The sequence below is a fragment of the Colius striatus genome, chromosome 5 (genome assembly GCF_028858725.1).
Source record: "Colius striatus isolate bColStr4 chromosome 5, bColStr4.1.hap1, whole genome shotgun sequence".
Classification (NCBI taxonomy): domain Eukaryota; kingdom Metazoa; phylum Chordata; class Aves; order Coliiformes; family Coliidae; genus Colius; species Colius striatus.
Window position 1 is genome coordinate 33,952,656 of NC_084763.1, and position 1,060,706 is coordinate 35,013,361.

The 1,060,706-nt window shown below is 39.0% G+C and overlaps 14 protein-coding genes and 1 pseudogene across 66 annotated transcripts; 9 read left to right on the forward strand and 6 right to left on the reverse strand.

Annotated features, from left to right (window-relative positions):
* Positions 1-38,915: 38,915 nt before the first annotated feature.
* On the reverse strand, positions 38,916-42,708 carry LOC133625559 (uncharacterized). Its single transcript, XM_061997407.1, has 2 exons — positions 41,885-42,708; positions 38,916-39,067 (listed from the first exon to the last, which is right to left on the reverse strand). The coding sequence occupies exons 1-2, from the start codon at positions 42,633-42,635 to the stop codon at positions 38,916-38,918; spliced, it is 903 nt and encodes a 300-aa protein (XP_061853391.1). The 5' UTR covers positions 42,636-42,708.
* Positions 42,709-155,269: 112,561 nt separating this feature from the next.
* On the forward strand, positions 155,270-215,460 carry CALCR (calcitonin receptor). The gene is made up of 12 exons (XM_061997125.1): positions 155,270-155,317; positions 161,759-161,912; positions 164,151-164,261; positions 172,357-172,469; positions 175,320-175,411; positions 182,280-182,406; positions 198,577-198,730; positions 202,520-202,580; positions 202,683-202,749; positions 205,050-205,268; positions 209,809-209,850; positions 215,239-215,460. Exons 1-12 carry the CDS (start codon positions 155,270-155,272, stop codon positions 215,458-215,460), a joined length of 1,410 nt encoding a protein of 469 aa, XP_061853109.1.
* A 43,636-nt stretch (positions 215,461-259,096) lies between these two features.
* On the reverse strand, positions 259,097-352,058 carry VPS50 (VPS50 subunit of EARP/GARPII complex). 6 transcript variants are annotated; one of them, XM_061996335.1, is made up of 29 exons: positions 351,775-352,058; positions 349,488-349,556; positions 348,848-348,929; positions 339,133-339,255; positions 338,452-338,523; positions 334,752-334,805; positions 332,928-332,998; positions 332,672-332,789; positions 332,549-332,584; positions 328,894-328,976; positions 323,090-323,132; positions 321,327-321,425; positions 318,183-318,323; positions 313,758-313,893; positions 309,459-309,550; positions 308,611-308,705; positions 307,835-307,933; positions 304,672-304,762; positions 303,457-303,633; positions 296,516-296,634; positions 293,879-293,985; positions 287,315-287,436; positions 283,490-283,570; positions 268,853-269,001; positions 267,667-267,763; positions 267,368-267,526; positions 265,198-265,319; positions 261,842-262,031; positions 259,097-260,530 (listed from the first exon to the last, which is right to left on the reverse strand). In XM_061996335.1, exons 2-29 carry the CDS (start codon positions 349,526-349,528, stop codon positions 260,411-260,413), a joined length of 2,919 nt encoding a protein of 972 aa, XP_061852319.1. In that variant the 5' UTR covers positions 349,529-349,556; positions 351,775-352,058; the 3' UTR covers positions 259,097-260,410. The 6 variants fall into 6 exon arrangements, 5 of the variants coding, with proteins under 5 accessions (XP_061852319.1, XP_061852318.1, XP_061852321.1 ...); XM_061996334.1 differs by having other exon boundaries at positions 309,459-309,556; positions 351,775-352,057; XM_061996337.1 differs by lacking the exon at positions 334,752-334,805 and having other exon boundaries at positions 309,459-309,556; positions 351,775-352,057.
* HEPACAM2 (HEPACAM family member 2) lies at positions 351,795-375,035 on the forward strand. Of its 4 annotated transcripts, none has more exons than XM_061996340.1 (11): positions 351,795-352,074; positions 352,383-352,459; positions 358,806-359,156; positions 360,239-360,523; positions 363,717-364,013; positions 367,838-367,963; positions 368,048-368,072; positions 368,188-368,225; positions 369,535-369,608; positions 371,443-371,555; positions 372,690-375,035. In XM_061996340.1, exons 1-11 carry the CDS (start codon positions 351,806-351,808, stop codon positions 372,694-372,696), a joined length of 1,662 nt encoding a protein of 553 aa, XP_061852324.1. In that variant the 5' UTR covers positions 351,795-351,805; the 3' UTR covers positions 372,697-375,035. The 4 variants fall into 4 exon arrangements, with proteins under 4 accessions (XP_061852324.1, XP_061852323.1, XP_061852325.1 ...); XM_061996339.1 differs by having other exon boundaries at positions 374,480-375,035; XM_061996341.1 differs by lacking the exon at positions 372,690-375,035 and having other exon boundaries at positions 371,443-371,559.
* Positions 375,036-387,481: 12,446 nt separating this feature from the next.
* Positions 387,482-798,086, reverse strand: ANKIB1 (ankyrin repeat and IBR domain containing 1). Of its 4 annotated transcripts, XM_061996267.1 has the most exons (21): positions 797,303-798,086; positions 755,350-755,615; positions 741,518-741,818; positions 737,654-737,836; positions 730,643-730,760; positions 727,038-727,246; positions 724,906-724,994; positions 723,158-723,302; positions 721,403-721,569; positions 714,044-714,132; positions 713,013-713,143; positions 711,252-711,386; positions 710,595-710,681; positions 710,450-710,516; positions 709,900-710,045; positions 708,913-709,091; positions 708,396-708,447; positions 705,171-705,282; positions 703,431-703,564; positions 702,307-703,084; positions 387,482-387,491 (listed from the first exon to the last, which is right to left on the reverse strand). In XM_061996267.1, exons 2-20 carry the CDS (start codon positions 755,535-755,537, stop codon positions 702,332-702,334), a joined length of 3,285 nt encoding a protein of 1,094 aa, XP_061852251.1. In that variant the 5' UTR covers positions 755,538-755,615; positions 797,303-798,086; the 3' UTR covers positions 387,482-387,491; positions 702,307-702,331. The 4 variants fall into 4 exon arrangements, with proteins under 4 accessions (XP_061852251.1, XP_061852252.1, XP_061852250.1 ...); XM_061996268.1 differs by lacking the exon at positions 387,482-387,491 and having other exon boundaries at positions 699,922-703,084; positions 705,171-705,264; XM_061996266.1 differs by lacking the exon at positions 387,482-387,491 and having other exon boundaries at positions 699,922-703,084; positions 797,303-798,085.
* LOC104557769 (sterile alpha motif domain-containing protein 9-like) lies at positions 389,288-395,570 on the forward strand (annotated as a pseudogene).
* CDK6 (cyclin dependent kinase 6) lies at positions 478,706-620,230 on the forward strand. 2 transcript variants are annotated; one of them, XM_061996289.1, is made up of 9 exons: positions 478,706-479,011; positions 479,249-479,475; positions 482,099-482,600; positions 509,957-510,092; positions 536,319-536,486; positions 574,602-574,711; positions 595,934-595,984; positions 599,753-599,888; positions 604,400-604,861. In XM_061996289.1, exons 3-9 carry the CDS (start codon positions 482,368-482,370, stop codon positions 604,619-604,621), a joined length of 1,056 nt encoding a protein of 351 aa, XP_061852273.1. In that variant the 5' UTR covers positions 478,706-479,011; positions 479,249-479,475; positions 482,099-482,367; the 3' UTR covers positions 604,622-604,861. The 2 variants fall into 2 exon arrangements, with proteins under 2 accessions (XP_061852273.1, XP_061852274.1); XM_061996290.1 differs by lacking the exons at positions 478,706-479,011; positions 604,400-604,861 and adding an exon at positions 606,086-620,230 and having other exon boundaries at positions 479,115-479,475.
* FAM133B (family with sequence similarity 133 member B) lies at positions 623,452-638,642 on the forward strand. 3 transcript variants are annotated; one of them, XM_061997256.1, is made up of 11 exons: positions 623,452-623,655; positions 627,892-627,989; positions 628,665-628,743; positions 630,891-630,965; positions 631,134-631,166; positions 631,571-631,639; positions 632,031-632,126; positions 633,311-633,358; positions 635,030-635,125; positions 635,827-635,875; positions 637,377-637,456. In XM_061997256.1, exons 1-11 carry the CDS (start codon positions 623,632-623,634, stop codon positions 637,379-637,381), a joined length of 672 nt encoding a protein of 223 aa, XP_061853240.1. In that variant the 5' UTR covers positions 623,452-623,631; the 3' UTR covers positions 637,382-637,456. The 3 variants fall into 3 exon arrangements, with proteins under 3 accessions (XP_061853240.1, XP_061853239.1, XP_061853241.1); XM_061997255.1 differs by having other exon boundaries at positions 623,453-623,655; positions 635,827-635,871; positions 637,377-638,642; XM_061997257.1 differs by lacking the exon at positions 635,030-635,125 and having other exon boundaries at positions 623,453-623,655; positions 635,827-635,871; positions 637,377-638,642.
* CLXN (calaxin) lies at positions 637,569-656,605 on the forward strand. 12 transcript variants are annotated; one of them, XM_061997248.1, is made up of 10 exons: positions 638,721-639,429; positions 639,738-639,994; positions 640,276-640,431; positions 642,316-642,420; positions 643,956-644,107; positions 646,173-646,277; positions 646,521-646,570; positions 647,451-647,531; positions 647,904-647,997; positions 656,529-656,605. In XM_061997248.1, the coding sequence occupies exons 2-9, from the start codon at positions 639,832-639,834 to the stop codon at positions 647,983-647,985; spliced, it is 894 nt and encodes a 297-aa protein (XP_061853232.1). In that variant the 5' UTR covers positions 638,721-639,429; positions 639,738-639,831; the 3' UTR covers positions 647,986-647,997; positions 656,529-656,605. The 12 variants fall into 12 exon arrangements, with proteins under 12 accessions (XP_061853227.1, XP_061853228.1, XP_061853232.1 ...); XM_061997249.1 differs by lacking the exon at positions 656,529-656,605 and adding an exon at positions 651,383-651,445; XM_061997247.1 differs by lacking the exon at positions 656,529-656,605 and adding an exon at positions 649,580-649,633.
* Positions 654,448-682,551, forward strand: PEX1 (peroxisomal biogenesis factor 1). 3 transcript variants are annotated; one of them, XM_061997238.1, is made up of 24 exons: positions 654,448-654,664; positions 656,529-656,672; positions 658,360-658,443; positions 658,620-658,734; positions 658,823-659,595; positions 660,682-660,801; positions 662,888-663,014; positions 663,292-663,401; positions 664,707-664,807; positions 665,876-666,008; positions 666,676-666,772; positions 670,181-670,351; positions 671,426-671,580; positions 672,784-672,973; positions 673,182-673,351; positions 674,135-674,269; positions 674,829-674,893; positions 675,676-675,818; positions 675,897-676,000; positions 677,092-677,268; positions 678,745-678,975; positions 680,425-680,625; positions 681,130-681,260; positions 682,395-682,551. In XM_061997238.1, exons 1-24 carry the CDS (start codon positions 654,536-654,538, stop codon positions 682,477-682,479), a joined length of 3,891 nt encoding a protein of 1,296 aa, XP_061853222.1. In that variant the 5' UTR covers positions 654,448-654,535; the 3' UTR covers positions 682,480-682,551. The 3 variants fall into 3 exon arrangements, with proteins under 3 accessions (XP_061853222.1, XP_061853224.1, XP_061853223.1); XM_061997240.1 differs by having other exon boundaries at positions 672,784-672,970; XM_061997239.1 differs by having other exon boundaries at positions 662,888-663,011.
* On the reverse strand, positions 687,468-691,517 carry GATAD1 (GATA zinc finger domain containing 1). Its single transcript, XM_061996702.1, has 5 exons — positions 691,260-691,517; positions 690,984-691,109; positions 690,304-690,363; positions 688,419-688,602; positions 687,468-687,753 (listed from the first exon to the last, which is right to left on the reverse strand). Exons 1-5 carry the CDS (start codon positions 691,443-691,445, stop codon positions 687,563-687,565), a joined length of 747 nt encoding a protein of 248 aa, XP_061852686.1. The 5' UTR covers positions 691,446-691,517; the 3' UTR covers positions 687,468-687,562.
* On the reverse strand, positions 797,666-798,490 carry LOC133625560 (basic proline-rich protein-like). Its single transcript, XM_061997409.1, has one exon. The coding sequence runs from the start codon at positions 798,488-798,490 to the stop codon at positions 797,666-797,668; it is 825 nt and encodes a 274-aa protein (XP_061853393.1).
* On the forward strand, positions 797,827-822,997 carry KRIT1 (KRIT1 ankyrin repeat containing). Of its 17 annotated transcripts, none has more exons than XM_061996270.1 (18): positions 797,827-799,233; positions 799,329-799,374; positions 799,966-800,082; positions 800,514-800,673; positions 804,781-804,873; positions 805,745-805,874; positions 807,277-807,520; positions 807,824-807,939; positions 808,371-808,514; positions 809,441-809,597; positions 809,865-809,972; positions 811,606-811,762; positions 814,985-815,136; positions 815,784-815,950; positions 818,077-818,164; positions 819,864-820,070; positions 820,359-820,475; positions 821,293-822,997. In XM_061996270.1, exons 3-18 carry the CDS (start codon positions 799,981-799,983, stop codon positions 821,359-821,361), a joined length of 2,211 nt encoding a protein of 736 aa, XP_061852254.1. In that variant the 5' UTR covers positions 797,827-799,233; positions 799,329-799,374; positions 799,966-799,980; the 3' UTR covers positions 821,362-822,997. The 17 variants fall into 17 exon arrangements, with proteins under 17 accessions (XP_061852254.1, XP_061852259.1, XP_061852256.1 ...); XM_061996275.1 differs by having other exon boundaries at positions 797,827-799,135; XM_061996272.1 differs by having other exon boundaries at positions 797,827-798,667; positions 799,071-799,374.
* A 3,508-nt stretch (positions 822,998-826,505) lies between these two features.
* LOC104564066 (lanosterol 14-alpha demethylase) lies at positions 826,506-836,344 on the forward strand. The gene is made up of 10 exons (XM_061996512.1): positions 826,506-826,713; positions 827,447-827,545; positions 828,323-828,499; positions 830,355-830,481; positions 831,627-831,801; positions 832,007-832,126; positions 832,559-832,754; positions 833,214-833,309; positions 834,186-834,354; positions 835,217-836,344. Exons 1-10 carry the CDS (start codon positions 826,573-826,575, stop codon positions 835,393-835,395), a joined length of 1,479 nt encoding a protein of 492 aa, XP_061852496.1. The 5' UTR covers positions 826,506-826,572; the 3' UTR covers positions 835,396-836,344.
* Positions 836,345-836,655: 311 nt separating this feature from the next.
* Positions 836,656-974,540, reverse strand: AKAP9 (A-kinase anchoring protein 9). 10 transcript variants are annotated; one of them, XM_061997141.1, is made up of 51 exons: positions 974,430-974,540; positions 974,296-974,348; positions 939,678-939,932; positions 934,060-934,104; positions 927,381-927,551; positions 924,612-924,767; positions 923,552-923,740; positions 920,313-922,751; positions 919,534-919,747; positions 918,702-918,781; positions 916,444-916,582; positions 915,903-916,000; positions 909,616-909,721; positions 909,011-909,209; positions 906,395-906,491; positions 904,553-904,645; positions 902,689-903,051; positions 901,545-901,769; positions 899,897-900,037; positions 899,253-899,356; positions 898,248-898,453; positions 883,953-884,161; positions 878,178-878,340; positions 871,245-871,457; positions 869,992-870,030; positions 868,565-868,797; positions 864,706-864,825; positions 862,043-862,219; positions 861,851-861,955; positions 860,846-860,998; positions 860,409-860,588; positions 856,491-857,579; positions 855,254-855,400; positions 854,386-854,883; positions 853,902-853,965; positions 853,084-853,202; positions 851,820-852,011; positions 850,759-850,947; positions 849,964-850,120; positions 849,006-849,225; positions 847,874-848,024; positions 846,323-846,991; positions 844,441-844,643; positions 843,493-843,601; positions 842,380-842,565; positions 841,658-841,858; positions 841,034-841,266; positions 839,926-840,011; positions 839,081-839,156; positions 837,874-838,013; positions 836,656-837,236 (listed from the first exon to the last, which is right to left on the reverse strand). In XM_061997141.1, exons 2-51 carry the CDS (start codon positions 974,341-974,343, stop codon positions 837,193-837,195), a joined length of 11,733 nt encoding a protein of 3,910 aa, XP_061853125.1. In that variant the 5' UTR covers positions 974,344-974,348; positions 974,430-974,540; the 3' UTR covers positions 836,656-837,192. The 10 variants fall into 10 exon arrangements, with proteins under 10 accessions (XP_061853125.1, XP_061853127.1, XP_061853132.1 ...); XM_061997143.1 differs by having other exon boundaries at positions 856,491-857,441; positions 857,535-857,579; positions 974,296-974,536; XM_061997148.1 differs by lacking the exon at positions 860,409-860,588 and having other exon boundaries at positions 856,491-857,441; positions 857,535-857,579; positions 974,296-974,536.
* Positions 974,541-1,060,706: the final 86,166 nt, after the last annotated feature.

Below are 1,060,706 nucleotides of genomic sequence, written 5' to 3' on the forward strand. Positions count from 1 at the left end.
CTGCTACATTGTGGGGTCCTTTCCACAGGAGACAATCCTTCATGAACTTCTCAGGTGTGGTTCCTTTCCATGGGCTACAGTTCCTCATGAACTGCTCCAGCATGAGGCCTCCCACAGGGGCAGCTCCTCACACACTGCCGCAGCGTGGGTCATCCACTGGGAGAACAGCCCTTCAGGTACCGATCACTGTAGCCTGAGTCCCTCACAGGATCACAAGTCCTGACAGTGAACCTGCTCTGGTGTGGGCTTCTTTCTTCCCATGGGCTCCCAGGTCCTGCTGGGAACTTGCTCCAGGGTGAACTTCCCACGGAGTCACAGCCTCCTTCAGGCATCCACTTGTTCTGATGTGGGGTCCTCCACAGGCTGCAAGTGGATTTCTGCTTCCCAGTGGCCTCCATGGAGTGCAGGGGCACAGTTGCCTCACCATGTTCCTTACCATAGGTCACAGAGGAGTCTTTCTTCCAGGGCCTAAGCACCCTCCTTCTCCACAGACCTTAGTGTCTTCAGAGATGTTTTCACATTCTCACTCCCTATTGCTGCTGCAGTTTAGCAACTGCCCAGCACCACTTTCTTCTTCTCAAATATGTTATTCACAGAGGTGTTACCTCCATCACTAATTGGCCAGGCCTGGGTCAGCTGTGGGTCCATCTTAGAACTGACTGGCATTAGCCTTGTCAGCTACAGGGGAAGCTTCTGGCAGATCTTTGTTTAAAGAAGCCACTCTCATAGCCCCCCACTGGGGCTACCAAAACCTGGCCCAGGCAAAACCCTTGCATAAAGTATGGAAGGCCTGATCTCAGCTGATCTCCCTGTAGCTCTGTGTTTAAAATCAAAACTATTGCAGCATAATCAGAGTTCTCTAAGCCTTGAGAACACACAGACAAGGGCCAAGACAGCAGCATCTCTATGTCATGCTGCCCATGGAAAATCACTCCTGCTTTGTGGGTAAAGGACTTTGAATCTCGCAGATTTCCTGACAGTAAAAATGTCACAAATTTTAAAAGAATGTATATTTAGACAGTGAGTAAAAGCAGTCCAGGATCTGATGGGTTCACTTTCTATATATGGAACCGCTTAGGACAAAAAACTGCAGTCATTCTATCCAGCAACTAAGAAACTTCTCCTGAAAAGACACAGAGTAATCCAGTTGTCTAAAGGTTAAGGGGAAATGTGAAATATATTACTAAGAAAAGTGATTCAAACCCTTACTGGTAAGATGGTGGCTGGCAATATCATTGCAGTTAATAGAACCTAAGGATGATCTTTTTCTTTCAGAATTACTGCCTTATTTGTAAGATAAACTCTGTTTTTCCTGTTTTGCACTAATTTTCATCATGTGTCTACACACCATGAAAAGCCAAAAAAAGAGTATTTTTATTGTATAAAACAGAATATCAGTAGACAACTGAAAAAAACCCCCAACTGTGGGGGTTTTTTTTCCCTAGTGGAAAATTCATTTTTCAGTAAAAAGACCTCAGAAGGTTAGATTCTATGCATATTTTTGTCTGCAAATGGAAATATCTGTTCTTCTTTTGAGAAATAAAGAAATTAAAACTGCCTGCATTTTTGGGGGTTCTTTTTTCAGTTTTGCTGAAAATTTAATTTTATGTCAAAATGACTTTAGAGAGAAATATTTTGATCAGTAAAAATACCTATCAGGCTGTTTCACTAGTCAGGCCTTGTTCTCAGTGCCGCCTTTGCTTGAGAGCAATTTTGCAGTGCTGGGGCTGCCCCATCCCCCTCTAAATCTTGTCAACTGCCCGTCAGAGCTACAGGTGAATGCCCGAGCTTTACAGAATACCTTTGCTTTCATATCATTTACTAAGAGGGGATGGCATTTGAGAAAGGATGTTCCTAGAGATCAAATCTGAAGACAGCTGTGGATCCACGGGGCAAATTGTACCCCCAGTCTTTCCCTACATGAAGATTGCAGCTGGTTGTTCCTCAATAGTTCTCAATCATTTTTTTGGCTGAAAAGAATTGTTCATGCACCAATGGAAACCACAGAGAGTATCCATTGTTCGGCACTTCTCTCATCATTGGGCATTAGGGTGAATGAGTCCTGGAACTTGTCTTCTCCATCCTTCAGTCATTTCACTCTGTTTTGTCTTCCAGTAGACAAAGGTCAATATAATGGTTTTAAGAGCTGCTTTAGAAACATGTAAAATGATTAAACAATACATCTTAGACTAGAAAAGTGATGTACTTTGACATGAGTTAGTCGTGCCATACATGGTGATGGGAAGGTTTGCTGGTAAGGCAGGTAAGGCAGCTCACATTGCTGCATGACCACTAAACACAGAAGTGGAGATAGTTGGGTCTATTCCTTTGTCCATGTCTGACTTTTCCTAATATCTCCCTATTGACAAAGAGATATTACTACAAGATGACCAGGAGATATTAGTCATCCTGAAGTGAGAAAAACAGAAGAGGAAGCAAAAGAAAAACCCCAAAAGCACAAATAAAAAGCCAATTCAATTTTTCCCTCTCAGAAAAAGACTCCCCACAGTCATACACAGTATGAAACAAACGTCCTCAAGATTTATATTTATACATTGGCTTGAAAAATCTTTCACGTTTATGGCAATATCGTTGGAAAATGTTATGTCAAACTTTCTCAGACTTTACCTCTGAATGACAGATCTCTCTGTGTCTCTCACCATCCAGTCAGGATATTCAGGATTTCTGAGGAGGCTTGTTTATCTGAAACCCTCTGCATTTGTTACAGTTCTCAGTGCCAGACAGCAATCACTTCTGGGTAGTTTTACTTTTGAAATGATTGCTTTGGTCATGATGCAATTAATTTTCAATAAACAACCACACCAACCAATCAGACCACTGCAGTCTCTTCCACAGACTCAGCTGCATGAACGAGAAAGATTTCATTTTGTTCTTCAGTGATGGTTTATGGCTTTACAAATGTATTGCAGAATTGTTTCATGAATGTGGGACTGCACCCATAACAAAAAAAGCAAGAAATGTTTTCATAAAGACTCAATGATTTTTAAAAACTGACCTCTAAGACAAAGTGTATCAAGAACTAGCATAAAAATAGTATTTTCAAGTCCTTTTTAAGGTTACAAATGAAGGTCTACATGGAAAGTACAAAGTACAGACTGAAGTAAGGCAAACTTAAAAAAAACCCAAGCATCTATTATCATATAGTTAATAGAATATTAAAGAGCTTCTATAATTTCCTTTTTCCTTGACCTCTCTCACACTGATGCACTACCCAATTATTCATTTATCACATTGAGGTATTGAAGACAATCAGTTATGAAAAGGCTTCTTATTGATGTTCGAGTACCAGAAACTTCTTGATTCTTTTGCAAATGCCAAAAAAATAAAACCAACCCCAACTCTTTTGGGGCTATAATAAGGGGAGAAAATGTAGCATAGAAAAAGCCCAAGCAAAACCACAGTCAAATGCACCTGCATTTTAGGCATCGGTTTGGGAGTATATTCTTTGGAATATGTTGAAAAGTCAGTTGTCATCTCCCTTCTGAAAAATAACAGAATAAAATTAATCATTAAAGTTGTCAGACAATGCTAAATATTTAGAAGAATCAGAAACTTCTCAAACTCCTGCTTTTTTTGTTGATGAACTGCTATACTATGTACTTAATTAAAAAAAAAAAAAGGGCTGAGATACTTGGTGGGGAAAGGACAGAGAGACAATGGGGATTCCATCCACACTCTTACATCTCAGAGCAATAGATACTTTATAGGTTATTTATGTCAGATGGCTTCTTTACCTATTGTAAAGTTTGAAATGAAAGGAAAAAAAAAAATGTGATCCACAAAACTGGTAGTTCTGCTTGTAGGGCAGATGAGCAGTGCTGGACAGCCTAATGCACTGAATTTTGAAGTTCAGATCTGAGGTTCCCACAACAAATGATACCCAGGCCAGGCAAAAAATTCAGAATGTTGCTGACTGAAAAGCAGAACCCAAGACTATACTGAAGAATCCAGGATTCACTGAAGGACTCTATACGTATATGATTTCCTCTTGACCACCATACCTGCACTCCTTCCTCTTTGACAGCACCCACGTCCTAGTCGGATTAATGTCTCTGCCCATATACATCCTGCTGTAGGATATGAAGGATGTATTCTGAGCACTGTAACAGCACAATGGCTCAAAAAATATGCTCATATTAAAGCAAACTTATATTTTTGTTTGGTAAAAACACTGAATTAGCTTCTCCTACCATATATATTCATAATAGTTACTCAAACTTTGCATAACCATACAGTAATTTTAGAATAGGTTTATCTGCCAGCTGGCAACAGTAAGTGAATGGCTGTGCTGAATGCTTCACAAAGGGACATGAGTTAGAAGGACTGCCTTTGAAGGACTGACAGGTGCTGCTTGGCTCCTTGTTAACCCAATTGTGATAATGAATGAAAAAAGTACTCATCAAAATTTTTAAAAAAGGCAAAACCACCCATAAAACAGTGGTACTCTAAAAGGTCCATTACTAGTTTGAGTACCTATTTCTGAATAGAGTTAGGTTTTAGAACAAGATCCAGCTTCCATGCATTTTTCCAAGGTTATGAAGCCTTCCAGATATTGATTTTTCTGATGTGTATATAGAAACATATATAGGAGCCTCTGCTCCTAGACAATTTGAATTTCTAAGCTTTTCCTAAATGGGGAACAGAGAAGATACATTACCAGGGATGTAACTGTGCAGGTGTTTTTGACTTATAAATCTGTATACACAATCTAAAGCAAGTTTCTGCAGTTGGTCTTTGTAACCTACTCATCATGACATGTGCAAAGCTTAAAATGAATACTAAAAGCAGACATGCTGAGTGCTCTGCAGTGAGCAAAGCCATATTTGAGCCTGGAATAGTCTGCTCATGTTGGTACATCTTAGCTGCTGTATGGTAGAAGCAAAGACAAGCATACACGTATGTGGTGTTTTGAGAGGACAGAGGCTCCAAGGGAAGATTTGAGTACATTTCTAAAATAGATGAGAAAAGGTAGAGGAATGAAGTCTGAAAAATCCTTGTGACCTGCTCTGTAAATACACACAGCTGTGAGCTGAGCTTAATTGAGTAAGGGTCACTAGATAATGCAAGGCATTGTAATGGCATTTTCCAACTAATTTTGTCATTACATTTGCTCAGAATTCCTCTATATTTATATAATACAGAGAAGGTAAAAGAGAAGTATCAGGCACAGTGGCAAGCAATTCCTTTTGTTTGCATCACTTGTATTTTGGGGGTTTATTTTTCTCTTTCCTTTTTTCCTTTTAATTACAATGTGTAAATAATAATAATGCTTCTTTCAATTAGTAAACTGTTGCTATCTTAACCCATAAGTTTTCTCACTTTTTCCCTTCCAATTCTCTTCCCCCACCTCCTGCTGCGAGGGAAGCAAGTGAGCAGCTGTGTGGCATTTAGTTGCTGACTGGGGTTAAACAACCACATACTTTCCTGACGGATATGTTGCTGCATATTTATTACTCCTGTCTTCAACTGTTTCTGAATCTTGTGCAATTTTTCCAGTTTACTAGCTGTATAAGATGTGCTGGTGATCTATATTGCTGCAGAAGTGGTATGACAATAAATTTAGAACAGAGGATGGAGTACATATATCAAGCCATTATCAGGGGTAGTTGTATTCTCCTCTCAGTCCCACATGCCAGAATTCTGTTCCTAATTAGATTTTGTGGAATCCTAAGACAAATGAGACAGATGGAGATGTAACGGGATTCTTCTGTATTATCTTGAGTACACTTAAGACTAATTGGCAACCATGGAGTTTACTAGCTTGGAAAGTATACAACACATCTTTAAGTTTTTATGGTTTATACTTATAAATGTTCTTATCCTGTTAATGTGGGGTTGTCTTTTTTCTAAAGATATTCATATTTCATTTGAACAAAGCCCATAACTATGTAGCAGAAATTTGGCAGTCTGAAACACTGCATGAAAAAAGAACGACACAAACCTGGCTCCCTATTCAAAAGACATTAATCTTTCATTATAAGCTGTAATTCCTGCTGAGAATTCCGTGAATCCTTAAAAGGATTTTCTTATACGAAACCATCACTTTAGTTGACCTTATGGATAAAGTTCTTTTTTCAAAACCAGCAGAGGTTATGACTGATCACCAGCTCAAGTACTCTCATTTATTAAAGGACAGTGGAAAAAGTCCAAGAAGTGCTTCAACTGAAGTACCAAATTCCCTTACTATCAACAGTGTTTCACTGAAATTGTTCCTGCCTTGCCTTTATGTTTCAGAAAAACAGGTTCTGGTTTTACCTTCAGGAGGCTCAGACAGTATACAAAAAGGAACTGTAGCACATCAGGACGATATGGGGAGGAGACCAAGGTGACTTGAAGGCTCCACCTCCATCCCAGGTTACAACTGCTTAGGGCTCCTAGACCTTGAGGGCAATTTCTTCCCCTTTGTAGGGGATGCCCTGGGGCTACTGGGAACCTCTTGGTGCTCACCTATTTACAGTTCCAGGACTGTGTATCCTGACTAAACAGAGCAACACATGTAAGCATGACAGCTGCCTCTAAACCTTACAAGAAATTGTAATTATGGACTACTTTGCAACCACAATAGTTGCAAATGAAAATGAAATGAGGAAAATGAAAATCATCAACAGCATTTGTCCATTATGCACATACGGTGAATGGTATGTTAACGGTTCATTTGCAACTTCTTGGTAGTGACTTGACTTTCAGTACTAGGTCTTGGAATTTAGATTTTCTGAAGGAGTCAAACAGGTTGATTGAAGAAGAAAGTGTGAACGTCGTGGTTTTGTCCAGCCGGGGACAAAGAGCCACAAGAGTGCTCGCTCACTCCTCCCCCTCCCGGCGGAAAAGGGAGGCGAACCGCAGAAAAAAAGGAAAAACCCGCCAATAAGAAGAAAAAAAATCAGGAAAAACCAGTTATAACAGTGAATGAGAGGATATACAAAAGGAATGGTGCATGCCGAAGTTGCTCACCACCCGGGATCCGACACAACCGAACCCGACCGGCAGCCGAACCCCCGTTCCTCAGCGCCTCTCCCGACCAGCTCACTGCCTGTATGTACTGGGCATGACGTCAGGATGGTATCGAATACCGGCCTGGGTCAGCTGCCCGTGCTGTACCCCTTCCTACTGCCTCATTGAAGTTAACCCTATCCTAGCCCAAACCAGCACAGTAAAGCAAGCTGAAAACCATGCATTGACTCCACTTAACACTTGTTGTTTTATATCTGTGAATATTAGTGACAAATTCGGTGTCCAAACACATGGAAAATGAGAAAAATTATAGCATTAATCATAATATGGTGGTGTCAGTTTTCTGGATAGATTTCACTTACACATGCAATCACTTTTTTATTCAATTAATTTTTTTTTGTTAAATGAAAATTAAATTAATTTTTATTAATCTTGTGAAAAGACATTACAGTAGATCTGGGTGTAACAACAGCATTATTTCATCTCCTCACAGAGAAAAAAAAGAAAAATATGATACAAACTGACACAAAAACATAAACAGCCATAAACACAAGAATATAAGAACTCCTCCACCAGTGATACACTGAAGGTAATTTTACTCAACTTTTAGGTCTCCATCAGAGAGCAGTAGTTGTAGCTTACAAACAATATGTCCAGCCAGTGGATTAAAAGTTTCTAAGACAAAAGCAGAATGTAAGCTATTGCGTTTAGTAAAGGACCCATATAGTAGTGATTTTTTAGGACACCGAAGTATCCTGCAAAAATAAATCCCATAATCTAACAGAACATTTAAAAGGAAAGCAATTCCATCTGTTGGTTTTAAATCTGCTGTTAACATACACCTTTTAAATACTTACATTAATGAGAGCTCTCGTCAGTCTCCTCCAGGATGAACAGCCTCAGATCCCATAGCCTTTACTCATAAGGAAGATGTTCCAGGCCCCTGATCATCTTGGTGGCCCTGTGCTAGACTCTCTCCAGAAGTTCCCTGTCTCTCTTGAGCTGAGGAGTCCAGAACTGGACACAGGACTCCAGACGAGGCCTCACCAGGGCAGAGGGGGAGAAGAACCTCCCTTGACCTGCTGGACACGCTCCTCTTTATGGATCCCAGGATGCCATTGGCCTTCTTGGCCATGAGGGCACATTGCTGGCTCATGTTTAGCTTATTATCAATAAGGACTCCCAGGTCTCTCTCTGCAGAGCTGCTCTTCAGCAGTTTGACCCTCAGCCTGGTGCATGGGGTTGCTCCTTCCCAAATGTAGGACTCTGCACTTGTCCTTGTTGAACCTCATGAGTTTCCTCTCTGCCCAACTGTCAAGCCAGCCGAGATTCCGCTGAATGGCAGCACAGCCTTCTGGGGAATCAGCCAGTCCTCCCAGTTTGGTGTCATCAGTCGACTTGCTGAGGGAACCTTATGTTCCCTCATCCAGGTCGTTGTTAATGAAGATGTTGAACAAGATTGGCACCAAAACCAATCCCTGAGGAACTCCCCTGGCCACAGGCCTCCAACTCAATCCTGTGCCATTGATCACCATCCTCTGGGCTCTGTCATTCTGCTAGTTCGTGATCTACCTCACTGTCCATCCATCCAACCCATGCTGCCTGAGCTCTCCTATGAGGATGTTATGGGATATGGTGAGATGATGGCAAAAGCCTTGCTGACGTCAGGTAGATGGTATCCACCGCCCTTCCCTCATCTAGCCAGCCAGTTATACTCTCATAGAAGGCTATCAGGTTGGTCAAGCAGGACTTCCCCTTGATGAATCTATGCTGACTCCCCCTGATAACCATCTTTTCCTTTGTATGTATACAAATGACATTGAGGATGAGCTGTTTCATCACCTTTCTATGGGTGGAAGTGAGGCTGGGAAGCCTGTAGTTTCCTGGGTCCACCTTCCTGCCCTTTTTGAAGACTATCAAGGTCATGAGATTTCAAATGACATTAGGGATTAGAGATAGAGGCTAAATAGGACTCTTCCATACTCAATATCCACGTGACAACTGAGATCAGTTGCATAATGCTTCCTTAGAAATGTCAATAGATATTAAAATTGAAAGTGATTGCCTAAACCAACAAACTAACCCAACACTAAACTTTGTCTGTAATACAGGCATGACTTTACAATGCAATGATGGATGAGAAAGGCAAATGAAACAAGAATACTTAGATGTGTGTCTCATTTCTGTACTAGGTATGTTTCTCTATGGAAATAAGAGACTTTGGAACTTAATGGCTGTAATCCTCTCAAGCACGAGAATCCAAGAGAAAGATTTTTGGACTGTTGTCATAAAGAGACAATGTTGCTTAGATACATACTAGGAGGTTAGCATAGGTTTGCACTCATACAGCCTTCTTGGCTATGGATTGGTTACAAGACAGTTAAAAGCTTGGGATTTTTAAACAAAAAGATGAAATATTGTTTCATGTGTCAAAAAAACCCTAACATTATTTATTCTTCTTCAAAATTTCAATTAATCCTAGATTAATCGCTTTTATTATTCGGAATTGGAATCCTTGATTTTAGATAGATGTATTTATTTTTCAGTTGAATTGAAAAGTCTCGTCTTGCACAAAAAATTGCACTCGCTATTTTCCCTCCTTTTGAAATTTCTGTTCAAATATAAAGACAAAGATGAAGCTACAGGCTTTGCTCTTAAAAATGTTGCTCTGTCACTACCTTTTTTGATGCACAAACATTATAAAACTCTTTGATGTAGCCTTGATGAGCTCCAAATGTTCTTGGACTCATGTAAGCAAAATGGATATAGCTTCAAAGCAGAAATTCTTCAGCTCTTTTTGTCTATAACAGATGAGTACCACTTAAAAAGTAGGAAAACAGCAGAATTTGTACTTTGAAAAAGAAGTATAAGGTTTGAAGACATATTTCACTACATTTTCATTATGTGTGAAGCAGATTCTGCAATGATCTGTTTATAAATGTATACTCATCTTTTTCTGTGGTATTTGGCTGCAATTATATTTTCATATGAATTTTATTTACATTTTAAAAATACAATACATTTTTTACTGTTCCATTGAAATCCTCAACTGGGGAGCATACTTCTTTTTTTGCAGGAAGGGAAACATCCAGTAGTCTGAACATGAAAGTGCAAATCAGGATCTACAGTTATATCATCTGCTATGATTTACTCTTGACCTATTTTGTGAGTGAGTTCACACCTGCAAATACAAACATAAGGCAAATGTGTGGCTGGACTTTCAATTGGTATTAACATTCAACAAGGCTAGTGACATCTACAGACAGTGGACAACCTCAGGTAACATATTGTTGTTAAAATACATCACTCAAAATGAAGCAGTTATTATTTTAGCTTGTTTCTACAGCTGCAATGCTCCAATCAGCCATATAACTTCTGAAGCCTGAAAGATGGAGTATTCTGGCATCACAAAAAAACAGGAACAAAAAGGAGGTTCCATTTTTCTTGACAAGTTGCTTGAATTTATTTGAAGGATATTTATTTGGCAGATATCAAGACAGAACAGATTTTATATCAATGGCTGAGATGAAACAATCTACTATATGCAATGAGATGCTTAATAATGGACATTCTTCATTTAAGCCAATCAAATGAGTGGGAGGAAACTGTGGGGGCTGTACAGGAGAAAGTTCTCTCAATCTCCCATTACTTGTCTCACTAGTAACTGTTCACTATCATGAAATCATGGAACAGATTATGCCATGAATCAAACATTGCTTTGCTTCCTCTACCCACTGGCTGAAACATATTACTTAACACAAATTGTACCTGCGTTAAACTGGCATATCTCTGAACATTTTCAGTTGGCGAGTGCTTTGGTTGGGTGGATGCTTTAGAGATAGTCCCTGTCAAATAGGAAGGAGACCAAAAGTAGATGGAAATTTTCAGTGAAACTTTTTTCCTATACATTACACCAATTGGGTGAAAAGGAAACAGTATTTCTTGGGAAAAAAAAATGTGTTCAACAAAAGTTTCTACTAAAAGAAAGAGCTGAAAAATCATAGAATACTTTGAAATGGTGGGCTTCAGTCTTTCTTGATTGGAATATTATTTAATTTTCCAGTTCCCCTTTCAAAGTTGTTTGGCCAGAAAGCAGGAAAAGCCTGAGTATTTTTTTTTTTTACACTGGTACAACAGTACTTGGACATGATTGATTCAAAGTCTCATTTGTTCTCAAAGACATCTTTCTATGGAATGAAATTAAATTTGAAATGAAAATGTTTCCCTTGTAAGACAAAATAATAGAGCTGGACTGAGGTTTCTCTAGAAAGACAGTGTCCAGAGGTGCTCATTTTCCATCAGCTAGGAGGTAAAACCATGAAGGTATCATCAAGATGTCAATGTAACATCCTTGAGTGACCTATAATCAGCTCAGATATTGGTTATTTTTTTTACAAAGTGCCAGGCCACTGTCTTCTCACTTCCATGAAGTAGCCAGTGCCTCTATCTCTCTGTGTGTAGAGTTAGAGGCACCCAGAGAAAAGATTAACATGATTTTATTCTCCCAATACATGGTGTTCTTGTCTTACTATGTGAAACAAACAACCCAAGAAAGAAGGGAAAAATCTAAACTGTTCTTATGAAGCAATCACATTCAGGACAAAACAAGTAAATGCAGAGCTTCATCCTCTTGTGAACACAGCCAGTAGCTGCCATTTTCAGAAGCCCAAAGCAAAATCGTTGTGTAACACACCAACAGAAGAAAATTAGGGCAGTGAAAAATATTGTCAACAGATGAATGTCTAAAAAGAACGCCCTCACAGCAAGACAACACAGATCTCCTTGTCAACAGTCATCAAGATGATCCCTGGAGCCCAGCAGTGTGCCATTACTTCCATTAAAAGACATACAATAATATTCAGTCCTGTAAGGAACTTTCTCAAAATTGAAATGATTCACACGTTTCAGTTTCTGCTAATCACTGCTGGCATCATCCTCCATGTTGAACAAATAATACTGTAAAGAGGGACCAGCCACTGTCCTTCTAAGACTAAGACAACTCAATAGTTTTGTTTCAGGTTTAAAGAGAAGTTTTAACTTGTTTTCTGTTGGAGATAGAGGGTCAATTTCATATCATAGAAACAAATTTGACAAAAAAAAAAAGTTTGTGTATGCCCTTAGGAAGAGCTTTATGTTGTTTTTTACAATTGTCATGAACTGGAAACATATGTTTTTCATTCTTAAACATGGCGATAAATTCAGGATGCTGGAAGCTGATTAGCAATTCACCTGCTATTGCCATGGCTGTGATTTAGATGAGAAATTTTGGAGTCACTCTCAGAGCTGTATACAGTGCCCCAGAGCTGGCTGATCTTGCAAATTTTCTGGTGGCTTGTGAACAGTTGTAAAGATACTCTTAGCCTGCAGCTGCTAAAGACCAGAAGTCTGCTCAGAGCATAAATACTAAGATAAATCTTTCCTTCTTAACAGAGCAGAGGTATTCTCGGTGCTTGAAGAGGTGTTGGTAGGCTACAATCTGTATAAAAATTGATCTCTTTCTTGTCCTATTTTTAGGACAAAATATTTGGAATACTCTTAAAACATGTGCAAAAAAGCCTGAGTGTTTTTGTTTCATTCTTTCAGATGTCTGTAACATACTATGGTGTTAGAATCATAGAATGGTAGGGTCAGAAGGGACCTTTAGAGATCATCTGGTCCAATCCCCCTGCAGAAGCAGGTCCACCTAGATTAGGTTGCACAGGAACATGCCCAGGCAGGTCTTGAAAACCTCTAAGGAAGGAGACTCCACAATCTCCCCAGGCAGCCTGTGCCAGGGCTCTGTCACCCTCATAGTTTTTTCTTATATTTAAATGGAACTTTTTGTGTTCCAGCTTCACCTCATCACCCCTGGTCCTGTTGCTAGATACAATAGAAAAAAGGCATGCCCCAATCTCCTGACAAAAAACTGTTTCAGGAACTCTTCTAGGTGGATTTTGAATATCCCTAGAGAAGACTCAACAACCCATCTGGGCAGCCTGTGCCAGTGCTCAAATAATGATACTATTTGTGTCACTATTAGTGTAAAATACTGCTACTAAAATACTAATAATTATTGTTATAATAATCACCAATGTGTACTGCATCCATTGCACTAATTATGCTTATTATTAATAATGGATACTGGAGAATGATAATACTAAGGCTGAGGTAGCTGGGGCTCTTCAGCTTGGAGGAGGCTGAGGGGTGAGGTGACTTCATTAATGTTTACAAATATGTAACAGGTGAGTGTGAGGAGGATAGAGCCAGGCTCTTCTCAATGATGGCCAATGATAGGACAAGAGGTAATGGGTATAAACTGGAACACAAGAGGCTCCAAATAGACACAGGGATGAATTTCACTGCGAGGGTGACAGAGCACTGGAACAAGCTGCCCAGATGCATTGTTGAATCTTCTTCTCTGGAGACATTCAAAACACACCTGGACGAGTTCCTGTATGACCTGCTTCCAGTGGCCTGCTTTGGCATGTGGGTTGGATTAGATGATCTTTCAAAGTCCCTTCCAACCCTTAAAATTCTGTGATTCTGTAATGCAAAAGGAGAAAAAAAAGCAACAGATTAAACAACATTGAAAGTGTTCATTGCTTCTTCACTACTCCATTAATCCCAAAGCAGTTATAAAACTTACTGTTGGGATATTGACTGCAAACCAGTGCAACAGATGGTAAATAAATATAAGTGTCTTTTAAAAACCACCCACAGCAATATATTTTGCTCTTACATTTTAGGCCTTCACCTCTGTTCCTACTTATGAAGCAACACAGAGTAAATGTATATGTGAATAACTGTAATGAAAAGAAGACTCTATTATATTTAAAAGAAAGTGTGTGGGCATTGCTTAGTAAAGTAAACTCATTTGGAATTTATTTTCCAAAGCTAGATGGAATTTACATTATCTAATAGGATTAATATGAAATTTAATTATTTGCATACACAAAGTTTAGATGGAAATAAAGAATGGTCATTGAGATACTGATCTCAATGTGACTCAAAAAAGTCATACCCTTCTTACAGAAGATGTATGGCAATGGAATGTTGTTAAAAAGACTGCATAAAGAAAGAAATGGGCATTAAAGACTAACTCTTCTACCCTACACTCACTCTTCACTACCATATCCTTTCTGCAATTGTTGTGTTACTGATGTTTCTACTAAGGCCACTGTTGACAACTGGATTACCCTTCAGCTCTTCCAATAGTTTTCAACATTAATTTGTAGCATTACAAATTGGTCTAGAATCGAGGTGTAGGTGTCTTTAAAATTTTCAAGTGCTTAAGTATATAGATACGGTGTTTTTAAAAAAAAAAAACACCAAAACATCATTGTTCTATTTCAACTAAAAGTATGCTGAAATTCAAGAGCAAACAATATACTTAAATATTATTTCTTCAAAATAAACACATTTCAAAACTTCCGATGTTCAGTTTACACAATTTTAAAAAAATATGTTCTGATTTCCATTTCTAACGGAGACTTTTCACATTTCTAGGCTACATAAAGATGTTGATCCATATCATGTTGTCAGGAGTAGGCAACAAAAAAGTACCTATGGAAAAATTCACTCTCTGATTGTCATGGTTTAGGCCTGTCAGGGAGCAAAAGACCACCATTAGCCTCAAGTACCGAAGAGGCTGAGGATTGCCAAAGGGCAGGGAGAGCTTAATTGCCACTTAAGGTTCAGGACAAAACAGACCAGGCTACTCGGCTTGGGGAAGAAAACAGAAAATAATTTAATGCAACATCAAGTTAAGCATAACCTTAAAACCCCAAAATATAACCAACATAACACAGAGTAATACAACAACGAAGAGCCCCACCAGTCCTTTAAGACCACCTTCTCCCCACTCCTCCCTTCTTCCCGGGCTCAGAGCCCTGATCCCTGTGTTTTTACCACCCCGGCCCTGAACGGCTCACTGGAGCATGGAGTGGGGGTTTCAGTCAATCTATTCCCGATAGCTTCTGCCGTTTGTCCCTCCTCAGGGCAGGCGGGCTCCGCACCAGTCCTCCCTGTAAGTCCATGGGGTACCTCAAACACACGGCAGCCCTGCACGGGCTGCTCCGACGCGCCTCTCCTGTGGGTCTTTGCGGCTCACAGGCTCTCCAGCATGGCCTGCGCCATGGCTGCCTCTTCACACAGTCTTTCACCCGTCCAGGTGCACTCACACGGAGCTGCTGGTCATTCTCAGTCCTGCCATAGCCCTGCATGGGTTGCAGGGATACGGCCTGCATTCTCACCATGGCTTGCTGATGGGTCTCTGGTCTTGTGCTTCTCTTTCCTTCCTCCTTCTCTGACTGTAGGGCCCACATGACCACCTCCACCTTGTACCACTCTTACACCTCCTACCAGCACTTCAAATTCCCGTCCCTAAATAGTGATGGCAGAGGAGTCAGATTGGCCCAGCTGGGCCGGAGGTGGGTCTGAACCCGGGAGCCGGGGGAGAGTCTAAAAATTCTTATCTACTTCTTAGCGCATCTGTCTTTTTTCAAAGATATACTGATCTAGTATGCCACTTATGATGCCTATTTATGTATATTTGGATTAAAAACAGTGCAAATGCAGTGATTTATGACAAAGAAAAACCTTTAGTTGAGAAAATGATGGGCCCTGGATTCCACCAGGATGAAAAATGATGGATACAGAATTCCACTACATTTCTCTGTTTACAGTCTGAGTAAATAACCAGTAACAGCTCTTCAGATGGCTTACAGGAATACATGTGCAGGCTGAAGGAGAAAGGTATGCAGATACCCAGAAAACATGGTAGTGTGCCCTGAATGACAAAACAACAGACTAGGACAAAAGCCAGGAAGAAAGTGTCTCCAGCTGGCCATCCCAGCTGCAGAGCATGGACTGCCCTTGGAGACAACCCCTCCAGGTGTGGTGTCACAGTGGGGCAGGCAGGTCTGTGCTACTCTCACGTCACACATACTGGGTGGATGAAAAACAGCACAGCAACAGAGTGATGATGCTGTCATTGAACCGTTTAAAATCACCAATATCATGTGGAGAGCTACAAAAAGTCAACTCAAGATATTTAGTCATCTTTTCTGTCTTTTTAATGTCTAGATACATTAATAAGACAAAATCACATTGTCAGGTTTGATTGGCTGAGTGTAATTGTAGTCATGTATCCCATGCTGTCCTGCCAATCTTAGACCTTCTTTGTCCATTGCTTCAAGAACTGCTACAGGGGTTTTTTTTAAGAGATATTTCACTGCTAATGGTTTCTTTTATATTTGATTGTTGCTATTATTTTTTCTCTACACAACTTTCTTAGCAGTACTCCTAATACAGTAAGCCAGTAGCTGCACAGCAGCATTGCTGAATCTTTTAGCATCCAAAGCATCCACAATTAAAGCTCATTATTCCAGCTTACTTTACAAGATAATACACTTTTTAAAATATTATTACCAGTTAGGCACCAAAATCCTAATTAAAAACAAATTAAATGTCTTTACATGCTTAAAAGCTAAAAGAACTTTATATTGTGACTCAGCTGTCAATAATAATCTTTGATTAGCAGCACTGTGCCCTGTAACAATGCCACTCATATAGGAGAGGGAGAAGATGCAGTACATCTTGAGTATATAGAAAACAGTATCATAGTATAAAAAAAGAAAAGCTGAATACTTTTCCATTAAATGCTTTGACAATCATGAATTGATTGTAAACAAAACATCAAACATTAGGATAAAAGTCTATGGAACAAGAATCCACATCACAGTGTTGAAGACTGTACTTTTAAAAAAAATTGTTGCATAAACCAGGTGTTTTACTAACTGAAACCACAGGTGGTCCCAGTCTGAACAGTGGATCCAAGTGTGATATCTGGTCCAAAAGTTATCCATACTCTGATTATTTACAGTGGGCAGCATGAACAAAACTGAGTGAAATTTCTGCAGCTTGTAAATCCTCTGCAGATTTTGCAAATCTGCAATTTTTGTAACTGTGACCTATTTCTGTGACCATGCATCCATCTAACTGCTTAAACCAAAGTGATCAAACCTGAGGATGAATGGCTCTAACCTTGCAGCACTGTAATTATTCCTTGGGGAAACAAGATGCTATAGGAGAATGGCCTCCTACTGCTGAAGTTTTCTGTTAATGCCAGAAAAGAACTTGGTATAAATCACCACCTGGAAGACACAAAGAAGCAGCCCACTCATCCTCTCTCATCCTGCTCCTGCAGGTCTGCATTTATTTATACCAATGGATTTCACTGGCATGTGCTCTCAGCACAGCACATGCAATCCCTGGAGAAGATATTCCAGCACTGACATCAGCGCTCTGTGCAAGAAAGGCCACAATGGAGTGGAGTGAGCAGGGCACCAGGACCTCACCAGAGACTGGGAAAAGAAAGACAAAGCAACTAAAACAACACCATTCATATTGTATGCAAAGCAAGGCTTTAGTGTATAATTTTTCTGCATTCATGGCCCTTGGCGATAGAAGTTCTTCATGTCAAAATAGACAAAAAATGAAAGTAATCATTTAGACAACATGGGTAGCCGGTTACTAAGATTAAAGTGCAAAATCAGAGGCATGTGGATATGGGCATACAGATATATTGGTACATCTCTAATTCGTGAAACACCCCTTATTCATTGTACCAGAGCATCATGATCCCCTTATCGCAAACAGATATGTATCAGAGGGATGCCAAACCTAAAGAAAGTTTGAATCTGTTATGGATTATGAAGTTTGTGTGAAAGTAGAACTCAGTTACCAAGTAAATTTGATCTTACAAAATTAATATTTTATTTATTACAAAAAAAAGTAGCCTTTTGGCCAAACAAAAGTATAGGTAGCTAAAATTATCTAAAGTCTGAACCATTATTGTTTGGGTTTTACAAAAACCTACAAGGCTTTGCAAAAATCTTTGTGGAGATAAACCTAAGATTGGAGTTAACCATTTTGTTTCAGAAGAAGAGAAACGTATCTTTTATATTCCAAATTCTGAAGCCCATAGTGAAGAAAAGCATGTGTTTTTCATGTGTTTTTCTGCTATATCTGTAATTCTTTCTTTTCTTCTTTTGGTGGTTGGCAACAAAAGAATTTCTTTTTCTCCACCATGCTGACTGAGGTGACATGGTTCCTTCCTTCCTTGCCTGCAGCAGTGTCTGAACACTACAGTATATTAGCAAAACATAGGACAAGCCATCAAATATTATCTTCACAGAGTGAATCAGTGGCTATTTTACAACATATGGGCCAAGTGGAGATGACTCATACACTACCTGACATGCAAGTAGTCTAAAGTAGAGACATCATGAAATGAAACAGGCAACTTTTGTGAACTTCAGTCCTCTTTACTAAATCTAGCTTTCAGAAGGCAGCTATTACTCACCAAATGACTGTTCTCTAAATGCTTGTTCTGTTGATTAATCAGTGATTTTGACCTCCAGTGTAGTTGATAAAACATTTCAAATTCATCTTTGTAAAGTATGTTCATTAAATTAAATTGACATGCTATCATTCTCTTCTAAAGCAGGTAGAGAGCCTACTTGTGTCCCTTTTTTTTTATTCTGAAAATAATCAGATCCTCAAAGTGCCATGCAACTTTGGTAAGGACAGCAGAATGACACCTTTTCTGCTTCATTGACTACTGAGGCAGCATGTGGGTTTATAATAGAAGGTAGTGAAATGAGACATTATACTCAGTGTTCTCCAGAGGCAGCTTAAAAAGCCATCTCCTTGCACCATGGCAGCCAAATCCAATTAGACCATTCACTATCAAATGTTTGATTAAAAGAGTATATCCAACACGAACCCATCAACACATGTCAGTAAACAAGAATTCAGAAGCCTTAGAAAGAAACTTCCCTTCTCTGAATTCAGGTCTATGAAGTCAATAGATTTGTATTAATTTCAGCAGATTCAGGAAGTTACATCCAGGAGAATCACCCCTATAGCCTGAAGAACTCAACTTTTCTTCATATTCTCCTAATTGGAGAATAACTGCAGTCTTTTTGAGACAAGGAGGGCCAGGAGCTCCTTTGCATGTAGAACATATGTTTTACAATTTACAGATGTAATTTGAGCCCTGTTCTCACAAGAGGATAATTTCTTTCCTTCTGTGTATGTGTTGGCAGAGAAGATAGAGAAAGATGTTATTATTCCTGATATAAAGAGGGAAAAATTAGGTACAGTTGAAGACAAACATTTATTAATTTAAATGTCTTGTTTGAAGTAGTGGGGTCTGAATTTTCAGAGAGATTTATATTATTTAGAAATATATTTGTCTAAAATAATACAAATTGCAGAGACTCCAGCTGCAGTTGTGCTTTCTCTGTGCTTTTGTAAACCAGAGCTCCTAAACTTTCTCTGTGCTCCCAAACTCTGGTAAAAGAGAGACTGCATGTGAAACCTTTAGTTTACCTGGTCTGCCCGGGGCCACACAAGACCTCAGCAGGGATTAGAAACAGGCTCTAGTTTCTGGGGCAATGTTCACTGGATGTTCCCATCGTTACACCTCTTGCTTTAATACTTTGCCTGATCCTCTGCTCAGTGTCCGTGTTCTCAAAGAAATTAAGCATGATTCATTCAAACAGATCTTGATTCATTCCCAAACCAGCTCTGCACAAGCCAGCTTATGAGTCAAGAGTCCTGAGTTTAAAAAACACAATGACCATGCTCAATGAAATTTCTAAAATTGTCATTTTTTTCCACATTTCTCTCTACTATATTAAAAAAAAGCCTTTTCACTATAAGAAACTCCCCCTGAACCACGAATCATAATATTTATTTTATATAAAGCACTCACAGGATGTGGACATGTCATCTTTTGATTGTTTGTTGAAACCAAATGAAGAACATCCCCAGATTTCATCATATTGTTGAATATTGGTCCCAGCAGGAACTTTCTGATTCACTGTTGTTTGAGCTACTGAACCCACAGTAAGGCTTTATTATCTTCCTTGAGGACCAACCCTGGGAAGAAAAAGAGATATTCTGTGAAAAAGTTATACAGAAGTTTATTCCCAAAGAAAGACAAAATTACTGGCACTATAGAGTCATATCTTATCCCTCTACCTGCCTCTTTCCAGCTCTGGCTCTTGACCTCTCTTTATTAAGCACTTTTCCTACACTAGCTGAGCTTCGGATGCTGAGATTGATGGGTGAATGAGAGCGGAAAGGCTTCTCTTAATTCTGTATACAAATAAAATGCAACTGGTAGTGTGCTCCCATGGGGAAGATCTTGCTTAGCTTTATTTGCATATCTATTCTACTTTCAGGGAAATCTGTCTGGCAAAGTTTAGTAAGTGCCTAGTCCATACAAAATATGGGAGCAGTGATAACAAAAGGTACATCTCCATTTTTGTCTTTTCCATGTTTTAATTCTTTGCTTCAAAACAAGCAAAATAAACAAATCGCAAACCTAAAACACAATGCCAACTTCTTTTAGGTAACCAGAAAAGTACACTTTGCATCAACTTGCATCTTTAAAAACAGGCAGACAATGTTAATCAGAATTTAAATTAAAATATTCAGTCTGAGGTAGATGCCTAAAAGGAGAATTTCAGTTAAGGTCTCTAAATTCTATCAAAGTTATATAACTGAAAAAGGGACCACTTGTGAGAAATATTGAGTGGCTTTAAAATAAATCTGTATCTGGAAGTAGAAATTTTACTAATCTACTTTTTTTTAAAAAGTAATGCAAACCAAGGTTTATTAAAACTATTTGTAAATTCATGCTATATTTTTATCTTTTTAAATATGAAAAATATCTTTACAAATAAATTCAGGAGCATTTTTTTAACACTTTTAATGAAATTTCTCACTTCTCTCTCTAGATATGACTTTTTGACAAGCAGTTTGCCTAACTTTGAGAATTAAAACCCAAGCAAAAGCAGGTAGGAGAATGTTTACCTTCTCATTTCAGTAGTGGAAGTTTAAAAGTTTATTTTCAGTTCAAATCTTCAAGAATGATTATTTTGCTGGATTATGAAATTAGAAAAAAACACTCATATACACTTCTAAATGTGTCATGCCTGATCATTCCCTCAGTTTTTCACTTTCACTTAAAAATATGGAAATGAATGAATATATGTTTTGTCCATGTTCCAATGAATACTTACACATGTATATAATTACATCTTTTACTCACAAAGTATGTACATGGTTTTATCATATGACTAGGTCCTCTTAGAATATTGTTCAGGTACACAAAGTGTTTATTGTTGATTATTTATTATTGTTATCCTAAAAATAAAGACAAGTCCTAAGACATAAAATGAACACTTAGTCAGAGGCAGCATTTACTCCCAGAATATCTGATGAATTTGTGACAATTCAGTACGGCACTGATTTCATTCCTGTTAAGTCAAGAAGAAAAAGGCTGAGTCCATGATGTTATTTCACACTGAAGGAACAGCTGTTCTGGTAAAAGTTTCTGGAGCCTTACTTATAGGAGTGACTTCATGCCATTTCATTCTGCTAGAGAGAGGAAGAGGTCTAACAGAAAAATACAAATGTACTTTTATTAATAAATGAACTTTGTGCCTTTGGAATGTCTTTTGCCACAAGACAGACAAGTCATTAAAATATTTGACTGGCTGCTACTGGTCCCCTTTGGTCAAGGGCAGCAAATAATCAAAATGGTATCATGAAAACAAATCACATTAAAATCTTATCTTTCACTGAAATTCTTACCTCCTTAGCAGAAAACCACTTGAGAATTAGATTAGAATTAGATTGAGATTAGAGCTGCAACATCAGGGGTTAAAATATGTAGGGAGGCACTGGTATCCTTAACACAGTCTCTGCTGTGTTAGTGGAAGAAAGTACAAAGCCCCAAATGCATGAAAAGAGGCAATTGACCTGTTGTGTCAATGTACTCATTAGATCAGCAGTCCCTGGAAAAGATGCTTTCCCGAAGTACCAGCTTTAGCTGTTGCCTCCTGCTTCAGGGAATTCTGGCAGGATATTTCATTGTTATCAGTTAGCAATTAATTAGCAATTTCTTACAGAAAACATCTGATAAAAACAAAGATAAAATAAACCCATTCAGAATTCCCCGAAGATAAACACCTAATCAAAATGCAATTAAAGAAACACTTGCATAAGATCTTTTAAAAAAAGAAACCCAATGAAAACACTCCGTAGTTTGAAGTGATTTATACAGAGTAGAAGATGGAAGATCTTTGTCAATTGTATTGACAAATACAAAGATCTTTGAAAGGACAAAGGCAGCAATAGACTTGACACATTCACTCTTCTCAAAATTTTGTAAAAATCCTTTCAAACAACAGGCACAGCTAGGAATAGAGCTGAGTAAAAATATTTTAAGGGAAGTCTAAAAGACATCTTAATATGATGTGTTTTAATAGCTACTTGAAAGCTAAATACAAAATGCTTATTAATGTTACTTTTTAACTGTATCTCATTCATTTTCACCCCTAGGTCTTGCCTAAGCTTTAGTGGAAATTAAGTTTCTTGAGGTACAAGGAAAGTACAATACAACTGATTTCATGCCTCACTTACTTTCATACATGACTAGTAACCCATAAAATCTTGCCTTGCCAAAGAACATGTGAGGAAGAAGAAACATAAAACTTCCAGAAGAAATAGAAAGCAAAGGAGATTACCCAAAACTTCATCTGCAAGACCCTTCATTTCTGATACAGTGATAAAGTTACAGGACAAAAAATACATTTACAAGTTAAAGGGAGATGTTGGGGACAAATATTTTTTTTTTAACCATGTGTAAGTATCCATACAGGGAACTATAAGAACTGTGACCAGACCTCATAATTCTATTTTCTAAGTAAAAGTGGAAGTTTAGACAATTCCTTCTCTGTGTTGAAAGCTCCTTTTTCACTGAGAGGGGATTGAGGGAAATCTTCATTCACTTACACATTAATTTCTGCTACCCAGCTGAAGCGAGAGCTAGGAGAGCAGTTCCAGCTGTACATTCAGAACTGGAGGACTGGACTGCCACACCAGTGGCTTCAAGGTCAAACTTTGGAAAGCTTCTCAGAGGGTCTTTCTCAGAGGGTCCTTTGATCTACAAGGTGTGTACATCTTCCTGTCGGCTTTATCTGCATATATCAGTCATTGTCCTTGTATATACAGGCTACAAGTCACTGTCAATAGGAGCGTGTGTTGGTGGCCTTATGCAGAATCACCAGTTTTTTGGTGTTATGTGTGCATTGGTTCCTGCAGATTCAACAACCTCTTCCTTCCACTTGGATGAGTGGACAGTGAGGTGGATCGAGAGTTGACTGAATGACAGAGCCCAGAGGATGGTGATCAATGGCACAGAATCGAGCTGGAGGCCTGTGGCCAGTGGAGTTCCTCAGGGATCGGTTCTGGGGCCACTCTGGTTCAATATATTCATCAACGACCTGGATGAAGAGACAGAGTTGTACCCTCACCAAGTTCGCTAATGACACCAAACTGGGAGGACTGGCTGATTCCCCAGAAGGCTGTGCTGCCATTCAGCGGGATCTTGACCAGCTTGAGAATTGGGCAGAGGGGAACCTCCCGAGGTTCAACAAGGACAAGTGCAGAGTCCTGCATTTGGGAAGGAACAACTCCATGCACCAGGACAGGCTGGGGGTTGAACTGCTGAAGAGCAGCTCTGCAGAGAGAGACCTGGGAGTCTTGATTGATAATAAGCTAAACATGAGCCAGCAATGTGCCCTTATGGCCAAGAAGGCCAATGGCATCCTGGGATGCATCAAGAAGAGTGTGGCCAGCAGGGCAAGGGAGGTTCTTCTCCCCCTCTACTCTGCCCTGGTGAGGCCTCATCTGGAGTCCTGTGTCCAGTTCTGGACTCCTCAGCTCAAGAGGGACAGGGAACTTCTGCAGAGAGTCCAGCACAGGGCCACCAAGATGATCAGAGGACTGGAACGTATTTCATATGAGGAAAGGCTGCGGGAACTGGGGCTGTTTAGTCTAGAAAAGAGGAGACTGAGGGGGGATCTTATTAACATTTACAAATATCTAAAAGGTGGGTGTTAGGAGGTTGGGACAGCCCTTTTTTTCTATAGTAGCTAGCAACAGGACAAGGGGTAATTGGAAGCTGGAACACAAAATGTTCCACTTAAATATAAGAAAAAACTATTTCACTGTGAGGGTGATCGAGCCCTGGCACAGGCTGCTCAGGGAGAGTGTGGGGTCTCCTTCCTTGGAGGTCTTCAAGACCCGTCTGGACATGTTCCTATGTGACCTGATCTAGGTGACCCTGCTTCTGCAGGGGGGTTGGACTAGATGATCTCTAAAGGTCTCTTCCAACCCCTACCATTCTATGATTCTATGATATAAAAAGTAATCATATCAGAATTTAATCAATATACAGAAAAGGAGACTTCTAGGACATTCTTTTCTAGCAGTGTGTGTTTGCTGCAGATGGCTTTAGCCATCCCTAGAATTTGTTTCTCTATAAACACAACAGTATGATATCTGCTGGACTCCATGGTGCTTGAGGACAGCATGGATTGCTGCAGGTGTGCTCTCATATAGCTGGGAGCAAATCCCAGCAAAGCACTGGGAGGCAGAGGGAGCTCCTGGCAAAGACAATGACAATCACTGACAGAGCGAAGATCCGGATCCTGTCAGCCCCTAGAAGACTATGATCTCTCTTATCTGATGTATGTGTTGATGTTGCTGAAGTGCTCCTTTTGCTGAAAGATGGGTGTTCAGCAATAATGCTGGCCTGTAGCTAGAAGAGCAGGCCAAACCCAAACCAATTAGAAATCTCATGGAGCCAAGGCACCAGGCTTTATATGATGAGTCATAAGTCAGCTGCTGCTTTGAAGAATCATTTTGGACTGCTATTTAAGCCTGTGTGTTTTATCAGCTTAACCTTGTGTCATGGTTTGACATGACAGCCTTTTCTGGTAAGGGGGAAGGGGCTGCAAAGATGGCTTCTGTAAGAAGTTGCTCAAAACTCTCCCCAGCTCTGAGTCAGACCCACTGCTGGGGCTGAGCCAATTAGACGCCTCCACAATCACTTTTTAAGAAGAAGCCAGAAGAGGAGGCTTCTTCCTCCTTCTTCTTCCTTCTTCTGCCCCTTCTCCTTCTGGCTGGTGGTGGTGCAAGGAGTAGGAACAGTGAGAGAAACAACCATGAGGACTCCAAGGCCAGTGATGAAAGAGAGGAGGAGGTGTGTTGGAGCAGAGACTCCCCTGCATTCTATGGAGAGAACTGGTGAAGCTGAGATTTATTTTCATTTCTTTAAAGACTCTGCATCAGTGGTAGAGACTCATTTTGATAATGAGCCCGCACCAGGGGCAGAGACTCATGTTGCTAAAGCTGGCCCCAGACCAGGGGCAGCGATTCACTTCATTAAAGGCCCCAGTCCAGGGACAGTGACTATGGCCAGAGGAGGCCGTGTCCCATGGGGGAGACCCAACCACTTCACTGCAGACCCCGAGCCAGGGGCAGTGATTTTCTTCTTTAAAACTATGGCCGGAAGAGGCCGTGTCTTGAAGGAGGGACCCAATATCCACAGCTGTAACTGTGGGGAGGAACCCATGACAAAGCAGTTCATTAAACTTATGCCCAGAAGAGGCCTTGTCCCGAAAGAGGGACCCTGTATCTGCAGAAACTGCAACTGTGGCAAAGAATCCACATCAGAGATATTCACCAAGGACTGCATCCCGTGTGAGGGACCCTGTATTGGCAGAAGCTACAGCTGTTGGGAGTAACCGACACCAGAGAAGTTTGTTAAGGACTGTGTCCCTGGGGAGGAACCCCGTGTTGGAGCAGGGGAAGAATGCCAGGAGTTGTCCTCATCTGAGAAGACAGAAGTGGCTGAGCCCATCTGTGAGAGACTGACCACATCCCCCATTCCCTGCCCCCCTGAGCTGTTGAGGAGGGAGGAGGTAGAGATATTGGGAGCAGTGAGCTGGGCCCAGGAAGAAAGGAGGGATGGGGGAGGGAGATCTTAAAGTGCTGGTTGTAATTTTCTCTTCATCCTACTCCCTTTTTGCTTTTATTCTGTTCTGTTTCTTGCAGAATAAACTTTCCTACTTTCCTCTCTAAGTTGAGTACTGGAGTCTGTTTTGCCCAGAACCGTAATTGGCAGCGAGCTCTCCCTGCCCTTGTCTTAATCCACAAAAACCTTGCTTATCTTTTTACTCCCATTTCACTGGGGCCTCTGCCATCCTAACGAGGGTGGGGGTGAATGGGGGCGCCGAGTGAGAGACTGTTGTGGTGCTGCTGTGCTAGCTGGGCCAAACCACAACACCTTGTGTTGCTGAATTTATAATTTCTCCATTTTTGAAGGAATGGCTGTTAAAAGGCAGCACAGCTGTGAGTGCTCTGGAAGATCTAACCATGCCAATACCAAGAGGGGAGTTTCAGAATAGTAGCTTTAAACTCCTCCTGCCACAGCTGAGTGAGGAATGATCAGACTGTACATACAAAAGTCAGTATCTGTATTCCATTTGTCTAGGGAGGATAGTAATTCACTCAAGTGCATCTCTGGTAGCAAAGAGCACATCCAAGTTCACTGCTATGTCTCAAGACTGCACAGGTGGGAATGCAATCAGAAATATTAAGCAAAAGCTTCTGCATGATAGTGGCAGGCACTTGCTAGTCTCGACTTGCATTATATGATGCTGAAACCTTAAGACACACAAGTCTCAGGTTTAGATTCCACACCAGTGCCTGGCACAAGGTACAAGGCACCTGAAAAATAAATTATCATCCCAAACAGACCCCATGCAGTCAAGAAATTAACTCCCTGGAGACTTCCTAGACTAATGCTCTCCAACTGTCTAGGTCTGCTCACTTTCCATGTACCAAACTTACCCCCCGTCAGACCATCTTGCATCCCACCCCTAAGCACAGCTAATATCCAACCATCTAAGTTCCCTGTGAAACCAAGTCCATAAGGCATTGCCAGCTTGCATCTTGCACACAGCCATCAGATCAGACTCCTCTCAACCTGTAGTAATGTATTTGCTGCTAGATAGTGTGGCTGAGTAGCTAAATATATCACTTGTCTAGAGGGATAAATGGAGATTCTCTGTCTCTGAACAATTTATATTATACAAGCATCTCTCTTGTAAATTTTCTTCTTAAAGTAGCACTCTTGCTTCACTTCCCAATCATTAATTTTCAGTGCCATGTTATCTTTTTTATGTTCTTGCATTAGCCTGATGGACCTTATATTTTCTGCATTGCAGGCAAGATCGAGTGGAAAGGGACAGAGTTCCCCACTGGGGACAGCCTGCTGACCTTTACACTACCTTGCAGGGTGAAAACACTGACTCTGAACCCACATTATCCATACAGTATCTGGCTATGGTACAATGGATGGAGCAGTGGTATAATATTTATGATCAGCTCATTCAATGGGGGATGGATGCTCTGCTCCCATTCTAAGATATCAGTCTTTGTATTTTAGAGGCAATCACAGTGTTTCTTCCAAGACACTGCATTTCATCTAAATCATGCAGTGAATCTTGCCTATGCTTGTTCGTGATTGTCTGCAAAGAACAACCATGGCCCTTAAATACAGGGAGTGAAATGATGGATATATATCATAATTTGAAAAGGTCATCATATTAGTAAAATTGCACTCTATCAACAGAAGATGCCTGAAGACCAAGTGATCGTCAGTCGCTTTCTAGTAATGAGATGTACAAGTTAGCAGAGCTTTCTGATAGCAGTATCTGAACTGGGCTCTCAAATCTGTATGAGAACAATACTGAGAATAGTGACCTCCTAGATCAGTTGAGGAGCAGCGTTTCTCCTCATGTCCAGTATTTGTGCCAATATGCATAAAACTTTTCAAGGTTCAAGTTTTCACAACCACTTTGTCTGAGAGCAAGCACAGCCAATACCTATCTTACACATGAATTCTTGGCAGCAATTATATTAATTATGGTCTCTCTTGAATTTTGAAAACCCACTCCATGCAATGAGATGACATTGTGAAGAAATAAAACCCAAGCACTTTTATAAGTTACTCTGACTTAATCATCTGAGTGAATGCTTGTAGTACACTTGAAGCCTTTGAGTGTAAATGATAATTATTTTATGTTCTTAAAACATTGGTAGTAGACTGCTCTAACTACTATAAATTTGCTTTTAAGAAAGAAATTCACCAGGTGAGCAGACCTTGAATTACGTGTTTTCCTTCCAAGCTCCAGCCTTAACATCAGAAGTAGTGATCATGCTACTATTACAGCTTTGATTGTAGAGCTTAACTGCCTGCACTTGTATCACAGTTCTTTTCTCTCCTATGGGCCTCATCCTGATACAAGGTCTGTGTGAACTGATGCTTCCATCTCTACTGACTTGCTGATATCATGATGGTGGTTGAGGAGGACAGATGATCAAACTTCTTCATTTTAATTAGTATTAATAAATTGTTATTTGGATTAATATAAAAAAATTCAATACCCATCAATGAATATTAATGGACAGAATATTCATTTCTTTGAAATTTTTTCAACTAGGCCTAATAAAAAACTTTTCAGACTTCTTTTTAGCAAGAAGTATAAAAAGACAATCTGTGAGGATGTTCCTTTACAAGCAAATCCTCAAATCCTGCTCACAAAACAAATTCCCATGAAAAAGCTATGCTATGCAGTTGAATATCTGAATATCTACACACTTATACATAAGACCTATTTACTTGCTTTTTTCTAATCAAAAGGGTCTCAAAGGTTCTTAGTTTCACTGTGTTTTAGGCTGGATTTGTAAATAAAGGAAATTCTGACAGTTCTCATTCGTTACTAACTTTTCCCCATTTATAACCATGTGTGGATAAATATAAATTTTTTCTCATTATGGGAAAATCTATTTCTTTTTTTTTTCCTTTCCTTTTGCTATTACTGCAGAGAAATTATTATTTTGCAAAATTGTCTTCTTTCCCAGTTCCCACCATGAAAGTAACAAAATAAATACATATTGTACACTGCTCTCTGGGAAGTCCAGATTTGCTTTTCTTTTTATTAGGTATATATTTTAGATTTGTTATGGTTTTCATGAAAGCCAGTGCATCACTTTGCTCAACAGACTATTTCCTCTGAAGCCTTCTTTTAATCTTATCCCATGATTTCTGACTGAGGTGATTATACATATCTTCTACTACTAAGAGCTCCAGAGAAGCTCTTTGTATTGCTGTATTTTATTAGCCTGTTATAGTTATATTATGTTAGCCTCCAGGCATCTGAAATAATTAAAGAAAAAGGCTGCTTTGGAAACAGCTCTTTTGGGGTGTAGTGACTGTGGGCAGCTTGCAAAAGATGCTACTGCACTTTTCTCATGGTCTAAACAGTTACAGATACAGAGGTCACACTTTTCCTACTGTGACAAAGGCTGGCAGCATGGAAAGAAAACCTTGTAAAGGGGTCTGTGAAGGTAAAAACAGCAAGAAATGAGCTTTCGTTTATCAAAAAGAATGGGTAAAGATAAGGATAAAGAGAATTCTGAGCATGGTGATCTGTGAAACAAGCTCGTAACTTGGTGTCATAAGAAGAAATAAGAATGTAATGGGAACCATAATTGAACACTCAGTCCTTTACTCTTATGAGATATTTGAATTCTGACATCTCAATGGCATTTGAAGTCATCTTTCTGGAAGATTTCTTGCAGTAAAATCCTTGTCTGGGGGAGACATAAGTTTTGAAGGTGGAAAATGGCATTCTACACAGAAAAATTATTTACAGTAGTGTAGAATGGTTACTTACTAATTATTCTATTGGGTTTTGTTGTGATTGTGTTGGGTTGGTTTTTTTTTTCCCTAGAAAGCCATAGAGCAGAAAAACATTCCCAAGTTACAGATAGAGATACAAAAAGTAGCACTGGTAGCATTTCCAGAACTTTTATATATTGTTAAAACCTCTGACATATATTAAAAAATTTAGAACAAAAGCTGGGAAGAAAGTAATTTTGTTATTTAGTCAGAAATCTGAAATATGTTTTTATTTTCGTTACCCTTGCAGAGAATGCTCAGTGTACTTCTCACCTGAACAGAACTCAGGAAGCTGCAAATAGCTGTATATAATGGGGACTATGACATTATCAAACACTATCAGCTACAACTGATCAAAAAAGCTGACTTTGAATAAAAAAAGTAGATTAGCCCTCAGAAAGCCTGGTAATAGTATATATCAGGAAAACATGATTGACTTGATCTGAGTAAACATTATATGTTGGTTAATGAAACTATCTATTTATTGGTGTCGTGGCCCAGCTCAGATGTAGCTTCAGAGACTGGAGACCCACAAGTTACATCAGTCCTAACAATGTGTTGTTGCACAAACACCATCTTTGTATTTGCAATACATATTTTTCACTTGGAATTATCTATGATGTTAACTGCACAAAAACGTAGTTTGCACATCAGCCCATCTGTGAAGAAGTTAGGCATAAGTATTTGAAAAAAAATCCTCTATCCTATTCTTTCCAAGAAATGGATTTTATATATTTACATATATGCTGCTGAAAAGGCTGTATTTCTTACAGCTAAGGAAAGAATCTTTCTAACAGCATAACGACCAACTACTGCTACCAGCAGGCGTCAGTGTTTTTTAAGTCCCAAATGGAGTGTCCGTGGCTTGTGATTTGCATTAGTTCCCTTAGTGTAGGACACAAGAAATTGACTGGAGTCTTTCAACTACAGTTGTCATAATATTCTGTTTAATTTTCTGCCAGTTTTACAGCTAGCAACTCATTCAATGACCTTATATAAAAAAAAGCACAGACATGGATTTTCTTTGCACTCATTTAAATGGATCAGGGACTTTTCATGCTTTTCATGTATGGAGGAAAAATTTGTAATGCTTTTATGTTTCCCAGTAGTTTCCTAGAAGCTGACTATCACTTGGTCTTAACACTCTTATCAGAAACAATAAGAGATGATTGTGGGCTTCTTCAATAAATGGAAGCAATTTTTATAGTAAATCTGCGAAGTATCTTTGGTTGCCAAACCTAATAAAAGCTCAAAAGGAAAAATATCCTTATTACACATCCAGGTAAAAAATGTTTTATGAACTCTCAATCCGCTCAGTCTCAACTTGATCACTGCTAATCAAATAATTACTCAGGAATATTACTTCTTGCCTTTGAAGTGGGTATAGCGAAAGGCCAAACAATTAATACTAGGCTGAGTTTCACTTAGTTGAAAGTCATAAGAATACATAAATGTGGTTTTTTTTCAGATTTATCTTCCATGCTTTCAATCACATTCTAGACACTGGATATGAAGCTTCTGACTGTAAATGAAGCAAACAATGCAACAATCACCTATGGATTATATGGTGGCTATATAGATTATATATATGTTTATATAATACCATGTGTCAAAATACAAGGACTGGAAAACAAAAATTGAGTTTTCTTGCAACAGATCCTACAATGGGAAGCATATGTGACACTTGGAAAAGATCTTACACCTTAAAAGAAGGCATACAGTGTTCAGATGCTGAAGCTAGTAACCTTATGCACAGGTCATGGTCTTGTTCAATCTTCTTCAACTCAGATATGAAATGGATTACAAAGCACAAAGTGAGATCTACTATACTACTAAAGCTGAATTAAGCCCTTGCAATAAACTTTTCTACAGTATGTCTGGTAGCTGTAAGCAGAGGTATGAGGGCTTATCCAAACAGACCAATTCTCTCACTCCATTCAGGAAGGGAGGTTAATCTAACAAACATTGTATAAACCCATTAACTGTAAGAAAAGCATCTGACTCACAAGAAGCTTACCCAGAGAAATAAGTCGCCAAACAGATATTTACAGCTTGAAAGCAGAAGCGGTCAGACATGCTTATATGTAATCTCATTTAATTGACTTTCCATATTGACTGTAATGTGTATATACATCCCCACAACTCGCTGAAATGAAGGCTCAGATCTCATGGCTCACTTTAATGACTGTAATCAGTAAGCCACACAGAGAAGCACACAAGAGCCTAACAAACAGAATACAAAAAGATGACAATCAGCATTCGAATAATTCTTCTCACAAAAAAAAAAACCAAACCAATCTTTAGGATTGCCTTAGGGACAAACTGTAACTTTCACAGACCCAGTCCAATTACAACAGAAACCTGCAGTGAACTTGCAATTTTTCCTTCTGCTGTAGAAGTACGAGACAGAAATGCATGCTGAGATATCAAAATCATGTAACAAAATTTCATGCATGAAACACTCCTTCATTTTATGAAAAAGATATTAAAAATTATTTCCAGCCCAGTCTGTCACAAAGAACATATACCAGAACCAAAGCTGCATCATGCTAAAAATTAGAACTGCAGCAGAAAGCACCAATATAAATGACAGCATTGTATTTTGCATTGCACATACATCTTATATGATTCAAAGGTACATAATTGAGGAGTGATGTCTTTCTCTTAATTATGATACAGAATTACTGCAGAATAGAAAATTGAGACATATAAGAAATAAAGAGACCATTCAGAAAGACCACATTCCAAGACCATATATTTCCAGAATATCTTAATATTTTCATTACTTTCCCGTCTCAATCCATGAATCTCTAGATCATTTCTCTGAACACTAATGGCTATCTACTGTAATAACATCTGCCAGCACAACCTGCCACTCCTTTTTTCTTATTTTCTGTGCCTTTCCTTCACACCTGGGTAGTTATCATTGTGCTATTATTGAGACAGCTATGAGTATAAAATACATCATCTTGCTTTCACACAAGCTAAGAAGTTCAGGTCTCTCACATTTTAACAAGTTCTTTCCCCATGGCAGTTTGAATTAATTTCTGTTTTCATTAGTCATAACCAGAAGCTACATTTCTATTGTACCCATTTCCTTCTACAGGAGTTGTTTGCAAGGCCAAGGGAGGCACTTCTGACTCTGACACGGCTCTTGACTTGCAGTTTGGAGGGGCTACACAGTAAATCTTTTGTAAGGTGCCTTTATCCAATAATTTCAGTGTCTTTATATTTACTTATTATCACTCTGTTTCTTTTGACTTTGCACACCATAGTAACAGTACTGACACATATTAGCACCGACACTACATAACCTGTCATCAGAAATTTTTTAAGCTGATATTTTAAAAAAATTCATATTAGTTTGTAGACGATGCTGGATTTGCAACTTCAGAGGCTACCTGTGATTTCTCTACCTAAAACACTATAATAAGCAGCTGAATAATATAGCAGTAACACTATATTTTTGTATATCACCTGAGATATCTTAGAATCAGTTATGTATCCAGGTATCTCATTTTTTCTGCAATTACAGGATATATGTGCACATAAAAAAATCTATATAATTGTGCATGTGCAACTGTATGCCTGTTGCTTTTCAAAGAGTATCTGTAGTCTGAGAATGAAATGCTCAAGAAGTGAAATATATAGGCACCCTGTCGTTTGTTATGGAACTCAGGCAACAATTTAGAATGGTTTTGAAAGTCTAGAGGAAAATGTGAGCAAAATCCATCCTACCTGGACACTGACTAAAAAATTTCTCTTACAGATACTAAAGAATTATGCTGGAACCTGTTAACAGCAAGTACAAATGCATCCAGAATCAATGACGTTGAATCTAATTCAACATAGAGAAACATAGCTTGTATCTTGCTATACCATTTTTCTCTGTTCCCTCAATGCTAATGATCTCTTTTAAGTTGCAGTATGAGTGGAACCGCTGCTGTGTGATATCAGACTTTTCTTTGTAGCATTTTTAATAGGACATACATTGTTTCTCATAGAAACTGCCACGGCTCCTCTAAGATCTACTTGATGTCTTGCAGAGTATCTTGATTGTACAAGGGTAGTCTAAGCACATTTACAATTCTGTGGGTCTGAGATCTATGTATCTAATCATAGCCTATACTCCTTGCACTCTTGATTGGTAATGAATTTTGTTAAAGCAAAATTTGAGAAATTACACAAAACCTAGTTATTGTTTGAAGGAGAAGAGAGGCAAAATCATTGTGAATTCTTGATGAATGGAAGAGCCTGTAGGACAAGAAAGACATATGAAGAAATACTTCACCTCAACAGGAAATCATGAGGAGAAAAACAATTGTGTTGAGGCTAGAAATAAGATCAAGAAACTATAAAGGAGACTACTTGGTAAGACATCAAAGCAAAAGTTAAAATATCTGTGGTTCATTAAGAACTTAGAAGCATAATGTTCTTTGAAAGGTAAAACAAAAGCTTTGGTCAATTTACCACAGAATCTTTGGCCGGAGACACTTTACATTAGTCTGCAATATAGAGCTCTTAATACAGCTGGTCTATAGTCTCATCAGTCTCAAGTATGAGAAGGAAAAATCATGTTAAATAATAATAGCAATGCTATACATAATATCAATTTAAGGGCAGGCCATTCTATGCTAAAGAGAGGCCAAGAGACAATGAGTCTTTCTGAATACTGCAAACATTTGAGCAGGAAAAATGTTAATGTTTTATTAGGCAGAATGTGCAGCTAGATGAACTGTGATGAAAAACACCAATTTTGAAAGTATCACACAGGCTTACCATAAAATATGCTTTTTAGTTGAACAAATAGAGGAAGAGAAAAAGCAAATTAAATTACTCATCACACCACGGAAAGACCAGTAGCAAATTCATCCATATTAAACCCACCTCAAGTGTGTCTAAGACTTTTAAAATGAGCAGTGTTGTAAGTGGATTGATGGTGCAGGCAGACATCATCAATCCACTCTGCAGCTCCCCAGGTCAAACCTACCTCCCCTTCGTAGCAGGACAGAAGCTTGCTGAAGAGGACTCTGAGCTTCCAGAGAGGCTTACAACTGTAGTAGGCATCCAGAAGATCTTGGGTTGTAACACGAGAGGTGGAGGGTACAGAAGAGGTGGGCACGGGGTGGAGTGAGAGGAGGTGCTGGTGGTAGCAGATATAAGCAAATGGTGTAAACAAGGGGTTGGAATAAAGTATCATCAATGCTGAGTGTGTGGTGATCCTTGTCCCCTCAGCGGGCGGCCTGGTGGTGTTGCCGGTGGCAGCAACATATGGAGGCTCCCATTTCTTGGGTATTAGCATCAGCTTTTGGCATATGAAGGCTTCTTCCTTGGAAATACAGTTAAAACCTGAGCAAGACACACTGTGGCACTCTGCTCCAGTAACATTGTTGTGGTCCACCAGTTTGCCTGGAATTTCCCTGTGACAATGTCAGTGATCACCAAGCAGGATTTTAGATATGTGGAGATCAAATCTGAAACAAGCTACATAGAATTTTTAAGTAGTCATTTTAAAAAGAATGCATTGCAGACTAACATATTTTCTGTGTAGATCAGCCAGTGAGTCACAGCTTTTATTTTCAAATTGTTTTATTGATTTTTCCAAAGATAGATCAGAGCAATTTGACATTATGTCAAAATTGCTCCACTGTATCTTTCATGTTAAAGTAAAGCAAATACCACTGAGATATAAAATAAATTAAAAATTAATAAACCAACACATAGTTAATGAGTAAATAAACTCATGAATGAACAAAATAAAAAATTAAAATCCCCTGACCCCTGAAATAAAATACTTCCTCTTCTGCAATAAATGTTCAGGCATTTGAATATCATTAAATGAATCACTTAGGAAACTGCAAAAAGAACAAGTTGGAAGAAAAACACAGTTCAGATACAACTGTACCTCAGCAGAAGACTGCCACCCAGTCCACTTTCAGATAATGCTATCAAACACAATGACAGCTATTTGACAACATGGTAGCAATAAAATCTGCTAAGAACCAAATCACTGTTCTCACCAGTTCTGGTTTGACGGTTTTTTTAATTCCATAATTTGAGATTTGTTCCTTTATGATCAACATTACTGTTGCATTAGAGGGCAAGATTTGTCCCTTTGTTGGTTCAAGTATGTCAAGGGAATAAGCAGAGGGTAGTAGCCTTGAAAAGTTGTCTTGCTCTTTATGATTTAAACAGAGGCTTGAGAAACCAGTCTTTTTCCATTGCAGTCAATGAGGCTGTTCAGATTTACAATTCTTTGATGATATGATCCTGAAAGCCGAAAGGAAATAGTTGAGTACTGAGAAGTGGAAGAATGTAGATAAATTTTGTGGTGCCTTGCAGCAGTTTCATCCATTTCAACCAACTGATAAAATGTGACCAGATCTGCAGAAACAGAACCCGCATATGATCTTTCAATCAATGTCATAAAATTTGTGCCAAGTTAACAGGGTCAGGTGGAAGTGGGATACCTACAAAAGAGAAACATGAAAGAAGTGACAAGCTGTAATTGCATATGGCAAATGGAAGCTGAAAACATTGGATTTAAAATTAATGTAAGGTGAGAAATAAGGCAATTCAAACACATGTTTTTTTGTTGGCTTATCTACTTTTTCCTTCATCATAATGATCACATAATCATATCATCAGTATGATGGCATCATGGCACTGGGTTTTCCAACAAAGTGAAATTAATGTACTGAAATTAAATTGTACATAAACGTAAATATTTTGTACTTTTTATGAATTAAGCTAGAAAGCCTTTATTTGAAGAGTGACATCAATATTAAAGTATCGTTTAAATCTGGCATTTTACAGTTGCAAGGTAGCTTTGTGAAAGCTAATTTAATTGAAAGATAGTATCCCACAAAGTAATTCTCACTAAAAGTGAAAAAGTCATTATTCTGGTGCTCCTTCTCAAAGTGGTTATCTACTTCCTGCACTGTGCTGAGTGGAAATCCATACAAGATGCTGCAGACTAGTTTGCATACTTGGAAAAGCACATTAGAATTACAATTAATTGAATATGAGTTAGAATAATTGAACATGTGACAACAGATATACATCAGTAATATGTGTTATAAGCTAGACCTTTGGCACCTATGATTAGAGTGACAAATGGGAGTGAAGGGAGCAGTCTATAAAGGTTTGTCTCTCATATTATTGTCTTTAGAAAATGCATCACATAAAAATACAAGGGCTAAATAAAGTCTTACTAATTGTCTAGTCATTCTAAATTTTATAAACATAGTGAAAATAGCTTTCAGAAAATCTAATTTTAAAGTAAAAATTTATAATAGTTATTAAAATGCTTAAATAGACAATTCTTGTAAGGTAACTTTTGTAAACTGTATTTTATAGTAGACCAGATGATACAGTTAGAAAAAGGAGGAATGTTCATCTATGTTCAAAGAAAATCATACCTTCTATAACAAAAGCAACATGTTTTGAGCAAAGCACAAATTGTTCTGAGTTGAAGGAATTATGTTAATCAAATTCAAATTAAGACAGCTTAAGAGAGGAAAACTAGCACTTGTGGAGATTGAATAGATATGATTTATAGAAAAAGACCTCAGAATAGCAGACATAATTTGTATCTTTTATGTATTAGACTAGGCGGGAGCACAGGATGTAGTAATTTATATATAATATCTATCCAGAACTGAACTCCCAAAATTTATATCTCACACACAAATCACCTTCTGCACGATTTTATTATGGTGCATTCCATAGAAATACATAATAACAATAGTTGTCAGTTTACCAAGAGAATAAGCCTATTGAGCAAGCTTATATGACCTAACTTATTTGAAATCTGTGAAGTCAGCTTTAGTCCGAAGTGTAAACTAAGTAGGAGTCTCATCTAATGTATTAATTTTGGAGCAACGTTCACAAAATGCTTGTTGAAAAGAAATTATAGGTTCTAGTTTCACTGAGTGGTATGAATGCAAAACTGTAAATCACAATTCTCAATTCAGTTCGAGGGGGCAAAAAAAAGAATGTTTTTTCTCTCTTTATTTCTTGCTTTAATGAATTCTGAAAAAAAAAAAAATCCAAAACTTAATTATTGCATGTAGCATTTTTTCTATATAAAAGTGTGACAGATTAGATGAACTTATATTGCAAAAGCTGTTCTGCAAGTTAGGAAATTCTTTTCCAATCTGCTCTATGTATTTAAAAATACAGGTGGATGGGAAGAGTCTCCCAGTCCTTTGAGAGTGTATCCCACTGTACACATTTAATACTGCCCAGGACGAGCATTTAATGATAAATTTATTACAAAACTTTGAATACTTAATATGACAAAAATTTACAGTGCTGCTTAATCTATATAGCTGTATAAGATTTGATTCCACGCTAAGATCCAAATGGGCAGAACTCAGTGTCACTAGCTGATTTGCCTCCAGAACTCATTCTCAAAGACATTTGAAAAACTCCACAGAAGGTTGCTTAGAGTCATCACAACAAAAACAGTAATAACAACGTTAAAATTAAAGTCATCATATGTTTACTGTATTTTTACTTTACAGGATTTCTCCTTATATGTTCCTGGGCTGAACAATCAGAAATACAATACCAGTTGCTTACAGGCAGTGGTAACAATAGATTCCTACTGAATCCATGTCCTGTATCTCCTGTGTATCTCCACCTGCACACAATACCACTGAATCTTTTCTGTCCTGTCTCCTGTGGTTCCATAAGCTCCATCACATCCTCCATACCTATTGAGCTGAGTAAGTGGCAGCATAGATAGGACTAGTTTAAAGCTAGAGCTGCTAAATGGTCTGCTGTTCCTTCTTGGGGTGTATATTGGACAGAACTGAAACATCTTTTTCTTCAGTCATATGACCAATTTGGATCTTACACGTGTACTCAGTCACTGGTTTTCATCATAGTTTTGGAAATTAGCATTTTGGAATATCCTATCCATTGTCAATTTTTGTTGAAATTCACTAGTTAAATGCTATGTAAGCTGGACAAGCAGGCTAATTAAGTGAGAGTACACTCACTGAAGCCTTTGTCTCTTAGGGAATCAGGCAGAGAAGTTATACAAAACATGCTTCAGCATCTCATACTTTTCCTGTTACAATTCTTGTCCTCTGTAACTTCAGCTCACCAACAGCACAAAAGACTTGTAACAAGCTAGAAGCATCCTTTGCTGTCCATCTGACTGGCTCATGCATCAACACTTTCTACATCTTTATCCCATATACAATATTTAGACTTCAAAGTAATTTTTGGTTGCTAAGGCAAGGACAGAGGCTGAGAGATGGATAGCATTAGTTGTTAGTTACGCATTGCTGATCTTGCAAAGTACTTTAGTATTGTCCAAGTAAGGCATGTAGTAAATCCCAAAGTTGACTGAGGGACAAATTCTTAAACACTTTCTAGGATCAAGGTTCAGATGTACAGCAAAGATGGGTCTTGGCCTCTCAGGGTACTCTGTAACAGAGATAACAAAGACAAAGCATCAGCTTGAGGTAAAATTTCCAAAGAAAAAGAAAAGACAATTACATTTACAGATATGTATAAGGTGCTTTTTTTCTTAATATTCTCTTGATTATGCTAATTTTTTTATTAACCTGAGATAATAGCATATCCTGATCATAAAAAGTAAGTGACAAACAGGGTCTTATGACAGTATTGTAAAGGATGGTAGGGAAACCTATGGAAGAGGGCTCATTAGAGAATCTCGTAAGTAATGTGTGTGAAATTCAATTATAAAGAACAAACTGAAGGTGACTGAAAGCACCTAGATATAGCCAGGGCCATGAGAAGATCTCTGGCCACAAAGCTATGTGCTCTGAACATCTCCTTTAGTATCACAAGTACCAACGGGTCAGACTATGTGCCTTGTGGTACTGGTGACAGTAAGGAGTAACAAGATTCCCTTGTAGCGTATCACCACCAGATGAGTATTTACTTGCTTGACATCAGGTACAAATTCCTTTCATGCACTGAAGAGAACTATTTTTGTTAGAAGACTTTTGCTGCTAGAGTAGTTAAATCTCTGTCGATGTATGTAACCGTTTTAGTGAAAAACCACAATCTAGAAGCATGACTCTGTTCCATATTGCACAATTCTACAGATGCCTTCAGGATCCTGTCACAGCCCAAGTTCTTTTGTTTCCTTACTGAAGTCACACAAAGCTGAAATCAATAAAAATCTTTAATTTAAGCCTTTAATCTGCTGTTAAGGCTGGAGATGCAAAGAGGTGAATTGGCACACAGAGAAAAAGAGAACACATACAGCGAAGTGAGGAATGCTGAGCAGCAGCTCAAAGTCTTAAAACAGCTCTGAAAAAAGTCCATAAACCTAAACTAGTCTGTTGTCAAAAGGGCTACACAGTTCAGCAAGCTTTATGCAAAGAACACTGACTAGCAGCTTCTCAGTTAATCAGAGTGAGCTCTGTTTATCTCTACTTAATCTCTTGTAAGCAACTTATTTCACTGGAAAGTAGGTCTAAAATGCGTCAGATCATAGCTTTAAAGTATATCTATTTCCCTTTGTAAGTTGTAAGATGTATACATTTTCTAGGATATGCTAATTTTCTAGTACTGTAATAATTTTCTGGGATGCTTGATAGGAGCAAGCATTTAAAATTGAGTGTAAGGTGTCCTATGCATGATGTATTGACTTGGACAATTAGTCAAATCCATTTGGTTGGAAAAATGTCTTATACACTTACATGTATTTCAATCTGACAGGTTTGGCTCCTGCAACTCATATGAGAAATAAGATCCACTCATGTTGAATTAACTTGAGTAATACTCAAAATAATCAATGTAATCCTTAGTTTTATCCTCAGCTTGGTTGTGTGGGAGGTTGAAATATAAAACCTGCAGATATATTACATTCACACATTCCCTATGTGCTGTTCTCTGCCTCTCCATGCAGGTGCAAGCATTTCCCAGAGCAGCTATAAAGCACGTTTCTTCTGCAAAGGGGGACCAGCCCTCAGAAAAGGTACACAAGAGCCTGTATGGCCCTTACAGAGCCGCACTCATAGAAACAGAACTTAGGAGACATGAGGGAAGATATGTATCACAGTTATGTTCTCATTAAGCACCTTTTCTAGCTTTTGTGGAGTTTAATAAGTTACAACCCCCTTGTCTAAAATCTTCAGAGGTAAACACTGACCAGTTTTCCAGTCACTTCGGGTCCTGACTATAAACTAAGAGGTGAGAACTCAGTCCATAAGCCAAAACTATTTATTTATTTTCTCTCTAAAGTATAGAAATGTCACTCTGAAAAAGACATTTTTCACTGTTTGCAGAATCTACCTGCATTTTCACCAGTAAAAAGTCTAAGTTCTGTTTGCATTTAATCTTTGTATAGTTTTAAAAGTTAGGTTCAGCCTGTGTGTGTTCATGAAACAATTCTAAGAAATGAAAAATCTAGATATGTAGCAGCCTTGGAAAAGATATTTTAGTAGTTTATACAACAAGCAAAGATAAGATCTGGATTTAGACTTACCAGTCCCTCATACTTGTAGTACTGTGCCAGCAATTCATAAATTACCCCATACAAACTGTGAAATATACTCCTGTGAAAGGATGAGCTTAACCTTGAAATCTTGCATGCAGGATATTACAGTGGATAGAGCCACAGACTGGCATAATACTCAAAATGCCATGAGCCACAGAGATATGTTTGTTAGAACTCAAAAAATCAACCACTTGACTTCTGTTGGGAGCTGACAAGCTGATCCTGCCATTGTTAATACAAGCATTTCATTTGATAGTGTCCTGGTTTGAGCCAGGGTAGAGTTAATTCCCGTGAGGAATCAGGAAAGGGCACAGCTTGAACAGCTGACCCAGGCTGGCCAGCAGGTATTCGATACCATCCTAACCGTCATGCCCAGGGTACAGGTGGGGGCTGGCGCGACATTGGTGGTGCACTTCGTAGGAACTTTCGCCACATAACTCGTGTGCATTGAATTTCATCTGGGTCTGCGGGTGCATAGTCATTATAAATAATCTCCAGCACAGCTAACTCCCTCAAATATTGAATGCCTTTCTCCATGGTGGTCCACTTACTTGGGGGGCTTGTAATATCTTCCTTGAAGGGGTATCTTTCCCTCACGCCCAACAAAAGTCGCCTCCAGAGGCTGAGGGTTTGTGACGGTCTTCCCATAGCCTTATCAATGCCCCCGTCCCGGGACAAGGAGCCCAATTGCCTGGCTTCTTTGCCCTCTAAGTCCAAACTGTGGGCTCCATTTTCCCAGCATCGGAGCAGCCAGGTGATAATGTGCTCACCTGGGCGACGGCTGTAATCTTTCCGCACATCTCGCAGTTCATTCAGGGACAAGGACCGGCTGATTATCTCTGGCTCCACCTCTTCTTCCTTCTGTGATGTCCCTTGTTCATCTTCATCCTTAGTGCTGCGAACTGGTTTCTTTGTATATTTCTTTTTCTGTACAGGGGCAACTGATACTGGCACAGATTGACACTCTGATTCAACAGCAATTGTATCAGTTGTCTCAGTTTGAGTGTCCACAGTGGTAACAGCAACTGGTTCTGGCACAGCTGAATTAGGAATGGGTTCCTGCGTTCTCCAAATCTTTACAGGTAAAAAGCTCCCTGGACACCTGTCCATATTCTGTATGCCTTTCCTCACAGCTCTAAAAAAAAATTTCACAATCCAAGCCAAGGTAGAAACATGGGAAAATACTACAGACATGGTAATTAGAACATTCCAAGTATTATTGAAATGAGGGTAAATGACATAGTGAGAGCAATTACACATGTCAGCTTTTCCCATAAATTGAGTGCCATTATTAAGTTCTAAGAGAAAACGTGGAAGAGATAGAAAAGCCATAAAAGCCATGTACACATACCAGCCCAACTTAATAACCCATGACAAAATCATATCATAAGCCAATCCCATCCAGTGCAGTAGCATGAGAATTTTATACATTTTTCCACCGACGAGAAACACTATCACAGGACATACATGATGCAGATAAGAGGACATGTAATACCACCATACGAGCATATCAGCCAACATTGTGATCAGCAATCAGTTAGTGTCAGGAGTGTACACAAGGATTTTGTTTAAACCCAGTCTGTTCTATTTCAACCTCGCGGGCCCCACGTTGGGCGCCAATAAATGTCGCGGTTTTGCCCAGCCGGAGCAAAGGGGAAGAAAACCGCGACTCCTCCCCCTCCCCCTTCCGACGGAATGCGGAGGGGATCGGAGAGGGAAAGAAAAAAAAAAAGTAAAAGAGCCCGCGTAAGTTGAAATAAGAACAGTTTACTGGGAAATTGAGGAGTAACAACTATAACAAAGACAAGGGAATATTACAGAGAAAACTGGTGAGTGATACAATTGCTCACCACCCGGGACCCGACGTAAGCGACCGCTCCGTACCGGTGACCGAGAGCCCGCGCGCCCCCCCGGAAGCACTTATTCCGGGGCAAGAGCTTATTCCGGCCAGCCCCCACCTGTACCCTGGGCATGACGGTTAGGATGGTATCGAATACCTGCTGGCCAGCCTGGGTCAGCTGTTCAAGCTGTGCCCTTTCCTGATTCCTCACGGGAATTAACTCTACCCTGGCTCAAACCAGGACAGATAGAATGAACACTATTTCTGTATTGTTTAAAAAGGTATTCCAACATACATGCTGTATACAAGACTCAGGAGACCACTGAATTGATGGTATGTGCCTGTTGCTGAGGGCAAAGGAACAAATTGCATGATCACATTTTGTTGACCCTGGCTGGATGCCAGGTGCCCATCAAAGTCACTGTCACTCTCTCTGCTAAGTTGAACAGGGCAGAGAAAAAATATATCAAAAAGCTCACAGCTTGGCTGAGTCAAAGCCACCCCTTAATTGCCCTCCTCTTCTTCATGTATGCTGTCTCCTCCCACATGATTACCCAGGGCTCAATTGATTAACCTGGAGCACCTGTTTCTGATAATTGGAAGTGGTTTGCTAGCTGTATCACCTTTATGAAAGAAAATTATGGCTGGTCTAAGTCATATTCATACCCACAACAAATCACTCCAGAGTGGGACCTTCCATGGAGTGCAGACCTTCAGGATCAGACTGCCTCAGTGTGGTTCCTTCATGGGGTCACAAGTCCTGCCAGCAAATCTGCTTCAATGTGGGCTTCCCATGGGGTCAACAGCCTCCTTCAGGCATTCACCTGCTCTGGCATGAGGTCATCCCTAGGCTACAAGTGGATCTCTGCTCCACCATGGCCTCCATGAACTGCAGTGGCAGGGTACCACTATGGGCTGCATGACATGCTGCAGGCCTGGAGCACCTCCTTCCTTCCTTCTTCACTGACCTTAGTGTTGTTTCTGCAGAGCTGCTTATCACATTCTCACTCTCCACTTCCAATGCAGTTTTTGCACCTGTACAGTAACTTTCTTCCCCTTAGTAAACTGCCTAGTTTGTATCTAGCAGCATTTTTATGCCTATTATGGATAGTCTTTTGTATATATTTATTTCTTAATTTACAAATCTATATTAAAACTTTTATGTGTATATATACACATATACACCAAGGCTTTTGATGCTGTCTCCCATGACATCCTCATCAGAAATCCCAGGCAGTGTGGTTTGGATGAGTGGACAGTGAGGTGGATCGAGAGCTGGCTGAATGACAGAGCCCAGAGGGTGGGGATCAATGGCACAGAATGGAGTTGGAGGCCTGTGGCCAGTGGAGTTCCACAGGGATTGGTTCTGGAGCCACTCTGATTCAACATCTCCATTAACAACCCGGACAGAGTGTACCCTCAGCAAGTTCACTGATGACACCAAACTGGGAGGACTGGCTGATTCCCCAGAAGGCTGTGCTGCCATTCAGCCGGATCTCGACCAACTTGAGAGTTGGGCAGAGAGAAACATCATGAGGTTCAACAAGGACAAGTGCAGAGTCCTGTATCTGGGAAGGAATAACCCCATGCACCAGTACAGGCTGGGAATTGACCTGCTGGAGAGCAGCTCTGCAGAGAGACCTGGGAGTCCTGATTGATAATAAACATGAGTCAGCAATGTGTCCTTGTGGCCAAGAAGGCCAAGGGCATCCCATGATCCATTAAGAGGAGCGTGTCCAGCAGGTCAAGGGAGGTTCTTCTCCCCTCTACTCTGCCCTGGTGAGGCCTCATCTGGTGTCCTGTGTCTAGTTCTGAGCTCCTCAGCTCAAGACGGACAGGGAACTTCTGGAGACAGTCCAGCGCAGGGCCACCAAGATGATCAGGGGAATGGAACATCTTCCTTATGAGGAAAGGCTGTAGGAACTGGGGCTGTTTAGTCTAAAGAAGTGGAGACTGAGAGGGGATCTCATTAATATTTACAAACATCTAAATGGTGGGTGTCAGGAGGTTGGAGTATCTCTTTTTTATATGGTATCCAGTGATAGGACAAGGGGTAATGGGATGAAGCTGGAACACAAAAAGTTCCATTTAAACATAAGGAAAAACTATTTTACTGTGACGGTGAGGGAGCAGTGGAACAGGCTGCTCAGGGAGGATGTGGAGTCTCCTTCCTTGGAGGTCTTCAAGACCCACATGGACATGTTCCTATGCGACCTGACCTAGGTGGACCTGCTTTGGCAGGGAGGTGGACTGGATGATCTCTAAAGGTCCCATCCAACCCTGCCATTCTATGATACACTGTTTTTGACCAAATCTTTTTTCCTTTCTTTTCTGTGGGTTTTTTTTTTTTTTTTTTTTTCCTGGGATTTTTATAGCTTTGCTCAGTTAATATTTTTGATTTACTCTTTGGCATAATACTGAATACAAAAACAGATAGATTATCGTGTTTTGTATACCTTCTATAGCCTCAAATGAATAAGCTCTTTTCACTTCTTTTTACCATTGACTTGAGCTCTGTTGTGCTTTACTGTAGAATAAGATAAAAAATGGTTCCTGTATTATGTACCCGGACCAAAGCCTCTTTAATTGTTTTAAATTCATCAACCTTCTTTTGAAAATCACTTTTTCCTGTAAAGATAGCTTCTTAGCATTCACCTCTTAACAGTTCTTAGACCTTTGGAAGACCTCAGAGGGTTTCAGACTCAGTAAGCAACAATAAGTAGCAAAATCACTTACTCTCATGCAAAGCATAGCTGAGTTGCAGCAAGTTTTTATCAGTGACAGCTCTCTCCATGTTGGTCTTTAAAGTTATGAACTTTTCTAAACTATACTGGCAGACTATTTTTAAACTTTTTTTAACATGCAATGCACAAGAATTCAGGAGCTGTTTTTAAAAGAAAGAAACTAGAGAATGAGAAAATTATTCTGAGTCCTCTAAGTGCTTCTTCAGTGCCTCATTTTTAACCCATGGAGTGGTTTTGAAGAGGTCTCCAACAGCAGATACTGATACCAGTTCTGAAGATAGCGTTTTACTGCTGTGGCATAGGTTTTTAAATTTAGATTCCCAAGAATCTGCTAGGTTTGGAGAGAACTCTTGAAACAAGGAGGACAATGAAAGAAAAAGTACTTGAAGACATTTTGTAGGGCCGTAGGGGGACTGAGACCAATGCTAAAGTATCTAAATGGCTTATAAATTTGGCCCTTTAAGCTAGTGGGCAGACATGAATTTACTTAGGAGAAGAAAGGGAGCAGACAGGAAAAGGATTAAGCAGCTCAATGCATATCTTCCCATCTCCACTGCAACTGTCAAAATGTATCCATTTCACACTCAACAGGTAGAATTGTAACAGGAGAATCTGAAATGTTTTTTACTAAGTGTCCTCTTACTCAGGCAAGCATAGTTAGTTCATAGTTCACAATTACCTGTTCTCCGTTTCTGTCACAGCAGCCTCAGGGCTGTTACAGCTGAACACAATCTTTTGCCTTCTGGACTGGTGGGTTGTCCATGGTACCAAGTCTCTAATCCTACACTGGCAGTAAGTTGTCACCTCTACACAGTTACATTAACAGATATGAATGTGCTAGGGTGTTTTCCACTCAGTTTATATGGAAGAACATGACTAGATGAGCAATCAGTTCTTCTGCCAGGTCAAACCTATCTGATTACTTTCTTTGAGGAGGCTGCAAAAAATAAGAACAGAAGGAATCCTAAGAGAAGTCAGCCAGCTCACCTGTCTAATCTGTGATAGTGACTGCCAAATAGCTTCAATTTGTGATGAAAGTTTATGGTCATATATCCCATATCAGCTGGACTAGACATCTGCTGGAAGTCATTTTATCTCCTTTGTGGCCTACATATTTCACTTTACTTTGCCTGGAAAGTGGAAGAGACAAGGAAGGAGGTAATTATTACTTTGTCTTGAAATAGTCAGGGCACAGCAGGACACAGCTAAGAGGCTTAGCATTTTGACTGTATAACCAATTATTCCAGTGAGAAAGATGTGACATCTCCACAGGTAATCTATTCCTCTGCTTCACACTATTTGCCATCAGAAAATACTTCCTGATATCCATCCCTAAATTTTGGTTACTTAAAGTTAAGGCCATAACATCTTGCTTCTTACCTACAGAAAGTAAGTTACCATTATCTGCTTTCTTTTTTTATGATCTTTTAGGTCTTCTCTCAGTAGCTTTTAGAATAAGCAAATTTCATTAAATCTTCTTAACCTGTGCTTGTTTGACTGCTAATCACAATCACAACTGTTTGATCATTTATTTGTATGCAACTGTTGTTTGATGGTTGAATACAGTTCTTCAAAAAGAAGCAGCTATCTCAATAAAAGCCATAGCCATGGTCCTCCTTGCTTTCTGAGCATGACATTGTAAGGCTAAATAAACATCTAAAGAGGATAATTCCTTGCTACAGTTAGCTTCCTCAAAAGAGCTAAGCAGTCTCTTCTCATTAGAATCATAGAATCATTATGGTTAGAAAAGACCTTCAAGATCATCAAGTCCAACCACTAATCTAATACTGCCAGGACCATCACTAAACTAAACCATATCCTTCAGCACCTCAAGTACACATCTTTTGAATATTTCCAGGGATGGTATCTCCACCTAGGCAGCCCATTCCAATGCTTAATAACCCTCTCAGTGAAAAAATTCTTCCTAACGTCCAATCTACACATCCTCTGGCACTACCTAAACCCATTTCCTCATATCATTGATAAAGATGTTAAACAAAACAGGACCCAGCTCTGAGATCCAGGGAACACCACTGGGGACCATCCACCAACTAGATCTAACTCCATTCACTACAACTCTCTGGGCCCAGCCATCCAACCAGTTTTTCACCCATCTCAGAGTGTGTCCATCCAACCTATGGGTAGCCAGTTTCTCCAGGAGCACGTTGTGAGAGACAGTGTCAAAGATCTTACTAAAGTCCAGGAAAACCACATCCAAAGCCTTTCCCTCATCCACTAAGTGGGTCACCTTGCCATAGGAAGAGATTGGGTTAGTCAAGCAGGACTCGCCTTTCATAAAGGCATGCTGACTGGGCATGACCACTTGTTTGTCACGTTCCTTCAGTTTACTCTTCCACATTTTTTTCGTGTTGCCTATATCCTCAGGATCTGCTTGGTTTAAATAAGGCTGGCCATTTTTACCTGTTATACATGGGTGTTTAAAATTCCAGAGTGAGAAGAAAGTCTCCTTTCCCAGAGGCAAGTGTGTGAAGTTACTGGCTGTAGACTAGGACCTGCTGCCCTTCCTCAGGGCAGGACTGACAGCATCCCTCTGGTGCAAGAGGAAGCAGTTCAAACCAAGCAGCTCCATAGCACCTGCAGGAAGCACCTGCATACCTCTATCTCGTGCCTGAGAGGCAGCAGCTCCTGCTGAGTTCCAGAGGGTATTCTGTATGAAGCCACTTTTTCCTGCTCTGAGCGGGAAAATAGGTGTAAATCCACATCTAAAAGTGGTGGTACAGTATGCCGCCCTATTCTACTTCAGTCTGCATGTGGATCACACTAACAGTAAAGTGTATTGTGCTGATTCAGTGAGTAAATTTATCTTCTCACTATACTGATGCAAATTAGATAAAATTATTTTTTAAATCACAACACCTAAATAAAAGAACAATATGAAGTAGGCTGACTAACTGACTAACATCAAAGCAACTCCTGAATTCCATCTGCAAAAGCTGAGACAGTCAGGTACCTATCAGCACTGAGGAAGAAACAAACCTAGTAGAAGTGTTTTCCAGCTGACACTTTCTGAAATGCAACAAGAAGTACAGCAAGATCATTGTACAAATATTTGTGAAGATTCCATTCTTCTGCAGGCAAGTACTGCAAAAATAGTTCAAATTTACTCAGGTTTGCATATGCTTTGCTTGGTAATATGCTTATGGAGTCTATCAATTAAGTGTTCATTTCCAGTCACTGGATTCAAACCCATTGCAACACAAACTGTCTGCATTACCCAGTATTTTTCCCAGAAATAGCTCCTATAAGTGTAACAGCAAATCTTCCTGTATGACCCATGTTAAGGTCAGTTGATAGATTATGAAAATATTACATAGCAACAAGAAAGAATTGTATTTGTGAACCATAAACCACAAATTTAATTTTGAGGGCCAGGGCATGAGGGAAGGGCCATGCAAGGAGAGAGCACATGCTGAAAACAACTGACAGAGGTGCCAAGTGTGTTTGAATTTTCAAAAGTAAGAAACGTTGGGAGACATCTAGAGGCAAATACAGGCTGATTTAAGCATACTTTTGGTTCCTGATTTAGACGTGCTCTCCCTAGTAGTTTCCATATTAACTTTGTCCATAGCAGGATACAGAGCAGTGGTGGGTCAGGAATCTCAGATCATTTTCATGTAGCAAAACAAAGATTTAAGCCATGAACACACAGGCCTTTTTCCCTTAGTTCCTAACTTTACCAAGAGCTTCTCTTACATTGCAGACACACTGTTTCTGTCTATCTGAAGTAGCTCCAAAAGACATTGAAGAAGGGGAAGTGCATAAAAACATTTAAGAACAAAAGAATTCAAATACAATAAAAAAGAGATGCTGGAGGCATCTTACAGGAAAAAAGTATCAAGTTGAAAAAAAAAAAAAAAACACCTGTATTTTAAAACTTCACCAAAATCTACAACACAGGTGCTGAAAGTAGAATCAGTAAAGGACTTTTAGGGTCCTGGAGCAGGATTCATCCAAGATCCTTTGTTGCATGTCCGGATCAATAACTTCAGAATAGTGAGACAAAGTAGATGAGAAGATAAATAAGAAGCCACTATATTCACTCTCTTCAGTGTGAAACAGACTTTAACTGGCAAGTGAGAAAACGCAGGCAATCGGAATGATTTCTAAACCATTGCCTGTTAGGAGAGTATTTAAGAGTTTCAGGAAAATGCACTCAAATACTCAGATTCTATACCTGAGTCTTCCACTCACAGGTGTGGTACTGACTTGGCTTCCAATAGTAGAAAACGTTTTGGAGGAAGAAGCAGATCCAAGATGTCAGATTCCTTGTTTAGGTTCATATTTCTTCCTAAGAACTTTCAAATCTATATATGACATCACTTTTATTCTCTGCTCAGTCATTGAGTCATGAAGAAACTGAATTCCTAGAACATCAGGCACTGGATGGGAAAATCTACATTCTCATCCATGCTCTGAAGAATAAATATGATTTTAAAACATAGTAGTTTTTTACACAGTTTCAAAGCAGTTCCTGAATACAGGAAGCAGAATCTAGAAAGAACCTGATTTTTTTTTCAAGCAATTTGCGCTTTTTTGATGCTCTTGATGTATTCATTGTCCAGCTACAGTTTGCTGTAATTGCAGACAGAAATGCAATTAATGGTCAGACTTTGCACTATTCAGATCCTAGATGTTTCATGAAAACATGGAACTGAGTATTAGTGGACAATGTGCAAAATGATATTTAAATAGATTGCTAAGCACTACCTAGAAACTCCTTGAGAGCAGCAAGGAAAATATGTCATTCTCCAGAAGCAGAGGAAAACGTCTTTAGTAGGAATTTACACATTGCAGAAATTTGCTAGTGAGTAGTGGAAGAGATCAGTTTTATAAACAGAAACAGGATGTTCCACCAAATTCAGCAACAAATGAAGTAAAGATGAAGGGAGAGGAAAAAAAGTTGCAAGAAATTAATTTGATTGTCAAAAGTACATCCAGTGGTCTAAACTTAAAGTCGTATGGAGAACTATGGGCATTTCAAAACTTTGGCATGCATACCCATGTGTAATAGTGTAATAATATTTTACTCAAATTTGCTGTATACATACTCTACATTTTATGCTCTACTAGAGAGGCAGTAATAATCAGGAGCAGTGAGGGAGACTTACTTCTGAGTCCAGCATAATCCCCTTGGAGATCAGATGAGTCCCCAGAAGTGACAGAGCAGGCTGAGCTTTGGCAGCCTTCTGGACTGAGGCAGATAGAGAATAGGAAAGGCTGGAAACAGAGGGCTTGTAGCAGGTCTGCACAGAGGTGCTAAAGTGACACAACAAAAGAGATTTTCTCTCGGCTCAGAAAAGTCTGGGTGCAGTCTCTTGAACCTGTGAACTATGAAGAAGGACTGGAAGAAAGGACTCACCCTTGAGGACAAAACTGGCATTGACATTTATTTTCAACCTATCTGTTTAATGTCTCAACCAGCACATCCATATCTGCCCTATGGGAAGAGGAATCCTTCCCTACATATTCTACTCAAGTCTTTTGTGACCAGGACAACATGGCTGTAGAGACTGAAAGACTGGAATCATTTGGACATCCGTAATGCAAGAAGGAGGATAACAGCTTAATCCCAAGATGCTGGAAAAGCCATGAGTCTGAAACACATAAGTCTGATATAGACAGTAAATCAGGAACAACATTATATGGAACCTTACACAACTGCTGGGTAAGAAAATAACTCAGCAACACAAATGGTGGACTTTCCATTCTTAATTTTAGCATCATTGAACTACCATCTACCATGAGCACTAGTAGACAAAGAATATGGAAGGAGCATGAAAAAGGGAGACCAGAGAAAGTTTATGTCTATCCAGGATGGAGCTCACACATGTAAATGTGTCCTGTTTGGTCAGTATGTAGGAAGTGAGAATAGGTAGAATACACTTGCTTCAGATGATTTATTCAATTATTACTAACTTATAAAAATCCTCTCTTTAGCGTGGGAGAAAGAGATTTCCATTCCGTCATGGAGATTCAGTTTTATTTTAACTGAAATCTTTTCAGAACTCCCTGGAAAACTCAGCCTAAGGCATGAGAGACTATATACTCCACTAGCAAAGAAAGTTTCAACACAATTTAAAGATGGGCAAAGGAGTTGGATCTAAAAGCATTATTTGGATACAGAGTGAGCTATTAGCTCTACCTATAAACAAATGTGAAAAGCAAAATTGCACTTCTACTTGGAGAGTAGTAATACAATATCAAATTGGATAAACTCACTCCTAAAAATTTATCAGATAACTTAGCTTACAGGAAGAATGTGCTGAAAGAATGTCAGGAATTATTGTTCAGAATTTGACCCTGTTGTTCAAGAGGGAATTTAGAACTATAATATCTTTCATCAAAGCAGAGAAAAGGAGGAAGAAAGTAAGACTCAACAGAAGGGGAAAAAAGGCTATAAATAAGCAAAGGATAACACATCATAGCTAGAGATCCTACTATGAAAAACAAGAAAAAAAAATCCCAAATGGATTTTTTATGCTGAAACTGCTCTAACTCAAATAGCTTTTATACAGGCATAGAAGGTAGTAGCAGAATAGAAAGGTGTGCACTGCCACTGAAGCCAACGGGGTGCCTACAAAGAGAAACAATCAGACAGGAAACTAAGGCAAAATTTGCCATGCAATCCCTCCTTTGAACTAGTGCCATAGTAACACTTTCAGTGTGTGCAGAGAATGCCTTTGTGTTAGGTATGTTTTGAAAATGGAGAGAACTGTCTTGCATTTTGTGTGGTTTAAATAAGTCTTAGAGGAAATGATTGTGTCTAAGTAAGAAGTGAATATTCAGAACAACAGCTAAGTCAGATGGACAGGCCTAAAAAGTTAAATTCCTGGCAGCATTACACATCATCATGTCTCTTAGAAATTACAAAAAAAAAAGTGTTTTGATTTCATCCCAAAGTTATGAAGCAACAAAAAGATGACTGATTGATACAGTCTGTTCCAAGCAAACTCAGTCTTAGACTGGACATAGACTTCAGGAAAGCAGAACTGGAGAGAATACCTGTATAACCTTAGTTTGAGAGCTGACAGTAAGTTACAAGAAACATCACTGGTACAATCCTCAGTCCTATTTCTTATAGAAAACAAAACAGGAGCATTATTTAATTAAACTAAATTAATTTTCATCTTGCTTTAGCTCTAGACCAAGCTTCAAAAATATTCATTTATTTTGCAATAAATACTTCTAAAGTAATATTGTTCAGTAAAATATCTTGTAAATCTTTGAATACAGTTACAATTGGCTGGCTGAGGAACTGGGAACTGTGCTTTGCTCATATTTTAGTGACAACTTTTAGATTGGTTAGGTGGTTTGGCTTTTTTCACAAATATATACACCTGAAATATTCAATAAGTTACAAAAACTTGAAAAGAAAACAAGTCCTAGTGGACTTTGAACTAGGCAACAATACTCACAAAATAACTTAATTCCATCATCCTAGACTGTGAGGCAGGATGAGAACAAGAAGACTTCCCTCCTCTGCAATTTTCTTCTCAATGTGTTATTTTGTCCAGTTCATCATTTACTATTTGTGTTCCTCATAAATTATCAAATCAGCGGCTTCAATATCTGTTTGCTACAACTCTTCTTTCAACTACATAGCTAACTAGTTAGCTAGTGAGGCATATATGCCATTAGTCTGAATGCTTACCAGACTAACTGCTTACCAGTTAGGCAAGATATATCCAATTTTGTAAACTTAGTCATCTGTTTCCTAGAAATTGCAATACCAGTACTCCAAAGTATAATAAATTTCTGTTTAGCATTTCTGTATTCATCTCTTCATTCATGTCTACAGAGCTAAAGGAACTGCAGAAGTGATGCTCTGGAGCAAATATTCTCTGCAGGATACACTCAAATATATTTTTAGGCAACTAAATAAGTGGCCTATTTTTTAGAGGTTATCTAGCCTTGATGTCAATTAAAGTGTCACTGTCATCTTTTACTAAGGTGACTCAGTTAGATGTTTCTCATTTTGCTCCACTAGGCTGATGGCTACATCCTTCTGGCTTATTTTATATTTGAAGAACATCCTTCTTGCAATGGTTGCTGGATCAAAAGAAAACCTCCTGCCCTGAATCTTATGAACACAGAGGAAAAAAATCCTTTCCAACAGACTGTAGACATGGTTCCACTACAAAACCCTTCCCTACTAGATTTCTTTATTGTCTGGACTAAACACATTCTCAGTAAGAAAATTCACCTTAATATAATAGCCTTCGTCTGGGCAAAAAGATCTCTAGCAGCTTCATAATAGCTACAAAAACATCAAACCCAAAATCTGTAGTCCTCTCTCCTAGACATTTCTGCATCCTGAACTTTGTTCTGAAAAAACAAAACCAAATATGAAGAAATAACAAGAGTCCTTCAGCTTAGAGGTCACATTTAGCTTGTGTTCACAGTTCAATTAGTGAGATTTAACTGGACAGCAAACGAATAAATAATATTGTTAGAGAAAAGATGTAGTTGTGTACATGTGTATGTCTGAGTAGCATGGAGAGTTGTGAGAGTCTCTGTTACACTTACTGACTGAATTCTAATTATTTTTACACTCCTTTACAAAACTGCAAGTTAAGTGATAGAAATCAGGCTATGATAAATCTGAAAAGATGAATTTTGTTAAACCCCTCAGAGGTGAAGCACAAGTCAGTCAGAACATGATGGGACTGAAAACCATGACATCTTTTTATTTTTAGTATATGACAGCAAAAAGTACAAGGTTAAAGGCAAATTTAGTTTTAAAAACAGGAAGTTTTGTCAGATTTATTTTGCAAATGCAATTTCTTGGCTGAGATATTTGTTATTATGTACAAATTTCAGATTTTTCACTTAGTGGTATCTGAAAAAAACCAAACTTGAATCTTTTTCTGGATTTCTTCTACAGTCAAGATCCAGAACTCAAACAGAAGCAATGCTGTGGACCAAGACTGAAACGCATTGGGAGTCCTCTGATTGAAAATTTCAATACTCTTGCTTCTCAATACATGACAATATCTAAAACGACTGGTTTGTACGCACAAAAGTGACAGCTCCGTCATTTTCTCTGTCCCCAGCTTTGGTTTGTTTTTTCTTTTTTTCTTTTTAATCTTTTGTAATAACAGTATATTAAAAAACAACACAGAGGAGTATTTTAGACATGACTAACTGCAGAGACTTCATGATGGTAAGAACTGAGGAAAGGGTCATGCCTTCTGTATCTAGAATTGGCATAGAAAAAGGGCCACAGAAAATGAGGTTCCTCTGAGAGATTCTGTCATGTTTTAATGTCTGGAAGCTCTACAGTTAGATGCCTATCAGCACTGTGTCTCCGTATTTGTCTTAAATGGCTGAAGAAGGAGCACCCTTACAATGCTTTTACAGAAATACAAAACCAATCTAGCAACTCTGCATGTGATTTCACATATGTATCAGGAGAAAAGGAGATGCAGTTAAGGTAGACCTCAGAGCCACAGCCAGGGCTGCTATACAAAGTGAATCACTAGGTTCAGGTGAAGGTGAGCAAGATTGTTACGCTCAGGCATTTCCCTCAAAGACTTGTTTCTGTGGTTTGCAGCTTTCTCTGAGCATCTGACCCTCAGTAACTGCATTTAGTTTCTGTTAAAAGTTTGTCTGGCAAGCTTTAAATGGGTAGCTGTTACAGGAAAACCAGTGTTAAAGATAGTCAGTCAATAATATTGCTGGAATAGATGGGTACTTGTGCTTATGTTCATGTGTGAAGCAAAAAGAGTAACACTGAAAATGAGAAGGTGAAAGTTTGTTACATGAATGAACATGATAGGCTTTGGTCTTGTCTCTATACTGCTTTCCTGCTAGTTTCCTTTTCCAGGCTAGTGTTTGTCCACAATTCTTGCAATATCCAATTTCTCTGTCATCAGAACCTAAATTTAATTCCTTCGAGATGCAAACATTCCCATCCTAGTGTCTTTAATATGTGCTGTGAATTTACAGATCTGCTCATAATTATGCTCCCCATTCCTCACAGAAAAGTTAGCTATAACAGCAGTAGCTCATCATCTCATGCTAATCAAACTCTCTAGCCTAGCATGATTTATAATTATGACACTGTATGAAGTGCTGCAAATTAGTTCCTATTCCACAGATTCCTTATGGATTACAGAGTCAAGAAGCAGCAGACTACAAGGGAATACAGAGATATCTGCTCAAACAATCTGAACTTTTGCCTCTTCAAGTCAGCTGTGCTGCCACTCAATATTGAATACAGGTGGTTACTAATTTTAAATTAATTCCACCAATTTCATCTTTACTTAAAGAGCTAAAAAAAAAAATCATTAGATTTCTTCTTTACATTGTCTTTATGATAATAATACTCAACCATAAAGGCAACTGAAACATTTCGCAGCTTTCCTATACCTTATGACACTATAAGAAACTATGCTTAAGGCATCTCCTTTCGTGTTGCTTGAGAATATGCATGCATATGTAGTCATAAGACTGGTAGGCATTTTATTGATAAGAAATAATAGTGTCTTCCCCTAAAGATTATGATTCAGACCTCCATCCTGCAAACATTTCTGTACCCAAGTAACTCTATGTCAGTAATTTTTCCCACTGCTGTGGGAGAGCTTTCACACCTAATATAAGGAGATTCCTATACAACGCTTGTTTGGAGGTGCAGGACTTCATTTTAAACATGTCAAACTACATTACAGACAGATGACAATGACAATGACTAAGACCACGCTTACTGCCAAAAGGTGGGTATTAGTCAGTTATGTGCCTATTACAGCTAAATTTTCCAGGTGATATGACTTTTTGAATAATATGCTGGTCAGACTTACAGAAATAACAAAAAATTCTGTCTAGCAGAATAAAGACTTGAGCTAAAACTCACCTTTGTTCATAGAACAAGTATGAGCTTATAGCCCTTATAGTTCTACTTCAAATGTAGTTTGAGGGGATAAGTAAAGCCTGAATGATATACAGGCTCTGGAACATTCTTCCCAAATCTGAATTTTTATCTGTATAAACAGATGAGTCTGGAACATTAATAAATAAGTTCTTGCATTGCCTATAACTCCAAATAATGTGAAATTTCTCGTAGTTAAAATACATGAGTGAATCAATTAATGTTAAGGTTATGTTGATGGAACTTTACAAATACGTTTAATATTTGTTATTAACATGCTTGTGGTTGGTTTGTGGAAATCTCATAGGGCTCTTGGAAGAGTTTCCAGAGAGTACTTGTATAATCTACAATATTTTATGATTTGTATACTATATAAACACCAGAGAAGACATTTCTAACAGCTGTCGGTGCATTTAGTACTTCAAAAAAGTTCATCTTTTTGATGCTTGGCAGAGGTTCTCTAGACTCATGCAGAGCTACGCATTGCCTTAGTGAGGCCAAGGTATCAGCTTTGGAGCTGTCGTGGTTTGGCCCAGCTAGCACAACAGCACCACGACAGTCTCTCGCTCGGTGCCCCCATTCACCTCCACTCTCGTTAGGATGGCAGAGGCCCCAGAGAAGTGGGAGTAAAAAGATAAGCAAGGTTGTTGTGGGTTGAGACAAGGGCAGGGAGGGCTCACTGCCAATTATGGTTCTGGGCAAACCAGACTCTAGTACTCGACTTAGAGAGGAAAGTAGGAAAGTTTATTCTACAAGAAACAGAACAGAATAAAAGCAAAAAGGGACTAGGATGATGAGAAAATTACAACCAGCACTTTAAGATCTCCCTCCCCCATCCCTCCTTTCTTCCCGGGCCCAGCTCACTGCTTCCGATATCTCTACCTCCTCCCCCCTCCAACAGCTCAGGGGGGCAGGGAGTGGGGGATGTGGTCAGTCTCTCACAGATGGGCTCTGCCGCTCCTGTCTTCTCAGATGAGGATGACTCCTGGCATTCTTCCCCTGCTCCAACACGGGGTTCCTCCCCCGGAACACAGTCCTTAACAAACTTCTCTGGTGTGGGTTGTTCTCAGCAGCTGTGGCTTCTGCCGATACAGGGTCCCTCACACGGGACACAGTCCTTGGTGAATATCTCTGACGTGGATTCTTCACCGCAGTTGCAGTTTTTGCACTTGCAAGGTCCCTTCCTCGGGACACAGTCCTTGGTGAATATCTCTGCCGTGGATTCTTCACCGCGGTTGCAGTTTCTGCACTTGCAAGGTCCCTTCCTCGGGACAGGGCCTGCTCCGGCCATAGTGATAAATGGCCCCTCCTTCGGGACAAGGCCTCCTCCGGCCAAAATCACTGTCCCTGGCTCGGGGTCTTTAAAGAAATGAAAATAAATCTCAGCTTCACCAGTTCTCTCCACAGAATGCAGGGGAGTCTCTGCTCCAGCACACCTCCTCCCTTTCATCACTGACCTGGAGTCTGCATGGTTGTTTCTCTCACCGTTCCTACTCCTTGCACCACCACCAGCCAGAAGAAGAGAAGAAGGGGCAGAAGAAGGAAAGAAGATGGAGGAAGACACCTCCCCTTCTGGCTTCTTCTTAAAAAGTGATCGTGGAGGCGTCTAATTGGCTCAGCCCCAGAAGTGAGCCTTTTCTGAGCTGGGGAGAGTTGTGAGCAACTTCTTGCAGGAGCCATCTTTGCAGCCCCTTCCCCCATACCAGAAAAGGCTGTCATGTCAAACCATGACAGGAGCAAAGCTGGAAAATACCCGACTCTGGGGGAAATGGGTGCTCACTCCTTGGAAACGTTCATACTGCCTCAATTTTCATTATTCTGTTTGCGTTCCATTTTCTTCTTCAATACAGAGCAAGAGAAATCCACTCTGTTTCTGCTGCCAATATGTGAAACTACCAAGTGTTCTACTAAAGAAAGCATATATTGCTAATTCCTAAGTTAAAATAGTCTCTTCTATAGAAAATTGAATACAACATACATGCTAATAACTGAAATGCCTATATTTGGGAACCTATTAACTTTTCCTTGTTCTTTGAAAACATGAATATAACTAATGTTCCTCTATTTTTAATTTCCTGGTTTTGCTTTTGTGTCTTCTAATTACTGACGGAAGGGGTTTTTCTTTTAAAAAACCTTTCACTTACAGAGCCATTATATGTCTTTTCTCTCTCTCTCTGAAATATTTCAGAGATCCTCTAAGAATGTCCTGAGATGTGAACTAAAGAATCAATACTTGGATAGATTAAATAACACAAATTAAAACTAGAAATTTAAGCAAGGGGGGGAAATGTAATTACCGATGCTTTTTCCTGAAGAATCTAATTGAAATTATTGCACATTAAGCACTTCATTGAAATAAATCTATTGTGATATTAAGACAACTTGCACATCATTCTAATGAGATGTTTGATGTTGGGTAAACACATAAGTCTTGAGTTTCAGGCTTCTACAAACAAAGCTAACATAAAATTAAACACAAATCCTTAATTTTGATAAGAGGAGTCTTAATAACACGTATTAGTTCTATTACATCTTCAAAAATGCTGTTCCTGAAACCTTTTTACTTCACCCTTCTAATTTGGGAGCATTAGAGCTTCAGGTTGGAGGACAGTACATAAAGCCTATAATGGCAGCAAAAATAATGTCTACACCATAACATAATCAGAATTAACCCTTACTCAAGCACAGTACTTGTTATATTTCGAGAGGACACTCTCTTGGGTCAACATGACAGTGCAAGGCAAATGAGAAATTTGCAGTATTTTCTTCTGTGGGAAGTTACTTCACCTATTACAGAATTTCAGGTACAAGTGAGACCAATGATTGTTATTGTCTTGATATTTGCTGAGAGAAGGAAAATATGGGGAAATAAATCATTAAAGATATCTTGTATTCTGTCACCCAGTAGCTTTTTTTAAGGCCATGCTAACCTGCTAGAACTGAGTATCTAAGTGGTGCAGTATATCAGAGCCTAAGATTCTGTAATAACTCACACATCATGCCACATTATGAATACCTCTGTCTGCTCTCTGGTTTTACACCTCCCCATTTATCAAATGTGCTCACATACCTTCCTGTAACAAATTCCCTAATTTACCTGTATCTCCCATGGCAAGCACTGTTCTGTTCCCCTAATAATCCTGGTCTAAAACACTCATGTGCCTTCCACTCACTTGAACATTTTTATACGTCTGATGATGCCTTTCATGTTTGGAATGGACTTGGTCAACTGTTAGTAGCTTCATAAAGCTGTTTTGTCATTCCTCAAATCCCTAGTTCCAGAGTGTCCCTTTTTCTGACAATTAAAATAAATTATCTGGTTAGGGATGCATAGCCTGAACAGCAGATATACCCACTCCATGAATTTCCTTCTCGTAGAGCTGACATGTTTACAGGCAGCTAGGCAGGCAGGGTTAGGAAGCCTGCATTGCTGCTGAGAGTGCTGCAACTACTCTGAGTTTTCCATCAACTCACTTGTGCAAAGTCCTGAATACAAGGGTGCATGCAAAAGAATCAAATATTCCCATGGAAGCACTAAAGAGGCTGATCTAACTTGTTAAAGCTAATGGCAAGTTCCCATCCTTTTTAACTTGAACTCAATTGGGCCAATTTTATTACCATTTTTGTTTATATGTTACCTTTTATACCATTTTGTCATTGAAATTAACAATGCAGCCCTTACTCAAACGTATTATTTAAAATCTGTTTATGAAACGGTACTGCATGCCTATATAGTCTTCTGAAGACAGCTCAATGCTCCCTCTTCCAATCTAAATGTTAACAGACTCTTATTTGAAGATACTGTGCTCCAGGTAGTCCTGTGGGCTACACCATGCCACGCAGAAAAGATACACAAACTTTGACAGGAAATAGTTCATCTTCAAACAGCTTGCAATGCAGGCATCTGCAATAGATTGCAGAAATATCTCTGCCTAGTTCATGGAAAGTTTACAGGTCCAGCTAGGAACTTGCATTTTTGTTTCAAATTTTGCACCTAACTAACAAAATCAGGACAGTGCCTGTTTTATAAGCAGCATTCTTACTTGTAGTACCATTAAAGGTGGCCAAAGTATATCCAGAAAAAAAAGATGGTGTAAATAAGATAAACAACAGAAATGCACAACTTTCCATACTACATGTTTCCTCCACAACAAAATGAAATAATTGAAATCTTGGAACTAGGTTTTGCCTTTAACTCATCATGTATGCAGCAACGCTACCACCTCACAACATAAAACGGTAGCTCAGACATCTTTTTTGCGCAGAAATCTCCCCAGCACAAACAGAAATAAAACCATCAAGGTACAGTTAATAATAATTTTCCAGTGGATATTTATGGGATGAGTATTTCACTTGCATGCCAAATAGTAACTACTCATGCTTGCAGTCCCACAGGGCACAATGGAATTGCTTACAGTAGACCAAGTCAGAAAGTGTTGCTTCTGTGTGCGAGGTAATGGTTAACAAAATGGGAATTTATAAAAAAAGCCACACAAACCTTAGAAAAGCTATTTCCAGATTATGGGATGACAGATTTATATTTCAGCAGATGAACACTACTCAGTAAGAAAACAGAGCAACATAAAATCTGTTTTGAAATAAGTATAAAAACAGTCATTGAGAATGTGATGCTTTCCAATCCTAGAACGGACAGTATTAGACAGACAACACACAAAAAACCCTAAATGGATGGACTGTAGTTCAGTTGCTTTCTGTATCTCTTAAAGCAATCTGTATTTATTTGGTGACCTGCGCACCCTCTAAAACCTGAGGAAATGAAAATTTTCCAGACTATTGGCTATGAAAAAAACTTCTATATTTTTCCTCCTTCAACTTACTGCTGTAATGACAGGAAGGGGGATTCTTCTGCTTTCCCTAGGCTTCAAATTAGGGTTCTGCTTCTCAGCAGTCCCTCTTCCACAAACATCTCAATCACTTAGGATCATGATTCATCCAAGCCCAACCAAGGGCAGCTGGAGTGTTAGAGGGACATGACTGCAGCTGGTCTGGAGGATGCTGCTCCAGGCTTCAGATATAGCACAGCTAATGAAAATCTCTCTTAACTTTGTTATTCCTTCCAGAGAAAGCTGTGAACAGTGAAGGAATTGTGACATTATGAGAGCTCATAAAGGCAGCTCCAACTGATTTTCCTTGCTGTGAAAACCACTGTGGTAGTTTGAGCCTGGCTGGATGCCAGGTGCCCACCACACCGCTTTATCCCCCACCTCCCGAGAAGCAAGCCAGGGAAGGGGAGAAAATAAGATGGGAATCTCGTGGGTTGAGATAAAAGCAGTTTAATAAATAAGCAGCAAAGCCGCGCGCGCGGGAAGCAAAGCAGAAGCAGATAAGCTGTTACTCTCTACTTCCCATCAGCAGCGATGTCCGGCCACCTCCCGAGAAGCAGGGCTTCAGTACGCGTAGCGGCTGCTTTGGGAAGGCCAGAAATGAATCTCGCCTCCCCTTCCTGCTCCTCTCCCCCAGTTTATATTACTGAGCTGACGTCATATGGTATGGAATATCTCCTTGGTCAGCCTGGGTCAGCTGTCCTGGCCATAGTCCCTCCCAAGATCATGCCCACTCACAGCTATTGGTGAAGGTGGGGGAAGGAATGCTGGAGGGACAGCCCCGATGTTGTGCAAGCGGTAGTCATAATATTGATATCAACAGTAAGCACAGCACTGCAGGACCTGCTGTGGAAAATCACTACCGTCCCAGACCCACTACAGTCTCCACCCCTTATTCCATACCATTTATGTCATGCTCAGACAAACCATCTTAACAATCCATATACATTCTTATATACTCTCATTAACCAGTACCCCCACTCTTCAACAGACAAACATCATTCTTGTATTCCCTCTTGCATCTTGCATCAAACAAACAAACAACATTCTTATATCTTTCATCCTCTGTAGATGTTCACTGGAGCAGGTCATAACTTCTGTCTCATCCATCAAGATGAATATCCAGGGGAAACAGTATGTTCAGTGTTGGGCACCAGCACCGGCTTGGTTTGTCCACTTGTTCGGTTTTTCTTTCAAAGTTCATCTACAACAGATAACTCACATAACAGGTTATTTTTCCCCCAAGGTTAAGTCTCCTTGAGGTACACATCGAGTTTCCCCATCCTTTCTCATCACCCACCAAGTACAGCCAGGCCCTTGAGCAAAGACAATCCCACGAATGGGTTTGCCTTTTCCCATGGGAGGTGCAACCCATACTGCCTTCCCCAGCCATTTCCCTGGGTGCACTACGGGGACCTTATCTCCTCCCACAGTATGTAGTGGTTTTGTTTGGGCAGGACCAGGACGGTTAGTTGAACCTCTGCTATTGACCAGCCAAGTGGCTTCTGCTAAATTTTTATCCCACTGCTTCCATGCCCCATTGCCCAGTGCTCTCAACATGGTCTTTAGTAACCCATTATATCTCTCAATCTTTCCAGAGGCTTGTGGGTGATAGGGGATGTGGTATATCCACTCAATGCCATGTTTCTTTGCCCAGGAGTTTATGAGATTATTTCGAAAATGAGTTCCATTATCTGATTCAATTCTTTCTGGAGTGCCGTGTCACCACAAAACTTGCCTTTCAAGACCCAAGACAGTATTTCGGGCAGTGGCGTGGTTGACAGAGTATGTTTCCAACCAACCAGTAGTTGCTTCCACCATGGTGAGTATATACCGCTTGCCTTGATGTGTTCGTGGTAGTGGTCCAACATAGTCAATTTGCCAGGCCTCACCATACTGAAAACCCAGCCATCGGCCTCTGTTCCAGGGAGATTTGATTCGTGTGGCTCGCTTGATTGCGGCACACGTTTCACATTCATGGGTGACCTGTGTGATGGCTTCCATGGTCAAGTCCACCCCTCGATCACGAGCCCATCTATATGTTGCATCTCTTCCCAGATGTCCTGATGTTTCATGGGCCCATCGAGCTATAAATAGCTCACCTTTACGCTCCCAGTCTAGATCTACCTGAGCTAGTTCAATTTTAGCAGCTTTATCTACCTGTTGGTTATTCCATTGTTCTTCATTGGCACGGCTTTTTGGCACATGAGCATCTACATGACGTACTTTCAGAGTCATATTTTCCACCCGAGCAGCAATGTCTTGCCATAATGCAGCAGCCCAGATGGGTTTACCCTTGCGCTGCCAGTTGGTCTTCTTCCATTGCTGTAGCCATCCCCATAGAGCATTAGCCACCATCCAGGAGTCAGTGTAAAGATAGAGTACTGGCCACTTCTCTCGTTCTGCAATCTTTAGAGCTAGTTGGATAGCCTTCACTTCAGCAAACTGACTTGACTCACCTTCTCCTTCAGTGGCCTCAACAACTCGTCGTGTGGGACTCCACACAGCAGCTTTCCACTTACGATGATTTCCTACCACGCGGCAGGAACCATCAGTAAACAAAGCATAATGCCTCTCATCTTCTGACAATTCATTATATGGTGGTGCCTCTTGGGCACGAGCGACTTCCTCAGGCAATGCTCCAAAATCTCTGCCTTCTGGCCAGTCCATGATTTCTTCCAGGATTCCTGGGCGATTAGATTTCCCCAGCCGAGATCGTTGTGTAATCAACGCCATCCACTTACTCCATGTAGCGCTGGTTGCATGATGTATAGAAGGGGTTTTCCCTTTGAACATCCAGTGTAACACAGGCAGACGTGGTGCCAAGAGGAGATGAGCTTCTGTGCCAATGACTTCTGAAGCAGCTCGAAGTCCCTCATATGCTGCTAGTATTTCTTTTTCAGTTGGGGTGTAGTGGGCTTCCGATCCTCGATATCCTCGGCTCCAAAACCCTAATGGTCGACCTCGGGTTTCTCCAGATGTTTTCTGCCAGAGGCTCCAGGTGAGACCATGCTCTCCAGCAGCAGTGTAGAGGATATTCTGCACATCTGATCCTGTACGGATGGGCCCAAGGGCGACTGCACGAGCTATTTCCTGTTTAATTTGTTGAAAAGCTTGTTGTTGCTCAAGGCCCCACTCAAAACAGTTCTTCTTTCTGGTGACTCTAAAGAGAGGGCTCACAAGCTGACTATAACCTGGGATATGCATCCTCCAGAATCCCACAAGGCCCAGGAAAGCTTGTGTTTCTTTCTTATTAGTCGGTTGAGACATAGTAGCTATTTTATTCACAACATCCATAGGCACATGCCGACGCCCATCTTGCCATTTTATGCCCAAAAACTGTATCTCTTGTGCAGGTCCCTTTACTTTGTTTCTTTTTATAGCAAAACCAGCTTTCAGGAGAATCTGTATTATTCTTTTCCCTTTCTCAAACACTTCTTCTGCCTTGTTGCCCCATACAATTATGTCATCAATGTACTGTAAATGTTCAGGGGCATCACCCGTTTCCAGCACAGTTTGGATTAGACCATGGCAAATAGTAGGACTATGTTTCCACCCCTGGGGCAATCGATTCCAGGTATATTGGACACCTCTCCATGTGAAGGCAAATTGTGGCCTGCACTCTGCTGCCAATGGAATTGAGAAGAATGCATTAGCGATGTCAATCGTAGCATACCACTTGGCTGCTTTTGACTCCAGTTCATACTGGAGCTCTAACATGTCTGGTACAGCAGCACTCAGTGGTGGTGTCACTTCGTTCAGGCCACGATAGTCTACTGTTAACCTCCACCCTCCATCAGATTTTTTCACAGGCCATATGGGACTATTAAATGGAGAATGAGTTTTGCTAATTACTCCTTGAGCCTCCAGTTGATGAATCAACTCACGGATGGGAGCCAGGGAATCTCGGTTCGTGCGATATTGCCTCCGGTGCACTGTCCTGGTAGCAATTGGTACCTGTTGCTCTTGAACTTGCAGCAATCCCACAACAAAAGGGTCTTCTGAGAGGCCAGGTAAATTAGAGAGTTGTTTGATTTTCTCTGTATCTACAGTGGCTATACCAAAAGCCCATCGATACCCCTTGGGGTCTTTGAAGTACCCTCTCCTGAGGTAATCTATGCCAAGAATACAAGGGGCCTCTGGACCAGTCACAATGGGGTGTTTTTTCCATTTGTCCCCTGTTAAGCTCACTTCAGCCTCTAATACAGATAATTCTTCACATCCCCCTGTCACTCCAGAGATCCAGACAGAATCTGTGCCTCTATACCTTGATGGCATCAATGTACACTGTGCCCCTGTGTCTACTAAGGCTTTATACCTTTGTGGGTTTGATGTGCCAGGCCATCGAACCCACACAGTCCAGTAGATTCGGTCATCCCTTTCCTCCTCCTGGCTGGAGGCAGGGACCCTCTATTTCTGTTCTTCATCAGAGTATTCGCTATCTGATCCTTGCAATTGCAGACCTGAAGTCTCCTCATTGGCTTCGAAGGAAGTAGTTGCAGTTCTTCTATGTCTTGGAGATTGTTGATTGTCCTCTTTTGTTTTGGCAGCCACTCTGCTGACAGCCCTCTTGGGCGGTCCTTTTCTAACAGCTGCCTTCCCCCTTAGTTCACGTACACGCGCTTCTAGCTTAAAAGTGGGTTCACCATCCCACTTCCTCATATCCTCTCCTTGGCCACGCAAAAAGAGCCAGAGTTCATTTCGCGGTGTACTCCTGCGTCTGGGACTTCCCTTTCCCCTGGTCGGGACAGTGGATGACTGAGTTCTTGAGGCAGATCTAACAATCAGGCCATCATCCCACACTGATGAGGAGGTGCAGAGGCTCTCTTCATAGTTCTGTAACCAAGAAGATACCCTCTCCACTGTTGGTATGTCCATGTCTGGATGATACACCATTGCCAGGATATTAGAATATGTAGCTGGGGCACTCTGGATCACTTTTCTCAACATGGCCCGTGTACACTGGACATCGTCTGGATCTGTGGAGGCCTCGACATTATCCAGATCACCATAGATGACTTCCAACACAGCTAATTCCCTTAGATATTGGATCCCTTCATCAGCTCTAGTCCACTTTCCTCGGGCATTTACAAGGTCTTCCTTGAATGGGTATCTTGCCCGTACACTTGAGAGGAGTCGTTTCCAGAGACTACAAACTGAGGTTTTCTTTCCAATGCCTTTATCAATTCCCCGGTCCCTAGCAAGAGATCCTAGCTGTTGGGCTTCTCTGCCTTCCAATTGTTGACTGTCAGCCCCGTTATCCCAGCATCGGAGCAGCCAGGCACCAATCCGCTCACCTGGCTGGCGACTGTAATCTTTTCGCATATCTCTAAGTTCTGTTGAGGTGAGGGACCGAGTAGTTTCCATTTCCTTTTCGATTTCTCTCACTTCTCCTGATCTCCTTACCGAAGGACCAGTTTCTTCTTCTAGCCTTTCCTCTTCCTCCTCGTCTGCCCTTACTAATCGATGATATGGACTTGACCTCCTTATCCACTGCTTCTTTTTCACTACTGGGGCAACCACTGTGGTTGTTGTTTGGTTCCCTGACTCAACCATGGTAGTCTCAGGTATAGTTTGAATTTCCACCTCGGCCATAGTTCTCTGAGAGGGCTGGACTGCGACTGACTCAACTATGTTGGTCTCAGGTACCGTTTGAGTTTCCATTTCAATCACAGTTCTCTGAGAGGGCTGGACTGCGACTGACTCAACTATGTTGGTCTCAGGTACCGTTTGAGTTTCCATTTCAATTACAGTTCTCTGAGAGGACTGGAATGCAGCTCGGTAGGCAGAGGCTAGGCCCCAGTATAGTGCCTGAACCTGATGGGCCTCATTAGGGTAGGTAAGACACCCTTCTATCAGGTAGCGTGTCAGTAGAGCAGGGTTTTTTATCTGTTCAGATGTAAAATCCCAGATTACAGGAGGTGATAACCGTCCTAGGAATTTGCCTAAATTCATCCACATACCCTGCCACCCAGGGACTGGCCGCTTCAGGGGGCATTTTAACATGTTTCCATTGCAAATTTGTACTCTCTGATACCCAGATGACTCCAGATTCCACAAGATATATAATATACCAACCATGTTAATTAGTAATATTAAAACTCTCGTATAAGGGTGACTAAGGACCTGGGAAGTCTGTGTAACAGAATTGTCTAGATCAGTCCGAGCTGAGGAGAAAGAGGTGCTTTGCCCCATGGCCTCCACAAGATAGCTCCCACAGCACACTAAATTCATCAGTAACAGAATGAGACTTGCTATTATTATTTGGGCCATCATGTTCCCAGGCCCTTTCATCCTCTTCACAAAATTATATAGCCAGCTTAGCAAAGCTATTAAGGTTAAAGCACAGCCGAGAGTCAATGTTAGGAGCATCATGTTCCCAAACATTAGAAAGTGTAAGATAAGCTGCATAACAGCAAGGCTCCGTGACCAGCACAGGAACTTTGCTCTCATTGGTTTACTGTAATTGCAATGCAGTTAATGTAAATCTGCTATTATCTCGCCCCACGTTGGGCGCCAAAAGGGCTGTGGTAGTTTGAGCCTGGCTGGATGCCAGGTGCCCACCACACCGCTTTATCCCCCACCTCCCGAGAAGCAAGCCAGGGAAGGGGAGAAAATAAGATGGGAATCTCGTGGGTTGAGATAAAAGCAGTTTAATAAATAAGCAGCAAAGCCGCGCGCGCGGGAAGCAAAGCAGAAGCAGATAAGCTGTTACTCTCTACTTCCCATCAGCAGCGATGTCCGGCCACCTCCCGAGAAGCAGGGCTTCAGTACGCGTAGCGGTTGCTTTGGGAAGGCCAGAAATGAATCTCGCCTCCCCTTCCTGCTCCTTTCCCCCAGTTTATATTCCTGAGCTGACGTCATATGGTATGGAATATCTCCTTGGTCAGCCTGGGTCAGCTGTCCTGGCCATAGTCCCTCCCAAGATCATGCCCACTCACAGCTATTGGTGAAGGTGGGGGAAGGAATGCTGGAGGGACAGCCCTGATGCTGTGTGAGCGGTAGTCATAATATTGATATCAACAGTAAGCACAGCACTGCAGGACCTGCTGTGGAAAATCACTACCGTCCCAGACCCACTACAACCACGGTGAAAATTTAAATTTTAAAATGACATTTTTCATCAGTATGCCTTGAGTGTTTATTCTTTTAAGTTTTCCCCTGCTCTCTTTGCCTCTCCCTCACCCCTAATCAGAAAGAGGATAAAGTTCTTTGATGATACTATCTAGAGGCATCCTTTTAAATCGCTGCTGGAAAAAGTGGCAAGAGGTTCCTTTTTCTTGGAAACTGGTGCGTGCCCAGCCCAGTGCATCCTTCTCAGCATTAAGCTCGCTTACTCCTCTCTCCCTCTCTCTCTCCTCAGCACAGATCGAGCTATGTGGATGCAGGCAGAAAGGCAGTTGGCTGGGTTTACATGTGGGTTTCTCTGAGAAGGACAAGCTGTAAAATTTGAACATAGTCTGTACAAGAAAAGAGCAGGTGGAAGAAAAACACTTGGGAACCACTTCAATAGGAACTAACTTTCCATTCAGAAGTAAGCCAGATGACTTAAAAGCCGGTATCAAAGTTTCTGTTATTTGACGGCAGCAACGCCCTTTGTGCACAAAGAGGAAAGAAGAAAGCTATTCTTAGTCGGGTGCTGGTACCTTTTGAGCAAATTTGTTTGCCTCCTGACTCCATCTGCTGGGAAGACACCCTACTAACTCCTGTCCTCATTGCCACGTTTGGCAGGAGTGCAGAGATGAATCATTCTCCCAGCTTTTGCTACTTCTCTCAGTCTTTCTGTGCACCTCTAGATATTTAAATATTGGGCAGCTTTGGAGCAGTCACAGCAAAGAAGTCCTGCCCTGTAACACTTGGAATCACTTGCAGAATCACTTGACGCTGTCCCGCAAGGCGGGGGCTGTTGGTTCAGTTGCCTCAGGATGCCCATGTAGCAGAGGGCTGCGCTTCTGAGGAGACCAGAGGCGCTCAGAACAGGATCTTCCTCGGCCTTCTTCTTTTGTTTAAAACGCTTACGTGACTTCTGGAGATGAAATGGGAATTTAGATGACTTTGCCGTCCACTGAGTGCTGCAGTCCACCCCTTCGTCGTCCTCCCTGGCTCCCTGGACGGTAGGTAAACGGTTCACGCCATCTGGAAGAACAGTAGAAGACACGGGGCAGACGCGAGGCCACTGACCTGCATCCCCGGGGAGGGCAGGGGCCCCGCAGCCCGTGCTCCTCTGCCGCCCCCGCGGCCAGGGCAGCTCCCAGAGCGCCCAGGTGCCCGAGCGCCAGCGTATTATTCTCCGCGCCCCCAGCACTTCTCTCCCGAAAGGTGCCCGCAACGGGGCCGAAACGGTGGCTTAGGTCAAGAGGAACTTCTCCGAGAGGATAAGGGTAGTGGGGGCTCCGGCCGGACCGCCGGGCTGGCGCTGCGGAGACACACCCCCACGGCGGGCAGGGCCCGGCCGGCGGCGGTCTGGCGACCCCCAACCCCGCACGGGACGGACAGTCCCGAAAGAGGGCTTTCACGTGCGCACCGCGCTGCCGCCTCCACCTCCTCTGCAGAGCTGAGGGCGGAGACACGCCCCGGGCCCACGGGGCGGCCATCACGTCCCCTGCGCGCAGCGGACCCCCTCAGGAGGTGCGGCGGGAGTGGCGCCCGGCCCCCTCGCCTCTCCTCGCCTGGCCGCCCCCGCCAGTGCAGCGCAGCGCAGCGCAACGCAGCGTCGGCTCCTGCGCGGCCGCTCCGCTGGCAACAGGCGGCTGGGAGCCGCGGGGGGGGCGGCCGCGGGGGAGGCGCCGCCGCCAGGCGCTCGCCGTCCGCCCCGCACCGACGTCGGCGCGAATACCCCGCCGGCGCCCGGGGAGGAGCAGGGGCTGGGCGCGTCGCGGGAGAGGCGAGCGAGAGGAGGCAGATGCTTCCCGAGGCGCAGACCCGCCGGAGGGGCTCGGCCCTGGCCAGTGCCTGCCCGTGTGCCGGCTGAAGCGCTCGGCCTGCCTGCTCCGGGACGCGAAGACCCACCGGGCGAGTATCAGAGAACGGACACTCCGAGGAGTGAAGGACCGTCCGGGCTGCGTGGGTGCGGGCGCCGAACGGCCGCGGAGGTGGCCCGAGGTGTCAGGAGGCCGGGAGCGCTGCCACCGTAAGTGCCGGCAACTTCGCCGCCTGCCTTTCCTCCCCCGCGCCCCAGGGGGACCGGCCGCGGGGCGGGCGCGGAGAGAGCCGCGGGGGTTCCAACGAGCGACGGGGAGCAGGGCTACCCGATGCTAGGGTGGGAGCGAGGAGGGGCGCAGACCCTGACTGGCATTGCAAACCAGAAAAAAGAGGAAGAAAAGACGGAGGGGGTTGTAAGGAGCTATGAGCACAGCAGCGGCGTGTGCCCGGCACTGGCGCGCGGGAGTGACGGGGGGCTCGGCCGGGCTCGCCGGGAGCGGCCCGCTCGCCGCCGGCGCTCCGCGGGTGCCGAAGGGTGTCGCGGAGAAGAGAATCACGGAGATTCCACTGCGATCTTTGCGCTGGAGAGCAGGTCGCTGCCGGTACGGTACAGAAGACAGGTAGTAGCCGCTTTCCATCCTGTGAGTCCGGGGCATTTAGTGACACCTGAGTCACTAGCCCGTGCTTCTCAGTCATGTCTGATGTTATTTCCGTGTTATTTTTTCACCAGCTGTAACGGTTATCTACTTTCTTTCTCATTTCCCACCGCAAACACAAAATCAACACTAGTAGGTTTCAGAATATTGCCATCGTTGGTGGTAGGTTAGTGTATCAGACTATTTACTGGATGCATCCAAGTGCAATATGAATGCCTGCCAGTTTGGTCTTCAAATTGCTATATTAATTTCATCCTGTGGATTTTTTGACGAGGTTAATGCAGTTAACAATTTGTAATGAAAAGATAAAACGTCTGGTTTGCTTTAGTTACAGAATATCAATTGTAACCGAAATGATGAACGAAAAACTCATTCATAAAAACACTAAATTGATGTGTATCCCAAGACTTCTTGAGTCAGTAGTGCCAGTATCCTAACAGATGCCTTCTTGCCATGTTTTTGCATACACTGGCTACCACTTGAACTTCTTAAGGGTAACACAGCATGCACTATTGCTCTCAGGACTGTGCACTTGTGCTGTTACAATAGAGTTAAGTAGTCTGGCTAGAGTATGGAATGCATTATTCAAGACACTGCATTAAAACAAGATTCTATTTTTCTAGGTACTGAATGAAATACAGCTTTGCTGGTGCTTCTTTGCCCCTTCAGTGTTTTTAGGATAGTATACACATGGGGAACCCTTATGTTTGCTTGGTGGAAGGGTCCTTGCACTGCTGTAGGGATGCTGAAGTGCATCAGGACTGACTAGGGTAACGTTTCTCTCCAAGCAACAGCTCAAACTGCAGGTGGTATCAAGCTGAAGAGGGAATTTAATTTATCACTCGGAATCCTAAGCATAACTGTCAACTAGGTAACTTAAATGAAGATGAGAGCTAATATTTCTTTTTAATTTCTTTGGACATCCTGAGAACCTTTACCAATGTAACCTTTGCTTTTACCTCTGTGGTACTTAATGCAACTGTTATATGTTGTCTGATGTTAAATTATTGTGAATGAACTGAAACATTGCATTTCAGGACATACCAGCATGTGGTAAAGCATAGTAACTTTATACATCTTTAGTAAATGTTGACCCTTTTAAGGGTAATGGCAAAAACCCAATTAAACCCTTCAAAGACTGTACTTCACTGTAGATCTTTATTATCATTTATGGTAAGTGCTAGTCAACTTTGGTTAGCCACAAAGACTTTAATAATTAAAAAATCCTTATATATAATAAACTGTATTGTGCTTTCAAGAGGAGCAGGCAGTTCATATCTGTCTTATACTCCAGTTTTTATGGTTGGCGTAAATAGAATGGATCATAAATTAGATTACTATTTTCATATGCACCATATTTTAACAGAGATGTTCAGACTCTATGAGGAGGAATATTATCACATTAGGTTGTTTATATCAAGCAAGTTCACAAATAAAGAGCCAAATATTTGCCTTATTAAAAAAATGTCAGCAAACAATCTAACTGTGTTACAGTTTAGCTCTTTGCAGCTTGTAAGCTTTAATATGAGATGAAGCAACAGAAATGTCTTTACTAAAAACCGTGTTGAAATATTACTGAGCAATATGTTTGCAAGGATTAGCTTAATAAACGGACTGAATCCAGTTTAGCAAATTTCTTTTCCTCATGTCTATAGCAGAAAGGTTTTAAAAACTGTCTGAAAAAGTTGTGAATTTTCATTAAAGATGAAGACAACATTCTATAGTGTTTGTTGAATTGTTTTTCTTCCAAGTCTAAGGGAATAAGACTTAAAAGCTAGAGAATTAGGATTGTATGTTAATTTAAAATCTGTATTTAAGGACCTATGATAAGCTGAATGGAGAAGCTAAATTTTATAGTCCTGTTTATATAATAATATTGGTATGACCACCATAGCTGCCAGAAATTTCCACTATTTTTGTACAAGTGAAAATGGAAGAAGAAAGAGTACATGACTTAGAGTTCTTGAAAATTTTTAGATACAAAAAACGCTCTTCTATATTTATTTTTAAAATTATGCATGTAAGTACAGTTTTGGAGAAAAGGAACAACTAAATAATTGAGCTACACTTGACTGAAAGTTGTGCCAGCAAGTACTGTGAAATTCAGTTCAGAAAATGCCCATTGGTTCTACGTGTGAGTCAACTGGTAAGATCCATCTTGGTTTATTTCTGGTAGTTGAAGTTTGGGTCCTAACTGTTGCCATTGAAGTCAATATTGAAACTTGTATTAATGCTAGCAAATATCATACCCGGGCCTTTGAGGTACATGCTGAGCAACTGCTGTTTGTGTTAGGTATACAGTCAGGGCCCTGATTACAATACAAGCACACAGTAAAATTCACTCTCTTGAAAAATTTGCAAGAGAGACCAAGAGACCAAGAGAGACCAAGATCATAGAATCATAGAATGACAGGGGTTGGAAGGGACCTTTAGAGATCATCTAGTCCAGCCCTCCTGCAGAAGCAGGCCCACCTAGATCAGGTCACCCAGGAACGTGTCCAGGTGGGATCTCCAAGGAAGGAGCCTCCACACCCTCCCAGGGCAACCTGTTCCAGGGCTCCATCACTCTCACAGTGAAATAGTTTTTTCTTATGTTTAAATGGAACTTTTTGTGTTCCAGCTTCATCCCATTACCCCTTGTCCTGTTGCTAGCTACTATAGAAAAAAGTGCTGCCCCAACCTTCTGACACCCAGCATTTAGATATTTCTAAATATTTATAAGATCCCCCCTCAGTCTCCTCTAGACTAAACAGGCCCAGTTGCCACAGCCTTTCCTCATAAAAAAGATGTTCCAGTCCCTTGATCATCTTGGTGGCCCTGTGCCGGACTCTCTCCAGAAGTTCACTGCTTCTCTTGAGGTGAAGAGCCAAGATGAGGACACCAGATGAGGCCTCACCAGGGCAGAGTAGAGAGGGAAGAGAACCTCCCTTGACCTGCTGGCCACACTCTTCTTGATGCATCCCAGGATGCCGTTGGCCTTGGCTACAAAGGCACATCGCTGGCTCATGTTCAGTTTATTATCAATCAAGACTCCCAGGTCTCTCTGCAGAGCTGCTCTTCAGCAGGTCAACCCCCAGCCTGTCCTGATGCATGGGATTGTTCCTTCCCACATATAGGACTCTGTACTTGTCCTTGTTGAACCTCATGAGATTCGTCTCTGCCCTCCTCTCAATCCGGTTGAGATCCCGCTGAATGGCAGCACAGCCTTCTGAGGTATCAGACAGTCCTCTCAGTTTGGTGTCATTAGCAAACTTGCTGAGGGTACACTCTGTCCCCTCATCTGGGTTGTTAATGAAGATGTTGAACCAGAGTGGCCCCAGAACTGATCCCTGTGGAATTCCACTGGCCACAGGCCTCCAACTCGATTCTGTGCCATCGATCACCACCCTCTGGGCTCTGTCATTCAGCCAGCTCTCAATCCACCTCACTGTCCACTCATCCAAACCACACTACCTGACCTTTCTGATGAGGATGTTATGAGAGACAGTGTCAAAAGCCTTGCTGAAGTCAAGGTAGATGACATCTGCTGCTCTCCCTCATCTAGCCAGCCGGTTATGCACTCATAGAAGACTATCAATTGGTCAAACAGGATTTCCCCTTGGTGAAGCCATGCTGACTCTCCCTGATAATCACCTTTTCCCTCATACATTTAGTGATAACATTCAGGATGAGTTGTTCCATCACCTTTCCAGGGATGGAGGCGAAACTGACCGGGCTGTAGTTTCCTGGGTCGTCCTTTCTGCCCTTTTTGAAGACTTCAGTGACATTGACCTTTCTCCAGTCCTCAGGCACCTCACCTGTCCTCCATGATTGTTCAAAAATGATGGATAGCAGCTTAGCAATCACATCAGCCAGCTCCCTCAGCACTCTCGGATGCATCGCATCAGGACCCATTGAGTTATGAGCCTTAAGGTTGACCCCCAAGTCTTTAACCTCTTCCTCTTCCATCCAGGGCAAGTCCTCTTTTGTCATGGCCATCCTGTTATCCTTGTTGGACTGGGCTTCCTGGGGGCTGGCCTTGGCCGTAAAGACTGAAGCAAAGAACACTTGGTCACCAGGGCACTGTCTGTTTAGCAGTGGGCCCACATTCCCCCTCATCTTCCTTCTGCTGCTGATGTACTTGAAAAATGCCTTATTACTGTCCTTAACTTCCCTGGCTAAATTTAATTCTAGAAGGGCTCTAGTCTTTCTAGTTACACCTCTGCATGCCCTGGCAATGTTCCTGTACTCTTCCCAAGAAGCCAGCCCCTGTTTCCACCTCTCATAGGTGGCTGCTTTCTGCCTGAGTTGTCCCAGCAGATCCTTGCTCATCCATGGAGGTCTCCTACCTCCTTTTCCTCCTTTCTTGCACACTGGGACACACTGATCCTGGGCTTCGAGGAAGTGGTGCTTGAAGATTGACCAGCTCTCTTTGGCACTTCTACCTTCTAGAATCTTATCCCATGAGATGCGTCCAAGCAGGTCTTGGAAGAGGCCAAAGTTGGCTCGCCTGAAATCCAGGGTCATGGTCCTGCTTTGTGTCCTGCCTCTTCCATACAGGGTCTTGAACTCTACCATCTCATGGTCGCTGCAGCCGAGGTTGCCTCCAACCTTCACATCCTCAACCAGGCCTTCCTTATTTGTCAGCACCAGCTGTCAACCCTTCTCGTTGGTTCCTCAATCACCTGTGACAGGAAGTTGTCATCAACAATCTGTAGGAACCTCCTGGACTGTGTGTGCAGATATCTTGGTGAAGGCCATTTAGTAGGCCAATAGGTTATCTAGGTCTGAAACACGAGTACTCTATATTTAACAAGGGTACACCAATCACCTTTTAACAGATTGAATGTCAATTGATCCTTTGATAAAGATGCCCAGAAATTAATAACCGTGAGGCTGTATGTTATTTCCCTCTGATCTCATTTACTTCAGTATTAACCTCAGTGTTTATTAGCAGCAGCCTGCCAGAGAATGGCACATAATTGCATGTTGCTTGTTCTGTACAGGTTTTTTTTTATACCTCCTTCCCATTTGACATTTCTTTTAGTCACTTCCCTACTTAGGAACAGGTGGGTCTGGCTGCTGGAAGCTGCTGGTACATGACTGCAGCACAAGTGCCAGCAGCAAGAGTGGCCGTGTGGCCCAGTCCTAAGAAGCAAACGACTGGTCCTTGGATGACTGCCATGCCTATGTAACAGAGCTGCCTTGAGTACCTGAAACAACTGCTTCAGGATGAGCCTTGGGATCTTTGCATGATACTGTGTTACAGAGGTGATGTTCTGTGTGAGAATTTGCTCCAATACAAGTGCTATTGCAAGTGTTCCTGATGCAGACAAAGCCTAGATGTAAATTTCCTAAAAGGTAATTATTCTTCTGAAGCAGGAGAAGCAACTGCAAAAGATCACACAGCTAAATAGTGCTGTTAATTTTAAAACGTAATTTTGCATGTGGGTCAACAACACATATACTCTAGACATTTTGTGCTGAAGCTTTTTGTTATTTTTGTTACAGCTTTGCTTCCATGCATAGCTTTTGCTGGTGGGATTTGGCAGGTGGAAAGAACAGAGAATCTTTATGTGAGACTGTTCGATAAACTGTCCTTCATATCGTATAAAATTTGAACTGATGTGGTCTATGAAGCAGAAAGACATGCTGCATTGCTCATGTGAAGAACTAGCTAATACACGATGACAATGGCATAGGTATTGGCTATGTCTCAGTAAGGAGCACTGCTAACAATGCTGGACTTCATATTCCCCCAGAAGCTGCAGCTGGAAAGATCTATGCCTCATGCTAAAAGTTGTATTTATGGGCATCTTTTAGCTGTACCCCTATTTAATCAAGATGGTATCCACAAATGTTGGAATAGTATTGCTTCAGGTGATCTGTTGCCTTACCAGTGAGCCTGTGAGCTGGTCAGTTGGCTGTATCTTGCTTAAGGAAATGGATCCCCAGACTGATAGTTACCTTTCCATTTGACTGTCTGTGGCGTTTATTTGGACATATGAAAAAGCTTACCATTAACTGAAGGAAGAAAAGGAAGTCTTTGACCACAGTTGACAGGGAATAGCACTGGGAATAAGAGTAGACATAAAGCACATAAGAGGTATACCACCATGTATTTTTCCATGGTTCCCAAAATGCCTTCTGAATTGTATGGTAGACAGACAAACTAGTGCCAAACTAGTACTGCTTTTAGCATACTGAAGCTGCATACTGAAGTACTGCAGTCCTGAAAGGTGGGTTAGTGCATATTAGTTTGTTGGTGGGTTTTGGTGAATATTATTGACTATTACCAAGAACTAGATGAATAAACATTTGATAAATTTTGCAATATTTTTGAATCTGTTATTTCCCCTAAATTTTATTCATGGTAGCCCTAGTGGTACTTTAAAGCAGTAGAAAAGTATGATTTAAGCTTGTTGGTGTCTTTGACATGTTCACTTTAGTTTAGGTTGTCCTCCTTAGCTTGGGGTGAAGCACAGGTTAGAAAATTGCTATTACTCAAAGGCAGTGGTTTTAAATGCCTCTCCCTGGATATGCTACAAAATGATAAACTGCTGCTTTGCAATCAGAAAAAGAGAGTTATGTTCTTTTGTCTTGTCCTAGAAGTTGGACGTTTTTGCAGATAATGCCAAGTGAGTTCACAGGCATATTCAGAGGTTGCTTGAGTCATGATAAATTGTGTCTTGTCTTCAGAGTTGTCTTCTCAGAAGTAAGCTGACAATGAAAAATATTTAAAAAAATATTTTAAATGCTTCCAAAACCACAGTGTTTCTATCAGAATGATGTCAAGGTTTGATGATTGGGATTGTGCTCCGATATGCTTGTCAAAGAAAAAGAAATCAAACTTCTATTTTACTTCTTTATTAGTGACTGGAATGAGGCTCTACATTTGGCACTGTATGTCTTCAAAGGTAAACTGAATTTTCTGTGTGTGGTTTTTTTTTATGGTGAAATATTCCTTTAGTTTTCAATGCTCGCATAGCAAAAATTGCTGTAATCCAGGGCGCTGTTTAGAGCTTGACGGAAGAGTGAGAAAGATAATCAAAGACTGAATAAATTCAGAAGAGTGAATCAGCCACTTCTGTTTCTCTCAGTCTGCACTGAGACATGCTCTAACATGAGAAAGCTCATGTTACAGTAGTGTTTCAGCTGTGATGTATGCAGATGGATGACTCCATTTCTGTTAGTTTTGATTTCCCTCCAGCTGATACCAGTAACGAGTGTTAACGGCTTAGAAAATCGTAGGTTACACTGCAGTTGTATTCCATTTATACTGTTTGCATCTGAATCTTCTCTGTAGGTTGTGAGTGCCAGAGCAGTTGTCTAGAGCAAATCAAGCTGTCTTGTTATCAGTGATCTATAAAGAAGTAACGTGAACCTCATAAGTGACTTTTAAGCTTACCCCTGTTACGATTCAGTACCAAGCTGGTGATGCTCTACATTCCCTTAAGAACAGAACCTGTTTGTGTCTCACTTTCTGTTGCACAAGCTACATTCTTTTGTGCAGAGCTGTCACCAAATGATTTACTCAAAACATTCTTTCTTGATGTTTGTCTCTAGTCATGCAGTCTTAGTTACTTGTAGCCTTAGTCTGTAGCCTGAATTCTGTAGTCTTAGTTACCTGTAGCTGTGTAGCTGCTTTATTGCTAGGCTCTTCTCTTACATTGTACTTTGTTTTCATTGTTGAAACATGATGGTGTAATTTGCTGTGTGTTAGCTAATAAATAGATGATAAGCATCTTTACATGGACAAGTATGATTCCTCACAGAATAGAAATGAATACTGCCCCATAAAATTACAGATCTTTTTATGTTATGAGCCGTAATGTCTTATCCATTGGAGTACAATGAACAACAAAAGACACTTGATGATCTTTAGATTGTAATGATAGTCCCGTTCCAAACCATATTAGCAACCTGAAACACATTGTGTGTATGAGCATTTTATACTCTTAAACATGCTGTGTGCAATCTCCTTCAGCCTTAAATACTTCTGAAAGATAGGAGAGAGAGGATGCTTACACCTTCACTAGTTGGATTACGTAGATAAACTGAGGTGGAAACATTATGAAGTCTGTGAGATCCAGAAATTATGTTAAATAACAAAATGTGTGGAGGAGGAAATGTTTTGCACAAAAGGGAAAACTCAGAGGAAAGAGATGCTTTGAATGATATGTGCACCTGAGCATTTAGTCGTAGAGATGACTTTCCTGAAAATTATGTTACAAAATGCCTAATTAACTAATAGAAAGCACTGTCTTCCATTTACATATATTACACAGAATCATAGAATCTCAAGGGCTGGAAGGGACCTTGAAAGTTCATCTAGCCCAACCGTCCTGCCAGAGCAGGACCACCTAGAGTAGGTCACACAGGAACTCATCTAGGTGGGTTTTGAATGTCTTCAGGGAAGGAGACTCAACAACCCATCTGGGCAGCATGTTCCAGTGTCCCATCACCTTCACAGGGAAGAAATTCTTCCTTGTATTTCTTTATGCTCTGATAATTAATTTTGCATATGCAATGTGTGAGACAGATCCCTGATACTGATTTAGTTGAATTTACAGGTCTTTTTGAGCATTATTGAATCTTAATGATTGATATTGCAACTCTTCCAGGAACTCCATTTCTAACACAGTAAAATGGCAAACAGATTAGTGTGAGGCTGACTCAAAGAATAGTTTAGTCTGACCGGTTGAGACCACCTCTGGTAAGTCTTTGGCTTTGTGTCAGACTGTTTAAGAACATCCACTGGGAAACTGAAAGAGTAACACATAGACAGCTAATGACATGCTTCTGACTGTGCAGAGTTGTAGTGCTTGGAGTTTAGCAAATCCTTTAAGCCCTGGCCTTGAGAAAGACTCAGTGATGGGGAACAAATTGAGTGTGAGGAGTCTTCCTTTCATTTTCTGAGTGCCACTTTCCCAATACAGACTGCTCAAGGGCTTGACTCATTTAAGCCCTTGAGCTCTTTGTGTTACAGTGCAATGTTTTCCTCTGTTTAAATGTTGTCAAATACATTTTGGATTGAAGCAGGATCAAGTAATAAATAATATTCATTGTCATGTGTTCTCACAGATAAAGGAGATCCAGGATTTTCCACTCTGCTGAGTTTTTTTGTATTTTTCATTTTTATTGTGTCTCAGTACTTGATATTATATGCTTCCTAAAGCCTGAAGTAATTTCGTAGCTGAAAAGAAAACATAGATGTTTGGATTTATAAGTGTTTAAATGCTTGCTTACATTATTGGCAATCAGATCTGCAGTGTTTTTGAAGGAAAGTTTATTGCAAGAAGTGCTTAGTGTAATCAGAAGTCATCACTGGAAACACCTGTAGGTAATCACCGTAAAACTGTATCTTCTTTTTCACCTGCCATCCAAAATCACATCTGAGATCTACATGCAAACTAAGAATTCAAGCCCTCTACAGCATTTTGCTGTTGCTGTGACTATTTGAGTTGTCTGTGCAGTGATGGAAATGACACAAGTCCTTGTATTTAAACTAGTCCATGGTGAAAAATGTAGCAGCGTCCCCTTTTATAAGAGGAAAAGAAGTGGGACCTAACGGCCTATAGAGCACGGGAAATCGGTACGATTAAGTCAGTATGCATGTACTGTACATGAAAAGGGTCTTGTGGAATCATGGCTATTAACTGAAAGTCTCTTCATTCCCTTGCAAAATATTGGGTTAGTATTTTGTTAATATCAAAGCCTATAATTTCTCTACTTATGTATAAATAACCTGCAACATATAGGCAGTATATTATTCACTATAATACAGATCATCAAATATGTTACAGCCATGAGACCACATCAAAGGCTATGTTTGATACTGGGATTGTTGAAGTGATGAATTGTGGTTTTCAGCTTATATATAATTCCACATGGAGAATCACATGGGTTTGACATTGGAAGATAATTATGCCAATTACTTCTGTGTAGAATTTTATAAAATATGTTCCAGAAATAATTTAACTGTTCAAAATGTTCCTTTTTTTTTCAATCAAAATGAAACGTTAATAAACTTCAGAAATGTTTTAATGAAATTTGAGTTTTTACTGTTGTTTCAAAAATACCATTTGCAGGTGAGCAGAATTTCCATTATGTATAAAAATATTACATCTATGGTAAAACACTATTTTACTTCAAATATATGCACCACAATGAAATAAGTGTCTTCTACTCTGCCATGGGCATGGTTTGTATGGATAAGGATGCAGCAGCCTGAAGGATATATTGAAGGCGAATTCAGCCCTGTTCACAGTGCATACTTATCAAAACCCAAAAGCTGACTGAGTCATTTTTCAATCTGTTTAATTTATATGGAAAATTTTAGTGAGGTGATTTTCATGGTCTCCTAAAATCTCCTCTAAGTGCTGGATATATTGTTTAGCTTATGTTGCCAAGTTCTGGTCACTCTCTGAGAAGTTACTGTGCTACCATGTGGTGAAAAAATGGGCTTCGCAGTAGATGGTTTCTGAGTCAGGACTGAACCTTCTACCATTTGTTTAAGAACACACCCACACGTGTACCACTCTGATCTTCCTGGAGCTTTGGACTGCAATCATAATTTTGAGGTAGGACAAGCCAGTTTGTGCTGCTTTACTGAGAACAGATAGAACAAGGCTAAAGCGCAAAGGAGAAGCAGGAAGAAAGTTCTAGTCTCTTTCATGAGCCATTTTCACCGTTTGTCATGACAACAGTGGCATACTGATCTTAAGACAGTGGTGTTTGTTCTTCATGGGTTTATTGTGCTGAGTTTCAGACGGTAGGATACAGAAGCTATCTGAAAACCTAGTTATTTTAAGCAACTCTGTTTAGTTCATGGCATTCAGTGTGTTAGCAGAACTTGTGGACTGTTAGCTAGGTACCATTGTCTTTATGGTAATAGCATAAACCAAGTTCATAGACCAAGTTTGGAGAAAGTTTTACATTCCTCATGTAGAGGAAGGAAAGAAGTGTACACCTTCTGAACTTGCAGACATCTTAATTTAATACATAGGTTTGGTTGATGGAATCTTTTTTTTTTTTTCATGGACTGTAGGCAAAGAAAGAGGAAGATTCTTTGTTTCTCATATTGTTTTGTGTAGACAGATGAGCGTATTTATAGACTGCGATAAGGGAAACATTCTGAAGCTGACAAAAGAAATGTGGATGGACAGTTAGAGCTATTTAAAGCATATGATTTCAGAGAGAGGAGTTCTCTGTTCAGGGAAGAAATCTTAGGAAAGCTGAGGACCTACTGAGTTCTTCAATGTGAGTGAATCAGCTAGCTGTAGCTGATTATAAAAGACTTTTTGCAGAAGAGAGTGTGATGCTGGAAATTCGAATAGGATGAAGTAAAAACAAAATAAAAGTATGTACTTTAATGGTGGACACTTGAACATCTTAAAATACTGCTAAAATACCTAGAGCATCAGAGATACAAAGCAGATGAGAGAACACCTCAGTAATGATGATGACATGTAGATGATAAAATTGCCAATGACCGTGGAAGTATCATGCAATGAAAAATAAAAATCAGGTGTTTGTGAAGATTTGTTATTAAATACTGCAAAGCAAACTGAGGAGATCAAAGCCTTCAATGTATGCAGCTGAAGAGAATGCAGCCAGCAGCAATGTTACTTTAAAAAAGAGAGTATTTATAATGGTGATACATGCAACTTTTAAAATAAGTTAAGAAGAAATAGCCATAAAAATGAACATCAGTATTGAGGTACAATTTTGGGATTTGACTACATGAAAAAATGAACCTGTGGCACAAAACAAGGCTAGTAGGTTATGAGAACATTTATTCTATGTAGATAAAAGTTCAAGGATACAAGTAAGCATCCAGATATGTTTTTAGACACTCCCACCTAGCTAATTTTAGATGTAAAAATTAAGCTATTCATTAAATTTTATAAACACATTAAGAGCAATGAAAACTGGAAAATTATGTAGCCTGTCTGGACTGTGTAATACTATATTTTTGTTGTGTGTTTGAAGACAGAGGATGTCAACTACTTGCTGAAAAATCTAGCTATAAGTCAGTACCAGAAGTGCATACTGCACTTTGATAAGTATTTCTCCACTCTGAGCCCTTTGGCAATAAAGACATTAATTAGAAAAGTGAAAAAACCATGGGAAAGGCTACACTTGATGTCAGTAGAGAAGAAAAATGATAGGGTAGTCCATGTATGCCTAAAGATCTTTAAAGCAATGAAACAGGAACAAATCAACAGAAGAACAATCATGCAATGATACAGGAACAAAACAACCCACTCATGCTAAATGGCGTCACTTCCAAGCCCTCTTTAACAAGCGTAATCATTGTGTTAGATGCACAATTTGGTACTGGAAAATCAGATAGAACAAGGAAGGCAGCTAATTAATGCCTTCCAACAGAAGGCAACATTTCAAAAGTGCCTGCTGATAAATCATCTGCTCAAGATATATTGAAGAAGAGAGGTCTTGAAATAGCAGAAAATCTCACTCTCTTACCAGAGTGATTGCCACGAAAAACCAATAGTGTTAATCACATGATACTGGGACATTTCTAAATCTCAGTTAGATCCAAATCATTAGCTAGCAGATGAATGAGAACAGTTGAGCATTGGAACAGATTGCCCAGAGAGGCTGTGGAATTTCCATCCTTCTAGAGACTTGAAACTAGCTTAGATATGACTCTGAAGAACCAGAGCTAACTTTGAAGTTAGCTCTGATTTGAGCAGGGGAGTTACCAGGTTATCTTCAGATAAGATTCCAGCCCATTTTTTATTGTGACTTGGGGAATTACTATGGTTTGGAAAGGAGGCATCTACACATTTAAAAAAATGGAAGAAAGGAAAAAGGGCTGAGAGGGACTGAAACTCGGAGTAGGGGTAGCAAGTTACTTGCTAAATAGAAGAAATTTTGACATCTGTGTAAGAATTTGAAGGAGGAGGAGATTTTATTGTTCGGTCCAAGACTGACCCAAGACTTTTAGAAAATATGGACACAGTTTACCTTGAAATAAAATTAAATGTTCCATGGGGAAATATCTCTACAGGATGTGTTGCATGAGCTGGAAATGTTGCCTTAGTGATATACATGGCCACATTCATGAAAACAATACATTGTCAGATGTCTTTTAAACATTTTTCCTTCCATTTCTTAAATCTTACTTCTTCATTCCTCTAACATATGATATGCTGAGCTACTGCGAGCAGATAATGAGTTTTAGAAGACTTTATTTAAAGGAGAAAATGACAAACCATCAAAAGTAAATGCATTGGGTCCTCATCTGTGGAATCATATTAATACTATCTCTCACCAAACATCAGTAGTTTGGAGGTGAGTTAGTTGTAAAGGAAGCGTTTATACTGCAGTAATGAATAGTGAGGAAAAAGCCATGTAAAGAAACGAGTATATCTGTCTACCATGTGAGGTTTGATGCATACATAATAAATAAAATCTACTAAATAGCAGTGATAAAGTATTTAATCACTTTTCATTGAATGGGCACTGATCATTCTTAAAAAAGCAGTGAAGGATTCTAATTGAAAAAAAAAGGGGGAACAAGTAATAAAAAGTTTTAGAACTTAACCCCAAGAAAGGTAAATAAAGGTTACCTAAGTGGCTTCTAACTTCAGAGTTAGTTTTATGATGTTGAGAGTCTTTAGTGACCTGACTGCATTACATGACTAGTTTTATTAATGTAATTCCAAGACACTACGTGAGACAACACCACCAGTGATTTATAAACACAGGAAAAGTACCATACGTTGTTGTTTAAAAGATCTTTTGACATTGTTGAACAGAGTTTTTGCTAAATTTTTCCATGCATTAGTAAAAATGAAGGTGGAAAGTGAGAACAATGCAGAAATGAAGAGCCTTAGGGTGAAAACAAAAATTTCAGATAACTAAAGCTGATATCCTTAGGATACTACTGAGAGCTAAATTAAAGTTATCTTAATGCCATTGAGTAGTTAAAGCTCATCAGTAGTGAAAGTGACAGTATGACAGCCAGTCTATCAACTTTTACAGTTAATACTAGTCCATGAAGAACTCTCATTTTCTCTGTGGATCATTTGCATTAGCCTGAAAATAGAGATGCACCTCTGTTCTTCCTCCTTTGCTTCCTTTTAAAGTATTTTTTAAGGGTAGATCGTGCACACTGCAAAGGAAACGAAGTAGTACATGAGTGCATGAGTTAGCTCCCTCAGCTGGAAGCACTGCCATCCTGTCGGTGAGAGTGAAGTGTGTCAGGAGTGAGTTTTTGTGTGACAGGAACTGATACAAGCTGAGAGCTACTATTCAAAGTAGCTATTTCATGAAATATAGAAAACAGATATCCCGTACAATATAGGATACTGTAAAATAGCAAAGATAATTGTTTACCATACTTAAGACACCTCTAATACTACTCATGGTTTTCATATCTGCTGTAAGATATGCATAACATAAAGAGAGGAATATGGTGACATCCTGTTCAGTACACTGACTTCATCAAATTCTGCCGAATCCCAGAGGAATATGATTATTTATGACAGAATATCCAGTCAATAAAAATCCCAAGACAGGTAGACTTTTGGAGAGGGAGGAAACCACTTCAGGTATTCACACATTCTTTTGAGAGAGAGATCTAGTAGAAAACTATCTTTACCCTTTCTCCTTCTTGTTTAACTTGTACACTATTATTCCTGAGCAGTTTCCTCTTTCTTAATATTGTTTGACATTTCTACACGTTATTATCTGGAATCCCTGGCTATAGTCAAAGGATGATGGTGGAACAGGTGAGAAGGTGGCTTCTTCTGAAAAGCTGGTGACTTGGATTTTTCTTATAAATTTATTAAAGCAAGATTTCCCAAACAGTTTTCCATTATGTCCTCATCCTAAGTAAGCTTTGCTTTTTAGTCAAACATAGCAAGTACGAAGCCTTGCCCTGCAGACAGGAGGACTTCTCAAAGTACTGTACAAGCTAACTTGTGCCATGTGACTTTTCTGAAGAGGAGGAAAAAAAATCTGTCTGTCACATGTAAGTAGCAAGAATTAGCATTTTTCTGTAGCTAGGAGATACAGTCCTGAAGCTCGGTATTTATGTATGATGCAAACTCCTGTCGCTCCAAAACAAGATCTCTACCACATATGCGTACAGATCTTGTTTGCCATCCTGCTTAGGGCCAGTTTGGTTGGCTAATAATAAAAACCCCCTCTTTTGCATTTTTCTTCCCATAATTTCTGCCAACCTTCGTCAATACTCTCATTTTCAAGAATTGATAAATAGTGTATAATGGGTATTTCCATAAACAAGTCATAACAACTTAAATCACTAGCCTGAATTCATTTATTTAAATCAGTGGTTATGCAGACTGGAATCAGAACATCTGTGCTTTTATAGCTGGAAGTAGAATGGTAAAGTACAATAAAAACCCGTGACATTTTTGTGTCTAATGAGATTAGTGGGCTGATTTCAGGTGCTCCTAGCACTGAGGCTCTGTGTGGTGGCCTCAAATCCATGGAAGCTAGATATGAGCAACCCTTTCAGCTTTTCCTGGCCAGCATGCATGTGCAACAGGGATATTCCTGTTGCAGCGATGCTGCTCCAAGACATGCTGGCTCACTCTGGTGGAGACTGGGGTCAGAAGTGGTGTTACCAGACCGATGTAGCACTGAACATGAAAGGCTGCATCCTGAACCAGTATAACCCAACCCTGTAACCCACTGTACATGGCATTATTATATTAAAGCCTTAATTCATCCTTGAAAACAGTTGATTCATATGAAGTCCTCTTTGACTGTCAATGTAGTGAAGAAGAACCACAGTGATAATGAGAATAGGATCTAATGCAAAGAATTGCAGTCTGCTTGTATAATTAATGTCCCTTTGCATTAATCTGATAGTGAAAGGGAGTCTAGAGATGGTAGGTATAAATGTAATTCATGTTTTTTTCAAAGGTTTTTTATCTCTGCTTGCATAGTATAATTGGTTGCAATAGTGAGAACATGTCCCTGTTTTGTTAGTCCTCTGACTAAAAAAACTTGACAGGAACTATGTTTATATATATTTATTTTTAATCTTGGAGAGTTTATAAATTCCTGCAGTTCTGCAGATTCTTTCTGATATCTTGCACTCCACAACTGCAAGGGATGTTAGATATAGCAAAAGTACTTCCCTATTGTGCCCGACAGTTTCTACTATAAAACAATATTTTAAGTAAAAAGGAACCCAGTAGCTGAAGCGGAATGTAGTGGCAGAATGATTAAGTCAGGGCAGAGATAATCCCACAAAATCAGTAAATAGAAACTCAAAGCTGAAATCTAATTTTTAATTTTTCTACTTGACCACATATCAGGAAAAGCCTGAAGTACAGTTGGATTTTTCCCTAAAGCATATTAATTCTGTGATGTTTAGTTGTGTGTATCTCCACATCTGTATGCATATATTGTATCTTTTAATTGTTTTCAGGGGAAGACTGAACAGTGCCTGTCAGCCTAAGGGGGAAGAATAGAAAAAACTGACGGATAGATTAAGACACCTGCTCATGAAAAATGGCTGTTGCTGCTGCTAGTACAAGAGAAAAAAAAATATGCATGAAGCTGGCAGAAAAGAAAGAAACCCCTGAGCTTCTGTGAAACCCAGAACTTTAGGAGCAATCACAGAGAGAGCTTTTTTGGTTGATTGTTTTTTCCATTTAGGGAGTTTTCCCGCTAAGCAGGCTTTTTCCGAGCTCTCAGGTGGACTCTCGTACCTGTCGAGGCCTTTGCCGAGGCTGCGGAGGTGCCCGGTAGGTGGCGGCCTTTTCACAGAGCGCTCCTCTGCAGGGGGTTTGGTCTTTTCCAAAGCATTTTTCTGCAGAATTTAAATCGATTATCGCACAATCAGGAGTTATATTTCTGAGGAGTTATATTTCTGAGAGGACTTGAAGTCAAAGCTCTCAAATTGGGAACTCCCAAGCTTCATAAAAAAAATCTGTATTTAAGAATCTAAATGACAGAGAGAGAGAGGGTGTATGTTCCCCTTGTTAGTTCTGAGTGAGTTTCTGAAAGGGTTCTCAATAAGTAACAACTTCACAGTATCTACTGAAACCAGTTTTGTGCTTCCTAACTTAAGGACTCTGGTCTAACTTAAGGACTCTTTTTTTGGAATGGGATGATTAGGACCTCGTGTTTACATTTAAGCAATTGTTGACAGAGATTGTGACACTTTACTGCCTTTATTTAATTTACCTCTGTCATGTCTTGGTCATTTTTTAAGTGATTTGTTTTTTTTTTTTTTCTTCCTGAGGAATAATCCTGACAATATCTGGTAAAGTAGGTGTTATCACAAACCTCTCTTTGCTTGTATGCTTGCAGGTAGTTCTGCATATGAGTGATGCCGTTTGAACAGGCAGGTAGTTCAAGCTGTTTGTGTTTTTGGCACATGACATCAATATCAGGTACCAGCTGGACATTCAGTTAAACTTGTGCTCCATCTGAAAGTACATAGATAATTTACAAACTGACTGCAAGTGGAAAACAAATATGCTTAAAGTGTTTAGGAATATGTAGTAGATCAAGATACTGAGCAGTCAGGGTTGTCTTGAGAAAATATTTCCAGACATTTGTTCTTCAAAATGAACAGCCACCTGTTCTGCAGGTGGTCTGCCTGCAGGTTCACCTTCCTTGGAGGAGGAAAGTGCCACCAGTTAATTGTGGCTGGAAGAAACCGAAAAAAATCACAGTCACTGTCTAATAATACATGATTTGCAATAAACATACTTTGTAGCTGAGCAAGTCTCACTAGTTCTAAAGCCCTTTTTGCACAGAACAGGATTATCAGATCTGCATCAAATGGAACATAGACTGTGATTTTTTGAAGCATTTTTCTCCAACTGACTCCTCTGAAGTTTGTGAATTATCATGGAAACAAAAACACTGTACTGCCTTTTGTGTATCTGCAGTGGATCAAGCTGTATCACCAAGTCCTAGTACTGTAACATGTCTGTTATTCAGTTAATTGCATCAGATTGTCAGGTCACTCTGAGAAGCAAAAAAAGTCAGGTTAACCTCACTGACCTATTTTCATTCCTTCTGTTATTTAGGTGAAAATTTCTTCTGAATATATATTTCATCCCAAATTGTGTTAGGATGTTAGGAGACAGCTCTTTAGTATTCTCTATGCATACTTGCCTAGTGTTGTGCTTCTCATGTATAGGCTGATCAATGAGTCTATCTGCATAACTTCTCCCATCCTTGCCTACTCTGCCTGGGACAATCTGTCTTTATTGAGACAAAACTCCCCAAAAGACAAAAGTGGAAAAGATAGTTGATTATTGCTGGCAAGTATTTAAAGTGAAAACATATTTCTGGGGCTATGAAAATCCTTTTTACAGCAAGAGTATGGGGAAACTTTTCCCAGTGGAGGTGTCAAAAAACAGTACCATATTCAGCGAATTTCTCTGTGGATTACAAAGATAATCTTCTAACTAAGTGTGAATTGCAAAGTCATGTTCCTGAGTCTGCAGATAGGCCATCTTAGTTTACCTGCTGCCAACTATAACTTTCCCAGGTTGTACCAGACTGAAATTCATGATGGCTTCATACCCACCTTTCAGAGTATGAGTGGCAGTGTATGAATCACACCAGTTTATAGAACTGCTGCTGCTGTCTGGAAAAAGCTCTGAGGAGCTATGTTACTAGAATCAGAGGAAAGACCCCAATAAGCAAAGTTTCAGACTTGGATAGGCCGACAAAGTCTTCTAAAATAAACAAGATGCTGGAGGAAAATGAAAGGGCAAAATTACTTTTCCCTTCAAGCTTACAGCAGGGGTGGAGTTTCAATATTTGACATAAACAGTGAGGAGTGCAAGATAATGATGCAAAGAACACCCTGGAGCTGTACTATCTTAGATGTCATAGCGTACACTGTCACAGCAGACAGACATATTTGTCTCAGCACTTGCTCACTGATGCTCTGAGATTGCTTTTATGACTCATCTTCTTTGTTGATGTTAAAGCAATAGGTGTCTAGTAACATGGGATTGCCTGTAATCATAACTCAAGCTCTGTAGCAATTGCTTAACAAATCAGCAGCCTAGTCAGTACATTTGTCACAGGTTAATGTGCAAGCACAGAGAGCTGTGCTGACACAGGAACCCCCAGAGATGTTTCAAGTCTTTGTGGATTGGAGCTTGCACTTAAATCTAGTTGAGAGGTGTGCAGAACCAAACACTGCCAAGCAGGTACCTGAAGAGGGCCATGTAGAAAAATTTCTTTCCAATGAAAGGTACTCTTTGTTGCTGTGCTAGTAAGTGGTCTATAGGACAGACACCCAACATATTTAGGCAATATGAGGTTTGGAATGAAGAAAGGAACAGTTTTTGAAGCACACTAGTGTGTTAATAATTATGTAAAATTCTATAGGAAACTTTTATCTCCATGTATTATAACAGTCTCTTTAAACTATACTGTTGTCATTCACAGATTATTTGGAGTCTACTCTTCAGTTCTTTTCAAATACCAAACCAAAACACTGTTCTCATCCCAGTAGACTGATCAGCTAGAGAAAGATGTAGAGAATGTTGATAGAAACAGAGATAGGATAAAGAGCTATAGTTAACAGTGACCTATTCAGTAATATTACAAGTTTATTTGGAGTGCTTATTTCCTGCCAGATGTTTCAGAAAATGTGACAAGTTTAATTATATAGTTGTAGACTTAATTACAAAATTATAGCAGTCACTGAGTGAAATTAGGTACCGTAATCAGGAAGGGAAATGATTTTATAGATGAATTTTGCAAACAGAAGTGTGAGTAAAGCCAAGAGAAAAGAAAGGAGGAAAAGAGACAGTGGGATGAACCAAGTAGGCTTTTGGCATGACATCAACCAGTGTGAATAATGAAGATATGGCAGAAATCTGGTTACTGGATACTAGGAAACATGAGTTCAAGTGAAATTATCTTTTAATATTTTAATTTAATATTTTAATATTGAATGAGAAAATACAGAAGACATCCAGGAGATAGACTAGAGCAAGTGCAGGGAAAGTTCAAAGCCACAAAACTAATTTTTAAAAGAATACAGAAAAGAGTTGTAAGTCGGTGAAGTTAAGGGTGGAGTGAATAGGTATAAGTCTTTAAGATGTGTCATAGCAAAATGTATCTTTAGACAGATAAATCCTAGAAATTGAGTCTTGAAAGGGGTTGTAATAAATAGCTGCACTGGATAAAGTGGCAGAAAAAGGAACTGTGCAGGCAGGAGTGACTTTTATGGCTCTGCAATCTAGATTTTTTTTTTTTTAATTAAACTTTTTTTTTTTTTCTTTTTATCCTTTCTGCTTGATGGTATTATTTCCTTAGAAACACATCTGTATTCCATGATCTCCTAGATAGGTTCAGGCTTTGGTATTTGGTTACATGGGGTGTTACTGCTTTTGTTTCTGTTTTGTTTGTAAATGTCCCCCAGATTTGTTCTTGCTTTATATTGCTTAAAATACAAATCTTGTAAAAAAAAAACACTTCACAAGTGTAAGTAGCATCTGCTTTATAACAAATATTTGATATTTATTTTGCTTTTGAACCTAGTAACTTCAAGGTAATGGTGTGGTCTTGACTCACAAAGGAGAGCTATTGACGGTGCAGTTGCAAAGCAATGCATGGTTTGAGGAGGCAAATATTTACTTAGTTTGTTTTCACACAAACTAGCACATTTGTTTTCATAAAGTGAAGCAGTCTTGGTATGTAATAATTACTACTAGCTAGATCAAATTAGTTATGTAGTGATCTTTGTGTTAGGCATGCTTTCTGTGGTTCCTGTTTACACATCTGACTTGGTACTTGGGCGTGCCCTCACAATCTGATTGTCCTCATCAGAAATCCAACACAGTTAAACAGGTCCTTAATAACTCCCCACCATACTCTGAGTAATTCTGAGAAGGAATTAATGTTTTCATTATTGGTTTATTGATCAGGAATTAAAAAGGTCTAAGTTAACCAAAGAATTGAGCAGTTCAGAAAGCAACTTCCCATACTTTGTGCCATATTTATCTATTAATTACATTTTCTGTAACTATCTCTGCTTAACAGATTGACAACACATAGGCAAAACTCACTTGAAACCATTTAACCACAAACTGTGGTAATGAGCCAATTTATATGGAAATATTTTAATATAGTTAGTGTCGCATGCTTACCAACTCATTTGTGAAAATATTTGTCCAAATTTCATAGCTTCTCATTTATCAGGAAAGATTGAAAAACTAATAGCATAAAAACCATGTAGGTTATAATTGATTAATGAATGAGCTTGGCTTTCTGTGAGATAATTGATCTGACCGTATTTAAGAAGAAAGATTGAGTAAATCAGTGCTAGTAGGTAGCACATATTAGAGAGAGAAGTATCAACTGTAAGATCAATAATTATGTGTCTTGTGTGTTGCAATAGTTCAATGCAAATCTATTACTCCTTCTTGAAGGTGACCCTGCTGACAGTTGGTAACGTAATGCAAAATACCTTTGCCTTGAATATGATGATCTGCCTGAAAAAAACCAAACAAACACAACTCAAGAAAACCAGCTCTAAATCTATTCCTATTTGAAGCTTGCATGAATTCTCTTTATTTCTGAGGGTAAAGGTATGCATCAGAAAATTTGGAAAATCAGAGCTCTGGATAGTTGGAAGAGAAGGCTCAAAACACAAAAATGAGGGGACTCATCCAAACACATTAAGTGATAAATACACATTTTTGCACTTTTCCTTTGGGCACTTTAGCACTCCATGTTTCTTCAGCCTTTCACCTTTCTAAAAACAGAATTACCTCTGTCATTAGTGAAAGTTATGTCTAGGTTACGCCTGAGAAGGTAAAATGCTGATCTGATTTGCCACCTGATGTGTCAGGTGGTGATTTAATCATATATCAAGGGTTTATTTGTTTTAGGATTGTGATTCTAGAAAGTCAGCAAAGAATGCAAGAATGTAATAGGTGATTCGTTAGGTGGTAGTCTTTACCCAGAATCAATATGAACCAGTGATGCAGGGATGTTTGGTGGTTAGACACAGGGAGCAGTCAAGAATGAGGTTCTGCTTATTAGTCAATGGTAATTAAGGACACCTATTAGATTTTCTGTTTGTTTATTTAAGAGATTTTTGGTGGTAACTATGCTGTCTAAAAATAATTTTGAGCAAGGAAACACACAACAAAAATCTGCAAAATATTTCGTTTCTCCCCTGGCATCCAGTCAATAGAAGGCAGAAAGTTTTTGAGACTTTCTCAGAAAAGATTTTATGAAAAAGTATAGAATCCATCTCTTGTAGTCACATTGTAGCTCTATATAATGTCAGTAAAATGTGAATTGCAGCCTTCTCTGCTGTCCTAGGTCCTCGCACAGTGAGATATTTCATGTATTTGCGTGCTCCCAGTTGAAGCATGCACAAAAAGTATTTGCAAGAGTGGTCCTTAAATTATCATGTGGTACTGCTGTGAAGTGTTAAAAGACTACCCTGATGCATCTCAGAAAAAGTAGATAGAAATTAAGATGATTTGGTATTCAAAGGTGTAACTTCTAAAGTAGCTTATAACCCTTTGAAATTGTAAATGTGTCATATAAGCTGGTATTTCCTCTCATACAAACAACTGAGGAAGGAACTTCCTTAGTGTAACTGCCATAGTGCTTGCTATATTTTGTCGTATGTGTTCATAATACAGTGCTAGTTTCAATACAACAGAATTAGAATATCACTTGCCTGTTTTTATTAGAGGACATTAAAGTGTTTAACCAAAGAGAAATTGATTGCATTGAATTGCAAATTTCAAATGCGGAAAAGCAGTTGAAAATAAAATTACGATCACTAGAGGGAAGTTAATATACTCTTTACCTTTACTGTGCAGTAATACAAGCTTGAAATATGAGTGCATACTCTGTTAAAATTGGTTTATATAGTTAGCTTTGTGTACTTGGCTTTACATAATCTTTAGGTAGTTTCTTGAAAATTCTCTGGGTCTTACTGTTACCAGAATTAACCCATACATGTCTGCCAGAGGGCAGAAACACTTAATAATACCAATCTTTCCCTAATCCCTGGTTCTAGCTTACTTGCATAGGAGCTAAATTACACAAAGTTCACCAATGAACTTTACTGTATTACTATAATAAAATAAACAAGTATAAGGAGGCAATACATTTTATTTTAATCTGCTGTACTGCTTAGAAGTCTGCAAAATGCAACAGTCCCATCCCTTATGAGGAAATGACTACAACTCAGCTGTACAGAGTGCTTTACACTTTCATGATTTTGAAGGTGCTCCAGCCAACTGGAGAACCAAATCTGCTTATATGATGGAAAGACAATTAGCGGTGGACTTGATGTCAACTTTTCTCCAGGATGTGGAAAGGAAGTGTTAGTTGTTAGTCAACCTGTGTTAGAAGTTCTGTTGTGATCATTTCTAGCAGTCTGCAAGTAGTTTTAAACTTAGCTGGTAAGTTCACTGAATGGCAGAAAAACATAGACAGTGAATGTCAATATTTTAGGGGCTTGGAACTGAAGAATTTGCCACTTTCAAACTATAGCTAATGTGAGAAGTTTTCTAATTTTATGAAATAAATAAAATAATAGAAACATCAAAGAAACAGAAATTATCCCTCCTATGCAATTGTTTTATGATGCCTTGGCTTTTTGTACTTCTCAGCTTGACATTGTAAGTCGTCTACAAAGGAATCTCTTGAATGATGCAGCTAGCTTGACTGGCTAGGGATAGTTCACATGTATATTGCTGTAAAACATTACAAAAGTCATTACATGGGCTTATAACTGGTTTTGTGTTTGCTAATTTAATTGAGGCCTATAGCTCACTGTTTCTCAAACTCGGGCCACTTGTTGTCTGTGGGACTATAATGGTGATGTGTGAAACAATGGCACTTTTATTAAAAAAACTCCAATTCCTCCTACACCAGAGTCTGACATATATAAAGGAAACCAACTGGATAAAATACAGGAACATGCAAAATTTCATCTGTTTTTATTAGGAAAAATGATTGGTTTTTTTTCAAGATGACATACAAAGGTAACAAAAGTTATCATTAAGATAACTGGACACTGAAAATAGTAGACATGTTTTTTATTGTTAACAATTGTGAACAGGTTATTTTTATTGTCTTTAGAAAATAAGTGCATAATTTCTGTTACATTTTCTTCTTTCTTGTGTCTCCATGCATCACCACCGATGGATGGCCTGCAATACCTCCTGCTGCATCCATTTGGTGAGAGTGGCTCCCTCTCTGATGTGGGAGCTCTTTGCTGACAGCTAAGCACAAGGGAGTTGTTAGAATTGAAGTTACACGACATTTGGAGCCTGATTGGAGCTCTGGACATGGCAAAAGTTCCTGGAAACAATGTCTGACTTGAGAAAGTTGTTTAACATTGTACTAGTACTTTCCTATCTGATGTCCATGATGGAGTAATGGATGGCATTCTCATAGAACAAGCTGTCCTTGTCTTAAGCTACTAAGTCAGCTAAAAATACATTTGTGTACTGCTATTAGTTCTTTCCATGTGAGCAAATGAAGTGGAGTAAAACAGGATTCTGAGGAGGAACAAGACTGGTTTTTGAGATTGCGACCAGAGTAGGAAGTGGAGATTTCAGGTTTCAGAAATTAGCAAAATGAATGGCCCTTGTGGCAAGAAGGCCAAGGGCATTCTGGGATGCATGGAGAAGAGTGTGGCCAGAAGGTCAAGGGAGGTTCTGCTCCCCCTCCACTCTGCCCTGGTGAGGGCTCACCTGGAGTCCTGTGTCTACTTCTGGGCTCCCCAGCTCAAGAGGGACAGAGAACTGCTGGAGAGAGTCCAGCGCAGGAACACCAAGATGATCAGGGGATTGGAGCATCTTCCTTATAAGGAAAGACTGTGGGAACTGGGGCTGTCTGGAGAAGAGGAGACTGAGGGGGGATCTCATTAATATTTACAAAGATCTAAATGGTGGATGTCCGGAGGTTGGGGCATCACTTTTTGCTATTGTATTCAGTGATAGGACAAGGGTTAATGGAAAGAAACTGGAACACAAAAAGTTCCATTTAAATGTAAGGAAATCTATTTTACTGTGAGAGTGAGGGATCCCTGGCACAGGCTGCCCGGGGGGATTGTGGAATCTTCTTTCTTGGAGGTCTTCAGGACCCACCTGCACATGTTCCTGAGTGACCTGATCTAGGTGGACCTGCTTTGGCAGGGAGGTGGATGGGATGATCACTAAAGGTCCCTTCCAACCCCTACCCATCCTATGATTCTATGAAGTCTGCAAAGTCCTGAAAGGGAAGGAAGTTCATATTTCAGGTCACACATGGAAAGGAAAGATCTGTGCAAATTCTCTTTCTGATAAATTTTTTTGAGGGAAAAAGAAAAGACAATTTGTGGGTCATAATAGCCTGAAATCAAAAGTGCCTGTTTAATTTGTGTCCTGAAACAAGCCTTTGTTCAACCTCCAAACAGTTGTTGTGTGCCTGCACAAAGGGAAGTGTTTCCCCTGCTCTGCTTCAGTTTTGAGTTATGTTGACAACTGCCCCTTTACCACTCTGTTACTGCATGTAGTTCTTGATCATTCAGTCACTGCAACAGTAAGAGCCAGTCTAGTTCCTGATCGCGAGGGAAGTTCTGGTGTATTTCTGACATCCGTTTTGGGTATTGGGTTGTGGTTGAGCCTGAGCTGTTCACATCAAAATTTCAATTAGAAACAATATGGGCATTACTAGATCACACTGCAGTTGTCAAATGATACGCAACTGTATGAAAATGACTTTTGGAGTTCCATGTTAGTAAAACTTGTAGAAATTATAATTAGCCTCTTGAAGTCAGTCTTTCTGAAATTTCTATAAGTTTGGAGTTCCCTGCTTATGTACAAGGGGCTAAATTTTCTTATCTATCAGAAGAAACTGTCTCTTGTTATAAAGATATCCACAAATTGGTGTGGCTGTAAAGTCTTGAACTCTAGCAATCTTTTGCTGGCCAAGATTGCAAACAAGTTTGGGTCTTGCAGCAGATCATCTTGACAGGGGACTCTGGTGCAACTCTAACAGAACTGGCTTTCTTTTGATTTAGAAATTGCTTCATTTTTCAGAAACGATATGTGTGACCAGATTGCCTTCCATATGACCAAATGGTCCCTAATTTGAGTGTCTATCTGTGTTACACAGTACCTCTTTCTAGTATGTCATGCTTGTCTATATGTTATAGTAATGTATATGCCCATATGAGTAGTTCCATGCAGTATGAGTGACCTGTGCAAGCCAGAGACCTGGGAACTAATGTTTTCTCACAGTCAAAAATATTTCTCTGCAAATATTTATGTTAAATAAACTTTTAGTCGGATGCACTGGATCACCCGACCCAGCAATTGTGGACCAGGGCTTCCAAGAGCAGAGGCCCTAAGAAAGCCATACTGCCCCAGGGATCCCCATCTTTCTCTTCTAGAGCTGAGAGCTGAAAGGCTCACCAGGGCCGGTTTCCATAATCTGTATCCTGAAAGCCCTAGGCACACCTGTGGGAATTACGGGTTTGGGGCTAAGCGATGTGGTGTGGGTGTTGCTGCTGGGGCAGGAGCAGGAAGGCAGGGCTGTGGGTTGGCAGATGGGGCAGTCTGAGCAGGACACAGGGCTAGGGAGCTCTGCAGCTGCTGGGCAACAGAGTGGGTGATTAGCAAGCGTGAAAGGACCAAGAATGTTGATCTCACCCAGCAGCTGCTGGGTGCAGTGAGGTTATTTCCTGGAGGAAGTTTCATGTGCTAGGATTGTCAGAAATATTCTCTTAAGTTTTCAGTTTGTGGGAAACTGAAAAAAGATCATTTTTAGTCTGATTCAAAATAAAACCCAATAACCCTCCTTGTTTCACTCAAATATGTTTTCACAAGTCAGAGATCCTACTGTTCAGCCAGCTTCATTCAACAGACCAGAGTCTTCTGGAAGAATATGCTTTATTCATGCTTGGACTGAGATCTGATTTTGCAAACCAATCCAAGGTTGAAAATTGAAATCCAGTCCTAGACAACTTACTCATTGTGATACTGATGTTCTGGATCAGCCAGTAGTTACTACATTTGATCAGCTCTTTCATCTTCACATTTGATATTAAAGCTCATCTTAAAAGCTAATGCAGAATTGCTGACTGGAACTCATCTCAGTACTCTTCACAAAACCAAATTAACATTTGAGAGCCTGATACTATTCCCTGAATGTTTAGAATATTAAAACACAACTCACAGTCTAGATGTTAAATGTCAGTACTCAGAGTAATATCTAAACAACATGAAGCCCAAGGAAAGATGACATCTAGATAATGGAAGCCTGCTTTCATCTTGTGACAGAACAATAATGTTTCTTAGGGAGAAAATGTAGAACAAGCTTCCTCAATCTATATGACATCTAAGTAGGACCATCTTCAGAGTCTCTTAAGTGCCTTTCTGGCCAGGGTAATTGCAGAGCCATTTCTACTCAGGATTAATTTTTAAACTTCTGTCTATATTCTTGGCCTTGAACGTCCCTGGTTCAATGCCTGATGTGTTTGCCAAGAAAACAGCCATTCCCATCAGTAAGGGACCCTTTGGGATTCAACAGTGTGCCATAGATACCTAGGACAGGTTTTTTTTGTTTTTTTAGAAGATGTTGTCATCATCTGCTGAATTTACAGTATGAATCATGGTAGTTCCCTGTAGTAATTTTTGCATCCCATTCCTGAGGTCTCACCTCAGCCCTGTGTCAGAGGCAGGACAGTATTGTCGCACTTGCAAGACAAGCAGCTCTGAGCAAGTGGCATTTAACACTTAAAGTGGAGTGCACAGTAACGTTAGCATGGAGGAACCAGCCAGGAAAGTCTTGTTGCTGTCAAGAACTGGATGGTAAATAAGATTCAGTTCAGGGAATCTTCAGCTGTAGTGAGATAGCTAGGGAGTCCTAATTCATTCTGAGAGTTGGGAGATCTCAGCATAGGTAGGAAAGGTAAACTCTGGTATCCTCAGTGCTGTGCATCACTCTGTCTGTGCTCTTTGGTTACATGATTGGAGAGGGAGCTGTAATTAATGTAAGCACCACCATGTGTTCAGAATTTACTAGTGGTTTTCCTAGACCGCTGAGCACTTACTGAGCAGTGGCCTCTTATACAAGCGCCACTGGCTTCAGACAGACGATGCTACTCATTTAACATGGAAAATTGGTAAATTCTGGCTTAAAGTGGTTCTTTTGCTCCTTGATAATTTGTTTTATTTGGGGAAAAGAGCATTCTTCTACAAATAAAGAGACGAAAGATTTTTCTGTGTATGCATCACCTGCTGTAAGGTGGCAATCAATCAGCACCATCCAGAGGGATACAATTAAGGATTCTTACATATCTTCAGAGAGTAGGATGTCTCTATGCTGCTCCAAAACGAAGACAGTAACATAGAAAACCTGAATCTTTTGTGGACACACCTTTGCAGTTTTCTGATATATTCCAGAACGTTTTTAAGACTATATTCTTTATGTAATATCAGATTATTTTTATCACAGTCTAAAAGAATATATCTTTTATATATGTTACTGAGTTTGAGATTGTAATGTCATCATAAAATGATTACTTTAGCAGGGGTTGCACTGCCAGGTACTACTTCATAATATATGAGTGTTTCCATAGAAATTAACAGTAGTAACTGTATTTTTCTAAAAACAATGTAGAAATACTTGGCTGCATAATGAACACCAGGTATAATGTTTATTCTTCATAGAAGCTTCTAGAAGATGCTTAATTTTAGACAAAATATTAACAGTTCAGGAAATTAGTCTTTTCCAGTCTCACTTCAGCTCAATAGGAGGATAACTGTGTTGCTTATTTTTGTTTCCAATGTCACTATTTAACTAATTATTTTTTTGTGGAGAATTAGCAGATTTTCCAACTTTTCCTAAAACTTCTTGAGACACCTTTATGAAATGTCAGTGCAAACCTATTTATCTCCCTGCAGAATCCTATAAAAACTGAAATCTCTTGAAGCTTTGAAACTCAAACCAAATTTGTGTTCAATCATCAGGGGTCATTCTTAGTCTACTGAACCTCATTTCTCACAGGATTAAGGCTACATGGCAGATTCAACATCCCTTGATGGCAATGGAGAAAAGTCCATTCAAATCTTTACATAGCAACCTAATGACATCAGAAGATGACAGGTGCTATAATTCGTGTGCAGATTTAATAGAACAGCTGGTTCAAAAATAAAGATGTACTAATATTTGACAAACTGCCTCCTACAGTTGTTCTCAAATTGGAGTTTTATAAAAGTGCAACCAGTTTTGTTTAGGAGCTTTTTTGTCAAAAATACTTACTAAATGTCTTCAAAAACCAATATGGTATTATCTCAGCAGAATAATTCTAAAACATGTTCATTTCTTAGACACTTGCTTCGTGACTAAAAAGTCTGTACAAAGAGGATCTTGAAAGGCCAACGCCTTTCTTTAAAAAAAAAAAAGTCACAAAATATTTAATTGGAAGTGCAAAACTGACATTTTAAAAATTATATGGTTGGTAAAAATAGCATTTATGTATTTTCTCTAGAAAAAGCAAGTAGTTTTATTTAATAGTGTGAAGCAATCAATTAAGAAAACACCAAAACACTGTATTGACATGACTTTAAATCCTTTCCTAGAGCATCAGGGGCAGCAGTTTCTGAATAGTAATTGTGAGAGCCCACTGAGAAATCATGAGGGAAAGATTAAGAGGAACAGGTATTATGGCAACAACTGAATTACATCTACATAGGCTATCCATAGTTGTTTTGATAGAGAAGACTTTGGAGCATACTGCTCATGTACTTCCAACTGTAATTTCCTGCGTTTATTTTGCTACTAAAATGCTGTACTCATGGAGAGATATAACACTCTTGGGATGACTCCATGTGCACATTACTCGGAAATTGTGCTGTAGTTCTTAGCAAGGTGTAGTTTTAGGATTATAGCTTGGGAGGGTTTGGAATTGTAGTCCTAAGAGTGGCTCAAAAGCTAGCACTAGTTATATCTTCTAAATGTTAAGGCAGATCTTTCAGTGCTTATTGAGGAAAATTGCACATTGGTTTCAATGGGAATTTAGCGTCATCAGTAAGCTCTGCAAAGTCAGGGCCCTTGATGTGAGTGCCACTTCACAAATCAATTATAATTAATTCATCAAAAAAAAATTATGTAATTTTGATTCAGTTTAGAACACCCAGTCTTGGCTCAAATCATTAGTTACCTAATCATGAAGGAAATTAAGATATTGGTAGAATTAATCATGTGTGACTCAGCAGTCCAAAAGACCTTCTGGTAGCAGATCAAGTTAAAACTTTCCATTGACGCAATATGCTAAACAAGTATGACTGGGGATTTTGTTTGATTGTTTGTGCATAAGCTGTTGTGAAGGAAGTCTAATGTAACATTATAGGTAACACAGTTCTGATAAAGAATGCGATTATCTGAGGCAAACAAATCGTACTTAAGATTAAAATCTTTCTTGGAGCCATGTTGACAACTGAAACGAGAACAGAAGTACCTGTCGTAGCAGTGCCATTGTAAAAGTGACAGAGAATCTGCCTCTGCTTTGCAAATGAACTATGTTTGTTTGAAAAAAACAAAAATAAGATAATATTTAATATGGGAGCTATATCAATCCAGTAGTGGGGACCAGTCATACTGCTTTGGGACTTGTCGTATTACTTTGGGACTATAAAGCAGCTGTACTCAGATGGGAACCTGTTAGACTGCTTGTCCTTAAAAGACTTTATCCCCTTTTTAGAGAAAGCAGACAAAAGCAGTAGTTTATGGTCCTATTTGTAAAGATGATAAGAAGTCAAACACATACGAACTTGTATCTACTTTTTTTTTCTCTTTACAACAACTCTCTATGAGCTTTCAGAAAATCAGAATCAACCTGTTTATAAACCACATCATAGTTTTTTAAATAAAATATCTTCCCTCTTCTAATTTTTTAGGCAACAGGGCAAAATGCAGTGCTGCTGAATTTTCATTGCATTACTGCAGAATCTCTGTTTGCAGCCTAAATTTAGTGTCATTCCGTAAGTTCAACTGTAAGCACGAAAATTAAATATTTGATGGACAATGGGGCTGAACAAGCTTTGGAATGGTAGTTTCTGTATGTTTTTGTCTATTCCTGTTTCAAATATGCTGGCATTCTACCGCACTGGGAGAAATTTTTCTATCTAATAAATTGCATTTCTTTTGAATGAATTCAGCAGGTAGTGCTTCAATTACATTTTGATATTCACATCTCACTGAAGAGCATAGGATTTTTTCTTTATTTTATGCTGATGCTGACTTGGATAGTTTTCTGTAAAAGAGAAGCAAGAGTGTGACTTCATGCCTAAACCCCATGTTTACTGCATAGTAGTTTGTATATTCAAACATAATGAGAAAGAGATGTGGCTTGAATTTGTAAGTGCTAAAACTGCTGTGCTCATGGATTCTCTTTTCTTTGACTACTCGTGGAATGACAGCACCATAGTTACAATTCCGTTGAATACGCATAATTAATTTTACAGGACAAGTAAGATAACAAAGCCTTCCTATGAGTGTATGCTTTATTAATTAATTACATTTGCTTCAACTAGTTGGCTTTAGTTTCTTTTGTATTGTTAACAGCAGAACCTCAGAAAGTGTTTGTGCAACAGGAGTGCCATGGATTTCTGTATATCCATTATTAATGTGATTTCATGGTATTTATGATATTTTCCTTTTCAAAATAATGTGTGGATATAGCAAACAGTGTGCCAAGAAGAGTCTAATTGTTCAGAATTTCTCTCTGTGCTCAGAAAGTTAGCTAGACACTTCAACAAAGATGTTTAGAAATTGCGTTCAATATACCCTCTGCACAATATCTGAATTATTAGTCGTGTCTTATATTTTATCAATGAAGTCTCAGTTCAGATCTTTATACTAATGAATTGCTTGCTTTGCCATCAGAAACAGCTTAACTCTGAGACTGAATCAACCTTCCTCACAGGACACATCAACAGCTGCTGTCTGTACATGCAAATAGCAGGGACATGAGACAAACACTTTCAGTAGAACTTTTAATCCAAAAATTCTGTTCCTGGAAAACAGGTTGTATGGTATAATATTATTTTCAGTATTACTGTATTCAGAGATAATATTCACAGGAATCTCAGATCTTGTGCTGTCTTCTCAAGTGAAAAATAGATTGCCTTGGTGGAAGACCTGATCATTGTATCACAGGGGAACAGGACACGTTCCTTCTTCTATCATGCCTTACAGGATATTTGGCAAATGAGAAGTCAATAACCAAATATAGTTCTCGTTCTGGGGAGATGTTATTTTTCCAGCATGACCTGCCGTCTCCCACTGCTGAGGGAAACAGGAACTTAAATTGTTTCGTGCTTCCCTTTTTATTTTCTGCATGTTTGATTCTGGGATGGTACTTTTCATTGTACCTTTCTTTCTTTCATTTTAATGTAATGCACTTTAGGAAAACAAACCAACACTTTTGAAATACTAAAACACTACAAATTTTAAGGATGTAACTGACTGAATGGCATATATAGGTGTAAATGAAGTCTTGAGCCAATAGTCAAGGAATCAGCAATCCAACTTTCCACCATACCTGAGAAATGTTAGTCAGATAAAGTGTACTTCAGACATCTGTGGTAGCTTTCATAGGCAGAATTTGGTGCCTGTCCAGGGCTATGGGCTTTGTCACACAGAATCACACAGAATCTCAAGGGCTGGAAGGGACCTCGAGAGATCATCTAGTCCAATCCCACTGCCCAAGCAGGACCACCTAGGGTCACACAGTAACTCATCCAGGTGGATTTTGAATGTCCCCAGAGAAGGAGACTCAACAACATATCTGGGCAGCCTGTTCCAGTGTCTCGTCACCCTCACAGTGAAGAAATTCTTCCTTGTATTCCTTTCGAATCTCCTATGTTCCAGTTTATAGCCATTGCCCCTTGTCCTGTCATTGGACATCACTGAGAAGAGCTTGGCTCCATCCTCCTGACACCTTGTCCTTTACATATTTGTAAACATTAATGAGGTCACCCCTCAGTCTCCTCAAGCTAAAAAGCCCCAGCTCCCTCAGCCTTTCATCATAATGGAGATGTTGTGGCCCTGCACTGAACTCTCTTAAGCAGCTCCCTGTCCTTCTTGAACAGAGGGGCCCAGAACTGGACACAATATTCCAGATGTGGTCTCACAAGGGCAGAGTAGAGGGGGAGGGGAACCTCTCTTGATCTACTAACCACAGCCCTTCTAATACACCCCAGGATGCCATTGGCCTTCTTGGCCACGAGGCCACATTGCTGGCTCACGGTCATCCTGCTGTCCACAAGTGCCCCAGGTCCCTTTCCCCTACACTACTCTCTAAGAGTTCATTCCCCAGACTATACTGGTACATGGAGTTATTCTTTCCCAGATGCAAGACTCTACACTTGCCCTTGTTGAATTCCATTAGATTTCTCTCTGCCCAACCCTCCAGCCTGTTCAGGTATCATTGAATGGCAGCACAGCCTTCTGGTGTGTCAGCCACTCCCCCCAGTGTAGGATAATCAGAAAACTTGCTGACAGTGCCCTCTGTTCCCTCATCAAGGTCATTAATGAATATATTGAACAGTACCAGTCCCAGGACCAACCCCTGAGGGACTCCACTAGATCCAGGCCTCCAGCTAGACCCTGCCCCATTGGTTACCACTTTCTACCTTCTTCGCTTCAACCAGTTAACAATCCACCTCATGACCTGATTATCCAGCCCACACTTTCTGAGTTTTGCTGTGAGGATGCTGTGGGAGATGTTGTCAAATGCTTTACTGAAATCGGGATAAATCACATTCACTGCACTACCGCTATCTATCCGCCTGGTTACATCTTCATAAAAGGCCATCAGGTCAGTCAAACATGACTGCCCCTTGGTAAAATCTTGTTGATTGCTTCTAACAACCCTCTTGTCCTTTAAATGCCTGGAGACAGCATCCAGTATAAGTCTTTCCATCAGCCTTCCAAGGATGGAGGTGAGGCTGACCAGTCTGTAGTTACCCAGCTCCTCCTTCTTGCCTTTTTGAAGACAGGAGTGACGTTTGCTCTCCTCCAGCCCTCAGGTACCTCTCCTGTTCTCCACGACTTACTGAAGATGATGGAGAGTGGTTTAGCAATGGCTTCCACCAGCTCCCTCAGCACCCATGGGTGTATCCCGTCGGGGCACATATATTATGTACATCCAGATTGCTCAACTGATCTTTAACCCAGTCCTCATCACCAAACAAAACTCCTTCTTTAACCTGACGTCTTCTGGAGTCTGGGGCTCCTGAGGACATTCTCCAGCATTATAGACTAAGGCAAAGAAAGCATTCAGTAATTCTGCCTCCTCTGTATCCTCTGTCACCAGGGTACTGACCTCATTCAACAGTGGGCCTACATTGCCTCTAGAATTAGTTTTATCTTCCACAATTGGTGAAATCAACAAGAGTTTAGTTTTTGGGGGTTCATTGGTTCCATTATTTTCACAAAAACACTGGCTGGTCCAGTTTCCTTCTAGGAGTAATCTGAAAGCTAATGAAGTCAACTAAATGATTCCTGCTGACATCAGGCTTCAAATCAGATTTGAACAGTTCCAGAATGAAGCCAAATAACAATTTTCACTTACGTCAGGAAACTGCTTACAAAGTATAAAAACTCATTTGACAATAGTTAAAATAGTTATTCAGCTAAGCACTTGTGTTTTAGTGAACTTCTGTAGTTGATGAGTTGGAAGGACATATTCTAATACTACATCAAATACAGATTGAAAGTTAGCTATTTGATTTAAAAGGTTAATTAAAATTTCCAGGAGTCATAAAGTAATCATGGACTCTTAAAATGGAAACAATTAATTTGTCCATGATGACTGTAATAAAAAGTAGAGAAGTTACCCCCAAAATCTGCACGTGTGGAAAAATAGATTGATTCTCTGCCACAACTTGTTTTTAGAAAGATATATAATGAAATCTGAATTCATCTAATAACTTGTGTTACATTCCAATACATGCTGTGGGCTTTCTTTTGTGAGCGAATATTATTTCTGTAAGTAATGATTCCAAAGACTGAGCCATCTGGCAGCAACTGGCTACTTTTTACTATTCACTACTTTTGTTGCCTTACTGTGGTAGCTAAATTATAATTAGGGACCCACCAACATTATGTTCAATTTTAGAGATCAAGTTCGGAACATGTTTTTCTGACAAATCTCCCAATACTGTCTGTGGGAATGTTATTTGTGTCAGGGTTAAGACCCATATTTGACTGTTAATTTCATGCCACTGTTACACAACCTCATAATAGGGAAGCTCATAAAATAAAGATGCACTTAGCTCTGTGACTAAACTCTGAAATGCCTGTGAAAATTGTTTCTTCTTTTTTATAATTACAGATGACATTTCAGTACTATCGGCCAGCTCTCACTTTCCTTCATTCACACACACTTTATTTCTTCCTAATATTGTCACAAAAAATTGATTTGATCACTTCCCAAAACATTTATATAAAAGGTCTTCTGTAATTTATAGCTGATCCTGACAGCATTACTGAAACTAAGCAACTGATGTATATCCATATAACGTTGTTGACTGTCATTCCAGTTTATGTTTGCAGAGGATACAAGTGTAGATCTGTTTTCTTTTCTTTCTCTCTAAACAAACAGATAAGGATAGTCTCTTTTTAATGCATTATGAAGAACAGTAGTTACAGCTGTTTTCCCTATTAGCTACGTTTTGCAGCTATAGAAATTATTCCTTCTTCTGAAAAGCCTCCATTTTTTATCTTTGCTTCTGACATACAAAACATCTGTCCCTCCATTTCCTACATCAGCTGCAGCAAGGAATCTTTTAGTTGTTGTACTACTCTCTATGTACAATTTTGTACAACAGAAGTAAATCAGTATATCAAAACAATTGGTGCCTAATGCTTTTTGGATCTTCATCATGCACATTTTGGGATTTTACTCCAGCTTAGGGTCCTTGACCAAAACTGACCCTTCTGCTCCTACACTTGGTCTTAAGGTCTCATGGCATGAGGAGAACAGCAGATGGAGAGTTGCTTTTAAGCAGAAGGAGGCTCCTAGAGGAAGGATATGCACCACAGAATCTGAGACCTCATAAACAGAACTACAGAAGCACTACTCGCCCTTTGCACTGGTCATAGTAGTTTTCATTGCATGAGATGTTGAGGGAAGGGGTAGAAAGAGGTGCAGGGGAAATTTGTCACTTTACCACAGCTCCTACATAATTTGTATACCATATAAACCAAAAACTTCTCTTTTACTGTCATTGGTCAGGCAGGGGATGCTCCACATGGTTACATTGATACTATCCTCATATCATCAGACTATAAAGCACCATGTTGAAGGAAAGGAAGATGCCATGAAGCACAAGCCTTTATATGGGACTTTGCAGGGTTGTATTATGCCATGCAGCTGGACAGTCACTGGCACATAGTTAAGCACTTATAATGTCTGGGACAAGGAGGAGAGCTTCTTGATGTAGCTGGCTGTAGCACAGAGGAGTTCACCCACAGCTCATAACCGTAGACTATTTTGAAAGGCAGAACAGCCTTTGTAACATACATCACCTCTTCTGAATCATAATGCAAATGCCAGAAACTTTATGTAATTCCAATTCCACTATAATATTCTCCACAGAAGAACAGTATAAAACTCAGATAGCACTCTGAAACACTGACATGGAGGTTTGCTGAGGCAAAAACACTAGAAGCAAGCCAGGGAGATACTCTTGTTTATGCTTTTGTAGTGATCTGTGGGATCTGTGGATAGGATCCCAGAGTGGCACTGGGGAGGTGTGCTCACAGCTATGTCATCTTCTATTGCAGAGCACACAAGTCCAGTTAGGCAACATAATCAATGATAGTTCTCACCAGGACACTCCTGCTGTGCTGCCCCCAAAGAGTGGTTGTTGTTCTTGCTCTTCAAGACTGATTTTTGTCCTTTCAAATTTAAGGTTATTCATCACATCAGCCCTCTTCATGCACCAGTCATCATACAACCTTCTGAGACTGCCAGTGCTTAGCCTGCTACTGGAGAAGCTACCATCCCTTTCATGGCATGGGATAATTTGAACCTGGCTGGATCTTCTGGAATTTTGCACCTTAGCTTTGCAAAAGAAATAAAGAGGAATAGAGAAAGATGAAAAAAACTCAACTTTGTCCACAAAAGAATCAGAAAGGACAGAAACTGATGTAGGGAAGTTAAATAAGGATTCCAAGCTAGGACTAGAGAAGGTGGAGGAGGCAGGGGTGCTAGAGATTCAAAGAGGCAGGGGCTGACTGTTGATGATAAATATGGCAACATACACACAGCATTTGGTTCATTTTATAGCACCTGAAGACCTCAGGTTGTGGCAGAAACACTTGGTGGTTTAAGAGCGTTTTGTTGTTCATGCATGTGGGGCATGCGACTGTGACAGTGCAGGCCAGTGTTTGGACTAGATCATCTTCAGGGGCAGGCATGCCCTTCATTTGTGCTTAGAACACAAATTCTGTTATAGTTTTCTTCCTAAAGGAGAAAACCAAGCATCTCCACCAACAACACTGACATGCACTAAGTGGAAATGTTCAATGGATTTGTTTCAAAGCTGTTTTACTGCTCTAAACTGAAATAGTAATGAGATTTGGCTAGTGAGTCCCTAAACTGCCTTTTTGTGCTGTTAGTGTGGATCTCTGCTCTTCTTTCCTTCCCCCTTCCCTTTTTTTTTCCCCCAGTTCTGCACAGTCTTTAAATGTCTTATCGTTTTCCCAACTATTTTTATACTTTCCCAGTATCTTTGACTACTCTTCTTGACACATTAGCTCTTCCTTCCCTTTGCCATCCATCTTCTATTTCTTCCTTTTTCTAATCCTCATCTTCTTGAACAAATCCATTTTGGATATTTTAATTATTTTTTATTTCTTCCTCAGTGCCTGTCTCTTGTTCCTCATGGTGTGTTCAGCCATGCTCTTCAGGTACTCTTCTTTGCCAAACCTCCTTTCCTGCTGTCTTCAGATCTTGCCTGAATTCGATTATGATTTCCAGCTGCATCTCAGGGACTCGGACTTTTTTTTCCAGTGGATTCTCTCAGGCAACACTTCATACAAAAATAGCTCCCATCTAGTACCCACTTGATGGTAAAGTACATCCTGCAGCTTCTGCATTCAACCAGCTGCAATTATTTGGTCTCATCTGCTACTAACTTTGCTGACATTATCTTTTCTTCCACGTCTCTATCTTGTAAAGAAAAGAACAAATGTCAAGCACATCTCTTTACTGCCCTCTGTTTAAGGGATGCCTGTATTCAACATTTACTTGTTTTTTTAAAATGTTTTATTTATGACAGCCTGACTCTCTCATTTAGATCTGACAATTACCTGCTTGCTTATTGTTTTCAAATAGTGTGATTCTGCTTTGCAAATTAGATCCACCACATGTGCCCTGCAATCTGCAGCTGAAAAATCCATGAGGATAGTTATTTTTTTTGCCACAGACAAGTCCAATGCAGACTCACCTGTTGACACATTTGCATTTGATATTTTTATTTGACATGTGTGGTTGTAATACTGGTGGAATGAGCTGCCTCATTGCAAAATTATGGAAAAGCTATTTTGTGTGTCTGGATCTGCTTCTTTTCTCATAGGTAAACAAGTAACATCAGAGTTAAGAGAATGATAACTCTGGACACAGTGCTGTTCATATGGCTAACAATTAGTGTTTTCATGTTGAATTCATTAACAAAAAAGTTAAAAAAAAATATTTCCTAGATGTCATGGTATCTGTCAAATTTACATTGGGAGAAGACTTGATTTTTCATTCCCCAGATGCTGAGTTTTACAGGACATGAATTGTCTACATAAATACATCTGCTAAAGTTAGCAGGTTTACTATCTTAAGAATATGTCACAATTCCTAAGAACACATTCTTAAGTTTATCAGTCTGATAAATTGGGTTAGTACCTTAAAACTCATGTTTTGTGATGTAGGAATACAGCTCATTTTCTTCAGGAAAATGAGAAAATTAAGTTTTCTCTTTGGAGACTTCCTTAGTTATAACATGGGTGTGATGATATTCACCCTTTAATAATGCATATAATTTATTTCTAGATGACTATGACGGCTGAGATATCCAAACTGACAATTCATACTACATCAACTTAATTAGCACTTCCAATCCTTTTTGTGAAAATAAACAGTTCATCTGAGTCTTGAAACAATAAGGTAACTCTAATTCAAATTGCATGACTCAAAAGAAACCAGAAGAATGTTGAATTATTTCAATCAGGCCTGAAAAACTGTATTGTAAAACTTTAGCTTTAAAGCAATCAAGAATCAAAGAACCACAGGATCACAACTTAGTTGAGGTTGGAGAGGATCCAATCAGAAGGTCTCCAGTCCAACATCTTACTTAAAGTAGGGTCAGCTAGAAGATCAAACCAGGTTGCTTGGGGCTTTCTTCATCTGAGTCTTGAAAATCTGAAAGAATTGTGTAACCTCTCTGTAACCTGCTCCAATGTTTGACTGTCTTCATGGTGAAAAGATTTTTCTTATATCCTGTCAGAAACTAACTTGTTTCAATTCGTATTCATAGTCTCTTGCCCTCCTACCATCTTGGTGGCTCTCTGCAGAATGCACTTCAGTTCATTAGCACTTGAAACCGTCTGCAGTATTGCATATGTGATCTAATGAGAGCCAAGTAGAGAGTAATAGTGTTAATCACTTCCCTGAGTCTTCTACCTGTGCTTAGTACAGCCCAGGATACTGTTGTCAGTCTTGACTGCCAGAGCACCCTGCTGGCTGGTGTTCAGCTTGCTGTCTGTCAAGACTCCCCGATACAGGACTTTGCATATATCAAATTTCATAATGTTTCTGTGGACCTCTTCTTGCAGCTTGTTTAGGTCTCTCTGAATGACAGAGTGAGACTGTTCCTCCCAACTTGGTATCATCTGCAATTTTGATAGGAGTGCACTCCATTGCCTCTGCCAGGTCATTGATAGAGATGTTGAACAGGACAGATCTTGGTACAGAGATATGCAGTAGTGTACTTGTTACAGGTATCCGTGTGGTGACCTAGGTAAGTGATTCATTAAAAGCTGAGATCTGACCCTGAACATTCAAGCAGTGTCTTGCACATCTAACTGCCCTCTAATCCAGGCTATAAAGTTCTAACTTGAGTATCAGAAAAAGTGTGGAAAACCTTGGAAGTGAAAAGTTACACTTTTAACATTGTGAGAAGAACAGTTACCCTTCTTGTCACCCTGCCTTACAACCAAGTTCAGTCAGAACACTGAATGTGAGAGTGTGCAGGCAGACACTGTGTCCCACTAGGGATCTACTCTTGGGATACTTTCTTTAGATCTAAATAAATCTAAATTGCATAAAACATTATTGTTAAAAAAAAAGCACACAGAACATTAAGACAGCAGGACAGCAGTTTGTCTTTCTGTATTTCACTGTTCTTAAGCGGTTTTGGTGAAATAATTGCTATTAAATGCTACAGCTTCTGTTTTTGTGGACACAACTGGTTCTTTAACAGTGCTGAAATTAATGATTTTTAAGCTTAAAGCTGTGATACCCTTTAAAACTCTGCAGCTACTGTGCAGCATCATAACTGGACTTCCTCCCGCCTGCATGCCCCTCACCTTTTAAAAAATTCATTATTAAGTACCTTATGTCAGGAGGAACAATATTTTTCTTTCTTTAAATTAATAGCAGAATGAAAAACCATTTTGTTGATTTCCTCCATATTCTTGTGTTAGACATTTCTTAATGCCTCATTACTGAAAATATTTTAATATTAAATAAAGTCTGTTGGTGTATGCTAGCTCATTGCAAACATAGCATTATTCACCTGGTTTATTTTAGACAGAAAATTATTTATCATTTATTTTAGAACTGCATAAGACTTTATGGTTTAATCATTGTCAGTCCATTCGAGCCCTTTGCTTGTTCATTCATCTTCATGTTTGTTGGGATTTCAGCATGAGGTTGGGATTGAAGAGCTTTCAACCCTTAGGAGCTGACACAAAATCTCTGAATATCATGACACATTTGTCTCATTGGAATTTTTTTAAATTATTTCAGATACTTTAAAGAGGCAATTCTGTACATCAGGAGTAAAACTGTGACGTGTATGTACTAGATTGTCTTAAATAGCATTAGTTAATTGCATTCAATTTAGTGATTTTGAGAGGTGGAGACTTGATGTTCTGTTAGACTTTTTATGTCATTTGTAAGCTGTTACTGCTGCTAAGAACAATCTCACAGTCTGTTATATTCATCTGTCATTCATCAAAGGACAACAAAGATAAACAAAGGATGATGACAGGGCTGTGCATTCAGCCATCACAAAGCTGCTCTGCTACAGCTATCATTACAATATGGGATAGGAAGAAATTGCACACCACCACTTGTAGGCTAAATACTTGCTCCTGACAATCTCCCCCAATACGTGAGATGGAGCTGACTATGATACCTAAATCCATGAGCCCCGATGGGATGCACCCATGGGTGCTGAGGGAGCTGGTGGAAGTCATTGCTAAACCACTCTCCATCATCTTCAGTAACTCATGGAGAACAGAAGTACCTGAGGCCTGGAGGAGAGCAAATGTCACCCCTGTCTTCAAAAAGGCAAGAAGGAGGAGCCGGGTAACTACAGACTGGTCAGCCTCACCTCCATCCTTGGAAGGCTGATGAAAAGACTTATACTGGATGCTGTCTCCAGGCATTTAAAGGACAAGAGGGTCATTCAAGTCCACTACTCAGATGTCTGAACTAGCCACCTGTTGTAAAGAAGTATAAGTGGTTGTAAGTCTTCATTTTGGAGAAGAGGAAGCTGTGGGAATATGCTCATGGTTTAAAAAATCGTAAAGGTGGTTAATAAGATGAATGCAGGCCAAACTATTATTCACCAAGACTGGAAGTAGGGAGCAGTAGCTTAAAATAGTTAAAAGCATGTAATGAACTAGCAGAAGTCCACTGTTACCACAGGAGGCCATGGAGAGCAGAAAGTATTGGCAGGTCTTTAAAAAGAGATTGGAAAAATTATAGCAGATTGATAGATGGTTTAGGGAATAGACGGGAATGAGGAGATTGGCCCCAAACTTCCTTGCTCCAATAAGTGTAGGCACTGGATGGAAGGAGAAAGAAATGAGGAACAGACTGCAGGGCTGAGCCAGTGTACCATCTTTGTGACCACATAGGATTTATTGTGATCTAATGTTTACTTCTAGTGTGACTTTACTTGTAGATTTTTGCCTAGGTCATGAAGATTCTTCCTTCATGACATCGGTGAGTAATGAACTTTCCTATGCATCTGCAAACCAATATCTCTTATGTGATCTGTCAGGTTTACTTTTCACATACTAAGTCATTACCTCTTTCACGCACAAATACACTTGTGTTCCTATTACTGGAGAATAGTAAAACTGTTTTACATAAAGGCACCAGGATATCTGTTTGAGTGCTTTCTAAATGTACAGCTTTCTAAATGTGCCACTGTATCTTCCTTGTGGAATGCTAAACAGGTTGCCTCTCATCCTATGACTGGTAGATAACAGAAAAGTAACCTCTTCTGTGTATTTTTAAATGCTGATGAATCTTTTTTTTCCCTAGATCTAGGCATGTAATTATTTCATCATGTCTCACGAGACAGCTTTCTAAAACTCATATTTTATCTTGCTCTCCTCTGAACATTAATTTGTCTCCATCTTTAATAAAAACCCATGCCCAAAAGGGGACATCATACTCCATGCATAACCTCACACACTGGTAAGGACAGAGTTTGTAATGAAAAAAATACCAGGGTCTGGAGAAAACCCTGCAACATTGATATGTCTTTGTTGACAGGAAGCTTTATACCATATCATTGAATCTTATTTTTCAGCTATAGCTGCATGCATCTTACAGTACTGTCACCTAGACTATGTTTCTTAGCTTTCTTTGTGAGACTGTTGTGGGGAACTCTGCTCAAAAAGCTATACTCAAGTCAAAAACCTGTGTCACACCAACAGCAGTCTCAACTACTTAGATTAACTGGCATGAAATTAGACTGACTTGCTACAATTTCTTCTTGACATCCTCACATGGATTGTTTGTCACTGTTTTATTTGCTAAGTGGTTATAAATTGTTTGTTCACTATCACGCTGCAGTATCATTTTGGATATATATGGGTTGTCCATCATCTTCATGGTCATCATCCCTGCCCCTGTATCCCTCTGGGAGATCAGCCTCCCCAGGCTCACAGTCTCTTCACTTTTGAGGCTCTTCTAGCCACCACTGTGCTAATAGTCTAATGACAGTCTCATCTGGTGGGCATTATCCATTAGTCAGGCTCTCTCTCTACTTTTAAATAATACTGGTATATTTCACTAATACACCAACCACTTCTTAATATTGGTGAAAAAAATCACTTCATTCTGTTTCTTGGACCATCTCACATCCTTAGGACTAACACTTGGTGAGTAACCACTTTGCTCTTCTCTTACAAACGCACTTTTTCTGTGATTTTTTTTTATTGATCTGAGCAGTGATGAGGCTGTTGAGACTGCTGGCCACACCAGAGATCTTTCTCTTACTCCATGATCCTTCTGTGTTGAACTTTTTCTCTTGTCATATGCATAAGTTTACTGACATGGACATATTTTCCTTTTTATGTTTTCAATCTGCTAAACACATGCATTACTGATCTGTGACAAGTTCTGTTGGATATTGCAATAGTTCAAATAACAATAACAGAGTAGGAGCTGAGAAATCAGTTTACAAGGTAGAAACAAAAATATAAAGTATATTGTCTCATAGTTTCATAGTAAATGAAAGAATAAAACACACATAAAATGTAAATTAAAAACAGAAGATGTTGTTTAATTATGTCACTGTTTGCTGAAAATACACTGCTAATCATAGTACCTTTCTCTTTCTTGAAAATATATAGTTTGAGTTCTTTCACAATTCTTCAGGATTCCAACACCTTGTTGATCTAGGTAAATGAGACTGTTCTCCTACCATATGATTATAGATCTATAAATCAGTTAAATCAGTCAGAATATGATATTTCAAAGTTTCAATGTAGTTTAAAATAATCAGCTCCTAGCAGTATTAAAATATCTCACTAAAATACACTAATTTAATAATATTTCGGCGGGAGGGGGAGTTTTCTTACAATTTCTCCCTCTTCTGGCATTTCTCTTTAATATCATTCCCTCTCTGTACTATAGCTTTTAAGACTGACTGTGACAGTCAATATAGTAAACATCATTCCTAGAATCCATCAGTCACTATAGACATTTTTTTCTATGTTTTTGCGGCAGACCTCACTGCTAGAAACACAAACTTTTCCATTTTTTGCTAAATGTTATAGATGTCATAAAATTATTGTGCTCCACCATTCTAAGTAAAATAGTTTTTCTTGGCCAGAAAAAGGGAAAATAAATGACAGTTCTGTATCTTTTAAATACCATATTAATATGGTATGCTTCCAACACAGCTGTGTCTTCTCTAACCCTCATTCAGCTATAGAATGAAGTTTCAATTGCTTACTATTGTGAGTTACTCTAAATTCATTTATTTTGAGTTACAAGCACAGCACACAATTCAAACTATTGTGGTAGATTGAACAGTTTCTGATCTGCTTTGAAACAGTGTTTTGCCCTTTGTTGATGTCCTTTTTACTGTTTTTCAAAACTAGTATTTTGATAAAAAGTAAAACTGCTCATTTATTACCCAAGATTTTTTTAAATTTCCTGTATAAGTTCCTTTAATGATTTTAAAACTTAAAATAAAACTGTTATGGTTTAGTTTAAATAAGTTTATTATTCATGTGATTCTGAGAAACAGTTGCATTAAATGTCTTTGTAGGACTGTCTTAAATGTTTTTGGTGAAGCATTTCTCTGGTAAGAAAATTTTACTTCACTGAGATCAAAGTATTCATAGAAATACATTCTCTTGATAGGCTTAATTGGGAATTACCAAACATGCCTAATGTTTCAGTCACTCTCATTCTATAAATTTGTGTGGGTGTGTGGACAACAGCTAATTTGGATTGGCCAATCCACAACAAATTCCTTGATTACTCTTTATGAAGTATGACCTTTCTCATTTTGTGAAGAGTTATTTGTGTAACTAAAAAATACTCATCTGGAAATATCCTTGAATGCCTGAATTGCTACCCATCTCAGAGATTTACATTTCTAGAACAAATACATTCTAGTACTTTTTGCTTTGCTTGTTAGATTTTTATCTGAGAAAAAGATTTGGTTTTGGGTTTTTTATTCCCCCTGGGAATAGAGAAGCATGGATTAGACTTTTAAAATTGCTATGTGTAGAGCAGCTACAAATAGCATGCAAATTTGTTTCAGAAAGTGGCATTGTTGACAACCAATTTGAATGCACTGTCATGGCAGTACTAAGAAGGCTTCTTTCAATCTCCACAACAAATTAAAGAGGAAAAAAACAGTACCTGTGACTCAGTAGTGAGGAGAATTTTTCAAAATTGCTTAAGACTGTTATTGAGTTTAGGTCAGTGCTTTAGTCAGGACTTCCATTTTCAATCAAATGTGTTTCTGAGTGCTACATAAGTGATTTAGTCAGCTGCCTCCGTTTGTTGTCCCAAGACTGATTCATTCCAAATCAGAAGTATTTTTTTTTAAGTCTTGATCTCAATTTTAGTTCTTTGCATGGAAAGACTTTGGGATTTTCACTTCTGTTTCTCCAGGGGTGCCTGCCTGAAAATGGCACTTCTCATTCCTTGTTTGTGCTCCATGGAATGCACCAAGAATGGCTGAAACAGTCATTCACCAGAGTGACTACCAGAAACAGCTGTGAAAATTAACAGCTCTGGATAAGTACGTATTCTTTTTGTACCACACTCCTCTTCCTGACTGCAGGTTTCCTGGTGAAATGCTAGTCTAGTCTGATGCTGCATTTATGTTGTCTTTCCAGCAGAGATGTTGAAATACAGGATTTGTGAAAATTCAATGGCATGTGCTGAAGTGCAAGCCAAGCTTCTGAAGATGAGGCATTTGGTAAAAAAAAAGACTGCAAATGTGGAAAGAGTTTCTGCTGTAACAGGTCAGAGGTAATCACATCACAGAATGGCAGGGATTGGAAGGGACCTCTAAAGATCATCTAGTCCAGCCCTTCAGTAATGGAAACTGAGCTGTGCATCTGTCTCAGTGAACCATTCTTTTCAATCTTTCTTCTCAGACAATCAGAAATTATGAAACTGTTAGGAAATGAGAGCAACATCCCCAGGCCATCTGAAAAGAGCATCAGGCACAGGATTCAAAGGTTCATCCAGGCTCTTTGTATTCACTATTATAAAGAAATAAGATCTGGGGTCCAGTTTGTAGAATAGTTCAACTAGACAGTGTTATCTAGTATTCTTTCTCCATTCCCTGAGATACAGGCCAGTAATTTCAATTTTTTTTATCTGTGTTATGTACAACCATTTGTGATTTTATCCTGAATGTCGGCACATAAAGAAACAGCTTATGTAGTTCACATAAAAATATTTGATATTCAGCTGAGAATGGAAAAAAAAAATCTTTACAACAGCTCTAACCCATTGCTGGAGAATGATGAAAGCTTCTTTTTCTGGTTTTGATTTGTTTTGTTTTGTTTTTGGGGAGGAGCATGAGTTATCATCATAATATTTAACGAGGTGGTGAAGTAAAACTACCACTTTAAAACAAAAGGTCCAAGTCTTACATTCACACATTTCTTTCAGCTCAAACTGTATGAGCAATGACAGATCGCCCATTGCCAGAGGTATTATGCAGCCATGTGTGCCACAGCTGACCCTATCCCACAGGGACATTTCTCCCTTCCCACCAGGGTAAACTGGCATCCATGGACGTGCCAATGTTGCAAGTGTAGCATGTCAATGGAGCATGCTGAGGAAGTCATTAGGCTAAAAAATGCTAGGACCAGGCAGTGGAGTACTTATCTATACTCCTTCTAGTTATCATCATGAAAATTACAGCTTTTTTCCTTGAGAATTTAGTCATCCTTCCTATTTTCTAGGTGACAAGTAGAATCTATTAAATCCATTTTCCTCACCTTTGTCTCTTCTTCCATGTGGATTTTCACTAATATAGATGGGTATAAATATTTCATAGAATCATAGAATAGTAGGGTTGGAAGGGACCTTTACAGGTCATCTAGTCCAACTCCCTTGCCAGAACAGGTCCACCTAGATCAGGTCACAGAGAAACGTGTCCAGGCAGGTCTTGAAAAACTCCAGAGAAGGAAACTCCACAATCCCCCTGGGCAGCCTGTGCCAGGGCTCCCTCACCCTCACAATAAAATAGTTTTTCATTTTATTTAAATGGAACTTTTTTGTTCCAGCTTCTTTCCATTACCTCTTGTCCTGTCACTGGATACCACAGAAAAAAAGGATGCCTCTGGCTCCTGACATCCACCATTTAGGTCTTTGTAAATATTAATGAGATTTCCCCTTCAATCTCCTGTTAGCCAGACTAAACAGCCCCAGTTCCTGCAGCCTTTCCTCATATGAGAGATGCTCCAGTCACCTGATCTTCTCGGTGGCTTTTGGCTGGACTCCAGAAGTTCCCTGTCCCTCTTGAGCTGAGGAGCCCAGAACTGGACACAGGACTCAAGATGTGGCCAGTGGAGTTCCACAGGGATCAGTTCTGGGGCCAGTCTTGTTCAACATCTTCATCAATGACCTGGATGAGGGGACAGAGTGTACCCTCTGCAAGTTCCCTGGTGACATCAAACTGGGAGGACTGGCTGATTCCCCAGAAGGCCGTGCTGCCATTCAGCAGATCTTGACAGGCTTGAGAGTTGGGCAGAGAGGAACCTCATGAGGTTCAATAAGGGCAAGTGCAGAGTCCTGCCCCCCAGGGAGGAACAACCCTATGCATCAGGACAGGCTGGGGATTGACCTGCTGGAGAGCAGCTCTGCAGAGAGAAATCTGAGAGTCCTGGTTGGTAATAAACTAACCATGAGCCAGCAATGTGCCCTCATGGCTAAGAAGGCCAATGACATCCTGGGATGCATCAAGAAGAGTGTGTCCAGCAGGTCAAGGGAGGTTCTGCTCCCTCTCTACTCTGCCCTGGTGAGGCCTCATCTGGAGTCCTGTGTCCAGTTGTGGGCTCCTCAGCTCAAGCGGGACAGGAAATTTCTGGAGAGTCCAGCGCAGGGCCACCAAGATGATCAGGGGACTGGAGCATCTTCCTTATGAGGAAGGGCTGTGGGAACTGGGGCTGTTTAGTCCAGAGAAGAGGAGACTGAGGGGGATCTCATTAATATTTACAAAGATCTAAATGGTGGATGTCAGGAGGTTGGGGCATCCTTTTTTTTTTCTTTTTGTGGTATCTAGCAAAAGGACAAGGGGTAATGGGATGAAGCTGAAACACAAAAAGATCAATTTAAACAGAAGAAAAACTATTTTACTGTGAGGGTGAGAGAGCACTGACATAGGCTGCCCAGGGAGGATGTGGAATCTCCTGATCTGGAGAGGTCTTTGAAAACCTCCTGGTCATCTTCCTCTGTGGTCTGATCTAGGTGGACTTGCTTTGGCTGGGGGATTGAACTAGATGATCTGTAAAGGCCCGTTCCAAACCCTACCATTTTGTGGCTCTATGATTCTATGAATACTGTTCCTAGTTCAATGTCTGTCTCATTAACCAGCTCTCTGTCAAATCTTTAGGAAACAACTAAGTTAAATACTGTATAGAAGGCAAAAATATTGCCTTTAGTAGGCAGATAAAAAGAATAAATTGGAAAATAAGTGGGTTATTTTCTTGGAAGGAGGAGAACTAGATAATACTGTGTAATTGAATTGCTCTACAAAGTGAAACCCAGATCTTAACTCTTCATGCTACAAAAAGTCTGGATTGAGAGCTATGCTTGGATCCTGTGCCTAGAGCTTTTTTTTTTTTTTAAATTTTATCACAATTTGAAAATGCAGATACTTATTTTGAGCATCACATTCTCAATTTTTATTAATGCTCCTGCCTTGAACTGCAAAGCCTCAACAGGAATTTAGGACTCTATGAGAGACAGTACAGAAATCTGATTCATTATTAGCCTCTTGAGTTGACACTTTTTTAAAAAGTTGGTTTAGATTAAACAAGTATGAACAATATACACTTCTCCTAGTTAAGTGATGTGTAACTATGAGACTTATCATGCATGCAGAAAGCAGCTGAACAGAACCTGAGTGCTGCTGTATATGGATGTGAAATATTTCCTATTTCTAAATTAAGCCATCTGTCATTTCCTCTACTTATATATTAATTGGTGCTCTCATGCTGTATATTCAAGGAAAGCTCTCCAGAGTAAATGTGATAAGAACTTAAAGTACATAGCAGACAATGCTGAGTTGAGAAATATAGAATGATGGCCTAATTGATGGCCAATGGTCCTATTAAATTCTGCTCCTGTTGATTTCAGATTAGGAAAGCATGAAAATGTAGGCCTACATCTATCTCTTTTACATTACCTCTGGCTTTACTGATTCATGCTTAGATTTACATATTCATTTCTATCTTTTTCTGAATAGAGTTTCCAATAAAGGGATTGGAGTTGTGATACCAGAATCCATAATCCCAATTCTTTCCTATATGTTAGGCCGATTTTTGAAAGACTTAATCCTAGAGTAAAGGATATCTGCGTGCAGGTTTCTCTGTAGCCAGTGGACTGAATTAGCAAGATTAAGAAGAAAAGTTGAGCTCCTCTTTTGTCTGTGAGGGTAGTTTGGCTGCTGGAACATGCAAAGGACTTTATAGATTCTCTTTTACGTTAATCAATGTTTAGTCAACAAGGGGCCATATCTCTACTAATGACCACTGCCATACTGTGAAGGCTTTTCTTCTTCCCTAAACTAATACTCCATCTGTGGCTGAGCTGCTTTGAATCAGTTATGCATGGGTAGGTGCGAGGCTCAAATGCAGTACTCTTACTGAGCATGAAACCTGAGGCCTGCTGCCACTAATTTCAGACTTTCATTGACTTCACTGGGTATTGCAAAGAGCATACATGGAAAAAAACCTAAGCTCTGGGACTTGAGGACAGTCTGTCATTTTGCAGTCTTCATAGTTTCTTGTTCTGATAAATAAAGGTGTGGGGATTGATGAAGTATGGTTTCTTCTGCTCTACTCAGAAGGAGGTTTGGTGAGGCTATATCTACACTAGTGATTTCATTTGAAGAATCAGGCAGTTTCAAAGCAACTCCTTCCCCCTCACTGCTTGTGCCCTGTTGTTCTGTCTGGTTTGGTTCTGAGATGTAGCCTACCCATTACCCTCTACAGGGGCTGAGGTGGAGATGGTCAGCCTGTTCAGAGCCCAACTTCATCTGCAAATGAGCTAGCTATGGCAGAAATGATTGACCCTACCCTGCCCAAACTGAATCCTTGAAAGCCTGGGAGCCATCTAGCAATGGCCACAAACAGAAAGATGCTATGTAGTCTTTCAGACACTTCAGAACAGACAGACTTGCATTTCTCTCCTCTGAATGTCCTCCTGATGAAGACTAGGGCCAGAGGATCTGTACTTTCCCTTTTCTTTACTTGAGCAGGTTGTCTCCATCTTGCTGCAAGCCCTCAAGAGGTTATGCAACAGGAGGCCATGCTTCACAGCTAAGGATGCACTATGAGAAAAGATAAGAGGCAGGGAGGACATGGAAGCTCTGGTTGAAAGACACCCAAACATGACTGGCAGCAATCCTTAGTCTACTTTGATTCACGCTGGTGGAGCTTTAGAAGCAGCAGGATCTTCAGAGGTGGCAGCTTTCTGTGGATGGCCTTTTGGCCTTGGTGTTGGCACAGCAGGGAGAGGTTTCAGAAAGAAGCTTGTTCCAGTGCTGAGAGGAGCTGCAGCAAGCTTTGGTTGCAGCCCTGTGGGTCCACACCAAGCCCTTACCTGTCCTCACAGGTCAATGTGGGAGGACAGCAGAGGACAGACAGTGGCTTTGGGTCCTCTGTTCCTTGCTGCAAACCTTCAGGCTCTTTTAGTTAGGCCACAGAGGGAAGATTGTTTTGATATTAGTCTCCAGTATGTCCTGTTTGTACTGTTTGGCTACATTACTTTCTCCAGTCCTTTCCCCTGGACTTCTCCCTAGTTCTCTTCCCCTTAAAATTTTTATATCTATAACACTCACTTCTTACAATTTGTAAGTTATGTCAATGTTCCTGCAATGTTCCTTTCCCCTTCCATCCAACTTCTCCATTTTAATGAACTTTTCTTATTGGCTTCAGCAGGTTTGCAGTGAACATCTGCAGTTGGGAAGAGAGCATCTTTGCTTCCAGAAGCTGCAGACTTTCAGCTCCAATTGTGCTAGAAAGTCTCTGTTCTCAGCCTCTGGCAACTCCTCCTCCTGTGGTCTCTGCAGAACCTATTCAGTCTCTGGTGCAGACTCTCTGATGCCATACAGTCTGCTCAGCTGCCTCAGCTCCTTCCTCTGGCAGCTCAGCAGCTCAGGTAAGGCTTATCTCCCACTGTTGAGACCACCACTACTCCAGCCTCAGGATCAGGAAGACTCTGAGCTCTCCTTGTAGATGGAGATGTGGATGAGTGCATCTGCTCTGAGTAGTCGAATCCTGCTGTAGAACTCTGAATTGCCAGAGGTGTCCCTTCTGCTGCTTCCAGCTCTTTAAATGGTACACTTCATAGCTTCAGTAATATGTGCATAACTTATGAAAACAGGGTTTCTAGAGAGTGCTATGTCTTCTTATTATTTTTTGGATTTGTTTATAGTAAATACCTCTCTCATTCCTAAATTATGTCATACTTAGTACTAAAATTACATACTAAGTGGTAGAATAATGTATTTTTACAACATTCAAAAGTAACATGGTATGAAACTTACAAGATTTTGATATAAATATACTGAGCTGCAATATATTGCAGTGATTCAGTTATTTCATTGTGCTTATTGCAATAGGACTGAACTCAGGCTGTGATGGGCTTAAGGCAAAGATGGAGGTTATACCAGTGTATGGTGAAAGATAGTCTTGTAGCTAATTTGACCTGTGAAGAGGAAGACATATTTCACCACTGTGCTAGACTTTACAAGTGTGAACTGAGACCGATCAATGTAAAATACCATTGACTTCAGTGGACCAAGTTAGAAGGACTATTTATGGAAAATGGACTTAGGCATTTTTAGCATGAGCAGACAGATACATAGCTCCTATTTCACCTATTTGTACCCATTCTGAGGGCTCTCATCCATCTCTTTTTTACTTTGAACCTCACCTTAATCTGCTACTGAGACACCTCTTCCTTTTTGCAGGCATATTTGAGTGCTAGAAAAAAGACCTTAAGAGGCAGGATGTTTCCAAAATAGAAACTTTAGTGAGGAACTCAGAGGCACAGATCAATAGCTGCTGAAAATTCAGCTTACAGCCATATTTTGTTAATATTATTCCTCTGCAGATTCTCAAAAAGTTCTCAGAAGTATCAAAAGGGGGATAATGTACTAACCTAATGTCATTTAGTTCTTTTACCTCATTCCCATCTGCTCCAATGCTCTTCTTGGGAGTAGGCTAAGTGATACTATCCTGGACTTGTTTTGAAATCAACCACAAAAAAAAGGGGTTGCAGGTCTGGCACCAGGAAATGTTTGTAATGCTGTTAGTGATTACTTTTTATGAGATTGTTCCCTGAAACAGGTGACTCAGACTTTGCATTGACTGTAGGTCAGGGACAAGACAAGAATTCTAATTTCTTATGAAGTCATCTGAATTCAATGTAAGAAGATTCTGTCTGGCAGGGCAATAGACATACAGACACTCCCACACTCAGGTGCTGGTCTTCCAGAGGTCAACAAGTCCCTTTAACTGTCTTCACCCAGCCCATAAGGGAGGGCTTCTTATCTCTCTAAATCATCTTACCTTTCTCTGAGGTTTTGGAGAGAGATACTCTTTCAGTGTTGGATGCAGCAAATGTGTATCAGCTAGCTAAACTTATTTTAATACTGTGTCTTGGTATGAAACACTCTGTGAAGGCTATGATTTCTTTTTGAAAGTTACATCTGCCAGACTTTCCTCAAATAAGGGCAAATTCTGGAAATACCCCGAAGCAACTTTGGCAGTTTTGTAGCTTGAAGGAATCTTGTACATGTCTAAAGAGATAAAAGTTTTAACTAAATATTTAATTCAATTCCATATAGCCTGTCCATCCTTCAAGTCTCCTGAGGCAGCATAGTAAATACAAAGGCATTGTAGATAACAGTTTCAAGCAACTGAGAAATGGGTCCACTCTGTATAATACTAAACAATGCAAATGACCAGAACTGAAGATTAGTGTTAAATTGTGTAGTTGCAAGCATCTGGTGGGCTGTGAGCTGTGGTTGTTTCACCAAGCCTTTTTCTCCCTTCATTGTCATTTGTCTTACTGAGTCCTGTGCGTTAATTTTCACTCTCATGGAAAAGATGCCATACTAGTTTGCACTGAAGTTACCATGGTGGGTCTGTGTCTCTAATTTTGAGGCCCAGTGTCTTTACAGTAGTGAAAATTCATAGTTGAGTAGTACTTGTATCCCACTTTCATTGCTTTCCTTCCTGAAGCAGAAGCAGTCGTGAACTAAATGGCTTCATCATTTGAACAGATAACAAATTGGCAATTTAACAGAATTATAAGCTATTTCCAGAAATAAAGCAATTCATTTAATTTATACTCTGATCATTTTTCATGTCTAAGAGTACATTGGGCTGGTGAAATCAGAAAGTGATGCTGGGATGTGGAGTCTGTCTTTGGCGATAGGTTGACTTTCAATTTGTTCTGTTTTCAAATATTCAGAGGTTCTCTGGGGTTTACTAGTTCATATTCTTATTGTGCATCCCTCTGAGTGTACGATAAGAGCGTTGGGGAAGCAAACTGAGCCTTAGAAGCAGCTAAATATTTGAATACCTCTTTTCCTTCAACTATCTACCTTATCCTGATGGACTCTTTCCCAGGGAGGAAGTGCCCCACGGCCCCTGGAAAAGCCTAGGAAAAGCCCAGGAGCAAGGATGAGGGTTGCAGGCAGTCCTGCTGATCATTGGCTAGCAAAGTGAGGCAAAAAGCAGTTTGACTGGAGAAGAGATAATACAAAATGACCTTCCCACATAATTGAATAAAAATATTTCACTAGTTGCCTTCATTCCTCTGGCATGTACTTCTAGGAATTAAACAAGTCCTCTGTTTTCCAAAACATGGAAACATGCACATGGACACATCATGCACAAGTCCAGTGTTTTCCTAATTGCATTATTAGTAAGTAGGGGCGCAAGCAGTACGGGGGTTGATGTCTGTGTCATCATGTGGTTTATGCACAAAAATAAAACAGTTTTTCAGGCTTTTTCTTTTTTTGATTTTACGTTCTGTAGGATTGCTAGTGCTCATCAGCCTCACATGATAAGTCAAACAACAGACTAAACACACAAAAAAACAACACAAAAGTACTACATTGATATTCTTAGAGGTAATCTGGACATCAATTCTCAAAAGCCTGTGCTTCTTTGGGACACTTTTTTCTCATGTTTTCCATTTTTAGGTCTTGCTTATGGATTTGATTATTGAAATTGGCTCCAAAATGCTAGCAGGGATTAGCTGCATATTTGAATGGCTTTATTCAATGAAGTTCTATTTCTTTATTTTAAAATTGATTTTCTTTAGTGCTTCCAACCAATTGGAGAGAGTCTGTTGTCACTAATGATTTAATCAGAGTACTGTATTACAAATGTCATATTTAATTAGCAAAGCAGCATTAGTATTGATATCAGGTAAACTGTTAGAGTAGTTAATTATATTTATAAATCTACTTCTGGTTATAAAATACTAGGAAGTCAGTAATCAGTATGATAGTGCAGCAATCTACATTGTGTAACTGTTCTTATAAAAGATGTAACTTGGTTAAATGATAATTTAAATTAATTCATGGTTTCAAGCTCTCAGATGGCATAGATTAGTGAGGAGCTGCAGGAGTTGCACCAACAGAAAATTTTGCTGATAATATGTGGAGGATGAAAAGAATTCTATATTGAAAATATTGTGAAAAGAGAAGTTAAAACATGCTTCTTTTAAATTAAGTTTATCAATAATAATAATTAAAAATTACTATATCATAGTGTCAAAGATTCAAACTAAACAGTGTTATTAACCACAGTTCAGAAATATTTGATAGTTGTATTAGGAAATGCATTAAATGTGGTAAATTAAAAAGAAAGAACACTTGCCATTTCTTTTGACCAAATTAAAGCCAACCAGTTCTTTCACAAAGAAAAAAAGGAAGTCCAAGTTGTGATAAATGCCCCCTGCAGGACTATTCTACTTCACTAGCAGTATCTCTTTCAGAGAAACATAAATTAGTTCTGATAAATTATTTTTTGTCTAGGAACTACATGAGGAATCAATGAGGTGAGTCAGAAAACACAGTTTAAATATTGTAAAATTAGTAAGAATGAAATTGTTTTTTCAATATAGGTCCTGTTTAACCACTCAGATGAATTTTAAAAAATACATATAGGACTTTAAGACTAACATCAAGATTTTTTTTTTCTACTGTGCAGAACATTAGACTTCTGAAAGTATTTCAGTTCTTCTGTAGCCAAGAAAAAGTCACCATTCTAAATACTATCTCTAAAAGGGGAACTTAGTCCATGTATTGTGTTAGAAAAATCATCAGAGATTTTTCTGTTTCTGGCTTGTTCTGAATTATGATAATCGTGCTCGGCAGCATTCTGGTTTTCTCTTTTAGTATCTCAAGGCTTTTTCAGGTAAAATAGGCAAGTTACATTTATCAGCAAGGAAAAACGTAAAAAAAAACCCATAACAAAAAGACCACTCTCACTAACTTTTGCAATCTCCATTACTATTCATGTTTGTAATATTACATAGATATAAAAGTGCTTGCAGATTTGAGGGCTAAAAATAGTCTTGCCTAAATTCTATTCAGCCTTTACAGCTTTGCCTCAGTACTGACTAAAGACTTTGGTTCTTGTCATACAATCTTCTTTGTCAGAATGCCAAGTAATATTACAAATAACTACTTGCAAATAATCAGAATGTGAAAGCTGAAATAGGACTTTGTTATAACATTTGTCCTCTTAAAAGGAAAGGCTGAGCATATTCCTATAGAAGTGATATGATTAGAGATTTTACTTTACAGGCTCTCAGTTCAGGCACAGATTAGTCTATGATTTCAAGGACTCAGAATAGATATAGTGTTAATGAAAAAAAAGACATATTGGAATTATCAACAAGAAATTCATTATGCCATATTTTTATATTTCTTGGGACTTATAATTGTTGAATCAAACCATAATTAAAATGAACCAACTTGTATTTCTGATTTCTCATTTTTCCAGGTTAGAGAACAAAGACCTGATGTCAGGTGTTCTTGATCTAAGCACTCTGCTGATGTAAGTTCAAGACAGCCTGGTCTTGCAACATCTTGAGCAGAGGCTTCAGGCTTCATACCACAGCTCAGTCCCACGTGCAAGTGGATATAAGGTATAAGAGTTTTCTGTTACAGTTTGTTCAACCAGGAAGAGCTGCTATTTAGTATCATAATGTATGTTCCCTTGTTTGCTTCAAAATAAATATACCCAAAGCTAGACTCAACCAGTGGCTCCTAGGAGAACGCTTGAGTGACTCATGAAAAGCAGTGACTGATTCCAGGACGGATGTTGATGTTCTCTGGAGTACAACTGTCATTTAACAGTTTGCCTTTCACTCATCATAGCATGCTGACATAAAGTATATTTCTGAAAGAAAAAGATTGGAATTGAAGAGAAAACTAAAGGTGAAAGAAGGTTAGAAGTGGCTTGATATCTCTTGATATAGTAGTTCAGCTTTATGCAAGCAAGAAAATAATTGCTTTATCTTATTGGGCTCCTGTAATTCTCCTGAGATAGAGACACTTAGAGATGAAACTGTATTGCTGAATTTGTATGCTAAGGGATTCTAATCTAGTGTTTCACCTAATTAAATTCTATCAGGATAAAAGAAAAGCACTGCTCCCTAGAGATAAGGTGGGTGCATATTTCTAATATCCATGCACTGCTGACTCTAAGACAAGGCTTGAAGTAATTGGGTAGAAATTCTAATAAAACTATCTTCTCTCCGGATATTCAAGAGGCCTTTCCTATCTCTATGATCAAATAAATGACAGAAATTTCACTATCCCAATCTCAGTGATTAAGAAAGACTTATAGGAATTAGATAATTCTTTGAAATTAACTCAGTAACCTGTCCACAAATATTCTCCAGATGACAAAAATTCAAATGAACAGGAAAGGCATTAATTGTAAGCTGAGTTTTGGGTAGTCCTCAAGAGGTATTTTAAGAGATTTACAGCTGATCCCTGAAAGGTCCTTGTGTTGTCCTGTGTCATGCATGGCTATCTGTGAGTCTGTGGGGAAAACTGGGAATGCAGAACCACATTTTACTAATACTGAGATGAGTTATGTGTCTTGGAAGGAAGTGTCAAGTATTGGAGCCTACTTCTGTGATGAGAGAAGAACTAACATTGATGATGACTCCAGAGTCATGGTCTTGAATGCTCCTCTGCTAGCAGGGGCTCACACCAGCTGTCTTGTAAAATCTTGCTCTTTTAAGCCTTGCACTGGCACAGTGCGTTCATCCACAGATGACTTCAGAAAACAGGCAACTCTCCCACTGAGATTATGAGTAATATCTGGATAAAGATGTCATCCTTGTAATTATACTGAAATTAGAGCAACTCAAAACTCTGTGCATGTTCGGCAGCAAGGACAAGCATCAGTTGTATAATATACAGACTCAGAATGTGAGATTTTCCCTACATTTGTGGTGGTTTGTGGCACATTGCTTATCTTTATATTTGTGTGACTCAAATTTTATAGGTACCTAAAGTAGAAATAGTGTGCCACCAAACAATACATATATGTGGGAAACAATATATTGCCACTATAGTTTAATTATGGTGCTATTTTACCACAAGTTAGCAGCAGTCTTTACCTCTACTCTTGATCTGATCTGACAGAATGAAAGGAGCTGTTCATAAATCATTCATATATTTACAGGTATATCTCATAAGTGTACTTGAAAAAATGTGCTATACTCAATGCCATGCACTTGTCCCTGTCAACCATAAGATGAAAGCAAAGCTGAAGATTGCTTGTATTTTTATGTCAACTATTTTCCCAGCCATTGTGACATGTTTTGTTTTACTGTCTTACATCTTCTTCATCTGCCACAAATAGAGCTTGTTTTCGTAAGAAGAGAGCATCCAGAAAAGGTTGCCTACTTGTGCTGGCTGACAGAAGTATGAATTTGTTGGCCACAGTTTATTGTAGAACACAAACAGGGACCAATTGAATCTCAAGTAAAAATATCAGTATTAAAAAGTGATTTATGTCTTAGAATTTTATAATTTGATGTTTTGGTTTCCAAATTTCATGAAATAGAAACAGAAATAGCTTGCTTATTTTTCATGTTTCATGACTAAGAGAGGTGAAGTTAGAAAAAAACAGGAGGCAATGCCAATTCCAGGTGTTTTCACCTGGTCTATTTAATTTCAGCGTTATTGTTCTGCTTTTCCAAGGATCCATTTTGACAAAGCGCCACCTGTCTAAGAAAGGAACAACAGTAAGAAAGGTTCATAAGAGAAGGTGAGTTTTTGTTTGTTTTTTAAGAGAATGTTATCTGTTAAGCTTTGCTTTTCAGTCCAGACACAGGCATGTTTCTAGTATTCAAGTGCTACATTTCAGAAATAGAATCACATATGAATCCTATACTTCCATAACTGGAGCTCTGTAATAAACTGTTATCTCAAAAATTGCTAGGAGATCTTTTCAAACTGTAGCTACTCTACTAAAAGAGTGTCGTGAGAAGGATGTAAGTAGACAAGAACCAAACAGCAGTACTGGACTCCTTCTTGCTGGCAGTTCTGTCTTGCATACACTGAAAGTTTCGTGCATAATGTTACTCTTTTGTTGAACCTCAGCTTCCATGCTTGAAAAAAATAATGTAGCAAGTTTTGCAGCATTTTCTGTAATGTTTGTTGAGATTGGTGAACTAAAACGTGAACTATACCTAGACAAGAGGGACTAAATTTTCTTGCTGGAGTTACAGTGCATACATTGGCCTCATGTCCACACAGCAGCTTCTGCATGCTCCGGGAAGGCTAGTGCCATAGGGAACCTGCTGGAACTCTTTCAGCTGCCATTTTGACCCTAGGATTGACTGGAGAGACCCTAAATCCAGACAGATGGTTCCAGAAGTCCCCTGTAAATGGAGATTTCTAAGTTGTTCCCCATATCGATGCAATATCCAACTGTATTTGTCCCATAGGAATGCAAAGGTGCTTTGAACTGGTCTTTGATCCTGTTCATTTTCACCACTGTGCACATTTTTATCTTCCTGAGAAACTTCATACCATCATTGCCACCATGCCCTGCTTTTTAATGTTGCATATCCCTCTGTCCACTAATGCATTGTATCTGAAAATAGATATTTTTGTGAGAAAGAGTAAAGTCTGTTAAAAAGCATACAATATGTAATTGCAATGCAATGATTTTATCACCATTAAATGGCAAAGAATAATTAGAAACATTTCCAAGTCATGTATTTATTTGTATTTGTTTGAATTATCTATAAAATACTGAAATAACAGACTTTATTAGTGAGAAATGTGGATTGCTGTTTGTTTATTAGAGCCTCCTTCCTGCAACACTCCTAAAAATGTAATTGTAAAGGAAGATTTTTCCACTGGAAACATAATAGGCCAGGTGAAAGGAATGAGTAAAAGCTCAGTTCAAAACAGCTCAAAAGGATATTGTGCATACATGAGAATTTAAATTTGTTGTAGTCTGAGTCAGACATAAGTGATTATAAGCCATTCTGTTATTTCCAATGTTGATTGGATTATTTGTATTGAAAGATTTTTTCTGCCTCAATTTTGAGTGGAAAATGAAAATTTGATAAAATAAAAAGAAATAATTAAATATTTTTTTTATATAGAAAAGTTTATCAGGTTCAGAACAGTCTATTTACAAACAGAAAAGGGCAGAAAGACTATATGCCTTTACTGAGACTTGAATGTGGGAGATTGTAAGAGTCTAATCTGAGTCAGACAGGACAGAATGGAAATAACTTACCTTAGTTGAGCATGAACTAAACACACAGGTATTAGCCACTCATAGCTAATCCTCATTGCTGAAGTTCTCACTGTACATGTTATGAAATAGTGATCTAACCAACTGAGAGAGACTGATTTTCATGATTGTAGGAAGAAGTGATGGAGCACTGTAGCATAGCAAAGCCCAATGTGATCCCTCAAGTGAGGGAAAGGTAGTTTTATTTTCAAACACAGTCAGTTTTACGCTTTCACACTGATGTATCACATGTTTACAAGCTGTATGCGGTACCTGAGTCATCTGTATAGCATTCAGACACCACATTGTACACAGTGTGGTAGTTTAACCCTGGATAGATGCCAGATGCCTACCAAAAGCCATTCTATTGCTCCTCCTAAACCGGACACAGGAGAGAGAAATATAGTGAATGCTTCGTGAGTTAAGGACAGGGAGATCACTCAGCAAATAGCATCATGGGCAAAACAGATTCAGTTTGGGGAGAACTGGTTGATTTACCAGAAGGCTGTGCTGTCATTCAGTGAGATCTTGACTGGCTTGAGAGTTGGGCAGAGAGGAAGCTCATGAGGTTCAACAAGGACAAGTCCTGCCCCTGTTCCTGGGGAGGAACAACCCCATGCACCAGGACAGACTGGGGATTGACCTGCTGGAGAGCAGCTCTGCAGAGAGAGACCTGGGAATTCCAGTTGACAACAAATTAAACATGAGCCAGCAATGTTCCCTCATGGCCAAGAGGACCAGTGGCATTCTGGGGTGCATCAAAAAGAGTGTGTCCAGCAGGTCTGGCATGGGGTCCTCCCTCAGCTGTGAATGAAATTTTGCTCCACTGTGGCTTCCATGGACTGTGGCTTCCAGGGCCTGCTTCACTGCACCACAGGCTGCAGGGAAATCTTGGCTCCAGGCCTGGAGCACCTCTTCCCCTCTTTCTTCACTGACTTTGGTGTCTACAGGATTGTTGATTTCACATCCTCACTTCCTTCTTCTGCTGCAGTTTTGCTCCTCCCCAGTAACTTATCCCCTTTCTCCAATATGTTAATCATAGAGGTGTTACTTCCATTGTCCTTGATCAGCAGTGGGTCCATCTTAGGGCTGACTGTCATAGGCCCTATCAGATACAGGGGAACCTTCTACCAGATTTTCATAGAAACCACCCTCTTTGCCATCAAAACCTAGCTACATCAACCCCCCTGCAAAAGATTGTCCTGTCCAAGCTTTCTTGCAGTTGTTTGGAGGTCAAGGAATGGAAACTATTGAATGGTCCTCTGTTGTCCTGGGTGCTTCTTAGCTTGGAAATCTTTGCCAATATTTAATTGACCTGTCTGTACCTTTTAGAAGTTGCCAGTGACTGTGATTTTTCATCTTTATCCCATCTCACTTCTGTGAATCATCAGGATTTATATGTTGCTTTTTGTCTGCTTATATGGATCTTTTATGGTTCCTACTATGTTCACTGTCTTCCCACCATCATCTCTAAATGTGCTCTTTGCTTTAGACTGCTTGTAGACTGCTTTTGTTTTAGAATGTCCCTTCTTTCAGTCTGACATTTACTGCTTTGTTGCTGGGTGCCCTGAGAAGATGCACAAAAATGAGCTGGTGACCTACTAATATACACACCAGCAGCACATGCCATTCTCATAACCCTTCTCCTAGGAGTTGTTCCTTCCAGTGCTTCAAAACCCAGATATTCCCAATTATTCCCAATTCATGTGATCTTAACATTTCTATGACACATGATCCTTTTGTTCAGCATGAAAGGCTGTGCTGCTGTGCAGAACATTGGGCTGTAACCAGGCTGCTCACACTCAACTTAGCTATCAGCTGCGGCATTCAACTTCATGAGAATGATAAGTGATTCAAATTAAGAGAAAGAAAAAAATCGTCAGATGCCTTGCCTCCAGTTACCTGTCTTAAGGATTTCCACTTTTTTATTTGAGTAGTGTTATCACAGCCCAGGGAGTAATCAATTTTGGGTAACAGATAGTGGGAATTAAATAACACTGGAATGATGTGCTAAACTGTTTTTTGTTGCCCTAACAGGGAAATTATATACAGCCTCACATGACTGTATCTCTAACTAGACAGCTGACAGAGGGTTTTTGCACTCTTCTTTTTGACTATGTTTTTGACTTGGATGAACTCTCGATTGATGACATGAGGATTATTTGATTGCAAATGCTGGTTTAGAGTGTACTAGAACACCTTGAATTATCAAGCAAGGGCAATGCTTGCAGTGCTTCTTCCTCGGTAGATGCTCTTCTGCCTTTTCATCAAAATCATGAGATGGTTATCATGTGATATATGGACAAATTAATAGATTAAGTATTGTGGGATGCATCAAGAAGAGTGTGTCCAACAGGTCGAGGGAGGTTCTCCTCCCCCTCTACTCTTCCCTGGTGAGGCGTCATCTGGAGTCCTGTGTCTAGTTCTGGGCTCCCCAGCTCAAGAGGGACAGGGAACATTTGGAGAGAGTCCAGTGCAGAGCCATCAAGATGATCAGGGGACTGGAGCATCTTTCATACGAGGAAAGGCTATGGGAACTGGGGCTGTTTAGTCTAGAGAACAGGAGACTGCAGGGGGAATCTCATAAAAATTTACAAAGATCTAAGTGGTGGATATCAGGAAGCTGGGGCATCGCTTTTTGCTATTGTATCTAGCAAGGGGTAACGGGATGATGCTGAAACACAAAAAGTTCCATTTAAACATAAGGAAAAACTATTTTACTGTTCAGATGAGGGAGCCCTGGCACAGGCTGCCCAGGGAAGTTGTGGCATCTCCTTGTCTGGAGGTTTTCAAAACCTGCCTGGACACATTCCTGTGTTACCTGATCTAGGTGGAACTGTTTTGGCAGGGGGGTTGGACTAGATGATCTTTACAGGTCTCTTCCAACGCCTACTATTCTATGATTCTATGTAGAAATAACCATTTAAGAGAGGTAATTTGTATCACTCTAAAATAAACAGTTATAACAGAATGTGAGTTAATTATGTCCCACAGGTGACTGTTTGTCTCAACTGAATATGAAAGGAAAGGTGGTTGTATAGCTCAGATATAGCCATCTCCATGGGAACTGGCTTACCTAGAGGAGGTAGTGTTTCTAATATACCCTTTTTTAAAATACCATTAATGTGAAAGGACCAGATTTTGCAAGTATCATTCAGAGAGTTGCATTTAATATTCTTGAGTCTATCTCTTACCTTCAAGCACCACTTTGAGAGTGTCTTTGCAGAGAGAATGGAAGGAAAGATGGCCAGAGGGATAGAACATGTTCTTAAAAATAAAATATTCTCAAGAGATCAGGCATATTAGCATAATCATTTGAGCATACTTGGTGTGTGCTCTAAATGTTAAAGTGCTCAGAAGTGTTACATACTGGAAAATAACACCTAGAAAAAAAGAAGCATCATTTCTTTTTTGTATGGTAGTCTACTTTTCCTCAGAGAGAAATGGACACTTTCCCACCAGAGCTTTTGGTAAAGTGTAAAGCAGCAACTTCTTTTATTAGTACTGTAATTTGTATCACTAGTGATGTTAGGCCTGTTCTTGGAAGGAGTTTTGTTGAAGGAAATTGTGCTCCTTCTAATATCTATTTTCTCTGGATGTGTCAGGAGTATCATAACAAAAGAAATACTGGGCAGATCTCACTACTTTTGTTCATACTGAGCTGATTGTTATCCCTTGAATGGTGATGTTGAAATCAACATTTCTGCCTGGGAAATAAAAGGCTCTTTAGTATGAGTCACAGTTCAGAATGAGCATCAGGTTCATTACGTTGATTAATCATCTTTGTTGGGCATTAGATGAAACCTGCAAACTTATCTCTAGACAAGGATACCATCACAATTGTCTCACAATAGGCGAACCTTTGGGATGCAACAGTGATTGAGAGTTATCATATGTGCCAGACTTTTTTGTTTGCCTTTGAGAAGGAATCTGTTGCAACCCTGCATATGAGTATTTTTTTCCCCCATCTTGATTAAGACACTGTTGCTGGTCCACTGAAATGCTAAAGCCAAGTCTTAAAGTTCTGTGTTGATCTCCTTTAAGAAGGAAAGGTTTTGGATGTATCTCTTCTGCTTGTGTCTGGCAATAATGTTCCAGCACCACCAGTCTTACAAAAGGTAGATGTGTAGGATTTCAGAAACAGCATTAAAAATGAAAGTAAATGAAAATACATTTAGAAGAGCAGGGAATGCAAAATCTTCCCAACATCTTAGACTGTCATATTTACGCCAAAATAAATTGCTTCCGCAGTGGTTTCCCTACTGCTGAGATAATGGAGCCTGCTGTGACAGCCAACTTCTCCCAATAATTTGCATTTCATTGCTGTCATACATTGCTAGGTTATTCCTTGCTGTTATACATTGCTATGTTATTGCATTTGCGCAGATTTCTGCGGGCTATGAAACCAATGCATTGACTTCCTGGGCCAATTACATCTCTGTCTCCTGTGCAACGTAGCAATAAGGGATAGGTAATGTAAAGTAACCATTATTTTATGAGTCATAAATTCCTACACATTTAGCATAAAAAGAATGCATAATCTAGCTATGATACAGTAACTAAAATGATGAATGAGCATGGTTTACATTTTTATTCTGGAAAAAAAACCAAGCCCCTTAAGCCATTTCCTTTTCTTGGCCAGGAAAGTCCTCCAGTGTACAATGAACAGATTACAACATGCTTAACATTTCTTGGGGAATACAGAAATTAGACTTTGAAACAGCAGCCTCCATTTAGGGGTTCATTTCAGAGTTTGAAATTAAAGCCCAAGGAAGGTTTTTGATGACTGCTCATCGTATTTTCATCAATCTGGACATTCATATTCTTAGGTACAGTTAGAGTTTAATTAAGGGGTGAAGCACTCTAGATTCTGTGCATAAGTCTAGCTTTTTTTCTCTTGAGATTAAAAAGTGGATCTCTGTATGCAGTGATAGTACTGCCATGTATTAACTCCCACTTACCTATGATAAAGGACAAGGATCTGTCCCATTATATTTAAAATTCTTCATATCCTGTGTCTCCAAGGCAAAAAAATCTCCGTGTCATTGCAGGACTGGTGCTTTATTAAAGGTTGTAACATTGATTTGTTTAAAAAAGCTTTCGCATTGAACTTCAATACCTCCTGTATAGTGCAGTTTGGTTGGAGAGATACACTGGCAGGAAGCAGACTAAATCATGCTAGTATATTTCATAAAACTACTGGTTTGTACAGCTTGTATGTACAGAAAATATAGTTATCCAGTTTATAACTGTATAACTACATTTGTAAACAAACTGATCTTGAGGGCTCTGAGAGGTTAATTAGAAAGAAATAGCATAAATTTGTTTAGAGACTTGGCTAGAAACGAGCGCTTTGAGGAACTGTTTTGAGCTGTCTTTGATCACCTGCCAGAAGGAAATCCCTTCTGTCTTGCTCTGGGTCCTCTCTGTGTGAAGGGCTCTCCATTCTACCACAGCTGGAGTGTTGCCATTCCACATGGTGAGCAACCCAGAGTGGCCTCACTGTTTGCATTCACTTCCATGGCACAAGCTGTGCACCTTTGCTCTCTTTGTACTGCACTGTTCTGGGAGTACTTGGTATGGTAGGAAACACTGATCAGCTATACAGGCATGAATTTACACATACCCAGATGCACAGTCTTGAGATGATGTCCCTAGTCTTCTCCATCTCATGATGCAGGAAGAAAGCAGATCAGAAGACAGGTTTTCTAGGTGAGGGAAAGAAGTTAGTTAGTCCCTAAAAGAACTGGATTACCATCTTGTCATTGAAGCTCCTCATGATGTGCATCCCGTTCTCCTGTAAAGGAAAATAGATTATTTGAACTGTTGCCAGCAGTAGGAATGACTGCACATTAAAAACAGAGTCATTTTCATGTAGTCCACCCAAAGGATTCAAAACAATTTGTAGTCAAGATTAGCAATTCAGAATTTGCTGCATTAGCTCAGATCCATGTTTCCATGAGTCTGCAGGCTCATCTGCAGCTTTTACTAGCAACAGACATTTCAGAGAAAGCGATGGTTGCCATCCTTCAGGAAAACAGTTGAATGTGGACCAGAAACAACTAGAGAAACTTGCACTGAATGTGTTCATTTTGTGTACAAAAGGGCAGGAGTGTTGCTAATGTTTATGCCTTGCCCTGTGACTCATACCACAACTTCTGTAAACTGGATCCTTTCCTCTCCAGTCAGTCTCAAACCAGTTGCTTTTCACAGCCTTTGTATGTGTCTATTCCAGGCTCATCAAGCAAAAACAAGATTTTAAAAAGTATGAGCAGAAAACATCAAACGAGACCAGAAAATTCACCAGTCATCTAACTAAAGCCCATCACATCATCTGAGTAGCACAACAGGAAGACATTTAATACACCTCCGAGTAGTTGCCCTGTTACCTGCAAGCACATCTGTGAATGTACATCAATATATCTGTTGGTTCCTAATTGCATACAAAGTGCTATTTAAAAGTATGGGTAGTTGTATGTGTACCATTGTGAACATCTAGTAGTTTGCAGATAGGAGTATAACCATTTTGACTGTAAAGCAATTAAAAAATTGGTCTAAAACACAGAAAGGAATCTGTATACAAAATGCAAACAGTTAATAGAGAAAGCAATATTTTATTTCTTGGTAACTAAGGCTCCTCTGATGGCACTGCCTGGATGTACATGTATGAACCTCCCTGTCCTCTCTTGTTAACTTCTGAATCTGTTTGTCCATTGTTCACAAACTGGACATGTCTCAAGAGTCAGTAGATTTCCTTACAAGAAGATGGATGTGTAGATGGTGGAAACCCTGTATGAATGTCTTATGAGCATCTTGACTGAAAAGTGCCAGAGTGAGTTCCTTCATAGATTAGAGACAATCTACATAGGGCATAATAAATGTCTCTGCATCCAAAGTGTCTGTGTTCACACTTTGAGATCATGAAGTCCTTAAGAAATAAAACTTTCTTAATTTTGTCTCTTCAAAAACATATTGTTTGCAGTTTTCTTCTAGGTATACTCTCAACGGGTAGAATAAGGATTGTTTCCTATGAAATTTGGCTAAATTAGCTTAATAAAAATTTGCACGTCGACTGCACTACAAAACCCCTCCCACTACATTTAACTGTTAAAAAATTTGCTTTTGTTCCACTTGGAGAAAACAAAGTGAACCTTCTGCGTCTTTCACTTAGGTTATGTTTATTTGAGTATCACAAAAGGGTAGGGATTGGAAGAGACCTATGATCATCCAGCTCCCCACTAAAGCTAGGTCAGATATCATCTGCCTTGACTTCAGCAAGGCTTTTGACAATGTCTGCCATTATATCATCATCAGAAAACTCAGGAAGTGTGGCTTGAATGAGTAGATGGTGGATCGAGAGCTGTCTGAATGAGAGTGATGAACAATGGCGCAGAATCGAGTTGGAGGCCCGTGGCCAGTGGAGTTCCACAGGGATCAGTTCTGGGTCCAGTCTTGTTCAACATCTTCATTAACAATCTGAATGAGGGGACAGAGTGTACCCTCAGCAAGTTCGCTGATGACACCAAACTGGGAGGACTGGCTGATTCCCCAGAAGGCTGTGCTGCCATTCAGCGGGATCTCGACCAGCTTGAGAGTTGGGCAGAGATGAACCTCATGAGGTTCAATAAGGACAAGTCCTGCCCCCCAGGGAGGAACAACCCCATGCACCAGGACAGACTGGGGATTGACCTGCTGAAGAGCAGCTCTGCAGAGAGAAACCTGAGAGTCCTGGTTGGTAATAAACTAACCATGAGCCAGCAATGTGCCCTCATGGCTAAGGCCGCCAATGGCATCCTGGGATGCATCAAGAAGAGTGTGTCCAGCAGGTCAAGGGAGGTTCTTCTCCCCCTCTACTCTACCCTAGAGAGTCCTATGTCAAGCTCTGGGCTACCCAGCTCAAGAGGGAGAGGAAACTTCTGGAGAGAGTCCAATGCAGAGCCACCAAGATGATCAGGGGACTGGAGCATCTTCCCTATTTAGAAAGGCTGTGGGAACTGGGACTGTTTGGTCTAGAAAAGAGGAGACTGAGGGGGGATCTTATTAATATTTACAGATCTGTAAATGGTGGATGTCAGGAGGTTGGGGCATCCCTTTTTTCTTTTGTATCCAGTGACAGGACAAGGGGTAATATTAAGAAGCTGGAACACAAAAAGTTCCATTTAAACATAAGGAGAAACTATTTTACTATGAGGGTGAGGGAGCCCTGGCACAGACTGCCCAGGGAGAGTGTGAAGTCCCCTTCTCTGGAGGTCTTCAAAACCTACCTGGACACATTCCTGTGCTATAACTTTTTTTCTGTCAGTTGTGTTCTTAATGTATTTTATAATGAAATAAATGACTTCTAAAGAGTATGCTGAAATATTTTTCCAAGAATGGATATAAACTAGATTTTACAAGAATTTCTTACATTTCATAAAACATAACAGTGCTGTTTGTATCAGTTTACTTAAGTAAAAACCTTATCTAATTATAATTTCTTTAGTTTTTAAGTTTATTGTTAAAAGTCCCAACTCTTTGTATCCTGTCCTCTATTTTTCCCATTCTGAACAAGTGTCTTTGTAAATGTACATAAAATTAATCTGAAAAATGCCACCTTTTCCATCACTATTCTTTCCTCAATCAAATGCTCTAGCTAGCATTGTGCCCCAGTATCACTCCTTTCCTGAAGTAGCCTATTGCTTTCCTTGTGTAGAGAGAATTGAGAAAGCTTTAAAGCTGTTGAAATATGAAGGTAACACATGATTCAGACCCTCAGTCTGAACCCTGCAAATTCCTCTTTTCTTTCCTTGTGGCTCTGTATAATGAAAGAGATACTATTCTTGGTTTTGTGTAAAAAAATTGTTATCACCACTCCACAGAGTACAGAAAGCTTACATAAAACAAATGAAAAACAGTTTGACTGGTAATTCTATGTAGTGCTAGACAAGGACATTTGCTCTGCTTGAAGAGACATGAGGTTATCCCATATAGATCAGCCACGAGTACGAAAATAGTACACCCAGCTAGACTCTTGATTCCCACTTCATAGCTTTTGTGTCTCTAACTGAATGAAGGATGTTAGGATATACAGATTTTATGTGACACAGACAATAAGAAAGGTAGCAAAACAATGCAGAGTAATGTGAAACGGAAAAGGAATTTCGCAGATCACATTATGATTGCTGGTTTTGCTGTTTACATTCCTTATTGTACCTGTTTGTGATGCCAGCCTGGCATACTTCTGGAGTAGCCTATTTTTAAAACTTTTTAAAGAAGAGATTCATGTGGCTTGATACTTGGGAAATACAGAATGGTATGTTCTTTGTTGTAAAACATCTGTCACATAGGTGGAACAAGTCAGCACCTGTAACTGCAAAAAACACATCATGTATTTGTGGCACACATATTTCTGCAGGAATGCATTTTTCATAATAATTACACAAGCTTCTTGATGTATTTTCATGCATCCCAAAGCTAATATTTCTCTCTAGGAGTCCCTAAATAGTCGTATAATTATGCTAATTCCAATTATCTAAGTCCTCAAATGACTTTAGTGATCAGAACCTCTAGGCAAGCTAAAGGGCAACATATATATTTGTTTATCTGACCATTATTGCCAGGCTGTTTTTTTTAAAGTGCAATTGTTTTTAGTATAAATTAAAATATGAAAAGAATCCTTTGTTTTCAAGGGATAGCGAGAATTTTACATAGTTTCACTAAAAAGAAGCCTGAGGGCAGAAACGACATTCTGTATGTATGAATTTCTAAAGCAATTCTTAAAACTTAGATTAAATTTACTTCATCTACCCATACAGTGTGTTTAATGTTATTATCTGATGGAACTATATCAATAAAGAATTGCAATAATTAGCACAGTACTATGTCATTCTCATTTTAGATTTTTTTCCAATCTCAAGGCTTCTTGGGAAGTTCTTCCATTGTTTTTTACTAACTTACCTTGGAGTAAGGTGCAACATCCTGTTCAAGTCATAGATAATAAAGTGAGAAAAAGGCTTAATTTGTATCCTGGAAAGCAAAAAGAAGCAGCTAATCTTCTGGGTTGGCATTAGAAATCGTAACTGTTATTTTTGGTATTAGACTGTCACAATCCACAGGGATTTTCATCCTGTCTGTTCAGAATTAAAACAGTTACTTCCATGTCTGACAGCAAACTTTAGGCCTGCTGCAAATGACTTATGAAACAAAATTTTATGAAGCAGCCCAATATAGACTCAGCTGACTGCGAGAAACTTGCATCTCTGGAGACAGTTTATCCCATGACTCTTTTGGCTTTGGAGTCTCTTTTGGGCTTTATTGGAATTCCAGCTTGTGCAGTCCATGGAAGGAGTTTTGAGGGAGAAAACAAACTTCTGGCAGAGTGCAGTGGTAACAAGTCTGTGCAGCAATTTTGTTGAAGTCAGTAAGACTTAAAACAGGGTAGTTAGCTTTCTCCCAAGCCCTCGTTATTATATTTGATTGAAGCAAGGCATGGTTGTTTGTATGAGCAGTATTGTGTGCCCCAGCTCAGAACTTTAGTTATCAGGGATGATGTTTTAGTAAGAAATCCATGATGAGTAGAAATGTTGGTCTTTTTGTCAGTTTTGCTTATTGTGGGGCCTGCCCTTCTCTTTGCAGCAACATTCTTTTTCTCTCTCTGCCCCAAACTGCTTTTGATCTAAATCAATATCCAATCTTGACTTTGTTTGAATGACACTATTGGCCAGTGAGAACCTGTTGTGTGCATTACTGACAGTATCACTAATCTTGCAGTGGTTGATAACTCCTTTTCAAACAGAAGGATGCAGACTTGCTGCCCGAAAGATCATAGTCCTGCTCGCAGTTCAAACAATGAGTCCTACCAATAAGCATTTTTCTCAAAGGAGCTGTCACTGCAACTATTTGCAAAGGGACTCTGTATTTAATATAGATATAGTCCTGCAGAGTTCTGCTAAGAAGGATCTCTGTATTACTGAGTATCCAGCATATGTCCAAATGATATCATCACTCCATTTACTTTGAAAAGAAAAGCTGAAATGCAAATTCATCCTAACAAGAGGTATAATTATAGCACTACAGATAGATCAGAGATTTTCAACACATCCAAACATAAGTTTCCTAGAAAAATTTCAAGGTTCCTTAATGGGCAGAGAGGTTTCTAAGTCCCTTTTGTTGATCTGCCAGTAACTGCTTAACTGTCTCACTGGAGCAGATAAATTTGATGGCTTCCTTATCAATAGGTATAGAAAGAAATTAAAATAAGATGCATTTTTTGAAAGATATGATCAGCAGATGCTTTAAGTAACTATATTCATAACAGAAAGGAAAAGACTGATCAAACATACGTCTTAAAATAGATAAGGTAAATAGACTACTACTACTAATAATAATAATCTACTACTAACCCATTTCTAATTACTGTGTTTAATAGCCTATTATGTTACTAAGATATCAAAATACAATGAGATTGCTGATAGGAAAATAATACCTTTAGTATTCATTATTTGTCTAGAAATAATATAAAAGTCATGTCTTGTAACCATAGGCACTGTAGGACTTCAGGAATGTGCTACAAGGTAGCACCCGTTCATATGCAACCTGATCACCAGTCTCATGCCTTTAATATTGTTAATTTCAGAAGAATTACCCTAAATGGAGAGGGAAATATATAAAGGTCAGATAAAACTAGTAGCATGTAGCTGAAGCGTTCTGTTTGGATCAACAGAAATATTTAAATGAGTCTATTCATGAAATATATTGCTTACATTGTCTCTGATCAAGTGTATAATGCAGGACTACTTGATCACATCTAGACTAATTTTGTGCAATCATAACTATTAATCTGATAGTCACTCAAAATTACTATTCCATAAGGTATAAAAGCTGTACTTAGTGAAATCAAAGGGAAATGTGTTTCTCTGATTTCAAAGGGATCAAATTCATTATGGACCTACATCTAAGTGTTCACACAGTAATTTTCGTCAAGTCCTAGGGCCAGATTATATTGCAATGCCTAGCAATTCAGCCTGTTTGCAGCTGAACTAAGCCAAGTGTTTGTCTTCCTCTGTACTTAAGAGAAAAGAAAAATTAAAAATAGTATGATTACTTAGTTTCAAAAGACATGTGAAAAATTCCTACTGAATATTTACTATCATCTATTTCATTTTCTTTGCTTCCTGTCTTTTATTTTAATCAACAGCATTTGATCACATAGAAACATTTTCTAGTCTTTCAACTAGGAGGTATAAGTCACTGCTTACTTGGTATATATGGTGTTTGTAGCTAAATGATAGTCTAAATTATATTAACTGGAAAAGGACATGTAAAACCAGTTAATTTTTCAATGAAATAAAACAGTTAATTTTTTCTACGATACCTGTTTCAAGACTAATACTCTCTTCATACTCAAGAGATTGAAATATGATTGCATAGCATCAATGTTCAGAGCTTTGGCACTATTCTAATGTACTTGAGGCTTTCACTAGGAGCACTTTTGAAAGGATAGAATCATTGATTCCACCACCTTGCATTCTATAGTAAGACAAAACACGGAGGATTTATTTTATGTGCAACAGAGTGCCTTTAATTAAATGTCCTGCAGAATAGTACCGAAGCTCTAATACCCTGGTACATAGACAAGTGACCACTGTGAACTCACTTTGTTCCCTTAACGGGGAAAGAATTTTAGTAGGGAAGCGTACCATCCAGTAATAGCAGTGGACAGCACATAACAAACGTATCCATTTCACCTTACTTCACCAAGGTAGAAATTGACTGGGCATTTTTGGTGGGAATTGATAAAATTTAAGGAAATTACTGTCATCTCTCCTCCTTCTGCAAAAAGTTACACAATTGCTAATCAAATATAAGAGGCCTTGCTATCTGCCTGAAGTCTTCTTGGCGTTTTTCTAGTGAGTTCATCAAAGTTCCCAGATGGAGGTAGTACATCCCATTCAGCATTCCTGTTAAACACAGAGTCCATCAAACACACCTGTACTTAGCTTCTTGCATGGTCAACAGCACAGTCTCTAGTGAATAAGCTCACTGCATCATCTAAATGAACTGTTGGACACCAGAGCCTCATTTCAGAAAATCAGTTAAACAGCATTTGAAGATAACCATCTTTTGGTACAGCACTGCCAATGGCAACTCTAGCTAATGGATAGATCTTGAATCCTGCTGTTTTCTGGGCATAGGTCAGATCACACAAGAAGATTTGATTTTGTACTGTTATTTTAACTCAAATGTCCAATAAGCAATTTAGTCTAGTAGAATTACTCAGTATAAGTGAAAGGTTGAACAAGAATTCTGTTTAAAAACATCAAGGAAGAACTGTTGTTACATATAGGAGCAGTATGTTTTTTCAGAGAGTCTCCTATGACTGCAAGTTTAGTAACAGCAGATACGGTTATCATGGTTAAAACACTCCAAAACAACAAAATCCATCAATTTTCCCAACTGTCTTTGAGCACTCCCCATATTATCAGAGAATGATAGAATCATAGAATAGCAGAGATTGAAAGGGACCTTTAGAGATCATCTAGTCCAACCCCCCTGCAGAAGCAGGTTCACCTAGATCAGGTTGCATAGGAACATGTCCAGGCAGGTCTTGAAGACCTCCAAGGAAGGAGACTCTGAGCAGCCTGTTCCACTGCTCTGTCACTCTCACAGTGAAATATGTTTAAGTGGAACTTTTTGTGTTGCAACTTCATCCCCTTGTCCTGTTGCTAGCTACCATAGAAAAAAAGGATGTCCCAACCTCCTGATATCCACCATTTAGATATTTGTAAATGTTAATAATGATGATGACACTAGAGTAAAACTGGAGCTTCAGGCATTCAGGACTGGCCAGGAACTACCAAAACTGAAAGGCTGTTATTTTGTACCAGTTGTGGTAAATTAAAAACCACATAAAAGTATTCAGGAACATGCGCTATTCCTGTGTCCAGCAGTTGTACTGTCTATATTGCAATCTGTAATTGAATGTTGATGGCAATACTGCAGGTGTCTGAATGCAGCCAGGTGAGAGGGGCATTTCTGAAGGAGACATGCCTGAAGTAGACTGCCGAAGAAGGATATGTGGACTTAGTCATTCATTGCATAGCAGCTGTTAGGACTGTACAATGCAAATGCATTTAATCCTTTTTATAGTGTCTTTTTGCAGATCTCACTTTCCAAAGTAGGATTTGGGAATTTGCTCATTTCCTTGGGATTTTTTTTGCTGTTGGTGTTTTTTCCATTTCTTTTTAACTGTTTTCAAAAGGATTGTGGGATTCCTCATAGATGGCAACTGAACCTGGATTACTGACTCCATTCATTAAGAGAAGTAAAGTTGAATGATATAAGTATGATGTGATCCCTGGAGTAGCAATGGATAGCCAGAACTCAATAAGGTTAGCCTAATTCTATAGCAAAAGGCTGGGAATTTTGCAAACTTAATGCAAGCTAGATATGCTGTAAACTTGACATAAATTCCACATGAGTGTTTTCCCAAATTGATATGGAAAGCAATTAGGACAATATTCACTGACAGGAAATTAAATTAATGTTGCACCAGATTTTCCATTGTCGTATGTTGTGGAGCTCTGTACTGTTAGTATAGGACTGCATTATGAATATATTTAGAGAAGATGGGAATAGTATCTTCTGAAAAAAAATGCAGATACAAAATGAGATAAAGGATAATGTGAAACTGCTAAACATAGGAAAGGAAACTGTGACTGCAGGGTCTGGAAGACAAGATTTTAGTACATACAGCCATAGAAAAGCAAGTTCTGCTACTCATGACATTGCTGGGAGCTCTACACTGAAGTAGGGATGGTCAAGATGTTTACCACAGCAGAAACATCAGCTTATTGAGCAAGACTTATCTAGATAAAGGGGTTTTTTTTAGACCTTTCCATTCCTACTAGCCATTCACAATCAGAACTGTGCAAACATACAAATTTATTTTCCAGTGCCAGTCCTGCTCCTGAGCTCATTTGTAAAAATTTCCAACAATTAAATATGAAGGCTATTTTTCTCTCAATAAAGAAAAAACATCCACATGCTGTTTGCAGTCCACAAATAAAATATGTGGCTTTTACATTGCATTTTTGTTTGTGTATATGCAATGTATGAGCTATATGATATGCAAAACTAGATCTTACTCCAAGAAACCAGAGTTGGGCCTCTCACTACCTTGCTGAAGGCAGAGATCTAAGTACAGTGCAGAAGATTCAAAATGCAGCCATAATTAGAAATATTTAGATTGTTTGAAAAAGTATTCTTTAGGTGCTTTTACATTGTGATTCCTGGAAAATATACTTCATAGAAAGGTCAAGTGCTTCACCAGGATGAGTACTTGGCAAGCTTTAGACAAAAGCTACAAGTTGCTTATAAGCAAATAAAAGCCTGAACTTTTTGCATTACCAGAAGGCCAAATCAACACCAGAAGAAGGGCAAAAAGCCTCAAAACCCAATTTCTACCGATCACATAAGAGCTAGGCTGTGGTTATATTCCCTACATCTTGAGATTTTATAGAGCTCTGCAGAGGCTTAGACACACAGAGGCGTGCACGCATGCTTGGATTCTGTGAGCCAGTCAGGATGTCAAGCAAGGTCAGACCTAGTTGCTCTTGAATAGCCTATGCTGTCTTCTTTCCAAAGCCATTAAAAATCTTTTCGGAATTTCAGCACTTGTCCAAATAGGCGCCCCTTTTGTCCTCACTCTGCTATATAAAGTACTTTCCATATGAAGCCACTTTGGCAATATAATTTATGGAAGACACCATCTATATTTTTTCCACATGAAGCTTTTGATCATGGATGGAAATTTGAAGTTTATAACAGGACAGAGAGGATAAAGTTTCAGGTCTTTTAATTCATTGCCAGTGAAATAAATACTAAAGCTGGCAACCTATGGTGGAACAGGAAAAGTCTCACTGAGAATTACAGATGACTTCCAAGTTTTTATTTTGAATGGTCATACAAATAGGCTGCTATATTGGATGTGTTTCTTTCCCTGGTTAATTTTATCCTTTATGGTCCAGATTATCCTTTGTCTCTGCAGTTGGATTTGCTAGGAGGATTTGAGGCAGCCTGAAGCTTAGCTGTTACATATTTCCGAGTTTCAGCTCTGAAAGCTAAACTGAAAAACAGCCTCATGGCACCTGCATGGGTCTGGGCTGTGCTCAGAAAAGCAAAATTGATTCTGTCTTTTCAGCTGACTCAAAATTTGGGGGCTTGTCCTCATTAGTGACTTCAGCTGTCATTTTGGGGTGAATGGAGCCAGAAATTCCATTCAGCAGCCCCAAGAAAATAAAACCCTACTAAAGAAAGGCTTTAGCTAGTGTATATCAAAATTTTACCAACAGCAAACCTTGACATAAGGAAGCATTTAGAGTTACTTTTGGCAGCCTTAAGAAATACATTATGTTATAAGTGATTGTAAATGGGCTTTGACTGACTTGCTGGAGAATTTCAGTGTCCCCAGGGTCTTTTAGTCCTAACAGAGGAAGAGGTCACTAGAGCTGCTATTTGCATGGCATGGAGGCTGGCAGCTGATTTTCCTGAAAAGTCAAAGCTAATACTGGTAGCAGGTAATGCCAGACCTTTCAGTTCACAAGGCACATACCCATGTTTCAGCCATGATCTAATTTAGCTGTCTCCTGGCTTTGTTTTCTTGCACATATCTTGTGTCTCACCTAGACCTGGCTACTCCTCTGAGACACCTGGATGAGCCCTGGTCTCCAGACTGCAAGGCCTTCACAAAGGCTCATTTACCCCTTTAATCTGACCTAAGCACATGTATGCCCACTACAAACCTCACCTGTGTAGTCACTATATCTCTTCATATATGTTAGTTTGAAAGACTTACATGAATTTTAGTTCCGGTCGCTAATAGCTACTTCTTGGTAAAATACCAGTTCATAGTAATTTCCTATATGTAAATTGCCCTATTGAGCTTCTGCAATGAATGTGTAATGCTATAGTGAGCAATGTGTGAAACTGAATAACTGAAACGAAATTTGGACTGTTACATTCAATATAACACTTTGTAGTAGTGGTGCCAGGGAGAACATGATATCAAAGCACTACAGCTGTGATAAGTAACTAGTCTGTAATGACTGATGGACATAGTCTTCTTTTTACTGGCTTATCTGTGCTTCTTTATATCTACATCATTCATTATATCATCCACTCTTCATCATTACATCAGTTGTACAAATAGTCTAAAATGCAATGACAACTTCAGGTCACTTTTTAGGATAGGTATGATAACAGAAATGTCAGTATTGCAGCAGGTAGAGTAGTTTAAAGAGCATAGGTGAAGCAAGATTTACCAGCAGAGGTAATAACTCTCTGTGTAGACCACTGGTGTATCTGTAAAAGTTAACTGAGAACTCAGGCACACAAAGCTGCTTCAGAGACTGTCACAAGAGGGTTTGCAGGTCACAAAGTGTGTCTCTCTCTGTATTAGGGCATTTAAAATACCCTGTTAGATACACCACTTCCTGATCAATGGTGACATATTCTGACTATTTATTATTAGCAGAGCTGCTATAGAATTAGAACCAGATGCAAGAAAAAAAGTGTTAGTGTTTCAACACAGACTCTTTTTGTCAGGGCAGAAATGAAACCTATATCCAGCTGTAGCCTGGGTGATTCTGCTGCCAAAAGAACAAAATGCTTTAAATGTCTGTCATATGTGGTTGATTTATTACAGTCCACTTGCAGCATTTTTTTACACTTTACATGATTTATATAAAAACACTGACATAATAAGAAAGTATAATATTTTTCTTGTTTTTTTGCCCAGGCCGTAAAATATTCACTTGCCTCAAACAATCTATAGGAATGTATGGTTATTAAAAAAGGACCAGCAGGAGACTGCTTGGGGAAGGATTGAATGGAAAACTGAGAGAAGATTGTCCACAAATAAATATTTTGTAACTATTTTTTTCTTTTCAGTATATGCTGCAGCCAAAAGAAACATTTTCACAAAAATCTCGATATTTGGAATCAGAAAAGTATTGATCCAAAAAAGTATTGATCGAAGAGGGAAGAATGTCACATATGAGTTTGCATTCGTCCACTTACATTAAGATTCTTCCAATGTGATCCAGAAAGAATTTGGGAATTGGAAAAAGAAATATCATTACATTCAACCTGTGCCCTGCAGTTTTTCTTACTTCTCCTTAACTCTTCATATGTGCTTCCAAAGTTCATCCAGCCCTGCTTTGTTACTATATTCTTCTTCCACTGAACTCAAATACTTGTTAGAATATTTGTAAATGCATTAACGGGCATGTACTGTACATAAGACCTAGGCAGAAGACATAAGACTGTCAGAATGCTCATACAGGTAAAATCATAAGGCAACCATGGAGAAAGTGTCTTTTTCTATAACTCACATATTTGACTGAAGCTGTGTAATGTATTTCAGTGTATTTTGCAATATTGGTTTAGCTCTACCCCTCCTGGTTCTCATTGTAAATTATAGCAATATAAGTGTTAGCCACAAATACTATTTAGCAGATGATGACTGTGAAAACTTTTTTCTCTGGAAAAAAGAGTTATAGATACAAATGCATTACAAATATATACTTTAATTTAGTAGGCTATTGAAAAGATTATAATCTGACATAAATGTATGCAACTCCTTTGAATTTTTTGCTCCATAGCAGTGCAGCATTCATCCCAAGCTTCTGGATATGTTCAAGCTGCAGTGTCACCAAGATTAGATAATTTCATAACTTGCTCATTTTACAAGCACTGCTGCAAATCCCTACAAGAAGTGCATGCACTTTCAAAAACACTTTTCACAGTTGTTCCTAGAAGACTAAAATTATACTGTGCTACTGTGTGAGATGCTAAACCACAGCTTCACAGTGTAGTGAAATGTCAAGGAAGTATTCTGCTTTGAGGAATGTTTAGTGATGAACTTGGCATTCCTGCAGTGTGGTTGCTTTCATCTATTGCATGGTAGACTACTAGCCAAAACTTCATTTAATCCTGTTATTCAGGCGCTCTTAGAGTAGTGGGAATGCTCTGCTATAGATTTTGCTCTTCTGCTTTATTACACAGCTTTCTCTTTATTCTACAGCTTGAAAATATTTGACTTTAACATGATAACATTTAGTGACATTTAATAAATTTTTAAAATATTGTTTATCTTGTTATCCATTGCTGAGAGCAGAGCTAGTAAAATTTTGAGTGATACTTCAGAAATGTGAGCTTTATATTTAACATTAGCATTACAAATCTGATTGTAAAAACGAACAAAAATAGAGCCTTCAGCATCAGATATGAACAATATGATATGCCAAGTATATCCTGGGCTGCATAAAAATAAGTGTGGCCAGCAGGTCAAGGGAGATGATTTGGCCTTGCTGCTGTTGTGAGACCTGACTGGAATACTGCATCCAACTCTTTGGTCCACAGTAAAAGAAAGACATAAGCCAGTTATATTGCATCCAGAAGAGGGCACAACAATGATGAAAGGGCTGGAATGCCTCTGCTGTGAAAAAAAAGGCTGAGAGAGCTGGGGTTGTTCAGCCTGGAGAAAGCTCTGGGGAGACCTTATTGAGGCCTTTCAAGACTCAAAGACAGCTTATAAAAAAGATGGAGACAGACTTTTTTATCAGGCCCTGTAGCAACAGGACAAGGAGTAATTGAAACAGGATAGATCTAGATTGAATATAAGGAAGATTTTTTTTATAAGGAGGGAGGTGAGAGCCTGAAACAAGTTGACCATAAGCTGTGGAGGCTCCATCATTAGAAGTGTTCAAGGTCAGATTGGATGGGACCAACCTGATCTAGTGAAGGATGCCCCTCATCCATAGCACAGAAGTTGCACTACATGATTTTTAAGGTCCTTTCCAACCCAAAACACTGTATTATACTTTGAAGGATGCTGAGAGTCTGACTTCTGTGAACAACAATTTTTGTTACAGTGAGACTATTTCAAGAGTGGATTCTTTGAATAGTGATTGCAGAGGATGAACTCATTTTCCAGATTCAGTGTGATCTCTGTACTGCACTATGGCTCGAGAATGTGTGTAATTGCCTGTGTTGTTGCTTCTTTCACTGGAAAATCACCAAAGTAAATTTTCTTTTAATTTCAATTCCACAACAGTTTAAACTGATCTATATCAAGGAAGATATGCTGTTGTTACTTACTTTCTCCTCTGAACTAAGTATTTCTACCCCCTTCCTTCTGCCACTGCTTGTATCACCAGAGTCTGCATTAAGTTCAGAGAGTTGCAGAGGCAGAAATACTTCTCATTCATGCATTGCAGGGCTCAGTTTCTGCTGGGATAGCTGTCTGGGCCACATTTTCACAACATGAACATAAGGGAAAGCTGGAAACTTGTGACTGAGGCACAGTACACTGAAAAGCAATAGGCGTCTTAGTTATTGCAGCAGTAAATGCTTGTTTTTTTAATTCTACAATATTATTTATTTTTAAAAAAACCAAAAAACCAAAAAAACAACAGAGGTGATTCTTCCTGGGATAATTTCATGTCCAGCTTAAACGAGGCACACATTCCTAAGTTTACAAAATAGGGACATATCCATTGTTCAGTTAGGTGCTGGTGTTCAGTAAGCTACCTCAGCTCCCCTCCTAGGAAACCCTTGGAAATCTCCCAAGGGCCCTTCATGCCAGGTGCCCCTGGCAGGTGGAAGGAATGAGCTCCTCTAACTTCTTTAATCCTTTACTGTCTTGTTTCATAAAAAGGTTTAACCTTTTCTGAAAACCTTCTGGATAATTTAGCTTGCTTTGATATGAAGGGTGGGCACTTTTCAAAACTTTATGATTGCTTTAAATGTAAACATGGACAAGTTTGTAGCTACTATTTTTTTCCAGTATATTAGAAATGATTTGGTTAAAGGGAAGCTGAAGGTAAAACAACCTCTTCTACTTGACTGGTTTTCCATGGGAAAATGAAGCATCAAACACTGCAGCTCCCATGTAATCAAAATGAATTGATAAAGTAAATTTATTTATACATTTGATCTGTGTAGCTCCGAAATGGCCTATTTGCCATGGCTAATAGTTTCTATTTGTTAACATAGCACATAATCAGCATTACAAGATGCAGTTCACAGTCTACACCAGACAAGTTAATGGAAATTAATGGTGATTTGCTTGAGTTGTCATCACACAATGGAACATTTGGCTCCCTGATAGGGGAGTAAGGGAATTTTCTAAGGTTCTGGGGGTGATACATCAACTAAGAAGAGATAGTTTTGTGTCACATCTCTGTACTTAGCCAGAACCCACACAAATCCTGTCGTGGCTTAATCTCATCTGTCAGCTGAGCCCCACACAACTGCTTGTCCCACTCCTCCTGCCCCACAATGGGATAGGGGAGAGAATAAAAAAAAAGTGAGAAAACTCACGGGGTTGAGACAAAGATAGTTTAATAGGTAAAGTAAAAGGTGCATATGCAAGCAAGATGAGACAAGGAATTAACTTACTGCTTCATATGGGCAGACAGGTGTTCAGCCATCTGCAGGAAGGCCAGGCTCCATGACACATAAGACTTGAAAAGACAACACACATAGCTCTGCACATCACCCCCATCCCCTTCTGTCTTCTTCCTCCAGCTTTATATGCCAAGCATGACAGCATATGGTATAAGATATCCCTTTGGTAAGTTGAGGGCAGCTTCCCTGACTGTGTCCCCTCACAGCTTCTTGTGCGCAGTTGCTGCTGGAGTGGCGAGAAGCAGGAAAGGCCTTGATGCTGTGAAAGCACTGCTTAGCAGTAACAAAAACATATCTGCATTATCAACACTGTTTTCAGCACAGATCCAGAACTTCACCCTGTACTGTCTACTGTGAAGAAAATTAACTCTGTCCCAGACAAAACCAGTACAGCCATTAAAACAATTTAATAGAGTTATAGAATCATAGAATGATGGGGGTTGGAAGGGACCTTTACAGATCATCTAGTCCAATCCCCCTACAGAAGCAGGTCCATCTATAAAAGGTCACACAGGAACATATCCAGGCATTCTTGAAGACCTCCAGAGAAGGAAACTCCACCCCTCCCTGGGCAGTCTGTGCCAGGGCTCCCTCACCCTCACAGTAAAATAAAAGGATAAGTAGCATAGAAACAGGAATCAGGACAGCACCCAAAACCTGCTTGAGAACTTCAGCAAATAAAAAAAAATGGAGGATCATTATAAACCATATTAAATCTCCATAATACTAATTTTTATATGAGCTCCAGTGATACCAAGAACTATTAGTACATTATCTATAATTCCTGTTTATTGTAATAAGCATAATCTCATGAAAACCTCATGCATACCTTGGCACATCTTCACTGAAGACCCATCTAAAATATCTATGCATAAAACAGCTTGAGAGATTAGAATTTATTGTTCCTCCATCTGTAATGATAAACATGTGTTCTATTTTAAAAGTGTGAAGCTGAAAAACAATTTCCTGACTTGCTTCATAGTGTGACTCTAGAGGTTGTGGAGGTAGCACAAGTCAGGTGGTAGTGAGCAGACAGAAAGCAGCTAGAAGGAGCACCTTTTGTGGGTACTGTCATGAAAGGTGATGAGTGGTTGGGTCATAGTATGAGGATGTACTAGGGATCAGGATCATTTCTGATTTCTCCTTTCCTTGTGTTAATGGTAGGATGGCTCCAGTGCAACTATGTTCTCTATGAGGCTGCTCTGGGCTTGTCTAGCCTCCTTTCAGCTGTATGCAAGCTGTCCTCGGGCAGCTGTGTCTGTGTACAAAAAGGATAGTTCTAATACGAAAATCCAGGGCATTTAAGTGCACTGCTTGTCATGTCACACCTGAACTTGGATCACATGGGGGCAGAGCCATAAAAATGCTGGTCTGTTCCTCCATCCAGAGGCTGACACAGGCTGGGGGTCAAACTGCTGGAGAGCAGCTCTACAGAGACCTGGGAGTCCTGATTGGTAATAAACTAAACATGAGCCAGCAATGAGCCCTCGTGGCCAAGAAGGCCAATGGCATGCTGGGATCCATCAGGAAAAGTGTAGCCAGCAGGTCAAAGGAGGTTCTTCTCCTTCTGTACTCTGCCCCGGTGAGGCCTCATCTGGAGTCCTGTGTCCAGTTCTGGGCTCCTCAGCTCAAGAGGGACAGAGAACTTCTGGAGAGAGTCCAGCACAGGGCCACCAAGGTGATCAGGGGACTGGAACATCTTTCATATGAGGAAAGGCTGCAGGAATTGGGGCTGTTTAGTCTAGAAAAGAGAAGACTCAGTGGGGATCTTATTAACATTTAAAAATATCTAAAAGGTGGGTGTCAGGAAGGCTGGGACATCCCTTTTTTTAACTGTATCTAGCAACAGGACAAGGGATAATGTTAAGAAGCTGGAACACAAAAAGTTCCATTTAAATATAAGTAACTCTGTGTGTCTTTTTTCCCATTACATTTCTGGGTTTCAAATATATATAGGGTGTTCACAAGATTGTTTGCCCAGGTAGAAAACACCCCACTCTTAGTTTTTAAGCCGTCTTAAAAATAAAGTTGGGTCAGTACCTACTGTCTTACTGTGACTGAAGGTTGTCTATGGGCATGTTGCTCAGGCCATGCACCACTAGCGGTCCATGAGACATCAGAAGACACCGTGTCTTGACAAGAGCCACGTTTCTCCCTCTAATGCAGAAGTTCCACTTTTATAAAACTAAAAATGACGTGGTAATGCAAAGGACTTTGTGTACTTGAACTGTCTCAGCAATATGATGATACCTGGTGGCCCCTGGATATTTTTCCCAGAAAGGCCAGCTGATTGTTAACTTAGGGAAAAACAAAAGAAAACTAAAAAGCTACTGATCAATTCCCTCAAAGCCTGTGGAGCAGTGTCCGTGCTCTGCCTATCCAGTACTTTATGTGGCTGAAGCAGTCATTCTTGACAGCCTGAGGGCTAGACTGCCACCTCTCTATCCAGAGCCCAGCCAAACTAGCTGGATTAGGGAGTATGTAATCTCACATTGGTGTTCCCATTTTCTCTCTCTTTGCCTTTCCACATGTGCTTATTCACCTAGCTAGAGGTTACCCAGTCTCTGACTTTCTCTAGGCCCATAAGGATGAGCCTAGTATAAGCCTTTTGAGCTCCCATTACACTTCTCTGAAAACCAGATCTTTCACACACACACACTTGAAGTCTTATACAAAGACATGGAATTTATCTTAAAAAATAAAATCTAATACTCCTTTTGGTTTTGTTGTTTAATTCCCAGAAGGGTCAGCTACGAAATGTCTGTCCAGGAAGACTCCACAATGAAAAAAACAACCCACAGTTCCTTCTTACTGATCATTCTTCTAATTGTAAGTATAAGAAAACAAAACTGCTCATGCCACCTACCAAATTTAAACTTGTGGTGATGCTCAGAATAATGTGGTCTGAGTTGTATTTGCTGTACTGAACAGGGGGAGGAATGAGTTCCCTTCATGGTAAATTTCAAAATAACCTTAATAAATTTTCTCAATAAGATATCTCATGAAAATTTGAACTTGAAACCATAGTATCTTGGTGAGACAGAACTGCAAGTTTGAAGAAGATAAAGCATGTGATTTTTCATTTCTGTGTTTTACAGGCTACAACGTATCAATGCGATGCAAACTTGTGTGTTTGAGAACTTCTTCAGTGTTGCTATGTGAGACTTAGACTGACTTAAGTGTGGTTTTTCACTGTTTATAGTTACTCTGCTATTAGGAAAGCAACTGAAATGGAAAATAACAGTATGAAGTTTAGTTATTCTGTTCAAGTGCTACTTTCAACTGTTTATTATCAATATTATAGTTATTTCAATGTATGCAATGTGTCTGAGTAACTGTTGTTCTAAGTGTGTAGTAAATTAATTTTTACCTGACTGAATACCTCTAACTGGTGTTAAACCACAATAGCCTCTTTATTTAAGTTGAAAGCTTTCTCTGATCTCTACTTGTGAAACCTCAAATTATTAGCCATTATCATAAAATTGTAGACATTATAGGTAGTAAGAAATGAAAACACTGCCCAGATCCACAATCACAAAACAGTCATAATATGTCTGAATGATGCTACTGGGAACAAACACCATTCCATCTCGGTGTGGTATGAGTAACTTGTATGCTGCCTTATTCTCTAACTGCTTATCTTTATGTTCCTGAGGAAAGCTTTGATTTTATTTCTTGTATTTTGTTGGTTAGCTTGTCTTGCCTCTCTGCTTCTTATCTTCTCTTCCAACACATGAATGTGAAATTTATATGTGTCTCCTTATCAACTCATGTCCTTTCTGGCTAGAATTCAGAGAAACAGAAGACACACTGGGGAACAGTAGAGACTGCTCTCCTTGATTTATTTGTTGGATCGTGTCCCTCCTCTTGTTTCAGAAGAGTATAACTTGCCCTCAGTGCTGTTTGCCACTTAAATTTATACGGATAAAAAGAAGGGAAGACAAGTAGAAAACACTAAGAGAATGATGAAGAGACGCAAAAATTAAATGAGATCATGGATAAAACAGGAGAATAGCAAACACCTCACTTTAGTAAAATACTGAATTCATAGTAAAGGATTAGGACCCTCAAGCAAAGAAGAGCTGGAGAGCAGGATAAAGAACAAAGGAGAGTTAATACATTTCTACTATCTTGGACTCAAAAGAATTTGTCCAGAGATAGTTAATTATTTGAGGAATCATCCTTACGCCTAGCAGAAGTCATCTGCCTTGGGGTATGTTGGAGTATTCTGGTATTTGTGACCTTTCCCATCTGTTCCACATATATCTGCAAGTAGCAATGCATAGGCTAGGAACTGACTCATGGTCAGAGATCTGTCTAACAAAATGAGAGACCAGCTTTCTTCTGGGTTTGAATACCAGCTGATCTGCGTAGCCTACCAGAGGCCTTGGCAAAAAAAGAGTGATTCTTCCTTTAATAATGCCAACCGAAGGAACAGTTCCAGGTTATTTTCCTTCCCCAATCAAGTGCCAGGACAGTAAATATTCTGATAACTAAAATTGACAACAGCATTTCTGAGTGTCTGAGGTTCTCAGACCTAGAGCATGGATTTGTAAGTCAATTCTGAAGGACTGGGCCAATCCTTGTCCTATTGTCTGCAAATCTTTTCAGTCTCTCACCCATGATAGCATGTGAGCAACATTAGTTCTGTGCTCGTTCCTGCAGTACTCTAGGGCTAGGATTTCTTTAAGAAATTCTGCAGTGAGATCTGCGTCGACTTCCTTTCAGATATCTTTGCACTGGATGGCTCTTCAACTTCTGGCCTAACAGATTTCCTTACAATTTTCACTCTTCCACTCTCTGTATTCCTTCATTCCCTACTGCAGTGGTCACACACTTTATTCCTGTTGCTCTCTAGCTTTTGGTAATTGTTGAGAGCCACAGAATGTTACTGGGATTTGTTTCCTCAAGTACATGAGTTCTTGTGTGCTGGAGCAATTAGTTCATCTCCGTGAACATTTCTTTCTGCAAGAAAGATGGAGCATCAGCACGGTGTGCCCAGGGGCATCAAACTGTAGAGAATGAGAAGGAAACAAGCTTATCTCTCTTTCCTGTGTGAGCAATCAATTTTGCAGGACATTGAGAAAAGAGTTCTATTCTCCACACAACTTTGTCAAGTAAGAATTGTCATCTAGTGCCTGCAAATGGTAGTTTGTTCTTATCCTTGTAAATGAGGATTGATGGAGTAGTTTTTCTGATGTATTCCAATTTTGTTGTCCTGAGCCAACCACAAAGTGAACAGTAAGGATAAAATGGATGCTGCAGATGAAAACCACACTATAATTCAATTAGGTCTATTAGATCAAGATTCTATTTTAAAATAAATTCATTTTGAGTTAAAACCAAACTGTACAAGTTCATTAAGTCTGAATCTGTCAAATTGTTACGAAGCCTCAGTCACTAAGCTATACACAGTCTGGTACATTCTGTCAGGTTCTGACAGGCTTGTGAATAATTCCCATTCACAAAACACAGAAGATTAATGATGTGCAAGCCTGAATGTAATTTTTGGTAACTGCACAAACTGATGTGTTTTGAACACAGTTGTGGTAGGTTCAAGTCTCCAGAAGCCAATTAGTAAAACATATGCCACTATGATGAGAGCACTGCTCATGATGTACCCATTAGAACCTCACAGCAGGGTGGTGCTGCTCTCTAAAATTCCTGTCTGTGTATACTGTAAGCATAAGATTTTTCCTGCTTAGAGAGCGGTTCTTCCAGAATCTGCTCCAGAGCAGGTCTCATGCTTTGTTGAGTCGGAAGAGCTGCTGGAGATCTTCTTTGGCATACTTTCTCAGAGCCTTTCTTGCTATCTGGCACCACTGGGAGACCAGGGGCTTCCTAGAACATTTGTGATGGGTAAGAAATTATTGCAGTTTACTTAGTATCATGCACTAATGACCTTCCTATGGTATCACAGTTGTTTTCATATCTATCCTAACACTAGCAGCTGTGAAAAGTAGTTAAAACATAATTAAAGAGTGAGAAGGGCTCTGCAACCAGTCTAAATCATGCTGAGCTCTCACTGAAAGATCTGATGTATTGAAGGACAGGAATTTAGTGACCCACAAACTGGTAACTGCACATAGCAGTTTTAAAAAAATTCTACCAAATGAATGTTTGAGCTATTAAAATCAATAATAAACAGAGCATCCAGAATTTGAAATTTGAAGTGGTGCCCAGCTAGGATATGGAGTCTCCTTCTCTGGAGGTTTTCAAAACCCATCTGGACGTGTTCCTATGTGACTTGATGTAGGTGAACCTGCTTCTGCAGGGGGATTGGACTTGATGATTTCTAAAGGTCCCTTCCAACCTCTACCATTCTATGACTGTATGAGTCTATGAAATATATTTTGACTGAGCTAAACAATAAATGTTTCAAAATTACTGTATTTAGTGGAAAGAGGGGAAAAAATAAAGCAAGGAAAGATATAAATATGTTTTCCTAAATGTCATGTATAGTCAACAGTTAGTATACTTCAACCTTTCTGATGGTGGAAGAAAAATATTTGGGAATACTTGTTTATCATGTCCAATATTTTGGGGGAAAAAAAGAGAAGAAATTTTATGCTTGCATTATCTGGATTCTCTCTTGCAGAAATGGGCATGGTCTTGCATGAGTTAATAACAGGTGTCTATCTTACAGAAACTGGGGCACTCTTCTTTCATTTTTATATAGTTTAATAGTAAAGCCAAATTGTTTTCTCCAGATTCCTTTATAAATTCTAGATATAAAGTGAACTTCAGCATTCCCAGCAGCCTGATTTTTTGCTTTGTAATAATAACTCATTTTGTTATAGTAGTCATTTGTCACGTGGTGGCTTGGTGGTCGTATGTATGACGTCATTTACTTGGACTTTTAGGAGTGACATCATATGTACGGCTGCTAAACTGCTGCATGGGACATCAATTAAATTCTTTTCTTCTGAAGAAATCATACCAATCATTTTCAGGCTGTGAAAACACCTTGATGATCAAACTGTGAATTATTTCTTTTTCTTTAATAAAGAATATTTACAAATGAATGAAGCATTCCTTTACTGTATTAACATCATTTGTGTTTCCATCTGAAGTAACTGATGGATGAATGGGAAGGATTTTTAACGTGTAGTAATGGATTCTGGACATTCAGAATTTCTTCAGTACTATATATAGTAACCAGTTGAAAATTATTTAATATTGTCTTTTTTATGGTGAAAATATGTGTTTGATAATTTAATTCCTAAAATATCTGGATATAATCATTACAATGTAGTAGCAGAGGTCACTCCTAATCATTAATTCCATGACAGCACACACAGACAGACACAGAGAGACTCATGGGACATTCCCAGCCTCTCCTATTAGCATGATACACACTAAGCTTTCCCCTCATGTAGCCTAGACCAAGCTTATACTACTTTTGATAAAATAATAATGACTTAGAAATTTCTTTATGTCCCCTTTGCCCTTTCCTGACTCCTACAGTAAGAAATACAGGAATATGGGAAAGATGTTCTGAAGCACTGAACAATTTCAGCAATGTCTATCAATGTAGCCAATTGTTTCATGTCTGCATTGTGCTTTATTCTGTACAAATAAAGCAAATGAAATTGCAACTGTATTTATGGCCAGGAACACCACTCTTTCTGATCTGTTTGAAAGTATTTTGATTTTTTTGGTCAAAAGGATGTGAAGAACAGATCATCCTTTTCCTTAGAAGAAGGTAAACACAGAATAAAAGCATTGTTTCAGGGCAAGGAAAATTGGTGAAGTTTTCCAAGCATAATCAGATGGTTATGCTTTCAAAACATGGTTGTCCTGCCAAACTGGTCCAGAGTAACAAAAGAATCAGTGAGAACAGAGGTGATGCTGTCGAATTACCCCTGCCTTTCTTTGATGTTACCATTATTCCTCTCTTGAATGCAAACTGCTTGGAAATTATGTTTTAGTGAAAACAAGAATGGAAAAATCTCCAAACCCAAAACCCCATGGACTACCCATGAACCACTTCAAAGAAGTACTGTGGCTATATATGGACATGAAGAGCTAAGACAGACCTGAGGGTTTCTGAAGAAACTCATCCGCACTTTCTAACACTACATGCTGGATTTACGATATTGCTTGGATGATTTTTAAATGGTTCTCATGATCTCCAGCTACTCCCTCTGATACTTTCATAAATGAGTGATCTGTAGTGTTTGATTTTGCTTCTGTATTTCCTGTTTTGGCATTCTAAATTATTAGTTTTTCACTTCTATGGCCAGATGAAATGATCCAAATGGCTTCACTGTCCAAGTATATATTTATGTGTGTATATACAGATAGAGAACATTTATATTAAATTGTTTCTGACAGAAGATACCTTCCTTCTTATTCTTCCATTTTTATTACAAGGACCTCTTTAAGTGCAATGAGATAAACTGTCTTCACTGCCCTCCGGTCTTCAGATAGTAGCTGCATACAGTTGAAAATAAAAATGTTTATATCAAAAGAGACTAGATTAAAGTAAGAAAAAAATTGATTAGGTCTAAGAAATTAAAAATTCAACTGAGATGGATTGGCAGAGAAGTATCAGGATAAAGTAATGGCTTTTTTTTCAACTCAGTCAAACATAGTGTGGTTTTGCTGTGTATTTTACTAAGGTGTTTTATTTGTGCAAATGGGGAAAAAAAAGTAATGTATTAATGAGATTCTTGTGGTGTGCAAGAAAAAAAGCAAAGTAGAAATGTTAGAAGTAAGCTGATATTTGAACTTTCAAATCTGTCATGTTTTCTGTTTGAGCAGCTACAAATGCTTGCTTAAAGATCTATGTAATTGTATTCACTACTAAAAATATCAAGTTTATTTGCTTATCAGAATCCTAAGTTTTAAAGCAGGCTGCAAGTGACTTTGTTTGTGATTGGTTTAGTATTGTTTTTTGTGTGGGGAAAAATAGATGGTCATACAAGAAAAGTACCACAGTAGCATTGCTTTAGCTTGGGGAAGCACTGGAACTAATCCTTTCCTATCACCTGCACGCAGAGAAGTTTCTTTTTATAGGATTAATGCAGAACAGAATTAACGAAAGCTCATTTTCACTCTGGTTCACAGACTTGCTTAATGTCCTGAGTTTATAGTCAGGTAAACCTATAAAAAGTTCAGCATTTACTTCGCAAGCAGTATAAGGCCTATCATAATGGTAAACTCATGTGCAAAATAAAGGTCTTTGAAGCATATATAATAGAGAATTCTGATCTTTTATCCTCCTGGTTTATTCACATGATCTAACAGTTTTTCCTTTCTGTACAGAGAATGGTTCCAAGTCTTTCTTCTACTGTAAATTACACTGATCCTACATTAGAGCCTGTAGTAACCGAAAATTCAGTGATACGACAGAAGATAATAGATTCGCAATTCAAATGCTATGAAAGGATGAACAGAGCTCCTCCATATAAGAAAAAAGGTAAAAAAGTTTTTTAAAAAAACTTTTGGTCTATCATCACACTTGTTTATATCCCTATAAACAGATTCTTCTGCATACTAACCTTTGGGGTGCAGTTAGCAGTAGTCAAATTCACATTAACTTAATATCTTCTTAAGTGCTAAGAAAGAAAAAAACCTGGAAGGAGCCCAGAGGATGAACAATTAACTCTTTTCCCCCTTGCAGGCAGTAACCCTGTCATCTATGTCTCTAGCTCACAGCTTTGCTTCTGGAATATTTCTTGCTCTTGCTTAGGAATGGCATTCTCCAGAATATTTCAGCAAGCTCACACAAAAATCTGATCGTGAACAATGATCTCGTAAATATAAATGTAATTCTCTTTGCTTCACTCACTGTTTCATTTTTCTGTCATTCTTGTAATGACTGATAGCTGTGTCCCAACACAGGTGTACCAAGTATTCCATATTCATCAGTGACACTACAAAAAGAGGTTTATAAAGCACTGAGGACACATCTTTACTGAATAGAAAGCACATATTAAGATTTAAAAAAGGGGAAATGACAAGTGATAGTTGTTCTACAGTGACAGTATAAATGAAGCAGCATTTCTGGTTGGGATTGAGCATTCTGGTCACTGTTTCTCACAGAAAATATGGAACAAGTTATGAGCAGGCTATGGAAAAAAATATTGGACACATTATGCGGGTTTATGCAAGTAAAGAACAAAGATACTGAAGGCAGAGTTTAAAGAGAAAATACATTTTAAAATTGTGATTAAAAAATCCAGCCTAATAGATCAGGTGGAGATAATGACGGATTTTTTTGTAATACAAGAAGACAGATATTTCTACAGTTCTTTACCAGAGATATTTTACTGGGTTCTGTAAGACTCAAGGAATAATTAGATCTTAAAATTCTCAGATCTTGATGTAGAAATGGTTTGCAATGAATATAGAGATTCCTATTCCTTCAAACAGGTTTTCATTCAGGCCAATAATGGGAAAAACCCACAAGTACTTGAACAGGGTTATGGGTTAGAAAACATCTTTTATTTCTAGGCTCAAGGTGGAAATATTTTACTCTCTGCTACTGGGGACTCTTACATTCACAGCACTTAATTCAATTATAGACCACAATAAAGATAATGGATGACAAAGGAATGATGCCAACACTACTGTAGTTGTATTTTCAACTGAATTTTACAGCCTTCCAAAATTTATGCTTCATTAAGGGCTGGAATGGAACAAGATTCTCTTCACTAAAAACTTGAAATGGAGGATGAGATGAGATGGGAAATTCCTTTAATGCAAATGAGAACTGTAGGGATGTCTTCAGAGAGGAAAAGCCCAACATGTGAGCTGGAGGAGTATATTTGATATGCATTTTCAGCACAAACAGTAGTGGAGTCTAATACTGATGTTCCCAGGAAAGCTCAGTGTGTGGTACAACTTTACAGAGCCAGACAGGATATGTCTAATATTTCCCTGGTATCTCTGCAGTCCCTGATATAGCCTACATGGTCATAGCAGCAATTTTGAAACTCTTTGGACCAAAGCAAAAAAGGCAATATCTTCTCACTATATTTCCTTTTGATCTGACTGTCATGATGATAAATACCCTTTCCCCAACACAAAATCATTTTAAATGGAAAATAAATAAATACTATAGGGTTGGTTTTTTTAATGTACTTGAATAAATCCCCAATGAGACAGGACAGGATCACAGCATAACTACCAAGACAACATCAACAGGCAGAGTTTGCCTGTTACAGATTAGCCTCCCACCTTCTCCACTCAGTCTGGAGTTACATCACTGAGCTCTAGTGTTGAGCAATGCAACAGCCTTACAGGGAATTGGCTCTGCAAATGTGCTTTTAGCTGAGATGTCTTTGCAAGCCCTTCCTACCTTTACATTTTAAAAACTTTATTTTCTGCTGAGCAGCAGAATATGAAATGAAAAGTAGATGTCTATAAGGTCTTTGGGTATCACTCATGTACATGCTTACAGCTAAGGATGGAAGGACAATCAAAAAGAGGAATCTGTAGGATCAGAGCCTACCTTTCAAGTTCAGTTTAAAATGAACAGGTTAACGAAAACAAGTACCTTGTGGCACCTGAATGCCACTGAAAGTGTAGCAATAACAAGGGCTTTTATTGCAAACCCAAAACATTGTTGTCTGCAGACGATGATATTCCTGGGAGGCTAGAGCAAAGCAGGTTCAGGAGTGTGTTAACTACTGGATTCCTCTTAAATGTCCAGGTCTGTTCTGCAATCGAACGTGGGATGGCTGGTTGTGCTGGGATGACACGCCTGCTGGAAGAGTCACTGCTCAGAATTGCCCAGATTATTTTCCAGACTTTGATCCAACTGGTACAGTATTTCTTTTATCATCTCATCTTTTGAAAGAAGTCTTCAGAACATTCCTGCCATTGAGTGGGAGCATGTTTCCAGTGGTATTTTTGCAGCATTGTGAAATCTCAAAGATTTTGGCTGAAGTTAAAATATTTGAAGCTTTTGCATTGTCTGATTTATATATTTTGATTTGTAAAATATTTTATATGTACTTATGTTTACATAAACACAACCCATAGATTTATGGAACCTAGTTTATGAAAATATGAACTACTTGTTTATAATCCAAACAATTTTCATCACTTAATTCTGCATTTTTAGAATGAAGAGAAAATGCATATGTGCATGAAGTATGTATTACCATATTCTTTGTTTAATTTTTATTGGAAAATATCATCTTGTGAAAGAAAATAAGTGAAAATAATGTTCTTTCAGTCTCTCAAGTTCCAATTGTTCATTCAATCCTTCATACAAATACTAGCAGCCATACAATGAGAAGTAATTTGAGAACATATAAAAGTACGAATGAAAGGAAAAATGAAGGACAGAAATGTCTCTAGAATTGAGGAAATATTAGACACAGGTATAACTCCACAAAGACTGTTGTTTGAAGATATAGTTCTGTGTTCCACCCTCAGGACATGTTGCTTATAGGCAGTGCTTGATGCCACAGTGTGCTAAATCCAGCATAGACACCATGTACCAGTCGCAATTTAACACCATGAAACTAAATATTTGTGGATGAGGGTATGTATATCTAAAAATTTTCCACAAGGTTAAACCAAAACGCATATGTTCAACTGAAAGTAAGGAAATTGTTACATAGATATGAGTTAATTACTCAGTGCTATTAGCTAAAACCAGTGGTTTTCTTGAGCTTGTTACCTGTTTAGAAACAGAGGAGTTTCCAGGTTGGATCAGACTCGGCATGCATTTTGCTGTATCCCATTTGTAGTAACATCCAGACAGATCAATATTTCTATTCTTTATAAATCAAGTCATCCACGATTAGAGAATTCACCTTACAGGATGGAAATTTCGAATATCAGCCCCAGTTTGAGGGGATTCAAACCTGTATCCCAACTTTGATGAAGGAACCTCACTTGTTCCCAGAGGAAGAAGGCATTGGACGGGAGGGATTAAAGGATTTGTGAGATTGTATGGCAGTGTGTCCATCTCTTGTAGGAATACTCTGAGACTTACCCTACAAATCTTTACAGCAGTTTACATCCCTGAGACATGCAGTGGGCACAAGTCTTCTCTTCTGTGACTTTTTTTTTTTTTCTTTCTGACACACTTAGTCTTGACCTCTTTTCAGTACAGTGTCATAGTTTTCAAGGAGTCTTGCAGCAGGGCCATGATGGAGAAACAGGCTGATTAGTTTGTCTGGCAGAAACAGGCTGTCAGTTTCTCTGACAGGAGAAACTGTCAACTGGAAGCATGTTTTTGACCTCCATTTCCCTCTCTGTGGACAATTACTTCAACTATTTGGGCTATCTGCACAAAAGATGCCAGCAAAGCACTTTAAAAGAATTGGCCAAAGTTGGTTCAGTTCCCAGACAGAAGCTTGGTCCCAAGCTTCCCAGCTTTTCCACTTGCCTGCTTATCTCCGATGACTTGTTCTGAACTAATCACACCTCTACAACAGCACTCTTCCAAGTAACACTAGAAGCCATCTATGGAACAGCACCTCAGTCCACTTGTTAATGCTTATTAATGTCAAGGTCTGTGGCTTGTATAGCTGAGTGCAAATCACTCCCTAACGTACAGATGTGTGCCACAGAATCCAGCCCACAATGTGTGCGTATGACAGTTACTCTTTCTGTCACACTTTAAAACTTGCAGATTTGGGAATTGTGCAGTATTCTTGTTTAGGAGAAGCCTCCTCTGTTCCTGCTGTTGTCTCTGCTGTCCTGTTTAGGAACAATATTTGTGGTCTTCTGGATCCAGTATTTTCACCTAGCATCTCTCTCCTCCTTTTCAGCACTTCTGTCAGCCTTTTTGCCTGCATCCTGGTCAGTCAGCACTGTTTCCCTGGCCTGGCAGCAGCTCAACATGTCCTAGTTTAGCTAGAGCTGCTTTCCTAAAGTAGTTGAGTTTCCCAGCATGTATTACAACTGCAGCATCAAAACAGTGGGTAGCCAGCCTTTGCTTTGCAGGTGACTGATTGGGACACTGGGACTTAATAAAATAGGGGGACAAGAAATCATGAGGGTGACTAGATGTTTTTCAGCTGCTAATGGAAGTGGTTGCAACTTACAAGTGGCCAAAAGCCCAAGTTTGTCTGTCCTGAGAAGTCTGACAGGTTTTGTTTCAGAAGTCATTAGTTCCTGTGGTAACTTATATCTATTAAACAAAATACAGCTAGATTTTCTGCTGAGAAACAGAAAATTCATCCTGAAGAACAATGATTTTACAAGATGAAAACTGCAGCGCCTGTTGGATTTCCTTCCCATTAAATCTCTGTGATTTCAAGCCACCTCAGTATGTATTTTTGGCATACAGTATCTTCAGGGACTTCCAAAACAAGGATTTCATGCTGTGTTTCTTTGGGCTGCACTGAGATGTGCAGAACCACTGTGTATCAGCTTGCTGATGGCTAAGATACTGTTTGACGCCATGTCCTGGAATAAAATGATGAACTTAGATCAGTTCTTACTACATGGGACTCTGCGTTCTGAAAGAAGAAAGGACCACTCTGATAATCTGTTCTGTTTGTTATCTAAGGCTTCCCACACTTCTTCCCCCACCTGAGGAAGCTCTATCCTGTGAAAGGAAATTAGTGTCTTAAAGCCAACAACAAACAGAAACCCTCTTTACAAGCTGTGACAAATGTGTCCTTTTCAATAAACAACCGTTGCCTCTTGTAGCATTCTCATTCTCCAATGACTGTCATACTCAATGTGATAATGCATGAAAACAAATCAACTTGTCTGGAAAACATACTGAGACCTACTGCTTTAACACCAGTGACAGTAGGACATTCATTATCTCATCCACTCCTGTCTATCAAGCTCTGAACACTGGTTTATACTCACCTATACAGGCAACATGCACAGTTTTACAGAATCACAGAGTCATGGAATCTCAAGGCTTGTAAGGGACCTCGAAACATCATTTAGTCCAACCCCCCTGCCAGAGAAGGGCCACCTAGAGTAGGTCACACAGGAACTTCTCCAGGTGGGTTTTGAATGTCCCCAGAGAAGGAGACTCAACAACCCATCTGGGCAGCCTGTTCCAGTGCTTTGTCACCCTCACAGTGAAGAAATTCTTCTGGAACCTCTTACCTTCCAGCTTGTTTTATATATCTATTTTATCCAGGTTAATCTTTAGTGTAATCCCTCTGAAATAGTTCCAAGTCACATTGAAATTGCTAGGAATCAAATTTTATAGGAATGTAATATGTAACTCTATTGTAGATGTAATATGTAAATCTATTGTAGATGTAATAGCCTTCCAACAAGACAGATTTGCAAGGGGGAGCAGGAAGAACAGACAACTGCCCTGTGCTGTACACAGCCTGTTGGGTTTGTGGCAGGAAAGTGTTTATTACTCACCTCACTCACCCTGCACAGTGTGTTTGGTCAGGATTAATTTGGTGCAGTCACATAGAGTGGAGTTGAACATGCGAGTTGCACTGTGGCAGCCATACCTTTTTCTTTCACTTTGTCTCCCTTTCCATTTTGGAACAGAGCATTGGTTAAAAGCAGCAGCTGCCCCAGCAGGGAGCAAGCCCAGCCCAACTTTGTGATCCCAGGTTGCATTTAGCAAAACACTCAGAACTTCACTTTGTTGGGTTTCTGTCCTTGATGCCATTTTGTAAGCCTGTTACTTCTGCAGCTCCAAGAGCAAAGTTTCTAGAAGTTCAATTTGGAAACAGAACCATATGTATCCATAAGCAATCACCTCAGATGATGATGATGAATGGTGATGCTTTCTCTCATGATTGAGGACATGGAAGTACAGCTTTGCCTTCCTTCTCTAACATTGAGCAGAATGGGCGAGGTCTCCTTACTCCGGAGCGGAGGAGGCAGAGGGATTGAGGTATTTGTGTTCTCTGCAGCTCTCTTCTTTTACCATGCTGCCTTATCTTTCTTACCAAATATCTTTAGAGAAGTAAGGATAAATGCTTCATTCAGAAGGAAGTGGAACAGGTTGAATAGCAGACCCTATTAGATTTACCAGCTCCAATGCCTATGACCACAAGGGACTGGATTTGAGGGACACAGGCACACACTTTTCATAGCTGGCAAAATGCACAGTGTTCAACTGAGTATGTTGCCAAGTGGACAAGAGCAGTCATCGCAGATGAGAAATCATGGCCTTCTGTTAACCAGAGAGAAGAAGCCTTCTGGGTCACAGCAGTGACCCAAAAGCTGTAGCTAGAGCTACCTCCACCCCCAAGGTGCCTGTCAGGCAGGGAGGTCACTTCCTCAGGCATACCCTAATTCAAGCACCTTCCCAACAGTGGTTTCCCTCCTGTGTAGCCCACACTGGGCCGCAGCAGGATGATGTACCTGCACTCACTGCAGGCAAGACACAGCCTCCTTGGTGGACAGGAGCCTCAGGGACATGCAGTACCCCCCTTAGCACTGTAGGGAGGACTATGCCTTGGAAATCCCTTTTCTTGCTGCCACAAATGCAAATTTCCTGACTGCCTGAAAAAGATAGCTCTATATTTCTGCTGGTCCTATTTCTTTCTCTCTTAAATTGATACTATTCAGACAGTGATAAACAAACCAAACCTTAACTCTTTGTGCAGACATTTCTTTTCCTTCTACCCTCCTGTATGCTTGTCCTGCTTCTTAGCAAGCTTAACAGGTGTTTTAAAAATCAATTCTTATCTCCTCAGTGTGCAATATGACTTTATACAGATTTTAGTTCATCTGACTGAGGCATTCTGATGATAGTGATAACTCTTAAATTATTAGGACATTGGAATTGAAATTTTCTAGGATTTACATTGTATTACATTGGGTAGTTTTTTTCATTTTTGAAAGTTTACTTCTAGAATACTTTACTGAGGATATAAGTAAATCAGATGTGCTACATCAGCTATTCCCTCATCTCCAAAACTAAGTACTACACAGATCTATCCAAACAATGGTAAAGAATCCAATGTACTGAGCATGCACTGCAACAGAGAAAAACTTGTTTCTACTTCCAACTTGTAACGCAGCAATAAATTAAAAAATTATGTTGACTCTTTTAACATCTGCTCGCTATAGATTAGATCTAACTGTAAAAAAACTGATGGACAGAGGTATCATGTTTGTTCAAGAGTTATTAGGTTATTTGTTACATATAAATTACTGAGTTGTTTTAATGAAAATATTATATATAAAAGCACTATTGGTAGCACAAGTAATACCACATGCAAACATATTACTACTGGTTAGTCTTTTTAGACTTTTCACTATTCCCGTGAAACTGCCCTCATGAACAAAATTTCTTTTATCCAGTATTCCCAGACAATTCTTGAAGTGTCTGTCTTTCTAAGCTAACTGCTGAGAGCCTGCACAACTGTCTATGAATTGCATAACTTTCAGGTTAACTTTCAGGGGAGATGAAACTCATGTAATATCACTGCTTCTCTACTTTGAATAACTCAATGCCCAAGTGGTGCCCAATGCAAACTGGTAGAGTCCAAACAGTCTACAAAAAATAGTGTTTACATACATTATATATTTCTTCACAGTTTACTAGATTCTTCTTGTTAGCATGAAAACCAACACGTGTCCAGGTTCATAATCCCACACCTGCTACTGGGCTGGGCCATGGTATAATTACTTGCAGTAGAACAGTGGTTTGGTTACAGACTTGCAGCTTTGTTTCTGCATAAAATCATAGATTTGGAAGACACCTTTCAGCAGCTTGAGTCACTGGGACAGACAATAGGGTGGTTTATCCCCCAGTCTCATATTCTGACAAAGAAATCCGTGGCTCATGGCCACTTCCAAATTAGGATCACTTGTGTCTGTCTGGCTTCGAGGAAAAGTATGAGGCAACAGGTTTGTCTCTAAGGCCATATTAAACTTTGACAGAGTGCCCACTTAGGCACTGAAGTATAGAGATAATACATGATATTACAATTATACTCTATAGCATATTAACAAATAAGCCATGTACTTTGCAGAGTGCATGGAACAGTAGGTACAATGTTTGTACACTGTGTTCTATTGTAGCATGACCATTAATCTTCTATCTCTATGGCAGAAAACTTTTTCCAGCATTAGATACTGTCTGGCAATGAGTACAATGGGAACATTGCTACACAGGCAGTCTGAGATTATCTCCAAGCTGCAGTGATAGAAAGATGAAATAACATGTACTGTTCCTCTTGATGTTGTTGATGTATGTATTGATTTTCAACAAGTACCCCAGAACAATGATTTGAAACTCACAGTCATTTCAAAAATATACTGTGTCCTGGAGAGTTGTTCTTTTTTTTTTTTCTTCCTTTCCTTTTTGTTTTTTTGTTTGGTTTTTTTTTCAATGACGCTATATAAAGTGTATTTCTAGTCAGAGGAAATACCTATAAAATCTATACAATTCTTAACAGGTCCATACAATCCTTACCTTGCCAACACGATTGATTGCTTTCCTTAGGGTACATGGAGGCAATATGAATTTTCTGAATTAACAGAATCATTAATCACCAGAGCTGATTAGGAAAAATAAATGCAAGTGTTGAACATAAAAAAAAGATGTGTATGTTCAAATGACAGCTGACTCTATAAAAGTGTATTGACCAGAAATGCTGATTATGTATAGGGCAAATAAAACTACAAAGCTCAAATAGACAAAGGGAAGTCAAGATAGTCCTTTTAGACTGTGTAAGAGGTCAGGCTTGAAATATTGTGATTTTCGTAAATATAAATTCACATAAGTTCCTGATCTTATTCTGCCTCTGTTACTCAGGCAAACTTTTCAGTGACTCCCATTTAGCTAATGCTTGAGGCAAGGCCAATGAGACTAGTTCAAAAATTTACAGGTGATTAGGAGTGACTGTCTGTGCCTCAGCATCCAGGGTTTCCTGGGCAGAAATGAGAGTGTGGCCAGGAGGACAGAGGCACAGTACACATCTGTGGCAGCAGGCGTCCTTCAGAGCTGTGTAGTGCTGAAGCCCAACCATCTTCCTGCCACAGTAAAAGGATGTGTGTAGAGGAGCACGAGGCTTCTGGACAGAGTTTTTGGAAAGGGTGCCAGAGCCACCTGCAGTGCAGGAGCCAGCACCAGATACACATATGGAGAAGCAAAACACATATCACATTATTTAAACAGAGAACACTGCAGCCATTTTAAATTAAACTGGACATTTCGGATGTGTGCCAAAACGTTTGTGAGGCTGTTTCTCCCAGAGCCTGCTTGTTTTGCAGCTTCATAGAAGAGTGAGTAGTGTGCTCTTGCTCACCCCTGGCAGGTCTTAGCTGGTACAGAGGCTGAAGAGGAGTCTTCCACCCCTCTGTATGCATGCAGGACTGGCATTGGGGCTGTCACCATCTCCAAAACCCAGGCTCTGGTTTATACAGTAATTGATGCTCTTTCTCTACACAGTATTTTTAGCTAATTATTTCCATTGACACCTGAAACTCCACTAGCATCTGTGTATGGATAAGCGATGTCTTAGTGAGTGTCAGGTTTGAAAACAGAAAGTTAGATTTGCATGCTAGCCGGTGGGCACGTGCATTTTTAAACATCAATATTTCAGGTTGGGATGAGAACTAACAATATGCAAACACCACAATGTTTACCTACCTGTGCCACCTCCATCAGGTTCAGCATCAAGGCCTAACATTACTTTCTCTTCCATAAAGAGCTTTCAACAACTTCTTTAAATGAATTTAAATAATTGCTTCTGAATGAAGGCTGAGTATATAGGCATTACTACATATATTGAAGACAAAAGGAGATAAACAAGATGTATACCACCAGATAAACTCTTGAGAAAAAAACAAAACAAAACAGACATGTACATTAATTGCAGAAGCTGAAAATCCTTTGGATTTTGATACAAGGTCTTTTATTTCCAAACATATATATTCTTTTTAATGTGTTTTAAAATCTGTAATATGGATATGCTAAGATAAATATTATTGCAATTTGTCATCAGAGAGGGCTTCAAAATACTGTGATGAAACTGGAAACTGGTTCCGCCATCCTGAAAGCAACCGAACTTGGTCCAACTATACCCTATGCAACTCTTTCACCTCTGAAAAATTGAAGGTATGTACAGTTAAAAAGGCAGCAGTTGTTTGGGAATGATTTGGGACTGGGCAGTAAGACACATATGTGTGAGGTCAAAGTAGTCCTCATCTTCTAGCTTTATTTGTTGCACAAGAATTTAATACCATTGGCCTCATGATTTTAGCTTATTAAAATTATTTGATGAATGCTCAAGTCTAAATACAGGTTTGCTACCAAGTGGATAATTTAGTAGCAATTAATGCAACTGGTTTTGCACTAATTTTGAAATAATTTTTTAATTTCCTATTATTTTCCCTAATTGTCCAACAGTTATAAAATGATACTTCAAATTTTCAAGTTTTCTTTCTGTAATATGTATCTACCAAGCTGTTGATGTCTCCTCTTCAGAGCTAGAAATATTAATGTATGCTAAAATTCTTTTGTCTAAGCAAAGAATATCGCCCTGCACTGACTTCCTTTGAAGTGACTACTACAAGCCTGAATGCATTTAGCAGTTTGACTGAATTCGTTGAGACTATTTACAGTAAAGAATTAAGTATTTGAATCAATATTTCCAAAATCAGGTTGCTAAGCGGAAAGAGAACTAAAGCACCACCATAGAAACACCAAAGGAAACAAGGAGAGAGAAATCTGAGAAAAGTTTAAAAAAACAAAAAGTTAAGTACACTCATGAAAATAAACATATTTCTCAAATGTGAGTGGAGCTCCAGGAAAATCTGATTACAGATTTGAGGCAGAATAATTTGTGACTATATGTGGAACTGGGGAAGGAAAAGAGTCAAAAAGTGATTTGATTTGAGGTTTGTGTTGGAGATTTTTTTTTAATGCATTCAAAAAGCAGTATGTCATTCTATTTAGTAATGATCCAGCCCAAAAGGCCTTGGAAAAGTCTACTGGATTAGGGAATTCTATAAATTTTTGCAGCTTGAGGAACCATCATGGTAAAATAGGGCTCACCTATGTGACAGAGAATATTAGTAAAAATCTGAGCTCACAGAGGTATTAAATGGAAGCACGATAAAAATACAATTTTTTCCAGATGTTGGCCCATATAAGGAGGTAAAAAATGTACTTGAGTTACCTATTATCCATGCCTTCCAGAAGAACAATTTTGAACATCATTCAAGCAAAATGCAGATAGAGCACAAAGGAAAATTATACGTGCATCAAGATTCTTCTGAAACAAAAAATAATGGAAAATACATAAAGAAACTGTCTTTACAGAAATGCCAAGTTAAATTATGACCTTTGATCCGGGTCTTCAAAAACAGCAGTATGCTTCATTTGTAGAGTGTTTTCATGTACTTGTGTATAATATAATTAACTGAGTAAGAGGTATTTCTATTAGAGAATTCTCTTTCCCCACTTCAAGAATGCTTTGTGAAGGAAACCTAGGAGACATAGGGTATCTATTATGCACAGATTTCCATAACTTGGTGATAATTACACGTAGATCATGTCAGGTCTGTATGGTCAGGATAGTATAAGTGTGACTTTGGTTTAAATTTGAATCAGGCCACTACCGCTTAAGTTAATGAAAGCAGAAGCTGATTCCAAAGTTGTAGAATGACTGAAGAACAAACTAGGTAAGAAGATGCATGCACACCTTTGATAAGAGGACCGGCTTTGTTTTCTGAGTTTTATTTATATTCATTTTCAAATGAAAGTACATGGAAACACCAAAAAACAGGTGTGCCAAAACTTAAGGCTACAGAGAACAGTTCATCTAATCAGTGAAAAGAGGAAAATTGCTTATGTATAACAAAGGAAAAATGAATGCAGTGGAGCTGATAAGAAAATAAACCCAGCAGAGCAACTAGGGCCTGCTGTCTAGTCAATTTCAGGGTAGGTTGGTACTGTATTAGTGCTATCAGAAAAGAGGGCAATAATGAAGTCTGGCATGCCATTTAACCACCTGCAGTCTTCTGACATCTGGATGATGCTTAAGAGCTTGGCTGAAACCAAAGTATGACATTTAAATGCTGCAACATTCTGCATCCCAGGTGCTATCCTGTGATTTTGGTTCACTGTTGGCATACAAAATATGGATAAGCCTATCTTAAATTCCATTGACATTAATCAAAATGGAAGCTCAATTGTCTATTGATGCATTCCGGCTTCACAGCACTGTATGATCATCTTGTTGTGCAATACCAAGGTTCACACCAGTACAAACCAAAATTTGTTTCACAGTTTGCTGCTCTAGTGTCATAGGAGTTTAGGATAATTTTCTTCTTGTTTGATGCTTTCATGACTCTGTAGGTCTTAATCACAAACCCCTTCTGACTTCTCTCCAAAGAGGAAAATCTCAATATTTGTACTCATTTGTCAAAACACTTTTTTCTGTATTAAAGTTTGTATGGTGTCTTCTTATCCTCTCAGTTACCTGAGACACTCCTGGAGCCCCTCACTCCAGAAGGACTTGGGTTCTGGAAGAACCTAAGTATCACCTGAAAATGTAAAGATTTCTCTGCATCAGGTCACTGATGAATACGCTGAACAAATAGCCAGCCTCAACACCAGTCCTGAGGGCACCTAACCACTGACTCATCTCCAAAAGTGACCATTAAGCTTTTGCTCCCTGTTGTTTAAGCTGCTTTCAAACCACAAAAGCTTTTGACTAATCTTGTGGCAATCTATTCTTGCAGGTCACTTCAGCACAGCAGGAACAGGTCAACTCATGTAACAAACACCTTTAGACCATGATTTTAATAGACTGCTGATATTAAAAGTGTACAGAAAAAAAATCTTTGAAATAAAATAAATAAAATATGGGAGATTGATTTTGTAGATTTTTCCCCAATGACAAAAAAATCCTGAGTGTCTGCAAATTGTTTATGTTTGCCTTTTCTCTTTGTTAAATTGCAGATGGCGTTCATACTTTATTATATGGCAATCGTTGGCCATGCTTTGTCTATAACATCCCTGTTGATTTCCTTGGCAATTTTCTTCTATTTCAAGTAAGTGTTTCTTATAGGCACTCTCATCTTTCCCTGAACAGGAATATCTTCATGTGATGCTGATGGACTAAGCTATTGACTTGAGTAGGTGTTTGCAGGACTCAGCACTAAGAATTAGTCTGACACTGGTGTGTAGTCTGTTATCATCATTAAAAGGAAAAAAAGTTATGTACTGTATCAGAACTTTAAAGAAGTTATTATTAAATTCAGTAACTAGTAACTCTTAACTAGAGTGTTTAAATCTTGTCCTTCAGTGAACCTATCTGCATATTAGATATTTTGTTATCTGCAGTTAAGGAGCAGAGAAAGCTCAACTTTACCATCACACATGTAGTCACAGGTTCAGTTGGAATTAGTAGTGAAGGACTGTCTAGGAACTGCCTTTGTTTTTCAGCTTGAGCAAATGGTAAACAACAGAAGATATCAAAGGCACTGAGCAAAATAATGAACAATGGAAAAGATCCTGAGCTATTGTACATCCAGAGCTAAGATGATTCATACAAGCTATATTTTTCTAGCCCATAAGCAATCTTTTTAAGGTATTTCTTTTTTGCAATTTTACTATGAACTGAAAACTTCCCAAACTCAGAAGTCATGGTTGTCGTGTCTACTCAAATGATACATTGATAAAACAGAATGATACATCCAGTATAATGACCCAAATGGGATGATATCTTCCTAATTTCAACATACATGCATCTGTTACATGTAATCAGATAGCCAGGCCAGCAATTCATAACTGGAGATAGAGAGATACTCACCACCAATGAAGTTTATCTGGAGATAACTGCAAGGTAATCTAAGTTGCATAAAGTTTTCCAAGGATACAAAGTAGTATTCCCCACACTGCACATTGGGAAAGAAAGTAAGAATGGTATAACAATTACAACTGCTTTGAATAATATCCGCAGTTTTAGCCTGATGGGCTTTTATTGCCAAAAAACTTACTTCTTTCACAAATACAGCAAAACCCCAAACTCTTCAAAGAACGCAGTATTCTTTGAGCAAGGAAAAGGGAACAAAAAAAACCACTTTTTCTTCACAAGCTTCTTCACAAAGTTTAAGAATAGTTGCACAAGAGTGGCAACCTGTAGTAATTAAAGATCCAACATTGATGTCATTGTAAGAGTATATTCTTTCAAGTTTTTAATTTAGCCTGCAATAAGTTATTACAAGCTAAAATTATGCTAAAATACAAATAGGACTGTGTGAGAATTTAAGTAAGCTTCTTTCTACATGAGTGTCAACACATTTGAGCCCTTGATGAGTACTCAAACTCCAATTTTTTGTTTCTTTATCATTAGCCTCATAGAAAGATTAATTGTATTCTTTTGTGTATGCATCAATTTATTTCAGCAGCTCAAAGACATATTAGCAATTTGGAAACACAGAATACTTCTAGGAATTAATTCTCTTTCCAGCAGACAGATAAAGAGCATGATTTGTATACACAGGTCAGAATTTATCATTTGTTTTTATCTCATGCCAAATTATCAATATATTATGCCTTATTTACAAAAAGACACCTATTTATTCTTTGTAGGGCCTTAATTTTCCAAAGCAGGTTTTCACACTGAAATTTACAAATCTGAAAAGAAAAAAATGGCCACGGTTCCTTTATGTTACAGCCTTAAACAATTGTCTGTAAATGTTCAGCCATTCCTTTCTGTCAAGTGTAGGGCCAGGGAATTATGTACACTCTGCATTTTTTGTCATGATCACTTATTTCTAAACATCTACTATGACTCTTAGTACAGAGTTTTTGTCTAAACTAACCCGCACTGGTTAAGTATCTTGAAACTGGTAGATTGAACTTTCTGTAGCATAAGTTAAAAACTATGCAATGTGATAAACTTTACATGTTGGTTTGTGAGTTATCATCATCTTCATTATCCAGGTTTCTGAGGTGTACTTTTTTGGGCCATAAATATGCATATGAAGTTATGTAGAAACCATCAACACATACCAAACAAAAAATTCTGACACATGCATAAGAATTGCATAAATCTGGGGATAAAATAACCTCAAGTTGAAACCTCACCTCTATTAGAGGCTCTAAAAATCTGCAGTGAAAGATGCACCACAAAACCCAGATACACTGTGCCAGTGCATACATCAGTTCTAGCCTCCTAGTCCCTATATTCACAGAATCACAGAATGATAGGTGTTGGAAGGGACCTCTAGAGATCTAGTCCAACCCTCCTGCTAAAGCAGGTCCACCTAGATCAGGTCACAGAGGAACATGTCCAGGTGGGTCTTGAAGACCTCCAAGGAAGGAGACTCCACACCCTCCCTGGGGCTCCCTCACCCTCACAATGAAATAGTTTTACCTTATATTTAAATGCAACTTTTTGTGTTCCAGCTTTATCCCATTTCCCCTTGTCCTGTCACTTGATACAACAACAAAAAAAGATGTCCCAACCTCCTGACATTCACCATTTAGATATTTGTAAATATTAATAAGATCCCCCCTCAGTCTCCACTTCTTCAGACAGCCCCAGTTCCCACAGCCTTTCATTATAAGATGCTCCAGTCCCCAATTACCTTAGCCTGTTTCTGGTCACAATTTTGATCTGCAAGTACTACATATGTATGGATATGTTCAGTTTGTGTGCCTTCCAATAGTAATTTCCTAGGTAACATTATGCAAAGCTTCTCCCTTGTTACTTTATCTGGTACTGGTCCCTGGAAGGATACACTATGGATGAGGGTATCCATATAGGCTGAAAAAAGGATGTATTTAGTAAACTGAGATGCCAGAAGAATCTGATATAAATCTTGGGGCTATGTAATCAAGTTCTGTGTCTCAAATCTCAGGCATGAAGGGCAGTACAAAAACAAGCCCCCAAGATCACCACCACTGAGGGTGAGTCTAGGAAACATAGGAAAATCAAATAGTTGGACTTTGCAAGGTTACACACTCATAACAGGTGGATCCAAAATACAGGTTGTGAATTGTGCTTATTTCCAGAGAGACAGTTTGATGGGTGACTGTGATAATATACAGTAACCAGATACAGAGATAGCTAGAAACTGTTAATGAATTGATAATTCCCTTCCATTTAAGTAAAGATCACAAAAACAGAGCCTCAGAAGTGCTTTGAGAATATTGGGAAGAGCATAATTTAGTCTGATTTGGAACACTATGCCCAGGTTTCAGGGTTCTTTGGGATAGTAAACACAGGATCTGGTTAAATTTGACCCAAAATGGACCAGAAAGGCAGCAAGTGAGACAGAATCAGGCTGTCTGACTCAGTCTTGGCTCTGAGTCATGGACAACGCATCAACCTGACTGGTCCCAGGCCATGCTGAAAGACTCCTCTTTGTAGCAACCTTATAGACACTAACACACCCCCTCCTCTCTTTCCTCCTCCACTTCTCCTGATATTCTGTGACTAATCTATGACATAAAAGTTACAGGAAGAAGCAGAAAAGGGAATTAAAAGAAAGCACTGCAAAATGGGAGGACAAAGAGGAACCAAAACTGCAATCATAAGAAAATGAGAATAAAGTTCTATGTGTTCATGTTACTTTCTTTTTTCTGTCATTTCGCTGTGACAGCAATAGTTTAATTGACCTTCAATAGAAGGCAGGCTGTCAATCAGATAGCAAGAGATAGTTTTGGGACTGTGTAACAGACTGTGCAGCAACAAACAGCTTGTAGAGGTTGCTGTTTTCCACATATAAGTCTTCCCCAGCAGAGATTTATTTTTCAGTTTTGGGTATCAAGATTCCTAATGATCTGGCATCGCAGATGTTGCAGTACTTTCAGAAGGGAATAGTGAATCAGTAGTGACAAGCATCACTAACTCATAACGGTAGACAGTATTCCTAAAATAGAGTGTCTAACAGTTACATGCATCATCACATTACTTCAATATTTTTATCATTGCAAACTGAGACCTCATTACTTTATATAATAAAACACAAAGGAAAAAAAAAGAATTCCAAATCACTTTCAATTTCATTATTAAAACAAAGATGTTTGTATGAAGATAGATGGGGAGGGAGTACAATAAGTCTAGATTTGCCAGAAAAATAGATGGTAGACACCTGCAGTCTACTTGTTATCAAGGCTATGAAAGGATGTTAAAGAAGAATAACGGTGTAAGGATAATTTCTGGAAGTTGGGACTTTTCCCAGGAATAAGGGAGAGCCTGGTAGAAAGCATAAAAATAATTTGAAAACTTAACAAATGCATAGGAAATTGGTTAAAAATTTGATATTCTTGGTATTCATGAATAAGAAGAAATGACAGATTCATAGCATAGATCTATGAAGGAAATTATACTAAAAACTACTTGGAATTCAAAATATCCTAGATATAATAGAAAGGTGGAGATAGGAACTCAAAAGTAAGTGTGGCTCTATGAGTAGATACAAGACCCTATCTCTATCAGAAGAAAAGTAAGAGACACATAGGATAAAACACAGGCAACCACAAGAAACAGGAGACTCTGAGATACTCCTGGTAGAGGCATATTGACAGAAAAAAATCCCTCATGTTTTAAATACAGCTAACTGGGTTAGTGGTGTCTTCTTACATACTGATTAATGTAGCAGAGTAGGGAGCATACAGAAAGATGAGTGTGGGGTGCCTTCAAAACTACTGCAAAAGGATGATTAGGAAATCAAGAAGGCCAGGAAGAGAGATAAGAGAGGTCAGAGAAGGAGAAGATTACAGATTCTTATCAAAAACAGCACAGAGAATGGATCAAGTAAATGTTTTGTTTTTTCTAAAACATTGTTCTGTGTGTGGAGCGAGTCAGGCAGGTGCTGATGCCATTTTGATGGCATGCACTGAAGGTCAAATTAAAAAGTGAGCGTGTGGAAATACACAATGATCTAGATGGGTCTTTAGTGTGAAAGCTGGGGTCAGAAAAAGAGATGGGGAATACTGAGAGAAAGGAGGAGAGTAAAATTAAGAGACGAAGACACACAGGGAAAGGAGCTTGGACAGCAGACTAAGGCAACAAGCAGTGAAGGACAATCCAATTTTTATAGAGTAAGAGTGGCAAAAGTCAAGCAGAGCAGTGAGGAAGGATAGGAATGGGAGCAGAGACACATGTACACATGTAATGGCAGAGATTATCACAAAAGTCTGTGTCTATACCATATAGAGAGGCATCTGGAGAGACAAGAGTCTGCATTTCTGTGGCCAGGAGCTGAAGAGACTGCTCTAAGTAATTGCCAAATTTTTATTCTTTATGAACAGGATTGGAATCACATGAGTCCTGTTTCCAGAACTGTAAGAGAAAGAGAGGGTGATGGGCATGTGATACTGTCCCAAGAAAACTTGATCAGTAGTATAGGCAAAATTTGGTGATGAAGAATGTGGAGAAAGGAAGACTCAGGACTGGATAAATACCACCAGAGCTTAGGAGTGGAGAAGGAATGTTAGATTAGGCTTGTGATGGGAGCCAATACAGGTGGAATAAGCACAAGAGCACACCAACCCTTAAGATTCTGTGATAGCAAAAAATAACTCCAAAGAATTAACTGTTTTGCCTAATGTCCTACAGCAGATCAAACTGAAAGTGCACTTATCCCTGTATCTGGTTCTCAACAGTTGCTGAAGCTAAAGGGAAAATATAAAATCAGAACCAAAGATGATGTCTTGGTAAATGAGATAAATAAAAGTGATAAGCGTTGCAGGATGTTGACCATAACCAGAAAGATGATCTAAAGGAAAAAAATCCATCCAATGATGTAAGGAGAACGAAGAATAAGTGACAGGTGACCAAGAAGGAAAAAAAAGAAAATAAATAAACAAACAAACAAGCAAAATAAGGAGAAAATTACTCAATTGGCTAGATTAGCTCTTTGTTTTTAACAAAGGAGCATTCTGTGTTTGCCTCCACGTGCAGTGTCAGAAGGTCACAACCTGTACTTCATTCCAGTTTGCAGGACACTCCTAGTGCCAAGGAGTAAACTTACCTCAGCTAGATAGTGATACTTGCTCTTCTTACCTGTTTTCTACCTACCAGTTTTGCCTGCTTGCTTTCAGTAGTCACTGAACACGGACATCACAGAATTATCTAACAACTCTATGATTGCCTTTCTACAATCACCTCCTGCCAGCCTTGGGCTGTGCTCTGGGGCGTGGAGCACTCTTGGGGGACCTTATTTTCTGCATCAGAGGTAGCTGAGGAAGAGCCATGAGGATTTGAGCAGGAATTAGAAAGGAGAGATGGTTCAGGTCTGAAATAGCAGCCATGAGTTGATTTCACAAGAATTCCGAAGAATTATCTTGTGAAATTCTGCTATCCAAAATAACATAAATCCTACCCTCCTTAAAATCAGTCATTCAGAAAAGATTGCTGCTCATTCTGAGGAAAAAAACCTCTTCTGGTTTGGGATCTCGGCCGGAGTTAGAAACATGTAGGATACCAACCCAAATCCCCCTGTAATTCAAGGAGATTCCTACCCAAAGTTCCCATCCTGTCCCACCATTAATTCCTAAAGTAGCAAGTAATTTTCATCTGAGTAGTTGAGAAATTGAGTCTCTGGGGAACAGTTACTTGTAAAGCATTATTCCTGATGTTTATTACTTGTATCATGTGCATCTAATAATTCTCAGGATTTTGCTTCACCATTTAATATCTTGGTTACCATGAAATAAAGAAAGGCATCAAGAGCTGAGAATGTAGTTGGACGACTCTTTACAACACGGTCTAAAAAGCATGTGGTGTTAAACAGGTGTAAAAACAAAACTAAAAATTTGTCAGAGGTTATGGCTGCAAAGGCATGTATTTTCCAAATATGCCTTGCCAAAAGGCATTCTTGAGAAACTGTTGCCAGAAAGAGCTTGTTAAAGTGACATCAGAAGAAAAATACTAATTTATGACATGTGCTAAATATTTTTCAGGAGCCTCAGCTGTCAAAGGATAACACTGCATAAGAATTTATTTTTTTCTTACGTGCTGAATTCCATGTTTACAATTGCCCACCTCATTGCTGTTGTTCCTAACCCGGGCCTTGTAAAAAGGGATCCCGTAAGTACTGCATGATTCCTCTCCATCTTAACATCCAAGTAAAATTAGTATGGCCATGTCAAAAGCAGACATTCCCATACACCAGTTAATGACAGCCATCCAGTAAAACACGTACAAATGGTACAGATTCTTAGAATTTCACTCAACCTTGCTCAGGTCTTTTACTGAACAATAAAAATCTTTGAATCAGGTTCAGCAAGCCCATCCATACAAACATATGTCAGAGTCTCACTGCTCTTAGCCCTAACTACTTAACATTTCCCAACAAATCCCCAAATGCCCTTGGCAGCCACATGTCATTTCTCACGTGCACATACAGTGGGGAGGTGGTAAATCAAAGCAATAGCTTACTTTGCGGCTCTTAGATAGTGATGCAAATTGGGCCAGCCCCCCAGTACATAAATAGGTTTGACAGATCTCAGTCACCCAGCTCTGATCTTGCTAACACTACTTGCATCGGACTTGCCACTTTTGCAGCAGCCTTGACTGAATCTCTCAACTTATGTCACAACATTGATCAGCTTCTCTCCTAATAAGATTGTTCAGTTACCATTTATCTGCTTTTAATTTGGCAAAAGCAGTTGAACATTGTCACCTTATATTATCATGTGTGTTTCTCAAATGTGTGCTGGTTAAGTAAGCTAATTAACGCAGGAAAGATACAGATTAAAGAAAACATAACCAGTCCCAGAGACCATCTGGTAACTGAAAAAAATAGAAGAGCAGAAGGATAATTAAAAAATCATACATTTTGTTACTTCTTACTTCATAGCGTCATATATATGCATCCTATGCAAGAGATGCAATGAAAATACTCTTGATATTTGAAGATAAAAAGATATCAGGCACCTAAACTGAATTAAAATAATTATCTCAAGGTTAAGAATGATACTTTCTGAGAGCAGAAATAAATGATCTGAAATGCAGTGCTTTAAAATAAAAGTTGAGGCTGTGGTGAGGACTCTTATGCTTCAAGATTTCTTTAACAAACTTTATCTAGTGCCTTTGGGCTGGATCTTTATTTGGAATGAAATCTTGACCTCAGTGAAGTCAATGACAAAGCACTTAGAGGCTTCAGTGGAGCCCTGTTGCCACAGGACAGGTACCAGAATGCAGAGAGTATAGAAATGACAGAAGTGGTTACCTTTGGAGGCTTGGAGTCCCAGAGCAGTGTGGAGATATACAATCAGCTTTCAGGTCTCCAGCCAGAATATGAAGAGGATCCTTCCTGCTGAATACAGTCACAGAAATCACACAAGCAGCATCCTTCAAGTGATATTACTGAATACAGCTGTGGTAACAAACCTCATTAGCAGAAGCTCATTAGCTAAGCACATGCTTTGATGAATGAAACCCTTATTTGCACTTTCTTCTTCTAAAGCAAATCTGCATTTCTTTGGCTCAGCGGTGAACTGCTGTCTAACAAGGCGAAGTTTAAAACTTGGGGCCAGAAGACCTGAAACCTCTGATTTTTGTTCAGCAGTCAAATACAGGATGAGGGTATACTACTGCTTGATCTTGCCTTATATTCTAGATTTCTTAAAGAAATCGGGAAAAAAGGAGTTGAAGAGACCTGTTGAAAGTCTCTCCACATTACTAGAAAGTGTATTCTGATATTTTAGTGACATAATGAATTTATAAATGCATGTCTAGGAAAAAAAAATGAATGGCAAGAGGCAGTTTTTTAAACATGTGATGAAATTACATATAGTCACCATATGAGTGTATGAAGACTTAAAGGATTTATGTTAAAAATTTGCTTATTGCATAAGTAAGATTCCTATAATAGTTTTTTTTTAATGCCTGTTGACATCCCTAATGCACTCTCTGTTTTATCAAGTCCATTTTAAGCTGACTACTTCTGACTTCCTATAGTTTGCTGCATTTATCCACTTTCTACCTGTGCATCTTCTGAGATTGACAGGCTCATGTATGTGTGGCTCCTACCTCTGATATACACAGAAATACTGAAGTATGTAGAATGAATTCCAAACAGTCACAAATACTCTGTATTTAATGTCCATATACAGAGATGAAGTTGCTGGTATTCATTCAGAAAAATAATAAATTTGTTTCTACCCCTATAACTCCTGCTTTTTTATTTTTCTGTCTAAATTTTCACAATAGATTTTAAGTATGCAATGCCATGGGTAAAGACATATTTATGAGCCTATCAACAAATCCATATTATTTTGGGAAAAAAAAAAAATAAAAAAAGAAGATTCTGTTAAATAACAAAGAGAAAAGACAGGAGAAGCAAGAGAAGAAATTAATCCCTACCGCCAAGACATTCACATTCTCCCTGTGATCCAGACAGAAAAGATGTGAGACAATCCAAAGCATAATTTACATGAGGAAAGTCTGTATTGCATCCTTACTCACATGTAGTTTGCTGCACAGTTAAACCCTTCAATGATCATTCTGTTCATATAAAATGGTAAGTCAAGTCACTTTTTGGATATATCTTAATTTGCTTTTTTATCTCATTTTTTTTCCCTCTCTGGTTATATAATTTTTCTTTCTATCTCTCTCTCTTTCTCTTTGATTTATCTGGATCTGAAATGATGGAAGAGAAAGATGTGAGCCCAGATGGCCATACAAGAAGCAAAGAAGCAATGAAAAAGGTTCAGGGACACTTGAACAAGAATAAACAGGACACACGTATGAATGCTTGTTTACATACACTGAAAAATGTTACATGAGTTGATTGATTGCATGTTGTATCAAAAATAGCAACTGTATTAATTACAGTATTACTGGAACAGATTTTATAGGAAACATTGTCTTCTATCACATTCTTAAATGAGACTGACTCACAGAAGAAGGGTACCCGTAAACAGCACATTGTGTTCTGCATTAAAACCCCTGGAAATATAAATAAATCCCTTGTTGCCTAATCTATTAATATATTCTTGCACATCAGATTTGTGGTTTTCACTTTTTTGTATTTCATGACAGTAGTGATTTTTATGCTCAGTACTGATGGGTGTAAAGGAAGATACAGCTACTGATTGGAAAGAGAGCTCTGCTAATGAGAAACTGAATAACTGATGGGCTCTATGGGAACCAACAGAAATATATTTGTAGATGGGACTAGGTTTTGTCAAAAATCAATAATGGCTCAGTAATTAGAACTTCTTCCAGAAAAGCTTTAAGAGATCTTAGTGTATTTTCATTGCTTTCCTGTTCTAGTGGAGGTATCTGTTCTTTTGCCAGGCTCTTCTGTAACATCTTCACCTTTCGTGTAGTAGTTTCACCATTGCTTCTGGTATTGTGTGGTGTGAACAGTTTGATTGCAATTGCAGTTTACACAGTCTATAGCAAGAGCCAATACACTTTGATAGCTCTTGGGAGCCCTGTGTGGGCCTTCATGTTTGATTGTGGTATATTAGAGAGTAAAGACGTAGCATTTGTTCAGGCATGCTCTAATCTTACTGTCAAGTCTGCCACTCAGCTTATTTATGCCTTAATGTATGAATAATCTGGGTACAGCAGCAAAGCTGGTAAAGGAAAACCCAAATAAATCTGTGTTTTATTACAAGCACCATGATTTCATTTTCTCAGCAAGGTCAGGTTGGGCATGGGCTGGGCTGGGTCTGGCACAGTCCATTCCACTAGCTTACTTACTTAGTACTAACTTACTTAGCTTTTGGACATGGGATGTGATAGGCTAAAGCCTATCTTTCTGTAGATATGGATATACTTAAAAATCCTGGGCTATTTTACCACTCTAGCTGATGGTGCAGCACACATTCTATGTCTGTGACAGGAGCACATAGTCCCTTCTTCCCAAGCATTTTACTAAATGTCACAGAATCATAGCATCGCAGAAGGGTAGAGTTGGAAGGGACCTTTAGAGATCATGTAGTCCAAACCCCTTGCATAAGCAGATCCACCTAGATCAAGTCACACGGGAACATGTCCAGGTGGGTCTTGAAGACCTCCAAGGAAGGATACTCCACACCCTCCCTGGGCAGCCTGTGCCAGGGCTCCCTCACCCTCACAGTAAAATAGTGGGGTTTTTTTATGTTTAAATGGAACTTTTTGTGTTCCAGCTTCATCCCATTACCCCTTGTCCTGTCGCTAGATACAGTAGAAAAAAGGGATGCCCCAACCTCCTGACATCCACCATTTAGATATTTGTCAATATTAATAAGATCCCCCTCAGTCTCCTCTTATCCAGACCAAACAGCTCCAGTTCCCACAGTTATACTTCCTCAAAAGGAAGATGTTCCAGTCCCCTGATGATCTTTATGGCCCTGTGCTGGACTCTCTCCAGCAGTTCTCTGTCCCTGTTGCACTGGGGAATCCAGAACTGGACACAAGACTCCAGATGAGGCCTCACCAGGCCAAGTTAGAGGTGGAGTAGAACCTCCATCAACCTGCTGGATACACTCTTCTTGATGCATCCCAAGATACCATTGGCCTTCTTGGCCATGAGGGCACATTGCTGGCTCATGGTTAGTTTGTTTGTCAACCAGGACTCAACCAGCTGCAGAGCTACTCTTCAGTAGGTCAGCCCCCAGCCCGTACTGGTGCATGAAGTTATTCCTCCCCAGGTACAGGACTCTGCACTTGTCCTTGTTGAACCTCATGAGGTTCCTCTCTGCCCAGCTCTCAAGCCTGTTGAGATCCTGCTGAATGGCAGCACAGCCTTCTGGGGAATCAACCAGTCCTCCCAGTTTGGTGTCATCAGCCAACTTGCTGAGGGTACACTCTGTCCCCTCATCCAGGTTGTTGATGAAGATGTTGAACAAGACTGGCCCCAGAACCAATCCCAGTGGAACTGCACTGGCCACAGGCCTCCAACTCGATTCTGTGCCATTGATCACCACCCTCTGGCTATGAATTTGCTATGAATTGCATGAGTTGGGATGACAAAGGGCACTTGATTTATCTGTATTGCCTGAAACACATGCCTTGTCAGGAGGCAAGCTTTCAGGAGAAGTCACTAAGCTGTTTCATACTTTGCATTAATTCTTAAGGAGACCAAGATAAAGTGAGGAAGAGGTCACAAAAGTTGTTATCGGCTACCATTACAGTCTTTAAGGAAAGGCTATGGTGGTAGTAGTATTAAAAAACTTGTATCCTCATAGACACTAGAACACTATAAGTAATCTTACCATTGACAAATTCAAGTGAAAACTGTGACTGAGTGTATCAGGTTTTCCCCCCCTGCCACAGTAAAACAGTAGAAATAAAAAGCTGAGCTGTCTGGGCAGATAAGCAATGTATAAAAGGTAGTTACTGTGAGTTATGGGCTTACAATCCTGATGACTTCCTCTGTTCTCAAAGGAAAAGAGGTGGAATGAGAGCCAAGAAAACAAAGGAGATTCACAGCATTTTACCTAATAATTGTTACCTTCTCATCTCTTGTTGCTTTCAGTTCCTTCTGATGTAGCCTGGCGGAGCCTCAGACTTTTTAAAAGATTTTTTTTCAAATGAGAGGCTAATAGCTGATACCAGTGAAGATAAATGGCAAAACTACTGCCCTGACTTGTGTTTGCCTCAGTAGTTCCAGCAGTCCCTGTGGAAGCAGGAAAGATGGGACTACACAATGAGAGGGGAGCTTTGATCCTCTGAGTTGTTTCATGCTCAGGGTAGAGCTTCAGGAGGCACGATTTTTCTTAAATTAATTTGATTCTTTATTAATGTAACTATTTCCAGAGATTTCCTACCACTCTTAAAGCATCTCCAAAGTCTTTCGTTCTTCAGTCCTGTTTCCAGTAGATTACTTACAGGAGCCTCTCCAGCCAGTTTAAACCCAAAAGGATGACTCAAAGCAGTTCTAGTGTATCTTTTAGATCCAAAAGTAATCAAAGACTAAACTTGTAATAGACAATTACTGTCCAATGCCTAGTGGTTATGTCTCCTGGGTCTTCTGGTGTGTCTTCTATGGTAGGAAAAGGTCAGTGTGAAAGTACGATGACAGTGAAAGCTGTCATCATCTTATCTAGAAGCTCTTTACTTAAGGAAGGGTCCAACTGGCTATTTAAAACATTGTCCTTCTGCTGTCTCAAATACAGGAATTAGACTGTATGAGACTGGGCTCAGTGAGTATTTTTGAATTTACAAATTGTGCAAATTTTGTGAATTCACAGGTTATATTTCTGCATTGACTTCAGTAGGACAAACTAGCTCAGCAAAGTTGGCCTGGAGAGGCTAAAATATGTTATTTCCTTGGTGTAAGTCAAAGAGGGCCAAAGTCAGTCTCCAGTTCCAGCCATGCCAAGCTCTGTTGAAGTCAAAGGTTCTCCAACAGTTTTGCAACTTATCACACCATGTGCAGTGTTGAAATTCTGGCATTATTTTTTCATCTCCAAATCAAAACAGGGAGCAAGAGTGCCTGTTGTGGGCAAGTGAAATAAACCTTTTAATGCACCATTTACAAGTGAAGGTCTGAGGCTGTGCTTTAGACTTTGTGAGTGCCCCAAGGTAATTTTTGACATCTACAAGTTAATATGTAAATCTCATTAATTTTTGTTTCTCTGCACAGATTCATGAGGAAAAGCTCATATTTCCCAGCCCTTCCATTTCCCCCGTGACAGCTCCCTGGTTCCTAGCATTCACCAGTAAAGCAAAGAAGAGTGGGTGTTTGATTGGCACAAATTCTTTCCTGACATAGCAAATGCTACCAGGACAGAAGAGTCACAAGCTATCTTTTGAAACAAGAACTAACATCCTTCTAAGATCCATTTTAACTTCTTTTTTTTTTTTTTTGTAACCACAGAAAGTTGCCACTGGTAATAGGGAAACCAATGGAAAGAGGGAGAATGGATAGACTTGGCTCTAATTTTTCGGTTTACAAAGATGTGCTGGTTAAAGAGCATTTCTGAGGTTTATATCTGATATGGTTGAACCTGAGGTGTGAGCAAATACAGTCCCTGATGTGCATGCATCTACAGGAGGATCACCTCAGGAGGTCTCAGAATTACAGAATCACAGAACCATGGAATCACAGAACCGTAGGAGTTGAAAGGGACCTCTAAAGATCTAATCCAAAACCCCTAATAAAGTAGATCCATCTAGAGATGGGCACCTAGATGACAGTCCTGCTCTGTGTGCCTATGCCCTCATCCAGAAAATAGAACTGACACACACAGGGAACAGATTCTCCTGCTGCCATTGCAATTCTCTAGTATGAGTAGAATTGGATTTCTCAGGGCCTAATTTTTTGCTTCATAACAGCATTTACTGTTATGAAGTCTTTCCCCTGGCATGAGGTTCAAGGCCAGTCTTTCCCCTGGCATGAGGTTCAATGGAATTAATGCAGACTAAAGGACGTTGTGAATTCAGAACCAGCCATAAGATTTAGCACAAATTTTCAAGTTGGAATAATATCTGCATTAATTTTAAGGCAGATCTGTCAGGGTCTAAGTGGAATGAAATAGAGCAGTAATTCCCATCATTTTTCTCAAGGTCTTTCTTTCTTGTTTATATTCTCAAAACTCTCAGAGTAATGGGGGAAACAAAGCACCATGTAATCCTGGTGGTGTCAGGTTTGCTGATCTGATGTGGTACACCATGCCCAGAATATGAAGTATGGATGATTACAGCATTTATAAATTACACTTCTGTGAAGAATATTTGTGGTTTATGTGGAACAACTGAATCTGGGCTGCAGAGTCAGTCAGGCACCGTCTCTGTGAAAGATCTGAGCTTTCTCAACGGGAAGGCATCATCAAATTAACAGCTGCCATCAATAGTGGAAAAAAGACATTTAAGAGTCTAAGAATACATATTTATTTTGAGATACATTTCCTCATCTTAGTTTCCTCAGAAATTATTCTGTCTACATTTAAGTTGCTTGCTCTTCTTTTAAAGTTGTATCTATTAGTATACTCAGATTTCTCAAAACTGTTGCAGCATCATGAAGGGAAGAAGGACTATAGCTCTCATGTAGCCGAATCCCAAGGTATTTCATGTCAAAATAACCCAGACTGTATCGGATCCTGTGGCTGGCATTTCAGCAGTGTGATCCCTACACACCTCTTTTTTTATGAGGCAGAGTGCTGTTTTCTCCAGAAATGTGATTTTGGGGACTTCATACCCCAAAATGCCTGAAGGCATCAGATCCTAGGGCTTGTTCTAAGATTTTTGGGCTGAATCATTTATTCTCAGGTGAGAAAGACCTGTACTCTCAGACACAGTAAGGATGAAAGCAGAATGCCCAGCACACAGGACAAAGTGTAGATTTAAATGTTTCTATGAAAAGTTTGATTTAACTTGTCATTCTACCTAGTGTTTGTTTACCCTCATCATCTCTGGACCCTGAAGCACTACCGTTGTATCAGTGGGAAATGAGAATTCCAAGGATGGCTGTTTTCAAAATCTACAAAACCTCAGCATTCCTGGTCTTACTATCATTGACTGCAATTCTCATTTGTCATAAAAAAACACACTAGCTGTATGTGTAAAATGAGTGAATCCATTCCAGATTTGCTAAAAATCATGATATGCCTCCAGAGCTGCTACTCAAGAAATATATGCTTATTTTACCCTCCAAACTGAGCTGTAGCAGTCCCTGAAGAGCTGTTAGTCTTCCACAGTATGCAGTTGTGCTTGACTTGATTTCTGATGCTAATTCAATTTTCCATGATTTACTGATGCTTTTTGTCGTTTTTCTCTTTGGTTTACCTCAAGAGATGGGAAAAGTTTGTAATTAGAAAGTGAATATGTAATTACAAAGTGAATATGTCCTAAAAATGTAGGGTGAGACCTCAATGACCATAAATTTGTATCAATTGCACTGTCTCGGATGTATCTGAGAGACTGAAAGATCAATAGATGATATATCACTAGCCTCTAAAAGCACTGGCATGGAAAAATGTCAAGTAGTGGCTTCTTAAATGTCAGATCAACAAGTGTAAATGCTAACAATTGCCTTTTTGGTGAATTCTGTGCTACTCCGTACAGACGTGACATCCTCTAATGAATTCCTGTTCCTATGCTCTCTACACAAGGCTTCCCACATGAATGGTGCATTTAAGCAGCTTAAGTTTTGCTATTTCTCTGAGAATATAAAGCAATTAGGTTTAGAAACTTGACTGTTGTAGAAACAGCTGTTATTTCAAGATAATTAAAATTAAACTTGAGGTTCCTGTCCAAATTGTCCTTATTGTGTGCCTTTAAAAGGGACTACCTAAAATATAAGAAATTTGAGTCCAAATTGTTCAGAAAGTAGATTTTTCAAAATCCTCCCAGAGACTGACATTTTTGAAAGGAGTTCCCCTCAAAGGACAGTATCATAATGTTCCCATGCCACGGCTGTTTTCCTCACCGGGATTTGTCTGATTAAATGGCAGTGCTGCCACTGCCTGCAGCTGTGTCTGCTGGACATTTTGCCTTCCTCTAATGCAAGTGGCTAAAACAGGTCAGGTGAATTAAGTGTGGAATGCTCATTCCTCTTCAGAGACTATTTCAGTCTACACATCTATACGGTAAAGACAGAAATCCAGGTTGGGTGAGATGAATGCCATCCATGCTATTTCATTGCCTTTTGCTGACTACTGTGCAGACCTGTATGAATGCCCATTTTTAGTCATAACCCAGCCACCCTGCTCCTCTTAAAGCTGTTTAAGACCAAACAGAAGTAGACTGAAACAGAAGAGAAATGAATGAAAGGGCATCAAGCATCTTTACAGATAACAACCAAGCACATGTGGTAAGAGTATTGGAGAAGAAATAGGGATGACTTTGAGCAGGAATTAAAAGCAAGAGGCTTGGACTTGTTGGCAGAATGAGCTATCAACTAATAAGAGGTCAATTATTTGAATGATTAAGCTCCTTCCCTCACTATTTCATCGCAAATAGCTTACCCAATTTACTCTGAATTTTCTAGTGTCCCCTTGGCCCAACATCTTCCAAAGGGTTTGGTGCTATCTCTGGCAGCAGATCACTCCAGGAAAAGCACTGGAGCAGTCTAAGTGCATCTAGAAAATGAAAACACTCATAGGGATTTAAGGTCAGGTATGTCTTGCATTTGGGTGCCTATTTTGTAAATACATAGAGCTAAGCTAGTTGCCCCACTCTCTATTTGTACAAAAAGATAGACAAAGGCACATTAAGGGCACTGTCTTATTTTAGCTATCTCCTTTAGGATGAAGTGGGTTTTGCTGTAATCTCCATCTATTGGCTAATGAGTCCTTTGATTACAGGAGAGACAGCTTATGTGTCTGTATAGTCTCACAAATCCCAGTTGTATAATTAGAAAATCCCTGGAGTGTTTGATTGAATCATGGAGTGTTATCCATGTCATCAAAGCTGTATGTGTACCTAGTCCCTAGGAAATGTCTTTGCAGGTCTAGGTTTTACACATCAAACATAGACATAAATACAGTCAGATATTGGATATACTCCATGGAGGCTTAAACTAGCCTGGCTCAGGGTGTGACAACATGCCCAGAGCTCAGGTATGGCTACAAAATCATCCAAGGCACTGCATGAATAACCTCTGCCCTGCTTAGTCACCCTCTTTTACCTGATGACTATTGCTCAAATGTGACAGTGGAAGAGGAGTGCTTGGAATAACTGAAACTCTACCCCTTTTTATTGGGGATTACCTCCCACCACAGGGAGAACGTGGCTGCAGATCTTGTGAGTGCACTGACTCCCTTTCCAGTCCAAACGAGCAGTAGTAGTTCCTGTACTGTTTTTTTAGGCTACCCTTCCTATCCCAGTTTTCTCCTTACTGGGGCTCCTTTCTGATGGCATCTCTGCCCTCCAGTATTAGTCAGACTTATATTTATGATGCCTTCTTAAAAAAATGCCTCCCTTTGGCAACTACAGCTCAGAAACCAAGGTAGTGAACCCCATGAGGTATAGTGAGGCTAGATGTTGCTCTACCTGGCAGCCCAGGTGTTGTTGATGGCAACAAGGCCCACAGGCCTGGAGCCGGTGGCTGCCCTGCTGGCAGTGCTGGAATGGGCCACAGGCACTCCCAGAGAGCTTGGCCCAGAACACAGCACTGAAAATGTTCAAAGGGAGCAGTTGCTACGGCAGCCAGGACTCCATTGTGTGTGGATGTAGCTGCATTAAATCCTGTCCAGAATGCCTAATCCTGGGTTGGCTGTTTCACTACAGTGTAGATGTGGACACTGATGCTGTTAAAGATAACCCTCATTGTTTAATTTCATATTTTGCTTTCTTGTAACACAAAACCTAAGATCCCTATGAGCAACTGTGTACATTTTGTTCTATAAATAGTTAAAAAGTATATTAAAACATTAATCTTAGCCTGAGCCCCTGTGTGCCAGGTTTCTGACTGGAACACAATTTAATGGATGACTCATTGTAGATATATTGTATAATGGTATGACATTCTGATAGCTAGTGATTTACAGCTACAATACTTAGCACTCTCTTTCTTTGGAAAGTCCTTTTATTGCTTATTTGTGTAACATATGGATACTTGGAATTTAAAAATATTTTCATAGAATAGCATTCTAATAGCCAGAAAAACCCAAACAAACATGTAAGGCAGATCTATAATCAAACTTCAGGCTACTCCTTCAAAATGCTAAGCTGAGAATGTTTGAGAATATATTGTATTGCCTTCAAACCAAATTTTAACAAATCATGTCTGGCCCCCAGGGCAAGCAGTACAATCCTGGAGGGTCCTTTGCTGCCTTGCACTGGGGACGTTCACAGAAGTGAAGAGGAATCAGACTAATAAGGTCAAATATGTTTATTTCCCATTAAATAAAGTGCACTACTGTAGTGATGGCCCATATAGCTGCTCTGTTTTAAAATCAGTAACCTTGGTTGGCCTATTCCTAACAATTTATTTGAATTGTTAGTTGGGGCATTTCAGTAGATAGTGAGCTTTTGAAAAGAAAGGTTTTGTTATGCAAACGAAGAGGCTATCACACCCTGTCTTTCCTTAGGAGTTGGCAAGGACTGGGGAAAAATACAGATCTCCTGACCTGACAGCCTGAGTCCCTTCACCCAAGAAAGCATGGTGGCAATGAGGACACACAGGAATCTGTACAGATTTCCTATGCCAAAATTAGGTCTTTGACTGAATTAGTAGGAAAATCTGCTCAAAAACAATTAGCAGTTTATTTCACACATGTTTCATTATTACTATTGAACATAGTGCTCTGGGTTTTATGTAGTCTAAGTGGTTTGGTTTAATTTGCCATAATGGGTAGTGGTGGTAATTAATGCTACAGCTTTCTGTCTATAAGTTATTAACCAATAACCAACAAGGGCCTTAACAGAGAAATTACAAGCACACATAATGAGAGGCTGCTGGATTGGCCAAGGAGAGTGGCATGCCAATTATGTTACTATGTAATTGCAGGGTCTTGCATACGCAGATGGACCTTTGGGAGTCCTTTGACAGGGCTGGAATATTAATAGTGTTTCTATTATTCAAGTATATCCTGAAAAAAAATCAAAGACACTAGTTCTAGTTCCTTCTTGTAAAAGGAGAAAAGATTATTTCTTCACAGTGAAATGGTTCCAACATCCTTTTGAAGTGCTTTTATTGCATATTGCAGCTGGGGTGTTCACAAGTGTACACAAGTGACAGCAAGATTTGAAAGAGAGTAGGAAGGAAAATTAGCAATGAAGGATACTTCTTCTCAGGTGCTGCCCTGCGGATCTGTAAAGAACTTTCCTCAGCTTTTGTGTTCATCCATGCAGTGAGAACGAGTAGCAGGCAGCAGTTTCCTTGTTCAGGAGTCAAGTTTTTTTGCCAGACTGGATTCTGCCAAAAAAGGGGCATGCTTGGCTATCCTCCCAGAGCTACCAAGGAGGTGCTTTATTTGGTGGTTACCTGGCTTTGGGGACTTTCTTGATAATGCTATCACTTTCCCATGCTACTTAGGCACCAGCCTATGCAGTGCAATACTGTTTCCAGGCTCTTGAAAAGACAAGCATTTATTTATCCCTTTTTCTAGGAGACAAGCATACCAGCCTGAGCAACAGTTACTGAGCCACATTATAAAGTATCAGATATTTCCTCTCAACCTGCTCTGCTGATGAATTAAAACTAACTAGCTTCAGTCACTTACACACTCACAGACTGTGAGCTCGTGATGTTTCACTCTCCTTCATAGTGCAAAGGTGCTGTGATAATCCTTTGAGTCCTGGATTTGACTATGCTGCATATAGTACAAGACAGACACAAAAAGACCAGTCTCTGCCTCAAAGAACTTGCAACAAAACATATTTGACTTCATAAGAAGACAAAACCCCTTATCCCAAAGTTAACAGTCAGTTATCAAGCATGGGAGTGGTCAAAGAATTGCTTCTGTATCATCTTGAATTTTCCGTTTACTTGTGTCTGCAAGAACAAACACTTAAAACTTACTAGTTCTACAATTTTCCCAGCTAAGACTAATGTATACTGAGACATTGGTTACATTTGTCATGTTTTATTTTTACTGTGCATGAATCCAGTACTCATCAGTAACAGATTCTTCTCTTTTACCTGCTCTGACCTAAAAAAACCCTTTCTTTTTATTGTAGGAAAATATTTCCACTGCATCACTTAGCCACAAATGAAATGTGCTGCATTTGCTAGTTCATCCGAAGTAAAGACTGGTTTTTGCTATAGTTTGATTAATATGAATTTAACATAATTCATATCAATGCATTGTTGTGCTTCAACTCTTTATGCTAGCTTTTTCAGATTCATTCTCAATTTAATGTGGTAGGGATCTAAGTAGTAATCACACTCATTCTTCATGCTTTGTCAATGGTATTGATACTTCTTTAATATACTACACAGGAAGTAACTAAATTCCTCAAAACAGCTGTCTGCATGGACAGTACTCTGAAAGACAGGTATATGATTTTATTTGTAAAGCTAGAAGTGATAGTTCACATGGAGGGTACAGGAAAGAAAAAAAATGTTGAGGAATGAAGTAAGCAGTATATGAAGTTTAGCTATATAGTTCTCAGGCAGTGTGCTTTCCATATGTTCATTTATTTGAGCTGCAAATACAAGTTCTAGCAAAGACTGACAGTTCAAATACAAGATATGCTCAGTAAGTCTCTGCTCAAACTGTCAGTGAACAGTGCAAACAGCTGATAAAGATAAGTAAGGATACCCCATAGTCATCTTCTTTTCAGTTCAGTAATAAGAAATGGTGACAGTACTAATTTAAAATGACATGTTTGCGAATGTACCGTGGATTTTGTTGCAGAACTTACTGGCCACACTCTGTTGCGCTCCAGCTGCTGGGCTGCAGCACAAGACCATTCCCAGAGCCTGATGGCTAGATGGAAAGCTAAGAAAACTTTGGCACTGGAAGGAGCAGGACCAGCCTACCTGCAACATCCAGGCAGCCCAAGTCACTCTTGCTGGAACGGTTGGGGAAACAATGACTCAAGCTCTCAGATCCATCCCCTGACCTGCAGCTCCTCTCAGGAAATCCCCACAGCAGAGCATGAACTCAAACCTCCCAGCTCAAACCTATGATGTGGTAGATTTTATCAAAATTGTCTGGAAAACTACTGTGATGACTCAGAAAACTCGCAGACTTTTTAGATGCCACAGTAGCTGGCTGAGGTCAGTGAGGATGCCTTTATAAAGCACCTGTCAGTCAAGAGAGCCCTTGCAGGGACAGGTGATCAATAAGGGGAGGAGGAAGAAAGGCCAACTGACAGCTAGGAGGCTGCACTGAGCATGAATGAGGGACAAGGCAAGAAACATATTGACCCAGACCTGTGGAAAACAGTCCAAGGATGATTCAAGACCTTAATGAGCATATTTGCCAACAGGAAAAAAAACCAAAACCAAACCCTTTTTCAAACCACTATACAACTTTCTTCAGGCATGCTTTGTAAGAACTGTTCATCTTTAGTGTGGAAAAAAAAGAGATATGACTGTCTGCTCTATGCTGTGTGTTGAGCAGAAAAAATAAATGACCAAAAAGTCAGTCCTTCAAGATAATCCAGTCAGAATCCTATATTCTGACCTATCAGTAACCCTGTATTTTCATGAGCACCAAACTGCATGGCAAATATTGAACCAGAACTAAATATATGTGTTCGGCGGTTGCTTTGGGAATGCTTTTCAGCAACAAAAGGTGACTAACAATCTTTCTGGTCCAGAGGGATAGTCCAGATGGATGCAAAACATGCAGTGCTCTACCTTTTGAACTGCCAAAATGTCTATTTAAACTGGACAGTTGTAAACTGTCAGCTTGGAAAACATCTGCAGAAGTTAAGGGGGAGGAATATTTTCCTATGGCCAGAGATGATGACTGTCACTTTCCCATCACTTGCTATGACCTCAGATTTCTAAAGATGACATGGTGCTTCGCCATGAGCGGTGAGTTTCTACCAGCACAGCTACACCCTCCTACTCTTCCTGGCTCTCCTGGGTTCTAGTAGCATGGAAGCCCATCTGGAGGACCTCATTGCCCTCTCTGAGGAGATGGATGGACATGAGAACCTCTCAGAAGAGTAACAGCATTGTGCTGAACGAGCTGGCTTTCTGGTAGTGGACACAGCATGCTTCCCTCCACCATCTGCCCACCGCTTCCTAGTTCTTCAAAGCCCTAGTATCTTCTTGAGCTCTATGTCTGCAACCTTATCTGAACCACAGGCCTATCTGAAACACTTTTCCAGCCGCATTTAACTCCAAGTGTCACTTTTTTATTTGGACAAAATAAAATAAAGCTATCTTCTCATAAAGAGGCAAAGCCAGTATTCCTGGTACCTTAGAAAAAAATCTCCACTGTCAACAGTACTTGCCATTCCTAATGGAATGATTTCCATGCTGGGTGCAGGTTGAAGAGTAAATGACTCTGGCTTAGATGAGTTGAACAAATCTTAGAAACATTTAATCAAAAGTAAAAGAAATTACCCAAACTGAATCTCTAAGTTGCTGTCTTATTCACAGCCTTTCTTGTACTTCTAGAACAGGTTGCTTGTTTCAGTTCTAAAAACTAAATCAGATTGCTGACTTTTGAAGGGAATTTTTTGAAGTGCTTTTTTCATTTTTTTTTCTGTTTTGTGAGGGCTGTTTGTTCCACTTGTCTCATTTATAAAAATTTAATGTCTCTGACACTGATAGGTGCTGAACGAACACAGCAAGAGCTGGGCACTTTTGTTCCGCTTTCGTTTTTTATAGCCTAGCAGTAGTATTTGTCTTTGCCTGCTTAAACACAAAATGTTGGTCAAGTGTGTTACGTAATCTCATTTGTCTAACAGGTAAGCTGCAAAATCCTGCAATTCTTTCATCAGTACATGTTGGGCTGCAACTACTTCTGGATGCTCTGTGAAGGCATTTATCTTCATACATTGATCGTGGTGGCAGTGTTTGCTGAAGAGCAGCGTTTGCACTGGTATTACCTCTTGGGCTGGGGTATGTATGTTATAATTTGTAGCAATTGAGTTCTTGCGTCCTAAATTTTAGGACATTTATTTGAATGGGCCTGGAGACTTACAAAAATTAACAGGAGTCAATATCCATTATTTGTTGTATCTTAAGACTTGTGGAAAGAAATTCTTAAGTTGTGTTAAGCAAAGCTTTGGGAGACAAATACTTTTCTATCCAAACTTCTCCTTTCTGAACAGAAATAGTCTATTTTTTCATCACTTTATATGCAAAAACATTAATCTGTGACACTGCATATAAAAGTATATTTTTTATGAAATGAAAAAGAGAATCTTGTAGAAGAGTATCTATGTCTCTCAAAATGAAAAAACATAACATGCAGAAATAGGAACCAGAATTTCTCTGGAAGTGAAAGCGGCATCAGATGTATTTTAGCAGATGTTTTAAAGGAGAAAATTCGATTTTACCTACACAGGTATAGATAATGGCTCTGTTGTCAGAGCTGATTTGTCCAACAACAGTGATCTCTAAAGCATTTCAGAGAAACATACAGGTGTCAATAAGCAAATCTCTATTATCTTCTGAGAGAGGTTACAAACCTGTACACCATGGATGCAAATTGTATGTAGTCATGTGCATATTGCACAAGAAACCATCACTAGGTCTCATCCTTTTTCTCCAAATATGCAGATCTCTTCTGTTTTCACTAAGGGATTGTCATAGTTTAGGCCTATACAGGAACTAGTAGCAACAGCAGATATTTATTTTTTGGACTGTCTGGTCCAATAAAAGATCTTATAAATACAACCAATATATTACTGTGGAATGCAGTCTCTTTCATATTTACTGCTGTAAATTCAATCCACATCAATGTTCACAAATAATTGGTATCAGGAGCTTTTTCTGGCTTTGGGAAATCTGGCTTCATTCCAATTTGGGCAAGCCTCATATCCTGAAACCACTGGTGCAGGTAAGTAGTAAATGGATTTTTATCCATCTTCCCATTGCACTTAAGGGTGTTCACTTGAATTCATCTCTTGCAATCCCAGACTGAAGCAGATAGAATTTACTCTAAAATTTTCATCCTCTTTGGAGATGTTATATTTGTTCAACATTATTTCAATTACAGCGGGAAAATAAAAAATAGCTCTACTACTTAAAAAAAGAAAAACTAGGAGTTGATTAGACCACAGGAAAATGTTCCACTTCTGAATGTTCTGAAGAACTTTAAAACCCTGACTTCAACCACAGTTAAGCATCCAATATCAGATCCAAGATCAGAATAGGCAGTAACAGCAAAGTGATATAAAACTTAGTGCTTTCTGGTTACCTACATTAGAAAATCACCATGATTTTCTAATTTACATGAATTTTAGTGTCAGATAACAGTTTTTAGGGATTGAAGAACTCTTTTTTTCTCTCCTTTATATATATTTTTTTTAATGACAATGCCATCATGTACTGTTGCTTATGTGAATGATATCTTTTCTGAGAAGAGAGGGACCTGCCATGATTTGGAATTAATAATATGTGGAACATTATCAGCTCTTGAATGAAGACAACCTTCCTGAAGAACCCTAAATTGAGTCAAGGTTTCTAGACCTTGTCAATCCAAATAGCAGAGCCTTCTTGTAGCAAGAAAGTTTTTAGAGTTCAGAATATGTGAATATATAAAGTCTGGTAGGGCTCTGCTTTTGAAAAGACAGCCCTGTGTGAAAAACGATTTAAAATGCTTCTTTCCACAGAAAGCTTTTTCCATTTTCACATCTTCCCATTATGCAAGACGAAAATGGTCATAAACATTTTTTTCGGGTGCCATTCAATTCAAGCACTGCAATTTAATGCAACTGGGACAGATAGTCTGCAGGGAAAGCTTATGAGCTGGGTGTAATATTGCTGAGAATGACACTAGTATATTGCGAGATTATTCAGTGAAGTTATCTGACAAGATACTCATCAGTATCTACAAAAAAATAAATAAGGTGGTGACTGTAGGAATAGGACAATGATGTCTTGAGAAGGAAATGGATACAACTCTGGACTATGAAGTCTGCAGCCTTTTTCAGGAAACTAGATGAATACTTCCACGAATAAATAAATAGCCATTAGCAGCTCCTAACTGAGTTAGAAACCATTAGTAGCAAAATGATCTAATGTCTGGCCACCCCTTAAGTTTGCATAAATCAGTGTCATTCTACTGATTCCAGAAGCAATAGTCAAGCAGTTTAAACGTCCAGCTAATCCAGCTGTGTTATTCAATGGAGACAGATAAATTTCTCCAAAGTGCAATGCAGAGCAACCAGAGTGGGTTGTGCTCTGAACTAAAACTCAAAAGATGAAGTTACTTTTTATCCATTGTTATAACTATTCCTTATACAAGAAGATCCATACCAGAGATTTCAGATGAATAATTTTTGCTATTATAGAAAGATCCCTTAAAAATTGCACTTCAGTCTGTCTGTCAACAAAATTGACCCAGACTTGCTCCGTTTCCAAATCAAAAGGATTTCCTCAAGCTGTCAGTTATGTCAGCTTACCCCGGGGCTGGATGCTCCTTTCTTTCTGATCTGAGGTTTTTCTTGCTTTTATATGCATCATCACCCAAAAAAAGGCATTCTGCAGCCAGATGCCAAATAAAAAATTTTGAACAATATTTAAAGGAGAAGGCAATCCATTTTGTTCTCTCACAGCTGCATTGTCCTCCCAAGGTAAACTACAGTAAAAACATTTTTTGGCAGTAGAGTCAGTAGCTGTTGCTTAAAGATACATGTCCTATTTACACACTTTTTTGACTTTATTCTGCCTTCAGCATTGGCTGACCTGTGTTCTGAGGTAAGACTTCCCTGGAATTTGGCTAAGGGTTCTCCATCTCTTCTAAAAGTGCTTATGAAATCACTAACATCTGAAGAAACAAGAAGCCATGCTCTTTCTTCTGTGACTAGTCACGGTACCAGCAGGATACTTTCACACATTTTTATTCATAATTATAGAACATCCAAAGGGTAGAAGAAAAGTCCATGATTTATAGGGAACAAACAGCAGTAGCACTAGAAGTCTCCACAAAGCTCTCTGCACAGGACAGACAAGGCAACAGATTGTCTCTCCACATACCAGCTGTCTGTATGGGCCAGGCTGTACAAACTGAGGTCAATATTATGGTGCAGACTCCTCAATTCTGGATTTCTGACCTGTTGGAGAGGGACACAACATAACAAGCAAACTATAGAGAGTGGACAGGACTGGACCAGATTGTCACTCTTACTGTAGGGCTGAAAATAAAAAATCCCCACTTCCACAAAAAGCCTCCTGTCTCCAAACATTTTTCCTTGTCATAGACTCCAAAAGAACAATTCTCCACTGTTGTTTATTGCTCCATAATCTGGCATGCGAATTGATACGCCTCTCTCTTGCTCAACAGTGAATTATATGGTTTTAACAAGTGTTCCTGGTTTCCCAGAGGGAATACTCAGCTGGAACCAAATGATCCCAGCATCTTTCCCACACTGCTTGCTCACACCCTTCCCTGCACAAGGCACAGTAGCACAGGGGAGCCTGGCAGCAGGTTTGTGATGCCCCAGGAGAGCACAGCCCATCAGCTTTGCTTCTCCTTTTGGCCTGCATTCAACATTATTCTATTTTGCATCTTACCACTGAGATCATGCTCAGGCTCTGAGTGTGGTGGGATTACAGTTCTTTCCTGAGAGCTGTGATTTCACCTACATGTGTTTTGTGGACAAAAGACTTCTTAGAATGTGTGACAAGTAAAGTTCAAGCTGTAAATGTAGCAAGACTGATCTATAACTTTAATAATTTCAGGGTTCCCTTTAGTGCCAGCATCTATTCACGCTGTCGCACGAGCCAGATACTTCAATGACAAGTGAGTAGCATGTTTGTTTTTGAAGGAACTTAGCATTATGTAAGTGTGGAATGTATTTTATTTGAATGAATAATAAATTTTAATGGTATATTTTCTCTCCAGCTGCTGGATGAGTGTTGACACACACTTGCTCTATATTGTGCATGGACCTGTAATGGCAGCTTTGTTGGTAAGAATATTATTTGCTATCAACAGTTTAATAATGTTTTAGAAATGCTGCTAACCTTTACAGAACAGAAGTTTTTGTACTTTAAGTATTTTGATCAAAACTCAAAAGTAGCCGGAGGTTTTCTCCACTCAGTGTTACAAGGACAGGTTCTCAGTACTTTTCAGAAACAAATCCTATAAAGGAACTTCCCAGTGAAGAATCAGGTTTTGAGGCAAACAGAATCACTAACTGCTTTTGAGAATCGGGGCCATCACCCTCTCCCAGTGTTATTTATGACAAACAAATATACTGCATTGATATTACATCAATGAGGCGTTAAGCTATGCCTTAGCTGGGATGAGTTTTACTGGTCACTAAACTCATATAGTCCAAAGGTAGGGAGCTACACTAGGCCAGCGAAGGGCTTGGGTGGGCTATCTGAGTAGGAGGACAAGATTCCAAGTGCACCTCAGCAATATATATAGCATCTTTTATGCCAGTGTTGCTGTTTGGTTCAGTAACTTGACCTTTCCAATGCCCCAAGATCACTTCAGTGTAACCCAAGATGCACTTTCAGCTTTTGAACGGCCTCTTGCTTGCAAACATCTGCATGGATATATCTGCAGTAATTACCTTGGAGATGAAACAATAAGATGATGATTACTGGGAACACCTTTAATAAAGAAACAACTTTCCACTTAATAGCTGAAAAACCTGAAAACCTTTCTACACTTTCTTGAGAAGCAGTCTTGCACATTAGCAATATGAAGAAGCCCATTACTCCCTACCTTACAGGTAGTCTGCTGTTCCCATAGAATCATATCTGTTGTGGATTTGCTGGTTCAGTCTTGACTACTTCTGCTGTAATGCCAGCTAATGTCTAGGAGAGGCCATTCAATCACGATGCTCCAGGTCTGTACATCTCAGCCAGAAGTAATTAAGGAGTAAATGTTATTTCATAGAAAAATAGTAATCTTTAAGTGTTTTCAAAATAAAGTATTATTATTTCCAAATTGTACTTATGCCATTTCCAGGTCTATTCTTCCTGTGAAGATGTGAATCTCTGTGAATGGCTTACATGTTTTGCTACAAAAATCTCATAGTGACAGACAGAACAGTTGAGGACATTTACCTTTGTACATTTCTTTTTCACTTTTCACAGTTACTTCTGGAAGTTCTAAAAGTGAAGGTTAAGAAGAATGAGTGAAATCGCAGTAGGATGGAGAATAAGGTTTAGATTTAATGACAAATTGGATCTCAGATGTAATCTATTATTCCTTTTTTTGCCAGTAAAGCTCAAATGTAAAATAGTTGAAAGGTCTCTTTCGGTAGTTAAGAAGTGATGAATTGCTTTACCAAAACTTACTGATTCGTGTTTTAATGTTCTGAAAGATCCGACTGAAATTTCTCATAAAAATTCTCAATGGAATTTGGGCTGTTAAAATATCTACATAAATTTTGCAACTTTTTTTTTTTTAATTATATGAAAAAAAAGTCTATTGAATTTCTGAATTATAGATGCCTCTTATTACTGTAACAGAATGCAAGAGACTGATCTGAGTACACTGAAAAGAGATGGTTTATGATACTGGCATGTCCACAGGGCACCCACTGGGCTCATCATCAGCCTGGATCTGCCCACCTTGCTCTTTTGCAGACTCTCAGCACATCCCCTAAGGAGCTGTCTGGGAAACCAAGGTCAAGAGCAGGTTTTGTATTCTAAGCACCCACAGCTGGAAGCATGTTCCTCAGAGAAGTTATATGCCCTGCAAGGTCCCATATACCCAGGGACATGTTGGGGATTTTCTCACTTGGTTGCAGATATCTCCAGTGCAAATTGAAATGAGACACCTGGATGACCTTCAGAGTCAGAAAAGAGACATGGTTACTCCTAGGGGACAAATTGTTCACCTTGTTTAAACTTTAGACATAAAAATGAGGTTAATTGCTCTCTGTAAATACTGAATTTGCCCACATCAATGTCAAAACAGCCAGTGCTTCCTAGAACTGCCTTGCCCGCCTGCAATGTCCACACAGGCTTCCTAAGGGACACATTTAGAGCATCTTCATATCTCTTTTCAGAAGACATTCAAGGTACTTTCCAAGGTATGTGTCCCAAGGAGCTGCCCATTGTGAGCTATGATAGAGCTAGAAAGTTATATTTTACTCCCATTTATGTGCTCTGTATTCTGTGTGTCCTACTCTAGGAGGTCCTGCTCTGGGAGGGGGATTGGACTAGATGATCTTTCAAGGTCGCTTTTCCCTTGAGATTCTGTGATTCTGTGAATGTCTTTTTAATTTGAATGGCTTTGCTTTTGCAGGTCAATTTTTTCTTTTTGCTTAATATTGTCCGAGTTTTGGTGACAAAGCTAAGAGATACTCACCGTGCTGAGTCCAACATGTATATGAAAGCTGTCAGAGCCACTTTAATCCTGGTGCCCTTACTAGGAATTCAATTTGTTATTATTCCATGGAGACCAGAAAACCGACTTGCTGGAGAAATATATGATTACATCATGCATATTTTAATGCACTACCAGGTATGTTATGTAGGAGCAATTTCAGACTAAGTGAGGTGCTTGCCATTAAGTTAATTTAGCCAAAAATACTGTTGCCAGTTGTTTTGATCTGAAAGTGAGCAAGATCATGGTTTTGCAATTAATTTCCAATCATTTTCACATTATTGGATTATCTGCCTTTGTATGAGTAGCACCACTGCACAAATAACAAGAAGATAGGGAGAAACAGTGGAAAATTATGCAAAAAAATGATCAGATGTCATAATTTCTAAGCTAAGGAGAGAAAAATGAGTTCACGGAGGCCTTTTATGTTCCAAAATGATTCCTACTGAGGTGCTCAAATTGACTGAAACTGTTGCGGTGATGTTAATATTAAACTTAGCTGTATATGCAAACGTGTACAGAAGGAGTGACAGCACACAGAAGACTGAGACAATGAAGCTTCATTTAGCAGTTAAAATTCCATTATTAAGTAATTTAAATTAAAATATAAACCCAACATTTTAATTTCATAAATACTTTGAAAATACAGCATAATTCAGTAAGTCGGGTTTGTATTCTTTTAAACATAAAAGTAAACCTAAATTACTTTAAATGCTTGGTTATATGGTTTATTGACTAATATATCGAGTCCTATATTGACCAAAAGACGTAGATTTCTAATGCATTTGTGCATAGTGGTCAACAATGGATGAGCACAATAACACACTTCTTTCCATTCGTACAGTAGCTAAATGCAGAAATTATTTCGGTGTTGTAGTAAGAAAACAGTTTAAAAAAAAATCTGTGGTGCTTTTTCCTTAAATTAAGTGATAAATAATGCCACCAAAATCTATTCATCCTGTCCTTTTAGCTTATATTAAGGTTGTTGTCACTTCTTCTCAAGGGCAATAAAGGAATATCTCCAACTAAGTTTTCCAATGGCTTATAGTTTTAGCAAGTTGGTTATAGTTTTAGCAAGTTAGGATAAGATAGAGTGTTCCAATAATCATTTTACTCTTAAAACATCTTTCAAATCCTGTGAATTTGTCAAAGAATTACAAAAGGAATGCTAAATATCTGAATTAACAGTCTTAGTTGTGATCATTATACAAGAGAAAGTCACCAAACCAAGGTTAAAATGGAACAAGAAACAAAACCAAAGTATCATGAAACTGTTGTACCAATGGATGGGATTAGATAAGGGAGGGATGCAATGGGTTTGTCTTTGTCCCGGTCTTAAGGAATAAATGTCTCTCCATAGCTTGTTTACTCTGATCACTCCCTGTTAATATATTTTGTTCCATGGGGATGATGCTGAGGACATCAGTGTGGGCACGTGGTGTGATTGTCCCACTGTGCTCAGCACTGGTGAGGCCACAGCTCAAATGCTGTGTTCAGTTCTGGGCCCTTCCCTATAAGAAGGACACTGAGGTGTTGGAGAGTGTTCAGAGCTGAGCGACGAAGCTGGTAAAGGGTCTAGAGAACAAGTCTTATAAGGAGTGTTTGAGGGAGCTGGGGATGTTTAGCCTAGAGAAGAGGAGGCTGAGAGGAGATCTGATCACTCTCTACAACTACCTGAAGGGTAGCTGTAGTGAGGTGGGGATCAATCTCGCCATTAATGAGTGGTAGGACATGAGGACATGGGTTCAGGTTGTGCCAGGGGAAGTTTAGACTGGAGATGAGGAAGAACTTTTTTTGCTGAAAGGACTGTTAGACACTGTCCCAGGCTGCCCAGGGAGGTGGTGGAGTCACCATCCCTAGAGATATATAAAAGATGTATAGATGAGGTGCTGAGGGATATGGTTTAGTTTAGTGATGGGCCTGGCAGTGTGAGTTGAGTGGTTGGACTTGATGGTTTTAAAGGTCTTTTCCAACCATAATGATTCTGTGATTCTTTACATTCCTAAGATATCATTCAGCTGAAAGCTACATTCATCTGTTTTTGACATGGTTCTAGAAATAAAGAATTTCAGAACCATTAAAGGCTTTAATCTCAAAATAATTGCATTCTTTGCCTCTATCTTCAATACCACAGCACACATTATCCTGCTGGAAGCAGACAATATATCTCAGGTCAGTTTAACAACTCCACACAGCGGCAGAGAGATATAATTGACCCAGAGATCTAATACTCAACAATTGCACCCTGAGCAAAAAACAGCAGGAGTCAGAGACAATATGGAAGACTTATGTCTATCTGTGGACCATACATGAAATCATTGACCTATATCCAGTCTGTCATGTTTTCAAATAGGTTCACTGTAGAATTATCTCAAGCCCTCCTGGATCCAAAGAGACAAAACTGGTGTCTGCTACTGATATCTTTGTAGCTTTTCAGCTGAAGATAAAAACAGTACTCTGAAATACAGGCAAAACTTTATGTATAGAATGGAAGAAATAGAAAGAAATAAAAACAGAACTGTGAATGTCTGGGCTGCTGGTGGTGGAAGAAGAGCAATGACACATATGTAGGGAAGGCTAGAGAAAATATTTTCCTCATATATGTATACAGTATGCATGGTCTTGAAATAGCAAGCAGCTTCAGCTCTCAGCTCACTTCAGGCCAGGACAACTGAAAGAGAAATGAGTTATCATCACAGCTTCCTTTTTAGCTTTACTGTCAGAAATTGTCTGGAGAAAACACTAGTTAAGAGAACTACACACTCTAACAGAAGTAGGGAAACTGCAGAGTATAACAGAGAATTCAAATACCATAGAGGAATTAAAACTGAAAATGGCTTACCTTCAATAGTTTAGGTTCAATTTATGCCTTTAGATGAACTGCAGTTCCCAAAACCCCCTAGACACTCTTTCTGAAGAGCAGACTTTTCTCTGCTTCTTTCTCTCCTGCTGTATTTCATATCTGTAGTTCCTCATTTGGACTGTCCATAGAGTGTCCCCACTCCCAGAGAAGATCAAGATCCATCTCATTTGCGATCTTGGCTCACTGCTATTAAAAACATACTTTAGCAAAATAGTGGGACCCCTGCTGCAACCATGTACCATGCACTTCAACAGCAGATGTTTTGCAAGGCTATGAAAATCAATGTATTGCACACAGTGAAGGAGAAAATCAATAGAGGCTGCCAAGAAGTGAAGTATTTGCTCCTCTTGCATAAATTTTCATTTTAGGAATCTGTGGTCTGATAAAGTCCTGCTTTAGAGGTGTAGGGTTTTGATTGGCTTTATAGTGTTTCACAAACCAGAGCTTATAGAGAAAAATATGGAAAAACTACCATATATTGTATATTTTATGCTGAGATTTAAGTTGTTTGAGAATACTCACAGTTTTTGTAAAACATTAAGAGAAATTTTATTTTTTTACTATGTCTGCTCTTCCTTCTCCTTGCTTTTCTATGTTTGTATTTGAAGTCATGTCAAATTACCAATTCTGCAGTAGAGAAAATGTATTGGAGTAAAATAATTGCCAAAACTGAGGTGCTCAGCACGTCTCCAGACTAGCCTGTGTATCTCTAATATATAGGAAATTTGTTAAAACAGTTGTTACTTACCCTATACTCAGAGTCCAAGACATTTTACAAAGCATTAGCTACAATTTAACTAGTAATCAGTTAAACGAGGGTTTATAAAAAAGATACAGCTATAAAAGCACTTCAAAGCAACCCTTGGGATCACAAACTATTGTACTGCAGTTTTTTCCCTCAATTTCACAAACTGACATAGCTTTAGTTTATGATAACTGCTTTGTGTAATTTAAAATCAAGGCGTTTGGCTCCCAGTGATGCTATGTAATGCTATTTTAGTAAGAACAAATGCAGTCAGGCATCGATCAGTGTAACTACATGATTTTGAATGGCAGGCTCTATCTGAAAGTATTTTCTCTCTTACTAATTTCACCCTTTCTCACTTAATGTTCCTGCCTTGGCTCTGTTCATTCTTATAGCAGTAATGAAATATTATCTGAATAACTGTAGTAATAATTAAATTAATTTTAAGCCATTTAGGATCAAGCTATGATCTGTGATCTCTTTCTAACACCTACTTTCTAACACCCCTGTTGTGAAGTTTTTTTCCTTTTTCTGACAACTTATATATCTTTTCACATCCTTTGTGAAGACTCATATACAAGTTCACTTATCCTGCCATACAGTTCAATTTAAAGCCTTCCTGGGGCAACTGAATTCTCCTTGGATGACACTTTTAGTTGCATAACTGCACTCTGACATGGCAACGTGGAAGGCATAATTCTTCTGCCATCTCTTCAGTAAAGTCAGTGCAGTGTGATACTCCAGTGTAAGCAAAATATCTGTCTACTTTATATACCACTTAATTTTCCTTCTCTAGGCCTCTTGTATAAAAATAACTTCATGGCCAAGAAGAGATAATGTATCAGTTGCTGGTAATATAGAAGAAAATGGTAAAACAAGTTGAAAAGACAAAAATCAATGTAATAATGTAACTGTGAAACAGGGAAAGGTTAAGTGAAGTGTCTGTGATACAGAGGAGGTGGACTAATGGTTTTGTCTAGTATCAATCAAGTCCAAATTTCCAAACAATGACCAAAAAAAAAAAGGATATTTTCTAATCTTTAAACTCATTTCTATTGTCTTTCTCTTAGGGCTTACTTGTGGCAACTATATTCTGTTTCTTCAATGGTGAGGTAAGTGTGTGAAATACAGCAAATGAACAGAATTTGAAAAATAGTCACTGTGTTGTTCATTAATGGCGAAATGAAGCATGTCATGCTACAAACTTTGAACCCACACAAAGTCACTTTCTACTCTCTATATACAAACAACACTGCATTTTTGGAAGATCTGTGTGTAGCATGACATGAATATCTCTGAGCAGATGAATCATATGTGTTCTCATTCCAAAGTAGATGGCACCAAATGAGGTACAGGCATGAGACCCTCACCTTGCCATCTGCGATTTTGAGACAGAAGTCTAAGTAAAGGAGAATAATGCTTTATTTCCCCTCCTGCCCAGAATAGCAGGAAAGACCAGAATGCCCAGAAAGCAATAAGAGTCTTCAGGGGTCTGTCCTGGAGAGCCATGCACCGTGTTCAGCACTGCAGCTGTGGCAGATACAGTCCCTGGTAACTGTCAGAACAGAGGAGCTTGGAGATGTGCACTTTGAGGATTAGCGCTGATCTTTTTAAGGTCAATGTTTCTCAAGTAGCAACTGAGAAATATAACCCTTGAGGTAAACATATCTCCCATTCTCTTACAGGCGGATCAATATTTTATATAATTACAGCTGGGTTTAGGTCCATTTCATTACTTTTGTGGTTTGGTTGGTTATTTTTATAAAAAAAAAAGAGCAAGTTAAAATATGTTAAGAACCATTTAAATTCTTACAGTAAGCCATTTTCCAAAGATGGTTAGCAGAAAAAAATCTTTTTCAATATATCGGGAGCATTCAGCTGTAGTGAAGTAAAATGCCTCATATCTGAGCAAAGCTAGGAAGTCCTTTAAAAAGTTAATTTTCAATCCAGAGCAGATAAATTAGATACAGAGCAAACTTTGCGATGCTAACACTATGTCAACCTACAGAGATATTTGTGCTCCTGTTTATCCCTGTAGAAAGTAGTGGAGGTTTTGATAGCAACTTGAAGCAGCTATGTAATTGATAAGGTACTACTAGCTGCTTTCATAACTTTCAGGATGTCAGAGAGTGTTAAATTCTACCAGCACTTGTTGGTATCACTATACATTTGCTTCTGGCTGGCTCCCTGCATAAACGTACAGAGAAATGCAACAGTAGAAAAGATTAGAGGCCTCCTGCCATAATCCTGTAGCATGGTTTCTCAGGAGACATAAAAGACAATGGCAAAACATGAACAGCTAATGGCACTGTAACCTAAGATGACATGATATCTCTAAAGGTAACACTACAGTAATACATGGTTTTATGGGTTCAGTTAAACAAAGTTGGAGAGTTGTATAACTCTCTTTTCCTATCACATTTCTGTCCCTTGCAGGCTCCTACCACTTTTCTTCTTCTTACTTTCTGGCAATATCCATGACCCAGAAACACAGCTGCTGATTCTCCCTAATAGCAAGAACCTGGTGTGTGGAAATAAGAGATAAGCCAGCCAATGTTTGATATATGCTTTCTCCATAGGAATAATTGCATAGTTATGTACAGGCAGCGCTTCAACGTGTTCTCAGTTGACTACAAACAATGCGTTACCCCAAAATCCTGATCTCGAACGTTGTCTTCTTTATTCTCCCCGGTATCACCTTCTAATTTTTTAGATTACATTTTGCAAAACAAACTTGCTTAATGTTTCATATCTTTAGTGTAAAAGGTCAATTACTCTGTAATTCTCCACTTTAAATGAGAACATATGGATTTGTGCTTAGATTAAAGGCTGTAGCAGTACTAAAAATGAGAAAAGGCAGCAAGAAAATGCACTGAAAAATACTAAGTAACTTAAAGGTATCTGTTTCTTAAATATATTTCAGCAGATAGCCCTGATTCCAATGTACTTTTGATAATGCTACAATGTCAGAAAAGCATATCCACCTTTGCGGCTCCAGCAGTACAATTTTTGAGTACTACAAGCATACTGCAAGCATATCTGGAGCAACTGCTTACCAGCATCATGGTGGATCATATGTATAATTTAATACAAAATTAGATTTCAGGGCATGAATGAGTTTACATGTCATATGAACTAACCTATAGTATGCAAAGCAGAAAGCTAAAAGCCACATTCTAGGAATGCAAATGAATCTTAATTTATAAATGTGTGTTTATTTTATAAATTTATTTTATTTATTTTATAAATACACAGCTCTTTTTTTTGTTAATTAAGTACTGTATTACATCTAATTTAGAATTCAGAATACATATATTTGTATACACCATATTAATACATGATATTCAGATGTCCAACCTCAGAGGCACACTGCTCTTTGTGGACTTCTGCTTTGACTGAGCTGCTGTTAGGAAGTGGCAATAGCACTCAGTCATTCCTTACATGGACTGAAGATGCATGGTCTAGACCTAAATCCTGAATACAGCAATAGTCACCAGACCCCTAAATGCCTCTGAAAGGCTTTTTGATACATCTAGAAGCCCACAGTAAAATGATCTCTTCCTTGTGAAAGGGTCTTATCTGCATGTGCACTTTTGTCACTGGATTTGTTAGCAACCCATCACTGAGGGGATAGATCTAGAAAGGGTGATACTCCAAAGTAGATAAAAATGAATCTGATATTGAAATGTGGCCTCCAGTTTTGTAATCTATTGCTCCTATAAGTAATCATATGGATGGATTAACTACCTCTAGGTAGCTCCAGATTGCATGAAGGGTGACTTCTTGGTGGAGTGGCGGATCAAAAATTTTCATCAGTATCAGGAAGTGAAAACAAACAGCTATGGAGATTCAGGTTGCCCAGATATCTAATAAATAAAATTTCCCATACAAAAATATCAAGAGGATTTCTCAGCATCCCTGCCATTGACCATGTTAGACAGTCTGAAAGTTTGAGGCAGATAACAACAGTTTAAACCATGGATGTAATGGTGAAAAGTACTCAAGAACCAACCAAACTCAGGCTCTTCACTTCTTTAGGCTTCACTTTCTTCCATCTACTATCACAGCAGAAAGCATGGCAGGTATCACTCTTCCCTTTCCAGTCTCCAGGAGCCTTCCTGGTCTTTAATATGTTGTGGCTGTGCATGTGATTTTCAGTAATGCTGCTTACACATTGAAAATCCATGCAGGAACAGTTTTAGTTGGCACTGAATTATGATCGTCTGAGATTCTTGGAACCATCGCAGAAATCTAGATTAATATATTATTTTACTCAAGTGCAGCAGCTCATCCTACCCATTATCCATTTGTGGACAGATTCTCCTACAGGCCAGCAGTTCAGCAGGGAATAAAAACACAGCTGCTTTGACCTCGTGCTCTCACTGCTTCGTTGGGCCTTTTAAACCTGACTAATGGCACTTCTAATCGCGGATTGAACTGGAAGGGATGCGCCTGTTCTCTCCCCAACCATACACGCAATTTAAGCGTCACTCCCCTCTGAGAAGAACATAAGATATATACTACAAGCTCCTCATGGCAGGCTTTGTAAGATTTGGTGACATTTTTTTTCCCTCTTCAGTTAACCATGTTGTCATCTGCAGACCGATGGTTGTCCTGGTGGCCTGTCAGACTTCAGTTCAATGGAGAGTCATTTGAGAGCTCAGCAGGAGCTCATCACCTTCCCAGCAGCTCCTCTCCCAATACAAGAGAGACTGAAGCCTTGGAGTGTATGGAGGGGGCAGGGGAAGGGGGCTAGAAGAGGAGCAGGAGGACTGTAAGAACATATTCTTGCCACCTTCACTAGAGATGCTGAAATTAATCTGAATGGATGGACTGCTGTGTAATGCAAACACATTCAATACTCAGGGGCAGAGGTAGTGACTGAAGGTCTGCAAAGGCCACAGACACTAATAGAAAAAAAGAGCTAATATTGGAACCGGGGCATAGATGCAGTTTTCAACTAGTTCTAAAGGACTAGTCAAGTAAACATTTGTTTACTCAAAAAACTAGTCATACCAAAGTCAGTGCAACTTGCATGAGTAAGGGTTTATAGCATCAACCCTCATACCATGGCTTGCATTTTGGATTAAAAATAAAAATCCAAAGCAATTGAAATATCTATTCTTGGCATGCTGCATAATCCTGCTGTACACTTGGTAAGTGTATAGCAATTCCTTTTGATGTTTTGTCCTTACGTGACATGAAACAGTTTTCTTGCAGGCAGCTGTGGGTGGTGAGTATTTTACTATATACATATTAATAGAATGATTAGAATTGTGAAGACTTGGGTCATATTAAAATCATTCAGATTCATCTATATGAATAAAAGATATTGTTCTGCATAGATCCTGGAGAGTGATTTCAGACTACTCCCTGAGCAAAAATGGCACACATCATTCACCTCATCAGGAGCACAAAAACTCTGGGACACTCCTGTTGTCACAGTGTCTCACCTGTAGCTGCCTTCCTCTGGAGTAGTGGTCATTTACAGCAGATTATTATGGCAAACTGTTCCTACTCTCATGTTTTGCTGGAATCACTGATCTAAAGGATCAGAACTGGGGTTTGTCCACTCTCTGCTTGTGTCTCAATGCTTTCTTCAGGAAGGAGCTAGTGAGTGCCAGCACATCTGGATGTGCAGCTGGGGACAAGTTTCTTATTCCCTGGCAGGACTCAATAGCTTAAGTCATAACTCAGCACCATATATACCATCACTCAATGTAAATATTGAATAAAATATTTTATTCCTAGAAGGTGAGTGTCCAAAAGCTGAAATTCTCTGCTACCCCCAGGGCTATTACCAATGCTACTTTTTTGTCAGTATAGAACCTGTTCTTAAATTACCAAAACAAAATCGCTGTTTAGCTGTACTAATCCTCCAACTCTTTCTGCAAAATTAACCTTGACAAGCTCTTGAAACATACTTAAACTTTGCCATTCACAAGCAGCTTTACTCAAGGTTAAGTGTCTTCAGGGATCACAACGCATTAGCCGTTCCAGAGGCAAGGATCCTTCTTTTTCCCTTTTCTAACATAGCATCCTGCTGTATTCCAATCTATTAATCTCTTCCACATTTACCTCTTATGGGAATAGATAGCCCATACCCTCTCTTCATAAGCAGCAGAAACTGCAGAAATTCTAATTGCTGCCATAGGTTAGGAAGGGAGGGAGTTAAGACTAAGAGCTGAGCAACTGCTTCTTCTTCTGGAGTTTGGAGCAGATGGGAGGAGAGAGGTAGACTGAACCTGATGGAATTAGTTCTGGAGTTTTTTCTTTTTCTTCTTTTCCCTTTTTCTTCTTTACCTTTTTTCTCCTTTCTCTTCTTTTTTTCTCTTTCCCTGTTTCATTTTCTCTTTTTTTTTTTTCTTGCCCTTGCCCTTGCCCTTGCCCTTGCCCTTCCTTTGCTGTTGCCCTTGCCCTTTTTCTGCAGCACATTTTAAAATGTCTACACTTAAGGGGCTTAGGTTATGCTTCACCCTAGCTATGTGTTTCTTTAACAGGTACAGGGAGCTTTGAAGAGGCAATGGACACAGTACAAAACCCAGTGGGGCCAAAGGCGCCGAGAGCACTATTCCACGAGATCTACCTCCTACACTGCAACATCAATCACAGAGGTCCCTGTTTACTTGTACCATCATGATTCCAACAATGAACAGTTAAATGGAAGATGTGGAGAGGACTCTGAACTCGTTGCATTAAAAGCTGGAGACACATCTGCCTAGCTCAGCACCAGCCATTGCAAACACATCATTTCACATTCTGCTTGTGGACGAAGTGAGGAGAAGGGTGGAACTGTGGAAATCCAAGCCACTGTGTGAGAGGGCAAGATGAGGTGAAAGAACACATCATATTCAAACTTTGGAAGCAGTCATATAGAAGTCTGATGCAGACCTGGAAATAACATTTCTTCCTGGGTGCTGCAGCAGGGAGTGAACATGGACCTGCCCACCAGGCTGTGTAATCCCCACATCTCCTGATACTGGCACTGTGACGTGACCATCCAACGGTAGTAACAGTGCTAAGTAGCCCATAGCAAATAGGAAAGAAAGAAACAGTATGTTGCAACTGGAAACTTTCAGCACTTTTTGCTTTCAGTACTTTAACACTAGGTTTTGAACTATCAATTTTCACAAGATCCAACTGGCTTGGAGCCTTTACCTTCGCCCCTTTAATGAGCTTGATGCTTCTTAAAAGATTTTGCACATTGCAAGATGAATCGGACAACAAATAAATAAGTCACTCCAAAGGATAGCCCAAATATTACCATCCCAAAAGAATATCCCACCATATTACCACCCCATTAGCAGGTGCATAAACAGAATGAAGGTGCATACCAAGATCACAACACCCTCTGACAGACTAGTTCTTCACACAAGTCTTGAGGGCATCTCAGAATAGGTTTTGTTTAATGATACTGGCAACTTGAGAATATTTATTTATAGGAAAAATTGTCACCTCAGTACTCTGCCCAGAAACTCGTTATTAAGGCACAATTCCTTCACTCTGAATAAACTATGAATTTTCTTTGGAAAATATTATTTTCTTTTATAGTCATTCTGCGATTAATGCTAGATGCATGATTGTCTCTGTTACAAATTTATGATCATAGTAGTAAAAGATCCCAGGTAAGAAATCAGAAATTAATGTTATCAGATGCTTCAGCTCCAGCCCATGCTGGAAGACAGGAGGCAGCTGCAAGTACCAATGGTGACATGTACTCATATCAAATGTCTAAATACATTCCTGACCTAGAAGTTGTGCATATACTGCCCTATGTGGCAGATAACCGAGGAGAAACAGAATGCCATCCTTTATAGTACAGTTGCATTCATGTGAGACGTTGGCTGCTGGTGTAAAATTTCTTCCTTTCTTTCACTTGCTTGCTGCAGTTCCATCCACATGATTTTTCTCCTTATCACTGCATAAGGTACTTAAAATATAGTGGCTTAGAATAGTTTTAAATATAGGTCTTGTTGGATAGTACAGGAGAAGAGAAAAACTGATATAAGGCACTTGTGCTAAATGTCAGTTCTTTCTGAGGTAACTTTGGAGGTTACAGACAGAGGCCTCATTTCTGCACATGTGTTGAGAACAGACTGCAGGGCAGTCTGTGTGCCATAATCTAAAATGCACTTTAGAGAGTCCCATAGAAAGAGGTTATAAGCTAGTCCTGCCATAAGCTTCGATAATCTATTTCAGATTCTATTGAAATTAACAGACAAATTCATGTTGACTTATATGAGCAGTGAACAACAATCTTCAGTGTTCAGGAGTCACTTATGCAATACAGTTCTGTGTACACCTTGAAAACAGGAGACAATTTCATCCTTAGTGATATGAAACCATTTTTAAATATTACATTCAGCCAGGCTTAGTTTTCCCTTCACTGACACAGCTAGACCCTGAGCCTTATCCCTCATTTGCAAATTTTAGCTGGCCACTGTACATGTCTACCTACACAACTCACCATCTCACTGGAAAAGTCCTTTCCAGGAATGAGCTCATGAGGGATAAGCATAAAATCAACTCTATGAGAGGGAATCAAATTCTCAGTATTCATAGGTGAGGCAATGCCTTGCAGGGAAGGGATTTGCTCTGTTTGTGTCATCAGTACATCCACACAACCACTGTGCACCACCAAAGCTCCCTTCCCAGTGTGAGGAATGAGCTGCCAGCACTGCCACCATAGAACAAGAGAGAGGACCTGGGAAACAAGAACTAACCGTCCTCATGGATAATCCAGTGGAACATTTCCAAGAAAATACAAATGTGTTGTTTTTTAAAGCCACATACCTATTTTTCAGACTTCAAGGAAAGCAAAGACATTTATTTTTTTCAGACAACAGTATTTTGCCTACTGCTATTTCTACTTTTACTAATGAATAATGGGAAGTCACTAAAGACGATAAAGTGTCTCTGCTATAAATACTGTATCTGAACAGCTTTGGGGCACACTGCACTTCCCAGAAGTACTCCAGAGGGCATTCCTAGTTTCTAAAAACTAGGTCGTAAAAGAAGTGTGCGTAATGTAGAGAGTTTAATAACGAACTTATTGATTTTAGTAATGTACATGTTTAAAACACATAAGTGCAAGTTGTTTCATAGTTTATTATGTCCATGTGGATGTACAAAATGGAAATGCTTTTGCCATTATAGTGGTCAGTTTTTTTCTTCGCTAATGGTATTTTCTTGCTCTGTTCAGTAGAATGCTTTGAAAAGCCAAATTCAGGATCTGTGGTTTAGAATCTCAGTTTGAGCTTCAGATTGTGGAAACATTGTACTTACATCAGTCTTTATGGCATCTTTGGTTTCAGTGGAGGGATGATGATTTACAGACAATAAAAATTTAGCCTAACATACGTACTGAGTTTAGGGTTGACATCACCCTTGGGATTTGCAGGAAAGGCTGTGCTTTAGCGATACTTGCTGAGTAATTTCTAATAAAAGTATTTCCAATGTAAAATGCTATTTTTCTTCATCTCAAGATAGTTTAAAATGTTATTATTGCATACATAAGGTAAAATTCACTTCTCTGCCTTATAGATAATACCATACACTAGTGACTAATATTGAGAATGCTGAGACAACCTCAATAATTACAATCATCTTGGTAGTAGTGTATTTTGTCTTTAATACATTTTGCAGGAACATCAGAAATACATAATTCATGTATAAAAAAGTAGGAAAGAGTTGACACTTGAATCAGTGGATTCAAGGTATATTTTAATAGGAAACCAACCTTACATTAATCACCCATGCAGTATCTGCTTCCTGTCAAACACCACACTCAAGACATGAAAATGCAGTGAACATTTGCTCTGTCAGAAAAGATTGTGTTGTTACTTTGAGCAACTAAATCTGTCAGGAAGATGCTGATTGTTTTTCCTTACTAGGTACAGAAATGCAGCACACATATAAAGATTTGTTGTGGCATGAGATATCAAAAGTAAGACTTGATTTTTTTATTTGGTTTACTTAATAAATATGTTTTAGCTGAAATAAAGAAACAACAAATGTAGAACAGATAATTTTCTCTATATTAAAATTCTTAGCAATAATGTTACCTTAATTAAACATCTGTCAAAATGCTTGTATGTTTATAATGGAGAGAAATAATTTTGTTTTGAGGTAAAACCAACAATTCAAATGTGGTGAGTATCATGTCTTCTTTTCGCAAGTCTTCCTCCATAATTTGCCAAACAAAATAAATAAACCAAATTAATGAACAAAATCTGAGCTATTTTGTAAAGATGCAAATCCTAAACACTAACAATGTGAAGATATCTGCATTTCAGTGCTTGTCATTTTAAAAGTCAAATGTGTCTTCATGAAGACAAATATGCGTAGGTATTTGATTACTCCTCAAAAATATGAGTGTTTGTACCCTAAAAGTAATTTCCATTGAAACAGTAGTTAGTCTTAAGACAGTGAGTGTCTGCAGTCTGTGATCATACCCTCTCTGCCCAACCATGTGCAATTTGTGCTAGCCACATGGGAAAAAAAACCCTAAATAAGCAACAAAACAAAAAGAGTCTTTACAGCCAGTGGTAGCAGTAAACTGCAGGAGGAAGAACGTGATCACCTCCTTAGTCAAATATTTAGTGAATCTTAAGTCTCTGGCAAGCCCTGAGATTTAGGATGGTGCCAGAGTTATGCTGCATTGACACTTGTAGTTCTCTGGCAGCTGTAGTAATTAAGGTACCTGGAAGGTTTTCATGATCTGCAGATGTTTCTGTGCAGGTACAGAATTTTGCACGTACTTCCAGGTGAATCACTAATCTATATTTAATCACTCCTTTACTGAGTACTCAGAGCATGATCTATAAAATAAATTTCTCAGCATCTGAACTAGAGATTAGTATGGTCCTCCCAGCCTAAGAAAAGATACCTGTTTCAATCAGTAAAATTAAGTGGTGAGAAGGTTATCACTACTGAGCCTGTCATATTGCTGCAGAAAAAGAAAGCATCATGACAAGATGACTAACCAGGGTGTTGTATGTGAGTCTAACAAAACAGAAATCTGCACAGACGGCATTAAGGATGATTTAGGCCTTGTTCATCTGCCTTGGCAGAGGGACCATTTAGATGATCTGTCAAACACCTGTCAAGACTTACTTTCTGTGATTTTCTGTCAGCAGAGATAGACACTGTGTTTTACTGGGGCAGGAAGTTATCTAAGTCTCATGAAATGCCATTTGAGATTTTCTTTAGAATCCAGTTTCAAGATCTTAGAAGCCTATCTTTAAATGGAAAAAAAAATCAACTATTTTCAGTCAATTTTTAAAGGACATCAGATGTCTGAACTGATTTTAATAATCTGATTCTTTTTCTCTCACTGCAAGCAAGTGCAACTTTGAGCACTGACTACAGAAGGTTACTTTATGTAATGGGAGATGTGCAGAAGTGCAACTTGATGCAGCCTCTATTCTATAGTGCTGGTAACGTCAATTTGCATGAATATGGTCAAATGGATATAGCTCCTTCCTTCATCTCTCCCATATTTCTTTCTACCCCGGTATTGCCATCACAAGTGTCTGCTCTCCAGTCTGTATATCCTATGCATTTTAAGAAGGAATGTTTCTTCTTTACAGTTTGCACCTTCTGTTGAATTGCTGTCAATCCAAGGTTTACTCACTACAAGTCATGCTAGAAAGCATGCATTTTAATCCAAACGATGTCCTAGATTTCAGGTGCTTGGTCCACATTGGGTTTTTGTTAAGGATTATAAGGACTCTCTTCAGGTAGTGAACCATAGTCTTCCCCAAAATGCAAAAAGCATGTAACAAATGGGAGAGACTCTGGGGCAGAGCGGTTATGTAGCCTCTCTTCACTACCTTAATGCCTTCTGGGGACCCCACATGCAGAGGAAACCAGGGTCACCCATTTGCCCACTCCCATATTAAATGAGTACATGATAGGAATTACTGGGACAAAGGATGCTGGCTACGCTGCAGGATACACTCTAGGGCAGCCACCTGTAATGAGTATTGTTCTACAAATGGTCAGAGCTCATGTTCTGTTTGCTGCAGGTTATGTAGGCAGGCTTACTAATTTCAGACTCACAACAAATGAACAAGAAATAGTTGAAGAAAGGGGTTTTCTTATTGAATTGTACTGTACTAAAGGCTTTTTTATTTTATCAACCCTTTGTCTTTTAGTTACTTCCCAATACTTACAGCCCTCATGCCCACAATTGGCTCTCCAGCAATTGAAGGGAGGTACTGCTCTGGCGGAGGCTATAGCTTTGAACTGTCAGTGATTCAGAACCTCCACAAGAATTATAGTGTGAGTATGCCCAAGACATAATGTAGATTTCATTTTCAAAAGGAGAGAGTGCAAGGATTGCTCATTTATTTCTCTGCTGTAAAAATATCTTCCTGATGAGACACTCCTTGGGAAATCAGAATTAGTAAGGATTGGAAGGACAACAGATCACTCCAATTACTCCAGGTGTGCCGTCACCTACACATGTACTCCCACATGCACGATGAACAGTTTGTCACAACTTGACAAATTTGAGAAAATGCCAAAAAAGTACCAGAGCCTGTTTTTCATTTCTATCTATAGACCATGTAGAAGTAACTTATCAATTTTTCTTATATATCAGGAAATCATGAACAAAGATGTCTGCTTTTCAACTGTTTCTATTACATTACATAGGGACTAACACTCTTGATTGCAGAATGTGGTATGTTACCAATAATGCACTTCAGCAAAAGAAATCGATTCAGAACAAAGAAATATAATAAATATATTTTATGTTTAGCATATATAGTCTTTGTAAATTAGCAGTAGGCCTTTAAGAAATACAATATATACAATAAAATCTGGACATATTTTAAATTATTGTCTCTGTAGATACAAAGTAGGTATTTTCTTTTCTTTAAAAATATTTATCTTGAAAAAAATATTACTATGTGTTTATTACAGGAAAGTTTTATCATCAACTTTTATTAGATTGTGCTTGGTTCATAAAATTGAAAAGGCTAGGAAATGTAGCAAGATTTCCCATGTTGACTTTAAATCTGAAGGACAGTCTGTAAGCCACAAATTCCTTGTTTATGTCTGATGTGAATGAAAACACAGTTCTAATTAATTATGTCTTTGTTACTATATAAGCCAGGAGACTCATTGTCCATTGTAGTGGGTCTGGGATGGTAGTGATTTTCCACAGCAGCTCCTGCAGTGCTGTGCTTACTGTTGATATCAATATTATGACTACCGCTTGCACAGCATCAGGGCTGTCCCTCCAGCATTCCTTCCCCCACCTTCACCAATAGCTGTGGGTGGGCATGATCTTGGGAGGGACTATGGCCAGGACAGCTGACCCAGGCTGACCAAGGAGATATTCCATACCATATGACGTCAGCTCAGTAATATAAACTGGGGGAGAGGAGCAGGAAGGGGAGGCGAGATTCATTTCTGGCCTTCCCAAAGCAGCCGCTACGCGTACTGCAGCCCTGCTTCTCGGGAGGTGGCCGGACATCGCTGCTGATGGGAAGTAGAGAGTAACAGCTTTATCTGCTTTTGCTTTGCTTCCCGCGCGCGCGGCTTTGCTGCTTATTTATTAAACTGCTTTTATCTCAACCCACGAGACTCCCATCTTATTTTTCTCCCCTTCCCTGGCTTGCTGAGGAGGTGGGGGATGGAGGTGTGGTGGGCACCTGGCATCCAGCCAGGCTCAAACTACCACATCCATTTTACCATTTACTGCATAATGTGGGTTTATACTATAAAAACATCTGATTTTCTACACCAAGAGGTGTACATTTCTGATTGTAAATCAATTGTTCTGTTGCATTGTGTGCTTTGTATAAGCTGAACCTTGCTGTAAATGATTCACCATGTGTAGAAAACTTACTTTCAAAGAAATACTGACTGAAGATGTGAGTGAAATCTCGACCTTATTGAAATCAAAAGCACTGGCTGCTCAGCTTCTGTGGAAACCAAGATTTCACCCTTTATAGTTCCCATTTCATCAACTTGAAGGGCTGTGGATGGTTCAGAGAGAGGATGCTTGGTATTGTCCCTACAATAACCACATCTCTCCCAGGGGCTGCAAATGTGGGAGCTGCTGTTGTCTTTTCAGTTCATTCCCCAAAGAAGCGGGGAAATTGCTCAGAGAGCAGTGTTGAAGCAATGCAGAAGCTAAACCTTGCTCTGACATTTCCTGTTACAGCAGACACAGAAAGACGGAGTCCAGGGAGGGAGGGATTCACAAATCCTGGTCTTCTGTAGTCTTCGGATCAGGTGATGCCTGGCACAGTCCATGCTGAACTGTGTGCCAGTCAGTTACCCTTTCTTGGTTTATTTTATGTGTTGCACAAGAGTGTTTTATGTGAAACTTCTTCGGTGTAGAACTTAGCATTCACAAAATTTTGTCTTTGAGAGAGGCTTCTATTTTTGCAATTAAAGAAAAGTCGGATTCATTTTAAAACCATTGGAATGTCTTCTTCTCTTAAGGCAATCAGATATAAATGAATATCAAACAATGGTGTTATTGTTAAAGTGTTAGATAACTCTCACTCTGTCAGATATTTCTTCAATTCTCTGACAAGCACTGCTATGATCTAGTAACACAGTAGCGAAGTCACAGAAATATCTATTAAAATCAAGGGGAAAAAAAAACTGTTTAAGACACTGGACTGTACAAACTCAACAGATTTACATTTGGGTCATGTCCTAGCCACAGGCTTACTGTGTGGTCCCAAGTCAATGATTAAAGCAAAGCACTAGCCTCAATGGATCCATTGAAACTACCACTGACAGATTTAGACTCCTGTACTCAAAATTCAGAATTTTCCTCTAAATATATTTTCCACTAAATATATTTTCATCAGTAAAAACTCCCAACCTGTCAGACAATTTTATTCTACACATATTCTGTCTCTATATCCTGATCAAAGTTCCCACAAAATGCCATGAGGAGAAACTGCCACTTCCTCCCTCCAAACCACCTATTCCTGAGTGCTATTCCGCTCCCTGACAGGAGTTTTGTACCAAAATCTTATTTTTTGAAGTGGTGCTCAGCAATAAGCTAATGATTTTTTTCACTCTTGGTAGTGAATTTTTCAAAATATTTAAAATATTCTGAAGTATCACAATGAAAAAAATTTAGTAGTGTTTTCTGTTAAACCCTCTCTTAAGGAACTCTCTAACATGCTGTACTGTAGAGTCTACCTACACACATATGTTTAGACATTTAATACATTGTACATTTAATAACACAAAATACCTACATAGACTCTACACCTGTATACACCTGTGTACACCTATAATCATCTCACTGCAGTACAAGTGATGCAATTTCAAGAAGTTCTGGGTAGGGAAAAGATTCAGCTTCTTCACTTCATGAAGCACTCCAGCAACTAGTTTGCTAAAAGGCAACTATGAGGTCAAGTTGGGGTTGGTGTGCAGAAATGTCTGTCTAAACTACACATTTTTTTTAGATGTTTCACGTAATTGCCAGAGTGAACCCTTCTCCATCAATTAGGTCCATCTATATGTAGGTTAAATAAAAACCACCAATGAGCAAACCACATGCATTTGATATTCATTTTCTCTGCTTCTGCTGTAAAACTGCCTCTTTCTAGGCAACACCACCAACAATCACTGTGGGTACTACTAGTAACACTCAGCAAGAAAGTTAAAATCTGCTTTGTGTCACAATGACCCAATGAACACATCTCTGTTGGCAAGAGCAAAATAGACATAGGCAAGGCACTCCTAAACTGTGTGTGAATGTCCACAGTCCTCAGACAGACAAATCCCGAAAGCCCTTTCCCAGATTGGTTCTCCAACGTTCAAAAATACCACAATTCAGCAGAATTTGTTTTGGCAGAGGTGTTTTGCAATCTGCTGAGAGAGAGCTGCTTCTGAAGCAGTGAAATTGAGCTGCAGAAGTTAGCTAGCATAGGAAGATATTGCAAGAAAAAAATATGTCCCGGCGCAGAACAATTTCTTTTATTAAGAAATATTTCACATTACATGAAGCATCACCAGTGAGCAGTATACACAAATAACATTAGGCATTAGACATGCATGGGACACAATTATGGTTAAATGCATCCCAAGAATACTCTCATTCAGCCAAAGGTCAAAACTTTTCAGTGACACTTCCCGAATACAAGTGCTATTCCGCTCAGTGAGTTATAAATCTACTCTGGAGAGCCTGGAGCATTGATACCCAACAAGTTCCTTGGACTAGCAGATGCAGGTGAGAGATAAATGGATTTTTGGCACCAGATATGTCTTTCTCACGTTTAATGAAGCCTATCTGCAAAGAAAAAGAGGAAAAACTTCTTTTTAATTTTCCTTGTAGAAACAGCAAGTGTTGTAGGCTTCTATAAGCAGTTCTACATTATCTGTCTTAGAAAGTCTTTCCTCATCTAGGGGAGAGATGGCCCCAGAGGGTTCTGAGTGTCTGTCTTGGGAAGTATTTTAAGGATTTTAGATAAATCATCTCAGAAATTATAGAGATAGACCTAATTGTTGTCTTTGATAAAATTGTGTTAACAAATAATCGCCTGTGAACAAAGTCAACAAGAAGCTTAAATTCTCCTTTATCTATTTCCAATGGGAGAACTCCTGTCCAAGCCTCAAACACTTGCTTGACTTTTAGATGGTCACTTTTTCTTTCTCCTAGTAGCAAAACATTCATATTTCCCATCAAAATAGACTTCATTCCTATCAGTATTTTTCCACGGTGTTGCTCATTTGAAATGCAAAGTAATTGCATGTGTTCATGCAGATGATTTCTTTATTTCCAAGTTGAAAACTACTTTGCTTCACATCAAATTTTGTATGTTTTTCAAATATCTGTACTCTTATTCATCCTGGGTAATATCTCACGTTTTGACAATGGTATGTGACACAGCATGAAAGAGGTTATCAATGTTATGTCCAAGTAATAATCTCCAAAATAAGACTCTGATCCTTAACAGTGTAACAGCAAGGCAGAGAATAGTTCTGAAAATCTAAGCTCAAAATATTGTCCCAAATAATCTGTCATAGCAGTATGGATTTGTAATAGATCCATACTTCTATTGTGACTACAGTTCTTGCCCAGTTCTCCCGAATAGCCACTTTATTTCTCATCAAAGCCCAAACTCTTCCCTGTCATGAACAACTTGGAAAATTCCTACTGCTTCATTTTGGAAAGCCTCCGTCCTTTTGCCTTTCTGAGGCTTCTTTAACCGGAGACATTCTTCTTATGATTAAAAGGACTGTTTTGTCCTTTGCTGGCAAGAGCTACTGCCGTAAAAGTCCTGGTTAATCTCCATAAGCTTTCTTTGGGGTTTGGAATCCATCTCTACCATTGGTGTGTTAGCTGTGAGTGATCCAGAATAGACAAGGATCAAGAGCAATTTACTGCACATTTCTAGTTTCTTAAAATCAGACTGTGCTGGATGAAAGATCTTGGAAAATATTTGTGAAATCAACAGAGTTTTACTGTTTTTATTGTACTTAAAAAAAAGACAGCTCCTTGGATTCCTTGGTCAACATATCTGTTTGAGCAAACAGAAAAGCCTCATTTCAATGTGGTTGAATTGGAAGCATATGAAATATTAAATCCTGATTTCCAAGATGGAAACTGTAATAAGTAAAATACAAGGTTACAATTGGTAAAAAGAAGAAATTCAGATTAAAGAGAAGTCATGGTGGACTATCGTAGTAGAATATAGGATTTGTAGTTGCATTTTTGCATGGAGCTCAAAATGCAAAAATTATATTAGAATCACACTTTGGACATCTTTTCTTACAGCATAATTTTTCCTTTCTTCATCTCTATCTTTCAGTAAACTTTCATTGTTTTCCTAGTTCTCTGCTACAACTGTCTGTCAAAATATTGTTTGAAAGTGTCAAAATTTCCTGAAACTGCACATGAGCAGGGTTACCATAAGGTTGGGGTTCTTATTAGCTTCTTTTTTTCCTTGACATTGAAAGAAGGCATTGATAGTGGAGAAACTATGTCTTCCTGTTGGCTTGGTACTGGTTTCAGGCTCTCTCAGTCCTAAGAGGAGGTTTGGGTGAGGGAGTTGTGTTGTTATTTTTCACTGGTATTGATCACAGAATCACAGAATCACAGAATGGTAGAGGTTGGAAGGGACCTCTCTAGTCCAACTCCCCTGCTGAAGTAGGTTCACCTCAATAAAGTCACACAGGAATGTGTCCAGGTGGGTTTTAAAAACCTCCAGGGAAGAAAATTATTCTGATCCTGTATGACTACAGGGAAAAATGAAAAAGGCAAACTAGTTTTCTTACAGTCTGAACAATGCAGATTAGAATGAACATGACAGCTATGAGGAGTTTTCTCTGCCACTGGTTAGTACTGCAGATCTGAGTGACATGATCAGATCTTCTCCCTGGAGATGGTGTCTGAAACTCTATTACAAACATTTCTAGCTTTTCTAGCTCTAAAATATGTGCTGTGGTGCAGTGGACTGTATGTTATAATAATATTCTCTTTCTTAGGCATGGCAAGGACTTGGGGAGCACCAGCACCACCTTAATATATGATAGCTCATGCAGAAGACATAAGCAATCTGCCTAAAACAGAGAAAAACTCACAGAGCTAGTCAGATATAGGCAGATTTGGAAGTTCATAATTTTTCTGACAATCTGACTAGAATTGGACATATAGGAGTTAACACTTGTGAATTTATTTACCTTTAAAAGCATTTGGGCTTCAAATGGAGCCTATTTTCTGGTCAAAGAGTCAAGCTTGGGAGCTGTCCACATATAATTTGGTTTCCTGAAAATGGGGTTGAAAACGCTTGGTTGATCTGTTTTTATTTTGTTTGAACTAGAAATGTCACTAAAAAAAACCAGAAAACACTTCTGTGCATCCAGACTTCTTTACCAGAGTTCATGTTGCCTCTCAACTTAACTTCTTTGTTTCTGGCCTTTCTACTGATAGTCAGTAGTAATAGAAATTATGAAGTTTGCTGTACTCACAAACATGAGGATCACAGCATCCTTAACTGCTCATAGCTATCCTTCAATCTCTGATGAAGCTATGATTGAGACAATCATGGTGCCTGTTATTATTATTTCTTATTCAAGCATTTTCATTGCCAAAAGATCCTACACAACGGCTAGGAGTGCTGTTACCTGGATGCAGCATGGCAAAGCCAACAGGAGAATCTGCTCCGTGAAGAGTTCAGGAGGCTGCCCACAGAGACCGTTTTCGCTCACCACATCAGCAGTTCTGGAATTACACAGGACATGTGAGTGAAGGGCTGATGCCTGGGCATAAAGCATGTCATACTTTGAGGAAAGAACACCAGAAATTCAGTCTGCAAAACACAGAGGCAATCAAGTCCAAAAATCAATTTTCTTAGAAATGCATTTATTTTTACATGTAGATATGCATGTGACTCAATACTTGGACAAAATTCATTGAGGCTCCGTGTATGCTATTCACTACATGCACCCAAATCGTAATGGACATCGGAGATCTGTAATGTTTGGAGCAGGCAATGCAACCAGGAGGGAACTTAGGTCGCTATGCAGTCAAATAACTTCTAAATGAACAAAGGGGTTTGGGTGGAATGAAATTATATTTTGATGTAATTAACCTCTTTTTGACTGAAAATTAGTATCTTAGGCGAATTTTTATTTGGTTTTGGTTTTTTGAGGCTGTTCTTCCCCTGCAGTGGAAAGGAGGAGAGCCTTGCTCTCAGACACTCTCCATCCCACTCTTCAGTTCAGGGTTTTTCCACTTGATACGATCTGTTTTATGAAAATGCCAGAAGAGATTAGCACTTCATTAACAAATTCCACTTCTTTAAGGATCTTTTTTCCTAAGATCTCTCAACTTCCTAATCAATTCCTCTGTCATTTTTTTTCACAATGCCTCAGTCAGGGGAAGATAGTCTTTAATGACTTAAATGGTGTCATATTTCTGTCCTTGTGCTCTATGTATATTGGCTATTCAATTCTGATGTGTGTTAATCTATTCCACCTTCCTCTTAGGCCAGACTTCTTATCTAGGAAGAACAGCATTTTTTACTAATCCGACCAATGTCAATTTATGAAAATACCTGAAGTGTTTCCTTTCTTCTATTTTTCTGTTCAACAGCCATTTCTGGATGCCCAGGCTGATCTGTAGTATTTTTTTATCTGTAAATAAATAAATAAATACATATTAAATAAATTGTACCCTCCAAAAACATTCACATTTTCCCCCTTCATCTAGCTCAGCCATTTGATAGATTTGGTTGAGGACTAGATGATCTTTCAAGGTCCCTTCCAACTCTTTAGATTCTGTGATCCTGTGACTGTGCAGTGAGGAGATAGTGCAAAGTGGGTAAGGAGAGGATAAAGGAAGAATCTGGCACTGGCTTTACTTCCAGAGAAAATGTAACATGAATCCACTTCTCATGGTTCATTTCCTGTGTTCTGAAGGTTGAAATGTTGAACATCCCTCTTCAGTTATGGTTATAGTCTGGAAGACTAAAACACACTTCAGACCAGTAGAGCCGAGGGGAATGGCAGATGGCAGAAGATGAGCATGGAGAAAAATGCAGGGTGAATTGAAACCTCTGCTTATACTGAGGTCTTTTGTTTGGTGTTTAATATTCCAATCCTCAAGATCAGCTTTTGAAGATATTTTATAACCTAGTCATAAAGGTCCCAGAAAGAAAGGAGGTTTCACAAGCTTGTAACACTGAAAAGCCTTATAGCAAAGAGGAAGGGAACACCCTTTACATGGCCATTTGGAAGTTACTGTTAGAAATATAGCAGTAAGGTCTTGGAAACACATTTTTCTCCCTGAAAACAAAATATGAGCTTCCTGTCTTTTCTCAAAGCCCCTTTTTTTTTTTTTTTTCCCCATCCTAGTGAAGACTCCTAATACACTTATTCTTGATTTTCCACTAACACAACAACTAGACACTGTCTAGGTAGATTTCTAACATAAATATTCTTCACTTTAATGCAGAGGCCCTTAGTCTCCAGAATTTTATGTAAACTTCATGAAAACTTCAACAATTGTTCTACTTTCAAATTGTTTGGTTTATGTCTTCAGATTCTACCAAACCATTAAGACTACCAGTCTCTGCAAAATAGGACTCAGAAATGAAAATCTACTGGTCTCTCTAACTGCAGACAAAAGACTGAGATTTGGTCTGATAGATTGACCCTCTTAATTACCCACTTCAATAATTTGCTGTCTGCAGTTTCCTACTGTCTCCATTTTCAGGAGTTTCAGTATTAAATTCTAGGCAGACTCAAAACCCACTGAGGTTAGCTGAAACATTTCCTTGTAACAAACATATTATAAATTCACTGAAGATTCAAAATGGACTGATAGGATCAAAAGTAGTTCAGTCTGCAAGCACTGAATCCAAGGAGGCTTGCTGGAAGGGCTCTAACAATTATTACTATTTCATGTTACCTACCTCTCCTGACAGATGTTGCTGTCCCCACAGCTGATACAGCAACGTATCATATCCTTCTTTTGGTCCATGTTAAATCAAATCATCAATTTCACATCTCAGGGTAAGCTGCAAGAAATTTTACCATCTCTGGTTTAAGGACAGTACTCTTCTGGCCCCAAATGGATTATCAGCATTTTAAGTGTTACTGAGAATAAAGGAATATCTATGAATTTTCTGTCAAATGAGGCTAAAGGAAACTGGAGTTATGTATAACTGAGTCATTTTGCTAGATGGAACAATAACATCAAGCAAAATAAGTAATTTCAGAAACAATAGTCACCATACTGCTTCCCTTGGTATATGGTAAAGAGAAAATCTTAATCAACATATTTTCAATGAATTTGCTAAACTTGAAAACTCTAAATCCAAGGCCAGAAGGCTAATACAATAATTATTTTGATTATATGCCCTGAATCTCTACAATTGCAATGGGAAAAAACCCCTCATCATTTCATTAAAATAAACAGTAGCAGCTGCTTTTATTCAGAAATCTTGTAAAGAAATCAAATAAATAGAATTTTATCTGTGGTTATAAAAACACAATATCTACCACAAAAATGTGCTTACCAGGAAAATAAGCAACAAAGGAAAATTCTTGTATGATTGCCTTCTGTAAATAAAGAAAAAATACTGGTGTAGGCATTATAAAGGAAAGAACAGGATATTATGGCCTTTTTCCAGAAGTTATTAGTGGGTTTGGATTACTGCTATTACAACTTGCAGACTTGGATTTACCTTAATGTAGTTAATACTTTTTGTAAGTCAAATCCTCAACAGTGTCTAGGTTGGCTAGATCTCCTCTGAAGGGTATCTCAAGGAAGTAACAAGTTATGAAAAAATATTATATTGATATACTATATATTAATATCATGGCCAAGAAGGCCAATGGCATCCTGGGGTGTGTTAGAAATGGTGTGGTGAGTAGGTCAAGAGAGGTTCTCCTCTCCCTCTGACCTCATGAGATCACATGTGGAATATTGTGTCCAGTTCTGAGCCCCTCAGTTCAAGAAGGACGGGAAGATACTGGAAAGAGTGCAGCACAGGGCCACAAAGATGATTAAGAGAGTGGAGCATCTTCCTTATGATGAAAGGCCGAGGGAGGTGGGGCTCTTCAGCTTGGAGGAGTCTGAGGGGTGACTTCATTAATGTTTACAAATATGTAAAGGGTGGGTGTCAGGGTGACGAAGTCAGGCTCTTCTCAGTGATATCCAATGACAGGACAAGGGGCAACAGGTACAAGCTGGAACATAAGAGTTTCCAAAGAAACCTAAGGAAAAATTTCTTCACTATGAGAGTGATGGAGCACTGGAACAGCCTGCCTGGATGTGGGGGCATTCTAAACCCACCCGCATGACTTCCTGTGTGACCTACCCTAGGAGGTCCTGCTCTGGCTGGGGGAATGGACTACATGATCTCTGGACTCTCTCTAGAGGGACAGAGAACTTCTGGAGAGAGTCCAGCACAGGGCCACAAAGATTATCAGGGGACAGGCTGCAGGAACTGAGACTGTTTAGAGAAGAGGAGACTTAGGGGGGATCTTATTAATATTTATAAGTATATAAATAGTGGGTGTCAGGAGGTTGGGGCATCCCTTTTTTCCATTGTATCTAGCAACAGGACAAGGGGTAATGGGATGAAGCTGGAATACAAAAAGTTCCACTTAAATATAAGAAAAAACTATTTCACTGTGAGGGTGACGGAGCCCTGGCACAGGCTGCCCAGAGGGGTTGTGGAGTCTCCTTCCTTGGAGGTCTTCAAGACTCACCTGGACATGTTCCTGTGTGATCTGATCTAGGTGGACCTGCCTCTGCATGGGGGTTGGACTAGATGATCTCTACAGGTCCCTTCCAACCCCTCCCATTCTATGATTCTATGATCTCTAAAGGTTCTTTCCAATCCTTATGCTTTGCATATGAGGCAAACATATCCATGAGCAAGTTATGTGCTGCTTCTGAGCAGGTGGGAATAGGTACAGGCACTTCTGTATGGTTGATGTACACTGGAAGGCTTTGTTACCTTATGTAAGGCTTCGTTTGCTATCAGGGAAAAGTACTGGTTCTACAAATGAGATCAGGAGAAAAAAATCTGTATTACAGTTTTTGTGTGGAAATAAAAACACACATAAAAATGAAAGTCTTTTCTTTAATGGGCGTGGCCTCAAAGCAACGAGTCAGCAGAACAGGAAGCAGATGTGTTGTAAAACAATGTGGGATGAATTGCTCATAGAAAAGAAATCCACTTCAAACACATGAAGAGAATTATTGTGTCCAAGCTGCCTTCCCTTTGCTCATATCCACCTAGGTTTTTGGATATTAATTTCCATTCCTGGACTCCTGTTCCCAATGAGCTGACCAATGACACAGTAAGTGCATATTCTGTGTGCTGGAGATGATTAGATTAGAACCCAAGCTTTGCAACTGTACTGCAATGTGTTGAGTACAGTCAGGGCAAAAAAAAAAAAGGAGCTTGGATAGCAACATAGGACAGAACAAGATAAGGGGTAATGGGATGAAGTTGGAACATAAAGCATTTAAAAGTAAGAAAACATTTATTTTTTTAAACATAAGAAAAAACTGTTTCACTGTGAGTGTGAGACACCCCTGGCACAAGTTGCCCCAGGAGGGTGTGGAGTCTCCTTCTCTGAAGGTCTTCAAATCTCACCTGGTCGTCTTCCTGTGCAACCTGATCTGGGTGGACCTGCTTCTGCAAAGGGGGTTGGACTAGACAATCTCCAAAGGTCCATTCCAATCCTACCATTCTATGACTCTATGAACACTGCACCTGAGAGAAGTCACATCCCACTAAAGCCAAGCAGAGTAAGCAAATTCCCAACTCATTCAGATGTTTCTTAGAGCAGGGAGGGTGGCCAGACTAATGTACACTGCCTGACATAGTACAGCATTGATGACTGGTAGGAGCTGATTGAGAGCTGGGTGCCCAGCTGGAAACATATCCCATCAGGGACATGGCAAAGCAGCTCACATGCAATGCTGCATAACCCGCCAAAACTGCTTTCTGGTAACAAAGGGGACTCAAATAATTTTCTTGTGATTTAACAACAAGACAGTTCAACTTTGAATGACAGCAGTTGTTCCCATCCCCACTGACCGATACAGTGGTGGATAGTGTCAGCAAGTTCCTGTGGCAAGGGCAGGGACCTCCAAAATTCAATGGGACAGATAGGAAGATGCAGGAAAAGCAAGGTAAATTATCTTTGCTCAGACTCAGAGCCCTGACTCTTGTGGTAGAGCTGCACTGTGCAACATATGCACCTAAAAGTGGTAACCTCCAGCTCTTGGCTCCGGCTTCACCAGGGTCTACAGCAACTTCTTGAGACATATAGGCCTGGTACCATCTTCCTCAGCATTGGTATCTCCTGCTTTGGAAATGAGGCTGACAGAAGAGAACTGCTCTTTTATTACGTAGGCTGCAAAGCTATCCAGAGCAAGGAGTCTCTGTTTGGGAGTTAGTGAGTTTTAGAAGCCCATTGGGGCACCTCAGCAAGGGTGCTTAAATCAAAGATTTCAAGAAGTAAATAATAAAAGTAAAAGGCTTTCTAAGCTCACAAAACAATTCTTTCAATCACATCCTGCTACTTAAATAAAATACAGCTTTATTTAAGGTGAGAAGCATATACCATCTGTCTGACTGCAAATCAGAGACATCTGTGAGGTGTAACAAACCCACTGGATCCCAGCGTTTTTTCTTGAAATCTCCAGAGATTTCTTGGATACATCTCAGACAAATATCTCCTCATAAACCTGACAGGGTTTTTTGAGCTAGCCACAGAGAGGGTGTTTAATGCACCAGAGTGCGTAGGAAGCCAGATGGATGAGATGATCAAATGATTAGTACAGGTTTCTGTCGCAAACATGACAAGAACATCCACATGTGGATACTGCTGCAGAGTATACACTACCCCATCTTCAGCAAAACAGATTTAAATCTGCTTTTATAATCATCTGACTTTATCAAAGAGAAGTAGCACCTCTGCATCAGTAAAAAAATATTCTGAGGCTATTTAACAGTACTTCAAGAGCTCAGTTATTCTTAAGAAAATCTTTAGCAATTTTAATTAATGGAGTGAGAAGAAATACTATCAATTTTGTCTCTCAGAAATTTACTCAAATGTCTATGTTACTCAATCAGTGAAGAACAGTACTTCAAACAGTGGTACAAAGGCCTGGTGTGTTCACCAGCTCTGATCAAGACTGATGGCTCTAACAACATACAGCACAGTGGACAGCTTCCGGCTTCCCAAGCTGTTAAGCCACGTGAAGGCTGTTCCCTTGGTGCAGGGAGACTGTAAGGAAAATGACAGAGCTACTATCTTTAAGCAAAATAATTCTTATACAGATAGCTGGTGAAAAAGACACCAATAACCACAATTCCTCCTTTGAACAACCACTCCATTCAGTTCTTCGTTCAGTATGCCAGAAGTCACAGGTTTGAAAATTGATCTGGTCATTGAAAATAGGTGCTCTCTTAAAAGTAATTGAAATAAAATATTTTTGTTCAGTTAAACACTGTAGTAGAATTAATATTTTTTTTTCTGTTTAAAGTTTAACTGAGCACTTTTCGAAGTGTTTTAATCAAGGGAGGCCTTAATTATTATTTTTCAAAATCCAGTGGTTGTACTGTAAAGTGTACTAATTTTTCCTGCCTAGAGGCAAATGAAAGAAACTGATGCTGCTCATGTCCTAAAATCTTTACTTAGTCCAAGGAGAAACTAAGTTCTCTCTGGCTTCAGCAGTGACATTAATGTGAGAACATTCATTACAAGGCTTTTAGGATTTGACCTGTTGTAGTCTTCTGTGGCCTTTGGACATGAGCTGCAGTCCCTATGGTTCACAAAAAATGTTCCCTAAAGATAATAGAAAAAAGATTTAATAAACAGGCAGAGGAAAGATCTCTGTAGCTTTCCAAAGATTCCTCTGTGAAATCTTGAGGGACTCTGCTAAATATATGGAGCATTTTTATAATTATTTTTATCCTGTTAATCTTTTTTTCATCATCATATTGTCACAAGATATTTGGTGAAATGACAGACAATTTTACTCCATCTATCTGATATCTGCAGAGCAAAAATGCTAGATAGCAATAAGAAAACATAAATCATATAACTATCTTCCAGAACTGCTTACTCTAGCAATTATTTTTGCTATAAAAACAGGTTGAAATTTGATGTAAAAAACGATATTTACTAATTTCATTTTCTTACCATATTTTGAAAGTCTCAGAAGGAATAATTCATTTTAAAATGTAGAGGGAAAGAAATCTCAGGTGGTTCTAATTTATTAGAAGAAATTTGTCACTGTTCCCTACGTCTCAGGGCCAACTAATGCATTTTCCAATTTTACATTTGATCTACCTTCCTCTCACTGATTCCATCACTTAAACATCCTAAAGGTGATAATTACTTGCTTAGATCTCTTTCCTCTTGAAGGCTGCCATCCAACAGGAGACTCAGTTTAGGCTGGACTTCTCTAAGGCAGCAGGCTCGCTCCTCTGCATGCACAAGGACAGTGGAAAGTAAGAAGCTGCCTATGCTATTTCCTAACTATCAGGGCTGATAGAGGATACCCTTTCCACACAGCCTCAGCTATGAAAATAATTTTTGTGCCATTATTCACAATAAACTTTACCTGACTCAGCAGCAGCCCTGCTCATGAAGGCAGCAAGAGTTTGGGACTGAGGTGTGACTCATCTGGTCATTCAAGTGCTGCATCCTCCTTGCCCACAGCCAGGACTGCTCTGGCATTTATTTGGCCACCTACCTCTGGGCTTTAAGCAGCACATCCCAGGACACAGGTTCACAGGTTACTGAGTATGTAACTGTAAGCCCTGGGAAATGTACTGTCAGAAATAAATTGTACCAGCTGTGCGGTGTGCAAAAGTGGCTGTCTCACAGTAATTATGGCCTTACATGCTGTCACATGAATAGACACTTTATCAGTATTTTATTTGAATTACACTGCTGGCTTGAAACTTCCCCAAAAACCAGTCCCTGCCTTCACCAATATGCAATCCAGGAAAATCCCTCATGGTAGAAAAGTGACAACCAGGGCTTATCACTCTTCCCAGTTGGTAAGCATATGTTATAGTAAGCACATGTTACTTTTAAACTGGGCATGCAAACATGGGATGCTATGTTTGGCATCATACACATTGTACTCCGCTAAAAATAACAATGTCATGTAATTGTATGTGAAAGATTGGCACATGAAAACAGCAGTCATCGAAGATAACAATAATTTACAGATACTGGTAGATTAAAAACCTCATTGCTAAAGTAATTTTATAGAAAGATCTGTATTCTCTGTAAAACCTCCTGTTTGCTAAAAGCCTCAAACTGGAGTCTAGAAAAAGAAAGCAAGTCTTTTGTTCATTGGACAACTCAGATCTAGAACTAAATTAGATGGCCTGGTATACCCTAGCTGACTGCCACTCCTCCAGAAAGGTATGGATTTTCTGTAGATTTTGTGTCCCAGTCAGGTATCTCAAACACTTTGGGCCTTTGGTGTCATACATATATTCCTCTGAAGAGACATCTGATTCATGATCTGATTCTTTTCAGTCATATATCTTTCATTTCTTCTCTAATGTGCAGTTTCTATTTTATGATACTGATTGACCTCAGCCTTCTACTGCACTGTGTGACACAAAGCACCTCCATTTTGTCCCTATACCCCGTGCTTGTGGTGAAGGGATTATAGGGCAAAATTTTGTTCATAGTGTAGAAATGGGCTTAAAGCAGTGTCTGCTTACAAAAAATGCTTGCACAAGGTGCTCAAGCATGAGACTGATGGTCAGAAATGGTGACTAGGCAGTAGCAAAGTACTGTATATGAAGAGTGAACTTAGTCAACAAGGCTCACAATGTTCCTAGGAACTTGTCATCTCCCAGAAACATCTCAGGGTGTTAGTTATCCCATCAAAGCACATATCGAATCTATGTATCATACAGTCATCGTCCCATAAATATTCCCAAATTATATTTGTCCTCTCTTCTGTGCTGTCCACTTGCTACTGAATTAAGCCAAACACCTAAGGTCTTGCATATTTTTCTCTCTCACTTTCTTTAGTAGATGCTTTTATTTTAACTGTGGGTCCATTTATTTACAAGATGTTATTGTTTCTGTGTTAGCCTGCTGTGTATGTGTTGTGAGAAGTCAGTGTTCTCAAAACTGTAGAGAGACAAACACAGACTGCAGGCGAGTTCAAGAAACCAGAGAGATAGTGCTGGTCACCATGACAGTCTTCGCACATTAGGAACCTCATAGTTCATATGTTTTTAAAAGGAAAAGGCAAAGGAAAGATTTTTAAGGAGTGAATTACAGAAGAGCAGTGGGGTCAGCAGGAGGGTGTTATTGGTAAGTCATTTTTCACCAGACATGAGGCACAGAATAGGGGAAAACACAAAGATGATAACTTTGAAATTGTTCAATAGGAGGATGACAGTAGGTATTGTGGGCAGAGTATAGTCTATGGTGAACTTCCTGTGCTCAAAGTGAACATAGGCAATTCAGATTTTACATTATAGAGGACTCAGGAGCAGCAAAGGACGGAGAGAGAAGTTGCCTACTCACTGCAGACCTTCCATGCTGCAGATGCCAGAGATATTGCCCAGGAGAGCTATGTGGGTCTCGTTTTGCATGTATTGGGATACCGACTCACATAGCTATGCTGACTGAAGTCTGCAATGAGGACACAGCTTACAGAGCAGACAAGGCAGGCAGTTTCCTAGACAACTCTGTTGAAAATTTCAGATTTCATGAAAGAACTACAGCTGATCTTTCAGTACAGGTTAGCATGGTTACAGACTGTACTGGCAGCTCAATTGTATGCTGCAGGTTGTGATAAGTATTCTTTTGGACATATCTACATGCACTAGTTTTTACACAAGGTTGGTATCCAGTGTTGAAATGCTTTTGTGCCAGAGAAACATAGCAGTAATCTCTAGAAACACTACAAAACTGGAGTGAATCCAGCACTGTGGTGGGTAAGGTGGCGAGCCACGAGCTGACACAGTGCCTGAGAGCCAGCAGTCTTTGCCAGCTTTCATACCTCAGTGATTTATGTAGAAGTTTTCTGAAAGTATTTTTCCCCAAAATTTAGTCATAAGGTACCCTTGAGGTTTGAAAAGCATTCAAAACTCTTGGAAAAGGCACTTCCTTGCTTCTGATATTTTCACTTAGAGTAGCTAAATACTTACCTATCAGACTTTTTAATCTAATACACAAAGGGGAGTTTTATGTGAGTTGTGTATAATTGCTAGTTCTTAATGCTACTAGTAAGCTTACTTTAACATGTAGCATCCTGGATATTCTTTAACCTCCTCGTATGACTTAATAATGTCTTATCAATTCTGCTTTCATCAGTTTAAAACAATAAAATATACAAGTGAATTTGAACTAGAAACTATTCCATTTTTAAGCTAGCAGCAATCCAGACTGTCCCTTACCAGACTTAGTTTTCAACATGCAGTCTTGTAAATTGAGAGAACAACATCTTAAAATGTCAAGATTGCAAGTATTAGACCGTCCTATGAAGTTAAAAGTCTGGGAAGAAATTTTTGCTTGACTGGCAAGATAGAAAAGAGAAGTGCTCTACACTTTCCTTGAGATGGAGTTTCTAATCCACTGATGGACTCCTTGGTGCATGCTAGAAAATATCATCCTTACAAAATTGCTTTGGTGGTAGCTACAGAGAGCGAAAGAAGCAGAGAGATTGATTGGGCTTTTATCGGAATGGAGAAGCCTCTAAAAGGCTGTACAGGAAAGTAACATTGGCTACTAGGCAGTGGTTAGCATGATCTTGCTGCCCATTTGGGATCTCTTCTGAGGGCAGACTTTATATGAGCAGGCTGGCTGTCCTGAAGTTGAGCCTGGCTTTGGTTTTTGCAAGCAATACCTTAAAGACCCAAGCTTTCTCATTGAAATTGAGAGAATAAGAACCAATTCCCTCTTCTGAGAAAGTCGTATAGTATGGAAATGCTTACGTTTCAAAGGGCAACACTAAAAAAATCTCTGATGGATATATTTAAGGTATTGAGAAACAGAAAAGCCAAATTAGGATTTCTGTTCTTGACTGAAGATGCAAGAGCATTGAAAGGTGGCATATTAAAACCCATTTAAAAGAATTCACGTTTAATTAACAAAAACTTTGGGACTCCTTGCCATATTGAGGTCATAAATCAGCAACAAAGAAAATGATTGTCCATTTACAGACATAATAAAATATCAGAGTTTTGGTAGCTAATGTTAAGTAATTTGCAAAGAAAAACTACATCTGTTAACATTCCATTACATTCACACGTGCAAACTTCCTCTGTGTGGGCATGTGGCACTCACTTGTCACAGAAATAAAGTGTGAATTGTACAATATCAGTGCATGTGAATATCTTTCATCATGCATCAGGAAAACAATGCCTGTATTTCTATTTCATTTCACGCACTGTGACATTTTTCTTCATTTGGGGGCATTTTTCCTTTTAACAGCTCCTAGACATGGAAAATAGCTTTCTCTGGAAGTGTCCCAGAAAATGGCAGACACACCTTTGGTTAGTTTACTCAGGAATCTCATTCATTTTCTGTGTCCTTCTCAGCTTCACGATGAGAAAGATTTGAGTCTGATAGTGCTCTCAAGGAGTTTTTTACAGTCATTTGACTCAAAATTTGGCTGCATGGCCAAGGTGTTTCTTCCAGCTGTCACTGGTTCATGTTCCATAACCATAGCACAACACAATCTTCAAAGACACAGACACATAAATCTGCAAACACAAACAAATCTCTGTGCAGCTTCCATCCCAAGGAAAGTCTCAGCTCCAATAGCATAAGTCCTTACATTTCCAATTTTATTAATCAGTTGCTAATGGCTTCAGATCTGAGCCAAAATAATTTAAATCCACAGATTATGGCCCTACAATGACAGTAATAGTGTTTGGAACAGTAGTGCTGCAATATTGCCAACCCTTTGCAAAAGCATGCCAGAGTAGGGCAGATGAAACCTGTGGATCCGTATAAGACTAAGTTTATAGTGAATGTACAAAATTAAGTCTCGTATAAGTTATGATTTTTATGCAGTTTCTTCCTTCCATTTTTATTAACATTTATAGCAGCTATGAATATTATGACTCATAAAAATTGTCTATTTGTATTGCAGTAGGTTTGAAAATTAGTACTTTTCATTCAATGACAGAAGTATTTCTATTTACACTATGAATCAGTATCTGCAAAACCATGTGTAATGTAGTGTTCAAAGTAAACATGTAATTCTTTAAATGACACTATATTAGATTTTTTCAGGCACAATAAAATGTTAAATAAGTGAGGAACACATTAATATTATCACTATGAGTAAGAAAACAAAGCATCAGTTTTAAGATATGCTACAGTTCATTGAGTTTCCCTTTAGGCACCTAAGTTCAAAATGCAGAACCCAAAAACCCATCTGGTCCTGAAGACACATCATGACTGCCTGCTACATTTTTGGCCTTAAACAGTTTTAAAAGCTTTGATTTTTTTCAAGTAGTTATATGTACAGTAGCCCGGTATCTAGTACAGCAAACTTTCCCTACACTTCAGGGCTGTGAATTACACAGAGCTGAAGGACTTCTAAAAGGTAAAGGACATGGTTGTGATCTTATATCCTCATTGTCCATCTAGCTTTGGATAATTTCTTCCAATTGAAATGACAAGATTTTTGTGTTTCAGTTTGAAATCAAACCTCTGCCACCAGTTTCTGTGTCACTGACATGAGTAGGGTTTCTGATTCTGATTTTAGCAGGGATGGAAGCAAGCCAAGAACTCTGGACTCAAAGCCCATCAAAGCCAAAGAAAAAACTCCTGCTGAGTTATTCAAGCTTTGTATCTGATCTTTATTTATTCAGCTGCACTAATTCCTGAACATGGGTTTTAGGCTGTGTATGACTGTTTTGGACAACTTCACTTTTATTTTTACTGAGTCTACAGTTAGTATTTAAGGACTAGATGTTTTTTACTGTTATTCGGATTGTTCTGTGTGATGTCATTTATCTTTGATTTTATGTTAAAGGTAACTAAAATCTCTTTGTTTGGTCTGTAATACGACCAACACTATTTGACCAAAGCTGAGTGAAAACCATTCAACCTGGTATTAGAGACATCAAAAAATCAGCATTCTAAAATCTCTTTGAAGATAAAGAGATGCAATGCACCACACAGCAAACCAAACTGTAGTTAGATGATAGGAGGTTCATTATTGAAATTATGAACCGAGTTGCCACAGACAAGTAGCGCATGTTTACAGAAGAAACCTCATTTCTCTTGTTGGCTGATAAAATAAATGAGGAGAAGTTTTAAGGCAGCTTCAACTTTCCTATGTGAAATTAAGTTTTTAACAGTGTCCACAAATGACAGACTGTGAATGACAGTGAGCAACAGAAGGGGAAGGATGCACTGGATATGCAGGATGAGATGAAAAATGGCCATGCTGAAATTGTCTCTCTAACTCCTAGCTAAAATGAAAAAGGTTACATTTCTATATCAGAAATGATCTTTGAAAGTTATCAAAATGTGGTATGTGAGTACATTTATGTAAGCACTTTAATGGAAGCTATTATTAGAGGACCCTGATGCTACTTGCTCTCATTGTGTCTTCATAGGATCTATCTACACCCAATTGTTACTGGTGATGTCTTCATCCAGGTCTTTCCCTGTGTACTACCTCTGACCACTAGTGCATTAGGAGCCCTGCTTGACAGCCAGGTGCCAGCAGCACCACATGCACCTTCTAGTCCTTGGTTTGAAGCCAGCTGAACGGAAACTTGACCTGACCAGGGAGCTGATATCTGTTCTGCAGGGGTAGTTTTTGATAAATGACTGTATGCAATGCATATTTATATTTGAGTCTTTTAATACATTCAGTACACTCTTGCACTTGTCCTTCATGAATGGGAAACACCAGGAGAGATCCACAGCAATAAGAAGCAGAGAACTGGACAGGTTAGCCTCAGGGTTTACCATCATTTTTCCAGGACATTACTCTCCTACCTGGCCTAGCCCTGTGGAGCTCTGATGCACCTCAGCTGGAGAAGCTCCACTGCCCAGCAGTGCCTAAGATCTGGGCTGCTGCCTCTGCCCTTGCTCGGTTTTGCCTCCTGATTCATGCTAGTTAACTGGTTTAGTTGTGTTTAATATAGCAGTACTTTATGTTGACAACATATTTTTCAGTGAAGCGGTCTGAAGACCAGTCATTAGATAACATTTTCTCACTTAAACCATACCTTCATCAAACTGGCTAAACAAACACCTAAAGTTAATTGCTTGAATAGTCCCTTTTCTTTCACTACAAAGTCAAAATATTTGAGACACACACTTCAGTGCGTTGCAGTTAAGTGCAACTGAATTTCAAAAGTCCTGCTTCTCTGATAGTTGACATCAGAGAGATACCTTTTTACATTGAACATTTATTTCATAGAATGGAAACAGAAGGGAAAAGTACTCCTATAATTATACAATGAGGGATAGTATGATATGAAACATTCAAATTTTATACAAATGTATATGCTCAGAGCACTTGTACAGAGCATCAGAAACCAGTTTGGAACTACCTTATATTTTTTAATTTTTGTCTTACAAGGAACCATATTTTTATTTGAGAAATAAGTAGTATGAAGCTATGTTGATTTTAATATAAGGAAGCCTTAAACATCACAAATTGGCTTCTTTTGGTTTATTTTGTGTGATGCCTTTGCTACACCTGGGGTCCCAGGGTTGGTTTCTCCCTTCAGGGCTCCACGGGAAGTTCCAATTTGAAATTCAACAAAAGTTACATCATAGCAGAAAAACAAAACATCCTATGGTCTGCCTACTCTCAACTTGTCTGTTCTCAGTGAACATACAGAATACATCTAAACATCTTATCAGGGAAAAAGAATCAAAAGGTTAAACATCAACAGATTTTCTCCCTGTCTGATTTCCCAGGAACGACAAGGAATCAACCAAGATGTGAAACCTGAGATATTTCAAGACATCTTTCTTCACCCAGCCCTAGTTACTTGACAATTCAGAGATCCTTCTTTATTAGAACTTGAAGTCACTGTGAGAAGACCGGCCTAAATCAAAAGTATTGCTATTTCTCTCAGCACTGGGGACAATGCACATGTGTGGAGCACACTATTCATCTAAACCTTGATGAAAGCTTGCAAATAGGAAAGACAATTTTTATGGTAGATTTTGAATGTAAAAGGCAAAATCAAAAGTATCTGGAATTTATGTGCCTGGAACTGATTGATTTTCTCTGTTGAAAGAGACTGCTTGTCGTGTCTGAAGTGTGAGTACAGAGATGGTGGCACAGAGACTCCAGAGCATGCCATTCTTACCCATTTGGCAACCAATTATCTTTCAATACATCATGCATAATTAAAAAAACTTGAGCATCAATAAAAACTAGTCAGTCTATTTATTGTGGTCTGTCTGAAGGTCATAGTTGGATCCATCTAAGAATCTCAACATATCTTCCAACAAAGCCAAGGTCCTACAGTAAAACTGAACAACCAAGTCTAGATATTGGCCTGAAATTGCGTAACCTGAAGCTCTTTGCATGGAGTTGATTTTAGCTGTTTAGCTATGACAACAACTGCCTAACATTTGGTACCTCTTGGCTAAGCTTGTTTTGGTTGAGTCATAGTTTAATGAGTGGCTATGTCATGTGGATGGAAAAACATATGAACTTCCTGGAATGAAATCGGTGTGGAACACGGCAGATGGACAATACTGGAAGTCACAGATTTTAAAACAAATCATGTTAATCAAGTCAGCAGTCCTTAAAGGAGTGAAAGATTTCATTGCTCTGGCAAAACTAGTTCTAGCAGAAACAAAAAGAAGAGAAAAAACGAATAACTAGGAAACAGTGAACAGAGCACAGAAACAAATTTTGCTATGAATAAAACTCAAATAAAATTAAACCAAGTGAATCCCAAGACATTGGGGTAAGAAAACTTGCCACTGCATTTCTCCTGGCAAAGAGGAGAGAGTCTGGACATCCTTCTCTTAACCAGTGAAAGCTGCAGGTGCTGGCAGCTCCTCCTAATACCTCCACAGGCACATAAACTGAGACTGTCAGCCTGGCACCTGGAGGAGCATTGCAAATTAGGAAGAGGATTTTCTTTCATAACATTTTTAACACTATTATCTAGAAGTTCCAGTATTAATTTGAATTAAATATATGGAATATTAATATATAGCATTGTAACTAGACTAATAATCTCTCACTGTTATTATACTCTAAAAAATTTTCATTAAACCAACAATAAATTCTTGTTTTCACGTATAAAGTTGTATTCTCCCTATTAATAACAGTCATAAAAAGAATTTGAATGTAAGAGTAAAGTCCTTCTAAATACTTCCCTCCTGGCCACTCAGATGATTTCCCATCCATATTAATTACATGGTATCTCTAATTAAAATTTACTCTGTTAATAGATCAGATCAATTTTGTATCATCTCAGGTTCTCAGATGTCTCTGTATTGCAGAGACTGATTCATCATGTCGTGTAGCAAGTGTCTCAGGAAAAAAAACAAAGATGTCCATTGGCAGTCACAGGGCAAGTGGAGCTTTTCATGCATTGGAATAAAACTCAGAGTTAAGTCATTATGCATACAGACCCTGAGTGCAAAAGGCAAATTCATCTTTTTCTTGATGAAGAAAGCAATGGACAACAAGGCAGAAAGAGAAGCAGAGCAGGAGTATGCAAATAGATTCCAGAAAAAAGGCATAGGATAAACCAAAATAGAGAAGGAAGCTTGAGAGCAGCTTAAAGAATTGCTCTGGATATCACATTTTGAACAGCACAACTGCCTCATGCCTGAGTTATATATTCTCCTACGTTCTTTATAGATAAACATAAGCCTGTCAACAATTACCAAGCAACTGGAAACTAAATAATATTAATTAATACTAATAAAAATGAAAAAAAACTACTATAAAAGTTAGGAGTTCGAATTATAAACAGGAAGTACAGAAATACAGACAAATACATTGTGGTTTGAGTTTAAGTATTTTTTATAAAAAATATTCCAAAGTATTGACAGACTACTTCTGTTCAGATCTGTTTTAACAGTATTGGACAGAGACACTGTGCTAAACCTCCTAATGTAAGTTTGGAATTACACAAGCTATTCCTGCAAGTAGAATTCCTTCCTGTGTCAAGTAGAAAGACATTACAGGTTCTAAGAAAGATATGTTTCTGAGAAATAACATTGTAAGCCCCCAAATCAAATGGTAAATCCATTCCACATGTTATCTGAATTAATATAAATCAATTTAGGAACAACTCCACATTCTTGGACATTCAGAAGTTTCTGAGAATGTGTGTACAAAGATGATAGGTATGAGCCAGTCCTCTTTCACAATCATGGAAGAGTCATTGAAGGTTAATGTAGTTTAATTCACAGGGAGTAATTCTGATTTATATAGACTTGCAAGGGATCCTGTGCTTCAGATATACATAAGTCAATGTGTATATACCAGAAATCTTACGTACGCCAAGACCAGCATCTGCAAGAAGCTTGGGATCTCCAGCTGACACTTGGTGTAGTCTCTTTATAAGCAGAAAAAAGACTGGCAACTTGCTAGATTGCTGGCCTGGTAACGGCCTTCTGCATGACACTTGCCTCCCTTGGTCCTCTATCAGCATGCGCACCGCAGCCAGATGCCTCCATGCAACTTGTGGTCTAAAGTGGGAGACAAAAGCAAGAGACTATTTGGAGACAGAAACGAAAATGAAGCAGGTATTGCATCGAGCTGCAATATTCTTGCTAAAAAATACCGTGTCTGCTCATGTTGAATGTAACCTGGGAGGCAGATGAGAGACATCTGGGAAATTTATATCCTCATATCTCCTCTGCAGTTTCACTGTCATATTTAAACAAGTCAGTATCCCTATCTGGTTTGAAAGAAAGCACCATTGATTCTTTTTTAGTTCCGCCCCCCCCCCCTCCTTTGTTCAAACATTTAATCACTTTAACTCCTGTCTATCTAGATATAACGTGTTTTTATTCCCATAACAATTTTGGTGAAATGAAATGTTATTTCCTTGATGATTCATTCTACTAAATTGCGTGCAGGTAAAACTGTAGAACTATGCCGTGGATTCTGTCTCTTTTGAAGGCAGGTGGTCTTTGAGTTTTCATTTTTCCATTTTTGGTATGCTTAATTTTTTAAAAAATATGGGCATTTTAAATAGTTGATAAGAAAGTGAATAAAATCAGTTAGCATGACATTATTATTATCCTTTCACAAGTAGATTTCCTTCTAGGCTGGCCTTTATGTCATTAGTGTGTACATTTGGCTGTCCTCAGGAGGTGCACCGTGCAGCTCCTCTTCGTGTAAGTCACGTATGTACAGAACCAAGGTGGGCAGATGGGAAGATACTGGATGAGTGTCCTAAAGGCATTAAGATAGAGCTCCTGCCTAACTGAACAATTGTGTAGTTTCCCATAATACTCAGAAATCCCTACATATCAAAACTACTGTTAACAGATCAACCTCATGAAGTCCCCCTAGAGCAAACTTAGCCATGGCCAAATCTTTCAGGTATTCCCCACTATGTCATAAAATCTGGTTACACCAGAAAAAGGAGGTGCTAACAATGGATCCTTCTTCCACTCAGCACTATTAATTCCTGGAAGATTTAACTCAGAGATGGCCAGTGAGCTGATTGTTATAGATGTAGACCCCATTAAATTAAAAAACCTGAGAAGAGTTAAATATTGTATAACAAATAGAATATACAGGTCAAGTGTCCAAGAAGCACCTAAGAAGCTAACTGCAGAGGATCTCTTGGCATAATATAAAACCCAATTAATATCGTATTACTTTAAACCTTCAATTAAAATCAAAAACATCTCAAACCTCTGAAAGCAAAAATAAAATATAAGATTTAAAAATATGGAAAATACCTTTTAAATAATTTAAATTAAAATAAATTCATTAAACTAAAGAAACAAAACCAGGAAATAGATCCTGAACTCTTGCTCCTTCTTCTCCCCAAAAACGAAAATAGACTCACATTCTCAACCAAGATAAGAGCTAATTTACTCCCTCAGTAAAACATCTCAGTGGGGAGAGCAGAGGATGGAGACTAAAACTAAAGCCATAGAAATGTCTTCAACAGCTCAAAGGCCAAGAATAATGGCAATCTGAGCCTATCAAGGCATTAGTGCATTTAGAAAAGATATTTTGAAGGACAAAGATCCAAGCAAGTCTGAGGTTTTTTTCTCCCCCAGGCCATTAAACAAGATAAAGAAAATTAAAAAAGACATAATATCGATAGTGTTCTTATCTACACAGGAATGCAGATAAGCCAGGCACTTCATTATTATGCAGCGCTGGGAGATAGCTCCTCCATAGGTGCTTCGTTGTTAGTCACCATTTTTTTCAGGGTTTTTATACAGCTCAAACGAAAGAATCACATTTGCCAACACAAGCATGCATAAAATATCCATCTATCAATTTAGCCCCTTGATTGGTTCCCAACAAACAGAAACTTTCCAAAATCACAGTGATTGGTCAAAGAAAGATATCCGTCCCTTGTTTTAGTAACAACTAAGGTAACAGCCAAGCTAACCTAACAAATACATTCACCAGGGTCCTGCAGCCAAGGTAACAGGTCTCCATCAGGTGTGGTATGTAACTCATGCAGTTTGATCCTTATGTGATTCAAGTGAATACTTAATCAATAGGTGTTTGAGTTATTTGCAAGTGCTTAGCTAATTGATTGAACTATTACTACGTGATTAACAGGTGCTTGACTACTTATTGTGATGATAAGTTGTTAACTAAAATAATTGTGTATCTGCAACAATAGTGTATTCAAAATCAATGACCTGAGGTTAACTGACTAACTCAGTTTGCAACACCTTAACACTGGCTCTGAATATATGTAGCTTAGGAGCACTACAAGGATGTGGTGAGGTCCCTACAAGTTAGGGAGAAAAATTAGAAAGGTCAAGGCTCAACTTGAACTTAAACTGGCCACTACTGTAAAAGACAATAAGAAAAGCTTCTACAAAAACTAAATATGAGCCAGCAATGTGCCCTCGTGGCCAAGAAGGCCAATGGCATCCTGGGATGCATCAAGAAGAGTGTGGCCAGCAGGTCAAGGGAGGTTCTGCTCCCCCTCCACTCTGCCCTGGTGAGGCCTCATCTGGAGTCCTGTGTCCAGTTCTGGGCTCCTCAGCTCAAGAGGGATAGAGAAGTGCTGGAGAGTCCAGCACAGGGCTACCAAGATGATCAGGGGACTGGAACATCTTTCATATGAGGAAAGGCCGCAGGAACTGGGGCTATTTAGTCTGGAGAAGAGGAGACTGAGGGCAGATCTTACTAACATTTATAAATATCTAAACGGTGGATGTCAGGAGGTTGGGACATCCCTCTTTTCTATAGTAGATAGTAACAGGCCAAGGGGTAATGGGATGAAGCTGGAACACAAAAAGTTCCAGTTAAACATAAGAAAAAACTATTTCACTGTTCAGGTGAGGGAGCCCTGGCACAGGCTGCCCAGAGGGGTTGTGGAGTCTCCTTCCTTGGAGGTCTTCAAGACCCACCTGGACATGTTCCTATGTGACCTGATCTAGGAGACCCTGCTTCTGCAGGGGGATTGGACTAGATGATCTGTAAAGGTCCCTTCCAACCCCTACCATTTTATGATTCTATGAAATATATTAGGAACAAAAGGAGGGCTAAAGGGAATCTTCATCCTTGAATGGATGAAGGGGGAAACATAGTGAGCAAGGATGAAGATAAGGCTGAGGTACTTAATGCCTTCTTTGCCTCAGTCTTCAGTAGTAAAATCAGCTCTTCTCAGGCACTCGTCTGCCTGAGTCAGAAGACAGGGATGGGGCATAGAATGAGGCTCCCTTAGTCCAAGGGGAAATGGTGTGCAACCTGCTGCTCCACCTCGACACACTCAAGTCAATAGGGCTGGATAGAATATTGCTTGAGGGTGCTGAGGGAGCTGGCAGAAGTGCTTGCTGAGCCACTCTCCATCATCTACCAGCAGCCCAGTGGACTGCAGGATGGCTAAAGTGACCTTTATCTACAAGAAAGACCAAGGGTTCAGGCCCAGCCAACATGGCTTTAGGAAGGGCAGGTCCTGCCTGACCAATCTGATCTCTTTCTTTGATAAGATGACCCACTTAGTGGATGAGGGAAAGGCTGTGGATGTGATCTTCCTGGACTTTAGTAAGGCCTTTGACACTGTCTCCCACAGCATCCTCCTGGAGAAACTGGCTACTCGTGGCTTGAATGGACCCACACTGCAGTGGGTGGAAAACTGTCTGGATGGCCGAGCCCAGAGAGTTGTAGTGAATGGAGTTAAATCCAGTTGGCAGCTGGTCACCAGTGGTGTTCCCCAGGGCTCAAGAGATGGAGCCTGTTCTGTTTAACATCTTCATCAATGACCTGGATGAAGGCATTGAGTGTACCCTCAGTAAATTTGCTGATGATAGCAAGCTTGGTGGATGCGCAGACCTGCTTGAGGGCAGGAAGGCTCTTCAGAGGGACTTGGACAGGCTGAGGTCAATGACATGAGGGTCAACAAGGCCAAGTATTGGGTCCTGCACTTGAGCCACAACAACCCCACATAATGCTACAGGCTTGGGGCAGAGTGGCTGGAAAGCTGTTCTGCAGAAAAGGACCTGCAGGTGTTAATCAACAACTGACTGAACATGAGCCAGCAGTGTGCCCAGGTGGCCAAGAAGGCCGATGGCATCGTGGCCTCTATCAGAAATAATGTGGTCAGCAGGATCAAGGAAGAGATTGTCCCTGCTGATGAGGCAGCATCTCAAATGCTGTGTTCAGTTCTGGGCCCCTGACTAGAAGAAGGACATTTAGGTGCTGGATACAGAGTTGGGTGATGAAGCTGGTAAAAGGTCTAGAGAACAAGTCTCATGAGAAATGTCTGAAGGAGCTGGGGATGTTTAGCCTAGAGAAGAGGAGGCTGAGAGGAGATTTAATCGTTCTTTACGAGTACCTGAAGAGTAGTTGTAGTGAGGTGGGGGGTCAATCTCTCCAGTAATGAATGAAAGGACACGAGGAAATGGGTTCAAGTTGCACCAAGGGAGGTTTAGATTGGAGATACGGAAGAACTTTTGCACTGAGAAGGTTGGAACGGGCTGCCCAGGGAAGTGGTGGAGTCACTATCCCTAGAAATATTCAAAAGACACATAGACAAAATGCTGAGGGATATGGTTTAGTTTAGTGATGGGCCTGGCAATGTGAGGTGAGTGGTTGGACTTGATGATCTTAAAGGTCTTCTCCAACCATAACAATTCTATGATTCTAATGGGAATTCAGTTACTGCATCTACTATTTCAAGGCATATTTTGATAGAAGTTTGGAAGTCAGTATTTTGCTCGGAGCGTCTTTCCTCCAAATCCTTCCTGGCAAAGTCATTTTTTAACTCGTTGCCTTTGTTTGGGCTAGACTCTGACACCTTCCCACTCCTTCTGTGATCTGTTGGTGTTTTGGAAAAACAGTTCTGGACTGTCACTGCTTCCATCCTTTTTATTGCAGCCATGACAGTCTCATCTGTATTTTAAAATTTGTTCCTTCACATCTTCAAAGTCAATTTGGAGAAACTGAAAGTTTCAGTCATAGTCTGTTCTAATCCAAACAGCACAGTGACACTGAAGCTGTGTCATATCACAGCAGATGATTAATGTCACAAGAAAGCTTTTTAAGAAAAATTGTTGACCTTGTTTGCAGGAAACATGGATCCTCACCATTTCCTCTGGACTCCTCCTTGTTTGTGGATCATAGCAACCCTTACAATCTTCCAAGTTGTCTGACTGGCTTTAGCTCTTGCCAGCACTGTCCATTTCTATATTGGACTAAATGTCCCAATGTTCAAAAAAATGTCCCATTTCCAGACTTGTTAAACCTTGCTCAAGTTTCTTCCTTGATTCCTCCAGTTAAGGGTACAAGATCAAATTATGAGAGGACACTGGAAATGGCCTGATTGCTGCTGGTTGCAAAGGCAATGACACCTACCCATCCCACCTCTCCTCTTGTACACAGAATCATTTTGGATCTTTATGTTTAATAGGGAAAATACTGACTATGGTGCTGTAGTAAACATTGAGAGATACATTTACAAAGACAGTGGGATGTATACAGGTACAATCTAATTACCATTTCCATCAAGTTAAGATTCAGGGTGGGTGGTTGAGTCAGAATTATCTGACACAATGCATCAAAAAACCAATCTGTCTTTTGTCCATGAGTATAGTCTAGGAAGCAAAATAAGAGTAATTTGTCAAAGTAGTACCTTTTATTTTCAAGTTATCTTGGTCTTAGACATTGCAGTGGGAATAATGAAATCTTAAATCCTCTTCTGGAGGCAATTCATCCTTTTTGTAGTACCTATACACTTTCTCTCCATTACATCTAATTATCTGGACTAGCATAATTTTCACAAAACTAGGCATTCTAAACAACAGACAATGTCCATACACCCATTTTGCAAAATAACTTTTCACTGATATCTAGGCAGATACATAATGCACAGTGAAGAATGACTGCTTATATAAACACAGTGTTTTCTGCCCCTTCCAGAAGAAACTATTCAATGTAGTCTTCATTTCCACTTATATGGGTTTGAATATGAAATAATGATTTGAGATAAATACCAAAACCTAGATATTAGTCTGATTTAACAGAGTAGAGAAGAGGAACCAGAAGGGCTATTTTTCACTCTCCAAGGCAGGCAAGCAAGAGGTCCCTTTGCTGAGTTGGTCTCATTCCCTCCATATATTGGGGTAGATCATGGGAGATCCTACCAAACACACAATTTTCCCTTTCCCTGGTCCTTCACTGCACCAGTCCCAAGCCTCATCTCCATAAAACCATTAAGTCAATATAAAAAGTTTTCCATTTTGTAGTAGGATTTTTACCACTTGTTCCCTAATTCTTTGGCCTCCTTCAGCCCAGGAACATGTTGGAAATATTGTCCCTGGAAGGTGGTGATCCTGTTTGGCCCATGGCCCAGTTACTCTGTCAGTCCATGTCCTAGACCCTGCTGGTACTCTTGGGCAGCCTTGCTCTAAGGCTGGTGTAGTAGTGCTTCTGTAGACAGATCCTGAGTTCCCACACATGCTGAAGAGCAAATCCCTGTGGCCTCCTTCGAGCATTTAATTTGAACCAAGATTAGGTGAATCACATTTGACTAATTTGCTACTTGCATCTCCTCATTTGTCACTAGCATAGAGAGAGCTTGGAAGCACTTCAAAGTGATGGCCTAATTTAATCTGTGCTAATACAAAAGCTAGGCAGCAAAAACTGGCTGATGATACCATTAGAAGGGATGTCCTCCCAGGACACTGTGGCAGAGACCTTGTGACTCTGGGAGAACCTCTGAGCAGTCTCTCAGTCTGCTCCCCTGCTTCGAGAGTGGGAAAGGAAGCAAAACAAACCAGAAAGTGCCTTTCTCTTGGTAACCGTGTCTCCTCTCATCACGATCCTCTGGGTCCTTGCCACAAAGCCCTGCTTTTTTTGCTCAGTGCCCTGCAATCCCACGCTGGCCAGCTGAGCCGTCCACTCCCAACCCCCTCCTTGGAAGCCCACCACTGGCACATCAGTGGCACAATGGAGAAGGTCACAAAGATCCCACAGGCTCATCACCTTGGCAGTCACGGAGCTGGACTCTGCTTTCCACTCCAGAGGCTGATGTCTGCACCCTCATTGACATCTGTGCTAAATCTGAGTGTCTCAGCAGAAGGTGCCCACACCAGGCAGCACAGGTTCGGAGGTTTGTTTCTTCATAGTTGTGCAGTAAATGGGGAGAGAAGCTGCTCCACTGGGTGATCTACGTCAGGCTCCCAAGTTGCCTCAGAAAGGGAGGCAAGAGGGGGAGCTGAAGCCTGCTTTCTCCATGCTGTGATTGTATACAGACCAACAGAGATGAGCCAAACATGGCACTACACCCAGATTCAAGCTCTACGGAGGCAACAGAAACAATTTATTTCTATATTTTTTACTGAAAGCTCAGCAGAGTGATGATGTGATCTGTGCCTGGAGCACCCAAATGCTGTTGCAATGCTCATGTAAGTCAGAAGTAACATCAATACAGAGGCTGTTACTGACCATTAACATTGTGGTTTTGTTTCTGTAGTGTGCTCTATAATACAAAAGAAAGAAAATGTCAAAAATTAACCTGTCAGTTTTGCATAAAAGCAGCTAATGCTTTAACCTCCGCTCTACTCCCTAGTTTCAAAGTAAAGCAAGGTGAACACATTAATAAAATATTTGAATCCCAGTCTTGTGTATTTTTTTAAATTAAAAAAAAAAAAATCAGTTTCTGAAAAAAGATGTCTGTAAACAAAGCAAGTATGAACAGCAGCTCATTTTCAGGAAAGCATGTGAAGGTACAGTGTAGAAGAGTTCAGCCTCCACTGACTTCATGAAACAGTGAGAGCAGAAAGATTCATCGTGAAGTACCAGATAAAATTGTAATTTTCAGATTGTGATCCATGCACATACTGACCTCCAGAAGACTTCAGTTAATCAAGATTTTTTTTCTCATTCTTACAAAGACTAGGCTTCAAAATGTCCCACACACATATCACTGTCCAGTTCCCATCCTTACTGATCATTCATCAGCAGTTAATAAATGTGTTTTAATTATTCATATAATTCACTTATTTCAAATGCAGAAAGTTGAAATTTAATACAGAAATTAGTCTCAACCTAAAGGCACAAGATGAAAGCATGTAAGTTTGTGGGAACTCATCATCCCAGAATCTTAAACAGAGCCTATCAGTTTAGAGTCTGAGCAGTCACCAAGGCAATGAGAGCTAGTGCCTAAAAAAAAAAAAAAGTCTAGAGATACTATATCATCTTTTCCCATTATTGAATAGATGGATTTGAAAAAGTATGGTTAGGCATTGGAGAGAAATCTTTATCTGAATACTGTATTTATAACAGTCACAAATTTGGGCTTGACAAAAAAAAAAAAGTTATTTTAAAAGAAAACAAAGGCTCATGAGAGGTTTTTTTCCTAGATTCTGTGAGAAAACAAGATCTGAAGACTTACCTGTACCGTTCTTGCCCCTCCCGGTCTAGTTCCCTTGTGTATTGATTCTGACATTTAGATTATAACTCATTGCCTTAAGAAAAATAACATGCTTAAAAGAAGATTAAGGCTATCCCTAGAGTTTCCTGTGCTTCCTTTCACAAGCTATGATGTTCTGTTGGCAGAAGAGTAAATGTTTCATTCATAAAGCCAGAAGATACTTATGACTGGTCTAAGATGCCCCACATGCAGCCTGTTTCCTCTATGGCAGCCCTGTCCCCTCACCCAGGAACACTTTTGCCAGCGGTGCTGCTGTGGCCTCCTCCAGGCAAATTTATCCCCAAGTCAGTCTCCTTTGTAAAGGCTTCCTGTCTGAGTCCAGGTGTCTGAATGTGAAAGGAGGAAAAGATGAGCTCCAGCAAGATGTGAATGTGAAAGGGGGGGAACTGGTGCAATGAAAACCTGTTCTGTAGAAGGGGAGGATAAAAGGCTTGAATCATAAAGAAAAATGTCTTGATTAGCTCCCAAAATATATTTTCCTTTTACCTGTATACCATGTTGGCCATCACAATAAAGAGAACTTATTTGCAAGTGTCTAGCCTCCTTACAGCTTGTGTCTCTTTGGAAGTCTGTCAATGGATGCATGTTTGTATGTATTTTTAATATCCTCTCACACTTTCATTTTTAAAAAAAGGTAAGATTTCCTTTAATTTTGTCCATCATCTTCCCTGTCTTACCTATTTTACTCTTATTTCTGGCAGTAGCAAATTATTGCAATGCATAGGTGCATCACCCAAAGTCCTGCATCTGACCACAGAGATTTTGAGCAATAGAAAGCATCATTAAAACATCACAAAAATTAAGCAGGCCTCAGTATACAGGCTCGCTACATTCTGAGAAGTGCCATGTTGAAGAGCAGAGACACCAGCACAATGCTGGGGAGAAGGAAGGGCTAACAGTATTACAGTTATAAGGCATTATTATTCACGACAACTATTTTGGCCAATTGAAATGCAGCACATTATAAACTGCTTGTGAATGCTCAGCTCGTTGGAGCACTTGGCTGCTTAAATATTCTAACTGCTCTGGAGGAGACAGATGTTGGCAGCTCAGGGCCAGGAAACAGCCCCTGGTCAAACATATTTACATTGATGACATTTTCCTACATTTAAAGAAATAAATGGCCCTGAAAACTTAAAAGTGCTTAGCACTGTGCTAATAACTGCATCGGGCGATGATAATTCCCATATTTACCGAGGTTTCAAATTCAAAAAACCAGCAAGCTATCCCAGAGTGAGTTGTGTGTTCACCATGCTGACATATCGCTGCCTTGCAGACAGATCCTGTCCATTCTCCACCCCACAAGCTTTGTGCATTTGCAGCAGGTATCCCCCTGGGCAGCCAGAACAGCAAGCATACCAATCCACAACCTCCACTTAAGAGCAAGAGTGTCATGCTCCACCAACACTGCCTGACCTGATGCTTACTGTGTGCAGGGCTGGGTTGCAGCTCCTCTTGGACTTCTGCACAATGCTCCTACACAGCCCAGGTTAGTGGCAGACAAAGTCAGCAGCAGTGGGAGCAAGATGGCAACTCAGATGTACTCAAAGCTCTGAATTAAGACCAAGGCTATGACCCTGACCTCAATGGACACCAGTTACTCACCCAAGGAAGCGCCTCTGCACCATCTACCCAGGCTTCAGCAGCAGCTGTTAATGTAGGTGATAGCAGAGGCATCAATAATGTGTTGTTCACTGTTAAATGTTGCCATTATTGTTTATGCTCCCCATGTTGAATTACACTGCACACAAAGCTCTGTGTGCATGTATATATTTAGACTAGAATATAATTTCAAATGGAATAACTTTATGGTGCATATTTTACATGACATTCCTGTATCTCTCAGAAATTAAGCTGTGGCTGCTGTCTTTCCCATACAAGAATCTTTTTATTTTAAGGCTAAGATGGCATTTCTATTTTATTCTTTCCCAAAAAGCAATGAATGGGTAGAATTATTTATGAACAGTAGTACTTATGAATAAAAATTATTAGAGATACAGGTCAGGAAATATAAATCTTTGAACACTGGATTTACTTGTCAAAAAGATCTTAAAAAATACGTGCAGTCATTTTGCACATCCAATCATTTATCAATTTTGTGCTTAGTGAAGAGACATTTCACTGCATCTCTTCTCTTAGATCTTCAGTTTGCTTATGTATCTTGTTTTTCAGAGTCACACGTTTAGATAGTTGTTCACCGGTTTTAAGTCTGACTACATTAAAACCTGTGCAAGACAATCTACAAACGTAACACAGATCTATACTGAAAGTTGTTTTTCTTTCACTTATGTATCTAGATCAAAAATCATAGGCCAATTCAGCTGAGCTGACAGGTACTAGGAGGACATTGTTTAACTGGACTGAGAAGTAGATTTGAGTTTAGCTCACACACAACTTTTAGTTTAGCTTATACATGCAAATTCTCTAGGACTTGACAGACTACTCCATCAAATGAAAACTGAACAATGGATCCACCATACCAAAAAATAACCCCAAAAAACCCAAAGATTATTCATCTCCTCATTAGTTTCTCAGGCATGTACTTCATCATATGGCAGGTTATTGATTTCATGCCTATTTAAAAAAAAAAACCAAAAAACAAACCACAGATTTGTGAAGTCTTTAGCATAGTCTAACGCTGCTGTTCCACATGACACTTTGTGATCTCCTAGAAGAGCAGATCTTAAAATTTAAGTCCTCACTATGAGGAAAACCAGCTCTGGTGCTGTGAAAACAACACACTCTCACATATCCTTAAATAGCCAGCAAGCATAGAAACTTTGCTGTTTGTATATTGAGCTATTTCCATACTTGCACAATAATCCTAGTGTCTGGTGCAACGTTTAGTCTTTAAGCTAAGCTGTTTCAAGGAGTGGTTATAAATAAAATAGATATCACCGCCCACACCCAATAATTGCATTTTTTTTGTCTGTCTCTGCATCATTTATAATACAGTAGGTGACAGCTGACATTTGGCCTTTTGAGGATTTTAGTAAAAGACAGACTGTTTATCAATTTAATCACCATGACGGGTTTTCTTGTGTATGTGTTTTGGAGGGTAAGGGGGAATATTGTCAACACTTCTAAGTACCTAAATTGTGGATGTCAGAAGGATGAAGCAACACTTTTTTCTGTAGTGTCCAGCAACAGGACAAGGGATAACGGACATATGCTGGAACACAAAAAGTTCCATTTAAACACAAGGAAACACCCTGTGAGGGTGAGGGAGTCCTGGCAAAGGCTGCCCGGGGTGGGGGGAAGGAGAGTCTCCTTCTCTGGAGGTTTTCAAAACCCACCTGGACACATTCCTGTGTGACTTGATCTAGGTGGACCTGCTTGAGCAGGGGTGTTTGACTGGATGATCTCTAGAGGTCCCTTCCAATCCCTACCATTCATGATTCTATGAAAGTTTGAGTTAAGAAAGTACAGCCTGCAACACAGAAATTTCATACACATTAATCATCATTTTGTGTTTTCCCAAGTCAAGAGAAGAATCCACATCCAGAGCTTTGCATTTGGTATCGCAAGGTATGCCTTTGTCATTCACATCTGTGAAAATTAAGAGAATGCAGCCTTTCACAGCTTTGAGACAGTAACTCATCATTTGGCCTTTGTTCTCCCCTAAGGAGGTAGGGACAAAAGAAGGAAGGGTGTTCTTTCAGTGGCATTCACAAAGTATAACCTACATGCCTAGTTCTTTATTAGGCTAAAGAAGGACTAACAGATGCATTGTCCACCTCTGCAGGGCTGGTCATTCTCCATGGAGACTGGAGGAAATAATCTACCATTAGAATATTCTAAAGCACTTTTCTAAAACATAAAGGACATTTAAGCATTCTTTATTGCAGAAAAAGCTTCTTACTCCACAGGAGAATAAAGATGTGTAGATATGCTCAAAACCGGTGGCTCATAAAGACCTCTTACACCAGAGGATGGAAACTACCAAAGAGACCCTTATCAATTTAATAACCTGGCTTCACTGGTCACTCAGTACTAAGTAACACAGGGTATCCTGAGTTGGGAGCAACCTGCGAGGATCATCAAGTCCAACTCCTGACTCCGCACAGGGCAATCTGAAAGTTAAATGATGTGTCTAAGAGCATATGAAGGCCATTAAGCTATGTGTCTTCTCTTTTAGCATCAATCCTGGGCAGCAAGGAGAGTTTCCACTGGAAAATATAATAATTTCTGAGGCACATATACATGAAGATCAAACAGCTGTTGCACAGGTTTAACATTGCATCTTATGCATTCTTTTATTTGTGGCGTTACTTAAAAATAACAAGGCAAACTTCAGATACCCTACAAAAGAATTACTCCTGGCTAGGATTCCTGCAGTTGTTCATCTCCTTCCTTGACTCTACATTCCTATCAGTGTTTATACCCCTGCCTTTATGGTAAGTAATCAAATTACATCAACCTAAATAGTTCAACAGAAATGAACCATCTTTTCAGCTCACCAAAGCTCTGAAAAAGACATTTAAATTTCTTATTTCATCCAAGAGAAGAAAATTGAAACAGATTTTACACTAATCATCTCTGACATGTTTCTATTGCTTCCGAGAGCTCTTGCTCAGGACCTGACTTCAGGGCAGATACACTGACGCAAAACTTCACACTTTCAAAATGAACTTTGCTTTTCTTTTTCTGAACCACCTTTTTAATGAAAGTGATTCAGCTTCATCATATACACTGACATGCTGCTAAACAAGTTTTGAATGGAACTCAGAATGACAGCATAGTCAATAAAGAATGGAGTTAAGTTTTGGTTTAAATTTTATTTCCTTTAAAATACAGATGAACAAGGAAGCCGAAAACTACACAGTAAATGTTTAAATGCTATCATTCCCCTGAAACTGTATACAAGCTTTCACAATGATGCTCACTACACTTCTGAAGAGAAAATTAAGCTACATGAAAGAGCCGTTAATGATTCCTTGGGGCAATTTTCTGTTACTAGGTACTGCTACAGGTCACCAAGTCCTGACTCTCCTATGTGTGAATTAAAAGTACAACGGCAAGTAGAAAACCAAACCTGAAAATTTACCACGTTGTATCCATTAGTGGAGTGGAAACTATTTTACCTATTAGCTCAATGCCAGCACACTTCCTTTTACAAATCTGAGAGCACTGCAAAAAGTTCATTATGCAATAATAATTTTCTTCAAAAATGTAAAACTCTACCTATGAAAACCACAGGCAAATGTGGAAATTTTAGTGGAGTTGATGATGCTCTGAGAAATCGACTTCTAGGACAAATACAGAGTCAAGCAATTTTGTTTTGTACCAGATCACTCAGGGTGACTACAGTAGAGCAGCAAATAGTAAGATTAATTTAATATCAATCTAAAACTTAAGCCAATACCCCATTATTCCTATTTCCTGACATTAATGTTTCAAAGACTAGCAGAGGGATAAAAGGGAAGTGATCTGAAAGGAACAGTACTAATTTCTATTGCAAATGACATTTTGCATTTTTGAATTAGGAAAATAAAGTCCCACCAAGAAATCATATTAGTGTACAATATTTATTATCTTCTATTAATCTGAAGTCAATAATATTGATACGATTGAAATAGACATTTTTGAATACATACAAAGATGAGAGGCTTTAACATGAGGATATTTAGTTGATCTGCGCTCTTAATACACATGCAAGAACATCCATTAAATATGGTACATGTCTTTTCATTTTACACTGGTCCATAATAAAGCTCAGTTTCTGAGGGTGGAAAGAAATCAAGTAGCCCTTTTATTAAAAAAGAGCATCAAGTATATATTAAGCCAATGTGTTTCTAATTTTGATTCTACTTACAGTATACAGTTTTGCAAAATATACACACCTAACCAATGATACACAAACAGTAGCCCTTTACTAAGGGCAAGTAACCAAAAAAAAAAAAAAAAAGAGGAAGAAATACAACAGAAAAGAATTCTACAGATTAGAAGAGTTGTATTTTAGAACATTATGCAACTTCAGAGGGTCTCCAATGCTGGTAACAAAGGTCATGAACAATGCTCTTTAAGAGAATCTCGTCACTAGTCCATGAGAGGTGTGCTTGCGTGCCTCACATGAATAGAAAGATGGGGTCAAAAGGAAAAAAGATTTGTCCAGTTATCTTTTAGGCCTGTCTGTGTCATCAATAGCAGCTAGCAGCTTCTGTCTTGCCTTTTTGTTGATGTGGGAGCCCAGACAAACATTCACCAGATTGGTCAACTGCTTAGTGGAATATTCCTGGTAAATAAACAGAGACCATGTTATAGTAGAATAAAAGGAAGGACAAAGAGAAAACTAGAAAACACAGACATACACACTGTGGACTTCTCAACTGATAGAAGTAGTCAGTAGACAAAAGAAATTAAAGACGGTAGTTAAGTCGGGTCTGGAAAGTTTTTATAGTTGAGACAGGAAATAACTGCATTTTGCTACATGGAAGATTATAATGGATAATGAATACAACTTTAGCAGTGTTGGACTAAATTCACAGAAAGTAATACATACGTATATAAATCAATTTTTAAAGTATTTTCAATTATTTGGGAGGTGTGGCAGGAAATGAAAGCTTAATTCATTTGCATTTATAACACAAAATTATTTTTATAAACACACTGTGTTAGAAGTTGATGTTAAAATATCTTCTGAATTCTCATTTCCCATAAGCTTCTACATATCTTTGTTTACAGTGTCTCTAAACAATGTTCATTTGAGTACATGATAAAAGCGGAAAAAATGATAAAAATGTTAAGACATGAATTCTTTGCACCTGTCAAAACACCACATTTGTGGTACTACCTTAATATCTAACACTATCCAAGATAGAGCATCCACAAATAGGTTTAAACAAGAGCTTTTCTATGTAGGTTACCAAACAACATCTCACAATCTCTCTTGTGTCTCCAGGTAAAACAAGAAACATGACATTAAATGTCTATTTTTTTTTCATTCATTTCTAGTGGGATTTAAAGTAATCCCAAAATACAGGTTTCAAAGTGATCCATTTTAAAAGACTTTTCACTTCAACAATGGGCAGCTCCAATAGCATGTGATTATTACTTACACAGTCCTGTTATAATTATGCTATCATGAAAGCATGCCAAATGCTTTCAAAACTCAAGTAACTGCTGATCTCAGAGAGTAATGTTGATCTTGATTCAATATTAAATGAAGGAAGAAAAAGCAATTACTCCTCTCTACTGTGCTTTACAACTTAGTTCAAGCAACCTACTCCTAAAGACAAAGTAAAACTTAATTGATGGATTTCAAACTATACTTCTTGATGATCAAGTTGTGCACTTTGGCATATTCTGAATGCCACAAACACATTTCTGACTTCACTTTACTCTAGTTCTTCATACTTCATATGATAACAGACATAATGAACATATATGTTCATAAAGTTATCTATATTAAAATCTGTATTGGAAGCAGTATAAATATAATAAATATATGCATATATTCATTTTTGAAACACAGAAACACTGATCATTCTATCATCATGGTGAATTTTGCCAACAGACAGTAAAAGAATACAGATTTAAATCTTACCCTATGCTCTTTTATCCAGCCTTCCATATCATTTTCTGTTAGGTAGTATGCTTTAATGTAGGTCTCAACAAATTCTTTATCTGGTATAGGTCTAATGTCTGTTAACTTTTCTAATTTCATTAAGAATTGTTGAAAGTCCAGTTGCATCAAGGCACGTCCTTCATTGCTGCACTTCTTTACATTGGCATAACTTTGCATTGGAAAAGAGAAACACAGTGGAAAGTAAAGCTTAGAGGAAAATAAAAATCTTATTTATCAAAGTTGTTTAACTTAGTCCTTTGAACCTTGAGGAGGAATGTGATTACATTAAGTTAGAAGCAGACAAGAACTCTCAGGATGTCTGATGCAGAGTTTTATTTGTACTAGCGTAATATGTTGTAGCCTCACTCAGACAACAGAACCTGATCATATCTAGTGATAATTAAAAAAAACCCGTCCCCACCAAAAGCAACTAAAAATCCTACATTGAACGACTCACTAAAAGCAAATTAAATCAATGCTGATCAGGATGCTACCCAGTGCTGTTAGTCAAGTGATCATGATCACTGAAGTATGAAAGATAATATGGCAGCTTTTGGAATGGTCACCAGGAGCTTGCTGAACCAATAGTGACGGTATCAGAGAAAGGCACAAAGGTTTTCAAAAACACCCACAGCAACCAGAGGGTAAAGGGTGGCAGCACTGGCTCAGCTCTGTGAGAGCTTAGTGTTTCAAAATTGGTGACAGGTTTGAGCTCAGACAAGGAGGTTGTAGATGAGCTTAGGGCAGAGCAATACGAGGAAGGATTACAGTCGGGGTGATAGACAACAAGTGGAAGAAAATGATCTTTGCGGTTTTTCAAATGGATATGAAATTGCACTTGTCAAGATCAAAGGAAATGACACACAATGCCCTGAAGTGTGACAATTTCATCTGCATACTGGGCACAGTGTCTTGACAGACTTAATGCAGCCCCCCCACAGGTTGCTGCCACACATAACAATCCTGTCCCACTGATTCCACTCTTTCCTTGTGTCAAATCGAAAGCAAACTCAGTCTTCAACTGTTTCATGAAGTTGATTCTAATTACTATACAGTCTGTAGATTACTAGGTCTGACGCAAAGAAGGCAGCTGAAACATGTAGCTAGAAACTGAATACATAGCAAGATTAGGTTAAAAATAAGAAGAAATTGCACCTTTACATTTAGTATGCGGAAAGAATTTGCGGAATGCAGAGGAAAAAAAAGAGAGAACAAAGTCAGAAGCTCTCTGGAGCTCCGTAGAGGACTGGAAAATGATTCTCAATAGGACATACTGAAGCACTTTAAGAAACCAGCTGGAAAACAGGAGAGAATGTAGAATTAGGAGATAGGACAGGGCAAAATTTAGAAGAAGAATATGTTTGAATACTGGAGATGATTCTTTCCTCAGCAAAGAGTTTGATACAAGAAATTTCAGTTGACCATCTGTCTGGAAGAGAAATATCTCCTTCAGAACTTTCAATTCCATGTCTTCATGGAATTCAGAGACAAAAGATGTTATCAAGGTATTCCAAGAGTCAATCATTCAGAATCCCTTCCTTTCCTGCACCTAGTTGCAAAAGAAACTACAAGAAATATAAGGAAAAAAGGAATGAGAAATTGCATGCAGATTTTTGAGAGGATATTATAATGAGCACTCCTTACACTCTAAGGAAAGGCACAGGACAAATCACATCAGCAAAGTATCCCGATTCCACTCTGACCAGTCAGTGAAACGCTTAGGTGAAAGTAAAGGCCAAAGTTACATGCTAAGTCACAAGGGTGAAGCAGACATGCAGTGTGGAGCAAGACAAGAGTGAAGATCTTCAGAGCTAAAAAAGGTGGTTCATGAAGCCAAAAAAGACGATTAAGATTGTGAAGTAAGAAAAAGAAATGAGTCCAAAACATGCACAAAGGCTGATGTAGAGAAGGTCAATAGTGACCAATGGTGTTATCCACTTGAAAGGAAAGGGGGTTGGGGGGCTGGGAAAGAAAGATGCTTTTCCTCCATTTTTTTTTAATTTGACGCATGGTAAGTGGAAAATAAAATTTCAAACAAAGGATTTGTTGTGTAGGTTATTTGTCATATGAAGGAACTGAAAAGCTAGAGGGACATCATGACTCAATTTAGTTTCTCTGAAGATTAAATTAATTTCTCAAAAGACTACAAAAGGATGATAGCATGAAAAGAAAAACCGTGATATTAAAAATGACAGCTTGACGGAAGCAATGGAAGCTGATGATCCTCAATAGACTGTTGATGTTTGGAGAAGAAGGATGTTGTTGAGGTCCTAATTAGAGTAGACAGCAGGAGAGTGGGATGGGAAGAAGTAAAATAGGTAGTAGGGACTGCATAGGGTAAAGATAGCCAAGAAAGAAGTATCGAAACATGTAGAAGGAATGGAAGACAGCACATATTCAATAACACAAAAGGAGCTGGGATGAAAGTCCAGACACAAGTAGCAAGGGGATAAGAACACAAATAAAATGTAGCGGATAAAAACTACAATACTCAGGCTATAATAATGACTCTGAAAAGACTGAGGGAGAAATGAGTAAGGTGTAGCAGTTTCTGACTAAAGTGCTTGAAGCCTCTATTGACCAAACCGAGACAATCCTCTGCTTCTGATAAATGTGGAAATATCCTGCTTTATGGCTACTCTGTAGCTAGCAACAGGACAAGGGGTAATGGGATGAAGCTGGAACACAAAAAGTTCCACTTGTATATATAAGAAAAAACTATTTTACTGTGAGATTGAGGGAGCAGTGGAACAGGCTGCCCAGAGGGGTTGTGGAGTCTCCTTCCTTAGAGGTCTTCAAGACCCATCTGGATATGTTCCTATGCCACCTGATCTAGGTGAACCTGCTTGTGCAGGGGGGTTGGACTAAATGATCTCTAAAGGTCCCTTCCAACCCCTACCATTCTATGATTCTATGATTCTAAGAGACCTGCTAGGATTGACAACTCCATCTTTCTTCCTGGCAAAGACAAATGGCATCATGACAGAGATGCTGACAATTACACTTCAACTTTCTTCTTTGCTGTGTCAGGAAATGATAATTTTCAGATAGAAGTTTCTTTGAAAGAGAACTATATTGTTTCACACTCTTCAATAAAACACTCAGTGTCATTCTTCAGTCACATCTAGGTACAAGACTACCTTCTTTGGTCTTAATGCTCTGCCAGACTCTGAAACAACTGCTAAGGACTATGTTAAGTCTTGATATTTTTTAGGCTGCCAAAAAGCACAAGAACTTACCAATGCACTTCCAAACTAGAACTTTTAACTCCATAAAACAGACGTTATCCTTATAGATATATTTACCCAAAAGCAAGACTTTCATGAACTACTTACCCTTCCACAAGAGTTCTATTGGCCAAGCGTATGCAGTGCTCCCAAAGGATGTTGGAGACTGGTAGTGGAATACGGACTCGCTTTGATACCTCATTCAGTTTTCTGTTAAATTCTTCAAATTCCTGGTGAAACATGAAAGATCATTATTCCTTTAACATGAAAAGGATCATACTCTAGCAACAACAAAACCAAAAGAATTAGAAATGCATATGAAAGAGATTACTGAAAAATACCAACAAAGCAAAGGGGTTTAATAGGCACAGACTACAGAGACATGCTTAATATGTAAAGTAGAAAGCAGACCACTTTCTAGTACGTCATTTATAACATTAACTCAGTATAGAAATACTGCTTTGCTCCCCATAGGTGTAGTTCTCTGTGAAACTGACATCTCTGAAAATTAACCAAGCAGCTAATCCTTCAAATGCCATTTTCATTGCTTCACTCCCTAAACTCATTCTAAACTTTTTTTAGCCAGTATACAGTCACTGAGGAAAATCCAGCGATGATCTCTTTATCCCTTGAAATATCCACTCTATCAGCTTTCAAAGAGAAGCTCAGAAATAATGTAACCACTTTACTTTGAATTCTTCAACCTTTTGCATTAGATAGTTCCTCAGTGCTTTAAAAGGACCTGGGAGCACCCACTGAAGAGTCCAAATCTAACAGTTTAGGGGAGCATACTGCAACACTAGGTAACAATTCATGTTGAGGGAAGGCACCTGTTGAAATACCTGCTTGAAATATCAATGGCCTGGATGGATTTGAGCAGTTACTATGAGAGACAAACTTGGCAAAATTGAACGTAATTACTGCTACAATGATTTTATGACTTATATAAAGTTAAATAAATGTGCTGCCAGTGACTAATGCCTCTACAATTTTTTAAAAAGTGTTAAATTACCTAAATATAAAGCAGATTGATAATGAAATGCTCTGTGTAACTAGTAAAAGCAGTTTGTACTGCAGTCTATTAAGGGCATACTTGTCCAACAAAGTGCCTCATTCCCAGGTTGCTAATCTAGGTGGCTTTTTCCTTTTTCTTTTTTTTACCCTCATTTTTTCTTCCCCACCAAAAATTTGACCAGTGAAGAAAATCAGAAAGGTATCTCAGTAACCAACTTTAACCTACTATCTGACCAAATAACTGGTGTTTAACACAAATTTTCTGAAAAAGGAATTTGGCAAGAGAAAGCAAGGTACAACAGTGTCATTCTTTAACTGGCAGAAAACTAGCTGTTCTGAAGACGAAGATGCCTAGCACTTTATGTTAATGAATTTCCTGAACAATTCTCTTTCCTTATTTTATCTGCTTCCATACATACTATGACTAACTACAGAATTTTGCATTATGTGTGCATATAGCTAAAAGTAGTTGGTTATTACATTAAACATTGTGCTTATATCCGACACTCATGGATTCCCAGGGTACACAGGAAATCACTAATTGCTTAGCAATAATCTGAAAAGCTTCCCTAGCAGCTATTATTAGCTATATATTGTAGCGGTCAAAAAGGTTTTAAATGGTATTAGCCTCGATTCTCCCGAAGCAAACTCATCAGCAGTTGCACACCCACAAAAGGAAAAAGTTCTACTGCAGAGATCAAATGTTTTAAGTACAAACTGATTTCAAAAGCCATGGCAGCATAAAGAAGGGCATTTCAAAAGACTCTGTCAAGTTCAGTGCAATGATATATCCTCTGATTCTCTGTTCTTTGCATTGTTTTTTTTTTCCAGTGGAGAACAGCTACAAAGTACAAAGATGTAATCAAAACTATTATTCAATACAGATGCATAACATTTTCTGTATAATATAATTCACATACCTTTAAAATAAAAGCTTCAGTTTCTCTGTAAGAATTAGTATAATTCTACTACTGACAGAACTTTCCTCTAAAGACCTTTAGAAACATCATTTAATCATATAAAAGGCTGAGAGAGGGATACTCCCAAGAACAGGTCTGGGTGTGATAAGACACAGCAATTGCATAACCACTTCTATTGAATGCAGTTCCAATAAAAACTCTGGACAGACCTCCTTATAGTATCTTGCCATTTGTCAGAATGTTGTATTGCTCTGCCCATGCTACTTTAAACAGTTTCTATGAAGTATTACATTAATTTAAAGTTTACATAAATTCTAGCACACTGTTTTGCAGGAAGTATTCACCTTTAAAAGAGCATCCACATATATATTGTGTTGTGACATGATTTCCTTCACATCCCATTTCACATTAGCCATGAGAAGCAGCATTTGTTCATAATCGATAGCTTTGGCAGCAACAACCCAATAAACTGGTTTACGCAGTTCACTGGCAGTTGACACTGTCTGAAACAGAATATAAATAAAAATTCAATTCAGTAAATTTCTGGCTATTGAGAGTAATATAGAACTATGGTGCACAAATATGTGCAATGTAACATCTAAGTTCGAAATCTTTCGTTTAAAAATCAGCTGTGAATTCTGACCTGAGAATAGAACTGCTGAAGAAAAGGCTTCTTGGCAGCTGGCATCACTGCATCAAGATGAGGCTGGAGAAACTCAAACTGCTCAGCCAGAAATACCCTTTGAAAGTAAAGAAAATTCACGGTGAACTGAATGCAACGTAGCATGTCTCTGTACAACTTTAAATCTACAGTTGACGTATTTGGCAGTAATAATACATAATTTTGGGAAATTTAGTCTTGAGGATCACTGTATCAATTTCATTCCAGCACATCAACAAATATTCTCAGTTCCCACAATTTAAAAATATGATTGGAAACAAAAAAATGCTTGAATAAAGAAAATAAGGCTTGAGTGTCAACAATTCATGCTTTTGTTTTACTCAGGATATACTGCAGAAGTTTGATCTGAAGCCTAGCAAAGTCAATGGACAAAGCATCCCATTATTTTCCATACTTAAAGGCAGTCAACATTAGTATCAATAAATCCCTGTCAGAACTCCAAAATAACATTCCTAATTACTTATATACTAGTGAATCTTTAAAAGACAATACCATAACAAATTCTTCCTTGGGGTAATAACAAAGAAATACATTTCTAGCTAAATGAATGAACATAAACCAAAATGATCTTATGTGAAAATACATTTTTAAAATGAACTTTAAATCTTTAAGTGTCAGGAAGACAAAAAATTCCTACCCGACTCTTACTATTACTCTGAGTAAATCAAACACACCTTCTAAGTTTTGCATTACTTCCTCATTATAATGTCTTCTTAACAGGTATACTTAAAGGCAATGCAAAGAACATTGCAATCCAAGTCAAACCAATATGAACTGAGCCATTTTCAATCTCCAGTCATCACCCTTTGAGTACTTAATATAACATTTAAATAAACCATATAAATTAAACACTCTCATTAGCCTCTTTAAAATTAAACTTCTCTCTTATTAGATTTAGCCTTCATTGTCACAAATTACCGGACGAGTGGCAGTAAATTTTCATTGCTTGTGCTTGCAGGTGGCTAGATCAAATGGTTAGGCCTCACTACCTTTGATTAAGAAATTATCCCTGTTGATCGTATTTAAAATCACATTGACAGATAGGAATTTCTGACCTCTCAACAAGGTTTTGGCTTGTAATCCCAATCTGTTAAACAATCCATAGCTTCCAGTGACTACAAAATGCAGTGTACTATAAATAACCTACAAGGATTCCGTGGCCACCACTCTCTCTGCCAAACCATATAGTGAATTGCCAGATGTCAAAACTACAAGATGACTGAGATGTGGGCTTGGCACCTTCTCCTTTCTCTCTTCAGCAGCTGTGAGAGCTCCTGTAGGGTCAGCAGAGATCTCCTAAAACAAAAAAATTAAACAACTGAAAAAACACTAAACCAACAAGAATGGCTCCAGCTAAGCACTTTCAAATGACAGATGAGACAAAAATATGTTTCTAATTCTAGAGGTGTCATTTAAATCAAGCCTGAAAAAAAAGACAACAATATAGCTTTCTATTTGAACAGTGTGATGTTAAAATAGGTGAAAAAAAAAGTCACATTGTGTAAATCAATATCTTTCTCGGGAAATAAAAAACTAAACATATAACATATGCAGAGGACAACTTCTTACTACTCCTTAATGCCCATACAGGCTTTAGCCTAACAGCCTACTGTGAGACTGACTTCTCAGAAAAGAAACCCCCCTGAAATGAGAAACCCCCCAAAACCCAAACAAATAAAAATAAACCAGGAACAAAAAAAAAGTGGGGGGGGGGGAGGAGGAAGAGGAGAAACTAGACAAAAAGGGAGGAAATCAGAAATAAAAGGCAAAACTCCACCTCTGCATTTGAGGAATGTAAGTACAACTTAGAGCTAGAGAAGAATCACAGAAAGAAGAAATTCCCAGAGCTATCACATTGGTCTAAGGAGGTATATGAATGGGCACCCTCTGAAGTCCATTTGCTAAAACAATATTAGTACATGAAAACATAAACATAATTCTGGCTTTAGATTAATAACTCATATCATGCTTATTGCTTACATACAGACTATAAAAATATGAGCAATGCTATACAGCAAAGGTGATACAGAACCCATAACAGATAAAGAAGTTAGACATGATATGGCACTGATTTGTAAGAGCCTCCTATGAACCTGGGGATAGAAACTCTGGCCAGACAAGTGATACAACAAACCAGCTTGTTTGTATGGAATGAAAATAAATTTGGGTAATAAGACAATGGCAAGGTAGTGCTAAAAAGAATTTCTTAAAAAGCAAAATCAACTTCACAACATGCTCGCTGTAACGCAACATATGAACACACACCAACATGACTGCCCTCATGAGACTGCATCTGGAATACTGTGTTCAGTTCTGGGCCCCTCAGTTCAAGAAGGAGAAGGAGCTGCTGAAGAGAGTTCAGCGCAAGGCCACAAAGATGATTAAGGGAGTGGAGCATCTCCCTTTATGAAAGGCTGAGGGAGTTGAAGGAGACTGAGGGGTGACTTCATTAATGTTTACAAGTATGTGAAAGGCAGGTGTCAGGAGGATGGAGCCAGGCTGTTCTCATTCATTTCCAATGATAGGATAAGTGGCAATGGGTATAAGCTGGAACATAAGAGCTTTCAGAACAATACAAGGAAGAATTTCTTCACTGTGAGGGTAATGGAGCACTGTCACAGGGTGCCCAGAGGGGTTGTGGAGTCTCCATCTCTGGAGACATTTAAAACCCACCTGGATGAGTTCCTGTGTGACCAACTCTAGCTGGTCCAGCTCTGGCAGGGGGATTGGATTAGATGATCTTTTGAGATCCCTTCCAACCCTTAAGATTCTGTGACAACAATATTTAAACATGACATTTACGGCTGGACTGAAAGCATGAATTAGTGCAATTCTCAGCTTACTGTAAAAGGACAAAAGATTAAGTCAAAGAACAAAGATGATGCCACAAACATGATAATAAATAAAGCAGCTTTGCAGTTTGTAGATATTTTTTTTTTCCAACTGAGATTATAAATCGAAATGAGAGGAAATTGTAGTGAAGTAATTAAAATGTCAGGAGCAGGAGGAAGAAAAATAGATTCAAACTGACCATAACAATCACAAGAGTTTCTTCTAGGCTTCACAGCAGAGAACAACTGTGAGAAGTCATATGAAGCAGATTAATTGTTATTTTTATGTTTTTCAGATAGTTTTGCCTAAAAAGAAATGGAAAGCAGTGAGCATGGGAACCACCAATGGACTTAAGTGGTGGCTATTCTAAATATCATGATTGACACAAGGAAAAATATGAATTGTAGATAATGCACAGATTAAGTGAAAGGGGGAAAAAACACAGGGAGGTTATTCTGGTAGCAAAACACCTAATAGACCCATTGTGGTAATACTGCAGCAATTAATGGCAGGGCAGGCAAAAACTGATTATGTCAAAATGTGTAAGGACTTCGGGAGAATTCAAGTGGTGTAGAATAAACAGAGAGATCAAAACTTTGCTGCTATAGACAAAGCAGCCCCATAAGGACCTTTAGAGATCATCTAGTCCAACCCCCCTGCAGAAGCAAGTTCACCTAGATCCTATGTGACCTGATCTAGGTGAACCTGCTTCTGCAGGGAGGTTGGACTAGATGATCTCTAAAGGTCCCTTCCAACAACTACCATTCTATGATTCTACAATAATGTGTTTACTGCTTGGATGAAAGCCAAGTCAAAAGTGACATTAAGAATATGAGACAACTGGGAAGATAATAGTGTCCAAGCTGTTAAAAATGGTTTGAGGTTTGAAGGAACAAAATGATCACAAGTTCCACTTTAACTATCTTGGATTTTATTTGACAGCTGCCTCTTGTGATGTGGCAGCCCAAGGCAACAGGGAGGTGGATTTGCTAAATCAGAAAGTCTCTTTCAGTTTTGCATCTCCCAAAGATGTCAAACACATATAAAATAGGCTACAGCAGACGGAACAAAGCACAGATTGGGAAAGTGGAGTTCTCACTATGAAGAGTGAGGAAAGTATCTTCAGACTTCTAAAAAGAAAATATATAATAGGTTACAGAAGTAGCAGGTGGATAAAGAAGGATCCTCACAGAAATTCTGACATTAAAACCAAAGACTGCTGACTGAGCAATATCACCAACACATTATATTTAGTGCTAAAACATCTCACTGAAATAAGCAATGTGTAGAAGATAAACTTCTAAAAGAAGCTTATAGTAAATGCTACCAGACAGAGTTGCATCAAGCATGGGAATTATTGTGAAGACTAACCATATCAGTACGGTATTTGAAAAATTAATTTTCTCTGCTCTCATCTGTGTTCAAATTCAGACAGATAAATTTGCAATTAAACTGGCCAGACATTTCACTATACTATGAAGTTTGTATTCTGCTAAGTCTATCAAAACCGACAAGGAAGCCAAAAGTTCTGCATATTTGCTAGAACTCATGTAACCTCTTCAGGAAGCTCTGAAGCTATCTGCCTAGCATATCCACAAGTACATTGTACATTCACAAGTACATTGCACACAGGCAATAACATCTAATCATCTAGGTGTAAGGGTCTGTTCTCTAAAAACGTTAACTGAGCCAAAGATTAACTATCAAAATCCACTCTGTAGCTGCCTTCTCTTTTTCTTTTTCACTTCATGTTATTCTAAAAAAAAAAAGAAAACCATCAAAAAACCCACACCTCATCCAGAAAAGAAGCTCTCAAATGTTTACACATGGTAAAAAAACCCAAGCCCACAGCCCACCGAGCAATTCTCTGCTCTTAGGAGAGACAGTGAGCCACAGAACTAGGGGAAGAGTATGAGTGGTAAAAATTTAAGCATTTTTGTTTCTTTCAAAGACTAACTACAAATCATGTAAAAAACAAATATTATAAAGACTTACTTTTGCTAGTCTCTTTAGTATTGAGACACATTGTAAATACCTTTTTTTCTACCTGCCTGCTTCCCATGAAGGTAACTATCTCATGAACCTTTTAAATGCTGGAATCATGTTACACCTGAAGATACTAAAAGTACACGAGACAATTGGCTACCAGAGAGTCAAACTCTGGTTCAAATATACTGGCCAAACACAGTATGGGTATTTCATTCTTACTTTTCTAGAAAGAAAGCATTGCAAAAGCATATTGACAGCAAAAAGGAAGCCCAAGAAAAGAAAAAAGGACTTCAGTGATGTGTTTTTTCGTTGAGCCTTCATTAACAGAAATGATCAAATGACTGAAAGCAGTAATAAAACATTCAGGCTGGAACAGAGTAAAAAGCATGAACTATTTAAAGAAATCAGATGTTTTGCAATGGGCTGGACTTGTTAAAGTTAACCCAGTAATTTAAGAAAACCTGCAAGACAACTTCTGTTGTCAGAGATTCCCTTTCAGTACACATGGAGAACAAGAAAAGCCCTGAAAAAACTGAAAGTGGTCAAAAAGATGCCAGTCTCAGAAGGAGGGGAGTAGAAGTCAGGAAATTAAATAGCAGCCAGTCTAATTTCAAGAAATATCCAGTTACATTGACAGCATATTGCAGTCGCCAACCTCAAGAGTGCAGAGAGCAATACCAAAGCAGAAGAAACTTACTTAGCTCTGCGACAAGAGTAGCAGGTCTTGCTGATAGAGCAGAACTGTGATACATCTAAAACATATTAGGGCTTACAGAACATACAATCATAGAATCCCTGTAAGTAAGCAAACTTGCAGAAATACAGATTTGATAAAACCATTTCAAAGTCCACAGGGAACTGATGCAAACTACAAGATACTTTTATCATTCCTTGCCAAACAGCAAAAAATCCCATGGTATTTAAAAAAAAAAAGTCATCAAAAGCACCAAACTTACCTGAACAATAACTGGCATACATAAGAAGTAATCATTTATAAAAGCTCTTTTGCTATAAAGGACTGAAAATATCAGGATAAGGAAGCGTTAAAGCCAGTTTATGACTCTACCTGTTTAAGGGTTGCTAGTATAAGCTATAGTGTGTACTCTGCAAAGATCTTTATCCTATATCTATCTTTGACCTAAATTTCATCTGGAACACATTTTTACAATTGAAAAGCAGGTATTATGTCTTGGTTTCAGCTAGTATAGTGTTGTGTTTTGGGTTTACTATGAGAATAACATTGATAACACACTGATTTGTTAGTTTTTGCATTGTAAGTGAAGGACTTCTCAGTTTCCCACGTTCTGCCAGTGAGGAGGTGCACAAGGAGCTGAGAGGAAGCATGGTTAGGACAGCTGACTTGAATTAGCTAAAGGGCTATTCTGTACTATAGGATGTCATACCCACAAACTCCCCTGACAAACTGAGGGGAGGAGTTGGCCAGGAACAGGGGGTCACTGCTCAGGGACTGGCTGGGCACCAATCAGCAGGGCGGTGAGCAACTGCATTGCGCATCAGTTATCTATCATTGGTTTTATTTCTCTCCCTTTTTTAATCTTCCTTTTAATTACAATTATTCTTGTTGTTGCTGATGTTATTATTATTGTTATCATATGTTATTTTATTTCAATTATTAGACTGTTCTTATCACATCTCAAGTTCTACATTTTTTCCAATTCTTATCCCCACTTCACCAGGTTGGAGGAGGAGTTAGAAAGCAGCTGTGTGGTGCTTAGTCGCTGGCTGGGGTAAAACCATAACATATTAGTAATAACAGGTATTAAATAAGAGTGAGTGTGATAATGTTTGATTAATTGTTAGATATTTTACTGTAGCATTTACTTACTCCCATAGAGAAATTATTTAATGAATAGGAAGAAAAAAATAAATAAATTTGTGTAAAGAACAAGTCTCTCCTTAAATGCCTTCCTCCAAAAAATGTTGTAATTATGTTCAATGGTTTGGCTGAATCCAATGGCAAACCTCTGCTAAGCCTTCCATTTTAGTGGGAAGAAGAGACTATGAAGTAATTAAGTAAATTAGAAGTATAAACTACCTAAGCTAATTATCTAAGTCAAAAGTTTGACATTTAAATTGCAAGAGAGACTTTTTAAGGTGTCTGATCTCATTGTGAGCTCAAAAACATGTAGTTATTTCAGTTATCCAACAGAACCTCTGACCAAAATGACTGATTAGCTGCCATTTATGGTGCAGATAGTTGACAATTATAATCATCCACTTTAAGTTTAAATAAAAAACAAAAAAACAATAAATTCCATAATTTGTTTCCAGAACAGAAAGTTCTGCAGATCACACCAATAACTTTTAAAACTGAGCTTCTCCAGACGTAATATGTAACACTGGAATGGTTTTGATATAATACAGATGTACAATAGGAAAAATTTTAGTTTTGATTCTTCTATGAGCAAATGCAAATTCTCCTGAAAAAATCCTGACCTTAAAGGAGAAGGTAGTGTTTGCAAGACTTGGAAAAAATAAGATTATTTGAAAAGGTTCTGGCAGTCAAACAGTCTACAGCAGCTTTGACATACCAACTGCGCTACCAAGAATTTGATGCACACCAATGGAGACGAAAAGCATACTGACCCCAGATGTTTACTTATGACAGGATAGCTCTATCACCTCTGTTTATGAAACTGCAATTAATAGCTTCTGTAATATCATGAGAATAAAGTAGAAGATAAACACTGTTCAAAGAAAGCACAACCCCTTATTGTATTCAAAGGCTATCTGAAAATAGTCCAACTAACTTCAAGTAGTTGCTTAATATACAATAACTTTTAACTAGAAACATACCAAAAGTAGTAAGTCAGTTTTTTTCCCTCCCCCTTACACTTAAACATATCTAGCATTTTCTGTAACCTGATGCTGAAAATGATCAGTAAAGCGAAACAAAACAGCACACTGCCTTTCTAAATATGATGTAAATGTGTTGAGGTTTAAAAATGGTACTTTTCAATATTCCTACTACACTTTAAGTTGAAAGATTAGTATTTTCATGCTGAGGTGCACCAAGGTGACTTAGCCCCTAAGAAACTAAATGGAATGTAAACAATATAAGCTACTACAATGACCATGACACAAGATATGTTGAAGAGAGCAGATCATTAAAAACTAAACAATAAATCATCTTGAGAAACCAAGCTATTAATTTTCCATTCATTTACAGTCCTTTGCTGGCAAGTGATACCTTTACAGCATTAGGAAGTTCCATGCAAGGGATCCTTAAACTTGCTAAGACTTACATTTCACACACATCCCACTGGTCCCAAGGCTTAGTTGATTAGCATTGCCCTGCAGTAGGCATGAGGTTTCTGATTGAAAGTGTGGATCCTGCTCTTTGTCAGAAGCACATCACGAATCTCAGCTGGGTCAGTCTCATTGACTTCAGTAACAGACTTCAATAAAATTTGCACAGAAGCTTCTAGGATATTTGCATTTCATTTGTTTCTTACTGTTCCAAGTCAAAAGGTAGACTTCTTACATAAAAAAAATTCCAGAAGCTAGCAAATTTATTTTACTATCTTGTTTAGCCTAATAAAACAAGGAAAGCTTCTATCAGAAATCATTGTCTGCTGACAGACAACTGAGAAAATAAATCGTTAACTATGCTTCAAAAAATAAATAACAAATGGTCCTCCTCAGAAAAGCACACCAGAGACTTCCACACCCTTGAGAACTCCAACTGCTATCTAACAAAAACGTGCAAGCCAAGCAGGTCTGGTCACACACATTCATAATGCAGCATTTTTCTTATTCAAAGAAAGATTTTCAGGAGGGGCTGCTGCCAAAATGTCTTGGAAAACAGGCATGAAGGAAAAAAAAAAATGTTCCTCCCATTATTCCTTATTTATACAGCTAAAAACTACATTTTCCATCCATCCACCATCAATCTCCCAGGTGCTCGGCAGTGACTCTGCAGACATCTGCACTTCTCCAGGACTAGGAATCAGCCCAAGTTTTGGGTGCCCAGCAAGAAGAATCTAAAGTGACTGAGATGGCTCAGTGACTGCCCAAAGAGAGACAAAGCAATTGCCAAAACCGAGAAATAAAATATTCAAAGAAACAAGCAAGAAAAGTTCAGTAAAGCGTTCCAGTCTACTTGGGTAATAAAGTCAAACAAAAAAAAGTTGTATTAAGAGCTCTAAATGAATAATGTCAGGAAGCAAAATAGCTTCAGAAGTCCTACTGTATTTTCAAAGTGCTTGTCATGTCATCACTTTCTTTTGTATGCACAGAGTTCTCTTCCCTCGACAAGCAATTTACACAACACCTTTAACATTTGTATATGTTACATCTTTTCAAAGAGAGGGAGAAAAAACCCACACAGTTTATTTTCTTTTTCTTCAGGCTTCTTTTTCTTGGAAGGAGCAGGAGACCAAGTAAGGATTGTAAGAGTTGCAGAAATTACCTTTGGTCAGACAAAACTTCACCAAGAATTACAGCTCACAGCTACCATTTCAGCAAGGATCTTACCTATGTCTTTTAGAAGCAGCAGCATGTGCTAGGCATTGCCATGTCAAACAACAAATTCCACAGACTATACTCTCCAGAGCTTGCCACTGGTATGCCAAATCAGGATGTATATATCCCCACTAAGTAATGCAAGACTGTGCTGTGACAAAATTTTAAGTAAAACTGAATTGTTTATTTCCAGAACTGATACTAGTGTAACTAACTGTAACATTCCACAGCATCAAAGGGCCAAAGCCAAAGTAGGCTGGAAAGTCATGCATGAAGAAAAAGATTGTTCCTTCCATTATTCCTTATTTCTACAGCTGAGAACTCTACATTTTCCATCTCTGCACCATCAATCTCTAACCTGCTGTCTCTGTCAAAAGACATATACTTTATGGATGAAAAGCCCAAGAGCTAAAGACAGAATCTAAAAAACATTAATCAACACTTCTTTATACCAGTAACTCCTTCCATCTACTCTGCTATACATTGCATTGCGATGCTTATACACTTCACCACAGTGATTTACTTCCTACTGCTGTCCAACACAGAAACAAACTCCATTCTAAATCTCAGTTTTTACTGAGCAAGCCAGTTTGCCATGAAATATTTACGATTAGTCCATGGCTATTTATCACAAAAATCCCATTTTTGGAAGCAGCAGTATCACTCAAGGCAGCTATTTGCATACATGGGACATTCACAAACACCATCTAGGTAATGGCAGTACCATGACTAAGTTACATTTGGTGAAGATAAGGAAGCTGCTTAGAGACAGATAAAGCAAGGACTGAAAAATTTCCCTTCTGAATCATGAAGTATCCTAGGTCACAGAAATCTGGTCACGCAACAATTTCACATAACTTACTATAGGAAAGAAAATGAAGCCAGTTTCATTAACCACTAGGCCCCTTTAATTTATTTTTAACTAAATCTATTTCATTTATATATCAAAAGAAATTTTAGACCAAAGCCATAGCTGGGCAAAACCTCATTATTGGTATACAGTTTTAACTAGGAAGCATATTTAAAGCAGTAACATCTTCAGAACATGCTTGTTCAGTCATGTAAAGAGTTAAGTCCCTTCATCACTGTGATCACAAAGTCACTTCATCATTGTCATTCTGATTACATCATACTAAATATCAAAATCAAAAAGACACTAAAATTACAAACGTATTTTTTGTACCATAAATACAAGGAGTGGTGACGTTTAGTGGTTATTGTTTAGGGGGTTTTGTTCACTATAATGTTTACTATTACACCAGTGTAGGTGCAGCATATGGACAGTGAACAATATTTATCACAGCTGATGTGTTGCAATATTACCCTATGGTGAAGTTAACATGACTGAATACATATTCTATCTCAGTTATTTCCTATACACAGTCTACAACAATCTAAACTGCATGGAGACTTGCTGCAGCTTATTAAGTACAGTTGGCTTTGCTATGAAGTATTAGATTGAAAAGTAATTCAGCTATAGTTTAAGTACTGCTTAGAGAGGACATGGACCCCCCAGAAGAAGCAGGATGTATGTGATGTTTAAAGGAGGGATAAAGGGAAGTGGAGAGGAAGCGCTTCAAATGGCTACAACATTTTCACTCAGTAGCTGTGAGAAAGTCAACCCTCTCAGTGGTCCAACTGAGAACCAGAACAGTACTTCTCTCTAAAGTATGGTAAATATACCATAAGTACAGCATATATTAAAAGACCACACACTTCTTTCATTGTAATAATAGGAAAGTATAAACTTAGAATTAAGGAGCTCCATAAGGTCCTACTAGGAATACCTTTAATTGACCTCCACACTCTTCATAGAGAAGATGCTACAAAGATATGAGAAAGAACGTTAAAGTAGCTGGGCTTTACTTTGCTAGGAGTGCAATCCCCTTTCCACTTTGCTTTTCCTTCACAAAAGAAGATTAAAATTCAGCTTAATAATAAAAGTAGTATCTTAAAAGATATCTGATGAAATTTAGACAGCACTAATTCAGTTCCAAATAGGAACTACAGAAGACCTAAAAAAAAGCTGGAGGAGATCACCTCTAAACTCTCCAACTATTCTACGTAGGCCTTAATCCACTACCTAGGAGACTAAAGAGCCTTGACAAAGATTATACAGCTCAACCGCCACATGCACTGACAGATTAGAGGAACTACTCTGATCTATATGTGACTCTGGTACAGCCTCAGTCACAGATTCAGAACTATCAGACTCAGACTATCTTTATCAAAATAAAACACTGAAAGATGCTGGCATTGGGAACCAAAATGCAACAGAAATTATAGTCCTTAATAAAGTTACCAAGCATAGAAGACAATGCAAAGAAAGAAAATTCCCAATACACCATGAGACTGAACCTCACAACGCAAACATTAATATTTTCAGAATACAATTTACAGTAATCTAAGTGAAGAGAATTTTAAGAGTGGTCCAGAAAAGTCCATACAATCATGAAAAACACCTATTTTGTGACACCGTAAAATCATGAATTTCATAAACTCTTAATATTAAGCAAACAATAAAAACAATCAGAAGACTTTTTCTTCTTCATGAATCAAAAAGTAAAAACTTTCCATTTATAGCATAAGTCCAGCATAAGTTCACAAGATATTAATAAGCTCCAAGGAATGCCTTCAAGCTAACCATAGCTAGCAAAATTTCCTTCCTCCTTTCAAATTAATTAAAAATTAATTCCATAACCTGTCATTTTTCCATAACCTTTAATTAATTTGTCTGCAACATCTTTCTATAATTAATTTTTCTTTCTGAACACGCTGCCTTTCAGATGAATATCAATATGACTAGCCTTTCTGCTTTATAGAGGCCTAGAGTGACTAGTTATCTTATGCTCCCTCTACTGACTCTATAAGAAATGTCCCCTTCTCTCAAAGAAACGTTTACGATAACAACTTAAGGAATTAAAAAGGCATGAAGTACAATTCTGTAGAGTGTAAGTTCCCTGTGAAAGTCAGAGTAGAGTACTTGTCTTCTGCTTCTTTCTAAGGCCTTAGTGAATAAAACTTTCCTGTAGCATCTGTGGAATTAATTACTATACAAGCCATTTATGATAGTCAGGAAATTTCTTCATAATGTTTCAAGGGGTTTAAGTTTAGGTGGAAAAAACCCTACAAAATTCCATTTTTGTGTAGTTCTAAGTAGTTTTTCTTTATAAGCTCTGCTGCACAGTTGAATCCACAAAATCTGCCTGAAGTCTCCCATTTAACTCTTTGCAATCTGATGTGAAGGACAGTAATCTACTACCAGTGTATACAAGCACCATATTTAATTTTCACATTTTGCAAACTACTCATTAGTGGACAATGGGCTATAATTTATAAAAGGAAGTTACCCAAAATATAGAAATCACTTAACAAAGGATTTGCATACTACTTCTACTATTTTGTAAGGTAAATGATGGCTTAGTGTTTTGCTATTCTTTTACTGAAGAAAAACTAGTCATCTACTGAATTGTTTTGGTTTGGTGTGTTTGTTTTTTTTAATAAAACATATAATCTTCCTTATAAGGAAAGGCTGCAGCAACTGGGGTTGCTTAGCGTAGAGAAGAGGAGACTGTGGTGGAGGTCTCATTAATGTTTACAAATATCTAAATGGTGGATGTCAGGAAGCTGAGGCCTTTTTCTTTTGTAATGGAAAGAAACTGGAACACAAAAAAGTTCCATTTAAACATCGAGGAACCAACGAGGAGGGGTGTGCTGCTGGACCTGATCCCTGGTTGGGGATGTGAAGGTTGGAGGCAACCTCGGCTGCAGTGACCATGAGATGGTAGAGTTCAAGATCCTGTGTGGGTGGAAGAGGCAGGACACAAAGCAGGACCATGACCCTGGATTTCAGGCGGATCGATTTTGGCTTCTTCAAAGATCTATTTGGATGGATCTCATAGGATATGATTCTAGAAGACAGAAGTGCCCATGAGAGCTGCTCGATCTTCAAGCACCACTTCATCCAAACCCAGGATCAGTGTGTCCCAATGCGCAAGAAAGGAAGAAAAGGAGGTAGGAGGCCTCCATGGATGAGCAACGATCTGTTGGGACAACTCAGGCAAAATGCAGCCATCTATGAGAGGTGGAAACAGGGGCTGGCTTCTTGGGAAGAGTATAGGAACTGGCCAGGGCATGCAGGGGTGCAACTAGGAAGGCTAGACCCCTTCTAGAATTACATTTAGCCAGGGAAGTTAAGGACAGCAATAAGGCATTTCTCAAGTACATCAGCAGCAGAAGGATGGCGAGGGAGAATGTGGGCCCACTGCTAAACACTGATGGTGTCCTGGTGTCTGAGGATGCAGAGGAGGTCAAAGTACTGAATGCCTTCTTTGCTTCAGTCTTTATGGCCAAGGCTGACCCTTGGGAAAGTCAAGTCCGGCAAAGATAAAAGGATGGCCTGAGGACATCAAGACAACAGGACTTGCCCTGGGTGGAAGAGGTTAAAGACTTGTTGGCCAACCTTAAGGCTCATAACTCAATGGGTCCTGATGGGATGCATTCGAGAGTGCTGAGGGAGCTGGCTGATATGATTGCTAAGTCTCTCTCCATCATTTTTGAACAATCATGGAGGACAGGTGAGGTGCCTGAGGACTGGAGAAAGGCCAATGTCATGCCAGTCTTCAAAAAGGGCAAGAAGGATGACCCAGGAAACTACAGGCCGGTCAGCCTCACCTCCATCCCTGGAAAGGTGTTGGAACAGGTCATCCTGAATGTTATCACTGAACATACGAAGGAAAAGATGGTTATCAGAGGGAGTCAACATGGATTCACCAAGGGGAAATCCTGTTTGACCAACCTGATAGCCTTCTATGACTGCATAACCAGCTGGCTAGATGAAGGGAGAGCACTGGATGTCATCTACCTTGACTTCAGCAAGGCTTTTGACACTGTGTCCCATAACATCCTCATCAGAAAGCTCAGGCAGAGTGGCTTGAATGAGTGGGCAGTGAGGTGGATCGAGAGCTGGCTGAATGACAGAGCCCAGAGGGTGGTGATCAATGGCACAGAATCAAGCTGGAGGCCCATGGCCTGTGGAGTTCCACAGGGACCGGTTCTGGGTCCAGTCTCATTCAACATCTTCATCAACGACCTGGATGAGGGGACAGAGTGTACCCTCAGCAAGTTTGCTGATGACACCAAAATGGGTGTACTGGCTGATTCCCCAGAAGGCTGTGCTGCCATTCAGTGAGATCGCAACCGGCTTGAGAGTTGGGCAGAGAGGAACCTCCTGAGGTTCAACAAGGACAAGTGCAGAGTCCTGCATCTGGGAAGAAACAACCCCATGCACTGCTGAAGAGCAGCTCTGCAGAGAGAAACCTGGGAGTCCTGATTGATAATAAACTAAACATGAGGCAGCAATGTGCCCTCGTGGCCAAGAAGGCCAATGGCATCGTGGGATGCATCAAGAAGAGTGTGGCCAGCAGGTCAAGGGAGGTTCTTCTCCCTCTCTACTCTGCCCTGGTGAGGCCTCATCTGGAGTACTGTGTCCAGTTCTGGGCTCCTCAGCTCAAGAGGGACAGGGAAGTGCTGGAGAGAGTCCAGTGCAGGGCCACCAAGATGATCAGGGGACTGGAACATCTTTCATATGAGGAAAGGCTGCGGGAACTGGGGCTGTTTAGTCTGGAGGAGATTTAGGGGTGATCTTATTAACATTTACAAACATCTAAAGGGTTGGCGTCAGGAGTTTGGGACATCCCTTTTTGCTATTGTAGCTAGCAAGAGGACAAAGGGTAATAGGATGAAGCTGGAACACGAAAAGTTCCACGTAAATGTAAGTAAAAAGCTATTTTACTGTGAGGGTGAGGGAGCAGTGGAATAGGCTGCCCAGAGGGGTTGTAGAGTCTCCTTCCTTGGAAGTCTTCAAGACTCGCCTGAACATGTTCCTATGCAACCTGATCTAGGTGAATCTGCTTCTGCAGGGTGGTTGGACTAGATGATTTCTAAAGGTCCCTTCTAACCCTACCATTCTATGATTCGATGATATGGAAAAACTATTTCAATGTGAGGGTGAGAGAGCCCTGGCACAGGCTGCCCAGGGAGGTTGTGGAGTGTCCTTCTCTACAGGCTTTCAAAACCTGCCTGGACGTGTTCCTGTGTGACCCGATCCAGGTGAACCTGCTTTGGCAGGGAGGCATGGACTAGATGATCTCTAAAGGTCCCTTCCAATCCCTACCATTCTGTGATTCTGTGTTTGTGATATAATTTAATAAGGATAATACCAGAATATCTCTATTACATGAGTTATAATATAAGATTTAAAATACGTATTTTTGTTGCTAAACTTAGCAAAAGCTGTTAAACTAGTTTTATATTTGAAAAATGATTTAATACAAAAATGATACCTACCTCAAGATATTCCATGAAACTAAGTCTTTGACATTACAGACACTGTATATGAAGAGAGTTAAAAATCCGAAAGCCATGATGAAATACAATTCTCAAATTGTCTACACCTTTATTCCATTGAGGTACTTACCAGATCAATCAGACTCTCTTGGATTCTGTTCAGTGTGGTGCGTAATCTGCTGCTACTGAGGCCTAGTCCTGTTGATTCAAACTGAAAGAAATATATTCTATTTATACCGGGGAAGGAAAACTCATTGGTATAAATTTTACAGTGATGCTGCAAAATTTTACTTTGTAAACACTAGCTACGATTTACTTACATTAATGTTTTTAGTCCTTAATCGCAATCATACCAAATTAAAAGAAAATCAAACCAGGTCACAGCACTCAACACTGTATTAGTGTGAAGAATGGCCTAAATAACTTCCATGAAAATGACAGTTTACTATTTATATCAATAAACAAGCAGTACCCTTTTTTGTTATCATACTGTATTACTGTATGGGTGATAAGCCCAGAACAGTGCGCCATGGTGCCCTCACTGAGACCTGCATGCACACTATACCCAAGTTAAATGGTCTTGACTTCTTTCTCAAGTCATACAATTTCTTGTAATTCCTTATTAAATATTTAACTTGCATATGTAAATTTATATCCATTGATCTTTACAAAAGCCATTATTACTTAATGCTTATAAAGATCTACCTGATAAAAGTGCCATCTTCATGTTCATGACTCAAAAGTATTATGGGGGCAGATGTTCATCTGGGATAAATCAATATAGCTACACCAATTTCATGGTAAATGAAACAAATTACACCACCTGAGGGTCTGATTTGACATGCTTAATTAATATAGCTATTTATCTTCTACTTATAATTTTAAAAAACCAAGAACAAATTAAGATAGCTAAGAGACACACATTCACATCAAGAAACTAAGTATTTCAATACAGTTCTGGTATGTGATTCACATGAAAATGTAATCTACTGAACAATATTTAGAGTGCTGTTGTACATGGTATCATCAGACTTCCTTTCAGTGCACTCAATCAGGGAAGGAAGCACTCAAGCTGATGTCATTCCATCCACTCCTTTTAAATATAAAAAGGTATAATTTAGGTCCTGATTTACTGTGGGTAGTGTTTCTAAGAAAGCAAATGTCTTCAAATGTCCATCTGTCTGAACCAATATGTAATGAAAATTTGTATCTTAGCTGAATTCCCACTGCAAGCACATTCTGCTGAAATTTAGAACCTGATCTAGGAGACAGAAATCACTATTGTAGAGTCCACGTGGGACAAAAAGAAGTATTCATGCCTTTGTAAGTAAGCCTTTTTACAAAAAAAAAAAAAAAATTGGATGTCACATTTTTACTGTAAAAGTATCAGTTCTGAACAGCCTTTGATTTTGCAGGTATATGGGTGAAAAAAAAAAGTAACTTTTTTCCCTTTAAGAAACACTTCCTTAATTCTCTTTTTTTACCTCCATAACCTCATATAGTAGTTTCAAGACATAGCCATATAAAGACTGCAAATTCAAGATCGGCTATTCATCCTGTTAAACTACGAACAAAAGGAAAAAAAATACCCTGCTTAACGAGGAAAAAGATCACTATTTACAAGTATTTTCAGCTGTTAAATTTCTTTTTAAGAAATTTGCACCTCCACCATCATAGTCTGCCACTGATTCTCTTTCTGCCTTCCAATTACTAATGTTCAATAGCTATCAGGAACTTTCACTTATTCTATAGTGATATATTTTTTCCTAAAAATGGCATTTTCACATTTGAAACATATCTACATTAAAAAAAAAAAAAGATTAAAAAGTAGCTTAATTTTCCATAAAACATCACATATCAAGAGTCAGGCAATCAGTTATAGCCTGAAGTTAGAATTGTGCATCCAAGCGGGGAGGGGCGGGGGGTGCAAAAATGGCAGGAAAAGCAATAAAAAAAGCAACCAACCAGCCCAAAAAATATTGTTGCTCAGCGTTTTTTCCATAAGGATAGAATCTCATGACTTCACAAAGAATATGTCACTCATCAGTGTAACTGCTTTGCTTCATGGAAGTTTTTGCTGTTTCTCTACGCAACATGGCAGATTCTAGTCTTAGCAGCTCATCAATTTGCAGAATTTAAGTAAGCAGAGCATTACACGATTCACAGAACAATTTTACTCATCATCAGTTCTACATAACTTCTTACAGCTAAACTAATTCTTTTCCATAATAACATCCATTAGTTTCTAATTTGTCATATCTAGTAAAAAAAACCCAACAAACTCAAGTTATTAAAATAATTACAGTACATACTGAATATGGAAAATTCATTTAAAATTCATGTTAGGTTGCTCCATAATTTGATATAAAGATGAAAGGCAGTCTTAACTTGCTTCCCACAAATTAAAAAGGTTTTGAAATTAGTAATTCTGGTCAAAATAGTGTGCAACTTTTGGCAGCAAAGAAACCCAAAAACCGATTATATACAATAATCATTCTAAAGAGGTGTGGAAAGATCAACAACTTAGCATTGTGACTGGACATGGAACTCAACATATATATTTTAAATCCTTGGTTTTCAGTGAACTGGCAATGAACTTTCTTTACGTGTGTACTAACTCACAACATTAGCACAAGTTCACAAGGAATTTCAACCACTTAAAGAATCTCTATGACCAGCACACTTTTAAGGATCTCATTTGATGCTATTTTGTTTACGAAAAATAAAACACTTTTAGTGATCTAAATCACATATCGCCACCTATTTCTCCTTTTAAAAGTTTATAAACACTGTGAGAATGAGGACGTTGAAGCAGCATTACAAGAGGGCTTATTGCATTCATAGGTCCTTTTTAAGCATTGTTTCCCATGAAAAATCATCTGTCAAAATAAAAGTTAGGGATGCTACAAAAACATCACAATTTTACTACCCATCTGCTATGATGTTTACCTGCCTAGCACTGTGCTGTTCTCTGTTAGAATTAGGGAGTGAGGAACTCGATATAAGCTTTAAAAAGACAAGACAGGAGGTGCAAAAAATAAAAATAAACGCAACACAATACGAATACCAGAGCAGTCGACTAATGAAAATTAATTATATGAACAAAAACCAAAACAAAACCAAAAAGACCCACCCATCTTCTGAACACAAATTGCAAATACATTTGTCCTGCCAAAGATAGCAACTCAAAACCATTTAGAACCATATGTTGAGTCTAAAAATCCATTACAATCTGCCAATAGATGATGATGAATTTGGAACCTCACAGTATTATTACTTTTGGAGTAATTTTCTCCAAGAAAAGAAAAAAATTGTTTTTACACACAGCATTTCATAAATGTTTTAAGATAATTCTGTTAAAAGTTGATCTATGTTATGTACAAACATGGTCAACAAGCATTTATTTCAACTACAAGATCACTCAAATCCTTGTTTGCATTAATGCTTCTAGTTTGACAGAAGAATAGTAAGATCTGAAAAAAATGCATTCCAGACTTCTTAAACCCGAGTTACTACTTAACTTTCACAGGCCCTTTCTCCTCTTTCTTCTGCTATTCTTAAAGTTAGAGAAATATATACAGGAAAGTGAAATAATTTCATACTCTCTAGGCTCCAAATCACCCCTTCTTCTTCCCATTGTTCCCCACTTTCTGCCACTACTTTTAGGTATTTTAGGTTGTCTTTCCTCCTTATCAAACTACTGCTTGAAAAACAGTACAGAACCTATCCAAAAACATAACAGGATTCATATTCCAGTGATAATGATGCTTGCAGTGCTTATCCTCCTTATTACTGATCTACTCAGTCTTTTCATACTCCTGCATTCAAATCCATTCCTTGTCACTAATTTTCATGGGGATTACATATTAGGTAGCATTTTAAGCAAAGAGATCTCTTCTGTATTCTCATTCTATGTGTGCAGTGATACGTGGAAATAAATAATGTTTCTACCTACCGTGTCATTTCGGCCAAAAAACGTATAAACTGCATACAAATAGTAATCGAAGAGCTGGGACATGAAGTGGATCACATCAAATGCAATTGGTTTCAGAATATTCATCATCTGCATGTATTTCCCTTTAAAAATTAAATACAGAAGATCAGTTTCCTCCGTACAAATTCTACAAAGCATGTTGCGTTTGACAAATTCAAAACCAGCTTTACAAAGTTTATTATTTAGCCTTGAATACTGATTAAGAACAACTCAGTAGCATTGCAGAGACTGAGAGGTTTAAAAATAAAGCAAAATATGATGCCTAAAACACAACAAGTGGCTTTAAACTTCTCCAAGTTGATGATAATTCATATCAAAATATCTTGAACCATTCTTGGCCTTCTGGTCTCAAATTCAAAATATAAAACTTTCTAGATCCTCTAGTAGTCTAATAATCCCTAAAATAGTCTCTGGCAAATGGTATAGAGAGGCATTGAAAATTGTATGAATTAATGTGAGTTTACAGATGCCCATACAATTAAAAAAGCACAGTATAAAAATGGTATACCAACTCTAGGAATAATGTATTACACATTGGCAACATAGCATTTCCTGCTGTCCTTCCTTTTATCCTAAGGTAACAAACTCAAATAGTTTTAAAATACATGTTTGAAATGTTTCTAGAGGGACTGACTGACAGGAAAGGAGGATGCCAGGACCCTGGCACATCTAGGGAGAAGAATAATTCCATCTCTTCCTTCCTGTTCTCCACTGCTTTGCATTTGACTTGGGAAATAAAAATTTAAGAAACAAAAAAATCCATCTCAAACAACAACTTAGGACTTTCATCTATACGTTAGCAGAGTTAAACTGAACACAGGATGTGGACTCAGAGGATTTTTTTTCCTTACATGTCTAGTTCACACAGTCTAGTTTTCAATAATTTTGTTTTCCAGAATGAAGAATTGCTTTTTTCATAGAATCATAAAACAGGCATATTTAATGAAAACCCTGATACTGCTGCTGGCTAGTAGCAAAAATGACATACCGTTTGCCCTATTAGTGTCTTAAAACCAAAGAATATTTAATAAGCTTTGGATCATTATAATAACGGACAACAATTTTTGAACCAAAACATAAATGGGGTCCGCCCAGCACATAGGATATAGCAGATCATTTAACAAATTGTCCAGACATGTTTTGAGGTGTCAAGTTGGAAAAAGTTACATGAGGGTGCTAACATAATTTATTTTTCCTGTAGTCAACAACATGATTTTTCAAGGTAATTTCACGCCCAGCAAAGTAATTTACCAATTGATACAGAAAATGTTGTTATAAGCAAAGAAACTGAGCAACTAAGAGACAAAATTAGCTTGTGGTTTCATTCATGCAGTTTTTAAAAATTTTTTGAAGAAATTTCTTGTGTAGTTAGTAAAGATAACAGTAATTTGACAAATACATGATATAGCATTATGCTAGGAATCAAGTAATAACCTCCCATTGTTACTTTCCAAGTTTGTATCTAGTTTAGATTCCCTGCTTGATCACTACACATCTGTACACCAGTTTGCTAACACACACAAGCATACATGTGGTTATTCCTGAAGATTTTACATAGGTTGCAACACTTACATTTGGTAGTTTAGCCCAATTGTTAGTTCTGTGTTGAATTAATGTTTTGACCCACTGCATTATAATAAACTGACAGGCAACTTAAAATTCCTACTTGTCTTCCAAAAAGGGAAATCAAATTCAGGCAATTCCAAACAGCCCAATGTGAATATTTTCAGATGTTTGGGAAACAATAGTACCTTAATCAAAGCACCTTGTTACCTTCCTGTGCGTTATCTGAATATTTTATATTGGCACAGGTTAATTTTTTTTCCCACTTACTCTGTGGTAAGTACATTTTTAAACTCATCTGCAACCTTTACACGATATAATGGTGATGTGTCACATACTAGACAGATTTACAAATATCTCTGCAGCTGGCATGAACAGTTTAGATAATCTCTTAAGTATCTTATGCTTCTCCACTGTACACAGCCCAAGAATTGTCCTCAAAAATCTTCTGGTGCCAAGAACATTTCTCTCTTACTACATCACTCAGCATCTTGAGAAAGTAAGTGTTCCAAAATCCTCTCTTTAACAGGATGTCAACTTTTAAATTCTATGCATTGTTAACTAGTTGCACTAAAGTTCCTGTTTTGGGTGAAAAAGGGGTATATGAGAACATTTCCAAATAGCACTAAAAGCCCAAATTCACATTGTTTTGGAAACTTTCAGAAATACTTCAAACCACTTATAGTTTCAGAAATCAAAGTAGCTTGACTTTCTAGAGGCTCTCCATTAGTGGCTAAAACTGATGAATATTTGCCAGGTTTCTTTTGAAGCATTATCTCCAGCGCTTCTTTTGCACTTGAAGACAGTAATTAAAAAGTACTCTCTATCAGCCTGATCTATATAAATCTGATCATCAAAACAAAAAGGTATGTAATTACACATCCTCCTGAATAGTATATATTTAAGTTTTAGTATATCTATGGTCATTAGTAAAATAATTTCTTAGAGTGACTCACAATTCCATACATGCAGCTTCCTATGACATACATTAGGAGCTAAAACAACACTTTGAAGGAAAATGTGAAAAGCCCATGGCAATTGTATCATTTGGAAAAACTGTATAATTTAGGGTTTTTTTAACTCCCATGAGGTTCTATGCTATGTGATTAATCACTTCAGCTACAAGATTTCTGCTGAGATTTGTCATCACCATTATTATTTTTTTTAAGTTAATGGGTTTTAAAGCAAGCAAAATCTAAGAGTTTCTTCTCAAAAAAAATCACAACAAAAGCAAAAGAGATCCAAAAAGACACTAAAATCCCCTAACTTAAGAAATTCTCATTAAACTATTTCTTAAGTCAGAAAGCTATTTTAATAAGAAATCATCCAGTCAATATGTACAACGGCTTAATCATTAAATATTCTTGTTGATGTATAGGACTTAGGTAAAAATATTCCATACAAATTTAACACAAGATCATTATTCCTTTAGATTTTAAGTCAACAAGTAATGGCTTAATAGATTAATTTATAAGGTTGATTTTCCTAACTGATGTGGTTTACTAACTTGAGGAAAAACCAGATAAATAGAACTTGAAATTCAAATGAAATAATGGCAGCTCTCACTTCAGTTAAACATAACAAGACATTTTTGCAGTTTATAAACACTAAGCTACACTTTGATTTATCTAGTCTTCATACAAACCATACAAGCACACAGAAATAGTTTAAAATGGGTTATGAGCACTGTTATTCAGTGAGTTTTACTACTTGCATAACATTTGTAAAAAGTGAGTCAATGCTTTCTGTTACTTGATTGGGCAATTTAAATTCATATCTTCATCTCACTCCAGATTTTGCTTTTTAAACATAGTTTCCTTTATTATGTGTTTTTAACTAAGATCAGGGACCTGATCTAGATCTATCAAAAGTCACATTGGTGCAATGTACAAGAGGCAGAAATATGAATGACAAAATAGCAGAGACAAAAACCGCTTAAACACTCATATTACTAGGAGAAGTTGCAAACAAACTAGAAGGAAAGAATGACTAGAAGAGGAGAAAAGTAATTCAAGAAGTTACATTAAGAGTTAGAAGTATCAAAAGACTTTTCAAAAGTAAATTTTCCAAAGATGGTAAAAATCAAGAGTTTTCCAACTACAGAAGACTAACAAAAGCAAACCAAACTGGAGGAACATGGTCAGACAGAAATTGTAGAGATGGTGGTCCAAAAGCAAGAATGAATACTTCGCCTTGGTTTTCACTTGGGACAATGATCCTGATAGTGAGAGAAATGAGAAGGGGAACAGGGTGACTAACAGAACTGAACTGGTCACTTTCAGTCACATTGAGAGTGTGCTGAAAAAGACTATAAAACAGTCTAGCTACAGAAGCAAAGGAATCAGGACATAATAAAAAATGGTCATGAAATCACCAGTCTGGTAGTCACTGCAATAACCTGTGTGTGCAATAAGCAGTCAAAGCACGGGATGTACTGCAATTGAAAAACAGTAAATAAAATCATATTCAAGAAGGAAAATAGTCATCAAAGCAACTATTGATCCACTGCTTTAATTTGTAGGATGCAGGACTTTAAGTTTTGAAGAAAGTATGGAAATGACAGAAGATGGAGGTAAAATTAAGATTTAGTCAAAGTACTAATTTAACAATAAGTGAAGCTGGAGTTTTTTAAATGACTAAGGGTGCCATAAAAGAGAAGACAGAATAGAGTGTGTTGAAAAGAGAAGTATCTGGAAAAGCTACTAGTAGAGTTCCCAGCAACTGGCCTCTTCTTAATATTTTCAATAACGACTCTGGCACAAAAATAAGAGTGTGTTAATGGAAAACAAAAAAGAAACATCGTAAACCAGAAAAGGATTGACATAATATACAGGAGGAACTGGAGATCCTTGATGACTACTGTAATAAAAATTGGATGAAAGTCCGTATGAAAAAAAATGTGAAGCCATGCATTTGGGGATCAATTAATGAAAAACATGCATCCTTCTACTAAAAACTAGCAGCTCATCTCTTGGAAAAAAAAGGGGAAAGTGAAGAACCTGCTGGCTGTACAAGCTCATTAGAGGTGGACTGAATGCCAGTACAAAGTATTGCACATGATTTTGTTAAGAGTGTAACCAGAGCAGAAAAATAACTGTTATGAAACTTGGGTCCATAAGCTTCTGGGAGATAAATAGAGAGGATATGAAAAGGCTTGGCACATTTAGTTTAACAAATCAAAGATTGAGAAGAAATAGGATTGCTTTCTGTAAAAACAGCAGGGAAGTAAGCATCAACAAACAAGATGATCTGTTAAACATAAAATCTTATTTTGGCGTAAGATCAAGTGAAAGTGGATAAAGTAGGTGGATAATGCTTTTTATTGGTTTTTTAACCATGAAGTTGATAAAGCCTCTGGAGTAGAATTCCTATTAGACAGAGTGGTGGGAAGATAGCAGCAGTATTCTTAAGCTGGAGGTCAAAACAAAAATATTTACAGGCAGTACTAAATGTCATGTCTTCCTGTAGCAGGGACTGCAGGAGGTCCCTTTCCAATTCCCTGGTCCAAATAATGCCACCTACCATAGCAGAAATATTAACTATAATTCCAGAAGGGGTAAAAAGAATATACGACAGTTTCATAAATAATGTTTGAGGTCATGGTCAGAATCCACAAATATAAAGCTTCATTATGTAAAACTGGAAAATTAGAACTACAGCTCCACATATTCATACACTGTGTTAGGGCAGGAGCACAGAGGCAGAGGCAAGGGGAAGACAGAATTGTTTCCATCACAGTGCCATGTGTGATTTCTAGATTTGATCCTAGCTTTTCTTAAAGCAAAACCTTATTCTAGAAGGTAGTAAATAAATCTCTCTAATCTAATCCACAGATCAATACCAGAAAGTTATGACAGAAACATCTCAATTAATATTTCAGGTCTATATTGTAGATGCTCAAAGAGGAAAAAAAAAAACCTGCAAAGAATATTTAAAAATTATTTTCTGATTTATATGCTTCCCTCTAAGAAAGAAAAAGGTCCAGGCGTTGGAATAGTCTCTTTTTAAAAGTGGTTTACTCTGAAGTACCACAATCATTTGCAAGCACATATTGAAGACAGACTTCACTGATATATATACAGAACTCGTGTCTTCTGCCTATCCTGATAAATGTAGGTAGTTCATTTTCTTTATAAAGAGGGGGAAGTAAAGTTGGTAGCAGAAAATTGCTATTGTACAGTTATTTAGATATTCAAGTGGAAGTCATAATCACAAAAAAATCAATCCCATTACTGCTAGAATTGGAGAAGAGTGTTTTCGTTGAAAATTTTTGGCTAGCAAGGACCTCCAGAGGTCACATAGTGCAACTTCCTACTCAGAGCAGCTCTAAGGATGTGAGGTTGCTCAGGAGCTTGTACAGCCATTTGCCAGTCATCTGCAAAGACAGAGATTCCCTACACTCCTCAGGGATTTCTAGGATGCATTCCAATTTGTGAAATTACCAGTATGGGAGGGCACTTTTGTTCTAGTTGTTAACCATGTAGTAAAAATAACTGTTCTGGGTGTAGGGATCCAAGTAATGAGAGAGGGAAAAAAAAAAATCAAACCACTCTTCAAGTTCTTACTCTTGTAGCTATACTACTTGAAAATGAAACATTTCACCCACCAAAGCACATTAGCAAATAAAACATTAATCTATTTCCTTTCTCTCTCCACTGTTTTTATGCATTCCATATTGTAAACAAATAATCAACCACTACTGGTTAAAATCAACATATGCATGTAGATTAATTTTCCAAGTAAAAGAACTTACAAGATACAATGGACTTTGCCTATTTAATTAGTAAATGTTTTTCTTTTATTGCTTTATTTCTATTTTATTAGCATTTTCATAAAGTAGAAATGGAACCCAACTAGGTGTATTTTTAAAAGCCTTAAAATTCATTTAACATATTGGATGTACTCCATAGATTTGTATTAAAATAAAAAGCAGATATAAAAAAGCACAATTGTTCTACGTACCAACAAGCCTTATTACATTCAACGTAGTGTTTGTTAGGATAGGTGCATTCACTTTATAGAGGTTATAATCCGATCTCTTTTTGCTCTTCAAAGTTTCTCGAGAAACACTTTAAAGAAAACAAAATACACTAAATGTGACTGCCTACTACAATTCAAGAACAAATAAAATTTAGTAGAAAAGAAATCCTTCCTCCCTCTCCTCCTTCACATGACAGTGTGTCTCCCAGTGCAGTATTTTATTTATGCTGAAGTAAAACTAACTTAAAATTCTAACACTTAAAGGAACATGCCTCATCTAATTTACATTAAATTGCGCTAGAAAAAGAACTTTCTGTCTTGTGGTCCAAGGCTTGAGTTCTGTCTGGCCTTAGCAATCATTTTAACCATTAACCGAAGTTCATAGTTTGTCAAGCAAAGAAAATGAAAACAACAAAATGGCAGCAGAGAAGTAAACTATAGCTGAAAATTACTATCTGGAAATGGAAACAATTTTGAGGAACATGAAACTAAAGAGACATAAAATATTTCATGAATTGTAGTCCTGAAAGAAGTGGGGAGTTGCGCTCAAAGTTCCTTATGCATCCCTCAAGATATTCTGTGATTCTGTAAGACAAAGCTTCTGCCAGTTGCCATACCTCAAAACAATATTCTTCAAAAAATTCAACGTTTCAATTTCACAGCACAAAGCTATGGATAGTGACTGTAGTTTGTTCCAGTTAAGTAATTTTATCAATATCTCCATCACTTCTTCAAAATTAATTACTTTACATCATGTATCTTATGAAACTGTGCTACCAATAGTTTATCCTAAAGAGTTATTTTCCAAAAAAATCACATTATTCTGTTTTTACCCAAGCAATGGCTTGAAATCCTCTACATATAAATAATGTTACTCTTAATAAACAAAGAGCAATTATTCATAAAGTCTTAATGGACATGTAAGTAGTACTTAATTTGTATTTCAGATCCTTTTAAAGGTTATAGAGTTGGCTTTTGCTTATATGAATATGTATAAAAATGTATGTATATTATATAAATATATCTTTATATAAAATATTTATATTTATACACACACACATGATATATATATATAACGATGTGTATGTATATTCTGAAGAGACAGAATTTTAAATTCCAAATCACTGCCTTCAAGCTACAGAATGAACTTATTTTTTAATCTGAAAAAATTTACTGTTGTTGTATAAAAGCAGAAGTCCAAGCCTCAAGCCATTTGTCTACAAAATCATGTTTTCGATACAACAGAAATTATCTGTACGCACAATAGTAGTTGTAGCAAGAACCTTCACTTAACATCTAATGCTTGCTAATCTGCTTTGCACTACCTGGTTCAGAGAGCCTTTATCCTCCTACAAAATCTTCCTTTCCAAAGTTTCTTTCTGCAATAATGGTTAGCAGTTTAATGAATCTCCCCATTCCAGAGATCTATGTGCTGAGCCTTTCTTACTACGCAGGTGTAGCGGTTTTGCCTGGGCCAGGTTTTTTGGTAGTTGGGGGAGCTACAGGGGTGGCTTCTTTAAACAAAGAACTGCCAGAGGCTTCCCCTGTAGCTGATAGGGCTAGGGTTAGGATGGACCCTGCAGCTGACCCAGACCTGGCCAATTAGTGATGGAGGTAACATTTCTGTGAATAATGTATTAGAGAAGAAGTTGTTGCGCAGTTACTAAACAGCAGCAGCAACAGGGAGTGAGAATATGAAAACATCTCTGCACACACCAAGGTCAGTGGAAAAGGAGGGGGAGGAGAGTGCTTAGACCCTGGAAGAAAGACTCCCCTGTGACCTGTGCTGATTGTGGAGGACCCCACACTGGAGCAGATGGATGCCTGAAGGAGGCTGTGACTCTGTGGGAAGCTCACCCTGGAGCAAGTTCCTGGCAGGACCTGGGAGTCCGTGGGAAGAGAGTAGCCCACGTCAGAGCAGGTTTGCTGTCAGGACTTGTGATCCTGTGAGGGACCCAGGCTGGAGCAATCTGTCCCTGAAGGACTGTTCTCCCGGTGGATGACCCACGCTGGGGCAGTGTGTGAGGAGCTGCCCCCATGGGAGGCCCCATGCCAGAGACAGTTTGTGAAGCACTGTCTCCCATCAGGAGGGACCCCACAGTGTGGCAGTGGTTAAGTGTGATGAGGCCTCCCCCTGAGAAGGACCAGCAGCAAAGTCCATCTGTAACAAACTGACCGCAACCCCTACCCCCCATCTCCCTGCATCGCTGGGGGGAAAGGAAGGAGAGTCCTGGGGAGAGGGAGGGGTAGGGGGAGGTATTTTAAGATTTAGTTTTATTTTTCATCTCCCTGTTCTTATTGTTCTGTTAATCAAACCTTTTTCTCCCCAAGTTGTGTCTGCTTTGCCCATGACGCTAATTGTTGAGCAATCCCTCCAACCTTATGTCGACTCAAAAACTGTTCATTATATTTCTCTTTCCTGTCTAGCTTGGGTGGGGGAGTGTCATTATGACTTGGTGGACACCAGGCTAAACCACCATAGTGGGTAGCATACAGATTATTTGCTTATTATTCCCTTGTCATAGAGTATAAATTAGACAGAATATTAAACAGAAACTGACTAGAATACTGAGATGAAAAGCATGTAAATGAGACCGAGGATTGACACAGTCTACTTACCTCTTCACAGGAGCATCTCCTGTCTGCTCATCCACATAATCTCTTTTCAACTCTTCAGGAACATCACTGTCACTATCATACTCTTGATATGCACTTTTTTCTTGTTCATCTGATTCATACTGTTAAAAGAGTTAGGGGTTTTTAGAAAAGAATAATAAACTGACTGCCATTATTTTCCTTATAATATTGTCACTCATTTAAGATACCATTTTAGTCACTTCTTCGCTTTTACGTCCTCCAGGATACAAATAACTGCTGGTTGAAAGGCTGCTCATAATGTTCATTACAAATGCAGCAGTCAAATTATGCAAAGGCATTTGTAAATTCACTTCTAAACAAACTTCTATTCTTAGATGTTGACTAACAGCAAATATTTACATTACTCTGTTTCTTCCAACTATTGTGGGTTTTTAACCTGTGTCAAGTAGACACATATTTGAACTTTTACTACTTGTTTTACAACCTGGAAAAAAAGTAATAAAACCTCAAGAAATATTCATATGATTGAAATAAAACTGACACCACAAAACCTTTAATTATTAATGCAAGAAGGACTAAACTATTGTTTCACCAAAACAGTTATTGATATTGTACCTATTTATTAAAAAAAAAAATCAACTTGAAGTTGTTTATAAAACTGCTTTTAGTACACTCCAAAAGACATTTCCACTACAGTCTTACTAGAGAATCTAACCTGTTGAGACCAATGTGATTTTGACTAAGCATAACCACTTCAGGAAACAATAATCAGTCAAAGGCTATGAAAAGATAAGTATTTCTCACAGCTACTATTACCATGTAATTTTTTTTCTCAGTACTTTTCTTCAACTGGATGCTATTCTATCTACATCAACAGCAAGAACAGTAACTTTGCATGTATTTGTATGCTTTATACAAACTTTGCACTGCACGTAGAACAGACAAAAAACTGCAGAGCCAGCGAAGAACAAGATTTTGCAACCCAAAATTATACACCTTTCCACACAGAGAAAAATAAAACCTACAACAAAAGACAAAACCACAGTTTCTTATCCGAAGAAACATCCTAATAATATAAATTAACTGTATCAGTGGAATAAATCAGTGGGGCCTAGAATAAAAGTATTTTCTTGGTTTTCCACCCTGCTTTCTCAGAAAACTTGATAAAGTATTTGTGTGTGCTGGTTCTTGCTCTTCGTTTGAAACATACATTATGCTTTCTCTACTTAAAGGCATAAGAACCTTCTTTGATAAAATTTTCATATACCTTTTGGTTCATTTGGCACAATTGCCACAATATATTCCAGAGTAACCCTATGAAAAATATTAATGTGTAGATAAATTAACCATTGATAACTTGCTTTTGGTTTCTTATAGTGAGGAGTTTTAATGTTAATTGCATCTTTTGAAAAATTAGAACATAGTGATTACAGCTGCTGCCTCCAAACTCTCAGCTGCATTCTTTAACTGTTCCACTCTGTTCTATTGTTGAACTGCATTTCAGAGACAGCAAGAAAGTTATTTTCCATTCAAAGATGGAAGTTTTGTGCCCAACAAGTGATGTCTGAAAAAAATTGAGCAACACAGGCTACAGCAAATATAATATCACATAGGATTTCCATGGTAGGCGTATTATTATTGCTAGAGTATGAGTTATGTGGAGAAATACTATTCAAAAATACAGATAATAAATGCTTTTGATAATTATGAAGCCACAAAGACATAGTAAAAGTGCATAATTAGGATTTAAAAAAAAAACCACCTGAAATTTGCCTCTTTTTTCACTCTAACAGCAACATTTAATGCCAATCTTTTTCAAATGTTCTAGGCTGCTTTTTAGTTTAGTATAGGTGCTTTAGATACTTCATAAATAATGACCTTTTTTTCACAAGATTAATTTCTTAACCCAAAATAAGATTAATGGAAAACAAATACTTGGTGTTTTGTGGTGTAAGCCTTTTTCCTGCACACTACACAGCTATCACATTAAGCATATCCATCAGGTTCCAGAATGCACTTGCACTTGAAGACAGATCATAATACCTTTTTTTGTAACTCTTCCTTAACTTATACACTGTTCCGAAGCTACTTTATCTAAGCAGTCAATAATGACACCTATGACAAAGTCTAATTCCAAGATCCTTAAGAAATGGTGGGATTTTAAAGGATACAACTGTTCTCCAGAGGGGAAAACCAAGGTAGATACACTAATGTAATGCCAGTCCTTCAATCATGCAAAATACACTAGGACATACATTATTATCAGTCATACTCAGCAATTCCCAGCCTCCAGCTGTAGAGGCTTTTAAAGCCTAGTACTACGAAAGTAGTGCATTATAAAAGCAAGATGCCCACAGTACAAATAAATTCAAAGCAAAACCAGCTCAGATAGAATAAATAATTCACTATGAGACACAGACTAAAAATAAATGTTCTGATCATAAGTATTCACAGGTATAATTTCTGCCTCACAAACATTTCAAAGGAAAGTTATAATGAAAGCAGCTCAGTTTATTAAAAAAAATCAGCTGTCTTCAGGTTTGATTATGGACAAAGTGAGTCATAGTTTAACTAACTTGGCTGGAACATTAACATGGAGAATTACCTCCACTAACTATGCATTAATAAATGACATGTCAATTCAATTAAAATCCCATTATAATACAATGACAAATTGACTGCAAGTTGTTAACTATGGATCATATTGAACCTGACAACTGACATTAACTGTCTTAACATCATAAATTATGAGAATTTTGAAAAGAAAATGTTTTACATGGAAGAACATTTTACTAAGTCTCCTCAACCTAATTCCATTAATGAGCTGGAAAATTTAGTTAATGAGATTAAAATATCTGCATTTTAAACTAAGGAGTAAAAGTAACTCACAACCATTAAATAGTGACTTTAATTTGAAGATCTTTGTAAATTAATTTTTTATATAGATATAAATATTTTAATATATATTAAATCCATTGAATATGCACATTCTGCAGTAAAATTTTGAAGTACAGAAAAGCATTCCTATATTGTCTTATAGCAATAATCAGTTTACAAGTGTTTAGGCAATTGTACCAAACAAACCCATAGGACAATGGCAAGATTCAATGCTGAAGAGTATTACAAGACCATAAATTAACTGTATCGCAACAAAGATATTTTAGAGAGCTATAAGAAAGGGACGCAAAGCTTCTCACTGAAGTTCAAGATAGAGAGCTGAGGTGATTGGATCCAGAAGCCCATTTTCAGTTATTCAGGACTGCACATCTAAGCAGTTAAAAGGACTTCAAAATTCTCAAAAGAAATTCTGACATCTCTTACCTACAGATCCTATGATCTGTCCTACAGATTATGAAAAAGTAAATCAATCGCTTATGTCCCCGTCATGCCATTTTTTTAAATATCTGGAAATAGGTTTGCGTTTCTCTCTGTAAACAAAATTTTGTAACCTCGATCTGAAATAATTTCAATTCTGATTGCTAAAACATACCTCCACCTTAACTGGTTACTCAAGAAACCAAAACATAAAACCTTTGCTGAAATTTTATCCTAAGTTACCTAAGCAAGATATTTCTGATTTTATGTAAAGGACAATCAAATAGGTGTCACTTTTTTTTTTTTTAAATTGAGTTCTTTCTTTGTGTCAGCACTTTGGAACAGCCAGTAATGGAGAGAGGAGATAAATATGAAAAAGGAAACTAGGATGGTCACCTGGATAGTATACTTACTTGGTTGCTCTAACACTAGCTAGGTCAGATGTACTGTACAAGCACTGACAAGTTAATTAACCAATCCTGTGTTTCAGTTCTCTATGTAAATGTGCAAAATACTTTCCCAAATCACAAAGATTTTGTAAAGGATTTTACCCTTCCAGTGACTGAGTTCACAGCCAAATACACTGATGGAAACAAATAAGTACCTTTTAGCACTCTTGAATGCTAACAATGCACTCTAGTAAATCCAAATAATTGTACTGAATGTCTTTCAATATTAAAAGTGATTAGTTCCTGTTTTCCAATGCATTAAACTCAAGTTATCATATGGAATAAACCTGCATTGCCAGAAACATGTTAAACAAAGGAAATATTCACCATAATTGATTTCCACGAGAAGGGAAGAAAAATCAAAAGCATGATCCTCCATAATAAATTTTAAATTACATTGAGTAAACTGAAACTTAATTTTACAGTTTAGGCTTTTAAAAAAAAATTTAGTTCTATACACTATTCCTAAATTCTCAAATACCACTATATTTAAGTTTAAATCCCCTTATTTTATGAGTGACTGTAAATCTAACCTATATTTCATAAGAAAAATGCACAATAAATCACATCATTGGTATGTCACTTCTTCCTCACTGTCCTCTGGTGTCAAAGGAAAGTCCAAATTCCTTATAGTTCTTCACTTCGGTACAAAATAAGATTTTATCAATTTAAAATATATTGAGGTTTCATTAACAATGAACACTACATTAGCACACAGCTTTGAAAAGGAGGATAGTGCAGCCAGGCTTAAAAGTCTCTGACAACGTGTAAGCCTCCCGAATGGGACTTTTTTCAAAATTAAAGACAGGTAAACTACAACATGGATTTTACTACAAAAGACACATCTGCCACTACTAATTCACAGGATCACAACTCCCTCTAGCCTGTTTCAGCAAAACCACAGCCAGTCACTGCTGAACCACTAAGGCAGTCACTCTCAGCACCACCAGAGAAGGCAAACAGCATCCTGACAGTGATTTACTAGAACATCATCTCCACCGTGGTGCTTGCACTGATAGCAGCACCTACGTGAAAAGCATGAGGCAATCCTTTGCTAAATTGACTAATGCTTATTGCCTTAAGTAGCTTCAGATCTGCATGGGATTGAATCTCACACACTTGCAAAATACAGATGGCAGCAAACAACACCAATATGAAAATAATAACCTTTTCATATAGAGACTTTTTCCAATGGCTAGAGACAAATTCAGAATATGTTATTTTTACTCAGGATGACTCGATGGTAGAATTCATTAACTCCTGGTGGCAATATGGCATCAAAGATAACAACTTCCTGAAAATTATATTGCTCTGTTACAATAAAAAGGTAGTTCTGGGGTGGGAGTGGCTTCTTTGCATTTTTATCAGAGAATTCTGGAACAAATAGATTAAAACTACCTCACACATTTACATTTTGTAAGTCATTCTGGTTACAAAATGTCCCAGAAAGATTTGCAGTGCCAATTATCTTCATGAGCTCACAGTGTCTGTGCTAACCACTATCAGCAGGGGGATAATGTGAGCCACCACTAGTCTCACAGAATATGACAACTCCTTTGTAATTATCACTGCATGCAGAGTTTGTACTTGAAACACTATATTCGTACAGAAAGCCAAAGCTTCTTTTGGTTGTATTACTTCTCTGAATTTTTTGTTCTTGAGATGTCACCCAATATTAGGAGGTCCAGTTAATATCATCTTTGGAAAATAATTTCACAGATTCCTCATTATTCTACGTGCAAATGGTTGCAAAAAATATCCTGCAATATTTAAGGTATTTCTGCACTCACAGTGCAGATCAAGATGACTTTATATATTTGTTTCAGTCAAAACTTCAGAAGAATGCTGTCTTGGGACAAAAAAAAAAAAAACAGTAAACAAGTTGTATATTCTTTTTTCTTCAGAAAAAAAAAATCTTAAAGTAGAACTATACACAAAAATATATCAAAGTCTTAAATTAGCTCTTCAGTAGAGGGAGCTTCTATTCTGAAACCTCAAAAGTACTATTGGTATCAACATTCATACTTATTTCACTAAGGATCATTTCAGCATTTCTACCAAATGGCTGCCTAGATTCCCCAAAAGCTTTGTTTCAGAGCAGGTTTCTGTGACGTACCATGGAATTCTCCAGTTTTCAGCATGCCCTGCAATGCATTCACCCTTTGCTTAACATGCCTATTCGGAGTCTTAAGTTTAACAGTGATAACTACACAACTCTTCTCAGTTTACTGATAGGAAAAGGCAGGGCATATGTTCTGTTGTATTACTTGACAGGAGATGAGATATCACCATCCTTTAAGCGTAATATAACAATATTTTATGTCAATCAACCATATTTTCAAATTACACAGTAAGAAAGGGACTGCAGCATCATGCTCAGGTCTGCGAGATACATATCAACCTGCCTTGCAAGTGAAGTTCCACAGGGAAAGCAAGAAAGACAAAGCTGAAAGCCATTAGTGTGATAGTCGGATTAACTAACCTTAAATAAAAAACCTAACCCAATCTTATTTCCAAAAAACAAGAACCCAAGAAAACATTATTCATCAGCAGGAAAAACAAGAGCAAAAGTTTTAACAAAAATATGCTGAAGTAGGATTTAAAAGAACAGTACAAAGTTTACATTAAAACATATTCAACTACTGCTAGATTTTGACAGAATTCTGACAAAATACACAATGTTATTTTTTAGTTTTACAGCAGATCCCACTATAAAGAGAGTGTCCTGAGCATTTAAAGTACAATGAAAAAGTGTCTAATGAACATCAGACAATCCATGGCAAATCATGTAAGTGCAAAGAAATACAACAGAAGGAGTAGGCCACAATTATTATCTCCTAAGGAGCTAGAAAGCCAGTCCTAAAATTACAACATTACTTCCACAAAGAAAGCTGACTTAAACTCCCGGAAAAATACTAATTTATGTGGAACGTGTCTTGCTAGCCTCTAGGAATTTGACTCCAGTGGGAAAAAAATGGATCCACTGGAAAACAAACTGAACTTTAAACAGGATGCCTGGCTTTCTGGCATTGCAAAGCAATCTACCTAATTAAAGGAGTAAGGTGGTTTGAGATTTTACATAGTACTGCAGTTAACTTGTACAAAGATATTTTGCTATCATTGATACACAAAATAAATCACCATTTACTGAGAGTAAGATTTTGTTTTCTTTTTTTTTTTTCCTGAAATACTTCATACCCCATTGGAAGCTAACACGTCTTCTGTCTCATCATCTTTGCTGTCAGCTTGAATTTCAAATGGGTTTCCTCCGTTACAATACTGCTCAAATAACGTCACTGCTGTTGAAATTGCTGAAGCAGGCTGCTTACTAGGTGACACAGATGGGGAACGTGACTGCTCCATGAACTTAAATTCCTATGAAAAGAAATAAAACACACTTTTAATCACCAACAACACAGTTTCAGTATTACTACTGCCTCTAGTTCCATAAAACCAGAGCATAACAACAAACTTATGGACAATTAACCTGATACGAAAACTTTTAGGCAAAGTCTGCTGCTTATTTAAACATGCTTTTCACATTGGCTCAAGTTAAATTTGAAATTGGCAATTTTATACTGCTCATCTTTCTAATTTTTGGCTATGGTATGCAATATCTCTACTGTATTTGTTGTTTAAAACTAGGTGAAAGCGAAGTGGTTTTTTATTTCAAAGAAATTAGGAGATAATGCATGACTTAAATTCTATCCAAAACTGTAGTTCTCTTAAAACAATTTACTGAGCAACTTACTAAGAGCAATTCCTTTTTCCTTAAGATTTTTTAAAAGCTCTTTTCAAAATGTATTATTTTTCAAACACATTGTTCATGAAGTTTCTGATGACTGGGTGAGGGTAAATATATGGACTGCGTAGGGCACAGGTTTGATTTTAAATATTCTTTTCCAAAAGCTTTGACTTATCTCAGCTGAAATATCATTTTTATCTATCAAATTCCAGATATTGATCAAAATAGAGCAAAATGCACATTTTCAATTACCTAAAGGTTTAAAGTTTAAAATGTGTGCAGCTAAAAGGACTACAATGTTAAATTTCTGTTTGTTTAAATCAATCAGTAACTTTCTGCCACTTTCTGCTATTCCAATCTGTTGAACAGTATGGATGGATTTATAACAGTGAGCACTTACGTGACTAACTCTTAGACACTCATATTTTAGCATCTTATTCTCAGATAAATAATTTATTCAACCCATGAGTTTTCTCATTTTTACTCTCTGAACTGTCTCACCAAGCACGGTGCTTAGCTGCTGCCTGGGATTAAAACAAGACAGGGATTTTAGCAGCCAGTAAAAATCTTTGCACAGTAACTCATAGATCTTACTACTTCTCAGAATACTTAAGACTCTTAGTTTCTACAGTATTACTTCATTTGTATGTGTTATTCATAGAACATACATGAAGCTGCAGAATATTAAAGCTTGACTTAACAGGACAAAGTTCCCAGGTCTCATTCTCCAAAAACATTCTTAATTCTTCAAGTCGGGTTCTGAAATACAACAAATAAATACTCTTAATTGGCAGCAAGAGTAAGTCAGGAAGTACATATTTCATTTATGCAGTGAAAAACACCTTCAAAACTATATTAAATGTCAACCTTGAAAACAGTTATTTAAGTCGTTCTTTCAATTGACAAACCATCTAAAAGTCACAGCTACTAATACAGTGTATGTTTTACAGCACCTCTGGAGAAATTTTAGAGAATATCAGTCTCCAAAATTTGGAAACTTTTTGTCAAGATCATTAGAAAATAATATGGAGGAACACCTATGATTATGTAGTAATGCTGCACCTTTTCTTTTTCCTGTATGTACACTGTAGAAAGCAGTAAAATATATACATACACTCTATTCTATTAGCAGTACAACAGCTTCTGTCCACCCACAGAAGATAGATACTTCTTTAAAACTCATCATAGCCAACATGCAGCAAAAGTAAGTGGAAAGAACTAAAGTTCTAAAGATATTTCAATTTTTCTGAGAGCAAAAAAGTTAAATGGCTATTAATCTCCAATGAGTAACAGAGAGAGCAGTGAGTGACTACTGAGGTCACATTGCTGTATCTTTTCTTCTTAATATAAGGCATACTCTTTTGCTTAACAACAAGCAGTTGGAAAATTATGCGCTGGATTTTTAATTAGGCAGTAAAATATTCTAGAAATAACACAATATCAATAGCAAACTACACTCACCACTACAATTAAAATCTTCTCGCCTCAATGAGATGAAAAATGAGTTGAACTATGCCTTGGTTTGCTGTGTCTAAATTCAACAGTTAAATGTTGAATTACTATTTTTGAGGCACTGAGTATCCATAGCATGCAGATCTCACAGTAAAGCTGACACAAACAACTGACAGAGATGTGAAAATCAGTGTTACATGTTAAAATTCTTTGAGAGGAAGACTAAGTAGAAAGTCATAGAAAACCAAATATTTAAACAGCACCAGTTGCTGTATCATTTCAAAGATGAAAACAAGGCACTAAGAAATGCTTCAACAAATGCTTTTCATTTTCACCAGCATAAGAGTCTAGAAAGTAGCCCATGTGGTAGGCCTGATGCATTCGTCTGAAAAGCCTTGGTGATCAGACAGCTTTTTAATAATGTACTGTAAATTCCATTCCAAAAATGCCTTACCCATGTTCTCTGTCAAAAGGCTATTCTAAATTTCAAAATAATTAACTTTCAACCATGTGCTTCATGTATGCTCTAGTATTATGCTGCTCTTCTACACTTTTTAAATGACATGATTAGTTCCTTTGATTGCTTTCCTATGTTGTCAGTACCCTAAAACACCAAACATTTCAGTAAGTCACATATGTCAAGCTACACAATCAAAGAACTGATCACTCCTGGAGTCTATCAGCTTTATGTAGTTTTCAGATACTAATGAATCCTTAAAAGCACTATCCTTCTATTTTTTCCCTTGCAATTAAATACATAAGGGGAATGAAAGACATATTAACTTGATTGGAAAAGGCAAGATGCTTAAAGCTTTTATATAAATCAACCTGAGGGATATGGATGTGAGAAAGTAATTTTTATATTTTTCCTTCTGAGGATGAAAACATATACCCACGCAGCACAAAAATGTGTAAAATAAATGAAAAGGTTCACATAATTTGAGTCTTAGTAACAAGTATTTTCTCTTTTTTTCACAAAAATTACATGAAATATTAGCTTAACAAAAGTAACAAATTGTTTCCAAAAATTTTTATTTCAATAAATGTTTATTTTAACGTTTACTCAAAGATAATTCAGAAAATTTGTCTCTCATTCCCTGAGATGTTAAATAAGTCATTTAAATGTAAGCAAAACCAAAATGTTCAAAACAATATTAACTTAACCAAGTAAGGTACTATGTGGAAAGTCAGCATAATGACGGATGATTAGGCAGATCAGAACAGTCCTTCTGAACCTAGAGCTGCAAGCTCAGTTTCTAAATCAGTTCATGGTCCAGAAATGCTTTCAAGAAATAACGACAGGTGGCAAGGCATCTAATTCAACTCATTTACTGACAAGACACAATCTACATTTGATTAAGGCTCAAGCTTTTTCAGATAGTTGGAATTGAGGTCCTAATCAAGTGTTCAGAAAGAAATTCTAGCCACAGACTACCAAAACTACAAGAAATCCCAAACCACATTCTTGTCTTCTGAATTTAGACACACAGCCTCATGTCCCCCTGTCCTAATTTTCACACTTTATGAATTTAAGGCAGAAATTTTCAGACCACATTGGTTTGGATTTATTGGTTGTATGACAGCTTTCGTACAATACAAGAATGGAAAAGTAAGAGTTTATTAGAATAAGGAATGCTGTATTTCTTCTCATAACTTCCTACCTATCTACACTCAGAAAGAAGATAAATGTTAGATAACTAGAATGTAAGAGTTGTCAAGCTTCCAAATCAAAACACTTGGAAATCAAGACAACTGAAGCAAGCCAATAAACCAGTCTTGAAGCTGTCATAGCCGTAAATCACATCTGAGGCTGGCATGTGACAGCGCATATGACTGGCCTCAGACATGATAGTAGAGTTGATTGAAGTGTAATTAGATATTGTCACTGAAAAAAACCCACTATAAAAACATGACTCAAAGGATAGATTCACTGCTAAACATGTCATTTGATATAAGACAAAATTGCGTGTTGAAAAAAAACATTTCATAGCTACACATCATTAACTCTCTTTATGTAATGTTACAGAAGTAAAAATTGTGCCAGGAAGTATGGACTTCAGAGGCATTCACCCTCAGAACCCTAGAAGACAGCTTAAGAGGGAAGCTGAAAAACTATTGAAATTTTACATATAAAGTTTTTCATCTTCATCTGGCTTGCCTGCGGCAGAAAGAGCTTTCCACAATAATAGAAAAACCAAAGGCTTCTGCACCCTCTCACCATCTCCAGGGTTCAGAGCTCTATTCTCATAATGAAACATATTACACTATCAATCTCAATGAAGGAACATTATGCAATGGAATGACTTTGGGAAACATTTAAAGGTAAATATTTTTTAAAAAAGCCATTAGATTAATTCACTGCACATACAGTAGTCTCACCTGTGGTATGATTTGAAATAGTTAACACTTTGTTTTCTGATAGATTCTTGTAAAACTTCAGACTTACTGCCACAAAACTCTTCTCCAACTTGCATTAGCCTATAACAACAAAATGAAATTTAGAAGTATTTATTAATACTGATGTTACAACTTGAATTACCAGCTTCAATCATTACCATGAGCATACACGTATCTCTATAAAATCAGAGCACCAATATTAACTTGCAAACATTTCACTCATTCCACAAAAGTTGATGTTCTCATTTCCCTCCAAATCATATCAGAATGTCCCATACACATAGATACAAAGAGTCATAAGCAAAATAAAGGTCTTCGTGAGATCCCATTGCAAAGAGCAAGCTGTAAAGCCCACATTTTGAATCTACCATTTTGTTGGATATAATGGATGGATATAATACCGTGCAGGTTACCAGTATCACAGTATTTTACTACTCTTGACCAAGAGTGCCTTTAAAAGTTTTAAAAATATCAAAACTGTCAGATCCGCACATCTAAAATCTTAAAGGTGGACAATACTGAAATCACACCACACTTAAGCACCAATTGAGCCGCAAAGCAATTCATTCTACCTCTCCCAAACACATAAAGAATTGTAAACTCACTTCTCACACACAAACTCACATATAATACTGATTCAAACTATCAGTAGATATAAACAAAGCTCATAGCAGAATATAAATATCAGCCTTATTTAACTGTGCTGTCTTCAGAGTTCAAGTCTGTACACATGTGCTCTTATGATGACATAAGTATACCTGCTGATAACATCAAGTACAAATATGAAGTCATCATATTTGAAGTTAGACAAATCTGTTCCCAGAAGGTATGTTTTCACTTTCAGTTGAACATCCTACAAAACACAAACACAGTTTTGTATATTTAATACACTAATGACAAAAAGATGAAAGCTCAGATGCATTTTTTTATTAGTTATCAGTTAATTAGTTTTACTAGTTTATTAGCTCATTAGCTATTTTTTGTTTACACTTACGACTTCTGAGATTTAGAGTACAACTACCTTTTTTTGTAGAATGAATGGTATCTCACTGACTTTTTATAATAATATTATACTTAGTTTTGCTAACACTCTATAACACAAGGTCAATGCTAGATGTTTTATAGTCACTGCAAAAATGGATTCAGTGACTGCAAAATCTAGATTCAGTCACATAGAAGGCTTCATCACATGTTTGTGTCTCACTATACTTCAAACTTATCTAGCAGACAGACCAGGAATACAGGTTCACAAGACTTATGTTTCTCCATATAGAAACATAAAAGTTACATATATAAACATAAAAGCAGTATGACTGTTCTAACAGAGAAAAGCTCATGAGAAGAAAAGAGATTGGATGGAATTAGGCTGAAACTCACGTTACTATGTTTTGGTATTTTGACTGAGTTTGTAAGCATAGTGACCAAATAGTAACTGAGTCACTGAAATTTCATTTCCATGGTTTTGAAACATTTAGCTCAAAACAAACCATGTAAAAAAATATCCCTGGAGAGACTTCCTTAAGAAGATCAGTATAAATGCAACTGTAATTAGTAACAGGCAGCAGAGAGATAAATATTTAGGTTAAAAAAACCCACAAAAACATACCTGCCATATTCGTGAAAGCCCATGTTCCAATTTCTTTTTTACATAGTTGCGGTCAAAACTGTTCTCTTCACTTCCAATCACATTGCTGCCATCTGAAACTGAAAGGTACTGTACATATTTCCAAAAGCCTTGGAATGTATCCTAGTTTTCTACTACTCATAATGAAGCTTCTATCTTAACTATATTATGTATTATGCAGACTCCAGGAGAACTTCATTGATCTAAACTTTTGAAGGGAAATGAATTAAACCATATAAATATTATATGCTAATGCAGGGCTTCCAATTGTCCTTACCTAAATATTGAATACATATTAAAAAAATACGAGAGTAACAAATATTGATATTTCAAATAGAAAAGATGAAATTGAATGCTGAAATGAGCACTGTTTATCCTCTACAACAAGATTCTCTAAGGTACTATAGCTTCATAGACAAGAACAATGAATTTAAAAATTTCAGAAGCAGGATTTTTAACTTTCTAACTCAGTATAAATTCTGGATGCAACTCTGAGGAAAAATAAGAAAACTCTTTCTACGAACAATACAAACAACACAGAACAATTTTCTTTTTTACCATCTCATACTAATCTATGCTTATGCCTGAAACAAAGGCAGGAGAAAAAAATATTCTAGCCTCAGCAAGGAATTGGGAAGAGATCCAAGGCCACAGACTAAACTGCCCAGAGAATTACATGCAGCCTCCACTGAGGCAGAGAGCATTAAGGCTATGAGCATATTCAGCTGTTAAACTGTGTGATGCTGCCAGATGACTCAGGTGCAGCTCTAGCTGCTTTTCTTTCATTAGCTGATCTTATCAATGCTGGGACAGGATTTTTTTGAAGTCATTCAAACCTAGCAAAATAAAAAATGCCACTTGCATACTGAGTTTCTGTCACATGAGAGTTCCTTAGACAGTAACGTGCTACCAGGACCACAGTGAAAGCTAAGACTGACTGACCTTTGCAATTTTTCATAACTAGGCTTCTTAGCTTTCTTCCAGAAAGCCTCCTGGCTTAATTTCACTTTCCTTAGAGAGAGAAACATTTTTTCTTGTCTAATTTTGCTGTCTACTAAAAAAAAGAGTCCAGAATCATAAAGAACCTATATCTGCCCTCCATTTGTCAACAACAAAAGCGCTCTAAATCAAGCCCTGCCCTGAATCCAGACCATGTAATCCAGATTAATATCATGTAAATACCATGAGCACTTTAGTAATGAGTCCAGTAAGGAGACTGGATGTCAGACTTCAATCAGCCTTTCAGATGTGTGCAGGACAGACCTCTGCATCACTGTCTGGACTACTGGTTATTTAAGAGTAGAAAGGAGAGAGTCATCCACTGATCAGGAATGGTTATGATTGCTCTCAGATACTGATAACTCTATTAAACCAAAATACAAAAGAGCACAGCAGAGTTTGACCATGTCCTGACCATATTTTCTTCAGATCATTTAGTGTTAACTGTCAAGTGAGCAGTTTTCTTCTGCAATAATCACTAATCCTGAATAGCTCTTACCAGTGCCTCATTACTCCCAGTTCTACATTAGACTTACATAGTAAAGCACAATATGCGTCTTCCTTGTTCCCATCAATCCTCTGTTTTCTTCTTTGAACTTTTTTAGAGTGTTTCCCAAAATAATAAATATTTGCATTTCCCATATATATAAATCTTATAAATATATATATAATATATACAAAATATTACCTACTATATGAATGCTTATATAACATACAAGTACAATAAAAAACGCATAGAATAATAATATCTGTTATATCGTGTAGAAGCATAGATAAGCTTATATAATGCACAAGCATAATAGGAACAACAAAAACATTAAATCATCGACACCTGTAGCTCCATTTAAACTAAGTAAATATAGGGACTATGGGTATCGAGAAGGATGTTGGCCTTGCTTAATTTCTTTCCAGTGGAGCTATTAGGTATATATGGACATATTATTAAATTATAATCTTTATGAAACACTGAAGGAGTGTCATCCGCAAGATAGATATGACAGTGATCATATGAACATTACAAAGAATTTTCTCTATCTACTGTTGAAGGGCACTCAAATTAAAATTTTCCTTATGAAAGAAAAAAAAATATTAGCCACTGAATACTTAAATTATAATTTAGTAACTCTATCTAAATATGCTTCTCTTCTCTTGAAAACAGTAATTCTGACAAATGCATTTTCAAATGTGATTTATCATGGAAGATAAAATATAAACAGAAAGAATAACCCAACTAGATAAATACTAAGTGTATTTATTCTTTCTCTGACTATATAAGTAAACAAAACCAGCTGTCTTAGTCATAGCACACTCTTTAGAAGTGTCTGCAACCTTCTCCCCTTCTGTACTTTTGCAGAGTGAAGCCAAGCCTAAATGAGTCATAATCTTTGACCTATTCTTATGATTAAGACTACTGTCCTTGTTCTCAAGAACTGCCATGTTTTGACAGACAGAATCAATGGATGCTACTCTTCAATAAAAATCCATGCAATACTCTCTCTGGCAATTTCCCAGTACTCCTGGGTTTACAGCCAGTCATGCTGAGGTCTTGCTTCCTGTCTTTTAATAAACTGCACTGCAGCTAACTTCACACATGCAAACATATGAATTTAGGATAATTTCCTTGAAAAGCAAGGATTGGACAAGGATCTACAAGCATTTACACTTTTTGCTTTCAAGAATTTTGAACAAGTAGCAGAATAAATTTCCCATAATCTCCCATAAAATATAAGAATCCAGAAGTTATTCTACTGATGACTGATTTAAATACAGTTATTTTTCAGGTTTCTCATTATTTCTTCAATATTTGTAAAGGCAGCCTTCAGTCATAAGCAAAGGTCTTTGTTTAATCCTCACTAAGCAGGGGGTAGAAATCAATCAAATCACTGTCCTCTAGCTTCATTCTTTGAACACCAAGCAGATCATGCACCGAATTTATGCAGTATTATAAATGTAACCTTTTGAAAATTAAAATCGTTAAAATTAAATTTACATCTTACATAATTTCCTTCTTGCTTTTCATTGAATCTATTAGAGTTACTACCAATTTCTACCATTAGTATTACATTTGTGAAGTCGGGAGTTTGAATGCTATAGTGATAATCTTACTGCTCAGTTCCAGTTCTTCTGTTCAATTAGGGTCTCAAGAATACAAGTGAATTACACCAACATCACATCAACGTAAATACTATGGTACATGCAAACCCATCTGAACCAGATAGTGCCTCACACAAACCAGTGAGGCTTTGAAGCTCATCTTGCTTTGAGCAGGGAAGACAAAATGACCTGCACAGGTCCCTTTAAAAATAAGTCTTTCTTTTATTCTGTACTATGAACACAAACAATAGTTTGACTATGACCAATATGAGATATATGCAAATCAGGCAAGGAGAAATAACTTTAGCAGCAATCTTACAGTCCTTGTCATTTGACAGAAGCATCCTTTTCAGTAAGAAAATAGTAAATTTATTTATTCAAATAAGTTTGATACTGTAAATTTTACACTCTGCCCTCTGCCAAATACAAATGCTTTGGGTTAGTCAGAAATAAAGTCAGTCTTCAGGCATTTTATATTAATTTAAAATATATCCAGAAAAACGTACTTGGGAGGACTTAGATTGGCAATAGATTAAGGTTTTGTGCTTCTGATCTAAGTGGAATAACAATAAAAGAAAATAAAAATTACACTTCTAGATGAAATGTTTGCCTTTTCCTGCAAGGGTATCAAGGAAATTGTGACTATATCCTATCATGCATTCACTAGTACAGATTACACAGAACATTCAGAAAATTGGATTCTCTGAAAATCACAATTACAGATTCACAACAGATTCATTAGCTATTGTTTAGAGTCACAGAATCATTACAGTTGGAGACGACCATTAAGATCCAGTCCAACCAATATCCTAATCTACTAAGCTTAATTTGCAGTAGAAATTTCAATATTCAGTAAGAAGTCTGAAATTTCACACTGGTCCTATATTAAAGGGAAAAATCCTCAGATTTTGCAGTAAACTACCACAGCTGACTTCCCAATCAACAATAAGCACTGTTTAAAATAAAACTCTTTATATCTGTAACAATAGTACATACATATATTCCTTTAAAAATGAACCTTATACTAAAAACTACAAAAATTTAGTGAGTATTTACTGCACACTATAAGCAATAATGCTGAAGGCACTAAGTCAAGATCACAAAGGTACCAAAACACAATTAACTACTTGATAACAAGAAAAGTTATTTCCAAATATCAGAAGTTTTTTTTGCAGAATAGTTTCTTACCAGAAGACACAGCTGCTGCCTCATCTTGGTCATGATTCTCATGCCACTGCATCGTACAGTAGTAACTGAGCATGACTTCCCATAGGGCTTTGCAGAGATCAGCAAGGCATGGAATGTAGCTGTCTGATGTAATATGCTAAAGAAAACCAAAGTAATATTGTGAAATTTCATAATTAAGTTAATTTTTGGCAGAGGCCAAACAAACCATACAAAAACCTCCGTATTTATACAGCTAAAGTATACGGGTTTCCTTTTAAAAGTAAGAGCTAATGGACACCCGATTTTAAACCACAAATTAAATGCTGTCTAAAAGTGCAAAGTTCCTTTGTTAGCACCATTTTTCTTTTTAGCTTCAATTGGCCAATATATTAACCACCTTTGGTATTTATGGAACAGCAAGGTAGACACAGCAAAACGATACAGTTTAATGGTCAAAGAGAACATAGTCAGCCCTGTGACATGTAGACACTGTGTCAGTTAAATGATATAGATATTTAGATTTCAGTAGTACAGAGAAGTCATCCAGGCTGGTGGCCCATTGGATTGAATGCTGTACAAAGAAGCAGTTTAAAAACAAATAGATGGCAGTTGTCAGAGGGATAGATATGCAACAGAAACAATCGAGATTGTTAAGTAAAGGGACAAATTTGAGAAGAGGTCTTGACAGATAAAGACTAAAATGCATTGCTTATCTGAGTGGCAATGGTAAGTGACCCTTGTCTCGCTGTGATGAAGCACTGTCTCACATCTTAAAAACAAGGACAAAGTCCAGTTGTACAAATGTTATTTCAATTACAATATTACTTAAAAGTTCTCTGAGAAGTCTGGAAATTAGCACTTCAAATTGACAACTCTTGTAGAAAACAGTTCTTAGTTTTTCATTGCTACTTCAGCGTCCACAGTTGGTAAAAGCTAACTAGCCTTGCATACCACCCAGGTACTGCCTGTTCTATCAAGATGATATCCAAGATGATATAAAAGCTTCGGCATTACAAGTACAACAAAACTCTTTAAAAAAGTAACAGATTCTGCAACAGTGATGTCAACATAACCAGAAAAATAATTAACTATGGATTCTATAGAGAGCAAATCCTTAACCAAATCAATCAATTCCTTCTGAACTGCACTCTCATCCACCAGCATAACTGGCTTTCTAAATGCTGAGTTCCTTCTTGAGTCATAAGACTTGAATATTACTTTTGTTGAAGAATAAACATTAGACCGGACAGATCTCTTTGCAAATGCAGACACATTACTTACATTCCTCTTATTTTTCAGCTTTTAGATAAATAAAAACAATAAACTTAATGTCTTTATTTTCTATTTAATAATTTTCCTTCTTTCTAAGTTTAAATAATGCTCTTGGCAGTAGCACATACCACTCAAGCCATAGTCTCACACATTTTCTTGTAATTAAGGACTCACAAAAACTGTTCTTCAGCATTAATAGACGTCACTAGCAAAAGTATCTGTGGGCCTCATATCAACTACTATGTGTTTTCAGTTTACTTAGGGGTTTTAAGTGAATTATCATTCTGGTTCTGCTCCTTATCAAAGCAGAGCTGCCTCAAGGATTAGGCATCCTGGACACATGAACAAAAAAAAGAAAAGTTCAGGTTCCTGGTACATAAAAAAGTAACAACTGAGAACACCTTTTTCTTTATCAAATACTCTTTAACTGGTGAGTTGATATACATTAAGTGATTGTATTATTGAGTCACTTTAATCTCACATACTACAGACCTTTACTAACAACCGAACAAAACAGCGTAATAAGTTTATCATTTAAACAATAAGTTGTCCTTTTCAGCAACTTTCTGTGCCAACTCTTGAGGCAGCATTACTCTTACTCTATTTCAGGGCTTTTACTAGCTATAGAATCTAAACTTTGGTTGTGCAGATCATTATACTTGAAGATATATTGTCTTCCAGAAGGCTGGGACGATCCATTAAGACTAAGGAAATAAACAACTGAATTTCTTTGAACTTATGCTAGAATAGATAAAATTGAAACTTGAAAATTAAGCAGATGAACTCTCTCATGCTTCAACAGTATTCAAAACAGGAAGGATTTAAGAGTTAGAGCATAGCAAATCTATAGGAAAAGAAACGTTTAACAAGGAAACAGTGACTCAGAGTGCACAGGCACATAACTTACATAAATGACTAAGAATTAAATTAAATTCAAAAACATTCATTTAAAGAACCCCATATTATTATAAAATGCAGTTTATCTAACTTCTAGAAAAGAAATAAACAAGAAAAAACAACAAAACAAAGATAAAAACCACTACAGTCCCCCACTACGCAATGTAAAATGGAAATGAGATAAATGAGTTCATTTAGAAAGATTTCTAGGAGTATACATCAGGAAATATGCCCAGAAAGGAAGACTTTTATATGACTTCCATTGTTTAATTAAAGTACTCCATAACCACTTATATATTAAGGGCATCCTGTCTTAACAGTGTAGACAGATTGAAGAGGGTTCTCATTGGAGTAAACACAAAAAAGGCCCGTATTTTAGTCTTGAAATAATTTATTACCTGACAACAAGTGATGAAAATGTGTTGGTACTCTGTCTGGAATTGCTATGATAATCCACCTTATTCAGAACTCTGATTTCACAAATCCACTGGAAATGGCATCAACCAAAACTGAACAGCATGATTTGTAACAAAGAACAACACTTCCCATCTGGAGCCTGTCCCTAAATACCTAATTGCTACCAAGACAGTAATGGATTGCATTTCAAGGAAATTCCATCAATACTCATAGTGCATTTTAGCCTCAAAAATTCGAGTACCTTCCTTTATAAAGATTGCCAGATACCAGCTATTGCAGGCTTACATATCTAAAAAAAGCATTTCATGGGGTTTTGCAGAAGAAAAATCAAGCAGAAATAATAAGGTAATAGTTTTGTAACCATAGAGTTAAAGCCACACTCTTTCCATGTATTACAAATATTCAGATACTTCAGTGATCTGTAAGACTCTTCTGTGCTGAGTAAAGTACAGAGTAAAGGTCAACAGCAGCACACCATCCATATTTCAGATGTCAGGATGAGCTCAGCAGTACTACTTGTACTACACAAATGGACCTTAGCAAAGAATGAAAAATAAACAGAATTATAAAGCAAAAAACTTCAGAAGTGCATTAGAAACTAAGAAATGAACACAAAAACGCCCTCTGAAGACTTAAGGCAGGAATACGAAAGGGCTGCAATCCAGAGATCAAGGTTTGCTGGCTGCCTTCAACTAGAATTCATCTCAGTGAAGTGCACGTATCACCTATCAGGAATCTTATTCATTCTGTTCATTAATACTTATGTCAATTCCTTCCAATAAATTAACTTCTCATAATCCTCTTTTTGTCCATACAAAGGCTCTTAGATGCTGTAGGCCCTTTAGGTCAAAAGTGCAATCTCTAAAATGAAATGATTTTCAGTGAAGATATGATAAAGCTATGCATTCTCCAGAGAAGTGAATGAACAGAAAATGGATAAGAATATGAACTTTCATCTCCTTGTGAATGTACTTTGACTTAATAAATTGATGCTAATAGGGTCGGTCCTTGAGTTGATGAAGTATGATGAGGGCTTAGCCTGTGACTGCAACAAATGTCCTAAAAAACATCCAAGATAGAAACATCATTTCTAATCTAAAAACAATGTTAAAATCACCTGAAATATCTCAAACTCTCCTCACTACTGAAGTTTAATAACATTTCTCAGGGTGTAACAGGAAAAAATCATAAGTGAAAGGATTAAGCAGTAAAAATACTACTTAAAATACAGTAATCCATTCTAACAACATTTTAAAAAAATAAACAAAATATACATATACAAGAAATTGCATCTAAAATCTATACTAGAGGAAAACACGTGGTTATTCTCAGTCTATGATCTGCCCATTATTAGTCTTTTGCTTCTCAATGTTACAGCTGTCCCTCACTTTGACACCAAAAGTGCAATGTCACTGATACAAAGCCAGGAGTAATGGGAAGATTCTAATCAAATTAGTATCTTTATTGAACCCTTACTGAAATGCAGTATTGTAGAAATTGTGAATAATGCCTAAATACAGTGAAATAAAGTTCAAATATGATAGTCATTTTAGTAATCAGTACATTATACTGAAAACATGAGAGTTTCGAAATGTTGGACTCCTGTTTGTTTCCTACCTCTTACTACTTTCCATTTGTTTAGATGGTGTGTATGCTAACTCTGAAGTGCAATGACTTAGTGCAATCAAAATCAGCATTCAGTTGTGAATAACCAGCTCTCAATTAGCCCATGAGTTGTATTAAGAAACTATAGTGACTGCAGAGTTATTTTGATAACTAAGTCTCTACTTACATAAGGTACACTCATACCAGTGGAAAAATTCAGATTAAAAAAAATATACATATGCAAGAACTACATACTGTACAGAGGTCTTTGTATTGTAACTTCTGAAATTTGGTGTCTGTGTTTCCTGCACACAGTTCCACATATCCAAGGACTACTTGAAACACAGTGTTGTGAATGGCTTGAGTGAAGTGCATATGTAACTGGTCCATTGCTGTCTGAAAGAAAAAGAGTAACTTAAATAGTAAAATTCAATTTGACATATATCATCATCTTTTAATGTAAGTCTTTTTCAGTACTGAACACAGGAGATTTGTAAGCATGGCCTTCAGGCTTTGTCAGAAAAATATCCAACATAGGACTCAGCAATATTACAATATGGTAATGTAAAAGAGTTCAAATATTACCAGTAAAAGCAGTTTCCTCTGTCATCCTCCCTCTTTAACTCACTAGTTGCTTTGACAAATCCACTGTTAAACATTATATATACATGTACACATAAAATTGATCAGAGAATTTACTACATCATTCATTTAATTCTACCAGTCATTGATGAATGTGTCAAAAAAGATGAGATTAATGTAGTTTTTCCCTCACTGGAAGCACTTCTAACTAAAATAAATATATTTATTTCATTATTAATAAAACTAAGAGCACAACTGAAAAGTCTTCAATCCATTCAATTGCCAAACCAAATTCTGCCTTGAAAACATAAAGTAGGATTATTACATCATATGAATACATTTCTTACAAAAATCCTCTTTTCAGTAAAAAATGACATCTGTTTAACAAAGTTTACTTTTTCCAGAAAAATATGTACTAAACACTAATTACTATATAAGTTTTACCATAATCATGTCAGAATTTCAGGTCAGCCTGGTTCCCAAGTTAACCTATTGATCCCTGTTAATAAACTACATAACAGTAGTCCATTTCAGAAACTGGATTTTCTCATTATTTCAAGATATGCTAATAATCATTACATATACAGTATATAAGAATTTATTTCATAATTATTATACATCAGAAGTTCAGATCCTGAAGATTTGAAAATGTTCAGTTTTGCTACTTTTGACATTCTTAGCTTCTTACAAGAGTTAAAAACTCAATGACCCCCATAAGAAATGAAAAAGCACTTCTGCTTCAACCCTATAGCAATTAAACCATCCCCTGCAGCTAGTCCCAAATTGAATTAGTCTAAGACAACAGCACACCAAGTGAAAACATTAAAAGTACTGAAGACAGTGAAGGTTCTTGTCATCTTGTTTAACAAACAGGGGTCAAAATCAGAGCTATTTCAATAATCATGTAACTAAACTTTTTTCATGACAAGTTTAAAATACATACTTCAATAGCAAGATTTTTTTTTTTTTAAAAAGTCAAAACCAAGTCACTGTCCTGAGAACAGAGCACGCAAAACTATGCAGTAACAACACTTTTGTTTTGTTTAGAAACTTTGTTATTCCTCAACAAAGTCTGCCCTTCTCAACATATCTTGCACTAGACTTCCGAGCAGCAAATGCATTATATCTACTTTTGTTCAGTAAACAAAGAAAACGCGTACAATGCACTAACAAAAGAAAAGCTTAATTAAATATCTTCCCCAATTTTAAGTTGCAGTCTCTTGGCAGTTCAATAATTCTGCACAGTTAAAACATGGGAAGAGAAATCCATTTCTATCCTATTGCGGAGCTACACTGTTACCACAGTCAAGCCATGGAAAAAGAACCCAATTTTGCTAGACAGGTTCTAAATAGAAAGAAACAAAAGTTTTAAAACAAACCCAAAAAGAGATTCAAATATCAGATATGCTTATTAATATTGGGAAACAACACTCAAAAAACCCAAGCATAACGAAGAACAAATAGAATTTTTTTCCTATCTTCATCAGGGTACACGAACTTTAGCATAATTTTTAGCAACTAAAACATTCTGGAACAATCTCTTCTCTAAGTAGAACATCACTGGCACCACTATGTTAAGTCACATTATGTTATGTGCACTGACAGGGACAAAAGATACCTCCAGAACTTCCTCATCTCCTTATCTCCTTCACTTCACAGGAGTTTGGTACTAGCTCCTACACTCTGCATCTGCTTCAGAAGGAAACAAGTTCACCACCTTGCCAGAGAAACCATCCTAACTCTCAAGGCAGTGCATGAAGAGAAATGAACTACATCCTATTGAAGAATTTAGATCTACGCCTGTTTGCATAGGTTTGACATGCATGTGTCATATTTTGTTGTCAAAAAAACTTCTCACATTTTCACTCCTGTTGCATTTGAGTACAATATAAAACAGGAATGCACACATACAAGGTGTAAGTTGTGCACAACAGTAACATGGATCTAGCTATAAAAGTAGTACTCACATGCCGAAATACAATTGATAATATAACAGCTTTACAAAAAGAGATGAAATATGGAACTGTTACAGCTACTTCACAGCCAAAAAGATAGGTTACAGTAATATATTATTTACTTTTAGCAAGTACTGTTAAATTACTTGAGCACTGTAAAAATCTTTGTATAATCAGCAAGACTCATCAGCCTTAGTGTACGGGTTTTGACTGGAGTAGGGTTGATTTCCTCCACAGTAGCTAGTATGGGGCTATATTTTGGATTTGTGCTGAAAATAGTGTTGATAACATGTTTTTTTTTGTTACTGCTGAGCAGTGCTTACACAGAGTTGAGGTCTTTTCTACTCCTCATCCCACCCCATCAGTGAAGGGTCGAGGGTGCACAAGAAGCTGGGAGGGGATACCGCTGTCCCTAACTGACTCAAGGGATATCCGAGACCCTATGATGTCATGCTCAGCATATAAATCTGAGGAAGAAGGACGGAAGAATGTTTGGAATGATTATGTTTGTTTTCCCAAGTAACCATTACATGTGACAGAGCCCTGATTTCCTGGAGATGGCTGAACACAAGCCTGTCCAAGGGAAGTGGTGAATTAATTCCTTGTTTTGCTTTGCTTGCATGTACAGCTTTTGTTTTACTCATTTAACTGTCTGTATCTCCACCCACAATTTTCCTCACTTTTACTGTTACGATTCTCTCCTCCATCCCAGCTGGGGGAGACTGGGTGAGCAGTAATGTAGTGCTTATTTGACAACTGAAGTTAAACTGTCACAGCTAGTATAAACTTCCATCACAGTACTCAAAGCTTCAAGCAGTTATATCATTTTTCTTTGTGACTTACTCAGAACATGAGTACTAACCTGTGTTTTTCCAAGCAGTCTGTAAGCCTGCTGAACCTTTGTATAATGACTGATATCAAAGTTCTTGCATATTTTAGAGAGTGCTACATCCAGTTGTTCCTATACAAATGACGGGAAAAAAAGTTTTAAATACCACAGAAAAACAGGCCAAATAATGCACTACTTAAACAATAGCAAGTGAGGAAAAGATGGTTTAAAAGTCTAACAATTATGCTTACAAAATAGCCAAAAGTGTACATTACCAGACTATTCTGAGTTGCTTAAATGTTACTTCTTATAACCTAAAGTACTTCAGTCTAACTTTTCTGTCAGTCAAACAAGTCACAACATTTCCAAGAACAAGCACAGTAATAAGTACACTACTTTGTTAAAATCTAATTCAAAGTGATGTTTACTTTGAAAAGGTCTAGCATGCCAATATGGGAGAATTGGGATTTCTAATTTTGTCTACCCCACTTCTAAGAAAAATCCAAACTCAGGGAAAAAAAAGAAAGTGCTCCACAGGTGCTTCAGCTCAAGCAATTGGATTATAGAGTTCTTAACTTTGACTGCCATCTATTAAATAGAATTAACATTATCTGTCTTAAAATTTTATTGTGAAATAGGTCATTTATGGAGTACTACACCAGCACAACAGTCAGTATCAAAGAAGAAAAACAACACACACACACACATCAGCACAATTACTAGTTCTGCCATGAAGGCCATGTCTGAGCATACTGAACAGCCTTGCAATAAATGAAGTTCATCTATTAAGTGCACTGAAGGAAATAAGATCTAAAATAGGATCATATTCTTAACAACTAATAAAGCTTCTAAGAATTTGATTATGAAGCTTAAAACATAATTCTCAGTTCGATACTGTTAATATATTCAGAGATACCCAGTCTAACAAGGTAAGAAAAGAAAACACAAATCAATAACATGATAAAATACATAGCTAGAAGATATTTTCTCTCCATGCTAGTCACTGAAGCTACTTCAATTATTATTTTTTGATCTTGCTATGCAGTCTTACTCTTGCAAATAGAAACCAGAGAACATGGTGGTTTAGTCTCCATGTACTTTTACTTTCACCACTAAAAAATTTTCATTAATTACTTCATTAGCCACAAAATATTTATTAATTTTAATCCTACTTAATTCTAACTTTTTTTTTGCCACCACTTTCCAGCAAGACATCATTTTATACTTATTTGCTTTTGCAATAATATCTACCAACCTAAAACTGCTCTGTCTTAATTGCATGTTTCCCAGCTATTCGAGTCTTACTTCCTATGGCTTAGCACTACCTTATCCACAGTTTCTAGTTTGCTGACCTCTAAAATTTCTGGTGAAATTGACCTCTTGTGTAGCTTATCCAAACACATTGACATGCTGATAATTTACTTTTCACAAATATCTGCAAGTAGTCTAAAGAATTCACCACAGTTCATGGACTGTAAAACATCATACATCTTCATCATACAGGGAGTATAATGTTGCTCTGGTACTCCAAATGTTACATGCATATTTTATTTGTCTGCTTTACTACTTAAAGCACAATTAACGACCAGGCTCATAAGTTTGACAATATATTACAGAGCTTTTAGGTTGAATGCAGCACAAAAGTCTACATGAATAGCAATGCCAATACCATTCCAAAGGCAGTATCTGAAAGAAACGTGCGTGTTCTGTAATGGGTAATAACATGATATTAGAAAGCTTTAGTACCTAGAGGTTAAATACCAACATATACTAAACATCGAAATATTAATTCTTACCTCTATTTGTTCCAACGTGTCTTGCAGTTTTGAATTCAACTCACTATTAAGGAAAAAAAAATGTTTTAAGTAAAACTACTGACCATACAAACACTTCACACCAAGTTTCTTGTTTCCAAAATACAAACTTGCCTGTTACTGGTCCACAATATAGTAATTTACCATAAATCATTAGCCTGTTGTTACTGTATCAGAAAAGCAGCACCATATTTGTTATTACTAAAAAAAAAACCACTTAATGCAGATATTTTCAGTATTCCTAACACTTCAAATTAATGTGTTGCAGTAGCACATTATTTTAGGTTTACAATGCAACAGACCTAAAAGGGTCCAGACAAGACCTCATCCTGCTAGGATTTAGCCATGCATACAAATACATGCATATCTCCCAAGAAACTCATGCTCTAAATGTTTTGATTTAGCACTGTGGTCCATAGCAGAACACATCCAGAAAGGTCAAGGCTGTCAAGTCTTTGCAAACTATGTTATAGTAACTTCTATTTGTTGCTCATGATCTCCTCACAGAAACACTATAAGGAAAATAAAGTGTGAATAACAACTCTCAGAAAACCTTTTTAAGACTATAACTTCTTTTCTCTTGAGACAAGTTTGGTATAGAAAGATCAACAAAAATAGTTACTGTAAGATAAACTATTTAGAACAAAGAAAAGCACAACTGCTCCTTTCCAACAATCAGCTTTAAAAAAATCAGAACACCAGATATAACTACTATGGTTTTGTTTGGAAGGGTTGAACAAGCAAGAAATAGGTAGGATATTCTCTTCAAGAATGGAAAGCACAGAATTCTCATGGGATAATCACCATACCTGATTATAGACAACTTCTGTGTTCTGAATCTTTTTCCAAGGGCTTTATACTAACTACCAAAAGACTGATTCTAGCTTCCCTACCTAGTTTCTCCCTTAAATACCATGCCCATCATTCCTTCTTTCTTGGTTCTGTTAGATAATCTGGATACAACAGGCACCAAGGTTTAAATAGAAAAAATTGCATCAGAAAGAGCCAGCATTAAACACTAAACTGAGTCCCAATATTTCCTTGTTGTTTCTCCACATGGAACAAACCTTTAAACAGAAAAGCCTCTACAACAATTGCATGTTGCTACAATTCCTGATGGAGTTTAAGTATTTCCTGTGACTCCAGTTCTTTTAGCTTGCAAGATGATGCTAGACTGTGCGAGAAGTCTCTCCTTCTTTCCATCTTTAAAACTAGGTACACCATAGATCATCACCCCCTGTATATAAACATATAGTTGGCTGACATGTTGAAATTAAGTGATTTAAAATATAGAAGCTGCTGACATTAGTAAAAACTGATGCAATGCACAGGTAGACTGCACAGCCAAATTAAGCAATTATACCACTGTTAAGTCCTATGAAAATTCACATAGCCTCTAATGGTAGCAGGTACCACGTAAATACAAGTTTGTGAATCCTTTCAAAGAAATGTCACACACGCTGCTATTAATCTAGCTTTTTTTTTACCTTTTTTCATTAAAAACACACATGGATTTTTCACCTCAGTCGGGTAAGTCACATAGTCACACACACAAAGAACTTGCTTATCTTATATTAAGGGACAAAAAATTTCCTGGGCTCCAGAAACCATTTCTTGATTATTGCAGGTCATCATATTTGAGTAATTCCATCTATATCATAGCATAGATTCTCACAAAAACTAGTTCCTTGTTTCCACTGTTATGCCAGGCAAGTCTCAGCGTGCCATCACCTGATGACATGGAAGACTTTGGCAGCTCTAGTACCTGAGCTTTCACGTCACAATTTCCAGCAAATGCCCCAAGATCAGGGCCATTCCAGAACAGCATATATTTCTTTTCTTTTAGGCAAGAAAGATGAGGATGGTTTCAAAAGGTCTTGTTCCACATGAAATACAACCAAGGCAAAACTGCCACATGCTTCTTACTCCTACCTTTTAGTGCAACTCCCGTTCCAGCACTGTCTACCCATTCAACTGAGGGCTCAAGCCTCAATATTAAAAACACACAGTCATAGTTTTTTTCAACCAAACTATGATATATGGAGGTATTTGCAATAATTATAGCCTACGTTTATTCTGACTAATACAGGAAAAGAAGGAGTGATCACAAAATTTCACAAGAAAGGTAACTTTGATTGAGTATTGAAGTGAAAGCATAAAAATGCAGTGTCCAGCTAAATCTGTATGTATTTTCTAAGTCAGAATTATAACGGTAGTACTTTGCCATATGGCTACGTGATTATTATGAAAGCCTATTTACTATAATTGAGAATTTAATTGAAGTCACTTATTTCATTAATAAAAAATGTATTAGAGGTCTTTTTGGTTTTTTTGCATCCCCATCCATACAAATTTCAATCAGTGCATTTTTAGCAGGTATATTACTACGATGTAACATTTCAACCCAAATGCAATAGACAGAGTCATCCTGTTATCTGACAAAAAATTTTCCTACAGACTTTTCAACGGAGTCTCCTCGTACCAGAACTGATCAACAAGCAGAAGGCAAAAGATTGATTTATAAACAAAACCAAATTACATAATATAAGCATCTTCCTAGGAAGAAGACAACAAACAGAGAACAAATAGACATCCAGACTATTATTTCAAAGGAGGATGAGCAGCTACTCTTAAAACCAAAGAATTTTTACCAGGGAAGCTGAAGTGCTTGCCTCTTCAGATTATGTATGCACTAAAATTTAAAAACAACACATTTCATGGAAAGGTTTGAATTCCCTGCTGTTTAAGAGATACACCAAATTCCTACCACCATTGAGTAAGAAAAATGTGAAGAATGACTGTAGAAAGGCACTCATTCTTGTCATATGGACAGTATACAAACAGGAAGATTCAGAGGTGATGCCTCAAAAAAGCACGTTATAAATGCTAGTGTATGTCTGTTTACTTGCCTAGCTGTTCTTTAATGTAAACCTAAACAGAAATGCAAGAGATCTATGTATTCATTTAGCCCAATTCCTGATAGAGATATATTATTCTCCATAACAGACATTCTCTCAGATTTCTGCAAGTAAAACAATGCAGACACTGAAATGCATGCACTGGAGTTGAGATTTACAGCTAAAATGTCATTTTGCTCTCACACTGCAAGCAAAAACAAACTCAAAAAACTCTCTCAGAATACCGAAGCAGTGCTTACTCTTCCTGTCATGATCCTTTTCTTCAAGACTTCCCTTTGAGTGTAACAACAAAGTAAATCCTCACAGCTATTTGTCATGCATCTTCTCAGTATGCTATCAGATTTAAAGTGGTATGACTTTAACAGTAAAATATTCCAAATGGCAAAAACATTAACTGTTACTTTAAGTTCCAAATTTTGCTACACTGGACATACTTTTATTTCAGCTTTAAAGTTTAAACTATTCAACATTAAACAGAAACTTTCGTAAGATGTACACAAAACAGAATTTGAGTCAAGGAAACTATGTAATTTAACCTAAATGTTTAAAGAGCAAGGATTTAAAGATGAGCACTGTAAGATTCTAAGGAATCAAGCTGCTTTTTCAAGCCTAATACTTGTTGCTAATTTCTCCAAAAGAAAAAAACAGAGGAGACATACAGAACAAATCAGATGAATGTTTGGAGCTACATAATATCTGAAAGAGACCTTTAAGATTGAGTCCAGCCTTTGTCCCAGCCCTATCAACCACTAGACCATTTCCCTAAATACAACATCCACCCCTCTCTTAAACACCTCCAGGGACAGTGACTCCACCACCTCCCTGGGCAGCCCATTCCAACGTCTGACAACCCTTTCAGTAAAGAAATTCCTCCCAATATCCAACCTGAACCTCCCCTGGCACAACTTGAGGTCGTTTCCTCTTGTTCTATTGCTTGTTACTAGGGAGAACAGAACGACACCCGCTGTACTACAGCTTCCTTTCAGTTAGCTGTAGACAGTGATAAAGTCTCCCCTGAGCCTTCTTTTCTCCAGCCTAAACAGCCCCAGATCCCTCAGCCATTCCTAATACAATACATGCTCCAAATCCTTTACTAGCTTGGTAGTCTGCCACTGGATGCTCTCCAACACCTCAGTGTCCTTCTTGTAGAGAAGGGCCCAAAACTAGACACAGTATTCGAGGTGCAGCCTCATCAAAGCCAAGTATAGGGGAATGATCACCTCCCTGCTCCTGCAGACAACACTGTTCCTGACACAGGACAGGATGCCCTTGGCCTTCTTGGCCACCTGGGCACACTGCTGGCTCATGTTCAGATGCTGTCAATCAACACTCTCAGGTGTCTCTGCCTGGCAGCTTTCCAACCACTCCTCTCCAAGCCTGTAGTTGTTGTGGGTTGTTGTGGCCTAAGTGCAGGACCCAGCACCTGGCCTTATTGAAACTTAAGGCATTGGCCTTGGCCCAGCCATCCAGTCTATTTAGCTCTCTCTGTAAAGCTTCCCTACACTCAAGCAGATCGACACGTTAACCCAGTTTGGTGTCATCTGCAGGCTTACTAAGGGTGCACTCTATCTCCTCATCTAGATCATTGATAAAGATGTTAAACAGGAGTCGCACCAGTACTGGGCCCTGGGGAACACTACTCATGACTGGCCACCAACTGGATTTAACTCCATTGACTCTTGGACTCAACCATCTAACCAGCTTTTCACCCAGGAAAGTGTATGCCCATCCAAGTCAGAAAAAGCCAATTTCCCTAAGAGAACACTGCAGGAAACAGTGTCAAATGCCTTATTAAAGTCAAGGTAGACAACATCCACAGCCTTTCCTTCATCCAACAAGTGGGTCACCCTGTTATAGAAGGAGATCAGGTTTGTTAAACAGGACTTGCCCTTCATAAACCCATGCTGATCGGGCCTGATCACCTGGTTGTCCTGCATGTGCTGCATAACAGAACTCAGGATGATCTGCTCCATCAGGTTCCTAAGCACTGAAGTCAAACTGACAGGCCTGTAATTTCCTGGATTTCCTTCTTATTTCTTTCTTCCATCCCTTCTTATATGTGGGTGTTATATTGGCTATTGGTTATATATATATCTCCAATCAAATGAGACCTGTCCAGTTAGCCAGGCCTACTGATAAATGATGGACAGTGGTTTGGTAAGCACTGCTGCCAGTTCCCTCAGCACTCTAGGATGTACTCCATCAGGCCCCATTTATTTGTGTACATCAATGTGGAGCAGAAGGCCACTGACCATCTCCTCCCGAATTGTACAGGGGACATTTTGCTCCCATTTTGCTCCTCTCCCCTGTCTCTTGGCTTGTGGGGCTGACTTTCCACAGTGGAAATGCTACTATTACTAAAGACTAAGGCAAAGGCATTAAGTACCTCAGCCTTATCCTCATGTTTTAATACTACTTTCTGGATCTAATAAGGGATGAAGGCTCTCCCTGGTCTTTTATTGTTAATATATTGTTTTATTGTTAATATATTTATAGAAACTTTATTACCCTTTACCTCTAAAGCCAGTTTGACTTCTAGCTGGGCTTTTGGCCTTCTAATTAACTCTCTACATAACCTAACAATGGCTTAATGGAAACTTTACCTGCCAACATGATGCAACAGATACTAACCAATGACATAGTCCAAACATTATAGTGTTGTGACTATGAAGACTACTGGTTAGTAGTGGAGAAGGGAAACTACTGACAATGTTTATAGTTTTATAAATGCCTCAATTTTACTTTTTATGATCAGAAAACGAAATTTCAATCAAAGTTCCTTTAGAGAGTGAGAATTAATGATCACTGTTTTACACCACTTACAAATAAAATTGTAGAGAGGCTGAAATCTGCACAATGTCACCTTACCTTATACAACTGTAGTGTTTGAAAGTGCTGGCAGCTTTCTGGCATTCCAAGCACAGCTGAATAGCACCTGGATAGTCCTCTTCCTTAGGATAAAATAGAATGGAAACTTAATTCGGCTTTTGAAGCCAGCACTGTAACACCCATTTTTCCTTACGTATAAACATTAAAACCAATATATTTTGTCTCTTACGTGTATACAATAAAGTTAAAGGAATCGAGTGGGAGTCTGTTGCAGAACCTAATGTGCAAGCAGTTTATAATTAGACAGTATTATCAATATCTGAAAACAATGTATATTACATTACCTTATGCAAACAACTTGCTGTTTTGTTTCCTTATGCATTCATGAAAAACAATGAACATCTTCCCAGATAACCTTCAAGCCTTTGTTAATACAATATGATCCATTCATGAGCAAGGAAAGAAGTAAGTTCAGGCACTAGCAGGCTGTCATCACAGTTTACAAAACGTAAAGAGAAACAAGGGAGACACTCCCAACATTATACCAAATTAAACAGTATTTAATTTTACATATTCTATAGCTATTCAGAAATTAAAGAGAACTGGCTCACACAAGGCCCCAGGACAAAAAGAACATGCTTTAGAAAAAAATATGGAAATACTTTTTAATTTTTAAGAAGAATATCCAATAGGTGGACAGATCAATCAGGAAGCACGTGAAAAAGCCAGGACAAAACAAAAACAAAACCATACACACAAAAATGTAAAATCCCAGAATCTTGACAACAGAGCATAGTCAGTGACTTGGGTATAATTATTATTTTTGTATTCTATCAGAGATGAGGCCAGAAAGGCTCTCAGAGGAAAGAAAAAACTCATTAGAGGTAAGAGCTTTCCTTTTCTGTCCTAATTATATCTGTTATATTATGTTCTTCAGAAATCTCAAATGCAAAGCTGTTTCTGAAATTTCAGTGTCATTGACTGAAGAGTAAAAATGCAAGGGAAATTTATATTTAGATATTATACTAAAGGAGTTTCTCAAATGAAATTTGTTTTAACAGCAGCATTCTAATGCAGATCAAGTTTAGCTAAAAACACAAAAATCCTACATACGTTATCCATTAGATGAAAACAGAGCAGTACATTGGTCTAAAATGATTGCTGTATTTACAGCTCTTTGTGCCTTTCTCCATCAGAAACCTGGTACTTTTTCCATTAAGTCTAACAGTGTACAAATCAGAAAGCCTGCTTGCATAACATGTACTACTAACGTATCCAAATGCAGCTCACTCCTGTAAGTTATTATAGCTTCATATCTGGTTGATTTTTAATTGAGAATCCTATGTAAATGTTCCTCTGTGAAAGGCTACTAACAGCTCTCATGCGTATTCCAAGCTACTAAGTTCTTCCTGGAATAAAGACAATAAATTGGTCAATATCTGGGATAACTTCCCAGGAGCAGACACTGAGCTGAGCTCTAAAACTGCACTTACACAGAAAGGGCAGTTCTAGCCCTTAACATTTGAAAATCACTGGCAAATTATGATAATTAGACATTAAGATCTGTGTATGAATACAATACCTACATCACAGAATCTTAAGGGTTGGAAGGGACCTCAAAAGATCATCTAGTCTAAACCCCTGTCACAGCAGGACCACCTAGAGTAGGTCACACAGGAACACGTCCAGGTGGGTTGTGAACATGCCCAGAGAAGAAGACTCAACAACCCATCTGGGCAGCCTGTTCCAGTGCTCTGTCACTCTCACAGGTAAGAAATTCTTCCTTGTATTTCTTTGGAATCTCTTATGTTCCAGCTTATACCCATTGCCCCTTGTTCTGTCATTGGACATCATGGAGAACAGCCTGGCTCCATCCTCCTGACACCCACCCTTTACAAACTTGTAAACATTAATGAGCTCATCCCCTCAGTCTCCTCCAAACTAAAGAGCCCCAGCTCCCTCAGCCTTTCATCATAAGGGAGATGTTCCACTCCCTTAATCATCTTTGTGGCCCTGCACTGAACTCTCTCCAGCAGCTCCCCGTCCTTCTTGAACTGGGGGGCCCAGAACTGGACACAATTTTCCAGATGTGGTCTCACAAGGGCAGAGTAGAGGGGGAGGAGAATTTCTCTCGACCTACTGCCCACAGCCCATATAATACACCCAGGGTGCCACTGGCCTTCTTGGCCACGAGGGCTCATTGCTAGCTCATGCTCATCCTGCTGTCTGCCAAGACTCCCAAGGTCCTTTTCCCCTACACTACTCTAACAGTTCATTCTCCAACTTGTACTGGTACATGGGGTTCTTCATTCCCAGATGCAAGACTCTACACTTGCCCTTGTTGAATGTTGCTAAGATTTCTCCCTGCCCAGCCCTCCAGCCTGTCCAGGTCTTGTTGGATGGAAGCACAGCCTTCTCTTGTGTCAGTCACTCCCCCCAGTTTAGGATCATCAGCAAACTTGCTGACAGTGCCCCCCTGTTCCCTCATCAAGATCATTAATGAATATATTGAACAGTACTGGTCACAGCATCAACTCCTGAAGGACTCCACTAGAGACAGGCCTCCAACTAGATCTTGCCCCATTGATCACAACTCTCTGCCTTCTTCCCTTCAACCAGTTAACAATCCACCTCACTACCTGATCATCCAGCCCACACCTTCTCAGTTTTGCTGCAAGGATGCTGTGGGAGACGATATCAAATGCTTTACATCTTTGTCTCAAGACAACTCAAGAGATTGAAGAGATGATTTCCTGTGCAGGTTTCCTGCACAGGGTTTACTTTGCAGAAGGCAATTTCTATGCAGGCTGTAAATTAATACATTCTTGCTTAGTAAAGAATAAATGTGGTTCTTGAGACAAGGTGTATTACTCAAGATGGAAATAAACTGAAAGAATCTGAAGAATCACAACTATTACGACTCGGTTAACAAATTTAGTTAACTAAGGATTATCCTAATGAAGTTCCATTCAGTATTAGCTGTAAATATCTGCCAAACTAGCAAGTTAAAATTGTTACATTACATGACTAAAATATAGTTGTCAATTAAATTCTGAAGCTGTCTTTCATACAATTAAGACAAGACCTTAGTTTTGATCTTTGCAATATCTACCGGATTTTTAGGCAGGATATATACTGCATTGGTAGAATTTTCAGTGTCACAGCCTCCATGCTCCAAAGTTTTCTACAGTTGACTATTAAAAAGCCAACCCAATGAGTAAGGAGAGAAGCTACTACACTTATAAATAAAATACTAAGTAGAAGACCGATACATAAACTTGTACAATAACATTCCAGAACTACTTCATACAGATCCAGAATATCAATAAACAGATACATCTCACCTTTTTTTTAGTTCCATTTAGCAAGCTAAGGCCAGGAATTTTACTGAGGGTTAGGGAAGGGAGTGAAGACTCCACAGCACTGTTACTAAACTAATTCAATCTTCAGTGCCTAGATCTAAATGGAGGGCTAAGTCTTTGACAGAAAACACTCCTTTCCTGGCACAGGGCCTATTTAATTAAATGTAAAGTATTTCTCACAATTTTTTTAAAAGGGATCAATATATATATATTCACCGCACTCACATCCCCACAGTCTGTCTGCAAAAGGAAGGAAAAAGGTCAAAAATAAGATGACTGACAAAAGCGTCCTTAGAATATCTTCAAATTACAATAGTCTGGCAGGGACTTACCTCCAACATCTCGCTCAAACGCACGTCAGTTCTTTGCTAAAAATAAAAAAAACACCAACAGTGATAACTACACAGAAATGAAAAAAAAATATTTGCCTTTGAATAAAAACCAACTGTATTTACCAGTGTTTTAATCGTTCTCAGAGACTTTAGCAGTCCAATAAGCAGTTGTCGTTTCCTTTGATTTGCAAGAAGCCCCAAACTAGTTTGCGTGAAGCCTTCCTTTGCTATATTCAGGTGTCTGCAAAAGTTAAAAATGAACATAAAATTTGATAATATGTAAAATAAAACTTACTGTTAATAAATTCTAACATGTCCATCAAAATATATGCTAGATTGACTTTTTCCTTCTTTAAAACTCTGACATTATTTAAGATACCTTCTTCCATTTGTGCAAATAACAGCTGCTAACTGAAGGCCAGTCTGCAACGATGTAACACGTTCAAGTTCCTACAGAAAGACAACAGGTTGAATAAATATACAAGCTAAAGTCATGCTACACACCAGCAAAGACTCCTGATTAAGTTTTCTTGAGATGATATGACTTCGTAGAGCTACATTATATATTATTTGTTTCCTCGTTCTTTAGTTGCTAAGCACTGAAATGTAACATTAATATAAAACATCTTTTAAAATACAATTATCTTTTCAAGAAAGATAATTGAAATCCATTCTTATTGCAGTGGGATCCTCTACATTTATATACCATACATTTAGGTCAAGAATCTCTCATTAATGCACCACAGTAGAATGATCACAGCTTCAGGGACAGAAATACTGGGTTTAATATGCATTAATATGCAGAGAACAGCAAAAAACTATGCTTCACACGGCGTTTTCTTGTTTAGAAGTATTTGCATTCCACCAATTTATTAGATGTCACTTCATAATTGATGTTAATTGTATTCTGTCGAATTTCAGCTGAAAACTGATCTGGAGCCGCCGTTACAAAGTACCCGCTACACATTCGGGACATTCACTTCATGAGTCAGTGGGAAGGTGAGTCCTATAATGCCCACCAAAAATCTCTGATAAGTATACTGAAAATAACTCTGTGTCCACAAGTACACTGACAGATTATTGACTTGATCTGGCAAATGTGCATTTGAAAACTGTTTTACAGGCACAATGGATTTTTAAATATCCTTTTGAAACTACCATGAGTTAACATCCAGCAGGCACAAGCCATAGCCTGCAACAATGGCATATCAGCTGAGAAGCAGAAGGCAAGGAAGGGAGGCATCTAATAATCTAACAGGAAGAAAGTTCATGAGATGACCAGAGAAAGGAGAGGGGAAAAACAAACAAAAAAACCAACCAACCAAACAAAAAACCCTCCACTACCAAACACAGCCATCATTTCCTCCCACACCCTTTCCAGCTTCTTGATGAAAATGAGAGTTGCTATAACATGACAATGGTTATCCAAGCTGGTGTACACACATAGAACTATTCACCACAGGATAATCCTCAAACTACTTTGATAACAGTACCAAGTTTTTATTTTGCAGAATTCTCACTGTCATTTCCTGAAAAGACCAGATAAAATCAGGCAGAGCTGACCACATGTATAGGGACACTTCTAGTAATAAATGAGTAGGGAAAAAACCCACTTCTCTAGAAAATCAATACGACAGTTGTGCCAACTACATTTTGGGAACAAGTAGAGAAGTTGTGCCAATACTTCTCTGCAAGCAGATAAAGCAGATTTGCTTTGTTTTGCTCTTCAAGATCTTCAACACACTGAGGTCTATTTCCAGCTCAGTCTTCTTCAAGATGCTTTCTTCTCATGACTGTTTGAGATTAGTGGTAGGTTTTTGGTTAAGTGCTCCTAAGAACGGTCATTGTTTTTTTTTCTTACAGAAAAAACATTCTGAAATCATTCCTAAACATAGGCACTAAAGAAATTCCTTTTTAAGTCCGTTAAAGTTATTAGTCAAGCCTGTAAATTAATGTTTTCAGAAAGCCTTCTTAAAATGGTCATATGCAGAAGCTTTCATCATCCTAAAGGCCTCCAGTTCAATACATCCTTAGTTCTTTTCACTCTACAGGTAGGGGTGTAGCATACATAGACAGCTAGTTCCAACCAGGCACTAGCATCTCTGCTAACAAATTACTAGATTTAACGCCCAATGAAACAAGTGCAGTATTACAACAGCACAAAACGGAGTGGCTTACTCTTAAAAAATGTACCTTGTCTTACCTGAACATATGCAGGCTGTTTTTCAAGAATCAAGTCTGCAACTTTCTTAGATACCTTGAAAAGAAGAATATTGTGTGTGATACACACCAATCTCAATTAAGCAGGCCATGCCTTTACTGAAGTTCTACCACTTTGCAATTCATCATTTAGTTTTGTAGTTTTCAAATGTATAAATAATCCTGCCAGAGCACTAAAAAATACTATCAACTTGCCTTAGAGGCAAGATAAGAAAAACGTTTACAGTTCCATCTAGAAATTAACAGGCATTTTAAGATTAATCCTTTACCTCTCTGCTTGCCAAAGAACATTTAAGAACAGAAAACAGAAATAATATGCGACACTGCAAGTGTGTACATTCTGCTTACGGTATTGCTAGAGCACAAATTTAAGTTAATCACCTACCACAGAGATGTAAGAAAGCCATATGGACTCCTACATTTCAGATTGATATTGTATCAAATAAAATCCTTCTCAAAATGAATATTCAGGCTGTGCACATTTTACCCTTTCTTTAGCACACAGAACACGCATATCTTAAAATTTTGTCCGTTGTTTTGAACATTAAGTGGAATGGAATACTATTGAGACCTGCTGTCTGCACTGAATTTAAATAGGCCATTGTTACCCTTACCAGTCCCTTGTGCACAAAGACACAAGCTTAAAAAAAAAATTCAAGACTAAATGCCAAATAAATGCAAGTTTGAGAATAGCGTGGTTTGGTTTGCTTTTCAGCAGGGACTAAGGTATTTAAGAAGAAACTGTTTCAAACATGAAAGATAAATTATTGCTATTGCTCTATATTCCTCTTGGGAAATAATGCTTCCAGAAATGAAAACAAAGCAAAACTGGCTATGACAGTCAGTCAAAACACAATGTGCTACTGTGAAAGAGAGACAAGGAGATTTTGATGTATTTGACTGCTTAGTCAGAGATACCATGAAGCCAGGATGTTAAATCTGCATTCATGTGACATAGCTATAGTGACTTCACCAGATCAGTGCCCACCCTCTGGGACAAAGCCTACAGGATCTTGGGGCTCTAAAGTTGGGGTTTTTTTCACTGCACAGTCTGTATGCTGTGAAATTTTCATCTTGCTTTTCCAACCTGTTCTTCCCACCAGCCCTGTACCTGTAAAAACTTTAGGACAGTAATATACCTGCTAGTCATGCCCTGTCCTAGAGCAAACATTAAGTGTTTGATTCTTCATTCTTAAAGAGATACATCGTACACATGAATGAAAGATGCATTTCATTTTCAGTTTTTACATTGCTTCTTTCCTGACTAATAACAAACTCAACACTGTCAAACATCTGCCACAGCCATATGTTTTTTGTCTTCTTTCCCTGAACACTACTTGTCTGAGATTCCAGGCTATTCTCTTTCCTTTCTTTGGGATGAGCAATATTATCTTAAGTGGCTTCCATTCGTTTCCAAATTGTCTCACCCCTTTTGGCATCTTCCACATAATTGTGTTTATTCTTAACTTTTGAATCCAGAATTGTAGTTACTAACAATGACTGTGACTATATACAAACAACAGTGTTTTTGAGGACAGGAAACAACTTCCTCCAAAACACTTATCTCTTTCCTAATCCCATCAGAAAAAAAATATTTTACAGCCCTCCAAGAAAGAAAAAAGATACAGCTGAGAATATCAGTCTACTAATTAAACTGAAGTCAAACAGATGTACAACTAAAATGCCTCAAATTATCTGTACCAAGAAAACTGGATAAACTAAAGCTGCCATGACACACATATTAAAGAAGTCTTGAGTGACTTGGAATTCATCCAATAGAATAAGAAACCCTAATGGGAAAACTACTGAAAAAATGGAGTCTGGTGACCCTGAAAACAAAGGCATGACCAAGTTCAGCAGTTCAAAAGCAGATGGTAACAGTCAATGAGAAGTGGAAGATGAGAGCTCTGTTACATATAATTCACACTTACTTGAGTACTTAGTGTTACAGAAATTTAGAAGGTAGAATTATCTCTAAACCACTACTGTAAATTCCTATGCCAGCAACAGGTGCAGGCCCTTAAGGGAAAAAGGCGATATTTAGTCTTTTCAAAAGCAGAGGTACTGTGTGATCTGTCAACAGATTTCTTGAATCCCCTATCTAATAATCTAGTCACAATCACTATTAAAATATTTTTAGTACTAAACTAACAACGTACAACACTCTGCAGTACTGTTTTCCATAAAGGACACTGATATCCTTTAAGACAGACGGCAATCTAAATAACATATCACAAGACAAATGGACAATAATTGAGACAGAAGAAAACATACAACAGTTCCTCACACTCCACCTGGAAATAAGACACATATATACAGCATACAAGAAATTTTAACTTGGCACACACCCAGGGAAAAAACAAACAAATAATTCCTTCCAAAAGCAGAATCACATTTAGACTAGATTAAGACATAAGACTTAAGAAAGGCCCAATCCTAACTGAGGGTGGGGCTGAGGAAGAACTGGACACGTTTCTTGTCAATACATGTTTAAGTTTTGAGAGTTTTTGTTTGTTTGCTAAAAGAAAGACACATCTGGTCTATATTTACTGGAAACTTCATGCTCAGTTCTCACCTCTATTACTGCTGCACACACTTTCCAGTTCCCATATTTCAGCTGCAGCCATGTGCAGAAACTACTCCCCTAGCTGTAGCCAGTTGCAATCACACAGGCAGAATAGCCAAAATACTGATAATGGCTATCAGAATTATCCAATATGCCTCGATGAAGCTGTCTCTCAGTCTTGTGTGTTTCCTTGCAAAACTAGGTCACCACCAGATGTCTCACTACACTTTAAAAAACCAAAAACGACTCCCCACTTTCAGCCTCCTTCCTTATTCCTCTTTGTGAGAAACACAGCATATTCATTTGCTCAAATTCTTACTAATACTTTACAAAATTTCATAGGTTTATTCTGAGAAAAGTAGTCTGAAACTTATTCTCTTTGTTTTGTTAGTGATCCAATATTCGCCTTCTGTACATTTCACTCATTGAAAGATATGAATTAGAATTATTACTGTTATTTTACTTGCAGATACTTTCCAAATGCCACAGTTAATACATTTGTTTCCTGTACTAGATAGTATTCATCTTTAAAAGAACAGTAAATCAATAATTAACGTATGAATAGAAAATTAAAAAGCACAAAATGTAACAAGTACCATTCAGAAGCTGCAACTTCAATTTCTCCCCCAAAATTATAGTCATTACTCAGTGTTACATTACGTTTGTTGTATCATGTAATAACTACATACCGGTATTCACTGGAAAATCTTGTGGATTATTTACAAATTGGAGAATGAAAATGAAAGAGAAAATAGCGCCTTTGAGAAAAGACCTGAAATCCCTCAAACAAAGGAGATGGTACTGCACTATTCAGCATTGTGTTGAATGTTAGTTTTCTTGCAATACACGGGAAAAGCTGAACATTCAGAAAATCCAGTTTTTAAAGAAATAGTGTATTTTTTGTTGTCACAATACTTTACACCAAAATTTACCTTGATAATTTAATACCATTATATGATATACTGATACGATTTTCCACTATAAAAGCACACAATATTAAAAGAAAAAATGCCTCATATCTAATATGTTTAAGAAATAAAAACTTTTTCAGTTACAGTCCTGGCTAGGCTTTAAGACTATACAACGAATTGCTAAGGGAACAGAGGAAACTACTTACAGCAGCTTGCTGTTGTTTTAATTTGTCTCTGTACTGTTCCAGTTCTTGAAGACTAAGTACTGGAGGAAGCCTCTGTATATAAACAACAGATTAAATTCAGTGAGAAATTAAAGGATAGTAAATATACATGTAGTATTAACTAACCCATCAACTCCATTAAAGAAACATTCTTATTGCTTTTGCAATCTAATTTGCAGAATGAATCCATTATTTCAAATGCTGGACAGCGAAATTAATCATTAAGATAAAACATGTATTGTCATGATTACATTATATAGTATCATAATTACCTCAAAGTTACCTTAAAGTCATATATGTATGGACACAATCTCCTCAATCACTGGAATAATTATGTCTAGGTCAGTTTGGGAAAAAACAACCTAACTTCAAAATATAGAACAGATTTTTTTTTATCCTCCAACTATTTGGGCTTTTTCACTGTAGTTTAAAGTATGAAGCACCTTTAAGCATAACTGATATCAATTCTACCATGTTAAAAGAAGAAACTCTATACTAATACCATACACTCAAATTTCACACAACCAGAAAATAAGGCAGGAAGATATACTTTTATATTAAGCCAAGATAAACAGAGCAGAATAATAGCTCACTGAAACAAGCAGACTTTTGGGCCTCACTTTTTATTATATTACTGTGTTTTCTTTTAAGAAGACAGCTCACCTCTAACTCATACTTCACAATATCAAAAGAATCACTGGAAAAATAGACTTCTTCAATGCTGTTAATTATTTCTTGCTGAGCTTGAGGATCAGTTGGTTCTTCATGTAGTTCTCTGAGCTCCTCCTTCACAAAACACAAAAGTATTTCCATTATATAATATCACATCCTAACAATAAATATGTTTTACCAAAACAAATATTTTTCAGAAGCCATCTACAACATTCTATGGCCTGTTCTTCCCATTACAAACAGAAAAATATTTAAGACTTTTCAGAAAACATAGTTTTCAATGTTCAGTGTTGCAGATCACATAAACACCTCTTCAATATATTTATGGCACAAATGCATGTTGAATTCACAGTATTTTTCTCCTCAAGTTTAGAAATTTTTGTAGTAAATTAAAAATAAATTGGCAGGCTAATTTTCCAGAAGTGAAAACCCCCTAAAAAACTTAACAAATTAAACCTGATTTTTTTTAAACCAGAATAACCATCTTTGCAAACATATAGCTTTTCAGTTCAGTCCTCACAAATCACTGTAATAAAAGTCATGCAATTAAGCACTTGCATTTTTTACAGGAAAAACCAGAACAGATCTGCCTCCTTTGCACAAAATTAACAGATTTCAGATTTTTCTGCAACTAGCAGGATGGTCTAAGCAGAGATGAGCTGTCAGCCTTCTGAAGAAGTGAGGATTTCCCTCCTTTCTGTCAACGATTTCTTCTGGAAAGTCTTCTCAAAAACCCAGCTGCTTCCACGGGTAGCAACAAAGCAAGGACTGTACCTGAGCCTCCTCTTGCCCTTCTATATTGGACATTTCAACTAATACTATCTCTCTCCTGAAGGCTGTTCCTACCAAAGGAATGAAAATCTCTTACCAGAGACTCAAAATGGCACAGTGCCAGGATATTCTTTCACCAAAAATCAAGATAAAATAGATCAAAATGCTTGATATTGGAATATCATGCTGGTGAAGCAATCCAGGAGGCTGAAGTGTCCCGCAAAGACCCCAAGCCTCACAACAATGCAGAGTTATTACAGTGTGACAAGGTGCTGGTATTTTCATCACCAAGAGCTCAAGGGCTCATTTCAGCAGCTAGAGGCACCACATTTTAGATTTAGTGACTAAACAATCACTAACTTGCTTATTTTATACATTAGTTGAAGTAAGGTCAACACAGACACATTATAAGGCAAAATGGTACCTTAAATACAAAGCAAGGTACTGTTACTCCATGCAATTAGAGGCAAACAAGGAGTGATGAGTTTGGAAGAGTATCAGGAGAGGAGGAGCCACTGCTCTTTCAAAATATCCCTCGCAGAAAAAAGAAAAAAATATGAAGGAGGCCAAAAGCAATATCTGATACAGAGACAGTCGAATTTCAACCGGATTTCGTGTCCCCGAGCGGCACGAACCCTTCGGTCCCAGGAGCCAGCACAATCTAGGCCACAGGAGAGCACTGGCCGCCAGGCGGTGCTCTGGCGCCACCCGCTGGACCGCAGGCGAAGCTGCAGCTAGAGGTCGACTTCCAGCCGAGATGAGCCAGAGCGTAACCCGGAAGGAAAGCGTTCGAGCAGTCACCGTCCCTTTCTGCCGGAAGGCCCCAAGTGCCTCCACTGTCCGCAAAGGGACCGTCTGCAAACGGCAGATTGAGCCACTGCCGCTGGCCATACCCGGCGGCGGCCGGCTGCTGTGCAACGCGAGGGAGCAACCTGCCCCACATCGCACGGTGAGCGCAGCAACCTCCCAACCACGCACGCATCCGGCTGGCACAGGTGCACCAGTGAGAGAAACGGTGAAATAACACTCACAATTACAATATAACAACAATAAATTACAATAACAAAGCAAAACGATGCTATCCTTTAGACAGACTCTTAAGAATAGGTTTTGAGCAGAGTCCTACTCTTGGTGAGTGCACGTCCCAAACTCTGCAAGCCACAGCTGCGCCGTGCTACAAGGCAAAGGCTGGGTTAGTCAATTACAGACTCGACAAGTTTGCAGCAAACCGGTAAGAGCCTGCGGCACCACACTGGCGTGGAAGAGACGGCAGAACCCCATCAGTCCCTTCAGCTCCATCCACACAATTCTGCTGGCAGTGACACCTCTCCACCTCACGTTTGAGCTTGAGATGAGAAGCAGAGGAGAATAGGGCTGTTTATGAGGGATAAGAAGGAAAAGATTCTTGAAAAATAGCCCCCTTAGAGTCTCCTTCAACTGTCTAATCTATGTTTTTAAAGTTTTCATCACATGAGGGCGCATGGATTGGCAGATGACGCACACATTCAGATTCAATGGCATACTGGTCTAACCATATTACATTCCTTCAAAACAAGCAAATTATTTCTCACTGAACTTTCTAAGAAATGGCACCTTTATGCTGTACATCCCTCTATAAATTAGCTTAACATCTTACAGTACATTGAGCTTTAGCTATACAAAACTAAAATTAAAAATTACCCAAGACAGAGCCAGTTTAATTTGTTCACCGAATCACTGTAAATTAAATTATCTAGTTCATCATCTGATGCCTATGAGTTCCTGCACAAAAGGATTTAGGGTCAAGTGATAATAAATGGTAAGGATTGGTTTTAAAATTAGCATTTCAATAAAGCCTAATCAACAACCTTTTTGTAATTTGTTTTGTACAAAACAGTTTTCACCACAAAAATAAAGCTGATGTTGATGTGGCTAGGAAAATTACTAAGAACCGTTTCTTCCTGTCTCAGATCATTCATCTCTGGGGCTCCTGACAAAACAATATCTAGGAAAATATTTAAGGGACATGGTCTTGCTCATTCTTTCTAGAAAAGCAGTGAGAACAATTTTTCAGGATAAACTTAAGTTCTCATATAAATTACACTATCTGCCACCAGATTTTATGAAATGAGAAACTATAGTTTCCAGTTCATCATACCCCACTAAATTCAAATAACTAACATGCTCAAGGCAAATCTATCCACTCACCACTCAAGGAAGCAAATGTCTTTGGCTAAAGTTATTTGCTGATATTTGATTTTTGTCATACTTTCAGTTCGAGATACAAATATATTTTACTAGATATACATGAAGCCCATAGTTTCAGAGGCCTCAGGGAAGGCCAGGTTTAGCACTGTGGAGCTCATACTCACACATTTTGCAGAGATAGAGAGAGACTCTGTATTAAATAATTTAAGGCACTTTTCCACCTCAAAACTTGTAACTATTGCCACTTAGATATCTGCTTTTTTTAAAAAGTCGAAATTTACTGATATTTTTTTTACCATGAGGATGAGGGAGCACTGGCACTGGCTGCCCAGGGAGGATCCTCCTCTGGAGGTTTTCAAAACCCACCTGGACCTGTTCCTGTGTGACCTGATCTAGGTGGACCTGCTTTGGCAGGAGGGTTAGACTAGATGGTCCCTTCCAAACCCTACCATTCCATTCTATGAAGTATATACAACTCAGGCAGAAAGCAGCCATCTATGAGAGGTGGAAACAGAGGCTGGCTTCTTGGGAAGGGTACAGGAACATTGCCAGGGCATGCAGGGGTGCAACTAGGAAGGCTAGAGCCCTTCTAGAATTAAATTTAGCCAGGGAAGTTAAGGACAGCAATAAGGCATTTCTCAAGTACATCATCAGCAGAAAAATGGCAAGGAAGAATGTGGGCCCGCTGCTAAACACTGTGGGTGCCCTGGTGACCAAGGATGCAGAAAAGGCCGAAGTACTGAATGCCTTCTTTGCTTCAGTCTTTACGGCCAAGGTTGACGCTTGGGAAGCCCAGTCTGGCAAGGATAACAGGATGGCCAGGACAGCAGAGGACTTGCCCTGGGTGGAAGACGAAGAGGTTAAAGATTTGTTGGCCAAGCTTAAGGGCATCAATGGGTCCTGATGGTATACATCCTAGAGTGCTGAGGGAGCTGGCTGATGTGATTGCTAAGCCTCTCTCCATCATTTTTGAACAATCATGGAGGACAGGTGAGATGCCTGAGGACTGGAGAAAGGTCAATGTCATGCCAGTCTTCGAAAAGGGCAAGAAGAATGACCCAGGAAACTACAGGCCAGTCAGCCTCACCTCCATCCCTGGAAAAGTGATGGAACGACTCATCCTGAATGTTATCACTGAACATATGAAGGAAAAGATGGTTATCAGGGGGAGTCAACATGGATTCACCAAGGGGAAATCCTATTTGACCAACCTGATAGCCTTCTATGAGTGCATAACCAGCTGGCTAGATGAGGGGAGAGCAGCAGATGTCATCTACCTGGACTTCAGCAAGGCTTTTGGCCCTGTCTCCCATAACATCCTCATCAGAAAGCTCAGGCAGTGTGGCTTGGATGAGTGGACAGTAAGGTGGATCAAGACCTGGTTGAATGACAGAGCCTAGAAGGTGGTGATCAATGGCACAGAATCGAGTTGGAGGCCTGTGCCCAGTGCAGTTCCACAGCGATCAGTTCTGGGGCCAGTCTTGTTCAACATCTTCATCAACGACCTGGATGAGGGGACAGAGTGTATCCTCAGCAAGTTGGCTGATGACACCAAACTGGGAGTACTGGCTGATTCCCCAGAAGGCTGTGCTGCCATTCAGCGGGATCTGGACCGGCTTGAGAGTTGAGCAGAGAGGAACCTCATGAGGTTCAACAAAGAGAAGTGCAGAGTCTTGCATCTGGGAAGGAACAACCCCATGCACCAGTACAGGCTGGGGATTGACCTGCTGGAGAGAGCTCAGAGAAGAGAGAGACCTGGGAGTGCTGACTGATAATAAACTAAACATGAGCCAACAATGTGCCCTCATGGCCAAGAAGGCCAATGGCATCCTGGGATGCATCAAGAAGAGTGTGTCCAGCAGGTCAAGGGAGGTTCTTCTCCCCCTCTACTCTGCCCTGGTGAGGCCTCATCTGGAGTGCTATGTCCAGTTCTGGGCTCCCCAGCTCCAGAGTGATAGGGAACTTCTGAATAGTCCAGTGCAGGGCCACCAAGATGATCAGGTGACGGGAACATCTCCTGTGAGGAAAGGCTGCAGGCCCTGGGGCTGTTTAGCCTGGAGAAGAGACTGGGGGAGGGAACGTTACCAACACAAATACTTGTGCCAGTGTTGAGAGGAGTGTGAGTCTTTTTTTCTGTAGTACCCAGTTACAGGACATGGATTAACAGGCACACACTGGAACACAGGAAGTTCCACTTAAACATCAGGAGAAACTACTGTAAAGGTTCAGCCCTGGCATAGGCTGCCCGGAGAGGGTGTAGGGTGTCCTTCTCTGGAGGTTTTCAAAACTGACCTGGACCCGTTCCTGTGTGAACCTGATCTAGGTTGACCTGCTTTGGCAGGGGAGTTGGACTAGATTATCTCTACAAGTTCCTTCCAACCCCTCACATTCTGTGATTCTGTATTCATTTCAGTCCACCTGCCCAGGCTAAAACACACATTCATCAGCATGAAGTCTCCAAGCAATAAGGGGCTAATGCAACCATCAGAGATGCTACTTCATGGGCTACTCATTTTTCTGAAGTTTTGTTCAGTGAAAGACTTCACTTCTTACACAAAACTTGCACCATTTGTAGTACCAAATGTGCAAAAAATTTTTTTAGCCACTACTTTGGATCATATTCTCAAGGAAAGACATTTAGCCTGTCAAACATACTTCTTTTCAGGTTATAATTAGTGCGACCCTAAGCAGTGATAAAGTTTCTGGAGAAAGAAATAAAAAAGGAAAAAAATAAGGGTACCCCCTCATCTGTCTAACAGCTTTGTGTACTTGAAGAAGTCATTGCTAAATAAAAGAGCGTGTGTCCACACACTTCTCACATCATGCTGCCTTCCTGTTCTATGGAAATACAAGTCTAGGAACCAGGGGTAATTCCTTGAAATACATTTGAGAAGAGATATTTCATTACAGAGTCATCTGAAATGCAGTTCAGCAAGTTTAGGATGACTTACCCAGCTGTTTCGCAGGTGTGTCGCACTCCCACTTGCCTTGTATTCTACACTGCCTGAAACAGCAAAACTAATATTGCTCTGTTGAATGAAGCATTACTGGTAAAGAGTTGATGCAAACACCTTCTGCATGCCAGTTACTATCAACCAAAGGCTTGGAAAGTGAAGACACTGAAAAAGTTAACTGGTTCTACTTCAGAGAAATAGAGTTTCTAATCTAATTAGAAGCTGAAAGTCAGCAAGTCTATGAACCTCCATACAGAGTGCTAGAGGCCAGGTCTGTGTTGTACTCATTTGGACACAGCCTCTCTCTCTTTATAATGAGTTAAAAACATACGAATAAATACACTGTCAATTTATATCCCTCCATTCTGAACTTGGATAACACCTATGTTAAAAGCTAATCCTAAAAGTCAGAATGAAGGCCCTGCTCAACAGATTCAATTAGCAGGTACACTGCAACATTCTACCACCAAGAAATAAATAACAAATTAATATATTTTTATATATATACACTTATATTTATATATTATACATGTCTCAATGTGTGTATAACTGTCTATAAACTCAACTCAAAATCTCCCTGTTTCTCTTCTCTCAGCTAACCCACAGCTAGGGAAGCCAGTTCCATAGGGAAGTTTGTGACCTTCCCTTATCTTTCACGCTAAATACCCAGAACCTTCTTTTGATCTTTCCTTTTTCAGTTTGTATACAGAATAGTCATTATAAAGCCCTTGCTCTACCAAAACAAACATTATGCTGTGAAAACAAGGCAGCCTGATCATAGAACTGATATTATTCAAACCACCACTTAACACACTCCTGTAAAGCACTCACTACTGTTGGGGAAATAGAAACCTATATAGATTAAGAAAGCCACTCTTCTATAGCTATAGAACAAGCATTAAAATTTTTTTTCAATGTTGTTTACCACCAGAAGCCAAGAAGTCAACAAATATTTGTATATTGCATATGAGCTAATTATCATAGAGATAAACATAACCTAATTCAAAGCCAACTCATTAAGCCCAGGCACCTGAACTCAAGAGTACAGAATACCTATCTCATCCTTTTGTGACAAAATCTACTAAACAAAACTGCAATCAGCTCGTGAAACAGCAAAGCTGACAGCAACAGAATGGTTCAAAAGAATTACAGTTCCCCAGAGCCATCAGGGCACACAGATGAAGTAAGGCTTCTCAATCAAAAAAGACATTAAATCCCGCTGCAGACAACTTTCTCTTAAATCTCGACAGCAAGGCCAGATTTCTAGATCTATAGACTATATCATAGACTTAAACTATTATACACTTCTTTCTCTGTGTGACAGAGTTGGTAATATAAGTCTGTATTACAAAAGAAAGTAAAGAAAGTTAGCTGGTGATTTGCCTTCATGATGGAAGAAAACTGAAATTTTTCAAGACAGCTACAAGAACATACTGCAGTACTGGTTAATGTGATTACATGCACTAGGAAGCATTCCGTAAAATATTCAGATACCAAATCACTTCACTGTTTTTTGGGGTTTTTTTTAAATGAGGAGCACAGTCATCACTTTAACATTCTTGCCAATAAGCCACTAGTCGGAACATCAACAACTTTCAGATATCAAGACTCAAATGAATTTTGCTGCTTTTCTCCTCAGGAGATGCAACATTAATATATTCTTCTTCCTGTGCTCCTGTTTCCCATTTGACCTTCAAACTACTATGACAGCCCCCTCATTTCAAAAACAAGGTTCTGTCCCTAGAGTTAGGGACATGGCACATGGCTTGTGCTCTTTTCCAGTAATTCATGCTGGTTCTGCAGCCTTTCATTTGGTATGCCTGTCGACAGCTTTAACTCAGCTTTCAAAACTTGTAGTAAAACTTGCCTGAAGTAAATCTATTTTGAATGAGGGTGATGATGAAAGTGCAGCATCATAGCCATACTATCATCAAAACAGTATTTGCCTGGTGAGCTTGAGACTTTCACTATTCAAGATATTAAAAAAAAATGCCACTTATTAAAAAGTGTCAGCAGAAAGCAACATAAGTTTTTCAAATACCAGTCTGGAACAGGCTGAAGTTATGCTTTTACTCCTTGCCTTGAGAAATCTCCACTTTTTCTTTAGTCTTTACTTTTGCATTCAAAAGTGAATTCCTTTATCAAACTTGATTATTATTATAAATATATTTAAAATATATTTTTAAAAATGTATATTGTTATACTATAATTACTGAGGGGAATTAGCTGATATCCAGCAAAGCTACTAGATCCTGTATCTACAATGTGCTTCTGACATGTGACATCAGTACGTTGCCATGGCATGAAATATAGCTTCAGTTCAAATCTCCAGTAGCCACTGCAGGTCTGTCAGTGCTGCTAGCACTACTTGGAAGCGTGGCAGAGAGAATGCAAGAGTATCTGAAAAGACACACCAGATCTTTCTATGTGAGATGGTCACAATTTGTCATCCTTAGGCACAGTCCAAGTAACACAAAAATGTTACTATTTCTTGACTGTATTTGGCTTTGCCAATAATAGCAACATTTACAATCATAGTAATCTCCCCCAGTCTTTGTTCCCCTTGGTCTTCAACTTGGGATCTTTCAGGTAATTACATTTCTTAAAAGTTACTGGAGTTTGGAAATGCTTTCAACAGCATTAGCAATATGTAGGAAATAGTAAACTTTAGGACTTTGATGGCTTGGCATTTGATGAAGTAGAAATATATAAATCATGCTACAAGTCAAATATGATATCACAGCCTGTGCTCAGGAAAATAAAATTCTGATTTGGTTTGTAGACTTTAAATACATAAATTGTATTTTTAGTTCTTACCTGTATCTTCTATTTAAAAAGACACATGTTGTCTTACTGATTTTCCATGTTCAAAAAGAACCATTATGTGCCATATGTAGACATAATAACAGGAAACTTTGAAATAGTTGGTCCAGGATGACAGAAGAAAACCTCTAATCATGCAACAAATACTAATATCCAAAAGTTCAATGACTTTCAGCTTCTGTGCAGTACTGAAATTTCCTTGATGGTTCTCATACCACATAGACACTACCTCTCCCTATGCATCTCAAAAATCTCCAGCTTTCAAGAAAGTATCTGAAAGTATGCTCACAGTGACAGCAGACATATTACACTACCTCATCCAATGTCTTATGATTTGAAAAGTAAAATGCTACAATAAAGGTTTTTGCAAAGTTAAGGAGGCATGACAATATAAATCCTTCCTCCAGAAGAAAAGGGTTGGAAGTAAAGTTATAGTGACAAACAGCTTGGGATCATATCCAGGAGTTTAACTGAAACTACTAGACCACAAGAATCTTGAGTAAAATTACTGCGTTTTGATCAGTTTATCACATAGTCATGCAACTGTAAAAGACTTTCACTCAGTATAGCTTGTTGAGACGGAAAGGCTTAATGTAAGTCACTCAAAACTTTCAAATTCTTTTGAGAACTACTCACTTAAAACATTCTGGAAGAAAAAAAAAAGTCTTATTCTGTGGCATAAAAGAGAATAATTATTTTTTCAGCTTTAAAAAACATCAGGTAATACAAGTTACAATGGTGATGTAATCCTGTCCTTTTAGGCACAGAATTCACAACTACAATGAGCTATTGTTTGCAGAACACTACCAGATAATGTTTTTACATTATAAATGTTTGACATAAATGTATGAAAAAATTACAAATTATTGACAAGGTTTTTTTTTTCCAATGTTAATGATACAAGGCATAGGCTTACCAGATACATAACATCTAACAAAGAATGGAAATCCAGCTAAGATTTCTACTTTTACCTGGATAGCCAACTCAGCAAAAAAGACAGTTTGAAACTGGATGCTCAGAGAGTGACAGGAATCTGCAATTTTGAAAACGAAGCTGTGGAGACGAGATATAATACATAGTATCATGTACCAATTTAGAGATTGTTACTTGATTTTTAACACTCATTTGCTGGTCTGCCTCAGCACAAGCAACATACTACACAGTACTTAGACAAAAAAAGGGGGCATTGTTTTGTTTTTTTAAAACTATTGTAAAATGAGGCATCCAAATTCAAGTCAGCAACTAAATATTTCATTGGTTAAGGGCAAAATCCAAATTAGGAGGCACTTTTCTTTTTCCTTCTTTTTTTTTTACTTCACTCCAACAGAAAATCTAGATATTAAGTTCAGCATCCACCGACAACTCAAAAGTTCCAAGAAAGAAATTTTAATGCAAGTTCATTCCAAGTTGGTCAACGGTTTTGTCTCACAGCTTTTAGTTCTTTCATAAAATTATTTTAGAAGACTTTGAGCACAAAATAAAACTGTCAAAAAGAACAGCAAACCTGGTTTTAAAAAAAACACAAGAAACAACACACGTCAAAGTGTCATCTAACTATAAAATGAAAAACTTCAAATGAAGTAGGTGGGAGTGGAGGACTGTATGCCTTACCTTGGTAGGAATCCGAAAGCTCTCAATAGGACTGAGGTCATGAACACTCTCCTGAGTACTTTTTAGACCCTTTAAAAGAATTTTAGTAGTCAGTTAAGATTGACTGTTTTATGCATCTTTCAATCAAATAGCACAAGTCTTACCTGATGGTGAATGATTACCTACGAGTCCTTTAACAAATTACATTGACTTGAGTCTGCAAGGTTAAGACCTTATTCTATAAACATTTAAGCAAGTCCATTGGTGTATAAATTATGCTTCCCAAACATCCAACTTTATTGTGCCATATGTACCTTTTCAGTACAGTCCACAAACACTCTCTTCCTATAGTTCACTTATATCCTCCTCTAACTTCCAGATGTTATTTTAAATCTTAAAATGTACATGTGTCTAAAAGAACATAACATTCTTAATTCCACTAACTTCATGGTTTAATGGCATCAAATAACTGAATTCATGTTAAGTGCCACCTACTCTGTAGCAAAATTCCATTATTTTTGCCTGCTATTAGGACTGGTTTTCTTTAAGTATAACTAAACTGAAAAAGACTCGTAATCCACATTAATTGTTTTCTGCAATTATTACTCTTTTAAACATATAAGCACATAAATAGAATGCTCTAGTAGACTGCAGTTTTGTATAGGAAGCATCAATTAACCAGCTGAGCATGTGCTTGCTGAATATTCAACATTTGTACGAAGAAATTCCACCAAACTGCTTTATGAAGAAATACCACATTTTCTGCCAGCTCCTTAGGTAGAGGTGAAACATTCAAGTTTCAGATATGGTCCCAACTCCAGCTTCCCTTGAGACTTAGGGGTGTTCACGTGAGCCGTGAGTTGCAGGCAGACTTCCCTCCTACTCTTGCAGTTGACACTGACAGTACTGTTTCTAATTCCCTCTCAGGCCTTGGGTACCTATACTTTCTTTCAAATGAAAAGACCTATGCAACTACTGTGTGAATTTGTGATGAGAAAAGTTTGTATTTATATTTTGAAACTGACAAAGTGTTTTACTAGTTCATCGCTTTGTGGTAACTCCTACATTTTACAATTGTTTTGTCCTCCTAGGACACAAAACCTCTTCACTTTGGTTTTGATTCTCAGATTTCCTTGTGCATCATTTCAAAACGTCCTTCCCGTACACTTACCACCAACAAAGGCAATGCATCTCTATACATCAGAAATTCAAGCTAGTAAACAATCAAAGCAACTGCTACAGCTTCTCGTACTTCACAGGAAATCTTCCACGTATCCTCTCAAAAATCTGCAGTACTAGCAGCTTATCTTCATAAACAGTACAAAGTTCCACTTATCAAATGTTAAATAGAACTTAGTCCTTCCCAAAGGCAGAAAGCTGAATAAGTCGCATAATTTTCAGACCATAAGATTTCCATATCGGACAGGTTTCCCACTGCTGCACTTAGCCAACATGAAAACTGTTTAACCCTGTACTGAAGGCAAACAGAATGTTATTTTTAAATTTAGCTTCCATGCTGTCTCCCACATAAGCATCATAATTCTGAGGACATAGTTTAGAAAAAAAAAACCCCAAAGTTCAGTCTCCAACTTTCCTATCATTTTTTATAACTATCAGACACTACAGTATCTGATGTGGGTGGAGACTCAAGTGATTTTTTAAGTTCTCGATTTTAGACATATAAGCAAACAGGCTTCATTTTAGAGGTATTTTGTATACGTGAACAATTTGAATGGTCTTCTAATACACTCTGTTAAAAAGACTTGCAACCACAGAAACACCGGTCCAAGCATAGACTAGATCTACATTTCCTATAGACAACTGATACAAAGAAGTTGGGTATCAGAAACACATTAAGTACTCTAGCACACATACAGTATCTGCCCACCCAAACACTTCCCCTTCTCTTCCTTTCGATCAAAAGCGTTTGCTGTCAGACAAAGCCTTATTACTGTACCAAGGCCCAGTCCTCCAAAATTATAGGTGAAAAAAGGGAAACTGACAGAGAACAGTCATGTCACCTTTAACCACCAATTTGTCTGTTATGGCACAAGCTACGTGCTGGCATCTGAGGGTGCGTCCATTTCTTGATTTACAGAGGAAAAAAGAAAAAAAGAAAGGAAAGCTGGCTGCGTGCGTATCGAGAGCTGCGGGACACCCAGACTACCCTCTCCCTCCCCACAAGCTGGGCTGAGGGTGATGCCTGCTCCCCGGAGGCCCATCAGGGTGCTCGGGCGCGGCCGCGGACGCCTGCTCCCGGCCCGGAGCCCCTCGGGACCCCGCCGCCCTCCCGACCCGAGCCGCTCACCTGTCGGGTCATCAGCGACTTGATCTTCTGCATGATGGTGCCGGTGCCGGTGCCGGTGCCGCCACTGCCGCCGCCGCCGCCACCGCCCCGAAAGCGCTCAGCAGCCCCATACGGCCACGGGCGCCGGCAGGCACGGCGAAGCCATGTTGGACGCCACCTGACAGAGCCCGCCCGGCTGCTCTCTGGGAGCAGTAGTCCTGGACCGACGGCGCCCGACTACAACCCCCGGCAGCAGGGCCGGGAGGGCGGGTACCCGACCCGGAAAGGAGAGAGGCCTGGGTGGCGGCTCCTTCCGCCGCGGTGAGCCGAATAGGTGTTGACATGCCTGGAGCGGCTGCAGGGGGCGGGCTGCAGGGGCGGCAGGGTCGGTGGTATCGGGAGGAGGCACGGGGCGGGCTCGCGCCTGTTCCTGGGCCCAGGGAAGCCGGGAGCCACCGCCGCATGGCGGCGGCAGGCGCCACCATCCGGCGAGGCGGGTGAGGCCGGTGAGGCCCGGGACGCCGGCGGCACGGCACCAGTACCCTGCTGGAGCAGTGGAGAGAGCTCCTGGCTTGGCAGACAGCTGTTAGAAAGCATTACTTACACTCTGCCTTGCGTTTGTACTCTAGGTCGCTTCAAGTGGTGGCCCAGCAGGCCAAGGCCTTCTCTGGGATCTGGAGGATGTTGGGAGTGTCTGAACACCGAGGTTCGCTTCTTTTGAAAGCAGTTATCTGAGAAAACTAAATGAGGCGGCTCTGTTTAAGCAGACAGACTAGCTAGACTATGTATTTAGAGTGTGTCTTTTTTCTCTTCAGATTGAGTCTTAAGTACAAGGGCATTGGGCTTGTTCATGGATGATGCAGCATATTAATTACATCAAGAGTATAACCAAATGCTGAAAAAAAGAGACACATTTGAAAAATTGAACTTTGCTAATCTGTTCTTTTTTAAAAATATTTCTTTACCCACATAGGGCATTTGGAACACACAGACTATCCCATTGTAAGAGCTTGCATTAATTTCTGTGAGAAATAAATTGGAACCTGTGAATATCTTACTACATCTACCAATTAAATAATAATTTCTAACTCAGGTTTTATAAAAGGTTGCTGTCATAGATTAGTGATTTAGGTGTTAGATCACTTAACACCATTAAAGGTATTAGCAAAAGTGATTTTAATGTGAATTTGTAAAAGGTCACTGAGAGTTCAGTGTCAAGGTTCACTCTGGTAATTACTACAGGCAAGTCAATATCTGAGGAAAAATCATGTTGTTAAAAAATTATTTCTGAAATTGGAAATAAAGGATTAAAAGGAGACTGTAATGTCATAAGGTTTGCAATGGACCCCTTTGCTTTTTACACTCCTCAGAGAGGAGTCTCAGACTTGTTCATGGGGTTTATGTCTAATGGAGTTAATACAGAGGGTATTAACTGATACCCTGGTACACTGATCAGTTAATGATCACAGTGATTAAACAATATAATCAACGCAACGAAATGATAATAAGGTTTGCACAAAACTTACAACAAAGCTTCTAAATCTAATCACACACAGAGATGTATTCACACAGGTATAGAGGTTAACTCAAGTTTATCTACTTTTGGCCATTTGTAAAATCCAATGACCTTTACTTCCCAAATCCTTCACTGTGAATCTGAATCTGCACAAAACCCAATTGTAGTGATTTACTGACTGTTTTCCATCATCAGCATCTGTCAGCAGACAACAATCCATCAATATTATGTTAGAAATTGTCAAGATCTCTTACCCTGAGAGGTGTCCCAACTGATGGGGAGAATTGGGCCTGTAATTCTTTTTTAGCTACAATGCTTATCAGGTAACTCCTAGAGAATGGGCTGTGAGCCAGGCAGGTAGAGTTGGTGGTACACTTTACAGATAACAGGAGTTCAGGTGCAATTAGGGAGTATCTAATCATTCTAACTCCCTGAACTTGCAACTGGACTGTAGAGTATGAGATCTTCTGACACCCTGCACCAATAGCTGAGATAACAGTGTGTCGGGGTATCTCTAATCACCACACAGATGATTAAGACAAGAATCCGATGTTGGCTGACTCCAATGTAGCAGCGTGGCCTAGGGAGAGGGGTCTGCAGCACTGCAGTTGCAATTTGATCTACAGTTAACTGGATGGAGCAGGTTATAAACAGCAGCATTCTGAAGGGGCAGGACTCTGGACCCAGGAAGCCTTTGGGAATATGCAAAATACCCTCAACACCTACTGGCTTATGTCAGGTGGTGATACTATTTCTGATGGGGCCACTGTACTTAACATTTTGTTAACCTGAAGTAACGCTCATGTTTCTTACATTTGGTAGTATTGTACTGCTGAGAATTCTGAAAGGATCTAGATATTTTCACCTCCCTTAGGTAAAAACTGAATGTCCAGCCATTCTATTGGGGACTTAGCAGCCTACAGGTCTCTTGCAGTGAGGAGACAATTCCTTGCTATCAGTCTGCCTTTGCATGAGGCAGCATACAGTCTAGACTAATATTTGTTAATTCATAATAGTCTGGATAAGTGCTGTATAATGAAAACTTAGTGTACTGTTTTTCTATGGGTACGCCATCCCTGTTGATGAAAATATTTGCAGTTGCAAACTATTACGCACACGAAACTGTGGAGGTTGCACGGTTTTACTGCTGATTAGATTTGTATAGTGAGACAGCCCTGGACAAGGTCCAAATCATACATCAATATTAATATTAGTTAAACCAATATCAATTAATGAAGAATAAACAGTAATCAGCTGCTAACTCAACTGTAGCAAACTATCCACTCTAGCCAAAGGATTCTTCATTACAAGTTGCTTGATAAACACTTCACATTGCATGTTATTCAGAGAAAGGGAACAAAATCATCACCAAGTTATGCTTATGTTAAGAAAAAAATATAGAAAAGTTACGGGCTTGAAAGTGGCAGAAAAAAATTAAGGAAGGCTCTTGTTCTCAATATTTTTAATAACAGAAAAGAAGAATCTATTGCGGGAAACGATCTGAAATATCTTCTGAATACTACTTTGAAATAAGCAGTATTTCTAGCAGCATCTAGCAGCACAGTATTTTCTATGAAATTGACTGAAGGATGTTGATGCCTCTATAACATGTACGTTGGGCACGTTGACTTATTTTTATAAATTGAACTGTACTTTGTATTCTGTGCTTCATTTATTGCATTCTGTGTCATATTTGCCGTGACTGCTAGGGATGATAAAGTCAGAGGAAACGAAGATGGGTGCTCATCTAACAGGTGCTCCACTCCCTTTGTTCTTTGTATACACATATTCAAATCACATAAGGCAAAGGACAGGATAGGGCCTGTTAACTCATTGCTGATTTCCCTGGCAAATAAACCAGCAGCTGCAGGTCCAAGCCTTGCCTTAGTGCTGAGAAGTGGGATTTGTGTGGGACAAGATGCTTTCATGGAGCCCTTTAGCCAACTTATTTTGGGACTTACAGTGCAAAATATATTTTCTCCTTGTAGGTAAGAAACAATATGAGTTGTATTTGATTGGATTGGTTTTTAATTGTTTTCATACTTCTGAATTTAAAGATGTTTCTATTGTCAAAAGTTTTATGTTATTAGGTAGCCTAAAAGCTTTTAATCAGGTAGTGTTGCCTTGTTTTATGAGTGAAAACTTATGAGAAACATTTACCAACTGACAAAAATTACACTATATGCAACCAGCATTGATTACATGTGTTGTCACATTTTATTAAGTAATATATACATAGTGTGTTCTCTTTAACCAGTAAGGCTGGATGGATTTTGAACCAAAGTTTATAAAGAAGCTGTTATACATGCCTTTAAAAATGCATCCTGTTGAAACAGTGCTGATACTTATTTTCCCATTCATTGTGATGCCTTACAGTTAATGGGGGAAAATTCTACATAGTATTTAAATGTATTTGGTATTAAAACTAAATCAGGTTTCCATCAACTGAAGAATGTCTTCCCATTAATAGTATGTTTGTTTGTTATCTGAGTGCAATTTTAGTAGGTATACATCAGTTATCCATGCTATTGATAAAAAATAGATGTTCTATGCACTTTGTCAGGAATATCCTGTGATCAAAAGTTAGAGAAACCTTTTAAAAACTCTTGTAGTTCACTTTTTCTGAATTTAATTGTTTTTGTAAGTATCAACAGAGGGAATATATACTGTCATGAATGTAGTGCATCCTCTACTCATTCATGTGTAAGGACAATTATTCTTTTATCTTTGTGAACTTTGTGAACTTCAGATATCTTCATCTAGTTTTCTTGATTTTAAGCTAAATACTTTGCCAAGAGTTTTGGCTACTTAACAATTGCGGTTTTATATTAAGTTTATCATAATTCATCTTTAAAAATGAAAACACTTCTATAATAAAATACAGTGAATATTCAGTTTATCTATATTACAACTTTGTTCAATGTTTTTAATTAAAATCCTACAAGAGACACTGGTGTGCAAGGAGAGTGCTCTGTTTGCCAGAAAATCATAGACCCTTGCAGGTACAGGAAATGTGCACCTTGGACTTTATATCACAATGAGAATCCAGGGACATGACACAAAGCCCAGCAAAGACATTGACCTCAGAAGCAAGAATTAGGTCAAATATCAAAACTCAGTGGAACTTGTTCTCAGGAAAAAAATCCCCAAGTGGGGAAAGTTCCTGCTGGGATGACAGTGGGGTGTAGGAATTGCAGATTTCCTGGTCCATTATATCTCTTTTTTTCCATAAATAAGCATATTTACAACAAGATAAAAACTATTACCACTAATCTAAGTTCAGGGTTTTTGAAGAGCAGGAGAGTTAAATGAATACTCTGGTGAAAAACTCTTGAGAATCTAAACTCACTTTGAAAAGGAGATGTGCATGTTAAATTCAAGGAATGATTAAACCTTGCTAAGCAGATTTCAGTTTATCCCATAAACTCAAAAATGATGTCATAGTTTTTTATTTAAACTAAAACTGCAGCTCTTGTTTTATGTCAACAAGAATTCTGTTGTGCTTGCTAATACTGGTGATAGCAAAGTGAGGTGGAAGCAAAGCACAGATCACTGAGCCCCAAATAGAGGTCATTTTGGTGCAGCTCACTTGCCTTAGCATTATTATACAAAAACTGTTTTTCAGAATTTCATCATCTTGGAAAATCATTATGTATTATATTTAGAAAACTATAGAGATGGGCTTAAATTATATGGAAATTGTGCCTGATGAGAATGAAGTAAGAGTTTGGCACATTGGTTTGATTTCACTATTTACATTAATTCAAGAATTAGTCTTAACATTCTTCAGTTTAAACTAAAAATCAAAATTGGTGAAATTAGTCTAGTATTCCAGACTGGAAAAGATTTGATCTCTGTTAAAGCCAGAAGTCTCCCAGCACTCTTCCTGTAAAACCCTAACCTTCTACAGAGCACCATTGCCTAATGACAGCTTTTCTGAGCCTTAGCCTGCCTGGCCCCGGCCCTGCCAGCCACAGAGGGGCTCTCACGTGCTGGTAGCACTCCATGAAGTCACCCCAGCAGAGCAACAAAGCCTGCACTCACCAAAGCCACTCCTGAACAGACTCCAGGGGAAAACAGGGATTCTTCCCTGACCACCTCTGGTCTTTGATAAAAGGGTTTGCTTAACTGGAGATTAATTTCCAAGTTGTTACAGTGAAACACTTTCCCCATGAATCATAGCTTCCTCTGCCTCTTTTTCCAGGTAGAGGATACCTGTATTTCAACAGAAGAGTTAGTTTATTGTTAGACATATTGGGAAACATGTCAGGAGGACAATCTATAGCAGGAAAGGAATAGACGGTGCATGGGGAAAGCGTTGCATGTTGCCCCAGGCAATGTGTTCTCTCTCGTTTCCAGTGGTAGATTGGTTACTTAAATCATTTTTTGTACCTTTTAGTACTAAGAAGTGGCTGCTTTTCTTTTCCTAGGATTTTGGCTTAGCACTTCCACTGTACTTTTTCAGAAATATTGAGCACTCAAAGCTGAGTGCTTACACTTGCAACTGGAGTCAATAGGAATTGCATTTTGAATGTACTAAAATTTGTGTGTATTTTGAAAACTCCAGTCTTCAATATTTCAAATGGATCATCCAAAATGAGTGACTGTTTTTACTGTTAGTTTTCTGTGTGCAGAAATTCCTCATCTGTAAAGTCTTATCAATTATAAAGGTGTTGTGAAATAATTCATTAATGTCAACACTTCACACCATTGGTGCACTTGTGAGTGCTGTGGAAATGGATCACTCAGTCCAAGAGTAAAAATTTATTCACGTTCTATAAATCTATCTAAAACTGTCACAATGAAAACTAAACACATAAAGACTGATGATTAACTCAGAAATGGCCTTTTTTGCCCGTTTAATGGAGTGAGGATTCTCAGAGAAAAGGATTAGTCATGCAGCTGGATATTTTACTTTTGTGCATATCAACAGAAAACCTTAATTCAATTCTTTCCTAAAATTAGTATACTTTTGCAAGCTCAGTAATATTTCTTGGTTTTAGTCTTACATGTGCAATGCAGACAGCAATAAAAACCATCTATCATTTGCATCAGACGAATTCATGGAGGTGCTGTTTGTTAGATTTTTAGTCATTCTCAGTATAACTGGCAAAATAATTATAACATATTTCTCCCTAGCTAAACCCAGAAAAAAAGACCTTTAAAATTTAGTTAGCAATCTGAGACTATTAGACAGTATAAACTCTAGAAATTGGAAATATTTTAAAGGGAAAATATTTTTAACATCAAAATAAATGCAAACCTTTGACCTCATGTCAGACAATAAGAGATCCTCTGCTCAGAAATTGCAAATATCCTTAATTTGGTTTTTCATGTATTTTAAAGCTGGCACTCCATACACAGATCCAATGTCACCAAGATCAATGAGAATTGGCCTCATTTTTACTTAAAATCTTACTAAAGTCATACACAAAAAAGTGTAATCTTTAACTTTGAGGATTTTGTTTCTCTGTGAGAACTCAGTATTTGCATTTGTGTTTTGTGTTTATTCGTTTGTTTTTTCATTTTCATGCAGGTATTTGTTCTGCCTTAAAGTTGACAGTACCATCTCATACCATCCATGGCATTGAGGGGCAGCCACTACATCTTACTGTTGACTACAATTTCAACACTACAGCTTCTGAAATCCAGATAATTTGGCTTTTTGAAAAGCCTCAAAGTATTCCAAAATACCTGCTTGGGTCTGTAAATCAAACAGTAGTTCCAGACCTGGAATATCAGCACAAGTTTACCCTTATACCACCAAATGCATCTTTGATCATCAACCCATTGCAAATCAGTGATGAAGGCAATTACATTGTAAAAGTCAATATCCGTGGAAAGGGCACAATAACTGGCAGTCAAAAGATTCAAGTAGCTGTTGATGGTAAGTTAATAAAATATAGTATCTTCATTTTTAAAATAAAATTGCAATAGTTCTGAAGTACTAATTCTTAGCATCCTGTTACAATAGTGTATCATTTAAGCCAGTCATACATGAACAAATACTAACAATTATGTTGTTTGCTGCTGCCAGGAGTCTTACAGTACGTCATCTTAAAACAAAATTAATATATTGACTAATGTTTCTGGATCATAAGTTAAAAAATAAAGAAGTGTAGAAAACAATAATTAATATTAAATTACAAAAACTTCTAAGAAATCAGGTTTCATAAAGCTCTGCTGTGCTATTAGTCATGAGGATGCATTAGCTTTCAAAAAGTCTTTCTCCCTGAACAACTTTACCTTTACCGTCTGTAACAAAGAGGAGTCATTGACTTTTGCCAGTGACCTTATGTAAAAGCAGCCAAGATCTTAATTTCTAAAATATTGAAGTTCCCTCTTTGTACTCTGCTCCTTGTTGTGGTGATATAAAAAAGGGAAATAGAAAAGAATGATCTAAAAGAATGCTAAGAGGCTAGTGTAATTTATGGATTATATGGAGGGAGACCTGTAACTGTTGGGCTTGAAATAATTACATGAATGACATATTGAAGTTACAAAGTTGTAGCTGTCATTTAACTGCCACACTCCTTCCAGTTTGCAGCTATCCTCATGACCGGATCAACAGTATTGCAGTGGTGTCCAGTGCCAGCAAAGCTATAGGCAGCCATTCTGAGAAAGCTGCATACTGTGGGCTGTGTTATGCTTTGCACTCTTTCCATTTCTGTATCCACAGCGGTCTGCTTACAAGGCAGGAGCTGGGGGCCATGGTATATCTGACTGCAGCCTTTGTTGTATTACCAGTAATGTAAACAGTAAAGTCTTTAAATATTTGAACAATTCTCACAGTCACTAGCTGACAATATGGCCTTCTCTTTTTTTAACCTTTAACCACATTTAATAAACAAAATTTGAAATCTAGATACTTTCCAGAGAGGATAATGACTGCTACTTGTATCATCTTGGCAGTGAAGACTGTAGTATAGTGGCTCATCACTTTTATAACGCTTCGTATCTCTTTTACAGTTCCCGTCACAAAGCCAATTGTACATACTGAGCCATCTTCAGGGGTAGTGGAATATGTAGGGAATATTACGTTAAAATGTACTGTAGAAGAAGGTACAAGGGTGGTTTACCAGTGGATGAAAAATGGGAAGCCTCTCCATGCTAGCCCTAATTACACCTTTTCATCAAAGAATGCAACAGTCCTAATTGTTCCTGTTGTAAAAGAAGACATTGGGAACTACAGCTGTCTTGTATCTAACCCTGTCAGTGCAATGGAAAGTGAGATAATTGCACCAACCATATATTGTGAGTATATGAAATATTCATAATTACCTTTGTATAATTTGTCTGAAAAGAGTGCCTCTACTATGGAAACAGGCAGAAAATAGTTGAGTCAATACCATATGTGAATTTGCATTCAAATGAGCTTGTTCTTGACAACTCTTACAAGTTACAACAATGTAATTAAAAGTTATTCAGCATTATGTGATTGTGAAGGTGAATCTGAACTGTAGAATTGAAATAGGAACTTCAAGTATTCCACAATACAGACATCTTCAGATCTGGAGGAGATGTGACCCAAAGGAAAAAAAATAATCAGATGGGTATACAGGAAAATACTGTTAAAAATGGAGACAGCAAACAACTAAGTACTAGAAGTACCAGTGGTTTTATTGGGTTTCCTCAAGATCATTTCAAGACATTGTTAGATGGGAGCTAATTAATCAGAACTGAATGTTTGTTCATAATTTAAAATTTGAAAAAAAATATTAAAACACTGCAATGCTAAAAGCCTGCAATACTTGCACTACTGTCCAAACCCAAGTTAGTGATCAGAGTTGTGGTCTAACTTCCTGAACTATATAAAGTTCACATAATTTATGCCAGCCTCTGCCTGCAGAGATAGTTTGTCTCCCTGCTCCCAGTTGTCAATAACAATCCAGAACAGGCCCCAGGATCTCAATGTACCATATGTCACTGCTGCAGGGGAGGCACTGAAGGTGATAAAAAAAAGATTACTCACAGCAAATACCTGCCATCTGCTTGGAAACTGTAATAGTTTCATGGTGATGGGAGCAATTGGAAATATTCCCACAGAGCAGTATATTGTTGCTCAGAACAGATGATTTATTATTTTACAAGTTATTTAGTTAACTGGCTTTACTGAGACAAGAGGCAGATTTCTGTTGAGAATGATACTGAGAAGTAGAGCTGAGGGATCCATGAAGCTGTCACTGGGTTTCTTTACTGAGAATCAAAAATGCTTTTTTTTTTCCCCACTTCTCATTAATATTTTTCTGTGTCTCCATTAGCTAGGCACTCCATAATGCACCCCAGTACATGGCTATTGCAGTAGTGTGATCCAGAAACGTTATTCAAGACTTTAGGAAGCTGCTGTCATGAATGGCTGCATCAGAAACTGTTTCACTGTGCTGACAGAGTTGAATTTAACAAAGTGAGATTTCCTTCCTTGGGACTTCCCAAAGCCAGAATATATTTAGTCCTAGAGAGGAAATGGTTAATTATCTGCTTTTCAGAATAATCCATGAAGTTGTGTATATTCCTCAGCTACCCAGTGTTTAGGCATATTGATGATGTACATGATGCCCAGGAGAGGCAAAAGATTGATCCATGTGAATCAGAAGCACTACTTGATGCTTAGATTGACTTCAAGGAATGCTACTTTTCAGACCTTGCCAAGATTTTACTATTTGTTAAGAACAACTTTCTTTTTATTTTTACAAACATACTTCCCCAGCCAGTGTGTGTCAGTGTTTTTATAAGGGGTTCTTTCAATTTGCATTTTCCATACAAAGTGTCATTATGTTGTTCACTATCTGTCTACGCTGCACTGTTATGATACCAATAGAAAAGCAGAATTCAGTTCTGTTTTTTTCCAGACTGTGGCAAATCTGCCACTGTAGTGTGGGACACAAAGACCAGTCAGCTAATCTTATCATTGATCTCAGTTTACATATGTTAAAGGTTATATTTTCAGTGAAAATAAAAGCTAATTCTTCTAAGAAAAAAATAATTGGACAGGAGGAACAGCCAAATTGCTCTGAAAAGTAAAAAAGTGTGTTCCTACCCACAAATAGTATGTGAGGAGTGCTACTTTCATTTATCAAAAAGTGGAGGGGGAGGTCTCCCTTGACCTGCTGGCCACATTCTTCTTGATGCATCCCAGGATGCCATTGGCCTTCTTGACCACAAGGGCACATTGCTGGCTCATGTTTAGTTTATTATCAGTCAGCACTCCCAGGTCTCTCTGCAGAGCTGCTCTCCAGCAGTTCAACCCCCAGCCAGTACTGGTGCATGGGCATGTTCCTTCCCAGATGCAAGGACACTTGTCCTTGTTGAACCTCATGAGGTTCATCTCTGCCCAACTCTCAAGCCAGTCCAGATCCCACTGAATGGCAGCACAGCCTTCTGGGGAATCAGCCAGTCCTCCCAGTTTGGTGTCATCAGCCAACTTGCTGAGGGTACACTCTGTCCCCTCATCCAGGTCATTGATGAAGATGTTGAACAAGACTGGCCCCAGAACCGATCCCCGTGGAATTCCACTGGCCACAGGCCTCCAACTCGATTCTGTGCCATTGATCACCACCCTCTGGGCTCTGTCATTCAGCCAGCTCTTGATCCACCTCACTGTGCACTCATCCAAGCCACACTGCCTGAGCTTTCTATTGAGGATGTTATATGAGACAGTGTCAAAAGCCTTGCTGAAGTCCAGGTAGATGACATCCACTGCTCTCCCCTCATCTAGCCAGCTGGTTATGCACTCATAGAAGGCTCAAACAGGATTTCCTCGTAGTGAATCCGTGTTGACTTCCCCTGATAACCATCTTTTTCCTTCACATGTTTAGTGACAACATTCAGGATGAGTTGTTCCATCACCTACCTGGCCTGTAGTTTCCTGGTTCATCCTTCCTGCCCTTTAAAAAACAAAAAAAAAAAGGAAGTAAATACCTGTAATAGATGAGGCTAAAATTTATTTTCCTGAAGTTATCTAAGGCACACCCTAATCTATATTATACCTGTAGGACAGTTCCTCAAATAATTATATTGCAAAGTATTACAGTGTATGTTTGTGTATTTCAAGGCTAATTTGTTCCCTTTTAAATGTGCAGAAAATTTACTTAGGCCAGTAAGTTTGGCATTTAAGTAAAAAGGGTCAAATATGCCCCTGAAGAAGACTTGGTCTTTAACTTCACAACTTTTTCAACTCCTCACTTTTTGCTCTTTTTATAACACTAAACAATGCGCGGACCTGTCCTTTTTCCCTAAACAGTGATTAGATTACTGTTAAGGGGATGTAGTCTGAGATAAACCTCATACAGTTCAAGTTATTGAACTGAAAGACTTTTAATTGAAATTATTGAATCCAATGCCAGCCATTCTAAAAATTCTAAGTTTAGAGATATACTTCTGTTAGAAGTTTAATTACATACTTTGATTTTGGTTTTTTCCACTGTATTTTCTTTGTTTTTCACTGCAGATGGACCTTATGGACTTAGAGTTAAATCAGATAAAGGTCTGAATGTAGGAGCGGTGTTTACTGTTGACATGGGAGAAGTTATACTGTTCAACTGCTCAGCAGATTCAAATCCACCAAATACCTATTCCTGGATCCAAAGGGCTGACAATGCCACACATGTAATCAAATATGGACCCAATCTGGAAGTTGTATCTGATAAAATGGCCCAGAAAACGATAGATTACATGTGCTGTGCTTTCAACAACGTGACTGGGAAACGAGATGAAACTCACTTCACAGTCATTGTTACTTCTGTAGGTAAGCATAAACATCTGAGCAGAATGCCAACCCCAGAAAAGGGCAATAATTCTTAGAGAGAATCAGAAGTGAGCTCTTGCTAAAAACATGATAAAGGGGATTTTGGCAATTTAGCAGGATCCGGGTTTTACTTGCACCGTGACATGGCTTGGGACAAGACCCAATAAGATGCTGAAGTTTTGTGGGAGTTTGACACTAATATATGTTTGGCCATTTGGAACTTTATCCTTCGAGTAGAAAAACTTCCTTGGTAGACAAACTTCACCATGACCAAGTAATATGTCAGAATTATATGTCTCTTATTCTGTTTCTTACTCTTTGCCTTTTAAATGTTGAAGATGAATGGAGAGAATGTGCATAAATCTGCTGAATGCTGATGTGGGCCTTTCCTCTGAGGGGCTAGTTTTGTCCAAGGCTCACCATTCTACAGCTTTCTGGAGCTATCAGCCCTGAGTCCACTGGGTGAACTGACACATGGGTTCATTTTAAACACACAGCACTGGCTAATATAACCAGGCACAGAGTCACAGCAATGTAGGTCTTTAATGTTTTCCAGTATGGTTAGGTATTATAAAAACCTTAGTTTAATATATTATAATAATGCAAGCTGTGATGATGGTTTTATTATAATCTACTTGTAAAAATTATTTCACTGTCATGTTTATGAATCTAAGGATTGACTGATAGTTTCTATTGAATGCACATCTTTATTTCTTATACATTATAACATTGGTTCCAAAGTTCCAGATTGCATTAAACAGCAACAAAGCAGTTTTTCAGAAAATCTCCAGAAGTATACAGCAAAGAAGTCTAATATCTCTTATTAATACAGATCAATACAAGTATTTTCAGATAAGGAATATATGCTATCCATGTTCAACAAGATAAAATAGATTGCCTTTTAGAAAATTTAACAAAGCAGTTTCAGTCATGCAGCTCAAAGAGCTCAGCCATTTGTTAGTCAGGTAAACACAGAGTTCAGATGTCCATTGTTCAGGCTGACTTACAGATTCATTGCAAATCTATGGCTGGAAGGAAGATGGGCTGCAATTTTACAATAAGTATACTATGCTTTAAACACTGTGGTTAGTGGTGAAAGAAAATTTAATCAGATCTGTGTGTCAGTGGAAACAAACAAGTTTTCTCCAGGAAGCTCATGTAAACTATTATATATATGTAAATATTCATCAATAAGTGTGAAAAACTTCAGCCAAAAAGAAGGGAAGACTCCACAGTTTCATGTTTAGTTTCACTTTAAAATATACAAAATTAAAAAATCCAGACACCGAGCCTACATTTTGCAATGCAGCACTCTAAGAGGTGAGAACTCATGAGGCTAAACATCAGAAATCCTGCTCAGGCTAAATTCTGTTTGCTGATTAAGCATACTAAGCAAAGATTATTATTCCATATCCCTTTTTCCTGTCCCTCTAATATTAGATACAGAGCCTGAACCGTGCTTTTCAAAATACTGGAAACTCCATTTTCAGCACTGGCAGGAGCTTTGGTATTTGAGAGGACCTCACATAACTTCCCCACTCAAGGGACTGAAACTCACCTATACAGCACTGTAAACACCTGCCAAATTCACACTAAAAATCATCAAGAAAACAATTATATCAATCATTGCATTAGACTACTAGCCAGTTTTAGCCAAGACTAGTTAGATTTTAAAATAAAGAAGTTTCTCGTTCTGTATGCATGTCATTGCTCAGTTCTTAACTTGGGTCAATTTCAGTGTGTTAACGTGCATGTAAAGAGCACATGGTTGTTTTCTGCATCAGCATGCCTGTGGAAGTAAGGTTTATTGAGTCTGAATTTGAAAATATTCATTTAAAGAACATTTTTAAGCATTCAGCAGATTTCTCAGCATTTGAGTTTAGGAGTTTTTTTCTGAGGAATGCAGTACATTGAAGGAGTGTGAAAGAGATTTGGAGAAATAGCAGATTTATTTTCCCGTATCTTCGGGATGCGTCTTGTTTGAAATCCACATATTTATCTTTGTGATAAGCATTGTGCATACAGCCAGCATAATGCAAGCGAATTACATGGAGGTGTAAAAACTTGTAAGCAATGCTAGCTCTCTTCATAGGTGTTCATTGAAGTGTTGGAAACATATCCAGCTAAATAATAAACATTTTAATTGTATTAATAAAGCTGGCACTGACAAACATGCAGCATTGACTTACCTGTATGGACCTGCATTATTCAAAGCAGAAGGAGGAAATAAATGGTGCACAAGCAACTATGTCTGGAATTTCCTAACTTTCACATTCTTGTCCTTGGAAATGCTATGCAAATGTTTTCAGAGTGGTTTTGTGTATGTAATTATATACATACTTTATTTGTGTTTTATCAGTAAATCCTGCTGAAAAACTGCTGCTAACACATATGTCAGCAGGAGATCTGAGCAAAGGAAAGATTAGACATGAATACAAGCAAACATAGTTTATTGGCTTCTGATGGGATTTGATAAACAACCAGAATGTCTGTGATTTGAAAATCTTTAGAAAAAACATGGTAGTTCAGTTAACCCCTCCTACTATACAGCCTCTACAGCTTTGAAGATTTCCTTCCTATGTAGCACAATCTGCACACCTATTTGCCTCCTAATTTCTTGGTAGTTCAATGTCTCTATGGCTAAAATTAGAATATTCATTTACTTTTTGTGATGCTGTAATTTGTGTATTATGTTTACTGACCTTCATTTGGCTCTAAGTACTAGATTGTTCTGGACTCGTTTCTGATAAGTTGTCGTAATCTCCTATTGGGTTACAATTAATTTGACAGAAGTTAAACCCCTTTGCTTTCCAATCAACCTCAGATAATTCTGGGTGGCGGAGGGCAGCTGGGCTTAACTCCTGAGTGATGTTCAATTAAACAGGTTATTGCAACCAGGTTTTGTGGATTCTTGGGAAAAGAATTAAGGCTTAAAACAAAGTCAAGTGCTAAGTCCCTTTATTTAACCCACAACAAAAAGTGATTTAAAGAAAGAAAAAAGGAAAGAAGGAAGGAAGGAAGGAAGGAAGGAAGGAAGAAAGAAAAAGAAAGAAAGAAAGAAAGAAAGAAAGAAAGAAAGAAAGAAAGAAAGAAAGAAAGAAAGAAAGAAAGAAAGAAAGAAAGAAAGAAAGAGAAAAAGAAAGAAAGAAAGAAAGAAAGAAAGAAAGAAAGAAAGAAAGAAAGAAAGAAAGAAAGAAAGAAAGAGACAGTTATGATAGTCAGCACTGTGGGTCTACAGCATCCCATCAGTCCGCTTGCCTTCTATAACATTGTTTCATTGCACAATCAATAAGTTCCTGGAACTGCTTTGCATATGCACACCTCCCACTTGGTGGTATGGTCCATACCCAGTACAGTCTCTGGACAATCCTTGAAATTTCTGGAGGATTTGAGTTCCCCTCCTGTCTCATTTACTCTCTTCAGTCAATCCTGGGCCCATGTGCATGCGTAGAGGTTATATATTCCGAGACAGCAGGATGTGCATTCTGAGACAACAGGATGTATATATGCCTCTGACAGGTAGAACTCCCTTGGTTGCCATAGCCATGTGGTTTCAGTGGTTAACTATTCTGCCAGCAATGTTGAGGCATATTTCTAGACTCTTAAATATGCATATCTTTGCTTTCCAGTTCAGGAGATTTGTGGAGAAAGAAAAACATTCCCAACGTGATTGTCCAAAAGAACCTAACTTTTCTATTAATTTTGCATCTCTATGCAGGTTTGCTAGCTTTAGATAAATTTTAAAAGATGCATTTCTTCAGTGTCATAATAGCACATTGTACAGAACATGAGACTAAATACATTACTCATCTTCTTTGTCGCAGGATTGGAAAAGCTGGCCCAGAAAGGAAAATCTTTGCCATCTCTTGCAGTAATAACAGGAATTTCCTTATTTTTGATCCTAGCTATGGCCTTTTCATTCATATGGAAAAGATGTCAGCCACATAAAGGTATGTGAAAGTCAAGCACAGTCCAGCACTTCTTTTGGACCATGAGAGCAAAAGAATGATTTCTGTTTTCTTTCTTCTTTTCAGTGATACAACAGAAGCTGCAGAGCAGGTACAAAAAGAAATCATTCTTAGGTCCTTTCCATTAAGAAAATTACATTTTATCATATCAGTTTTCTTTCTCTGGCTTCTGAGATCAAACTGAAAAACATGTTTATGTTTTCTAGGCCAGAAGCTGATTACAGAACAGCACAGACATTTTCAGGTAATGCTAATGAAAGAAATATGACCATAAGGTCAAAATCCAAATCTTAAAAAAATTATCATCTCCACATGCAAAAAGAAAGAAGGAAAGGAAGGGAAGTGTGGTTTTAACTTGGGTTGTACGCCTACCTCTATGTTAGCATGCCTAAGGTAAAACCAAAATGATAACAGGTCAGCATGGGTTTAGCTCATGCCTGCAGTTCACAGCAGTATGTACCTGTTGCCTTGAATTATAGCTGTTAATCCCAGTTAAAATCACCTGAATTCTGCTGTTCTCAGCAATATAGACTAGATTGATATTAGCACATAATAGTATTGAGATGTGCTGTTCCACCATGAGGGGATCACATTTCTAAATGTTCATGGCACCAAACAGTATCAAAGTCGTGAAATCTTAATGACATTAGAGTATATCTATTTTAGCCCTACCATATTCTGTACTACCTTTCTCTGCATCATCAGAACCCAGTGTGCTTTTGTCACTGCCTCTTTTTCCTTCACGATCCTTCCCACATTATCCTGCGCAGGTGAGACTGAAGACTGGATGTCCTTTGGAAGGGCAGTGCTTTTGTTCCCTACCTTTTGCTTTCTTCCAAAAAAAGGCCATCAGAGCTGCTACATACAAGAGGATAGGGAACTATATAAAGCTCAGGAAGGTGACAAAGTCACTTCAGCAAGGTGGGTTCTTCACCACAGCAAGTGGTATCAGAGGAGAGAATCTCAGCACTGTCTTTAGTGCTGCAGCATTTGCTGTGAAATGATGACCAAGATACAACCAAGAGTCTCGGCTCTCCTGGACAATAGGAGGACTGAGAAAGAGACTTGCACCCCAACTAGAGGTTGGATCTGAAGACCCAGATAAAATCCATCAATTGGTTCAATAATGTGTCACCTATTAGTGTCATGTTCCCGATTTATTCTCAGCATTATAAAAATCCTGCCTCAGTACCATGTAGATCTGCTGAGGTTATGGGCTGGGCTTCTTTTCTGTGGGAAAAGAAAGTAAATTGGTCATCTCAGCCTTCCATTAAAGACTCCCGATGGCACTACCAAAACTGTTATTGATGTTATCAAGAGACTCCTCGCTTGGTCGGTGATGTTGGAGATGGCCAAACACTGTGCAGACCAGCTCTGCAGATGTCATGCACTCCACACTATCTTAGAAGCTTGCAGGGAAGCAGTTTAAAGAAGATCAAACAGCCAATATTCATATGTTTTAAAAATTAGGCCAAATTACTTTGCTAGACATTCTTTTTCACATTCATATTACATCTTCATACCTTTTTCATATTTGTTTGTTCTAACTATAGGACATGAAAGTGCTTTGGATGATTTTGGGATATATGAATTTGTCGCCATTCCTGATCTTGCCAGTGGTCCTAGAGTATGTGATTTTACATCATAACCTTCATAAATATCTTTCCTATTTCTTAAGATGTACTACATATCTGTACTAGAATCCTTCTGTCAGTTTGCCTCTGTTGCTTTTTGTAGATGTCTGTGTGACACCATATTCATGACTATTGTTTGCCTGATACTTTCTTTGCTATGTTATTAGTTCAGTACTTGTATCAATATGGTGCAATAATGAACTAATCAAGTTCTAAAGACATCAATCTTGTGTCAGATACCCTATATTAAAAGAATATTAGTAGTGTTGGGTAGATGATCCGCACTAAACCACTTGTGTCACCCAAGCAAATGGACTATTAAGACGCCATTTTCTCCCTTGGCCCTAATACTGTTGCTCACGCAACATACAACTTTGGCAGTGCAGAAAAGCCCCAGCAAGGTATTTAAAGTTTTCATTGTAAAAACATTCAAATTATATCTCAGCTACCTTTCACAAAAATTATTTTGTTAGCTTCGTGTGTTGCAGAAGTGGACTTAAGCACAGAACTTTTGCTAGCAGAAAAAGTCCTGCTACATGTGCTGCTTTTCTGCATTGTGGCTTTACTGACATTTCCGTATAGCAATTGGAAATCATTCTGATATGGTGTTAAAGGACAAAGAAAAAATGAGAACTAGGGTCACAAAAGTTAGAGACACCTGACCGAAACTGTAAAGAAGTAGAAGCAGCACTTTCTTCTTGTAGGAAAAATTTCTGGCAATACCATCTTCTACCTCCATAAGCATCGCTTATGGTCAGGTAAGGGAGAGCTCTTAAAACACAATCACACCTGGTCACATCCACAGTCACACCTGTTACTATGATTAGTTCTCTTAATATATACTAACAAAAGCAGTCATAGATTAATAAACCCTTTTCTCTGCTGAGGTTAGAACATTGAAATAGACATTTCTAGGGCTGGACTGCTATTGTAAAGGTTAGTGGGAAGGAGGGGCTTTTATAGCAGCAGCAAAAAAGCTTTTAGAAAAAAAAAGGAGCCAAAGTGTATCTGTGAAAGTTTGTGACCATGGGAAGCTTAAGTATAGAGATCATGCCCTAAGCCATCACAGCCTTAAGCACGCTGTGATATCCCGTAGGCTGATCCTATCACAAAGTCACAATCTTGCAGAATTAGGCCCTTAGTAGAGCAGGAGTGAGAGAGTGGTAACAAAGACAACAGAATGGACGTACAAGCACTGAAATCTAATTTCCAGTAAAATTTTAAGGAACAGGAGAAACTCCACTGTTTTTTGTTCAGTTACTCAGATTTATGACATTAAAGTCAGCATTTGATCCACTTGTTCATTTTAGTTAACAGAAAAAGAGAAAAATGACAAAGTGGAGATAATGACTGAGAATTCCTTACCAATAGGTGTTGTGTTGACATAAAAGTAGATTTGATACATAACATTTGAACAATTTCATTATTACTTCATTTATGGAAATCCCTTGCAGTTCCCTCTCTTTGGCATGCTAGTGGGAGTTTTATGCAGAATTATTTCCTTGAATATTTTGTCCTTATTTACTATCTATTCTCCTGCTTCTCTATTAAATGTTCCCTGTTTGACATGTGGTATAGTTATATAAAATGCTTGCTATTTTAAATACAAGAGCTGCATCATAAATCTTCTAAGATCCTAGTTGAATTTAAACTACTCAAAAACTTACTCAAAAGCAAATGTAAACTAATCAAGATGAACTATTAAATCCACATGCAAACTATTGATAGGGAAAAATTAAAAAAATGAGAAGTTACATTATCTGTTTCATTTCTGTTGAATCCTTTTCCACTTGTACTTACAGTAGGAATATTCTCTATTACTTTTAGGTTTCAAGTCAGTCTGCTTCAGGCTCTGACTTTGTCAGAGGCCAGGATATACTTAGTACCATTTACGAAGTTATTCATCATATTCCTGAGCAGATGCAGCAAGACCATCAGCAGTAAGTTATAGCCTATGTGAGCTCATTTAGTAGCTCAAAGACAAATGCTTTTGCATCCAGAACAGTTTACATTTTGGTAGCTGGTGTTTGATTCCATCAAGAGAGGTAAGGACGGAAAACAGATGTAAGCTACATCAGTTCCTATACTGTTTCCCATCCAATGCCTCACTTTTCCTCAAGAGTCAATTCTGTTGTTTCATCATGACAGTTTTGTGTAAGTGTGAAAAGCAAAAGCTAAGATCTTCAAACACAATTTCAAATTAAAATTCCCAATTTTTTTAAGAGAGTGGCTATAGTTGCAAGGCACTGAAACATCAGCATTTCCCACAGAGCAGGTTACATCTCCAATCAAAACAGTTTTATCAGCAGCAAGGCTTCCGTACCTGCCAGCCATGTGCCAAGTATAGTTTGAGTGGCTGCATTGTTACAATGTTGAAACTACTTAGCTGATCAATAACCAATGACTGTCAAAATAATCACAGAACCATTAATGGACAATGCTTAGTTACCTGAGTAAGCAATGTCTTAATTTGTATCTTAACTGATGATTTAGAGCAAAAGAATGTTTGTTCTGCAGTACCCTGGCTGAGGGAACTTGACAGAAGCAGTTTTGCTGAGTTAAATACCAGAGTGACCATAGCAAGTTGTGCTTGTGCAGTTTTGTTAAAATCACCTACTTCATAGCACTTCTTGGTATAAGCAGTGTGAATACAGTTTCTGAAATTCACTAATGACATTTTTTTTTCTGCTTGGAGTTACTCACTTTGGACTTTATTATGATTTTTTTAAACCGAATGTGAAAAATCACATTCATAAAGTACATATTTTCTTATTCTTCCTCCTATATGTGTTCATTCTCAACATTCTCACTGCTACATGATCCTTATAAAACAGGAATAAATTCAAAGTAAAGGTAACGTGAACATTGTGACAGTTCAGATTTCAACTCAAACTTCACAAAATATTTTCTGTAGTTGTAAAGGACTCATTTGCATAAACCCAATTTGTTGCTCTTTCGTTTGTCATTATTTAGAACAACAAACATAGGAATAAAGTTTTTACTAATAAATTCTGCTAAACACGCTAATGAGTAAACTGCTCAGATTAGAAAGACCACATTCATTAATTTTCCAGTTCCTGACCTGCCAGGAAGAAGCACTTTGAGTGATAAATAAAGACAACTAAGTCAATACTGGTACTTGCAGCAGGATGCTTTGGCACTCAGTATGAGGAAAAAAAACCTTGCCACAGAACAGGGTATAGAGCTCGGAAAGGAACTGCAAACCCCTGTAGTGCAAAATAATGATTGCATATGGATGGATACCACAGACTTGGTGTGCAGCCATCTGAACAGTAATAGACAATGTTCATGGAAAAAATGACACAAAATTTGCCTGCACTCTGGCTAAGGTAGGAATTTCTCTTTGTACAAAACAAAAGAATGGATATTGTGGGAGCCAAACGGGTTTGTTAGTAAAGTGATCGTTTTACTCTTATTTCCAGTAGTCCTGACTGGAACTGCTGTTATTTCATGAATTTATTACAATTAATGTGGAAAGAAAAATGAGTGAAAACCACTGTTTAATTCTCAGATTTATAGTCTGGGAATCTTTCAAATCCTCTCTTGAATCTAACTTCAAGAGTATTAGCTGATGTACTCTCTCTTGCTCTTAGAAACCTCAGTGAGAATACCAGCAGATTCACAGGGTACCTTATGTCTAATACCCTGGGAGCAGTTTTTTTCTTCCACTTTCCCGTATTCTTACATCAGCCTTTTTATCCATTCATCCACACATATGTCTCTAACATTCTAAATAATTACAAGATTTTAGATGTGCCCCACTCTTAAATACTGATGGAAACTAATTAAACTCCTAAACTCTCCTGAGTTTGGACTAAGGGACTTAAAATGTAACTGCAAAAAATGCTGCGATGATAGCTGACTTTGCACTTCTACTTTTGCATGGTGGTATTCGTCACTGTTCACAAGAGTCTTGCAGATTTGCCTTCCCTGCTCCTCCAAAGAATCAAAGGGAAAACATGAAATCAGTTTTTGAGGAAGCTTCTGCTTCATCTCAGCGACCTTAAAGGTCTTTTCCAACTGTAACAATTCTATGAACTCTGGGCTCCAAGGTCACAGGGTGCTGTATGACTGTCATATGCTGAACTATTTTAAGCCATTTGTGGGGGGAATGTTTTAAAGACCTTCGCACATTTTTTAAACTAAATATAAATGTTGTGAAAAACTGGACAACAGGCTCTTCCACATATGAAAGAAATCCAAAAATGGCTGCAAAACTAATGAGCAAGAAGTTCAGCCAGCTTTTATATGCAAGCACTGACAACTCGCAACTGTTCTGTGAGCAGAAACTATTTGTAACTTAGGTTTCATTTTCACTTGAAGACAAATTCACACCATCTCCCTTCCGTCTCATACACAGAGATTCTCTTTGATCAAATGTCATCCATTTCACAAATTTCTACTCTGTCAGCCACTGGAGAGTGATGAAGGTGGGATCTCTTGCCAGCCCTTTCAGCATGGGGTTTGTATTGCAGAGTGCACTGACTCAGCCTACTGTTACTGCTACTGTGTAGCAGGTGCTCTGGTGCATTTCTGTTGATAATGTTTGAGCAACGTGAAATATCTGTACTGAAAAAGCAACATAGCAGGGTGCTATATTAGCCATTATATTATTTATGGCTTAAATCTGTCTGATCTTTTGAAAACTCAAAATCTTGCCCATACTAGAAAATCAGGCAAATATCAGTGTGTTACAAATCTCCTCTGGAGCTATCATGCAGCCTGAAGAAATATTTTACTTTGGTGTTTAGAACTACTGGTTTATTTATGTTTGCAGTATTTTTAAAAGAAAAGAAAGGCGGCATTGTGAACAACTGTTACATATAAATATATTCTTTCGTAGATGTATATGAAGACACAGGAACAGGAAATCAAAGCATGTGAAAAAACAAAAGTGACTTGGTTTTCTTTATTATACATTGAAAGGAAAAGCAAACACCTCCAAGAATGGTAAAAGCTTATGCCAACTTTTCTTGAAATAGCGATTTCTATTCACGCTGACAGTCCCTTTCCTTCAGGTGCTCCAAATTACCCATTTCTGAACATTGGTTTTGCTTTATTTAATTAATAATTTGCTGAAAAATATGAATTTGGCTTTATTCATTACATTTTTTTCCCCTTGTTTGTGAGTACAAAAGACAAAGGCACAGCCTAAAAAAATCACTGTATAAAACATGGGTTTTTTTACAATAATGGATGGGAGTCACGGAGGAATCAGGCCGAAGAAGCTCCCACACTTATTTCAGTAAAAAATGGGGGAAAAAAAGTGCTTGGGATTTTTTCATTGGGGTTGACTTTTATAAAAAGAATCTCCATATTGGCATGAAAAGCAAGAAATGCAATATGTCGGATTGAAAAAAACATTTGAAGCTTCAAATAAAGTCTTTCTTGTAACTCGTTTAATGCAACATTGTCTTTTAATTTACTAATATAGACACTGATCTGTCAGGCACTTAACAGTTAAAAAATGACATATGTATATTATTCAAAATAACAAGTTCTCATTAAATTCTGTTTCCTTTGCATCTTAGCTGATTTTCTATTCGCTGCTGAGGAGCCTATTTCTCATTGACAAGAAGAGCGAGTAGTAGTTGAGTAATTTCTACAAGCTGCAGAATTTTCATGCTATTTATATATTACAGTTACAATTCTCCAGTACAAATGAAACCAATTTTACTCTGTTTAAACAGATATTGTGCAACAAGTCTCTTCACAACTAAAGGAATCCTCTTCCAGAAGCTTCTGTGCACAGGTGTCGGGAACCTGTGGGAAACTTCAGTATTATTTCCACAGGGTCAGCTATTAGATGATGTCAGTTAGCTGCAGCTAGGGGGAAAAAAAGGAATTCTGAATTGAATTAGAATAATCTACAGGAAAAAAGAAGAATACTTCAGTAACAGTTAATTGTGTGGAAATCATTAGGGTGAATAATGAGAAAGCATCCAGTATGCCCACCCTTTATAACAGCCTGTATGGGATTATGTAAAGCACTCTGTATTATAAAAAGTAATTTGCACATATTTAAAATACCCACCGAACTGTGTTTACTAAACATTCTTCTCACGTCCTTCTTTTAAAGAAGAGTTAAAAAAACATGATTTTCAGTGAGCATTCTCATGATACTGAAAAAAGGGAAAAAGGACAATGCCACCGTTGTGTATGAGGTAAACAGGCCTTCACAGAGGCAGTTGGTATTGGCCGGATTTCAAAGAAGTACCAAAGATAACATAGTCACCAGATTTACTCCATAAGGAATAATCTTCTGACATGAAGGTGTCAAGCAGAGGCTTTAAGTAAAAACATTTGGGCAGAACTCTGAAGAACTGAAGTTGTCCTGAAGGACTGAGATGCCCAGGGCCATCCCCACAAAGTCCTCCATCTTTCATTCAAAGCTGACAAATTGGGACAGCCCTTTGAGATGTGCAAAGTCTGATTTTTCACCCTCTTTCCTCCTTTTCTTGCTGGGGTGGATATATTAATTGCTCCAAAATGAGCGATTTTACTAATTACTGAAGTGCTCAACACCATTTCATCTTCACAAGAATCACAGAATCTTAAGGGTTGGAAGGGACCTCTAAAGATCATCCAGTCCAACCCCCCTGCCAGAGCAGGACCACCTAGAGTAGGTCACATAGGAACTCATCCAGGCAGGTTTTGAATCTCTTGATGTCCCTGCAGGACCATGGGCCAAAAAATGCAGATGAAATTACAGAAATAATTCTATCCACCTCTGGAGGCTCTGTATTTACAAATTCCAGTAGTATACATTGTTCTAAGTATCTAAAAGAATCAGTTCAATATCAGTTCTGTTCTTTGTACTTTTGATCTCACTGTGGGCACATTTTGCCCATGCTTAAGTGCAAAGGCTCCTGTAACATTTTGCTCAGAATCTGTGCTCATGCCTTGATAATGGATCAGCAAGCCATTTCAAATTAAGCCATCTGTCAATAACGTGAGACAGCATTAGCAATATGACGAAAGACCACCCTAACAGTCTTTTAAACTTATGCAAAATACCTGTACAATATTTTAAGAAAATAATATTGTTTATGCAGCACATAAAGTGTAACAGTTCTGTGGGTTCATATATGCCTACGCATTTTCACTGGAAATTACATATATCGTTAGCTTTATCAAGAAGGAAGAAAAAGATGCCTGTTGCTCTGGGGAAGGTCAAGTACAATGTCCACTGGAGACCCTCTCCCTTCCCTTGTCATGCAGCAGCACAGGAAGAGCCCACCCAGCCCCACTGCACCCCAGCCCCACTGCTACCCTGGGTCTTCATCTGCATCTACCTACAACTTGTCTGTAAAGACATGAAAGCATACGCAGGCCATGACAGCCATGTTCCTACTCCTCAGTTACAGCCAAAATATGCTAACAAAGCCTCAACTGTTAGGAAAATATATTGTGCTATATGAAGAAGCACATTGTTTGGCTTAATTCTTTTAGCTATGGTGGCAGACCCAGCTCTGCAAATAGAAATATGTTATTGCAAGGGACAGAGAGCAAACACAGACAAGTTGCTTTCTCCTTACGTTATGTTATTCTCTTCTATTTTTGTTTCTCTGCATTTTGTGTGTTACTGGCTGCTAAAGAAAAAACAGTAGTGGTTTACATTCCTATTCAAACTGTGTTCGTTGTTTACTATTCTTACAAAATTTACAGTGTGCATTCAGATACTTTCATTGGAGAAATTCTTTTCATGGAGGCATACAAGCAATAAACTATGAGGGAAAAAAGGGCTCTGAATTGTCACAGAATTTTAATGGATGAAAAAGAAAACCTTTTCATATTGACTCTATGATTCTATGATATTGGAATTTTACCCTTTTCTCACTGGAACTACCCCATTCAAACGAGAGTGATAATCTTTTATTGATGGATGTAAGATCCATTTCAAACCTTACCCAAAGCACTGGAGAGTTCATCCATTAAACGAGAAGATGTATACATCAGGCTGTTCAAATGCGAGATGGAGATAATGAAAATGTAGCATATTCAAAATATTAAATACAGGGGTGAAAATTTTAGAAAAAGTCTTGTAACGTTTTATTATCGTTCTCTCCTGTGGAGGCTTTTGCTGTTTTGTTTTTTCCCCAATGATGTGAAGAATGGCTTGCTTTGATGAAGTTATTGTAAACCCACTGGACACAGTCCTTGGTGATCTGCTATAGATGATTCTGGTTATGAAAATTCACAACTGGCCCATGCCAACTGAAGACAGAGGCTAGGATGCAAAGTCTAGAATTACAAGAGGTATTCTTTTATTCATGAGCATGAGGTGTCACATTCAAATTCAGGCACTTGAATGTGGATTTACAAGTATTTCAAGCTTTCAGATGCAACACAATTTGACTAATTGATATCTAACAAAAACACACTACCATTCACTAATCATAGTAAAACTTCCCAAAGCAATTATATTTTTATTGTGTTGTCATCCACCTGCTTCTCTGTTGATCAGATGGTCCTGGAATCCATCTTGCTATAGTCACTTATCTATGATGACAAACAATGGGAGGGTTTCAAAGACATGTTAGAGGAGCTAGGGTGATGGCATTATCTTGGTTGTCCAGGGGTATCTTTTATCCTTCACGTACAGCTTTTAGGATTCCAAGAAGCAAAGTCCTTATCTCGGAGGCTCAGCTGTCATCCTCCTTATGATGAGACGAGGTCCTTTAGTTTGCTTGTTTAAGCATGGCTATTCAGTATACAACATACACTATAGATATTTTTAAAAGAAATTTTGTACAATTTTATACTATAAAGATTAATTGGTATAATAATTGAGGAATGAGATTTTCCTAACAACTTGTTTTGAGCAGGAGTTGGACTAGATCATCTGCAGAGGTGCTTTCCAGCCTCAGCCATGCTGTGATTGTGTGAGCACAGAGAGGGAGGGAGATGATTAGTGGGTAGTTTTAAGCAAAAACAACAGTAGCAGATATAACGCAAGGAGTTCACATTAATGTAAAGAGAATGTATGCTTTCATTAACCTTGAAACGTGTGGCCAGAGAAGCTAGATAGGAAGCCAAAATACAAGCAAAGTACTGTGCACATACTTCCATGCTTTACTTGTAGAAGTATGAACCATGAAAAGGAAAGAGCTCATTGTTATAAAATCTCAGGTTAAAAACTTTTTAGTTTAAGTAGCTTAATTCTTTTTTATTTCTTTTTGCCTTAAATAAAATACAATCACATCTTTTCTATGGGATTTCTTCAGTGTTAGAATGACTCCTTTGGAAATTTCACCTCACTGCCATCAATGCATCTGTATCATGCATCTTTCTGAGAGGTAGAGGGCAATGACTTCCCACAGGAGATGGTAAGAGTTTCTGGGTGACAGTGCGTGGGACAGGGAGAAGGAGAAAGGGGAATCGAGCATGTCCCAGATGACTTATACATTTGAAGAGAGGCTGATTCTTTAATCCTGCCTCCTATAATAAGCTTCCTGATTTATAACACCTACTCTCTAGGTAGCTAAATGACAGTCAACTGCAAGAAAGGGTTTTTTTAATTGTTTTAGAATGCCCTCAAACAGCAATTCGTGCTGTACTTTTGACTATATTTTCCACTTACACATGAAAAACTGCAGAATGCTTTTCATACACACCTCTTAAAAACATTAAAGTGCAAGACCCAATCTTTATCATTGGCTGACAATTTAAAAGCCATGTCAGTCTGTTTAGAAATGTTCAATAAATAGGCATTATAAAAACTCTTGAGTGTATGAAATTAGCCCAACTTGTGCAGAGCAATAGCCCTGCTCCCTTGCTACCTTTCTGTGGAAGCCATAAGGCTTTTCTGGAACTGCAGCAGAAGTTTCCAAACACATCACAGACATATATAAAGGGATTCACGTTGTACACTATGATGCAGCCTTGAATGGAAAGTCACAGTTGTGCTTGTCATTAAAATAATGAGGAAAAAAGCAAAGGATCGTTTCTTGATTAGAATCTGTGGTGTACATAAACAATAGACAAGGAGTGTAAAAGGCAAATAAAATAAAAAGATTAGACAAAATAAAAGATTAGACATCTAAGGAGTCTGTTCAAGTATAAATTTGCATCACAGTTCAGTTAAACATGCAATGCAAATACCAGCATGTTGGAAATCCTGCTCCACCTAAAAAGATAATATGTACGTATCTGTTTGGGCTATGTGCTGCATTCCAGGGCAAAGTACAAAACTGCTGGTCACGGTGGGTCTAAGAACTCAGATTCAATCCAATACAGAACTATTAGGGCAAGGCTTCTGATATAGAGCACCACTATACAATAACACATTCTGACCAAAAATGGACACATGGTCTTATTTAGAAAAGCACTGTCAACACAGTAATAACACAAATTTTCATCAAGGTACATTGTTCATATTTCCTGTCGTTCTAAAACACAGCTTCTCTATAACTTAATAGCAAATGAATATGGTTGTTTTCTAGGTCAAAACAAAAGCATACTGGGAGAAACAAAATTGTGTTGGCATCATTCATGTGTTTTCCTGAGCTACATTTCCCTGATATTACTTTGCTGATTTTTTATATTTATCAAATAATATTCAACTCAAAAGCTGCTTTTAAGCACTTTCCAAGTTCTTTAAACCTGTCATACTTGCTCCCAAATACACGTTGTATTTAAAAATGCAGAATATTCCATTACATCCAAATATTCCAGATCACTATTCTAAACAACAGGCTAAGACAGTTAGAAAACAGAATTCCATTAGAAATTCCTTTTAAGTGTTCCTGAAAGATACAGCTAAATGAGGAAAACATTTGAGAAGCAACATAAATGAGGAAAAAAGTTTAGAAAAGCCTGAAAAGATGTTTTATCTTGGTGGGAAAAGATATCAAGAAAGATGAAATAAGTCTTCTAGTATGTAGAAAAAGTTCTAACAAAAGAAGCTGTAATCACTTTTTCTCTATTAAGGCAAGGAAAAGGAAACGCCTACTTAATATATATAGGAGGGCAACAGAACTGGTGAAATGGTTGAAAGAAATGTTCTCTGAGGAACAGATAAGGACTTTGGGCTTATCTAGCTTGGAGAAAAAGAGGCTGAGTAGTGACCTACAGTGTTCTGAGGAAGGCAAGCAGAGAGAGAGGTGCAGATCTCTTCTCCCTGGTATCCAGTGGCAGGACACACTGGAATGGTTCAAAGCTGTACCGGGTGGTGCTTGTCCACTGGACATTCAGAAGCATTTCTTTTTCAAGAGAGTGGTCAAACACTGGAACAGGCTTCCTAGTGAGATGGTAAATGCCCTAAGCATGTCAATGTTTAAGAGGCATTTGGACAATGACTTTAATAACATGCTTTAATAGTCAGCTATGATTTAGTCAAGCAGTTGGGCTAGATGATTCTTGTAGGTCCCTTTAACTGAAATAGTTTGTTCTATTGTAGCTCAAATAGCTGAGAAGTGTGCACTCTAGACACCTGGTTGCCCAACTTCTTCCAATATTCTGACTCCCCAAGCTCCTTGGACACAGGTGTTCAGTGCTGACCACATAGCTCAGGGGTGCCCTGAGTAGCATGCCTTGGGGTTTAGCCCCTCAAGGATCCTTGCTGTCTGTCTGCACTGCTACCAGCACGTGAACTGGCTAATTCATCTATATTGCACAATCTGCAGGCATTACATCATGTATCTTCACAGAAATACTACTGAACTTGAGAACTCATCTCCGTCTGCCTACCAGCATAGAAAGGGTCATAGAGTGATGACTGTAGAGTATGTGTATTTGGGAAACTAGAGAGGAAAAAAAAAAAGAGTATTCAGAATCACAAGGACATCATCTACTTAGGAGTGCCACCACAAGGAACATGAATAAGGGCTGTGATGTGTAGTTTCACTACAAAAGACATGAACAAAGAGGAAAAATGTGAGAATGCAAAAGAAGCTGTGTGTTTCCTAGAGAGGCAGGTAACCAGGAAACAACAGTGGTATAGACCACAATCCCAAGCCTTTTAAGCAGGCAGTTACCTTGCACAAGATAACAGCAAAGAACATGGCAAGTTAGGAGTAATCACCTGTTAAAGCCTCACCATACTTTGACTGACATTGCAGAACACAAAAGAATACGCATAACAATTTTAGCTGTTGCTTGCATGGATTTTGGCAGCCTGTAAATGCACATGTCCATACATATACTTGTGGTTTTACAGCATCTTCCACTCCTTCCACTGGTATGGTCTGGCCCATGCTAGCAGAGAGCTCAAGCAAGCTCCCAGATAGCTCACCAGATCTGATCTGTCCATAGATTAAGTTGACATATAATGGAGTGCTTCAGTTCCTTGGACCAGATTACCACACAATCTTATAGTGCAAGAGAAGAGGCCAGAAAAGGGGGAAGAATTATACCAATCCAACCACAAGCTGCTGGGCAATGTCATGTTAAGAGCTATCTGTTCAATGTTGATGCAGGGAATGAAAGTTTGTCACGTTAGCCCATGCAACACATTTCATGAAACCACAGTGCCATGCTATACAATTGGGAAATAGCCAGGAGTTTAAGAAGACAAAACTAACAACCACAGAGTGGCTCAACAGATAACTGGGCTGCAATAATCAAAGGAGTACAGCTGCTCTCTACATGAGCACTAAGAGTATGTAAATACACGCTTATGCCTGAGATTCCCTCAGTCTGTGAGCTCATCAAAGCATACTAGCATACCACTGAGCAAAGCTGGTGTGAGTCCCAATCTGAATGTCAGTTCTGCTGGCTGATAAACCAAGAATTAAGAAGAAATAATCCATGCCATCTTGCCTACTGCTTCTAAATGCGTAGCAGGTCTTGCCATCTCTGGTCTGGTTGCTGGTTGCAGGCATTACAGTGCTTGCAAGACTCATTGTCAGAGGAAATGATCATTTGCCATTCACTCTACTTTCCCTATTCATGAAATGCATGTGTGTCTTCCCATGGGCCAGTGGCGGAAGGCAGAAAAATACAATGAGAATACAATGCAGTGATCACTGTATATGTATTTGTGAGTGTTTCTGACAGGCATTTGTCTTTTTTTTTTCTTTAAAGAGAAGATTCGGGAAGCACAGCTCTAGAAGGAAGTGACATGCAGGACGTTTTGAGGAAGAACTGAAGGGAGGATGATAGAGAAATTATGAGAGATGGTCAGACATCAGCATCATAAAAATACATGCCTATGTGACTAATAAGTCTTTTTAAAGAAAAATTGAGAGGCTATTGCCAGAGTAGACACAGAAGTTACTAACCTCTGAAAGAAAAAGTTCTGAAGGCCTCTGTGTTACCTCCACAGCTGAAAAAATGAGCAGATGCTGGAACAAATAGCTATCAGTATGTGTCAGTAGGACAGTAAGAAACAACAACATAGGAAATGGATGTCATGGATGAGTAATTTAAGTCTTAGATCGCTTAAAGAAAAAACAAATTTGGCACAAGTGATTTTAATGTAAATTTGTGAAAGGTGACAAAATAGAGTTCAATGCCAAAGTTCACTCTACTACTTACTGCAGGGGAGAAAATATATGAGTAGAAATCATGTTGGGGTTGTTATAAAGTGATTTGTGAAATTGGAAACAAAAAATTAAAAGGAGACTCTCCTCTTATGTCACAAGGTTCATAACAGATCCCTTTTGCTGCTGGATCCAGACCTAGTCTCAGACTTGGTCAATTGGGATTATATCTAATTAAATTAATACAGAAGGTAAAGAGAATCTTTTAACAATAGTTAATATTATAACATTTAATAGTTAATATTACAACAGTTTTGCAAGATTCTGAATCACAAACACACACATAGATATAGAGGTTAGCCTATGTTTCTCTCCTTTTGGCCAATTGTAAAATCAAATAACTTTTATATCTCAAATCCTTAATCATAGAATCATAGAATGGTAGAGTTGGAAGGGACCTTTAGAGATCATCTAGTCCAACTCCCCTGCAGAAGCAGGTTCACCTAGATCACGTCACATAGGAACATGTCCAGGTGGGTCTTTAAGACCTCCAAGGAAGGAGACTCCACAACCCCTCTGGGCAGCCTGTGCCAGCGCTCCATCACCCTCACAGTGAAATAGTTTTTTCTTATATTTAAGTGGAACTTCTTGTGTTCCAGCTTCATCCCATTACCCCTTGTCCTGTTGCTAGCTACTATAGAAAAAAGGGCTGTCCCAACATCCTGACACCTACCAATTAGATATTTGTAAATGTTAATAAGATCTCCCCTCAGTCTCCTGTTCTCTAGACTAAACAGCCCCAGTTCCTGCAGCCTTTCCTCATATGAAAGATGTTCCAGTCCGATGATCATCTTGGTGGTCCTGTGCTGGACTCTCTCCAGCACTTCCCTGTCCCTCTTGAGCTGAGGAGCCCAGAACTGGACACAGTACAGTGTCCACAGATGAGGCCTCACTGGGGCAGAGTAGAGAGGGAGAAGAACCTCCCTTGACCTGCTGGCCACACTCTTCTTGATGCATCCCAGGATGCTGTTGGCTGCCTTGGCCACGAGGGCACATTGCTGGCTCATGTTTAGTTTATTATCAGTCAGCACTCCCAGGTCTCTCTGCAGAGCTGCTCTCCAGCAGTTCAACCCCCAGCCAGTACTGGTGCATGGGCATGTTCCTTCCCAGATGCAAGGACACTTGTCCTTGTTGAACCTCATGAGGTTCGTCTCTGCCCAACTCTCAAGCCAGTCCAGATCCCACTGAATGGCAGCACAGCCTTCTGGGGAATCAGCCAGTCCTCCCAGTTTGTGTCATCAGCCAACTTGCTGACGGTACACTTCGTCCCCTCATCCAGGTCATTGACGAAGATGTTGAACAAGACTGGCCCCAGAACCGGTCCCTGTGGAACTCCACTGGCCACAGGCCTCCAACTCGACTCTGTGCCATTGATCACCACCCTCTGGGCTCTGTCATTCAGCCAGCTCTTGATCCACCTCACTGTGCACTCATCCAAGCCACACTGCTTGAGCTTTCTGATGAGGATGTTATGGGAGACAGTGCCAAAAGCCTTGCTGAAGTCAAGGTTGATGACATCCACTGCTCTCCCCTCATCTAGCCAGCTGGTTATGCACTCATAGAAGGATATCAGGTTGGTCAAACAGGATTTCCCCTTGGTGAAGCCATGTTGACTCCCCCTGATAACCGTCTTTTTCCTTCACATGTTCAGTGATAACATTCAGGATGAGTTGTTCCATCACTTTTCCAGGGATGGAGATGAGGCTGACCAGCCTGTAGTTTCCTGGGTCCTCCTTCCTGCCCTTTTTGAAGACTGGAGTGACATTGGCCTTTCCTCAGTCCTCAGGCAGCTCATCTTAACCTTGAATCTGAATCTGCACAAAAAACAAATGTCGTGAGTTACTCGGTGTTTTCCATCAGTGTCTGTCAGCAGACAATGATCAGCTCTTCATCAGCATTATATTAGTTGAATGTTGGAAGTTGTGAAGATCTCTTGCCCTGAGAGGTGTCTCAACTCAAGGGGAGAATCAAGGCCACAGCCTGCCAGAGAGCTCAAAGGGCCTCATTTTGGGACTGCTATTTATAGGGTCACAAGATGATTGACTTTGGTCAGTAATTCTTCCTTTTTGCCACAATGCTTGTCAGGTAACTCATATCTCCCAGAATGGGCTGTGAGACAGATGGTTAGAGTTAGTGCTACACTTTCCACATAATAGGAGTTCAGATACAATTATGGGATACAATCTGAACTAGATTCAATAGTTCTTACTCCCTGTACTTGCAACTAGACAGTAGAGCACAAGATTCTCTTGGCTCACTGTAATGGTTTTGCTTGGGCCAGGTTTTTTGGTAGTTGGGGGAGCTACAGGGGTGTCTTCCTTAAACAATGAACTTCCAGAAGCTTCCCTTGTAGCTGGCTAGGGCCAATCAGTTCTAAGATGGACCCTGTACCTGAGTCAGGCTTGGCCAATTAGTGATGAAGGTAACGTCTTTGTCACTAATGTATTTGAGAAGCAGAAGAAGTTGCTGGGCAATTGCTAAACTACAGCAGCAACAGGGAGTGAGAATGTGAAAACATCTCCACAGACACCAAGGTCAGTGGAGGAAGAGTGGAGGAGGGTGCCTAGGCACTGGAAGAAAGATTTCTCTGTGATTTGTGGTGAGGACCATGGAGAGGCAGCTGTGCCCCTGTCATCCATGGAGGATCCCATGCCAGAGCAGGTGGATGCCTGAAGGAGGCTGTGACTCCGTGGGAAGCCCACACTGGAGCAAGTTTCCTGGCAGGACCTGGGAGCCTTGGGGAGAGAGGAGCCCATGCCAGAGCAAGTTTGCTGTCAGGACTTGTGATCCTGTGAGGGACTCACACTGGAGCAGTCAGTACCTGAAGGACTGTTCTCCCGGTGGGTGACCCACGTTGGGGCAGGGTGTGAGGAGCTGCCCCTGTGGGAGGCCACATGCTGGAGCAATTTGTAATGAACTGTAGCCTATGGGAAGGATCCACATTGGAGAAGTTCGTGAGGGACTGTCTCCCATGGGGAGGGACCCGACAGTGTAGCAGTGGGAAGTGTGAGGAGACCTCTCCCTGAGAAGAAGCAGCTGTAAAGTCCATCTGTGATGAACTAACTGCAACCCCCATCCCCCATTCCCCATCTCCTGGGCTGCTGGGAGGGAAGGAAAGAGAGTCGTGGGAAGAGAGAGGGGTGGGGGGAGATGTTTTAAGATTTGGTTTTATTTCTAATAGTTTATTAATAAATCAAGCCTTTTTGTCCCCAAGTTGAGTCTATTTTGCTCGTGACACTAATTGCTGAGTGATCTCCTTGTCCTTATCTCAACACAAAAACCTCTCATTATATTTCTCTCTCCCCTCTCCAGTTTAGGAAGGTGAGTGCTATTATGACTTAGTGGGCACCTGACACCCAGCCAGAGCTAAACTATCACACTCACTGCACTTATACCTGAGATGACTGTCAGAGTGTCTCTAATCCCCACACTGATGATTAAGACAAGAACCTTATGTTTGTTGACCCCAACATAGCAACATGGCCTAGAGAGATTGGTCCGCACCACTGCAATAGACAAGTAATAACTTAGGGAACAGAGTAAAGAAAGGAGATGGATTAAAAAAGGAAGAAGAAGAAATAAGTTTTGTAAAAGATCACAAAGTGGGTTTTTTTCACTAATGCGAAGAGCTTGAGGAGCTGGCTGGCTGAAGTCAAGTGCACGTACACAATGTAGTAGTAAAAAGAACTATTAATATAACAGAAATATAGCAAGGTAATAATCATGGAATATAGATGTCAAAATATAAATAATGATTTGTCAAATATAAAGATATTAAAAGAAACGGGAAGAATCAAAATAACTCTGCAAGCTCTTATAACCGAAATCTTGAGAACTGCTGTCAATTGGATCTACAGATCACACGAGTGACTTCTTATTTTACTAGTACCCTGCAAATACCCCAGTGACCTCACACAGTTGTTCTCTGAACAAATATCACCCTGAAGGATTGTGGTGGATTGACCGTGTCTGGCTGCCAGATGTCCACCAACAACCCTCTCACTCTCCCTCTTCAGTAGGAAAAGACAAGAAAATAAGATGCTAAAGCTCCTGACTCAAGAAAAAGACAGGGAGATGGCTTACAAGTTATAGGTATGGGCAAACCAGAATAATGGTGGCACAAGTGGCACAGAAGGATGATGAATGGCTGACTGTGGTCAGTTTATCACAGTTGTTCAGTCCATAGTTATACATCTCTGCTGCTCCTTCCTCTACCACTTCTCCCCTGTCCCAGCTTGAGTCTTTCCCACAGGCAGCAGTCCTTCATGAACTGCTCCAGTGTTGGTCCTTACACCTAATACAAGGATTTTCAACCTCTTCATCTCTAGGATTGGACACAGTGCTAGTGTGAGCACTCTTGCTGCCACCATTCTAAACAAATGTGTTTCAATTGTAGTCGTTATCTTCCTCAGATGCCTACTGCTTATCATAGCCATTGCCTACTGCTTATCATAGCCATTGAAGACAGTAAAAGGCAAAGGATGAAAAAAGAGGGTAACAGCAACAGTCAGTGAGTAGGGTATTGTAAGATCTGCATCAGTACTGTGAAACATTGGAAGTAGAAGCAGTCAATACCAGAGTATTACAACATAAAGCTTGTCCACTGGGTGCTGGAAGATGGTACAGTGCAATACAAGCACATTGTCTAAGGGAAAACATTTCTGGAGTAAACTATCCACAGAACCTAAGCTTCACGTCAGCTGTTCACTAAGCTTACACCTAAGCTTCACTTCAGTCATTTCCTCCAAAGGAGACCAGGAACATTAACTGTCCTGGTTTAGCAAGGAGCAGCTTTTTCTTGCTAACAGGGGGAGTGGGTTGCAGTGAAGACCTGGTAAAGAGTTCTCAGACTCTCCCCCGGCTCCTGGGTTCACACCCACCTCTGGGTCAATTGGCTGGGCCAATCTGGCGCCTCTGCCATCACTATTTAGGGACGGGAATTTTGAAGTGCTGGCAGGAGGTGTAAGAGTGATACAAGATGGAGGCGACCACGCGGACCCCACAGTCAGAGAAGGAGGAAGGAAGGAGCAGCACTAGACCAGAGACCCCTTTGCAAGCCGTAGTGAGTGCAGCTGCACCCCTGCAACCCTATGGAGACCCACGGCAGGACTGAGAGTTACCAGCAGCTCCGTGTGAGTGAGCCCGGACGGGCGAGGGACTGTGTGGGGAGACGGCCATGGCCCAGGCCGTGCTGGAGAGCCTGCACGCCGCAGAGCAGCCCCACACGAGAGGCAGAGAGGAGCTGCAGCCTCTGGAATAAGTGCGTGTCGGAGCAGCCCGTGCAGGGCTGCCATGCGTGTGAGTTACCCCACAGACTTGCAGGGAGGACGGGTGTGGAGCCCACCTGCCCTGAGGAGGGATAAACGGCAGAAGCCATCAGGAATAGACTGACTGAAACACTCACTCCCTGCCCCCCTGAACTGTTCAGGGGGAGAGGAGGTAAAAACCCCGGGATCAGGGCTCTGAGCCCAGGAAGAGGGGAGATGTGTCGAGAAGATGTTCTTAAAGGGCTGGTCAGACTCTTCATTGTTGTACTATTCTGTGTTGTTTTATTTCGATTATGTTTTGGGGTTTTAAGGTTATGTTTTAGATGATGTTGCATTACATTATTTTCTGTTTTCTTCCCCAAACCAAGTAGCCTGGTCTGTTTTGTCCTGAACCTTAAGTGGCAATTAAGCTCTGCCTGCCCTTTGGCAATTCTCAGCCTCTTTGGTACTTGAGGCTAATCGTGGTCTTTTGTTCCCTGATGGACCTAAACCACCACGACAATAACATAACTGCAGTATGGGAAATGAAGCAACCAATTTTAGGAGCAGATAAGTAAGCCTGATTATTCAAAAGCACCTATATTGAAGAATATTCACATGTCAAAAGCGTCCTTTCATTATTTATCTTTCCTCACACTCATTCCAGTAAAGTTCTGCAGGTTTAAGTGCATATGTCAAATTAATTGCATTTTATTAAGTAAGTATTGCTCAGACAGTGTTTCCTAATTTCTCAAGGTTCTCAATAGCAGCTTAAGACAGTGCTGTATAAGTGTTTTAATAAAGGCATCCTAGAACAGAATTCTTGCATTAATTTCCTAAGAGAACAACGATTTTCCAAACAGGAAGTTCAGAAGAGAGAGACCAGAAGCAACCTTGGTAAGAGAGAAAGCGAAAGGGAAAGAGAGCAGTAGAACCTCCCAAATACCCTGAATCTATTTCCTCCTATTTCTCTGCAACACTTAGCTTCTGACTCACCTAGTCTGTAGCATTTAGATCCTGTGTTGGAAGGGCAAACTAGAAGCATGCAAGGAAAAGGTAACCAATAGTAAATATTCTCTAGCAGGCACTATCATTTCTCTCCTCTAGAGGTGGGCATTTGCCACTGTGAAAATCTCATTATATGTCTATCAATGCTCTTTCGTTCCTACTATTTCTTACCCCAGACTACTGTTAGAAATTTATAAAGTAATTTTAGGTGTTTTTTTCCTATACTTTAGAAGAGGACTTCAGATGAATTTTATCTGTGGGTTTCCTGCTTGGACAAAATACAATAATTGAAGAACTGTAAAAATAAGCCTGCAGAACAGAACAGTTACCGTAAGTACATGCACGTTTATTTTGTGGTTGGAATATTTTATGGAGACTTGATGGCTTAGTCTGATACCGTTTGGTTTTTGTAGACATTAAATGTGTAAATATGTATAATTTACTAAAATAAACTCTTCCAAATCTATTAAATGTCTTCACATGGAAAGTGGTTGTTATGCGATTACAGTGAAATAACTCCAAGGAATATGTCCTCAAATAAATTATTCTGCAGAAATAATAGTATAGAGTTGTTCTGGGTTGGAAAAAACAGTAACATGAAACATAGAAATGTTGCATCAAGGCTAGGAAATGAAAGTATCCCTTTCAGGACATTTGTGTCAATAGGATGCTCCCAAACCCTGAAACATGGACTAATTGTTTTAAGTACAGAAATATGTTAGCTTTTATATTAAGACTAAATTATACCTCTCTTAGTAAGTGTAAGTTTAGTGGGAATTAAAATCGTACTTTTACATTGCTGGGTTGAGCACTGTCCCTGAGCAGATATACTTTAGTTTCAGTTTCCTTTCTCAGCTTTTAGGTACCCTGGGTGGAGTTACTGGAGAATACAATAACTTCAGTCACAGAATAAAAATATTGAGCATCTTTCCCCCTGCACTCTCCAATTTTTACAATATATGTTTACCATAGCAGCATTTAAAAGAACTAGAAACTAGTTTTTCTATGAGCAAAAAAAAGAGAGTCTCTCCAGAGAAATGGCAACTGCAGGCTTTCATAGACTGCAGCCCCGCCTTTTTCTCTGTTCTCACAGTTCAGGAGTTAAATTAACAGGCAACTTGGTTAGCAGTAAGACAGCTGTTTTCCACACTAGCTGTAAGAATTCTTTATTATCACTTCTCATTAAAGCTTATAATTTAAGAAATAAATGAACAGATTGAGGGGAGCATGTCACTACGGTAGCTTAGATAACTAAATATTCTTTCAGAAAACAAAATTCCACCTAAAAAAATGTAAAAGTCATTTTGTCTCAGGAGCATTCAGCTACAAATAAGAGACTATGCATGAAGGTCTATTGCCTCTAATACAACAACTGTGACTGGATGCAATTCCATTTCAGAGGAATGAATGTAATTCTCTCAAAGGAAGTGAGAGGAAAAAGTAAAATTAGACACTGTTAAGAGGAATTATTTCATTTTATTGTGTTTCTATTTTTTAAAAGTTTTTTTTTTTTTAAAGATGACTACATTTACTAAGACCAAGTGGACTGTAAGATGCTCTTCTTAGTGCCACTAATCTCCACAAATGCTGCTGAACTACTTGTTTTTGATTAATTTGAGAATCCTCAGTGAATGCGAAAGGTACTGAAAAGGTAATATGGGAAAAATTTTCCCATGAAAAAATTTTCCCATGAGAAGCCACCATCTTATCAACATATTGAATGGTGGACAAAAGAGGAAGTCAAAGAATGGGTAACCAGAGTTGCTGAAGCTGACCAGGAATACGCAGAAATCCTGCTTAAACAAGGTGTGACTGGTTTTATTTTGAAACAGATGACTGAAACAGATTTTTTGGAAATGGGCTTACTTCATGGGCCTGCTCTTCAAATAATGCACTTGCTGAAGGAGTATGACATTCTAGTTAAAGGTTCAAACCAGACTGTGCAAGAAGGCACTGCAGAGAGTCTTGATGGAAAAGATGACAGTGAAATTGCAAAGAAAGACAAAAAAGCAATGTCAGATGACAAAGAGAATGTATCAGAGGAGTCACCATCAAGCACTCAGCACCCAACTGGAAAGATGTGTATGCCATAACCCTTTGACAACTTCAGAGATGTAATTAAATACATACAGTACAATATTCTTAAAATCCCTGAAACAGGGCCACTCAATCTCATTGATCCAGTACATGAATTCAAATTACTTACCAACACAGAGAATGTACAGGAAGAGGATATCATGATGAAATTTAGCAATGAAGTCTTCAGGTTTGCTGCAGCCTGCATGAGCTCCCTCACAAATGGCACTATTCATTTTGGAGTACGTGACAATCCACATGGGAAAATTGAAGGAATAAAAGTTACCAAGAAAGAAGCATATATTGACCATTTTAATAAATTCATCAAAAAGTACTTTAATGAGCAATATATCAACATTGCAAAACATTGCATTAGACAACCTAGATTTGTGGAAGTATAGTTATAAAATGGAACTCAATCATATATGTTTGTCATTGAAATAAATGTGGTTTCCAAACATTGCATCTGTGGTACAAAATATTTTTGTACCAACACATACAAATATAAGAATAAGAGTTGGAAAAAAACTGTCTACATCCAGGATGGAGCTAGTTCCACAAATATTCATAATACAGAAGAATTTTAACTTTTAAAAATACCTTGACATCTTTAGCAGATTCTTGTGAAAGTGCAGAGGAAGAACAGAATTTAAAACGAAGAAATTAATGCATGGACTAAGTTACTCTACTCACGGGTAACAGGGACTCACTAGATAGTTCTTTCTATGACTACTACATTTTAGTTACAAACAAATGCCATCCAAGTCAAACTTTGGACTTAGATGTTTTACAGGAAATAAAATGATTTGCTGTACTTGATTTTGATTCTGAATCAGAAACGGATGGTGTGCTCAAGACTTACCAAAAAAATCAAAATGCCAAACTTCACTTCCCTGATGATTATGAAAACAAGGTGGATTCAGTTTCTGAACAAGCTGAAAAGCTGAAACTGCATCAGGAGACCAACTGGATTTTCAGCAATGGTGGATCAGACTCCAAAGGAAATCATGAGCTACCATTAGATCCCACATCATAGCAAAGAGATAGAGCTGCTGGTGTCAGAAAAATGATTTCATTTCTTTCATACAAAGATGTAAAGCAAAGTGGAAAGCTTCTAATATTGTTTCTTTTGCTTTCTACAGTAGAAGACCCAGCAGATCCCCTTATTGAGACTTTCATGACATTTTACCAAGAATTAAAGGGTCTAGAATACATGGTCTGCATTTGCATTGGTGCAGGTACATACCAGCAATGGAAAGATCTTCTACATGCTAGAGACATTAGTGAGGTGGCACTTTCAAACAAATGTGTTTCTAATTTAAGCCTGGAAATGGTAAATTACACCATCTTAAAAACAAAATCAATGACACAGTCTTCTAAAAGATTTCTGCCCTCTTTTGGTCTTTCTATGGTTCTACTAAAGAAGGAAGAAGACTCCATGGCAGCATTGGAAATACTTTGTGAAAATGAATGCAAAGACACAGGAATAGAGAAGGATAAAGAAAAATTTGAAATTTTCCTGAAAGAGCGGGAAGATGATTTTTATCGAGGTGGTAAAGTATCATGGTGGAATTTCTCTTTTTCTTCTGAAAAATATACTTCAGATTTTATCAGAAGAGACAGTTGTGAAAAGCTTGAATGTCTGATTATGTTGTCATCTAACAATGCTGATGAATCACCTGTAAAAATTATCAACCTTTACCAGCCAGGCTGCAGTGGGACAACATTAGCTATGCAATATCCTTTGGGATCTGCAGAAGCAATTCAGATGTGCTGTTCTGAAAAACAAACCAGGTGATTTTGGAACACAAATTACAACTTTACTCACCTGTGGAGCAAACAAAGACAAGGGCTATTTACCAGTGTTACTTCTTGTGGATGATTTTGAAGAGCAAGAAAATGTCTGTGTTCTGCAGACAGAAATTCAAGAGGCTATAGTAGAAAAACGCATTCAGTATACAACTCCTTTAGTGATCATTCTAAACTGTATGGGATCTCAGAATCCTGATGAAAGTTCAAGAATCAATATCTTGAACAGCACTTCTTTAAAACATATGCTTTCTGAAAAAGATCAAAGGGCCTTTGATCATAAACTAGAATATATTGAAAAGATGCATCCTAATCTTGACAATTTCTATTCATTTATGATTATGAAGAAAAACTTTGATCCACAGTACATAGAAAAAGTGGTAAAAAATACTTTGCAAAACTTGAGTACTGTCTCTAAACCGGCACAACTTGTTTGCTATCTAGCACTGTTAAACTCATATGTAAGAACATCTACAATTTCATTATCAGTATGTGAAGAATTCTTAGGAATTCATTCTCAAAAGATCGGCTGCAGTAAAGATAAATTGACAGAAAACATAGGAATCTGTTCCAATATTCTAATATATGATCAGGTACAGGAATACATAAGATACAAAGGTCTTCATATCATTCACCCATTGATAGCATCTCACTGCCTAAAAGAATTGAAACTAATTGAAACTATTTGCCTAAAAGTGAAATTACAATTATGCTATTAACTGTCTGAAAGAGGTCTGCAGGACAGCTCTTTCATCATCCCCCTAGTCCTCTTTGCTTTTTGTGTCAGGCAAGGAGCTAGATAAAAGTAACTAACATCTCAACAAGTTAATAGAAACAAATTGACAAAAAGAAAAAGAATAAAGCAGCAAACCATTCTGCTTTAGTGCAGCTCTTCTTCTAGTGTAAATATGCACAAGGAGTTGTATTACATAATCATCAGTGCTTTTTAACTCCAGACAAAATATATTTTTCTTGGAAAAAATGTATACTTCTTTTTAGCCTGTATCCACTTTGTTTCTAATAGTATACTTTTATTTCAGAAACAGTGCTATAGTATCAATTTTTATGGTAATTCATTTTTAGTTCTAGTTAGTCCTTAGGGTATCACTGTACAATTTATCAAGTATTTAAACTTCCAAATAAAGATTTACAGCAAATAATTTGCCATGTCTTCATTGCAATTGAAGACTCCAGTATTCATGTCCTAAGAAGTTCAAGCATTCTTCTGTGCTCAGACTCAGCTGAGCTGTACAGGGTGGTACATAGGGCACAGCTCGCAGGCTGTGGCTGTGGGTCACTGCTGGCTGTTTTGTGGTGTGAGGTCATGAATTGCCCTGGCCTCATCCAGCACCAGCACGAACACCCAGTCACCCACCAAGCCTCTGCCATTCAGGGGAGCCCATGCTGTGATAGGTAGGAGAAACAATGGAGGAGATGCTGTTAGAGACCTGAACATTGGTTGGGGCATGTGTGGAGACACACTTCTGGGAAGGGGTGACCCACACCTGCACTGGGATGTCCCTGAAGGACTGCAGCCCAAGGGTGACCCAGGCCAGGGCAGAGGAAACAAGAACAAAGAGGCAGCAGAGAAGCAGAAGAAAAAAGTAGGAAGCAAGGAGTGGCAGAAATAAATCACTACACACTGAGATCAACCTTCTTTGCTGCAGGCCCATCACCTTGGCAGGGTGACTGAGGACTGGGCAGACATGAAAACAAGAGGAGCTGCACCTAGGGGTGGGGAAGGAAAGGCGTTTGAAGTTGAAAGAAGAAAGGCATTTCTTTAAGTGTTCACTTAGTCATTTGAATTCTTGGTTTCTCAACACTCCAATTAGAAATTGAATGTTTATGTTAATTGGCAATAAATTAAGTTAAACTCCCCAAGTTGGGACACTTTTGCCTGCAACACGTTTAGATTTACTAACCCTTGGGATGTGGCAGCATATTACATGCTAGACATTCCTCTACATGCCTGCATTTACAGAAATACAGATTTTTTTTATTTGCATATATCAGACTGTTATAAAATTGTATTTTTTTAGCAGTAGCTCATTAATGAATACAAATATTTGTTAACATCATTAATTGTACAGTGTGGAAGTGTATTTGATGATATATACAACATGCAAAAAGGCTGACAAAATTGCTTTATACAAGTATTTCCTTCCCCTGTTACTTTGTAAGACCATTTTTTTTCACAGCTCATAACTTTGTTAATCCTTGTATTTTGAAAACTAAACTCTACCATGACAAATATCTTGCTCAGATGTATTTCATGTTCACTAGAGCCAATTGGCTCAGCATCTCCCATATAAAAAATATGTTGTATTGCCCATATTAAACACCTCTACCAACTTTTTACAGCACTACCAGCTTTTTCCAGCACATTCAGGAGTTCTTTGGAGTCATGTTTAAAAAAGAGTTTACTCTGTTGGGACAAAAAACGTAGATGTGAGGAAAATGTGTGCACAAGCTGCAAGGCCTGAAAAAGGGGCTGTTCATACATGGCACATCAAATCTAGGTTTTAACAAAAGAATCCATACATACATGACAGCTCCAGAAGTTGCAGGTCTGGGCTGTGATGGGTCAAATCAAAGCTAAAAGCTGAGCTCTGCACTGTCAATGCTGAGTCTAGAAACCTGGAGGACACAACCTGACACAATCTGGTTGTACAGGAGGTAACGCCAGGTCTGCAAGAAGGTGTAGAGTCAGGGAGATCCAAGAAGTTGTTTGACTTTCACAAACCATTGTGATACTCTCTCAGTAGCTTCCTTTGGTGTGCTGAGGGAGCAGCCAGGGTCCCTACTCTGCCCTTTTGCAGACATTTGTTGACTGTGAATTTCTGTGTAGGAATAGGAGCTCGGGGATCTTTTCCTGGAAGAGTACAAGGTCTGCAAAAATCAGTTTAGGGGGTGGAAAGAGTATTGAGGATCCTTCTTGGTGTAAAATCAGAGCTAGAAGTACAGACCATGGAGGGGGCTTCACAACCAGTAATAGAAAGGAAAATTTCTAGGAAGGGATGGAAAAGAAGATCAGCTGCTGACATGTAGACTAGCAATCATACTAGCTGATTGAACCACAGAAAAGGTGTGCACAAGGGCATGTAAAGTCCCTCAGCTCTGTGTCTGAAGGTGATTGTACTTCCTACAGGAATACTTTCTGGACTAAAGACTCTCAAGATGTGCTTCCAGAGTAGAGACTGTAGGACTTATGAAGTAAGACAGAATACGTAGAAATTCTCTAGAAAAGAGAACAAGGAGGAAGACATGCTGTCTTCTAATAGATAAAAGGCTGCTGCAAAGAAACATATAAAAAAAGGTAATAAATTGTTCTTCAGGTCCAAGGCTGACATGAAGTGTGAGTAAAAATGTGCTATAAAAATATTTAAGCTATACCTCAGGAAAAAGCCAACCAACCAAAAAAAAAAACCCAAAAAACAGTATCAGTAAAAGTGATGTACTGGGATAGACTGAATATTCCTAGGGAAAGCATCCACAGGAAACATGTCCTGGATGATCCAACATCAGAGGAGATTCCCATCACCTCTTAGACACAGCAGTGGAAATTATTTTGGTGTTTCTGTCTTCTCTGCAGTTCTTCAAACTCCTGATGATGCCACAGTCCATCGCTAGATATTCAAAGAAAAAAAATAAGTAGCTTTATTATCACACTCCCCTCCTTTGCCCGAGCAAAGAATATATCTATCAACATGAAAGATTTTCCTCTTCTCATGATATGTAATGTATAAGCAAGTCAATGCCAAAATATGTGGCAAGACCATGTCTTCTCTTTCAAAGTCATTGTGATTACAGACTGTAACAGTCATGTCATCAGTACCTCTTTAACTTCAGCTATCTGCTTTGAGATTTGAGCATCTCTCTGTATATGATATGAGCAAAAAATATGATTATTTTCATTATATTTCTCTATAATGATTATCTACTCAATAGGGAAAAAAATCCTCTTTTCATAAATTTGAAGTGGGTAGCAGCATGCACCACACGTGTTGTCCAGCAACTGTTAGCCTGTCATTTAGTCTACATACAACATAAAGTAAGCAATTTTATGCCAATATTTCAGTCTGTAAAATGGAACATGTATGTATGTATTCATAGTAAAGCTGTAAGAGATCAGTGTTAAAATTTAACGTGCACCTGCTATCTAGTCCTGCTCCTGCCTCTGACAGATGGAAGAACTATATCACTCACACATCACTCTTTTTTTTTTCAAACCTACACAGCATGTCCCAAGGCTTTCTACAGAGCAAATATGCTTCCATTTATTACTAGGTTGCTGCTGTTTTTCTTTACACATGTGCATGATACTTAAAAGACTCGGGGCTGAACTATGCTAAAATACCTGTGGAATAGGAAAATAAGGGAGAAAGAGTTTTATCACAAATGAGAGCTGGAGTTCTTTTACAGGGACAATGAGGCAGGCAATGATGCAGTCTTGCGTGGCAGAAGCAACCGAGATGATTCACATGAAAAGGCAGCGACAGTGGAAGGCTGGGGAGAGCCCAGCACTGGCCAGTTGATCTCGACCAGCAGCCGTCACAAACTTAGCCCATAAGACTGCTGGACAAGACATAGATCTGGGGGTCTTGATATGGGCAACGACCCGTGTTTCCACAACAAACAAACAAACAAACAAACACAACAACAAAGGGCAGAGGTTATTTAATTCTTATCCGCAGAATAGAAAAGGGGAAAAGAAATCAGCGGGCGCGAAACAGCAGGCGGGCAAGAACCGCGGGGGAGTGGGGTCAGCAGGTGGAGCCGTTGCCTCGCAGCCGAGGCGCCTCGGCCCGAGCTGCGCTGCAGAGGCTCGGCGCAGGCCGCTGTGCCGCTCGGCCGCGGCCACGGGTGGGCCGCCGCGCGGCCGGAAGCCAAGCGGCAGGCGCTGCTACCGCCGCCGGCGCCAGCAGGGCGAGAGAGGAGAGGCGCTTTGGTTGCCATAGCAAGAGACCTTTCGTCCTGTGTGCGAGGGACAGGGAAAACAGCATCTATGTGTGGCGGGGGGCCACCTCAGGGGAAGGCCCACAGCTGTGTGGAAATTGCTCCAGGAACTGCACAGGAGAAACCACCGGAAAAAATCCATCCACAGTGGGATGGGGCCTTCCCTTTTGTGAACACCTCACTGTCATGTTGTGAACTGATGGGAAAGTGACTGCCAGCCATGTCATGAGGGGACTTAGTATGGACCTGCTTGAGCGTGTCATCCGTGCCAGTGCAGTGGCAGCCTTCTCCGTTGCTGCCACCATTTTGGCAGATGCTGAGCAGAAGGACAGGAGATGGATGAGGTGGCAGTGAGTGACCTGAGCTTTGTCTAGCCTCAAAACACCCAACCTGGGATGCTGCACACAGGACCAATTTAGGCAACAGTGTGGCAAGAGTTAAAGACAGGAGTAGCTGGGCTGGGCTGGAGGGACTTACACTTGTGCAAGGGGGCTGAAGAAAGCCGGCACCATGGGGAGTTTCTCACTTTGGACTGATCCCAGCTAGAAGCACAACCTGCCAACCAGTGAGGAGAGCACTGGCTGTGGCAAATCCATATTGCTTCAATTTGAGCACTTGCTGCAGAAAGCTTTCTCTGGTTTCCCTTTGCCTATTGGAACCACAAACCTTCGGTTTATGTAACCTGTCACAAGACAACTTTTGACTTCCTCCTTGTAGGCACTTGCTTGTTCCTGGCTATTGCTTAAAAGCTCAGAATGAAAACCATGCTCTTTCCTGCTCAGCAGCTGCCTTCCCTGAGAGAAGATTAGCACTCCACCACTTCTTGCTGAAACAAACTGTAGCACCAGCTTCAGTGCAGCTATGGCTGCACTGGGAGTAGTCTAGCTTCACAGAGGCTGAGAGACTGAAAGAGAAAGTTGCAATAGCAAATAATATAGATATTAATTAATAATTACAATAATGAGAAGGAGAGAGAATAAGGAAAGAAAGAAGATGTATTGTGCTAGCTTCCCACTTTCTTCACCTGTATTTATACCTTGTAAGTCAGGGAAGTGACAAAGGAGCACAAAGTGACTGTTTCAGTTCAAGCAGTCAAGATGGATCCAGTTTATGCATATGATATGTGTGCTCCAATGGAACAAAATGTAGGAAGAGCCACAAAGAAAATACCTCAGACATGCTCAATGCTATTAATATAATGTTGCATAAGTTACCACCTCATGGTAGACTGACCAGTCGACTGCATAGCAGAGGAACATAAGAAACAACAACTGAGATCCTTGGTAAAAATCTTATTGTGGTCACTACGTAGGAGATTTCAAGATAACAATGATCAGTGTGGCCACAGGGATCATTTGGGAGTTGTATGTTGGTACATGGATGTGTTCTCCCAAAACGACAAGTAGAAGGCAAAGATAGAGCAGGAATGAGAGTCTTGTTAAAAGGAGAAACAAATGACATTTTAAAGTCCTGCCTAGTTAAACTGTTTGTTACAAGTCTTGCAAGTAGGATTTCTACAGAAGAACAAGAAAATACAACTAATCTTTATGGTTCAATTTTTTCAGCCTGCAGTTGTCATGAAAAAGCAAATTAAAAAAAAAAAAAGAAGAAAAAAAAAAAGAAAAGCATCAAAATGAGCTTAATAGAAAAGAGAAATTCTCATTCTTGAGAACAAGATGAAATGTCAAGGACTTAGAGTCTATAGCATGCTGATAAGACCCACCAATGTGTGAACTTTCCCTCCCAGAGCCATCCATCTCTATTATACACTGCCTGGAGATGGTTCTGTCAACTTTGCGTCTGCATCAGTAACTCATTCTGTTCAGCCATCTGCTCCACAGACATCAGACTGTTAAGAAGTCCCAGTACAGCCTAGTCTAGTCCAGTAACACAGAAACAGAAAAGAAAAGATCTCATTAACATTTGAATTCACAGGCTGTCCTGTGATACACATATGATATTTTTTTGTATTTACATGAACATCGTAATTTGGTGAGTAAATTCTTATCTGCAGCAAAGGGACTAAAGTCAAATGCTTAATATGCAACAGCTATGTTCAGAAGCAAAATACTCTTGAGTTACACTAGGATTTAAGATACTTATTTCTCCCTTTGGATTCTTTAACTGAATTACAAAAACATTCCTATTTACTGGGACAACTGTTACATCTTGCCATTTTAACTGCTGAAGAGTTCACCATTAATTTATAGTCTGAATGAGACAGACATTTAAAAGCCAAAATCTCAGAAGAAAATTATGAGAGTAAATTGTTTACACATTTCTGGTTTCTTGTTTTGTTTTTATTTACTCAAGTCCATATATGACAGAAACTTAGAATTTTTTATTTCAAATAACCACATTAACTCTCTCAATGAATATGTCCCAAGAACTTGTAAAGTTATATCTTCCTAATTCAGTGGGGTTTGATTTTTTTTTCTAGGTTTTTTGGCACTGTGGAGCTATGATAATTAAAGGCCAGAGAGCTGGATTCCATTCTGGCCTGTAAATCTTGAACAAAACTGGTGCTGAAGTTTCAATAACAAAATCATTATTGTGAATGATTACTGAGCCAGAGAAAACCATTGATTGACATTCAGTTTCTTAACTGAATTTGCAGATGCTGCGAAGTGAGATTTGGTGGGAGGTCTGTGAGAAGCATTGAGACAGGATCTTACCCTCACATTTTTAGAGAGCTGTCCTTCAGAGAAACACTGCACTCTAGCATTGCTTTTGGGTTTGGGGAGACAGGGACTGCAGAATTGTGCAGGAGCAGCATGCACGAGCCACTTTGATAGGAAAATTAATGCTGCACTTAAAACAATAATCCCTTTGGCTAATTAACATGTGAACTGATTAGTAAATTAGCCTGTATGAAGTTTTTGCTACCATAGATCAAGTATTTTCAGTACCTAAGGACACTTTTTTACTATCATTATTTACAGGTAACATCCCAGAAGGGAGACAAAGATTCTGCTTATACATTGACCCTGAATACTCTCAACACAGTATTAAATGTAATTATCTGTTGTGACATACTCTCCAGGAGAGAGAGATGGATAAGCCTGATGCAGTTTGTGACTGTGTAGCATGCAACTCACTAGATATCCTATACTGTGAGTCATGTTTTCAGTTCTATTATATTCTAAAGGTTTAATACAACCTTTCTGTTTTCACATGATTCTCTGAGCTGCTCACACATTAACAGTGCACAAAGCCTGTCTTTGGAGATGAAACTTGCTTAGCCTTGCTACGTATCTCTTTCATTTCACCTCTATCTTTGTTTTGTCTCCCCACACTGTCTCTACACCAAACTTGTGTCCCTCAACAGAGCTGTGGTCTCTAAGGAAACTCATGCATTAATTAAGGAATAGTATAATGGGTACAGTTTTGTCTTGTTAACCAGTGCCCCAAGGAGCATCATTTCACTTATATAAGTATTTTACTCTTCCCCCTCACTAGCAAATATCAGAATATTTCTGTTAACTGTCATATGGGTATGTTCAAAACAACACTTATGAGGTAAAATTTTGTTTTTTGAAATAGCAAGCAAATTGGCGCATGAATGTAATTTCTGCAGTAACTTGGCACTGTCTTCTCTGGTTACTGGTTGCTGGCCTCATCCTCAAAATGTTCTAGTATTGAAGCCAACACCCATGGCCACACACTGGGTGTACTTGGCAGCTGCAGGGCCCAGATGCCAACCACTGGAATGCATTTTATGTACCAGTGTCTCTGCCTGTGGCTTGGCTTCTTGGCCAGCCTTTAGCAAAGTCTATTCTCTAGACTCGTCTGGCTCCAGTGCTTGCTGCTCTTGCAGCTGTGGAACTGAAACAAAATCAGTTTGCAGATGAGCTCTCTCTGTTCCAGGAACTGCTTGCCTGCAGCAGCTCCTAGCAACATACATAGACTGAGTCCTCCTAGTGTGTGAGAAAGAGATGCTCCACTGCCTGTATTCATTGTGGAGGACAGAGTACGGGGATTGACAGGGGTCTGAAGGGGCAGAATGTCCTGGTAAACCTGACAGCTGCCACTGAAAGGTGCTTCTTGATGGCAGAGATGGAAACCACTGTACACTGAATTACCAAGAGAGAGAAACCTGAAAGACACTCCAGTTTCTCAGTCAAGTGTCTACTTGAAGTTCCTTTTAGCTGAGGCCCATGAAAAGTACTATATTGTCTCAGTGCCAGGTATTTCACTTATATAGACTTGTATCATCTCTTCAACAATTAGTGTGGTGCTCTAGGCAAGGATTTATCTCTACTACTACACAAGACTTAAAAGACAAAAAAAAAAGAAAATCCACCTGGCAGCTTTTTATAATGTGTTATTTACTGACTAGATTTTTTGTAATAAACTACTTATTAATGGTTTATATTTTATAGGGCTTTCTTTAGCATCCCACTGTGGTTTGTCTTCTACAGTACCCTCCAGACTTCTACATTTGTCTGGAAAGCTGGCAGCTCACTAAAGACATGACAAGCAGATCACTGGAGGTGTTTTACTCCACATCCACAATACAGGAATTGACATAGCTGCAGTTACATACATCTAGGTCCACTAGAGAAAGATATCTAGCTTCTATTAAGAATCTACAGTAAGAAAATATTGATGTCTCAGATACTGAAACACTCAGCAAGCTGAAGCTGCATTGCAACCATTGACTGAAATAATAGAATCAGAGAATGGTAGGGGTTGGAAGGGACCTTTAGAGATCATCTAGTCCAATCCCCATGCAGAGGCAGGTAAACCTAGATCAGGTCACATAGGAACATGTCCAGGTGGGTCTTGAAGACCTCCAAGGAAGGAGACTCCACAACCCCTCTGGGCAGCCTGTGCCAGGGCTCCCTCACCCTGAAATAGTTTTTTCTTATATTTAACTGGAACTTTTTGTATTCCAGCTTCACCCCATTACCCCTTGTCCTGTTGCTAGTTACTATAGAAAAAAGGGATGTCCCAACCTCCTGACACCCACCCTTTAGATATTTGTAAATATTAATAAGATCTCCCCTCCGTCTCCTCTTTTACTAGACTAAACAGCCCCAGTTCCTGCAGCCTTTCTTCATATGAAAGATGTTCTATTCCCCTGATCATCTTGGTGGCCCTGCACTGGACTCTCTCCAGCACTTCCCTGTCCCTCTTGAGCCGAGGAGCCCAGAACTGGACACAGGGCTCCAGATGAGGCCTCACCAAGGCAGAGTAGAGGGGGAGCAGAACCTCCCTTGACCTGCTGGACACATTCTTCTTGATGCATCCCAGGATGCCATTGGCCTTCTTGGCCATGAGGGCACATTGCTGGCTCATGTTAGTTTATTATCAGTCAGCACTCCCAGGTCTCTCTCTGCAGAGCTGTTCTCCAGCAGTTCAACCCTCCAGCCTGTACTGGTGCATGGGGTTGTTTCTTCCCAGATGCAGGACTCTGCACTTGTCCTTGTTGAACCTCATGAGGTTCCTCTCTGCCCAACTCTCAAGCCGGTCCAGATCCCGCTGAATGGCAGCACAGCCTTCTGGGGAATCAGCCAGTCCTCCCAGTTTGGTGTCATCAGCCAACTTGCTGAAGGTACACTCTGTCCCCTCATCCAGGTCGTTGATGAAGATGTTGAACAAGACTGGCCCCAGAACTGATCCCTGTGGAACTCCACTGGCCACAGGCCTCCAGCTCGACTCTGTGCCATTGATCACCATCCTCTGGGCTCTGTCATTCAACCAGGTCTCGATCCACCTCACTGTCCACTCATCCAAGCCACACTGCCTGAGCTTTCTGATGAGGATGTTATGGGAGACAGTGTCAAAAGCCATGCTGAAGACAAGGTAGATGACATCCACTGCTCTCCCCTCATCTAGTCACTCATAGAAGGCTATTATGTTAGTCAAACAGGATTTCCCCTTGGTGAATCCATGTTGACTCCCCGTGATAACCATCTTTTCCTTCATATGTTCAGTGATAACATTCAGGATGAGTTGTTCCATCACCTTTCCAGGGATGGAAGTGAGGGTGAGTAGCCTGTATTTTCCTGGGTCGTCCTTCCTGTCCTTTTTGAAGACTGGTGTGACATTGGCCTTTCTCCAGTCCTCAGGCACTTCGCCTGTCCTCCATGATTGTTCAAAAATGATAGAGGCTTAGCAATCACATCAGCCAGCTCCCTCAGCACTCTAGGATGCATCCCATCAGGACTCATTGACTTATGAGCCTTACACTTGACCAACAAGTCTTTAACCTCTTTGTCTTCCGCCCAGGGCAAGTCCTCTACTGTCCTGTTATCCTTGCCAGACTGGGATTCCCAAGCATCGACCTTGGCCATAAAGACTGAAGCAAAGAAGGCACTTCGGCCTTCTCTGCATCCTCAGACAACAGGGCACCCTCAGTGTTTAGCAGCTGGCCCTTATTCCCCCTTGCCATCCTTCTGCTGCTGATGTACTTGAGAAATGCCTTATTACTGTCCTTAACATCCCTGGCTAAATTTAATTCTAGAAGGGCTCTAGCCTTCCTAGTTGCACCCCTGCATGCCCTGGCAATGTTCCTATACTCTTCCCAAGAAGCCAGCCCCTGTTTCCACCTCTCATAGATGGCTGCTTTCCACCTGAGTTCACCCAGCAGCTCTTTGCTCATCCTTGGAGGCCTCCTACCTCCTTTTCCTCCTTTCTTGCCCATTGGGACACACTGATCCTGGGCTTGGAGGAAGTGGTGCTTGAAGATTGACCAGCTCTCATGGGCACTTCTGTCTTCTAGAATCATATCCCATGAGATCTGTCCAAGTAGATCTTTGAAGAGGCCAAAGTTGGCTCACCTGAAATCCAGGGTCACGGTCCCGCTTTGTGTTCTGCCCCTTCCACACAGGATCTTGAACTCTACCATCTCATGGTCACTGCAGCCGAGGTTGCCTCCAACCTTCACATCCCCAACCAGGCCCTCCTTATTCATCAGTACCAGGTCCAGCAGCACACCCCTCCTTGTTGGTTCTTCGATCACCTGTGACAGGAAGTTGTTCTCAGCAATTTGTAGGAACCTCCTGGACTGTGTGTTCTTGGCTGTGTGGCTATCCCAGTGAATATCAGGGTGGTTAAAGTGGACCAGGGGTTGTGATTGTGAGGCAGCTCTCAGCTGTTCGTAGAAGGCCTCATCCACATCCTCCTCCTGATCAGGTGGCCTGTAGCAAACTCCTACAACAATATCACCTGCCTTGCCCTGCCCATTAATTTTTACCCATAAGCACTCTACCCGCTCCTCATCCCCACCCAGGCACAGTTTGGTACACATTAATTGCTCCCTCACATAGAGAGCAACTCCACCTCCATGCCTGGTTAGTCTGTCCTTCCCAAACAATACATAACCCTCCATGGCTGTGCTCCAGTCATGACAGCTGTCCCACCACATCTCTGTGACCGCAATGAGGTTGTAGCCCCGCATCCACACCCACATCTCCAGTTCCAACTGCTTATTCCCCAGGCTGCGTGCATTGGTGTAGAGGCAGCGCAGGGGCTTACTCAGACACACAGGTTTCCCTGGACAGATGCAGGAGGTTCCTTCCTGGTTTGGCTCTTTCTCAGGGTGGTCAGCCTTCCGTATCTCAGCCCAGTGTGCAGATGAAGGGCACTTATTATTGCATTCCCTGTCCTGCCCTGTTTCCCAGCTAGAGGGGACAGCTTGTTCTGTTTTGCTTCCCCCTCCACCCCCCAAGTCCCTTAGTTTAAAGATCTCTTTATTAAATTTGCTAGTCTACTCCCAAATACTTTTAAATGTGTGCACTACAGGGATTAATTTTACATCTCTTGCTTATACTTACTTTCATTATGGTTGGAAAATACCTTTAAGATCATCAAGTCCAACCACTAGCCCAACTGCCAAGACCATCGCTAAACGAAACCATATCCCTCAGCACCTCATCTATGTGTCTTTTGAATATCTCTAGGGATATCTCCACCTCCCTGGGCAGCCCATTCCAACACTTAATAATCCTCTCAGTGAAAATATTCTTCCTAATCTCCAATCTAGATCTCCCTTGTTGCAACTTGAACCCATTTCCTTGTGTCCTATCATTCATTCCTGGAAAGAAGAGATCGGCCTCCACCTCAGTAAAACCCTCTTTCAGCTAGTTGTAGAGAGTCAGCCTACTCTTCTTTAGGCTAAACACCCCCAGCTCCCTCAGCCACTCCTCATAACACTCATTCTCTAGACCCTTCACGAGTTTCATTTCCTGAAAGTGCAAAACAAGGGTAGATTAGTGCATGCAAGGGTAAATTCATTGAAGGGTAATCTCTTGAATTCCCAGGTTGTATTTAAGAACAGCTGTAACCTGAGAAGGTTAACCATCTCATCTTCTTGGGCAATGTATACACACACAGGAATTTAAAAAGTGTATAAGATGTTATCACATGCTGATATGGTAGGTGTCCTTTGGCGGGGGGGCAGAGAGAAGAATGTAATTTATGCTAAATAATATTGTGTAAATGTATAACCCAAAATTATGGAAGCAACTGTTTTCTGTCTTAGCACTGATACAGCTATGTCACGTAACTCTTGCTCTCTTCAGCACTGTCATTCCTGATAGCATTGATGCCTCTGAGAACACAATTATCTGCTGGTGTTGTAAGTAATGTTTGTGCAGATTGCACTTTTTTCAATGAGGCATTTTTTTAGTAATAACATTAGTATATAAAATTCTACAATATGATGATATTTGATTAGGACTCTCTAAGATATTATTCTAAGTGAGAGTTCTTCTCCTGGAGTAAAAAAATATAAATTCTTATGATTTGGTACAAGAAGAGAGAAAAGATGTAGAAAAATGGCAAGAGGCCTGTAAAAAACTCCAGGGGAAGACAACAAAATGTAGAAATAAGACAACATATAGAATTCAGGGTAGGTAAGTCAAGGAAATCGAACTACTTGTGCATTTTGACATGGTGAAACACCTATGTATTATTGTAAACTGGAAAAATGTGTCCCATTTCTAGCAGTCATTGAAAAGCAAGCAAGAAATGATGTCACTGTAAGAAAATATTGAGAAAAAAACTGTAAACATTTTAATGCCATATTGAAATAGTTTTACCTCTCTAACTTGAATGTTAAGATCCCATGAGCTCAAAAGCAATATGGCAAATATAACTTTACTTTTACTCTCTCATTAATTTTTACAAGGGCAGAGAAAGATTTCAACACAAACGCAGACTGAAAATTTTGAGGCAGTTTAGTTTAGAGTGAAGGGATATTAGAAGAGATGGTGAAGTTTAGAAAATAATAGTATAGAAACCACTTAGGCATCTGTATTTTGCTTATTAAACATCCAAGAGTATATCCACTGAAACTAGTAATAAGGAAAGAACATTTGTAAGTGACATTTTCTACATAATTAATGTGTGAAGCATGACGTTGGAAAACCCACTAAGACAGAAAGCTTTGCATTATTTTTTATAAAACTATTCAGACATTTTTTTGTCATATCTAATAGATGTTTTCTATGAATTAAAGCAAGAAAAAATCTGACAGATGAAATCTTTAAGTTTGTGAGAACCACATAAACTAGTGATGGGATACATTCATCTGAAAGGCTTGTTACCACACAGTTCTCAATGGTGACTGTTTCCTTTCTGCAGAATTTTATGTTCACTGCATTTGAGTATATGGCCATCATTCCAAGCCTGTTTATCAGGGTTTACATTACATGTTCTCCATTCGTTTAAATGCCTGAAAAGGGAAAATGTAGGTCTATATGAATATAAGCTTCTTTTCACCAGACAAAAGAAAAATCAATGTAAAGATACTCAATGAGGGCATTAAGTTTGCTTGTAACCTGTGCCAACTGCTTACCCAATCATTTATCTTTCACAGGAAGGATAAAATAACAAAAAAATCCAAGAAAACACTAAACAGTCTCAAGGAACTTTGTTGAATGACCTCTCAGAGACAGAAGAGTCAAACTTTTCCGTATATAAGTTTGTGGTTCGTCAACCTCAGGTTCCTTCTCACTTTGATATTTCAGCTATTCTTTGAGCTCAGTTGCATCTTGACATGCATAGAGGCAGTTGACACGTGGGTCCAGTATTTTGAGCAGCAGGTGGGGAATGAAATGGAGAAGTTATAGAGGTGTTACGGATGTTACAGAGAAAGGATAGGATTAAATAACAGGCATGTTCTCTTGGCTTTAAATAATAAGAGAGCTCATCTCATAACCAGGTCTACTTATATTTTACACATAAAGCTCTGAGGAACTGATATTCATGTTTCAGTGAGTGGCACCCTGACATGCTATGAGTGAGCTGGAAAACAGTTTATTTGCTGATGAGAGCCACTGTTGTGTTCACTGTGACATTTTCTGACTAGAATATAAAATGGAGGTCTAGACTTCTATAGCACTCAACAATACAGTGGTCCTCCCAGTTTAAAAGGCCTGATCTGGTAAATCTACTGATCTGCTTCCCTAGTAAACTCTGCAGCTATCCATTAGAGGTTGCATATAATACAATGTAGATGTCTATGTTCATAGATACTGTATATGTGTTGTACCGACATATACAGTCTTATACTAGATAAAGGTTGATACTGTGTATATATAGAGAATGATCTTCATAGATGTGTGCATAATATCTTGTTGCTATTATTAAATAAGGACAAAACCTATTCTTTAAGTTGTGTAATGAAGGGATGGTAGTACATGGCAAATATTAAATCTGTTGGACTTCCAGCAAAGTCAATTGCAGCAAGACAACTTGCATCCATCTCCTGTTTCTCAGGGGCAGCAACAAGAGGGAGAGTAAATCTTCTAACAAGTCTCAATGCACAAAGATTTTGTTACTATTCTTCCTGCCTCATCCACAGTCATTTTTCTCCACACTACTTAGAGAAATCGTTACTTTTCCCATGGCATTGTCACTTCACCCAGTCCAGCTCTGAACCTATATTGATTTTGCATCTTCACTAACATTCTCACCCTGGAACTTTCTGCTGAGTATGCATGTGTATGGATGTGTCTGCACATGTGCAACTGTGAGAAATGCTCCTTTATATTTATTACATTATTAAACTTTTGATATAAAATGACTGTTAAAAGGAAAGGGCTTTGTCTAAGAGAAGTCTTTTAGAGCCCAGTAGAGCTTTTAAAGCTCATAGAAATATATGGTCTGCCTGTATTTTTGTTCGTTCATGGAATAATATTGCAAAGCAATTGGTGTTTGTATTTACTGGAGTTCACATCTCAGAAAGCAGTTAAAAACAGAATGTGAAGAAAACTGATGTGCTACCAGAGAGAAGAATATGGAGAAGTTAAATAGTTAATTTTTAGTAGGCACAAATTACATTTCCATCAAGTGCAAGCAGTCAGCTGTTATTGTAGGTCACTAAGATACAATGAATTATTTTCTGCAGTTCGTGGAAAACATTAGGCAGCTGTAATAAAGTCAATGGTATTTCCTTCCTTACTGAAACATTACTTCAACAAAACCTCCTGTTTTCTAAAAACACCATTTCATGCTTGATTAAATTTCATTGATTTCTTCTTTTTATGTTTCTTTTATTGATTGTTGCAGATAGAGAAAACATTGAGGGAAAAATATCAGAAGTGGCTTCTCATGTTCAGATGGATGACGATTTATCTAAACTAAAAAGGCTATAAATGGAAGGGAGCAGGGAGCACTTCAGTGACCTTTATATAACAGACATTCAGTCCAGGAGACATATCACAACATAAATGTCTTTTTAAGACATTAAAACTCAGCTTAAACAAAAGCTAGAGTTTTTCATACCGTGCTTCATCACATTTCTTTTTCCTTATGTATTTCTCTATAGTTATCTATAGCGACAAGCAAAGTTACTGTTTTCAGTTTATCTTTTTTTATAAACATTGAATTAAATCCTATGTAAAGTATCTTTAATAAATCCCTTTAGGTCAGACAGTAACACATTTTTTATTCTTGTTTTCTTTTAAGATCTGATGAGCATGAAGAATTTTAGGGTTTCTGAAAATTCTGAGTGAATCAATTAAGAGATGGTAAATTTTCTTTCAGGACACTAGTCAGTGGTAAATCTCTCAGAACACTGCAAAATGAAGAAAACTAGACCTTTACATATTCAAAAACTGATTAGCCAGATGGTTGTGGATTATCGGGGAAATGCTTTTACTTTCTACAGGGAAACAGCAGCCTCGGTGTTTTAAAAATATGCACAATCCTATGGATTGGCTCACAAAGAGTAGCAGCTGAACCTCAAGTTAGGTACCACACTTTAGTAATAATCAAACTAACGTTACAACAGAGGAATGAGAAAAATGCAGGAATTAGAAAGGGTTAGAGGGACATGTTTGGATTGAAGGTTGCAGCATTTTCACTAACTGGACAGTGATACAGCTCGGATAAAATCTACAAAGACTTTTGTAAATGCTGCATTAACAATTAGCGTGCTGACTTTTTTTTAAACATTGTTAACACTGTATTTATGAAATGGAATTTGTTTCCCCTCCTCCCTTTCAAACTACTTTAGTTCTTTCAAATATAAGTCTAACTGAGTATAAGTTTGGAAATGCCAGATCTTGAAAATTCAGGTACAATATCCTTGATTGTGGAGAGCTAGTTATGTTTTCTGAAGGTTTATAAAGCTAAGATTGCTGGAGTTGATATATGGTGGCCCCATCATTAGAGAGGGTATTAATATCTCTTTCTAGATAAATGTGTCATGTTTGTACCTAGCCTAGAACCTGGCTTTTTGGCACCTATTTGCACCATCACATCATGGTGGCTTTCAGGAGAAGGCTTCCTCAGGAGCAAGGAGTTAATGTTTTAAGGAGTTAATTCACTTGGCATTATACTTATCTCTGGTTTATAATGTGTGACTATTAATGTTCTATCATCTGCAAACTAATGGGATGAGTCAACTGGTGAAAACTGTAGAATCCTGAGAAATCCACTGCCTCATTCTGTTGTCTCAGAGACTTTCCAGGTTGCTGCTAACCTGAACCTGTGGATTTGTAATTGATAGATAAGGAACACAGCTTCTAGTGCAATCAGTAAAAGTTACATGCTTAGTCAGATATAGCATTTTTTAAACTCTTGCTACAAATCTAAAAGAGACTCTTAAGTATTTTTCAATATCAGCCCTCAGCTTCTTACCTCACTCTGGTGAAGCAAGTCCTTCTAATTTTGCATCGCAACTTTTATTCATCTCAGTTGTTTTGTCTATTGTCACATCTCTGAAGAAGAGCTTCTCTCTCATAGTGTATCTACACGGCATACACTGTCTTTCCTGGCTACTGAACTCTATCATATTCACAGTCAGATCTCCATTTGGCAATCTGTTAGCATCAGGAATGATGGGTAGAGCCATGATTGTTCACATTCAAAAAACCTCTAAATGGTATAGCTGAAGAGAAGGACTGTCATGGTCTGAAGGGGAACAGAGTGAAGTGAAGAGGGTGACTTACTCAAGACAGCAAAACAGTGGTTGATAGTTACTCCATATAAAAAAATTAAGTGTACAATACTGAGAGCTGGGAAAAAGTCCTGGAAGGTGGAGGGCAATGCAACTTTCTTTTGGAGACTTTTGTTTTCTGACAAGCTCTTTCATTAAAATTCTACTATATCTTTTAGGTCAGGATTGGTTCATTTAGAGGTTAAAAAAATGTGAATTGTGCAGTGAGTTCTAAACTAGACATGCATCAGGAGCAGTAGTGAGTTAAGGGGAAATGAGTGTATACATCTAGTAGTAAAGCAACCAACTCAATTAAATTGTCTCATTTTTAGGTTGGAGAACTAAAAGGAGGAGACTTCATTTCAATATGGAGGTCTACATAGACCAACACATACTGAGCTGTGCTATTAAGGCATGCCTGAAGAGATACAACAATCTAGGCACACTTGACAAAGCTGTGCCTTACTTGATGCATTAGCAATACAAAAGGCTGCTTATCTTTAACCAAACATTTCCAGAATATAGACAAGGGGTTACTACCTATAACTCTTTTGTTGGGATAGGCCAACATGGGAGATATTTTCCTTTTATTATTGTCTTCCACTTGCATTCTAAAAAAACTTTTTTTTTTCTTCCAAATTCTGTTGCAGGACTCTGTGTAGCATTATAATGTTGACCACAGCAATGCAATTCACATGGGTGCCATCATCCTTCTTGTCCTGTTCAATACTCCAAGTAAATGTATCCAAGGATGTATGCATCACACTAGGAACTCATGTGAAAGTTTGTCTCCAGCATGACCTTTAACATCCAACATTTTCTGCTTAAATAGAAGCAACTTTGCAGATGCATGAATGAGATAAAACACAAGGAGAGCTATTGACAGCTAAATTTTCCATGTGAATTCCATAAAAATTCCATAAATCTTTTCCGTATAAAATTTTACTTGCCATTCCCCAGTAAGAAGGTGGTCTTGTCATTCCATCTTCTTCCAGATATATGTTCCTCTGTTTAGCTGTATTAAAATATGTCTTTCTGGGATGGGATCAGTTTATTCACCAAAAGGCTGTGCTACCATTCAGCAGGGTCTTGACCACCTTGAGAGTTGGGCAGAGAGGAACCTCATGAGGTTCAACAAGCACAAGTGCAGAGTCCTACATCTGGGAAGAAACAACCCATGCACCAGTACAGACTGGGGATTGACCTGCTGGAGAGCAGCTCTGCAGAGAGATACCTGAGAGTCCTGGTTGATAATAAACTAACCATGAGCCAGCAATGTGCCCTCGTGGCCAAGGTCAATGGCATCCTGGGATGCATCAAGAAGAAGACTGTGGCCAGCAGGCCAAGGGAGGTTCTTCTCCCCCTCTACTCTGCCTTGGTGAGACCTCATCTGGAGTACTGTGTCCAGTTCTGGGCTCCTCAGCTCAAGAGGGACAGAGAACTTGAGAAAGTCCAGTGCGGGGCCACCAAGATGATCAGGGGAATGGAACATCTGTCATATGAAGAAAGGCTGCAGGAACTGGGTCTGTTTAGTCTAGAAAAGAGGAGACTGAGGGAGAATCTTATTAATATTTACAAATATCTAAATTGTGGATGTCAGGAGGTTGAGACATCCCTTTTTTCTATTGTATCTAGCAATAAGACAAGGGGTGATGGGATGAAGCTGGAACACAACAAGTTCCATTTAAATATTAAAAAAACCCCTATTTCACTGTGAGGGTGACAGAGCCCTGGCACAGGCTGCCCAGGGAGGTTCTGGAGTCTCCTTCCTTGGAGGTCTTCAAGATCTGCCTGGATACACTCCTATGTGACCTGAATTAAGTAGATCTGCTTCTGCAGGGGGGTTGGACCACATGATCTCTAAAAGTCCCTTCCAACCCCTACCATTCTATGATTCTATAATAATATTACTTAATCCAATTCCTCTGCATTATTCCAGCAACCACTTCTTCACCTGCTAGCTTTAGCACAAGTGGTTTCATATTTACTCCCAGATCATTTACAGATCTGCTGTATAACATGAGGGATCATAATTCCAGGGAAAAAAAAATGGTTCTGTTCTGCCTGTTGCTTTTTAAAACTCTTATTAAACTTGTTCATAAGCTGGTTAAACGCATGGTGCACTGAATAGTAGCAATGCCCAGCAGGAAGTCAAGTAAGACATAAACATCCTATGAATTACAATGTTTCACTTGTCCTGTTTTATATACCAAGCAAACTTTGGATTCTGTTTTAAAATGGCAACAGTTTAGTTTTAAAGCCTCCATTTAAAGAACATAGAGCTTTACTGAAAAACCTGATTCCCTATATCCTATTATTCTAGCTGGACCTGATGTCACTGCAACATAATTACTCAGGATTTCCTTTATGCTGTTTTTAATATTGGATCAATGCTAGCTCATTTCTACTCTTCTAGACTTTCTCCACTATTCCAGGACTTTTTAAAAACAGCATTGGCCTAAGAGACACCTTTTCAACCAACTCTTTAAGGGACTTCTGTATGCTAGTTTTAGAGCCTTCTGGCTTTAAAATGTTCATTTCTAGTACATGTTGTTTAACATCTCCGTAGTTGTTAATAGGCAGCTAACTACTCCATCATCAATGCATGAGAAATGGGTAATCTTGCATCTTTCCAGGTACGGGACAGAAACATCTTTTATTTCTGTATTATTAACAATGCATATCAATAATTTTGTTTGTCTTTTAGGACTGAATTGTTGGGTTAACCTGCTCAAAGTGTTCTGATTTTTTTGAAAACTCCATGTTGCTGCTTATTATTTAATGTAGAGTTTATTTTTGTATATTTACATAAGTGCATATGTGATGTAACTTAGCTCTCCAAACTGAGAACTATAGAGGGCATTCATTCCTCTAGTAGCTATCTATAGTGATTTACATAATTTGCTCCCATGCAAAATGCTCCATCATTGTTCGCTCATATGAGTCAGCCAGAAATGTTTTTTTCTTCAGCTGCTGCCTACAGGGAGACTAACATTACTACAGTGCAATTTTAATAATGGATAAGCAGTGGTAGCTCTACCTGCACAAAACACCTTTTAAATGTTTTTTATGTAGACCTTAATCACACAAAATCACCGTATACCTCAACAGGTAAAAGAAATTTTTCAGGACTTTACCCACAAAAATCAACAGGCAGAATGGAGACCTCAGTTTTTCACATCATTCATAATGGGAAGGTTGGATTTTAAATTCAAGTTTCAGTTGTTTAGATAACTTGTTCTCCCATGGCTTCCTAGTGATTAGTGAATAGGGATAGGCCTCCTAAAAGAAGTCAAAACATGTATTTCAGTCAGGGTCCTGCTATGATGAGCTTCTAAATCTTTTCCTCCCATCTAGTTCTTGCCAGATCTGTAGTGAGCAGAAGTCTGAGTACTGGCTTTGATGATGTCATCCTTGACCTGTAGGTTGGTCAGTCACAGCTCCACTCAGTCACATCAGTGCAGGCCTGGTACTCCTGAGCTGGAAGTGGAGTGTCCTCTGGAAAACTCCATGAAGAAAGAAAGTGACAAATATTAAGGCTGATATTTGTGGTCAATACTCCTGGCAGTTTGTTATCAGCATTTTGTTAGAATCCATACACACACATGAACACATTCACACGATGTGCAGTCAACCCTTCAGATATCAGAAGTCCTGTCAGCCAGGATAAATGTATTCAGTAAATCTAAGCAGAAGGTAATCATCATCCAAAAGCAATAAGGACCTAGGAACCTCTGGAGTGCCAGTCTTTATTATTTGAGAATCACTTGTTCCAGGAACAGGGTGTTGACTCTTCAGCAAAAAGATGAGGTATTTTTCATTCCCAAGGAAATAAGGTTAAAAGTATGCCCGGTTAAGAAGCAGGTTGAGTATTTTTAATAATCCTAAACTGAGAACTTTACTGTGGCAATCTTTGAGAGGCATGTAACAGCCCAGGTGTGTAAATGTTTGTCAGGCTGCACTAGGAGGACCCATTTATGCCTGAAAATAAGCTAATGTGGATTTGCATGTTCTTTGACAGTTCCATCTTTTGTGCAAACTTTTATTCCAATCACTTTTCCATCTTTAGAGAATTTTCTTACTGGACTTGCAATACAGAGGGAAAATAATCTCAGATGCCTGCAGGTAGAGCAAGTACTTCAGTATAACAAACCGTACTGATCTCATTAATCCTAAGTGGATTCAGGTTAAAAAAGGGAACTGTTAACAAAGAGCATAAGAAAAAGTATATATCACATCAATATTTTTGGGTCTTAAAACTAAGAATCAGTCATGCCTCTTGGCTGACAGGCTGAGTTCTTAATCTTGAATATAGGCCCCAGTTGACGGTTTAACCTTTGGATACTCTCCATTTGAAAGGCAGATTTACACTGTCATTACATGAGACCTCCACAAACACAGGGAGCTCCTTTTTTTTCAGTATTTGCACTGTGATCTTATAGTCACTTACACACATAGTGACTATATAATTTATGGCTGTAGGAAATATTGGATCATTTGATACAATTTTACAATTGACACTTGGAGGAAGCAAGGTCATTCTTTTCACATGAAGACAAACTTAAATTAGTTTAACTTTAAAGTGGTCTTGTAATTCCTTTCTGATTGAGTGTCTCAGTCTTTGTCATGTTTCATCAGTTAATATGTAAAGATGATCCCTTTCTACCATCAAATGGGATGTCTGTCAAAAGGCAAATAACTTACATGCAAAAGGCTTATCAAGTCATGTTCACAAGATTTTTGCCTTTCAGTTTATTTTTGTATGATGAATAACAAATCCCAGACAGACTTGATTAACTCAATGTCAAAATCATGTTTTGAGTGGTTCATTTTCGTTCTGTGTCAGTGTGATTGCCCTGAAAACAGTATGCATTAAAAGAATGCATGCTTCTGGATGAAGCATACATCCAAACACTGTTGGGATAAAATGTGCCATAGCATAGTGTTAAGAGAATGGAATTTCTAAGGATCTAGTGAACAATCACTTTGGGATCCTAGGTTTGTACAATCAGAAAGCCTTTTTCCAGATATCATTCTAGTATCTGGATCCTAAATGAGTCATAGTCACCACCATATACTCTGTCCCCTCATCCAGGTGGTTGATGAAGACATTGAACAAGACTGGCCCCAGAAGTTCCCCTGTGGAACTCCACTGGCCACAGGCCTCCAACTTGACTCTGTGCCATTGATCACCATCCTCTGGGTTCTGTCATTCAGCCAGTTCTTGATCCACCTCACTGTTTCATTATGTCCACCTCTCCATCATATTTCTAAATCTGTGATTTTTTTGATCAATATACTATATTTAAAATTTTTGCTTAGTTGTGAATTTCTCTTGGGAGCATATAATGATACAATAGGGTTTTGCTCAAAAAAGGATAATAAGTAGATTATTTCAATGTAGTATATATATATGCTTTTAGATGCACTTTTTGATATGTACTTTGTACATTTTTTCATATAGTGAACTTAATACTTTCAGAGCAAGAAGATTCTATATCTGCTTTTACCTCACTAGATAAATTGCCTTCATGAAGCCCTTTCTGCTCCAGTAGAATTCGAATTGTATCACTTTAGTTTATGTCGCTGGATTTGCATTTAGGATCCAGTGAGAGTTGCATATACACAGTGAGAGCACAGCTAAGTTTTAAATATATTTTGGATCTAAAGCCAAGTCTAAATTATGCCAAATAATTTCCATCTCATTCCTTTCTCCCCTGTTACCTTTATTCAATAACTCCCTCCCTGTTTTCTGACTCAGTATTTCTGAAGCTGGGTTTTTTTCTTCTTTTATTGTCATATCTTCATTCTCCTCTTAGTGATTTTCTTTCTTGTCACTTTTTCTTTCCCTTCTCTGCTATTAAGGGTTTTTTTCAATTGGAGGATCAAAATATATTACTAGAAAAAATTTATCTTTGTTCAAGTCATAGCAGGAGCACTACTATAAATAAGACAGATTTTCAGCTCAGTTACAGGCTGTGTAGCAACTTACGCTCACCCTATATTTCTGGCATAATATTCTTCCTTTCACAGAGATTATTCAGTGACAAAGTTACAGTGTTGTTTTGAATACATATATCTAAGAGATCCAAAGTGATGTGGCCAGGAGTCCTTACAAAACAACAATTGGAAAAAGATAGTGTAAATGTGTAGTGTTAGCTACTATCCTGTTCTACATTGACAGTACTGCTGAAGCCCTTTTACCAGGATATGCCAGAAGAACAGAAGTAGAAAGGTAGATCCTCTGTTGCCAAGCTAAACTTTGTTTCTTGTGTGCTTAAAGTCTTGGAATCCTTTCTCTGCAGTAATCCTCGGTAAGGCTTACTCAAAGTGAAGTGAAAATCATACACCAATTTCAGTTTGCATGTGACTGCAGCAACATATATTTTTTTTTTCATCTGCTATATGACTTCTACATAAATCTCATCAACACTACTATAAGTGATAAGCATAAGCTGTGTGGCATGTGGATGGACTCATAACACAGATATATCTTATATTCTTAGACCACATGCGTTGTAATGACTTTCATTTGATTCAGTTGTATAAATTGTCAGTCTGAATCATAGAATCACAAAATCATTAAGGTTGGAACTTCAGTTGCCTCTCAATCAACACCCCCAGGCTGTTTTCTGCCAGGCAGCTTTCTAGCCACTCTTCTCCAAGCCTGTAGTGTTGCATGAGATGGTTTGAGTCTTGCCACAGTACTGCGCATTACTAAAAGAATAAATGCCTGTACCGCATGAAACAGGGCACTGAACAAGCTAATTACTAGACCATGGTGAAATCAGAGGGAAAAATACATTATTCCAGATATATATATATATCCCAGCTGAGATGTCTAAGTTTGGAAGACATTGTGTATCTCAGCAATGAAACAGAAAGCCATCTTTCTGGTCCACTGTAGCATAGGGACTTAACAGTTTATTTCAGTTTGCAACCTTTTTCTTCGTGGAACTTTGCCAGTTCCTTTAAATTTCTATCTTACATTGTTGGAAGAGTGTAGTATACAGTACTTATAAGGTTAGAGATTCACCGTCAAATACAATACACTTCAGAATTTCCATCTCTTTTAAAGATTTTAAACCCTGTGTGCCACCTTCTCTTTTGCTGCATTTTCAAGCAGTTCCACCTAGACAGTCAAAGTTAAGGTAAAAGTTTTCTGTGGCATATAAATGGAAAAATTCTAGATTTATGACATCTTATATGTGTATACAATTCACTACTACTGCAATTAGTAGATAACATGCATATAGGTTGTATTTTGGTGTAGTTTCCCGTTACAGGTGCAATGCCAGCACTTCTGTCAGAGTAGCAGTGCACCATTTGTTTGTTCATTAACAGTGTACATGAACCAAGATTAAAACAAGGAATCAATAGAATGGAAGCAGTAAAAGGAGACAGGTATATGGGGGGCAGACTGTAACTAGATTATACAAGGGTAGAGAAAATAGTGTCTTAGACTGGAATATAGCACTGAGCTGTCAGACATCTCAGTTCTCACTAGGATAGCAAGCCTTGTACCCTGCTTACCAACTCAGACCTCCTCATGAGGTCTGAATATGTTTTTTGTCTTCTTTCTCAAAATAAATTTACTATTTCTATTTAATACTAACTTATTCTCTCACAATTCAGGAACACCTCTGTTAGTGACTCATAATAAAAGTACTGGAGTCTTGTGAGGAGGAGATGTAAGTCACAGCTATTCTACTAAAACAAACACATTTGGGATTGGTCTCTATTCTGATGCACATTTAAGGTACAAGGATAAATGTGTATCATTTAAGCAAAAGGAGCTAACTATGTGTTCATGCATCTTATTTATCCTTCATCCAGTGCAGGACAGACACCTCTGAACTGTCTAGTGTGAACATGCATTATTGCAATGATTGACAGTGCACACTAAATTCCTTTGCCAAGCATTGGTTGGGGAATTGCTGACTAGCACAAACCAAAACCATGCCAATGTATCAATTAAACAGCATGGAAGACTGTGGGTCCTGACCCTACTTTGATTACTAATACAGACAGAGCTACAAGTACCAAGAACAAACTCTATGGAAATAGGATGAAGAAGCAGTTTCTGAAGAGAGAACTTTTGAGGGCTATCAAGCACTGAAGCAGGTTACCCAGGGAGGCTCTGAAGTCTTCATCCTTGGAAGTTACACAAAACTTAACACACACCACTCAACCTAGTCAAACTTGTATATTGTACTGCTCAATCAGAGACTGCTAAGAACAAAGTGTTCTCTTTGGACAGGTCTTTTACTCCTAAGGATTCATCAGTCCGTAAGGTCAGGAGGGCAGACACACTATGACTGATGGGCATCTTGGATATTGCAGCATGTTTCTGAAAGACACATGGTTATGCTACAGATATAAAAATGCACTTCATTGTAAACATTCTAATTATAACCTTTGCCTTTCATTAAAGCTTTTTTTAGCCTGTTTTCATGGGACAAATATTGGTAACCTGGCTCTCCCAATACACTTTCTCCAGCTCCGTTAACATTTTGGCTAGAGTTTTTCTGGGGGGTTTTGCTTATTTGTTTTTTAAAAGCCTCAGGAATAGTCATTTTTCCCTCTCTATTTCTAAAGCTCTAAACCAGAGCCAGGATTTGGGAGGACTACATCACAGAAACACAGAAAAATTTAGGTTGGAAGAGACATCTGAATCTCACCTAGTAGATTTATATGCCCTGTAACCCTCAAGCTCACAGATCAGATTGCTTGGGCTTGTCCAGTTGAGTTTTGAATATCTTGAAGGATGGAGATTCCACAGTCTCTCTGGGCAGCTCTCTGGTTCCAGTATTTGACCACTCCCATCTTATCCCAGGTGTAGCCTGAGACTATGACACTTTGAACAAACTATGCAAGCTACCTCCCTTCTGTTCTGTACTAAGGCATGCTGCATGGATTCTCACACTTTTTGGTCTTGTGTCTGTAAAGAGAAACTGATACCTAAGTTGTTCTCACTCAGCTTTGCTAACCCACCAGCTGCCATCATATATAGGGTGTTGACAAATAACCCAGAGCCACAGAATTTACCAAAACCTGTGCTTGCATACAGTCAGTGTCAAACAATAAAAGCTTCCTCCCAACTCACCTGTGCCTTCCAGCTTATTCCTACAGAAACCAGTTAAACATTCAGATCCTCACACTGGACATTATTGTATGTAAACATAAACAACAGCTTAAATTGAAGCCCTACAATGGTGAGTTACCACAGCTTGTAGTTCTGTAGACTGGATTAAAAGATTTTCATTTTGTCTTTGCAGAATCATTTAAGCAACAATATATAAAGGGTTTTTGTGCACAGTTTTGCACAATTGTCTACACTGTATTTTATCTGTGTATAGGAAATATTAGATTTTTAGAAGATACAATCTAAAATTGAGAACTTATGCAGAGATCATGGTTTTCTTACTCTGATGAGAGAACAGTTTATACCATCTGGTAGAAAATATATGCTAATCAAAGTATCTTACGTTAATTCTGATAAGTGATTCTTTTAAAAGACTGACTATGTTCTTTCACCATGGCAATTTAAAAGCTTCCTCAGAAATATTTATCATCCTTCCAATCTGAATCTCCAGAATGACTGCTGAAAACAGACTTGGCATTGCCTACCAAGTCTGTAGTATCTGAACTATTTTGCCTTTTTGTGTTGCACTGTCACTCCACATGGTACATCAGAGATGCCAGCCTTTGTTTTCCATTTACCTGTCCCTCTCAAATCTGTTTTCCATGCTTTCCTTCCTGGTGTTTCCTATATGTAATCGTTATAAGCTTTGCTCCTCAGCTGAGTCACAGGATCTCTTTTTTTCTACACTTTAATGGTTGAAAATAGCAAAAGGAAGGGACCGCTTAGAAGCTTCTTTGCTTTTAGTTTTAGAAAAACATTCTCAAAGCTGATACTGTCAAGATGTATTCAGCTGCTATATGGCAAATTCACTTGTACTATTCTTTTTCTCCTTCAATCTACCCAGACAGTACAGTATCTATGAAAACAAAGGATGATCTGTTTTAGTAAATAGCTTTGACAAATAGAGAAATACTCAATTGTAATAACTCTGCAAAATGCAAGCCCAGTCATCTATAGGGAAGTCATCGAAAGAATAGTAATTCAAAGTCTTCAGTTCCAAATGTGGTTTTACAGACTTCCTGTATAATCATTTGTTCTGGAAGAGCCCTGAGCACCACACAGTTTCTGATCTTTACTTGAAATCAAAGTGACAAATTTATCTCTGGCCAAATGTTGTGAACAGAGTTAGGCCAAATACAGATCTGATTCTGTAGTCCTAGCCTGCCTGGAACAAAAGTTATACACCGTAATAATTTCTGTTGAAGGTCTTGGATTTGTCTTAGATATGTTCAAAAGCATCAAGAGGTAGCTATTTCTCTGAAATAACCAATGATTGAAGTCACTAGTAATATTTCTTCATTCCAAAAATAGATACAGTGGAAGGATTTTGTGGATTTCACGGCAATTAGTTCTGTTGATTTCTATAAATGACGTGACTTTAAAAGTCATTACACTATCATATTAAATTTATATTAAACACTATTATACTAAAATTTCTAACATACATGTATTACTAGCTTACATACTCCCTATGTTATTTGTTGCAATTTGTAGCAGGAAATTTGGTTATTTTTGCATATGAACAATCTGAAAATGTACATATATTCTATCTTTGTCCATACTCCTTAAGAGTTTTCATTTGCTGTCATAGAATCAGTATTTTGTCTACAAAGTATAATGCTAGTTTTACATACTTGATTTTTTAACACAAAAATGAATTATAATGTTAAAAAATAAAAAGGATCTTCAACTTACATTGTGCTTTAGGAAAAATGGTGACAACTATGGCTGCAACCAGTTCTCTCCAACAATATAAATTATAGTTTGATTTGACAATGCAAAAGGAAGTTGATAAAATTGCCTCTAAAAATCCCATGCCATAACAATTACCAGTTGAATTTAAGGAATCATCCACAGGACCACAGTGAATCACATTTCCCTAAAGTTCTGTGGACAACATTCTTGTCATAACCAAATAAATGAAAATGCTCCCTATTTTATTCTCATGTAAATATTGATCTGAAAATGAATGTGTCTTTTCTGGCTGCTGTGTAGTTGTACCTGTTAATATTGTGTTGGGATTGGTTTTTTTGTTCTTTACATTCATTCACAAGAACTTTGTTTTTCGATATACAATCAGAAGCAGATTTTCAGATAAAACTGTCAAGAGTTGCATTTGAATTTTTCAGGGAGGATTACATGGTTTCAAATACAGAGTGAATCACATGAGTTTCCCCTATGCTAACCAGTTTCTTAAAAGTGTAGCATTTCAATTTGTTTTTGAACAAGCATTCAGAAGTCTGTTAATACAAGAATTCCCCAAAACAGCATTTACAGACGAAACTCAGCACAAATACAGCATCATATTTAGAAGCCATTAGGTTTAACAGTACTTTGAGCCTGGTACTCTAATACAGGTTTCTACATATGTTGCGTGGGAGTTTGCACCTTTTCCAGACCATTTTTAAGCAGCACTGTTCTACAGTATGGTAAACTGAATTTGTAGCACGTAGTCAAACAGTGAGCTGAGCCACTGAAGCCTTGATACAATCTTGTGTCACATTTTTTACTTAAATTATAAGCATGATTACAGAGGATGAAGAAGTGTGTGAATAAAACCTGATCACACATACCAGTATTTTAAACAATCACTCACAGACCAACCTCTGAAACATTAAGCAGGTTCCTTCTACTTCTGTGGATAATCATGTGATCTGTGTTCACAGTCACCATTGACAAAAGCCACTACCTTGTACAGAGTACTGTGTGTCTTTAGCTTTTTAATGCTGTGCAATTGGATTCAAACCCAAATTATTTTAAAAAAAACAAACACTCAGCTTTGCATAACCTCATACCACTTCCTTCATACAGAAAATCACATTGGTCCTTTATGAATCACCATCACCTTAGATAGGGATGAACCTTTTTCAACCAGAGAACTGACTTCTGGCACTGGAAACCACAGAATAATTGATAAAAGCAGTAAATTGTCATCCACAATGTGGAGCAGACACAAGGTGGGATGATACATGCCTTTCTCCACTGAGCTCCACTGATGTGTATAGACAAAAGACAGACGTTCAGCTCCAGATGCCAGAGGGCAATGTGGACACATCAGCATCCCTGTCTGCCTAAACTGCCTAATTCTACCTAGTGTTACTTGTTCCAGTAACTAGCTTGTCTCTCCTCTCAATTCCTCACCACATCTTCTTTCCCCATCATTTGTGATGAATCTCAGCTATCAGCCCCATACTTGCTCAGCTGATCCGAGTTTTTCAGTATGCTTCTAACACTCCTGACCTCCCACCCCAGTCTTACAATTTCCTTCATAGACTACTCCCACAACCCATGTGCCTTGTTTCTCCTCCATGCTCACTTCATCCAAGGTGTTTCCTGAACTGTATGGGCAGAACATTAGAAGGGTGCTTATCTTGGTGCCTAAGTACAGCAGTGAAAACTTGACTTTAGCTATGATCTAGTTAGCATCCAGGAAGAGAGTGTGAAGATCATTATCATAGGCATGATTGCATCATGATCAAGTGACACAGATTATTTCAAGACTTTAATAGGCAAAATCAAGGCTGTTAAAATTCCTATAGAGTGGCCTAATTTGAAAAGATTTTTTTCTGGAGTCTAAAAAGTCAAATCTCTCACACATTCTTGGTGCAAACTTTAGCACTTGGGCTTGTTCACAAAAGCACCTTTAAGAATTTTTAACCGAAAGATAATGTACTGGTTGTGTTCTATTTCTTGTAAATGTCTAAAATGTTTCTGCTGCAACATAGACTAACTACCCTAAGACAGAAGACATTGATAATTTAATTCCAGAAATCATATTTTAATAAACTATACACCACTACTAGTAGTATTAGAAAGTGTCATAATACTTCAACTAGATCACATGTTCTTGTTATAGAATTGGTAAAAATTAAAATACTACCTCAGAAACATGACTTTTCCACTGCAATTTGTTGGTTATAGAGATGACTTCTCATTTTCAATAGTTTTTAACTCAGCCTATATTATATTGAAGGTGAACTGCAAAATTAAGTAAGCGCCTAATAAAGTATTGAAGTTTATGATTCTGGCCATATCTAAGACTTTTACTGCTGTACCTAAAGCTAGGTGTAGCACATACCATTCAGGTCTGTAGCAGATATATAATAGTCATTAATCATTTTTTAGACTTTATAATCCCTTTATGAATGTTCTCTTTTATTCAATTTGTGAACACACTGAAGACTGAATAATGAGAAAGTTTACATTGCCTTTCTGTCATGGGTTATGTTTGAAGAATTGGATGTGACATGCAATTTTTAAGATCTTTTAGCAGAATTTTGAGGTTGTTTTCTCCACATCTTTTCCCTACTCCCTACTTTTATCTTCTGCTTTTCTGTGTCCATTTCACTTCTCTTCCTTTTCATTCTTGTCTCCACATCCCCATCCTACTCAATTCTAAATATAGACAGACAGAAGGACAGTAACAGAAAACATTTACATTAATAAACAACTCGGGGTTTGTTCAAATCGGTAACTTTTGAGCCATTCTCTACAAGTTGATCTTGAAGAATTTTAGACATTCTCTCTGAGACAGGAGCTGTTATTCAATTGGGTTTCAATATAAACTATGGGACAATTGCTTTTTTTTACACTAGTTAAAAATAGGACTTTGTTGTGTTCCCTGGAGACAGGCAGCCGTTTGGAACTGAAGGGACGCCATCACCGCCCCATTTACATTTGCTTCAACTGCTCTGCTCCCTTCATAGACCTATGTCCACTTGCATCACTGTCTCAAAACTGTCTTAGACCAGATCAAGTAAAGCAAATTCAGCCAGAAATGGCAGGCTAACTGCCACCTGCTAGTTTCTTAGCAGAAAACTCAGAATGAGTCCCTGTTTCCCTGTAGAAGAAAAGTCAAATTCTATTCTTCAACCTATATATTCTGAGTAACTCAAAGGAGTTGTATTTAGGATTTGCACCAGGATGGCCAAGGTCAGAACTGGGATTTTGCTGCCATCTTTATAGTAGTTATGAACCTAGAATTGCATACAATTTCTGGTGGGAAGATCACTTTCTCTCCAAAACCAGTTCCTTCTGCAATGACCAGCTCAGCTGCAGAGGGAGTTCTGCCAGATTATTTTCACAGATTTTATTTGTGTGACACAGAGGAATTGCATAGTTGTGCAGTTGAGCCTGTGGTTTAAAATTAGTAATAAAGATGTAACAGGACACAAGTCATCTACCACTGAGACAGAGACTGGAGACAAAAGAAACACTGAGTGATAACATTTAAATAAAACCACAAAACATCGAGATGGCACCTTTCTACTCTCCCACAGAGTCTGAAGCCTCAAACACTTCTGAGTCTGATTCTTTGGTTTTATTTTGATAGCAGGGAAAGGGAAAGAATACAAGTTCATAGATACATTTTCATTTCTATTGAATTGCACATTTTTTTATGATTTTGGACCACAAAGCCCAAATGGATGTATATTGCCACCATATGCAGTCCTAGTTACTGGATTCTTAAAATATGGAGAGGAAAATTAAGTGGTTATTGTTGGAGTCCTTGCAGTACGATGTGTAATGAGATGATGACATACAGTGCTACATATTTTCACAGTTATGACATAAATTATGGAGAACAAACTCACCACAGAGTTATTAAAACAGCAATTTTTGCTGATATACTGTGGTTCAGACAGAAAACACAGGTGCTTTGTATTTAAGTATTTTTCTTAAAATACTGTTTCAAGGTTACATTGACCATCTCTTCCTCTCTCTCCAGAATTTAAACAGTAGAAGTCCCATATGTTGAGAAATATCTGAAGCATTATCTATAAAATCATCTGGTTGGACTCAATGATCTTAAAGGTTTTTTCCAACCGAAAGAATTCTATGATTAAATCTTCTGTTATTTTCTCTTTGAAAAACTAAAACTAGGAAAAACTACAATGTTCAAACAACTAATATCTGTTACATTTCTGTCCAACTGTTTAGAAGATATACAGTGTAATTTAATATTTTTTAATAATTCAAGTCCTTTTGATGTCATGTGATTTCCTCCAGTCTGACTCACAAACTTTTGAAATGGGTTGATATTCATTTGTATAAGTACCCTTATCAGTGTTCTGGCCACTGTAATTCCAGATTATGACACCTTGAGTTATGGCAGAGACAAACTCTGAATTCAGTGCTTATTCAGATCAACAAGTTCAACCAGTTTCCTAAAAAAATGTTCTGCATACAGAAAATCTTCAGAATTTCTAGTTATTTTATGGTTTAGATTTTTTTAAATGCCAATTTTTTTTTCATTAGCATTAAATCATCCTTAAATGGAAGAGCTGGGTTAGGTTGATCCATTTTAGGAATTTGGTTATCTCATCCAGCTATGTCATCCTGCATCATATATTAGTAGAATATTCAGGGAATTAAGTTATTTTGTTTTTAACAGAGAGGACCATGTCTCCTGGTGTATTCCTAGATAAGGAGCAATGGGCCAAGTCCTCTGATAGTGTAAATCAGCATTGATCAGGATCTATTCTATGTCTCTGATCTGTACTACAGACTACCTTATCATTATCAATCATGCCAAGTATCAGAAGAACAAAGACAGGGAGGTGATTATCTAGGTGGTCCACCTAGATCAGGTCACACAGGAATATGTTCAGGTTGATTTTGAAAATCTGCAGAGAATGAGACTCCACAATCTCCCTGGATAGCCTGTGCCAGGACTCCATCAACCTCACAGTGAAATAGCTTTTCCTTGTGTTTAAATGGAACTTTGTGTTCCAACTTCTTTCCAGTACCCCGTGCCCTATCACCAGATACAACAGAAAAAAATGATGCACAAACCTCCTGACATCCACCATTTAGATTTTTTAAAATATTAATGAGATCCCCCCTCAGTGTCCTCCAGACTAAATAGCCCCAGTGCCTGCAGCCTTTCCTCATAAGGAAGATGTTCCATTCCCCTGATCATCTTGGTGGCCCTACACTGGACTCTTTCCAGCACTTCTCTGTCCCTCTTGAGCTGGGGATCCCAGAACTGGACATAGGACACAGATGAGGTCTCACCAGGGCAGAGTAGAGGGGGAGGAGAACATCCCTTGACCTGCTGTTCACATTTGATACATCCCAGGATGCCATTGGTCTTCTTGGCCATGAGGGCACATTGCTGACTCATGTTTAGTTTATTGTCAACCAGCACTCCTGGGTCTCTCTCTGCAGAGCTGCTCTCCAGCAGGTCAACCCTCCAGCCAGTACTGGTGCATGGGGTTGTTCCTTCCCAGATGCAGGACTCTGCACTTGTCCTTCTTGAACCTCATGAGATTCCTCTCTGTCCAACTCTCAAGCCAGTGAAGATCCCGCTGAATGGCAGCACAGCCTTCTGGGGAATCAACCAGTCCTCCCAATTTGGTGTCATCAGTGAACTTGCTGAGGGTACCCTCTATCCCCTCATCCAGGTCATTGATGAAGGTGTTGAACAAGACTGGTTCCAGAACTGATCACCATCCTCTGGGTTCTGTCATTCAGCTACCTCTCAATCCTCCTCACTGTCAACACATCCAAAACACACTGCCTGAGCTTTCTGATGAGGATGTTAGGGGAGATACTGTCAAAAGCCTTGCTGAAGTCAAGGCAAATGACATCCGCTGCTCTCTCATCCAGTCAGCCAGTTATGCCCTTGGACAAGGCAATCAGGTTGGTCAAACTGGATTTCCTCCTGGTGAATCCATATTGACTCCCCCGATAACCATCTTTTCCTTCATATGTTTATTAACAACATTCAAGATGAGCTGTTCCACCACCTTTGCAGGAATGAAGGTGAGGCTGATTGGTCTGTAGTTTTCTGAGTCCTCTTTCTTGCCCTTTTTGCAGACTGGAATGACACTGGCCTTTCTCCAGTCCTCAGGTACCTTACCATCCTCTATGAATGTTCGAAAAGGATGGAGAGCAGCTTAGCAGCCACATCAGCCAGCTCCCTTACTCTCAGATGCATCCCATCGGTTTTCACTGACTTATGAGTGTTGACCTTGCCCATCAAGTCTTCCACCCAGGACAAGTCCTTTGTTGTCCAGTCCATTCTACTATCCTGAGCTTCTTGAGGGCCAGCCTTGGCTTTAAAGACTGAAGCAAAGAAAGCATTCAGTAGTTCATCATTCTCTGCATCCTCTGTTACCAGGGCATCCTCTGTGTTCAGCAGCAGGCTCACATTCTCCCTAATCTTTCTTTTGTTGCTGATGTACCTGAAATAAACCCTTCTTATTTTTACTTTACTTTCCTGACCAGGTTTAGTTCTAGAAGGGCTCTGGCCTTCCTGGTTGCACCCCTGTATGCTCTGGCAATGTTCTTGTACTCTTGCCAAGAACCCAGGCCCTTTCTCCACCTCTTGTAGTTGGCTGCTTTCTCCCTGAGTTGTCCTAGCACATCTTTCTTCATCCATGGAAGCCTCCTGCCTCCTTTTCCTGGTTTTCTACTTGTGGGGACACACTGATCCTGGGCTTGGAGGAAGTGGCGCATGAAGATTGACCAGCTCTCTTGGGCATTTCTACCATCTAGGATCCTATTCCTTGAGATTCCTCAAAGCAAGTCTTTGAAGAGACCAAAGTCAGCTTGCCTCAAATCCAGGGTCACAATCCTACTTGGTGCCCTGCTTCTTCCACACAGGATCTTGAACTCCAGCATCTCATGGTCACTGCAGCCAAGGTTGCCTCCAACTTTCATGTCCCCAACCAGCCCCTCCTTCTTTGCTAGCACAAGGTCCAGCAGCACACTCATCCTTGTTGGCTCCTCAATCACTTGTGACAGGAAGTAGTCATCAATATTCTGTAGGAACCTCCTGGACTGTGAGTGCTTGGCTGAGTGGCTTTGCCAGAAAATACCAGAGAGGTTGAAGTCCCTCATGAGGACCAGCAATTGTGACTGTTAGGCAGCTCTCAGCTAATCGTAGAAGACCTCCTCCTTATCAGGTGGCCTGTAACAAACTCCCACAACAGCATCACCTAACTTACCTTGCCCCTTAACTTTCACCCAGAGACATTCAACCAGCCCTTAATCACTATCCAGGCAGAACCCTGCTCTCTAATTGCTCTCTCACATAGAGAGCAACTCCACCTCCTTACCTTGTTAGCCTGTCTTTCCTAAGCAATACATAGACCACCATGACTGTGCTCCAGTTATGTGAGCTGTCCCATCACATCTCAGTAACTCCAATGAGGTTATAGCTCCGCATCCGTACCCACATCTCCAACTTCTCCTGCTTATTCCCCACGCTGCATGCATTTGTGTACAGGCAATACAGGGGCTTATTCGAACACACAGTTTACCTGGGTGGATGCAGAAGGATCATCCCTGGTTTGACACTCCCTCAGGGTGGTCAACCTTTTGTATTTCACCTTGAGGTGGTGCTGAGAAGGGATCATCATTTCATTTCCTGCCCTGCCCTGTTTCCTTGTTAGATGGAATGGCTTATTCTTTGCTATTTCTCCCTTCACCCCCTAAGTCCTTTAATTTAAAGCCCTCTTGATCAAGTTGGCCAGCCTATTCCCAAATATTCCAGTGCCCTTGTGAGAGAGATGAATTCCATCCTGCCCTATCAAATTAGCCACCAAAGAAGGTTCCATATCTAAACGGTGGATGTCAGGAGGTTGGGGCATTCCTTTTTACTATTGTAGCTAGCAACAGGACAAGGGGTAATGGGATGAAGCTGGAACACAAAAAGTTCCATTTAAACACAAGAAAAAACTCACTGTGAGGATGACAGAGCCCTGGCACAGGCTGCCCAGGGAGGATGTGGCATCTCCTTCCTTGGATGTTTTCAAGACTCATCTGGACATGTTCCTGTGTGACCTGATCTAGGTGGACCTGCTTCTTCAGGGGAGTTAGAGTAGATGATCTCTAAAGGTCCCTTTCAACCCTACCATTCTATGATTCTATGATTGTGATAAAAACCGAAACCTTCCTGCCACCATCAACTGCTTAGCCAGGAGCTAACTTGTGTAATTTTTGCATTAGCAACCTCCCCTTTTCCCCTGGTGGACAGGATGGATGAGAAAATAACTTGTGCCTCCACTATCCTTCACCTGTTCCCCCAGGATTTTATAATCTTTCTTGATTCTGGCAATGTCACGCCTCTTCATATCATTCATCCCCACATGGAAGAGGAGTAGGGGATAGTAGCCCGTGTCCCTGACAAGACGTGGCACTCTCTCAGGCAAGTCTTGGCTCCCAGCAGGCAGCACATCTCTCATGACTCCTTGTGCAATTGACAGATGAGTCTCTCAGTGTCTCTTACCAGGGAGTCACTCACAACAAGCACCCGTCACTTCTTTATACGATGCCCACTGCCTGTTGCTGGTGGAGCAGCTGTTGGTGAATTGATCAGTGAGTTTTCCCCTTCTGGACCTTGCTTGTGTGTGTCCACTGTCATTAATGCCTCATATTTATTTTGATTAGCACACTGGAAGGAGGGCTATGAAAAGGAGCCCTACTTTTTTTTTTTTTTTTTTTTGTTACCAGGGTCCAAAGCATCTCAGTTTCAATGGAGGCTGGTACCTGGTTGTGGACCCATCTATCAATGTCCACATCCACTCGTCTAATACTACACAGACTACTAATGGCTTCCTGCAGCTCTTTCACCTGATGTGACAAAAGGTCCAAAACTAGGAGACCAGCTACAGACATTTGACTTGAAAAGTTTTATGCTTTTGCTTTATGTTTCTTTAACAAATATGAAGTTATCTTAGGAAAAAAAAAAAAAAAACAACCACTTTCAGTAACACTAATCCAGAACTGATAAAACAAAGCAGAAATTCAGAAGCAGTTTTTTAAAGCTAAAACATCAGACAACTTATGTAGTAGCAAGACCTAAAGACCTCATAGCCACATCTACGATTAACTCATTTACAACTGTCAAGGCACTCAAGCTACTGATGTGAAAAATGTGTTTGCTCTACTTGGAAAAGCTGAAATAACCATGAGAGAAGTCTTTCGCTCCTATGTCTCTGTCTAGGATACCTCAGCTTTGGCAATTGTTGTGGAATGAATCAAAGTCTATTTACCTACCTGTGCTGAGGAAACAGTTATGAGGAGTTAAAGAAAAAACAAAGAGGTTAAAAGAAATCCTGAAGGAAAGGGAAGAGCTAACTACAGTCTCATGGGATTTTTTTAGCTTGTCCCTGAATCTGTCACCTCAGATTGTATAGTTTAGGAACCTGATCAGAGTAAACTGTCACTTCCCTCCTACTGACATGTTGGTGTCCTTTGCCTAGAAAGGAGAGCCTGATGCCTGTCTAATGCCTTATCCCAATACAGACTTTGTGCATAATTATATCATGCACCCAAACTGAAGAACACAAAAGTGCTTTAAGAGCCTCTGCTGTACATAGCCATTATACTAATTTAGCTGTGGAGAAACAGCTGTTTAATTGGAAACAAGGATTTTGTTTTTTTCTTAATGCCCTAGAGTATGCCATTTAGGCAAATTTTCTTAAATATTACCCAAATTAAAAATTCATCCAAACTAGTTTTCAGGCATGATTGTTCCCACATGCTTGAGACATCCTACTGAGCAGAAGGAATTTCCTTCTCAATGTTGTCACTCCTCTCCAGGGAGTCAAATGTGGCTTTAAAGTCTCTCTTAAAATAGACACGTCACTTTAGATAGATAAAATCAGGTAAATAAAACCTACTTATCACAATGAGACACAGATCAGTGAATCCTGTAGAAAGATTCATGAATAATAAAGTCAGCAGGACTGTTTAAGTTTAGCCACCTGGTATAAATTTTCCTGATTAATTTTAAAGTCAAAGCTGTTCAACACCTTGCAGAAATACTACTTTTTTTACACTTCAATTATATATTAAAATGTAAGTACATGTGGTGAAGAAAGATCAGGTCATAAAGACTTATGAGAAGAAGTGCTGGAGCCCAGCTGTTAGAAACTCCTGCTGAGCTAACCATTTTCTATAATCACACATCTATCAGTATCCTGACTGTAATTACACATGTCTATCAATGGTACCATCCATCTGAATGTAGACTCCAAAGAACTCAGATTTTCTCCTGAAAAATGTGATGTTTCCTCTGTTTTCCTCTTCTCCTCTTTTTCCCCTCCCCATGTACCTTAATGTCCCTTGGTTAGTTCTGCTCTTTTTATTATGTGGAGTGGTTACACTGACATCATACAAATGGAGAATCTGTATTTACTCTGAGGGAAGGAGAGTCTTTTGAAAATGTCAAGACAGCATTGGTAAGGAAACATTTTCATGGACCAAATTGGACTTGTCTTCTGCTTAGAAATAAGCCATTATGAAAGCAATCCTCTATATACTCAATGTCAGATTTTAAACAATTCTCTAGGATTCTGTTACATTTTACTATCGTTTTATGGGCTTTCAGATTCATCTAAGCAGAAATGTGAAGGTACTAACTTAGTGCAACATAAAGGTGACCAAGGATGTACAGTTGTCAATAATTCCTGTAATGTATACCATTCCAGTGCTGACATGGGGCTATGCCTTATATGATTAGCATTAAGGGAAAGCATGGAAAGAAAACAAATAAAATCCAACATATGCTGATTTATTGTTACTTCAAATATACATTGTTTGGAGACAGGATCTTCTGGAGCCTGTTTCTTTTCCACCTTGTTATCTCTTCCTTGATAGCAGGAGCATGACTCTCCAGTGTACCATTAATACAGCTGCCCAGGGGCACAGAAAAGAGCTGAGCTTGCATCATCCACCATATTTTCTCATCCTCTTGTCCAGCAGTAATGAAGTGAGCTCAGGACTGAGTTTCAGATCTTCTGTAAGACTCCTGTTGGCTTATCCAATATCTAACTCTTTCAAAGAAAGTTAAATAAACCCCATTTCCTAATGATTTTTATTGGATTCCTGCTGTAAAATCCCATTTCTGTGCCCATCACTTGGATCAGTGGCATCTTTCAAGACAGACAAAAAAGTTGGTCTTTCTCTGATCCAGATTGACCCCATCACTAGCTTCATCTCTCTTCTTTTAATGGTCTCCAGTAGCCCATGCATAAAATGGCTAGAAACATTATCCCCTTTTCAAGGAATAACTTCAGCTTGTATTCTTCCTTCCCTTTAGGGTCCCCTAACACTTTTAGGACACACTTCAACCCCTCTAAAAGATATGCTGAAAATGCCAAAATTTGAGAAACAAGAGTAAAAAATGGAAGAAAAATCTCAACATGTTAACATCTGGTTTATGTTAGAAGAATATCTAGCAGTGAAGCATAAGAAGCCAAATGAAAACTACAATGGTAGAGTATTTTGTTTAGAATTTAAAAAAATGGAGAAAGTACAGATCAAGGCTTTAAAGTATGGTAGTATGCTGAAAAAAGAATTCTGTTAAAAGATTATGTAGTATTCATTTACTCTTAAAACTGTACAACTCTACAGTCCTCCTTAGAAGATATGGGATACATGTTTATGTTGTGTACAACTGAAAACATTCCTGTTCTCCTACTCATTTATCCTAGGGAGAGAAATAGGAGAGAATATATCACTCAATTCTTTACCTGGAACTCATCTTCAGCAATTTGAATAGTGAGATGCACTTGCTTGCTCCAAGTGACTTCTACATTTACCCTACTGATATGTTAAGAAGCCTTTTAGAGCTAGGCACTGAAAATTCAGTTTGTAGATTGAAAATTTCTTAGCCTTATGTAGGAGATACACTATATCCTCCAAAACTGAATAACAATTTTCTTTTTTCATGATGAAGCTACAAAACCCATCCCTGATATTGGTTCAAAAAAGAGAAGGAAAGATTTGTAAAATCACTTTGTATGAATAACAGCATGGCTGTAGCTGGACGTTTTGGTTCCTGGAGTACACTTTCACCCTCTCAGTCTTTTCTCCTCTGATAGGATCTGAGAATTGCAACGTAATATTACAGAAAATGAGAAATGAGTAAAATCTCAGCTCTAAAAGGATTATTTTTGTTTTCTTTTTTTGGGGGGGAAAGACGATGGGTCATATCCTGAAGATCCTATATATTAAACCTCTTAGACAGTGGGATTGTCTGGTTGATTATTGGTTTACATAAAGAAAATATTGTTTTGTTTGTGCACGTGATCATGAATTACCAAATGACAACCTTGCTGTCACTCACCAGAGAACAGGACATAGTAATAACCCTATTTATGAATTGTCATTAATGACTGTCCAACACTTCATCTGTCAAATTACCAAACTGATCACCTTGATCCTAAATTACTGGTTTAGGTTTGAGTGAATAAAAGTTTTTAAATCAGAAGGATGGCAAATGAAATGCTCTTGTTTGAGTACATTTGTTTGGGTGTATAGGATTCATCACTTCTACATTTAGCCACCTCTAAGTGTCTAGTCTAAGCTCTTCAACAGTTTCTCTACGGTCAGTGGAGGGAAAGAAGACCCCTCACATAGTTGTGTAAGGTGGTTTGTTGAATTACCTTCTGGAGTTCCCATTCTTTTGTATTGACTGTAGCTGGACTCTAGATGCCTGACTACAGCTAGGCACAACTCTGAAATGGCTGAAGTTAAGCATGACAAATTTAATCAATGTCTGCATAAGAGTTCAAACTCATTACTGCTGCTCAGTGAGAGAAGGCTCATCTCATGATCTGCAGTTTTATCTTGTGATGATAAGCCATTTTGACTCCACTCCTCCTAACCAGAAAAAAAAAAAACAGATAAAACCCTCAAAAGTGCCTGCATAGCAGTTTGAATAAAGAGATATTAGGAATGTAAAAGGCTCTGCACAAATACTCCTTGCAGTATTTACTCAGCTCTGCTAATGTCTATGTATACATAAACTAACTACATGAGTCAGTAAACTTTTTCCATATTATGTTGTTAAAATACCTAAAGTCTGAAAGGCTGGGTTATCTCAGAGGAGTAAAACCAGGTGAATTTCCATGCCTTTTTTGGGGGGTTTTGACACAGAGAGGATTGCCAGCAAAAGTGTGGTAGTTGTGGTTTTTGTGATGTGGACATGTAGACTGACACTTTGCCGCTCTATGCTCATTAGATAGCAATAGTTTTCTGTGAGTGTTGCCCTGTTCTACACACAAATCTGTTATCTGGGCCATGAAGTCTTCATAGTCCTTAATTGATGCCTGAAGTGATGCCATCTTGTAGTCCATGGTCACTCATCACCGAAAAATGTTGATCTGGGCACAGAATGGATGTTAAGTAAAAGAAACTGAATGAAAAAGAAATTGAAAAACTGCATGTGGTTATTTGCAAAAGTCTGTATTTTAATTTAATTGCATTACTATTGCTTTGCTATTGAATTAAATTGTTAATCCTTGTCTAGCCAGACATCTGTATTTTTATCAAATATGGATGGAAAATGAAAACTATTAAAAAGAGACTATGATAAATTTAATTTTCAGGTTTTTTTGTAAAAAAGTACATTGTAGTTCAATTCATGTTGGTGGAGAAACTATTGTTTTCAAAAAGAGTGGAGAAGGATTACCAAGGCTTAAAAAACAGGATTTTTTTTTTTATATTTTCCTATAACAGTTTGTTTTTCTGAATCTTGATGGTCCCAGACCTACTTTGCCCTCATTCCTTGCCCTCTCTATCCATCGAAAAATGTCAAAGGTTTTAAAGGAGTTGATTCAAATTATATTCAAACAGCCAGGTGGAGAAAAATAAGCCGTTCTAAAGTGCTCTGTGAACTATGCTCTTCTTGGAGCAGCTGATTTAATATCTGCAGCTACTGCTAACAGAAAACTGGTCTCCTTTGTAACTTCATTTTATGGTATGTCAAGCCTCAACTGCAAATTTATTTATTTTTTTTTAAATAATCAAGTGCAATCTGATATGTCTCAACAGCAACACTTTATTGCCACTCTATCAGCTAGAGTTCCTTTGAAGGGATGCTGGTGAACAAGAAAATTTGCCAGATCAAAATGGTTTTGATTGCACACTTATTTAATCAAGTTCTAATCAATGCATGTAATTGTATTGCCAGTGATACATTATTAAAGAAAATATTTTGTTGCTATGCAGTTCTTGCCTTACTGATAGCTCTTTTCTATCTTAGGTTAGCAATAAGCAATACAAGCCAATCTTACTCACATAGATCATAGAATCATAGAATCGTGGAATGGTAGGGTTGGAAGGGACCTTTAGAGATCCTCTAGTCCAACCCCCCTGCAGAAGCAGGTTCACCTAGATCAGGTCACATAGGAACATGTCCAGGCAGGTCTTGAAGACCTCCAAGGAAAGAGACTCCACAACCCCTCTGGGCAGCCTGTTCCACTGCTCCGTCACCGTCACAGTGAAATAGTTTTTTCTTATGTTTAAATGGAACTTTTTGTGTTCCAGCTTCATCCCATTACCCTTTGTCCTATTGCTAGCTTCTATAGAAAAAAGGGATCTCCTCTTCTCCAAACTAAACAGCCCCGGTTCCCACAGCCTTTCCTTGTATGAAAGATGTTCCATTCCCCCTGGTGGCCCTGCGCTGGACTCTCTCCAGCACTTCCCTGTCCCTCTTGAGCTGAGGAGCCCAGAACTGGACACAGTACTCCAGATGAGGCCTCACCAGGGTAGAGTAGAGAGGGAGAAGAACCATCCTTGACCTGCTGGCCACACTCTTCTTGATGCATCCCAGGATGCCATAAAGACTATAGCAAAGAAGGCATTCAGTACTTCGGCCTTCTCTGCATCCTCAGATATCAGGGCAACCTCAGTGTTTAGCAGCGGGCCCACATTCCCCCGTGCTATCCTTCTGCTGCTGATGTACTTGAAAAATGCCTTATAACTGTCCTTAACATCCCTGGCTAAATTTAATTCTAGAAGGGCTCTAGCCTTCCTAGTTGCACCCCTGCATGCCCTGGCAATGTGCCTGTACCCTTCCCAAGAAGCAGGGCCCTGTTTCCACCTCTCATAGGTGGCTGCTTTCTGCCTGAGTTGACCCAGCAACTCTTTGCTCATCCATGGAGGCCTCCTACCTTCTTTTCCTCCTTTCTTGTGCATTGGGACACACTGATCCTGGGCTTGGAGGAAGTGGTGCTTGAAGATTGACCAGCTCTCATGGGCACTTCTGTCTTCTAGAATCATATCCCATGAGATCCATCCAAGTAGATCTTTGAAGAGGCCAAAGTTGGCTCACCTGAAATCCAGGGTCACGATCCTGCTTTGTGTCCTGCCCCTTCCACACAGGATCTTGAACTCTACCATCTCATGGTCACTGCAGCCGAGGTTGCCTCCAACCTTCACATCCCCAACCAGGCCCTCCTTATTCATCAGTACCAGGTCCAGCAGCACACCCCTCCTTGTTGGTTCCTCAATCATCTGCGACAGGAAGTTGTTGTCAACAATCTGTAGGAACCTCCTGGACTGTCTGTTCTTGGCTGTGTGGCTTTCCCAGTGAATATCAGGGTGGTTGAAGTCTCCCATGAGGACCAGGGACTGTGATCGTGAGGCAGCTCTCAGTTGTTTGTAGAAGGCCTCATCCACATCCTCCTCCTGATCAGGTGGCCTGTAGCAAACTCCTACAACAATATCACCTGCCTTGCTCTGCCCATTAATTTTTACCCATAAGCACTCTACCCGCTCCTCATCCCCACCCAGGCACAGTTTGGTACACATTAATTGCTCCCTCACATAGAGAGCAACTCCACCTCCATGCCTGGTCAGTCTGTCCTTCCTGAACAATACATAACCCTCCATGGCTGTGCTCCAGTCATGGCAGCTGTCCCACCACATCTCTGTGACTGCAGTGAGGTTGTAGCCCCGTATACGCACCTACATCCTCAGTTCCTCCTGTTTATTCCCCAGGCTGGGTGCATTGGTGTAGAGGCAGCGCAGGGGCTTACTCAGACACACAGGTTTCCCTGGATGGGTGCAGGAGGTTCCTTCCTGGTTTGGCTCTTTCTCAGGGTGGTCAGCCTTCCGTATCTCAGCCCAGTGTGCAGATGAAGGGCACTTATCATTGCATTCCCTGTCCTGCCCTGTTTCCCAGCTAGGGGGGACAGCTTGTTCTGTTTTGCTTCCCCCTCCACCCCCCAAGTCCCTTAGTTTAAAGATCTCTTTATTAAATTTGCTAGTCTACTCCCAAATAATCCAGTGCTTTTACAGGAGAGATGAATCCCATCCTGTCCTATCAAGCTATAGTCCCCAAGGAAGGATCCATTGTCAAAGTACCCAAAGCTTTCTGCTGGCACCAGCCTCTCAGCCAGGAGTTCACTTGGCTGATTTTTCCATTACAAACTCCTCCTTTATCTCTAGTGAACAGGATAGAGGAGAAAATAACCTGAGCCCCTCTATCTTTTACCTGCTCCCCCAAGGATTTAAAATCCATCTGGATCTTGGAGATGTCATGCCTCATGATATCATTCATACCTACATGGAACACAAGTAAGGGGTAGTAGCCTGATACCTGACGAGCTGTGACACTCTCTCGGCCATATCTCTGATCTTGGCTTCAAGCAGCCAGCACACCACTCTTGACTCCCTACCTGCTCCACAGAAGGGTCTCTCAGTGCTCCTTAGCAGAGAGTCACCCACAACAAGCACCTGTCACCTGTTCCTATGATGTCCATTACCTACTGCCGGTGGAGCAGCTGATGAGTTGTTTAGTGAGTGCCTCATATTTATTTGTAGTGGGCACTCTGGAAGGAGGGCTTTGAAGACAAGCCTTTGTCTTTCTTTTTTTTGTAACCAGGGTCCAACAACAGGACCCAGGATCAACAAGTTTAAAAACGTAAGTTGTCTATTTTCTTTATTAAATATAGTAAATCTACTCTACAGAGACATCTTCCTTGCCTTTATGTATTTCTTGTTGATAACCTTTTCCAAGACATGTCTCTCAGCGTCATCATACTGTATTGCCAGTAGGGCTTTTGCAGAAGGTTCCAGGCAGCAACAGACATTGTGTTTTCACTTCCTGTTATGATTTGATTGTCCAGAGTGTCTATTTTAAAAATGACAAGGGTAAAAGTGTGCTTGTTTCTCTAAAATTTGGAACTATAGGGATATTTGAAAGAAAAATCCAATTACCCTGAGCACAGTCAGAAATCCCCCAAGTACAGTTCAAGCAGTCTCATCTCCAGCATAGTTATCCAGGCAACTTCTCTGCATTTCCAAGTCACATTTCCCAACACTGCAGAGAAGGGAAAAGGAGTCCATCACAATACAAATTAAATACGTATTTTTCATTACTCTTGTCACTGGAAATTGCCAACAATAACCAAGGGATTTACAGAGAAGAAAATCAGGTCCTTGTCCAGAGCAACCAGTAGTCAGGAGTAGTTGTTAGTATATGCTGGAGATAGGCAAACAAGGTAAATTAATATTTAATTGTTAAATAAGGAGAATTAAATGGCATTACTCATTAATTCTGCAGTCTTTAGCTTCACTTTATCTAGGTTAATTTTGTCTCAAAAGTCTTCCTTGAGAATATTCAGACTGGTGCGGGGAAGACACCTGCTATGGCTACATTTTCAGGAGGGTTAAGCATGGAGAGTTACTGGTACTTCATGGCTTTATAGAAGGATGTTTGAAGACAAAAATGACAAAGATGGATTAAAGAATAGTTTTAAGACAGACATCTGGGAAAAAAAATGACTTATGGCAAGTGAAAAAAATATCTGACTGCAGGAAGTTAAAAAAATCTGAACTTAACAAAGTGCTAGTGTTGATTGTCCTGAGAACTGTGAAATTCCTGTTGTTGAATGAAATGGCAGGTTGGACAGCATCTGATAATGATGAGACAAGCCTATCTGATACTGCTTTGAGGAATTAATCTTTTTACAATTATTTAATAAATATTTTCACAATAATGAAGGAGTCTTGATGTGAGACTGCTTTTAGTCTGGATCCATTTCAGTCTTGTCTTTGTAATGGAGGAAGTCAGAGAAAGTATCTGTTGTATTTAATGTAAAAATATTTCCTATTCTGCAGCTGTCAAGGTTTGATTTTAAGAGTTTATATATGAATACATAATTTTTGAGTTTCACAAATGCACACAATCCAAGAGGATGCCATTCTTAAGCAAAAACCTCTACTGTGTTCGAACATTTGCTTATATCTACTTTTGAATCTGCTATGACCTACCTTCATATTAGTTTGGAAGAGGCACAAATTAGAAAGTAGGCAGAATATTTGTCTGACATTTCTCTGGTTATATTTTGGTTTTGCACTACCTAGAGAATGTCATTCACATCATGAGTGTCTAGAACTCTGTTCAGTGTTGGGAAAATGGGAAGAGTTGGTTCATTGATTCACTCTCAAAATTCTTTCTGGACATTCAGTTGTGTGTGATCATTGCTGTCCAAAATCTGTGTGTGATTTCAGCTCATTGATTCTGAATGGTGCTCATTGCTGAATTTTGAAGCTGTACAAAGACGACAGAGTAGGCTGTCAATTCTTATTATGATTCATGTCATTCTAACTGATTAATTCAGTGAAACATGGCATAATTACACTAGGCTAGACATATGTCAGCAAAACGTTTGTGAAAAACATGGGACAGTCACAGCTTTACCCTATCTGGGTGGGGGGAGGGTGTTTTTGAAGGGAACTGTGGGGACTTTCCTACCTTCATTAGTTTCCTGGTCCTCTTTTCTCAAAATATAAGAAATGAAGATTCATCACTCTCTCCAGAGTGACGAATTTAATGAAAAATAATAATTTCTTGGGAAGTGATTATGACCCTGTACTTGGCATTGGTGAGGCCACACCTCAAATACTATGTTCAGTTTTGGGTCCCTCATTACAAGAAAGACACTGAGGCTCTGGAGCATGTCCAGAGACAAGCATTGAAGCTGGTGGAGGGTTTGGAGAACGAGTCTTATGAGGAGTGGCTGAGGGAACTGGGGTTGAGAAAAACAGGCCCAAAGAAAACCTTATCACTATCTAAAATCTCCTTAGGATGTACTGAGTTGGAGATCAGTCTCTTCCAAACAAGTTATAAGACAACAGTAAATGGTCTCAGGTTCCACTAGGGGAAATTTAGACTGAAAAAAATCTCCTCATTGAGGGAGTTGTTAAATGCTGGAACAGGTTGCTCAGGGATGTGGTAAAGCCATCATCCTGGAGATGTTTAAAAGACAAAAGTACAAAGGAAGAATTTCTTCACTGTAAGGGTGACAGAGCCCTGGCACAGGGCTGCACAGATGGGTTGTTGAGTTTCCTTCTCTGGAGATGTCCAAAAGCCACCTAGATGAGTTTCTGTGTGATCTACTCTAAGTGATCCTGCTTTGGCAGGAGCTTGGACTAGATGATATTTCAAGGTCCCTTACACTTGAGATTATATAAATACATATAGATGAGGTGCTTAGGGACATGATTTAGCAGTGGATTTGGCAGTAGTGGACTTGGCAGATCTTAAAAGTCTTTTCCAACCAAAATGATTCTATGATTCTATATAGCAAATTTGCTTTTAGCTGTCTTTACCATCTTCAAGGCAGGTACAGGGACTCCTTCTCTTAAAGCTGACATTGAACAGCGAGGAATGCAAAAAGGCCTAAACAGCTTGCTAGACTAATTTTACACATTTGTCTTTCCTTCCTGTCCATAGCTCACACAGGGAAGATGTCAAAGGTGACAGCTACTGGAATTTCACAATTAAATGTTTGTAACATAGACCATCTCTTTCATTTCTAATTTAGAAAATTATCACTTTGTTCCAAATTTCAAGATTCAAAAGATAATGCTGTGGGTGAAGAATATTACTGAGTATTTCTATTTTTTAATTTTTTTTTTACAGGGCAAGGGAAAATAGTTATTTTTTAACTCATAGGTTTTATTATGAGCTGGGTCTTGTTGGCCTCTGCCTATGGTGGACATCCATCACAACTAAACCCAAAGGCTGAGCATTTGTCTCCTGAGAGAAAAGATGAATAAACTGAACGCTTTACTGATAAGATATATGAGATCATTAACAGTTACTCTGAATCATTCTTCTACTCCCCTTAGATATACTTTTTAATATATTTTAAAAAGATTGGTACATTAACACTAATGGTAACCAAAAAGAAAAATAAAGATAATGGAGAAACCTGTGACTATATCAGAAAAAATGGTATGTATTTGAAGTAACATAAAAGGCAGAATGCGAAAGTAGGCTTTAGTCAAGTAACACCATGAAATCTCATACATTTTTTATTTTAGATAGAATCAATAAGAAAAGTGGGTAGATCTTTTGTTCATTGTCTTCACTGATTGAATCACGTTCAAAATAATGAACTACCTGGTATATAGAAAAAAATGTTATAAATGTATCCATTGGCTACAAAATTAGAATGAGAATTTAGAATATGAATTCCTTTAAAAATCTCAGTTAAAACTTCTTGTCATGATATTTATAAAGGCATAAAACTTGGAGCTGGAAAGTCATTAGCTTTCCATTCTGCTTGAAGATTGAAATACCTGTTCAGTTTGTGGCACCAAAAGTCTTTCAGTACTTGTTATGACCAGCATCTCACATGGCCTAGGCTGAAACAGATATATCCATTACATCTTGTCATTGTCTCTTTATGAAATATGCACAGTAATATATGAAGGAGAACAGAGAAAGGTGAGAGAAAAGTCTATCATAAAGAGTGTAGTAAAAACGCTTCTTCACCTTAGGCTATGGTATCAAACAGAGCTTTAAATGTAAAAGAATCTCATGGTCTAATGATGTCATGCACTCCATGTGCTTGAGCAATTGTGGAAGAAAAGTTCTCTGACTTCTAGAGGCAGCAAGAACTTCAACAGTTTCCAGTCACGAGATTGATAGAAAAGGCTTCAGTCTAGGCCTTTCATTTCCTACATAAGAAATGCAATGGCACTTGCAGGTTAAGAGATAGAGGGCTGAGCTGCATCTCTTCCAGCAGGCATTCAACCAATATGAGAAGGGCTGTGCAGAATGAGAGAGACGGATACCAATTAAAAGGTCACCTCTACATGAGCCAGGTGGATGAACATTTTTGTAAGATATTGGGCCCGTAGTCAAACAATCAAACTTTCAACACATAACTAAAACATCTGAACTACAAGGGTAATTAATTTTGTTTCTTATGTCTGCAGGCAGTTTTGTTTATCTAAGGCCTAAATTGCCCTCTGGAGATTTCTAGATTTTTCTGGAACAGTAAGTTTAATCTGATCTCTTAGCTTAAGTCTAAGGTTGCATGTGAAAAGTGCAGTCCAGAACTCACAGGCGTTACTTTTATCCATGCAAAATAATCCAGATACTGGCAGTTCATGTGTTGTTTTACTCTATATTAAAAGCCATAAAATCATTTGTTCTCCTTTTCCTCTCCCTTTGTTTCTTTCCTTTTAAACTTAGTTTTGAAATGTGACTTTTTCTTAAAAAAAAAAACAAAAAAAACTCACACAGTACTTGCTTTGTTAAGTAAGAACTTTAAAACATTTGACAGCTATTTGTCCTGTGTACATCACAAACAGCAAACAAACTATGTTGTTTAGTAGTTTACATATTCAGGGCACTTAGAGTATGAAACACTGTAATGAATCCTAACAATTCATCCCTACCTTTCTGGTACGTAAGCTAAAGCCATGCTTTATTTCTTTGGAAGTTTTGTTTTAGCAGGTGTATGTTCCTTATGTGAGCAAAGAACATTTTACCAATCATTTTTATGATTGCTTCTTTGAAGGTAGCTTCCTGGAGATAGATCGAATTGCAAAATACTATTCACAGGGTACTAAAAATTGAAGTTACTGATAGAAGAATGATGTGATAAGAAGACAAAATATTCTTTTATTGTTATTTTTTTATTTCTTCATTTTCCTGGGGTCTCCTGAACTCCTGCATTCTTTTATTCTTCCTTACATCTCAGGATCATAATTCTGAGACAGAATTGATACTTTTTTCAAAGATAATCTTATTTAAGCAAAAAACTACCTCTGGGTAGCATTTTCAAAACTACATTAGTCCCTTTGGAGCTTAAAAGGAAGGATGTCAAAGGCAAAAGAGACACATGGGATACAATTCCAAATAACTTTTAGTGGTTGACAGGTACCTAACTAGTATTTGTGCCTTTAAAAAAAATGCATTAGTCCCATTTTTAATAGTGCAAGGGACAAAGGTAAAGGTCTCTCGGGACATAATGTTTGTATATTCACCTACACAGCATTCCTTGTTAATGAATGTATTTTCAGTTTAAACATCCTAAGAGACTCTAGGTGAACTTGTAGTATAGCTACTCAGAATCTAGAAGTTTCAAACTAAACTCTGCTTTCAAAAATTTAATCTCTGATTTAGGAAATTACTAAACTAAATTCAATTTTGGAGTTTAACAAAATTTTAAACTTACAAAAATAAATGTGGATTCTACACCTTGGCCTTCAGAATCATTTATGTTTTAACATTTAATTTCAGGGAGAGCTTGTAGGCTCCAAGTTTGATCAGATTTCAAAATATGCTAATACTGTACAATTAGCTTTGTGAAGGAAAAACAATGCAGAGTTTAAACTCTAGTCTGTTAAGTTGTTAGAGTTTAAAGCCTAGCGGTTGAACATCAAAGATAAAAAAAAAATTCCACATTTTCAAATATATATCTTAAATAATTTGAAACCTTACAATATCTAGAAAGAAACTCTTGCGCTTCCGATAGAGGTTCTGAGCACCTAGAAAACCCCCACAAAAAAAAAGTTTCATTGCATGGCAGTGAATGTAATAAAGGACAAAAGGGCTTGATTGATGAGGGAAATTTTTTTAATAAATAGAGCAGGAAGGATGAACTTCATGTAAACCAAAATGGAATCATACTACTAACACTAAAAATAGAAAAGGTCAAATGGAAATTTTTTAAGTTTAAATGAAAGCTGGCAGGTGAGGAAGATTTTGGAATGTTGCATCCTCTAGGTATGAAGTTATAAACTCCTATATCCTTGAGTAAAAGATAGAAGTTGATACAACTGAAGAAGGAAACAGTGAGCAACAGGTTGAAGCAAAGTCTTGTTTAAGCAGAGCCTGTAAAAACAGACAAGCAGGCTGACAAGAAACTTACAGAAATTTCAACATGTATGCTACCAGTCTAAAAATAGATGCATGATGATACTAGATGATAAATGAAGATATTAAAATAGCAGGTGGTAGACAGAAATTGATGAAAGAAACATAACAGTGAAATATTAAGGGGGTAATACAGGGACTGTCCCACCAGTCACTCAGCTCAGAGAGCAACAGTGGTTGTGACAGGAAGCCAACTGGACAAAAAGTATGGTAGTAACTGGAGAGTTCTTCTACATCCATTTAGAGTTCTAAATCACAGAATCTCAAAGGCTGGAAGGGACCTCAAAATATCATGTAGTCCAATCCCCTTGCAAGGGCAGTACCACCTAGAGTACAGAGTACCACCAAACAGGAACTCATCCAGGTAGGTTTTGAATGTCTCCAGAGACAGAGACTCCACAACCCATCTGGACAACTTGTGCCAGGGTTCTATCACCCTCACGGTGAAGATGTTTTCCCTTATATTTCTTTGGAACCTCTTATGTTCCAGCTTGTACCTGTTGCCCGTTGTCCCATCACTGGACATCACTGAGAACAGTCTGGCTCCATCCTCCTGATACCCACCCTTTACATATTTGTAAACATTAATGAGGTCACCACTCAGTGTCCTCTTCTCCAAGCTAAAGAGCCACAGCTCCCTCAGCCTTTCATTGTAAGGGAGATGCTCCACTCCCTAAATCATCTTGGTGGCCCTGCACTGAACTCTCTCCAGCAGCTCCCTGTCACTCTTGAACTGCGGGTCTCAGAGCTGGACACAATATTCCAGATGTGGTCTCATGAGGACAGAGGGAGAGGAGAACCTCTCTCGGCCTACTGCCCACACCCCTTCTTATACACCCCAGGATGCCATTGGCCTTCTTGGCCATGAGGGCACACTGCCAGTTCATGGTCATCCTGCTGTCCACCAAGATCCCCATGTCCCTTTCCCCTACATTACTCACTAAGAGGTCATTCCCCAGCCTGTACTGGTACATGGGGTTATTTTTTTTGGAAATCCAAGACTCTATACTTGTCCTTGCTGAATTTCATTAGATTTCTCTCTGTCCAACTCTCCAGCTTGTCCAGGTCTTGTTAAATGGCAGCACAGCTTTCTTGTGCGTCAGCCAGGCCCCCAGTAAATATCTTGAAAGGTTACAGTGCAGAGACTGTCTTGTTGCCCTCTTAGACCAACAAGTTAGCAACTCATAAGAGAAAAATCAACTCTTGTTGTAGTCCTAGGCAGTACAAGGGAGATCGATGAAGGAGGGAAAACATTTTTTAATTCAAGATCTTTGTTATAGCAAGAGTCAAAGTATGCTACTCTCTTCAGTAATATTTCATGTCAGACTGAGAGAACTTTTAAAAGACTGTAATTTAAAAGTGTAAAGTGTTTGCATGTAGCGCAGAGATTGCTATTACAGTCTCAAAGTGAATGAATAATATCAATCCAAAGAGATTTTTAAATAGTCAAGCAAAAAAGTCCAACCAACCCTCCCCTCAAAAAAAACAGTAAAGAATGTTAGAAATTTAAAGAGAACAAATGGCCCTTCAAAAAGTAGAAGTTGTGTTCAGGTGAGGAAAATCTTAGAATATATAAGGTTCAGCAAGTGGTTTAGGCCCATCAGGGAACAAAAGACCATGATTAGCCTCAAGTACCAAAGACCTGAGAATTGCCAAGGGCAGGGAGGGTTTAATTGCCGCTTGTGGTCCAGGACAAAACAGACCAGGCTTAGAGAAGAAAACAGAAAATCGTTTAATCCACCACCAACCAAAGTATAACCATAAAACCCCAAAACACAACAAACACAAAACAACACAGAGTGGTACAATGATGAAGAGTACAATCAGCCCTTTAAGACCACCTTCTCCCCAACCCTCCTCTCTTCCCGGGCTCAGAGCCCTGACCCCGGTGTCTTTATCTCCTCCCTGAACAGCTCAGGGGAGGCAGGGAATGCGGTTTCAAATGGCTTCTGCCATTTGCCTCTCCTCAGGGCAGGTGGGCTCCACCCCAGTTCTCCTTGCAACTCCATGGGGTATCTCACACACCGGGGAGCTCTGCTCTTCCAATGTCCCTTCACCCCAAAGGCTGCAGCTCCTTTCTGCCCGTCATGTAAGTCTGCTCTGAGGCCCTCAGGCTCTCCAGCATGGCCAGTGCCACGGCCGCCTCCTCATGCAGTCTCTAGCCCGCCTGAGCACACTCACCTGGAGCTGCTGGTGGCTCTCAGTCCTGCCATTGTCCTCCATGGGTTGCAGGGGCACAGCTGAGTTCTCACCACAGATTGTAGAGGAGTCTCTGGTCTGGTGCTCCTCCTTCCCTGACTGCGGGGTCCGCACAGCCACCTTCATCTCAGATGCCCCTAAAGCACTTCAAATTCCCATCCTTAAATAGTACTGGCAGAGGCGACACATTGGCCCAGCCGGGCCAGAGGTGGGTCTGAATGCAAGAGCCGAAGGAGAGTCTGAGAGCCCCTTACCAGGTCTTCACTGGAACCCCCTCCCCCGGTTACCAAGCAAAAGCTGCTCCTTGCTAAACCATGACAGCAAGTTAACTCTAAAGCCATAATAAAATAGGCTAATAACATTTTTTTTCAAATATATCAGAAGCAGGAAGTCTGTCAGACTCTGCCAAATAGGTGATCACAATTTAAAGATGCACATGAGAAAGATGTAACCATGACAAAGTTGCTAAATAACTTGTTGTATTGATATTCATCACAAGGAGCCTTAGGGACAATCCACTCAGCCCTTATTCAGAAGTGAACAGCTTGAAGCACTGTGTCAAATTGACATGTCAGCAGAAGAGATTTCAAACAAATCTATTCAATAAATACAAAGAAATCACCAGAACAAGATGTTCTAAAGGAATTCAAATTTGAAGTTGCTGAACTATGAGATGTGCTATTTAGCTGCGTCATCACGTAAGTTCAACCAATAGCAAACTAAATTAAAGCGAGACACTATACTTAAATTTGTAAAGAGGTTTTAGTAAAGGATTGAACAGCTGTTCCTTCTGTACCCCCCAAAAATATATAAAAATATTAAAATAAAAGATATTAGAAGAGGCTTTAACACACCTTTTGCAGAAAATATCACACTTCAGGCCTTGGAATATTTTTTAAGGACTCCATTTTAGAAGAGCACTGATGATTTATTCATCTTCAGTGGATTTCCAAAAAGTTTTTGTTCTGTTCCTCAACAGAAGTTATTATAAATGCCATTGTGGGACTGTCACTCTATGAGTAAAAATGTATTTTTCCATGAGGGGACAATTGTACACTAAAAATGGCATTGAAAAGAGAGATCTTCAGCCCATTTTAGTTAGTTTCCTGAAGACAACAATACCTAAGATTGCTCAAAAAAAACATGAGTTGGAGAAAAAAACCAAAAAGAAGGTGGAGAAACTTTATATTACTATATTATCATTTTGAGACCATTTTTTACCATTCTGAGAAGCCTTTTATAAACATTTGTGAAAGAACTAGCAGAGGCACAGGGATAAAACATTAGTAATCAGAGGAAGAGAAAGAATTTTGTACATGGAGAGACTGCATAGGTTAGGACTTTTAATTCAGAGGGTAGTGAAGGGAGAGGATGGCTAGAAACAATAACTTGCTCATTTACACCTAGTTGAAGAATATGGAATCACCAGATAAAATTACGAGACTGCAGACTTAAAATAAACAAGAATATATAGCATACAATTTCATCAGAGAACTCATCATCCAAGGACACTTGAAGTACTAGAAGCCTAAAAGACTTCAAAAACATTTACAGAAAATCTATGGTGAAAAGATATCATGTGTCTCAGGAATCCCCCAAAGTAGAGATTCCCAAAAACAGTACTGCCATGAACAGTACCTTCCCATATTCACCCATTGTTCTATCATTTTCCACAGTCATTTGCCTTTAGTCATGATTTTAATAAGACCATTGATTAACTCAATGTCCTTATGTTTTTTCTGAGGGATCTCAGTATACCAGAGCTGATATATACCTCAGCTTTCTCACTAGTGACATTCAATGCAGCCTATAAATCAAAAGTAGGCTTATACATTCTATTGGTGTAAGACAAAAAAAAATATATCCAAAGTTACTGGCTGCATTTTTATAAAGGAAATTCATGCTTCCACTGTAAGTTTGTCTTATAAATTTTTTGGAGCAACATTTGTTTTCTGTTGCTTTCTGCTTCTTTCCTGTAGGGAGCCTAATCCTGAGAAATGGGAAAGCATCAACAGAATCCCTCAAGGCTCAGAGGAGAGGTGTCTCTGCACCTCCTGCTACCAAATAGCTGTGTAGTTATGACTACAGATCTCCAGGACATAGATCATAACTGTCTGTCTTCCTGTGCAGTGGTCTTACTGCTTGGTGACTCCAGATATTGCTACAGATGCAAAAATATGTAGAGATAAATCTAAAATCAGACACCCTTGAGCATTAGAATTTGTAAATCTAACATTAGCTTTTCTTTTCTTCTTTTAACCAATCTAATCTACTTCCAAGGGTGTATATTACTCTCTTACTTTTGGCCTTCTATTGTTAGCTGACCTCTCCCTAATTAAGAGAACTTATTGGAGGGCCGGCATCTTATGACTTCTAAGACATGCACATCCAGAAAGTCATGTGTATTTTCTGCTTGATCTGACCTTAGAATGAGAAGAAAAGGATTTAAAATAAGCAAATGACTCTCCTAAGAGAGGAGAAAATCCAGCTGCTGGATATTGCACATAGCAACAGCAAAGGAGAAGTGTATTCCCCCTCACCTTCGTTCTGGGCCCCTGAGTGAACGCTAAGGGTGGTCCCCAGGGAGCTTGAATGGACATCATAGTCCACCCAACACGAGCTCACTGTCTCTCCCACAGGATTGGCTGCAGACACACAGCAACAGTAACGTGATGTTTAGTGAATAATGTTATGTTATATGATGGTGATTTTTATGACTGTGTCAAGAAATATCGAAGAGAAACGGTTCAAATAATTTAATTAAAGCATGAAGCACTGAGAACAACTGAAATTACAGGACATCAGGTTTCCTATCAGCACTTCTGCCAACATATGTTAGAAAGAATTTCCAGCTACCTCTGTACAAAGAAAAATTTAAATATAAACACAGTAATTTTGATTTAAATATGTCTTCTTTCATTGACTTAAGTTGATGAAGTGATATTAAATCTACAAGGCAAAATATCTTTTTTACTAGAAGATTTTGCCAGTCTGGGTAAATCCATATTTGAGTGTGGATCCAGCCTGAATCTTTTCTGTCAAACAGGCCTTTGGTACTGTACTTTTAATCAATTCTTCCAGAAAAGATAGGCACAAAAAACCCTCCCTCATTAGATGCACCTGCTTCAATGAATGATAGCTTTGTTCCATGTTTTTTATCTCTACTCTTACCTTTACTTCAACAATGAAATCGTTCTTGCTGAATAAAGTAATTCTTGAATTGATTGTCTATTTACAGTACATAAAACCACTTAGAGAATTACCTACTGATTGTCCCAAGCACATACTTCAATACTTCTCTAAATACAACAGGCAAAGACAGAATATAGCTTTCATTTGAAATAAGACATCCATTGTTTCAGACTGTTTCAAACTATATTTCTTCTCCAGCAACAATGTACTTTTGTGCCAACTCCTAAATAACCATAAGTTTCTTTTTTTATAAACTTTAATGAATACTTGGCCAAGACACTGTAACTGTTGGCTTCTGCCTTTGAACAGAAATGGAAAAAAGCATTCACTGAGTAAAATGGAAAAACGATCACAGGAAGCCTAATGTTGCGTTTTGCACTTAATGTGAAGGAAGCATTGTTTTTGTGGTGTTGCAGTTTTCAGTGGTTTTAATCTTAAAGTGGCTGATCAATTTAAGGTAAGTGGCAGGCATTTGGCCTAGTTCCCAGGCTCTGCTTTCCTCCAAGAAAGGATTCAGCCAGACACACAGACAAGGGGCATCATCGGTGGCTCTCACATTCCAAGCATTTTAGCACAGATTAAGTTGGAATGGTTTTACTGTTTACTGAAGTCTCCTAGGTGTTGCATTTTATTCCCCTCTGGCTGTGGTTATCCAGGTTGAGCTTTTCCGGTCAGGACCTCCATAAGAAAAATGATTTGTAGACCCTTGAAGGGAAATACACAACACAGGTCAAGACATCTTATTAAAATGCAATTTCAGCAGCTTATTTCAAAATGGAGGTCGCCAGACAACAGGTAATTTAGCAGTGGACATTTTTCCTAAAGCTTGCAGCAAAGCAAGAGCTGTTTTACATGCATTCCAGAGGAAAAAGCGAAGATAATCTTCTTAACAAGGACAAAACCTCAGCGCTTTGTGTGTCTGGAAATAACCAGCAGATAATTAAATGTTATTGTTAGCTTTTTCTTTTTTCTTTTAGGTGCAAAATGTATAGATTTCATCATCTAATAACAAATTCAAATTTGTCTTTATTATGTCATTGTGAGAACTTTATAGGTCCTTATAAGAGCTTGTGTCTTCAAATAGTAACTATTTATTAATATAAGTTATGTAGTCATCTCTCTTGCAGACACTCGGTGCCAAATTTTTGGGGATATTAGGGTGACAAATTAGCTCAGGCTTTCCTGAAATTGCGTATGTAGTTTTCTGGGAGAGTTCACACTATTCATTCTTAGGAGTTATCAAATGTGGGACTGTTCACAGTATCAGGTTCAGAGGTATGAGTTTGTGGATATGACAGCTGTTGGCTGTTTTCTTACTGATAGTTTCATAGTTTTTTTCCTCTTCTCTTTTTTTCAGTTGTTTATGCCTTTAAAAAATAAATTTCTCACCAGATTGAAATGCCCAGAATTTTCTGCTCAAACATGAACTGGTGGTTTTGGAAATGTAAGCAGAATCAGAGCATGAAAAAAAAATGCAAGGGGTACATTTTTTTTTTTTTTACCGGTGAAGACATTTCTCAGATACATACTCTAGCCAGTCTATTAACAGTTTCCCTTGAGAACGTCTGTCATTCCACAGCTTGGGTTTTAATGACCCCTAATAACACATTTGAAGATATTCTGTTCCTCAAACTGTATATTGAAGAATTATGTGCCAGATACACACATGAGCATGCATATGTATGACAGTGATTTGGCTGAACTGAACTGACCCTGCTGAGTGCCTCTGGAGTCTCAGCCTCACAGAAACATTCTGAGAGGTATCAACACATTGCAGCCAGGTGCCAGAGCCTTTCTGGAAAGCATCATTACATAGTCAATGCCTTTTTTCCTCAGTCTTCAAAATGCAAAGAGTAAATTCAATGGGAAAAAAAGATGCTTGTTTAATCAAGAAAGTTGAATTACAAAGGGATAAACTTGTAGTTTTTAGCAAAGAGATGATTAAGTGGTTATGATGCAGTGAGAGAGGCTCAGATAGCTGTCAAGAGCAGAGTAGTGCTTAGGATAAGAGCGAGCTATATGCAATCCACATACACCAAGAGGCAGAGAAGGAGTTAACTGCAGCCCCTAGGAGGGGCAGGAAGCCGACCAGCTGTATGCAATTGCAGCTGCTGCTATAAAAAGGCTTTGCATTAGAGGATAGGGAGTCTCACTAGAAGGGAAGGAAATTCTTTTTGTGAACTTAGTTCAGTTTTGAAGGAAAGTATGTGAATTCCTGATGCTTGGGGAAACTGGGAAGCTATTGCACGTATCTCATAGGTAGAGCTGACTTGTCTGGTCAACGGCAGTTGCTTGCTGTCAGGGTTGTCTAGGTAATGTGCATCTTAACCTATGTTCCTGCTTACTAGTAAATTGTTGAGTACTCTAAAAGATAGCACTGTATCTCGTACTGATTTTTTCCTGTCTACTACTGTGCAGGAGCCCAGTACTGATCTTTTTGCGTGGGGAGGTTGTTTTCTCATCCAACTGGTCTCATGAGGCCAGTGAAAGAGAGCAAGGTCTAGTAGGTCAGCAAGGCATGTAAGCTGCTGACTTAGCTACATTTGTAGCAATGCTATCCCAGAGCAAGGCTACTTGCCATAGAGGGTTCAGCTGTAAAAAGGAAGTATCTTCCTGATAATCCTTGAGGAAATGACTTAACACTTAAGGGGAAGACAGTGGAGGAAGAAGGTTGCTTTATATAGCTCAATAAATACGCTCAAGCATATGAGATGTTTTTTAAAGGGGGTTTTGACTTCACATTGATTTATTACGTATGTTGCTTTCCTCTTCCTTCTTCCAGCATTTGTATAAATTCCTTTCTGAGAGAGAATCTCAGCTGAATGTGTCATAGTATAGCAAATAGATTCATTTCTTTACTCCAATAAAAGATATTAACATGCTATTGGAAGCTATAGGTGAGGTTCTTCTATCTATATTTTGAAGGTGAAGGCATAAATGCAGATCAGAAAGAACAAATAGAGGTAAACAAAAATAACTTCTAACTGTGCCACAGTTTAGTTGCTGGAAGACTGCAGGTATAGCACATGCCACACAAACCCCTTAGCCATTTTTGGATACTAGCTTTCCCCTGCTGGCTTTGTAGGCCAGTTGACTCTTACTTGCCTTTAACTGCTTTGTGGAAAACAGAGTGAGTTCTATTAACCAAGATTGCACTCCCTGGGAGTGGTTTGTTGCTTGCCAAGCTTATAGCGGCAAAGTGTGGCAAGATTAGGTTTGTCCTAGTGGATTACTTGAGACTTCTGTGAGATGGAAGGGAAAAAGTAGCAGAAAGGGAGTAGGACAAATAAGACCTAAATAGGAATTGTGCTGCAGAGTGCAAAAGAAACAGTGAGTCTGATTCTCATTTGTATACGAGACCCTCACTGATACCAGTAGTGAACAGTATGTGAGTTCAGTACAAATCAGCTTTCCCAGAGAGAGATAAATGAGTCTTAGCTCTCTTCCACCACATATCAGCAGATAACTGTACCTCTAGTGTCACATGAAATGGCCGTGGCTGAACCTGGTTGTATCAAGGCACAGTAATGGTAAAACCAGCTCCAGCCTTATGGTGTGTAGGAGAAGGCCCAGTTTCACAGGTAGTATGAACCACATGATATGTGGTATAATGGCCACTGTTTAAGGAGATAGAAGGCAACAGCTGATAGTTTGGATTCCGTCCTTCTAGCCTAGATCTTCAGGTAGGGCCTGTTCAAAAGATGCTTTTGAAGAAGGCTTCTCTATTTGCTCAGGGTTTGTCTACACAGAGCTCTGCTATGCCTAAATGACTCTCTGATAACTCTTAAATAATATAAAGATATAATTAAGATGTCATGGATAGGAAAACATTGCTAATCAGTGAAACTACTACACATTCTACATGAATATTCTTTATCTACCCCACACAAAGTAAAATGCCATATATTTTCATAATTTTAGTGAGTTCAGTTGTTAGTTAATTATGGATATTAAAAGAGTTATTCTGGTTAAACTTATCCCTGTCCAAATGGTAAGTGAGGAAACCCGTTCACATTAGTATTTAACTGTGGACATACTTAAGAACCTCTGCGTAGTATTCTTGTATTATAGAATAATTGCAGTTAAATGAGGTAGGAGGGGAGGCCTAAATCTCTTTAAAAGGTTTATTTATGTTGGGGGGGTATTTTACTTAATGTTTGAATTTATAGGCTTGATGAATGATATCAGCAAAACAAACATTAGGTCACACAGATGTCTTAATGATTCGGTTGACAGAATAGCAGCCAAAAGAGCTTCATTTAATCCCCACTTTGGTCACTTATTATTATTTATTTCTTACAAGAACATCATGATTAAAGAGGTTAGTCATCATTTGGTTTATACAATTCAATCACACATTTGAAGAGAGCCAAAAATGTGATTGTTGATTGCTAATAACTGAGCTAATCTCCAAAGCTTTTGGCATGACAGGCAGTATTCTTTAGACTTCAGCTGAAATTTTTAACAGGGAAATCCTATGAAAGTTCTGATTCTTCTAAGAACTTGGTAGGAGCAATGCTCTGCCAATATCTTGATTGCAATTATTAAATCAGAAGGTCACATCTTTATCAAGCTGCTGTATTTTTTTCAAATTAATGTGTGCCATCCCTCTCAAAGGTAAATTGGAGTATAATATACTGTTCGAAATCTATACCTATATACTTGTTTAATAACCTAAACCAACATTTTAATAATTGCATTCACTTTCACAAAGTCTCTGTGATTGGTCACAATAATTACAACCACATATAAACTACATTTTGGAGCATAGGTGCCTCTTACAGGCAATTTTCCATGAAGTTTGTTTTAAGGCTATGAAGCCTAATGTTTCTCATTCTCCAGGTCACAAAGCAGACTCTAATAGGAATCTATAAAATGTATGAATAAGATTGCTTTTAGAAATATATGTTGACTTTGAGTATATATATGTTGATGTTGATACGTTGATGTCTCAGTATATAATGGTTAACTTTAAAAAAAAAAAGTCTTATTAGAAGGAGCTTTGAGTGAATAGCAGGAAGTTCTTCAAATGTTCAAATGCTTGAAAGTAAATCAAACAGATCAGGATATTTGATAATTAACTTTACTAAAAACTGTAGCTATACCACACATCAACATTTCAAAACAAAGTTTAGAAGCAGAACTTAAGATCCATGCACTTAGCCAATTCATTCAGTGGAGAATTTCCAAGTAAATTTTCAATCAATTTAAAAAAGACAAAGAATTTCCCTAGAGTATTCATAAAATTTTCTGTATGTGTCATCTCTGTTTGTAGGTCCTGTATTCCCTTATAAGCCCATGTCACTTAATAGACTGTGACGATGGTAAGGAAAGTAAAAAGATGGATGTGCCCCCTTTTTTGTGAAACAAAATCCCTGTGCCCCCTTCAGTCCTTAAAATCTGTAATTAAGATGTGTTCACCTGTAACTAAGATTTCTGCCCAGTTTTTGCATTAATGGAAAAGCAGAACAGTCAGAATAAAAGACAGTGGTCCCAATCAGAGCTTGGGTAAAAATAAGCCTGTTGAAACCCTATTTTCACAAGATGTCATAGGGTTAATCTTCAAGGTATCTACTGCTTATTCAAAAGATACAAGCATGTCTTCTTTTGTATTGTCCCAGTATTAACCAAAAAAAATAGAGAACTTCCTACTGAAATATCTGTCCTTCAGCACTCTAGCTTGCAGTCTTGTATTCCAGTGTTATCCTGGCCTAGCTGTTGACCTATAACATATCAACAGGTATAAATTAACCAAATTGAGAAGTCAGGTAAAATACTTTATATGAATATCAGAGCAGAAAATTCTAGAACAGTACTATTGCATAGACTAATAATCTGAGTATGTTTCATCCTGGCAGATATTCTGGAGCAACCTAAACAATTTAGGTGCTATTACTCACTGGGGTGGATAAGAATGAGAAACCTTCAGGCATTGTTGTGAAAAAGCTGAGGTTTTAACAGCATAAACAATATGCTCTTCAGAGTAGAGGTCATATGTAGCATCTTAAAAGCTGCTGCATTACTGGTATTGTACTAGTATACATGTTTAAAAAAACTGTCTTTTTTTTTTAAAAAGACTACCCAGCCTCCTCATAGTCCTACAGAAACTGCAAAGTGCAAGTAAATAGAATATAACCTGACAGGATTTAAGGAGGTTATAATATTGTAGCTAAAAACAACCTAGGAGATGTAATTTGTGCGGAATTCAGAAAGTTTTGATAATAAATTAACAAGAAAGTCAAATAACCATGGATCATTGGCCAAAAGGCTTGTCTAGATTTAAAAAAAAATATTAAATAATAAAGTCAAAGTAATAATGAACAGCTATTCTTTAAAGTGTGTCGTGGTTTGGCCCAGTTAGTACAGCAGCACCATGACAGTCTCTTGCTCAGTGCCCCCATTCACCCCCACCCTTGTTAGGATGGCAGAGGCCACAGAGAAATGGGAGTAAAAAGATAAGCAAGGTTGTTGTGGATTAAGACAAGGGCAGGGAGGGCTCACTGCCAGTTACGGTTCTGGGCAAAACAGACTTCAGTACTCGACTTGGAGAGCAAAGTAGGAAAGTTTATTCTACAAGAAACAGAACGGAATAAAAGCAAAAAGGGAGTAGGATGAAGAGGAAATTACACACAGCACTTTAAGATCTCCCTCCTCTATCCCTCCTTTCTTCCTGGGCCCAGCTCACTGCTCTCGATATCTCTACCTCCTTCCCCCTCAATGGCTTAGGGGGGCAGGGAATGGGGGATGTGGTCGGTCTCACACAGATGGGCTCTGCCGCTTCTGTCTTCTCAGATGAGGACGACTCCTGGCATTCTTCCTTTGCTCCAACATGGGGTTGCTCCCAACAGCTGCAGTTTCTGCCGATACAGGGTCCCTCACACGGGACGCAGTCCTTGGTGAATATCTCTGGCGTGGATCCTTTGTCGTGGTTGCAGTTTCTGCAGTTATAGGGTCCCTCTCTCAGGACAAGGCCTCTTCTGGGCATAAGTTTAATGAGCTGCTTTGTCTTGGGTTCCTCCCCACAGTTACAGCTGTGGATATTGGGTCCCTTCCTCGGGACACAGCCTGCTCCTGCCATAGTGATAAAGGGTCCCTCCTTCAGGACACGGCCTCTTCCGGCCATAGTTTTAAAGAAGAAAATCACTGTCCCTGGCTTGGGGTCTGCAGTGAAGTGGTTGGGTCCCCCCCATGGGACACAGCCTCCTCCAGCCATAGTCACTGTCCCTGGCTCAGGCCTTTAATGAAGTGAATCACTGCCCCTGTTCTGGGGCCAGCTTTAGCAAAATGAGTCTCTGCCCCTGATATGGGCTCATTATCAAAATGAGTCTCTACTGCTGATGCAGGGTCTTTAAAGAAATGAAAATAAATCTCAGCTTCACCAGTTCTCTCCATAGAATGCAGGGGAGTCTCTGCTCCAGCACACCTCCTTCTCTGCTTTGTCACTGACCTTGGAGTCCACGTGGCTGTTTCTCTCACTGTTCCCACTCCTTGCACGACCACCAGCCAGAAGAATAAGAAGGGACAGAAGAAGGAAGAAGATGGAGGAAGAAACCTCCTCTTCTGGCTTCTTCTTAAAAAGTGATTGTGGAGGTATCTAATTGGCTCAGCCCCAGAAGTGGGTCTGGCTCAGAGCTGGGAGAGTTGTGAGCAACTTCTTACAGGAGCTATCTTTACAGCCCCTTCCCCCTTACCAGAAAAGGCTGTCATGTCAAACCATGACAAAGTGATAAAAAGTAGTAGTAAGATACCAGTTGCTACCATGGATGATGGTGTTATTTGATACACTTAGAACTCATGCCATGAGAAAGTAAGTTTTCATTTGAAAAGGTGTTGTATCCAGTTAGACACCAGCTGGAGGAATAGGAAATATAATTGGCTATTTTGAAAGCCTACTGGCTTTCAAAAGGATTTGATAAGACCTGAAAAAATAAATAATCTGGTATTTCTGAACTACTTTTTTCATTATAACAAGATAAAAATGGATAAGTAAGAGGGGGAGTGGAAATTCCAGCTTCAATTTCCCGTTGAATTCTTGTACTGTGGCTGAAGATGATTGAATATCAGACATGAAAACTATTTTTGGCTAAACATAGGAAAACTCAGACTTAAATATCTTTTGTATGCTGACAAACTCTGGTTCTTTGCAATGGAAGACTACTTCTTGTTGGCAACTAATGTTAACAATGTCATTTGGTTATATAGGGTTATTAAATGCAATACTGTCTTATCTCTTGAAACAAAACTTGCCCATTGTCCAAGTCACAGAACAAAAACTAGCAAAGATACACTCAGTTTTGGGGAAGTGTCCTTTGTGTATCAGGGTACTCTTATAGTCCTCTAGTACAGAGTGAAAATATGGATAACAATAATCCTAGAGAAAACAAAAAGTTGAAAGACACCAGACTGAAATACTAAGAATTCTCAGGGATTCCACAGAAGCTCACAGATCTGTGCAACAGAAAAAAAAAAAAAAAGGCACAGAATTTCTGACAAAAAAAAATATTTCCTTCTTCAGTATGCAGTCAGACTGGAAGCCAGCGATACAGGAGCTAGTTGCAAGACTGCTGCAGTTGGATTTTGAAAGTGGATTTGTAGCTATCTAAGTCAATTCTGTGATAAGAGCATGTGAATTTTCTACCTAGTTTTTGACAATAACAAGCAATGCCTAGATTGGAAGATGTTTAGAGTACTCAATTTAGTGATATCTTGCAACTCAGATACTTTTCTGCTGTTGATCCTGCTCTGGAGGCCAGATCACCAATGTGAATTTTTTCAACAGCTATTCTTAGGGGTCCCCAGACTGGACTTACTGTAAGTCTGAGCTGAGTCATGGGGATAGTCAGCTTAAAGTTCAGTTCTCAGAGCAACACCTAAGAGAAGGCAATGTTTTTACAGAGTATGGAGGTGGTAGAGGAAGATCTAATAATCATTAAACACTATAGTGTCTTCTTAACTTGCTATCATCTGCTTCAATGTTCAGTCTTCTAAAATCATCATTATATGTTTTTCCTCCTTTTCCTTCTTTCAGTTGTCTAATCTGAAATGTTCTTCCAGGTGCTAACTGTTGTCCTCATTCCCATGGCAAAACACATTTCCTCTTTTCAGCTTCTAAACCTTTCATCTGTGCCTATGACGCACAAATCCGGTACCCTTTTTCATCACTTACCTCCCTATTTCCCCACAGAATGAACCCGGCTGTTGAATATAGTTTTACTGAGTTATCCTGGAAGTGTCTCCGGCAACAGCAATGGTCTGTGGGCTGCATCGCAGCTTTAGGACAGAGAGGAAAGTAATCATGATGGTCTCAATTTAAACAACAAAGTGCAGTAAAACGTAGCACTGGTATTTTTTAGCAAGGTGATCATTAAGTGATAGGAGCTCTGTCCCTTACACAAACCACAGCAGCTTTATATGTAGCAGCATCTCCCTTCACTAGATGTGCCAGCACACATTTTTTAGCAGCAGCAAACCTCACGATGGTACTTGGCCATCCAAAGGAATGGGAATCCCTTTGCAGGTTCTACAGTCTCAGGTTATCAAGCCTTCAACATGATAGTACAGTGAGATTTCATTCACCACAGTGAGAAAATATCCAAAATGAATGGTCTCTTGGACATCTATGAAAATGATAGCAGAAGGATAAGGATCTATTTATCATGTTCTCTCTTGAGTGTTCCAGGTACTGACAGGAAGTCTAAGAGGTTGGCCAAGTGCGTATTCAGCATTAGCAGATCCCAAGGAACTCTGGCACATTGCCAAAACCAAGCTGTGCAATCTGAAAGACAGAAAAGGTCATGAATAAATTGTCTCATTTTAAACAGATCTATGTAGTTCTCACAAAAACCATTTTCTTAACTCCAAGACTGTACTGCTGCCAAATTTCAAAGCTTATTTGAAAATGATAGAGATATGGGAACTTTTCAAATAAAACTAATGATATTTTAATGTGGTTGAAAGCATCTTAGAGATAAGGGGAACTCATACTGCCCATGTTGTAGTTAACTGTTTAAAAAATTACATAGCAGAGATCCCTAATAGCAATCTATTATTACAGCAATTCCAATAAGGACAGAAGTTCTCCAGAAGGTTAGAAAGATGAGTTCAAAACTATGAGGCCAAAACAAATGAACATTCATCAGCCAAATTAATCCCTCAGTATAATTGTTGTTCTTAAGTTTGATAAAACCAGGAATTAATCTAGTACCTGATTCTGGCAGTTTTTTGTTGAACAAATTCTGACTTGATTTTCAGAGGTACCCCCAGCTTCTGCCAACTCCTATGGAAGAGGTAATCACCTAACAATCATAAAAACCTGGCCAGTGATAAACTGTAAATTTTCCATGGTATGATGCCTTCTAAGGCATTTTTTTGAATCCTTTAATATTTGTCAAATCTGGAAATAACTTTTAGAGGAAAAAACTGCAGGCTTGATCATTTCTCTGCTTTTTAAGTGTAAGAAGAGACCAGAAAATCAAAATGGTAGATTATTACTTAAATCTTTAGTTCTCTTTCTGTACACATATCAAGATACCATATCCAAAACCTCATTTTTTCCCTCAAGTAGTTGCTTGTTTTCTTTTTTTCATGGTCAGAGAAAAAAATATATTGCCATGCCTTGAGCCAAATATGCACTCTGCAGCAAATGTGTGGCTCTGTACCATTCTCTTGTTGATACAACTAGGTCTTTAGCTGTGATTATGTTTATCAATGAAAATACATTTATTTTTTTAATTCAAGGACCAGATTTACATCTTCTAGGCTTCAAGATAGTTTGTTGTGGTCTACAAAAAAACACTGTGAAAAAAACCCATATTTAAGCTACATAAATATTTCAGTCCTGGTACAACTGTTACTGATAAATGTGTCGTAGAAGTTGCAGAGCAATATTGGTTTATTCATTTACTGGATATAATACACTACAACTAAAGCATTCATCATCTAACATACAGTATATTGTACATTTACTAATAACTAGCATCGTACTTTTATGCTTTGAATTGTTCTTGCCACTATACCTTAAAAATGTTAAACTTTTCTTGGGATACCAATACAATTCCTCCCTTGGGCAAGAATGGAGTTTCTCCTGTTTCCCCAGTATTTCCTCTTTTTTCCTTTGTCCACTGAGATTATCATTCCTTTAAAAGAAATTAATATGATTCCAGAAACAGTGCTCATTACAAAACTACTTGTCCAGAGCCAGAAGAGGGAGCCTAGAGAGCAAAACATTGTTATTATTTGTTTGCCACCAACTTCAAGACTAGGTTTAGGGGTTTTTGTTGTATTGATTTGTGGGTTTTTAATAATTGTTCCACAATGGATCTGCTTAGAGGCCTAGAAATGGGGATAACAAGAACTGAGTGCTCCTCAAGTTTCAGTTATGCAAAATACCGTGAAAGAGTAGAATGCATTGACCTTTGATCATGAGATTTGGAGAAAACAAACAGATGCCACAGTACAAAGCTCAGAGTTTTGTTGTGGATCTCAACTACTCCACTCATCATACTCCCACCTTCTTTTGTAGATGTTGGCAGAGAATAAAAACCATTTATACTTATGATCTTCATTTTGCCCAGTCTCACCTCCAACTCTATTATGTATGGGTTTTTTTCCTCACCTTCGTTGTCCTTCCCTTACTTTAGCTACTTAAATAAATGAGGTCCTTTCTAGTGCTATGTTTGCTCAGCTGTCCCTGTCCTGTTTTATATTGGTCACACGGATCACTCTTGTAACACTCGCAGTTCTCCTGTGGTCCCCAACCACAAAAAGAAATTCCCTCAGCTCTGCTGGATTCCACCAGAGAATAACACACCCTGAAGTTGTATTGTGGCTCTAGAGCCGCAGACTCAGTATTATTTTGTGTGGTGAGAACCAATTTTTCCTCTTAAGAAACAAGAATCTCTAGACTAGACATGAAGTTCCCTAAAATCAGGTTTCCCCGTGCCTCAAAACCACTAGATCATCAATATCAATCATGCATGAAGAAGAAGTAGAAGAAAAGAAGCAGCTGATTAAATCCATCCTGAATACTCAATTCACAGAAATGAGGTATAATGTTGTAAGTTCTAGCAGGAATTAAGAACAAAGTCCTTTTTTTTCACTCATTTCTTTTCATGAACAAATGCTAGCAGTTGCTTGGAGATATTGTGAAGCTTCCATCCTTGGAGATGTTTAGAATCCATCTGGACATGGTCCTGGCTGACTAGCTCTTGGTGACCCTGCTTGAGCAGGACAGTTGGAATGGATTACTGCCAAAGGTACTTCCAACCTCAACCACTCTGTGATCCTGTGGGTATAAGAACTACTTTGGTTTGTAGACATAATTTAAATTTAATTGAAACTGAAAGTTAATTACTCTTTTTTTCAACTTATATTGGCTTATGGTTTTTACTATCTTGAAAAACATATTCAACCTTCCCTTGCTTTTTGTTGAGTTTTAGTTTCTCTGCTTCTTACTTTCCTTAGATATCAGATCTCAAAATGCTTCAAGAACAATCCTCTGGTGGTATTTCTGACCCAACATAGAACATCTAGAAATCTCTCTTCTTTTTCATTTTTTTTTTTTTGTTCCACATTGAAGGAGGATTTCTAGATCATAGAGAGTGAGAAGGAATCTGGCCCAACTACATCACAAGACTCACCTGAAAAGTAGCTTCTTTCCCAAGCTGATCACAGAACGATACCAACTTCAATAGTAATTCAGATGCTCAAAGAAACTGACCTCATGATTTAATACAATTTTTTTTGTTTCCCAAGGTCTGTTTTAATTTGCTAACAATACTTTGCATATCATCAAATCTTGCAAGACTCTCTCTCATCACCATTTCCCTGTAAATTTAACTGAAAAAAGCCTGATTGAAGGAAAGCCTGATTTCTACACCACTGACAAAAGTCTTGAACTGTGGGGCCTTGTTTAAATGCTCTAGTCAGTTAGATAAAGCCTGTTTCAATCAAAAATATCTACAAGAAAACAAATGATGTTAAATCTAATTGACACAGATTATTGTAATTCACACTTTTAATGGAAATAGGTATAAATCAAAGGAGATTTCCTTCTTATATGAAATGGAGCCAACTTTTGAGTTGTACTTGTTCCAACTCTTACTGCAGTCCATGGATCTGCCTAAAATGTACTTAGTACAGATTTTTGCCCATAGAGCTCTAGTATCCATCTACCTTTCTCGGCTTGCTTTGAGGAAAAATATTTTTTCCTGTTTCTAACATTAATCTCCCATCCCTGAATAAAACAAACTCAAAACGAATGGAGTGTTCTGGCATCCATTTCAAAAGGTAGTTTAGGGGAGCTAAAAACTAAAAGCAAGCCTTTGATAAGAAACAAACCATGCTGATTTAAAAGAATGTTTAATATAATAGTATATTTCCTGTAATTCATAATCCCTACTTCCTTGAGTCTCAAGTATTCCTTTACTTTTATAATTCTTCTTCTCCCTTCTGGGGTTCATGAAAGAAGATACTTTGTATCATTATTTCTCTTTAATTAAAATCAGAAACAGCTCTGAAAGGGCAAGGGAACAGAACACTATGGAAGGATTTGGATATGAGATCTCAGAGGCTACACTGAATAATCTCATTTTAGGCATCTAAAAAAACTATTTGTTTTTTAGAGTTACGATCATGCTTTTTTTTCTCCAAGTCCTGTACTGTCAGCTCTGAAAGATCTTCAGACTGAAGTAACTAGTAACATTTTGTTTGCATTGAGATAATATCTCCTTAATTTTTTGATCTTTGAATATTTCCAGTGGTCTAACTTACCCTTCAAGTTCCTAAGCACAGTCTTATTATTGATATTTCAGGTACCAGGGGTTTAGCTTCCAGCATCTGATGATAACCTTATCCAAAGCTGATCCTTCAAAGCTAAACTGCACAGGCTGGTTTCCTGTTTTAAGTCCTATAGTTTACCTTACCCCCCAAAAATGGACTTTTCCATTTTCACCAAACTCTGACCCAATTTGGAGGGCATTCATGGTATTTTTTTATTAGGTGCAATTCCATTTAGGAAAGGTATATTCCACCACACCAAAGAGGATATTCATCTTGCCTACACTGGATGATCTAAAACATAGGTGTTGAGTTTAGAAAGAGGTAGGTAGCATGAGTCATCTTGCCCTAAAATAGTAAAGAGCTGTAGTAAGAATAATTCTCTGGAAGTGCCTGTTCTAGTAACTAAAGGAAAGGAAGGAAACTAAATAGTTTGTTTAGAGTAGCTGCCTAAAATTTAGATAGCTACAATTCAGGAAGTTTAACATCTCCATAGTATCTGAGTGTTGCACGTTTTTCAGAACAGCTATATAAGTGTACAATTCCTATCAGACAATAATCTGCAACTATGGCAATAATTTTTTGAAAGCACTTCTGCCTAATGAAAATGATCTTTGTTAGCGAGGCAAGGAATGACCAACTCGTGCGTGGAGCTGGCACATTTGTGGAACCATGGCAAACTCCTTATTACTGGGATAGAATACATTTTAGAGATCTATTCTTACTCCTTCACATGTCAAAATGCTTATGTATTTCTGAATATTTTTTTTACTATTGCATTTTCAATTGAAGACCTTAAAACACAGATGGGAAAACTGAGTTTTAAGAAAGTTTACATTTTCCCTCCATTTCAGTTATATTATGCACCCCCGAAGTCTGTTTCAATTAATTAGGATTGACATATATTTCTGAGGCAACGAGAAAGGTCTGTCCTTTGACTTCAGTCAACTTCAACAAATCTGTCAACCTCATGGGAGCTTGGCTACTCAGATCCACTTTTTTCGCCTGTTTACCCATGAATTCTGTTTTCACAGTTACAGGCTTTTAAATACTACGATGCAGATCTCCAGTGGTATTGGTTCCAACTGGAAGACAGGTAGTACTTTGATCAACTTCTATATTCCAAATGCCTGAACTGGTATGGATATGCTGCAAGACTTTTTTTGGGGTTCTTTTGCTGCCAAGTAAAATGCCAAATTCACAGTAGCCTTGTTAATTAGCTTTAAAATTATATTTTTACTGATTTGTTACAATGGGTAAACTTATCAACAACTCACATAAGCTCCATCTTTTTCAAGAAAAGAAAATGTATTTTCTATTCTACTAAAGGAATCAGCAACCAAATAAAAATCAGTTTCCAAATATCCGAAGTCCAGTGCACAGGAAGATAAAGGCATTTCATATAAATATTTTTTATGATCTTTTAATATCATGATGGACATTCAGAATAATGACTTTGTAGGTTTTTTTTAAGTTTGTACACTGGTTATTGTCCTGCAGCAAAATGCAATTGTGTGCAGCACTGAAAGCTTACTTTACTGAGTTAAATTTCTTCTTGTGTAGCTGATAAGCAATAACCACAGTTACTGGTTTCATTCCTATGGGGTTTTTTGTGCTGAATCATTAAGAGTTGATACGACATTACTGAGCGGTGAATCTGTTGCAGTACTCTTAAATTTCCATCATTTTTATTTGTTTGGATTTTTTGCATTGAAAAAATAATTGATGGATAATAAGTGAAATTAATCCGTAGTCTTTACCCTCAGATCTCTTTCTTTTGGCCCATTATGGAGATATAAAACGTGACTTTGGAATCAGGAGTCTCAAGTTGAATATCTAAATAATAGACCTGTTTCTTTAACTTCTTTAGAGTTCTAGAGAGCCTCTGAGTTCCTAGCAGCTTCCCTGCAAGCTCATGCAAGCTGCTGGATGGAATTTTGAAAACCAGGCATCCCACTTGCATGTTTTTATCCCTCGAACCTTAAGTATGTTTTTAGAGAGACCATCCCATAAGAAAAAAGCTACCACTTTCGATGAATCCCCAGCCAGCTCCTTCTTCCCTTATTATGGTGGTTTATATTAAAAAAAAAAAAAAAATCATAACAATAATGCACACAGCTTATTAATTACCTTTTGATTCAATCTTAAATGGTACTGAACCTCTTTTGGTAGGCCAAGAGCCTTGCACTTTCTTTACCTCCAGTGAATGGGTGTTCAGTTCCTCCTTGCAGTCTGAGACTCCTCTGAACACAATTTTGTGGCAGATTGAACCCAAACACTTCAAGAATTATTCTTTTTACTCTGGTTTGTCATTGGTGGGACCTTTATAAAGTGAATCTTTGGCAACACAAGTACTCCTTTCATTTTCTCTCCATCACTCAAAGCAGCTTTCTGATACTTAGGGATACTTTGTGTCTGGAGGATAAGAACATACTCCATGCCTTGGAAAGCATAAATCTGTGCCAGAGTACTGTTAAAACAGCATCAAGAGATCACAAAGACAGTAACAGAGGAGGGCATGGCTATATCAATAAATACTTTTATTCAACAAGCCTAGTATACAGCAAAATGTCAAAATGGTGAGGGATGAGGAGAGGAAGGGGGTAGCAAAATGTCTGTGACCTCACTGCCTGCTCTGCCTATGCCAGAAGATGGAGAAAACTATTGGCAAGAAGGAGGTGCAATGGCACTGCTGGTAGCAGTGCTGGGCAAGCTGAGCTCCAACACAGTCTCCAGTGCCTCTGTCTCTCCCTCCCCTTCCCTCCTGCGGTGGCAACTGGATCCAGCTCAGCTCTGCATTGTCCTATCCTAGCTCATCCCTCAGCCCTGCCACTCCCTTTCGTGGGGCAGGAAGAGCCTGCACACAGATCAAGGTGGCAAAATTCAGTCTTTCTTCCATTGTCTCTGCCTTGCATTAGGCTTTTTGCCTCCATTTTCCTATCCATAAATGTAATGTGGTATCTTTACTGGCTTTGCAGTTCACATTGTCTATATAGAATACATTGAGGCTAGGTATGAATGATCTTTGTCTGGCTCTCAAAACTCACTACATCTCTACCTAAATCACCAAACCTAATAGTTTTCAGTCTGTCTCTCTTTTTTTTTTTTTTTTTTTTTTTTTAATTAAGAACATTAAAGGGGAACATTCATCTTCTACTTCTTTCTCAACAGAAGTATGGCTGAGAGAAGAGGTCAGGGTTGCATTCTTTGGTGATGCAAAGCATGGTAAGAAAAACTTTTGTCATGTGATTTCAGTGTCTTGCACTGGTTTTCCTAAGACTGAAGCTGGTAGAAGGAACCTTGAGAGAAGCAAAATTTCCTTATCATGGTGCCATGTGACCTTTTTTTTCTTGTTTAAGCTCATTTTCCAGAGAAGAGGCAGTCCTATGCAATGTGCATTGTTTTTTAGCTGCCACAAGCTCACGAAATAAAGAAGTGAAAATTGCAATAAGATTCTTATCTCGCAATAAAATCCTTTGGATAATTAGTCTCTGATAAATAGTCATTTGTGTATGGGAAAGTACTCTAACTACACAATAAATATAAGAATATCTTTCGTTTTTAGCAGCAACAATCTGGTTTTCTCCGAATGGCAGGTACTACAGCAAATCTGTTACTCTGAACCTTTAAGAGCTTTCAAGAACTGTAAATGTATGCTTGGAAAGAAACCAGTCTAGCTTCTGACTTCAGATAGACTTGTGAGAAGCCTCTTTGTATATTTTTACAATTACTGTTCAATGGCTTTTGTACTATATCACTGTTGGACATTTCTGGAAATTACTGTATCCCCAAGTGCAGAAACCTGAATTACTGAATTTGGTAATTGTACATTTGGACATCAAAATTCCTTGCAAGTTACATTTTGATGCATTAGTCTTTCCTGGAATTGAGCCATATATAAGAATAAACTGAAACACTCAGTCATAGAATCAGTACAGAGATGTTGACTTCAGAACTGTGCCAAAGGGTAGATCTGGTCGATGCTTCAGTTGTGAAATAAAAACAGATCAGGGATGTTTAGTCAGTGAAGTAGACAGACTTAGAAAGATTTTAATAAGAGCTGCTCTCACACCAATAATGGACAGGCTGGATAAAGCAGGCTGTGTATACTTATCTCCTTTATTGGCTTCTACTCTTGCTTCTGGTTTGGTTTCTCCGTAAGTACCTAGCAAATATGTGCAGTAACCTTTGACATGGTAAAGCTTTTAGGGAAAAAAATTGAAAAAGCTCTATTATTTGGATGTTAGAAATCTCAGAAATATGTCTAAACCAATCTGGTGAGGAACTGGATTCTGTCTCTCTGTCCTGGCAGGAAAGTGCTGCAGGTCCTGCCCAGCCCAGAAATCTGGATTTACATTCTACAGAAAGTGGGGCATAGATAATAGCAAGGAGGAGGAAAAAGAAGTTGTACACACCCTGATCTTGCCCTGACATGGAGTACTCCAGCACTCCCAGGTCTCACAGCTTAGAAAAAGACATAGAATTTGGTGCAATGTTATTCATAACTTTGTCATTTATTTAAATCTGATTTCAATATCTTTATATTATCACAAAATATGCAATTATACAGTTTAACCCTCAGGTAATTGTTTTGTCTTTTAATGTCATTTCTTTTTAATACCTAGTGAGGTTTTTGTCAGCAATGTTATATCTTATTCAGAGTAAAATATTTGAGCTGTGTGTGTACATGCATGTGTGTCTATGTACACCCACGCTTGAAAGGTGGTGCAATCTCCCAATAAAATTTGGGATATTCTTAGATGAGAAGAGATAAATAATGTTTTTACTTCACTGTCATAAATAATGACAGTGCTGCTTTGTGTATGACCCTTCAAATTCTTCACTCTGTGAAACAGGAATAAGGGAGTCATTAGTAATGTCTGAGCTGGTACACACACTTATTTGCTTGCTCAGCTTTATGTACTAATAGCAGAGGCAAGGCTAGGAACTTGAACTTCAGGATTTTAATTCCTAGTTCTAGACATCACACAATTTCTTTTATCTTGAAAAAATAATACTAGAGCAGGGATGCAATAGTACTATGCTTAAACTTTGCTCCTAGCCATACATTATTAACTGCTGTCAGAGACTGCATTAGAGAGATCTTTGTTCTGACCCAGTGTAGCAGTTCATTTTGTTTTGTTTTGTTTTTAAATTAACTCTTGCCATTATATGGTACCTGAAATCCCATGTTTACCTCCTCTGCTTGGTATAGGGATGAGAAATGTGACACGCTGATAACAATGTTGTCTTTTGATAACTACTGAACATTTCTTGCACTAGGTATGAAAACAAGAAATCAAGAGTTTCTAAAACAATTTAGGGAGAGGCTGCATACTCTGTTGAAGAAGACCAGGCTGCATACTCAGAACTGACCATCCTGTAATAGCGATCATACAAGTAGGGTAAATTGACAGGCATCCATTGTATATAATCTTCTGTATAATTATATTTGATAGAAGCTTTCTGGTATGTGTGGATAATAAATAGCTCATGTATTTATGAAACCAGAATGTTTCTAAAATGAGTTAGTGCATGCTTAACATTAGTTTTCCCAAATATTTTTCATACTGTAGTATTACATTACAGTTACTAAACAGATTCAACTGTATTGCAGCCTTAAGAGATGCATTATTTCTGTAGACAAGCAAGGGCATTTATGCAAGTAACATTGATTGATTCTAATAGAAGTTATGCATGTAAACCCATGTGCAATGAGATCACATTATTCTCTACAGAATATTGGCAGACATCTTTATCCTGAAAACACACCTGCCTACTATTTGCAAAGTCTAATTTTCCTTTAAAACAGTGGACAGCAACATTTTATATCCACTGCTATCTACATGGCTTCAACATACACTGCATTTTGTGACTGCTATAGAAATAGTAGGGTCTACATAAATGTGCAATGTAATACATCAGTAACAGTGACAATTTGGATTCAATAGCACCATATCTCTAAGCCTATGTCATGGGCAGCATTAAATAGTTGTTTACCAGAAGCTATCAGTCCCTACTCTATGGCACTAGGGTGAGATGAGGAATCCACAACAGCCTCCATAGCAATTTAAAAGGCAACTATTCCTTCAACATTACATAGACATAACTTCATAGAGATACGAATAGTTTATCTAGCTTTGCAGTCAATGTAGTATGTATTAAATGTATAAATGTATATTTATATATATAAATATATATATGTTTTCATGTTATAGCATTTCTAATTTAAAGTACATGGATGTTGTGATACGGAAGTATATTGACATTACTTACCAACATTTGCAGCACTGTGCTTGTCATTTATGGCAGTTCACATATAAGCAGCTGTCATTTGGCACTGGATGCCAAACACAGGTAAATTATACTGGATGGCATAATTTGGTTTTGTTCCTACTAATTTTTGTCGCTTTTAACATTTTGCCTTCTTATCTCAGCTTTCTAATCTAATTGATTGTGTAAGGCAGATCAAATTTTCCCCTTTCCAAATCATTGCTATGCATGTACCAGCTAACTGAGAAGAAACAAAAGTGAGTGCACTGATGTGAGACTGCAGGCAGCATGATCGGTATTAAATATTTGCTACTAAATGTCAGGAAGCAGCTACAGGGTTTCCATGTTCCCAGTGCTTTTCCAGAATATATAAAAATGGCTTTCTTATCCAAAATGTTACGCATTCCATGGCAGCTGTTGTTGGTGCTCATATATTATTACTGTCTTTTACCCAGTAACAGTGCATAATCAGAAATGCATAGAGCTAGGCAGGAGATAATCTCAGAACAACCAAGTCCATCCCACTTCTCTGGAGCAGAATTAGATCATTCCCAAAGATGTTTGTCACTTGTGGTTGCCTGACCCTATGCTAGAATTCTTCTACTTAACTGTATACTTATCTTTAGAAAGTGGTTTTTAATGCCAAACCTAGGTCTGTGCTATAAATTAAGCCAATTGTTTCTTGATACAGATCAGTAAACAGCACAGTTCTGATAGAACTGTATAAATCATTCAATGATACAACATAATTATTTCTACATAACAAAGCACAGCTCCCTATTCCAGCTGCTGAATGGCAGACATTTCTCATCCCCTGGATCACCTGACTGATACACTAGGGTTCTTTGATGCTTTAGGGCAACAGTTTCTTCCCAGCTCCCAGCAGCTTTATACAATTTATTTTTTCTACAGTCAAATGATACATAATTTCAACTTCATTTTCATTAAGTGTGTTTTTACTCACTGACACCGGAGATTGTATGTGGTCCTATTTCTGCTTGATTTATTGGCTAAATGTTCATTAATTTACAATGATATCATACTTTAAGCATGTTTCTATCTCATACATCATCTTTTCTAGCACACTATGACAAATGTTACTGCATTTTTCATTAAGCAGGAACAAATAGGCCATTTCTCTCCAAAAAGTAACTATACAGATGGCGTACTGGGGTTCTGGGTGATTTTCAGATCAAATTTGCTTAATTCCCAAGTGCAGCTGAAAAAAAGGCTCACTGGCCACCCACCAGATAAATGTTGTGTGAGCTCTGGGATAAGCTAAGTTCTTTCTGCATGACAGAAGGAAATGGCCAACTGAGACATGTTTAAGAACTTGGTCCATGCATTATCTACTTTCAAAGTCTGCTCCCTTTCTGTGAAATGCTAACAGAAGAAAAATTTATAAAATCTTGTATTAGTCACTGTTACAAACAGATAAGACTATATTTACTTGGGGCCAGATCAGCTGAGTACAGTCTTATTTTCTGTTGCCAATTTTCTTGATCATAGCTCCACTCATAGCCACAGTTTGTCTACCACTGTGATAGATTATATGATCAGAGCTCCAGAAATGTCATCTCTCATCAGTTCAGGTGTTTTCCTGAAGATAAATCCCCAGAAAAAATGGGGATCATTTTTTATCATTTAAAAATCATATTAATTTAGACTGAAGATGCAAGTTAACAAAAAAAACCCACCGATAATATCATCATCAAAGCAAACTATTTTCCAAAAGATTTATGAAAGTCATACAGTGAGTCTTTTTTAAGACTTGAATGACACAAAAACTTGAGGATTATGGTGCATAAATCAATCAGGGTTTTCTTTGAAGTTTCCATGGACAAAATCAGTTTTCACAGCTAAAGACCTGTCTCTGCTTCCCTCCTAAACTGAGTGGAAAACAGAGATTAAGAATTCTACAAAAAGCATGAAGACAATAAAAAGATTCTACCATGTACTCAGGGAGGCTGGGAGGAGATATAATCACTCTCTACAACTACCTGAAGGAGAGTTTTAGTGAGATAGCGGTCAATCTCTTCTCTCTAGAAATGCATGATAGGACATGAGGAAATGGATTCAAGTTGCCAGGGGAGGTTTAGATTGGACACTGGGAAGAACTTTTTCACCAGGAAGGTTGTTAAGCATTAGAACAGGCTGCCCAGGGAGGTGAAGTCACCATAGAGATATTCAGTAGTGATGGGCCTGGCAGTGTTAGATCAGTGGTTGGACTTGATCTTAAAGGTCTTTTCCAACCGTAATGATTCTGTGATTCTGTGAAGATATATGCATAGTTGTAAATACATCTGATGTAGATGTAAAAGACACTAAAACAAGCCAAAAAAATGGAAAGGAAGAGGTAAGAATTTTATGCATGCCAAATATTAATATAAACAAGTGTAGACCATAATGCCAATGAGCAATGACTGCAAATTAGATAAAACACTTGGACAAAAATAAAACACAGGTCCCTTCCCTACTGTGCCACTCAACTGTCAGAGTGACTGATATTTCTTCCTCTATGAGCCACGTTCACAAAAAAATTAATCTTGAGGTCAAGATAGACACCCTTGGCTCAGCACTCTGAGCTGAAAGGATGAGTGTCAGCAAGAGACCATAGATGGGAGATGGTATTGCCTCTTTGGGAGTCCAACCTTGTGCTGCATGCCGCAGGATCCCAGGATGAACTGGCAGTGCCCAACTTAGCAGAGCCTGCTGTCTTGTTTCCCTGCTCTCACTCCTTTTAGTGATTTGGGTTACCTAGCAGCTTCCACAGTGGCACTGCCTGGCTGCCAGTCCCATGGCATAAAATGTGCCTCTGAGCCCCCATTGTCTTGAACACCTTTTGCAGTGTGCATGCCACAGTTTGTCTACCCCTGTGATAGATTATATGATCAGAGCTCCAGAAATGTCCATTTTCTTGCTCTGCTTTTTCCCTACTGATCTGCAGCATGACTTTTCAGCAGATATTTCCCCTTCTCTGTCCTGGGATTTCCCTGGCTCAGACTGCAAGCAATTTGGTGCAGGCTGCCTTTCAGTACGAGGCTGCATAGTATGGAATGCAAGAGGGGACCCAGTACCTAGCTAAAGTTTTGAGTGAAAGATGCAAATACAAATAGCTGTTTTCTTGATGGTAGGTGTACCTGGATCTTCCATTGCACAATAATCCCCAAAAGTCAGCTTTCTGAGGAAAGCTAATGGGATTCTCTAGCTCTTGCCTTAAGAGCTGGATACAAAAATATAGCTGGTGGATTTAATCAGATGCATTCCTCGTAATATTCCGAGATTATTGGAGCAACAGGCTTCTAATAGTTGCAGGCATGCTTTTCATATGGCATGTTTCTTGGCCACTCACTGAGACTGGTAGTTACTAAAGCATACATAAACAAATATAGGGAAATATATGTATGCTTAACATACTTGTATACTTACAAGTATGCTATGGTTCCTCTTACAAACAATAGCCCCACAGTATAGTTTATTACCATAATAACAGAAAGATACAATTTGTAGAACATAAAACTTTCTGCCATAAACAAAGGCTATGACTGAAAGAAAAATAAACTAAACATACTATAATTGGCTTAAGTACCTCAATCACTGCCAATTATGCTATGGCTGCATACATTTTACATGGATTAGTGTTTTCTCTCACTTGAATTAGTTAAAACACTATATTAATGTTAATAATTTTTCTGTAAATATGATTTGGACATTTTTGTGGTTTTGTTCAACATATGGAAAGTACTTTAATAGTTCAGATTGGAATTTATTCTCAATTTTCACTTATATCATGTTTCTCATTATGTCTATGTTTCATTAAAAGTAGCTTCAAAATATGTAGTATGTCTTTATATTCCATTTTAACACACACATAATGATAGGTGAAAAGAATAATTTTCAAGGTTCGGTATGAGACATAATGTCTGAAATATCTTTTCAGGAATAATTTTCTGTGCAGTACAAATGTTAATTCCTTCACTTACAAGACCTCTTTTGGCTTGCTAAAGAGAACTTCTAAAAAGCCCTAATTTATGTTACTGTTTCAAAACAAATTCTGGCTACTGCAAGTTGTAGATATTCATATTCACAATACTTGACTCACGTCTCACTATTACAACAATAGCTCATCTCTTATCAGTTCAGGTGTTTTCCTGAAGATAATTCCCCAGAAAAAAAAAAAAAAAAGGTTAAAAATCATATTAACTGAGACTGAAGATGCAAGTTAACAAACAAAACCCACCGATAATATCATCATCAAAGCAAACTATTTTGCAAAAGATTTATGAAAGTCTGTACTTTGAAAAAGAACTTTCTTGCTGTTCTGTAGAATATTTATTGTAAGATCAAACTGTGAATTCCCAGTAGAACCTCAGCTATTCCTGAAACACATATAAAACACACAGAGCAAAACAATGACCTGTGTCTCAACCTTTCTGAAAGTCTTAGTCTATTCATTACACTTCTTGGTATTGCCCACCACTATTACCTTATTTTAATCAACTACATCATACTCATTCTAGTAATTGCTTGTTATCCATTTCCACAGAACTGACTTAATACATTGTTTCCAGCAAAAATTACAGACCTCATTTTATGAAAATTATTTATATATAGCATCTAACATAATTTATTTTTTGTTTTAATGGAGTTTGATTGCAATTAAATTCCAATTCAAATAATGCATTATCACTTTCCTTTTTAAATGCATTGCAGTATAATTTGTTTCTTTTTTCACTGTGTTTTTTTTTTTAAATGTTAGAATTAAAAATACTGGAATTGAAAAATATTGAATTTTTTTTTCAGAAAGAAAAAGTTGAAGAAATTTTCTCTCCTTTCAACAGAATTTCCTGAATTTTTATTTTTCCAGAACAAAAATACTTAAGAATTAAGTCAGTTTAGAGTTAGCGACAAAAGGTATTCATAATTAACTTCATAACAATATTTACTAAGCTTCTTATAATTTCTACCAATAGCTGTAAATTTATAAAAAGTAATGTTATGACATTAGGGATTTAATAATTTCTCCTGAGTGAAACCTCCATTGTTGATTAAAAAAACATGTTTACTTACATAGTCTAAATAAGAAATATTAAAAATAGAATTTTACTTTCATGAAAACAAAAGATGAAATGTTTTAAAGGTTATTATAAAAAAAACCCCTGAACTTTAAGTGTGTTTTTTTGCAATTTTGAACTATTCTAAAATGTGTATTATTTGAAACTTCTTGGATTTGAACTTTAAAAGAAATGTAACAGAATTTATATTTTCAAAGAATTCTGACAATTCAGGTAAGGAATTTCAGCCTCTACAACAAATTATTTGTAGTATCATCCATTTTAGATCATGTTTCTATTTAATTAGGTTTGGAAATTGCTTCCTGTAATCACTTAACTTTTATATAAAAAAAATTGACAAAATCAGTTTAAGTCATTTTAAAGATTCGTACAGTTTCTTTGAACTTTGTACTTTGGGAGACAAAGTAGTTTGACTACCTGACCTTCAGGTGGAGAGAAAGAAAAAAATAGTCACATCATTAATTTTTGTAAAGTCCCTGAAAAAAAAAAAAATCTGAGGATCATACAAAGCCACGTTAACTGTGGGGCACTTTTACCGTTTAAATTCATTCAGTTTGATGGCAATCTCTACTGACATCACCATGCAGAAAGACAGAAAAAACACTTCTAAAAGGCAGAACATTACATATAACCTCCCCTCCCCCCCCCCCCCCAAAAAAAATACTGGGGGAATACTGGATTAAAGGGTTTGTTTGTTTGTCAGGAGAATGATAAATTAGAACCTTGGAGCAGTGAGGTGAATGTCAGTGAACTGCAGAAATCTCCCTGCACCCCTCCATTCCTCCTTGGGAACAGAGCAGTTAACTAACTGGAGTTTAGAGATACAGGGTTCTTCGCGGGGGTGGGGGGGAAGGGGGGGGGCGGGGGGGAGGACGGGGTCAGTAGTCGAGACTTCACTCCTCCAAAAGTGAAGTCTTTTGCATGTAAAGGGTAACAGTTAATGCCCCTGGACCCCGAGATGGGTTTTCTGTAACAAACTTGTTACAGTTGCCTAAATATTAGGGGGAGAGGGGAGATGGGCAGAGGGAGGGTGAGAGAGGGGGAGAGAAAGAAAGAAAGAAAGAAAGAAAGAAAGAAAGAAAGAAAGAAAGAAAGAAAGAAAGAAAGAAAGAAAGAAAGAAAGAAAGAAAGAAATTTTAAAAACCCATACTTAATACAAAAAAGATAAATGTGTGGTAGTGTATGTACTTATGAACCTTGTAATGTGATGTGATTTTTCATGTTTTGGGGGTTTTGTTTTAACTTTTGAATCTTTAACACTTTGACATTTAGATATGGGGTCTGTCATTCACTTTGGCAAAATGCACTTTTTTCTGATAAATAATGGAACTTCAGAAGTTGTTGAGGAATTTCTGCAATTTAAACTAAAATACGAGCAAGTTCCTGCAAAGTATACATCTCTTGTAAACACTCACATGTCACTAGCCTTTTTCTTGAAGGTGTGAGTGGTAACAACTCCCTCTTTTCTCCAGGGGAAATTGGAGGGAAATCTCAGCCCGGTTCCCCTCACCAGCCCCCCCAAGTGTTGTTTCTGAACCTTTCAGAAATAGGAAAGGCATGTGGAATCACTGGGATCAGTTTTCAAATAAGGAAAACAAATTTTCTTTAAGCTACAGGATTTGATATATGCTTGGTAGCATTGTGAGTCCAGATAGAGCAAATATATTATATGCTTCCCTTTGATATGAATCATTGTAGCTTGTACAGTATTTTTTTTTCTTAGTAATTCTAGATCAGTGTATGAAGTTAAGACCTTTACACACACTTTGAGTTATAAACTCACTTAGTCAAATTATGCTTCCTGTATTGCAAGAGGGGATTTGGGTCCGCTCCTTCCTAGCTAAACCACCATAAAATGTTTCTCTGGGCTGGTCCATAATCATCCTTGAGGTCCAGAAAAGCATGGACTGGAGGGTGCCAGCTGGAAGAACTGGGAATTAGGCACAATGTATGTTTTACCCCACGATGATTGAGTAGATCAGTGAATTTTGTGAATTTTTTTTTCTTTTTTTCTGCAGTGAATTTCAGTGTTTGTAGGAATCGGCTCCATACAAAGTGTTCTCCCACAAGCTGCCTACGTGCCCCGCTCCTCCACAGGCCCTGTGCTCATGCCCCATGCCCTGGGCAGCTCCTGCTGCCATCCTGGCGGGGCATAGACTTCGCTGAGGACAGAGGAGTGGTTCTTGAGAAACGAAATTTCTTGATGCTTCCCGAAAGCATTCATGGGCGCTTACTTCCTGCCGGAGCTATTCGCTCTCTGTGAATGATGGAAAGTAGCACAAAAAAAAAAAGAAAAAAAAAGAAAAAAAGAAACGAGAGAAGAATCCGCGTTTTGTGGGTTTTTTTTTTTTTTAAAGAGGTTATTTCCCAGGAAGGGCAAAAAAATCCTCCAACCAACCCCAAAACCCCCAAAGGGTTATTTCCCAGCGCCTCACACACTGAGCCCTAGGAATGAGTCAGACTTCTCAGTGCTGCCGCAGCCGGCTGAGCCCCCGTCCGCGCAGCGCCGAGCACGGTGGCGGGGCCGGGGCCGGGGCCGGGCCGGGCCCTACCGGGACCTCCCGGGGCGCCTCGCCCCGGACTGTGCCTGGCCTCTGCGCTCGTGGAGACCCTTGCGGTATGCGGCTGCCTTTGGCAGAGGCACATGAAGGATTTCATTGAGTGTGAAGACAGAGAGCAGAGACAGAAAGCAGAAGGAGGCGGCTGCAGCCTTTGTAGTCGCGGAGGAATGCGGAAATGTTGAAGCTTTATGTCAAACTTTTTTGAAACGGGGTCAAGTCACATTCAGCCAGCGTGGGAAAGCAAGGGGAAAAAAAAAGTTGAGTAGAGGGGAAAAAAAAAAAAAAGGCAGCAAGCTGCTGCTGCTCCCAGGCTGAACAGAGGCCGAGGGAGCGAGCGAGGAGCGGCAGCGCGGTGCAGCAGCGGCGGCGCCGAGGGCCGGTGCCCGAGCCCCGCACCGGCGGGCTGCTGCCGGCGGGGCTGTGGCTGCGGCGCCGCAGCTCCCTGGGGGCCGCCGGTTGCAATTTAATTTCGTGTATTCATTTTTCCTGGGCAGGGTGAAGGCGGGAGGAGCGGGCTGGGGGACGAGTGCGAGCTGCCTTCTTCGCCAAGGTGCAGCCCGGCGGCGGCGGCGGCAGCAGCAGGATGCGAGCCAAGGGCGGCAGAGTCGCGGAGCAGCTACCTGTGTGGCCCGGATGGCCGCTGCCGGGACCTGCCGGAGACATCGCCATGTGAAGGGGCAGACCCCGGGCCGGCTCTCCACCCCGCCTCGCTCAATGGGAGGTTTGTTTTAGGGAGGACTCACCCCCTCCCTCTCCAGCCCCCCCAACCCCCCACCCCCGGGGCTGTGGATTATTTGGGGATCTGGTGGCGGTGGAGGCGGGCGCTGCGCACACCAGGTAACGCGGGGCGCCCATGTGCTCCGCGCACCGGCCCAACGGCGTGGCCCACACGCCGCCCCTCGCCCGGCCCGGGGAGCCCACGCCGGGCACCCCGCCGCGGACGCGTCCTTTCGGCAGCCAAGGCAGGGGGCAGCTCGCCCCGCGGTGCCGCCGCACTCCCCTCGGGGTCGATGTGGGGGCGACCCCCGCGTCGGGGGCCGCGGGGGAGGGGGCTGCCCACTCGGAGAGACGCCGGGGCGGGGGGGGGGGGGGGAGGTTCTCATCGTCCTGCCGGGCAGCCGAGTCTGGACGTCTCTCCTCGCCTCCGTCCCCTGAGAGGAAGCGAGGACACGCGCTTCCCCACATGTCCCCGCCACCAGCTGCCGCGTGTGGGGCGCCCGCAGAGGGCAGATGGGATGGGAGGTGGGGTGGGGAGGGAAGCAGGAGGGCCAGGGGGTACCTCCGGTATCCCGCCGTGCCCGGGGAGGGCGAGCGGTAACTTTCCACGGGGCGCAGCGGCCGCGTCGAGGCAGGCCCGCCGCCCCCGCGGCCACGCACACGCGCGCCGCCGCTGCCCGCCGCCCGGGGGCGCCCTCCGCAGCGCCACGGGCGCGGTGAGGGACGCTACATGAGCGGCACCGGCGGTCGCGGCCGAGGAGCAGAGGGGCAGGTGCGCCCCCCCGCGAGGCGCCCCGCGGTACAAGGCGGTGCGGTGGTAGCTCTGGCAGTCAATGGGTCAGGGTGGTGCCTCAGCTTGCAGTCAGAGAGTAATAGTGAGGGACAGGTTTCCTTCAGATTGCTCTTCAGCTGAAGTGAGATGTAAAATCTTCATGAATGTGCAAAATATCTCTGGCTTTATGCGTGGGTTCAAGTTAGGGGATCTCCGAGTGAGCTATCTGAGGTTCTTTAATCCTAGCACGGTAAAAATACAGTGTAGGAGGTGATTACAGCCCTGGAAGTCACAATGTCTTTACATTAAAAAAAGGTGAGAGGGAAGGGAGGGAATTGATGTGGAGCTTTGTGAGGGGAGAGGATTTGGTCACAGTCCTGCAGAAAGTGTGGATGGTAATGGATTCAGCAGAGGCTTCTCCTCTCCAGTCTTACGCACTGCATGGCAGAGCGTGCTGTTCTGAAGACGGTCTTTCCGCATGCTGCTCTGCAAGGAACTGCCAATCACACATCCAGCGGTAGCAATATCCACAGCCCAAATTTTTGCATATTAATAAGTTTGCTAAAGTTTACATTTCTGAATCTACTTCAGCACACAATGCTTGGTAACGTGTTATTAACATGGTTTAAATATGTACATATTCTGCCTACCCAGAGGCACTTTAAAGCAGGAACTTGTCTCTTGTGATTTTTTCCTGCAAGGCTTAGCACAGGGGAGAGCAGATCAAGGCTGAAACCTCCAAATGCTATTTACAAATAAGTAACAGTAATTAATTATGGGACGTATTTCCAAGATTCCACCATGTGCATGAGTCCTGCACTCCTGGACATAACTGCCTCTCACCTATGCATAGCTAGGTCTTCCCTCCCCATCACCCAGGTCTCCTAGAGCCATCATATTCAGCCGAGTGCTTAGTAAAATCCCACAGCACAAAGCTGCTCTGTAGCTGTGTATTGTAGGCTTCTGTGAAGACCATGATAACTTTGTAGTGTTGTAACATATATATGGGCCAGCCCTGTGGTTCATGTCTTCCTCTGCACCGCATTTTTTTTTTTTTTAATTAATCTGATTGATAATAAACTTAACATGAGCCAGCAATGTGCCCTCGTGGCCAAGAAGGCCAATGGCTTCCTGGGATGCATCAAGAAGAGTGTGGCCAGCAGATCAAGGGAGATTCTCCTCCCCCTCCACTCTGCCCTGGTGAGGCCTCATCTGGAGTTCTGTGTCCAGTTCTGGGCTCCTCAGCTCAAGAGGGACAGAGAACTTCTGGAGAGAGTTCAGTGCAGGGCCAACGAAATTATCAGGGGAATGGCACATCTTTCATATGAGGAAAGGCTGTGGAAACTGGGGCTGTTTAGTCTAGAAAAGAGGAGATTGAGGGGAGATCTTACTAACATTTACAAATATCTAATTGGTGGGTGTCAGCAGGTTGGGGCATCTTTTTTTTCTATAGTAGCTAGCAACAGAACAAGGGGTAATGGGATGAAGCTGGAACACAAGAAATTCCATTTAAATATAAGAAAAAACTATTCCATTGTTCAGGTGATGGAGCGCTGGCACAGGCTGCCCAGAGGGGTTGTGGAGTCTCCTTCCTTGGAGATCTTCAAGACCCGCCTGGACATGTTCCTATGCAACCTGATCTAGGTGGACCTGCTTCTGCAGGGGGGGGTTGGACTAGATGGTCTCTAGAGGTCACTTCCAACCCCTAACATTCTATGATTCTATGATTCTATGATTCTATTTTTCCTTTGTATGTAGCTATCTACTATATTAGCTTAATTTTCTTGCATTTTTGAACAATGCAAAATAACAAAGTAAACTAAACTCACTTTTTTTTGCTTGGTTTGTCTTCCAGATATAGTTGACTTTACACAGACAATGCTCCCAAAGACTGTATGATAATTCCTGGTGGCCTAAAGACAAGGCACATTGGTGTCCATTCAGAAGAGGAACGAGAACAGGAGGGACAGGAGGGCAAGAGCTTCTTACTGCCCCCCTGGCAGAAATACCAAGTGCCTGGCCTATCTGCAACACAAATAAAATACTAGTTTTCAGAAAGCAAGTGAGACCGAGAGCCACCTCAAAGCACACTAGGAGCACAGGCGGAAGAGGAACAGCGCCAGCATGGATAAGGATAGCACAAACCTGGCTGACCAGCAGTATGAATGTGTGGCTGAGATTGGGGAAGGAGCCTACGGGAAGGTGTTCAAAGCCCGAGACTTGAAGAACGGAGGTCGCTTTGTTGCACTGAAGCGGGTGCGGGTGCAGACCAGCGAGGAGGGGATGCCACTGTCCACCATCCGAGAGGTAGCAGTTTTGAGGCACCTGGAGACATTCGAGCACCCCAATGTGGTCAGGTGAGGAAGTGGGACAGGCATCCCAATTAGCAGGGTCCTGGTTTTAGTACATGAATTGGGCAAGCAAATGTTTGGGTACATAGATGAACTGGACACTAGTTCAGGTTTGTGGATGAAATGAGCACTAAACTGTACATGAAGTGTGGTTTGAGGTTTCAGCAGGCCCTGATGCTGCCTGCCAGACCTCACCTTATCCCTGTCCATTGCCTCCCACAGACACAAACACTCATCTCCAGAGGCATAGATGCGTGACTTAAGTGTTTGAGTGGATGGGCAAGGAGCCATTTATACGCTATTTCCTCAGGCATAAGAGAAAATGAAAAAAAACCCAACATCTCCTTGATTTTGTCTCAAGTATTGGTTCTGCCAATATCAATTTTTCTGATCATTAGCATCTCTATTCATTATTGAAACAAGAAAGATTCTGAGTGTGGTACCAGAATGTGCATTCCACCATTTTAGATGCTCCTATAGAAAGTCATAAATTATTGTGTTAACAAGAAGTAACGGCTTAGGAATTCAAGCTTTGTCTCTAACTGTAAGATGGCCTTATAGTTAAATACTGTTTGGCTAGTACTAGGTGATTGTGCTACCAAGAGTACAAAAGTACAAACATTAGACCTTGCTTGCAAAATGCTGGCAATGGCAGCAGGATGTCCTTTCTGTCATGTCAGTAGCATAAACCCTGGATAAATAACACACATTCTTGAACAAATCCTCACAAAGGTAAGGCTGCTCCTACTGTAAGCTTCTACATTTTTCTGTAGCTGGAAACCTCCTGAGCACAGCATTTAATAATATGATGAACTTTAAGAAGTAAGCTTCACTTTTCAGATACCTAGGTGCATGATGATTTGAAACTGGTCTGCATCTCGCTCATGATGCTGTATGAACAAGTATATTTCCTGTTATTTGCATGATTAAAGCCAATGGCACCCTGGGATGCATCAAGAAGAGTGTGGCCAGCAGGTCAAGGGAGGTTCTCCTCCCCCTCCACTCTGCCCTGGTGAGGTCCCGTCTGGAGTCCTGTGTCCAGTTCTGGGCTTCCCAGCTCAAAAAGGCCAGAGAACTTCTGGAGAGAGTCCAATGCAGGGCCACCAAGATGGTCAGGGGACTGGAATGTCTTTCATATGAGGAAAGGCTGTGGGAACTGGGGCTGTTTAGTCTAGAGAAGAGAAGACTGAGTGGGAATCTTATTAACATTTACAAATATTAATGAGGAGGTTGAGGCATCCCTTTTTTCTGTTGTATCTAGCAACAGAACAAGGGGTAATGGGACGAAGCTGGAACAGAAAAAGTTCCATTTAAATATAGGAAAAAACTATTTTACTGTTCAGGCGAGGGAGCAGAGGAACAGGCTGCCCAGAGGGGTTGTGGAGTCTCCTTCCTTGGAGGTCTTCAGGACCTACCTGGACATCTTCTTATGTGACCTGATCTAGGTGGACCTGCTTCTGCAGGGGGGTTAGACTAGATGAACTCTAAAGGTCCTTTCCAACCTCTACCATTCTATGATTCTATGATTGCATAGCAAAAGATATTATTTCCTAGAGAAAGAGATACTCTGAAGTTAGAGGTAACCTTCAAAATGGCTTTTAGCTGTGGTCTTCCTGTTTTAGGGTCTGAGCTGAAGGAGTTTATAATAAGTGCAAGACAAAAGGTGAGACAAGGAATAATATTTGAAATGCAAAAGTGAATGGCTAGGAAGAAATTAATTTTTGTTCATCTCAAGGCAGTGTTATATAACAGTCTCATTTCTGCCTAAACTGAATAAGCAAAACCTGAAGTATCCTGAAATACTGATAGTGGAATGCACATGGTCAATTTCAATGCAATGAGCAATGGGATACAGACTACAACTCACACTTTTCCATTGCTAATCAAGCAAAACCACAATTTGATTAATAACCACTATTTTAACTGGTACCTAGTAATGCTGAAGGCCTAGTCAATATATTTCAAAAGTGGGAGCATCTTTCTGTGGGCAACATCACTGAAGTAAGTGGCTTGGTTTACAGGCAAATGCATGAAAATGTATTCCTTAGCAGTAGAGAGATAATTAAGGGTTCTTGATATGTTTGAAATCCAGCCCAATAATTTATTAGAGTAAATGAGGACTTAGTTGTCCAGGTTTAGATAGTTACATATTTGAAAATTTTAAACCTTGTTTGGGGACAATTAAACATAACAATACTTATGAAATTTTCTGCCTTTGAAATCTTTCCACATGAGGTAAAAGTGGGTTTTTTTAATATAAAATAGAACTTTCTAATCCTGAATTCATCAAAATCATGAAAATAAGATTCTTGTTTTTCAAAGAACCATTTGATGAACTGACTGGGCAGCTGCAGACTTGTTTTGTTTGGGTTTTAAGTGCAGTACAATCTCAACATAATTTTGCATAAATACATTGAAGCTTAAAATATTTTTACAAGTTTGAATGAAAATTCATTCTCTAAGTGGTAAGCATTTCAAGCAGCAATATGGGAATGTTGTTTCAATGTAAAAATCTCTGAAAGCCTCTTCCTGGTCCTCATGGTGCTGTTGTGAAGCCTATAGCTTTTGCATTTCAGACACAAGGGATTGGTCTGTGGTGTATCAGGATGTCTGGGGCCTCAGCTTCCCCTAGGAAGGAGAATATAAGAAAAAATGTCAAACTTTAGCTCTTTTGTAGAGCAGTTGAAGGTACAAGTAACACTTTGGAGTGACTGAAATATCCTTATAATGAAAGGTCATTTGAAAATATTTATATACCCCAATTCCATTACAAAATATTGTAGAAGAGTTTGTAATTTATTGAAATTAAAGATCTATTTTTGTATTATGTAAATATACTCAGAAAAATAAATACTGTAAAAGAAAATCTAAAATTTTAAGCAGCTGACCTAGCTGTACTTAATTATTGAACATATTATGCTTACAAAAATGTTCAGTGTTTTGGCTTGCATTCTGGAAACTGGTCTCATGGCCAGGCTACTAAATAAAAATAATGTCAAATGCACTGTCTACATGCTGGATTAAAATACATTATTTTCAGAGCTCTGGGATAACAACACAAATATTTGAAATCAAATTGTGTTTTTTTAGTTCGAGGAGAGATCTGACATTTTTTCTGAATATTGCAGGCAACTAGCCTGAGAGAAATAACTGAGAACTGAAAACGCTATATTAAATCTGTTACCTCTGAGTAACAAAACATGTGATCCATGAGTCGCTCAATGCAAACTGACAGTCATCCTGTGAGTCAAAATTTAGACATACTTCAAACAGATGAGCCGCAGACACCCTATCCTCAGCTGTGTTACTCTGGCATCAGCTCATGGCAACAGCAGAAATCACAGGCCACAGGAACTGGTATCAGATGTCATGCTGAACTCAAGTGGTAGGTCTGGACATCTCCAGAGAGGAGCTCCAGTAAGGAGCATAACAGTCCAGGGATTCTCTGTGTCCATGAAGTGGAGAGAAATATGAAGAACAGTCTGGTAAGGAAAAGACCCAGAACTTGCTAGGCAGAAGTAGAGTTCCATGGCTTTGTTGGCCACAGAGCCAGGATGCAGGACCATCATTGCTCCTGCAACCCAGGTTTTTCATAGTGGTTGTAGGTTCCCTTCCTCCAAAATCCTGAGAAACACTTAGGACGAAAACTGATTTTCAGTATTTGGCCTTGGGGATGGAAGAGAATTTTCTCCATAAAGTAGAAATGTCCAAATAGCATACAATGATCTTAAACAAAGTATCTATCATATTTTTCCATGCTACTGCTCTCTAATTATGAGATCCTTGTTTTGTGTTCCTTCTCTCTATAATTTCCACATTTGTGAAATGAAGAAATTAATTTTTTCACAGCACAGTTGCTTTTACAATGATAAGTAATGAAGTTAGATAAGACTTTGCTGCAGAGTAAAGCAAAACAAGGTGCAGGATAAGAAATAAAAGGAAGTCTAATCTTCATTGGAAAAGTAATGGCAGTGGAAGTCTCTGGATTATTGATTCTAATAGAAATAAGGCCTGGAGGACTAATCTAAAATTTTGTAGGAGGAGGACTGTCAGAAATAGGATACAGAAAGGAATGGGGAAAATACAGTTAAAAAAGGTGATTGCTCTGTGCTTAAAATCCAGTCCTGTTCACATTTGCCCTTGTGTAGAGATCCTGTCCATCAGGGTACCTTACTCTATTCTATTTATCGTCACAAAACAATGTAAAAAATAGAATCTTCGAGAGTAAATCTTACTGTGAATTGCTCTAAAATGAGATAGTTGTGGGCTTTGAAATGTCCTTTGTAACTAGTAGGATTATTAAAGTACTCCTCTAGCTAATCTTTCAGGAAATAAGATGTAATGTTTTACTTTGCTATATGCAGTAGTTAAATCTGGCAAAATTTGGTCCAGCACTTATGTATCTTAGTACTGTTCTGTTTTGGAAAAATTAAATATATGTAGGCAAAGGACAGACTTTGCTAAGAGTAAATGACATATTAGAATCAGGAAATACCTGTGGGTGAAATTAGGAGTATTCCTTGCTGCAATATATCTGTAAAAACTCTTCTTGTGATTATAATGCTAAATTCAGCAGTATATTGTGTTCATTTTATCTCTCTCCTGCTGGTAATCAGATGAATAATTTTTCCCTAATGTTAATGATCCTTCAAATTGTGAATTTTCTCTCTGGGAAGGTGATATATGAGAGAGAATACTGTAATTCCTGCCATGCTCATTTTCTAATATGTATGAATTTAACAGTTTTAATAAGCAAATAGAGCAAACCTGAAGAGCTGTGTATTTTTGTTTCCTGGCTCATAGTTGTTTGATAAACACAACATTTTTAGTATTTTCTATTTTAAAATAACTAAAATTATATTGAATATAATCTATGTAATCAAATCTGGGTTATTTTTTCAAAGGTGTCAGAAATCCTTCCATTCAAGGTCATTGTTCCCATAGAATAAGGAATTAAAAGTCTTAGTTCTCTCTTTCCTGCTAACTTGCAAAGGAGGTGTCCCAACTAATTGGCTTAGGTTCCATAGAATGATCTACCTGGCCAGAAGTGGATTTGTTCCTCAGTGTTTTTGGTATATGGATCAGTGTGTGGGGAAACCCTGTATTGCTGAGTATTGCACAATTGTGTCATAGTCAAGGTTTTATATCCTTTGAAATATAAATGACACTATAAGCTGCACTCTGTGGTGCAGCGATACTGTCATATCACTTTTTCCCTGCTTTTGCAGTCCAGTGGTCCATGCGGTTTTCTCTTGGTTTGCATCTGAGTACTTGGTGGAGCCCATCAACTGATTCCTTTGGCAAGACAACCTGAGTCGGGGTGAAAGAGGCTGGGCACATGTGACTCCCCTATCCCACGTGCCCTGACATTAAAGGCCAGCACTTGATTGCTCAAAGGTCCCAGAAGTGTCTAACAGCTCAGTGCTTAAAACTATGTTATACATAGAAGGTATCTTTTTATAAGTGTCTTAAAATTCCCTGTCTAACCTGATACAGAGAGCATTTGGAAAGTATCTCTAGCAGCTGATCGATAGTTAGCCTAACCTTTTGCAAGGCAATTCAAACTTCTAGTTGTTTTTCATTATTCTGTTAAAATGAAGTTATATGGGAACATAGAGAGGGAAAATAATTTTAAAATGCAGTTACTAATTTTGTTTCTCTTTCTGGTCTGTGGTGACACTGATATTGGCTACTGACTTCATTATTGTACTGCTAATAAGTTTAAAGGATGGTCATCTCAAAATCATCAAGATGTTCCATCCTGTTATGTGAAACGTTTCTATATTAGGGAGTGTTTGTCTCCAGTGAATTCTACTTCCTTTCTTACTTCCTTTTTCTGCCAAGCTAATGTTAAACTTCTAGTAGATGACATCATTCATATAGGTCAGGAGTGTTCTATATTGTGCAATACATTTTTTTTTTGTGTAGCACCACTCATGTGGCATCTGTCAGGGCACTGGAGAGAAAGAAATTTCTACCTCTGCATCACTAGGTACAGGGATTGACTTACATACAAAAAGTAAAATAAGATGCAGAGATAGAGTGAAACAGAAAAAAATGAACTTGAAACTTGTCAAAGGTAAAGGAATTAATGTGACAGATGAGTCTCAGCTGAGGTAGAAAAGGTGGATGAGTAATGGGAAGGAAAAGCTGAATGAGCTTCAGAGGCAGTTTTAGTCTAACACAAACAGGATGGTCTTCGAGGCAGATGTGAAGATGGGAAATGTCTTGGCAGGAGAGAGTAATTTCCAGGCTGGAGAGCAGTCGTGGTCAGAACGGAAAGGAGAGGGTCTCTGCACTAACTGTCCACTTTGAGGAGAGACACTGCAGAGGTCTTGGGGTAGGAAGGGACTGCCTGCCTGAAATTATGGCTTATCTACTCGCAAGAAGGCAAATGGGAATGATGTAGTTGACACCGAATAGGGTTTGGCAGTAGGTAGGAGTCAAAGAAGTTTGTTAAATTGGCAGAGGACATTGTGAAGTGACTGCATATGAATGCTGGCCTGTTGTCATCAGTCCTCAGCGTAAGCATGTACACAGAAAATAAGTTATATTCTTCCTGTCCGATTGAATTGTTTATTAGTAATGGATGTGGTGGTTTAGTTTGAATACATGATCTGCCAGAAACAGGACAAGATAAGAGTGTATCAGGAGGAAAGGGTTGAATACAGAATAGTTTTCTGAGCCTTAGGAAATACAGTTTCTGAATTGAGTACAGGCTGTCTTCAAAAAGTGTTTTATCTTATTCTGAATCTAAGTTTTTTACAAAATGCATGATTTCAGTCTTTGTGGAAGGAAGTGTTAGTCATTTCAGATTATGTCCAGTACTCTCTTCCTTCTTTAAATCTGTGAATGGTTGTGTCTATACTGTTCTTGGAGAGATCTAATCTTGCTGGATCCTGCCCAGAATGGAAAACCAACTTACCACAAGCATTGCTGATGACAGCCTGTGACTGCCAGACAAAGCATCAGAATTACCTGGGTGAATGGAGCAGGATCCAGGATTCAAAACTGAGCCTTGAAAAAGACACGAGTGTGGACAATACACTCCAACAAACCGGGGCTAGGGTAGATTGATTCAGACACCTACCTCATGTGCTTCATGGCACCTACCTCTGTTCTGAAGTGCAGAACAGAGCAGGGAGAAGGAAAGGGCTCGCTTTGCAAGTGTTTGAATGAGAGTCAGCTGGAGGCTATGACTTAGCAAAGCACTGTCACCCAGGTACAGTCAGCAGGGTTTAAGTCATTGTGTGAAGTTTAGCACAGATGTAAGTGCATTATCAAATAGAAATAGGCATGGAAATAAGTATGCACTGAATTTTAAAATGCTTTTCTGAATAGAGTTCAGGGACAACATACATAAGAATATGAATCACAGATACTTATTCATATATTACATTAACTGAAGCCTTTCGAGAGAATTTTTCTACTAAAAGTTAAATCATGCAGAATAAATAATAAAACTATCCTGATATAGCAGGGATGTGAGTTTAACAACAACGGTTCTTTGTAGTAATTCTTAATTGGCTTAGATTAGTTCTGAAGTTTTAATATTATTTTATAAAGTTTCATCATACTAATTAAAATAAAAGTTACTGTTCATTCCAAAACTTTACAACTGTATGTAGGTCATTACCCTTTGTTGGAAATCCAGATGGTTCCCAGTTTTGCTGAACAAGTTGATTCTTAATGACCTAGCAAGTTATCAAAAGACAAGTGTGCCCATATACATATCTAACTAAACTGTGGTTTTTTTTGTTCAAAAGAGAGGAAATTTCTCATACTGTATAAATTCTTCATATATTTTTTATATTCTGAAAAATATTTTAAATTATACTTGCATGATTATTTAACAACTATACCTTTAAACTTTAAAGCATTTGCATTTAATAAACAAACACTTTAGAATTTTCCAAGGAGTGTTTTTTTCCATCATGTACTTTGACATTTTAGAAAGCTTTTAAACAGATTATCATCAAGGATTAAAAATGCAGTTCTTGATTTTAGAACCATTTCAAAATACCTCATTGCATTCAAATTATCAATTATTGATTTTTGTATTTATTTACCCTTAGCCTTTGAAATTTGTCTCATCTGTAGAAAATGTTAACATGAGAATATTCTACTTAATCCTTTTAAAATCAGGTCTTAAAATTCTAACAACATAGTTGTGTTTTCTTTAGGCAGAACAAAGAATTTTTGGTATGAGTAATAAGAAACTCTTCCTTTTGATACCTTAGATATCTTTTTAAGGTTTTAGAAGATAAGTCTCTAGCCTAAGAATAATTTCTTCTACATAATTTTAGTTCCAGGTGATGATTTCAGTTACCTGAATACATGGTATGCTGGAATGTGCCAATTTGCTGATATTGGTAGAGTTGTCCTGGGGTAGATTTCCTAAGATATACCTGGAAAACAGTTTATAAACTTAGCAAAAAGTTCCATGTTGTTTTAAAAGCATTCACGCTAACACCAACTGGTTATCACTTTGAGTTAGCATTAATAAGTGACCTTTTCTTAGTAAAAGAAAATTAAAAATAACTGTGCTATGAATTAATCTTTGCAGATATTTCCCATATTTAATGACTGAAAACTCAGTTATAGAGCAGATAATCAGAGTTCAAATTAAACCTATTGGGTTTGGATTTTTGCAACATCAGTCAGTGCACAATGTTATGTGTTTTGATAGAAACACAGAAGGGAAGTGAGAAACAGAATGGAAAAGCTTATATGATTTTTTCTTCTCCCTTTTATGTGAAGCTTTAGCTAGTCTTTTAGTATCTATTTGAAGTGCGGCCACTATGACAAATAACTGAAGGTGGCTGTTGCTGTTTAACAATGTCAGAGAATTCCCTTCTCTGCAACATCAATTAATTATAAACTGGAAATTTCAGTACTTTGCTCTCTGTTTCTTAAGTTAGCATATTTTGAAGAGCTTTCTGAAAATGTAATTCCTAGCTGTACTGGTGCTTTTATTTCTCTTCTTCTGTGGAACCAGAGCTCTGCTGTAAGGATAGAATTCTATCACATTTGTTTTGGGTTTTTTTTTTCACATTTGATGTGGTATTTTGCATACAGCTGCAGAGTAGACAGTTACCTTTGAAAAGAACATTTGGCTGGTTTAATTTAATTAGGGCAAACCACCTCAATCATTTCTGAACTAAGACCGTTTTCATTTTAACTTGGCAGTAGGAGTTGGGAATGTACTGACTGTGCTTAGAAGTTTAGGAGAGGACTCATTTAGATACACAGCTACCACCAAAGTGAGACAATCTTTAAGGACTTTGCCCACTCTGCTCCTTCTTCATAAAAAGGGAGATCTGGGAGGCTGTTGAATGTCACATTTCACTTTCACTCATTATGTCAAGGAACTGGACTCCCTATGAGCGTTTCTACAAAAAAAAAAGAAACCTTTAATGCATAAAAATACATAATTATACATTTTAAAAAACCCCCCGACATATTAAAAACAAAAATATAGGCTGTGAAAGTATTTTACATACAACAAATTTAACCATCTGTAGCAATGGTTTTTTAAATAAAGTTCTAATCAAATCCAACATAGAAATATGGTGGGTTTATCATAGATATATTGTATCAATGTTAAAATTGTATCAATTTGTCAAGACATAGTAAGGTTCCTCCCTGTGAGGAAAGGCTGTGCAAACTGGGGCTGTTTAGTCTAGAGAAGAGGAGACTGCAGGGAGTTTTCATTAATATTTACAAATATCTAAATGGTGGATGTCAGGACGTTGAGGCATCCTTTTTTTCTGTTGTATCCAATGACAGGGCAAGGACTAATGGAAAGAAGCTGGAACACAAAAAGTTCTGTTTAAACATAACAAAAATCTATTTTACTATGAGGGTGAGGGAACCCTGCACAGGCTGCCCAGGGAGAATGTGGAGTCTCCTTCTCTGGAGTTTTTCAAAACCCACCTGAATGTGTTCCTGTGTGACCTGGTCTAGGTGAACCTTCTTGAGCAGGATGTCTGGAATAGAAGAAGTCTAAAGATCCCTTCCAACCCCTACCATTCTATGATTCCTCCATTCTGTCATTCTCCTAGCTTTTCCTTTCTACCCTTTTCTTCATCATATAAATATATTTTGATGGGGTTTTATGTTGCATGTTAACAATGAAATTAGATTCTTCAGATTTATGGTATTATGTATTAGATGTGAGTTTTGTTTTTCAGTCACCCTCACTGGTGATGAAATAATTTTCATAGAAAAACTCTTGTGGCTGTCTAGAATATCAGTGTGTCTCATAATAAATGACAGCCCTTCAATAAATTATAGCCAAATGGTATGCTCCAGAAAAGATAGTTTTGATCTTTAAGTACTCTGACTTTACAATAGTGGATCATCATATATACAATACTTAAACCAGGAGATTATAGTGGAAGGAAGATTTTCTGATTTTTCTGGAAACTAGTATGTGCAGTTAACTCTTTATCTGTGTGAGCAGCCTAACACTCACTTACAGAGAAATTGCATTCACATCTTCCAGCTAATCCATGAATGCAGGTAAAAGTAAGGCTTGAATTTCCCTGATGGAGTTAAAATCCATAAGAGCTACGTTGATTCAAATAGCTCTGGTTGTTCAAATAATAAATTCCGTATATTAAGTTGAAAGAAAATGCTTCAGACAGGCAGATTGTGCATAGGTGTCTCATTAAGTATGCACCTGTGAGAGTTTACCATTCAGATTTTAGATGCTGCAACTATTGAGTTCACCAAACTGGGATATAAAAATAGTTCTTTCATTAGGAGGTTTGTTGCTGATATGGACTCAGAGTTTCTGTTGACCTGTTTCACCCTAATTGCATTTCCTTTTAGCACCACATATAATTCCTCTCTATCTTAGTATGTACCCTCTGAAATGTCTGTTTCTATGTTGTCACCTAAGCAATTTCTACAATGCTGAGCTTACACCCAAACTCCAGGTTACATCATGGACACAGTCATTTCGGTGCTATGTACATCTCCTTTAGTCAAGAGAAAATGCTTCTATGGCTACTATTAGAGACTTTCTGATTGCTGTACAACATGGAAAGTTTATATGTAACTTGTTATTCACTAACACAGCAATAGAGCCTTTATTATTGATTTCCAGGTTTGTCCTGGATAGTGGAGGTTAATGAACTATCTTATTTTTCTGTACTAGGAAGAAGGTTATGAAGTGAATCTCATTTTTCTGATTTTGTCTATTAAAATTAATTGCATTTGTGATCTTTGCAACAGATATTGAGCAGCATCTGTGCTTTTAATTAATGTGTTGTTTCTCCTTAGATAACCTTCTAGATTGTTAATGGAGATAGGCCTACCCACTAGTCTTTGTGGTTTCCTGGAAGACTTCTCTAATCAATTTGTTGTCTTAATGTTCATCTCTGCTTTTTCTGAAATGGTGAACAACAAGTTTTGATCAAATCAATAATGCCTATATCCAGACAGCTTTGAATCAATGACTATAGTCTGAAAATCAGAATTAAATGTCTCATTAAACTTAAAAGGTTTGGTATTCTTGGAAGGGCCCAGACAAGTTAGTACTTAGGCAGAAGTGCGCACCTGTATCTCTTCATTGCACAGAATCCCATTCATCAAATTGCCTTTATGTTTCTAACTTCATCTTTTAGAGATGTCAGTTATTTCAAAAGCAAATCTTTATACAGTAATAAAAGAACACAAACAAATACGCATCTGGAACTCAAGACCATGGCAGTCTAACAGCAACAATAGTTGAAAGTTGCACCCATTTGACTAAAAAGGAAAGGTATTTGTAGCTATAGATAAACCCAGATAGATGAATGACACCGATGAGAGAGTCTTTTTAGAAGACATTTTAAGTACATTGGAATGTCCCAAATGAATAGGATATTGTGACATCTGTAAGAAAATACATTTCAAAGACTGCTTGGTTTCCAGTAACTCAGTGTTGGAAGTGGACAAGGCAAAACTTACAGACAGAGTCAATTAAACACCTGTTAATGGAATACAATGGAGAGAGATCCTTCTCTACATAGCCTGAAGTAACTTGCAGTAGCTGGTTTAAGAAATTCTTACAGTCAAAACACACTGTCATCATGACCACAATAATTGAGTCTGATATTTTTGGGAAAAGGATGATTCCCAAACTTGGTATAGTAAAAACAGACTTTAGAAAAGAAGGTAATCTAAAATTCAATAGTCAAGAGGAAGGGTATGAAAATGCTTAGGTTTGACATGGTGGGCACTTAAATAGAGATTTGTAGCAGCATATTTTGTCACTTGGATCAAACACCTTTCCCTGGTGTGATGCTCTTTCCAGTCACTGGAAGTATTGACTGCTGCTTTGGATCTATAGCATCTTCCTGGGTAAAGCAGGACAGTTTAAACATATTGGTTCTTCAGACTCTCTGGAGGGGTGGCAACGTCAAAGGGAGACACCAAACTTCATCTGTCTCTTCTATGTCTCTACTCTGGTATAACACGACAGAGAGAAAGTACTCATAGCCATGCATAAAAAGGTAAAACATGAACATAATTGTGAGCAGACATCTAACTTTAACCATCTGAAAAAAAAAGTATACTCCATCCTAGTCATTTAGAGTCTCCCCATAGTAACTGCAGAGAGAGGATGCGCTTCCTGAGAAGAATTAATGCTACTCACTCTAAGTGCTGACCTTGGAACAGAATGAATTGCCCTCTGGCAACGCCTGCCTCTCTCTTGTTGACTGCAGAGAGAGCCCAGGGGGCCAATGGAGAGCGGACACCCAACTGTAACCTGCTATAGCTAAATGAGGTTAATGTCAGTCCGTATGGTTGAGGTTTGGAGGTGGAAAATGGAAACACTAGTAGGAAGTTTGCATGGCAAGTAAAAGAGGTTTAAAAAGCAAATTATATGTTATTTAGGGGTGTAGGAACAAAAATCTAGTATTGAAATCAGAGGGCACTGGAACTATGAGATATTAAAGGAGATGACTAAGAAAGTAGTGTTACAGGGGAATTTGTTTTTTCTACCAAATTCTATAGCATATGGATTGTTGCCAAGGTTTTGTACAAAACAGATCTTTATCAGTTGATGTACTTTTCCTAATTGCAGAGTGTGGGCTTCTGTGAAATGTACCAACTTCAGACAATCTGCTCCTAGTTTGCACTTAACATTAAAGTACCCAAGGGGAACAGGATGTAGCTGGAATGCACGCACATTGTCTGTTTACCCTCTACCAAATTTTAAGCTCCAACAGAAGTCATTCTGGTCAAAACTTGTTGATCTTTTACAAGAGGAAGAGTAACTGAAGATGTATGTTGGAAATGGCCAGTCATTCAGCCTGCACTGGTTAAGGCACCTTGCAAAGCTTTCTCAGATGTATTTTGTCTTGCATATTTTTCTCATTTCCCTTCACTGCCACACCAGTCTCATACTGGATTTGCTTCTAAGTGAGCTAATTATGTCATTACCAATAAAATTCTGATGCTACACGTAGCTTCATTGCCTCAAATTACTTTTGAACAAATGAAGTAATTGTGCAATTGCAAGTAGCTGGAAAATTCTAGTGTCTTAACTTATATACCACTCTGAATTATCCAAGACCTGAGTGTTTGGAAAGCAATGGTACTATACTTTTATGTCTTGGATTTTTTTTTTTAAAGGTCTTTTTTTTATATAATCTCAAGATGTATCACCTACGCTGCTCGATGATAGCCTGCAAAATTAAAACCAATTAATGCTAACAGATTGTGCTCCATCTTCTTTAATGTTGAGTGTCTGTTGGAGCTAGTTCCGTTATAGCTTCATTTACGAAGCTTAAAACAAGGTTTTTTAATCATGGAGCCACTAAAACATTGTAGTTGTATTAAAGCAAATATGATGCTCTATTAAGTCGCTTGGATATATATATTGCATAGGTGTGAGTATATGTGGAAAAGAAAAAGATCAAAAATTCAAAATTTGACTGCATTTACACTAGGAAGCTCAGAATTACTATTTTGTAACATGAATGATGACTGTGAGACATGTAGGACTGCAGTTAGTTTGACTGAGTCTGTGCCTTAAAAATGTCTGAACAGTTTTCATTTTTTTAAAGTTAAAAGGAAAAAATTCAAAGGCAATGAGTGCAAGCCAGAAAAAAAACATCCCAAAGGCTAATTGTTTTTTAAAAGTTGCATGACAAATGAAAATTGGAACTTGGAACTGAAATGCCATCTCACTTTTAAGTATAATAAAGTAGTAAATTTTATTAAATGTATTCTGGAAAGAGTAAATGAAAATTATAAAGCCTGATGTTAATGGCAAAGAGCCCAAGCAATATCCAAAAGAGTAAACATCTAATGGCTTAACCGAACTGGGGCACAGTCCACTGCAGCAGGCAATTGAACAGGGGATGTCAATATTTAAAAGCAGCAGAATTAATTTTTGAAACAGATGGCTTTTTTTCCTGCTGTATGCAGAACAAATATATATATATATATTTAAGGCTTTAGGAAGTATTTAATGATGGGATTATGTGTCTCCTTTTAATATTGGCCCTTTTTAAATGTTTTCAAATCTTGTAACATTTAAGGTCGCTGTGATCTTTCTTCTTTCATGGATGAAATTTCAGTCTTTAAATTGCATTATCCACTCAGTTCCAGAGCTCATTCATCCCAGAACTTCATCAGCTTTTAAATGGAGGCTCTTCTTAAAAAACAATGTTTAGTTCTTGAAATAAATTAACCCAAATTTCCTGAATGAAAGTGATTACCGTAACATTTCTGATATATTGATCACTGTCATTTTCACAAGCCTGACGAAATGTTCCTGTATTTCAGAAAGTCTAAATCCATGTCTCTTCTCTGCCTGCTGGAGTGAAATCACATGGACTGTACTTGCACTTAGATCAATACTCATATCATAGGGACTTATGTACGTAGGCATTAATGAAAATGGAGACTACTGTCTCTTCCTGGATTTAGGAAAAAAAAAGGTAAAAAAAAAAAAAAAGCTCTACTGAGTATGTTTCTTCCAAATTGACTTGAGACAGTTATTTCTCAGTCAAATATTTTCATAATCCAGATATAAATTCTTATTTCAGGATTTAGAGATGCCAGCTGTGATCTTTGAAAACCAAGACAGGCCCGCATGAGAAATAGGTAAGGGAAATCACCAGAAAGTTTGGCATTTTCTTCACAGAAAGTCATTTCAATTCTGTGATAACTCAGCAGCTGAATGGACCTTTATAAAATGTATGAACTAAGTCACTTCTAAGTGGAGACAGCTGGAGTCTATTTAATGTCCTGTGTAAAATGGTAGAGGTCAACTTCCTGGAATAATTTAGGAGTTTTCTTTCACAAATAATAACCTACTGCTGCAAGGGACCTGGGGTGATGGTGAGCTCTCAAGATAAAACACTTGGTAAAGCTACAGCTAGAGTTCTCACTCTAGCTCTGCATTTGGTGTGGCCTGTTGTATCTGTACATCCCCAGAAATGTCTGTTGAATAGGCAACTAGTTTCATTTTTTTTCCTCCAATCATATATTCTTGTGATTTAGGCATCAAGAAGTGGCACTTTGGGCAACAAGCAATTCAAAAATACACCAACGACCCTAAATACTCAGGTGTTTTTGTTATTTAGGACCTTGGTTCCTAAATCACTTAGCTTATCCTGACAGTTTTGTGATGTCTTTTTTTTCTTGCAATTAATGCAGACATCTTTAATGTCTTAAGATTGTACCTTTTCTTAATATGTTCCCTGTATCTATTCTCTGGAGCTCTTCAAACCTGGACATGTTCAGGTGTGACCTGATCTAGGTGGACCTGCTTTGGCAGGGGAGTTGGTCTCTATGATTCTGTGATCTTATTTTATTTTCTAGCTCCTACCGTTCCATTGTGTGTTGGCCGTAGGGGTGAAAAATATATATTTGCCTTTACAGGCCAGTGCCACTGATAAGTGTTCACACATACACAGAGAAGTTACACGATATAGCAATTGATACAGTTGGTAGCCTAGTGACACCCTAATTAAAAGCCTGTGGTGCAGTAAGCATGAAAATTCATTCTAAAATTGTACATAAATAATAATGCCTAGTATGATTACATACATTACACAATGTGAACATTTGACTTTTCCTTGGCTATGTATTTAAATAGAACATCAACTGAAGCTCTACAGAAAATCTAAGAGTGAAATTGTTTCTGTTAGATGAAAAAAGATGGAATTTGGAAAAAAAACCCAAAATAGTAGTGTGTCACTGCAGTAGGCAAGCTGATCATAGACTGGAAAGGATTTTGTAGATTGTGCTGATTCTGTGGGCACTCTATGGTATGTAGTTTTGCCTCTTTAGTCAACTGTCCAAAGACTCAAGACCATCAGCTGTGGTGGAAGTTTCTGTACTGTTTCTCTGAACAGGGGTAAATAGGATTATTGTAGGGTTTGGGCAGGGTTTAGAGAAAATAATGAGAAGCAACTCCTTCAGGCCTTGATATCTTTTAATTTATTCTTGAAATAATAATAATTACATTAACAAGAAAATTCATACATGGCTTAGAAAGAATTAGAACAATTTCCATCTCACCCAATATTTTTCTGAAGTGAGAAAGAGCAGATAGCTTGGTGTAGGAGGACAGGCCTAAAGTCATAATTCCTGGTAAATTAAAGCTGGACAGTTTTAATACCAACTTTGCTCCATGATCTTAAATAGTGTGTGTCCACTGCTTTGTAAGTCCATGCAGCATTTGCATGCAGATGTAAGCCAGTCCTGCTTCATTCCCTGGCAGATGCCTACTTGCTCTGCTGGTGCTTTGAGCCAGCTGGAAGCCATGTAGCCATGTTAGTGCTGCGGAGCCTCAGCCATTATGCTCTGCTGTCCTCAGATCTTCCTCAGCATAGCCTGAGCTGATGCTGCCTGCCTGAAAATCACAGACCACACTCTCCTTTCCTTGCAGAACCTGGGGAGATGTACTTTGTTTGAATTCGCCTAGATGTAAAGATGTTTTAGTGCTTCAAGAACTAGACCTCATTTTGCAAGATTTATTATAGTTTGCTCATTTATTTCAGAGATATGAAAGATGATGTTGCAAAACAACTAAAATACAACTTTGTTGTGCATTTACAACTGACATACACAACCATTCACAAAATGCTGAATTTATTTCAAAACTATCTGTGCATTAAAATGTAAACCCTCATCTCATACTGCTAAAAGATGCTCCAAAAGAAATAGTTGCCTTTGCCCCAAAGTAATAAAACAGTCAAATAAAATTTATTGCCAGCTCAAAATGCTACTAACACTTCATTTTCATTGCCAAACTCTTCAAATAATCTTTAATTTGTTTTCTTTTACATATGTGTGCAAGACCTTAAAGGAAATACTTAAAGAGCTGTACAACCTGTAGAATACTTTGTTCAGTGTGCATTAATCTTTAAATGACTGGTTCATAGTGCTATGTAAACTGGCTGGAAAAGGAAGAAACAGGGATTAGGCATCTGTCTGAAGAACTGGAGGATGAAAGCACCTGAGAATCTTACAGAAATAGGTATTTTTGTTTTCATTGCATGTGCTACGAATTAATTTCAAACTTTTAAAAAGGACAGGTCAGTAGAAGACATGACAGCCAGGGAGCTTGTATGGCCATGTGTGAATATGAATGGGAAAAAGAGCAGCCATGAAGTCCGCATTTTTATAAACATGTAAGATCTAATGTCTTCTGATGAAATGTGTAAGGAATTTGCATGCTAATGGAAATGAGGATCCCTTTTTATGTACCAAGTGTTTAAAAGCAATTGCCCCCTGGCTAAATTTATTAAGCCAGAAAAATCTTGTAAATTTCTACTGAAGATTTATTAGTCTCATTTGTTTCTGTTCTGTACAACATGAATATTAAACTTAATCCTGCAAGTTTGTCACAGGTGAAACTCCTTTTAAAATTAAAGGAAATTCTGGACCAAGGCCAAAGCCACTTAAATACATACAGTGACTTCATGAGGCTTAGGTAAAGGCTCTTGGATGGAGAGCTTTTTAAGATTGATCCTGCTCTGTGGGGATTGAGTGAATATGGGAGAGGCGGTTTACTGTCTTTTTTTTTTCCCATTTAATTTCTCTCTCATTTTGTTTTAAGTTCTTCATGAGAAGAAATATTTTAAAATATCTTTAAATATCAACTGAACATAATCTGGAATCATGTCTCCTAAATTCAGTTAAGCTCAAGCATCTTGCCTAAATTAGTCATCTAGGCATCTTCCATAGCAAGCAGGGAGAGACAGTATTCCCCCAGCCCCAAGTGATTTAATTAACCTATTTCTTTTCCATGAAGACCACCAACCCCCAAGCAGCTCCATTATATCAATTATGTCTCTTCCATGGTAGCTGAGAGGAGAAATCAGTGCTCCATGAGCTATGCTAGGTTGTTAGATAGAGGGATGGCGTTTGCTATGTCTGATGATAGGTAGACATTCAGTGCAGTTGTTAATTTTCTTTCAAGCCTTCTGTATGTGCTGAATTTAAATGTTGCCTGAACTTTGTATTCCCTGACTTTTGATGCTTTATTTTTTTTCATAAATACCCACTCATTGTTATATGAAGTTACATATTACTCTCTGCCACTCAGTTTTTCTTCTAGAATGCAACTTATAAAGAGGAGTGCAACGTTTCTGTGCATAAATCTGGCCACCACTTGACCAGATTTTGTTTGTTTTTCTTAGCCATGTGAGCAATTGCCTTTGTCTTTTGATTTTTGGAAATCACCTGAGTACCATTTACATTTGGGCACACTGGATGTGACTTGTAGCGCATTCAGTAGTGATGACAGGACATAGTACAGTGCCACTGAGAGGTTGGTTGAATTTACTCTGCTTCCTTCCTGATTTTACTGAAGTGAATGAAGGAATTCCCTTTGCCTGAAGTTAATGGTGTCCCTGGCATCGTGGCATGCAGGCTTCTTGGGAATATATCTGGCATCAGAGCCTGATCAAAGTTATTACCCATGTCAAGTGTTGCCAAAGAGCACTGGGAACTGCATCTCTATTTTTATGTCTTTTAATCTCACACAGGACAAACATGTGTGGAAATCAACACACAAAATGTAAGACACATTCTGGATTTTTTCTTGGTCTATTGCTGAATGTGTCAACTGCATTTGCCACCTAACCACCATGCTTGCATTGGAAATGGTTGGCTGTATCTGGTCCGTTTTCAGGAAATTTTAAACAGTTTTAGTGAATCCATAAACATGTTCTTTCAACAGATTTACACATTTTTTTAAAAGTTATTTTCATACTGTTTAAATATCTGGTGTCAAATTGCGGTTTCCAGTTATAAGATAACAAGAACTTTTCACGCCCATTGCCGTTTTCTAGTCCCCCAAGTAAAGACTGGGAAAGCAACAGTTTTGTTAATTTCAGAATTTAAAGAAAAAGAAATATTGTTATTAACTCTTTGGAATAAATCATGAAGGTCATTTTCAGACATGTATGGCCATATTCAAAAACTGACTTGAGTCCTAAAGGTATTTAAAAAGTTAGGAAAGAGAGACTGGCACAGATAAAAACACCGAGATTCACAAGGGAAGTTCACATGCATAGCTCCAAGTTCTAGAGTTCTCAGTGCATGGTTAAGAGAAGACAGACCAGGAGCCACAAACACCAGCTAGCATAGTAGTTACAGGTTTAAACAGTGCACAGAGATTTACATTGCTCTGTCCAGGTAATGGCTGAGTATAAGGACAACAAAAATGACCTTTTTTTGTTGTTTGGTGTTTCATTCCATGTACACGGACAATGATTTTTTTTTTTTCTCCCTCTGCTTTTATTTCTGAAAGATCCCAGGCATATAATGTATAATGTATATTTCCTTAAAAGTCACAGGTAATTTACATGATGGAAGTTGAGCGAAGCATAATTTCTTTGGTAGTTCAGGGCTAGTGTATTGTGCAAGATCAAGATCTATGACAGGGGTTTTTTTCTGCACACTGGTACTCTAATTCCAAAATTGCAGTGTTGTACTGACAGATCTAAAACCATTTCATAAACTACTGCACAAAGCTTGTGTTATGACAACTGTCCATGCTTCAATAGCAGTAAACAAACATTCTACAAGAAGTTTGCACCTGATTTCCCCGTGGTGCTTTTTTCATTCAGCTACCAATGTTTATCTTTGCTATAATGTCATCTAGAGAGCCAAAAACTTTGTAGTTGAGCAATGATACATAATAATAAACCCAAATAGAAACAAATGTGCAGGAGAGTGAACCATGTAATGCTTTATAGTGTTTTACTCCCATATATACTAATTACTTTCTGTTTAATACATTAATATACAGCATGTTACATTACAAAAGCCCACAGATTCTCCTAGTAATTCCTTGAATGCCTTAGAACAACAAAATTCAGAGAACTAAAAATAATCTGGGTTTCAAACTAACGGAGTCTGAAACAATCAGTTTGACTGTGAGCTACACAGAAATAAAGACTGTATTTTGTTGTGGCCCATCTTGCACTAAGTACAGCTGGAAATCCAGAATAACTTCTGTGCTCCTTTCATTTGAATTAAACAAAATCAATATTCAGACATAAGTTTTATTTACATGTTGAGCAGTTTAGGGAGCATAAAAAGGAATTCATTTTTCCCTGAGGAAGGTATTCTACAGAAAATCTAAATCACTTAATAAAAGATGCCTGTGCTCTGCCAGTGACTTGGAGCATCTTTAATTTATATTCTGAACTAGAAGCTTGCCGGAAGCTCTCAGTACTTTGTAACGGCAGCGTACATGACTCTGAAAGGCCATTCCCCTTGTTTGCTCGGGGATCACATGAAAGCACTATGAATAAGTCAGACAGCTATTGCTGATCCTAAACAATCTGTCAGCAACTGTCTTCATAACAGGCCAGGTTATTTTTCTGATTTGGAGGTGACTTGGCCTGTCCCATGCAGAGAGAATCTGACTGTCTGTTCCACACAGCAGTGCACAGGAGTGAGTGTGCACCAGCAGGCTGATATTTTTCCTCAGGAATGGCAATTTCTCGTTGTGTGGCCAGTTTGAATTTAAAATCAATTTCAATGAGATGAAGCAGTTAATGGACTGGTAAGGAGTTAAGTATTTCAAAAGCTGGTTTACTGTAAGAGAAGTCCTGAAAGTGAAGTTCTGCAAGGCAGAATATTGTTTGAATTACTGAGCCTTACCAGATCCATTTCTGGTCCTTACCTATTAGAAACAATCTCCTTTTGCAAAGAAGGTGAATGAGAAATGGGAGTGTGAGGGCTAAAAAGGACAACATCCTACTGTAAACAGAGAGAGGTGCAGAGAACTTCCTGTCAGGCATATTTTTCCTTGAATTAAAACTCTTGTAGTGTCTTTAACATCTTCTAGTGACTTGGGTGGCAGAGTGACTAAAGGTACTTGGCCTCTCTATCTTTTTGGCGCAAATCTTGGCTTCTGTTGAAAATGAGAATTTGGTGATCTCATTGGAGCAGACATTTATCTGCATCACAAAACCATTCAGTCTGGCACGAGGGCTTGTCATTGCTTGAGTGGGGCCCAGGTAGGTTGGGGCTGCAGTCGGTACTGAATGTTGAAAGCTTACCCAGTCAGCCCACACTATTGGACTTTAGCTAGTGCCATTTACTTCACTTTCAAGAGCATCTATTTCTCTCTGTCACCATCTCTCATCCTCACACACACTTAAAGAACAAAAACCTCCTTTATACAGACAAGCATTTTAAATAATTTTCCAAGTCAGAAATGGAGAGGGACTGGAAAAAATTACAGCACAAAGCTTGTCTTGCAGATGAATGATTGCCTTGTTATCCTAATATCCCTCTTCCTTCTCTTAAACGTCACTGATGATATAAGCAAGAATATTGTCTGGGCTCCTCTGAAGTAGGTCTCCAGGACAGCGCTTTCTTCTGCCTTGCTTTCATCATGCAGTTACTTCTTCGCAGTAGCTCTTTCTGCTCTGTGCACAGCCAATAATGAATGGATCACTACAACGTTGAAAACATGTGTCTGCATAAGATCTGCCTGTTCCAGATAAATCTGATTTTTTTATTTGATATATGTTCTGCTCTTTTCTGCAATTTGCCTAAAAGAGTTGTCTTCTGAAGATAAGAAGATTCCTCCTACACTTTTCTGGAAGGGTAACAAAAATGTTCACAATCTTCAAGAAGCCAGTAGAAATGTAGAGAATGAGGATTTGAGACATGAAGTTGCCATCAGCAGTATAGAGATACGAGGTTTATTTTAATTAATTGGGTTTGGCTCAAGGCCAAACTAGGTGGGCTAATTTACCATGCTGCAGTCAGTGATGTGCTGTCACACTATGCATTTTCAGTACCGAGATGGGTCGATTGAGCATGTCTAAGTGTCTACGCATTATGTTGAACTCTGCCATGGAGACATATTCTAAGTACTGATGCACGTTGGTGCAGCTGCAGCTGGCATGACAAGCACATCAGGAAGCACCTCAAGACCCCATATGTTTTTGAAAATGGAACTTGGGTCTTACATTGCTACATGGTTTTACAAATGTTAATCCAGAAAAAATACATTTAAAATATAGGATATATTTAATTTAGTGGACCATTCACCAGCACATGCCATTTTTTCATCTAAAAGTTCTTCACTAAAGTTCATTTGAGCAAGAAAAATCTGTGTCTGAAATAGGAGCTTTCAGAGGTATGGAGGAGTAGATGATTGCTGCTTAAGATGAGACAAAGTAACATGTCCTGACCAAAGGGAAGGAGCTGTCATATGCTTGAGAGTGTGAAGCTTTGTTTCCTGTTTTCGTGTGTAAGACACGTTCCTGTAACGCACATGTTCCACTCCACTTGCCCAGCTATTGTCATCTTCATCTGAAATATGACCCCTTTGTTACAATACGTTGGGTGTATGGGATTCCAAACAGGAACTGGTTTCTGTTAGCAAAATCTTTTTCCTCTTCAAAAGCAAGAAAGTAGAAGGTAGCTAATACTAAAAGTATGGGAGAAACAATTTTTTCAAGGAGTGTATACTTTAGGAAGTTGAGGTGAATGAAAGTCTTGCTGTTGAGTGGCTTTCAGAGAACAGAAGAGTCTAAGGCTGCTGTTGAAATTCATGCTCAAGGATGCCTGACTGTCATTTTCTTGAAATTTTCTGCCCTTGAAAATTATGGACTCACAGCATTAATGTGATCCAAATGTAGTGGAACACATTTTCAGCCTCCTCTCCACATATTTGTTCATGAACGTCAGTCATGACCTGTGAGCCTTGATATCCCAGTCTTGTGGTGTTTGCATAAACATTGTCAATTATACATAAATTCTCTACTGGTTTTCTGTGATGTGGATAAATACCTTTTGGAATTAGGTTGAAACCGCCAAACTTTTCCTATCTGAGTCTTTGTCCAGACTTAAAAAACTTTAAAACTGTAGCATATTACTATGCCACTACTTACCATACCACAATCTTCTTAAACTTTTCTCCTATTTCTAAATCAATAGCTCCAGATTTCTTTCTGTGTCATGCCTAAGGAATTATTCCTAGCAAGACACCATTCCCAAGAAAATCAAAGTAAACTAAATAAACAAAATAAACTTTATTGGAAAAATTTAGAGGGCAAGGATTGTCTTTTTGTTCAGTGTTGTGAGTGACCAGTAAATAAATGTCCATGTCAGATTAGTCCTACAGCAAATACAAATACTAATCAGCATTTAGATGCATTGGCAGTAAGTACCCAATTCTTTGGTCTTCCTTTTGACTATGATCTGGCTAATTTTCCAGTTTCTCATCTATTTGAAACTAGCCAAGAGAACTGATGTCCTACAGTTTTTCAGGTCTTACAGTTAGATCTGGTTTTTGATGTCTCTTATGGGTTACTTGGGGTGATGGGTTTGATCTCCATTGCTGTTAGTTTGCTCAGGAAGAAAAATGTTTATTCCACCTGAAAGTAGGGAACTTTATAAACAGCTCTCAGAGCATCTCAAAAACAAGTCCAGTAACATTTAAGGTCTTTCTAGAAGTAGTTACCAAACTAGTACTAGTCAGTGGATGCAATGGTTTTCAAAGGAGTTGGCATACCTGTGTCTTTTCTTATACAAGCATTAAGCATCAACTGTAAATTGTAAAATAAAAATGAACTGAGGTTGTGTTTGTCAGATTACGTGTTATAATAAGCTGTGGAGATATCAACATGCATCATCTAGTTTTCTGTCTTCAAAAAGATACAATATTTTTGCAGGAAGGCAAGTATTCTGCTCGGTTGTAGTAAGATCTGCTAGGCACTAGACACAAAATAAAACAGACTCTCCGCAAATGTCTATTCAAGAATGTTCCAGTTCAGTTCAACACATCAGGCAGTTTATGATTCCCAGCCAAACATCTTGTTAAATACTTGCAGGATTTCCCATAGCGGATCTTACTTTAATCAAGTAATTCAAATATTTCTTTTGTAAGTACAATGGAAGGGCAGGGCTTGTGTTTACAAAGTATTCAGTATGGAGATCCTGTATTAATTGGGGTACATTTACTTCACTTAGGACAGCATCCACATAGTAACGTTAAATAAAAGGCCTTTTTCTGTTGCCTGTTCCAGAGAGCCAATCACATGCAAAAATTAACCTGTCATGTACAGAAAATCATGAGGAAATGGCTTGAGAGTTCTGCACTGTAGACAGCAGAGGTGTTCCTAGCTAAAGAAGACAAGTTCATGGACAATTTTCTCATAGTGGAAGTAAAATAACATAATTTATGAAAAGTTGATTTATCCATATGGAAATTACTAAACAAAGAGGCTGCATCTTTCATAGTCTATTTCTAGAATGATTAGCATGTGTGATGACAGATATTGCCTGTTTGTAATATCACAGATTCATGTTAACTGTGCTTTAAATTATTATCTTTCTAAGGCAGCAGCTGTATTTTCTGTGAGTAAACACAGTGTGCTTCCACCCAGCCTGGTTCAGGATCTGGAGTTTTTATTAACAGTAAAGCATTTAGAGTTTCACATAAAGGATTTATTAAGAAAAAAGAGAATATTATTACTCAGTGATAATATTATTACTCAGTAAAAGGGGGCTAGAATTGCAGCCCTTTGAGTTCTTTATTTTACTCTGGCAGAAAATGTCAGAATCAAAATAAGCCACACACAGAAGAATTAAAGAGAGAATCATCATTTCCTCCCACGGTGAGTTGGAAATTACATACTGTTTCTATATTCTATACAGTGACATTGTTTTTCCTTTCTTTGAATTAAAATTCTGCTATAGTTGAAAAGATAATCTTACCAGTGTATTAAATATCTGTCAAAAAAAAAGTGTTTTAGAACATTTTAAAGTAAATGCAAGTCAACACAAAGGAATCATACAGTTGGAAATATTTTCCAGCGTTTATGTTCAGATGTTCAGACCTGTCTGGCTCCTCTCTATTTGCATGTGTTGGGGTTATAGGCAGTCTGGCTACATTCCACATTGATTTATATAAATATATTGCAGATTATTAACCTCCAGCCAAATACCAGCAAATTTCACATTTCAAGAAGGTTTGTCACTTTTCACAAAACTGATTTACAGTATACAGGACATATATTTTCCATGTACACCGCATTAAGGGAATCATAAAGAGAACCACATTTGTGTTTATGACAAAGGAGCTGAGACATTTGCTGTTACTGTCACTATGTTACCATAATAATTTAATTAATATTTGTTCCTATGATGACTACAGATTAAGTACGGAGTAGTCTTCTAGTAGAAGGGTGACAGCCTCTCCATATTCTGGAACTCCAGTTTGCAAATTGTTACTCACTGAAAACATGGTGTCTAATAAACAACGTTTGAGTCACTGACCAGATTATGTAGGAAGCACTGTTAAAATGGGACCAGGGCTTTAACATGTTAAATCTGTATTATCTCAAAGTGAAACATACTGCTCTCTTAAACCTGGATTAATGTCTTCACAGGTAGTCTGCCAATCCCTATATTCCCTTCTCTTACATCTATTTTGAGACGTAAGAAATAAAAATTCAATACTAAGTGTTTTCTTAATCTGTTTGTCAGATGTCATATTTGAAAAGCAGTGACCCTCAAGTCTTTGTATGTGATCTGCTATCTACAGATCTGCATAGAAAATCTTTAGTCCTAGGACAAAGAACAAAAATATTACTTAATATTGTCATCAGAGATCCTGCACTTTGCACAAAGTAAGGAAGCAGTTATTCTAAATAGGAGGATGAAAGAGACTTGTAATAAAATATGCCCTATAACTGCTATGATGTTGACAAAAAGAAGCACTAGTGTCAACATTACTTTGGTTTATTATTGAAGATGGGTTCCTCAGTTTAACTGTACAGGCTTTTTTCTCAATAACTGTATTCATACATTTTAAAAATCTACTTCATCAATAGTTGCAATTGTTTTTCTATCTCCTTTCAGAGAGAAAGTCTACCTGATCTGTACAATTTAAAACTAAATTACTAAACACAGTAGCAAAGTACATGAGTAGGGAACAAGTGTCCTTCCATCCACAAGATGTTTTCCCATTGTGATTTTGTATAAGTGGAACTTGAGGAAGGATAGTGAAAGTCACTGGTATAAGTATAGTTGTAAAGCATAGAAGGATGGGCAGAAAAAACTATAAAACAGTAATTAAAGTTTGTAGGTAGATGAACTGGAGAAGATTAAAGAAATCCTAATTAAAAAGAGAAAACAATAGAAAAAAGAGTAATCAGGGATGTGATATTATAAAGAGCTTTCCAAATTAGTTCGAATTCAAAGTTATGCAACAAGGTGAAATGTTAAAGAAATTTCATTAAAAGAATGACACAAAGTGATGAAGGAAAAAAAGCTTTCTTAGTAGTGGCATCTTGTGCACAAAGCTTTCTTTCAGATTGTATCCTGACCCTGAAGGTATTAGTTGTGCCCAGGAACTTGCAAGAATAATCAGTAAAAAAGCTCTGTTTCTGCCAAAGGAGATTTCATTATAAAGCCGTGTAGTGGGTCACGTGGGATTTATGTGGAAAGAAACCGAAGGTACATGCAAGCCCTCTGACAATTTTTTTCAAAAAATGTTCTTTGTAATTTCTTTTAGAGAATTACTTTAAGTGCTGCAGCATAGAATGTGGTTAAATATCAAGTTATTTTCTGTATTAATTAACTCTAGTTGCTTTTAAAAAAAATATTTTCTTTTCATGCAATTTCATTACTATGACTAGCTGATGAATTCTTAATACTTAATCCTATTTCAGAAACCACACAGGAAAGAGAGATATTATATTATTGATGTATCAGTAGTTATCTAATGAATCAAGAGCTCAAAGAGTACTCTACCTTTGGAAAGCTCTTTTTTCTATTGCAATAAGAAATTCAGTTAGACATGGATGAGCTGCAAGGTATGAATGGTTCCTGTATGCTTACCCCCTCTTTTCTTTTTCTTCTCTCAGACTGTTTGATGTGTGCACCGTGTCACGAACAGACAGAGAGACCAAGTTAACATTAGTGTTTGAACACGTGGATCAAGACTTGACTACTTACTTGGATAAAGTTCCAGAGCCTGGAGTGCCTACTGAAACTATAAAGGTATTTAGGAAGAAAGATTTTTTAATATTATTTCAGAAAATAATTAGATAGGAAACACAAAGGTGTAAATCACAAAGACAAACTATGTTTTGATTCCATAGGATTTTGTCATATCAAAATTGAGTAATGTCCAACTTGGGGCATGATTTGCTGCACAAAGATCTGTATTCACTAACAGATATGATCTCTGTGGAAACGTTGCACTTGCTATTTTTTCTGTTTAGGTGGTTTTTTTGTCATTTAGATTTATAAATCCCCTGAATTTCTAGTGTTTTACCAAATGTAAGATTTCGAATCATTAAGAATGACCTTTGTTTGCAGCCATAGGCAGATGATTCCATTATTGTTTAGTTCAAGATGACTTGAGCCTTCTCTGGTAGAGTGATGATTATTGTTAGAATGGATAAAATAAATCTTGCGCTATCTCCTTCCCTTTGCCTTTTGTTTCTCCAAGAGACTCCTTTTGTTTCATGTCTCTCTTGCCAGAAAGGTTTCTATATGATCCAAGAATAAGAAAAGTTTGCTGCGGACCTGTGGTGAGCCCTGCAGAGGATGGGTTCAAGGAAGGAGTTAGCCATGGCCACTTGCTGTAGAAGCTGGGAGGGCTCTCAGTAACTGAAAGGATGAAGTTTTCCCATCATGTTATCTCATATTCTGCATCTATAAGGGAGAACATCTTACCAGGACAGAACATGCTTGCTTCCTTTGTTCTAAAGTACATATACCAACTTCTCTCCTAAGAATTTCACAAAGAAGTTCTACATTAAGGAACATAGCTTGAAATGCTCAACAAAATGTTTACCCCTGAGAAAAGAAGCAGAGGGGTTGATGTTCCTACATTTGGACTGTGTCTATTTAACATTTCTTTTGATTTTTCTTTTTTCATGAGGAAAAATAACTTACACTTTCAGAGATGGATTATCTTGCATTTTATATGTACTTTCTGAAAGTGTATTGTGTCATCTTAGTCTGGCAAAAATCCTGAGGGAGGAAAATAAAACATGAAAGCTCTCTGAAATTTAGTTGTTTTAATTTTTTTTTTTTGGTAACATCTTCAAACTTAAGAGTTGCCTCATCTTCCATATAAAATTGGACATAAAACTGATAAGGATCTTGTCACTTGTATCAAAGTCACAAATGTATAACATCAGTCAGTTCCAGAAACCATGTTTTTTAAGTGACCTTAGTGGATAAAATAGTTTTTTTTAAAAAATAGATGCAGCTTTAATTTATTTCTGACAGAATACTAGAATGTACCTCTTGCATTTGAAGGACTTTTATGGTAATGCTTTTAGGGTTCTACTTCCTCTTAGGGTTTTGAAGCTACCTAAGGGAACTGTACTTCAATGGAATTGGCATTGTGAAAGTAAAAGACAAGGTGACTGACATGTTACCTAACTAATATATTGAAATGGATGAGAAGTCAATTACCAAGCTTATGAAATCTCATTTTGAAATATCTTTTGAGCTGTGTTTCATTTAAAACAAATAGAAGAGGTGAGCACTGGACTAAACCATTCAAAATTTTCTACGAGCTTGTTCTAAATTTGCACTTGTAGACTGTAAACATATATATGAACATACATTTCATGGAGGTTATATACTAGTGAAGGAAATTGCTGAGTTTACTTTTGAAAAACACTATATGTGGTTTACTAGTTCAGCTCAGTGGTATATCTGATAATTTGGCACAATAAAAGAGAAAAATTTAGCCACACAGAACAAGGAGGAATAATTCTGATCTTTGATGTACAGTACAAGTTCCACTGCAGCTAGGGAAATTAGTGTAAAACTCAGCTTGTAGGTCTTTTTGAATGCTTTTTGCTTGGTCATTGCTGTTGATTTCAACATTTGCACAACAGCTGATACATTATTTCTTGAATTCTCCGTGTCACGGGGGAAAAAGTTGCACCCTGTTGCTTCACTGTTTATGTGAAAGCACTCTGTTTATGGAGGTACTTTTGCTGATAGTCAGGGCTGGTCACATAAGGAAGAGTCTCAAGGCTTATTCGTAATGCATTTCGATACTTTTCTAATGATACGGTCTTTATGGACATTGGTGGTAGAAACTGAAGCAAAGAATAGATCTTCTGTCTGCAGGGAAATATTGCCATTTTGAAGCAACTGAGCATTCAGCCCAGAGCACATACATCATTAAATGGCTAACCTGACTTTTTATAGTTTGGCTTTTGAGGTTAATATGGATTTGTATTTCATTTATTTCCAGAATTGTAGTCAACTTGCGTAGAATATTTCCCCTCACCAACAGCACAGTACAAAATAACTGCCAGTATTGTAAGATCATCTATTAAAGTTCTGTATGTGTTAGAAACACAGAGGTGCCAAATGAGCTGAGTAAACACTGTATATCTTGAAGTTGAAAGGTCTAATATACCTCTTTGGCACCATGGTATAAACTCAACAGTTGTTAGTGGAACTTGAATGACATAAAATTGTTGTAAGAGAAGTACAAGATCCAAAAGATCTTCTCTGTGTGAGCAGCTACCATCATTATGTACCATTGGAGGAGGGAGACTCAGCTCTTGCTGTTTTGGGGTATGCTGGGGTTTTTAGTTACCAAATGTCAAGGAGTATAAGTGATGTTGGTACCACTAAGAATTTCCTTTATATGTAGCAGATAGTTGTCAGATAGTTCAGAGAAGCTAATGGTATTGATCGCTTAAACACAACTAAAGCTTGGCTTAATGATGCTCAGCAAAGCCTTTCTAATGGATAAAGCCCTGCATCAGGAGTCACCTCAGAAGCTATTTTAGGAACATATCCTCAGGTGCCCATAAAATGATGGGAGAGAGGCAGCTTCCTGTGAGGATAGGGAAAATACCCTGAGTAGACAGACACACTCTCTTCCCCTCTCTGTCACCAGACGTATGAATGCTGTAGTTCATTTCTGTGGCTATAGCTCTGGCTAGTGAGTTCTAGGTTATTCTGGACAGAGCTATTTTAAGTCTTTTCTGTTGAAGCACTTCCATATTTTTTTTAATGGAGTATACTTGGGGCTAGAGGGATGGAGAACATGACTGCAAATACTCATGGACATGACATTCACCTTTGAAAGAGAACCATGTTCAAGCTCTAATCTAATTAATATGTCTTTGTAACTACTGGATTATAGTCCTTCTCACTCTTTCTGGCTTCACCTGTCAGACCTGATTAATGTATGTTCCATATGGGATGAATCAGGATCAGCAATGACAACCTCTTCCTTCTTTCCTCTCTACTCATCATCTCCTCCCTTCTTTTATTCTTTTTCTTTAAGGCAGTTTATGTGGAAATGTAAGGTGTGAGTTCAGTTTCCTTAGGACACAGATGTTAGTCATACATACACAGGTCTTTGGTAATGTTAATGGAGTTAGCAGTTGAGCCTGTGAGAGACTTTGCTCATTAGGAACTTTTGTTAGTTGACATAAGGGTGGTGGAAATGGGAATACCACATCTTTGCAACAGAAAATTTTTTTAAAACTAATAACAGGACACTGAAGCATTTTGATGTGTTAGCTTTTGGGACTGAAGCATGTTTAGGCTGGGTGGTCACATCTTGACATGATGCTCATGAGACTGACATGGTTTTTTGATCCTAAAGTATTTGGACATGGATATAGTTATTACCTTTTTAATATGGTAATAATGTGCATGCAAACATCTTGATATTTATTGATTGAAGCTATTGAAATCTATATAATAACATTTAGCTTCAAATTAATATATGCTTGTGATGGCTTGGTATATATAGCTCTAAATTAAGTGGTTTAGGAATAGCTCTTTGGAGCTTCTCCCAGTTATCTTTTTCTGCTGGGCTAAGGAGTCAGTAAAAATGAGAGGGGATAACAAACTGTTACCAAGGTTCTTTAATTTTAGTAATGAACAAAGTCAGCTTTACCAGGTAATGTCATTCTGGGTAAACTTGTGGCTTCTTGCAATAGTATTCTTATAACTGATCAGAACTTAGCCTACCCAAGCTACATGTGCTAACTGGGCTGTCTGTTTCAACCTAACAGTCAACAGGGGGGAACAGAACAAAGGGCTCCAGTATAGCAGGTACATGTGTTATCTATCACTGGATGTTAGAAGAGCTGGAAATGTCCTTCTACCCATGTCTGCTATCTGTGACTCTTTATGGTATTCTGCCCAGCCTGGAAGAGGGCAGCCAAGTCAAAGAGAGAACAGCTTTTAAGAACAGCGTTTAACACCTTTTCTCTGGTGTTTCCTGATTCCTCACCCAGGTGAAAGGCTTCTGTGGATGTTATTTTGTATCTCCTTTGCATAGGGAACCTAGATCTAAATCTGATTCAGGAATCCAGTTTTTGATATTTAGATACCTGAAATTTAGAAAGTACAGCAGTAAACATAATTTTGTTTTGTGGATTTATCTAACAGTAGTCCATAAATCAAAATCTAAAACATTACCCTTAGTCCTAGAATAAAAGTTACTGTTGCATCCCTGTGCATTTCCTGTAACATGCATTACCAGGCAGACCAGTCACACCTTGCAAGACTCTTAGAAAATTAATATGAAGATGTTGCTTCTCAGAAAGCAAACCAGTGTTCAGTGTTGTGAGTCATCAGCCATCATCTGCCACGGCTGCACCTACTCAGTCGATCACATATGAGATGTGGAGCAGATGTCACACAATCATGTAATTCTGAAAACAACACAAGATATTCCAGGAAAACAGATTTACTAGTACTGAGAGTCTTCAGGCTGTGGCCATATTTAACAACATCAAAATTAAATGTCACTAAAAAAGAACATACTCAAATTAATAAGAAAGATACTAAGACAAGAGCTGTTACTAACATTTTCCTGTCAATACTTTCGTGGTAAAGAAAGAATAATGGATCAGATCCCTAACTGATACTGAGGGGTATAAATCCATTAACTTCAGTGAAATTATGCCTATTTACAGCTGCTAAGGGTCTTATTCTTTGTGAAGTATTTTGCAATAAATGTTGTTCTGAATCCGTATTGTGAGTTAAAGAAAAGTTGCCACTATAAATAAATGAAAAGCAAAAGGACTAAAATGACACATTATTGTGGAAGAAACCTTTTTTCTCTGTTATTCTTCTGCCAGAAGTTGGATTGATACATGAAAACGTAGCAGGAGAGTGAGCAGGTGCCCTGCACAAGTGGCAGCTCTGTTGCAGGTGCTGTCATTTCCTTTCCATATTGTGCTGCATGTAGAGACACAGTCACACCTCCTTTGGTGTGGTGGCACAGGTAGTAACATACAATCTGGTCAGGGGGCTAGGAGAAGTCATGATTCAAATGAAGGGACTGCTAAATACAGAATGGTACAAAATACAATGTGGATCTGTACAGTAACTTATTTAGCCTGGACCTTTTTACAGTCAGTGTACAACCACTGATTTTAATTATGGTGATGTTAAATTATCTACAAAACCCCACCATTTACAAATTGCAAACATTTTAAAACTGATGATAATGTACAGTTGTTTTTTTGCAGTGCAATAGCCCAGGACTGCCCAGACCTCAACTGCTTGCAAACTGAAAGCTTATAAAAATGTGAGGCACTCCAATAATTTAAAATGACACTGTCCTTCACATTTTTCCAGTAGTTCCGGTTTGGAAAGCAGTTAAACAATATTGTAGTGTGAAAGCAACCTGCTTGAAATAATAATTTTAGTCTTTCAAAACAATGACATTGAATTAGAAATGTCACCATGAAAAGATGTCTATCAAGGACTCTAAATAGACTTCTCAATCTACTTTTTTTTATGGCATTACAGTCCAGCAGGGCCTTAAGGGACACATCTTTTTTGAAGTCAGAAGGAAGCTGTTGTTTCCTATTAATGGAGGGCCAGAAATCATATTTATTTGGAAAGTCAAAGGTATTTAAGAAACTAAAGTGATTCTGAATTGTGGGCAGGGACGAAGGTTGTGTCTTTGGCATAAAAGAATTTGTGATCAAGTCATTGCAAAATTGCACTATTACAAACACGAAGTGAAATGTTGCTATCAGCTCATGTAATTTCTGTTAATTCTGCAGAGCGTGATGTGATGTTTAAAAAAGCTTATGGATCCTACTGCTTGGGATTCCCTTGAGACATTCTCAGATTATTTCTGAGTTTCTGGTATTAGAACATCAATATGGTAGCAATTGCTACGTGAAATGCTTTGATGACACTGAGAGAAAGGTAGCACATTGTAAGAGGAATGCCTAAGCAGGTGCAAAAGTGGGACTAGACTGTCAGGCAGCACATTGAAGATAGCGTGCCCTACTGTTCTGCAGCAAGCAGTTCCTTGGATTGGGTAGTATTTTCAAGTTGCTTTCCTTTGCCTTCTGGTGGTGGAGTACAGTCGCAACTTTCTCTGCAAGGAAATCTTGCCTCAATGATCAGCAGAATTATCGCTCATGGTTTCAGAGTCTTTGTCTTCATCAAAGATACCATAGTTAAAGCAATTAAGAGATAGCTATTGCAGCTCACGTAGAGCAGTGAAGAACAATAGACTTGAATGTTTGGATTTGCCCTTTTTCTAAATTTTGCTTACAAACCATATGTTATTTTTAATAAGTGATTTGAAGGGTGGACTGTGGCAGATGTGAGATAGAGAAGAGACATTCAAAGAGCCATTCTTGATTTTTATGGGGGCAGATTGGAATCACTTTCTTAATAGTGATTTCAGCACTGGTAGGAAATCAGGCACCTGTACCTCTGCATACCCACAGAGCTATACTTCACCTCAAACCAAGCACACACAGATGGGGAAGAGGAGAGAGAATGACATAAATTGGACAATATAGATGTTTGGGAAACCTGGCCAACATGCTTTTTCTTGTTGAACTCCAGATTCTAAGGGCTGAGCTCAGCTGATCTGGAATAAGAAACACTGCAGCAGGATTCCTTTCACATCTCAGCCAACCCAAGTCATTGCAGCTCAAATTGTCTACACTAGAATATTCACCAAGTGCCCATATTTATTCATAACAAATATACATCTGTAATATGCCACAGACAATTAATAGCTAATAGAAGATAAAATAGTAATTAATTTTTTAAAAATTGTTTTTTTCTGTTCCACCCCAAGAGAAATTTATTACTCTTGCACTCCTTTTATGCCAGTGGATAGGCAGGTTATTGCACCGCACACTGAAAGTTATTTTGAAGCATGTACTTTAGTGGCACACTGATTTAATTAAGATATTTTATCTTTGTTTCTTTTTCTCTGTAACAGATGTGTTTAGCTTATGTCAGAGAACAAAGTCCCATGCAAATGGATAGGGACAGAATTTTTTTGTGTTGCATGTTTTCATGTGTAGAACTTAAAAATGGCTTTAAGAATTTTAACATTATTTTTCTCTATATATAAGCACATAAACACATATATGTCATTGCTGAAGAAGTCCTCTAACAAATTTGCATAAAACATGTTGCTATTTGAGCAAATGGGAGAAAAGGAAGGGGAAACTGAGTGATCATCACTCTTACGTCTATGAAGCTCATGATCTCAACATAGATGTGGGCTGGAAGAGGCCAGAACTGGCAACTCAGGTGCTTAGAGTCAAAAGTAGAAGAATACAGAAGGAACTCTTCTGTTCTTTCCCTTGCACCGGAACTTTTCTCTCCAACCCTTTTCTTTCCATTTTGCTTATCCCCTCCTAACAGACTCTACTCCCATAAAAAAGTAATGTTATGGAACTGTCCCACTGTTTCTCCACCTGGGGTCTGTCTTGTCCATTTTATTTGTGGGCTTTTAAGGGAAGAGGCTGCAAAACAACCTTTGATTGCATAGTGCCCACCGTAATAGGCCCTCTTTTTGGTTAGCCTCTACACAGTACCTTGTTAAACGAGAGCCATGATAATCAGATCCTACAACAGCATTATTTGTCTAAAACAGTGCTTCTCCTCTGCTCTGTTGTTTCCTTATCATAGCCTCTTCACACATTTACACAACTGCTTCCTTCATAATATGAGTGCTCTGTAATCAGTGTATGGTTCATGTTACAGGTTTCTCAGATTTCAAAGTGAAATAAAATGAGCTTTCTTCCATTTCAAGAATATCCTCCTTTTTTCAGAAGTCCAAAGAAAGACACACTATTAGTAAGTTCACAAGCAGCTGCCAGAAGACAGAAAATTTAGAATGGAAACACAAGTGAAATAACAGAAATACTGTTTGTTGTTTGCTCTTGGTGTGACAACAAGGGGAAATATTTAGAAATTATTAATTTATTTGTAGTTCTAATAAAGAAGACATGGTTTTGTAATATTTGTCAATGTCAGTACTCTAGAGCACAACTATGGGTCAAATCCTTCTGTAGTGTAACTTCCTGCTTTTTACAGTTGTTCCAGGGGTGACTGTGGTGCAATGCTTTTAGCATCAGTTAGCAGGCAGGCTTTCATTTGTTTTCAAGCAAAGTCTGAACAGATTGCAATTAAGAGCAAATTGCAAGGGCTCAAGCTCCTAGATCAAATCTGTCTTTAAAGTTTAGGTTGGAAACCTTATCCAAAGACTCATAAACATCCGTATTTTAGGCTCTTCTTACTTGTCTGTTACTGTTACAGCAATACAGTACTTCCACTTATGCCAGTATACCTAAAACATTTGAAGTCATGCTGGAATATACCTGAACCTTCTGGTTCAACTTCTGACCTAAAAGGAGAAACCTCAAAGGGAGTAAAGGCTCTGTTCCAATTTTAGAAGAAATGAGGTTGAAAGACTGTGAATTAGAGGAACAGAGGAAAATCAGTTGTTATCCTGTACTACTCACCTGATAAATTCCAAGGTTAGAGCAAAAAATTGAAACTGTTGTTTCCATAGTCTCAGATTAGTCATAAACATGCATTTTGCTTGTGTTTAAATGCTTTGTCAGAGTGAGGAAGTAGTCTTCCCTCAAAACTTATGCATAAGCAACGTCTGTGCCTTTGGAACCAGACTCCTGACTATTCACAGAAGTATGTCATAGTTGGTCATCACAGTAAACTGACTCAGTAAAGAAAGAGGGCTAGTTGGTCATCACAGTAAACTGACTCAGTAAAGGAAGAGGGCTCTGGAGGATCACAGTTTTGTTTATTTCCTTTTTCATTAATATCGTAACTTTTCTGTCCACAAAATTTATCCCATTTGCCTTTGAAAATCATTACCTTTAAGAATACCCAAGAAGAAGCTGCTTTTTTATCATTGTGACCAACTCATTAGAAGCCAGTACTTTATAGATTTATTAGTGTTGAACAGTGTCTTACAACATAAAGAGTCCATTGAAATTAGTGGCTTAATCACAAAGAAGGTTACTGCTCAACAGTTTTCACAATTGCTAAATATGTGACTTTTCAAACAGCATCATAAAAATGCTAACTATTTCTAAAATGTCTCACTTCTTTGGTCTATGCAATAGGAAGCATTGCACTATAACTTTAAAATGTCAAAAATAATCAAGAAGATATGTTGGCCATCTCTTAAGAGCATTTAATTTCCAAGCCAATAAATTCAGCTGCTGAAATTTTTGTCCTTTGTTTCAGGATGTGACAGTTCTGTTGCATAACTACAATTCAGGAATCTCAGAAGGCTCCAAAATGTTACGATATTCGGTGGATGCAAACTCAGAATCATTTCTTGTTTAGCTTTACAGCAGGGAACAGGCACTGGAATGGCAGCATGTGCCTTTTTTTAACATCTAGTTTGTGATTCATTCTGAAATATTCTTTCATTTGGAATTAATTTCAGATATTCCTGTTCTGACAAGCAGAATAAATATTTTAGCAAGGACTTTTTAGAGAGAAATTTTGACAGTAACATACTCCTCCCTTAGTGTTACAAAGGAAATACATACTATCCAAACCTAGAGCTGGCATTTTAATGGAAATAGTTCCAAAAGAATACGCAGGATGTTACAAATGTAAAATGTATTTAATGAAAGAGTATACAGATGTCTTTCATGTATTTTAAATAAAAATATCTCATTTGAGACTTGAGAAAGCCAACAGCAATCTCTGAGCCATATGCTTGTTATTACAATAGTATGTTTTGTATAACTGTCATTCAGTGAGAAACAGTACAGACCAAAAAGGAAAGACATATAAAAACATGAAGTTAAGGGAGGAGGGACCATCTTACAAAGCATTTTTATTGAGTTTTTGCCTTGATTAGAATATATCCCTTTCTGGCTTTTTGTTTGCTCGATTCCTGCTGATGTCTACAGGCTTATTGAAGACATAGGAAGAGGAGAATAGAGACCAAGCTGCATGGGTACAGTGAACCAAAACTGCAAAGAGATGCATACTTGACAGAGAGTTTAAAATAAAAATAAACCACAGTTTCTTTGCTTGGTTTCTGGAGCAGAAAGTCGCAAAACAAGCAGAAAACTTTTGGTTCTCAATGAAATGGTTAGTTACCTCAACTGCTCTGAGTGTTTCAGACGTTAACCTTCATTTCAATGAAAAAAATTTGGACCCAATTCGACTTAGGTCTATGTCTGTGAAACTGGGACCTTGGAAAATACTTCAAAAGTAGCTTTAGTCTTATGTTTGTATTTTATTCTTTTGCAAATGTGGTGGAGGTAACCTTGATTTGCTATTTAGTGGAGTCACACTTTATTGTGACAGAAAACTAAGAACAGTCCTTCAGTGAAAATAACAAAGACCTACCCCATGGTGATTGATGAGCACATTGTACATGTGAAATGAGCTGGAAAGTCATCATCTTGTCTTTTTCTTTGCCACAGGAAAAGCATAACAGAGAGATTTCTTTTCTTCTGGTCCTGATAACAAATCTAACGAAGCATAAGGAGAGGTTACACAGCATGGAAATGTGTTACAGCCAGCTGCTCCCTAGCTTGCAAAGCTGCAGTAAATAATACAGTTGCTATTTAATAAACAAAAGGAAACAGAAGTCCTTTGATAGTGATCCCTAGCCTCTCTCATTTGCCCTTCTGAAGATACTGTTTGTTTCTATTTAATTGTCATTTTGGAATGACATATAGATTGATATTGTATTATATGATTTGTAATGTTTTCTTTGTTAATAGGAAAAGCAAGAGACTTGTCTTTCTAGGGCCTGATTCAGCAAAGCATAGATGTATGTCCTCCAGGTTGTCTGGATCATATCTACTTTTACTCTCATAGGTTTTCCATTAATGATTACAAGATATGTAATTTTCTTTTCCAAATTGGCTTAGGTAATCAATAGCATACTTTTTTGTTTGTCACAAGTTATTCTTTTGTGAAGCAATGATGCATTTGTCACAAGCTACATTTGTCACAAGTGTCTTTTGTGACACTTTCAAAAGGTACTTCATGGAAGTAGTTTGTTCCATTGATTGGCTCTTTTTACAAGTGAACTTCTAACATGCCATTGGCTTGTTCTTAGAGTTTGTTTTGTTTAGCATTTGGGAAGTGGGGGAATGGAGAGAATATTGTACCTATGAAACATTGGAGAAAACCTTCTCCCATCCAAAGAAAACTATGGACCCTCATGTTGCACCTTTCTCCCAATGCCCAAGCCTCACCCTCATCTCCAAAGCAGCACTGATTATTGTGCTAACATTAAGAAATAAGTAGGCTTATTGCTCATTGTGTCACTACAAGTTAAGGATGTCTCCATTTTTAAGAACCAGTCAAGTGTTCAAAAGAAAATGAGAAGTTTACAGTAATGTAAATCAGTGTAATTTTGCTTAGAGCTGGAAGGGCTCTGTTCCCTGGCACTTCAGAGAGACTTGGCAGATATATGGGACCATATTACCACTGTAGCCACAGAAAACATCTTAGGCACATCACTACGGTTTGTTATACTGAAATACAGAGATGAACTGCTGAGGCATGCTAATAGCTAGCACCTTCTGCTAATCTGCCTTGCTTGGTAATCAACTGGTCTGTGAGAGACAGCAATCAAAAGAGATGGAGTATGACCACAGAGCCTGAGAGGGAGTGTGGTGAGAGGAAATGGCTGAGTGGGATGGAGTGCAGTAAAGGTGTTAAGAGAAGGTCAGAACTGTGGATGGAGCAGGAAAGAGTAATGAGGCTCATGAACGGAGGAAAGAAAGAAGTAAAGGAAGAGGTAGGAGATCAGAAAAGAAAGAAGAAAATCATAAACCACATAAGTGGAAGGGAATGAGCAGCTGTTCCCCTAGTTTGATGCTATGGGGAAACTTATGCTTTTGATGAAAACAAAAGACTTTGTGCACCTGCCTGACTGTTCTCAGAAAATCTCTTCTGTATGCCTTGACTATAGGATAAATTGCTCACCCTGTTCCTCTTGTAAAGATGTTGATTCAAGAACTATTGTTTTTTTAATTCAGCGTAATTGAATTACAGATTAATTACTGCTGTAAATATGGAAAACAGGTCAACGTCCTGGATGCCTCCAAGAAACATTTATCTTGTTCTCTACTTTTGAGTTAGGTGTACTAAGACATCAATAAGATTCTTATCCTGCAGACTACTTTTGACAGTTCATACAGTGTTACAACAGCATTGCAAAGCTATATGTACAATTCTTGGATTTGGGCTCTTGGCTGGACTTGTTCCAGTAGGCCACTGTCTCTTCTCAGCTCTTTCTTGAAGCCCAATTCTACACATAACTTCTATCCAGGAAATCTTTCCTTTTCTGTATATCCTTGGTTTTCCTGAAGGTCATTACACTTTTATAACTGAAAGCAAATTCTAAATCTTTGGAGTACTTAACAAACATTAACCAGTTAGTCTTTGCAACACTCATGAAATAGTTAACCATTATCTCTGAATTTATAATATGGAGCAAGAGAGGTAGCAAAGTTAAATGAACCTCTATGACTAGAGATCAGGTAGTAAGTGACCCCAACATTGAGCCATTGTGCAGCACTGAAGAGCATCACAATACTTCTGTATATATGTCCATTACAAGAAAAAATAAATATTAAAAAGTGACTTTTAAAAAGTACACAAGTGAGTTTTATTTATTACATGTTCCCTGGAGAGTTTAGGAAGGCATTGTCTTCCTATTTTCTCTGTGTTCACATCTTTACTAAAAACTGTTACCTATTTAATAAAAGTGTCTAACTAGGGAATAGCTGTATTTCAATATCTGATGTCATGCTGACACCTTTGTCTCAGAATAGGTTGACTGTATCTCTCTGAAGGTCCTGTTGCTTCTGATGAGTGTGGGAGGACGACAGAAATATTAAAAGGTGATGGGAACAGTTCAGGTCTTTGAAAATTGGTGAATAGAGTTACAGTGACTTATTAGGCTTTGGTTGTGCCTAATAAGAGGCCATCTTCTTCAGCATGCAAGTGACATTCATGATTATGCTGAATTCCTAAACATTTTTATGATGGAAGCAATCAAAACTAGTCCTGAAGTTCAAATTCTACAGTAATCCCAATTTCTAACTCACAAAAGGGACTGCTATCCTGTCAGCCTCATTTACAGTGCCTTAAGATCTTATGTATCTGTGTATGTCACAAAATATATTTCCTTCCGTATCTCAGGAAATGGAGCAGATCTGTGTTACAATAAGTTTAAACAAGATTTGTATTAAGGAAAAATTGCCGGACTGATCTTATAACTTTGAAACAGATGGAGGAATTAGGTGCCCAAGTCCTATCGAATGAAAAGAATATTTGAGTTTCTAATCTGTAAGATCCTATTGACTGCTTTTTCTCACTTTTAAAAAAAACCATAACTTATTTTCTTGTTGCCATGCAGTGGTTTCATAAAAAACCTCATTCAGTTTTAGTTGATACTGTTCAAAAAAACAACTGAGAGAGAAATTAAAGGACTAGACTTCTTGAGCCTTTTGTCTCTAGCCAAGGATTTGACGGTTTTCAAAAACATCTTGGCTGATCTGTTCAGAGCTGCCTTGGATTTAGAAGATCTAGTCATTCACATCCCCTGGGATACTTCTCAAGTCTCATCCTTTGTTGTTAGGTATCAGTATATAATCAAATCTCAGATTTCTTGGTGGCATAGTGCAGACAAGTCCAATGAGAATTTTCACAGAAATGTCAAGGAGTTGATAGATCATTAGGAAGAGTAGTCTGTGATAAATCTGTTATATATTTACATAATCTGAATGCTCCTCTGGACCAGAATCCATGTGGTCTAAGCTGTTCGCACATGATTTTGAGTATGTTGTTAGTCTTTGTTATGAGGTTAGCCCATCTTCTGCTCAAGTAATGGGATGAAGCTGGACCACAAAAAGTTCCACTTAAGTAAAAGAAAAAACTATTTCACTGTGAGGGTGACGTAGCAGTGGAACAGGCTGCCCAGGGAGGGTGTAGAGTCTCCTTACTTGAAGGTCTTTAAGACCCGCCTGGACATGTTCCTATGTGACCTGATCTAGGTTGACCTGCTTCTGCAGGGGGATTGGACTAGATGATCTCTAAAGGTCCCTTCCAACCCCTACCCTTCTATGATTCTATGATTCTATGACAATGTCAGGCAGCCATCTTCCAGGGCCTTCCACATTATCTCAAATGTTAGCTGGAGGTAGCAGTTCCCAGAAGATAAATTTGCAGATTTACTCATCTGGGAGACATTACCTCTGAAGTCTTAAGCTGTTCGTAAAGATTTTTTTTTTTTTTTTAATATATGTGCACAGCATTGTTTCAGCTTTCTAATCACTGACCAGCTGGCTTGTTAGTGAATAGAGCTGTGGGCCCCTTGCCACGTTTCATGTGAGGTCTTGGCTGGGTGGCCAAGCAGGCAGCCTGCAGTCAGTGTCAAAGCAATTCAAGAGGTATTGGCACAGCAGTGTCCCCATTAATTTCTGCTTGTCACATGCTGTCATGCAAGTTACACCAGAGAGGAAATGACCGTTAAAAAAAAAACTATGCTTGTGGCACTTGGTCCCCTCCAGACATTTTCCCCAAGGTTAAACAAGTGGATACAATTAGCTGCTATCCACAGACAGCTGCAGGCAAGGAGAAGCTGAGATCTGGGCCACACAGCAATGTGTCTTTCCTATTAGCAAGAAGTGTCAGCTATCAACATATGCTTTATTTTAACCCTTTGTGGAGTCAGAGTAAATGAAAAATTGCTCTTACAGCCAGCAGAGTCATGAAGGTGCTAGTAAATAGCTGTAGTGCTGATTGAGCAGTGCTCTCTAGGAAAGGGGTTTTATTTGTTGGTACCATTCCTCATAAGGACTGTTGTCAGCAGCGCTGGAGGAGAATCAGGTTGTCATTGGTTGATAACTTACTGTAGCTTGTGGATTCTGTCAGTTAGGGAGACCATGATTTCTGTGAACTTCTTTTCAGAAGCATACTGAAGTAGTTAAGGAGAGTCACTTCAAGCTTTGTGTGTTTCCCGGGTGGACCTAATTTCTCTGATTACATGAGGAGAGCTTCTACAAGGACTGCCACAAGTGCTGATATGCTTAGGATGCCCCAAAATACAGCTTAGGAGTGCAGAAGCAAAGTCTGTGAAAAGCAAATGGCAATGAAGTCCCAATGATGAGAGAAAAAAAATATACTATTAGAAGCAATCAAGAACCTTTTAAAAAAAAACCTGAAAGCACCAAGCTCTTCTGAGAAGTGACAGAGATAGAGGAGTATACCCAGGGCTCCAGAATAGATTGACTTAGTCAAACGAAAGTCTGGCCTTTACCTCAGAAAGAAGGGGCTCACAGCATCAGTCAAAGAATCAATAGCCTTTTTTGGGAAGCATGCCCATTAAAGAAGCCAGAATTAGATGAAAAGTATACTCCAGAATTTAAACTGCAGCTCTACCCCAGCCACCTAGCTTGACCTAGTGTGACGCTTAGATACTATATTTTGACGCGTGTCAGTTCCCAGACATGTGCCAGAAGGGGCTTCAGAGCCAATGCATACAAATCACAGATGCTATTTCAAGTAATTTGTATGGGGCTTACCAACCGGGTGAGCCAGGGAAGAGTTTGGGGGATTGCTTGGTTCATTTTAGTCCTCATGTCTTTTTCAGCTGGTATAAGGAATGAAAAACAGAGAGGGTAAAAACTGTCAGACTAGGATGTGCTGTGAGAGACTACTGTCTCCAATGCAGTTTTATGAAAAGCTTGTAATAAAAGAAGTACTCCAGAAGGTATTTGGGGACGTACAAAATTATGATGAAATCATCCAAAGATATAGGGAAAAAATCCATTTGTTTTCTTATCTATAACTTCTGTTACGAGCTTTCCCTTGTATTGGTTTTTCTACTAGACACAAAGTGGAAAATGATTGTTAATCACAAAATTACATTTTACCTGCTGTTAAAATGTCATAGCCAGGACAGGTCTTGGTAACAGTGCCACATTTGCCAATTTCTGTCAAATTGTTAAAACAAAATTCCCCTGTGTTCTCATTTAATTTGCATATATCTTCTCTTAAAAATACCAGTAGCCAGATAGAAAATATTATGTTTCCTTTGCATGTCTACTAATTCTATTTTGTTAGGAATTTTTGGTACACTGAATCACTGAAAGTAGGACAATAATTATATAGGTTTCATTTCACTCATACAAATTCTTCTCATCAAAGATGAAAAATAACACCTTATCTGTATTGCTAACTGACTTGACAGGTATTGAACTATAAAAAGAGAAATTGATATGGAAAGATAGACACTTAAATTAGGAATGATCTCAAAATAAAATGCATCCACATATGTGCCTATACATGGTATGTACGTGTGTATCCCATAGATGTTAAGTACATAGTTCATATACCAAATTTGGTCACAACTCCTGACATCAGTATGAAAATCTGGGAGTATTAAGTTATTGGTAAAACAGTTGTGTACTAAGACTGAAACTTTTAAAGACCTCTAAAATATTGGTCTTAGTCTCTGTTCTAAGGAGAGCAGACAGGTTACTCACAACAGTTCCTTGAACACAATCAGATGCATATCTGTTTGTTTAAGTCTAATCTTAATTATGTCATCTTTGCTTCTGATGAGCATTGGTATTTGGAGCATATTTGAAGCACCCCAAATATACTTGGTCAGGATCTCCTGCAGCAATACAAATCCAGTTTTTCCCTTCTAACTCAGAAGGGTCAGTTGGTGAGTTCAAGCCAAAGGACTGGCATGTTAAACCTGCTGTGGTGGCTGTGAATTGAATTCAGTCTGTAAACAGGAGCATGACAATAAAAGGAAAATAGTGCCTCAGTATATTGAAAGCTATTAAATGCATAAAATTAAATCATAAACATATGGCAATGCAATAGCATTGTTAAACCTCATTGAAACTTTTTCAGAGACTACCAGGGATCAGTTAAAATTTTGCATTTTTCCTGAATCTTGTGCACAGTTGTATTTTTGCTGAAGACTGATGTATAATGTGCATGGTATATAGGCAAGGTCCATGTATAATAGTGACATTTGAAAGTTTTACCAGATTGATTGTTAACTGATTGACTGCTGCCTTTCAAGTTGCCTTCCAATAGCAACCAAAATAGTCTCCAAAATGGTGTTTTAGAGACTCCAGTCCTTCAGGTATTGTATCTTTTAAGTTGTTATATAAACAACTCTATCCATTAAAAAACAAAACAGAGAAACAAACAAACAAAAAACCTCACCTCCAACCCATCTATACTTATTTAAGTGTTAATACTTTTTCAGTGGACTAGTACAGATAACATTGCCTTCAATGGAATTATTCAAAACATTAAAATACATGTATGCATATCTGTGTGAGTGTGCATGTTTGTAGGGTTCTTCACTCTAAGAACTGAATAGTAGAGAATCACTTGTCTGAGCTGTGCTTCCTTTCATATAAAAGTAGTTTAAAATAGATTAGAAACTATCAGAGTATTTTTAAAATATCCATTAATCTACTCTGAGTGTGTTAACATATCCTTGATATGATTAAAATAATTTTAAATTCAGAAATAATTAGGAAAATATTTTACTTCATATTTTAAAATTTGTACAACTGTTAATTAATTTTCAACAAATTGTTTACCTTTATGGTAGCAGCATACAAAGCACCAACGACTATTAGACCAATTTCTTTCATGAGCTTGGCAGATATTAGTTTCCTTCTGCTAATAATATACTAATTGAATTTTACTGTATTTTACTCTCGGCACAGCAGTTTATTCTATGAACAGAAAATTAACATTTAATCCTGTATGGCAAGGTTGATTTGTTGTTTTCTTACCAAAACAGTGAACATATTTTAATTGAACGTGCTGTGAAGTTCACATTGTCTTGGTATTCTCTAGTTAATTGACAAGACAATCACAGAAGTCTCTTCTGAGGGACGCTTACCCTGTGAATATTTTCACAGAGAGCAATAGAACTACTCTGAGATAAACTGTTACCCAATGTAAGGAAAGAGCTCTATGACCCAGGAGTATATTAGGTTGGATCATGGATGATTCCTGAGAGGCTACAGTAAAGGCACTAGAGATAAAGGAGGAGTCTGCAATAGAAAAGTCAGCCAAGTGAACTCCTGGCTGACAGGCTGGTGCCGGCAGGAAGGTTTTGGGTTCTATGACAACAGATCCTTCCTTGGGGACTATAGCTTAATAGGACAGGATGGGATTCATCTCTCCCGTAAGGGCACTGGAATATTTGGGAGTAGGCTAGCAAACTTAATAAAGAGATCTTTAAACTAAGAGACTTCGGGGGTGGGAGGAGAAGCATGCAGAGGTGCAACTAGGAAGGCTAGAGCCCTTCAAGAATTAAATTTAGCTAGGGATGTTAAGGACAGTAATAAGGCATTTTTCAAGTACATCAGCAGCAGAAGGAAGACAAGGGGGAATGTGGGCCTGCTACTAAATACAGAGGGTGCCCTGGTGACCGAGGATGCAGAGAAGGCAGAAGTACTGAATGCCTTCTTTACTTCAGTCTTTACAGCCAAGGCCGGCCCTTGGGAAGCCCAGTCCGGCAAGGATAACAGGATGGCCAGGACAGCAGAGGCCTTGCCCTGGGTGGAAGAGGAAGAGGTTAAAGACTTGTTGGCCAAGCTTAAGGCTCATAAGTCAATGAGTCCTCATGGGATGCATCTGAGAGTGCTGAGGGAACTGGCTGATGTGATTGCTAAGCCTCTCTCCATCATTTTTGAACAATCATGGAGGACAGGTGAGGTGCCCGAGGATTGGAGAAAGGCCAATGTCACACCCAGTCAAAAAGGGCAGGAAGGATGACCTAGGAAACTACAGGCCAGTCAGCATCACCTCCATCCCTGGAAAGGGGATGGAATAACTCATCCTGAATGTTGTCACTAAACATATGAAGGAAAAGATGGTTATCAGGGGGAGTCAACATGGATTCACCAAGGGGAAATTCTGTTTCACTAACCTGATATCCTTGTATGAGTGCATGACCGGCCGGCTAGATGAGGAGAGAGCAGCAGATGTCATCTACCTTGACTTCAGCAAGGCTTTTGACACTGTCTCCAATGACATCCTCATCAAAAAGCTCAGGCAGTGTGGCTTGGATGAGTGGACAGTGAGGTAGATCAAGAGCTGGCTGAAAAACAGAGTCCAGAGGGTGGTGATCAATGGTTCAGAATCAAGTTGGAGGCCTGTGGCCAGTGGAGTTCCACAGGGATCGGTTCTGGGGCCAGTCTTGTTCAACATCTTCATCAACGACCTGGATGAGGGGCCAGAGTGTACCCTCAGCAAGTTGGCTGATGACACCAAACTGGGAGGACTGGCTGATTCCCCAGAAGGCTGTGCTGCCATTCAGCGGGATGGCAACTGGCTTGAGAGGTGGGCAGAGAGGAACCTCATGAGGTTCAACAAGGACAAGTGCAGAGTCCTGCATCTGAGGAGGAACAATCCCAAGCACCAGTACAGGCTGGGGACTGACTTGCTGAAGAGCAGCTCTGCAGAGAGAAACCTGGGAGTCCTGGTTGACAATAAACTAAACTTGAGCCAGCAATGTGCCCTGATGGCCAAGAAGGCCAACAGCATCCTGGGATGCATCAAGAAGAGTGTGGCCAGCAGGTCAAGAGAGCCTTTGCTCCCCCTCTACTCTGCTCTGGTGGGGCCTCATCTGGAGTCCTGTGTCCAGTTCTAGGTTCCTCAGCTCAAGAAGGACAGAGAACCTCTTGAGAGAGTCCAGCACAGGGCCACCAAGATGATCAGGGGACTGGAACATATTTCATATGAGGAAAGGCTGTGGGAACTGGGGCTGTTTAGTCTAGAAAAGAGAAGGCTGAGGGGGGATCTTATTAATACTTAAAAATGGTGAGTGTCAGGATATTGGGGCATCCCTTTTTTCTATTGTATCTAGCAAGAGGATAATTGGTAATGGGATGAAGCTAGAATATAAAAAGTTCCATTTAAATGTAAGGAAAAACTATTTCACTGTGAGGGTGAGGGAGCAGTGGAACAGGCTGCCCGGGGAGGTTGTGGAATCTCCTTCCTTGGAGGTCTTCAAAACCTACCTGGACATGTTCCTATGTGACCTAATCTAGGTTGACCTGCTTCTGCAGGGGAGTTGGACTAGATGATCTTTAAAGGTCCCTTCCAAACCCCATCATTCTATGATTCTATGTCTTTTGCTATTCACATATCTGTACTGTGTAATTCCTCAGGAATGCCATTGTTTTTTTGGAATTAATTAATGTTGACTGTTTGTTACGAAGTTATAACCATAGAAATGCTGTAATTATTCTGCTTCAAAAATAGTCCTCAGGGAATATGAAAGCTCTTTAAACTTTCATTCCAGCATGTTTAAAAAACACCCTTTATAATGAAAGCAACTTGATGATTGGACTCCTGTAGGATATGGAGGAAGCCCCATCCTACTTCTTTTCTGCTCACAGAAGGTCCTTCTGTTTTATCAAACTGGCTTGAGTGAGTGGCTGTCTAAAACTCCTTCCCTTTGTTTACATATGCAGTTCTCTTATGCAAACACTTCTATAGGATGAGTATCCTAACACCTACCATCCAAAATAGGGACATTCCATTCTGCTTAGCAAAAGGAGAAAAAAAAGAGTTACACCTAGACAGAAACTCTGGATGAAGGATGCACGTTACTGTGCAGGTGTGTGAGATTCTCCAGGCAGCTAAATAAATACATAAATAGATAAATATATAAACAGTCTATGCATTAGTCCAGATTTAGAGTCTGCTGTAGTTGACAAGGACTGACAAGCATGTATACTGTGTTGCTTTTATTTGGTGATACGACTGAGTGTTTTTTGTGGGATTCCATAGACCGACTTTCTCTGATATTAGAACTCCTATCACCATGACCAAGGGCAATCTGATTAAAGGTTTTTCTTTCTTCATATAGTAGTCAACAGAGGAAAAATGAGCTTCACATAATGAGCAGCCACTCATTTGTGTATGTTACCTCTGAGTGCATGTGTTCTTTGAAGACATACTGTTCTTGATGGTTTCCTTCAGTTTGCACTGTGACCTCCTTTACATAGACAAAATCTATCCTCTATACATTTACCACAGTTTCCCAGCCCTGCAGCCAAACTCCTACCCAGCCACTCACTCACTCCTCCGACTCAGCAGGATGGCTACAGAAACAAGGAACAAGAAAGCTCATAGACTGAGATAAGACAGGGAGATTGCTTACCAGTTACCATCACAGGCAATTTTCCCACCGTAGGGAAAATTAAGTTAGTTTAATGCCAGCTGAGATAGATATTTAATTGCTAATTTAGGTAGCAGGGAATGTAAAAAGAGCATCTTCCCCTGCCCTTTTCTAAGACTCCACATCACTTCTGACTCTCACCACCCAGTGTAGCACAAGGGCATGGGATATGAGGGATTGTAGTCAGTCCATAGCAGCTTTATTTTGCTGTTACTTCCTCCTCACACTTCCTGCATGCTCCAGCATTGGTCCTCTCCACAGTCTCCAGTTCCATCAGGGATATCCTGCAGGTCCTCGGTGGGCTGCAGCATGGATATTTGCCCACCACTGAGTATCTATCTCCTCTTCCTCCTCTCAACTTGGTGTTCTCTGTGCTGTTTCTTGCTCCTTTATTTCTCCCATTTTCCTCCAGCCTTTTCTGCCTTTTCTTAAATACATTTCCGTCGAGGCACCGCCATCTCAGCCGATGGGCCCAGCTGTGCTCTGCGATGGGTCCTATTGGAGCCAGCTGGACCCCCAGCTGGATCTGTGTCTGTCAGGGAGCAGTCTCTGATCTCCCATGACAGGGGCCCCTGCAGCCCCAGACACCAGCTCCTACACACTGACACTCCATACTTTCTGTTGCCTTTAGATAGATACTGTGATTATTTGGTTGCTAGCTGTGCCATTCTCTTTTGGATTAGGCAGGTAGAGTACTCCAGAGAATCTGATTGGTCTTAAACAAATAAGTCACTGCAGGCAACTGGCAGATATTTTAGCTGGAAGCCCAGATGGTAGGTGACTTAAAGGATCAGAGTGGTATTTGGAAAGCCAATGTCTTGGAAGGGATTGAGGCCTAGACTCATGAGGTACAAAGAAATAGGACAAAGAAAAGACAAAATTCTGTAGGAAATTAAGGCTTATGATGCCCTTAAGTTGGGAAAGCTGAGCAGTGAAGCTCACCTTTGGCAGAGGCAGTGAGTGCAGCTGCTCAGCCTGACCCAAGACTATCCCCATCCTCACTGATGCCAGAAGCAAAATATGCAGAACATATTTCTGTGTATTATTGAGACATGATATAAAATGGTATTACTTAAAAAGTTCATCATGATTTGTTCCTGACATTCAGTGGTGACAAATTCAGTAAATATCACACTGAACAATGCCATCACCAATACCATATGTGGTAGAACAGGCAAAAGATGCATTTCCATAACAAATTTCACTCCCAACTGTTTCCATTATGAGACTTGTACAAAATTAAATCTAAGGAAAATGTATTTGTTTGTTTCATCATGAAATAGCTGAGTTTTCAGCTGAGTTATATATAAATATTTTAGATTTGTACATAGACCGCATTGCAAATATAGCCTGTAAATCAAAAACATTGTAAAGCTATGATTATCTTAAAGCAATCCTAGCGGAATAATGTACGTATCTTCAATGTGGGCAAACAACCAAAGTAGGTTTTGTTATATTAAATACATGGCAGAAATCTCTAATCTAACAAGGCACTATTCTGTGTCTATGCTTGTAAACATACAAAACACCCAAAGAACATCTGATAGACATCAGTAGAGGTTTAATCATAATTTGCTAGAGCTTGTTCCTTGAATCTGCTGACACATTAATTTTCTTGTTTATTGAATAGAATTGATAATTTTTCAATTATTTTTTAAAATCTGATTTTAACTGTAATTCCAAAGAATGATGTGCATAACTACCATACCCAACTCCGGGAAAAACCGAAACTGAACCAACTAATCCTCGAGGCACATCAAGACTCTCTTGCAGTTATTTCTAGATCTTAGTAATGAAGATAATACCAGATAATCATCACTAATAAAAATGTATGCATTTTTGTTAGATGAGTGGAATTATCCTGGTTTAACTAGCTAGTGATCTGGCTTGTGCATGCCAGTTTATCCAGTTTGCTGGCAAAGGTTAGTATCTTCTGATATTAGTTACCGTACCAAGGAACACACAGAGCCCAAACTGAGTCTGGTGTTTCTTGCAAGTGGCCAACTAAAAGTACAAAGTAATTTTCCAAACACGAGGTTTTTGACCAGGCTTATGTACAGCACAAAATTTATCATTTGCTGTGGATAAAAGAAGTAATTTAGAAGCCCTCTCTTTTGTTTACTTTTATATTGAAAATCTATCTGTGGAAAGGAATATCAAATTCTGAGCTGCACAATTTAGTAATGAATCACAAATAGCAAACACTCTTTTTTACATCCAAGTGCCCTTCTTTACACATACAGATCTTTGGGCTGTTCTTCTAAGATAAATTTGATCTGAAATCTCTTCATTTTAATAAGGGGCAGAAAAAGAGCCTAATCAATAGTCCAAAAAGAATACTAGAGAATAGCCGATATGGACTAACTGAATTTCCTCAAAGACAAAATTTGGCAATTTTTTTCCATATTTTTCCTTCTTCTTTGTAATACTTTTTAAATTTATACTTTCCTAGTTCTGTGGTACACCTCATTTTTGTGTGTGAAGAGAATTTCAGTAAGTAATCTTTTGAGTCCTATGGGGGCAGAAAAGACATACCAGTTTCCATTTTTAAATGTTTTCTTTTTTCACTTGTGCCTGGAAGAAGAGTTAGAAACTGAAGACAAATACTTGCAACTTGCAGCGAGCAGAGCAGAATTACATTTGCTGAGCTTAAGAAAGTAAAAACAAAACCAGCATCATTTGTAGGAAAAAAGAAAGCATTCTTGACAGATTTGGTAACTTCAGGAATGAGTTTACATACTTGACAAATGAGTAGGATGCAGAAATGTCACCAGAAAAGGACTTGCTATGGTCTACTGACTAATCCTTAAGTTCTTTAAATGATTTTATTATTTTATCTGCTGTGATGTCTACCTAGAATAAAAAAAAAAAAAAAAAAGTGCATTCTTAAGATAACCACACTCTTAAATGATCTTGGTGTGTTCTTTGCATCTGCAAGACTGATCCAAAGATTGTTGGGATATGATTTCAGTTACAATATAGTGGACAGATGTGACGTATTAATTCTACTGAAGACTGAACCCTGCAGAGCTCTAGTCCCAGTTTTTCCACGTATTTCTGAACTGCAAAGGGCAATTATGTAAATACAAGAGAATTCAAAATACTTTGTATATTTTTTTAGAGGTGTAAACCCTGTTACAGTAGTCAAAATTAGCAGATCACAAATTTTCCCAGGGAAGCAAAGGGAATAAATAGCATCAGCTAACAGGGAATGAAGTTCTCAGTGTACCACTATCCTTCAGAGGTGATAATAACTAAATACTGTCACAGCATCCATAGTCCCGTGATAATATCTCCATCATCAGCATCTTCAAATATAAAGTGATTACTCTATGATCAGCACACTGTTACTACTGTTTGGCAGACATATACTATACAGAGTAATAGCCATGTTTCATTGGAGATCAGCTTAGCGCTTCCATCCTTAATAGCTATACGTTTTGTGATACTTTCTGTAGAGAGTATCAGATAACATTACATGTAAATAATAATTTTTTTATTAAATTATATAGCAATGTCTATAAAGTATATCTTAAAAACACGTTCAGCTGAAGTAACAGTTAAGTTGAATGTTTTGAGCTATTTTTAAACCCATTTTCAGATATCATTCCTTTAAATAATATGCCTTGAATATTTACTTGAAATATGCCCAAGTTCATAGAGAAGAACCAAAGCAAACAACTTCAATCTGTCCTTCTCTTTTCTCATGTTTCATGCCATTGCCTCTCCAAGGTCGTTTTGGTTGCTGATTACAGAATTGGTGGACACCCTACTATATGACCTGTGGAAAGGGCACATGTCATCATCAAACATAGAGCTACATTTTCTCGAACTCAAGTCTAGTGTCTACAGAAAACAAACTTTTTCTTTAGCCCTTTTGTTTCTTACTTGCCACAACATCTTTTAACTGTCTGATTTTGAAGTACAATTTTCAAGTTGACAATATCCTTCTAAACTGGAATTCAGGGGGTTCTAGTGTTTAATTTTTAGTCAGTTGGTTCATTCTTTCCATGTTGCTAAGATTAATGTGAAAACATGAGTACAGATGAAGTAGTTTCTTCAGCTGTGGAAATACCATAGAAGATTGTATCACTATAACAAAACAGAAAGCAGAATGAGAACTGTTAGTCATGATTGTTACATTGATTTAGTGCTAAACTTTGGCCTAAAGACTAGTTTCTGTCCTATTCAGTAAATTCTATATAACAGGTTTTGCTAAGTAAACTTTTTCCCTTCATAATCGTAACATGAAGTCCTGGTGAATTTGTCATTAAAACAACTTTTATGGTTGAAACAGATCCTTGTGCCTGTTGAAGTGACTGATAAACTTTCACTTCACCAGGGCAGGACAAAGCATAAACGTGTGAGATACCAAGTGGTGTGTGGTTTAAAGTTAAGAACAAAAAGCTGTTACATATTTTTCTTGCTTGAACAGCATTGCTTTGAAGTTGTTCTGGGATTTAGAGATACGCTTTTGCTATTTTTTTTGAAGTATGTTGACCAGTCTTTTTACTTCTATCAATCAATCTCAAATAATTCAAGTAGAAACAATGCATTAACTCGATAAGGACACCTGTTCAAGTCAGCTAGTTCTAGAAACATCCTGTCCATTTTATACTAGTAACTGTCTTTATTCCTTGGACATATTTAAGTCAGTATTTAGTAAATCAGTTTTGCAGATTATGATGGGGAGTTTACTTGTTTACCACCTTCTCTTGATAATTGCTTCCTTTCAATGTCTTCTTTATATTTAGGATATGATGCTTCAGCTGTTTCGGGGACTGGATTTTCTGCATTCACATCGTGTGGTGCATCGGGACCTGAAACCTCAAAATATCCTTGTAACCAGCAACGGGCAGATAAAGTTAGCTGACTTTGGCCTTGCGCGAATCTACAGTTTTCAGATGGCTCTTACTTCAGTGGTAAGTTTCTGGAGGTTTTTATTTTTCCTTTAATGCAGAGAATGTGTTTTACTCTCTATGTTCCTAGCTTTTTATCCCATACTATAAGATTACTTCTAAAAACATCTGTGCAATTGAAGTTATTTGTGTTTCCAAAAACAATTGCTCTTCAGCCAGGACTGAAGTTGTTCTGGTTACTTCTTACAAGTAATCAATTACTGATTACTGATTCTAAGATAAACTATGACTGATTACTGCTAGTTTTCTGAAACTCCATCAGTCTAGCTTCTGTTCTGATGCTGATTTCTCTTGTACATTAAGCCAGACAAAAGGGTGAAAGTTTCTGAAATACGTATTTTAAGATAAAACTCTTGCTGATCCCCAGGTGTCTTGCCTAAAAAAATACACAGATACTTGTGAAAACACCTCTCTGTCATGCCTCTGATTTTCCATATCTAGAGGCAGCTCAAGTGGACCTGGCAGCCAGAGTCATAGCTAATTCCTAATCCAAAGCCTAATCCAAAGCTGAAAGAATCTCTCTGCTGAGGATTGATCATGTTGTAACTCAAAACAGAGCTTTGAAGAAAAAAAAAAAAAATGGAAAGATTGTCCCTGAATTACTGTAATTTTTCATTTCCCAGTTATCAGTCAGTAACAGCTTCAATCAATATTTCTATTAATCTATAAAATTCTTTAAGATAAAATTGCAGAGTGTTGTAAAGCTTCCATCAGAGAGGTTCTTCATAAAGAAAAGAAAAGGAAAAAATATCTACAGAACTAAGAAGGAGTTTGTCCATGAACATGTAGCATACATAGGAGGGAAGGTCAAAATACTCAGAAATAGAGTGCATCTACTGAGATACCAAGACCTGCTTGTAAACAAACATTGCCAGAATTGCTATGTGGAGGATGTATATAGTTGCATGCTAGAAATCATGTTTCAAAACCCACTAGCTAGTACCCTTAGGATAGCTGTGAATAAGAGCTGTTCAGACTAAGATTGTGCACATGAAGGTTTGTACTGTGTTGACACAAACATTCAATTGTCATTGCAGCTACTTTAAAGAGTATTAAAATAATTGAATTATTTGGTGGCCAGTGACAAAGTGTATGGGCATAGATGTGAAAAATGGCTTTCACACCTAGAACTTAGTGTGTCATTCTTTTCTTGTTTAAAACATCAGCTATGACTATGGCTTTTTAATTTATTGATTTTAAAGCACTTAGTGCTTAACACCTTCAAAATCAACTTTTGTCTGGATATGTAGAAACCTAGAGGGGACTGCTGCTTACAATGTCATAATGTGGTATGCTTTTAAATGTCAGTCTTCATTGCTCCTACAGACTTGAGTGCTGGTTAGAAACTTTTACTAAATGTATATTAGCCATGTATAGGCTATCATTTTCTGTTTTCTTAATGTAATTTTACCTTGCTACATTGGCATGTGAATTCTTCTCCTTTTCCTCCATTAAAATTCATTACAGGAAACAAAAGTTTTTAAAAAAACCCATCTTTCTGGTTTTTAAACACAAAGATATTGACTTTACTGTTACCAAAATAGTCTAAATTGTAGTTCTTCACCAGATAGTGAGTAAAATTTCATTGACTTCAGCAAGACTAGCTTTATTTTGAAATGTTTTTAGGAAAAAAAAAGAAAGTTACATTGTAAAAAACAGATATCAATTAATAAAAGTCCTAGCTTGCAAGGATTAGCTTCAGTTATACTGAAAAGTGATAGTGCAGACAGACAGTCCAGTGATAAAAGGCACATTGCATGTGCTATCATGGTAATCAATATACAGGCTTGCAGCATTTCCTTCAGAAAAGAAGCTTACTGCAAGATAAACTGAAAGAATCATCTTTTGAAATGTCAGATCATTCCCAAGATACATCCCCCATTCATTGCTTACAAAGAAACTCTTCAGATGGGACAAAAGAAGTTTGCCATGAATGTAATCCAGTAAAAACTGATCCAAAAAAAGTATTCTGTGTGCGGCAAATGGTAACTTCAAAGCAATTTCTCTCTGATAGCCAGTTATTTCCACAATGCTAAAGAATCTTTCTGGCAGATCAGTAGTCCAAGCATATTGCTGTCATTTAAAGAAACCCTCTTAATATTTCTGTCAGTGAATTAATAAAAGATTCAAACTAATGTTACTCAGGCTCTGGGGCAGCAGAGTGGAGATAACTACTCCCAGCTATGGTCAGACTGAGAACTGATATAGTTCTGAAATAGCAGCACTAGAAGGAATGAGGTCAGAGAATGGTATCTCAAATGGTGGGTAATAGGGCAAGCTTTTGGTTTCATACAAAGTCAGACTCTTTTTCAAGTGTTGGTCCTGGCTCTTGGGGAAATTTTTGAATAAGCTTTGTGATAAGAGAGAAGCTCCATAGGACAGAGGAGGTGGAGTGATATGGTTTTGTAATTTTAGAATTTGATAGCAAAACCTAATGAATTCACTTTTTTTTCTCTTGTGCAGATAAATGGGCCCTCAGTACTAACTTGCTCTGAGCAAAAGACCAAATTGATTGTCTGGAAAATCTAAAAATTATAGTATGAAAAAGAAATAAGCCATCTGTAAGTGCTTTAAAGAAGGGAAATGAAGCTGAATCATGGCACATGAGAATGCTGTGTGATAAGTGCACACAGTTGTGATCACAGTATCTAGGTGGAGCTGAGACTGTCCAGATTTTCAAATGTGACCTGTGTCAGGATCTGAGTGAAACTGGCAAAGTGTTAGTGTTTGTAACACACTCAATACTTTCTTTGAAAGCATGAATGCTTTACCTTAGATGGCAGCACTGCTGGTAGAGTTTTTTTCCCATGAAATGCAAACAAAAATGGTTTATATCTTTCCTTTAAAAAAACCCACTTATTTTTGGATTTACTGAACATCAGAAGGAAAAACACATCACTTTGCTGATGCTCTAAGTTGTTGAGTGCTAAACTCAGCTGAACTGATGATCAAAAAGAGAAGATACAAAAAATTCTGCAATTACTGTCAAGTGAGTAATTTTAGATTACGCTAGCATTTTATTTGAGTGTTTCTTCAGGATAAAAATTTTCCATCCATTTCTGGCAGTCACTTCTACACAAATGGTTTACATGTCACATCATGCAGGAACTTGGATTATATTTTGTTGGTATAGTAGCAAGAGAGCATAAAATAATTTTCACTAGCTGGGCTTACTTTGTAAAAATAAATATATAAAGTAGTTACAGCAACAAAAACACTAACCAAAAAAAAAAAAAAGGGGGGAAAAATGCTCTTCCAGGAAGGAACAAGTGCTTTCCTGTTTTCTGACCATTGTTGCATTGTAATTTTCTAATAAATGCCACCTCTTAGTAATTAATGTGAATGGAAAATCTCATCTGAGCTAATATGATAGTTGAGAACACAGTCAAAGAACTTTCTTTTGCTTTGCCTTGTTTTTGGAGTGCTTTCCCCTTTCTTTTTATGGCCACCTCCTCTTGATATTATGCTTCCCAAAATGGACATATTTATTTCTATGCAATACACCCTGTAGAGTCCACTCCTTTATTGGATATGTTCCAGCAGACCTGGAGGCTGTGACAGCTTAGCTTTTACCTGAGTTGCGTGGGGTATCCCTAAATGAACCTGATTCAGCAATCTATTTAAAGATTGCAGTTAACATCAAATATAGGAACAGACCTACGGAAATTAATCAAGCACCTTCCTCTAGTGAATTAAAGTAAAATTATGGGCTGTGTTAAATAGTTCCCTAATGGAACCAGTACCGTGACTCTAGATTTTCTCTTATACATAATTTGATAAGAGCATAAATCTTCCTCCCTCTGTTTTGATGTACACTGAGCGTTCACTGTTGTAAGACAGCACATCACTGTAGATCTGAGCCCTGATCTCCAGTTCTTTCTTCATGGTGCATTCCTCTAGTCCACGCAATGTCGTTGAAAATGAAAATGAGTTAAAGATAGACATCCAAAGGATCAAAATATGTGTTGTTGAGCTTGTCAGTGCTGCTGCTGAAAGGTTGTGACTATTTAGGAATGCTGTATGATTAAATTGGTTGGCTTATTTAAGGCAAGTCTGTCTTCCCTACTAACACAGAGTTCTGCATAAAAAATCCAAGTATCTGGCTTTGTGAAGAAATGAGTGAATTTCTTGGTGTTTTAACATCTAAATAGCTGAAGGAATATTCATTGCATTCTCACAAACATCCTACAAGAAAGTTACTTCCATCAAGTAAAATGAGCCATTTATCTCCCAAACCATCTTAAGAACAAAAATCATTATCAGCACATTGACAGTAAAGTCTGCTGCTGACTAAAAACATTTTCACATATGTTTACTTTGACTTCACTCAGACCAGACATTGACTAAGAAGGCTCAGATTTATATGAAATTAGCAATGAAAAAACAGATTGCTCAATGTCACAGTATTATTAAAGGGCAGTACAGGAGTAAACATGGACAAAGTGAGGAAATTCAAAGTTTCTTTTATTCATCTGCATTAGGATCAAATAAGATCATTTTCAAAGCTGTTAATTTTTTTGCCATGGTAAGGAATTTAAAACTTTTTAAGACTTGTCTAGAGGAGCAGTGCTAGCTGCTCTTGTAGAAAGGCAGAAGGTTGTTATTTTTAGAAACATTCTAGAGATAATATTCTAGAGGTGCCATTTCACAGCATAAGTAGATATAACATTTCAACTACTGCTGAAATAAGATGTTTCTGCTTTTAGTCACATACTCCTATCATGTGTTGGCCTTAGTAGTCACACCCATGCAGTCCAACTGAGAATGAGACCCATAAGAAGTACTTATTCATTTTCAGGTGGATTGGCAGTTGCAAATCACTGCACAGCCCCATGGGTGAAAGCACTGATAAAACAAGAGAGGGTGAGCAGAAAATGGAGTCATCCACTCTGTAGACACAACAGTCTTAGGTTTGTTGGAGTCAGTTATGAAATCACGTGTGAAGTCTTGAGCTGAGGACTCAAATAACTACACTAGCTCAAAGGTGGAAATATCTTTCAAAACTTCACAACTCATGCTGACTTAAGCTGTTTTGAAGATGTTAGATCAAGCAGTTGCTGGTTCATTTAAGGCTCTTGCTGTATCCTACTTTAGGAAAACTTCTACAGGTATCTGTGTTGGTGTTTGAAGTATTTTTTACCCCCTCAGTGCCAAGGCCTGAGTTCAGGCTCTGAGCTGTTTCTTCACAGCTGATGCCACAACTCACTCTTGAGACCTGTCAGGAATGCAGGGAATGCAACCCAATGCTCTGACACAGACCTAGGTGCATCATGAACCATACAAGCCTATCTTTTAATCTTTGAAAGAAAGTAATTTATTTCACAGTAAACAAGCAAATTTCCTACACATGAGAATATTTGCTGTGCCAGAAAACTCCTTTTCAGAGCTGCAAACATTAGAATATATATCATGTGATGACAGAGTTTGTCCACACCAAGCTGAGCATGTTTTGCAGCCCTGCAGCTTTGGCAGTGCAATCTTGCAGAATAGGTTGACCTTGAGCTGGTGGAAAAAGGGGAAAAAAGGTACAACTTTGAGCACAGTTCATATCAGAACAATAGAAGTTTCTACGAGGCTGTGCCAAAGGTAGACCTTGTGCACTATAAAAGGATAATGTCCAATGGAGGATGCTTAGGAAGGAGAGCAAGAACCAGCTTTCATCAGTTAGAAAATTAGCAATTTCCAGTGCTGGAGATTGTATCTGGATCATTATCTATAACAATTACTGAAGTACGCATCTACCATAAATTATTCTATTTACTTTTTGAACCATTTATACTTTGGGCTACAGTTAACTACAGGACTGTAAGAAAAAATCCTCATTTTGTTTTATGTCTTGACACCTGATAATTTTGTTTATATTCCTGTAGTTGTGCTTTGTAAGGCATTCCCTTTTCACCTCTGGGTGAAATTTGGTATTATTTTGCAACAGTACAATTCCATTGGTGCAAGAAAAATGTACTCAGTGTAAATAGGCCTCCAAATGTTGAAAGGAAGTTAAAATTAAATGTTTGATTTTCTTTTCTCTTTCACTTCAGAAGATACAGTAGATTTGTTAGTAATGGTGCAGTACTGACTTAACAGTTTTTGTACAAATGCCTGGTAAATGAACTTCAGGAAGCAGAAGAAATGAGTTTATAACGAGCAGGCATCAGGGCAAGGGGGTATAAAAGGGAGAAAGAAAGGCAGAAAATTACTACTGTGTATTTTCTCTATACTATAAAAGAGCATCCTGCTATTGTGTGACCAAACTTCTATCTTCTGTTTTCAGATATAAAAATATGTCGTGCATTTCCCCCACCCAGTGATTTACATTTTCTTTGTACTATTTTTCTGTTGATTTAAGCAGCTTTGTTTTTACATCTACTACCAGAGATAATTGAGTGGGTTGGATTGTAAAAACAATTTGATTGTTTCACAAAGTCTCTCCCTGTATATTTACAAAACTGTTCCCACAGAATTTCAAACCTACTGAAACACTAAAATAACAGCCTCTGGTTATGTTCTTATCAGAGCACAGAGGGTAAGCAAGCATGGGCCTGTTTGGTACTCGAATGTGAGACAGCCAAAGGAAGAGGAATAGAGATAATAGCATACTCTCCTTAGAGCTCATGCCACCCCAAAGTGAAGGCAGGTGTCTGTACACTGCTGACAGAAATGCTTTTAGGGCTTAATATGTAATAAAAATGAGTTGCTGATGTGTTTTTGCAATGGATTTCTGTACAGCAGTCAAAGTCTTGCTGTAGAAGATATTTCTAACTGAAATTTCTCTTGTACAGGTACATTCACAAAAGTTTCTCTTAGCATAACAGTATTTAGTTCTTATATAGTGTTGCTGGTGAGGCATTCTACAGCTCAAAAGCAAAAGAGATGTGAAATCATCCAGTCCTGTTGTGGATCAGGCAGGATTGTTCTCTCTTATGTCATGTCTAATGTTTTGCTCATGTTAACTTTAAATGTGCCAACAAATAGGGATTCTATTGTTTCCCATGGAAGACCGTTCCAAAACCTCTATATAAATCAGAAAGTTTTCTTGGTGTCTAGCCTTCAATTTCCCATTCTTAATTTAACCGAATGGTAGCAGATAGCCAAGGCCTTGTAAATGTCTCCTTGCATTAAAGAAATCAGTTACATATTGCAATATATTACAAAATGCAAAAAGATAATTATTTTGATAAACAGTAGAAATACAATAGTCCTACATTATCCAGATTTCAGTAAATCATAAGGCATCACTGAAGTAACTAGATTTCTCTAGACTTCACATCTTCAAGAAATAACTGGATAAATCCAGAGGAAAGTATGTTATGTTAAAAGAATTATTGAGCTACAAAGGGAATTCCTCAGTTTTGGAGATCTTACAAATAGCTTGGTAACAAGCTGCAGAGATCCCAGGCAGGCTGAGTCACTGCTTAGATACATAAACAGAGCAAATGGAAATTTAGACTGTAACATGTAGGATATTTTATTAGAAATGAAAAAATACTGATGCAACAACACAAATTAGTTGATCAAACCTCATGTAGAACGCTGCTGCCAGCGATTTGCTTTTTCTGAGGCTGAGAGATGATTTTGATCATGTATAGGCATGGCAAAGGCTGGATAAGGGAAAGGGGGACATAATTTTCTGCAAGGCAAGAAGAATCTGAGTTAATTTAAGAGAATTAATCATGAGAGTTAGATACAAATGATACCTAAAAATATCACCAAGGATAGAAAGGGAGAGTACAACTTCAAATGTCAATAGTGTTATGAGAACTAATTAGTTTAAGCTGGGCTTAAATAGTTTGAGACAGAAAGTTAGAAAACAAATAGTGAGATTCTGAAATGGCCTACAATAGGACCAGCGCAAGCAGGAAATATAAGCGATTTTAAGAGAGAACTTGATGAACGTGTGTAATTCAGTTGGCAAATACTGATGACTGAAGCAGTCCATTCCAGTTCCATATTTCTGTATTTGCCCCTTCAAGATTCCGTGTGCATTTTATAGTCAACTTTATCAGAGATGCACTTCATGAGCTTGACCCTCAATGAAAACAGCTTTCAGGAGGTCAGATGGATTGGCGTAAATGTCAGAGCAAAATCATTTTCTGAAGAAGGAACTAGTGGGCTTTATTAAGATGAGATGAAGCAAATAGTGCAGATGATATCATAAACCAAAGGAGGCTACAGTTTCAATAGAGGCCAGCATGAGAGCACAAAGAATTAGAATGAGATATGAAACAGAGAGACACTCCACTAAAGAAGCAAAAAGGCAACCTGGAGGTTTCATCCCAAATAGGGATGAAAATATGAAGGCAAAAACAGAGTCCTTGTTGGGACAGCAAGTTGAAAAAGTCCAGATGGAGAGCAAAGTTTGGTTGCAATGCTTCCCATCTGGAAATGGGATGATGTGGCAACTCACATCTGTGAACGACAATCAACCTGACTGCTGAAAACCTGATCAGAAGACTTTCCGTGAAACAGAGGATGCCAGAAAATCTTGGATAAACTTGAAACTAGCTTACAGAAATAACTTGCAACTAGGACTTGAGCTGAAAAATAGCACATGAAAGTGAGTAGAAATATAGGCTACTGTGGAAGTATAGTGAACATCTGGATGTAAAAATTAACCTGTCAGGACACTGTCTGTTTATAATTTTTTTAACATAGTTTGCATCCTGCAAGCTAACTCCCAGCTCAAATAATAGAAATGCTTACTGAAAATCTTATTTTATATGAATAATGAAGAAAAGGAGCAGGATGGAGCAGTGCTGGTAGCCTTTCTAGGTAGCCCAGCTCTCAGGATGCTTCAGAATTTATACTCAGGCTCAGCTGTTCAGATATACTATAAGGTCAGGATATATAAGGTCAAGCCATCAATCTGAGTGGACTGGGATACCACAAAATGCTAAAGAGAGAAAGAAGAGGGGGACACTTGGGGACATTTGTATTCTTAGAACACATGGGTACCATAGAGTCTGACAAGACACATTAGCAGTGATTTGGTTTTGCAGTCAAGGTAAAGCAAAGGCACTTTGAGGATCTGTAAGATTACTCACAGAAAATTAGGGGTTTTTTTTGTTTGTTGAAAGGAATAAGAAGATGATACAGCTACCACAGAATCTGCTTGTCTGGAACGAAGAGAACAGTTCTATGTTTAAAAGACAATGGAAAAGGATATTCTGGTCTGACAAATTGCAGTCATGGATAAGTAGAAAAAATGCTATATTTAATTTATAAATCAAGAAAAAATTACATCAGTACCAAGATTAAGAAATAATTCTGTTAAATAAAAGTGTCATGAAAGGACCCTGCAGAATGCTCTTCAAAAATACAAAACCATCCAGGACATATGAATATATACCAAAACCTCTCAATACAGTTCTTGAAATTTCTTTAGATTCAGTTCCAGAAATCTTCAAGCCTTTGGGGTACAAGGGGTGGGTTGGGTTTTTGTTTAGGTCAGACAGATGAATAGCAGTTGTCAAAACTGGTCCATTAAAATGTGTAACTGACTCCACAAAATGTGCAGAAAGATAACATAATTGGTTACATGTTTAAAAAAACTTAAATGGGAGATTTGGAAATAAAACTTCTAATTATTCTGAAGTGCACACAGAAGTTTGTTGCAAAGCTGGGAAGACTGAATTTGAAAATGGAGTCTGTGGACTTTTAAATGTATATCAGAGCAGCTCAAGTAGTGAATAAACTACTGTTTGCTTTGGATTTTGCCGTCTCTGTGATGAATGCAAGCCAAAGATGTTCTTCAGATGCAATCAATGAAAATACTTTTTAAACTTGTGATCAACAGGGAAGAACTGGTTGTGGGCAATTGAATTGCAGTCAGCAAATTGTTCTGCTCTGTATAGTAATGACATAGGCATTTTATAGTAGCTTTCTAGTAAAGAAGAAAAAAGGAATGATTGCATACTATTTAGAAAACTCAGTATGTTTTTGCTATTAAAGTTCAGATTGTTTTGAAACAGGATCAGAGTTTTGATTATTTGCTGAACCTGAGTGACAGAGCAGATGACGAAAAGAAAAATATAAAACCAACTAGCATTACCAAACATGAACAATGAATCAAGAAAGCACAGATAAGGAAAAAACTCAGATGCAAATATGGAGGGAAAGTGACCACCTTCAAGTTCATGCTGATTGTGGTTTGAGGACGTGGCAGATTTAGAAGAGAAATAACAAGAGCAGAGATTTTCTGCTTAGGAGGAAGGAGATTTTTTTTTAATCGGCAAAGATGTAAGTTGTACTGTGTGGGCCTCATGCAAGGTTGTAACCATGGAAACCTGCCATTGTAAACAGCTAGTTTGTTGTTGAAGTAATAGGTAGACAGATGCGCCTTCAACTGGTTCTTGAGCTATACTCTTAACTATGATTCAGAAGAAAATGTCAGCACCGTATTTTGTATAACTATGCACATCAAGAGTTAATACTTCTAAAATAATTATTGTTTATTACAATGAATAAATAGTACCTTTTATGCTGTAGTATTAGTTTTTTGCCTTGACTGTCAGCAGTAGATAATATTAAGCAGGCCCAAAGGATGAGGAAAAGTATACTAACTATGCAAAAACTTTGGAGCAAGAGAAAACTCAGAGCAAGAGGTCTTTGACTGGAACAAGTTGAGTAGCTAGTGGAAAAGGCAGTCCACAGTATTTCATTCTATTCTGTGCAGATTCATCTTCTGTACCTAAGGTAAATTACCTGATTTTGTAAGAAACATTTTTAAACAGCCTTATTTCTAGTACAAATACTCTGAAATTACATATAATCTGTTCTGTAGAACTGGAGAAAGAATGCCTAGTGGATGGTGAGTCACTTCCAAAAGAGGTCTTTCACCTTGTATAAACAGTCTATGAATGGGGGAGTTTCCACTGAAAAGAAACTTGCAGATATACAGAACTGTCAGGTCCACATCCACCCACCTGTATGGAACATTGTATTGCAATTACAAAAAGTTTATTTATGCATTGACCAACAGTATAAAAGGATTTTAGGTGAAAAGCTGTATAAGTGAGCAAAAGAGTAAGACTTTTTAATTTTCAGTGTTGGGAATAGTTCTTACAAGTTCTCTCTTTGCCAATCCTTTTTCAGCCCCCTTTTTAGCTTATACTAGGCATAAATTCTAGAGATTACAGTTCCATATCAATATTGATGGAGAAACACCATCAACTTAGATGATGATCTCAGTAGTATGGACAGAACCTATGCTGCTCAACAAAAAGAAAGCTATATCCTCCTGCTTGATTTGTTCAGGGACACAGGATTTTCTACAATTTTTTTAATGAAACAAGATAAATACATGACTTCCATTGTCACTTCATGGCTGAATGACAGAGCCCAGAGGATGGTGATCAATGGCAAAGAATCGAGTTGGAGGCCTGTGGCCAGTGGAGTTCCACAGGGATCGGTTCTGGGGCCAGTCTTGTTCAGCATCTTCATCAACGACCTGGATGAGGGGACAGAGTGTACCCTCAGTAAGTTCCCTGATGACACCAAACTGGCAGGACAGGCTGATTCCCCAGAAGGCTGTGCTGCCATTCAGTGGGATCTTGACCGGCTTGAGAGTTGGGCAGAGAGGAACCTCGTGAGGTTCAACAAGGACAAGTGCAGAGTCCTGCGTCTGAGGAGGAACGATCCCAAGAACCAGGACAAGCTGGGGATTGACTTACTGGAGAGCAACTCTGCAGAGAGAAACCTGGGAGTCCTGGTTGACAATAAACTAAACTTGAGCCAGCAATGTGCCCTGATGGCCAAGAAGGCCAACAGCATCCTGGGATGCATCAAGAAGAGTGTGGCCAGCAGGTCAAGAGAGGCTCTGCTCCCCCTCTACTCTGCCCTGGTGAGGCCTTATCTGGAGTCCTGTGTCCAGTTCAAGAGGGACAGGGAAGTGCTGGAGAGAGTCCAGCACAGAGCCACCAAGATGATCAGAGGAGTGGAACGTCTTTCATATGAGGAAAGGCTGCGGGAACTGGGGCTGTTTAGTCTAGAAAAGAGGAGACCGAGGGGAGATCTTATTAATATTTACAAATATGTAAATGGTGGATGTCAGGAGGTTGGGACATCACTTTTTTCTGTTGTATCTGGTGACAGGACAAGGGATAATGGAAAGATACTGGAACACAAAAAGTTCCATTTAAACGTAAGAAAAAATTATTTTACTGTTAGGGTGATGGAGCCCTGGCACAGGCTGCCCAGGGAGGCTGTGGAAGTCTCCTTCTGTGGAGGTCTTCAAAACCTGCCTGGACACATTCCTGTGTGACCTGATCTGCAGGGGAGTTGGACTAGATGATCTCTAAGGGTCTCTTACTATTCCTACCATTCTGTGATTCTATGATTCATAACTTCTTGTCCCTTGTCACCTAGCCTCTAAAAATTAATGTATTGATTCCCCTATTTTGATTAGTTTTTCAGGCAGAAGACACTATAATAGAGCCTGAGGATGAGCCTGATGAAATCCTTTGAAAAACACAGGATTTCTTTTCTTCTATATATGCCTTGTCACATATACAGCAGAAAGAGTTTGGGTGTTAGGAAATGCAAAGCCTAAGTCTGTGAGAATCTAACTACCTCTAAACTTAAGGTATGAGCTTGAAAATGAAAACTATCAATTAAAACTGCCAATATGTAATGTCAGTTGAGCCTTTTAGAGGAGTATGAATGTCCCTTAGTATAACTTATGGCAATAGTTAAATAATATTTTTTAGTCTACTTGGAATATCAATAACATTGAGAGAAATGCAAACCCAAGTGTTAGTTTGTACTAGCACCATTTCTACTTATTGGCTTCATGGAACAAACTATCGTTTACCTCGCTCTGCCATAAAGCATGGAACTTCTTAGGTGATGATGAACAAAACTTTTAGCTTTTTTACAGGGTTCACCACTTACTATTGAAAACAAGTAATTTTTTCCATGAAATACTATAACCATTCATGGAAACCCAGTTGTTACTGGGTTTTTTAAAGTGCTTCGTATCGAACAGCATGACAGTTTTTCAAGTGCAAGAGAGGATAGAGTGTGCACAGAGTCACGTTGAAAGTTTTAAAATTCCGATGAAAAAACAGATGGGAAAACCTTTGTGTATTTGTTAATTGGGGGCAGAGGAGAGGGTGTACTCTTTCAGGGGTTCTGTTGGAATCAAGTATAATCAAATGTAATCAAACATTCCCGACTGTCTTGTATTTTTAAACAGCTTCAATGAGAGTACTCAAGTAAATTTCTTCTAACAGTCACTGAGAGCAATATATATTTCTTACGTTCATTAGAAGCACTGCAGTTTTGTCCACCTCACCCTTTATTAATGAGATCACCCCTCAGTCTTCTCCAAGCTAAAGAATCTGCTAAGGGAGATGCTCCACTCCCTTAATCATCTTTGTGGCCCTGTGCTGAACTCTCTCCAGCCGCTCCCTATCCTCTTGGACTGAGGGGCCCAGAACTGAACACAATATTCCAGATGTGATCTCACGAGGGCAGAGTATTGATCCTTTCATAGAATATGTTTCCATCACCAGTACTGTAATTTCAATGACAGTACATCTCAGAGAAAGATTTAGTCAGGTCTTTAACCCTGCTTCATTTGGATGTATATTTTTCATATGATTCTTACCTGTTCTGTTTCATATTGCACTTGCAAGGATAGAATCAATCAAGACATTCTTAAAATGCAGATGATGATTGATGGATTATTTTTTAATTTTGGTATACAATTTAGTATGCTGGGTTGATCTGTGTCCCATGCTAATTAAGTAAAAATATATCTCAAAACATGCTCAGTCAGTATAACATCTTAAAAAAAAGTCATAGGTAATTATCTTCTTAATGTAATAGTATTTTCCTTAATTTTGTTTATATGTTTATATTCTGACTCCATAAAATGAAAACCAGCTTGGAAGCATAGGTTAAAAATTGGAAGTCTTTAATGGTTTACATTTTCTTATGCCTATTGCAGTAGATCATAATAGCCACGTACTTCAGCTGGTATGAATCAGAATGGCTTCATCAAACTAAGCCAATTTATAAGGTGAATAAAAGAGTCTGTCTACAGTGAATATTTTTCATTTGGTTTATTTTTATTTTATATTTTGTAGTGAATTGTCTTTTTGTTTCTCTTTCTCTGCCTGATGCTGCTCGGACACTCTCTCTTTGAAATGAATGAGACTATTTAGGTTAATAAAGACACAGCTGACATTGTGTAGATTCTGTGCTACTAAGATTGATTTAGTAAATTTTACATTAAAGACATACTGCACCTTATGTAATTTAAACACGAGATGAATTAAATAGGGAGGGACCTGCATGCAGTATCAGTTCTTGTGGGAAAATATGCTTCAGTGACTTACTGGCACTGTTTTTGGAATGTGACATTTAAAAGTACCTTTTTACAGTGGGAAAGAATTTGGTCAAGAATAAACAGTCTGACCTTGTTAAGTGGACCAAAGTCTGTGTATAACCTAGCTCCAAAAAACTAGTTTTCACCAGTCTGTGGAAAAAAAAAATCCATTTATAAAAAAATGCAACTAGATTTTCTAGAGAAAAATTTATGTGGGTAAGATAGGGTGAAAAAAAAATGTTATTCAACTATGAACTTCTCTGGTTTGTGGGAAGCTGGCTATGAGCTTCAAATGTGGTTCAAAATGTAGTTTCAGAGGACATTAAAAGTAGACAATATCATGCACTGTAGCTGGGTTAATTCAAGTCGTACATGTGATAAATAAATAATTTTCAACAGAAATCAAGGCTGTTTGTGTTACCATCAATATATGAAAATATTAAAACCATGAGTTTATAGTAAAACAGAATTTGTAGTGTGAGCTAAGTTTTAAACATGAAGCTTGGTATCTCCAGACACAGTCACTTGACTAGCAAGGATTCGTTGCTATAAAGAAAGTAGAAAAATGTGGAGCAAGAAAATTACTCCAGTTGGATTTTAGCTTCAAATTTTGCATATACTGAACCAGTGTACTTTTATTGAATCTCCGTGGTACAAAGTCCTAGCTTCAATACAGTCAATGAAAAACATCCCTTTAACTTCACTGTGGCCAGGATCTTATTCCAGGTTTTCACATTTGAAAAATACAGACACCTTCTATGAACAAATATTCAAGATGCTTTGGAGGAGTGGAGTATACAGGAAACAGCAATGACCTTCAGAAATTATATTGATACAAGTGCCTATCCAGGTCACAGGCTGTGGCCATAGAATTCTTACAGGTATAACCTCTTTTTTTTCACTCCGAGTGTTAAGAAAACAGTGCTAAAATAATACATTATAATTCTCAAGGCCTTCTAGGTTACCTATTTTTTAATGCAAAGGTAAAGAAAAAACATTACAATGAAGCATAGAATCATAGATACATAGAATGGTAAAGGTTGGAAGGGAAGTCTAGAGATCATCAAGTCCAACCACCCTGCAGAAGCAGGTCAACGTAGATCAGGTCACATAGGAACATGTCCAGGCGGGTCTTGAGACCTCCAAGGAAGGAGACTCCACAACCCCTCTGGGAAGCCTGTTCCTCTGCTCCCTCGCCTGAACAGTAAAATAGTTTTTTCTTATATTTAAATGGAACTTTTTGTGTTCCAGCTTCATCCCATTACCCCTTGTTCTGTTGCTAGATAAAATAGAAAAAAAGGTACGTTCCAACCTCCTGACATCCACTATTTACATATTTGTAAATATTAATAAGATCCCCCCTCAATCTCCTCTTTTCTAGACTAAACAGCCCCAGTTCCCACAGCCTTTCCTCATATGAAAGACGTTCCGCTCCTCTGATCATCTTGGTGGCCCTGTGCTGGACTCTCTCCAGCACTTCCCTGTCCTTCTTGAGCTGAGGAGCCCAGAACTGGACACAGTACTCCAGATGAGGCCTCACCAGGGCAGAGTAGAGGGGGAAAAGAATCTCCCTTAACCTGCTGGCTGTACCCTTCTTCATGCTCCAGTGCTTCAAGAATATCAAGTAACATTGAGAGATGTTGCTGAAAAATACTTTAAGTGCATCATTTAAAACTACATTAATCAGCTGAAAACCACTAATTGAACAATCATTGCTGCATAAAAATGAAGATGTATCCATAACTACAGTTATCAGCAAAACTACTGAATTTCCATGTTATAAAATTAAATTTGAGGTGAGTAGTAATAGATGAAACTACTTAAAAAGCAGCATTAGTTTTAAAAGTGAATGGAAGAAAAAAAAAAGTTTTCATCAGTTGAATTCAGATTAAATATTAGAAACTGTGTACATTAGGTTTTGGCAAGTTTGGATAAAGAATCTGTAGTAAGCCAGAAAAGAAGAAAGCATCTCTCAAAGTAAACACTATTTTCAGATTTTTATAGTCAATGTAAACATCTTCTGAACTTACCCTGAGTTTCCTGAATTCTGTGTTGCTCTACTTTGTGTTTACATCAGCTATATATTTACCCTGCAGAGATTTCTTGAGGCCCTAAAGGGGATGGAGTTCCTACCCCTCTGTGAGAAGACTCTGCATGTTTTCTATCTATAGTCACATTTGAGAGACTGACTACTGCACTGCTCCAGTATTGAACTGAAAATGAGAGTTGTATGCTGCCAACTCTGAATGTATGCAAATTTTGCCTCTTCTGTAGTCTTAGACATTACCACTAACTCATAGAAAAGCAAGGACAAGAAACTACAACTGTTCTTAGAATTTACAAGTAATGATACTTTTTTCCCAAAACTTTGGTTTATTTTATTCTTTTTTTTACTTTACGTACATGTTCTCATTTCCCTTTGAGTGATATTTTTAATCCAAATCTGCCTGATAATTCCAGCCTTCACCTTTTTAAAGAAACTTTATAACCAAGAATGGATTCACCAGGAAAGGATTAAGAAGCTCTTGTTTACCCTTCTCTACATCACTAGTGTGCAGGATAGGGTGTAAATACCGTGATTTCTGAGAACTGCTATGCTTGCACAGAACTTGCTTTTCCTGCAGTTGATATACAACAAGTGTTATCTGACTCTCACACAATTAGCAAGTAAAATGCATAAATCTTTCCAAAACTCCTAGATTCATAGTGAACCATTTGTGGAAAGTGGACACTAGTTCTTATTTATATTTGTAGTGTGTGCGGTGTCACTCTTCCTCCCGTGTACTCCACAAGTCAGTTTTTTTTATTATTTTACATACCCAAAGGCACATACAATCAACATTATGCAAAATTCCCAAAGCTTTTTAAGTCTTATTAAAAATCAAAGTACTTTTTTTCTTTTATTTTTTTCTTCTATACCTTCAGTAACATCACAAGCAGTGGTAGTAGACTACACTACACAGGTATCTACTATGAAAAAATCAAAGGCATTTTGTACTGCATTGCAAACAACAACAGAAGGTGAAGTGGCTTTCTGTTCACTTGCTGCTTTCTATGAAATTGGAGTCATTTAAGATTTTAATACAGTTGATATCCTAGTCAAGTCATCATGATAGAGCAGCTTTCACCATGTACCTCAAGATGTTCACATTAGATTTGCATTAGATTAATAGCGTGATTAACTCCATAGCAGCTGCAGTTTATCTCAGAAATCTGAAAAGACAGCATGAGTATTCAACAGCTAATCATCTATGTTGGATCTAACATTTTCTTCTGATGATCCCCTACAAGTCCTTTAGACTCTGGAACCCATCCAAAGGTGCAAGCACATACCTCTCAATAATTCCCAGTGATATGCATGCTAAAATGGAGAAGAGAAACCCTTTAATCCTAATTGAACATTCATTTCAAGACTGAAATGTCCTGCTCTGAACACTTCTTTGGTTATTTCCAAGAATTAATCTGTCAGTATAAACACCTTGTCCAAGTGAGGAGCTCCACAGAACTCTTCCTGCATGCTTCCACTACAATCTTCAGGAAACCTACCACTGCATGGCATATGTATATATGGCATTGTGACAGTTTTCACACTGATAAGGATTCCATGTTTGGTCAGTGGGACTGAGGATAATGGACTGTAAAAGAAGTAAAGTTATAGGACTGTCCTGTCAGGCTAAGCTCATTCAGAGAAACTATGAGTTTATGTTCTGACATCAGGAAATAATTTGTCCATAGTTAATCCTTTGCTGTCATAATTCCCTCAGCAGAAAGGATTCTTTTTGGGATACCCTCATCATAGAACAAAACATCATTGTGTTAAGATCTGTACAAATTTGAATGAAGATCTAGTTTTCTTTCATGGCCTTTTTGAAGACACTTTATCATAATATATATTTACAGCCAAGTATTACATTTGTCCACTATGATAAATTCCTAATTAATCCATTCATTTTTCCTATTGGTCAACATAATTATTTTGACCAAGGGTTTTAACTATATCTTATATTCTTCAGAGGAGAGAAGATTTCTTTATATTTCTTTTCATCCTCAGAGTTTTATCCTCTCAGGATCGTTATTTAAATTGATGTAAATGAAATTACTGAAATTAGTATTCAGGCTTATTTGGTCAAGAAGTGAAAATGAGGAAGAAGTTTGGAATTGTAGCAGAAGCTTGAGTTCTGTTACATCTCCAATGACTTGTCATAATTATAGTGTAATTTTTTTTTAATTGCCATGTTCTGGCTAGAGTACAACTCATCCTACCTCTTTCTTTGAGTTCTGCTTCACAGAGTTCCTAACATACTTGTTTCCCACAAATATTGTATATTTGATGGCACATCCCTATCACTCTGTGTAGAATACATAGAGGAAGATAGGAGAACAGAGGGCAAAAATAAAATGAAGAGACATAAAAAGAACAAGACAGTCATTACATTGACAGTGAAAATGAGGCCATACTTAATACAATGACAAGGATTTTTTTGGTGCGTTCTGTTTGGTTGAGGCTTTTTAATTTCTTGTTACTTTAGGGCAAGGAGTGTTTGAATTCACTTTTATTTCCAGATGCTACTTTGCCTTCTGGGCAGAAGATACTACATTTTATATGCAAGCAATTTAATTTGCCACATAGCTGTAATTCTTTCCTAGTCAATATGTGAAATATTATACCCTGAATTTGTAATTAATATGACAGATTACATACTTTTTATCCTATTCTCTACTAAAGGTGCTTCAAAGACAGAATCTTCCAATTCAATTAAGTGCTATATTAAAGCTAAATAAAAGACATTCCAGAAACTTTTTAGTCTTGCCCTCATCTAAAACATCCTGACTTGTTACATTATCTTTGCACTACTTTCCATTCCTATGATGGGTTGATGCATGAACTAATCAAAATCACTAACATCTCTGTTGATCACTTGTAGACTTAACATGGCCGTATACCCATTTAATAAAATAAAAACAAGGGAAGTTCAGTAACATTTTATCAGTTGCCATAGAAACTATCATGTCTTATACAGGATACTTGACTACTTTTAGACCCCCAAGTGGCTTTCTGTGAGTTCTTAATATGCTCTTCACCTATTGAAACAGCAGTCAAAGTCAGGCCTCAAGAATTTAAATACTGCAGCTTGAAGACAAGCAATTTCTAGCTTAGCTTCATCTACTTGAATTACAACCTACTACAATTGGATTCCTTTCAGTGGTCTGCCACAGCTAAGAGGTAAACTATCCACATGGAAAACAGGCCTGCAGTTCATTGGGCTGAAGTTAACTCATATGGTGGGACCCTACAGCACCAGATACTTTCCTAACAATCAAATGCAGTTTCTGAGTTGTGGGGAGCAAACTTTCATATCATGTTAGTCAGTTCAGCATTGGTCTAACCTCAGCTGAAAAAATGGCACCGTTTTCTAGGAAAGCAGAACTGACAAAACACTACCTATATACCTAAGCCTGCACAGCCAAAATCCCAGCTGACACAGTATTTTGAGTCATATGCTGACCTTAGTATGAAAGGAAACTTCACTTCAATGTCTATTGTGTTTTCAAATATAGAAGAATGGCTTTGTGTTCAATGGATTACTCCTCTGATTAAGACGAGGAAGCAGATGCTGCAAGGGTGTATAGAAGGAAAGAATTTTCCCAATTTATTGTAATTCAGAATCTATTACACATACCAAAGCAATTAATACATAAAGTAAAACCCCACAAATGTATTAGGACCCTGAGAATTTCCCAATACAAAGAGATACTGGTACCTATGTATAATGAAACTCTTGGCACCTTCCATATCCCCACAAAAGCAAATAGAAAAGGTGGGGGAGGGAGGAGAATCATGAAGGGAAGTCTTTTTATTTTCATCTTTTCATGTGTAGGTTTATAATCAAAAGGGAAAGTAAATTAATTACATGAATATTAAAAGGTTACTCTTCTAACATTTGGTCACAAGTTGTCTAATGAAAAGGAATGCAGGCTGGAGGGCTGCCATGCCTTTGCTTCTTTCTGCGGAGGGCCACAGACTGAAGCAGTGATTGTGCGTGACAGATTCTGGGAACAATGAGCCTGTGCACAGATCATCCAGATGGAGCATGCTTTTCTAAATTACACCAACAACAGGGTGGCCCACAGGCAAACAAAATAGTTAAACAATACATAATAAAGTTTTTATTTGGTATTTCCTGTGAGCCTCTGCCAGTTGCCAGAGAGTGTACTGCATTTTTCTTTTGCTGTATTAATTGTTGACCACAACTGGCAAACACCCAAAGTAGCAGGGACAGATAAGGGGGGGGGAGGGGGAAATGGCATCTGGACACTAAAGCCTCAAGTGTACTGGGAAAAAAAAGCACTAAAAATTACAGCATATATCTGGAATTTTCCAACTAACGATGTGCGGATGTGGTAGCACTAGGGAAAAAGAGCCAAACTGAGCCTGCTTTGTTCACTAAGAGAGGCCCCCCTGTAACATTCCTTTTAGCTGTGCATATTTTGGCTTCAGTTGTGCAGTTTTAACTATATGCTGTGTATGGAGAAGTTCAGTTGTTGCTGCCTGAACCTAATGATTTTATTACAAGAAATAAAATCATGTCAATGCATATGTATATTTCTTCTTGTGAGATGTTTAAACAGAGGCTGTGTTTTAAATGTTAAATTTAAAAGTGTTAAATTTTCAGAAGGAAGAGGGAGAAAATTTGGTTAAGTACAATCCATCACAGCAACAGCTGCAAAGAGGAGACCCTCAGTAGCCGTGAATGCTGCCTTTTAAACTCATCAATGAAATCAGTTCTTAAAGTTATCTGGTTTAGGGAAAAGCCCACAATAAATGGGCCCATGCTTGGATAAAAGCATGAGGCTGCATAAACATGCTAGTTTGATAATGGTTTTCTGTTTTCTTTATCTTTATATGCAGTTAAGGTATTGGTGTCTTTTCATGGAAATTTTATACTCCTTGCTATACACAATATAGGAAATGATTTTGCCAGTACTAGTATACAGCAAAGAAAAGAAGAATCATGGACAAGTTGCTATTGTTTTTTCTTCTACAGGCAAAATAACCATGCAGATATTAGGCAGCCTCTGGAAAGAACATGAAAGTTGATATGAAGATTATCAATATTGATAGGGAAGAGAAGCAACTGCACTAGGCAATGACAGAATTTGCAGCTACAGTGGGTCTGTAGTTCACCTGATGAAGAAATTATTGTTATGAGATTAAATTGTCATATATTTCTGCGGCATTTTCGGATGTGCTTGGACCACCTTCCAGTGACCAGTATCCCTTGTTGCCATAGGTTTATTTTTACTTCCTGACTCACATGCTCTTTCTGACATTAAGTACTTTGAATTTTTTTTTTTCTTTGGTTGTGTTTTTGGTTTTAGGGTTGACTTTTTTGTGATTTGATTTAGCTGCAAAATATTACATTGTTTCTTTGTACATGTACAGTTTTCTTCTGTAAGAAAAGTATATAAAAATGTAATTTATTCACTCGGCATTATATTCCTATGCACTCTGGTTGTCTGCAGGACTGAACCTCTGGATCAGCCACATAGACTTCCTCAACCTGAGCTGGCAGAATATCTGGCTGTAGTGGATGGTTGTCATAAGTTGCTGATTAGAAGAGACAGGATGCATTGCCAGCAGATTTCCCAGATTCCCATTGATTTTCCAACACACAACTAATGCTATCATTCTCTCAAACCTGTATGCCTCTCCTCCAGCCCAATCTCCTCACTCTACAAAATTTAGCTCCCACCCCAAATCCTCTTACAAAGTCTGCCCTTCAACTGGGCTCCAGCTCACCTAACTTCTCAGTCTTCACTGCTTGCAGCCTCAGGCCTTCCACAGCAGTCCCAGTCTCCTTTAAAAGTTTTTGTCTGATTCCAGTCTCACATACTTCACTGATCATTTTTCCTTCTTCCTTCCATAGTTCTTAGTCCTCTTTCTCAGTCAGTGTCAAACTCTCCACACACATTCCCACCCCACATTGTTCTTTAACCAGACAAGGGGACATCTTAAACTCTTCTCTTAATCCAGCTTTCATACACTTTTCCTAGTGTGTCCAGCTTTTTTCATCTCTGTGGCTGAGTCTGATAGGTTCCTCTTCAAACATAAGATAGACAATTTATAGAGTAACAGCCTTTCTGCACTCAATCAAAAGCTTGAGATGCCATGGTGTCTTGCTGAGCCCTCTGGAGCTGGCCTGAAGCATACTTGTTGAAAACAAAACCTTCCAAAAGTGATTATACACAAGTATAAATTGTTACTGAGCATGTGCTGGTTTTCAGATTTATGACATGACCAAATTTGGATCCAAGTTTTACAAGGACAGCGAGAGGCACTACCTTGACATAGAGCCCAAGTTCCATTGCCGAAACATGAGTGCACCAGAGCGTCTCAAAATGAAGGTCACTTGCATTTAAGATGGACATATCATGTATTTTTCCCTAGCCTTCCTCACAGAAACCTCTGAATAGCTTCAACTGAAATATTCCAATAGTACTGGGCATGGCAAATGTTACTGTAATCAGTGAAATTTTGGTGAAGCTAAAAACTGCTGAAAACAGGGTCTTATACAGATAAGTTCAGTAACAGGCCCTGCTAGAAGCTTGACTGTATTATATGTATGCTGCTTCTGATGGTTGTATCCTACTAGAAGGAATCTGCAGTGTTCTGGGTAAGTCTTAAAGGACTCTTTCTGTAACTCTCAGTAAAGGCCCAAGGTGCAAAATCACTCAGTTTTTACTAATGTACATGCTGTTTTCCAAGCATATATCCCTTCTTCATAACCCTATAACCAAGAAGTGTGTGCTCTGCCTCGTGTGGATATTTATTTTTATTCACTTTCACAGAATGGTCAAGGTTGGAAGGCACATGTAGAGATTGTTCAGTCCCACTCCCCTGCAAGTTCACCTCGATCAGGTCACACAGGAATGTGTCCAGGCAGGTTTTGAAAACCTCCAGAGAAAGTCCACAACCTTTCTGGGCAGCCTGTGCCAGGGCTCCCTCGTCCTCATAGGAAAGAAGTTTCTCCTCATGTTCAAGTGGAACTTCCTGTGTTCCGTCATGTGCCTCTTACCCCTTGTCCTCTCACTGGACACTACAGAAAAGATTTGCCTCATCCTCTTGACACCCGCCCTTTAGGTATTTATTAAATATTAAATACTTTAGGTATTTGTTAGTGTTGATAAGGTCTCCTCTCAGGCTTCTCTTCTCCAGGCTAAACAGCCCCAGATCTCACAGCCTTTTCTTGTGAAAGAGATGTTGCAGTCCCTTAGTAGTCTTGGTAGCCCTAGAAACCCTTTAAAGACCCTCTACACAATTCCAGTCCCTAATAGCATCTATAAATGTAATTTATTCAACATGAAGGATGGCAGTTGTAAGCAAGCTGTCAAAGTGGTGTAAAAATGGAGATGGAAAAAGGTAGATGAAGAAAAGGGTCATGAAGAAAATAGAGACAAGTATGACTGGCTTACAGGGCATGAGACTCCTTAAGTCTCATTGAAGTCAGCAAAGTTCAAGAGCAGGTCTATGCTTAGCAATACAAATATACGGATACCAAAATTCTTTCCAAATGTAACTTTTGCCTTTTTTTCTCATGAAAATTAAAGATCGTATATTTGCCACCTAATGAGCTGCTGTTCATCATAAAATATATAAAACTTCACTGGATGTGAGATTTATTAGACTAGACTTCATTTCCTGTAAGTACACTGGTTCCTTCTCCAGTCAAGGACAAGACAAGTCCTTGAAACTTTGAAAAATAATCTGATTTATAGATCACTTATTATGGGGATGATAAGTAATCTGCTTTGTACTTGCCTGAGATGTAATTGCTTAAAGTTACATTTGTGCATCACATGTGAGCTACAACATGTGACATTCTTGCGTACAGCATTTCCCCATCACCGGTCATTTATTCTAGGTTCTAGAGACAGGGACAGCAGGATGATTAAGGGAGGTCATCTGCAGTATTCTGTTTTTTCAGCCTGAAGATTACACCCCAGAATTGTTTTAAGAAATACCATGAGTCTCCACATATTTGATTTCAAGGCATGTTGCCAGACTAACATTTCAAATATTCAGAAGAAGCCCTAGTGGCCTCTTTTACTATTGCTGGTAACACCTTTACTGTAACTGAAAAGTTTTCAAATCCATTCTGGTTTTTTCATTAGTTGTACTATTCACTTCTGTTTTCCTTTAGCTGTATTTTGCTAATAGTCTTGATCCTACTTCATTTCAAACAAGTTTCATTTTCAGATTTTCTTGCAGCAGCCCTAAACAAAACAAAATGTATCTGGTATTTAAAGATGCTTTGTAAATAAAAAAGCTTAAGAAGGAGTAATTTAGACCAATGTTTTGTAAAAGCTGCATATTACAGAAACTAATTTGGTCTAAATTCCGCCTGAGAGTATCCTTCTGAAAGCAATCATACTGTTGTCTTTTGAAAACAGTTTATAATCCCACAATCGTTAATGATTTTAAACAGCAGTAACATAACCTCATGATATTAACAGAAAAGAAAAATATTGTAAACCAAATATTTTATTTGTTTGCTGTTGTAAAAAATACCTTTTCCATCTATTCATTAGATGGAACTGTATATTCTCCAGAAAATATACATTATTTCTAACTTATTGTTCAAAAAACTACTTTTGAAAATACTAACAATTAAAAGTAAAGATAGATCTAAATATAAATTATTCCACTGTCTGAAGACAGCTTCCTCTAACCACCTGGAGCTTCCACTGAAGTCAGTAAGAGTTACATTCATATTTGGATTTAGGTTGGAGTTTTTGTAAGATGTCCAGTTGGGTTTCTTATCACGTCCTGCTAAACATTAGGCTTTTTACAAGTGACATTTTTACCCCAGAATAACAGATAAAGTCATATCGGCTTGTTGTGTATCTTCTCTACTTTTAGGTTTAGACCCTTAGACTATGCAGCAACTTTAAGGACTATTATTCTGTGTCAATCCCAGAACTGTTAGTGCTTGGCCTTGGTTTCTCTGCAGAAGCTTCTGGCACTGCTTCTCTCTTCACTTCTCCTCAGTATCCATAGAGCCATGCACTGAAGAATTTCCTGACTATAGAAGGATGTCATTTACAGGGCTTTCTCTGAAAGTTCATGAAGAGGAATAGCAACATGCTGTTTGTCTGTGGCTGTTAATACTGTGAAAGTTTTCTGGATGTAGCAGTCTCTCTTATTCATGGCACGGACAAGCATCATGATGATGATGGGAAAACACATATAGACTACAAAACCGATTATTCCAAGGTCAGCTGGTATTAAAGGTGATGTTATCGCAAAAGCTCTTGGCTCCCCCTCTGAGATCATTAGAACATTTACTCTAGCTCTTTAATATTAGTTCTTATTTTATTTATTCTCCCTGTCCAAGGATGGATTACATACTGCATGCGATCCATCCTTGTACTTATTTTGTATGTCCATTTTTACAAGGTCTCCCACCAAACATGTAGGAGCCAAACAGAGCAGCAATAGGGATGAGACACAGGAAGAGACCAGAATGTTTAATTTTTCATTCTTGGACAGGAAAGGGCAAAACATTTTAAAGCAGATCTCCATTGCACACCGGGTGCTCCTTTGTGGTGTATCTCCTTTGCACCAATGGCAGTTCAGTCTGTCTTCAATTTTAAGTATCATTCCTCTCCTGATGAGACCCCAGGAGAAAGTAACAGCAAGCAATACTGCTACTGAATGGCCAGAGTGAGATAAAACACATCTCTGTAAATTGGATGTTTCCTTTGCTCCTGGCAATTCAGTATGCTCAGTGTTTCACAATCTCAAACTGATATCTGTTAGCTGAAGCTGAGAACATCCACTTTGTAACATACCAAACACAGCTAAATCCAATTTTGGGCTATTAAAAATACATCTCAGTGCCACGGTTCCAAGAGCAGGTGCGGAATATATATATTAATCCACACTCCCTTAACTACTGATGGAAATCAGAGTCTGTCAAACAGATACTTGGAAGTGGATTTGGACTCAAAGTGCTTCCTCTCTAAGACCTCTGTTCACACTATGTGCAAGGGGTTAACAAGAGAGCTACTTTCAAGACAGAGGCAGAAGGTCACTGTAGGCAACAGCAAAGACTCCTACAGCCTGCCATGTAGAGCCTTTCACCCATCATTTCCCACCCAGGGGATTGTAAACATTGTCTGGAAGCCACGTAGTCCTAGAGAACTTCTCTTTACTTTCAGTGTATACATTTATACCTCTTAATGGAAACTGAAGCATAGCAAGTTATTCCTGCATATCAAGAAGGAGAGATGGAGCTTCTGTTCAAGTTGAAGAGATGAGGGACAGAACCATTACTCACACTGGAATTTGAAAACATAGAGATATACTTGTTTAGTTGTTCTTTGCATATAATGTAGCTGCTGTTCTCAGACAAATTTTCTCAGCTCCCAGGAATGTGTAGAATGCTGTCACTTAATCAGAATCCAGAAGAGCTCTTTTATCTGCCAATTGTTAGTAACTAGCAATGTTGTTCTTATCTCCTCCTCTAGCCTGGTGCAGTGCCCTCAGACATGAGAACTTGTAACATGAAAGCACTCATTACCTTGAACATCCCTATTTGTGTTGTCTTGAGCTGTTATCTCTTTAGCTTAAATAAGATGCTTTGTATCTATTTTGAGAGAGATGAGTCACCTGTAGAAGTCTGATCTACATAATTTTCAAAAATAGAACATATTATATTGTTATAAGTCTATAACCACTCTGGAGTGGTCTTCAGTGATCTAGACTACCAGATCTTTTTCGTCCAACTAATACAATATGTTATCTGTAATTAATTACTCTTGAAATCTGGCTTCTTGAAAATAATACAAATTAATCATACAAGCTTTACAGTTAAAATTGGGAAATAGAGCCTAGCAAGGTCTAGTGTTGGATCAGCTGTAACATTTTGGTTTTCTGATAAATCTTCAGATACTTAATACCAGTTTAGAAAATCTTGTATCATTTATAAGTGGAAGAAATTTTCTTTCAGATTTTTTAGAAATCTTGGGATTCACTTGTACTGTGAATGCAAAGTTTTTGCTAGTAAGTAATGTATCAGTTTGGAAGGGAGGCAAAATTGCTTCTTTCTCAATAGAATAGAGCAAAGTGCTATCTTCTAGAGTTTTTATGAGTAGCACCCATTGGAGTCACAAAGAAGAAATACAATCTGCCTAGATCCAAAGTAGAATCTAGCCTGGTTAGTGTAATTAATGTCTGCTCTTATTTTTATCCAGTGATGGTCTAATGAAAAATGCATACACATTCCGGAGAGCAGTATCCAGAAAGTCTCCCCTTCCAGCTGATTGTTCTTAAGCACTCAGCTACTTTCAGACAGTCTTGCCCATGACTCATATACTCCTGGCAGAACAGTGACTTGGCTTCAGCAAAGACAAGGAAACTGCTGTCACCCAAAAAACCTCGAGCCTAGTGGCCAAAACATTTGCTTGTTTGTAGGAGGTGCCCATTAAATCCCCTTCAGACTGAATTTCCACTTTGAGATTAACATAATAACATTTGTACAAGATGTTAGTGAGAATGCAAACACATATTGTTTCCACCACCACTCTTAGTTACAGACTTCACTAGGTAGGACACCATATGGGCTTCTGTTTAGAACCTCCAGGTATCTAGGGTATCTTGTAGGCCTAAACATGCACCACACACAGTATAGCTCCAGCTGAAACACAGATGTTTTTTTCTCCAGCACAGACCTTTCTAATGTGTGTGACTATCTATGTGTAAGAGCCACAGACACTTTCAGGCTGAGAAGAGGAATTTGATGAGTATAGATGCCTACAAAGCCCATAGCATTGGAAAGACAATGGATTGTGTGTGGCTTTTTATTGGTCTTATTCTCACAAAGCTACTTAAATGTGAGATGCAGACACTCTGAAGACTCCCCTTAGTCTTTTTGTCCTTACTATCTAGTCCTTGGTTTTGCCATGAAATTATGTTTTTACAGCAGGCCCTCGTCCTTTTAATACTTTAAAACTCAACTAATTTCTAATGATCAGTGTTACGTGTAAGTATGTAGAAAAAACATACAACTATCCATATATTGCATCTATACACAGAAAGTTCATTTTTTTCTGGAAACCTCTTTTCTCATTTCTTTTTAGAAAGAAAGATGTTTCATGAGAGTTTTGTTTCTCAAATGTAAAAGTTTCATCTCTATAGTATCATTTATATTTTTACTTGCCTCAGTTTAAAGACATACATTTATTTAAAGCCATAGTAAAGTCTACTGCATTCAATTTTGAATATAGAACAGATTTGCAGCATTTAGAGTTGCCCAGATTCTTTATGCCATAAGTGTAGTCCAGCTCCATGTCAGCCATCATGGTGATAATAGGATTGATGTCTGCACCTTGTGAAGTAGCGAGGCAACTACATTCCTAGAGGAGCTTCTTGCTGCAGAGAAGTTGCCTTGTTTGCAACCCTAGGTTCCCTTTGAGTTTTTCTGTAATATAGGAGGTTTAACTGTAAGCTCTTGCATCACATGAACATCAGTGACAGATGATGCCCCACAAGCTATTTTATATACCATACCAGGCTATCGATGAAATGGATACTTTAGCTTCAGGTCCCTACTCAAACCACTAGGTGCATGAGTTTCTACTTCCAACAAGGACATCAAAGTTCCAATCTGCTCTGGGGGAAGTGTATCAGGTGCTGTGGGAACTCCCACCATACTATGCTAGGCGGCTGGGGAAACGTTACAGCTCTAAGTGCTAATGGTAGAGGAGTACTTCTAGAAGCTGATAGGACATAGAAGTGAAGAGTGCCCAAAGTTAAAAGAATTTTTAACAGCTAAAGGTGTAATGTAATAAAAAGATGAAAACCAGACAAATATCTTCATTTTAGGTGTGCCAGAGTCTACTCTTGTCCAAATTGGACTTTCAGTATAAAAGACATTTGGAGAAATATTTCTAGATCAATTGGGACTAAACTTATTTTACCTTCACTACACATTGTGCGTAAAGATCAGATAGGCTCTCACTCAGCAGGTAACCTGCTCATGCACACATGTCCTCTGTTCAGCCTGCCATATGCAAACAAAATACACCTCTCTTACTTATATGCCCTGATTGCTATTTGTGTCCTTACTTTCCCGTTCAGCTCTGGCCATTAACTTAAAGCACATTAGTTCAGAAGTTTCTTTCTTAATTGAATGAAAACATATCTTGTAGAAGCTGTTTGCACCATGTTCAAAAGAATTTTGTTCATAGTAGTCTATAACAATTGAGAATCCTCACAGAATTCTGTGTTAAACTCTGATCCAGTGGTTACATTTGCCTCAAAGTGGGACAGGCTATTTCTTTTGAGAATGATTCATTTGTTTGGGTCAATTTTGATGGTCGTATTTCATTAAAAGCTTTTTAGTCCCACGTTCTTTCTCATCCAGAAGCAGCTGTAGAGACCATGGTAAAGCTTCTCACCTAGAGAATTGGTAATATTTAATTCATTCTTTAGGGTGGTGTTTTTCTTGTGTATCATTTCCTTTTGTTAAAGATAGTTTGAAACGGAAGTGTGCCGACATTCCATGGGAGAGAGGCCTGTGGGGACCTTCATTGTGCTTTTGTTGTTGTTGTTGTTCAGAACTGAAGTCTAACATAGCACCCTAGGAAATGGCAAGACTTTTTTCTATTAACCAGAATCTGGTTTCTAGTAGCAATGGAGAGCTGGTCTTCATTATAAAGCCAAACCATAATTGGTAAGGCTCGGATTCTCTGGTCTGATGAACTTTGGAAGAGACCAGGCAATCACAAGGACAGCTTCTGGGAATCTCATCATGGAGCCAACCATGGTTTGATCCTTGTCAAAAGTTAGAGCTACATGTTCTCCTTCTCCCAGGGACTGGGCAATAAGTGGTGTGAGAGACTGTAGAAGAGCTGGATGCTACCCAGTGGGAATATGTACAGTACAAGATGAGTTGGTTTTGTGTCTACCTAAAGACATTGAACAAAGCAGCTGGAGCAAGGCCTAGATCTGGTACTAGAAATTAGGACTGTTCCCTCAGCTAGTTAATGTCGACAGGTGACTGAGCAAGTGGAAACATGCCAAATTGCTGCAGCCAGATCCAGAACAAGACCTGTATTCCAGGACACAATCACAGACTGCTACCCTTTTAATCTTTTTTCCTTTGGTATGGTGGAAGGAATTCTCTTCTTTCTTCTAGTAGATATTTGACTTGATCAGCGTAAGAAGACAATGGTGTTTCTTTGTTTCTGCCTTTGTGGGTTTTTATAGCTCTGGGAGAGTTTATTAGACCTTACTGTTTCAGTTAACGATTTTTGATTATTGAGTCTTGAGGCACGACTGAAGAATGACTACTTTTTTAGAAAACTTGTTACTCTGAGTAATCAAATATTTCTATATATAAAGACATCAGCACAAGCCTCATTGCGTGCAAAGTTGACCACTTCTCTAAAGAGCTGACCTGTCCCATATTCCTTAGAAGACTGCTCTGCAGCTCAGGAAATAGAGCATCATGGTTTTGATTATAATACACAACAAGCTGTGGCAAGCTTTTCTTTGATTTTTGTGGGCTTTGGATCAGGTATGGCAGCACTGCTGGTATCATTTTTGCTTCTTTCTTTTTGTATAAAGAAAAAACACATTTCAAGTGAAATTTCAGGTACTCTCTAATAAATGTTCCCTCTGTGATGTCAGTAGAGAATTCTATGAAATATCCTGCTTAATGGAAATATATTTCTATGTATATATTTCTTTGTATATATTTTGGGGTAAGTTCTGAATTACCACAAATGTTTGAAAATATTACCTCATCTTAAGAGTCAATTTTCCTGTCTAGTAACCGTTGCATGCAGCTGCTTAGTGCACGGAGATTTTTGAGGTAAAGCCACTCAATGTAAGCAAAGTGTCTTCCAGTAGTGTTTATATACACACACGATGTGTAGACACGCACATGCACACACACACGCACACACATATGCTGCTACTGACAACGGATGTACCTAGAAATAATCTTCATCAGTACCACCACACTGAGTTGTGTGGTTCTTCTTAGAAATTAAAAAAAAGCTAAATTCTGAATAGTTTTGTGTGTATAAACCATCAAAGTAATGAATGGTTTCTTTATTTGTGAAGTTATCTTACAGTGGATGCTAAATCTTGCATTCGTCAAAGCAAAAATATTTTACCATCAAAAGGAGGAGATCAAATTCTAAAATAACAACTTGATAGTGGGTGGTTCATGTGATCAGGATTTGTGTCTTCTATAAATAGATAATTTTTTGCTTGGTAATTTAACTAGTGAGATAATAACAACAGTCCTTCCACTTTTCACAAAGCAGTTAATCAAGTTTGTGTCTAAAGTGGAGACAAATGTGAATCAAAAGATAAAATTACTGTTACCATGTGCACTTCATGAGACCATAGCTCTTTAAAGAATGTCATTTTTATAAATATTAAAACTTTGTTGAGAGATAAAGCACTTTCTAAAAGCCACCACGGTAGTTTGGTACACTTTTACTTTGAAGTATTTCAATGTTTTTATAAATAGACAAATCATAATCATCTTTCTGTAAGAAAGAAACATTCTCTACAGACATACCTATCTCTGCAATGGAGCTGAAGACAGTTACATAATAGTGGAAGAACCCCTACTCAAAAAGGAGTTTAAACAAATATAATAATTCAGGCTGATATTATCCCTGGAAACTAAAGCACATTGTGTAATGTAGTGTTCATTACCGGCTCTATCACAATTAAAAATAATAACAGGTTGTCAGAGATTGAGTAAAGAGAGTCTTAGACTTGCTTTATAAATGTAGAATGCTCAGCATCTGATTTAAGGGTACTGATGGGAAAATACAGTAAGCCAGTTCCCAGCAAGTGAAGCAGATAAACTCCTCTTCTAAACCAAGGATGAAAAATATGCTGAAGTCATTGCACAGGAATCAAAAGCCAATGCCAGCATCATCTTTTGAACAGGTAGATTTTGGAAGGGCTCTCCTGGTGCTGGAGGATTCCTGGTGCTTCAAGGTACAGCAGGATTCAATGATGTGGCTGAAGGTCTGCACGCGCAATGCAAGCAGAGCCACCTTGGGCTGCCCGGGGAGGCTCAGCGCAGCGTACAGGGCAAGTGTTAGAGCCCATGATCCTGCAGAAATGCTATTACCTTGTCACTTAGTGTTGCCTGCCCTCTGAATTGCCACTTCTACCCTGCTCAACTCTGATTGTCAGTCACTATTCCAAATTACAGGTGATTAAATATTATTAGAGAATTTATTTCATTTTCTAAGCCATTTTTAATATTACATTGAGGTAATTTTAAATACTATTACACTATCAAACCAGTGAGTCATTTATGCATATTCATTTAAGAAATTACATTTCTTCCTTTCACACGGTGTCAATGCAGTGTTTCTAGCACGCCAGAGGAAAGTGTATGAGGGAGAGAGAGTCTCTCTGCAGTGGAGATTAAAGTAAGGCTTCAATCAATACACCAGCCCAGATTTTTAGCCATCTGTAAATCTCTCCAACTAGTCTGTGGCAAATGTATCAGGCTTAGTCATTGAGCTGAGAAGAAACTTTCTACAAATTGAAGACAATTCTGCAAGTTATTTTAGAGTTCCAGACCTGAAGAAGCAGCCATGCAGTAGCAGCTGGAAGTTGGAAAGATTCCACTTTAAATCCTCTTGAACAGTTTGAGGCTGGGAGATGATGAAGCAACATTAAAAAGCTATATTTTACATACTGCACCATATGTTATATAGCTATATTCCTTCATTTTTACTGAAAAAAGTCAAAAATAAAATGAAAAAGAGGCAAACAGATGCCCCAAAGATAATGTGAAAGCCCTGTTAGTGAGAACTGAACAAAATAACTGTTTAAAAACTGTGTTAGGGAATTTTTTTTTAAAAAAAGTTTACAAAAACCTCATCTTTCATGAAGTTGAAATGCTGTAAGCAACAAAAAGAGCCAATGTCTATTTGCTAATTAACAAAACAACATCAAAAGGAGTATAGTAGAAATCACAATCACAAATGTAAAATATTTGAAAAAATAATTTTATATGGATTCAAGGATACTTTCTATGAATTTAGACATTGTGCTTTTGTGGCATGATTTCTATGAAAGTTAGTATTTTTGAAAGTTTTATAGGCCTTTTCAAAGTACCCTCATAACTAATTAGAGTAGAATTGATCTCATCCAGTTTCTAAAAGGAAGATGTCTGCATATAGGACAATCAGGTAGATTCTTCTCATAGATGGTACACAATTGCAGCATATGTTCATCTGACCTGTACAACACCCACACAATAAAATGAGACCAGTTGCTAAGTGAGATGAAGAGTGGACTATGCCTCCCCATCACCCTCTTGGAGTCCACTCTGGATAAGCAGAGATGAGGAAAGCATAGCAAAACACCTTCTCTCTGCAGTGAAAGGGAGACCCAGGGCCACAGCGTGACTCACTGACTAGTAGATTAAAGAGTGCCAGGAAAGATCTGTGGGTACTGGAGCTCAATGGTCTATACTGTTAAGTTATTAGAATAGTTCCTGGCATGGTTTTGGGTTATTGCAACCAGTCTTTCCCCAGACATTTCCTAGGCACAGTTAAGCATGGACCAAAGACCATTCCCAATAAGCAGTTTGCATGCAGTCACCTTTTTGGGGAATTTAATACTAGGGACATAGGCCACTCTGTGTCTGTTGGTCTCAGTGCCAAAGGAACATTTCCTGTCCCATTTAATTTCCTAGCACAGACATAGCTTCTGTGTTACAGTCTGATCTCTGCTACTGATATTGTTCTTATCTGATACTATCCCTTCTTATCTGAGCAGTGGAAACATAAAATGTGCACTGGAAAAGGTGCTGAGTTACTCCTTGAGGTACGTACTTCTCCCATTGTATGAATTATTCTCAATCTTTTTGTATGTAGCTTAATCTATGAAATACAAATGTCATGGGATACCTTCAGGACAGGCAGAGTGGGCTGAGTAAAGGGACTAAAGGAGCTAATTTGGCCCAGGAACATTTGGAGGGTAATTGTAAGAAGAAGGGACAGGGTATGAAATTTGGGAGAGTTTGAGGGTTCAAGGTAGCAGAGTGGGAAAGTGAAGGAAAGCAGAGCATATGGGATACATCAGATCAGGAAGCTGTGTCTATCTGGTCATTTACAGATGAGCAGCAGGGGGTCATGTTTGGTGATGTTGTCAGGGGGTCACTGGCAAGTGGCAGAAGGGCAGAGGTAGATGTGGCAGAGGAGCCAGAAGATCAGGACACATCTGGGAGGAACCTGGTTGAAGGAAGAGAGGAACTAAACAGACCAGGCAGGATTAGAAGAAGTGAGGAGGAGGCAAAAGAGACAAGTTTATTAGATGAGAGGACTAAAGTGCAACATAGTCACTAAAGCCTACAACCTTTAAAGTATTTAGGGGTCTTGTGTTGAATTTAGGATCTTTGTTGGCAGGTGGGCACAAACTCCTTTTCCTACAGAGAAATCACCACTTAATGTGTGTGTCTAATTTTTGGGAGTGGAAGAATTTAAGTGAAATGTACTGATACACAGGTGCTTACTTTTTTTCATCCTAGAAATGAGACTTTAGCAAGCAGCTCTTTATCAAGGGCTCTATCTCTCAAGGAGAGCCTGTGTCACTGGTGGGGTGGCTTACCTAAGCAAAGCATTTTTTCATTCTGAGTCATAACCATGCTAAAGAGGAAGTGATGATCTAGTTGTTCAGCCTCACCATATCCTGTGTTCAGAATAATTTTCATTTCTATTTATCTGCAAATGTTAATGAAATGTCCACAAATATTTTCTTGGTTTCCATGGTAAGAGAAATAATGTGAAACTGTCAAAACCACTGCATCACCTGCATCATCCTGTGCTTTTCAGAACACCCTGACCACGAGAGGAGACATATGTGGCATTACTTGTGCAAACTGATGTTTAGTACATTTTAATTGCTTTCAAGTTTACATTTTGAAACACAGACTTTCATATTGCAAACCATAAAGGTTACTTGGTCACCTTTATAACAGTAGTGACAGAATGTCTCAAAATAGCTCAACACAGATTGCTGCTGACTATAAAGCAATCAGACATTTGCTGGAATTTAACTGTAAGACCTTGGGAATAATTTTCTCTTAAAATAACTAAGTTTACTCAGAAGTGAAATCTCCCAGACCCCTGTGTATGCATGCATGGAGCATAGCAGAGTACAAATGTTTGGGGAACTGTGACAGTAAGTAGTCACGTGGGAGAAGCTAACATGCTGCACACTTCTGCAGCCTTCTGAAACAGCACTGTTCCCTCCGAGCAAGCACCCAGCAACTGGCCACAAGCTGCCATGCTCCACTCAGGAAAGAAGCACCTGTCCTGTGCTACATTTCTCTGGAAAAGGAACATACATAGTCAGAAGTATTCAAAATGTCTTACAACCATGTGTTGCATTCCCCAGTCCTTTGCCTTTGAGAGTGCAGGGGCTGAAATAGAAAGTCTGGTGGGACTGAGGAAAATAAAGTACCCTCTCACTCTGAGTGAGAGGAGCCATGCAGGTCTCAAACCAGGAATCACAAGCTTTGATGGTATTCCCATAGATCGGATATCACACAGCTCTTTCTCCTGACACTGCACCAATAACGGTTGAATTTTTTCTGTCTCATTTCTCAAAGCAAAATTTCTTCAATAAGCTTTTCCACAAACATTCAAAGAGAATAAAAATGTGGTTCAGTTTGAGAAGTATATCTGCATCAGGAAAAACATGTATGTGTTTTAGGAGGTATTCTGTCTGACTCAGATAAGGCAGCTTCAGTAAATATCCGTGACCTCCAGTTACCTTTGTCTTTTTTCCCTGTAGTGAATCTCTGAGTAAACTTTTCTAGTCTTTATAGAGAGAAATAGTTTGGAAAAGTATCACTGGTATGATACCAAATCAGGAACAGGACAAATGGAGTTAAATAATGCCCAGCGTCCACACAGAAATGTTTCTGTGGACAGGTAACTGGAAGTTTAGCTTGCCAGTGCAGTACTTTGCACTGTGTTATTGAGCTGTTTCAAAGCCAAATTTTATGAATAGAGATCAAAGTGTTTAAAGAAGACTGTTAGCAAATATGACCACTTGTGCAAATATCCATGAACCTCCTTTCAATAGCTGTTCAGTAGTTCCAAAGGTTGTCAGGGCATGTAATGATTGTAATAAGTGCTGTATTTGTTTTTGTTTCAGCTGTCTTTGACTAACAGATTCATCTGATTACTTCCATTGTTATTTTTGCTTAGAAGACAATTATGTTGTTATCATTAAAAAAACAACTCTTCTTAGACAATTCTTTGTACTGGTCTTGAAATTCAGAACTCACTATCACAGTTAACATGATTTTTAAATTTATTTTTATTTTTATCTTTGTTCTTGTTTCTTTTCACTGTTTTTGCTGTTTTGTGCTCCTCCTGAATGTTGCATCTCTCACCTTGGTGTTTGTTAGAGAAACAAACCAATAACTGTTGAGACCTTTCCTACCCTCAGATTAATAGTCAAAGGTTTAAATTAAAGCACACAATAAGAAAATATCAGTATTTAGCTGATCAACCTGTGTTGTTATGGCTGGATTATAACTCTGTTCAGGAGCAGGATACTCCCATAGCTTTGAGATTATGTTCTAGCAACATAATAGCTCATGCAAGACTCTGACAAAGCACCTTGTGTTCTTGTGTAAATATATTGAAGATCCAGTCAGCCTCATCTTTATTTGGTCTACTTGTGGGAAACAAAAGGGTAAATATAAACTATCCCATCTCTGTTGTGGGTCCAATATGCAGGACTCATCAAAGCACGTCAGTGGAGCAGCACCAGTAAAATTCCCACTGGGTCTTTACAACATCCCTGGGAGAGAGTGCACCATGTGCAACATTACAAACATGAGAAACATTAATGCTCGTCTAACCAGCATCAGACTGTCACACAACTATAAAGGTCAGGAATCTGCCAAGTAGCCCTATGCTGTGTTGCTTAGTTGTAAAACTGACAGTTTAAGGTATCACTGTGTATGAGGAAACCACAGTGGACAGCACTGAATGTCTTTGGTAAGGGTTAGCTTTATGCAGCATTTTACTTAATCTGAATCTGTTAGAAAATATGTTATAATTTCTTCAGTTTCTTTAGAGAGAACTTAAAGAAGGCCAGGCATGTTTACCCAGGTTGGCCCATACATTTAAGATAATCCCTTTTTTTTTTTTTACAAAAAATAATATGTAAACTATGAAGGACTTAGGACAGACATGGGCTACAGGTTATCATTTGTCCTATGGATAAACCCACACCCTAGTTTGTTTCCAATTTGGCTCTGGTGACTATATCTAAGGATTCCACAAAATTTGTTTAAGAAAGGGAGACCTTGTTCAATAGGCTAATGTTTGTTCTACAGAGAATCTCTGTAGAGCAGAATCTACAGAGAATCTCCACTGGAAAGTGTTTGGGCTCTGTAAATTGCAAAAGCTTCAAAGAGTTGTTCTGGTAGAGTGCTATCACACCAATGCTGTACTCTGATAATGTATTTTTGTTGTACCCTGAACTGCACTTCTTGACAAGAAGTGGACTCTCTTCCTAACTCATCATCACTGCAACTATCCATACTGAGGTTTTCCATATAGGACCCTTTTCTATGCACTGGCCAAATGAATTTGCACTAGTCTGTGAGATTTTACAATTTGGATTAACATAAAGGGAGCTATATCCACAACACAAGCTTGTAATTCTGTAGCTAAACATGTTCTCTGTTATGTTCATTTTTGTTTTACAGGTTGTTACTTTGTGGTATCGAGCTCCTGAAGTCTTGCTTCAGTCAAGCTATGCAACACCAGTTGATCTTTGGAGTGTTGGCTGCATATTTGCAGAAATGTTCCGTCGAAAGTAAGAAACACAGTTTTATTTTCTTCATGATTTTCATTTGAAATTGGAAAAACTATGCAGTAATGTCTGGTACAATGCACTGTACATTTAAATGCAAAAAGCTGGATAGAATGTTTGATTGGCAGCACAAAATATAAATACCCATTGAGAAGTCATACTTGTTGCTGTCCTGGAGTCATTCTTTTTTTTATTAGAGTCTGCCTTAGCTCTTGGTAAAGCCTGTATGAGCAAATGTTATATTCCTGTAACACCTGAATCCAAATGCAGAGAAGAGATGATCAATTTGAGTAAGGCTGGATTCTGGAAAGAATTTACCCCAAGGAAGGCAGGGCACGGTGATCATTGCGTAGCATTTTGTAACACTGTGAAATCAAAGAACATACATAAAGAAAATGTGAAAGAAAATTGTACACTGGGTGGCCTAAAAACCAAAATCAGTATAATTTACAAGGAGAATCCATACTGCAAGAGCCTTGAGAAACAAATATTAAATTTATGCAATGTGAAGTTCAAAATACTAATTGAAATCTTGCAAAATAACTTTGGGATTCTACTGCTCATTGATGTTAGTATAGGGAAAAATCATTTTTCTTGGGCTTCTTGCCTGCTAGAATGGCCTGAGTAGAATTATTATACTCCACCCTCTGTCTCTGACTCAGAAATTAGGTCAGAAAATGAGAGGAAAAAGTATTTTACGAGTATCAATTAAACCTTTAATTGCAAACTTGTAAAGATTTAGTCTTATCCCATAACTGCCAGGTTCATAATTGCGTTAAGCTGTTGATATTTTATGTTGATTTAAATAGTGTAGGTCAACAACTGCATTTTCACATTTGCAATAAGAGTGATACAGGACAAACAACTGAACACATAACTTTATTACATGCTCTTTTTTTCTCATTTAATTTGCAGTAATTTGATCAATAAGAAATATTACCATATGTAAACACCACTAACTTAGTTTTATTTTTCCTTTTATGATGTATGAGCCTCAGTGACTCTCCAAATCCAACACAGTAAATTGAATTAGGGATGGTTAAGTTTTCTACTTGTTTACAAATGCAACTATTACATTAATATTACAAAATCAGATTTTTGGTTTTTGTGGTTTTTTTTTTTTATGGAAACAAGATATGATTTGAAGCAGAGTTTGATACAACCTATTCTTGCCTTCTTATTCTTGCCAAATGCAGGGTCAGTCTGACATTCTCAGTCCTAAATTTGGGAGATTATAAAAAACTGTAGAGGTCAGGAATCTGCCAAGTCTGTATGTACTGTGTTGTTTCATTGGAAACAACATGACTTTCACATACTTCAGTATACAAACATGATTTGGAAGACTCATTGCCATAAAGCTACAAAGAACAGCACTGAATGCTAGCTCCACAAACTGTTGTACTGGGTTAATGTTGCAATACTCTCTGCATGATATATGGTGTCTTTCTGATTCTCCTGATGAATTGCAAAAGAAAATCCATATTACTGTGACCTTGGTAGCAATAAACTGTAAAATGTTGTAAACTCCATGAGTTATTTACAAAAAAGTAATAAATGCAACAGCTATTTCTGTTAGTATTGGTAAATGAAATGGTAGTGCCCTTGGGTAATCACCAATCTGCATTTCCACTGATGTTGATGGATAAGGGTACAAGAACACAGCTAAAACTCAGAAGTGGTTATTGGTTTGACCTTAAGACAATGTTTTATTTTTACTATCTTAGTGGGTACTTATTTCCTTCTTTCCCTACTCTCTTTTGCTTTCTCTTTGAAAGACTTTAATGCTCTGTAATCTTTAAAAAAAAATGTATTGAAAGTCCTCTAGGATTTTTCATATCATGGAGACTTCACTGGAGTGAGCTTCAAAAAAAAATACTACACAGCATAACAAAACATATCAGAGTCCTGTTTATGCCAAGAAAATATTTGACAGTTTGATTTTGCCAGAATATAGTTTTGTAGGCCATGTAGACAAGTACAGGAGAGATGTGAGCTCTGTATGAATAGTCTGGTCCTTATGTTACAGGTTGCTGTGTTTTATTCACAGCCCAGTGAAGCTGAGGAAATCATACATTTGAAAGAGTTATGACTGCATGTGCAATCTTCACAAACATTACAGGTACCATTTCAAACACAAAACTTGAGAGGTATTCCTCTCCCAAAAACTTTTTTCTTGTCCCCCCAAAAAAGCAAAACATTATTAACTCAGTGCCCCAAGTTTCACCCAGTTCAATTTCCCAGTTGAGAGGGAAATTAATTCCATGCTCATGGGCTTCTTACTGAGTCTCTTCATGCACCAACTCCATGGTGTTTTAATCATCCTGCTGTTGTTAAGATCATTAGTCCCAGAATCATAAGCCACAAAATTGGCACAAATAGCATGAAGTTATTATTATTAATTTTTAAATATTAAATCATGTTTTTAGCAATTGTTTCATTTTTCAGCTTACTGTGCAAGCTCCTAATATGAGACATTTATTGCATTACCAACCATGCTTGGAAATTGTAGCAGTAGATAAGAGACGTGCAACTCTACGAAAATACCTGTGATGGGACAAGTTTCCTGGTGGGCACATACAATGAGCATAGAGAAACAAGCTAATAGCATATAAATCCATATAAGGGAAACATTATAGCATCCTTCCAGTGCCTAAAGGGACCTACAAGAAAGCCAGAGAGGGATTTTTTACAAAGGCATGTAGTGGTAGGACATAGAGTAATGTCTGTAAACTGAAAGAGGGTACAATTTAAATTAGATATGAGGAGGAAGTTCCCTGTGAGGTTGATGAGGCACTGGAACAGGTTGCCTAAGAAACTCTGGATGCCCCATCCTTAGAAGTGTTCAAGACCGGGTTAGATGGGGCTGTAAGCAACCTGGTTGGTGTCGCTGCAAGGTGTCTCTGCCACAGCAGGGCATTGGAACAAACAGTCCAAAGATCCCTTCCAACCCAAACCATTCTATAATTCCATGTTTCTAAGTATTCTTTCAATGGTATAAATTTATCCAATTAGAAGAGTTACATCATTGTGTGTAGAAAAGTCATGAATCCAGGACTCTTTTACTTTAGGTAATGTATACACATGTGTAAAATCAAAGCTTAGAGCCTCATCTGGTGATCAGGCTGTGATACAAGCACTGGATTTAGCATCTACAGGCTGCTTTTAATCATAAAATATTTAACAGGTTTATAAAAATGTGCAATACACATATTTACTCTTAGATACAATGTTTTACAGTATAGAGTCATTGTAAAGCATCTTTCACACTAAAATATAGTAAATCTTTACTCCCCTTTCCAAACAAGTCATAAATTATTAGTAGAGTTTTAAATGCAGCCATCAGATCCATTGCATGTACTTTTTCTGTGTCAACTCCAGAACCAACTGATAGGGTAGGTTTGTGGATGGAGACAGGGCACCCATCTGCCCTTGGATTTTACCTCTGCTTGTGAGAGACGGAAGAACAGCTTGGCAGCTGAAGTTTCAGTTAATGCTTTGTGAGATTAATATGCTGAAGTGGTTGCAGAAGAAAATAGGCAAGTGTAACAGAAACACCTGTTTTCAAGCTGTCTCCAAAACCTGAAGATGGATAGGAAAGTTTAAACTTCTATCACTGAGTGAAAAGAACAACTTCTTTAAGATGGATCATAAAGTAAAGTCTCAGCTTCACTGAAGTCATTGTTGAAGTTAACCCTGATTTCAAAGGGGCTTTGTAACCTCTCTAGAAATAATTCAGGGTAACAGAGCGGCACAGAAGGGCAGAGATAATCTCTGTTAATGTGCATAGTACAGCACTTATTTGGTGTGATCTCTGTAAAAGATAGCATGGCAAACTGACAAGGAAGAGAGTGTATTTCATAGTGTTGTCCCAGCTTCCATTCCTTGCACTTCCATTGGAGATCCCGTACAAGCTTTCAGTTGTCTTATCTGTGAAATAAACCTTGACAGGTAACTCCTCAGGACTGTAAGACTTTCATTCAAGATAAGAGTTGCAATGTATTTGGGAAATATGAAGAACTGTCTGCTGGAATTCAATGTCTCTCTTCTGGTCTTCATGACACTGAGTAGTACAAACAAAGGAGTGTGTTCAAGCTAAATTTGCAAGAATTTAAGCCGCTTTATTAACATGATTGTTTTAATCTGTCTGCTAAAATATCACATGCACACACAAAAAGGTAACTTCAAATGAAATGTCAGTTACTGTATGCATGTCCTTATCCAGAGAAGGAGGTACATACCCTGTTTGTTACCATTAGGCAACAAAGTGATAACTCATAACAGAGCCCGCAGGCTCTCTGGTGCTTTGAAAGGGACAAGCAGCTTTTATCTCAGAAGAGATCTGCAGTCCAGTTCATCCTTGAGCCTGTTGTTCTAACTAGCATCAGTTTCATCATGCTCTCATTTGGTCTAAATTAGCTGTTTCTATAGGTGCTAATTTCTCACAGATATAGTCTTCTAAGGTTGAAAAGATTAGGTATACATCTGGCAGTGTATGTTCAACAGCAGAACTACAGGTTTTCAACTGCCTAAGCATGTTCTTCATCTGGAGAATGAAGTAGAGACAACACTGAGTTTTTGGGGAAAGTGGTTCACAGAAATTCTCTTATTGCAGAGAATGACTTGGCAATTTGAAATCCCTGGCATATCCTGGGTTAGTCATTCCTTGTAATGAGTTGCTTTGCTGTTGAATGTTCTTGAGGAATAGCCAATGAAGCTGTACATTTGAAAATTCATACCTGACAGAAGGATTTGTATGTCCAAAGTTACTCTTACTTCAAATTAAGCAACAGTACGCCATCACTTAAAAATGTATTCTGTTAGTGTTGCTCAATTATCCAAAGCATTGAGGGAGCAGAAACATTTTTTTAAAGCCTATGATCAAAAGTAAAATATCATATACTGGAATATTAGCAGCAAAATGCTACACAACTTAATAAGGAGCTTTTTTTTCTAAGTACAATACTTATTCTTGCCATAGCCCAGTGCATTAGTGCAGGCAAAGATGTAATTGAAGATACTTCAGTTTCAACAAGACCAGAGGAGAGAGACCACGTATTAATATAATATGCCATAAATGAAAGTCTCTGAAATTGAAATCAATGGATAAACTTAGCATGTTTTAGGTAGCATAGGAAATCATAGAGAAATCACCAGGATTTCTGTAGAGAAAGATTATATTCCTTGTCTTTTAAAAATTATCTTAATTAAGAGTTGTTTTTTACACTGTTACGAATTGTCACCAAACCAGGTTTTATAATTCTTTCTATGTGTGTGGATATTACAGATGAAAGTCATCCTGAACACAGGAGGAATAAAAAAAAATGTTGACAGATAGTAATGAAGACTTGTTTTGTTTTTCCTTTCTGTGCATACAAGAATAGTACCATGAATAGAATCTGAAAAGAGATTCTAACGACAATAAAGAGACTCTAAAATATGAATACTGCCAAGTAAGGAATTGTGAGACATATTTCTATCACATGACTTTACCTCATTTTAGATGCATTTTAGTTATTTTTCAGTTACTTTGCTTCAGTGATCATTTAGTCCTCATTGTTTTAACTGGGCATTGTAGCTATGAAGCAATAGGAATATTTTGCTTTGCCTGCTATATCCTATATTTCTCCATACAGTAAATTTTCTACCTTTTTTTCATCTCTTAGCTTGAACTTCCTTTTTTGTGCTCTGTTTTCTTATTTTCAACACGTTTCTGAAATGCCTTTCAGAAGCAGAGAGAGGAGAGAACTGTAATGTATTTTCAAAATCTTCTTTATGTTGGAAAGCAGAAAGAGAGGGAGGAATCTGTGCAAAGGGGGCAGGGAATAAAAAAGATGTATAATTTACATATGTTGGGAGGGAAGGTATAATAAAATGAAGACAGCAGAGACATCTAGGCAAAAAGTGACTGAGTAATTACAGCCATGAAGGCTGCTTGTAAGTTGAGTTTCCTATGTAAACTGGCAAACATCTTTAATGTTAAGAAAAAAACTGTTCTCTTTATCATGTAGCAATTTTAAACACAGACTTTGCAATCATATTATCTGGTGTTTTACAGTGAGCCTTAAACCCTACATATCTAGTGGACCAAGAGCTCAACAGTATAATCATTCACTTGTCTATGTTTATAGTTAGATTTGGGTAAGAGAAAAATTAGAACAACAACTTTTTTTTTCCCCCTTCTCCTTTTTGTCTTTATTTTAACAAGCAATGGTAGATGTTGCAGCTTAAAACTGTAAAAGCCACACATCTTGATTTGCAGCCTTTGAACTAAGGTACTGTACAGTTCTGGTCTGAGTTTGTTTTTGCCATTTTTGGAAATTATCTTGTTTTCTTAAAAGAATGATTTAAGTTCTGAGTGCCATAAAAGTTCACCACAGTCAGACCGACTGTACTGGGAGAAGGTTTGTTCCTTGGAAAGATCTTGTCAGCATTCAAAATTCTATGCTTTGCACTTTTCCTCCTTTATTCTTCTGCCATTCATGTGCATGTGGGTGTGTGGGAGGCTGATGGTTTTTCCAAACCAGACCTAATAAAGTAGGATTTTTTCTTCCTCCCCAGATAAGTGAACAGCCTATTACAAAAAAAAAAGTCAAGTATTTTTTAAGCTAAATAGACTCAAGCCACAATTTAGCTTACTGACCTTAGTGATCTGATAGAACAACAGTGACATTTTGCTTCAAAGAACTAATAAAGGAAGACAGAAGACTGCACTTGTTCATGTTATTCCAGTTTTTTGATAAGCAGGATTGTTTTCTATTTAATCTGACCTCCAAGGAAGAGCTCCCATTGGCTTTGGGCAGACAATAAAAGCATATTAGTTGAGAGAAAGGCAAACAGTCACAATAATACTAATAATTATCAAGTACAAAATAGATGTAAGTGTCCAAGACAGCAGCAACTCATTAGAAGTAAAATATCTTGTTGGATTTTAGCTTACATTTCATACAAGCCTTTTCTAGCTGATATCTTTCTAAGTGTCTACAGTTGGGCTGATTGATAGCCATTAGTCAGACCCAGTAACTGTATTGGTCTGTGGTTGGAGATGAGTGGTAAGTGAGTGCCAGACCATTCACTTGTGGTTTTCCTTCTAGTTTCCAGCTGTGCCAGACTTTGTCAGAGGAATAGATCTGTTGGTAAGGGAAACCGTTGATAAACCGTAGAAACCAAAAACTGTCACTACCCGTGACAAAAAAAAAACAGAAGGGAACCTTTAGGCAGGAGTAAGAACCCCCACAGAAATGATGTTAGCTGACCAAGTTTAATGTGACTGTTAAGTTCAGATGTGTGGCCACATCAGGACAGGCAGTGGCCAAGGAACTGGGACCGTGTGGCTCTGGGCTGGCAGCCAGTGGCCACACACAGCTCAGGCCCAGTGGGAGTTCTTCTCCTGAAGAAAGCTCCTTTCCTGGAAAGCTTTCCATAGCTTCTTCATGTGCAGGTGGCACAGTACTAGTCTGAAATTCTCCTAAACACATCATACTTGAGAAAAATATACATTCTTTAAAGGGGTTATACTGCAGTTCATGACAATCTGAATCAGTAGAGGTCATAAGAAAAGACCTTGTGGCTAGGACAGCATGTCAGTCATGCTGTAGATGTTTATAAATCCTTGATATTAACATTATAGCATATGTAATGGATATTTGGAAATGCAACTGGCAGCAGATGTGCCTGGGTCCCTCAGGATCAGCTGTGCTTGGCATAGCTGCTGGCCAGTCAAAGTGAAGGTGGACTACCTTTTTGTCTTCTGAAGTATCTGAAAGACAAGTTCATTCCTAGGATAAGCCAGAGCAGCCTAAGGGCTGATTTGATGATATTCCCTTCCCATCTGCAAATGGCTTTCAGTGGTCACCCCACAAGCCAAGGAACAGGAGAGAAGAACGATGTTACCAGTGCCCCTTCCTCTCCAGTCCAGAGAAGGATAGCCAGCTGTATGCTGTCCAAAGACTTTCCTTTTAAAAGAATCTCCTGGCTGTTTAACACAATTTCCCTCTTCAGGAACTTGGCTGAGAGAGACTTTGCTTTTTGCCTGGAGTTTGACTGGGGGAAGCTCTGTGTACTTTTGTTTGACTCGTAATTGAACTAAACATTGTTTTTATTTACTTTTCTCTTTCATAACAAAATGGCTACAAAAAGGTATTTAAACTCCAAGTGAGTATATGGGATCTTTTCCTGGACACTTTTCCTGGACACTCCAGAGAGAGGGGAGAAAGACTAAATTTTAACTCATTCATATTGCTGAGCTCCCAAATGTGAGAAGCTCCAAACTTCCAAATTAAGTGTCTAGTCAGAAATTTTGATCAAATCTGTCTTGCATTTGTGTCTTTTCAACAACTATGGACAAGCACTTCTCCATACGTAGGTGCTCACCAATGCTATTAGATGTTCTTTGCATCTAAAAAAAAATCATAAGTCTGCATGAGAGAAGTGGAAAGTGCACCTAAAGGAACAGACAACAGCACAAGTTTAAAAACAGCTAAGGACAGCAGAGCAAAACATAACACCTTTCTGAAATATTGTACAATTAGTTGTGACAGGAGACCTCAAAATGTCAAAGACACAGCAGAAGTTTGATATTTAGATTTCTGGAAAACCATTTCTCCAAGGGAACTGCAGTGTCCACGGGCAGCTCCCCACTGCCTTTGTGGAAAAGCTTACCTACACTGCAGTGTTTAGACCGCTGGAGAGAACTTGCTAGCTGGTCTGGTGGTTTGTGCTTTGGCTGTAGTTGTAGAGGTCAGAGATCTAGATAGAGTCATAATCTAGGGAGGCAGGGAGGTGGCCACCACCTCTCCCACTTGCTGCCAGAGTGCAGCGCACATGATACATATAGCTGGAGCCGCCTTTGCCATCAATCCTCAGAGTCTTGGTGTTGGCTGTGTACTAAAAAATACAGCAGAGACGCATCAGGATACGGCTCACACTAGTCTTCTTCCTTTGAAACTACAGTTCACTTTGTGGTGTGTATACAAAAGTTGTTGCCTTGATTCTAATTTTTGTTTTCACAACACCTGTGGCACTGTCATTGCATTCCCTTGTGTGCTCTGCTTGACCTGCTGACATGCTAATGCTGTACAAATGAGTGTGTATGAGACACAGCCACGGTGGTACGCTGACTCTGCTAGAGACAGAGACAGGATTTGACAAGTCAAGAGCTCTTGATGTCAGCATGTGACAAGCTTGACTGCCCTCTTAAGCTGTCGGCGTGCTTCTTTTTGCAGTCTTTTTGGAAATGGCAGTCTGGCTATGCATGGTCAAACCATATGACTTCTTCCAGAAACTCATACATAATGTGCTCTCCTTTCCTTGTGTAGATGCACTGAACACATAGCATCCAGAAGCAACTTTAAGATGATCTCTGAAGCAATACTTCTTTTACTTAAATATTCTCCTTATTTGTAACTAACACATCCAGGTTTGTCAGTAACAAGTGCCTTTGGAATATAGACATTTGTCAAATAAGAATTTCTTCCAAGAGATTACATCATTTCCACTCATTTACTCTTCTGAGCTGAAGTAAATTGACATGAAGATTCAGTTACCATTGATTTTAACTGACTCAGGTACCAGAATCAGATACCTAAAGATAAATTACTCAATCAGCTATATCATCCAGAATTTGACCAACTATGGTGGATTATCAGATCATTTTTAATTAGATTAAGTCCATGAAACTGGTTTTATTGTTATGTCAGTACACCATACACACTGTTACAATTGAACAATTTTTTAAGTACTTTTCATGTACAAATAATTGGAGTGCAAGCTTTCACCGTCTAATGAAGTATATACACAGCAAGAGATTTTTCAGTAACATTCCTATCTGTTTGGCAATGCTGAATCATACTTTACTGCTGTAAGAATGAAGATCCTCAGTTACAACTAGGTCTCATCAGACCATTAGCAATGGAAGAGTGTCTGTACAAAGCCAGAACTGTATCCTAATTTGGTATCCTACACACTGAGGCACAGAAAGGGTCTTGCTTGCTTACTTCTCTCCTGCCTTGGAATCAGTTTTCCTGTTCCAGATAGTAATTTCAAAAGGAGAGGTAGGTGTTACTCATCTCCTAGATCTTTTAAGAGTTTGATGTTGAGGGCTCTTTTCTTGAAAATGAGAGCAGATTTTAAAGGGAAGCCGAGCTTTTTGGTAAACTTTCTGGTTTTGGCAAACAACTTCAGCCACAACTGTAAGAAATGCAAGGCATAAAATGGCTTATCATGGAAGAATGCTTTTACCTGGTTATGCAGTTACTCAAGAAGAGGATTCTGGGGTTTTTGCTCTGAGAAAATCAGATTTTTTTTTTTTTTTTTTTTTTTTTCAAAATCATCGAATGGTAGGGGTTGGAAGGGACCTTTAGAGATCATCTAGTCCAACTCCCCTGCAGAAGCAGGTCCACCTAGATCAGGTCAGGTCACATTCAGAAATGACAGCCGACTCTGTCTGGATCTTGAGGAACTCCTTGCAGTGGACATGAAGGTGGTGAACAACCTGGTTATGTGCGGACTGAAAAGTCCCAAGATGTGGTGTGTCTCAGGGAGCTATAAGTGCTCAGTACTTCAGAGACTGAGAATGGATGTTTCATTCATTCTGTAAAAACAGAGTTGTATGTTATTCACATTAAAATAATGACAAAAGCCAATAGAGTTATACCACAGACAACACAGAAGCAGGGATGTGTCTCGGTAACAGAAAAGCAGAGATAGCTGTATAAAAGTTGTCACAAAATTATTTTAGGAAACTTTCAAAGACATAAATCTACAGCATAAAGTGTGTTAACACTACAGTTGCAGAGGGCAGGGGTGGCATCCAAGCAGTGTCATCACCTGGAAGTTCTTTTTTGTTTTCTCTCTTTAATATAAAAAATTAACTTACTTTTTTTTTGGTCAGGATTCAAGTGAGAAAAGAAAAATCATGTGAAATCACTAATAGCAGAACAGGATAAGTAACCAGAGAGCCCTCAACAAGGGGACTTAGACTACTTTGCACTGTCATGAGCCAGTGAATGTAAATCTTGCAGCTTGTCCAGCCTGAGTAAGAGTGTATTGCATGGAACAAAGTATCGCTCAGGGCAAAGTTGTAACTAGCGTTTGAAGACTATATCAGTTTTCCTTGCATGGTAGCTACACACTCTTTCTACCTTAAATGCTTATCTCCTTTTTTTTTTTTTTTTTCCTGTAGGTGTTTATTAGATCACTGTAAGCCAGCACAGCTGCTAAAAATTAAAGTATTTTCTTCACACCATCGTTCTAATCCTCTTTCATGTCTTTTGACACTCAGGCTCAGCAGCTGAAGAAAAAGTTTGATGTTGAAATTTCACCTCTGCTCATATAACAGTTTACTTTTTCATACTTAAATGTTATCGCTCTCTTTCTTGTCTGAAGGGTTGTAATCCCCTTTTGGACATTTTTTTTCAGACCAGGAGTGTTTTATTGCAGCTGAAGGTGATGAGACACATTGAGATGCAGGGGGTGGCAGTTCTTCTGAAGTTTCAGGTTTATCTGAAAGTTTAGAGAGGCTTAATACAACAGGTGCCATTAACACCTAATATGGGGGCAACAGAAGTGATTGAAACATACACTCAGTACCACAAAGGAGCAACTTAAGCCCAGTTGGAGAAAAAACCTAAGGATTTTCTCTTTTTCTCTCTCCTTCTCTTGGATTTTAATCTGTACTGAGAATTTAATGTTCTAGATTGAGTAGAATACTTTGAACTCTCTGTTTCCCTTCAAATATGGAAATTTGACATCTCTTGGAGCGCTCTAAGTCTCAGAGGGTGCCCATGTTACATCATTATCATTCTGTCACTGTACTCCTTCAAATGATGGAAAAGGTTTTGTCTTTCAGATTTTTTTACAATGCTTTTATAATTGGATATTTGCCTTTTTGCTTTACTGTTTCCACCTCTACAATTTAAAAAAAAGAAAAAAAGAAAGAAAAGAAAAAGAAAAAAGAAAAAAGAAAGGAGTTATACTAGTAATTAGTCAAATAGATGTACTGCTTTATGTATAATTCATAATGATGGAACTAAAGCACCATTTTTAATACTGTCCTTTTTCATAACTTTATGTTATATATTTTGAGTATAAGCTCTTTTATCTGGTCTGTGACACTCACTGCTTAGCATTGTTGAGAAATAAAATCCTAGAAAACCTGGAAACATATACTTGGATGTTAATTTGCTAAGCATCTTTGGGCAGATCAAATAAACCAATATGTGTAGTATATGTATTCCTTTTAGATTAATTTGCATCTCCCTTGATACAGAAGAGTCAGGAATAGGTAAGAGTTAGTTTTCTTACGGTAATAATTATGTGTGTATAGACTTTCAACTGATACAAGAATGACAACACTGTTAGGCATTTGGTTAAAAAGAGTTTATTCCAAGAAAAATCAACCTAATGGCACAAAGTCTTTCATTTAAAGCTTTACTGGGGAAGTAATCTGATTAAAAATATATTCAGTTTGTGAAACTTGAATTAGATTTGAATTAGAGGGCCTCAGACTTGAAAATTTATTAGTATCTCTTTGATTAAAACTAGTTCCAGTGTTGGAGTTTCTCTCACAGCAAAGTCCATTTTAAAAAGGTTTTTTAGACTATTAAATATAGTAAATGTCAATGGATAAGCTTTCTCAGAGTCCTCTTGGCACAGCAAGAAGAGTTGTTAAACTATAAAAAATTAATTCTCTATCTCTGAAAACTGATTTGAATGGATTTTCACAATGAAATTTCATACAGAGTGAAGGAAGAGGTACTTCATGTAGAAGATTGCTTTACTTTCATTTACATAATTGATAAAGACTAGGAACAGACTTAAACTATTGCTTACCTTGAAAGAAGGTCTTTTGCTGTGATATAGATGCTTTAAAACCACTTATTTAAAATGCAGCATTAAAAAGCACCTTTCACACTGACTAAAATGTGTCCCTTTTGGAGTGCTGTCTGCTAGATTTTTAAGCGAGAAATAAATAGTGAGTTAAAAGGAGTGGTGAATAACACCTCTGGCATGCTCTGGAAGGAGAAATTAGATCTTTTCAAGGAACATATAGGCAAATTTGTTCATGGGCACCAACACCTGGAAGTGAGGATTTTCCTGAGCCCTGCACAGACATACACACATTGTCTGGCACAGTGTCCTGCACACTGATTTAAACCTTTGCTTATGTGAGTGAACTGGAGAGGAAGGAGCCCTCTTGGCTGCTATCCATCCCCATAAGGACAGCCTTTATCTATAGTTCAGTTACTACCTTCAAACCCTAAAACTAAGTTCCACAAGAAGAGCAAAGAAGCATGGCATTTTTAGAGAGTGCAAGTTTAGAAAAGGAATATGAAACAGTTTCATGAGAGAGAAAGGAATATAAAAAACTAAGTGATCAGGGCAAAGGCGTGACCGTATTATATTTGTCATACCAGTGTTTTTTTTCAGGATGCTATAGAAATGAGAAGCCTGCAGTTTATTTACATCATTAAACTTCAAACTGATGACTGATAAGATAGATTTAATTTAACTGTATGTAGTGATAGGGTCGGTGTTTAACACAGAAATGGTCAAATAATATTGCTGATAGACCTGTCAGTACAAACAAGAGGAACGTTTCTTTTTCCACTCCAAGCAGAGACCATACTTTTTTTTTTTCCCTTTGCCTTTTATCAAGGTCAGTTTTGTGTGTATTTCCCAAACACGCTTCAAATGCTGGGACAGTTTTGAAAATGCCACTGTTATATCATGCTCCGTGAGTTGAGATTATGGCTTTTAAAGCCCTGGTGAAATAAACCTACTAATATTCTTGAGAAGCAAATGTCCACAGATAAAAGAACTGTGATGTGCATGCCGAGAGAATGTGTGAAGGACATTCAACCTATCAAGGTTCTTCCATTTCAAAAAGTAATGTTAAACAATAAATGCTGAAACAATCCTTCCCAGGAACAGATGAGATCTGCCCATGTTACAGTATATTCTAGTCAAAGATAATATCTGCACTTAACCTTACTTTTGAGGGTTTATGTACATATATGTGTATCCTTTCTTTCAAGCACTGTTTTTGGGGTATTTTTAATAAATGTTTGTGAAACCAAATCTCCAGTCTTAATCCTGGAGTCATTGATGTCCGTGAAGAAGCTCCCTTTTATGTAAGTGGTGAGAGACTGAGGCCCATGATTCTCACCAAGGCCAGCTGGGACCTTGAAACACGATGCTTACATGAAAGTTGTCAAACAAATGTTTAGCACCCAGAAAAAGATCTTCCTTTGCCCAGTTCCTAAGGGAGCTTTGAAGATGCGTATGTTTTCTCTCATTTATGCTTTTTCTCTCGCTTTTTTCTGTATCTTTAACCAATGATTGAAGCTACACAGTGGGCTGACCCTACTTTGGTCATAAAGCTGTACACCTCTGGTCTTCCTTTTACTACCCTTTCCCTTTCACTTATGCATGCAAAGGGACCGTGCATACCCGTCTGCAAATTTCTTGTAGTTGGTCCACTTTACAACTCAGTTTCTTCCCAAGCTGACAAGCTCTATGTTAAAAAACCCTCAGAAAGTCCAATATCTTCATGTAATAAAACCATCTGTAGCAAAGCAGTGCAAACTTTTCATTATGAAAACCCATACCAGATAACAGTCACCTGGTGAGCAATCTTAATCCCAAGTGGATTGCCAAAAAGATGCCTAATCTTTTTAGTATGTTGTCTCTCACTGTTAATATTGTTTACTATTTTAGCTTTTACTTCCTTCCACAGGAGGCTTGCAGCTTCCAGCCACATTTCTAGCAGCTTTGGACTTGTATATGAACAATGCCCTGGAAGCTCACTGTAGCAGCTGGGTCTTGCCCTTGTTGGCTTGTATCTACGCACAGCTCTGAAAGCACCTTGCTTTCTCAGTTCAGGTGGAAATCTTGTATGTTTCTTAGGAAATAGACTTATGTGTATCTGGGGATCAGAATAGTATCTTTAGTTTTAGAATTCAGTTACCTCATTTTAAAAAGCAGTGGGGAGGAAATCAACAGTATTCCAGTACACCACTGGAAGTTTGCAATTTTATCTACTTCTGTCTACTGGGTGACATGAGAAACTCCAAGAAAATAATTACTGCAATTCTTTGATGTGTTGGATCTGGTTCTAATAATAGTTTAATACAGACATAGCTCAAATGGTCTCAGAGATGTCATTTGTGATTGTGGTACTATCCTACTTGAAGAATAATAGTAAAATATTTGGGCTGTTAAAAGCTAAAATGAGAAACTCAAGATAGCTGATCTGTTTTCTTTCAGACTTTAGATGAAGAGCATTTCCTCAGTTGTAATGTTTATCTATGTCGTCTCTTTTCTGATATGTAAGAGAATATACGTTTCTTCAAAGTTTTGAGCAATTTGTGATCAAGTATAATAAGCTCTATGTGAAGTAACTTCTTCTTATGTCTGTGTCTGGCATCCACCCACACAAAGATATTATTAAAGGGAGAGGGAGAAGTAAAAAAAAAGTTGTACATTTAAAATGAGAACTCTGAATTGCACAACAGCTGAGGTGAGTTACTTGTGACTGGAAGCGGATAACTGTCCAGAGTATGTAATGCTGTCAGCTGTGGCCCGTTTCCAGTGTAAAGTTTTACACTGTAGTATATTCATTTATCTATCAGAAGAGCCAGTGATCTTCATCCTTAAACAGTAACACTTTTTTTTCCCCTTTATCTTGCCTTAATTTCTCTTTTTGTGCTGTCAGTGCAGACATATAGGGCATCTGTCAAAGAGAAACAGTGGTGGGAACAAGAGTGAGGAATCAGTTCAGAAATAATCCCTCTGAATAAAGATTTCCGTAGGACAGTCCAGATCATGTTATTTCTAGTCATCTCATAATTCTAGTTTTATGTCTTATTTGTTTTTAATTCTAAAAATGAAAGTATTTTCTTTGTAACAACTAACTAAGAATCTGACAGAATTATTTTGCAGCAATTCACATTTTGTAATATGAAAAGAAAAAAACCTCCACAGCATTTAAATACGTCTCTGAGTCACAGACTATGTAGCTTGGCAGACTTCCCATGGCACGATGCAGGATTCCTTGGCATATGTTTCTTGGCTTTAGCTTTTTTAGTTTCTTCACCATCACCTTGTTGCTCTTATACATGCAGACACAAAACCTCCTAGACTTAACTATTATTACCTTACCATCTTCTAAAATTCCTTATACCACTTCTGTGAACTGCAACTATCTTATTTTCCCTTTACATTTTTCTCTCCACTATGTCAAATATCATGAACTTTCAACACCTCATCCATCTTGTCTAATGCCTTCAAAGCAGCAGCTACCTGTTCTGAAATTGCTGCTCTTCTTCCTAACACTTCTCCTTGCTATCTCTTCAGCCAGACTGTCTAAGCCTTACTGGTCCATAAAGCACATTGTACCTTTCCTGCCCTTGGTGCTTTTTTTGTTTTAAGGAGCTCTTGTATGACTTCACTGAGCATATATGGATTGTCAATATAGAGACTTTTCACTGAGAATACTGAATGTATTCAAGTCAGTAATCAAGAGATGATCCTTATTGCTTTTCTGTCATAACAAGGAAGGAAATGGAGTTCCCAACTGCTGTCACCACACTGAGTAAATGGATTAGCAGAAAAAATCTGCATGGTTATTTTGAAAATTATTTCTTACATACCTGGAAAGATACAAGGCTTGTCTAGTCTTTGAGGCACTTGTGTGGGCCACTGAAGACTTGTCATGATAACTCTGCAATGTGTTTTGGTTAGAATTTCTTGACTGTTTTTTCACTTTCAATGCAGTTTTTCTTCACATGACCTTTCTTCCATGTATCCCATTTTACCTGTAGTTTAAAAACTCAATGCCGCAAATTGAAAGATAGTTTCCAACCAGAATATCACTAATTGGTTCAAGATGTCAGCCACTATCAAGAAACCTGCAGGAATCTTTTCCTATGCTTCAATACCTGTGGGTTTATTAGACTATTTTTTCCTTACTTCTGCACTGCTATGTAGATTTGAGCAGTGCTTATCAATATCTTTAATTCTGATCTCTATGAAAATTCTGACTTTCTTATGAAAAGTTACAGACCCACTTTTTATTTGTAGACCGAAGGCTGAAAGTAAAGTCCAGAAGTAATGTGGCCAGTTTACAGGTGGATGTCATTGCATTGCCACTGTATATAATACTTTTAGAATTGCGTTAGCATGTCCATGTCGTTACATCAGAGAAAACTTAGGAAATGTTTATATCTCAATTGTACTGAGCACAGATATGAAACATAGTACCTATAAAATACTCAGCCTTTCAGACAACAATGTCAAATTCAGATAGAGTATTTGTTGAAGGTGAAATATAGCATGAAACAATAGCATGAGCAGAGTATATTCTTTTGGACAGGAGAAAGAGCCTAAGTTGGTGAATGGTGAAATCCGATTTGTTTGGCTACATATAAACATGAGGGCTTTTTGGTTAGAACATTAGTGGTGCAAGTTCTTGTGAACTATAAGCAAATGGTAACTTTTTCAAGATTTGGGAGGTTTTACATTACAACGTTATGTTGTGATATGTATTTTTGTTTCTATATTATTGCACAATCACAGAAGGGTTGAGGTTGGAAAGGAGGTCTGGAGATCATCTAATCCAACCTCCCTCTACTGAAGCAGGGCCACCTAGAACTGGTTGCCCAGAGCCATGTCCAGATGTCTTTACAGTATCTCAGGTGGGAGGCTTTACAACCTCCAGTGCTGGTGCTCAGTCACCCTCACAGTAAAAAAAAAGGTTTCCTTATCTTCAGAGGGAGCTTCCTGTGCTTCTGTTTGTGCCCATTACATCTTGTCCTATCACTGGGTACCACTGAAAAGAGCCTGACTCCATCATGTTTGCATCTTCCCTTCAGAGATATATAGATATAGATACAGATATAGGTATAGATATAGACATAGATTAGATATAGAACACATCCCCCTGAGCCTTCTCTTCTCCAGGCTAAACAGTCCCAGTTCTCTCAGACTTTCCTCATAGGTCAGAAACTCTGGTCCCTTAACCACCTTTATGGCCCTTTACTGGTCTCTCTAATGTATCTGTGTTTCTCTTGTGCTGGGAACTCAGAACTGGACCCAGAACTCCAGATGTGGCCTCACCAGTGCTGAGGGCTCACCAGTCTTTTCCTCCGTTGGTATATCTCTCCTTCCTGAGACACATGTACACACAAATTTTAGGAGTTTTTGAAGTCAAAGAACAGACTCACCTCTTCTGCCACAGGAGAAAAACCCTTTCCCAAGGAAAAGAAATAGAAATTCTACAAAAACAGGCACTCAGAGTTTAACCAGTTTAACACAGATTATCATCACAGAGAGAACCTATCCCCAAGTATGGTCTTCTGGATTGTGCTTGCATAAATAAACCTAAGGGAGTTGGTGAGTGAGTCAAGTGAAAGAGACCAAGAACAAAGGTAAAATTTTACATTTCTACAACTGCTGAGTATGTTCCCAGTTCAGTGGTACTGGGAGAGCTGTTGTCCACCTTTAAGAATGGAATTTAAGTTTTTATGCATACTGCACTTGCAGTGCTGGCAAGTCATTATTAAAGAATAACAAGTGCCAAAATGTGAGATGAGATCTACATACAGCTGCTGATTAAGTGGATCTACTTCCCCAATCATACGTTTAATATTCCAATTGAACCTCCAGCCAAAACTCATGAGGAAAATTTCATTACATTAGTGGTGCCTAACCTGGAGTTGGCGTTCTGTTATAGTCATGATGGTGGGGTGGATATGAGGGTGAAAGACAAACTAATAATACTTCATTATGATGAAATATCAAAGTGTGTTGGAAGGTCACCTTGTGTTGTATAATTATATATTCAAAAGAATTTAAATCCTTGCTTCAGCCTTTAGTTGATCTGAGGCAGCAGCAATGATGGGGAAAAGTTACCTTAAAAATCCCAAGAATCATACATGTTTTGGCATGACACTGCCTAAGGTGATTTGCAAACAAGGCTGACTTTGCCAAGCTTTCACATTAACACAAGGTTCAGCATACATTTTAAAACATTAAATCAGCTTTCCATTTGCATGTTTAAGATTATTTGATTGTGTAGATTTTGTTAGTTTAAAAGGCCCCAATATTCTAAAGTTGGAGCCAAAATTAAGTATTCAAAGTAACTGTATGTTAATAATTTTAAGCAGCCATTAAAAAAATGTTGTCTTTGAAAGATATGGAGTATGTCTGTGACCACAAACAGTGCTAGGATTGTAGCTAGTAACCATTTTGAAAATCAGACTCAAAACTTAGAGCTGAAGTTAGATTCTCCTGTCTGAGTGGAATTAAGCTTTGTGTTTTTTTTGTAGAAGCTAGTACTAATGAATATCTTAAAACACACCAAAAAATGCAGAAACATCTGAGTCTTTTCAAAGAGGCTGGAGTTAGTAAATATCATGTGTATCTGGGAAGCAGTGCATGCCATTATTTAGAATTTATTTAGAATCAAAATAAATAAACCCTTTTATGGACAAGTAACAGGCTACTGCATTTTATTTCATCAGTTTCAATCTGATGTTGTACAGTTTAAAATCTGACTTGATTAAATTGTTTTCTCAGTGTCTCTGAACAAATCAGTTCACAGTATAAGTTGATACAACTGGAGCTGAATGGCATGAAACACAAAGGAGACAAAATGCAAGTTTAATTCATCAAAGATGATAAGCATGTCTTTCAGCTATTGCACTGCTCTTTTTCTTAGTGACACAGATTTCTGCAGTGATTATTGTGTCCAATTGAGAAATGTCACAGTGCTCTGGGTCAACTTATTGTACTTGGTGTGGACCTGCAAGATAGGCAGTGATATGGAGCTCTGTTGTCTGTTCAGGAGTGTCAAGGTATAAAGGGATGTTTTTCAGAATTAACTCTTGATTAGTAAAAGAAGATCCAGATCCTGCACCTGCTCCTGCATATGGGCAATGAGAGGGGAAGGACTATAACTGGGTACTGTAACTGGTAGCTCAGTATAGATGGGAAAGGTCTTCTAAGAAGAGCAGCAGTGAAGTGATGTCTTTGGCTGTCACTGCTGTTAAGGCCTATATAAGATAGACAAAAATGGCAGAGAGGCAGGATGCAGACACTTCTTTGTAACAAAGGCTACCAGTGAAAACATAACAAGGCACATTGTTTGTCAAGGCATCAGGTCTCAGTTGAACAGTTTTGGAAATTGTAAGCATAAGTTTATAGCATGCAATGTACCTCCAGAAAAAAGGGATAGCCTGGCTCTCTGTTGACCCAAGGTAGTATCTTAGCACGCAGTCTGAATTTCATTTCTTGGAGAAATATACCATTTGTTGAACCAAAATGATATGCAACATCTAAGGCCTGATCTTCACAGATGCCTTCATTCATGGCTGGATCCTTAATCAATTGACAGTAATCTGGAATGTCTTGGGAGTTTAAACATAAAATTGTGCTGTTGATCATGCCTTACTAAATTCAGTAGAAAGATGGCAATGCCACCCACATGAATCTGAATGTCATATTTTACTTAGCTACTATAGTGTGATAGTATTTAACAAATGATGGTGAGAGAAAATTTTAAATTGCACTTTGAAAAAATATGAACCACTCTCTGAAAGTATTTTAGTTGCTGTTTTTTTCTGAAAGCCTTTCGACATTCATCCTATTAATTTGTTTCTTTCCTAAACATATCTTTATTTATGCAGCAGAAGTACTCCTCTCCCTCAAGGTAAATTATGTACCATTTCACATCTCATTCTTTACAGACCTTCATAAATCCAACGTCATTTGTTTGACCCTTTAAACCTAGGAGCACATTTCCAAGATACAATAAATTTCATTTTTAATTCATACCCATAGTAATTTATCTCTAATTTTATATGATTTAATGAATTGCATGAACAGCTATTTAAATATGTCCTTTATGGTGAAAACTGTTTTGTTACTGATACAATTCATAAGATAGTATCAATCAGGAGAAAGGAAGTGATTTCATTGATATTAAAGGATGCAATTAAATTTTCAATAGTAGTATATTCAAAAATATGTCTCATCTGTCCTGGCCTTTATCAATTTTAGTAGAAACTTGAAAGGTACACTCACAGACTGGATAAAACCTGGAGTCAGAAGAAATGAGGTCTCAAAAAACTAACATTTTCACCCTATGTTGGCACTTGCCAATGACAAATATAAATTCACATTAATTAAAGCAAATCACAACCTAAAAATATGTCTTTATTCTTTCAGACCACTCTTCCGTGGAAATTCAGATGTTGATCAGCTGGGAAAAATCTTTGAGTAAGTAATAAGTGGTAGCATTATGTCTATATATGTTTAACATTGAAACACTGTGAGATTTCTTTGCCATGTTTTTATGCAATAATGTGACTAGAACAAAGTACTCCTAGAACATATTTCCTATTGCTACCGTATGCAACATGATATTTCCGTGTATTCTGTGTCAGAGTGGAAGGAGGAAGCAACATGGAATATAGTTCTGCAGAACTAACAACCACTATCAGGAAGTTATGAAAGGCTTCTGTTTCAGGCTTTTTAAATCTCTTAAACATATTTTGCATGGATATTCCTAAACAGCTGGATCCAATAGATTCTTTTCAAGTAAACAAATGCAGAGGTTTTGTTTTTCAGTAATTTCTTTCTGTCTTTCAGAAAACATTAGAAAACTTTAAAATTGTTATGAAACTGAAATCTCTAAGATTACTAACAGCTTATTTAGCTTTTAAAATACACTGTGTAGCCTGTTAAAATGATTGACAGTCCGTATTTTGGTCAGGATGTGAGAACAGAAGGAATTTTAACATGTGGTTTGTCAGAGACAAGCTAATGGGCTTTATTTTAAAACCATTTTACAGTTCTAGTAGGTTGTATTTCATCTACAGATGTATCAAATACATTGAGGATGTGGGAAGGCTCTAAACTCTCTGAGACAGACTAATTCTCTTCAAAAAATGTTCTTAGTTAAAAACCAAACATTCAAGTTATTGATATTACTGATATGCTAATTAAGTAGGATTATATCACTTTTTTTATCAAAGCTTTTCAAGGCAAGCAATGTTTCCAAGGTTTATAAGAACCATGCAAATTTAAGATCTGATGTACATATCATGTATTTATGAAATCAAAGCCACATAGGGCTCATCTCACTCCAGAGAATGAATGTCTGCCTCTGTCTTCCCTTTGTATGGAGGGGCTGCAGGTATCCAGGGATCTGGATGAAATAAGAAATGAGAGAGAGACAGAGAGAGAGACTGAAGTCTGAAAGATGCTTGAAGATGTCCCAAAGAGAAGATAGTAAAATTTCCTAGCAGAAGAGCTTAAACAGAGCAAATAATTTCTCTGTTTAACCATTTTTTCCAGTTCTCAAATCATAACAGACCTGTTTCTAAGCATTTTCATTATTTAATATGAGGCTCCTGAATTGCAGGTCTTGATTTCACACAGTTCACTTCCCTTTCCTGCATATCATACCAGTGTATGTGACTCATTTGCGTGGTTAATTTGTCATGCGCTGAATAGCTCTTCCTGCCCAATCCAGAAAAATCAGTCCTTGAAGTTTACTTTTTCTTTTTCTGTCAAAGCTATTCCTTTAGCCCTACAATATTCTGCTTTATTAAATGAAGACAATTTTGATACATACAACCTATTTTATATGAAGACAGATACAGTTATGATTTTTTAAAGGATTTTGATTCATTTGTGATATTTAAGGGGAAAAATAAAAATTAACTGGGCTAAGACTAAATGCATAGTTGCTAATATCAGCCTCCAATGGAGATCTTTCCATCTATAAGGGCCAAGATTACCTGTGCAGAAAATAATTCATCAAGAAGAGAAAATGCCATGCTAATTTTAGAAGAAATTCCTTATTACATATCTACTTAAAGAGAAAGTTTGGGGTTGCTTTTTTTGTGAAGTTCTTAAATAGTTCAAAATTTTCTTTCTTGGCTTCTGGGAGGGCGTTGCAATAATATGCTAAATAGTGTTTATTTTGTGTTTTCACAGCTGGAGAACTCCCTACAGCTAGGCATAGCTCTTCTTGTAGGAGGATTGTTTCTTTCTACAGTAGTGACTCATTCGGCAGACTAATTTGGACAGAAAATAATTTTGGTATTTTTATGCAATCTGAACTGATGCATTCTTTCAGATAATGGGGCTGTGGTCTACGTTTGCTTTACATGTGCGTTCTGATTTGCGTCAGGTAAAATTCCACGGCATTTGAGGGTAAATCCCTCAGACATGACCCAAAACAATTTCCTGCTTTTCCAGGACACCATCAGTGTGTGTGTTTATAGACTTCAGGCTAAATGCTGTAATGGTTTGAGTAGACTTGGCTCCCATTGTGATCAATGGGAGTGGAAAGTTCTTGATGTTTCTCAGGAGTTGAAACTCACCCGAGATATTCCCAAATCTATCCACTGAAATGGTAGTGATACCAGACCACAGTGAGAGCATCTACTCAGGCATTCATTATTAAGAGCTTTGAGTACTATGTGAGTGTGTAACTAAAATTGTCTCTCCTTTCCACTCTTGATTTTCTCCACTCTACCTGTCTGACAGGCTGCATTTTTGTTTCTTTTTGTTAGCCTTTGACTGTGCTTATTCACCCCTGTTCATGCTCTCTCATGCAAACAATAAAATAAATGGGAGGAAACACATTTGAAATGCAAGTTAAACTCCATTGTTATTTAAAATATTTAACTCCCTCATCTTCCTCCAGTGCCATTTGTACTATTTTTAATATGGGTCCAGAATCTGAACAGCTAATCACATGGCTTTAATCACCATGGCCAAGGGAGTTCTCCCATATCTCCACCATGCCTGTGGTGATAAAAGTAAAATTCAATTTTTCATACAGATTTAACTTCTCATTTCCCAAGAGCTGTGATATCTTCTGATGCAGTAAAATTCAATTATCCTGAGATTTTACTTACTTTGCCCTTCTAGTCATGCTGTTGTTTTGAGGACATTAATTTTCAGAGGTATATTAGGTAAGCCAAATTACAATCTAAAATTTACACAGATATATGTGCAGTAATTCCACTAAGTTCTCTGAAGTAACCCATGATTTACATCCAAGTGTTTGGCCCATGGCCTCCCTCAAGCCTTCCGGCCAGCATCAGTAGGAAGAAAGGTCAATGCTGCTCCCTAGTGGCGTAGGGCTTAGTGTAGTCCCAGGTATTCAGTAGTGGTTTCTCACGTTCCTCCTCCTCTTACCTTCTCTCAGCGTTTTCATTAAAAATCTTGAACTCATAGGCTGTAAAAATTTATTTTCTCTGAAATCTGACAAGTAAAATGTGATCTTTTCCAGAATTTCCACCAGAAGCATTTCAATGCCACAAGTATTAGCATCAGACTAAAAGAGGAAATCTATGAAATATGATACATTGGAGTTTTACCTACTATTTCATTTATTTTACTCTTAAACTTTATGATAATTATTTAAGGAATATTTTCTAGAATATTCTATTAAGGGTAAAAAACTCTAAAATATAATTGAAAGTAAAGACATAAAGACACTCAAGTCCTATGCCACTTCTGAACTAAGGCTTTAAAATGCGTATTGTGAGGCAAATAAAATGTTTCAATTTGGGCAACAATTACTGCACATAGCTTTGAAGCATTATGAAACATCTGTTTTATTGCCTTACCCTCATCTTGACCCAGACTCTTCTCTTAGTCCCTATTGTGACTTGCGTGCAATTCCCCTTTGAAACTTACTGCTTTTAATCATCATGCAGTGACATATGTTGCACTATCCAGTGAGGAGCTGAGCAACTTTCTTCTGAAGCACTCAACCCTTTTTCAAAAAAAAAAAAAAAAAAAGACTCAGAAAAATGAGAATAATGCCAGAAAACTGCTGGCCACAGAATGAGTTCTACCAACTACACTGAAGACCTACAGTCATCAGCCTCTATTCACAGAGATCAGTGCACTACTGTAAATTAATTTCACTTAAGAGAAAAGACTTCAAAAGTAAACTGCCAGTCAGTATAATCAATGTCTGCATAAATATTCAGACCTAATGTTATGTTTCTCCTTTCACAGTGTAATTGGACTCCCAGAAGAAGAGGACTGGCCTCATGATGTTGCCCTTCCAAGAAATGCTTTCAGTTCCAGACCTGCAGAACCTATTGAAAAATTTGTACCAGATATTGATGAACTAGGCAAAGATTTGCTTCTTGTGAGTTTCTATTTGTTATTCTCCAAGCCATATGACTGAGGGTTGTCCCTGTTCATACAACATGCCAAGGAACATTTATGGAGTTATTAAAGAAAAGCTCAAAAACAGGTAGACAAATCCATGTAAACCTGTGAAACATCAACACAAAGACACGACCTTTGACTCAAGAGGTGTCAGAGATTAGAGTTAGAGACTCTCTAGAGATTAGAGTTAGAGACTCTCTGAGTTAGACACAAGAAGCTTTATCAAGGAAGTACCTGATCAACTTTTCTTTAGGTGTTATGCATAAATCCTCATTACTGACCACTATTGTGCCACTGATTAAGCCATTTTCATCGTATAAGCCTGCCATGACTACAAAACCTGACATATACCTTCATGGTATAATGGATACAGTATAAAGCAGAAATTAGGGTGTAGAGGCAGATTACATCTGCATACCCTCTGTTGAATGCTGAAAACTTGAGATTTGGAATTCTCAGACTGTTGCCTCTTACAAGTGGCAGGACCAAACATAAGCAAGCAAATTATTCTGGTAAAACTGGTAACACTGGATTTAGTTAAGTTATTTCCATCATTTTTACAGATATATGATAAACCCCAGCTCTGAAGTTCAATCTTGAAATGGAATATAGGGAATGGCCTTATAGAATCATAGAGTGGTAGGGATTGGAAGGGACCTTTAGAGATCATCCAGTGCAAGTCCCCTGCAAAAGCAGGTCAACCTAGATCAGGTCACATAGGAACATGTCCAGGTGCATCTTGAAGACCTCCAAGGAAGGAGATTTCACAACCCCTCTGGGCAGCCTGTTCCATTGCTCTGTTATCCTCACTGTAAAACAGCTTTTTCTTATACTGTAGTTGAACTTTTTTTATTCCAGCTTCATCCCATTACCCCTTGTCCTAGTGTTAGATACAAAAGAAAAAAGGGATGTCTCAACCTTCTGACACCCACCTTTTAGATATTTATAAATGTTAATAAGATCTCTCCCTAGTCGTCTCTTTTCTAGACTAAACAGCCCCAGTTCCTGCAGCCTTTGCTCGTATGAAAGACGTTCCAGTCCCCTGATCACCTTGGTGGCCCTGCACTGGACTGTCTCCAGAAGTTCTCTGTCCCTCTTTAGCTGAGGAGCCCAGACCTGGACACAATACTCCAGATGAGGCCTCACCAGGGCAGAGTAGAGGGGGAGAAGAACCTCCCTTGACCTGCTGACCACACTCTTCTTGATGCATCCCAGGATGCCATTGGCCTTCTTGGTCATGAGGGCACATTGCTGGCTCATATTTAGTTTATTATCAGTCAGGACTCCCAGGTCTCTCTCTGCAGAGCTGCTCTCCAGCAGTTCAACCCCCAGCCTGTACTGGTGCATGGGGTTGTTTCTTCCCAGATGCAGAACTCTGCACTTGTCCTTGTTGAACCTCATGAGGTTCATCTCTGCCCAACTCTCAAGCCGGTCCAGATCCCGCTGAATGGCAGCACAGCCTTCTGGGGAATCAGCCAGTCCTCCCAGTTTGGTGTCATCAATGAACTTGCTGAGGGTACACTCTGTCCCCTCATCCAGGTCGTTGATGAAGATGTTGAACAAGACTGGCCCCAGAACCAATCCCTGAAGAACTCCACTGGCCACAGGCCTCCAACTCGATTCTGTGCCATTGATCACCATCCTCTGGGCTCTGTTTTTCAGCCAGCTCTTGATCTACCTCACTGTCCACTCATCCAAGCCACACTGCCTGAGCTTTCTGATGAGGATGTTATGCCAGACAATGTCAAAAGCCTTGCTGAAGTCAAGGTAGATGACATCCACTGCTCTCCCCTCATCTAGCCAGCCAGTTATACACTCATAGAAGGCTATTAGAATGGTCAAACAGGATTTCCCCGTGGTGAATCCATGTTGACTCCCCCTGATAATCGTCTTTTCCCCCATATGTTTAGTGATGACATTTAGGATGACCTGTTCCATCACCTTTCTAGAGATGGAGGTGAGACTGTGTGTGACATTGGCCTTTCTCCAGTCCTCAGGCACCTTGCCTGTCCTCCATGATTGTTCAAAAATGATGGAGAGAGACTTAGCAATCACATCAGCCAGTTCCCTCAGCACTCTCGGATGCATTCCTTCAGGACCCATTGACTTATGAGCCTTAAGCTTGGCCAACAAGTCTTTAACATCTTCTTCCACCCAGAGCAAGTCCTCTGCTGTCCTGGCCATCCTGTTATCCTTACTGGACTGGCTTTGGTTGTAAAGACTGAAGTAAAGAAGGCATTCAGTAGTTTGGCCTTCTCTGCATCCTCGGTCTTCAGGGCACCCTCTGTATTTAGTTGCAGGCCCACATTCCCCCTCATCTTCCTTCTGCTGCTGATGTACTTGAAAAATGCCTTATAACTGTCCTTAACTTCCCTGGCTAAATTTAATTCTAGAAGGGCTCTAGTCTTTCTAGTTGCACCCCTGCATGCCCTGGCAATGTTCCTTCCCAAGAAGCCAGCCCCTGTTTCCACCTCTCATAGATGGCTGCTTTCTGCCTGAGTTGTCCCATCAGATCGTTGCTTATCCATGGAGGCCTCCTACCTCCTTGTCCTCCTTTCTTGCGCACTGGGACACACTGATCCTGGGCTTGGAGGAAGTGGTGCTTGAAGACTGACCAGCTCTCATGGGCACTTCTGTCTTCTAGAATCATATCCCATGAGATCTGTCCAAGTAGGTCTTTGAAGAGGCCAAATCAGCTCGCCTGAAATCCAGGGTCCTGCTCTGTGTCCTGCCTCTTCCATACAGGATCATGAACTCTACCATCTCATGGTCACTGCAGCCGAGGTTGCCACCAACCTTCACATTCCTAACCAGACCCTCCTTATTTTGTCAGCACACCCCTCCTCGTTGGTTCCTCGATCACCTGTGACAGGAAGTTGTCATCAACAATCTGTAAGAATCTCCTGGACTGCGTGTGCTTGGCTGTGTGGCTTTCCCAGCAAATATCAGGGTGGTTGAAGTCCCCCATGAGGACCAGGGATTGTGATCATGACGCTTCATCCACTTCCTCCTCCTGATCAGGTGGCCTGTAGCAAACTCCCTGCCCATTAATTTTTAGCCATAAGCACACAATCTTCCCCTCATCCCCACCCAGGCACAGTTCATTATTTGTTCCCTCATTCCACCTGCACACCTTGTCAGCCTGTCCTTCCTAAACAATACATAGCCCTCCATGGCTGTGCTCCACACCACATCTCTGTGACTGCAGTGAGGTCGTAGCCCCACATCTGCATCCACATCTCCAGTTCCTCCTGCTTATTCCCCAGGCTGCGTACATTGGTGTAGAGCACAGGGGCTTACACAAACACGCAGATTTCCCTGGACGGATGCAGGAGGATCCTCCCCGATTTGACTCTCCCTCTGGGTGGTCAGCCTTCTGCATCTCAGCACAGTGTGCGGATGAAGGGCACTGTCGTGATTTGGCCCAGCAGCACCACGACAGTCTCTCACTCGGTGCCCCCATTCACCCCCACCCTCGTTAGGATGGCAGAGGCCCCAGCAAAATGGGAGTAAAAAGATAAGCAAGGTTGTTGTGGATTAAGACAAGGGCAGGGAGGGCTCGCTGCCAGTTACGGTTCTGGGCAAAACTGACTCCAGTACTTGACTTGGAGAGGAAAGTAGGAAAGTTTATTCTACAAGAAACAGAACAGAATAAAAGCAAAAAGGGAGTAGGATGATGAGAAAATTACAACCAGCACTTTAAGATCTCCCTCCCACATCCCTCCTTTCTTCCTGAGCCCAGCTCACTGCTCCCGATATCTCTAACTCCTCCCTCCTCAATGGCTCAGTGGGGCAGGGAATGGGGAATGTGGTCAGTCTCTCACAGATGGGCTCTGCCACTTCTGTCTTCTCAGATGAGGACAGCTCCTGGCATTCTCCCCTGCTCCAACACGGGGTTCCTCCCCCGGGACACAGTCCTTAATGAACTTCTCTGATGTGGGTTGTTCCCAACAGCTGCGGCTTCTGCCGATACAGGGTCCCTCACACGGAATGCAGTCCTTGGTGAATATCTCTGGCGTGGATTCTTTGTCATGGTTGCAGTTTCTGCAGATACAGGGTCCCTCTCTCTGGACAAGATGTCTTCTGGGCATAAGTTAAATGAGCTGCTTTGTCATGGGTTCCTCCCCACAGTTACAGCTGTGGATATTGGGTCCCTTCCTTGGGACACGGCCTGCTCTGGTCATAGTGATAAAGGGTCCCTCCTTCAAGACATGGCCTCTTCCAGCCATAGTTTTGAAGAAGAAAATCACTGCTCCTGGCTCAGAGTCTGTAGCGAAGTGAGTGGGTCTCTCCCACAGGACACGGCCTCCTCCAGCCATAGTCACTGCCCCTGGCTCAGGCCTTTAATGAAGTGAATCACTGCCCCCGTTCTGGGGCCAGCTTTAGCAAAATGAGTCTCTGCCCGTGATACAGGGTCATTATCAAAATGAGTCTCTACCACTGATGTGGGGTCTTTAAAGAAATGAAAATAAATCTCAGCTTCACCAGTTCTCTCCACAGAATGCAGGGGAGTCTCTGCTCCAGCACACCTCCTCCTCTCTTTCATCACTGACCTTGGAGTCCACATGGTTGTTTCTCTCACTGTTCCTACTCCTTGCACCACCACCAGAAGAAGAAGAAAGGAGAGAAGAAGGAAGAAACAGGAAGAAGAAGAAGGAAGAAGCTTCCTGTTCCAGCTTCTTCTTAAAAAGTGATCGTGGAGGCATCTAATTGGTTCTGCCCCAGAAGTGGGTCTGGCTCAGAGCTGGGGAGAATTACGAACAACTTCTTACAGGAGCCATCTTTACAGCCCCTTCCCCCTTACCAGAAAAGGCTGGCATGTCAAACCATGACAGGCACTTATGATTGCATTCCCTATCCTGCCATTTCCCAGCTAGAGAGGACAGCTTGTTCTATTTTGCTTCTCCTCCCACCCTTACTTTAAAGACCTCTTTTTTAAGTTTGCTAGCCTACTCCCAAATATTGCTTATCTCAGTTTGCGTCTTGCCATGCTTCTTGAAATCTAGCTAAATTTATTCTTTGGAAGCTTTTAAAAGGTGTTTTTTCTCATGGGCTCAGTAGAGTGGGTTCAGTGCAATGCTTGAAAGACTTGCTACATTCCTTCATGAACCACCATCTTTGGCCGATATCTGTACACAGCAGATCCTCCTCCACTGTCCTTATGACTGCAGCTCCTAGCTTTAGTAAGCTGTGCTACATGTAGACACTTGAAATGGCAGGGGAGAAAAGCATCTGTTGTGCTTGCTGGCAGCCCGGAAATGAAAGTTAGACATGGGACAAGAATTAGTTTCTGGGAACAATAAGGGATAAAATATGTCAGAGAGCTCAATGAGTGTGAGGCATGATAGGAGAGAAGACAAACAATATCAATGCCTAGAAAGTGAAGTGGGAAGAAAAGCTGTTCCTGATATACAAAGAGATGAGAACTAGAAGCCACAGATGAAAGAGAACAGAGCTCGAAGTCACTGAATTAAATTTCAGAAGTTAAATGATACAAGTTTGGCTACAATAAAAGAATGTAGGATTGGGAGTAGGAAGTGGTTAGACAAGGATAGTAGGAAGAATACCATTTGAAGGTAAATACAGGAAAAGTGAAGAGCAAGGTGTCAAACACGAGAGATTTCAGTGCTGGCTGGACAAAGGCTGGGAGGAGGATCTGGAAAAAAGCAAGCAAAGTAGAACAAGGAAGAAGAGGGAGAAACTGAACATAAAACATTAGCATATGAAGGCCATAAGGTCAAAGACCCAACACTTATAGAAATGCTGAGCCTAGGAGTGAACTATACCTTATGATGCTGTCCATGTTTGTAGAACCACAAAAGAGTAGTGCATTGAACTCTGAGGGGACTCAAAAGTTGGTCATTAATAGTTGCTCCCTGCAGTCTTTGAGACAATTGCTCTGCATATGTGAATTTAAGAAAACCTGAATTCTGACATTTCCTAAACTATCAATACTTGAGTTTTCTAAAATGTTTTCTATTAGCTTTATGGATGCCATATTCATACTGTGATCCCATTGCTTGTTTCAATATCACCTTACCATGCAGCACCTACTGAGATCCTGTTGTGTCTCATACTGATCATAAATAGGTGGCATGCATTAATGTACGTATGCAATGTTAGCACTGTTAACTGTACATTGTAGCTAAAACCAACTTCTTTTCACACTTACAGAAATGCTTAGCATTCAATCCAGCCAAGAGAATATCTGCCTATATTGCCCTCTCTCATCCATATTTCCATGACCTGGAGAAATGCAAGGAGAATCTGGACTCTCACATGCCACCCAGCCAAAACTCCAGTGAGGTGAATGCATCATAATGCTGACTGAAGATGAACCATAAGTGAACAAGATGTGTAGCTGACAAGGCCACTATCCCACGAATCACATAGCTTCTTCTAGCAATCATTATTTGGAGGTTTTATGCACTTACCTTTTTTTCTGGGATTGTGATGTGCTTATCCAAGGAAATCAATCTAGTTTACTTTCATCAGAGCAACATAAGGGCCAGGGCTTTGACTTGCTCCCATTGCAGCTTTATGTTTGTTTTGTTTTGGTTTTGTTTTGTTTATCTACCTGGGAAAACTCCAGACAAAGAGAAGCTGCTGACTGGCTTTGCTGCCATTTTATCCCTTAATATTGAATGCTGCCATTGTGGAGTAGGATGATCAAGCCACTGCCAAAACATGATGCAATCTCTTTCTCTCTAGCTCCTGAAGTATGATTTGGTACTTGTAAAATTATTATGTGATCTTTTACAGTGATATTTAGAGAATGGTATTGAAATATCAGATCACTGCAACCTGCAGTTAACTGATACGTACATTGATACATCTATTCATTCATAGCATATATGCAGATGCTTCCACACTTGAAAACTTGGATGAATTATTTGATCATTTCATAAAAATAACAGTGATGATGGTGTTCATAATAAATGTCTCAACTTTCAGTTTTTTTCATACACAAACAAGTTACTGTCTAGCTACATTTGTGTGCATGGCACAAAAAGCAAGTGTTATAAAAAAACTTCTAGAGTCCTGTTCTTAAAGACTTTTTCAGTTTCCAAATGCTTGGTTTGTGTTGAAAGCCAGACACATTCTAGCCCATCATCTAACCTATCATTCCCTCTTGCAAGCAGCTGCTAGCACATTTTCTTTATCTCATTCCAAATTTTCTGATATATAGCTCAAAGACATGAGCAGAGCCAATGAAAATCAGTATGTTTTCACCTTCAACCTGTTGTGAGTATCGGCCTCATGGAAAATATAAAAATTATTTCCAGTTCAGAAGCAGAGAATTCTGTACTCATAATAAGTATAGATACATATTTGTGTTGAATTGTATGCTGTATACTGCACTGCCTTACCTGCAACAGCCCTCCATGCATCACAAGTGCATAAAAATTGCTGTCTCAAAATCTCTCAGATGTTGTTTATCAAGCAGACTTGTTTTCTATGCAGAAATGCATGAGCTTCTCTCCTAAACCACCATGTGGGTTACTCGCACATGTGTCCTTGCTAGGGTTAATGTGCTGTTATTGAATGTCAAAATAACTAAGCAATTCACATGCTTTAATAGCACAGTTATTTTAAATAGTACATTAAATTTTTATATTTAGTATTTTTACCTTAACTGAAATATATTTTCCATATTTTAAAAAGAAGCTTTTATTTTTTTAATAGTGTACTGGGGGGAAAAAAAGAAGAAAAGAAAAAAAAAAAAAAAGAAATATTTTAAATCCATGGAAGCTGTTCCCTAGCATGACTTTAGTGCATTTGCCTGGATATGACTGGGGTGAAAATATTGGTCCAACGAGTTAGCTCTTACCATAAAACCATAAATATACACTATTTCAGTATAATGGTGATAAGTGAGGCAGCTAGCTTTGCTGATTCATGTGATAATCCCTTAGGTTTCTCTCTTCCGCATCTCTATTTCATCTTGTCTAGCTAGCAAGCCAGCAACATTGTATCCTCATTCACAGCATCTTGGCAGAAGCAGGACATTAGTAGTGAGTTGAGCAACATAATTTTTCCCAGCAGTGGCACAGGAACTTGCAGCCCTCTCCCTGGCAGGTTTCTCCATCAACCAACTGTTGGGTGAACTTCAGTGTTTCAGGTATGTTTCTGGTATCTGCATTGTCTGGGATGTGGTGCATTGCTAGGATAATGAGCAGATCTTATCTATCTCTTGAATAATGCTTCTTGTTACTGATAGATGCATAAGTATGCAACATATGTTTAAGTTAGGTCTGGTTGAAATAAACCAGATTTTAAAAGGACCACTTGCATGCATGCAAGCAGTGGCCTGTACTTTTCTTCGTGCCCGGAATGATGCCTATGCAAAACCTACCAGCATAAACAGGCAAGTTGCAAATTAGGCCTGGCAAGAGCATGCATGAAGCATCTGAACACAGAGATGATACAGATACATAAGACTAGAATTTTGGAAGCTCTACGAGCAGCAAGCTGAAGTCCATGGAGCAGTCACAGTAACTACCCCTCTAATCCTGACCTTTTCTCTATCGTTCTCTGTTCCTACATCCATGGAGAACTGCAAACTCACTGCACTGGTGTTGTCCCAGCTCTCTTCCTCTATGGGTCAATGGTCCTGAGAGTGAATAGTTTTTAACATTCATAGAAAAGAATGGGCCAGAGTCAAATTTTTGCTGTTTTTTAACACTAGATGGAACAACAAACAGAGGCAAGATTTGGTTTTATCTTGTGACAGTTTTATCTTGTGACAGTAATAAATAGAAAAATTTTCAACACAGTTCATCATTTTTTAAAACATTCCACATTTTGCCTAGCACCGAGATATCATACATACTTTATTGGGGCATTCAGCTGGTGTGGCTTTCCAGCATCTGTCACAGAACTCTCCCTGAGCTGTCCAACAACTAACATAAGGTGAAAATATAGGGGAGATAATATTTTCAAATTAGGCTTAAAAATCTCACATAGAGAAGTACACCTGTTCCATGAAAGAAAAGTTTGTATTAAGCATAGTGAGGCAAAGGTTAGATAAAAGAGAACATGATTGCTGAATGTAGATATGTTTTTAGGGCAAGACTTCTCTTAGTCTTTAAGCCAAAGGTTAGTATTGGCCCAAAAACTAATGAGAATATGGAAATTAACTACTGGAGCAGCATTCCCCAATTAGTAGTATCAGAAGAAAAGCTCAGAGAGCAGCAGAGAAAAGCAGGGGCTGGCTTGCAGAATCAGAAGCAGAGCTTCTGCAACATGGTCCCGTATGTTGTCTAATATAGGATCAGGTTATAAAAGGGGATATTCAGGAGAACAGCTTGAAAAAGGCTGCATTAATGGTCATGTTCTGAAACATCCTTCAAGAGAGAATGTCAGGAACAAAAAAAGCAGTCTTAAGTTCTATCTTGACCATTAGGGAAAAGATTTATCTAATAGTGTCCTTGTGGTAGCAAGGGCTTAGATTCAATGGACCGATGACTTCTCAAATAACCTTCTTTTCAAATGGAAGAAATTTCATAGGCTTACTCTTATTCCACTCTTCCCTGCCAAAATGTGATACTTCACTTAAAATAGTAAACTGAGGAAGCCTGTTCTCTGGCTGGGCAAAGTGCTGGCACTGGCTAAAGTCATGCCAGGAATTATGGTATAGACAACTATGGAACTGTGCTTGAGTCCATGCCCTTGCTCTTTTTACATTACTGCTATAGCTCTATTATTTTAATACCTTTACTCATTACTGACATATGTATAGAATGTAGGAATTGTGTATATGAAAAAGAAGGTGCTCCTTGGCACATGTTCCAGACTGTGATGAATACTCTTTGTACCTTTAAATAAGACTTCAGAGTGCAATTCTTCACAGCAGTAGCTACACCTGTATGTGTTCTGCAGGAGTGGTTCAACATCAGCTAAAAATCATTGAATTTCAAAAGATATATTAAAATAAATATATTAAAAATAGCTCTTAGAGCACCCATAATTAGTTACTGTGCTCTTCTCAGAAGAGAATAGTGTTTTCTAAGTAATGGAAGGAGCAATTTCTATCTCCCACCAACTTATTTTTTATCACTACTACATAAGTCTGCAGGAAAAACAGACCTAATAGTCCAGGAAAAAAAGTCACCAAAGCCAGATAGTGCAGTGCTAATTGCTGAACCATAGTAATCCATCTGCAACAGTCCTTTTCTCCCTTCACATTGTCTCCATGCTCACTCCAGCTCTCCAGTTTTTCTCCTTCATCTCCCTTCTGAAAACAGGTTTCAGTGATGCTCATAGGTGCTCTTTCCAACAAAATTCTTCCAAATTTTCAATAGATACATGTTGTCAGTGTCCGCTACATCCCTGTTACCAAGTGTTGCTTCTTGTAGTCCAGCAGCCCAGAACCAGTGGTTAGAAAAGAACCTCTTTGTGTACCTCATCGCTTACATTTAGTCTTGCATACACCTGTGTTGATTTCTGTGTGACAAGTAAAATTAAAAAAAATAGTGTTTGTGCATATTTCTGTGTAAGCTGTGCTCATCCTTCAGGGGTTTTCAGTCTGTTAGTCCACAATGGTAAATTATAGAGTACTTTTCTCTGTTGGTTCTGTTCCAAAACACAGCAAAAAATGAGGAAGTCATGTTTGCAAAATATTGAAGTTCAATGCTATGTGTACAGAGCCTTTTACATGAAAGGAATCAGTAAGTTGCAGCATTTGAGCATCTTCTGTATGGGGGATAGTATCCAGCATCATAACTCTTATGTGATTTTTACTCCTGATGGTTGTTTTGGTGAAAAATAAGCAAATATTGTGCCTTGCTACTTTTCACAGGTTCACTCACTGTCTTTGACAAGCAGGTTTTATTATAGATATAATTCTGTCTGCTGTTAGAAACTAGGCCAACTTTAATATGGAAAATAAAAAGAAAACATGCTGTTTTGGTCTTTTAGCCAACAAACTTTGAGCACTTATCTGACCCACAACTGAAAACACATAAGCTGTCAAATATGGATATGAATGATAAACCACAGAATTTGGTTTAAAAGGTCACATAAATTAATTACATTTCATAATATAAAAGATAGTTTATTCTAAGGACTCTTGTTTCATAGAACCACTTTGTTAGTATTTTCATATACAATAGCTTCAGGAATAGATGGATTTTTATACACAATGTGAATTAGAAGATGCTAGGCTATTAGAGTGATTTTGTTGTGTTATGCTTGAAGCTTGAATTGATCACAAGCTTAGGAACCTAGCATTTATTCTATTGCTACAAAACTGCTTCTAAATCATAGAATGGTAGAGGTTGGAAGGGACCTTTAGAGATCACCTAGTCCAACCCCCCTGCAGAAGCAGGGTCACCTAGATCAGGTCGCATAGGAACATCTCCAGGCAGGTCTTGAAGACCGCCAAGAAAGGAGACTCCACAACCCCTCTGGGCAGCCTGTTCCACTGCTCCATCACTCTCACAGTGAAATAGTTTTTTCTTATATTTAATAGCAAGATCTTTTTTATAATAATAGGATTTCACACTTCTCATAATGTGTAAATGATTTTATTGAAATTAGTATATTAGAAAAAAAGTTTTTCCAAACTTCAACTGTGCAGGAAAATTTAAGAAATATATTTTTACTTTCACGGAGAATAATAGCATGTTACATACTGAAATCTTCAGTAACTGACTGTTAATAAACTATCACTTTTACTTCTTTTTGATTACTAAGTATTAGAGTATACAAATTGCTTTCCACAAAGAAAAAAATCAGAAACAATCTCTAGAAAAGTAAGTGGAATTTTCTGTATTTAAACTTCCAAGTTTTCATTTTTATATCCACTTTTTTTGTACAGTTCAGACATACTAAAACACAACTACCGTTTTAACAGTCTAAATGGCTATACAACTCAAATACAAGTTTTATTTATTAGCTATTTAATTTATTATATCTCTTTGCACTGCAAGTTATTAGATGATAGCTGTAATACGATTCCAGTTTCTGGACCAGAACCTGTAGCCATCAAATCCCAATAATTTATGTAAAATAATAAGGAGCTTTCTCCTTAAAAGCCATTAAAAGAAGAAAGATGTGGACATATGAACTGACAAATATACTTTTGCCAAGTGTTATTTCTTCCCTTTAGTTTGAAGCTTAGTAGTATTGTATATCCATATGCAATATATACACAATATAAGAACCATAAAAAACACTTAGGAGTAGTGTGTACAGATGCTACTGAAAAATTGCTTATTGGGTTCTTGTAGAAGCCAGTTAGCAGTCATTCTTTTAGCTGAAACACGCAAAATTTTGAAACATATATTGTTCCACTAAAAAAAAAATCCTGAAAATTATTGAGTCTGGGTTTAATTTTAATTAATTTAATTAATTGTATATGTTTTTAATATTGCTGTAATTTTAATAGGCAACAGGCACCCAAACACCCTGACTGAATTCAATAGAGACTTGTTCTCAAAATGGATTCTACAGGGCCAAATAGATAACATCAGTTCTTCACGTGTTCAGTGGAGGCTGAACTTTGCCAGCACCATGCAGCCTTTTGATTTCTGGGGAGAAAAGCACAAGGTTGCTGTGGGTAAAGTTAGAGGAAAGTTTTCTTTGTCTTAAATAAAGTCACTTGAGAGCTTCAGCAATATTCAGATTCCCAGACTTCATTGAAAGACTGTGCAAAATAGCTGTGAGATCAACCAAAACTCTCTAACCACATGGCATTTTTTCCTTCAGATTAAATGTTTTATCTGTGTTAGAATATATTGGTGGGCTTCATCCTGCCCAATGTCAATGAGACTTTTGCATGGCTACAGAATGTAAGAGGAGATTCTGCTATGGATGTATTGATAGTGGGTGATTGTAGTAGAGTACATTTTTTTGTTTGTTTTCCAAAAAAGAAATTATATTGCCTTCTTTACAAAAAGTAAACAACAACAAAAAACAAAAACAAAACCCACACTCAGATAAACAAAAGAGACAACTGATAAAGATTAAAAAGGAGGTTGTAAGGAGCTATTGGGAAAATATTGTTGGGATAAGGGAAAAGGAATGTATTTATAATATGAAAAATGTAAATACAAAAATGTGTAGTAAATATGCATTTAAACGGATACTTTTTCACTGACCTTGCAAAGCTGATAAGGTTTTATGGAAGAAAAAAGTCCAAGTACAAACTTATTCTAACTATCATTTTAATGTTCATTTGCACTGAAGCAACCTATACTATTTGGCAGCAAGGAGAAGGAAAAACAGCCAATTTTTCTTGTAATTTACTTTGGTGATGCCTATATGGATATGCTGTAAAGCTTTCAACCTCCCTTTCCATTTTTGTGCAAGCTAAATTTGCATCCGCTCTATTTAGCTTTCTGTACCTTAAATCTATCCATAGGACAGAAAAAAAAAGGATTTTCTAGCATTACATGTATACTTGCTTATGTTAAACCCAGACAAAAAGCATTGTGTCTGCCTCTGAATGGAAAATTCATTTTCACAGACTGCCAGCTTCCTTTGTGCACTTACTCCTAAGGAGTTTGTAATTAACATTCTAAAATATGTAGCCCTTCCTCTTATTCTGTATTTCATACCTGTATCATGTTATGCAAATCTTCAGCCTTTCTTTAAAAAAAAAAAAAAAACCTACAAACATTTCTTGAATGTTAGGATAAATTTGGAGTAGCTAGATGATGGAGGAAAATGGTGAAGTGCTGTAAAGATAGGAAAAATGAGCAGAGTTTAGGGAAATTTTGACAAGTGAATTTGAATCTGTGGAAAAGTTACAAAGAAGTGTAGGGGGGAGACAATTTTTTCCACCTTTTTCTCCTGTCATTCATTTTCATAAGCATAAGATGATAAAGCAAGACTCTTGCATGATATTTTAGTTCCAGATACTTATTGCCAACTCACGTGTTCCAGTGCAGTTTTTCAATGTAGCAACAGCTCTGGCTTTTAAATCAGATTTTGCAGAAGCTAGAGGTATTTCTATATAGGTACAAAAATGAGACAGCTTGAGGGCAGATTAAGCTGGCAACACAGACACTGACTGTAGTTCAGCTGCAGACATGAAGAATGTACAGCTCTAATGCAGGAGAATTACTAACAGTGTCTATTAGTGTGCACTATTTTTGTTCATTGTCAGCTGGCCCCTGCTGCAAACTGAAAATCCTCTGGCAATCCAAAATGATATGTTTTTAAGGACTAAGATTTTGATAAGATTATCCCCATGCAAGTTTGCTGGGTCAGTCCAGGTGGTTCACCGTCATACAGGAGCAAGTCAGAGCCTAGCAAGTCTGTCCAGATGCCCAGTGTAAGTAATACTGAAAAACCATCTACCATGGAAAGGAAAAAAAAGTCTTTTCATAGGATATATAGCAGGGATGGAGCTTTCTGAGCTGCTGTGTCAACCTGAGAGCTAACATTAACTATTGTCATGCTACCTCCAAAAATACAGAGTATAAGACCTGTGTAGGATTTGATTGTGTTTAGTCCTTGTGTGTGGTTGGCTGGGTAAGTGTTAGAACAGAGCAGCTTATCTTGGCCCTTCCGTTAAGTGCTTGGCAGAGAGACAAATGTCATTGTTCCAGGGATGGGAAACCTCTAATTCTACACAGTAGTTCTCTGACATCTGTCAAATACATATAGTGATAGATCACCCAGCCACTCAAGCTGTACTTTCTTTATCCCAGATCATCCTACTGTGACATTGTGAAAGAAGCCCTGGGGAATCTGCTCAACAGTCTTTCAATACCCTGCTTCCTCTTACTGCAGAGACAATTACCTATTTCCCTATTGATACTTCCATAGCCACTTAAGAACTGTGAGCTAAGTTACTGCCTGGTGATTCTGCTGCCCCCTAGTCTTCAAGCAAACAAGGATTCGTACTATAGTTTTTCCTTGCTTCACATTAGGAACTGGGAAATACGACAGTAAAATGTGGCCAAACGTGTAGTACTTTCACACTCTTTGGTTGAAGAGGTGCGCTAGAATACAGTAGATTGAACACAATGTGTTTGATCAGCCAAAACCAATTTTTTATTCTGAAGGCTATTTATTAAGTGTAGAAGATCCCTAGATGACTGCTTACAGGAGCAGCCAATGATGATTCTGTTACACAGAAGTTTTTAACAGATACAAACAAGACTAGCAATGTCAGCCTCATACTGCTTACCCCCCGCTTCCCCAAGGTCATTTCCTTCTAGCATGAGGCAGAGCAATACAGTTCTTCCTTATATGAAGGTTTCTAACTCTCAAGATATCTTGGGTGCATGTAGGCAATCAAGCTCATTCCTTTTTTTGCTATGGCACTTTTGAGTACAGAGCCCTGCCACAAGTACTAGCCACAGACAGACCTTTACATCAAATGCATCCTTCTGAGGAAAAGTCTTTCCAGGATCAGTATGTTTGCTGTTTCTATGACAGCTGACTTTTTGGCATTTTAAATAGCAGTGCTGTAATAACTCCCCTAAGAAACCTCTCTCACTATATAAAGAGGGTAACTGAGAATGCTGGATGTGCTGTAGGAAATGACAAAGTGTTTTGTTCCAGATAGATAATGATATATCTCAATCATCCTTCACTGGTGACAGAAAAAAAAGGGGGGAGGGGGAAGGGGAGTGTCAAAATATAGCTTAAGTCTGCACAGTGCTAGTTACGTAAATGGTGCTTCTCAATTTTTTTCCAGCAAGACCCGAAATCCATTACAATTTCTTCCAGAGACTTAATTTTGGAGTCCCTTGTCCAAAGGTGGCTGTAATCATGAGTTGCAACTACAACAAGAAGTACATTAGAAATTGGATTCTGCCAAGAGATTTGTGGATGTGAGGCTGTGCAAGGTGGCTTATGTAAGCTCCGTGGGCATGTGCTTGTCTGAAAGTATTGATTGTCATGCACATTTTGAGCTTGAGTTACATAACATGATAGAAAGACTGCAGTGTCATGAGATTAGAGGTTGAAGTGACTGCAAAGATTGATCCATCTTTTCCTTTTTATCTCCAAATGTCTGTCAACCCAGTGGTTTTCCAGCTTTGTTTTCTTTGAGTTTGTTTTTTTTTTCATCTCCACCACCACCATTCTCATTCCTATTGTGCATAGTATGTTGAATAGAAAAGTATTACTCTAGTTTATCAGCTTCAAAACAGAGCAGGTCTGTGCCATGCTGTTTGCTCTCTGGTGGTCAGGATTAAGAGAACTGTTTTTCTCTTAGATTCCAACAAATAGAATTCAATATCCATGACAGCTTCCTTGCATTCAACACTGTTAAAAAACCTTGCTGTCATTTCCTGCAGTGTTCAAAACCTCTTTTCCTGGAGGCTGAACTGCTCTCCTATACCCACTTACAGTGACAGCAATGTGGGCAAAAGAAGTTTACAGTATGACAGTGCTTTTTGGTAAGAAATTATTCTGGTTAAAACGCACTCTGACAGTCTCAAGGACTCTTAGTCTGGCACTTTTCACATGCAAGGCAGTCAATTCTGTTACAGTGAGAAATACATTTTAAAATACTTAAGGTAGATAAAACATAGATAGATAAAAGATGCCATTTATTTTTCTGATAGAATCTGTTTTCTACACAAAACTGTATGATTTGGGCACTGAAACCAAGCCCAGTCCTTCTTTCCTTTCAGACTTTAATTTCTTTGTAAATTCTTTCAGGCATTTTGATACATTAATCAAAATTTATGGTCCATTTCATTCAAATACATTTAAGTGCTCTATATCTGCATTGAATTTCATATGAGGTTTATTTTTAATGTAATACTTACCTGCATTACTTTGAACAGCTTTACATGTGTAATGTCTTTGAATGCTCTAGTTAAAGAAAAATTACACCCTCAAAATGATGTCTTAGAAGAATGTACTTTGGAAATGATGTTTATATTAACTCCCAAAATCATCGCAGGGTGCTGTATTGTCTGTCTTCTTTTGGTGTAACAGTGTGCATTTGTATTTCCTCACTAGCTTAATACTCATCAGTCTGAAGCCCAAGTATGTAAACACATAAATACTGTACCTCACCTGAGCACTCCACAGAGCTGAGAGGGGTTAGTCGTGTGAGTATAGTGGCCCACAAAAAAGTATTTGGAGAAAAAGACAGTAATTGACTCTAGCTGTGAGGACACGTGGTTAATAACAGCAGTGAGACACTAGTAAATGGAGTCAGCGTTTATTGAAGATGTGGACATATTTATCCATATGCTATTTGACATTAACCTAAATTATTGCTATTATAATTCAGTGTATTATTTCTTATGAAAACACATTAGTCTGTGAAAGGGCAGCTGCCAAAAAACGCGTTGTCTTGCTGCTTTGTTGTTTATTTGCATTTAGTATACAATTTGGTGGTTGAAGTGAAGCTAGTTTCATAGAGAGGCAAAAAGCTAGATCAATCAAAATATTGAGTAAGCTTCATACTGTACGTTGAGTCTTGCAACTAGAGTAGTATATGTGTTGAGATGTATTTTTATGCTTTAGTGTATTTTTGGTTTACTATGTAAAGGAAAATGTGGATTACTTTGAAGTGCTATTATAGAGCTAATTTTACACATAGTGGGGGAATGATGTCTGAAAAATTAAAATTAGGAAACATTGCGTAGGCTGCCTTTGACTTTATTTTGTTTGTAGGAAGCCCAGCAGATATTTGTCAATTCCAGATGCTGAAGCCGGGGGCCAAGTTTGTGTGGCATCTTGTAACTGAAGAAAGCTTTTTGCAGTGACACTGTTGCCCATGTAGACTTCAAGTAACAAAAGCACAAAGGCACCAAATCTAGGGTGTTTTTTATTTGTGCATGGACAATTGCATGAAATACGATTGGGGTTTCAAAGTAGTTGAAACCTGGTATGGTGAAAGTTAACTCTATCCCAGCCAAAACCAGGACAGTATTTAGCATAATTTACTCTTGTTGTAACTCTACTGACTGCAGTTAAATTGAGCCAAGAATTTGACCTTGTAAGTCTATAAATTTCAGTGTCAGGCAGCCCAGGTCCATATAAAGATACTTAAACTTAGTAAATCAGCAAGAATACTATATAAATGGTAGTGTGTGATAAAAACCTTAACTCTAGTAACATTTCTCTCAGAATTTCTACTCATTAAAGTTCAGATGTGCACTTAGTGACATTGGAATATGTGGAGAAAAGCATGATACAGAAATGTATCAGAAATAAGAGTAAGTTCCAGACACTCCATGTGTGCCTACCTTACACATTACAAATCCCACTGAAGTGAACAGAAGATATGGATAAAGTTAAACCTGTTTTTCTCTCTCAGGATACTGGTTTCAGAATCTGCAAGATAAGTTGTGTTCTTAAAAGGCATTATTAAAACTTGTGTTTTCAGGTTTACAGAGTACTATGAATAGTGAGAACAGCTTCTGAGACACATCCAGAGTAATTTTTTTAATTTATGTTACATCAGATCAACATCCATTAACAAATCCAAGTCTGTCTTGGTACCTGTACTTCTCAGTATGATATTACAAAATAATAACATGACAAACATTCAGAAAGTTAAATGGCCTCTAATGCTGTTTGCCTTTTTCTCTTTCTTTTTTCCTTTACCATTTGCTCTGGATGTGTCTAGGGTTTCGTAATTCAAGGGAAACATGCAAAGTAGTTTTTAACATTTTTTTCTTCATTTACCTTGGGACATACACTCAGTTAATGAAAATCAGCCTAGTCCTGTTGGCTTCTACAGCATTGCATCAGCTTATATCATCAACACAGCTGACACATCAAGTGTTAGCATTTTGAGTCACTTTACCTACATATACAGCAGGATTTTATTTTGCCGGGTGGAAGCTACCCAGGGTGCCACCTAGCCTACTGCTACTGCCTTTTCACAGGACATGGTTTCACTGTATCACTTCATACTTGAAATTCCTGACGTTCTTCTAATCAGGGTACAAACATGAAAAGGTGCATGTGTTACTGTTTCTTTTCCAGGTGCATAGTTTGTTTTTTTTTAATTCTGTGTGCTTAATAGTTACTATCCAGTGTTCTTTACATTCTTTACATTCAGCATTAAAATCACCTATGTATGAAACGCTGTATGACCTAGAGGTACAGAAAAACATCACCATGATTTCTCGAATCATTATGCAAATGTACTGGTTTACCTTTTAGTCATCACGATGACATTGAGGGGCTACAGCAGGCAAACTGTGGTATGTAAAAGTAATACAACTTTGCTGTATATTAAACCTTGCAGCCCCTCTCCTCTTCTTGCACAGCTGCTGATTACCATATATGCATTGGGAGAAACAATCTTTCTGCTATACAGAATGGCAGGGAAATAACGCATACCCTTTGGAACCTCCAGAGCTCCCTCTGCAAGCTTCCAAACAAAGCCTTTGATCTGGCGGTATGCCTGCTCCAAGTCCCAGATTTCACTCTACAGGGCTTTCGCCCTCAGCTGGGGCTACTTAACAGTGACTGCCTTGAAAATCACCGGAGCATGCACCTTAACATATAACATATTCTTTGGCTTTTCTGAGTTTGTAAAGATGGCTGACTGCAAAAATAATCATGTCTCAATACAGTGAAATTAGATTAAGACACACATAAGGTTATTGATATTGTATTATATCAGAATTACAGTCCTTTGGAGCTGAACGTTTTGCTGCTGGCAGTGCAAGAAAAGCAAAGTTGTGTATTTATTGTTGGGTGCTGGGGGCTCAGTATGAAAATCAATATAATAAAAATGTTCATGGTATCAAGTTCTTGTTAGTTGTTCCCAAATTATTGGAAAGTAAAAAGAAAAAAAACTTAAAACTGCTTTCCTGAAGTTTATTTCAGGAATAAATAAAATTATTCAAATGCAGTAAGTATTGTATATTAAATGCAGAAAATTAGTGGCTTTATTTTCTAGTTTTTATGTTTGCAAGTATTTTTGTTTCTCAATACTCTAGTATTCTAGAAAACCCGCAAACACACAGCTGGGCATGGAAACGTAAGCACTTGCACACCCTTTCAAGCACTTCACCATATATCTTTAGTTTTACAAAAATCTAACTTCATTTATCCTGATTTCTCATTTTTTAACAACTTTATTCCTTACCTAATTCCATTTAAAAAAAAAAAACAAAAAAGGAATTTGAGTGATCACTTTTTCTTTCAAAGGCATAACATTGTTGCAAATGCTATGAACCCTATAGGGTTTGGCACTAGTTTGACTTTACTGAAATGTCCTGTGTTTCAATTTAGGCAAATTGTATTTAATTCCACTATAATGGCTCTTGGTTGTTCATGAAACACAATATTTGCCTCAAATGTTTCTTGATCCAACTGTTATTTGTGTATTCCTAAGGATTCTGTTACTTTAATCTTTCATCTTTTAAAAAGCTGAGCACACTTTCTTGACTGACTGTTTTTCTTTGATTGACTGTCAATATAACTAGTCACATTTCTGGGTACACAGAAATAGTAAAAGTGCATGTTTTGAGTCAAACAGAAACCAGAGTGAAACTCTAATACCAAATGCATATTTTCTGTCTTCACCAGTAAGTGAAGTGAAAAATCTTCATTGAAACAGCTCAAATAAAATATCACCTTATTGTCAAGATTGTTAACAAAGAGCAGAATACAAGCAGTTTCTACTAAGGAGGCCTCCAGTGAGCCACCAGGCATATGAATCCAGAAACTATTATCTCAGGCAGTCAAACAGATGTCAGGTTCTAAATGAAGGCTCTAGAGAAATGACTGCAAATCTAACCAGACCCCACAGATAAAACTTTGTGCTGTCCCTAGAAACTATAAGGAACTATGAAAGTCCTTTACACAACATATATGGTGCAATGCAGTACTAAATAAAAACAGCAGCTACGTTTATATTATGTGACATTCCAAGTTAGTCTTTAATGTTACAAGCAGTGGTCTAGTGAGGGACAGGCACAAAATGAACTGCCAAAGGGCTTATGGCTGAGCGGAACAGCCAGTGTCACAAATAACCCTATTAGCCTTAGCTGATGCATTGAGAAAAAGGGGAAAAAATAATGGAAACATTTAACAGATTAAATAAGATACCATAAAGGTCTAGGCACAATCCAGTGTTTTATCTCTGACAGTGCTCAGGGTGAGTTACCACAGAAGGAAATCCAACCGTCTGTGGACAATTATGGAATACATTCTTCAGACAGGAATTTTCTCCCTAGCCCTCATCTGTGAGAACATGACTTACCCCCTGCATGAAGTTACTCAAGGCCAATTATGGAAGAGAAAAAAAAAATTAATCCATTAAGCAAAATATTATGGTTCTTGTAGAAATAAGTACAAATGTTATTCATTATTCACATAATCTTCTTTGCCTCAAAATTATCGAACAACACTAGATGTCACATGTTTATTAGCACCATAGAAACAAATGTTCATTTTAAAGTATTTAAATGTGCTTTATCTAGCATTTGCCTTGCCACAGAAAGCACGATCTGCAGTATCTGTATCATTCCTCATTTACATCCATCAGTTATGTTGTTTTTTTTTTTCCTGCTTTGATAAACAAGATCATCTTTCGGTCTTCTGCCACACACAAGTCTTTTCTCTAAGTATTTTCATCCATTTTTAGAAGTCTAATTTTAGCTGGCTGAATTATCTGGCCAGACTCCCAAGCCTCCTTTGCAGCCAGAGAAGAAAAGCTAATGGAAGTCCAATTAAAGCATGAAGAGCCTAGCAGAGGTCTCCCTCCTTCCTCCTGCCTGCACAGGGAGGGAGGGACCCTGCACCCCTAAGCATCCCTCAATGGAAAGTCTTCATATTCCCAGGCACCAGCCACCAGCCCAAAGTCTCATGGTGCAAAGCCTTGTCTGAGTAAATGCCCTGATTCAAATCTGGTCAAAGCATTTCTGAAGAGCAGTTCTGTTTAAGCAGATACACCTGTAAGTATCGCGCCCCCCCCCCCCCCCCCCCACTGCTGCTGCAGCCGAGCTGAAGCACACTGAGACCTACAGGTCCTACCACACTGTGTCGGTGTAGGGGGAGGCATGGACAGACATAATCATGTTCCTGGGGGACGCTTCAGTTCCGCCAAGAACTGCACCAGCCCTGGCTCAGCCCACATCAGGACAGTCTGCACAGGTGCAGCATGGTGGCATCTAACACCTAAAACTGGATTGTGTGGGTGTACTTCAAAACGGCCCAAATCTCAAAACATCTGCAAGGCAAGGACATCACCATGCCTCACAAAAGGGGGATTGTGATACATTTATCTTATTTTGTATACAAATGCAGTTTGTTTCTTCTGTCTTCAGTTACTTTTCCAGCATCACAGGTAGTGAGAACCTCTGCCTGATGTGTTTCCAAAGTAGCCATCCTTAATATGGAACATACCGACTATTTTCTGAGGAATTGGATCCCTTCCCTTACTGGCAGTTTGCAATACTAAATTTGATTTGCAATTGAGCAAATTCTACTTGCAATTCTAGTGTAGTTATATTCTTAATTTTCTTCTAGTTCCTCACAACCTTGTTTTTAAGAAGTAATTTGGTATCACAAATTCCCACAGGCTCACCAATTTTTCCAGCTACTCCCAAATACAATGGATACAGCAATGGTTTTTCAGAAACATAGCTCATTTTTGCTTTGTATGATTAACATATTAACATGGGATTACTTTTGTTTATTTTTACAAAGCTATAACTAACGTGCAGTAATTTTTAATGGTAATATTTTAAGGAAAGGACATTTGAAATCCTGAGTTAGTAGATCCTGATAACTGCAGGGCTTTTGCTAGCATTTCCATTAATCTAATGAAACATTAACCTTGTCAATGTTCTTTATTTGGCAGTCCAGGTAGCTAACGAGGGATAAAGATGCGGTGGTTTGTGGGGGTTTTTCTTCCAAAAAAGAGCCCCATTTCATGGAGCTCTATGCCAGAACAGGCTGCTATCTCATACCTTAGTCTTTGCAGCTACTGAAGGGACACAGAAAAACTGCATTTCCACCTATAACTGACCACTACACAGATCAAGAGGAGCAAAAAAAATAAACAACCCCATAATGAAATTTTGTCCTCTCCTGGCATATCCTTTCCAGATGGGCGCCCCAGGCCCTACGCCCCAAGACACAAGCCCACGTTCACATTTAATTTCTCAAATTACTCGCACTGCCCCAGCTGCCCCTCTGGCAGGCCGGCGCAGTGCCCCCTCCCTCCGGCAGCCCGGCACTGCGGCTGACGGGCCCCTCACGATGACGCTTGCCCTGCAGGGGGCGGGGCCAGGCCGCCACCAGCTCCCCGCAGTGGCCACTACAAAACCGCCTCCCCGCACTAAAGCTGCCCCGCTATCAACCCCTCTTCCCGCACTTTAACTGCCGATCGCTCCCTCTGCTGTGCCTTCCAGCGCCGGCGCCACTTCCTCTCCGGAGGGGGTTGGCCAGGGCAGGCCTGGGGCGGAGGGGGGTGGAGCTGGGGCGGAGGGGGGTGGAGCTGGGGCGGAGGGGGGTGGAGCTGGGGCGGAGGGGGGTGGAGCTGGGGCGGAGGGGGGTGGAGCTGGGGCGGAGGGGGGTGGAGCTGGGGCGGAGCGCTCGTGCGGGGCACTGAGGGCCGCCAGCGGCGCTGGGCCGCTCCGGTCGTGGCGTTGCCGCGGCCCCGGCAGGCGGCGCTGCGGGTGCGCCGCCATCGCAGCTCCGCGCAGCTCGGTGGCCGTCGGGGCCGAGCAGGGCCGAGGCGCCTGCGGCGCGAGTTCGCGGGCGCGGGGAGAGGGCCCTGGACTGGGCCGAGGTGACGGCGGGCGGCGGCGCAGAGGCTCAGCGGCGCCATGGGGAAGCGGGACAACCGAGTGGTGAGTACCGCGGGTGAGCGCGGCAGGGAGGCAGCGGTAGAAGCCAGGCCGGCGCGGCGGCCGCCGCTGGGATCCACCACGGCGGGACCTCGACGCGGGCCCCAGCCGGAAGGCAGTGGGGAGCTGGGCGCTGCCTCGGGCTGGGCCTCTCGCCGCGCTTTAGCCGCCGCGGGTGGTACAAGACCGCGTCCGCCCAGCGGCGGGGGGAGGGAGGGGCCCCGCGCTGTGCCGGGTGGGACGTGTCCGAGGCCCGGCTGGTTACGCGGCGTCGATACTAGGAAGCCGGCCTCAGCGCCCCGCGTTGCCAGAAAACAAAGGCGGGCCAGGCCCTGCCCTGCTCTGTTGGCTCGCCCGCGGGCGCGGGGCTTGGGCTGCTGGTGCCCCGCGTGGGCTGCCCCGTGGCGTGGGCGAGCGCGTGCCCGCCGCTCCCAGCAGAAGCCCCGGTTGTCGTGTCAAACCCCGCAGCAGTCGTGACTGACGCCGGCTTTGTGTTCTGCTGGGTGAAGATGATTAAGATGCTGGCCTGGTCCTTACAAAAATAACATGTTCCTATGGTTGCAGCATTCGCTGAAGAAGCTCTGATCGTCATTAAGCCCTCTTTCCTTAAACTTCGCGTTCAGCTCTGCCTGAGCGATCTGATATTTAGCATTACACAGCTCTCTGTTGACCCTGGGAGCCAGCGATCAGGGGGCCAAAAATGTGCTGCTACACACCTGGTGGCAGAGCCTAATTTTACACTGACACGGTCATCCTTTCTCGTATTTTTCTTTAAACTTTTTCATACCAGTTAGACATTCACCTCATGTTTCATTTAGACATTGCAAATTTACAATTAATTAATTATATTATTAAAAACAAATCATAACACTCCGTTTCCCTTTGTAGTACATGTTATGAATTTGTACTTTAATCTATTCAGGAAAATGTCTTTGCTTAGTTTGGTAGAATAATATGTAATAGATATAGTATGGACATACACAAATGAATAGCTAAGTGTCTTTTGTAACTTATTGAGGCATCAAAATAGTGGAGTCTACTGGGAAGGAGTTGATAGTGTTAGTCTGCAAGACACAGCTTATATTCAAAATATGTTTCCCTCTTGTAACTTTTTTGGGTGTATTTGGGTGGCTGTTTATTCTTAGTTTTCTTGTAGGAGGACAGTAGGGATGTACATATCAATGCCAGGAAGTCTTTATATTCCTATATAAGGTTCATTATGCCAAGGTGGCCACTACTACAGAGAAGTTACAGGACCCTTTGCTTTTTTTCTGTGATTGTATAGCTTTCCACCTGTTGACTCTTTTTCATGTCCTTTCTTAAATGTCTTAATAGTCTTAACTTTGCCTGTTTGGAGATGGAAAATAAGGGTTTTTTTTCCCAAACAGGATACTTGCAAGGCAGTAACAGTTTATGTTGCTTGACCAAGGAATCCTAGCTGGCTGAAGGTGCCTTATGCTTTTCATGAGTATGGAAGCTCTACAACAAATGTCTTTTAATAACTGCCTAAGCAAAATGACAAAAGAAGAAAATTAATGCAGACAAGCACTTCCTTTATTGGGAGTGTGCTGCGGTGCTCTCTCTGTCTAGTGACATGCAGTTTGGCAAAACAGTGTAAATAGTTTAAATAAATGTTTATTGTTGAAGTACTTCTTCATAAACAAACCTGTCTGAAATTATAAGAGCACATTTTAAGTCCTGAGTTTGCTAACTGTGGAATACAGAGCAGTATTCAGTCATTAAGTACTTGCAGCTGGAAAGTTAAAGAAAGCCACCAAACGGAGGAAGATTGCTGGATAGTTAGCTGGGTTCAGTTTGAGGAAGTAGAAAAACAACATTCAACAGTTGTAGCCTCTTCTGCAGGTAGAGAGTTTTATTAGGGAGTAGTGGGGCATTCATTTCAGGTTAGCTCAAGTAAGAAATTAGCTCATTTAAAAGCAGCAAGAAGTCTTGTGTTTAGGAATAATAATCATGTAAGAAGCTAGAACTTTCAGGTACAAATTCTTGAATGGTAACCAAAAAGAGTTGACTCACTTTGCTCACTGGAGTAAGCCAACTCATGGATTATATTTCAGTTGTCTTCTCTAGTGGATCTAGTACACTGAAATTACCTTTATTTAATGAGAATGGTGTTCAAATTTTGTTTTCTTGCATTGCTAAAGAAGCTTCTTTTCCCCTCAAAACTGAATTCAACTACAATATTTTTACTCATTTATAGATTTGCAATACAATCAGATGCTACAGTTATTAATATGAATGTGTATCTTTAAGTGCTGTAACTACTTATGTACATATATCTACCTGGATAAAAAAGAAGGTGCTAAACTGTGATTAAACTAGTTTAAATTTGCATAGGTCAGCATTTACTTGCTGGTTTTGTGTAAATTCAAGCAACAAAGCAAAGTCCCAAGAAATGGCAAGCAAATGTAACCCTTAGAGTTGCAAAGTCAACTTCAGTCAAAAAATAGTCCATTTTAAAGTCCTCAGATCACTTCAGTATGGCCCACCTGGTGGTCCATGAGGCTGTAGGGGGGATGCTTTCATGTGGCCTGCTGCCCCTTCCCAGGTGGAGGCTCCCAGGGTCTCTCTTCCAGGACTAAATTTAGCCTCAAGAGCTAAAGGCCACCAAATTGCTTGGAGTCCAGTCCAGAAATGCAGCATTGCCTTGGCTGCTGCTGCAGTGGGAGTAACTGGAGAGGAGGCAGCAACTGCTGCCTTTGACAGCTTTCACAAATGGTCCTTTTCTGTGCATGGTAGTTCCTGCACGCTTACTTTATGGCCTGATAAAAAGCAGTTTTGGACACACATATGGTGAAATCTTTACTTTAAATCTACCTAATATTATAGTCTTTAAAAAAAAAAAAACAAAACCCAACCAACCAAACAGAAAAAAACCCCACAAACAACCTCTCACATTGTACAACCAAAGCTAGTCATTGCTTTGACTATTTTTTTTTCTGCTCCTCTCCAATCTGAACAGTAAGAGTATCATGTGTTTTATGTTTTGCAAAAGTAAATTGTGAAGCATTGAGATGGTGTAGTGATAAAAGCCCGTGAGGTTGAGGGATATGTTGCCTCCCTTTTGTGTGAGCAAAATATTACTGTCATTTGCTAGATTATTTTCAATTAATTGTTGAGATGGATTATGACTTCTAAGTTTTAAAATCCTCTTTTGCAACATCTTACATATTTAGAGTGAATATGGGAGTGCATTAATTTGAAAGATGGAATACCTCATAACATTGGGGCTTTGGAGGGTTGTATTTTTTTCCTACTTAAAATAGCCATAAGTCACAGAATTTTCATACATGCATAATTGTAGCAGAGCAGCACTGCTTGCTTAGCTTTTTGTTAACAGCAAGAAACTTTCTGCAGAATTTGTTGAATCTACTGCCATCAATTTTGAGCAGAACTATAAGGCTATAAGATAGGCTGTTCCAGGCAGTAAGAGCTGAAATTTAATTACATTTTGTCCTAGTTTAGGCTAGGATAGGGTTAACTTCAATGAGGCAGTAGGAAGGGGTACAGCATGGGCAGATGACTCAGGCCAGCCAACAACTATTTGATACCGCACTTACATCATGCCCAGTACATATAGACAGAGAGCTGGTCCGGAGGGGTGCTGCAGATCCACGGCTTTGGCTGCTGGTCGGGAGTGGTTGTGTCAGGTAGCGAGTGGTGAGCAACTGCAGCACACACCATTCCTTTTGTATATCCCCTCATTCACTGTTATAACTGGTTTTTTCCTGAACTTGTTTCTTCTTATTGTTTTTCTATTAAACTGTTCTTATTTCAACCTATGCAGGTTTTCCCTTTTTCTCTGGTTCCCCTCCCCATTCTGTCAGGAAGGGGAGGAGTGAGCGAGCATCCTCTTGGCTCTTTGTCCCTGACTGGACAAAACCACGACACATTTTCTATATCTCAAGGAAGAATATTTCAGCAGTCACGATACTGTACTCAGTTTGTGAAATCATTGCTCAGAGAGAGGAATTATTGTAAGGAACGTGATCTCTTTGTGGACAAGTTATTTCTACTGCAGTATAACTCAAATTAAAAGCACTTACTTGAGTCTTTCTGCCAAACTAACTTGATTTAGTTAAATATTTTGTATTTTTAGAAATTTCAGAATTATTTTTCAGTGAGTGAGGAAAAGTTTCTGTGAGGAACAAAATGAACAGATTTTGGTATCCTAGAACAGCTGAGGGGTTTTATATTTCTTCTTCTTGTTTCATATTCAAGGCTTACATGAATCCCATAGCTATGGCAAGAGCACGAGGTCCTGCCCAAAATTCCGGACCAACAATACAAGACTACTTAAACAGGCCAAGACCAACGTGGTAAGTGGCAATACTTGTCTGAAATTTTGAGTACAAGATTTGTTCTCTCTTACTAAGATGACGGTATTACCTACCTCCTCCCCAGAATACCGACTAATACATTTTGAACGGTTCTTTGCCTGTGGCCAAGATGTCCTTTTCTAAATATGTCTTCAATCTCCTCTTTTTTTAAAAAAAATAGTATTGCATTTCATAAAACATATTTCTCACTTGTCTATAGTTTGGCAGCAGTTTCTCAAAAGAGGAAAACGTTGGTCATTCTACTTCTGTCACAAATCCTAATACCTAAAGCCTGCAGATAAATTTCCTTTTTAAACACAGTAATCTCTAGAAAAACCTTGTGCTGGTATATCCTTAGAATATAGTTTACTTAACAAAATCACCACTTTGAGGTACTATCAGCTTACTTTTACATTCATTCTGTTTTGCCTCCTGTCATAAGACATTAGGGAACAATTTGCTTAATTGTAAAGTTAGCTTTAGGTCTTTCAGAGGGATTTAGCTGCCATACTTAGTTTACTCAGGTTAGGTTGCCGTATGCTTATGATCTAAGGTGCTTTTATTCTCTGTTGGAAGTTCACACATAACTAAACTTCAAAAAAACCCTACAAAACATTAGACACTGAGGAAGGTATTTTTAATGGTAAAAATTGACCTATCATCCTTTTAATGCAGGGAGGAAGTGAAAGAGCAACTAGAAAAGAAAAAGAAAGGATCAAGGGCTTTGGCTGAGTTTGAAGAAAAGATGAACGAGGTAGGTGATGATATTAGTATGTTAATAATTGATCCTTCTTATCTTACCTACTACTTTCTGTGCTATCATTAACAGCATCAAGTATATTTCAGGCCTCTCAGGCTCTTAATGGGTAAAAGTTTTGTTTCATTTGTATCAGATGTTAAGGTTACCTCTTCACCAGTGAAGAGCTACTCTAAATTCAGAGAAAGTTTGTCTTCAAAGTTTTGAAAATTGCTGCTGAATAAAACTTGAACTTTTCATCAATTTAAATACAGTTATATATATCTTTATACTAGTAAAGTAAGCTCATTTATTTCCCAGTATGATAAACTACAGTCTGTTGCTTGAAGTCAAACAATCCAAATATACTGGAAAGAGGTGTCTTACTGAAAACCAACATCTGTGGCAAGGAATGTACATGTAATATTAACACGGGAGAAGGCATAAAGAATGACCTTCAATATACAAATAGGACAATAAAGCACTTATTTCATCCTAAGCTGATTACATTCTCCACCATAAATGCAGCTTTTCTGATGCTTGTGTTCAGTACCTACTAGAGGTCAGCATGGTGCAAGAGATTTTCGTGTATAACTCCTGCTATATACATAGGAAGAAATTGATATACAATGAGTTTAAGTGTTCCTTCTCAGGTTTTAGTATCTTGGGATGAATCTTCAAGCAGTAGTCTTCATCACTGTGTGTGAGTTTCTGGTTGAAGGAGATTATGTTCTCTCTCTGTTACTAAAAGGGCACAATACCTCTAATCTTGGCTATACCTTTTTGCCTAAGAAGTTATTTCACTTTTTGGAGGATCATGGGGTGCTGTTCTGAGAGGATCAATTGCTCTATACTCTGAATTTTAACTTGCTGAGTTTAGTTTAGCATTTTATCATATTCTCTTCCTGCTTTTATCTTTGCTTTATTGTGAAGTAATTGAAACTGGGATGGATAGAAGACAGCAGCCTTTTAGTATGGCAGAAAGGTAGGAAGGGATGCAGGGAATCATGAAATGGACATGAGTTCTTCCTAAAGCCCCTGAGAAAAAAATCTCATGATGGCTAAAAAGACTGCAAGTCTCTGAATAATGAGGTGCCATCTCCTATTTTACTGTCAGATGTGCTTTGTTGTTTAAAACATGACACTAGCACAGTCTTAAAATAAAAAGAACACCTGCCTAATAAAGCCCAGGCTGTTGTTAGAGCCCCCTCAGGTAGCTCTGGGTAGCTTGTCCGTCACAGCCAACCTGCCATGTCTCTTAGCAGGGCTTTGCAGCTAATTCACAGTGTGCTGACTTGGGAATGTGTCTATCACACTGAATTGCACAGGTATAATCTTATTTAATTCCTGATATTTCTATCCCTTCAGCATAATACATGGAGTATCATTGCTTTGCCAATACAATATCAACACAGTTTCAGTGTGAGGAAAGGGAAGATCAGAATGAAAATAAAGAATGAAGCACATGATGTGTCTGACACAGGAAGCAGAACAGGGCAGATTGAAGCTAGCAGCCTTCCAGTCTGATGGAGACAGATTGGATGCTTCAGAGCTCTTGGAAGGGGAGATTTTAGGTAGACCTAGAGAGCTTGTGAAAGATTGAAAAGGAGGAATGAGAGGAGACTCATTCCAAGCACATGCAGTGTGCTTGGCCTAAAAAAAAAAAAAAAGTGTTTCTATGAAGATGTGTAATAATTTAATATTCTTATCATTGTTGACACAGACATTAGAGACACATATACATTGAAGAAAGGATGGGAGAATTTGAAATTTTGCTTCAGGTGATTCTAAAACTGAATCAAATGACCTTTTTTTCTAGTAAGGTACTCTGGATTTCCACAGTGCTCTAGCCAGAGTGCTGTGATACAAAACCAAAAAATACTGTAACTCATGACCTTCAAAATCAATGAAAATGACAATGTTTTAAAACAAAATATCTTGAACATTACTCTATGAACTAACATGATGTTTTGATTAATATTAATCATCTTTAAAATCAAATGTATTATAGCCTTGGTTAATGTTATTTGTTGTTTATTTTCTGTGGGTTTTGTGAATACTGTATAGTATCACATAGAGGACAAGATTTCAAGAAAGGTCTCTGAAAAAAGAGAGTTTGGAAGTGATGCTCACATCACTGTTTGTGTTGGTGGGGTTTTTTTCAGACTTGGAGGAAAGAACTGGAAAAACACAGGGAGAAATTACTGGGTGGAAATGAGAGTTCCTCGAAAAAGAAAGAGGTATGTTTTGTTTTCAGTTTCATACATTCTTTGTTTGGAACTGGATTTATCATCATGCTGCCAATACAGAATGTCATAAATACATTTTAAAAGCCAGCATCAAAATACCTAAATGCACAACAAAAGAACATAATGCCAAAGTAACATTTGTTTTATTTTATTTTTAAGAAAAAGAGAAAGGAAAAGAAGAAATCTAATAGGGTGAGCAAAATTTTCAGTTTTCTGAGCTTTTTTGTTTTGAGATTGTTTTATAAGACATCTAACTTCTCTTGGAAATAGTGAGCGTTAACTGTAATTTTTAATTTAGTTGTTAAATTGATTTTTATTTCAGAGAGGTGTCATTCTATACAAGGAGAATTTTACTTCTGCTTAAAGAGATGAAAAGAGCATTAAAATGCATTACTAAGTTTTAAAATGTTAGAAGTTACTTTTTACCATTGTATTTAACAAAATCTATGTCAGATTAACTTCTTGGAAGTAAAGTTTCATTGATAATATTTTGCAAGTTAAGAGACTTTAAAGGAAGTGTTTGGATGGACTTTTGACAATTTGCCAGACTCAATGCTGCATCTCACAAGCTTCACTTTTTGTTGTGTTTGGTCAAGTTGTCTTCATCCTCTTCTTCTTCATCAAGCTCTGATTCTTCCAGCAGTTCATCTGATTCAGAAGGTGAGGTAAGAACTATCTTCTTTGACTCAAACATATTTTCTTCATGAGGCTTATTTAACACTGATTTTTGGTAATGTATTTTAGAATATTGAGGGCCTGATTTGCATATAACTGTTTAGCATATGTATCAAATGTATAAAAAATAAAGTTGTGAATCTTACATGTATATCTGTTCAAGAATTTCTTTATAAACACTATAAATTCTGACTGGCTGTCTTGTAAAGTGAATCCACTTCTGTCTTAATATTGAATTGCATGCTCTTTCAACAGAATCCCCCCATGTAGGAATTTGATGTTCTCTATTCTTTACGTTTAAAGTAAGTCTTTAGTGAGAATAAATTCAGGGTTGTGTGTTTTGTTTTGGATTTTTTTTTCCCCTACAATATTTGTGGATAGGATAAAAAGCAAGGAAAGAAAAGAAGGAAAAAGAAGTATCGCTGCTCCCGGAAATCTTCAACAAGTTCCAGTTCTGAATCTGAGACAGACAGCAAGGTGAATATGCAGATGTGTTACCCTTGGCAGTTTTCTTGATACTGGTTGTAAAGACCTAAACATTTCTGACTTTCACATATCAGTTTTGGTTTTTTTTCTTCCAAATTTAAAGCTGTGAGTTCTTATTGTAGCTGAACTCTACTTGGATCTTCTGGATGCAACCAGGAATCTATCACCACTGGCCATAATACCTGGCAGAAATAATTTGATCCTTATAAAATGAACATGCTTTATTCCAACGATTTGTAGCTATTTTTCTGATTTCAAACATATGCAGCTTTTGTGCTGCTCAAATATCTGGTTTTAATATTGTATAACACAAAAATATTCCAGGAAGTTCTGGAAATTGTGCCATTGAATTGAACAGCATCTATGAAAATACAGATATTCCATGGTATCAATGGCCAGAGTATTGCCTTTTTTAAATATTCATGGACTGAGTAGTTTCCTGTTGGAGAACTGAGTCCTTCCCAAAGTGCATATGAAGTTAAGAGTGTCTTTGTCTTTTTCTGAAAATAGGGCAATGTACACATCCAGGCTTACTGAATGAATGAAAAGTTGGAGAAGATAGGAAGGAGTTTTTTCTGTGATATTAGCAATTTTCTGTGTAACCATGGATAGTAACTGTACTTCTTGTCTAAATATTAACAATACGGAGAGTTGTTAAGGTTCTGTGTATAGTCTTTATCACAGGCTTTCATTAGGATACCTAATTCATTGTGGTGAATCACTTTTTGTATGGACCTATGAATTTGTGCTAAGGGCAACTTTAAAACTTAGGATACCTAAAGGGGCACAGAGATATGTTTATTACTGAAATTGGAAGGCAGAAAACTCTGAATATATGAGCGCTGAGTCAGGCATGAACAGAAAATAAAGACTCCAGGCTGTTCTATGTTAGACAGGTGTTAAATGTGACTACAACAGCAATAGCTGGTATCCTTTCCAGGGCTTGCGCTGCAGGTTACCTGGTTCCATACAGACTTTTTCACATTGTTGGTTCAGGAAATTAGCAGCTGGGTCAAAATTATGGCTTCTTCATATTTTTCCTATTAACTGCAATGTAGAAAGAAGAACTTCTGAAGAATAACCTTCAATAGAAAGATTGGATCAGACTACTTTTGGGATTTCTACCTTTTTCCTGAAATAATTTTGTCATGGCTTATTTTTTCCTTTCTATTTAGGACAGCGCGAAAAAGAAAAGGTCAAAGGAAGAACATGAAAAAGAAAAGGTATTTTTACTCTTGAAATAGTTATAACTGTGTTTTACATATGTAATAGAGCATGCTCCTCCCCCTTTCCTTTTTTTTTATTATTATTCACATGGTGAATGCAATTTACACTTTTAGAAGTTTTCTGTCCAAAACTGCAGTCAGAAAGTATTCAGAACCCACAATATGAGGTGGACTTTCAGTTGAGTTCAGCTTCTGTTTTAGTTATAGTTGCTATTAGAAACTACTGAATCTGTTTTTGTTATTAAGGTAAACTTCAAAGATATATAATTTGCTACAGTAGATCACCTGCATTCTAATATTTTGGGATTTATCTTGAGCAGTCACACTGAGCTAAAAATATGTGATGGTATTTGAGTTGCATGCCTTGTACGATACTGGCTTGATGCTGTGAATTAAGCAGAGACATCAAGCAGAGAATATATCTATCTAAATGTAGATAATTATAGATACTGTACTTACGGCTGCTTTGAAAAATTCCAGAGAAATATACATCAGCTTAAGAAAAGTTAACTTATTCTGTCTTTTCTCTGAGCATAAAAACTCTCTATCCTTCCCACCACTTCACCATTTTATACACACACCTAAGGACTTTCTTCCACTATATTTAACAAAAATAATCTTGTTGACTTGAATTTTAGTTATTTTTACACTATGTGTAAACAAACAATGCTTTCAGAATACACCGTGGTCTTTCCAACTACCTTTCTTAGCACTCCAGTTACCTTTGTAGCAGATCAGCCTCTCCTACTCCAGTCAGCAGTATTGACTTTGATGTACAAATTCTGTATGACATAAGGCAAATGTGTCCTCCCATTTCCATGTCACAGTGTCCATTTCTCAGCAGTTCCTTTTAAGCTTCTCTTCAAAGACCAAGTATCTACCATAGCCCCTTATTCTTGGTTAATCTGTAATGCTGCTTTGACACATCTTCTGAAAGTGAAGACATTTGAGGACTAGAGGTCTTCCCCATCTTAAACTGCCCTGTCTCTTAAATGGGCTGTGTTTGTGTGTACTTTTTCCATGGGTATATTTGGGAAAAGCTTGAAGTACCTATAAATAGACTAAACAGCATGACTGAGATGTGTGATTCTACTGTGCTAAAAGGGATGGGGTGGGGAAGTAGCTCATCAGAGCAATCTCATGCAGCATCAGAATTTTAAAAGTTAATTTAAGAAAATACTGTCCATACAAATTGTTGAAATGCAGCTGTCAGGAACAGCTTATCCTGGTTGGATAAAATTAGGGAGCTTTTTCTTTTAATTTCATCAACAAATAAAGAGTTTGAAGGGGCAGTGTTTGTATACACATGTTGAGACATCTTCATTTACTCAGTAGTGTTTAAGTGGTGAAACACTTCATTTTCAAATTCTTACTCCTACACATGTTATTATTTGAAATAAGTGACTGTAGTATTACTCAACTCACTTTTAGAAGGCTGCTGTCTCTTGGTAACAAGAGAAAGGAAAATACAGTAAAATATTATTTCCACTAAAATATTTTTTAAAGTTGTTAGAGTATTTTTTTTTATGATGAATGATTAGTTTCATGTCAACAATATTTTAAAATATTTCACAACTTAAATATAGTATTTCAATCTAAGTTTTATGCAGAAGTTTTAATAAAATTTGAAAAGACTGACTTTATTCACAAATATATTACTTTGTGTAGGAAGGCAAAAATCACCACAGGAAAAGGAAGAAAACTGATCGTGGTGATGGACCTTTATCATCAGAATCTTTATCAGAATCAGATCAGACAGAGGAGGTCAGTGGGAAACATCAATTTCAGATGTTACAGTGCTTTTAGCTAACTGATTCACATGGGTGGATGAACAAAGTAGCTTAGATTTAATACAGTGTTTAAAGTGTTCTACTCTGTACAGTTGAATTTAAGAGTACAACACATTCTAAGTTGTTTGTAATTTTCTCTTAATAAAAACATTTAATACCACTCCTATCACCTACAAGTAATTTTTAATTCATTTTCTTGAAAATTTTCAACTTTTTATGGATATTTTAGAGCTCAATGAAATGAGGCAACATTTTTGGTGTGGTGTCCGTCACAAAACTGGCCTCTGATGTTCAAATAGATTTTTTGGCTACCTTTTCCAGGGAGTTACTACATCCAAAATCTTTTCTCACCTTTATGTATAGCGGCTTTGCAGATTTGTATTCTTGTAGGATTACATTTGAGAAGGTTCCAGTGTGTTTTTTAATTAAGATTTTTTGCTACATTATTGGCCCAGTAACTTTACCTTTTTATCTCTGCTCTTTCTTGTTCTGCTATTAAAAGCAGAGTGTGTTCCCAAATTCAATGGTTAAGGAATAAACAATGTTTCTTCATGAGTTGTTTTTCAGTGTGTTCTACCACTATTGTGCCATCATGTATTTATATACAACAAAAGCTCAAACTTTTACTTTTACTTAAAAAAAAAAATCCAGCTTCTCTACTATTTGGTTTTTTAGGTGCAAGCAAAAAAGAAGAAAAGCAATGAAGAAAAAGAGAAAACAGCAAGTATCTTTCTTACTCATACTGTAGTTTTAGGATATAAATACTCCGTAGTTACCTAATTTCCAGTTTCACATTTTTCAGTAATACAAGTGTTTTCTAGGAAAAGTCTACTGTCAGATGAATCTAAATTAACAATTTCTCTATTTACATTCTAAAGTTTCTTTTTCAATTGTTGAATTAAATGGAAGAATTTGTCACTGTTTTACTTATATAGATATTTAATATTCAAGATTTATGTAAATTTAACACTTACTGCAATGTATATTTTACTCTGTATCAACCTACTAGAATTACTGCTATCTGTATAGGTTCAGGTAGCACAGCAGTTTGCCACACAGATATCAATGCTGTTCTTTTGTTAGTGCTGAGTATTCTTTGGTAAGCCTCCTCTACCAGACCAGGAAAAGGGCCTTAGGACATAATTGCTGCAACATCTACTCTACTCTAACTCTTCCCCCAACTAAATAAAAAGCTGTCAACAACCTCTTACTTCTCTCAGTTTTGTAGATTTGTTTCCATTGGGAAAATTGAGAGGAAGGTTCAGCACCGATTTATACAGAACTCAAACTAGTAACAGGCACCTGAGGCTTCTCACTTAGAAATATAGTGATTCTGAGATCCTAAATGCCCACTCCAGATGTCTCTATGACTTTCTGGCTGCACTGCCAGCAGTGGTGCTCCTAAGTGGATGTCTCAGTTGTCTAGATAAGTTGGGCTGAAGGGAAGGTTTACATTAGTCACCTAAAATAGAAACATCAGTGATACTCAATACATATTTTCCATGGAACTTGTTTGCTTATTTGTCATCAAATAAGCTGTTTGCCATCAAATTTCTTGTGACTGTGGGGTTTTTTTCTTAGAATAATTTTCTAAGAAATATGTATAAATCAAAGCTTTTATACCAGGGTTGTTTTGTTTACATAACGTCCCACCTAATCAAGATTTCTAGGTGAAATTTTGCTTACAAAAAGCCCCCAAGATTGTATCTCTCAGCTTCTGTATTGCAATGATTAGGATAATAATCTCAGCACTGAATTTAGTAGGGTTAATTAAATATATTAATATTTACAATTGAGATCATAATTGTTTGGGTTTTTTTAAAATGAGGTGCAAATGCTGGAGATTGTAGCCAAGTGTAGTTCAACTATTTCCTGTTCCACAGTAACAAGCAAATGTCTCTGCTTATCAGGCTTGTCAGAGCACTTTCTTACTAATTTCTCAGAAATCTATAAAGCACCAGAAATCAATGATTAGAAGATTAGGAAATGTAATAATGACAATGATGAGGTGTGAAATAGCCAGACCCCATGATTGAGATAAATTGACAACTGCTCATAATAGTCCAAGTTACTGGGTAAAATAAGAATTTTCTCTTTGTGATTTCACAATAGGCTTTTGTAGAAATCTCTTGTGAAATCTGTTTGTAAATCTCTTTCCATTATCAGAATTTAATAGATGGGGGTTTTATTACACACTAATGTCTATTTGATTCTACTTTTTTTAGGATAAAGTAAAAAAGAGAAAGAAGCACAAGAAACGTGGTAAAAAGAAGAAAAAGAAGATTGCTGGTTCAAATTCGGATTCAGAATAATGTTCAAAAAAATACGACTATCAACAGAAGTGCAATGACTAAAGGAAACTTAAACTGTGAAATGACAGCAAACTTTACCAAACTGCATGAGTTTTCCTGTGTTTTCGAAATATTCCTAATCTTTCAATAGCCAGCCAGATGCAACTGTGCTGGGAAAGACCATTGTTATTGCCTGCTGCTTAATACATGAGGTACAACTTTTTTAAAATTCCATTAAGCAGTTAGATGTTTGACACAATATGAAATTATAGTCCAGCTGAGGTGTAAAATATTGGAAAATAAGACTTAAACTTTTTAGCTAGTAAAAGTAGTCTTTTAAAGCATTAGTAATAGTCTTTATTTGTAAATCAGAACAAATAAAAATCCCAAGTTCGTACTATAGGTTAATATTATACATAAACTTTTACAAGCTGGTCTCTGCTAATGGCATTTACAAAATGGGAAATTAATGATAACATTTTAAATGCTGCCTTTGTAGAAATATTTGCCCATTACCGTCCTCATACTTATGAGAAAGGGAATGCTACTGTTTTGGCTAACCAAGTAGGGTGCCTTTGCCTTTGATTCTTGCAAATCTCTGCTATTTTTAAGCCATGCAGCATCTCTAAATCTAGGGAGTCCAGAACTATTGTCAGCAAATGTTTTCTGAATGAACAGTTCTGGGCTTCTAAGCATGTGCTTCTGCATTAAGCAAGAGCAGCAACATTTTGCAGTATAACTGACATTGAAAACCTGAAGACTTTACCTCTGCTTCTGTGAAATAGCGATATATCTTTGCTAGTAAATATGTGTATTTTGTTTAATGTAACTTTAGTTTCGTTGGACACTTCTTCCAAACACTGGTAGCTTTCTTTGCATCATCTTTAGAATCATTTTGCATGATTTGTAATATTTTTAAATTCATGAAACACAGGTAATCGTTTGTTGTAACCAGCTGTATGACTTACGTTCCACATGCAGTTTCATGTATGTATTTGGTTATTCCTGTAGTTCATTGCTGTGTTTAAGTGCACACTTGCTGAAGATATTTAGCATGTAAAAAGCAGGGTTTTAATACCTTAACAGCTTCATATTGAAGCTGATTTTACTCAAGCAAGTTCAGTGGCAGACCTGTTATGTGATGTGTCTTGTTAGATGAAAAGCTGCTGCCAGAATCTCATTAAAGATGCTGTTTAAACAGTTTGTATTTATATTTTTGTACTTGAGGGTTACAGAATGTTGACCTAAATCATAAAGCTGTTTTACTTTAAGCTAGTTGCTTTGGAAATTGAAAAAAGCTTTTATAAATTAAATGTGCACACCAGAAAACATAAGCAACTGTTTGATATCACTTTTTAAGTGACATTCTCCTGTCTTCCACTGAAGTACATATTGCAACTGCCCATCCATCCTGAGTGGTCAACTATAGATCATATGCAGGAGTCACCCTTTATGTCATTGCATGGGTGCTAATTTAGAATATACCTCTATAGCATACAGATGTATCAAATACGGTATTGCCAAGAATTTCATGACCTTTAAGGACTTTGATGATTAGGCTACCAACCATAATTAAAAACTGGAGGAGAAGGATGATTTTGTATAGCCATGCTACAGAGACTTCCATTTAAGTCCTGGGGAAAATAAAACCATGGAGTTACAGCGGTGTCCCTCTAAACCGTAGTAAGAATATTTTCATCAACTATTTTCTGTCTTTGGGTTTGATGTTACTGTTTCTAGACATTGTTTTGTTAGGTTGAAATAAAGGCAAGATTCGGTGTGCGGTAGGAGTTTGGTTTGGGGCTTGTCTACAGTTGTTGGGGTTGTTTTAAGTTGTGGTGTTGCAGTTTTGGTAAAAGAACTTGAATTGAACCACAGCATAAAATTATCTGTCCTGTCTGATACCTTATTTGACTTCTACATGACTACCTGCAACACAAAGAAATAGAAGTGGAAGAGAGTCCTGTTCTTTCAAATGCATAAGCCAGTACGTGACTTCAATTGTCTGATTATAACTGGTTGTTCTGGTTCGCTGTGGGCTTCAGATGCTGCTGTCAGGCTTGGCAGTGGTGTGGCTGCTGAAGGGGCTGACTCACGGCAAAGCTGCTTCAATACTGACCGTGAAACGTTTCTGTTTCCAGTACATTAACAAATCCTTGTGTGTCATCTTGCTTTTTCCCGAAGAGCAAAGCCTGTTCACACCCCTTAGGCTCTCCCAGTTTGTACATGCTGAGCCCCTGAGAAGGAGATGAGATAGCAGATAATATTAACAGTATTGTATGTAATAATTTTTAGTTATTCTTTTGCAGAAGTATTTTTAGAAGTTTGAAATCAAGCCCCCTTTTTTCTGCACCTGCTGTTTTATTAACGTACGATGAGCACTGTGTAGATGTGGCCCTGCGGCAGGGCGCCGCCGGCAGGCTTCACGGCAGGCCGCCCCGCCCGCGTTGCCCGGGCAGCAGCGGGGAGCAGAGCGGCGCGGCGTGCAGCCGCCATGAGCAGGAAGAGGCTGCAGCAACTGGTGGACTCTCTGGGCCGCTCCCCCAAACACTGTGAGTCGGGGCCGGGCAGCTGGGAGCTCAGGGTTGGGGCTGGGGGTGAGCGGGCTCGGCCCAGCTGCCTCAGCGGGGCCTGGGAGGAGCCGCCTGCTCAGCCCGCCCTGGCTCTGGCTCTAGCTCTGCTCACCGCCCACCCCCGGCGGTGATGGGGTCAAGGCGGAGGGTTGTGGGGTGGATGATAACATCCGAGGTGTCCCCGGAGCTGCCCAGTGCCTGCTATATAGTTGTGCTAACTGAAGTTTAAAAATATGTTCCCTTGTGTTTGTACGGGACAGTTAATGAAGGCGAGGTAGAATGTCTGATCAAGCTCTTCGACACGCTGGTTGCCGGCTCCAGCAGCCACTTTGCTGCAGCAGGCTTGGACCGTAACATGTTCAGAGACATCCTGCACCGCACTTTTGGCATGACAGACGACATGATCATGGACAGAGGTGAGGCCAATAGGTCTGAAAAAGATAAAAGATTTTAGGTTTACGTTGTTGATCCAGTGAACATGCCTAGACAAAATAGTTCCATCTCATCCCTGCAAGGACAGCAGAGGAACAGTTAAGGGCAGGAGCTGCTGATTGAAAGATTTGTTTTTTCTTTATACCGAATTGTTTTCCCTTAGTTCAGGATAGGTTACAGTCCTGTATGAGAGAGATCAGCCAGAGGCAGAGGTAGTGCTATCCTGTGGTTGTTTCTATCCCCATCACTGTAGTGTCATGACAGAAGAGGGCAGCGTGAGGTCACTTTCTTCCTGCAAGAGCTGCAGTCGCTACTGCTGGTGATAAGCTCGGTCTCAGGCTTAGAGGTCCCCGAATAGCATTCTTTTAGAGTAGGTGACTTCAGAATAGAGGTGCTATGAACAGCACTGAAGGGACTAGGGAGACAATACAGACAGATGAGTAACGAGCCAAATAACCCCTTGAAAAAATACTGATTGCATGGGTTTATAACATGAAGGCCATGTTTGCTGTTGCTGTCGTAAGAAACAAATGAGTTTTCATGCAAAAGAGTCAGGTCAGACTCTGCAGTGAAGCACTTTTATTAAGCGTTCTTGCAAGAGTGGATGTCCTAGCTAGCAGGCACACCTGATAGATACAGTATTTGGCTTTTTATTCCCTATCCTGACCACAAGGTCCCTCCCTTGTTTCCCCATTGATTAGGTACTCCAAGATTTACAACTTCCTGAAGCACCTACAATCCCATCAGAGGATGTCTGGTTCCTGTTCACCATCTTATCTTGTCACCCATACCCCCACAGTCTTATCTAAAATTTAAAACTCATCAGACATCTGGTTAGAAATACAAAGAAAGAGATATCAGTGGAAATTCTTTGTCTCAATCCTCTTAGCTTCATCCTGCAAAAGCAACATTACCATTTCCTACACTGTGAAAGTCGCACGAGTGATCTCTTAATGAACAGGTGTCTAGATGCGGAAATGGTATTAGGCTGCCATCCTTTTCAGTCTCAGCCTGCCAAGAAGCACCCCTTGATCCAAGTTTCTCCCATTCTCTAGCAGGAGAGGTATTTTAAGTACCATGAAATTTTTAAAAAGTGTTGCCATTTGATGCAGCCAGTCAAGCGTGCCTCAGAGGATGTTACATGGATACATTCTTAAAACTTATTTTAACAGTCACATATAAAGGGGTTCATTTTAGTTTGCAAAAGCATACTTATTGTTTTCCAATTCCAAAATGTTCTCTGTGTGTAGAAGTGTTCCTATAGCAAACTTATTAACATTCTAAAATATGAAATAGAGTAGAAGTTAGTTGATGCTTTGAATTATATCTTGGATTTGAAGTACTATATTACAGACCATATAAATAGTGAAGCTGCAAGATTTAGTTTCTTATTTCAGGGAAAGGAGAAGAAAAAATATTTTGAAACAGGAAAGTCAGGAGTTTATTTTTCTTTCTGAATTTAAAATACTTATGTATTGTTTCTAGGATTACTTTCTCCAAGATCTTCTGAGACAAAACCTGTAAAAGTCTGTATGCGAATATACCTTAGTGTAAGGGATATAGGTTTATTTGGTTTACATCTGCCTGGAAGTATACTTCCTGTAGTTGTTTAAGTCAGGAAAGCAACTGATCAAACAAAATGTCTTATACCAGCAGGATTTTGGAGTGGCAGGTCAGTAAATTGAGGGTCAAAATTCCCTTCATTGTTAATTCTTAGAAGGACTCAAAAAGGATAATCATACCTTAATGAAAGCAGAAAAACATCTTAAGGAAAAAAATACAGATTTATACTTTCACCGAATTGTATAAAATATTCCTTTATGTTTCTCTATTGTATCAATTTAAAATGTGTCTAATACACTTCCCAGTGTTCCGCACTTTTGATAGAGACAACGATAGCTGCATCAGTGTGGTGGAATGGGTAGAAGGCTTATCAATATTTCTTCGGGGGACACTGGAAGAAAGGATTAAATGTAAGATGTATGCTAGTATTCAGTAGTAATCATTGAATTAATGACCATTAAATTATATATTACTTTTGTTGTAATTTAGTAGTTACTTTTAAAGAGTTTGATAATTGAAGAGGGTTTTTTTCCTATGTAGTTTAATGCAATTAAACAGTTCTGAAATGGCTTCTCTGAGACAGAGGATTTTCCATGTAAACTGCTGTTGTCATAGCTGCCACCTTATTTTGTTGCTTACAAAAACTAGCAATATGAACTGAAACTTGTTATACAGTATACAGTTTTGACAATATATATGGGTTTTTATTCACACACAAAATTAGAAAGAAGCAGATTTAGCTCAAGTGTGATTTTGGCTAAATAACAGAATCTCAAGCCAACCAAGGCCTGTGACAACATTGATTTACAGGCATAATGAGGACACAGCAGCAGTTGCATTAATTCCAGCAGTTCTTCAGCTTGGAAGCAGAGATGGAAAAACTGAGTCTATCTGTATGATCATGAGAACCTCAACAGTAACGATGGAGAAAGACAGAGGAGAAAAAATAGCAGAACTCTAGAATTTTAAGAATCAGGAAAAAAAATATAGAGCATGTGACAAAGTATAATAGAATAAGGAGAATGACAGCATGTTGTTGCCATAGTTTCCAGGCTGCATCATCAGCCATCCCAGATATACTATATAAGCTCACCTTGAAAGTGGCCTGGCATGTCACAGCACTAGAATATGTGCCCAGGATGCGATTCAGTATGCCAATACAACTACAAGCAGTACAATCCACAGCCCTGCTGTAAGCACTATAGAATATACTATTGCCTAGTGATAAACAGCATTGTCTGTCATAAATGTGTGCTAGTACAGTACTTAACTGTAGGCATAATCTGTCAAGGCAAAAGAAACCCTTCTTCATGTTCCAAAACTGAAGAGTTTTGTTTGTTTAAGTTTTGTGAAGGAGAGAAAAGCTTTCTATAGTCACAGATTTCTGACTCCAGGAAGGTGAAAATAATTAGAAGAGGAACTAGGCAGATACTCAGAGTACTCTGTTCCAGGGATTTTCCCTCTGCATTAAAGGATGCTTTAATTGTAGTCCCCACGCTACTACGGGTCATTCTTAATTTTCCTTTCCCTTTCTAATCCAGCTTCTGAAATAAGGACAATGTGTTTTGTAGTTGCAAAGCCCTTCCAATATAGACAGCTGGTCCCTGCCATGATAAATTGGTCTCCTAAACCAGAACCTTGCTTATATTCTAAACAGACAATTTTAGAGAAGTTAGGATCTGTAAATTAATGTCCTTTCTGTGAATGGAGGATTATTTCTTTGAGCAGAAATAGATTTTAACTGTGAAGGGTAAATAGGCAGTAATTGACTAGTATTAGTGTATCAAAATGTGGTACGTGTATTTCATATATAAATATTATATAAGATAAACGGGGCTTAAGAGATATACTGTTCAACGTACAATTCACATTTTCTGTCTGTATGTAAGGGTTTGGTGTGTGATACAGTTTCTCTGAGCACTAAAATGATTTATCTTTCAAAAAGACTGTTTTGAGGTTTACGACCTGAATGGTGACGGATACATTTCAAGAGAGGAAATGTTTCAAATGCTGAAAAACAGCCTTCTCAAGCAACCATCAGAAGAAGATCCTGATGAGGGAATTAAGGACCTGGTGGACATAGCAATGAAGAAAATGGCAAGTACTTACTCAATGTGATACTTGAGTGCCTTTCAAACATTCATTAACTGAACCTTACAACATTCTTGTGAGGTAACAAAACACAATGTCTGATTTACAGTGGGATTCTGAGCCACCATGTTAGTTACATACTTGAGATAAACTAGTCTCCTAAGGCAAGACTGAAATATGTTCCGGCTCTAATGAGTTCTAGTCCAGTATCCTCACGTGAAACTGTTTATTATGTAAATGGGTTACAAATTTTGTGTATAAACTAGCATATGCATGTGTACCTACACATGTGCACACATGTGCATGATGAGTCAAAACAAAAGCCTAGTGAAAAGTTGAGAATTTAAAAGTGTAAGCTCCATTTATTCCAGGGTTAGGCATCTGCAGTAGCTTTCCTATTAAGTGTATTTGTGGTTTATTAATTGATTGTGAAATGTCTTTCTTTATCCAATTTATATATCCTGTTAGAATAGTAACCTAGAATAGGTTATTAATGTAAAACTTGTCTTACCATGATTAATCCAGGATATCCAGATTAGCTAGGGACTGTGTTTCCACATTTTCTTCAAGAAATGCAATCTCTCCTCTTATGGTGGCATTCAAAAAAATCTCACCTAAAATCAGGTCTTGAATCCCAACTCCTTTTATTTCACCTTATTTTTTCTATTTTTTAAACCCACTCCTTTTGCCCATCCTCACCTGAGGACTATTAATCCTTGATAGTGCTGAGCCTCGTTGCATGCAGAAAGCAAACTATGACTCAGCAGTTTGTTCATCTCTGGTGCACCTACATGCACAGCTTTCCTGCAGCTTGCATCCAAAATGAACACCTTCATGTTCTGGGCAGTTGTTCAGTGGGCTATGCCCAACCAAGCAGAAGTACTGTGCTTTAGACATAATGAATCTTCATCTATGTAAGAACATCATGTACATAATCTTGTTTCAGTTTTTCTACAAGAACTTAATAAAGCTCTGATACATGTTTGAAGAACGTCCAGATCTGATTTGGCTGTTGGGCAGCTGTCTGAGTAGGATACTGCTGCCCATCTCAAATAACTAAACAACTGTTAGCTATCCAAAATGCATTTGTGGAGTATATCACTCTGAGGGATTGCCCATAGGTACCATGGCACTGTGATACCATTTTTACATTTAGAAGTATTTGCAGTGAACATGTTTGTGGCCTGCTCTCCCTTGTGCTGAGGAGTGTAAAAGGCAAAGGGTACCCAGCCACTCCTGTTTCTTGTAAGCATCCAGGGACAGGTTTCACTCTTCAGGAATCTCTGTCTACATAGCTCCTTGCCTCTGACTATTAAAACCTGTGTTCCCTGCATTTTACCAGCCGTGATGGTTCCATAGCTCAGTCTTCAGAAATTGTGATTTGGTCCCATGCTTTAAAGGCTAGTCTTATTCACTCATCAGTCTTCACTTAAAGCCTTGATTTGTATATGGTTAATGAAGTACTTAGCTCACCACAGTGTTTGCTGGTGTTTTTAAGCTGTCACGTCAGTGGAAACAGGTTTATAAATTGCAGCAATACTAAACCCACAAACGTGCTTTTGCCACCTCCAGAGGAATGTTCTGCTGAGATTCTGGAGTGCAAAAGCAGTGGACTGGTACCAGCGTACTGCACCGTGTCCTGCAGGCGGCTGTACATGTGACACGACAGGGCGTAAGGGTGCCTCCTATAGAACACAAGAGTGAAGCATTTCCAGCCTCATAAACAGGATGTAGGTGCACTCATGATGTAAATACATCTACAAGATATATCCTAACATTTGCTCCTACTTTCCACTCTTGGTGCTTGAGGTTTTGTCAGTGCAATTCTCAGCTCAGCCCCTTCCCATGTTCAAGTTCGGCCTTCCCTGGAAGTCTGTCAGCAAAGCTGTCTGAGATAGTTTGGCTTGCTCCACCTTGGATGCTGTAGATAGGAGCAAAAGCTCTGTCCCAAAGAAAACAATTTTTGCATACAAACTAAAAATAGAATCCATGTCAGTAAAACACCTGTTAAACAAAAATGCAATTACTACAAGTACTGCTCCTTTGCTGAAGAGCTGCCTTCCTTCTGTAGGACTACGATCATGATGGCAGGCTTTCTTTTGTGGACTTCAAAAAAGCAGTGAGAGACGAAAATCTTCTCTTAGAAGCCTTTGGACCATGTTTGCCAGACATTAAGGTGCATCAACCTTGAGTTTCAAAAAATGTGCTATACTTTCTGTTCTGTGTTTCTTGATACAGTCAAACACTGGTACCAGGGATATACAAACATACTATTAGTCAGGGTTTGCCTGTCCTTGGGCAGCAATATAATGAAAGCTTCTCTGCGAGCACCCTTTCAGGCTAAGAAAATGAGACCATCCTCTTGAACTGCTTATCCAGAACCTCTCCAGGAATACAACTTCTGTTTTTCCTTTTTCAGTGCTGCTGGCACCACTGCCATCACCTCACAACCTCTTTTGGGAGAGGCTGGTAATTTTCTTAAAATAACACTTTCTGAGTGTGGCACTGCTGGTTTTTAATTACATCTAATTGGGCTTTATTTATGACCAATACATCTAATAAACTTAAGAATTAAGTTTAACTGTAGGGAGTGCTGCTGTTCTGTATTTTTTTTCGTATCCAGCACTCTTTATGCTATTTGAGCCGTGTGTCATTTTTAAATATTGAAAGTTGTGCCTTCATAGAGATGGAAAACCAAAATTGTGAAATACATGCAGTGATTTGTAGAAATAGAAAAATTGTGTGAGCCTGCTGCCAACACAGCAAGTTTTCATTTTCTGCCAAGACTCCTCCAGGAAGGCTGGCAAAAGATGTTCGAGTGTTTGGGAAAACCCAGGCAACCTACTCTGTTCTTTACACCAGCAAAGAAGTTTTCAAAAGTTACTGAACAAAACTGCATTCACTAATCAATTAAAACCAAACCAAAACAAAACAAACACAAAAAAACTTGTTTTCTGTCAATGCTGGTGACAGGGTTAGGTACCCAACTCGGGCTAATCATGACAAGAGGTGGAAAACTGACCTTGTTTCTTGCTTACTGTATTTGTGCCCTCTGTCTCCTACCCAACTGTTGCCCATTTACTACGGCTCTAGTGCCCCATTATAACTCTACCTACATGTCCTCTCAAGCCTCAAAAGCAATAAACAGATTTTGGCTATCAGCCTTACATGAAGAAACCTCACAATGTACTAGATTTTCCAGTGGGGTTATTTAGGGAATTTTAATTGTACCCTTTCATAGAAATACTCATTGGTACTGTCAACTACTTAGATAGACATTTCAGTTGTTAGCATCTTTTGTGATTAAATTGAAATCCTTTGGTTGATTTAACTTTTTTTTTTTTTTAAGCAGAGCAGTATGGCCTTTGAACAGAAAATTTTCCCCGAAACTAATAAACCGTAACTCAGTGTGGAATATCGTTGTAAGACGGTTTGTCTTCATCACTCTTCATGGCATAGGAAAAACAGAAACAACTCGAAACTATTACTATGTTTTGGTATTCCTTTACTGTAAGAGCTAATGAATAAATAGAATCTGATTCTGTTACTGTGCCTCAGTGCACTTCTTCAGTGAGTTATGACATGAGTTATGTAGGAGTTACACAGAAAGACTATGACAGCAAGACAGGATACTGGTTTTTTCATTCCAATAAGCAAACTGATATAATTTTTAACAGGGAATTTATTGGAAATACAGTATAAAACAGTTTTATTTTTTTACATTAAAAAAAATTAAACAACAATCCTTTAAAAAAGGAACATGCTGCCAGCAGTATCTATATTCTTCTTCTCTGCTTTACAGGTGGTTTGGCTGTGCTATTCTCTGGCTTTTCCACAAGTCTTCTTGGAACAGAATCTGCTACCTAAATTGGGGAAAAAAGTAATTTTAGTAAACGGTAACCACTCCTTTTTTATGCTAGTTTTGGAGTTAAGGCCATGTCTCCAACAGTTGAGCATTGTGAGGGATGTATTACTATAATCACGCTTGTACTAATTTTTTCTGCAGAAAAACGAAAAGAAAAAGCTAACAGCAAAGGCAGCATTAAACACAAGAGAGGTCAAACTTAAAACCCAGTCCCATTTTTTGCATTTTAACCACACAAATTGATTTCAGATACTTAGTGATGGAGCTTAAGAGAGATACTCGTATCTCAACATATCTCTTCCTACCAGAGGTGTTTTCAAAGTAAGGTTTAATATGCTTTTAAAACTCAGATATTCCAAGAAGAAGAAGGAATAGAGAGGAAAAATGTGTGGTTTAGCATGAATTTTAGAAATTAGTGTTTAACATAAGGGGTGCTTTTTTACCAATATGTCTGGAGATAAGCTCTTTCAAATCAGCCTAGTTAGTCAGAGTCAAGGGAGCTTTTCCCTATCTTCTATTAAATGGAGAGTTCTATCAGGAGTGTTTGACTTGCTGACTAGTTAATATTCTCCATAAAAGGTTATAAAGCTTAAGACATGCTTCTTGGCATAGAATTTGTGGTTCTGTACATCTTTTAATGCCATAAGAAGTGATAGAGCAAAATTACATTGAACTCTGATTTTAGTACTTTTCACGCCTTTTCCGTCAGAAACCAAATACTGTACTGGAGTCAGCAGGACTACCTCCTTACATGGGACAATAAGGCAGTTCACTAAAAATCATTTAGGACCATACAGTGATATTTACACTTTCTGAAACGTAGCAAAAGAGGCATGGAGTAGAATGGCTTGCAATATTCAGCATTACAATAAGAAATAAGTAGTAAGAATGCCAGCTTTTAGTGGCAAATAAACTGATAATACTGAATAAGGCTGCGGGAACTGGGGCTGTTTAGTCTAGAAAAGAGGAGACGGAGGGGAGATCTTATTAACATTTACAAATATCTAAATGGTGGGTGTCAGCAGGTTGGGACATCCCTTTATTCTGTTGTAGCTAGCAACAGGACAAGGGGTAGCGGGATTAAGCTGGAACACAAAAACTTCCATTTAATTATAAGAAAAGCTATTTTACTGTGAGGATGACGGAGCAGTGGAACAGGCTGCCCAGAAGGGTTATGGAGTCTCCTTCCTTGGAGGTCTTCAAGACCTGGAAGACCTGGAGGTCTTCTGCCTGGACATGTTCCTATGCGACCTGATCTAGGTGAACCTGCTTCTGCAGGGGAGTTGGACTAGATGACCTCTAAAGGTCCCTTCCAACCCCTACCATTCTATGATAATAAGTGTTGAATTAAGTTATTTTAAGGTCTCTGTTTTTATGGGTAACAAGCACATTGTATATACTTTTGAAAATGAAAACATCAGAACTTTCAGAACCCATACCTCTTTCAGTTTACTTCGAATTAATGCAGCTGAAGTATTCAAGGAGTCATCATCCATATCCACTTTAGGTATTTCCGGTAGCTGTGGACCAATAATGACTTCAGTATTGTCTGCACTTGTTCCAAGGAAGGAAAACTTGTTACCTTCTTCTCTCTTCCTCTTACGCTCTTGCAGGCGAGTTGTCCGAGGCACAAACCGTTCCAGGCCATTACCCACCGGCACCAGTCCCTGCTGCTGTGCCAGGGGCATTGGCAGTGTGTGTGCCCCTGGCTGTGTGCTTAGAGTTAGACATGTGCTTGAACCAAAGCACTCTGAAGTCTGGCCACAATTGTTCTTATACTGGGGAAGCACCAGCAGGCTCTGGTTATGATTCCCAGAGGGATACCATTCATTGTGGGATACGCCATGAAAACTTGCAAAGCAGGATGGATCCCAGTTACTGCCTGCAGACGGCCCTGACTCACTCCACAGACAGTCACGCACAGAGCTTGAGACCAGCTTCTTAGGCCTCCCTTCTTTCTTTAACACAAAGCAATCTTTAAAACAACAACAACAAAAGAGTGGCTTCACTATTTCATCTCATATTAGTTCTAACACATAAGAAAAAAAACTTTAATGCAATTACAGAAGCAAATTTTCAAGTGGCACCTTTCAAATTAAATTTTTCCTGCCTAATCCCCATGCGGGCGGGTTTGTGAGAAATGCCCAAGCAAAAGTATTTTCTTGTATTCTCAAAACTTCTCAAAATATTTCTCACGTTGAAAGATTTTTACCTCTAGTCACAATTTCAAGGACAGTCTGTCTTGCAACATTGAAAAAACCCAGGTATTTTTATGTTAAAAAATCCATCATTTTCATCCTTTTAAAGATGTTCATGCAAAGAATAATGCTGTCAAAGTACATAAGTACAAGAAAGGAGAAGCCTGTGCTCAGCAACTTGCTTATTTCTCAGCTTGCCCTGCCTTTGGTAATGACTGTGAACTCTACAGTACAGCAGACTGCAAACCCAGAGCACTCCTCCATTTTTAGCATTCCTCCAGTGCTGACAGGTAGACTGGAAAAAATAGTGTTGAAGGTTCTGGTATAGTCACTTTCCTTGCAAAACTGTCCCTTTGGGCATGCCAGAATAAGCTGGAACAAGGGTGAAAAGATGGTTCCATACGTCCTGTCAGTGCTTGAAATATAACATTTTGAAAAGAAAACAGAGAAGAAAACACTAACCCAAACCAAAAAGTTGCTTTGAAAAAGATACAGCCTCCTAAATATTGAAAAATGTCTCCAATCTGCTGCAAACATATTTAAAATGCACTTTAAAAACAGCCAGATACAAAGCATTTTCTTTAACAGGCACTTTAACTAAAACCCCATCCACCCCTGAAGTGAAACGTTAAGATTCTACCAGAAGTGTAATTACAAACCTCTTTGATTTGTTGCTTTTGCTATGTATTTTCTTCTGTCCTGCAATTTCTCCCGAGTTTCTTGGACTGTTTCAAATTCTGGAGCATAGCACACATGCAGCAAACTACCAAAGAAACTTTGTTCATCCATTTTTTTCTTGGCCACCCTGAAGGGAATTGACAAAATGGGGGGTTTTACTTCAACTCTTTAGAGGAAATAAAGAAGGTGTAAAAAGATTATGATGGCAAGAGGCAGATATTGCCCTGTCCGATACCTTGCACACTGCAGTTTTTGGAATTTTATAAGGTAAACTTCAGTAAATTGCTCTGCTGGATACTCATCAAGAGCATGATACTCTTCAATGGCACCATATAATGCAAATTGTTCAACTAATTCCTTCATAACACCTATAGCAGGAACTCCTTGTATTAGCAAATAACAAGATTCCAAGTTGACAGTATAAACCTGAAAAAAAAAAAAAGAGAATGGAATATTCTAAAATGTTCATATTTTCTGTCATTCTTCAAATCCTCTTGGGATGCTGAAAATGCATCTGTATTCTATTTTGGTCTCCTGCAGGAGCAGTAAGTGTACAGTTATCTGAGGCCTCTTCATCCCCAAGCAGGAGCCAAACTCAAGCTTCTTACTCAAAGCAGAACACAAATTAGAGTTGACTCTTTTCCACCAGATCAGAGTACCACCCTTTGCTGAGTAAAGTGGTTAAGTCCCTGGCCAATTTCCTTGCAAGACTGACTATTAACTAGTTAATGAGCCACTGTCAAAATAAAGAAAAAAAAAAAACACTGAAAAGCCTGTCTTGTTCATAGGCAGAGAGACTGTGCAGGTAAAAGGGAGGAGAAAAAGAAAGTACCACAATTCCTTGGGTGTTGCCACTACCAACAACATCACCAGGCCGCCCGCACGGATCACTCAGCCCACCCCCGCTGAGGGGACAAGGTCACTGCTTACTCAGTATGGATGATGCTTTATTCCAACTAATTGTTAACACCGTGCGCTTTTATCTGCGAACACAAGCACCTCCTTTCTCTCCACCCTGTGCCCGCCTCTTCTGTACGCTCCACCTCTCGCGTTACAACCCGATATCTTCCAGATGCCTACAACACTTGGGGCAGTTGGCATCTGTGGCGAAGCAATCTCCTCACTGATTAAACAGCATGTGTTTTTAAGCAAATAGATACAAATAAGATGCCGAGAGAAACAAGGTTCCCCCATCAGGTTAAAACAAAACCAACCACTCTTTTCTGCTTTGTGTAACACCTATCATATAACATGGACTCTAAGGAAGGTTTTGCGACAGCTCAGTATATACAACAGGCAGTTAAACTATAAGATCGAAAGAAATTCAACTGAACTTTGTTAAAAGAAAACAACAGATTTAGCCTGCCCAAACTACATATATTTCTTAAAAAATAGCAAATGCAAGACAAAGAGGGAACCACTCATGAAACTTGCTTTCAAACTGCCATCGTCAAAAAGTCTCTGCAAATAAGTCACAAAGTGTTCTGTGACAGCAGCTTACTCCTACCTACCCTCTTTCTCAAGTCACAGAATCATAGAGTAATTTTGGCTGCAAAAGACATTTAAGATCAAATCCAACCACTAACCTAACACTACCCAGCCCATCCCTAAACTAAACCATATCCCTCAGCACCTCATCTATGAATCTTTTGAATATCTCTAGGGATGGTGACTCCACCACCTCCATGGGCAGCCCATTCCAATGCTTAATAACCCTCTTGGTGAAAAAATTCCTCCTAATGCCCAATCTAAACCTCCCCTGTGTGGTAGTTTGAGCCTGGCTGGATGCCAGGTGCCCACCACACCGCTTTATCCCCCACCTCCTCAGCAAGCCAGGGAAGGGGAGAAAATAAGATGGGAGTCTCGTGGGTTGAGATAAAAGCAGTTTAATAAATAAGCAGCAAAGCTGCGCGCACGGGAAGCGAAGCAAAAGCAGATAAAGCTGTTACTCTCTACTTCCCATCAGCAGCGATGTCCGGCCACCTCCTGAGAAGCAGGGCTGCAGTACGCGTAGCGGCTGCTTTGGGAAGGCCAGAAATGAATCTCGCCTCCCCTTCCTGCTCCTCTCCCCCAGTTTATATTACTGAGCTGACGTCATATGGTATGGAATATCTCCTCGGTCAGCCTGGGTCAGCTGTCCTGGCCATAGTCCCTCCCAAGATCATGCCCACCCACAGCTATTGGTGAAGGTGGGGGAAGGAATGCTGGAGGGACAGCCCTGATGCTGTGCAAGCGGTAGTCATAATATTGATATCAACAGTAAGCACAGCACTGCAGGAGCTGCTGTGGAAAATCACTACCATCCCAGACCCACTACACCCTGGCACAACCTGAGGCCATTTCCTCTTGTCCTGTTATTCATTACTGGACAGAAGAGACCAAACCCCACCTTACTTCAATTCTCTTTCAGGTCATTGTAGAGAGGGGTCATATCTCCTATCAGCCTCCTCTTCTCTAGGCTAAACATCCACAGCTCCCTCAGCCGCTCTTCCTAAGACCTGTTCTCCAGACCTTTCACCAGCTTCATTGCCCATCTCTGGACATGCTCCAGCACCTCAATATCTTTTTTTTTTTTGTGATAGGCCCCAAACTGAACACGGTATTTGAGGTGTAGTGGCCTCACCAGCACTGAGTACAGGGGCATAATCCCTACCCTGGAACTGCTGGCCACACTGTATCTGATACAGCCAGGATGCCATTAGACTTCTTGGCAACCTGAGCGCACTGTTGTCAGTCCCAGTCCAAACCAGCCCTAGAAGGTGCCGTTAGAACACCCCGCACACTTAGCGCGCACGTAGGTTTTTGCTGCTCCAATGAGAAGCTGGAGCTACAAAGCAGGCGGGGCACACACTGCACAGTCTTCCATTCATCTCCCCAGGAGCTGTCTGGCACCAGAGCAGAGGTACAAAAGCAGCCTCCTGCACGCGACCCCGCTGCGCTCGGCAGCACCATGTGCCCGCCCGCTAACGGCAGCGCTCAGCTCCGCGGGTCGGGCTTTACCACACAGAGCTCAACTGCTTCCACTATAGCCGTTCCTAATAAACAACCACCACCCACAGGCGCATATCCGATGCGCCTCAGAGTGAAGACAAACCGAAAAACACGGGACAAGCGCTGTTAACAGAGACTTGGCGGCGACACCGCCGCAGCTGCCTCGGGGCCCGCGTCCGCTCTGAGGCGAGCCCCGAGCGCCGCGTGCGCAGCCAGCTGCAGTCGCCCCCAGCGGCGCCCCCCGGCCCCACCTTCACGGCGCGGGGCCGCCGCCCCTCACGGTACTTGGCGCGCGACTCGCAGACACCCAGCTGCGCGTGGTGCTTGCAGGCATCGCCCAGCCCTCCGCTACTGCTGGCAGACGCCATCTTGCCGTCATCCACCGCGCCCCGCCTAGGCAGCGCTAGCTGCTCACCGAGAGAACAGCCAATCAGAAAACAGGCGGAACTTTCATTGGGTGCCACTTGAGGCGGAAATCGACAGTGTCGGTAACACAGACGGAAAGCGCCGAAGCTCCTGATAGAGAAGCCAATCAGAGATAGGGAATAGGGTATATGCCGCGCCCGCATTGGCCGGCAGTGGGTCGTACTATTGTCTCAGGGGAGGTAGGGGGAATTGCGGAAAGGCCTAGTCCGCCCGTCTCCGAGGAGGCAGCAGCCTGGTGGGACGGAGCGGGCGCGCAGCGCCGCCGATCTCGCCGGCATGTGGGGCAGCGGCAATCCCGGTGGAGGGGGTGTTGGAGCCGCTGCTGTGACGGTCGTCCTGAGCGGAACGCGGGACTGCTTCCTGCACTTGCCTCCCGTGCTGGCCTCTAACCTACGCCTGCAGCAGGTACCGGGTCAGCTCTACTCGGGGCCTAGGCGGAGGAACGCCTCAGTCGGAGAGAGTTATGAGAAAGCGCCGTCTTCCTCTCCCCAGCATCCCGTTGCTATGGTGATACGAAGAGCCCTCCCCCCTTCTTTCACGCTTTGCGCCTCCCCCGCCGCCCGCAGCCACGGTATCACTATGGTGACAGAGCGCTCGAGCCTCCCGCTGCAGTTAGGAGACACCCCCCGCCGCACCGGAGGCGCAGCTGATTCGTGGCCATAGCAACGGGGAGCCCCGCTCCTTGACCCTGTGGCAGGGCCGTGGCGGCCCCGCGTCCCCGGCGCCTCAAAGCGGGACTTGAGCGGCCCCTGGCGGGGCCGAGCTCCCAGCCCCCACCGAACTGCCGCGTCTTGCATCCAGCATTCTTATCAGTTTTCACAGTAACCGCTATTAACCGAATAATTAGTGGAAAATAATCATTCAAGTGGGAAGAAAGGTAGTAAATCCAAGCAGAACCATCGTTCCTGGTGTACATAAACGTTTCACTATATATTCCTGTATAGAATGGGACTCCTGCTGTGCAGAGTCCCATTAAGTAATTGGATCAGTTGCTTGAAGCATGTCTTAGATTTTAAGTAACATTTCACACATGAAAACATGAGCAAAGCCTGCGTAAGATCTTCAGCTGGCAGGTGAGGATCTACCAGTAGAACAGACACTGAAAAATGGCAGGAATGAGGAGGCAAAGGGGAGGAGACCAGAGCAGGTGTGGGGAAATGGCAGCCACAGGCCTGGCAAAGCCCGCTCAGCCAGGCCGGCCTCACCCAGCGTGTGCAACCTGCTCGTTTCCGCAGGCAGATCATTTCACAAGAAACTTGTAAAAGCCTGTTTGTTTTTCTTTAACGTAGTAGAAAATAATTGATGTTGCAAGAAATCTAGTATAAACATTACCTTCATTTCAGCTATAGTTTCTGGATGTTTTAGAAATTTGCTGGCTAGAGAGAGGAAAAAGGAGTGCAACTGCTTAGAAGTCTTATAGCATCAATCTGTACATAGTTGGTTATGGTGGGCTCCTGCTTCTACTTAGCAAGATCCACAAAATGAAAATACACTCTTGATAGAAATATCACATAAAATGCAATCTCTCAAATAAAAATGTTAAAAAGGGGATAAATTATTGTGTTAAAACATTACAATGAATAAACCATAACCTCAAATGGAATAAAAAAATGAAATCTAATTGCAGAAGATATTACGTACAGAATTCAATGTTATGTGAAGATTAAGACACTCAGGGAGAACCCTTATGTGAATATAGGGAAGAGCTGTAAATATTACATTTGGTAAAAGGCTCTTGGAACCATTATGGAGATTATCAGAAAGTGTTTTCAGAGTTTACCAAAAAGTCTTTGGTTTTTTCCTCATCTGGAAGATAGAAATGTGTAGTTATACGTTTCTGTCAATATTTATTTGATAGGCTATAATAAAGATAAAGGGAAGAGGAATTATTTTCCTTGCTTGAAAATAGTCTGTAATAAAGTTAAAAGCTCTTTAACAATTAAAACAAACAGATACTTCTATGTTGAGAGTTGTGCAAATAGGTAATGTGGAGAAGAATTCTAAAGAAAGTCTTTGTTCAGAAGTTGGCCAGTCTGACAATTAAAAAAACCTTCTATTGTTGCTAATAGAGACACCCTTCACTAACATGCAGATACTAATTAAATTAAATTTAATTAATTAATTTAATATTAATTAAATTAGAGCTTATAAAATACAGATAATATATTTCATTCCTTTGATCCTTCTAATCAAATACAGTTTAGATTGACTAGTAGTCATCTTATTATTAAGCTTGTTTGATGTTAATTTATTTCTTTTAAACTCATAGGGCCAAGCTGTGAAAATATCCTATGGTCGTCAGCCTGTGTTTTTGAGCTGGATAGAAATCAGGCATCGAGGTCACCAGAGTGAAAATATTGCAGAGATTAACAGACAGTTAGCAGAGAAACTTGGCATTGCAGCTGGAGAACAGGTTTGAAATTATTTTCTTTTTCTTATTTAAATAAAGAGTATATTGCAAGATACTCAAAAAGGTAATAATTTACAAGTTAGCTGTGACCACCTTGTTTCATGTATTTAGACAGTTGTTTCATTTACATCTGCTTATAAGTTAACCATTGTGAAATGTCTCAAATATGAAAAGCCTTGCTTATAAAATCATTAACAATTGTGTAAGTGTTGATAGCCTTGTGAGTAATTCTTTACAGGACTGGTGACACTATCTGCAGTGCCACTAATTTTAAGAAAATATACTTTTAAGCAGTTGAACAATTTGGGAATTATGAGAATATTTTGCTTGGAGGTCCTGCAATTTTGAAGCAATTACTGACTTACTGCATATTTCTTCTTGCTTGTCTTACCTAGAGTTTAAATTTTCAGCCCTTTTTCCCCCCCTTCACTGTATGTCTCATGTGTTCTCTGTCTTTGAACATGTATTTATATTAGCCTCTTACCTTTGGACAGTGTGTTAAACTTCTTGAAAATGATTCTTTCATTCAACAGAAGTTGAAGACTTGCCCTAGAGACAGGTAGAGCTTTCTGACATGGGACTATTAAAATCTCATCATGCAAGGAGGTTTTTTTTGTTATATTAATAGGTAGAGATTGAAATGAACAGAAATAGAAAAGGATTTCTCCACTCAGTGTTATTGTGTAGTCTATTTATATACACCTGTTCTCTCATATGGAAAATTTTATTCAGAGTAATAGAAGACTTCAAAGAATGTGGCTCAAAGCAGTGTATTATCTCACCTTGTTCACTGTTTTAGTATATTCTCTCTAGAAATGATTTATCTGTTTGCAGAACTTCATGATTTACTAATTCATTGGCAAGGCAACTACATTTTGTAGTTCTAGAAATCAATAGCCTTCAGGAGAAAAACATTTAACAAGGAAACCTAAGAAAACCTCACTCAGCTGTTGCCTGGAAATAATCATATGTACAATTGAATGGATACATGAGTAATTAAGTGGTTTTACCATAGTATTAAATGTTCATTGTTTTACCATTGGATTTACCATTGGATTCAGGAATTGCAGTTTTACTGTGCTTCATAATAACATGCTCTTCTATTTACCATCTTGGGGAAAAGACATTCTTCTCAACTTTTGTTTCAAACTGAGAATGTAGAGGAATTTAAAATCTATTACTTTTTAAAAAGCTGACCTGAAATAAATCTGTCAGAGAAGATTTATCTCAAGAAATATTAGATGACATTTATTTAAAAATATATGACATGATATTGTTTGAAAGTTTTTACTTTCTCTCAAATGCAACCTTTGTTACTTTTTTTTTTTTTAATATGTTTTATGCTTTCTGAAAAGCAGTGTGAAACATTCATAAAGGAGCTGGTTTTGCTTTGTAGTGTACTTTTTCCTCATTTTTTTCAGTTTTTTTTTGCCTTATCCAAATTTGTGCACAACTCAATGAATTTTTCATCATTCTAAGTTCCAGAATATTTAGAAATAAAAATTAAAAAATGCAAAAATGTTGAAGATCCATCTTCTGCTTATGACTTACCTGGTATCATTAAAAAGATGTATGATCAAGTGGTGAAAAGATATAATGAAGGAGATGTCAGTCTTTTAGTTGAACTAGAGATGGAGCTTTTGTATTTAGAAATCAGTTAAATATTTTGAAATGGTTTTACTTTTACCAGGTATTTCTTGAACCCTGTTCCCATGTCTCCTCCTGTCAGCAAGTAGAAGTGGAACCACTCTCAGCAGATGACTGGGAAATTCTGGTAAGAAAACCCTTTCTGTGGTTCATGTCCTTTTCTTACCAATGACAGAGGTTCTGACAGAAGCATTTTTTCCATGGTACTCCATTCTTTTTATCCCTGAGGATATAATTAATGTGGAGTTGAATTGTATTTTCTCTTTGAAATGGTGTATTAGAAAGAGATATTTGTTTCCCCAGGAGCTGCACGCTTTCTCTCTTGAAAAACACCTTCTGGACCAGATTCGAATAGTATTTCCAAAAGCTATCTTTCCTGTGTGGATTGAGCAGCACACTCACATTTACATCAAAGTTGGTAAGTAAGGGTGAGCACTCTTGTGGCACCTCAGTAAGCTGTTTTGCAAGAGTGGATGCATTCATTGATCTGCTTTGTTCATACTCAGGTGCACTTACACCAGCAACCTCCTATGGGAGATTAGAACCATGCACAGAGCTTCTGATATGTCCCAAAACACGTGAGCCTGAGGAAAATATCACCAGCATGCCTTCCACAGAAAGTGACACCTTGCTCAAAAATTTTGTGAAAAATAACATGGAGCAAGAAGAAACAGTAAAGGATCCTTTTGCCAAACAACCTTACTTAAAGCCAGGAGTCCTTGAACAGAGTAAGACTGATGCAAATGTGACATTTGGCTCAAGCATTGTCCCAAATGTGTGGAATTTCATAGGGAGCATTTTCTCTCATACATCTGAGCAAAAAGAGAAGACTTTGTGTGGTAAAGATGAAATGAGCACTTTGAAAGACAAGCTGATGAATTTCATTTGCATGGATTCCGTTTTTAGAGTATGTCAGGCCCAGCCTCCTAGCGTACAGAATGCATCTGCCACTCATGCATTTCTGAAATGCAATGCTATTCATATTTTCCCGTGGAATTTAGAATTTATTGATTTGGATCCAATTCCTGTAGTATCTTATGGACGAATTAATGAACTGCTTTCCCCAAGACAGCATCACCAAGAAGCAAAGCAAAACCTGCCATTTGAAAAGCAAAAGCATTTGACTGGCCTGCAAGACAAGAATCATTCAAATTCTCATAGCAGTTTAACATCCAGTGAGGGATCTGTTGTTCAGATGGTTTGGAATGGATTTGAAGACCTGAAGAGTGTCATCGAGTGTGGCCACAGTGGGGAAGCCCTACATATTGGAAGAGTTTGGGTCAGTTTGAGCACACTATCTTTTGGGCTTTTTATTGGATGATATTTTTTCTCTTGGATAATTGTGGAATTGGCTAATACACATGCAGTTTGAGGATACAGAGTTTGTGTTAAGCTCTCTAGTAGAGTATACTAGAATGAAATAATATTTATTAGCGCTTGGCTTTGCTAAGCAGTCTCATTCTGGACTACATTACTTACCATCATCCTCCAAGATAAGATGTACAGTGCACCCTGGGTTTCTGCACCCTTAGCATTTTTTTTCACCAAATGGGGAAGATTCTGCAGTGTTTCTGAAGGGAATGCATGCTTTCTTCAAAATCTGTTTGGTAGCCATTGTATTCATGAGAACATGAAAGTATCCACTTACATACATTCAGTACTGCCTAATGAGATTCTTTAATCAGTTAGCACTTTGAGGTGTGCTTTGGACTCTAGTTGTCATCAAACTGTAAAATAATGGGATCATGTATTCTAGTGATACACGGTGTTTGTGAGTCCTTCTCTATGCTGTTTAAAACACATCTTAAAAGAAAAAAAAATAAATAACTAGCTTTTTTATCTTTTAAACTATTTTTTTTTTAGATACTATTTTGCAGTAGTATCTATTGCATAGCTATCTGTCAGTGGAACAAGTCTTAGTGTGCAAACACTGACATTTCAGCTTGTGATAGAACTACAGCCTGCTTGTATTCTTTCTTTCCTGGAAGCACATATAGAATCAATAAAAATAAATAAAATACACTCCAAATCACCATTGGGCTAATTTAACATAATACAAGTTTCATCATTTACTTCTCTTTCTTTGAGTTTTATATAAAGAAGTTATTAGGTGGTCAGCTGCAGTGAACTCTTTCACAAACAGGATAAAAAGCAATTAAGAGTGTAGAGAGAACAACATTCAGGTACCACCATCAGCTTTATGGTTTCTTTCTTAATTCTCTTGGTGATTACAACAAATAAACAGATCAATGATCAATTATTCTATTAGTGATGAAAAACATGATGATGTATTATTTATGCAATGTTAAAACTGTTTTGTTTTCTGATACTTTGTTTTTCTTTGCTTTTATTTTAAATGTTTCAGATTCCAGATGGTCTGAGAAAAAAACTGCATATAGAAATACATTCAACAGTCCGAATTAAGTCAGTTGAATCTATTCCTAAAATTCCTGTATCTCTTATACTGCAACCCAAACAGAACTTAGTGAGTTGATATTCTTGGTCACCTATTTGTTTGTATGTTGGAAAACTTGTTATGTTGCTAGTGGAGTGTGTGTGGGTGGTACATTTCTTTGTTTTGATTTGTTAGGTGATAGTTTGGAAGTTCTCTGCTATATATGACCTAATTTCAAAGGATTTTTTTTTAATATGTAATTCCTTGTTTTTTTCTTTTTACTCTAAAGTTTAAATTAAGAAGATGCCATGACCCACTTGGACAATGATTGTCTAGTAATACTATTTTATATTTTGATCAATGATACTGTAAACATCAAGCCATTAAATTTTGGTTTGCACTTGGTAAATATTTCAAATGGTTTGGCATGCTATGTGTAACAATTTTTCATTTAAAGGAACTGGTAGGGGTCACAGAGGGTGGATGAAATAGAACTTAGAATTTTGACTCCACGTTTCAGGAAGCATCTTTTAAATCATCAGGTCTTCTGATATTCTCAACTTGTGAACATTTTTTATGTTCTTCATATTGCAAGGGATGTTGATGTAAAGGAGAAATGGCATTGATAGGGAAAAGATACAAACGTAAACCATTGCTGTCAAAATACTGACAGTAATCAATGACAATTTTGCATCAGAGCCTCATCTGCAGTACATTAATATGTGTTTGAACCTAACAAATTTTGGGTGTCTGAATTTCAGCCTATGAAAAAAAACCACCCACGCCCCCCCCCCCCCCCCCCCCCCCAAAAAAAAAGAATCAGAACTAAAGAGGAAATATTTATTTTAAGTCTTCTGGGAGAAGACATGCTTATACTCCTCAATCATTGCAGTTCCCAGTGGATTTCCTAGAACAATTGCAGTAAAATTATTAGAATTTTTAATGTGCTATTTAATTTTTTTACTTTCTTTTCATTTTTCTTCTCCTCTAAAGATTTAATTTTCTAGAGTTATATCATTGAGTCATGTACAAGAAAATATTCTTGTACATGAGACATACTCTGTCTTCTGAGTGAGCATCTGTGACATGAGAACATGCTTAGTAACAGTCCTCACAGTCTGTCAAATGTAGCTCTGGGATGTATCTCTTCATAATATACTGTATGCTGTTTCGGTGTGACACTGGGCTGATTGTTTCCTAGCTACCTCTCCAGCACAGCACTTCCTGTCATAGCAGGGCTTGTGGAGGTTTGTTCTTTATCCTCAATGCTCTAACCTTCTTTTTACTTGCAGAGGAATGGTTGAACTGCATTATTTTTTTGTATTGGAGTTAAAGGAAATATTCTGATAGTAATCTGCTCAATTCATAACAAGTAGCTATGTGTGCTTTTCCATGTTTTAAATACAGATTTTGCCTGTTTTTCTTTTCCAATTCAATTGAAGATTTCTTTAATTCTTGGGGAAAATGCAGAAAGCAGAAAGAAATACAACAATAACTTGCATTTTCCTTTCTGAACACTGCTTCCATGATCTTGGTTGATTCCCCATTTTCTAGACAGGAGTTATACTTCTCTGATTAGGAACTCTGCCAAGAGATAGATGACCTAGACTCTATTTATTTTCCTGTTCCATTTATCTAGGTGGTCTGGGATAAATCTTTTGATCTCTTTGCCTACCTGTTGGAAGTTTGTTGTTGATGCCTCTGACTTGGATGAGCCCAGCATTTCTTTAATGGGAAACAGTATACAGGCAATAGAGGGGTATAGTGAACAGGTAGAGTATAGTATAGTGTACAGGTCAGTATGAGTGATACCTTGGCTCTCCGTTTTCAAACCCAGGAACTGAGTAGTGTTGTTGGATCTGGCAATACAAATGAGTAAAACAAGAATAAAAGCTTTTCCTTGCCCTAACATCAGTGTTCCAAAGATAAAATATTTTAGAGGTGGTAGAAGATTCAGCTGTTGCTGTAGCAAGGGCTAGAGAGGTACTTTCCATGGAGCAGCTGATAGAAATGTTGTTTGTTGGCAAAATACTATTTTCTAAAGAAATAACACTCATGTCTTCTTCCACCTCTCTGCTACCATAAGAGAAACAAATGCGTCATGAATACAAAGAAACCAATTTTACTTATTAACACATCGGTTTGCTGTATTTCCCTCTTTCTTTTTCCTATTTAGCATAAAGATATACATGAGGATGATGTTAAATCTGCTTTCAGTTCTTGGCTGCAGGATTCCACTACTGATGATCACCCATGGATAATGACAAGCACAGACTGTATACATCTATCTGTTAAAGAAGGTGGTAAGGATAATATTGTCCTGTGCTGTAGCTGTCTTAACTATACATTATGGAATTTACTTAAGAAATTTAATTTCTGTATACATCGTTTAACATAACACATACCTCTTTACACTGAAACTGTAAGCATGAATTATGCTTTAATAATGATTAACCTTTTTTATTCTTTCAGTTTGGATTATATGATAGTAATTCAAAATACATTAGTCTGTTTCATCTTGTGAGGAATAAAAGTTGAATTTATTTGCAATTTTAATAGTTATTCCTTGGGTTTTTACAGGAATGGAAGAGTTTCTCCTTAATGTAGTACATCCTACACACATTGAAGAAAATAAGTCTGAGAATATTTTTATACTGAGTCCCAGTTTGCTGCAAAAGACTAATATACAAGTAAATATCACATAGTATCAGGTATCAAGTAATTTAAATTGTTATATTTTGTTAAAATATATTACATTTTAGATATAACATATTTTGTTTTCCCTTTTAAAATAAATTCTATCAGTCTAGTCATTAAATAATATCTATATTCATGTTATTTTATAGTCTGAAACATTGTTGAGATTTCAGGCATGGCACCCTTGTCACTGAATTTCATAGCCAAACTTTCAGAAAAAATCCATTAGAGCAGAGGAAAGCCAATACTGTCCAAGTTTGGACATACTGTCCTTACACTTAGTTTTTCTCTCCCTTAATATCTAAACCACTGCAGAATCACTTCACAGTGTATCTGGCAAGAACAGTTAACTTGTTCTAACAAAGATGAGTCATACTCCTCACTCATATCCACCAAGCACACGTAGACTTCTCTTTTATATAGTCTCTGTGCTTTCTGTTTCTTCAGTCTGTTTTCTCAGGAGAGCAAATATTTCTATTGAATATTAGGATTACCATTTCCATTAATAATTCTGGTTGGACCAGTGCCTCTTACTCCAGGGTTATGGTTATAGGAGTGGGATAACATTTTTTTCATTTCTAAACTGATACAGTTAAATTTTAGCAGAAAATTAGACTACTGTCTTTTGTCTGTTTAGAACAGATTTTTTTTCTGCAAAGTTTAAGAATTCCTGTTAAAAAAAAAATAGTAAAACAATGGCTTTACTTCTACTGGTAGTAGAGAAGTAGAAGAAGGCTTCTACAAATTGTGCTAGTGACTCATACTAAGATGAAAGGGCAAAGTGCATTTTTTTCTAGCAGTGGCAGCATCTCCTTACCAGCCTGTTCTTCTCTGCGAGTCTCTCTGACAACCCTGTTTGCCTGGCCAGCTTTTCATACTAGCTCTCTGGTGAACTAGACTGAAAAATTCATGGAGGTGACAAAAGCCACATGTTTTGTGTTGTTACTGGACACTCAGCTCAGACTCCTGATCTAATTCACTATCTTGCCTCACGAGTGCTCATGCCAGCACAGCAAGGGAGGGCATGGGAGAACGAACAAGTAGTTACAAGTAGGGAAAGAAGTGATGGGCTGCATAGTACGGTATAAACAGTGCTTGGACTAACACTGTAAATACTGGATTGTGTTTTGGAAATAGTTGTGCCTTTGCCATTTTACCAGTGCATCTTTCTTTCAGGCACAATAAGCTTTAGCAAAGCGTTCATGTGACATTTTCTTTACACAATTCCAAAAATGGCTAGTGACTGCTAAACCCTTCTTCTGCAGTTGTAGTTCATGTAACTTTTTCTTTTGTTGTAGGTTCTTTTACATCCTCTAACTAGACCAGCTGACATTGACAACCAGCCGCCTGGGTGTGATTCAGACAGGAGTCTTCCTTACCACAAACTAAACGATTTAGGGTGAGACATTTTCATAGTAGAAAACATGGTAGGGAATAGGAATAGGAATTAAAAAACCCTCTGCATCTTTTGGTTGGTATCAGATTCAGACCTTATCCTAGTATGTGCAGATGGTTAATTTTGTCCTCTGAATAGTGTTACTGAAGCAAAAAACAAGGGTGCTGTGTAGTAAACTTGAAGTAGGGATGGGCAGAAGGGACATGAGAGACTTGAGTATTGTAGTAGTGTGCTATCAGTGTAGTGAAGGGCAACTGAGAGTATTACTGAGGCAGTGTGAAAAGCAGCTATAGCATCTTATTGAAAAGAGAATGGGAACTGATATGAGAATAGTGTGAGAGGGATGCATTGTGGAAGGGTAGGGATGTTAGAAAACAGGAGTCATTTGTTCATTCCAGTTCTCATGAAACATCAGTTTTGTTTAAAGTTGAAATACAAAACTCGTAGCCTTGCTGTTTCTGGACATGAAAGGAGCACTATTTTGTTGAAAGTCATAAAGATTTACAACCAGTGAAGGCTAAGGGTGACTTCAAATGAACTATGCTTTATTTCTAAGAAGGCTGAGACATTTTGTGACCCAGGCATAGTCCAGGCCATACCAATTAATCACATTCCTTAGTAGATTCAAATAGATGAAGATGCAAATAGATGCTCAAATAGATAAAGCTCCAAAAGATGGTTAGCTCTTGTCTTCCAAGGGCTACCTCATGTGTTGTGGTTTTACCCAGATGGGAAAAGATAAAAAAAAACCCCACAACTCCTCTCCCTCCTGGCAGAACAGTTTGGGCTAGGATAGAGTTAACCTGACATTCATGCCAGGATGGTGTACAATGAGTAGATAACCTGTCCATTGTGGGGATGTTCTGCAGTGTTTTTCTGTATCCCCTGTGTCCTCACTATGAAATTACAATGCTGTCCCTTCAGATTGAATTGTTTTTAGCTTTTTCTTGAAAAGGTGAACTATGTCACAGTGCATCAGCGTCAAAACTTGGCTGCACTGCAAGCTGTTACTGTTTACATTGCTTGTACTGATGCTATCGAAGCCCATTTCATGTCTTCTTTGCTTCACAGAGGAGTGGACAAATTGGGAACATCTTCCTTTGAACACATAAGCCACAGTCTTCTGGGACGTCCTTTATCTCAAAAGCTGGCTGCTATTGCTGTGGGACTGCAAAGTGGAGGGGTGCTTCTCACAGGAGGAAAGGTAGTTGCAAAGCTGTTTTGTTAGTTTTCTTTGATACCATGTGGATTCCAAAGAATTAAAGAACAAGCTGAAAAAAGACCAGTTAACTGAACAGAGTTAATTCAGTAAAACATCAGATATATGTATACATATTATATGCATACTTCATCATATTTCTTGTATATGTCTACTGTCTATAATGTAAGATTTAAAGATTGCTACCATGCAATTTCAGTTTTTTCCCTTAGTGGATTAATTTACTTTGTGTTTATAGTATAACAAACACTTCTTGTCTCTGAAATAGTTTAATGAAAATAAGAAAATATTATTTTCCTGTGTGTTCTAACAGAAAATGACAGTTATTTTCTTGTGGCCTCTTGTGGTAATCCATTCAACACCGTATTCCACTGAGACTAACAGATGTCTCAACACTGAAGTCAGTGGAATCAGAACACTACCTGTAGTGGATCTACCTCTTCGGAATTTGTTTATACTTCTTTCAGTCTAGGGCTTTGAACCTTACCAAGTGATACAAAGTCAGAATACATATATAATTTTGATGAGGGATAAAACCATTCTGTGTATAGCTTTCCCAGCTTGCTAACTGGTGTATACTGTGCCAAAAACTCCACAGCAACAGAAGCAGCCAGTTCTATCAATTTACATTATCACACATTTATTTTTGTAGGGAAGTGGAAAGTCAACATTAGCAAAGGCCATCTGCAAAGAAGCATTTAATAGACTGGATGCTCATGTAGAAGTAATTGATTGTAAAGCTTTAAGAGGTATGATAATTTTGTTTAATCTCAAACATTTGCCATATTATGTCACAACTATGTAGTTATTATATTCATAGAATCGTAGAATGGTAGGGATTAGAAGGGACCTTTAGAGATCATCCAGTCCAACCCCCCTGCAGAAGCAGGTCCACCTAGATCAGGTCGCATAGGAACATGTCCAGGCGGATCTTGAAGACCTCCAAGGAAGGAGACTCCACAACCCCTCTGGGCAGCCTGTTCCACTGCTCTGTCACCCTCACAGTGAAATAGCTTTTTCTTATATTTAAATGGAACTTTTTGTGTTCCAACTTCATCCCATTACCCCTTGTCCTGTTACTAGCTACTATGTAAAAAAGGGATGTCCCAGCCTCCTGACATCCACCATTTAGATATTTGTAAATGTTAATAAGATCACCCCTCAGTCTCCTCTTTTCTAGACTAAACAGCCCCAATTCCCGCACCTTTTCCTCATATGAAAGATGTTCCATTCCCCTGATCATCTTGGTGGCCCTGTGCTGGACTATCTCCAGAAGTTCCCTGTCCCACTTGAGCTGAGGAGCCCAGAACTGGACACAGTACTTCAGATGAGGCCTCACCAGGGCAGACTAGAACCTCCTTTGACCTGCTGGCCACACTCTTCTTGATGCATCCCAGGATGCTGTTGGCCTTCTTGGCCACGAGGGCACATTGCTGGCTCATGTTTAGTTTATTATCAATCAGGACTCCCAGGTCTCTCTCTGCAGAGCTGCTCTTCAGTAGTTCGATCCCCAGCCTGTACTGGTGCATGGGATTTTTCTTTCCCAGATGCCGGACTCTGCACTTGTCTTTGTTGAACCTCATGAGATTCCTCTCTGCCCTCCTCTCAAGCCAGTTGACATCCTGGTGAATGGCAGCACAGCCTTCTGGGGAATCAGCCAGTTCTCCCAGTTTGGTGTCATCAGTGAACTTGCTGAGGGTACACTCTGTCCCCTCATCCAGGTTGCTGACGAAGATATTGAACAAGACTGGCCCCAGAACCGACCCCTGTGGAACTCCACTGACCACAGGCCTCCAACTCAATTCTGTGCCATTGATCACCACCCTCTGGGCTCTGTCATTCAGCCAGCTCTTGATCCACCTCACTGCGCACTCATCCAAGCCACACTGCTTGAGCTTTCTGGTGAGGATGTTATGTGAGACAGTGTCAAAAGCCTTGCTGAAGTCAAGGTTGATGACATCCACTGCTCTCCCCTCATCTAGCCAGCTGGTTATGCACTCATAGAAGGCTATCAGGTTGGTCAAACAGGATTTCCCCTTGGTGAAGCCATGTTGACTCCCCCTGATAACCATCTTTTCCTTCATATGTGTCCTCGTTTAGGCCTATCAGGGAACAAAAGACCACGATTAGCCTCAAGTACCAAAGAGGCTGAGAATTGCCAAAGGGCAGGGAGAGCTTAATTGCCGCTTAAGGTTCAGGACAAAACAAACCAGGCTACTCGGCTTGGGGAAGAAAACAGAAAATAATTTAATGCAGCATCAACTAAAACATAACCATAACACCCCAAAACATAACCAAAATAAAACAACACAGAGTAATACAACAATGAAGAGTCTGACTAGCGTTTTTTAAGAACACCTTCTTGCCACACCTCCCCTTCCCCCGGGCTCAGAGCCCTGATCCCGGTGTTTTTACCTCCTGCCCCCGTGAACGATTCGAGAGGGCAGGCAGTGGGGGTTTCAGTTAGTCTGTTCCCGATAGCTTCTGCCGTTTGTTCCTCCTCAGGACAGGTGGACTCCGCACCCATCCTCCCTGCAAGTCCATGGGATAACTCACACACACAGCAGCCCTGCACAGGCTGCTCCAATGAACATTTATTCCAAAGGCTGCAGCTCCTCTCTGCCTCTCGTGTGGGGCTGCTCTGCGGCGTGCAGGCTCTCCAGCACGGCCTGGGCCATGGCCGTCTCCCCACACAGTCCCTCGCCCGTCCGGGCTCACTCACACGGAGCTGCTGGTAACTCTCGGTCCTGCTGTGGGTCTCCATAGGGTTGCAGGGGCACAGCTGCATTCTCGCTACGGCTTGCAGAGGAGTCTCTGGTCTATTGCTTCTCCTTCCTTCTTCTCTGGCTGAAGGGTCCACGTGGTCGCCTCTACCTTGTATCACTCATAGATAGACCTCCTGCCAGCACTTTAAATTCTCGTCCCCTAAATAGTGATGGCAGAGGCGCCAGATTGGCCCAGCTGGGCTGGAGGTGGGTGTGAACCCAGGAGCCAGGGGAGAGTCCACAAACTCCTTACCAGGTCTTCACTGCAACCCGCTCCCCCTGTTACCAAGCAAAAGCTGCTCCTTGCTAAACCAGAACAGTATGTTTAGTAATGACATTCAGCATGATTGTTAATATTCAGTCTGAATAATTTTTCTGGTGTTACTCTGCTTATGTAAGGATACTGATGCCCCACAATGAGCATTTTTAACAGTCTCATGACGATACAGCAGCCATAAGCTTATTTCACATCTTTACTGGTTTCTTTCCCACGTACTGCCACCAAATTCAAACCAAGCTTGCCATGCTTATTTTTAATTGCTACAAAACAGGAACAAGTTGCAAGTTGAACTGTGTGTTTTTCAGCTGTGTTAGCTGGAGTAAGTGTTACAACAGCAAAGTGTTAAAGAATACTTGTATTACTCAGTGAAAGGATGACACAAGCACAGAAGAAGGAACAAACAACCAACTGAAACCTGATTTATGATGGCATGTTTACTAACCCAGTGTATGTTGGCAGTAGTCATCTAACTCTACTGATTATAGATGAGGAAGAGATGAATCCTTAGGTTTTGTGAGTTCAAACTAAGTATTTTGTGCGAAAGATTGAAGTGGGCCAAAAAAGTCTTTTTAAAATCTTTCACCTACTGTTTTTCTTAAATAGTCTTGGTGTTACAGAGACGGAGAATACTGTTACAGAGCCTTTATATTGCATAGCTATACTCTTTTTGCTAGAGTCCCTACTAAGCTTCTTGCTCCAGAGAAAAAGACTGATAAAGAACTAGTTCTTTATCTGATAAAGAACTAGTTCTTTATCTAGGTCCCTCCTTCTGAAAAATTCTTGCAATTGTGGTCTCTTTAGTAGCTAATTTAGAGTGCTGCTGATACTGCTCTGTTTAGAACTGTTAAGAAACTAGATCTGCAGGCTTCAGTAGCGGTTAGTGAAAGATTATTCGTTTAATTTTAGGACAAGAGGATGCTTCTAGTACTTTTTTGGTAGAAGATGTGGACTCTTTTCTGAGTGTTGACTCTAGCTTAATCTTGATACCTGGATTTATAGGAGTAAACTTAAGCTACACAAATCAAAACCTTTGTATCACATGAGCAAGATGAAGTCAGTATGATTTTTTTTTCCTGGTATGTTTTATCATTAAAATTAAATCTCTGTTTTAGGAAAAAGATTAGTAAACATAAGGAAAACTGTGGAAGAAGCGATTTTAGAGGCAGCATGGAGACAACCATCCATTCTTTTTATGGATGATCTTGATCACATTGTTGGTGCACCTTCTACACCAGAGCATGAGAGCAGCCCTGAAATCATTCAGAGCAATAGACTGGCTTATGGTAATACTGTGTGAAATGTGTCTGGGTAAAAATACAATGCAACTGAGAATATTCAGATGGTTATTGATAAGATCAATACTATAATTGACATATAATTCAAATTGGTCCTTTTTTCCATAATGATGATAATTTCCATAATTCTTATTTGTAATTACAGAGGTGTATATACTTGATACTTACTGATGTTTAGAACCAACTTCTCTTAGCTGACTACTTCCTTATCATCCTACTTGGTATACTTTGTAGAATCTTTATTTTACAATGTAACAATCCACAGATGTTTAAAATAAGATTATCAATTGCAGTTTGACATCCTGTATACGGTTCCTTTTTATTCCCTAATACTTACTCAGCGATAAGTTGCAAAATGAAATTAAATTTTGATTATCAATATTAATATCTTTATTTTTTTAGATGTATTCAACTCTCTTCATGTAAAATTCATAACTTCCCTTTCTTAGCTCAGTTTGAAGGAGCTAGCATCATTTTTTATTAAATTATTTTTTAAATTCATAAAATCTTACTGTCATTTCTTTTTAAAACGTGCACCTAAGTTACTTGCACAGTTGTTTGTGCTTCTCACTACTTATTTACTGGTGTAATGCATGCAACAGAGATTTAGAGTTTGTAAATGTTATTCTTTGAAGATCTACATTGAATCCTTAATTTCTTTGGCTTTCATATATTACTTTTTTGCTAGATTGCTTATTGGCTTAGCATCTGTTCTCTCACAACTTTCATGGTTTTGTTTGCATGAATGGAATAATATTTCTATAACAGTGATCACAGCATGCACAAAAAAATCGGGTTTAATATCCTGTGGCAGACAACATCAGTGATGTTACAAATTTAGCTTCTAAAGAGCACTTCTGATGGTATTTTTTTGGTGAAATGTACTGTCCTAGAAAAAAAATAACTATGCATCTTTCAGTTTTTAGAGAGCCTGTAAACACAGTCATAAAACATATATAATAAGACATTATTTTTTGTGTGCCCTAATGCTGCTCTCCAATACAGTAGAAATGTCTTTTATGAAATGCATAATCTTTTGTTATTTTCAAATTCTGTGTTTAGTTTTGAAAGATCTGATAAAAGAAGTTATTTCCATGGGGAGTTTGATTGCATTAATTGCCACAAGTGAGTCTGAATATTCCCTACATCCCGCTCTGGTTTCAGCTCAAGGAACTCACATATTTCAGTGCTTCAAATGTATTCAATCTCCAGATCAGGTAAATTCAGGTAAAATGTTTAATCTTTTGTGTGCCTTCCTTGCAGCCTCAAATACAGTACTTGGGAACAGCTGCAAAAATAGTAGGTTACACCCAAAGAAGAGAAAAAAATCTGGAAATCTTATAAATTCTTTCATGATACTTAAATACCTCAGAATTTCTTACAACTGTCCTTATAAAGTTTTAAAAGAAATTCAGTGAACATTCCCTGTTGGTCTTAGTCTCTTTTTCTTCGGTGGTGTGGGAAGGATGTATTCAGAGGACATTTTAGTTCAACATAAAACAAGTTGGATTGTCTCACTTGGGTGAGATAGGTATGTCTCCTTGTACCTGTAAGGAGATTCTAGAGGAGCAGCTTTGAAAAAGCATGTAAGTCACTACAGTTAGAGGAATGAGATTAAACTTCAGTGTGCTTTTTCACTGCTCAGAGGAATAAGTATGTCCCTAGTAGATGTATTTTTCAAACATTTTTAAAACTAAATGTTAATTTTATGGAAAGTTTACTGTATTAATTATATCCCTCTACTTTGAATACATGTCATTTTGGAAAGTAAAAAGGGGTAGAGGGAAGAGTAAGCAGTGTATTTTAATTGAAGGAGAAAGCCTTAATGACATGACACAGACACAGCAAATTATTTGTTGTTGTCATTTGTTTGACACAAGTTGTTCCTGCAATTAAAAGCCCCCAGGGAGGGAATTCTGCGTTAGACACAGTGTGTGGCTTTCTCCCATTTCCTACATATTGGCTTTTATAATTTTCAATACCAATACATGAATAAGGATAAGACATCACTGGAGAAGTCAGGATCTCAAAGGATACTAAATTACCTGATGCATTTTTATCTAATGCAATGTATTTCATCTCAAATATATTCTACTCATAACAGCAAAATGAAAGATGTTCCATGTCCTTTGAAATGAAAAAAAAGGGTGAAAAACTGTAGAGTCTGGGGGTGGACAATTGTTTCATTGTTGTTGTTGAATTTAAGGTAGTTGTGGCAAGGTAAACATTTAAAGTTATAAAACTTGTGAATTTATTGAAATTCACTTAAAGAACTAACTTTTGTTTATCTTCATCTGTGCTCACATTGTTTGAAGATTTGTTGACATGTAAATATTTAAGAAAATTCTAGTACGTATTTACTTTTTGAATTTTTACAGTCCTTGTAAATAGCAAACTCAGTATAAAATCCTGTTTTTCAGAAGCAAAGGTGTGAAATGCTGTGTTCTATAATAAAGCAGAAACTGAATTCTGATACAAAGATGTTCCGTGATCTTGACCTCCAGTGTATTGCAAAGGAAACAGAAGGTTTTGTTGCTAGAGACTTCACGCTACTGGTTGATCGTGCCATTCATGCTTGTATTTCCAACCAGAATGCATTGCAAAATGGTGGTATGTTGACAATGGAATCTCATGTTTCATAATCTTACTTTTGTTATCGCGAACCTGTCGAGTAATATAGAAATAAAATGCCAGTTTTGATGGGTTATGTTCAAAATGTATTTAATTGTTATATATTTTGAGGAATATATTACTGGCAGATTGTCTGGATTTTCTTTGCTTAGGATCTATTTTTTTTCTTTTTTTTTTTTTTTTTTAGAAGAATTTAACCTGTCAACTATGGACTTTCAGAAGGCTCTAAAAGACTTTACTCCATTAGCTCTGAGAAATTTCAACCTACATAAACCTAAAGACATTGGCTGGGACATGATTGGTGGCTTAAAAGATGTGAAGCAAATGCTTATGGATACCATCATGTTACCTGCCAAGGTACCCAGTTCTTTTAAATTAGCTGCTTGAATTTTGTACTTGAATTTTGTAGGGGAAGAATGATGTTTAAGGTATGACATGGTATTTGACAGGAGATGTCAGGTATACTATTAAGGTACTTTTGTAGCTTCCCAGTCATCAACTGTCTTCAGTTACTGGAAAACTTTCTCCTTCCCTCTTCCAAACACAAAAGACTTTTCTACAGATCAAAAGTTTCTCTAGTATATCGCAATACTCCTGACGTTGTCTTTGCTACACTGTCTGTTGCAGGGCTTGTGGTTAAGTTCTGTAAAGATAACATTTCTACCTGTCTTCCTACAGTGCTTCCTACTAGAGGAGTACTCTCTTTTGGATGAATGCAAATCCATCAATTCCCTTTTATTTTACTTTGGCCTTCCTACCTACTGAAGTTTGCAGTTTTCTGTAACAGACAGAAACTTTTACTGTGTATTTACATAATTTGACCATATCCATTAGTGATTAACATAGGAATTTAGCAGTACCAATATGGACATTATAAAGCTCTAGTGCATCCTTATTCTGTCCTCTTCCCTCTTGGCAGAAAATGCCACTTGTTTGTATTTTAAGTACCTATGAAGCCTAGGAACCCACATCAGCCCCAGGAAACTAACAACAGTCCAGATGAGCTCTTGGATAAAAATGTGGATAAAAGAAAATAGACACATTCTGCTTAGAAAAAAATCAACACTAGTCAGTGATGTTACAGTACACTGTAGAATAATTGCACGTTTTAGAACATATCTTTTTGAAACTCTTTTCCAGTATCCAGAATTATTTGCAAACCTGCCCATACAACAGAGGTCAGGACTCTTGCTGTATGGAGCACCTGGAACAGGAAAAACACTATTAGCAGGAGGAGCTGCTCGAGAGAGTGGAATGAATTTCATCAGCATTAAGGTAGCAAGATTTTGAACATTAATTGATTATTTTATTAACTGAATTAAATAGCTTAATATAATGCTTGTCAGGGCAAAATACCAAAGTAAAAAACTCACATTTAAAATTTGGTATGTTTCTGAATATCTCATCATCTGGCTTCTAGAACGTCACCATTTTATTACTGAGGGATTTTTGTTTGGTTGGGTTTTTTTTTTATAATTATTAATTAGGCAGAAGTATAAAATGTAATTATATGTTCTTAATTTCCCACTTTTTTATAAAAAGATCCTGGGTTTTGCTTCCACTGGACAATGAAGTAAAGCAATGCATTTTAAAATACAATGTAAGCTGTTGCCTTGTGATGCTATAAGACATAGGTCTGTTATAGTAGAAAAATGGAAATTACTACTTTAAGTTGTAATTTTGGCTTATCTATACCCCTTGGCTCTTCTGTTCAGAGCTGCCACTCTCTGGGTTATAAGAAAATTGACACTAGTATGTAAATTCTATGTCGATGTTGAATTATACATTAAAACTAAGAAACATATAATGAATATTCTTTTCTAATTTTTTTTAGGGACCGGAGCTGCTCAGCAAATACATTGGAGCAAGTGAGCAAGCAGTACGAGATATCTTTAACAGGTTAGCTTTGTAAAGTTTTGTGATGTTATCAGTGACTTTTATTGATTGAAGCTCCAAGAAATAATTGTCTTGTCCTAGGAGAAACGTGACATTAGATCTCAAAATCATCTGAAATAATTAGTTGTACTGAACCTGATGTTCAGATATTGGCAAGTTCACCTTGACTGTCATTTTTTAAACACTGAGCATTTCAGCTCAGATCAGGAGGGCATTTTTGAAGCTGAACTCCCAATCCTCATCACAGAACTGTCTTGGAAAACATGTGATGAATTCCTTTCAGATGATTCCATGAGACAGTCAAGTGTGCTCCAATTAGTAATGAATGAATACTCAGTTCATAGGATCATTCTAGACTTGGTACTGAGGTCCTTGGTGCCTGTTGTTTTGTTTTCACAAATCTACCCTTATTTACTTTCAGTGATCACTAATATAAATGTATCCTACATAGCCTTTGCTTTTTGTATGATTTGCAGTGTAGTCAATTTTGTTAGATGTACATAAGCCAAGACATGATCTGCAGTGATTAGATTTTAGAGCTTTCATGTATGTTAACACGATGGTTGAGTACTTCAGAAATTATAAAGTGAGTACAAGGTAGGTCCTAAAAATGAGCAGTGATTTCATTGCAGTCTGAAGTTCTGCAGAACACAGATTTTCTGTTTTCTCATTAAAGATAGCTGTTCTCTGAAGCAAAAAGCAATTATCTTTAATATTTCTAAGCAGTTTTACATGTGTCACAAACTTAAACAAAGTTTAAGTATTGCCTTTTTTTGTCCTTTTAGAGCTCAGGCAGCTAAGCCTTGTGTTGTTTTCTTTGATGAGTTTGATTCTCTTGCTCCTCGCCGAGGTCATGACAACACAGGAGTTACTGACCGAGTGGTTAACCAACTATTGACTCAGTTAGATGGTGTGGAAGGCTTACAAGGTAATAATTCATATGTGTGCTCTTTTTTTATGCAAAAGCTTAGCAAATGCTAATGATATTTTTCTGCACTTTCCTAAGGGGTTTATGTGTTGGCTGCTACTAGCCGCCCAGATTTGATTGACCCTGCTTTGTTAAGGCCAGGTCGACTGGATAAGTGTCTGTACTGTCCACCTCCTGATCAGGTAAGGAAACAAAATGTTTTATATGAGAGGCAAGGGAAAAAAAATCAAGCTAATGAGCTTTATTCTCCTTATATTTAGTGTCATTTCAAACCTGAACAAATTGGACTTGATTTCCCAGCTCCAATAATACAGCGATATAAATTCACCAATTTTATGTGTTTGCATAAAACTGGGGAAAGATAAGGTTGTTTACCACAATCTTCAGGATCAAATCATGTTCCTGTGGATATAGCTAATTTTAAAAATATTTATTTTAAGAATGAAACTCGTCTGTAGAAAGAACTTTGATGCAGGATAGTGTTTACCGTGGTCTGCCTCTTTCTCTGAGTTATGAATCTAGCGAGTCTACCATTTGCTTGATGAATCATAGCCATTCCTAGCCCCTCTCTTGAGTTATCTGAAATTTTCAGAGCAGTTTTAGTCCAAATTGAGTTGATTCTACTCTTATTTATCCACATTTAATTTGAAATATTCAAGCTCTTTAGAAGTCAAATGTGTCACTAGTTAGGAGAGGAATGATTCTTACTGATTTCAGTAGGGTTTGGATTGGGCCTTTGAAGCTGTACAGGGTGTGTCTTTGAGTCTTCATTTTATGAGAAAAAAACAGTGCTCTTCATTTTATTATTAGTTGGCACATTTAAGAAATATCACGTTATTTCTATCACTTTTGTAATACTTCTGGTTTAGAATATAAACTTCCAGGTGAACAGAAGTTTTTCATTTTGTCATGCTTCTCTTTGCAAAAGCACATACAAGTAGCAGAGTTCACCTACAGGTTTTTATATCTTTAATATATAAAAATCCTTGATGTTAACTGGATATTTAGAGAAATCTATTTCTCTGTATACTGTGTTTGGTACAGTTTCTCTTAGACCCTTCAAGATAATGTAACAAAATGTGTGCCTATATTTTACCAACTGATTGCAGTATGGCCAAGGTATACTATTATTAGGGTACTATCTGCTTTGGAAAAGATTCTTCCACCCTCAGATAGGAAGTTGCTTGTGACAGGGGCAAAGCACTATGTAGCCATCAGGACAAGGCAAATAACAGATTACTTTACTGACTTTAATTTTTCCTCCTTTTTACAGAGTTCACGCTACGACATCTTAAAAGCCCTCAGTCATTCCCTGCCCTTGGCAAACGATGTGGACTTCCAGGAGCTGTCAGCAAAAACAGAACGGTTCACAGGGGCTGACCTAAAGGCTTTATTGTACAATGCCCAGTTAGAGGCAATCCATACTAATTTAGGTTCAGGTTTAACACAGGTAAATAAAACTGATAGAAGTCCTGCTCTTTTCATTGTGGTGTTCATATATTTTAAAGAGTTAATTTTATGGTTTTTAGCAAAACTATGTTTAATAAGATTTAGTTTTCCTGTATTTGTATACAGAAGATTAAAATTTTAGTATGTTTGCAGAAAAAAATGAAGAATAACCTAACATATTAGTTCAACTACTTCTTAAAGACACTTTTTTTCATTTTATGAAAGTGTTTAATGTTAAATAGATCTACGTAAGCCAAATCTGTTTACCACTGTTATGATGAATGATTGACAGATCAATAGGAAGAATCACACTCAGAGTTTCTTAGGAGCAGATAGCAAATCTTCCATGGAGGAAGCATTGAACTACTGAGTTTTGTGGAGCTGTTTCAACAGATTGTGATTTGAGGTCAGGAGACAAGTGGGGAGAAGATGGTGATACCCTGGTTCTGGCTCATTTTCCAGGCACCAGCTAATACTTGCACTTCCAAGGTACAGGATCCCACCCATAGTTTATACCTGACTGACAGATCCTTTCCTCTTTTAGCCTCAATTCAGCCATCTCTCCTCATATTTTAATGCCTGTTTTCTGGTTGTAGCTGGTAAGGGGTAGGCTTGGCTTTTCCTGTTTTTTTGACCCTGGAGGTCAGAGGGTTGGGTCAGGGTGCAAAAGCAGACAGACCTTTTGGGTTCTTTTTTTGTCCAAGCTGTTACCAAGAGATGGGGCTCTGAGAATGCAACTCTTAGGAGGAATCTCCAGCCTACGTTCTTCATCTGTAGCATTAGTAAGCACTTGTAAGGAGACCTAATGGGTATCTGTCATTGGAGGAGGCCATAGTCTAAGGCAGTGGTCTCCAGTGTGGTGTGCACCCACCCCAGGTGATGCACAGGACAGTCCACTGAGGTGCAGGAAGAAAATGTTAGAACTTCAATAGTATGCATGTGTAAATTACAAATAAATATGCATATATTTGGTGGAATGTGCTCAGAATTTTTTTACTGTACAATCAAAAAGTCTTGCAGACCAGTCTAAAGCAACAACTGTGCACACCAGCACTTAAAAGATGTTGAGTGCGACTAAAGATGAGTACAGCAATTGGGGACTGTAAAAGTAGATTCACCACAGTCTCCTTGAGCACCTTACACAAGGTACTACATCGCCTGGAGGGAATAGTTGAGACACAAGTGTTACAGTGCTACAACAGAAAATGTACATAAAATTTCGCAACTGTTAAATGTACATAAGGTTACTGAGTGAGGGAGACAGTTCAAAGCAAACAAAGAAAACCTCTAAAATTATCTTCTCAATTTTTTTCCTTGGATAAAGACAGAAAGTTGTGCTTACTTTCTTTGCAAAATATTTGGAAGTGTGAATCAAATGGAAATGGATACTTTCATTTGCACCGTATATGAAATTTAACAATGCATTTCAGATTGCAGTTATGAGTTAACACTTCTAATGTTCTGTTCTTTGTCACAGGATTTTGGTTCTAGTTCTGATAGTGACTTCAGTCTCTCTTCCATGGTTTTTCTAAACCACAGCAGTGGCTCAGACGATTCAGCAACAGATGGAGAAGTGGGGCTAGAGCATTCTCTTATTTCTTTAGACATGTCTGACTTGCTTCCTGAAGATCCAAGGTCCAACATGTATCGTCTTTATTTTGGAAGTTCTTATGAATCAGAGCTGGGGAATGGAACTCCTTCAGAACTGGTAAATTACACAACATTATGAATTTTCTAAATATTCTAAAAATAGTTGTAAAGCAAAAAAAAAATCTGAATTAGGCAAATGGCATGGTTTTATAAATGCAGTTATGTCTGCTTTGTCTATCAAAGTGTCTTAATTTTATATCCTGTGGTCCACAGCAGGAAAGAAGATAGATAGAAGGATGTTATTTGACAGAATACAATAAGGACTTCTCTGCAACCTTAAAGGACTTCAAAATCAAAATCCCAAAATACTGCTTAATAGAGTATAACCAGGAAAACTGCATTCATACTAGATCTTACTATCTAGGCTAATGGCTTGTTGCCCTCAAGGTTTATTACTTAAACAGTTTTTTTATTTTTTTGGTGGTTTGGGTTTTTTACAACTCAACTTTATTACTAAACAATCCAACTTTTGAGAATCAAGCTATAATCTTAAGAATCAACAAACATTTTTCAGTTACCAGTAGAGTGTGCATTAATGGAATAATCTGACCATGAAACTGTGTAAACAACAGAAGTAAACCTTAGCTTCCATCATTACTCCTGAGAAGCAGAACTTCTGTTGTTGTAGTATCACTTTGCACACATTCTCTGGCTAGCAGACAGGGATGTGCTCTTGGCTACCCAGCACCTGCATGGTGACCAGCTTGCTAGTTCCTCTGGCTTGACTGCCAGGTAAGCAAAACAGGTTATGCTGCCTCTGAGCTCCTTATGATGGATTTCAGAATTTGCATGTAATCCATGGGACATTGATTTTCAAGATCTGCTGCAGAACTGTTATTACAAGTAGTTATCAAAGTTGTTAGACTGTGGTTTTCAAAACTGTCTTGCATTGATTCTTAAAGCCAAAAATAACTTGGCATTGGAGAACTGATTAGTGACTGTTAAAGTGCCTTTGTCTGTTTTGTCCTGCATTATAGATGGTAGTGTTCAATTGATGTATCTTTAGAGACTTCAATTCTCTTCTGTCTGCAAAAGGTCTTCAGCAAGGCTATAAGGATTTTGATCTCTTAAAATTGTGGAAATTCAAAGTTGCATATTTTGTGAAGTGCACAGAGAATTTGGAGGTGATGACTATTTAAATGAGTCATTCCAAAGCTAACTACATAAAACTTGCCCAGATTTCAGAGCCACTGATTTTCATGCATAAATAAAACAATAGGCTTAGTAGACCTTTGTTCCGTTTGAGATAGGCCATTGCAAAAATATTTAGATTTTTTCCAATCGTGAAACACTTTATTTTAAAATTTATACTTTTCCTCACACACCTTGGCAAATGAACCTGTATCTTTCTGTTCAAAAAGTTATGTATGTGATATATTTTTAAGAGAAAATAGGCTTTCTGCCAGTGGGGGCAAGCTTATACTGAATTACAGGTTAAATCTTCATGGTGAAGTTACTTTTTTGGATGCATAATGAGTAAATGTATTTCTCCTTGTGGTTAATTTAGAGCTCTTTGTGCTTGTCTGGACCAAACTCCATCAGCCATGATTTTACCGGCATGACTCAGAGAGATGCAGCATCATCACAACCTTCAATGCTTAGAACAGCTTCTCAAGAAGACTCCCTGGAAAATAACCAGGAGCAGCAAACAGAGCACCTGAGAACAGAAATCAGTGCTATCAAAGCCAATTACAGAAACAAGAGTGGAGTATGACATTTTTTTCAGTTATTTAGTCTTAACACTCTTCTATTTTCCCACACTTGTTGGCGGCCCAGGGAGGATGTGGAGTCTCCTTCTCTGGAGGTCTTCAAAACCCACCTGGACACGTTCCTGTGTGACCTGATCTAGGTGGACCTGGAGGGGGATTGGACTAGATGATCTCTAAAACTCCCCTCAAACCCCTACCATCCCGTGATTCTGTGATTATTTCAGTAAATAATTTCCACAACAATATTAAATAAAATGTAACAAAAATAGCAAGGATGAAGGATACCTGGTTGGAGGAGAAATAAGCCAGATATTAACATTCATCTAACTAAATAGTTATCTTGTGTTATTAATATTGGAGGAAGTTGAGGGAGTTGTAATTGTATTTATAAGATATTTGTCTGTACATGTAAGGAGGAAGTTCCAGAGTTACTGATACTCATGGAGCTATGTACTTGTCTCTCTGGTAGTTTTTTATTGTTTGTTCATCGCTCTGTTTTCAAGGAGGACAGCACCCCTAATCACTCAGTGCTTGCCAAGAACACTTTAATTATTACCCAGTCCCATCTGATGACTGCACTTGAAGGTACAAGACCATCCATTAGCCAAGATGACTGGAAGAATTTTATGGAACTGTAAGTTGGGGTTTTTTTTAAATCTTTGTTCAGTGGAGATTTAGTTTTTTCACATTTTTTTATTCATCGGAAACACAATAGTGTGGGGAATGGCAGAGTTTAATACCTCCTGACTGCAATTTTTTTCAGAAATATTAGATTACATACAAAATGTTTTACCAATGCATTGTCTTTTATTGTTTTCACTAATGTAGGATCCAGAAATTCTAATGACAGACCAGAAAACCCTTTTACTATGTTCATAGCTACACCAGGACAAAGAGGCACCGATACTCTGAGCTACGTCCTTCCTGCTCCCACTGAGCAGTAGGCCCTTGTGTTTTCAAATTGCTGGGTTTTGACTCTCTGTAGTTGAATTTGTAGCTGCTGTGTTCGGGAAAAGACAATCTGCAGAAAAAGAGAATGTGTCTCCTTAGACTTGTAAAAGACTGGAGTGAAAAAGCTGGAAACTGGCATCAGGTTGTTCTGTGATCTCACCATCAGGTTCTGACATGAGGATACTTAGGAGTTGCCTTCCTCAGCTGATACATAGATAAACAGGTCTTACAGCAGAGGAAAGAGAGAAGGAAGGGACAGGAAAGGAGGAGAATGGGAGATGCTCTCCCAGAGTCTGCACTACCCTGTCTACTTCTGTTTCTTGTCCCACCTTCCAGCCACAAAAAGTAACAAATAGAAGGGAAAGGGAAGGGGAAGGGGAAGGGGAAGGGGAAAGGGAAGGGGGAAGGGAAAGGGAAAGGGAAAGGGAAGGGAAGGAAAGGAAAGGGAAGGAAAGGAAAGGAAAGGAAAGGAAAGGAAAGGAAAGGAAAGGAAAGGAAAGGAAAGGAAAGGAAAGGAAAGGAAAGGAAAGGAAAGGAAAGGAAAGGAAAGGAAAGGAAAGGAAAGGAAAGGAAAGGAAAGGAAAGGAAAGGAAAGGAAAGGAAAGGAAAGGAAGCAGGGCACAGAGCTCTGAGTGGGATTTGTGGATGAAAACTATTCCAGGTCCCAGGTCTGAGGAGACATGTGCTCTTTATTTCACTAAAAATATATATAAACATCTATAGTTCTGTGTGGCATCAATGTGTATCTGAAAAGGCATATGCTTATGCAAACAAAGGCATTTAATAAAAATTTGCTAATATTATTTTCTGTTTCCAGGTATGATAATTTTCAGAATTCCAGGAAGAGGAAAGGACAAGTTGGCTCAACCTTCAGACCAGGACAAAAAATTACTCTAGCTTAGTAACTTGTATTTGCTTGTAATTGCTAAACTGTAACTGGATTCAAAATGTGATTAAATCAGATAATTTGTATTCATATGGATTTATTAATGCAGCAGTTGAACATAAGTTTCTTTTAAACTTACATGCTGTAAAATTATGTCACATTTTATTTTGGAGAAAATTGTCTTCCTTTAGATATTAAATTTTTGAGAGCTCACTGGTTACGTTCTGTCTAGTTGTTTGTCACATAAAATGTAAAATTTTGCATTTTATCAGTATAATTGCCAAAACCTAACAAAGATTTCCTATCCCAGATTATTTTCCTACAACAAATAGATTCTGTTTAAATAAACTGTAATAACTAATAGTGAAAATGTTTTTTAAAAATTCTACAAAGCCATTCTCTGGTGGCCTTTGGAGAGGTGTTAGAGAAGGGTGGAAAGTCACTGATTGTGTTGTCTTGGATTAAGGGCAACATTTAAAACAAAATAATTGAGTTACATAGAAAAGAATAATCTTAGTTTCAAATTATTTTATTTATAAATTTTATTTTACAAAAACTAGTAGCAATTGTTATTTTCATTGGAAGGGAATGTTTCACAGAATCTTAAGGATTGGAGATCATCTAGTCCAACTCCCCTGCCAGAGCAGGACCACCTAGAGTAGGTCACATAGGAACTCATCCAGGTGGGTTTTCAATGTCTCCAGAGAAGGAGACTCAGCAACAAACCTGGGCAGCCTGTTCCAGTGCCACATCACCCTCACAGTGAGTAAGTCTTTCCTTATATTTCTTCACTGTCTTTTTTCTTTTTTTTTTTAAATATTGGTTGGTGTTTTTTATTCTGTAGGTGACTGATGAAGAAAGTCACCCTTTCCAGTTAACAGTTGCAATCCAAAGCTGTGTTGCAGAGAAAAAAACAGGTATCAATAGCATTGATTTCCTATTTTATGTTTTCCTAGTTGTTTCATAAGCAGCCTTGAAGCACTTGTTCAGTTTCATCTGTGCAGATTTAGTCTTGTGGCTGACGTAGGTCTAACTCTAGCAACGGGAGTTGAATTGATTTTTATAATCTGGCACTGTAACAAAATGCAGAGAAACTCCCAGACTATTTTACAAGAAATAGAGCTTAAAACTTGTGTTTTAAAACTATATTTTTTTCTCTGAAGACTAATGGAATCCAGAGTGTTGTAAAAAAGTTCTGACCCTCAAAAAAGAGAATATGCTACTGTAACTACCCACTCAGTTAATGAAAGAAACATGTCTAATGTGATTTTGAAAAGGGTTCTTCTGAGTTCCAGCTAACAAGGAATTACTAGGAAACAAAACATTACAAACATTCATTTTCACGGAATTTAGGGAACTTCATTAGTTCAAAACACTTACCATGTTTGGTGATTTTATTGTGGTCAGGATTGCTAAACTCAGGATATTACTGCTTGCCACACATAATGTGGGGTTTTTTCACATTCCTCTCTTTGAAGCTGTGTTTCTACCCTGTTGAAAGTTTGTGTGTCCGCAAAATAGTGCTCACTGGTATTTCTCACTAAAATATTTCTTCTTGTCTTGATATTCACGATCCACTACATGTAAAATGATAAACACACTTAACTATTTGCACTCATCCTTGAAAAGAAAGGACAGGCTGGGTAGTAAAATTGTAGCAAGGATGCAGTGGTGATGGCAGTGATGCTTTCAAGCCTTATAGGGGAGATACTTCTTAGATGGACAGTGAGGTTTCACAGTAGATGGAGCACACAGTTACAGGAAAGGGCACTTCTAGGGGTCTGTTACATGTCAGGTCACATATAAAAGGTGGGTACGTGGATACATGCAAATGTGTGCATAGCTTTTGTTACAGCTATGGGGTAAAAGGTGGTTATCAGGGGGAGTCAACATGGATTCACCAAGGGAAAATTCTGTCTGACCAACCTGATAACCTTCTATGAGTGCATAACCAGCTGGCTAGATGAGGGGAGAGGAGCGGATGTCATCTACCTTGAATTCAGCAAGGCTTTTGACACTTGTCTCCTATAACATCCTCATCAGAAAGCTCAGGCAATGTGGCTTGGATGAGTAGACAGTGAGGTGGATCAAGAGCTGGCTGAATGACAGAGCCCGGAGGGTGGTGATCAATGGCACAGAATCGAGTTGGAGGCCTGTGGTCAGTGGAGTTCCACAGAGGTTGGTTCTGGGGCCAGTCTTGTTCAATATCTTCAACGACCTGGATGAGAGGACAGAGTTGTACCCTCTGCAAGTTCCCTGTTGACATCAAACTAGGAGGACTGGTTGATTAACCAGAAGGCTGTGCTGCCATTCATCAGGACATCAACTGGTTTGAGAGGTGGACAGAGAGGAATCTCATGAGGTTTATAAAGGACAAGTGCAGAGTCCTGCATCTCGGAAGGAACAACCCCATGCACCAGGACAGGCTGGGGGTCAAACTACTGAAGAGCAGCTCTGCAGAGAGAGACCTGGGAGTCCTGATTGCTGGCTCATGTTTAGTTTATTATCAATGTGCCCTCATGGCCAAGGCCAATGGCATCCTGGGATGCATCAAGAAGAGTGTGGCCAGCAGGTCAAGGGAGGTTCTTCTCCCCCTCTCCTCTGCCCTGGTGAGGCCTCATCTGGAGTCCTGTGTCCAGTTCTGGGCTCCTCACTTCAGGCAGGACAGAGAACTTCTGGAGAGAGTCCAGCACAGGGCCACCAAGATGATCAGGGAACCGGAAAATCTTTCATTTGAGGAAAGGCTGCAGGAACTGGGGCTGTTTAGTCTTGAGGAGACTGAGGGGGGATCTTATTACCAAGCACAAATATCTAAATGGTGGGTGTCAGGAGGCTGGAACATCCCTTTTTTGTATTGTAGCTAGCAACAGGACAAGGGGTAATGGGATGAAGCTGGAACACAAAAAGTTCCATTTAAATGTAAGAAAAAACTATTTCACTGTTCAGGTGAGGGAGCAGTGGCACAGGCTGCCCAGAGGGGTTGTGGAGTCTCCTTCCTTGGAGGTCTTCAAGACCTGCCTGGACACATTCCTATGTGACCTGATCTAGGTGAATCTGCTTCTGCAGGGGGGTTGGACTAGATGATCTCTACAGGTCCCTTCCAACGCTACATTCTATGATTCTATGAAGCCTGCCATCAGTCCCTTCCCTCAGCAGGACCTGCTGTTTGACACAGGAAGTTGCAGAGATCTGTGTATCAGTACACCAGTCTGTGAAACAAACTTCAAACCATAAACCATACAGTGATATTTCTCTAAATTGTCCCTTTATAGTACAATGTGACAAATCAGGCAAATGGCAAGCAAGTACTTTACATTGGGTGTAGATTGTAGAAACTCAGAGAAGCAAAACTGAATGTAATCCTTGTAGTCTACAAGGACTGGACAAGGAAGGCAGCTGAGCATAAAGTCAGCCCACAGAAAAACCAAAGCTCCATGAGCTACACTGAGGCAGCACAAGCAGCTAAATTTAGTGATCCCAAGTGAAAACCTTGTGGACTGCAGAGGAAGAAGGGAAAACATTTGAGTGGAGGGATTCACTCTGATTACTATAAAGATCTTTATGCATTGCTATTTTTACCTTATTATGGTTGCTAATGTAATAAACAAAAAAGAAGTGAAGGGAGAGGAAGGAGTGGTGGCACTTTGGGATTAATTACCACCACACACAGAACATCAGAGTGTCTCGTATGGAGCAACCAAAGTTATTTAACTCTGTAGTAGCAGTATATTGCTAATTTCTGAGCATTTTGAACTACTGACAGTATCCCTTAAATTTAGCACCTACTCCCTTAAGACTGATTGTCCTTCCTTGTATTTGAAGAGGGCAAAACCACAGGCTGCAGACTGAAACAAATCTTATTCCTGCTGACACGAGTCCAACTGTATGAAAAGTTGTCAATGCCTAAGACTTTCAAAATTTCACCTTAAAGCTTTTTATTAACTTAAAACATAATCCAAGTGCAACTTTAGTAGACTTTCATGTAATAAACTGAAGTTGATCTGGGGCTTCTGAGTGCTATGGTCATGTAGACTAGGGAAAAAAATAAATCTGAAAAAATCTGCAGATGTACATTTAAGGCCACTTACAGCTTTTATCCTTCATCGGCTGCAGCAGGAACCACTAAACCCAGGGAAATCAGGCCATACAAGCACATCTTCACAGTGTTTGGAGATGACTGGCTTGTAAAATGTTTAATGCAGAAAACTTAACATTGGTATTTTAGTATGTGGCATTTTTCCTGTTCTCTTTAAATACTGTCATTGGAAACACTGAGACTGTTAATATAGAAAATTTGTGTTTATTTCCCTTAGCAAATGTTTCCTCCTTTGAATTGCTTGAGGATTTCTTTTCTTGCTGTCACTGCTGAACACAACTCTACATCAATTTTAAGAGACCAAGCTGATACACACACAACGTAACAATGTGAAACAAAGATGTCTTTGCTGCCAGAAGGATGCCAAGATGGCAAAGCATCTGGGAAAATCCCTTACCTATGCAAAGTTGAGCAGGAAGCTACATAGACAGGCTGATGGTTTAGATTCCCAGGAATGAAATTCTCTTAAAAGGTGACAGTTAAATAGAGTACTGCGTTGCAGATGGCAGATCTTAAGTTTGAAGAAGAGGTCACTCCTCTCCAACTGCCTCACTGACCAACTTTAGTGTCTATTTGAAGCTAGCCTTAAGTGATTTAAGAAGTAAATAAAAACCCCAGTCACAGTTAACTAAGTTAAACAGGTACTAAAAGGGCTGGATGATTAAGAGTATGTCTTTTGGGTCCTTTTCTGGAAAGTAAGTTAGGGAATATGAACACTAAAGACAACTTTCAGAAGTCAATTAGTCAACTCATCAGAGTTGAAGATGACAGGAAATTTGTGGTTTTACCCCAAAATGAGCAATAATATCTGAAGAACAGAGAATGACACATCAAATGGAAGGAAAACTTCCACCTCAAAGATCTGACATAATTTCAAATAAAGAAACACCATAATCCACCAAGGAAAATGAACATCGTATCATTTTTTGAAACTTCTTGTGTGTGGTCCACAGACCTGAGGATACACTCAAAATAACTCATCCAAAGTGCATCTTTAAAAAAATCACAAATTATTGGTAACAGTTTCTTTGATGGAGATTGCAGGAGTAGGTCCCACATGAGTCCATATGTAGCCCTTCTCTGGTCTTGTAGGCACAGTAGGGAAGGGAGATGATCGAGATTTGAAATATTCTGAAGGTGCATGACAAATAAATTCTAAGTATTCCATCTTCCTTGGGAGATCTTCTTCTGGTCCTAGGGAAAAAAAATTTAAAAATATTCAAATAAAAAATTTAAAGGCATAAAACTGGAGTACGCTGGGATTAAAAGTAGCTTCAAATACTGGGCAAGAAACCTCTACCTTTATTGTTGCTGGGCTGATCTTTTGTTTTCTTCTCTATTTGAAGCATTCAGTTACTTGAATGAAGTACTTTAGGTGATGCATTTTAAATAAATACTATTTGTGGCCTGCCTGTCAAAAGCCCTTATTGTCATCAGCAGCAGAACACTTTCTCTGCCACTGCTTGCATGCTATATACTTTAAGTAGCCAAGACAAAGATCAGCTAATTCAGGTCACTTTAAAAGAAACAGCTGGGATTGGTATATCAGGTTTGGACTCTTGTAAATTCTCCTCTGTCTATGGAGTAATAATTGGATCCTAAAGTTGTGAGTCTATAACTGTGCCTGTGAGCACAAGCACTCAGATGATCCCACTCACTGCAGCAGTGCTAATCATATTATATACATAAGAGAAATAAAAAAGGCTATTGAAGGAAATGAGATGCTTACAGGATTGCAGTCTAAAATGTGGAAATTATGTAAAAAATGATGACCTACTAAAAAACTCAGTTTAAAAACTATGACTCTGCATTACTGCAAGCACATTTATATAGTTGTAGAAAAAGAAGGCTTAGATTACCTATGATATAAGATGCTGGATCAAAACAGTCTTTGGGGCTGGCTTGGGTGGGAATCAGCCAGGTTAGTGCGGCACTCTTCTCACAGTACTGGTCCTGAATAAACCCACGGATCTGAGCATAGTATGTTTTTCCATCCTGCTCATCAACCACTGAAACAACATCTCCAATTTGATAGTACATACCCTAGAAAACAAACGATAACGAAATCAACAATCTGATTTTAGAAGCTCTGTGTTTCTGATTTATGAGTATCTTAACAGTTGGTATCTTAAATTGTCTCAAACTGCCCCAGCCTCAAGACAGCCTTGATTCAGCCATGGGTGAAAGCAAGGTGGCACAAGACAGAGTGCTGTCTCACCTAAGCAGCCATCAGCACTGCGTGTGCACTGCCACCCCATGTTTAGGAGCCCAAGTTCAGTCCTGGGATAGCTTTTGAGACTAGACTGGCAATTCTCCAGAGTCTCTGACTGCCAAACGTCTCAGAAGCAAGCTGGCCTCATCTGTCTTCAAAGACACAGCTCTTTCAGCAGCTCCACACCCGTTCTCTATGCCTCCTCTCTGCAGCATGGTCTCATTCTAACTTCCAGAAAAATCAACTGTAGTAATGTGCAGTAACATGTCCCGAGGTACAGCAGCTTTCTGTATATGAAGATATTCATCCATCTGTGTGCAAGGGGGTTTTAAAACATGGATCCATCCCCTGCTGCTGCCAAGGCCCGAACACTTTCCATGGTGCTCTGCAATGTGCATGAGGCTGCACAGCAAAGGAGCTCCCTCCATGCCATAACAGCCACACATGGCAACATGCAGTTGTGCCTGCACTATCAAGATCAGAGTTTGTCAAGCATCATCCAGGAAGGTTTTGTTTTAAAGACTTCAGAAACTCCCAAACAATTCCCTTCTCAACAGCAAAGTAAAGCATCAAAATTTTGCATAAAAAACTAATTCTTAGGAATTTCTGGGAAAAAGCAAAAGCACACAAAAAAACACATCAGTTCCCTTTGGGGGGTTGGACTAGATGATGGGGGTTGGACTAGATGATCTCTAAAAGTCCTTTCCAACCTCTACCATTCTATGATTTTCTTTCTTTAACATTCATATGGTTGTTTCCTTCCAAACTACTCAACAACAGAGGTTCATCTGGGATGTGACAGGAAGCATCAGGTCCCTACAGAGCATTACAGAAGCTCAGTCTACTTTTCCTCTGGCTCTGCAGTCTTCCAGTAGCTATCCCAACCTTTTCTTTGGGGGGGGGGGGGGGGGGGGAGGGGGCAGGGAAGACATTTCAAATGGTTGGTTTGTACTACCAGGAAAAAAACCTCAACAAATTACAGAACTTCAAAACAGTAGCACCCTGATATGCTCTTAAAAATATTCTCAGGCATGAATCTGAGAAGGTTAGCTTCTCCTTTCATTGCCATAGTCAACAGATCCCAGGCTGCTGGAGCCTCTTGGCACCCAGCTCTGAAAACAAGAGAACAAGAGCCAGTTTAGCTGTTATGGCAGTGCAACCCATGCCCTCTACAAGCAATATGCTCTGTGCCTAAGGCAAAATATCACACAAAATTAAGTAATCAGCAATGGCCACTTTTGCTTGGCCTCTGCATGGTGAAATCTAAAAGCTGAAACATTGCAAAAATTACTAAGGCAACTAGATATATCTTTTTCTTGTAATTAAAAAAACAAGAGAAAATGACAACTAGATAAACTACCTTATGAAGCTTTTAACAGCAGTGCCGTGCATCAGAGAAAAATCCTACACAACTGGTAGGTAAGAAGGAACTGCTTCTCTGAATACATCCCTAGTATTATTACTGTCTGTGGTAATGAGACTGGAAAAAGAAACAGCAACACCTTATTTGCAAAAGCTTGCACAAACCATACCTTGTAAAAGATTGATTCTGCTGTAATTATAGTGGACACAGACTCAGGAGCCTTGATAGGCTAAGGAAAGACAGAAAAGAAAAATCAAAAGTGTTAAAACAAACCATGCAATATAATTCCAAGGCTTTTTTTCCCTTTCTTTTTAGAGAAATATTCATACACATTCATACACGAAGAACTTTAAACGCAAGAAACTGAATGCAAACATTTCAAACATTTGTACTGCAAAACCGGAACCAACGCAGTCAGCACTTTCGTTCTCCGGACCTTATGTGGACAAGCGAGTACTAAACGCATGTGACTGCCTTCTACTGATACAAACCCCTTTCCCTCAGAAACGGGCACGAAGGACTGGACGCTGGGCAGAGCGGTGAAGCCCCTCGCCCACGCCAGGAAAAGGCCGACCCTAGCTCTGGCGGGTGGCACGACCACTTTCAAGCCGGGCTGGGGGCTAGCTTTGCAGCAGGAGCAGCTCCGCGCCGGAGCCCTAGGCGCCAGCAAAGTGCTGCTGGCCGGGCCATACCGGGCCCGTGCACCTGCCAGGTCCGAGCCGGGCTCAGGCCTGAGGCTGCGCGGGGCCGCGGTGCCCGGCGCTCCCCATCGCCGCCGTGCCCGGCGCTCCCCATCGCCGCCGTGCCCGGCGCTCCCCATCGCCGCCGCAATGCCACGCGCCGCCTTACGTTTTTTAACTTGAAGATATGCCTCCTGCCCTTGCCCTTCGTGGAAACCTTCTTTTCCGCCGCGGGCGCCGACTTGTACTTGGTGTTCCTGAGCCGCGCCGACCGGCGGTGGATCTCCTGCTTGCTCTGCGGGGGGATACTCACGAATGAACGGCGCTAAGGTCGCTGCCCGGGCGGGAGCTGCGCGGCCCGCCGCAGCCCGGCCCTCCCCGCCGAGAGCCGCCCGGGCGCGGCGCCGCCGAGCGGAGCGGAGGGGCGCGGGCCCGCCGGGCTCACCTGCTTTCCGCCGCCGCCGTTGCTGTGCTGTGTGGCGGCCGAGGTGGTGGCGAAGGCGGCGGGCCCGGGCGGGGCAGAGCGGGCCGTGCAGTTGTTACACAGAATCTCCCCCTGGCCGCCCTTCTTCCACATGGAGGAGGAGGTGCTGCGGCACACGCTACAGGTGGGCTTCAGCCCCAGCGGCATCCTGCGGCCGGCGGCGGGGCCCGCGGCCCTCGGCAGCCAGGCGCGACGGGCAGAGCGCGGCGCCGGCCCCTTCCCCCGGGCGGCGGATGTAGCGGCGCCGGGGCGGCGGCAGGAGCAGCGGCAGGAGCGGGGCGGCGGGCTCTGCCCTCTGCTGGCTGAGGGCCGCGCTCTGCCGCGCCGGCACTCCGCGGCTGCGGCGGGCGGGCGGGGGGCTGCAGGCCAGGCGCCGCGGCTGCCGGTGGGGCTGCTTGGGCGTGCTCAGGGGCCTGTGGGGCAGAGCGAAGCGCCGTGGGCCCTCCTGGCAGCGTGTCTCTGCAATGGCAGCCAGCGAGCGCTGCCTCTCGGTGCCCCAGGAGAAAGGTGCCCTGTACCAGGCAGGGCACATACGCCTCAGCGAACACCGTGGCGGGGGCAGGGTCCTGCCAGTCTCGGCGAGAGCCAGAGGCCGTGAAGGGGGAGACCCAAAGGGTGCAGCAAAGCACAGGGGCAAAGTACAGGGGCTGTACAGCTGGCGTACCTCCGACTCGCCAGAAATCAGAAGGCAAGAGATGGGCTCAAGTAGTTGTCCAGATTCAGGAGAACGGTAACTGTGGATCTCACTCTCAACGTACACCAGCTTCGATCTTATCAAGCCAACTGCTTGTCTCTCTTGGACCCTTGGTTACGGATCAAGTAATAGTTTAAAAGGCGAGGGACTGAACATAAGGATTTGTGAAGCTTCGACAGCTAAATGCAGGAACTATGGACCTAACAGTTGTTCCTCACTCTTATGCCACCCCCATAGCTTCAAAACATCCCTGCTCAATGTGTAACTGTTTCTCTTGTCCAATGTTAAGAAAGAAATGCCCACTCATGAGCATTTGCAGCTGCTTAGTTTCCATATCCGGCCATCATCCATAGGCTTCACTTAAAGCTTTGGGACAAATTGATTTACTTTTGTCTTGTTCTCAGTGGACACAAGAATTAATAATTTTCTTTTTAAATAACTTTTTTATGGAGAGAAAATGATTCTGCTAAAGTAAAATGATGAATTTATATAAAATAGAGGCTATCTCAATAGTATTATGGTAACAATTACATAATAGACATAAATTGCAGGGATCCATTTACAGGTGCGCTCATGCAGTATGCAGTGACTGGAGGGTTTGCCTGGGTTGGTACTGATTCCTGGGCAGCTACACCTAACCTCTTGCTCCCCTGTCTTTCACACCACCCTTGACTTCCTCTCTCAGGTGCCGAATTTATTTCCTTACTTTGATTTAAATCCTATTTTACCTTCATCTGTTTTCAAGCTGTTCATAGTCCTGGTCTGATTTTTTTTTCTTCTGCTTTTTGAAGCCATCCCTTGTAGTTCATTATCTTGCAGATCAGTGATGTCCCAGAGACCTTTAAACCCTTCCCACTACTATTTATGCAGCTTCTGCTTGCTTTCCTTCCCAGACTCCCTCAGAATTCCTCCACTGCTGGAGCCCCCTCCATGCTGTCATGTTGGCATAGCATCATTGGCATGTGTAGAAGTGGGGTAGAAAGAGTGATGGTGTCCACTTCTGCCTGGTAAGTACCCAATGCTTTGTGAAGGTTTTTATTTTGTGAATTTGCTAGAAACAGTGTTAATGGAGAACAAGTATAGTTGGAAATAGTTGGGTTTTTTTAAACTTCAGTTTTACTGTAACCTTTTACCATCTTGCCCGCTCATAGCTTCTTCCATTTTGGTCTTATCAGAAGAATCCAGCAGAGTCTTTTCCTCTTGCCACAAATGTAGGATGCATCTGTTTTACACATATCTGTATATTGTAATTAAATATTGTACTGTATATTTTTCTGATATTTTACTCATTGGGGTTTCCATTCTTCTGCTTTTTAACAATAACTTGAATTAAAAAAAATGCTTAAGCTTTATGAAGCCTAATTTGTCTCTGATAATTCAAGCTAATTCAGTGGGTTTTAGCCAACTGTATGTATGTGACATTGGCAGAAGAGAATTTGAATTCAGTATCTCTTGACTAGTCAAAGCGTGTCTTCATTAATGACTGTCATTTCAATGGAACCTCAGTAAATGACACATTGAGATTATGGTGCACTTGGAATGATTGTGCTGTTGACCTTGTGGAAGGCCATTAGAGTGAACACTATGGAGAGGCAGGGATGGCTACCAAGGCTTTTTGATCACTGCCTGCCTCACCTGAAAGGTAGTGGGAAGGGCACTGATTAGGGCACATTGACAAAAATTGGAAACAGTCTGGCTTTTATTTTAGTTAAGCCCAATGAAATTAGCATGGGTTAACTTTTTGTTTTACTCGCTACTTAACTCTTTGTGTAGGCAATAGCTGAAATACTCTGATCTTGGTAGCTACAGGTAGCAGGGGATGGGAGTTCAAGACTTCTTAAAAGTGCCTCTCTCTGGAGTATCCCAAGTTTGACATTGTTCATCCTAAATTTTGAGCATCCTCTACATTATCCTGGTTCTCCTTAATATAATTGGACTCTCTTTGAAGCAGAATTGGGTTTAAAGGCATCTATTAGACCGTGCCCTGACTGAAATCAGAAATGCCCGATTTAGCTGAGGGATTTTGCACAGTGTAAGCTCAGCTAAAGCTGGGGAGTAATCTGTTTTCATCTGATTAATTCATGTTTCTACTTTATGTTGTTATTGCCTCAATAAAATAAAGGGGTACTCTTGGCTGAGCTCATTGGAGTCATTGGAACACATCCATGCTCTGAGGGATTTCAAATGTAGATAAACAGCACAGAGAAATGGAGAAACCAAAACATTGGCTCCACATGGGGAGCAGGAGTGTGAACGTTGGTAACACACTGGCTGCCAGTGCAGAATTGTTTCTCTTGGGAGCTTTTGGGGAGGGTGTTGGTTAGTATTGAAAGTGATGCACATCCACATACACTCTGTGCATCTCCTGCTTAAGCAGTTGTGCAGTGGATTTAACTGAATTGCTTTCCTCTTGACTTCCTACTGATAACTTACAGACTGCTGGCTCACATCTGAAGAATCCTTTATGCTGAATTTCTGTGTGTCACTGTTCTACTGTCATCTGCAGAGTATGCACTTGGAGGGCTTCTCTGGAAATATTTGTGCTGTAAATGCATGTAATTAGGTATGAATCTGACTGACTGGTGCACTTTGCCTTTCCACGTGGTCCTGTGCTAAGGTACTGTACTTACTAGGTCTCTTGAAAGACAAGCAGGTTTTATTCTTTTAATTCCCATAGTTAAAAATTATGCTACTCTTGAAACACATTGCAGAACTACTACTTGAATAAGTAGCATCTATCTATCTTTGCAACTTCTGGGACTTAATTACTCATTTAAGTGTGTGATTAGAGCCAAGAACTAACCTCAGATTTTGTGATGTTTTTGGTTTTTGGCCCTGTAGGATGTGGCTAGGTAAAGCAATGGCAGAGATAATATCATGACCACAAGTACTCTGTTCTTTCAAGTTGTGTTAAAGCTGTCTCTCAAGCTACTCTACCTGTCCTGTAAAAGTGCTGTGCAAAGACAGTAAAAACATATCATTTCACAGAGGTTAGTATTTCTGCACCATCAAATCAGGCTGTCAGGACTCATTTTTGTAACAGCTGAGAGCTTTTCACTATTGTGACTTTTGCAAATGGAGATCCTGTAGTACAGGCTTTCTGCTTAACAGGTTATCTTTGCAGGTTGCTGCTTCATTTGACAGTTCTGAAGGATCTTGGAGCATGGAGCACTTTTGATGTACGTTTTTGCTCAGGATTTGAATTAGTGGTTCCAACTAAACTTCAGGCCACTAAAAATGCTTCAGACTTGGTTTTTGTCCTTTACAATGCAGGTGGAATGATGTGATCCTTGGGTGCAGCCTCACTTGTGACTTTGGGATTATCTCTTTCTGTACTAGTGACAAAAGTAGTTACTGCTCTTAACTGTGACTATGGAAATTTGTTTTCTTTATGTACGTTTTTTGTTAAAGAATGTTTTCCCGACTCCATTATAAACCAGTATGACAGTTACAAGTCAACACTGATTCCTGAAGGTACAACATGCACATTCCCACCATGTATGTAATTGTTAATCACATAGACTTTAATTAGTGAAAATATATAAAGGAAATCTGCCAGTTGTATAAGATTTGGTACTCGGTGCAAACCAACCCCAGTTATTTACCATTGCCATTTACCATTACCATTACTGTTTTACACTTAAATTTCAAAAACATGACAGATACATATCTTTTTTCAGTCAGCTGCCTGTTATGTGGGATTGTCTTTACATATTTTTTTTCCAATGAGCTTTTCCTCTAAGGTAGGCACTTTCCCCCTGCCCCTTCTGATGCAGCCTCTGCTGCATTTTTTAGTGCAGTGCTCAAGTTCTTCTGTGGCTGTAGTTCTATATTTTGCATGGGGAGTCCCTGTTTCTGAGGAACTGTTTACAGGCTCCTGAAAGATGGCAGGCTCACAGTGTAATTTTGTGTGTTTTTGCCTGCTCTTACACTAGTCAAAGGACCTGCCACAGTAGGCAAGAAACTGAGCCTGGGTTTCATTCATTATCTCCAGCAGGACTCCACGCTGGTACCTGAATGCTCTTGGTTGGCACCTGTGTCCTTGGCATTCTTTGTGCCACCCCACAATGACAAGTACAACTGAGTACATGAGACAACTGTGAGTATCTCTCATTTTCTATGAAGCTTTGCAGCACATTGCCCTATCTGTTGGATTCTGCAACCAGATCAAACTTGCCACAGTTTAGTCTGTGAGTTTTTCCTACAGTCCCTAGTTTATTCTTTGTCTGTCTCTGTTGGTGAACTTCAAACTTTCTCAAATGTAATGTAGAACTACATTCATCCTCATTTGAATTCACTGAAGTTTTCTTCAAAGATGAAACTGAACTGCTATGCTGTGTTGACACAGCAAAAGCCTCATACTTGAGCAATATTTGAAGGGCTGACAAGCTAGAAAATAGCATTGTAATAGGAAATCGTAAGATGATATATTTTCTGTATATAACAAATTGCAATTGTGTTTCAGTGCAAAGATTTCCAGTGTGAGGCGACAGAACAGAGTAGGATGATGAAAAATAGTTTGTCTTTTGGTGTTTTAACAGTAGCTACAAATAGGCTATGGACTATCTGGAACCACAGTCTTTTGCTTAGTATTGTGACAGTCTATTAAAAGTGCACGTCTGGTGTTACCTCACCCATTTACCTAATTTAAGTAATATTTTTGAGAAGATGTATGTGGTAGCAGAAAGTGCAAAAATCTATCAATACTGGATGTGTATCAAGGGGATTTGGGCAGAGAGGAATCTCATGAAGTTCAACAAGGACAAGTGCAGAGTCCTGCATCTGGGGAGGAACAACCCCATGCACCAGTACAGGCTGGGGATTGACCTGCTGGAGAGCAGCTCTGCAGAGAGAGACCTGGGAGTCCTGGTTGATAATAAACTAAACATGAGCCAGCAACGTGCCCTCGTGGCTAAGAAAGCCAATGGCATCCTGGGATGCATCAAGTGTGGCCAGCAGGTTGAGGGAGGCTCTGCCCTGGTGAGGCCTCATCTGGAGTCCTGTGTCCAGTTCTGGGCTCCTCAGTTCAAGAGGGACACAGAACTTCTGGAGAGAGTCCAGCACAGGGCCACCAAGATCATCAGGGGACTGAAGCATCTTCCTTATGAGGAAAAGCTGCGGGAACTGGGGCTGTTTAGTCTAGAGAAGAGGAGATTGAGGGGGGATCTTATTAACATTTACAAATATCTAAATGGTGGCTGTCAGGAGGCTGGGGCATCCCTTTTTTCTATTGTATCTAGCAAGTTCCATTTAAACATAAGAAAAAGCTATTTTACTGTTCAGGTGAGGGAGCCCTGGCACAGGCTGCCTGGGGAGGGTGTGGAGTCTCCTTCCTTGAAGGTCTTAAAGATCTGCCTGTACGCATTCCTGTGTGACCTGATGTAGGTGGGACCTGCTTCTGCAGCAGGGCTGAACTAGATGATCTCTAAAGGTCCCTTCCAACTCTACCATTCTATTATTCTATGATTTTACTTCACCTAAATTTTTTATACATCTCCTGTATAATGAATAAACATTATATACACCATAAAGATCTACATTCCAGTGTTTCTTCCTGCACCATGTATATTTTGTTCACATTGTACAAATAAAATAAATGTGTCTTTTTACTTAGACCATCAAAGAGTCCACCAATTTCTTGTGCCTTCCAGGTTAGAGTTAATAATCTCAAATCATGGAGAATGGAGTAGATAAATTACAGCCAAGCAGAATTTGGTCTGCTGTGCTCAATAGCACTGTCTGTATATGCTCCAAAAACCAGAACTGGACTTTCAAGTGTATGGCTGCTGCTGAATTATATGTAAAGCCACCGTGATTAGATGGAGGGGTGCCTGAACAGAAAATAAAAGAGACCAATTTCAAAATGATAGTTATTTAAAAAAACCCCAAACGTGGAATTAAGAGTTTCTGCTATAACATGTATAAATTCCAGTATTTTTTGCAATTGCATTATCGAATCTTGTCTGTGCAGTTAATATGTTGTTGTTTATTTGCATCCTTAAAGATGATGGCGTTGGCTTACATGGACTGTCATGCTAAAAAATGTAGGCAGCAAGACTGAATGGCATTTGTAGAGTAAAAATGCTAGTGTCTTAGTAAGACCTTTTCTTTCAAATAGGTTAATAGATAAAATTGCTCTGATGATTAGAGCAGAAGGTGCAGTGGCCAAATTAGAATTGACAAATAATTAGCATAGTTATATTCACTGTTGCTCACAGAAAAATGCCTGGGCTCATATATGGATAAATATTCCTTAAAACCACTTATGTAAAGGTAAATCATTCTTATGTAGTGAAGAAGTAAAGATAAAATTCCCCATATTTTTTCCAGTATCTTGTGGCAGATAAGATACACTTGGATGAAAATATCACTGTAATCTGAATCCCGTAGACTATGTATTTGCAGTATTGAACACTTATATGGATTATTAAATGTTTTCTTGTTTTCTTGCTTCTACTCAATTTATCTTGGATATGCATGAAAATGACCTAAAGAGAAAAAAAAATATATGCAAAACACCTTCTCAAGTTTATACTGCACTACTGAAAGGATTTCTGTAAAGATCAAGACCTGCATAATTTTAAAATAACACCATTCTGTTAACAATTAGTGTTGACATTTTACTGCTGAGATGTAACCTGAAGGATCTATGAAGAGTTGAGGAAAAAAGGGCTTTGCAGTTAAGATAGGAAACATTTTTTCTTGACTACATTATTCTATTTTTATTAATTTTTCATGAACTACTTAAATTGCTTTAATCTTGTTATATATATCGACAACAGTATGAATTATATACTTGCTCACTTTTTTAAGTGGAATGAAAACAAATCATTGCAGAAAGTCAAGCCCTCATTAATTTCTTTGCCCTCATACAGACACTGACAGCAAACACAACTTTATGCAGTATTTACAGGGGATCCATCTCCTCCTTTTGATGTGTATCTTGTGTTTTACTCTTCAGTTAGAAGGCTGAGATGATAAAAATGTCACTTAGTTTTGCATCATCACTGGCTTCTCTCAAGTTTCCTTATCTGGCTGAAGAGCAACAGTGTGTTGTCAAATTCAAGGTAGATTGTGCAGAGCATTTTTAGCAAATAAACTAGCCATCGTTACATTCAGGTTTGGCTTCCATTCTTAGCAACCTCTGTCAGTATTAATGGTGGGGTGCCTTGTCTGCGCTGGCAGAAAGGACAGGAAAGGGAAGGTAATGGTGAAATTGGCCTTGATAAACAGATCTCTGAAATTAGGCCCTGGAGGTGTGTTGTTGTGACTGTAAATGCCTCAAAAAGTATGTTTTAAATTTGTCTATCTACTAGTGTGTTCTAGCTTCCATAAAAAACAAAAATCTCTCTTTTGATACTCACAATCTCAGTACTTGGTAATTGCAGCATATGCAGTGACAACACAGCAGCAGGTGATGGAAAGTGCCTTGTAGTGACTCATCCAACATCTACATTAGATTTTAGAAGCCCTTCAGCATCTTGGCCTGCTTGTTGGAGGCAGCTAAATAAATTACTGTGGCAAAGAACAGAATAGTTTAGCCTGTTAATGTAACAGAGGCAGCCTGGCATTTTCAAGTAACAACTGTGACTGGATATTAAGTGGCACTTAAGTATCTCTAATTAACAGTATCTTTCTCAAAGCCCAGTGCCTTCACTCTCTTTTGCACCATTATTTCTAATGAGAAGGCATTAGGCTTTAAAAAAGCGTGTGTGATATACTGCTGTATGGAGCAGTTAGGGCAAAATTGTCTATTTTAGATTTTGTTTACAAGCTTAATTAATATAGGTACCTTACATTTACAAATCAACACATTCAACTTCCTACAATACCCAGCTAATCTGGTTCAGGACTGAACACAGTCTAAAAATGTCAGCAGTCTTAAGAATCAGCCACAGCAAGTCTAAGATGTAATGACACAGAACAGAATTAATTTAAGTAATAAATGTTTAATCAAAGAATTTTACATATTATTAACAGCATTCATTTGGCCAAACATCTACATGGTTGTAGTATCCTACTTATATATAAAGTGGGAATGTATCAAGTATAGACTATGAAAGTGCAAATAACAATTCAAGGTTAGAGTAATTTTTTTACATTATAAAATTAACAGGTTTACAAAATAGTCTTGCCAAACTTTATTTTTGAATTGTAAAGTCAATGAGTATGGTGTTAAAATAAGTACCAAGAAAATACAAATTTAATAGGCTAATTTCATGCTCATAAAAGTAACACGGAAACAATGGATATACTGCACAACCTAACCAAATTACAAAAAACCAGAACCCACAAACTTCACTATCTTCACAGAGAGCACTCTTACATATCTTACTGTAACTTTGCAAAACATCTTGATGCAATACACAATCTTTTTCTGAAAATCTTTCCATTCAGAAGTTACAATTCAAGGAAGCTATGTGAGTTTAATAGCTTTCAGACCCATTCATGATGATAGTTCACAAAGGACTCTTTTAGTTGAAGGATTTTATACTGTAGAATAATTTGAAATACATATTTTTCAAAGAGGATTATTTCAGGAGCACAGTGGCTGGAGGAAAAGTTGGAAAATGAGATTATTCTATTCCAAGGTTTTTATGAGGTAAGGGTAAAATATTCTTATTTAGTTTTTTACTAACATCAACCTTGTGACTGGTTCAAAAGCTGGATTTGCATGAATTATTTACCAAAACACTCACTTGAACTCATAGTAATCAATACATAAACTTTGCTATCATGACACTTGCCTATACACACTCAGTAGTAATAAACTTTTATATCAACAAACCTCTGGTAAGAGTTAAGCAAAACTTAAAATGGAGTGTGTGTAATTTCCTCTGGTATGACAAGTTTTGATTATAAGTAATAAAAACAGTATTTGAACAACTTATTCTAGTTGTAATTACATACTGTACCATTGTATCTCACTAACTGTAGATTGATGCTTTTAAGCAAATCTAAAACCAGTTTTGTTTTGTTTTGTTTTTTTCCACGGTACAACAACTAGGCATAGGGGGTTTTGTGGGGTGGGGGTTCCTTGGTAGTTTTTTTTTATTATTTTTTTTTTACACTAAACAGTAATCACACAGCAAATGAATATTGTGCAATTGAACAAATACCTAGCAGTGTTTTGTTTATGCAAAAACACTGACCAAACATTTAGTTATTTACTGTAAAGGCAAGGCCATGGGTGGTTTTATGGAGGTCTTTGCAATAAATAGCATAGTTACTCCAGAACAGACACTGCATTTGAATTACTTGTTTAACTGTGGCAACTCTCCAGTTGGGTTAGGCAAAGGCACCGTTAACATGTTGAGCAGAACGTGTTATCTGAACTTTAATTGTGAGACTTGCTAATATGAAAATTCCATACTCCCATATTTTTATAAAATGTTATAGTTAAAAGTAATTGCACCATTAGTGCATAGAATGCTTTGTAGAATTATGAAAACAAAGAACAATGATTGCACTTCCATTAAAGTGTCTCTTAAAATACAGCATAGCTGTTGCTAACTCACTGTATTTTAATATTTAAAGTAACTGTTTAACAGCAGCATTAGGTTTTATTAACTTAAGATATAGGCTACATTTAATTAAATGCAGTCACCATGGCAACACATGCCAGCTAAATTTTGAGAAGCAACGCTACCCAGTGGTTTCTCTCACTGCTAAGAATTGTGGGATTAGTTTGAGATAGAGTAACACTGCATCGTTTCGTTAGGCTACTGTCAGCTAACTATTCACAGTTTGGCACATTTGGACTGTAAATAGACATGAAAAAATCTTTGATTTTAATGGGAAAGAACATCCCCTAAAACTTGTTCCTGGAGCAGTACTAAAGAGAAGCATTAAATACCTTTGTTCACACTGCTAACAAAATTGAAAAATGAGTAAGGAAAAGTTATGGAAAACATAAATGAAAATGAATTGTTAAATGTTATTTTGGTGAAAGAATGAGTTCTAGAAAACGGAATAAGCTATTTCTTAGGAAAACCAACCAAAATAATCAGTGTAAGCCTTTAGTCTGTACTTTCAAGTTAAAAGGATCATCAACCTAAGGCTAAACAGATGCTGCATTTTATTAGGAATGTGGAATACAACCTACTTAGTCCTTTTTCTTGAGAGCAAAAAGGCAAGTGCTACCTAATTAAATGCAGAGGATATTCCTTGAAAGGTTCACATTATTATAAAGAACTACAATTCAAGAGAACTTCTAAATTACTGTTGTTACATCAGTGGTTACAACTGAGCTGTAATTATGTGGATCCAAGCCTCCATAATGCTTACTCCACATACTGTACCATCTGTTGCCACCATTTACTCCAGATTTAGTTTTTATTCATACCAGATGCACATGTTCAATCCATTCACGCGAGGTCTGAGTAGTCTGACTTGAAGTATCTCCGGAAGCATCTAGGGTGCTTGTTACCTCCCTGTTATTATCATCACCTTGTGACACTGTTTCACCAGGAATAATGTCTTCTTCAGAAGTGCTTTCCTCTGTTTGGGTTCCTCTGCCTTCGTTTTTGAGTGCATCCTCAAACAGTGCATGCTCTTCCTGAGGCCCCAGCCCTGTGTCTAAGAGATTTGGTTGCCCTCCTGGCCCATCTTCAGTTCTAGGTTGCTGTGAATCCTCATCTGTTTGTGTACTTGTTGAAGGGATCAGAGCAATGCTCTGTGGGTTCATGTCATGAAACCAGGCCATAATATTTCCAAGTAGATTTTCACTGGTATTGGGATCTTGACTGCTGGAATCAGCATCACTAGATGTTGAATATAATCCACTTCGTGTATCGCTGCAGGGGTGCGAATGGAGTCGATCAGCTGAAAAGGGATCACTGCCTGCACCTAGTCTCATCAGACTGTCACCAAGTTCTAACAGCTCAGAGCTGCTCAAAGCGCCTCTTGGATTATCTATACTTATGGGAGCAGAGTCTAGTCTTGTAGGCAAAGAGGTACCAATTGCTCCTAAAGATGCCTCATTATTTAGAAAGTCTCTATTTTCTTCATCTATGGCCAAGCCAGATTCTTGTAATGATAACTGAATAGCTAGCAGGATGTTTGGGTCATCTTCATCCAAAGAACTCAGAGCCTGTGGAATACATAAGGTTGCTTTCAGAATAAAGCTTTCATCTTGTTTCATATTCTGGATGAAAAGTAGTTAGGGCTCATCTGAAATTCATTAATTATCCCTACGTGTCATTTATCAGGATCATTTTTTACTGACACAGCTGACAAAAGAATTTCAAAAGTGACTAGTGTTATGTTAGTGATTATTTAGCAATTCTTACCGGTGTGAATGTGCAATTTGTTGCCCTAGATGCTCCCTTTCTTACTTAAGTATTAAAAAAATTTGCAGAGAGACAAAATGACATAGAAAGCAGAGCAGAGAACGGCAAGCAAAGCAGAGAGAATGGAAAAGAGATTAGGGGAGATACCTGAAGAGAATCCTGGTTTTCAGAGCGACTGACAGGGGTATAGTCATGAAGCGAAGAGCTGTGTAGAATACCCAAAGAAGCTGAACTCACCATGGAGGTGCCATGTCTTCTACTACTGCCACCTTCCGGAGTGTCTGTTTGGACAATGAAACAAAAGCGGTTGAAAAACCAGTGAGGAAGCCTTCTCCACTATTATTTACTGACAAAATCTCTTTCCTTTTTTTGGATTCCAACTGTGTAATTTAACTCCTTTATTCCTTCTGAATTAAATAACCTGAAACACTCCTTCCACACCAACGCTTACATAGTGGCAAAACACCAGTCCCATTGCTTTCAGTGACCACCTGTCTTGCTTGGGCTTTTCTGCTCTCAGTATCTTTTTTCTTCCCTTTTGAAAGGACTGGGAATGCCATCAGGAGCACGAACCCCTTGGCCAGATGGGCAAAGTGCTTCTAAGGCACATCCATTATTTATGGAAAGTCCTCAGAAATACTGCATATGAACACAATACAGGATGCATTTACAAGCAGATTACAGCTGTTTGCTCATATCTCTGCTCAGATCAACTACTCAGTTGTAATGTTAACATGACATTAATTTTTACCATAACACTGAAGCACAATTAAGAGTAGAGTTGTTAGTGTATATCTCAGCAACCACTGACATCACAGTTTTCTTAAAACAGCCAACAAAAAAACAGAAATAAAATGCCATTTCCATAAAAATTGATATGTAATAAAAGTTAATGTAACTCTTTTGACCTTGAAAAAAACAATTTTTCTCTTCAAAACTCAAAACTAGATAAGGTGAGACAAACTAATTCTCTCTTGTGTGCTGTAAAACTATGCACTGCTCATCACTACAATAACCAAGTGTTCAGTCAAATTCTAGACCTCAAACTAACAATATGATTTTGCATTTTACTTGTAATAGGAAAGAACCAAAGCTTACTGTTTGTAAAATACAGAATGCAGTTGTTTATTTCTCCTCAGTAAGGGATTTCTCCTTTTGTTTTTAAAGGACAACCTACGTGTAGGACTTAAGTTCATGAGGTGCAGCGACATGAGTTTGTGCAGTGCGGCTTAAAGACCGAGCACACAACTGGCACCTCTGAAGAAACAGTGTCACAATATGATTTGTATTCAAGCTATTTTTGTACCTTTGCAAAAGCTCCTGGCAGAACAGAGACAGCCCAGACAGCCAAGTTACAATGACCTTAAAGGACTGAGCTACCAGCCATAGCACCATTTAGCATGCTGGAAGTCATAGCCCATGCCAGCTTGTTCCCTGGTTATCTTTGCCAAGACAGGAGTTTCTCAGCAGGGTTTGGAATACAGCCTTATGACTACCTTCCAGCAGGTCTGAAGCAGGGGAACCCTCTTCTACAGTCTTGATGCACAACCAGTAATTTTAATTGGCATAAAAGAGCTAGTATATAGCTGAGATTGTCATAAGAAGTATCTGCCCTTGAAAATTTCTTCAGAAGAACAAACCTGCTCTAAATAGCTGAGGAGTTGGTAGTGGGAAGATGAACACATTTCTCTTTATAAAGACGAGTAACCACAATGAAGTCAGCAACACTTCTAAGATCACACACAAAATGCAAATATTTGTGTTGTATTCTGAAAAACACAGCAATGTACTTGAAACTTCTTTAAAGCGTATGCAAACAAGATCAACTACTAGCAATTTCTGAAGCAGGAAGAGAGAGAAAAAAACCAGCCTCAGGCAGGAACATACCTAACGTACTCTCACTGGGGTCATCGGGATCTGGAGTATTACTCAGCAGACTGTGCATGTCTCCACGTCGACGCTGTCTGTGCCTCCTCCGATACTGAAATTCAGCATATTCCTGCATAAACCAAAGGTTACAAAAAACAGGGCAGCATGCAGTAATATTTTTTGATGTAACAAGCACCACATTTTTACAAAAAAAGTGTGATTTTATACGTTTATTATAAAATCACCCGTTTTCAGAAAAATGAATTGCAAGTTATATCATGCAAAGCTTCACATAAATAATAAGAAAATAAAATTCCAAGGTAATCCTAAAGCTGTAAAATAACAAATTAGCAAAGAAAAGTACTTGACATACTTCCAAGATTTTAATACTTGCAATCTCCCTTTTTAAAGAATTCCAAGTGCACAGTTTTTGTTTACCAGCTTTGATGCCAGAGTTTATATACACACTCAGAGGCACTTTTTAATAAGTATATACCTAGTGATTTTAGAACATAAAAATAAAAAATCAAATTAGACAGATTATATCAGAGTCCCTGTTGCCAGCAACTGCCAGTAGAAAATAACCTTTGGAAAACTCCAGAAAGCTGGCAGACACACACTGGGACTTGTTATGCTTTTCCCAGCCTCCAGGGAAATTGCTATGGCTCAGGAACTTTTTTAAGCTATAGCTGATACTCTTCTACTGAAGAGTCTTTGATGCATTTTTATTCCATGAATTAGAAATCTCAATTTTTGCCTGGCTTGAGCTACTAACGAACCATACTCCGCAGCCTGTCATTTCTCATATTGTGTGTATTTACCAAAGACGGTTTATTCAACATTTATGGAAAAGACTTAATTTTTAACCACATCAGGCTAACATTCTCATGGGTTAATTACCTTAATACTTGGAAATAAATGTTTTGGTTTCCATACCTTTCCTAATCTTATGAGAATCATTTTATGCTTGAAGGCAAACTTCCAGATGACTTTTTTGGTTAGTGCAGCTGACACTCAACCTGACTCTGTATGTAAGATTTTTGTTCATTTCAGTTATTCATTTACACAAGCCAATTAAAATAGACATGCAGGTACTAGCTCTTCAAAAGAGAATACTGCTATTTATTTCCCTGAGACCCAAATTGGGAAATATATAATCCAAAGGCTTCATTGGCCAAATGAATTGGGAAAGAAAACATTACCATTAGCTTTCCTTTCTTACATTAATGCTTCATCCTACAATGTCTACATTTAAAGTATCTAAAACCTAAATGAAGAAGTCTTCATTCTCTTATACAATGACTTTATTAATTTTGATGGCATTATGATGGTATGTTGTCTTTCCATGAACTGGCTCAGAACAATTTCTTGTTCATAATGACAACTGCAAGTCAAAAAGAATAGTCACAAAATCATCAGTGTGGACAGATCTATGTAAGAAGATCTATGAAAAATGTAAGAACATAAAAATAGCTCTACTGGACCAGACTAAAGGTCCCTTTAGCACAATATTCTGTCTTTAACAGTGGTTAGTAGCATATGCTTGTCAGCCTATGGAACAGCATAAAAAACAGGGCAAACATGAAGTGATTCTTCTCTGAAATACTCTTCCAGCTCCTAGGGAGCTCCAGGATTTCCTAAATGGAAAGTGGTGCATTAAACAACAAAAATTTGAAACTTGATAAGGAACAGTGGGATTGAATTAGAGCACTATGAATCAGACAAGGATAATGGGAAGTGATGACTGAACATTAAGATTTATTAATCATATCAGATCTTATCTCTCATATGTTTGCCTTTTAACCCTTAGAAAGATATATTAATAACTTCTGATAAAACTTTCCTCCCAATTACTCGGAACAATTTTATCCACATGAGCAAGCAAACTTTTATTTGTTTTGGATAGGAACATCATGGTTTCACCCAATGGTCTACAACAAGCAGCATTCCTTGTTAAAACCTGTAAAATTTTGCTCTCTCTAAAACTCTGGTCATTCTACTACTTGTTTGTAAAAGTACAGGTCTCTGCAAAAAATGTTGTAGTGAAATTCGCTAAAATAAAGCTGACAGCTATTCATTCTACAAAATTCCTTTAGCACAGGTGGTTGCAAGTATCCTTGCAAGCTACATAGCAAAGACACCAACGTGCATCATATAGTGTCACATTTAGGCAAATCATAAAAACTCATAAGCAACCATCTAAGCACAACTGCAATGGCACCTACTGTTCAACAGCTTATCAGCCTATTTCTGATCAGCTTTTTCTCATAACCAGTTCCACTGATTATACAGTAACACTACAATGAGCTTGATGTTATGAAATGTGGAGTTATTTCAAAAGAAAGGACTAATGGAACTAAACAGGAGAAGCAAGCTGATCTTTTCAGAGAAGCAAGCTGTCTTCTCACCAGCATGATGCTCATCAACAGCAATAGCAAAGGAAATATATAGAAGAAGTATATGGACTTTTCCAGCATGCTTTAAAGTGACTTGCTAAGAAAGACAACAGCACCAAGGAAACGCTGAAATGAAGTTTCCTTCCTAACTACATGCTTTGATCTCATGTTCTCAAAATATAAAGGAAATGAAAAATATTAAAACATTAAACAAGATGAGAAAGGAAAGCTCTATAGGAAACTTCTCATATTTTGGTGTGGAGTCTCAAAAACTATTCCTATATACAGCTAGAGGAATATTCATTTAAAAAAATGATAATTTTAATTCTTGGTTAAGTAGTAGACATTAACCTCATTAAAGTATGCCATTTCCATCCTATTCAAATAATTAAGGTTAACAAATTTAGGTGTGTGCCTGTATGTTTTTGCTGGATTGTGACAGAAGGATGGAAATTTCTTAGTCTTTTTAACAAATTCTGCTGAACTGATGCTGTGTTCAAAAATAACCCACACAATTTCATTTATTTATTAAAGTTCTCCAGCACATAGACTCTATTTTATATACAATTCAAAAACTGGTTATGTACTTTGAAAATTATGAATACAACATAGCTTGTCTAATGCCACCTTAAATAACTATACCAATGTTAGAGACATTGTTTAGACTCATTGCATAATTTGCTACAAATATATTTCCTTCTATTGTGAAATAAATAAAATGATAAGCTTAAACAAACTTGAAATACTCTGCATCAAAATAAGGAAGTACTTCATGCAGATTTTGATCATACCTGTGTTTCTAGAATACGTAGAACTAAGTTAAAAAAATTAAAAAGAAATAGTTTACCTCAGGGGATGCAAATCCTAAATATTCCCAATCCCATGTTCCACCAGCAAAACTATAAAATGAAGAGATATACCATAAAGTTTAGAAGTAGAACAGCAATCTCCAGAGCATCAAAGTCTATCATCATCCGAAAGTGAGTGCATTGGTGACTTTCTAAACTGAAAGCCTTCTGCATCAATTCTTAACTCAAAATTCATTTAGAAAGTCATACAATTAAATTGTTGACTATTCCAGAACTGCCTGGCATTTTTAGCAAACACTTACAGATTTTTTTAAGTGTGCTGGTATTTAGTGACACTCTTGAAGGAAAAAAGTGAAACAGGGAAGCAATTTAGGTTGGAACATACTGAGCAGTGATTCTCAAATACATTTTTCCTCAGTGAAGAGCTGTGATTTACAACCACCATGCTTGTCAGCACCACTTTAACTCACTGACAAATAATGACAGTGGATTTGCTCACTTTGGCAGCTACCAAATGAACTTTATAAGATTGCACAGCATTTTGGCTGGGAGTACCTGCGCCTGGGTGCTTCTGGTGAGTCTGCAGGAGCAACACCACGGGCCACAGAGGCCAGAAACTCTTGCCGCTTCTGCTGCACCAGACAAGCTGCACGGATGATTTTATGGCGAGGAGTCCGAAGGTAAGGCCTGTTCACTTTCTGTGCAAGGTCTTCAGAGACCATTTCTAGGTCCGTCTGTTGTAGTTAATAAATATAGTAGAAAATAGTTTTACAATGAAATGCTAATCAGGCAGAGTTGTACACCATAGATACTGAGCACAATGACACACACTTCCCTGAAAGTACGATATGAAATACCAAAATACCCCAAAATATCTGCCCTCTAGCCAATCCTTTTACCCACCTGCATGCTGTCCTCCAGCTTGGAGCAGGGCTTCCCTGCACTCACATATTCAACATCTGCGGGGGCCTAAACAAAAGGAGTGGAGCGGACCCTGCCACTGATGCCACTGCCACCCAGGTACTCCTCCAGTTTTGCCCCCACCCACTTGTCAGACACATTAGTAGCAAAAGACAGGAAAGAAGAACTAGAGAAGGAGTTGAACACCAATGCTAAAATGTTACCCAGAAAGCAGATTAGCACTACACAATACAATTGCTCACCACCCACTGACCAATGCCCCAGCAGTGATCAGCCCCTCCTGGTCAGCTCCCCCAGTTATTCACTGGCCATGACATCCTCTTATATGGAATAGCCCTTTGGCTAGTTGGGGTCACCTGTCCTGGCCATGCTCCCTCCCAGCTTCTTGTACACCCCTAGCCTGACAGGGCAGGGTGAGAAGCGGAAAAGACCTTAAGGCTTGGCAAGCACTGCTCAGCAACAACCGAAACACCCCTGTGTTATCAACATTCTTTTCAGTGTAAACAAAAGTATAGCCTTGTACTAGTTACTAGGAAGAAAATTAACACTATGTCAGCTCAAGCCATACTGATAACTAATATTACCAAAAAGTTAGAAAAGCAAAATATATGCCTGTATTACCTGCATAAGTTCAAATATTTCTTTCTTTGTGCTTTTAGGCTCCAAAAAGAATCCATATGGATAAGAACACTTCAGAATGCGTCGAGTTTTTAGAAGCTCTTGCACTGCATCTTCAATGAATGTGGTATCAGGACAGCCTCCCTCAGCTGTAAGATGAAACAAGCATTGTGAAAATATTTTCCTGCTGATGTCAGCATTTCCTTTAGCATATGACATTTTCTCCAAAATGAAATTTATGTGCATGTCAGTTAAATATTTTTGCAAATAAAGAGCAGCAGGTTCTCAATGACTACACAGTGTTCTTACTAAAAGAAGTAAGCACAGAATATTAACTTCTCCCTTACTAATGCTACTTTCTCCTCAAGTCTTTGGAATAGGTAAGATTTCCAGTACATTTAGTGTTTATCCACTGCTTATGGATTTGAGCACTGGAGGGACCACATCATGCAGCAGAATGATGCGTGCTGTATCACAAAAAACAACAAAAACGCTTTATACATAACAGAGTTGATTTCTAATCAAATTCGTAGATCATACAGCAAATACTTACTTCCACTGAGAGCTCTACTCAACTGCTCCATCTTTTCTTTGGCTGTTTTTAGAAGGCGTTGCTCTAACTAGGAAAAGAAAATTAATAAAATAATTACTTTTCTGTTAATGAAACAGAAAATCAGTAAAAATGGCCTGACTCATACCTGGTAGCTAAGTTCATGGTTCTTAAATCTTGTGTAATAGTGCATAAACCTATCCAGCTCTTGAAATCTTCTATGCTTCTTTTCAGCCTGGAAAATAATGGGGAAACAAAAGAAACCCAGATAAATTGTGTGATTTAATTTAGCCATCACCATTATATGTAATTACATAACTGATTGTTTCTATTCCCACTATATATATAAAGTATTGTACACAATGCTGATGAGCACCAGGTAAGTAAAGAGTCAAAGGTCATTTTTGAAATTCACAAGTCTGCAAATACCACAAGTGAACTGATAAGGAGTTGATGCTCTGTCTGTGCTACATGCTATTTAAGCAGACTTTCCAAATGCCAAAATTAAGGCATGTCTTCTGTAGTGCCCAAGTAATAATAGTATCAGCATTTCCATTTCACAAACAGAAACCATGGTACAGACGAGTAAATGGACCAGAGTAAAGTCACTAGTCCTTGTTACCAAAGACAAAAATGGAACCAAATCTTGTGTTTCTATCCATTAATAAACAATGTTTTCTTTCTGTCTCTGATATATTTAGGGCTGCATTTTTCTGTTTAGAACTTGGGTTTGGAAGAATTTGGATTAAACTTATCCTTAAAGAGAAAACTGCAGTCTTATTTTTCAGACACACACATTCGTTACCTCTACTGTCATCTCCTTGGATTGTTCCTCTACATGTTGAATAACCTCATAGCGAGTGCATCTGTAGTAGCCTCCAGTGGAAGAGCTGTGCTTCTTCCATTCTTCTAAGCATATCCAGCAAAAGTCATATTTGCACTTCAGGAAAAAAAGGAATAAGGAGGGAAAACAAAAAGTTGATAAATTGTAGACTTGCAGTTATGCATCACTATTCTTTCACAAGCAGCTGAATTAACATCATTCTGAGTACGCTTATGGTCAAAAAAATTGTTGAGGCCTACTGCAGAAGACCTAGGTTTTCAAACCACATCAGTCATGATTTTTGTTTGTTGGATCACAAGACTGTTCAATCTACAAGTTAGGATTTAAGCGGAAGAAATAAATCAAATGACAAACACAGCTGATCAGGCCTGATTTTTTGTTCCTGGTTTAAAAAATAGATAGTCCAATTTTTTAAGCGACACTGAACCAAGCAGAAACAACTGCTGAGCAGCTAACTGTCGAGTAGGTATTTCAGCCTCTCACTTGGTGGCAGTATGAATTTAGTTGCTGCACCTAAAGTCACAGACCTTTACTTCAATGGAGGAAGAGACGTGAGGTATGAGCCCTGCAATGGGCTTGAGCCTAGGCTTAGGGGAGGCTGATGCTGTTTGCAGAGATTTTTCCATCACAAAAGGAATCTGAACGTTTCAAGGACACTTTGAGCTATGAGGTATAGCATCAAAAAAAGACAAGAGAACTGTGGTTGTCAGCCAGTGCCTCAGAGTGATACTGAATAAATCTACATTCAACAGTGTTTAATGGTCAAAGTCTTTTCCAGCCTGAAGTCATACTTCTGTTCGACTGAGATGAGCTCAGTGGCAAAAACTGCAGCACATGTATGTTTTAGTTTTTAGTGCTATGGAATTTATGAACTCTTCTAAAAGTAATAAAAAAAAAATCCCCAAACAGCAAATTTGGCATAAACCATAGTGGAGGAGAAAAATATAATTGCTTTCTAAATATCTTAGGCTTTTCATTGGAGGCCAAGTATGTCAAGTGTGTGCTCCTTTCTTATTTTTAATGATGCTCCTCAAAGAGGTATTAGCTGTAGTTATATAAGATATTTTTTACATGAAGAAACAGTATTCTAAATATTCTGGTTTTAACTAATTTGAGAGAAAAAGCATTCTCAAATGATACTATTTTTACTGTTTTGGTAGTATAATGCAAACTCATGACTAATTTTTTGGCTGCTGTCCAACCAATAAATTTCTTTTGTAATTACTCTTTGCTGTATTTTCATTCCTACTAATTAATTCCTGCTTACAGCTTTCCATTTAAACTCTTTTGTTTTGTTGCTATGTTAAAGAAATTATGCAAAAGAAAATGTAGTAAGGTAAACCTTCATTAGAGTTTATCACTGCTTAAAATGTTTCCTCTTCTGTCAACTAAAACTGTTCTTTCTCTTCTACAGTATTAATGATGACTAAACTTTCATTCTTTTTCTGTTTCGTTAAGTTTCACACTACATTGAAAAGAATTCTTAGGTGTTTATGAAATGTCAATCATTACAGTGTTCACCTACCAGCCAAACATTTTGCACTAAATATTAAACATTTTTTAAATACATGTAACCCGCCGTCTAATTCTTGCAACAGGTTCCATTAGATCTCAGGTATGACATTTCAGAGGTTTTGGACATCTGTGCTACTAAAATGTATACATGACATATGCAACCTGAATTATGGTTTCATAGCAAATTACACGAAGAGTCTTTTCTACCTTTGCACATTGCATGTGGTTGCAGCCCTCATTCTTCTGAATTGGAGATTTGCAGTTGGCGCATGGTTTGGAATTCGTTAGTAACCACAGGCAGTTGGCAGCATCTTCATATGCCTCACTCACTCCCACCACTTTTTGAGAGTGACAGGAGGATATGGAGCATGCAAAAACAGAGAAGTTGAAATTGTGTAATCTCTAGTAAAAATCAGATTAGGGAAGATACATGTTTACCTGTTTCTTGACAGAATATCATAATTCTTCACTATCTATACTTCTCATATATATTACTATACACTTTTTCTAATTTATACATATTAAACATACTCTTATTATATTATTTCTGTGTTTCCACACATATAGATCTGTACTAATTTTACATATATTCACATATTAACAAATACACATATGATAAAAATCGGCATAGTTTGAAGAAGTACGGTGTATTTTTTAGGTTCTTTCAGCAAACGTTATTTATCAGAACTTAAGGAAAAACTTCTTTATTGTTAAGAGTGAGGGAGCCCTGGCACAGGCTGCCCAGGGAGGGTGTGGAGTCTCCTTCTCTGGAGGTTTTCTAAACCCACCTGGACACATTCCTGTGCCACCTGACCAAGATGGATCTGCTTTAGCAGTACACAAACAATCCATAGAACACAACTCAAAGAGAAGTGCAGACTGCACTAAAAGATTTCAAATTTGCCAGGATAAATAAAGTTACATTCAGGAATACATCAATTAATAAAACAAAGCAGTAAGAGGAAGGGAAAAGATTTTTGTATGCCCTGTCAGAAGCATATGCAGATTTATGGGGAGGAATGGTTTACAAAGAAGTCTCCCATAGTGCTGCTTAATACGCAGTGAAAGTATGAAGCAGCTCTTCATTCAATGGTTTAATTTTCTTCCTTTTTACCCCACTTTTCAACCAATGCAGAATTTTCACTAAATGCAATTAAAAAAATCCCTCTAAACCAAAACATAACAGGAACAACATAAAACAAACATCCCACTCCCACCCCTGCCCCCACAGCTCTTACATTCTTCTGGTTTCATTTCAGATATTTTCTGTAGCCAGTCCTTCCAGGTCTGGCAGTCACAAGGTTCATGTGCTTCACCAAGACATTCCCTGAAAATGAAGGTGTATATACAACTACTTATCATTTACAGATTTAAAGTTAAAACTGGTTAAAGCTAAAAAGCATGGAAACTTATCAAGACGCACTCAGACTTAACTGTCAGAAGATAAAAAGCCATCCAATTACCATTATTTTCATATACTCTTAGACTACTTGCTCACAAGCATTAATAAAGAATTTAACTAAGACAAGAAATAAAAGAGCTTTAAAAATTGTGATCTGAAACCAATCTGCTGTTTTGTAGTTTGTTTGAGTTACTCCTGGGTACTGTTTTATTGCCATACAAAGTGCAGTATACACAAAGTGTATACTTTCGGTGATAAAAGTCAACCAGAATAAAGAGATTAAAAACTAGCTAGCTTGCTACAGCTGAAATGCATTTTATGTATATTTACTTGCATCTATTCAGTTGTAAAAATTAATCTTTAACTAGATTTAAGCTTTTAATCTAGAAAAAGATCTAAGCCCTTCAACAGCAGCATTAAGTATTTATGGATTATTATTATTTCCACCAGAGGCTCTTAAATGGGGGCTTTAACTTAGTTACATGGACACAGTGGAGAAATGAGTCCCTTGAGCTTCCCTTGAAATTACTACTAGTTTTAAAGGATGGCAATCACTACTACACAGTGGCAGATACACGGCTTCCAGATGGTGCTTTGGTGTAAATGTCTTAATACAGGCTCTGGATTTGTACTGACTCCTTTTTTTACTGGAATGGTGGCAAATAGCCTCAGACATCTACCACATCGAACAAAACAATTCAAGCTGAGTGTATTTCAGATGGGCACAACCTGCATCTGCTGCAGATCCAATGGTGAACTGCTTCTCTCAGTGCAGATTCAGAAGCTACAACTTTTGACTACTTTTGTCCACATCTCAAGTAGGAATAAAGAAAAAGTTAGAGCAATAGGTTTCAGCACTTTCCCTACCACCTAGTCTGCTATCAAACAAGCTTAAATTCACTATGCAAAAACCTCTGATTTGGAGATACTTGAGATCTGTAGCTGGGAAAAGTTGTACTGGGATGACAACTAGTCTGTAATAAGGCAATCTCAACCCTGGTTGAAAACTGATACATTTCACTTCTGTGGGACAGTAGTACACTTTTATCACTGACTTGAAGACAGTCAAGACCTCTCACACAGTATTTGCTCACAGAAAGGATTGAAACCAGCAACAAATAACTTTAACAAGCTCAGTTTAAAGTTAAAAGCTGATCAATCAGGTCTCTTACTGGAGCATATCACTCATAAAATATTTTATGAATCAAAGTTGAATTTTGGATGGACTCCTTGACAGCATTGAATGAATGAAAGAAATTAATGCCAAACAGCTGTGACAATTAACAGCATTAGCCTCCCCAAACCATCTTCCTCAATATTTGGCAGGATGACTTGTTTGAAGGTGTAGTACATACTTAACAAAATTGTAGCAAGTTTCAAGAAGTTAAAATGGAAGGGCTAAAAGCATCATCCAGGAAGAATGCAGTTCTAGATTCTTTCCCTTCATGATTTATATGAGATAATGAATTCTGAATTAAAACAACAAACACTTTTGCAACTTATAATTAGCTTCCAAAGTGCACCTGAAGAGCTGTCTCTCCCAGAGAAGGAGACTCTGCCCCTACTCTCCATCTAGAATGAAAAAAGTGAGGACTGATGGCACAAAGTTAAGTGTGCACTGCCTGCTATGACTATTTCCCAGAAGTGTCTGCTCACTACAATTTCCTGTGCTTCTGAAACAGCACAAAGGAGTTCTAATATGCTGAATGTATCTGATAATACACAGATGTAGGATTTATGCAGAGTTTTCATTTGTACTGCATTTAAATATCTCAGAACACTTTTTCTTGAAAGGGAATAGAATTTTGTATATGTCACAACACCTCACATTTTGTGGAAGGTGCTGTAAGTAGTGGGTAATGAAAAATGAGTAAATGCTAAGGAACTCTGTATTTAAGAGGAACATTCCTACCTCCACATTGGGAAAAAATAATTTGCTTAATAGATTCACAGAATTTTCTTGCTTTTATGAACAGGAAAGGTTTAGATCCAAAAAATGCAAGTTATTATCTAGGGGCTGACTGGACTTTTCTAATATGGAAATTCCAAAGAGTCTCTTACTAAATGCAGTATCAATTGCTATTACAATGCCTAAGCTGTAGATTATCTGGGTAAAACTTGCAGAACTGACATGAAGTATGGAGCTGTGGGTTGTGTTGAACTTTAAAGATATAAAGCAAACTCTTTTTAAGCAAACACTAATGATGAAAACTCTCTGAACTGACAATAGACGTTCTTTTTCCCCAGAGAAATTCATTCATGCACAGGGTTTTGTAAGACTAATATGTCCGTGTTCACGGTTCTGATTCTGTGTGTGTTTCCACAAGTAGAAAATCAGGAAAAGGGGAGCAAGAGGCCTGCATGGTTAAAAAAATAACTACTCAATCTATTCAAGGAGAGAGATATATGTAGAGTGGAAAAAGGGCCTGGTTGCTTGGAAAGCATATAGGAATTCTATGATTCTATGAATATCTCCAGAGTATGCAGGGACAAAACCAGGAAGGGCAAAGCCGTTTTGGAATTAAAACTGGCAAGGGAAAGTAAAGGAAAACAAGAAAGGCTTTTGCAAATACATCAGCAACAAAAGGAAGATTAGGGAGAATGTGAACCTGCTAATGAACAAGGAGGGTGCCCTGGTGACAGAGGATGCAGAAAAGGCTGAACTATTGAATGCCTTCTTTGCTTCAGTTTTCACCACTAAGATTGGCCCTCGGGAAGCCCAGTCCCTGGAGGAGAGTAGAATAGTCTGGAGAATGGAAGACTTAGCATTGGTGGACAAGGATGAGGTAAGAGACCTGTAGGGCAAGCTTAACACCCATAAATCTATGGAACCTGATGGGATGCATCCGAGAGTGCCGAGGGAACAAGCTGATGTAGTTGCTAAGCTGCTCTTCATCATTTTTTATTAATCATGGAGGACAGGAGAGGTGCCTGAGGATTGGAGAAAGGCCAATGTCACTCCAGTCTTCAAAAAGTGTGTCATGGTTTGACATGACAGCCATTTTTGGCACAGGGAAAGGGGCTGTGAAGATGGCTCCTGTAAAAAGTTGTTCTAAACTCTCCCCAGCTCTGAGCCAGACCCACTTCTGGGGCTGAGCCAATTAGATGCCTCAATGATCACTTTTTAAGAAGAAGGTGGAAGAGGAGGTTTCTTCCTGTTTCTTCTTTCTCCTGTCCCTTTCTTCTTTTCCGACTGGTGGTGGTGCAAGGAGTGGGAAGAGAGAGAGAAACAACCATGTGGACTCTAAAGTCAAAGAGAAGAGGAGGTGTGCTGGAGCAGAGACTCCCCTGCATTCTACAGAGAGGACTGGTGAAGCTGAGATTTATTTCCATTTCTTTAAAGACCTCACATCGGTGGTAGAGATTAATTTTGATAATGACCCCACATCAGGGGCAGAGACTCATTTTGCTACAAACTTCAAGCCAGGGTCAGAGATTCACTTCATTAAAGGCCCTGAGCCAGGGCCAGTAATTTTCTTCATTAAAACTATGGCCAGAAGAGGCCATGTCCCGAGGGAGGGACCCTTTATCACTATGGCCAGAGAAGGCCCTGTACTGTGGAAGGGACCCAATATTCACAAAAGCTGTAACTGTGGGGAGGAACCCACAACAAAGCAGCTCATTAAACCAGAAGAGGCCGTGTCCAGAGGGAGGGACCCTGTATCTGCACATCATGGTTTAGCAAGGAGCAGTTTTTGCTTGGTAACAGGATGAACAGGTTGCAGTGAAGATGTGGTAAAGAGTTCTTGGACTCTCCCATGGCTCTTGGGTTCAGACCCACCCCCAGCCCAGCTGGGCCAATCTGGCATCTCTGCCACCGCTATTTAGAGAAGGGAATTTGAAGTGCTTGGGAAGGTGTAAGAGCGGTACAAGATGGAGGCGACCACGCAGACCCCAAAGTCAGAGAAGGAGGAAGGAAGGAGGAGCATCAGACCAGAGACCACTCTGCAAGCCGTGGTAAGAATGCAGGCTGTGCCCCTGCAACCTATGGAGGGCAGTGACAGGACTGAGAGCTACCAGCAGCTCCGGGTGAGTGCACCCAGACAGGCAGGAGACTGTGTGGGGAGGTGGCCATGGCACAGGCCGTGCTGAAGAGTCTGCGCACCGCAGAGCAGACCCGCACGAGAGGCAAAGAGGAGCTGCAGCCTTTGGGATGAATGCACATCGGAGCAGCCCGTGCAGGGCTGCCGTGTGTGTGAGGTACCCCATGGAGGTGCATGGAGGACTGATGCGGAGCCTGCATGCCCCGAGGAGAGACAAATAGCAGAAGCTATCAGGAACAGACTGACTGAAACCCCCATTCCCTGTCCTCCTGAGTGGTTCAAAGGAGGAGGAGGTAAAGACACTGGGATCAGGGCTCTGAGCCCAGGAAGAGGGGTGGGGAAAAGATGGTCTTAAAGGGCTGGTTGGACTCTTCATCGTTTTACCACTCTGTGTTGTTTTATTTTGGTTATGTCTGGGGGTTTTATGCTTACGTTGATGTTTCATTAAATTATTTTCTGTTTTCTTCCCCAAACCAAGTAGCCTGGTCTGTTTTGTCCTAGACCTTAAGCGGCAATTAAGCCCTCCCTGCCCTTTGGCAATCGTCAAGTCTATGGTACTTGAGGCTAATCGTGGTCTTTTGTCCCCTGGTGGGCCTAAACCAGGACACTGCAGCAACTGTAACCATGGGGAAGAATCCACGTCAGAGATATTCACCAAGGACTGCGTCCCGTGTGAAGGACCCTGAATCGGCAGAAGCCACAGCTGCTGGGAAAAACCCACACCAGAGAAGTTCATTAAAGACTGTGTCCAGGTGAGGGACCCCATATTGGAGCAGGGGAAGAATGCCAGGAGTCATCCTCACCTGAGAAGAGAGAAGCAGCAGAGCCCATCTGTGAGAGACTGACCACATCCCCCATTCCCTGCCTCCATTGAGCCGTTGAGGGGGGAGGAGGTAGAGATATCGGAAACAGTGAGCTGGGCCCAGGAAGAAAGGAGGGATGGGGGAAGGAGATCTTAAAGTGCTGGTTGTAATTTTCTCATCATTCTATTCCCTTTCTGCTTTTATTCCGTTCTGTTTCTTGTAGAACAAACTTTCCTACTTTCCTCTCTAAGTCGAGTCTTTTTGCCCGGAACTGTAACTGGCAGCAAGCCCTCCCTGACCTTGTCTTAATATACAACAACCTTGCTTTTCTTTTTACTTCCATGTCGCTGGGGCTTCTGCCATCCTACTGAGGGTGAGGGTGAATGGGTGGCACTGACCGAGAGACTGTTGTGGTGCTTCTGTGCTAGCTGGGCCAAACCATAAAAAAGGGCAAAAAGGACAACCTGGAAAACTACAGGTTGGTCAGCCTCACCTCCATTCCTGGAAAAGGGATGGAACAACTCATCCTGAATGTCCTTTCAAACGACATGAAGGAAAAGATGGTTATCAGATGGGGCAACACTTTTTTCAGTAGTGTCCAGTGAGAGGATTAGGGGTAACAGACAAAAGTTGAAACATAAAAAGTTCCACTGAAATGGAAAAGCTTCTTTACTCTTCAGGTGAGGGAGCCCTGGCACAGGCTGCCTGGGGAGGTTGTGGAGTCTCCTTCTCTGGAGGTTTTCAAAACCTGCCTGGACATGTTCCTCTGTGACCTGATCTAGGTGAACCTGCTTGAGTAGGGGAGTTGGACTAGATGATCTTTAGAGGTTCCTTCCAACCTCTACCTTCTGTGATTCTGTGATTTACGGTACTGCAGAATAAGTTGATTGCTAGTAGCACTTTCTTTACATTGCTGAAACTCTTCCTTCAATTACGCAGGGATGAAAAAAATGCCATAGAAATTTTGCTGCTAAAATGAGATCTTTTTCAAGACCTTAACTATATTTACTTGTGCAAATGGTATCTCAATGAGTTACCATAAAAGAACATTCAGAAATATTTTCAGGAAACATAAAAATGACATTTCTCATAAAAATTAAGCACTCAGGACATTCTAGGGAGCTAGTGCACTCAGCCCATGTAAAGGAAGCAAAAGCTGCCAGTGTTTGAATGACAAGGTTAATATTACAGTGAAGTGGTCTCAAGCTGTCCTCCAAATTAATGGAAAAAAAGATTCTCTATTTGTAATCAGAAGAAAGGATGAGAGCATGGTATCTTGTGGAATAGCACTAAGGTTTGTTATATGTTCAGTGGTAAAAACCATTTTCTGGTCTGTTTCCACAGGATTTATTTCTTTCTGAGTTCTCTATCCATTCTGAACAACCTCTTTCCAAGAAGTGTTGTTTTCTGGCTTTCCTACGTGTTTCACTATGTCTGCTTTCCTCTTGTTCCTTCTTCTTTAGAAATAACTAAAAGTGGAAGCATCTTTCATTAAGAGTCTTATGACTTTTGGAATCCAGCACGTTATTCAGGATCTCTTGTTCTTGGATCGTGGGTTCAAATGAAAAATTAAAAGGATTACTCAGCTCATCTGAATGTCTATGCTTTGGTTGACTAATTTTACAACAGTGAAAAGCACGTCTCATTACAATAGTCATAAACTCTCAGCCTGATAACCTCAAGAAACTAGGATAGGGCCTTGTTCTGCAATACAGAAAAATATCCCACCACTGTTTTTTATTTGTTGATGGTACTTTTGACCTTTCCTTCGAAGTGCTGAAGACAAGCAATCTGAGGGATGCTTCTAAAATATTTTATGGCTTTTTACTCCTTCTGGAGCTTGCATTCATCTTTAGGACTTAACAGAAGATAATATAAAGAAAAATTGCTGAAGTGTAACAACAATTGGAGTGATTCTGCAAACAAAATAGCAATGTATGAAGCAGAAGGTACCTCAGAATCCTGTTTAAATTCCAGTTTCCTTGATGTGATTCTACCATAATTCATGAAGTGCTGAAAATTGCTAACTTTCTGTGTTACAATTCAGAATGTGCCATCCCTCTACATTCCTGCGTCTCTGCCGTCCCTTAAGAACAGAATGTCACAACATTCCATACTGCTGTTTTGCATCTAATATAGACAGTAATGAGTAAGGCAGTATTATCTTTGCTGTGTCTCCAAGTACTGAAAGATTTGTGCACACTTGGTTACTTAGTGCACGGATACAGGACAGTACAGTCACATACCTTCTTGTATAAATGCTTGGATCTAAGTGGGAGTTTTAAACTAATGCCTGCAGTACCAGTGACTATGAGTTTAAATACCTGTACGTAAGATTCTAGTACTAACCAGCAGAAAAGATGTCCTTTTCCACAGTCTACAGCAGGGGCTTTTAGCATAGGGAAGCTAAGTGTATCTGATCCAGCTGAAGTCGATCCTTGTCTTGTTAGCCTTACTGCTCTTTCACAGCCTGGTATAGGACACCATTTAATAGCAGGGTTATTTTCAACAAAGGCCTGGAAAGAAAAAAAGGAAAACAATTTACCACATAAGATCAGATTTGAACATTGACAGAAAAAAAAATCTGTATTAATAATCTACCTTTGAAGGAACAATGCCAAAATGAATAAGGCCAGTCTTGTAGCTACTTTAACAGGCTTTTAAAAAATTATAAAAAAAGAGGTAATTTAATCTTGCCCTTAAATGTTGGAGGTTTTTTAAATAACAACAGTACTCCACACTTATGCTAAGGTGCAAATGACTTATATTCCATACAAAATGCAAGTGTGTGCAAGTCATGTCCTTTGTATATGGCTTACTGTAAACTTCTACTATATATGCACTGGCAATAAACTCATTAATAGAACAGACTCTTGTAGTTGTAAAGATCTATAATCTTATTGATTAAACAAAAAATCCTACAATATATTTCACCCACAATAAACTTGAAATCAGAACTAGACTAACTCAGGAATTTACCTCCAATCTTTTCCTGTTAATGTAGCAGGTCTTCTTTTGTTAAATTTATATCTAATAAATGAGAAGGAAAAGGAAATTTCGCTTCAAGCCTATGCTTGATCACCAGCCACTCGAAATATGAAGATGTAAAAGATTAATCAGACTTGGAAATTTAATTTGCATCCTACTCTGTAATCATGTACTTACCATACAGAGAAAGTATTGTAAATGAAAAAATATTTCTCTACTTTCTTTTGCCCTGTCACCACTGATAAAGTAACAAATTATCTCAAAGACTAGTTCTTTACTACACTATAATAAAAGAGGTGAAGACAAGGGGTAATAGGATGAAACTGGAACACAAAAAATTCCATTCAAACATAAGAAAAAACTATTTCACTGTGAGGGTGATGGAGCAGTGGAACAGGCTGCCCAGGGAGGTTGTGGAGTCTCCATCCTTGGAGGTCTTCAAGACCCGCCTGGACACATTCCTATGCGACCTGATCTAGGTAGACCTGCAGATTGGACTAGATGATCTCTAAAGGTGCATTCCAACCCCTACCATTGTATTATTCTGTGATTTTATGAGTTGCAATGATGAAAACAAACAATCAAATAGGAAAATCAAATCCAGGTTTTCCTACTTCTCTTCCTATATATAGCAATCATATCATTCACTGAATGGAAAAAAAAATTAAGTAATGCACTTGTACTACTAAATTTTACAATGGAAACAGGTACTATCTGTGATTGTAAAAGGCCTGTTGGTAATAAAAAGAATCCAAAAACTCTGAAAAATTTAAGACTGCCAATACAAACAAGCCTGGCTGATTAAAAGCTTCCTGTAACCTGTTACGAACATTAGTTTAATCAACAAACCTTATTATTACTGCATTAGATTACACATTATGGAAGTATTGTACTTCTGCTTAAGGAATAAATACAATGGTCTTTCTTTTTTCTCAGTGGTATAGCAAACTGATATTATGGCATATATTACAGCCAATAATTCAGTGTACATATTAATTTATTAATTTTCATTTGGAAAATTACAGATTGTATTGCAGCATTTCACTTGGAAGCTGGAAGTTATTTTTTATAAAATGAAATATATTTCAAAAGTATAAGAATAGTTTGATAATTTACCTTAATGTCAAACTGAAGATATCTTTTGTCCATCTCCTTGGAAACCACACTTTCTATGATGTCTACAGGCACAAGCTGGAAACAATCATATGCTGGGCAAAAAATGTTGTGAGCTTCACCTTCCTGAATTTTCAGATTCAAAAATCTGTCAGAATTTTGTCAGTCAGTATTTGTGAAAAAAAAAGAGTAAAAATTAAAAGGCTGCTGAATACTTTATACCTCACAGATTTCACATTAATCAATTTTTAATCAAAGAATAGAAAGTATTACTCTCTGCTCAAAAGGGATACAGATTTGATGAACAGCATAATTACAGAAGAATAAAAGAATACTATTGTGGTTCAAAAGTGAGCACCACCACTTACGCTTAGCCCCATGTTTGTGGTTTTCATCCTTGCCATTTATCAGAGACAGCTATGCAATGTTTAATTAAACTGAGTTTTGCTTCTAACTTGAATCAGAAATGGATCACATACATGTAATTAATCTAGGAAATAATTAATTTGATATGCAATTAATTTTTACAGCTGTGCTAGACAAAATAGGTTTGCTCTTGGAAACAAGTTTTTAAATCATGACCTTTATAGTCCCCAAGCCCCAGAATGCAAGAGCTCAGAAATCCATTGAAAGCTGGACTTTAACTAACAGTGTGCAAGGTTGCTTAGTTTAGAAGCTGTAACATATTTATTAATGACATCAAAGATGATCATCGTCTGATCTAACTTGAGTGATCTAAGGGACAAGCAGCTACTCTTTGTTAGTTACTTGGGATCCTTTAATAGTTAAGGTAGGAAGACTTGGCAATTCATTCTGTCCTAGATTCATAACTTCATGTGTCTTAGGAAGATACATCCCACTCTAGATGTGCCACTGCAAACACTTGCTTGACCTTGACCCTGACCCGTGGCTCTGAGTGCATGCTCAAAACGCAGTGCTCATAGCCTGGCATCTAAATTAGAAGCACCATGTCAAGCCAGTGATGTCTTGGTAACTTCTACATCGCTGAATAACAATTTGCAAGACAACAGAAGCATGATCATTAATTTTCTTGCCACTGAAAAGAACTTCCTTCTAAAAGTTCATATGGATGAAAAAGTGCTTTTCATCAACATAGGAGTACTGGGTTCATATAAATTGGGTTGATCTGCAGTAGGACTAGCTGTGCTGATATAACACCGTCACACAACACTATAGTGGCACAGTTCAAGTAGTATGGAGATGAATATAAAGACACTAAATTATTTATACTAGCATGACTATTCTGATTTTAAAAAAATGATGTAGTAACAAGAGCATTACACTAACAAAACGTGAAGCTAAATCTACTTCTCAGTTATTAATCCTCAACATTAGAAAGCGTTTTAATTGTTTTTCTGTCTGGAAATGGAAATGCCTGAGTTTAATGTGCTATATTAAGAGATGGAATTAAGCATGTGATTAATTTAGAAAGTGTAAACCCCAATGCCACCAACACCATACACACACTGAGGAAATCAAAAGTAGGCACATCTACACACAGGCTTGAATTTGCTTAAGAGTTCTGCTGAATCACGACCAAAACAAACAGCATATAAGCCTAAAACAGATGATGGCCACTTTGACAATAGGAATATTTGATATGGTCAAATCAGCAACAGTTTGAAACCCAAACAGTACTTAAACATTAGCTGTTTATGGTCTCTGTCCTTTCTTCTTCAAAATGGCAAGTATGATAGTTTCTCAAACAACAGAAAAGTACATATACTCACGCTTCCCAACATGCTCTGCAGAAGTCATGTCCACAAGGCATATCCACTGGGTCTTCAAAAACCGAAATATTACACATACAAATGTCACACTGTAGATGGAAAAAATACTTCTGATTAAGAAATAGCTTAAAAGCCTTCTTATTGTTAGCAGGACACGGTCCATTGGAAAATCTCAGCACGAATTTAAAGAAGTGCTCAGAAGAGAAAAAAATCAATCAAAAAAAAATTAAACTATAGAAATAGAAACGGGAAAGATTAGGTGTATCTGTTCCTCTCTTTCCCTATCCAAACTGAACATTTGGGGGTGCCTTCTGTCACATCTGCTAGCTCAGTAAGTGCTTCATCCTGCAGAGTGCTGGCACCTTGGAGTTAAAAGTTCTAGGAACAAAAAGGACCTGAATTTTTCATCAGCCTCACAGGCAGCCAGAAATCAAGTTTGGAAATGACAGAAGCTACAGAAAATGTTTGCCACCTCAAAAAGTGGGTCCAAATCAAGGCAGAGAAATTTGGTTGTATAACAGCTATTTTAAGTAATAATCTACATAAACATAAAAAAAATACTTTGAGGCATTTGATCAAAATAAAGACTAAGCTAAGCTACAAATATTCCAACAGAAGATACCACTGCTGAATATTACACAACTAGGTATGATATAAAAAATAACACTGAATATTGAGACCTTTACTCTGAAAATATTTAAAGCTAAGGGATGAAACTACTCATTGTTTGTGGTTAGGCATGAAACTAAATATTCACGTTCTTCAGGAGCACAAACAGATTGGAACAAAAATTTCATGAAAATTTACTTCAACTTCCAGTACATTAAATATTATACACACGTAGAACATTTTCCAAAAGTTAGCGTATGTCACTTTTTAAAAGCACTTGTTTTCTATTTTGTTGAAAATGTAACTTAAAAATAAAGAATTTAATGAAGCAAAGTTCAAAACCCGACATGCAGAATGTTTACTGGAACAGTTTTAATTATAAGACAGGATGGAAATACAAAATCTGAAAAGTAGTTTTAAAGTTTGAGGTTTTATTTTTTCTATTACTTTCAGTATTCATTTTCCTGCCAAAATGAGACTTTAGAAAATAAGTATTATTTCATTAAAAAAATTTTGAAAATATGATTTTGATAACTCTTGATAAGATTTTAAAATTAACAGGAATACTAAATGTATAACTCTGAATTTGGATTTAGACACACTAGATGTAGAATGGCAATTGCTATCCAAACCTGCACGCCTGGCTTATTGACTATCAATGAAAAACAAAACCACAATGTAAAACTGAAGACAAGTATCTTTCATTATGCCTTTTAGTTAGGAAATATGGTCTGACAAAATTCAACTGCTAATAATAAATAAATGTATGATAACATTATTCCTTCTATATAGCTTCATTTTCAGCATTTTACAATTAAAGAAATAAAAGATCTATATGCAGGAATGCAAAATCATAATTTTAATATGAGATCTAGGGATGATCTAAACGCAAGAGTGCATATAATATTCTAGAAAAATGCCTAGGTCATGGAGCAAAAGTTTTATAATGCTGCAGCTGCGGATTATTATAAAGAGAACTCTGTCTTCCAAAAGAACCACAGTGATTTTAATGAAAGGAGCTTTCATATTGCAAATTCGCAATAGCCTTGTAAAATGCTTGAAGCAGCCCACACATAGAAAAAGTAATTATAAGCTTACAGTACACCAGTGGACTGCCATTTCAAAATGCAAACAAAGAAAATTTTGTTTTCTAAAGAAAAAAATTTTCAAAAGGCAGGGTTCACAGCACTGAGCAGATTCAGGGAAATGGATACAATGGAAGTGAACATCTTGGTAAGTATGAGAAGAGAAGCTCAAAAGAGCTGGCTAAAATGCTACTTTCTGCATGACAGCCAAGGTGAAAACAGACTGCTTTATATTATCCAGGTGCTTAATCATGTTACTATATTGAATATTTAAGGTGTCAACTCTGTTCACCACTTTTGGAAAGAGAAATGCTTTATGCCTTTACAAATGCATTTTCACAATGAGATGACAGCGGATCTCTCCTGTCCCCATAGGTGTGCTATCTTTAGAAAGAAGCTCTTTTGCCCTGCTAGTTTCCGGTCTATTTATAAACTTACCACTGCTGTCTCAAGGTCTCCTGGTGAGGGGCTGATTTCATCAGGGGAAGTTACAGAGGAGCGAGTAGTGCGTGGAGTTCGTGGGGAAGGGAGCGTATCCCAAGCGTTGTACCCACTTGGAGGGGGAGTTGGCATCTGAACCCCTGACCGCTGGCAGCAGTTCTCCGGATTAGACATCCATGCTTCAAGTAACTTCTCCCTGTCCCAGTCTTTAATAAATATATAGATACACGAAATGATGCAGCTGACAATGCTTATAATACCTTTTGTAATTGCCCTCTCAAAAGAATATATAAACCCTAAGCTAGAAAATTTAGAAATAAATAAATATGACAGAATGTAAGTGAATGGAACTTTAAACATAAACTTTATAGAACACACAGGTAATACATAATGCAATGTAATTATGTTGATAATTGCATTGCAAGCTGCTTCTTTCCTTGTAATATCAGTCTTAAATAAACTTGTTTTTTATTATTTGTTTATGGGAGTTGTAGTAGCTAGGAAACTCAATCAGAGACCAGAACTGCAGTGACTTGCAAAGACATATCAAAATGTAACAGCCTTCACACCACAGAATTTTCAGCATTTTCCCTTTCTATGGAAAATGGAATTGTTCAGTATGGATTCACCTTTATCTATAGTGGGATTTTTTAAGAGGAAGCCAAGTGCTACAAAAAAAGGAAGAAGATACAACTGAATTAAAAACAGATTTGCAACCTAATGGGTTAGCAATTTTTATATAAGCATGTAAGAGTGATGAAATAAAAGAAAAAATCCACCTGACAGTGAAAAAAGGTCATATATTCTTACATCTTTATCCTACAATTGCTACCAAATGCTTTGCTTTTATTCATAACTAACAATGCTCATTTATACATACAAAAAACCTAGTTAAACTAAATAAAATATTTCTTAATAACTGTTTGAAACGTTTTCTGTTTCTGATTCCCAAGAGTAATACTACTAAAGATCTCTTAAAAACAGTGATTTTTTTTTCCTATTAAAAATACTTAAAAGTTCTAATTCTAATGATTCTATGATTCTATGAAATTCCTACAGGGATTTGAATCTAAACTGATCAACACTATGCATAGATCAGCTGAACTAGAATCTCAGAAGAGAAATTTCCCAATTTTTCCTATCACTTTAAACAAATACTTCGAAGTGTTAGGGTTTGTTGTTTTTTTAATGTTAGGGAGTCCCACTGGAAACTTATTATTGACCAAAATATCTGTGTTGTTTTTGTTGAATTTTATGTTTTATAAGAAAAAGATAAATAGTATTTCCATCCTGTATTAACGCTGGGAAAAAAAAAAAGACGTGTTCTAAGCACAGAACTTAGTCAATATTGTACTTGTCAAATAAAGACTGCTATCATATTAAAATCTGTTCCCCCCTAATATTAAAAAAAGTCTTTGAGCTGGAGAATGTCTACTGATGAGGTGTTTACTTACCTAAGATAAACATATAATACGTTAATTTACTTTGTTTAAAGACTTCAGAATACATCAAAAATTATAAATTTTATTAACATTTTTCAAATTACTCTGAGCTTTCAGAGGGGAGCTGACTGATGCTAAGAAACAGATAAAATTTGCTAAAAGTTTTCTTGAGGTCCTCTTTTGTTTGTACTCTATCTTAAAAATTACCTAGGATTAAGACATAGTACTAAAATGGATTCCACTGTGTTCTAATTACAAGTTTCATTAAAATATGACATAGTTATATTTGATGAATTGCATTTCTTTTATCCTGAAGTCAACCTCTGTGTAATGAATTAGAAGATAATCAGACAAATGTTGAAAAAACACTTGTAGGAAAACTACAGTTATTTATTTCCATGACTACCATAATAACACTTTTAACTTGACTACAACTCAACATATGTCTGTCTCTTAATTAAAAATAAAAAGAAGAAAAGTATGCTTTTAACTCTTACATCCTGTGTCAGTAAATTGATACAGCTGTACAAGAAAGCAAAGTTTGTTGGATTAAATATTACATTCAAAACTATTCAAAACAGTACATAAGAATTACCTTTCCAAGATTCTAAAATATGTTTTTCATACATGATGTTTTAATGAAGATTTCACATTATTCTTTTATAAAATTTAAGACTAAATGCAAAAACGTTACAGTTTGTCATTTCACAGTTCCCAAATGACTAAGCTTTTGTAAATAGTTCAGTTATTCCCATTACAAGGATGAACCAATTCTACATCTTCATTTCAAAGAAAATAAATTGTTTGACTTCTTTCCAGTGTATGACTATAGCTACAGGCAAAACAGTTGACTTTCTCATGACTTGCAAATTGTCTGTGCTTCTTTCTTTGCACTGGCCTATTGCATTAAGTTACTTCTACATCACTTAGGCAACATCAGTAGAATGACCTTTCCAACACAGACTGATTCAAAATATCTGCACAGGTTACAGAATCTGCCTACCCACTTATTCAAATATTTAGTAATATTTAACCTAATGGGTGTATTCTGAGAATCAGAGATAGCATTCAAATATTGTATATACTAGAAATACATTATAAGAACTGAAGAAATAATCAACATTAAAAAAATATACGCAAAGACTGTGCCTTTGCATCAGACCAGTACAAGTTCATGATTAATTAATTCTATGTTAAATGAAATACAAATACCAACTACTGAAAAAATGTAAAAGAGATGAGTTTCAGGTAACATCCCTCTTCATGAAAGTCTGTCAAATGTCGTCTGTTTAACAGAATGTTTTCCTTTTTCGCTTTTCCCTCCTTTTATTTTCAGAAGGAGTCCAGAAAAATAACAGGTTATGAAAGCTTAATCCAGCAATATGATGATGATCATGCAAACCATTAACTGCCTGAGTAGTTCCTCTGACATACAGTAACAATCCAGGTGCTTCAGTAAGCATAAGTTTTGAATCACTCAATCAAAGCCTAAAGCTTCCAGTGAGTTTCAGAGATATTTTGTCTGGAGCAAACACAGAGAATTCAGTATATCCCCATTCTTACAACCCCAGTTTAAATTATACAAGAAGATCACAGATTGATTTCAGTGAAATTAGTTACAGATACACACATGGAAAAGGATACCCTGCATTCAAAGATTAGCTATAAAAATCCTTCAAAGGATGTACGTTCATATGCCTCAAACCCCAAGACAACTTCCAGTCATTTATTACAATGGCCAGACTGCTTTTATTACAACAACAACAAAATGGTTGTGTTTTATACAGAAATATATAGTGGCAGAGAACCAATGGTCTGACAAAAATAGGTACAATGCATTTGACTTTTCTGACATATAAAACCATGGAAGTTCTACCTCCGTGTCTCTCACTAAAATAGAAAAACTCTGCTTCTCCACACTGCTTAAAACATCTTCCATTAAAATTTCTAGTTTTAATCCCTTTCCTATCAGCTTCCCTGTCTGCCTCAAAAGTTTTTGACACACTGCAGCTGTACTTCTTTCTGAAGCACTATGTGAACTGTTTCCCGGTATTTGATTAACCATTACGTTTCTTCAGTCGGAAACAAAAAACAAAATGTACAACTGCAATTTTTATTTTGCTGAAAACACTTTCTTTAGTTTTTAAGGTTTTGGATTACCGTGTGCCCGAAGTAGAGCTTCTGCAGTAAAGAGTGGGGCTTGGAGCATGTCAGCGGATTCCACAATTAGCATATCCTTAAGCCTTCGCAGGTCCTGAAGTCTTAGCCCTTCATATGGCTTTGAGAAGAAAAAGACAATTTATGTCTAGTAGTATTTTCTAGTTACTGTCTAATGCCGTACTAAAATGAAAACATTCAAAGCATTGTTACTGTTCATCATCTCAACTATGAGGTAATAGGTGACAAAATTTATCCACTGTGCAGATCAATGACCAGGCAAAGATACATGGAAACACTGTTGTTTTGCAATATTTATAGTACAAACTTTGTACATTTCTAAACCTAAAAGACAGTATATCTCTAGAGTTTTCAGTTACAGTTGGAGGCCAAGTTCAACTAGTTTAACATTGACTCTATCTCTCAAAAAAAGCTACAATTTAACAGTATCCACCTGAATTTTTTGAATTGACTAAACCTTAGATATTGTGGAATGAGTATGAGATGCATGACAAGATTTAAACTAAGGATTTCAGGGGAGAGCAAAAGGAAAGCTTAACATATAGTGCATATAGATTCTCTGACACTAACTTTATACACGGGTTGAGATCTATTGACTTTGAGTTGATCTGGAGTAGGATGTGAAAAGAATCAGGTATGGGTCTTGAGGTAATATTCACCCTCACAGAAGTGGAGAAGACAGTCATGAACAGGACAGATGAGACATGATCTAGGTGAACCTGCTTCTGCAGGGGGGTTGGATCTCTAAAGGTCCCTTCCAATCCCTATGATTCTATGATTCTATGTAGTTGTAGGTTCATAGAAATACAGAATGGTTGAGGCTAGAAGAGACCCATAGATGTCCCTTGGTCCAACTCTCTTTCTCAAGCAGGATCACCTACAGCCAGCTGCCTAGGACCATGTCCAGACAGCTTTTGATATCTCCAAGGCTGGCCATCCATTGTATGTGACGATGTCAATACTCTTTTTGAGAAACAATGGCCAACTGATACATAGATGGAGTAGATCATCCAGCTGCCTCCTTGGTCTGGAGTTCCACTCCCTTATTAAAGTGTTAAAAAGAGTTCAAATTCGAAAAAGATAATAACTTTAGGATTCTGAATTAGGTCCAGTCAAGATATTAGAGATGCATATACATGTTTTGCGGACTTCTTTTTAAGAAAAGAAGAACATGACAGCAAATAATAAATTTATCGGTGTTGAACAGGGAATATACCTGTAGAAAAACAAATGGGAGTATATGCACAGAGCATGGATACAGTGAGAGTACGTAAAAAAAATTATTCTAACATGCACTGGTTTTATCTATATCAAGGATAGCTAACAAAAGATTTAAAGTATTTGACATAAAATTGATATGTGCTCAAGACTAACTAGGAACCTGGCCACCAAGTAGTTATGGCCTTCACCAATTTGAAGAAGAAAGGAAACAGAGTGGCAGTGATAAAAGATAACCACAGTTAAGACTATGCATCGTTTATTATTTATTACTTACATTTTGATTTTAGGTATGTTAAAAGATTTTTATTACAGCTGATGATGCTCAGAGACCTCTTTTAATACTCATTTATGGAGGAGCTCTTTATTGACATAGGCTGTGAAAAAGACATTGTTCAATATTGGCATAATTTATGGTGATTTTGGAAGATGCTATTTGAGTTATTATTTTAATGTATTGGTGAGCTTATCACTCCAGATTGGTGATCAATGGCACAGAATTGAGTTGGAGGCCTGTGGCCAGTGGAGTTCCACAGGGATCAGTTCTGGGGCCAGTCTTGTTCAACATCTTCATCAATGACCTGGATGAGGGGACAGAGTGTACCCTCAGCAAGTTCCCTGATCACAACAAACTGGGAGGACTGGCTGATTCCCCAGAAGGCTGTGCTGCCATTCAGCGGGATCTTAACTAGCTTGAGAATTGGGCAGAGAGGAACCTCATGACGTTCAACAAGGACAAGTGCAGAGTTCTGCATCTGGGAAGGAACAACCCCATGCACCAGTACAGGCTGGGGCTCGAACTGCTGGAGAGCAGCTCTGCAGAGAGAGACCTGGGAGTCCTGATTGATAATAAACCAAACATGAGTCAGCAATGTGCCCTTATGGCCAAGAAGGCCAATGGCATCTGGGCATGCATCAAGGACAGTGTGGCCAGCAGGTCAAGGGAGGTTCTTCTCCCCCTCTACTCTGCCCCGGTGGGGCCTCATCTGGAGTCCTGTGTCCAGTTCTGGCCTCAGCTCAAGAGCGACAGAGAGAATTTCTGGAAAGAGTCCAGTGCAGGGCCACCAAAATGATCAGGGGAATGGAGCATCTTTCATACAAGGAAAGACTGTGTGAATTGGGGCTGTTTAGTCTAGAAAAGAGGAGACTGAGGGGGGACCTTATTAACATTTATAAATACCTAAAGGGTGGATGTCAGGAGGCTGGGACATCCCTTTTTTCTATTGTATCTAGCAACAAGAAAAGGGGTAATGGGATGAAGCCGGAACACAAAAAGTTCCATTTAAATATAAGAAAAACTATTTCACTGTGAGGGTGACAGAGCAGTGGAAGAGGCTGCCCAGAGGGGCTGTGGGGTCTCCTTCCTTGGAGGTCTTCAAGACCTGCCTCAACATATTCCTATGCGACCTGATCTAGGTGAATCTGCTTCTGCGGGGGGGGTTGAACTAGATGATCTTTAAAGGTCCCTTCCAACCCTACCATTCTATAATTTCAACACTTTTGTATGCTCAAAAAGCTCTTCTTTTTAATTATATTCTTCTCAATTTTTTACCACTAATATTTAGATATCATAAATTATATAACTGTTTTTCTCCTAAAAGTACTTTTTAGATGTAAGCTGATAATTTTAACAGTTCATTTCAAACCATTATTATTTTCTTCACTTAAATAGACCTAAAATCAACATGGGCAGAGTAATTCTTTGCTACAGTGATGATTATATAATTAAATTATGCCAAATATACATCACATAAATATCCTTCTCTATAGGTAGATGGAGTTCTATAGTTAAGAACTTATATATCTAAAAAATTATTTATACTGCATTTAAACTCTTTTAAGTACAGTCACTACATGTACATATCTTAACTATCTGTAAAGATCTATGTATACATCTTAACTACCTGTAGTCCCTTTCTCTCCTTCTAAAGCATACTCTATCAGTAAAGTACATATTAATCATTTTAGATAATTCTTAGTTAACTTAATGTTTATATATTCTTTTGAGGGTGCTATTTCACAATGTATTTCCCTGAGTCTGAATGAGGGCCAAAGCTGTTCTGGGTTATCTGCTGGAAAGTACTGTGCATTCCTAGGTAATTATTATGTAAGTTTAGAATGTTGCATAATGTAGTAGAAAGGAAGGTGTCGGTTATCTTCCAGGGATAGCACCAGGAGAAATATAGTCCTCTACTAGAATAAAGAGTAAATGAAAAAACTACATAAAAGGAGTTTAAAAAAATCAGTTACAGTCGTATTATTTAGTGTAACATAAATTAGACTTAAAAGACAAATATAAAATTAGATGGTCTATAACAGATTTTTTTTTGAGATTGTTGATCAACAAAATAATAGAAAATAATGAAGACAAACAAGGTAATCCAAAATATTCTCCTGGATTCTCTTCTAATATCCTTTCCACTTCCCACATGTAGATGGATCTTCTTTTGCTACAACTAACTAGTGTTGAGAGTCACATTTTGTAAGCCATTCTTAAAATATGTAGTGTTTCCATTTTATATGGGGAAATATAGATTATGTGGGTGTTGATATATTGTTTTCCTTCTAAATGGTATTTTGTGGAAATGCAACAATCGTGTTCATGTTTCAAAAGTATTAGGGCCTATTTGCTATATAATCTTTAACTGTAGTCTCTAATTTGATCACTAAATATGTTTGAGGCATACTAAAGCCAAAGTAAAACAGAAATATTGCTTTAAATATATGCTTCAGGGAGCACTGCAGTAAAATGAGACTTTAAAAGGCTGTGTAACTGTAATGGATTTTATTCAGAAACCCTTGTGGAAGGAGTAAACTCAACTGCTGGAAGATGGATAGCTCTTTGCTGTTGGGCTCTCAAACTGGAAATGTGGGTGTGCTCAGCGATCTGTATTTCTTGGTCGTTTGAGAGCCATTGTAATCAAGGAAAAGTATGTGCAAGTTATTTTTTTCACTATTATAAGCATTTCCATTCTAAACATGAGCACTGACATAATTCCTTGGTAATATTTCTGTCTGAACACAACACAAACTGGTTCTCAACTTCAGAAACCAAGCTTTGTTATGACTCTGAATAAACACACTTAATTCAATGATACTGCACTACAAAAACCTTTTGCTCTGTATGTAAAAGGGGATTATTTTCTGCTGTAAACATGGCAGGTCTGGAACAGGAGTTATTGGGTACTATTGTTCCAGATACTACTCTGTGTGTCATAAACATTGGAGTTAAGCCCATTTGGCTACTTCAACTTGGAAGAAATCCCTATTCGTTGTTCCCAAATGTTTCATCTTTTCATTTAACCTTCAATCAAGAGATGAAATGAATTTAGAAATGTATTCCTTGGTGTTCCAAAGTTTTAAATTTTTTTTTTTTGGTGTGTTTTGCAAAGATGTTAAAGGGCAATCTAAATACTTGTTAAACTATTATTTTGTACACTTGCTTCCCTCGGTGTTTAATCTTTTTTTAAAATGAAATTAAGAACAGAGTAGAGGACAATCACTGAGAGGCAATTTTGGTGAAGGATCTGGGGAAAGCTTTAGGATCACTTCTTATGCCCCATTAAGATAACAGCTAGAGGAATGAGCATAGCCAGTGGTAAGGGCAGCTTTCAGTGCCTATCCAAACATTTGTCTGCAGACCTGGAGGATGTAGTTGTTTGTATTACAGTTCAGTGCTAGTCCTTCTAAAGCTGAGTTTGGTTTTTTTTTTTTTCATCTGGGCTCTTAGCCCACTCTGAGGGCTAAGACTGAAAACCAAACTTCCTCTGACTACATGTTCTTGGCGTCTCTCTTGTCCTAGCACTCGTGCTGTAACAGTTATACAAGAAGTTTGAGAACCTATCCCACTGAACAGTTACAATAAGGCTGGGGGGGAGGGAGCAGGAAGGAAGCACATGAAGACAGAATTCTCTATGTGAAGCCCCAAGACTACCAATCAGTGTACCAAATTCCAGGCTGATGTTTTTTGGTTTATGACTCTCTAAAACATGTTGGAAAGCTGCCCTGGTATATAACAGATGGATCTAGGTCTGCAGGCCTGCCCACATTTCAGTTCTCATGCTCCACAACTTTGGTCAAAACAAGTCAAATGAGGAACAGAACTGTATCTTTTAACAGCCTCAGTGAAGTGACCCTGAATTAACATACTACATTTAACTTGAGTCCTTTTTAAGTATCAGCTCTTTAAGTCGATTTTGCTCTGAGCATCTGCCTTAAACAGTCACAAGACATTATTTTCTCTTGCCAAAAAGCCTGTTCAAATGATTCGTGATTTGTTTCATCTCTATTTGCAAATTCACTATTTTCTTAGCTGTGCTGGGGCATATGCCAGCAAGCCAATGTTATAAATAAAATGATGAAAATTATTTCCACTCTTTAAAACTTTTTTCTCCAGTTCAGCAAAATTACTGCTATCATCCATTTGGCAGCAAAATCATCCAAATAGTTCTACTTGTAGAATCAAAGGAGTGGTAGACTGCAGTTGTGGTAGGAAACTGCTGCACTCTTTTAAAGTGGTTTTGCCAACAGAGAAAACATAATTTCAAACTACATTCTTACAACAATTTGAGTGTCTCTATATGGGAATATTGAGAGAAAGTAAAATGAGTTAATTACATTTGCTATCTCAATGTACAATTCAAGTATATCAAACCTCATCTTGAAATATCTTATCTTAGTAAAAGAAATAGAAGTGAGCTTGTTTATATTTAAATTTATTCGAGAAAATTAGTGAGAAATTAACTAAACAGTACAAAGATTGTTACTTACTTTCCAATAAAAGTGACCACGAATTTTTCAGGGAAACAATTCATGTGATCTAAGCCTACTCATACCTAAATTTGAATTAATTTTAAGTGTCATTAGGTCATAAGTGGGCTAAGCTAGTAAAAGCAAGGCCATGCTACTTTTTAAATGAGTAACCATATGAAAATCTATTGTCCTTTAATTTACACAGAATTATTTCAAAATATTTACTGAATCATATCATTTATCTATGTATTCTTATTTAGTATGCCAGCTAATTAAAATGTGATCATGTAATCTGCTCAGAATCCTTTTGGTCAAATTATCTTTATCAAATTCCAGTCTTCTCTAAGGCATACCAGAATTCAAGCAAATTTGTGTCAGTGAATTGTCTTTTTCAAGCCAATTTAAAATAAATTATAAAATATAAAAAAATGCTAAAAGTACTAAAATGACCACCTCTTATTACCTGTTTTTCATACAAGTTCTGGTATGCAGTAGCTTCAGGCGTCATGTTATAAAACAAGAAAGTAAGTGTACTGCTTTGCAATCCTGCACTATTCAGCTATTCTTTGGTGATACTCAACCCAGTCTCAGTTTAGGAAGATCTACCAGGACATTTTTCTTATTCCATCCCATAGATTTTCTCCTTTTCAGACTTTCTCTTGCCCTTATTTTTAGTCTGAAAGGCAACTTAAGAAATAAAAATATGTAAAAAAATGTTACATGTAGAGAAATAATTTCCTAGCTTACTGGCCTCATCGTATTTCCTTCAGCCACACAGCCTGTAACACTGTCAAGACAGTCCATGTAATCAAATTTACAAATAAAACTTTCCTTTAGTTTCCACAGTATATTTGTTATGTTCTTTCAGCTTAACTTGAAAGCTACAAAGAGTTGTGTTAAATGGTTTGCAAACACACAATACAAAGTACAGAACCTACTGAAATACTTTGCAGAATTGTTTCACAATGTAACTATTACAAATAGAAAAGTGTAAAATATCTCAAATTTAAAGTATCCTCTGACCTCTTTTTTGTCTAAAGCAGCATATTCAGCTTCAATGCTTTCAGCTTCAGGATCATGTGAAAATACCATTCGAGATTCCAGGTTTAGAGCCAGCTCTTTGTGGTGCTGTTTCTCTGCACAGTCACATGGGGTATCTTTATTTTCATTTTCTGCAAACAAATCTCCACCATGTTTTACCAGAAGCTGGAAAGTGAAATGGAAAAGTAAAAAGTTATTAATTGCCAACTCTGAAGAAAAGAAGTGTCAGTTAAGAAGAGAACAGCAACAAAATCAACATGGAAAATGGAATGAAGTATAACAGCAATGGTCTTTGGGAAACAAAGATTCCTTATTGTTTTTAAATAAATACCACTTAATTTCATACAGAATTGTACCCACCACAATTCCATGAAATCACAAAATCTCACAAATACGTTACAAGGCAATTCTGTACGATATGTCTCTGTTAGGTTTTAAACACTACAGTTCCGCTCTACTGATATGGTCAGAGCTCCATAGAAAATGAAGGCTCTGAGGTTCCCAAACACCTGGCAAGATGAAGCTAGAAACACTTTGAAATAGTTTTTCTTACATTGGTATAATTTCACTACTTTTCCCAGCATCAGAACACTGGTGGTGACAGAAAAAGGGAAATGGGTAGGAGGGAAGGTGGGATATCAATTCACAGGGAGCACATACTACTACCAGTAGCTCTATTTTATTTTTGAGGACATTACAAAAGTGAAAGGAACTAATTCTAGTACGGTCTAGTATTGTGCCACTTCACCAACCTTGTCTCTTGTCACTAACCACCTAGAAATGCAATCTCTAGCTAATAAACACTAATTGTGCTGCTCTTCTTACTTTGCCAACCTTGTCTTCAGCTATAAACTGATCTGATATAAATAAGGGCCATAATGCCACAGATTTTCAAGGCCCAGGGTGAACCATCTTGCTGATTTATTATGACATCCTCATAATATAACTATGATGGCTGTAACAACACTATCCTGTATTTTTAACCAGGATATTTCAACACTCAGTTTCTAATTTTTATACTTCAAACAAAACCCCAAAATGAAACGATTGCCCAAAAATTATCTGTTCTCCACATATACCTTTTAGATTATGGTCAGTCACTTCCTACTTTTCTCTTCAGCAGATTTTATTTCCTTTACCTTTCACTAAATCAATTGTGTAAGCACACAAATAAAGAATTATTCGTTCTAGTTGACAGGAAGAGCAAGGCAATACCTGCATGTCATGCAGTTTCCATCTATGTAACTAGCTGGATCTGAGCATAATTCTGCTAGCAAAGACTGCCTGGTAAAAATCATTAAGTGTGTAAATAATTTCTAGGGACATGCTGAAGACAAACATCTAGCATGGAGCTTGCAGAGCTGTAACAACACAGGGCAGACAAGAGAGCAGGTACAAGGGTAAGATTCAAGCTGTGGTACTGAAGCATCTTAACTCTAGCAGCCTCTTAACTCCTCTCAGTACTAAGTAGGAGACCAGAGAGACAGAGGTTTAAGTTATAGCACAGAAAATGGCATAAGGAAGCAGTGTTTCCATTCATCAGAAGTTCAGAAAACTAGGAAAGATGACCTTGATACTAACAGAATAAAAGAAGCTTTGGCTATTGGAAATAAAGAAGATGAATCAGTTCACAACAGTGCAAAGCTAAGGCTCGGAAAGTGAAATAACAAATTTAAAATGATAATTTTAAGACAATATCTAGAATACAATCAATGTAATAAAGTAATAACACAGAACATATTATGTAAGAATCATAGAGTTTTCACTATTGGGAGGGTGACGTTGTTTACCTTTTTTTAAAAAATAAACCTCCAAACTCACAATAAATAAACTAACTCTATCAACAAATACCAGAGAAGCCCAGTGGAATACAATTCTGGACTTAAACAAAAAAAACTGTGGTGACTACCTGAACAAAACTACAAAATTAGAAGTGACATGCTGACCAAGAACAAAAATGCTGCAGGGGCAGAAACAACAAAAATAAAAGGAACTTCAGTCATTTTGTTTTCCAAGCATATTAAAAAAATGCTATGTTAATACATGACGCTTAAACTTCAGACTACATAAGAGACTGAAAAATAGGCAAAGTAGCAATTCCTGAATTTTTCCACAGTAGTCTACAAGACCTAGTTCAAAATCTTGCTATTGAAGAACTACTCAATATAACAATACCCAAAATGCACTTAGATCCACCATTCATGCAGAAGCAGAAAAAAGACAAAGAAATCACTGCTTATTTCCAAAAAGTGGTACTAAATAAAAGTTTGGGGAAAAATCCTAGAAACAGCAGATGAATCTGTGATGGTAGAACAACAGGACTGAATTGTACACGAAATAAGAAACTGAAGTTGTCTTCAGATAACAAATATGTAAAGAATAAAGTCTGGAAAGGGTAAATGGAAAATCACAATAAAGGTGGCTCTGAATATTTTTTTGAGAAGTATGCCAAGCATGCAAGAACTTTGAATAAATAATTTTAAACCATCACACTGTAAATCTGTCAATGTGTTTGTAAAGTCAGTTGCTGGACAAAGTGCAAAACAATCTCAAAAAATATAAAGCAGAAATTATACAAATTGTTGAAGTCCAGTTTTTCTGTGGCTATACCACATATGCTTTATGAAGGAGACAAAAGACAGTCAGTCTCTTTCAAATTGAAGTCTCAGCACAAGAGGTTCTTGAACAACCGATAAACCAAATACTAAAATAAATGCCCAGCACCAAATGGTACTTACTCATGAGTCCTAATGGAACTCAAATATGAAACATCTGAACTATTTATTAGAACATGCAATTCACTGCTTAAATCTGTCACAGTACAAGATTAGAAGCTGGTAAAATTAACACCAATGCTAAAAATAGCTCCAGAGAAAATCAGGAAAGTACAGGGAAAGTATCAGCTTTTACTGCAGAGAGAGGTCATCACTGAAGTCCCACAGATGCTGTGACTTGATCGTTAAAGATATGCAGAAAGCAAGTGAATACCATAAGCTTTGTTGGTGATACTAAGTTAATAAGTGATGGGTAGTCTTAATAAACGTGAAGACATACAGAAGAAATATAACCTAAACTTTACATATAAATGTTGAACTCTGAATTAATTGTTGCCATTCAAATAAATCTTGACGTTATAATAGACAGACTTATGTTGGATGTCTGTTCTTGTGTTCTTTAAATTAAATTACCAGACCAATTAAATGCTAGCCCTCATTACTTGGTATAGTTTAAAAATAAATTTGATGGGACATCTTCAAAGACATTATGACTCATTACTACTCACTGCTTCAACAAACATCAAAGTAATTTTCAATTTGTAAAAAGTTAGTTATATTTAAGTATGTTAGCACAGATGTATGGCATTCTTCAAAAAAGCTGAGCACTGTAAATTAAAGACATCAAATCTGTTCTTGAAACATGGACAGTCTTTCCCAGTCTCAGCTACACAGCAGAATAAAGCAAGCTCTAACTTTCTCTCAGGCAGTTATTTCACTTCTCTTTACACATATTGGTATGCCTATGCCTACTTTTAAAGCTTTTTCTCCAGTGTTACAGTCTTGTAATGATTTCCAATATTTATAAGTCTATAAGAGTCTTCTTTGTGCTGAGGAGTTTATGTCATTAAGTTAATGTATATGTAATCCAGTTTTTATATTGTTCTCTACAGATGGTGTACACTGTGGGCTACTAATCTTAGTATTTTTTCCAATTAATGAAAAATAGTATTATAAATTTAGTTCAATATACTAAATAAGATTTTTTTTCCTTGAAACAGCTTTGGGAAACACTGTGCATGGCATTTATTAATAGCAGTATATAGATTTGTTATTATATACAAGCCTTTACCTCGACACAGGTTTTCATCCCTGAGGCAGCAGCATAGTGCAAAGGTGTATTCTTTTTGTTATCAACAGCATCAATGGCTGCTCGTTCATATTGTCCTTCATCCAGCTTTGCTCCTTTCCACTTCAGGATCATTTGCAGACAATCTGCTCTTCTGCAGTCGTCTTCTGAGGGTCGTGTCAGGCGAGGATGAAGAGCTCCTTCTGATATCATGATCTGAGGTCCCATACACAGTAAGTGCATAGATGTCTCATTGTGCACGTTTCGTTTATTTGGGTTACCATCTCTAACAAAAAGGAAAGTTCTGCAGAAGGATGAGGAAAGAGAAGAAAAAAATAATTAGCACATATTTCCACTCATTTCATTGAAGTGGTAAGGGTCTATTATGACAGTTCTCTTCTTGCCAAGATTATGATAGGCCATGTTAGTGATAAACATTCGACAGCTCTCTTCCATTTCTCTTGGGAGTTAAGAGCCAAGATTTGGATGAATTGCTGAAATATTAGTAAGTACTGTTTATAATTACTTTGTCAGGATGTGACAAATTTTAGTTGGCAGAGTTTATTCTACAGTTCTGTTTTGTATTGCAATAAATGTTTTTAAGTCATAAGACTGATCCTTCTCCTTTCCTGTATCTTTAGTCAGATGTCAATGCAGTACTTCATACTTTTTGAAAATATATTATATACTTTTCCTGCCAGCACTGCATACATTGAGGAAAGATTATATTTGCTTTCTCATTCTAGAATATACAGAAGTGCAAAATAATATAAATCGTCACCTATGCAGATTACAGAAGCTGACAAGAACGTGCCTTCTCTTGAATGCTTTAGAGGCAGATCACAGTGGACAATAAGGTATACTGGCCAAAAAGATCAGTTTAGAAATGAAAGGGAAACAACAGATTGATCCCTGGAATCACAACACTGATTCCTGACAACTCCTGAGACAATGCAGCTCTCTGCTGCTTCTTGCCAGCAAGGAATTATAGAAGTATTAATCCATTGCGGAAATTGAAGAACTGAGACATATCATACAAGCCTTGTGAATCCAAACTTGCTTTAGCCTTTTGAGGTATACTAAAATAAAATCTTTTTTTCTTAAGGGAGAGTGAATGGTAGGAAATGGCAAAGAAAGACCATCTCTTGGTTGGACTTGGGTCAAAGAGACAGTAACAGTGAAAGAACTCCATGCAAAGGTAGGAAGGACAGCTCCCAGAGAGATAATACCATGCGCAGAAGCTTGGTGCATATGTTCAGGAAGTCACTGCAGAAACACTTGCACTGTTCCCACAAGCCCTCTCATATGTAAGGTTAGCAGGAGTCATCGTTTATCTCCTCTCCGGGCTGTTCCCTGACTCCAAACAGTTTGGAAGTATGAAAAAACTTATCCTGGAATTCCTATTGAGTCAATATAGGGGACCAACTTCCACCCCCCTTGTCGTCACCTCTAAGACTAATTAAAAACAGTTTCTGCCACTTCCAGCTTAAAACAGGCAGCTCAGCCACCTGAAGGCAGGCACTGGCTAAATACAAAATCACAGAATATTGCTCCTGGTAAAGAGCAGAAAGCAAAAGAACTTGGCAACCAGATTAACAAATGAAAATGTTATTTACTTCAGTTACTGCCTCATGTTATGGTTACAAGTCTAAATGCCACCTCCCCTTTCTGTTGTCCCTGAATGTCCACCAGGCACTACATAGTATACCTTTCTCTCAAGAGTTCTCCCATATCTGGTTCAGGATAAATAATAATCCCGAAGCTATTTCATTAATAAAAAGGAAGATACTATACACAGTGAGTGTGGAATTTCCTTTTCAGAAATTATTGAAAACAAGTTGGACAAGTATTTCAGTAAAAAAAAAAACTAGGTAGAGCTGATCTGCTCCCGCGATAGAAGGATGTCTTGATGACAGCCGTTTGGTCAGCCAGATTTCTGTCCTTTCTTCACTCTGAAATTCAATTTCTTCCCTCTGAGTTAAAAATGAGACTTTTTACTAAAATATTGTTCTTTCAAATAAATGTTAACAGAGGAAAAGACAGAAACAAAATAGTCTCTGCTGTGGTGCCTTATTTTGGCAGCATATATGTTCTTGGAGACATCTCTCTTTCATTCTATGACAGCTGACATGATAGATGCATTTTTTAGGAAATATGAATAATCCATACTTTAAAAATGTTGTCAAAAAAGTGATAGCATATTCTATTTGCCTGGTTTTTTTTAGTTTTCAGAGGAAAGGGATTTAACAACACAGGTAAAATGCTTCACAACCAATTACATGAAATAATACTAGCCAGTATCAAACAGTATACAAAATGAATTTGTTTGTTTGAACTAGCTTTACATAGTATAAAATGAGAGACAAAGAAAAGAGGGGAAGGAGGTCAGCAAAGAAGAGAGACAAGCAGGCAGGGAGGGGGAAATGAATTCTACAGAGGCAATTAGATATGAGGTTTTGCAGGTAACCTCTGCAAAATCTGGATATAAAAAATACCAGGCTAAGTCTGAGTTTTCTTGGTCTCTGTGAGATATGACTTTGGAGGCTCACTAAAATCTGAGTTTCTCTGCTCTTGCAATAAAATCTGGTTTATAGTATACCAGTACCTTTTATTCTGTTAATTCCCTTTCACAATTTCATTTATTACACATTTACTTCAAGTTAAGAGCACTCCCAGCTTAGCCTTCAATGTATTTGCAAACTGTAGTATGAATAGAAAAATGTGAAGTTGTTGATTTTTAAATTCAGAGTCCTTAAGTCAAACATAAATAAAGTCGTTTTTAAAAATCTTATTATTCATTCCTCCTCTTTCCCATGGCATTCACTTTCCATATGCCTCCAAATTTTCCATTCCAAAACTTTCACATCTTCCATAAGAAAAAAACCCCAGAGATCACAGCACTGGGAAGAAAAAAACAGTGGCTGTAAAAGACTTAATGTGTAGCTCCTTTTTTCCATAGTTTTTAAAAATAGGTAAGACTGATGCTCATCAGTAGGTCTGGTTATTTTTATCTGATATAACACAAAGTTGGTAAAAGTAGCAAACATCTGTTACCCTTGACTTTGCTGTGGAATGAGAAGAAAGAATGATAAAGGAGACAGATCTCTTCTGCAATCACCACAGTGGGCTGCGGTCCAGAAGGACACACAACTGAGGAAGTGCTAAAGGCTCCAAATGGCACAAAGACATAGCACCAAGCTCACTGTAGAGAGCTAATGAACAATTCAGTATTGCAAAGAAGGTGGACTTTGTCTTCCACAACTCTGTTTCAAAGTTTGCACTTACACTGCATAACATGTGGGATACCTGTACTGATTAGACCTGCGTATTTTGAATGTCAGAACAGTCCTTTGTTAATCACATTCTTTCTTTCCACTTGGAGTTGCTTTATAGTCAACATACTGATTCCTGCTATTTTTCTAATTCAAAGCGAAACATTACTTTAAAATTCAGTGAAGAACTATCTGGTTTCTATATGACATTGACCCAGGACTTTGAGTTTTTCAATTCCAAGAGGACCTTCTTTGTCTCCTTCCAAACCAGATGAAGTTTCTCTAGCAACGTCAGCTATTTTATCACTATCTTCTAGGCTTGATAATGTTATTATGTACATTTTTATTTTCAATATTTAGCTCTTTATTGTGTGGAATTCCAAGCTGTGGTATTTCAAAGCATGTGATTCACTCCTGCATCAGGTTACAGTGCATCTGACCTCAGAATAGCACAATGTTTTTGTGGTGATCTGTGAAAGCCATATATTAGACATCTTTTCTTAAAAAACAGTATATTACATGCAAAAAAAAATATTCCTACCCTCTGCAAGGTTACCTGAACGGTATTAATTAAACACACTATCCTGCCTCTATTTAACTCCATCCCTTTTTAAAAAAACTTTAATATTATTTTTCCCAATAACTCTGCCAAAATTCTCTTTAATAACCCCAATCTATGAGGATTTCATCCCTATATGACTGCTGTTATCTATTAGTTTTCCATTACTAAGATTTATGAAGGTTTCCAAAAGGACCTTTGTAGAAGGCACTAAAGCTGAGTCAGTACAAGTGCTCTCCCATAGCTTGAGGTAGACTTTTCACCTTATCCTTCACAGTTACCGATGAGATGGTCTTTGTCTAGGCTGAAGCTCTGTGCATAAAAGTAGAATTTGAAGTCTGTCAAATCCCTTTTTAAAGTCAAAATTTATTTCTAAAGGGTTAAACAATAAACACTAGCTTTAGCAGTATCTAATTATTACTATAAACTTTTTCCAATATAAAATCAAGCTCTTGGGGACAAAACCCCTCAAACTCTTGTTTCAAGAAGTTATATATACCCTAACCAGAGAAATGCTTGTGTCCTGCCTGCTTGCAGACTCTTTGTTCTTAAACAGAGAGAAAGGCAATTTCCTGAGTTAACTAAATGACAAAAAGCTCTAGAATAGGTTCAAACTTTTAAAAATGTCATTGCATCATTTTATTATTGCTTCATAGCATAAAGAAAATCCCTACTCAAATAAGTCTACCAGCAAGGTAGATTTTCAACCCCTGCAGCAAGAAATAGCAGCAGATATTTTTTCCAAGAGAGAAATCCAAAAATTTGCCCTGGAAAGCCTAATCTCAACATTTGCCCTTCTGTCAAACTTTTCTGCTGAAAAAATTTATTTTCTGCTTCAGTGCAGGTGGAGTGCAGGGGGTGTTTAGGCACATCCGCTGCTGAGGCAACCATGTGTCACAGGTGCCCTCAATTTCACGACCTGCAGCGTCAGATGAAAGAGCTGCAGAAACCATTAGGAGACTGTGTAGTATTAGAGGGGCAGAGGTGGAGATGGACAGAGGCTTTCACAATCAGGTACTCCACCAGCAACAGGTAATGGGCACCATGGAAAGAAGCAACCAGTGCTTGTTGTGGGGTGTTCTCATTGCTGAGAGACACTGAGACATCCACCTGTAGATCAGATAAGGTCTCACAAGAGGTATGCTGCCTGCCAGGAGCCCAGGTCTGTGATGTAGCTGAGAGAGTGTCATGGCTAACTACTCCTCTTCCATGTGGGTATGAATGTTGTAATGAGACACAGTATCTCCAGAAAAAAAAAGAATTTTAAGACCTTGGGGGAGCAAGTGAAGGGTAGGGGGGCACAGCTTATTTTCTCTTCCATTCTATCCACCAGAAGTAAAGGGGAAGTCACCAATGCAAAAATCAGTCAAGTTAACTCTGGTTAAGAGATTGGTGCCGGTGGGAAGGTTTTGGTTTTTACGACAACGGATCCTTCTTTGGGGACTATAACTTGATAGGACAGGATGGGATTCATCTCTCTCATAAGGGCACTGGAATATTTGGGAATAGACTAGTCAACTGATCAAGAGGGCTTTAAACTAAACGACTTGGGGGATGAGGGGGAGAAGTAACATAGAATAAGCCATCCTCTTTAGCAGGGAAAGAGGGCAGGACAGGGAATGCCATAATAAATGCCCCTCATCCTCACACCGTGTTGAGATACAGAAGACTGATCGCCCTGAGGGAGAGCCAAACCAGGGATGATCCTTCTGCATCCATCCAGGGAAACCTATGTGTTAGAGTAAGCCCCTGCGCTGCCTCTACACCAATGCACGCAGCCTGGGGAATAAGCAGGAGGAACTGGATATGTGCGTGCGGATGCAGGGCTACGACCTCATTGCGGTCACAGAGATGTGGTGGGACAGCTCCCATGACTGGAGCACAGCCATGGAGGGCTATGGATTGTTCAGAAAGGACAGGCCAACAAGGCGTGGAGGTGGAGTTGCTCCCCAAGTGAGAGAGCAATTAATGTGCATTGATTGAGCTCTGCCTGGGTGGGGATGAGGACCAGGTAAAGTGCTTATAGGTGAAAATTAAGGGGCGGGGTAAGGTAGGTGATACTGTTGTAGGAGTTTGCTACAGGCCACCTGATCAGGAAGAGGAAGTGGATGAGGCCTTCTACAAACAGTTGAGAGCTGCCTCACAGTCACAATCCCTGGTCCTCATGGGGAACTTCAGCCTCCCTGATATTTGCTGTTGAAGCCATTCAGCCAAGCACATGCAGTCCAGGAGGTTCCTAATGATTGTTGACAACAACTTCCGGTCACAGATGATTGAGGAACTAACGAGGAGGGGTGTGCTGCTGGAGCTGGTGCTGACAAATAGGGGGGGTCTGGTTGGGGATGTGAAAGTTGGAGGCAACCTCGGCTGCAGTGACCGTGAGATAGTAGAGTTCAAGATCCTGTGTGGAAGAGGCAGGACACAAAGCAGGACCATGACCCTGGATCTCAGGTGAGCTGACTTTGGCCTCTTCCAAGACCTGCTTGGACAGATCTCACGTGGTAAGATCCTAGATGGCAGAAGTGCCCAAGAGAGCTGGTCAATCTTCAAGCACCACTTCCTCCAAGCCCAGGCGGGTTGGACTAGGTTATCTCCAAATGTCCTTTCCAACCCCTAATATTCTGTGATTCTATGATTCTATTAAAATTGTCTAAATGTCTCTAAATATGTTAAACACTTCTGTAAGAACCATATGCAAATTTTCAAGGACAATTTTGTAGCATTTCTAAAAAATGCTGTTGGGTTTGGGGGAAAATTTGGTTTGATTACTTGTTCTCCTTGCCTGTCACTCAACCTTTGTGTCTAATAAATGGGTATGTGACAAAATGGGAGCTGTGAAAGGCAACCAGTACCTCACTCTGGACACATAAATGGTCTTCCAAGTGCCACAGTATTTTTTCTCACCTTAATCTCTTCCAAAAGTCAAAGAATGAGCTCTTGTGTGTAAGGGGACGTCAACACTGTCTTCATTCTCTCCTAAACTGGCTCTAAAAAGCCTTACAATCTTTTTCACTCTATTGCTGCCATTTCATACATGTTTTCCCCAAATGACTTGTTTCCAGATGGCTATTAAAGTGTTTAAAGATTGCCAGCTCAACCCATGACTTCAAGTTCAGAGAAGATTAACGGTATCCAAAAAAAGGGTAAATTAGTCTATTTCACATCTATAAATTCATTATTCAACATGTATCCATTTTTACTGTTTTTGGTAAAAAAAAGTAAGACTTTCACAGAGCAGTGCTATAGACCCCTGCAATTTGCCTCACAACTTCAGAGGTAAAAATGTTAAATTTTGCCCAGAAATGTACTGATAGAGTGAAAATATACACTTAAATAGAAGAAAAAACTATTTTACTGTGAGGGTGATGGAGCAGTGGAACAGGCTCCCCAGAGGGGTTCTGGAGTCTTCTTCATTGGAGGTCTTCAAGACCTGCCTGGACATGTTCCTGTGTGACCTGATCTAGGTGAACCTGCTTCTGCAAGGGGGGATGGACTAGATGATCTCTAAAGGTCCCTTCCAACCCTACCATTCTATGATTCTATGAATAGCACTTAACCACAAGGCAGCTAGACTTTAATCTAGTTACAGTTTCCAGATTTTGCTTCAAGCTCTTTGCAGAATTCAAATTTGAGGTGACAAAAGCATTAAAAAAAGTGCTGAGAAGACTAACAAAAAGAAAGGGCTGTAACACACCTACTACTATCTGTATTTGCAGAAAAGCAGCTAGAGACTGACAAGGCTGTGAACTTGAATAATAAACTACTGTCACATTCTCTCGCTCCATTAACAGATTAACACTAACACAAACATTTCTTCAGGTTTTAATAAAATCTTTCATGTCTGGAACTTGGAAGTCACCATATTTACAGTCTCTTTCCCTCTTTAAACAAATGCTACAGATATATATATATATATGCATACACATGTACTTACGTATAGAAAAATAAAACCGATATAAAAACTAGTATAAAATAAAATTATAAATGTAGTTCTGACTGATGGAGATTTAAGAAAATCTGAATTTGCTCAAAGACAGTGAAACTTTCAGATTTTTGTATGTAAAGCACTTACGTAAAATATATAAATTACACAGCAAATTGCACTATGGCTTCAAGCAAGACAAGTAAGGTCCTAGAAAAAGGTGAGTTGCAGCAACAAGGTAAACTAACCTGCACTGGGTTGGTCCCTTTCACAACATTCCTTCTGGTCCTTTGGTTAGGTAGCAAGTCTGTGTAAGACTACCTTTCTATTACAAAAAAGTTATACTGCCAAATCCAGTGCAGACATAAACCTAAAGCTCTTAGCTTTCTGAGCATTAAGAGAAGTACTGGGTAAGCCATGAGCTACAGCAATATATGAAGAGGCAAGCCCTGTTACCCAGTAATTTAAACCTCACATACAATGAATTGATACATACAATTATTGAATCATTCCACTTTCAACACACTAGGTAAATACTGATGCATTAAACCGTGAATAATCATGATCATTGCATTAACTCAAAGTTTTCATTAACTCATTTTTTTCTCTTGAATGTATTACAAGAAAACAGCTGCAGTGTACAGCTGTATAGAAGTCTGAGCTGGTTTAAATAATGTTGTGAAGAGTATTATTATTTACCTGATGTTGAAAGCCACATCTAGTGAAGTAATTATTGATATTTTTATTCATTATATAATGCTAGAAAAGTCTTTATTAGTACTCACAGTTTCTTCTCTGTTCCATTAAGATTCCTGAGCTTCTCTTAAAGCCCAGGAATCTCCTGCATGCAGTAGAAATCTAAGCAGGAAACGGTGACTAACTCTTTTCCAAGATAAAGAATCTGCTAACAGATTATTAACCATTTATCAAAGAAAAAACACAAACTATCACATCCTGACTTTTTGTAAGCCTTAAATTAAATTAACCCCTTGCCTAAGAACTGTTACTAGCACTACCAGAATTCCCACTAACACTTGTAATAACCTGCTATATTAAAGAGCAAGGTTATACCAGTAGTGATTTGGACTGACAGCAAAGGAAGCATCTGAAAGGCTGTCAATGACACCGTCTCCACTGCTGATAGAAGTCTGTGAGGAGCCAATTTTTCCTTCCAAAATTTGGTTTTCACAGACATTTCAAGATCTCTTACGTCAAGTACTCCACTCTGGCCTCCAATTCCACATTTTTTCCTCAACAGAGATGCCCCTCATTTATTCCCATTCATATGACTCCTACCAAGTATAGTACATCTGGCAAAATGGGTTAAATTAATTTCCTACATACTCAAACAATTTCTGCTGTTTTTCAGAGAAAAACAACAATTTGAGAATCAGTTCTTGACTATGGCACATATGAATCATGTCTTTTACTTGGAGCAACCTAAGGGTCAAATAGAAATCTTTGACTCTGCCAACCTATGCTTTTCTGAGCTTATTTCACTTATGGACTTAATGTAATGTTCAGTACAAAAATACTGCCTACAATGCAAGCACTGTCTTCATTCTCTCCTAAACTGGCTCTAAAAAGCCTTACAATCTTTTTCACTGTATTGCTGCCATTTCATACATGTTTTCCTCAAATGACTTGTTTCCAGATGGCTATGAAAGTGTTTAAAGATATGTCAGCACCTGGGTCTGAGTTCCAGTTCTGGACAGACTCTCATTAATGTAGTAGCCCATCACCTAAAGACATCTAAGAAAGGTCTGACACAAATATGCATCAATAAAAAAACTTGCTATTCTCTCTAGTAAAAAGATGCAAAAAAAGTTGAAAAGTTTCTCTGGTTTTGTATCAGCTATGATTAAGTATGACCTTCTGTAGATAAGACAGTAATGTTTGGCTCAGTACAAAACAAAAAAACAAAAGGGACAATATGGAGGATTGGCAAAGGGATACAATTGAACTCTGGAGGACAGATCCAAAGATAATGTAAAGTAAAAGTGAAGAAGACAAAACTTATGTTCACAAACTTTATGTTCAAGTGGAACATCCTGTGTTCCAGCTTCGCCTATTACCCCATGTCCTGTCAGTGGCACTCCAGATAAAAAGACTCACCCCATTCTCTCGACAACACTTGCCCCGTAAGCAGCTCTAAGTGTTGGTAAGGTCCTCTTTCAGTCTTCTCAAGGCTAAACAGCCTCAGGTCTCGCAAACTTTCCTCATAAGAGAGATGTTCCAGTCCCTCCATCATCTTGGTAGCCCTCCACTGGACTCTCTCCAGAAGTTCTCTATTACTCTTGAACTGGGGAGCCCAGAACTGGACATGGTACTTATTTCTTTACTTCCAAAATGGATTTCAAGGTATATATTTTCTCTTTGTACTTTTCTGTTTTTAATAAAAGGCCTCAGACTGTTACGGGTTGGCAAAGATGGTAGTCCATGGAAGGCAGGGCTGCTGTGGCTCGATGTCCCCAGGGCCAGCCAGCAGAAGGACTGGGCTGCATTCCCAATAGATGCACACATAGGCATACATATGCAATACATATATACATGGTGGTCCACACAGGTACATATGAACAGAAACACTTATCACTTGCATGACCACAAACCACCGCTGGCCTCGCTCTGTTCCCCTCTCTAGACAAGAAGGATGAAGGTCTGCTAGTAGGAAAAATATGCATATAAAAAAAGTTGATTTATTCAGTAACTGGCCTTGGATGCCTTTTATGCCTGGGTGACCTTCCCATTACATTGCACATACATGTACTGAAGGTCCCCAGTAACTAGCTTTAGACACTACTAGTACCTGGCCCCTTGATCCTCTCAACCCTAGTTGCCTCAAACAGACCTTCTTGCTGACCTTACTTAAGGTTTATTCAAAACATGACTCCCAGGCCACTTCTATCCTACTTACTGGCTATTGCAGCTTGACAGTCACTAACCATTACATACTGATATATGTATTGACATGCATGCACTCTGCTCTCTCTAGCTGTTGGCACTGCGACCCTTTGTGTCATCCCTACTTCAGTTGCTGGTACTTAGACCTCCATACACAAACACACACAGAGCGGAGTCTTGTCACTGGGGAAAATAATTAGAAATACAGTTTAAGAGAAGATAGTTTAAGAGAAGATTGTGGTGATTGGATATGGCCAGAGAAACATTGTGGTTTGAGAACAGAAAACAGCTGAGCACTATGTAATAACTTCTGGCAACTTCAAGCAGTGCTTGGAAAATTTTTGTTTGTGCTAATTGGCTGTGACTAGCAATTTTTGGTTTTATTAAATGCTCTGACTGATCTGTTAGGTAAACACTGTTTAGGGCTGCAGACCAAACCAAAGTTATTTATTAATGAAATGTCTATTTTCCATTTTTTATTTCAATATTTCTAATATACCAAAGATTTCTATGATAACCATGAAAAATTATCATAGAAATAATCCTAGAATTTTAACACATTCTTGCTGAATCTTCTGAAGAAAAAAGAAATTAACAGCAAATTTTTAAATTTTCACAGCTTGGTTATAAACAAAAACCCAGTTTCTGGGCTGTAAATGCTGGATGAAAGGTGCAACAGAGGGATGACTCTCAGATAACTGCTGTAAAACAAGTGTGCAGTACAAAATAATTGATAAAGTTTCATAGGCCTAAGTATCTGCCAGTAGACTTCATGCTGGATTATTCAGTTTGTCTAGGTCAGGAGTTTTGCTTCATGACCCTTTCAATTCTTATCAAGATTTTTGTTTTCTTCACTTCTGAGATCATTGTACCAGGATGTCCCCAACCCCCTCTCATTGCAAACTTGGTGCCTGTGCTTTCACCATGTCTTTGGACAGTCACCACCAGCCACACATCCGGTAACAGGGAGTTTGCTCCTTTGCCTCAGTATTTGGTAATCCTAAACATCCCATAATATCCTTCCTCTCAATGTATTCTGTAATGCAAAAAGTGTACTGACAACTGCACTGCGCGACTCTTATTTTGAGAAAATTTCACATAATAAACTGTAATACATATGTCAGTACATACCCACCTACAATAATATAAATATCAGCCTATAAAGAAAAATTCAAAGGTATAGTATACATATAGCATATACACAAGTAACATCTAGAGTTTGAGTTACAACTTACAGATTCCCAAATATCTGAAATGTTTAATGAAGAGATAAATATAAAACACTACAGTATTATGGACATCTCATAATTGCTAATTTATCTCAAAACCAGATTAAAATGTATTTATTTTTAGCTACTGCACCTCATCAATAAATTGACACGTCTACTTTAATAGTAAACTTATTGAATATCGGCCATATGCAGACTTTCTTTATCAAAAGGAAGAGGCTTAACTGGAAGTAACTTGTGCCATTTCTACTGTCAACTTTGCAAAAAGACACGTTGTAAGTCTAGTTTTTATTCACTCTTACCAATATGTTCAGATAAAAAGGATGCACTTTTGTGCAGCATGTCTTAAAGAAGAGTTCTGAACAAATCTCTTAAAAAGCCGGCAAAAAAAAGTAAACAGTAAAACAACCTCAGCAAATTACTCCTAGCAACAGCAACTATTCTAACAGTCCGGGTTTTCAGAAAGACTGTAGCAGCTTCACTATGCATACTGGCAAAAAATATACCGCAAACCTTGGACTCAGAAAAAAGAATTATTTGTTTGCAATATGTGCAAAATAAATCTCAGTTGTCCTATGAGACATAGATGCATTTTGTCAGTAGCAAAATGTCATTTCTAAATTATCTTTTTTAAAAAACAAAGTAATTACTTGAGATCTCAACATAATGGTACAATATGAATTGATTAATGGATTGCTCAGAAGTCAGTAATTACAACTCCATTTCCTTTCACATGTGCAAAGAATTTAATGTGTCATTATTCCAATGAGGCTACATTTTCTTAGAAGAAATTTTCTTGAGAGAAATAACTTGAAAATTTCAGAGAAAAAAATACACATAAAATGTAAATACACGCTGGATGCTATTTTAAATTAAGTTTAGGGTTTTTTCCCCTATGATTCTAGAATCAGAAATGGGGAGAAGTTGGGGAATGTTAAAAAACAAAAAAAAGATTCAGCGATGAAATGAAAATATTAGTTAAGAACAGAACATAGAATACATGGGAGAGAAGAGAAAAATATTTAGCAAAAATCAAGATGAGAAGTTACAAAGTATAAAAAACTGTGATATAAATCTAAAACACTGAGGAAGAATTTATGGTGGGAGGCAGACAGCTAGTAAAGCTACACCATATGAGGGAGAAAACAAACCCTGTGAATATCACAGGCTCATCAGTAGATACACACACAGAGATTAGGAGAATATTAACAAGAACATAGTTCAGTATATATTCCCATTCTGTTTCCTGACATAAGGAAGAGGACATTTATAAAATTCTCTCTTAACTTACTACCTACTGAAGAAGGGGTTTGGCAATGTCTGTTCAGTACTAGCTTCATGAAATACTAGACCAGAAACAGCTTGTACCTGCAATTAAAGATGTTACTCTTGAATTGATTTGAGAGCACTGACAAAAATACAGAAGAATGGAAGTAGGTAACATTAAGGATTGCCATACATATTGACTGTGGCAATAATAAGCTTACTCATTATGGAGACACTAATGTTCACTGTTATTATCCAAAATGTAAAATAAAAGCTGCTTGAATATCACAAGAATAAACCTACATTGTGTCATCTGGGTGTAGATACAATCAATATGGTATCCATTAGGTACAGCTTGACAAATTATTTTAAACTGGCAAAATTCATCAATGGTGGAACCTGTCACTATTTTCAGAAACATGGTCTAGGAGTATTCAGTAAGCAAACTAAAACTGTCCAAGACTAATTTTACAAGGAAGAAACAAAGATACTAAAAACAGAATTAAGCCCCATTATACCAGTCTGTGATTACAGACTACTTTGCATGTTTTCTATCACTACTTGCTCATGTTACAAATCCTGTGTCTGCAGCACACACACACATACGATATTTATAACCTGGCTGACACTCCTGCATTTCTCAGGTCAGTATTTCAAACCCCAGCAAAACTTTAAATCATACCTACCCCAGTATACGGTTCATTCCATGCCTAGCAGCATAATGAAGTGGAGTATTGTGCTGGTACGTTTCTCCGTAAGACGTATTTGGATCAAGAGTTTCTTTTAGTTGAGGGTTGCTCTCATAGATTTGGCAGGCCAAGTTTTCATCTCCGTTTATAAGAGCTTTGCGGAATTTGGTGGTTGTATTTCCCATGTTGCTATCCTAGCTATCAATGGCACTTTTTCCTTTCCCCTTCATCCACTTGTATGATTCTGTAACATGCTTCACAGCCTACAAAGAACAAACAATATTTCAGTTACTCTATAAAATTCTTTTTCCTAGATGAATTAACTCAGAGCTACAGCATCATAAGCACGCATGTGAAGAAGTACATAGGGCCTGTAAACTCTTATTCATGAATTGCTGACATCCTTCTAGGTAAATACACAGAAATTCCCAATTCTTTACAGATTATTTACCTGATAAATTGTGTCATCTCCTTGTGCAAATATCTTCATTACTCTTTGATCATACAGAAAAGAAAAAAAATGGCCAATATCCACCTGTCTTAGCATACAGGGATGAACATTAATTTCCATGAATTAGAAATTAGAAGTGATTTCAAAACACAATAGAATCAAACTAAAATTCTTAACCAAGGAGGCAAAATTCTTCAAAAGCACTCCAGAAAGCAGACATCAGTTTAACTTCTACTTAAAGAAGATAATGTAAAAATATTCTTGAAGCACTTGTGCTTGTGTAGGTGGGTGTAAACAGCACCTGTCTGTCCTAGCAAGACAAATGCACATGAACAATGGAATTACCATGGCCACATCTTAACAGTTCTACTAAGCAGACTCTTTTAAACACCCATTTTTAAAATGACACTTAAGAGATCAACAATGAATAGTTCCATACAATACCAGGTATTATAGTGGCACAAACCAACTCTACCTTACATGTACTTAAAAGCACTTTCTAGCTGCTATGCTCCCCAGCCTCTCACCTTTATCTGATGGAGGGAACCAGAACGAGTTGCATGAGCAAGCATCTCCACTTGTGAGATCAGACACGAGAAGCTTATCAGGTCATGCAGCTGGGAAGAGCACATGTTGGTTTATGTCACCAGGACAGACAGGGGACTCAGCACGAGGCTGCAGCTGGTAGCACAGTGAACCTTCTAGGAGGTCTCTTCTGTGCATGTGTCATCCCATCCAGATGGCTCCACGCCAGACCTTTCATCTCACAAAGCATACACTGGTATACAAATATGCCAGGCACAACGGGTTGGGAAACTGAGACTGTATGTTGGGCACATATATTCAGGAAGGGCAAGCACTCCTTCATGCCCAGTACCTTCTTGGGACTTGTTGGGTCCCATGAACAGAGGACCACAATCAACTACTTGTTCACTCCTCCCCCTCCCAAGGGGAAGAAGAGTAGAAAAGTACTGAGGGCCTTTGGAATCCCCTAAGGACTGGGAGGGCTCACTTGCCACTTATGCTCCCAGACAAAGCAAACAAGACTATTCAAACTGGGGAAGAAAACAAAAATTAATTTAATCCACCACCAACCAAAACCAGAAAACAAGAGAGTGGCATGATGATGAAGAGCACAACTAGGCCTTTAAGACCACCTGTCCTCCACTGCTCCCCTCTTCCTGGGCTCAAGATCCCAATTCCGATGTCTGCCTCCTTTGTACCTCCTTCCTCCCTGAACAACTCAGGGAGGCAGGAAATGAGGATTTGAGTCAGTCCTGTCCTGATGACTCCTGCCACTTGTCTCCTCTCTCGGCAGACTCCTCACAGGCTGGGCTGTCCTGCACAGGTCACTCTGACGTACGATCATCCCGAGGGTTGCAGCTCCTATCCGCCTCCTGTGTGGTCCCTGCAGGCTCTCCAGCATAGCCTGTGCCGTGGCCGCCTCCTCACACAGTCTCCTGCCTGTCCAGGCACACAAACCCAGAGCTGCTGGTGGCTCTCAGTCCTGTCATTGCCCTCCATAGGTTGCAGGGAAGTCTCTAATCTGGTGTTCCTCCATCCTTCCTTCTTCTCAGACTGTGGGGTCCACATGGTCACCTCCATCATGTACCACTCCTACACCTCCTCTTTCGCTGCAGATTTCCCGTCTTAAATAGTGATGGCAGAGGTGTAAGGTGGACCACCTCAGAGCCGGGAGATATTCTGAGAACTCCTTATGTGCGCAGCACTGCAGTTCCCTTCCTGTTACCAAGCAAAAAAGCGGCTCCACACAAACATATGATGTGGGACTATCTCAGAACTTCTATTGCTACATTGGCTTCCCAGTGCAGTTACTAGTGCCCAGACAGCCTTATAGACAGAGGAAATAGAAGAATCCAAGGGGTTTAGAGGTGCAGAATTTCCAAGGGAATCAAGATATGGATACAATTCATGTGAAAATGAATGGTGGGGTTTTTTTTTCTTAGAATGTTAGGAATTGGAAGGGCCCTTTAGAGATCATCTAGTCCAACTCCCCTGCAGAAGCAAGTCCACTTAGATCAGGTCGTATAGGAATGTGTCCAGGCAGGTTTTGAAGACCTCCAAGGAAGGAGACTCCACACCCTCCCTCTGGGCAGCCTGTTCCACTGCTCCCTCACCTGAACAGTAAAATAGTTTTTTTCTTATGTTTAAACGGAACTTTTTCTGTTCCAGCTTCATCCCATTACCCCTTGTCCTGTTACTAGCTACAATAGAAAAAAAGGGATGCCCCAGCCTCCTGACATCCACCATTTAGATACTTAGAAATATTAATAAGATCTCCCCTCAGTCCCCTCTTCTCTAGACTGAACAGCTCCAGTTTCCGCAGACTTTCCTCATAAGGAAGATGTTCCAATTCCCTGATCGTCTTGTTGGCCCTGTGCAGGACTCTCTGCAGAAGTTCTCTGTCCCTCTTGAGCTGAGGAGCCCAGAACTGGACATACAATTCCAGATGAGGCCTCACCAGGGCAGAGTAGAGGGGGAGAAGAACCTCCCTCAACCTGATGGCCAAACTCTTCTTGATGCATTCCAGGATGCCATTTGCCTTCTTGGCCATGAGGGCACATTGCTGGCTCATGTTTAGTTTATTATCAATCAGGACTCCCAGGTCTCTCTCTACAGAGTTGCTCCCCAGTAGGTAAATCCCCAGCCTGTACTGGTGCATGTGGTTGTTCCTTCACAGATGCAGGACACTTGTACTTGTTGAACCTCATGAGGTTCCTCTCTGCCCACCTCTCAAGCCAGCTGAGATCCCAAAGAATGAATGCACAGCCTTCTGGGGAATCAGCCAGTTCTCCCAGTTTGGTGTCATTAGGGAACTTGCTAAGGGTACAATCTGTCCCCTCATCCAGGTTGTTGATGAAGATATTGAACAAGACAGGCCCCAGAACCAATCCCTGTGGAACTCCACTGGCCACAACTCAATTCTGTGCCATTGATCACCACCCTCTGGGTTCTGTCATTCAGCCAGTTCTCAATCCACCTCACTGTCCACTCATCCAAGCCACACTGCCTGAGCTTTCTGATGAGGATGTTATGGGAGACAGTGTCAAAAGCCTTGCTGAAGGTAGATGACATCTGCTGCTCTCCCCTCATCTAGCCAGCTGGTTATGCACTCATAGAAGGCTATCAGGTTGGTCAAACAGGATTTCCCATCAGGAATCAGGCATCTCACCTGTCCTCCATGAATGTTCGAAAATGATGGAGAGCGACTTAGCAATCACATCAGCCAGTTCACTCAGCACTCTCAGATGCATACCATCAGGATCCATTGACTTATGAGCCTTAAACTTGGCCAACAAATCTTTTTACCTCTTCCTCTTCCACCCAGGGCAGGTCCCCTGTTGTAGGACTATCCTACTATCCTTGCTGGACTGGGCTTCCTGAGGGTTGGCCTTAGCTATAAAGACTGAAGCAAAGAAAGCATTCAGTAGTTCAGCGTTCTCTGCATCCTCTGTCATCACTCTTCCCAGGAAGTCAGGCCCTGTTTCTGCCTCTCATAGATGGCTGCTTTCTTCCTGAGTTGTCCCAGGAGATCCTTGCTCATCCATGGAGGCCTCCTGCCTTCTTTTCCTGCTTTCCTACACACTGATCATGGGCTTGGAGGAAGTGGTGCTTGAAGACTGACCAGCTCTCTTGGGCACTTCTACCATCTAGGATCTTACCACGTGAGATCTGTCCAAGCAGGTCTTGGCAGAGGCCAAAGTCAACTCACCCGAGATCCAGGGTCATGGTCCTGCTTTGTGTCCTGCCTCTTCCACACAGGATCTTGAACTCATTCATCTCATGGTCACTGCAGCCGAGGTTGCCTCCAACTTTCACATCCCCAACCAGACGCCCCCTATTTGTCAGCACCAGCTCCAGCAGCACACCCCTCCTCGTTAGTTCCTCAATCATCTGTGACCGGAAGTTGTTGTCATTAGGAACCTCCTGGACTGCATGTGCTTGGCTGTGTGGCTTTGCCAGCAAATATCAGGGAGGCTGAAGTTCCCCATGAGGACCAGGGATTGTGACTGTGAGGCAGCTCTCAACTGTAGAAGGCCTCATCCACTTCCTCTTCCTGATCAGGTGGCCTGTAGCAAACTCCTACAACAGTATCACCTACCTTACCCCGCCCCTTAATTTTCACCTATAAGCACTTTACCTGGTCCTCATCCCCACCCAGGCAGAGCTCAATCAATGCACATTAATTGCTCTCTCACTTGGGGAGCAACTCCACCTCCACGCCTTGTTGGCCTGTCCTTTCTGAACAATCCATAGCCCTCCATGGCTGTGCTCCAGTCATGGGAGCTGTCCCACCACGTCTCTGTGACCGCAATGAGGTCGTAGCCCTGCATCCGCACCCACATCTCCAGTTCCTCCTGCTTATTCCCCAGGCTGCGTGCATTGGTGTAGAGGCAGCGCAGGGGCTTACTCAAACACATAGGTTTCCCTGGATGGATGCAGAAGGATCATCCCTGGTTTGGCTCTCCCTCAGGGCGATCAGTCTTCTGTATCTCAACACGGTGTGAGGATGAGGGGCATTTATCATGGCATTCCCTGTCCTGCCCTCTTTCCCTGCTAAAGAGGATGACTTGTTCTATGTTACTTCTCCCCCTCATCCCCCAAGTCGTTTAGTTTAAAGCCCTCTTGATCAGTTGACTAGTCTATTCCCAAATATTCCAGTGCCCTTATGAGAGAGATGAATCCCATCCTGTCCTATCAAGTTATAGTCCCCAAAGAAGGATCCGTTGTCGTAAAAACCAAAACCTTCCCACCGGCACCAATCTCTTAACCAGGAGTTAACTTGACTGATTTTTGCATTGGTGACTTCCCCTTTACTTCTGGTGGATAGAATGGAAGAGAAAATAAGCTGTGCCCCCCTACCCTTCACTTGCTCCCCCAAGGTCTTAAAATTCTTTTTTTTTCTGGAGATACTGTGTCTCATTACAACATTCATACCCACATGGAAGAGGAGTAGTTAGCCATGACACTCTCTCAGCTACATCACAGACCTGGGCTCCTGGCAGGCAGCACACCTCTTGTGAAACCTTATCTGATCCACAGGTGGATGTCTCAGTGTCTCTCAGCAATGAGACACCCCACAACAAGCACTGGTTGCTTCTTTCCATGGTGCCCATTACCTGTTGCTGGTGGAGTACCTGATTGTGAAAGCCTCTGTCCATCTCCACCTCTGCCCCTCTAATACTACACAGTCTCCTAATGGTTTCTGCAGCTCTTTCATCTGACGCTGCAGGTCGTGAAATTGAGGGCACCTGTGACACATGGTTGCCTCAGCAGCGGATGTGCCTAAACACCCCCTGCACTCCACCTGCACTGAAGCAGAAAATAAATTTTTTCAGCAGAAAAGTTTGACAGAAGGGCAAATGTTGAGATTAGGCTTTCCAGGGCAAATTTTTGGATTTCTCTCTTGGAAAAAATATCTGCTGCTATTTCTTGCTGCAGGGGTTGAAAATCTACCTTGCTGGTAGACTTATTTGAGTAGGGATTTTCTTTATGCTATGAAGCAATAATAAAATGATGCAATGACATTTTTAAAAGTTTGAACCTATTCTAGAGCTTTTTGTCATTTAGTTAACTCAGGAAATTGCCTTTCTCTCTGTTTAAGAACAAAGAGTCTGCAAGCAGGCAGGACATAAGCATTTCTCTGGTTAGGGTATATATAACTTCTTGAAACAAGAGTTTGAGGGGTTTTGTCCCCAAGAGCTTGATTTTATATTGGAAAAAGTTTATAGTAATAATTAGATACTGCTAAAGCTAGTGTTTATTGTTTAACCCTTTAGAAATAAATTTTGACTTTAAAAAGGGATTTGACAGACTTCAAATTCTACTTTTATGCACAGAGCTTCAGCCTAGACAAAGACCATCTCATCGGTAACTGTGAAGGATAAGGTGAAAAGTCTACCTCAAGCTATGGGAGAGCACTTGTACTGACTCAGCTTTAGTGCCTTCTACAAAGGTCCTTTTGGAAACCTTCATAAATCTTAGTAATGGAAAACTAACAGATAACAGCATACAGTAAACAGGATGGAAGAGAAAATAACCTTAGTCCCCTTACCTTTCACTTGCTCCCCCAAGGTTTTAAAATCCTTAGTGATTCTGAAGATATCAGGGAATCGGGGGAAGAGCTGCAATGAGATATTTTTGTTTCCCTTGCTTTCAGCTAGTATTGTGAAGTTTTATGTCACTTTGCATTCCAGTTTTATTGTAGCTTTGCTCAGATTCCATCCTGCACAAGACCCTATCAGCAGAAGTCTTGCACAGTCTTATCTCTGCAGTTCCTCAGAGTGGTAGGGAAATGACCACTTTCTTTCTAACTTCACCAGTGTTGTCATGGCTGTGTGAGAAGGTGAGCAGTAGCCTTGGTGGCCTCCATTTTCATCCTCTTTTTCTGCACCACCTTGGTGAGGCAATACTCTCCATTTTGGAGTTGTTATGTCCTACTTTTTCAAGTTATTGTGTGAGATAACAATGACACTGCCAAATCAGCTGACTTGACATACAAAATCTGTTGTCCTTGTTCTCGTTTGTGACCGGTTACCTAACAAGCAACTGAGGCAGCAAAGTGTCTCATAATAATAATGAAATAAGTACTCATCTTGAAAAAAAAGCACACCTTTCATATATTTAGTTATATACACAAATTAAAGCCCAGATTCTTCAATCACTCTAAAGATTCTGCAGTATTTTCTGTCTTTCTGTCATCTCTACATACTGAGCAGATACAATGTTTATATTCAAGAAAGCCACTGCACATTCACATTACCATGTGGCAGCTCTACTGCTGTAGACTAATATATTTACAAATGTATAAACAGCTGCATTATTCTAAATATTGGATAGTTTCATGTTTGATGAAAGACTGTACAAAACCAAGAAAAATTATACTCTACAAACCAACCAGCAGCAAATATCACATTCAACAGCTGGGATCTCAAAAATAACTTGAAAGAATGATCTTCAGTAAAGTTTGTTAGCGAAGTTAGTTTATGGTATCATATTATCTGTCAATCCTTTTGCACCACAACCAGTTCTTAAGACTGTAAACTACATTAGAAAAGAACAAGTGTCAAGCTTCTAGAATCTTCATGAAAATCGATAACGAAGATCTACCTCATGCTCATAACATGAAGAAAAGCACAAAACATTCTTCCATCATTTGAAATTAGAAGGCAGCAACACTAACTGACATACACTTATTTCTGGAAATTAGCACACTGATAGCTTACATCAGCTGCAGATTATTCTGCCTCTTGCCCCAAATGGGAAGATTAAACAAATCTAGGAAGGGGATCAAAGAGGGTGTTCTGAGTATAAGGAGATAAGATGGTGCTCTCAGGCACTATGAGAGGAAACCGGGAGGGTAGTACTGTTGAGATGTTGAAGACGAGAATCTGAATGGATTTAGCCAGGGATCTGGAAATGCATTGAAGAACCAAGGGTCTGTGTAGAGTGGGCTCTACATAACTAAAAAGCTCAAGCTATTGTAGTGCAGAAAAAGAAAAAAATGCAGATTTCATTACTTCTATTGCACATTGAACAAACTTCAGAAAGATGATAGAATGGGGATAGTCCATAAAAGTCCTTCAGGTGAAGGCAAACAGCCTACATTTGATGTGGTTAACAAGAATCCAGTCTCTGGAAGAATTGCAATGAGAGAAGGGACAGGGTTAAAATTAACCCAAACAGACCATTGCCAACCTAAAATATATGATATGATAAACTCTATTAAAGCCTTTCATCTTCATACAGTATCCACAAACTCGTTCATCTTTAATACTACAACATGCATTAGATTTTATGCTTTGGAAATTCAGTGGGCCACTCACTGTAAACTTCTTTTCTGAATTAGCCATTAAACATGCCAGCAGATACAGAAAAAACAAGGCAGAAGCTGCCTCTGTACACTGGCTATAACAGTTGGCTCCCAGCATGCTTGAAGTCCAGAAGAAAGGAAGATGACAGTCGCTGCCTCTCTTAAGCTGCTGTGGCTCATGAGCACTCTTCTGTAAAATATACAAGATCTGTCCGTTTGCAATCTTCAGTTCATCTTTAAGCTAACAGACCAACTACATCTGCCACCAAGGAAGCCTCTACTTCAACTGAAGGAGAAAAAGGACAAAACACAAGCTGATGTAACCAAATGCTGGATCTGAAAATGGATGAAAGGTGCACAGTCTGACATCTTATGGTTTTTTTCCATTAAGAGCTTCCAACCTGTTACATGTTCTCTGAAGACTGTAACCTAACATGGCCAATGCTGCAACCAGGCAGAGATTTAGAGAAAGAAAGGTTGGTTTGCTCTTTCAAACTACTGTTTCATAATTTTGAAGGTGAAGGGAATGTAATTTATTTTCTACAGTTCACAGAAATCTGCAGAGCTCCGGTGAGCTGAATACAGGGGCTGTCAAAGCAGTTTCAGTTGCTCCCAGGCTTGCATAGCTAGTGTACAGTGTCAATGTCACCAGCTTTGCTTTGCTGTTTGTATAAATCCAGCATTCAAAATCCTTAGGCTATTTTTTAAAGTGCCACATGAAAAAAAGATCACAGTGGAATAAAAATGACAATATGAAAATGTTAACTTTCAAGTATGTTATCTTAATAATATGTGAATTTTCAAGTTCAGTGATAACAGAGGGCTATAGCCTTTTTCATAACCTTGTAACACTTCTCATAACCTCAAACATCATTACACTGAAGAATACAGGAAAATCTAAATACAATGTTTGCTAATTATACCTCATATTATTTCATAATTCCAAACATCAGCAATCTTATTCAAAATTAGAAATTGTATTTACTACATTACTATTGCCAAATAAAAGTTCCACCTTAAAATTCCAAATGATTTAATTTGCTGCAGCTTAGTTACTGATACAAGAGAGATTCTTCTAAATGATCTTCTCAGTTAAACAGCTGGTCTCTAAATGCCGAGTTTCTAAAATATTTACTGTAGAGTCTGTTCTGGATTATAAATCATAATTTACTGCAGAAGGGAAGCACGAATAACTTCATGGTCTAGGAGAAAGCCTAGTAATCTGGTATACTTAGGAGTGTCATATCATGATGTTAAGTCATTTTAATCCCCGTTACTGGGACAGACTAACAGAAATGAAGCATGTCAAAAGTTATGTTCAAGAACTCTTAGGATATCAAGCTCTCTCCCAAATACAGCAGAAAAAGCCCTGGTTACTGCTTCTCTTCTTCCCTTGCCCACTTTATCCTCCACAAAGTAAAGAGCATTGCAGTGCCCAAAATCCCCTCACTTTACCATGAGAACAAAAGTAAAAATTAAATATTCAAATATGTACACCTACTTTATATATGGCTGGCAGAGATGTGTATAATTAAGTTGGAGCAGAAAAAGTTAGGCTAAAGCTAATTTTTACATGTTTGCAGTAAAGACTTCAGATTTGCCAAATTTTAATTAATGGGCAAAAATTGCTCTTGATGGATACCTGCATCTGAAGGAACATTTCTGTAAAGCTTTAAGCAACAAATGTATTAGCAAAGCTGGAGAATCAAGTTATGGAAAAGTAGAGGTGGAGGAGCTTGTTTGGCTTTGATGTTTGTTTTGTTTTTTGGGTGGGTTTTTTTTGGCTTTTTAAACACTGAAATATTATAAGAAATATTCTGTGCCCAGAGTTATGACATTATTAACAGGAAATGATGAAAACACCTTTGCCACTTTAAACCTCGGTAAATGGGGCTCAACATTATCAAATTCAATGTTACAGTCTTTTTATGCTGGGTATGTACCCACAAGTAGAAGGCTTAAAGTTATCACTCATCTCAGAAATTTAAGACTTTTGCTTACTGACTCAGACAAAAGACTTTCATCCAGGTGGAGTATTTTTTTTCAGACACACTTTCACAACTCAAATTTATGGAGAAAAAAGGATTTTATGTGTACCTTTAATTTTCTTTGCATTGACACACTTACAGGGATGCAACAGGGGCAGCGGCAGCAGAAACTGGAAGCAGTTATTACTTTAAGGAAAAAATTCTGCACAGATGCAGCTGAAGTAACGGCTGATATTGTCAACAATACCTGGATTCATCATATAAATGTAATGTGGTAAATCAAGTGTGGGGCAGATACATACCCACATGGCAAGAAAGACAAGATACTGGACATACAACTCAAAGATCTACTGTGGTGGTTAGATGAAGACAACATCCCTGCAGATAGGGAAAAAAACCCCATCCAGTAGCACAAGCCAAAAGAAGCATCTGTTTTGGTGCATCCTTTTTTTTTAATTCTTAGAGAGCAACAATATAGTAAGTTATTTTATAATTATGCACAGGGGGTTGGACTAGATGATCTCTAAAGGTCCCTTCCAACCGTATCGTTCTATGATTCTATGATCCAATAGTCTTACCCAAAATTGCAGGTAATTTCATATTTACTCCAGGCACGAAAATTATTTTTAAAATAGCAACAAAACCCTCAAAGTTCTCTGAAGTCCAGATAACACTTTGGAGTTGTTCCCAATACATCCGCCCAAGGCCTTAATAAGCTGATTTAATTTGCTGTAGCTTAGTTACTGATATAAGAGAGATTCTTCTAAATGATCTTCTCAGACTCCAGTTGTAAAATACTACAGAACTCTTGGGTTTAGCTCTTCATTCCTCAGGTTATGTAGACTAACGAAATGTAAAATGACATAAAACATCAGTACTGAGGGTAATACTGACACTGCTACTCTTAAGACCTCCTCTATCTAGATCAGAAGGTGAAGCAGCATGAAAATAAATGTTTTACGTTTTATTAGATTAAGTCAAGCTACAGACAAGACATACTTGATAGTTCTGGTATTTTAATCTCAGTACAGTTTGTTTTAGCATTAAAAGCTCACTATAGACTGTTCCATTGACTACAGTAACTCAATACGTTTTTGGTACAGTGAATAAAATACTATTAGTTCAATAAATGTCTAAAAGTGAGTTCTCAACCACTGGTTAATGCTGCAGCACCACTTTTTCATCAAGCAAAAGTGAAAAAATATCACAGTCCCTATATAAAAAAAGTATCAGCATCTGATGACTGGTCATAAGCTAAAGAAAATGAACCAGAGACAAATAATGCTTTTAAACAGTGCTAAGGCCCTCACGTTGCCAGCACAAGAACCCTGTTCAGGTAGCGTAATGCTTCTCTGATGGGTTTCTCCTTACACTCACATACACGTGACACCTCACGTATCAGCTAGGATGCGATCTTCTTTGCAAAAAAGACTCAAACACATTTTGTTTTCTTGTTAAGATAAGCAACAATTCATCTCAGTTCAGTTAAAGACAAATGTGTGTCCCCTCCAAAATCGGTTTCGATAAACAAAAAGTACACAGCAAAATCACCTCCAAGAGTTACAAGGCAATATTTTACAGAATCATGGACAGATGGGATAAACAGACTGACACCGTATTGAGCAAAAAATGTGCAGGAATTTGTGTGTTAGTCAGATTGATTTGCTTAAGAAAAAACTAGAGTTAAAACAACCAGTACTGGAGAGCACTGCTAGGACATGAAGCAGGAATGAAGGCAGCAACACAAACAGCTACATAAAACAACTCTGGGGAGCTTGACTGACCAATTTAAATAGGGTGCAATATGCCTTGGCCCTGGCCTTCACTCAGTCCAGCATGTATGTTTTTAATTATGTTTGCTCAGCTTAACACAATTTAAAAAACACATTAACATTCAAGTAAACAGGTCTGAAACTGCACTGGAGCCTAAAAATCGACCTTCTTGACAGCCTCTGGTAGACTCTGGCCAGCCAAAAGCTTTAAGGTTAACTTAACTTTCAGTGCCATTAAACTGATGCAATAGAAACCAAAACTTTTTGTCTGTCATGTCATATCCACAGAAAACTATGACAAAGAGGATGACAATACAGAGCTGCTGGCAAGCACATTCCTTCATGATAAAATCCAAAAATCCCATATACATTTAGAAAATGTAGCATGTTCCTGAGGCAGAAGTCTCTCAGTTTGAGGAAGCTTTTACCTAGGAAAGAGCATCAGTTGGTAGAGTCGTGTCATTGGATGGTTTAAATGTGCAAGAGGCCTACACAGTTAAAAAGTTAGATATGTTAATATAAATGTTAAAAAGTAAGGATAACTAGTATACAACATCAGACAACTGCAGAGTGTACAGAGCAAGCACATTCTACCCCTTTCTAAAAGCATACAGTTGCATTTAGAAAATATGAATAACTGAAATCTGTGCATTTAAATCAAAAAACTATTGGTTTTATAAACAGTAATGTATTTTCAACAAAGTAAAAATACAAAGATAAGCAAACAAGTAAATCTAGATTTTTTCAATGTAATATCTTCCAAAATACGCTGTATTTCAAATCATTAGAGGAAAGCAAAAGCTACAGTGTCCTACCCCTGACTCACAACTCATAATTACACTATTGAGAGGACCAGTGCTCTACCTGTAGACTGCTCATAGTCCACAGGTTGCAAATTTTGAAAAAACTAAGCAACGCTTACTGTAATTTCTCTATTTTTATCCAAAGAACTGAAAGCAGTGAAAAGAATATTACACACCATTTCAAGAAATATGCAATACGTGCAGAATTCTCTACTTAACTATGCTTTGAAGAGTGAGAGAATACACCTCTAATTGGTGCATTGTATTTCTCAAATATCCATGGGATGAAACTTTGTAAAATATACTCTGCTTACATTAAAGAAGTATCTGCTATTCAAGTGGGAGGTGAGGAATGCATATTCAATTGTTGAAGAAAGATGAAAAAAAAAGTTCACAAAGAAAAACACACATACTTTTATTGTTTCCTGGAAGCATTCTTACATGCTGGTATTGTTCTCTGTAAAGCAAAAAGACAACGTGACCCCACTGATCTTTCAAAGGGATCTTGTTTTTTTTCAGATGAATGAGCAAATCAATTTCCTTTTAACAAAGAGGTAATTTAACTGGTCAGCACTCCTTCAAAGCAATTCATTTATTTAAGGTCTAAACATAGACTATGGAATATCATTGTGTGTCTAAAATGAGATTAATTCCCACAGTACAATATTTTTCCTACAAAATATTTCATAAGTGTTGCACAACATTTTTGAGAAAAAAAAAGTTAGGATTTCTAGTCCAAGAGGTACACATCCTGCTTGTCACTGTGCTAAGTTTCCAGAATCTCAAGTTATCCTTGCTAGGACTGAGTCATTCAGGCAATGCAGTGACAAGGATCTTCACTTGCACCTTATGTATGCCAGAAAATTAGCAGAACTGCATCTGCTGCAATTATAAAATATTTAAAATACTCACTGGTAAAATTCTGACTCTGGCAAGGAAATGGTAAAAGATATATTGAATCTAACATAATATTAATTTACACAAACACGTAAATGTTTGCCAGAACATCTTGCTGAAATATTGTTTCATTTTTCCCACTGCTTACAATCTGTTTAATCATTTAAATAAAGGCTGTGAATAACACAATTTAATTATAGTATGCCACTTACAATTTATATTTATAAAGATTATTTTTTACTCTAGTGTAAATACAATGAAACACAATCTTGTTGTACGGTAATAATTTTTGGTTTCAAGATAAATATCAAGCCAAAGAAAACGGGAGAGAATAAAGCTTATTTTAAAAAATAAAAACAATCTGAGCTTAAATCATAGAATGGTTTGGGTCAGAAGGGATCTTTAAAAATCCATCATGTCCAGTCCTTCTACCAATGGCAGGGACATCTTTCAGTTGATCAAGTTGCTCAAAGCCTCTTCCAACCTGACCTTGAACACCTTCAATGGAGTATCCACAGCTTCTCTGGGCAACTTGTTCTAGTTTCATCACTCTCATCATGAAAAATTCTTCCTTATGTTTAGTCCAAATCTAGCCTCCTTCAGTTTAAAACTGTTGGCTCTTGTCTCTGGTAAAAAGCCCATGTCTTTCTTGTAAACCTCCCTTTAACTATTGAAACACTGCAGCAAGGTCTCCCCTGAGCCTTCTCTACTTCAGAAGCGACAACCCTTGGTCTGTCATCACAGGAGAGGTGTTGGAGCCTTCTGACCATTTTCATGGACTGATTCAAACAAGTCTAAGTCTTTCTTATGCTGAGGGCCTGTTCTGGTTTAGCAAGGAGCAGCTTTTGGCTTAGTAACAGGGGGAGCAGGTTGCAGTGAAGACCCGGTAAAGAGTTTGCGGACTCTCCCCCGGCTCCTGGGTTCAGACCCACCTCCGGCTCGGCTGGGCCAATCTGGCGCCTCTGCGATCACTATTTAGGGGACGGGAATTCGGAATGCGAGGCAGGAGGTGTAAGAGTGATACAAGATGGAGGCGACCACGTGGACCCTTCAGCCAGAGAAGGAGGAAGGAAGGAGAAGCAGTAGACCAGAGACTCCTCTGCAAGCCGTGGCGAGAATGCAAGCTGTGCCCCTGCAACCCTATGGAGATCCATGGCAGGACTGAGAGTTACCAGCAGCTCCGTGTGAGTGAGCCCGGACGGGCGAGGGACTGTGTGGGGAGACGACCATGGCCCAGGCCGTGTTGGAGAGCCTGCACGTTATGTTGCAGAGCAGCCCCACACGAGAGGCAGAGAGGATGCAGCCTTTGGAATAAGTGCAGGTCTGCCATGCATGTGAGTTACTCCATGGACTTGCAGGGAGGACTGGTGTGGAGTTCACCCGTCCTGAGGAGGGACAAACGGCAGAAGCTATTGGGAACAGACTAACTGAAACCCCCACTGCCTGTCCCCCGAACTGTTCAGGGGGGGACAGGGTAAAACCACCGGGGTCAGGGCTCTGAGCCGGGAAGAGGGGAGGTGTGGCAAGAAGGTGTTCTTAAAAAGGCTGGTTGGACTCTGCATTGATGTATTACTCTGTGTCGTTTCATTTTGGTTATGTTTTGGGTTTTGGGGGTATGTTTTAGTTGATGTTGCATTAAATTATTTTTTTCTGTTTTCTTCCCCAAGCCGAGTAGTCTGGTCTGTTTTGTCCTGAACCTTAAGCGGCAATTAAGCTCTCCCTGCCCTTGGGCAATTCTCAGCCTCTTCGGTACTCGAGGCTAATCATGGTCTTTGTTCCCTGATGGGCCTAAACCATGACAGGGCCCCATAACTAAATGCATACTGCAAGTGAGGTCCCACCAGAGAGGAGAAGAGCAGAGGAGATTCCTGAATTCCTTCATCCTGCTGGCCAAACATTTCTCCTGTGTTCTGCTATCAGTTCTCCTAATAACATAATCAACATGGCTAGTGACTCACATGAATACAATAGGAATGACTGACGTTCTTTGTAGAACACTATTACTGACCCTTCCTATCATAGAATCAGTTTGGTTAGAAAAGACCTTTAAGATCGAGTCAAACCACGAACCTAACTTTGACAAGTCTATCACTAAACCATGTCCCTCAAAGAATCACAGAATTGTTTTGGTTGGAAAAGATCTTAAGACAAAGAACAGAGAAAAGAGAGACACAAGTTACCAGAGTCCCTTATTTTGCAAAATTTTATGAAACAGAATGGAGTATACAGGCTTAATGCTACAAAGATTTTTAAAAACCGGTCTAAAAAAAGTGTTCTATTTAACCCAAGTAATAAAATCTTTATAAGTTAAATGAGAAGATCTTCAGCTGTTTACTTGAAGCTTCCACTAGAAGTGATTGCAAAGACACTGGGACCATAAAATAGCTTGCAGTGCTTGATGGTTTGTGGAACTTTCTCTGTGATCACATCCAGGGGTCATGCTGAAGCAAGACAGAGAAGACAGTAACAGCAGTTATGCCATTTCTCCTGTGCTCCCACTATTCCTGCTGGCAACTAGATGTGGTGGAAAAAAAGTAGCAGGAGTAACAAGTCCATCTGGACTGCCAGGAGTAAGAAATCTGCAGGAAACAAGGGAAAACAGTTTGCAGTAGTCAGTGGGTGGAAATTGAAAACAGAAAGGAGAAAGGACACTACAAAACCTTCATCATTCATGAGTTATTATCATGCAAGCTAAATAAGGCAAAACTAGTAAAGGGTTCAAATAAGCTAAAGGATATTTAATAAAAAGCCTGTACAAATAGGTGAATTGTTGTCCTGAACAAACATTCATTATTCTGGCATTTTTTATTTTTAAGAAATCAGTAACACTGTGTAAGTCTCTTTTAATGATTTGTCCTTACTACCTTTCCTGACATCCAAGCTTAAGAAAAACATATGTTACAACATGCTTTAAAATTAGGGTTTATATTAAAAATCTGAGCCATAATTAAAGAAAGCAGATGTTCTATGATAGAAATTAAACAACTTTTAAATTTCACTTTTTCTGAGTTCTTTTCCATAGCTAATATTGCTGAGAAGTTTGAGAGCATCCTGCTTGTCACTGTGCAGGGAGTTTTCTGCTCAGTCCTGACTGGCATATACTTCAATTCACATGCTCAGAGAATACTAGTGAACACAGATTTGGGTTTGGTTTTTTTTTTCCCAATCATTCCTTTAAAAGGCCTTTCAGGTTTGTCTGTTTACAGTCTTTCTTAAACAGTAGAACTTTGATACAAAACCCATTCTTTATATTCTTAACCACAACATTCAGGTGATCAGACTCTTCCATCTTATGTCTCCTGGAACATTTCACTATTGCATCCCGTTTCAATTTCTTACTACGCCTGAAAACAAAAAACTCTATGTCTATGCAGAAATGTGGCTTAACAATAAATGCGCATCTGTGCTCCAACAAATCCAAAGGCATTTGATTAAGGCTAACCAGTCTGCAGAAGTTTTTCATTTTAAATTATTGCAATACTTTTGCAGAAAATCAGGAATGGTTTTGTTTTATTGGTTTAGCACACAGGCTACATCATATGACACTTTACTAACCAGACTACATAATCAAATTATGCTTCCTTCAGACAAAGTATTTTTAAAATGTTCTTTATCCCCAACACAGTAATTTAAAAGCAACTTCCATGAGTTTCGATTAAACAACACCACGACATCTATTTCTACATCATCCTACAGTTATGTTAAAAGCTAAGAAAAGGCAGACAAGAAGGCTGTTCAATGGTATCTGGGGCAAGACACAATCTCAGACAAACCTGCCAATCAGAATCTATTATATCAAATAAATGTTTGACCTACGTATACGGCTACCTGATACAGAAAAAGATAAAAATGAAGTGCAATAGTTTCTGGATGAAAACTACTGCCCCAATTCATGAAAGAATCCACGATTTTTCAAAGAAGAAAGAGAGCGAGCTGTTAGGTTCTGAGAAATAAAGGACCCTTCATGGCTCTTGTCCCTGTGTTGCCAAGATAGAGATTTAAATAATCAGAAAGGATCAAGATGGTGCTGAACTTACAGTAAAATGTAGGATGTCTTCTCCAGGGCAAATCTGTGTCTGTAACACCAGAATGAGTTTAAAAGACATTAAGACCTGTAGCAGTTGCATTTCTCAGTTTTATTTACTCTCTGCATGCTACAGAGAAACTATTTTCCTGGATTGAAAGCTCAGAGATCAAAACAATCCACTATCTCTCCTGATAGCAGTCAGTCCTATATATTACAGAAAGAGCCATAAAAACTTATTATACAATGAATAATCTGCTAAGGGAAAAAACATATTTCATCCAGCAACAAAGTGATTGACAGCAACCAAGTGATTGACCTTGTCCTGAAATCAGAATTCATCATTCATATTTACTCATGAGCATTCTTATTGGTTGCATTCAGAGTTCAACACTCCAAAAATTGTAGCAGAGTCTTGAAGCCAATGTGTTCTTAAGATATTAGGTTCTGTTGATATTCAATTTGGAATCTTGAAAAATTACCTGGCTTTTACAGCCATCTAAGAAAGTAAAAACTTTATTGAGCTTTTTTTTAGCTACATTATTAAGCTTAAAAAAGAGGAATTACAAAAATATTAGACAAGACTTTAAGAAAATATAAAAGCAAACACACAGAGTATTTTCAGCTTTGTAGATTTAAAAGTGTTACAGTATAAACTAAAAATGACTATAGGTCTGACAAAGACTAGTAAGAGTCCTTTGCTGTTTCACATGTCATTTCAGAAAGGAAGAAAGTGTCAAAACTCAAAAATAAAGGCAAACTTTGCTTAGGAATAAACATTCAAAAATCTAAAGAGGAGAAAAACTAATTTATTTGTACCTTGAAAGAATTCTATACCTAACAGCATTCTATTTCAAGAAATCGGCTTAAAGTAAGCTGATTTTCATCACATATACTTAAACATTATTAATGATAACTAGATTGCTTCTTCAATGCTAGCAACCTCATTTTCCCCTTATACTGCTTATATGCATATATTTTATTGATTAATACACTTTATTGTGTGCTTTCAAGAAACATCACTATATCTGGTTTGCAGCAAAATTACCATTGGTTTTAGACTTCACAAATATGAAATCAAACAGATGATATACAGCTAGTTCTTTTTTAAGTTTGCTGTTACCATTACATCCATTTTTCTTTCCGATTTAAACGTATACATGTCACTATTGATACTTATTCAGCCACAGTGTGGGCCACAGCCTTAACCAGTGACAGTTCTTGAGACATCATAAGACACTGGAGGAGTTGCTTTGCAGTCCCTGGTGTTCCAAGAGAGATAGAAACTGATAATGGCTCGGGATACATAGCCAGTAAAACACGTAAGTTTCTAAACTTATAGGGTGTTAAACATACTATTGGAATCCCAGGAAATTCCACTGGTCAAGCCATTATTGAACGTACACATCAAACCTTAAAAGGCCTGCTAGAAAAACAAAAAAAGGGGGAAGAGGGGGTAAGCCCTCAAGATAGACTAATGAAAGCCCTTTATACAATGAATCATCTCAGAATTGTGGCAAACCGGAATGAACCACCAGCATTAACACACTTTGCCCAAATGAGTCGGGATTTGGATTTTACTGACAAACCTAAAGTTTGGTATAAGAATCCCACTACTGGAGAGTGGCAAGGACCTGCAGATCTGTTAACGTGGGGAAGAGGCTATGCTTGTGTCATTACAGATCAAGGTCCCCAATGGATTCTGGCAAAATGGATCAAGCCACATCAACAGAAAGGACTTAACTGTAAGACCAATGGAAAAAACAATCTTGAGGCAAGAACCAAGTGATCCACCCTCAATCCATCACTGTATTAAAATGTAAACCCTCGCAACTGTGGCACCACGTACGCTGCTGTAAATTCCTCCAGCTATCTGTATTGCATTAAAAGAATGGAAGAACTTAACAAGATGATCAATGGGAACCTGAAAGCAAAAATGGTGTATTTTCTATGGATGAAGAGATACTTCCATCTTACAGATAATGCTCACAGATCAGCATGCTAAAGGATCTGAAGAAAAGTCCAGAACTACATCAGGAAAAAGAAATATCAGTGGAGCTACCAAGAACTCATCCCTTCCTGCTAGTGTGTGTCCCTCCTAGCAACACATATCAGATTATGTTTATTTTGAGTTTATGGATTTCTGTATTGTATTGTTCAGCAATGTAGCTGTTATTGACCTTTTGTTGTAAACTCATGGCCATGGGTAAAAAAGTTTGTTTTCTTCATGTACCTTTAATTTTGAGATGTGTTGCTAAAGGCTGGCTGGTCCAAAAAAGAAAAAGGGGAGAATTGTAGGTACAAAAGTAGCTTGGACCAGTCAGCTTGAATAAAGATGGTAGGGATAAGTTAATGCAGCTGGCAAGCTACTTCAGAAACAGGTGCTGCAAGTTAATCAATTGGGCCCTGGGTGATCTCATGAGCAGAAGCAGCATATAAGGAGGTAGCAAGCAAAGGAAGGGTGGCTTCGAGTCAACTCTGGTGGTTGTACGACACTGCCTCTATATGTCTCTGCATGTGCATTGCTTAGACTCTCTACGTCTTCGAGTGAATATTGCCTGCACTACTACAACAACTTACTCTCTCAATTCCACCTCTGATTTTAGAGATTTTTATCATATCACCTTTTACAGGTGATTGCCCTTCTGTCATACTAATCCTTCGCTCTTTTACAGATTCTTTGCAACTTGTAGCATCCTTTCTGCTTTTCATGATCTATTTCCAATGTCACTTACACCTTTATGAGTTAAGAGACAAGCAGCTGCGTACAACATGCAAAATGCCTGGAAAATACTTGGCTTAGCCTAGATGATCTTTCGAAGTCCCTTCCAATCCTTAAGATTCTGTGATTTACATAGCAGTAGCACAGTCTCCTTCAACATTTAATTTACTTTTGAATTGCTACTAAGAATTACACTGATTTTTTTTTTTCCAGAGTTTTTTATTATAAGCTCAAGAACTTGTTCCTTAGTGGTAATAATTAAAAGAATAACATTCTGTATAAATTTAGGACCTTCTTTTTCCCCTATGTGGATCTTTCACTTTAGCCAGATTGAGTCTCATAGGCTATTTACCACTGTGTATCAAAATTCTTTTGCAGTTGACATCATGTTTGTAGTACTGTCTAGAGACTATCATTCCACTACTTACCATCTTTTCTGGATCACTTATCCTAACATTAAACAGAAGAACTGATCAGAAGCACTGATCTATCTGGGGCTCTATCAGTAACCTTCAACAACTCTCTAGTCCTACCCATTTCTTGTCTTTTAACCAGCAACCTCTGCATGCAACAAACCACTCCCAAATAATACAATTTGGGAAAACCCAAAATTATTTGGACTTTTTCATACTTCTAAGCAAGGGATCATGTGAAATGCCCTTTGAAAATTCAAGCAGAAAGTATCAAATGCATTTCCCCTGCTAACTTCTTCAAAGAATTTCTATAAGTTTGGGAGACAAGACTTTCCTTTATGATGCTATGTTGACTGTTCCTCAGCACATCACATTATCCACATCTGCGAATTTAGTCCATAATTACATATTTTCTACTAATATTCTAAAAACAGGCATTAGTCTTACACAACCTGTCTAGTGGTTGAGAGGGCTAGGACAAAGGCTGGACTCGATCTTAAAGGTCTCCTTCAGCTGAAACGATTCTGTGATACTAACTACTGTTCCACAAGCCTGTCTTTAATTTTTTTAAAAACTGCATCATGTTAACTCACCTCCAGTAATCTGGCATCAAGTTAATTCTTAGGAGAGGGGTTAAACATGACAAAACACAGTTTGTTGGGGTTTTTTTCAGTTTTAATTACTAAAAAGTATACCATTGAAAACTGTATTTGCACTGAGAAAAATAACCTGACACAGCCTTTCTACAAGATTCAGTCCAGATTGACAGTTCTGGCATCATACCTACAAAATTAGACCCTGGCTCTCATCACCAAGGAAATACATCTCACTTTGGCCAATGACACTTGACAGAGTGATGGTGTCTATGCTAATCTCCTTTTACCTTGCTTGATTCAGCCAGAATGCAGGAAATCTGTAAAGTATATCTAGATTTTTTTTACATTAAGTTGGAGAAGTGATATTCTGTCTTAAAAGAACACTGAATTATTTTAGACTTCCCTTCCCATTTTCTCATGAAAGACCTCTGTCACTGAGATGCTGAATTACCAAGGAAAGCTTGCAGCCAGATGCTACAAAAGAGAGAGGAAAACATAAGCAGTCTTACTTGTTTTTTCTCCTTTCTTGTAAGGCTCATGGCATCACATACGCAGATCTTGCTTTCCCTTACTTCTCTTTACTTCACAGTAACAAAAAGTAAAAGGAAGTTTACAGAAAAAAATTTACCCTCTCCCAATTTCCCTGTTCTCATACTCTCCCGTAGTCTGTAAAGCTTCCAAGTCTTTTCTTTTTCCCTTCATACTTGCTGAGGAAGAAGGAGGCACCTCCTCATAGAAAAACACCCAAAGCATACCTGAAAAATTTCACTGGACTTCCCAATATGGAGAAAATTCCTTTGTCCAGCAACAGATTTAAGCATTCATCACTAATTATAGAGTCTAATACAGCAGTCAGGAAATACTTTACTTTTTATGCTTTAAATCATAACACTGTAGTTTAAAAAAGGGAACTGTTATAAAAAGATTTAGATTATAGTTTGACAGTTATGCTGGACCACTGTAGGACCGGATCATCTGAGGTGCTACATTTAAGTCTGCTTAATATCAGATTGTTAACAGCCATACAATAATGTTTCTCTTCCACCCACCCCTAGCGAAAGCCTTTGGCTTGCTATCCAGTAGCCAAGATCAACTCATGGCTTGTTCACTTCTCACATCTTTGTGTATTGCCCAGGTTTTTCCAGGATCTCTTTGGTTTTTTGATGGAAAGTTGCTACCCCGCCTCTTTTTACAGCCAGTTATTGTGCCAACAAGCATGTGTTCTTAAAAGCAGCATTTAGTAGATTTACATACCCTTTGTTTCTAGCACTGCTTGCTCACAAGCCCATCTAGTATCAAAATATATAACGTGGAGTTAACACAGTCTGGGCTCTGACACTGCTCCTTCCATGTCTGTTCCATACAGCTCCCAGGGTCATAAAAAAGGAATGACAGACTGTGCTGCAAACATAACTAGCTCACCAGTGGATCTTGTATTTCTGGTTAGGTAAGGTGGCTTTTAGGACCTCTGTGTCACTTGGTGCTACATTAGATAGAGAGGTCCTGCAGAACAGAAAGATCCAGGTCGTCCTCCTGACTTGGGAGGTGTCAGTGACATGGCACAGGAGGCTCTTAGCCAGGGCTATTTCTGAGTCCTGCTCTCAAAGTCAGAGAGGACATCTGCACATGGGCTTTCCCTGCTGTGGTGGTACTGCCGTGACAAGGACATGCATTCCCTTCCTGCTATCTCCCTATCTAGGTATGTCTCCTCACATCAGAGAAGACTTTAACTTCAATGACTACTAAACCTGTCTGCAAAGCGGTAACAGCAGACATCCAGGTAAAGAGAGCACGTGGCCATCTGAGACTAAGCAATCCAGCCTGCTTACATAAAAGAACAGTTTTGTCACCGTTGGTCAAGTAAACATGTTTCTCCTTCAGCTTGACAAACCCATTCATGTTCTCTTAAGCAGCTTGATCCAATACTAGGAAAAGTTTAATTACCAGTCCAGTATTTTCTAGGTACTGGTAAACTTGTCTTTGTCTGCCTTTGTCACTGTCCAGTAAGTTTATTAGAAGTTTTTTATTGCCAACTTCATTGCACACATCTGTGGTACATGAGATATAAGCTCAGGGAACCAGCTGTATTAGTTTCAGCATCTTGAAGACTTGTGATGCTCGGGAATCCCTTGCTGACCACTTTATGAAACAGTTGCTTCAGTGTCAATGTAACACAGGCACTTACTTAGTTCTAGTTCTTCCTGCTTGTAAAATAAAAGGCATCACAAGAGAACATCCTTCCCTCACCAAAAAAACCAACCAACCCAAATGCATTTCTTTTTACCCGTACACTTCTTGTTCTTGTCTTGGATTATTCTTTTCTCCAAGGTCCAGTTCCCTGCTATCGTTGCCCAGATCAGTGTGTGCTCTCTAACATCTACCAAACTTCCTTGAAAGCTTTAGAAATTATAAAATTCATTTCTATAGTTATTATGAACATGCACTTGAAAAGCAGGAAATCTGTCTCCCTTATCTTTTTATGACACAAACGTTGTTTGAGAAGCTTAGACTGTAGTTTCTAAAGTAGTTTTAATTGACACCAGAGCAGACCCTTTCTGTTTCAGCCTCACCCCTTCTTCTCATCCATACTCACTCAATTCACAGAATCATAGAATGGCAGGGTTGGAAGGGACCTTTAGAGATCATCTAGTCCAAATATCCTGCAAAAGCAGGTCCACCTAGATAAGGTCACACAGGAACATGTCCAGGTGGGTCGTGAAGACCTCCAAGGAAGGAGACTCGACAACCCCTCTGGGCAGCCTGTGCCAGGGCTCCCTCACCTGAACAGTGAAATAGTTTTTTCTTATATTTAAATTGAACTTTTTGTGTTCCAGCTTCATCCCATTATCCCTTATCCTGCTGCTAAATACAAAGGAAAATGGGATGCCCCAACCTCCTGACATTCACTATTTAGATATTTGTAAATATTAATAAGATCTCCCCTGAGTCTTCCCTTTTCTAGACTAGACAGACCCAGTTCCTGCAGCCTTTCCTTGTATGAAAGATGTTCCAGTCCCCTGATCATCTTAGTGGCCCTGTGCAGGACTCTCTCCAGAAGTTCTCTGTCCCTCTTGAGCTGAGGAGCCCAGAACTGGACACAGGACTCCAGATGAGGTCTCACCAGGGCAGAGTAGAGAGGGGGAGAAGAAGCTCCCTTGACCTGATGGCCACACTCTTCTTGATGCATTCCAGGATGCCATTGGCCTTCTTGGCCACGAGGGCACATTGCTGGCTCATGTTTAGTTTATTATCAACCAGGACTCTCAACTCTCTACAGAGCTGCTCCCCAGTAGGTAAACTGCCAGCCTGTACTGGTGCATGTGGTTGTTCCTTCACAGATGCAGGACACTTGTTCTAGTTGAACCTCACGAGGTTCCTCTCTGCCCAACTCTCAAGCCACTCAAGATCCTGTTGAATGGTAGCACAGTCTTCTGGGGAATCAGCCAGTCCTCCAAGTTTGGTGTCATAAGTGAACTTGCTGAGGGTACACTCTGTCCACTCATCCAGGTTGTTGATGAAGATGTCGAACAAGACTGGCCCCAGAACCGATCCCTGTGGAACTCCACTGGCCACAGGCCTCCAACTCCATTCTGTGCTATTGATCACCACCCTCTGGGCTCTGTCATTCAGCCAAGTCTCAATCCACCTCACTGTCCACTCATCCAAGCCACAATGCATTGACTTATGAGCCTTAAGCTTGGCCAACAAGTCTTTAACCTCTTCCTCTTCCACCCAGGGCAAGTCCTCTGCTGTCCTGGCCATCCTATTGTCTTTGCTGGACTGGGCTTCCTGAGGGCCAGCCTTGGCCATAAATACTGAAGCAAAGAAGGCATGCAGTACTTTGGCCTTCTCTGCATCCTCTGTCACCAGGGCACCATGTGTGTTCAGCAGCAGGCCCACATTGCCCCATATCTTCCTTTTACTGACAGTGTACCTGAAAAATCCCTTCTCGTTTTCCTCAACTTTCCTGGCTAGATTTAATTCTAGAATCATAGAAAGGCTTTAGCCTTCCTAGTTGTACCTTTACATGCTCTGACAAGGTTCCTATACTGTTCCCAAGAAGTCAGGCCCTGTTTCCGCCTCTCATAGATGGTTGCTTTCTGGCTGGGTTGTCCCAGCAGATCCATGCTCATCCTGCCTCCTTTTCCTGCTTTCCTACATGTGGGGACACACTGAGCCTGGGCTTGGAGGAAGTGGTGCTTGAAGATTGACCAACTCTCATGGGCGCTTCTGTCTTCTAGGATCATAGCCCATGAGATCTGTCCAAGTAGATCTTTGAAGAGGCCAAAGCTGGCTCGTCTGAAAAGCAGGGTCATGGTCCTGCTTTGTGTCCTGCCTCTTCCACACAGGATCTTGAACTCTATTATCTCATGGTCGCTGCAGCCGAGGTTGCCTCCAACCTTCACATCCCCAACCAGACCCTTCTTATTTGTCAGTACTAGGTCCAGCAGCACATTCCTCCTCATTGGTTCCTTGATCACCTGCAACAGGAAGTTGTTGTCAAGTTTGTCCCTTATGGGCACGTGCCCTTGTGACTGCCCGGAGAAGCAGAATACCTATTAACTCATATCAGCCTCCTCTTTTGGGTTTTCTTCCTGGATATTGATGTTTCAAATGGTCAGAGCAAGGCAGCAGTGCTAGGAAGGCAGGATAAAGAGTGGAAATACTTTCAAAACAGCGTTTGTTCAAACCAAAATGCAGACAGAAGCAGAAACACCAGCAGTGGGCCAACTGTGCAAAGCCCACAGTTGTTTGTGTGCTGGAGGTAAGGCAAGAGTACACCAGCACCACTATGTTACTGAAAGTCAAAACAGTTTTCAGGAAATTTCTCTTGTAGCCCAGCATTGTTTTATCAGCTATGACTCTGGCAGGGGCAGTGCATACAGAAGTGGATGGTGGATGTTTCATGGACCAATGGATATAGCTGGATAGAGTAGGAGACTGCAGCTATTGAGTGGGCAACACAACAACAAAGGCAGCACAGGCTGCTGTAAACTGCACCCAAGCTTGCAAGTACCAACACCAAGCTGTGTACAAAGGAACATTCAACTATCAGGATGCAAACTCCAAGCGAGTAACTGATAGAGCAACTTCATCCTAGCCCTTTTCAAAAACGTCAGCAGAACTGGTACCTGGGTCCAGTTTTAATTTCATTATGCAAAAAAAAACCCCATACCCAGATTATCATTAATAGTGGCAGCAGATGCTACTCCAGTGCCTGATGCAAGCAAGATCTAGATGGAAAGACAACTAAAATCACAATCCAATAGACAGTGAAAGCATACAGGTGAACATGCATTTACCAGAGCTAAAACACATTCAAGGTCTTCTATCCTGGCAGCAAAAATCAGGAGCTGGGCTGATAAGAGTTAGAGGTAGAGTTGAAGAAGAAGTTAGAGAAGTTGAAGTTAGAGGTAGAGTTGAAAGGTGTTTGGTTTAGCTGCAAGAGGCCCAGCAGGCCTCTGGTGAAAATAAACTCTACTAACCTCAGCACAAAGCTTTTTGAACACAGACTTGAAGGGGCAGGGGAAAGTGAGAAATATGTCTAATATAGTCCCTATCCACATGCACTTTTGGAAAGTGTGACGTTAAACAAATCCTCCTTTCCTTCCCTCCTATATTGCATATCCTCCATATTTCGTACTAGACTTAAAACTTGCTGAGGAACAATCCATGGATCAGATTTGTAATTGCTAGTGTATACATAGAAACAACAATATTTTATCAACAGAACTGATGTATTCACTAGAGGATTGTCTTCTGTAAATTTCAACAGGCACAAACAGCTTTAAAAATCTAACCTAGTGTCATCCTCTGTACTTGTATAACATCCTGCATATCAAGAACCAGCTCTAATTACATTAATCTATTCCCTAGAAGACTCAGAAGTGGAAAAAATGCAACAGACAAGAAGTGAGAGAAATGGAATAGTATTTCTATTACAGTGAAAGTAAGAATCATCTCTGAGGCATGCAGCTAAGAGCTTAAAGAACAGCCATGGCTAAAAACATACAATAGCAATAAATGAAATAAATACAAAAGACTCTCTTTTCCTCCTTTCAAATAATGGTTTGTAGGAAAACATCATATGGCAGCAGAAGGGCGTGAGGCTGGAATATTCCAGGAAGCGGGGATGCTGGAACCACCTACTCCAAAAGGCAAATAATCAATCTATTCAATAGCTTGCTCATTTTCACGATGTAGTCAAGTGCCTGCATAACATGGAAATTTTATTTCCTTAATCGATTAGAACAGCAAACTCTATTTTAAAAAAACCCCAAACTTTGCATTTTACAGACTCATCCCCTATAATCCATTTTAAAAACAGAATACTGCTCTCAGGTCTTCAATTCTACATGGACAAATTTTGAAGTCACTTCCACTTTTAAGAATGTAACACGTTTAAATAGAAAAAGAAATGATTCTTTATCAGAAGGCACATAAGATACAAGAAGGCCACAAGACACAATTAGATACAATTACTGCGTAAGAATGTTTCTTGTGTGCCCTTGGTTACAGCTGTTTAGATACAGCAGCTGGGTGTGCAGTTTGGAAAGGACAACAGGAATCATCAAACAGAAGTACAGTAAATGGACCCAGGCACTACTGAGGAAAAATAAAGCATACAATAGCTAAAGCAAGGCATGACTAGGCTAGACTGCCTGGCTTTAGGAATGTGAAAGGATCTTTCATAGTAAGCAATGGATAGACTGGTTCAGGAATATTTTTTTGTTCAAAGTGCATACTGAAGTTTTAAGTTTCTTAAACAACAAGTTTTTTTAACAACTCAAATTATCACTATGCAGTCTGCTTTGATCTGCATATCATTATAACTTTGAAGGAGTTAAAAAAGCTGCTGAAACACCCAGAAAATACTCTCTGGTTTTGCTAGAAATTGTATTATTAATATAGAAGTTATTCCCAGGAAACATATGGTTGTAGGGTTTAGAACTTCTTCTCTTGTACTAATGAGTAGACACTAAAATTAAGAATCTTTGTATATCTGTAAAATAATGAAAAACATAGTTATTGCTAATTCCTCATGGCTACTCTGATACTACGGTCCACAAAACTGAAGTTACTTTAGTATACTTCTAAGACATGTGACTAATTTAGGAGAAACCTGACTACTTCTCTTAGAAAACCATACAAATAGCTAAAACAGAAACATGAGAGGGAAAAAAAGAAAAAAAATAACCAATCACTTTTTTAAAGATTGATTTTAAAACTCCAGGTATCCATATTGATTCCACACTCATTGTATACAGAATAGGAATACATGCAGGAAAAAATGAACAGGAAATTCTGAATTGGGCTCAGAGAAATTGAACTTAAAAGGTATTTCTATGAAACAAAGATCACATCAAAAGGCACTTTACATCACCTTTACAGTAAAATTATGTAACTGTTTTATTCAGGATTGCTTATTTTACATTGTAAAACCATCCAGGGTAACACAGACTAAAACCTCCAAGTTATAAGTTTTGTTATTAAACATTACAATGAATAGAACATACTGCCTAATTCCCATTCTAGATGAGTTTCACTTTCTGTTCCTTTATTAAGCAAATAAGAATAAACCTCAGGCAGCTTGCTTATGAGAAAGTCTGGGTTTCTGAATTTGAAAAAAAACCCCAAAACCCAAAAACAAATAAACAACTTTAACAAAGAAATAAAACCAGAACAAGCCTATACTCCAATTAAAGTTGTGCATCCTTTTGGACAATGAAATAAATGTATAAGGAAACAGGCTACTTTGTCGTAGCACTATTTTTTTAACATATTACAGAAAAAAATCCCTGTCATCATTTAAAAATACAAAACTCCGGAAAAAGGACATCTCATTCAGGATTATTCAATGTCATTACAGATAGATGTGATAATTCAAAGCACTCTTTCAACCCCTACCATTCTATGATTCTACTTTAGGCTATGCACCTCCATATACAAGCTTTCAGAGAACACAAGTAACTGGAGCTCTTTCAGAAAGAATAAAGGCTTTACCTTAGAATTGTATATAACTTACAATGCTGCATAGGCCCAGATTGTTTGATGTCATAATTTTGTAGTAGAACTATTTCTACAGAATAAATGTATCAGATCATTGCTGAAGAACCACATGTTCTGCCATCATGAAATCTGCTATATAGATGTGTCTCAAGACCTGAGCTTTAAACCATCAAAATTTTTCCTACTGTATGGGTACAGAGATAATTTCAACTATTTAGTGAATGTAGATGAAAGTGTACCAGATATTAAGTTTCTGCAAATGTTAAAACATACAACCCGCAACATTAGCAGAGCTAGAACTTCAGTCTTCATAGTTAGGTAGCTACAGGCTTTTGCAGTTTCTTCAAGATACTGATGAAATTCACCATTTTGATAGGCTAACAATACATTTTCTAGGTTCTACTCCGTTACATTTCAAAGTGTTGATCCACAGTCTTTCAACGTAATAAGAGAGTTAACTGGAGATTAATACATCTGTTTGTTCCGCAGCTGCTTAAAGATCTAGAACATAGTAGAGCCATCTGAATTTTTAAAAAAATGCTAAAAAATTGCAACAGCATTTACAAGATACTGATTAGTCCTGATGTGCATCCACCCTTGCATATATTACTCTTATATCTTACATAGAAGCTAATGAAAATATAAAGAAAAATACAAAACTGCGTACCAATACCAGTACAGTAACAATCAAATTCTTAGAATATAGAAGTCATTGGTAAATTACAACAGCTCTATGATAAATTTTAATATAACCAATATTTAATATCATGGCAGTGCAAAAACAGAGACAAGTACATTTTATAGATTTTCAGCTATTTCTCCAAAGGCCATTTCATAACAGAAAACATTTCAATTATTATTATCATAATTATCAGTGCTTCACCTGTGCCTCCTAAAAAAATACACTCTTGCTTTTTAATATTGTCAGTTTTTGAGTTTCCACACAATGAGTTTAATAGAAATACAGAATTTTTAACTTTGCCTTCAAAATTCCTATTACAAATCCATTTGGAATAAAAGGTGGGGGGAACTGCTACTCCAATTAACATCTGTGAAAGTTCCTTGAAGAGAGATCTTAAGTGGATTGTAAACACAGACAAACTAATTAATACAACAAATAAAATTTTCGCCACTAAGTTATTTCATTTGTCATAGTTTACAACCAGGACCAAAATCAGTAGCAGGCAAACAGGACATGATATTCCTACAGTCACTTAAAGTACTTGCTATAAGAACAAGCATAATCTTTTTTTAAAGCAGAATTATATTTATAAGTTAAAAAAATAAAATTATTTTCTATGCTAAATTACAAGAAGAGTGATGATCAGGTGAAATACTTGGGACAGAATATCAGTTTCCAACTTATGTGTATATTTAACTGCAATTGAATAGAGTATCTAAAACAGTCAAGATACACACCACTAGTTTACACATAATTGCACATTATGTGTATTTTCCCACAAATAGCTTTTAAACTTCCAAAGCAGTATCCTTTCTCAAATCATCTTTCATTAAAAACGGAGAGAAGAATCACCAGCTCCTACAGCACATTTTTCCAAAGTCAGTGTTTTAACCATTTAAGACAATTACAACATAATTAAACTGCATAAGAATTTGATTAACCACAATCATCCCTTTCTTACTTTTCAAAAATGTTCTCTCACATTACCCCTAGCTGGCATCATCTATTAGACTCCAGGTTAAACCAAGTCAAAACAAAAGCATGTTTTCCACTCTATAAGATTTAATGCTACATGGTCTACGTTAAATTTTAATACAGGTTGATATTCACATAAAAACCTTGATCACTTGATTTAATTTTTCCCTAGTTTATCTTACTTCTTGACGGTCCTTTGCTTCACAGCTGATGCCAAACTATGTGTCTGTTTTTATGATTTCATCTGCCAAGAACTGTTTAGAATTTCTACTTGCATGGAAGTGACAAATCATTGATGGTGGTAAAAAAACCTCACAAAACCGACACCATAGCACATTTAAAAAGGTGTCACCCATCCAATTAACTTCATGAGACAGAGGTACCAGGTAAGTATAATGTAGCATGCCAGTCACTATCACAGCACATGATGCCGAAGACAATCCTGACTCCACAAATAAAAGTGTTCTATAAGAGCAGATCAAAGCTACAAACCATTCACGTTGTCAAAAGAAGAAACAAATCCTTGCTTCAAGAGTGTTTCACAGTGAAACACAAAACAAAAATCAGAAAAATATGGGGAAAAGGATAGAAAGATGAAAAGCACGGAAAATAAGAACAAATATTCCGAAGTTAGAACACCACATAAATAGAGAAAACACCAACACAACACTAAGAACAGCTACTACAAGATACGGCAGAGACATTGTATAGAAATAACATCGACCTCAATAGTAGTAGTCATCATGGTTCAAGGATATAAACAAAACTCTTATTGACTTTTGTTAACTTGCATAAGTGGAAAAGGACTTAAATGTATCAAATTTAAAGATACTACACAAAAAACAAAAAGTCTGCCTCCACGAAGTTTATTTTAGTACCTTAAGTTGATCCAGAATTTGAAACCAAGCAAATGACCTTTTCTTTAATAAGCATTTATTATCTTCTTATCTCTGATAATGACTCCTGAAGAAAAAAAAAACCACCAAAACCAAACAGATTAAATGTAAGAACTTTCTCCACATTACAGAAAAATGGCTCAAAATTGCAAATATTTTGTAAAATTACATGCAGAGTGCACAAGCGGTGATTTACTTTCTGGCTTAATACAGAGAATAACCTATAACAATTGGTCTCTTTGACAGCACAACAACTCTCTTTTAGTTCTTTTGGTTTTCAAAGCCTACTGTGCAGTCACTAGAAGTAAAAGTTCCTAAACTGACTTGTATACAGTCTTGCAGATGGTCCAGAAATCAATCCTTTCTAATCTTTCACTCTAAACTCTCCTTTGTTTCAGAATGCTAAAGTGAGAGAGGGCTATGCCTATGCCTTACATACTGTCAACTGCAAATACAAACTGAATAGCTCAGATCATTCCAGCAAACCTAAGAATTCACTCAAAATATCACAATGACCTGGAAATGCCTAGACTGTGTTTTTGACCACAGCCCTTATTATAAAGCAAGAACTAAGTAGTTCATAGTAGTTTAAAAACATGCCTTTAAAATGAATATACACCATTTGGCTACCACATGATAGTCCTTATTCCATGGAACTTGGTGACTGCAGTATTTCCAAAACTGTTTTTGGTTTATTCACTCATAAGCTTCTAGGATGCTATTTTCTCAATAAAAAAGTATGTCAAAACTAAGTAACTGGTTTTTGTTACTGTTATTTTTGTTGGATAGAAAATCTGAATGCAACAAAGGGATATGGAGAAGTAGCAGCCAAAAACATAAGATTCTACTTCCCAGAATGCTATATAGCATAGCCAACTACACTACAAGAGTTAGAATCACAGAATCATTTAGGTTGGAAAAGACCTTTAAGATCATCTAGTTCAACCATTAACTTAACACTGCCAAGTCCACCACAAAACCATGTCCTCGGAACATCAGCAATACGTCTTCTAAATACCTCCAGGAATGGTGACTCTACCACTACCCTGAGCAACCTGTGCCAACACTTACTAATTCCTTTGGCGAAGAAATTTTTCCTAATATCAAATCTAAACCTCCACTACTGCAATTTAAGGTTGTTTCCTTCTGTACTGTCACTTGTTGCTTGGGACAAGAGACTGACACTCACTTCACTGCAAGCTCCTTTCAGGTAGTTGGTAGAGAGCAAAAAGGCCTTCCCTCTGCCTCCTCTTCTTCAGGCTAAACAAATCCAGTTTCCTAAGCCATTCCTCATAAGGCTTGGGCTCTAGACTCTTTGCCACCTATCATAGAATGGTAGAGGTTGGAAGGGACCTTTAGAGATAATCTAGTCCAATCCCCCTGCCAAAGAAGGTCCACCTAGATCAGGTCACACAGGAATGTGTCCAGGAGGGTACTGAAGACCTCCAAGGAAGGAGACTCCATAACCTCCCTGGGCAGCCTGTGCCAGGACTCCACCACCCTCACAGTGAAATAGTTTTTACTTATGTTTAAATGGAACATTTTGTGTTCCAGCTTCATCCCATTACCCCTTGTCCTGTTGCTAGATGCAATACAACAGAGAAAAGGGATGTCCCAACCTCCTGACAGCCACCATTTAGATATTTATAAATATTAATGAGATTCCCCTTCAGTCTCCTCTAAACAGCCCCAGTTCCTGCAGCCTTTTCACGTAAGAAAGATAATGTTTCCCATCTTTGGACACTCTTCAGCACCTCAATGTCTTCCCTGTAGCAAAGGGCCCAGAACTGAACACAGTATTTGAGATGCGGCCTCACCAGTGCAGAGTACAGGGGGACAATCACTTCCCCGGTCCTGCTAGTCACACTATTTCTGATACAGGCCAGGATGTCATTGGCCTTCTTGGCCAACTGGGCACATTGCTGGCTCACATTCAGATGGCTGTTGACCAAAATCCTCAAGTCTTTTTCTTCCAGGCAGCTTTCCAGCCACTCTTCCAAAGCCTGTAGCATTGCATGGGATTGTTGTGACCCAAGTGCAGCACCTGGCACTTGGTCTTGTTGAACCTTATGCAATTGGTCTTGTGCCACTCATTGAGCCATCCTACCCTCAAGATCAATGCTCCTGCCCAACTTGGTGTTATATGCAAATTTACAGAGGGCAACATTGATAACGATGTTAAACAAAACAGGCTCCAGCACTGAGCCCTGGGGAACACCACTGGTAACTGGCTGCCAACTGGATTTAATTCCATTCACCACCACTGGCCATCCAGACAGTTTTTTACCCAACAAAGAGTATGCTGGTCCAAGTCACAGGAAGACAGTTTCTGCAAAAGAATGCTGTAGAAAATGGTGTCAAAGGTCTTACTAGAGTCCAGGTAGAACATATCCAGTCTTTCTCTTATCCACTAAGTGGGTCACCTTGTCACAGAAGATCAGGTTAGTCAAGCAGGACTTGCCTTTCATAGACCCATGCTGACTGGGCCAGATCACTTGGTTGTCTTGTATATACCATGTGATGGCACTGAAGATAATCTTCTCCATAACCTTCCCCAGTACCAAGGACAGTCAGACAGGCCTGAAGTTCCTCACATCCTTCTACTGGATCTTCTTGTGGATGGGTGACACATTTGCTACCCTCCAGTCAACTAAGACCTCCTCAGTTAGCCATGACTGCTGACAAATGACTGAAAGTGACTGGGTGAGTACTTCCACCAGCTCCCTCTTCCCCCAGATCCTTGGGTGGATCCCATCTGCCCCAACAGACTTATGTATGTGCCTAAGTGGTATAGCAGGCCACTAACCATTTCCCTTGGGATTATGGGAGCTTCATCATGGTCTCCATCTTCCAGCTCAGGGGGCTGGGTACTCAGAGAACAACTGGTTTTACTATTAAAGACTGAAGCAAAGAAGGCATTAAGCACCTCAGCCTTTTCTTCATCTTTTTCACTATGTTTCCCTTTGCATCCAATAAGGGATAGCGATTCTCCTTAGGCTCCCTTCTGTTGCTAATATATTTAAACAGCTTTTAATTGTCTTTTATGGCAGTAGTCAGATTAAGTTATAACTGAGCTTTGGTCCTTCTAATTTTCTCGCTGCATCACCTCACAACATCCTTGTAGCCTTCCTGAGCTGCCTGCCCCATCACAGGTCATAGGCTCTCCTTTTTTCTTGAGTTCCAGACAAAGCTTTCTGTTCAGCCAGGCCGGTATTCTTCCCCGCTGCCTTGTCTTCTGGCACATGGTGATGGCCTGCACCTTTAAGATTTTCTTCTAGAACTGAACAAAGTCCAACCTTACTGTCCCTTCAGGACTGACTCCCAAGGGACTTTGTCAACCAGACTCCTAAACAGGCCAAAGTCTACCCTCTGGAAACTCAAGGTGGCAGTTCTGCTGACCCACTCCTTACTTTGCCAAGGAATCAAATCAACTGTTTCATGGTCACTATGCTCTAGACAGCCCCCAACCACCATATCACCCACAAGTCCTGCCCAGTTCACAAACACCAGGTCTGTCAGGGCACTTTCCACACATTCCAGGAACCTCCTGAACTGTTTCTTCTCTGCTGTATTGAATTTCCAACAGACACTTGTTAAATTGAAGTCCCCCATGAAAACAAGGACTAACAGTTGTGAAACTTCCTCACAGCTGCTTATAGAATGTTTCATCTGCCTCTTCATCCTGGTTGGGCAGTCTTTAACAGGCTCCCACCACAGTATCTACCCTGTTGGTCTTCCCCCTGATTCTTACCGATGAACACTCAACCCTCTCATGACCATTATTCAGCTCTAGACAATCAACACACTTCCTAACATACAGGGTTACCCCACCTCCTCTCCTTCCTTGTCTGTTCCTTCTGAAGAGTTTATAGTCACTCATTACAGCACTCCAATTGTGTGACTCATCCCACCATGTTTCCGTGATTGCAACTGTATTATAGTTTTCATGCTGTGCAGTGGCTTCCAGCTCTTCCTGTTTGTTGCCTACCTGTGTGCACTGGTGTAGATGCACTTCAGTTGGGCTATTGATCCTGTCACTTTTTTAGGAAGAGAAGCCCTAGTTCATCCGTAACCATCCGGTGCTTCCGTGGCTTTTGATCCATCAATAACCTTTGCATCTTTGCCGTCACGTGGATCTCCATCCCAACTCCACTGAGATGGCAAACTGAAGGACCTTGCTAGCACACTGTCCCTCAAATGCTGGCATGTTGCTGCTTCCAAGCTTATCTCTAGCAAGACTATTTTTTTCCCCTTCTCCCTTCAAATTTAAAGCTCTTTCAATGAGCCCTGCTAACTCCTGTGCAAAGATTCTGTCTCTTTGAGACAGATGCACCTGATCTGTTTCCATTCAGCCTGGTGTTGTATACACCAACCCATGATCAAAAAACACTAAATTCTGCTGGTGACACCAGGCTCAGATGCAGGTATTGATCTGCTAGCTCTTCCCATTTCTTCTGTAATCATTCTCTGCAATTGAGGGATAGAGGAGAGCACTACTACTCCTGAACCCTTAACCAGTCATCCCAAAGCCTTGAAGTCTCTCTTGATTGCCCTCAGACTTCTTGTTGCAAATTCATCACTGTCTACCTGAAAAATTGGTAATGGACAATAATCTGATGGCCACACCATGGTATGAAGCTTTCTCTTCACATCTTTAACCTGGGAAGACAGCACACTTCCCTAAGAAGCAGGCCTGGTCTGCACATCAGGCCTTCTGTTCCCTTCAGAAGGAAGCCTCCTATGACAATGATTGCATTTTATCACTATGGGAACAGTTTTGACACAGGGCACAGGCCAACTTAACCTTGGCCACAACCCAAAGCTATCTGAACCATTGCCTCTGTTTCTGTTCAGTTTCACTTGCAGAGCCTCATACTTATTATGCAGGGGCACCTGGGAAGGTGGGGCAGTGACAGAGAAGACATGAGTGCTGCTCCGGGCAGGAATGTGTCACCATTGCCCCCTAGCCCTTAAGACACTTTGTTCAAGCAAGGCAGAGAGAGGATAGAGAACTCTACATAGGTGTTCTGTAAGTTCTTCAAGTACATCAAAATGGTAAGCACAAGTCACTGGGAAACTCCTTTAAACAGGGAAAATTCTCAAGATATTTAATAACATTTTCTCTAACGTAAAAGCCTGCACATAATAATTACTTTTTTTGTAATTAATCATATATTGCCTCAGTTGCTATGCTGTAATATTCTAACTACATTAACTTATTGTCAAACAATGTTACTATACTGCAGGCTGTGTGCAAGCCTTGATTCTTAGACGAAAACTTACTTTTGGATAATCAATTTTGGCTCCTTGTTTTCCTTGTCAATACAGAACTGAACAAGAAAAATTACAAGAGGAACTCTACATACAACATTATCATGCAGCTGCTGCGTAAAGTCATCTGAGTCAGGAAGGATTCCTGGCATTCAGCAGAGAGGCCCTTCCACTTCCCTGCAGTAATCCATTTATGACCTGTTACCATATTTTTACTGCAATTACCCTTCAACAGTCAGGCTTCAGAATTTATGTGCCTTAAAATGTAAAATAAAAGCAAAATCACTAAATTAAAATACCACTTCATCAATTCCAACAAAATCCCTTAAAGAAAATTCAAGGATACTAGCAGTACTACAAAATAGATTTAGGTCAAAACAAAGTGTTCAGCCTCTCTGAAAACACTGTGATTCTCTTATTTGGAAAACAGAAGAGTGAGGGATACACATAAATGTGAATCTGAAATCCCATAATGGTTTGGGTTGCAAGGGACCTTACAAGGACCCTAGTTCCAATTCCCCTGCCATGGGCAGGGACACCTTTCACTAGATGTTAATCAATATACTGAGATGTTTGCAACTTCTGAAAATTACTTTTAATTACTAAAAATGAAAATACAGGAAGAGGATCAGACATATAACAAGGACTCCCTCAGAGCACCTCTGCAAGCCACTAAGAGAAAATCCTGTCTGAATTCATACAGACAGTTATTTATTTTTATTTTCACAGTACAATTAACAAAGCAACAGAAAGTCATGACTGTACCTGTAAAGCATGAAGAGTAAAGAAAATTCAGAAAAGACAACAAAAAAAATTACTAGTATCTACCTTTCTCCAAAGTCATTTTTGGACTAATCAACTGAAGATATTTCACTATTATTACATCTATTTGTATAGCAGTCTGCTTCTTTTTTTTTTTTTTTTGAGATAAGACAGATAAATAGATACACACATATAAAAAACCATAAATTAAGACAATCTGCAATATAAGCCAAAATATTCTACTGACACTAAGGAAAACCTCATATTCCTCAGAAGAAAGAAAAAAAAAAAACCACAAAATCACAGAATGGTTTGTGTTGGAAGGAACCTTTAAAGGTCTATCAATCCTCCTGCCATGGGCTGGGACATCTGATCAGGTTGCTCAAGAGCCCCATCCAACCTGACCTTGAATACTTCTAATTATGAAGCATCCACAACTTCTTTGTACAACATTTTGCAGTGTTTCACCACATCCATCATAAAAAAAATGTCTTCTTTATGCCCAATCCAAATCTATCCTCTTTTCAGTTTAAAACCATTGCTTCTTGTACTATCACAACAGGCCTTGGTAAAATCTCTTATTCTGTCTTTCATGTAGTCTTCTAAGAGAGCTTACAACAAGGTCTCCCTAAAGCCTTCTCTTCTCCAAGCTGAAAAATATCAACTCTCAGCCTGTCTTCACAGGAGAAATGCTCCAGCCCTCTGATCATCCTTGTAACTTCCTGTGGACTCATTTTAACAGGTCTGTGACTTTCTTATGCTGGGGGCCCTGGAGCTGGACATGGTGCTGCAGGTAAGGTCTCACAAGAGCAGAGCAGATGAAGAGAATTGCCTCTCTCAACATGCTTGCCATGCTGTTTTTGGTTGGCTTTCTGAGCTGCAAGAGCACATTTCTGGTTTGTGTCCAATTCTTTGTTCACTATTGTCCTCAAGTCCTTCTCCATGGAGCTGCTCTCAATCCATTCACTCCTCAGTCTGTATTGTCATTGGAGATTACCCCAGCACAACTGGAAGACCTTGAACTTGCACTTGGCCTTCCATAATGTCCAATAAAATCTATTTTCACTGATTCCACTTTAAATCTGGAAGGCGTTTAGCAGTTCTGAAGAAAACTATCAGTTTTAAAGCATTAGGTAGACTTCTCCAGCTTGAACTTTTAAGGTAATATAAACTTGTCTGAACTACCTTTTGCCCCTAAAATTGACACATGTGATTTCAACAAGGCTCCATGGAAAAGCATATGGCTCATATTTTCTGAAGAGAGAGGGAAAGCAGTAAAAGCAGAGTCTGATGATGATGGTGTTGAAAACACAACACTTTCTCTGTCATTTTGAACATTTCAGAATTTCCACAGGTTGTTCTTCAAGCAAAATAGATCTCTCTCTGCTATCATTACCAATTATGCAAACATAGTAGTCACCTTACCAAAGGCAACAAAACTTCAGTGATAACTCCAGAGCAACTTCAAGTTTTCAGATTCCAAGGTGAAGTTAACTAATGAGTCAAGTAATTACATGACATCTAAGCAGCAAAGCTAAAACAAAGAATCCAAATGAAACAGTAAACAACAAAAAACCTTCAGCACATACACAAAACAACAAAAAATCTAACAATCAAACAACCTAAAAAAACCCCCATCCCACTGAAAAAAACCCCAAACAGCACACAAACCCTGCTAGCATACTAGTTAACAATTAATAAACAAAGTTGTATTACTGAAACAGAAAGCAATGTAGTTCTGATCAGTCTCAGCAAAAGTCTCACAGAGCAGTGGATGAGAAACTGCTTAGGATAGATTAAATGAGCCAGAGTGTTAACAAGGTCTTACACAGTGAACAAAGACATGACGACATTTTCTAAACCCATTTTTTATAGTTGTTCCATTGAACAAAAATTGACAGTTGTACAAGCCATTCCCCTTCAAATTTATATGTTTAGTTCCCTTTAATTTTTTTGTAGTGAGGGTACCTGATAGGAACATATAAGAAACAGGGATATGTAAACTTACATTTAATATCTAACTATGTCTAGGAAAGTCCACTTTTTTTTCAATAAGTCTGATCACATGCTTACACATTTACACATCTAGTCCTATCTACCTGTGTACAACACAAGTTGAAATTAGAAGGACTGCATGAAACTTACTTGCTTTTTTTTTGTCTTTTGGCTACTGATACTACTACTAACAACAGTGGCACTGTTGGGTTTTTGTTTTTTTTTTTAAATTAACTTTCATTCATGATATCGTGCTGATAGGCATACATATATATATGAAGACAGGGCACCACCAACATTGTTTAGCTTTTTTTTGTATTATTAATTGAATAAAAATCAAGAAATCTACTATGTATTTTATTCTTTTGTTCAAGGGCTATATGTCTTGATTATAAGACCACAAAGTACTGAAATTGAAATGTCTGCAGAAGCCTCTTCTGTAACTTGGTTTCCTAGTTGTAAGGACAGCAATTTACTCTTTCTACATCCAGGAAAAGAAAAAAGCTGGTACAAATTCTACCACTTCTGTAGACACTTCAACTATATATGCCACATGTTCTCAGAAGTTGAAAAATGCTGTTGCTTTCCACATGACTAAGCTTCCCCACTCCCTCGATGATGAGTATTCTTCCCTTGTAGTCAAGAGAGATTAAAGAGAAATTAATCCACCATGCTTCATATTGAAAATTAAAGAGATGAAAGTCAGACAAAAACATCCGTAAGTGAAAGAAAGACGCAGCTGGTTCTAAGGGTTAACCTCTACAGCTAATAATTCTCTCAAAAGTGTTCTCTCTCTTTAGGAAATGTGTGTAAATTACAGTACTGATCTTATGTCTAGAACTAAAACTCCATTTCTTAAACCAGTAAGCACAGAAATGCACTCAAAAAAAGAAAATGCAATCAACAATGTTTAGTAATGATGGACAGGTCTGTGCGAACAATTGAAGTTGTGCTATTAGTGTTTTACACTGCAGAAGTTTAATGAACATGTTTTTGTGAATCCACATTGCCTCTGTATACTATTCAAACCATAAATAAAAGGAAGACCGGGCAGTTATGAATTATCAAAGTGGCTCTTAATTGCTAAAAGTCGGCCAATTAAAAAAAAAACAAAAACGAAATCCAAAACACGTTAGACCGTGAGCGTCCAATTTCATTCAACACGGCGTTACGCAGCCTAGCAGCGAGGTTACGCTGCCACAGTTCACCCAGCAACACATGCCCCCACTCCGGTCACCGATACTTTTCCCTTTTGCCTTCAAGGCAGAGCTTCCAAGCTAAGAATGAGGCAGGTATGAGCTGAACAGCGAGAGCTGGCCGAAGCCTGGCCATTAGGTAGCTCCAAACTTTCCGACGGTCCCGGCCGCGGGAGACCCGCCGTCCCGGGGCCGCTGCTAACGAGCTTCCCTCCAGTCAGTTTCCGCCACCGCGGGGCGCGACGCCGGGGGACAGCCTGGGCCGCAGACGGCCTCCATCTCCCCTCTACACACCAGCACATCGACCTACCTCCTCCTGCCATTACTCTTCCCCGCAGCCCCTTGCCCACCTCGGCCCCGCGCTGCCGGGTTGCCGTCCCCACATCGTCATCGGCCAGCCTCGGTAACTGGCGCTTTGTTTACCGCTGCACGTTGGCGCTATCCTCTCTTCCTGTCTCCTCCGCTCCGCTCCCCTCCCCTCGCCTACTGACAAGCGCCGAGACGCCCCACCCGAGATGCGACGGGCTGCCGACGCCCAAATGGACAAAGTCTCCCTTCTGCGTGCGCGGCCCGGCTCGCCTCGCCTTCTCGCTGCCCCGCGGACCCCGCCCCGAGCCTTCCCAAGCGGCACCGGGATCGCCGCCAGCGCCGAGGGACACTCACCGGCTCCTCACAGGGGCTTTCCCCAGCCCTTCCCGGCGCCTCCGCGCCCGCCACCCACCGCCTCCATTTGTTCAGCGGCCGCTCCTCTTTCTCTTTCTCCCTTGCTCCGGACACGGCAACCTCAGGAGTGCCCCTTCGACCGGGACTCCGACCCTCGGGCAGCCGGGGCCGTCACTCGCCAGCTGAAGCGGTCCGCCCGGTGGGCGGCGAGGCTCCCTCCGCGCAGGCTGGGCGTTGCGGCTACCGCCGTCTCGCTGCCTCTTTGTTCGGCGGCGGCTCCTTGAAAATGCGTGCTGACAACTGCCGGCAGCACTACCCGGGCGGCTGCTTCGCCTTAGCGCCTCCCTGCCTGCTAGCAGCACCTTACGCTCCCGACCTGGCCTGCAGCTTGGTCTCTCTTCCTCTTTCCTCGCCCGCGGTCAACAACCGGCGACCCGGAAACTCATCGGCAGCCCAGGCCGGCGGGTCTCTGACGGGAAGCGGATCAGCCGAGCCGGGAGGAGGGAGGGGGCGGGAACGGGGCGGAGCGGGATGCGGCTCGGGCTCGGGCTCGGGGCCTAGGCTGTGGACGCGACGGGGCGACGGCTGGCACCACCGAGGAAGGCAAGGGAGGGAGTGATCGGGGCAGGGGTGCCGCCCCTCGCCCCAGCGAGGCGGGCCTGAGGAGCCGTAACCGCTTCGCGGGCCTTGCGGCATGAGCGCTTCGCCGAGGGCCCGGTGCCCGGATGCCTCCAGGGCGCGGCTGGGAAAGTTCAAGGGGCGTTTCCCGGCCGAGAGGCGCGGAGCGGCGGGGTGGCTGCTGCTGGAGCGGGGCAGTAGTGGCGGCACGGGGTCGCTTCCTGCCCGTTGTGCTCCTCTGTCGGCGGCCAGCTTTCCCCGTGGCGGCTGACCTGCCGTACCGATCCGAGGCAGCGGTGCGGGGGAGGCCGAGGCGGCCGATGTGGCTCCTTGTGGGGCCTGTGCTCGGTGAGGCGAGCTGGGCGGCTGCCCGACGTGGGGCGGCGTGGCTGTGTGTTCCGTAGGGCCCCGGGAGCTCCTCTCTGCGTCGTCTCGGCGGGTCACGGGCTTCTGGGGCTGCTGAAGGGCGGTGGTATGGGAGGCGGAGAGGGTCGGTGGCACAGGGAGCAGCGCGGCTGAGGCATGTTCTGTAGACCTGTATCCACTGGGACGGGAACGCGCTGCTGGCATCTGGATTTGGTCAAGATCAGGTGGTGCCTTCTGAGGCTGGTAAACTTTATTGACACATCCTTGCAACTCTTCTTCATCATCTGGTTTTATTTTCTGGAGTCACGTCGTGGTTCTCGGCGCTGCCTGTTTCACAGACATCCTGACCTCACACTGCATTTAGTGCAGAGCACTGGCAGAGTATGTTTGCCCACTGCTTGCTCACCTGCTCATCACTTGCTATCCAGGTGTCCCAGCCCCATCTGTGCAAGTTTCCTCTACACAAGTGTGTGACCCAATCACAGTAAATCCCCATATGTGTATGAAAACCTAAGGAGCATGCCTTTCCCAGCTGCCCATAAGGGATTGTTGTTTCTCGGTCCTTTCAAAACTCTCAGTAGTCTGAAGTGTGAGCTCTCATAAATCAGCACATGACTTATTTGATGTTTCTAAATGCTACTGTAATGTAAATCAATAGCTATTTCTAGATAGATATTAATGATAAATTACCACCATTTAATTGTCACACTAATGTATTTACTTTAACTGAAGGTAAGAATGTACAGACTGTTATTTCTGTTGGGCTTTTTTAATATGTTTTCAGGTAGTCTAATCCCAGCAAAAATATTGGACGTGGGAATCTGAAGACCTGTGCTTCTCTTAGAAGAGGTGAAGAAGCTAGAAACAGTAATGTTAAAAGTCTTCATGGAGGGATTAATCTGCATATGTGTACTAATAATATGGAATGAAAGCGGGTTAATTTGCAGGTGAAGAAAGTGATAAGGTGGAAGGGCCTAATGGCCCCCTCAAATCTCATATGTGAAGTGATTCAGCCTTAGGAGGTTTTCCCTATTGTTTTCAGGAAAATATGGTGACCACAGGAGTTGCCACTTGGATTAAACAGAAGAGTAAGGAACGTTTTAAATCTAAAAACCTTTTGTTCACTTTTTCCAAAAACTGAAGATGTATTCCTTTCAGAAGGTCTGTGTTCAATTTAGTTGTGCACCAATTTGCAACCCTGCTGAAGAAAAAATAAGTAAATTTATCCATATTATAGTTTATTTTTCTCAGCTTTGTCACTTAGGCTGTGGGAGTAAGTGGGGGTGGGATATCGAAGATCTTCTTGACATCCCTGTGCAACTCTCACAGCATATTTTATAAATTACAGTGCATGTCACTTAAGAATGGTTTTTGTTTTCAGTTTCTTATATTTTTCAGAGTCATAAATTTCTTTGGCCTTTTTGATGGTTTGCAAAATGGGGAAGATAGTTAAGAAGTGGAAAAAACACATTATTTTTATTTAGAAGTGAATTAGAGAGTCAAGACTATTTGTATTAAATCAAGTGATGTTGGATTTTACGCTTTCATGAAAGGGAAACAAAATTGTATCAGTCATTGTTATTTCTCCAGTTAAAGAACCATAAATGAATTATGTGAAGAATCAGTGGCTATAATTACGTCATCCCAAAGTTTAGCATTAAACATTTCATTGTTTCTAGTGATAAGATCAAGAGATGGGGAACCCAGAAAACATTGGAGATGTGTATGTTGCTGTGATTCGTCCAAAAAATACTGCTAGCCTGAATTCTCGGGAATATCGAGCTAAATCCTATGAGGTAAAACTACTTACTTTTTTTTTTTTTAAAGAGTAAATATATAATAATATAACAGAATGGAAAATCTGACAATAAGATTGTTTAAATAATGTCTATATATGTCATCTACGTAGTGTGCATTGCCCCATCCTTATGGTATTTGAATGCTTTACAGTTTTGTAATGAGGCATTTCACCTCATTTAAGGTCTTTTACCCTGTGGGCTGCTCAGTACAAGGATGCAACTTTGTCCTTGGCTCTTTAACCTTACTCTTAGGGAAGTCATTCAGACTTCACCATCCTGCTTCTTCACATTCAATATTTCCTGAATTTTGTTTCTGCAGTTTAATAACTGCAGAAAATTGTGGTACAATGACTTTTTTTTTTTTTAAAGAAGTTCTGCTCTTGTTTCAGTTGTACTTAAACTCCTTTGGTTTCACTATTGTTTGAAAGATTTTGTTGCTTGAAGTTCCCATTGAAGGCCAAAAGAAGAAAAGAAAGAAAGTTTTGCTGGAAACTAAACTGCAGGGAGGCACGGAGATCACCCAGAGCATCTTGGATTATGTATTAGAAACTACCAAACCAATTTCACCAGCCAATCAGGGTATTAAAGGTAAAAACATCTTAATCTGATTTATTGTTTATAGCTCTGTAAAAATATTTCTTAATTAAATGGGCATGGAATGGTTGTGCAAAATCATGAAATGAGTTTAAGAAAAGAAAGTATGTTTTGAGGTTCATCAAAAAACCCAACCCAACCATACAGTTAAAACCTTTAATTTACCTTTGTTTCCATTTACCTTCCAACTCTATAAAATGCTTACTAAATTTTTTTATTAAGTGAAACTTCGCCATCTGTACTACTTTACCTCAAGTTGAGATTTATAGCTAAACTTCTGGTAATCAGATTGAAGTGCCTTTTTTATCCTTAATTTCAGCTAAAACTTCACTTGAAGTAGTGAATTGATTGCTTCTAAGGTCTGTTCTAAAGCCAGCATTGGTCAGTTTGAACATATGTGAAAATATTTCTGACACAACTGTATCACTTACAGATACATTTTTATTAGTAGATTTTATTTTTCATTGTTGTTACATAGCTAGTCTGGCAGAGAACCTCACGCTTGTGCTGACAAAAATTGGTTTGGGCAGTATATTTCATTTCCAGATTGACATGAACTACACTGACTAAAGCAATTTTTTCTTTTTTTTGGTATGTACCTCATCTCTGCTTTGTAAGTAAGGTTATACTGGATAGGTTGTCAGTGCAGACAAGACAATGCAGTGCTAACAATTTAGAAAAGGAATAGCTGGTACCATAGTAAAATGAAGCAGATGGCAATAACCGGAGTTGGAAGGACTTAACAAAGTTATTTGAGCAACAAACATGAAATAACAACAGCATTCAGGAATGCCTGGTAAAAGCAAAAACTCTGTTTCTTACACACTTTAGAGAGTTTTAAATTGACGCACACAGAGGGCCCAAGCGTTAATATGCACAGCTTGGTGTGACTGCTGATAAAATATGCATCTGAGGTCATAGAATCATAGAATGGTAGGGTTAGAAGGGACCTTTAGAGATCATCTAGTCCAAACCCCTGCAGAAGCAGGTTTACCTAGACCAGGTCGCATAGGAACATGTCCAGCTGGGTCTTGAAGACCTCCAAGGAAAGAGCTACCGCAACCCCTCTGGGCAGCCTGTTCCACTGCTCCGTCACCCTCACAGTAAAATAGTTTATTCTTATGTTTAAGTGGAACTTTTGGTGTTGCAGCTTAATCCCAATACCCCTTGTCCTGTTACTAGCTACAATAGAAAAAAAGGATGCCCCAACCTCCTGACACTCACCATTTAGATATTTATAAATGTTAATAAGATCTCCCCTCAGTCTCCTCTTCTCTAGACTAAACAGCCCCAATTCCCATAGTCTTTCTTCGTATGAAAGATGTTCCATGCCCCTGATCGTTTTGGTGGTCCTGCACTGGACTGTCTCCAGAATTCTCTGTGCCTCTTGAGCTGAGGAGCCCAGAACTGGACACAGTACTCCAGATGAGGCCTCACCAGGGCAGAGTAGAGAGGGAGAAGAACCTCCCTTGACCTGCTGGCCACGCTCTTCTTGATGCATCCCAGGATACCATTGGCCTTCTTGGCCACAAGGGCACATTGCTAGCTCATGTTTAGCTTATTTAGGTCAGAAAATCCAACAAAATGCTAAATTCTGTAAGAGTGAACAGAGGATTGGGCCAGATGGGATCCACTCGAGGATGGAGCTGACAGGAGTGCTGAGCCACACTGCGTCATCTACCAGTAGTCCTGGCTCATTGGGAAGGTCACAGAGGACTGGAGGATAGCTAAAGTGACCTCTATCTACAAGAAGAGCCTGAAGGAGGATCCTAGGAACTACAAGCCTACCAACCTGACCTCAGTAACTGAGAAGATTATGGAGCAGATTATCCTGAGCACCATCCTGAGAAACATACAGCATAACCAAGGGTTCAGGCCCAGCCAACATGGCTTTATGAAAGACAGGTCCTGTCTGACCAATCTGATCTCTCTTTATGACAAGATGATCCACTTAACGTATGAGGGAAGTGCTGTGGATGTGTTTTTTTCATGGCTTGGATGGACCCACTCAGCAGTGGATGGAGAACTGTCAAGATGGCCAGGCCCAGAGAGTTGTAGCGAATGGAGTTAAATCCAGTTGGCAAGCAGTCACTAGTGGTGTTCCCCAGGGCTCTGTGCTGGGGTCTGTTTTGTTTAACATCTAACATGGCCTGGATGAGGAGACTGAGTGCACCCTCAGTAAGTTTACTGATGACACTAAGCATGGTGGGTGCATAGACCTGCTTGAGGGCAGGAATACTCTTCAGAAGAGGGACCTGGACAGACTGGATCAATGGGCCGAGGCCAGTCACGAGGCTTAACAAGGCCAAGTGCTGGATCCTGCACTTGGGCCACAACAACCCCATGCAATACTACAGGCTTGGGGCAGAGTGGCTGGAAAGCTGTCCTGCAGAAAAGGACCTAGGGGGGTGTCAACAACCAGACGAATATGAGCCAACAGTGTGCCCAGGTGGCCAAGAAGGCCAATGGCATCCTGGCCTGTGTCAGTAGTGTGACCAGCAGGGCCAATTGTTCCCCTGTATTTGGCACTGGTGAGGCTGCACCTCAAATACTATGTTCAGTTTTGGACCTCTCACTTCAGGAAGGTCACTGAGGTGCTGAAGTGTCCAGAGATGGGCAGCAAAGCTGGTTAAGGGTCTAGAGAACAAGTCTTATGAGGAATGCCTGAGGGAGCTGGGGTTGTATAGCCTAGAGAAGACTGACAGAAGATACAATCACTCTCTACAACTACCTGGATGGGAGTCGTAGTGAGATGGGGATCGATCTCTCTCATGATAGGACATGAGGAAATGGCCTCAGGTTGCACCAGGGGAGGTTTAGATTGGACATTAGGAAGAACTTTCTTACCAAGAGGGTTATTAAGCATTAGAACAGTGCCGCGAAGTTTTCGGCTCTTGGCCTGAAAAACCCAGGCTCGAAGTCTGAAAACCAGGCTCAAAGCCGAAAACCAGGCTCAAAGCCTGAAACCAGGCTCGAAGCCTGAAAAATGAACCAGGCTCGAAGTCTGCAAACCAGGCTCGAAGCCTGAAACCAGGCTCAAAGCCTGAAAAACCAGCTCCAAGCCTACTTCATGCGGCGATCAACCCAGGGTCCGATTCTCAGCTGGGTGGGAAGAAATCAGTCCTACTCAATGTGAGTGATAGCAGAAATCTTCCTTATTGAGAGCAGGCTCTAACTTATATACACAGCAGCTTCAAAGCTAGCTTAGCAACAGCAGCTAATGGATTACATTCTCATGTTCATCCTACTTGCGGTTTCTGCGATAAGCAAGCTCCCTCACATTTTCCCATCTTGTTTTTCTCCAAAGTTGTTTTCCACCTTGAGCTGTTAGCTCGTTAGCTGAAAACAGTCCGACCTTGAAGGAGCAGAAAGTGGCCTGCTGCCTGCGCTGACTACATGACAGCAACTGCTTTAACCATGGCTCTGACTGGTCTTGATTGTGCATTAAATTCATTTAACTAGAACTCAGATTGCCTTGCCCCATCAGGCCTAACATTATACCCCGGGTTCCATGTCCATGCTCCTTCATTTTTTCTCCACAGAACAGGCTGCCCATGGAGGTGGTGGAGTCACCATCACTAGAGATATTCAAAAGTCTCATAGAAGAGATGCTGAGGAATATGGTTTAGCGATGGGCCTGGCAGTATTAGGTTAGTGGTTGGACTTGATAAACTTAAAGGTCTTTTCCAACTGTAGCAATTCTGTGATAACATGGAAGAGACTGCCATAGCACTACATGAAAAAAAATCATTCACCATAACATGGAATATGGCATGCAGCAATGCTTCCCCATTTAAAAAATAATCTTGTTTGATTTAAAGTTACGTGGTTTGGTGGGTAAATGCTATGAAAAATCAGGGGTATAGAAAAGTTGCTATGAAAAAAAGGTGATACAGTCATGGTGAACACATGTTTATGTTCTTTGTTTTGTCATATATATTTAGATTTTCTTAGCTTGCTTTAGATTATAGCTCATAATAGTGATTTGAGTTTTTTTCCCTAGAAATTAAAAAATTGATTCTGATAAGCTTTCAGATAACCAACTCTAAATTGGTTTGGTTTTAATTAATTATTTTGTGGGGTTTTTTTATTTTATGCTAGGAAAGCGTGTAGTATTAATGAAGAAGTTTCCTCTTGATGGAGAGAAGGCAGGCCAGGAGGCATCACTTTACATTGTTCCAACTGTTGTGAAAGGTAACATTGAGCGTGATTTCTGAAGTTGCACCCATTTTAGCAGAAGTTCCGTTGAGTTTATTAAGAATTTTTATGAATATATTGTATGGATTTTTTTTGTATTTAGACATCAAAAATCACATAAAAGTGGAAACCTTTCTCTGAATACTTTATAACTTGAAAAAGTTACTTAAAAAGCTTGGGTTTAATGTATTGCCTTTGTTTCTGTAAAGGTAAGCTACATTTGCTTACTTGATAATATTCTGAAACATATGCATTAACTTGTATAGAGTTTACTGAGCGCAAGTGTAAGAGAGACATCCTATTCAGTTCTGTGTTCTTTACTCAGAGAATATTGCTTATTGAAGTCTCTAAACAGTTTTGTTTGAATAACAAATGGTTAGTCAAGTCTTTAGAAAGCAAAGCAAATTGCTTGTCAGGACAGTATTTTTCTAAAAGCCTGAAGTAAATGTCTGTGTGCCTTGGGAGTAAACTCCTTCATATTTGCCTTACTGATAGGCCTTAAGGCTAAAACCAGACAAATACATACTGTTGCAGAGTTACCAATAACAGTAAATAGCTCATCTTGTCCCAAATCCTCTTCTTTCTTTTCTAGCAATGTTATATATTTAGTGTTAATTCCTCAGATAAAGCTGATCACACTGATGGAATAGTAACTGAACATTTTAAGGTTTTTAAGGCTACCGTACTGAGTTGTGAAGTTTTCTGCAAGGATCAAATTTCTATCAATTATCATGTGGAAAAAATTAAGTTACTGTATTCTGAAGTTAGAGGTACTGTCTGTTAGGAACATATAATTACAAAAGATGCATGAGGGAAAATAAGGTGGTTCTTCTCATCGACGTGTCATCAGAGTTTTTTTCTTTTTTAGATAACACAAAATATGCATACAGTCCTGGATGCCCTGTGTTCTACTGTTTACAAGACATCATGAGAGTCTGCAGTGAATCCAGTACCCATTTTGCTACGCTTACTGCAAGAATGTTAATTGCCTTGGATAAGTAAGAAATGCCATCAGTAAAAATATGTTGAATTAGAAGTAGAACAAGATAATTTGTAGATGGAGCATATATAGTAGCACATAGTTTTTGTAGCGTTCTTGTGATTAAGAAGGAAATCATTGTGATACTGTGTTATTTTCTTCATGTTTATCAGGAACTGAAACCTTAACTACAAATTTCTAAATCTTTCTAAAAATCTTTTTGCAAACTCAAGAATAATGTGCTTATCTAAATCAAGTGGCTTTTTGGAAGTTCTTTCTCACAGTGAAGGGTTTGTAAAATCATACAAAATACTAACATTCTAGAGACAACATAATAGTCATCATTAAGAGTATTTTCTGGAGTGTACTGAAGATACCATAATGGTAGAAAATTGACAAGATTTGCATTTAAATTAAACCTCCTTTTAGAAAGGGAGTGTGTCTTCCCCAACCATTCAGATTTATTTGCAGTAGGGAATTAACTTTAATAAGAGAGAGTCCAGTGCAGGACCACCAAGATGATCAGGAGACTGGAGGATCTTCCTTATGAGGAAAGGCTGCAGGAACTGGGGCTGTTTAGTCTTGAGAAGGTGAGACTGAGGGGGGGATCTCATTAATATTTACAAGTATATAAATAGTGGGTGTCAGGAGGTTAGGGCAACTCTTTTTTTTGATGGTGTAATGGGATGAAGGTGAAACGCAACGAGTTCCATTTAAACATAAGAATAAGCTATTTTACTGTGAGGGTGAGGGCACACTGGCACAGACTGTCCAGGGAGGTTGTGCAGTCTCCTTTCTTGGAAGTCTTGGAAGACCCACCTGAACGAGTTCTTGCGTGACCTGATCTAGGTGGACTTGCTTTGGCAGGGGAGTTGGACTAGATGATCTCTAAAGGTCCCTTCAAACCCCTACCATTCTATGATTCTATGAAAGCTGATTACTTGTTTAGCTAGATACATAGTAGTTTGAAAATTGAATATGAGAGCGGTTTTTTAGTCTTTTTTTATATATGCTTTAAAAAGAAGTACTGGATATACTTATAGATGGACTTATTTGTGTTAATAAAGTTAGCTGAAACTCTTATCTGACACAAATTATAAGTTACAGCCCTAAAAGTTATAATATAGTTAAGTCTTTTTGCTATATCCAATGTTGCTCTTACCTTAGGTCATCGTTTGAGTTCACATTCACAGGAAATGTGTTTGAACAAATACATTTGCATAATTATGTTTAGTTTAAAAAAAATCACATTTGGGGATTACTTTAATTCTATAAAACTGTCTGTGCATGTTAGAGTTAAAATTATTTTTTTAAAAAATTATTATATGTGCAGTCCTTAATGAAACAAAATAATGGACAGGCATGACCAGAATAGTCCTTTTCTACCTGAAAATCAATTGCCTGTCCATTTTCTCCTGCAGGTGGCTGGATGAGCGGCATACCCAGTCTCACTCCATCCCAGCTTTATTCAGACCATCTCCTCTCGAGAGAATTAAAACAAATGTAATAAATCCTGCCTATGCTATAGAACCTGGTCAGACAGAGAGCTCGTTACATATGGGTTATACTGCCCTGGAAATAAAGAGTAAAATGCTCGCATTGGAGAAAGCAGATATGTGTATCTATAATCCTTTGTTTGGATCTGACCTTCAGTATACCAATAGGGTAAGAATTATATTTTCATGTATTCGTGAAACATACATACATTTTCTCAGATGTTCATTTATTTGAACATTTAACATTTAATCATTTATTTGAGTGTGTGCCTTATGTTTGATGTAATCAGATCTCTTTATTGCACACTTACTGATATTTTTTTTTTTCACATTTCAACGTAATTCTTTCTTAATTGTAAAATGTTTCTATAGTAAGTTTGGTTTCAAGAAAATACCTGGCCTGGAATGAGGGATTATTTAGCCCAATCTCTATAAGATGTTTTTCAGTTGTGTTTAAATTGTGTCTTCACAGGTTGACAAAGTGGTAATAAATCCATACTTTGGCCTCGGAGCCCCAGACTATTCAAAGATTCAGATTCCTAAAAGAGAAAAGTGGCAACGTAGCATGAGCAGTGTCACAGAGGACAAGTATTGTTACATTCCTTTTTCATTAACAGAAAATTGTGCTTTATGATATTACAGTAGTACTTGGTAGACTTGGTCAGAATGAGATTCCTATTACTTCAGGTCTTTACTGCATAAATACATATTTTTTTAAAAAAATCTATTTGAAATCTTTGCTGAAACACCAATGTTAGGACAGATCAGGAAAGGTTTAAATTATAAATATTCGGGAAACGTTTCTTAGCATAATGAATACAGCTGTGGCTTGGCTACTTCATGACATAAAATGCCACCTGTCTGGATACTGACACACGTTAGCTACATGAGCTTCACTGTTATTCTTCGTGTAGATCTACTGTTAGCGCTATGTTGACAATTTTTAAAAAGCCCATGATCTCAACTATTGAAATATTTTTTAACTGTATTTGCCTCCTGTTTTCCGTTTCAATTCATAGGGAACACCAATGGGTAGATGATTTCCCTCTTCACCGCAGTGCTTGCGAGGGCGACTCTGATTTATTAAGCCACCTTCTGGATAAAAATTTTTCAGTTAATCAGTTAGACAGTGACCACTGGGCACCTATCCATTATGCATGCTGGTGAGTTGGATGGATGTAGTTTTGCCAGTCAAGCACATTCTTGCTATCACAGTTCTTTAACACTAATCATGTAATTTATCATGTAGACTCAAAAATGAGAAATCAAAGAACTGTCCTGAAGCATCTGTTCTAATTTCTGTTGGAGACACCGGGTCTATTTTAGTGTGGTAACTTTTACAGTCTTTGTTGGGCAAAGGCCATAAGCTGTTTACAGCACAGCAATAGCTGAGCTGAGTACATTCTGGTGATGGCCAAGCTTTGAGTGGAAAGCTGGAGTATCTTGATATAAATTGACATAAAGTCAATTTGTCTGACTGTGATGATTTAATCTGCAAGTGCTTTAGAGTTTTACTCATTTGTAAAAATGCTTTTGTTTTATCTTTATGCAGGTTAGTCTTCTGTATTTTTACTAGTGTCTGATGATATGAATAACATGAAAATCAAACTTGGTTATAAAAAAACTCAACTTATCTTGATTTTTAGTGTTCATCAGAAAGTTTTTACAAACAGTATATACAAGATTTACCAGTTATCAGTGTGAGGCTTAAGAAGCCTCAGGATCCATCTGGATGACAATCAGAAGCTTTACTCTGATTCTTACAGGGGTTTTTTTTTTACTTTTTTTTCAGGCAAGGCTGAACTCTGTTTTGCCCTGACTGAATTTCTACTAAGTACTCAAATGTACCTAGTTTAAAGCAGGGTTTGGTTTGTCTATAGCGAGTCCAATAAATGGTTACCAGACCAATGATTACCAAAGAAGTGCAGAACTGATAATAATTTCTGCAAGCTTTATCTATTGTCTTTAGTGGAATTTTAAAGCTAAAAACTCTTGAGCATGGAGATACACTTTCATATTTAGAACTCTCTGAAGTAAAATGTTTTATTTTATGTTTGCTGAGCCTCTTCTGCTTTAAACCTGTTTGCAGGTATGGAAAAGTTGAAGCCACTCGAATGCTTTTGGAGAAAGGGAAATGCAATCCAAACCTTTTGAATGGCCAGCTTAGCTCTCCTCTTCATTTTGCTGCTGGAGGTGGACATGCTGAAATAGTACAAATTCTACTAAATCACCCAGAAATTGACAGGGTAAGATCTGTTTGTGTATAAAAATAGCAAATTTACCAACTGTATGTGAAATATTTTGTGTCCAGATCACAATGTGTAAACACAATTATCCTGTTTAGAGATTATAAAAAATGGCTAAATATTTTTCATTACCTCTGCTTTTTCAATTGTATATCAATTAATTAAAATCCTTGATCCTAGAGTTCAAACATTTATCTCAAAAATGTGTAAATGTTTACCTATCCAATGAAAACAATGTATGGTCAGTGTTTGTGTTTACATTTGTAGCACATCACTGATCAACAAGGAAGATCTCCACTGAATGTCTGTGAAGAGAACAAGCAAAATGAGTGGGAAGAAACTGCAAAGCTGCTGAAAGAAGCAGTAAATAAACCTGTATGAATTTATTTTCTAAATAGATTAAAGTCTAATTTACACAAAAATTTGTAGAAGAGCTAGGCTCACAGCTGTTATTGGAAATATACAGTGTAGTGTAAATAGTGGCAAACTGACAGTTTGTCTCTTTGAATGTTTCTGCCTATGTTTATTGCTCAAGAAGTACATGTAAGACTTTAAACATGATGTTTTGATTTATTTGTAGGAGTATCACATCAGCTACTGATTCTATGCCTACTTTTGATCATACAACGGTCAATTTTCTTTTTGCATATATACAATGATAAACAGGAGCATTCAGCTGACTAAATGTAGGCTTCTACAACTTAGGCTTTACATTTAGTTAGTGTAGGCTTCTTTGGCAGTTGGTGAAGATATAGACAGGATAGTAAACAAAATTCACAATGCAATTCCTCTCATCCTGAAAGAGATTTAAAATTAGCCAAATGATCTAAACCCACTTGCATCTAAAGTCAAAGAAAAGAAACAACTTGTATTTCTGTAGGTAGGTGGGAGTAAACCTGTCAGTTTTTCAATTTTGAAAAAAAAAAGAATTAAATTTTGACATTATTTTAATTTCACTCTATATGAATAAATTTTTCAAAATAATTAATGAAGGAATTGACCTTTGTTTTAGGAATCTTACTATGTAGTTGATTGAATGGCAGATGTGTGTCTAATGGCTCTAAGAGACTAATGCACACATTTGAAGTGGATTTCACAGTATAATAGGTGATACTATGTTGTCACTTGTTACTATTGAGTTAATACATTATTTTAAAAAAAGAAAAAAATTACCAAATAGGAGTGACAGTGACTGCTGCGGCAGAAATAGACTGATGTTTTCAGTTCCAGTCTCATTTTCAGTAAGTTTCATTTTCCAAAGCATTCATCTTTTTTTTCCAGAAGGTGTTAGGAACTCAGTTCTTGACAACTAAGTAGATTTGAAGAAGGGAAATAAGTTCCTGCAACTTTTTTTATTCAAGCAGCTGAAAGGTTTAACCTGATAGAAAGATGAAAACAAGAAGTTTCCTTGATTTATGGCTTATGTGTATTGCTATAAGCACCTCATTTACGTTTAAGTACATCTGTCTGGAGGGGTACTCTGGGCTCACATGCAATTCAGTGAAAGCTATGGGAGTTCCAAAGGGCAAAAAAGATTTGTTATTAGTAATATAAGTGCTAAAAGATTTTGATATGATTGTATTCTTATTGTATTAGGATCTGTGTGAAGCATGTTGCTTCCCTCTGAAAAATTAGTATTTTCAGTGTAGGCTAATGAGGGGAATAGTTCATAATCTGTCAGTAATAGGGAGGTGGATATTTAGGGATATGTATAGGCAGTTGAGCCCAAATCCCTCAGAGAACTTTAAAATGCCTACTTGGTTTGAGTTCAACAGAAATGAAATCCTCAAAATATTAGTAAGACCTTTCTTGGAGTTATTGTAGTAAAAAGCACAATGTAAGAACTGCTGTGAACCAAGCCGTTTTGATAAATAGTAAATATGCAGGAGCTGTGCTGTGTTCTTTTTCTCAACAGTATGGATGTTGCTGAATTACAGTAAAATTGCTTTTCTCTTCAGCACCAACAGAAAGGATTTCAACAAGTTCTTTGTTTGATGTTTTTATGTAGTATGAAAAGGCCCGAATTTATCGTATGGATGGGTCATATCGCTCAGTTGAGTTGAAACATGGAAACAATACTACTGTACAGCAAATAATGGAAGGAATGCGTTTGTCTCAAGAAACTCAGCAGTACTTCACGATCTGGATCTGTTCTGAGAACCTTAGTAAGTAACAAGAATGATTGTTATGCTTTACTTCAGAAAAAAATATTAGGAAAATGGGAAACATGCTCTCTGATAGATTTGTATTAACGACTTTTCTATCAACTTTGAAAAGCCGTTCTTTAGGAGTTCATATGTATCTAGACTGTCTGTTAATGCACTTTGCCTTTGTGGGAGACTTTAAGCCTTGTAGGTCTCCATCTTTTGCATAGGGAGTGAAAAGAATTTCTCAATTTCCTCTGCTTAAGCTTTCCTTCAGTAGATCAACAACCAGCCTTTAGAGCCTGATGGCTCTAAACTGCTTTCTGAACTATAGAGAGCTGCTCTATTTTATCCATAATTTTTGTTCCTCTGAGTAGGTCTGACCCTGTATCACTGTGGCATCTGTAATGTATTTCATCTAGGAAGATGAGGCTAGTCCCTAATTTTAATGGTATTTTTCTTTACCAAGTATGTGAAATTGGATGCATATAGTTGTTTTTACCAGTATTTAATCTCTTTAAGACTAGTAATTGAAGCTGATTAATGTTTTTTCATTAGATCCTTTAATCATATGAAATTTCTTGTGTTTTGCACCAAAGTAGTTTTTGATAAACAAGTTTTCAGATATATTTGGTGGGAGGGAATTGTGATGCAAAACACAATTACTACATTTGCTATATTTTTTGGTATTTCTGATCTAAATAAAAATTATATTGTAGTTTGAGATATGTGTCAAAAGATAAGTAGAACCACAAAAGACTCAATGGTTGTGGTTGTGTTTTTTCACAAAATATGGGAAACAGTACTGCTGCAATAAGATAGATATGGGACATGTTCTAGTGGATTTACAAAGCATAATTCAAGTCTAGTAGGTTACATTGACACAGAAGCCTGGCATTTTAAATTTTGTTTACCGTTGTTAGTTGTCCCCCACAGTAGCATTTTTACTTTTTTTATCTGTAAATATAACAGAACATCTTTTCTTCATTTTTTAAAATCTTTTTCTCCCAGTGTCATGCCATTTGCCTTTTTACTTCACTGTATGCCACGTGACTACTTTAGCCCTCGGTTAAACATAGATGTTAATGGCTGGAAGAAAAAGAAATCTTTGAGTGTTGAAGTCTTGCTACTTGTATCTTTTCTAAATGTGGATGTCATGCTTTACTCAAGTCATTGAAGTATTACCCTTGCATTTGTGGGGAGGAGATCACTGGTACATTGTTTCGAAGGAATTCTCTAGATATTAAGCCTAAGTTTGAATATCAGCAGCTTTTGATCTGTGGCTTCAAACAACTTCTTATAAAATGTATTACTTGCAGTTTGTGTGCAACAGTTACAGACTGTAGCTTTTTTGTTAAGTAGGACAGATAATGTTTTTTTGTGTTTGAATTTAAGGCAGGTAAGATGGGGTGGATAGATTATTCTTGATGAAAAGATGTTGTACCATAACATGTCCTTTGAAATTGTTCATATAATGTGACATATCACAAGGTAAAAGCCTGAGCAGTGTGAATGAGGCAAATACAGCCTTCTAATTCTTCAGTGCTAGAAAACATCTAAATAGTAATCACAAGGACAGGCAAGGTAAGTGGATGATGGTAATGGAAAGTATGGACTCTAGTGCATAGTAGGACTGTAATTGGAAGCTGCGTATGAATTTCTCTGCTGTACACAATATCATGGTTTGACGTAAAGCTGTTTCTGGTAAGGGGGAAGGGACTGTAAAGATGGCTCCTGTAAGAAGCTGCTCAAAACTCTCCCCAGCTTTGAGCCAGACTCACTTCTGGGACTGATTCTAATCAGTCCCCTTCTTGGACAATTAGATGCCTCCACGATCACTTTTTAAGAAGAAGCTAGAAGAGGAGGGTTCTTCCTATTCCTTCCTTCTTCTGTCCTTTCTTTTCTGGCTGCTGGCGGTGCAAGGAGTTGGAAGAGAGAGAGAAGCAACCATGCAGAATCTGAGGTCAGTGAGGGAAGAGAGGAAGAGGTGTGCTGGAGCAGAGACTCCCCAGCATCATGCAGAAAGGTCTGGTGAAGCAGTGATTTGTTTGTATTTTATTAAAGATCCTGCATCAGGGGCAGCAATTCATTTTGCTAAAGACCCCACATCAGGGGCAATGATTCTCTTCATTAAAGACCCCATGCCAGGAGCAGTGACTATGGCTAGAGGAGGCTGTGTCCCGTGTGAGGGACCCCATATTCACAGAAGTTGTAACTGTGGAGAAGAACCCACACCAGAGAAGTTTATTAAGGATTGTGTCCTCCTCTGAGAAGACAGAAGCGGCAGAGACCATCTGAGAGACTGACCACATCTCCCATTCCCTACCCCGAGGGGGGAGGAGGTAGAGATATTGGGAGCAGTGAGCTGAGCCCGGGAAGAGAGGAGGGATGGGGGAGGGAGATCTTAAAGTGCTGGTTGTAATTTTCTCATCATCCTATTCTCTTTTTATTTTTTTTTTTCTGATCTATTTCTCGTAGGTAGTAGAATAAACTTTCCTGCTTTCCTCTCTCAGTCAAGTACTGGGGTCTGTTTTGCCTGGAACTGTAATTGGCAGTGAGCCCTCCCTGCCCTTGTCTCAATCCACAATATCCTTGGTTATCTTTTTTTCCTCCCATTTCACTAGGGCCTTCGCTGTCATAACGAGGGTAGGGGTGGATAGGGGGCACTGAGAAAGAGACTGTCGTCGTGCTTCATTGCTGGCTGGGCAAAACCGTGACAACAATGAAATATTGAATGACTGTATACTGTTAAGAATCAAGACATTGCAGATTAAAAAGAAATAATGTTCTGAAAAGTTATGGTTTATGTATATACAGAAATGGAAAATACGTTTGCAAGATAAGCTGTGTCTGTGTTTTTCTGTCAGAGTGAAGATTATTGGACTTTATATTTCTCCCCTTATAACTGAGACAACAGTCTCTAGTGTTTTATATTTTGGTTTTTAAGATCTGTCTTGATATTCCATTACATTAAATACTTCACTCTTGAGAATAAAAAAGGTTCATCACTAGTGCATTTTGTGAATTGATGCTGAAAGTTTTGTCAATAGATCCATATTTTGAAAACCTCTTATAGATAGTAGTTTAGAAAACATAGGGAAAAAGTGTTTCTTAATGAGTCCCCAGTTTCAGATACTCTGGTGCAGTATGTAATCATATATTTATATATATGTGTGTGTGTGCATGTGCTGGATTATTCTCTTTGTTTTTTAAAAAAAGACTGGTTTTTTGGGTTTTTTTCAGGCCTCCAACTAAAGCCATATCACAAGCCTTTGCAGCATATTCGAGATTGGCCTGAAATTTTCACTGAACTGACAAACTTGGATCCTCAAAGGGAAACTTCACAGCTTTTCCTGAGAAGAGATGTGAGACTTCCACTGGAAATAGAAAAAAAGGTCTGCACTTGGAAGTGATGGCATGAAATCATGGTCAGAGTCAGGACAATCTGACTACCAACACTCAGTGTGTTTAGCAACTGTAGTAATTTCCAAGCGTATTTAAACTGGACTTCTCCTTTTCTGTAACAGTCTGAGTTGTCAGATTCTTCCCTCTCTCCCATCTTCCCACTCTCTCTTCTTTCTCTTTTTCCACCTTCATAGCTGTTTCGTTTGTCATGTCTATCTAACTCAGTGTCTGTCTGTCATACATCTGAAAACAACCTGCCCAATTTTCTTTCTCTTCCTTGTGCTGTGATTTATTTCAAATACTTAATTGGTCAATTTCAATGGGATTATTCAAGCATATTGTTCAAAATGGATTCATGGCGGTGGCAACCCACAGATGTCAGGATTTCTATGAACCTTTTGATTTTGCTCAGTGTGATAGTCACTTTTAATTTGTAACTGTGTTAGATCAGTGAAGTGTTGAATTAAGTCAATGAAAATATGTAATTTTTTTCTGTTTCAAAGCATTACTAAAATGTATGCTTCAGTCAAGATCACAACTTTGTTTTCCATCTCTGAAAGGGTGAGAAATTGTATTTGTAGTCTTTAAGCTCATTTTCTTTTACAAAGAAATCATGTTATTTAAATCTTACTAACAGATTGAGGATCCATTGGCTATTCTTATCCTTTTTGATGAAGCCAGATATAATTTACTGAAAGGTTTCTATACATCACCTGATGCCAAGCTGATCACTCTGGCAAGTCTGCTTCTACAAATAGTCTATGGAAGTTATGAGAGCAAGAAACATAAACAGGGGTTTCTAAAGTAAGTATATGTATTTAAAACTTTAAAATATGGGTTTAAATTAAGTATTTTTATATAGTACTTATCATGCAACTCTCAGATTTTTAGGTACAATATAATTATTTTTCTCCATCATTAATTTGTAGTTCAGAGTAATCACATAACCCTTGTAGCATTACCAGAAGCTGAACATAGGGTCTGAAAAATATAGTAGTCTTAATTATTGCAGTCCCAGGCAGAGGGATGAAGGTTCTGTATTCTCTAAGTCTTGGATACAATAATGCCAAAATGTGTAACAATATTTAATTGAATTAAGGTTTTTGACAGGACAAGACTTTGGACAATACTGAGGAAACCTCAGTATTGTGTATATGTCTAGTGAGATCGGCTTCTGGGATTGGTTTTTGAAGAGGACAGACCATCAGAGAATCTTAAGGGTTGGAAGGGACCTTGAAAGATCATCTATTCCATGCAGGAATATTATTTCTGTTCTCTCATTTGTATGTGAACTGCTATACTAAATTGGTCAGAAACATAGCACCAGTAAGGCTCTGCCAGGTGATGCTTTTCTCTCCCCTTCTCTCAGTTTGTCAGCACAACAGTTTCTGGGATATGGCTTTTTCTTCCCATGTACATTTCTATAACACTATGTGAGCACATCAGGATTCCAGTGTGCACCTCCACCTACTGTCATGTCCACTTCAGTTCATTCATGTAAGAGCGGCTGTGCTGTCCTAGAATGCAACTATGCTTCTCATCTCCTCTCATTCGCAGCATCAGCTGAGCTGTCTTGGTTTGCTTAATTTTTTTGGTTGTATTCTCCAACCTCAGTAAATCAGTGTGCGCTGTCTGCTCCAGTTACTGTGATGGAAGTGTGGGCTGCCTGTAAGGGCTGGCTGTATTGACTGCACTTGTTCATTCCTTTCTCTTCCTTCTGTTAGTTGTAGACACTGCACCATTACAGAGTGAGCTAGGTAAGTGAGATCTGGAAACCTTTTGGATGGGCTGTTGAGAAGGGTCACCTCCTAGGCCCATCTTGTCCTGCAATTACACATTGGGTAGATGAAGCATAAGGAGAACTGGGTTTGTGTGGACTGCCCACCCACTGGAGAGTGCAGGTACATGCAACCAGGGTTAGTATGAAACTACTGCCTCCTGAATCCCAGCAGCTGCAGGGCCATGACCCTTCCCACAGAGGCAAGTCAGCAGTACGCTTCTGAGGTGGTCCTGCTCAATGGAAGAGTTTGACTTTATAGACAGAACCACTTGAAGAGATAGTTTGAGCCAGATAAAAAACCTCGTGGGCATAAAGGCATGCTTTCCATCCATACTCAAATGAAGATGTTGGAAAATACCTCAAATTGTTCTTTTTCAGACAGATGAAGATTTATATTCTAATTTTTTTTGTAGTTGACATAAATGTTTAAGACTGTTCATTTCAAAAATATATCCAGGCTACTGTTTGTATGAGAGGATCCGTGACCTTAAAGATGTGATGCATCATCCTGTGCTGGGTTTTTGCTTGGTAGATCATATGTGCAGTTACTAACAAATGTAGTGTAAGAATTACTGAATAGGTTGCATCACTAGGTTTTAGGCTGCCTCAATTGTGCATAAAAACAAACTAGCAAAGACTTCCTGTTAATGTTGGCTTTTTTATGTGCTTTAGGGTTTTTCGTAAAAGGTACTTAATATAAATATCTTCACTTCCATGTCACGTAATATATAACTTTAATGTGGAAAGTAATTGGGCCAAGTGCTTGGTAGTACTGAACACAGCACTGAAGGGGAGAGTATCTGTAACCTGTCATCTTTTCAGAGTATGTGATATTCTGGTGTAAATGGCTGTTTGTATATAATTTTTACTTCCAGACTGGATTTCACCAAACTGATCTGTAATCAAAAAAGCTGTGTCTATGATGTGGGATGCAAAGTGTGTAACACAAAGCTGCATCTTCATTAACTGAGAATTGTCTTAGGAAGCTTTAGCTTGCATTTCAGAAAAGCTTCTCACCTGATGAGGCAAGAGAGTAGGAGCTGATTGTCTAGCTCCGTATGTGATTTGAAGGTACAGCTTGGCAGACATTGTTTTCTCCATATTTTGTTTAGTGATGCAAATTTTTTTTTCTGCTTTATTTTTCTCTTAGTGAAGAAAACCTTAAATCTATAGTACCAGTTACTAAACTAAAAAGTAAAGCTCCTCATTGGACAAACAGGATACTTCATGAATACAAGGTGAGATAAAGAATCAAGTAGTAGAAGATCCTGTCTTAAAGACTTTTTTTGACTCTTGAGTTGTCTGTTAATGAACGAAAATGCTGGAATATAAAACTAGAAATATGTACTGAATTTTTGGGATGGGTTGTGGCACTGCTCTTTTCTTGCACAGTTGTAGTTGCTCTGTTTGTTAGAAGTAAATGTAATTGGCATCTGTTCATTTATCTTCAGTGTTAACTGTGTATTGGGGATACTGCCATTTCAGGCATATATGTTAAAAAAAAATCTACTTTGACTTGTATTTTCACATCTGCTTCTAGTGATAGATTCATAAATTCCATTTTACCAGTGTAACTTCTTGTGTTAGGGTTGTGTTAGTGCTGCTTATGAGCTGTGTGAACACACACCAACTCCTTTGACTAGGGCGGTTAATTGAGCAAAACTTTTAAGTGTGAACTTGGTCTGTTTCTGTAAGAGACATGTAACTGAGGGCTGTGGATTCCAAACAGGGGCAGAGGCTCCTGTATCTGTGAACTTCATAAAAAACAATGGAAAAAGTGAGATGTGTCAGAGGGAGATCTGTACTGGCTGATATGCGTGTCTAAAGGTAGCTGCCAGGAAACACTGCTGAAGGACCCAGGGAATGTTTACAGTCCTTGTCCCTCTTTTGAGATGAGGTTACTCACTCCAAAACTTTCTTTTGGTGCCCACAATGTTTTTTTTTCTCAGAGACCTGTTCTTTCTAATGCTAATGAAGAAGGGAATGGTGGTGGTCTTTGGAAGACTATGGTATGGCAGAGGGCACAGCAGAGTAGTCTCGGCTAGTTCCTGTATCATAATATTTAGGAATAAGCACAGCTTTCTTGATTTCTGCACTTAGGCCATTATTTTGGGGTGTGAGGTATGAGGGAAGGAGAAAGGAGCTGCAATCTTTTGTTCTGAAGATATTAATACTTTTTTTAATGTTGTGTAGCATTTGGATAAGCTGTAGTACAGGGTACAGATCTAAAGAGGTTGGTCTCATGCACCACGCCTGCAGTCATAGCCCCCTAACTGCTGAAGGCTTGTGTTCTCTCTTGTGCCTGTGCCTTCTAATCTCCTGTGTGGCCCAGACAAGTTTTTTTTTGTTTCTTAAGGTACTTTACATCAGTCTATTCTGAGGCAGAAGCAATCTAACAATCCTTTGTTGTGACAGTTTCACTCTGACGAAGAAAAAGGAAGAAACAGAAGCCTGTCTCATTTTGGATGAAGGCTCCTCTAACAAAAAGAAATCTGCACCTCTGTTTTACTTAGCAAAGAAAAAAAAATCCTTTGTTTTGGGAGGGGGGTAGTACTTGCTCATTTTGCCATGCCTCACAGAATTGGACACCTTAAAGGAAGAATGCTAGTTTCAAGAATTGTGATGCATTTAGTATCAGGTAGGTACATAGCTGCTTATCCCTGCTGAGTCTGACATACTCCAAGAGAGGCAAAATTGTGGGGCCCTACAGAGGTTAAGTATCTGTGGCTCAGGTTTCTGAGGCTTGCACAGGTATCTGCTTTCTGCCTCAGTCTCTTCTGGCATGTGGCTCTAGAGTTTAATCTAGATATAGGAAGATGTTGGAAAGCACTTTGGGAATGCTCATTTAGTGAGAATGACACTAAATAGTAGATTTTCTTCAAATAACCACAACTATTTGGGAAGATTTATTGATTGCCATTGTTCCTTTATTTCTAGAACCTCAGCACCAGTGAAGGCATCAGTAAAGAGATGCATCATCTTCAGCGCATGTTTTTGCAGAACTGTTGGGAAATCCCTACTTACGGGGCAGCATTTTTCACAGGACAGATATTCACCAAAGCAAGTTCCAGTAGCCATAAAGTCATCAAAGTGTATGTAGGAGTAAATGTAAAAGGGCTGCACCTCCTCAACATGGAAACAAAGGTCAGATTGAGTGAACTGCCAGTGATGTTAACTGTTAAGCTTAATTCTGTTCTCTTACATTTCTTGCGCTAGTAATAATTTCATATCCCAATTAAGATTGGCTGTGATGATTTACAAAATTTTAAGATCTTTATGAAACACTACTAATAGAAAGCCTTGTATTTTTCCACTTTACTACTTTATAAGCTACAGCTAAATTGTGGAACACACTGTTCTAAGTCAGAATCCCAAATAAGTGAATGGCTCAGTTGCTAAGTATGAGTGACAGTCTCCTCCATTGCATTGTAGGCTTTACTCCTCAGCCTAAAGTATGGTTGCTTTATGTGGCAGCTGGGAGATGGAGATGCATGTTTTCAAATCCACAGTCTGGAAAACAAAATGAGCTTTATTGTGCACACCAAACAGGTAAGCATTTTAATTTTCCATACTTTATGTTCCATTATTTTTTTTTTTTCTAAACTAGATATATGGTTCTTCTCTCTTGAGATTGAGGCAGTATGAAAGAAGACCAAGCCAAGCCTGCAATGATCTTAAAACTTTCTTTTTAACATTTCTGAATGTTTGCTGATTTTCCTATGCTGATTTTTCCATGTAAAGCCTTTGGGGTTCAAAATATATAAAATGTATCTTTATTCATTAGGGTAAACTTTTTTTTTTTTTAATTTGAAACCGTTTTTTGCATAGGTCCAATCCCTCAGACTCTAAGGATAATTTTAAATTTGCTGAGATTCACAGAATTAGAGCTGTTCACTTTGCTATCAAAGCTAGTGGGGTTTGAGATGGGATCAAGCTGTGTGAAGACACTGTTACAAAGCAACTTCCCTGTGGTTGATACCAGCAACCTCTGATAGTGCTTGTGGATAGATTGTTGATGGAAAATGCTTGTTTTACCTGTAGTCTGCACCAGTGGTAATATACCATGTTAACATGTTGAAACAAAATAAGAGCTTTGAGCATCTTGCTTACTTTGACTCTAGTTGCTTTTGATTCCTATATTAAGGAGGCTATAGGGAAAGTGACTGAATACTTTGAAAAACACTTTCTGATAGCTAAGAAAAATCTAGGGTTTGTTTTCCTTATTTCTCATATGATGCAACCCCCTAACTTATTGTTTTTAATCTTTTTAATAATTTGTCATATACTTGATGGCATCATAGTTTTGAAATGCTGATAGAATGTAATTGTATGCCTTTGTATACAATTTTTGTATGCCTTTGTATAGGCAGGTCTCGTTGTGAAACTTCTGATGAAATTAAATGGACAGTTGATGCCAAGTGAAAGAAATGAATGATGGAAACGAACAATAGTTATAAAACAACATCTGATGGCCAAGCAAAAACCAACTTATTTCTTATGGTAACGGAAGACTTCCACATACATGAACTTTACACAGTAGAAAAGTCAATTTGTACAGTTTTTTAACTTTGTACAGAAGCTGCATGGTTTATTTTTTTAAAAAAGTATACATATCTATTATTTTTATAAATATTTTTGTGTCTCATATATAAGCTATTGTAGGGCTTGAGCTTAACCAATAAAGCTAATGAAATGTAAATGGTTTACCAAGTCAGAAGAGCATGAGTCAAGTAAGGCTTTTCTTCCCAGAGATGATGGGACTCCCAGTGCCATTAAACAGGTCTCAGTTAACCAGTTTACCTTTTGTGTTGTTCTGTGGAACATCAAGGAGTTGTGTATGTTACAGTATTTTGTAGACATGCTTTATTTTTAGGATACTCTTGATAAGTATGCTTAAAAGACTAGTTAGACCTTTGAGCAACTACTTTTGATAAACTCATGGTTTTTTATGTGGTTTCTGACAAAAATTATAGCTGTCTTTATTTTTACTTTTTAACTTTCTCATACTTTGTATTCATATTTATTCTAAAATATTGCATGAGGGTGTCAAAGGGAAACACTTTATATCATTCAGAAGCCATATTAAATGTTTAACATGCTTGGTTTTTTAAAAAAATAGGATTTTTATTTTGCTGTGCAATACAAAATATGTGTATGGGGGAGAGGGAGATACAGATTTACAAATGAATCTTACTCAGAGGATTTCAGAAAGTTTAATAAATCTTACCCTGGGTTGCAACACATATGTAGTGATGAACATTGATGTAGGAGGTACTAAGTTATTTATGTTAAACTAATTTTCCAACTGATTACTTCAGTTTCTTGAAGCTACAAGCAGTACAGGATGCAGAAATGAAGATTTACATTGTAAGGAAGTCAGATACAGTTTGTAAGCATTCTACCTGCTTTTTGCAGTCAGGATTGGGTCTCAACAACTTGGGACCTAAGTATAAGGTGAGATCTTCTGCAACCTGAGATGTATCCTTGTACATTAAAATAGTATCCATAAAACAAATCTTTCAAAGTTCTAGTTGTATTTCAGGGTTTCAAGTGCACTTGACTATTTCTTCCATGTAAACTGCATGCTGAAACAGTGTGCAATATTTTGTAAAGAAGGTTTTTTAAAAAAAATTAAAATTAGCACTTGCCTCTAAGTTTTCAAATAAAAGTTAAAGAGAATGTTAGGAACTGTGCTGTTGTGTATTAACTTCACTCATACCTTACTACTAGTAAGTGCAGTTTAAGAAAGTAGTAAGCAGTTTAAAGTGAACAGGAGACTTATATTTTGTAATCTTCTTAGCAAGCTATACTTTTCTACTTAAACTTCACTGGCATAAATAACAATCTTCGTGGATTGTTGTATTTTATTTAAGGTAAATAATGCAAAAGTCAGATCCTTTATAGTGCATCCTTGCTATCACTTGGCACTGCTATGAGAAATACACTTCTCTACATAGCACTGTGCTAGAAAACTAGAGGGAAAGTGTTGAAACGTGTGTCAGTTGCGTATTTAACAATAGTCTTAATATGCCTTATTGCTCTATAGTTCTTTATGCTAAATTCTTATTTATTACTATCTAATAAATCATTTGCAACAAATCATGTTTATTGTTTTTATTATTGCAGACAGCATGAAAGTGCCACCAAATGTCTTACCAGGCAGGTGTTATTTCCAAAGAACACTATTTTGTTACAGGCTCATCTTTGGAAGGCACGTAGTAGGATCATTGGAGGATCATAGGAAGAGTCCCAGGGTGGCTACACATTAAGGTAGTGCACCTTGGAAACCACTCAGGAACTCATCAGGAAAACTGGAAACTGTTAGTCGTGGCAAATCAAAAGATTTGCAGCATCTAGAGTTAAACAAACTGTCTTCATTTTCTGCACCTCACGCAACCTTACAAAGGTAGTTTACTTGTACATAAATGAGAATGAAATGAACAATGTTCCAGCAGCTGTGATCAGGTGCTGCTGTTGCACCATCACTTTGACTCATTTCCTGAAAAACTGTGGTCTTCAAAATATTTGGCAACACTCAACATTTTAAATAAAGAATATTCCTCTACAGATTAGCAGTCTGAAAGTGACCAAAGACCTAAATGTATCATACAACTACTTTGCATCTTTTCCTTCTGAAAGATGTCATCTTTCTTCACTTCAGACACTGACGATTTGTCAAATGAATGGCTTGAACGTAAGAGAACATTTATTTTAGGTCAGAAAAACTCATGTTGCACAGATTGTTGTGCTGCAAACTTATAACTAATAGACTTCCTCCTATCAGCTGTTAAAGCTCTTGTGTTTCAATACACTCAGAGTAGACAAAGAGCGGAAAAATAGCTTCTAAAGAGATGAATACATGCATGTATTTAGCTCTTTCTAATACCAGAAATGGGCAAAAATCTATTACGATACACTTTTAATTAGAAACACTAGACATGAACCTCACTTTATGTAGTGTTCTTGAGCTATATCTTGAGGTGATATTTTGATAATCAGATTTATCTGAAGTAGACCATCTATTTTTCATTTTTCTAGTACTGTTAGGAATGTAGATATTTTCCATCCCAATGGATAATTAGCTTCCACTAGAATCAGGTAAGAAGCTTTTATTGTTGGAATGAAATTATGAAATGTTATTTTGCCTGCAGGAAAGTGACCTTTCAAACTTTTTGCAGAAGGAGTTGTATCTAAGTAAATTAAATGGTTTATTTCTGTATCAGTTAACTAAAATTCCAGAGGAGCTATCTAAACTAGTTTGCTTCAGAGAACTGGACATATCTCACAACACATTGGATGAAATTCCAGACAGCACTGGGGAACTGCAGTATTTGGGATGTTTAATTGCAAATAATAATGATATTGGCCAGCCTCCCAAATATGTTGCATCACTTGGAAATCTACAGCAGCTTCCCCTGAGTAGTGACTATCAGGCATTCAGTCGATTAGTAAAATGTAAGCATTAGACTAAGCCCCCAAAGACTACATCATGAGGTTAGAGAGAGAATGAAGCACACAACCGAGGAAGTCAGCTCCATGCTATGAGCTGCCATGACTTCTAACCAAGCATCCTCTCTAAAAGTTACTGGGTTTGATACAGCTGTTGTAAGGGGACCCATCTGTGAAATCTTGTTAAGTGGCACAATTTTTGCAAGGATGATCATCAGGCAAATAAGAGGCCTGACATGCACAAAGCATCAATTCCTGCTGGAGCAGCTGCTGGGTGCAGTCCTGCCCTTTACAGGGCTTCCCTGCTGTGAAGAATAGGTGGCTGTGTGCTCATCCTGGGCAATCTGGCTGCTCTAATACAGCCTAGTGCCTGTCGCCTGGCAGGGATTGCCACAGGAGTCCCAGGAATCTCTGGTGTGGATTATCCAGGATGGGTTAGCTTTCATAGGTTATCATGGATAGGTCAGCCCGCATGGGATTTTGGGCTGGCATGGGTTATCCTGGGTGGATTACCTGGTGTGGGTTATCCGAGGCGGGTCCTCTAGTGTAGGTTATGTAGGTTATCTTCACACATGATCCTCCCCACTTGTATTCACATGTTTCTCCACATGGATGTTCTACATCCATACTCCATGAGTTAATACCCACACACGTTTCTCCCCATGAGACCATACCCATGCACATTTATCTCCACACAAGCTCAAATCCATTTGTACACATCCAGACATGAGTTTATCCCATGCATTGTTTGTCCACACAACTTATCCCCAGCTGAGTTCACGTCCACTCATGGTTTTCCCATGTGAGTTTATACCCATGTGCATCCACACCCACATACATTCACCTCAACACCAGTTGAACATGCACATAGTCTTTCAATGTGAGTTCATACCCCTTCAAGTTTCTCTCCATGCAAGTTCACACCCACATGTCCCCCTACATGGGTATGGACTCCTGTGGGACAACCACATATGGAATAAACACCCAGAATTGTTGAGGTTGGAAAAGTCCTTTAAGATCATTGAATCTAAGCTTTAATCCACCACAGTTATGTCCCTCAGCCCCACATCTACGTCGCTTTTGAATGTCTCCATGTCCCACAGCTGCTGCTCCTAAGACTTGTTCTCCAAACCCTTCACCAGCTTTGTTTCCCTTCTTTGGACACCCTCCTAAGACAAAACATCTTTGGGCCCCAAGCAAAGGGACAAAAACTGAACACAGTACTTTTGGGTGTGACCTCACTAGTACAGAGTACAGGGGGACACTCACTTCCCTGGTCCTGCTGGCCACACTATTTCTGACACAAGCCAGGATGCCATTGGCCTCCTTGGCCACGTGGGCACACGTGACTCGTGTGCAGGTGGCCACTGACCAACATCTTCTGCCGGGTAGCTTTCTAGCCACTCTTCCCCAAGCCTGTGTGGGTATGAACTTATGTAGGGCACACACATAATCCCCGCACAGGCTCATACCCGGGTCTGTTGCCCCCCACGTGAGTTCAACACCGGCTCGTCTGCCCACGTGTGATTCTCCCCATGCATGTTTAAGCCCAAGCACACTGCTGGACCCGGAGTTGGCTGCGCTGGCCCTACTGCGCTTGCTGAGCGGTGCCTCAGTGGAAGGCGGCATAGGCCACCGAGTTGCTCAGCGACGGGATCGCGCTGGACGTCGAGCACCGCCAGCAGCACTGCTTGTCGCGCTTAAGACCAGACCGAAGAGCCTCGAAATCTGGAGCACCGGAGCAGCTTCGGGCGCAGCCGCTCCGGCGGCCAGCCCCTCAGGGCCGGGAAGAGTCCGCAGGGGGAAAGCGCAGCGGGAGGAGGCTGACGGGGTCCGCCGCGCCCTTAGAAGCCGACCTATGGCTGCTGCGGCGCGGAATGATGCCGCCCCGTCCCGACCCGCCCGGGTGCGCACAGCCCCAGCCGGCCGACCGGCCGCCAACCACCGCCCACGGAGTGGCGGCCCGCCCTCCGCCCAGCCAATGACGGCCCTCAGACTACCGGCAGACGCCGTCACCCCGCGGAGCGCGGCCGCCAGTTGGCTCAGGCACCGGGAGTCGTCACATGGGCAGAGATCAGCCCAGCGGGGGAGGCGGGGCGGCCACTGGCCTCTCCCCGCCCCGCCCCACGGCGCGCCGAGGCCACAGTCCACAGCGCGCAGTCCGCGGCCCGGTGGATGGTGGCGGGTGCTGAGCCTAATGGAGGGTGGCGGGTCCCCACTGGAGCTCGTGGCCGTCGGCAACCCCCTCTCCCTGGTGCTGGCCGCTTCCGCCTTCGCACTGAGCCTCGGCTTCTTGTTCCAGCTGGGCTACCGGCGACACGGCGGCTCCGGACAAGGGGTACGCGGTGAGGGACGCGCCGTGCCTCAAACCGCCTGCCGTCGTGCCGAGGAGCGGCCACGGACTGGGCCAGGAGACCTGGCGGCCTCCACCACCCTTCCGAGGAGGGATGGTCGCCCTGGGAGGAGCGCAGGATAGAGGGAGAGGGCTGGAGGGGGGCGAACGGATGGGAGAGCAGCGGTGCGCGCCGTGGGGAGCGCGGAGAAATGAGCGTCAGTGCCCAGGTGTGGAGGAGCCGGCGCTGGCGAGCCGGGAGCCTTCCCGGGCGGTTGCTAAGGGAACCTGACACTGGGCTGGCCCTGCGTACCGCATGATGCCGTGATGCCTGGGCTTTGTAGAGGCAAAAGCCAAACCCGGTGCCATCTGAGCAGCGCTGCTGAATAGGCAGCTTGTCGCTAGCTAGTTGCTAAACTGAGGTTGTTGTTTTTGGGGGATTGTTCTAACAAATCGGAAGCACTAGTTTGTTTCTGACTGCTTTCTTTTCATTTGCGTTATGCTTTGCTTTCAGAGCCAGGTTAGCAAAAATCCTAATTGTACTCAGGTTGTTTTAGCCTATGCTGCTCTCAAATGTTTCTCTTTATGTAAAAATTATTCAGCTATCCGAATGTGGCCTTTTCGCAAAATAATTTAAACAAAACCTGTATAAAGCCTCATCTGTGTTTAGTTTTTGTATAAATAGACATGATTTTATTGTTTTCTGAAGAAAATTCACTATTTGGTCCTTATTCCTCAGAAATATCCCCCTTATATTTCATCAAGCATCCCATTCCTTGGTCATGCTATTGCGTTTGGAAAAAGTCCCATTGAGTTTTTGGAAAATGCTTATGACAAGGTATGTTTTCCCACATGCTTGGCTGAATGTATGCTGAAATGATTTTTTGTATGTCTATTAAGTTCTCTATTTGGAACCTGAACTGATTTTAAGCATACTCATTTTTATTATCTTGAATATGGAATGGAGTGGGCAGAGTAGACTCTAGTTTCTCATAATCTGTGAGAAGTCTGGAGTGTAGCTGACTGCCTCTGTAGGCATTGTTAAAGGGGCTGGTGTATAAATCCTGGGTAGGTTTTATACTGTAACAGCCCAAAATAAATGGGCTAAGGCAGTAGAACCTTAATGAAATAAGACTTAATGGTCTGTTTCACATTGTCTGAAACATAAGCTTAAACATTATCTTGGTTAGAGAAAGCCACATTTAGGAGATGACAATCTGTTGGAGTTGACTGTTAAACTTTAAAATCTTATTTGCTTATAATTATCTATGCATAACTCCAAATCCAGATTTTTTTTGAGAGTTTGTAGATTACGGGAGACTGTGCTGTAATCTCCGTGCTAGTATTGTTAGCGTATTTGATTGTTTATTTACATTTTAAAATCCAAATGGTTCTAAAATGTGTAAGATAATATGTATTTGTTGTAGTGTTTGATATTACTAGTAAGTGTCTTGAGAACAGAATTTAAATGTCGTTTGAAATACTTATATCTTTACTCAGTCTCTAAGCACTTCATAGGAGAGTGACTTATTGAAGCCTGTACATAAGGAGATACAGATTTAGTGATTCATGGTGTGCTTATTTATAATAAACTGCCATTCTTTTTGTCTCATAGTATGGGCCTGTGTTCAGTTTCACTATGATTGGCAAGACATTCACATACTTACTGGGTAGTGATGCTGCTGCTCTACTCTTCAATAGTAAAAATGAAGATTTGAATGCAGAGGATGTGTACTCTAGATTAACTACACCAGTTTTTGGCAAGGGAGTTGCTTACGATGTCCCTAATGTGGTATGTATTTTAAATATGAGTAGAAAAGTAGCATGATTTAAATTCTGAGGAGGCAGCCCTGAGCTTTTGGCTCTGTAGGGTGAGTTTGTGTGTTGATACACAGTTCTGACGAGTTGCAGGTAAATTGTCTCAGTTGGAGAATTGAGACTGCATGTGTTTAGGTTTGTTTATTTGCCACCTGACCATTCTTCCATCTGGAAACCATTCAGTACCACCATAGAGGGAAAAAACCTGAGTCTTTTTCCTTCCCTTATAGCTTGCCACTGATGGCAGTTTACTTGTTCCTTACAAGTAACTTAAGCCCTTCTAAGAGAGCTTTAAGAGAGATAGTTTTTCATTTATGTTATGCCAAACATAGATATAGAAGTATTAATTTGACAGTTTGCATCCCAAAATTTGTCTTGCTTGGACAAAAATCAGTCTATGTTTGCAGAGTTCAGTCTGCAGGGCTGTGGAAGCACAGTGGCTGTGTCAGGAGGCGTGGTTTCAGCCCTTCCGTGTATGTTGGCATTGACAGCTTGTCATACAGCAGAGCAGTCTGGTGGCAGAAACGGCATTGTGGTCTACTTTATTTTTGGATTTTTTGTTTTGGCTTAATTTTATTTGTATAGATGACAGTCATTTGACCAGTCATTTGAACAGTAATAGCTTCTGTGGCCACCAAGATGTTTCCTAATTAGCATGCCTCTTCATTCTCCCCTGCCAAAGGGATTGCAGTGATGATTGTCTCCTTAATTATGTGACTTGTGGACAGTAAACACCACTCACTTTTCCTCCACACTGGCATTTTGCAGTGACCCACAAAGTATGTGTGGTGTTCTTACTCCTTGTATACAGCTGACTACCAACAGCTTGACCCTTCGTAAATGAGAACTTCGTTGTCTCCTGCTTTGTCAGGAAGTGTTAAATTGTGGATAGACAGTCTCACAAAGTTTGGGATGAGGGTTGTTTGAGTGGTGATTCTTTTTGTACTTGATGGATTTGCGTCCTCTCAACCCTTTGTGAATGAAATGAGCATGACTGTAGCCTGTAGTAGAAGATCTCGTGTCCTGTAAGACCTACACAAACGGGGCTGTTCTAACAGACTAGTACATTGCTCATGGTATAGTGCAGATCTGTAAGACAGATGCCCTAATTCATAATTAGGACTTAAAAATTCATTGAATATTTTTTCTGAGTAGACGTGCTGTCAGTCCATTGAATAGTTCTCGTCTAATAACAGGCTTTTTAGCAGTAGGTTTGTTAGCTATGAGTCTATGCAAATAAGGGACAGGGGAGAAGGATGTAAAGCTCACCATTTTCCTAGGAAGCAGTTTGCTTCCTGGGCAGTGAGATCAGAGGGCCCTGTGAAAGCAAGGTGTATCTCTAGACCAGAGGTAAGGTATTACTGCATGAGAGAGGACAGATGCTCTCAGGGAGAGAAAGCAAGGGGACCACCTAACAGGGAACACAGACTGAGTCCAGACTTTTGCAAGAACAGATCTGATTATGTAGTGAAAGTGTGTTACATATTTCAGTCTCAAGTGCATCTTGTAGCTTCAGGGATAAAGTTTAACAATATTAAAATATTTGCTGGTTTGGTTCCATAAAAGAGAGCTGTAACTCAGGTGAGCTAGTATTTTACTTGGATATTCATAAACTTTCTGCTTGAAAAGCAAATAAGTTTAAAATGGAACATTATCTATTATTTAAATTTGGGTATTTTTAATTTTTGGGTAAATTTAAATTCTGTTGTATCCTACAATCATATCTTATTTTTACTTCTGTATATTCTTACAATGCAAATTATACTAACTTAACTGCATTCATATGATGATCTTTGTACTGATTGCTTTTTCTGTCTTGCTTCCTCTAGGTATTTTTAGAACAGAAGAAGATGCTCAAAACTGGGCTAAATATTGCCCAGTTCAAACAGCATGTATCTGTGATTGAAGAAGAAACAAAAGAGTACTTCAAAGCATGGGGAGAGAGTGGGGAAAAAAGTAAGATCTGGATGTGTTTCTCCTCAGATTTCCTGGGAAGGAATTGAGGCCAATGCAGTACTACTTTTTTTTTTTTTTTAATATACATTATTACTTTTCCTGCAGCATTAAAGAAATGATAAATGACAGAGGTAAAACTGTATGGCACATCAGAAGAAATGTGCAAAATACAAATTTTGTTTAATTGAATTCAAAGCTATTGGGGAATAAAGCTGCTCAGAAAATCACTAACAAGAGTGAAGGACCAGATTTTGCTTGTTCAGCTAATAGGAGGGTATGTGTGGCCTGGCAGAACAGTGCTTGTCTTGCATGATATGAGATGTAACCATCTTAGTCCCTTCAAAAGATACTGCTGAGACTTCCCAGAGCCAGTGTGAGCTCAGGGGTCTTCTGCACTGAAGAGCTGCATCCCTGAAGCCAGTGTAGTTCAGTTTGTGATCAAAGGGGAACTCCTCTTTGATTTCCCACCCATCTCTCCCAACTCACCCGTGAGAATTGTTAACTCACCTGTTACTATTGTTGTAAGCCCACAGTGCCATAACAATGTCAGAATAATTGTTTAAATGTATATCCATAATATATAAACACATAATATTCACATTTTTATATTGTATTACATATTCTATATTTCTATCTATATCTTATTTCATAATTTAAATACTATATGTCATCTATGACAGTTAAAGATAAAATTATATATAATATTAAATGTATAAATATAATTATTTTAAAATAACTCAGAAGCAAAACTTGCTGGTTTCCCATGGATTTGGGTGTCAAGGTTAAGTTTTTGTGTAACTTCTTTGTGTTTATTAATGCTTTGGCTTGTGCTGCATGGCTTACTTTGGAAGCATTACTAGCTCATCTTGAAAAATTTATGGGAAAAAATACACTAGAAAAGAGTATTTGAAATCAGTGGTCCAATTAAGGGATTGTGTGAAGAGACACCTGGTAAACACACACAAGTTTAAAAGTAGACATTTCTTTCCCCTAGTAAAATGGTCTAAAGCTCTATTTAAAAGTATTAATCCATGTCTGGTTGCTTATTTTTCTCTTCTACGAAGTACAAATAAAGACTAACCTGTAAAACAGAACCTCTCTCCTGAAATGCATCATCAGTTACATCTTTGAAATCTTTCTTTCAGACCTGTTTGAAGCCCTTTCAGAACTCATCATTTTGACAGCAAGTCATTGCCTACATGGGAAGGAAATAAGGAGCTTGCTGGATGAGAAGGTGGCTCAGCTTTATGCAGACTTGGATGGAGGTTTTACCCATGCTGCCTGGCTTTTGCCGGGTTGGCTACCTCTGCCTAGCTTCAGGTACCAGAAATCACAGATGAAGCAACTTAAGTGTCATGTTAATATTCATCTAAATGTCTTGGTTGGTTGGATTCTTCTCCCAACTCCTCTGCTCTGCCCACCCCCCCCAATTTATTCTTTATAAGCTAATCTAGACATCCTGATAAGTCCTCATAGCAGTTTGTGTTACTTTGCAAATTGCTAATGGAAGTATTTTGAATCTCAGACGTCGAGATCGAGCACACAGAGAAATAAAGAATATTTTCTACAAGGTGATCCAGAAACGTCGAAAATCTGAGGAAAAGGAGGATGACATGCTCCAAACTCTACTTGATGCTTCATACAAGTAAGCCAAGGGTTTGAAGACTTGTCATTTATAAGTGTTTTACTTTAGCTTTGAGCTCCTCAGTTAAAACTATCAACCCAAAAAAAGATAACTATTTCCTCACATTCTGAACTGGTTTTGTTGCCTGCAATTGGTCCTAGCTGTATCCTTAAAGCAGCCTAAAAACTGTTATAAGAAGGTTGTTATTCAGATGTCTGATATTTTCATTAGGGGTCACAAGATTGCTTCCTTTCTCTTTGCTAGCTGGTTGTTAATCATTTTCTTTAAGGCTCTTAAAGTGTTTCTCCCTCTGTTCTCCCTTCTCCTTGACTTTTCATTCTGGTGCTCCATTTAGGTTAGGCAATGACAAAGGAAAATGAGATGCAATTGAAAATGGTACTGTAACTGGGAAGCTGGTCAAATGAAGTTCTAACATAAGACTCCTCATGGTAGGGACGGCCGGCGGCTGACAGATGATGAGATCGCGGGGATGCTCATTGGGCTGCTGCTGGCGGGGCAACACACCTCCTCTACCACCAGCGCCTGGCTCGGCTTCTTCATGGCCAGAGACAAAGCCCTGCAGGACCAGTGCTATGCAGAGCAAAAGGCAGTTTGTGGGGACGACTTGCCACCGTTAACTTACGATCAGGTTTGGACATTATATTCTTCACAGGGGAAGGAAAAAAGCAATTACCATCCATGTAAAATTTCAGCTTCCTACTGCTGTGTTCATTAAGAAAATTACAATTCCTACAAGGTCGAATTTAAGAAAATACGCTTCTGTGTAGGGGGTAGATCCTCCTGTTTCTGCTGAGGAAAGGGATGCTGTGTGACCTTGTTTTTTAATTGGCATCAGAAAACACTCATGAGACAGCTTATTAAGAAACTAGTTGTATTTGATTGCACTGGCCAGAGTGCCAGTGTTTCCTTCTTAATTGAATGGAATAAAAAAGAAAAAAAGAAAGCATCAGGATAGCTAATGAAGTGCATGTAAATATGAGCTGCTTACTCTTTGGATTTTTTAACTTGTTTTTAAAATGATATGAAATACCATTATGTTTGTGTTGAATAAACTTGGTTATATTTTGATATATCACTCTGTTTTCAGATCAAGGATCTCAATTTGCTGGATCGCTGCCTAAAAGAAACTTTAAGGCTTAGACCTCCTATAATGACCATGATGAGAATGGCCAGAACTCCCCAGGTGAGTGCACTAGTTGGACCAAACTTCAGTGCAGTAGAACAGGGCTGGAAAAGGCCAGGTGGGGGCTGCCCTGGCTGATGAAAGGGAAGACACAAGTGAGCAGTGTCTGCTGGCAGGGATGAAAGTTGGTGGCAGCCTGGGTTGTATGGAGGCAGTATTGACCGGGGAAAACAATTATTACGTTGAACGCGGTAGCTGTTACCTTCATATGGATTATTTCTGCCTGCTTTTGGACCTCTTCAGCCCCCAGCAATCAAGCTGTTGATGAAGTAAAGCAGGCGGAGGACTGCCAAGGTGGTTGGAGCACTTGTGCTGTGAGGAGAGGCTGAGGGTTTGTTCAGCTCCAGGTGAACCTAGCAGTAGCTATCTGCAATCTTGTTCAGCACAACTGACCTTTTCTTTTAGCTGTAAGTTTCCTTGGAGCTGAGATTGGTGCTACCATTTAAAGCTAGGTTTTGTTTGCCAGGTACTGGCTCATGCTTACTACAAGACAAATTAGGTAAAACTGAAAGAAAACTTGCTCTTTGTACAAATAAGATAGAAAGTCAAGTAAGTCAAATAATTTCTTAGACTAATGTTCCTCCATGGACAAATATTTTCAAGAAATTAAAAAAAAAAACCTTACGTTTTTTTAAAACTTTTTTTAAAAAAAACAGTCTTTTCTGGCCAGCCTTGTTAAAGCACCTGAAAGGTTCCTGCAACTACTTCAGCTTTTACAATTAAAACATTAAAGTAATAGGCTGCATTAATTGTCAATGAGCTTAGCCAAAATCTTGTCTGAAATTGAAGCCTCATGGTGCAGCCCTTCAGTTCACACTGGAAAAAGAAAAATGAAGAATTTTTGTGATGTGTGGAGTCTTGTCTCTTCTCTTGTAGACTGTCGCTGGATACAATATTCCCCCTGGCCATCAGGTCTGTGTCTCTCCCACTGTTAATCACAGACTGAGGAACTCCTGGAAGGATGCTCTGGACTTCCAGCCTGACCGGTATCTCCAGGATAACCTGGCAGCGGGAGAGAAGTTTGCGTACATTCCCTTTGGTGCTGGTAAGTGGGAACATACCTGGGGGAGCTCGCAGGGCCTCACACACAGCCCCTCCCCATGCTTGCACACCTGAGGATGTCCTTTTTTTTCCTTTCTGTTGCTGCCTGAAGTTTTCTTACAGCAAAAGTGCTATTAAAAGAGTGCAGTAATTTTGTGTTAGTAACGTAAGGAGCTGTTTCTCCCCCTGCACTTGGGGAGGAACAACCCCATGCACCAGTATAGGCTGGCAGTTGACCTGCTAGAGAGCAGCTCTTTGGAGAGAGACCTGAGAGTTCTGGTCGACAGCAAACTAAACATCAGCCAGCAAAGTGCCCAATGGCATCCTGGATGTGTTAAGAAGAGCAGGTCCAGCAGCTCGAGGGAGGTTCTCTTCCCCCTCTGCACTGATGCAGACTCATCTTGAGTACCGTGGCCAGTTTGAGCCCATCAGTTTAAGGACAGGGGGCTTCTGGAGAGGGTTGACCAGGGGACTGGAGCATCTCTCTTATGAGGAAAGGCTGTGGGACCTGGGGCTGTTTAGCCTGGAGAAGAAATGCCTTGGAGAGGGGAATCTCATTAATGCAAGTATTTGAAAGGTGTATGTCAAGAGGATGGGGTGATGCTTTTTTTCTGTAGCGACAGGACAAGGGGTAATGGACATAAGCTGGAACACAAAAAGCTACACTTAAAAAAAATCTTCTTTACTGTAAGAGTGAGGGAGCCCTGGCACAGGCTGCCCAGGGAGGGTGTGGAGTCTCCTCTGGAGATTTGCAAAACCTGCCTGGATGTGTTCCTGTGTGACCTGATCTAGGTGGACGTGCTTTAGCACGTTAATTTGAATAATTACCAAATTATTCTAAAGGCTTTTTCTGGCTTTCCCTCTAGGCCGTCATCGCTGCATTGGAGAGAACTTTGCTTATGTTCAGATTAAGACGATTTGGTCTACTTTGCTTCGTTTGTATGAATTTGATCTCATCAATGACTATTTTCCAACTATAAATTATACAACAATGATACACACACCTAATAACCCTGTTATCAGATACAAGAGGAGGTCACTGTAGATTCTGGAACTAAAACCTCATGTAAGATGTGTGAACTAAGACTTGAATAACGTTATGAGAAAATGAATGGAAACTGTTGCACCTAGTGTTAGGAAAGCACCAATCATCTACCACATGGGAAATTTTTTCATCTATTTTGTTTGTTTGCCGCCACCATTTAATGCTGCTGTGTGCAACTGCAATTCTCATTGCATTTTTAAAGAAAACCTATCTTTTCTACTGGTGTAACACTTAAGGTGCATGCCAACTCTTCAAGGTGAAGAAATAAATTATTTCTAGAACTTGTTGCTTTTGAAAACTATTTGAAGATTACTTTTCCCTGGATAGCAAGGGGACTGTGTGCTTTACCTCTGTATGAAATTACAGTACTGACAGGGAACAGGCATGGAGGGGGGCAATGTACATGGTGATGCCCAACCCTTGGTGTTTGTGGTTCTCTTCCATGTGAGCTAGGTCTGAGCTGGACTGATTCTTGGAAGTGTCCACATAACTAAAAATGTTACTGTACAGCTGAGTCCAGCTACACACTCTTCAGAGAAGTCTTTTTCTGAGAAGAAACTATTTAAATGTCTAAGTTGAAGCAGCAGTAAAAGGCCTAGGTTCACAAGGCAACACATAATTTTCTAAAGTGTTCTGAAACTTTTCTCTGAAAGCTTGTTGTAACTGTGCAAGTAATAATATAATACAATGTTAATTCTGTAAATAACATGTTTGTGTATAAAATGGTCACCAGTGCAGTAAATAACTGAATATTATGTCCTCTTGTACTGACTCACGTAGGATTGTTAAATGATGTTTGGTTCCCGAGTGATGTAATGAGCTCTGGCTCAATGGAACTTTGGATTAAATTTATAAACAACCCTCTTGTAGAAGTTTTCTGTGCTAAACTCTGGCACTTCTGAAAAGCTTATCTAAGGAAATTTGTAATAAACTTTCTTTCTTGCACGTATGAAGCTTCCGCTGCTTCTTCCGTGCTCACTGGAGCAAGGGCTCTACCTCACCTTTCCTTTTCTCAACTCAGGTGTAACTGTTGCAGAACTGTGTGTATCAGTCACATGAAGAGAGGGAGCGCAGGCTGTTCCCTTCCAGCAGGGTTAGATGGGACCAAAGGCTTCAGAAGCCAGGTGTCTGGACCTCTGCTCTGCTCAGCAGCAGCAGTTTAGAATTTGTAAAAAGTAAAGCTGCAGCCACCCCGAACAGGCAGAGCAGGGCTAGGAGCAACATTTCCCATGTGAGTAAGGGAGGGGCTCTCCAACACAGTTAAAAGCATGATGTCATCTTTATTTCAGTACTTTTGACAAAATACCCATAAAATTCAAAACTTCTACCATTACAAAAATAGGTCTCTACAGGTGATATTCTGTCTGCACAGCCAGTAGCAAATACTACGAGTCATGTAACCTCAGTAGCCTTGCCAGAAAAAGTGCAAGTAAACTTCACTGAATGGAGCTCAATTTCATTAATACACAAGTTTCATCTTCACACTCTTTTGATAAATACACACTTCATAAGTTAATCATTTAAATTAGCATTCCACAAATATACATGTAATTTAATGGCAGGGGGAGGTTGTTATTGAGGGCTGCTTGGGGTTTGAGGGGGGTTTTTTGCACGAACACAGACTGCCTATATACATAACTTGCAGTCTACATGGGTGTGCCAGAGTGGAACTGTGTGCAGGCACCTGGTGGGGTTCAGATTGGTCCCACAATATAGACATTATGCAGAAGCACAGAAGGAGCAAGAAGGCAATCCGTTCACATCACTGCCAGTGATGATGGTGGTGGAAAAGGAGTACTATCTTCTCATACCCACATGTAACTGAGTGTAGGAAGTTGAACCTGTGAGAGTGAGAAAGACTCATCAAGATTACTTTGAATGACATAAGGAGTTACCAATTACATGTTATTTAGATGGGACAGAGTGAAAGATTTTTCATGGGAAAACTTTTAGGAACAAAACATCCTCAAAATGATGGATTTTATGCTAAGACTTTAACTCAGTAACTGAAAAAATCAAGTTTATAAGTTATGACCCATTGATCTGCCAGTGCTCTTGTGTTCCTTTTGTGCTGACAAAAAACTACCATCATCTATGGGACAAAAAGGCTGTAAGTTCTGTGATCAAAGTGGTAGGAGAAGAATTTGCCATTCTACTCCCACTCAATCTTTTTGGGTACATTTTTCTCCATCTATCTTAAAACCTTGTCAAGATGCCAACTGAATTCTTGCTGCACATTCATTAAAGATTGGGAAAAGTTAAAGTGTTAAGCACACACTCATGTGTCTCCCTTCAAGGAATTTAACAATTTCCTTTTTTAACAAGCCTTTTGCCACGGGTCAGAATAACCTCTTGTTTAAGGCTGAAAATGCCTACAGAGATGTTTGTTACACATCTCAGGGAACCAGCATGCACTTTCTGACTTGGAGCTCTGCCTCGTGCTCACTGGGAGTCACAGGTGGACTGCCTGAGCCGTACCTGACTGCACACTGCCGAGTCGCTTCTGCAGGGCCTCCAGCCGGTTGATGTAATCTGTTAAAGCTCTTTCGGGATCATAGTTCTGCAGCTGAGAAGAGGTGAACGGGGCTGGGTTTAAGTCAGTGTGCATGCCGTGGAACCTACAGGCAGAATAACACGCATGTTTTCAAAAAGCAGATTTTCAAGGGAAACAGAAGTACGAGCAGACACAGCAAATGGCTCTAACTAGGCATACTTTCCTGACCCTCCCTTAACTTAGCCCATGATAGCCAGCTTGTTATACCCTTTTATAACCTCCCTTCTCTATTGAGAACCTTGCGTGAACAAGGACACATCCATCTTTACAGGATTCTGTCTCCGTTACTCTCTCTAAGTCAAAAGTGGCTAAAATAAACATTTTTTCCATGTAAACCATTATGGTTGCTAGAAACTAAGATTATGAATGTTGAGGTGGTTTATGTAAAAATAAAAACCCAAAATAGCTAGAATCTGATATGCAGTAAGGATCTGAGCTCACATCTCCATATAAACTCAAAGGCTGATGGTGTTCATAAAAACATTGCCTTTGATGAAAAACACTTGGTTTCACTGATACCTCTGTTATCACAAATTAGTGCAGGCAACCAAAAGCATTTAAACAAGAACAAGCAGCAGAGCTACTAAGCAGCTTCTACTAGGTGGAAGCTTGCCCACGAGGCCACGACAATTCCTCGGAGGCTGCAGTAGCTAGAGGCCTCTCCTCAGCCGTAGGTCCTAGCTCGCCTTTTCCCTGCCCTCATGTTTTCCTTCTTTTGGCTGAGGGTACCTGAGGTGGTCCCTCTCTGCTACGTACTCCGCTGTCAACCAGGAAGGTGGACAGGTTTGCTCACTCACAAAGCCTAGACTCTACTACACGTGTAGGTAATCATAGCTCCATCCACCAGTTAGTTCCAAGAACACAACAAAACTCAAACTGCAGATGTCTGCAAGCTTTGGCCTTCAATCAGGTGATAAGTAAATGCACACTGAAGACCTGAGCTGTAATTTTGTTACGTGCCCTTACAAAAAAATGTTAAAAAACATCTTGCAGCATCAAAAATTACAAACCTTAGCAGTAACACTGATGCATTCATTTAGCTAAACAGTGTTCTGACAGGGAATAATCACATAAAATAAAATGCACTTTTGTTGAAAATTTACAGGAGATCTAGAAGACTCCATGTCTGACCTGGATCTATAAGAATGCCTTTGTTCTCCATAAAGATCCACACCACCAGAGAATGAATCAGGCCGTAATTCATTACCTAGAAATATAAAAAGCAATGTCTTGGGGGGGGGAAAAAAGGTAATACCTTTTGCATTTTACTGGGAATCCCAAATGGGAGTTTTCTGTTTGCTTATCACAAAACCAGTGTTTAACAAATGTAGACTACTTTCAGTTTCAGAGAAAACCGGAGATTAAATGCTGGCCTCAGGAATGTTAATAAGAAAATTCTCGTAGACTGAGCAGGACAGAGTTTCAGTGCAGACATAAACAGCCAGGAGTTAATAAAGAAGCTTCTGATGCTCCTTAGGTTCCTACCAAGAAGGAGATTTCCCAAACTTTAAGATACAACAAAAGAATGCCAGGTTTTTGTTTGGACAAAAAGAACTGGTCAATAGGATCTGTCATCCCTGTGGGGTCCTGCAGTGGGTATGAATCTTCTGTCCATCCCTGTTCCTCAGCATCTCCTCTCAGAGCTGTGGGTGCAGATATCTTATGAGAAACTCAGTGACTTAGATAAAACTGTTTTTACAACATAATCCATAACAAAAGATGCCTTAATTTTAAAAATCCCACACACAATGGAGCAAAACAAGATTGAAGAGAAACCAAACTGATAAGCATCTGTGCTGAGCATGGAAACTCTTAGAGAACATGAGAAATAGGTCAAGTCAAGCAAATATACCAAAAGGACGTGGAAACAGCACCCCATTCATTCCACATGAGGAAAACACAAATTAAAATCCATCTCTGTTAATGGTGTGACTTGTGAATACTGTTTTTTCAGCTATCACTGGACCCCAATTTACCTGTGCTCTGGCTAGAGACATCCCTATTGACATTTAATATACCAGAACCCGTAACTCTGTGCCATCGACGGACCAGGAACTTCATTCTGCATTTAAAAAAAAAACAAAACCAAAACACTTCAGGACAAATTAAATAGTCTGCTAAAAATAATCTGCTTGTCATATTCTAGCAGGCATAAGAATGTATTGACCACCAAGCAAAATTCATGTATAGGCATCTAAAACCTAAGATCAACAACCCCTACCATTCTATGATTCTAAGTAGAAAAAAATCCTTATACACATCCCTAAGCAAAAATATGTTTTGTTCAAATCTGTTTTCAGCTTCACCTCTGCCATTCCAGTGATTCCAAAGGTGCTGCATAAGCTCAAGGGAACAGCAAATTGCTCAAGCTCCTAAGCAACAAGGCATCAGAATTTGAACATCATACTAAATACTTTTACCATACATCATACTTTTGTCCTGTTGCATCCCCAAAACTGCAACCACAGAGCACTTTGATTAAAAGCCTCACTTACAGCGAGTACTTGAATAATTCATTGAATTTATGCTACACACAAGGCTCAGATGAAAAACAGGCAAAAGTGCTTGGGGATTCAGACCTTTGTGAAGAAGGTTTGTTAGCAATATGTCAGTACTAGGCAGTAATTACCTTCACTTCTTCCTCATTTATTCCTACTCATCCTCAGCCTGAGACCTTTTGAATTCAAAGGACTACTTGGATAAAATTAGTTCACAAATCTGTATTATGCTTATGTGTAAGAATTTAACCTTTAAAGGAAAGTAAATTGCAGAAAATACCTTTGTAAATAAATGCAGTACCATAGAATTACTAATAATTATTTTTTCCTAACATTGTGACTTTATCTGTTACACTTCATTTTTGATTACCAAACAAAAAGCCCTTTTCAACAACAAGCAGATTGTTTACTCCTATTAGAGATTTCACCTATGCTTTACCCAACTTGTCACCCTACACAGCACTTGATGACTTCCACAAATGTGTATTCTACACAGGATGGCACATGACAAGTTTTAGAGAGCTAGAAAAGTATATATTAGACTGCACAGTTTTATCTGAATGAAATACAACATCCTCTGGTTTACCTTGAAATTGCGATAGACACCCTGACTGCAGAGCGAAATCTCGTAAAGCCCTTTGAATGCCATGTGATGACTTTGAGGTCTATGTAGGACGACTGCCCACCCATTTGTGCAATGAGGGCCAGTGTGGCTTCTTCACACTCCTGGAATCCACCTAGTAACAGCAGCAAATATTTTTTCTGATATATGAGAGCTTTCCGAAAGCTCTCTGCTCGTAGGTATTTGCCATATATTCTCTACAACAAGAAAGAATAAAAAGGCCTCATAAGCTCCAAGAATGATTACAGTACTGAGACTTTTGACATCATTACTCCTATAGCATTTCTGTGATTATTCCTTTCTCGCAACCATAGAGAAGACTGCACTACTGCTCACACTTGTGCAATATAGCTTCATAATTTGAAGACTACCTAATCAATGAGAAATGGAACACACACAAAAAGACAAAATAAAGTGTTCACATATCATTCTTGGGGAGAAAAACTAAGAGTCAGGTTTGTGAGGACAAAAAATTTAAAATTGAACTAATATCTGTTTACTTATAATAAGCAGAGTGAACACAATGAAAAATAATCCCAAATGAAAAGCACAGCTGCAGCTAGTATGTAGACAACAAAGTCTTCCTACCCGTAAAACAGCATTTTCAGAATTGGATCCCAGTTCTCTGAGGAAAGTTTCACTCCTTAGCTCTGCTCTCAGCTTCAAGAGCTCTGCTTCGGCTTGTTTCAAAGATTTCTGCAGTGACAGCTTTTCTCTGTTCCAGTTTTCCCTCCCAGAGGCAACAAGGGTATCAATATTAACTCCAACATCCAATGAGTGTCTAGAGGGCTGAAGACAAAAGAAACTTAATTTGAATCACACACTTTGGAAAAGCTTGAGCTGTGTCATTAGTTATTGGTTAGGTGGAGAGCTCATAAAATAAACGAGAAAAACTACCCACTGATTGGACTTGAGGCCACTTTTACATCCTAACACCTCAGAAGCACTGACTTTAGGAGATTGATCAATGTCCTTGGAAAATATAGCTTCTCCAAAAAAACCACTCCTCGCTGGATCACAATTTTGAAGCTATCTGCGTCTATTTTCTACTCATTGCAGTGATGAGATACAGATCAAAAAGAGAAACATATGGAATTTAAAGGAAAAGAGCAGTTAACAAAAAGACATTGGGTAAAATCACACAGAGTGAGTCAAGATATGTTAACTACAGGACAAGAATAATTTAAACCTATTTACTCTGAAGAGGGAAGCCAAAGCAGACAGATTGATCACTCTCACTTAGGTAACTAGGACAAAGAATACTGCTTTTACACTGGTATATCATCAAATCAGCACCATTAAAGACATACGTAGTCTCCAGAAGGTTGTTTGTGCTGGTATCTTCTCAGTTCTTCCTCCAGTTTCATAACAGCATTCCTCAAATTATTCTTCTCTTCACTCAGTCTGCTGACAAAGCCCGTCAGCTCAGCGTTCTGTCTCAGCAGCCTCTCAGTCAGTGAACTCGATGGAGTCCCTGGTGGTAGCACTAGTTTCAGCTACAAGGAAGAAAGAAAACCAAACACAGCTGTATGAGATCCAAGTTGCCAAGTTTGCTTACTGCAAAAAACTTTTGTTTTAACAATAACTTTGTAATTACTTACACAAATAAAAACCATGTTTATGTAAACTACAGATTAATGTGACTTTCTCTTCTACACTTGTCTTGTACAGCACAGCAGAATATTTTCACACAAGCTCAACTGTACCAGCTATAGCAATTCACAAAAGTTTTCTACTACTGTCCTGGTTTCGGCTGGGACTAAGTTAATTTTCCTCCTAGTGGCTGGTACAGGGCTGTGTTTTGGATTTAGCTTGAGAATAACATTGACAACATATTCATGTTTAGATTTATCTAACTTAGGAGAGAAAAGCCTCAAAGCTTTTTTTCAAGTCATATTGAAAACACTTGCTTAAAATGCAGGTAAGGATCTGGCCAAGCTCAGTTAAATTCTTTGCAACAGTTTCGTTTCATTTCATTTCATTTAATTTAATTTCATTTCATTTCATTTTTTACACAGGTACTCAATCTTCAATTGCCTTGCCTTTGGTAAATACATGGCAGCTTAAGTACAGGCACTGTATCAACACAATACAGTAAATATTAAATGTTGATTTTAATATCAGGAAGTCTGGAGCCAAGTTTCCTCAGTTACAGAAATACTACTGAAAGGAAAATTTCTTTTCTTAAAAAAGAAGCCACGAGATTCAAAAAATTGTGATTAAACTGGAAAAGTTTTAAAGTTGAAAATTCACTTTAAGGTAATTACAATTGAAAAAAATAAAAGGAAAGGAGTTTTTACACTTTTCCAGTTCCAAATCAAAATACTTAGTGCAGCAGATTTTCCTGTATAAGGTACAGACCTGGATAAGTACACACAGATCATTCAGACTCTCCCACCAAAGTTACAATACCACACTCTTACCTCTTCCAGACCAGACAATCCAGGTAGTTTTTGTAGCTCTGAAATAACTTCTTCAATGGCATTTTGTATTGCAATGAAGTCTTGATCATCTGCCTTTTCAAACTGCAATCTGAAACAGAAATGGGAGTTTGAACAGTGGGTACAGTCTCACACTATGGCCTGATTTGGCTTCACATCCACCTGTATACACAGTGACTTCAGCAGTTACTGAGGACATGGCAACATCTTCAGGATTGCTCAGGGACTCTATGTGAAATTGGCTTAATTTTTAAAGGAATTTGCATATAACAGTTTTCACTAATTTTGAGAAGCACATTCAAAAACATGGTTCTGCTTCCCAAAAATTTGTTGAATCTCTGTGAGCAGAGCCTTAGGGTATTTTCAACATGTAAGACATTCTGCCTTGTCCAAATGTTTCAGAATGAATACTTAAATCAATGGCACTGCAAAATAAAACATATTCCAGCTTCCCATGGACCTAGTGCTATGCCTTTTTTTTTCTTTTTTCTTAAGGAGATAGTAATCTGAGGAATTAAGAATTGAGATCAGTTTCATTTGAAGATAAGTTTGTTTGGTTTTTTTTTTCCTGCAGGAAGTAAAGAGGGTGATCCATAGCAATACTTCCTATATTCATCTCCTTATATGCTAATTATTTCATTATTATGTTGCTTTAAAATGGTCTACCTATACCATACCCAAATAAACCTTAACAATTTTGCTGTAACTTATAAAGGACTTTACATCTTAAACATGTAAGATTTAGAGCAGCACTTGTTATTCCGTGATCCTGTCTTATATCAGTCTATCTCAAGTAATGACATACACTATAGAATTAGAACAACCACAAAAATCTGTTAGGCTTTCAGCCTGCAAATTATGATTCAAAACCCTGTATATTAGCTTGCTGGTTGCTATTAACAAAACGAAGTAGATGAACACTAGTCCAACCTGCTAGCAGCTTTCTGAGCCAACAGCTTCAGCTTTGGAAATACATTTTGCAGCTTTTGTCTGACATTCTCCAGAATTTCAGTAGTGGCAGAGAGATCTCCTCCCGTCAGCTTGGAGTAGGTTGATTCATTTGTCTCAGCTCCTTCCATTTTTTGCTGGAGAACCCAATTTCTTGTTCTATCATTGGGTGTATCCCAGGTGGTCTGTACATAAAGATGTATTTTTACATATATATGTTTACAGAATGCATTTGGTTCAGTGTTTTAAAATGATAACATGATTCTGAAACAGCCAGAAACTCAAGAACAAACAATTCTGACACAAAAAGGACTACAAATGTGACTTGTGTCATACAAACTGTGACTATGTTACCACTGTACTGTATCACTAAGCTACTATTTGTGAATGGTATAGCATGATGCCTTTCGACTAAGATATAGCAATCACTCAGCTACAGTGTGAATCCATTCAACCAACTTAGCCATCAGGAAGCCACTGAGTTCTTTCTGTCAGCAACTCCTTTACCAGTCGTGCATAGAATTTGGACAACTGTGACCATGTATTTTGCTGACCAATTCATAGTCAGAGGAAAAGCCAACTACAGTCATGGAGGTCAGTCACCTGCCACAGGCAGCCACACTACTGATGCTGTCACAACTGAAGCAATGCACTGAATATGTGCTCCTCACCCTCACTTACACCTCCCATCCCATCCCCCTGACTTTGGGTGTGGAAGAACTGCTTTCCGAAGGAAATCTGAGCCTACAGCTGTGCTTCAGATATTTAACCATGGCATGGAAAAAGTGGCAGGAGATGCTTGAAACTCCAGGTAGATCCTGGAAAGCAGAGCATTCCATCTGCTGCCAAGGAGGGGGAAAAGCCCAACAGTCACTGCCTATCTGATCCAAGAAAGACTCTTGAACACAGTGCTGACAGTTACCTCTGAGCAGAAGAACAAGGTGCACAAACTGAGTGTGGCAAGAAGGCTGATGCCATCACAGTTATCAACACACTCAGCACCCTGCCTCTAGCTGTGGGTAGCTTCCAATACATCACAAGATTAAAGCCAGTAGCCAAATCAGATTATCAGAAAAATTTCCTTCCTGGCTTCAGAGACAAACAGTGGCCAAAAAGTGTGGTGTGATGGTGGGATGGGCAAAAATATGGCCACTAGGGAAGCAAGTCTCCTGTCAACCGCCTCTGGGACCATCCATTGGTCACTCAAACCAGCAGCTTACACAAGAAGTTTCTAAGGAGTTTCAAAAATAATGTTAAAATAATTTTAAAACTTTACAAACTTTTTATGAGAGATAAAAATTTAAAGGCAATGGTGGTTCCAACTTTCATTCATCTAAAAATTAGGCTAAATTTTAAAATTAATTTTTTACTTTGATTTCTTCCATATTATTTGCTAACATATACACATACTCATGCATATGATTGTTCAGTTACTTACTCATTTCATTACTGAAGTTTTTAGGAGATCACTTTTAATTGTTTCAAAGACCACTTCTAATTTATGAACTAAAGATTAAAAGCACTGACCTGAAGCATTCCTGAGCAGGAATAGCTCATTACTGTGACTGGGTGCAGGCAATATTCTTCTCCTATACTGAGACACGAAGTGTGTCTTCACAGATGCATTTCTCTTACTGACACTCCTCCTTTCACACTTGTACAGTTTTATTCTCAGAGGCTGCGTGTGATTTCTTTTAGGTAGCAAAACTGGAATGCTTTCCCTTTCCCCGGCACCCATACTTTGCAACCTGCAGGCTACTTCATAGACTGAGAAAAGGCACAGTGACACACTATGCTAATTGAACAAAGAATTAAAAGCTAAATTGCACAGTTCAGTCTTACATATTTCTCAGTCCTATCGTACCTCATTTGGGTTGTGGCTTGGTGTCCGTTCGGCTTCGTTTCTTCCTTCATTCTCCTGCTCTTTTTTTTGTAGCTCTTGGATTATTTTCTCTAACTTCTTTGTTTCATTCCCTAATTTATGAACTTCTTGTTTCTTTTCTCCAAGTTGCCACTGAAGGTCTTCTACTTTAGACTCCAGTTCATGGAGTTTCTTCTGTGCTATTATGTTAGCATCTTGTTCTGCCTGTAATGCTTTCCTCTGGATCTGCCTTTCTTTTTCCATTTGCTGTTTCACTTGCACAGATTCCAGTTTATACTTCTCCATCTCACTTATTAACTCCACTACACGGTCATGCTTTTCATCCATTTGTTTCTGTAGCTCTTTAAGTAATTCCTCAGACGGATTAGGTGTTCCAGCTTGCCACTTATCTTCAGCACTTTGAAGCTGAGCACATAGCTCCTTTTCCCTTTCTAGGGCACTGCTTATTTCAAGAGCTCGAACCTTCTCTGATTCAAGAAGCACCTGCAACTCAGAATTACGGCCTCGTTCACGTGACAGCTGGCCAGCACTGAGTGCTTCTTGGGATTCAATTTTCTGTTGCAGATCAGTTGACAGCTGTTTCTCTTGCTCCAAAAGTGCAGTTAACTGTAAGTTCTTTTGTTTTTGATCTTCAAGTGAAAATTTTAAATCCTTCCACAAGAAAAAAGAAGGAAAGAATCGGTCAAAGCCATTCGTGTATATTTTCCATTCTGCAAATTGCAACTATGCTACGTCTACACATGCTGCTTTTAACAAGTTTTGCTATTCACAATGAACAGGACAATACTCTGAATTCTACAGTTATATCTGTTATTAAAATATTACAGGTGTTTTTATTCTAAAATCAGATCATCTCATTAAAGAATATTTGTAACACATACTTCTCAATGAGATACAGCCATAGTTCTGAAATTGAAGATTTTACTTTATAGAACTCTGAAAGTGATTTTGCAAGTTCAGATTTCAAGATGTAAATAAATCTATGCTGTTAAAGCAATTGCGTTTTTGCCTTAATACTTGTACTAGGAAACCTGCTTGCTCCCGTGCTACATCAGATACTGCGGAATTACCAAGGAAGCTACTAATGCAAGTAATTAATTTCTCTAGTTTGGTTTACGTGACATGAAACTGATGACTTTTAAAATTGAGACAAACAATATATCTCCTTAGATAATATTCTTAAAGACTGTATTTTATGAGTTAGGTTGTGGGGCCAGGTATGGCCATATTAGCAGGGTCCTATCCCCTTGAATATCTGAGGGCTGTTATGCAAAGTCGAATCTTTTCATCTTAGCTCTGAAAAGCACAATTGTAAATTTCCTATTGATTTAAATGGAATTTGCATTAGGCTTTTTTTGTTCTTTGCCACAATGCTTGTCTACATCTTCATTCAGCTGTAGATGATGTAATATTGCTGTTGAAGACAGAACATACAGCACAGATTGAACAAAAATGTAAGATGAGATGAAATGTTAACTAAAAGAATATTTTTGTGCTCCTTGATGTTCCAGGCCATTTGGGATTAGAGAATACCTCAAATTCTTCTCTTTCTCTCTCCTCACTGCGTTCCATCTTAGCTTTTTCCTTTTCCAAAGCCCACTGTAGCTCTCTTGATTTCTTCTGTTCGCTGGCCATTGTATCCTTGAGAATATCTAGCTCAGCTGCTTTTTCTTTTACTTCAGTCCTGAAAAAGAAATGGTCAGCCTTAGGATGTAATCCTACAATGGTACATCAGTTACTTGATATTTGTGTGTTGAAAGCGCTGTTTGTGTAATAGAGCAACATTAAAAAAACAAGCCTAACTCAAAACTAAAAAAAAAGAAGCTGCATAGCTCAAAAATGATATCTTGGTATCTTGTTAACTTGGTATCTCCCATTAATTGGTGTCTTGAAGGCAGCTAGTGTTCAACTTAAACTAGTCACTGGCCAAAATCTGAAAGAATGCAGGGGAAATGCATCTTATAACTATGTGTCTCAAAGGAAATAAAAATCTATCTTGCAGAAAACCCCCAAACCTCTATAGGCTGAATTTTCATTTTTTTACAAATCAATTTTGCATCGATTTGTGAAAGACTCTTGCTCCTGGATAGTTGGTAAAGGTCAATCTATAAACTAATACCAATTTCATCTCTGTTTTAGGTTGTTTACCTCTTGGCTCAACATTTAAGATATTGCATATGGGCACATCCAATTGGTAAAGGTCTAAATAACAATGCCTTTCTTGAGTGTCAAATATTTGGCCATTATCTCTGCTGTTGACCATGCCAAAGCAAGTCTTAGAAGCTATGGAGCTTCATAAAGTACTTGCAAAGTCATCTTAACTCTGACATTTTTCACTCCATGCTCAGTTTCAGAAGCAGAAAAACCTTTAATATGGCATACTTATTAGCATGTAAACTGTAGTCTCATGTGTCAAGAATTTAAAAGAAACTTGATATTAATAAAACATTAAATAAAATTATTAATCATATCTCAATCTACAGAATTACTTTTTTTTCCAAATGGAACAGAAGTCTATTTTTTGTCAGATATATTTTACAGAAAAACTGAGAAGCATTTGCACTGCATGAGATCAACTTCCTTAAAAAATCAGTATTATGATTTGAGACAACACAGAAAAGATCATCTTCACTGTCAACACGAAGTACGGCACTGAAAACCACACCTGATGGTTTCTAGGTCCTTGAAGTGCTTGTGCTGTGCTTTAAGGGTTGCTTCAAGCTCTAGTTTGGCTTGTGCAAGTTCATTCTTCAGCTCAGCACCCATCATTCTCTCTGAATTCAGCTGTACTTGAAGCTCAGCTGCTCTGTCCTTCATATTCCGGAGCTCCACTTTCATCTCCAGTATCTGTGATTGCTTCTGCTGCATACTGTACTCCAGCATTTCTAATGAGAGTACCATTAATATGGAAATTACTTAGTAAACAAACAACAATATCTATTAAAGTAAAATTTTCCCTAGCACACAGAATGGCTACAAGGCTACCACTAAGAGTGATATTTTAAAACAATACACTTTTTCAATGGCAGAGTGAAAGCAAAACCACACCTTTTATACTGGAATATCTCTTATACCTTGCAATGTATTGCTTCAATTCTTCACCTTCTTTAAAAGTCTCTATGTGCAACCATATCAGTACATATCATAACATCTTATGCAACATAGCCAGTTAGGTATTTATGTACACTTGTGACCAAATTTTTTGTGACACAACACTGAAGGCAAGCATTTACTTAATTTTCAAGTATAACTGTTCTTTGAGCTTTTTGTTGCTCATTCTAATCGCTTCTTAATTTAGTCGTTATAACTGACTATCCAACATGAGATCATTTCAAAACTGTTGAACCTAAACACTCAAGTGCATACATGGAAACTAATCTTAAAATACAAGCCTGATTTTTATAGCAATTGAAAAAACTTTGTATCACTTTCAATTCGATACAAGTTATAAGAACAGGGACGGTATCTTATTTTTTGACAAATTAATCCAATAATATTGAAAAAAGATTAAAAGCATGCAAGGTCGGAACATGAGTATCAAAAAATCAGACAGCAAAGAAAGTCAATATTTTTTCACTCACAACATTATGAGCACTATCTATTTGGAAATAGACATATATTACCACAGAAGTCATCTTGGCTTTTTGGATCAATCTGTTGTTCTCTCTTTGGATTACTTTTCTTACTGTTCATCTGAGCATGAAGAACTTGAATCTCCATTAACAAACTTCTTCTGTCTGCATGTTGAAGACAGTTCATTGCTGCTCCTTGGTTAGTAGCCTATTAGTATTAGAAACATTTGGAAGTAAAACTCCAGATTTTATTAGAATATCTATGGTGTGGATACTACATTTACTTACATGTTCATAGCGCATACATACTCACATTTTCAATTATGTCACAATTAATACTATAATATTGGGAAGAACTGTTTTTTTCTTTTTAATTTCTCTACTAGGAATCAAAATTACAGAATCAAAAGAGCTACCAGTCTCATGGTAAATTGTATTTTTCTTCACTAATCCTTCCATGTTCCAGAAGAGAAAAATGACCTCTCTTTGTCCCATAGACATATCACTTCTTACAGCTTGACTCGTATATACAAGCTATCTTTTCTCCTAGACAGTGTAACGCAATTCTATTCAACTTAATGAAATCAAGCTTAGGGCAAAGGTGTTTAATTCGAACTGATCTATGAAGGCTGTATTTTTTCTGTAGATTGTGCCCCCAAAAATCTCTTTCCTGAACTACATCTTTTTCTTTTTAGACACCTCCTTCTTCCTACAAGTCTTAGTTTGTTTGCACCCTTAGACTATCAAAACTACTAATAATACCTATATTTTTAATTGCATTTATACATTCAAAATTAAAATCTAATGTAGACAAATACATTTTGACTAAAGTATGTTTTATATTACCTGCTCCTGTAGTCTGTGCTCTACCTGATTCATCAGTATCACTGCATCTTGTGTGCCCAGTTCTGCAAGTTCAGTTTGAAATGCAGCAAGAAGAACATTTTGTTCTCTCACAAAGAGTTGTTGAATAGCATGCAGAAGTTCTCCTCGCCAGTCTGGGACACTTTCAGGAGATTCGGTACTTGCACAGATCTACAGGGGCATAAAAATAATTTAAACAGCAGAATTCAAAGATTACATCAAGAACAGTTATTATCATTTGACATAAACTGTGTGTTTTCAGTGGAATATTGAACTTTTCTTACTCAATAGCTACATAACATTGATTCACACAAACAGATGTATTTATTGTATGTTATGATTTCTTTTGCACGCATAAATGCTAAACATTTATCTGTGTTTTACACAGATGGAAGCAATTTTGGTTTTTTGTAACTGAAAACAGTGTAGTTGTTATTTATGTTAGTCTCACACTATCTTTTTAATTTTTATGATGTACATGTTTCCTCCTAGGTGCTCTCAGAGCTATGTGGTAGTGTACAGATACTGTGTAGGAAGAAGATTTAATTTTATAATGATATAAAGCTAATGCCCCCACGTTACATGCAGAAGTAACAGGAACTACCTATATATATCCGAAAGTTTAACTGGGGTAATTCGACTGCCAAGTCCTAGTAAGTTTTAAAGTATTACTGATCTGTAATGTGTTATATTTTAAACAATTTCCCCCCTCTTTTCTCTTTTCAAAAGCATACAAGTTCTACTACACCAATAAAAAACAATATTTAAACATCTACTTTAACTGCTACTGGAAACATGCTTTCAAGATAAAATGATTTTTAAAACGTTGATCTATACAGTCAAAAGCTATCTTGCACAGAAGAACAAATGCAAGCTGTAATTTCAGATATATTTTATTACTAAAAAGTGAAACATGCAGTTTTACTGCATATTTTTTAAAAAATCTTTTGCCCTGTAGCAGTATATTTAGAACTTTTAAACCTGAATTGTGAATGTGACTTACAAGGTTTTATTTAGATAGAGTCTTATGATATTATTTATACCTCAGCTCCTCTATGAAGTTGCAGTTTTGCAATTAGGTCTTTCAAAGATGAAATGACACTTAGAAAAGCTTTCCTTTCCTCATGCCAAGATTCTGGCTCTTGTTTGAGTGGTGGCATCTCTCTTTCACCATATGGAAATTCAGTGAGAGACAGCACCTGTATGCCTTCGTGATGGACTGCTCTCAGCAAACCCTACGGTAAAAAAAAAAAAATCAGTAATGCTAACAACAACAGTAATAACCTAATTAAATACATATTGGAGTACTAGCACTTCTAAAGTGATTAGCACAAGTAATCTATTTATGCTTCCTCATACCAAAGACAGAAGTGTCACCTAATTTTTTTATATCTCCCTAATAATAGAACTTATGAAATAGATGTATTTTTTATCAGTTTCAAATGGAAATTCCCAAAGTTAATCTGCCAAATCAATAGTCAAATTTTAAAACGTTAACTGACATTTTAAAAACAAAGTCCTGAGATGCTTCCAGGTGAGCTTTGCAATTCACTTTTTGAAATGACTATTTGTGGAGGAAAATGAGGGAGCATGGACATGGATCCCGGGGTATAATGCTAGGCCCGTTGGGGCAAGGCAGCCTGGGCTCTAGTTATATGGATTTGGTGCACAATCAAGACCAGAGTCAGAGACATGGTTGAAGTAGTTGCTGTCACGTAGACAGCAGGTCGCTTTCTGTTCCCTCAAGGTCAGACTGTTCTTGGCTAAAGGTGGTAAACAACTTTGAGGAAAAACAAGATGTGAAAATATGAGGGAGCTTGCTTATCGCAGAAACCGTAAATAGGATGAACATGAAAATGTAATCTATTAGCTGCTGTTGCTGAGCTAGCTTGAAGCCTGCTTTCAATAAAATGAAGATTTCTGCTATCACTCGCACTGAGTAGGACTGGATTTCTTCCCACCCAGCTGAGAATCGGACCCTAGGCTGAGAGCTGCATCAAGTAGGCTTAGAGCTGTTTTTTTAGGCTTCGAGCTGGTTTTTTGGGCTTCGAGCTGGTTGATAGGCTTCGAGCTGGATTTTTAGGCCAAGAGCTGAACTTCGCGGCAACTATTAAGCTAATATTTAATCTAGTTTAACAGGCAAAAATGCACATAATTTAACAGAAGTATTTTTAAATGTATTAGTAAATAGCCAACACTTTAAAACTTAGCTAAATGTCTCTCTTTTCACTAATCAAGCAGCAACTAGTCTGAGCTTTTTGTGGTATTACACTTGTTCTGTAATAAAAATTATCAGTTCTGTTTTACCTTAATTTTTTTTGGAAGTAAATCTGTTGAATTTTCACCTTCATCTGTTCCTTCAGATATCGTGTCAGTTCCCTGGGTCTGAGCAAGATACATTCCTTGACTCCAGTCTGAACTGGAATCTAAAATAAAAGGAGAGATAAACATGAAAGGCAGATGGCTGTGAAACTTTGAAGAACAGGCATCAAAAAAGTATTTTCGTCTGTTGTTATAACAGGCAGTAGCATGTCACCAGAGTTGATTCAGAGCCTGGAGATGACTTGTTTTATAGTTTCTGTTTTTCAGTTTCAAAGCAGCAACAGCAAAACAAAACTGAAAACTCCCCAAACTTAAAAATTCTAGTTTAGTTCTAAAAGAGAAAAAATTAATTGCACAAACACTTCTGCCAAATGATGTCCTCCTGTAATATGCTCAGCTTTTGCCTACAAAAAGAATCACATTAATTATCTTTCTCTTGGAAAATTCTCAGTAACTATGATCATCTCCCACTACTAGGGAGTTGTAGCTTTAAATTCTACCAAGAGGTGATGAAGCTACACTGAAGAGATAACATAATATCTAAGTGGAATATAGGAAGTCCAGTGGGAAGAAAAAAAATTATCTGATGCCTCAACTACACCTATCTTCACTCCATTTTCCTCCTCTAGCAAATTAATAGACATGGCACCCTTAGCAACTTTAGGGAATGCAACAGGGCTTTTGGGTTCTGCTTCAATCTGCTTCAATCTTTCTTAGAACACAAACTTTTTAATGGTAGAAGTATTTTAAAAGCAGCTTTAATTTGTAACACAGTTTGAAATCTGTAAAACCAAGTTTCTTACCACTAGAACCTCGATCTCTAGCGTGATACAGTGGAGAACGTACTAATCCAGAAACTGGGATTCCCTATATTTTGAAAAGAAAACAATAAAATCTTTAATAATCTCACATCAACTCACAATGAGGGACCTAATTCTAACGAGCAGGAAATTATACGAGTTCAGTTTCCCCTGTAATCAAAATAATAAAAATGGAGACAAGAAATATGGCATTCAACAGTGACCTACACTTGTCCCAACTTCTCAGAGAGGAACAGGTCTGAGGCAGTAGCACAATGAAGCACCTAACAGTTAAGCACACTCCTGAACTTAAATTGCTGAGGAATGAGTTCACAATCTCTCCCTAGGCTGTGGAAACAGAACACTTAAAGCTTTATACTGCAAATGTTCTGGTTCATGCTCAACCGAATTTAAATGGGAATTTCTGTGTCAGAAGCAAAAGCACAAACCGAAGTTGTTGAATTAATATAAAATATAGGATACATACCTCTTTAGCTTGTAGAGTTTCTATGACTTCCTTTAAAGTATTACATTCTTCAGTCAATACTTGCACTGCAACAGACTTCTCTCTCTTTAATGCTTCAGATTCAGAGATGTGCCTTGTCTCCATATCCATGATTTCAGCAGCATGGAGTTCTTGCATTTGGTCAATTTTTTCAGTAAATTCTCTCATGATCTCTGCAATATCTTCTGAAGAACATGCATTTTGCAAATCAATTTGGACCTCTGCATTTTTAACAAGTACTGGTGAAATTTGGATACAGCTGTTGATTGTCTTGTCTGTTTGAGATGATGAGCTTTTTCTAATTAGAGTAGACTCACTGGTTGACAAATCACACATTATTTCTGCATCCTTTTTGCTTTCATTGTTTGTTATTTCTCTGTTCTTTCTCACGTAACTTGCAAGCTTCTTTTCTGCTTGAACTAGGTTCTCTTTGACTTTGCACAGGTCTTCCTGAAGACATATCAGACTCGCTTCTTTTACCTGCACATATGGAGAATCTGAATTGCAGTCCTTCCAAATAATTAAAAAAAAAATCTAAACACAAGCAACCTTTTATACCATCAGAGCTTGTTTTAGCCCTACTTTAAAGCAGTTATGACATGTGGTAACACATCATCTCCTAAAAAATACAGTTCTATATTCACTGTTGCATCACAGTGGACTGTAAAACTACATACTTTGCTAATAAGTGAAGATTTGGTCTCCAGCATCAGCTTTACTCCACTGACAGTGGGTAGATCACTGACAGTGATTGGGTAATTTTAGTGTAAGATTAAAAAAAACTTATTCGCACATTAAGTCCTGTATAATCATTTGCTTTAAATAAAGTATGGAACAATCTGATTCTTACTGCTAGTTCTTGCTGTAGTTTTTCTGCCTTTGCTCTGTAAATGCTCAGTTCTTCCTTAGCAGCAGCTGTCTCTTCTTTAACTTCTTGTAGTTCAAGTTCATTAATAAGCACATTTTCTTTTTGACTTTCCATGATTTGTGCTTCTACCTACATGGCAACACAAGAAATGGAAAATGGTGAAGCATCTTAAGAAGAATCAAGTATTAACGGCACTAGTCACTTTCATGTCAACTTACAAAAGCCACAAATGAAAACACTAGATGGGAAAACAAATGTATGTTATTTAGATTAGTATAGCCTTAAAAAAAAAAAAGAAAAAAGAAAAAAAAGAAAAAAAGACTGAAAGACCTTTTTCCTAGATTAATTCCAACAATCTGGATAAGCATGGGAGGAAAGACAGTTGTCTTTGTAAGCAGAAATTGGCTAAACAATGTAGAAAGAACAAGTAGAAAGGTCAACAGATAGTAGGAAATTGTCTGATGTCTGACATGAAATCTGATAATTTTATTATATTTATTACTATAAGACATTTATTGATTCACTCTTCATTTGGATGAAAGATCTTAGAACCTTTTCTGGCCCAGCACGGAGTTCCATGATACCTCAGAGCTTCAGAGCGTCACCAATTAAGCCTGTTTGGGCTATCAAGCATAGTCAGCTTTGACTAAACATTTTGAATTTAGAGGCAACATAAACAGGGGACGATAGAAATCAAGATAAATATAAAAACTACTGACAAGAAATATCTCTGAAATCAAGACAGGAAAGAAAAAAAAAAATTAAAATAAAAAAAAATAAAATAAACACCCACCCATGCCCAACAAACTGTCCCTACAAATTGTTATCATTTGTTTACCATTCTGAACCTTCCCTTAGATAACTTTTATAATTTTAACTTTTATCTCTCTACCTCCTTGCCATGTAAGAGTGTAATTCACTCCATTCTAAGTAAATTCAAAGTAGGAATAGGAAAGTATATGTCCAAAATTCAAAATCATCCTACATTCAGGAAAAGGCAAAGTGTATTAAATGCAAAATGGAAACAGATAGCGGGATTCACCTAAAATAATATACTTCTCTTCTTTGTACCTCCAGGAATAATAGAGACATGAAGGTCTACCCCACAGAGCAGAATATTCCTAACATAGTCTCATTAAGAAATATTTAATTCATTATAGTTTACATAAAATAAGAGATGGTAGTGAAAACAAGACAAAAAACCCTCACATTGAATTACCTGATTCGTCTGCATTTCTTCTTGCCTTATGTATTCCTGAATCTCTTTTTTATGTTTTTCTTGAACCTCTTCCAGTAATTGCTGAAGTTCTAAGAGTCTCCCTTCTTTCTCTTTAGCTTCCTTTTTTGCAACTTTTACATTTTCTTTTTCTAGCTCCAAATTGTGATTTACCATTATCAGTTGGTCCTTCACCTCACTAAGCCTCTGTGTTAAGAGTGATAATTTTGTTTCCATCTCATTTTCAGCTCTGTCACTCAAATCCTCTGTTGGGGCATTCTTGCTTGCTTCCTCTACACATTTTGAAGTTTCCTGAATTTCCTGCATGAACTTCCTTTGCTCTTGAACAGCATTTAGCTGAACCTGACTCACAAGAGCAGCAGCAACTTTTTCCATTACTGTTTTTTCCATTTCTAATATCCTCTTTGTAAGTCTTTCCCTTTCGGCTTTGCTTTTCTCTCTCAGGTCTTTTATTTCACTGCATGATCTACACAGTTCTGAATCTTTTTCTTTAATGCTTGCCTGAAGTTGCTGCAGTTGTAGCTCCATCTTGCTAATGGTGATTCTTGTATTATCATCTGAAAACCTAAGCTGGGATTGATCTAGCAACTCTATCTTCTCACTTAAGCCTTCTTCCACTTTTCCAGATTTCCCAGTGCACCTATATTCTCTTTTTTCCCCATCACCTTTCATCAGTTCAGACTTATATTTCTCTGTTATTCTTTCATGCTCTTTTTTTAACATACTTATTTCTTGCTTTAGCTCCTTCATTTTTAACTTAGTTTCTTCAAGCTCATTTTTTGTTCGAGATGCCTCTACATTTATGTTTTCCACTTGCTTCTCCAAAGCCTCCTTTTCTGCCAGAACTGTTTCCAGAGTGTGTTTCAGACTGTCAGCATCTTCTTGAAAAGCAGCAATGTCTGCAGGTACTTTTTGTTCAATATTTGCCAGTTCCTGCTGAAGCACATCAATTACATCATTCAACTGCTCTACTTCCTCATAATTTTTTTTCTTCATACGTTCTTGATCACTTTTCAGAAACTCTACCTGAGCTTCCAGCTCCCGTATATGCTCATTTTGCTCTTCATTAACCTGGAAAAAAACCAAACACAAAAAGAACTTCATAATGTGTAACTATTACATTCTCAGATATTTTTTTCTCCTGAACTCCACAGTAACAATTTAATCAAATATTGGAACATCAATTGGAACAAAAGAAAGTATGTCCACAGTGACTGTAAAGTTTTATGACAATCAGGACATCTTCACACAGGACTGACAAAGTAGTCTGTGACCTTAATGAACTGCAAAATAGGTGTGAAAGCATCAAATGAAGTGAAATATCTGCAATAGATATATGAAAAACTGAAGTTTAAGTGTTCACAATACTTTGTGTTTGTCTGTTTATATGTGTGTGCATACACATATACAGGAGTGCTAAAAAATGCACAGAGTACCCATAGACCCAGAACACAATTATTTCTTTTTACTACAGTTTAAAAGAAAGTAAAGAGACAAAGTTATGAGTATTTCTTTTAGAATGTATATGAGTATCCAAACAAAATTAAAAGAGAGACTGGTAACTACAAGAAGAGAATGGTAATAATACTTTCCTAGGTTAGTTCTAAAGACACTTTAAATTACAAGCTGTGTGAAGTGCTCAAAATTCCAAGAGATTAATAAAATTATATAACCGTGCAAATATAAGAGTGATGATCTTATGATGCAGAAAAAAGAAGTAATTTTATATACGCTTTTAAGAAGAAATAGATGAGTAGACACAAAAAGCCTAATGACTGATTTTGATGAACATTAAATTTAATAAATAAAAAAAGTCTTAGCAAAAAGAATAAGACAAGTTATCAGATTCCGGTAGAATAAACTTTATAAAATTAATTCTCTACTTGTTGAATCACAGTGGGAGCAAATTCTTATTTCAGTGTAGAAGAATGACAATTTTTTGCAAAGACAAACTCAAGACAGACAGGATTATAAATAGTAAGTGTAAGAAACAAAGTGGATATATTTTCTTTAGGGGATGCCTGGGGATCTGAAACAGTGTCTCTACACTTAAAATGTAAAAGGCAGAACAAAATTTGTCAAAATATTCAGAAAGAGGTATAAGAAAATAAAATCAGTTATAGTACCTAAAATTGGTAATAATTTCTGAAAAGACCTTTTAGAAATATGAAGAAAAAAATATGGATAAGAAAGATGAGCAAATTCATTACTAAAACAATGATACTTTTTCCTTTGTCTCTCATTACTCCATTAGGTATAGTTAGTTGAACAGAATAATAAGACAATTTTCTAGTAAGTTTAACATGTATAAACATGACCATATAAATTACAGTGGCTGATATGCCAATCAAGAGCTTATTTATAAAAATCCACAGAGACCACAGCAAGCTCAGAAACACTAAATGAAATGTGAACAAGTAATTGGTTTTCAAATAAAAAAAAGGAAAAAAGAAGAGTGATACAGTGATGCTGTTGATTGCTATTAAGTCACCGTAACAGTTTCTGTTGTTCATAACATAATGGAATAAAGGACCACAGAAGAAATTCAGCAATTAGAAGAAAAAGCACTTAGTGGGATGAAGATGTCTAAGGGATTAGGAAAGGGATTAACCTAAGAACAATCTATTCATATTTAATACTGGTCTCAATCAAGTAGAGTAATTATTTAATGTCCCAAAAAATATAGCTGAGTTAAAAGGATGAAATAAAGAAAATGAGACCTCATCTAAAAGAAGAAGAACCAATTACTAAAGTGGTTTATATCTGAATCCTAAGCGTTTTTCTTAAGGTAAGAAAGGTAGCCATATTACTGTGGTCACTGTATAAAGCAGAACCATTCTGAATTTCTACAGTATGACCTTTCCTAAATCCAATTCATAGTTTTGTTATTATTAACCGAGGGTCCTTCTAATTAAATTTTGCACACAAAAATTCAGTGAAATTAACCATCTGAGTCAGAATTCTACTTTCATGGATTAATATGCCCTAACAGAACATTAGCCTAAATGTTCAATCAGCTACTAAGAGGTAACAGAACTTCTGTTCTTACATTACTCAATAACACGTACGTTGGGGTTAAAGGTTATGACCAACAAATTTTCACATTTAAAATGGTCAGAATGCAAAATTCATGCACAGAAAAAATTCAATTTTCTTTCTACAAAAAATGTGAGACTGAAGACCTGGTTCTGCTGTCACCTACATCAATGCAAAATAAGTAGTATTTCTGATGAAATCAAATGCATTATATTTGTATAAAATGGTAGTCAAATGATGACACTCAATATCATTAATTGAAAGGGAACAAAAAGCTACAGATGTTAAATCTTAGTAAATAAAGAGGAATCTGCTTCTTTCTTTCTTGCTCTCCATTTCTAACAAAATACAGCATTTTGTTTGCACATCTACCATGCCTCAAATTGGATTAAAGGCATTGCCAACATCTTAGTATAATGAGAAAGTGTTTACACAAACTCATGGAGCACAAAAGTTAAACTACGAAAAATCCTATAAAATGCAACAGCAGGTGTCACTGAAATACAATACTGAAAGTAAGTTGTTGGAGGAAGATGACCGAACAAATGTTTAGATTGAATTCAGCTACCTGTACACTATTAAATGTTTGGAAGTATTAGAAGAACAAGGAATGAAGAACTTAAAACCAAACCAAAAATTAGTCAGAATAATAAACAGAAAAGCAAGCAAAAAGTATCCTTCATAAAAAAAAAAAAAACCCTAAACAAAACAGATTAGAGTTGAAGCATTGCCTGAAACTGAACCATTTACATTTTTAAATTAAGGCAGCAATAGAAGATAACGCAATTAGTGGAGTGACAGAGCGTTTTTGTTCAGCTAGCAACACAAAGAAGGACTCTGAAAAAAGATTTCAAAAGTATGTACTTTGTTGTCAGTTGTGACTTCAAGTTGCTGTTGCAGTTTTGCAATTTGTTCATGAAGATGATCTATTTCCTGCTCCTTTTCTTGCATGATATGAGTGAGTCTCTCAGCCACTAAATGATGGTCCTTTATGGTGGCATCTTCAGATTTCTGGATAGCTAGTCCCAGTATTTCCATTTCATCCTACCAAAAAAACCCCGACCCAAAACCATGTTACAGTTGTATACAGTGTGCATAATCTTGTGTGAGTTTTTAAGGTGTAAGAATTAAAATAAACAAATTACATGGAATGAGAAGTAATTATACAAGGTTTTTAGCATTTTGCAAGTGGAACTGAATGCTTGAGAAAGAATTTGGCATCTTAACATTTTGCAAGAATTTGAAAATATTTCTAGGGAGAAAGGAGAATAAAGCTCTAGGCTTCTCTGTTACATAATTACCTTAAATAACTTGTTCTCTTGTTCAAGTTCCTGCAAGTGTGTAGTGGACTCCTTTCGCTGAATCTCTAGTTGCATGTGTAGTTGCTGAACTTCCTCATTTTTATTTTCTAGCTCCTCTCGAAACTGCTCCAGCTGTTCCTCAAGGTTTGTGACCTATGTTTTCAAAAGAAAGGGAGGAAAATAAGTAGACAGCCATATTAAAAATGAAATGCTAGAATTTTCAAGTGTACTGTCTACACTAAACTAGTTTGGTATACATGAATGAAAGAATCTGTCCTCCGTGACATTATGAGTCCTTAAAACTGATTGGAATTTAAAAATTAATTAAAAATCAACTGCAATCACTGTAATGGAAAAGGTCATGTTCGTTAATCAAATCATGAAAGAATAGTTGTGCAAGGAACCCTTTAAAGTCATTGTAAAAGTCTTGTAAAACTTTAACCATAAACTTCAACCATAAACTTCCTACAATGTGCACAGGTGCAGTTGGCTAAGATGCTTATAGGAGGTACAATAGGTTGCACATGAGCTGATAAGAGCCAAGAGAAGAGTTCATGAGTGGGCCACTAGACTACTGACTTCATCCCAGCGACCACCCTACGACCATCAGGAGGCAGGAGAAGACCCTCTAGTAACAAGACGGGCAGAGTCTCCTGGCCGCCCAGGGCTGTTTTGCTTATTTGCCACTTGCTTAATAAATTTGATCTATGAGTCACTTAAATTGGCTAGTGAACTTTATAACAGCAATTTATAACAATCACTATGAAATTTTTCTTAATTGGGATGAATTTTGATTCCAGAAACACTCTCGTAAGTCATAAATATTAACATAGACAATAACAACAGTTAACATGGTTTGCAAGAGAATTTCAAAGGGATTTGGACTGCTATCTCTTTGGTATGTTAAAAAAAATTCACCACTATAGTTCACTAAACTCAACAGAAAGCAAAACCTGACAAATGAAAATATCATTGGAAACACAGAGCATTTCACAGATATTTTACCTCCTTTTCCTTTCTGTCCACAGCTTCTCGTTCAGCTTGCAGTTGCACTTCAAGAGGTAATTCCCCCTTGACTATGATGGTGCCAAACTGTTTCCTCTCCTCCACCTTTAAACAAATAGAAGAGATACACTGTTTTGTTCTCAAGAAAATAAGAAACTAGTAAATATATATAAATTTTAGACCAAGCAATACCTTTTGCAAGTTGTCTGCACTGATGATTAAGGCTTGTTCCAGCTCTCTTACCCTGCATTCTAGTTTCTCAATTTCTTCATTTCGTTCTTGTATATCTCTCTGAAGTTGCTCCTTAGAGAGCAAAAGCTCACTGCATTTGTCTGTTTTTTCTTTTAGATGATTTGTTAACTGTTCAACCTGTTGAAAATATGGCAAGAAGATGAATATATTGTACTAGACTAGAAGGGTTTGCTAGCAGTAGCAACAGCACTCATTTTTAACAGAGAAAAAATATCCCTGTTTTTTTTCTCGTAATAAAACTCTTACTCTTTAGGTGAAACAAAATGTAAAGTTAGGATACTGTAGTGCTACATTCAACAGATATAAACCAGCATTTTTTTAAGAAGTCATATGTTTTGTGCTGCCCGCTAGAATTGACCTTGTCTTCCTGAAGACTTCAGACTCTACAGTGAGGTAAAAGCAAGTAGCATGGTATCCCTATGCAACACACTAAGAAGATACCTTTAAAATCTACAGGTGGAATATCTTGACCCTAAGGTCAAGATGCTATTTACATTTCTGAGGAATATCGCAGTCCTAAAACTCTGTGATAAAATTACTCAAAGAGTGACACACAGACATATCCTAAAACTCACTGGGTCTTTAACATTGAAATGAATTGCTACACTTTAATCTTGAGGAACAGCAAGTTTTGTTTTCTTGCTGGATTTGTTAAGTGGGGCCAAACAGATGTGATGGATGACACAATTTCACTTTCTACAGGGGAAAATGCATCCAAATAAAGCATTTTGAATTTCAGTTGTTCAGATGTTTGCAGCTCAGAAACAAGATAGTAAAAGAGTAATTGGAGTAGCAGAGGTAGGAATCAACCCTCTTCTAGTAGTATTTCAGAAACAATCAAAGTTATGGATAAGAAAGCTCTGTAACAAAACCATGTTATTAGGCCTGATGTTAAGAACTGAGTTAAACTAAGCAATTAAGCGAGAGACATAGAAAGTAATGTTTGTCCCACTCAGGAAACTGATTTCAGTATTTACAATCAGGAAGTTACGATGTAGCCAAAAGGTAGAAGCCTCAAAGCATTTCAATAGATAGAAGAGGATCAGAACATAAAGCTGATAGGATGGTATTATTGACGTTATCCATCCATGAGTAGCATCAACGCCTGAAGTTACCACAGAAAAGTCCTGAGAGAGAAATGCAAAAAGAAAAATCAAGTCTAGAGCAGACTCTTTATGACAGCCCTCCCTGGAATCAATTGACAGAGCAAGCTGAAACATCGGTAAAAAAAAAAATAAGTTATCAACAGAAAATGTTCATGGTGTTCATGAAAAGCAGAGGAGCATTTCAAATACTGTGCAACTATGAAAAAATTCAACATCACCCAGCTCTAAAACAGCCGCTAAAATTTTAAACAGCTCTAAAATTTTAGCCAGGAATTCACATACTACTCATGCCCCAATTTTTAAACATACACATAACAAAAATATTTCAAAAATAACATCTCAAATACCAGAAAATTAATTGTGCTAAAAAGTGTTCCTCATCTGTGGAACATGTCCACAAGAGAGGATTGTGCACACACTTTGCAACAGAATGAAATATTGCAAAATTGTCCTGCACGTGTTGGTTAACACATAACCAGCTAATTCCAGAAGATTCATTGTTTAGAGCCTGATGACAGCCATACCACGCAGTATTGACTGAATACTTTGCAGGATTTCTTGCAAGCCTTTGTATTAAAACATAACTCCCTTCATGAAATACACCTCTAAATCTGAGAATTATAAGTAGATAAATATTTTGACAACTTACATGTCACATACAGCATCATGTCCTATTATTGCCTATGTTCCTTGACTATACAACATAGAATACTAAATATTGCTAATACTTAAGAATTGAATTACAGCAACTGAACTACCTCAGTGCAACCTAATAAATATTTTAATGCTGAAAAGCAAGCAAGAAAATCATGCAAAAATATAAGCTTTTCTCAAAAAGCAGGACACGAAATCCCACTCCAATAAAATGGACTTTAATTTACTAACAGGTCATCAAACAAATAATGCAAAAACTTTACAATATATAGCATTTGCCCTGCTGTCACTTTTCTTGATTTTGATGAGTCTAAGAGTTATCTGTGACTGCCTTGAGCTGCTGTTCTAGGGTCATTAATTTTGTGTCACTGGAGACAGACTCTCACGGAGAAGGTTCGAGTGTACACAAAGAGTGCTACCATATCTCAGGTGTTAAACCTGGGTAACTCAATTCCTTCACCTGTGTACCTGTGCTATAAACATGATGCCACAAAACAACACAAGAACACGTGAAATTGCTAAAAAAAGTCCTGAATGTTTCCACAGGCTTTTGGAAAAAGGAGATCTTTTAAAATCAAGTTATATGAAAGAGACTTTGTGAAAATTTTGAAGTCCCGTTATGTCTACTACTAAAAACTACCAAACAAGCAGTCTGAGAAAACTCCCAAAACACAAATCTCACCACTTTCCCCCCTCACCTTACCCTTCATATACAGGGATTTACTTTCTTGGCTGGTAAATGGATACAAGTTAGGTACACCATAAAATAGCTTCATCACAATATCTTAACAGCTGTTAAGTTGTCACTTATATTCACTGAGTGCAAGTAATAATATGTGTTACCTCTCTGGTTTGATGTTCATTGGCAGGCTGACTCCTTTGTGGAACCTTAAGCTGTTGTTCAAGCTTCTGTATCTCTTGCTGGAATATGTCCCTCTCGTGCTCTCGGTCAATTGCTTGCTCCTGAAAGTTAAGAAATTATGTGGTACACCATTTGATTTAAAACCTGTCTAAGTATTTTACTACTACTTATTTCCATTAATGTGAGGCTGGTAAGTGTATGCCAGTTTTCTCAACGTAGCAGAAACTCTTGCAACTACCATTAACAAAAACTTTTTGGGCAACAAATTTCACATTTTTAATTCAAAAATTAGGAAGGCCAAACTACATCCAATATTATTCCATCAGAGTTAGTTTTGTTTCTTCTGTTCCAGCTAAACCACAAAAATGGTTACAAGTCAGTATTTTATATTTTTTTTCCCTAACATTTGTCTTTGATATATGTCACACAAACAGAAATTAAGAATTGAAGTCTGTATTATAATTGATGTAATGGTTTGACATGACAGCCTTTTCTGGTAAGGGGGAAGGGGCTGTAAAGACGGCTCCTGTAAGAAGTTGTTCGCAACTCTCCCCAGCTGTGACCCAATTCTGGGGCTGAGTCAATTAGACCCCTCCACAATCACTTTTTAAGAAGAAGCCGGAAGAGGAGGGTTCTTCCTCTTGTTTTTTTGGGTTTTTTCTCTTCTGCCCTTCTTCTTCTAGCTGGTGGTGGTGCAAGGAGTAGGAACAGTGAGAGAAACAACCATGTGGACTCCAAGGTCAGTGATGAAAGAGAGAAGGAGGTGTGCTGGAGCAGAGACTCCCCTGCATTCTATGGAGAGAACTGGTGAAGCTGAGATTTATTTTCATATCTTTAAAGAACCCCCATCAGTGGTAGAGACTCATTTTGATAATGACCCCGTATCACGGGCAGAGATTCATGTTGCTAAAGCTGGCCCTGGACCAGGGGCAGCAATTCACTTTATTAAAGGCCCTGAGCCAGGGACAGTGACTATAGCTGAAGGAGGCTGTGTCCCGTGGGAGGGACTCAATCACTTCACTGCAGACCCCAAGCCAGGGGCAGTGATTTTCTTCTTTAGAACTATAACTGGAGCAGGCTGTGTCCCAAGGGAGGGACCCTTTATTACTATGGCCAGAGCAGGCCATATACCGAGGAAGGGACCCAATATCCACAGCTGTAACTGTGGGAAGGAACCCACGACAAAACAGCTCATTAAACTTATGCCCAGAAGAGGCCTTGTCTCGAGAGAGGGACCCTGTAACTGCAGAAACTGCAACCGTGGCAAAGAATCCACACCTGAGATATTCACCATGGACCCTGAGGGACCCTGTATCAGCAGAAGTTGTATCTGTTGGGAGCAACCCACACCAGAGAAGTTCGTTAAGGACTGTGTCCCAGGGGAGGAACTCCATGTTGGAGCAGGGGAAGAATGCCAGGAGTCATCCTCATTTGAGAAGACAGAAGTGGCAGAGCCCATCTGTGAGAGACTGACCACATCCTCCATTCCCTTCCCCCCCTGAGCCATTGAGGAGGGAGGAGGTAGAGGTAATGGGAGCAGTGAGCTGGGCCCAGGAAGAAGGGAGGGATGGGGGAGGGAGATCTTAAAAATGCTGGTTGTAATTTTCTCGTCATCCTACCCTCTTTCTGATTTCTTCTGTTCTGTTTCTTGTAGAATAAACGTTCCTACTTTCCTCTCTAAGTCAAGTACTGGAGTCTGTTTTGCCTGGAACTGTAATTGGAGTTCCCTGCCCTTGTCTTAATCCACAACAATCTTGCTTATCTTTTTACTCCCATTTTGCTGGGGCCTCCACCATCCTAATGAGAGTGGGGGTGAATGGGGGCACTGATTGAGAGACTGTCATGGTGCTGCTGTGCTAGCTGGGCCAAACCACGACAACTGGTGATGAGCCAACAGCAATAAAAAAGAAAATTACAAAATTATAAATTGTAATGCCACTTTGTAAAACCAGACTGACCTAATCAGATGTATTAAAATTAACTAGCGGAAGTACCTGATACAAAGAAGAATACACTTCTGTTTATCAACAAAATATTTCACAAAAAATCAGGAAACCAGAATAAAACCTCAATCTTTACAAGTTACAGATTTTATAAACTGACCTGCTGTTTCAAGGAAACAGCAGAATTGTAATGCTGCTATTATAAACAGCTAATCTCAACAGTTCGTGACTGTCCTATTGATAAACCCAAATCATAATGTATTTATGTCTATGGGACTTGTAATAGTAATTTTCACTTCTGAACTTTGTCCTACTATGACACACTAGTTTCAGTGAGAAAAAAATCTTGTAACTGTAGAAAATGAATAATCCATTTGTGCTAAGTAGTATTTGGAAAGATCTTTCCTTTAATACAGCTTAGTAATAGATTATACAGAGAAGGTACCATGAAGTCTTAAATTTATTGTGTCAAAAATTATTCCACCCTACTTCTGTCAGCTAGAGACTTAATTGAGAAGGCAAGAATTAATAAGTCTTCTCCCAACAACATCATAGAACACTTCATAGGAATAAAATAGGCAAAAAGGTGGCAAGGAAGATAGTGTTTGTTGAAATTGGAGTAGAGGCAAAAATTTGCAGAGACAGTCTGAGGTAGATAGTTGGGTATAGGCAGCTGCTACGGTTAGTGTGGAAAAATATACATATAACATAACTGTCTGTAAGGTGTAGCTTAATATCTGGAGGTAGATTCTTGGATACTCTGAAGGAAGACTATAAAAGAAACAAGATAAATTATGCTTTCAATTTTCAAGTGCAAATAAAGCTGACTAGGTAATTCATAGAATCATTTGGGTTGCAAGGGACCTTAAAATTCATGTTGTCCAACGTTCCTGCAATAAGCAGGGACATCTTCAACTAGATCAGGTTGCTCAGAGCCCCATCCGATCTGGCCTTAAATATTTCCAGGGATAAGGTGCCTACCACCTATCTGGGAAACAACTTCCAGTACCTCACCATCCTCATGTTAAAAAATGTCTTCCCCTATATCTTATTTAAATTTTTTCTCTTTTAGTTTAAAACCATTACCTCTTGTCCTATCACGAGAAGCCTTGCTCAAAAGTTTGTCACCATTTTATAAGGCGCCTTACAGTACTGAAAGGCCACAATAAGGTCTCCCTGGAGTCTTCTCCAGGCTGAACAATCCCAACTGTCTCAGTCTTTTCTCACAGGAGAGGTGTTCCAGCCCTCTGACCATTTTTGTGGCCCTCCTTTGGACCCACTCCAACAGCTCCATGTCTGTCATGCTGAGGACCCAAGAGCTGGATGCAGTAGTGCAGGTGAGGTTTCATCAGAGTGGAGGAGAGGGAGCGAATCACCTCCCTCAACCTGAGGGTAACATTGCTTTTGATGCAGCCCAGGATATGGTTGTTTTTCTGGGCTGCAAGCATATACTGTCAGTTCATGTCCGATTATTCATCCACCAGTACTCTCAAGCCCTTCTCTGCAGGGCTGCTCTCAATCACTTCATCCCCAGCCTGCATTGATACTAGAGGTTGCCCCAACTCCAGTGCAGGACCTTGAACAGACTTCATAGACTAATTCTACTAAACTTAACTGAAAAATACAGAAATTCAGCAAATTATTCAAAATGCAGGTCACAAAAATAGAATTTTAAATGCTTCCACTTAGAAATAAAGAACAGTCCCAAGTAAGCCTCTCAAATGAATTTTCAACTTTTAAAATGTTAGTTAAATCCTTGGGATGAAACCTACAACACTACTACCATTGCGTGTTCATGTTTGCTTAAAATCTGAAAAAACCCCCCATTTCTCGCTGAATTAAACCTCATTACAGGTGCTCACCTATCTTCATTAAACTAGCCTTTTACCATACTTACATCTAGAAATTTTCTTGTTTTCTCAAGTTGCTTCTCCAAAGCCTGGTTTTGTTGCCTTAAGTCCATTAGTTCAGCATTTTTCTCTTGCTCTAGCTCTATCAAATGATTGACTTGTTCCTCCAAGTCTATTTCCAAGACTTTAACTTGCTTCTGAAGGTCACCATACTCTTTTTCGGCTTGACGTTGTACTTCAATTTTTTCTTTCATTAGCTTTTCTGTTTCCTCCAGTAATTCTGGTTATAATAAAAGCACCACACACTACTTTTAAATATGAATAGTTAGTAATGTTATGAAGTAAAACCACACCCCAAAGTATCCATGCTGCACTCTGCAGAACGATGTGAACTGGTTTGGGTTTTTACTATTTTTCTTTTTTAGAAAATAGATTCACTTCTGAGAAATAATCAAGATAACCATTTAAAAAAAATTATATTAAAATTACTATCCTTAAGTTAGTCTTCAGAAGACTGTTAGTGATGTTGCATCAGCTTACTTCCCTGTTTAAGTTTCATATAAAATAAAAGATCTTTGTATAATTGAAAATAAATTGTATGGGTTCAAACTACAGCTAGAGTCAGCACAGAGGTTAGCAATAAACTACTGAAAACACAACCCTCTTCTCATCCCCAGTGCTGGAAAAAAAAAAAAAAATCTATCCACTCCTAAGTCTTCATCATTTAATGTGACACATTTGAAGAAAACACTGAAGAGATCACTGAAAACAGTGAAAACACTGGTGAGGTTGCTGGGCAGAGAGGAAAATTACTGACCTGTAAATGAAGCTTTGTAAAAACAATGAGTCCATGGTTGGATGCCCAATTTTGAGTCCTCATGAAAGAGTGGCAAGAATATATAGTAAAGTCCCAAACCACTCTAATAAGACTTAAAGCCAGAGCCCCTTGAAGTACATATTAACTAACCACATTAATTCCTTGAGGTAAAATCCATTTAGAGAATCTTTAAAACATGATTGATCTTTAGACAGAAATAGAAAAATTTACTTTACTATAAGAGAAAGACCCTTTAGGCACCATCATCTTACATCATATTTAACCAATTCTAATTTCTAGGTAACCATTGTATATCAATGTAATACAGTGTGTAGTTATCATAGTGAATGACTCAAGTGTATTTGGAAATAAAAATTTTCAAAAGGGCTACAAAAATGTTCCTCCAATACCATCTAAGTATCTATAATTCATAGGTGAATAAGATGATGGTTATTCATGAATTTGCTTATTATGTTTAGAAATTATAAGAAATGCTGTTAGCAAAATGTAAAACTGAGTATGAAATACAACATCAAAGCTACTGGCCAGTAGCAATTACAAGTAATGTCAGTAAGCCAAAAGCCCGACAATCCTGATTAATAATGTCAGTACGTGTAAGTCTTCCACCCAGATTGGCCATGCAACATACAAACACACCTGCTTGGGAAGCTGCATCGACTGCAGCATCTACTAGGCCTAAGAGAATAGAGAGAGAGAGAGAAAAAAAAAAAAAGGAAGCAAAGAAATTCACATGCCAGCTATAGTTTTCTTGTGGTGCAACAATGTAAGAGAAAATGAAGCCAAAGATAGATATGGCACTTAATGACAAAGTTGTTGAGATAACTTAGGGTATATGGTAAGTTATTCTGGTATGCATGATAGAAGTATCTCCAGATTATTTATAGAATTTTTTTATCCTTACAGTTGTTATACATGAAAATAACTTAAAAATGTTTAGAAACCTAAATCTTATAACAAATAACTAAAGTGGAGTCATAGGCTAGGATCTCCTTTACTATAAATTAGGAAACAACAGGTTGTTCTTAAAACATTGTTGCACAAAGTGGATATGCAGGAAACTGCAAATACACACCAAGATGTGTAATTCATAAAAACAGCAACACTTTAAATAATGATTTTATTTAATTTGTAAAAGTTTATGGCAATTTCAGTCTGCTAATTACAACATAAGCATTGCAATCCTTGAAAGTTACGTACTTCTTAAAACAACACTGTTCTGTTTTCTTCCCCTCTCAAACATAAGATATTAATTTATTAGTTTAAGGAAGAATGAAATTTACTTCATGAAGGTGAATGTCTTTTTGAGTAAGCAGTTAGTTAGATTACATTCACATGGTATTTATCTGGAATTTTCACCATTAGTGCTGAAAGTTTTCATTACTAGTAGATAACAGGCTTTCCTTATCATAGCACTTTTGTGCCATTCTTCCTCAAAAGAGGAATTTGTTAGAAAAGTCCATCTTCTGCATCTAAAATAAATATGACCATTATGTGTAGTTCAATCATGTTCTGGTAGGTATGATTGCTAGTTCCTCTAAAACTCTGGAAAAGTATTTAGACCATTTTTTAAAATCTCATGGTTACAAACTTCAGGATATTCCATCTCAAATGACACTATAAATAATGCAGATTTTCAGAGGTATCAAGCTTTTGCTGGTTTAAAGAACAATAATTGTGATCATTCAACACTTCTGAAAAATCCTTTTGTGAAATATTAAGAAAAGTTATCACGCTAACATTAGGCATCAAGTATGAAAATACCACATTTTATCCTATCACATTTTTATTAATGATTACAAAGTGGTAGGGGCAATGTTTTGCCAAGTTTACTTATTATTTTATTTGAAAGTATAAGAAAATCTCATAGAAAGACCGTGAGGAATACATACGTTGCTCTACTGGCCCTGCATCTGCTCTCATAGCATCCTTCTGTCTGGAGAGTAACTCCTTCTCTTCCTGGATCTGCTGCTGCTCAGCCTCTAACTCCTGCAATTTGTTACCTGTACACAGTAGCTCTTGCTCAAGATGGTCAATTACATCTATTTTTTCCTGAAGCTGTTTTTCCAGAAATGCCTTTTCATCTGCATAACCATCAATGAGGCCTGTAGAACATAACAGACAATACAGAACAACTTGAATTTTTTGCATGGTGAAGTTGCTATAGTATTCTCACATGAATGAATGTGCATGTTAGATACACAGCACCTGACAATTTCTACTCCTGTCCTTGCCATTCTTCCATGATGAACAAACTACAGAAATGATAGCACAGGACCAAATACAGCTCTTCATTTTTTTTTCTTCAATGCAAGACCTCTGGAGCCAGTGAAATCCAAAGCCAGGAAAGTGTGTAACAAGTACAGGTAAAATAATAAGCTTCCAATAAATTCAGTTGCCATATGTTATTTTAGTTGCCTCTAGACTATTGTCTGACCTCAAACCACAGTTTCTGTAGGATCATGGGTCTCCTGTAGGTCAGATATAATACAGATGTCTCCAATATCCTAAGGCACCAAAACTGGCCATAGGTGTCCATATTTAATGTCTGAATCATTCCCAAAAGTCCTGTAAAAGCTGACATTTAAGAGACAATTTATTATCCTTACTATCAATACACAATTTAAGAAATAGTACAGAACAATTAATAATCTTTTTTAAAAGGGAACTTGTGACACTATCTTAACAATATGTCTAGTATGCTTTTAAAAATTGCTTCATAGTGAAGTAGTTTAGGAATCTGAGAGGGAGATCTATTTCTTTAGCATTATGAATGATTTTATGGCTGTAAAAACCAGCATAATCTTAAAACAAAGTGAGCACAAAGCTAAAAGATCTAGGAAAACAATGCATTTCCTTGAGAGCTGTAGAGACTGAAAAGAGATCCTGTAACATTATTGGCTTCAGGAGATTCACATAAGTCTTTTCAGAAACATCTGTCCACAGAACACAAAAGATATTTTTATTAAATGACATAAGGTACTAAATACTGTTACTTCAGTCTTCAAAACAGGCAAGGAGAACCTGATAAAGTGCAGGCTGATCAGCCTCACCTCCATCCCTGGAAAGGTAATGGAACAACTTATTCTGGATGTCATCTTAAAACACAAGAAGGAAAAGATGGTTATCAGGCGAACTCAACATGGATTCAAGGGATAACCAGCTGGCTAGATGAGAGGAGAGCAACGGATGTCATCTACCTTGACTTCAGTAAGGCTTTTGACATTGTATCCCATTACATCCTAATTGAAAAGCTCAGGAAGTGTGGGTTGGGTGAGTGGATGGTGAGGTGGACTGAGAACTGGCTGAATGACAGACCCCAAAGGGTGGTGATCAATGGAGCCAAGTCAGGTTGGAGGCCTGTGACCAGTGGAGTTCCCCAGGGGTCAGTTCTGGGGCCAGATTTATTCAACACCTTCATCAACAACCTGGATGAGGGGAGCAAGTCGGCTGATGACATCAAATTGGGAGGACTGGCTGACTCACCAGAAGGCTGTGTTGCCATTCAGTGGGATCTCGACTGGCTTGAGAGTTGGGCAGAGAGGAAGCTCATGAGGTTCAACCAGAACAAGTGCAGAGTCCTGCATCTGGGAAGGAACAACCCCATGCACCAGAACAGGCTGAGACTGACCTGCTGGAGAGCAGCTCTGTGGAGAGAGTCCTGGTTGATAATAAACTGAGCATGAGCCAGCAATGTGCCCTCGTGGCCAAGAAGGCGAACGGCATTCTGGGATGCATCAAGAAGAGTGTGGCCAGAAGGACAAAGGAAGTTTTCCTCTCTTTACTCTGCCCTGGTGAGGCTTCATCTGGAGTCCTGTGTCCAGCTCTGGGCCCCCAGATCAAGAAGGACAGGGAGAGAGACTAGCGCCATCAAGACTATCAGGGGATTGGAGCATCTTCCTTATGAGGAAAGGCTGTGGAAGTTGGGGTTGTTCAGCTTGGAGAAGAGGAGACTGAGGGAGGACCTCATTAATACAAGTATTTGAAAGGTTTATGTCAAGAGCATGGGACAATGCTTTGTTCTTTAGTTGCCCAGTAACAGGACAAGGGTTAATGAATGAAAGCTGGAACACAAAAAGTTCCACTGAAACTTAACAAAAAACTACTATGTGGGTGATGGAGCCCTGGCATGACCTGGCCTGGGAGGTTGTGGAATCTACTTCTCTGGAGGTTTTCAAACCCATCTGGACAGGTTTTTCCTGTGTGACCTGATCTATGCAGATCTGCCTCAGCAGGGGGGTGGACTAGATGATATTTAGTCGTTCCTTCCAACCCCTGCCATTCTGTGCATCTGTTAAATAGGTATTCCATATTTCCATGGTAATGTGTGTTCTGTCATGTCAGATATCGATGGCTCCAAAAGACAGATGGGATATCAGACATAAGACATCCAAACTTCTTCAGTTGGACACACATGCCTATCTCACCACTTTCTTCTTTGTAAACCCACAGCATCTGTATTACTTTTTTTATCTCAAACTATATGCAATCTGAAAGTACTTTATAAATCTATAGCCTTGAGTCAGTATTAAAATGTATTTTACCCTGTTTTGAGAATAAGGGAAAACTGAAGATGTCTCAGTTTGGTATTGACGTAGATAAAGGAAAATCTCTATGAACACTTAGTTTCATATATCAGAGGAAATTAAGTAACAGTGTTTTTTGCATATACAATCCGAGAAACCCAGGACTGGGCCTCATGCATATTAATAATGCACTGCTACCCAGTCTTTTTTTCCAAACTTGGATTCACAGAGAACATACCACATAGAGGCACTGGCTATTGAAACAAAAAATACTGAACTCCAAACATCATTAACAGCACTTCAAAAATTTGAGACAATAAAAATTCTAGTAGTTATTCCCACCATATCAGAATCTGTTCACAATGAGTACTTAACAGATTGAAAGTGGAGAGGGCATTTGCAGGTTAAATACAGTGTACATCCCCCACTGAAATAGTATGAACAATAAGGAAGTCACCTGCTAAGATCACATGCTGTGTTATTTATTTCTGCCTGTTTTTTTTTTAGAGATGTGATAAAAGTTGTTAGTATTCAGTGAACAAATTGGCATAAGCAACTAAAACACTAGAGGTCTGAATATGCCTCAGCCACAGCAGTTTTTGTGATAAGAAGGAATGATAAAAAATTACCCATTTCAAGAGAAGACAAAGTACCATCAGATGTATAATGAACTATGACATTATTCTGCATACTTAGATACAGAATTTGATAAAAAAATGTGGTTTGACTATGTCAGAATATGCTCACAACTCAATTCAATGAGCAGAAGAAATGAAATAAAACTAGTTCTGCAGCATTTTTGTTCATTACATTGACACGAAATAATAAAGGTGCCTGTCATTTGGAAGTGTAATAATTTCAGAAGTTCACAGAAAAAATAACGAAAAAACATTTAACTCAAGAGTTATAAATCATTAAAATAATACGAGGAACAAATTAGCTGAATTCCTGCAAAAGACTGAACTGAATCAAATCTCTACTCAAGATAGAAATCTGCACCTAACTGAAAAGCTCTATCTATCAAGGGCTAAAACTGATATAAAATTCTGTCTCAAATTCCAGAACCTTTCACTAAGTAAATCAACACAGTCATTATGTTTTCATTTCATAAGCTTCCAAGGCTTTTTTTCCCAAAAAAAGGTTACCAGATAAAATCTACAAAGTGCTTCATAGCTCTCACTAGATTTTTGTGTTTAATATGCTTTCTTTGATAGCAAAAAATACATAATTGACTCACGTGTTATATTTTCAAAACAGGCTCTGATGGAGTATTTCATTTAAGTACATTTTACAGGTAAATTTTGCCTTTGATTATATAGACAATATATATAGACAATATTATTGGCATCAATTGGCATCTAGTAAGGGTTAACAAATGCTTTGCTACTATTAATTTATTTGCACAAGCAAATTTTATAGCAGAAGTATATTGCTTAAGAAAAAAAACCTATTTAATTCTAGATTCATAGCTTGTCTGGTGGTAATAGGATTAAAATAATAATAAAAATATGAAAATAAAAACCTCAAAACGTCATGAGGTTCAACAAGGACAAGTGCAGAGTCCTGCATCTGGGGAGGAACAATCTCATGCACTAGTACAGGCTGGGGATTGACCTGCTGGAGAGCAGCTCTACAGAGAGAGACCTGGGAATTCTGGTTGATAATAAACTGAGCATGAGCCAGCAATGTGCCCTCATGGCCAAGAAGGCCAATGGCATCCTGGGATGCATCAAGAAGAGTGTGGCCAGCAGGTCAAGGGAGGTTCTGCTCCCCATCTGCTCTGCCCTGGTGATGCCTCATCTGGAGTCCTGTGTCCAGTTCTGGGCTCCCCAGCTCCAGAGGGACAGAGAACTTCTGGAGACAGTCCAGCGCAGGGCCACCAAGATGATCAAGGGACTGGAGCATCTTCCTTATGAGGAAAGGCTGTGGGAACTGGGGCTTTAGTCTAGAGAAGACTGAGGGACATCTCATTAATAAGTATCTAAATAGTGGATGTCAGGAGGTTAGAACATCCCTATTTTCTATGGTGCCTAGCAACATGACAAGGGGTAATGGGATGAAGTTGGAACACAAAAAGTTCCATTTACACATAAGAAAAAACTATTTTACTGTTCAGGTGAGGGAGCCCTGGCACAGGCTGCCCAGGGAGGTTGTAGATTCTCCTTCCTTGAAGGTCTTGAAGACCTGCCTGGACATGTTCCTGTGTGACTTGATCTATGTGGACCTGCTTCTTCAGGGAGGTTGGACTAGATGATCTCTAAAAGACACTTCCAAACCCTCCTATTCCATGATTCTATGTTACTATGAAAAAATGGATAATAAGGTCTTACTCTGTGGAATGTCATCTTCAAATACAATTTTAAATGGAGTTTTTGCAATAAAGTCTCCCCCAAATGGAAATGCATTTATGAAATGTCAATGAAAAGGCAAGCTCGTAGTTCTTAGTGGAGAATCTGGATATGTCAAAAAATACAGACCCACAAAGCAAATGCTACAGAGGCAAGTTCACAATAAAAACTTTTTTTTGATAAATAAAATTATTCTCTAGTATTCGTTTTTAATTCTACTTGTAGGATTAAACCTATGCAGACAGCTCTGATATCATGACAGCTTCCTACCTTTAAATAAAACTTAACATCTTTTGTTTTTGTTTTAGTCTATTTTACTTTATTACCGAAGATTTGTGAACAAGAACTTTATTTAGACAAAAATATCCTTCAAGGAAAGCAGCAACAGACACAAAAGCTGCCTACATTCTGAAATTCATCAATACTAAACAATTTTGTAAATCCATCTGTGCAAGAATACAAATTCTTAGGTCATCTATGTTTTGGTTGAACATTTCATCTTTTTTGTATGTTAACATATGTTCATGTAGTGGGTCTGGGATGGTAGTGATTTTCCACAGCAGCTCCTGCAGTGCTGTGCTTACTGTTGATATCAATATTATGACTACCGCTCGCACAGCATCAGGGCTGTCCTTCCAGCATTCCTTCCCCCACCTTCACCAATAGCTGTGGGTGGGCATGATCTTGGGAGGGACTATGGCCAGGACAGCTGACCCAGGCTGACCAAGGAGATACTCCATACCATATGACGTCTGCTCAGGAATATAAACTGGGGGAGAGGACCGGGAAGGGGAGGCGAGATTCATTTCTGGCCTTCCCAAAGCAACCGCTACGCGTACTGAAGCCCTGCTTCTCGGGAGGTGGCCGGACATCGCTGCTGATCGGAAGTAGAGAGTAACAGCTTTTTCTGCTTTTGCTTTGCTTCCCGTGCGTGCGGCTTTGCTGTTTCTTTATTAAACTGCTTTTATCTCAACCCACGAGACTCCCATCTTATTTTCTCCCCTTCCCTGGCTTGCTGAGTAGGTGGGGGATAAAGCGGTGTGGTGGGCACCTGGCATCCAGCCAGGCTCAAACTACCACAGTTCAATACAAAATATTTTTCCACTCTTCATATGAAAAAAAAAGTAACAATGCCTCTTTCATATTTTAATCTATTGCCCCTGAAATAAATTTTCCTCCTTTCTAGTTTTGTTAAAGCTATTGAAATGCTGCAGCCAGTACAGGTGTTGACAACACACAATATTTATGCTGGTGAACTGACAGGCTGACAACTGTCCCTCAAATCACATTTTAGACACATGACTTAGAAACCTGCACTTCTTTTCAGGTTTTGTGTGTCCCAGTTATTAAAAGTATGTAAACTGATACTGGATTATCTGTCTACGTAAGAAAAGGAGGAAGGCTGGCAGGGTAGTGTTCTCCAGGAATAACGTTTCTATGAAACTTTACTCTGTGCCCCTACTTTGACATAGAGAAACCTGCTGAGCTTCAGAAATAACAACAACAACAAAATCTTCCTGCTTACTACTACAGAGATTCTACCTGAAAAGCAGGTGGTTTTGCATCTTTTCCAGATTATTACAAACAGACCATGGTAGAAATGCTGAGTGGAAGCAAAACATTCAGCTATCAAAACAATAAAGCTACTTAAAAGAACAAATTAAGTCTGTCACTTTAAAACATATTTTCTTGATGTCAGAAAAGATTATCAGATTTTCCCTGTTGTAACAATCTACAATTTTAAGACAATGAGTGAGACAAATTTGGGAAGCAGAATCACAGCGTTGCTGATGTTGACAGGGAATTCCAGAGGCCATCTTGTCCATAACGATCCAGAAGGCTTATAAAATTTTAAAATTAGCAAAGAAATTGATCTAATTTTCCATTTCTTTACCCAATTAATGAGTAAGTAACGCCAAAGTTCAACACCTCATAAAAAAAAACTACTCACTTTCAGCTTTACTAAGCTCCAATGCCAACTGCTCTCTGGCTTTGGTTTCTTCATTAAGACGTTCCTGTAATTCTTCCTGATACTTGATAAATTCTGAAGCCTCCTGTTGCTTTTTGAAGGACTCTCGCATGAGTTCTGTTTGAGTAATTTTTGCATGTTCAAGCTACCACAGGAAAAAAAATTACACAAGTTAGAAAACCCAAAGTTTTTCTGTTAAATACCAGAATATAATAAGCAGGATAAAGAGGAATATAATTCCTATTTAATTAATAGTTGCTTTACAGTATGATGGGAAGTTTCACATAGTTTCACTGGACATTCAATAAGGTATTTACTGAACACACACTGGCAGACTACAATAGGAAGACTGACTCAGTACAAAAGTCTAAGCAAATAGGTTTTGCTAGTATAGTAAACTCAATGAGCCACCTGTCTAAATCCGTGTCTTGGTTCCGGTAATTCCCATTTATTAGTATATGCTAGATTCACCTTTATTTACATATGAGTTTTGTACCAAATATAAGTAAGCTATAGTCCACCATATATTTAGAATGGCTAAAAAAACATTGCATAGAACTGGCATAAGTTTTGATATCAACTGGCACAAGCGATGCTTCATTTCTCCTTCTCCTTAAGATGTATAAATGAGAACACCAGGAATATGTGAATGTTGAATATATCACACTTTCCAACTAACAAAGCAGTGAAGCAATTTTTCTTCCAACTGCGTCCACCTAACATAACTATTAAGGATTTTTTTTATTCTTCTCTGCTTATCTAATGGGTTAATATTTAATGTATACTATCACAGATGTAATACAATCTCACTACGTCACTATCCTAAACTACCAGAAAACCAGGACTAAAATGCATCAAACTGTATGCTAACTGTCTAGTTTAAACATACCCAAAGTGATAATTTAAAAAAGATTAAAAATTAGAGTTACAAAAGCAAAACAGTAGACAAGGAACGCTTGTTAGAAGCTCTGATTATACAAAACATTCATCTACAACAACAGCAAACCAGAGTCAATTACCAAGAAGATCTCAATTGTTAACATTTATAGTCTGTATCTGCCTCTGTGAGGGACACAAATACAAATCATCAGATTTGAACCATACACGAGTTCTTTGTGTGGCTTGTATTCAAAGACAACTTATTTTAAACAAGAACAATGTCAGAAAATGAAATGTGTATTTCCTGATAATATCTTTTTTTCCCCCTTTCCTTTTTATTATTAGAGATATAGGCTCGTATTTGTAAGTTAGTAACATCTATGGCTTTGCTACCGTTTTAAACATATTCTTTCTCTTGATTTCTTCAAAAAGAAAAGCTTTCTTACCATGTCTAGCAAAGTTAATTAATATAATAAACTTGATTTAAAATCTCAGAAAAATAGGTTAGGAACATTTCATGGAACATTGCTAAAAAAATAATCCACTTAAAAAAATACACTTGAACAAGAATATCTGAATGATCAATGCATCTCTTATACAATACACTGAATTTTAATTACTTTTTTTCCTGCAGCATTCCTTTTTAGATGGATATCATTAATGTGTATTATTTATTCTGTAAAAAAAAAAAAAGGTATAAATGTTGCAGCTGAATACCTGCTCTGGTTTGGAATATTTAAAAATCACAGAGCATCCTTAGATTTTGAAGTGTTTAATGAAAGACTCATCTTAGATACCAAGGGTCTACTAAACGACAGGTTTACTTGTACCACAAAAATGGCTTACTCAAATGCACCAAATACTCCAACTAAATCTCAGGATGAAAATTATTCTCCATCTCTTTTCAATAATAGTAACTCAAGGAAGTATTAAAAATATCCCAGGATAAAACAAAAAAAGAAGCATAAATGACATGATTTTTCAAGAACAACAATTTCTTCATGTGATCACTTGTTGAAGCCATTACCAAGCTTGTGCTAATATTACTAGTCAGTGCATGAATGCTCTAAAACAACAATCCGAACTGACTGCAGACTCCTGCTTCAAATTATTCAGTGAGAAAAATGCAATGTAACAAGTAACACTGAAAGGCTTCAAAAAGAGAACTCATATCTCATATTTCTGTCATTCAATAACATTCAATGACACACTATTTTTGCATCTGCTAAATTTATAAATGAATTAAGTGAATTGTATTAAATTAAAGCCTTTTCAATGCCCATTAAAAACCGTTTAGGAAAAAAGTCTGTCAGATAAGTTTATAGCATTTTTCACTGCATTCTCTTCTATTTCAGACGGTTTAAAATATAATTTCTTTTAAAAAATATATACTTACTGAATAGGGAGGTGTAGGCAAGGAGATTTTAGAGATAACTTTTAAAATCTGTCCATTTTTTTTGTGTCTGAAGTGAAAAATTGAAGTATTTACAACTACAGAATTATTCTCATCCAAGTGTTCAGTGAAAGGAAAAGGATACGGTAAAGGCACACGAGATTCAACCTCATATGTGTCATCTTCTTGGCTTTCAGTCTGCAAACCACTAAACAGACTAGATGCCCAGTAGGTGCGGTAAGAATCCATTCCAAAAAATATCGCTGTTGCTGGTTTCTCAACTGTCATATGGGTATTTTTTTACACTAGTTAGGCTGTTTTAGAAATTCCTAACAGTACATTTAACAGTTTGTAGACATATATCAGCACCATCGGTGACAAACCTACTCAGAATCAGCAGGAAGCTTCAGATCACATTCTCAAGCAGAGTTAATTCAGGAGTAGATTACTCCAAAATAGAGAGAAGTGCAAGAAAACTTCACATGTTCACTCCTAAAAATTCTTCTTAGAGAATTTTGGTATGAAAAAGCAACTGAAATCTTCCAGTAGAAGCTGGCAGGTGATTTCCAAAGCAAGGAAGCATATTTTTGTTTTACTGCACAAGTATGCTGCAGCAAACAAGTAAGGCAGTAGAACAGAAATTAAAAATTATTTTCCATCTCCACTACAGCAAATGAAAGAAAAATATAGATGTGTCACTATTTGCCTTCGTTCTTGCCTCTTGGAGTTAATTCAACAGGAGGAACTTTCTCAAACTTGGTTAGTTTGAAGGCTTCCTGTTAAATACCTCACAACTGAAAGAGCTCAGGGGAGTGGCCTGATTTGTTTACCTATATATACGACCAGCAAGTGGAATTTGAATTTATACACCCACTATATACCTTGCCTGAAAAGACCAAAACTGCCCTTCAGGTCTGAAAGCTTGTGCTCAGACAGGTCTCAAATAATTACTTTGATCATTTTGCCAGGTTTCTGTCATCCTTTTAAGTTTATTTGAAAAGATGGGGAAGGTTTAGGCTGGATATGAGAAGGAACTTCTTTACTGAAAGGGTTGTCAGGCACTGGAACAGCCTGCCCAGGGAGGTGGTGGAGTCAATGTCTCTTGAGGTGTTTAAGAGCCGGTTGAATGTTGCACTTAGGGAAATGGTCTAGTGGTTAATAGGGCTAGAACAAAGGCTGGTCTCGATGACCTTAAAGATCTCTTCCAGCTGAAACAATTCTATGATTCTATGTCTGTATGCACAATACAACTGATTAAGAGGAAAGATTAAAATCTTTTCTGCCTACAATTAGTTTTAGATTGTAAAATACTGCAGAGTAGAAAAAAATCCAGTTTCTGAATACATAAAATATTTGTGCAGTCACCTACCAAACCTTGGTATATACAGGAACTCTATACAATCCAGTAAGAACACAGCAAACATTGCAAAGGAGAAAAGCTTGAACACCTGCACAGTATCTCTATAGAACAGCTAGAAAAAGATGTCATTATTTATACTTAATACTGTGGGAAAATGTGTAAATAGATTAACATTTTATGAACTTCAAAAACCTGAAAACAACAGATATGATCATCAGGGATGAATCTGAATTTGTATAATGCATATCAATGAAAGAATGTGTGTGCATGTGTTTCAGACAAAACATAAATCTATTGCTGGTATTTGCAAAGTCTCAGCTACAAAAGTATCAAGGGAAATGAAACTTTCTCATCCATCGCTACTAAATAAAAATAAACCACTTAGAATACAATGAATACTTGTACTGGCATAATGAAAAGTAAATACTTACAGCAAAAAGTTATAAATGTAAAATAATTCAGAAGCATATATAAAGCTACTCTATTTAAAGATCAGCAGTGGAATGTTCAGGAAAAAGAAGAACTAAGGGGAATAATTGACAATACTTTTATAATTGCAGCAATGAATTCTTAATTACTGTAAAAGTTTGTTTTCTCTGTCTATATCACGTGTTCTTATCATATTAAAAAAATATATATATATTTTAAGACCTCCATATATTGTAGTATCTGTATATTCTTTTCATTATGAAATACTATGCCTTAAGATGAAAAAAGACCTCAAAAGCCCAACATCTCTTTCTTATTTGAGCATGAGTTCATTTAAAGAGAGTTGCTGCAGAACAAGTTTGCAAATAAATGCAATGCAGAAACTCACTTGCAGATCTACCAGACTACTTGCTTTAGTAAGCCGGGGGGGGGGGGGGGGAGGGGGGGGGGGGGGGTTGAATTTGTATTTAAATTACTTTTAACTTTATTTAGTCATAAAGTAGTCTGTTGGGTTTTTTTTCTTTTAAAAATAAGAAAAGATAGTATCAACTTCATATTCAACGTGTTTTTCAAAAGCAACAAATACTTAAGGGCATAAAAGTTGTAAAGTATAAGACAGATGAATGTTCATATTACTTTTACTGTCACAGTTTTTTTTTCTCCATTTCCAGTAGACATGATTTACACATTTTACACCTAGAGACAAGAACATTAAATAATATTGTTACTAGGTTAACTAATAGATCAGTCTGTAGCATAAAACACACTGTACCCTTTGCATTGTAGTCTCAAAACTGATTAAAGTGCTGACTCTAAAGACTGAGTTCTTCAAGATAGCTTAAAAAGTTACAGTGAAGCTGAGTTTTATGTAAATCTCAATGTGAAGGTATCAAAGTAATGTAAAAGTAAAGCACATGTGATTTGAACTGCCTGAGCTAGGTATATAGCTATCATTTCAATTAACAGGGAAGTAGTCCAGAGAGCAACTAACATCCCACCATGTAAAAGTACCCCAACAGCAAACAAAAAAGGAGTACCATACACTGCCTCATTTTTGATGGGTATTCATGAATCACATACCTCACAAACAATGGAGAGCTGGAGTGCGGACTCCAGCTTAACTGGAGTGCTTAACAGGTCATGTTTAAATCATAGTTGGAAGAGACAGCAGGAGAACTCCACCTTTACTGGTCAGTTGATGGACTAAAATGTTATCGAGAGAACTGGGCACAGTTCCCCTTAACTCTCCCCTGCTGAGGGGCAGCTCAATGTGCCCTGATACCTCCTGTCTCATCTCTGGATTGCAGTAGAATGCAGATGGCCCATGTGAGCAATGAAAGAGTGCCCTTCATTGATAACCTTGCCTGAATTCAGGCTTCATCTCTAGTCCAATGAAGATTTCTAAAATGAATTTAAATTCATCAGTAAAATCATGCTGGAGCAGACTTTTTTGAGTACAGACACCTGAAGTATTGTTTCAGCTACAGTTACAGCTGTAGCCTAGAGCTTTTAGGGTTATAAAAGACACATTCATGAGAAAAAGAGGAGAGGAGAGGAGAGGAGAGGAGAGGAGAGGAGAGGAGAGGAGAGGAGAGGAGAGGAGAGGAGAGGAGAGGAGAGGAGAGGAGAGGAGAGGAGAGAAAATTCAAAATGCTTAGAGAAGAGAAGGGACAAAATTCAAAATGCTTCATCCTACCTGATTTGAAGTTTCATTGATAGCTTCCAGAAGCTTTTCAACAGCGGCTTGTAGTCGAGAACTGACATTCAGAACGAGTTCCTCATTCTCAGGATCTATTTCCACTCCACTTTCTGCAAGATGTTGGCTTAGTAGTCCTTCATCCACGGCTCCTGACCATATGTTAATACCATCATCTCCCACACTACCATGATATGAGGAACAGGACTCTGGAAAAACAAGAGTTACCTTTTCACACAGGCTCTTAGCACTAAAAACATGAAAAAACTGTACATGTATATGATTAAAAATTATAAAATGATTAAAATATTTGTATTGGTCACAAAAGAGAGAAAGGTAAATAGCACATACTAAAATTTATATACACAAGATACACAATGTCTTAGCTAAAAACAAGCAGAAGGGAAAGAGAAAAGGAGATACTAACAGAATATTTTAGACATTTTTTCAGTATAGTTTTGGGCTGAGGCTCACCTTCAAACTTTTTAATTGCACAATTGTCTTTAAAATGCAATCAAGTTAAAAAAACACCCAGACTGTCAGTCCCTGTTTCATCAATATCTAGCTATGTTAGTGTGCATTAACTCAGAACTGTTCAACCTAGCAATTCAAAAGTATAGACTCAAGTGCATAAAGGCAGCAACACCCAAGTAATTCAGACAACTTATCAGGAAAAACAGACTACAATACAGAACATGAACATTCAGCATTATTATCAGCAAACTGAAAATTGATTAAAACTGGTACCCAAATAAAGCAAGTATAGTGCTGCAGCTCTCTCTGTGCATAGGCCACCTGGGACCTGCCTATTTCTCAATCTTCCCAAGTCTGATTCAGTTTAAAGGCATTGTCCATAAGACACAAAGTTTGCTTATGGTATTAACTGACAGTTATTCATCCAGAAAACAGCAAATTTGCCTTATTTAGAACTCAGGCATACACTTAAGCAAGACAAGTGAAAGCAAACTTGTGAGCTGTGTTAAAAATCACATGAAATAACAGTATGAAATAACAATACAGTAGTACATCACAATGGTAGATGATTGTTGATATCACTTTTTAAAAATGTTAAATGTTAAAAAGTGTTGTGTCATTAGGCTGTTAGATTTGAAATGCAGAAATAAATGCTTTTGTAGATTTTTTTTTAAATGACTTTGCTTTAATAAAGTAATACTTTGGAAATGTATTTAAAAGAAAAAACTGTTTCGGTATTTTGTTGGGTTTTTTTAGAACAATTAGATGTTTCTTCTGCTTAAGTTTTTCTCAAAAAACACCTTCTTAAGAATAGTCAATGTCTGTTTAGCAATACAGTTGAAATACTGCATTATCTTTGAGTTTAAGTTTGTGGTTTCTCTGAGAATTGTGACTGCTGAACTGGAACAGTTCATTTTCTGACAGCACACTGAATATTTGCAATGGGTTTGGATGGCATAAAAGCTTTCCCATAGCTTCCCCCTAATGTTCTACCCCCTGCAGTGTAAGGAAGACTTACAAAATGAACAATTTAACATTTTTTATTCAATAGCATTTTGATTTTCACCACCCAAATTTTAGTTGGCTCCAAGTGTCCCAAAATATCAACAGTGATGCAGCAGCTTTATCCTAAGAGTAGAAAGGATCTTCATTTAGGATGGACATCCAGCAGCACGAGTATTTCCAAATGCTATGCCAAAGTATTGGTTAAAGACTGAGTTGAAGGAAAACGTATTCCCTACTGTGCCACCAACACACTTACTGCAGCACCTGATGCTCTTTGAGGGCCACCCATCTTAAGTACTGATCAGGTAAGACCCTGCTTAGCTTCAGAGATCTCACAAAATAAAAGACCACAGTACAGTAGCACAGCTATAAACAAGATAAAACGATATATTACTTGATGAAGTAAAGTTATCTATGTAATGTTCCTGCTTTCATTCTCAAGCTAAACCCATAACTCATGTCCCATAACGCTTATATTTGAGTATACTGTTTGCTTGAGAGCTACAGTTGAACTGTGGAATCATGAGTGTATGTTGTCAAATACAAAAAAAAATATTATATGAAGCAACTGCAGAAATGTGAAGTCTGTTGCAACATCAGCTGAACTTCTGGCTGACTGGAAAATTCTAGAGAAAAAATTTAAAACATTGATGTCTTCTCAGAATATAATCTTTTAAAAGTCAGGTCTGAAGTATGTTTCTTAAATTAGTTGCATCACTAATACTATAACTTCTTGACAATGTCCAAAACAGTACAATTTGGCCTACAAGAACTAATGACAAAACCTGTGAGAATTCTGTTTATAATGTGTGGTTCACAACTCAAATTAAAAAATCAATGGCAAAGGATAAATGTAGATGCCCATACTATAACATCTATGGAGTGGCACTTAAGAGTGGAAGTTCACATTAGATGTCTTCCCAACTGCAAAGTGAAAATCTCACTAGCTTTTCCACCTGAAAATGGTCTCAATACACAGCATTGTAGTACAGCCTCTTTCCAGAAGATTTTCAGTAGTGGCATCAAGAAACAGAAATGTTGTCAAGTCTTATTACCCACCCCTGGCAGCTGAATGCCTAACCCTATTTTACTAATGATGATATATAATTATGATAAATCTCTCACCCCAAAATAACTAAAATAAAATTCTCAGCAACAGTTCATATTTTTTCCTTACAGTTCAGCATGTCTGATGTTATAGCCCAACGAATCCTAAGAAAAGTGTTTAATTGCACAGTGCTTACTCAGAAGATTCAGATACATAATTGTTTGAGCTGCCACAAACTGACATTTATGAAGCAATACATATTTTACATCATGTTGAGGTAGTATCTCAGTTTACTCCTTGAATTCCACTGAGGAATGAAGGTTAAGGGTTACATGTTGAAAACAAAACACATCAGTTTTATGGCACTGTAGTGGGTCTGGGACGGTAGTGATTTTCCACAGCAGCTCCTGCAGTGCTGTGCTTACTATTGATATCAATATTATGACTACCGCTTGCACAACATCGGGGCTGTCCCTCCAGCATTCCTTCCCCCACCTTCACCAATAGCTGTGAGTGGGCATGATCTTGGGAGGGACTGTGGCCAGGACAGCTGACCCAGGCTGACCAAGGAGATATTCCATACCATATGACGTCAGCTCACGAATATAAACTGGGGGAAAGGAGCAGGAAGGGGAGGCGAGATTCATTTCTGGCCTTCCCAAAGCAACCGCTACGCGTACTGAAGCCCTGCTTCTCGGGAGGTGGCCGGACATCGCTGCTGATGGGAAGTAGAGAGTAACAGCTTTATCTGCTTCTGCTTTGCTTCCCGCGCGCGCGGCTTTGCTGCTTATTTATTAAACTGCTTTTATCTCAACCCACGAGATTCCCATCTTATTTTCTCCCCTTCCCTGGCTTGCTTCTCGGGAGGTGGGGGGTAAAGCGGTGTGGTGGGCACCTGGCATCCAGCCAGGCTCAAACTACCACAGCCCTTTTGGCGCCCAACGTGGGGCGAGATAATAGCAGATTTACATTAACTGCATTGCAATTACAGTAAACCAATGAGAGCAAAGTTCCTGTGCTGGTCACGGAGCCTTGCTGTTATGCAGCTTATCTTACACTTTCTAATGTTTGGGAACATGATGCTCCTAACATTGACTCTCGGCTGTGCTTTAACCTTAATAGCTTTGCTAAGCTGGCTATATAATTTTGTGAAGAGGATGAAAGGGCCTGGGAACATGATGGCCCAAATAATAATAGCAAGTCTCATTCTGTTACTGATGAATTTAGTGTGCTGTGGGAGCTATCTTGTGGAGGCCATGGGGCAAAGCACCTCTTTCTCCTCAGCTCGGACTGATCTAGACAATTCTGTTACACAGACTTCCCAGGTCCTTAGTCACCCTTATACGAGAGTTTTAATATTACTAATTAACATGGTTGGTATATTATATATCTTGTGGAATCTGGAGTCATCTGGGTATCAGAGAGTACAAATTTGCGATGGAAACATGTTAAAATGCCCCCTGAAGCGGCCAGTCCCTGGGTGGCAGGGTATGTGGATGAATTTAGGCAAATTCCTAGGACGGTTATCACCTCCTGTAATCTGGGATTTTACATCTGAACAGATAAAAAAACCCTGCTTTACTGACACGCTACCTGATAGAAGGGTGTCTTACCTACCCTAATGAGGCCCATCAGGTTCAGGCACTATACTGGGGCCTAGCCTCTGCCTACCGAGCTGCATTCCAGTCCTCTCAGAGAACTGTAATTGAAATGGAAACTCAAACGGTACCTGAGACCAACATAGTTGAGTCAGTCGCAGTCCAGCCCTCTCAGAGAACTATGGCCGAGGTGGAAATTCAAACTATACCTGAGACCAACATAGTTGAGTCAGTCGCAGTCCAGCCCTCTCAGAGAACTATGGCCGAGGTGGAAATTCAAACTATACCTGAGACTACCATGGTTGAGTCAGGGAACCAAACAACAACCACAGTGGTTGCCCCAGTAGTGAAAAAGAAGCAGTGGATAAGGAGGTCAAGTCCATATCATCGATTAGTAAGGGCAGACGAGGAGGAAGAGGAAAGGCTAGAAGAAGAAACTGGTCCTTCGGTAAGGAGATCAGGAGAAGTGAGAGAAATCGAAAAGGAAATGGAAACTACTCGGTCCCTCACCTCAACAGAACTTAGAGATATGCGAAAAGATTACAGTCGCCAGCCAGGTGAGCGGATTGGTGCCTGGCTGCTCCGATGCTGGGATAACGGGGCTGACAGTCAACAATTGGAAGGCAGAGAAGCCCAACAGCTAGGATCTCTTGCTAGGGACCGGGGAATTGATAAAGGCATTGGAAAGAAAACCTCAGTTTGTAGTCTCTGGAAACGACTCCTCTCAAGTGTACGGGCAAGATACCCATTCAAGGAAGACCTTGTAAATACCCGAGGAAAGTGGACTAGAGCTGATGAAGGGATCCAATATCTAAGGGAATTAGCTGTGTTGGAAGTCATCTATGGTGATCTGGATAATGTTGAGGCCTCCACAGATCCAGACGATGTCCAGTGTACACGGGCCATGTTGAGAAAAGTGATCCAGAGTGCCCCAGCTACATATTCTAATATCCTGGCAATGGTGTATCATCCAGACATGGACATACCAACAGTGGAGAGGGTATCTTCTTGGTTACAGAACTATGAAGAGAGCCTCTGCACCTCCTCATCAGTGTGGGATGATGGCCTGATTGTTAGATCTGCCTCAAGAACTCAGTCATCCACTGTCCCGACCAGGGGAAAGGGAAGTCCCAGACGCAGGAGTACACCGCGAAATGAACTCTGGCTCTTTTTGCGTGGCCAAGGAGAGGATATGAGGAAGTGGGATGGTGAACCCACTTTTAAGCTAGAAGCGCGTGTACGTGAACTAAGGGGGAAGGCAGCTGTTAGAAAAGGACCGCCCAAGAGGGCTGTCAGCAGAGTGGCTGCCAAAACAAAAGAGGACAATCAACAATCTCCAAGACATAGAAGAACTGCAACTACTTCCTTCGAAGCCAATGAGGAGACTTCAGGTCTGCAATTGCAAGGATCAGATAGCGAATACTCTGATGAAGAACAGAAATAGAGGGTCCCTGCCTCCAGCCAGGAGGAGGAAAGGGATGACCGAATCTACTGGACTGTGTGGGTTCGATGGCCTGGCACATCAAACCCACAAAGGTATAAAGCCTTAGTAGACACAGGGGCACAGTGTACATTGATGCCATCAAGGTATAGAGGCACAGATTCTGTCTGGATCTCTGGAGTGACAGGGGGATGTGAAGAATTATCTGTATTAGAGGCTGAAGTGAGCTTAACAGGGGACAAATGGAAAAAACACCCCATTGTGACTGGTCCAGAGGCCCCTTGTATTCTTGGCATAGATTACCTCAGGAGAGGGTACTTCAAAGACCCCAAGGGGTATCGATGGGCTTTTGGTATAGCCACTGTAGATACAGAGAAAATCAAACAACTCTCTAATTTACCTGGCCTCTCAGAAGACCCTTTTGTTGTGGGATTGCTGCAAGTTCAAGAGCAACAGGTACCAATTGCTACCAGGACAGTGCACCGGAGGCAATATCGCACGAACCGAGATTCCCTGGCTCCCATCCGTGAGTTGATTCATCAACTGGAGGCTCAAGGAGTAATTAGCAAAACTCATTCTCCATTTAATAGTCCCATATGGCCTGTGAAAAAATCTGATGGAGGGTGGAGGTTAACAGTAGACTATCGTGGCCTGAACGAAGTGACACCACCACTGAGTGCTGCTGTACCAGACATGTTAGAGCTCCAGTATGAACTGGAGTCAAAAGCAGCCAAGTGGTATGCTACGATTGACATCGCTAATGCATTCTTCTCAATTCCATTGGCAGCAGAGTGCAGGCCACAATTTGCCTTCACATGGAGAGGTGTCCAATATACCTGGAATCGATTGCCCCAGGGGTGGAAACATAGTCCTACTATTTGCCATGGTCTAATCCAAACTGTGCTGGAAACGGGTGATGCCCCTGAACATTTACAGTACATTGATGACATAATTGTATGGGGCAACAAGGCAGAAGAAGTGTTTGAGAAAGGGAAAAGAATAATACAGATTCTCCTGAAAGCTGGTTTTGCTATAAAAAGAAACAAAGTAAAGGGACCTGCACAAGAGATACAGTTTTTGGGCATAAAATGGCAAGATGGGCGTCGGCATGTGCCTATGGATGTTGTGAATAAAATAGCTACTATGTCTCAACCGACTAATAAGAAAGAAACACAAGCTTTCCTGGGCCTTGTGGGATTCTGGAGGATGCATATCCCAGGTTATAGTCAGCTTGTGAGCCCTCTCTTTAGAGTCACCAGAAAGAAGAACTGTTTTGAGTGGGGCCTTGAGCAACAACAAGCTTTTCAACAAATTAAACAGGAAATAGCTCGTGCAGTCGCCCTTGGGCCCATCCGTACAGGACCAGATGTGCAGAATATCCTCTACACTGCCGCTGGAGAGCATGGTCTCACCTGGAGCCTCTGGCAGAAAACATCTGGAGAAACCCGAGGTCGACCATTAGGGTTTTGGAGCCGAGGATATCGAGGATCGGAAGCCCACTACACCCCAACTGAAAAAGAAATACTAGCAGCATATGAGGGACTTCGAGCTGCTTCAGAAGTCATTGGCACAGAAGCTCATCTCCTCTTGGCACCACGTCTGCCTGTGTTACACTGGATGTTCAAAGGGAAAACCCCTTCTATACATCATGCAACCAGCGCTACATGGAGTAAGTGGATGGCGTTGATTACACAACGATCTCGGCTGGGGAAATCTAATCGCCCAGGAATCCTGGAAGAAATCATGGACTGGCCAGAAGGCAGAGATTTTGGAGCATTGCCTGAGGAAGTAGCTCGCGCCCAAGAGGCACCACCATATAATGAATTGTCAGAAGATGAGAGGCATTATGCTTTGTTTACTGATGGATCCTGCCGCGTGGTAGGAAATCATCGTAAGTGGAAAGCTGCTGTGTGGAGTCCCACACGACGAGTTGTTGAGGCCACTGAAGGAGAAGGTGAGTCAAGTCAGTTTGCTGAAGTGAAGGCTATCCAACTAGCTCTAAAGATTGCAGAACGAGAGAAGTGGCCAGTACTCTATCTTTACACTGACTCCTGGATGGTGGCTAATGCTCTATGGGGATGGCTACAGCAATGGAAGAAGACCAACTGGCAGCGCAAGGGTAAACCCATCTGGGCTGCTGCATTATGGCAAGACATTGCTGCTCGGGTGGAAAATATGACTCTGAAAGTACGTCATGTAGATGCTCATGTGCCAAAAAGCCGTGCCAATGAAGAACAATGGAATAACCAACAGGTAGATAAAGCTGCTAAAATTGAACTAGCTCAGGTAGATCTAGACTGGGAGCGTAAAGGTGAGCTATTTATAGCTCGATGGGCCCATGAAACATCAGGACATCTGGGAAGAGATGCAACATATAGATGGGCTCGTGATCGAGGGGTGGACTTGACCATGGAAGCCATCACACAGGTCACCCATGAATGTGAAACATGTGCCGCAATCAAGCGAGCCACACGAATCAAGTCTCCCTGGAACAGAGGCCGATGGCTGGGTTTTCAGTATGGTGAGGCCTGGCAAATTGACTATGTTGGACCACTACCACGAACACATCAAGGCAAGCGGTATATACTCACCATGGTGGAAGCAACTACTGGTTGGTTGGAAACATACCCTGTAAACCATGCCACTGCCCAAAATACTGTCTTGGGTCTTGAAAGGCAAGTTTTGTGGCGACACGGCACTCCAGAAAGAATTGAATCAGATAATGGAACTCATTTTCGAAATAATCTCATAAACTCCTGGGCAAAGAAACATGGCATTGAGTGGATATACCACATCCCCTATCACCCACAAGCCTCTGGAAAGATTGAGAGATATAATGGGTTACTAAAGACCATGTTGAGAGCACTGGGCAATGGGGCATGGAAGCAGTGGGATAAAAATTTAGCAGAAGCCACTTGGCTGGTCAATAGCAGAGGTTCAACTAACCGTCCTGGTCCTGCCCAAACAAAACCACTACATACTGTGGGAGGAGATAAGGTCCCCGTAGTGCACCCAGGGAAATGGCTGGGGAAGGCAGTATGGGTTGCACCTCCCATGGGAAAAGGCAAACCCATTCGTGGGATTGTCTTTGCTCAAGGGCCTGGCTGTACTTGGTGGGTGATGAGAAAGGATGGGGAAACACGATGTGTACCTCAAGGAGACTTAACCCTGGGGGAAAAATAACCTGTTATGTGAGTTATCTGTTGTAGATGAACTTTGCAAGAAAAACCGAACAAGTGGACAAACCAAGCCGGTGCTGGTGCCCAACACTGAACATACTGTTTCCCCTGGCCTGGATATTCATCTTGATGGATGAGACAGAAGTTATGACCTGCTCCAGTGAACATCTACAGAGGATGAAAGATATAAGAATGTTGTTTGTTTGTTTGATGCAAGATGCAAGAGGGAATACAAGAATGATGTTTGTCTGTTGAAGAGTGGGGGTACTGGTTAATGAGAGTATATAAGAATGTATATGGATTGTTAAGATGGTTTGTCTGAGCATGACATAAATGGTATGGAATAAGGGGTGGAGACTGTAGTGGGTCTGGGACGGTAGTGATTTTCCACAGCAGCTCCTGCAGTGCTGTGCTTACTATTGATATCAATATTATGACTACCGCTTGCACAACATCGGGGCTGTCCCTCCAGCATTCCTTCCCCCACCTTCACCAATAGCTGTGAGTGGGCATGATCTTGGGAGGGACTGTGGCCAGGACAGCTGACCCAGGCTGACCAAGGAGATATTCCATACCATATGACGTCAGCTCAGGAATATAAACTGGGGGAAAGGAGCAGGAAGGGGAGGCGAGATTCATTTCTGGCCTTCCCAAAGCAACCGCTACGCGTACTGAAGCCCTGCTTCTCGGGAGGTGGCCGGACATCGCTGCTGATGGGAAGTAGAGAGTAACAGCTTTATCTGCTTCTGCTTTGCTTCCCGCGCGCGCGGCTTTGCTGCTTATTTATTAAACTGCTTTTATCTCAACCCACGAGATTCCCATCTTATTTTCTCCCCTTCCCTGGCTTGCTTCTCGGGAGGTGGGGGGTAAAGCGGTGTGGTGGGCACCTGGCATCCAGCCAGGCTCAAACTACCACAGGCAGTTCAGAATATAAAGCTATTTACTACCTTATTCCTGGCACATTGTTCGGAAACAAGGAGCTCATGAAGACATTAAGACAATGTTCAAGGAATACCATAACCACAGAGGCTTCTCCAGAGCAACCTGCATTACTGCAGTCCCAAGGTACAATATCTGAGGGAGAAGAACACCAAAGCCTAGTGGCTCTGTCACCCTGATTCCTGGCCCAAATCTCCAGATGTAATTGACTCACTGCATTCCTTTGTATAAGTGTTTTTCACTTCCAGTGATATGTTTTATGACTGAAATTTGAACTTTACTTGCTCTGCTAGAAATAAAACTGTGTCAGCCAGTAACCTAGCCAAGGTCCCAGAGAAACTTCTATACATTCTAGACATCAGGTTGTGGTTATAAGTAGCAACATTAATGATTCAGTTTTTTAAAATGCTGAAACTCAACAAAAACAGTAATCTGAATTTTCCTTGTCAATAAATATTGGGTTATCTTCAGAAGGCCAAAAAGAATTCACTTGATTAAACATGTTTTTTCTATTTCACTATCAGATTTTTATTGGTAAAAAGTTTTCTAAGCAACTAAAAAGGAAGATCTGTTTGATGGGGTATTGAAAAATACAATAACACACGCAGGTTAAAATATAATAGTGTCTACCTATTTCTTACTTCCAGAAAACAATAGGGAACATTTTTAAAAAGTTTATGTCCTCTCAGACAATTCAGTAAAAGTATAGGAAATGAATAAAAACAGTCTTGTTGAAAACACTAATAGAATTTGTCATCTAATTCCATTTGAAGGGGGATCGAATACTTTAGCTGATGAAACAGTACAACTGCTATTCTGGCTGACTGACTCTAGTGGAAGAACTCTGTACACAAGAATGCTGCTGTGCCATTTTGAATAGTTTAAAAAAGAGAACTGAATACAGCCTCAGAGATACATTACAAAGTATATGTATTACAAAGTATTCACCTATTATAGTCACCATACGCTTGAGTTTTCTTTAATCCTCACTCTTTTCTTTCATTTAATCTCCTTTCATAATTATTTCTCATTGTAAGGAAATATGCAAAAAAGAATATTGGCATAAACAATTGGTATGTGAACAGCTGTATAATAAAGGAAGCATTGCAGTACCTTACAAATTGCTTTGTTAACTAAAGAGTGAATCCTCACATGGCCTCTTCAAAATATACTAACAGTAAATGTAAGAGTTAAAACAGTCAGCCTTCACTTCTAGTAGAGTAGAACAGAGTTCTCTTCTACTTAAGAGAGCACTCTTTCACCAGAAGACATCACAAGAAATTAACAACACATTCGAATTAAAGGTCCTGCTGTGCTTTTAGAAGGTAGCATTACAAAAGTTAGACATGTCTATATTATACTCATATAAAAAATAAAATAAAGCTACGCTTTTAACTGTGTTTTCTACATATATGTGATGTGGTAATCCATATTAAGAATTGTTAAAGACAATAATTAGTGACAGATCCAAGGATACACATTACTGGGCAGGTGCAGGCAAAAAGTGAATGCAGGTATTATGCATTGCACAGATGAAAGTGGTGAAGGGCAACGGCCAAGTATTAGTGCTTTGTACATATAGTTAAGTATTTATTGTCTGAGAAAAAGGGAGCAATATTCTCAGCAAATGCAAATGAGGGAGAAAAGGAACAGTATGTGTTCGGAGAAAAGGCACAACTATGATCTAGGCTCAGCAAATGAACTAGGTAATACCACAATATGTGTAACTGTGACAGTCTGTGATCATTGTCTTCATAACCAGAACACACTTTTACTTCTTTGTGCAACATTTGTTGTGAAAACTAGGAAGGCTAGGCCCTTCTAGAATTAAATTTAGCCAAGGAAGTTAAGGACAGTAATAAGGCATTTTTCAAGTACATCAGCAGCAGAAGGAAGACAAAGGGGAATGTGGGCCCGCTGCTAAATGCTGAGGGTGCCCTGGTGTCTGAGGATGCAAAGAAGACCGAAGTACTGAATGCCTTCTTTGCTTCAGTCTTTATGGCCAAGGCTGACCCTCAGGAAGCCCAGTCTGGCAAGGATAACAGGATGGCCAGGACAGCAGAGGACTTACCCTGGGTGGAAGACGAAGAGGTTAAAGACTTGTTGGCCAAGCTTAAGGCTCATAAGTCAATGGGTCCTGATGGGATGCATCCTAGAGTGCTGAGGGAGATGGTTCATGTGATTGCTAAGCCTCTCTCTATCATTTTTGAACAATCATGGAGGACAGGTGAAGTGCCTGAGGACTGGAGAAAGGCCAATGTCATGCCAGTCTTCAAAAAGGGCAAGAATGATGACCCAGGAAACTACAGGCCGGTCAGCCTCACCTCCATCCCTGGAAATGTGATGGAATAACTCATCCTGAATGTTATCACTGAACATATGAAGGAAAAGATGGTTATCAGGGGGAGTCAACATGGCTTCACCAAGGGGAAATCCTGTTTGACCAACCTGATATCCTTCTATGAGTGCATAACCAGCTGGCTAGATGAGGGGAGAGCAGTGGATGTCATCTACCTTGACTTCAGCAAGGCTTTTGACACTGTCTCCCAGAACATCCTCATCAGAAAGCTCAGGAAGTGTGGCTTGGATGACTAAATGGGGAGGTGGATCAAGAACTTGCTGAATGACAGAGCCCAGAGGGGGGTGATCAATGGCACAGAGTTGAGTTGGAAGCCTGTGGCCAGTGGAATTCCACAGGGATCGGTTCTGGGGCCAGTCTTGTTCAATATCTTCATCAATTACCTGGATGAGGGGACAGAGTGTACCCTCAGCAAGTTGGCTGATGACATCAAATTGAGAGGACTGGCTGATTCCCCAGAAGGCTGTGGGATCTCGACTGGCTTGAGAGTTGGGCAGAGAGGAACCTCATGAGGTTCAACAAGGACAAATGCAGAGTCCTGCACCTGGGAAGGAACAACCCCATGCACCACTACAGGCTGGGGGTCGAACTGCTGAGGAGCAGCTCTGCTGAGAGAGACCTGGGAGTCCTGGTTGACAATAAGCTAATTATTAGCCAGCAATGTCCCCTTGTGGCCAAGAAGGCCAATGGCATCCTGGGATGCATCAAGAAGAGTGTGGCCAGCAGGTCAAGGGAGGTTCTTCTCCCTCTCTACTCTGCCCTGATAAGGCCTCATCTGGAGTCCTGTGTCCAGTTCTGGGCTCCTCAGCTCAATAGGAACAGAGAACTTCTGGAGAGAGTCCAGCTCAATAGGAACAGAGAACTTCTGGAGAGAGTCCAGCACAGGGCCACCAAGGTGATCAGGGGTATGGAATATCTTTCATAGGAGGAAAGGCTGCAGGAACTGGGGCTGTTTAGTCTCGAGAATAGGAGATTTAGGGGTGATCTTATTAACATTTATAAATATCTAAAGAGTGGGTGTCAGGAGGTTGGGACATCCCTTTTTTCTATTGTATCATGCAACAGGACAAGGGGTAATGGGATGAAGCTGGAACACAAAAAGTTCCATTTAAACATAAGAAAAAACTATTTTACTGTTCAGGTGAGGGAGCACTGGAACAGGCTGCCCAGAGAGGTTGTGGAGTCTCCTTCCTTGGAGGTCTCCAAGACCTGCCTGGACATGTTCCTATGAAACCTGATCTAGGTGACCCTGCTTCTGCAGGGGGGTTGGACTAGATGACCTCAAGGGTCCCTTCAAACCCCTACTATTCTAGGATTCTATGATTATTACTCTGTAATGGATTCTTTCTTAACAATGATTTGGCTTCCCATTCTTTTTCTCGTTCACAGTAGTTAAAATGACAGCTACATCAAGATATTTAACATGTTTTAGGCCGAACTGATCTGTTGCATGTTGCCTCCCTCTAAGACCCAGGATGACTGGCTTCTGTACCATAGGTATCCAAACAGCAATTCAAGAGAGCACTTATTCTTGCTCAAAAGAGAAATGATGGACACTATCCTAGTACAATCACGGGAAATTAAACACAGCCTGAGAGTATTATTAAGACACTGGTAAGCAATTAACTACAAGTTTGAAATGCTCCTTTAGGCTTGTGCTAACTAGCACTCCTCCAAACAGCTGATGTTACCCATCACTGCTTGGCAGTTAGAAAGTTCCTGGAACTGTTTCCAAAAGGCTGTTTGTAAGTAACCACCCTCTTTAGAAGACTAAGAAAGTCCATAAGCACGTATACATAAGCATATAGACTGTCTCATTTCAGTTGATCAGAGTGACCAGCAACATCCCTAGATACAATAAGTGCAGTAGTAGAGGTACAGTTTTTTGCACCAGTTCCCATTCCCCACATGTACAGAGGAAGGTGTAAACTTGGTGCAAAATGTCATGGAATCATGTTTCATTCTCCTTCTCTTTGTCTCCCTCAACAGGAATGTATTTATTTTTGTATTGATCATTTTCCCATTCTGTTGCAGGCTTTACAACAGGACGCCAAATATGAATCATAACTGGTTTGGGGCATGACCTTAAGTGTCGTCTCTTAAGGAGAGATGCCACATGCATTCAAATGGCAAATAGTTTTTTAAAAAATAGTTTCTTTTTAATTAAAAAAATCAGTATTAAGGTTATTTAAATATATAACAAGTAGCATTTGCATACTTTAATTATGAAACAGAAAACCATACAAGAGTACCTTTCTCATATCCCACATGGATACAGGGCTTTACCGACTCTTCTGTCTCTGTGTCCCATCCAGATGATTTAGAAAGCTGGTCTTTCCCAGACCGATCCAGTAACCCAAGAACGTGGCAACCAATTGTCTCCTCCATGGCCACAGTTGTCTTCACAACTTCTAAAAGAATCTTCACTAGTTTCTCATTAGCTTTCTGAAAACCATGCCTGCATGACAGAAAGTAATCAGTCTTTTGATTTTCCCCTGCTTTCAAAGTAGGTTTTATCCCTTATACACCCTTGCAACCAGAAAAGATCTGCAGTTGAAACAGCAAGATTAAAATTTCTTTTTTAAGACTAAAACCGACATAATATACAGAATTATTAAAATTACATTTATGTTATCAATCAGTTCTTTTTACAAAATAAGTAAAAAGTAAAACTATTGATCAATATTTGTATTTGTATCTTGGTATTTTATCTAGTTAATCTTTTAAAACAGAAGTCTACATTTGCCTAGTATGCATCATAAATTTACTCTTTTCTCAAAATGACTATCAAAAAGACTGTTCAACTATACAGATGAAGTTATAGAACAGTAAAATAAACAATTAATATACACATACAATGTATATACAATAGGCATGCAAATACATATATATAAATGATGCATATGATTCCATATGTAATATAAAAGAGAATATATGCATATATATGTAATATGAAATAGACATAGATGTAATATATGTATTATAGTATATATAAATATATGGACAATATAGGTAATGTATGTCATATATATGTAATATGAAAGACAGAGTAAAATAGGTTATGATTTATCTCATCCTCTATGCTATTACAGAGTTAGGCTTTATAAAAATAAGATCATTTAAAGTGTGTAAAATATAAAGATGATAATCTAGAATAAATAATGTCATTATCATCAGGATAAAATTCATTAATATTAACAAGAAGAACATAATTATGAACTTTAAAAAAATTATGTTTTCTTAACAGTTCTAAGCACCTTTCTTTAGAAAGAAAAGCTGAAGATGTTTCATCAGGCTTTCTTCCTCCATCTTCACCCTCAAAGATCTGCACTCTCACATCACTTTGGTTATAATTTTCATTCTGAGTAAGTTTTTTGCAGAGGGAGAGAAGAGAAAAAGGACAAAAACCCAGTCATTCCAGAATCAACACATTCATCTTATAAGCAAGGAATTAGGAAATTAAAAACCTAAATTAGTTGTTTTGTTAATAAATCTTCAATACCAAAATACAAATCAAGAACTATTCTTCCTACAAGGAAAAATTAGCTAAAACATAAATAACTACAGAACAGGAAATCCAAGCCAAGGCTTATCAGAAAGAACTTTGTTACACTGATTAAACAGTTGTTCTGCTTTCTGTTGGTGTTGCTATAGCAATATGAAAACACAAGTTAATCTGAGCAAACAGCTATAGTAGGAATCTCCAGCTGATAAACTAGCTTCTGCACACTTGAACTAAAAAATGTCTACCAGTAACACCTCTTGATTCTTAATCCTGCTCTGTTCAAGCAATATCCAGTCTATTTTAGGAAAATATATTACATAAAAAGACTACCAGTGCAAAGGAATCTTACTGGTTTTACATGCCACAGCTGACAAGAAACTCAAAGACCCTATTTACCTCCGTTTGTGTGCTGTTGTTTTGTAGCTCACAAAATGCTCGCTCTTTTCTGGGTACAGAATGTTGTTTTAATGATTCCAGTTCTTCCAAAAGCATCCTCTCTCTCTCTGCAACCAGGCTATCATTCTCCATTGAGACATGCTAAGAAAGAAGCATTATAAACATACATAATTTTTAAAGCTTTTGAGTACTAGTGAGTCCTGTCACCTGTAATTTTTCACGTATTTTGCACAATGAAATCTCAGTACACTTCTTTAAATGGTTTCAAAGACACTAAAAGCTTTCTAGAATGGCATACAGATAAGAAATACTTTTTATATCTTAAATCTTATTTGAGATTTTCATACTATTTTTATGCTCTTTATAAAACGCAGCGGTTGCAATGCATACTGGAAGGTAAATTTCTAAATATTATCTGCTCTAGTACATGTTTTGCACAAGAAAAAAGATGGAAATAAGTTCTTTTTATAAAGATCCTACACACAATCTCTTTTAGAAGAGCTAGAAGTGTCCACGGCTTAAAGGTAATGCATATATTCCTCCATGGTTCCTATGGATAAGCCATCCCTGGCATAGAAAAAAAACAAGGGAGAAAAGCCAGCAGCATAGGGTCTACTTGATATTTATCATCAATTTCAGGAATTTGCAACCCCCGACAAAAGATGAAGTTAAAAACTGACAAAGAGGTAAAAGGAGAAACGAGGTTCCTATTGAAATGAAAGTTTATCAGAACAAATGATAGAAAGACACCTACAAAGCAGCTAAGAGAAACAGACACCTGACACTGCTGGAAAGGACACACTACATACAAGTGATTTGCTCTCTACATTCCCCAGCTCCTTGAGTTCAAGCTTAAACAGAACAGAACCAGGTTTGGATAAGGTCTGAAGAAACTTAAAGCTCCACTCCACAGTGAAATAAAATAATTTCAGAATTCACTGGTTACTATGTCTGTGTACATTTCTGTAATATTGCATTGTTGAAATTAAATCAGACCAAGACAAATTCTTCAGGATTCTGTTTACTTTGTTTTTCAAGGGAAGGAATCCTTGAAGACTAGTCTATAAGTGACATTATTTTTGAAGATTTCATCATTAGGATAAGTTAATGAGTTTCATTAGCATATCTACTATAGGGTTTGAATAGATGCAGCATAACAGCAAGTTAAGCTTAAAAAGGCAAAGAAATTGTGGTATTTCCCACCAAATGTTGTTTCATTCTAATACTAAGGACTTCATCTCACATGACTGAAAAAACAAAAAAAAAAGCCTAAACCTGTTGTTGCAGGAAGCCACTAATATTGTTCACGTTTGGACCTTAAGTGAGGATGAAGAGAAATGAAAAATTCTACAGTCTTTCTAGCCATGTCTGGTGGCTTCATTGATGTAAATGGATGCTAGCCTACACACTGCACAGGGCCACAGATCTGCAAGGTGCAATGACTTCCAAAGCAACTGCACCCACTCATTGACTCCCCTGGTTGCTATACAGAACTGCAGGTTTTTTCCAAGTTTATAGAAGTCTAAAATGATCTATCACTAATGGAGCTTTCTTTATAGAAATATGTCTTTCATACATATATGCATTTATAGACATATTTTTATATCTACACATAAATAGATATGTATTGAGTCTAATCCCATATTACCTCAGCTAATTGCACTTTAAGACTCTCAAGCTCTGCTAAGAGTTGCTCTTGATTTTCTTTTTGACGTTCCATTTGCTGCATGTGCCCTTGTCTCAATATTTCTGTTGCCTGCTGATGTTCTTGATACTGTCGTACCAGTTCCTGTCGCATGTCTTCCAAACGTTCCTCACATAACAACAGCTGACTGGATGTTTCCGTGTCTGATGCTGTCATTTCACTGTAGTGCTGAAATATTGCAACTAATTTAGCACTTTAAGTTCAATGACAGTTTCTAGTAAATATTTATTTACATTTTAACAAATGATTTCACAGATTAAATTAGCTATGAAGAAAGCGCTACCTTGTTGCCTTGGCAAGTTCATTTAAATAACTGTGAACAGTGTTAGCTCTTATGTTTTTTACCTGGTGGGGATCTTAAGAGAAAATGCAGTGGCAGACACATACGTGTGTCGATGTTTGTATGTACAGTAAGAGAAGTTTGAGAGAACAGTATCATACAGAACAGGAATACTACAGTTTATTCACTGTCAAGATAATACAAGATCAGAATATTTAACTGTTATACAAACGTGAAAGTGTAATTTTTACCTTAACTAGTGCCAAATTTAATTAAAAACCTAAGCTTTAGATGAAATTGTGGATTCAAAATTTATGACTGCTTTTTACCATATTTATTCCACACTTCTCCCTCCACACCATCTTTGTGAAATTATAAATACATATTTTACATATTACTTATATATTTTTTGTGTTATGCTGATATCATTTATCACAAGGAACGCAAACTTTTTAAACACTATTTTAAACTTTTTTTTATAAACACTTGAATATAACCTAGCTTCCAGAAAAATTTTATGCAATCTATTGCCTGCAATACAGTTCTATCCATGAAATGGAATAATGTATTTTCATGCAACTAGTTACATTCCTTTTCTCACAGCATAGTATAATGCTATGATAGTCAAGAAGCACACGGAAAATAAGGATAGGTAATTTAGGTTTAAATTTTTCACCCCTTTGAAAGGGAAAATTAAATATTTAAATTGCATTTTCAATTTCGTTTCTTCGTCATTTTTTCATTGAAAAGATTATTCAGACACAGCATTACACACTGACTTTTTTTTCTTTTTTTCTTTATACTCACTGGTGTTTCTTCCACCATAAGCCCTTTGACATGGGAAAAAAGTTCTTCAGAAATCGCTGATTCATGTATGCTCTGTTGTAATGTACCACTAGGCTTGATATCAGAATGAGTCCATTTTCCATCTGAGTTGACCTCACCAGACTCTTCCCTGAGTTCCTTGCAAAGTGACTGCAGTTCTTCATGCTTACTGCCTTTTTCTGTTGTTTTTCTAATAGGGACATCTTCTTCACTAGATTGCTTTTTAATTTCAAAATGCATCCCCTGTTGATGTACAATCTGTATTTGTGCTGCTTCTTCCTTCTGCCTAGCAATTCTTGACAATTCAGTCTGTTTGGCAAATGCTACACTCATTGACACAATTACCTAAATAAATAAATAAATAAATAAATCTGTATTAGTTTACACCTAGTACTAGATGTTTCACAGCATCTACTATTGCTGAAGAAGTCTCTTTGCTGAAAATCAATAATATAAAAAGTGCTAAAAGTTCTGAAGATTTTTTTTTTCAGATGAATACAGAAAAGGTAAAAGAACACAAGCATCTGTCAATCTTATCAACAGCCACATCTTAAAATATAGATATGATGAATTTAAGGTAGTTTAATAAAGTATTATACTATTTTAAATTAAAATCTATTATTTAGCACAGAATTATCTATATCTTTTAAAAAAAATATTTTATAGGATGACATTGAGAAGTCCTGGCATATTGACTTGGGTGCAGCTGTGCTAAGCTTCCAAGATTCCTCTGTCTCCATGTTTCACTGACATGCAATTTAACCTATATAAAGGCAGCAGTGTCATGTTCATGACACTCACTTAGCACAGAACTTTTTACTTGAGCAGAAGGAAATTCCTACTGGCATAAAAGTAGCTGCAGTTTCAGTTACAGCAAGCTGATAACTTTTACATTGCTAAGTAGTTTCTTCTAATACAAATAAACTCCTCTTCCAATCATGTGAGATGTTCTTTTCTAGATTTAGAATATGACTGTTCATAGCATAAACTACAGAAAGTGTGAAAAAAATAGCACTGTAACAATGGAAGTGCTACACTTGAAAAAAACAATCATGTACTTTCCCATATAGAAGTATTTTCTTGGAAGCAGAAGAGAGAAATGGAACTTTAACTCCAGAAACATGGATTACTTAACTTAAAGTCATCACCTGGTACTGGCTATAATAGTCTTTGTAACTCTGACTGCAAACCTTTGAGAAATATTTTTTCAAATTGTTTCAAATTTTTAATTTCTGTTAAGTTGATTTTTTTATGTCATGTTATAATTAAACCAGAGATAATTTTTCATTCTGAAAACAGTAACATTTTTTTTGGACATCAAAAATGAAGTAAATCCACAAACTCTACATAGAAATTCTTAATTTTACCTTTCATGTTTTAGATAATGTCACTAGATCCAAATGAAAATTCTGCATTTTACACACTATATTAAAACGCACAATAAAGTACAATCAGAAAACAGTACAAAACTGTTAACTGGAAAAATCTTTTGAACTGACCAAAATCTACTCTCTAAGCTTCTGGATTTTCTAAATAAATTCTAGTCTTAGGTACAAGTACATGCACCTATTTTTTTCATAATTTTAAAGCAAAATATTGCCACTCTTTATGTGAACAGAACTCATGAATTAAAAACAGGACAGACAACCAAAAAAATCTCAAGTGTTTCACAGAATTATTTTCATTTAAGACTTCCCCATTCAGAATCTGAGTGAAGTAATTCTTGGTAAATAAATCAAATAAGAATTAGCATACCATATTGCAACTGTCTGAATTGTAAAAAAAAAAAAGGAAAATTAAAGTATTTTTTAAAATCTATTTTAAAATAACAAAATAAAAAGAATACCTTTGCTATTTCTTCTTCTAGTCTTTCTTGGTACTGTTTTTCTAGCAACTGAACAACATCCAGATCATTCTGCATTTGAATTTCACTAGCAAGCTGCAAGAGAACCACGAAAACTAAGATAATGTATTTGTGCTTATATTTAATTAATTAAAAAAAATTTTTTTCCTCCATTCAATTATCTTCATTTCATGCAAATTACATAATTGTGAACAATATAAAAGAACTGGCTAAAACACTTTGTCTTTTTTCTGATTCAGAATTAATTTAAAAAGCTGAGTTTGCAACAACTCTGCTTTTAGCATTATTGGAATTGTCAAATGCAGAGAAAACAGGTAAGAAAGTACAGTACAAGACAGCATCACCAATTTTCAAAATGAAGAATTTTTGAGCCAGGTTTCCAGCACTTCTAGCGGAGGAATGTATGGGATCTTTTCCATTTGCATTTGATTTCTAAGATCTTCGTGACTATTTTTTTCAAAATTTCTCCTGAAGTGTTAAGTCTATACTTCAAAAAATTTTATTGTTCATAAATTTCGGAAATATTTTCCAACAAAATTTGTACTTTTTTCTAACATGCTAGTAGTATAGCACAGTTTGCTAAGACAATAATTACTTTCATACGATAAAATATTAGTCCAATCTCATCTTTGAAAGCAAAGCATCTAAATGATCATAGAATCACAGAATAGTGGGGGTTGTAAGGGACCTCTAATGATCATCTAGTCCACCTCCCTGCATACACCAGGTCACACAGAAATGTGTCCAGGTGGTTTTGAAAACCTCCAGAGAAGTACATTCCACAACCTCCCTGGGCAGCCTGTGCCAGGGCTCTTATAGTGAAGAAGTTTTTCCTTAAAGTTTCCTTAAAGTTAATTGGAACTTTTTGTGTTCCAGCTTTTGGCCATTAACCCTAGTCCTATCACTGGACACTAAAGAAAAAAAGCGTTGGCCCGCCTCCTTGACATAAACCTTTCAAACACTCATATTAATGACGTCCCCCCTCAGTCTCCTCCAAGCTGAAAAGCCTCAGATCCTGCAGCCTTTCCTCATAAGGAAGATGTTCCAGTTCCCTGATCATCTCGGTGGCCCTGCGCTGGACTCTCTCCAGAAGTTCCTTGTCCCTCTTGAGATGGAGAGCCTGGAACTAGACATAGGACTCCAGATGAAGCCTCATCAGGGCAGAGTAAAGGCGGAGGAGAACTTCCTTTGACCTGCTGGCCACACGCTTATTGATGTATCCCAGGATGCCATTGGCCTTCCTGGCCATGAGGGCTCATTGCTGGCTCATGTTCAGTTTAACATCAACCAGGACTTCCAGGTCTCTCTCAGCAGTGCTGCTCCCCAGCAGGTCAAATCCCAGTCTGTCCTGGTGCATGGCATTGTTCCTCCACAGATACAGGACTCTGCACTTCATAGAATGGTAGGGGTTGGAAAGGACCTTTAGAGATCATCTAGTCCAACCTCCTTGCCAAAGCAGGTCCACCTAGATCAGGTCGTACAGGAATGCGTCCTGGCGGGTCTTGAAGACCTCCAAGGAAGGAAACTCCACACCATCCCTGGGCAGCCTGTGCCAGGGCTCCATCACCCTCATAGTAAAATACTTTCTTATGTTCAAATGGAACTTGTTGTGTGTGTTCCAGCTTCATCCCATTACCACTTGTCCTGTTGCCAGATGCAATAGAAAAAAGGGATGTTCCAACCTCCTGACATTCACCACTTAGATACTTATTAATGAGATGAGAATGTAATGTAATTATTATGTATAATGTACATTGTAATATAATATATAATGTAATTATATTGATCATATGTATATTAGCTGTCAACTGAGTTACATGATACCTTCAGTGTTTCATCTGTTCTTTGTTGATGAAGACTTTCAGTGCACTTCACTTTTCTGAAGACTTCTTTCAGCTTTCTTTCTGAATCAGTGGATACACTAAAAAGGTAGGAGAGGCAAAGGAGGGAAATGAAAAATGTCAGTACACATAGTTCTTCCTCTAATCAAATATGCATTGTATGTATTTACATACACACTATATGTATTCAATTATCAAGAACTGCAACTATTTTCTTCAGAATACACCTTTTTTTATGCCATTAGTTTAATACACTTGAATTTGTAATTCATCTGCCTTCCAAATGCTAGCTTTTCCTCTCAGTGTTATAAATCTTACCAGATTTACCAGGGACCTCACAAACAACTTTGAAAGTTATGTTATAATATTTTGACCTCAGTAGCTATACACAGTAAGATGAATAATGAGAAGTGAAGAGATAATAGTAAGAAGCAGTCCAACCCAAACATCTTGTTTCAGAGAAAAAAGATTAAAAAAAAAAAAAAAAAAAAAAAAAAAAAAAAATCTTTTTTTACATCTAGACAAACACATCCCCCAAAAATTCCCAAGCTTGGCCAGAGCTATACTCCTACCTAGATCTTAGTTTAAAAGATGCAGCAACAAACCAGGTACAGAGATTGACCGTGTAACAGGGAGATAAGAACATGTAACGAATCATTCAACAGGTTACCAACTACATCATTAAAAGACACTCCTCTTCAGGCCACAGACATCATGAGACAGACCTCTGCACAATGTTACTAGAAACCAATTTATTCACTGATCTAGGAACTTTTCCTGTAAAACTCTAATTTAATTTTATTGTTTAAAATCTGAACTTCAATTATGAAAGCTAAGAGAATGCAGTTCCTCGTGGGAAATCTTTAGTGTTAGCTTATAAATACTGATAATTGCTATTAATCATATGTACATTTTATTTATTTATAATAACTTATTCATAGCTAATTATTACTATTTAATATTATATATTTATTTATTATTAAACATATGTAAAATTAGTTTTTAATATTTTAGATGAATAGCTATCATGGATGAAAACAGTTTACTAACTATGCATTAAAAATAATTTAGAAATCATATATGAATATTTATAACTTGTCCCTATCAACATACATACAAAAGTATCACAAAATTATTTTGAAAATGCTCACATCTTTTATTTCTTAGTAACTCTTTAATTCTTTTTGAAAAAATCATACAGTCCCTTAAAATTGAACTCAGGCTAATAAATGTGTACTGATTCTCTTAGTGGAAAACAATTATATAAATCATGTAATACAAATGATATTTATATATAAAAATATGACATAAAACTACAGTCTCACTCTTATAGATGCATAAACATTTGAGGAACTAGGATCTCTTATTCACCTCAAAACAAAGATATACATAAGAAAAAAGAGAGGTTATTTTGTTACTTTCAAGACTAGAAACATATTTTAAGGCACGAAAAGTAAACTGCTTAAAAGTTACAAAAAACACATTGCTGAGAAAATGCTATGATCAAACAGAAAGAGAAAGTCAGCTGTTTGGGTTCTGATGGGTCATGGTTGAAAGAAAATACTTTAATCTTAATTTGTCTAAAGTTCTATGGATTTAACCTACCACAGTTCTTTTGCTTTTTAAGACACTACCCAATCTACCTAATTTGATCTAATAAATAGATCAAATATTTAACAATTTATAGAAACATCTAGACAATTTTCTCCCCTTAGTGGCATTTTCTATTGCCACTGTGTCTATTTCCTTTTTCAGTTCGGCGCTGGCCTGACTAACAAACTCCCACAGTTCTCTCTCACAGAAGGGAGATTCAGATAAAAGAAAAATGTAAAAAACCTGCATCGTTTTTAGTATAGTAAATGAAACAAAAGGAATAAGAGAGTCAAAAATAGAACAGGACACCAGAGATGACACTGAATATAGCACAATGGAAAAACACCCACAACTCCTCAAATACATTCAAGGAGACAGTGGAAAAACTAGGGAATAGAAGGATGCTCCACAGTTGTCAGGATCTCCCCAGGACACTTCCACCTCTTTCAGGTTTGAGTGGCCACAGCAGTCAGGGGCAGGAGAAACCTGATTATGGCTTGTGACTTGGTGAAAGTCAGAACGTGTTAACGGACCTCAACTCTGACACAAAGTTCCTTGCTACATATAATTCTAGAAAATCATCAATTTCATGCAATTGTGTCTACACAGGTGTCTTTAGATGTAAAGTACTGGAGTTCTGAGGGTTAACCCATTGTTAACTAGTTTGTTAACCCATTGTTAGCTTAGTTTGATAGTTTGGAAGTTTTGAAATTAATGGTAAAAAGCTCATATATAGGAAATGACATTTCAATTATTCCCATTACCAAGTCTTTCTCTAATAACTATAAAAATGCAATAAATTCTAAATGCTGTGATACTGTTTGCAATGTTTATATCATTTTTTCATGATAAACTTTAACAAATCTTGAAGGAACAAAAAAACTTCAGAGTAATGTGTTTATAAAGAATTTCTCAAATTTTGAACACATATCTTTACATGAATGGTTACCTGAAACGCTTTTTGTACGTCTTCGAAAGTTACTGACATTAAAGAACTGATTAATACCTTTTGGGGTCAGAAGATATCCCAGCACTCTGAAGCTTATCCTGCAGATGGACAATCTCTGTAGTGTACCTCTCTTCACTTTCTTCCAGCTGCTGTTGGAAGTAGAAACGGAGGTGTTCCATTTCTCGTGCATGCTGTTCTTCAAGTTGTATTTTAAGGTTTCCCATCTCCTTTGAACAATACTCTTGAATCTTGGGATCTGCATGTAGATTATTTGAAGCAGGAAAGAAAAAAAATACCTTAACTCCTTCCTAAGTTATTAGCAGTGATAGACTGAATAACTACTGTAGGTAAAAATTTCATCTGATATCATATTAAATAATTTTCCGTAACAAATAACTTAATCATACATTTTGTAAAACTGTATTTGGTATGAGTAATGGAACTTTAACTGTGGAAAACTGAAAAAGACTACACCAAACTTTCATAGAACATAATTCCAAAATATTCTTAGAGATTTAAGAAAATTGGTATCATACTGTAAAAATCTCATATATGTTTCAAGCTGTAGTAAGCTAGAAAGCAGCTAAAATTTATAGCAAATCTCTCTCTCTCTCTCTCGCTCTAAATATACATCCATTAAAAACAGTATATGCATCTTTTACCCATTAGATCCAGTGAAGGGGTCTGCAGACACCCCCTTCTTGTCTCCAGATGGCTAGGTTCTTCTTTTTTCCTCTTTTCTGAAGAAGATAGCCATGGTTCCTTGACCTAAAAAATAATCGTGTAAATACAAGTGAGAACAGTTTGTCCACTAATAACACAAAAATATTAACTATAATTATAAACATATAAGAAAGGTTGGTGGCCAATGCATGAGTGTAACCAGTATAACTATGTGTTTCATTTTACAGCCTGAATGATCAAATATATACTTATAGCTAGTTGATAAGCATGTACAGCGCCCAGTGTAAATCTCAAGCTCCTCTCTCTGGATATAAACTGCTAAGTCAGAATTCCTCTGGCTCCAGGAGTCCTATATTTCCTCTCCAAGACGATTCTGTGAATCCTGTGTTCATTTTGGGTCCCTCACTACAACAAGGACACAGAGGTGCTGGAACGTGTCCAAAAAAGGGCAGAGAATCTGGTGAAGGGCCTGGAGAACAAGTCTTATGAAGAGCATTTGAGGGAGCTGGGGTTATTTAGCCTGGAGAAAAGAATAATCAGGGAAGACCTTTTGACTCTCTACAATTACCTTAAAGGAGCTTGTACCGAGACGGATGTTGGTCTCTTCTCCTAAGTAACAAGTGACAAGAAAAGACAAAATGGCCTTGAGTTGCACCAGGGGAGATTTGGATTTAGGCTGACTGGGGAAGTGCTGGAGTCACCATTCTGAAAGGTATTTGAAAAATGCAGATGTGGTGCTACGGACATGGTTTAAGTGGTGGATGGGGTAACGTTAAGTTAATAGTTGAACTTTCTGATCTTAAAGATATTGTCCTCCTGAAGCCCAATCTTCATCAATACATGTGACCTGTAACTGCTTCTAGATACAGAACCATAGAAGCATAGAATGGTAGGGGCTGGAAGGGACCTTTAGAGATTATCTAGTCAAACTCCCCTGCAGAAGTAGGTCCACCTAGATCAAGTCGTACAGGAACACATCCAGTCAGGTCTTGAAGACCTCCAAGGAAGGAGACTCCACAACCTCCCTGGGCAGCCTGTGCCAGGGCTCCCTCACCTGAACAGTGAAATAGTTTTTTCTTATGTTTAAATGGAATTTCTTGTGTTCCAGCTTCATCCCATTACCCCTTGTCCTGTTGCTAGCTACAATAGAAAAAAAGAAATTTCCCAACCACCTGACATCCACCATTTATATTCTTATAAATATTAATGAGATCCCCCCTCAGTCTCCTCCAAGCTGAACAGCCCAAGATCCTGCACTTTTCTCATAAGGAAGATGCTCCAGTCCCCTGATAATCTTGGTGGTCCTGTTCTAGACTCTCTCCAGAAGTTCTCTGAGTTCCCTCTTGAGATGAGGAGCCCAGAACTGGACACAGTGCTCCAGATGAGGCCTCACCAGGGCAGAGTAAAGAGGGAGGAGAACTTCCTTTGACCTGCTGGCCACACTCTTCTTGATGCATCCCAGGATGCCATTGGCCTTCTTGGCCACGAGGGCACATTGCTGGCTTATGGTTAGTTTATTGTCAACCAGGACTCCCAGGTCTCTATCAGCAGCGCTGCTCCCCAGCAGGTCAATCCCCTGCCTGTAGTGGTGCGTGGGGTTGTTCCTTCCCAGATGCAGGACTCTGCATTCGTCCTTGTTGAACCTCAGGAGGTTCCTCTCTGCCCAACTCTCAAGCCAGTCGGGATCCTGCTGAATGGCAGCACAGCCTTCCAGTGAATCAGCCAGTCCTCCCAGTTTGGTGACATCAGCCAACCTGCTGTCCCCTCATCCAGGTCGTTGATGAAGATGTTGAACACTAGCCCCAGAACCGATCCCTGTGGAACTCCACTGGCCATAGGCCTCCAATTCCATTCTCTGCCATTGATCACCACCCTCTGGGCTCTGGTCTCTGTCATTCAGCGAGTTCTTGATCCACCTCCCCATTTACTCATCCAAGCCACACTTCCTGAGCTTTCTGATGAGGATGTTTTGGGAGACAGTTTCAAAAGCCTTGTTGAAGCGAAGGTATATGACATCCGCTGCTCTCCCCTCAGACCATCCTACTATCCTTGCTGGACTAGGCTTCTTGAGAGCCGGCCTTGGCTGTAGAGACTGAAGCACAGAAAGCATTCGGTAGTTTAGCCTTCTCTGCATCCTCTGTCACCCAGGCACCCTCTATGTTCAGCAGGAGGCCCACATTGCTCCTAATCTTCCTTTTTTGCTGCTGATGTATCTGAAAAAAACCTTCTTATTTTCCTTGACTTTCCTGACTAGATTTAATTCTAGAAGGGCTTTAGCTTTCCTTGTTGCACCCCTGCATGCTCTGACAAAGTTCCTATACTCTTCCCAAGAAGTCAGACCCTGTTTCCACCTCTCATAGATGGCTGCTTTCTGCCTGAGTTGTCCCAGCAGATCCTTGCTCTTCCATGGAGGCTTCCTGCCTCCTTTTCCTGCTTTCCTACATGTGGGGACACACTGGTCCTGGACCTGGAGCAAGTGGTACTTGAAGATCAATCAGCTCTCTTGGGCACTTCTGCCATCTAGGATCTTATCCCGTGAGATTCCTCCAAGCAGGTCTTAGAAGAGGCCGAAGTTGGCTCACCTGAAATCCAAGGTCACAGTCCTGCTTTGTGTCCTGCCTCTTCCACACAGGATTTTGAACTCTGTCATCTCACAGTCACTGCAGTCGAGATTGCCTCCAACCTTCACATCCCCAACCAGCCCCTCCCTGTTTGTCAGCACCAGCTCCAGCAGCACATCCCTCCTCTTTCGCTCCTCAATCACCTGTGACAGGAAGTTGTCAGCATTATGTAGTAACCTCCTGGACTATGTGCGCTTGGCTGTGTGGCTTTGCCAGCAATTATCAGAGAGGTTGAAGTCCCTCATGAGGACCAGGGACTGAGATTGTGAGGCAGCTCTCAACTGTCCATAGAAGGCCTCATCCACTTCCTCCTCCTGATCAGGTGGCCTTTAGCAAACTCCTACAACAGTATCATCCACCTTACAGTCCTGGTTTAGGCCCACCAGGGAACAAAAGATCATAATTAGCTTCAGGTACCAAAGACCTGAGAATTGCCAAAGGGCAGGGAGAGCTTAATTGCTGCTTATGGCCCAGGACAAAACAGACCAGGCTACTCGGCTTGGGGAGGAAAACAGAAAATAAGTTAATTCAACACCAACTAAAGCATAACCATAAAACCCTAAACATAACAAACACAAAACAACACAGAATGGTACAATGATGAAGAGTAAAACCAGCCCTTCTCCTCACCCCTCCCCTCTTCCCAGGCTCAGAGCCCCGATTCCGATTCTCTTCCCTCCCGAACAGCTCAGGGGGGCAGGAAATGGGGGTTTCAGTCAGTCTATTCCTGATAGCTTCTGCCATTTTCCTCTCCTCAGGGCAGATGGGCTATGCACCTGTCCTCCCTGCACCTCTGCGGAGTACCTCACACACATGGCAGCTCTGCACGGGCAGTTCCAATGTCTGTTCATCCCAAAGGCTGCAGCTCCTCTCTGCCTCTTATGTGGATCTGCTCTGCGGCGCACAGGCTCTCCAGCATGGCCTACACCATGGCCGTCTCCTCACACAGTCTCTCGCCCATCCAGGCGCACTCACCCGGAGCTGCTGGTGGCTCTCAGTCCTGTCATTGCCCTCCATGGGTTGCAGGGGCACAGCTGTGTTCTCACCATGGCTTGCAGAGGGGTCTCTGGTGCTCCTTCTTCCTTCCTCCATCTCTGACTGTGGGGTCCGCATGGTCACCATCTTGTACCACTCTTACACCTCCTCCAAAGCACTTTAAATTCCTGTCCCTAAATAGTGATTGCAGAGGTGCCATATTGGCCTAGCTGGGCCGGAGGTGGGTCTGAAATCAAGAGCCAGGGGAGAGTCCGAGAACTTTTTACCTGGTTTTCACTGTAACCCCCTCCCCCTGTTACCAAGAAAAAGTTGCTCCTTGCTAAACCATGACACTTATCCTGCCCTATAAGCACTCAACCTGCCCCTCATCCCCATCCAGGCAGAGCTCAATGCACTCCAATTGCTCTCTCGCATGGAGAGCAACTTCACCTCCTTGCCTTGTTATCCTGTCCTTCCTGAACAATACACAGCCCTCCATAGCTGTACTCAAGCCATGGGAGCTGTCCCACCATGTCTCTGTGACCACAATGAGGTCGTAGTCCTGTATCTGCACCCACATCTCCAGCTCCTCCTGCTTATTCCCCAGGCTGGTCATGTTGGTGTAGAGGGAACAGAGTGGCTTATTTGAACACGCAGGTTTCCCTGAACGGATGCAGGAGGATCATCCCTGGTTTACCTCTTCCTCACGGTGGTCAGCCTTCTGCATCTCAACATGGTGTGTGAATGAGGGGCACTTATCATCACATTCCCTGTCCTGCCCTCTTTCCCTGCTAGACAGGATAGCTTTATGTTATTTCTCCCCCCACCCCCTAAGTCCTTTAGTTTAAAGCCCTCTTGATCAAGTTGGCTAGCCAAGTTGGCTAGCCCAAATATTCCAGTGTCCTATGAAGTTATAGTCCCCAAAGAAGGATCCATTGTAATAAAAACTGAAACCTTCCCGCCGGCACCAGCCTCTCAGCATGGAGTTAACTTGTCCAATTTTTGCATTGGTGACTTCCCCTTTACTTCTGGTGGACAGGATGGAAGAGAAAATAACCTGAGCTCCCCTACTTTTTACTTGCTCCCCCAAGGTTATAAAATCCTTTTTAATTCTGGAGATAGTGTTTCATTACATCACTCATCCCCATAGGGAACAGGAGTAAGGGATAATAGCCCGTGTCCGTGATAAGCCGTGGCGCACTCTCAGCCACATCGCTGACCTTGGCTCCTGGCACACAGCACACCTCTCGTGACTCCTTATCTGATTGACAGATGGGTCTCTGAGTGCCTCTTAGCAATGAGTCACCCACATCGAGCACACATTGCTTCTTTTTACAGTGCCCATTACCTGTTGCCAGTGGAACAGCTGATGGTGAATTGTTTGCTGGGATTTCTCCTTCTGGAGTTTGTTCAAAGTCCCCCGTCACCAGTGCCTCATGCTTATTTGTAGTTGACACTCTGGAAGGAGGGTTATGAAGAGGAGCTCTACTTTTTTTCTTTTTTTGTTACCAGGGTCCAAGGCATGTCAGATTCACTGGAGGCTTGTACCTGATTGTGGAAGCCTCTGTCCATCTCCACCTCCACCCCTCTAATACTACACAGTCTACTAATGGTTTCCTGCAGCTCTTTCACCTGACGCTGCAGGTCTTGAACTTGAGGGCACCTATGACACATGGTTACCTCAGCAGTGGATGTACCTAAACATCCTAAACACCCCCTGCACTCCACCTGTACTGAAGCATCCTTGCTGACCGGCTCTGTCTGGGTAGAGGCATCAATCTTCACCAGGGTATTGTCCACCTGAGCCTTGGCTTTAGCCCTCAGGCAAGTGCTCACCATCTTGTTAGCTTGAGGCAGGAGCATTTCTCTGACTTGCGGCTCTCTGTATGGGCTGTGAGATTGTTCCCTGGCCATCCTCCCTGCTCGCCTGCTCTCTGTTAGTGTACTCCATTTAGTACATGGAAGTATCTAACTACAAATTTACTGATAAAATTGGTCTCTAGGAATCCCAGGATGAACTGGAAAGCAGCTTTGCAGAAAAGGACTCAGAGACCTTGGTGAGCATCAAGTTAAACAGGAAGCAGCAATGTGCCATTATGATACAAGTCCAACTTCCTCTTTGGCTGCATTAAGGAGAGTGTTTGCCATCAGGTAGTGAGGTGATTCCTCTTTTCTACTCAGCACTGCTGAGTGAGATACATATGGAGTGCTGGGTCCAGTACTGAATTCCCAGTGTATGAGAGATATAATAGCATGAGTCCAGCTGATCGTCACAAAGTGAACTGGTGGGCTTAGAGCATTTTTCTTACAAGAAGAGGCTGAGAGAACTGGAAAGAAGATTGCCTATTAGGCTTGTGGAGTCTCCATCCTTGGAGTTACTAAAAATTTGGCTGGACATCTAGAGGAGGACAACCTCCTCTAGATCATCCTGCTTTGTGCAAAGTGTTGCATTAGACAAACTCCAGACAAGCCTTCTAACCTCAGTTATTCCATGATTCTGTGACATGGGTAGCAGCTTTCTGCATTTTATCAAATTATCACCTTCCCTTTCCTACTCAACCAGGACACACAAACACAATTTCAAACACATTTTCACTCAATTTAGAAGGAATTAATGCAGCAGAGAGAATTTAAATACTCATATACTCATATGCTGGAAAAAAGTTTACCTCTTTATAATCCCTCATCAGCTGTGTTTTAAGTGCTTTCAGCCTGCTGTATTCTTCCATGATCTTGCGTAGAAGTGCATCCACAGGTTCTTGCACAGCTAAATTACATAGATAACCAGAGAGTTTAAAAAATCAAACATTTACCATAAATTTTAATACAGTGAATTGTTCTCCACTGAATAATTATCTCATAAACACTATATGTTATCAAAATAAGGAAGGTCCCTTCCAAATTTTGGAGGCGTTTTTATTTAGCATTGATATATATGGGGGAGAATTTGGTAGAGGTGTTGATTTTATTCTACAAAAGGAGAACAGAAAAACAAAACACTTTTTTCATCAATTTCCAAAATAACGAAAACATCACAAGAAAATACTCATAATAAAAACAAAAAGTGGTTCCGAATAGAGAGGAAATCTCTAAAGCAGCTATTTAGGCATATTAACTAGCACCTGAACAACTAACGGCATGATTGCCAGTGTAAAATAGTTGAAATCAGTTGGTTCTTTTTTAATCAGCATAATAGTACAATCTTGTTACCTTGAGCCTGACCTCTGGGTGTTGGTAATTTGACACTCAGTTTTTCTTTCATAGCAGCAGGTCTATAGAAAATATCCTGTTCCCTATCACCAACTTCTACAGCAGCTGAAGAATGTTCATTCTGACTGTCACACAAAACCTGCACAATAAATAAAACAACGAAAAGAAAGCAAAGATTTTTTTTTAAATTTATCAACTACAAATCACAAAGAAAGTACAAAAATGATGGTAGGAAAGTAGTACTTTGTGAGTTTTATTTTCTGTGGAAATTATGGCACATGTGTTCTGTTGAGTCATAAGAATCTAGACAATTTTAAAAAACCCTGATAAAAGAAACAAGCATGGAAGTCTTTTTCAGCTAAAATGAAAATACATATGTGTGGTAGTTTGAGCCTGACTGGATGCCAGGTGCCCACCACACCGCTTTATCCCCCACCTCCTCAGCAAGCCAGGGAAGGGGAGAAAATAAGATGGGAGTCTCGTGGGTTGAGATAAAAACAGTTTAATAAAGAAGCAGCAAAGCCGCGCGCGCGGGAAGCAAAGCAAAAGCAGATAAAGCTGTTACTCTCTACTTCCCATCAGCAGCGATGTCCGGCCACCTCCCGAGAAGCAGGGCTGCAGTACGTGTAGCGGTTGCTTTGGGAAGGCCAGAAATGAATCTCGCCTCCCCTTCCTGCTCCTCTCCCCCAGTTTATATTCCTGAGCTGACATCATATGGTATGGAATATCTCCTTGGTCAGCCTGGGTCAGCTGTCCTGGCCATAGTCCCTCCCAAGATCATGCCCACCCACAGCTATTGGTGAAGGTGGGGGAAGGAATGCTGGAGGGACAGCCCTGATGTTGTGCAAGCGGTAGTCATAATATTGATATCAACAGTAAGCACAGCACTGCAGGAGCTGCTGTGGAAAATCACTACCGTCCCAGACCCACTACAATATGTTTTGGAATTATTATTTATTTTGGAACTGCAAAGAGAAAGGTCTCCTTTTTTAATGCTGACAGAACATTTACACTGTAAATGTTTCATTCTTGTAAGCATATTTTATAAGTTTATAATTGGAAGAAGGATTCCCTATGGCAGAAATCTGTATGTCTTAAGAACAAGAAGAATTGTAGTCTCTAAAATAGTGAATAAATATGATACAAGAGGGTGGCGTAAGAAAACTCAAAGAAATCATAAACAGAACAGTTGCCCTATTTACAATGACTAGTCAAAACAGAAGACTTATCCATATATATTCAGAAGGTAAATGATACTTGAAATGGTCTGCTCAGAGCACACAGTAGGATTCTTTATTTTAAACATTTTGATTCAACAGACACCAATTCAACTTACAAAAGTTAAATAATAATTTATCCAAAAACTCAATATGGAATCACACTGATCAGCAGAGTTCTTCCCATCTGTGAAACAACTAATGCGAAAAGACTCTCATTCAGCTGCTGCTTTCTCTGAGCTATTATGGAGTCTCTATGGAGTTGCCTATCCACTTTCCCAAAAAGATGTTAAAAAAACAGACAAGAAGGAAACAAACCAAACCACCAAACCCAACCACTTGAAGTATTTAAGATTGGAAAACCATGGCTTATAATAAAGAATGAAAGTAGATTAATCTTTCCTTAAATAAGTTTAATAAGTAATCTGACTGCTGGTCAGAAAGTACTGTAAGGGCCAACGATTTGTACCCTACAAAAAAATATGGCAAAAGAATATTATTAGTGGCTGATACGAGAACATATACTGAAAATAAGCTTCAATTTTTTACCATAATATTTAGTTACTGAAAGCAATCTAGATAGCAATTTTTAAAAATTCTTACACGTTTTTAAGTCTTTGAAAGTGATGCTGCAGCTAATAGACAAATTAGCATCTTAGTGCAGACATGAGAGTGATGGCCTGTGTCAATATATAGTGAATATATATGTCAATATATATCCAAAGACATAAAGAAAGGAAAAAAAAAACCCAACTTCTGAACTAGTAGTTTTAAGACAAACATTAGACAGAAGATTAAAACTAGGTATGAGACAGAACTGTCTGGGGAAGGATATAAAACAGTTTAGAAAAAAATTACAAAATCCCTTGCTAGGCTACTTTGGAAGATCAGGTTTTGCATCAAATCTCAAAATAAAGACTGGTAAGAGAAAAGTTGTAAAGAAAAAATAAAAATTATGTCGAAAAATATGATACTCACTGTACATTGATTTTTTGCTTTCAAAATTTCCACTTAAAGAAAAGGCTTTTTATTACATCTTACCTGAGCAAGCCGAGAACATTCCTCAGTTACAGCTTCTTTCAGCTTTTCTATAAGTCTTTGGGTAGATTTGACTTCATCATCTACAAATACAAATTATTCACATTATTTTTATACCTGAAATGCACAACAACTTTTCAAAAGCCTAATTTTCTGCCTCGGTGAGGTGGCCTCTTCAGCTCTTAAAAAGGCATAGTTGTCCCCCTCTTTCTTATTCAATCGCAGAGAAAGGTTCAATTATGATGGTAGAACTGCACGTTCAAGAAAAGCAATTGATAAGAAATGGCTTTGTGTGTTAGTGACCTCTAGAAAGATCAAACTTTGCAGAAACATACTGTAGTGCCAAGAACTTATGCCAAAAATGACAGAAAAAGTAGGTGTAGAAAGCCAGCACAATAACGTAAATGCTCAATGAGGCAAAAAATAGTAGTAAAGAAGTAGTAGCATAATACGGGTAGGGAGTCAATGTAGGAATTCAAAGAACAGAGAATGAAACAATCCCAAAAATATTTTGCTGAAGCATTTGCTTATTATTTCAGTAAGGAATACTACCTTATAGGTGACTCTATTGTATAGTTCTTTACAATTAATTGAGTTGTAATACTTTCTATTCCTTCCTTTTTAACATGTTATTATTACATTTTTCTTTTTTTTTAAGTATCCTGAATAACAGACTACTTGTAAAGCGTAAACAATTTGGTACAAAAACACTTCAAAATGATCTATAAACACAATTTATTGGACTGCTATATCTACAAAGTCTTGTGCTTGTTTTCTTTTAAAGACACTGTCTTCCATATCAAGAGCTTCACTCTCCTGATTTTGGTCAAGTTACCTGATTGTTGAATTTTCAAATTCTGGAGCTCCAGTTGATGCATTCTTTGAAGATCGTTCATCTGTTGCAGATGACTGCGCACAAGCTCCTCTTTAAGACTGGAAAGTGCACTCTCTTTTTCAGCTTTCAAGTACTCATGAACCTGGTCTACATGAGCTGAATAAACCAGGGATAGGCAAATGCGCTGTGCTTCCATCTGTAGCTGTAAATCATTCTTTGAATAAAAAGACCCATTTTACAAAGAGTGAGAAAAAAGAAAACAAAAAATCCTGTCTTTGTGAATTTCTGAAATTTATGTATTGAATGAAATACTGCATATATGATATGCAGTGGATAAATTTAAATATATAGAGTTTGGAAAACTGAATTGTAACAAAAGAGTATGACATTTCATTAATTTAAAATAAAAATAAAAGTAAAAATCAACAAAACTCAATATACTTCAATACCTATTTTGGGGCAATAAAAACTCAACAAATTTTTATGACAATGAAGTGACAGCTGTATCACTACCAACAGAGTAGCTTAAGAAAAGGTCACTTCAAATATAAGAAAAAAGGACTGCATTATTAACAGAGCATAGAAACATCAATTTCCAAAGCTTGTGGTTCTAATTTACACTTTTGGGGATGTTATTGCTAAAGCAAAACCACCATTAGAATATGACAATAATAAGCTACTCAAAGTTCAAGTTTAAGAAGCTTTTAGGCACTTCTGTGTACAAGTTCCTACAAATTTTCATTGGTAAATTATTTTCTTTACTGCTTTATGCAACATACCTGTTCTGATTTTAAGGTGTCCACTTGCTGTTGAAGATTATTATCTTCAGTCTGTGTAATGGCTATTAAGGATGTTTCATCTGTTAGCCCATCTGTCATTCCATGCAGATGTTCTACAAGAGACTGCTGTTCTGGTTTCAACATCTGCTGAACTTCCTCACTTTTAGTTACTTCATGATTGGTATCCTTCCCTGAACTTAGATTTCCTCTTACATTTATTCCTTCATCATTATTCCTTGGACTAGGAGGTTTATTTTTACTTTCAGAAGACGAAGCAGCAGTCTTCAGAGCTTTTCCTCTACAGTATTTTGTCTTAGGGTCATTACTACCACTATTTCTTTTCTGATCGTGGCTAATCATGACTTCTAGTTCTTTACATTTTGCTTGAATTTGTTCTTTCTCATTTTTTAAGGAGTTAACTTTTTCATTTAAATGACAAATTTCACTATGCTTTGACTTCAACTGTTCAGAGAGACTGGAAAGTCTCAGGGATAATTCCAATTTCTCACGTTGGCTAACCTCAAGCTTTTCCATAAGTTCTGTCACATCTTTCTCAACAGCTTCTTCAGCGTCAAATATGTCTGCCCTGGACACTTTGATTTCTTTACTCTCTTCAAAATCAGAAGTTTTAGTTTGAAATAAAACTTGTCTATTGGTTTGTAAGTGGTAAAGTTTTTCATTCAAAGCTTTGAATTTGCTTTTATATTCAGCTTCCTGCTTATTCTTGTTCTCTTCTAATTCAGTTTTTGCCTTCAGAAGATTTGATAACTCGTTCTGCAGCTCTTTATAATTAGCTTCAAGTTTTGTCTCGGTATATGAAAAGGCACTCTTCTGCCTTTCAGCATCTTCTTTGAGTTGTCCATTTTGGTTTTTAAGTTGCTCATTTTCAGTAATCAGCTTTTCTATTCTTTTTTGCAAGTCCAGATTTTCTGACTTAGAACTGACACTGTTGTTAAAAATTACATTTTCTTCAGAGCTTACCAACATACTTTTTAATTTCTCTTCCAGAGTTTTGTTTTCTCCCTTAAGAAGGCTATTTTGTGTTTCAAGTTCTGAACATTTCTTTTGAAGGTGTTCTTCTCTCTCCCTCATTTTTTCCTGCATTAACTCAGTTTTGAGCTGCAGCTCTTGAATTTCCTGTTCAAGAGTACCTTTTTCTTTTTGCCTAAGCACTTCAATCTCACTCTGCAGCTCATGTATTTGAAGTGTCATTTCTTCAGATTTAGAATTTACAATAGACTGCTGTAAATCTTTTAGGTTTGAAATCTCTAATATCAACTGATTTTGATTTGCAATTAAGTTGTTTTTCTCATATTGCATAGCTTCTATCTTTTGACTCATTTCACTTTGTATATCATCTAACTGCTGTTTATGCTGCATATTCAAGTTATCTTTGAGGCTTTCCATGTTCACCATGTGCTCTTTTTGTAAGTCTTCTTTAAGTCTGGAAAGTTCTTCTTCATGACTAAACAAAAGCTTTGTTGTCAATCTCTCTAATTCTGCTTCTTGAGATTCTGCCATCCTGTCCAAAACAGCATCCTTCTCCCTTTCTAGCATTTCAAGTTTTATTTTGTAATTTGTGACTTCTGCCTCATGCTTTAATTCCAATTCCTTCCTAAAGTCAGAGGCAGAAGCCAGCTGAGTTTTTAAATCTTCAATCACAAACTGGTATTTCTCAGCTTCATTTAATTTACATTCCATATCCACTATAGTTTGTTTGGCTCTTTGAACCTGCTCTCTTGAAAAATTCAGTTCCTGCAAGAGACTTTCAATTTTAGATTGTTGAAGAGACTTCTCTGCTTCAATGACTTCCATCTGTTGTGTCAATTCTTGCTTTATTTTTTCCCTTTCATTATCAGCATCTTGCAATTTCATATTCAATTCATTAATTTTTATATTCATTAAATGCACTTGATCTTTATTAACATTCTCATTCAAACATAGACATGAAGTTTTCTCCAGTTCTAGTTTTTGTTGTAAAAGGCACTGTTCTATTTCTATTGCATGTTGCTTAACTAATTCTTGCTTCATTTGTACAATCTGCTGGCCATACATTTCATCTAATTCAGCCTGAAGCTGTGCCAGTCTCCTTTGTGTTTCTAATTCCATTCTTTGTACAATGTCAGCTTCAGACTGGCTGTCTTTATAACATTGTTTCTGCAGTTCTTCCACAGTTCCCATTAATTGTTTTATTTCATCAGAACATTGTCTTTCTTTTTGTTTGTAGGTGGTAAGTTCAACTCTCATATTACTTATCTCATGGTTCTTTAGTGAAATCTGTTCCTTCAATTCCTCACACAGTTTACTGACATCTGATAATTTTTCTTTAAGCTGAAAAGAATTTTTTTCTTCTTCTCCAAGTTTTGCTTCCAGCTCTTCAACTAATGCTTCTTTTTCTTGTAGTTTACCCAAATGTTCTCCCTCATTTTTCTGTTTTTCCTTTAAAAAATAAACAAAACCATGTCCTTATTTTTAGTTTGTTATCTGAACATAGAAGAACATTTATAGATTTAGCTATTTAAATGGGAAACGTTTTTTTTCAGGAGGCTAGTGATTGTTTATAAAAAACTGAATACAAATTATTTATTGACTTCATTTGGAGATTTTCTGTAACTTTGCAATAAGTGACAATCCCTTTCCCTGCCCAGGGGGCAGGGTGTGTGAGGAATTTTATTTTTTTAAGTACTTTTAAGGTGTTCTCCATGAAGGTTGTTAAAACAATGTACATGAAGTAAACAATTAATTATTTCCTTAAGAAAAGATTGTTCAAATAGGTTATTTTTTCCCTAACAAAACAGATGATCTCTAAAGGTCCCTTCCAATCCCTATCATTCTATGATTCTATGTAATTTCATGAAAGTATGCTAATATACAGTATAATTTCATTTTTTGTGGTAGATATTTCTGCAATTTTTAAAAACATAAAAACATAATATTGATAATAAAATTTCAGATCTAAATTAGACATGTTATATGTTATTTAATACTCTTAAATATAATTCTTAATATCTTAATATCATATTACATTATACTACATTATATATATAAAATATAGTATATATATTTTTTATATATAAATACTTAAATAATACTTAAATAGTCTTAAAATCTCTGTATGCATTACATCCAGCATACTCATAATCTGTGCTTTGGGCCTTATATTTCAAAGGAACTACAAAATCCATAAAACAAACAGAAACAAGATATTAGAAAATATATCTTTCTAGTAAGAAACATACCATTTCATACGTTGTGACTTTGTCTTGAAGATGCACTTCAAATTCTTCAATCTTTTTTTGATAAATCTTCAGCAGACTTTCTTGTTCTTCCAGCTGTTGCTGATGTGACAGTATCTGTTGCTTGGCTTGTAATAAATCTGCAGCTGTGCAACTATGGCTGGTGTTCCTTAGGGCTTCACTTGCCTGTAACTTGATGTAAGAAAAATAAAACATAAAATACATCAAGTTTTTCACAACAGCTTGAACTACCGAAAGAGCCATCTTTACTTTATTCTTCCACACTACAAGCACAAAGGCAATAAAAAATTTTATAAATTCTTTTAGGAGAAACTGAAATATCCTTATTCTTTTGGGATGTCCGACCAATTAGAATATATTTCATATTAAATAGTTTTAGGGTGAGGTAGCATAGGACAGCAATGTCTAAGTAGTAAAATGCATTAGCTGTAATTACTGTCCCCAAAATCAGTTTTTTAATTATAAAAACTTAGGTTTCAGGATGCACTTGAAGCTCAAAAAAGCTATATAAAGTGCAAAAGCTTTATAAAGCACAAAATACTCAATATTCAAGTGCAACATTGTAAATGGTAGTCAGGAAGATTAACAGTGACCATGGCAACTCAATCACCAGTGCTCTTTAGACCAAATGATTCTCTGAAACTTAACTTCCTTGTTTAAATTACATTCTAGTAACATCATAAGAGATAGGTTTTATTGAAAAAGATAGGAAACGGTTGCCTGCCAAAGTTTATGACTGATTGTTTTGATTTCAAAACGAACACATTGGATTTCTGCCCAAAGTATTTTTCCCTAAGGTAAGTGTCACATCAGAAGCTATTACCATATACTAGCAAAGAAAATACACTAACCTTTATTATTTTTAAAGTGAATTAGTACATTAAAACAGTTATGGGTAAAGTGACTGCTGACCTACAGTGAAATCAGTTCTTCAAAAATGCACAAAAACCCCCAATGAGCACTTCTGCAGGAAGAAGCCATTAATGTCCAAAATGATACAAATTTTCAAACCCACATAAACATTGATATTTATGTAACTCACATGCTGAAACTGAATTTTCAGTTTTTGACTTTGTTCAGTAAGCTCTAAGAACTCCCTCATAGTTTCATCCTTTTCCTTCCGTGCCTGCTGTAGGTTTGTAGTGAGCTGAGTAATAATGTCATCTCTTTTTTTGATAGCAGCTTCAAATTCTTGCAGCTACAAAAGATAAAATTTAAACTATTAGTGCACATCATAGTCACAGAAAAAAAACCAGTTTATTCTAGTTGTCATCCCTATCTAGTTAAGTCATGTAGAATGCATCATCCCTAACCTCTCCAATTAAAAGATGGCACACAGACCTAGTAGAGCATTTATATTTTCACAAACTATACTTGAAAGTTCGGAAACAGATTTTTCCCCTCATTTAACAATATATGAACCTTTAAGAATGTTAATTACTTAAATATATAAACTGCTTTTAAATTAAAAAGCATGGCCACATAAACAAACAATTATAAAGGAAGTCAGAATATCTACTCACAGCTTTTCAGCATTTTTGTACAGCTATTGACATCCACAGACTTTTCCCATAGTAAATATATGCTCTACATCTCTCACTGAAAGTGCAATAACTGATACAGTTTATTTAATGGATGAATCTTTTGTAATGTGTGATGATGAAGAAGTTATAAAAGTACAGAAAAAAATCCCTTACAAATGTTTTATTTTTTTGTAGGACTATACTCAGGCAGTCAGAAATTCTACAGTATTAATTAGGAGCATTTTCAGGTGCAATAATATAAATAGATATGTTACTTTAAAGTAATTTTCTCAATTCGAACTCATTTAAGGCTAGTTGAAGTTTCACCTCTACCTATTGCAAATTTCTGAAACCATCAGCCACCTTCTGTAACTGCTTTATTTACAATGCTCCCTAATAGAAGTTTCTCCAGGTTATAAGTATATAAATGGTGGGTGCCAGGAGGTTGGGGCATCCCTTTTTTCTATTGTATGAAGCTGGAACACAAAAAGTTCCATTTAAACATAAGAAAAAAACCCTTTTACTGTGAGGGTGAGGGAGCCCTGGCATAGGCTGCCCAGGGAGGGTGTGGAGTCTCCTTCTCTGGAGGTTTTCAAAACCTGGCTGGATGCATTCCTATGCGACCTGATTTAAGTGGGCCTGCTTTGGCAAGGGGGTTGGACTAGATGATCTCTAAAGGTCCCTTCCAATCCCTACCATTCTATGATATGCTGAGTCTTGACTTTAAAATTATAATGGTTTCAGATAAAGCTTACTGATTTAGAGGATAGAGGCATCATATAGCGGGATATAAAACCAGAAGTTCCTTAACTATTAAGCCAAACTATGCAACGAATTTGAGGAAATTCCTTAAAAGTTCTCAGCATACTGCAGTGAACTCCTACTTGAAAAGCCTAGTGGTCCTAGTGGAAATAATAGATGATCATTCTAATAAAGAAAATTAGGAACAGATTGGACTCTTAAGTGTGACACACCTTTTCTTCTGCATCTGTTCAATGAAAATGAATAAACAAATTTTTCTGTTCCAATATACACCTTGTTATAAGATAATTTTAACCTTTTTAATTTCAGTCTTTAACAAACAAGCACATCTAAAACATAAACCATATCTTCCATGCTCTCTTTTTAGAATTCTTTTGTTTCTTCTGAAAAATAAACCATATGCATTTCTCAACTGAGATGTTAGGCACTGTATCATACAAAAATACATTGCAACTACTCAAATATTATAGTACCACAGTCTGTTTTGTTTTAATAGTTACCACAGCTATTTAGAAAACATAAATATTTCACTTTCATCTTTTTCAGGAAAAACTAACACTAGTCACAACTGTGAGAAACTAAAAATTATGCTTATGTTCTTTATTACGTGTAATTATGTAATTATGTGTAATTATCACAAACAGATAAGATGACACAGTAATTACAAACTAGTTTGACTTAAATGCAACACGAGATATTCCCCAACATACAAAGAAATGATAAATCACCTCTACAGCAACCATTGAACGATCACTCTAGTACAGTGGAAAATGTGACATCCATTTCAGGGATAAAATACAAACAAAAGTAGAAAATTTATAATTGTGCAATAATAATGGAGATGAAAATTACTGAATATTAGAACAATTTCGGTATTCTATAGTACTTTGCAAAAAATATAAACCCACAATGATGCGTCCTCATTTCAAATTAAACGAAGGATAAGACAAAGCATGACAAAGCACTGTCATCTGTGCATTGCACCACTACCCTAAACTGGAAGAATATCTATTTGATTTTCTTTACTTTAAAGTCTAACTTTAAATTCCAATGGTACTTCTGAAGTAAGAAATACTTACTGTAATCCTAAGTTATTAGTTGTTTATTAAAACAATTCTGACATAGTTGTACTGTGAAGTCTGACATACAAATACATCTTTGGTTCAAGGATCAAGTCAGTTATATTATGCCTTAGGAAGTAAAGCCTGAGGTTATTTTTATTCTGGAGGAACAGAGAGGTATTACAGAAATTTCTTATTGTCTTTCCATTCCCGATTTGAAGAAGATCACTGTCAAGAAGACTGGAATTTTAGTCAAAAAATACAGAAAAAAAGAACATACAATGGAAATACTGTTCAAAGAAACAGAGTGCATAGTATGTGACTGAAAGAAATTATGTGTAATTCTATACCACACACCGACCTCATTCTGAACAGCTGCCCTTAAGTGTGAACTCTTTCAGGTGATGCTCTACATTTTTGCATGTAACCGAGTAGCAAGTAGACAGCAACATAAGGTAATTATACCTGTTGCAATCCTTCTGTACCATATGCTGCCCTCATTTCTTCTAGCTCTCTGTTTAGCTCTTCAATCTCTTGCTGTTTCCCAACCAATTCATTCTCCATCACCTCAAGCTGCATATGAGAGTGCTGCATTCCATGCTCAGAACAAATCTCTCCAACTCCCAATTCTTCATCCTAAATCAATCCAAGTTCCTTAAGATGCCATTTTTTAACACTTTATCACAGTAAGTAAACTCAAATATCAAACTCTGTACCAAACGCCACCTTATTACATTAACACACAATACAGCATCTTATTGCCATGGTAACCTCCTTTGTTAGTATAATTCACACCTCAAAAGCACTGATACAAAGCATTTCTACAAGTTCTGCTTTAAAATATTAGCCTTAATAGAAGTAGTAAATAGGTTTATTTTTCAAGTTTAACAATGTGCTACATTAATATATAACAAACAACGCAGATGCAGAGTACAGCACGCAAAATAAAGTATTAGACAGCAACATAGCTTTTGTTCAAAATAAATTGTTTGAGGTTTTTAGTATTCACCATTATTATTACGATACAATTTACAATACTGTACCCTGATTTAAGTCTACAGGTATATTTGTTCTTGTCACAAAACTGCAACCATTTACCTGTATAAAAACAATTTCTAAATACATTATTATCTAAAATAAAAAGCCTAATTCCTCTTTTCCATTCAGTTGAATCTTATGTGGCCATTCCTGAAGACCCACATGAATTTTTACATTACAAAAATTTATTTCATTTCAAATACAAAATAGCTTTACGTATAGTAAACTGCATCAAAGTAAGCATCAGTAATAGGCAAAACACCCAAAATTTCAAAAACAGATACCACTGTCTAAAACCAAAAATCCTATTACAAATTTAAACATTTAGAGAAAACAAGGGCATTCAGGTTTAAAGGTCAATGCCAAGCTTTACACCTTAAATTATTAAAATGCAATACTATTGCATTTTAAAGCATATATTTAATATTTGTGTATATAACTATACATAGTTATGCTTTCTACAATATATGTATACATCTCAAGATTTACTAGTACTAAAAGTCACCAATGTCTCAATAGTGGATGAAAGGCAGTATCATAGACTCACCCTCAATTTGAATAAATATCTTAAAAATTTAAAAGAGCAGGTATTGTACATTTAACATAAGTCATTTGAAAAAAAAAAACCTCTCCTCTTTTACTCACCTAACACAGCAACCCCTTTCAGCTTCTATGAGATTTTTTGTTCTACAGACTATGCAAACCAATAATAACAAATCTCAAAAAGGCATGCACAAGCCAAAGTACCAGTTACAGGTTTAAAACAATCCAAATGAAAGGAATATGCTGTGTACTTGTGAGTAACCATAAAACAGATAGGCTTTTAAAACAGCAGACCAATGTTTTAAAACAAGAAAGGAAGTACAGCCGTGTTTCCTCTTAGAGCTGTTTATAACATCAGAGCCTAAAAGAAAAATAATGGTACAAGAGATGGAAAGGCATCATAGCATTTCAGACCCAAACACTATGTTTATAGTAAAAAAAGAAGCTATGCTGCTCAGACATCTGCCATAGTCTATGTCAGGGCTTATTTACAAAGGACTATCATGCCTAAGCAAATCAATAAGTTACCTGACATGGAAGTACACTGCTATAAATCAGATCAATATAGTCATTGAGTATTAAGAGAATGCATAAACCTGCATTAGACAAATTGAAAGTTCCTTTTCAATTCCTGACTTCCTCAGCAAAAAGAAACACACCACAGAGAGATTACTACCTTATTTTAGAAAGAGTGAAGAAAATGGCAGCAAACAGCAGCCAAGGCAAACATAGAGGCACTGCACATCATTTCTGTATTTCCAGATGTTCACTCTTCATTCAGACATACAAGTGTCTAAAAAAGCTCCTGGCACCAATGTCTTTACTCAGACTTTGGTGCATGTCTCTGATTAACAACTCTATTAGTTTACTATTAACTCTATCAAAAAATACTTATTTTCCTCTTTTTTTACCTCACATTTTATTTAGCCTTGATTGATAAAGATGTAGTGTATATTCTTGCAATCTACCAAAGACAACACGTTTCTCTTCTGGTGAATCATTTCTGCGTGCACTATTTAGAGATGTTTTGTAACAAGAGCTACTAGGAAAGACATAAAGACTTATCTCATTGGACGTTCCAGACTCCTTCAAAGCTGAAATTTCTACAAAAGACCTTTTACTTATAAAAGGGATTTTGCTACACACACTGAAAACAATTGCCTGGAATTTTGGAAATCCTGCCTCATTTCACAGGAGTCTAGCTCTTAGAAGTGAACGACAGTAACATGGTAGTCCATGCTGTTTCTCATATGACACCTTCTCCTTTCAAACGCCTTATGCCTTCCAGTAAAGCCTAAGTTGCCTCATGAGCAACCTGTCAACTTCCAGCATGACAGAAATTCTGCTGTTTCAGACAGTAGTATCTGTTTTTAAAATTTTGGGTGTTTTGCCTATTACTGATGCTTACTTTCATGCAATTTACTATACGTCAGATTGGGGCCGAGATACTGGCTTCATAATATTTAAATTTAAAATTAATTTTTCACTCATCTGCAATATATGAAGACTGTAGTCCAGATACCAATCTCAGTATTAACAGACATCTACACAAGGCTTACTGGATTTCTGTATTTTGCCTCATGGACTCAGTGGTTTACCCATATAGATCTTCTGCAAGTCCATAAATACTATTGATGTAGATTCTTATAATTTATTATTTCAAAGCTTTGCTCTTCCCCTTTAACACTGAAATGTCTTTATGCCTCAATGTCTTATTATGTCCTTAGTCACATGTCTTGGTAAACAATTAAACATTTAAAGAAACAAACAGTTAAAGAAATAATCAAACCATGTGGCATTTTAAGATAAGAGAAGTAAAGAGTAAAAAGAGCTCAGAATACAAGTGCAAAAAGAAATAAACACAAAGCAAGAAAAGACAAAGTTTTGCAGCATATTAGCTATCCAGAAGTAACTGTTTTGTTGAACAAAAGACATGAAACAAGTGAACGTTATGGATGTCCCTTCATGGATGTTCTGTCTGATTTTAATTCCTTGCTTGTAGTGTCAAAATAATTCACAAAAAGAGTATTCAATAACATAAAGCACAATGTAATTTATACTTTGTCAGAAAATACATATATTGAAATAAATGAAAGGAATTCTCTTCCAGAGAAATACAAGGAAAACCAGCTTCCACCATTGAATTAAGGTAGCAATTCATAACAATTGCCACCAGAGGTCAGGATTAAATTTATGAAATCACCGTACTTTTAATGTTACCTGGAAGACCTGAAATTTTACCTCAGAAATAGCAGTAATTATATATCACATGTAACAACTTATACCATTAATGACAGTACTACTTTCCTTCTACAAATAGCAAATTCATGCTCAGTATAAATCAATATATACTGTTCACACTGGAAAACATAGAAAATATCTTAATGCATGAAAACAATATAACCTACTACAGATTGGCAAGCAGATATCTGAAAAAGTGCTTTGATTTGGTAACAGAAAAACACAGAATAATCTAGAATAGATTAACAACATTACCTCACGTTTTCTTTTTGTCCTCCCCTTTCTTTTACATTTTGGATACCTGATTCCTTCACAATATTTAGATCTCCAATACTGCTTGCCAATGTTTTTAGCCTCTGATCAATATTTTTAGTTATGACACAATTGACTACTCAAAACTTAGCTAAAATTAGCAACTTGCACAATTTGTGAAAATGAATTTCAGTTGTGCAGTTTTTTATACTCTGTAAATGAAAACTGTTTTCAGTTTATGAAGAAAATAGTTTAAATCATTCAATATAACTACGGTTAATAACTTCTGAAGGAAAACAATTGACGAGTTTTAAAAATATCACAGCTTAATACATTTTTCTATATATTAAAAGCACAAAACTCTTAATGTAGTGGTTAAGGCTGAGGAATAGAATTTCATCACCATTTCCAAAAAAACCCAAATGTCGTAGACTTCATGTTAACCACCTTTTCAGAGGTACACTTTGCAAATTGGGAGGAGTTGATATAAGGAAAAAAAAAAATCAGGTGGAACAGTCTTTCAGCTATACCATAAAATTGAAGCATAGGAGAAATATATGGGAGCAACCTTACCTTACACAGTTACAAAAGAACCCCCAAAATACTGTTGGAAAAAGGCTAACTTGAATTCAACTGATGCTGATCAGAAAACACTAAAAATCAGACCATACTCAGAATTATCATGAGGCATTATGCCAAATCTTTTCTATCTCCTTGTGCAAATATGTGTTTTCTTGAGCTTTTGTAATCAGTCACCAACACCGCTTCCTCCCTCAGAAGTAATCAACATTTCTTAATTATGTTTCATTACATATGTAATATCTCTCACTTGTAAAAAATACATGAACATCAATGTCTCCGTCAACTCACTCTTCACATGCCACACATTCCACCTAATAGCAATCACATACCATGGTGATGCATATTCTAAATAGGTGCAGTAAGGTCACAGCAGTTGTTTAAAAGTCTAATTGTAATGCTTCCAACAGCAAGCTATGCACACACTGCTCTATCATCTTACCATATATAATAAAGTCAACTCAGATTCTTTTTGTTCTTTGCTACTTCAGTCTCTTAGACAAAACAAACCATATTTTATCTATTAAAGCTAACAATCTTGAAACTGTTTTCTTTTTCCCAGGTGGAATTTGCTTCAACCAGTTGCACCTATCTTCCATAAAAATATTATATCCAAAAAATATTGTATCCAAAAAACATGCCAAAGAACAATCACAATTGAGCAGAACAAGGTCCATAAGGTTCAGTATTCTGTATTTTAAAGTAGTCAATAATGAATGCAAAGGAATATTTTCTCTGTACTCTCGACTTCTCCCAACGCACCAGAAGAAAGTAAGGGTGGTTATAAAGAAGGACAGGAGGGAGAAGTGGGAGAGAGTCAAGCTAGAGAAGAGAAGGACAGGAAAAGACTTCAATCAAAAAGGTCTAGACCAAATCCCTGGAGGATACTGTAACTATGATTTGATGAGAGGCTGGAAAGAAAAAGCTACTGTTTTCATCTAGGCCAAGTTGAGCTGAACATTAGGAGGACCCCAATGCAAAAAATGAGAATAAAGGAAAAGTTTTCAAGGGAGACTGAGAAAAAAAAAAAAAAAAAAAAAAAACACTAAAAGAAGAAGAAAAAAAAAAAAAGGATGAATTTGGGAAGGCTGGGAAAGAAACTGGGCTTTGGAATGACTGAGGAAGGAAAAAGGAGAACAGAAACAGGCTAAAAACCCTGTAACACTGAGCTAAGGAAACAGAGAAAGGGGATAGGCAAGGAAAGGTGAAAAGATTGACAGAAGCTATTACAAGAAAGGGAAGAATTTAAAAAAATCTTGGGGACAGAAACCACACAGAATTTGTCAAGAGAATAAGCAGAGAAGAAGCAAGTGAAGACAGAGCTTGTAACTTCAGAAAGAAAAGCGTTTCCAGTTTTCAGGGCATGTCTCCATTGCACACTGTGGTAACGATTTTTTTTTTTTTTTGTATTATGCAGTGCAACAGGTTGGGGACATATTGTCTGGTGTCTATACTCCCTCAGGCTTCACATTAAGCAGTTATGATACTACTGTGGAACAAATAGTTATTCTAAGACAGTAACCTTCTCTTACAAAAGGCCAAATTGAGACAGTAAAAAAGCATTATACACAAAATATACTGCAGTGATGGAGACTCATCTGATTACTTCATCCTGTTTTACTTGTTGCCAAACTTAAGCATCTGGGTTGTTTTTGCAGAAGCATTTAGTACAGAGATCTGTGAAACAAAACTCAGATTGTCACCACAAAGTGACTGAGACAATATTTACTGTACTCAAATATGCCACAGCTATTTCTTGCAAGCACGTTCTTGACTCACATTTATGCATGAGGTAGTTTGCAGTTTTAAAAACATAACAAACTGCTTTATTTCGCACAACCAAAGTTCCATATATGCTACTACCCTCCCATGTGACAGAAGTAAGTAGCAGATGCCAAAGGTGACTGACCCCAAACAGAAGGTAAGCCCTCCCTCCACTTGCTTCCCCACCAGCAGGATGAAAGAGAGAATCAGAAGGGCAAAAGCAAAAAAAAAAAAAAAATCATGGGTTGAGATAAAGACAGCTTAATAAGTGAAAGAAAACAAAACAAACTCCCCAAACAAGCAGTGCAAAAGCAATCACTCCCCAGCTCCCACCAGCAGTCTAACAACCAGTCAGTCACAGAACAACAGCTGCTTTGGAACTCATTAGGACATTATCACCTTATTAAATAGTTTTCCACAGAAAATTTCCAGAAATTATGCACAGCCTCAACTCTAATGGCAACATTCAGCATTAATACATCCACAACATTGTTACAACAGTTTCTGTGTTTCCTGCATTATTGATTACAGTAGCCATCCTATTATGCAGTTGACCTAACTAGTGGTAATTAATCATACCACTAATGACATGCAACAGCTTTGTCTATAACATCATTGTTTTCTCTTTCCTCCCTTTTCTTTTTGAAAAACAATGCACAGCATTGCAGTAATCATGTAAAAGAAAAAGGGGAAAGAAAAGTTAGGAAAAGCGTTACTTCAGTCTTACCTCAGAACTGTAATCTTCCACTGGGTTGAAAATTTCACTTTCCAGCTAAAATAAAATATTAAAATATTTACAATTATGGCAATCTAAAAATATTAAACAAGACATTTTCTATCTGATTCTGGGAATATATTAAGATATATACACAGAATCATAGAATGGTAGGGATTGGAACATATTTATAGCAAGGTCACCTTCACCACCGTAAAATCCCAGGTTTAAAAAAGGAAAAATTACTTTGCTGTTCAACTATGACATGGAAACATTACAATTACAAGATAAAGTATTCCAATTAAAATACAACCTACAGGTACAAAATAGTATTTTGGAAATGTAACTTATAAGTTTTGGGGTTTGCAGTGTTTTGTTTTTTAAAGTAATGAGAAGTACCAAGAAAAGGACATTTGTCTGATAGAGCCATTTTACCTAATTAGGAATTTGTTGGCTTAAGGATGTAACCATATATCTAACGGCATTTTCAGAAGTGCAAGTCTTTTGATATTGACTAGAATTTTGAAACAAACACTAATCCTTCAGCTACCATGGAAAGTGAGGAAAGGTAAAAGGGGTCAGGAAGAACAAGGACAACCACTCAAATCTTGTTATCTAGTGAATTAGAGCAATTAAGGGAACAAAGCCTTCATAAACCGGCCTTGGAAGATGTTTGAATTAAATACAGAGTATCATAATGAACTACAATACAATGTATCAGGTTTGAGAATAAAGATATTGGTAGGAAAAGATGCAAAGTATTCAAACTATTAATAGAAGGTGCACCATTGGGAAATAAGTACTCTTTTGAACATGAAAATCATAATTTTTAATTAAAACTACTTTAGCAACAATGAAGTGTATATAACAGCATTTCTTCAAAATTCACTTAACACATTACTCAAGCTTACATTATATCAGTCTCCATTTTACACTGAATTCTGTCAGGCTTATTTTTAAAGGAACGCAGCCAATTTTGCATTAGTAGACATAAGTATAATTTTGAATTGATAAGTGTATTTTGTTTTGTTTCTTAAAAAGGAAATCTGCCACTCAGATCTAGAAGAACTGTGCAGTTTTTATAATTCAAACATCTTTGATTCCACATATTTTGAATCCAATATGTATTTCCACAATCTAATTAGCCTTAAAAATCAGTATTATTTTATGTACAGAGTGCATAAAACTAATGGAAAATATGTGGAAACTAAAATTTTTGAAATGAAAAAAGTCCTTCTTATAAACAAGCCACAAACTGAAACACAAAGCAAAATTATGTTATAAAACTATAACAGAAGTATTTTTGCAGTTGAATACACAATTAGTACTTAACAATAGTTAAATTGTATATAAGTATGTGCTTTATTCATATTATATATATTTATATGTGTATATATATATATACACACAAACTTAGACATATGTCCTTGGTCTAGGATAAAGTCCTCTGGAAGGAATAAAATCATGGAAAACCACATTGCTACTTATTATCTAATATAGATAACAAATGTATGGCTATATCATCTTATAATTTTCCATGGTTTGTTCCAATTCAGAAGACTTCACAAGAATACCTATAGAATATACCTATAGAAGCTCAGAAGCATTCCTATAAATTTACATATTAAATCAGATCTAATGACTCTTGAAGTTCTTTATATAGGGCATGAAATAGACACTTCTCCAATGTGCAAAAACAAGGACAAGTAATCTGACTCCTTATATAGTTTAACTTGTAATGCTTTTGAATTATATAAACAGCCCCTTTTTAATAAGAAAGACGATACAGGAACATCTAGATCCTTGGATAAACATAAGTCTAGCATATAATTATATAAAAAGACAAAGAACTTGTAGATTGAATGCTAGGCTAGAGGGTGAAAATATGAATTCTCAAAGGAAGGTGGTTATTGAAAATAATTCTCTAATTCTACTCAGTGTCTCCTTCTTACTCTGTTTCTGCTCCTTGTCTGTCAAATCTCAGGCACTAGCAACTGGAGTAAGTTATAGAAATGAAACAATGATCGTGGACCTATAAATTCCATCACATACTTGAGTAAATCGTTAAAGTACTCTAAAACTGTTACCAAATGGATTTGTCCTGTGGAAAACAACAGACAAGTTACTAATCCAACCTTAGTCAATTAGCATGTATTCTTCATCATAGAACTTTGATCTTTTCTTTTCTAAGAAGCTTTATATAATAGCTTTTACTATCCAGGTGACTCAAGGACATTTTTACTATGCAACAGGTTAATTTCTTTTGCTTTCCTGGCATTAGCACATTCTCGCAAAGCAGCCTGCTCCAGTCCATCATTTTGAGACTTCTCAGAGGAGGTGATCTCAGCAATTATTTACCCTGGAAGTCCTTTTGCTTTCTTTCATTTTTAATTGCAGGAAGTCACAAAAACGTGCAATTCTAAAAACCGAGTTCCATTGATCAAATTTCTTTCCTGGACTGAGTCTTCTATATTATTTTTACATCTACATGGAAGAAAATACTACAGATGTCGTGACAAAAAGATATCAGGGTGCAATGGAATAAAGACAAAAACCAAAGCCAACTAGATGACCTTTCAAGGTCCCTTCCAATCCTTAAGACTCTATGATTCCCCGTGAGATAAAAAGAAAAAGCATTTAACATGAAACAAGCTAAGAATCAGTTACTTTAACCAAGAAATACTATCACTTCTCTAACAAATTTGTAAATAAACTGTTTCTCTCACAGCGGATGGAAGACCTTATGGAGGTTACAAATAAGTTCAGATAGAAGGTAAAATGGAAAGGATAAAATTACAACTCTTCCAGAGTTCTTTCAACTAGTTTCTGTAACTTGGGGTATTACAGGGGCATGAACGAACCCACCTTGGGGGTGGGGAAGCAAAGGGGTGACTGCAAAAAATAACTTTGAGTTCTCTAAATAAACTTTTGTCCTCTCTGAAAAAGAACTGTAACTTGGAATAGTGAATAAGCTCTCAAAGGAGTACCTCTATTACCTTTCTGTTATTCATATTGAGTAAGAGATGTCACTGCTATTTCTATTTGGACTTGCTATTTCCACTAGGGACTCAAAAAAAAAAAAAATCACACTAGAAAAACCACGGGGAGATAAACTTCTATCCACAAAGCTACAAAAAAAAAAAAGCCCAGTAAGGACTTTTACATAGACAGCCAGTATAGTTATATGTTCTGAGTTTATTTTGTAATACAGAAAGAACAATTGTAAACGTGAATTTATCAAAAAAAAAGATGAGATAATTAAGTGGAATTAAAATTTAGCTAGAAAATAATCCTGCATAATGTCTCCAGTAATCTTGCCTTTCTCTTCTGACACAGTAGCCTATAAAGATTTAATGTTGGGTGAAAAAGCAAACAGCTCAAAGATTATTGTAATTCTCCACTGCAGAGATTACCCTGAAACTGCCTACTACATTGACTGCCATTTCAAGTAAGCATGATGTAATCCAATCACTGTGATAAAGACTCTCTGTCCCAATCATTGCACTTAGAAGACTAAAAACAGTAACTTCTGAGATTCATTGAAACTATTTTGGATTTTTTCCTCTTCTGTTAATACTGCACAGATAGAGACTTTGGTACCCTTCTTTCAACTCGAAAATGTAAATTACTAATTTAACATGAATGAACAGGCAGTAGGCAACATATAACAAAGAAAAATGCTCTCCCAGTTCGGAACAGCTTTTTTTGGCAGAAGTTAAAACTGTTTTAGAAGTCACTAAGACATGAGTAATTCAGAAGAATCAAATTACAAATAAACATCATCATGCTTACTCTCTTAAAGTTACTATTCAAAAACAAACAAAAAAGAAAGCAACAAACAAAAAACTCCTATGCATCTCTATATTTATTTACTGAAACATAAGTTGCTTTAGCAATAAGTCAGATCTCAGAAAAATCATATCTAATCTTAAGAATATATCTATGTGTGCTATCTTTAGCAACTACACAATAGATTTTTTTCCATTTTTAAAATCATCTGTGTCTTGTATTGCCTTGGCCTTCAGAAGCCAACATAGGCTACTAGGACCAATCTGATCTAATTAGACCTGCTTTGAGCACAGGATTGGACTAGATGAACTCTGAGGTCCCTTTCAACCTAAATTATTCTGATTCTGTACTTAACTTGTTTTTTCCAATTGTAGTAGAGATATTTATCCTGACTGAGAGCAAGCACATCAGCAGAGTCCATCTGTAACATACAATCACAGTGTACTTAAAATATATATTTGGTTAAGAATTTTTTTTTATACAGTTACCGTATTTATGGAGACTACAGTACTGTAAAAACAACAGTTTATGTGATTCCTTCAAAACAGCTCTCTACCCTAGCAGTGCTTTCTCCTTAGCTATAGATAACCTGCTGCATTTCATAAAGTACACCTTTCTCTTTTCCTAGAAGGCAAAAAAGTCTCATATTCAACTATGAAAACAGTAATTCTGGTATTAAATACTCTTAAAACAATTTATTACCTGCTCCTTGAAAAGCCATGAGTTGAACAGACAACTTTATTGAGTTACAACAGTTTTGAAGTCCTAACATGAGCCTTCCAAGTGTGAAAAGCTACATAGTAAGGGCATACTCTTCAAAGTATTTAGTAGACTGATACACGGTAGGTTTGAAATTCTAAAACAAATGGATCGATTACTGAAGAAGTTTTTTTTTTCCACATATATTAAATCATACAGTCTGTCTGCACCTCCATCAGTGTAACTTTTTTATTTTCTTTGCAATACAAAACATGCTTGAAAAGGCTCCTTTCTCCATTACTTCTAAGCTGCTGGAAATGAGATAATGGAACCAGAATAGCTACAAAGGGTCCATCCTGGCAAAGGACTGACAAGTCAAAGTGCAGGACATTAATCTATATTACATCTCTCAGAAAGACTGTATTTGCTTGCACAGAGCTGAGAAATTGCATTGAGCTGCTTGTTCAGGATGCCACTCATCCTTTTAGAGGCAGTGCTTTCAAGAATGGAACAAGTTATTCTGTAAATAATTCAGCATCTCTTGTCCCTCATACCTGGAATGACATATATGTTATATGAATCCATGTCTGCTCAGAACTGAACTAGACTGCCATGGGGCATCTTACAGCCTTCTCAGAGCATGTACTTTCAGCCACTAGCAATCAGGATTATATTTCATTAAGTAGTAAAAGTAGAGTATCTATTTATCTGTCTCTAAGTAGTGTTCTCTAAATTCATTTCTCCTTATTAACCAGAAAGATTCAAATTACATTATGGATAGACGTTTAGTTTTGCATTGTACAATAGCCACAGCTCCAGTAACCAAAAATCCACTGTAATTTATAAACTTTTAATAAAACAAAATGTATAAAATGAAGCAATAAAAGAAAACCAATTTTTGCCCATTTAGGGATTAGAACAGTACAAACAAACTTTACATAATCTACAGTGTACTGACAAATACAGAAAACACAATGTCAGCAAGCAGGCAGAAAGCACTTTCTCTGGAATTATTAAGGACAGAGAAGGAAACAAGTAAATAACATCCCAAATCTCCTATAATTCCTTTATTCCCACTCTCAAAATTAAAGGACTATTTCATTGCCTTCAAAGTAACTGGTTATAGCCTGAGACAAACTTACCTCAATAGTGCAAGTCTGACTGTGTTTGATAATTTCTCCACTATGCAAAGTCCTGGTAATAGCGAAGTCAGCAGTAGCAGCTGCTCCCCATTGGCTGCTGCACATGGATGTTTCATCACCTTGAGATCGACCAGTATCAACCCCATCTTGTATTGACTCTTCATCTTTGACGTTTGCCATTTTCTTCTTATTTTTCTGCTTCTTTGATCCATTCTGACTGTCAGTTTGTGCCTTCCGCTGCCTAAATTGGGCAAGCTGTATAGAAAACAAAACCTTGTTAAAGGTGAAAAGTTTTCCTCTTCATCACTAATGACATCCTCTAGAAAGGCTTACCAGCTGTTCTGCATTAAGATTCAAACCAGTCACTACTGAAAATAAGCTAGAAGTTAATGCTGCATATTTGAGGCACATTCAGATTATTCTTCCATTTATGTAGTTTGTTTTAAAAGTGTTCTTAAATGATGTTAATGAATTCCTTTTCAGCTTCATACTAACAAGGTACTATTCCACAGATTGATGTCTAGAAATCAAAACATTCAAAGGTAAAGGTACAAATGTCATTATAAAGGACAAATGTCATAAGATAACCTCTGACCTCATTTTTCAATTCTATAGTATTTGATATCTCAAAATTAATTTACATAAATGTACTTTTAATTTTTATATCAGAAATAGGAAAAAGAAAACCACTCTTCCACAAAGCATCACATAAAATTTTATTAAATTTTATGCTAGAACTCAAACAGCAGATCAAGTTTCTGAAGATATCATCAAGAAACAGCAACACATGTAATGAGGAAATACTCTAAAAGCAAACAGCAAGCAAATGACAAGATACACTACCTTGTAGCAAAACATGCTGATGAACAAAAAGCCGCAGGTGAGCCAGGCACACAGTTGAAAAACCAATTACTATGTAAACTATTCAAATACTGTAAGACACTGCCTTTTGAAGAGCTTATCACTTTTAATCACTAAGTAGTGATTAAATCTAATCTAATCTCCTAATTAGTTTAATGTTAGGTTTTTTTTCTATTTGTTAAAAAAGCAACTTTCATTATTTCATCAACATTTTTAAAGCTTACAAACGCCACAAATTCTGAACAGCAAAGGAAAGCACAGTCTCCTCCTGATTTCAAAGTTTAAGGGGCAAAAAAAGGAAAGCATAGACATAGCTTCGCAAAAAAAAGCAATCCTCTTGGAAATAGACATGCCCACTTTATAATGATTTAAGAAACTGTATTATGGAACTCATATTTACTGTCTGAATTATTTCTACCAGTATCAAATGTACAATTAAATTCTATGTTTGTAATAAATGAAGTTTTAAGCTAAACTCTGAGAATGAAACTATGTCTCTTTTACTGCATCACAGCCCAAAATAAAATTGTACAGTGTTTATTTTCAGATTTCCAGAAGTGCCATTTATAAAAGCATCTCAGCTTTCCATTAGTCTGAAAAATGAGAAGTGATTGGATGTTAGTACTAAATTCTGTGGATGCGCAAGACATATTCCCTCATTAACAGAAAAACATCTATTGAAAGTCACAAGGCAAAAAATAGAGCAGCATGCAAATAAGTAATGGGTCTACTTTTCAAAACCACTTCCCACAGTAAAAGCATAATTGAACAGAAGAACTTAAGATATTTAGAAGATATATTTATTTATCCAGGTCTAATTCTAACTTCTTTCTACTTATGAATCCCAATACAATATACTAACACACTACACATCACAAACTGCAACAAAGTTACAGACTCCTGGCACAACATTACTTTTGCTTTTAAATTCCAGTATCCTCCTGCTTGCAAAAAGTCAGAAAAGCAGAGGAGAATCAACTGCTTTTAGGAACTAAATACTCCGTGTCAATTATGATAATGTACTGTTATAATTGCAACAGCAGCATTATTTATTTTCTCAGCTATCTTCAGCACATTCTGAACCTTCACAATTGTTATGGCAATCTAGTTTGCTGGGATACATTGTCCATTGATTAATTTCAAATATGGTCTGACTGAACTATTTGTAGATAAGAAGTGCATGTAACATAAAATCAGCCCCAACAGAATACAAAACTTAATCTCCTCTGAAACATTTAAAAAATACATATCTGAACAAAATCTGCAACTTTTAATCACTGCCCACGTATCAGCACAAGAAAATACCAAAAGCAATCCATGAAAATTCAAAAAGTTACATTTGTAAAGCATTAATAGCTATATTTTAATTTCACATGCATAAATTAGTTTTCAAACCAGAAACACATTAAGCTCCATTTAAAATTGCATGATACCTCACGATTGCTTATTACTCCTTAATATTCTCAGACAGCATATTACATCTGGATAGTCTCATTTTCAGAGGTGCTACAGTTAATGGGGATTGAAATGGCTCAAGGGCTGTGAAGGTGGCTGTTAGGAAACAAGATAAACCATATCTATTGTACTTATTTTTTAAAAATCAACTTCTAATTGCTAAGACAGTAAGTTTATAGGTAGCACATCCTGTACAAGCATAATTGTACAGCTGTAATTCACATACCTGTACACGCACATTATTAGCTTCAAAATGTAACTTATTAACATCAAATTCTTACATCTCAAAGTCACTACTGCAAAGGCATCCCTTACAGAAAGAGCAGGTCTGTTCATCTCTCACAGTTTCTCTTAAGTACAAAATCTCTAATTCTTTAACTCCTATTGAAAGAAGCAGCATAGCAGGATGAGTTGTGTACTTACAGACCAAAAATAAAAAGGAACCTCAGAGAAGCTGCTACAGGTAAGTAATTATTTTTTTTCATTTCTACAGCTGAAGGATAAAAGGAGGTCTACATTATGGTCTTGCATTTCTCAACTACTATCATTTCAAAACTTGATCCAGATACTGCTTAAACTTCAGAAGTGTCAGAAGTTCTAACAGTCTGGTATCCGGTGAGAGATTACTCAGTCAATGTAAGACGACAAAGACTTCTGAACCTTCTTGTCAGAGTAGTGGTTAATGGCTCAAAGTCAAATTGCCAGTCCAATAATATTTATTATCTTTGTAGAAAATCTGGATGATGAAATTGAATGCACCTTAACCAAGTTCACGGATGACATCAGACTGGAGGAAAGCCAGATAACACCAGGAGGATGAAGCACCATACAGAGAGAACTCAACATGCCAACATGCTGGAAGACTAAGCCAACAATAACTTCATGAGATTTAACAAAGATTAACATGAAGTCCTGCACCTGGATGGAACTATCTGCTGCTGTGTAGATGTCATGGTTTGACATGACAGCCTTTTCTGGTAAGGGGGAAGGGGCTGTAAAGATGGCTCCTGTAAGAAGTTGCTCACAACTCTCACCAGCTCTGAGCCAGACCCACTTCTGGGGCTGAGCCAATTAGACGCCTCCATGATCACTTTTTAAGAAGAAGCGGAAGAGGAGGTTTCTTCCTCCATCTTCTTCCTTCTTCTCTGTCCCTTCTTTTTCTTCTAGCTGGTGGTGGTTCAAGGAGTAGGAACAGCGAGAGAAACGACCATGCGGACTCCAAGGTCAGTGATGAAAGAGAGGAGGAGGTGTGCTGGAGCAGAGACTCCCCTGCATTCTATGGAGAGAACTGGTGAAGCTGAGATTTATTTTCATTTCTTTAAAGACCCCATATCAGCGGTAAAAACTCATTTTGATAATGAGTCTCTGGGGCAGAGACTCATGTTGCTAAAGCTGGCCCTGGACCAGGGGCAGCAATTCACTTCATTAAAGGCCCCAAGCCAGGGACAGTGACTATGGCCGGAGGAGGCTGTGTCCCGAAGGAGGGGCCCTTTATCACTACGGCCGGAGCAGGCCGTGTCCCGCAAAAGGGACCCAATATCCACAGCTGTAACTGTGGGGAGGAATCCATGACAAAGCAGCTCATTAAACTTATGGCCAGAAGAGGCCTTGTCCAGAGAGAGGGACCCTGTATCTGCAGAAACTGCAACCATGGCAAAGAATCCACACCTGAGACATTCACCAAGTACTGTGTCCCATGTGAGGGACACTGTATCGGCAGAAGCCACAGCTGTTGGGAGCAATCCACACCAGAGAAGTTTAAGTGTGTCCCGGGGGAGGAATCCCATGTTGGAGCAGGGGAAGAATGCCAGGAGTTATCCTCATCTGAGAAGACAGAAGCGGCAGAGCCCATCTGTGAGAGACTGACCACATTCCCCACTCCCTGAGCTGTTGAGGGAGGAGGAGGTAGAGATATCGGGAGCAGTGAGCTGGGCCCGAGAAGAAAGCAGGGATGGGGGAGGGAGATCTTAAAGTGCTGGTTGTAATTTTCTCATCATCCTACTCCCTTTTTGCTTTTATTCTGTTCTGTTTCTTGTAGAATTGTAGTAGGCGTCCAGAAGATCTCGGGTTGTAACGCAAGAGGTGGAGGGTACAGAAGAGGTGGGCACGGGGTGGAGTGAGAGGAGATGCTGGTGTTAGCAGATAAAGGCACATGGTGTAAACAAGGGGTTGGAATAAAGTATCATCCATACTGAGTGTGTGGTGATCCTTGTCCCCTCAGTGCGGGTGGCCTGGTGATGTTGGCGGTAGTGGCAACATATGGTGACCCTGACGTGATCGGTGGAACGCAGGATGTCCGCAGCCATTGCACAGATGGAACAAGTGATTAAGGTACTCAAGGCAGTGGCGCCTGAGGTAGGCGAGCGAATTAGTCGCACATCCACAGTTGGGTGCATCCAGTGGTTGCAGAGGTAGGGTGTGGTGTGCGCACCCACAGAGGTGTTAGATATGCAGATTTGGACGGCGGTGGAGGAGGAGATGTTACAGGTTGGCTTAGAGGGGACTAAGGAGATAGGTCAGTATCTTAAAGCGTGGGGAGATGTTAAGAGGACTCTGACTAAGGTAGCAGAGGAGAGACAGCTTTGGCTGTCGGCGCAGGAAGCTTTCTGGGAGAAGGGGTGGAGAGCGCAGACAGAGGAGAGAGTTTGTAGTGATCAGGAGGCTCAAACGTGGAGTGTAGAGGTAGAGAATCTGGGAGTGCAGACGGATCCATCACTGTGTGAGGACGCGGAATGTGATGGGCTTGACAGTAAGGAGGAGGATGAGGAGAGTGGCCCCCACGAGAGAGCTGCTTCCCAGTCAAACCCAGCCAGGTTACCCCTGGGACAAGTTGCAGCGGATGCAGGCGGGGAATGCCGAGCGGGTGGAGTCGAGCGAGAGTACAGTGCAAGAGGATCACGGGAGAGTGGGGAAGCCCGACCCCATGTTAGACTGGGTACCATTGGGCATGCGAGGGGAAACAAAGAAAAAGAAAACGCAGGAGAGAGTAATACCAACTGCACCGCCAGGAGCAGTGCTGGGAGTGGCGCCGGGAGCAATGCCGAGGACAATGCCCACGACGCCAGGAATGAGAAAGGAGAAAAGTCAGCCGCGTTATTGGCCACCGAAGATGATGCCTGGAGGAGTGGTAGAAATGAGAGCTGGAGGACGGGGGGTGGTGCGGATACGGGGGGGGTGGTGGGGATATGTGGGACCAAAAAAAAAGGGAGTGAAGAAAGTTTATACAAAGTGGTTTGTATTTTAGACTTGATTAGTGATGTAAGTAGTATTAGACATGCAACCTTGCAAAATAGAACTGCTATAGATTTTCCTTTTAGCACAAGTGTAATAATTTTGTTTGTCAGCTGTGGGGTTTTTTTCAGTGTATAAAAAGAAGCTTACCAGGCATGGGTTGCTCAAAAATAAAAAGGGGGAGTTGTGGAGGAATTTCTGTCTGAAAGAGGCCATGGCCTGGAAACAGTGAACAACCCATGCTTTGAGAACTAATATGCGGATTGTCCTTGAGCTGCTCTCAACTGTGAGAAAAGGAGAAGAAAGAATGCCTACATGATAACAAGCTCCAGCAAGGAGGAGGCTGAAGCAGTATGTGAAACCCCAAGGCTTATCACAGAAAATGCAGCTGGCTTTTAGAGAAAGGACCAATTAGAAGTAGTATAAACATGCTAGTTTTGCTGCTGATTCTAAAAGTCTGATGCTTGTTAGTGAAAAAAAATAAAGGTGCAAAAACTGTTTTGTTGTGAGGGTGATGGAGCAGTGGAGCAGGACGCCCAAAGAGGGATTGTGAAGCCTGTTCCCTTGGAGGTCATCGGGACCTGCCTGGATGTGTGGCCTGGTCTGGGTGAACCTACTTCTACTGAGGGAGGGTTGGACTGGATGATCTCTGGGAGTCCTTTCCAATCCCTAACATTCTAACATTCTAATATTCTATGATTCAGTGACCGATGGGAACAGATATGAATGGACTCCCCTAGAAACAAAGGTTGTGAAGGAGCTGCATGGGACTGTAAAGACACACGTTTACAGATGCCTCATCAAAGATCAACACAGCAGCACTGGTATGGAAACAGGGAGACAGATGGGAGCTACCCCCATGCATTGAGCCACAGCATGCCACGTGGTCAGGCACTGGCTACAATGTATAGCCATCCTAGGACATCCTGCACAAATCAAAACTGTCAATGGGACTTGTTACACCTCCCACGTGACACAAGAATGAACCTGGCAGATTAAATTGCTGCACGGTATCCCTCACAACAGCCAGGGACAGGTGATCGTTGAATGTGCTCATGCTACCCTACAAGTACAGCTCAACTGTCTTAGGGAGGGGGAGAGCATAGGACATAGAATTACCCCTGATAGGCAACATGTTAATACCAGCAGTCAAATTACAGCACATCCACACTGGGGAGTGGGAATCAGGGTGGAAGCTCAGATGCTCGAGCCAAGGGTACGCTTGTGTAGAAAAGGAGGGAACCTGGTAGTGGGTCCTGGCAAAACGAATACGACGAAAAATATGAGTCTAACAGTCTACTCTCTTTTGCAGGTTGACGTGTTCTTTGGAGTGATGCAGATCCAGTTGGGGTCACTCAACTATCAGCGAGATTGGGTAGTGAAGTTGAACACGACCAGCATCTGTTCATATCTTCCCACAATTGGCTCAGCTAGCATGCATACTGGGCAGACACATTATGTATCAGCCTGTGCCACAGGACACTGGAGTCATTGAGCATAGGGACGAGGAGATGTAGTAGGCATCCGGAAGATCTCGGGTTGTAACGCGAGAGGTGGAGGGTACAGAAGAGGTGGGCACGAGGTGGAGTGAGAGGAGATGCTGGTGTTAGCAGATAAAGGCACATGGTGTAAACAAGGGGTTGGAATAAAGTATCATCTATGCTGAGTGTGTGGTGATCCTTGTCCCCTCAGTGGGGGTGGGCTGAGTGATCTGTGCGGGCAGCTTGGTGGTGTTGCCAGTAGCGGCAACATAGAATAAACTCTCCTACTTTCCTCTCTAAGTCAAGTACTGGAGTCTGTTTTGCCCAGAACCGTAATTGGCAGCGAGCCCTCCCTGCCCTTGTCTTAATCTACAACAATCTTGCTTATCTTTTTACTCCAATTTTGCTGGGGCCTCTGCCATCCTAACGAGGGTGGGGGTGAATGGGGGCAGCCAGTGAGAGACTGTCGTGGTGCTGCTGTGCTAGCTGGGCTGAACCAGGACACTCATTCAGTAAATTATGCATCTGTTGATTGGAAGAAAAAAACCTCAAGCTCCATTTGCCTCAACAGATAAGTAGATTGAAACTTGCAGAGAACATTTATCTACAGTTTGGATTTTCAACTTTGTGACAAAATAGGTTGAACATATTTTCAGGTTGCTTGCTCAGTTGTTTTCTTTCTTTAGGTTTTTATCTCAAGATTTGGAAAGAGTTGTAATACTCTCCTAATCATTGATTAACAGACTAGAATAATAGAATAGAATCAATGGAGTTCACTAGAAAGATGTCTATTGACAATTTTTAATTCATCTCGCTGTCAGTTATCCTTTTTTTAGTACACATATCAGCAAAATGTAGACTGCACTGGAAAGTTGCTCACACCCAGGAGTTAGTGCTTTGACAACACAGTCCTCCATGCTTAGAGCTTTTGAGAATATGACAAAAAGTGATGAAGTGTCACATTCTTCTCTAATATGGTTAGAAGTTAGCCTGTTCAACACTTCTTTAGTGGGCACTGTCAAGTTTTTACAAAACTTGGTGACCTAACAACAAATGAGTTTTAAACAGCCTAGGCAGGGCTTTACTGCCTAAATCTCAGTGTTGCTCTCTCCCAGGCTCTCTTTCTTATCCCTTTGATGCCCTCTTATCTGCTGCAGTGGAACATTAAACCATTACTGTGTACTGGAGTCATAAAACCAGGTCACAGCTGAGAGAGAGAGATTACAGTAGGCATTTTTTCAGTTATCCAGGAGAAGGTAGAGTAGATAATCCCAGCAGATCTCCAGCTTGTGAACAATATCAAAGTTTAAAATTCAGGTTGGCCTTTTTGGTTTGTCCCTATTGACTTGCAGGACATCCAAGTCAAGACTTTGTGGGATCTATCTGTGATTTATAAGTGGCCAAACAAATCCCACTCCAGTGCCCTGCTTTTTGTCCTTTGTGTGCTGTCGCAAGCCTTTGTAGCCATAAATGCTTATCTGTGGACCAGGGGAGTAGTGACCTGTCATTGCTTGGGCAAGTGAATCTTAAATTATTCCTTCACCTTTTAAGAAAAGTTATCAGTTTGTCTTAGTCTAAATATTTTGGTTTCACTTTCACTCTCAGTAATCATTCTGAAATTACACCTTATCATTCAGTGATGAGGAATAGGAACATAACTGGAAGAGCCTGAATCTTTCTATCACAGGACTTTTTATTATCTTTTGTGAGTTTCATGATACACCAAAGTGTTGTCTTAATGATTGCAGCCAAAGTCTGATTCTGTGATATATTGTAGTTATGCATTTTACCACAACATGTTTGTTCTGGTTTAGCAAGGAGCAGCTTTTGGCTTAGTAACAGGGGGAGCGGGTTGCAGTGAAGACCCGGTAAAGAGTTTGTGGACCCTCCCCCGGCTCCTGGGTTCACACCCACCTCCGGCCCAGCTGGGCCAATCTGGCGCCTCTGCGATCACTATTTAGGGGACGGGAATTTGAAATGCGAGGCAGGAGGTGTAAGAGGGATACAAGATGGAGGCGACCACGAGGACCCTTCAGCCAGAGGAGGAAGGAAGGAGGAGCAGTAGACCGGAGACCCTTCTGCAGGCCGTGGCGAGAATGCAAGCTGTGCCGCTGAAACCTGTGGAGATCCGTGGCAGGACTGAGAGCCACCAGCAGCTCCATGTGAGTGAGCCCGGACGGGCGAGGGACTGTGTGGGGAGACGGCCATGGCCCAGGCCGTGTTGGAGAGCCTGCACGCCGCAGAGCAGCCCCACACGAGAGGCAGAGAGGAGCTGCAGCCTCTGGAATGGGTGCACGTCGGAGCAGCCCGTGCAGGGCTGCCATGCGTGTGAGTTACCCCACGGACTCGCAGGGAGGACTGGTGTGGAGTTCACCCGTCCTGAGGAGGGACAGACGGCAGAAACTATTGGGAGCAGACTGACTGAGACCTCCACTGCCTGCCCCCCTGAATCGTTCAGGGGGGGGCAAGGTAAAAACCTCGGGATCAGGGCTCTGAGCCCGGGAAGAGGGGAGGTGTGGCGGGAAGGTGTTCTTAAAAAGGCTGGTTGGACTTTCCATTGATGTATTACTCTGTGTTGTTTCGTTTTGGTTATGTTTTGGGTTTTTTGTGGGTATGTTTTAGTTGATGTTGCATTAAATTATTTTTTGTTTTCTTCCCCAGACCAGTAGCCTGGTCTGTTTTGTCCTGAACCTTAAGCGGCAATTAAGCCCTCCCTGCCCTCGAGCAATCCTCAGCCTCTTCGGTACTTGAGGCTAATCGTGGCCTTTGTTCCCTGATGGGCCTAAACCAAGACAATGTTATACAATGAGATGCAGATTAGAGTAGACTCTTTAGCATCTGCCCAACACACAAAACAAATAAATACTCCTTTCTCAGACAAATCTGTCTCTTTTATGTTGGTGGTAAGTCCCAAGCAACACCTGACAAACAATACTATTTCACTTTTGAATAACCTCCGTGTGCTTAGTTGCAGATACTGCTCCTGAGGAGACTTTCAGTCTGCTAGGCTGAAAGTTTAAGATATGCTTTCTGCTGTTAAATGCAATATATACACTGAAGCACTGAAGCTAGGAGTAGATTGTTAGGCTCATGAGGCCTTTTTCCACTGTATTGTGAGACCAGATTCTCAAATAACAAATGGTATTTGCTATCAAAATCTGGTTTACAAAACAGGATTGTGTAGGGTCTTTTCAGTCATGCAGGAACTTTTATATCTTAGTTGTTTGCTGATAGGCACTGAGCATCATTTCAAAGAGGTTTCTCATGCTTCTTGCTGGTGAGCATGCTGCTTGCTCACAGTTAGCTTGCTGTCTAATAGAACTTTCTGGTCCTCCTCACCAGAGCTTCACACCAGGCTGGTCAGTTCCCAGCTGTTACTGCTGTATATTGTCGTGGTATGGCCCAGCTAGCACAGCAGCACCACAACAGTTTCTCGCTGGCTGCCCCCATTCACCCCCACCCTTGTTAGGATGGAGGAGGCCCCAGCAAAATGGGAGTAAAGAGATAAGCAAGATTGTTGTGGATTAAGACAAGGGTAGGGAGGGCTTGCTGCGAGTTACATTTCTGGGCAAAACAGACTCCAGTACTCGACTTAGAGAGGAAAGTAGGAGAGTTTATTCTACAAGAAACAGAACAGAATAAAAGCAAAAAGGGATTAGGATGATGAGAAAATTACAACCAGCACTTTAAGATCTCCCTCCCCCATTCCTTCTTTCTTCCTGGGCCCAGCTCACTGCTCCCGATATCTCTACCTCCTCCCCCCACAATGGCTCAGGGAGTGGGGGATGTGGTCAGTCTCTCACAGATGGGCTCTGCCGCTTCTGTCTTCTCAGATGAGGACAACTCCTGGCATTCTTCCCCTGCTCCAACACGGGGTTCCTCCTCCAGGACGCACTTAATGAACTTCTCTGGTGTGGGTTGCTCCCAACAGCTGTGGCTTCTGCCGATACAGAGTCCCCCACATGTGATGCAGTCCTTGGTGAATATCTCTGGCGTGGATTCTTCACCCCAGTTGCAGTTTCTGCAGATACAGGGTCCCTCTCTCGGGACAAGGCCTCTTCTGGGCATAAGTTTGAGTTGCTTTGTTGTGGGTTCCTCCCCAGAGTTACAGCTGTGGATATGATATTGGGTCCCTTTTGCGGGACACGGCCTCTTCCGGTCATAGTTTTAAAGAAGAAAATCACTGCCCCTGGCTTGGGGTCTGCAGTGAAGTCAGTGGGTCCCTCCCACGGGACACAGCCTCCTCTGGCCATAGTCACTGTCCCTGGCTCAGGACCTTTAATGAAGGCTTGGGGCCTTTAATGAAGTGAACCACTGCCCTTGGTCCGGGGCCAGCTTTAGCAACATGAGTCTCTGCCCCAGAGACTCATTATCAAAACGAGTTTTTACCGCTGATATGGGGTCTTTAAAGAAATGAAAATAAATCTCAGCTTCACCAGTTCTCTCCATAGAATGCAGGGGAGTCTCTGCTCCAACACACCTCCTCCTCTCTTTCATCACTGACCTTGGAGTCCGCATGGTCGTTTCTCTCGCTGTTCCTACTCCTTGAACCACCACCAGCTAGAAGAAAAAGAAGGGGCAGAGAAGAAGGAAGAAGACAGAGGAAGAAACCTCCTCTTCCGCTTCTTCTTAAAAAGTGATCATGGAGGTGTCTAATTGGCTCAGCCCCAGAAGTGGGTCTGGCTCAGAGCTGGTGAGAGCTGTGAGCAACTTCTTACAGAAGCCATCTTTACAGCCCCTTCCCCCTTACCAGAAAAGGCTGTCATGTCAAACCATGACAATGGGAAACATTAGGCTAACTGAACAAGAAAATCACTCAGGAATGATGCATCTCCAAGCTACTTTTTTTTTTAATATGTTGCACACATAGTCAGATTTTCCTAGGGTTAGGACCTTGGAGTGTCTCCCCCTAACAGAGACTTAAGTGTGTCATGAGTATTAGAGGATTCCAATACGGTTATGAAAATTTCCAAATAAATGCTACACTCTTTCCCTAAATACAAGTTTAAATGTCTTTCAGATTCAGATACATACATTCTTTTGCAGCACTCTGAAGAAAACCAGTGATGGTTACAATTTACAGTTACATTTGAAGTATCATAGAAGAAAACTCAGGACAGTAAGAACAGCACACACGGCAATTATCTTCATCTCTTTAGCAGCAGTCTGTATCAGGTTAGAGAGTACTGTTGTCAGTGCTAATAACCAAGGGTATTGAACTTGAATGAACCCCTCCAGATGGCACTGTGAGCTGAAAAGCCTCAGAATTAGTGTGGTTCTGATCTGGTCTGTTCTTCCATGTCCCAAGAATTTAAATAGGAATAGACCCAGGAACAGCTAAGTTAATTACAGCTGGATTATTTTCTGGACAATGAATGGAAATTAAGTGCATGAAAATACTCTCAAGTCAGTCTACAACAACAGACAGAAGTACACCAAGCACATTTCAACGCTGGGAAAGCAATGCCTCAAACTACTAAAAAAATTGCCCATCTGGTGTCTTGATGAACCTGCTTTCACATACCTACTTTTAACTTTATCCTTCTCATTGAATGCTATATAACTGCCTCTGCTGATCCAGAGGGGTGAAAGACACCTCTGACCCACACTGGTACTGTTTCCTCAAAATGAAGAGGAAATAAGTGGATTGGGTCGTGCCGTCAGTTTTCAACAATGAGAGCACAATAAAGAGCTTGTTGCATGCTGCTCTGTTAAAAAAAAAAAAGCACAGATCATCCAAGCTTGAAGCCTGAAACATTAGGAAGTACTTGTCACACCTAAGCCATGGCAGATGATGTAAAACAGAGCCTCTTTCACCCTGCATTGAAGGAGATGACCAGTCAGGTGCTATCTCAAAGGGCATGGTTTACTCTTTGCTTCTGCCCAGAGTATCAAAGGATTAGTAATAATAGGAAGGAAAGAGGTATGCACTGACACAAATGCACTTCTTCCACTAGGTTTATGTGTAACATCAACTTTAATTTAAAAATGGATCCTGAAACTTTATTTAACTAAGCCAAAAAAAAAAAAAAAAAAGAATGCTACAGACACAAGATCAGTCTTCAATGTCCTAAAATCTTCTGAAACAATTTTCCAAGGGCAGGTGGGGAAGGAGGAGCAATTATCACAACGTTAACTGCCCTGGGTTCACATAGGATAGAGCTAATTTCCACAAGAAGCTGGGAGGGAACATAGCCAAGACAGCTGACCCTAATTAGCCAAGTAGATATTCAACATATATGATGTCATGCCAAGCATACAACTGGGAGAGCTGGCCAGCAGGATAAGGGATTGAAGCTTGGGAATGGGCAGAGTGTCAGGTTCTAGCTGGTGAGCAATCACACTGTGCATCAGCTGCTTTATATATTCTTTTATTGGTATTATTGTTTTTTTTTCTCATTGTGTTGTCCTATTAAACTGTCCCTATCTCAGTCCACAAAGTTTTACTTTCCAATTCTCCTTCCCATAGAACATGGTGGTGTTGAGGGGAGTGAGTGCTATTGCTGGTTGGTTTTATACCATGACATTCATGAATGGATTAACTAACCCAGAAAATCTTTCAGCCCCTTGCAAGGACAAATGTTCCCTCCTCTCCTCCTTTAGCCTTTCTTAAATCAACCAGCTTGCCAAAGCCAGGAAATTCCAGGCCACAGCTAAAATTTGTTCAAAAAATTTAAACAAAGGAGACACAAATGTTTCAGTCACATTTGATCCTATTTAATTTGCTAAACCGAGTTTTTAACACATCATATGATTTTCTTCAACTTTTTGAATTTGAAAACTTCACTGCTTTGTCATGCTGTTCCTTACATCCCATGAAATGGTTTTGAAAATTTGTACATAGCAAATGTGTTTGTATATTAATTCATGGTTGAATTAATACAGATGCTTGAAAATTAATCCTAATATGAAGCTTTGGATACTCTGAAAGCATTAGTACAGGTACAGTACTGTTTATTGCAATGCATATGAACTTGCTATCTCACAGCCCTTTAGAAATAAAAATATCAATATTTATCCTCAGGCACTATACATGCCAACATGTTTATGTTTACAAGCAAATCCACTAGACTTCGGCAATTTAATAATATGTACTAACCGCTAGTAAGTTACACCCCAGCTGGACGCACTTCTCTGGGGTATATTTGGTATTTTTATGGGCAGGACATACAGCGGAGGCATGGCTTGTTTATTCACGGCTGTACGGCCGATTGAGGTAATCCAGGGGTTCCTGGAGCATGAGGAGTGGAGGAAAAGCCGGGAGAGCTGCCAGGACCAGGCAGCTCTCGCGAGGGGGAGGTCTTGCCGGGAGGCGGAGCCGCAGCAACCGCGGGGGATTTAATCGTCCCCCAGGGAGCGACACCCAGGTGTAGCGCGGCAGTTTGCGCGGCCTGCAAACAGGAAGTGACGAGGCGCCCAGGTGTGGTGCAGCAGTTCGCGCAGGCAGGGCGAACAGGGAGGATGGGCATGGAACAACCCCGCGGCCCGCTTAGAGAAACAGAAGTCAGAGAAGTGCCCCAGCTTGAACCTAGCAAAATGGTGAGCACTTGCCAGAGGACTAAAGCCAAGGCTCAGGTGGACAAAACCCTAGTGAAGGTCAATGCATCCGCCTAGACAGAGCCGGTTAGTAGAGAAGCTTCAGTCCAGGTGGAGTGCAGGGACAGTTTAGGCTGCTTAGGAACCTAAGCTTCTGAGGCAACAAGGTGTCATAGGTGCCCTCAAGTTCAGGAACTGCAGGGCCTGGTGAAAGAGCTGCAGGAAACCATTAGTAGGCTCTGTAGAATTAGAGGGGCAGAGGTGGAGAAAGACACAGGCTTCTGCATTCAGGTGCAAGCCTCCAGTGAAACTAACAAGCCATGCACTCTGGTTACAAAAAAAAAGGACAAAGGCTTGTCTTCAAAGCCCTCCTTCTGGAATTTCTACTACAAATAAATAGGAGGCACTGGGGACAAGGGTCTTTGACAAGCAAGTTCCAAAAGAGGAAAACCCATCAAACAACACACCAAACAACACATCAGCTGCTCCACCTGCAATAAGTAATGGACACAGTAAGAAGAGACAATGGGTGCTTGTTGTGGGTGACTCACTGCTAAGGGGCACTGATAGCCTGAGCAACCTGATAGTCTTCTATGAGTGCATAACCAGCTGGCTAGATGAGGGGAGAGCAGTGGATGTCATCTACCTTGACTTCAGAAAGGCTTTTGACACCCTCTCCCATAACATCCTCATTAGAAAGCTCAGGCAGTGTGGCTTGGATGAGTGGACAGTGAGGTGGATTGAGAGCTGGCTGGATGACAGAGCACAGAGGGTAGTGATCAATGGCACAGAATGGAGTTGGAGGCCTGTGGCCAGTGGAGTTCCTCATGGATTGGTTCTGGGGCCACTGTGGTTCAGTATGTTCATCAATGACCTGGATGAGGGGACAGAGTGTACCCTCAGCAAGTTGGCTGATGACACCAAACTGGGAGGACTGGCTGATTCACTGGAAGGCTGTGCTGCCATTCAGCGGGATCTTGACCAGCTTGAGAGTTGGGCAGAGAGGAACCTCATGAGGTTCAACAAAGACAAGTGCAGAGTCCTGCACCTGGGAAGGAACAACCTCATTCACCACTACAGGCTGGGGGTCGAACTGCTGGGGAGCAGCACTGCTGAGAGAGACCTGGGAGTCTTGATTGATAATAAGCTAAACATGAGCCAGCAATGAGCCCTCGTGGCCAAGAAGGCCAATGGCATCCTGGGATGCATCAAGAAGAGTGTGGCCAACAGATCAAGGAAGGTTCTTCTTCCTCTCTACTCTGCCCTGGTGAGGCCTCACCTGGAGTCCTGTGTCCAGTTCTAGGCTCCTCAGCTCAATAGGGACAGAGAACTTCTGGAGACAGTCCAGCGCAGGGCCACCAAGATGATCAGGAGACTGGAACATCTTTCATATAAGGAAAGGCTGTGGGAACTGGGGCTGTTTAGTCTAGAGAACCGGAGACTGAGGGGAGATCTTATTAACATTTACAAATACCTAAGGGGTGGCTGTCAGGAGATTGGGACATTCTTTTTTCTATAGTAGCTAGCTAGCAACGAAGCAAGGGGTAATGGGATGAGGCTGGAACACAAAAAGTTCCACTCAAACACAAGAAAAAACTATTTTACTGTGGTGGTGATGGAGCAGTGGAACAGGCTGCCCAGAGCGGTTGTGGAGTCTCCTTCCTTGGAGGTCTTCAAGACCTGCCTGGACATATTCCTATGTGACCTGATCTAGGTGGACCTGCTTCTGTAGGGGGGTTCGACTAGATGATCTCTAAAGGTCCCTTCCAACCCTACCATTCTCCTACCTCCAAGGAAGGAGACTCCACAACCCCTCTCCCAGGTCTCTCTCTGCTCATCAGGCTTGTGAAACAAGTTGTCTTGTGGAAGTAAAAGGCAGATACTGCCCCCTTGAAGAGAAGGCAATCACGATATAGCCCCCGTGCTAATTAAGCATTAAAATTATATACTGGTCTTCAATTTTATACCCACTTTTTCTCTATATATTGTGTTTGATCCAACAAATTTATAATGCTAGGCTTTACATTTACTACAGTTGATTTATGTAAACCCAGTGCAGTCAAGTGAATTACAGTAAGGATCATTCTTACCAACAGTACAACCCTTCATGAAGTGTTCAAAAGGAATTCTTTGAACAAAACACACAGATAAATACCATATTCCACAAGAAAGAGAAATAAAGAAAGACATAATGGACAGTCATAGCTAACAAGCTTCATCAGGGTTTCCAAAGAAAATCTGTTTTTATGGCACAGTACTAATTCAGTGACCAAATACAGGCATTAAAACAGTAATTTATTCAGAAGTTGAAATTTTGGAAACCAGCAGGCATCAGACACATGTCAGTAAGTATGTTGCTGTCTGTACCATAAAAAAAAAATCTACTAACAATCTGAGCATTGCTTGGGTAGTGACTTCACTTTTTTTCCTCCTAAAGCAACTGGTTTAGCACCTGTTCTTTAAGAAGCATATCATTGTATCAGCTATTTCACTATATAGAGTTAAATCAGCAGCTGAAGACATTTAATTAATCCCTTGGAGTTCTTTCATGATAACAATTTATTTTCAGAAAACAACTGTAATACAGCAGGAGTAAAGCACTAAGTATGTTTATTCCACCATATTTAGGTCTTTAAAAAAGCCAAAAGAAAGGTCTTCTGGAATAGAAATAGCCTAAAAGCAACAAAACCATGTCATTAAATACTACATGGAACCAAAAAGTTAATAAATTTCTGTCTCTTTACAGAGACAGAAAATTCTCTTTACATGATGCCCTTAATTCTCTACAAAATAACCCCAGAAAAACATTCTTAAGGTATTCCTGAGGCAGCAAAAAGTGAGTTTACCTTTAGACTTTGGAGTCAGGAAAAACTCCAATCTGAATTTATGTAATAATATAGGGAAAGAACAAAGTTTATTTCCAGTAAAAAATTATTTTCATGTCTAGTACTTAGTAATTTTTCTCCTCAATGACCACCTTTCTGCCTAATAACCATACATAATTGCAATTAATCCCCGAGAGAGATGGTTTCATTTAAAAAAGCTGGACTGATGTTTTCAATTTACAGGAGTCCTAAATTCTCCTCCAGAGAGAAACAGAACTCCAGAGAGAAACAGTACACTGACTTTACATAAATCAGCTAAATACACTACTACAAAACAGCTCCTATAGAGCATCTTCAGCATTCTAAGCAAAATAAGAAATGTTATACAGCACACTCAGCTTCCTGGAATGGACAGAACATGCCTGATCCCTCAGACAGCAGTCCACACAGTTTCTCTAAAATCATTTAAACTTCTGGTTAAAACAGTTTCAAGTACCATTGAAACAACCAATTCTGAGCTTGTGATAGAATATTCCTCTTTATCATCAAGAGAAAAGCCTGACAATGTAAAATCTGAATAATTTCTTCAAGAAAAACTATTGAAAGTTGCTACAACCACAAAATCATATTGATTAAATGAAGTTACCTGAGAACAAACCTTCCAATTATTCAAAAGCTGGGCACAAAATCCTTTCATATTACTTACAAAATGCTAAAATAGTTCAAAAAATCCCATGCTATAACTTAGGAATTAAAATAAAAATATGGAGCAGTTAACACCTGATATTTAGACAATGCAATTAAAAATATCACATAAATGTTTTCTCTAACTCAGAAACATACACACATGATAATATATGGCCATCTGTGCTTGCCAATTAGAAGCCAACTATAAAAATAAAAAAGTATGCAAAAGCAACAGTTGTCAGTATCTCCACACAGTGCTTGTCAATCAAATTACTGGCAATGTGTAATTTCATATTTGTAACTCAGATGCTTTCTTCTGCTTATCGTCTTATGTGTTTAAAAGTTATGGTTGATATTTTACATTTTTATAAAGATTGCTCTTTTAGCATTAACATTAAACTATAAAAACAGAAAATACAAAGCTTCAAGAGGGAAAGTAATGATTCCTATGTTTCTAATAATAGGATTCTAAATACAAATTACTTGCACAAGATTTGATTTGAAGTATTACCAGACTTACATTCTGGTTTATGTAGGAAACAGCTATAAGCTGAACACTATTATACTTACATTTTCAACTGGGGGAAAATCATTAAATTTACTTTCTCCAGTTTTATAGCATTCTGTACATTTATTTGGATGGGTTCCTAATAGAATACTTGAAATCTAATTTCCCAACAGAGATATATCTACATGGACATTATAGACCAAATTAAAAAAAAGTGTTCTTCTCCACCCTCAGTACATAAAGAAAATACCCAAACCAGACCATTTTGGAAAGCATGGAAAGACTTGACCACATCAGCCCACAATTACCTGGGATAGCAGCTGTTGTGCCACCAGATAATATAATTCTGTACTTCAAGTTATTCTTATCTTTTTTTAAGTAAAGCAAATATTACATACCCAGCTGATCACATCAGAATAGCACTCTAGCTCAATTTAAACAATTCATGAAAAAAAAAAATCCAAAATTGCAGGTAGAAATGAATTTTGCCCTCAAGTAGAGTAATGCAGGCATTATGGCACAATCTTTTTACTTTTTTTTCCTGTAGGGTTGGCCTTAATCAACTGTACCGAGATACTGTTATCTATAGAATTACTTTCTCATTCATGGTAAATTTGAAGCTTTGTAGAAAACAAGACAGGGTGCTGCAGGAATATAAATGACAATGTTATGTCGAAGAAAGGAGAACACTGCATGCAAAAAACCCGTGACTTTGCTATCTCTATCGATCTCCCTGCCAGTCATCAAATAGATAATACAACTTTTATGATGTTTCTCAGTTGTCTGTTTTTCAGTTAATAGTTGCATATCCTGAAAGAGGAGGAGGACCTCCAACCAACAGTACTGACCACTACTGAAATGCAGAATCCCTTCACAGAACCACACATAATCTCAAGGGTTGAAAGGGACTTTAGAAGATGACCTACTCCAATCCTCCTGCCTGAGTAGAACCACCTAGAGTAAGTCTCACAGCAACATGTCCAGGTGGGTTTTGAACATCCCCAGAGAAGGAGACTCAACAACCCATCTGGGCAGCCTGTTCCAGTGCTCCGTCACTCTCACAGTGAAATTCTTCCTTGTATTTCTTCAGAACTTATATTCCAGCTTGTGTGCCTGTTGCCCCTTGTCCTATCATTAGACATCATTGAGAACAGCCTGGCTCCATCCTCCTGACACCTGCCCCTTACATACTTGAAAACACTAATGATGTCATCCCTCATTCTCCTCCAAGCTGAAGAGCCCCAGCTCCCTCAGCCTTTCATCATAAGGGAGATGATCCACTCCCTTTATCATCTTGGTGGCCCTGAACTGAACTCTCTCCAGCAGCTCCCTGTCCTTCTTGAACTGAGGGGCCCAGAACTGGACACAATATTCCAGATACGGTCTCATGAGGGCAGAGTAGAGGGGGAAGAGAAACTCTCTCAACCTACTAACCACAGCGCTTCTAATACACCCCAGGATGCCATAGGCCTTCCTGGCCATGAGGGCACATTGCTGGCTCATGGTCATCCTGCTGCCTACCAGGACCCTCAGGTCCCTTTCATTCCCCAGCCTGTACTGATACATTGGGTTATTCTTTCCCAGATGTAAGACTCTACACTTGCCCTTGTTGAATTTCATTAGATTTCTCCCTGCCCAATCCTCCAGCCTGTCCAGGTCTTGTTGAATGGCAGCACAGCCTTCTGGTGTGTCAGCCACTCCTCCTCGTTTAGGATCATCAGCAAACCTGCTGACAGTGTCCTCTGTTCCCTCATCAAGGTCATTAATGAATATATATTGAACAGTACCAGTCCCAGCACCCACCTCTGAGGGACTCCACTAGATACAGGCCTCCAACTAGACCCTGCCCCACCGATCACCACTCTCTGCCTTCTTGCCTCCAACCAGTTAACAACCCACCTCACTATTTGATCATGCAGCCCACAGCTTTCCTGGCTTCCAGTTAAGATTGCAAAATATCACTTTTTTCTTAATTACTGGACAATCCTGTAGAATTGTCCTGGTTTGGGCTAGGATATAATTTCACATATGCACTATGTATTCTCATTGATAGTGTTCATTGCCTTTGGAAAAGGGATGAAAGCATTCATTCTGATATACTGGTTGTTACCGGCTTATGGTATGGTTGTATGACTGGGTATGGAGCTAGGCCAGTACTTGTACATGACTTGGTTGTCATTTCTGCAACTTGGACATTTCTTCTCAGAAGGTAGTGACAATAATGACACTCAATTCATGGGAAAAATGGAGGGATGTAGTTTTCTCCATTTTTTTCCATCCTCCCTTACTCATTCAGGTTAACGGCAATAGCTTTTGACAATTCAGAATACACTTGGGATGTTCCAGTCATTCTGGTTTTATTGTTCTGTCCTCTAGGTAAGGTGCTTTTCTTGGGTAGGGTTGCAAAATTTGTTTTTCAGACTGTTATGAGGTTGGGCAGCTATGGAGGGATTGACATACAGAAGAATATGAACAGGTATTGAAAGAGTTTTTTTACTTGTACAGATTAGTAATGTCACCATAGCAACCATTGTGGCTATTCAAACCGAGGCAACTGACACTGTTGTTGCCCTATCTCCAATAGCAGACACTGATTCTGAATCAGAGGATCAACCTGTGCCAGTGTCAGTTGCTCCTGTCCAGAAAAACAAATACACAAAAAAATCAGTTCACCTTGTGAGGGATGGAGATGAACCAGCATCATCACGGGAGTGGGAGGAAGAGTCAGAGCCAGAGATAATCACCCGGTCCTTGTCCCTGAATGAACTGCGAGAAGTGCGAAAGGATTACAGCTGCCACCCAAGTGAGCACTTTGTCGCCTGGCTGCTTCAATGCTGGGAGAATGGGGCTCACAGCTTGGACTTGGAGGGCAGGGAAGCCAGGCAGCTGGGCTCTCTGCCCAGGGATAGCGGCATTGACAAGGCAATTGGAAGAAAGACAGAAGTCCTTGGCCTCTGTAGAAGACTTTTGTCTGGTGTGAGGGAAAGATACCCCTTCAAAGAAGATATTGTATGCCACCCAGGCAAGTGGACCACAATGGACAAAGGTATCCAGTACCTGAGGGAGTTAGCTGTGCGGGAAATTATTTATAATGAGCAGTCACCAACAGACCCAGATGAGGTCCAGTGCACACAATCTTTCTGCAAAGTGCTAATACAAATTCATTGGCAGTCATCTCCTGGAAAGAAGGCGAGGGGAAAACTGGGGGAAATGGGTGTTCAACTTTGGCAATATGAAGAAAGTCTGTCTTCCTCCCTACAGGCTGTTGTTTCAGCTGTAGATAAAATGTCACAAGAGTTCCACCAATTCAAAGAAGATATGTCTCGCCCTCCACCTGCCCAAGTCCCTACTTCAGCTATTAGTACACGTCCCTCTGTTCAAGAGCGGGAATACAGAGGGCATACACCATGAGGTGCTTTGTGGTCTTACCTGCAGGACCAGGGAGAGAACATGAACAAGTGGCATAGGCAACCTACTTTGGTCTTCAGGGGACGGGTATGGGAGTTACAGGGAAAAACAGTTAGAAGAAGCAATTTCTTCTGGAAAGACGCTGCTCCAGTTTCCAGTGTGCAGCTCCCTAAACAGAACAGAAGGGTTGATCTCTATTCTGATCCCCTCGAGGGGACTTCTAGCTCTTTTCTACAAAAAGTATGCAATGACTGCCATGGCCAGTACTAGGGAGGCCCTGCCTCCAGCCAGGTGGAGGAGAGGGACAACTGAGTTTATTGGACAGTGTGGATCCGATGGCCTGGCACATCAAACCCACAAGAGTACAAGGCTTCAGTGGACACTGGAGCACAATGCACTCTGATGCCATCAAGCTGTAAAGGGACAGAATCCTTTTGTATTTCTGGAGTGACAGGGGGATCTCAACAGCTAACCTTGTTAGAAGCTGAAGTGATTTTAACTGGGTGATTTTAACAAACACCCCATTGTAACAGGCCCAGAAGCCCCATGTATCCTGGGCATAGATTACCTCAAGAGAGGGTATTTTAAGGATCCCAAAGGGTACCAAAGGGCCCTTGGTGTGGATGAAGTGGAGACAGGAAATTGAACAATTGTCCAGCCTCTCAGAGGGCCCTTCTGTTGTGGGCTTGCTGATGGTCGAAGAACAACAGGTGCCAATTGCGACCACAACGGTGCACCGGCGGCAATATCGCACCAGCAGAGATTCAGTGATTCCCATTCATAAGTTGATTCGCCAACTGGAGAGCCAAGGGGTGATCAGCAAAACCCACTCACCCTTTAACAGTCCCATATGGCTACTGCGAAAGTCTGGTGGAGAGTGGAGACTGACAGTGGACTATTGTGGCCTGAAGTCACGCCGCCGCTGAGCACAGCTGTGCCAGACATGGCGGAACGCCAATATGAACTGGAGTCCAAGGCAGCCAAATGGTATGCCACCATTGATATTGCCAATGCATTCTTCTCAATTCCTTTGGCAGTAGAGTGCACGTCCCAGTTCTCTTTCACTTGGAGAGAGGTTCAGTATACCCAGAATCAACTGGTGGAAACATAGCCCCACCATCTGCCATGGACTAATCCAGGCCACACTGGAGGAGGGCGAGGCCCCAGAACACCTGCAATACATTGATGACACTGTTGTGTGGGCAAATCAGCAGAGGAAGTTCTTGAGAAAGGGAAGAAGATAATTCAAATTATTCTGAAGGCTGGTTTTGCCATTAAACAAAGTAAGGTCAGAGGGCCTGCGAAGGAGATCCAGTTTTTAGGAATAAAATGGCAGGATGGATGTCACCATATCCCAGTAGATGTGAGCAACAAAATTGCAGTCATGTCTCCACCAACTAGCAAAAACGAAACACAAGCTTTCCTAGGTGTTGTGGGTTTTTGGAGAATGCACATTGCAAATTACAGTATGATTGTGAGCCCTCTCTACCATGTGACACGGAAGAAAAGTGATTCTGAATAGGGTCCTGAACAGCAACAAAGTTTTGAACAAATTAAACAGGGGACTGTTCATGTGATGGCGCTTGGGCCAGTTCGAACAGGACCAGATGTTAAAAATGTGCTCTACACCACAGCTGGGGAGAATGGCCCTACTTGGAGTCTTTGGCAGAGAGCACCTCGGGAGACTCAAGGCCGACCCCTTGGGTTCTGGAGTTAGGGATATAGAGGATCCAAGGCCCAATACACTCCAACTGAGAAGGAGATACTGGCAGCATATGAAGGGGTTCAAGCTGCGTCAGAAGTGATTGGCACAGAAATGCAACTTCTCCTAGCACCCCGACTGCCAGTGCTGGGCTGGATGTTCAAAGGGAGGGCCTCCTCCACACATCATGCAACCAATGCTACATGGAAGTAAGTGGATCGCACTGATCACTCAACGAGCTCGTGTACGAAGTTCTAGCCGCCCTGGAATTCTGGAATTGATCACGAACTGGCCAGAGTGTGAAGACAGTGAAATATCACCAGAAAAGGAGGTGATATGTGCTGAAGAGGCCCCATCATATGAGGAACTTTCAGAAGACAAGAAGTAGTATGTCCTGTTCACCGATGGGTCCTGGTGTCTTGTGGGGAAGCATCGGAGGTGGAAGGCAGCTGTGTGGAGCCCCCTACGCAGAATTTCAGAAGCTGCAGAAGTAAAGGGTGAATCGAGCCAGTCTGCAGAGGTAAAAGCCATCCAGTTGGCTTTAGACATTGCTGAATGAGAAAACTGGCCGAGGCTTTATCTCTACACTGAGTTGTGGATGGCAGCAAATGCTGTGTGGGGGTGGTTACAACAACGGAGGCAAAACAACGGAGAGGCCTGGCAGATTGATTACATCACACTGCCACAGACTCACCAAGGCAAACGCCACATGCTCACAATGGTGGAGGTGATCACTGGCTGGTTGGAAACATATCGTATGCCTTGTACCATCCAGGGCCTTGAAAAAATCCTCTGGTGACATGGCACTCCAGAAAGAATTGAATCAGACAATGGGACACACTTCAGGAACAACCTCATAGATGCCTGGGCCAAAGAGCATGGCATTGAATGGGTTTATCACATCCCCTATCATGCACCAGCCTTGGGAAAAATTGAACGATATAATGGACTATCGAAGACCACATTGAGAGCAGTGGGGGGTGGGACATTCAAATACTGGAATATAAATTTAAAAAGGCTACCTGGCTAGTCAACTCCAGAGGATCTGTGAACAGAGCTGGCCCTGTCCAATTGGAACTTTTGCATACTGTAGAAAGGGATAAAGTCCCTGTAGTGCACGTAAAAGATCTGTTAGGGAAAGCAGTCTGGGTGAGTCCTACCTTGGATAAAGGCAAACCCATTCGTGGGATTGTTTTTGCTCAGGGACCTGGGTACACTTGGTGGGTAATATGCAAGGACGCGGAAATTCAGTGTGTACCTCAAGGAAATTTGATTTTGGGTGAGAATAGCCCATGAATCCCATGAATTGAATTGTATTATGTTAGTTGTTAAATAACTTTGCTGTTTTATGTCACCATTACCATAGTTGCTCTATGCCATATCACTGACACTACAGTAAGAACCACACAGATCACTGAAGGATGGACCTGGACGAGCAAGATACAAAATGGTGGAATGTAAATTGGCATCCACTGACATCCTCAAGATCAGTGCCTTCAACTTACAGACAAGACACACCGGATAGACCAGCTGCAAACTCCTGATACTGCATGCAATGACCTATCTCACACACACACCCCATCTACCCTGCTGCAAAAGATTTATCATGAAAGAGACCTGAAGTTATGGACTAAATGGACTCAACGGGAACATTAGGGGGATGCCTATAAACTGAGGGAATTATATACTTCTCTGTGTGTGCCCATATTTGTTTGGTTGGTTTTTTTTCAGGGAGAGGAAGTGTGGTGTTTAAATGTTGTTTATTGTGAAACTAGGCATGATGTAGATGGTATAGAATAAGGGGTAAAATGTCCTGGTTTGGGCTAGGATAGGGTTAACTTTGATGAGGAAGTAGGAAGGGGTACAGCATGGGCAGCTGTCCCATGCTGGCCAACAGGTATATGTACTGGGCATGATGTCAGGATGAATACCTGTTGGTATTCAATCCATGTCTTCTTCCATCAAAATTTATCTATGTCAGAGGTATATAAAGATCAAAAAAAAAAAAAAAGAGGAAAAAAAACCTTTAAAAGGTAGAGAGAATATATAAAAGACTGGAATAAAGGACAGTAAGATCTGAATAGTTTTGCTCATAGTGTATTTCTCACTAATTAAGAAGCCTGAAAGAACTGGGTGGGTGCTGGTCTCTTCTCCCAAGTTACAAGCAGCAGGACAAGAGGAAACTGCCTCAAGTTGTGCCAGGGGCAGTTTACACTGAATATTACGAAAAAATTCTTCACCAGAAGTTTTATCAAACATTAGAACAGGCTTTCCATGGGAGTGGTGGAGTCACCAACCCTTGGGATATTTAAAAGATATGTAGATGAGGTGCTGAGGGATATGATTTAGGGTTGGATGTGACTGGGTTAATGGTTGGACTTGATCTTAAAGGCCCTTTCCAACCTAAATGATTTTATGAATCCATGATCCTAAAAAGGCACGATTAGAATGAACAGACTATATCTAAATAAGACTTTATTAATAACCAATGCAGAATTATTAGTTTTTTCAAGTTGATGAATGCCATCGAATCAATACAGAATTTGAGAAGTTCCATTTTTGACAACGAGATGATCAGCTTTACAGATACAGATCAACAGTTAAATTCCATTCAAACTAAGTAGGAACTTACAGATGCTCCTTGTTAATAAATGTGATGTGATGTGATGTGATTGTGATGTGATGTGATGTGATGTGATGTGATGTGATGTGATGTGATGTGATGTGATGTGATGTGATGTGATGTGATGTGATGTGATGTCTTCCACTCAGTTGTCAAAGGCAGTCTTTTCCCAAAGGTTAACATTGAGATTTTCAAAGTAGTCTGGAGAACCAAGATACACTTTTAAGCAAGTAATCTTAGGCATATGGATACCTTGAGCTCCAACTCTGCATAGAAACTGAATAAAACTTTTAATTTGATTTTAAAAAATATTTGTGGTTTTGATTTTTAAATAAATCATAAAATACTTTAAATCAAGTGGTGTTCCATTATTTTCTCACCTTGTTTATATTACTTTTATATGAATTCATACCATGTGGCATGTCTGGCACTGAACAAACAGTGAGAATAACGCCCTTAGATTCAGTAGGTTTGTGAAAGATAGCTTTGTGAGGAGCACAGTAGACATAAGGAAAGAACCAACCACATGAATTTCACACTCAGTTTGCAAGACTTGATAAGTTTGTATTATTTTGACAGGTTTCTTTTTTTTTACATGGTGCTGAATCATGAGATAAGAGCAAGCTCACAAAAACACTGACATTGATCACAAGATTCTAGATTTATCTGAGGCCTTTACTTTCTTGCCTTTAAAAAAAAAAAAAAAGAAAGAAAAATGGAATTCCTTGAACATATTCAAAATAATGATGAAAATCTAGAAAACACATTCCCTTTTATTAGGATTTCATCTATTTTTTTTAAAACACAGTAAACTCTTCTAGCTAGTACAATGTGCTACTAAATGTACCAAGACAAGGTTCTCTCATCATTGTTATGGAGCATTATCTGTAATAGTAAGACATTTCTGTTATATACCTCTTACACTGAGAATATATATTTTCAATTGTGACATTAATGTAAAATGAGCTACCTCAATTAGACAATATAGATGAATTTAGAAACATTTAGATATTTTCCCCCGATTCCATGGTTGAGCACAGGAGGTTTCTTCACAGAGAAATAAGACCTTAAGGACAAAAAAAATTTCAGAAAACAAAACCAGGATTAAGGGATAACTACTTCTGTTAAGTCACAGCCTAGCAGTGAAGTCAGATTTGAGTAAGTTCTTATGCAATTTAGCCTGCTTATTCTCTGTAACACCTACTTTACGAATATTTGCAAAAAAACACATTCAGTCCCATATACTCCACCTCCTTCAGCTCCACCAATCTTCTTTGCTCTACAGCTCAGGATCATAGTTTTAGAGATATGCTGTAATTTTGCCATGGCAGTACAGTTTTCATCAAATATATTCTTTCCCCTGGAAATATCACCAAATTGGTATATATTATCTTTAAAATTATTATCGCCAATTGGGGTAAGTCTTAAAATTTTTTTGTGCTTTGAGAGTTAGAAGCTTGGTCCAAAAGCCCGTCTCTTCTTTGTTTTGTGATGATGCTAAAACTTAAGGTTATTACAACTGTGAATTCATCACTCCCTCACTTACCTAAGCTTAGTGTTTGGTTTCCAGAGCCTCCCATTCTCTTGCTCAGCTAACAACTACCGAATGTGTTCTGTCTGGAAACCTGTTGGGGCTCCTTTTCAGAAGAGGCAGGAAGCAGGATTGATTCCATACTTCCAATAAACAGAGAATTCTAAGAAATTTTAATGTTTTTATTAATTCTTCTATCTTTTCTCCACTGGTTGTTGGAAATGTGGTTTATAATATAAAATGTTGGCTTCCCAAGAAATCATGTAAAAATGCAAATGAAGGTTTCTTTCAACAAAGAGGAACACTAGTACTATAAAAAAAAACCCAAACAGCATGCCAACACTTTGCAGTCAACATACAATTCCCTCATGATCATAAATTTCACAATCTACATATTTTGTTTCAGTATAGCTGTCAAAAGACTGCAGTTCAATGAAACACATCTGATAATTGCAGTACGTCTATCAACATGTCTTTGCAAATTCAAAATGTCACGTTAGTTGGTACCAGTAACAAAATTATTTTGAAACAAATTTGTATCAATACATTGAAATATCTAGCTATGTGGGCAAATATTTAAGATAGAGCCTTCAGCTCCTGAATTAGGATTCCCAAGTTATTAGTACACAATTTCATATTGCAATATAAGTTAAGACAAAAAGTTGGACCTACTTCAACAGCCTCTTTTATTTTGTCTTCATTTTCACCAGATGTTTCACTATTCCAAACACCAAGATGCTACAGTAACTACATATTAATCTGCAGTTAATATCTCTGTACATCAATATTTAAAAGCACCTACTTATTTGATTATTTCCTGGGGGTAAAAATACAGGATTCTCCAGTAACATCTACAATATTCCAAAAGGTCCAATCTATGTTCCTTGGAAAATCAACTATACTTTATTGAAAGTACTTGAGAAAGAATTTGTGGTGGTGACCATACTTATTTCCAAATCAGTACAAACAAGCTTTATTAGATAGTGCTGTAACTGAGGGAAACAAATGTCACAATTATCTCTGTTTTGCTATTGCAACACCCATACTAACAAAATAAGTAGTTGGAAAGCAGATCACAGAAATGAGGGAGAGACTACTGCTAAAATGAAGAAAGTCTTGAATGCAGGCAAAGAACCACTTTGTGCTTTCTTTTCTGAAACTCCTTCTCTTTATAAGCACAGCAGCAAGAAAATATTTTAAACTACAGTTTTACAATGCAATTTCTTGCAATTTCTTGTTAGTGCTACTAACAAACACTGTGCTGCTTTATTTCTCTATCTCTGTGAAATTCACTGGCCATCTTGGAGTAATGGCAAATGATGTCTAAACTGGCCAGAGAAAAAAGTTTATTTTGAAGTTACATTTCTCTGCATCCTCAGAAGAAAGCAGGTGTTAGTTTAAGCTCATTCACTACAGTAAGAGAGCTACTTCAGAGCTCTGAACCAAAGGGAATATTGCCACTAACATTCAAAGCAAATACTCTAGCCCAATCAAAAGCAAGAACACGTCTCTGAAATGAGGGAAACGGAGATCAAAATCAGGAAATAGAAGAAAAATGCTGAAGACACTTAGAAAGAAGGGTTCTAGTAGTTCCAACTGAAAAAAAAAAAAAAAGTTGAAATTCCAGATTACAGTTCAGGTACTATTTTTTTTTTTTACAAAGACCTAATAAAGTCCATATGAAATTTGAACACAATAGGGGGAAAAAAAAAAACTTCCAAAGAAAATTAAACACTGAGAAAACTGTAAAGTGCAGACAGTTCCATTATGCTCAAGAAAACAAATAAGTTGCACTAAAATCTCAACACTTAAGATAGTCATCCCATTTCTTCTGCTATTAGAAATAATACATATCTAGAAAATGGTTTCACAGATTACCTTTCCATTTGATCTTTCATCCAAGCTTATGTAGCACCTCAGTAGCAATAAAACACATAGATAAATTATATACATTTGAGATGTAAATATATATCTTTTTATATTATAAAATGCAGATATATTAAATGTTTTGAACAAAATAAAAGCATACACAGGGAGGCAAACACCTCACTTTTTGTTTCTCTCCCATCTCTACTAAATTTCTGCCCTATCTGCTTTTATTCGGAATTTTAAAACTACACATTTTATCTCCAGGATAATGGTCAGTCCTTGTATCTGTGATTTCCTCTACAAGACAAAAACCAGTTCTTAAGCTTGCTCACGTTCAGAATCAAAATACACAGAGACAACTCTCCATGCTGCCTACTATTTGAATTTAGAATTGACAGAGATGCAAATGAGAGAGAGTGGACCAAAGTCTGTAAAAGGCGAAGAGGAAACAAAAAAATCCCTACAAATTCAGGAGGACTTGGGAGAAGAGACAGCTGATGAATGCAAAAAGAGGAATGTCCAGTAATTCAGTACAAGTTTGAAAGGGCTCTCCCAAGTAGATGGTCTTAAAGCCCATTTCTTCATTATAGTATTCCCCTACACTTCCACTGCACTTTCCTGCTTTATTATAAATGAAGAGATTAGACAGTTTCCATTCACATCTGTTGAGTCAAAGCTCACCCACACCTTTCCAGGAGACTCTTAAGAGTTAGTCTAAACTCCCATTCAATTGCTTCCTTTCTCATCCAACAATACCCATACAGCATCTTCAGATACAGACACAGCCCAGCATCATTCTCACTCTGTGATCTTTTAGTCTATAAAGCTGCTCCTCTCCATACTTTACAGCTTCTTATTTTAACAGAAAAGCAGAGTAAGAAAATACAGACTGAAAAGGAAATTCTTGTTTCCAGAATTCTGTTTAATTATTTTTGTTCAAGTTATTTAAGGCAAATAAAGGATAAACAAAATGAACTGTCTATATCTGAAAGCAAAAGAAGACATTAGTAGGCCAGCTCTTTAATGAAATGTAAGGTTTAAATGTATTTACTTTGTCTTCTATGATGAAAAACTCTAACCACTGAAGTATTGCATTCCCCTTCCTTCCCCCTAAATTACAGGGAATTCAAAATGACTGTGTTTTACAAACACTGTATGTTCAATTCTTCTGGGGGTTTTAAATTAGAGCTTAAATCACTGTGGCACATAATTATTCTGTGCTTCACTTGAGTCTTTTTTTTTTAAATCAAAGATTAACAGCTTTCCTTGAGGAATCCAAAACATCTCAGTCCAAATAGGCCAGAGGTGTCTCCTTAAAAGACTAAGACATAAGAGTGCAAACAGCATTCTCAGACTCTAAGACAATACTATTTTAATAATACATGTAATTTTTATTTTCAACCACCTGAAATATTTCTTTCTACTATTCAATTTGTGACGATAACTTGTAAAAATACTTATGCTACCTGTCATACTTGTCCACTGAGTGCCATTAGAGTTTCTCAAACCAGCTTCACTGTTCCATCTGCTCGCTGATTCTCTTGTATAGATCAAAAGCAGTCAACACTGCTTATTCTGGATTCAAGTGTTTAACCGAACCAGTTCCCTAATTTCTTCAACAAGAACAGGACTTCTTTGAACATCTCACAAGAATATATTACAAATACACATACGGAGCATACCTTTTCCTCAATACAAATTTAAACAGAAACAATGCACATATTTAAATACTTCACAAATAAAATCTCAGTCCTGTAAAACGAAACATTCTATAAAATGTGCCATTGATAGTTTTATATTTCTTAATTTAAAGATAAAGAAATTGCTTGGCTGGGAAGAAGGTAGTTCTGCGAAAGCACAGACACCACTTGAATTGGTACGGGAGACAGGATATTTATAGAGGCTGCAATAATATCTAGCACATTTCCCTTGTGGCAAAGGAAAATTAATGACTACAGGTCTGGAAAAACGAGCATGTAATTTACTGGGTCAAACTTCCTGCTTCCCTTGCCTACAGAGAGAGCAGCCACATGTGGTGCAACTGCTTCATGATAAAGAACTGGTGTAGTCCCCAAAAGTCAGCAGGTAAACATGAAAATAAAAGCTTCTATCAAGAGCTTTTTATTCAGTTTTTCAAACTATGTCCTTGCAAAGGCTGTGTTTTCACATCAAGACTCATTCTGCCAGGTTTGAGCACACTTAGCACCTTTAAATCAAGGTAACACTTACGATGCAGCCTTTCCAGCAATAATAGAGGACTCAAACTGCCATTGCAGAAAAGCCATTTGTAATACACTTCTCTGCAAAAGATCTATGTGAGAAGACAGTGTCTTAAGAAGATATCAAGAACAAAGGAAAACAAAGTTGTGTCACAGATAAACTCACACAAACTCAATCTCCACAACTTGTCTACTCGACATGATAAGCACCAAATGATTGCTTTACAGAAAGTTCATATTGCTTGAAATGCAGGTTACGATTTAGCAGTACCTAGCTACCTACTTTTAAAACAAAACCAAACAAACAAGAATCTAACACCCAATTTCAAATAATAACTCCACTGTTTGCAATGTACCAGGCACCTCTATGGCACCTGCTAGATATACTAGAGTCTTTCATTGTTCTTCCAATTGCCAACATCCATCTTCCAGTTTATGTAACATCTTATTTATACTTAAAATTTTTAATTCCAGACAGATGCATCAAGGTATCTGCAGTACAGCTATACCTATGCTTTTAGCACACTGCCAACACATACTTTTACACATTTTTCCAGCTATTTTATTTGAACAATATTCAGTGGTTAGGCTCAAAAGTTTTTTTGAATACTTGTTGCTGTGACTTGCAGAAAACAGTCATTGGAGCCAAACAATTTTAGAAGGCATACATACTGACATACTGTGAATGTGTTTTTAACTTTGAAAAAGTGAAAAGCAGCTGCAGGAGCAACTCCTGCTTCCATTCTCTGCTAACATAATTTCTTCTTTTCTGATTTTATCAGTGATATTTGTCACTGGAAGACTGTGACCTAGTCCTCACACTACAACACATTTAATTACATCATTCACATGTAAAAACATGGGATAAATGGTACACTGAACACGAATGAAAAATTTGAAAAAGTAAATTTGCTTTTACAGTCCCTTCCCATGTAAATCACATAGAGCTCTAAAGCACTATGACTTAAACCACAAGGGATGTTTAAAAGCATTAGAATACAAAAGTGTTCAGGCAAATACTTACAGGAACATCATCAGGTTTTAGACAGAAAGGACTAGAAGAAGACTGACAGTTATGATAACACTCCTAAAATGCAAAATAAAGTGTATACATGTCTTTTCTCGAAGTAAGAAGGAAGCGATTGAATTCTTGCTAGAGTCCTGTTTTTTCAGTAATTGTCAGTAATTTTCTGTTTTAAACTCAGGCCATCATGGAGAGAAAAACTAAGTAAACTCTCTTGATAAAATCTTTGTTGTAGTTTATAATACCATCAAATTTAGTTTAACTATTTTCTTTACAAACTACTTCAAAATGTTCTGCAGATTGGTGCTGCCAGTACCTGATCTGTCCCACTGCCTTTTAATAGCACTGCATAATGTGTAAACACCACTCTTGCTCCAAGTGTTTAAGAACAGGTTTTCCTATATAAACATACAGTTCTATGTAGGAGAGTTTCCCAATGTGTATTTCCAAGGCTCTTTCAAAAGAAACAGAAACATGCTAAGTCATAAGGTTTTTGTCTAATGGCAACATAACTATTCAGTCCTCTCTAGAAGAACTACATTCTCTTTCCCATACACCACATAAACAAGAGTAGTGTTTTGTAGTTTCATCTTTAGCTTATCTTCTTGTTGCCTGTTCTGTTAGCTCCTTAACATGAACAACTGACTCAAACTTCTATGCTTACCATTTAGCAATAACTGGTGAAAGGATGATACCTCATACCAAAACACTAACTTTATCTTATTTTTCCCACGAATGCCATTAATTATCTTATCGCATGCACTACAATAAAGCTTCCTTTGAAGTAAAGCAGGTCCTTTTAGAGTGTAGTAACTCCGCTCTGCTGCCCAGACGAAGAAGTGCTTTGCAGCCAGCAAGTATCGAGTCATGCTGAAAGAGTGAAATGCGATTAACAGCCCGTAAAGCCGCCGGGCACCGCCTGCGCCGCCTGACAGCCCGCGGGGAGTGGGCGGAGGCGACCAGGGCTGCGTCCCGAGGGCTGCGGGCAGACAGGAGTGCGGGCACCGAGGGCTGCGGGCAGGCAGGAGTGCGGGCACCGAGGGCTGCGGGCAGGCAGGAGTGCGGGCACCGAGGGCTGAGGGCAGGCGGCGAACACGGTCGGGTCTCACGCGTGACTCACCTACTACCCGGCATTTCCAGACAACTGGCAACCGCTCCACATCCCTGGAGGCATCCTTAATCCTTTGCCTCCTAAGGCTCCCACACTGGGGAACAGCTGTCTGGTCCATAAACTTCCTTAAAGGTTTACTGGGAGTTTCCCAGGCTTACAAGGCAAACGCGATTCGCGCTTTGGGTGTGAAAAGGTAAGGAAGTTCTCTTTCTTGGCCTCGCCGCGGGTTCCGCCTGGGCTCACGCCCACTCCTATGATGAGCACCTGTGGCGTCAGTGGAGCGGGGCCCATTGTCACTGGCACACCGGCACCCATCCCGGGCCGAGGGACGGCGCCCGGCCCCGCGGACAGCGCCATGCGCGCAGGGAGTGCCGCACGGAGCACCTACTCCGCCCGCGGCTTTGTTCACGGCGGGGCCTAGAGCCCAGTACACACATTCCCCATCCCGCCCTCCCCACCGCGCTCCGCCGCCACCTGGCTCGGCCCTGCCGCTGTCCTTCCCCGGCCCCACCACTCTGCCGGCGGCCATGCCTCCGCTGCCACCTACCTTGGCTTTCCCAGCCTCCAGCTTCTTCAGCCGCTCTTCGTCCTCCATTGCGTCTGTGCGGAAGAGCAGAGCGTTATTGGCAGTGGGAGGAACCCAGTCCGCCCTCTCCCCTCAGTTGGGTCGCACACGCTCACTGTGCTGTGCTGTCCCGTCCCGCTTCACAATGACGACAGCTGCCGTGGCGGGGCACCCGGCGCCGCCATCTTCCCCTCCACGTAAACACGCGGCCGGGGAAAGTGACGTTGGGGCTGCCCGCTCCTCCTCTTGCCATGAGCCCCTCCTCCCGCCCCGGGCCTCGGCCGTGGCGGCAGGTCCCACGGGCACCCAGCCCTTCCCCCAGCCCCGGTGCAGCGGGCTGTGCCCCTCTGTGCCTGCGGGGAGCAGCTTCCCGCGGCGAGAGCCGAGCCACCGCCGCAACCACGGCCTCACCACCGCGGATGGGAGCTGGAGGCACCGGCCGACACACCCCTCCCCGCTCCTGCACGGAGGCTGGGGGCTTTCTCTTCTCACAAAAGAACGGCATCGGCGAGACGCCTGTTATTTACTATTGCTTTGATACAAAGGGCTGAACAGACAATACCCGACTTCTGGAAGAGCGCTGCCTTCTGCTGTCTCGCAAATGCAGCCCCCCTCTGGCTACAGCGCTAATTTTGACAGTTTCGATATTCTAAGTGTTTTCTTGATGTTGCGTGCGGCTCGCTGGATTGCAAGCTCCCTGCAGCATGGATCAAAAGCTTGGGAAGGCACGAACAAGCTTTCTGAGCCTGTGTCGCAAATTATGTACGGATGACAACAAAGGACATGCAGCCCCTTCCTCCGTTTAAATTACATAGTATGCGCTCATCATGCCAGAGGAGTTGAAACAGATGTCTTAAAATCACAATGGGAAACGTGGCACGTGGCAATTAAATGCTAGTACAATTTGTATGCCTCAGCATTCAATGCAAAGAAACATTCTGGGATTACTTGATACTGTTTGCTAAGTATGTGCCTTGAAAGACTAGTTTGTAGCAATTTTGTACTGGAAAAGAAAGGATACTATAGTAGCCTTCCAGTACCTAAAAGGGGCCTTTGGTACAGCTGGAAAGGGAGTTTTTACAATGACATGTAGTGATAGGACAAGGAGTAGTGGCTCCAAAGTGAAAGAGGGTAAATTCAGGTTAGATGTAAGGAAGAAGTTTATCCCTGTTTGGGTGGTGATGCACTGGAAAAAGTTGCACAGAGAAGCTGTGGATGTCCCATCCCCAGACTTGTTCTAGGCCAGGTTAGATGGGGCTTTGAGCAACCTGATCTAGTGGAACATGTCCCTGCCCGTGGCACGTGAGTTGGAACTAAATGATCTTCAAGGTCCCTTCTAAGTCTAACTGGTCTATGATTATGTGTTCATGATGGGCAGTTACCTCTGAAGTTGGTTCTTTCTAACACTCATTGAATTAATGTAAGTTAAACATGTCTAAACTGCTTTCAACAGTAGCACAAATGAATTGAGACAGATAAACAAGAAAAAAAAATACAGATGAGATATTTTCCAAAATAGAGGTTGCTGGTGTTTTGACCCAGACTTATTTTTGTATACAAATCTATTGCCTATTGTAAATGTTTACTAAAAAATGCACTGAACCATTTTTTAACATTAGGCTTAATTTTTAACTATGCTTGTCTGTAAACAAGGACAAAGGTGTCTTCACCTGCAGCATTTTCTCTAACAGTGAAACTCCTCCTTCTTCCTACCCCTTCTGTTTCCTTTATTTACTGTTCAGTGAAGATATGCCTGGTGAATCTCTTTGTGGCGCTTTAGTAGACTGCAAAGGCAAAAGATTGCGTATGATAAAGTTACAAAGTTCTAGTTAGGAAATTCAAGTTCTGTCATAGCTGACTGCTGCTGGTGAATCAGGTATGTAAATAAGATGCAAAAATAAAGAAAATATCACAGGCCTAAACTGATGATAAAACTTCTTAGAACAATTAAGGAGCTCAGATACTATATGTTCTCAGGTATCGTAATTATCAACAATGCTGCTTAATGATGAGACTATCCAAGTTTATTTCCTTCAACAAAATCACATATTGGAATGAAAGACTCCTACATGAATCACATCAGATTCCCTCAATGAGCTTGTAAAAACAAAATATTATGACTGATGCTTTTTTTTGGCACTAGTACAATGACCATGCTAGTTTATGTTTCTTAAGAGAGCTACCAATGTGATTAATTGTAAATGTCTGTATTTTGTCAACATGACGTAGTAAAGGAGTAGTCCTCCTGCTAATAGATACGCAACTTCTGATATGTATGTCCAGCAGTTGTGCTGTGACACTAAATTTGCTATACAAAATCTACCTTGACACACTGTCAAAAGGGTTTACTGCTGAACTACTATGTAAATATTTCTGGGTGCACTGCAAGTATGGACAGACCTAATCCTCCTGGCCTGTGCCTCAGGAGCAGGGCATGTGGTATGGCCACCTTCCCACTGAGCTGCTCTCCCTCCTTTACCCACAAAACCACTGTGTATCAGGGCCTGGTTGGCCAACATAGCTGTAACTCTGGAGGTTTTACAGCAGATATGATTGTTTACCTACTGAAACCGATGTGACATTTTCCTTATTTGCACTTTCGTGGAGGCAGGACCAAGCACTGGTTCTGTCTGGACTGTGTTCCTGTCTCTTGCTCCCTCGGTGGCTGCAGGTTTTGCTGTCACCAACTCCGAACATACTCTTTAAAGAAATTGTTTTCTACCTGCTGCTATAAACCCAGCAGTTTAAAAACTAAGTTAGGTACAAGAGGTTTGTAGCGCACTCCTTCCTTCTTGTGAAAATCGAGATCATGCTGTACCCAGGCTGGGTAACAGCTGAGCCCACAATTCAGGAATATTTTATCTAATGCTGACATCTCCTGGCAAATGGCTCAATTACAAATGAGATGGTGAGGAAAGCTGCCAGCAGCGGCTCCCGCCCGCAGCAGCCCGTGGGGGAGGGCAGGGTCCCCAGGCGGCTTGTCGCCCCGGGGGTAGCGGACAGATGCATTTCATTTAAATAGAGGCTGTAAAGAGCAAGAGGAAAACTCAGTCCCAGGATTTATGGTCACTGCCTGTGGCTCGTAATTGGCAAGTTGAAAATAGGTCCTGGGTGGACATTGATACAAGCTCACGTAAATGAGCGGGTTGTTTCTGCAGGACAGTTTAACCTTGCAAAGTGATTCCAAATGGGGACCATCTTCTGTGCTAACACAAGGAAAAAGAAGAAACTGGAGAATTCTTTATTGTTGCCTCTGGAATGAGGATGGCAGGGAGTGTCTTCCCACCGGAAGCCACAGCACCTTGTGGAGGTGTTACAAAAATTCTCTTCCCTAACCATTGCATCAATAAGTCTTTATAGTACGAAATTTTTTTATATATATATATATATATATATATATAATTAATATATATATATTAGTTTATGTTATGTACTATAATGAAATTTTACTGGACACCAAAGTATTGTTTATACTTAAGTAACACTAAAGGACAGTCTGACCCTGGAAATAAGGATTTTGCTTCTTGGAAGCTTAGAACTGTCCATGAAAGATAAAGGGCACTACTGGACAACTAAGATAAGACCAGCATCCTAGTCCCCCGACAGGTCTTTGAAACTGTCCCAGCATTTTCTAGCATTGTAGAGAAATCATTATAGCAAGGCTGAGTCCAGCAACAGCTACAAAGAATGCTGAAAAAATTGAGTTGCTTTGCAGAGTTTTACTATGATTAGTAATCAACAGTGGGGATGTTAGTGATTAGTCAAATTGTGTTATACTTGAATGTTTGAAGGATACAAAATGTGTAAAACCAGATTTGGAGTGCCCCAGTTTGACTGGGACACCTCATGCGAATGAATAAATGTTTACCTCTGTAATTCTATACACCGTGTCCTAGCATTTCTCTTCAGTTAATGTGGACCAGTTGTGATTTTGAGACACGACTGAACAGGACTCTAACTTGTCTGATGTGCGCCTTTGTGTCTGAGGGGTGCTGGAAATGAGTGATCATCCAGGGCCAATCTGTATCATTTTACCCTGCATTTGGAGTATAGCTCAGTGCAAACAAAGTAAAGAACTTACCAAACCACCGGCACTAGTAAAGCTAAAGCCTGGGGAGCTTGCCTTAGGGGAAGAGAAAGGCAGCTAGTTGTTTGGGACACTGTTTTCACTGGTCCCAAAGAAAGGACCTTCAGTGCAGTATGAAAAAGGAATTCCTGGAGCTGTTCTTTATGTTGCAGAATGCTGTGCTCCTGAGGAATGTTTGCAACACATATATTTGCTGGTTAACAAACCCAAAAGCCTGCATCACTAAAGAGTAATCTCAAAGGAGGAAGAGGGAAAGAGTAACAAGAGTGCATTGGGTGTGCACTCCACAAATCCTTGCTGGATACTCCACTGCAGGTTAGCATGTCCTCACACTACTTGTGGTGGCTATATGTGAATATCTGTGATGTGTTGATTTGGTTAATGGAGTGACCATCCTTGCATTTTTTTGCTAAAGAGTATAAAAATATTTCTTTAAACACGTGAGAGAGTGTACAGGGAACAATAAAAAAATACAGCTATAAAAACAGAAAAAAAAATGTTTAAAGCCATATTTACTGTGCTTTCAAACACATAGATATCTTGTTAGGGAATTAGGTGAACCATCTTTTTTGAGAAGAACTTGCGATTCAGGGTAGTTTTGAAGAGAACTTAAGGTGCTGGTTTGTGTGATGTGTCCACGGTCTCTTCCATCTATTAACTTTAATAAGCAGTAGCATTATTTTTATCTTAATCCTGTTACTATTTTGTAGAGTTTGGCAGTTCAAAAGGACGGAAGGAATGAGGTATTGAATGTATCTTAAAAGGACTGGCTTCTCTAGTGGCAAATGTTTCTCTTTTTTTGGTTAACCCGGAGAATATTTAAATCTTTCTTATCTCCAAGCTGTTGCAGAGTTAAGAGATTGTAGCCATATGAGGCTCTCAAGAGAAAATTCACGAAGGCCTAATTTTAAAACATTTTTGCTGCCAAAATTTGAACAAGGAAATGTTATAAAAAATAAAATAGTCTATGAAAAGCGTTTTAGAATTGAAGGCCCAAACCCGTTCCTAGCATACCAAAGAGATAGATTCTTATCTTAAGATGTAAACCTGCACTGAACTTTAACTGTTGTATACTCCTTAGTCCGGGCTGGACTGCTCCAGAAAATTCGGTAGTGGATATACCGTGGTCTGATAAAGAAATAGGTCTAAGAAATAGACTGTGTGCTTATTGTGAAATCATACACAAAAATATTTACTTAACACAGGTTAGAACACAATGCAAAGCTGGTGTATACATTTTCACATTTAAACCAGAAGGTAGCATTGTACCATGTCTTTTGCAGGTAAACATTTTTTTCCCCCTTTAATAAAACTGGGAGTTTACCTGCAAGTTTACCTGCAAAAGACATGATACAATGCTACCTTCTGGTTCAAATGTGTAAACATTTATACCAGCTTTGCATTGAACATTTTTATGTGTTCTAACATGTGTTCCAGTAGATTATTTTGTGTATGATTTCACAATAAGCACACAGTCTATTTCTTAGACCTGTTTCTTTGCCCCAACCAACATATATTTACATCCATTGCATTTAGATAATTTTGTAAAATCAATTTGCCAATAATCTCCTGGCTCTATTCCACTTTTTTTTTTGTGCCCATCTGTTCCCTCTTTTGTACTGTGGGATTATCCTTTAAGCAAATTTCACGTTTTACTGTTATTGACTTAGCCATTTTAAACATTCATACTGATGCTATACTTTTCTTTAGAAAAGTATACTTTTCTTTAGTATGGCTTGTGCACCTCAGTGGCATTCTGATGCTTTGTTTGCAAAATTGCTTTCATGATTAAGGGAGGCAACACTACCTGATCTGTAATTGTAGTCTACCATCCTTCTGAATTTTTCCTTGTATTAGTAACTTTGTCAATTTTTCATCTTCCCCTGAATATTTTGGTGGATCCTTAGGAAGCGTTACCATCAACTATTTTTGAGTTTCCTGTCTGATGTGCTTTACAGTTCATGATTGCTACTTGAACGAGTTTTTGCACTGCTGATAATAGTTGCAAAATTTTCTTTTGATGTTCAGTGTTTGTTGCCTGGGAAGACAGTAGTCCTCTTTCTTTCCCCAGGGCACTGTGGACATGGATTTCTCCAAAAGCATTTTTTTGAATCAGTCCATATATTAACTAATTTTCCTTTATTTAATTTCAAAGCAATCAGTTCTGCCTTCGGCGCAGAAGTTGTACTTGGTAATACATTTGCTTTTATTGCCATGTTTTTGATTGTTACCACACATCCTGTGTGGTGAGTTCCATTCAAAACAAAGTTGCTACCGTCTGTGAACAGTTTCCATTCAGGATTCTCAAGAGGATCATCCTTCCGGTCCTTTCTGCTGGAATATGTATATTTGGTGGTCATGATACAATTGTGTTCTAGTTGTAATTCCCATGAATTGCTCAGAAACACTGTAGGATTTAGAAGGTTAGTTGTTTTTAAAACCAAATCTGTGGATGTACTCACCTCTGGGCTTCTGTATGGACAAAATAGGAGTATTACTCAGATCCACATTCCTCTAAGATTTATCTTGTTTTGACTCAACTTTCACAGATTGGGATAATGCTTGATTTTTTGGTTTTTTGGGTTTTCTTTTTTTTTGTTGTTTTTTTTTTTTTTTTAAATATAATTTTCCTATGCTGTGAGGATTGCTGCCCAATCCACCTCTGTCTTTGATTCAGGTAATTTTTTTAAACAATTCTGCACCTTCAAAAACAATTTGTGCATTTAATTTAGATAAAAGATTTCTTCCCATTAAGGGCATCAGACATTCTGAAACGTATAAAAATTCATATGTTATAATTTTGTTTCCAAATTTCAGATCCAGGGGTTGCAAAAATGGCCAGTTCTTTTCCTGTGGCTCCAACAAGATTTGGTTTGGTTTCTATTTCCATTTCTATTTCTATTTCTATTTCTATTTCTATTTCTATTTCTATTTCTATTTCTATTTCTATTTCTATATTTCTATTTCTAATTCTAATTCTATTTCTAATTCTATTCTATTTTGGTTTCTATTGCTCCTCTACATGTATTTAAAACTAAATACATTGCTCTCGTGTTTATATTGGGTTCTATTCTCTGGTTTTTCTTTCTCACTTTATCTGGGTCCTCCCTATAGCAGTCAGTTGATTTTATTTTTTTTCTCAGAGAATTAAATTGGAAAGTGAGAAAAGCACTTTCATGTATACTGGTTCATTCTGCCCAGCCCCTCGCATTAATGGGGCAATTATATGCTGTTTGACTTTAGATTTTAAGGGCGTCCTTAAGGTGGTTATTAAATGAGTAAGGCATTGAGTTCTCTTGGACACCGATGAGGAGGATTCTGTGTCAGAGTCCTCATTTTCGACATTACTGTTATCTGGGCAGGGCTGGGAGCCATCCCTTGAACCAGCACCCTGGGATGTATCCTTGTCAGGTTGCTGGGTTCCTGTTCAGGTTTGTGTTGGGGAGCGGGTAAGTGAGAGAGGGTGTATATATATAGGAACAGAAGGAATTGTTGGGGCATTCGGGACTATGTCTGACCCCTATCATGTCACCCTCTCCCTTAAGGGCCAAATGTTTGACACATTTTGACTGCACTACATGCAGAGCAACGTTTTTTCCTAATAAACACCTGCACCAGGTATCTTGTGATGATGACGTATATAAAACCAAATGTTCCTATGCGACCTTATCTAGGTGACCCTGCTTCTGCAGGGAGGTTGGACTAGATGATCTCTAAATGTCCCTTCCAACCCCTACCATTCTATGATTCTATGATTCTATGAACCACTTGTTTCATAGTTTGCCAAAAATCACTGCTAAAGCTCATGTTGCTAAGACAGAGGAGTCAGACCATGAAGGGCCACCTGGCAAATACTATGAAGAATATGACGAAAGATCACTTTTTTGCAACTCTTGCAGTTTTTTCAATTTAAAGGAGTACTTACTTAATCGTTAGGTGATTAAACCATTTGTAAGTGCTTAGCTAGTTAATTAAATTACCAGTAAGTAACCAAAAAGTGCTTAGCTAGTTAGTGTGTTGTTAGGTTATGGACTAAAAAAAATCTTGTATCTGCAACATGGCTATGATTGATTTCACAAATTTCAGCAGCAGCAGCTTTCATATGGGAGCTATCTCCAGAGGCTTGCATTTTGGCTACTAGTATCCTGTTGAAAATACAGGTTGCTGCTGTTAAAAGACATGCCACTGTATCTGGGAGCTACAAGAAAGCGCACAGGCAGACCTTGCTACACTGTTAAATAGGTTGACCTGTAGCCTATCAGCCAGCACTGTGCTTTCTTGCTTCCAGCATTTCTCTGGAAGCTATCTCCAGATGAGCATTATGGCATATTGGATCCTGTTGGAAACAGAGGCATCTGTAACTGCATCTGTGAGCTGCAAGAAAGCACACAGGCAGATCTTGCCTAAACTGGTATGTTGGTCCCCAGGTAGTCTATCAGACAGCACTGTGTGAACTTCCTAGCAGCTTTCATTTGGGAGCTATCTTCAATCCTGTGCATTTTGCCTGCTAATCTCCTGTTGAGAATAATGACTGTTGCTGTAAAAATTTATGCCATTGTATCTGTGAGCTACAAGAAAGCGCAAAGATAGACTTTTCCTACACTGGTAGGAATGCCCTAGGGGAGCTTATCAGCTTACCTACCAGTGTAGGCATGATCTGCCTAAGTGCTTTCTGGTACTTCCCAGATGCAGTGACTTATCTCAGAGCAGCAGCATACTGTGTTTTCAGTAGGAGGCTAGCAGGCAAAATGTACGGTTCTTCAGATAGGTACCACAGGAAAGCTGCTAGGAGGGTAGCATAATGCTGGCTGAAAGGCTACACTTGGACCTACATAGCAGTGTAGTTATGGTATGCCACCGGGCTTTTATATAACTCCCTGGTGCAGTGGCATATCTCTGAGCAGCAGCAATCTGTATTTTCAATAGCAGCTGAGCAGGCAAACTGCATGAGATTGGACATCGCTCGCACAGGAAAACTGCTAGGAAAGTAGCACAGTGCTAGCTGATAGGCTATGCCATGACCTACCTACCAGTGCAGACAAGGCCTGCATGTGCACTTTCCTGTAGCTCCCAGATACAGTAGAATCCCTCTGAGCAGCAGAGGCCTGTATTTTCAGTAGGATGAAACAGGAAAAATGCTACGCCACTAGGAGATAGGAAAGTAGCACAGTGCTGGCTGATAGGCTATCTGGGGATCTACCTACTAGTGTAAGCCTGTGCTCTTGTAGCTCCCAGATGCAGTGGCATGTGTCTGAGCAGCAGTAATCTGTATTTTCAGTAGGAGTTGAGCATGCAAAATGCAAGCCTCTGAAGATAGCTTGTACAGAAATGTTGCTGAGAAGTTAGCACAGTGCTGGCTGATAGGCTACTGGGGAACTACTTAAAAGTGTCAGGAAGGAATGGCTATGCGCTTTCTTATAGCTCTGAGATTTCAGAGCTCCGATATTTGCGGTTGCACCTGTGTCACGTCTGTGAGCACCAGCCTGTATTTTTTCCATAGTTTTCTAGCAGGCAAAATGCCCCCTTAAGATTCTAGCTCCTAGAGGATATTCAGGTCTATGGTGCCGTCTACTGTCCGAATACGGACATCTTCATTTGTCTGCATTTGAGCAACTCTGAAAACCGTTTGTTTTCCAGTGGAGCCCATGAGAGTAGCTGAAATCCACCTGCATAGCTCCCACTTTAGACCAGGTCTGCCTGTTGCACTTTCTTTTGAGGTCCACGAAACAGTGCCATGTCGTTTAAGAGCAGTAGCTTGTATTTTGAACAGCTGTCAAGAAGGCTGCTGTTCTGTGCTGCCTTCCTAACAGCTTTCTTCTGACAGCTTTCCCTAGCGCCGTGCCTTTCGCGTGCTCGGTTCCTGTTGAAAATACAGGCTGCTGCTGCTCAGAGATATGGCACTGCATCTCGGAGCATAGGCGGAGCTTGCCTACACTGGTATGTAGGTCCTCGGGCAGCCTATCAGCCAGAGTGTGCCCTCTTCCCAGCAGCTTTCCTGTGGTAGCTTTCTCCAGAGCTGTGCAGATTGCCAGCTCAGCTCCTTTGGAAAACACAGGCTCCTGTTGTTAAAACATATGGCACATGATCTGGAAAGCACAGAGAAGTGCTCATATAGATATTGCCAGCCAGCACTGTGGTACTTTCTCAGCAGCTTGCCTTTAGGAGCTCTCTCCAGAAGCGTGTCCCTGTTCATCTCATACTGAAAATACAGGCTGCCTTTAAAAGCCATGCCCCTGTATCTGGGAGTTAGAAGAAAGTGCACAGGGAGACCATGCCTCCACCAGTAGGTAGATCCCTGTGGAGCATATCAGCCAGCGCTTATTCCAGGTGCTCTCTGCAGGCAGGCCAGTGCTGCTTCCTGTAGCTTATTCATTTACATACACGGATGTGATCATTGTGATTGGAGTTACAGAGAGAGGCTGACCTCTTGGCCTTTGCTATGCCATGAATGGGAATGTTGCAACATGTATTTTCCTTGCAGTAAAATGTGTTAAAGTGTTTGCCTGAACCATTGATACCTAAGAAATTATTATTACTATTTCCATTTTATTGTATCAGAGTGACTGCTACTTCCCAATGGAGAGCAGATGCAACCTATATCTGTCCTAAGCAACTTTTAAGTAAAAGGCTCCAATCCTATGCTGTTTTCTGTGATGTGTGTAGTCTGTACTTGCTTTAGGTTTTCACTCAGATTTAGCTTTACAGTTTATCAACCTTTGCCAGGGTGCTGATAGTCTCTTTAAAGTTAGTACAGCTTCTAGAGAAATTTGGAGAGCTTGGATATATGTAAAACTTCTGAACTACCGTTATAGTTTACATCAGAAAGTTTACTCTTAGTTTTAGAATCATTCATAATTGCTCCAAAATACATACTGCCATATTTTTTCATCATCTACTTTGCCACTTCTTTCTCTATAGTCTTTGCATTTTTAATTGCTTCACTGCTGCTCATTACGATTTCCCTTTCTGTCCTTACCAAAGTTCAGAATTTTCAGTCTTCTCCTCTTTTTAAAGGTGAAGATATTCTTTAACCAAACATCAATACCTGTTTGTAATGCTTCTCTTACACTTTTTTTTTTTTTTAAGTATGACCTATTGCTGGTGTGGAAAAGTCTTGCAGGTTTTATTCCCTTGAGTTAATTGTATCCAGTTATTGAGTTAGTATCAGTGGCATTGACTGAAAAGAATTATTCATGTAAAATGTCTATGTGATCAGAATTTCAGTCACCAGGACCAAGAGATAGTGAAGTCTACATATGAAAGACACTTTCCTTTCACAAAACATTTCCAAACCCAAAGTAGTAGATGATAATTTTCTGTTGTTGGCCTATATTAATTTCTGGTGTAATCTCTTAAAATGTTGTAGAATTTCGAGGCTTAACTTGAAATTTCTGCTTTACGGAGCTATGAATTGCAGTGGTCTGGTTTAAGTGTCTATGGAAACATTAATTGCTCAAGATTAAATGTACATTGTTATGTTTAAGGAAGTCACACAGTTCTCTTTTTTTTGTAACTACTTTTTTTGGTAATTATTTACCTTAAACATCCAAACAGAAAGGGCATATCATGCAATATATATGGAAATACTTAAATTGCCACAGCAATTAATGATTTAGTGCAGATTATTTGAAAGATATTTTTCATATTTTGCATTTTAAACACTGCTGTGTTGTCTGAAAATTCTGGTACCTGTCCACAAACAGCTACAGGGTAGCCCATGTCAGAAACACTGGAAACTAACAGCAATCTGGAATAAAAAACTCCAATTTTCAGTTTATGATGTGTGATTTCTGTGCATTATGCGTTATGTTATTGTGTAAAGTTATGTTATTGTGTTAAGCTTATAGGGTTCAGTGAATTTGGCACCTCATTAAACAAGACATAGTATAAGCACACAATGAGACACAATCTTTTCTGAAAATGTTACTTCCAATCTGCAAGACAAGAGTGGAAGACAAGTGTGGAAAAATGAAGCCTATGAAGATCATGATGAACATCAATGTTTGAGTTTCTAAACTCTTATTTGATCTCTTGTTATTTGGATCCCACTGCTATAGTTATGAGGTTAAATCTAAGCATTGGGAACAAAAAGCTTAATTTTTCTGTAATAATAAAAATCAATAACATGTAGAGACCATAATTGAAAAGAAATTAGGCAAAATTTGGAACTTTCTGTAAAAAAATGACAGATTTTTTCCACTTTAACCCAACCATAAGCATTCCTTGTGCATTACACACAATGTTGATGCCAGCTATGTGGAAAGCAGGAGGAAACTTATATATGGGAAGCTGCAAAAATTTCCCCAATTGCTCTGCCTTGGGCCTGGCATTGTCCTTTTTCTCTGAGTTCAGCAGTATACTGAAGGATTCAGCCATAAGTACATAATCATCCCCAGGATGCCTAAAAAAAAAATGGTCAATGCTCTCACCTCATTAAAACACTATCCATTGCAAGGAGTAGTGCAGTAAAAGCAGTGTCACGTTACTTTAACAGGAGCATTTTACATTTATAGAGTGTGAAATCTTCATTAAAACTCTTCATGGAAAATCAGTTGAATAAATATCCAGTAATTGCTACTGCTGTAGTTTTGTAACACAATAATTCTCTCCATTGATCAGCTTTATTCTCACATAATAGAAAGAGCTCAGACTCTTGTTCAGGAATTTGCTACCTGTTGTAATGGTGCAAGTAATACACAAAGATGTAGAGAACAGAGGAAATGCACACACATATGCACAGTAACGCACACAGTAATCAGCAAGGTTGACTCAAAGCCACCCCTTGCTTGTCTTCTTCCTTATGTGCAGGGATTCTTCTTCATTATGTGAGATGGGAGTATGATGTGCATCAACTCCAAATTTATTATCACATAGTCATCACTTATATACTTTTTCCAAATGCTGTATACGTGCTACAGTTCATGACAGTTAATACCAAGGATCACGTGCTATGCATAAGGCCTCAAAGATTCGTTTTTGTAACAACTTAGATACCAACCTCATTGTGTTAAAACACCATCCTTATTGTACTTAAAACATCAACCTTATTGTGCTTAGAATATCATCCCATCTATTTGGCCTTCAGTTAGTTTTCTCTCACACACTGTGGTTATGTTTACCTTACATTTTGCTTAACTTCATATTACTTTTATTTACATATATTACAATTTGTTAGTCACATACATGCGATCACACAATGTTTAATTTAATGCTCTATTCTATTCTATCTTCTAACAATGCTTAGTTTAATGCTCTATCCTGTCTTCTTGCTTTAACCTTGTCTCTGTTTCAGTCTGTAGTTTCAGTTTCCTCCTTGCTCAAACTTGCTGTCACATAGGCATTCTTTTTTTTTTTTTCTTTTTCTGCTGCTGAAGATGATTCAAAGATGAACTGCTAACTTCCTCTATCTTTGTTCATTACAGCCCCAACACTTATGTATGCTGTCTCCTCCCACGTGATTATGCAGGGCTCGATTGATTAACCTGCAGGGCCTGTTTCTGATAATTGGAAGTGATTTGCCAGCTGTATCACATTTATTAAACAAAATTCTGGCTGGTCCAAGTCACATTGGCACCCACACTACCCATCAGGGGCAAGTCTGAAGCTGTAGAAATATGTTGCACTAACTGTGGGCTGGATCATACAAGTATATTTGTGAATTTTCCCTGTGCTATTCCTCTGGGACAGTGGCAGTTGCCTCTCCCTGTACACTCCTCCCATTTTCTCCATCCATGTGGTACATGCATAAAGAAAATGGGATTCTGAAATGAGCTGATGAATCAAAAGTGGAAATACCACCAACTTTACTTATCATGCTCAAGTCCCCTTGGGATTTGTACTAGTTTAGGCCCATCAGGGAACAAAAGACCATGATTAGCCTCAGGTGTCAAAGACCTGAGAATTGCCAAAGGACAGGGAAGGCTTAATTGCCACTTATGGTCCTGGACAAAACAGACAAGGCTAGTCTGGTTGGATGGGGAAGAAAACATAACATAATTTAATCCCAACAACAACTAAAACATAACCATAAAACCCCAAAACATAACAAACACAAAACAACACAGAGTGGTACAATGATGAAGAGTACAAGCAGTCCTTTAAGCCCACCATCTCCCCACCCCTCCCGTCTTCCGGGACTCAAAGCCCTGATCCCGGTGTCTTTATCTCCTCTGCCCCTCCCCCCCCCCCCCCCCCCCCCCCCCCGAACGGCTTAGAGGGGCAGGGAATGGGGTTTTTATCTCTCCACAGGGCAGGCGGGCTCTACACCAGTTCTCCCTGCTCCTCCGCGGGGTACTTCACACACCTGGCAGCTCTGCATGGGCAGTTCCAACGTTCGTTCATCCCAAAGGCTGCAGCTCCTCTCTGCCTCTCACGTGAGTCTGCCATAGCCGACTCTTCACGCAGTCTCTTGCCTGTCCGGGCGCACTCACACAGAGCTGCTGGTGGCTCTCAGTCCTGTCATTGCCTTCCATGGGTTGCAGGGGTACAGCCTGCGTTCTCACCATGCCTTTCAGAGGGGTCTCTGGTCTGGTGCTCCTCCTTCCTTCCTCCTTCTCTGACTGTGGAGTCCATGTGGTCACCTTCCATATTGTGCCACTCTTACACCTCCTCCCAAGAACTTCAAATTCCAGTCCCTAAATAGTGACCGCAGACGCCCAGCCAGGCCAGCGTGAGTCTGAACCCAAGAGCTAATGGAAAGTCCAGAAACTCTTTACTGGGTCTTCACTGCAACCTGCTCCCCGTTACCAAGCAAAAGCAGCTCCTTGCTAAACCATGACAGGATTCTCCCTTTGCTTGTCTCTGTAAAGAGGATTTCTCTGTAGGACATCACAGTGTGCTATTGGACTACACAGCCTGGGATAAGATGCTGAACACACAAGGAACGTGTGTTCCTTATAAATGAACCTGTGGAATGGAAAAGTTCATGTTCGTTAAATCATGAAAGAACAGTTGTGCAAGGAACTGTTTAAAGTCATTGTAAAAGTCTTGTAAAACTTTAACCATAAAGTCTCTACAATGTGCACAGGTGCAGTTGGCTGAGGTGCTTATAGCAGGTACAATAGGTTGCACATGAGCTGATAAGTGCCAAGAGAAGAGTTGATGAGCAGGCCACTAGAGGAAGACTACTGACTTCATCCCAGCGACCACCCTACGACCACCAGGAAGCAGAAGAAGACCCCCTAGTAACAAGACGGGCACATGCACAGAGTGCACCAGGGGGTGATGCACCCGACTGATAAGGACTGTATAAAAGGACTCTGATACGGGGATGGGGGGAGGGGGGATGGTCGCGCGCCGTTGGTGGAGCAGTCTCACGGCCGCCCAGGGCTATTTTGCTTATTTGCTGCTTGCTTAATAAATTTGATCTATGAGTCACTTAAATTGGCTAGTGAACTTTATAACAGCAATTTATAACACCTGGAGTAGCTGAGGTTTTGGGGACAACTTCAGTATGTCACAGTCAATCTTAAAATTTCTCCAGAAGTTGAAGAACATGCCGAACTCTGCCCTGGAAGAAATTTGGTATGGGGATGCATGTGCGTATATGTACATGTGTTCATGGTCTCTTCCATCTATTCACTTTAATAAGCAATAGCATTATTTTTACCTTAATCCTGCTAATATTTTAAAGTGTTTGGCAGTTCAAAAGGATGGAAGGAATGAGGTATTGAATGTACCTTAAAAGGGTTGGCTTCCCTAGTGGCAAATGTTTCTTATTTTGGTTAAACTGCTGAATATTTAAATCTTTCTTATCTCCAAGCTGCTATGAAAATGTCTCTGCATGTTACAGAGTTAAGAGTTTGTAGCCATATAACATGAGGCTCTCAAGAGAAAATTCACAAAGGCCTAATTTTAAAACATTTTTGCTGCCAAAATTATTAAGTCTTTGAACAAGGAAATGTTATAAAAAATAAAATAGTCTATGAAAAGCAAGTGTTTTAGAATTGGAGGCCCAAATCTGTTGCTAGCATATCAAACAGATAGATTCTTGTCTTAAGATGCAAACCTGCTCTGAATTTTAACTGTTGTGTGTCCTTTAGTCCAGGCTGGACTGCTCCAGAAAGTTCAGTAGAGGATATACTGTGGTCTGATAAGGTAACAGGTCTAAGAAATAGGTCTAAGAAATAGACTGTGTGCTTATTGTGAAATCATACACAAAATTATCTACTGGAACACATGTGAGAACAGATAAAAATGTTCAATGCAAAGCTTTTTCACATTTGAACCAGAAGGTGGCATTGTATCACGTCTTTTGCAGGAAAACTTTAAAAAATTTTTTTCTTCCCCCCCCCCTCCACCAATAGTTGGGGCATTACACACAACAGTAACTCAGGTTTTTCTTTTTTTCGCTGGTTTTGGAGGGATCTGTTTGTTTTTATAGACGTATTGAATCATTCATACATGTTTCATCCTCACTGAAAAAGTGTTCTTTGCTGACAGTCTGATACTCATATTATTATTTTCCTAACCAGATATATTCCTGGTCAAAAAAATTTGAAGAGCTTCACCTTGAATATTACCTGTATATACTCTGTTATGAAATGCTGTTTCACTTCACAGATATGTTTGAAATAACTGATAATAATGCCAGAAGAAGTTCTACTGCATTCATTTCCAGTGGGGGCAACTGCATATCAGTAAATGTACAAAGCTCTTATTTATGGTGACTCAAAAAAGCTGTCCTCTTAGAACAGACACAGGGCCTGCTTAAAAGCCAGAAACCCAAGCAGGCAGTTGGAATGGTATGAATGAGTGGGAGAGATTTACATTTTACAAACTCAGAGGCTTGAGCAGATAGCTGAAATTGAGAAGGAACATCATCTGGTTTTAAAAATGTGTGTGTGTATGATTTTTGAAAGGCATGAGATTGGCAGTGCTGTCAGTTAGATGGCATGATCCTATAGTCCATGGACTCATGCAGATCATGGGAAAAGATTTCAAAAGGGGATTACAGTTTCAAAGGTTGGATCAATTTCTTCAGCCACCCATTCTGTGAAGTCTGCAATAGCTTCTGGATCTGTGTCCTGCGCAGTATTGAACAACTGTCCATTGGAAAACATAGATACCAGTAATCAACCATAAGAGGGTGACAACAGCTTATCATCTGAACACTGAAGAGCTGTTCTATTCATCCTTAATAGATATCTTAAACAATTTTGCTCAAGATCTACAAATAATGAGCCAACAAAAGCATTATGCTGAGTTACAAGCCTACCCCATACAGGAAGAAAGCATCCATCTCAAAGAACAGGTTTTCTGATACTTTGCTAGAATATTTTTACATCAAAGTGAAAATAGAACTGTATCTGAAAGTTAAATATATATTTTTTTTATGGTGATCCCACAACAAACATCTCTGCTTTTCATGTTGGGAAAAGCATACAGCTCTATGGTATAACTCCATATACATATACAGGGTTAGGGTCAGTTCACAGTGACATTCATGCATAACTTCCAAATCCAGACAAAAGCAAGAGAGTGTAGATGTCAAAATCAGAAATGGTATTGTGCTAACCTTGCAAAGAGCCTATGGTCTAAATGACTGCTTGAAGTTTCAGACTTTCAGAAACAGCAACTTGTCTCACCACAAGGGACTTTTATAAATGGTTTTAGAAACAGGATTCATAGTCATCTCTTTAACAACTGGTTAGCAAATCATGTTGACTGACATAGAAACATCCCTACAGCAGCAAGTAACAAAGATTGTATCATCCAAGTGATATTGTGCTGTTATTGTGCTGTATGTGGTTGTAAACTGTATGCATCCTCTACAGTGCGCAATCTAATCCAAGATATTCCACTAACACAGTTAGAGACCTACTGATACTATATTTCATCAGCTTGAAAGTGTTGGCATGATGTGGATTTCCTACTCTGAGACACTGCCATTTCCTAGAATCTGTGGTCCTTGTGCCTTCATTATATCTCAACACTGAATCAAACCTTCCATCTGTATTCTGGAGGGTACTGCAAACATGCAGCTGAGACCTTTCAATTTCTAATTATGTATGATGGAAAAGGTCATGAGACAGATGAGAAACCTTATTCCATCAATACTGGACTGATATTTTTCCCCCCACTGATTTTGGAAAGTGTTTCCATGGTTAGTAACACTCTGGGATACACAAAGAAAGAACAGATAACTGATGTGCCTGTAAATATATTTATTTGTCATTTTGCTTCACTGAGCATAGAAGTCATCTGGCCGATCTTAATTTTTTTCTAAGGGATCATCACAAAAAGACTTTGTAACACAAAGGAAAAACAATCTGCAAATGCTCCCTTGTAATGTAGTCTTTCCTGCATAGCTACAGAATGAAAACAATATACAGTTGCAGATTTGTTGACTTGCACATGAGATTGAAACTATAATATGAAAAAAATGAAATTCTTCCCTGATGATAGATTTTTCTCTATTTAGATACCACTAGTGGGAACAATATAATAACTAGAAGGATCTACAAACCCCTGTATAACATTAGAGAATGTCATGTTGATAAAGGGCATATGTTCTCCACATTACAGCTCCTTAATCTTCTCAGATTTTCACAAAGAAATCATATTAATCAAATCTGCTTTCAGCTATATGAAAAGTGTAGTTTGAATGGTTCACAGCTTAGGAAGAAGTTGAATGTAGAGCAAAATCTTGGATAGAAATAAACCCAGAACTTAAAATAACTTGCTGTTGTTAGTATCTCACTTTATGATCCTGAATAGCTGTGACAATTATGCATCAGAAAGCTCTGAAATTGCCCCATACTGTGGCTATAGAGGCAATTGTCATGAAGGCAATACAGGAACAGAAGAATGGCCAGATGAAATCAGACTGATGAGCCATGTGCTACTGGCTTGAAGAGAAAAAAAGCAAACCCGGCAAAAAATCCTACCCAGAAACACATCAGCAAGGGGCATAATTCTGCCTGACAGTAAACAGAGGTGGTCCTCTCCCAGCTTGTTTGCATATCTGCTTGAGGGTTTGAAGAATATTGGGCTGTATATGTATGAGGTGCAGGTTTTCTTCCAGTCTTGCTCCCTTTGTCTCACTGCAGATAAAGTGAGGTCCCAGAGATCAGGAACATCCCTTCAGTTCCATGCAGCAGAGGAATGGATATGGAGGGAAAAGTGGTTGGCATTCTGTAATGGCTGGGAGAAGCCCAGCCAGCATACTCTTCTACATATAGAGTCTCTCTAAGTGTTATCATGCTCTCTTAAAGTAGGCTAACCTTCCAGTGCTCCCTCCAACACAGAGTTGCCTCCATATTTTGGGTTGTTTTAGAGACAGCCTTAGATCTGTGGAAATATATTGTTTTATTGAATATACCAAATAAAAGCCACAACATGTGTTCGTGGTTTCCTCATTCTTATTAGTGTTTAGTGTTTACTTGGCATCACTTCCACACTTTTCACCATACACAGAAAGACCTGTTCGCTCTGCCCGAAAAGCTGACATTTTGATGACCTAGTCTTGCTCAGGGTGAAATCATAGAGATCCTTGCTGCTGACTTTGGATGTGAAGAATAAGGGAGATGTGAAGGTTCACTCCTGTTGCTGATACCAGCAACATTGCCAGGCCGCCCAAGCAGATCACTCAGCTCACCGACCGCTGAGGGGACAAGACCACTGCATACTCAGTGTGGATGATGCTTTGTTCTAGCTTTTTTGCTTGCGCCATGTGCTTATATCTGCTAGCACAACCACCTCCTTTCCCTCTGCCCCATGCCCGCCTCTTCAGTACTCTCCGCCTCTCGTGTCACAGCCCGAGATCTTCCGGACACCTACAATATCTCCCCCTCCCTAAGCTCGATGACTCCAGCATCCTGTGGCACGGGCTGATACATAACGTGCCTGCCCAGCACATGTGCTAGCTGAGCCAATTGCGGGAAGATATAAACAGGTGCTGGTCATGTTCCACTTCGTTGTCCAATCTTGCCAATACTTGGGTGACCCCACAGCAAGCACTCCGAAGAACACACCAACCTGCAAGAGAAACTGAATAGACTGTTAGACTCCTATTTCTGGTCGTATTCATTTCACTGGGACCCACTGCTGGGTTCCCTCCTTTTCTATACAAACATACCATCGACCCAGGCATCTAAGCCTCCATCCTGACTCCCACTCCCCAGAGTTGATTTGCCACAATTTGACTGCTGGCAATTTATCTACTGCTACCAGTTCTTACTCCTTAAAGTGTGCTTGTGCTGGTATGGGTCCTGATCCTCGAACAAAATGGTTAAGGACGTACAGATAGCGCATTAAGATACATGTTGCCTATTGGGAGTAATTCTATGTCCCATGCTCTCCCCCTCCCTAAGACGGTTGAGTTGTACTTTAGCGTGAGTGTGTTCAACGATTGCCTGTCCGTGGCTATGGTAAGGGATACCGTGCACCAATTTGATCTGCCAGGTTCGACAGAATTCCTGTGTCACATGGGAGGTGTAACAAGGCCCATTGTCAGTTTTGATTTGTTTAGAACATCCTAGGACGGCTATACATTGTAGTCAGTGCCTGATCATGTGGCGCGCTGTGGCTAGACACATGGGGGTAGCTAGTATGTAGCCACTGTAAGTGTCAATGGTGACATGGAGGTGATGGTTGGGGTGAACGGGCTCATAAATTATGACATCCGTTTGCCAGATCTGGTTTGGGAGCAACCCTCGGGGGTTAACTCTGGCTTCCCATGCCGGAGCACATTGAGGGCAAGCAGCAACTATCTGCTTTGCCACTTGGAGAGGGATCTTGGTCTGATGATGTAGAGCCCACGCTCCAGAATGCAAAAAGTCGTGTAGCTGTGTGGCTGCTGGGAAATCCTCTTGGGAGGAGACAGGCCATACATGCGCCGCTGCTTCGTCCGCCTTTTGGTTACCTTCAGTGAGAGCCTCTGGAATGTGACTGTTGATGTACAATGACTGTTGATGTGACTATTCTGTACAATAGAGCAGGGGGCAGCACGGGTTTGTAAAGCATTCCATTATGCAACTGAAATAGACAACATAAGGACGGTTGGGTCCATTCCCGACAGTTGCCATGCATGCGCTCTTACCTGTCTAATCATGGCTGCACATACTCAAGTCCCAAATGGCGTGGCCATCTTCTTGTGGGTCTGCAGGACAGTGAGACGACGACTACCATCAAGTTGCCCCAGGAAACCGTGTGCTCCTTGTGGAATCAAATGGATAGCGTCGACCAACAGCTGGCCTGGTTGCCATCTGGTCAAGGCACGACTCTGCGCGTGGTCGATAGTGCCAGTAATGCTTTCTGGCAGTCATACAGCGTCCTTGGGGCTTGCGCTACCGGCTTGCCTCTGAGAAGTGGGTAAAATATTCGCATCTCATCCTGGGTGATTGGTACGAATGATCACAGCCACTGTAGGGTCCTCACTAACTGTTGCGTCTGTTGTAGCATAGTTGTTGGTCAATTACCAACAATTTCTGCACTCTCATTTGCCTTTTTGTCATAAGTGTCCCTAAATATTTTATCCCGCTACCCCACTGGGTCTTACTAGGTTCGATAATTAGTCCATGTTTAGCTAACTCCTCTACAACCTCCTGGTGGAGTTGGCGGAGCTCGCTGCCACTGGGCAAGCTCAACAAGATATCATCCATATAGTGGACTATTTTCTCTTGTAACGATTTATGACAAATGGGTCGTAGGGCAGTGCCGACTGCTAACTGGCACAATGTTGGTGAGTTTTTCATGCCTTGGGGTAGCACAATCCACTGCAGTAAAATCTTGCCCCCTCAGGGCCATCTGTTGTTGTGGCGTCGTCCACCGGCCCTCACCCATTAACTGATGGTTACCCCGTGCATATGATTCTGGGGATTGACTTACGCTTCTGTACATATGGTCTGATTTATGGTGCGCCACTCTTCCTTCCATAACAAAAATAAGGGCCTTGATAGAATAGCCTTCACTGTGTGCAATCATGCGGCAACATAGGCTGCTGGAAGATGCATTCCAGTAGCACCAGGGACTCTGGACTGCTAAGTCCGTGTGTCTTTATGGTCCCATGCAGATCCTTCACAAACTTTGTTTCTAGAGGAGCTCATTTATATCTGTCCCCATCGGTCATTTGAACTGGCATTGCTATTGCTACGTGCTCAAATTTAAATCCATCTAAGAGTCAATTTTTTTGCTATCAGATGCCAGTCTAAAGGGAGCAGTTGGCTCCCTTCCCTGGCTGCATTCTTAATCAACTGAGTTTCCTGAACTACTTTCTCGGCATTAGCAATCACTTCCTGTAGTTGGCTCAGCAACGCTGCCAATTTACTGCTACCCCTCCTGTCTGCACCATCTCGGCACAGCCTAACCCTTTTTCTCTTCATGGTTGTGTGCTATCATGCTTGTGTATCGAATACATCTCAACATCCTCCTCGTACTCTGTCCCCTCCTCCTCCTCTTCAAACAATTCTTCCAAATTTGGTAACACTAAACGCCATTGGTCTCACGTATCTGCACCGCCCCCTGTCTTCCAGCTCCCATTTCTCCCACCCCCACTTCCTTCAGGCATCATCTTTGGTGGCCCATGGCGCAGCTGATATTTCTCCTCCCCCAGCACTGTCTGCCACAGCACCAACCCCAGCGCCAGCAGTGCAGCCAGCATTCCCTGCATTTTCTTAAGACCGTAAGGAAAACGGGTTAAGTCTATACTATGTCTTGCTGTTATAGGTTGCTGTGATAAAGTTCACTGGCCAATTTAAGTGACCCATGGATCAAATTTATTAAGCAAGTGGCAAATAAGCAAAACAGCGCTGCATGGCTGGGAGACTCTGCTCCACCAATGGCGCGCGACCATCCCCCTGCTCATAACCAGTCCTCAAAAGACCTAAATATGGGCCAAATAATATGGGGATTTCCTAATGACTTCCCCCTCCCAAACTTCCATACAGTAATGTACTGTTTTTTCCTTACTCTTTTGTCTTCTACGGGGGGAATCATTCCAAAATTTTATCATCATCCCCAGAGGACCTTCTGGGGGAATACCTGGCAGCCTATCCTTATGGCCACCCATGGGATCAGAGGGCTTGCCCTTCCTCTGTCCCATCTTCCAGAGTGCCCTTGACTCGTTCTCACAATCGTTCCCCTCGGTCGTGACCCACACCCTCGCGGGCAATGGGAACTGCACTACTGGAGGGTCCGCACTCACTTGGTCTCCTTGAGACCTCTCAGTCACTCGCACTCCAGGACACCCACCCTGACCAAACGGAACCACGCAAATACTTACCCAATCCAGGGTCTTCGTTAGGATCTTCGTGCACAAAAATTATGCGGTACTGCAGGTTTATTTGCTTATTTGCCAAATTTGGAAGGGGTTTGGAATACAGAGTTTGGCAAGGGAATTTCCCACACCAGGGCCATCCACAGATGGGGTGCCCCCCTAGTCCGGGAATCCAATACCAAATCTACCTGTATCTGAATCATGGCACCAAATTGTTATAGGTTGCTGTGATAAAGTTCACTGGCCAATTTAAGTGACCCATGGATCAAATTTATTAAGCAAGCAGCAAATAAGCAAAATAGCCCTGGGCAGCCTGGAGACTCTGCTCCACCAACAGCGTGTGACCCCCCCCCCCCCCCCCATATCAGAGTCCTTTTATACAGTCCTTATCAGTCGGGTGCATCGCTCCCTGGTGTACTCTATGCATGTGCCCATCTTGTTACTAGGGGGTCTTCTTCTGCCTCCTGGTGGTCGTAGGGTGGTTGCTGGGATGAAGTCAGTAGTCTTCCTCTAGTGGCCCGCTCATGAACTCTTCTCTTGGCACTTATCAGCTCATGCGCAACCTATTGTACCTGCTATAAGCACCTCAGCCAACTGCACCTGTGCACATTGTAGAGACTTTATGGTTAAAGTTTTACAAGACTTTTACAATGACTTTAAACAGTTCCTTGCACAACTGTTCTTTCATGATTTGATTAACGAACATGACCTTTTCCATTACACTTGCTTGTATCATAGTCCATGCCATAAGAATAGCCTTTCCTGGAATTATTGAAGAGGAAATTCTCCCTTGCTTGTAAATGCAATTTCATTTTTCCTCTCACTATATTTGTAAAGATCGCTAAAACTCTTTAGCTTACCATTTTTCAGGATGCTATCCAAAAACGAAGGTGATTACTATAAAAAGAATGTATCATGAGCTAACAGTTCGTACACTGTGGTATTTGAAAACAGGAGTATTTATCTATGTACAGACAAAGGATAAAAATAAACTTCTAAGCTGAAATGAGAATTTAGATTTGTAGTCCATGGGGCTTGCAGATGCTCAGCACTTGTCTCTTCTGGTTGCTATTGATATTGAGAACCATGCTTATGCTAGGACTTTCCTAGCTTGTGACAGGAAGAAGGGCTTCAGATTTGCAGGTCTTGCTAGATGGAGTACCATCAATCTCAGTAAAGTGGGAGAATACATCTGTACTCAAAAAACTGAGTATAAAACAACATGATCTTTTTTATTTTTTCTTTCAGTAAGTCCAAATTCTCATGCGAGGGGAGATACTTATTGTAGTTAAGGTAAAAGGTATCCATCACATAGTTTGTAGATGGATGTTAAGTCACATGACAGGAGCAGAAGAGGCTGTGGGTCTCAAGTGTAATGACAGGAACCAGCCTGTCAGTGCTGTTCACTGTGACCACAGTGATTCCGTGCTCATATGGAAGTGACACCAGTCAGGACTAAGCCGTGACAAGGTGAAATGCTCCACACGCAGCAGGGAGAAGGTTCATATTGTATGTGACCAACTTAGTTGATAGGGGTTTGTGCTATTATTATGACCCTTTTTAGACAGACAGGTTTTGCTGTGTATGCTGCATAATCGTGCCTGCAGAAGCTTTGAGCTAGATCCTGTGGCCTGCCTTTGCAGTGAGCCTGGGCACTGCTCACTTACAGTACTGTTTGCTTTGAGTCAATCAGAAATAAATGACTCACTATAAGGTGCTGGAAGTCATGCTGGTTGATGTAGCATTCGGCAATCTAACAGCCTCAAGCTCAGTGCAGAAAAAAAGGACAAATTTTTCACTGGAGTTGTAAAAAACTAAAGAGAAGGTCATGCTGCTTAGATTGTCTTCCTGATGGTATTGGAAGTCGCTGTATCTAGAAATGGTAGTAGACAACTATTACAGGTCTGAGAGGAGCTGCTTTTGCTTGGAAACAGGGTGATGGGGCTGCAGTGCAGGCTTGATAGAATTCTTGGACTTTCCCCCAGCTCTGGGCTTCAGACCCACCTCCGGCCTGGCTGGGCCAGTCTGGAGCCTCTATGATCATTATTTAAAGATGGGATATTTGAAATGCGTGGAAGGAGGTGGGAGAAAAGGGCAAGATGGAGGAGACCACACAGATCCCGCAGTCAGGAAAAGACAGAAGGAGTGATACCGGACCAGAGACCTTGATGCAGTTTGCAACAAGAAATAGAGACCTTGTGACAGAGAGAGTGAGAGCTGGAGACTCCAGCTCAGAGAGAGTGAACAGTTTAGACCCCAACCCAGGGAAGATGAACTGTCAGAGCGGCCCATGCAGGGCTGCCCAGTGGGTGGGAGACCCTGAGCTGGAGCAAAGTGGGATTGGCAAGGAGCACCTCAGGAGTGAAATAAGCAGCGAGAGACATCAGGAAAGGACTGACTGCACCCACCATTCCATGCCCTCGCACTGCTTATTGGGGGTGGAGGTAATTACACTGGGCTCAGGGCTCTGAGACTGGGAAAAGAGAAGGGATGGAGGAAAAGTAATCTTAAAGGGTTGGTTGCACTTCCATCATTCACCCTACTCTGTATTATTTTCTGTTAGATATTTCTGTTTGTTATGTTTTAGTTGGAGGTGGATTAAATTCAGTTTCATTTTCTTCCCCAAGCTGAGTAGCCTGGTCTGTTTTGTCCAGGATAATAAGCAGCAATTAAGTCCTCCCTGTCCTTCAGGAGTTCCAAAGTCTGTGGTATTTAAGTCTAACTGTGGTCTTTTGTCCCTGAATGTGCCTAAACCATGACAACAAACCAAGGTGAGCTATGATGTTTTAGAAGCACTGATTGAAGGAGTTAATGAAGCTTGCTTGCATAGAGTAAGACTCTATCATGTTAAAGTCAATGGCTGAAAGTATGGAAAATACCACCTGATTGAGTAGAAAAAATATGGGTTTAGAATTATTTCACTTATTTTATAGAATCATGGAATCATTTAAGCTGGAAGAGACCTTTAAGAGGGAGTCCAGCTTTGTCCCAGCCCTATCAACCACTAGACCATTTCCCTAAGTGCAACATCCACCCACCTCTGAAACACCTCCAGGAACGATGACTCCACTACCTCTCTGGACAGTTGTTCCAATGCCTGACAACCCTTTCAGTAAAGAAATTCCTCCTAACATCCAACCTGAACTTCCCCTTGCAAAACTTGAGGTCATTTACTCTTGTTCTATTGCTTGTTACTAGAAACTGACTCCCACCTCACTACAACTTCTTTTCAGATAGTTGTAGAGAGTAATAAGGTCTCCCTGAGCCTTCTTTTCTCCAGGCTAAACAGCCCCAGATCCCTCAGCCATTCCTCATATGAGATATGCTCCAAATTCTTTGCTGGCGTGGTAGCCTGCCTCTGGATCCTCTCTAGCACCTCAATGTCCTTCTTGTAGAGAGGAGCACAAAATTGGACACAGTATTGGAAGTGCGGCCTCACCAAAGCCGAGTATGGGGGAATGATCACCTCCCTACTTCTACTGACAACACTATTCTTGATACAAGCCAGGACACCATTGGCTTTCTTGGCCACCTGGGCACACTGTTGGCCCCAATGCTGAGACCTGTGAGACACCGTTTGTGACCAGATGCCAACTGGATTCAAGTCCATTGACTACAACTCGCTGGACCCGGCATTCTAATCAGTTTTTCACCCAGGAAGCATATGCCCATCCAAGTCAAGAACAGACAATTTGCCTAAGAGAATGCTGTGGGAAACAGTGTCAAATCATAGAATCATAGAATGGTGGGGTTGGAAGGGACCTTTAGAGATCATCTAGTCCAAACCCCGCTGCTAAAGCAGGTCAGCCTAGATCAGGTTGCATAGGAACATGTCCAGGTGGGTCTTAAAGACCTCCAAGGAAGGAGACTCCACAACCCCTCTGCACAGCCTGTGCCACTGCTCTCTCACTCTCATAGTAAAATACTTTTTTCTTATATTTAAGTCAAACTTTTTGTGTTCCAGCTTCATTCCATTACCCCTTGGCCTGTTGCTGGATACCATCAAAAAAAGGGATGCCCCAACTTCCTGACACCCACCCTTTAGATATTTATAAATGTTAATAAGATCTCCCCTCAATCCCCTCTTTTCTAGACTAAATAGCCCCAATTCCTGCAGCCTTTCCTCGTATGAAAGATGTTCCAGTCCCCTGATCATCTTGGTGGCCATGCGCTGGACTCCCTCCAGCACTTCCCTGTCCCTCTTGAGCTGAGGAGCCCAGAACTGGACACAATATTCCAGATGAGGCCTCACCAGGGCAGAGCAGAGAGGGAGAAGAACCTCCCTTGACCTGCTGGCCACACTCTTCTTGATGCATCCCAGGATGCCATTGGCCTTCTTGGCCACGATGGCAATTTGCTCGCTCATGTTTAGCTTATTATCAGTCAGGACTCCCAGGTCTCTCTCAGCAGAGCTGCTCTTCAGCAGTTTGACCCCCAGCCTGCAGTGGTGCATGAGGTTGTTCCTTCCCAGGTGCAGGACTCTGCACTTGTCTTTGTTGAACCTCATGAGGTTCCTCTCTGCCCAACTCTCAAGCTGGTCAAGATCCCGCTGAATGGCAGCACAGCCTTCTGGGGAATCAGCCAGTCCTCCCAGTTTGGTGTCATCAGTGAACTTGCTGAGGGTACACTCTGTCCCCTCATCCAGGTTGTTGAAGATGTTGAACAAGACTGGCCCCAGAACCAATCCCTGTGGAACTCCACCGCCACAGGGCTCCAACTCGACTCTGTGCCATTGATCACCCCCCTCTGGGCTCTGTCATTCAGCCAGCTCTCAATCCACCTCACTGTCCACTCATCCAAGCCACACTGCTTGAGCTTTCTGATGAGGATGTTATGGGAGACAGTGTCAAAAGTCTTGCTGAAGTCAAGGTAGATGACATCCACTGCTCTCCCCTCATCTAGCCAGCTGGTCATGCACTCATAGAAGGATATGAGGTTGGTCAAACAGGATTTACCCTTGGTGAAGCCATGTTGACTCCCCCTGATAACCATCTTTTCCTTCATATGTTCAGTGATAACATTCAGGATTTGTTCCATCACTTTTCAAGGGATAGAGGTGAGGCTGAGGCTGACCGGCCTGTATTTTCCTGGATCGTCCTTCTCAATCTTTTTGAAGACTAGCGTGACATTGGCCTTTCTCCAGTCCTCAGGCATCTCACCTGTCCTCCATGATTGTTCAAAAATGATAGAGAGAGACTTAGCAATCACATCAGCCAGCTCCCTCAGCACTCTAGGATGCATCCCATCAGGACCCATTGACTTATGAGCCTTAAGCTTGGCCAACAAGTCTTTAACCTCTTCCTCTTCCACCCAGGGCAAGGCCTCTGCTGTTCTGGCCATCCTGTTATCCTTGCTGGACTGGGCTTCCCGAGGGCCAGCCTTGGCCGTAAAGACTGAAGCAAAGAAGGCATCCAGTACTTCATCCTTCTCTGCATCCTCAGACACCAGGGCACCCTCAGCATTTAGCAGCGGGCCCACATTTCCCCTTGCCATCCCTCTGCTGCTGATGTACTTGAGAAATGCCTTATTACTGTCCTTAACTTCCTTGGCTAAATTTAATTCTAGAAGGGCTCTAGCCTTCCTAGTTGCACCCCTGCATGCCCTGGCAATGTTCCTGTACCCTTCCCAAGAAGCCAGCCTCTGTTTCCACCTCTCATAGATGGCTGCTTTCTGCCTGAGTTGTCCCAGCAGATCCTTCCTCATCCATGGAGGCCTCCTACCTTCTTTTCCTCCTTTCTTGTGCATTAGGACACACTGATCCTGGGCTTGGAGGAAATGGTGCTTGGAGATTGACCAGTACTCATTGACACTTCTGTCTTCTAGAATCATATCCCATGAGATCCGTCCTAGTAGATCTTTGAAGAGGCCAAAGTTGGCTCACCTGAAATCCAGGGTCACGGTCCCGCTTTGTGTTCTGCCCCTTCCACACAGGATCTTGAACTCTACCATCTCATGGTCACTGCAGCCGAGGTTGCCTCCAACCTTCACATCCCCAACCAGGCCCTCCTTATTCATCAGTACCAGCTCCAGCAGCACACCCCTCCTCGTTGGTTCCTCAATCATCTGCGACAGGAAGTTGTTGTCAACAATCTGTAGGAACCTCCTAGACTGTGTGTGCTTGGCTGTGTGGCTATCCCAGCAAATATCAGGGTGGTTGAAGTCCCTCATGAGGACCAGGGACTGTGATCATGAGGTAGCTCTCAGCTGTTTGTAGAAGTACTCATCCACATCCTCCTCCTGATCAGGTGGCCTGTAGCAAACTCCTACAACAATATCACCTGCCTTGCCCTGCCCATTAATTTTTACCCATAAGCACTCTACCCGCTCCTCATCCCCACCCAGGCACAGTTTGGTACACATTAATTGCTCTCTCACATAGAGAGCAACTCCACCTCCACGCCTTGTCAGTCTGTCTTTCCTGAACAATACATAACCCTCCATGGCTGTTTCAGTCATGACAGCTGTCCCACCACGTCTCTGTGACTGCAATGAGGTTGTAGCCCCACATCCACACCCACATCTCCAGTGCCTCCTGCTTATTCCCCAGGCTGCGTGCATTGGTGTAGAGGCAGCGCAGGGGCTTACTCAAACACACAGGTTCCCCTGGGCAGGTGCAGGAGGTTCCTTCCCAGTTTGGCTCTTTCTCAGGGTGGTCTGTCTTCCATATCTCAGCCCAGCGTGCAGATGAAGGGCACTTATCATTGCATTCCCTGTCCTGCCCTGTTTCCCAGCCAGAGGGGACAGCTTGTTCTGTTTTGCTTCTCTCCCCACCCCCCAAGTCCCTTAGTTTAAAGACTACTAGTCTACTCCCAAATAATCCAGTGCCTTTACGGGAGTAGTTATTAAAATGTTTTAAATCCTAATTAATAATGAAAAGGCTGCAATAAAATGGCTTACTTTCATGTGACAATTGCAAAACAACTGCTTAACTGGTTAATTGCAAGTGAAAAATGCAAGGGAAAATCTCAGCTCTGAAAGTTTTGAACACCAAGTACAACATGGTTTTGGTTTTGAGAGAGTAGACACTTCTATGACACACAATGTGAAGCAGAGACCTTGCAATAACAATTGATATGCCAATGTGAAGAACCTGCTTTTTGGAAAGTATTTATATTTGTCCAAAATGATAGTCATCTGTCAGTTAAATAACAAGAATTCAAGCTTTACTTCTGGTTTCATTCCAGGAAAACAGTAATGGTTTTTAATCTCAGAAATGTGCCAGGTTTCCTTTAAAGTACATGTTGGTACAAAACAGGAAATCTATACTTGATAACACAAACTTACTTTCAATTTAACTAGAAATTTTTTGAAATAATGATTGTTTATACACAAATTAGGATAGGTACATGTTCAGAAGCCTTTGGAAAGGCAGCAAAGAGGTACAGAGCAAGGTACTCACAAAGCTAAGACTCATAGACTTACACATGGTTCAGTTTAGTGATGGGCCTGGCAGCGTTAAGTTAGTGATTGGACTCAATCTGAAAGGTCCTTTCGAATTGTAATGATTCTACGATTTTATGATTTTCTTTTTCTTTTTGAAAATATGTTGCTGTAGTAAGAAATACATGGATTATCTTCTATGAGTTCATGGGATTGTTCATGGTTTTTGGGAGGAGCTACAGGGGTGGCTTCTTTAAACAAAGATCTGTCAGAAGCTTTCCCTGTAGCTGAATTCTACAGAGGAATTGTCAGTAAGATGGACCCGGCAGCCGACCCAGGCCTGGCCAATTAGTGATGGAGGTAATGCCTCTGCCAATAATGTATTTGAGAAGAAGTTGCTGCACAGTTGCTAAACTGCAGCAGCAACAAGGAGTGAGAATGTGAAACCATCTCTGAAGATACCAAGGTCAGTGGAGAAGGAGTGGGAAGAGGGTGCTTAGGCCCTGAAAGAAAGACTCCTGTGACCTGTGGTGACCATGGTAAGGCAGCTGTGCCCCTGCAGTCCATGAAGGCCACCAGGGAGCAGAGATACACTCACAGCCCATGGAGGACCCCACGCTGGAGCTGGTGGATGCCTGAAGGAGGCTGTGACTCTGTGGGGAGCTCACCTTGGAGCAAGTTCCTGGCAGGATGTGGGAGTCTCTGGCAAGAGAGAAGCCCATGCCAGAGCAGGTTTGCTGTCAGGACTTGTGATCCCATGAGGGACTCAGTCTGGAGCAGTCAGTACCTGAAGGACTGTTCCCCCTGTGTGTGACCCACACTGGGGCAGTGTGTGAGGAGCTGCCCCCATGGCAGGCCTCATGCTGAAGTAGTTTGTGAGGAACTGTGGCTCATGGGAAGGGCCCACGTTGGAGAAGTTTGTGAGGGCCTGTCTCCCATGGGAGGGACTCCACAGTGTAGCAGTGGGAAGTGTGAGGAGGCCTCCCCCTGAGAAGGAGCAGTGCCAAAGTCCATCTGTAATGAACTGACTACAATCCTTTTCCCCCATCCCCTGACCTGCTGAGGGGATAGGTATGGGAGTACTGGGAAGAGGGAGGGGTTGGGGAAGTGTTTTTAGATTCAGTTTTATTTCTCATCTCCCTTATTATTTCTTTAATAAATCAAACCTTTTTTCTCGCTAGTTTGAGTCTGTTTTGCCTTTGACCGTAATTGCTGACCCTAATTCTGTTATATTTCTCCCACTCTCCTGTCCAGTTTAGGAGAGGGAGTGATATTATGATTTGGTGAACACCTGGCTAAACCACCACATGATCACACAAAATATGGAAAAAAATCAGATAGAAAGCGTTATTTTCCTTGGAAGCAGTGTCTGGCTGTGAGATCATAAAAGGCTGGGGTTTTTTACCCTAACAAGGATTAACGGTACTTTGTTCTGTTTGTTCTGTTCCTTATCTCTCATGATTCTTGCTTCTTTCTGTCTACTTTTTAAAATCCTCTGATGGACTGAATGTCACCCCATTTCTTATGACTGCATTTATTACCATCAGCCTCAATATTTTTAGATAACATATCTAAAGATAACAACTGAGTTCTTTCTGCATTTGTTGGCTTTTTCTTTTTCAATAATTTTGTTTTGCTCATTACAGGAGCTGTTTTCCAGTTCTCTGAACATCCCTGCATTTGATGGCACTCCATTTACACAACTGCATAATCATTCCACAGCTCACTGTGGTGGCAAATGTTTGGGAATTCTGAGTTAGGACTGCCTGCAGGATTAATGCATGAAAGAGCTATTAGCTGTTAGCTATTGAGTGCCTGGAAACAGTAAAACATCTACCATCCATCTCCTGAATGTTGTCCATCACTTTGGGTTTTTGGGGGTATGTTAAATCCTGAGTAACATTCAACATAATTTTCATTCATGCAGCTCTCCCAAAGGTGATTAATTTCCATTACTATCGTTAATAATAACCCAGCTAGATATGATGGTCCAGATTCCTATTTAAGTCAAGGACATGGCAGAATTGGGTGAAGTGGCCAGGACATAATGAAGAATTCCCCAGCTGCTACAGAACTGCCGGGAGACAGTCTAACAATCCCTTACAGTGTTTTCCATGCTGTTTTTCATGCTCAAAAAAAATCAGACAGTGATTTTTTTTATGTTCAAATGATGTGGTTTGGCTCAGCTAGCCCAGCAGCACCATGACAGTCTCTCGCTCAGTGCCCCCATTCACCTCCACCCTCGTTAGGATGGCAGAGGCCCCAGCGAAATGGGAGTAAGAAGATAAGCTTCTTACTTAAGATAAGTTGTGGATTAAGACAAGGGCAGGGAAGGCTCACTGCCAATTACGGTTCCGGGCAAAACAGACTCCAGAACTTGATGTAGAGAGGAAAGTAGAAGAGTTTATTCTACAAGAAATAGAACAGAATAAAAGCAAAAAGGGAGTAGGATGATGAGAAAATTACAGTTCCTCCCCACAGTTACAGCTGTGGATATTGGGTCCTTTCCCTGGGACACTGCCTGCTCCTGCTGTAGTGATAAAGGGTCCTTCCTTTGGGACACGGCCTCTTCCAGCCATAGTTTTAAAGAAGAAAATCACTGTCCCTGGCTCAGGGCTTCTAATAAAGTGAATCAGTGTCCCTGGTCTGGGGCCAGCTTTAGCAACATGAGTCTCTGCCCCTGATACAGGATCATTATCAAAATGAGTCTCTACTGCTGATGCAGGGTCTTTAAAGAAATGACAACAAACCTCAGCTTCACCAGTTCTCTCTGTAGAATGCAGGGGAGTCTCTGCTCCAGCACACCTCCTCCTCTCTTTCATCACTGACCTTGGAGTCCGCATGGTTGTTTCTCTTGCTGTTCCTACTCCTTGCACCACTACCAGCCAGAAGAAGAAGGAACAGAAGAAGGATGAAACAAGAAGAAGAAGGAGGAAGAAGCCTCTTCTTCTGGCTTCTTCTTAAAAAGTGATTGTGGAGGTGTCTAATTGGCTCAGCCCCAGAATTGTGTCTGGCTCAAAGCTGAGGAGAATTTCGAGCAACCACTTACAGGAGCCATCTTTACAGCCCTTTCCCCCTTACCAGAAAAGGTTGTCATGTCAAACCATGACATCAAAGAAATAGAAAAAATAAATAAAGTTTGCTCAATATTGTATTTGTTCTATGTGTATATATGTAATGTGAATTATCTCTAGTAATTACTAACAAATCCAAACGCCTATGTCAGTAAATTGACCATCAATAAACGAGAAGTGACAGTAAACATGTGGCAGACTGCTCCATGTATTTCTGAACAGGGTTTCTATGGTTAAAACTGGAAAAATGCAGGACAAAGGGTAAGCACTTTTGGTGGGAAATCATATCTAGAAATGTATTTGTTCTCTAAATTGTCTTTTAACTAACTTTGTAGATCACTATGTTCCTAGTGTAGGTTAGACATTATTTAATTACAAGATAGAGACAAAGAAGAATCCTTTTTATAACTCTTTAGTCTATTTAACTGATTATCTAACCAGCAGTCCCAAGAGAATAATCAACATATTGAACTGATTTGTGCATGCTTCATGAGCTCTGTATTTCTTAACTGTGCATAATCACTCCCAGCTCTGTCATGGTTATCACAGTGGAATTTTCACTGAAGTCAATGAACTCTTGAGTGTAAATGGACTGCAAAACAGTGACTGGGACAAATTCTTGCTTTATCTGAAACCTTTGAAATGCCACTGACTTGAATGGAATTGCTGGAGACATGACTGAATTTGGTTTAATTTTCTGGTATTTATTCAAGTTAGTGCCTTGAAGACCTAGAATTTTAATATTTTGAGCTGAACTTGACAAATACTGATACAAATAATGCCTTTAGGGTTTGGTTGAAAAGCATTTTTGTGACAACCTGAAAGATTTCTGTTAGCATCAGCAAGCCCATGACTGAGCTTTTAGTGGTCATAGAGAAAAGGTAATTGAAAACATCAGTCAATTAATAGGGTGCTTGAAAAATGGATTCTTTTTTCATGGGTTTTTAAAAATACAGCTAAAGGTTTATTGCATTCAGATTTGTGCAAAATACAGTCATTTAAAATATACATGGAATGAAGTAATAAAATTTTGCTTCATTCCAGGTTCAGGCCTCATTTTCTGACCTTTTTTTCCCTAGAATAAGGAAAAAAAAAGAGAAGAAGGAGAGACCTAGAGCAAGCAAGAATTTTTCTGTTCACTCTGTAAAAAGGGAAATGTATGAAATTAAATTATTCCACCAGACCCTTACTTCCCTCCTTTTCCTTTTCTTTCTTCTTTCTTCTTTCCAACCTTTCTTCTTTCCTTCCTAAAGGAATAGATTTAAGAAAAATGAAGGTTTGAAGGAAAATTATTAGCTACTCTACCGCTATAGGCACAGAGTTTGCAAATAGAGCACATTCCAGGACAATGTGGTGTCCTGTATTGTCAACAGAGAAGAGCAATCACAATGTCTGGAGCAACTACCTAGCATGGGATTCGTTTCATCTAATTTTGACTACATAAAGTTTAGATTTCTAGTCAAGGTAATAATTTTGACTCCTTTTACAATCAATGTAGGGATTTAAGTGCTTCCAGGGGAAAATTTCTTCAATCCCTGTTGATATCTGTCCTGTTTTATCTGACCAAATTTATTAAAGTGTATTTTGCAGCTTTTTTATGTACATCACTGCACACTGTTACTTAGTTTTCATGCATAGGAGAATCTGTGCTTTTTGACGTCCACAGATCTTCACTGCAGACTTAATTTAAACTCCATTTTGATTTTACAGCTTATCTATAAACCAAGTTTGCTTACCTGATTTTGGTGATGTGGTAATTTCAGGATTATTGACCCAGACAGGGAGAGTGGTAAGAGACTGCCATATTCATTCAGTTCACTGTCTTCCAAGAAGGATGCTGGTTGAATCACTTGTGTACTAATACGACTGCCATCCTTTTCTACCAATCTCTCTCTTTATGCTCAGAGGACCTCACAAGTCCTATCATCATTCATCATTTGAGGAGAACTGCAGAGGCTTTCTGGAGCATAAAGTCACTCGCTGTGACCTCAGGATGCCCAGCCATATGCAAGCATGTACACAATACTATAGAGGACACACTGCTTAAAAAAGGCTTTGCATAATGTGAGTAGTCAGAGCAAAATGAAGACTTTCTTTCAGCATCAACATATCTTTTTACAGGCTCCTATTACCATAAGAGGTCCTCAGCTTGTTCTAATTATGCTACTTGTTCCTAGTTAAAGGATTGTAGTTAAAGGCTGGCAGTTCTCCTACATCCTTTCTCAGGAGCAGTATTAAAAATGTCTGAAAGTAATGAACTTTACTGCAATCTTAACAAATTTTTCAAGATAAATAGACCCTAAATCATTAATAATACTTCCTAAAACTACACTGAGATTTCTCACCCACAGACTGACTTAGCCCAGACCCAGTTGGACCTGTGCTATGTGATGAGATCACAGCATTCATTTCTGGGACTGTAGATGTAAGTTAAGAACAGCATTACTGTTGTGAATGTCTTTCTGTGGAATTGTAATTTAGTTTTTAAATATGGGTCAGTCAGAAACTTGGCATGGGTGCAACATTTGGTTTTAAAGGAGAGAAAGGACTTTATATAATCAGTTATTTTTCAAGTTTTGGATTTTTTGCTGATACTGATGCTACAGCAATAGAAAAGACAGTCACTAAATCTGAAATATTGAAAGCTCTTTCTGTGGAGGATGTGATGTGCTGACAATTAACAAAATCTAAAGAACAGAGTCCTTAAATAAAATGCAAAGACATACACCTGGTTTTCATATTTTCATTGTGTTTGGATGTTATGTCACAGAAGGTATTTATAACAACACTTGCTGCACTGTATACAAGCTATATATTCTCATGACACATTTTCATTACACTAATGTCTCCATTAAGCTCTGCTCTACCAAATAAAGTGTTGAAGCCTCTAATGTTGTAATTTTGAGGTTCTTTACCCATTACTGCTTCAAAACGACCCTCACAAGAGAAAATCATGCCTCTAGATGAGTCTTCTTTTAGCAGGTGCTAGTATTTGAAACTGCAAGTAAGCTGTGCAGAGTAGATGTATTTTGTTTAATTGAATTCATATAACTAAAGTATCGTTGTTGCAACATACACACAGATGTAGGATTTTTGAACTGTGTACCCAAGCACGGTGAAGAATGGGAACACAGGATACCGTCTGGAGTTCCTAATTCAAGACTGGGCACAGATTCAGAGTTCGCAGCAGAAAGAATCCTTAAACTTAAATTCATGGTGTCAACTCAGTGTTAGAGGAGCAAATTTCCCAGCTATCAATCAGTTTTGCCCCACTGAGGGCAGCTTCTCTTCAGCCATCAGGAGAGTCTCCTTTATTGATTTAAAGTCACATGGAGATGTGATATACTGGACCTAAAATTTCAAAATTAATTCTTTGTTTGCACTACCCAGGAGTGTACAAGTTAAAAAGGCCAGTATGTATGCTCTACTTAGCTAGCACTATTTACTCAGGTCGGGTCTGGTTACAGCCTTGGAGGAATAGATACAGCTTTTGCCTGCCTCCCTAACTTAGATCTCTCTCTGTCACACTTTTCCCATTCCTTCTCTTGGTACCTAAGGGTAGCAGGCATCTCACCTGCTCAGGGCGTCCAGAGTATTGGTGCTTCTCCAGTTTCAGCCCCATTGAAGTTACATACTTGTCTACTCTTGGAAACTAGATGAGATTAACTGAATGCTGTGAAGTGATTGTGCAATGGCTGCTTCAGAATAAATCCATGCATGCAGGAGCACTGTGGGTTGCCCTAATCTTTTTCACTTGTCTGTGACGTCCAAAGGGACATTCCTAGGGAGATAAGTAACAAGCTCTCTTGCAATGTCTCTTCTGTGCCACCTCTCTGGAGCAGAATCAAAGGCCTCCCCACTGACTGACTTTTGCCAAGCTGAAAATTACCTACTCATTCCTCCTGTTTGTTTTCTTTCTCCTAACTAAATTCTTATATATGTACATATTTTGCTTTTCCTGCATGATCTCTTGGTTTCCTCTACAGCCTCTTGAGAGGGACCGTGTCAAAGGCTGTACAAAAATTAAAATAGTTACATCATCCTGCTCTCTTAGCTGCTCCTAGTTTGACATACTCAAATTATTCTCCTGGATTGGGATGGGGGGCTGGGAAAATGGAATTAGCAGTACCTCTGGGACCCTATAGAGCACTACATTTAATACTGTTTATTTCATGCCAAATTTTATATTTACTTAGTTAATGATAGAAGAATCTTTTATACCTTTCCCAGCTTTATGTCTCTGTGACAATCTTGGTTTGACATTTTCCTTGAATGAATAAAAAATGTGTGTAATGAGTTGACTGTTAGCATGAAAAAAGGATAGGTTTTTAAAGGTAAATATGAATAATTTTTTCTGAGTAAAATTTAATGGTACCTTAACAACCAATTACACATTTTTCTGTTCCATTTTCTGTTTTCTGTCTTTCTTCTTTTCTCTTTCTGTCTTTCTTGTGTTAAAGCACTGGGACACATAAATGGGGAAAAGATAATGGTTTACAGTCAATGCTCATGGAGTAGACAGCTAATCTGAACTTCACTAAAAAGTCAATATTTAGCTGTACCTTATCAGTGGAGAAATGTCAAACACAAAGGTACACGAAAAAATTTCCAACTGATTTCTCATTCTTATGCCTCGGCATTCAAAACTTCATGGAAGAGTTTCAACATCAGATAAGACAAAACTACCTTTGAAAAACACCACATAACAAATGACAAACTTGCAGCTGCAGAGACTAGAGTTTATGAAATGAAAACATACATCAAAAATTAATTCTAATCTCTCCTCGCACATTCCATTGGTCACCTTCCAGTCTGCGTGATGCTAGCAGTTGATAGTTAAACACTGCAGGCAGTCTTTAAGAGATAGCACCAGGAAATGTTTTCTTGCTGAGTTAAGTTGTAATTTGTTGCCACCCAAAAGAAAATTGCCATAAATAATTTTGAATTCTAAAATTGCTAACAATTTTAATATATGTGTGAGTACTGACTGGGATTTGTGCTATTGTGCAAGATCAACTCCCACAGCCTGCAATTTCTGTAATTAAAAATTTTTTTGTTACTTATCAGCTCAAAATGAACATCAATTGGAGTCTGCAACTCATTTTACTGTCTTGATTTTTGTGAAGGAAAAACTAACTGTGTTGGCATCAGTAAACGATTTAACCCTTGGATAGAAATCAGAACTGCTTAGTTTAGTCCCATTTCTACTCACTTCACAGGACATATCTTAATTTTAAACCATGATGATCTACATCTCTCAAGCATGGTCATGGGGCTTTCCAGACTAGAGGATAAAAGAGCATTTTTAAGAATTATCATAGCACACAGAACCCACTATCTTTGATTTTGAGTGATTTCAACGTCTGTCTATACAGATCTTTGTGGATGGAAGGCAGGGGATGGATGAAAGGTGGGTTGTGCTGTGAAAAGATACAGTTCTTTTATGTCCTTTTTCAGTAAAATCTCTTTAAGTAAAAAAGCATCCATGTCAGACTACAAAATGTTACACAAACATGTTGGTAAGAATAAACCTAACAGGGAATAAAAATGACTGCATGAATAAAGTTTAAATGAAGAAAACAGAAGAAAAATTGTCAGACTCCTCAAGATTGAAACAATAATGGGAAAAAACAGAAACTAATAGATCCTCAGAATTGATCTTTATTCCTACACCAAATACACACATTTTTAGTATTGCACCACTGTTTTGAGCAATTTTAAAGAGTAATGACATCACCAGATTTCCATAGTCCCCGTGTGTTTATAACTTTTTAAAAAACTTTAGAGACATCCCTGACAAAATTAAGACCTTAACATTTACATCATAAACACTTTAACTTTCTTTGTCCCTTCTCCCTTCTTTTATTCAATGAGCAATAAATATTCAGGATGAGACTAATACAAGGGGAAAAGACAACAAAGAATCTGGGTAAAGTTCCCAGCAATGTTTCTGGAAATACTTCACTAGTGAGTCCACTATTGTGAAAATGTTTGAGATTAGCATTGTGTCTGTGTGCACTTTATCAAAGAAACATCTTGGAAATGCAAACACTTTATATATTGATACTTCTCTACTGTATTTTCAAAGGTATTTAACCTTTGGTGCCTACACAAAGCAGAGTCAGAAAATTAATTCACTTGCTGGACTTATATGGATTAGACTATAACTAAATAATATTAATGTAAATTAACACTGGTATTTTCCTCTGCATGGAATATAAGATAAATATATTATAATTCGATAATACTTCTGCATTATTTTCTTGGACCGATCACTCATATAATAAAGGTTTATGTGCACTGAATTAACACACATCATTATTTGGGATCAAATTTATGTTCAGTTCATATGAAGCTTAAGAAAAATAGATATATAGTTTGCACTTCTGTTTAATCGTTCTGTTATCCTAATTTTCTGGGTTTTTTTTTTTTTTTTGCATGCACTTTGAAGATAAACAAAAAGCTTTTGTGATTCTGGAGCGTATCTTCTACTTAGGAAAAAATTACCTGTACATGATGCCAATATTTATTATCACACCTCTGTTCCTTTGGACATCTTGGAAAGTTTGGAGTCCTAAGTTTGGGGTGTAGATAGCAAAGTGTCAGTCTCATGAATGAGTTCAAGATGTTTGGAAAGCATAGGCAGGGAAAAGCAGGAAAATTTTTGCTCTGTATAAAGGAACTCTTTTCCTGGTCAGAGCTTCAGTGTGAGAATGGAGGAGTGTCTACATATACCTTTTGGATCAAGATCAGAGGGGAGGATAGCACTGCTGATGCTGTGAAGTTCTCTGTTATGAGCTACCTGACCTTATCCCGTATCCCCATGCTATTTTCTTTACTAACATTCTGCATCATGCTGTATGCTTGGTAGTCAAATGACCGTAAGTATGTAAAGTAAATTCAGAAATTACCAGTTTTTCTCAGCTGCTTCAAGAAATGGTGAAATTCTTATAACTAGTGAGTTAAAGTATGGTTGAGCTTTTTTCTGCTGCCCCTGGATGTCTCCTAGTGACTTATTTCAGAGAAGACTGCCATCATGATATGACAAGCTATATCAAAGGGAGAGAAAGGTTGCTCAAAAAAAGGTGAAGAGTTCTAACCTCTCATCTGGACTGGCTTTAGCTGCATTAGGAGAAACACAGCCAGGGTGGAAAAGATTATCAGATTAAATGGGGAATCATTTACCCATAGGTGCAGTTTCCAGTTCTCCCAGTAAGCATCCAGGGAAGTCAGAGCTCAATTCTTAGGATCAGATGAGGGTCTCTGATATATACATACACATACATGTTTAAAGAAGTTAAAGAGATTAAATAGGTCCCTAGGTACTTCAGATAACTAGGACTCCAGGCACCTCTAAGTTCCATGAGGTCCTTTAAACACACCCAAAATAATGTCGACGTAAGACCACATGCCAGTGTTTTATTTTTATGGATATACACCTGAGCTAGTTACCTGGTCTTCTTTTATAATTAATACAGGAAAACGGGCACTTTTAGGTACAACTAATTTCAGTTGAAAATAGTCATCTAGTGAGGAGCAGACATTATAAAAGTGCATATTTCTTACCACCAATTGCTCTAGGAACTCAGGATCATGAACTCAGGCACACCGCAGATGTTCTGAAAGAGATGTACCCTGCACTTGAAGACTGCTTATCATTTCTTGCCTTGATTTCCTGTGTATAAAGTTTATTTGTCACTTGAAGCTTAATTTTGAGGAGCAGAGAATACATGGCATGTAGACATTCTGGTAGAAGATGTTGATTTGGCAGAAGGACATCACTGTAGTACTATCAGTAATGATGGTTGATTGCACAGTTCACAAAAGCAAAACCGCACCACTGTCGTTATTCTGCCCCAAGGGAAGTCTCCCTACTCTACCTGTACAGGAACAAATGTGCCCAGACACCACAATTAAAGGGCAAATGGAAAGGCAAGCTATTTATTTTGCTCCATCTGTCTCCACTTTCTGTCTTCCATATGTTTCCTCACATTCCTCTGACTGACCATTAGCTGCTTCTTTGTGAGCTGGAGAACACTAGTGCCTGATTTCAGTTAAACCTATGGCAGCAAGCACCTTACATACAGTCATGTTTGGAGTTTACTAGAAAGTGAACTTGGACTGGGAACTTTTCTAAGCAGGGAGATCCAGCCACTCTCTTTCTCAGAAACCTATACTTGAAAATTGTTTATTCCTGTTTGGTCTCCCTCAACTGACTTCAAGTATTTCTGCACTTCAAAGCACCTCTTTATTCACCTGAGCATTTCATGTGCCAATATCCTATCATAAACACATTTAAATGAATAATTCATTATGATGATATGCCAGCCCAGATGTATATCACATGGACAAATTTGGTAGTACTCCTTTGTCTCACAGTAGTATTAACAGTCCCTTAATATAGTGGGTTATTTGAAGAACGTGTATTCCCCATGTGTGTGAAAGAGAAATAGGAGAGAGTACACAGAAACTCCTACAGGCATATGAGTCAAAATACGCTGTTACACAATTTGTCCCCGTGGGACAATAGTGAGGCATCCACAGTATGTGGCCTATTTTTTCTCACAGACGCAAGATTAAAGACTTGAGAGCTAAAAAATGCACTAAATGTTTGCTCTGTATTCCCTTATCATGCTCACATGAAGATGCTGATGTGATATGCATCACATACTGTCCTTCCTCCAGCAGCCTATAAGGACCATGATTTGGTGTGAGAGTGCTTTGACCTGTTTTTGAAATTCTAAATGAGTCTAAACGAGATATTTTTTGGAATAATCCAATGGCTATTAGAACAAATGAAAGGGAAAAAACTCATACCCATCTCCAAAACTTTCTGCAGGATGTTTAGGACTAGATCTCGAAATAGTATTTTTTGCAGTAGAAGAAATTCAGATGGATGCCCTGGTTGAATTCTGGTTTGAATAATTGCATTTTGTTGATTTGCAATCCCATATGTCTGTAGGATAATGCACCCCGTACAAGTATGAGTCTGGAAGATGGCTGGATGCATTTTTTCCTGCCCATATGTGTCTTAATCAAATCTGATCTCCTGTTGCCTGCACCACTGAGTTCCAGTGAACTTTTTAGTCATAATGACTTTGCACAAATGTTTGGGAAATATAATTTCTCTGTATAATGGAACAGCCCAACACAGCCTGGTTTTTATGACTCCTGTTACCAGATAGCTGGATGCTGCATGTTGATTTCCTCAGATTTTTATCTTCTGTGAGGCTTTGCACACTCTTGCCTTGTGTTTGAAAACATAATAAAGTGAAAAATCCCTCAGAGCAGTGGTTTCCCAGACACTGTTGCTAGGTGATCTTCCAAAGCTGAATGAACTCCTCAGGCTCCAGTCATCCAACTAATAACCAGTAACCACACGTTCAAGTGAAAAGGGAGCATCCCTGCTATTCAGGTTGCTTCCTAGTTTGCATCCTTATACAGACCGAGGTGGGCACCAGCTGTCCAGGTTTGCTTTTTTTCTCTTTGAAACTGGACAAGGCATTTACAAATGTTATCAAGATTTGATGAATTAGCTGGGTAGAAAAGCAAGATCCTTGAATCACATTGATCTGCACCGTCTCACTAATTCTTCTGGCAGCTATCTATGTGACAATGGTTACATTAAAAAACAACTACATGCATTTAGACGAATAAACATTCACTTAAAGATACTCATGAACACCAGAAAAGGTGAAAGACTATGCTGGTAGAAATGGAGCAAAATAATTGGTTTTTTAAGACAGCAGTTGTGTAAAAGTACAGACTCTCCTAAAAGCCAATTGAATCAGAATTTAGCTCATAACTGCTTAATTATGCCCTTGAATACATAATATTATCCTAGAATGTCTTTCAGATAAAATTTAAGCTTTCCCTCTTTATTTGGCCTCACTAAATACATTTCTCTTTCAGAAGGCTCAAGTCAGCACAGACTGACTCTGCAGCAAATGATCAGATAGCAAGCATGTTAGCCCTTGCAAACAGAATTGTAAACATGCATGGAAGAATACCTTGTAAGAATGTGATATAGGGGAATAAAAAGCAGATCTAGGTAGTCAATCTGGTATTTTTGTCTTCATCTTGACTTCTTTGCTGCTAGGCGGTTACCAAGATATTGTAAACCCATTGCTTCATTTGCACTGACAAAATTCTTCTGGAAAAGGAGGAAAATTCTAGTTTTCTGTAATGTTATCAAGATTTCTTATCTCTTGACAAGGTGAAAATCCTTTTCCTTTCTATCTTGATGCTCCCTACTTTATTCAGAATATTCTCTCTTGTACAAAATACAGGTACCTATCTTTCTCTAAACCAAGGTCCACAGCTCTTCTGTAATGAGTACCTCAGCTCACCTGCCAAGTCAGGACGGGCCGAGGCACAGCAGTGATGGCAGACAGTGAGGGCAGCCTTTTGAAGGTTTCTCCGTTTTTCCTGCCCCATGAGAGAGGCACACCGATACTTCCTAGCTTTGTGAGAAAAACTCCAAACTCCATTTCTGATGTCAGACCATCAAACTCCCGGCAATGTTGCAGAGAGAGGGTTAGCTCACTGTAACCTATGACTGTAAGTAAATGTATCATAATGTACACATACCAAAGAGAAGAGATTAAGCTTGTACTGACAGCTTCAGTATTCACACTGAATTATTGACATTTCAGTCTTAGTAACAGTCCTTTAACATCGATTCTGTGTATGATTTCATAAGTCTTGTAAAAACTAAATTTGTGAAAAATAAGACCGAACCATCCCATTATCTACTGTCTACACTGCCACTGTAAGAATTATTAGGAGTGCTACTAATGGTGGGAAAAGATTCAAAAGAAAATTATAAAGATATTTGATGGTTCCTTTTTTTTTTGCTGCTTTTACAGAGGACCTATGCATGTGTTTGTCCAGAGCTCACCCTCCAGATAGACTGGGAAACTGTTGGGAAACTGCTTTCATTAGCCCATTGCCCATCGTGCTCCTGGGAGCCCATTAAGTGAACTAAAGCCATATTGTGACCTTAAATGAGGAAGTATCCTCCCATAGGTGCAGTTTCCAGTTCTCCCAGTAAAGTGTATCAGAAAAGACTAACCCAACTAAAAGCTTGACAGAATTGTTTTTCACATGTGTAATTTTCCTCTGCTCTCACTCTTGAAAAATGAGTCAGGAGGAGTGACAATGACTTTTGGAAACTCTTGAGCCTAAGGCTAATACATGGCAAGGTAAATTTCGGTCCAGCTGGCTAAAGTCGGGCACGTAAAACCAATGTGGATGTTCTATGAATGTACTGAATGAAATGATTAATCATTATCAGGCACCAGTCAAGAGCAATGTCAACAAAAATAAATACAGATAACTTCCCTGGGGACCAGCAAATTAGCATCACTGGTGCAAAAGTTTTTTATTGGTGAAGCAGAGTTTCTCAGACTGTCCCTTTGGAGACAGACGGACCATGCAGACATCTTTGACAGCACCACTTTGCACATTACAACCACTACAAGGGTCTCAAGCCAACAACAACAAAAAGTTAAGTATATTTGAACTGTCAAATTAGACCTTTGGTGCTCCTTCATGTTTTACCAAGAAAAAACTGCTCTTGTAGGCAGGGCTGCAAGAGTGATCCTTTTTAAAGGAAAAAAAAAACCAAATGATGTCCGTAGGGATTCCCTCTGAATGCCTTCAGAGAGGGGAGAGAGACGAAAAGGGGTGCACAGTGGGACTTAGGTACGTTTCATGTAGCACACAGGTTTTGATCCTCCGTGTTTGGGTGCTTAGGACTTTCAGTGACAGATTTGGAAAGCAGAAGCTGCAGTCAACAATTAGGCCTCAGTGGGTCATTTATCTGCACTGTAGATTACCCATGGTCTGAAAGCAGAGCCATTGAGGTGGTCCTACTGACTCCACAGTGCCACTCGGGGGCACAGCTAGGCTTATTTGGGGTCTAGGTTGAGTCATAATCCCATTGACGCAAAAGCAAATGGTGCTGTGCTGAGCCAGATCCGTGTTTGCATTAACAAGATGGTCAGAAATTTGGAAGCAGTGGTGTTGAGGCACCTCTCCAGGGCTCCGTGAGGTCTGGGTGGCAATGAACTGGCCATGGCTGTTACTTGTGGCAAGTCGTGTTTCCCCAAAGGTGCAAAGCCAAGAGCACACCTTAGCAATACTTGAGTTAGTTTGGGTCTGGCTGGGCATGTGAGCTCCGAGTTAGCACTAGATCCAGTGTTAGGGTGCTTTGCTCTCTTTCTAACAAACCTGGGTTGGCCTCTTATGTCAGAGTTTCTGCAAAGTGCGTTTGCAAGTTCTGCAGCAGGTCCTGGACAAGGCATAGAAGTTTCTGAAGCCCAGGAGAACTGTGAGTAATCAGAAGCCTTCCTAAGTAGTGGGGCATTCGTTTTGCAAGCAACTTGAGAAACAGTCTCTGTTCAGCCAGTCACTCAGGGCAAGATCCGACTCCCCTAATTTTAGTTATCTGCAATTTAGGTGTCTAGTCTGAGCCAATTACCTAGTCTCTCTGGATGGAGCCCTTATGGAAATATACATCTTCAGAGTGTTATTCATCCCACCTACTGTGACTACCTATATCAAGACTGGATGATATGTGCTGTGAAAGAGTCTGTCTTTCTCCATTGTTTAACGAGGGATTCCAATGAAAATTTACATTAGTAATCTACCTGGTAGATGGCTGGAGATAATGAATCCTGTTCAAGTGTCTTAGGGCAAATTAATTCTTGTACTGAGATCTCTTGAGTGGTTATATGCTTACTATCAGATTTTGTTCATATTGCTTATCCAGTACTAAACAACAACTTTCTGTCTTTGGGTACAAGTCTTCTCAGCGTTTCAGTGCCTGAAGAAAACAGGTGGAGTGTTGTCTATAACTGGTTGCAGAGATCCGGCTTTCTGCTGTAGACAGAGCGTTCTGCGTATCCAGGATTATTGCATCTGGGCACAGCCTAAAAAGAGAAAATGGAAATATATGCACTTACTCAAATATTTTGTTTAACTTGAAGATGGTAGTGAAAATGACTGGTGTGAGATCCTTGTGTCTGGAAAGGAGAGCTCTCCAATAGCAGAAGAACTTTCTTTTTGTTTACTTAAAGAACACTGAACTGAAATGCAATTCTGGAAAGGAAGTTTGAAATCTCTCAACTATGGAAATTATGTCAAGAACACCAAATGACATTTTCTAAGCATCGGCTTCTGGGTTTTGTCCTCGACGTAAGAAGATCAAAGTATTCAGGATATTTTCTTGGACACTATTGCTTGAAATAAAAGGAAATTTTCAGGTGTACATGGATACATTTTCCTAATAAAAAAGAAAAAACAGTGCCAATACCACCTTGCTGCATATTATAGGCCATCTTATGAGCAGAAAAATCTCTATGAACATTTAAAACCAAACCAAACCAAAAATTCTATGGAAAAGCAGCAGAATAAGGAACTACCATAATTTTACAACGGTTTGTGAAAGAGGAAAAATCTATTGACAATTTATTCACTGTAGAAAAATGCATGACTCTTTTTTTTTTTTTTGTTAACGTGCTTTCTATTGTTATTCCACTTTGTTTTATGTAAATACCAACTTTTAGATCTCAATTTTTGGAAGTTTGGTTTTCATTTCCGATCAAATAGCGGCAGCCACCCTGATTTACTGTATGTGTTCTGTTAAATTGTGACTTTTTAGAGACATTATATTTTTCCTTAAGTATAGAGCCTGCAAGTCAAACATTATTCAGATGTAGATTTCGGATAAACCTGAAGTCCCGGACACATACATTGGGGATTTCAGTCCAACGTGACAAAATAGGGACCTTTTCAGAAAGGATCTGAATTTGGGTGCAAGCAATTAGTTTAGGCTTATGCCTTGTCTTCAGGATCACTACAAATAAAATTGCAGTTAATGAATGTATTCAAAATGCGGGCTGATGCTTATAAGTGACAATGGAAGAATTAATATTCAGAAAGAAAATAGAGACCTGTACCAGATTCTAATTACTGTAATTGCAGTAGGCTGAAAATGTTAGCTCAAACTAAACACCATCCTCTCACAGTGTTTGCAATACAGGTCGCACTGAGAAGAACCAAGATCTCAAAGGAGAGGAAAATATTTTCCAGTTTCCCACAGGACAAGCTTGATATTTTGACAAAATTTTCAATACAAACAGTTGCCTGCAAGAGAGGTAACCTATCTGGAATAGGCCTTTTCATGGCTTAGTGTGGTAGGCGTCCGGAAGGTCTCGGGTTGTAACGTGAGAGGTGGAAGGTACAGAAGAGGTGGGCACGGGGTGGAGTGAGAGGAGGTGCTGGTGGTAGCAGATATAAGCACGTGGTGCAAACAAGGGGTTGGAATAAAGTATCATCAATGCTGAGTGTGTGGTGATCCTTGTCCCCTCAGCAGCGGGGCTGAGTAATCCGTGCGGGCGGCCTGGTGGTGTTGCCGGTGGCGGCAACAGCTTAGTTTATGTACTTCTTGTGTGGTAGTCAGGTGAGTCAGCCATAAATAACGCTGAAAAGAGACCAGAGGAGTAGCTTAGATTACTGATGGGAAGGTTACTGACAGCCCTGACTTTAACACAATTCTCTTGAAATCAGTTACCTATGACAGATTAAATGTTATGGGATAGATTCTCAGATAACACAACTCTATTTAAGGAACATAGACCAGCATCGGCCATTTGAAGTCTCACCTTTATTTTCTTTCTTAAATCAGCATGGTTTTTTTGTTTTTTGGTTTTTTTTTAATAGTAGATGGTAGGGAAGTGAATTGCTGGCCCAGGAACTCCATGGTTAAGCACATGGTAAGGCTTCAGTTCCTCCTGACTGTCCTTCCTACACAGAGCAGCAAATTAAGGAATGGAAACCAAGATCTTAAACATGTTTGTCTTTCATTATTTTTGTGTTAGTGTAGCTTTTGCTATAGAAATGCAAATGTTAGGCTCCATTGTCTGCTTTGCATCATTCAGCTGCCTCACTTGGCATGCTCTAGATCAGGTCACAAATATATCATTTCTGAACAAGGAAATTCTTTATTTTGGAGCAAGTAAAGTAACCTTGACTTATCACTTATCAAGAACAATTGTCTGGAATGTCTGTTTTTAAGTCTACTATTATGTGCTGCAAATAAATTATTGTGTGAGTGGTACAATAAGCATGGATATTTCTGAGTGACAAAACAAGCAATGCAAGCTGTTAGTAGTGTGAAATTTTGTGTTAGTTCATCATGCTTATCATTAGTCACATTAGGCAATAACAATCAATCATTGACATGGGAAAACTGAAAACAGTATTCTAAAACAATTCTTGAAAATAGGTCGTAATTCATGCTGCTGGCTCCCATCTTTTCTCTGTGTGTGTTTTGGATTATTTGTTGAATAAGAGCCAGCTCTAAAATACAGTAAAAGGCATGATAGATTTGACTTTGACAGATGATGTCTTTTCCCCTGTTCAAACATCATCAGTCAGGACTAACATGGGATTTCGGCATTACCATGCTGCACTCAGTGAACTAAAGCACATGCTTTGTGGAAAATGCATGTTTTTTTCCTGAAAGTCAATGCTACAGCTAAAAAAAAAAAAAAGGAAACAAAAATTTCTCTTTTATGGGTATTTACATCCAGTAAATGACCTTTCTTATCCTCTTTGAGATTTTTTCTGAGAAAACATTTTTCTTGACTGAGAAGGCATTTTGTCCATAATAGTCATTCTTCTAAGAAGCACTGATGTGATGCCAAGTATGAGATGAAGTCTAAAGAAGAAATCTATTTGTCTTGCTGCAAAACCGCTCTGTGTTCCTCTGTTAAGCAGCAAAGCTAAGCAAATGAAGCAAACATTAATTTTTGACCATTTCATGCATTTAAGAAGGATTTTTTTTTTTCTTAAGTCATGTCATTTTCTTGGAAGCTAAGGTTTACATATAAAGACAATGGAAAAAAGTGTTTAAGGAATGCAACTTGAGCTTCATATTGAAAACCACTAACAAAACACTGATAGTTTGGAATGAAACAGTTATCTGAAGCAGAGTTAGAAACATTTTGACGATTAAGTTTGGTTAAGGTGCTTGCAATTATATTTTTTGAACAGTTGCAGTTAGTAAACATATTCCTGTCTGAGACAATCTAAATAACCTGTCCGTGGAGGAAAATGAGATGGCAATTTTTCCAAACAATTCTATTACAATAAATTGTTTGCTGACAGACATTACTCTGAAGAAAATAAAATCTGCTGAATTTGATAAGACCCTCTGTATGAGAAACCTTTTCCCTCAAACACACCAGATAATAAATCCTGTATGAAACATCACCTTGCCCTCCCCGCCCCCCCCCCCCCGCCCCCCCCCTTAGGACAAATTCCATTCTGTATGTGAATTTTGTAATCTTAGGCTTTGTCCAGCTATTTATAAATGTTGCATTGTTCTGTTACGTGAACAGAGCTGTATCATTATACCTACATAACTTTCATAGACAGATCAAGTGTCTTTTGCTCGACCTATATAACTATTCATATATTTAAAAATCAAAATCTTCAAATCTTCAGGTGATAATTACACGTAATAAGTGGAAGGCAAAAGAAAAATGATGAAAGTAAAATCTTCACAGGAGGTTTCAGAAATGGATTTATTTATGTCTATTCTTTAGGTTATGTCCTGGTTTAGGCCCATCAGGGGAAAAAAGACCAGGATTAGACTCAAGCACCGAAGACCTGAGGATTGCCAAAGGGCAGAGAGGACTTAATTGCCGCTTATGGTCCAGGACAAAACAGATCAGACTACTTGGCTTGGGGAAGAAAACAGAAAAGAATTTAATCCACCAACAACAAAAGCATAACCATAAAACCCCAAAACATAACAAACACAAAACAACACAGGGCAGTACAACGATGAAGAGTACAACCAGCCCTTTAAGACCACCTTTTCCCCACCCTTCCTCTCTTCCCAGGCTCAGAGCCCTGATCCTGGTGTCTTTATCTCCTCCCCCCATGAACGGCTCAGGGGGGCAGGGAATGAGATTTTCAGTCAGTCTATTCCTGATGGCTCCTGCCGTTTGTTTCTCCTCAGAGCAGCTCGTGCTCCACACCAGTCCTCCCTGCATGTCCGCGGGGTACCTCACACACACAGGGCAGCCCTGCACAGGCTGCTCCAACATGCGTTCATCCCAAAGGCTGCAGCTCCTCTCCGCCTCTTGTGTAAGTCTGCTCTGCGGCCCTCAGGCTCTCCAGCACGGCCTGGGCCATGGCCACCTCCCCACACAGTCCATCCGGGCGCACTCACACAGAGCTGCTGGTGGCTCTCAGTCCTGCCATTGCCTTCCATGGGTTGCAGGGGCACAGACTGCGTTCTCACCATGGGTTGTAGAGGGGTCCCTGGTCTGGTGCTCCTCCTTCTCTGACTTTGGGGTCTACGTGGTCACCTCCATCTTGTATCACTCTTACACCTCCTCCCAAGCACTTCAAAAACCCGTTCTTAAATAGTGATGGCAGAGGCGCCAGATTGGCCCAGCCGGGCTGGAGGTGGGTCTGAACCCAGGAGCCGGGGGAAAGTCCAAGAACTCTTTACCAGGTCCTCACTGCAACACACTCCCCCTGTCACCACGCAAAAGCTTGATCCTTGCTAAACGGTGACAGGTTACCTGAGATCAAAAGCAGTGGCTCTTTCTGCTGCATGGAGAGCAATTTCCTCTCATTTGAAGGTCCAGTCCATAGTAAACATGCTGTAATAACTCATACATGTCACATACCCCCCAGCACTGGGTACCCTGGCAAACACTACAGCCTTGATCTTCTGGGAACTCTGAGAAAATTCTGATAATAATTCAGCTTTCAGAATGAAGAAAAATGGAGGCAGAAGTGGTTTGAGAACAGATACCATCTAATACAAGGAGTCCGTGCAAGTCTCTGTTCTTACTCGACTCTTTTCCAGTCCCTGGCAATTGGTAGCAGAGTCATCCCTTTCCTGGGACAAGGGTTTGCTTTCCTTTTGTGTCAAAAATGTAGCAGGCAAATACAGTGTGAGGAATCATTTGGAGCTAGGATGGCAAGGGCAATGATTGCACCAAGGTCAGGGTGAGACGGTTACTTCTAACTCTGGACAGCAAATGGATATAAATGGGAGGAACAACTGTCATGGATCAAGAATCAATGTGGCATGAGAGAGGGTATTTGAGAGGGTGTTTAAGATACAGCTATCCAAGGAGAGTGCATATACTCTTAAAAGCTCAGTCCTAGTGATAGAAGAGCAGGATTGTCAAAGGGAAAAACACCAGCACCAGAATTGGAATGACATTTTGCAGCATTGTACTGGGAATAGGGACTTGCTTTAGGATATGCATATTCCTGCACAAAATCAAAACCAAATTAAATAAACCCAAACATATGCTATGTACGCGTTAGACTTACTTTGAAAAGTAGCATGGGGGAATAAGGGAAAAAGAATAAACTATGAAAGATATTCTAAAATGAAATGTGAGTTAATGCAAGTTTCCACAGTGAGCTTTAAGTGCTCTAAGCACAATTTGTCAAAATAGCAGATGACATATCTACCCCAAAACAGAGAAGAAAGGAAGAGGAAAAAACCTGACCCCTTCCATGACTAAATTGCAGTGCTTATTATTCAGGTGGCTTCAGAAGATGGAACAGCAGTCCGTAGAAATGGGCCTAAGTAGTGAGAGACAACATTATGTTCTGGAAAACAAGAAAGATGCAAACAAGTTTGACAGGAGAAAACAAATAGTAGTAAATATTTTTTTATCAAAGACAGGAAGACTGTGAACTTTTATGAGAGCAGACAAATTATTCTTGCTGTCTTCCTTGTCAGAAAAAAAAAATGCCATAAAGGTCCATTCCAACCCCTACCATTCTATGATTCTATGATATTTTTAGACACTTAAGATATATTGATTCTATGAGACAGGATGAAGGGAAAAAGAGCTTCTATAAACTGCCATAGCACTGAAATTAAAAATTCCTTTAAATTAAATTTAAAATTTACTTGTGACTGCAAAATCATGAAAAAATCTCATCTGGAAGTGAATTCTGGTCTATTCCTTCAGTTCAGAGGACAATTCTGAAATCAGAGCAAATTGCTCAGCACCATGTCCAATTGAGTGATGAATATCTCTCCAAGAAGGGAGATCCCACAGGATCTCCAGACAACGTACTGTTTCCCGTGACTTTTTTCCCTTCATTGTACTCCCTGATCCTGACATATGGTGCAGCATTTTTTCCAGCATATGGTGAGGCCCGTTATGGACCTTTACCATTATGGTAAAGTATTCTGGAGGGCAAAACTTGCCATCCACTGGTGGTCAAGGATGTCTCTGGTGATGGGTTACTGAACTCTTGCTCACATTTTGGCTAACACACAGCTCGTACTAAGGCCTGAGGTATGCTGGCATTACTGTCATTAGGTCAAATCCAGAGCAACAAGTAGTCAAGAGACAATGGAGACAAAGAGATAAAGATCATTAAGAAGCCATTACCACCTGCAGCTTGCTGTCTCCTGCAGCTTCTTGCATATTGATTACCTGGCAGCCTCTTCAGAATCCATTAACTTATGGAAATACTAAAGACCAAACTCCCAAAAGAGAAGGGTAAATACATCAGCTTGTCTGGAAAGTTTTTGAAGTGTATCCAACAGCAGCTGGACTGCTAAAGCCTTCACGTTTCTGGTGTGATACAGAGGATGCCCCAACCGTGATGGAAGGGGAAGGGGGAGAACCTTCACCATTTACTTGAGGACAAAGGCATCACCTCCATGGGCTTTTTTCCCCCTGAGGACTCCAGGTTTTTTTTTCCGACCATGGTGAAATTTTAACGATGCCAGGTCTGGTGACAGGTGGAGTTCATCTCAAAAGGGGAGAAGGATCCTTGCAAATGAGTTAGTAGGGCTCATAGAAAGGGCTTTAAACAAAATTTGAAGGGAGAAGGGGATAAAACCAGGCCTGGTAGAGTTGAGCCTAAGGGTGGCAAGCCAATGTGGGGGGTAAATCCTTGTTGAGATGCCTGTACACCAATGTCTGCAGCATGGAGAATAAACAGGAGGAACTGGAAGTCTGTGTATGGGCGAGGGACTATGATCTGTTGGCTATTGCAGAGACATGGTGGGACAGCTCCCATGACTGGAATGTGGTCATGGATGGCTATGTCCTTCTTAGGAAAGATAGGCCAGCCAGGTGAGGTGGTGGAGTTGCTCTTTATGTGAAAGAGCGGCTGAATTCTGTCCAGGTGAGGATGAGGGGCAAGTTGAGAGTTTATGGGTCAGTTTATGGGCAGGCTAGCATGTGTGACACTGTTGTGGGTGTCTATTACAGGCCACCTGATCAGGCTGGGGAAGTTGATGAAACCTTCTACAGGCAGTTGGGAGCAGCCTCAAAATCACAGGCCCTGGTTCTCATGGGGGATTTAAACTACCCAGACATCTGCTGGAAGACGTACATGGCTAGTCACTTACTGTCCAGGAGGTTCCTTCAGTGCATTGGTGGTAACTTCTTGATGCAAATGGTGGCTGTGCCAACTAGGAGAGTTCTCCTCCCTCTCTACTCTGCCCTCGTGAGACCACATCTGGACTACTGTGTCCAGTTCTGGGCCCCTCAGTTCAAGAAGGACAGGGAGCTGCTGGACAGAGTTCAGTGCAGGGCCACAAAGATGATAAAGGGAGTGCAGCATCTCCCTTATGATGAAAGGCTGAGGGAGCTGGAGCTCTTTAGCATGGAGAGGAGGAGACTGAGGGGTGATCTCATTAATGTGTACAAATATGTAAAGGGCAGATGTCAGGAGGATGGAGCCAGCCTCTTCTCAATGATGTCCAATGATAGGACAAGGGGCAATGGGTACAAACTGGAACATAAGAGGTTCCAAAGAAATACAAGGAAGAATTTCACTGTGAGAGTGACGAGGCAGTGGACTCTCCCCCGGCTCCTGGGTTCAGACTCACCTCCGGCCCAGCTAGGACAATCTGGCACCACTGCCATCACTATTTAGGGACGGGAATTTGAAGTGCTGGTAGAAGGTGTAAAACTGATACAAGATGGAGGCGACCACGCAGACCCCACAGTCAGAGAAGGAGGCCCAGACCAGAGACCCCTCTGCAAGCCATGGTGAGAATGCAGACTGTACCCCCGTAACCCATGCAGGGCCATGGCAGGACTGATAGCCACCAGTAGCTCCGTGTGAGTGCACCCGGATGGGCGAGAGACTGTGTGGGGAGGTGGCCTCTGCTCTGAGGGCCGCAGAGCAGACTTACACAAGAAGCAGAGAGGAGCTGCAGCCTTTGGGATGAACGTGTGTCGGAGCAGCCTGTGCAGGGCTGCCCTGTGTGTGTGAGGTACCCCGCGGACATGCAGGGAGGACTGGTGCGGAGCACGAGCTGCTCTGAGGAGAGGCAAATGGCAGAAGCTATCAGGAATAGATTGACTGAAACCCTCACTCCCTGTCCCCCTGGGGCTGTTCATGGGGGGAGGAGGTAAAAACACCGGGGTCAGGACTCGGAGCCTGGGAAGAGAGGAAGGGTGGGGAGAAGGTGGTCTTAAAGGGCTGGTCGGACTCTTCATCATTGTATCACTCTGTGTTGTTTTATTTTGGTTATGTTTTGGGGTTTTATGGTTATGCTTTAGTTGGTGTTGCATTAAATTCTTTTCTGTTTTCTTCCCCAAGCCGAGTAGCCTGATCTGTTTTGTCCTGGACCTTAAGCGGCAATTAAGTCCTCTCTGCCCTTTGGCAATCCTCAGGTCTTTGGTACTTGAGGCTAATCCTGGTCTTTTTTCCCCTGATGGGCCTAAGCCAGGACACTTGTCCATTTACTCTATGCTGTCTATATCCTCCCACTCCATGGCTGAAAACAATAAATTCTCCTTTAGCCAGCTCTTTTTACCAAAGAACAAAACCTTGCACTCTCAGGCTCTCTTCTTGCTACTTAAACGCCAGCCCTCCAGCCATCTGGGTGTCCACCCACTAGATTGACTTTAGTTTGTCAATGTCTTTCTTCTACTGAGGAGCCCAAAACTCCACACAGTATTCCAGATATGGTGTCATCAGTGCGGAGCACTGAACAGCAGTCACTTCCCTTGACCTTCTGGCTCAGATTCTTTTAATGCAGTCCAGTATATGGTATAGCCTTCTTTGCTGTAAGGATGCTTGGTGGCTCAGGTTCACCTGCTGTCCACCAGGGCATCCAGGTCCTTTTCTGCAATTTGTGAAATCATAAGTTGAGGTTCTCTGATACACCTTGTCCTACTGTAAAGGACAAAACAAGAATTGGCTGGTAGTCCTACAGTGGGAGGACAGACAAGCTAACCGGATAGATATTTTGCATTTTAATTTTGATGATAACAGAAGGGGGTTCACAGAGAAAGCTGAAGTATTATCTGTAACTTGCCTTCTGTGTCTTGGCATTGATGAAGACTTTTTCTGCTGAGAAACATCCGCAGGGCAGAGGCATCAGAGGCTAAGCTAAGCACGTGCTGCCAGCTTTCACTTTAGATTCAGTTTGGACTCCCACTTTTTTTAATGCCTTTTAATGGCTCCATCTCCTACAGATTTTTTTTTTTTTAAAAAAAAACAATAAAAAAAGAAAATGTCAAATAAAAATAAAAGGAAGAAACCTTTCACACATAAAAGCACAAGGAAGTTAATTCACTTTCAGTACAGGTTGAAAAACAGTTTATCAGACACTATCCACAATCTATACAATTCTCCTGTTTTAAACTTCTATCTTTCACAAGACTTGTTATGATTTAATGTGCAATCGTGAAGTTAACAACAGCACTGATCTGATCAGTTAACAGGAACTGCTAGCAATATTTGAAAAATTTGGTATTTCCCATCCGTTAAGAATTGTTGTGAATGAGGTTTACATCATAGCACAGAAAAGCAGAAGATTCACTTGATATATAGCATTTTAGTGGGTCTGATTGTTGAATCACCTGTAACCATAAATATTTTTTCAAGACATATTATTTTTTTGAAGCACAAACACATATACAAATAGATATTAGAAAAAAGAGTTTATTTATAAAATGTTTCCGAACCTTCTAATTTGGTTTAAATATCATCACACTACTGGTACATAATTTCATAAAACACAGTGGTCAGGATTTGAGGTGAACAATTTGTAGTGAAAATGTGTAGTGAAAATGTGCAGTGAAATTTCAGACAATTTATTTCTTACAGGTTACCAGTATCTCAATTTCTCTTCCTTCGTGATACTTAATAGTGGCCAGATACGTTCAGAAATTATTCCCAGCAAAACTCATTTTTTTGTCATTCAGTCTACATTGTAACATGGTTTGCTGGCAGTCCACCTGGAAGCAAAAAGAAAAGCTCTGATGTCTATTTCATATCTATCTTAGACACATTCCAGAACACTAGAGAAAAAAGACTATATAGGAAGCTTAGTATTGGGTCCTTAGTATTAACTCTTTTATTAGTCCTAGGTAAAAGATGCCCTGATTAATATTTTCATGCTTTCTTGTCTTTCAGTCCAGTGGTATGTCACTGAAAAGTTGCTCCAGTATTGTAGAATCAATGCTGTAATGCAACACTACTGTGAAGTTGGGACAAGACAGTGCAATAATCTTCTTAAGACAGAGATATGGAGTGACTTGCCCAGAATGGAATGGAAGAGAAGTGATGGCATGTTTTGGATGTAAAGTCTCCCACTTGATTCCCTACAGACACATCTTTTCATGAAGGAAAGGGCCAGATACCTGCAGAATAGGGAACCTTTCATCTTTATCTCTTCCTTCTGAGCCTGTTGAGACCTCCCCATGTGAAATGTGTGGCTGGAGGTTTCTAGAGGGAAGCATGTCTGGCAAACTGTCAGGAGGAAGTAATTTACTAGGAATTGGTGAATTGGCATCAGTCCTCTGGCATTGGGAAGTGTTGTGGGAAACTGGGTTCTAGCTGAATTGTGCTTCTGGAAGAAAAGAAGAATCTGAAAAGCTGCACATATTGCAGTAGAAGGGAAAAAGAAAAATACTTATTTTCCTTTTTTTTTTCCCACACAGGTTATTGGAGACCTCCCATAACACCAGGAGATCACCTTGCTGCATCTGCAAAAACAAAAATAGCAAATATCTTTCTCCCCAAGGGGGGAGTGCTATAGGAATGAATCAGATCTGAGCTGTAGGGGCTAAGGGATGTATTTACCATGTTTGTGGAACAGTAGGAGCGGGAAGGTAAGTTGCCCCCCAGCTAAGGTGGGAAGCGGGGAAGAAGCCAGAGGAGCTTTGTTCCTCTCCTGGTTTAATAAATAATGAAGCTATGGCAGGAGGGCAGTGTGTCTCAGATGCAGCATGCTAAAATACTAAATGACTAAGACAAACTGCGCTGAGTGCTTTTGGCTAACAGTAAAAATTTAAGGCATGTGGACTAAGTGCTTTCCTGCTGAGCCACAGCTAAGGTGAATTTTCACAGGAACTGTCCAGGTATTTTGAGCCCCAACACTGTGTACCTCAACAGAGCTGCTACACTTGCTGCCAAAGAGACTGTCTTGTGGTTAATGTTGGAGGTTGTGCATGAAAATCAGCCTTGGTTCTCCAGTGGGTCACAATCAATTTAATGATTCACATATGCAGTTGTAGGGCTACAGCTCTCTTCAGACACGCAAAAGAAGCTCTCGTTCCTGGCATAACATAACAGATCAGAAAACCTTTGCCTGCTTTCTGTTTTCTGATGATGGTCTTGATTCACAGATAAAGTGTAATTACACAGGAAATCCAAATGTAAAGGTAAGTAGCAGGGAGAGATGCTTTTTCTTGTTCAAAAGCATCTTGCCATGCTGTGGGTGGTCACACAATTCAGCAAACACCCACAAATAGCAGAGGGTGGCACACAGCACCACGGCACACTTCTAAACATTCCAGAGCACTGTCTTTGCTAGAAGGATCACATTTGGGAACAAAACAAACAAACAAACAAACAAAAGAAAAATCAAATAGAACAAATACCATGTAAATCAGGATCATGCTGCTCTTACCATGAGGGGTTTTTAATCCTCCCTTCCTCAATGAACTACAAAACAGAGAGTTGTGAAAGTCTCTAGTAGGAGATGATGGTTAGGGACTTTTGTAATTGTATGTAAGTGTCGGGGAAGGAATAGTCAAAAGTTGTCCATAAGCCACTTTGAAAATGTTATGTCTGCTTGTCAATATTCACTGAGTTCCCGCTATCATGCGATTTTTCTGGGCCACACAGTTTATTTCTATCTCTTTCAATTGAAAATTCACATTGAAAAAAGTTCTTTATCTATAACTTCAGTTATCTAATGGCTTATATGTTGCCTCTTGAGACATTTAGATAATCAAATTGCAGCAATGCATGGAGAAAATGAACTGCAGCTGCAAATAACTACGTAAAAACTGTACCTTCTTGCTCAGTAATACAATCCTGTCATGCATTTGAGTCCAATCTTCTTGCTTTGCTGCCAATGATACGGGTTTGGCCTGGAAAGCACAGCAACGAATTCAAAGTTGTAGTGCACTAGCTGACCTCCAACTCCAGTGCTGCCAGTTGGCCTGTCAATTTAAGTTGTTATTATAGGATTTTAATATCTAATAGAAAGCTACCTGTGTTAGGGTTTTGTTTTCCTCTAGTCCCTGTTACCAGCATGTCTCTGCTTTCACTGCTTGTGATCAGGAGTGGATTGAGGCTTAAAATGATACCCAGACTTATCAAAATTACCAGGTTCTCAAAAATGATCCTTTGCTGCCTCTCCTCACCCAGTCTGCCCAATGGATCCCTCTTTCCTCCCTCTCCCTTCAGGGTGCCATCTCATCTTCCTGTGCTCCTGGTTCCTTGATGTCTCAGCCAAGGGAAGCAGCTGAGTCCTCCAGGAGGCTGCCTGGCAACCCCCACAGCACCTCTGCCACCTGCCTCACTCAGCCCTGGCTCCCGCCTGTACCCGAGCTGCTGCTGGCCACAGATCTGTGACCCCAGGAGAGTGGCTTAATCCCCTCCTGCCTATGCTGGGGATGCAGAAGGCAGAACCACAGCTTGCTTTTCTAATGCAAGGGGGGGTTGCAGAAGGAGAATCTATAACAGTAATATTTGGGCTCGTAAACTGAACTGATTCTATTTTCAGAAGGTGCATAAGAGATATATTGTATCCCCACAAAATGTCAGGACTACAAAATAATTGATATTTGCACTTCATGCAAAGGCAAAATGGAACACCAGTTAAAAAACAAGTCTGTGTTATTATTTTGTTGTGACATCATAACAGCAGCAGTAAAAACTACAGGTGAGAACACACTCAAAGCCTTTATTTTCAAACACTTACAGTCATTAAAAAATCAAGTGCTCAATGGCATGAAAATTGTCAGACCAAAAAGATGGGGTTTCTTCCATTTGAAAGTTTAACAACATTGTAGCTCGCCATTTATAACTGACGTGCTGGGAGTCTAGTGCTTCCTGGTCAAAATTATTTCAGCCCTGAGAGCTTTTATGCATAGACTTTTCTCCTTGTTCTTTCTATATCTAGGGCAGAGGGAGACTGTCTGAAGACGTGGGTAGGAGATTACACAGACACTGCCTGAAGTCTGTGCCTGAAGGCCTGGTGCTGGCAGGTCCCCTAGTGTCCATGATTCAGAGCACCAGGCAGGTGGAACTGCACAGCCCCCAAATGATGCCCCTACAATCCAGTTCCCTTGCTTATATTCAGTAATCTGGTGACCATTTCTTAGGCTAAGGAGTATCACAGTTATATTGCAGCTATAGAAATTCATTACATTCTTTCTCAATGTCAGCCCACCAATAGTCACCCAGGTACGTGTGCGCTTGCACGCAGGATGTATTGGTGTATTTGTGCTCACGTGGGTGCACACACAGAGAGACATGAATCTTCTGACAACGTCGGAGATCGTTTCTCTTTTGATCTCAGTGTAAGCTATTCAAGCTGGTTCATGATCCTGTTGATATCACTGTCTGGAAATCCAATCAACTTGGAAAAATCAGAACGTCTGTGTTTCCTATCATCGTCAATAATGACTCTGAAAAATTGTTGCCTGTTATCTTTAACTACAACTGGAGTATGAATTATAGAAACCTCCGGGTAGTAAATACCAAGTAGTTTGTGAACAAGAGGCGGCAAAACTATAATAGACAGATGTCCAGATTTTAAACCAAGTTGATCATTTAATGACCTGTTAGGCAGAAGCTGTTTAATTGATCTTTTAAGTTTACAAATATTTTCTTTCTTGCATTGTCTTTAAGATACAAGACAACTGTTCTGACTGAATCAGCTTAGATGCAGGTTTAAAAAAGAGGTATGGGCGAAGAAATCTCCCGAATCTCCTGTGATGTTGTTTATATAATTCTGTGTCTTTTTGGGGCACATCAGAACACTACACTGACATTAATCAGAGTGCAAACTACAGTTTTATTGTCTCTTTAACTAAGGAGTGGATGGACAGCTTCAGCTGTAGGGAAAGGAACAATTCTGTATCTGTTGTTCTGACATATAATGCCATGTTTCACAGCTCTGTTTTCTCTTGGACATTGATCTGCACATTTTTGATGATTTTTCTGTACATACGATGTCAGTTCAGCCACGCAGAACCAGTGCAAACTTCCTACTGTATTTCACACAGTGAGCTGTATGGGGATGTTACTCTTGGCATCAGGTTGTAGCACACATCTTGGGATAACAAAGCTCAAAGACCGGTCAGGCATACAAAATAAAGACTGAAATAAATGTAGCAGATCATAGTTGGTTTGCTGGTATATTATTTATTTTGTTAATCAATGCTGATAGTAAAAATCCTTTCAAACAAGTCATCCAAGTTTGATATTATTTCTTTCTGAAGCTGTGGTTCAATAAAACCTATTTTGTCATTAGCATTAAGGTTCCCCACACATGAAGGCTCAGGCTCCAGGCTTTCAGGTCAGGCACAAACACTTTTTAATAAGATTCAGATGGTACAAAAGCAATCAGAGAGGTATAAAATTCTTCAGGCTTGCCATAACAGCTCCTGTTCCTGGCAGACCATAATATCAGCAGACTTCAGTTCTATTTACTGTAGAGGGTTCTGATTCACAGCAAAATCAAAATTACATAGGAAGTAAAAATATGCAGACTTAAAGGTATGTGACAGAGAGTCTCTTTTACCCTTCCAAGACTATTAAATAATTCTGAGAAATGAGGGCATTTTGCAGTGTTTAGCACACTAAAAATCTCACAGGGAGAAAAAGATGAGATGGCAAAAAGGGCAACATAAAAAGATACTAATCCTCACTCAAAAAAATGCAGCATGAAAAGTCTAAAGACACATGACTGTAGAGACCCATAATTCCTACTGTTTAAAACATTGCTCCCAGTGGAGAATATAAGAATGATGAAGTGAGAGAAGAGCAGTATCGGATAGTCACATCTGCAAATGTATCTAGTTCACCAATAACTCCTTATTTGAGCTCTGATGAGAATTTTTGCACAGAAATGAGGTTAAATTCCTAAGCAGTGGCTGATCCCCCATTAGATTAAAGTTCTGTGCTGAACAGCATTTATGTGAATGGAGTCAGTCTTTGCACATGTGTTTGCATATATGCATGTATACATGTATATAATACAGCTGTTGTTTTAGTTGCAGAACATGTGGAATTAAAAAAAAAAAAGAAAACTGATTCGTAGAAATATTCAGATCCTTCTCTATTTTGTTGCTTGCAGAAGGTCTGATACTTTTGACTAGAAGAGCTGCCTTGCTAACAATGAATTTACAGTCTGGAAATGAGCCAGCGTCACCATCTACTTATCTCCTAGTTTTCTAGTGTTATTGGCAAATTGCACCAACATACCACCATCCCTTTCATTCTGAGGGAAATGGTAAAACATAAAAGGCGTTCGATAGTTTTTTGTGTGAAATATAGATACCAGTGAGGGTGATGAAAGCCTCACCAACAAGGAAAAAAGAATGAAAGCTGGCAGAAATTATGTGTTCTTTCATGCCCATTCAACTGTATTTTTGAACCTGTGTGATTACAAGGGAAACATATTCTGATGTGTCTATACATATATGTATATACACATACACACATATATTTGCACAGGTTGAGACATCCAGACAAGTCACCCTTTAACAAAGCATATTGTCCCTTGACATGGTAAAAGACTTATATACTCATTTCAGAGCTGTTTTCAATCTCACCAATTAATTCTACAACTCGTATTCATAATTACCATGATTTTGTTTTTTTTTTAACAGTGAATTTAAATTCCACAGAAACCTGGCTTCTTTTCTTCCCTCAGTCTCCACACAGAAAAAACAGTTGGAAAAGCACAATCTATTTCTTACCTTTCAGGAACTTAGGCTGGTTCACAGCATAAGCAGCTAAGCTGAAAGATTTAATTCATCTTGTTCATAAAGTCAGAGATGTTAACTTTTTGGTTATTACAATACAGCTGGCAAAGAGACACTGTTGCAACCAACTGGCAGAATTAATACCTCATCTTTGGTGGACAGGTAATTTTATTTAACAATTTAGCAGGAATTTCTGAGAAATCTTCTTTATGAAATTGAGTAATTGATTTAAATGTTCTTTTCACAAGCTCATGATATTTCACATTGCATACATACAGGATTATTTAAAGTGCCCGTGGGTGTGTTTCGTGCTGTCTTTAAGTACTAGATAGTGTTCATTGTAGAGAGGAATAACCTAGGACCCTTTTAAGTCCCAATTCTGCAATTTTAATGGGCAATTGCACTTAAGGTCGGTGGGACTGCTTAAAACATTTGTGTTCAGGAGATGAGGTAGAGGTGTGTTTATAACCTCTGACGAGGTGTTCTGGATTCCTTTTTCTAACTTTTTGTTCTCTGAAATCCCATCTTGAAACATTTTTCTTCACCAGCTGCCATTTTATCTTCTCAGCTCAAAGCTTAGGAAGCTTCAAAGAACAATCACCAAAAAGTCAAGTGTATAATTACCAATAAAGCTTTGACATTGTCACACTTGAAGATGAAATGCTTCCACCAAGGTGTTTACTCTACAGTATATTTTCACCTTCTGGTGCTACTGGTCAGAAATGTTCTGAATGGATACAAATTTACTAGTCATGAAATTAATGTCTGTCTTTTGGGAAACCCCTGTGAACTTCAGCAGCACTGATATTCATTTACTGCTTAGTCACATTTTTTTCTCAATTGTGTGCCAGAATATGGACACAGCTCGTACAAGACTTGAAAAGTACTGGGAATGAGTGAGACATGTGGAAGGTATTCATAGCATAGCCCACCTGGCTCCAGCTATCAGTTAGATTTCAACTTACTTTGAAAGAAGGAAACTAAAAAATTGACTGATCACCATGTCAACATTATGCCATACAGATGTGTTCCATTGCAGCCCAGCATGTTTGTGGACACAGTCATTTGAATGATGGGAACACGGGGGCTCTTTGAACAAAGGAGTGGAGGCTATCTGGCAGCCTGATGTGATTTTGTGTGATCAGAAATAGTAGCAATGTTTCCAGTGCAAAGAGGTATTGTCTGAATCCAGTCTCAAGAGATACGAAAAACTGTTCTCTTATTTGACAACCGAACGTAACAACTCTCGATGCAAGGAATAACTCCTAGCAATGTATGAAAGGACAGTAAGACAAGAATTTGTGGACAGTAAACCAGGAAATTCTTAGTGCCATATTTACATCCCTTCTAACTGAATACCATTCTCCAGCCTTTTATATTAAGTGATTAGAAAGAGTTAAATGAGCATGACTGCCATGGAAATTTCTTAGACATTAATGTTTTCTACTACTTCGGTATTGAATGCCCTTGTGACAGAAGAGAGAGAACAAACATCAAAAGTACCTTTTAACGTCACAATTCTTTCTAAATTTCTTTAAACTTATAGGCTATACTGCTGGCTTTCATACTTCAAAGCATGCAGGAAAATCAGGGTCACACAGAAAATTATTTCTTACAGTTGAATAAAATATACATGTGAATTGTACGACCTGCCAGAGAAATTATTTATGTCTAAATGTAATGTTGTAACACTAATTACACCCTTTCACTTTTTCCTTAGTAGCTTCTCCACCAGTAAGAACAGTATCAGTTCTAAATTGGGTTTGAAACATATGTTGTGCCACCAAAGCTTAAACTATTTCCAGACTGAATTGCCTTTTCGCTTTCGTAAAGTAACAACATTTTTTTTAGTACTTGGGAAAAAGGAAGCAGAAATATTTTACCTTTAATTCAGAGGTTTCACAATGGATCACTTTCAGCCTCACTCTTCCAGTGTTGTAGTCTGCACATACTATATTTACTGATAGTTGCAGAAAAGCCTATTGCATGTTTTCAGTAAATGACTCTCACAGCTTTTATTTATGGCCAGCTATTGCAAAGTACTTAATCCCGTAGGATTAGTCTTGTTGGATTTCTTTCCTCAGGGGATACCCCACCTTGTTTTGTATGGTATATATGCGATTAAAATCATATACATGCTAGCACAAGGTCATATACCGAATCCTATTTTCCCACTTACTGTTCATATAAAGTTCTTAATAGGTACAGAAAAGTTCTATGCCGCTTATTTCAACAATGTCCTGTAACGCCTCTGTGGTTAAATTAAAAATTGTCTGGAAGCGATGGGAATAAAAGAAAATAAGTTCTCCTGTCAACTTCTGTACAAGCTTTCTGTATGATCTTTTAAAACTAACCTACTTCTGGTTTTGTCTTCTCAAATGTAAAACTGAGGTTTAAGTTCATTAAAGTGTTTTGAAATCATTCAAAGTACTATATATGTGTAAAATATTTTTATTAGAAGTATTCGCTTTTATTTGTGTCTATTATTCTACCTTTTCACATTTCCTTAGTTGCTTTTTTGTTCTTGTATTATGGCCCAAGTAAAAAGCAGGGAATAAGACAGACCATCTGCCACGGCTGGCATCATTCATTATGTTATTTGTCTTACTTTTCTTAAGTAAATATTTCTCATCTCTTCAATCTTCTAAAGTGTCAACCTGCCTAGAATTTCAATGATTTTTTTAGTGACAATGAAATGGAGGTTACAATTTTGTATAAAATTACTGATTTTTTGGTGCCAGTGTCAAATAGTTCACTCCTGTACTTCTTATACTGTTGCAGAATAACCTAAGACCATAGATCATTAATGGCTATTATTTTTCCTCTAGCTAACATGCCACTTTTCTTGTATTTCATCCTGGCATCAAAGCTATTTCCTGGAAGACGTTTTCCAGTTGCTCCAGATTCAGCCAGTCTTCACCCAGCCTTGTTGGCACTCAATGACTTCATGATATCGTATGAGGATTTTTTTGTCATGAATGTGCAGAACTTGGGAGACTAAATTGACTCCGCAAGCTTCTTAATAAACATATGATGCTTACACATAACTAGTTTTTGGGCTGTGTTATATTTCACTCAGTATCATCTACATTCAAACTTATTTGCATCTATTGGTAGACTTTTGAGCCATACAGAACTCTGCAGCTGCCAGACTTAAGGCACGGACAAAGAGATGATGGACATCACCATGTACGTCATCACCTACATACGAAAGGTAGCTTTGTTCTGTATAATATCCTTTCAGAAAAGAAATTGAGAAAAAACAATGTCTTTACCTAAATAGTTGAAAATACCAATGCCAGAATAATATATCTAGTACAAAGTGAAATGGGATTGTTACAAAAGTCACGGAGGTACATAGACACGAACAACATATTTCATGGAAAGTACCCTTTAACTTGAGCTTTTCCCTAAAGTGCAAATAAGCCAATGTCGTGGTTTAGGCCTGTCAGGGAACAAAAGACCACCATTAACCTCAAGTACCGAAGAGGCTGAGAATTGCCGAAGGGCTGGGAGAGCTTAATTGCCGCTTAAGGTTCAGGACAAAACAGACCAGACTACTCGGCTTGAGGAAGAAAACAGAAGATAATTTAATGCAACATAAACTTAAAAACCAAAACATAACCAAAATAAAGCAACACAGAGTAATACAACAATGAAGAGTCCGACCAGCCTTTTTAAGAACACCTTCTTGCCACACCTCCCCTTCCCCCGGGCTCAGAGCCCTGATTCCGGTGTTTTTACCTCCTCCCCCCCGAACGGCTCGAGGGGGCAGGGAGTGGGGGTTTCAGTTAGTCTGTTCCCGATAGCTTCTGCCGTTTGTCCCTCCTCAGGGCAGGTAGGCTCCGCACCCATCCTCCCTGCAAGTCCGTGGGGTACCTCACACACACGGCAGCCCTGCACGGGCTGCTCCGACGCGCACTTGTTCCAAAGGCTGCAGCTCCTCTTTGCCTCTCGTGTGGGGCTGCTCTGCGGCATGCAGGCTCTCCAACACGGCCTGGGCCATGGCCGTCTCCCCACACAGTCCCTCGCCCGTCCGGGCTCACTCACACGGAGCTGCTGGTAACTCTCAGTCCTGCCGTGGGTCTCCATAGGGTTGAAGGGGCACAGCCTGCATTCTCGCTACAACTTGCAAGGGGGTCCCTGGTCTATTGCTTCTTCTTCCTTCCTCCTTCTCTGGCTGAAGGGTCCGCGTGATCGCCTCCATCTTGTATCCCTCTTACACCTCCTGCCTCGCATTCCGAATTCCCGTCCCCTAAATAGTGATGGCAGAGGCGCCAGATTGGCCCAGCCGGGCCGGAGGTGGGTGTGAACCCAGGAGCCGGGGGAGAGTCCGCAAACTCTTTACCGGGTCTTCACTGCAACCCGCTCCCCCTGTTACTAAGCCAAAAGCTGCTCCTTGCTAAACCAGAATAGCCAAATATGAAACTTTTTTGAGGTTAGGAATAGTGTTTAATTTTACATTTTCTCACATGTTGACACTTCTTGGAATCTGTGGGAGCAGAAGTGGATTTACAAAAATACCACAAATATTTTTGGGTACTGCTAAAGGAAATCAGGACATTAACTAGACACCATAGAAAGACCTTTTTTTCTTGACATTTCCTAACTATTAGCATTCTGGGGTTCTTTAGATAAATTTCCAGAATATTTGGATGGATGTCCAGGTTTCACAGTTCTTCAAAACTGAATGTCCCAAAATTTTCAATTCACTTGTAGCAGATAAAATATTTCCATTCACTGTCAATGATACTATGACATCTCTTGTTCCTTTACTTATTCACATCCTGTGAATTCAAATACAGATTCAGATTCTTTATATTACAGACTGTTAAGTGGTAGAATGTTTAGTTTTGTCTAAATGTTTTTTGTTCTTTGGCATTAGGATTATTATTAGGAAGAACACAGAGACAGGAGCTGAATGTCAGAGATTGAGAAGTGGATCCTGGCTATATGCTTGTTTATTTTAATGGATCATTTTTTTCTAACTAAAAAATTGTTTTATCCTGGAAAGACCTAACTCTTCCCAGGATTCTGCAACACACAATCAGATGCTCCCCTCCTCTCCCTGCTCTTTAATTGCTGGCTCTACCTTGATCCCCTCCCCACAGTCCCGTTGCTACCGCTGAACTGCGTGTTGACCCTGTATCTTCACAGCTCTGCCTTGTGCCACTCTAACTGCCATCAAAGGTTCGTTTGTTGCCTCAGCTCACACTGACATCATGTCTACGGTACAAATTTCCTAAAAAAGAACAAATTCTTCTCCTCTCACAGGTCACTATGCTCTCTCTGCCCTCCTGTCCTGGCATGGCTTTGCTAGAAGTAGTTAAGATGGAAGTGAACTGCTAAGCATGGCCTGGTGCTGGGATGGACGTGGAGGAAGACACGAGGAACAGTAACCCATCAGAGGTATGTTGCATCCACAGAGACCATGAGCATCACCCAAACTTCGGCTTAAGTTTTCTCTTTTTGAGTTCCTCCACAGATCATGTTCTCTGGTTCATGTCCCAGATAATCCCCTTTAGCAAGCACTTGTCTGGTGTGCTGGGCTTGTGTGGAGCCTCTTTTTGCTTGGTAACAGGGAGAGAGAGAGCTGCAGTGCTGGTCCCAGAAAGCAGTTCGTGAAACTTTCCCCAGCTCTGAGTTGGACACACCTCCAGCCTGGCTGGGCCAATCTGGCACCCCTGCCATCACCGTTGAAGAAAGAAAATCTGCAGTGGGAGAGGAAGTGGAAGAAGTGGGACAGGATAGAGGTGACAACATGGACTCCATAGTCAGTGAAGAAGGAGAGCAGGAGGTGTGCTGGACTGGAGACCCTCGCCTTGCAGCCCATGACAAGAAAGCAAGCTGTCTTCCAGCAACTCATGGAAAGTAATGGCAGGACTGAAACCCACCTGCAGCTCCTGGAGGATCCCATGCTGTAGTGACTGAGCATGATGAGGACCCTGTGCCAGAGGGTATGACCATGCCAGAGGTGCCAGAGACTGTGTGAGGAGGCAGCCGTGGTGCAGGCCGTGCTGGAGTGCCTGTGGGCCACAGAGACCCACACAGGAGGCAGAGAGGAGCTGCAGCCCTTGGCATGAGCGTATGCCAGTGACCCGTGCAGGGCTGCCCGGTGTGTGAGGAACCCCGCGGTGGAGCAGGGAGGACTGGTGAGGAGCCCGCCTGCTCTGAGGCAAGACAAGCTGCAGGAGCCATCAGAACAGGACAGATTGAAACCTCCATTCATCCTCCCCCTTTACCTCCTCAGGGAGGTAAAGACACCAGGATCAGGTGACTGCCTGGGAAGAGGGGAGGGGTAGGGGAAAGGAGGTCTTAAAGGGTTGGTTGTACTCCTCAACATCATCCCACTCTGTGTTGGTTTCTGCTTATTACGGTTTTCATTGGTGGAGGATTAAATTAGTTTTGTTCTCTTCCCCAAGTTGAGTAGCCGTATCTGTTTTGCTCAGGACCATAAGGGCCTGCCCAGAGAGGAAGGAGTGAGTGAGCGGCTTTGTTCCTGGCTGGGACAAAACCATGGTGTCTGGTTATACTATGGGTGACTGGCACACCAGGGCAGCCTCAGGCTTACTCCTAGTTAACTCACAATTCCTGTCATCAGCTCCTCTGCTATTCAGGCTGTTTCAGGACTTCAGGTTTTTATGTTGTTTGTTTGTTTGTTTGGGTTTTGTTTGTTTGTTCAAGATAGCACTGATGCCCGCATGGTGCCATAAGGTCGATCTCAAGGTCGACTTTCAAGTGTGCTATGGTTATACCAGATACGGTTATACGGATATAACCGTATATGGTTATATCCACGATCCAGGCCACACAGTATGTTAAACCCATCCACATGGCCAGATGTATGTTAGCAACAAATTTGTAGCTGAATGGCCCAAACAGTTTTGTATTTCCTGCATATCTACTCTGTTTTCCACTGGGAATCGAAACCAAATCAGTACTGCAGTTCTGCTCCATCAGCTTTCCTGATCAAATCATTCCTTTCGTTGAGAGGACTATCTGGCTACATTTACGTACAAGTTATTTCTTTCCCGTTCTTCATTATGTATATGTAATTATTTTTACATTGCATTGCCAGAGGCAAGTGACAGCATATAGATACCAGAGATGCTATTCTGCCTTCAGCAAATGCTCTGAGAAGTGTATGATGTTAGCAAAGGTCCGGTTTCCTTGGTTACATTTAGCAAATTTGCATGCCAGCACAGTGCTATTCATTGTCAGAGACATCTCAGACCTGTCCATGGAGAGAGTGCTTTGGAAATTAATAACCTTTGCATTCTTAGCTTCTGCTTTGAATATACAGACAAGCTAAAAATATTTGTCAACATATGCATAGGGAGAGATAGCAGGCTGAGAAGCTGAGTCCTGGAAGCCTTTGGGAATGAAATAGTCTTTATAAGACTGGACAAAGTATCTGTGGTTGCAGGAGCAGTTCATATGTTTGATTCTACTGCCACTTATGAATCACCATGAGATAATTAGATAACCTTGCTCAGGACTTGTGTCTTGGGTTTTCTCTCTGGTTATGCAGTGAGGAAGGGCAGGACTCTGCTGTTGCATGCTCACCCAATATTCCCTTGAACATGAGGTATAAGTGAGATTTTTGTTCCCAGGTGTGTAAAAGCAATAAATCAAGGGCAAGTTAACCTGGCCAAATATCCTGGAAACTAAAGCTCCCCGTCTTGGATAGCCTATGGTAAAAATATCACCTGCCTTCTTGAAGGTATGTGTGTATGTATGCAAAGGTATGAAAGCGATCAGCCTTGTCCTAGCAGGCACAGTGTCCTCCGTATCTCCCAGACATGTTGGCTGATTCCGCAGAAGGCTGTGCTGCCATTCAGCGGGATCTCGACCGGCTTGAGAGTTGGGCAGAGAGGAACCTCGTGAGGTTCAACAAGGACAAGTGCAGAGTCCTGCATCTGGGAAGAAACAACCCCATGCACCAGGACAGGCTGGGGGTCAAACTGCTGAAGAGCAGCTCTGCAGAGAGAGACCTGGGAGTCCTGACTGATAATAAGCTAAACATGAGCCAACAATGTGCCCTTGTGGCCAAGAAGGCCAACAATATCCTGCAATGCATCAAGAAGAGTGTGGCCAGCAGGTCAAGGGAGGTTCTTCTCCCCCTCTACTCTGCCCTGGTGAGGCCTCATCTGGAGTCCTGTGTCCACTTCTGGGCTCCTCAGCTCAAGAGGGACAGAGAACTTCTGGAGAGAGTCCGGTGCAGGGCCACCAAGATGATCAGGGGACTGGAACATCTTTCATATGAGGAAAGGCTGCGGGAACTGGGGTTGTTTACTCTAGAGAAGAGGAGACTGAGGGGAGATCTTGTTAACATTTACAAATATCTAAATGGTGGGTGTCAGGAGGTTGGGGCATCCTTTTTTTCGATGGTATCTAGCAACAGGACAAGGGGTAATGGGATGAAGCTGGAACACAAAAAGTTCCACTTAAATATAAGAAAAAAACTATTTCACTGTGAGGGTGACGGAGCAGTGGAACAGGCTGCCCAGAGGGGTTGTGGAGTCTCCTTCCTTGGAGGTCTTCAAGACCCACCTGGACACGTTCCTATGCGACCTGTCCTGAATGAGCTATCTGTGCTACGGTATACAAATTCAGCTAGAGCTCCAATCCTAGCTGACAGTTTCAGAGAACAATCCAAAGCCAAGGCAAAACATTCACCTAATTTGTCTTTTCAGAAGCTTTTTGTTAAAAAGAAGTTTATCACATCCATTCGGTGACCACCAGCTAATGAGCCTGCCACTCACTGAATGGAAGCTCAGTTACCTCTCAAATTGGACAAGGACAATGAAGGTACTTCAGAAATGGATGAGGATTCAAGGAGTTTCAGCTGTTCTGCCTGTGATCAGCTGCCCACATGGGAGTAACTCTACCTTGTCTTCAGCTTGTTCTTTCCGTAAATGTCTCTGCTTTGTAAAGTGCTTTGAAATCTATAGAGAAAAAGTGCTGAATGGTGAGCAATATCGACATAGCTGCATTTCCAAACCAGGGAAAAATTTAAGTGCAGCTTCCGGTAACACATTAGAAATGGATTGAACAGTAAATCCATTGGTCCATTCATGTAGGCAACTGAAGACAACATAAGCTATGAGTTTATTAAACTGATGTACCAGCTGTTTTCCAAGTTGCTTCAGGACATAAGTTCACTGGGTTCTCACCAGTGGTAACACAGACAGGACTATGTACAGATCTCATGGTGGTGTGCTGAACACCCCAGAATTTGCTAATATGTCTCAGACAGTAGTTGCAAATGTGTTGAGCTAAATGTCTCTGTGAAGCACCTTGATGGGAGTGTAACACTTTGAAATCTATTGCTCTGACTGTGCCTAAGAGGAAGATGGGATGAGCTGAGGGTCTATGTTAACCTGACCAGAGAAATTTCTTCCTAAACCTCCAAAGCAACATCCTCAAGCCAGAGCTATCTGTGAAGGAGGAAAGAAGTAACTCCCAGACACTTAAGCAAATGCTTAAGTTACCAAAGGAAGGGTGAAAGACAATTCCCTTCTACTTCAAAATGGCTAATAGGAAGTATGAACTTTCACCTTTCTGCTTTGTAAAGGGCTCCCTGCCCCTTGGTCTCCACATAACTCAGCCTGATTAAATCTTGGCACTTAATGGAATGAGGAGAAGGGTTTTAAGATAAGGTATTTCAGAATAGTAGTTAATGGTGTAAGTCTGGGAAGAGTGAATGCATTTTTATTTTTTACAAAGAAGATTCTTATCAATGTGGAAATTAATTACCTTTCTTAAAGTTTTGATATTTTTTCCTCATATTGTAAATTAAGATGTGGGCAGATTTATTGTCAATGCACAAAATGCCAGTGTTGCTCAGCCAGGGTTTCCTTTTTTTAGAGGTGCCCTTCAGAGTGTCACTGAGGACATAAAAAACTAAGCTGACGTGTCCAATTCAAATTGCAAAGAAACAGATTTTAAGGTATAGAAATATTTTCTGTCCTGACATTTGGCTGATCTGTGAAGTTGCATTGGCAGGTGGCTTGAATGAGCTCTGCTTCAAGCAGCAATAGCTGTGGGCATCAGGGCATCCAGCTGTGAAAACAGATCTGCATGGCACAGTAATGATAAGTGGTACTCATGGAACTCTCTTTATCTTGAAGAATCCCAAAGTGATTTATGGCTGGTGAGGACCACAGCCAGGTGCACTGGAACCAAGATACTGATACTATTTCTGTCTCTGATGTGGGTTCATCTGTCAGACCCAGATTATTCCTTTTGGCTCTGCCTCTCATTGGATGCTAGACATCATGCTTACCAAGCAGTACTTTCTTCCCTATTACATGTCTTTTATTTCCTAGATTAGTTGGACCAGGAGCCACGATCCTAAATCTCAGCTCTGTACAAAATTGCAGGGGTCAGAGCCAGCCTCAGAGCCTACTGCAAGCCTTAACTGCTTGTGATAATCGCCAACCTGAAATCATAAGGGAGGCCTTCAGACTCTGGTGAGACAGACTTCAAAATCAGTTTTTAAAAATGTGGCCTCTTTATTTGCTGCTGATATTTTGTTCCTGGTTTCAAGATCTTCTTTGTGAACTTGGGAGCTTTTTTCCATTATATATGAAAGTGGAAATTGTCATGTAATCTCCAGATGCCAGAAGAGAATGTCATGTCTGTTACAGGGAGATTCTTGATAAAGTCACGAGACTGGGCAGCTGGATTAACGGGCCAATTAAATTGTTTTGATATTAACAGAGTTTAAATGTTCCTGCTAAAGACCCCCTGTGTTAGGCCCTGTAATCCCTAGAGAATTTGCAAGCATATATATTCTGCTTTAGAGTACCTTTCTATGTTTAATAAACAAAAATTATCATTTGTGCATAGATGTGAATTCCGTGCCAAGGAAACAAAATAAGCTTGGCCTTGTTTCTCAGGGGTGAGCAATTCTAGTGGGTCTTGCTCTTTTGAAAGATCAAACCAGAGTTGAATGTCACCCAGCTGTTTTAGGCAGGGTGGGGGCCGGGGCTACAAGCCTCGAATTTAAGTGCTGTGCTTCCTGTACCAAAGGAAAAAAAAAGGAAAAGGAAAGCTTCAGAAGGTCTAGCAAATGTCCTGAAATGCAATATGTTTATTGTTGGATTTATTGTTCAAAATTTTACATCAACGCATACATCAATGTTATCAGCATCTGGCTAAAGAGCTGTTTGAATCCTTTGGCTTAAGCCAAATATACAGAATTAAATAGAGAAAGCTTAGTGACACATCTTTAAATGTGGGGTTTTTTTGTTCCTTGGTCAAACATGGAACTTTGGTTGCTGGCAGATAGCCTTGGTGTGAAACCAGCTGCTCAGCTGAGTACAGGCTTCTTGAGGCTGCACATGTGCTCGTACATTATACATTATACTAGTGCTCTGCACTCCTTTCCTTCCATATGCGACCTCCTTAGTGTCGTGTATTAATGATGGAATTGATGTCCTCAGAGTTGCACAGAGAGAGAGAAGGAGGGAAAAAAAGGGTATCTGGAAAGGTGGGATAGGAAGTAAACATGTGTGGGGTGGTAACACAATAACTCATGTAATTCTGAGAATCCAAACCACATTTGGTATGATTCATTTTGGGAATGAACGTTCTTGACAGACAATGGGATACTAAAAAGAGAAAAAGTATTTGATTAAAATTTTGTGTTTGACTGAGGAGCTCCAGAGGCAGAAATCAAAATATCATGGAGTCTGAATCTACAAACAAGGCCAGAACACACTATTCAATTCAAAGAAATTCCATTTAATCTATAAAGGAGCCTGAGTGTAATACTTTTGCCAACATAGGCAATCTTACCAGATAGATTGGGTTAAAGGTAATGATTGTGGGAATCAATTTTTCATCCTGATCTTTTGAATTTCAAGGTGGTGAAAACTAAACTGTGACAATCTTATGGAACATATTAACAGTATTTCTTTCCTATTTGCCTAAGACTGCTTGGTTGCATGGGAGGGCAGCGTTGGGGTGCTACAGGGGGACAGAGTGCGCACTAGACATACCTTTAGAGTTTAGTCCTCCTTCAATAAATGCATTCTCATGTACTACTTAACATTCTTTTTAAAATCACAACAGACATTGGAGGTACACTGGGATTAATTTAGTTTGCATAAAATATGCCCAAGTTAGTTTTTTCCCTTTCTCGCATAGAGGCAGCAGAGAGCTATTTTTCTTTTTATTCACACAAGTCATTCAATTCTGTAATATACAAAGAGTAAAACCAATTTAATGATTGAAAGTCCTCTATGTACATATATTTGTGTTTCCTAAGTTATGCTGACTTCTCTGAGTCACAGAAAGTTGAAAACTGAGAGTGTATAATGAAGTAGTAACACTCTGCTCTCCTTATATTTTATGTTAAGCATCTGTGTTCGGCTGCAATCACAGAGGATAACGAACTTTGATACAAACTTGTGTGGCCATTCTTCGGTTATATTAAGATACACATAAAATGCCTAAAGATGCTATACCAAAATAAGAAATCATTAATGTATGCAGCTCGTCTAGTATACAGACTTGTAACTGAGGATCCTGTGCCAGCGGTAGTAGGTATAAAGTGTGTGTGTTTGTTTATCTATGAATACATATCTGTTTTCAAGGGAGTGGTAAGTAACTAATTAAACAAAAATCTATTTCAGAGCCTGTTAGAATGCAATTTTCGTATAGGCCTGAACCTTAAATTTGTCAAATTAATAAGAAATTACTACATTGAGATAACAAGAAGCCAGGTACTATGATAAATCTTCAATACCTTCATTTTTGCTTCAGTTTACTGAGGACAGACTATGGCCCAGACAGACTGGAATGTCAGTTGTTGGTGGAGTCCTGGCAAAAAAATAGATGCTCTGAGATGAGGACAAGTATCTCTGCTGCTAACCACCATCTTGATTTAAACTATAGATAAAGTAGGAAAAATGATGGAGAAAAGTGCCTTTTTGTGTGCAGAGAAGAAAAAAAGAAGACTCTGTTAATTGCATACAATCCAGCTGCAGTGATATATATCCGCTGCAAGTTTCTTTTTACGTGTAGGAATCTGAGCACTTAAACCAAGATCATATATTTCTCTTGTTAAATTCTCAAAATTCAACGCCTCTTATTTGACTTCCAGAAAAAAACCCCATTTATGTTTCTCATTAATTAAATTAATTAAATTAATTAATTCTCATTAATTAATTTCTCATTTTGGGCTCCCATCTATTTAAGACAATGCTTTTTCCTTGGTTGTCATTGAGTAAGTAATTGTAACAGAGACTTGTTCTCTGCCTCTGTTTTACCAGCTTTCAGGCAGTCAGCTTCCAAAGGCAAAAGCAAATCTTATTTCTAATCAGTTCTCTGAGATAGCCTATTTGTTTGTTTGGTTCGTGATTAGGCTGAGGTTCTCACCGAAGAACCTGAATCACTTTGTTGGGTGATATTTTGCAAGGTGTTTCTACAACTTTCGATAAAGGTGTTTCAACACGGTGTTTCTACAACTTTCAGTAAAAACTGTGGGAAACAGGAGGCAACCAAGTTTGAGCATGACATTGATGAGAAGAATGACCTGAATTAACATGGCAGGTGTCAAAGTCAAAACTATTTGAAGGGAATATGAAGTTAATGAAATTAAAACATTAAAAAATATTTAGGATTTATTTTTCTTTTTCTAATAGATTCACAGCTTTTTTTTTTGGGGGGGGGATATTTTTTTCATATATCATCAACAGAGCTTTAGGGAGAGCTGACAAGTATTTATATTATCATGTCAAAGAACCTAAAAAATTCAAAATTCAGTGCCAGAGAAAGTATTGTAATAGAAACTAGTTACAATGAGATATCTGTCTAACAACATTGTAGAACAACCAAGCGGCTGATTCTGAAAATAGAAAGGAAAATATTGTGGTTTTGCTTCAAGATAAACACTTCTGCTTTATGTGTGCTATAAAAACGTATCCCCCTTTGGACAAATGAACCAGTTCTAAAAAAATGGGGCTTTTTTTGCACTCTCTAAATCTTTCTTTCTTTAATGACCTCTGTGCCACAACTTTTGCCTCCAAGCAGTAATTAACCACTCTGCAAGTCACCACAAGTAAGCCAGAAACGAATTATACTTATAAAACCCAATCTGTAGCATTAATATAGCTTAAACCAACGTAATCAAACTTGTACCTCTACTCTCTTGTGCTTTTCAAGTACAAATGTTATGAAATTTTCAATGTCCTGCATATAACAATCATGGTTGAAAAAACTGCAAAGCCTGAAGTACCAAAGAAGTCTGAAGTGAGCAGAACTGTCCTTGATCACATCTTAAAATAGTTCACATTTATTATCCAGGCAAAGTGATACTTGCTTTCTGTAACTTTTTTTTTCTGGTGTCTTGCGCAAAATGATGGGGAAATATGCAAATAAGATTAAGCATCTTGCATTGCATTTGATCATATCTTTCAACATCTTAGGGGTGGAGAAAATATGAGGAATGCCGTCATCCAATTTTCCCTTAGGTTTTTAGTCAACCAGCAGAATGTCTACATACAGAGCTTGATTCTTTCACTTAGGCTGATGCCAGCTGGGAGTTAATCTATTCAAGTCAACAAGACCTCCCTCAGGCATACAATGCTTAGAGAATTGAAGTCTACACATCCTATCAGTTTACAGCTACAAATCTTTCAGTACATTTGTAGTAAATCTCCTTGCTTGTGAGATATGACCTGTTTTGTTTAAGGAATACACAGCAATATCTTTCTATGTTTGCTTTACAACTGCTTATGTAGCAGCAGTTTTTATCAGGAGCTTTTTTTCTGTCGTCATCTTTGCCAAATGAATAGGAGTTGCATGGCCAATATCGTCAAATTAGAATACAGTGCACTTTAGCATTTTTAATCAGTTTCCTGATCGCTTTACACCGAAGTGTGAGATACCTCATTATTTAAATCTCTGCTAAATTTACTGGATTAACATTCTTCTGATATGAATGCTGATATACAACTGTAACGTTTTAACATCAAGGAAAAATAGATTTTTAATTAAGAATTGTGGAGCAGTGTAATTAATGTTTTATGCAATTCTAAGTACATCCTTAGGAGTCTGAGAATAAAACCCATCTTTGAATTTTTTTTCTGCCCAAATCTATTCAATCAGTAGAAATTAGCAAGTATATACTGGATGCATTCTGGAAACAAAGTATGTCATATATATTGGGAAGAGAGCACAAAACCTTAGAAACACTGATGACGAATCAACTTTGAAGATCACAGATTTTTATTTTTATTTTTTTTAATGGGAATCATAACTTGCAGTCAGATTTTCTAGACATTTTTATGTTCATCTAGGCTGGAAATATTTCTGGGTGAAATCTTGGGGAGATTCCCACGTGCTATCTGCCTTCATGTTTGGAGTAACTATATGCATCACAGCAAAATTAGCTAGATTTACATCAAAATAACTAAAACCAGACTTTTGAGTATTTAGTCAATCTAAGCGGAAATGGGACACCGAGAAGGGCTTGACTATGACATTCAGAAAGAGCAATCCAATACCAGCATTATGCATGGATGTCTATGTACTACGTTTTATGGTGCCTAGGTGTCCTCTGTGTGGACATATATTTATTTCTTCTGTATTAAACTATTTTCTCTCTATGCATATCAGAAGCCTTGTAGAAGGAAAAAAAAATTCGTTGGAGGTCTTCAAGACCCGCCTGGACATGTTCCTGTGCGACCTGATCTAGGTGAACCTGCTTCTGCTGGGGGATTGGACTAGATGATCTCTAAAGGTCCCTTCCAACCCCTACCATTCTACGATTCTATGATTTTATGATTACAAAAGGTTTTCTGGCAAGCAGAAATGTCATATTGCATTCAGTTCATGCAAAATGACCGAAGAGCAAATGTGACACTCCGGGTTTCTGGAAGCCATTCTGGAAGCCTTAAGCATCATCCAAGACTATTTCACTGAAATACTGATGCTATGCTACTTCTTTTGTCATATTGTTCTTATTTTTGGTTGTCCTTTTAATGATAAAAAACAATACAGATCACTAGCATCATGTCTGAGGGTGTAAAGGAACAAGGGTATTATGTTGGCTATTCTGTGACACAGAAGGTGTGTAATTTTTTAGAAAGAATCAGGTAGGAGATAAAGAAGAGGATGAAAATATAAATTGGAATGGGCTCTTTTTTTCTTCTTTTGTCTTTTTCCACACAGGTTTTTTTTCTGCTCTCCTTTTCACTCCTATGCCCCCTGTCCTTTCTCCCCCCCCAAGTTTCCTTTCCCACCAATTATTCTCTCAGTTTTATATTTTTGTATCACCATTGAAAGACAGACTTTGGTCTTGCAGAGAAGTGCTGCCATTAGCAACCATGGATTCTGCCTTGGTGCACCATCCTCCTCATTCTAGCAGAGTTGGTAGTGGAGGGAAGTGCAAGTCAAGGAGCAGCAGAAAAAGCAAACAAACAAACTACATCCGTTTCGTGAGCTGAGCTGGTGGTTCCCCTGAAAAACAGTCAGAACTCAACAGATGGGGACACAGAGATCTCAAGCTGCTGTTGAACACCTCTGAACCCATTTCACCTGATATGAAGGCTGGAGCAAGAGCAGATGAAAGATCAGGAGTTCACTTGATGAACCTGTCAGAGTGGTGAAACAGTCTGCATTTCACCCAGAGTGACTTAAATTAGTTTGAAACTTCTCAGGGTGGATTTTGGTGATCATTTCTACTTTTTTTGTTGTCTGTGTTACAGTGGCAACCTGTGTTTGACACCTGCCTAAAGCATCTCTGAAAAGAACAGTTTATTTCCAACAAAGCATTTCTTCTATGCACAGCAAAGGGTTAACATAGGAGCATGTTTCTCTTCCTGCTTACTCCCAGGCAGAGTTACTTCAAGTTACAGGAAGCAGCCTTCACTTTTCTTTTTTGTTGGGTGCCTCTGTGCATGTGCTGAAAACCCATGTCCCAGTTCCTGCATATCTCTAAGCATTTCATTTTACCCTTTGTTCTCGGGCTCTGCCTGGGAAAGGTAAATCTTACTTGCTAGATTTCCGTCAGACAGATGTGGTCCCGAGTTATTGGCTGCTCATGTTGTTCCCTCCAAAGTTTCCTTTATAACCTTATCTTTGGCATTGTCTCATTTCCTGCTTGTTTTCCGTCAGGACTTGCCTTTGATTTAGCAGGTGAACTTAGGGGCAGATCATGTTTAAAAAATACATTCAGGTGCGTTATTCCCCACCAAAGCCTCAGGAGGGCCGTTCATGTGCCTCCCCGTACTGCTGCTCAGAGGAGTTTTTGAAATTAATTGCAGCTCCTCCTTGGCTGGCTTGGCTGCCCTCCTGCGTGCAGCTGTTTTCAAGCCCTGAAAGTCAAAGACAACGCAAAACAAACAAAAGGAACGTTTTGTTGGCTTATAGTTTAAAATAATTGGCTTTATTTAGACCTTGTAACAATCTCCATCATTAAGTTTTGGGAGGGGGTTGTTTACTTCAATCCAAACACATGTTCATGCACTGGGAAGTTTGTGACTTAACCCAGCTAGATGGCATGACCTTCTGCTGGAGTGAATAATTTTTGAACAGAAATTCCAGTGGCGCTTAGTGAGCTGTGCTGAGAAGGTCACAGAGATAGCGATACTCGTGATGGTAACAGCATCTGAAACCTTATCATAACATATTTCTATTCATAAATAATTTGTGGCATTTTGCACTCTTTTTTTTTTTTTTGTGCAGAATCACAAGTTGCTAACAACAAACCAGTGAAGCAAGGGGCAGTGAAGCTGCTGTTCACCATCTGATATAGACACATATCTTGATTTTGTATTCCTTGTAAATCCCAAGAAATGGGTTGTTTTGGCTTATATGTTGATGGCACCATGAGGTGGGGCTGGAGACAAAGAGCTACCACATAGCTATCAGACAACTCTTAAAAATACACTTACAGTTACTTCTCTCTTGTCTATTCTATAGCATAATTCTGACCTTCCTACCTTAAAGCAGGATTGATGAAGTATCGGCCAAAAAAAATTCAGAAAAGAGCTTTTCACTTTCTTCCAGGAAAAGGAGAAAGCAAGGGCAATACACCAAGAGCAAGAGCATGCAAATGTGCAAGAGCAGTAGCTGAGAAAATGTTATCTTGCTTGAGGTCATCTAGTCAACTTTGTGTGCTAGGTTTACTTTCATTTTGTCTGCCAGGAAGTTTAAACTTTTCTGATTTCTCCTATCAAGAAAGTTGCTTGCCTAAAAAACCCAACTATCCAATAAAAAAAAAGTTTTCTTCTCTGATGTAGTCATCCTCCATTTTGTGTTCTTCCTAGCAGCAAATACTCATGAGTGCTGGTAAGCATTTAACCTGGCAGTAAACTTAACATTTGCATGGCTCCAAGATGAGCCCTACTGAATGAAACAGTATATCTCATAGTTTAACACTGAAGGAAAAAACAAAACAAAACAAAACAAACAGTGGCTGGGATACAAGTGAGCCAGGATAAGAGTGCAGCAAGGATCTTTGGCAGCATACGACCACTTTGTTGCTTCTTCTCAGTACCTATACATAACTAGGTTTTACTTTGGTACTTACAGTATTGAAGTGATGAGTTTTAGGAGAAGTTTGATTAAGAATGACTTCTTGGCTTCACAGTTTTTTTACTGGAAGTTTTTTCTTACAGGGCCGTTGTGTAAATCACGAATAGCTTGATCTGAGTCTCAAAACCGATAGATGTGATCTATAGCAGTGATTTAACCATAGGAAAAACACAGCGGAATATAATGTTTGATGCATTCAACTAAAACAGTCAACACAACTCAGCTACCAGTTTGTTGACACATCCAGTAGATTGCTTGTGAACAGTCTGCAGGCTACTTACATGAACAGTTTTGGATAGTGAAGACACCTAATAAGACTACAGGGAAGAGTGAAAAAAACCCCCAAACCAGATCCTCAAAGCATTGAATGCATAATTTACTAGGAAATAATTGCTTTTTCATTTTTACATGTTACACTTTAAAAATCTGCAATTGTAGTACAGTAAGAGCTTGTGGTAGTGCATACTTCTTTGGTGAATGCTCAAGCACACGTTTTGCTCTATTAGGGGTTTTTAGCTTGCTAGATTTCAGTGGCATAGCCATTGAAGATCCTGCATGTCTCTTAGCAATAAAGGGACGGATTAAGTAAAAAGTGTAATGCTGACAATATTTCATTTTTATATCAGAAATAAAACACAAGAAAGAAGGGGTGCAGAGGCTATAATCGTGATTGTGAGTCCCATAAACTCTCTGTGGGTCTCAGAATAGGTCTTGAATGACACTATAAAGTTCTGTAAGAGACACACTATTTCTTAGAGTTTTCCATATCTACATCCATGATAGCTGCTTTAGTCTCTGATTAAGAAACAGGGTCTACAGAGCATCCTGCTCTACCAGTTGCAAAATAGGCATATCATACGATGACGGAGAAGAATCAGCAGCATTTGGGTCAACTTCACACTATGACTTATTAAGCCTTTTATAAAATAAAGCTCAAAGACCTTATTAATATCAACAAGGTGTGTTATTGTCACTCTTAATGGCAAGGATTAGCCTTGTCATGGTTTGCTGCTTTCGTTACACTGCTAACAGCGAGCTAGGCTTATCATTCTGTTCACTGTACTGTATCTTTAGAGAGTGCAACGAATAGCTGATTTGGTCTTATTCACAGCAGTGAAATGATATTTCAGGATTTCAACTTTCAGGATATTATTAATTTCTTCTGCAAAGCATGGATCTAAGCCATGAGATACTGTGGCTAATCAATTCTATTAATTTCTCACTGAAGCAGTGAAATAAATTTTCTGACCTTTTATGTATTTCTGCAGTTGTGAACCAGCCAGAAGGATTGTGGTGACATAACAGGCCTCCTGGTTAAAAAAGAAAACAATACTGGAATACTGAGCTGTGAATTCAGGGGTAAATTCTAACCTCGGTTGAGGAAAGTGCTGAAAATTTATTTCAGTGTCTCAGTAATCCCTGTTACTGGTATTCAGTATCCCTATTAGTGGCCTGTGCTGTATTAAAACTGGAAGGGTTTGAACAATGCTGGAGAAGAGTGGTTCAGAAAATGGGCTACTACTCTGGAGAAAACAAAGTAACACCAAGGATTATCTACAGCTTTCAAGTATTGAAGGAACACTCACCTTTACCTCAGGCATTAATCAGCCCATCAGTTTGGAGTTGGCCATATAAAGCATACTGTGCAGACAGTAAACTCAAACTGCAACTTCCCACAAACGCAAGCATGTTTACTTAGATCTAAGAGATTAAAATATTTATGTATACCTTATCATTTTAGGCTTTTCACATGCAAATATTTCTTCACACCAGGGATTTGTGCTTCCATTAGAGTAAACAGCAAATTTTGGTGCAACAGGTGAAAATACTCAAGACCTCAGAGACTCACATAATACATTCTTCTTTAAAGTAGACCAAATAACTAGTGAGAAAAAGCTGCCACAGCAGTGGATCCTAATGACTGTAATGCACATTATGTTGGAAACTAGGACAATTAACAGTTTAACATAACGACAGAACATGCTGAACCATTGAAGGCAGCTCAGTAGATTCACTTCAAAGTCAGACAGAATCCACATCTGGGAAGATGTAGTGCCTTTGTCTGAAGCTTCCCCGAAGTGAGTGTTTAAACAATTGCTTTCTTCCCTAACAGCTGGGGAAAAAACTCAAGGGATTTACTGTGTTTGAACCAAATCTCAAGGTGATCTGTTTCAATGCAGCTAATAAAGGCTGCTATAAATACAAGGAGGGGATCCATGTGTCTTTTTATAAAGGGGGTAGGACAGGTAAAAAGGTATTCCTGCTGAGGTAGCGCCTCACTGGAGTCTGCCAGGATGCCCTGAGGTGTGTAAGACCTCCAAATGTACACACAAAGTGACACACAAAGCAACTCTCTGTCACAACTCTTTGTCTCCTGGGCTCTCAATCACCCTTCTACCAGGCCTGGAGGATGACATGGGTTCTTCTTCACTTTGATTAACTTGACATAATTTCTTTATTTCAGACTCTTCTGGACAGTCATTTATTAATTACTTGGGAACACCATTTCAAAAGGAAGGCATACATATCAAAGGTAGAGGGTTATGATCCTATATGTCACATAAAATTACATCACCATGTATGTACATGAGGTGCTTATAAGTGCAGATGACCATCTGGGCATTTGACCAGTTAATGCAGAGAGTAATCCATAGGTCCACACACACACATCAGAACTGCACACATGAACAAGGTGGGTGTGCAACTGGACCTTCACAGGAGCTTCAGCAAGGTGTCTTCTGCTAGTTACAGCCTGAAAGCACTCCTATGTCTGGATGAATGAACAGCAAAAATGAAGGAACTGCAGTCCAGTCAATGGAGTTTGTAATGGTTGTACTGCTTTTACTGTGGAGACTCAGGACAATTGATTCCGATTTCTGAGCCTGTCCTAAAAAACTTTTAGAGTGTCCAGTGAGTTGATCTGATCCAAAGTTACCCGCTATCCTTTGGCAATCCTGATTTTATCTTCACCGGCTACAGTTTTCTGATTTTTTTTTAATTTTATTTTTTGCTTTGCTTTTTTTTTTTCACCTGCTCCGTTCCAATTTGAAGCACCTCAGTAGAGTAAAGGATTGAGATTTGGATCTGATTTCTCCAGTTGAGATGGAAAAACATAGAGGGAATGTAGGGTGTCTCTTGAAGTCCTTATGCTTTCAGCTCTAGCTATACCTTGCTAATACTCAAATTGTTTTCGTCTCTGTTGGCACTAGTGCCAATAGTTAGAGCTGTCCCAAAGACAAGGAAACTGCAGATTAACTGCCCCCTCAACTCTGTTGTGCATAAGCTTAAAGGTGTCAATGAACCTAGTCTTATTTTATAATTAGTAGACATCCTTTTATGCAGATTCATCCCATTTGGACACTAGAGACAGGAAGAAACTCTAACATGCCTTTGAAATATAACACACTGCACTTAGAGTGATCTGCAGGAATGACTTACATCCCTTGCAGAAACAAAGATATTTAAAATCAAAGCTAATATGGAGATAGTGTAAACTTTTCCCTTTTGATTTCCCTTTTGTTTATGTTTTGGCTCAGCTGTAATTTCAGGGCTGTGGTGTTGAGGCAGAGTGGGACACCAGGGCAGTTTGCTGACAGTAAGCCACAACCACGATGAGTCCCGTGTCTCCTCTGGAGGAAGGGCTGTGGTTACATGATCGTTTACTTAAACAGGCAATTCAAGTCCCAAGTCTGAGTACTCCACAAAAATTTAGAACTTGAGTTTGAATTCCTTTCCTCTCTGAAAATAAATTAGGAACTAAACTAAAAGTGAGTAATCAGAGATGTCCCCAGTGGAACTGGGTTATTTGTAATGTAGTCCAGAACACTATAAAAATGAAAGAGTACATGAGCTGTGTGATGAGTATGTCGAGAAATTTTAGGAGAACTTTCCATTGTGTTGGGATGTAACCAGTCCAAGTAAAGGAGACTAATGGGGCAGCACAGGCACTAGGAAAACTCGACTGTTTAAAAAATCTTTCTGCACTGGTTTTACCTTGGCTTTCTCAGTGAATTGCTTTCGTGGATGACTTTTGGGGATGCAACATTTCTCTTGAATAGATTTCTGTACATTTTCCTCTGAATACGGGGAAAGATCTACTGAAGGTACCAGTCCTGCTACCAAGCAGTCCTGAGAGCAGAGCCCAGGGCCTTCCTGAAGAAAACCAGAGAACCAAAGTGTATTAGCAGCCAGGACTAACAAGATTTAGAAAGTATCCCTCAAGGCCTGTCAGCACCAGGGCTAGCCTCTCTGTAGGGCTGGAGGGAGAGGGACAGACGAGACCCTCTTGGTGAGTAGAGGAGCTGGGTTAGTTGTTTGTAGGGTGGGTGCAATCTTGTGTGGAGGGCCTTAAAGTCAGATCATCAGCATGTGCTCACTGTGAGACCAAGGAGGCAGCTTGAATTGAGTCATCTATTTCCACCTGAAGCACCATCAGGCAAGTCTGCATCTTTTAGTATTTTGAAGACAAAAGCTTGGCATCATAGCAAAATTAAGAGACATGGAGTCCCAGTTCATGTTTAGATTAGTCTACAGATGAGTCCTTCTCCAATTTCAGTAATTTTATTCTGCTGAGCTTGCTCAGCACTGCAGACAGTGATATCGGGCATTGCTTCTGTGACCAGCCTCACACTCTGATAATTTTGTTTGACGTCATGCACATTGCCACCCTGTCAGTGTTCCTCCCTTTTTGTTTGTGTTCCTGCCTCTTTTTAATGAGGTTAAATGTTACTTCATAGAGTGAAGCTATTTCAACATAATAATTACTAAATTTTTCCTGTTTAGAGGGAAAAAATTGCCTTCTTAAAAGTTCTGAGGAAATA

Excerpts from the sequence above, each read along its gene's own strand:
- LOC133625559 (XM_061997407.1), bottom strand. The coding sequence starts at position 42,635 with ATGTTGGCTGATATGCTCGTATGGTGGTATTACATGTCCTCTTATCTG. Across the intron at positions 39,068-41,884 it reads AGATTACAGCCGTCGCCCAG|AGTACCCTGAGAGGCCAAGA; the intron begins GTGAGCACATTA and ends TCTCTGTTACAG.
- CALCR (XM_061997125.1), top strand. The coding sequence starts at position 155,270 with ATGAAAAAAACAACCCACAGTTCCTTCTTACTGATCATTCTTCTAATT. Across the intron at positions 198,731-202,519 it reads GTATTACCTCTTGGGCTGGG|GGTTCCCTTTAGTGCCAGCA; the intron begins GTATGTATGTTA and ends TAATAATTTCAG. Across the intron at positions 202,581-202,682 it reads GCCAGATACTTCAATGACAA|CTGCTGGATGAGTGTTGACA; the intron begins GTGAGTAGCATG and ends TTTTCTCTCCAG.
- VPS50 (XM_061996334.1), bottom strand. The coding sequence starts at position 349,528 with ATGACCTCAGTCCTATTGAGAGCTTTCGGATTCCTACCAAG. Across the intron at positions 348,930-349,487 it reads GCTTTCGGATTCCTACCAAG|CTTCGTTTTCAAAATTGCAG; the intron begins GTAAGGCATACA and ends TCGTCTCCACAG. Across the intron at positions 267,527-267,666 it reads TTCAGCAGTTCTATTCTCAG|ACAGTGTCAACTGCCAGTGA; the intron begins GTCAGAATTCAC and ends ATTCTGTTTCAG.
- HEPACAM2 (XM_061996339.1), top strand. The coding sequence starts at position 351,806 with ATGATGGTGCCGGTGCCGGTGCCGGTGCCGCCACTGCCGCCGCCGCCG. Across the intron at positions 352,075-352,382 it reads TGGCGGCTCCTTCCGCCGCG|GTCGCTTCAAGTGGTGGCCC; the intron begins GTGAGCCGAATA and ends TTTGTACTCTAG. Across the intron at positions 367,964-368,047 it reads AAGATGTCAGCCACATAAAG|TGATACAACAGAAGCTGCAG; the intron begins GTATGTGAAAGT and ends TCTTCTTTTCAG.
- CDK6 (XM_061996289.1), top strand. The coding sequence starts at position 482,368 with ATGGATAAGGATAGCACAAACCTGGCTGACCAGCAGTATGAATGTGTG. Across the intron at positions 536,487-574,601 it reads AGATGGCTCTTACTTCAGTG|GTTGTTACTTTGTGGTATCG; the intron begins GTAAGTTTCTGG and ends TTTGTTTTACAG. Across the intron at positions 574,712-595,933 it reads GCAGAAATGTTCCGTCGAAA|ACCACTCTTCCGTGGAAATT; the intron begins GTAAGAAACACA and ends TTATTCTTTCAG.
- FAM133B (XM_061997255.1), top strand. The coding sequence starts at position 623,632 with ATGGGGAAGCGGGACAACCGAGTG. Across the intron at positions 632,127-633,310 it reads AATCTGAGACAGACAGCAAG|GACAGCGCGAAAAAGAAAAG; the intron begins GTGAATATGCAG and ends CTTTCTATTTAG. Across the intron at positions 635,126-635,826 it reads AATCAGATCAGACAGAGGAG|GTGCAAGCAAAAAAGAAGAA; the intron begins GTCAGTGGGAAA and ends TTGGTTTTTTAG.
- CLXN (XM_061997243.1), top strand. The coding sequence starts at position 639,832 with ATGTGGCCCTGCGGCAGGGCGCCGCCGGCAGGCTTCACGGCAGGCCGC. Across the intron at positions 642,421-643,955 it reads ACTGGAAGAAAGGATTAAAT|ACTGTTTTGAGGTTTACGAC; the intron begins GTAAGATGTATG and ends TCTTTCAAAAAG. Across the intron at positions 644,108-646,172 it reads ACATAGCAATGAAGAAAATG|GACTACGATCATGATGGCAG; the intron begins GCAAGTACTTAC and ends TTCCTTCTGTAG.
- PEX1 (XM_061997238.1), top strand. The coding sequence starts at position 654,536 with ATGTGGGGCAGCGGCAATCCCGGTGGAGGGGGTGTTGGAGCCGCTGCT. Across the intron at positions 677,269-678,744 it reads TAGGTTCAGGTTTAACACAG|GATTTTGGTTCTAGTTCTGA; the intron begins GTAAATAAAACT and ends TCTTTGTCACAG. Across the intron at positions 681,261-682,394 it reads TGGAAGAATTTTATGGAACT|GTATGATAATTTTCAGAATT; the intron begins GTAAGTTGGGGT and ends TTCTGTTTCCAG.
- GATAD1 (XM_061996702.1), bottom strand. The coding sequence starts at position 691,445 with ATGCCGCTGGGGCTGAAGCCCACCTGTAGCGTGTGCCGCAGCACCTCC. Across the intron at positions 690,364-690,983 it reads ATATCTTCAAGTTAAAAAAC|CCTATCAAGGCTCCTGAGTC; the intron begins GTAAGGCGGCGC and ends GTCTTTCCTTAG. Across the intron at positions 688,603-690,303 it reads CAGAATCAATCTTTTACAAG|GGTATGTACTATCAAATTGG; the intron begins GTATGGTTTGTG and ends TTTGTTTTCTAG.
- ANKIB1 (XM_061996267.1), bottom strand. The coding sequence starts at position 755,537 with ATGGGAAATACAACCACCAAATTCCGCAAAGCTCTTATAAACGGAGAT. Across the intron at positions 709,092-709,899 it reads AAATATTTGAACTTATGCAG|ACGGACCTAGAAATGGTCTC; the intron begins GTAATACAGGCA and ends TAACTACAACAG. Across the intron at positions 708,448-708,912 it reads CCAGAAGCACCCAGGCGCAG|TTTTGCTGGTGGAACATGGG; the intron begins GTACTCCCAGCC and ends TTCATTTTATAG.
- LOC133625560 (XM_061997409.1), bottom strand. The coding sequence starts at position 798,490 with ATGCCAGCAGCGCGTTCCCGTCCCAGTGGATACAGGTCTACAGAACAT.
- KRIT1 (XM_061996270.1), top strand. The coding sequence starts at position 799,981 with ATGGGGAACCCAGAAAACATTGGAGATGTGTATGTTGCTGTGATTCGT. Across the intron at positions 809,598-809,864 it reads ATCACCCAGAAATTGACAGG|CACATCACTGATCAACAAGG; the intron begins GTAAGATCTGTT and ends TTACATTTGTAG. Across the intron at positions 820,071-820,358 it reads TCCTCAACATGGAAACAAAG|GCTTTACTCCTCAGCCTAAA; the intron begins GTCAGATTGAGT and ends ATTGCATTGTAG.
- LOC104564066 (XM_061996512.1), top strand. The coding sequence starts at position 826,573 with ATGGAGGGTGGCGGGTCCCCACTGGAGCTCGTGGCCGTCGGCAACCCC. Across the intron at positions 830,482-831,626 it reads GGGAGAGAGTGGGGAAAAAA|ACCTGTTTGAAGCCCTTTCA; the intron begins GTAAGATCTGGA and ends TCTTTCTTTCAG. Across the intron at positions 832,755-833,213 it reads CACCGTTAACTTACGATCAG|ATCAAGGATCTCAATTTGCT; the intron begins GTTTGGACATTA and ends CTCTGTTTTCAG.
- AKAP9 (XM_061997141.1), bottom strand. The coding sequence starts at position 974,343 with ATGGAGGACGAAGAGCGGCTGAAGAAGCTGGAGGCTGGGAAAGCCAAG. Across the intron at positions 904,646-906,394 it reads GAACAGATGAAACACTGAAG|CTTGCTAGTGAAATTCAAAT; the intron begins GTATCATGTAAC and ends GTTCTCTTGCAG. Across the intron at positions 850,948-851,819 it reads AACTTCATAGAGGAGCTGAG|ATCTGTGCAAGTACCGAATC; the intron begins GTATAAATAATA and ends ATGCCCCTGTAG.